General features: G+C 33.9%; 23 protein-coding genes, 3 long non-coding RNA genes, 3 other non-coding genes and 1 pseudogene across 45 annotated transcripts; 13 read left to right on the forward strand and 17 right to left on the reverse strand.

Moving 5' to 3' along the window:
• The first annotated feature begins 51,346 nt into the window (after window positions 1-51,346).
• LOC123671922 (nuclear valosin-containing protein-like) lies at window positions 51,347-66,545 on the forward strand. Its single transcript, XM_045605817.1, has 10 exons — window positions 51,347-51,702; window positions 52,078-52,150; window positions 53,279-53,512; window positions 53,875-54,106; window positions 55,704-56,675; window positions 58,858-59,123; window positions 59,233-59,400; window positions 64,792-64,914; window positions 65,020-65,424; window positions 66,444-66,545. The coding sequence occupies exons 2-10, from the start codon at window positions 52,097-52,099 to the stop codon at window positions 66,492-66,494; spliced, it is 2,505 nt and encodes an 834-aa protein (XP_045461773.1). The 5' UTR covers window positions 51,347-51,702; window positions 52,078-52,096; the 3' UTR covers window positions 66,495-66,545.
• Window positions 66,546-75,388: 8,843 nt separating this feature from the next.
• Window positions 75,389-105,120, forward strand: LOC123671927. 5 transcript variants are annotated; one of them, XM_045605826.1, is made up of 6 exons: window positions 75,389-76,688; window positions 89,312-89,380; window positions 89,436-89,525; window positions 98,283-99,461; window positions 102,544-102,699; window positions 104,732-105,120. In XM_045605826.1, exons 1-4 carry the CDS (start codon window positions 75,678-75,680, stop codon window positions 98,346-98,348), a joined length of 1,236 nt encoding a protein of 411 aa, XP_045461782.1. In that variant the 5' UTR covers window positions 75,389-75,677; the 3' UTR covers window positions 98,349-99,461; window positions 102,544-102,699; window positions 104,732-105,120. The 5 variants fall into 5 exon arrangements, with proteins under 5 accessions (XP_045461782.1, XP_045461780.1, XP_045461783.1 ...); XM_045605824.1 differs by having other exon boundaries at window positions 75,433-76,688; window positions 104,732-105,119; XM_045605827.1 differs by lacking the exon at window positions 75,389-76,688 and adding an exon at window positions 85,935-86,177.
• On the reverse strand, window positions 96,401-97,250 carry LOC123671940. Its single transcript, XR_006746200.1, has 2 exons — window positions 96,949-97,250; window positions 96,401-96,757 (listed from the first exon to the last, which is right to left on the reverse strand). It is a non-coding gene; the product is annotated as an uncharacterized LOC123671940 (long non-coding RNA).
• A 2,114-nt stretch (window positions 105,121-107,234) lies between the features above and the next one.
• On the reverse strand, window positions 107,235-168,449 carry LOC123671928 (glycine-rich cell wall structural protein-like). 2 transcript variants are annotated; one of them, XM_045605829.1, is made up of 4 exons: window positions 168,331-168,449; window positions 111,490-111,548; window positions 108,080-108,645; window positions 107,235-108,028 (listed from the first exon to the last, which is right to left on the reverse strand). In XM_045605829.1, exons 1-4 carry the CDS (start codon window positions 168,343-168,345, stop codon window positions 107,394-107,396), a joined length of 1,275 nt encoding a protein of 424 aa, XP_045461785.1. In that variant the 5' UTR covers window positions 168,346-168,449; the 3' UTR covers window positions 107,235-107,393. The 2 variants fall into 2 exon arrangements, with proteins under 2 accessions (XP_045461785.1, XP_045461784.1); XM_045605828.1 differs by lacking the exon at window positions 168,331-168,449 and adding an exon at window positions 111,629-111,789.
• On the reverse strand, window positions 144,670-163,889 carry LOC123671935. Its single transcript, XM_045605836.1, has 4 exons — window positions 163,555-163,889; window positions 161,268-161,320; window positions 154,747-155,118; window positions 144,670-145,294 (listed from the first exon to the last, which is right to left on the reverse strand). Exons 1-4 carry the CDS (start codon window positions 163,579-163,581, stop codon window positions 145,228-145,230), a joined length of 519 nt encoding a protein of 172 aa, XP_045461792.1. The 5' UTR covers window positions 163,582-163,889; the 3' UTR covers window positions 144,670-145,227.
• Window positions 161,781-161,852, reverse strand: Trnah-gug. The gene has a single exon. It is a non-coding gene; the product is annotated as a tRNA-His (tRNA).
• Window positions 168,450-185,800: 17,351 nt separating the features above from the next.
• On the forward strand, window positions 185,801-191,522 carry LOC123671933 (keratin, type I cytoskeletal 9-like). Its single transcript, XM_045605833.1, has 3 exons — window positions 185,801-185,940; window positions 187,141-187,193; window positions 190,771-191,522. Exons 1-3 carry the CDS (start codon window positions 185,923-185,925, stop codon window positions 191,384-191,386), a joined length of 687 nt encoding a protein of 228 aa, XP_045461789.1. The 5' UTR covers window positions 185,801-185,922; the 3' UTR covers window positions 191,387-191,522.
• A 2,083-nt stretch (window positions 191,523-193,605) lies between these two features.
• LOC123671932 (uncharacterized histidine-rich protein DDB_G0274557-like) lies at window positions 193,606-197,169 on the reverse strand. Its single transcript, XM_045605832.1, has 2 exons — window positions 197,018-197,169; window positions 193,606-194,556 (listed from the first exon to the last, which is right to left on the reverse strand). Exons 1-2 carry the CDS (start codon window positions 197,098-197,100, stop codon window positions 193,764-193,766), a joined length of 876 nt encoding a protein of 291 aa, XP_045461788.1. The 5' UTR covers window positions 197,101-197,169; the 3' UTR covers window positions 193,606-193,763.
• A 10,626-nt stretch (window positions 197,170-207,795) lies between these two features.
• On the reverse strand, window positions 207,796-210,963 carry LOC123671939. Its single transcript, XR_006746199.1, has 3 exons — window positions 210,897-210,963; window positions 210,779-210,840; window positions 207,796-208,030 (listed from the first exon to the last, which is right to left on the reverse strand). It is a non-coding gene; the product is annotated as an uncharacterized LOC123671939 (long non-coding RNA).
• Window positions 210,964-217,205: 6,242 nt separating this feature from the next.
• Window positions 217,206-221,906, reverse strand: LOC123671937. Its single transcript, XM_045605838.1, has 3 exons — window positions 221,732-221,906; window positions 221,430-221,497; window positions 217,206-217,744 (listed from the first exon to the last, which is right to left on the reverse strand). Exons 1-3 carry the CDS (start codon window positions 221,753-221,755, stop codon window positions 217,468-217,470), a joined length of 369 nt encoding a protein of 122 aa, XP_045461794.1. The 5' UTR covers window positions 221,756-221,906; the 3' UTR covers window positions 217,206-217,467.
• Window positions 221,907-255,523: 33,617 nt separating this feature from the next.
• Window positions 255,524-264,532, forward strand: LOC123671945 (probable cytochrome P450 303a1). Its single transcript, XM_045605849.1, has 5 exons — window positions 255,524-255,667; window positions 258,422-258,760; window positions 261,295-262,003; window positions 262,093-262,210; window positions 264,044-264,532. The coding sequence occupies exons 2-5, from the start codon at window positions 258,424-258,426 to the stop codon at window positions 264,362-264,364; spliced, it is 1,485 nt and encodes a 494-aa protein (XP_045461805.1). The 5' UTR covers window positions 255,524-255,667; window positions 258,422-258,423; the 3' UTR covers window positions 264,365-264,532.
• Window positions 264,533-265,239: 707 nt separating this feature from the next.
• LOC123671944 (alpha-1,3-mannosyl-glycoprotein 4-beta-N-acetylglucosaminyltransferase B) lies at window positions 265,240-523,139 on the reverse strand. Of its 2 annotated transcripts, none has more exons than XM_045605847.1 (11): window positions 522,835-523,139; window positions 412,196-412,683; window positions 395,060-395,106; window positions 388,563-388,735; window positions 351,128-351,265; window positions 343,233-343,363; window positions 311,652-311,759; window positions 299,304-299,497; window positions 296,629-296,762; window positions 273,335-273,450; window positions 265,240-266,804 (listed from the first exon to the last, which is right to left on the reverse strand). In XM_045605847.1, the coding sequence occupies exons 1-11, from the start codon at window positions 522,944-522,946 to the stop codon at window positions 266,772-266,774; spliced, it is 1,674 nt and encodes a 557-aa protein (XP_045461803.1). In that variant the 5' UTR covers window positions 522,947-523,139; the 3' UTR covers window positions 265,240-266,771. The 2 variants fall into 2 exon arrangements, with proteins under 2 accessions (XP_045461803.1, XP_045461804.1); XM_045605848.1 differs by lacking the exon at window positions 522,835-523,139 and adding an exon at window positions 417,555-417,694.
• Window positions 417,833-755,965, forward strand: LOC123671943 (probable 3',5'-cyclic phosphodiesterase pde-5). Of its 5 annotated transcripts, XM_045605841.1 has the most exons (11): window positions 417,833-417,951; window positions 484,478-484,641; window positions 547,790-547,892; window positions 649,169-649,240; window positions 671,353-671,662; window positions 676,357-676,558; window positions 706,760-706,986; window positions 720,265-720,599; window positions 744,235-744,776; window positions 749,836-749,994; window positions 754,777-755,965. In XM_045605841.1, the coding sequence occupies exons 2-11, from the start codon at window positions 484,531-484,533 to the stop codon at window positions 755,278-755,280; spliced, it is 2,565 nt and encodes an 854-aa protein (XP_045461797.1). In that variant the 5' UTR covers window positions 417,833-417,951; window positions 484,478-484,530; the 3' UTR covers window positions 755,281-755,965. The 5 variants fall into 5 exon arrangements, with proteins under 5 accessions (XP_045461797.1, XP_045461802.1, XP_045461798.1 ...); XM_045605842.1 differs by lacking the exons at window positions 417,833-417,951; window positions 484,478-484,641 and adding an exon at window positions 536,478-536,595; XM_045605846.1 differs by lacking the exons at window positions 417,833-417,951; window positions 547,790-547,892 and having other exon boundaries at window positions 484,596-484,641.
• Window positions 482,299-482,373, reverse strand: Trnai-gau. Its single transcript has one exon. It is a non-coding gene; the product is annotated as a tRNA-Ile (tRNA).
• On the forward strand, window positions 482,727-482,799 carry Trnat-ggu. Its single transcript has one exon. It is a non-coding gene; the product is annotated as a tRNA-Thr (tRNA).
• On the reverse strand, window positions 703,040-704,912 carry LOC123671946. Its single transcript, XR_006746202.1, has 3 exons — window positions 704,775-704,912; window positions 703,323-703,531; window positions 703,040-703,261 (listed from the first exon to the last, which is right to left on the reverse strand). It is a non-coding gene; the product is annotated as an uncharacterized LOC123671946 (long non-coding RNA).
• Window positions 755,966-758,230: 2,265 nt separating the features above from the next.
• Window positions 758,231-765,224, forward strand: LOC123673477 (peptidoglycan recognition protein 4-like). 2 transcript variants are annotated; one of them, XM_045607975.1, is made up of 4 exons: window positions 758,231-758,723; window positions 761,762-761,956; window positions 764,316-764,642; window positions 765,007-765,224. In XM_045607975.1, the coding sequence occupies exons 1-4, from the start codon at window positions 758,699-758,701 to the stop codon at window positions 765,183-765,185; spliced, it is 726 nt and encodes a 241-aa protein (XP_045463931.1). In that variant the 5' UTR covers window positions 758,231-758,698; the 3' UTR covers window positions 765,186-765,224. The 2 variants fall into 2 exon arrangements, with proteins under 2 accessions (XP_045463931.1, XP_045463932.1); XM_045607976.1 differs by lacking the exon at window positions 758,231-758,723 and adding an exon at window positions 760,087-760,213.
• A 221-nt stretch (window positions 765,225-765,445) lies between these two features.
• Window positions 765,446-774,584, reverse strand: LOC123672445 (annotated as a pseudogene).
• Window positions 774,585-774,746: 162 nt separating this feature from the next.
• LOC123672446 (peptidoglycan recognition protein 4-like) lies at window positions 774,747-777,659 on the forward strand. Its single transcript, XM_045606534.1, has 3 exons — window positions 774,747-774,934; window positions 776,769-777,095; window positions 777,469-777,659. Exons 1-3 carry the CDS (start codon window positions 774,901-774,903, stop codon window positions 777,657-777,659), a joined length of 552 nt encoding a protein of 183 aa, XP_045462490.1. The 5' UTR covers window positions 774,747-774,900.
• A 2,488-nt stretch (window positions 777,660-780,147) lies between these two features.
• Window positions 780,148-786,663, forward strand: LOC123673476 (peptidoglycan-recognition protein 1-like). 2 transcript variants are annotated; one of them, XM_045607974.1, is made up of 4 exons: window positions 780,148-780,399; window positions 782,811-783,005; window positions 785,690-786,016; window positions 786,371-786,663. In XM_045607974.1, the coding sequence occupies exons 1-4, from the start codon at window positions 780,375-780,377 to the stop codon at window positions 786,553-786,555; spliced, it is 732 nt and encodes a 243-aa protein (XP_045463930.1). In that variant the 5' UTR covers window positions 780,148-780,374; the 3' UTR covers window positions 786,556-786,663. The 2 variants fall into 2 exon arrangements, with proteins under 2 accessions (XP_045463930.1, XP_045463928.1); XM_045607972.1 differs by lacking the exon at window positions 780,148-780,399 and adding an exon at window positions 781,706-781,865.
• Window positions 786,664-789,109: 2,446 nt separating this feature from the next.
• LOC123673458 (peptidoglycan-recognition protein 1-like) lies at window positions 789,110-790,117 on the forward strand. Its single transcript, XM_045607947.1, has 2 exons — window positions 789,110-789,470; window positions 789,825-790,117. The coding sequence occupies exons 1-2, from the start codon at window positions 789,317-789,319 to the stop codon at window positions 790,007-790,009; spliced, it is 339 nt and encodes a 112-aa protein (XP_045463903.1). The 5' UTR covers window positions 789,110-789,316; the 3' UTR covers window positions 790,010-790,117.
• Window positions 789,832-813,435, reverse strand: LOC123673457 (alpha-tocopherol transfer protein-like). The gene is made up of 7 exons (XM_045607944.1): window positions 813,252-813,435; window positions 794,776-795,007; window positions 794,460-794,619; window positions 794,340-794,401; window positions 792,052-792,245; window positions 790,946-791,062; window positions 789,832-790,888 (listed from the first exon to the last, which is right to left on the reverse strand). Exons 2-7 carry the CDS (start codon window positions 795,002-795,004, stop codon window positions 790,625-790,627), a joined length of 1,026 nt encoding a protein of 341 aa, XP_045463900.1. The 5' UTR covers window positions 795,005-795,007; window positions 813,252-813,435; the 3' UTR covers window positions 789,832-790,624.
• LOC123672460 lies at window positions 799,012-799,515 on the forward strand. The gene has a single exon (XM_045606555.1). The coding sequence runs from the start codon at window positions 799,012-799,014 to the stop codon at window positions 799,513-799,515; it is 504 nt and encodes a 167-aa protein (XP_045462511.1).
• Window positions 813,436-820,083: 6,648 nt separating the features above from the next.
• On the reverse strand, window positions 820,084-822,780 carry LOC123674144 (transmembrane protein 208). Its single transcript, XM_045609025.1, has 4 exons — window positions 822,502-822,780; window positions 822,295-822,444; window positions 821,904-822,040; window positions 820,084-820,445 (listed from the first exon to the last, which is right to left on the reverse strand). The coding sequence occupies exons 1-4, from the start codon at window positions 822,505-822,507 to the stop codon at window positions 820,223-820,225; spliced, it is 516 nt and encodes a 171-aa protein (XP_045464981.1). The 5' UTR covers window positions 822,508-822,780; the 3' UTR covers window positions 820,084-820,222.
• Window positions 822,781-823,126: 346 nt separating this feature from the next.
• On the forward strand, window positions 823,127-825,713 carry LOC123674143 (palmitoyltransferase ZDHHC3). Its single transcript, XM_045609024.1, has 5 exons — window positions 823,127-824,381; window positions 824,488-824,624; window positions 824,838-824,922; window positions 824,981-825,166; window positions 825,443-825,713. The coding sequence occupies exons 1-5, from the start codon at window positions 824,118-824,120 to the stop codon at window positions 825,626-825,628; spliced, it is 858 nt and encodes a 285-aa protein (XP_045464980.1). The 5' UTR covers window positions 823,127-824,117; the 3' UTR covers window positions 825,629-825,713.
• Window positions 825,714-826,016: 303 nt separating this feature from the next.
• LOC123674142 (heat shock protein 70 A1-like) lies at window positions 826,017-828,263 on the reverse strand. The gene has a single exon (XM_045609023.1). The coding sequence runs from the start codon at window positions 828,123-828,125 to the stop codon at window positions 826,182-826,184; it is 1,944 nt and encodes a 647-aa protein (XP_045464979.1). The 5' UTR covers window positions 828,126-828,263; the 3' UTR covers window positions 826,017-826,181.
• A 7,545-nt stretch (window positions 828,264-835,808) lies between these two features.
• On the reverse strand, window positions 835,809-857,302 carry LOC123672927 (probable cytochrome P450 305a1). Its single transcript, XM_045607296.1, has 7 exons — window positions 856,932-857,302; window positions 852,893-853,147; window positions 850,809-851,309; window positions 849,781-849,961; window positions 848,869-848,986; window positions 837,135-837,276; window positions 835,809-836,182 (listed from the first exon to the last, which is right to left on the reverse strand). The coding sequence occupies exons 1-7, from the start codon at window positions 857,014-857,016 to the stop codon at window positions 836,001-836,003; spliced, it is 1,464 nt and encodes a 487-aa protein (XP_045463252.1). The 5' UTR covers window positions 857,017-857,302; the 3' UTR covers window positions 835,809-836,000.
• A 6,943-nt stretch (window positions 857,303-864,245) lies between these two features.
• On the reverse strand, window positions 864,246-879,088 carry LOC123673635 (methyl farnesoate epoxidase-like). Its single transcript, XM_045608221.1, has 7 exons — window positions 878,926-879,088; window positions 875,746-875,997; window positions 872,311-872,717; window positions 872,151-872,256; window positions 868,273-868,453; window positions 866,282-866,541; window positions 864,246-864,604 (listed from the first exon to the last, which is right to left on the reverse strand). Exons 1-7 carry the CDS (start codon window positions 879,011-879,013, stop codon window positions 864,426-864,428), a joined length of 1,473 nt encoding a protein of 490 aa, XP_045464177.1. The 5' UTR covers window positions 879,014-879,088; the 3' UTR covers window positions 864,246-864,425.
• Window positions 879,089-884,336: 5,248 nt separating this feature from the next.
• On the reverse strand, window positions 884,337-1,043,870 carry LOC123672019 (nuclear hormone receptor FTZ-F1). 5 transcript variants are annotated; one of them, XM_045605966.1, is made up of 8 exons: window positions 1,043,500-1,043,870; window positions 955,064-955,150; window positions 940,145-940,468; window positions 893,720-894,417; window positions 887,924-888,182; window positions 887,674-887,715; window positions 887,090-887,190; window positions 884,337-886,626 (listed from the first exon to the last, which is right to left on the reverse strand). In XM_045605966.1, the coding sequence occupies exons 1-8, from the start codon at window positions 1,043,669-1,043,671 to the stop codon at window positions 886,480-886,482; spliced, it is 1,830 nt and encodes a 609-aa protein (XP_045461922.1). In that variant the 5' UTR covers window positions 1,043,672-1,043,870; the 3' UTR covers window positions 884,337-886,479. The 5 variants fall into 5 exon arrangements, with proteins under 5 accessions (XP_045461922.1, XP_045461925.1, XP_045461924.1 ...); XM_045605969.1 differs by lacking the exon at window positions 955,064-955,150; XM_045605968.1 differs by lacking the exon at window positions 887,674-887,715 and having other exon boundaries at window positions 1,043,500-1,043,869.
• LOC123672021 lies at window positions 904,496-908,556 on the forward strand. Its single transcript, XM_045605971.1, has 3 exons — window positions 904,496-905,071; window positions 905,170-905,246; window positions 908,455-908,556. The coding sequence occupies exons 1-3, from the start codon at window positions 904,832-904,834 to the stop codon at window positions 908,471-908,473; spliced, it is 336 nt and encodes a 111-aa protein (XP_045461927.1). The 5' UTR covers window positions 904,496-904,831; the 3' UTR covers window positions 908,474-908,556.
• Window positions 1,043,871-1,046,218: the final 2,348 nt, after the last annotated feature.

The following is a 1,046,218-nucleotide window of genomic DNA, read 5'->3' on the forward strand; positions in this document are numbered from 1 at the left end:
TCAAATGGAGAAAAAGTTGCATGCATAGAAGCATTATCAAGCCGTTCAAACAAATCGAGATTATCAGGGACGGTTATTGAGATATCATAAGAAAAGTAAATTCTGTCATTTTGATTTTTCTTTTTTTCCCACTTTATTTCAAATATTATCAAAAAATGTTACGGGAATTTTTTATTCGACAGTAAATTGTTCTCAATTTGACGTAATCAGATTTCCTATCCAATGTTTCGTGCTCTCTTGGCCACCCTCAACCTCATTTTTTTCAATACGGACCTGTATATGACACTTTTCGAAATAACTTTTAACGCTGAATTCCACGATATACCATACAATGTCATTCAAAGTTGATTTTCAGGTGATTTTGACCCTTATCCAAATTTCTTTGGGTCGGATCTGTATTACATTTCGGTACCTTTAGTTCAATTAACAACAACTAAGCAATACATTTCGATGAGAAAATCAACTTACTCATCTTGAACTGAATGGGACATATCAGAATCAAATTAAGAAACAAGTAATAATTATTTACATATTTCAATTCATAATAATTAAACGAATTATCATTTAATGAAGGAAAAATCAAATGATTATTCGAAAGTAAATGAAAATGAATGAAGTAAGTGTTCGAAATGTCCACCATTTTGTAAAATGCACTTAACGGTTCTGGAACCCATACTTCTTATACATTTGCTTATTTCGTCTTCTTGAATACCTTCCAATATATTCTCAATCTTCTCGCGAGAAATCACTATTGTTGGATTTGTCATTTGTTCCAGAATCGAACTTTATTTTGATATCATTACGATATAAATTTTGCAAGGATTGGTATTCAAATTTGAAATCATTGTATTCGCGTCTCTTCACTATTTTAAACAGCAGTTTTTGATAAATTGTATTCACTACAGATCCGACCCAAAGAAAATTGGATAAGGGTCAAAATCACCTGAAAATCAACTTTTAATGACATTGTATGATATATCGTTGAATTCAGCGTTAACAGTTATTTCGAAAAGTGTCATAAAATATAGAGGTCCGTATTGAAAAAAATGAGGTTGAGCGTGGCCTAGAGAGCACGAAACGTTGGATACGAAATCTGATTATGTCAACTTGAGAACAATTTATTGTCGAATAAAAAATTCCTGTAACATTTTTTGATAATATTTGAAATAAAGTGGGAAAAAAAGAAAAATCAAAATGACAGAATTTACTTTTTTTATGATATCTCAATAACCGGCCCTGATAATCCCGATTTGTTTGAACTGCTTGATAATGCTTCTATGCATGCAACTTTTTCTCCATTTGACCGACCTTCTAACTCTTATGGTTTAAAAGTTACCAATACAATCCCATTGAAAAAGTGGCCACCCTGTATATCGTGGTTCACTTAACCAATTTTGATGAAAATCGGTAAAGGTCAGTCAGGTTATCTCCAAATGCGAAATAGTAGAACAGTATTTCAGAGATAGAAAGGTTTTTCCCTGAAGTATGAAACAGAGTATTTTCAATTCCTAGCAGTAGCACAATCAAGCAACCCAACCATATTTTATTCAATAGATCATGGTCGTCAGATAGTCTTTGAAATCATTTGAATTTAGTTTTCATTAAAAGACCAATGAGAATTTTTTTTTCAATATACATACCTAATTAGCGATATATTTATTGTTCGATACAAGAATTAAAAAATTATCCATTTTCGACGGGAACACACCCTATCAAGCTTTTGAAACTAGTTCAAATTTTCATGCAATCTAATGTTTAAGATTTGCATGCCTAGGTTAAAGGAGACATTCAGATAGAACATACTTTGGTATTCTTGAAATGTAATATCATTATTCTCGTACAAAGGTGCAACCCTTCATATTGTTCATAGAGAAAATGGGAACAGTTGAAAGAGTAGGGAATGTAAGCTTCACAGAAAAGAGTTTGTTACTATTGACTCAAGTTTATTGCAAACAAACTCGGCGAAATATCAATTATCATTTACCGAATTTATTTCCTCAGACCAAGAAGACACTGAATCTACTTTTCTCATGTCCATTGAGCCAAATGACTCAAAAGCAAGGACTTTTGGTATGTTTCATTCTGATTTATTCCATGTTGAATATAACGGCGAACAAAGGACAATGATCTGTGTTTTTTTTGGAGTTCGTTCTCCGAACCGATAATCATTTCTTTACTATGTCTGTAACTTTCGCGCGAGGCTCGGGAAACAGCAGAGTGGTCAATACTTTGAGTTTCTTTATCCTCTCAGCTTCTAGCATTTCAAGATAAAAAGTAGGGGCGACTGGGGAGGGTTGAAACATTTTTTACAAAATTGTTGATAAAAAAATTGTGTTTAACAATTACTAATCTATTTATATCAGAGTGAATTTTAAGGACTTGGCTTAAACATTTCGCAATATTCAATTACTGAAAAAGGAAATTTCAACCTTGATTCTGAGTTTTTGAAATTGTTGATGAAAAGTATCTCAAACCTCCCTATACATGGGAGGCTACACTATAAGGGAGGTTTGATACAATAAGAAATAAGGTAAAAGTATTAATACGAAATCTTCTTCTTCTTCTTTTAGCTAGGGAGTTCCCTGTTTGCTTGGCCTTGGTCTATTCTATTTATTCATTCATTCAAATTTGGTCTATTCTGCAGATGAGGAAAACCAGCTTTGAGCCCATCTTTTCGGTGGTCTACCCGGCTTTCTCCTTTCTCTGGGTTGTTCATTCTTGCAGATGTATGCTATTCTATCTGACTCCATCCCATCAACGTGGTCTCTCAATACGAAATCAATGTTTTATTATCATAACACTACCTAATTCCTACATAATTCGCAAGTAAACATTTTCGTTTTACTACTGAGACTTGCACAGGCTGAATTAAATTCCATTTTCTGATGAAGATGACGATCTAGCTTGCATCTACCGCAATTCATTATTTTCGGAGTCTCGTCCTCGAGAGCAGTGGATTCGTTGCCTGCAATGTTTGAAATGTCTGTTCGTAACTTCTAAATATTTTTATATTTGTTTACTAAATCTGTTATGATTTTTCTTTCACTATTATTCAAATGATTCATTGAAATATTAAAAGTATTTATCTCTACATGTTCATTAAAATTAATTTGATACTCATTCATTAATTCATTAATCTCTAATCTTTCATTTTGTATCAACTTGAATGTTTGAATACAATCTAGGCCTACAAGGAAATTGTACTTTAAATTTTCATTATTGATTATGAACACGTTTGCATATTTTTCTATATATAATATTTTTATCTTTAATACCATCTGTTTCGTGAACACCATTAATCGTTCTCAAATTAGTTCTCTTTTTATAGCCATTTTTTGTCTCTTCATTGATCAATTTAGCATTTATCAATGATATATTAGATCCTGGATCAAAAATTGCAGTTATTTCCAAAATATCATTCAACCTAATTTTGAGATAATCAATAGTGGCACGATTAGTTTTTTGTATCATCGGTGCTTAATTCTACATCTAAAGTTAAGTTATTTACTTGTTTCAGTTTGTTACCTTTCTTTTCTGGATCTTTAAACCAACATTCCATTTCGGGATGAAATCTTGTTCCTTTTATTTTTATTTGTTTTTATTTGTTATTATCTTTGCATATTTTACAAGGTATTTTTTCTGTTTTTCTTTTACAGTCAGGTTTAAACTTTTTGACTTCTGAATTTTTTTTCATGTACATGTTCTAATTTATTTAATTCATTATGTAGATCTTCAGATTTTACTCTTTTTTCTCTATCAATTTTGTCTAATATGAAGTTGGGTAAACCCATAGCAATAAGATCAACAAGCGTATCACTATCCATAGTTTTTCTTACTTGTAATAGTAATTTTTCCTTCTTCATAGAATATTCTAATAGTGAACCTGCTTGATATCTAAATGCTATTGCATATTTTATTGGAGACCAACCTTTACATGAGGAAGTCTTACAAATATTTTCTCTCCAATCATTCCATTCTGCTGTGATAGTAAGTTTCAATAGAGTACAATCATACCAATCTGCAGCAACTTTTTCCATAAATGATTTCAAAATTTCCATTTCATTACAATTTTCATCAATTTCGAATTTCTGTGGCCAATTTACCCACATTTCTCTCTCCACTATTTTCTTGGTTTTTCTTCAGTATCTTATCTAATAAATTTTTCTAATAAATGTTCTGGAGCACTAGTACTTGTAGTTGTGTCACTGCTTTTTCTTCACTCACTTCCTCTATGTATACGTTTTCAAATTGGATATTTCCATCCTCATCGAAATAAGTATTTTTCATTTCTTTTGTTAAACTCACCCACACTCTCCTTGTTTGGCCCCTTTGTGAGCAAGTTTTCTTGATTTTTGTATATGCCGTAGTTTTTAGTAATTCTACATGTAATAATGCATTGGAATACTCATTTGGGATTTTGAATGTATTTCCATCCGTTGTAGTTATTCTGGTCACACAAAGCACATTTGACTTTCCACCTGGAGCAGCCAGCATTTTGAATGTGAACTTCAACTTTTCCATAGTGATTTAAAACCAGAATGTTGTTTTATAATGTGATTAAATTCTTGATTGATTCTTGATTAATTGATCTGATTTGTTTTTCTCTACGATTTCATGCCAACCAAGTGTCTTTCTGATTGGTATAGAAACAGCTTTGTTATTTACAGAGAAACGCAGCTGTTTTTATTCCAATCAGAAAGATATGCGAAATATATAGAGAGGTTTTGATACGTGTATCATCCCTCCCGACACATACTGTATCAGACCTCCCTAGAAGACAAATTTAGAAAATATATGTCGTGAACATATTATGATATTCGATTGAAAATCTGTACTTCTGGCGTCTATTTTCTAAATGAATAGAGTAATGAATTTCGTTAGTTTTCGTTGATAAATAGATTACGCCTTACGTTTTTTACAATGGCTTCAAATCGTTTGAGTATGCTCTTTCATGTGGCGTTCCCCAGGGATCAAATTTGGGGCCATTGTTGTTTGTTATATACATCAATGATCTTCTCACCTCACATAGATGTCCAGCATTGGCTTTCGCAGACGACTTTAAACTCTACTTGAGAATCCGTGATGTGGCTGATTTGCTGTTTCTCCAGTCGTGCTTGGAATATGTTCATGGTTGGTGCTTATGCAACAGACTTGTGTTAAATATGGACAAATGTTTCAAGGTCACATACACTAGAAAGTCAACTCCTCTATCGTATGGCTATCATATTGCTGAGAAATTTTTCAGCTTTAATCTGAAATATGTGACCTCGGAGTTTTATTTGACTCCTCATTCAGCTTTATCCCGCATATAGATCAGCTTTGTGCATCAGCTACTCGAGCTTTAGGCTTTGTTTTTAGATGCAGCAGTGAGTTCGGGGATTGGTCGATATTGAGGAATCTCTATTTCGCGCTGGTTGTCAGTAAGTTGGAGTATGCTCACTTGGTGTGGTTCCCTATTTATGACTGTCATCTGCCGTGATTGGAGTGTATTCATAGGAGATTTTTTAAATATGTGTTTTTCAAGAGAACAGGGCGGTATCCTGAGCATGGAGCAAACCTTTCTGATGTTATGGAGGAGTTGAGGATATCCTCGTTACTTGATAGACATGAAGAACAATGTGCCAGGTTTGCCCGTGGATTGTTAGCCAACAGGATAGACTCACCATATCTTCTGTCCAAGATGTCTTTCAATGTGCCGAGACTAGCAGCGAGGTCGACACCAGTTTTCTATTCACCTACGGCTCGGACTAATATTTCTGAACGATCTCCAGTTAACCGTATTTGTAAAAGTGCTGATAAACTAAGAGTTAATGTTTTTGGTTGAGTTTCGGGAAGTGAATTTTCAAGAGGGTAATGCATCATGTTGATGTGTTGAATTATTTTTGTGTATTCTGCACTGTATATTGTATATTATTTTTACCCTGTAATTGGGATATTCCTGTTGGGTAATAAAGAAATGTTATTATTATTATTATTATTATTTTTTGTAGAGCATATTCTTTCATCAAATATGTAGAAAACACACTTTATGCTTAGAAACTCTTGTTCGTGACGCGACTGTTGCTAGATTTCAACTGACTCTATTTCCACACTCAAATGGACAATGCACGCGATTATGCATTCTCTGAAGAAACGAGGCGGGAAATTTGAACGTGTATCAAACCCCTTGTATTAACCCTCCCCAGTCTCTCCTACTCTTATTTAAGAAATAAACTACAAATTGAACAATGAATATTTCAGCTCAAATATACGTCTTATTTTGACGAAAATGCAGAAATATATAGATCACAGGGTAATCCATTTCAGGTAACAAGTAACAACATAGTAACAAGTACAACAGCAGTAGCAATGTTGTTACAGATTTCATCAGATACATATCTGATGAAATCTTCTTAACTTCACGATCTTCTCCCACAATTATATAACTTGCCATCACCCTATATAATGTATAATCTTTGATAAATAAAGATTAATGATGTAATCAATTGCTCTCGTCAAACACGAGTGGAACACAGAAAATACCCTCTAATAGAACCAACCATCCAAAATTACTCTTCGAAATTTGTAATCAACAGGAGAGATCTAATTACACTACAGAGATTACGAATTGGACACACCATAACAACACATATGTTTTTAATAAAGAAGACGCACCCAAATGCAACTTTTGCAATGTCCATCTCTCAGTTGAGCATATTTTAGACCACTGTCCAGGCTTACATACCAAAAGAAAAATTCACGATGTTCCTTCGAAGATAGAAGACGTCCTCAATATTAATAACACTCAAGTGCAGAATACCCTGAAATTCATCAGAGACATAATTTTCAGAATATAATTGTTTAGTTATAGTATATTACTGTAAACTTATAATGTTATAATTTAATGTATCATAAACGCAAATGACCTAGTTGTCGAAGCGTGTATTCAATAAAAAAAAATTGCCCTGAAAAATGTATGCTTTATTGAACAATACGGATTGTACTTCAATCTATTTTGGTGGAGGGTCCAAAACTCGAATCAAAATTTCATGATCATTTTCGAAACCATGAGAGGAATTGTCCAATAACGAAATCAACTTGCGCATTTGGCCATCAACACCACCTTAAATTTTCAAAAAGCAAAATCCTGTTGAATACAGTAGCATTTTCTCGAAATGCCATGGCATCGAAGTCAAAACTTTGTTTATCATCAATTCAATATTCCATGGGCCAGATTGTGGTTATTTCAACCTGAAATGTTTGAGATATATGATATATGGCAAAATATTGATCTTTATACCAAATTAATAAATATTTGTAATTTCATGAAATATTGTCTAGATCTCTGGAATAATTTATCGATCGTTTCCTGGTTAGCTTTAACTTCAGCAGCTATCATATCCAGCTCTCTCTTCAACGAAAATCAATGAAAATCTCATCTCTTCCAAACTTACCTATTAACAGAGCTGACAACTTGTCATGAATCATGTGCTTAATATACCTCGTTCAGCTTCTCACGTTTGATTTGCATGAGTTCCAACAGTCTCTTCCAATCTTTTTCGATTTCTTCTTTAGCATGGTGATTCCACTGTATCAACTCTTTTTCCTCGTTTATTACACTTTGTACTCTTCCATCGTTAGCCATAACCTCTGCCTCGAACGTAGAATGCATCTGGATTTCACTTTGCAGGTTATGAGGTTTCTTATAGCTGTTATCTGCCGCTATCCGAAGCTTTTGGTTCAACCAGATCTCCACGCTGCAAACATTCTTCAGGAATTTCTGAAGGGATTCTTCCAGTTTCGCTATCTTGGCTTCCGTCATTTGCATTTTTTCCTATCCAGTATAACGTCCATCCTCCTGATTATTCTGGTTCCTTTCTTGATCCTCCAATTTATTCGATACAACCTCATTCCAAGTATTCTCTAAAGATTTCAGGTTATCCACCATTTTTCTAATATAATTCTCTATTTTTGTACTATTATCCAGCACTTTATTTTCTGAAGATTCAATTTTTGAGGTCAGTTGCTCAAAAGCTTGCCTACAGAGTTATAAGCTTGCCTGATCCATTTTTGCGATCTCGTAATTGGCATCACAAAAAATGGCCACTAAAATGTTCACAATACTGTCCACAAAATGTCCACGCTAATGTCCACAAAAATGCCTATGATAATGTCCACAAAAATATATACGATAATGACCTTACACCAATTGGTACGTTTTTCAGTCAATTAAATCGGTACTTCTTACTAACACTAATGTATTTCTTAATATACTCAACCATATACAGCTATTCACAGATAATTTATTTCAACTACTACATTAATTTATTTTCACCATTTAGATCTACTTGAGTGTACGGCACTGACTGCTGTTTACGTCGACAGTGCCCTCTTCTGCTTATTCCATTGGTTTATATACCGCTGGCATCTATCTCTAGAAGGGAAGGAACTTGATCCGAGACTTGATCTTTATAGCATCCGAAACCTTAGAATATATATAGAAGGAACGAAAAGTAAACATTTGTGCTCGATCCCGAATACAAGAGAGATGGAAGTTTATGGTCGCTAATCACAATCGAGCTAGCTTCGGCTAGGTCGAATCCATAGACGTGTAGAATCCTGATTTGAATGTTGTATGTTTCATCAGGAATCCTTTTTTCATAACTTCACAATAGCAATGATGACCAGAACCTCGAAATGTGTGGAAAGTGCTCTAAGGGATTATGATTATTTATATTCAATTACTGGATCCTCAGGTATGGCTGGACCTTCATCTACATACAATCCTTCAAGCTTCGTGAGAATTTTCATTTAATTTATTTGTCTATTCATCATGTTGGGAAAGAGAGTAATATATTGGTTTTTAATACACGAATTGTTAATTTTTGTAGAATTTGACAAATAAACAATATTATTATCATTATATCTGCCCAGATAATCAGTTAGAGAGCAAACCTCCACCTTTTGATGACATACCTCCATTAAAATCGGAAGTTACACTCCGGGTTACAGAATTTCAGTTACCCTTGATGTGTGTATATTGAACAGCGTGGGTGAAACAAAACGTCATTGACGGAATTCTGCATCTATATACAATTATGGTGATGATTTTCTTCCACCTTACAGGCAATATTTGTGATTTCTACGGTTATTTCACATAAATTCGTTGGCCTTCGTTCGCTTGAAGTGTGCTCTCTTACAGTGAAATAATATCAAAATTTTTCTTTTAGGTAGAAGTACTTATCGAAACCATCATAACACAAGCTCCAGAGATATACGGTTCGAAAGTATTCAAAGTGGGAACGGATTTGATTTCTTCGGTAATCATGAAATATCATATTCGGTGTTGTTTGTAATCCCCTTTTTATTTTTTAGGTGTCAGGTGCTATCGTCACCTATTTATTAGTTGTTCTTCAATTCAAACCTTTTGATTGAATCATTAGAACCAGTACAATATGTAGTTTCGTCACAATTCTGTTTGTTACAATAATAAAAGTTATTGATAATAGTGATCGCTTTCATTCAATATTGTAAATGTATAGTAGGTATATCCAAAGTCACTTGGAGGAAGCCAGAATATTTCAATTATACAAGGGCTGCCAAGTTTTCAGAAATTCCTTTGTAATTTATGAAATTATTGCTAACGAGTGTAAACCCCGTTATTCAGCAAATCATCTTGGAAACAAGAATATTCCGATTTGGTTTTTTTCATTGGCTGAATATTCCCCGTTCCACTTCGGGAGCGTTTTTAGTTTAACTCATTGGTTGCATCTATCACTTCTCAATCACTTTCTAATGATTCGCATAGACCAGTGTGGTCCATAGGGGTATTATTGAAATGCATTTCTACTTAATTTTAGCTCGTTGTGTGACTGATGTTTATAATGATTTCAACTATGATGTTCAGCAAAATTCTATGGCTTATGTGAAGAAAAAATTAATATTTTGCGATCAAATCTATTCCTCCATTTACTTTCAAAGTCAGAATAGATATGACGAGTTCTTAAGAAAATGATTTCGCATCCTTAAGATCTTCATACCACAGAAAAAAAATTATTGGTGAAATACGAAAAGGACTAGGTGAGATTAACCAACAAATTTTTCATTACATTTGCTGATTTTATCAATGTTATTACTAGTTTGAGTAATCATGTAAAATAGGCATATGACCTTGAGGCTCCCTAATTTGCTACGTCAAAATAGCAGCTACGCAACCAGATCTAAAAATCAATCAAGTATTTTATAGATGTCAGGACAGTTATAATAATGAGTTACCTATATCTTTATTATTATATTTATTCTGATTCTGAATACGAAAAATTTAAGAGTTATCGAGGAAAAACTTGAACTAAGGAAACACAATTTCTAACTGAGTGGAGTAGTCTATGCCTTCCGGAAAACATAGAAACTAAAAGTCGATAACTAGATTTGAAAATTTTATTGGTTTATGGATTCTCAACCATCCCAACGAATAATTGATAACAATTCATGAAATTCCAACTTTTCAGTTTCTTTCTATGTTTTCTGGAAGTCATAGACTACTCCATTCAATGAGAAATGGCAATTACCAACGTTATTTTCAATGGGGAGGAGGAGATTTGAAATGTGATTCACCTACTCTGCAAGTCACGAGCCGCCACTCGTATTATTCTCAATTTGTTTATTTTGATTTTTATGAGAAAGCTTGAACTTTTAGTATTTTTGTAGGATCCAGTTATTATTCCCTGTAAATAATTGCGATGGTCAACCGGATGCTTGGAGACCTATTAGTTTTTTCTAGTGTCGAGGGCATGACAGTTTCAATGAATTTACAGGGAACGAAATGTTATTGTACATATAATGTAAAAAGGATGTGTTATTCTTCGAGGTGTCGAAGGTATGTCATGGAGTTGTAAATCTTGAAGAGATTTACTGGGGTTGGGAAAGTTCGAAGACAACACGGTCGTACCAGATGTGTAACATCTGTGTATCAGGTTCTAGTCCTTCGAGAATATTCGATTTCCAGGAATCCGCGAAGATCTTTGTGGGCGGTACGGCAAAGCTCTTATTGGACTAGGGGATGGTACCTTTCCTAAGGGTGTGGTCAAGCCGAAAGAAGGGAGGTCGATATTCGAGACAGGGAAGTTCCAATCGGCGGAGAGACAGTTCAAATTAAGCCGAAGACGGGTACAGTTCAACTTAAGCCGAAGACGAGTCAAGTTCGGTCGGTCAACTTAAGACGTAAGACGAAAAGACGGTTCGCGGACTAAATTAAGACGAGTTAGAGACGAGACGAACGAAAACTTGAAGTACGACGAAGACGTGATAAACGAAGACGTTTCGAGTAATCAACAAACGAGATAAAGACGAAATTCAGTACCGTAGTGAGAAACTTGTAATTAAGACGTAATTAGGATCTTCTCAATACTGAGTTTGTACTGTATAAGTGTGGCTTTGTAAATAGATGTAAATAATTGAAAAGAGTTTAATTATTACAAATCCAACAAAGTCACGGAGAAAAAGACGAAAGGCCAGGTAATCGAATCATACCTCTAGACGATCGATTAACCAAGCCTACATTTTTACCTTATTCATCACCTTCCATTTCGATGATCGTGCGATAAAAACAGTGCCTGATGGTTCATGTTAACAATTTGATGATTGCGTCTGTTTACTTTTACCCAAACGAAATAAATATTGTTTTTGATGGAAAAACGTTGTTTACTTGTAGTGAATGATGATTTGTTTGAACGTAAAGAAAAGGGGAGTTTGGAATCAGATATATCTACAGATATAATGGGGCAATGGGCAAACACCTGCAGTTTAGATATGTACATCAAGATAAGGGGCAAGTGAAATATCGATGTGAATCCATTTAAGTGAGCTGAATATCGATATAATAGAATATCATCAACAACTCCATTGTAAAATTCACAATATCATAATGACGAAAGTATCATCCGATCTACATGAAGAAGTTTGCGTATGTAGTGTGCTAAGCATAGTATTCAATCTCGGAAAAATTTTCGGTTTATCGCCATTCACAAATAAGCACCAAGGAAACTTATGCCATTTCGAAAAATCTCCAAAATGGTTCTTTTTTACTTCCGTCCTCAACGTTTTCCTTCTAGGTTCAATTCTTTATTATTTTGATTTCGATTTACTCTTCAGGCGAAATGAAATAACAGTATTACTCAGTCGTATAACTGATTTAACCTATGATTTTTACTACGTGGAACTAATGCTTTTTCATCTATACAATCAATCTCAATGGATTAAGACTTTGAATAATTTAAATAAATTGAGGCAAAAAGGTGTGATCTGCAGATCGGTTCTTCTTTTGCAAAGTAAACTACAAAAACTCTCCATTTGTGTCTTCGTTTCAATTTTAGTTGTCTACAGTTCAATGTTACTTTACCTTATCAACTCTGATTACTTCAAGCTACATCTGAATTGGTTTATTGTTCTTGAGAAGTTGCTGCAAAATTGCGTATTCATGTTTTACCTTTATTACTTCACAATTCTTACTCTTCTCATATCTTTGTTGAACTGTTTCTATAAAATGAGTTTTTTTGCTCTGGGGTATAAGGGTATTTATCCAATGAAACAAATACTTGGCACAAGAAACAAACAAGACTTCTTGGTGTTTATGACCTATCAAGCTTGCAGTGACGATCACCCTATTCCTTTCGAGTTTGAGAAGATGAAGAACGCAGAAATCATTGAGTACTTCAGACGTTTTCATGCTGAGATTAGCCGAACTATCAGTGAGTTCAACAGATGCTTCAATCCACAGCTTCTGATTCATACTACTATTGAGATTTTAATGTTGGTTATAAGCTGGTACTCTGTGATAATCGGTTTTGCTTATCGTTTCCATGACCCTGAATATAGAGGAATATTAATTATGAACATGGTCTTCTCTGTGTTACATACTTCTGGATTATTTTCATTCTTGAGGAACTCGCAACAGTTATCAGATACAGTAAGTAGTACAGCAACATGAATGAAACAATATAGTTTTCATTTTTTTGTTGAGGATTAATTCTGAAAATTTAAGTAAAATGAAACAAAAATGTGGAAGAATCATTGAAATATCTCTAGAAATGAAAAAGTTATGGGACTTTGAAGTTGCGCTTGGAAGAATAATTTCATAGTACGTGTAAGTGTCGTGACGTCACACACTAGACGACTGGTATTCGCAGAGTGCTTACGAATTCATTGGTGTACAATCACTTGTTCCGTTCGTGTCGTGTTTTGTTCGTTACACGATGGCTGAAATAACTTACTATATACATACATATCAATTACTTTTTTCTCTTTTTACTTTTTACTCCTCAGATAAATATGTTTTGCCATTGATTGACTTCAACAACCAGTACTCAACTACAAACTGTTTATGAAACGATTTTTTAAATAAATCATCGTTATAAGTTGAACCATGATGAAGCAAACTCAAAAGTAGATACCTACTTGAAAAGTTTAACTCCTTTTATTTCTGCACTGACATAAGATGGATTTGAAGAAAAAAACTGCATCACTGCGAATATATCTATTGTAGGCAAATTGTCACTTTGTCCTTTCACGAAGCCTTCTCCCATTATGGTGACATAAAAACAAAACTCGAGTTAAAACTACACTGTACAACTACAAACGCCGCGAGAGCCTTGGCGCGGCTAAGTATTTAAACGTAATTTATGGTGTAGCGATCACAGGCAAGAGCTGTGACGTCACAGACCAAAGACGTTCCGCGCTAAAATACGTAAATTTAAATAATCTATTTCTCAGTCATTTATTGATGGATTTTCAACATTTTTTCACTGATTTATCAGTTTTGCTCTATATTTTAATTTTATCGTGTCAAATATAGTATAATCAACATCACTAAACTAGTCCATTGTGCTAGAATTCAAAAATTCGTTCATTCAACACATATTCGCATTCTAGAACGAATATGAGATAAAAATATCAAAAGTAATAAAAGGTACTATGAAACAATATTTTCTCTGTAACAGCATTATTTTTTCAAGAGCTTGAGAATTTGAGATAATTATACAAGACATAAATATTGTTGAATCCATTTTTTATTATTGTTATCTGGTAGATAATTCCATGGCATTCATTTCCTGAATATTCTTTCAGGCATTTGTCCGCCGTGGCTATGAGTTAGTTCATTCGATCAGTCCAATCTTTAACTACGTTTTCCAATAAATCTGGCCGTCATGGCGTTAATGGTGGTTGAATATTGTCACCAAATTGATTGTGCAATAAATTAATGATTGAGCAAGTTGCGCCGTCTTGTTGGAACCAAATGTCGTCGATGTTCAACTAGATTTTGACAACAAATAATCAGTCAGCATTGTTTGATAGCGTTACCGCAGCTTCTCCTTTTTTTTTCAATATTGATATTTCATCCCGGGACCTCCGTTGATCAGTAGGACACTCATCCCTGCCATATACACCAATCATCTCCATGGAGTTCTATGACTTCGTCATAGAACGGTGGGTTTTATGTCCCAAGCGGTGCCGTTTTACCGGGAAATGCGCAATCCCCGATACCATCTCCCAGCCTAGCAAAGAGTCACTACAACACATTCTCGCACAACAGTTTTTGAGCGCTTGTTCAGCAAACAAATCGAAACCATAGAAAGTTCATGAAGAATTTTGGAAAAGAATAACCCAATACCTACTTCTGTTACTTCTATCTAATCAAGTTGAAAATTTGCTTGTATACTATACATATAGAATAACCATTTCAAGCTTCGTGCAAAATTTAATGTGATCAGGATTTAATGTTTTATTAGGCTCGTACAAAATTCAAGCAGGAAATAATAAGTTCAATGACAACAGTTCCAATCGAGTTGAAATTTTGAGTGAATAATAATTCAAAGCTCTGTGTGAAATTTCGTATTAATTGCAGTGTCAGGACTATTCAGCAGAATATCAAAAAAAAAAAAAAAATGAGGAGAGCACTGACTGGAACTCAGGAGCTTTTGAGCACTAGTGCAATAATTCGCCAGTTACTCTCTTGCGGACCTTGCAGACTATGCAATTGTGTGTTTGTGAAATGCGCAATGGCACATAAATTAATCATATTCTTATACTCATCAGTTTTTGGATGACAATAATTATTTCTTATTTAAATTCAAATCAATACTATTCCGTACATACAAAAACTTTACTCTTACACGTGAAACATACAGAAACCAATTTCTATAATTTGCCCGCAGCACCTATACACATAATATACAAATAGAGTGAAAAATAGTAATAGCATGTAGTCGGAAAGTGTTCTTTGAAAAATTGATGCAATTTTATTATAATTTCCAGATAGAAGGCTACATTGCCTTCTTATTAGAATACTCTACGAGGGTTTCATCTCCTACGGAACTGTTACAGCTCCGAATTTTCATTGAAAAATTAAAACAACATACTCCATTTTCAGCAAATGGAATGTTCACTTTAGACATGGGTATTGCTGGTCCGGTATGTTAAAATTTCATTTCCATTTTTAAAACGTTAAACGTTTTTGTTTTTTCAGATTTTTGCCAATATTTTAACCTACGTGCTGGTTGCTCTTCAATTCGACATCACTCTTTGATGGGAACACCAGTAACTCAAAGGAGACTTTTTCTTTGAAAATGTCTCATTATACGTAAATTATATATTTGAATATAAATAAAACAATTCAAATTCATATTCTGAATTTCATTTTATGAGCACATTAAAAATAGAAAAAAAATGAGTAGTTGGCCATAGCCTAATGGTAAATGCAGGTCATCAAGGCCTTATATAAAAATAGCTTGTTGTGTATACTAAGACTGTTAGTTTCGGGGATACAGGATGATTCATGAAAATTGGTCCAAATTTCTGATATCATGGAAATCAGTGGTCCAACTTCGTTGGAATTTTATATGTATAATTCATACAACCCTTCAAAAGGTTTCATGTAATTTCAATATTTCTATGGCATTACTCAGATTATTGAGTTTTTCTCATCATAAATCTATATTTTTAGACGTTTTAATGGATTGTTTTTATTGCCTTGAAAAAAATATTTGGAGTAATGAACTTTTCCAATTTTTTTTAGAAGAGTAGCTAACGAAAAAATTGATGTTTTATGTAACTTTTTTGAAATACAGTATCACCGTGCTTCTGCACCTTACCCTCAGAGGACGCTGGCTAGCTCTGGAGAGATCTAAAAGGGCCTCACCGATTCTATATAAGAACAGCTACTACATCTGGGGGTGGGCCTTTGGTGAATCGGAACTTGAAATGCCGCGGATTAACCCAGCCTTAAACGGCTGCAAAGACGGAAGAATAAAATAAAGGTCAAAGAAAGAAACAAAAAACTCTGCACGTGATAATGGATATAGAAATTCTCATATGACAAAAGTAAAATATGAAATATATGTATGTGGGATCCAAATTCTTAACACCCGACTGAATGATACGCTACTGACTTTACGAAACGAGAACTACACGTTCGACGCTAAAAGGTTGGACCATGCAGATTTATCGATATAGGGAGACGTAAGGGGAAGAGGTACTTGAGACTTAAGGACTGTGAGGTACGATACAGACGAACGAGGGTGGAATTCGACGTGAGAGAACAGACGGACATAGTTAGGATTCGACGTTAGAGATTAGACGGAAAAGGTTGAAGAATTCGACGTGATAGACGCATATGATTCGACGTGAAATATAGTAAACGCAGCGAGTTAGATAATTCGATAATTAGACTATTAACAATTAGACGGAATAAAATAGCTTCGATAGTTCGATAGATGAAAGTTCAGTGGCTGTACATTCAATTGAAGTTGAATTGTACAGGGTAGGCAAATAAGCGAGGTAAGCGGCTATATCTCAGGAATCACTCATCGTAGAGACTTGCGGTAAAAAATGTTACCACTAAAGTAAACAAAAGAAAACACTGGAAATTATTTTGAAGTTCATACCTCTACCGCTAGGGGGCGTAATAGCTATCGTCGAGTAGAAAAATGCATTTTACTCGAAAAATTTTCATATTAAGTTGGAAAAAAAATATCATCACTGTAAACCTTGGAAAATTCTCTATCTGTTTGAATTGTCACTTTCGATTTTGCGACATCGAATAAGGGTGAGGGAAAGATAGAAATCTGACTGATTGAAATGTCTGTAACTTCAGTTTGGCTCAACATTTTTGAGCAAATTAGATCTTATTTGAGAGACAACATCTTGTTGATTAAGGAAAAAATATACTCATGATGAATTTGATTCAGCTGCTTCCGATAGGGAGCGCTAAGTCAGAAGTTCATTGTTTTGTTCATTTTTCTCTGAAATTTCAAATGTAATGATAGGATTTTCCTAACAGAAACAAAAATTTCATTGAATTTGCATGAAAAAACCTGAAGGTCGCAAAGCGATAATTTCAGGCGTTCTGAAGTTATGGCCGAAAGAAGATATTGTTCAACTGATGCACTGCGAAAAACCAAATTGAGTCTTCAAGTTCTAACAGAAACAGAAATCCCATCAAATTTCTATGAAAAAACCAAAAAGTCGCAAAGCGATAGCTTCAGGGGTTCTGGAGTTATGGACGAAAAAAGATATTCTTCAACTGATGCACTGAGAAACTAAATTGTGTCTTCTTTCGGCCATAACTTCAGAACGCCGGAAATTATCGCTTTGCGACCTTCAGGTTTTTTCATGCGAATTCAATGAAATTTTTGTTTATGTTAAGAAAATCCTATCATTACATTTGAAATTTCAGAGAAAAATGAACAAAACAATGAACTTCTGACTCAGCGCTCCCTATCGGAAGCAGCTGAATCAAATTCATAATGAGTATATTTTTTCCTTAATTAACAAGATGTTATCTCTCAAATAAGATCTAATTTGCTCAAAAAATTTTGAGCCAAACTGAAGTTACAGACATTTCAATCAGTCAGATTTCTATCTTTCCCTCACCCTTATTTGATGTCGCAAAGTCGAAAGTGACAATTCAAACAGATAGAGAATTTTCCAAGGTTTACAGTGATGATATTTTTTTTCCAACTTAATATGAAAATTTTTCGAGTAAAATGCATTTTTCTACTCGACAATAGCTATTACGCCTCCTAGCGGTGGAGGTATGAGCTTCAAAACAATTTCCAGTGTTTTCTTTTGTTTACTTTAGTGGAAAAATTTTTTACCGCAAGTCTCTACGATGAGTGGATCCTGAGATATAGCCGCTTACCTCGCTTATTTGCCCACCCTGTACATAGTGTAAATAAACAATAGTTTAGTACCGGCGGCCTTTTATATATAAACCCCTAGACAACAATATAAAAACCCTACATGTATTTCCAATAGACATACGAAATGATAAAAACAAATAATATGATTAAGTATGTCACCAAAATGAGTTGAAAATATATTTTTTCACAATCGTGAGCTTTCAACTCTTTTTCCACACGCAGTTCAGAAAGTCAACAAAGTCAGAAAGAGTCATTTTCCCACACAGTGCGGAAAAAAACCCTGCTATTTCTTTTCTCTATTTCAATATCGTAATGAGTTCATTACAGTTCTAAAAACAGTGCTGTAATGAACTGATTACAGCATTGTTTACGATTCAACTTCAAATTCCGTAATCTGTCAATTTTCGTGGCAGTCACACCAACTGGCAAGATACAATACAAACGTCACCATCAGGATGTATAATCTGAATTTTTCATTGATTTTCGACAATATGAAGAATATGAATGAAAGAGAAAATATCGTCTAATACTCGTTGCAGAAGGCAATTCCAAAACTCTCGCTACTTCGTTGCTCGTTTTCGAATTTCGCATTCGTGTTGGAATAGGAGCCCATTCTGTAACTTATTTTAGAATATAATATTCCGCACGGGTATGCGTGCGGGAAAGAAATAGCAGGGGATTTTTCCGCAGGCTAGTATCAAAGAATAAATTAAAACTGTCATGTTTCTATGCACCGAACTTCCAATTAAAGTCAAGGATGACATAACTATTGTAACGACATGCACAATAGGGACTGGGTTTGACGAATATCCAATTGAAAAATGTATAGCGCAACTTGCTTTTGAAATCAACAATCGATTGGAGCTAAATTTTCCTTAATAATTTTTCGTACAAGAAATATGGGCTTTAGATCCGTCGTTTATACAGCGTGCCAAAAGAGTAACGTTTTTTTTTGGCACGCAGCAAATTGTAAAATTTTAGCCTCAAGATTATAAGTGTCATTGCCTGAACTTAATTCAAACATCAGGCAATAAAGGTGACTTGGATTGATTTTAAATCCTGAGGAGAAAAAATTTACCATTATGTCACATTTGTGATTTCAACTTCAACTCGAAGTAATAGTGATATCTTTTGGGCCAGAATATTTGAGGTCCACGAAAAATTGTAATAATCTAGGGATAAATATTGTCAATCATTAATTGATTTCATTAAAATTAAAAACTAGTTGAGTAAATTACTATTTTGCAATAGGTATAAATTATCATATTATACAAAGTCACATAATTATGTCGGTACATGAGCGGAAGCAACTGATCAGAATTTAATAATTTGACATAAAAATTCCATTTGGAAATAGTTATTAACAGCCTATGAATCGATTATCCTCAATCATTCCTAATTCGTAGGATAGCTGATTGAATAGTAAATAAAGAAGGGATAAAAACCGGTGATATTCATTGAAGCATTTATTCCAGTTCCAATAAAGTATGCAGTATCAAACTAGAAGAATATGTAAAATGTTGGGTGTTCTTAATTTCTATTCGCACGATATAATTGGAAATCCAGTGTGGAAGAATAGTTGCATACATTGTTTGTACAAATATTGGATGACAGTTAATATCATGTTATCACCCCTCAGAGGAAAATGTCGTCATCTCAACAAAGGTTATGAAGGAGAGACAAAATTCTGGTTCTCAAGAAAACTTTTGATATTTCCAATATTGTTCCTCCTTTTTAATTTACTCGGCACTACTTTGTATCTATACAATTTGCTCAGAACTTGTGGTGATAATAAACCTAGGTGCTTTATCGAAATTCATGATCATTTAGTAATAATAAGTACAATCGCGTTGATGCTCGTTGTACAATTCAAGTTGAGACTAAGAGCAAAAGAACTGAATCATTTATCTCAAGTCTTGGAAATCACTAAATTATTTGGTCTACAAAATTTAGTCCGTGTCAGAAACGGTAAAATCATTTACCTCTTCAATCATTTGGTTATAACTTTCTCTGGCGCTTCAATCTTATTGTTCGGTTTGCCGTATTATATAAATCTAGGAAATAAAGTATTCAATTATCATTTTATATGTTTGTTTCTTTGCCAAGCGATGCAACTGTCGTTTGCTTGTCAGGTTTGCCAAAAATTGATGCTTTTGAGATTTATATACAAAGCTATGCACCGTTCACTGAAACTTACTTTGTTTCAAAGAAGGAAGTCCACAACCAAACTTCCTCTTGAGGAAGATCTAAGGAAAACGATTCATATATACCTGAATCTCAAAGAAGTTGTGAACAAGCTCTGCGATTTCATGAATCCAACATTACTCGTATGGTTGACACCACACATTGTCCAAAATGTATTCAACACCTATGCAACCATCAAGTTGATTAACATCGAACCAACACATAGGCTCATATTTGGTCTAATTAAAACTACTCTGGCTATGCTTGTGATAATATGTTTATTTACTAACTGCCAGTACCTAGTCGATGAGGTAAGCTGTCTTAACATAGTGTTTAAAAACAGATTTCATAAAACTTTGATTGACCGATCAACTCGTTGATTATAGTTTTAAATCTATGACAAAAATGAACTGAAATTGAACACAGAAATGTTTTGATCGAGCAAATCACCTCGGTAATAGAGTTAGGAATAGTATATAACATTACTAGCAAGGTAAGAGGGTTTTTACTGGCGAATGGAGGATATAATTGACGAGCCGCAGGCGAGTCAGTTACCTCCTTGAGCCAGTAAAACCCGTTACCTTGCGTGTATTGTTTTATATTTTATTTGTTTCTCATTTGTAAAAAGGTTAGATAAATTCAAAAAAATTCGCAGGTTTGTTTTCCTTAAAAAATTTATTGAAAAATATGACGTTTAGTTGTCATTTGCAGATTTCAAAAGTTCATAGCGTTTCTGAAACGAAAAAATGAGCATTATACGCCAAAAAAGGCCAAGGTATTAAGTAAAGAAGAGGCTGAACAATGTCTTTTACGTGCTCCTGATGACCAGTGGTTGCTGGCGAAAATTGTAACAATATTTGGGATTTTTGGATGTTGTCGATGTGACGAAATTCTCTCCTTAAACATGAATGCTGTAGAAGATATGGGAAAATACGTTATTGTGACATTGCGGCAAACAAAAAATTTAACAACAAGAAGATTCACCATAACCGATGATGGCTGCAGCTTCAAGCCTTGCATGTTATACAGAAAATATGTAAATCTTCGGCCTCCTGGAACAGAAAGCCTAAGATTTTTTTTGACATACCGACATGGAAAGTGCATTTCCCTTAATGCTGGCCAGCACACTATTGGTGGTATCCCAAAGCAAATAGCGAAATATTTAGGTTTAAAAGACCCAGAGTTATACACCGGCCACTCTTTCCGCAGAACTGGAGCCACTATGTTTGCGGATTCGAGTGGAGATATTTTAGCACTAAAGCGTGCAGGAGGGTGGAAGAGCACCGAAATTGCGATGAGTTATGTAGATGATTCGGTCAACAAAAAAATCGAAATGTCTAGCAATTTATTTGGTAGTAAGGAGAGTACAAATGTTCTGCAGTCCTCGAGTTCAGCAGTTTCTGAGTCAACAGATGGTTCATCATCATCAGTATCAACTCTTTCATCATCAAAAATCTGTGTTACTGGAAATAACAATTGTACCATGATTTTCAACATATATGACGATAAATCAAAATTTTCTAATGTAAATAATACTACTAACTTGTAAAAATTTTGCAAGTTAACTGTCAGTTTTACAAGTTAGTGACTTCATAAAATAAACTTTCTTGATTAATATTATGTTTTTGGAAACTGACGTTTACAAATGAGAAACAAATAAAAACATTTTTTCTACAAACGCTTGGAATATATTGAAACTCCAAAGATTTGATTAATTATTCACAAAAACATGAATGACAGATGTTATTCTGCATGTCGTTACCATAGTTATCTCATCCTTGACGTCTGGGCCGCCGCCAAGACCGGCAAATGGGACATTTAGCTGGGGCTCCCAATTGTAGGGGCGCAAAGTGAGTTAATAAAACAAGACATACTTCTTGACACAAAAATGTTTTCTTAGTGAAAATACCACTATTTGTAGTGAAATAATAATATTGCCAAGAGCCAATTTCAAACTATAGTTATGAAAATAGAAATAGGTACTAAAATTCACATTCACTTTTAGTTTTTTGACTATAGACTTATAGTATTGTATTCTTTTGTTTTTTTTTTGTTGTATTCTTTTAAACAACAATGCAGGACGTTTTTGATGAAATCGACAAAATGTCCTCCAATATATTTGAGGAGGTAATTTCACTAATTTCAAGTTAAAAAATACGATTTCATGAATTGAAAAGATGCCTGAGAAAAATAACAGGGGCTCCTTCAGAGAAAATTCAGATAAATTCTCGGATAAATTAGTCAATTCAATATCTGTTCCATACTGGAAAGTTTGGGGTAGTTTTGATTTCTTCGATTTTATATATTTTTTTTGGGGTAAACAATTTTATTTGTTGGCGGTTTTTTCATATAACTCGTGAAATATCAATTTTTTTTAATGACCTACCTATACAGAAATATGGTATATAATATTTATTACAAATTTCCTTCATCAAGTTTTTTGTTCGATAATCTATTCTGGCTCAAACGATAGTTGAAAATTGGCGTATTTCATCAGTCTGCAAAAACCCACTTCTTGGGGTAGTTTTGATTTATATGTTTTTTTGAGTTGTTGAATCCGAATCTGAGGTTTGCCACTAAAATTTCTCGACTGAACATTAAAAAAAAAGGAGAGAAAGGTAAAAAAAAAGGTTTTCTGCATATAACTCAAAAAATATGACTTTTTCATGAATAAAATTTCCTAAAAATTATTTTCATTAAGTTTTTCTGTCGGATGATCCGTTCTGGCTCAAACGATAGATGAAAATTTCACCACTCTTATTCTTTAATTCATTATTAATGGCATATATTCTACTCAATATTTTCTTCTTTTAATACAATACAGATGGGTTTAAACTATAAAGCCATCATCAGTTCAGGAGAAAGTATTAACAATATCACTTTTGGAAAATTAGTTTATTTCTTTATATTGATTTTGATGAATATATTGAGGAACTGATACCGTCCTTGTATATCGGGTGTCCCAAGGTAAGTGGCCTATTAGATTATTATGGAAACTATTGATGGTAAAGATTTCAAATTTTGTAGATAGATATTTGGCCAATTAAGGTACATTTTTAAAATAATTTCACATTTCCAGTGTTGCCGGATGTACGACAATTTGGCAACAACTTTGTTATTTTGAATGGGACATCCGGTATTTCTATTTTTTTTATGATACTCCATAAAATATTAAATCTATTCACTCTTACTTTTCCATCCCTATCTTGAACGGTTTTTGAGTTATTAATTATTTTTCGAAATTTTAGATCAAATTGGCGTATTACGAAAATGACTCTAGTTCGCTCAATATTTGAGATTTAAGTCAGAAATTTTGCGAGTCGTTAGATATTGATCTGATCTGTGTCACTGCTTTTGAATTATGGTTGTCAATAATACAGGACGGACCAAAAAAAATCATCATTTGCCAAGTTACAAAATTGTAAAAAAGTCTGTGTAAGTGAATAGAAAAATTGTAGAATGTGTTGTACTGATTCCAAAAATTGAAAAATATACTAGGTGTCTAATTTGAAAAAATAAACTTTTTTACAATTTTGTAACTTGGCATATGATGATTTTTTTTGGTCCGTCCTGTATTATTGACAACCATAATTCAAAAGCAGTGACACAGATCAGATCAATATCTAACGACTTGCAAAATTTCTGACTTAAATCTCAAATATTGAGCGAACTAGAGTCATTTTCGTAATACGCCAATTTGATCTAAAATTTCGAAAAATAATTAATAACTCAAAAACCGTTAAAGATAGGGATGGAAAAGTAAGAGTGAATAGATTTAATATTTTATGGAGTATCATAAAAAAAATAGAAATACCGGATGTCCCATTCAAAATAACAAAGTTGTTGCCAAATTGTCGTACATCCGGCAACACTGGAAATGTGAAATTATTTTAAAAATGTACCTTAACTGGCCAAATATCTACCCACAAAATTTGAAATCTTTACCATCAATAGTTTCCATAATAATCTAATAGGCCACTCACCTTGGGACACCCGATATACATACAATAGAGTACTCAAATTCAAATTTTGTATAGGAAGGTCATTCACGAAAAATGACTATTTGAGTTATATGCCAAAAACCGCCAAAAAATTTTTTCATGTTCCGTCACGAAATTTTGATGACAAACCGCAAATGGGGTTTTGCATCTCAAAAAACATATAGAAACTAAGAAATCAAAACTACCCCAAAGTGGATTTTTGCAGAGACAGATAAAATACGTCAATTTTCAACTATCGTCTGAGCCAAAACTGTTTATCGTACAAAAAACTTAATGGGATAAATTTATAGGGAATATTATACAGGGTGTCCCGGGAAAAATGCGACAAACGAATACCATGACGGTCGATTATTTTTTCGATAAAATTATAGTTTACCTCTTTTGTAATGATATTTTGTAAGATTTTACACGAATATTTCGAAAATACGTCAGTGCTTATAACGAAAAGTTACCAACATTTTTTTTTCATTCGCAAATTAAAAATATTGTCATTCATTGTAGATTGATAATTGTTTAAATATATTATGTGAAACCCCATAAAGATCAGTGGTTGTAAGATGAAAATCTATAATTTCTTTTTGAACAGGGCAGTTATATAAAAATATATTTTTTTGCACGAAAACGTCATATACATGATGACAATATCGTTTAGGTAGTAGTTTCCAGAGTTGTAGCATAATTTATATTAAAGTAACATGAAAAAATTTAGATACTCAATATACCACGTTTCAGTGAACACAATTTCCTGATATTCTTTCTTAAATATTAACGATTAGAAATATAATGTTGACATTTTTTTTCAGAGTAAAAACACTCTTAACCTACTCTTCGAAGGTTCCTTGACAAAAATGACACATATGGAAGGTCTCCTGGTAGAAATTTTAATTGAAGCATTGAATATTATTCCACCGAAAATTCATGGATCGAATATAGTAACGATAAGCACGAAATTGATATGTTCGGTAAAAATTTTAAAATTTGTATATTATCATCGCATGTATACTTGTATGTAATTTTTCTCCCGAGAGCTTACAAAGGTTTAGGCATCCTCATAAATCACTCATGTCATAATGATAATATTATAATTTTTCCATGGTTTCCCTTATTCCGTCTTTTATTATTTCAACGCCATCGTGGTTTTTTAAAAGCTTCAATCCCCTTATGTGAATCTATAACAAATATTCAACTGAACTTTTTTTCAGGTGTCTGGTGCAATAATGACGTACCTTTTGGTTATATTGCAATTCAAGCTCTCTACAGGAATATATGTGAAACAAGAAAACTTAACTCTGAATGAGTAACAGTTATTAATAAAGTTTCTGCTAAAGTATATGCCATTAATCGTAGAAAATATGAGCTGAGCAGCACTTCGTCCATCATAATATAATACAAAACATAATATTCTTGTCATGACAGGATCTATAGTTACTATATGAAAATTAGTGAACAAGTACTGTTAGGTATAAGTTAATAGAATGTGAGCATTCTTTGAACAACAAGAAGTGCATGTTGATTCAAAATACATTTCTACAAAAAAAAATTATTAAAACTTCAAATCCCGTGAACTTTTTGACATATTTTACTGTTTATATTATCCCCGATTTCAGCATATCAGCTGAGGAGAGAAAACCTCCTCGCAGTAGGCCAGGGGCGGATCCAGGGAGGGGCCATAGGGCCTCCCTCCCTGGCGGACCTTATGAAAATAAAATCTATCCTGAATTATCGAAAAAAATGCGTGGGCACTCAGAAGGGTGAAAGATTGTATATGATCTAGAATGGTTGAATGGATTGGCATTAATGCATATACACAGAACCATTAGCAGCAGTCTGAATGTTGAAAATATTATCCAAAGATACGCTGGTCAAGAAAATAGGAGACTAGAATTTGTTATTAACCTTTTGAAATTTGATCATATGATTTTATTGGATAGGTGTAGTAAAAATGAATCCATTATTTTTCCAATAGATGGCTTTAGTTATCTATATCTCGTGTTGTACAAGTCCGATTGGGTTCCACTATATGACGTTAGGAAGATGAGATTTTGCACTACAAAAACATTCTGACAGTTTTGTGATAAGTTGACTCAGTTAAGTTTGAGCGCGCAACAAATATGGACACTAGCAAAAAAAATAGGCTATATTTCAAAGTTTTTCTTTGATAGAGGCAAAAATACAAGCCAAGCGGCTGAAAATGTTTATGGATCTGATACTGTAATATCCAATTATGTGCAATTTTGGTTTCGTCGATGCCGTTCCGGTAGTTTCGATGTTGAAGATGCATCACGCACTGGAAGGCCAATTGTCGTAAATATCGATAAAATCATGGACATTATCGAGACCTGTTTCGATTTCTCAAGAGCTTAAGAGTGCACAATAAATCGTCTGGAATACTATTTGCATAAGGCTGATCTCAAGAAGATGCTAGATAATACAGCATAGTTTTGCTTTTTTCATACATATCATATCCTTTTCTAATGAAAATAATCCAGAATTCAAATCAAACTTGGTCCATGTAGAAAAAATTGACGAAAAGGAGAATTGAGGAAGGAGAAAAGGAGGTGAGCCGGAAATTTCTTTCAAAAAACACTAGAACTCAAATATCTCGGAAGTTTTCGGTTATCAATAAATATGGCTCAATCAACAGCAAATGAGTGATAATAACATATCCTTCAAAGTTCACGTCTAGTTTGGAAACACCCTCTGTAATGTAATTATAATAATAATATGTAATATATTTTGCATGATTTCAATCCTTCGTTAAACCATATACAGGGTGTCCCATAAGTGGCACGTCACAGTGACACCGGAGGTAGGTCAGCTAAAGAGGGACCTAACCAGCCTCACATGACCCCAGTAAAAGTTGCATGGTTTTCGAGTTATTACCAAATTACGTTTTTTAGTGAATTTTCACCTTTTTTAACATTGTCAGGGTCAGAATTCTGCTGGAAAGCTCTCGAAGCTTATTTTTTTTGTTGTAATGGAATCTTAAATAGTTATTTAAGATGACATGAGTATGATTCTGTCAAAAAGTTATGTGGATTTCCGTAAATTAATGGATTAATCTTGATTTCAATTGCTAGCAAAACGAGAACTTCGACTTTGGACACCTGCTGTGAAAAAAAAATCCTTGAAACAAAACGAGCAAGTAACATCCCGGTATCAAATGTAATGTCATAGCAAGCGGCAAAATTACCTGATAGCGGGGTTCCTAGTTTCAACTTAGTTAAGTAGGGCATCGGTAAAATGATGAAAATACCTAGTTTTATGGGCATAAGATTCGTGTATTGTACCATTTCTAAATCTGTCTAAAATGCCCATTTTTTTTATGTTACTTGCTCGTTTTGTTTCAAGGATTTTTTTTTCACAGCAGGTGTCCAAAGTCGAAGTTCTCGTTTTGCTAGCAATTGAAATCAAGATTTATCCATTAATTTACGGAAATCCACATAACTTTTTGACAGAATCATACTCATGTCATCTTAAATAACTATTTAAGATTCCATTACAACAAAAAAAATAAGCTTCGAGAGCTTTCCAGCAGAATTCTGACCCTGACAATGTTAAAAAAGGTGAAAATTCACTAAAAAACGTAATTTGGTAATAACTCGAAAACCATGCAACTTTTACTGGGGTCATGTTAGGCTGGTTAGGTCCCTCTTTAGCTGACCTACCTCCGGTGTCACTGTGACGTGCCACTTATGGGACACCCTGTATTTAACCGAGATTTGCCCCATTTTTAGCGATCCTTCGAAAACTTATGTCTCACAATCTATTTACTCAAACCCCTTCATCACTTATCTAGGAGATAATCTGGTTGCGATTGAAAAAATGGGAAAGCAGTCAGTTTAACGATGATAGCTTCATAATACGTTCATTCATGAGTCCATATGAAAAAAAAATATTCTCACATATTCCTTCAACAAAGTAAACATATCAGTTGCTCTTTGACAACAAATGATGATGGTTACATCCAAAGCCCAAGTGGGAGTTAGAATACTGGATTTCCTCAATTTCTGTTCTGACGATATTCATGGGAGGAAAGTATGGATGAATCAATGTATATATTGCTTATACAAATATGCGCTGAGATTCAACGTGTTCTTCTACCCTCTGAAAGCAAAATGTCCACACTTAACAGAAGGCTATCACGGAAGTACCAAATTCTGGTTTTCCAGATCTCGACTCTTGCTCCCCACTATATTTTTCATTTCGAACTTATTCGGTTCTGTCTTATATCTATATACGATGTTGAACTCTTGCAGTGGCGATAGATTCGTTTGCTTATTGGAACTGCATGATCATCTCCTCATCATCAGCACTATCATACTACTGATGATAGTTCAACTAAAAATGGATGCAAGAGCTGATCAACTGTGTGATATAACCAGTATGATAGAGGTCCGGAAATATTTTGGCATTCAAAATTTTATCTGCGAAAGAAGCGGAAAGTCCATTTATTTGGTGAATCATTTTTCAGTATGCGGCTCTGCAATATTTTTTTTCATTTACTGCACAATGTCTTATACGGGGGAAGGTGTGAAAATATTCAATTACCACGAATTCTGTTTCTTCATTTGCCAGTCGGCGCAGGTTGTTTTCACTTGTCAAGTGTCACAAAAATTGATGGTAATGAGGGTGCTGTACCGTTCTGTTCATAGGTCTTTGAAGCATCGCTTATATTGCAAGAAGAAGTGCTGTTTCATCATTTCACTGGATGATTATTTGAGGAGAACAATCCATCTCTACCTAAATCTGAAACTGATAATGGAAAAAATTTGCGATTTTATGAATCCTACATTAATAGTTTGGATGACACCACATATAGCTTTGTGTGTTTTCAACTTTTATGCTTTGATACAAGTGATTGATATTCAGCCAGCATATTTGATCATTTTTGCTCAAGTGAAAACTACTGTTACTCTTCTTGTTATTGTAAGCATTTTTTCCGATTGCCAGAAAATTTTGAATGAGGTGAGTTAAGTAAGTATACAAATATTGATAACTCAAAATATCTACACATAACATCAAAAGTTCTGGAATACCTACCATACTCTCTTTTATTGTGGAAGTATTAGGAATAAAGGAAATGAGAGAATCATTTATAATAGTAGGTGCCAATCTAACACCAACTTTACTATCAGAATGATCCTTGACTCTTGAGAGCCCACAGACGAGCAACTTAGTCGCCAATCAAGTTGACAACTTCTCAAGTTGGCGACTAAGTTGCAGGTCTGTGGACTGGTTGGTGGATGGTATTCCAAGTTAGCAACTAGGTTGCTGCGAGATCAAATAGGTTTGATATTCGATGAGCGGAGCCCAATATTGGCAACGAAGTCTGTCACGAATGCGGTGCGAATTTGGCGCGTTTTTCTGTGGGAACATCAAAGGCTCCCACAAGATAAAGGTATAAATAAACAGACCGACGCAGACTGCGGGAGCGGGACCCGGAACGAAACTTTTGCGGGATGGAAATCAAGGCGGGATTAAAGGAGTGCATACCGGTACGAATAGGACGCATGCGAATTGCGGAATGTTCGCGAATTAATTTCGGTTCGCAGCGTGCATTATTTTCCCGCAGTTCGCACAGTAGTTTTGTCTTATTATTATCGCGTTGGTTTGCATGCTATGCAATCTGCCCGCTGCCGCATCTAACGCATCGCTCCCGTTCCGCTCCCGTAGTCTGCGTTGGTCTGTTTATGCCTTAAGGTCGATTCATATTATCCGACTCGTATCGCTTCAGACACCAAGCAAATCGTTTACGACAAATATCTTTTGATGCGTTTAATATGAAATAATTCACATTGTTCGTCACCGATCGTGTCATTTGACATCCGTTCCTTTCTCGAGAGAATATTTTGTCTGATGTCGTATGGGCGGAGTCTGTATGAACGTGTCGGAACGTGGCTGAACGGATAATGTGAATTAGCAGAAAGTTGCGCTTAGTTCTGGAACAAGTAATTTTCGTTGGTAATGGATTCCGAAAATTTAATATTTTTAGTGCGTGACCAGGAAATTCTGTATAATCTAAATTCTAAACCACAGATTGTATCATGATACTAATGAAAAGGAAAAAATTTGGAGGGCAATTGCCGACAAATTGAAACGAGATGGTTCTGTTTTTGAATATTGGGTGTACACTAAATCTTCTTATGGACTTTTCTCTTATTTCATCTTCATCCAGTAATAATGCAATAGCACATAGTTTTTACGTGAAAGTTTAAACATTTTTTCGCACCTCAATTTATCCAATTCCTGAATCAAACTGAAACGCTCTTTGAATGAGTATATGAACGCGCTCTCCGTTCCGACAATCGATTCGCTTGGTGTCTGAAACGATACGTGTCGGATAATATGACCTTTAACGCGGCAAATGCGAATATTCGTAGCGCATCTGAACCTGAATTCTAGAAATTTATTATCGATTGATAATTTGATATTCGGTAGTAACGATTATTATCGATAATAAATTATAGTGCTATAAGGTACAATCTAGGCTCAGATTCGCATTTAGCGCGTTGGTTTGTGGGAGCCTTAGGCCCGGTGCACACATCCGACTTTTGTAGTTACGACACCGTTGCTGTGTCGTACAAAGTGTGGTACAAAGAATCAAATGGGAGCATGCACACTACCCGCCGTGCCGTTGCGACGTCGTAACTGCCATCATGCGGTCGTTTTTTGGTAGCATGTCCCTCTAGGCTAAGGCTGCCACACGTCCCGGTACGCCGATACATGTCCCGGTTTGGATCATTGAGTCCCCGTGTCCCGGTCAGTTATTCAATTGTCCCGGTCAGTAATTTGACCGTTTTGAGATTCATATTTCCTTATATCGGGTGTCCCAAGGTGAGTGGCCTATTAGATTATTATGGAAACTATTGATGGTAAAGATTTCAAATTTTGTGGATAGATATTTGGCCATGTAAGGTACATTTTTAAATAAATTCACATTTCCAGTGTTGCCGGATGTACGACAATTTGGCAACAACTTTGTTATTTTAAATGGGACATCCGGTATTTCTATTTTTCTTATGATACTCCATAAAATATTAAATCTATTCACTATTACTTTTCCATCCCTATCTTCAACGGTTTTTGAGTTATTAATTATTTTTCGAAATCTTAGATCAAATTGGCGTATTATGAAAATGACTCTAGTTCGCTCAATATTTGAGATTTAAGTCAGAAATTTTGCAAGTCGTTAGATATTGATCTGATCTGTGTCACTGCTTTTGAATTATGGTTGTCAATAATACAGGACGGACCAAAAAAAATCATCATTTGCTAAGTTACAAAATTGTAAAAAAGTCTATTTTTTCAAATTAGGCACCTAATATATTTTTCAATTTTTGAAATCAGTACAACACACTCTACAATTTTTCTATTCACGTCCCTATACCTATCTCAACTGGATTCCGAGTTATATGCGTTTATTAGATTTCACATTGATTCAATAAGTTAATTTCTTTTGTATTGTTATTTTCTCTATGTCGTTCATAGATGGATATATCAATGAATCAGTTCAATCTATAAGTGTCAAAATAAACAACTATTGCCTAACAGGTGTTTTGTTCCGAGGTTTTTCTATAAATAATGGTTCAAGAAAGATATACACATATAACGCATATAACTCGGACTCCAGTTGAGATAGGTATAGGGACGTGAATAGAAAAATTGTAGAGTGTGTTGTACCGATTCCAAAAATTGAAAAATATACTAGGTGTCTAATTTGAAAAAATAGACTTTTTTACAATTTTGTAACTTGGCAAATGATGAGTTTTTTTGGTCCGTCCTGTATTATTGACAACCATAATTCAAAAGCAGTGACACAGATCAGATCAATATCTAGCGACTTGCAAAATTTCTGACTTAAATCTCAAATATTGGGCGAACTAGAGTCATTTTTGTAATACGCCAATTTGATCTAAAATTTCGAAAAATAATTAATAACTCAAAAACCGTTAAAGATAGGGATGGAAAAGTTAGAGTGAATAGATTTGATATTTTATGGAGTATCATAAAAAAATAGAAATACCGGATGTCCCATTTAAAATAACAAAGTTGTTGCCAAATTGTCGTACATCCGGCAACACTGGAAATGTGAGATTATTTTAAAAATGTACCTCACATGGCCAAATATCTATCCACAAAATTTGAAATCTTTACCATCAATAGTTTCCATAATAATCTAATAGGCCACTCACCTTGGAACACCCGATATAGGGTAGGTGAGACAAAATTTGTTTTCATGGAATCTCATCGGATTCCAGTAATCATAAAGCTGAAATACTGTTTCCGTTGCTCAAACATTATTTTTCTGAAACTGAAGGATTGAAAATAAAATTATTAAAATTGGACACATGGCCAAATAAATTGTCTTATACAATCACTTTATTTTGTATTGAATCTTTAGAGGACCTTAATATTTCTATATGAAATATTTTCGCTGTCAGTGCGGATAACTCAAATAGGTACTCACTTCGAAGTAAAATGAAGGCGAGGTTTTTTTCATTTGAAGAAATTTTTTCCAAAGACATCATAATACCTATTTGTTCATTGTTGCGATTTTATGTTGTTTTTATTGCGAGTTGATATTATTTTTGTTCTTTATGAATTATTTCAGTGGATATCTGAATAAATCTTATTTTTTGGGGAATGTGTTATAATTCAACTACTAAGTGCAAAAAACTCAATAATCCTATAGAAATCCTGGATTATTGATAAATGAACACCTCTCAGATGAGGTTTTAACTTTTGTGTGGTATTTTAACCTATTTTTGTGCCACTTGTCCCGGTCGATGTTCCAACATTTAGCCCCGGTGCACACATCCGACATTTGCAGTTCCGACACCGTTGCGGTGTCGTACGCTAGTGTGCATGCTCCCATTTGATTCTTTGTAACACAGGCCGCAAGTACGACACAGCAACGGGTGTCGTACCTATTCAATGCACACTACATACTACACCGGCGTGGTTGCGGAGCCAGATCAATTCAATGCGCACTAGTTTCCCATTCAGCATCGTGAATGTAATAATTTCTGGACTTATTTGATTATAGTATTTGTTGGATCATAAAAATTTAAAACTTTTTCAGTTTTTCATGATTTCTACGAAACTTTCACTCATATGATCTTGAAATCTCTAGCTGTTTCAAAAATTGAATTTAAATTATTATCAATAAGAGTTTGAATAAGACACTTTATTACTTTCGCAATAACTATAGACAATGATAAAATCGTTCGGAAGAAAATATATAGGCTACCAGCGGACTCACCGATCATGAGAAATAGAAATGAATTGTTGAAAATCCTGTTGTTCGAAGAATTGATGAAAACATACTACTACCCAATAAATTTTTCTGATGACATCATCTCATTTTAGTTTCTTCAATGAAGAACTCGATATCCAATTCCCTCGCTACCATTGTGTGAACTCACGACAAAAGTCGTATGTGTGCACAGGTCAATTTGGAATAGAGTACTGAGAGATCGCATGTACGACTGCGGCACAGTTGCGGCCTAGAGGGACATGCTACCAAAAAACGACCGTAGGCTGGCAGTTACGACGTCGCAACTGCACGGCGGGTAGTGTGCATGCTCCCATTTGATTCTTTGTACCACAGGTCGCAAGTACGACACAGCAACGGTGTCGTGACTGCAGAAGTCGTATGTGTGCACCGGGGCTTATGGTAGCCCTACTCTAGGCCGCAACTGGGCCGCAGTCGTACATGCGATCTCTCAGTACTCTTTTCTATATTGACCTGTGCACACATACGACTTTTGTCGTGAGTTCGCACAATGGTAGAGAGGGAATTGGATATCGAGTTCTTCATTGAAGAAACTAAAATGAGATGATGTCATCAGAAAAATTTATTGGGTAGTAGTATGTTGTTCTCATCAATTCTTCGAACAACAGGATTTTCAACAATTCATCTCTATTTCTCATGATCGGTGAGTCCGCTGGTAGCCTTTATATTTTCTTCCGAACGATTTTATCATTGTCTATAGTTATTGCGAAAGTAATAAAGTGTCTTATTCAAACTCTTATTGATAAAAATTTTAATTCAATTTTTGAAACAGCTAGAGATTTCAGGATCACATGAGTGACAGTTTCGTAGAAATCATGAAAAACTGAAAAAGTTTTAAATTTTTATGATCCAACAAATACTATAATCAAATAAGTCCAGAAAGTATTAGATTCACGATGCTGAATGGGAAACTAGTGCGCATTGAATTGATCCGGCTCCGCAACCACGCCGGTGTAGTATGTAGTGTGCATTGAATAGGTACGACACCGCAACGGGTGTCGTAACTGCAAAAGTCGGATGTGTGCAAAGGGCCTTAAATGAAGTTTTACGCTAGGTTCAGGGCCGTCGCCAGGGGGAAGCCGGGTAGGCGGTCGCCTAGGGCGTCAAAATTCAAGGGCGGTATTTTAAGCATGATCAACAAAAACCACATGTGTAGAAATTTAAAGTACCGAATGAAATTTAATTCGGTCAGCAACAACAGGAAGGAATACCAACAAATTCAATTAACATCAAAAACCATCAAAGGTGCCGCAATACCTATGCATTATACTTATAAATATCCAGATGTTGAGTAATATCCTCATAGTGCTGTTTACAAGTCATTGACGCTAAAAAAACACATGCACTCATCAGCCTTGTCGGCGTTCGCTTTTCTGAACGTTGCTGAATTTTATTGCCACTTGGGTTGGAACGGCTTCTAGATTATTTTTCTTTTCAATTCCCCGATCAGAAAGTTGATTCCTCAAATTATACGAGAAACGATTCCATTTCACCATTTCCAATTTATCCTTCTTAAGAAATATAAGAAGTTTCATTATTTCATAGCACATATTATATAATACAATATGTTTTATTTTTATATCAAATTAAGAAGTGTTAGGGTGGGCGCATTCGAGTTTGAAATAAAGGTTAATTCGCATAATCCGATTGTTTCAATTGATAATCTTGAAAAAAAACAAAATGTTCAAGCTTTGTATAAAGTCAAAGCTGTGCAGAAGAACCTGAAACCGCATGGTCATCTCTAGAGAGGCGGCAAATAATGGAGGGTGGAATTATCTAATTTTTCCTAGGAATCGGGATTCCTGGAACAATGAATTAATTTTTTTTTAGTTCAACGAATTTCACAAATGTATTTTTATATCAAAGTCACTAATCTTGAATATCTTTGCATCGAGAATGTCTGCAACATCTATTCGAATTAAAAATAATGGTTCATCCAAATCATCCGGTTGTTCTATTTATCATATCAAAGAAAAAAAAATGTTCGAGTGTTTCATGAAGTCGAAACTCAGCAGAAGAATCTGAAACCTGAATTCAATTCAGAAGCCGGAAAATAGAGGTGTTAAGTTTTCGTTGGACCACACTGTATATTATCGAATATATTTATTTATCAAAATTTTAGTTCAAGAAATCCCATAATAAATAATCATGAACAGTCACTGGATGTAAGATCCATTACAACACCGATACTTCAAAAATGATCTAATTTCATTAATGAGTAATTTTTCAGAACAAAAAGACATTAAGTCTCTTGTTGTCATGCCCTCTTACTCATATGAGCCACAAAGAAGGACTTATGGTAAGTATTTTTCCCTGAAAATGCCTACCGTACAATAGACCACGGCTAGATAGGGGGTATTTTCTAAATATTAGGCCAATTGAGAAGTCCCCAATCTGATGCACAGATGGCGGTGCTAGTATTAAATCCATATGCTTTTTAGTTAGTACCAACGTGTCAAAATTTGACAGCGGTCCGACTATTAGTTTGTGAGATATTGTGTAGTGAGTGTAGCTACTTTTGTTATTTGAAAAAAGATGTAAAAAAAGAATTCCTACTGATTTTCCTGGTGCAGACCCCGGAAACTCTTCATCAAGCCAAGCCAGGAAAAAATACAGTTGAAGCAAAATATTTGCTCGATGAAGAGTTTCCGGGATTTGCACCAGGAAAATCAACCATCATTGATCGGTATGCTAAGTTTAAACGTGGTGAAATGAGCACCGAAGACGGCAAACGCAGCGGATGCCCAAAAGAGGCTGTCAACGTCGAAAAAATTTGAAAAGTTCACAAAATAATTTCGAATGACGGTTAAGTGAAGTTGATCGAGATAGCAGACATAGTGAAGATATCATCTGAACGTGTACATCATATCATTCACGAATGATACATGAGAAAGCTGTGTGCAAAATAGATGCCGCGCGAGCTCACAATCGATCAAAAGCAACAACGTCTTAATGATTATGAGCAGTGTTCAAAGCTGTTCAAGTGCAATAAACTAATTTTTGTATCGATATGTGACAATGGATGAAACATGGCTCCATCATTTCACTCCGGAGTCCAATCGACAGTCAGCTGAGTCACACGATGAACCAAACCCAAAGCGAGGAAAAACACAACAGTCAGCTGGCAAGGTTATGGCATCTGCGATTATTATATAGCGTTATTGAATCGTTTGAAGGATGAAATCGTTAAAAAACGGCCCCATTTGAAGAAAAAAAGGTGCTGTTTCATCAAAACAATGCGTCGTGTCACAAATCAATGAAAACAATGGCAAAATTGCATGAATTGGGCTTAGAATTGCTTCTGCATCCACCGTATTCGCCAGATCTGGCCCCCAGCAACTTTTTTCTGTTCTCAGACCTCAAAAAAATGCTCGCTGGAAAGAAATTTCGCGCCAATAAAGAAGTAATTGCCGAAACTGAGGCCTATTTTGAAAAGAAAGACAAATCGTACTACAAAAATGGTATCGCTATAATCGCTGTATCCCCTCAAAAGCAACTATATTGAATAATAAAATCGAATTTTGACAAAAAAATGTTTACTATGGTAGACCGGGGACTTTTCAATTGGTCTGTTACGTCCAATAATCTAGGCGTAAAATTCAGCATTATAGTATTTATGTTAATGAGATTAAAGACAGCATATTTCTCCTTAGGTGGAAATGTTGATTGAAACACTCAAGACGCAACCGCCAATTATTCATGGATCAAAAATCATAAATATCAGTATAGAATTGATATCTACGGTATGTAATCGATTTCATTTTAATTTCATAAATAAAATCCTACAAGCCTGGGTTACTTGAACAATCCGTTCACAAGAAAGTTCATTGAGGTATTCTCATATTTGGGTAAAATTTATTATAGACTGCATACGTTGAAATAAATTTATTAAATTTTTTTTTCTCGAAATGTCCATCCTACAGCCATGATAGGTACATGTAGGGATTCATCAAGCCAAGTATAGATTGACATTTTAACCTACTACATACTTGACTTGAAAATCAAGCTCGTGAAAAATTACATACTTGATATTCAAAATTACACACTCACATATATGTAATTACATAAAAAACTAAAAAGAAGGGAATTCTTTCTCAGAAAAAAACAAATCGAATTTCGCCGAAGCGGAAAATATTGGAGGGCGGCATTTTCTACTTTTACCAAGAAATCCGAATTCTTAAGGGTACTTATGTATTGAATTAATTCATTTAAGATTAAGATTTAATTAAGGAGGTTTCGTTTCACTGCGACCTAATGTTCTATTGTGTCCCCCATCATAACATGATCTACAGCTCGCCTTCCAGTTCTAGAGTTCTGATGAACTCCAATACCTGGGATGGCTTCAAGGAGACTAATTCCTCACTTCTAAAAGTTTCGTGTCCAAGGCAGGTTTTGCGTTGGCTAGAGATGGCGAGACATTCCGTCACCAGGTGATCCGGAGTTTCTTCCTCCTCCCCACAGAATCTGCACTCGTCATTTTCTGTTAGACCCATTCTCATGAGGTGTTTCCTAAGGCGACAGTGCCCTGTGAGGAATCCAGTGAGGAGATGTAGCATATTCTTACTAAGATCCAGAGACTTCTTGGATCTTGTAGAGTCAAAGTTTCGAAGAAACTTTTTGGAGTGACCCAAACCAGGAAGATCCGCCAGAGTTTTTCTCTTTCGGTTACCTCCTTTTCCTGAAACTCTTTCTTGTAGGTACATTTGTCTACACCACGGAAAGGTTCCGGGCCGATGAAAGGAGTTTGTGCTCCTTTTCTGGCAAGTATGTTGTCCTCTTCTTTTCCTTTAATTCCCGAGTGGCCGGGAACCCAGTAATTTTTTCAATTTCACATGCTTCATCCGTATCATCCGATTGTTTCACTCAATCATCTCAAAGAAAAAAAAACAAAATGTTCTAGCGTTTTATAAAATCGAAACTCAGCAGAAGAACTTGAAGCCACAGGGTCCGCTCTAGAAGGGCGGCAAATATTGGAGAGTGGCATTTTCTACTCTTTCCGAGAAATCCGAATTCCTAGAAGTAGGTACCTATGTACTGAATTAATTTATTTGATTTCACAGATGATTTGTATATCAAATTAACTAGGGTTGGCGTGGGCGCATTCGAATTTAAAATAATGATTCATCCGTATCATCCGATTGTTTTACTCAATCATCTCAAAGAAAAAAAAAACAAAATTTCAAGCGTTTTATAAAATCGGGCCCGCTCTAAAGGGGCGGCAAATATTGAAGTGTGGCATTTCCTACTTTTTCCAAGAAATCTGAATTCCTAGAAGAATGGATTAAAAAAATGACTATACGTTTCACATATATGATTTATAGTGATTTAATTTATGCTTCTAGTTCAGAAAAGTTGATATTTACGGTTCTTCTATACGATAAGTTTAATGAATAAAAATATTTTTTTAAAGGTTTCTTCTCATTTCATCATTTTTTATTGATGTGACACTACACAATAAAACTGCTACAAATCAAGTAGCTTGAAATGATTCAAGTATTTGATAAAACTACTACTTGACATGAGCTTGACTTAAACCAAGTCAAGCTCAAGCCAAGCCGTGACTCCCTAGGTACATGCCAATTTCGAACCGCCTTGTATTTTATTATTATTATTATTATACAAAAGAAAGAGCAGTAGATTAATCCTATAGTGCTCAAATTGAAAAAACAATGAAAATGAAAATAAAAACTGAATCTACAAGTCCATCAAATTGTATAAACGATTGAAATTTCTTATTGTTATGATGCGAATAAACATAGGTTTTTAATAACCCCAGCTACAATCAGATATGAGAATATTATGTTTTTATTTTCCAACCTTGGTTCTATGTTCTTATGGAATGATATCTGAACGGGAATATAGAAAAAAGTGAAAATAAACGTTCCGAATGTCCAAGTATAACACGCATTCAGGATGCTGAAATTTATATTTAGAATATAATTAATAATTTGTACGAAAAATTCATTTATTGTTGTTATTTTTAGGTGTCTGGAGCAATTTTAACATATCTCTTGGTTGTCCTGCAGTTCAAACCATTCAATTGAAGAATACCTATTGTCAAACGCTTTTGGAGTATTTATCAAACTTTTTTCCATTCGTTGTCACGCCAATATTTCAAAATGTCACGCTTTTCAGTATCTAACATGGCTCCTAACAAATTTTTAATTTTATATTTTCCATTATATGCAGAGGCTGATTATAGAAGGATTTTCTGTATAATTTTCAATTTTTGGCAGCAACTATGATGAAGCTAAAGTTGCAATGAAAACATAGGGATAGAATTACTTGAAGCATTTACATGGACTTTCTACAGAGAAATTGATCTTTCAAAGGAAGGCGAAAAATTCTTCCTGGAAGTAAAAGATTGAATAGTTATGTAGTGTATCTCAATTTTTGTTCTCATATTTCATTCAACTATTTGTTTCAACTGGATTTAAAAATTTTTCATTATACGTTACGTATAATTTGTCCTTAAAATTTGTCCTTAAAATTTCTCCTTAAAAGTATTCGATTTTATAAAATTTAACAAGTTGTTTTATTTACTTACACTTTACACCATGCAAATATCTCGAATAAAAATGCATTATAGTATGTGTAGTTAGTTACACCCTAATACAAAATATCATACTTATGCACGCAATTGTAAAACGGGATATCTCGCATTTAGAGGAGAATTTACAGGATATGAGTGAAAACTCAGTCAATTATACAATATGATGAACAAATTGCAGAAAACGTCAAACTTAAAAATAACGAAATACAGAAGTTTAAATGAAACAACTGACATATTAAATATAGGAATAACACCTGACCACAATGAAAACATACGTTCTGAACTACGACTAACAAAATACACATGTTTATGTTATTCTATCTGTAAATTGATCACAATGAATTTGTGTGTTGTGGTCCTTATACTGTGACTAACGAGTAGTTCACGGCCAAGAACAAATAAGGGACATAACATAAAGGGATAACACTTATTGAATTTATTTCAACCCACTGAAAGAGTTTGAAGAAGATGATAATTTTGTTTTATCGTTTTTAAGGGTCGCTGGCCACTTGAGTCGTTGCGGCTCGGTCGCAGGTACTTTTTCGCCGGTCTCGGGAACAGATGTGAAAATCTTTAGTCTTCTCGTTGTCGGTGCAAGTGTTGCATATATGTTGTAGTTGTAGACTGGACTGGACTCAATCGAATTATTCGCCCTGAAATGCCGATTTTCATGATCATTCAGGCCGTTTTCCATTCGACCGTTAGCAAAGCCTTTCTACAGATCCCTTAGGGGTGTGGCTTTGATCATTCCAAGTTTTTACACCGGTTTTATTATTTTGGTTCGAAATTTATCTCATCTCGAATATTTTCGAGGGAATCGATAGATTCCCTTCACAGTCACTCGCCAGTAACGAAGTTACGAAATCATTGTTAGGTACTTTTTTGGGAAGTGTACCTTCCTACCGGATCTGGTTTTTCTTATTTCCGGGAATACAGCTTGATCATTAGCTCCGTTTTCTACTGGATCTTCCTTGTGATCTTCCTCAAGCTCTTCTTTCTCGAGATTGTCGAATATGTAGGCTGGTTTCAATCGGTCGATTAACACAGTCGTTTCCTTGTCATTGATCTTGATGACGTAATGTTTTGAAACTCTTCTCCAAACTTCGTATGGTCCGTCGTAGGGTTTCTGCAGGCCTAATTTTGGGCCCTTATGTCGGACGAAATTGAAGGTGTCGCAATATGTCGACGAGTGAGGTTGATATAAATTTACGCTCCGAGAGAGAAAAGAAAATTGTGGATCAAAAATGCGCTTATTGTGCCAAGAAAGTCGTTGATTTCGTTCTTTGTACAAAATGCAATGAAAGTTTTCATCCGTCGTGTATAACAACGGCAGCTAACAATAAAAATGCCCAATGTAAACATATTCCATGTGAGAAGAAGTGTGATGAAACAACAGCGTATGAGAAAGTTTTAACGCAAAATAAATTATTGGATATGGAAAATGATTTTCTGAAGAAATTATTGCAAGAAAGTCAGGAAGCATATCGAGTACTGAAGGAATACAACAATTTATTGACTGAAAAGGTTGGTTTCCTTGAAAATAAATACGTAAACAAAAATAATCATAGTCAAGATGTTCCACGTAAAAAAAATCGCAATATAAAGATAAACACAACATCGAGTGAAATGGTAAATACCAATGCTGTCAAAGAAAACGATAACCTTGAAACAGACAAACAAACACAGAATACTAATAATTCCATATTAACCACCACGGTAGAAAAATCGGACACTACGACGTCTTGCGCATCTGTCACGATCCTTGACAAACACATTGCCAATAATGTAAATATAAACAAGGAAAGGAAAGGTAAACAAGATCTAAATGAACAGGATGGCTTTCAAGAAGTCATAAGGAAAAATCGTAAACGGCAAAAGAAAGTGAATGTTGGTTCCAGAATAGAAGTAGATGAGTCAACATTTAAATCATTCAAGCCCAACAAGGGATCAAAGAAGATATGGTTATTTATCTCAAGAGTTAATGAATCTGTACAAGAACAAGAAATAAAAAATTATATATCAGCTAAAAGCGATTCAGAAATTGATCAAATATCAGTGATGTTATTGAAAACGAGGTCAAATCAAGCAGGTTTCAAGAGCTTTATGGTAGGAGTTCCTTTAACACTTAAAGAGGAAGTATACAAAAATGAATTCTGGCCTGTTGGTATTTCCTTTGCTAGATTCAATTTTATGAGAGGACAACATTTTTTAGAACCTCAACCGAATTCAAAATCGTCAACTCAAACAATGATGATCAAAAACTAAAAAATGTAGCTTTAGGGTGCAATACTCAGTGTTTATCAAGAAAATCTGAATCTTCTAAAGGTACTAAGATAACAATTATTCACCAAAATATTCAGTCAATTGGCAATTGTGTTAATAGATTAGAAAAATTTGTTCAAGATTTTCCTGATTGCTTATTCTTGTGTATATCAGAGCACTGGAAAACAGAGACCCAACTGAGTAACTTCGGCATCAACAATTTTTACTTGGCTGAGGCTGTTTGCCGCAAAAATGAAAATCAGCATGGTGGAAGTGCGATTTTTGCAAGACAGGGTACACAATTCAAGTCACTCAAAACGATTACAGCTCTTTCAGAACAGGGAATCTGCGAATGCAGCGTATGCCAGTTCATAATTCAAGGAGAAAAAATTGCTATTATGTGTCTGTACACACCTGGTGGAGTGGTAGCGGATTTTTTGAGATGCCTGGAGGACATACTGAATAAGTTCGTTTCGTTTCCAGGGCGAATATTCCTAGTGGGTGATTTCAACATCCCAATGCATGAAAAAGATAAAAGTAGAGAAAAAGAACTGTTATTCTCTCTATTAAATTCATACAACATGTTTCCCATGGTTAAAGAATACACTCGGGTTACAAATGTCAGTAGGTCTTTGATAGACAATATTTTTACCAACTATCCTGAAAATTGTGAGGTTAAGGTGCATTTTAATTTGATTTCTGACCATGCAGCACAAAGTATGAGTTTCTTCATCCAAAAACACAATGAATTTGTTTCCAAGAGAATTTTTAATGACTTTAACAAGTTGGATTTCAAAACTAGACTCAAGGAAGAAGAATGGACTAGGGTATACAATGCAAATAATGCAGATGAAATATGGGATAATTTTCACAATATTTTCCTCTATCATTTCAATGTCAGTTTTCCCATTAGAAGATTTAAACAAAGAAATAATCCACAAAAGCAAATAAGGAACGACCCAGAGATAGAACGATGTAAGAGACACTTGGATGTTTTATATGTGATGAGCTCGGTAGATACAACATTCAAACCACAGTATAAACGAGCAAAAAAAATATATGAAGATACACTTGCAAAACGAAAGGCAGAACGTTTTCAAAAAGAAATAGAAAACTCAGACAATAGAACAAAAACTGTATGGTCCATAATAAATAACATAAAGAGTGGTTCAGGTATACCCAGAGATATCCAGATGGATGGAGATGGTGAGATGATTGCGAATCATTTTAACAGCTATTTTCTGAACTGTACAGCAGACTTGTTGTCTGCTTCACCTGTAGGAGACCACCAAACTTATTTCGAGCAAGCAGATAGATCAATGTTTCTCAAACCAATAACAGAAACTGAGATAATAAAAGTAGTGAATAGCTTGAGTAATAAACACAGTAGTGGTTATGATGAAATACCAACTTCTTTGATGAAATTTTGTATTCATGAGGTCATTTCACCCCTAACTTTTGCCATCACCACATCTTTCAGAACAGGGGTTTTTCCAGACAAATTAAAACTGGCAACTGTAAGGCCTTTACATAAAAAAGGAGATGGGTCAGGTGTGGAGCATTATCGACCGATAAGTTTGCTGCCGTGTTTTTCCAAAGTGTTTGAGAAATGCATGAGTATCAGATTGATGGAGTACTTTTTGGATAATGATATGTTCTATAGGGGCCAACATGCCTACATGAAGGGAAGGGGAACTCAGACTGCTCTGTATGAATTTACTGAGTCAATCTTACAAGCACTGGAGAATAAAAGCTACGTGATGGGTTTATTTTTGGATCTGACAAAGGCTTATGACTGTGTAAATCATCAGCTTTTGTTGAAGAAACTGAAGCTGTATGGGATAACTGGGGTTGTTATGTCCTGGTTGAGGTCGTATCTATCGGGAAGGTTGCAGCAGACTGTTGTTACTGAAAAAGGAGTATCTGTGAAGTCAAGGATAGGGATGGTTGAGATGGGCATTTCACAGGGAAGTATAATCGGTCCAATTTTGTTCAATATATATATTAATGACGCTCGGGAGTGTATTGTTGGACAGAATTGCTCGTTAACTAATTATGCCGATGATAAGAACATATTAATAACTGCTCAAGAAATGCAATCATTACTCAATGATTCAGATAGGATTTTTAAATTATTTTCTGAATGGACTTCAAACGAAAGACTGATTTTAAATGAAAATAAAACGAATTGTGTCATATTCAAAACCAACAGATCTAACCTTGAGTGTCCAAATACAATAAAACTAAATGAATCTGAAATTAATATAAGTACTGAAACTAAGCTCTTAGGATTAACGATAGACTCAGTTCTATCATGGGAAGCTCATATAGAAAACCTCAATAAGAGATTGAACTCGGTTTGTTATACTTTGAGAGTTATGTCACAATATCTCGGCAAAGATGGCCTGAAGATGATTTATTATTCAAATTTTGAATCCCTCGTTAGATATGGTTTAATTTTTTATGGTAGTGTCAGAGCAGTGGACAATATATTTAAGACACAGAAAAGAGCAGTCAGGACAATAAATAAACTTGATTTTAGAGCTTCATGCAGAGGTTATTTCAAGAGTAGCAATTTTCTAACAGTAATAGCGCTACACATTGAAGAGTGTATAATGTTTCTTTTCAAGAATAGAGATTACTTCAGTTCAAATTTGCCATCACATTCTCATAATAATAGAAATTGTTTATATGTATATCCAGTTCATAGATTGACTGTAACGGAGAGAGGAGCAAAGTATTCTTGCATGAAGTACTATAACAAATTGCCACCAAGAATAAGGCAAATTGATCAACAAAATAGATTCAAAAAAGAATTACACAAGTTTTTACTAGATCTTGAACCATATACAATCCATGAGTATCTCAATTCTCCAACATAGAATTTATATTTGTTTTTTTCTTTGACATATATTTCGTTCTGATTATATATATATTGTAAAAGTGTATGTGTAAGATTTTCGAAATAAATATTATTATTATTATTATTATTATTATTAATGGTGACGTTTCCAATTCCTTGAACAAGAAGCTGAGTCGTTCTCCGTAGTGGTTGGCGTTGATGGGTCTTATTCTTTTTATTTGTTGTCTCAGATCCACTACGAAATCGGCTGTGTCTGCATTGTTATCCGTACTCGTAGATAGAAAGTCTCCGGGCAATCTTAATGGCTCTCCGTATACCATTTCTGCAGCGGTTGCTTTCAGGTCTTCCCGCCAGGCTGCTCTCATTCCCAGAAGGACACTGGAAAGCGTTTCTGGCCAACGGTCGTTGCTATGGCATTTGATTGCTGCCTTAATTTGTCGATGAATTCTTTCCACCATACCGATAGCTGATATGATGTCTTGACAATCTTCAACTTCGCCCATTCAAACTCTTGAGTACATTTACAACAATATGTTGGAGGAAGGATTTCCTAACCTTTGTATAGTCCTTAGAATTATTTTAACTCTACCTATGTCTGTAGCTAGTGCAGAGCGTAGTTTTTCCAAATTGAAATTGATTAAATCGTACGTTCGAAATAGTATGACGCAAGATCGCCTCAGCGGATTAGCTTATCTATCCATTGAATCTGAAATGGCAGAATCATTAGATATTAAAGAACTTGTGAGCAAATTTGCAAAAATGAAAGCTTGAGAAGTTAATTTCTAAAGAGTTCTTTGAATTTTCTGAGTAATATTTCTAGATTTGTATCAGTAATCAACTTATCTCATTATATGTATTTTGTACTATATTTTTTTTCTAGTCATTTATATTATGTGTTTCTATCTTTACCTTCTTTTATTTATACTCGTCAAGTATATTATTTGTTTTTACCAATCCTGAAATGCCAATTTTGACATTTAATTAATTTACTTTTCGATCTTTCATTCAAATGATCGAAAAGTTAATTTCTAAATAATTCGTTGAATATTTTTTCCGGAAAGATATTTTTTGTTCTAGTCATTCATATTATGTATTCCTATTATTGTTCCTTACCAATCCTAAAATGATTTTCATTTTTTGTACAAGTTTGAACTTGTTGGTTTTATTTATATTTTTTCTATGTTATTATAATTAAAATTTTACAAACTGTCGCCTTCAATTTTTTCATATTTCGGTAGGAGACCCCGATAACCCAAAATAATTTTTTTGCATTCTGCAGAGTTGACTGTTAGGGCGGCAATTTGGCTAGCGACGGCCCTGTCTGTCTAACAATTAATAGTAAAATCGTTCCTTAAATAATCTTATTTACCAAAAGAAGAGAATCAGGAAATGTTGTGTGAAAGGATGTGAAGATGTTATCAGCATGAGACATCGTTTTTCCAAAAACACTTTTCAAGATATTATGGATAGACAATATCAAACCCAAATATTGGGAAACATTATCTGCGCTGCAAATCTATAACAGACATTTAGTATGTCATGCCCATTCTTCTTAAAATTTGAAACTCTGTGGTACTCAGTATAAGAGAGATAGGCCAAACATATGTTATATATTTGAAATCAGGGGTGAAAGAGCTATTCAAATATAGAAAAATATACAGGGAGTTCCATTTGAAAAAATGAAGTTGCTATCAATATGTGGCCCACTCTTTATATATTTCGTTTTGTGAAATCATTTTAAAAAACACTAGTCGATTTCGTGAAACTTTTGTAGAAAACATTTTTTTGTACCTCTTTTAGTAACAAAGTTAAAGGGGGGGTCAAATTATGGTGAAAAACCCGGTACATATTTGTTATTCTTTTTTGATGTATTATATATATTTTTTTTTGTTCGTGGGAAATATATACATTAATTGAAAAATTTTGCATTTTTTTTATGAATTCCTATAATGCTAATGATTTAACTAATTTGAATTTCGCGCCAAGTGCGGCTTCAATATGTTGTCAATGTAGGTATCTGTAATACACAGATAACAGAGTGCTGTAATACCACAGTAAAGTAATCGCTCAGCCGTATGAGGGCTCAAAAAACAGTGTTTTCCATCGTAGAACCACAGATTACTAGTCTGTGGTAGAACGTCAGTGTCCGATCTATTCTACTCATAGATCTAATTATAGGTCTATGAATCTACTCTGTTATCTGTGATAGGAACCACGGGCGTAGCCAGAGGGGGGGGGTTTGGGGGTTCAAACCCCCCCCCCCCCCCCAAATGTTTAAGATGTCAAAATTTATTAAAACGAAACATCAAGTTAACAGGAGTATATATTCGTAAGTAAATAGTAATGAGATTTTCTACTTTTTATCAATTCTAAACATGCATTAACGAATTTTATTCGATCTAATTCAGTAGATATGTTGAATTATCTGAATCTGAAATTCTGAAGTAGTAACTTCAGATCGTTCGTTCGGTAATTTAATTACCTCTACGAAATCTAGTCAATTTGTGCTCACATATGGCCCTCAAGGGAAAGTTATGGGATAGTTTTGATTTCTTCGATCGTATGTATTTTTTTAGTGCTGAATCCGAATCTGAGGTTTAGCACCAAAATATCGAGACGGAACAATAAAAAAAATACAAAAAAAATTTCATCTTCTGGCGTTTTCTTCCATCAAGTTTTTGTCCGATAAACCTACCTGGCTAGTTCAAAATAGGCGCATTTTACCTATCTCTGCTAAAACCCAGTTGATGGGGTAGTTTGGATTTCTTCGATTTATTTTCTTTGTTTCTGGGGCACAGAATTCGAATCTGAGGTTTTCCACCAAAATTTCTTGAACAAATGCAGAAAAGGAGAAAATTTTCATTTTTGCCGGTTTTTTGCATATTAATTTTCTACACATAAATTTGAATTTGAGTACTCTGTTGTATAAATACTACGACGGTATTCATTTCATGAATATATTCATAGGAATCGATTTAAAGAAATAAACTAAATTTCAAAAAGTGATTTTGAAAATAATATATTTCTCAAAACATACTTGAGAGATAAAACTAGTGAAAATAGACTGAATGGGTTAGCTCTCATGAAGTTGACATATTTAGAAAGAAAAACAGAAGACTTTCTTTATAATAAGTAAATAAAATCAAATATTCTTGTGTTTTTTTGTTTTTTTATAATAATATAAAAATTTAAAATAAATATGATTTGGTTATGTCAAGCACTTTTATTCGCTTTATTTTCTTGAACCAGTGGAATATACAGAGAACGAGTTTGATATTTTTGCTATACCATGTAAAGGGTAGTTCTTCAGAGCTATAGAACTTTGAATTGCAATAAAACAACGATGGATTATTCGATTGACATGAATTCTATTTATCCGCAAGATAATCTTGTGGCATTACATTTTAAATATGATTTCTGGCATATGACCGCCACGGCTGGCTCGGATGTAGTCCAATCTGGACGTCCAATTTTCGATGACTTTTTCCAACATTTGTGGCCGTATATCGGCAATAACACGGCGAAAGTTGTCTTCCAAATGGTCAAGGGTTTGTGGTTTATCCGCATAGACCAATGACTTTACAAGGCCCCACAGAAAGTAGTCTAGAGATGTTAAATCACAAGATCTTGGAGGCCAATTCACAGGTCCAAAATGTGAAATAAGGCGGTCACCAAACGTGTCTTTCAATAAATCTATTGTGGCACGAGCTGTGTGACATGTTGCGCCGTCTTGTTGGAACCACAGCTCCTGGACATCATTCATGGTTGTTCAATTCGGGAATGAAAAAGTTAGTAATCATGGTTCTATAACGATCATCATTGACTGTAACGTTCTGGCCATCATCTTTTTTGAAGAAGTACGGACCAATGATTCCACCAGCCCATAAAGCGCACCAAACAGTCAGTTTTTCTGGATGTAACGGTGTTTCGACATACACTTGAGGATTAGCTTCACTCCAAATGCGGCAGTTTTGTTTGTTGACGTAGCCATTCAACCAGAAGTGCGCTTCATCGTTATGAAAACAGGTTTCTCTCTACATTTTCCTGTGAATACTATGAACTTTAGTGCTAACTTAAAACATAAAAAAAAAACAAAACCTCTGAATATCTAAAGGCGTCCAGCCAAAATATTATTATTATTGTAGGTAAATCATGTATAGATAGGAACTACTAAAATATCAAACAACAAATGATGTAAACCATTATAACATGTACATATTAAAATATAATAAAGACTATAAAAGCAAAGCAAAGCAAGCGCTTCATCGCTAAACAAAATAAAATGGACGTAGTGCGCGATACGTATTCCGCACAGAACCATTATTTTCGAAATGAAATTGCACTATTTGCAAGCGTTGTTCAGGCGTGAGTCCATTCATGATGAATTGCCAAACCAAACTGAGAATAAATCACTTGACAGCTGTTAAATCGGTTTCCATCTTGAACAGTAATGCCAACTTAAAGTTATATACCTCGAAAAAAAACACCCATTACATGTTGGCACAATACAAACACTCATTTATTTCTATTAAAAGAAAAATTCTTATTGCTCCCATTATCCTTTCTGAATTTGCCTTAAACCCCCCCCCCCCCCCCCGAAACTGGAACCTAGCTACGCCCGTGATAGGAACTATATACAGAATGGCCACTTTTTCAATGGGATTGTATTGGTAACTTTTAAACCATAAGAGTTAGAAGGTCGTTCAAATGGAGAAAAAGTTGCATGCATAGAAGCATTATCAAAAAGTTCAAACAAATCGAGATTATCTGGACCGGTTATTGAGATATTATAAAAAAGGTAAATTCTGTCATTTTGATTTTTCTTTTTTTCCCACTTTATTTCAAATATTATCAAAAAATGTTACAGGAATTTTTTATTCGACAGTAAATTGTTCTCAATTTGACGTAATCAGATTTCGTATCCAACGTTTCGTGCTCTCTGGGCCACCCTCAACCTCATTTTTTTCAATACGGACCTGTATATTTTATGACTCTTTTCGAAATAACTTTTAACGCTGAATTCAACGATATATCATACAATGTCATTCAAAGTTGATTTTCAGGTAATTTTGACCCTTATCCAAATTTCTTCCTTTCCTTATACTATGATAGTATGTATAGTTCCTATACTGTAACGAAACTGTCAAATTCCGTGGCGTAGTCGTCAGAGTCCTCGACTGCGGCACCGAAGGCCCGAGTTCGAATCCCGGTGAGGGCATGGATGTTTAGTGGTAGTTCAAGTCTTTGAGAAAAAATAAAAATTGTATGTTGACATAGGGATGAATGCGAGTGTGTGAAATATATGTAATACATGTGGGAAAAATTAGGAGAAATCCAACAAATTTGTGACTGCGTACATAACCAAAGGTTGAGCCCAAAAAGCGGGAATGAATGAATGAAAGCACTTAGTGTGACGTCACAGAATAGAGAGGTATTATCACAGACCTAATATCAAATAAATAAATAATAAATAATGATATTAGGTCTATGGGTATTATTCTGTGGTAACGTCACGCCGCCAATTTAGTTCTCCCTTAGAATATAGATAATTATTAATGTTCTAAGAGTTCTCCTGTCAGTGTTCCAATATCCCATAGACAAATAAATTCATTTCTCTATGATGATGACGATGAAGCATTTTCATCACCAATTTGTTCTACCATAAAAGCTTTGTAAGGGTGGATTGACAAATACAGGTATTTTGAACACTTTAATCGTTGATTTAACAAACTTGGAAACACAAATATAAAACAAAATGGAGGTTAGGTTTGCTGCTTAAGGTATGACGCCGTTATCTATTCGTGTCTCGACAGAACTGGCATCTCCACCTTCAGCGGCCATAATACCACAGATTACTTAGTTAGTCTTAGTTAGTCTGTGATAATACCACAGATTACTAGCATAGAGTACATACTTGTTCTATGATTACTAGTCTGTGATAATACTTTTCTACATAGTCTGTATATGTCTATGCTTTTCTAGCTGCGCATGCGCACTAGACTGATCATAATAGTTGTCAGCAGGTTGTTTTATAGAAGTGGACTGGCGCCAAATATATTTGGCCAGCAGTTCTTACTTCAACAAGCTTTTTTGTTGAAATTGTCATATTTGAAATTAAGGACCTTCATTTACTTTCACTTTATGCACAAAATTACATTCTTCACAAAATTTCGAATTTTCTTCTTTAACTTTGTATTTAGGAAAAGAAAAAATTCTTGACATTTCTATGACTAAACCTTCATTTTGTGATGCTGTTCGCTGTTGTGTTGAATAGTTGAATTGATGTCTAGTGTGGTTTGTGGCTATATTATCTTATGAATATATGAGGTTTTGTATTGTTAGAATTTTAAACTCGAAAACAAGCAGGGGTAAGTCAAATTTCATAATATTCTTGATATAAAAAATGTTTCAGTGAATTTTTCTTCGGAGATTCAAGCAGTGGACCAAATGAATTATCATAATTGTCCATTCACAAACACTTATATACCTTATATTTGCTTAACCGAAGAGGTTACCTGTATTTATTGAAAAATTACTGGATAATTCGGCGTGTATACGCCGAAATTATCTTATTTCCATTAATCTACACAAAAAAATATTTGCTGTTGTAATGTTCGTGACAGTATTGTCACGGATATTACAACAGTAAATAGTTTTTGCATGTTTTTTTGTGAAGATTATTAATATGATAAATATTATGCTCATAAGATGGTGGAAGAAAAACTTATATAGTTTTTTTTCAGGAAACCTGAATATTTCAACATGCAGAGATTACCATATTTGAGTGATCCAAAATTGATATCAAGGGTACAAAATGTAAGTTATTGGATTTTGTTTGTTTATAATTTCATTTTATGTTCTCTATAAAAATTTACATTTGAATACAGTAATGTATGGATAATCCGAACAGCCCCAATTAGTAAAATGATATGTATAATCCGAACAACCTGAACTCTCCAATCTGAATGGAAGAATTGAATCCAGAGGATTTGATCCCTTTGAGTGAATTTGGAGAAGAACTAGATCAAGGACTTGCTTTACTTAGATGAAACAGAAGTTATGGGCACAAGGTGATGACAAATGAAATTGGGACACGTAGTATTTACAAGATGATGAGATTAATGAGGTGACCTGCCAACTTTCTGTTCGGATTATCCATACATTACTGTATTCGAATTACAATTCTAATCTTGTCAGGATATTTTATGAGAAAACATCCAAAACTATTGTATTTAGAATTGTTGCATAATTTTTTGGTCTTACATTCGTTGCATTGAATCGTTAAAAGAGGCTTGTAAAATATAAAAAGATTCCAAGTAATAAGTGGGCTTGAACTCTCATGTTCTCTATCCTGTATGCACTATAGTAGTCTTGCTGTGCAATTAAATATTGGAAATGAAATTATGTCAATTTTTGAGAATTCACGAATCATGAACTCGCGAAGCTATGACTTAGTGGTATATAATTGAAATCTTTGATAATTTGAAAGTTTTATTAGTTCGAAGTAGCTGTTGGTTTCCTTTTCATTGTTTGTGGGGACGTTCCTAATAATAAACTATTATATTATTATTACTATGAGCATCTCAATATTTCAAATCTCTCGATAAATAAAATTTTTCAACTGATTCTTTGAACTTAAAACTATCAAAAGTCTACTTTATTTTATCATTTTTTCTTTCTAATTGAATATTTCAAATAGTAATTTAGAGTCGCAACCCTCTCCTTATAGAATTTGTTTTTCACATTCATCTGATTTTGATGAAACCAACCCAAATATTTGTCCGAAATGAGGTAAATCTAACTTTGAAGACTCAAACATAACCCGTTTGGTGGTTTGGCTGGTAACAGACATAACTAAAAAGAATGTTTGTGATCATAAAATATTGAAATTTGATTGCAGCTTTATTTTATTTATTTATTTCATATTATATTAATTACTTACAGTATTTAGAGGCAAATGTTGACAAAAATTATATTGATATTGGTTCAATGGCTGATGAGCTCCAGAGCACATACAGAGAATATTCTAGAAAGAAACGTAATGCTTTTAGAACTTCTGTTGAGAAAGCATATTCAGTTGTTTTGAGAAGTTATAACCTTGCCGATCAGAGTGATGATACAAGTGAAGAGAAAATTGAAGAAGATGTTGATAGTGAAAATTCTAGGGAAAGTAATTTTGTAAGTTGATTCATTTTATAGTTTTCCATATTCATATATTGTAGAATAAAAGGCGAACACACATATGTATCATTTTTGACTCAACAGGCTGGTCTGAAAGTGATGAAACATGATACCACCCTGTTTTTTTTAATGGGATGAATGTCCAATTTTTATATCATAATCATATCTGTGAAATTCTGATTTCGAAATACCCCACTTGTCAACATTTATCTGTGATACTTTTCGATGTAGGCCACTTTTTCCGAAAATTTTCATGGTTATGATGGTTTAAACTAGAGATCATATCTTGAAAACTGAAATATATAAATATTACTTGCTTTGATGCTTCTTAATACTTTTTTCTTCAATACCCCCAACAGCACAAAAATTTGATGAATAACCAGCTGGTAGAGATTTACAAAAGACCAACTCCTAGTATCCCCAAGATGAATATAAATGAACTTATTGACATAAGTAGTGATGATTCGAAAGATGAAAGTAAACTTCCTCCAGCCAATGCTTCTAATGGTCCATCTACATCAAGTAAAGCAACACGGATAGATCTTTCAAATAACTTTAAAGAAAATATGGAGAAGATCTCTGTACATCAAGGTAGGTCTTGTAATAAAACCATAAACATTTTTGGGATGATTTCACAATCGAAATTTTAAATCCCCCTAAAATGTTAAATTTTATCTTTATTTTCTTCACAAACTAACATAGTTACAGTATGAAGACACCGTCAACAAGTTACACATCAACATTTACAATAGGTGAAATATTCGGTAGTTATATCCCGAGTGCTTGCCAAATACTCGAATATTTGGTGAGCCTGAGGGGTATATAATAATAATCTTTATTTTCTCACCTCAAATCAGTAAAAAAAAGACTATTTCCTGAAAAAATATTCCCTCGTTCAATAATAATTATTATTCTTCAAATACTAACTGTAATTTAAATAATTAAAATCTTTTGACAATCATCCCGAATGTTTTTGATGGTTTAAAACGTCACAAAAATATTCACCTAAAGCATATGTGCAAATACCCGGATATTTTCACGCTGCATTGTTATTCAAAAATATATATATGTTTCGTTGTTAAGTGATTTGTGTCATATGTGTTAATATGATTGGTTGAAATTTTTTGAGGGGAATAGTCTGCAATATTGCACGACTCGGAGCAATTCTTAAACTTTTTTTTTAATTTTTTTTCTATGAACTGCTTTTCAACGTAACATTTTATTTCTTTAGGCATAGCATTATAAAATTTGATTGACATATATGATCCCATTGTATACCAATGGGCTGGGCTCTCTTGTGGTGGTATTTTCTGTTCTGTTTAATTTAAATAAGAATTAAAATGTATACAGAAGAAATGTGTCGTCTCATTGATTTGTTATTCTACACGGTTGCCGAAAAAATATTGTACGCAACACGCCCGAAAATGTTTTTTTTTCAACTCACAGACTTCCAGGACGAGCGTAAGCACTTACGCTCGTCCTGGAATTTGTCTATTCGTCCAAAAAACCCTACATTCCGGACTTGTTACATAAATTACTATTATGAGACCTTCCATAATTTCCATTGCAATAAAACTTGATCACAAAACAATGAAAATTTACAAACCACATAGTGAACAGAGTTGTCTCGCGTGTCTCCGTTCCCTAATGGATTAGAGCACCTGTTTGCTCTAGCTCTATAGGAAATGGAAAAATGCCGCCGGAAAGAGCTTTCCACAGAAATAATTGGTTGCTATGCCTTATTGATCCTTCTAGCTAGAGAATGTGGTCCATGAATTGTGATAGCAAAAAAGAAATTTTAAATTTGTTTTAATTTTTGGATTATCGAATGAACAGACAAGTTTGAAACCCGCCGTTACATTTTCATTACAGAATTATCCATGTTTATCATATCAATTTTTTCATATATGTTGAGAAATTTTGCGATAAAAGAGGAAATTATAAATACAGTGTAAAATTTGTAATATTTTTCAATCATAAATCATATTAATGAAGTGCTCTTTATTATGCACAATTGAACTTTAATTATTAAAAGACCATATCTAAAGAAATTTCCTCAAAAAAATGTTTAAAGAAGTATATTAATTATTATATTAATTTCTTCACTTATATTATTCAATTAAATATGTATAAATTAACGAACGCAATTATTGCCCCTTGATTTCTAAAATTTGTATTTTTTTTTTAGGAAAAAAGAGAAAACTAATTAGACCGAATGAATCGAATAAAAAAAGAAAAATAGAACCCAATATTCCTGAAGTAAATTTAGAAGATATTCTAGGAATAGATAGCATTGTCAACGAATTAAAGGTTGAATTACTTTTTCACCTTAAATTTCCTGAATACTATGATTTTGAAAAGAAGCGGAAACCTCTCAGGACATTTTTACTGCATGGGCCAAGTGGTTCAGGGAAATCCTTTTTAGGGAATGCAATTGCTGGTCATTTAAATTTTCCTATTATAACATTCATGCTTTCAAAGCATGAATCTGATAATGATAAGTCTATAACAGACATGTTTAGAGACGCTCGTTGTGCAGCTCCGGCTGTTCTTTTATTAGAAAAGATTGATAATGTACTGAATGACCTGCCAGGGAGTGTCAAAAGTAGTAGCATTTCAGATGTGATTATTGAATGTTTAGAAGAACTTAAAAAAAGTGATGATCGGTTATTGGTTATTGCCACTGCTGAAAATATCAATTCCATCAAGCCATCAGTATTGAGACACTTCTCAAATAAAATAAGATTAACTTTACCAGATGCGGAAAATCGAATAAAAATATTAAAAGCCTACACGTCAGGGTGGAATTTCAAACCAGACTTTGATTGGAATCGCATTTCATACGTAACTCCAGGATATTGTGCTGCAGATCTTGAAGAAATGGTTGATATTGCATGGCAGAAAAGTTTGACTAATGTTGTTCAGGAAGATTACATTCATTTTATTGAAAAGGATAAAAAAGAAATTGTAATTGCAGAAGATCTAAACTCACAAAAAATTGAACCTGACATAATTGTTGATGATGATTCAAAAGAGACATCTGATAAGGATAGAGGTAATTCCATTCAAAATGATAATATGGTTTTGGTCATTGAAGACGAAAATAGCAAGCAAGAAGAAATAGATATTTCTTCTTTAGGTGTGTCAGCTGAAGCGAAGGGTATGTTCATTAATTTTGTTTTTTTGTTTATCTACAAGTTATGTATCGGATGTCCCAAATTCGTAGTCTGGTGAGGGGATCTCAGAAGCTCTTTGAGTTAGAAAAAATGAATGGCCATTCTCTCAAAAATCGAGCCCAAAAATGTGCCATTCATTTTTTTCACGCCCAAAGGGATTGTGAGACACCCCACTGGACAACGAATTTGGGACCCCCAACACATGCATGCATCTTATTTAATTCGATCTTATAGATTTTGTCATTAGCTTTTATTAACCATAAATAATAGGGATGTTGCGTCGAATAATAAAATCAAATGAATTAAGGTTTTCCACAAAAGCGGTTTTTAATTATTATCTTATTTCTCGAATTCAATTTAATAAAATTGATTTGAATTGTGTTAATTCTTATCGACTAGCACGTGACAGCAAACGCCAATCAAGGAATTTGACTAAGATGCATAGAATACCTGGTGTGTCTACTTATACCTGTAAAACTTTCAGACAAAACGGGAGATTTTTCGGATTTATACCTACTTGATTTCGAGGGATCGCGGGCTTTTCAGATGGCGCATACATCGTTTTCATTTGACATTTCTCTCAATTCTCGACACTTGTGAACCAAGGGCGTAGATCTTTTTTGTCTTGGGGAGGGATAATCGAAAAAAAATTTTTGACGACAACTTTTTGATAATGAAGTTTGTACCAAATTACTCGAAATAATTTTTGTTGTTACTCATTCGGTTGTTCTTACCTTGTTCTCAAATAAGAGTTACGAAGGAAAATGAGAAATTACTTGGATAATTTTGAGAAAAAAAAGTTTCATGAATATGAGCCCACAAACGCTTTGCTTTCAATATACAGGTTGTTTCTAGTGTGTCGTACAGTTTATCAAATATTTATTAATTTTCGCTACAGATTAGGTAAATAACTACCAAAACTTATAGTTAATGCATTCATTAGAGCTTACTAGCTTGATCTTTATAATAATTTGGATTTTCCTGAGGATTACTAGAGATTTTTCTAGAAATCGATAGCAGATACGACAAAACTATAACAAACTAAAAAGTGTAGTACTGGACCAGAGTTTTTTTCTACATTTTTCTAAACTAACAGCCATTCACCAAAATATAGTTTTGGAGGAAGGAAGCAGGCATCCTTCCAGAAAATATATCAGACTGTAGATTTGCATTCAAAATTAGCATATCACATAGTGAAAACTTCAAACTGGAATATTTATGGCCAATTCATATTAAATATCTTGTGAAGGGAAGGTTATACGAGAAAATAACTTGAACTTCAACACATGTATCTTAAAACAAAATGTTTGGGAACTCATGTTACAGGACTTTTTTTCTTGAAATGATCCGGAAATCTGTCATTTTCATTTGTATCTCCAATTTAGGAGCACCGTGTAATTACCCCCAGTATCCCCCTATTTCTACGCTCTTGTTGTGAACTTTGAGTATAGAACAATGATATTTTATATTCTATGGTCTGTCATTATATTCCATTCATTTGAGTAAAAATTCGATATGAACTGAATTGTATTTATTGTGAATGTTTGCAGTGTCTAAAATCAGTATTTCCTTTTTAAACGGCACCAGGCAGATGCGGGAATTCGAAAAATTTTAAAGAGCGCCACCTTACAGCACTCTGGTGAAGCAGACCACCAAAGCAACAGGTGGGTCTCTCAAAAAGTCTGAAACAAAATCGAATCAGTAAACACACCAGGTATTCTATGCATCTTAAATTTGACGTCATAGCATTAAAACATTTAGAACATAGACAAACTAATCTTATCTAGAACTAGTTAATCTATGGTTTAGAATGTCAGATGATACAATCAAACTTAACTGTCAATATCAGTTTGACAGACCGTTAGCATGTGGTGACCATAAATAAACTAGTTAGTTTGTCTATGGTGGTGACTCTATTATGCAGTGACGTCACCATAATACCGTGACAGAATGGAGCGTTGCAGCAGGAATTTTGAAATCTGTTTTCATTTACCTATTTTTTATTGGTACTTTCTATATTTTTCCATGAAAATAATTTTTTTCGTGTTTATATAGGGCTTATCTACAAATTAAAAGCAATTTCAAAATATAGGCAACATCCCTATTCATTGACCTAACATAACCTTTCGTTTAAATAATCTATATCTAAATCAAATAACGTTTCAGATGAAGAAATGAGGGAACCTAGCCCTGAAAGAGAAACTCATGAGGTTTCTGAACAGAAAAAAGCCTATGATACATCAATTCTTGAAAAAATTGGACACCAGAAAGCCAGATGTGAAATAGTAATGACGGAAGAGGATTTTCTCCAAGCAGCCAAAAAAATACAGTCTATGTCAATTAAAAAAGGTGTAATAAAAGTTCCAATTGCATGTTGGGACGATATAGGTGCTCTGCAAGATGTTAGAGCTATTGTAGAAAAAATATTTTTAGTAAGTTGTCATACCAGAGGCAATTCTGAGTTGAATATAATATTTAATTAATATTTGTACATTCTGTTTAATTTGCAATGATAGAAACAGTTGAATTTATTATTTTCAGAAACCCATTAAGATGAGGAAGCAATATAGTGAAATGAAATTCGAGTTTCGTGGAGGTCTTCTGCTCTGTGGTCCTCCAGGATGTGGAAAAACATTGCTTGCTAAGGTTCTTGCTAGCGAGGCACATTTGAACTTTTTCTCTGTTAAGGGACCTCAATTCATGAACAAGGTAAGTGACCAGAGAAAATATACAAAATCAGCTTCACATTTCTCCACATCTGAAACCATAGGCATATTTTGTCGGCAAGCAGCTCTGTATTCTTGATGCAGTTATTGATAGATTTCTCATGTGCATCATCTGCATATAGCAAAATATACAACTTAGGGCCAACAGTGGATATCATCATATCATGGCAAAAAAATGAACAAAAGTCCTGAGAGGGGACTTCCTTGGGGGGTATCTCGCTCAGGGTTGAAATACTCTGAAACACATGTTCCAATTTTAACAGCTACCTACTCTTTCAAGTAGGAATTGTTGACATATTCTGATGAGTTGTTAGGGAACTTTATATTTGTACAGTTTGTATAGTAGCCCTCTATGCCACATGGTATCTAAAGCTTTCTGGATATCTAGACTCATTGCGAAGTTTTATAGTTCTTCAAACTGGCGTTTTGTGTGTTAGACACCAAGATTGTTAGTGGATGAGTAGTTGATCTTTTGTTTTGGAAACCAAATTGGAACTTTGGAATACAGCTTTCGATATGACTTGATAGTAGTTTTATTATTATTTTTTCGTACAATTTTCCCAATACCGGTAGCAGAGTGATGGGTCTGTAGTTTTCAACTTTAGTGTTATCTCAGTTTGGCTTTGGTACATTTATTATATAACCTTTTTTCCATATTTTCGGAAACAGTATTCATAAATTTTGATTAGGTGTTTATGTGCTGTTTCGCACATTAGATATTATTTTAGAAATTAATGATCTTATGAGCTTAGCTTGAAGAAATTGGATTAAAGGTCTTTGTTTGAAGAAATCTATATTAAGGTTAGGTTTTTTTTTGTTGGATTTCTATTGAACTATTATAGAAATGAAACTTTTATAGAAATGATAATAAATTGCAGAATAAACAAGTGTAAACTCATGCAGAATATGAAATACACTAATTGAATGGTGGAAATTCTTGTTTACTATTGTTTTGCATCAATTTCTAGTTAATTGCCAGTTTCTGAAGCTCCGTATAACAAATTCGGTGGGTGCGTCAGGGGTAAGGGGAAGGTAACGCAAGAGCTCGACGCTCTGTTTACTGGAACAGAATAAATGCAGACTGGTACTGTGTAGACATGTAAAAAAATAATTTTTGTACAAGTTTTGAAAAAATTTTCTCACAGAAATTCTTAGAAAAATGAGTTGATTCAGAAAATGTAATTCAATTTGACAAGCGAGAAAAAAAATTCGTTGCAGGTTATCCGCCATTTTAAATTTTTTTTTCAAGGTTCTTCACCTATTTTGAATTGAGCACTCAAAAATACTCTGATTAGACCAAAAATCGTTCAAAGGTTATAGAATATTGGTCAGAAATGACATTGCACACCCTGTATCTCTCTTATGCTTTGAAAACGAGGAATATGTCATAAGGCAAAAACGATTCTCCCGGTGTCATCTACATGACTATATAGGTTTGTCTGGTATAAAATGAAACACCCTGTATATGATATGAAGGCAAGAAATATGAATTCACAATTTTACGAGAAAAAAAAACTGTTTTAAACCACAGTAGTGCATTTCACCATATGTTATAATGAAGAACATTTGTAGAGCCTTTGTTTGTGCTTTTTATGAATCAATAATATACAGGGTGATCAATTAGAAATGAGGAAAATTCTGCAAATTTTTATTTGAAAAATTTGACATGCAGTTTTTCATATGCTGTATATCACTGAACGGTTTTAGATATATCATTGAAGAGAGTAATTCATGTTTAATATTTGACAGAAATTAATTCCAACTTTGTAATATCAACTATTCCAAATGACTTATATTGAGAAAAATAAAAACTGTCATGTATATATCTCTGAAACCATCAATGAGTCCTAAGTGAGTGCTGGTATGCAGTACCTTTTATTTTTTAGAATTTTTGTAGTGTGTAGAATATTTTGTAAAAACAAAAAATATGAAAAAATTATAGATTTTCCATTGAAAAAAAGAGTTGGGACCCGTCCAGTAAAAACTGAACACCAGGTGTGACCGATAATATTTTTGTTAGGTAGTGCTCAATCAATAAGGTAACTTTATAAAAAGTTAGATTTCCATCTCTGCCACACATAACAAGAGATATGCAGCACTGTTGCAGGATCCTGTAGATCTTATACATCTCACTTTTTCAAAGAAAGGGCTTCTACATGAGATGATATGTTTTTAACATTAACCAAATGCTGGCAACGAACACTCTGATATTGAAAACCAGAGTGTTGGATGTAGAGTGTTCTGGTTCAGAAACTTATGCGAGAGGTTCAGCTGTAGTTCTAGCGAATTATTTAGAAAAACGGCACAACAAATTTAAAATTGCCAGTATGATTTACTATCTCTGTGATGTTGAAAACCTAAATTCCTGTTATTTCAGCCTTATTGACGAAGACAGACGTAATGTTGAAGGTGACCATTTGATAAAGAAATATTTTTATATCGTAAATTTCCCTTATGTGGACATCTGTTGTTTTGATAACTCATTCGGTTTTTTTATTTTATATATAGATTTGCTCAATGTTGACTCCTGGCCTGAATCTGTCGGCTTTTCATCAATGTACAGTGCATCCCATTTTGGGTGAGACAGCCAGGTTTCTCGCTTGTTATTTAAGATAGAGCCTTGCGGTTTTCACGTTCCTGTCCTACTTTTTCTTGAAACTCAAGTTGGTCTAATCAGATTGTGCATAACTGTTTCAGTTCAAAAGATACAGGGTGATTTTGGAAATTGATACTTTTCGGACCCCTTCTTTATCTCCGAAGTTATTAGAAATAATGCTGAGGTAAAAACTACTTCTGAATCAGAATTCTGCGTAGAATCCAGTGGCGTACTCATTATTTTTTTCGGGGTATGGTTTAGAAGATTCAACACAAACTTATGTTTTTTTAAATGGAACACTATGTGTATCATTACTTCGTTGAATTCGTTATTTTTTTCCCTTCAAAATGATATATGACACTATGTAGGTAGGATGTTCAGAAATGTCAAAAAAACACTAAAACATCTAATAATGATGATTTTTTGTTAATGGGCAATGGATTTCCCATAGAAAAGAAGAATCAATAATGATAACAATAATTTATAGCGATGACAGCTAGATCAGATTGGTTTTTTCCCTCCAATGCCTACTTGATAAAACAATGCTCCCAAATGCATAGTAGCCATAATAACAACAAGGATGTTTGTGTCATCAATGACCTACTACTTTTAAAAATCGAAAGTAATAATCCTCTTATTGAAACATAAAAAATTCATGGCCCATTTACAAAAAATCATCATTATTTGACGTTTTAGTGTTTTTTTAACATTTCTGAACATCCTACCTACATAGTATCATATATCATTTTGAAGGGAAAAAAATAACGAATTCAACGAAGTAATGATATATAGGGTGTTCCATTAAAAAAAATATAAGTTTGTGTTGAATCTTCAAAACCATACCCCGAAAAAAAATATTGAGTACGCCACTGGATTCTACGCAGAATTCTGATTCAGACGTAGTTTTCAGCTCAGCATTATTTCTAATAATTTCGGAGATAAAGAAGGGGTCCGAAAAGTAAAAATTTCCAAAATCACCCTGTATCTTTTGAACGGAAACAGTTATACAGAATCTGATTAGACCAACTTGAGTTTCACGAAAAACTAGGACAGGAACGTGAAAACCGCAAGGCTCTATCTTAAATGACAAGCTAGAAACCTGGCTGTCTCACCCAAAATGAGATACACTTAAGATGCATAGAATACCAGGTGTGTCTACTTATACCTGTAAAACTTTCAGACAAAACGGGAGATTTTTCGGATTTATACCTACTTGATTTCGAGGGATCGCGGGCTTTTCAGATGGCGCATACATCGTTTACATTTGACATTTCTCTCAATTCTCGACTCTTGTGAACCAAGGGCGTAGATTTTTTTTTTCTTGGGGAGGGATAATCGAAAAAAAAATTTTTGATGACAACTTTTATTCATATCTGTAATGTTAGAAGTTTGATAATGAAGTTTGAACCAAATTACTCGAAATAATTTTTGTTGTTACTAATTCGGTTGTTCTTACCTTGTTCTCAAATAAGAGTTACGAAGGAAAATGAGAAATTACTTGGATAATTTTGAGAAAAAAAACTTTCATGAATATGAGCCCACAAAAGCTTTGCTCTCAATATACAGGTTGTTTCTAGTGTGTCGTACAGTTTATCAAATATATATTTATTAATCTTCGCTACAGATTAGGTAAATAAATACCAAAACTTATAATTAATGCATTCATTAGAGCTTGCTAGCTGGATCTTTATAATAATTTGGATTTTCTTGAGGATAACTAGAGATTTTTCTCGAAATCGATAGCAGATACGACAAAACTATAACAAACCAAAAAGTGTAGTACTGGACCAGAGTATTTTCCTACATTTTTCTAAACTAACAGCCATTCACCAAAATCTAGTTTTGGAGGAAGGAAGCAGGCATCCTTCCAGAAAATATATCACCCTGTAGATTTGCATTCAAAATTAGCATATCACATAGTGAAAACTTCAAACTGGAATATCTATGGCCAATTCATATTAAATATCTTGTGAAGGGAAGGTTATACGAGAAAATAACTTGAACTTCAACACATGTATCTCAAAACAAATTGTTTGGGGACTCATCTTATAGGACTTTTTTCTTAAAATGATCCGGAAATCTGTCATTTTCATTTGTATCTCCAATTTAGGAGCACCGTGTAATTACCCCCAGTATCCCCCTATTTCTACGCTCTTGTCGTGAACTTTGAGTATAGAACAATAATATTTTATATTCTATGGTCTGTCATTATATTCCATTCATTCGAGTAAAAATTCGATATGAACTGAATTGCAATTTATTGTGAATGTTCGCAGTGTCTAAAATCAGTATTTCCTTTTTAAACGGCACCAGGCAGATGCGGGAATTCGAAAAATTTTAAAGAGCGCCACCTTACAGCACTCTGGTGAAGCAGACCACCAAAGCAACAGGTGGGTCTCTCAAAAAGTCTGAAACAAAATCGAATCAGTAAACACACCAGGTATTCTATGCATCTTAGATACACTGTACATACTTTCAATTCCATCGTTCTTCGAGTTAGTAATTGTTTCATCAAGCACTAAGAAATCACTCCTCTTCAATTCATATATCTTAAATCTACTCCATGCTAGCTTTGCAACAAGTTGCAGACAATAATAACTTTACCATTAGGGTTCAAGAAATTTGAATATTATAGTTTAATAAGTGTTGAAGATGATTAATGTGCTGAATATAATGGTTAAGGGGAATTAAAATTTGAAGCTGGTATATGCATACATTTCTTTACCGTGCAAATTAGATATGCAGAAATGAAAATTTAACTTAATTGTTTTTTTACAGTATGTTGGTGAAAGTGAGAGGTTCATTAGGGATTGCTTTGAAGATGCAAGACAGAGTGCACCATCTGTAATATTTTTTGATGAAATTGATGCATTATGCCCGAAGAGGCAAGGTAGTGGAGAGGTAAGTGCTCTAGTATGTTTATGGCTAATGGCAATAAAAAATTCATTGTAACCTTATTATATGTGTTCTCCATGAATATAATCATTATTATATATAACTTTTTAGGGGAACTTCATTGACAGAGTAGTAGCAGCAATGTTAGCAGAGATGGATGGTATAGAACCACTAGAAGGAGTATACTTATTAGGGGCTACCAATAGGCCTGATGTAATTGACCCAGCAATAATGCGACCGGGGAGATTTGACAAAGTCGTTTATGTGGGTGTACCTTCACCTGAAGATCGGGTGGAGATTCTAAAAACCCTATCCAGAGATCATAAGCTTGCTCCAGATGTGGACCTGGAAGATATAGGAAGATCAGAAAAGTTGTCGGGTTGTACTGGAGCAGACCTTAAACATTTTTTACATGAAGTCAAAGGGAACTGTTTGGACAGAAACTCAACTTTCGTTATTATTAAAGAGGATTTCGAGAAGGCTCTGAAGGATATCAGCCCTTCTGTTTCTCAAGAGGTGAGATGTAATTAAATGTTGTAGTCTGCAGTATATTTTATTTATTATACAGGGTCTTGAAGTTGTGCACCAAATTTAACCATAGTTTCCTCTCATCGAAAATAAAACACTTTTTCTTTCATGTATTATTTTTCCAGATTCGGTTCAGGTTAAAAGATACAGTATGTTGAAGTTCCTAAAAAAATTGTTTTTTTTGTAGCTTTGACATAATTATTCAGTATGAAATGAATTTTAGTGTTTAGTTTCCTTCAACTTGGTGGTCAAGATTTTTCTAAAATACCCCTTTCAGCATAGCGAAGATAAAATGCAACCTGGGATTCAAACCAATTTTATTAATTTTATACATTTTTTAGTCATTTTCATTCTCGAAAAGTTTCTGTGATTCCTTAATGAATATAAATCTATTTCATTATTTTACTTTTCAACTAATGATGAAGTACAACCTGGAGTGCTGGATTATCACCTGATCTCGGACGTTTTAGCAAGCGCGCCTCATCTAAGATTTTAATTTGCTAAATGTGATCTACTGAATGTTTCATTCATAGATGTTGGAACAAAATCTGTTTATTTGTTGATTGGTTTTTTGTCGAATATATGGTAAATCAGAGAAACATTCGAGATTGCTTCACTCATCCTGAAAAGTGGTGGTATCTCAAAAATGCTGAGGGGAGAGGGGTAGGTAAATTTTGGCAGATCATGAGAATGTCACATGGTATAAACCCCTTCTTGAGTATGTTGAATTGTAATTGAAAATATCTGGCAAATTTCATCCAAATAAATAATATAGAACTTCACATGAATTGATTGACCTCTCCCTTATCAATCATCAAAAGTACGAGAGAGCATTAGCTTCTTATGAAAATATTAAATTCTCATAACTTTTTACCTGAGCTGAATCTGAAAAAATGGACAATGTTTTTTTTATTAGAATGGTTAAATTTAATGCACAATTTTCAAACTCTCTCTGTACATTATTACATGTTATTTCAAGTTAATGATTTCATTTTTTTCCATTTCAGGTGTTACAATGCTATGGCAAAATAAGAGAACAATATTGTAAAAATTCCTGAAAATAGTTTTATTTTTATTTTTTATTTAATAAATACATATTTTAAAGATTTTTTCAATCTTGTTTTTTCAGTCCTAGGCTAACAGAAACACATCATGGCAATTGGTAATGCGTAACTGAATATGTAATGATAAATTCATGATTAAGGAACGACATGTAAGCATTGCAAACTACATATATCCTTATTCGTTACTATATTCCATTTATTTTAGCAATGGCATGATCATAGGAAAATGTCATTGCCAGACTTTCAAAACAATCCTTTTAATGCTTGGAAAACAACTTTTTAGTTTCTATTTTATTTAATTGTATTCTGAAAGATTAATTATGATTTATTCAAGTTCTGAAATGAACTTATTGTGAAATATAATGAATATAGCAGAGGAAAATTCAATTGAAAACTACAAAAACCAATTCTTATTATGAAAGAAATAGATAAGTACAATCAGAATATGATTTAAAAGTAAAATAACTTATTTCCGCTTTATATATTTATTTTCACAACAATTGTTTCGTCATGATAACATGACTTCGTCAGGTGAGCATGGTAACTTAGTTACCAAATTTTAGAAGTTGCTTGGTTTATTATGTATTTTCGAGGTGATACATTTGGCATCTCTATTTCCATATTAGGGGGTTGAAATCCCCCGAAATGTGAAGATGTCACTATTTATTTAAATAAAAAGAGGTGAGTTGGCGTGCAGCATAATATTCGCGAAGTTGCAGACGAAAATCTGAATCTTGAAACCCCCTGAAACCGAGTTTACCTTTTACACCACAAGATACAATAGGCGGTAGGACATACAAAGTTTCAGTACTGCTTCGAAAACTAATAGGGATTACAAATATGTGTCCCGCTTGAAAACATTTGGCATTTAACAGTAACTGCACCCACCGGCAAAAAACTAGGGAATCTAAAATTCTGCTGAAGTTCGTTGACCACAAGGCCGTAGCTAGAAAAAAATTTCGGGGGGTCTGTTGACTTGATCTCTAGAAAAATATTGTGGAGTTTGCGACCAATAATCGTATGATAATATAATTCATTTTTTTAAATTCAATCAGTTAAAAATCTCGAAAAGGAAACATCTTACGGAAAAATGTTCCGAATGAAAAGTTGATGGTTTGAAGGGGGAAGTTCACTAATGCCAAAACCTATTTCCTACAACTCTGCAAATAAATTTTACTTAATTCCAATATAAGGAATTCATTCGTTTTCTTTTGTATTTTTATGAATTTTATTACTGAAATTTGATGTTTTTCATTTTGTTGTTTCATTATCTAATGAGTTTATTGAAACTTGTGATCTGCCGAATGATTTTTCAGAAATAATTTTATGTTTCACGAGAAATTTCAGTCCTGTTTATGTGAAAAAATTAAATTTTTCGAATTTTGTCCAATTTCGAAAATTCATAAAAAAAGAATGTTAGATGTGACAACTTCGAGTGATACCGCGTATTGAAGCTGAATTTATGTACTTTTTGGAAATAACATTGATTTTAAAATTGAAATACAAAGTAATATTTTTAACCTGAACACTTTAAATGAGAAATAAGGAGTCCGGTCCTGGAATATTGAAATGATTATTATCTCTCTGAGTCGACCTCGGCATGTGCCACTAACATCCGAAATTTCAATAAATTCCGCCGATAAGTTTTGTTCTGATGATGGTTTCATTATTTCCATGAATATCGTACTCCGTAGTCACCTGGTCCTACTCTACCTCTGGACACCCTGTATATTAAAAAAAATTCCAAGTGCAATTAACGCCCGTACTGCACACGTGGGCTGGTACTTGGCGGTTTAGAGAATACGGAGTACCCCCAGACAGGGGTCTGGAGAAGGGAAATTTTTTGAAAATTAACCCTCAAAACTCGCATATTAGAGCAGTTTGTGAGGTTCTTCTACCTTATCTTGGGATGATATCCACAAAAGGGCCGAAAAATTGACAAGACCTTCAAATATACTTTAAATATATGTGATTTATCGAATCATTTCCTTCGTAAGGGCCACGTAATACTAATTCGAAAGCACCACAAAATTTAATTCAGTTTATAAGTCTCCATAATATGTATCTGTCCTTTTTTACTTGCTTTTTATGTTTCTCGATATTCAGTCGGTACGCACTGTTTAATTGTTGTCGAATATCTTGTTTACCTGATAAATTAATTTAGCAGAGAGGTGTGTCTTGGCACTTTGAAGTTTTTAATTTTTCCTTATAAATGGATTAAATCCTACTCAATAGAAACCATTACATTTACGTCAAACACAAAAGTGAATACCTTTAGATGAAGATATTTGGGGGTTTATGTGCACCTATTGCCACTCCTTCCAACGCTTGTGTCTTGGTACGCCACTGCTAGATGAGGGGTTCTGATGATAATATCCTCCTGAAAATTTTATAGTAAACCGGCCACAACCAGATTTTGAAACAACAACAACAAAAATATTTATTTCCAGAATTATCATCAACATGACAACAAAATGAAAAATAAGTGATACAGATTTGAATATTAATTTAAACGTTAATGAGATCTCTGACATGCTTCCTTGAATTCCAGTTAGTCATAAGGTTCTGATTCAGTATTAAAGTGCATCAATTCTCTTACGAAACGTGTTATATTCTGTCAAATTCCTGATACTTCTTGGTAAAAAAATGTTAAATGTAAAATGCGCATAATATATATATATATATATATATATATATATATATATATATATATATATATATATAAAGTCGTCCTCTTTTCAGTTATCATTAATTTATGACATGGAAAAAAGTACTCGTTCATTCTTCTTGTATTATTCTGATTTTTAAATCTTCAAAAATAGTTAACATTTTTTCGGAAAAAAGTAGGCTTCTTTAAATATACAGGGTGTTCCCAAATTCGACGTGAACTTTGGAGGACGTGTCAGTATGACTCATTTGCTATCATTTGAGACATATTTATTGATATCCGAAAATCAACAGTTCCCGAGATATTTGAGTTCTTGTGATTTTTTAAATATTTCTCACATTATTACTTTATTTTTCGTCAATTTTTTCTTCGTTGACCAAGTTTGGTTATAATTTTGGAATATTTTCATCAGAAAATGATTTGATATGTATGAATAAACAGGGCCGTCGCTAGCCAAACTGCCGCCCTAGGAAGAGACAAAATTTGTCGCCCTAACAGAAGTTTTACAGAATGCTAAAACTGAATTCTTATGAATAAATGATGAAATATATGAATTGAATTCAGGTTTCAGATTCTTCTGTTGAGTTTCGACTTCATAAAACACTCGAATATTCATTTTTTCTTCAATATGATTAAATGAACCATTATTTTTAATTCGAATATATGTTGCAGACATTCTTGATGGAAAAACTTTTAAGATTAGTGAATTTGACGAAAAAAATCGTTTGTGATATTCGTTGAAATCAAAAAAAAAATTATTTGATTCATTTTTTCAGTATTCTAGTTTTCTTGAAAAAAGTTGATAATGCCGCCCTCCGATATTTGCCGTCCCTCTAGAAACCCTGCGGTTCAGGTTCTTCTGCTCAGTTTCGACTTCATAAAAAGCTTTAACATTTTGTTTCCTTTTCTTCAAGGTTATCGAGCAAAACAATCGGATGAACCATCATTTTGAATTCGAATGCGCCCACGCCCAGCACTAGTTAATTGAATGCTTTACAAAATAATAAAACTCCTTATATTTCTTAAGAAGAATAAGCTTTGAATGGTGAAATGAAATCGTTTTTCGTATATTTTGCTTTCCATTCTGTGCAATCAACATTCTGATTATTGAACGCCGACAAAGTGATGAATGCGTGGGTTTTTTAGCGTCAACTTGTAAACAACACTATGAGGGGATAACGCAACATCTGGTTATTTATGATTATAATGCGGCACCTTTGATTGTTTTTGATTATTATTTGTCGGTATTTTTCCGAATCAAATCTCATTCGGTACTTTCCATTTCTACACATGTGATATTTGTTGACCGAGCTTGAAATGCCGCCCTTGAAATTTGGCGCCCTAGGCGACCGCCTACTCTGCCTACCCCCTAGCGACGGCCCTGTGAATAAAACTATGCTATATTAGATATTGAAAAAGAATTAGTATGACTTGAAAAGTTGCTATATGAAGGGAAGAAAAATCAATTTCTCATATCAATTTGCCTGCAATTTTCGAATTCCACCATTTGTGTATGACAAAATTATTTTGAAAACTTGCCAAATTCCTTCTTAATTGCCTAAAAAAGTTTTCGTTAGAATGCAGTCACTAGTTTCGTTTCAGCAGATTTTTTTATAAACAACCTTTTGAATGTTTGGCATAAAAAAAAATGAATGTGTAATCAAAAGGGATCAAGATCTCAATATCTTATCACTTATAAAGTATTCTATTATTTTGTACAAGATGTCTACGTTTATTAAAGCTGAATATGCATATATTCTTTTTGTGTATGGACAATGCTTCCGATGCCCAGAGAGCATACGCAGATTGCCAAACAGGCGTATTCCTCACATGAGTGTCTTTTCATCAACCTACCGGAGATTTGCGGAAACAGGTACCGTACAAAACGCTAAAAACGCTGGTGCTCCAGGACTCCGAAACGTTGTAGATGAAGATGAAGCAATATTACAGGCAGTAGAAGATGCTCCTGCAATAAGTACACGTAAGACTGCCAGTGATCTTGGAATACCTCACGAAAAAGTATGGTCGGTGCTGAAGAAAAACTGTTTGCATCCCTATTACTACACTCCAGTACAAGGATTAGAATATGGTGATTATGCTAGAAGACACCAATTTTGCCTATTTATTCTGAATGCTGACAGAGAGAATGCTATATTATTTATCGAGGATCCTATGGACAGACGAAGCTAGATTTAGTAGGGAAGGGGTGACTAATTTTCACAACCTACATTATTGGTCGAATTTAAATCCGCATTTGATGAAGGAAACATCATTCCAAAGGAAATTTAGCGTTAATGTTTGGATAGGAGCAATAGCTAATTGTTTGATAGGTCCTTATTATCTACCTGATAACTTAAACGGAGAAAATTATGAAGAATTTTTGAGAACGAATATGGACAGCTTTTTGGACGAGGTTCCTTTGATTGACAGACGTGAAATTATTTTCCAACAGGATGGGTGTCACGTATTAGGAAACAATTCGTTTAAAAACATACAACGTTAAGCCTATGGTCTTAACGTTGTATGTTTTTAAACGAATTTTTTCCTAATCGGTGTATAGATAGGGAAGGACTATATCGTGGCCAGCAAGAAGTCCAGATGTAACACTGTTAGATTTTCATGTTAGGAGCAGTTTAAAAGATATAGTATAAAGTGTCCAAAAAGGGTATCGTGTATTTGTTTTGTCGCTGCATTTAAGAATGAGTGACGGTGGGGATTGTGAAGGGGATCGTGATGTACGCAATTTTTTGGAGTTTCAGAGATGATGGAGCGGTACCCAGGAACGCATCGCGCTTTTTGCGTACGAGAGTATTATCGCTACGGTGATTCAATAGTAGATTCTCAACGTTTATATCGTGAGGAATATCGTACACGCCATACACCAAGTGATGACTCATTAGAAAATGGATCCGAATGTTTGAAAATACAGGTGCGACTATAAAAATTCAAGAATTTGAACGCCCTCGTTCAGTCCGCGACGAAGAAACGGTCCTTATTTTAATGAAAATCGACGAGGCCAACCACTCAATGTAAATAGTGACCGTTATTGCGATATGCTGCGAAACTTTTTGGGTCCAGAGTTACTGGAATTTTAAGGTTATAATTCAAGAACGTGCTTTCAACAAGATGGGGCCACTCGCCATACAACAAATCAAGCAATGGTAGCTGTTAAAGAATTCCCATTTTGCGTAGGGGTAACATCAACTGGCCTGCCAGAAACCCCGACCTTAGTCCACTTGACTATTTTGCATGGGGGTACATTAAAAGAAAGGTGTATCAGAATAATCCAATGAATTTGACCCAATTAAAGCAAAACATAAGGTCAGAAATGGCAGCAATATCGAGAGTTATGTGTCAGCGTGTGATCGCCAATTTTCGTTCCCGATTAGAAGAGTGCCAGCAGCGTAACGGTCACCATTTAGATAACATAATCTTTTCCAAATAATTTTCCACTTCATGCTGTAATAATTAACAATAATTTTTTTTTTTAATTGTAACTAGTTTTTGTTTTATCGAAGTTACAAATACCCGATACCCTTTTTGGACACCTTGTACATGAAAGGAAAATACATGCACATGCGTGAAGAGAATAGACGAACACGAAGCAGCGAGAAGATTGAGAGTACATTTCAAGCGGAAAAAACAACTGATGAAATTAGAAGGAGGGCACGTGCTTGTAAATATAAGGAATGGTGGAGGTCATTTCGAACATAATTAATAAATTCATTTTTCAACGAAATTTTTATTTTGAGCCCAATTGAAAAAATATTTAAATCTTTAATTTTCTATCCCTTCAAATGAAAATCTTCTGAAATGAAACTAGTGACTGCATTCTAACGGCAACTTTTTTAAGAAATAAAGAAGGGATTAGACAAGTTTTCAAAATAATTTTGTCATACATAAATTGTAGAATTCGAAAGTTGAAGGTAAATTTATAGTAGGAGTTTACTATTTTTTCTTCATATATTAACTTTCAAATAATATTGATCCTTATTCAACATCTAATACAGCATAGTTTTGCTTTTTTCATAAATATCATATCCTTTTCTGAAAACAATCCAAAATTTGAATCAAACTTGGCCAACGAAGAAAAAATTGACGAAAAATGAAGTAAGGAAAGAAAATTTTCAAAAAACACAAAAACTCAAATATCTCGGAACCTGTTGATTTTCGGATATCAATAAATATGGCTCAAAAGATAGCAAATAAGTGATACTTACACCTCCTCCAAGGTTCACGTCTTATTTGGAAACACCCTTTATAATCCTGGTACAGTAAAAATATTGTTTTTTTAAAAGTTCTTCTACAAGCAGGACCGTCGCCAGACATTTTAGCGCCCCGGCAAAATAAAATTTTGCCGGGGACTCTGTTATTCTTCTCAGGCATCTTTTCAATTCCATATTAACTCTCATTTTTAAATATTTAAAATAACCTTGTCAAATTTATCAAACGACGTTTTGTTAATTTCATCAAAACACGATGTAGTTCTTGAAGGTGCAAAAAGTCTTGTTTTATCAACTGACTTTGCGCCCCTACAATTTGGCGGCCCGCAGAATGTCCGGTGTGCCGCTCCTGGCGGCGGCCCTGTCTAAAAGATGTTCGAAATTTCATATTGGACATGGTCCTAATTGCTAGCTTCTGTGTTATGAAAACTTGTTCGGCTTGTGAACTGGAGCCCCAAAAAATTATTCCATATGTCAGTAATGAATGGAAGTTGGCGTAATAAATTGTCTTGATAACACTATTGCTGACCTGGTTCCTAACAGGTCTCAATGTATAAATACAGAGTTCAATCTGGAAAGTAGTTGGCCACAATGAGATCTCCAGTTGAGATTCCTATCAATTGTGATTCCTAAAAATTTCAAATTTGAGCTTAATTCAACTTCCGTGTCATTGATGTTGATATTCTTTGAAAAGATTGTGTTCGATCTTGTACTGGAGAAATACATGATGTTTTTCTTTTTTATATTCAATTTGAGATCACTCTTTATTACATCAGACTGCAACTTTTGACATTGTTTCTATCAATTGATCGGTCACTAAATAACATTTTTGGAAGTTATGAGGATATTGGTATCATCTGCATACAAGTAGGTGTTAATACTAACTTCGGATTGGTCCTGAACCATCAGACATGCATCTCTCATAACTTCAACTAAATAGGAAACTTCCTCTGCCATTGTTTCATCTTCCTTGATCATGGTTCGTTTCTCATTCTGTATATCATCCGGGAGGTCATGTATGTATTAGGCCAATTGAAAATTTCCCGGTCTGATGCACAGATGGCAGTGCTAGTATTAAATCCATATGATTTTTAGTTAGTATACCAACTAAGATGTATATTTTCTATGCATCTCAGTACCAACCTTCATACGATACGTGTCAAAATTTGACAGCAGTCCGACTATTAGTTTTTGAGATATTGCGTTGTGAGTGTAGCTACTTTAGCTGTTATTTGAAAGAGGATGAACAAAAAAGAATTTCGTGTGATGATAAAATATTGCTTTTTGAAGGGGAAGAATACAGTTGAAGCAAAATCTTGTCTTGATGAAAAGTAGTACCCCCCCCCCATTTTAACTCTCTTGTATCCATACCTGCTCGAAATTGCCACTCCTGACCGGATGTATTCATTTTCAACTCTTCTATATTTATATTTGTTCCTTTTAAAAGGAGGACTCCACCGCCCCTTCTCGACCTATTCTGAAAAACGGAACAATTATTAGATCTTGTAATCTCTTTACACCTTAATATCACTAATCTATATTCTTAACATTCTGGCATTCCACAACTCCATATTCCTCAATTTGTAACAATGTGTTTCTTATTTGGACAGGTAGGTACTATACTTTCACTAGTTGACTGGTCATATTCACTGCATTATTCTTAACTTGAAATAAAAAAAATCAGATTTCCTATTTAGCCATTCGACCCTGATATCCCTGAGTGTGTTTTAATATCCATCCACCACCTTCGAAAAATTCTCTTTAATATTTGTATCACCAGTTAGAGAAAGAACCCATATTCCCAACTTCCCTCAATTTTTTTCCAATATAGGTCATAAAAAATAGGGAAATCCTCAATCTCCTAGTGGAGATTGCACTGTTTTTAAATGAGGTCTAACTTGTCATAGGTACATTTGGATAAAAAATAAAATAAATTTTTTCTTGTCATTATTGAAAAATTTTGTTTTCGTTTATTTCATCAGAAAATCCCTATTTTATATTCTACTGCTACTCATGCGAGTCACTCGATCCTTTGATGAAATATGTTTTTGCCAGCTACTTCAACTAATTAGATCGTTTGAATTTTTCATTCATTGTTTCCATATAGGTGTGTTATCTAGATTATCTCTCCCATTTTCTATTCCTTTGTGTAATTATTCATTATTAGAGGAGTGGGGTTGCTATGTGGACAATTGATATATTACAACAATCATGTTTATATGAATGCTTGAAACGTAAACTTCCAAACACAGCTATCGATTCGTTGCTAGTGAAAATGATACCATAATGTTGAAATTTATAACGAATACAGTCAAGTCAAAATGCGTGAAAGAAAATCATTGTACGGTTTGCCACGTAGGTGGGATGTTGAGATTCACATTCATATTCATACCTATACGAAAACAGTGCCAACATTTGGATAAGAATTACAAAGGAAAACCATGTTTCGAAATAGCTTATCGGTGGCTTTGGATTTCATATATATTAGCCTCCCTTCTTGTGGCAGCTTGTTATATTCAGTTCCAAGAAGCCGAGGAAAAATTGAAGAGCTCAGAGGATCTGACGTCCAAAATTGATGGCTTAATCGCTTTGGAGGAATTGTGCTACTTTTCATTCTTCCTTTTTATGTACCTGGCAGCGTTGTTAATGTTTCGTACTAGACTGGCCTTCCTAAATTCAGTTGTCAATTTGATGGAAAATCAATATTACATCGAAATGTTCGGATCGCCTTGGGATCCTGTACCTAATACGAAATTCGGTAGGAAGAGAACTGTATCGACTATTGGTTTCGTAGTGGTAGAACTTTTTTTAGCTACTATTTACCAACAGAGCAAACTGATCTTCATCAACGTATGTTTCATTTCAACTGTTCTCTTGCTCACTCTTCTAGGAGTTCAGATCTTGCGGGAAATAGGTAAAGTGATGGAATTCAAAACTAAAATCGACACTTTCTTAATGAATCGTTTAAAGAAAATTGATGAGAAAAATGAGATCTGCGCATTTAATATGGAGGATAAAGCAAGACGAATTGAGCTCTTGGAGCAACTTGAAGCTACCGAGTTGTACTATTCAGAATGTTACACTTGCGTAGATGAACATTTGAATGCTTTCTTGGGTCCGATTATAATTCTATGGTGTATGTCATCACTTATTATGCTCGTTTTGGATTTTTATATGCTGGTTCTGTTGATTGAAAAAGGATTATGGTACAAAAATTTGGTGGATGAATTTCGCACGTATGCACATGTTTTGATTGTAATCTTCATGATGAGAAAAGGAACTTTAATAGCAAGTATAGTAAGTATATATTTCAGTATAAAACTGAAAATTTTACATAATAGATTATTATTTTTTATCTCGTAGAATATATCCAATCATTCAAGGAACATTCTTGCAAATTGAAAAAAAAACTTGAAGTATCATAGTTTAGCCTCAACAAAATGAGGAATGCACTGACTTGAAGGCGGGAGATTTAGAGCGGTTATTCATTGATTCACTCTTGAAGACCACATAAAAGAATGAATGAAAGAGTGCTGCTGAAAAGCTAGGTCATCCTTTTCGAAAGTTTTCTTGTATACTACCTAAAAGCTGTACCTAGGGTATCCGTTAGGTCCCAGCTGGACGTTTTCAGTACAATTTGGGAACGTCCTAGTGCTATATGAGTTTCATCTCAGAATTTATGCATCAGTCACAGCTTCTTACCACTGAGCCGCACATCCAACAAAGTATTAGCAATTAGAGTAATTATTTCAAATGAATTTTGTGAAAGTCGTCGTACAGTGCTGTACTCAACTTATTTGCTTCGAAAAAAAGAAAGAAAATGATGTGAATGTACAACTTCGTACACCGTACAAAGTTTGGTCATCGCAGGAGCGCCACAGGGGAAATAAATGGGTACCAAAGTTTTACTGATACGCGAAAAACCACGTGGTGGTAATCCCTCTTAACCACTATTGTGCTTCACTAGCCATAGGATTAATCATTCGTTTCGTGAATATTTGCATGACTGTTCTGTTGACACGAGTCGTTTTCCTCTAATCATTGAGCCTTGATGTACTACCCATGTTAACCTAGCTCAAAACCAGAGTAGAATGATATCACTAAAACACACTGTTGATTTTTTGGTTATATTCTTTGGCTATCGATTTCGGCATTTAGCCATCATCAGGTCAGCTGAAAAAAATCAGAAATCAAACAATTTACAAAAATATTCTTAAAAACTTCTTTCTCCACAAAATTTCTCAAAAAACCATAGTTGAACATATAAAAAACAGGTCACACCTACCGTCAACAAAAAAAAATACTGTCCACCAATACAAACAATAAACATTCTAGAAAAACTCACCAATAGGACAGGATCCGGTGTTTTAGGTAATTTCTCTCAGAAGCAACACACTCCTCTATAATCCTTGATGACAAGTTAATACCAAAATAGCTTCATGGAATGTCAACGGCCTTCTGAACCACAGAAATGAAGTAGCAGCCTTCATGAATCTGAAATAGACATCATGTTGTTATCGGAAACACATTTCACTGAGAGAACAGTTTTCAGTCTTCCACAATATATAACTCACTCTATCGAATATCCAGAGCAACAAAATTTTTGGGCATACATAAGAACCTCAACTGGAAATATCACATAAATTATCTGTATGAGAAAATTACAACAGCTATTTATGGTTTCAGAATTATAGCCAGATATATCTACAGTAATTACCTTAAGATGGTCTACCATTCGATGATTGATCACCTCGCTTGGTAGACCAATGAAATTGGGCATTTGAGTCGTTTCTATAGAAACACAATAAATTAGCACATACTGTCAACGAAGGCCATTTTGATTCATTACTTGAATTATTGAAATTTGTGCAGTTTTAGGAAAAGTTTAGTGTGCAACATGTTCCTTTTCTAGCTCGTGTGTTTGCGGCACTCGCCTTTCAGGCTCGTGCCACAAACTTCCACACTCCGCGAGAAAAGTTGGACTTTCCGCACTTGTTGCACAATATACTATTATGGATCAGGGAATATAAAACAACTATTCATTCTACAGTAAAAAGCAATAAGAATACTCAATAATATGAAATATGATGACTCGTGCAGAGTATTATCAAGAAATCTGGGATTTTAACTATTTTGATTATCCCGACTTTAGCCTATACGTGTAGGATAGAAAAATCTCCTCGCCGTCGGCTTCTCACTCCCCGCTAAGAAGAGCATTTACTCAATCCCAGATATTTAAAATATCAGAGGGATAGAGCTCGGTCTTGTCCGGTCCTTGTGGTTCCCCTGGTTCTCGTCCAACTTCTGGTCCTCTTGGACGTGATCCTTGGACCTGTCCGTCGCTTCCTAGGAATTTTTTCACTGTCCTTGCAATACCAAAAGAACAGCTTACAAATATACTCACTTAAGTCCTAATTGCTTGATATTTCTCTTGAAATTTTTAGGTACTATTCCAGTTTTGAGATGACAATTGGAATAGTTCTCGTTGATATCATTCCCCACTGATGCTTTATCTGAAATTCGAGGTCCCTATATTTTGACATTTTTTTGACCTCTTTTTTGACGCAAGTTGTTGTTATTTGGTATTGCTACGTCGCGTCGATGAGTATTGCTGTCTTTTGATGTTTATCGACTAGCAGTATATCTGGCCTGTTGTGAGCAACTGTTTTATCAGTCAAAACTGTACGATCCCAGTACAGTTTATAGCGTTCGTTTTCCAGGATGGTTTCCGGTTGGAACTTGTAGTATGGTACTTTTTCAGAATGAATTAGTTTTAATTTGGTTGCCAATTCTTGATGTAGTATTTTTACTATTGCATCGTGTCTCCTTATATTTATTTCCTGGAAACATTTAACATCCTCCCGTGATATGTTGGATTGTTTCATTCGTTGGATTGCTTGCAGTAATTTCTCGTTGAGATCACTTGATCTTGTATGGTTAAAATAACACCTTCCGTTTCTAAATACATCGCACCTGATGTGAGCCAATGTCGACATAATCCTGGTTCACCTCGTTGGAATGTCTTCCATGAAGAGTCTTCATTCTCTGTAGTTATTCTCTGATCTACTTGCTTGATCTCTGAAATATTCCCGTAGACTTTATCTCTGCCCATCAGCAAGTTCCATGTCCATCATATCCCTGCCTCCTTTTTTTCTTTGCAGTGTGGTCTTCTCAATGTTGCTTTTCGGATGGTGCTCATTTGCTTTTGCCATCAGCGTTCTCATTTTGCGTTGCAGGTTTTCGATGACTGTTTTGCTCCATGGACCTATATCGAATGAGTGTGTTAGAATTGAACATGCATATGTATTTATGGTTCTCGTCATGTTCTTGCTGTTGAGGTTTGTTTTTAAAATCTTTTCATTTTTCCTAACGAAATCAGTAGTTAAGTCTTGCTTCATTCTTTGGTGGTTGATTCGTCGGTTCTGTTTCATTCCAAGGTATTTGTGAAGAGCATTCGATTTCATTGCTTCTATTTCCTGTTCATTTGCAAGAGTAATCGGTTCATCTTGAATTCTTCCTCGCACTACGCTGAAAGTACGACACTTGTCCAATCCGAATTCCATACCTACATCTTTTGAAAAACTTTCCACTATTAGTTTCCTCTATTATTTATTAAATCTGAATTGTCAACTGTCATTAGTCCATAACATCCAAGATTACTAAACTAATAATATAACAATATCGAAACAACAAATACAATTTTAATCGACAAGATTAAAAGACAACATATATTGTAATAGTGTGTTTTTGGATTCATCTCAATCTTTCGACATGGTTTTACACAGTGATCTGCTCTTCAAATTGAAAAAACTTCTTCCCCAGCCGTATTATCTAATCTTGAAGTCCTATTTGATGGATCGATACTTCGCTGTAAAATATGGTGATACTTTATCAAGCCCTAATAAAATAAAAGCAGGGGTTCCACAAGGAAGTATACTGAGTCCATTGCTCTACCTAATCTTTATATCTGACATTCCACAAAATTGAAGCACCATATTAGCCTCTTTTGCAGCCGATATAGCGACTCTTATATTTCATGAAAATGCACTTAGCCTCAGAAATCACCAAAATCACCTCATCAGTGGAACGAAGTCAGCACATGTCACTTTCACCAATAAAAGAAACGTATGACCTCCAGCCAAAATAAGGAAAATTATTTACCAATTAAAAAAGAAGCAAAATACTTTGGCCTCCATCGGGCCAACGCCTCACTTGGAAACCACACATACTACCCAAAAAGACATAAATAAATATGAAAATCCGACAGATGTATTGGCTCGAAGGAAATCCAAGTTGTCCTTTCAGAATAAACTACTATGTTATAAAGCAATAATTAAACTGATACGGACATAGGGTATTCAATTTCGGAGACTTCAATCCTAAATACTACGCTTGACAGTAGATGCGCCATGGTATGTATCCAACTACACCATACATAATGATTCAATGAAACCATTTGTCAATGATAAAATTAGAATACGTTCAATTAAATACTATCAAAACTAAGAAGGACATGACAACAGCCTCATAGACCAACTGGCTCAGAACCCCTTCAACAACAGAAGATTGCAACGAACCTGGCCATTTTACTTCAAGTAGTATTGTACAGGAGTATCGATATTGATTGATAATTCATGTTAATTTACAAGTAATCACATTCACTTACTTAACACTTAAGAAAAGTAGGTTGTAAATTTCAATGAAGGTGCCAAAACAATAATTTTTTTGTGAATGTTTATGAATTGCTCTATGCGGTGAAAATGTGAATAATAATGAAAAAATTAAGAATTTTGCCAGCTCTCACGAGTCGCAACTGGAAGCCTTTCATTGAGCCTCAATTGATTAGTACCGCACCTCGCTTATACCAATATAATTTGCCAATCAGCAATGCTTTTAGCAGATAAGTTAATTTCCTGATTGTATATGATCGAAAGTAACTGCTCTCCACAAGGAAATATCAGAGTTCAATGAAGATGGAATTTTCGCAGAGAAAAAGCAGTTGGAAATCTTTATCGATAAAAACATTTTTCGAACCTCGTCATAAGACCAGCAATTGCCCAGTTTGTTTGACTCGACTAGTGTACAATGGACCAATAAGTGGATTCTGCAAACATATTAGTTCAAACTATGTCGGTGATGCCTATTTTAAAATTGTACAACTTCCACTGACAGTCTGCTACATTATAGCTGTAACACTGCTGATCAAATGTATATTTCATTTGAAAGTGACCATCATACAATGCAGTTCTCATGTGATGACATGCTTGGTTTCGATAGAAGACTATCTGATAGTGCTTGTATCTGCTCTCATGCTCAACCTAGACCTGTGGAAAATAAGAACAGTGCACACATCTCTCAATATCTTTTGTAACATCCTGAACAACAAAGACTTCTACAATTTCGACAACTTCGTATGCGAAAAATGTAGCAATCTTTTGATTCGCAACTGCAAGATGATACTTTCATGTGGTTTTATTGTTTATGTTGGAGTTTTTAGTATAATGGTCTTCAATGAGTCTATTCTGCTAACAACTGGTGAAGTTTGCTTCATTATATGTTACGGGCTGCAACTTTTACTAGTGGTAAAAATCCAAATTATTCAGATGGTATTTATCAAGATTTTTACTTCCTTGAAAAATGGAGTTGAAAGCTTTATGAATGCAAGGATAAGATGTGAACACAAGACGGATTTTGTGCAACAGATACAAAAGTTTCAGCATTTGCAAGGTGAAATTATTATGATATTCAACTTGGAAAACGAATTCTGGAATCCAACTTTACTAATTTGGTCTATTTCAACGCTGGTCTCTCTCACCATAAACGTCTATAATATAATTTGGCAGTTCAGTGTTCAGGATTTCAAACAGAATCTTATGGTTCATATAAGGACCTATGTATCTATCCTGGCTATTGTTTTGATTAATTTCAATTTCGATTCCATGAGGAGAGTAGTAAGTATCTTTCTTCACATTTTTAGTAGAGAAATTCATTTATATTTTATCTATCTCTTGAAGAAACATTCCAATTGAAATTTTTTTCAATGAGAAATGAATATTGCAATTCACATCTGAAATATTCAATGTGTGTGTACGGAAACGTTGGAATACCTATTTTCTATGAATCCTTGGAATTTCGTGAAAATTATCATTTCCAAATGATAGTGCGCATGATGTATAAGGGATTGAGATCCTTTTTGAATCAAGTAGTACTTACATGTTTCTATTTATAAAACATCGATGACCTGCCTTTCTTCTTCTTCTTAAAGTGCCTATCCCCTATGGATGTTGGCTATCACATTGGACCACATTACTTTGTTCACTGCCGTTTTAAATAATCTTGTCAATGTCATTCCAGTCCATGCTCGAAGGTTACGTAGCCACGATATTCGTCTTCATCCTACTGATCTTTTACCTTCTATTTTTCCCTGAAGAATGAGTTGAAGTAGGTGATATTTTGATATTTTTTGCCTTTGCCACTTTTCATTTGCCCCAATATGTATATAACTTTTTGACAATAGTTTGACCAATATACACACTTCGAAAATTGAGAGAAAAATTAACATCTTTCAGGATTTTCACTGAACTTCAAATAAAAATAGTTATTTATAATACAAGTGCAGAAGGCATTGATATTCTTCCACGAGTTCAAAATTCAAAAACGAGCCACGAAGTGGCGAGTTTTGGAATGAACGAGTGGTAGAATGAGCCTTCTGTACGAGTATTATACATTATTTTCTCTAATTCATTGCATTTTCGTTGGAATTAATGAAATATTTCCATAAATATAATTTAGTGACTTTTGCATTGAAAAATGTTGGTTGGCAGAACTGATTTCTTTAAGGCAAATTGATGAATTGACAGATAAAGCCGTGGCAGAAAGTTCGGAGTACCAACATAGAATAATGAAATATAACCATGAAAACTGTGCGTTTCTGATATATTCTCGCCGATTTTGTTCTACAAGATGTGGAAGAATGAACGGAATAACCACAGAATTAGAGAATAGTTATTTATAATACAAGTGCAGAAGGCATTGGTATTCTTCCACGAGTTCAAAATTCAAAAACGAGCCACGAAGTGGCGAGTTTTGGAATGAACGAGTGGTAGAATGAGCCTTCTGTACGAGTATTATACATTATTTTCTCTAATTCATTGCATTTTCATTGAAATTAATGAAATATTTCCATAAATATAATTTAGTGATTTTTGCATTGAAAAATGTTGGTTGGCAGAACTGATTTCTTTAAGGCAAATTGATGAATTGACAGATACAGCCGTGGCGGAAAGTTCGGAGTACCAACATAGAATAATAAAATATAACCATGAAAACTGTGCGTTTCTGATATATTCTCGCACGATTTTGTTCTACAAGATGTGGAAGAATGAACGGAATAACCACAGAATTGGAGAAAATATATTCCAACCTTTCAACGTACTCTCTGAAGGTGAAATATTCAACATATTGTGCTTGATACTTTTCGATTTATTAATATCATTCTTCCTTCAAAATAAAATAAGTAGGTTATCGATGCAGCAAGAAGGAGGACTTTATTATCATGTGAAACAACTGCCCCTTAGTGACATTATAGACATTCCCAGAAGGAATACATTCTTCTACATAATCAGAAAACCTGATGAATCAGTCCTTTCAATTGAAATTTTGCGTCTGAGCAATTTCGAATCTTATGCAAATATTTTTTTCTCTATTTCAGTATCGCAATGAGTTCATTACAGTATAGTATATCCAAAGTCACTTGAACTAGTCCATAAAAACGCTTGTCCAGACGCCCCTTTGAAGTGGATACCGCGATCCGCTAAATACCAGGGTTTATTCAACAATATTGTAAGGCAATGAATTGAATTCACTGGTCTCGAAGGAATTTCTGGAAACTTGGACAACCCTTGTATAATCGAAATATTCTGGTTTCCTCCAAGTGACTTTGGATATAGGTACTATACTAAAAACTGTGCTGTAATGAACTCATTACAGCATTGTTTTCAGTTATATTTTTCGTTTTGTGGTTGTCTACACTGACTTTCGATCCCGTCAAATTTCAATTGTCAATATAATATAATTTGGATAAAGTGAAATGATTTGCAACATTATTCGCAATTCCTTTTAATACTGGTAGTGTTAAATCGATTTCGTCAGACATAATTGAAGAATTTAACGCGTAATTATTAATTATTTCAAAATTCGAAACGTATGATTCAAATTCAAATTCCGTATTCTGTCAATTTTCGTAACAGTCACACCAACTGCCAAGATACAATACGAAAGTCACTAGGATGTATAAACTGAATTTTTCATTGAATTTCGACAATATTTCACAAAACTCATACGTTCGAAAACTCGTTTTCGGCATTCGTGTTGGAATATGAGCCCATTCTACAACTTGTTCTAAAATATAATTTTCTAACATACTTTTATAAGTAAAGCTTCAGATCCTACTCCGGCTCAAAGTTCTTAAATTCCATACATTGTGACAAAATGATAGAGCCAACTGATAAATAAACTCTCGAAAAAAATTAAAGAAAATTCTAAAAGTTTTTTCCTGAAATTTTTAATCCAACTATTGGATTAATCATTATGGACAGTGAATTAATTATGATCTTGATGAAGAAGTACATCAGAACTAATTCCTAATTCAAACTTATCGATAATTGATGTTTCCTATTATTAATAACACAATTAACCACAATATACCCAACCATACAACAATTCTCCACTTCATTCAACAGAATTGAAATGTATTGAACACTTATTGAAATGAAAGCTTGCATTTAATTTGCTTTCGTACTCCATTCTACCTTCAATTGAACAATGGTCATAGGTATGACTACACAAAGCCAACAGAAGATAAAAACTTTCAACTGTTTAGTCTGTATTTTACATATAACATTCATCAAGAGTAATATTGCTTTACCTGTGAAGGGATTCTGCAAACATTTGAATTCTAACTACCAGAATCCTCCTTCTTTTCGAATCATCAAAAAATTGGTCTTCGTCAATTGTATCTACCACTTATTTCTCATCATTTTGTGTTCGACATATATATTTGAGTCTATTTGGAAATGTAACCAAGACATTACTTTTTGTCTAGAAGTGACCAGTGAATGCATTTTAGTTAGCACAACATTATTCATAGTGCTTTTTCCTTTCTTGAAATCTAAATATAGAGTGACATTATTGAATATACAAGCAGATTTAATATACAGGAGAACTTTTTATGGTGTGAAGGATATAATATCTGAATCATTCGCGTGGAGATGCAACCTGAAACTCCTTCTGATTTGGGCATGCGAAATATTTATAGGTTTTTTCTATTTCTTGATGCGAAAGGATGAAATTGAAATTTTAAGAATAATCTTCGTTTTACTCGGTTTCTTTACACAAATGGAACTAATGTTTTCATTCAAGATTGAAAGCACCATATTGAAACGAATTTACACAACTCTTCATAAAGCCTTGAAGAATCAGATGACTAGCTTATTGTCTGAGGGGTTCAATAGAGAGAAAATGAATTTGTCCACTAGACTCATTAGATTCGAATATGCTCATCTGGAATTTATGAGAGTAATGGAGGGTATCAATCAATTCATGAGCCCCACCTTTATCTTTTGGAGTATGTCAACTTGTTTAACATTGATTGTCAATGTTTATGTTGCTGTTCTGAATAGTGAGATGCAAAGTTTCAGGGATATTGTTGTGGTGCAGTTATTCACATACTTGTCTGTGATTGGTGTTACTAATTTGTGTGTTGATGTCGAGTCGTTGAATCATTTGGTTAGTATTAATCAAGGAGATTACCTACACCTCAATTTCATATTCATTCGGTCGAATCAATTTGTAGAAGTTAACAAATTGACTTTAAAAAAGGACCTCAGTCAATTGACTGTTCTAACAAAAGACAAATTGTTTAAAATTGTCGAGCAAGTGTGGAATAATCAATTGGAGTTGTATAGTAGGTACAGAGTCCAGGATTGCCTAAGGGCTTGGTAAACTTGGTTTGAACAGGCTACATTGAAAGACTTGCATGAAAGTATTGAGTAAGTTGGATCTTGAGTTGGGCTTGTAGACCAAAACCTATTGCTTACAGTCTTGTCTTGCAGACTTGTGGAAATTGAACAGTGTTTTGTTAATTTGTGACTGTGAACATGACTAATTTAAGGAGTTTATCAAGAGATTTTTCATAGGAGTTCATCGAGATCTACTTCATGTCTTCGAAATTTAATTGCATTATTATCGAAGTTGTTGTTTACGAAGGAAGTTGTTCATTATGACTCCATAGTCTCAGATGAATTTTTCTTCGAATGGATCCATAATCATAATATGTTAGTTGAAGTATATATGTATGTACAGGGTGGGCAAATTTCGATGTTTTAGCACTACAACTTTTAAACCAGATGAGATAAACAAAATCTGATACCCCATTCTCGGTCTCTTTTTCTGAGAATCTAACAAGGGTAGTATTCATTTTTGGCCACATTCTTCTGTTTCCGAGTTATAAGCGAAAATTGGAAAAATGACGATATCGACAAACATTTATATCTCCGCTAATACTGATGATAGAGCTCTGAAATTAAAACATTATACAGGCATTTTTTTACGTAGAATCAAGTGGCGTACTCGTATTTTCAAAAGGGTTCTTAATTACGAAGCTATGACCCAAAGTTATGTTTTTTCAAATGGAAATACTAGATTTTTGTGCCATTTTCTGAAAGCTTAATTTTTCCTGATTTCAAAAATATATAACATTGTATGATTCGGAACAATATAAATAATAGAAAATAGCCAAAAACCTCTTTTCACCTAAGAGTCTCAATATTTCTATGGTTTCAACTGTTGATGAACACAGAAAAATTGAGCTTTCTATAACAAGAGCAGTATCTTTCCGTTAATCTGATTATTTCTATGCTTTTCACTTATTTCTACAAAATAAGGTGAAGGTGGGCAAATTTCGATGTTTTAGCACTACAACTTTTAAACCAGAGGAGATAAACAAAATCTGATACCCCATTCTCGATCTCTTTTTCTGAGAAACTAACAAGGGTAGTATTCATTTTTGGCCACATTCTTTTGTTTCCGAGTTATAAGCGAAAATTGGAAAAATGACGATATCGAAAAAAATTAATATATCCGCTAATACTGATGATAGAGCTCTGAAATTGAAACATTATGTTGTACAGGAACTTTTTCACTTAAAATCCAGGGGCATGCTCCTCTTTTTACCATGATTTTCAATTGCGAAGCTATGAACTACAGTTATGTTTTTACAAAGGGGAACACTTGATTTCTGTACTTTTTTTGTATGCCCAATTTTTTCTGATTTCAAAAATATATAATATCGTATGGTTTGTATCGATATAAATCTATCGAGAAAATGGTCAAAATCACTTTTTTCATCTAAGAGTCTCAATATTTCTATGGTTTCAACTGTTGATGATAGCAGAAAAATTAAGCATAGTATAATAATCAGAGTCTCCTTCTATTAAACTTTTAATTTCAAAGCTTTTCACTCAATTTAATACCATTTCTTCTTTGTTCTTTCCTTATTAAATTGTTGATCATCATCATCATAATGTTTAATCATATATGCGTTTCATATGCTATTTGAAATGGATTGGTACTTATGCTCATCCATTCTGGAGACCAATGAAAATAATCTTTTGATCCATCCATCTCATTACAACTCTACCTATTGAAATAGTAGATCATGTGGAACTTTTCGTTATTGCTGAATTCATTTCCATATATTAAAATATATCTAGATTCAAATTTAATAGAAATTAGTAAAATGCATAAAATAAATGAAACTGACGGAAGAAGACTGCTCTTGTTGTATAGGAAGCTCTATTTTGTATGCTCATCAACAGTTGGAACCATATAAATATCGAGACTCTCAGATGAAAAAAGGTTTTTGACCATTTTCTAATATTTATATTGATACGAACTATACAATGTTGTATATTTCTGATTCTGAAATCAGTGAAAATTAAGATTTCAAAAAATGGCACAGAAATTTTTTGTTTCCACTTAGAAAACATAACTTTGGTCAAAGCTTCGTGATTAAAATTCCTTCTGAAAGGAAGAGTACGCCACTGGATTCTACGAGAAAAAGTGCCTGTAAAATGGTTTGATTGGTTTTTCCAATTTTAGCTTATAACTCGAACACAAAAGAAGGTGGCCGAAAATGAATACTACTCTTGTTAGTTAAAAAAAAAGAGACCGAGAAAAGGGTATCAGATTTTGTTTATCTCATCTGGTTTGAAAGTTGTAGTGCTAAAAGATCGAAATTTGCCCACCCTGTACAATTACACTAACTGAGCCCACAAAATTGTTTTCTGTGACGAGACGAAGTTTCACCTAAGTGATGTAGACATTCACATAGAATTTACGAATTGCACCCTTGGAGACCACATAACTATATATAGGACATAGGTATATGTGTTACCCAAGGGCGCATAAATGAACGAGCGCTAAAATCTCCCGTCTTCAAGTCAGTGCTTTTCTTATCTTTTTATATCACTTTGTATAACTTTTAGCAGTATGACCTTTTTATTTGGTACAGTCAATCTGCAAGAAAAATATTGAAAAAAAAACCATTGTGAAAGATCTGCATTTTCTTCATTCTATTTGTCCATTTAATAAACAAAACTCTGGTAGGTAGCGTTCAATGCTTCCCCATTTTAATCTGGTTTGGGAATTGCTTATTGCAACAATTCATAGAATCGATAATCTTAATTTATTCATTTCCTTTGTATATTAACCTACAACATCAAATTACAAAGATAACATCGGTCTGGCTACGAAATGAATAGTATTGTAATATAATATAGCTCTTCCTATGATATATCATCATTCCTCTAGTTTTATGTCGTGGCACAATCAGATTAATTACTAACTTTATTTGTTTTCAGAGTGATGATACCTTGTCGTTTCTGTTCAAATATCCCATTAGTAAATTAAGTGAAACCGAAGCATACCAGGTAAATTTATAGGACATCAGTGTTCATGAAATGTTATTTCTTGTTGTGTTTTTAGGTTGAAATGCTAATATATACTCTGTCAACACATAAGCCAACTATCAAAGCATCTGATATTTTTACCGTTGGAACAAAACTCCTGGCGTCAGTGAGTAATTTTTTCAATTTTATTTGAGCGAACTCGCTCTGCTCGCCGAAGGGGCTCCGCCCCTTGGACCCCGTCACTATGCCGGTAGATCCTTCACTGGGTATCCCTCTAGAAAATAAAAGATTTTTTTCGGAAACCTTGTATCGTTAGCTGATTTCAGACGATTCACTCGGTATACTATGCTGATTCTAGGGTGGAATTCTGTATGATTTTTTTTCCTAGAACATACCGTTTGGCCCTTGTTCACATGAAAATATTTGATGCAAATAACTTTCCATGACGACAAATCAAGGGCGGTCCTAGCCTTCAATTTTGAGGGGGTTCGCCGTTATGGGCTTCGAGTATTTCTATGGGACCAAATCCCAGATTATACCGATATCAAGCCTTACCTCTCAAAAATATTTATATTTAGATATTCATATGAATATTTATATAAGGCGTACAACTTTGCGTCAGCCGTTTTGCAATAGATGGCTGTAACGGTAAGTGGTAGTAGAATAGTTATTTATAATACAAGTGCAGAAGGCATTGATATTCTTCCACGAGTTCAGAATTCAAAAACGAGCCACGAAGTGGCGAGTTTTTGAATGAACGAGTGGTAGAATGAGCCTTCTGTTCGAGTATTATATATTATTTTCTCTAATTCATTGCATTCTTATTGAAATTAATGAAATATTTCCATAAATATCATTTAGTGATGTTTGGCTTGAAAAATGTTGGTTGGCAGAACTGATTTTTTTTAAGGCAAATTGATGAATTGGCGGATAAAGCCGTGGCGGAAAGTTCGGAGTACCAACATATAATAATGAAATATAACCATGAAAACTGTGCTTTTCTGATATATTCTCGCACGATTTTGTTCCACAAGATGTGGAAGAATGAACGGAGTAACCACAGAATTAGAGAAATAAATATATCGTAGATGTCATACAATAAGTTTAGGTATTTGTGAACATAACGCCATTGACATGTTAGTCGATTTGTGTCTGCATCATAAAGTTATTCACGACTAACCATGTTAGCTTACGAGCCAAATTCTCGTCATTTGCGGGAGGTTTCAATTTTCTACTAAAATATGAAAAAATCCGCGGCTGAGGTTCAGCGAATGCTTTCAAATACCTATAGTGAGAACGATATTGGTGGAAGAACGTACCAACGATATTGTTTATGTCTAGGTTTAGTTATTTTCTGGTACATCTGTAAAATGGCTTGTTCCGTTTGATTAAATAAATAAAGAAATAGATGAGTGGTTTCAACGCTTCAAGAATGGTGATTTTGATTTCGAAGACCAGCATCGCGGTGGAAGAGAGAAGTTTTTTGAAGATGCAGAATTGGAGGCAATAATTGATCAAGATTCATGTCAAACGCAACAATAATTGTAGGATCAATAGGAGTGACACAAAAAGCCATTTCAAAACGCCTGAAAGTCATAGGAATGACTCAGAAACAAGGAAATTGGGTGCGGTACGAGTTGAAGCCGCGAGGTGTTTGAACGACGTTTATTTACTTGTGAACAGCTGCTTGCAAGACAAAGACGGAAGGGGTTTCTGCATCGGATTGGGACTGGAGGCGAAAAATGGGTTCATTACGATAATCCCAAGCGCATGAAATCATGAGGATATCCTGACAATGCTTCCACATCGACGGCCAAACCGAATATTCACGGTTCTAAGGTCATGCTCAGTATTTGGTGGGACCAGCTCGGCGTAGTATATTATGACTGAAAGAATCACAGGCGATCGTTTTCGAACGCAATTAATGCGTTTGTACCGAGCATTGAAAGATAAACCGCCGCAATACAACGAGAGAGAAGATGAATTGATTTACTGCATGACAATGCTCGACCCCATGTTGCGAAAGTAATCAAGATATACTTGGAAACGTTAAAATGGGAATTCCTACCCCACAACCCTACCCGACGTATTCTCCAGACGTTGCTCCCACGGACTATCACTTGTTTCAATCAATAGCACATGGCCTGGCTGAACAACACTTCCGATCTTATGAAGAAGTAAAAACTTGGATCGATTAGTGGATCGCTTCAAAAGATGACCAGTTTTTTCAATTCGTACGCTGTCCGAAAGATGGGAGAAAGTAGTGACCAGCGATGGGCAATACTTTGAATTATAAATGTATAACCAGTTTTTTACAATAGAGCCTCGAATTTCGCAAAAAAAAGTTTTACCCTTATGTATTTGTTGTATTATAATACCATTATTTACTTATCAGGGTTTTAACCATTCAGGTAGAAATTAAAAAAAAATAGATTGTTTAATATGAAAAAAAAAAGACAATTGGCAACTACATCACAAAATCTAATTTGGTCTTCAAAACTTTGAACCCTTTGAGAACCTTGTAATCACAGCGTCCTCGTCAACATCAATGTCCCTATGAATGTTCAGGAGGACAAAATACTCCATAAAAATGGAAGCAAACTACTAAATATGTCGTTTTCCACTGAATCTTATTATTATCCTCTATGATAGAAAAACTTTATTCAAATCAACAGAATTTTCTCACACCAAAATATCACAGCGATATATATCGATATTTTACTCTTACATATTTCGATACATTTCGATAGTGTCAGAAAATATCGATACAATATATAGATATCGATAGTTTTCTGACCTTTGCCCATCCCTAGTGTGGATTTGCCGAACGCAGTCATAACCATAAACAAAGATTTCTCTATGACCATAATTGTCAGTCAAACTCAGACGCATGTCTTAAAATTTTGTTCGAATATAAATCGTATATTGTATTCTTTAATAATGAATAGAAAATAACCAATATCAACCAAATTCTCAGATCTCATTTTTCCAGAAATGGCAATTTCTTTCTTTGAAGAATTTGGGAGAAATGAATAATCAAAATGTGAGCGTCAGTCTTTCAAGAAAGTTATTCATGCTTATAGGTTTGTAAAAATTTTTTAGAGAATATTGAATAATAATATAATCCCAACATTAAGATTTTAAATTACCACATTTCTTCTTTATAGAGTCATGTATGATGCATAAGTCCAAATTTAATTGATGATTGGGTGGGAAAAATTGACAAAAAAAGTTTATGGTTGTTAGTTAAGTTGTAATCCTTTTTATGGTCCTTTTTTTTGTTTATTTGATAGTTACAATAGACAATTATTAGCATATTTTTCTCTGAATTTCAACTTTGAAAGAAAATTTGTCATTTTATGTCTTGCCGATGAAAATATTGATATTCTTGTGAGTCAATTCAAAATGAATAATAGATATATTTTAAGGGCTATCATTCCATTGGATATTTACTTGTGAGCCCTAAAATGAAGTTACATTTATTCAATTGACTCATTAATAGAAATACTACCTGAAATAAAGAAATTGCATTCAATGTTTATTTTCAGTTTTGACAAATATTGAATTTACATAATCGTTCGATAAGATCTATGAAAAGACCTACAGTGAGATTTTTGTTTTAGGAATATTCAGTATAGCTGTAATAAACAAACTGAAAGGAGGCAGAATGAATAATAGATCTACCTTTCCGATACCCATATCTGAGAAATCAGGTTATAAGAAGTCCCTCATTTCCAAGGTTTATCAATACATTTTTCAGTTGAGCAGCAAATTATTCTTCTATTCCATATTTTGTGAGGAAATACAATATAATTGCAACAATTTGAAGGTCCTATTGGAAATTCCTGACGAACTAAGGAGTTTATTAGTATCTGAAGATTGTATTGATGCTATGTTATAGAACGAGACTTGTGGCTCTGGGTTTTACTCAGAAGTGAATTAAACAGGGCAATTTATGTCCTATATAGTAAATAAAATTTTGATAGATATAAGTTTCAAAAGATCAACAACTGATCATAGTATTTACATAAATCAAAAAATAACTGGCTTACTATTGTTGCATTGTACGTGGATGACTTTTTTGTTTTAACTAATGTTAATTCTGAATGAATTTTCTGATAGAAAATTTTATGATAAAGAAATTAGGGGAAGCTAAAAAATGATTAGGGTTGAATATTACTAGAAATTATGGAAAAAGTAGTAACGCTATCGATTATATTCTTCAAATATGTATTGCAATAATTCAACATGTCTGATTGTGAACATGTGAAAACTAAATGGAATTTTAATTCAACAAAAGAGAGTTGTAATGATGAACCATATAAGAAATTAATAGGTTTATTAACATCTTTAGCAGTATTAACTACTCCTGATATAGCATACTCTGTTAATTTCTTGAGTCAATTTAATAATTATCTCATTGTTGAACACTAGAAAAGTGCAAAACTCATCTCAAGATACAAAGATCATTGTTCAATTTTTACTTCAGTCAAAAGGAACTGAGTATTTGAAATCGGTACTAAAATTGTATCGGCCAATACTATTGACCCATATTAGTGGGTTCGATATCTGACTTGATTTTTTCAAATGTTAACTTTGGATCTGAATCAATGAATAATTTAATTTCTACCAAAATGAAAAGCAATGAATAAATCAGTAGGATAGCATTTTTGAAATGGCCATATAGCACCTATTTCCATAACGATTAAAAGATTGGAAACTTTAGTGAACAAATAGGTAGGTATCTACATTTTTATACAAATTTGATCATTCATTCATGACATGGAAATTTTCAATAAATAGTCTGCTTTTTAAAGTATTTTATACCTTCATTGAATTGCTGGAAAATTGATACCAATTTCGAAAGTGACTGCCATTTTAAAATTCTTCATATACTGAATGATCCTTCAAGATTTATTTCTGTCGTAACATTTTGACTAGTATTTCAACTGATATATTCCATAATGTATTGAAATCAATATCTTCAAAGTACTATTCAAAAGACTTATAATGGAATTTAGAAGAATATATCTTTCTCAATTTCATAGTCATATATGATATGATGCATAAGTCCAAATTTAATTAATTCACATCTAAAGTGAATGTTATTTTTAGAAATATTCAGTATAATAAACAGTTATAATAAACCAACTAAAAAGAGACACAATGAATAGACTTGCCTTTCAAATACCCATGGCCTATGTTACCTCATAAGCAATTACCTATAATATCTTATCTTGGTGAAACCTTTTTGAGAAATCAGGTTATAAGTTTGAGAGTCTCTAATTTCCAAGGTTTATTAATACATGTTTCAGTTGAGCGGAAAATAATATAACAGGGTATATATAGTTGAAATTATTAGTATGAAAGATTTGACTTATTCATTATAAATTCAACAGCACTGCACTCAAATTCTTCAAAAACGGAGTGGTCACTTATATTTTTGCACTCCTCTGTCGTAAAAGTGTATATTTTAGATATTCAAAAAACATATGGAAACTTTTGAATGTTATCTGACTAACTTGGCTCTTTTTTTTCAACTGATTTTTTATATGTATATCCTAGTATAGCTTTGATAAACAAACTAAAAAGAGACAGAATGAATAGACTTGCCTTTCAAATACCCATGGCTTATGTTACCTCATAAGAAATTTTAATATCTTGGTGGAACCTTTTTGAGAAATCAGGTAAAAAGTTTGAGTCTCTAATTTCCAAGGTTTATTAATACATGTTTCAGTTGAACGGCAAATAATATAATAGATAATATATAGTTGAAATTATTCGTATGGAAGATTTCACAACGATTTGACTTATTCATTATAAATTCAACAGCACTGCACTCAAATTCTTCAAAAACGGATTGATCATTTATATTTTTGCACTCTTCTGTCGTAAAAGTGTATATTTTAGATATTCCAAAAACACATGGAAATTTTTGAATGTCATCTGACTAACTTGGCTCTTTCTCCAGTAATAAAGCCAATTGTGAATTATCTATAAGGAGTTTTTCTATCTGTTTAATACATGATCAGATGAAGCTTCTGTTCTGTTTTGTAGTTCCATCTTCTGTCGCAATAGATTCAAATTCTCACGAAAGAGAATGTAGTTTTATAGTTTGTGGAAAATAAACGAAAAATTCCTGAAATGAAGTAACATTCATATCCAATTGAATGATACAAACACTTAAAACAAACCTGAATTGAGGAAAATGCATTCGATGATATAAATGTTCATTTCCAAATTTTGACAAATATCTATCGAATTTTCGATTCGCCGAAGACTTTGCATTTTATCTGTCGGCATTTATTTAAATATTGAATAACAATTTTGGAAACTGCAAACTTTTTCAAGAACTTTCATATATCGAAATGTAATATTTATTATTAACATGACACTGACAGCCAAATTGTCCACAGATACCACAGAAATATGGGACTTGAAATGTCAAAATGATCCGAAACACCCCGTATACTCGAAAACCGCGGGGAGAATCGAAGGTTTGGGATTTTTCCCGGGATCTCCAGACGATTTTGAGGGGGTCTTATTCTTGTCATTTTTGCTCTAGATGGTCCCGTTTGGGCTGTGATTTTACGTTTAAAGTTTGACGTATATGTGCAAGCGGTTTTATATATACTTAGATTCTGCATCACCCTCACATACTATCCGATCCGGTCGGGTCGACTAAACTCCTGACCATAGAGAAATAAACAGAAAAAATTTAAACCTCTTGGTAAAATAAATAAGCGTGATTGTGGTGCCCTTATTGGCAGTAGATACAACTAATGATGTTGATTCGGGGCATTTGTCGCCTTAAAACATTATTCGAAAGAATTTCACAATTTGAATGAAGACCTACACTGAAAATATTGAAAAAGCTGTAATAGAGGGAGAGAGAAACTAAATTCATTGATCTAGCAATCAAATGCCATATTCAATGGCTCCATTATGTCGATATTATTTTGGATTATGATGAATTATTTTCTGAGTTTTTGCATTACAGTATTGGTTCTATTTCAGTTGTCTGATATGAAATCTGATTAATAATAATAATAATAATAAATTCCTTTATTTCAAATCATCCCCACAGTAAATTACAGAGAGAGAAGCGAAATGATGTCAACAACAATATATACAATCTATACAAACTCTGACAAGTTGTTACAATCTAGAAAATCTCTAAGTGAATATGGTTCCAGTTTAATTAGCAGTTTCTTTATGGCATTCTTGAATTTTATTAAGCTAGATAATCTGCATGTAGATGGTAATTTATTATATAGTTTTATGCACATATAGTAGGTTCCTTTTTCTGTACTTGTAAGCCTATGAGAAGGGTAAATGAAATTCGTCGTCCTTGTATTATAGCCATGACCAAAGTTAGAGCTGAATTCAACTTGGTGCCTGAAAAAGAACATCAGACACTCAAATATATACAACCCATATATAGTCATAATCTGCATATCCCTGAAAACACCCCTGCAGGTGGCTCCAAATTTCATATGCCTGATTGATCTTATGGTTCTTTTTTGTATAATGAAAAGGAGTTGAATGCTGGAGCTGCATCCCCAAAATACAATCCCATATCTCAGTACCGATTCAAAGTTGGCGTGGTACAGTATTTTCAATGTCCTCTCATCCATATGTCTGGATACCACTCTGATTCCATATCCAATGCTACTCAATCTCAGCCCAGTTTTTTCCACATGACTGTTCCAATCTAAAAATTCATCAATATGTATTCCAAGAAATCTCATATCATGAACAGGTTTCACTTCATTGCCATTCAGGTTTATGGTGCCAGTTGGAGTAACTCGGGAGTTCTTTGTTCTGAATACCATAATGTTTGTCTTCGATGAATTCAGTGCCAACTCATTCCTGTTGAACCAATCACAGATTCTAGACGAACTGTCATACGATTGGTTGGGTTATAGAGTGGGTTGTTGGGATGTCTTAGTTTTGAAATTTTTTGTAGGCAAGTTCTTTCCGCTGCAATTGTATTTAGAGCTGTGTTTGTTGAATTTGAGAGTATTGTATGTCCATAGTCCAATAAAGAGGTCTTCGTATCATTTTGTATATCGTACTAGCTGTTTTACTTCTGGTTCCCATGTTTTTATAGGTAAAAGATCTAAAATGCCAAGCTCGTGTGATAGCTTTTTTCTTTTGGAGTTTTGAGTGTGCTCTGAAGTTCAACTTGTTGTCAGTTTTTATGCCTTGGTTCTTGTATGAATCTATTGGAGTAATTGTGTCACTTCCAAGTTTTATATTGGAAGAGTTAGCATTGATTTTATGACCGAAAATGATGAGTTTTGATTTTGTTGGGTTGGGTTGTATTGTTTGGTTTATCCTGTAGATTTCAGAATAAACTCTTATTATTATTAGGCCAATTGAAAAGTACCCGGTCTAATGCACAGATGGCGGTGCTAGTATTAAATCCATATGATTTTTAGTTAGTACCAACCCTCAAACGATACGTGACAAATTTTGACAGCAATCCGACTATTAGTTTGTTGGATATTGCGTTGTGAGTGTAGCTACTATTGTTCAAGATATCTCAGGTATCATTGGAGATATTTTGGATCTTTTAACACCAACACACTTATCCCTAAATAACACGCAACTTTTTTGTAATTTAAGCCACCCTGTATTTCTAGCGGATTTCGATATTCCTGTAGTGCCTCTCTAGATAGTTCTAACCCTGTATAGTGAAGGCACAGTCATTATTGAATTGAATCGTTTTGACAATATGTTATAATAAGATAGAAATAGCTAGGTACAAATTTATACTATTTCGATTAGTATTAATCATCTAAAAATATTCTGAAATATAATAGGTGGCCTTTTCAATCATTGAAACATTAACAAAAGTTACAGCTGCACTAAAAACTGCATAACTGAACTGTCGAAAAAATGATTTATCTAATTTCAGATATCTGGTACAGTGGTAACATATGTTCTGGTGGCTTTACAATTCAGACCTGCTTGGAGAGAATAACCCATAAAACCAAAATCGATTGTTCAAGTGATCTTTTTGGAAATAGCCATGCTTCGAACTTCTAACAATACAGTCAAACCCAGTATAGATTCACAACCAAAAATATGTCTGTGCAAGGCATCGAGGATGCTCTTCGTTTTCACCAGGTTTTGCGGCTTATGTCCCCTCAGCTCTAGTCATGAAAAAGGAAGATGTACTTATGGGAGGTCACTATTTAGTATAGCCTGGTCGATAATTATAGTAGTACTCTTGATATTACATCTGGTATTTTTCGCCGAATTTAGCGTATTGTCAACGAAAAATGTTTTGCCTGTCATTCTCAACGGTATAACAGATTTAACCTATTATTGTTACACAATAACTGTGATATTATTGAATTGCTTGAAAGCCTCTAAATGGGCTAGAGTTTACAACAGTTTGAGTAAAATAACTAGATTTGGAGTTCTATGTGAGTCAGCAGTATCTGTCATAAAAAATCTCAACACAACATTTCTCGCTTCTTTCGTCTTTTTACTGTTATTAGATATAGGTTTACTGTCTTATCTACATTTCTCGGTATCTTATGAAACAAAATTCAAATTATCATTCATTTTCGGAAAGCTCATACAGAATGCTGTCCTTATCTTCTACGTCGTCGTTCTTTCGAATGTAGCAATCCTAATTGGATCCTTCACCTGTTTCGAAAAATTGAGTTTAAACGCCTTGAAATACAACGAAATATATCCAATGAAAAAAATTACTGGTTCTGATAATACTCAGGATATATTCGTGTTCTTTTCATATAAAGTGTGCAAGAGTGATCATAATGTGATACCGCCCGAACTGGCCAAACTTTCAACAGCCGAAATTATAGAATATTTGAGGATTCTGCATGAAGAAATAAGCGAAATAATGTATAACATAAATGATGCTTTCAATCCTATATTTCTTATACATGTTGTTATCGAGATTATTTTATTGGTTATTAATTGGTATTCAGTAATAATAGGCTTAGCATATACTTTCAATTCTCCCGATAGTGATACTATATTTGCCTTGAATGTTGAATTTACGATACTACACTCCGTTGGTCTCTTCATCTTCTTGAGGAATACCCAGAAGCTTTCAAACTTGGTGAGTTCATTTGTACTGAGGAGCGCGGCAACCTAACTTATTTTTCCTCCAACTGCTATCAAAAGTAGCGTATTCTTCATAGCTTACTCAATCTCAAAGCTATGTATTGCTCATAATGTGTGAAATATTATTCTTACGGTACTTTGCCCGAAACTGCAAATACAATCGAAATGAAAATCAACATTTGGAACTAAAATAACACTTTGACTTTGATCGCGAAACCAGAAACATAGAAAAAACAAGAAGATTATTCGACCAATATTTGTGTTATCAAAAAAACAACGGAGTTAATATTTGACGAAAAAACCTAGATGTTCCCCCTTCGGCCATCTGTATAAGAGAGAAAAAGTACTTTTTCGACTACTTTAATATATAATATATAATATATCATTTTCATGGAGGAAAATGGATCTTTTCCTCCCTCTGAATTTTTGAACACTCTTTATCTCTTTTGACCTCGTTAAGTAGATTTTATGTTCTATTAATAAAATTAAACAAAAATAAAAGGGATAATAAAAAATTCAACGACTAATATTGATTGTACAATTCTCCAATTTATGAAAATAGTTATTTGTTTTACTAGGCAGCAAAGCACTAGATTGACTGCCGCTACTGATGGATCATAGCCTCGCCAATTGCAATAAATTCACTGGCCCCAAATGAATTTCTGAAAACTTGGACAACCCTTGTATAATCGAAATATTTAGCTACCCCCGAGTGATTTTAAATATACTAAACTATTCCAAAAAAAAATTTGAAAAATGTCTTCAAATGATCTGTTAAAATAAACAAAAAGATTATCATTGCAGATGATCTCAGAATAAACCTTCTTGATAAATCTACGGTTTCAATTATATTCATCTGGAATGGAGAAGAAACTCAACTTTGTCCGTTTTGTTGTCACGGAAATATTGGATCATTTTTTAAATCTTTCATATATCAATCAACAGAAAAATTTTCCGAAGCTTGAATTTTTCAATTGAGATCTAACTGCAATGTTCCATTTCGATCGGACCTGTAGATATCAGGAAAACGAAATTTTGAACGGCGAACGGAGCTCCTAGTCGGATTCTGCCCCTCAGAAGGATTACCACCATGTGGCTTTCCGCGTATCGGTCAAACATCAGGTACCCATTCATTTTCCTTCTGGCGCCACTTTTGTAATGAGTTTTTGTAGTTTTTTTTAACGAATATTTTGAGAATGTATCATTAATTTGTACATATCATCAATTTTTTTGAGACAAAAAAAAAGTTACCAACCTTTTTTTCATTCGCAAATTAAAAATATAGTATTTTTTCTAATGTAGATTATTTTTCGTTTTGAACTGAGCGGTCACGTACCTAGTGGTTTTCCTTCTTAACAATCCTAACCTACTAACTAAAATTTCAAGTTTCTATTTCTTTCCGTTCGAGAGTTTCGGACAGAACCAAATTTGGAATCATTCCCAGCTCTAAATTTGAAAATAGATAATATGAAAAATATGAAAATCTGTTGCTGGTGATTGACCGCTAGAAAATAAGAGACACATAATTCATAGCATGAAAGAGGGTTATGTTGCCGCAGCTCCGTTTCAAGGAATTATTCTGTTCTCTACTTAAATATATAAAACAAGCAAGGACGTAGATATGGAGGGCGGGGTACTTTGAAAATATAAAATTTCAGAATTCTCGCCAAGAAAAATCAATTTATATTTCAGTTATCCTTGTAGCCACATTAAATTTGACCATATATCTCCAAACGGCATCATTAAATTTGCTACAAGATAAGAAGTTCTGTGCGCCAAAAATTCTTATTGCAGGCGTGGGAAGGAAATGAATATCACGATGCCGAAGTGAACAAAATCAATCATTTTTCCAATGGCTTTATCGATGAAAATTATTGATTATGTATGTTTTTTTTTCAGCAAAAACTACCTCATTCAGTGTGCTCTCGAATGACATATCAACTTCTGTGCTAGCTGCTTCTCCTCGGACATGACAACGAAAAGTTGAAATATTTCAAACCTAAATTGGCTCTTGTAATAATTAGTAGAGTAGTCTACTTTACATTCTTTCGTAAAATCTGTAAATTTGTTCTTGTAATGAGTAGTAAAGTAGTCTACCCTACATTCTTTCGTAAAATCTGTAAATTTGCTCTTGTAATAAGTAGTAGAGTAGTCTACCTTACATTCTTTCGTAAAATCTGTAAATTTGCTTTTGTAATAAATAGTAGAGTAGTCTACCTTACATTCGTTCGTAAAATCTGTATTATTGAAATTTAGTTTGATCGTTTTGTTTATTATTATTAATTATTCGACAGATACATTAATGGTTTCCAAGAGAATTTCTTTAATGTTCAATCATAAAGAGATTCAAGAGCAAATTTAGGTTTGGAATGTTTGAACTTTTCGTTGTTATTTTGTTAGCCATGATACTCGTATTATGGCAGAGGACAAGCAGCTAGCACAAAAGTTGATATATCATTCGAAGGAACATAAAATTAGGTAGTTTTTGCTGAAAAAGAAACATGTCCATTAATAATAATTTTTCATAGACAAAACCATTGGTGAATGATTTTGTTCACTTCAGAATATTGATATTCATTTCCTTACCACACCTCAAAAAACGATTTTTTGGCTGACAGAACTTCTTAACGTGTAGCAAACTCAAACCGTTCCCAGATATGTGGTCTAATTTGATGTGGCTACAAGGATAACTGAAATTAATTTTATATAAAAAATATTTCATGAAATCAAGAAATGTTAAATTGAATAATAAATATCAACATTTCGACCACGTGTCAAATGACATGTTTGGTTGCAAATAACATACGATCTATCCCCGAAGTTTGACCCTTTTGAAAGTAGACACTGATAAGTGTTTATTTTTGATAAAATTATTGATGTATACCTGACAATTTTTTTTCGATTAATCCCGCAGCCTCCAAGAAAAAAAGATCTACGCCCTTGAAAACAAAACTGGGAATATTTATAATTATAACACTTCACTTTGTTATACGTATTTTGTGTTGATTATTCCTTGGATTCTTGGATATAGTATCTAATTATTTTAAGATTTAATAGAGAGTGATTACTGTTTACAGATACATGGATATACTTCCTTCTTGATGGAATACTCAACGAGAGTGTCAACTCCTCCTGATCATTTGCAACTGAGAATATTCATCGAAAAAATTAAGCAGCACAAGTCGTTTACAGCAAATGGCATATTCAACATAAATTTGGGTATCGCAGGGCCGGTAATAGAAATATTTCATGATTATTCTTTAAGAATTAGAGCCTTTGCATATAAATATATACATATACATGAGTGGTTGGCCATAACCCAGTCGTGAACGCAGATGATCCATGCCGTTCAGAATAGTATCCTGGACTGAAGCTTCGGAGTACAAGGTGATTCATGAAAGTTCGCCTCAACTTCTGATACCCATAAGTGGGAAGTAATCAGTCCGATTTTGTTTGCATTTTGTGGATTTGTTCAATTCATACAGCCCTTCAAAACTTTTTATGTTATTTTAATATTTTCTGGGCAGCAGTCAGATTATTGAGTTTTTTCTTTGACTTCTGAATATATATTTCTCACAAGTTTCAGGAGAATGTTATTATTGCCATGAAAAAATCCATAATTCAATTTTTACTTTGACTGACACACTTTTTCCAAAAGTGTAGCAAACGAAAGAATTCATGTTTTATGTAATTTTTTTCCGAATACGTTTTTATGTTTTCATTAATGTTTTATGTTTTTATTTTTTCGTGATAAAATTTGATGTTATCAGCTGAAATTTTGTATTTTATAACTTACTGTTCAATTTTTATGCATTCTAAAACCCTCAGCAACTACTGAGTGTTGTAACACTCTGTATAAAGTTTTTGAAGTATGATCAAACTGTGAATTTTTATGGAATTAGAAATTGAATTCGAAAAAAAATGACGTAACTATATCAGAAAATTTTAACTGTGAATGTATTTGCTATATAGCAAGAAAGAGTATAAATAATTACTTCTTCAAGAAAATTCAAACATATTAATTAGAATGAATTTTTTTTTACATGACAATAACAACATTCTCCTGAGACGTGCAAGAAATATAGATATCGCAGTCTAAAAAAAAAAACTCAATCATCTGCATAGACGTAACGAAGGACATAACCCCCGTATTGATTAGAAGAAATGAAAAAAATTGTAAGTAATAATTGCATTGAATTGAAAGATTTTGCTTTTTCAAAGTGGGGGTAGTTCCCCTCCATTACTCAACTCTCGTTACACCAATAATAATCTGAGTACTTTCCCCAAAATATTAAAATTACATGAAACATTTGGAAGATTTGAATGAAGCGAACGAACCCACAAAATTCTTTGGGATATTGCTTTTTTGTGGGGATTATTAAAACAATGATGGACGACAGACGAGAACTTTTTTGTGGTACAGCACTTGGAAACATCCTTGAACACTCTCCTAACTCAACTGGTCATCACCTCGTAACTTACTCCACTGAACTCTCCTTTTCCTAGTTTTATACCTGGGTTACAAATATAAAATCATATAGGTACACCGTGAATTTCTTCTTCCTTTTCTTATTCTCTAAGTTGTATGCTTGCGCAATGGTATCATGGTACCTGTACACTAATTAGGGTAGGGGAAAGATCTTCTATATTGTATCTTTTTGAGAACCTTATAAATGAGAAATTTGTATGCACAAGTACCACGAAAGCACATTGTTACACTGATGCAGGTACATTTATATTAAGTATCGTGAAGGCAAATTCGGCTAGATACAGACATTATGTCTGATTGCTTTTTGTCGCCACAATTCAAACACAAATCGGACAGCTTATTTCCAAGTTATGGCTATTAAAAATTCAGGCTAACTTTCATGAATCAATCTATATCTCCGAAAATAACTTAGTATGCCCAACAAGCTACTTTTCTGAAAGACCTGGGTGACCCACATTCACCAATCACCTCTACACTATGGCCAATCAGTCATGCAACACCGTATATAAATGCATATCCATCTTATTCTCTCCAGTTATTTCATATTTTACCAAAAATTCAGAGATGCTGCATATTTTTGCTTTATTTACCATATTTACTTACTTACTTCTTCGGAAACTTCAAAGCTTACCTCACATAATGAAGATTTTCTTATTGGAATGCTCTCAAGATAACCACCTTTGAAATTTTGCAGTTGAGTTTTACGGTCAGCGAATCTTTGGAATTAATTTCAATTACTCGAAGAATAATAATAATTATGAAAAAACTTGTTACAGATATTTGCCAATATATTGACTTATGTGTTGGTAGCGCTACAGTTCCAGATCCCACAAGGCCAAGAATAAATTAATATAAATAACAGCTGCTGTTAATTTGATAGTATATTTTCTATAGATTATTTCTCAAAGATGATGTTTCAAAAAGGTTAGGTTATCAATCATTAGGAAGAGTCTGAAATTTTAAAGTTAAAATAAGATAGATGGAACGCTCTAAAGAGAACCACCTTTGAAATTTGGCAACAATAACAATGATGTACCTAACTTATCCATTACCATATACCCAGTCATTCTGAAAACAATTAATATTATGGAGAATATGTAACAATAATGAGATAATTTTCGTATAGATAGAATAGGCTCTTATATTATTATATATATTATTATTATTATTATTATTCAGAAGGAAATTGACGGAACTACTAAAACCGTCAACTTCTAATGTGATGTAATCTCTCATGAATAAAGAGTTTATAAAAGAAAAAAAATATTGGTTATTTGTTTCCAATGTCCTTTGAATTTACAGACACTTCTTAAGATTGATTTTCATCTGTCGAAATGTAAACTGTTGTATTCAAACGCGAAAAACTTGCCTGCATCAATTTTCCTTCTTGTGAAGAAGTTTTACAAAGAAGTTTGCTTACTCATATAAGATTTTGATTAGTTTTGAGAGCATCCAACTCACATTGAAAGTAAAACACGGAATATTTCACGTCATCCACCTCAAACTAATCAACAGAATATACCAAACCAACTTACCTACTCATATATTTGTAAGTGAACAAGGCCGCCGTCAGGACCGGCAAACCGGACATTTTGCTGGGGCGCCAAATTTTAGGGGCGCAGTCAGTTAATAAAACAAGTAATACATTTTTGAGGCAATTATGTTTTCTTATTGAAAATTTCACTCTTTTTAGTAGTAAAATAATAAAATCACCAGGAGCCAAGTTTTTTAAATCGAATAGGTGCTCTCAACTATGGTTATGAAAATATAAATAGGTACTAAAATGCACTCCCTTTAAAAACTACATCTTCTTTTTACTACAGACTTATAGAGCATCGTACTTTCAAACAATTTAGGACATTTTTTGATGAAATCGACAAAACGACCTCTGATAAATTTGACAAGGTGATTTTAAGTTGAAAAATTTCATGTGAAATTAAAAAGATACCTGGGGGAATACTGAGTCTCCTAATTCATATAAATTAGGCAAAGCAAGGCGGCAAAATTTTATTTTGCCGGGGCGCCAAAATATCTGGCGGCGGCCCTGTAAGTGAAAATGTTAACGCAGGGACTACTGTAATCAAAAGTGTCGACAAAGAGATTATTTGCAATAAAGAGATAATTAGATATAATATGATATTATTCATTTACTTTAGGATCCTAAAAAATTTGAAGAATTGCTATCAGTCTGATGAATTCGTCGATTCAATTTTTTCACGATCAAATTATTGAATTTTGTGATTTATAATGAATATATCTCCTGGGGTGGATATATCCCCCTTATCCCCATTTGTGTACGCCACTGGTTTTTCCATTTCGTATTTGAATTCGAAAGCATTTTACAATGGTCCTACACAATTATCAACAGTTATCTGAATATTTTTTCGTGAAAAATTCGACCGTAAGATTTCTAGAAAGTTTTTCAGTTGGGACAACCTAGAACCTGTGAAAGTTAAAGATTATTTTGAATCTGCACACCACTAAATGGTAAAAGTAAAAGCAAAAAGTCTTTGGCCAATCATGTTGGTCAGCAAAAGCAACTTCTGATCTAGTGAAAGTATTTCTGAATTATTCCTTCAGCCTACTTATGGACTACTATGATGAATAAGAATTGTGTATTTCAGTGAGATTAGGTACAACGCAATATTCTTAGGAAAATTAACATTCATTCGAATGATACTAAATAAAAATTGCAAATTTATTGAAGAATGTCTGCAACACTAAGTAAAAGCTAGAAAATGTTAAAAAAAGAAGCTTATGATTCCTTCAATTATATTTGGGTATTCCATTTGTCTCCACAAGCCAGAAAAGTAATTTTCTGATTATAGAGGACTTCTAACCAATGGCTGTTGGGTAAACAATTAATAGTGATGCGCCTTAGATTTGGGTAGTACTTAGTAATGAAGCCTGATTCTGATTCTTTCCCAGCAATCTCTCAACATCAAAGAGGTCTCACATAGTCCTAGGAGTATCGTATAATTTTGAGAAGGTGAAGTTGAATTATACTTGATTTGGTTGCATTTTAATCATTCAATCTATTCAAAGTGAATTGTAAGAAATGTTGATTGCTTGAAAAGGTCTTGATTTGTCTAATTTGTTATGAAATCATTTCAAATTGATTCATTTATGTAATTTAGAATACTCGGTTATTAAATGCATCCGAATTTGAATTATCTCTTTATCACTTAGTTTTCGAATCACTGATAACGACCTTTTATAACTGAAAAAAGTTCTTTCTATAAAGTTTTAGTTATCTCTGAGATAAATTCAGTGCACACATTATCTTATAAAAATTTATTGCAACAAAGTTAAAACTTAACAATATATACAAAACATTCATACGGCATACGTGACACATATAAGTGACGATAAATAAAGGACTTAGGAGCTAATTGACACAGACTTGATTGAGGGGTACTTTGGCATAAAGTACGGAAATTAGTAGTGGTAACCACCATTGTCACCACCATGGCCACCAGCGCTAGGAGTGAAGCCGCCACTACCGTGACCACCTCCGATACCTCCACCATATCCACCTCCTCCGCCACCACTATGATGGCTGTCGTGGCCTCCAGCGGAACCTCCAAATCCACCTCCGTATCCTCCTCCTCCACCACCTCCATGATGGCTATCGTAACTTCCAGAGGAACCTCCAAAACCACCTCCGAATCCTCCTCCTCCACCACCTCCATGGTGGCTATCATGACCTCCAGAAGAACCTCCAAAACCACCTCCGTATCCTCCTCCTCCACCACCTCCATGATGGCTGTCGTGGCCTCCAGAGGAACCTCCAAATCCACCTCCATATCCTCCTCCTCCTCCACCACCTCCATGATGGCTATCGTGACCTCCAGAGGAACCTCCAAAACCACCTCCGTATCCTCCTCCTCCACCACCTCCATGATGGCTATCATGACCTCCAGCAGAACCTCCAAAACCACCGCCAAATCCTCCTCCATAGCCTCCTCCACCGCCTCCTCCATGGTGACTATCATATGAAGAACCTCCAAAACCACCTCCTCCGCCTCCATATCCTCCCCCACCGTGATGGTCATCGCTTCCACCTCCATATCCTCCATTTCCGCCTCCAAATCCTCCGCCACCATGATGATCATCATGGCCACCTCCTCCACCTCCTCCGCTGAGTAGGCTGCCTATGGCACTGCCAGCGGTATTAAGTACAATGGTGCCACCGCCATGGCCATGTCCACCACCGCCACCATAGCCTCCTCCCCCATGGTGGTCAGATCCTCCAAAGCCTCCTCCGAATCCGCCGCCGAAACCTCCTCCACCACCTCCGTGATGATCGTCGCCTCCGAATCCTCCTCCACCGCCACTGTGATGGTCACCTCCAAAGCCTCCTCCGAAGCCACCTCCTCCTCCTCCGTGGTGATCATCGCCGCCTCCAAATCCACCACCGAAACCTGCGTCACCGTGGTGGTCATCACCTCCTCCAAATCCGCCGCCGCCTCCGTAGCCGCCACCTCCATGGTGATCTCCACCTCCGAATCCTCCGCCACCGCCTCCGTAGCCACCGCCTCCATGGTGATCTCCACCTCCAAATCCTCCTCCTCCTCCGCCGCCGCCAAATCCACCACCGCCACCATGGATGGTTATAATTTCTTTGTGTCCACCGTCGTCATGGTGCTCGTGATGCTTTGGGGGGAGAAGATGCACTCGGATATGAACGCTGTAAATTGAATAAACTATGAATTAATCTTGTACAACAAATAGTTTGAAATTATACTATTATTATAATAATATAATATTCGTGTATAACCAATATGTCTGGTAAGCAGTATAGACAAGTGATTTTGTTTCAGTGAATTGAGTATTGGCATAATCTTGTCATAATATTCTTGATGTTTGATTGATATTCGATAATATAATATTAATTTATTTCAATGAAAAAACGAACTCCTTGATCCAGATAAAATAATAGAAATCTAACTGATTACTTAGTATATTTGTCGGTACTACTTAGGTAGATAAACTTTAAGAGGATTGCTGAACAGAAGTTGTTCTATGATTTTTTATACGATAACGTTTTGGACAATCGATATTTTGTATGCTTCTCAACCACACCAACCTTAAATTTTTCGCAATTTGTGCTTTTGCATTTCGAAAATCTTATTCACAGTTAATCTAATTTCTATGAAGGGAAGTTGACACACAGATGAAATGAAGAAAAATTTTTATTTTGAATAACCAAGTGAAGTTCTGATTGGGATTAGAGTATATAGAGTAGAAGTCTAATGGATACATGTTGAGTAGAAAATCTATGCGATTAAAGTTATCCTACCAAATGGCCAGGCAGTTCTAATTGTGTTAATAATATTAATTTCATTGAGTTTCTTTCAACACAGTTCAATTTTGGAATTCATTCCAGAGATCAAAATCACTGAATTGCTTGACCTTACTTATTTTCAACAAAAAACATCAACAAACAAAATGTTTCCTACTGAGTATTTTTTGTATAATTATAGTTGCTAGTTTAGACCGGTTTGTGAATTAATAAATGCCTATCAGGTGCCAAGGTACATTAAAAAATTATCGCTCTTTTCGAATTTTGCTTACTCATTGGAATATGCTTATATAGTACATTGTTCGCCTACTCAAAATTGAGAAAAATGAAAAAATAAAACTTTTAACTTTTATAAAAAAGTAGATAAGATCCAATGATAAATTCAAATATTGAATTTAGGGTGTGAAAACTCAAAGGAAATGTTGAAAAATAAATAAATATATTTTCATACGCGATTCCCCAATATATAGATGGCGACATAGATATATGTATTTTTGAGTAGTTTTATTATAGTTTCATGTTTGTGGTATACTGTGGTCTCAAACTGTAACCTTGATAAATAGGAACCGTTAAAATTATTGGTAAAATTGCAGAATTCATAGTTCTAGACTGATGTAACAAGTTGTCCAAAATATACAGTAACATAAAATAGAAATTGTATTATTTCGAAAATTATCTCACAAGGAATTTATTCATTATAGTAATCATGTTGATTATCCCTCAAGCAAAACTAAGGAGAGTTATACCACCTAAATTTATAGACAATTACTAGTAGGTTTTTGAAGAACGATCGGTATGTTGACTCATTATTGAGGAAAAGTCTTTGGTAAATTGAAATTATCTAAATCAACTAGACTATAGTATCTGCAGAATTCTCCATTATCGCAAATGGTAATTCATAAATTACTATTTATTTTCATTAATACACACAATCACAATTATCAGAATATAAACGTACTATTATTTTTTCATTTGATTTTTTGTTTCCAGGCTTTGATTTACATTGACGCTGAATGAAATTTTGAGTGAAATGTCAGAGTATGCAAATCACAGTCGAATGTGTATGAATAGTAAAAACTACACAATCGTTTTGTTATGATTTCAATATGCTTTAGCCCAACCAATTATAAACATTGATTTCGGTCGTATTTCTAGGCATTTTCACATATAGTAGTCGAAAATATACAGGGTGAGTCAAAAATGTGTACCGAGCTTTCTGGGGATGATAGTACATTGAAAAATAAGTTTAGTTCGATGAATAAACTTATGGACCAAAATGCATACTCGTATTAAGGGAGATATATCCTTCCAAAGTTGATAAAATTACAAAAATTTCTCCGCATAACTTCTAAGCGCTGAATGCCACCAGATTGAAATTTCGTGCATAAATATATGTTGTGAAAATACATTTTTTTATTATACTTCTACATTTCTAATATTGTTATAAAGGGTTGTATTAGAGAGTGAGTCATGATTTTTTTGAGAGAACTTCTTTTATTGTATTCGTTTTGGTGGAAAGATAAAAGTATTCGATGGAGCAAAAAAAATCATATGATAAAGGTACTCTTATCAGTCTAATCCAAATAAAAAAAATTGAACCGTTTTAGAGATATTTCAGGTTTTGTAGTCACATGATGTCAGAAGATCCATTCATCGCGAGATTCATCTATTACCATAGAAGTTGTTCCAAAAGACTCATGACTCACTCTCTAAAAACACCCTTTATAACAATATCAAAAATGTAAAAGTGTAATGAAAAAATGTATTTCAACAACATACATTTATGCACGAAATTTCAGTCTAGTGGCATTCACCGCTTAGAAATTATGCGGAGAAATTTTTTTAATTTTATCAACTTTGCAAGGATATATCTCCCTTAATATGCATTTGGGCCATAAGTACTCATCAAACCATATTTATTTTTCAATGAACTTTCACCCCCCGAAAACTCGGTACACATTTTTGACTCACCCTGTCTATTTCACAAGATATAACAATTAGCAATCAGAATTCGTCAAATGGAAAAAGTAAGGTCTGACAGCTTTGAAGTCCTGGGTTTATAAGAGCTTTACAGTTCTTGTTTTTTGGCAGTCAAATATATTATTTGAATTTTAAAAAATTGGTAGTATCAATTATGATATTTCTTTCAAGATATGAAAACTGCTTAGAAAATGCTTTTCAGGTATAATGAAGGAAGTACATATTGAGAAGAAGGTGGTGGGTACTTACTGTTCCTTTCCAAATGTTGCAGCACAATAACTTGCTAATGCTGGTAGTACCAACAACACCTGAAACAATTAAATAATCGTTAAGAAAACATTTTTTTGAAAAATACATATATGAATTTTCTTCTTCCTTCACCACTTACAATTAACTTGGAAGCCATAGGACTTGACCTCCAAAACTCCAAACACAGATGTTTATTGTACGATCTGCGTCGGTATTGTGAAGAAATTATTTTCACGCCATTATTTTATAGGGATCATTTTCTCAGAGTGTCTTCTCGAAAACTGTCGAAAGCGGGGATAAGAGAAGACTGGGGATTTCTCGTTTATGATATCTCAGCCCTGACCTACAGCTGATGCTCGAGCGAGAGTGAAAGAACGGTACGGTAGATCCTTGCACTTGAAATTCGCTTTTCTACGTACAAGTTGAATAACAACGGTAACGGTATTCTGCGTACTCTTATTTGTTTCCGCAAATAACGTTCATCAGTGTTAGGTTGTATCATAGAGAAATAAACATAGATAAAGGGAGTAGGTATACAGAATTTTCACATGTCGCCAACATAGTTAGATTACATTGTCGGATTGTGATTTCAAATCCACAATTTTACTATAACGTCATGAATGTATATTATATTCAATGAAATATATTTATTTGAGTGATTCCTGATTAAATATGCGAATTTGAATATTTGGAATCCGAAACTTTTCCTACTTGTCGAATTTATAATAAGCAGAATATTTATTATTTTCTGTATCTACCTCCTGAAATCCAAGGTTTGGCAAGTTCTGCTCTCCTAGTGTCATCGATTATTTCATGACGTTTGGCGCGCTTAAAGTTTGTTTTCTGAATTTCTGAGATATTTAGGTATTTATTTCAATACATTTTGAGTTAATATGAAACGTTGATTCACTATGGGATATCAGAAGTGCGTTCTTTGTGGATAAACTAGCGAATTGAGTGAAATATTGTATCACTGATATGTTTTCATTTCCGCGCGCTTCATGTCAAATTTGATAGTTCATGTTGAGGACAAAATTTGTTTACTTGAAATGACATATGCCTCCTCTATTTCTCTGAGGGTTGTACCTATTCTGACTATTATTATTATTATTATAAATTAGTTTGTTATTATAATATAACAAAAATTATGTTTATTGACCCTAACAATAAAGTATTTGATTCAAAGACAGATTTTGCCGAAGCATTATGACCGCCAGCAAATTTTCAATATCTATTATATTGCTCACCATGATATGGGGGCTAGCTAAGCACGGTTGCGGTGGCCTCAGTTATCATCAGGAGCGACAGGTGTAAAAAATTCATTAACTAAAAAGTATTTTAGGAAAGCTGCCGATTTAATATGTCAAAATTCACTCAAATAGCTATTCAAAAACGAAATGGCAGACGATTATCGCGATGGTGAAGTGGTGGATTTTGCGAGCAGAATAATAAGAGTTTCAAGCTTGGTGCAAATTTTCTCATTGAATATGAATTGAATTATATGAATACACAATAACGATTTTAAGTTGCGTACAAATTTTGTTTTCTAATCGGGTCACTAGAAACATAGAAAATATCATAACATCGAAAATATTTCCAATATTTCCGTGACAATAGGATTGACTGAGGACTGAGTTGAAATTTAGTTTCCAAATATGAAATAACACCTCCAATGGTCATATTAAGTTTCGAAAGGATCATGTCATCAACCCCTCATCCAGATTAACTAACCGACAACAATGACAGCATGATAAATTAAATCTAACATAGATATGTATATGTACATACAGTTATGTGGTTTCCAAAGACGTATGCATGAACGAGAGCTCAATAGAACTAAATGCCAATTAAGTGCTTTTTTCAATATTTCCATTTCAACCTTTCCTTTAATTTTAGATGAATTAATCAATTACTCGCAGAGTTGATTATATAGAGGACCGAGAAGGGGACTATTTACAGGGTGAGTCTTTGACTTCATATATTTCAACCAAAGATTCTTGAGATCAAAAGAAACACTTTTTTTCTTTATCTACTATTTTTTCCGATTCGATTGTTTTTTCTCACTCAAATTTCTCACGGAAATGATAGAATTTTATGTTCGGAGAGATGCATCACATCAATAAAAAATATATTCCGAAAATCATTTCCTTCGATCCCATTCCATTTGCGACCTAAACATTACATTTTTTATGGGTTTTCAACAGCCTCTATTTTTTCAACCGAGCCGAATCGGAAAAAATGGTAAAGGAAAAAAGTGTTTCCTTTGACCTCAGGAATCTTCGGTTGAAATATATGTACGAATCAAGGACTCACCCTGTATAATAATCACTATGATATGTGTATTTAGATTACTACCTGAAAAGAGAAGGATATGGTTCACCTCTTTTTCAATAAAAAGTTTAAGTAATAAGCATCTATATCCTGATCTTTTCAGAGCTGTACGAATAACGGACAAAATTATAATAATAAGTTAAAAAGTAGAGCCTTTCAATGCTTGATATTGTATTTCTTGATTAATATTGCAAGGAGAGTTGTAGTTATACTGAGTCATTAATGATAAAGGAACATCTCTTGAAGATTCCTTCTCATGAATAAGCAATATAACCAAGTAATAATTAGAGTGCACCAAGTTGCTTTCTACCGAATTTTTGATTCTTCGAGCGGTATTGAAATTTCTCCCTACCGAAATTAATTTCTTTCGAATTGAATTTTTACATGTTACAGAATCAATTAGTTCAGCAAGGAATTGAATATTCATATGAATGATGGGTATTTCCTAACCTAAGCACGAATTACATATCTAAGAGTGCAAATTGTTGTCTTAATCAATTCCAGTTTCGGTGTTCTTTCAAGTGTATAAAATATATCTGAAAATTAGAAGTGAGTGGTAACTTCTCAAATTTTAACATACTATTATAAAGGTTTAATGAGTCTACAGTCTACTTTATGAAGGAGATTCAAAAAAATTGACAACTTTGTATCTATTCCTCCACAATAATATATCCTTATGATATATTTGGTTTATTATTGTGTTGGCATATAATTCCAATTCTGAAAATGACAACATTAATAACGAACGAAAAGAAAATTCTAATAACTTTATAATTTATAATTCTTATCAATAACTTAAATTGTACAAATTGAATAAACGGTTAACAAATTGAATAACTAAATTAACATAAAGACAGACGTACGTTTCGGAATTTTTGTATTTATTAACACAATTTTTTCCCATCAGATCCTTAGAGTTTAAAAAAATTACTGTAACTTTTTAAACTATAAAAAAACAATAAATTGTATTATCAAATACAAAAATTCCGAAACGTACGTCTGTCTTCATGTTAATTGAGTTATTCAATTTGTTAACCGTTTACTCAATTTGGACAGTTTTAGTTTTTTTGAATTTTTTTTTGGTTGGTTATTTAATAAACCAAATATATCATGAAGATATATTATTGTGAAGGAATGGACATAAAGCAGTTGTAAATTTTATGATATTAACATACTATAATTCAATGTACCTAACTATGTTATATCCTCAAAAGGAGACTTAGGCTTAGTAAAAGAGTAGTTTCTATTTGTTAGATCTATTTAACAAACAGATTTTTTCTATCTTTAAAAAAAACCTTATATGGGTGTGGTACTATAGGGGAGTGTGGGGCAACTGAGACACCTTAAGGTTTAATGAGGTATAACTTCCTCGAAGATGCGAATAAAACAATGATTGTGATTGAGGCACAACCTTAGATGCTCATTCAATACACAGAACACACTAAATAAAAAAATAAGAATTCTTAGGTCAGAATTTCTGACTTGAAAAAAAAATTTCAAATGTCTCACTTGCCTCATATCGTGGAGCAAATGAGTCCTTTTACTTTTCGTTCATCGAGGCGCTATATTGATAAACATCATTCATTCTTCATGAAGATTGTCTCAATTTGTTTCGTCATATTGTGTTTTCTTTCTTCATCTGATATTGTTGGTGAATTTCCGGTGAATTTTTTCCGTCCTCAGAGTTTATTCTCTTTTCCTCTTCTTTATTCAAAGAACTTGGTCCAGCATTCTCAAAGTCCTTATGATTGCTTTGGTTCTCGCTGTTTTTGTTTTTTCTTTGAGTTGGTCTTTATAGCATGAGTTTTGATTATTTTAGTACTCGAGACTCACTTACCCCAATGTGTCATAAGAAGTGAAATTAATATTTTGCAAAGTACGCTTATGTTTCGCAACGTTCTGAATATCAAGCCTAATTACATGAGTTTTATGTTATATGATGTATTCTATAAAATATTTGAAATTTCCCTATAAATTATGAAAAATCCTTGTTTAATTCACCTGAAATATATAACAAGACAAAAGTTGTATCACGATTAATGTCCATATCTACTTAAGTTCCACTATTTTTCATAAAATTTTTCATTGATGCCACGAGGTAATTGATTCACTCGAGAATTGTATTCATTTTTGACGGATATATTACCGGTCAAGGAAGATATTGCGAAAGACGCACTTGCCCCGTATGGCTCACCTACCCCACTCTCTCCTACTTCTTTGTCCTTTGCTTGAAACAAATCTGTACCTTACATTATTTTCAATTTAGTAATAGAGAATTTATAATTCACGCATGCTCAATGTGCATCATATATATATTTGAAAGAAATGTTCCTTGTTTTTTCATTTTCCATCCCGCATTTCCTAGTCCTTCATTAGACCTCTCGGAATCTTGGAGTTTGTATGAGTAAGAAGAACCGGTAATGTTCTGTGTAGGTTTTGTTAATGTGTGCCATCGCAAGTTTAGGCACAACACTATTAATTGTTTAACAGCGAACTAGTACGCCCATAGATCTACCTTGTAGGTAGATCAATATATCCTGTAGATCTACCTAATAGGTAGATCAATGTTGTCCATAGATCTACCTTGTAGGTAGATCAATGTTGCCCACAGATCTACCTTGTAGGTAGATCAATGTTGTCCATAGATCTACCTTGTAGGTAGATCAATGTTGTCCATAGATCTACCTTTTAGGTTGATCAATATAGCCCATAGATCCATATTTTAATTCATTCATAAATACTTCCATATCTTCTGTAAAATCGATATCGCACTGTATAAAAAATATTCATCGCACGTATATCTTCGCAAATTATGCAAGAGAAAACAAATCTAAAGCTCTTATTCCAATTTCCAGATTTCATAAAGTCTCGATTTTCCAGAAATGTATAATTGGCGCTTGAAAATTGTACACCCTTTATATAATCGTCAATCCCCACCTGTATACCTTCAAGAATTATGCAATTGAATGATAACCTATAGAGCTAACATGACAACTATAAGAAAAGTTTTCAGTTCTCCAGAGACATCTCGGAAATTGTACACTCTGTATAAACGTTATTCATTGCACGTATATCTTCGCAAATTATGTGAGAGAAATCTAACTTGAAATTTCAATTTTCAGATTTCATAAGTTTTCAATTTTACAGAAAAGCATAATTGGCGCTCGAAAATTGTACACCCTGTATAATATGGTCAATTTATCGAAAAACCTCCAATAGGCAACTTGAAAAAAAACAATGTATAATCGTTATTCTTATATGTATTTTGAAAATCGGAAAAACATAATTATATGTGTATACTACGAAATCATTCACACAATAGACTAAACAAAAAATTGATCCATTTCAATAATCCGAAGCATTCACCGCCAAATAATATAAAAATTAATAACTGGCGAAAAATTAAGAAAAAAAAAATTATCACCTGCTGCAAGATTTGAACTTGCATCCCAAAAGAGACCTCAGATTGTACGACCGCATCCCTAACGACCCGGCCACAATGCCTTTGCATAATTAGGTGCATTTGTGCTTCTTATAGGAATAATGTCAAAATAACTGGTGACAGAGATTCTATAAATTGATGAATTTTCATGAATTTCGTTTAAAAAATCGTTAAATATAAAGGAAATCGAATTAAAATATCTCTACCTACCAGTTTTCTCCGCCTCAAATGCTGATATCTTTCCAAAATGATATATTTACCTTGACAATTCACATGAAACGGAATGCTTCAAGATTTGACCAATTTCCATGAAAATATCAACAAAACGCAAAAATACCATCATAAAAAGGCGGTACATACAGGTGTAGTCTATTATTTCCTCAAATTTCTCGTTAAAAACTTTTCAAATAACCAAATGACTCCTGTAGAGGCTTCTGGCAAACCAAGCTTTCCACTGACACAAAACGATTCCGCTTGAAAATATCATAAAATATACATGGAAAAAGGGATATAAATCGCATCTGATTCATCTTTTCTTGCATATTTCCTCTCGATTCGTCCAAATTTCAACATTTCCATTAAAATATCATCTGACGTTTCCCATTTTCATTCTGTATTTCGACGATTTCATGAATGAGCACAGAATTGGTTAAAACGTCAGAATATTTTGAATAGATTATCAGATTGATCCTTGATTTTATTATACAGTTATTCATATTTCAAATAGTTCTATTCATCAAGAGCCCTCTAATGGACACAGTAAAAATAATATAAAACCTAAATATTCTAGAAACGTCAATTGCCGCGGACGTTGCTAGGCCCGTTGCTACCCAAGGACATCGTAGTATTTTCCTATTGGTCGTTCACGTCGACGTGAATCTGGAAATTCGTCGGGAAATTTCCCAAACTTTATCCGTTCATTCCCAGGTAATCCCGAAAAATCGGGAAACGGGAATATCCGCGGGAGTTAATTCGACATTTTCTCTTTCTTCCCGTATTTTTAGTTTTTCTCGTATCTCTCCCAGAGCCGAGAACACTCGACCGCAAAATCGGTCCAAAATCGTTCGATTTTCGGTGGGAGGAGCGCTTACGAGTTTAATATAGTATACTAGTACGCCCATAGATCTACCTTGTAGGTAGATCAATATATCCTGTAGATCTACCTAATAGGTAGATCAATGTTGTCCATAGATCTACCTTGTAGGTAGATCAATGTTGCCCACAGATCTACCTTGTAGGTAGATCATCATAGCCCATAGATCTACCTTTTAGGTTGATCAATATAGCCCATAGATCCATATTTTAATTCATTCATAAATACTTCCATATCTCCTGTAAAATCGATATCGCACTGTATAAAAAATATTCATCGCACGTATATCTTCGCAAATTATGCAAGAGAAAACAAATCTAAAGCTCTTATTCCAATTTCCAGATTTCATAAGGTCTCGATTTTCCAGAAATGTATAATTGGCGCTTGAAAATTGTACACCCTGTATATAATCGTCAATCCCCACCTGTATACCTTCAAGAATTATGCAATTGAATGATAACCTATAGAGCTAACATGACAACTATAAGAAAAGTTTTCAGTTCTCCAGAGACATCTCGGAAATTGTACACTCTGTATAAACGTTATTCATCGCACGTATATCTTCGCAAATTATGTGAGAGAAATCTAACTTGAAATTTCAATTTTCAGATTTCATAAGTTTTCAATTTTACAGAAAAGCATAATTGGCGCTCGAAAATTGTACACCCTGTATAATATGGTCAATTTATCGAAAAACCTCCAATAGGCAACTTGAAAAAAAACAATGTATAATCGTTATTCTTATATGTACTTTGAAAATCGGAAAAACATAATTATATGTGTATACTACGAAATCATTCACACAATAGACTAAACAAAAAATTGATCCATTTCAATCATCCGAAGCATTCACCGCCAAATAATATAAAAATTAATAACTGGCGAAAAATTAAGAAAAAAAAAATTATCACCTGCTGCAAGATTTGAACTCGCATCCCAAAAGAGACCTCAGATTGTACGACCGCATCCCTAACGACCCGGCCACAATGCCTTTGCATAATTGGGTGCTTTTATGCTTCTTATAGGAATAATGTCAAAATAACTGGTGACAGAGATTCTATAAATTGATGAATTTTCATGAATTTCGTTTAAAAAATCGTTAAATATAGAGGAAATCGAATTAAAATATCTCTACCAACCAGTTTTCTTCGCCTCAAATGCTGATATCTTTCCAAAATGATATATTTACCTTGACAATTCACATGAAACGGAATGCTTCAAGATTTGACCAATTTCCATGAAAATATCAACAAAACGCAAAAATACCATCATAAAAGGGCGGTACATACAGGTGTAGTCTATTATTTCCTCAAATTTCTCGTTAAAAACTTTTCAAATAACCAAATGACTCCTGTAGACTGTAGAGGCTTCTGGCAAACCAAGCTTTCCACTGACACAAAACGATTCCGCTTGAAAATATCATAAAATATACATGGAAAAAGGGATATAAATCGCATCTGATTCATCTTTTCTTGCATATTTCCTCTCGATTCGTCCAAATTTCAACATTTCCATTAAAATATCATCTGACGTTTCCCATTTTCATTCTGTATTTCGACGATTTCATGAATGAGCACAGAATTGGTTAAAACGTCAGAATATTTTGAATAGATTATTAGATTGATCCTTGATTTTATTATACAGTTATTCATATTTCAAATAGTTCTATTCATCAAGAGCCCTCTAATGGACACAGTAAAAATAATATAAAACCTAAATATTCTAGAAACGTCAATTGCCGCGGACGTTGCTAGGCCCGTTGCTACCCAAGGACATCGTAGTATTTTCCTATTGGTCGTTCACGTCGACGTGAATCTGGAAATTCGTCGGGAAATTTCCCAAACTTTATCCGTTCATTCCCAGGTAATCCCGAAAAATCGGGAAACGGGAATATCCGCGAGAGTTAATTCGACATTTTCTCTTTCTTCCCGTACTTTTAGTTTTTCTCGTATCTCTCCCAGAGCCGAGAACACTCGACCGCAAAATCGGTCCAAAATCGTTCGATTTTCGGTGGGAGGAGCGCTTACGAGTTTAATATAGTATAGATGATTCGAATTAGCTTTTCGCCTTATCTAAGAAATAATGAAGTGAGTGTTACGCCATTTGAGAATACTTATTAAATGCACTAAATTTTGAAGTCACTCGCCTAACTGATGCAGTACCTACAATTTTGCTTCAGCACAGTCAATTAAAGTTGTTTCGGAAAAAAGTGACATTATCTTCCAAGCTGAAGTAGTTAGCTTAAAATTAAAGGTGAAGGATAACAAAAAAAAAATGAAAAAAAGATAACGAAAAATAAAATTACAAACAATTTAACACTTGTAGCAACAGGTTCAATGAGGACTATCATGACAGCCTGTATATCACAACAATAACATGGGAATATGTTATTATGAAGCAACCCAACATTCCAACATACATATTTGAACTTGTATGTTATAATTACAATAACATTTATGCCTATTCATTTGTCTCTCATAAAATGACAGTGTGTGAATATATGTGATAATTTCATATTCTTGATAGTTTTCCATCGGCCTTACAGCCTGCAGCGATCGTTAATGCTCCTTATGAATGAAATCATACTGTAAATTATATTGAAACGAGCTAAACGTTCTTCGAAAGTTTCTTATTGGAGAAATGTGAATTCTATTCACAATATAAAGAATATTCTCATGGAACTATCAATAATTCACTCTCATAGTATGCTGTATGTCCTGAATAATTTAATTAATGTGGAAATCAAGAAGATAAGTGAATGTGTATTTTTGAATTGCCACTATTTATGCAGAGAACCAGGCTATCGAGGGATAAACTGAATATCTTCTCTTTGTTATCACTTTCTTTTCTACTGCTAATGAATGTCTAATTGATGCGTAGGTACGTACTTTAGGTTTATCGTGACGTGAGGTAGACTAAGAAGTGAGAAGGCAACAAAATTCAAGAAAAGCACTGACCAGTTATCAGGAGCCATTGTTCTGTTGTTCATTCATGCCATTGTTGAGTTTATCTAGATGAGGAGTTTTGATGAAATGATCATCTTGAAATCAGGTACCAACATTCGAAGGACAATTTTATATGAGGTACGATACAAACGAAAATGAGAGTTCCTTAGATAATTTTAAGAATAAAAAGTCCTATTAGACTTCTTTGCTGATAATATTTGTATTCATATCTATGCTAATTGGAAAAACCTATAAATTCTCTAGATTATCGGCCGGTTTCTGAAAGGCCAATCAACTTAACAACTGTCAATTCTTTGGTCAAGCGTCATTTTGGGTTTCTCAAACGCATTTTAAATTTTCTTTTCAAGTTAAAAGTTCCAGATAACATAGATAAGTTTACTCAAATGGATTTGAAATCGTTGTTAAGTTGAATGTTGTATTAGTTGACCAAAGATTTGATCAGCTTTTCAGAAACTGGGGGTAAATGATCGACAACTTTAAAAAGTGTGCTGACATATGCACCTCATTTTGTAATTTCCTTGGTTCAAATGATTCATATCTATTTTAGATGAGGAAGTGGGCATTGATGAGGAGGACATACAATCAAAAAAGCAGGGTCATGATAATCATGCGATGAAAAATGAACTTCCTACTTCTCCTGAACCAAAGGTTCCGAATAGAATAGAACATCACAAAAGAAAAAAAAATGAGAAGAATGAAGGAATAAAAAAGCGGTATTGTATAAAAGAAAACTGGAGCTTTTAACTTGAGAAGAAAAATTAAACTGCGTTTCAGAAACCCAAAAGGACGCTTGACGTATAATTTACGTGTAACATTAAACCACTGTGTTAACTGGCAAAATGTTCAAACAAAAGGAGGTAACTTTACTTTCAGAAACCCAAATGACGCTTGACCATAGAATTGACAACTGTTAAGTCGAATTTTACGTTGATTGGCCTTTCAGAAACCGGTTGCAAGGGCGTAGAAATAAGGGGGTACTAGGGGTAAATACACCCCCCCCCAAGATTTTCTTCTTCTTCTTCGTCTTAATTTAAGTCTAGGGCTTGTATATTCCACTTTAGTCCTCGGTGGATGTAGATATCCAGGAGTCTTTTCAGCGCTTAGGGGGTCTACCGACTGGTCTTCTGGTACCTGGGATTCCGTCTCGGGCTATCCTAGCAATTCTGCTGACGTGGAACGACCCCAAGATTTTCAAAATATAAAATTTGAGAAATCTCGCAAAGACGAAGAACGAAAATTTCTCCAGAAAATGAACCAATAATAATCATTTTACTTTCCTTTGAAATCGAAACGTCAGTAAAAAATCGGACCCCTTTACGGTTTATGAGTTTATTATCGCTCTCAAGATGTGTACTTTTATTGCACTCTGAGCTCGTCTTTGTTCGAGGTTTATTATTTTCCTTTATTTTTGCATTCCTCTTTGGTATGCACTTACCCGTTGTTTTCGGTTTTTTGTATCATTCTCATCACAAAATTTCAATATTCAATAGTTATCAAAGAAATGAAATGAGTATTTCGCTTATCGAAAAATTGTCTGAGCTGTATTGTACAATCTATTGTGTTTCATTTAAATTGAAATTTATTTGTGAATACATCAGTTTTGAATTAACTATATCTACAGGGTGTTCCTAAATTGGAGGTACAAAGGAAAATGTCAGATTTCTCGGATCATTTCAAGAAAAAAGTCCTATAGCATGAGTCCGCAAACGCTTTGTTTTTGAAATACAGGTGTTAAAGTTCAAGTTTTTCTCTCACAGCACCGTCCCTTCACAATATATTCAACCTGAATTGGCAATAATTCCAATTTGAAGTTTTCATAATGTCATATCCTAATTACGAATGCAAATCTACAGGGTAAATTTTTTCTGAAGGGATGGACGATTCTTTCCTCCAGAATTATTTTTTTGTGAACCACTGGTAGTTTTGAAAAATTTAAAAAGAAACACTGGTTCATTACTACACTTTTGGTTTGTTGAAGTTTAGTTGTATCTGCAATCGATTTCAAGAAAAAAATTCAAACAGCTCTCTCATGAATTTGAGTTTTGTAACTTATTCAACAACTCTGTAACGAAGATTAATAAAGATTCGATAAACTGGAGAAGCATCACAAAAAGGTAAGACTACAAGAAACACCCTGTATCTCGCAAATGGTGCGTTTGCGGGCTCATGTTCATGGGCCATTTTATTTTTGAAATTATCCAAAAATCTCTCATTTTCCTTCGAAACTCCGAATAGTTTGGTTCAAACTTCGTTATCAAACCTCTTTTTCTTACATTTTAGATATGAGTAAACCATGTCATAAAAAAAACTTTTTTTTGGAAACCCCCAAGAAAAAAAAGATCAACGCCCTTGATGAATTATCGTTGAATTTAAAAGAGAGGAACTGGAAAATATTGAGAGTCATTGAGTTCCGTAGATATTAAATCTAGACCACCTGTAATCGCTCAACTAGTTACAGAAGAACACATCCTGCACTCCTCTAGTATCTGGAATTTCAATTCTCGCAGCAGCAACTTTGATCGCGAAACAAGAACCATGTACCTAAATCGTGAATTTCTCTCTAGCGCGAACATCTTTGTATTCACTCTCACTTTCGAGTCATAGTTCAAGACCATTCAAGTTGCATTGACCTTCTCAAAGAGTACATCGGAAAGATCGTATCAGACATCGAAAGACCATTTAAGGAAAAGAATCAAATGTCCAGCACTATAAAGCATGTATTTGTCACCGGAGTGAGGAATGAGAGAAAGCTTGGATTTGAATAATTGGTTCTCGAATATTTTACGAATTTTGACTATCATTCCTAATAATTATATGAATTCTACTCTTATATTTTCATTTAAAACAAAATTAAATTTTCCAGGATTTGATGAAAAATATCACATTAGGGATATTGCCTATATTTTGAAAGTGCTTTCAATTTGTAGATAATATATATTATCATTTGAAACAAAATTAAATTTTCCAGAATTTGATGAAAAATATCACAATAAGGATATTGCCTATATTTTGAAATTGCTTTTAATTTGTAGATAAGCCCTATATTAAAACGAAAAAAATATGGAAAGTACCAATAAAAAATACGTAAATAAAAAAAGTGTTTTCAAAATTCCCGCTGAAATGCTCCATTCTGTCACGGTATTATGGTGACGTCACTGCATAAAAAAGTCACCACCATAGACAAACTAACTAGTTTATCTAGGATCACCACGTGCTAAGGGTCGGTCAAACTGAACTAATATCAGCAGATATTGACAGTCAAGTCGGTTTGATTATTTCATCTGACGTTCTAAACCATAGATAAACTAGTTCTAGATAGGATTAGTTTGTCAATGTTTTAAACGTTTCAGTGCTATTACGTCAAATTGCCCTGATTGGCGTTCGCAGTCACGTGCTAGTCGAGAAGAATTAACACAATTTAAATCAATTTTATTAAATTCAATTCGAGAAATAAGATGATGAAAATGCTATTTTAGTTTTTTAAAAACGGCCTTCAATGTGGAAAACCTAAATTCATTTGATTTTATCATACGACGCAACATCTTTATTGTATTCATTGCTAATCATCAATAGCTCTGTTCGATGCCACTACACTGAGCTACACATGTGCAGTAATGTGTAATTTGAACCCTGTTCGATGCATTGTCCTAATGAAAAAGAATTTTTTTTCTGTCAACCGGGTCTTTTTTCACGAATTTGTTCCCTCTGATATTTTTGTTTTACCAGCTTTTGAGTAATTCACAAACAAAATTCCTGTCGCATCCTTAGAAACGGACCTTCTTGGCCGATTTCTGGACACGACGTTCAGCCTATTTTTTGATTGAAGATCATGGTGATAGTCTTAAGTCTCGTCCATAGTGATGAATGGACGTACAAAATCCACTTCATCTTCTCGAAAACGCTCTAAATGTTGCTGAGAAAGTCGCAATCTACTGTATTCTTGTTCCATTATGGCGAATGCGATACCAATTTTGCACACAGTTTTCTGAAAGCCAATACTTCAGTCAAAATATTGCTTCAACTGCCCAATAAGATGCCAAGGGTTTTTACTAAATTTCTTTTATTCACTCGATGATCCTGTATTTTTTTCTGGTGTTGTTGCTGTTTTTGAACGTCCTTCATGTGGATTGTGTTCAAGGCTTGTACGACCACGTTTAAATTCAGCAACCCATCTTTCCTCTCTAATAATTGAAGATCCAAAAATAAAAATGCTATCAAATCAACGCATGATACTTGATTCTTTCCGTTGTAAAAAATACTGTGACACGTCGATACTAAATGGCTTGTAAAAAAAGTTGAATTGGCAGATTGAAATGAAACTTCACACAAGTTCATATGAAGAGTGCACTAAGATAAAAAAAAAATAGGGTAATATCTCTCATCGAACCGCAAAACAACCCATGTATAGAGCAGAATGGTATTACGTTATTGCAATGTCACATAATAGTAACACCGAATTGACTCAAAGGCCGATGAAATGCTAAAATAATTTTTTTGAATTTTTCGATTTTAATTTCTAATCAAATTTCACAGTCTATAAAATTGACCCTTTCAGGACTTCATGACTCTTCGCAAGAAAATTGGAGCAGATCACTCCTGAAATCCTTGAGCGAAGTGTATCTACAAAGTGTTTACACTAGTATCGTTCAGTTCCAATTGGTTAATAGAGCACAATTTGAACATTTGCGCTAATTTTCGTTTGTTTTTATTTTGAATTAGTTTGAATTACCGCATATACTTCCAAGATTTCTAGGAATACTGGCGTGTTAACTGATTAGATTATGTATACCACAATTCAGGCAACATGAATTCGGGATTGCCAAAACTTTCTTTTGGTCGTTTTTCCGCTGAAACGAAACCAAAAAATTTCCTTTTTTTATAAGGGTCATTGAATAAAGAACTAGCCGTCTTTCCATGGAAATAGGAACGAAGTTTGATGTGAAAACGATGGAAAAAAACAATTAAGTATCGGAAATGTCCTTCAAATTAAGATGGAGTTTTCAAGAATTATTGGGCATTCCAGTTTTTCTAGACATCTCATCCTTGAGTAAGAATATTCTAGTTTGTACAGGGTGGGCAAATTTTGATGTTTTAGCACTACAACTTTTAAACCAGAGGAGATAGACAAAATCTGATAACCTTTCTCGGTCTCCCTTTCTGAGAAACTAACAAGGGTAGTATTCATTTTTGGTCACCTTTTTTTGTTTTCGAGTTATAAGCGAAAATTGGAAAAATGGCGATATCGAAAAACATTTATACCTCCTTTAATACTGATGATAGAGCTCTGAAATTAAAACATCATAGAGGCACCTTTTAACGTAGAATCCAGTGGTGCCCTCCTCTTTTCAAAAGGGTTTTCAATTACGAAGCTATGACCCAAAGTTATGTTTTTTCAAATGGGAACACTAGATTTCTGTGCTATTTTTTGAAAGCTTAATTTTTCCTGATTTCAGAAATATTTGATATCGTATGGTTTGTATCAATATAAATAATAGAAAAACAAAAAAAAACAAGAAAAGTGTCCTTCCGTCAATCTGATTATTTCTATGTTTTCTACCAATTTCTACAAAATTCGAATTTATAAATATTTTCTAAGAATAGTTACGAAAATATAAATGAACTCGGAGAAAATTTCCTAGATTGCTTGAATACAGTTTCACATATACTCCTATTGAATTCTGTGAGAAATATCGAGAAGATGTGTCGACTGTGCATTGTGTAATTGTTGTTATTATTAGGTTGAATATTATTTTTTGTTTGTTACCTTCACAATTAAATTGTTCAATCATATGCATTGTTTCATATGCTATTTGAAATGGATTGGTACTTCTGCGTATTCATTCTGGAGATCTATGAAAATTATCTTCTGTTGCATCCATCTCATTACAACTCTTTCGATTCTGTGGATCTTTTCGTTATTTACGTATCCATTTTTATATGAATGATTTATAAAATAATTAATAAGTAAAAAGCATAATCATACTGATGGAAGGACACTACTCTTGTTATAGGAAGCTCAATTTTTTTGTGTTCATCAACAGTGGAACCCTAGAAAAAATGAAAAGATGAAAAAAGGTATTTCACCATTTTCCAGTACTTATATTGATACAAACCATACGATGTTATATATTTTTGAAATCAGGAAAAATTAAGTTTTCAAAAAATGGCACAGAAATCTAGTGTTTCCGTTTGAAAAAACATAATTTTGGGTCATACCTTCGTAATTAAAATTTCTTTTGAAAAGACGAGCACACCACTGGATTCTACGTAAAAAAGTGCCCGAATGATGTTTTAATTTCAGAGCTCTATCATCAGTATTAGCGGAGATATAAATGTTTCTCGATATCACCATTTTTCCAATTTTCGCTTATATCTCGAAAACAAAAAAAGGTGACTAATAATGAATACTACCCTTGTTAGTTTCTCTGAAAAAGAGACCGAGAATGGGGTATCAGATTTTGTCTATCTCCTCTGGTTCAAAAGTTGTAGTGCTAAGACATCGAAATTTGCCCACCCTGTACATTCATATATACTTCAACTAGCATATTATGATTATGTATCAAAATCCCAATGTTTCGAAGGAAAATTCATCTGAGACTATGAAGTCATAATGAACAACTACCTTCGTAAACAACAACTTCGAAAATAGTGCGATTAAATCTTGAATTCCATATTAACTCTCTCCAAAATGATTATAACAACGTTCTCCAAGAGACAAGACCATACGATCCCACGTAACAATCGCCCAACGTTCACATTAATTCGCTGAATATCCACAGGGTCAATTTTCTACAGATTGCTACATCATTTCCGGACCAGTGACGCAAGACGTCCATCTGTTAAATCTTCCGCAGGTTTTGGCCATGCAGTCAATCTTCGCCACATTCGGCGGAGTCAATCAGTTGGGAAAGTTCACTGATCCTTCACACGGGGGGACCAACATACCAAGCATAGTCTGTACATCAAGTGAAAGGTACTCGAGTCGGCTCTTCTGAAGAAGGCAGTAATTTGAAATTCTAAACAGGAGTGTATCTGCCATATTCTCTATATGATTAAGTGTTATTGAAGGTCCAAATTTGACAGCGAAAAGAGGAAATCGGACCAAAACTCATCGAATTTGAAAAAGAATGTTTTTTCATGTGAACAATTGTTGGTACTTAATTATTGTAGTCGTTTTTCGCAAGTTTTTTAAATTTTACAACAAACCAGCTGTTCGAGGAGATCCAAAGTCGATGTTTAGTTATTGTTAAAATGCCTAGAGCACGTGTACGTGGAATTTATCGCCAGCTAAGTGAATTTGAAAGAGGTTGTATTATTGGTCTACGATAGGCGGGGTTGTCATTTTTAAAATCGCTAACCGTACGAACAGAAATCCAACTACTGTTATGAAATGTTGTCGAGCGTGGTTTGATAATGTCCAAAATCGAAGAAGAGTAGGCACCGGACGTCGAAGGGTCACAAATGAAATTCAAGATCGACGTCAAAGACTTATGGCCATTAGAGACCGATTTGCGAAAACTCGATCTTTGGCTGATGAATGGTTAGGAGAACAAGGTCCAGTGATGCAGAGAACGTCAACAGGTCACCTTTAGTCTTTATTCGAGGTAACAGCGCTGCGTTACTTTCAAGAAGTAGTGGAGTCATATGTTCTCCCTTACCGGCTCGAGAATCTAATATTTCAGCAAGATAATGCCCGGCCTCATATTGCCAGAGTTATTTTAAGCTTTTTTGAAGCGACCCATGTGAATCTTTTACCATGGCGACCCAGATCCCTCGATCTTCCTCCCATAGAGTATGTTTAGGACATCATGGGTAGAGGGCTTGAAAAAAAAAACACCCAGCCCCCACGGACTTCAGCGGCTCTGAGACATGAAGTACAGGTGGCTTAGGATAGTATCCTTCAAAAAGAAATAGACCATCTTATTGAATCAATGCCAAAACGTGTTGGGGATTGTATAAATTTATTGAAAAAAAATTGGAAACCCTTCGTTTTTTTCTCCAAATTTCAATAATTTACTCCTTGTTATACTATTTATGTTTTACCAAAAAAAAATCAAACAGCTCCTTCTAGGTGTTACAGTTGCTTTGTCAGTTAGTATAAGTGCTCAGTAAACCTCTATAATATATGTACCGTCCACCGAACGTAGAGAGAAGCCTTTTTTTTAATTCAAAGATTACCCTAGCAACATGCATTTAATACAATTCTGAACAAATATGGTTTCTATTCCTAGGAATGTGTATCCGAGCAACTTCAACCAATTTGGATCAGTATGGATATTCAGTTTGGATCGTGAGCGAATGCGTAAACTTCATCTTATTCTTGCAGTCCGATTTTGATGAAATTTACGACCTATGGGTATTCAGGTTAGGTCAGAGAAGCAATTTTGATGTCGTATTTGTATGTCAGCTTTGTGTCCTTTACTTCTTCGAATCTCCGATGTTGATGGAATATGCATGACATGACATGACATGACCATATTCTGACCATAAATTGTCCCATACGAATTTTTTTCCAGAAATAGGATGAGCATGTACGAACGTGAAATTCCCGGGATAGGTACTCTAAATCTCGTTCTACTGTCTCGTTGTTGAAATGGGTGAACTGAATGGTAATTTAAACTCTTCGGGATATATAGGGTGTATCTGAATAACACCGAAAAAATGTAAGGGGTGAATCTGTGATGAAAATTGAGGTGGGTATTTGGTATAACATTTTTTGAAAAATCTCCAACCGGAAAAGTTACACCCTTCCGAATTTCAACTGAAAATATTATTTATCTTTTTTATTTTCTCTGTATATCGAGCTAAAGACACGAAACTTGATGAATATCATTTGACAATAAAACTACACAGTTCAGAATTTTACTACCCTGGGGTATACCTAGAAGGAGTTGAAATAGTCAACCCCTCGGTTGACTGTTGTTCAATAAAATACTATTTAACATTAGCCTGCAATACATTTATGTTTCGCTAGTAAATTGTTAAGTTTTCGACAAAATTTGTTTCCACAAAATTTGGAATTTTTAGCCCTGAAGTATGCTTAGAAGGGGTTGAAATAGTTAACCCCTAAGATATTCTTTGTTACACTTTTTTTCAATAAATTTTTTTTTTCGGTATTATTTAGAATTTAGATACATCCTGTATACATTGTCTGTTTTCATAAATGTGAAATTCCTGGAATCTTAATATTTGGCGTTCTAACGGGTAATTTTCAGAGGTATAGAACTTGAAATTGACAATACTATTTTACTGAACTATTAGTTCATTTGCTATGCTATTAGATTTCAGAAAGTATAGAGGAAAATATAGTATTCAGATACCTAAATCATAAATGACAAGTATATCAATAGAATCACATGGAATTTTATATTCGAAGATTGAAACGGTTGTGGTCGTACCACATATTTCAATATTGTTTTTCCTATAATCTACATTTTATAATTAACTGAAATAGCTTTCGCCTAAGAAATATTGTATATCTACCTATTTAGAATACTATATTTATTTATGTTTCCAATAGTCACGTTGTTATTTATTCAGTAAATAAAACATTCCCTGGATAGGTGATGTCTCGATTTATTCAATACTTCGATCAGGAAACCATAAACAAATGTGGACATTTTACTGCGAATAATTGATATAAAGGTTTTTTCGTAAATTATGTTATACTTTTTTTTTAACAGAGAAGAACGCAATTGAAATGCTTATCTTGAAGGTTTTGATTTACGAACTTTGCAACCGATTAATTTTTCGCAAGTATGAAGAATTCAATCTTTTCTTATTTTGTTGGAACCTCATTTGAATAATTTGTTCGATTGAATAACTGTGATACACTCATACGCGATTACAAAAACACATGTTTTGAATTGACACACAAATATATTCCTATAAAATATAAATATTCGGTACTTACCTAATTCAACTAAAATTCCCTCTATCAATTCTAGGAGTTAAAAATTCGAACAAATTGAAGACCACTTGCTTTCGTTTCCAAAGTTGGAATGTATAGGTGAAACACTTCAGATTGAAAAGCTGTTATTTCGTCACCTTGATGTGAGTACAAGATTGCCTTAATGAGTCTTTTTCATTGACAAAAAGTGCTCTTTATGATTCCGCTTCTGGATGATTATAAAGTTTTTCAGGTATAAAATTTCCATCGCTTATTAGGAAGTATATGAATGAATATGAAATGTATATTCAATACAGGAAATGATTTTGGAATTCTATCGTTATAATTTAATGTAGAAATACTTTTATGAAATAGGAATGTATACTAAATTCGATGGGATTCATGCTTGATAGAATATTTACAATGTGATAAATTCTTGATGAAGCCGCTAAGACGGCGAAACAATTGTTTTATTAATGAAAAAATCTGTTGAAATTAAAAGTGTTTTATTTTTAATTATCAAAGTGAAGAATACTGTGAATTCTTATTATTATTATCAATAATTTGTCTAGTGTGCAAGATTATCTGATGTTGTAAGGGAAGTTCAACATAAAATCGGTTTTTGGCAAACATGTAAAATTGGTGACCTTGAGACCCTTGAATCTGCTACATTAAAATGGCAGCGATGATGCCAGATAGAAAAATTAATTAGTCATGAGGTGTAGTAAAAAGAAATTCGTTATTTTTGCATGAAATCAAGGCTTCAAGTACCATAATTGGAATGATCAGATTTTGGCCAAATATGCGCCCTTTTGTTCCATAACTTATTGCCATTTTGAAGGTAATATCATTATTCCTCTCTCATAAAAGCTCTTGACCCTATTGGCAAAAAATTGAAACCGTCGATTTCTCCAAGCCTCTGTTGAAGCGAATTTTTCACCAGCAAAATTGTTCACATGGACAGGAACAGATTTTAATTACTTGGTGCCAGTTCCGGACTATAAAGTGGGTGGTTAAGACCCTCCCAATTTCTGGCGGGTCACTATCGATGTGTGTGGCCTGGCACACAATTGATGCAACACAATTCCTCTCCTATTAGTCAAAGCTGGCCGCTATTGTGCAATTGATTCCTTTAGACGGTCCAACTGTTGAAAGCACAGTTCCGAGTTAGCAGTAGTGCTTTAGAAGAGCAGTTCATAGTAGATAATTCCCTGCCAATCCCACTAAACACACCATCCTGAGTCAATCCTAGCTTGGCCACCGTTTCCACTTGACGTTGTCGTAAGAGATCCATTTTGTCATCACCAGTCACGGGTCGATTTTGTTACGATTAAGCAGTGATTTGCAGATGGAAATTTGGTACATAAGGTACCAAACGTAAACTCATGTTTCTCGAGCTTCTTCTTAAGACCATTCTAATGCAACTGTTTCGAAATGGTTTTTTGGGCACTTGGGTAATCAAACAAATCAAAACATAACGGTTGAACTAGACAATGTCCATGATTTTATCGGCAAATGGCCTTCCAGTGCGTGGTGCAGCTTTGACATCGAAATTCCCGGAACGGAATCGACTAAATCAAAATTGCGCTTGATTGGCTATTACAGTATCAGGACCATAAACACTATTTACATTTTCAACCGCCTAGCATTTTCCCCCTTTTTCGAAGGAGAACTGTAAAATAAAACGTATTTTCTCTTTGCTTGTATCCATCCGTGATGCGCGCTCAAACTTAACTGAGTCAACTAATCACAAAACTGTCAGGAAAGTTTTTGTAGTATTAAATCTCATCTTTGTAACGCCATCTAGTGGAGCCCTTTCGTACTCATACAAAGCGAGATACAGACAACTAAGGCCAACTAATGGAAAAAAAAAATTGTTTTTATTCCACCTAATATTTGAAGTATTTCATAGAAAATAAAAATATCTCAGCATTTCTCGCCATCGGTCACGACAGTTCTAAAAATTATACAACTCATGTTCTGATGAACCAATATAATCCGTAAATTTCCCATAGTTACGGCGTATGGATAAGTGATTATACTACTTGACGAAGTGGTATAATCGTTTTGGTGTTTCGCCTCCTGCCATTTCTATAGTAAAATTTATTGCCAAACGTCCAGAAAGGGAAAGTCAAGCTCAGTGAAATATCATTGAATTATCGTAAGTAATTGCACAAGTGCATCAAAATTACCGATAATTTTGCATGACAGCGTGTTGTCATAAAAACTGCCCCTCCACCTTCGGTGTCGGGCTCTTTCTCCAAAAATGAAGATGACAGAATGCAGTTTTTCAAAGAAAACACGCTGGAATGCGAAATCATCCGGTCGTTTTGATGCACGAGTGTAATTCGGGGAAATATTTCCCGAATAAACTGTTACATTACTTGTCAAACTGATTTAGAATGGAATTGCCATAGATTCGAACTGTGTAAGATGCATAGAAACTATGCATCTATGAACAGTGCAATCATCGCGGGGCTGTTTCGCTTGCTACAATGCAATTATCGTGAGCAATTGCACAAGTGCATCAAAATTACCGATAATTTTGCATGACAGCGTGTTGTCATAAAAACTGCCCCCTCCACCTTCGGTGTCGGGCTCTTTCTCCAAAAATGAAGATGACAGAATGCAGTTTTTCAAAGAAAACACGCTGGAATGCGAAATTATCCGGTAATTTTGATGCACGAGTGTAATTCGGGGGAATATTTCCCGAATAAACTGTTACATTACTTGTCAAACTGATTTAGAATGGAATTGCCATAGATTCGAACTGTGTAAGATGCATAGAAACTAAGCATCTATGAACAGAACAATTATCGCAGTGCAGTTTCGCTTCCTACAATGCAATTATCGCTGTAATTTTCGATAATTGTTTTCCAGATACATAGAATTTTTGACAGGAGGGAAATATTCGCTGTAATTTTCGATAGTTGTTCTCCATATACATAGAATTTTTGACAGGAGGGAAATATTCGCTGTAATTTTAGATAATTGTTCTCCATTTACGTAGAATTTTTGACAGGAGGGAAATATTCGTAAGTAATTGCACAAGTGCATCAAAATAACCGGATAATTTCGCATTCCAGCGTATTTTCTTCGAAAAACTGCATTCGGTCATTTTCATTTTCGGTTAAAGAGCCCGACACCGAAGGTCGGCTGAACTCGTGCAGTTTTCATGACAACACGATGTCATGCAAAATTGTCAGTAAAATTGATGCACTTGTGCAATAACTTATGATAATTCAAAGACACTTCACTGAGCTTGACTTTTATTTCTTGGCAAACGTCCAAGAATGTTACTATGGAATTGATCACAATATGACAGGAGACGAAACACCAAAACGATTATACCATGTCGTCAAGTAGTATACTCACTTATCAATACGCCGTAACTAAGGGAAATTTACGAATTCAATTGGTTCATCAGAACATGACTTGTATAATCGTAACGAATACCAACTCGAGCATAGACAATATATTTCGATTATACGAACCTCTCCACTCGACTTAGTTCGCGGAAAACCACCCGAGCTGCGCTCTCGTGATGTTTGGCGAACTACGTCACTGCCTCTGTAAGTCGAATTTAATCAAGAATGACCTGTATAACTCGAACTACGCCTATGTCGGACCATTCGCAACTCGACGAAAAATCTTGGTCCCGTGGTGTTTCGAGTAAACGAGAGTTCACTGTAAATATGTATGTAAATGTAACAGTGAATTCATGTCTCTTATATTGTCTGAAGATGCATCAATGAATTTCGATTGGAAATGAACTTGTTTCGATAAAAAGACTGCCTAAGTTGCAGAGGAGAAGTACGTCCCTGATTTTGGACCAGAGGCTGTAGCCTCAGGTGCACAAATGTTATGAAAGTTACGCGATTCAGAAAATACTTTCGCTTTCTTCATTATCTGGATCCGTATTGATAATCGAAATATTCTCACGACGCAGCATGCTTGTTAATCAATTATAAGGAGTTCCTTCCTTTCGAAGGAAATGTCAGACAGCATTTCTCTACTTATAATTAATTATTACTCATTAAAATTTATGATGAAATATGTGTTATTTTTGAGCGCTCCGATATGATATTGTAAAAATATACAAAAATTGCGACACTAATTTTGATTTAGATAGGTATTACGGAAAAAATTTACAAATTTTGTTCAACAAGATTAAGAAAATGTATCAAATGTGTGCATATTTGCCAGATTATGCGTTGAAGATCCTATATGGCATAACAGTAACAATTATTCTTATGTGTCGTGTTATATAACTGAAAAACTACTTTCTCACATGAAAACTCATAAAACGAATCTTTTTTGGTAGAGACAAAGGCTCATTCTACATTTTTGCAATATACTACCTTTTTCCTTGTAACGGCTGTTACGAGGCTTCCTTGAACTGTTTCCATCATCTTCATCTGCTTTTTGTCCTATTTCGGCTAAAATGTTCAGCTTAGTCAATACATTTTCATTCTATTACACTCAGGTTCTATTTCTATATCTTCATTATCATTCATTATACTCAAACCTGCCTCAAATATGATCTGAATGTTGTAAATGGTTCGACACAAAATCTTCAAGTTCCTACAGAGTCAAGTTCTTTCATAGATCATGCTCACTTTTTTTTTGAAATATCAGACATTTCTGAAAAAATATCCCATAATCGTTGAAAACATCAAACAATGTATGATGTTGCATTACTGCAAAATTAAAAATAATTATGCAATGCAACAAACGAAACAACGAAATAAATCAAATCTACGGGATGTTTTGGCGAGGCGTAATAAAATTGTGGGTTGTGGTCCTTATATTGTGAGTAACACGTAGTTCACGGCCAAGGACAAATAAGGGAAATAAAAGAACAGGATAAAAGCACTTATTCAATTTATTTCCAATCCACTAAAAGAGTTTGAAGAAGATGATAATTTGTCTAATCAATTTTAAGGGTCGCTGGCCACTTCGGTCGTTGCGGCTCGGTCGCAGGTACTTTTCCGCCGGTCTCGGGAACAGATGCTTCTCGTCGTCGGTGCAAGTGTTGCACATATGTTGTAGTTGTAGACTGTACTGAACTCAATTGAATTATTCGCCCTGAAATACCGATTTATATGGGCATTCAGGCCGTTTTCCATTCGACCGTTAGCAAAGCCTTTCTACAGATCCCTTAGGGGTGTGGCTTTGATCATTCCAAGTTTTTACACCGTTTTTAGCATTTTGGTTCGAAATTTAACTCAACTCGAATATTTTCGAGGAAATCGATAGATTCCCTACAATATAAAACAAACTAACAAACTCGATTTTTTCATTTCAATAGAGCCAGAATATTATGTATGTTATTATGTTCATTACTAGTGTGTCATATTGTCCTTAGTATACGGACACAACGGCTTTTGTTAGATGTCAAAATAATTTCTTATATCTTTTATTTTGTAGTTAGATTCAATTTTCAGTTTATAATAGTTGAAAACAATTAACCAAAGTTAGTATTTACTACCAAAATGGAAGTATTATTGCAATAACTCAAATTATATGATTGAAAAACTAAACAGTATTTCATTTTGTACGCATTACCCCCAACTGCAGTAACAACTAATTCATTATCGATTGGTCAAATAATCAAAAATGGAAACCGAATTGATTTCTGTAAGACGATTATATTAGGTACACCCACGTATATTTCTTTAAGATAAAGGACGAAGCATTTAAGTATTTCAAAGAATACAAACAGATTGTTGAAAAGCAGAAGATTAAAATGTTTACTTTCTGTCAATTGTGCTGAATTTTGTGGGGTCGAATTTGAAGAATACCTCAAGAAAGAGGGTGTCGTACACCAGAAAACCAATTCTCATACCCCACAACAAAACGGTATGGGTGAAAAAATCAACAGTTCCATTTGATACTGAAAATGGGCTGAGGCTGTCAATACAGCCATTTATCTTAGAAATAAGTGCATAGCTAGAGGTCTAAATTACCAAACCCCATGCGAAATTGGTATGGTAAAAAGCCAGATATTAATCAGCTCAGAATATTCGGCACTGAGAGTATGGTTCATGTTCCAAAAGCTAATCGTCTCAAATCGGATAAGGAATCCAAGAGAATGATACTAGTTGGATTTGGAGATAACGTTGAAGGATGTAGATTATATGATCCCACTGTTAGAAGAATCATAACCAGTCATGATGTGATTATTCATGAAAAAAAAAAACCAAAGAAATTTTAGTCGATCAAAATTTTGACTTGGGCTAGAAGCAAGATTACACCAATTCAATGAGGGATGATGAAGAATCAAATATCCCTCGTAGATCTGAGAGAGTCAGAATACCAAACAAGGGATTGAAAGATTACGTCACCTACGTTTGCAAGGGTGAAACTGATATAGGCGATATACCAATAAGCGTCAGAGAAGCTCTATCAAGACTAGATAAGCACAGATGAAACTAAGCTATGCCTATGATAGAAGAAATGCCGTGATTCGAAGAAAACGACAAGACAATTGAGAATTGGTGGATGCGCTGAGGCATGGTACCATCGTTGACTACAATGGCTGTAACTCAGAAGGCTTTTCAGACGCAGATTGGTGATCCAATAAACTGGATCGGAAATATTTCACGGGCTTTGCATTTAAGCTAGCGAGTGGATCCATTCCTGAAAAAGTTTCAAACAAAAGAGTACTGCACTCAGCAGCACTGAAGACGAATATATGGCGATGAGTGAAGCAGCCAAAGAAGACATATATTTGAGGAATTTGTATGAGGAATTGAATGATGGTGTGGATTCCTTTAAATTATTGATTGTCAATCAAGCTACTCAAAAATTAGCATTGAATCCTGTATTTCTTTCACGCTCCAAACATATAGATGTTAGGTACTAGTGGCTAATGAAGTTATCAAAATTAGAATACTTGGCGTCATCTGATATGAAGGCAGACATTTTAACGGAAAGTTTACCCATTGTCAAACATAAAATGTTTGTGAAAAATCTAGGTTAACTACAGTTGTATTATTTGTGTAATTTTTTAATTTCGGTTACTGTAAAAATTACATTTAATGAGTGGGGCTGTTGAAATATATCAAATATTATTTTGAGTACATGCTACGCCATCTGTTTATGTTCATGTTGAACACATATGTTGGGTAAACTCTACCATAGATAAATAGATAAACTCTACTGAGGACAGTTTTTCTTCCTCTTATTTTTGATCTGTCATTGTACACATAATGTATTTATCTATGATTTTCATCAATGACCTCTCTTGAAATTCGCTCTTTTCTCTTGTAACTCGTTATGTAAGTGTATTCATTCAAATATAGACTTTATTATGTGGCGCAAGTGCTCATAAGATCAGAAATATTTGATTATTTTCTCGTTTCAGTAGAGGATAATAGACAGATACTGAGCTAACATTATAACTATTATAATCAAAATTAAAAAAACGAAAAACGAATTTCTTTTTAACCTCGCAATGATGCGATTATCACGAAATTGTGCATCTAAATTTATTCCACTATTTTGCATTGATTTATGAATTTCAGTTCGATGTGATGGCTATCTTTTCAATTACTGAGAAAAAAATATTTAAAATGAATATCACTAATATCAGCTGCTACCAACAAAATTATTTTATGATTGCCTAATCGGTTAGCTAATTGAATAAGAAAAATAATGAATATTACTCTCATACTCTGGAAACATCATACGGATTTGGCTTCAACTGATCCTTTGAAGATTTGAAGTCCTACATTTTCATGCTGCTGCCATCTTTTAAATGAACAGTCAACTATTTGTGAGTCAATATCTTTCTAATTCACTGAATGCAATGGAAACTGCATTCTTCCCTATAGAATTAATTCGCATTATTTTGAAAGAAACGTAGATTGAATTATTATTCTAAGGATATTTTTCAATATTTTTGCTTTTGAAATTATTGTGAAAAATTTATGAATGAGGATAATGAATTATGAATCAAATACCAAGGAGATAAATGAAACTTTCAGGAGAAATTGAAATACCTACTTATGGAATGGAACGTAGATTGAATTATTAGTCTAAGTATATTTTTCAATATTTTTGCTTTTGAAATTATTGTGGAAAATTTATGAATGAGGATAATGAATTATGAATCAAATACCAAGGAGATAAATTAAACTTTCAGGAGAAATTGAAATACTTATGGTATGGAATATCCTTTCTTCATATCAAAGTGTAGAATAGTTATTTATAATACAAGTGCAGAAGGCATTGATATTCTTCCACGAGTTCAAAATTCAAAAACGAGCCACGAAGTGGCGAGTTTTTGAATGAACGAGTGGTAGAATGAGCCTTCTGTACGAGTATTATACATTATTTTCTCTAATTCATTGCATTTTCATTGAAATTAATGAAATATTTCGATAAATATCATTTAGTGATTTTTGCATTGAAAAATGTTGGTTGGCAGAACTAATTCCTTTAAGGCAAATTGATGAATTTGACAGATAGAGCCGTGGCGGAAAGTTCGGAGTACCAACATAGAATAATAAAATGTAACCATGAAAACTGTGCGTTTCTGATATATTCTCGCACGATTTTGTTCTACAAGATGTGGAAGAATGAACGGAATAACCACAGAATTAGAGAAACCTATTTTATTATATTTGACATCCAGTTCCATGTTATCATTGAGGGGTAATTCAATATTCAATGATCAATTATTAAATTATTTTGAAGTTTACATATTTCATCTTATTCATCCATAGACATAACATTATATTATCATTTATTATGTCTGTAATGTATACCTACATCTTAATCAACATCATGTTATTTTACAGTTTTCTTCTTACTCAATGTCATACTGGATGACTTTTAAATTTTTGATGACAACTACAAATACAATACCCCTGTTAGTTGTGTTGTATAAGTTTCTACAAATCAAGGGGACAAAATTGAGAATATAGATATCATTAATTTTCTAAGACATCAGTAGTTCTTTCATTTCTGACTCAATGTTATACTCGATAACTTCAACATTTTTTTATGGTGACCGCGAATTCAATACTACTGTAAGTTTTCTTGCATACGTTTTTGGGAAACAATAATTCTGTTCTGAAATTTTATACATATTTAACCACAAATCCTAATCACTACACTAAATGTGGAAATTGACATAAGATCAATATTCAAAAAAACATTATAATTTAATTTTTTCCATTCAATGATTACAATGATTGAACTATTACGTTTATTTTCTATAGGTAGGTTTAAATAACTATTCATATCATAACTTATGAATTCGAAAATTATGAGCCTTGAGGTAGGTATATTGGAAAATAGTCCAATTGGTGCTTTATTGAGATTATGTTTTATACTAAAATTCTTTTGTTCAATATTGAGAAATAGAAATACCTATAATAGGCATTAACTTTAATTGTGGCTATTGTATTTCACAATCCCTTCTGTGTAAGGATTTTCAACAATGAAAATTATTTTTGCCTTAATCTCAAATCGCATGTTTCTACCTAGTTTTTCACTGTTTTTTTTTACAAACTCAGTCGAATAAAATCTGACAGTTAAAAATGCAGGAAAATTTCCTGAAACAGCTAGTTAACTTGTCTTTACCTTTATCCTTCATAATATAACGAATTTTTGAATGTTTTGTCTATAGTAAATGTTCAAGTGAATATTCATTGGATTGAATTTGAATTGTCGACACACCATAACTGTCGAACAGAAAGACCTAGAAAAAGGAAATTATCAGGAAAGCATAAAATGTTTTCTTAGATGAAAAATAACAATCTCAATTTTGCACATACATAATATCAAAAAAAATTACTCAATATGTCCGTAACAACAGATACCTGATACAACAGATTCAAGCTCAAATTTAGTTTATATATTTAAATAATGCGGCATTTCAGGATGTCTGTATCAACAGAAGATATGTAATAAATTACATCTCATATATATTTAAGTATTAATCCTTTGCTCTTCAAGTGCGCAATAGATGCATTAATGAACGAGTGCTCAAGAACTTCTGATATCAAGTTCGCATTTTCCTCAAATTTAACGATTTATTTATGTAATTTCTAAGGAAAACATGAGTCATAACTTATGATTGAAAACTTCATGCCTTCCAAACGAATGTACTGAATTACAAAAATTGATAATTAATATACCTATATAGGGAGTCAAAAATCCTTCTCAGCGTGGTTCCATTTAATTTCCATTTCCATTTGGAGCAATGGAACTTAGCTATTAGATTTGATATGATTCATAAGCAATTATTATTATGCATATGCATATACATGTACAGGGTGGGCAAATTTCGATGTTTTAGCACTACAACTTTTGAATCTGAGGTGATAGACAAAATCTGATATCCTATTTTTGATCTCTTTTTCTGACAAACTAACAAGGGTAATATTCATTTTTGGCCACCTTCTTTTGTTTTCGAGTTATAAGCGAAAATTGGAAAAATGGCGATATCGAAAATTTTTTATATCTCCACTAATACTGATGCTAGAGCTCTGAAATTAAAACATTATGCAGGCACTTTTTTACGTAGAATCCAGTGGCGTGCTCGTATTTTCAAAAGGGTTTTTAATTACGAAGCTATGACCCAAAGTTATGTTTTTTCAAATGGAAACACTAAATTTCTGGGCCATTTTTTGAAAGCTTAATTTTTCCTGATTTCAAAAATATATAACATCGTATGGTTTGTATTAAAATAAATAACAGAAAATGGTCAAAAACCTTTTTTTACCTAAGAGTCTCAATATTTCTATGGTTTCAACTGTTGATCAGCACATAAAAATTGAGTTTTCTATAACAAGAGCAGTGTCCTTCCGTCAATGTGATTATTTCTATGCTTTTGACTCATTTCTACAAAATTCGAATCTAGATTTATTTTATAAAAATAGTTTCGAAAATATAAATGAACTCTGAGAAAATTTCCTAGGTTCAAATATTCATCTATTGACTTTGGTGCGAAATATCCAGAAGATGTGTCGACTGTGCATTGTTGTCATTATTAAGTTAAATATTATTTCTTGTTTGTTTCCTTCGTAATTATATTGTTGAGTTCAATCATATATGCGTTGTTTCATATTATATTTAAAATAATGCGTATTCATTCTGGAGACCTATGAAAATAATCTTCCGATACACTCATCTCATTAAAACTCTTTCGATTGAAACATTCGATCTTGTGGATCTTCTCGTTATTTCTAAATCAATTTTTAGATAAAAAATTTATAAAACATATCTAGATTCGAATTTTGTAGAAATTAGTGAAAAGCATAGAAATAATCAGATTGCGGAAGGACACTGCTCTTGTCATAGAAAGCTCAATTTTTCTGTGCTCATTAACAGTTGAAACCATAGAAATATTGGGACTCTTACATGAAAAAGGTTTTCGAACATTTTCTATTATTTATATCAATACAAACCATACGATGTTATATATTTTTGTAGTTAGGAAAAATAAAGCTTTCAAAAAATGGCACAACAATCTAGTGTTTCCATTTAAAAAAACATAACTTTGGGTCATAGCTTCGTAATTAAAGAACCTTTTGAAAATACAAGCACGCCACTGGATTCTACGTGCAAAAGTGCCTGTATCATGTTTTAATTTCACTTTTCAGAGCTCTATCATCATTATTAGCAGAGATATAAATGTTTTTCGATATCGCCATTCTTCCAATTTTCGCTTATAACTCGAAAACAAAAGAAGGTGGCCAAAAATGAATACTACTCTTGTTAGTTTCTCAGAAAAAGAGACCGAGAATAGGGTTTCAGATTTTGTCTATTGCCTCTGGTTTAAAAGTTGTAGTGCTAAAACAACGAAATTTGCCCACCCTGTACACATTAACTAGTTGAAAGAAAACAGTTATTGATAATCAATTTCCAAATATTCAATCCAATTGGCTAAGGTTGTTTCGAACCAATATTTGGAATTTTTCAAATTATTGATTTTTGATTTTGGAATGAAAAGTTTGATTATGAATACTTTGTTCTGCATTGATAATCAATATTGAATTGAACAAATTAGGTGAATTTTGTTTTCATTCAAATTCCATTGAACGAAAATAAGATTCAAATTAAAATATTTGATGATGATTTTAGTGAAATGCTATTGAAAGAATATAAGAATAAGTTTCACTCTACTATAAAATACGGTCATTCTCATTGCCATTATCTGATTGGAGAAATTCTCAAAGAGTTTTCGAATTTAGATAAAGAGATAGATCTCAATCTCCCATATTTTCTAAACCCTTATTCGTTAATGAAAGCTGACAATGCAGAAAGAAAGTAATTCCACAAGTTTAATAAAAAACTGGTATGTTGTTAGAAACTAATTGATTTGTTACAATTATATCTGGCTCACATAGTGCCAATGAACTCGCACCAACATACATTGCCAAGGACTTTTACTTTCTATACTTAATGATTGAGATAGAACTGACTTGATCAGTTAGATAACTGCTTCCAATTTTGTATCATTGTATCATCCAAATGTGGACCAAACCAGAAGAGTTTTTTGAAGGTCAGAAGATGTTCTACTGTTTTCGCAAAATTTGGATCAATTCTTTGATATAAGTTAATATTTTTGAGAATGAAATAATTAATATGACAATCACTATCTACTGACTAACAAACTATGTATATACCTAATATAAGTTTTGCGAAACTTCGTAGGTACTAATAATACATAATAATAAAATATTTCAATTTAAAATTAGTGGGGAAGGAAACAGCACGTGACTCCTCAGTTAAAAGCAAAATTAGAGATATTTCTTCTTACAAATCACCGATTTTTATGTATTATATTATGTATACAGGGTGTTTCAAGTTCGACTGCCTATTAGACGTTTCTGGAGAACTGGGCCTATTTGAAATCTGAAATTTCGGAATATGACATTGTTCATGATGCCCTATTCAGCTAAAATATTTTCGGAGCTCCGGCACATCCGGTTATACAAGAATTCAAAAAAAATTCAAAAAAAACTTTTTTTTCATTTTATGTCCTAGATATTATCAAGATTCACATTCTCAATTACTTCTCACTAAAATTATATAATGGTTTTCAAAATATTAAGAAAAACCCGGAAAAAAGAGAGAATTTCCATTGTCACTATTACGTGAATTATTGTTACTGTGAATATCCGATACGTATACTCGATTGACTTTCTCGAACTAGAATGATGTACGAATATGGTGCATATCTCGAACTTGAGGAATATCATCACAGGGTGTTTCAAATATTGTGCCGAAAATTGTGGAAAAAATTTGATCATAACTTTAGATTTTCAAATTAGAACCCTATTTTCTTATGATTGCGTTGGATTCTACGGAGAAAAAGATGGGGTAAATTTTTTCATTTTTTGTATAACCGGAAGTGCCGAAGCTTCGAAAATATATCAGCTAAATAGGGCATTATGAACAATCTGTGAAAATGTATAAAAATAATCCTTAAATGCAACCTCTCGACGAAAGTTCAAACTATTGTAACAAGTATTCCTAAATGGTAACTTTTACTGATCATTCAATCTGTCTGTCAATATCGTACATTATTTTTGTCCTTCCTCTGGGCAAATTTTGACAGATCACGAGAATGTCACGTTGTGGTGTTCCCTCTAAGTAAAAGTGTATAGTGTGTTCTTAGTTACTACTTCGACTTCAAACCTGAATTCTCCCTCGTATGTTGAATATTTCAGATTAAACTTTTGGCTGACACATTTTTTTTTATGGAAATTTTTTGTATTTTATTTGTTTTCATATGTTTCCCGAAGTCCAATCATTATAATAAACAATCAGTCAATTTATCTGCAAAATGACATTCCATGAAAAAATAGTACCTAGATATCTCCAATTATTATTGCTTCTTCGGAAAATAATCAAAGCACACCCCAAAAAGAATCGTCTCTGTTACTACCATGGTTAAAATTTTGTATATTTTCTGCCGAGAACGTGAAGATCGTCGCTACCTGACCCCACCGCCCTTGAGTCAATGATCGAAGCAGCACCGGCACTAGAGCGGACCTCACTTCAGTGCTTTCCTTACTCTTTTACTCATGACTCCTTTATGTCCTTCTTCCAATATTTGACACCTAAAAGAAATTATTTTTATCTCCCAATTCTAGGATTCTTACGGTATTTTGTTTCATATTTCGCTAATGATTTCAAAATTTCAGTTCGATCGATCAATGAATGATATTGATTTATCTCCGTAAGCTTCAATCAAGAATGAAGTGGTTAGAGTAAACTCCTTGAGGAAATTTCAAGTTATTTCATATATTTTCTAGTGATGGGTTCGAATGAAGTATAATTCAATTTTTATCACAATAATTATATTTCTCTAATTCTGTGGTTATTCCGTTCATTCTTCCACATCTTGTAGAACAAAATCGTGCGAGAATATATCAGAAACGCACAGTTTTCATGGTTATATTTTATTATTCTATGTTGGTACTCCGAACATTCCGCCACGGCTTTATCTGTCAATTCATCAATTTGCCTTAAAGAAATCAGTTCTGCCAACCAACATTTTTCAATGCAAAAATCACTAAAATATATTTATGGAAATATTTCATTGATTTCAATGAAAATGCTATGAATTAGAGAAAATAATGTATAATTCTCGTACAGAAGGCTCATTCTACCACTCGTTCATTCCAAAACTCGCCACTTCGTGGCTCGTTTTTGAATTTTGAACTCGTGGAAGAATATCAATGCCTTCTGCACTTGTATTATAAATAACTATTCTGATCCTGTTTTTTTGAGTTCTGTAATTATTGAGATTTGAGAGTGCATTTCAGAGATATCTCACGATGTAAATTTGGTTGCTTCTCTAGACAGTAAAAAGCATAATCAAACCAGACTAAAAATGAAAAAAGTTCAATTTGGGATAATGATATACCTTCACGATGGTGAATGAAACAAATATTCTTCCAATGTCGGACCAACTCAAGGCTAATGTTTCTGTTATGTTGATAGTTCAATTATCATCTGATGGTAATATGGTCAATTACGGTCGACTTCAATAAATCATTTCGGTATTCTACTGGAGATTCAGTAATTGATGAAGAATATTCCTCAACATGTACTTAACATTTTGATACTTCTTCAGGATGACTTGATTTCTTGGAATCATTAAGGACAGAATCTAATGGCTCACACCATAATGATTTTTCTTCTTTTTGGGATGGTTTGACATTATGGGTTGATTATGGGAAGGTTAAATGTATATATTTGATACCGAAGCTAGATCCGGATAAAAATGTTTGTTTATATACTAGTGGAATAAATTAAAGGATAAAAATAAAATTCGAAATTTTTAGAGGTTTTTCAAATGGCTGCATTTTCGATAACAACGGTCGTATTTCAATTTGAATTGAATTTTTAATTTTTTGAAAATTGGATCGATAAAACAACAAAACCGCTACATGGATTGAATTGAAATTCTCTGTGATTTTTGTGGTGATATTGAACTGTAAAACGCATACTCAACATTGATAGTTTCTTCGATATTTTCAATTCAGCGCCTGATTATACAAAAAGCCTCCAAAAGCCCTTTTTTTATCAATTTTTCAAATTAATGTAGATAACGAAAAAAAAATTTATTCCGAAAATACCATAGCTACTTCTTGTAGAGAATTCTTTCAAGATTTCAAAAGATCACCTAAATTTTCTGTGCAATCATTGATTGGTGAGATATTGATGGTTAAAGACAAAAAGGTCCTTTTCAATTCAAAGTTCGATATTTCAGCGAGAACAGCTCGTATCGAAATATTGAAAAAAAGGATATTGGAGCTGAATGAACAAGTTATCTCATCCATATAGTGGTTAAGTTGGAAAAAAAATTTCAAAGTCTGTAGGCCAAAAATAAAACTGAAAATTTTCGCAGAAATTTTAGATACGGTATTCATTAGGATTGAGTGGTGCACGTTGCTTGAAAACATTATGAGATCTCTAAACTATAAACTTCAAGCTTCAAAAAGATTTTTTCAAATTGAGATACGACCATTGTTATCGAAAATACAGCCATTTGAAAAACCACTAAAAATTTTGAATTTTATTTTGATCCTTTAATTTATTCCTCTAGTGTATTCGGTGTCTGCGATCAAATGTTTCATTCATCAGTCAAATTATACAAGTGACTTCAAAAAAGTCATATAACACATATATTAATAATTTAGCAATCATTATTCGATCTACCAAGTTATCTGGATTTTTCCAATATTCCATTTTCTCATAAAAAGAAATTTGTCAATTATTCTTGCAGTTCTCGCAGTGCAATAGTTCGACCATATGTAACTATATCACCATATGTAACTATATTTGTGTGATGCTTTATGAATGACGGTTGATTTCAGCTTCGCTCCGCCACTTTTTTCCTAGTTTTCACGGATGCATCAAATGTATTTTTGATTCTTAAGCATAAGACCGAAGTTAAGTTTACGCCCTTTTGTGTCCTGTGCTTGGTGCATTTTGCAGGTGAGCTGTTTCTGAAATTTGGAAGAGTGACTCATAGGATATTGTCGATCTTATCGGGGAAATCACTTTAACGTTGGTTTTTTTTGAACACATGCTTCCTTATTGATTAGAGGCGGCTGCTATAAAGGTGACCATATACTGTGTGGATTTGTGTTCTGTGTTTCTTTGGTGCTTTATTGAATTTTTAAAAAATATTGTACTTCGTCCTTTTTCTGTTTTCTTCCTTCCTACCCGCTCTTTGTACTCCCAGCGGTTCCTTCCGTGGTCTGCCTTCTGTCTTAAGTCTCTCTTAACGACCCAAGAGAGTGAAGAGTCTTGTTTCCTTTCCTTTTTCCTATCTGGGCATCAAATCGGTGAATAATTCAGCAAACATGGCACCACGAATAAATAGCAGTGCGGAAATATTTTGTAAAAAATGTGTAAAAGAAGTGAAAACTTATATAACGTGCACAAAATGTGACAGTACTTATCACTTCAGTTGTGTGTTGAAAATTCCTGGAATCTTTATAAACCAAGAAGTAGGACTGGTTTGTTGTGAAGATGTAATCTCAAAACTAAGTTCGTATGAGGAGGTGAAGCTGAAACACGAGAAATTAAAAGCGCGTCTAACAAGTTTGAATGAACAGCGTTTTGAAATTTCAGTTTCCCAGCTGCAAGATGTAGCTGAGACTGAGCCGAACATCTCGAATAATTCCTGTATATTTGAAAATGTTGAAAAGTCCGATGACAAGGATATTCATGTGGAATACCTGAATCAGATCATTGGAGTAAAGAACGAAATAATTGAGGAACTCAATGATAAAATAACAATACTCAAAAACTATAATAATTTATTAGAAAATATCGGCGGAAAAAAATCGACCACTATTCCATCTATTGGACTTTCCACAAGTTTCTATGAAGCAACGCAGAGACCTCCGTTACAGTCCTCGATATGCGAAAACAAAAATTCGTCACATGGAGTACCTAAGCGTATGAAACGGATACTACTGAATGAACAGGTGTCAGCGAACCTTATCAATGAACAACAGACGTATATGAATGGGCAGATGTCATCGAACCCACATCAATCTAAAGATGATAAGAAAAAAAACATCGCTAAATCCGTGAAAGAGAACGTAAATGTCCCTGGACTGAACAAATTGAATAGTTCGAACAATTCTCGTCCTGGAATAGTAAAGGGTACAAGAACATCATCTGGAGAAGTATCGACGTTCAACAGCTGTAAATCTAAAATATGGTTGTATATTGGTAAAATTGAGCTGGGGACGACTGAAGATTCTATCCTAAATCATTTGAGTAAGATTTTTCCTGACCGGTCTTTCGTTGTCGAAGCCCAGCCAATAAGAGCCAACTCAACCAGCATGGCCTTCAAAGTGGGTGGTGACGTTGATCTACATGATGAGCTTTATAAAAGTAGCACATGGCCGGAGGGAGTAACTGCCAGGCGTTTTTCCTTTTTTCGAAAAAAAAACTATAATGAACAATAAAGATTATAAAGCTGAAGAACTTACAACACTATTAAATTTTAATTTGCAGTCTTTGGGAAACAAAATTGACGACGTCAAGTATCTTTTAGAGTCACGAAAAGTTGACATAGCCTGTTTCACGGAACACTGGCTTACTTATGATAAATTCACGAGAATAAATATGGGTGACTATGTCGTAGCTAGTTCTTATTGTCGAAAATCTTCGAGACACGGTGGTTCCGCTGTTGTCCTCCGAGTTGGCCTACCTTTTGGGGAGCTCGTAGAGGTTGCGTCTCACTCGATAGAAAGAGTGATAGAGCTTTGTGGTGTGAGAATGCTGACACTTAAAATGATAATAATTTCAGTTTATAGACCACCATCTGGAAGTGTACCTGACTTCATTGCTGTCTTGACAAGAGTACTCGAAATATGTCGAGGGTCTTATCCAACGGATAGTGTGGTTTTTTCTGGCGACTTCAACATTGATGTTTCGAAAAATTCGAAGGAACAGGAACAACTTCTGGAGGCTTTCAAAATATATGGATTGGATCCAGCATTCACTGAACCTTCAAGGGTGACAAATGTGACTAAATCGTGCATAGACAACGTTTTTTCCGATATTGTTATAGCACCTAGAGAGAAATTTACCTTTGATCCACACATTTCAGATCATAAAGCCCAGATCTTCAAATTTCCAGTCAAGAAATCAACCAATCAGATTCCATATTATAAATTAAAAAGAAACTTCAACGAAAAAAACACTTCTCATTTCATTGGGAAGATCAAAGCTGAAGATTGGACGCTGTTGTACTCTGATGATGCAGCGGTTCAGTTTTCCAATTTCCACAGCCGTTTGCTTGATATCTTTCATAAGTGCTTTCCTGAAGAAAGAGTAAGAACTGAACGCAGAAAAAAGTATCAAAAGAATAGAGAATTAGAGAAATTGAGGAATAAAGTAGATGCAGCTGACACAATAGCAAAAGTGAGAAAGGATGAACAGAGTAGACTACTTTACGAATTCTTGAGGGGGTCCCTTAGGTCAAAAATCAGGGAAACAGTGAAGGAGAAGAATGCTCTTAGATTGGCGAAAGCAAGCAATAGATATAAGGCAATGTGGCAGCTGATACGACAGGAAACAAATACTCAACCAAGAAAGACATATAGTAATTTAACATCAGATGACATGAATAACTACTTGGTATCGATTGGGATGAAAATAGGTGATAATACCCAAATTTCACTGGATGGATCGAGGGGACTACTCGAGAATAAACACGAACAGAATTTGGAGTCCATGTTCATGTTTCCTGTCACAGAAGAAGAAATAATGCACCTCTGCAGAAAACTCAAAAGTAAGAATTCGCGGGATATTTATGGAATGTCAGTGGCGCTTTTCAAGCAGGCTTGCCCTTTTCTTGTGGTACCACTTTGTAGACTGTTCAATGATTGCATGTCACAAGAAATTTTTCCTGACGAGCTTAAAGTAGGACTAGTTAGTCCTATTTTCAAGAAAGGTGACCCAGACGAATTTGCAAACTACAGACCGATATCTGTGTTACCTGCTGTATCCAAAATTTTTGAGCTGATATTGAGGGACAGACTGCATGGGTTCTTTGAAAAACATTCCATAATTCATGAATCCCAACATGGTTTCAGACAAAATAGGTCCACAATAACAGCCCTGACGCAGGTCATTGAAACAATTGTTGAGGCGTATGAGAGAGGAAATGAAGTGGAGCTTACATGTATGGACCTGAGTAAAGCGTTTGATAGCGTAAACCATGAAATTTTACTGATGAAGCTTCATCATTATGGAGTGCGAGGTGGAGTGAATAACTTGCTCAGATCTTACCTTACGAAGAGAAGTCAGGCTGTGATATGGTGCGATGAAGTATCGGCTCTTGGAGTGTTGACGGCTGGAGTCCCGCAGGGGTCCATATTGGGACCACTGTTGTTCATCATTTATATGAATGATCTGTTTCGGAACGTCACCGTGAAGATGGTGGGCTACGCGGACGACACTGGCTATCTTAGCACCTCGAAATCTCGGGATAAACTTTTGAGGGAATCGATGGTGGCAGAAGGGGATGCTTCGTCGTGGTTTTCGATAAATGGTTTGCTCTCCAACAGTGAAAAAACTCAGAAATTGGTGTTCACCAACAGAGAAATAAATCAAAATTCTCTGACATACTTAGGACTAGAATTTCAGTCATCTCTGAGTTGGAGTAAACACATCGACACTCTCTGTAGAAAGCTGTCAACGGCATTATTCATGATACGACGTATCAAAGAAATAGCAGATTTGTTGACAGCTAAACAAGCTTATTATTCTGCCTTTCACAGTGTGGCAAGCTATGGAATTATTTTATGGGGTCATGCTGGGGATGCCGAAAGAATTCTTGTGAAACAAAAAAGAGCATTGAGGATATTATTTGACATGGGAAACACAGAAAGTTGCAGAAATATCTTCAAAAGGGAAGGCATACTCACGATTACTTCCATTTTCATACTTACATGTGTCAGTTATATCCATGCAAAGAGGGATAAGTTTCCAAAAAACTCAACATTTCACGATTATAATACACGTGATAAAGATAAATATGCCATACCCCGCCATCGAATGAAGAAGGAAGAACAAGGACACAATTTCATAGCTTTGAAACTTTATAATAAACTGCCAGACTTTTTAAAGACTCTGGGGAAGGCACAGTTCCACAAGAAAGTAAAAGAATTATTGCTTGAAAACACGATCTACTATATACACGAGTTCCTCGCCCGATCTTAGCGTTTATATAGTGTATTACTTTATTTGTTGATTTTATCTGTATGATAATATTATGTTTTGTATTTGTATCTACACATCTATTATTTTAGATATATTATTCCATGTTTTATTGACGTGTCATGTAACTTTTGATGACTAGAATTTGTACATGAAATCTTTGTACAAATAAATAGTAATAGTAATATATATATCTCAAAAAAGAATTCATAGAAAAATAGTCTATCATGAACATGGTGAGAAGGTGAATTTAACAATTCTGGTTTGATAAAAAGCTTTGATATTTTCTATTTGATTCTACCAAAAACAATTTTATGATAAGTTTTTCAGCATTTAGTGATTTTTTTTAGTCAACAATAATGATTCATAAATGTATATTATTATAGTCTTGGATTTCTGTTTTTTTTCAGTTACACCTATAATTTGTTATAATTTGTCATTTCAAACAGTAAAATTCATAAATCACAATGAAATTTTATTTAGGGTCCGATACATAATATTCATAACTGCAGCTTTGTAAAAAACAGCAATAATTTCTTCCTTCCTAAAAGAAACTTAGTAGAACTAATTATGCAGAGATCATTATGAGGTAATCAATATGAAAATAATATGCTTTCTTTGCGAATTTCTAATCGACTACAAAAAAAGAATCGACCATCTGTCTGGTGCAGCCGTCAGGAATATATTAAGATATATAATAATGTGAAACTCAAAAAGAATAATATTTTTCATTTTCATTGAAGGTGATTGTTATATCCTGAAACAGAGAGCAGAAAGGGAGTGTAAGACATATTGAAAGTATCAGAACTTTTGCTTGAAATGTGTAATATATTCGAATTATTTTTTCTTTATAGAATATTCTTTAATGTTTTATTGAGAAAATACTCAACATATGCATTTACATAATATTCGTTGAAAATATAGAGGTCGAGAATAAGGCAAAAAATTTGAAACAGAAGTAAAATATCAGAAAATCACATCGAATTACAATAAAATTTGTCTTGTATATTTTTGTACAATAAATGTTTATTTGAATTGTTATTATAAATATATTTCATTTAACTGATATTTGTTCCAATATTTTTTCATAAATTCGTATAGGCATTGCTTGAAATACATTTAGAACGATTTATTTTCTGCTTCTTGATTATTTTTTTTTGATTCGTCTATATTATAGAGATTATTTACTGTGAGTTCTTTGGATTAAGTCTATATTTCACAGGATTTTTAATTGAAATTCAATATTTAATATGAGTTTTGTAAGCCACGTTGAACTGTAGAGAGGTAACCAACTTTAACGCTTTATACGTACAGTTAGTTTTTAGTTGAAGTCATCATTTCAAAGAAACGAATAAGACATTTGCAAAAGCGCAACCCAGGAGGTTTTGGGTTTAATTGTCCCCCTCCACCAAACAAATCCAACTCTAAATATTAGTACTGAAATTATATATTTGACAAATATTCATGAGACGACTGTGTAAACTGTTGGATAGAATTTCTATTTATTAGTATTTTAATTGTATAATAATAATCGATATAAAATGTCAACAGAACTTGTGTTACCTACATTGCTACCGACTTTTACCTTTTTATGTATTTTATAAATAAAATAATAGTAGAACATGATATATAATTTCAAGTTATCATTACCTGAAAAAGGGGTAGGTACTAAAAGTATCAGAAGGAAGAAACAACAAAAGATAAAAATGTTTAATGAATTGATAAACGGATATTTTTGGTGAGATGAAAAAAAATGTTTTCAACAAGAATATTCATGAGGTTATTGAAGTAACTCATTTACAAACACATTGAAAATCCTATAAAATATGGAAAATAATCATAATTTTTTTTTTCCACTACTTACCTAAAAAAATATATATCGATTTTTACGAAAGATTGCTGGGTAAGAAATGAATTTGGGCTCAATACAAGGAACAGTTTCTGCTCTCAAAATTGCATCATACAATCTTTCATTGTTTTCATTGCCAAATCGATCGCACCTTCATATATTTCCGTTTGTTCTATTCGCTATCATCTATCGATGATTCATTCTAATTTAATCATTTTATCATTGACCTGATATATTTGTACCTTTCGAAGAATTTCAGCGATCAAATTTTTAAAAATAAAAGAATTTAACTTACGGTGTTGTTGTATATGTATTTATCAAACATAAATATTAGACAATTATTGGAGTATTTGAAAGACGAAGTAACCAAAGATTATGATTTACATAATGAGCAACCTATTAGAATTGCTTTATTTCTTTTGGTTAAATAATTTCTGTGTACATGTACAAGATTTTAATATTATATACCGAGGCATAAAGAATGAAAAAAAATAAATTTTGTAAGATCAACTTTTAACTATGGGGGGGGGGGGCAAACCAATAACGATAAATTACTCTAATTTCTTCATTTTCAATAGTATAAGTATTTTTTTATTTTTATTAAAATAGTTATTTCAAGAATAGCATCAATGTTTTAGTTACCAGATAGGGACAGCTACCCCTCGCTGGGTACGCTCATGGACGTAGGTAGGTAAAGCAATTTCGAAAAATTGTCAGCAATTTTTTTGTGTTTTCCCTGATTTTCGAGAGACCAAATCAAAGATTCAAATTTTTCGACTTTATTCATTGAAAAAAACTGATTTTTCTTCACAAATTCGCAGATTCATCTATTTCTTACAGAAACAACAAATGGTTTTTGTCGTAAGTAAACAAATTCAATTTCTTGTGTTTCAAATGGATGCACAACTTTCGAATGTTGAACATGTAGTTAATTACATCATCGGTCACTAAACTTGAATCCATTACCTAATCGAGTGAGTTTTGGTTCTGAAATCGTACTTGATGTCGTCTTCGATGACTTCGGTAACCGGTTTTACATCTTCTGCGTGTGCACTTCCATAATTTTGAACCTGAGGTAGAGAAACCTGTCGGAACAACTGACCCAGTCCGAGTATGCCGTGGAGGTCCACTTCCTGGTAGGCGTCGTCTGGCGGAGTTGTCTTCAATTTACCGTACTTTGGGCGTTTTTTGTTTACCTTCGATAGATCGTAATAGAAATTATCCTCGATAATGGGACTTGGGTGGTGGAATTTGAACGTGACATGGGACCGTGGTGGATAGGTGAGACCGTGGTTGTCGGCATCTTCTACATGGATTACGAGACCTTCTCTTGGGATCCTGAAAAAAGTTGGATTAGCAGGATTCATATGAGTGTTTATTGCTGCTTTGAGTCACTTTAATGGTCGAAGCTTCCATAGGTGTATTGTTCGAATGAAGTCTTTGAGAAATATATACGTTATGAATAAAACGATTTGAATATTTGTTTCTTCACCGAAATTATGAGTTATCTTCAAGGTTTCAGGTTTTAGGTGCATAGGTTAGGATCAAAACCATATTTCGGCCAATGGACGAGAAATCTACAGGTTCTATCTCAACCAGAATGTATATTTTGCATTTATCAGAATTTGGGATGTGCATTCCTCCGGTCTACCGGAACCGAAATCGAAATCGGAGTTTTCATTTATGATTAATTGAAATCGGATCCAATTCTGGAACTGGAATTGGAATTGAAATCGGAGGCAAATGGGGGATGTTCAAAAATAATGCGAGCACAAACATTATTTTGTCTCTTTAATTTCACGACGAAATAATCCAGATTGATCAATTGAAATAATGTGGAATTTACAAAAAAAAAATCACAAATTTTATTCAATTTTAAACATTATTTATACCTTGAAAGAGAAAGGTTATCGGGTATGTAGTCAAACTTGAACAATTTTAACTTTTTATTGCTTCAGCCAAGCTTTCGGACAATAACTTGTCCTTCTTCAGGGCTAATGAAAATTACATAAAGTTGTAAAAAACACACAGAAATAAATATTATATACCTATGGACATTGAAATATTTTTAACATTTAAGACTCACATTGATGTAAGTTCTGATGTATTGATTTCTGTGTGTTTTTTACAACTTTATGTAATTTTCAGTAACCCTGAAGAAGGACAAGTTATTGTCCGAAAGCTTGGCTGAAGCAATAAAGAGCTAAAATTGTTCAAGTTTGACTACATACCCGATAACCTTTCTGTTTCAAATTATAAATTGTTAGTCGAGATTTACAAGTAATTATTTATACCTATCTACCTACTTTTAAACTAGTAGGTACATTATACCTGATGAATAAAAATTTCGCAGTCCAATCTAGTTCGCAATGGGTCAAAGATTAGGCCAGCACCACTGAATAGTTGTTCACTTGCTACTGAGCTTGGTAGATAATATGACAAATATTGGGAGGCGATCGAGCTCAGGGAATAGGTAGGACGACAATTTTTTTAAAACTATGTTATAATATTCAGAAACGAATATTATTCACCAGGAAAAACATCTTTCCGCATATAGTAAAGTTTTAGTAGGCAATAATAACATTTAAGTTTTCAGATTAAAAATTCGCACCAAAACCGGTGAAGGTGTCATGGCGTCGCTAGTAACGTCAGCGTATCCTAACTAGTAATACGTGACGTCATTCTCTCTGATTGGTGTTCAACATATCTTGGCGGACATTCAAATTTTGTAATTTTATTTTATGAAAATAATGATTTATCTCGCGATAAGAAAATAAATTCTTGTTTCGTATACTTTGACACAAGTTTCATCGAATTATTACAAAAGTTTAGAGATTTTCAATAACTGTCATCTTGTCTTTTGTATTTTGAATTCATTTTCCACCATAATAATGGATCTTGAATAATGAGAAAACGATTTTCTGAATTGTATTCATCTAGTAGTCCTTTCAATATGAGAACTTCGTTCAAAAACACCATATTCCTCTGATATTTGGTATTATCGTAAGAAATTGCACAAGTGCATCAAAATTACCGATAATTTTGCATGGCAGCGTGTTGTCATAAAAACTGTATGAGTTCATTTTCATTTTTGGAGAAAGAGCCCTCCACTTCCAGTGTCGGGCTCTTTCTCCAAAAATGAAAATGACCGAATGCAGCCTTTCAAAGAAAACACGCTGGAAGGCGAAATTATCCGATCATTTTGATGCACGAGTGTAATTCGGGGGAATATTTCCCGAATAAACTGTTACATCACTTGTCAAACTGATGTAGAATGGAATTGCCATAGATTCGAACTGTGTAAGATGCATAGAAACTATGCATCTATGAACAGAACAATTATCGCAGTGCTGTTTCGCTTCCTACAATGCAATTATCGCTATATTTTTTATAATTGTTCTCCATATACATAGAATTTTTGACAGGGGGGAAATATTCATCTTCATCGTCGCTATTCAAGCATATATATATTCGATAAAATTATTTGGACACTTTTATTAATATTGCTAGATTGACCAGCTATTGGTGAAGTCAACCTTTGCCGTTTTGTTGCAGGACCGTCAATATTTCTAGCCTCATTTGAAGATTTATTTCCATCATCAAGTAAACTGATAAATTTGAATTCAACTCAACCTGTTCTTCAATTTCTTCGATGAAAAATTTTGTTTTATACCAAGGATTCAGATATGTGGCTATTGCAAATAACAAGTTCAAAGTGAGGTCTCCGAATCTTGAATTCAATTCGTCGAAGGTACATTTTATAAGACTTTCAAATCTTTCATTTATTTTTTATTTGTAATGTTAACTTCAATGTATGTTCTAATGGAATTACTGATGAATTGCGATCGCTCAGACTCCAGGTATTCTGCTCAAAAAGATTAAGTTTGGTTCAAGGACTCCGACTTCAGTATCTTCTTAACCTCCGATTCAAAAGTGTCGGAATTCCAATCAGAAGTGTAATTTCAGTCGCAATCGAATCTGCGTATTGCGTAACATCCCGAATCAAAATGTATTCTTACTATTCCAAGTCAGCCTGAAATAATTTTGACAATCGCTACATTGCTAGAAGGCGTCAAATACAACAAGAAACAATGCACTGCACGTTTTCTATGGGAAATGGCTTTCTGTGAATTTGGCTGAATTTTTGATATGTTGTAGTTCTTGATAAACTGATCAGAAGTGCCCTTTGCCACAAAGCTCAAAAATGGACAGTTTTCGAGATATGGAGCTTTGAAAATGGATTTTTTGCAATTTTCGGGGTTTTTGCTCATCAATCGGGTGCTCTCATTTCTGGTTGGGATGGAATTTGGATGTTCGGCGGCCAGAACCCGACTGAGCAATAATCTTTCTTGGTTATATTAGGCACCGCTATCGATAATTTTTTATACACTGCTCCACATTGGCTATGAAATGAGATACAAAGTCCAAGATCTTCCATACATCTTTTCATGCCACAAGATAACGCCAGAATAATTCACATGACCGGGAAACGACATATTGTAAGATTTTTTTAAAAGAGACCATAATAACCGAATCCTCATATATCTGATGTCCAATAATATCAAATATGTTAGTCAAAATGTTCATAACCAGGCACCGCGAGCTGTAATGGGGGAAAATGGGAAAATCATAATCATATATCCTCAGGGATAACAATTTTGATCACTATTGATGTCATTTACATATGATATGTGATTACATATGATATGTTTCTCACAAATCTCGATAATCTGACAATGAAGTGCCAAGACATTTTCCTCAGAATGTCTCGAAATTGATGATAGCATCTCACAGACAAACGAATCCGTGAAAATTTCTGCAGTTTTGATGCAATATAGTACTATCCGGGTAGAATATAGAAGCCCAAGTGTTGGAAGCTTACTATGAATGGAACTTCCGCTCGTTTATTTATGCGTCACTTCAGTCCTTGGGGACCACATATATGAGAATATTATTAATATGAGATTTGATTGATAACAGATTAATACAGTGTTGTCCAACGAAAACTTAACACCTCGATTTTCCGGATTTAAAATGAAAATGTGGAAAATCGCTCGGACCCGTCTATTTAACGCTCTTCGCATCCCCGCAATTGAAACCCTCCAACGGGGTTGAGTACAACCCCTTGATTTTGAATAGGGATGAGGGGGGCTTTGTATCATTGGACGATACAACTTTACTATCTAGTTCAGAATATTCTCACTGCCTTGGAGCGAAATAACGATATTGTTCATTTTTGAGAATTTTTTCTTGGAAAACTGGAGGTGTGCCAAAAAAATAAAAACGCTCCAGTAATGTAAACTTATGGTAGAACCTGAAGCAGAGAGCGAATTTTTGAAAACGGAATTTACAGGGTGTTTTTCAACCTTCAAATTTAATCTGAACTTATCATAATTCCCACCCTATATTTTTGAGGAATTATTGGAAGTAGACAATCATATTGTTCTAAACTGAAAATTCATCAATATTGATAAAATCTTACCAAAGTTATGAATAAAAGAACAATCGGTCGAATCGGACAAATCACCCTGTATAATATTTTATATAATCAATATTTGAAATGATAAAAAATGATATCGTTTTGAAGAACTATAAGACTTTCCTTGATATGTTTTCTACAATGAGATCATTAGGAACGTTGATTTAATTGGACGAAAGTTGTTAGATCTGGGAAATAGATCATTATACACGAATGATCGGATAGGCCATTCACCTTTTATATTTTCTTGTTTCTATATTTATTACAACAGCAGGTAACTAATGTCTACAAGGTGATTGATGGAAAAATTAATAGTTTAAACAGTGTTGAATCATTCAATTTTTTTACGTCATGTGAAAGTGAAATTGAAGTTACATTGAATGTTCAAAATAATAAAAACATGAATGAAAACATTTGGATTCGAAAAATCTTCTGTAATGAGTAATAAGCGTTATATTAAGTGTTTTACGACAATTACATTATGCAACAGGACTTTTTTTGAGCGCTTCTTCCTCGAACAGAACATTCAAATCTGCCCGGATGTCCAGAACATCAATAATAATTCAACAATAATTGTTGAATGAGGAAACCTAGAAACTTCAAATTTTCAAGGAAGGTTCGGATCTCTCTTATTGCGGTTGAGTTCGTTAATGGGCAAAATCCAAATAGGGGTTTCCTGAATATGGCCAATCGAAATGTCATATTTCCGATATAATTTCAAAACTACCTATTCGATAACGGTTTTAAGTTAAATGCTAATTTTGTTTTTGATAGAATACTGAGTTTTGGAATAAACAGGAAAAGAGAAATCCGTAGTTAATGGTACCACAAATAGCGAATGAAGATCAATGAAGCAAAGAACCAGGTAATCATGTTAAGATATAAAAGAAAGAAAACTGAACCTACAACGAAAATTAAGATCAACAACCAAGTGATAACAAGTGTCAACTCGTGGGATAATCATGGACGAAGACTTTACTTTTAAAAATCATAGGAGTAGAAGAAGCAGGAAGAAAGGCATATTACATTATGAAATTCTACGTATGTCATTGTTGTTTCTGCATTCATCGTTCGACCCTCACAGTAAATATCAAAATATATTTGAAAATTTTAAGACCAATCGACTACACAGAAAAGGATATCTTATCGGCGGAAGTGGAAGCAGAATTGTGAAGTATGTGCGCTGGACAACCGATAGCTTCCATGTCTTCGGACAAAATCTCTTTCAATTAAAGAAACTGGCATTTATTTTCCTCTAAAGTTTTATCCGCGTTAAAGACAAAAATATTTTGTATGGAAATATTAAGGTCCTCTAAGAATTTGATACAAAATGAAGTCATTGTATGAGACGATTTATCTGACTATGTGTCCTATTTTAATAATTTTATTTTCATTACTTTAGTTTCTTAAAAATAATGTATGAGCAACGGAAACAGCAACAAAGAAACAACTTTAATTACTTTAACAATATTGCAACTCACTGTATTCGGTATGATTTTATCGATCATAGTGATGATATTATTATTATTATTATTAAGCATCGATTAAAGTTTAGGCAATGCCTATAAACTGACAGAAAAAAATATTTCTTTTAAAGAGGAGAACGAGGTAAAGTGCTTGAAAAGCCAAAAATAACACTATCAAATTACACACTTTCACTTGAATGCCAAGGTGTTGAAGACTGGAGCGAGAAGGAATTCGTGACCAATTGTAGATGTGCTGTCGTACCTCGGGATTCACGGGTGAAGCCAGGATTCGGCAGGCTTATTTAGTTTTTTAGCTGTTTGGTATCTGATATATTAGTGATAACAGGAGTACCAGATAGATATTTCCCTAATTCTGTAGAGGCGGCAATGAATACTAAAATTCCAGTTAGGTTTGAGGCATTTTAACTGCAATAATTGTTGGTGATATTTGGTATTAAGATATGGACTGCATAGTTTTTACATTATTTGTGAAACACTTAAACGTTATAATATGTTTATTCTTCAATTACGCGGGAACTTACCTTTCCCCAAAGAGTGCTGTAATTGCATCAGGGATGTATAAGAAGAGGAGTACCTAAAAAAAAGCAAGTATATATTGCTTCTTTAGTATATCCTTCGAAGATCATGTTAATTCGATTCCTTAGTAGGTACCCACTTAATATTTAAGTCAGAAGTTATTGAACGTTTGTTGATCAATGCGCCAATATTGCCCTTGAAAACCACAGAGCTGTATATAGGAATGTGATCTTAATTGAGAGGGTTCTTAAATTTTTGTTAACCGAATTTTATGTGAATTGCTTTTTCTGAGTTCAGTATCTGAGAAAGACTTCGATATGAATATTGACCAAATATTCAGGTTCACTTTATTTTGACGAAGTTATTACGAACAGTCGTGTTCCAAATAATGAAATACACTTAATTTCAAAATGATCAAAGTGAATAGAATAACATTGCAGTCTTCATATGGAAGTTTGAGCTTTGTCTCATGATGAAGTGTGTTAAAAAAAAGCTCCCCCGTGACAATGCTCGCACATTGCCGTGACCAGGATTCGAACCTGGGTTACTACGGCCACAACGTAGGGTCCTAACCACTAGACGATCACGGCTACTGGAGCTGTTGGTGACTCGAGAGTTTGAAATACACTTGAGAGGAACTTCTAAAGGTTGCCATACACAATCTGTTTCTGTCCGAGGCTATATTAACCACTGTACTAGTTAGTAATTTTCATGATACAGGATGAATTTTTCATATGATTTTAGTTTTCGAAACATTGCACTATTCGAATAATTCTTAAGCAATATTTTGAAAAGAAAACTGACAGGTTGGAATTTAGAAAACGTAAGCTTTTTCATTTCAATCAAATTAAAGTAAGTGATTAAATGCTTACAATAATATGCATCTTACCATTTTAGTCGATGTCTATTTCATAAAATGAGATTATTTATGATACGTGAGACCGAAAATTGAAAATTTTGAAGGTAATATCATTCTCAAATTCAACAAATAATTTCCGCACTAGTGCGGGGAAGCGACACTTTCCGAATTGAAAACAATGCGGGGAAAGTGGTTATTTAGGACCGGTTGTGGAAAAAAATCTTTTCCAATAGCTCCTATTTTAGCTGTTTGTATTTATTTTTTCAGGAATACCAGTATAGTAGGTATTCACTGCATCAATCACCTAAAAAAATATTATGGCATGGTAAAAAATATTTAAAAAGAGTAATATATAGAAGAGTATGCTTCATCATATTCATATGGTATAGTACAAACTTAAAAAATATACAGGGTTAGAACTATTTAGAGGGCCACTACAGGGATAGCGAAAACCGTAAAAAAACAGGATGGCTCATATTATGAAAAAGTCGAGTTATTTATATCTCGAAAAAACTAAAAATCGGATTTTCTTTCTTTCTCTATAACTCATTTGTTTCTGAAGATGATTTCACGAAATTCGGTTTGTAGTCATTATCCAATTTAGAGATTCTAATGGATTCCTCAGATTTGTTTGTTTTTCATTGTTTCAGATACACGATAGTTCCTTATAGACGGCATGTTATTGCTCTTTATGAGATGATAAAGAAAAAAAATACGAATTCAACAATGTATCACACTCTTCGAAAATATCGAGTCTAGCTATTTGAATTGGAACTTCCTTTTTGTTTTTTTGTTCAAGCTGGAGCCAGTTGTACGCTATGTAGAGCATGATAATGTAATTGATAGGACGTTACTTATCAAACAGGATTAAGGTTTTTACAAAAATCAAGTGGTGGTTTCATATAACAACTGAACAAAGTAACAAATTATTTGATAATTCTGGCACCAGCCTACTACTCAAACAAAAAACAAAGAAGAAGTTCAAATTTGCGTAGCTAGAGTGTGATACATTGTTGAATTTTTTCTTCATCATCCCTTGAGGAGAACTAATATGGCATCCATAAGAGAAAAAAATGACTATCGCGTCTCTGAAACAATGGAAAACAGAAGAAATCTGACGACACCACTAGAATCTCTATATTGGATAATGACTACAAATCGAATTTCGTGAAATCATCTTCAGAAACAAATGAGTTAATAAAAAAAAACAAAATCTCGATTTATAGTTTTTTCGAGATATAAATAACGCAACTTTTTCATAATTTAAGCCACCCTGTATTTCTTACGGTTGTTCGGTAGTGCCCCTCTAAATAGGTCTAACCCTTGTATATAAATATTGTTATAATAGGTACAGAAATGAAACTAGTTTGTTTTCAATAGATAATAATAATTGCTATAAGTATTTCCTAAGAGTGAATCGTACTTCGTCTTACCTGATAGATATGCAAATAACTTTTCATGTTGGCTGTTCTCTACTGAGGATGCACTACTTGCACACCACGCTTTTATGTTATTATTTTCGATGAAAGTAGGTACGCTCATCGCTAACGAATAAATTCGCTTCCAGCAATTTTATTCTTCTACATGCGTGCAATTTGAGGATATTTCATTTGAAAATAATCATCATTACTGTCGACGTCCGCTGAGGCAAACAGGAACTTCTCATTGGTGTCTTCAGCAATACCAGGCGGCATTTGTATGGATATTTTAATATCCTCAGGCAGTATTGCGTGAATAATTACGACACGTCTTCATTGATAGAGCAAATAGCTCTTTCAATTAGGAAAGCTTATTAGAATTGTATTTCTCTATTTCAGTATTGTAATGAGCTCAATACAGTTCTAGAAACAGTGCTGTAATGAACTCATTACAGCATTGTTTTCAGTTATATTTTTCGTTTAGTGGTTGTCTACACAGACTTCCAATCCTATCAAAATTCAACACACGTCAAATTGTCAATATAATATAATTTTGATTTGGTGAAATGATTTGCGACATTATATTCGCAATTTCTCTTAATTCTGTTGGTGTTAAATCGATTTCTTCAGACATAATTGACGAGTTTAATGCGTAATTATAAATTATTTCAAAATTCGAAACGTACGATTCAAATCGAAATTCCCTAATCTGTCAATTTTCGTAGCAGTCACACCAACTGCCGAGATACAATACAAATGTCACTAGGATGTATCATCTGAATTTGTCATTGAATATCTACAATATTTCATAAAACTTGACTGAAATAGAAAAAATATCGTCTAATACTCGTTGCAGAAGGCAATTCCAACACTCATGCATTCCAAACTCGCTCATCGTCGCTCGTTTTCGAATTTCGCATTCGTGTTGGAGTAAGAGCCCATTCTGCAACTTGTTTCAGAATATACTTTTATCTAATTCTGTGGTTATTCCGTTCATTCTTCCACATCTTGTAGAACAGAATAGTGCGAGAATATATCAGAAACGCACAGTTTTCATGGTTATATTTTATTATTCTATGTTGGTACTCCGAACTTTCCGCCACGGCTTTATCTGTCAATTCATCAATTTGCCTTAAAGAAATCAGTTCTGCCAACCAACATTTTTCAATGCAAGTATCACTAAATGATATTTATGAAAATATTTCATTAATTTCAATAAGAATGCAATGAATTAGAGAAAATAATGTATAATACTCGTACAGAAGGCTCATTCTACCACTCGTTCATTCAAAAACTTGCCACTTCGTGGCTCGTTGGGGAGCCTACAAAACGGGTAGATAAAGGAAAATAATAATCCTCGGTCATAGACGTGCTCGTAGTGCAATAAAAGTAATCATCTTGAAAGCGATAATAAACTCATAAACCGTAAAAGGGTCTGATTTGTTGCTGCCGTGTCGATTCTGAAGAAAAGTAAAAAGAGAAACTCGTTCATTTTAATGGAAGAATTTTCGATTCTGAGAAAATTCTGAAATTTTATATTTTGGAAATCTTGGGGGGGGGGTGTTAATTACCACCAGTCCCCCCACACAATATGTAAAAATTGGACACTTTTGAAGAGAAGTTCTATTTCTATACTTACTAAATAGGTAAAAAATAATGTTGGTGTTTGAGGGACGATTTTCATGAGAAACTCATTGGCGAAAACCGCATGTCCATAGCTATCACCATTATAGCTACCAGGTGTCTTTCGAAAATTTTCATTTTCGAAATATTGCTATAAATTTTCTCCGGTTGAGAATTGTTTATTTCTGTGAAATCATTCTTTTTTTTACGAAGGATTCAATGACGAATTGAATTTTGAGCAAACTGATATTTTATGAGATATCACAAAAATTTTTTTTCAGATGGGATATCACGTATATTTCCACATATTTCGATAGGTTTCAAAATCATTATTTCGAAAATACACTTTACTTCATATTTTTCTGAAATTTCTGAAAACATGTTTAATTTCTGCCTTTCCTCAGAAAGCTACAGGGTGAGTTTGCATATTCATGGAAATAATGAAACCATCATCAGAACCAAACCTGTTGGCGGAATTTATTGAAACTTGGGATGTTATTGACACATGCCAAGGTCGATTCCGAGAGATATTAATCATTTCATTATTCCAGGGCCGGACTCAATTTCTAATTTAAAGTGTTCAGGTTGAAAATATCACTTTGTATTTCAAATTTAAAATCATTGTTTATATTTTCAAAAAAAGCATGAATTCAGCTTCAAAACGCGATATCACTCGAAGTTGTCACATCTAACATTTTAATAACCTTTTGTTATGAATTTTTGAAATTAGACCAAGTTCGAAAAATTTCGAAGCAAAAATAAGAAGAGGGGAGCACTGGACGACGACTTCCAGGAAAATATAATTTTACCTTTTTTGTAATGATTTTTGGTAGGATTTTGTTACGAATATTTAAAAAATATATCAGTGCTATGTATATAGTACCTACATATCATCGATTTCTGGTGAAAAACGAAAAGTTACCAAATTTTTATTTTTTTCATAAGTAAATTAAAACTATTTGCTTTATTCCATGTAGATTATTGTTTGAGGAAATTATGTGAAAACTCCATAAAAATCGGTGATTTGTAAGAAGAAATATCTCTAATTTTGTTTCAAATTGAGCACGTGGTCGTGGTGGGGTTCCCTCTTAATGTAATTATTTCTTCTAGGTGTAACAATTCTATTGTCATTGATTATATTGAACCAAAATTTTCATCGAATGTAATGGTTTCACGCTGATTGATTCAATCAGTGAAGAAGTAATGAATCAACATGAAATAATTAAATTCCTCAACAAGCCTTATTAATTTGAGATCATTCGTGTTTTTGAAATCTAATTCGTAGGATCATGCAGAAAATTTAAAATACTTCTGCACTCTGTTGAACATGAGAAATTTTATTCAGTCAAGAATTAGTTTCGGTGGATTATTTCTCCGTCATTTCGCTCCACATCTCTAGGCAATTTGAATATATCATTATCATTTTTCGAATGATGAAAAAACACTTCAATAAATTTATAAATAAATAAAATAATTGTAAGTACATATCGGAATAAAAATTTCAATTCTATAGTTTCAGATGGATAAATCAGTTTCATGAATTATATCGCAATTGCTTTTTCTAAATAATAAAACAATATACACTGTGTCCGTAAAGTATGGAACAAATTCATTTTTAGCTAAAAAGACCATTTTAAGAAATAATCCTGAAACACGTCGATTTTATTTTAATTTACCGTATTTTAAAATAATAAACTAATATACAGGGTGAATTACTTTCAAGTAATGACGTCTCCGTCATTTCTTTCAAATAGAACACCCCCATTTTGCTCAATTTCCCGATTAGTCTAGCTGAGCTGATTCCAAAAATGTATCACATGTTGATTCCAATTGGTACAGGGTGGACAAAAATACAATAGTTTTGTGTGTGCTCATAAACTAACGAGTAACATTCTTCATTAGTTAAATTAACAATATTATCCAAAATATTTATTGTCTAGCGGCAATTGGTTTGAATTCAACACCCTGTAGTTTTAAGATTAATAAAAATGAGATGGTTCCAATATGATTAAATAAAAATGAACAGTTCCAAACATGTTTGATACTTGTGGTCTAGCAGACAGAATAATAAATTTAAAAAAAACATAGTCGTCTAGTTTTTTATGAAATGTCATTATTTGTTTCTTGCCACTAGACAATAAGTGTTTTTGATAATATTGTTAATTTAACTAATAAAGAATGTTACGCGTTACTTTATGAGCACACACAAAACTATTGTATTTTGTTCACCCTGTACCAATTGGAATCAACATGTGATACATTTTTGAAATCAGCTCAGCTGGAATAATCGTAAAATTGAAAAAAAAAGGGGTGTTCCTTAAAAAAAAAATGACGGTGACGTCATTACTCGAAAGTAATTCACCCTGTATATTAGATTATTATTTCGAAATACGCTATATTAAAATCAAAAATCGACTTGTTTCAGGATTATTTCTTAAAATGGTCTGTTTAGCTAAAAATGAATTTGTTCCATACTTTACGGACACATTTGATGCTATCAGTATTTAACGGAACTATTTCAGTTTGATTATAAAAACTTTTTTTCACATTTATCCACTTTGTTGATACATATACTGGAAAAAGTCATCAAAATATTCATCTTGATTAGTTATTTAGTTAAGTGAATGTTCCAAAACAAATTCAGCGAAGGCTCTATATTTTATCGAGAAGAAGTATGTATGAAAGGTGAAATGAAATGAAATGAAATGATTTATTGATCCTCTTTGACACAAAGTGTATAGGATAAGTCTAGTGAACTTGATGTAAAAATAATTTTCTTTTGGAACAGTATCAGTTTGAAAACATAATCAGAATATTGCTCATTTTGACCCTTACTTCGAGAAAAACGCATTAGTAATAGTGAAGTAGATACTCTTTTCCTGAACACCAAAATTCCTAGGTCCTCCCAAATGACGAGCATTTTGGCACAAACCTCAAATTGAAATACCTAAACGGATGGCAAATACAAAAATTATGTCCCCCTCAAAAGTAATATTTATATGTTTGGGCAACTTTCTGTAACTTTTTATAATGAAATGCCTTTCAATCAGGTATCCATTTGAATGACTCGGTGTTGACTATAATATGTAAAAATTAATGTTATCGGGTGAAAAATTGACAAATGTATTGAGAGAGATATGAATTCAGGAAATTAAAATGGCAACTCACTATCCTGAAGATCATCGCAAAACGAACAAATTTCCATGTTCCCGAAATCTACACTTATTGCACAGCCAAACATATCGAACGAAAAGTTCATACAAGTTCTGAATCGTCGTCTGTTCATACTGGAGTCATATAATTAAACGAAAACCCTTCATGCACTTCCAACATTCCATTAGAAAGGAAAAGTTGAGAGGACAAGAAAAATTGAGACGAATGTGATCATTTTGAAATGATCCACGGTGAAGGTGCCACTGTTAAGCTTGCTGGACGGACGTAGAAAGTCATTTTTTTGTTCTAGATTGTTTAATTCTTGGCCATTAAGGATATTTCTACGAAGCAGTCGAGAGAACACACCTACCTCAGTTATAAATCGATTCATCTAGTCATGGTTTTTTGAATTCGGACGAATTTCAGAGCCAGAAGCAGCACTAAGTAATAGAAAATGAATATCTATTTGTCTTTGACATCTCACTGCGTTGCATGCCTAAGCGGAGGAAATGGCGAGACAGAACTTTCGATGTCGATAACTTTCCCTTGATGGGGGTCCAGTGAACTTGTAACTTCACAGGGAATGAGCAACTACAAGATGCACGACGTGAACATTTGTGGACTTAGAGACTCACATAAAACAATCCAGCAATTATTTAGAAGGGGATATTTTGTGATTGTGCATTCGTGGGATTACTATCATCTCATTAAGAGAAGTTGCTACCCCCTCAAGAATCTTGGATGGCAATATAGGTCGAGTGACATATAACAGGCCAATAGAATACTTTATCTACTCCCATTGAATTATATATTCATTATTCAACTGCTTTTGAGCAATTAATAGTATCTATATTAACAAACAGCGTGAGTTATAATAACTCACTACTATAACTCACTATAATAAATCGGAAAAGATGGATCTGTGCTTCCATTCGATTGGCCGAAAGGGAACATTTCATTATTGTTATTGAGGGGAGGAATGTCACTTTGATAATTTTGACGTTTATAGGTAAGTTTTGGTGTTTGTCAATAAAGTTCTTTCTCAATTCTTGTATTTTAGTATTTATTGTAATAGTAGTAGATAAAGTATAGTATTCAACTTGCGGTAATGGTCATAACTCACTTGTTGAATTACAGCACTCGCGTGAGTTATGACCTACATTACCTCTCGTTGAATAATATACTATTACTATTCTAATTTCCAAGCACTTCTAACTTACGGAATCATTGCTTGGGGAGGGTGAACTGGTGTTGATAAAATATTCATTATTCAAAAATCAGCTATACGAGTAATTTATGGTCTATCTTACAGGCAGTCTTGTCATGGTCATTTATTCAAAAGGAACAAAGTTTTGGCACTTACGGGCCTTTTCATCTCCATGTGTCTCTTATTTTTCTATAAAAATAGAGAGATTTATTTCAGTTCATATAAGAACATATAAATAGAACCAGTCACATGTTCCCTTTGCATTATCCAAAACATAATCTAACGCTAACTGAGAAAAATGCAGAGTATATGTGCGTTATCATTTTTAAAAAAATTCCTATGGTCATTCAAACCATGAAAAGCTTCAAGTCCTTCAAATCTAATTTGAAATAATTTATGATAGAAAGAGAACCCTACAGCATTAAGGAGTTCCTCTCATCTTAGATCTGAGTGCTCTCTATTTACTTGTAGGTTAGGATTTTTACTTTGTTTTATTTGACGTTATCTCTATCACTTGAGGTAAATGTTTATGAGAATAAATACCTAAAGCTATCTATCTATCAAAGCCCCCGGTCTACCATACTAAAACACATTTTTTGTCAAAATTACGAAATTGAGATCTGGAGAGTATATGAAGATAGATAGAGATATGAAGATAAAAGGGGCCGTTTTTAACGATTTCATCCTTCAAAAGATCCAATAACGCTTTATAATAATCGCTGTTGATGGTCTGGCCCTTTTGGAGGTTATCAATGAATATTATACCTTGCGCATCCCAGAATACTGATGCCTTAACCTTGCCAGCTGACTGTTGTGTTTTTCCTCGACTTGGATTCGGTTCATCGTGTGCAGTCCACTCAGCCGACTGTCTATTGGACTCCGGAGTGAAATGATGTTTCATCCATTGTCACATATCGTGGCAAAAATTCAGGTTTATTGCACTTAAACAGCTTCAAACACTGCTCAGAATTATTGATACGTTATTACTTTTAATCGATTATGAGCTCGAAGTGAAATGATGGAGCCATGTTTCATTCATTGCCACATATCGACGCAAAAATTCATGTTTATTGCAATTAAACAGCTTCAAACGCTGCTCAACACGTTGTTAGGACTTTTGATCGATTGTGAGCTCGCGCTGCTCCGATTTTGCACACAGCTTACTCATGTACAAATAATCGTGAATGATATGATGTATACGTTCAGATGATATCCTCACAATACAATGTCTACTATCTCGATCTCAGAGGAAAGAAAAGATAGAGGTGCCCTTAGAAGTAAATAGCGTTGTATCTAAGTATATATAAAACCGCTTGCACATATACGTCAAACTTTAAACGTAAAATCACAGCCCAAACGGGACCATCTAGAGCAAAAATGACAAGAATAAGACCCCCTTCAAAATCGTCTGGAGATCCCGGGAAAAATCCCAAACCTTCGATTCTCCCCGCGGTTTTCGAGTATACGGGGTGTTTCGGATCATTTTGACATTTCAAGTCCCATATTTCTGTGGTATCTGTGGACAATTTGGCTGTCAGTGTCATGTTAATAATAAATATTCCATTTCGATATATGAAAGTTCTTGAAAAAGTTTGCAGTTTCCAAAATTGTTATTCATTATTTAAATAAATGCCGACAGATAAAATGCAAAGTCTACGGCGAATCAAAAATTCGATAGATATTTGTCAAAATTTGGAAATGAACATTTATATCATCGAATGCATTTTCCTCAATTCAGGTTTGTTTGAAGGGTTTGTATTATTTGGAATTAATTGGATGAATGTTACTTTATTTCAGGAATTTTTCGTTTATTTTCCACAATCTATAAAACTACATTTCCTTTCGTGAGAATTTGAATTTATTGCGACAGAAGATGGAACTACCAAAGAGAACAGAAGCTTCATTCATCAATTCAGTCTTGGATTGGAGTAAAAGTTATGCTACTATGAAACAGTATTAAACAGATAGAAAGACTCCTTATAGATAATTCACAATTGGCTTTATTACTGGAAAAAAAAGAGCCAAGTTAGTCAGATAACAGTCAAAAGTTTCCATGAGTTTTTTGAATAACTAAAATATACACTTTTATGACAGAGGAGTGCAAAAATATAAGTGATCCCGTTTTTGAAGAATTTGAGTGCAGTGCTGTTGAATTTATAATGAATAAGTCAACTCTTTCATACTAATAATTTCAACTATATATACCCTGTTATATTATATTCCGCTCAACTGAAACATGTATTAATAAGCCTTGGAAATTAGAGACTCTCAAACTTATCACCTGATTTCTCAAAAAGGTTTCACCAAGATAAGATATTGTAGGTATAATTGCTTATGAGGTAACATAGGCCATGGGTATTTTAAAGGCAAGTCTATTCATTATGTCTTTTTTTAGTTGGTTTATTATAGCTATACTGAATATTTCTAAAAATAACATTCACTTTAGATGTGAATTAATTAAATTTGGACTTATGCATCATATCATATATGACTATGAAATTGAGAAAGACATATTTTTCTAAATTCCATTATAAGTCTTTCGAATAGTACTTTGAAGATATTGATTTCAATGACGTATGGAATATATCAGTTGAAATACTAGTCAAAATGTTACGACAGAAATAAATTTTGAAGGATCATTCAGTATATGAAGAATTTAACATGGCAGTCACTTTCGAAATTGGTATCAATTTTCCAGCAATTCAATGAAGGTATAAAATACTTTAAAAAGCAACTATTTATTGAAAATTTCCATGTCATGAATGAATGATCAAATTTGTATAAAAATGTTGATACCTACCTATTTGTTCACTAAAGTTTCCAATCTTTTAATCGTTATAGGAAAAGGTGCTATATGGCCATTTCAAAAATGCTATCCTACTGATTTATTCATTGCTTTTCATTTTGGTAAGAATTAAATTATTCATTGATTCAGATCCAAAGTTAACATTTGAAAAAATCAAGTCAATGTAGTTATTGACCCATATGGGTCAATAGTATTGGCCGATACAATTTTAGTACCAATTTCAAATACTCAGTTCCTTTTGACTGAAGTAAAAATTGAACAATTATCTTTGTATCTTGAAATGAATTTTGCACTTTTCCAGTGTTCAACAATGAGATCATTATTAAATTGACTCAAGAAATTAACAGAGTATGCTATATCAGGACTAGTTAATACTGCTGAAGATATTAATAAACCTATTAATTTCTTATATGGTTCATCATTACAACTCTCTTTTGTTGAATCAAAATTCAATTTAGTTTTCACATGTTCACAATCAGACATGTTGAATTATTGCAATACATATTTGAAGAATATAATCGATAGCTTTACTACCTTTTCCATAATTTCTAGTAATATTCATCCCTAATCATTTTTTAGCTTCCCCTAATTTCTTTATCATAAAATTTTCTATCAGAAAATTCATTCAGAATTAACATTAGTTAAAACAAAAAAGTCATCCATGTACAATGCAACAATAGTAAGCCAGTTACTTTTTGATTTATGTAAATACTATGATCAATTGTTGATCTTTTGAAACTTTTATCTATCAAAATTTTATTTACTATATAGGACATAAATTGCCCTGTTTAATTCACTTCTGAGTAAAACCCAGAGCCACAAGTCTCGTTCTATAACATAGCATCAATACAATCTTCAGATACTAAAAAACTCCTTAGTTCGTCAGGAATTTCCAATAGGTCCTTCAAATTGTTCAATTATATTGTATTTCTTCACAAAATATGGAATAGAAGAATAATTTGCTGCTCAACTGAAAAATGTATTGATAAACCTTGGAAATGAGGGACTTCTTATAACCTGATTTCTCAGATATGGGTATCTGAAAGGTAGATCTATTATTCATTCTGCCTCTTTTCAGTTTGTTTATTACAGCTATACTGAATATTCCTAAAACAACATTTCACTGTAGGTCTTTTCATAGATCTTATCGAATGATTATGTAAATTCAATATTTGTCAAAACTGAAAATAAACATTGAATGCAGTTTCTTTATTTCAGGTAGTATTTCTATTGACTGATAATAACTCTCACATTTTGATTATGCATTTTTCCCAAATTTTTTAAATAAGAAAGAAATTGCCATTTCTAGAGAAATGAGAATTTCAGATTTCAAAATGTCTCATTTCTCCAAAAATGACTAATTACTACTTCAAATATATACACCCTATATAATAGTTGATCAAATATTGTGTATTTCTTTACAAATTAGTTAATAATTTGAAGCTTTAATCTCAATTTTCAGACTTGAATTGGTCCAACATCTCTAGATATTTCTAATTGATATTCCACAAATAAAAATCCTGTATAATTATCCATCCAAATCCTGTATAATAATCCATCTTCTGAAAAGAAAAACAGGTGAATGTTTACTATATAGAATTAATTTTGATAATGATTCAAAAGTGATGAAATTTTGCTTACTTACTAATTTTGGGTATTAGATCACGAATCCGGTGACATAAATTCCTCAATCCTGCTGGTTTTTTTTAAAAATTTGTAAAATTGGCTTGATGAAGGTAAGGTTATCCACATTAATAGCTAGTTTTCTTGTATTTTATCAACTGATTCTCGTTAGAAATGATTAATTAATCACATTTCAAGCTTTTCCCTAAAAAAAAATGGCTTTTTCTCGTCAAAAACTACTATTTTATTCATTGTTTACATCCGGTGGCGGCAATTATGTTCTTTACGTAACGTCTGTCAAATGCCAAATAATCTGCAACGTTGCCAGTATGCCCAGATCTTCTTGATGGGATCGGTCTTTACTTGGTAGAAATTCATATTAATAAATTGTTTGAGATTATGACGTATTATAAAACTGTATGGAAACTCATAACATGACAAGTCTACAGGGTGGCCACTTTTTTAATGGGATTGTATTGGTAACTTTTAAACCATAAGAGTTAGAAAGTCGGTCAAATGGAAAAAAAGTTGCATGCATAGAAGCATTATTATTGAGATATAAGAAAAGTAAATTATGTCATTTTGATTTTTCTTTTTTTCCCACTTTATTTCAAATATCATCAAAAAATGTCACAGGAATTTTTTATTCGACAGTAAATTATCCTAAATTTGACGTAATCAGATTTCGTTTCCAACGTTTCGTACTCTCTGGGACACCCTCAACCTCAATTTTTTCAATACGGACCTGCATATTTTATGACATTTTTCGAAATAACTTTTAACGCTGAATTCAACGATATATCATTCAAAGTAGATTTTCAGGTGATTTTGACCCTTATCCAATTTTCTTTGGGTCGGATCTGTATTACCTTTATTCAGTTTAATTGGCAACATGCAATATGCAATAAATTTCGATAAGAAAGTCAACTTACCCATCTTGAACTAAATGGAACATATTAGAATCAAAGCAAGAAACCAGTATACTGGTTTCTTGGTTCTTCTTTTATAATAATCATTTAAATATTTCAATTCATAATAATTAAACGAAAGTATCATTTAACGAAAGAAAAATCAGATGATTATTCGAAAGTAAATGAAAATTAATGAAGTAAGTGTTTGAAATGTCCACCATTTTGTAAAATAGGTACACTTTACGGTTCTGGAACCCATACTTCTTATACATTTGCTTGTTTGGTCTCCTTGAATACCTTTCGAAACATTCTCAATTTTCTCGCGAGGTACCTATCACTATTGTTGTATTTGTCATTTGTTCCGTTGAAACAAATTACAGAATCGAACTTTATTTTGAGATCATTACGATATAATTTGTGCAAGGCTTGGTATTCAAATTTGAAATCATTGTATTCGCGTCTGTTGACTATTTTATTAACAGCAGTTTTTGAAAAATTCCATTCACTGGCCACAGTTCTCGATTTTTTTCTGGGTTCGATTGAATTTGGGTCAGAACATTGATATCGTTAATAAACTTATTTTTTCTTACATACACACCATTAAATTTGGATGAGGGTCAAAATCATCTGAAAATCAACTTTGAATGACATTGTGTGATATATCGTTGAATTCAGCGTTAAAAGTTATTTCGAAAAATGTCATAAAATATGCAGGTCCGTATTGAAAAAAATGAGGTTGAGGGTGTCCCAGAGAGTTCGAAACGCTGGATACGAAATCTGAATACGTCAAATTGAGGATAATTTACTGTCGAATAAAAAATTCATGTAACATTTTTTGATAATATTTTAAATAAAGTGGGAAAAAAAGAAAAATCAAAATGACATAATTTACTTTTTTTATGATATCTCAATAACCGGCCCTGATAATCTCGATTTGTTTGAACTGCTTTATAATGCTTCTATGCATGCAATTTTTTCTCCATTTGACCGACCTTCTAACTCTTATGGCTTAAAAGCTACCAATACAAACCCATTAAAAAAGTGGCCACCCTGTAGACTTGTCTTGTTTGGTTTCCGAAATAGTTATTTAGTAATCTTCCATTCAACTCTTTCTTAGTACCTATCCTCTCAATTAATTTTTACTTTAATCTTTAATAACAGTAATTAATGATTTTTCAATACTTTCAATCGGTTTGTCAATCAGAAATGCTTGACTGTGTAGAAATAGAGTATAAAGTTCTAATAAAGAGTCAAAAAAAATCGGTTACAGCTTTTAAGGCCTTTTTTTCAGCTAAGAAATTTTTTTTCAATGGCACCCATAGCTTCAGCAAGCGTTCAATAGCTAGAACTAGTGAAAGCCATCGAATTCTAGAATAAGAAAGAACATTGCTGTAAGTTGTTTCTGCATACTCACGAAAACCTTTCATCGTTCGACCCTTACAAAAAATATCGAAAAATATTTGAAAATTTTAAGACCAATAGAATGCACAGAAATTAAAATCATATCGGCGGAAGTGGAAGCAGTATTGTGAAGTCTATGCGCTGGACAACCGATAGTTTCATTGTCGAATTAAAAAAAAACTCGCCTTTATTTTACTTCGAAGTAAGTACCGCACTGACAGCGAAAATATTTTATATGGAAATATTAAGGTACTCTAAGGATTCAATATAAAATAAAGTGATTGCATAAGACTATTTTTTTGAACAATTTTAATAATTTTATTTTCAATCCTTCGGTTTCTGAAAAATAATGTTTGAGCAACGGAAACAGCATTTCAGATTTATGATTACTGGAATCCGTTGAGATTCCATGAAAACAAATTTTGTCTCACCTACACTATATAAGGAAATATGAATCTCATAACGGTCAAATTACTGACCGGGACAATTGAATAACTAACCGGGACACGGGGACTCAATGGTCCAAACCGGGACATGTCCCGGCGTACCGGGACGTATGGCAGCTAATCGTGAATAACTTTATGATGCAGATACAAATCGACTAACATGTCGATGGCGTTATGTTCACAAATACCTAAACTTATTGTGTGACATCTACGTTATATTTATTTCTACTACCACTTACCGTTACAGCCATCTATTGCAAAACGGCGCGCCGTTGCCGCGGCGGAAGCAAAGTTGTACGCCTTATATAAATATTCATATGAATATCTAAATATAAATATTTTTGAGAGGTTAGGCTTGATATCGGTGTAATATGGGATTTGGTCCCATAGAAAAACTCGAAGCCCAAAATGGCGAACCCCCTCAAAATTTAAGGCTAGGACCGCCCTTGATTTGTCGTCATGAAAAGTTAGGATTTGCATCAAATATTTTCATGTGAGCAAGGGCGAAACGGTATATTCTAGGAAAAAAATCATATAGAATTCCAACCTAGAACCAGCATAGTATACCGAGTGAATCGTCTGAAATCAGCTAACGATACAAGGTTTCGGAAAAAAAGCTTTTATTTTCTAGCCGGATACCCAGTGAAGGATCTACCGGCATAGTGACGGGGTCCAAGGGGCGGAGCCCCTTCGGCGAGCAGAGCGAGTCTAAGTATATATAAAACCGCTTGCACATATACGTCAAACTTTAAACGTAAAATCACAGCCCAAACGGGACCATCTAGAGCAAAAATGACAAGAATAAGACCCCCCTCAAAATCGTCTGGAGATCCCGGGAAAAATCCCAAACCTTCGATTCTCCCCGCGGTTTTCGAGTATACGGGGTGTTTCGGATCATTTTGACATTTCAAGTCCCATATTTCTGTGGTATCTGTGGACAATTTGGCTGTCAGTGTCATGTTAATAATAAATATTCCATTTCGATATATGAAAGTTCTTGAAAAAGTTTGCAGTTTTCAAAATTGTTATTCAATATTTAAATAAATGCCGACAGATAAAATGCAAAGTTTTCGGCGAATCGAAAATTCGATAGATATTTGTCAAAATTTGGAAATGAACATTGATATCATCGAATGCATTTTCCTCAATTCAGGTTTGTTTTAAGTGTTTGTATCATTCAATTGGATATGAATGTTACTTTATTTCAGGAATTTTTCGTTTATTTTCCACAAACTATAAAACTACATTCTCTTTCGTGAGAATTTGAATCTACTGCGACAGAAGATGGAACTACAAAAGAGAACAGAAGCTTCATCTGATCATGTATTAAACAGATAGAAAAACTCCTTATAGATAATTCACAATTGGCTTTATTACTGGAAAAAGAGCCAAGTTAGTCAGATGACATTCAAAAATTTCCATGTGTTTTTGGAATATCTAAAATATACACTTTTACGACTGAAGAGTGCAAAAATATAAGTGACCTATCAGTTTTTGAAGAATTTGAGTGCAGTGCTGTTGAATTTATAATGAAGAAATCAAATCGTTGTGAAATCTTTCATACGAATAATTTCAACCATATATACCCTGTTATATTATCATAATATTATTTGTCGTTCAACTGAAACCTTGGAAATTAAGAGACTCTCAAACTTATAACCTGATTTCTCAAAAAGGTTCTACCTAGATATTAAATTTGCTTATGAGGTAACATAAGCTATGGGTATTCGAAAGGCAAGTCTATTCATTCTGTCTCTTTTCAGGTTGTTCATTTATAGCTATACTATATACATATATAAAATCAGTTCAAATTTTTCACTTGAAATACTAGTCAAAATGTTACAACAGAAATAAAATTTGAAGGATCATTCAGTATATGAAGAATTTTGACATGGCAGTTACTTTCGAAATTGGTATAAATTTTCCAGCAATTCAATGTAGGTATAAAATACTTTATACTTGCATCTTGAAATGAATTTTGCACTTTTTCAGTGTTCAATAATGAGATAATTATTAAATTGACTCAAGAGATTAACGGAGTATGCTTTATCAGGATTAGTTAATACTGCTAAAGACGTTAATAAACCTATTAATTTCTTATATGGTTCATCATTACAACTCTCTTTTGTTGAATCAAATTTCAATTAAGTTTTCAAAGGAGTTTTCATATGTTTACAATTAGACATGCTGAATTATTGCAATACATACTTGAAGAATATAAACAATTACTATACTACCTTTTTCATAATTTCTAGTGATATTCATCCCTAAACATTTTTAGCTTTCCCTGAATTCTTTATGATGAAATTATCACTTAAATTTTCTATCAGATATATTCATTCAGAATTAACATTTGTTAAAACAAAAAAGTCGTCCACGTACAATGCAACAACAGTTAGCAAGTTATTTTTTGATTTTATGTAAATACAATGCTCAATTGTTGATCTTTTTTAAATAATATCTGTCAAAATTTCATTTACTATATATATTTCCCTGTTCAATTTACTTCTGAGTAAAACCCAGAGCTACAAGCTTGCTCTATAACGTAACGAACCATCACGATTAAGCTTTAATTCAGCTGTCCTCCACTGAATCAGAATTATCTAGTGAAATTTCTATATCATCTCTTATCTATGATCACTACATCTCGACTGGTATTAATGAAATTGTTACCTGTATCCCTTTGATCATTCACCAGAACCCACAAAAATCATTTTTGTCCATATACCTTCAAGAAGAGTATGCAAAATTCATCGATACAATTTTCAGATTCTAAAAACGCCTTAGTTCTTCAGGAATGTCCAATTGGTCTTTCAATATTATAAATTATGGAAAATAACCTACTATTAACCAAATTTTTAGATTTCAAAAGGTGTCCTTCCTTGTATTTCTTAATAAATTATGAAATGGAAGAATAATTTGTTGCTCAACTGAAAAAAGTATTGATGAACCTCGGAAATGAGGGACTTCTCATAACCTGATTTCTCAAAGATGTTACTGATATTATTATGATTGCTTGTAAGGCAACATTAGCCATGGGTTTTTGAAAGGTAGATCTATTCATTCTGCCCCTTTTTAGTTTATTATAGCTATACTGAATATCCCTAAAACAAAATTTCACTGTAGGTCTTTTCATAGATCTTATCGAATGATTATGTAAATTCAATATTTGTCAAAACTGAAAATAAACATTGAATGCAGTTTCTTTTTCAGGTATTATTTCTATTGACTGATAATAACTCTCACATTTTGATTATGCATTTTTCCCAAATTTTTCAAAGAAGAAAGGAATTGCCATTTCTAGAGAAATGAGAATTTCAGATTTCAAAATGTCTAATTACTACTTCGAATATATATACACCCTATATAATTGTTGATCAAATATTGTGTATTTCTTTACAAATTAGTTAATAATTTGAAGCTTTAATCTCAATTTTCAGACTTGAATTGGTCCAACATCTCTAGATACTTCAAATTGATATTCGACAAATAAATATCCTGTATAATTATTCATCCAAACGAAAATAATCCATCTTCTGAAAAGAAAAACAATGTTTACTATATAGAATTAATTTTAATAATGATTCAAAAGTGATGAAATTTCGCAGACTTACATATTTTGGGTCTTAGATCACGAATCCGCTGTCATAAATTCATTAATTCAGCTAGTTTTTTTTTTTTAATTGTGAAATTGGCCTAATGAAGGTGAGGTTATCCACATTAATAGCTAGTTTTCTTGTATTTTATTAACTGATTCTCGTTAGAAATGATTAATTAATCACATTTCAAGCTTTCCCTGGAATAAAAATGCCTTTTTTTCGTCAAAATCGATGATTTTATCGATTGTTTATATATGGCGGCGGCCATCATGTTTAATACGTAACGTCTGTCAGATGCATAGACCTAATATTAGGTCTAATAATCTAATAATCTGCAACGTTGCCTGTATGCCAGATCTTCTTGATGGGATCGGTTTTTTACTTGGTGGAAATTCATATTAATAGATAAACTGTATGGAAACTCATAATTTTCGCACAGCTATTCGAGCAGAAAATTCGGCAAGTTTATTTTCGAAATGAATAAATGGTAGTTCATATGGTGTTATTCTGGTTTTTTCGATATTGGCATCGGATTCAGTTTAGTACTCCTGAACATATACAGGGACATTGATGTTGACGAGGACGCTGTGATTACAAGGTTTTCAAAGGGTTCACAGACCAAATTTGATGTTGTGTTATACTTGCCAATTGTCTTCTTTTTTTTCATATGAAACAATAGATTTACAATTTTTTTTTAATTTCTACCTGAATAGATAAGACCGTGATAAGTAAATAAATATATTACAATATAACAAATACATAAGCGTACAAATTTTTTTACCGAAATTTGAGGCTTTATTGTAAATATACATTTGGTTATACATTTATGATTCGAAATATTGCCCATCGCTGGTCACTTTACTTTCTCACTTCTTTCGAGCAGCGTACGAATTGAAAAAACTGGTCATCTTTTGAAGCGAACCACGAATCGATCCAAGTTTTTAATTCTTCATAAGATAGGAAGTGCTGGTCAGCCAGGCTGTGTGCTATTGATCGAAACAAGTGATAGTCCGAGGAAGCAACGTCTGGAGAATACGTCGGGTGGGGTAGGAATTCCCATTTCAACTTTTTCAAGTATATCTTGACTTTCGCAACATGGAGTCGATCATTGTCATGCAGTAAAATCCATTCATCTACTCTCTCGTCGTATTGCGGCGGTTTGTCTCTCAATGCTCGACACAAACGCATTGATTGCGTTCGATAACGATCGCCTGTGATCGTTTCAGTCGGTTTTAACAACTCATAATACACTACGCCGAGCTGGTCCCACCAAATACTGAGCATGACCTTAGAACCGAGAATATTCGGTTTAGCCGTCGACGTGGAAGCATGGCCGGGATATCCACATGATTTTATGTGCTTGGGATTATCGTAATGATCTGTTTTCAGACAGACTAGCAATAATACTCTATGACCATAGAAATTTAAATATCTAATTACTTTACATGTGACAGGTATTTTCATTATCAAAGCTTCACTAATTTGATTTCACGAATTGAATCTCCGATATTCAAATGACAAAATTCTGGATATACTTTTCTCTAATTATGTGGCAAATCAGTTCTTTCCGGCACATTTTGTGGAACAAAATAGACTGGAACGGATTTATCTATTATTTGTCAAATTTGTGATACAGAAAACTGTTCTACCAACCAACATTTTTCAATGCAAAAATCACTAATTGATATTTATGGAAATTTCTGTCAATTTCAATAAAAAGGCAGTGAATTCGGGAACATAATGTTTAAAACTCGTACAGAAGGCTCATTCTACCACTCGGTCATTCTGAACTCTTGGAAGAATATCAATAAGTTCTGCACTTGTATTATAAATATCTAATTCCATATTCACGATGAATGCAATAGAATTATTGGTAGAACTCATCAAATTTTAAATCAGAAATTTCCTCATCTACTTGAAAGGATGTTGCATACTTCATGAATATCCATTATACTGGATGGAGTACCTACCTAGAAGAAAAAAACCTCTACCTACCAAATGAAATAAAATCATGCAGGACTCCTGTGTGCCAATTCTATTCATATGAAAAAGCGGTAGAATACATTTTATGAATTCAGGAAAAAATCAGCGTGGTGATGAAAAGGGAGTAACAGAAAGTTTGAAACATCCTTCCGAATTATCTTCTCGTCAATTGGTGGTAAATGTGGATATTTCTGATTGAATGCTCGACAAGTTCTCGAAACAATTCTGTTGCATTCACCGTGGATATGGAATAGATCCAGAATTTCATTATTTGAATAACGGGGATTCATATCATCAAATTATAATCAACTAGATTCAATAATGAGTACACCTGTCACTTTGAAATAATTGAATATTTGAAACGCACTCTAGAAACAGATTGAATGAAATTGACCCTACGTATAACATAAATTCATAAAATCTGGAATAACTCTTGAATTATTGAATTTGAGAGCATAATCATGTTTGAACACTACCCTTATTTTTACCATAGAATTCAACGAAATCACAAAAAAATAGGGTTCTGATTTGAAAATCGAAAGTTATGATCAAATTTTGTTCACAATTTTTGGCACAATATTTGAAACACCCTGTGATGATATTTTTCAAATTCAAGATATGCACGATATTCCAACATCATTCTAGTTTGTGAAAGTGAGTTGAGTATACGCATAGGATATTCACAGTGAAAATAATTCACGTGATAGTGACTATGGAAATTCTCTCTTTTTTACGGTTTTTTCTTAATATTTTGAAAACTATGAGAACTAACGCAATAATTTTAGCAGAGAGTAATTGAGAATGGAAATCTTTATAATATCTGAGACACAAAATGAAAAAAAATGTTTTTTTCGAAGAATTTTTTTTTTAATTCTTGTATAACCGGAAGTGCCAGAACTTCTAAGATATTTCAGCTGAATAGGTCATCATGAACAATGTCATATTCTGAATTTTCAGATTTCAAATCGGCCCCGTTCTCCAGAAACGTCTAATAGGCCTTCGAACTTGAAACACCCTGTATAAATATTCATATAAATATCTAAATATAAATATTTTTGAGAGGTTAAGCTCGATATCGGTGTAATCTGGGATTTGGTCCCATAGAAAAACTCGAAACCCTTAACGGCGAACCCCCTCAAAATTTAAGGCTAGGACCGCCCTTGGTTTGTCGTCATGGAAAGTTATTTGCATCAAATATTTTCATGTGAGCAAGGGCGAACCGGTATGTTCTAGGAAAGAAGTCTTATAGAATTCTACCCTAGAATCAGCATAGGATACCGAGTGAATCGTCTAAAATCAGCTAACGATACATGGTTTCCGAAAAAAATCTTTTATTTTCTAGAGGGATACCCAGTGAAGGATCTACCGGCATAGTGACGGGGTCCAAGGGGCGGAGCCCCTTCGGCGAGCAGAGCCAGTTGTAATCAATTGCAACCGCATGATGATAAAGTGAGATAGGACAACAACAAACCTGCAAAATTGACAACTAGAGGGGCGGTAAACATTTCAGTGGCGTAGTCAATGGTTCTCTTACTTCCTCTTATTAAGTTTTCGGTGCTGAAATGTTTGGAACATACATATGCATATTTCGGCAAATTGTTCATTTGCATTATTAATACGTGGCACCATATTTCGCTAAATTCTCTATTTGAAGGAAACCTACAAATGTTAGCATTGAATTAAGTTTTCGATATCTCACAAATACTACGCCATAGACGAGATATATTCTACGCCTATGGACTCAAAACGTGAACTTTTTCGAGTATTTACCATGATTAAAATTAACAATATGTAACTTAAAATTCACAAACTTGTATGAAATAACGCCGATTACAAACGTGAAATTAAAATGAACAGTTAACCCTTAACGCACCTCTAGTTGACACGTGCAATAACAACAACAGAACCGTGTTGCCAAATCCTCAGAATATTCGCAAAACATCTATGCCACAGAACGGAGAAAAGATTACTTCTTCCTCAGAATGGCAACGCAGTACATTATAAGTGTTTGTAAACAAAAATGTTATAGCGATGTCAACAAATGCTATAAGGCACCTCTATCTTTTCTTTCCTCTGAGATCTCGATCAACTTCACTTTACGGTCATTTAAAATTATTTTTTCGTTGATGACAGCTTCTTAAGGGCGTGAACTGCGTTCGCCCTCTTCGGTGCTCATTTCACCACGTTTAAACTTAGCATACCAATCGATGATGGTTGATTTTCCTGGTGCGGACCCCGAAAACTCTTCATCAAGCCAAGATATTGCTTCAACTGTATTTTTTCCTTTCAAAAGCAATATTTTATCAGCACGCGAAATTCTTTTTTTTTCATCTTTTTTCAAATAACAAAAGTAGCTACACTCACGCAATATCTCACGAACTAATGGTAGGACTGCTGTCAAATTTAGACAAGTATTGTTTGAAGGTTCGTACTAACCAAAAATCATATGGATTTAATAGTAGCACCGCCATCTGTGCATCAAACCGGGGACTTTTTAATTGGCCTAATAAGTTCGAATTCTCTTTATGAATATGATTATTTATTTTGGGTTCATTTCGAACGAAAACCGAGTTTTTTTAACTTGGATTTTAGATTTTAATAGTCGCAGACACCCTATCATATGTAGGTTTTGAGACCACTTTTAGGATGTCAAAGTTCATACAAGTGTTTAGCGGGGTATCTCAAAGTCCGAGGCTAACTACTGAGTAGACAGGACTAAAATCGTTATCAAAAATGTTATTGTTGAATGAGTGTCCAAATAAATGCGAGAGTAGCTATTTGGACGATATTATCTTCCAGAAATAAATTCCCAAATGGTGTATTTTCATAATAAATGAACATTTTTCGACAAACGGCTTATTTTTTTTAAAACTTTTTTACATATAACCTTCTTCTTGTGGCATCTTGTACATAGGCTCTAGCCTGATGTTGCTTATAATGTCCAAATAACTGATCTGATATTTTGAACATTCTGAACATTTATTCAAACTTTCGAATAATGAAACAGTTTTGAATACAACGATATTAATAATTGAAATATAATAAAATGAGACAATTACAAGTTACTGCATATTAATAATCCATCACTAACTTTATTGAATAGAACAGTGAAAAATAAAACAATCATGAGCGAGGAAAACGTTCAATAAAATGTAATTTAGTTACTTAATAGCGTTAAATGTAAATTGAGATTTCTTGGATAAGAGCTTGTACATCTAAATCATTAGAGTTCATTGAGGACTCGAAACCTTGCTAATTCTAGCAACACTCTGGAATTAATTGAGCACATCAGAAAAATTCCACTCACTCCGAGTCGGAGTATGAACTTCATTAAAAACAGGAACTAGGTCTTGCGAATTTCCGGTGATACCTGCATGCAACAACCTCCATCCACATATCTGCAGATGCTCCACCACAGTAGAAAGGGGGGATTCAAACAGCCTGGGGTGAATGCTTGACTGCGTTTTTAAGGTGTACTTTCTTACTATCATTTATGCATCTTTCCTTTCATTTTTATCTATGATATGGACGACATAAATAGCTGGAACGGACTAGTTAATTCATCAAAACACACTTGGATTTAGTGTAGTGCAGATCTAAGGTGCAGCAGCGTAGCTACGAATATATCCAGATGGCTCTACATCTAACGGTGAGATGCGATTGTGATAGTGAATTTGATCATTTGTTTGATTTGGAAAAATCGGAATTTCGAGTGTTATTTTGTGCTTGGATATGTGACTAAGAGATGATTATTTAATAATCGATTAACTGATTTTGAGTAGTGGTTTGTGATCATTTGAAATAATATTCGAATAATATTGAAACTCCGTTAATGCTACAGTTTCAATTGTTGAATTATCTATCAATTGAATAAATTGTACATTCAAAATATTTCTACAATGAATTTGTCTGAATGTACAATAATTCGATAACAACTCAATGCAGAGTGTTCCATTTTCAAATTATCTAGACTATTTTTCATTACATCCATTTTAATTAATACATTTTAAATAAGCGGTACCGGTATATCTTTTCATGAATCGCTTGAACGAAAGCAACAACAGAATTCATTTATACTGAAATTTGCCATTTTATAAATCAAGCGCATAGCAGAAATATATTCGAATAGTCATCTAGGCAAAGTTTGCATGTGGAAATTTGAAATAATGTAGTTCCATCATTATGTCGAAATAATTTTGTAGAAAATCATTCAATAGAAGAGTTTTCACTGATGAAATAAAGTTAAAGGTCACTCAAATTTCCAAAAAATTGAAATGTTTCCAATGAATAGTGAGAATTTTCAGAAGAACGATAAAACATTGAAGAAAATCTCTCCAATAAACAGTCGAAAAATAGTGATCTCTGGTCCTGTCTTTGATGAGGGAAATAATCGAGTGGGAAGAAGAAACTCTATATTTCGATCCCATTTAATCATTCTTCAGGAAATTTTTATTGTAGCAATTTTAGCCAATTTTTTTCCCAGTGAATGATATATTTCCAAGTAAATATGTATATTTCCCTCGTATATTATTTTCACGCGTAAAATCATTATTATCGAATCTATTCATTATACCCTTGTCGATATCAGTCTATCAAGTATAATACCAAATTTTGAGAATGACTTTTTTTTTCTATTCATGAAATCCTTATTCTGTCTATACCTGAACCCTTTTTTTTTCTGATTCACGTCGAGATGTACCGGATTGAATTTGGATTCGAATTTTTCTTTAGTAAGTCCTTTTAATTATTGAAAAGCACAAAACTCAGAAAAAAACAAACTTCCTATCAAAATAAGATGTTTCTTTTTAAATAGTTTTATTCGGACATTGCAACTCATTTCTCATTTCAGATTTCCTCTCTTGGTCTCCTGATCCTTATCGGATTCTGCAGCGCAGATGGAGGGTGAGTATTTTTTTACTTATCAATATTTAACATCAAGGAAAAACATACCGAGGATTACAGTACGGTTCATCATTTGTTCTTTTATGAAATTATATCTGAACTCATAGTAACATAAAATGAAATATTAATATGAGAAAAATTCACGAGAGAGAGGTCTATTTAGGTTTTTTGGGAGATGATTCAACTGCGGTCATTTTTTTATGATGCCTGATTCCAACTGAATTTGGATGGAATAGGATCAATGCGATATAGCAAACGGTATAGCAAATATCTCTTCCAGTTATGATGGATTTTTAATGATTATTTGGCATCTACATATTTTACGACATGAATTCCCAAATTTCACGCAGCATTACTAATTTCGTTTCTTTGAACAATTCTAGATTTGCATTAGCAAATATATTAAATCAAAGACATATAATAAATATCAATAAAAAAACCAAAATCTGAAGTTGAAATACTTACATGTTTCTCAATTTATGTCTACACATTGACATATTTCCAAGATATGATTCTTTTGAAGACAGACAGCACCTGTCAGCAGTTTTTTCGAGTTTACTCGCGGAAAAACTAGACAACTGTTGCCGTGAAAAATTACAATACCTTTGATAATATAAGTATCTATAGTCTCATGAAATAGTCTTGTCGAATACTATTCGGGCATTTAATTTTTCGCTTGAAAAAAACCGAAAAAACACAATGCTAGGTAACAAAAAGCATGAAAAAGAATGTTGCCACCAGCACTCATTCTTTTTGTTAAAATATTACTCAGTAACATGTTCTTCAATTTTTTTCGGAAAAATGATATAACTCATAAAAGACTTTGAGAAATTCAAAGTTGACTGTTATAAACAATATTTTGATTTTTTTCGAATTTTTTATCGAATATTTCGAAATTAACAAAAAGAGGGTATAAGTACACAAGAGTTAATATGCATAGAATTTCATATGGAAGCCTTCATTCAATTTATATATTAAAAATCTAATTTCAAAAATAAAAATCTATAGCATTATCTGTTCGAATGGTATCTTGTACATGATGGCCGAACAGAATCGATTTCGACCTCAGATCCTTCATCAGTGAGGCGAACATAATCAGTCAAAAACACGCACCGCTCAAAATTGAAAAATTACAACAAAATGACAGTACACTGTTCTCCTGTAATATAAAACATTAAAAAATTTATAAAGCAAAAAACATTTTGACTAGATTTTTGGGTTGAAAAAATTATTCGGTATAATCGAAGCCATGCATATGTTTTCAATTATACAGGGTGGCCACTTTTTCAATGGGATTGTATTGGTAACTTTTAAACCATAAGAGTTAGAAGGTCGGTCAAATGGACAAAAAGTTGCATGCATAGAAGCATTATCAAGCAGTTCAAACAAATCGAGATTATCAGGGCCGGTTTTCGAGATATCATAAGAAAAGTGAATTATGTCATTTTGATTTTTCTTTTTTTCCCAATTTATTTCAAATATTATAAAAAAATGTTACAGGAATTTTTTATTCGACAGTAAATTATTCTCAATTTGACGTAATCAGATTTCGTATCCAACGTTTCGTACTCTCTGGGCCACCCTCAAGCTCATTTTTTTCAATACGGACCTGCATATTTTATGACATTTTTCGAAATAACTTTTAACGCTGAATTCAACGATATATCATACAATGTCATTCAAAGTTGATTTTCAGGAGATTTTGACCCTCATCCAAAATTAATGGTGTGTATGTAAGAAAAAACAAGTCTATTAACGATATCAATGTTCTGACCCAAATTCAATCGAACCCAGAAAAAAAATCGAGAACTGAGGCCAGTGAATAGAATTTTTCAAAAACTGCTCTTAATAAAAGAGTCAAGAGACGCGGATACAATGATTTTAAATTTGAATACCTAGCCTTGCAAAAATTATATCGTAATGCTCTCAAAATAAATTTCGATTCTGTAATTTGTTTCGACGGAACAAATGACAAATACAACAATAGTGATACCTCGCGAGAAAATTGAGAATGTTTTGGAAGGTATTCAAGGAGACCAAACAAGCAAATGTATAAGAAGTATGGGTTCCAGAACCGTAAAGTGCATTTTACAAAATGGTGGACATTTCGAACACTTACTTCATTAATTTTCATTTACTTTCGAGTAATCATTTGATTTTTCTTTCATTAAATGATACTTTCGTTTAATTATTATGAATTGAAATATTTAAATGATTATTATAAAAGAAGAACCAAGAAACCAGTATACTGGTTTCTTGCTTTGATTCTAATATGTTCCATTTAGTTCAAGATGGGTAAGTTGATTTTCTTATCGAAATTTATTGCATATTGCATGTTGTTAATTAAACTAAATGAAGGTAATACAGATCCGACCCGAAGAAAATTGGAAAAAAAAAATTGGGTCAAAATCACCTGAAAATCAACTTTGAATGACATTGTATGATATATCGTTGAATTTAGCGTTAAAAGTTATTTCGAAAAATTTCATAAAATATGCAGGTCCGTATTGAAAAAAATGAGGTTGAGGGTGGCCCAGAGAGTACGAAACGTTGGATACGAAATCTGATTACGTCAAATTGAGGATAATTTACTGTCAAATAAAAAATTTCTGTGACATTTTTTGATGATATTTGAAATGAAGTGGGAAAAAAAGAAAAATCAAAATGACATAATTTACTTTTCTTATGATATCTCGAAAACCAGCCCTGATAATCTCGATTTGTTTGAATTGCTTGATAATGCTTCTATGCATGCAACTTTTTGTCCATTTGACCGACCTTCTAACTCTTATGGTTTAAAAGTTACCAATACAATCCCATTGAAAAAGTGGCCACCCTGTATGCTTATATGTCGCCAAAAATCGGAGAAATTATTTTGGCTCATTCCTTGAATTTGCTTCGAAATTTGTGGTTTCGAGTTAGGTTAATCAATAAGATATAGCAATCAACTTTCTTTAAAACTTTGATCTAAATATCTTTTTTACTGACTAAATATGGATGGCGACAAGAAAAACTGAGGACGGTTGACAACTTTTTTTTTATTCGATTATTGTGTTTTAAATATTCGATAACTCAATAATAGGGGTTTGAAATTCCAGAAGTTCATTGTGAAAAATAATAAATCAAAAAGACTATAATCCAGTCTCCGTTGATATATTGTTCTACGTCACACTTCAAGTAATTATTGTGATGATCTGGTTTAAAATAGCCATAGTATCCATCGGCAATATTGGTTCTAGTTGTTTGTCTTCGATCCTTGTTCTTCTTTTATACCTACTTTTTCATACTGGATCTAATGCTCCTAATGTAATGCGTAAATATTTATATCTACAGGTTTTTTTTGGCAAACGTCATCGGAATCTATGTTCTCTAAATATTTCTGTAAATTAATGAATTATACAAAACTTGCCATTTCAAAGTTACAGTACAACCTTGACAACTGAATACTATTCCTTTTTTTGAGAACCTTGAAAATTCAATAATGTCTAGTGTTTGATGCTTTGGTATTGAAAAAATCAACGAAATAGGATAAGCATCTGTTTTTGTTACTTATTATATTTATTTATTCATATTTCAGCGGCGGACATAAAAAAGTCATCATCCACGTTCCATACAAAGTGAAGCATATCCATCACACCCACACCATAATCAAACATGTAAAGGAGCAGAAGAAAGTGATCGGACATTCTCCACCCATAGACGAACACCCCATTTACCACCACGATCACCATGAACACTTAGAACCTATCAAAGGAGAATTCATCGGCAAAGGCCACGAATCGTACCATGGGGGACACAGCATCGAAAGTTATGGAGGAGGGTATGGTGGAGGTGATCACGGCTTCAGCATTGAAGGTGGAGACCACGGAAGTTCGAGCGGAGGATATCAGAGCTTAGACAGCTACGGAGGAGGTCATGATAGCCACAGTTCCCACGTAAGCTATGGAGGTGGCTCAGATAGCTACGGAGGACACCAGAGCTTCGAAGGATACGGAGGTGGTGGATTCAAAGAGTCCTCTGGTTCTTATGGAGGAGGTCACGAGGGATTGTCTGACCACCAGAGTTTAGAAGGCTACAGTGGCGGTGACAGTTATGGACCACCTGCCAGTGGTAGCAGCTATGAAAGCCATTCCAGTGATGGATTAGGCTATGGCGGCGGCGGTGGTGACGAAGGTCATCCAGGCTACGACTAATGAACGCACGTTCTGAACTTGTAAATAATTTCGCTGTACCTTCAAGAATCTCACTAGTCCTATTTTATTTTATATGTAGATTTAAGATTATTCTTGTTAACTCTTGATATTTTATCAGTAAAGTTGTTGATTGTTACTATTTTTTCTCAATCATAATTCCTGTTAGCTATGACATCAGTTCAATGAAAATAGTAGTATAAGTCGAGGTCTAAGTAGAGTGCAATAATAAGATAAAATCGCTGGACCTGAGGGAAGAACATAAGAGAATTGCAGATCGTTAATTTCTCCTTGATTACTTTCACTGTGTCGATCAGATCTTCGTCATCAGACCAAACGGCAGTTCTGGAATAAAAGATTGTCGGCACGTGAATCATCATCATCGTCATTCAGCCCTAAACCGTCCACTGCTGGACATAGGACTCCCCAAGGCATTTCCATCTTTCTCTATTCTGTGTGGCTTCCATCCAGTTGGTGTGGATTCTTTTCAAGTCATCGGTCCATCTCGTTGGAGGTCGGCCTCGGCTTCGCTTGTCTGCTCTTGGTCGCCATTCCAGAATTTTCCTCGTTCACCTTCCGTCTTTAGATCTTGCAACATGTCCTGCCCACCTCCATTTAGCTCTCGCCACTCTCTCCAAAACATCATCCACACCCGTCCTCGTTTCGAATTCTCCTCGTTTCGAATTCTGTCTCTTAGACTTATTCCCAGCATCGATCGTTCCATCCTGCGCTGCGCTTTCTGCAGTTTTCTTGCCGATGCTTTTGTCAGGGTTAAGGTCTCTGCACCGTAGGTTAGAACGGGTAGAACACACATGTTGAAAGCCTCTCTCTTCAGCTTGGTTGGAATATCGCTCTTGAAGACATCACGAAGTTTGCCATATGATGCCCATCCTAAAGTTGTTCTTCTGAGCAGTTCTGCTGTTTGGTTGTCTCTACCAATCCTCACTTCATGCCCTAGATATATGTAACTATGGACCATTTCTATCTGATTGTTGTCTACACTTAATAGCTTATTAGGGACTAGATTGGTTATCATCTTTGTTTTTTCGAGATTTATCCTCAGTCCGACCACCTGTATTGCGTTTTTTAGTTCTTGGATCATAATAGCGGCTTCTCCTAGATTGTCAGAGATGAGCACGATATCGTCGGCGAATCTAAGATGATTGAGTCTTTCCCTATCGATACTGATGCCCTTGTTTTCCCATTCCAACCTTTTGAGCGCATACTCTAGGACAGTGATGAATAGTTTAGGTGATAAAGTATCACCTTGTCTTACGCCTCTTCCTATTTTAATTTTCTTTGTCTGGGAGTGAAGGTTGATAGTTGTTGTGGCGTTGTTGTATATATTTTTGATGACATTTGTGTATCGATGGTCGGCACGTGAATAGGTGGATATATTTCTATTCAGAATCTTTCCAACAATAAGCAGTGTCTTAATTAAGTGAAACCAAATAGTTAAGGGCTCATATTGCATAGTTTCCAAGATGAATTTTGAAATTTGAATCGACAAGAAGTATTGAGGTTTTAGATTTTGCAGCATCAAAATATACCTTAATTCAAAAAATTAAATAAATGACTTAATACCACAATAAACAATTTTCAAATTATTCTTTCCATGTAATGAAATGTTTAAATTATTATTGTTCATATTTGTACAATATTATTTTAGTTTTCTTCAAAAACAATACATTGAACAAAGAAATTCAGGAAATATTTCACTTTGGAATTGATTGAGACAATGAAATAATGAATAAAAATCAAAAGGGAAGTGGAAATCAATATGTTGGTATTGGTCATTGGATATCTATTGAATATTTCGAGCAATTCTGACGATATTGACTAATTTGCAGTTTTCCTTCAAAATTGAAATATCTTGTTCAAAAAACCATACACTGATACTCCCCAAATTTCATTTTAAAAATAACTCAGAGTTTTATTCATTTTTACTACGGATAAATCTGTAAGAACCATCTACAGTCAAATTCTTGGAAATTGGAATGGACTGAATTTTCATTTACCCATATTATTGATGAACAAGCTCCAATCAGTTGATATGTGGTTTAAATAGAACACTCTGAAGAGTTCAAAATGAAATTGTTTTTTTCTGAAAAAGAATCTGCCAAGAGCATAATATGATAGATAATGTATCATAGTGGGAATCGAATAATGAAACAATAACGACTTAGATTCTTTAATACACAAATACAAAATTAATGGGTAAATATAGAATGAGTCAACAACTTAAATATATTTGTTACAAAATAAGAGCGTTCTTTCAAAAACACAATGTACAAATAAAAAAAAATCATTTTTAATTTGCACATTTACATAATTCTATTAAAAATTACCTTTTTCTTAAGGAATGATTGAGCAAACTAGATCAAATTACTTCAGTACTGTGACTAACATGTCGGCCATTGTTGTCACCTATGCTCAATGTCTTGGTAACCAACACCTGTCCATCAGGTCCTAACAACCTACTATTAGTTTCTTCTTGGTAATCGAAAAAACCTTCCTCATGCAGAGGCTCCCTCAAGTGTTCGTAGTGTTCATCTGAAGCATAATCTGATGGAATATCACGGTTTCCGTCTTCTGACAAATTTTCGCTACTATCGTCGTATGTATTTTCATTTGGACCAATATACTCAACATTTGGATTAACGAGATTGCTCAATTGTGGGTATACCGGAGGGTCATTGTAATTCGAGGTTGTGAAATCATCATATCCATTTTCCCTAACCTTGTAATTACTTTGTGATTCGAAGAAGTTTTGTGGCCTTATGGGAGGAGTGAAAGAATGCGTCTGGTAGCGTTCGTTTCTCGACTTATGGGACGCTCTGTAACCATTTACTGGGAAATGGTCGACAACGTGCTCATTTGCGATATATTTCTGCTTCTTGTGATGGTGGTAATGATGATGTGGGACTTTCTCGTGATGGTGGTGATAGAGGTTATGTTTGTGCTTGTGACCATGCTTGTGGCCATGTTGGTGCTTGTGACCGTGGTTGTGTCCATGCTTGTGCTTGTGGCCGTGATCATGTTTGTGGTGATGGTGATGATGCACCACTAGTGGTTTCTTCGGCTCTGGCTTGTGATGTGGTTTATGGATGAAGACCACCTTGGTATGATGATGGTGTTTCACGATTTCTGGCACGTGAATTTTGACATGAACTCTGAAAAAAAGGAAAGAATTGAATGAATAGTGGAATCTCAACCCAGCAACAAGAGTTTTCCTTCGTACTTGGTTTACTACCTTGCCTCTGAAATATTGGAGAACTCAGAAAGTTGGAAATTTCAGACAAGAATTTTTATTCAATATCATAATTTTTTTATGGAAATATCTTTGGAATATATGGTTCTTTTCTATGCGTAGGTCCATTTTCCTGTGCGCAGGGTTATAATTGTCGTCAACGCAGAAAGAAAAGATATTAGAAAAGTGTCTTTTAGGAATTAAGCACTAACTGAAAACACAAACACAAAAAACACAAAACAGTTTGTGTTTTCAGTTAGTGCTTAATTCCTAAAAGACAGTTTTCTAATATTTTTTCTTTCTGCGTTGACGACAATTATAACCCTGCGCACAGGAAAATGGACCTACGCATAGAAAAGAACCATATACATGTATGTATATTCAACAAGATTTTTCCATAAAAAATTTATGATATTGAATAAAAATTCTTGTCTGAAATTTCCAACTTTCCGAGTTCTCCAATAATTCAGAGGCAAGGTAGTAAACCAAGTACGAAGGAAAACTCTTGTTAATAGCTAGTTATAGATTAAGAATATTCTGCAGTTTCCTTACTCGCGTATTCGTTCTTGGGAAACAGTGAGCTATTATTCTGCCCAAATGTTTGCAATTTTCGCATTATGAGACGATAGTGCTTTCAAACGATTGGTTCAGACATAATCAATGATGAAGATTTCAACGTAAAAAAGATTCTGTTCTTCTCTACCGCAGCTGCGTACATGCTAACTCTCGAAGGGAATGCGCTAGAGACTTGAAATTTTCAGGTAACGTTTAGTGTCCGAATATCCCGTTCGAATTGTTTTCTAAACAATTGAAAAAAAAACGTGAAACCGATCGAATTGACAATTAAGGACTCAGTTGCATGTTGGAATCTATTCGCCAGATGAGGGAAATGAGTTATTCAAAAATTAGGCTTCTTCGTGATAAACATAATCAAGTTCTTCTGATCTGACCCTGAACTACAGAAACTCTTTGCATAGATGGACGAAGGAATTCCGAGATGCGAGAGTATACACTGTGTCCGCAAAGTATGGAATAAATTCATTTTTATCTAAACAGACCATTTTAAGAAATAATCCTGAAACACATCGATTTTTCATTTTAATTTACCGTATTTTAAAATAATAATCTAATATACAGGGTGAATTACTTTCGACTAATGAAGTCACCACCTTTTTTTTCAAATGGAAGACCCCATTTCGTCTCAATTTTCCGATTGCTTAAGCTGAGCTGATTCCAAAAATGTATCACATATTGATTCCAGTTGGTACAGGGTGGAGAAAAATACAATAGTTTTGTGTGTGCTCTTAAAGAAACGCGTAACATTTTTTAATTGTTAAATTAACAATATTATCAAAGATACTTATTGTCTAGCGACAATTGATTTGAATGTAATTCACCCTGTATATAAGAGTATTATTTTAAAATACAGTGAATTAAAATCAAAAATCGATTTGTTTCAGGATTATTTCTCAAAATGGTCTGTTTAGCTGAAAATGAATTTGTTCTATACTTTACGGACACAGTGTATAAGAAGAACGGAATTTTCGAATTCACTACAAAAAGAATGAAAAATGACAGTAAATCGAAGTAGGTATCACATTCCTCTATATTTTCAAAACATGTCATAGACTATGGAGTCTTGACTTTATAATTGTATTCAAAATAATAAATTAGGTATAATTGAGGTGAAAATCTTCATGAGAAATTTGCGGAGAGATTACATAAATACGAATTGGAATAGGTAATCCTGACTTCACTGAATACGGTACGTATTTTTGAAATGATCAATTTTCGGCTCAGCTGAAAAATGAAGATATTGTCAATTCTGATTTTTGGATGAGATAATCACAATTTCTTAATGTTAATTTCTTCGTAATAAAGAACAAAAAGAGAAGAAGAAATATTTTCAATTATAAAAGTTTATTGAGTTTACTTGAGGTAATTCAATATGAATATCAAAATATTTCACAATATTTATATAGATCTTTATGATATATTTGGTAGTTTTTTTTCAATTTTTATATTTACATGAAATTTCGATTCAACAGAAATGAAATGATATATATTTTATTATTGATTAATTTGGTGTGAATAAATTTCCAGGTCTAAAATAGATCAGCCTGAAGCATAACCCACTAGAAATAAGTATATGAAATTTAGAATTATTACTTTTCATCAAAATTAATTATTTTAAATTTTTTTGAAAATGTCTAAAGAATTGAAGAATAAATGCTTCTATCAATTTAAACAATTTTTCTGTTGAATAATTGTGGGATAAATTCGTGAGAATGTGAGGGATGTTTAATAGATTAGGAAAACAAAACAAAATGATTTTTTGTTTGTTTTCTTTTGTGGAAAATCTGGAAAAATTTATGGGCACTCACTTTTCATGTTTTCCTCCGCCATGTGTGGAATGCACAAAATATCCTATGAACAGCAAACCAACAATATTAAAGTCTACAATCATGATGCAACAACACAGGGCAAAAACACATCGAAATTTTTCACACTTCCTCAATTCGTTCACTTACAGCTCGTGAATCTAACTGCGGAATATTTCTTAGGAAAGTACTTTATATTATTTGAATCGACTTCGAACAAAATGATCTTTTGTGGTTTTCGGCTGAACTCTTATTCAAACGCCATTTATCCGATTAAAAAAAAATCAATGAAAGAATCTGGTATGCTTTCTCACAATTAATGTCTTACGCTTGGCTTCAGATATCGTTCGTTTTGTTTCTAGTTTTGCGTCGCTTTTAGAGCAAAGTATTTTTGGGACTCTTATTGTGCAACTGTAAAAAGTGAGTTCGTTATTTGTTCTATTTGTCGCTGTTATAACATTTTCGGAAAAAAAGTTGAATTATGATAATTATAACACATCTGCTCTAAAGCGTTAAGCTATTGCATTATCCACGTGGCCCAGATAAGTTACATAAAGTACAGAATTTTAAAGTGTATGAGATGTAATCTTCATGCATGTTTACGAAAATTCTGTTTCATAACTTAATTTACAGACTATCTACTATCACATCAGGTAAAAAATACGAGTTTAAGTTTTTTAAAATCAATAACCTATAAGTATGATAGATTTATCAAGTTGGAGTACTTATAATAGTTATTTATAATAATAATAATAACTCTTTATTTATAGAAGGTTAATATCTTGGAATGAATGAATATTTGAAGCCTCTCTTCAGGAAGGGTAAAAAAAACGATCTTAGTAATTATCTTCCGATGGCTTTGATCCTTAAAGTATTCAAAAAAGTTCTGGTGAGTAGGTTTATGTACTTTTTCGATAAAGCTCACCTTTTTTTCAATATCAACATCCTCAAGACGGGGAGTACAGAATCCGTGTTGTTTGAACTATCAAGATCAATTTTCATGCTTTGAAGGATGGTGTAGTTGCAGCGCGTCTCTTTCTTGACTTCTCTAGAGTTTTTGTTTGCGTCAGTCACGAAAAATTAATAGATAAAGTCAATAGCTCCTGAATCATAGATAAATAGCTAGATTTGGTGAAGAGCTATTTGAAGGGTAAAGTCCAAAGGGTATCTATGGAGATCGTTGGTGATGTCTTTATTTTTTGCCATGAAACAGGTACTGAGTAGTGGTGTACAGCAGGGGAGTATTGCTGTATAAACAACTTACATTACACTTCGATTGGGGATCGACCGTTAAACCCAAAGGTACGGGTGACAATGAAGTTAGATAAAGAAGATGAAGTAATGTATGCAGATGATACCAATTTAGTGGTTGCAGCTTCCAACATATCTGAAGTGGTAGGATTGACTACAAATAAATTTGCTAACTGGTGCCAACGAAATCAAATCCGCTTAAATCCGAACAAGACTGTATGATAAGTTTTCCGCACCTCACACAGCAAGACAAAAAACCCAGAAACAATGGACTAGTTTAGTGATGTTGATAATACTATATTTGACACGATAGAATTAAAATATAGAGCAAAACTGATAAATCAGTGAAAAAATTTTGAAAATCCATCAATAAATGACTGAGAAATAGATTATTTAAATTAAAGTATTTTAGCGCGGAACGTCTTTGGTCTCCGACTCGTCTGTGACGTCACGCCACTTGCCTGTGATCGCTACACCGTAAATTACGTTTAAATACTTAGCCGCGCCAAGGATCTCGCGCCGTTTGTAGTTGTACAGTGTAATTTTAACTCGACTTTTGTTTTTATGTCACCATATTGGAGGAAGGCTTCGTGAAAGGACAAAGTGACAATTTGCCTAAAATAGATATATTCGCAGTGATGGAGTTTTTTCTTCAAATCCATCTTATGTCAGTGCTGAAATAAAAGGAGTTAAACTTTTCAAGTAAGTATCTACTTTTGAGTTTGCTTCATCATGGTTCAACTTATAACGATGATTTATTTAAAAAGCGTTTCATAAACAGTTTGTAGTTGAGTACTGGTTGTTGAAGTCTATCCATTATCAATGGCAAAATATATTTATGTGAGGAGTAAAAAGAGAAAAAAGTAATGTTTACTGCCCGTATAAAATCCGGTATGAATCAATTATATCTAAGTGGACTTGATATTGACGGCGTTATATCGTCTTGTTTATGTTTCAAAACATAAGGGAGATAGTTCGCAATGTCAGTGGTGTAGTATGTTGTTTTTTGTGTGTGAATTTAAAGATTTCAATATTGTCGGTAAGGGTTCGGAACGATCTAAATAGGTGTCTTTCCTGAGACAACGAGATTTTACACAAAATAATAATAACAAGTGATTGCACACCAATGAATTCGTAAGCACTCTGCGAATACCAGTCGCCTCGTGTAAGTGACGTCACACACTAGACGCTGCGTACTATGAAATTATTCTTCCAAGCGCAACTTCAAAGTCCCATAACTTTTTCATTTCCAGAGATATTTCAATGATTCTTCCACATTTTTGTTTCATTTTACTTAAATTTTTAGAATTGATCCTTAACAAAAAAATGAAAACTAGTCCATTGATCTTATGGGACAAAATATTGAACTTAGTCACCTTACTAATTTTCTGGGAATTACAGTAGGTGAACATAATCTGAACTGGTATCTGGAGAAAACTAAATTTTGTCCTTTATGCTTTTCGAATATGATTGCAGCATGCTTACTTGGAATTGCTTGAAAAAATTTCTAATTTCCACTCAATAAGAGTAATTGTATTACTGTGTGGGGAAACAGTCGATATTACTAGAATATTCTTAGTTAAAAAAAGGGCGCTTAGAACATCCTGTCCAGGAATAATCATAAGAGAAGGCACCTCACGATAACTGAAATTGTATACTCCGTTGTCTTCCATTTTTAAAAATCAACTTTCATTATTTTGAAAAATATCTAAACTTGAATATGACCAAGCGCATCTACGGCCTACGCATACCTTCTTCTGAAATGCTCTGTTACTCTATAACAGAGATATGTCAAATACATATGCCTCAATTTGTTCAAAAAATTGTCCAAAAATTATCCCAACTGACTGACCTTGAACCATATACTTCTTCTTACTCATCTTATGTTAAGTCTGAGGATTGTAAACTCCACTTTAATCCTCGGTGGATGTAGACACCCAGGAGTCTTTCCAGCGATTGGGGTCTGCCAATGGGTTTCCTGATATTTGTGATTCCGTCTCGAGCGATCTTAGCTTATATTATTTGAATTATTATTTAGATCATAATGCATATTATAATTTCCTTGTATGTAATCAATTATTTCAAGTTCATTTTCTGTTGATTTTCTTATGTTTGAATTGTTCTCTTTTTTTAATATAAATTTTGATCATGAAAACGAAAGTAATTCAGGACGGTCTGAAATTCATTTTGAGAGAGGTAATTTTGACATCGGAGACCCACATGGATTTACAATGTGATTGTAAATGTTTTTATACTCTCGATAGCGAAGGCAATGCATCATAAATATAATACAGGGTGGCCACTTTTTTAATGGGATTGTATTGGTAACTTTTAAACCATAAAAGTTAGAAGGTAGGTCAAATGGCGAAAAAGTTGCATGCATAGAAGCATTATCAAGCAGTTCAAACAAATCGAGATTATCAGGGCCGGTTATTGAGATATCATAAGAAAAGTAAATTATGTCATTTTGATTTTTCTTTTTTTTCACTTCATTTCAAATATTATCAAAAAATGTTCCAGGAATTTTTTATTCGACAGTAAATTATCCTCAATTGACGTAATCAGATTTCGTATCCAACGTTTCGTACTCTCTGGGCTACCCTCAACCTCATTTTCTTCAATATGGAACTGCATATTTTATGACATTTTTCGAAATAACTTTAAACGCTGAATTCAACGATATATCATACAATGTCATTCAAAGTTGATTTTCAGGTGATTTTCACAATCATCCAAATTTAATGGTGTGTATGTAAGAAAAAACAAGTCTATTAACGATATCAATGTTCTGACCCAAATTGTTCCATTGAACCCAGAAAAAACATTGAGAACTGTGGCCAGTGAATGGAATTTTTCAAAAACTGCTGTTAATAAAATAGTCAAGAGACGCGAATACAATGATTTTAAATTTGGATACCAAGCCTTGCAAAAATTATATCGTAATGATCTCAAAATAAAGTTAGATTCTGTAATTTGTTTCATCGGAACAAATGACAAATACAACAATAGTGATACCTCGCGAAAAAATTGAGAATGTTTTAGATGGTATTCAAGAAGACGAAATAAGCAAATGTATAAGAAGTATGGGTTCCAGAACCGTAAAGTGCATTTTACAAAATGGTGGACATTTCGAACACTTACTAATCATTTGATTTTTCTTTCATTAAATGATACTTTCGTTCAATTATTATGAATTGAAATATTTAAATGATTATTATAAAAGAAGAACCAAGAAACCAGTATCCTGGTTTCTTGCTTTGATTCTAATATGTTCTATTTAGTTCAAGATGGGTAAGTTGATTTTCTTATCGAAATTTATTGCATATTGCATGTTGTTAATTAAACTAAATGAAGGTTATACAGATCCGACCCAAAGAAAATTGTATGATATATCGTTGAATTCAGCATAAAAAGTTATTTCGAAAAATGTCATACAATATGCAGGTCCGTATTGAAAGAAATGAGGTTGAGGTTGGCCCAGAGAGCACGAAACGTTGGATACGAAATCTGATTACGTCAAATTGAGGATAATTTACTGTCGAATAAAAAATTCCTCTAACATTTTTTGATGATATTTGAAATGAAGTGGGAAAAAAAGAAAAATCAAAATGACAGAATTTACTTTTCTTATGATATCTCAATAACCGGCCCTGATAATCTCGATTTGTTTGAACTGCTTGATAATGCTTCTATGCATGCAACTTTTTCTCCATTTGACCGACCTTCTAACTCTTATGGTTTAAAAGTTACCAATACAATCCCATTAAAAAAGTGGCCACCCTGTATACTTCCTATTTCATTACATGAATTCCAAGAATAAGATCAATCTGTAGTACACTTTCTTATAAACCAACTGATTATGAGTTTATGCTTGAACTAGAATAAGTTGCCTTATACTCGGGATATCCCTGAACATAATAATCAAGCGAGTTTCTTTCTGGGTAACTTTGGGGATATGCAACTGAACCAAGCATGCTCTTGATATGAATTGAATTAAAAAAATATGTAATCTCAAGGATTCAGTGGAAAATGATTGAACTGGTAAATCAATAAATTTTTCCATCAAATCAAGATAGTAATTCATCAAATGAATCTATAATTCTGAAAGATATTCAACTTGCTAGATAGCAAGCAATATTACATAAATTATGGTGCCTTCTATAGAAAGCACTAAATACTGGGAAATGTATACTTTACAAGTAAAAACTGTCTAGATGGTATTTGTGAGGGATTCAATAAATGAATAAATTGATTAATTTGTTTCAAAACATAGAAGGCATATTTGGAAAAAAGATATTCTTACATTCTGAAATGCAAGCTGAGCTGATAGTGTGTTATAATTTCGACTTTTCTTCTTCCAGTTAATGGATTCTTGAGTACTGTACCTATCACCCAAACATAATCATCAATTTTTCTCAATAACACACATTTCATATTACCCTTTTGTGTTTTCGATAATATCCGATAATAATAGGTTCTGAAAGATGAGAGAATATTTTCAATATCTGAAATATTCCCTAGGCAAGAGATATAATGCGACATATTATATTTGTTATCAGACTGGAAGTTTATAGGTCCAAATGCGCTACTAGTATCATATCAGCTAAATAAAGACTCTTAAAACAACTCAATTGAGCGTTTAACCAAGTGAATCAATTCGATTCATCAATTTACATGGATCGATTGACATTGAACTGATTTCAGAATTGCTTGATTAGGAAAGGAAAGTACGGTGAAAATCTCCAAATATGTGAACTTGAATGAACTGATGAGTCAGCTTAGCAAAATGCTTTCTTCTTGTAATCAACAAAATTGATTTCATCCCAGAAATATTCTTTCATGTTTGAATGGTTAATATTCCTAAGAAATATAGAAAGAACAAATTGTTTCTCGTAACTTTTCACCTTGTTCTTCTTCTTTATGTGCCATCTCCTTTAAGAAGGTTGGCTATCATCATGGCGATTTTTATCTTTGAAGTTGCGGATCTGAACAACTCAACAGAGCTACTGTTGTACCACTGCCTTAGGTTGTTCAACCAGGAGATGCTTCTTCTTCCTATACTTTTTTTACCCTGTATTATTCCTTGTATAATAGTTCGCAACAGCGTATACCTCTCCCCTCTCATCACGTGGCCCAGATACTGCAATTTTCTGATTTTGACTGTGTCGACTATTTCCTTCTCCTTTCCCATTCTTCTCAATACCTCCTTATACTGAGGATTCTTCGATATGTCCACATCTCGAATGCTTCCAGCTTGTCGGTGTCGCATTTCTTAAGCGTCCAGGCTTCCATTCCATATAGTAGTACTGGAAATACGTAGCATCTAAGCATTCTGATTTTAAGATGTAGACTAAGATCTGTTCTGGTTTATGCATTCCTCATTTTATTAAACACTGTTTTAGCCATTCCGATCATTGATCTTATTTCCTGTGAATAATCATTATTGTCATTTACAATTGTTCCCAAGTACTTGTATTTGCAGACTTTTTCCACTGGCTCCCCTTTGATCCATAATGTTTCTCGCTGTTGTTGGTGTTTTGCGATCGTCATGAATTTAGTCTTCTTGGTGTTAAGTGTGAGCCGCCTTTCTTCACTGATCTGTACAACTAGATCTATTAGCCTTTGTAGTTCATCCAGGGTTTCTGCTATTAGTACTGTGTCATCCGCGTATCTGATGTTGTTTATAACCTTCCCATTAACTTTCACTCCCGTTGTTTTTTGATTTTCCAGTGCTTCCTGTACTATATCTTCTGAATACAAATTGAAGAGTAACGGTGAGAGCACGTATCCTTGTCTTACTACGCGTTTTATTTTTATCTCTTCTGAAAGTTCATTTTGCACAGAAACTTTGGCAGTCTGGTTAAAATAGAGATATGTTATTATCCTGATATCATTCCTGTCTATGTTTTTATCTCTCATGAGTTTTATGAGATGATTATGGCGGACTTTGTCGAAAGCTTTGTTATAATCGAGGAAGGCTACGTATATTGGCTGATTGACATCCATGAGTCTTTGAGACAGCACATTAAAGGCAAACAGAGCCTCTCTAGTATTTCTGAAACCAAATTGTGTTTCACTAATATCCTGCTCCATCTTTTTAAAAATTCTTCGATGTATAATTTTAAGAAATATCTTAAGGGTATGGCTCATTAGGCTGATCGTCCGATGATCCTTGCACTCCTTAGCGTTCGATTTTTTTGGCAGTGTAATAAATGTTGATTTGAGCCATTCTCTAGGGATGATACCGGTGTTATCAGCTTAGCAAAATGCTTTCTTCTTGTAATCAACAGAATTGATTTCATCCCAGAAATATTCTTTCATGTTTGAATGGTAAATATTCCTAAGAAATATAGAAAGAACAAATTGTTTCTCTTACTTTTCACGTTGTTCATTCACCTTGTATTCTTGCAATATACCTACTTGGATCATTTCAGGTGACTGAATTATGCTACCTTGCTCAATTTGTTTTTTGAATTGATGCAATATGTTTTTTTCTACGATATCTAATTTCTTTTGATCTTCAATTACAGAGAGGCAAAAAAGTGTGTTTTTCCCACTCAAATCTTTGAAACTGAAACGTACTTTTAACATATCCATGTCAAGTAAACAATAATAAAATTGACTCAATATAACGTCTTCTGAGATGGATGGATGTCTGCGCCGGAAATTCTGTCGCAGTACTAACTTTTTCATCGACCGTCACTTTCTATGTAAATTATTTTTTTTACGTAAGATTAAGATTTGGGGAAGTTCCTTTGTACTGCGTCCTAATAATCTATTGTAAGAATTTTGAGCTAACAATGGTTTAAAACAGAAAACAAGGTTGAAAACAAATCTGTTGGTTCAGCTGGCTACCGTCTACACGATAACACTCGTCTAGAGACTTGAAATTATCAGAGTAGTGTAGGGGTTCGAATATTTTGCGTTCGATTATAGGCAAAACCTTCACCTAATATTTGAACTTTAATTTGAGGTAGTTCTATTGTGCTGCAACCTAATGGTCTATTATGCCCCCACCAGAGCCTTTTTCACCATAAGCTGATATACAGTTCGCCTTTCAGTTCCAGATATCTAATGAACTCCAGTATCTGAGATAGCTTTAAGTGGGCTTCTTCCACACTTTTACAAATTTCTTATCAAAGCAGTCAATGCCTCAATGGGTTGGTAAGTGACGGCAAGACATTTCGTCACCAGATGATCCAGAATCTGCACTCGTCGTTTTCTGCTAGTTTCCTTCTCATGAAGTGCTTCCTGAGGCCACAATGTCCTTTAATAAATTCAGTGAGGAGAACATTCTTGCTAAGATCCATATACTTCTTAGATCAAAGTTTCGAAGATACTTTCTGGAATGATCCAACTCTTGAGTGTTTCTTTCTAGGTTCATTTTTCTACTGAAACTCTTTCTTGTAGGTACATTTTCCTATACCACAGAACAGTTCTGGTCCAATGAGAGGGGTTAGTGCTCCTTTTCTGGCGAGTGTGTTAGCCTCTTAATTTGCTTCAGTTCCCAAATGCCGGAAAACCAGACTAAAAGGACCTTGATATTCTTGCGTTAAGTTTTCAACTCCATTTCGATCTTACGTGAGCTCAATCCTTTTATTGTGGCCTGACTGTTAGAATATATGGCTATATCACATTTCTGAGTTTCCCACTAGGTTATTTTCCATACATCTTTCTATTGCATGTATTTCTGCCTAATTTCCTCAACTTGTGGCTATATATACTGAAGGAATCATCCGTATTGCATCTCAATGGTGGCTACCCCTCAACTCCATAGTGATCGTGGCGTAATCGCCTTAGAAATATTAGGTTTATGTCTCAAGAAGTGCCCCATCGAACTATATCTGGAACACTCGTTGCGGATGTCTTCATTTCTCTTTTTATCTCATAATGTAAAGCCTAGGATGTACTTTCATTTCTATAGTTCGCAGTGCATTCTTCATCACCTTGGTGTCAGCTCTCGTTTCTATTGCGTACGTCATCATTGGTCTCACAATAGTTTTATATATTCTGGATTTAGAATCTTTCCGCATGTGTTTGTTGTTCTATACAATGTCTCTGAGAGCACCCGATATCCTTGCCGCCTTGTTTGTTTGGTCTTTAATTTCTCTGGTTCTGTCCTGACTCTGATTAGCTGTTATTTGCACACCCAAGTAAGCAACCGACATCACCTGTTCAATTGGTCGATCCTCCAACACAAGTTTACATCTTATTGGTTCTTTTGAAGCAACGAGTGATTTCGTTTTCGCGGTCGATATTTTCATGTTTAATGTTTTGGCCTATGTGTAAAATTTGAACAGGACACGTTGTGAATCGTCCTCGCTCTCAGCTACAATTACTGTATCATCGGCATAACAAATTATCTTGATCTCACCGGTTGTCAGTCTGTAACCTCTTGTTGTCTTCTTCAGTTCCTCTATTATATCGTCCATTATTAAATTGAACAGATGGGGACTCAAGGAATCCCCCTGCCTTATTCCTATCGGTGTTGTTATTTCGCTGTTTGTCACTATTTTAGTGGATGTTTGGTGGTTTAGGTCCTTTATTGTCGTAACGATATTGTCAGGAATATTTTTTCTCTTTAGGATACGAGTTATATCTTTCAGTTGAACTCGATCAAAAGCCTTTGTCAGATCAATGAAACACATGTACATGGGCGAGTTGTATTTTATAGACTTTTCTACCAGCGTCTATGGTTGATGGGTTTTCCTAAATCCTTGTTGTTCTTCAGAGATGGTCGTGTAGTTCTTTATCATTTCCGTCAGAATTTTGGTGAACAGTTTCATGGTAGAGTTCAGCAGGGTGATACCTCTATAGCTTTTAGGCTTCGTCTTCTCTCCCTTCTTGAATATGGGTATTGTCAAACTCTTTTATTGTGTAAAAATTTAATCAACGAATTTATCAACTATCGGTTAAATTAAATAGCGGTACCCATCATAAAAATTTCTCTGATTTTTTAGGACCCTAATATAGTAAATGATATAATACATTCAATCGAATTACATCTAATTATCCCTTTGTCGGCACTTAGGATTCCATTACTTAACATTTTCACTCAAAAAGATAGGTCTATTCAGTAGGTTCAGTAAATTCTATTGACTAGTTTTGAGGTGAAGTGAAACGTTTCTATTATATTCCATGTTTAACTTTAAATGTGTTTTGTATCTCAAAAACTAATCAAAAATTTATTATGAGTAAGCTTTTTTGGAAAACTTCATCAAAAGAAGGAAAATTGGTGCAGGTGAATCCTAAAATTTTTCGTATTTGAATACAAAAGCTGACTCTTCGATAGGTGAAATCAATCTCAAGAAGTGTTTGTAAATTCAAAGAACATCGAATAACTAAATTTGTTTTCTTTATCCCCTCCCAGCGCTTATGTCTGTTTACGCCACTGCTGTTAGTTGTATCAAAAACTGTTTTTATCCCATCGAAATTTATGATAATGACAATCTTGAATTCATGAAATTCAAAACAATAACTGAAATTATATGTACTCAGAATAATAAGAAATATCAAGGAAACTACAACCGTTTCAACAACAAAAATATATTTATAATCACAGAAATAATAAAACTAAAAAAAAATTAACAATTATGAAATGTTTTCAGATGTGTTAGTGGACTAGTTGAGTGAATTTCCTAGATAGATCCTGCCCAATCATGTTCTTCGTATTTCTCATGTGGTTCGTCCTTTATCACCTTGTATATCGTGTGGGTGTGCTTGTGAGTTTTCACATGGTATGGCACATGGATAATTACATGGTGACTGAAAGCAGATGACAAATATGATTAATTCAAATCGTTATTCACCCCTATTGAAAAAATAAAAAAAAAAGCACAGACGTGAAGTGAGTTATTTATAAACATTTATGCATTGAATTCCATTGAGTTATTTAAGATACAGAGGAAAGGGGACATTTGGCTGGCACCGTTGAATACCTTAGAATATAGATAGAAGGAACGGAAAGTAAACATTTGTGCTTGATCCCGAATACAAGAGGGAAGGAAGTTTAGTGTCGCCAATCACAATCGAGCTAGCCGTTTGTATGTGCGAGCTATAGGCGTGGATAATCCTGATTTGATTGTTGAATGCTTTATCAGAAATCCATTTTTCATAACTTCACAACAGCTAAATCATTAAACTGAGGAAAACATTGACCCTTTTGGAACACGAAAGAATTTTTATGAATAAATTACATTGTAAACTATTTTTGAACATCAATTGATAATTTCGAACTCAATCAAATTATGTTACGCTAGTGCTATAGCGTCGTGTCAGACAAGGAGTGATGAATGTTAGCATCAAAACAAATGCACGGCAACCTCATAAATTCATTATTCCGGATTCAATACTCAGATTCTTCCTTTTGATAACATTTGAAGAAGAACATTTATAATTTGAAGAAGTTGGAATGTTGAAAAATCTAACGTTGTCAAATCCCGAGATCTTGGTGGCCACCCAATATTTTAATTATCCGAAGTTCATAGATTACACAGGGCAACAAAACACATTTATTTTTGGTGTCTGGGATTTTAGAGCTGATTTTAACTATATTTTAGACGCTTAATCTGTATATGCAATCCGTTTTTCTCTATCAGCTCTACTTTTTTAGATGAATCAACTTAACTACCAATGTGGGTTTTATTCAGTATATTCATTTATGAGAGATCTAAAATTATTAAAAACCACTTCAATGATTGTTATTTCTGTTTAGTAAAAACTAATGGAATCAATCGAAATAACCACAGTAAGTGAACTTATCACAATGTATATCTATCGCGTACTCAGATGAAATACCGATTCCAACATTTCATCAGCTACCAGATATCCCTGATGTCGAATATTTTCCTTCTGATCGCTCTTGTGATGCTAATAAAAAAAATTGATGCTGATGAAACTGAACGTGATTACGAGGGGACGTCATCAATTCCTCAACGCTTCAATGAAAATGAATTAAATGATGTCACCGAGGATCTCAATTTATCGAAAATAGCTTCTGAAGTTCTGGCTTCTAGGTTGAACGACAAAAATTTATTGGAATAAGCAACCAAAATCACCTTATACCGTATAAGAGAAAAAGACCTGCTACCATTTTTTCCTCAAGAAGACAATCTTGTATTTTGTCACGAAATTAGGGGACTCATGACAGAAATGGGACTTCCTAAATATATTCTAAATGATTGGCGTCTATTTATTGACAGTTCAAAGCGAAGTTTGAAATGTGTCCTTCTACCTAATGGGAATAAATATGGTTCAATAGCCCTAGCTCACTCAACGAAACTGAAAAAAGAATATAATACCATAGCTTTGGTCTTGCAGCAGATAAAGTATCACGAACATCAATGGATGATTTGAGTAGACTAAAAAATGGTAAACTTTCTTCTTGGACAGCAAAGTGATTCCACGAAATATCCGTGTTTCTAGTGCCTCTGGGATAGTAGGGACAAAACAAACCACTGGATTAGAAAAGATTGACCTCAGAGAGAAAACATGGATGTTGGGGAAAATAATGTCATTGAAGGAGAAAAAATCATACTTCCTCCGTTACATATGGAGTTGGGCCTAATGATGCAATTTGTGAAGGCTCTTGATAAAAATGGGTCATGTTTTGCATATGTAGGGGTAAAACTGCATCAGTTGAGCACAGAAAAACTCAAATCAGGGATATTTGACGGCCCACAAATAAGACAATTAATTAAGGATCCTGCCTTCATGGATTCAATAAATCAAGTTGAACGGGAAGCTTGGAAATCATTGGTTGCAGTTAAAAATTTTCTAGGTGAACATAAAGCTCAAAACTATGTTAAAATGGTTAACAAGTTGCTTAATAGTATAAATAGATACAAATCCTTAGGGTGCAATATGAGTATTACAATACACTATTTAGGTACACAGCCACTTGGACCGTTTTCCAGAAAATTTAGGAGACATGAGTGGGGAACAAGGTGAAAGATTTCACAGAGATCTTGAAGTTATGGAGGACCGCTACCAAGGAAGATAGGACATGCACATGATGGCAGATTACTGCTGGAGTTTCAAAAGAGGCTGTTTGGAAATACATGAAAGAATGTCGCAGAAAGGAAGCTTTAGAAATGTTGAGTGACTATTTGATTTCTTCAATGTCTTTGTCTTGTTTGTAAGTACGACATAATATTTCAATAAAAAACAAATGATGACAACAATGGATTCTACCTAAAAAAGAGGCTGTATAATGTTTTTATTTCATGTTTATAGCACCGATAATAAGAAACTTTTAATTTGACGTCATTTTTCAATTATAGCTTAAAAACAGTCGAACTTATAAGGTTGTGGTTTTCACCAAATTAATTCTCTCAAAAATTGGGTCTAAAAATGTCTCAATGAGATTCTGAGATCCCCTCACTAGACAATGAATTTAGGACACCTGATACACTATAACTCTCGAACGGAATGTGCTAGAATCTTGATGTTTTCAGGATAGATTCAGGGTCCATCTTGATTTAATAAAATGAAAAAATCGTAAATGTTACTCACTGTTCATCTCCTGCCATTCCCATATTTAGAAGTGCGAAGATGCATGCTAAGGCAGATAAGATCTGAAAGAAATAAAATTCTCATAATAGATATAAATTGAAAAAATAGAAGTAATTACCCAAAAACTGAAATTCATATTGATAGTGATGTTGAAGGATGATGATCGTTGTAAGTTATGAGACGGTTAGACCCATTTCCTGCTTTATATATAAAACAAATCGACGGGGATTATCATTTTGAGGAAATGCGAATCACCATACAAGAAATTAATATAAGTGAGGCAGAACGGAGAAATCCACTCTCACTGTAGTGAGCATGAGTTGTAAAGATTTCGATTCAACAGGAATAAAATGCCGTGATATCTTGAAGCAACTGGCGTTAAACACGTACGAAAAAAAGATGAATATTTCACAACCGGAAGAGCAAATATCCACATCTAAAGAATATTAATTATGCAAAAAAAAATGACAATCTGTTTCAAAATTGTGTTCCGTATACCTTATAATTTCGTTCACTATTACATCATCTAATCGCATCAATGGATTTATGAAATGTATATTTAGAGATGAAGATTAAATATAATTATACAGGGTGTTTCATTTGGAAACGGAAATACTTCACAGGTGCATAGGTGGCACCAAGGCGGTTCTGGAGAACCCCATTTATTGGGTCTTACTGTCTTCGTAGCCGAGATACAGGGTGTTTTATGAATTTTGCCCGTTTCTTTCTGAGGCCATATCAAACAAACCACCCGGTATATTTTCTTCATATTTGGCAAATATGTTCCTAATGGAGAGCCCAAACCACTAAAAACTCTACTGAGACGTGTACTTCAAATTTTCGCGCAGACAGTTTTACTGCACAAATTTTCAACGTAAAAGTGAAGTTTTTGAGAACTTGGATACCTGAAAGTGGTTTGAAGTGACTTTTAACAATGAATTATCAAAAATATTGAATCCATAATTATTTCAACATTACTTTGTAATTCATGTTTATATTGGTTTTCCTTTTTATAGCTGTATACCATTTCAGTTTTTATTTTTGAGTTACTCTCTCGTCGTTTCTCATTACTGCACATTTTTTTTATGTCTGGGGTCACATGAAATCGTTAGTTTATTCCTTCTGAAATCAATACTCGGGATCAGCTAATCAGAAAAATAGAGGCTAGCCAGAAAATGAAAAACAATCCAAATGTGATTCGGAAAGCAGTTCGAGATATTCTGAAACGAGCAAGAAAATGTTCAGATCAAAGTGGAGGACATTTCGAGCCGTTTTTGTAGTTATTTTTCTAATATTTTGTTATTATGTTTTTCTTTCATAATTGTTTCAAAATATACTCAATTCGCAATAAATAGAAACTGAAATAGTATACAACTATAAAAAGGAAAACCAATGTAAAAATGAATTACAAATTAATGTTGAAATAATTATGGATTCAATATTTTTGATGATTCAAATCCAAGTTCTCAAATATTTCACTTTCACGTTGAAAATTTGTGCAGTAAAACTATCTGCGCGAAAATTTGAAGTACACGTCCCAGTTTAGTTTTTAGTGGTGTTTCCGATTATTAAAACAGATTTTCAAAATTCCGATGTAGAGGGTGTTGTTTCGAGGATTCAAACGATTCATAATTTCTTGTTAACCCGTACCTGGATATTCAAGGCGGTTATTGCATTATACGTTCGGGCTCTCAATTAGGAACATATTTTCCAAATATGAGGAGAATATACCGGGTGGTTCGTTTGATATGACCTCTGAAATAAACCGGCAAAATTCATAAAACACCCTGTATCTCGGCTACGAAAACAGTAAGACCCAATAAATGGGGTATCTCCAGTACCGCCTTGCTGCCACCTATGCACCTGTGAAGTATTTCCATTTCCCAATGAAACACCCTGTATTAGAATGATATTGAGAGTGTACGATCATCTCCTTGATCTGGATGGAAACCCTCTTAAGAATCTCTAATAACAATGAGACAAGTGACACATTTATGAGTGTTTTACAATCTTTTTTCATATACCTATTTTTTGAAAATTATGCCAGCAAAATTTTTCTCTCATAAAATCTGTGTATGTGGATATATAAACTTTTTTCTTTCAAAATTTTGTCAGCTTTTACGTAGATATTGATCCCTAGAAACCTACTACCTGAAATTTATATTATAGCATAAGATATACCGTTTCAACCTTGAAAATGAGATACTTGGTATATTAGAATAACAAGCAATATACTCACTTTTTTTAATCCATTTGGAAAAAGAAGTAGTACTTATTAGTAACTATAATATAATAAATGAGTTACCACAATTTCATTGTCTGTTAACTGTTTCTCTCATCATTGTTTCTAGATGGCAAAACTATATGACAGTGCCTGTCAGCAATTTTTTCGAATTTACCTGCGGCAAAACTTGACAGCTGTTGTATCCAATAATTATACCTTTGATATAATATTTATTTTTCCGCAAATCGTTTCAAATTCAATAGATATTAATTAATTTCGACAAAATCGCGAATAATAAAATGACTTGGGGTCACTATGGAAACGTATAAAGGTTGAATTTTCAAACACTTAAATAGTTATTTATTATACAAGGGAAAAAAGTATTAGATTTTAGCTCGAGGTTATGTTGTCTCCCTCCGATTCGCGTCGGGAGACAAAAAACCGAGAGCTAAAATCTAATACTTTTTTCCGTGTATAATACACAATTTTTTTGTATGACAGGAAAAACGACAATTTAATAGTGAAAGAACATATTATTACAATATATTAAAGTCAGAATGTTATCGATATGAAATTTGAATTTTTAAACTAGTAAGCTGCATTTAGACCTGCGTTGCTAAGGGAAACTTCAAAGTAATGAAATATCTGTCAATTTAATTTAGTGATTTGTTTCAAAAGACGCGAAATCAGTAATAATTGTTTAGTAGTTATTTTGTTGAAAAATATAAAGTTAAAAAGAGTTGATAGAAGCAGCGCAAGTAGCGTCACGAAAATTATTGCCAGCTAAATCGAGGCAAATTAACGAAACCGCGTATTCAAGATTTATGAAATGGAAAATGAAAAAGACATGCAGTTCTTTCTCGAAGACAGTGTTATTGGCTTATATTTCCCGGGGAAAAAAGTAATTTCGTGAAAAGTCATATTTTGTTACCTGTCAACAGAGATAAAATGTCAAATTTTTTTCCCATCACGGAAAATAGTAATTTACGTAACAAGTCCGGAAAATAGGGTTTTTTTGGACGAATAGACAAAATTCCAGGACGAGCGTAAGCGAGTCCTGGAAGTCTGTGAGTCCAAAAAAACCATTTTCGGGCGTGTTGCGTACAATATTTTTTCGGCAACCATGCAAAATAACACTATCGCTACTGCTTTCCATATTTTATTGCGATTGCGATAAAAAATCATTCAAATTTTTGACAACTAATTTCATATGAACTGTCAGCCGTTATCTCGGTTGCTATGGATTCTATGATTCTTTTCCGGCCTAGTCCGGGAAGTACGTACTTTCCGGACTAGGCCGGGAAATGCTACTTTCTCAGAGAAAAAGCGTCCGGAAAGTGAGCCCTTCCCGGACGGTTGCCGAAAATAGTAATTTACGTAACAAGTCCGGAAAATAGGGTTTTTTTGGACGAATAGACAAAATTCCAGGACGAGCGTAAGCGAGTCCTGGAAGTCTGTGAGTCCAAAAAAACCATTTTCGGGCGTGTTGCGTACAATATTTTTTCGGCAACCATGTAAAATAACACTATCGCTGCTGCTTTCCATATTTTATTGCGATTGCGATCAAAAAACATGCAAATTTTTGACAACTAATTTCATATGAACTGTCAGCCGTTATCTCGGTTGCTATGGATTCTATGGTTCTTTTCCGGCCTAGTCCGGGAAGTACGTACTTTCCGGACTAGGCCGGGAAATGCTACTTTCTCAGAGAAAAACCGTCCAAGAAGTGAGCACTTCCCGGACGGTTGCCGAAAAAAATTTTTATTTGATTGCAGGTGATTGCAGCTTTAAAGTAAAATGATAAGTGATGATGAAATTTCCTTTCCTGGGACTCCTCCAAAGCTGGTTGAGACAATGAATACTGCTTCAATAGAATTATTGGCAAAAAAATCAAAAGAAAAGTATGAAAATGCATACAAACGTTTTATGGATTATCTAAAAAGTAGAAAGGCGAGTTATGTCTCAGAAAATGTTGTAATGACTAATGGCATACTTCCTAGACCTTTATTCAAAGATGAAATCTTCAACATTATGGGCCAATTATTCAATGTTGAAGTTAACCCTTGCAATTAAACTGTATATATGTACATATTCAAAGGCTCGCCTTTTATTGAAACGACAAGCTCAAGGTTATAAAACAAAGAAATCGAAGATTTTAACGAAGGAGGAAATTGCAAATTATATTCAGGAAGCTAACAAGGTTTTAATTGCTATACTAGTGGAATAAATTGAAGGATCGAAATAAAATTCGAAATTTTGAGTGGTTTTTCAAATGGCTGTATTTTCGATAACAACGGTCGTATCTCAATTCGAAAAAAAAAATTTTGAATCTTGTTTATAGTTTATAGTCTAGAGATCTCTAAAAAAAATTTTCAAGCAACGTGTACCTCTCAATCCTAATGAATACAGTATCTAAAATTTCTGTGAAATTTTTTCAGTTTTCATTTTCGGCATACAGACTTGGAAATTTTTTTTCCATTGGATATTCAAGCGCTGAATTGAAAACATCAAGTATACGTTTTACAGTTCAGTATCACCAAAAAATTCCCAGAGAATTTCAATTCAATCCAGGATGCGGTTTTTTGTTTCATTCGATCGAATTTTCAAAAAATTAAAGAAAAAAAAATGTCCAAGTCTGTATGCCAAAAATGAAAACTGAAAAAATTTCGCAGAAATTTTAGATAATGTGTTCATTAGGATTGAGCGGTACATGTTGCTTAAAAATTTTTTTTATCATGAGATCTCTAAACTATGAACTTCAAGCTTCAAAAATTCGTTTTCCAAATTAAGATAAGACCATTGTTATCGAGCATACAGCCATTTGAAAAATCGCTTAAAATTTCGAATCTCTCAGGAAATTAATTACCACGAAATTCAAAATTTGTATTGCTGCGATGATACTGAATACTTACAAAATGTTTTACCGCTAAGTCCTATTACTTGTAGTTCCGGGAATGAATCTTTTGTTTCATTCGGTTTTCGGAATTAGTGAGCCTGGGCTCGCATCCCGCCTATTGTTATTATCCATTAACTTGAAACCAGTGAAATCAATCGGATTATATTTGGCAAATCCTATTTGTAAACTTAGTAAGTGAGATCAATCGGATTATATTTGCCTATAATCTAATTGATCTCACTTACTAAGTTACAAGGCAACTCTCTATTACTCTTTCTTTTATTAAATTGATAATTCAATTTTTATTTCAACGTTTCGTTTGTAAGAGGAAATGAGATAGTCCTAGTGTAGTATTTGCAGTGTTTTTTCAAAAGAATAATTCAACGATATTATTTGTTTTGGTCTTACTTCAGTGATTTGATTACATCTTGAATGCTACTGCTAGTTTTATACCAACAAACAAATCAAAAGATGTGGAAAATCTCATATGAACATTTATCTGAAATGAAAGTGACAAGGAAATTTGGCGTTCGGGATGGACTTCTTCTAACGTCTTCAACAAAAGTCTTGTCGGTGATCCCTCAGAAAAAGTTCTAGGTTTCAATCTTCCTAGGAAAATTTGGTGTATTTTGAATCGACTTAGAACTGGTCATGGTCGTTGTAATAGTACCCTCTTCAAATGGCATTCTATTGATAGCCCACTATGTGAGTGTGGTGTAGAAGAGACCATTGACCACTTGGTGAATGATTGTCCGATTTATAAATTTCATGATGGTTTCCAAGCTATCCATTCAGTTTCAGATTCTTTTTTAGAATGGGTAGTTAACTTCAAATCGATATAATGAAAACTAATATTTAGTATTCCTTTCTGCTTCTTTTTTTTTTGTTTTAGGATCCAATTGGAAATTATAGAGTCGTCAACCGAAAAGAGAGGATAAAGAAAATTTTGTTTTGGTTGAAGAGGAAGTCCTTCAATATAAATTATGTCAGCTTATTCTGTAAACGTTTACACAAACCAGTCACTACACCGATACGGGGAGACGGAGTTTTTGCTGAGGTTTTTATCTGTTCTCTTGTATCATACGTTGAAATGTATGATGCCCCGTTACATTTCCTCTGCTAATACTGAGATTCATCGACACATATGCTTGATTGTTTGAAATTAATATTTTGTATTGCTCTTTCTCAAAAGAATATATATATATATATATATATATATATATATATATATATATATATATATATATCTGAAATTTACATTAAAGAATAAATTGAAAAACTTGTTTACTGAATATATCTATATTTTCTTGAACATCCTAAATTTTCAATTGTAATCAGTCTCTTATGAACACCAACATTTCGTTAAATAAATAAATAATAAAATCTGTACAATTATGCAAAATATGCGATCATTGAGCTAACAAGGCATATACGGTAGCCATGGAACGGTTTCCTTATAGGAGAAAGTCTCATCGAAACAATAAAACCCATGGATTATACTAATGGTCAGGAAACTCATGTAATAATAATTGACAGTCTCGTTCTGATGATATGGTCTGATGGTCTTCCTCAATTCTGCACATTTTTAACTTGGTTCACGTTGCTAGGAAGTGGTGCATGCTGCACTGGAGGAGTTAGATAGTAGTTCTCTGGCTTGATCTGCTCGAAATCAGTTTGAATGGGACATAAACATGGTACCAGTTGAACATTCTGAACTGAAGGTTGAGGAGAGAGTTGGGCTTGCAGGGGTACTTGCATTGGTACCGCTGGTAGAGATGGTTCACTGTATGGCACATTGTAGGAGGGTGGCATCCTACGTTGGTAGATATAATAGGGGTTTTGGGTCCTGTAATACAAATTTATATATAAAAAAATGATGATGGTGATTATAGATTATAATAAAATTCCAGAAAACCACTACCGTCAAGTCCAGCTGTTGCGCGTTTGTTCAATAATAGCTGAACGAATTTCACTGATGTATAAAGATTCTAGAAAATGTGATTATTCTATTTTTCTGTTAAATAACAAACTGACATCTGATTCGAATATGTCGATCGCTAATTTTAATATAGCGAGTCGAAGTCATGTCCCATTCTTTTTCTGTTTGGTGGGGCGTTTCTATAGGTTGAATTCAGGAAGGTATTGGATATGTCAAAACTGGATATGTTGGATCGAATGAAGTGAAATATGCTGACTGACAATTGAAAAGTGAAAATTCCGTCATCACTCGTTTCTTGGGCGTGGTCATGGCTAACTAAGATGTCTTATTGAATTATACTAGTTTTTCCACTGATTTTATTTAAGATAATCCTAGTGCATTCGTCTGAAATAGGAAGTGAGGGTATTCTCTTACAACGTATCTAAGTTGTATGCGATAAGATCCGTGATAATTCAGGCATGATAAAAAGGCTATTAGAAATAATTTGCGAGTTCGAGTTCGGGCAACTTTTGTGATTCATTTCAAATATTTCATTTCTTCTATTTATTATTTATATTAATTCATTCATTGTGCCTCTTTTTGATTGAATTCATCATGTCATATTTTTCTGGAGAATGTTTGAGATGATGTGTCAGGAGATCAGAACACACAAATATCCAATTAGTCAAATTAGTGGAACAAGAAATTTCTTCAATTTAATAAAAATTTACGCTTTTTTTGAGAAGTAGGAATTTCACTTTTGAACTAAATTATTCGTTGAAAATTTCGATAAGTTACAAGATGCGCGGAAAAATACAATCTACTAATCCCCATTGAAAAGTTTCCGCTGCTGCTAAAAATTTCGATCAAATACTGCTTTACAGGGTGTTGAATCTCACCTTATGAGAAGTCCCATATTTTTCTAATAGAAACCTGAATTTTTTGAAAGTTTGTGCATATCTCTTCTTCATGTTAATTTGTGGACCGTTTTGGAACACAGTTGAACTCTGCTAGTGATTATGTTATTAGGTGTCTTCCTCCTGCATATAACACTACATAGGTATGTTTTTCTGAATCTATTTCGATTCTAAATTGTAATTGTAGTGAGTTCGTATATTCATACATTTCATAAATTTTTAATATTTCTATTTAGAAATGAAAAAATCACACAAATTCGAAGTAGGTAAAATACTACATGACTGATCGATCCCCTGATATGTAACTCAACTTAAAACTTGGGCAAACCCATTGGCTAGGTACAGTGAAAGGTACACGAGAAGATAAAGAGAGAATATGTGATACTGAATTTGAATGATTATTTTTCGGTTGAATATTTTTACGCCTGTGGTATTTTTTCACCATCCTTATGGATAGATAATCCAATAATGAGATGAATACAAGCAAGAGACCTATTGTGCAAAAATGATAGGAAATGAGTTCTTTGAACAGATAACTCCTGATTTTATCTGGTTAGATATTTGCGATAGACGTGTTCGTGTTTTGTACTGCTAAATGCCCAAAAAATTTCATGAATACAGGGGTATATCACGAATAGCAAAACCGAGATTCCAACTGTATGAAAACGCACAAAAGACTATGCTATTGCTATGTTGTCGATGTAGTTATTCTGGTTTTGTGTATGTATTTCATTCGTAATGAGTGTGGAGTGAATCGTTGATAGACGAGAATCTTTTAGAACACTTTTGCCGCACCTCTTCTGAAGAATTCCTCTTTTCATTTATTGAAATAAATTGCAGCATTCTGAATAGTTTTGAGTACCTACACAGAAGAAAATTTGCCTTGTATCAAATAATAGCAATTATCAACTTGATTCCATTTGTACAATGTACTTTTTCATCAATATAATAAAATTTTATTCTTGAACATACAGGGTGTATTAGATTTAATCGTTAAAAATTTAATGGGATATTCTCCTCGTTGTCCTGATTCGGAAAAATGTATATTATATACCTCAATCTCGATCCCTAAGAGAGATACAGGATGTTGAAGTTTACAAGAAAAAATCATTTTTTCCTACATCTGCTATGGAAAGTAGCGTTTTCTTCATAGCTTACTCAATTTCAAAACTATGTATTGCTCATACTGTGGGAAATATTATTCCCCACGGCACTTTGCCAACACCTCGCTTGGGAGACCAATGAAATTGGGCTTTTGAGTCGTTTCCATGGAAACGCAATAAATTAGCAAATACTGTCAACGAAGGCCATTTTGATTTGAATCAAGTCCATTACTTGAATTATTGAAATTTGTGCAGTTGTAGGAAAAGTATAGTGTGCAACATGTGGAGAAAGTCCTTTTCTCGCTCGTGTGTTTGCGGCATACGCCTTTCAGGCTCGTGCCACTAACTTCCACACTCGCGAGAAAAGTTGGACTGTCCCCACTTGTTGCACAATATACTATTATGCAATAGCTTCCTTAAAAAAGCTTGAATTCAAACGAAATTTTGCATGCTTACCCTACTCCCTAAGGGCTATTTTATGAAGATATTTTCGATTTTCGGCGGGGAACACCAGTGGCGTGCAATTCGGTCACATCTCAAGTATTTCGAAGAAAAAAGTATACCGCTGTTTTTTTGAAAGAACGAATGAAGCAATATCGAACTGCTTGTTCAATTTGGAGTATAATCTGCTTTTACAGAACAAAATTTGAAATTCCATATCCAGAGATGATTAGTTTTTTCGAAAGACGTGCTAAATCGAAATTGGCTACAAATTCATAATTTAGTCAGCCACTGATTGAATTCGGTAATATAATTTCAGGCCAATTTACATCTGAGTGCACGTGAAATTTCTCGTCTGTCAACGATTCACTTCACAAGGTGTTCTGAATAAAATTTTACTTCTCTTTTTTTTTTGTTCACAAAAAAGGCAGTAAATAAGGATGACTTATGAATAGTTATATTACCGAAAAAGCAAGCTACAATTCAAAACAAACTTCGCTGAAATCGGCCAAAAGTTTCAAGAGAAAATGAACTACAAATTTCGTGGAGATTCTATCAGGTCCCTTAAGTTTGACGTTTTGTATCATTGCTTTTTGAAAATCTTTCTGGTGATTTGAAACATGCTTGGGAGATGATTAAAAGAACATCGGAATCAACTTTACAATCTGGAGGGTATGTAAGGCTCTCTTATTAAACTCTAGGATACTTTGAACCCACTCAAAATAATTTTGTCCATAAACAGTCGTTGTGCGCAGATCATCCAAACTACTGGTTGAAATAAGGGATATTGAGCTAATAAGATTGGATACTTTAGAATTCTTTCTCTGAAAAGTTATAATCTTTCATTCAACGTTCATCAGGATCTTTTCATCTTATATCAATAAGAATATCGGGTATATACTATATACTTAACGAAAGAAAATATACATAGTTGTTTTCGACAATTTTCCATTGAGGATCTCCTTAATGAGATTCCGCAAAAATTGAATAATCGTGGGTTAATTTTTTGTAGCTGATTTTTTTTTTGACAATTTAAATGAAAGGGGCGTACCTCCTGTTATGAGAACCTATTGGCGTTTCAATCACTAAATTACTGGTTGGACTTGACATATCAAAAAAAAATTTCGAATGAGATCAAACAACACAACTTACGTTTCTCCTGAACTCCAGAAAAATGCCGACACCGTATTCAAGAACATGAAGAGCATTGCTGCATAAATCTGTAAATATTCATAATTATGTTAAGCCTTTCGAATAATGTCAGAACAAAATTAGTTGATAATGACAGAGCATGAATTATGTTATTTTACATTTGGTCCAAATTCACTGAAACTTTGTTGGTAATTTTTTAAAACTATTTTCTTTCATTGAAGAAAAACACTCAATGTTCATTACCAAAAATAAGTTTTCGCGCCAATATTCAAAATTTTTCTATAGTTTCTAATTACACTTACAACGATCTGCCTTGAAACAATCATGATGAACACTAGAACTTTTAGACACACTAACACCTTTGACTTTACAGGGCACTATGAATATATAATCACGACGGGTAGCTTTTATAAGCTGTCAGTATGAGCCCTTATGTAGAGACCAACACAGGACCGGCATCAACCGTTATTTGAATATCGGCATCTTCATTGATAAAAAGTCAGATATTTCGGTAATATTTCATATTGTATTTCGAAACTGCATTTTGGTCTAACAGTTATCTCGATTTTCATATACTGTGATTATGTATATTCAATATCTATCATGCAGTTTAATATATTGAATGAATTTTTCATTGAAAAACGTGGGCGTGGTGTCAGAAGCTTTACATTTTTATTCAGATTCGTACTCGAGTAATTTCTTCACGAAATTTTGCATGTCAATTTTCACTTAAATTTAATCAATTCAACATCCTGAACACAAACATAGAATGAAGTAATCCTTCCAAAACATCAACGTCATTTATAACTTTTTTGAATTTTTTTCTGGGAATTAATTTTAAATGCATGTTTGATAGGTTGAATTTTTTTTCCTTTTAATATAAGAGCTTACATATCGATGGCAAATCATAAAAGAAGGACATTCTACATTCTCTATTTTGTATGAAAAAGATGTTTCCACAAATTTTCATGGAAATAAATTCTGCTACTTCTTGTCATGCACTGATACCCACGAAACTTCCGTTCTTTTTGTATCCTTGTATTCTTTGTCTATATTCTTGTGTATATCTTCGACCCTACTTTCGAATACTCGAAAAATTCTAGAAAAATACATTCGACAAATGATTCATAACTTTTGATATATGTATCTACCTATACACAAAATTTCAGTGGAATCTGACTATTAGAATCTGAAATATCAAAATTTCATAAACCAATTTTTCTTCTTCTTCCTCTTTCATTAGGTTCATAACCTGTTCATTAATCCCTTCCATCTCAGTTTGGGGCTTCTGGATAGATGGAAGTCCAGCTTTCTTATCATCTTTTTAGCGGCCTACCCAAAGGTCTTTTAGTATTGGGTTCATGGTTTCATACACCAATGTTTTTTCATGAAATTTCGTAACAGCATTTTCTAGCAGACCCTAAAATCCATCTGGAAGTTATGGTTGATAGTGTCATTCACATCATTGATAAATTGAATTTTTAGTTTTGAACAGTGAATAGAGAAAACCGAGATGGTTCTAGTAATTCCACATTTATTGGGTCGAATAAATGTGGTATATCTAGAACTAATAAAAGTTGATTATATACATAATTCAAACAACAAAAACGATTTGATGGTTTTTTTTTTTGGACATATGTAAAGCGTTTGTCAGGGTTGATCACAACATAATTTTCATTCTTTTGCATATATTGGAAAAATTGGGAAACAGGGGTATGGGAGGGGCCACTACTTCTCTTGAAAAAATATCTAACAATTATCTATCTATATAAAAATTAATGATACGTTCAGTAACTACACATCTACCATGGGGTACCACAGGGCAGGATATTGAGTCCTATACTCTTCCTAGCATATATAAACCAAATTGGCAGCATAATACCAAAATGCAATGTGGTGTCATATGCTGACGATACGGCTCTTCTGTTTTCAGCTAATTCATTGAAAGAAGTGTAAAACTTGGCAAAAATTGGTTTAGATGCGGTATATCAATGGCTAGGAATGTGTAGGTTGTAATTAAATTTTGAAAAAACAAAGTTCATGACAATATCTCCAACTAATGCCAATCAACCTAAAACGGAATCCTTGCTATACATGTTTCAACTTCAACAACAATAACAAAAAAACACGTAGATAACTATATAGAAATAAAAAGAGCAAGTAAAATTAAGTATTTTGGAATTATTATGGATAAAAATTTGAAATGGAGTGAACATGCAATATATCTAACATGCAAAATTCGCACGATAATTCACAAATATTCATTCTTTTAAATTTATTTGAAGTATAATAATTTCTTATGATGTTTCATTCCAGATTAATATTGTAAGCAAAATGATGCAAAGTGTAGCGATTGACATTAATGTGTGCCAAAACTATTTGAAGAATTTAGTAGATCATTTCAAAAATTATAGGGATAATAATGTTCTCGAGGAAAAACTTGCGGAAGCTGGAAAACTAGCAGCTGCTCTTGAGATAGATCAAGGTTTTTCTCTATTATATACTGTAAGACGAAAGTATAAACCAAAATTGTTCGATTATGAACAGACGGATGAGGCACCTCAAGATCCAAAAATTGCTTTTAAAATAAATTTCTTTTTGGAAATAATTGATCAAACACTAAGTTCCTTAAATAGTAGGTTTGATATGATATCTAATTACGGTAAAGTTTTTTGTTTTATTTGTGATATTCTTAAATTAAATGATAAATATGCTTTTCTACAGAAGCTAACTGATCAGGAAAAAAAGAGGCTGACGTGAAAGAAAATGATTTATTCAACGAGATAAAAGCCCTAAGATTGTTTTCATTATCTGAAGCGAAAATCCTCTTGAAATTCTACAATATATTTTTGAAAATAATCTTACTTCTTCTCTACCGAATCTTAGTATTGCCTCAAGAATCCATTTCACCTTACCTGTGTCTGTTGCTTCTGGTGAGAGATCATTCACTACATTAAAAATAATTGAAAACTATTTGAAGTCTACCATGTCATAAGAAAGATTTTCTGGATTGGCAATCTTAGATATAGAGCAAGAGATACTCGATCAAGTGATTGATTGATTAAATGAAAAAAAATTGCAACAGCCAAATCTAGAAAAACATCCATTCAATTTCTGGATTGATCCTGATTAAATGTTTATGCCTTTATGAATAATTAATAGAAGAATACAGCTCAAGTTTTGAAACACATTTAAAATGTATTACGTTACAACTAACACCATAAAGTTCTTAAGGCAATGAAGAGTGCTGATAGATTTTCAACCATTCTACCCTAAATTCTTAACAAAACAAAAACAAAAATCCGATTATCCAGCAGTGCTTTTCTCCACCTCCCCCCTTTAAGGGGCGCCAAAATATGTTCGGCACGCGGGCGTTGATGTCCCTTGCGGGGGCCCTGTTTGGGAGATATTGGACGAAGGATTAATACTCCTGTTTTATGGATCGCTGGTTGAGTCCATCTTGAGATATCGCATTGTTGTTTGGGGCGGTCTATATGGCGCTAACCTAAAAATCTTCTCAACATGTCAGGATAGCATTCTGAAGATATTATCCAATAAACCACGGAGTTATCCAACGTTGAAATTATATGAAGAACTAAATATCTTGAATATTATATTCTTTCTTGCTGAAAATTATTGTTTTCCTGTAGTTTTAGACTATTTTACCAGAACAAATGTAAGTGAACGTTTATATATGCCTGGAGTAAATAATTCTTTTTGTTCTAGGTTTGTTACTTTCTTTTTGCCAAAATTCTATAACGTGAGGCCAAGCACATTGAAATGGTTGGTTATGAGAGGTAGGAATAAAAGATTGATAAGAACTTTTATTGAGGAGAATAAAGAAAGATTCTCGAATATGTTTTCAACCTAAAAAGTATTCTAGTAGTTGATTGGAAAGTAGTAGATTATAACAGAAAAAAAATTATTTTTCATAGTTTAGGTGCAAACTCACAGATTCCAGTTACATTTATTCGTCCGTTATCGATCTCCCGTACTGCCATCCCAAAAGCAGCATATTTTTTTTTAATTTTCAATATGAGTGTGATCCTGGCACACAAATTTTGTAAGTTAGGCTGGATCACTTTCCACAAAGTTAATTTTGAGATAATGAACTCAAATAAAATATGTAATCTATTGGTGGTGAACAAATGATTATTATTATTATCTCGGTGTCCTGTATTCACTGTTCAAGTTTTCTGTATATTGTATACCAATGAAACCCTGCATAATCATATAAAATGTTCTGTAGTCTCCAACGGCAAATGAATCATGAGCACTCAAAAGCTCCTGACTTGTCTTGACTTAACTCTTTGCCTTCCTCATTTTTCACTTTGCTATATCTTCTTTTTTGAATATTTTGGGATATTTTACGGGAAAATAATATACAGGAACCATATCAGGTTTGAGAATATTGTATTTCTCATAACTCGAACTTCAACTATTTTGCATTGTATCTCAAATCGATATTATGTATGTTATGCCAAACCTGCACATACATAGTTCATGATTCAGGTACAGTCCATTCAGGACTGACATCGAAGTAGGCCATGAACGTCTAGTCGCGGCTTTATTTCTGGTTACAAAAATATCACTAAAAATTGCTATGGTTCATCATAGAAATAACCAGTTGAAATTATTTTCTTCATTTTTGAATCCGAAAGATCCTGAATTTTCGAAATTACGATTATTACTTAGGGACGCATACAGTCATGATTTCATAAATTGAAATTCAGATTATATAACTTAAAAATATAGTGAAATGCTAACTCATTTCAAAGAAATCCAATGAAGAGATATCTATTCATTTAAGAGTCGCCCATGAAAAATCCCATTGAAGATCATTAAAATATGCATATTCCTTTTCACCAAAAGCTCTTCAAAAATTGTTGCATTACTAATGGACACTGGATATCAACCTGCTTGCAAAATTCTGTTCAAATAACTCTTATGGATCATTTTAACTGTGGTGTCTAAACTGGTGAAGAAAACAGAAAAAACTGGTTGATAAATTTGAATAGTGTAGCTTAGTGAATGGAAGAGCCATATCATAATAGGACAGAAATAAAATTCAAAGAATCCATTTAGTATAAGAAAAATTTTGACATCACAGTTGTACTGTAACTTTCAAAATTGGAACCAATTTATCAGCCGATGTGTAAATTACTTTCTAAAGTCACTATTTATTGAAATTGTCCATGACATGAATGATTGATTAAACTTGTATGAAAAATATAGGTGCTATTTGTACTCAAGTTTTATTTTTTTTATTTAAATGCTTTTATACTAGTTTCTATTAAATTACATAAATTATTTTGCCCGTAACAGCTTTAACTCACTCACTAAGATCATTTTTGCATGAAATTTTTTTTAATTTGTGAATTTTAAAATGTTATTATATTCTATTATTATCTTCAAGTGGGTAAGAGGTGAAGAAATTCTTGAAGTTACTCTTCTGAATATATTTTTCGATTGAATAATCAGTAAAAATTCAATAAAGCAATTGGAATTTATTAGATTTTTGGATTACTCATTGAAGAACAAAAAACAGATATAACAATACTTAATTTCAATATAGAATATAAATAAACTATAGATGCAATGCCAAGACTTTGTTTAGCAATCCAATTATAAAATAATTCTGTCTTCATAGATTTATATAATCCTCATGACCACCACTGTCAAAACAAAACATCCAGGTAAAAATCCAAATATCCAGCATTCAAAATAGTGCTCCTTCTACTTTTACCCTTGAATATACTAGAAAAACATTTGGTTTTCTTTCTAGAGTCCACTGTTGAATAATAAAAAATAACCAAGTTTCCTCCAGCTAAATGAATTTCACATTTTGTTGCGAATATTCTCTGTATTCACCATAAAATCGTACTCAACTTATTATACTTTTCTGTTTATCAATAAGAATTTTCCTTTTATTAACTGTTTTGAATTTGTTACCATTTAAGTTTATGTAATGTTGTCTTTGATTAAAATCTAGATGCTTTTTGGTCAAATTTCATCCAGGCTGATATATTGGTTGATTCCCAGATTACATCCTTATGATCCCATTCTGGCATTTTCTCCACATAGTAAATCACAAATCATTTCAACCGGAAGAATTTCCCTTAATCTCCCACATAAGTCGATCCACTCTCCGAGAAAGCAAAAGTCAATATAACTCAAGCTCAAGATATCCAATCTGAATAATGACGTCCAGTGACCTCATTTCTCGAAGGATAAAACTAGTATTATACCCTTTAGGGAACCGCTTCTGTAGTTTTTGATATCTGAATGACCAGAGGCACGTAGAACCCTGCTCAGGTAGGTATCTCTAAAAATTGTTAAACTCTCTTAGGTCATTTTTAACGGTTCTTCGGGGTTATCCACTTATTAATGGTCCACTGTTTATATTGGTCCTAATGATGAGACGTGATGAAAACATGGGTGCTAGCTGTGAATGAGTATACATATGGTTGTTAAATGAAAATATCTTTATAAGGCTTTTTCTGGGATTATGTTTGACACTGTAGATATATTTAGGTTTTAATGAATGCCTCTTTTAGTATCAGTAAAACTTGATTGATTTGATATTAAAGTTTTTGTCGTTGATATATAAAATAATTATTTCCAGCTTCATGGAGAATTTTTTTTGATTGCATCTTCAAGACTACTAACTGGAGAACTTCAAAAAAAAGAGAAAATAAAAGACAATATTTCTCATAAATGTATAATGATAGTTGGTGGATAACACGCTTTGGATAGTCCCAATGGTGATTGTACTCTTTCCCGTGCTTGGTTCTGTTCCGGAAAGCAGATACTGTCTTCATTTTATTTTTGTGCATTTGATTTAAGTCTTCACCTTGGGTACATACAACATCACGGGCACTTTGTTTAGGCAGTATGCTTGAGGTGAATATTTCTGATTTGTAATTATATCCAAGATATATGAGAGTTTAAAAAAATAGTATATTGCACAACAAGTGGGGAGAGTTCAACTATTCTCACGAGTGGTGGAAGTTTATGCCACGAGCCTGAAAGGAGAGTACCGCAAATACACGAGTAAAAAAGGACTTTTCCTACAACTGCTATGGAAAGTAGCGTATTCTTCATAGCTTACTCAATTTCAAAACTATGTATTGCTCATACTGTGGGAAATATTATTCCCCATGGCACTTTGCCCACACCTTGCTTGGTAGACCAATGAAATTGAGCTTTTAAGTCGTTTCTATGGAAACGCAATAAATTTGCACATACTGTCAACGAAGGTCATTTTGATTTGAATTAAGTCCATTACTTGAATTATTGAAATTTGTGCAGTTGTAGGGAAAGTATAATGTGCAACATGTGGAGAAAATCCTTTTCTCACCCGTGAGTGGAGTGGAGTGGCACTCGCCATTCAGGCTCTTGCCACAAACTTCACACTCGTGAGATAAATTGGACTTTCCCCACTTGTTGCACCATATACTATTTCCTACAACTACACAAATTTAAATAATACAAGTAATGTATCTTATTCAATTCAGAATGGCCTTCTTTGATAGTTCCATATAGAAACGACTTTTCAATATAAAATAATAATAAGGAATAATATTTTCCATAGTATGAGCAAAACATAGTTTTGAGTCAGTTATCTATGAAATATGGGCTACCTATGATAACAGATGTATGAAATATTGGGCAACAAGTGAGGACAACTTTTCTCACGAGTGTGGAAGTTTGTGACACAAGCCTGAAAGTCGAGTTCCACAAATACATGAGTGATAAAAAAGACTTTCTCCACATGGTACACACTATACTTTTCCTACGTTTACATCCTGTATTCAAATAATACAAGTCATATATCTGTTCCAATTAAAAATGGCCTTCATTGACACTTACCTATGCATTTCTTGCGCTTCCATGTAGAAACGACTTTACAAAAGTCCAATTTCATTAGTCTATGGAGTCAGGAGTGTGATGTGGAAAAAGTGCCATGAAGAAAAATATTCCTCAAAGTATGAGCAATACAAAGTTTTGAAATTCAGTAAGCTATTAAATATAAGCTTCTTTTGATAGCAGTTGTAAAACAATTCATTATATACCTATGGATGTATGTTGACGTACTTATTTTTGATTATTCAAGGGGGTGCTCAAACCCCTCAAACGAGGTTGGCGAGTACCCTTTTGTTCCCTGAAATTCATAAAAACCTCTTACCTCGTCACAAACTAGCAATGTGAACTCCTGGCCTGTAACTACTGATGTCGTTGCTTCATAAAATCCGGCTTATAGGCTTGTATTTTTGATCACGAAAATTAATTCCAACATCCTATAAATTATATGAATAAATTTCCACTGTCTACATGTTCATTCACGCAGAGACACTAATGAGAAATTCTGATGAAAAGATATTATTAAAAACACCGCCTATCCTGTGGCTGTATCGAATGCCTAGTCAGTTAGTACTTTATTCTTATTCTCGTTTTTGCTTCTTCGTCAGTAAGGATTGGGAAGCATTCAGAAAAGGAATTGAATAAATATATTCAATTCCTTTTTGAACATGGAATGAGTTTCCATTCATCCCTAAAGTACTCAAGCTTCATAGAGTGAAAGAATTTATTGACCAATAAAATTTCGGATACCTTCATTATCTTCATTAGGCGGAACACGTTCAGAAGATCGATTTCATGGCCAATTACAGATTGAAGTCTTCTTCATCGATCTGCGTTCAGCTGAAGCATTCTATTTGTAGGATTTGATTTTAATAGATTTGATTTGGATGCGTTTAATAGACGATATAGAGATGAATAGTGTCATCCTGAACTAAACTATACTGAACTACCTACAAGTTTTTGAAAGCCTCACAAAAACCCTACTCAAATCAATAATCATATCAAAATATAATAACTTTTCGAAAACTGCAGAAAATGTAATGCTCATTCATTTACTGAGAACGAAAAACTTATCAATAATATTCAAGAAAGCTACGAATTGAAAATCGAAAAATCCATAAGAGCGCATGATTGAATCAAGCAATTTAGTCTATCATAATGATATACAGGGTGTTTCGAAAAAAAGTGACCCCCGTCTCTAGGATATGTTGAAATCTGAAAAATAATTGTATTCAAGAAAACGGGCGTTGAAGAAAAAAATTATTACATATTTTTTACGATTTTGCCGAAACTAGTGGCTATATTGTGATGAAATTTTTTACGAATATGTTTTGGAAGCTGATACACCCCATGAATTTGTTTTTATATCTTACTGATATCATATCATACTAACAATTTTTTGAATCTTTCTGAAGAAAATGTTTTTATCGAAAATAGTAATTAATGCAACAAGTCCGGAAAATAGGTTTTTTTTGGACGAATAGACGAATAGACGCTCACGCTCGTCCTGGAAGTCTGTGAGTCCAAAAAAATCATTTCCGGGCGTGTTGCGTACAATTTTTTTTCGGCAACTGTGTAGAATAACACTATCACTGCTGCTTTCCATATTTTATTGCGATTGCGATAAAAAAACATGCAAATTTTTGACAACTAATTTCATATGAACTGTCAGCCGTTATCTCGGATGCTATGGTAATGATCAACTGCATTTATTGAAAATATACCTACCAAGATTTTCATATTCACAATGACAGGAACGACGTGATTCTTTTCCAGCCTAGTCCGGGAAGTACGTACTTTCCGGACTAGGCCGGGAAGTGCTCACTTCCCGGACGGTTGCCGAAAAAATATTTTTCATTTACGATTCTGGAAATACGATGTCCATAGGCGTACAAATTTGCTTCCACCTTTTTTTCCGAAATTCGTGGCTGTATTGTTCAAAGTATTGTCCATCGCTGGCCACTACTTTCTCTTACTTTCGGGCAGCGTACGAATCCCGCGTTGAAAAAACTGGTCATTTTTTAAAGCGATCCACGAATCGATACAATGTTTCACTTCTTCATAAGACCGGAAGTGCTGGTCAGCCAAGCCGTGCACCGTTGATTGAAAGAAGTGATAGTCCGAGGCAGCAATGTCTGGAGAATACGGAGGGTGTTGTAGGACTTCCCATTTCAACGTTTCCAAGTATGTCTTGACCACTTCCACAACATGGGGAAGAGCACTTCATCATGTTTTCTCCTTGTATTGCGGCCGTTTGTATTTCGATGCTCGGCTCAAACACATTAATTGCGTTCGATAACGATCGCTTGTGTTTGTTTCAGACGGTTTAAACACCTCATAATACACTCCGCTGAGCTGATCCCACCAAATATTGAGCATGACGTTGGAACCGTGAATATTCGGTTTGGCCGTCGACGTGGAAGCATAGTCGGGATATTCCCATAATTTTCTGCGCTTGGGATTATCGTGATTCGTGATGAACCCAGATAAACCCATTTTTCGTATCATCTTCAATCACAATGCGATGCAGAAATCCTATTCGTCTTTGCCTTGCAAGCAGCTGTTCACAAGCAAACAAACGCCGTTCATCATCTATCGGCTTCAACTCTTACGGCACCCTTGTTTTTGAATCATTCCCATGAATTTCAGGCGTTTCGAAATGACTTGTTGCGTCACTTCCAATGATCCTGTTAACTCTTGTTGCGTTTGACACGAGTCTCGATCAAATAATGCCTCCGATTCTGCATCTTCGAAAACCTTCTCTCTTTCACCGCCATGCTGGTCTTCGACGTCAAAATGACCATTCTTGAAGCGTTGAAACCACTTTCGACACGTTCTTTAACTAATAGCTGCTTCATCATAGGTATTTTAGAGCATTCAATGGGCGTCAGCCGCGAATTTCTCCATAATAAAGCAGAAAATTAAATCTCAGCTCAGTTTTGTATGTTCTTCAAGGATTACAATGGCAATTTTTCATGTCGTTTCAGGTGTATATCCACTTCAACCTATTCAGTTATTTATTTACTCGATCTTAAATATTTCTTCGACTACTAACTCATTCACAACCCACAAGAAGCTGGTATTTTGCAAATTAAATCAATCAACTAGATGCATTGATTTTTAATGCAGGTTATTATTTCTTGCTATTTTTTCTTATGGAAATTTCCCATCAATTAATTTTATTTTTGAAATATCTTATTTATCAAAATCAATTTTGATGGAATACGTCCCTGTTCGGGCATCCCCTGCAGACAAGATAACTGTTGAACCCGCTCACATACAGATTTAACAGGTTCATTGCTTCTCGAATTAAAATTGCCTATATATCGAAGAAGAATGCTCCCAAGCATCACTAACCCTTTTAACATACCACAAGTTATTGGTGTTACTCAACTTTCAGAAACATCCATTTATATTCGGGTATCATCAAACGGGATCTTTAATTCTTACGTAAGTATAATCTCGAAAGAAATAAGTTATTGGAGAGCTAGGAAGTGATTCAATTTGGTTCATCATGCAAGAAAAATGTTTTTACCGATTTCACTAGGAATGAGAGAAAATTATGCCTGGAATTTTCTGTTTACGTATCGAATGGAGAATCCGAAAGTCTTATCAAAAAATATGTCGGAAACTATAAATGTTATTAGCTAATTTGAAATGGAATTAGCTAAAATATCAGTTGTTATACTGAAGGGGTTTTCCAAAAAGAGCTGTCATTTTGATATTAAAGAAACCGAGTATATTTTAAGAGAAATTAATGAATGTTTATTCCAATGTAGAGGAAGATATGTCAATAACGATGGAAAACGATATCAGCAAAATAGAAATTTACATCTTCTCTTTCATTCTGTAATTTTCCTTCGGAATATTCTACTAGTTCCTCACAGGCTTCATTTTTGATATTCCTGTTTGCGTATGCTGACTTTTCATTTTCCATCGATAGGTTTTCTGCCTATTTTTTTCGATGAAACCTATCAAAAATTCTTTTTTTTTTGCACAAGAATTTGGTACGCTACGAAGTTCCGACGGTATCTGATAAATTGCCAGCTGTCTGTGACCATCTGAAATCCGACCCAGATACTCAATAAAACAACCTCTTGAGGGCAGGTTTCGATGGCAGCCTGGGATGGCAGTCAGTGTAGACTAGCTGCCATTTGGAAGCAAGCCATTTGGACGCCTGGATTCCAAACGCTCGAAAAAACGCTTCGTGAGTGGAGGGGATAATGCAAATCAGAGATCAAGTTCATTCTCTGATTTACAGTCGTGCGGTCGTGTCCCGAGCTGTCCAACTGTAAAATTATCCGAACGCTCGAACATGGGCGCATCGTGAGTGGCCGCCTTAAGGTTTAAAAAGCGTGCGTTTATTGTTTATGACTGTTTTGGAATAATATCCGGCCAAGCGTTTTTAGGGACTAGTTCAAGTGACTTTGGCCATACTATAACCTCAGAACATTAATAAGAGGAACGAAAATCTCCTTGTTACTGATGTATTTGTTTCGATTTGTCAAAACTAATAATTAATTTATTTATCACAGCTACCTTACTAAATCTTTATAATAATTTGGATTTTCCTGAGGATAACTATTTATTACTGTTTGAATTTCTTTCTCGAAATCGATTGCAGATACGATAAAACTGCAGAAAAACCAAAATGAATCAGAGTTTCTTTTCAAATTTTTCTAAACTACCAGTGGTTCACAAACAAAAAAAAGATTCTGGAGGAAAGAAGCGGGCACTCCTCCAGATCAAATATCACCCTGTATATTTGCATTAAAAATTAGGATATCAATGATGAAAATTTTGAATTGGAATATCGATACCAATTCAAGTTAAATATATTGTGAAGGAAAGGCGCTATGAGAGAAAAACTTGAACTTTAACACCTGTATCTAAGAAACAAGACGTTTGCAGACTCATGTTATACGACTTTTCTTCTTGAAATGATCCGAGAAATCTGTCATTTTCATTTTTAGCTCAATTTAGGAACACCTGTAGATATAGTCAATTCAAAACTTATATCTTCACCAGAAAATCGCTATTTGAATGAAATACAATAAATTGTACTACACAGCCCAGACAATTTTTCGATCCGAATTGCTGAGTTCAGTTCTTTCATATAACTACATATTGAAAATGATAAACCTCGGACAAAGACGAGCTCGTAGTGCAATAAAAGTACTCATCTTGAAAGCGATAATAAACTCATAAACTGTAAAGGGGTCCGATTTTTGACTTAAGTCTCGATTTCAAAGGAAAGTAAAATGACTATTATTGGTTCATTTTATGGAGAAATTTTCGTTCTTCGTCTTTGCGGGATCTCTGAAATTTTATATTTTGAAGATCTTGGGGGGGGGGAGGGTAATTACTCCCAGTACCCCCCTATTTCTACGCCCTTGTGGCTCGCACACACAATCGGCTAGCTCGATTGTGATTGGCGACACTAAACTTCCATTTCTCTTGCATCCGAGATCGAGCACAAATGTTAACTTTCCTTTCCTTCTATCTATATTCTTAGATTATAACTATCGAGTAGTTTACAGTTGCTGCGATAGTTATTATCACGACAGTAATATCGTAATAGTACTGTCACCGTGAAAATGAGCCTTTATAACGACATCCGAAGTGGCGCGCAATTCAAATCTTGCGTTTCTCTTCCAGCAGCAGCCACTGCAGCTGAATCCAGCGCCACGTTTTTTTTGTACCGAATACCTGGACTAGTCCACGCCGTAATTTCCCACGTATGCGTTTGTCTTATCTCGGCCGAACGCGTCGGGATCTCGATTCGAGCCAGAAATTAATATGTAGGCATCCCGATAAGTATACGTGTGCATCCATTAAGATACCAAGATACAAGACTCTATCCGTAACTTATATAGGTAAGGAAGGCAGGCACACCTGCTCATTATTCTTATTTTCAAAATATTGACACGTCAATTTTCGAATTAAATTAATGGAGGAAGAGCAGGGGCGCATCCGAGGCAGCGATACGCTGTTGATGCGAGATGCCGATGGCGCGATAGCTCCTCTTGACTGACAGCGGATTGAGTGATGGTTATGAATAGATTAATTTGGAATATGTCTTGCTTCGACGGGACACACATTCCGTAAAGAGAATGCCGAATATGATTACAACAGCTTACTTACAGGAATTATCGAAATATCTGTTTGTAGCAATGCTGGTACAATTGACCTCTACACTCACACGGGTTTGTTATTTAGTTTTTTTAAATGTAATAAACCTATTCTTTGGGGGTATATGTGTCAATGGAAGAGCGGATTTCCACTGACTAAAAAATGATATTATTATAATATTCCTCAGAATGAGGATTATTGTGGGGACAGGTCTTCTTGTTGATTTTCTTTCTTGGGGACAGGATTAGATTTCCAGGTTAATTAAAATGAAATAATTCTTCAAAATTAAATATAATAAAACAAAAACCAAAATTATAATATTCAAAAAATTTGTATTATTTGACTCAACTTCGATACTTTAATACACAAAAATATCTCAAATGATCCACCACTCAACAAAACAAAACAGAATGATTTATTGAAAGTTGAATTTGGGAGAATCAGGACTACTCAACAAGACAAAAATAAAAAGAAACACCCGAAAGATCGTCAAACTGTTTCTGAAAGAAGACCTTTCAAAAACAGTTTGACGATGTTTTGGGTGTTTCTTTTTATTTTTGTCTTGTTGAGTAGTACTGATTCTCCCAAATTCAACTTTCAATAAATAATTCTGTTTCGTCAAACTGTTACTTGCCCTTATCCCGCGGGGCTAGGTTGGTAAACCTAGTTTTAATAAACTCCTTTTCAACTTTTCAAGCGAGACGTGTAATTCTTTTTTATTCATTTCACCCCCGAATCGCGCTCTCATAGCTAATGTATTTCTTCATCAAAACAAAATTGAAACTTTATCAAAAACCCCTGTTTTTCTACTTCTGAGTCTGACCTAACTCGTCCTTTCTTAGAGTAAAACAATTTCTCCTTTCTTGAATACTGGCATTTCCTGGCCCTTATTAAAATTACTCTGATTCTCAAAAAAAAAAATTGTTTTACTTTAAGTCCGTTTTCGCGACCGACGCGACGTACTATTCCACTTACTATTGACTCCTTGTCCACTGCATATTGAATCTTGAAAGACAGATTTAAAAACCGTATTGACCACTCAATTTATTCGGCATTATGAATTGAGTTATCGACAATTCGAACCTGTCACACTGCGTAGAATTTGGTTCGATTTAATTTGGAAGATTTTACCAATTTCCGATTTATTATAAATGTTTTATTGTAAACGTTTGTATCAAAATGAATTTTGCCTATAACCATTGAAAAACGAAAAATAATTTGATTAATTTCTCAATATATCTTACATTTTATCCGTTGATACATCAATTATATGTTCCTCAATTGGAGAAATAGGTGTACAATTTGGCTTCCACCGGTTTGCAATAGATGGCTGTAGCGGTGAGTGGTAGTCAAAATAAACAGATCTTAGATGTCATACAATAAGCTTAGGTATTTGTAAATATAACGCCATCATTAGTCGATTTGTGTCTGCATCATAAAGTTATTCTCGATTAAACTTGAACATGACAACATACGAGCCAAATTCTCGTCATTTGAGGGAGGTTTTAATTTTCTGCTTCAATATGAAGAAATCTGTGGCTGAGACTCATCAAATGCTCTCAATTACCTATTGGAGGCCGCTATTAGTGAAAGAACGTTCCGAGTGTGATTTCAAGAACGGTGATTTTGGCTTCGAAGACTAGCATGGCGGTGGAAGAGAGAATGTTTTCGAAGATTCAGAATTGGAGGCATTACTTGATCAAGACTCGTGCCAAACGCAACAAGAATTGGCAGGATCATTGAGAGTGACGCAACAGGCAATTCCAAATTGCTTGAGAGTCATGGGAATGATTCAGAAACAAGGAAACTCGATGAAATACGATTTCAAGCTGAAAGATGTTGAACGGCGTTTACTGCTTGCAAGGCAAAGACGGAAGGGATTTCTGCATCGCTTTCTGACTGGATACCATAGAGAAAGGAGGAAAAGAGTGATGACTCAGCGGTAAAATAAATAAGCGTGATTGTGGCGACCTTATGGGCAGGATATGGAACTAATGATGTTGATTCTGCGCATTTGGCTCCTTATTATTTCATAATTCGAAACAACTCACAATTTGAATGAAAACCTGCACCGAAAATTGTGAAAGAACTGTAATATCAATTACAGTTTTTTCAATATTTCAGTGAGGTTTTGCATCCAACTTAATTTTTACTTAAGTAATAATACTCAACGAATTTTGACATACTTTTTATTGCACATAATTATACAAATTGATATTTGTGAACAGAAATTAATGAAATAATTGAATCAAATTATATATATATCGTATTGTACCACTTAAATATTAAAGAAGGAAACATTTCATTTGAAGATTGACAATAAAATAATTACTTTTGGGATTACTGACAAATATCCAGGGCATCGAAGGATTGAATGGAATCTTCAATTCTTTGGCAGAACTCCAACGTAAGCCTTTTGAAACTTGGAACAAAGTGAAAAATTGATGGCGATCCTGAAGAGACTTTTATTGAAAGTATAGAAGGTGATAGCAATAGAACAATATGAAGTAAAAATATGGCTCCGTTTTCTTAAATCGTCACAACTGCTCCCTTAGACATTTAGGTACTAATAAAAAAAAATTTCTCTTTGTTAAATGACTCTTTTTCTTGATATCAATTTGATTTAAAATGCCTGGTCTTTTCTTCACAAAAAGGAAAACAGTATCAGTATTCGGTTGGTTATTTCTGATCCTATCTGAACTTGAATCTGTTAAACTAGTACTCGGCACACAATTAATTAAATTATTCTGATCTTAAAGCAGTGCATAATTTGGAAAATCTAGGTAAAAGTCTTGTTTTAGGTGTATTGAAAAAATTGTCCTCACTGATATGGTCCCCACATATTTTACTCATACTCATATTAATATTTGCTGGATAGAACAGCTTCAATTGCTTTATCCCATTCAAAAATTCTAGTTGGAGGTCTAAAACAGTGCTTGTTCGTGGTTGAACCCCTAACAATTTTGGATGCAACATGATATGATATGATAGAATGCTGATCAGTTATGACAAAAGGTGCTTTATATTTATAATTATCATACATTCAAAAAAACCAGAAGATATATGCCTAAGATTCTTCAATGCGTTGCCAGAAAATATTCAAACAGAGGAAAATTTCAAAAAATACGAAAAATACATACCTACATGATCATTTAATTCAACTGGAACTCTCTAAAATTTAGGATTTTTTTATCTAAAGAGTTTTTGACATTGTTTCATTTGTTCTTTTTTTGTAAATGAGAAACCTTCTGAAATAAAGATTGTTATTATTATCAACAAACTTGAACCTGCAAGAAAATAAGAATCAGGAGAGAACTGAAATACAAAAGAGAGGTTAGAATTCACGCCTAAAACATTTCATCATTCACAGTAGATAACGATGAAATATGTTTTTGTGTGAAATAGCGATACATTAGTTCCTAACCCTGTCCCTCGGGTCGCTAGCATCAACATTTCAAACGACTCTTCGCAATCGTCAGTCTTCTCTTTATTTGTCTATGCTGGATACGAAAAATGGGTTCATAACGATAATTCCAAGCGCATAAAATCATAGGGATATCCCTGCCATGCTTCCACGTCGACGGCCAAACCGAATATTCATGATTCCAAGGTCATCAGCAATATTTGGTGGGACCTGCTCGGCGTAGTGAATTATGAGTTGCTAAAACCGACTAAAACAATCACAGGCGGTTTGAGCCGAGCATTGAAAGACAAACGTCCGCAATACAAGGAGAGAAATGATAAAGCGATTTTACAGCATGCTCGACCCCTTGTTGCGAAAGTGATCAAGACTTACTTAGAAACGTTGAAATGGGAAGTCCTATCACACCCGCCGTATTCTCCAGACTTTGCTCCCTCGGACTATTACTTGTCTCGATCAATAGCATACGGCCTGGCTGACCAGCACTTCCGGACTTATGAAGAAATAAAAAATTGGATACCTACATTCTCGGATCGCTTCAAAAGATGACCAGTTTTTTCAACTCAAGATTCGTACGCTGCCGAAAGATGGGAGAAAGTAGTGGCCAGCGATGGACAATACTTTGAATCATAAATGTATCACCAGTTTTTCACAATAAAGCCTCGAATTTCGGAAAAAACGGTGGAAGCAAAGTTGTACGCCCATGTTCAGACGTATATAATTATTTTAAAGAAAAGAAGTCCTTCGCTTCCGTAATACAAAATGCTAAAGTTTATTTTATTTCAAGTTTTTTCTCGTTTTTTTCTCATAGCACCTTCCCTTCACAAGTTTTCATCTTAAATTTAGCATTCACTGTTTTCATCATGTGATTTTGAATGCAAATTTACAGGGTGATATTTGTGCTGGAATAGTGCCCGCTTCTTTCCTCCAGAACTTTTTTCATTGGTAGTTTAAAAAAAAGTTTCCATAAACTGGTAAACTGATCACAAAAAAGTATTACTACAAGAAACACTCTATTATATCTCGAAAACAAAGCGTTTGCGGGCCCATGTGTAAGATTATTTCTTCTTAATAGTATTCAAGGAATCTCTCATTTTCCTTTGTACCTCTAATTTAGGAATACCTTGTATAGCTCTTCACCTAATAATTGATGTCAGCTTTGCTGATACTTTGTTTTGGAATAAATGAATCACATTGAATAATACTGTTAAATGAAATGTTCCATCTTGGAACTCAATTCCAGCTTCATCTTCTTGCAAACAATTCAATTATTTCTTGTTTTTTCTGTGGTTCTCATCATTCCGCTTTATGATCACCGCAAGCGGCAAGAGAAATCTTAAATGAAAAGGACATATTGCCAAGACACGGAAGAAGAGGATCGAGTAAGCGGAAGAATGTTCGGTGATAATCGATTTCCTGAAATCTGAAAACTATTTGGAATTCAGGCGAAAATAAACCCTAAATGTCGTTTTTCAGGTTTCTCTTGCAGGTTAGATATAAATATAAAGATATCTAGATTAAGAGTCTTTTAGAAATATAAATATTTGTTTAAGGGTATTGAGACTCATGTATCATTTAGGTAAAAAGTGTACTTTTTTTTCTTCACCAAGCTTTCGCAATTTATTTTTTGCATCTTCAGGGTTTCTAAAATTACAGATATAGTTTATATAAATAAAATTTGTCTACTATAATTTGTTTGTTATTACCGAAATTGAGGTTATATATTAAAACTTATTGAGTTGTGAGCTCGACATCGCATATTACAGGTATAAAACTACATAATTTGATATAAAAATATAAATTTACACGAATACATTTTAAAAACAACAATGTGATCTGTTTTGATTTGGGTTATTTCGTTGATTAGTTGTCAATATGTCTCGATGACAAGTCAGATTGATATGTGCGTTGTAAGTGCACATCACAACGCACGCTCAAAACTTGGACCATAAAGTTGATTTTGAAAATGTTGAAATACTCAAAACGGAAAGAAACTATCAAAAGAGATTGATTCATGAGATGATCCAGATTAATAAAAATGAAAATACTATCAACAAGAAATCTGATACAAAAAAACTCAGCAATATTTACAGCTATTTGTTAGAAAAAGAAAAAGAATGTGAATTTTACGACGGTCCATTAGATGAATGATAAGAAAATCACGATTAAAAACATATCAATCTGACTTGTCATCGAGACATATTGACAACTAATCAACGAAATAACCCAAATCAAAACAGATCACATTGTTGTTTTTAAAATGTATTCGTGTAAATTTATATTTTTATATCAAATTATGTAGTTTTATACCTGTAATATGCGATGTCGAGCTCACAACTCAATAAGTTTTAATACATAACCTCAATTTCGGTAAAAACAAACAAATTATAGTAGACAAATTTTATTTATATGAACTATATCTGTAATTTTAGAAACCCTGAAGATGCAATAAATAAATTGCGAAAGCTTGGTGAAGAAAAAAGAGTACACTTTTTACCTAAATGATACATGAGTCTCAATACCCTTAAACAAATATTTATGAATATAAATATAAATATAAATATAAATATAAATGTAAATAATATAAATATTGTAAATTCATAATTGTAATGAACTGATCTAATGAATCTACTACAGAGAAACAATTTTCAGTTTATTTCGGAGGAAAATTAGCAATACATACATACACATTTCTGTACCTATTGGAATCTGTTATCAGCAAAAAAATAATTATCTCTCACTATTCATGTTTATCCTGAGTTATTCAAATATTAAAAAAAAAATCATCGTGATGATAATAATCGACGAAAAGATCAAAATTGCCAGAAAATAAGTATACCCAAAAATCTCAAAGAAAGGTTGTAGCAGAAAAAATGCATAATGAATTTATTTTTGTCCTTGTGCTAGTTTTGGTATAAAGTACTTTTATAATGGTATCTAGAAATGTTGAATCAAATTATCTTATGTCTTGTTTTCTCAATCTCAAGGCATGCATTTATAATTGTTCATATGATTATGATGAATGTTCCTCTGCCCAATTATCCCTCAAATCATTAATCATTTCAACAAGTACGCCTTTTTGAAATGATTGTTGGACTTGGTTTTGTTAAAGTTAACTGCATGATAGCGTGTTCGAAAAATCCATTTTTTCCAAGATCTAATATTGACGGAAGAAGGACTTTACTTTACCTAGTATCTTTCCAATAATGAAAATAACTCAGAACTCATATGTTCTCATAAATTATTTGCAAATGCTGTTGCAACCAAGGGCGTAGATATTTCTTTTTCTTTTCAATCGAAAAAAAATGTTGTCAGGTAAACATCAATTATTTATACCAGGAATATTTCGAAAACAACAAGAAACTTGCTTCCAGTAAGAACACATTCGATTAATTTGTGATCATAATAAACAGAAAGAACATAAACATGCCTATAAACTAATGACTCAAAAACAATTCTTTGTCCTTTATGTTTTTCATAAAACATATCCATAGCAACGTTTGCGGAGGCAGACCTTTCTAACACAGAATCAATATCGACTTCAATTTCCCTATGGCTTATTATAAGGCCAAACCTGCCAATTTTTCCTGACCCATTGTTGATGTGAGCCAAGTTTTGAAACTTTCATGATCAGAATGACACAAAAAACCGAAAACATGAGGTAAGTGTATACCGATGACGAATGCAAAAATCATAGATGACAAAACAAGAAGCAACAATGCGGACAGATAATGGTATATTCTAAAACAAGTTGCAGAATGGGCATCTATTCCAACACGAATGCGAAATTCGAAAACGAGCGACAAAGGAGCGAGTATTCGAACGCAAGAGTGTTGGAATTGCCTTTTGCAACGAGTATTAGACGATATTTTCTCTATTTCAATCTAGTTTTTTATTGTCGAAATTCAATGAAAAATTCTAATATTATATCCTAGTGACTTTAGTATTGTATCTTGGCAGTTGATGTGACTGTTACGAATTTTGACAGATTACGGATTTTGAATCGTACGTTTCGAATTTTAGAATAATCCATAATTACGCATTAATTTCGTGAATTATGTCTGAAGAAATCGATTTAAAAACAAAATAATTAAGAGAAATTTCGAATAATGTCGCAAATCATTTCAATAATTCCTAATCATTTTATATTGACACTTGACGTGTGTTGAATTTTGATAGGATTGGAAGTCTGTGCAGACAACCACAAAACCGAAAAATATAACTGAAAACAATGCTGTAATGAGTTCATTACAGCACCAGGGCCGTCGCTAGGGAGTAGGTAGGGTAGGCTATTGCCTAGGGCGGCAAAATTCAAAGGCGGCATTTCAAGCTTAATCAACAAAATTTATATGTGCAGAAATTCAAAATACCGAATGAGATTTAAGTTAGTCAGCAACAACAGGAAGGAATACCAATAAATTTAATTAACATCAAAAACCATCAAAGGTGCCGCATTATACTCATATATATCCAGATGTGGCGTAATCCCCTCATAGTGCTGTTTAAGAGTTATTGGCGCTAAAGAAAACACATGCACTCATCAGGCTTGTCGGCGTTCGCTTTACGTTGCCGAATTTTATTGCCACTTGGGGTTCTAGATTATTTTCTTTTCAATTCTCTAATCAGAATGGAATGCGAAATATAAGAAAACAATTCCATTTTATCACTTCCAACTGATCCTTCTTAATGCCCGCCACTCACGAAGCATTTCTTCAAGCGTTTGGTAGCAAGCGTCGAAGAGATTCCAGCCAGACAGCTCGGGACACGGCCGTACGAGTGTAAATCAGAGTATGAACTTGACTGCCCGACTGGAATCTCTTCGACGCTTGCTACCAAACGCCCGAAGAAACGCTTCGTGAGTGGCGGGCATAAGAAATATAAGAAGTTTTATTATTTCCTACCACATTCCATTATTTTATAATATTCTTCATTTTCTTATCCAGTGTTTGGCGTGGGCGCATTCGAATTAAAGGATTTATATGCTTCTTCATACCATTTTCTCGGCTTTTCAGATAAACAAGCAATATTCGCTGATTCTTCTATATCTGAAACATCCATTTTGTCCACACAGAATCGAACAATTCGACTTCTTCAAACTTTTCGCTACGAATTCTCAACTTGACGTTGTTGATAAAATAAAAACTGCTTATGTTGCTCTAGCAACGGATCACGGCTGCAGCGGATGCCATAATTTAATGAGAATGCTATCGAATGCAATGATAACGAAAATCCAAAAATATATCCAGTATTTTCTTGTAAACATACAATACAGCGAGGGGAAAATGTTCTATACAGGGTGTTTCCTAAACATGCGGCAAAAATTCAGGGGGTTGTTCCTTGGACTATTCTAAGAATATTTTGTCCTTTGATGATTTTTGAAAAACCTATTTGTTTCGAAGATATAGGGGAAACAAAATTTCAGATAATAACATTTTATTATGAAAAATTACATGAAAATTCAACTCAACCTACAAAAACTGTTGAAAATGACCACCTCTAGCCAGCATACAAGCATCCAATCTTCTCCTCATTGACTGCCGAACCCTTTCAAAAACACCAGGATCATTTCTTATTAAGTTACACCCAGCAATGATCCGATTTCGCAAGTCTTCCACATTTTCTACTGGAGTGGTATAAACTAATGATTTTAGATGGCCCCATAGGAAATAATCTAAGGGTTTTTAGTAATTGGAATGTTGTTAAAGAAATTTAAAAATAAATTGTACCTACTTAGTAAACACAGTGCGGTACGCATTTTTATTTAAACTATTATTAATTTTAAAAATATGAAAAATGTTGTTCGCCCTGTATCTTCGAAACAAAGAGGTTTTTCAAAAATCATCCAAGGACAAAACATGCTTAAAATAGTCCAAGGAACAACCCCCTGAATTTTTGCCGCATGTTAAGGAAACACCCTGTATAATACGGGATGTAAGTACATTGACCAGTCTCGAACTTTTTTGCCAGCCTTCGCTATCGCTCGGGCGCAAACTCGTCCTCGACTGGTAAAAGGTTCCTACATCTTTTATAGTATAAATAACTATAGATATGTGACCTGCGATATTTCCTTCATTTTCTTTTAGTTTTCACCATGTCCTGCAGGTTAACTCACAGGCACGAAACTATGACATTTCGAGCTTTTTTGTCCAATTTCGTAAAAGCTACAAAATTTGCATCTTCTAATAGATTCTATTCCGGACCTAGCTTTTTTTCTGCATGCGTATTTAAAATGTCTCGTCGTCATCTTTTGAAGGAAACGTTTTTTCCACTTCTTGCGCAAAATAATGTTCAGAACTAATTCTACACAAAACACAATTAAGGCCTCGAAAAGATCCACACACATGTGTGGATGTGTGTGGTGTGCAAATATTCAGGCCACCCCTGAGGTTTGAATTAATTTAAAAACTATTAATATTCATGATACATTCTTCCATTACATTTAAATATAGTGAACAGTTGAAATATATAGTGTTTTATCAAGTCACTGTAGATTTAAAAGTATTGAGTGGCCTCTAGTGAGAGTTACGTGAAGCTGAAATATTCTGTTCGCTTCGCTTTAACAGAAATCTTTTCTTATCAGTCAAATAAATTTCAGTTTTCTGTTCAATGAAATCCACTTTATGTCAGCATTCGATATTTTTTTTTAGATGGCTCATTATTCTGTGTCTGATTCAAAGACAGTTTGATTTTGAACCTCAACCGACATGAGGTAATTATAAGATGCATAGAATACCTGGTGTGTTTACTGATTCGATTTTGTTTCAGACTTTTCGAGAGACCCACCTGTTGCTTTTGTGGTCTACTTCACCAGAGTGATGTAAGGTGGCGCTCTTTAAAATTTATCGAATTCCCGCATCTGCCTGGTGCCGTTTGAAAAGGAAATACTGATTTTAGACACTGCAAACATTCACAATAAATTACAATTCAGTTCATATCGAATTTTTACTCAAATGAATGGAATATAATGACAGACCATAGAATATAAAATATTATTGTTCTATACTGAAAGTTCACGACAAGAGCGTAGAAATAGGGGGATACTGGAGGTATTTACACGGTGTTCCTAAATTGGAGATACAAATGAAAATGACAGATTTCCGGATCATTTTAAGAAAAGAAGTCCCATAACATGTGTCCCCAAACATTTTGTTTTGAGATACATGTGTTAAAGTTTTTTTCTCGTATAACCTTCCCTTCACAAGATATTTAATATGAATTGGCCATAGATATTCCAGTTTAAAGTTTTCACCATGTGATATGCTAATTTTGAATGCAAATCTACAGGGGGATATATTTTCTGTAAGGATGCCTGCTTCCTTCCTCCAAAACTATATTTTGGTGAATGGCTGTTAGTTTAGAAAAAAACTCTGGTCCAGTACTACACTTTTTGGTTTGTTATAGTTTTGTCGTATCTGCTATCGATTTCGAGAAAAAAATCTCTAGTAATCCTCAGGAAAATCCAAATTTTTATAAAGATCCAGCTAGTAAGCTCTAATGAATGCATGAATTATAAGTTTTGGTATTTATTTACCTAATCTGTAGCGAAGATTAAAAAATATTTGATAAACTGTACGACAACTAGAAACAACCTGTATATTGAGAGCAAAGCGTTTGTGGGCTCATATTCATGAAACTTTTTTTTCTCAAAATTATCCAAGTAATTTCTCATTTTCCTTCGTAACTCTTATTTGAGAACACCCAGAATAAGGTAAGAACAACCGAATTAGTAACAACAAAAATTATTTCGAGTAATTTGGTTCAAACTTCATTATCAAACTTCTTTTTCTAACATTACAGATATGAATAAAAGTTGTCGTCAAAAATTTTTTTTTCGATTATCCCTCCCCAAGAAAAAAAAGATCTACGCCCTTGGTTCACAAGAGTCGAGAATTGAGAGAAATGTCAAATGTAAACGATGTATGCGCCATCTGAAACAGACCGCGATCTCTCGAAATCAAGTAGGTATAAATCTGAAAAATCTCCCGTTTTGTCTGAAAGTTTTACAGGTATAAGTAGACACACCAGGTTTTCTATGCATCTTAGGTAATTACATAATTACTATATTATGTCAAGCATCGGTTTGGGTCATAAAGTCTTTAAAAATTATGCGATGTTACTCATCATAGTTGCCTTTGAAATGTTTTTTGACCTTTTTTTGTGGACTCTTTGAATTTAAACCGTTGGGACTGTTCCGTGAATTATTGCGCCCTGTCTTTTGAAAATAGATTTTTTAAATAATTTTTTCATTATGCACTGAATTGCTATATTTGTTATGTCTGTGTTTTTCAAATTTTAGCAAAAAATGGCCTCAACTGATAAGATTCAACTCACTTATGAATAATTCTTGGTCAACCGAGTATGTCCCTTAACTCAATAACTCTCGAATGGAAAGACCTGGAAATTTTGAATCATTAGAATAGGTTTTGTTCGGTTAAGTATGATAATGAGCAACACAGGACTAGAAAATATGAATGAAGATTGACAATTGCAAACTTAAATCTGAATCATTATAGCCAGCGAAAATTAGAAGGTGTATATATAAAATAACGATTCATAGCTTTCAGCAAAATTTGTATCCGAACCACAGAGAATTTGAGGAGAATGCCCAAAAAATCTAATATAAAATGGATTCAGTCATTACTTGGCGGAAATTCATTATGAATGAAATAAAACAAAATAATTTCCACTGGACTATTTAATTAATGGCAACAATTGTTTCACCTCACTGTTTCTTCATCAGGCTACATTTTTGACTGATCATCAGTCAAAAATGTAGCCTTATTTTATCCCAGATAAAAAGTGGCTGAAATAGTACGAGAGACATATTTCACTTTTGGTCGTATCCCTAAGTCTATACAAAGCGAAGCTTAGATACATATAATAAAATGGAACAGAGTATTATGATCTTCCCAATTCAAATTTGAATCAATGATTACTCCCAAAAACCTAACTCAATGAACTTGTTGTTTAGTAAGAGGCTTTATTGCTGTGGTCTTCAGTAGTTTTTGAAGAGTACCTCATAAATAATCTCTTTTCAGTATTTAGAAACAATTTGTTGTCAATGAACCATTCAGAAAATTGTGTCATGTTATTGAATCAGGTACTCAACAATGCAATCTGTACTGATCTTTCAGAACATAATAGTGTATTAGCATCTGCAAACATTGTCAGCTTAGATGGATTATCAGCAGCAACAGAAAGATCGTTCACAAATATCACAAATAGTAATGGCCTCAATATGGAACCCTGAGATACGTCACACCCAATTTCATCGAAAGATGAACGCACGCCCTCTACCTCTACCTATTGTATTCTTTTATAAACATATGATTTTTTTAAATCATTAATATGGCCCCTAAGACTTATCGAGTTCATTTTCTCCAGTATAAATCATGCGAAGCAAGGTCAAATTGCTTTACTCAGGTCCATAAAAATTGAAGAGCATTTCTCCTTATTTTCAATACTTTCATAAAGTTAAGTAATGAATGATTCTACTGTAGACTGAGTTGACATTTCTTGCCTAAATTCGTGTTGACAATTGGATATTAATAGTATATTATTCAACGAGCGGTAATGTAGGTCATAACTCACGCAGATGAAGTTTGCAGCACTCGCCTGCGGCTCGTGCTGTAATTCATCAAGTGAGTTATGACCATCACCGCAAGTTGAATACTATACTTTATCTACGACTATATCAATAAATACTAAGAAAAAAATACAGACTTAGAATATAGACAGAACGAATGGGAAATAAACATATGTGCTCGATCCCGACTACAAGAGAGATGGAAACATAGTGTCACCAATCACAATCGAACTAGCTTCGGCTAGCTCGAATCCAGTATAGAGTACAGACATAGAACTATATTGAAAAACCTCAATAATTGCCTATAAAAATGCATTAAAATATACCAAAAAACATTCCCTGTAAATGACGACTTAATGACCTTACTGCTACAAACTCCTTTATATTTTTTTCGGGCAAGTGATTCTGTATGGTAACATTAGCTGTTTGTCTTTTGAAAATGTATACCTATATAATATTTCATCTTCACTATCTGAATTAATCGTTTTCAGCAAAACATTCAGAGTAATTAGATATCAAATTAATTTGAAATCGTCAAAATTATTAAAGTGACATTCCCTCGGACATTCCTCCCCGCAATAACAATAGTGGAATGTTCCCTTTCGGCCAATCGAATAGAAACAGAGAAGTATAGAAGCACAGATCCATATTTTCCGATTTATTATAGTGAGTTATAGTAGTGAGTTATTATAACTCACGATGTTTGTTAATAGATACTATTAATTGCTCAAAAGCAGTTGAATAATGGATATATAATTCAATAGGAGTAGATAATAGTATATTATTCAACGAGCGGTAATGTAGGTTATAACTCACGAAGATGAAGTTTGCAGCACGAGCCGCAGGCGAGTGCTGTAATTCATCAAGTGAGTTATGACCATTACCGCAAGTTGAATACTATACTTTATCTACGACTAAATCAATAAATACTTAGAAAAAAATACAGACTTAGAATATAGACAGAAGGAACGGGAAATAAACATATGTGCTCGATCCTGACTACAAGAGAGATGGAAACTTAGTGTCACCAATCACAATCGAACTAGCTTCGGTTAGCTCGAATCCAGTACAGAGTACAGATATAGAACTATATTGAAAACCCTTAATAGTTGCCTGTAAAAATGCATTAAAATATACCAAAAAAAAATTTCCTGTAAACGACGACTTAATGACCTTACTGTCACAAACTCCTTCATATTTTTTTCGGGCAAGTAATTCTGTATGGTAACATTAACTGTTTGTCCTTTGGAAATGTATACCCATATAATATTTCATCTTCACTGTCTGAATTAATCGTTTTCAGCAAAACATTCACAATAATTAGATATCAACTTAATTTGAAAACGTCAAAAGTGACATTCCCTCGGACATTCCTCCCCTCAATAACAATAATGGAATGTTCCCTTTCGGCCAATCGAATAGAAGCAGAGAAGTATAGAAGCACAGATCCATATTTTCCGATTTATTATAGTGAGTTATAGTAGTGAGTTATTATAACTCACGATGTTTGTTAATAGATACTATTAATTGCTCAAAAGCAGTTCAATAATGAATATATAATTCAATGGGAGTAGATAAATTATGTTTATTCATGAATGAAAGAATACTTTCAAATATAACTCACTCTAAAATTTCCGAAATTGATGACAACAGTGAAATGGGTCTATAGTTTTCAACATTTGTATGTTCACCCTTTTTATATAGCATTTTTATACGCGTCAATTTTAATATATTAAGAAATATACCAGAACGCCAATATTTATCGGGAGACTGGGAGAGATGAATTCTTGGACTTCAGATTCGTTCGACTCTGGTTTCACCGGAAATTATACAAACTTTCGTTCTTTCAATTCAACACCCAATATTTTATTCATAATCAGATGACACATTGAATTCTATAATGATTCAAGGTACCTATCATTTGCACTTTTTTTCCAGAAAATTCAATAATGTAGACGAGAATCAGACCTTTATTTGGAAGGAAATGAGATTTTGCGCAATATCTCAAAAAAAAAATTTTAGAGCAGTAGTATGAATTAGGTACAATGGACTAGTTTTCATTTTTTTGTTAAGGATCAATTCTAAAAATTTAAGTAAAATGAAACAAAAATGTGGAAGAATCATTGAAATATCTCTAGAAATGAAAAGTTATGGGACTTTGAACTTGCGCTTGGAAGAATAATTTCATAGTACGTGTAAGTGTCGTGACGTCACACACTAGACGACTAGTATTCGCAGAGTGCTTACGAATTCATTGGTGTACAATCACTTGTGTCGTTCGTGTCATGTTTTGTTCGTTACACGATGGCTGAAATAACTTAGTACATACATATAAATTACTTTTTTCTCTTTTTACTTTTTACTCCTCACATAAATATGTTTTGCCATTGATAGACTTCAACAACCAGTACTCAACTACAAACTGTTTATGAAACATTTTTTAAATAAATCATCGTTATAAGTTGAACCATGATGAAGCAAACTCAAAAGTAGATACTTACTTTACTTGAAAAGTTTAACTCCTTTTATTTCAGCACTGACATAAGATGGATTTGAAGAAAAAAACTCCATCACTGCAAATATATCTATTTTAGGCAAATTGTCACTTTGTCCTTTCACGAAGCCTTCTTCCATTATGGTGACATAAAAACAAAACTCGAGTTAAAACTACACTGTACAAATACAAACAAACGGCGCGAGAGCCTTGGCGTGGCTAAGTATTTAAACGTAATTTATGGTGTAGCAATCACAGGCAAGAGCCGCGACGTCACAGACCAAAGACATTCCGCTCTAAAATACGTAAATTTAAATAATCTATTTCTCAGTCATTTATTGATGGATTTTCAAAATTTTTTCACTGATTTATCAGTTTTGCTCTATATTTTAATTCTATCGTGTCAAATATAGTATTATCAACATCACTAAACTAGTCCATTATACACTATTTTTTGACGTAGATTACGAGAATTCATCTCTCCGTAAAGTCTTTCTTTGAAATATTCTAACCAACCGGCTTCGTGAATCACCCTGTATAATTAATAACCGAGAGTATATAAATACATTTGTAGTATATCAGATCTAATTATACTACAATATCACAATAGTTATATTTATACGGTCTCTCATAGACATTTGCAGGTTGGGTTTTGAGACCATAATTTTTCTCCCTAAAACTTTCAGTTATACCGGAAACAGACTACTACTTCCTCATTTCAAATGTATATTTTTGCATCTTCAGTTAGATTTTTTTATGACAATTGCAGTAATATGCCATACCTTGGGTAGAAACTCAACGGTTCATGAATTAATGAGGTTCTTATGCAAAAATGGTGGTTACGGAGGACTAATATTATTTTGAATATTTCTGCAGAAAAAATTTCTTTCGAGAAAAATTTGATTACTTGTATTGTACGTCTACCTCCGAGGTCAATTATTTTCCTTTATCTATCCGCTTTGACGCCTCTTATTTTGCCATCTGTGATTTTTGCATTCGTCATTGTATACACTCACATGTTTTCAGTTTTTTGTATTATTATCGTCACGCAATTTCAATACATACTGTAGTTGTCACATGTGAAATAATTGAACTGAGTTATTGTCATGAAAAAATAGTCTATGTTCTGAAAAATTTAATGTTTTTTATTCAAATTTCGATATGAATAAGAAAGAATGTATGATTTATGTTACATCTACAATGGATCAGGATAGATTGGAAAATTTGGCCTTATTCTACATCCATAGGAAATAGAACTCGATATTGATTCTGTAATAGGAAGATTTGCGAATATGAAGAGGAGATGTTTGGAATTGGTATTATAAAGAACACAAAGGACAAACTAAAAGAAGTCAACTCTGCATAACGCAAAAAATTGATAAGGTGTCTCGGAGTACGTAGGTGTGGTACCGAAAAATGTAAAAATTGAAGGCATCTCTTTGAGAAAGTTTGTTGAACAATAAAAACCACCAATTTCAAACTTGTATAAAATATTAAATTCATTTAAGATTTTGTTAGAAAAATTAAACCTTCATCGTTTTCCTTTATATTATTTCTATTTGCATTATGGTGTCCCCCTATTATGATGTTACGACATTTCTTTCAGTTCTCTGTCTATAACTTTTTCAAAATCATCTCTAGTAATTTTTCCTAATGGAAAAACTCCTAAAAAATATTCCCTGATTCTCAAAATTCCTCTTTCGCCATAATTCTCAAAATAATTTTTGGAACATTTTGATTTATCTACAAATCTGTTTATGAATGCCATCTATTCTACGTGACTGACATTGTAGGTATGTGACGAAAAACTGCTTGAAAAATAAAATATCATAGAACTCACTTTCATTAACTTGATTTGAAGTAAGAATATGATAACACTCACTTTGCATATACATTAAACGATTCAAGAATATTATTATTGATATTGGTATGAAATGAAAATACATGGAAATGGTGGAATGGAACCGTTTCTCCAATATTCTGCATTCTTCTGAGGAATCTACATGATGCGTGTTGTGTGTATGAATTTTATCGTCCATAAGTTGTGAAAAAGTACTATGAGGGCGATTGCACGATATATGAAAAATATTCATAAGTATATTATGAGTATAATGTACCTACGATTTTGAAATGCCCTTTGAAACGGTTATAAATGACCGTCCTAGTGCAATAAGTCTCGTAAATCGTTTGGACAAAAAGTCATCCATATGGTTCGGATCAAAATCAGAGAAGAGCACTGGCATTGGGATATATGGACCTAAACTGAGGATCTCTAAAGCCCTGGGAAGTGAGCCCTCGATTCTACAGACCGAAAAAATGGCTGTTTATATATGCGCTCAGGAGTGTCTCAAAATGAACCTCCAGAGGGCGCATATCTACATAACCACGGACAGCTAAACCACGCTGAGATCCCTGGAATCATGTTGCCAGGGGTCTCTAGTGACTTGGGAGTGCCGTAACACCTGCTGGACCTTAGCCTTTTTGTGGGAAAAGACCAATCTCCAATATAAAGCTGCGGTCCAGCTATGGGAGTTGAACAACAGGATAATCCAGTGGACTAACACTCCTAGACTTGTTCAGGCAAAGAAATTCGTGACGACTTCACCTACCTACGCCAAAAAGCTGTCACGAGCTGATCTTCGGGTGACGGTGGGACTGCTGACGGGGCACTGTCGGTACTAACATCATTTGTACCGTATGGGAAAGTCAGCAGACGAGATTTGCAGGCTCTGTGGATCAGAAGCAGAAACAGCCGAAAACATGGTATGCAAGTGTCCGGAGTTGGCTGGCTTAAGAACCATTTACATGGGTAAGACGGTTCTGGATACCAGAGAGATAACGGCCAAGGCCCCTTAGGAGGTTGTCATTTTTATTAACGTCGACCTCCTTGGGTTTCTATGAATGAGTAGGGTAGAAAACAAAAAATCTACATGGTCGAAGTTCCCGGAAGGCTTACCGAACCAAAACGACCCCAGTTCAAAATAATAAATAATAATAATGAGTATAATGTATAATGAGGCATCTTTGATGTTGAATTTGTCCTTATTCCTTGCTGAAAAGTAGTTTGAAGAATCCAAGACCGTCGCTAGGGGGTAGGCAGTGTAAGCAGTCGTCTAGGGTGCCATTTTTCGGGTGCGGCATTTCAAGCTTGATCAACAAAAATCCCATGTGTGAAAATTTAAAGTAGGGGAGACTGGGTAGGGTTGATACAAGGGGAGGTTTGATACACGTTCAAATTTCCCGCCTCTAAGAATGTGGAAATAGTGTTTGTTGAAATCTGGCAACGATCGCATCACGATCAAGAGTTTTTAAGCTTAAAGTGTGTTTTCTATATATTCCATGTAAGAATTTCCATAACAAACGTAAGGCTTTATCTTTTTATCAACAAAAACTAACAAAATTCATTACTTTATTTTTGATGCACATTTCATTTAGAACATAGACGCCAGTAGTACAGATCTTCAATCGAATATCATAATATGTTCACGACCTATATTTTCTAAATTTGTCTTCTATGGAGGTTTGATACAGTAAATCTCACCTAAGAACAGTTTTAAACAGAAAAGCAAAAACAAAAAATAAGTGTGTTTGATGACTTGGATCCTGAGGACGAAAATGAAATAAATCAATTTTCCGATGAACGTCGAAAATAAGGAATTGCTGTAGATGCGAGCTGAATCGTCGTCTTCATCAGAAAATAGAGTGTTATCAGCCAGTGCAAGTAGTGAAATCAAAATGTTTACTTGCTAAATATGTAGGAATTAGGTAGTGTCATGATGAAAAAAGCTTGATTTCTTCTTATTGCTTGTACCTTATTTCTTATTGTATCAAACCTCCCTCCGAGTGTATCAAGCCCCCCATGTATAGGGAGGTTTGAGAAACTTTGCACCGACAATTTCAGGAACTCATAATCAAGGTTGAAATTTCCATTTTTAGTTATTAAATATTGCTGATGGTTTGAGCGAAGTCCTTAAATTTCACTCTGACATAAATGGATTGGTAAATTTTAAACACAATTTTTTTATTAACAATTTTGTAAAAAATGTATCAACCCTCCCAGTCTCCCCTACCGTTATTCAATTTCTCGCTGAAGAGGATTTTTGTTGATCAAGCTTGAAATGCCGCCCACAAATAGCCATTATTTGTGGGCGGCATTTCAAGCTTGATCAACCCTATATGACTGCCTACCCCCAAGCGACGGCCTTGGAATCTTCAGTTTTTTTTTCTTTTCAGTTTAATTGGTAAAAAGGAATTATTGATCAGGCCATTTTAGGAAGGTGGAATGAACTATTGATAGATAACGAAATCAAACACTTTATGATCATTTGTAGAAACATTTTTATAAAATGTTTGATATGAGGAGATAAATATGTAAAAAAAAGTATTTCATTGAACATCATTGAAGATACTAGGCATGTTCAATTCTCTTCTATATACATACAATGTGAAGAATTACTTTCTCCTCCTGAAAACCCTCATTTTACCAAGAAACGGTAAGTCGTAGCATTTTAGTCAATATACTTATGTTATATATTATGTATATTGCATTATCATGATCAGTAGTTCCGACTTGGAAAAAGTGTCACAAGGAATAGTTTGTAAAATTATAACACAAGAGACACACAGAATGCAAATATTGTTCAATTTTGGAAAGAAGGGGAAGTACTATATGAATGCGTATCACCAAGAGAGGGAGTTGAATTTGTGTTGTGAGTTTGTGTGAAAGGGTATTGATAGCTGAGGTGATTATTTTATGGTGTTTTGAATTTTTTGGTGATGCGTGACCAGGATTCGATTATATTAAGAAGGATTCGGAGCATGGATGGTTGATTTTTCACTCTACCCCATTTCTAACAAATTTTGAATCGAATTATTTTATCCAATAGATTTTATGAATTATTATACCATAATTTTCGGGCTCATTCATATAATCAATTATTGTAAATCAATTCAATCTTCATTTTGTTTATTTACTCTTGTTCGGATTTCATTCAATTCGATTGAATTGAATTGAGTATTGAATTTATGGGTGGAAAGAAGCATAGATGTTCGAAACGCAATTCGAAAAAAAACAAAAATTAATTAATCGAATTATTACCAACGTTTTGCTATCTCATATTCAACAAAAAAATTCTTGATGATGAAAAATTTTTTAAAATGATTCTTGTGAGATGAAATCATTTCTTTGTTTTATTTCGGGAATTAATTTTGCCTAATATTCATGGGATTGAAACATAAATCACTTTTTTTGAGTAAGACCATTTTATTAGGTGCCATTGTTCCATTTAAGTTCTTCATTTTGTTATAATTTGTTTTTAGGAGATTTAAATAAACACTTTCTGAACTTAGTTGAAGGCTCTCTTTTTTATGGTTTCAGAATAATTAATATCTTCACACAATTTTTCGAATTTTCTTTTTTTTTGTTATTTCATTGCTGGTTCATAGTCTATTAGTATTTAGAAACAGAACAGATATCGGTCGACATCATTACATATATGGTTTTCTTTAATTATAGTTTCAGTCCAATATTTATGTGTGTAGAATTTGGTACAATATTTTGAACAATTTTTCATTTATTCATTCATTCGTTAATTTGAAAATAAAATGATTTTTAAATTGCGTTCAATGATTACGGAACAATAATGATATTATTTTTGTCTCAATGATTTGTATAATAAATACTTCAGTCTGATTAAAACTTATGATGTATGTATAAAATGATGTATGATAAAAACGCGAAAGTTCATGCAACATCCTATGAGAAAAAATAACTTGAAGACAAATGAATGATTTTCTGTGCATGTGACAAAAAAATATCTGAAAGTATTAGTGCTTAGGGTAGGGATAGTATCCAAACTGGTAACCAACCTTTTTTACATAATTTCAATCTAATATCGAATACAAAATCTCCTAAAAAATCAACCAAATAATATTAATTTATATTCCACATAAAAAAAATGAGAGTTTTCATGGAATTCAATCTGGGGCATGATATAAACGGTTCCCTAGCAAAATCCACCTTGTGTTGAGTAACTCAGTCATAAAAATCTCCAGAATGATAATAATTACGTAATTATTGGGTTCGTAAAGTGCTATCTAAGCGAATAAATACAGCATCCGAAACTTTCACTCTACCGGAAGTCTCGTAAAAGACCTTGGCTGAGATCTGAGAATATTCAGCAAGGAAATATCTTTCTGTAGTGCTTTCTCCTGTATGTTATGTAATGATTTCGTAACAAATGGGTTGGGTGGAGATGATTTCAAAAAACTCCATCTTCTCATTGTCTATTATCTGCTGCAAAATGATGGACTGTATCATAACTTCAATAACAATGCTGGATGCGAATTTCAGATCTAAGATAACGTTCCTCCCAATTGTTGACAGTTCATATAATCGATAATGTCAAACAGCTCGCAAACCAAGCAGAACTATAATGATAGTTCTGCTTGTTTCATGCATTTCCAGGATTTCAGATTCATCTCATGCCATTTTATCTTAAAGGAAAGAATCAAATTGATATGATACGCGCGTCATCTACTGAAACCGAAGTACTCAAGCAAGGCTTGCTCAAAAATGTACGAGATGCCGCTTCACGAAAACATAGCAAGACATTTGAGTTGATGGCAAAAATAAATAATTAAAAAGGAATAAAGTTATGATAATATTACCTTTGTAGATTTCATCGCTTTGTCTTCTTTGAACATCCTGTAACTAGCGTTGACTAGAGTCTTCTGATTAGTTCTTCTCATAAAGGATATAAATGTTTACAAAAAACAATACTAATATTTGAATTTAACCTGTAAACATTTTTCATATCATATGATCAGGTGCCTTGTCCTTTCCACAATCCTACTGGATTCACCTTTTCTGTATCAATAAGAATTAAAAAGCTAGCAACCATACTCACTTGATGTCAAGATGTTGACGAATTGTTTGGTTAAATAAATTTAGTGGAAATTATATATTTTCATTCATTATTTATTGATTACACTTATAATCAATTCAAGATGAATTTTTGTCTATAGAGTATGGAATAAAACAATCGATTCAATTTCAATAAAAGTGTATTGTTCATTAATAGGATTTGTTCACACAATAAGCTGCCAGTTTGCCATATGAGAATGCTAGCTTTTTCAATCAATAAATCATAGTTGAAATATTAGAAGTAAATGTCAAGTATCGGCAAATGTTCAAGTATAGCTTCAATTCCTCTCGAATTTTTTTGATACTGATAGTGCATAGTGATGAAAATATTACCATAATTAACTCTATAGAAATGTAACTTCATGCTTCATTTGAGAAGATACTTTTGCTAACATATTTCAATTTTTTTATTCAAATACTTTGTATTGTCGTAAAATAAAGAGAGAAAAGTTATGAATATCGTAAATGATAGTCATATTATTTTGCTATTTAGCAGACTGAGAAACAAGATTTCAAACAATTATATCTATCTCAAATAGATTTCCCTTCTAATTGTTTGATTATTTTTCAGACATGTGGTTAGTTGTGGGTCTTTTCATCGTGATCCTTGGATTACTGGTTTTTCTGGACACGAAGAAGCCCAAGAACTACCCACCAGGTCCCAAATGGTTACCGCTCTTAGGAAGTGCCCTTGAAGTGATCAAAGAGAGGAAAAGAACTGGATATCTTTATGTTGCAACAGCTGAAATGTCCAAAACATATGGACCTGTTGTAGGCCTGAAGGTTGGAAAAGATTTACTAGTGATTGTATATGGAGGTACGGCTCTGAAGGAGTTCCTGACTTCGGAAGATCTGGCAGGAAGACCAACAGGAATATTTTTTGAGAAGAGGACTTGGGGTAAAAGATTAGGTAGGTAATTCTCAAAATTATATACCAAAGAGAGACTAGATAGAAATTTCAAAAAGATTTATTTATTTTAATCTCCATCATAACATTCAAGAAAGTTCAAATAATTGCAACGCGATATAATTTTTCATTTGATTAGGATTATTTATCTTAGTTTTCTATCCAGTTCTATGAGTCTGATTTTATCGGCAGAGTTAGGTATTTGTTAACAGATTATAAGAAAAATTCACGTGTAATAATCCATTCAAAACTAGTGACTGTTTGGGTTACATTGCGACCTGAATGAATTATTATCAACTGGGTTTTTCGGTCCATAAACGGTGTTTTGTATTACATAGTTGAAAGATGAGGTTTTTGACAAAAGGGCATTGGCCATCATCTAAAGAATGATTATTTAGCAAGAGAATCGATAAAAGAAGTCTTGGATATTGTCATTTTTCTAATTAATTCCTTGCAAAGGTATTGCGAATTTGTCTTTCTCAGGAGGATTGTTCGAATTGTTCGTCATAAAAAATTTTTTGAAAGAGCTGAGAACTAAAACTGAAACATGATAAAATCTGCTGATCACTTATTTCTTCGATAATTTTTGTACTGTGAAAATTTCAAATTTGCTACCATAAATAGTTTTCCTTTTTAGAGCGAAAAGTATCTTTCCGAAACAATATTTCTTTTACAACCGTAAAAATGAAAAAAAACTATATCAATATTTTTTTTTATTTTCAATAAATAATCAATCATATATAGGGTGATTCACCGCAATATCTATAGATTTACATTTACAATGACCGATTGAACGTTTATGGAAAACTTATCATAATATTGTGCTGAAAATTTGCATGTTGGGGTATAGGACAATAATCTTTCTTTCTAAAATATTTTCAGAACTTTTTTTTTTCTTTCGGCTATACCGGAAACAGTCTATTACTTTCTCATTTCAAATGGCACACCTATAGTACATTATAGCATCAGCTTTTTTGATGACAATTTCAGCATGAAATTATTTTTTTTTCTCATGAGATTCTTATGAAAAAAATTGTGGCGACCCATATTTTCACGAATATTTCTTCAGAAATATTTTTTTTCGAAAAAACCTTTTCGATTCAGCAAATACGTAGTATTATCCGACTGTTTGTGGTTTGAATAAAAAATGGGGTTTAGGGGTTTATCAGAATATCATAAACTTGGGTGTTGGACAACTCAAATTCATAAAAACTCACGACTTTCAAATTGGAAGCTATATTCATTATTCGTTGAGATTGTTGAGAAATCCATAAACCAATAAAATTTTCAATTGAGAATCATTCATTACAGAAACAGTTTTTCCGGAAAAACCTTTTTAATTTTCGATTCAGTATTACCCCCTATACATTTTTTATTCAAACCTCAAACAGTCTAATGATACTACATATTTACAGAATCGAAAATGAAAAAGGTTCTTTCGAAAAAAACTGTTTCTGCAGGAATATTGAAAAAAATGTGAGTCGCCACAATTTTTTTCATAAGAATCCCATGAACCGTTGTGTTTATATCTAAGCTCAACACATATTGCTGAAATTTTCATCAAATGAGCTATCTAATGATGCAATAATATACTGGTGTGCCATTTGATATAAGAAAGTAATGGTCTGTTTTCGGTATAACCCAAACTCGCACTTGCATTAGTTTTCCATAAACGTCTAATTATCGAGGTGATTCACCCTGTATATTCTCTTGAGAAAGAGCAATACAACAAATTTTTAACCTCATACAAAGAAGCAAGTGTTGATAAATCCCAGTATTAGCAGACGAAATGTGAACGGGTTATTACTTATTACACATTTCAACGTATGAAAATGAAGTATGATACAAGGGCAAATAAAAAAACCTCAGCAAATACTCTTTCTCCTCGTATAGGTGTAGTGAGTGGTTTGTATATTTGTTTGCAAAATAAGCTGACATATTTATATTGAAGGGTTTCTTCTTCATCCAAACAAAATCCTTTCATCCTTCCTTTTCACCAGAAGTTGACGATGCATAATCATAATTAGAACTGAAAGAAAATAAGAAAAAAGAAAAGAACCAGAAAGGTATAATAAATGTTATAGTTTCCATTACCTATATACCACATTGAATGAGGACAATTGAAATCACCCCATTGAATGATAGAAAGAATAATATCGAAATTTTTATGTCAAAGAGTATAAGGGAATTCTTACATATTAATGACGAAAATATTGAGAATTTTCAAAGTAATGAAAAATATGCACTTGTTGCACAATATACCATTTCAGGCTTGTTTATTTTTGAAAATTGATAGGGTCATTGTCTTGCTGGAAGAAGTATGTATTTCGAAACTAAAATGTACTAGGTAGGTAGGTTCATATTTCGAAGCATACAATTTGAAACATCATCATATTCGAGAATATTGAAAGTAACGCAATATTTTAGCATTCACATGGCTGACGTCATCGTCGTATTTGTTCACCAGGTAATTTCTCCTGAACTACCTAAACTGCTCAAATCCTTCAAGCCCTTCTCACACAAGAATTAATTTCTAGGTATAATGTTGACTGACTCCGACTTCTGGCAAGAGCAGAGACGTTTCGTCCTCCGTCAATTGAGAGAATTCGGATTTGGACGCAAAAATATGTCACTCATGATAGAGGAAGAATCTGACTACATGGTGCACGACATCAAAGATCTGATGAACAACAGTGGTCATCTTATTGCAGACATGGAATCAATCTTCAACATACACGTTTTGAACACTCTATGGACCATGCTAGCTGGGGTGAGGTACAGTTCACAAGACAAAGGTTTGAAGGAGCTTCAAGGAATCCTTGGAGAGCTATTCGCTCACATCGACATGGTGGGAGCTCCCTTCAGTCAGTTCCCAGTCTTGAGATTCATAGCTCCAGAGTTGTCAGGGTACAAGAGATACGTGAAGACTCATATTCATGTTTGGGATTTTATCAACAGAGAACTAAAGAGACACAAAGAATCTCACAATTCTGCCGAACCTCGTGACTTTATGGATGTATACATCAACATTCTGAATTCGCCGGATAGGAAGTCTAGTTTTACCGAAGATCAGTTATTGGCTATCTGCATGGATATGTTTATGGCTGGTTCTGAAACCACAAGCAAAACTTTGGGCTTCATGTTCCTCTATTTGATTCTGAACACTGATGTGCAGAAGAAAGCTCAAGAAGAAATCGACAGGGTGGTTGGAAGGAATAGATTTCCATCTTTGGAAGATAGACCCAAGTGAGTTATGTTCATTTTATTTTCGGGATAAGGCTATAAATTTCAAAATGTTCAATATAGGCACGTTACTCTTGAATTTTTTTCCACAGTATGCCTTATATGGAATCCTGCGTATTGGAGGCTTTGAGGATGTTTGCAGGTAGAGCATTTTCTGTTCCTCATCGTGCTATGAGAGATACCCATCTACAAGGATATTTCATTCCGAAGGTAAATTATTCAACTATCCGCCTATTTTTTTATATGGAGTGAAAAATGGAAAGCATTTTTTTTGTAAATAGAATGACTTGAAGAAACGAAACATGCCTGATAGATTAGCAAAGAACCTGCAGAATCCTCTGAATGACGAAGAATGAAAATTATCTCATAAACAAAACCGATACTCTTTTTAATTTTCTTCAAAATCGACACGACAGCAAAAAATCGGATCCTTTTACGGTTTATAACTTTATTATCGCTTTCAAGATGATAACTTTTATTGCACTACGAGCACGTCTATGTCCAAGGTTTATTATTTTCCTTTATCTAACCTTTTTGTCGGCATCCCTCTTGTTTTGCCATCTGTGATTTTTGCATTCGTCATCGGTATACACTTACCTGTTGTTTTCGGTTTTTCATTTCCTCACAATATTATAAACTGAGTTTTTCGCATCGAAAAATTGTCTGTGCTGTGATTTACAACTGAATGTGTTTCATTCAAATTGCGATTTATTTGTGGAGACATCAGTTTGGAATTGGCTATGCAGGGTCTTCCTGAACTGGAGATACAAATGAATATGACAGATTCCTCGGATCATTTAAAGAAATAAAGTCGTATAACTTGGTTCCGAAAACGATTTGTTTTCGAGATACAAATGTTAATGTTCAAGTTTTCTCATAGCACCTTTCCTTCACAAAATATTCAATTTAAATTTGGCATAGATATTACAATTTTAAGTGTTCATCATGTGATATGCTAATTTTGAATGCATATCTACAGGGTGATATTTTTTCTGGAAGAGGGCACCAGAACTTTTTTTGGGTGAACCACTGGTGTAGAAAAATGTGAAAAAACTTGTGGTCCAGTACTAAACTTTATGGATAATTTTCGGTTCTTGTCAAACAATTCTTCAGTACTCCTCAGGAAAATCAAAATTATTATAAGATTCAGTGAGCTGTGATGAATAAATAATCAATTATAAGTGTTGGTACTTATTTACCCAATCTGTAGAGAAGATCAATAAAGATTCGATGAACTACAAGAAGCACCCTGTATCTCGAAAACGAAGCATTTGCGGGCCTATGTATAGGACATTCTATTCTTAAAATTTTTTCCAGGAATTTTTCATTTTTCTTCGTACTTCAATTCAGGTACCTACAATCGACTGGCATGAACAATCGAATCAAAAAAATGCTATTATTTACTCGAAATAATAGCATTTTTTGGTTCAAACTTATCTTTCTTCATCAAACCTTTCTTTTTCATATTACATTTATGAGTAAACGTTGTCTCAAAAAAAGTTTTTCGATTATTCCCCAAAGAAAAAAGATCTACGCCCTTGTACTTGTCTAGTGTTTATGCAAAAAAGTATGAGACATTGCAATGCTGAATGCTTTCAAGGCCGGATACAACTACGGTAGGCATTATCAGGTGTTTCTCTGTCGTATAAATCGACACTGGATATGAAGTTCCTCGATTTTACAGTGGACATATTGTTCTACTGAAAAGTAATCACACTCAAATCTACATAATTTGTAGGTATTATCTTTTTCTTTTACAATAAGAAGCGTGAATCGCAGGTTGTTGAAGCGAATTTTGGACATTTTGATATCTTCAACAGTTTTAAGGAATTAAGGAATTTCAAAGCATGGTCTGCCAATGCGTTCAATTCCTGTAAAGATTCTGTGGATTTTTCTAAACTGGTTATCTCTTATCTGGATAATATATTTATAACATGGCCATTTATTAGGTGGTGTAAGGGCAGATGATTCATTCCCTGGTTAAGTTTAAAATTTTAGAAACTATAACATATACATATTTTCATTCAAATTATTTCATTTCAGGATTCTATCGTGATAGCTAATCTGCATGGGATTCACATGGGAGATGAATGCGGATTCGATGACCCTGAAGAATTCAAACCTGAAAGATTTTTGAAAGAAGGAAAAATCCATCTTCCAGATAATTTCATTCCCTTTGGTTTCGGAAAACACAGATGCATGGGTGAAACACTAGCAAGAGCAAATGTGTTTTTGTTTACAGCATCCATGCTGCAGCATTACAACTTTAACATACCTCCAGGTTGTCCACCTTCTATGGAATGCATAGATGGCGTGACGCCTGGTCCCAAACACTTCAAAGCTCTTATCACACCTAGGAGTTGATGAAGATAGAGTTGATAAATTTCAGTCTGATTTTATATGATTTCTCAAGCTATCTTTAGGCAAAACTATGTGATTGAAGCTAGATTAGATTGTTTTTATTTTTGTAAATATTGTCGTTGAAATTTGTATTAGTTCGTCTTGTTGAAATAATAATAAAATATAAAATTATATGTATTCATTAATATGGAAACCACTGTATTTATTTCATTTGGAAGTAAGATGGCCTTTGTTCTGTTATTGAATTTCCAATGATGCTCAAGGCTGAGCGTGTTAGGAGAATGGCAAGAAAATCTATTCAGTAGATTGAGAAATTAGTGAAGACAACTTGACAGGATATAACAGATATTTTTCCCAAGATTGAGGATTCAAAATAGCTCAGCCATTGTAGTAATTGAAAGCAAACGCATGTTTTTCACGAAGAAAAAAAATATATAAAAAAAGAAATTCGAGAGATACTAAAACTAAACTAAAAGTATCGGGTGTCCCAAATTCGTTGTTAATTTGGTGAAAACCGAAACCTCTTTAATTCAACTGTTTTCAAACTATAAGGAATGATTGAAAAATGGGGTGAATAACTTTTTAATCATAGGTGCTATTGACATGAAACAAAAACATCCTACAGGTACCTTTTTTAATAACAGTTTTTCATCCATATCGACATACTGTTTTTTGTTTCTCAGGTCGATTCTTTGTATCCATTTTTATATTCTTTGTAGCTTGCTGCGTGTTCTTTATTTTCATTTTTGTTCCAAGTAGAAGTCTTATTTCAACCTTACTGGACAGACATATACAGCTATGTGGTCTTAAAATGTCACATGAATCAAGGAGCACTCAAAAGCAGTTGATATATTATTATAGTTGATTGAAACAAAAAGTATTCATACACTTTTTAATATTCACATCAATTTTATTTTTCTTATAGTAAAGAGAAAAACACTTCAATATTAACAATTCCACATTGTTCAGATATTGTCACATCATCTGTCATTCGATAGTCAGTTATCACTAAATAATCATCGTCGTTACAGCTATAAATATGAAACATTATATGGGTGCATTTATCTGTTCAAGTTATATAAAATACACTTTATCATTAACAATTCCTTTGAAACATTCAGTCAAGAGACCTATCCTTTATGTTGATCTACCAGCAAGTTTGGTGAAAAGCAATGATATAATTTTGTTTTCTTTATTTTTACAGTTTTCTTTTTTTTTTTGACCTTGAATTATTTAAATGGTCCCCTTGGTGTTGAAAGCGATATCTATTTTGTTATTCTTTCAAATTCCAGTTATACAATAAGTAGGTAACGAATACTTAGAAGAGTGAAAACATTCAAAATTTCAAAATATAGATATGCATTGCAACTTATGTATTTGTAACAGAAAAATAATGAATATCAAATAGAATGGATATTCAAAATGAGTATAAAAATATTTTTCTTGAAACACGATAGAAAGAAACGATTCGTGACAAAAATAAATTCGATTCAATCCTGTAAGGAATATTATCCAGAATTTTTGCGGGTTTATGGAACTATTAAAGGCCCTTCATTACATTCAAAAGATATTTTCAATTCCACTCATTATGAAGTATTTTATATTTCTGAATTAATGCCACTGTTTCTTTTATATTATTCTCAAAAATATACCTAACAGCAACTTAATGTAGGTAATTCTTTTCTGCTCCGATTCGAATATAAAATTTATTGGCGGGAGCTTAATCCATGCATTGTCGGTGGAGTTGTCGTTTATAAAGACTGAATTATAATTTCAAGATTGAATCTTAAAATTTAACATTCTTTCCATAGTAGGTAGGTATATCATGAGGATCACTTTGGTAACAATAAAAAATTTAGTTCAAATAATATTGAAACAATGAAATACATTACATAATATTATGATTCAAAGAGTATAAACATCTCCATCTCAATTTTATATCTACTTAAAATAAAATTATAACAAAAAATAAATTTTAAAATAAAACAATGATTTTGTTAGAGAGATATGAAAATAACTCAAGTTAATCGAAATTAACTCATAAAAATACGACTAGATATTCTAAAGTTGAATTAGAACCTCAATATTTTGAATCCCAACAACGAACTTAAATAAATGTCCTCAACCGCGGTTATTATTTACATGTTCCATCCAAAGATATTTCACTTATCACAATGTCAACGACAAAAATCGTTCAGTTACGCCTGGTCGTGTATGAAACTATCCACAAAAAGGAGCAATTTCCAAGTACAGAATTTCCTTTGAATAATGTGATGTGTTTAACTACTGTTCCTTGGAATACTTTTACAAAGATATATCACAGAGATCGTGTTGGTGTGAATACTGGATTCACCAAGTAGCGATACTTGTGTTGAAGAGGATATACCGATTCATGTGAGTAGGACGGTGGTCACCTGCTTGCAAATTCATCTTGAATATTTATCTGAAAAAAAAAGGTTTTCTTATTAGTTATCGAAGTTACTATTAAATTGATACATGACAGTTGTCAATTAATTGCGATATGATGGTCTCATATATTCTAAACGAACAAAAAGGGCTAGAAACTCGAAATCTTCAGGGTAGGTTCGGATCTTGTTACTTTTGTTAATGGACGAAATTCGACAAGGGGTTCCGTGAATTGTGCCGTTCAAAATTCAAAAAGCGTAAAATGAGATACAGAAAAGCATAGTTAGGTACCAAATTTCAGAAAATGGGAATTGTGAAGAAAAGAAAAAAGAAGTTGTTATTAAGAAACGGAAATACATATGTATTTTAGAATAACAATATGTAATTCAGAAAGTAATTTGTAAGGGAAATGCGGACAAAATGACATACTGTTTTGTTTTTCAATCATATATTTTTAGTTATTGCAATAAGACTCCCATTTTGGTGCTAAATACTAAATTTGGTTAATTGTTTTTAAGTATTATCAGCTGAAAATTGAATTAAACTACAGAAATAAAAGATATAAAAAATTATTCTGACTTCTAATAAAATTCATTTTGTCCGTATACTAAGGACAAAATGACATACTAGTAATAGACATAATGACAAACATAATATTTGAATGCAAAGTTCGAAAATATGAAGGTTTCGGTTCTCGAGACAGTGGCATAGGATATATAAGCCCAGTGAAAACACTGCATGCAACGTAGTCACCGCTCACCAAGTATGAAACGAAAAAAAAACGTCATTGCAATAAATGCAGGGGCAGTCATCGACATCTTCATTTTTATTGTTAATTTGAAATGGTTCAGTGTCGAATTCTTCATCGTCACCGACTTTTTTATTTTTCAACGGCCTTGTTTTTTTACCAAAGGGTTTTTTTATCATTGAATAATGTTTCAGTAATTCTTGTTTGTTTGTTTCTTCTTCTTGAATGGAATGGTCGTAGCAGATTTAGCCTTGGTTTTGTCAAAATAAGGCGTTAACGTGCATTTGCGAGCTTCTGGCTTTCTTAGGCCTTGTCACTGAGGAAGTGGTGAAAGAATTTCACTAGGAAAGGATATCGTATTTTTTACAAGATACATACCAAAATTTCACGTTATATCACGTATGGTACGTGCAAAATGAGTTCAGAACAACATCAAAATGAGCTCATCCATTCCACGTGAAAATCAATCAACAAAATTCCATATTATCTCCAAAAATATATTTTCTTGACATGTATCGAACAAAATGACATACTATGTCGTTTTGTCCATCAGGATAGTATGTCATTTTGTCCGATACATACTTTTTATGATATTGAGGCATAATTTCAAAACAAATAATTCACTAATATCCATCTTGAAACTTATACATATTATTACGTCATAACATTATCAACAAGAATACATTAAAAAAACAAAGAATATTGTAGTGACACTCTCCAGAAGCAATTCAGAAACCAAGTGAACAAAAAAATTCAACCGACGTAAACAAATCTGTAGCTATTGCACCAGTGTAACAGACAGTGGGATGTCAATTTCTCCGCAGGATTGCCATCATCACTAGCAGAAACTGAATCACTGTGAAACCCCGAACTATACGGCACCACTTTTGAAAAAATTTAAAAGTTTTCTCCGCATTTTCCCTTTTTCAGAAAAGCAATACATATTTAATACAGAAAAGGAAAAATTGATTTCAGAAAATATTAATTGGAATTCAGATATGATAGTTTGAACTTTGGAAATAGGACTTTGTAATTCAGAATTGGTTACATGTATTCCAGAATCAACAAGAACATAAACAACATAACAACTCCATGACAAATTATACAAAATTTATAGATTGATGATCTTTGGATGGGAATGTATGCACTCGTGTTGGGCGAAATTATCCACATCAAAGTCCATAGAGAACGTATTTCCGTGGCCTCAATGGGAGCATTTCATTTTATTGAAGCCAACGAGTTTGAAGAGGCTTAAAGGGGTATTTTTGATGCTGGTACCCAAATGAATATAGACAAAGCCTAATGCGATTAAAAACATTGCAACAACCACCAGGGTTTCGGACTGGTTGAACTAGAACAAGGAAATATCAAAGGGATTAAGCTCGTTTGAATGATTGGTTATTATGCAGTATGAATTGTTTCTCATTCGTACCATGCGTGAAAAATTGTAGGAATAAAATATGGAGTGGATATTTGTTCCGATAGAAGTATGGGGTGTCCCCAATTTGTTGTCTAGTCAGGGGAGCTTAGAACCCCCTTGAGCTAGAAAAAATGAATGACACATTTTTGAGAGAATTAGTTTGGTGAAAACCGCATCTTTATGTCATCAAGCTGAAAGAGAAAATTGGAAAATGGCTTGAAATGAAAAGTTATCATAACTTCTGTATTATTGGTGATATCAACATGAAACAAAAATATCTCTAGGCATTTCTTTCAGTAAAATGAATTAGTGTATCTAATCATTTATTTTTATTGCCATTAGTTTTGAAATTAAAATACAAACTTGTGTTTTTTTAGATGTAAACCAAAACAATGTTTATAACAAATAAAATCTCCTGTTATTACATTTTCAAAATAAAAACACATGTTTATATAAATTTCTTATCAAACTATAAAGATCATCGAAACTTTAAGTTTCAAACTGTGAATCAACCTAGTGGCTATCTATAATAGTCGGCTAACTTCAAATAATTAAAATATTCGATGGTCACCAATGTCATCGGATACAACATCATTAGATTTTTTCCTTGAGTCATATTTGAAGAAAAACATTCATCAATTTGAAAATGTTGGAGACCTTGGTAGAAACCCAATATTTTAATTATGTGAATTTCACTGAATATGATAGATGGACAATTGTTTGATTTGACGGGTGAACCTGAAACTTTCGATGATTTTTATAGTATGATGATAAATTTATCCGTAATTCATTGGTAAATGTACATATATCAACCTGTGGTAGAGCTACCCTAGACGAGTCCAAAAAACCTATATTTGATTGGTCTTATCTTCCCCATAGCCGAGATACAAGTTGTTTTATGAATCCGCCAATATTTTCAATTCCTCATAACTTTTGAACCACCCAGTATATTTGATTGATATTTGGAACATACAATTCACTCCCTTGGTTTAATTGATTAATCTTTGAACTAATTCAAAAAATCAGGTCCGTATTAGAAAAATATGTGACTTTTAGAAAATTTTCCAATTTACCTCAATGTACGAGAAGTTAGTGAAATTCCACTATTGAACTGAATTTTTGGCCGAAATTTTCGATGAGCTGAATTTTGGACTCCTCTTGGGTAGATATACAACAGATTAACGTATGTACATTTACCAACGAAACACCCTGTATATCATGTTATGTATTTTTTGAGAACGAAACAAAGCATTCAAACATGAAAAAAACACAAGTTTGTATTATTATAACTTCAAAACTAATGGCAATAAAAGTAAATCATAACAATAATGTATTCTACTGAAAAAAGTGCATGTAGGAGAGAACTTTTCATTTCACGCCATTTTCCAATTTTCTCTTATAGATTGAAAAGAGTTGAACTCCCAATTAGCTTTGTTTAGATTTTTTTTTTGATAATTTCACTTATTCAATATTGCGGAGAAATATCGAATTTAGACAATTATATATTTGGATTTAATCAGAAGTTGACTATTTCACATTGTTATATTATTTGATCATTTTCTGAAATCTATATACAACTACTGCACAACTTCAGATCTTAACAAGAAATTGTTATTTTATATTGTAACATTAAAGTGCACAAAATATATTCATTAAAACCGTCATGGAAATCAAAAATCATTATTTACAAAATACGATTTTGGGCAAGGGTTTGTTAGTTCGGGCGAAGTGAAAGATCACGAAATGACGAGCGAAATGATCCTCATAACCCCATGGGATCATTGATGTATTGCTGTTAATTGAGTTTGCATGGCGTTTTGTTCTGAAAGTTGTTCTGATGAATTTCCAATCAGCAGGTATTCAAATGCCTGGCAGCGATTCATTGCGGGCTATAAAATCACTAGATTATGCAGTATTACGCTCCAATACACGAAGCTTCATTGTAGCGTTAGGATTGATCAATGAAAACCCTTGAGAGTCTGATTGATGAACAGCACGAAATTGATTGCAAGCATTCTGAAATTATTCAGACAACCTGTTAGCAGATCAAAACAGCCATGAATCACTAGAATATCAATTTCTCGCCGAATCCGGTGACCAGAAATGTGCAAAGGGAGACTTGTTAATTTAGTTCATTTGCTAATATGCTGGTTGTTATGGTAATATCTCCTTTCCGACTTATATTGTGGTAAAAACAGTTATATACAATATTAAACCAGAGAATTTTCCCTACGAATTCTGTATCAGAATTTTTTTTTTGTAAAATTAATATGGCGGAAGAGCGCCGCAAAGTATACTTCAGTATGTATTTTGGCTATAAAAAAACCTATTTTCATACCTTCTTGAGGTACTGTAAGCGACAGGTTTTACTTTCATCGTGGTTTCCCCAGTGACATATTCTACATTTCATCAAGCCAAGTAGCTTGACATTTTAATTTATAGAAAAATTTTTCTTCTTGGTCTTAATTAGAATTCCGAAATTTTACTATTCGGAAGTCTTAGAAGGGTTATTACCCCCAGTCCCCCTTTATCTACGTACTTGGTCTCATCAATTAATATTTCAAGTTAAATTGAAAGATTAATTGACTTGAAAATCAAGCTCGTGAAAAATTACATACTTGAGCTTGACTTGTCTTGATATCAAGCTACTTGATATAACTTGAGCTTGATATGCACACGTCGCACGGCATATATTTCTGCAATCTCGTGCGCGCTTTGACTAAATAAGGGTATTCTTCGAGCGCCGATAGACTGAAGCATTCGCCTGTGTGACTTTATTAGTAGTTTTCTCACATTTCTATGAAATCTATTGGTAGATTTTGGTAGTTTCAGAAATATCTTTCCAAACTTGGCCAAAATGGCCAAACAATGATTTTTTTATTAACGTCATCATTTTCTGCTCCTGTTGAAAGACAATTTTCCAGAGCTTCTCTTACAGTTACAAAAGCCCGCAATAGGTTAGGCGACAAATCTATAAGATGCCTCATGTGTCTTAGTTCCTGGATGGAAAATTATGAAATCTAACAAAGCCTGATGGAGGTTTCTCAACCAAAATTCAGTTTCTTATTATTTTTCATTTTGTTATAATTTATAGTGATTTAATTCATGTCTCTATTCCAAAGAAGTTGATATTTTCGGTTCTTTTATACAATAAGTTCAATAAATAAAAAGTGTTTTTCGGCAACCGTCCGGGAAGTGCTCACTTCTCGGACGCTTTTTCTCTGAGAAAGTAGCATTTCCCGGCCTAGTCCGGAAAGTACGTACTTCCCGGACTAGACCGGAAAAGAATCATAGAATCCATAGCAACCGAGATAACGGCTGACAGTTCATACGAAATTAGTTGTAAAAAATTTGCATGTTTTTTTATCGCAATCGCAATAAAATATGGAAAGCAGCAGCGATAGTGTTATTTCACATGGTTGCCGAAAAAATATTGTACGCAATACGCCCGAAAATGTTTTTTTTTGGCTTCACAGAATTCTGTCTATTCGTCCAAAAAAACCCTATTTTCCGGACTTGTTGCGTAATAGTAATTTACGTAACAAATCCGGAAAATAGGGTTTTTTTGGACGAATAGACAAAATTCCAGGACGAGCGTAAGCGAGTCCTGGAAGTCTGTGAGTCCAAAAAAACCATTTTCGGGCGTGTTGCGTACAATATTTTTTCGGCAACCATGTATAAAGTAACACTATCGCTGCTGCTTTCCAAATTTTATTGCGATTGCGATCAAAAAACATGCAAATTTTCGACAACTAATTTCATATGAACTGTCAGCCGTTATCTCGGTTGCTATGGATTCTATGATTCTTTTCCGGCCTAGTCCGGGAAGTACGTACTTTCCGGACTAGGCCGGGAAATGCTACTTGCTCAGAGAAAAAGCGTCCGGGAAGTGCTCACTTCCCGGACGGTTGCCGAAAAATTACTATTTTTGCTAGGTTCCTTCTCATTTCATCATTATATTATTGATGTGACACTACACAATAAAACTTGATATGGTTCAAGTACATAAATACTTGACTTACTTGACTTGAAATCAAGTCAAGCTCAAGCTTGGTGGTTCCTACCCAAGAAACCAAATTTTCAACAAAGTGGTACTCTACATTCTCCGTAAAAGTCTAGGGTACCATCCCACCCTTGCTCACTCTGTATAGTTATAGCGTATAATGAATACCGATAGTTGAAACAAGATCGGGTTCCATTCTATTCAAATTTCTCCCGGAATAAATGTGAAAGGTCATCATATAAGAGAATATCGAATGAGTTCCTGCCGTTATTTCAGCTCGGATAATTCTCCGAAAACAGTTTGCGAGATGCATCCAGCGGAAACAAGGGAAAAAGTTGAAACGGAATACGAAATTCAAACGTCTTCGAAGCGGGAGTAATTTTTATCCATTCTTACTTCGCTAAGGATGGCCCAGTTCTCCGTTTCGCTGTGAACATAGAGTCGCATCGCTTGGAGGGGTCCCAGGGACTCGTCGACGGTTCCTTGAGCTATTCCGACGTCATCGAACTTTCCTGAAACAGAAGTTTTTACCGTATTAGGTTCATTATTCATTTATTTCTCAGTAGAAAAATTGGATTGTTCAATTTATGTGTTTTTAGAAGTCAGAACGTGGTTTTCATGATAAACACTTCATTTTTGTTCGGGAGTTTCGCATAATTTATGTAAATATCGTTAACAAACTCGGCGGAAATGCCAGAATTTTTCGACTGAGAGGAACTATTCCGAGAATAAGATTACTATTATTATTATTTTTATTTGAATTGGGGTCGTTTTGGTTCAGTAAGCCTTCTGGGAACTGCGACCATGCAGATCTTTTGTTCTCTACCCTACTCATTCATAGGAAACCAAGGAGGTCGTCAATGACGTTAATAAAACTGACAACCTCCTTAGGGGCCTTGGCCGTCACCTCCCTGGTATCCACGACCGGCTTACCCATGTGAATGGTTCTTAGGCCAGCCAGCTCCGGACACTTGCATACCATGTATTCGGCTGTTTCTGTTTCCGATTCACAGAGCCTGCAAATCTCGTCTGCTGACTTTCCCATACAATACAAATGATGTTTGTACCGACAGTGCTCCGTCAGCAGTCCAACCATCACCCGAAGCTCGGCTTGTGACAGCTTCAAGAGCTTTTTGGCGTAGGTAGGTGAAGTCGTCACGAATTTCTTTGCCTGAACAAATCTAGGAGTGTTAGTCCAGTGGATTATCCTGTTGTTCAACTCCCATAGCTGGACCGTAGCTTTATTTTGGTCTTTTTCTATCCCACAGAAAGGCTCAGGTCCAGCAGGTGTTAACCTTGATGCACTTTTTGCAAGTTCATCAGCTTTTTCATTTCCTCCAACCACACAGTGCCCTGGTACCCATAGAAGAGTCACCTTATTGCCTCTGGCCAGTTGTTTTATGGTGTTACGGCACTCCCAAGTCAGTAGAGACTCCACGATTCCAGGGATCTCAGCGTGGTTTGGCTATCCGTGGTGATGTAGATATGCGCCCCCTTGAGGTTCATTTTGAGACACTCCTGAGCGCATACGTAAACAGCCATTATCTCGGTCTGTAGAAATAAGATGACTTAGGAATTAATATGATAATAGTAATAATAATAAATTTATTTCAGAAATCTTGAACAGGGTGGGCAAATAAGCGAGGTAAGCAGCTATATCTCAGGATCCACTCAGCGTAGAGACTTGAGGTAAACATTTTTGCCATTAAAGTGCACAAGAAAACACACTGGAAATTGTTTTCAAGTTCATACCTCCACCGCTAGGGGGCGTAATAACTATCGTCGAGTAGAAAAATGAATTTTACTCGAAAATGTTCCATATCAAGTTGATGAAAAGTATCATCACTGTAATCCTTGAAAAATTCTGTATCTTCTTCAATTATCACTTTCGATTTTACGATATCAAATAAGGTTGGAAGAAAGCAAGAAATCTGACAGATAACATCTTGTTGATCAAGGAAAAAATATACTCATGATAAATTTGTTTTTGTTCCTTCTGCTAGGGGGCGCTAAGTCAGATGTTTATTGTTGAAACCCAAGGTTCTATGGCCACACATCCCAGGAGTCAAGACAATTGAATACGAAATTCCAATTTATTGCCTCAAATATTCAAACTGTCTACCGTCTTTTTGCACACAGGAGAAATTATTTATGTTTTTTTTTATAATTGATTGACACTCATAGATCTTGACTTTTACATGTGGAACTGGCTCACTGCAACTTTCGATATATTTGTGAATATAAAGCAAACAATTACAGATGAATTGGCAGTAAAAGGTGGAGATATTGTTTTCCCCCTTTATATGTTCTTGGCTACTTAGGGCATTTACACAGCGAACATTTTATTTTACTCAATCGAAATCATAAACCACCACCAGACATTCACAACATCCATGACCTAGCCAGGATACGAACTCGGTACCTCCGGCATCACAGCCAACTCTTCAGTCTACTGAACTACCGAGATAGTCGTGGGGATATTGTGTTTTACAAAGCATTCTCAGCATCTTTTGCTTCGAAAAAACTGAGTTTACTTCCGGTATATCACACCAAATGAGGATGCCGTAGGACATGTGGAACAGAGCATGGTAGGAATTTATCAGAACGTCTTCATGGGTCAATTTTTTCAACCTGTCTAAGATGAATATGACAAATGACTATTTTTTAGTGAGATCTTCTATATGAGCATTGATCTTGAGGTTCTCCTGGATTTATATACCAAGGTATTTCGCGATCTCGATATTGTTTGATCCAGTTTTCGCACCTATATTCAAGATATTTGTTTTTTTTTTGTTAGAATGGAGACCGTTAGAATCAAACCATCTTTCAGCTTCTCTGTGTATTGTTTCATTTTTTGTTCTTACTGATTTTTTCGAAATATTATGAAAAGAAGCGTAATCTGCATAGTTACAAGCATAGTCGCATGTTATATTTGGAAGGTAGTTGATGTACATATATGATGAAGAGTACTGGTCCTAAGATGGATCTCTGAGGTACCACTTGTGTATAGTCATCCAAGTTGTCAATTTATCTCTAATTTGAACTTGTTGCTGCCTTCCTTCCGAAAATTAATCAAGCAATTTGAGTGTTGGGCCTCGAACACCAGAGAATTCGAGTTTATTAAGAAGAATATCATGAGAAACATTATCAAAAGCTTTTGAAAGATCACACAAACTAAGCTCGACTTCATTTCCCCCAGCAAGATCTTCTGTTAGGTTTTCGATAACTTCTACTAGAACTCTAATAGTTGTTCTCTTATTTGTATATCCATGACTTTAATTCGTGAGAAAGTTGTTCATCTAGTAATATTCTATCAATCTCGTTCTTATTGAAATTTCCATTATTTAGATATCGTTGAGAGAATTGATATATCGGTCTGTAATTATTAGGAATGCTCGAAGAAATTCCTGATTCTTTCAACATTTCCAAGTGTATGTAATATATATATATATTCTTTTGAGAAAGAGCAAATACAAAATATTAATTTCAAACAATCAAGCATATGTGTCGATGAATCTCAGTAATACCGAAAGAAGTTGTTGAAAAGTAAATGGAGTTATGGAGTTTGAAAGGAAAAACCTGCAATCCAAACTCAGATCTACAATATCAATCTTTTCCCATTCCAAGCAATTAATCAATCATTCGGATAAGTTCAAAACTTTCGAAACGCAATTATACCTGATATATCACATGTTCAAAAACTGCAAACAGCTATAAAACTAGGGATGTCGCGCAATCCGAACACTTAATGGGAAACTACCGTTCTCAAAACTCCTCGAAAACAACTTTTCTCGAACTCCTGAACTGTAGAGCGATGGGGGCATTTATGGTTCGAACAATCGGATTTCAACGTCTGGACAGAAAGCTAACAGACCAGTAGAATGCCCTCAAATGAGACGTAGCCGCTTCTACGCCAGAGGGTATTCTAGGAATCCAGTACCGTAGAGCTGTGTGAATTTGCATAACTTTTTATAGTTTTCTTGGTGTAACCTTTTCGTTTTTTTGTGAAATGAGTCCTGTGCGAAGTATGTTTAATTTGAACATTTTAGTTGTCGACTGCTGTGGTTAGAATCAGATGAAAAGGTGCAGACTTCTTTTTTTTCATTTTTAAAAATTGGGCAGTGTCCCGCAAATCGGTGCGAGTTTGCCAATGCCTTAATAATGCGTTATTTGGCAATTTAATGAAGTGCTGGCGGTATATATCTTTTGTTAATTTTATTCCAAAGAGTTCTTCTGGAAATGTTGTACATTTCGGAAGCTGTTTGTATTGAAATGTTTTCATTTCGAACTGCATTGATTGCTCGGATTAGTGTTTTTTCCGTATAATTACTATATTTCGTTGCAACCAACTTCTTTTTGTATCGCCGAAAAATTTCCCGAAATGTCGAAATCCTCTCAACTAAATGTTTTCAGTTTTTTTTTAACGTGACGTTTAATGAATGTAAAGTAAGCTGCTAAATATATTTCGATGTACCGTTCGTCATATTTTCTGCACAACTCTTAGTATTTCGCATATATACCCACGTTAAAAAATTACCCGCTCACATAACATACCGTAGCACACCATTCAAAGTAGGTACGCCAGACGACTGCGACGGTTGCAACATGTAGTAGTCCGGGAGCCAGTAACAGATATACATGACCAAGTTCCTCTCCAACTGTAATTAGTAGAATGCATCAGATAATAGTAATAAGAAGCCTCGTGAACGTCAGCTACGACTCTGCTGGGGGGAAGAGCGGCGGCAGCCCCCAAACACGAAGAAAAAAAATACATTCAGTTATTTCCTCCCAATTTGTCAAATTGTATTATAGCTAACCCAATATCTAAAAAAAAGACGAAAAAATACAATCAGCTGGCTATAGCATAGTGTATTATACGTCAGCTGGTGCCTCAAACATGAAAAAAAAAATTTTTCAATGACAGCTCTGACAGCGACTCTGATAATGAATCAGAGAGTGCCACACTCGCGAGAAAAGGACTTTCTCCACATGTTGCACAATAATATTTAGTTACTTCCACTCTCTGATTCAGTATCAGAGTCGCTGTCAGAGCTGTCATTGAAAATATATTTTTTTTTTCATGTTTGAGGCACCAGCTGACGTATAATACACTATGCTATAGCCAGCTGATTGTATTTTTTCGTCTAGATATTGGGTTAGCTACAATTTGACAAATTTTCAGTTGGAAGGAAATGACTGAATGTATTTTTTTTTCTTCGTGTTTGCGGGGCTGCCGCCGCTCTCCCCCCCAGCCGAGTCGTAGCTGACATTCACGAGGCTTTTTATTACTATTATCTGATGCATCTCACCAAGTATCTCTCGAGAGGAAATAATCAACCAAATTTGCACCTGGCTCCCGGACTATAGGTATATCATGGCGTTAAAGGTTTCGATTCGTGATTTCTGTAAGATGTTGCCAACTTTACGAAAAAAGAATGAAACTTAAAATATCAGACAGTTTGGCAAAATCCCTCTGCTCTACCGTATTACTGTTGACACCGTGTAGTTGCTTGCTAGTGTTTGAAGTGAAAATAAAGGGTTCATGCAAAAAAGTGTGAATAATGTCTATGCAGGGCCGGCTCAAGCAATTTTGGTGCCTGAAGCAAATAATTTTTTGGCGCCCCTGTCGAAAAAGTAACAATAACAATATGACCTCCTTCATAAAACGTTTTTTTTAAGGTTTTCTAATTGAATAAAACAGCTACTTACGCTGTAGGTATCTCTATTTATTCCTGTATTTCTTCGACGCCGATGAACAATGCGTAAGTAATATATCTGTTATTCTCATTCACAAGACACAGCGTACGATCGATGGAAGATTACCTATCACAATACAAGATACAAAGGGCGGTAGGGCATGCAAGGTTTGGAAAACTAAGTGGGATTAAAAATAAGCGAAAACATTTGGCATTTAACAGTTACTAGTTTCGAATGCAAAATCGTAGAAATTTTCCAAATGTTGAACGTGTTAAACAACCTCCACATAATTCGAAAGAGAAGATAGAGTAGTTTTTCGTCTTTGTGAAATACATTTCATCTCTCTTTCAATAAGGGATCAACCTCATGTTGTGTTCAATAATCAAGACTATATTTTTTTAGAAATATGAAAAGGCGGCCAAAAACTGGGCTAAATTGCCGCCCCTCGAATAGAAGCGCCTGAAACAGTCATTTCACTGTTTCATCCCTAACGCCGGCCCTGTGTCCATGTATGTAAATTGATTCATAAGATAATCAACATTTTTTTAAATTGAAAATAAACTACTTAAACGCCTTGTGTCTGGTGTTTGTGGGGTGTGGCCTAATGTTCGATCCGTGATAACCTGTAATACGACAATAGTTTCAAAATAAATGAATTCTGCAATTCAGATTCTGAAGAAAGCAACATACTCAAAAAAACAATTCCAATAGAAATTAGGTTAGGTACCAAACGGAAATGGCCCTATTATCTGCTGGATTTCCATCATAAAAAAGTCGATTACATTATTTTCAACTTTGCTGAGGTTAAATGAAGACCTTTATTTTTACTATTCAAATATTCAATAATGGTTATCAATTTTTCAATGACAAATATAATTTTGGCAAAATAAACAATCAAAGAAACGTAAGGAAATATTCATGAAATGTTATAGGTACTTGAAATTTGTTTCCAGTTTTTAAAAGAATAATTCTATTCTAATATGATTTAGTTCAAGAATTCCAGGAACTGCTATTTCTTACAGAAAATTACTGATGTCCACACACTACTGATCAGGATATTTTATTAAATTTGTAACAATTTTTTTCTTGTCATCAATGATATTCTTTTTATTCTTTTGGTATTTATGAATTTTATTATTCTATGAAACATTTGATTCACATCAATCCAGATTTCATTTTTGTAGAACTCCATGTTACAGCTACATGTTCCAAGGCTACTATGATGTAACACAATAATCGACCATCTATTCTGAATCAAAGCAATTCGAAATTGGTCTGTGACCCTTCGGTGAAACAGTGACAACGTCTAACCTTGCCATGGTTGGTCTCTTCTGAATTACACACAAACAACGTATTACGGGGTTGCAACAGGATGACTCATAAAAGTGATTCTATCCGCCCATTTACTCGGAATGAACCTTGAACTACGTCTGGGAAAAATTTTAGTAGGAGAAAATAGTGTTGGCTCGGTGAAAATCCCACGTTTCTCAATTCTTCTCGAGACACTAAAGTTTCATAGTTATAGTCCAAACATGAGTTCATAAAAACGAAATGGCAGGAATAACATGATTGAAATTGAAAAATTTTTCCTTCTGGGCTGTATTGGCATATAAACTAAATGCGATCTTCTACTCCGGATCATTTTTCAGTAATTCTTTAAAATCACGTGTTTTTATGCGAAATACCATAGAGCTGGTTCGTGGAAAGAGACGGTCATTTTTTCCAAATGGCTATAATATTTTCGAAGTTTGAACGGAGATGATCGGGTCCGAATCAATTATGAAGATTTTGAGGTCAAATATAAGTCTATCTGTCCAAATAGCAACAATTTAAAATTTGGGGGAAGCACCGTCGATTCGTCTTCAGCAGCTTTTGAGCGCTCCTACATTCATGGAAATATGATTCATATAAAATCATTGTTGTCCGTTAGTTCATCTAGATAAGGGGTTTTCATGATACAATTCTCCTGGAATTCGAGTGTTAATTTTACATAATATTTCAAATAACAGGTTTCACTTCAATATTGAGAAAAGAGATTTTAAGAGAAATCAATGGATGTTTAATTCTTTGTAAGGAAGAAGGTGTGCCATTAACGATGGAAAATGATATTCGCCAAACGGTCGCCACGGCTACGGTTGCAGCAACATACCCATTTCATGAAATTTTCCATAACCAATTCGCACATTAGCGGCTTATATCCTCGATAACTTCACGACTTCCATCTGTAACGTCTTGAATCGATTAAGGGGCATTAGAAAAGACTTTATATTTGACGTGGCCCCAAAAAAAAACAGTGCTTTAGTTGTAAAAACTGTGATCGCCCGATTTTCATCATGTTTGTAGCCAATTTTAACAATTACATGAAGTGTGAATTGTTCCATTTTGAGTAATGGCGTAGTATGTACTTTTCAAGTGTCACAAGCTGACGGCTTCAAAAGTTACATCTGCCTAGGTAGTGGGCTATTCATAATGAAACGGGAACTTCTTATTGGAAAACCTTTCATAAACTGAATTTGAATTTAGTCGAATCTAAAGAGTTTCGATATTCTGCTTGAATTTTTATAGTTCTGGTGAAGGGATCAACCCGGAATATTGTAATAAGCTTAAAATTGTTATTCAGAAGTAAAATAACAATTTCATCCGATCTGATGTTGCATGAATATTAGGTTATCCGTTATTCTTCCTGAATTATTTATATTTCGAATAGCGTAAACAACAAGAAATTTTACACGAAAGTGTTCATCAATATCTGCACGTGAAATCTCAACCTGTTCGGATACGCTGTCACGATTATTATTTTTTCGATATTCTTCTTAAATTTTTCGGAATTTAATGCAAAAAAATTATAACACCTATGGATTCTTCTCAAAAAGTGCATCTACAATGTTTTTATTTCATGTTGATAGCACCAGTAATAAAGAAGTTATGAGAACTTTTCATTTAACGGAATTTTCCAATTTTCTCTTATGTGACCCACAGACAAGCAACTTAGTCGCCAATCAAGTTGGCAACTAAGTTGCTCGTGTATAGGCTAGTTGGTGGTTGATGATCCAAGTTGCCAACTAGATTGCCAATTTATACCCTGTAGCTTACAGCATAAACCATATTAATTTAGTTGTCAACTTGGTTGGCGACTAAGTTGCTCGTCTGTGGGCCCTATTATAGCTTGAAAAAAATTGAAGGCTGAGTTTTTCACCAAATTAATTCCCTCAAAATCGAGTACGGAAATGTGGCGAATATTTTTCTCTATCTGAAATGGATTTCTGAGATCCCCTCACAAGACAACGAACTAGGGACCCCCCGATACATCATACCAATTTTCCGAATAAACATCTATCTATCTATCTATTTGAACTGGGGTCGTTGTGGCTCGGTAAGCCTTCCGGGAACTGCGACCATGTTGATCTTTTGTTCCCCTACTCATTCATGGAAACCCAAAGAGGTCGTCAATGACGTTAGTAAAACTGACAACCACCTTAGGGGCCTTGGCCGTTACCTCTCGGGTATCCAGGACTGGCTTTCCCATATGAACGGTTCTCAGGCCAGCCAGTTCTGGACACTTGCATACCATGTGTTCGGCTGTTTCTGCTTCCGATCCACAGAGCCTACAAATCTCATCTGCTGACTTTCCCATACGGTACAAATGATGTTTGCACCGACAGTGACCCGTCAGTAGTCCCATAATCACCCGAAGCTCGGCTCGTGATAGCTTCAAGAGTTTTCTGGCGTAGGTAGGTGAAATCATCACGAATTTCTTGGCCTGAGTAATCTCAGGAGTGTTAGTTCAGTGGGTTATCCTGTTATTCAACTCCCAATGCTGGACCTCAGCCTTTCCCTAGCCCAAAGAAAGACTCAGGTCCAGCAGGTGTTGACCTTGATGCACTTTTTGCAAGTTTATGGGCTTTTTGATTTCCTACAACACCATAGTGCCCTGGTACCCATAGTAGAGTCACTTTATTGCCTCTAACCAGTTGCTTTATGTTGTTACGACACTCCCAGGTCAACAGAGACTCCTGACAGTACGATTTCAGGGATCTCAGCATGGTCTGGCTGTCCGTGGATATGTAGACATACGCTCCCTTGAGGTTCATTTTAAGACAATCTTGAGCGCATACGTAAACAGCCAGGACCTCGGTCTGTAAAATAGAGGGGTTCACTTCCCAGGGCTTTAGAGATCCTCAGTTTAGATCCATATACCCCAATGCCAGTACCTCTCCCTGATTTTGATATATCGGTGAACCATATGGATGACTTTTTGTCGAAACGATTCACGAAACTTATTGCACTAGGACCTAAGTAATGCAAAAGCAACTACAAACTCCCCAACCATCCTGACCCTTCCTCAACAAATGCCAGCTTCTTCCTCAACCTCCACACCTCATAAATTGATAACCCGATTCCTCCCTCCATCCCGAAACGCGGAACAAAAATTCCATATTTTCCAGCAACCGTCTGCTGAACGAAAAATGATTCATCCGAGGGCCCTAAAACTCCGTTTAGGAATCTCCTGGGCCCAGTCCCGGCTCCCCGCCCCGAATAATCCGAACAATGACATCGGACCCGTCCGACGAAACAGCATCCGGTCTCGTTCGGGGAGAGTGCGACTTAGCGCGAGCATAATTGGACGGAATCCTAACCTGCACATTGAAACATTAATGGCGGCAGTATTTCGTCGAAATTTCGACGTGAAAAATAAGCCGAAACCTGAACCATGGAGCTCCGGTTCGAAAGGGCTGGAATTATTAATTTGGAGATTTTTTCCAATGCCGTAGCGACCGGAGGGGGAGGGAGTTGAACCCCCCCCCTTCCCTAACTTCTCTTCGGAGCATATTTCAAAGGGCGTCAAATTGACCACGGATCGTACAAAACCTATGACAAAATTTCATGATGTGAACAGATTGTTTTTGAACTACTACTCGCATGAGATAATTATTGTTATGTAGGCTTGGTTAATCGATTGTCTAGCAGGGGCGGATCCAGGCGATGTCTGAGGGGGGGGCCATAGAAAGTCACGGCTTATATCGATTAGCAAAATAGCGGAATTTTTTGTTGGTGCCTATCAAGACACGTGTTTTTTTATAGAAAGATGTATTTTAGTAAATCATATCATATTCAGTTTCCAAAATATTTGTAGTACAAAAACAAGTTCGAACAATTTCATGAATATATGTAGATGTATTTCATGAGAAAACTCGGGCACAAGAAAGTATGAGGTATAGAAAAAAATCATTATTTTTGCATAAAAATCAAGATTTAATTACCACAGTTAAAATGATCCGTTTCCTTTCGAATATGCGCCGTTTTGTTCTATAACTTGTTGCTTTTTTGAAGGTTTGTGTATGCCTCCCTCATAGAAGCCCTAGTCGATATTGGCGAAAAATTGAGACAGTAGAATTTCACAAGCCTCTGTTAAAACGAATTTTTCACCAGCAAAATTGTTCGCCATGGACAGCAAGATATGATAATCCCTTGGTGCCAGGTCCGGATTATAAGGTGGATGCATAAGAACTTCTGGCGAGTCACTATTGATGTGTGTGGCCTTACGTTGTCCCCAAGGAACACAATTCCTCTCCTGGTGGTTGCTTCTGGGCAATTGCTTCCTTCAGAAGGTCTAAATGTTGACAGTACAGATCCGAGTCAATATTTGTGCCTTAGGGGAGCAGCTTATGTAGATAATTCCCTGCCAATCCCACCAAATACACAGCAAAACCTTCCTGACCGTTTCCGACAGCTCACCGCTTTTTTACTAGGACCGTTTTCACTTGACGTTGTCGTAAGTCATTCACATTTCATCACCAGCCACCAACCGTTTCCACAATGGGGTTATTTTATTGCGTTTCAGCAGCGATTCGCAAATGGAAATTCGGTCCAAGAGGTTTTTTGCAGTAACTCGTGTGGTACCCTTACATCTAGCTTCTTCTTGAGACCAGCCTTTTGCAAATGGTTCAAAAAGGTTTTTTACGCAATCTTCAACTCTTGAGCAATGGAAACAGGACCCGAAAATGTCCTTGATTTTGTCGATATTTTAGACAATTGGTCTCCAGCATCAAACATCTTTGACATAAAAATTACCGGAACGGAATCGACGAAAACAAAATTGCGCGTAATTGGCTATTACAGTATCAAGAACATAAACACTATTTAAATTTTCAGCCGCTTGGCACGCATTTTCGCCTTTATCGAAGAAAAACTCAAATATAACGTATTTTTTCATTGTTATTTTGTCCATCTTCAACGCGCGCTGAGTAAACTTATCACAAAACTGTCGCAAAAGATTATGTAGTACAAAATCTCATCTTTCTAACGCCATGTTGTGGAACCCGATCGGACTTATTAAACGCGTAATACAGATAACTAAAGCTATCTATTGGAAAACAAAAATTTTAAACTTAATGAGTGCATATTTTTCGGGAATTCAGGATACACTTTTATAGTTATAAGGTCCGCGAGGGGGGGGCCATGGCCCCCATGGCCCCCCCCCTGGATCCGCCCCTGTTGTCTAGAGGTATGATTCGATTACCTTGCCTTTCGTCTTTTTTTCCGTGACATTGTTGGATTTGTAATAATTAAACTCTTTTGAATTATTTACATCTATTTACAAAGTCACAATTATACAGTACAAACTCAGTATTGAGAAGATCTTAATTACGTCTTAATTACAAGTTTCTCACTACGGTACTGAATTTCGTCTTTAACTCGTTTGTTGATTAATCGAAACGACTTGGATTATCAGGTCTTCGTCGTACTTCAAGTTTTCGGTCGTCTCATCTTTAACTTGTTCGCGACTCATCTTAATCTAGTCCGCGAAACGCCTTTTCGTCTTACGTCTGAAGTTGACCGCCCGAACTTGACTCGTCTTCGACTTAAGTTAAACTGTCTCTGCCCGATTGGAACTACCCTGTCTCGAACATCGACCTCCCTTCTTTTCGTTTTGGCCACACCCTTAGGGGAAAGTACAATCTCCTAGTCCAATAAGAGCTTTGCCGTACCGCTCACAAAGATCTTCGCGGATTCCTGGAAATGGAATATTCTAGAAGGACTAGAACCTGATAAACAGATGTAACCATCTGGTACGACCGTGCAGTAAGTCTCTTAAGATTTACGACCGACATGACACATCTTCGACACCCCGAAGAATAACACATCCTTTTTACATTATGTACAATAACAATTCGTTCCCTGTAAATCAATTTAAACTGTCATGCCCTCGACACTAAAAGAAACTAATAGGTATCCAAGCATCCGGTTGACCATCGCAATCATTTACATGGAACAATAATTAGATCCTACATACATAACATAAGTACAGTGATTTAATAAAACACAGTGGCGACAATTCGTTTAAATTGAGCCTAAAAATGGCGAACCATATGGGTTTGTTTTTTATTGACAATAGAATTAGAAATAAGATTAGGAAACCAGTGGATCTACCTCCTTGGAAGATCTGACTAGTCGCTACCTTCATCTATCCAAAAATGTGCCTTATCATCAGGTTCATCGAGGCTATAGTTATTGATTGTAGTGATATCGTAATCAAAAAAAAAAAAAAACAGTTCCTTACAGACCTAATATGTTTTCAGTCCGTTCATATAAGAAGACAGAAATACTCATTGATTTTGAAATATAAGGTCTTCGAATTTGAGATAATACGCCAATATTTACAACAAGAACTATCAATCATAATCTCAACCATGTGGATAGTACATAAAAATCTCAAAAACAATCAACGAGTAATTTTTATGAACGTAAATTCTTCTTTAGAATTGATTTTTTTCGACATTCAAAAAGTTCCAGACCTGGCAAACAAATGGCACCGCCAAACTAAATGCAAGGTGATAAGTAAAGAATCAGTTAGATGTAAACAAAAATTGGAAGGCATTGTCATTCAACAGAAAATGAGCTTTTCCTACAACTGCTATGGAAAGTAGCGTATTCTTCACAGCTTACTCAATAACAAAACTATGTATTGCACATACTGTGGGAATAGTTATTTATAATACAAGTGCAGAAAGCATTGATATTCTTCCACGAGTTCAAAATTCAAAAACGAGCCACGAAGTGGCGAGTTTTGGAATGAACGAGTGGTAGAATGAGCCTTCTGTACGAGTATTATACATTATTTTCTCAAATTCATTGCATTTTCATTGAAATTAATGAAATATTTCCATAAATATAATTTAGTGATTTTTGCATTGAAAAATGTTGGTTGGTAGAACTGATTTCTTTAAGGCAAATTGATGAATTGACAGATAAAGCCGTGGCGGAAAGTTCGGAGTACCAACATAGAATAATGAAATATAACCATGAAAACTGTACGTTTCTGATATATTCTCGCACGATTCTGTTCAACAAGATGTGGAAGAATGAACGGTATAACCCCAGAATTAGAGAATAGTTATTTATAATACAAGTGCAGAAGGCATTGATATTCTTCCACGAGTTCAAAATTCAAAAACGAGCCACGAAGTGGCGAGTTTTGGAATGAACGAGTGGTAGAATTAGCCTTCTGTACGAGTATTATACATTATTTTCTCTAATTCATTGCATTTTCATTGAAATTAATGAAATATTTCCATAAATATATTTTAGTGATTTTTGCATTGAAAAATGTTGGTTGGCAGATTTGATTTCTTTAAGGCAAATTGATGAATTGACAGATAAAGCCGTGGCGGAAAGTTCGGAGTACCAACATAGAATAATGAAATATAACCATGAAAAGTGTGCGTTTCTGATATATTCTTGCACGATTTTGTTCTACAAGATGTGGAAGAATGAACGGAATAACCACAGAATTAGAGAAATATTATTCCCCACGGAACTTCGCCCACACCTTGCTTGGTAGACCAATGAAATTGGGCTTTTGAGTCGTTTCTATGGAAACGCAATAAATCAGCACATACTGTCAACGAAGTCCAGTTTGATTTGAATCAAGTCCAGTACTTTAATTATTGAAATTTGTGCAGTTGTAGGAAAAGTATAGTGTGCAACATGTGGAGAAAGTCCTTTTCTCGCTTGTGTGTTTGCGGCACTCGCCTTTCAGGCTCGTGCCACAAACTTCCACACTCGCGAGAAAAGTAGGACTTTCCCCACTTGTTGCACAAAATACTATTATATTTCTCGGAGTGCTACAGAAATCTCTATACATCTCGGAGATCTCTATACAGAAGTCCAACAACAAGCTACTAAAGCAGCACAAATAACTGGGTACCTGAACACAATGGTTTGGCAAAAGAAATACATGCTCAAAGGAAGTGAGGTGAGAATTTATAAAGCAATGGTACGCCTAATTACGCCATAAAAACCCGTGCGGGAACAGAGAGAATCAAATACAATCTCAGAATAGTAGAAATCTTGAAGAGACTTCCGTGGGTAAGATTGAGAGATAGACAGACCAGCAAGTCAATAATGGAAAGGTTAGTTATACAGAATGTTGTCAAGTGGAGTAGACAGAGAAGGAGGGAATGGATAGACCATGTTGATAGGATGACGTCAGATAGAATTGCATACATCTTGGATAAAAAAATATTCTGAAAGCCAAGCAAATTATTCTGACTTTGCTCTGATGAAATGTGGTATACTAACTCTAAAAGTGGTCGCAACTACGTTGCCGAACGCTGAAATCGCTCAAACTTTCATCGATGTTGCACGCTTCAATTCATGTTGCCCTGCTGGAACTTTCAAAGACGTGGTAATTTGTCAATTCATCGTATGTGATTGGTCGGGATGCGGATGCGCGTATCTGGAGAAAGAAACACAGAGAATTTTCTGAAAGATTTTCAATAGTGGTCGAGACTTCAGCACGGTTACGTGCCTTGTTTTAGATTTCAGCCATTATCAGTTTAATTTGAGATTTGGCATTCAATTTGTCGGTGAGTGTTGTGTCGGGATTCTTCGTGAGTGTTGACGTGAATGTTTGCATTCAACAGGACGAATTGATTAAATTTGAAACAGTAGTTCTTTTTTAGAGTCGTCCATCTTGTAGAAACGTATTTCAGGTTTGGTAGAATTCTTTTTGTGTCAAATAATTTCAACAAAACTTCTTTTCAGGTTTATTTTATGATAAATTTATCATTTCTTCTTTTTTGGTTAGAGGTCCGAGAAGGAGTTGAATATTCAGGTTAACATATTCTTATATCGTAATCCATTTTCCCAAAGCACCTCCCGTGGGATTGGAACAACAGAAACCTCTCTTGGGATTGAAAAATATCAAGAAGTAATTCCTTGAGTTATATAAGTTGGAATAGTTAGTACGTTAAACCACTTTAGTTCCTGAAACTGAAAGAATACCTGCGTAATACCTGGTGTTTTTACATCAACTTCGCTGAATGGGAATTGGAGTAATAATAATAATAATACTCTTTATTAGCAAAATATACTATTTACAAACAATGAAATTACAGAAATACAATAATTCAATCATAATGCTCCTTAATGTGAGAAATCAATAATTTTCTAAAATTCTTATAATTATCACAATTTTTTATTTCATTTGGCAATTCTTTATATAAAGTCAATCCTTTTACAAGTGTTGACCCTGATGCCGAACAGGTACGAAAAGAATCCACATAAAAGTTATTTCTATTTCTTTTATTATACTCATGCACTTCAGATATATACTTAATATTTTCAGATGAATAGTTTGGCAGCATTTTATGTTCAATCTTATATATCATTTCTAATGTTCTGAATTTAATCCTTTGCCTTACATTCATCAAATTCAACGCTTCTAACATCAACCTAATTGGAGTTCTTCTATTACATCTTAAGACCATTCTCATACCACGATTCAATATTTTCTGCAGCTTATCTATGCTATTCGATTTCATGTTGAAAAATAATGACGCGCTAAAGTCCAAATGAGGTAAAACTATTGCCCTAAATAACAACGATCTAGTCTTTATATCTATTTTGTCACTAATTCTATTTATGAACTGAATTTTTTGTGCCATCTTCCCCGCAATATACTCAACATGTAATTTAAACTTCAAATTTTGATCCATTTTTACTCCCAAGTATTTAATTGATGTTGCTTCTTTCAATATATTTTTGTTTATTGACACTTTTATATTTTCTTTATTAATTTCCTTTAATCTAATTTCGCTACCAAAAAACATATATTTAATGGATTCGGTCCTTACTTGGCGGAAATTCATTATAAATAAAATAAAACGAAGTAATTTCCACTATATTATTTAATTGTTAGCAACAATTGTTTCACCACACTGTGGCTTCATCAGGCTACATTTCTGAACTGATCAGTTCAGAAATGTAGCCTGATGAAGCCAAGTGTGGTGAAACAATTGTTGCTAACAATTAAATAATATAGTGGAAATTACTTCGTTTTATTTTATTTAAAAACATATATTGCGATTTATTTGAATTCACTACCAGTCTATTATCTCCCATCCAGTCATTTATTATTTCTAGATCTTCATTCATAATATAAACCATATGATCACTATTCTCTCCCTTCTTGAGCAAGTTCTGCACCTTATTTAGGATAATAAATATTGTTTTTTTTTTTTTTTTACTATTGTTTTTTTAATTTTCGTAAAGACCCTACTTTATGATTGTGTTTCGTTACTTTATTCTAAGGTGTAATGTAAAAAAATCTTCCACAGCCCCTGTCCTCCAAAGGTTTGTCATAAAACAAACTTTCAAGCGAAAACAATTTTTTTGTATAAAAAACTATCACAATTATCAAGTTAAAAGCTATTTACTTTTAAATTCAAACAGAAATTGAGAAGCTACAATATCCCAAAATATTTTTTGTACAATAGGGTTATTTTTATTAATCGAGTTGGCGATCAACGCCGAATGTTACTACAATACTAATCTCTTATTCTCTTATCACTAGAGAAGTCATTAGATGGAAATTAGGAATTAAACATTCTCGAAAAAATGCGACTAGGTGAAGCATTTTTGTTGTAGGTCGATCTTGTTCTTTGTTTTGTTCACTGAAGAATTTCATGTTGCAAAATAAACAGAAGTTCTTCCACAGGTTGATTGCTTCACCTTTCAATGTCCATTACGAGTGATCAAGATATGCTATACAAGGATATGTTTGAGCAAAACTAGGTTTGTGTTGTTGTATTTGGCAAAATCTAATGGCTGTGATGGTTCATTTCTCTTAGCTTGCGTGTGCCATACCCACACCTTCGTACAATTGTCTGCCATTAGTTCTATTTCATAAGGTTCAAACGGGTTTAAACTTTTCAAGAAACCATCTTCTTCATAACCAGGTTTGAAAGGCATTTCGGCTTTGGGACGTTCTAATAAAAACTGCACAGAAACGGCAAATCCTGCCATATCTACAGGGAACTTTCTTCCTGCCATCCAACCATCATAAAAACCCGTAAATTTGCCGTTTCTTACAATTGGCGAACTAACTCCCAATTTTGTAATTAGACCCACTGGAAACATAGAAACTTGTTTCGTATATCTAATATCTTTGAATAATTGGAGGTCATATGTATTGTCATCGTCTGCAAAGTAAAAAACACCATCTTTGGCATTTTCTCGAATCCAAGCCAATCCCCTGTTTCTGTTAGAAACACCTCTGGGCTTTGGACCTCTCTTCTTCTTTTTGTATATTTCTGGCATTGGTGCAAGTAGATGGTTATAGCTAAGGCCAGTTCTCTCAAGGAGGTCTGTAACTAAGTCTGTTTTTTGTTCTGCGTCTTCTATTACTAACCAGTGTACCTTTGGTGTGAGCATTAGAGTATGAGCTAATCGTGTCAATTCTGCAAGTTGTTCTGGTCTCCTATACGTTGGAGTGATTATATATAAAGGAGGTATTTGATGATTGCTTATTTGAAAATCGTTGCACGAAATAGCTTGTCCTACATTTTTGGAAGCGTAATATGTATAGTTATTCCCTTTTTCTGTGGGATTAGCACTTAGATCTTAGATAGATTTTGTCCATCTGATATTTCCGTGAAATTTCCCAAGAATATAATTGTACATATATTTTCACATCTCAGAGATGATGAATAATAGAATAATAGTAACGATAGTGCTTACTCTGTTTTAGAAATACTTGTTTCATAATGACTTGAGAATGGCTACAAACAATAGCCGAAACGTCGTCATTACTGAATAGAAATAAAGAGTAATTTACTGGAATATATTTGGTCACCCATACCCAATAACTCATAATATACTATTCTCTCCAGTAATATATAACATGGTATCATATAGTTTCCTGCAAAGATCTGGTGTTTAGAAGGCTGAAAATAATCTACAGAAGAGGTTCCATCCTAATGGCACAGTAATTCATTAAAAAACGATTTAAGTTGAGTTTTTATTTCAATATTATTCGTTTAGAGTGAAAAGGATAGATCTTTGTATATTTTAATATTATTAAATTTGTAATGTCTCATGGGCAATTCTAACGTTACAAACTAGGCAGTTGTTTCAAAAAACAACAAAACAGTCTTCGAAATGATTTTGAGCGATTGTAAATTGAAGTTATATTAGATAACGGTGGAGTTGAAGGTATCATCAAGGCCGCTGTTTCGATTTCAATGGTCCATAGATACTCTGCAAATGGACGAAACAATTCAGCAGCATCTCAATAACATCGACAAGATGCTGAGAACGAACCAACCGAAAAACACCTGCAATGTTTCGAATTCTAAGGATTCATTCCCGTGATCAACGGATCGAAGTAATCATTGGAATTCTTATTGAGAGAGCACCCGAAGAGAATAAAGACGCGTGGAACAAAGACGGCTCAGAACAAAAGAAGCAATCTGCGTTTCAATTTTATTCAGGCATAGAATCTAGACGTGATATTCCTGACACAATAGCCGTAGCCTTTTAATTCATGGCGAGGTCCATTCAAAGCCTCGCAACAACAGTTGATACCAGACGCTACAGATAACGCCATGGATTTCATTGTGGAAACGGTTTTGAATTCGAATCGAATCACAACAAGGTTTATGTTACTCAGATGAACATCATTTCAGCGTTTGCATGTGTGCCTGGAAAAATCCGAAAAGGTTCGCTTTTCATTTATGACAACCTTCAAACAATGGCCTTTCAAATTCCGATATACAGTGTCAAAGGGCGTAGAAATGGGGAGGTACTGGGGGTAATTCCCCCCCGCAAGATTTTCAAAATAGAAAATTTCAGAAATCTCGCAAAGACGAAGAACGAAAATTTTTCTATAAAATGAATCAATAATAATCATTTTACCTTCTTTTGAAATCGACACGTCAATAAAACATCGGACCCTTTTATGGTTTATGAGTTAATCATCGCATTCAAGATGAGTACCTTTATTGTACTACGAGCTCGTCTTTGTCCGAGGTTTATTATTTTCCCATATCTATCCTCTTTCTCGGCATCGCCCTTTATTCACCATCTGTGATTTTTGCATTTGTCATCGGTATACACTTACCCGTTGTTTTCGGTTGTTTGTATCATTCTCGTCACAAAATTTCAATATGTAGTTATCAAAGATTTGAACTGAGTAATTCTCATCGAAAAATTGTCTGGGCTGTTTTGTACAATTTATAGTGTTTCATTCAAATTGCAATTTATTTGTGGAGACATAAGTTTTGAATTGACTATATCTACAGGGTGTTCCTAAATTGGAGGTACAAATGAAAATGACAGATTTCTCGGATCATTTCAAGGAAAAAGTCCTATTATATGATTCAGCAAACGCTTTGTTTTTGAGATACAGGTATTAAAGTTCAAGTGTTTCTCTCATAGCACCTTCCCTTCACAAGATATTTAACTTGAATTGGCATAGATTTTCCAATTTAATATGATATCCTAATTTTGAATGCAAATCTACAGGGTGAATTTTTTCTGGAGTGGTGCCCTCTTCTTTCCTCCAGAATCATTTTGTTGTGAACCACTGGTAGTTTAATTTAATAAGAAACTCTGGTTCAATACTATACTTTTTGGGTTGTTGTAGTTTTGTCTCATCTGCTATCGATTTCGAGAAAAAAATTCAAACATCTCTCTGAAGTAGATAATTCTAAGGAGAATCCAAATTATTATATAAAGATCCAATTAGATAGCTGTGACAAATAAATTAATTTTAAGTTATGGCATTTATTTACCAACTCTGTAGCGAAGATTAATAAAGATTCGATAAACCGGTTAAGCATCACAACAAAGTAGGAGCACAAGAAACGCCCTGTATCTCGAAAACAAATGCTTATGGGCCGTTTTATTTTTGAAATTATCCAAGGAATCTCTCATTTTCTTTCGAAAATCCAATTCAGGAACACCCAGTATGAGATAAGAACAATCGAATTGGTAATAAAAAAAAATTATTTCGAGTAATTTGATTCAAACTTCTTTATCAAACCCCTTTTTCTCACACTACAGAAATGACTAAACAATGTCAAAGTCAAAAATTTTGTTTCGATTCCCCCCTCCTAGAAAAAAAATCACGCCCTTGTACAGTGTGTGTATAAAGTAAAGAACAAAATTCAAACTTCGTTACTGAATGTTATTTGATTTTTTGCAAGCAAATGCTCGCTAGGTCACTGGTTAGTGACGTCCAATTTCTTTTTATTCTTTAGATGGAGCAACTTACCTTATTGATGGTATAAAAAATTGCTTCGAATATAAACACTTCGGACAACTCGCTCAATGAATTCAGGAATGATCTGATTCACTTCAACGCGATTTCTTCGACGTAACTCTCATAAAATACACCTTTGATTTTAAATGACCCCACAAAAAAGTCGAAGGGAATCAAGTCTGGAAATGGCGGTGGTCACCGGATAGGTTCTTTACTTCCTTTCCACCTTCCAGGAAATGTGACGTTAAGATATTGTAAGAAATTGACGGACGTGTGCAAAGCAAAGGTGTGTTTTTCAACATCATCGTTACTGTGCTATTGAGTTTTTGTTGATTTTTATATTTTTATTGAAATATGTTAAAAGAAATTGATCCTGATTTGTGAATTCATTTGAATACTGGCTACTGCATTATATTTTGATTATTTAGAAGTCACATACAGGCTCACGCCTCTGTGATTATATGTTTATAACCTGTAGCTTACAGAATAAACCATTTTATTATTATTATTATTATTATCCCCTGCAATAAAAATCTCCCAACCGCCTCTACTAAGCCGCCTGTATGAAAAATAGGACATCCCTATTGTCCTCATTGAAAGAAGAATAAAATCATTATGTATTTCACAAAGACAAAAAACAACACTACCTTCGCTTTCGAATGGATGTTGTTATGAGGGATGTCGAAAAATTCTTTATCTACTCCCATTGAATTATATATTCATTATTCAACTGCTTTTGAGCAATTAATAGTATCTATTAACAAACATCGTGAGTTATAATAACTCACTACTATAACTCACTATAATAAATCGGAAAATATGGATCTGTGCTTCTATACTTCTCTGCTTCTATTCGATTGGCCGAAAGGGAACATTCCATTATTGTTATTGAGGGGAGGAATGTCCGAGGAAATGTCACTTTTGACGTTTTCAAATTAAGTTGATATCTAATTATTGTGAATGTTTTGCTGAAAACGATTAATTCAGATAGTGAAGATGAAATATTATATAGGTATACATTTCCAAAAGACAAACAGTTAATGTTACCATACAGAATTACTTGCCCGAAAAAAATATAAAGGAGTTTGTAGCAGTAAGGTCATTAAGTCGTCGTTTACAGGAATTTTTTTTGGTATATTTTAATGCATTTTTATAGGCAACTATTCAGGGTTTTCAATATAGTTCTATATCTGTACTCTGTACTGGATTCGAGCTAGCCGAAGCTAGTTCGATTGTGGTTGGTGACACTAAGTTTCCATCTCTCTTGTAGTCGGGATCGAGCACATAAGTTTATTTCCCGTTCCTTCTGTCTATATTCTGAGTCTGTATTTTTTTCTAAGTATTTATTGATATAGTCGTAGATAAAGTATAGTATTCAACTTGCGGTAATGGTCATAACTCACTTGATGAATTACAGCACTCGCCTGCGGCTCGTGCTGCAAACTTCATCTTCGTGAGTTATGACCTACATTACCGCTCGTTGAATAATATACTATTATCTACTCCTATTGAATTATATATTCATTATTCAACTGCTTCTGAGCAATTAATATTATCTATTAACGAACAGCGTGAGTTATAATAACTCACTACTATAACTCACTATAATAAATCGGAAAATATGGATCTGTGCTTCTATACTTCTCTGCTTCTATTCGATTGGCAGCAAGGGAACATTCCATTATTGTTATTGAGGGGAGGAATGTCTGAGGGAATGTCACTTTAATAATTTTGACGTTTTCAAATTAAGTTGATATCTAATTATTGTGAATGTTTCGCTGAAAACGATTAATTCAGATAGTGAAGATGAAATATTATATAGGTATACATTTCCAAAAGACAAACAGCTGATGTTACCATACAGAAATACTTGCCCGAAAAAAATATAAAGGGGTTTGAAAAAATTTTCAAGATTGGTGTAGCAGTAAGATCGTCATCGTTTACAGGGAATATTTTTTGGTTTATTTTAATGCATTTTTATAGGCAACTATTAAGGTTTTTCAATAAAGTTCGATGTCTTTACTCTGTACTGGATTCGAGCTAGCCGAAGCTAGTTCGATTGTGATTGGTGACACTTAGTTTCCATTTCTCTTGTACTCGGGATCGAGCACATATGTTTATTTTCCGTTCCTCCTTTTTTCTTAGTATTTATTGATATAATCGTAGATAAAGTATAGTATTCAACTTGCGGTAATGGTCATAACTCACTTGATGAATTACAGCACTCGCCTGCGGCTCGTGCTGCAAACTTCATTTGCTTCAGTTATGACCTACATTACCGCTCGTTGAATAATATACTATTGCTTCAGGCGCCAAAATTACTCATGCCGGCTCTGGTCGTTACTTAGAACAGATTCCACTGGTAAATCGAAATATTTAATAATATTTGAGGTCCATCTTCAGCTTGTCATTTGAACGTCGGATTCCGTTAAAATCTTCTACTTACCCACTATGACGAAACCGTCGCTGGTCACGTTCAGGTTGGCGCCATATTGATTGCTCTCCAACGGCAAAACTTCGACGGTCGTGTTGTAGAATTTGTCTGCCGGATGTTCAGCATTACCGCTCCTGAAGAAGAATCTGGAACGGAGAAGACGTGACGATTATTCTACTTTTTTTTCAATTGCGAGTACCGAACGTGATGACGTGATTTTCGAGGAGTCACAGTTGTGCCGGACGACAAGAAGGAACGATTAAGAACGCATCATCAATTACCACGCTTACCGAGATGTTGATCTCGGGAAGGCAATTCGCATCAAATGATGAAATGTTATACAGGGTGTCCCGGGAAGAATGCGACAAACGAATACCATGAATTAAAGTCATCAAGGAGGACCCGCATCAAGAGGTTTCAATCGCCTGAGTGCCTTCGTTGGGGACATACAGGGTGATGTACATCTTATGAGTGAAATTTCACTGTTGAATAACCCTTTAACTAATCAACCGAATAATTTCAAATTTTGAAGTTTTGTCACCCTTTCCTATCGCCTTCCTTCAATATTTCTGAATTCGGGTAAATCAGATCCGGACTAGGAAAATTTCAGACTTTTCCTATTTTCGTGAATATTGGATTACCCTGTACGTGAACATTATGATTTTTTTCCGTTTTCGGAACCACAAAGAATCAATTCATTATAAAAATTCTGAATCTCGGCTTGCCACGGTCATACAGGGTGATCAATAAACATTCCCTTATGAGTGAATTATTTTTAGTTCAATAACTCTTCAAGAAATCCACCGAATAATTTCAATTTTTGAAGTTTTATCGCCCTTTACTATCGCCTTCCTTCAATATTTCTGAAATCGAGTAAATCAGATCCGGACTAGGAAAATTTAAGACCTTTTCTATTTTCTTGAATATTGAATCACACTGTATGTTGATATCATGATTTTTTTTCGTTTTCGTAATAACAAAGAATCAATTCATAATAAAAATTTCAAATCTCTGCTTGGCGCCATTATTCAGGGTGATCAATAAACATTTCTTCATGAAAGAAATTTCATAGTTCAAGATATTTTGAATTTATCGGTAGAAATATTTCGAAAATTGAAGTTGTTTCACCCTTCACGAATGTCTCACCTAAATTTTCCTCAAATCATTTAGGAAAACTTTCAATCAACAAGCTGGATAAAGAATAGAACAAAAACAGCAAATAAATTGAAAATATTTGATCTTAAAAACAATTAATCAAAAAGCAAATATTTTCAGTTCAGCAGATATTGTTCAAAATGATATTCCTCCATTTCAATGCATTTTTGAGCACGTTGATATGATATAGTTGTTTCACAGATTTCGCTATCTTATTCGGTTGAATCGGTTGTACTTCTTTCATGAGGGAATGTTTATTGGTCACCCTGTATGACGGTGGCAAGCCGAGTTTTAGAATGTTGATTATGAATTAATTCGTTGTGGTTACGAAAACGAAAAAAAATATGATATTGACGTACAGAGTAATCCAATATTCAAGAAAATAGAAAAAGTCCGGATCTGATTTATTCAATTTAAGAAATATCGAAGGAAGGCGATAGTTAAGGGCGACAAAACTTAAAAATTGAAATTATTCGATGGATTTGTTGAAGAGTTATTGAACTAAAAAAATTTCACTCACAAGGGAATGTTTATTGATCACCCTGTATGACCGTGCCAAGCAGAGATTCAGAATTTTTATAATGAATTGATTCTTTGTGGTTCCGAAAATGGAAAAAAATCATAATGTTCACGTACAGGGTCATCCAATATTCACGAAAATAGGAAAAGTCTGAAATTTTCCTAGTCCGGATCTGATTTACTCGAATTCAGAAATATTGAAGGAAGGCGATTGGAAAGGGTGACAAAACCTCAAAGTTTGAAATTATTCGGTCGATTAGTTAAAGAGTTATTGAACTGTAAAATTTCGCTCATAAGATGAACATCACCCTGTATATCCCCAACGAAGGCACTCAGGCGATTGAAACATCTTGATACGGGTCCTCCATGATGACCTCAATTTATGGTATTCGTTTGTCGCATTCTTCCCGGGACACCCTGTATAGGGGGGCCGAATTTAACCTAAATATCTAGAAAAATATGGAGAAACTTCTACCAAAGTCCTAAACCTGAATTTTATCAATATTCATTTCGGCGATAAAGATCAATTCAATTTAATAATAGGAAAAAATTCTAGAAAATCACTGGCTTGGTGCTCTCCGTCATGTACGCTCATAGGAGCGTACCAGTTTTTATGGAATTGTTTTATTTCAAGTAATTGTTGATAATATCTGTGGTCTATCGAAGACCACTTACAAATTTGAGATTTTTTATGACTCTTTTTTTGGTGATCAATATAAAATTTTGCAAGAAGTTTCTAACTGATATTTTAACATCTTTAACAAAATTTCGAACGAACGAACTCACCCGCGCCATTTAAGATCTGAACTTACCCCTAGATATCTAGGTTTTATTTCGAGAAATATCGTTTTCACGAACGGAAAGACGGACATAATTGACTTTGAGGACCATCAGGTAGTCGAACCTTATCATTTGAGACCATCCTCGGCTCGAAATTAAAAAACAGTCACCGTGACGAAACGATATACATAGTACTTTGTTCGAGGAATGAGCGTTCAATAAAAATATCTTACCTTTTGACTGAAGTTGGATTGGTGAATTTAAAAAGCAGTTGATCCCCTGGAGAAGGTAGAAGTCCCCAGAAGAAGTTTTCTCCCAAGTAGGCGTTCTCTAGAGTATACTGCTTGTAGTGCTTCATTGCAGTTGTGACTTCAGCTTCTGGATTTTTATGGGGAAAAAACAGAGCCACCTTACCAAACTGTCGATCCTGAAAAAAAAAATTATTACAGATGTTAAATAGATTTTACATATATACTAATGGAATAAATTAAAGGATCAAAATAAAATACGAAATTTTAGCGGTTTTTCCTAATGAATACAGTACCTAAAATTTTTGCAAAATTTTTTCAGTTTTCATTTTTGGCATAAAGACTTAACTTAACCCCTATATGGATGAGATGACTTGTTCATTCAGCTTCAATATCCTTTTTTCAAAATTTCGATTCGAGCACTTCTCGCTGAAATATCGAACTTTGATTTGAAAAGGACCTTTTTGTCTTTAACCATCAATATCTCACCAATCAATGATTGCACAGAAAATTTAAGGGATGTTTTGAAATCTCGAATGAATTCTCTACAAGAAGAAGCTATTGGATTTTTGGAAAAAAATCTTATCGTTCTCTACATTAATTTGAAAAGTTGATAAAAAAGGGCATTTGGAGGCTTTTTGGATGATTGAGCGCTGAATTGAAAATATCGAAAAAGCCATCAATGTTGAGTATGCGTTTCACAGTTGAATATCATCACAAAAATCAAAGAGAATTTCAATTCAATCGATGGAGCGGTTAAGTTGAAAAAAAATTTCCAAGTCTGTATGCCAAAAATTTAGCAGAAATTTTAGATACTGTATTCATTAGGATTGGGCGGTACACCTTGCTTGAAAAATTTTTTATCATGAGATCTCTAAACTATAAACTTCAAGGAGTTTTTTTTTTTCAAATTGAGATACGACCATTGTTATCGAAAATACAGCCATTTGAAAAACCGCTAAAAATTTCGAATTTTAATTTGAACCTTTAATTTATTCCACTAGTGTATATTAAAAATTTCAAATCCGAATCAGCTATGAAGTTTCTTCCAAATCAGATGAAGCTGAAACTAGCTTCTTCTGAAACTAGTAGAACTTGCCAGAAAGTTGGTTTTCGTTTCGTTAGCACAATTGATATCGACAATATGAAAAGCATTTAATCATCACAGATTTAATTCGACTGATTTCTATAATCACGAATTCACATGTAAATATTTATCTTCAGAGAAAACCTCGAATTTAGATTTATCGAATTCTGAAGTATGAGGATTTTGTGAGATGAAATCCCAGAATTTAATGGCACAGTTATAATTTTCACCTTCTTCCAAATGCAAAAGAACCCTTTTAATCTAATTGTAATTATGATCAGCAACCAATATAATATGTCTGTAAAACTGGCGTCAATCTCTATTTCTTGAAACTGATCAACTGAATATCTATTGCCTAATAATCCTTGAAACCGTTCTTAACCTATAACATCTTCCAACATATAATTTTACGATTTTTAGGTGTCATTTGAAAATTTTCAAAACATTAATTTCTTCAATGAATTTGATGTTACGAATTTCCTTTCTATATTTAGGTGTTTTTTAAAAAGTTAATAATATTTCTTCCATCTATGTTACGAGTATGATTAATGAAAATAGATTTTTTCTGTTGAATTAACCTTTATATTAATAATAATAATAATAATAGAGTTTATTCATGAAAATACATTCAATAAACTCTTATATTCTATACATACTCTAAGTCATTTAGCAATTAGGTTCCTACTCATAGAACTTCTTGTTATCATTTTGTTTGATATTCTCTCGAATAGCGAACTAAATTCTAATAAAATGACATGAGTTTTTCTTCATGTTCGTCGCTATATGAAAAAAAAAATTCGGAAATATTAGGAACTTTCTGATTGAATCCCAGCTCTGCATTATAAACTTAACAAGCATTACCGGACATTTCATCCGGAAAATTTGTAGGAACTGAATTTCCCACAGTTCTGGAGTTTGCATGAATATCAATAGCTTTGAGATATACAATCCATGACAAAAACAGAGGCAAAAGCCTGTTCTGCATGTGAATTACGTATCGCGAAGTTCGGAACTGGCTTAGTTAATATCAAACTAACTTCGATGTATGGACTCAAAGTTGACTATGACTTTGCTTACATACAATAAGCTTGTCTGGTTATTAATGTGTTGAAATTGTGTTGGTGGACACCTTTATCTCGGAATACATTTAGATGGGTATACTGATCTATGATCGGAGAATGATCAATTCGATAATAATTTTGATATGAATAGATATTTCTCAATTTTATGCATGAATACATGTGAGTACTGATAGCATCCATTCTTCAAAATTTATTTATATCGACTGAAAAAATTTATATGTGGCTATTGTAATGTAAACATATGGAATATGTAACTTTGTGGTTTGTTTTGTTTCTTTATATTTTTCTCAATTGATTAATTTTTTTGTGTTTATTATTATTTATCTTTTGTAATTATTATTTATTCTCACAAGTTTCTAGGTCAAGGATTTTTCTCACAAAACCAGCTTTTGGAAAATAAAAACAACTAGTTTCTACTTTATGTTTTATACTTCATCAGGGCTCGGAAATGTACAATATGAGCTACAATAATAATTTAGATGTTTAAAAATTTGAGCATTATGGAAGTATTTTGAATTAATAAAGGAGAAAATATTGGGAATATTGGACACAATTTTATTCTATTGTTTAATTTGTAACAACGCCGACGTTTCGAAACACAAAAACCACAATAAAAATTCCGATGTTTAAAATCTATTAAAAAATTTTATTTATCGATTTATTTATTGTTTTTTTTTTACACAAATCAATTAGTTGAGAAGCAGGCTTGGAAACTATTATGATTAAAAGAAAAATTCTTGACTTACAGTTTCTCTTCGTTAGTTTTGGTGTCATTAATTAAAATTTTGGGAACGTTAAAATAAATGATGATAATGATATGCAGTAATTTTTTTTTAACTCATTTTGCTTACCCAAAATTGTCTTAGAACCCAAATCAAAATCAAATGAAGGATATCTTTCACATGCTCCGCTAATACCCTATTATTTTATATTTTGTTTTTCAAAGGATTTAGGATGTTAAGGGAGTCTCTTCTGTGTTCAGAAATTCTATCTTTAAGGTATCGGCCAGTTTGTTCAATATATGTAGCTGGACAGTCTTTACGAAATATATTATAAATGATATTACTGAGTTCTTTGGGAATTGCACTTTTAATTTTTTCAAAAAGATACTATATTAATGTTCAATTCAATGATTATATTTTTTATCTGTTGTCCTAGATTTTCCACGTAAGTTATTATAAAATATTTCTGGTTCTTTTTCTTCTTGTGGTCTGTGGTGCTCAGGTTCATTTTTGTTTATTTTTCAAAAAACAAAATATACTGCATATCATTATTATAATTCATTGTTAACGATTCCAAAATTTTAATTATTGACACCAAGACTAACGAAAACAAAATGTAAGTCAATAATTTTAGTTTTAATTATTAATAGTTTCCGAGCCTGCTTCCTCGCTGATTGATTGGTGTATTCAAATGAAAAAATAAATAAATCAATAAATAAAATTTTTTGATAGTTTTCGAAAAAGTGTTGTTATTTTCAAGTTTAAACATCTGATTTTTTACAATGGTTCTTGTGTATTATTTTCTCTATGTTCAAAAGTTTTTGATAGTTCAAAATAATTCTATAATGCTAATATCTAAGTTTTTATTGTAGTTTATGCTGTACATTTTAGAGCACTGATGAAATTTTCAAAATAAAGTAGGAACTAGATGGCCTTTTTCCCAAAAGCTGGTTCGTGAGAAAAATTATTGACCTAGAAACCTGTGAGAATACATAGATCACATAATCATTCATCGTTAATTTTTATACAAGATATAACTTATAATATACTTATAGAATATAAAAAACTGTGCATCTGTGTGGGTATTCTCTGAAGAAATTTAGGTACTTAATTATATTCAGATTCGGCAGATCAATTTCGGAAGTAGAAATATAACATCCTAAACTCTTTTGAGCTGATTCATAAACTCTCTGTTTCAACAATATCAGTTCATCCAATTTTTGTTCATCATACACCATTCGAATGACGAAAGTTTCGGAATACAAATACGAATTGATTTTATAATTTTATAAATCCATTCACACATAATAGATCTAAAGCGAATATTTGTATGAGCCGCATGGAGTAAATGCAGAATAAAACCAATAAATATCATTTCTGCATAGCGTGACATATCTTTATAGCATGCGGAAGGGGCCATTTGGTAAGCGGAATATTCACTAGTCATTAGATAAATTCGAGATGATGCTGCACAATAATAGAACGAGGGTTGAAGTAGTTTCCATGCTTTTTTCCACTCTCTTCATATGGTTCTGAAAATGTTGCTGAGTGTTGTTTTTTCAGGTCCTTTTCTGTACCTGCCACGATAGCAATTTCGCTTCTTCATTGGCTTTTCAGAATAGGATGAGAAAAGCTAGAAGACTGCCATTTCGCTTAGTGGTCCAATTGCTCAACGAGGAATAGCGTTTTATGTTATCATAGTCGAGAGAAATAGTTTTATTTCATATCAGTTTGTTATTTTGATATTATTGCTTAGTTACCATTATCATTATCGGGTATGTTATACCCTTGGTCATAAACGAAATACTTTATGACCCTTGGGTACTACAAGTATAAATCATTTTCATATCTATATAATAGATTTAATCAACAAAATTATAACTAGGAACATTATTTCATTCGAAATTCGCAATTCTGAATAGATCCCGTGAATGTTAGATAGCCAACAGCAACCAGTGTTTCATTGATTGGTAATTAACCTTCTGGAAAGAAAAATCAGACTTAGAAGAAATGCTCGCAAGTATACTTGAAACCTCGTTTTCTAGAAAATACTGTGACTTATCAATACGCCGTAACTATGGGAAATTTACGGATTCTATTGGTTCATCAAAACATAAGTTATATAATCGTTTCAAATCTATCCAAATATTCAGAACAGTTATTCGTTTTTTCCTGGAGAATTGGTAGTCATTTATGTATGCTCAAGACGAATTGAGAGGTAGATATTTGATTTTCCAACCGAATATTACGTAAACGGATGATTATACCTTGAAAAAAATTTTGTGTCATATTGACAAGAAAATTTTTTTTCAACAATATATCATGATAAAATGATTTAATGATGATTTTTGAAAATGTTCCCCTGAAGAATTAAATTGATGGTAGAGTTCACAGAGATCTAAAAGTATTTAATTTTCGAAATTTACGCAAATGGAATCATGGACTGAAGTAGATTTGAGAAAAAAACAGAAGTCTATCCTGTGAAGAGGGAACACCATCAGGTGACTGCTCAGTTCAAAACGAAATTAGAGATCATTCTTCTTACAAATTACCGATTTTCATGGTGTTTTCACATAATTTATTTGAAACATCGTCTAAATAATCTTGATGATATGATATCCCTACAAAGCACTGATTTGTGTATTTTGAAAATATTCATAAAAAATTCAACCGAAAATTATCACAAAAAATAACACTCTAATTTTGTGAAATTGTATGTCATAGTTAATTTCGTGAAAGTTTTGTACGAAACATTTTTTTGTATCTCTTTTAGTGACAAAGTTAAAGGGGGGTCAAATTATGGTGAAAAACCTGGTACGTACGTAAGAGAGATCCTTCTCAGCGAAACCCTTTCTGCTGTATATGCATTGAAACAATGATATAAAAAATGATGATATTACGTTGATTTTCCAGCAGAACGAGTCCGTTCCCATAGGAGAATCCCCGATGCTATTGTTCGAAATTTCTGCTTCGAAGCGGCATATTACAGAGAAAAAAATTACATATTCTCATACCCTCCATTCGGCGAGTTTTCCACACAGCTGAGTTCGCAAATGGAACAATGTGCAGTAATGACGTCAGATCCGATTAATTACAGCATTAATCTCAATTCAATTCTTCCGCCGCCCCACCCCTCTCTGGTGGATTAACTCGAGGACAGGCATATCTTGATTGTTCACGACAAGCGATCCAGAGGTTCCTGGAAATCCGCTTTCAGGAGAATACTGTTCAATTATGGAGGTTGTACGGAACTCATTGCAAACTCTGTATTATTCGAGTTGCTCTGTGCAGAATTTTCGTTGTTATTGATATTGCAGACTTCGAACTGCGAGTTCGATTTTTATTTACTGTTGGAAATATTCCAGTATATAGGTAATATCGAAGCAAAACACTGACATAATACGTTTCGAGAGGCGCATTTGGGGATTTGTACCGGGTTTTTCACCATAATTTGACCCCCCCTTTAACTTTGTTACTAAAAGAGGTACAAAAAAATGTTTTTCTCAAAAGTTTCACGAAATCGACTAGTGTTTTTGAAAATGATTCCACAAAACGAAATATATAGAGAATGGGCAACATATTGATTGCAACTTCATTTTTTCAACTGGAACATCCTGTATATTTTTCTATATTTGACTAGCTCTTTTTCCCCTGATTTCGAATATTTAACATATGTTTGGCCTATCTTTCTTATTCTGAGTACCACAGAGTTTCAAATTTTAAGAACCACCAGGAAAGCTGAGTAATCAATTTTCAAGTGGAAGGCTGCGATAATTCGAAATGCCCTTTTTTGAGTTATCTCGTTGGTAACGATATATGACATACGTTCGTCATTAAATGAAAATATTCATATGAATGTAGGATCCAGTTTATTGTTCCCTGTAAATAATTGAGATGGTCAACCGGATGCGTTGGAGACCTATTAGTTTCTTTTAATGTCGAGGGCATGACAGTTTCAATAGTTTTACAGGGAACGTATTGTACATAATGTAAAAAGGATGTGCTATTCTTCGGGATGTCGAAGAATGTCATATGTCGATGGTTAAACTTGAGGGATTTATGGGGTTGGGAAAAGTTTCGTAACAAGACGATTATGCCACATGTGTTTCATCTTTTTTCTCAGGCCCTAGTTCTTCTAGAATATTCGATTCCAGGAATCCTCGAAGATATTTGGGGGCGGTACGGCAAAAATCTTATTGGACTAGGGGGATAGTACCTTCCCCTAAGGGTGTGGTCAAACCGAGACAGGGTAGTTCGAATCGACAGAGAGGACAGTAAAAATTAAGCCGAAGACGGAAACAGTTAAGATTAAGCCGAAGACGGAAACAGTTAAGATTAAACCGAAGACGGGTACAGACGGTACAGTTTAACTCAAATCAAAGACGAGACAAGTTCGGTCGGTCAACTTAAGACGTAAACGAAAAGACGGTTCGCGGACTAGATTAAGACGAGTCGCGAACAAGTTAAAGACGAGACTACCGAAAACTTGAAGTACGACGAAGACGTTTCGAGAAATCAATTAAACGAGAGTTAAAGACGAAATTCAGTACCGTATACCGTATAGTAGTAAGAAACTAGTTATTAGGACGTTATTGGGATCTTCTCAATACTAAGTTTTCACTGTATAATTGTGGCTTTGTAAATAGATGTGAATAATTCAAAAGAGTTTCAATTATTACAAATCCAACAAAGTCACGGAGAAAAGACGAAAGGCCAGGTAATCGAATCATACCTCTAGACGATCGATTAACCAAGCCTACATGAATATGAAATTTTTTCACTTTATGTGAAAAATAATAAAAATAAGAAAGCTACAAGGAGAGAATATATGGAGTTGCATCCAAATCATCGAATTCCAATTTATAGTGAAAAACGTATGTCATATCGTTGTCAACGAGATAACTCAAAAAAGTGCAATATGAGTTATCGCAGCCTTCCACTTGAAAACTGCTTACAGAGTGGTTCTTATAATTTGAAACTCTGTGGTACTCAGAATGAAAGAGAAAGAGCAAACATAAGTTACATATTCGAAATCAAGGGGAAAAGAGCTAGTCAAATATAGAAAAATATGAAGGAAATCCACCATCATTGATTGATATGCTAAGTTTAAACTTGGTGAGCACCGAAGACGGTGAACGCAGTGGCACCCAAAAGAAGCTGTCACCGACGAAAAATAAAAAAAGTTCATAAAATAATATTTAATGACCGTGAAGTGAAGTTAATTGATATAAGCAGACATTGTAAAGATATCATCTGAACGTGTACATCATATAATCGACTAATATTTGTACATGAGAAAGTTGTGTGCAAAATGGGTGCCGCGCGAGCTCACAATCGATCGAAAGCAACAACGTGTTGATGATTCTGAGCAGTGTTTGAAGCTGTTTGAGTGCAATAAACCTGAATTTTTGAGTGACTTTGTGACATTAGATTAAACATGGCTCCATTATTATTATTATTTCACTCTGAAATCCAATCGACAGTCAGCTGAGTGGACTGCACACGATGAACCTTATCCAAAGCGAGGAAAAACACAACAGTCAGCTGGCAAGGTTATGGCATCAGTATTCTAGGATACGCATAATATAATAATCATTGATTACCTCCAAAAGGGCCAGACAATGAACAGCGATGATTATATAGCGTTAATGGATCGTTTAAAGGATGAAATCGTTAAAAAACGGCCCCATTTGAAGAAAAAAGGTAATATTTCATCGAGACAATATGCCGTGTCACAAATCAATAAAAAAATGGCAAAATTGCATGAATTGGGCTTCGAATTACTTCTGCATCTGCCGTATTCGCCAGATCTGGCCCCCAGCAACTTTTTCTTTTTCTCAGGCCACAAAAGAATGCTCACCGGAAAGAAATTTAGCGCCAATGAAGAATTAATCGCCAAAACTCAGGCCTATTTTGAAGCGAAAGACAAATCGTACTACAAAACTGGTATTGAAAAGTTGGAATCGCTATATCGCCCTCAAAGGCAACTATGTTGAATAATGAAATCGAATTTTGCCAAAAAATAGTAATTTACGTAACAAGTCCGGAAAATAGGGTTTTTTTGGACGAATAGACAAAATTCGAGGACGAGCGTAAGCGAGTCCTGGAAGTCTTTGAGTCCAAAAAAACCATTTTCGGGCGTGTTGCGTACAATATTTTTTCGGCAACCATGTAAAATAACACTATCGCTGCTGCTTTCCATATTTTATTGCGATTGCGATAAAAAAACATGCAAATTTTTGACAACTAATTTCATATGAACTGTCAGCCGTTATCTCGGTTGCTATGGATTCTATGATTCTTTTCCGGCCTAGTCCGGGAAGTGAGCACTTAAGGACGGTTGCCGAAAAAAGGGTTTTACTATGGTAGACAGGGAACTTTTTAATTGGTCTGTTATATAAACTTTGGTTACCAGTCTGTTCGTGGCAAATGATGAATTTTTACTATGTTTATTAAATTGGATGAAATTCAGTTTGGGTGTCTCGATGTTCCCAATTCAATATCTACTTTTTCAGACATAAGGTGTGCGATTAGTATATTCGCAAACGTGAAATTTTTGGAACATCAATATCTAGCTTTCTTTGATTTTGATGAACATTGGCAATCAAGTCTAGTCATCAGGAGTTGCGTATGCATTTCGGCGCTTTCAGATGGAAGATCACATTGCGCAGGAGCAAAGTCGGAATTTGCAGATTTACTTTAGTGGTAAAATTTTTTACCGCAAGTCTCTACGATGAGTGGTTCCTGAGATATAGCCGCTTACCTCGCTTATTTGCCCACCCTGTACATTCATTTTTAACTGTGAAAACTTAACTATGGAGTTTTCGAAATAAGAGTGCTTTATTGGGATGATGTTTTATGGAACATCAAAGCGATTCAATGTTTTCATGATGCTCTCGAACAGACTGTTAAAGCAAACACTCAAGATGACAACTGAATTATGTAGTGGCAAATTTTATTCACTATTCTATTGTCTCTTGGATCTCCACAAAAATATAGAGAAATTCAAGAGTTCATTGCAATATGCAAATATGAAGGAACACAAGTGTACTTGTGCGATTATTCAATATATTTGTTGTATATTATATTTATTATACATATACTTTATTTATTGTATATTTTATTTATTGTGACTTATCCTATACGTTCATTGTAATGTCTAACAGGATGAATAAAGATTATCTCATATTGAAATAATCTTTATCTCTTTTCATTATTATTAAAAATTTTCTTCCCAAATCACCGAAAAAAGTGCTCAATATTGTTCTATAGGTAAAAAGCTTTTTTTTCCGAAAATTCAAAAAGGTTTTTTTTCAGTTGTGATGGTATTGCAACTTCATTCAATTGAGGAATTCTTGAATTTCAGTTGATTTTTTTTCACGGAATTATTTCCGTTTTATCTCAATTTGGGAAATTTCATAATTTTGAAGTAATGGAGTGTTATTATAAGCCACGGAGTTCGGAGTAATAGATTGATACCAGCAAGCATGACTTTATTTTATCCAGAAACTTCCAAGTCTCTGCATTTTTTCTATGAAGCTGACCTAACTTCCCCACAAAATTCGAAGATTTATCGAAAATCATCTTCAAAATAAGGCACTGATCTTGCAAAAATTAGTAATTCGATCTAAAAAGTCAGTCAACTAATCTAAAATGAGTATAAATTGCAATGAAATTTGTAAGGCCCACTACCTACTCAATTTCGAATATCAAATATGTTTTCCAAACCAAATCAAAAATTCTTCTTCAAATATAAGAAAAATAATTTATATTATGTCGACAATATTCTAAATCATTCTTATATATTTGTGCGAATGACTTTGCTTTTATTGTATGATTAGCACCCACTTTTTCGAAAATCAAGAATTTTTTTTTGCATTCGTTAGTAACTATTTGTAACACAAAAATTTTCATTTGTACCTCAAGGATACTAATAAAAAAAAACATCGCATTCCGCTGGGGTGCTAACTTCACGTTTTTTTTCGATTTTTTCGATTTTTCCAAAAAAAAAAAATTCAGTTAGAAAGTCTATCGTTAGTAACTGTTTGTAACACAAAAATTTTCGTTTGCAACCCAATCTATAATGAAAAAAAAATCCCTAAAATGCGAAGTTAGCCCCCCAGCGGAATGCGATGTTTTTCTACCAGTATCCTTGAGGTAACGAAAATTTTTGTGTTACAAATAGTTACTCACGATGCACTTTCAAAAACCTAAATTTTTTTTTGCAAAAAATCGAAAAAAAAAGTAAGTTAGCACCCCAGCGAAATGCGATGTTTTTCTACCAGTATTCTTGAGGTAACAATGAAAATTTTTGTGTTGCAAATAATTACTAACGAGTTACTAACGAATGCAAAAAAAAAATCTTAATTTTCGAAAAAGTGGGTGCTAACCTCGCATTTCTGGAGTGACATTTTTTCATTATAGATTGGGTTACAAACGGAAATGTTTGTGTTACAAACAGTTACTAACGATGGACTTTCTGACAAAAATTTTTTTTTTTGAAAAATCGAAAAAAAAACGTGAAGTTAGCACTTCAGTAGAATGAGATGTTTTTCTACCAGTATCCTTGAGGTATAAATGGGAATCTTCATGTTACAAACAGTTACTAACGAGTTACTGAAGAATGCAAAAAAAAAATTTTTGATTTTCGAAAAAAAGTGGGTGCTAACTTCACGGACACCCAAATCAACTTATTTTTTAGAATGAAAAAATGACATCGTTTCTGAAGATCTTTCAGATACTTAAATAATAATAAATGAATAAATGAATATTCTGTATTTCAGTATCGTAATGAGTTCATTACAGTTCTAAAAACAGTGCTGTATAAACTCATTACATTATCGTTTTCAGTTATATTTTTCGTTTTGTGGTTTTCTATACTGACTTCCAATCCTATCAATTTTTAACGAACGTCAATAATTGTCAAAATGATATAATTTGGATAATATAGTGAAATGATCAGCAACATTATTCGCAATTTTTCTTAATTCCTGTGGTGATAAATCGATTTCGTCAGACATAATTAACGAATTTAATACGTAATTGTAAATAATTTTAAAATTCGAAACAAACGATTCAAATTCATATTCCGTAATCTGTCAATTTTCGTAACAGTCACACCAACTACCAAGATACAATACAAATGTCACTAGGATGTATAATCTGAATTTTTCATTGAATTTCGACAATATTTCACAAAACTTGACTGAAATAAACGAGCGAGTTTTCGAACGCTCCTTGTTCGCTCGTTTTCGAATTTCGCATTCGTGTTGTAATAGGAGCCCATTATGAAACTTGTTTTAGAATATACTATTATTCAAATTAAACCCAGTACACGATAAAAAGTGTCAATAGAGAAGATACATTTTCTGCAGAAATTGAAAAAAACTTCAAGGAAGAAATTCAATTTCACTGTACCATAAAATAATCTATAAAAACTCACCTTCAATTTCTGCACTTTCCCCTTCAAAGACGAATGCGTTCCAATATGCTGGAAAAGCGACGGTTTATAGTGGATCCACAATTTCGTCTTATCCCTTTTGCAGTAATCCTGAAATGAAAATAATGATGTATAAAACGTGGCTCGAGTTACAACATGAATCGAATATTTATTTCCAAGAAGGACGGAGGACGAAAAAAAAGAAGTTCCTCTTGACATGAAAACTTCGATGAACGAATTGAAGGGCAGATATTATATGAGGAATTTGAGAGAATTTAATTATGAAGAATCAGTTTATTCGAGGGTGTATTCTTCGAGTCGAATTTCATTCTGCATATAAAGTTTCAGTAGATGATTTTCTTCGAATTTCAAGTAAGCATAGAATGGAAACGATCGCGGGAATTCTGAGGATGGAAAACTTTTCAGATTTTATTCGGCTTCTGTTTATGAAATGAAAAATAAATGAAAGTCGCGAGAACTTTCCAGCGAATAATTTCCAATTATCGTTTCGAATTAAATTTTTGTTGCTAACATACAGTTTGGGCCATGGTCGATGGCACCCTAGATTTTTACGGAAAAATAAAGGTACGATTCTATTGAAAATTTGTGTTCTGAGGTAGAAACCACTGCCCTATCGACCTGAAATATTTTCAGCGCTGCATTGTTGACGCTCATATAAAAAAGTATAAAAAATTTCGATATTTCAATAGAACATCCCAGAGCCGTATCTAGGTACTAATGCGCCTGTGGCAATATGTTAGACAGCGCCCCCCATTTTCGAAGATTTTTTTCCACCCATTATATTTTCTTATAGTATTTTTTCTATTCATAATTTAAGTCATATAAAGTTTTAAAATAATAAACAATATTGTTGCTCTTCACTCTGTACTACATGTATTATTTCATATAGTTAGATCAGAGTCAGTGTTTTTGACATAAAATAGTTTTTGACATAAGTTTTTTTTGAAGTAGTTTGTCAATTCAATTGTGAAGAATATTTGTCGAATTAAAGTTAAAATTGAACACAACTACAGACATTATTTGATTAAAAGACGACGTAACATTGGTCCTTCGAGCGGATAACAAGTCCTTTGGTGAAGAAGCAGTTCCAGAGGAGTTTTGACATGCCAAATACAAGAAAGACTGCAGGTACCCATAGTAGACTAAACCCCAGTTATGAGTGGCCACCTGCTTTTGGATTGTTAAGACGACATTCAGTCAGTGTCATGTCGAACAAATCAGAAATTGTTCAGAGCCAAAGAATAGATGAAATTCAGACAAATAATATAATGGACAAACGAGAGGAAGTGAACAAGGTGAACTCAAGCCAGACAGACAAGCAGAGTCGATGCCTAGAACCCAAAGACGTCGGTAATGATTTACCAAAAACTTCATCTGTTCTTTCTATGAAATCCAATCTTTCAAAATCAGATAGTGTTTCCCTTCGTAAAAAAAGACATGCCGTTGAAGTCGAGAAGATCAGACAAGCGATCGAAATGAAGAAGCTAGAAAATCAGCTTAAAATCTTAGAATTAGCAAATGAAGTTCGAGAGACTGAAATTGAAGAACTTCAAGGAGACCGATCTCAGTTATCGGTACAGAATATTGACTGCCAGATGCCAGAGGATGAAAACCATTCTTTAGAGAAGACAAGAAAATGGATAAATGATTTGCATTCGCCCTCCAAAGATGAAATCCAGCCAAAAGAAGGAAATGAAGAAATATCTGAAATCAAACAATTATGCAATACCATCAGTGAAGCCATAAAGTCTGTTGCTAGTGCTCCAAAGCAAAATATATTTGCAGCAAGGCAAGCTGTGGACAAAGATTTCTGTATTTTTGACGGCAATTCCGAAGAATGGCCAACATTCATTTCACACTTCATGCGTATTTCAAAATTATGCGAATATTCTTCAGAAGAAATGATGATAAAACTGCAAAAATGTTTAAGAGGTGAAGCCAAGCTTGCAGTATCAGGAATGATGACGTCCCCAGACAACATTGATTTAGTTTTGAGGACACTCGAAATGAGATTTGGTAGACCTGACCAAATCATCGAGGGGCTCATCACGAAGGTGAGAAATCTTTCACCAATTAGAGAAAACAACATGGACACTTTGATTCACCTCTCCAATCATGTTTGCTGTCTCGTGGCTACTATCAAATCATTGGACCATTTTGAACACCTCCAAAATCCGCAAATACTACGAGAATTGGTTCAGAAACTACCTTATTCGTTGAAACTCCAATGGGGAGAAGAAATTATGCGAAAAAGAGAAACGACAAATCTGAACGACTTTTCCATCTGGATTAATGAAAAGGCAACAGCAGCATGTTTTGTCAATAGTTCCAATAGTTTCAAGATAGAAACAAAACCAAAACTTCAGTTTTCTTCAAAACGACAAGAAACTACTTTGATTTCGACAGATACAAAAAATTATGACGAGAAATGTAAATATTGTGCAGTAAAAGGACACAAAATAGAGAATTGTTCGAAAATGTCCTCTGACGACGTTGATACAAGATGGGCGGTTATTACAAAACAGAAACTGTGTTTTTCATGTCTCCGACGTAATCACCAGACCATGAAATGCAGAGCAAGACGACAGTGTAACATCAATGGTTGTAAGCGTTCACATCATCAGCTGCTTCATAAAGATACCCAAAGATCAATCGAAGATACTGATACCCATTCAACCCAGACAGAATTTGAAAACAATGAGAACGTGCTTGCAGTTGGACATGGAGAAGGCAATGTTTTATTGAGGATGGTGAAAGTGAAGTTGTATGGAAACAACACTGTTTTGGAGACCGTAGCTTTATGTGACGAAGCTTCTTCTGTGACTCTCGTAGACAAGTCAATAGCTAACAGATTGGGACTGAATGGCACACCTCAACCGCTTTGCATCCAATGGACTAACAATTTAGCCTCTCGCCATGAAGATTCAAGTTGTTTAAATATTGAGATATCGGGAGTATTCGACGGAGCTAAGATTTTCAATATGAAAAATGTCCGAACAGTACAAAATTTAGCTCTCCCCATTCAAGAGATCCGAAAATCCGATTGGGAAAGGTATTCTTATTTGTCAGGAATTCCCTTCCACGAAATAGGAGAACGCCCTATGATTTTATTGGGTCAAGACAATGTACGCCTCTCTGTAGCCAGAAAAGTCATTCAAAGCACCGAAAATCTTCCCATTGCGACAAAAACCAATCTGGGTTGGATACTTCACGGAGGAAACTGTATCAGACCAGAAAAACAGGCATATTCCTTCCACATCTGCAGTTCTGGAATGTCCGACGATTCACTCCATGAAATGGTGAAACAATCTGTTACCACAGATGCCTTTGGAGTAGTTCCAATGAAAACGAACGTGAATAAAGCAGAAAAGAGGGCTATGGAGATAATGAGAAATACAATCAGACGTGTAGGAAACAGATTCGAGATAGGGCTGCTGTGGAAGGAAGACAACATCCATCTCCCAGAGAGCAAAACAATTGCCATTCAGCGACTGAGATGCGTGGAGAAACAAATACAGAAGGATAAAGGATAGGGAATTTGGGAAGCGATACTCTGAGAAAATAAGAAGCTACGTCGAGAAAGGATATGCAAGGAAGTTGACTCCTGCAGAATCCAATGAAGAAGGTCCTCGATGCTGGTATTTGCCGCATTTCGGAGTAATTAACCCGAATAAGCCAAAGAAACTCCGTTTAGTCTTTGATGCTGCCTCAAAATCGAACGGAACCAGTCTGAATGATAATTTACTATCTGGCCCAGACTTGTTACAATCATTGGTGGAGGTATTGATTAAATTTCGACAAAGGAAAATTGGTTTCTGCAGTGATGTCAGAGAAATGTTCCATCAAGTAATGGTAAGAAAAGAAGACCAAAGCTCCCAGAGGTTTTTATGGCGAGATGGGGATACGAATCGACAATGGGACGTTTATGAAATGCAAGTTATGACCTTTGGTGCCACTTGCTCCCCAACCTGTGCCAAGTTCGTAAAAAATGTGAATGCTGAGGAGTTATCCAGCCAGAAAAATGTTATCGATGCTATAACAAAAAAACATTATGTAGACGACTATCTTGACTGTACCGATTCTGTAGAAGAAGCCTTAGAAACAATCTCCGAAGTGTCACGGGTTCAAAAATCAGGAGGATTTGAGCTTGTCAACTGGATATGCAATTCGGGAGAAGTCATAGAAAAACTGTCATCAGACGATTCAGTATTCAAGGACTTCTGCGTGGATTCGAATTCGACAATGCAAAGAGTACTTGGCCTTTCTTGGGATTCAAAATTGGATCTATTTTGTTTCAGAATTTCAAAATTCGAAGATAAATTTAGAGATAGTAGACCAACCAAGCGACAAATTTTGAAGACGGTAATGTCAATATTCGACCCTTTAGGACTCATTGTGAATTTCACAATAAAAGGACGTATTCTCATACAAGACATATGGCGATCTGGGATTGGATGGGACGATAGTATAGACGAGGATCTATATCACACGTGGAAACTCTGGCAAAGCGATTTGAGACAAATAGAAAACATTTCCATCCCAAGATGTTATTCTGTGAATATTCCTGAAGCCAATAAGATAGAACTGCATGTCTTTTGCGACGCTAGCAAGAAAGCATACGCAGTAGCATCCTATCTACGAGTTTTGACTAAAGACGAAATAGATGTAACTCTTGTTATGGCCCGAGCGAGAGTAGCTCCAACAAAACCCATTTCTATTCTACGTTTGGAGTTGCAGGCTGCGGTGATGGGAAGCAGGCTCGCAAAAACAATCAAGGACCCTTTGGAGATAAAAATTGACGAAGTATTTTTATGGTCAGACTCTACTACGGTACTTTGTTGGATCAAAGGTGATGGAAGCAAATTGGGACAGTTCGAAAGTCACCGCATCGGAGAGATCCAAGAATTAACAAACATCAACAACTGGAATTGGATTCCCTTAAAGTTGAATTCGGCCGATATTGCCACCAGAACCTACAACAAAGACGACGGCAATAAGACGACCTATGCAGAAGAGCTGAAGAGAGCACTCGGAGATATTGACCAGGCAAGAATCACTGACACCTTCACACAGGAAGGTATCGACTGGAAATTTTTGGCACCAGCGTCACCACACATGGGTGGTGTCTGGGAACGCATGGTGCAGTCCGTTAAAAAAGCATTCTACACCATTTTGAATGGACAAGTTCTTAAAGATGAACTTATGCTGACAATATTTGCCGAGTGTGAAAATATCATAAATACGAGACCATTAACAAAAGTTTCAACAGACCCAAATGATTTAGAGTCCCTGACCCCAAATCATTTTTTACTAGGATCCTCTAATTATATAACTGATTTTTCAAAAATGAAAGACTTCAGGAAAGAGTGGGCCAAATCAAAGAAAATAGTCGATTGTTTTTGGAAACGGTGGACCAAAGAATACCTGCCTAGTTTAACAAAAAGAACAAAATGGAATAATGACGGAAAGCAGCTGAATATCAATGACATAGTCATCATTGTTGAAGAAAATTGTCCAAGAAGACAGTGGAAGTTAGGAAGAGTAGAGACACTTTATCCAGGCCCTGATGGACGAGTTCGAGTAGTGAGTGTCAGAACTAGTAACGGAGTATTCAAACGCCCGGTTGCAAAGTTGTGCAGAATCGAGATGGAAGATGGCTAGAGTGAGAGAAGCTGAAACTTCTTCACGGAGGGGAGAAAATGTTGCTCTTCACTCTGTACTACATGTATTATTTCATATAGTTAGATCAGAGTCAGTGTTTTTGACATAAAATAGTTTTTGACATAAGTTTTTTTTGAAGTAGTTTGTCAATTCAATTGTGAAGAATATTTGTCGAATTAAAGTTAAAATTGAACATAACTACAGACATTATTTGATTAAAAGACGACGTAACAAATATAATATTATGTAGGGTGTATATGAATAGTTGCGAAAAAATTCAGGGAGCAATTCCTTGTCAAAAAATAGGGTGGGTCTTTCATATAATTTTTTTTTGTGCCTCCCTCTCCTTAAGTTACAGCTTTATAATATTTTTATTATATTATTATATTTATATATATAAGTTTATAATTTTTTTTTGTTCCATTCATTTTATATTCGTACCATTTCTCAATAAAAATATCGTTTTGACATCTGCCTATTGGATAAATTTGAGGTCGCAAAGAATTTCAACCTACACAACTCAGGCATATTATCTGTTTATATTTTTATTCTCAAAAACTTTGTTAAGAATGAATTAGTCTATCCAAAATTAATTTACTTATTGTAAAATATGAATAGAGAAAAAGTTATTGCGAAACAAGTTTGGAGGGCGGCATTTTCTACCCCATGGAATCATAGAGGAAAACCACCAACAATTTTTTCAAATGCGTTCTCGAACTCGCATGAAATGTCAGCTCAACTTCATTTTTGTGAATCATTTGGTTTTCAAGGAGAAAAATTATGTCAAAATGATATTTCTATTGAAAACTGGTACAATTATTAAATCAATGTAACAAAAAAAAAAACAATTTTTAACATTTCACAAATTAAAATCTTCTTTCCGGGCGCCATCTTTAGGGGCCGGAACTAAGCGGGAGGGAGCTCAAAAAATAGTTTATTTGAAAGACCCACCCTATTATTTGAGAAGGAATCTGCCCCAAATTTTTCGCGACTAATCATAAACACCTTGTATATTCTGTTATTTTCATTGAAACCATTGAAATACACGTTTCATATAGGTACATATGAAGAGATAACTCCTGAAGATCTCAAAAACCGATCGTTATAAAATTGTATCAAAGAAACTCTAAAATAGATGGTACCGTTTGTCGAAGAAATACCTACAAGTTTGATGAAGCGCAAAAAACTCGTGAAAATAGGGGTAATAACACATGTCGACGCTCGACCGTAATATTTATGATCTGAACACGGTACTTTTGAACATGCCGAAGCTCAACAAAAATATTTCTGACTAGATTACGGCAAGCTTGGACATAGCCCTATTTAAATTATTTCTTCCCTTAAACTAGAGTTTTCTTGATCCCGAGATCATTTTATGCTTAGTACGCAAATTCTATGGAAGGCTAGCAATATTTTCGATGTTTACAGATTCCTCGGCATTATTGGTTGCTGGGCGTATACATGAACGAGTAGTGTTCTTTGGAATTATTCCGCCTGGAGCTTCAATATTTTTGGGCGCCCCTGTGGGCCTTGCGCCCGTGGCGAGTGCCACCTTTGCCACGCCCTAGATACGGTACTGGAACATCCTGTATATTACTTTCTTCGATTTGGTGTTCCTATCTCTAGCGGTTTTCGAGTAATTTATTTGGATAAAATTCAGAAAGTTATGAATAGAGGCATGAGAATAGTTTTGAAATGTGGTAGGAGAACACCAATCCGATTAATGCTGGAAGCTCTCAGTTTGATGAGTGCAAGGCAGAGGATTATTTTCAAAACATTAGAGTTCATATAAAAAATGAAACATCATATGATGCCAAAATACCTTACAAGGAGGCTTACTTATATTTCTGAAGTTCATCAGTGCGAGACCAGATCAAGGGACAACTTTTATGTTGATACTTGTAACACTAGTTCAGCGGCGGGTTCAACTTTGATGCGGGGGCTTGTTCAATATAATGCTTTGCCTCATACGATAAGAAATTGTAACAAATACGATACATTTGAAAAGTTGTTAGTTGCACATGTGAAGAAACATAGTTAATAGAATTGTATATTGATTTTTCTTTTATCCGTTGCAGTTAGTGTTTTTTCACTCAATAAAGATTATTATTATTATTTACATAGCTTCAATCAAACATTCATCACTTCGGTAACTGGAATCCTAGAAAGCTGAAACTTCGGGTATGGATTACCAATAAATTTACGTGTAATAAAATACGTCCCTAATCATATACTGGGTTGTTCGAAATCACAGGCTTCAACGAGACATATTGAAATGATAGAAAGTGCGATTTTTCAAATGGAATGACCGCATATCATAAGATGTATTGAAACAAAGAATTTTTCTCTCAGACTATTGCAAATGTTCCTATACCTCAATTGTAAGGTTTCCTAGTTGAAAATATTTTTATCCCAATAGCAATATTGAGCTTAATTTATTTCATTTGTGTTTAAATTATGATAATTTGACCAATGCCGAATTATCGTAATTCACAAGCTTATAACATTTCACGGGTATCGAAAAAAAATGTAGCAGGGGGGCTCAAAAAATGTATACAAATGAATCATTCTTTTTTTCAACTAGGAATCACCCTGTATAAAATTATGGAGTATCTTTTTATATAGAAAGTAAAAGCTCCAACAATTCCTTTTCTTTTTACTATGAGTATATAATTTCAATAGCAATATTGAGCTTAATTTATTTTACTTATGTTTGAATTATGATGATGATTTGACCAATTCCGAATTATCATAATTCACAAGCTTATAACAATTCACGGGTATCTAAAACAAATGTAGCAGGGGGGCTCAAAAAATGTATACAAATGAATCATTCTTTTTTTCAACTAGGAATCACCCTGTATAAAATTATGGAGTATCTTTTTATATAGAAAGTAAAAGCTCCAACAATTCCTTTTCTTTTTACTATGAGTATATAATTTCAATAGCAATATTGAGCTTAATTTATTTCATTTGTGTTTAAATTATGATAATTTGACCAATGCCGAATTATCGTAATTCACAAGCTTATAACATTTCACGGGTATCGAAAACAAATGTAGCAGGGGGGCTCAAAAAATGTATACAAATGAATCATTCTTTTTTTCAACTAGGAATCACCCTGTATAAAATTATGGAGTATCTTTTTATATAGAAAGTAAAAGCTCCAACAATTCCTTTTCTTTTTACTATGAGTATATAATTTCAATAGCAATATTGAGCTTAATTTATTTTACTTATGTTTGAATTATGATGATGATTTGACCAATTCCGAATTATCATAATTCACAAGCTTATAACAATTCACGGGTATCTAAAACAAATGTAGCGGGGGGGGCTCAAAAAAAATTAATATAAATGAATCACTCTTTTTTTTCAACTAGGAATCACCCTGTATAAGATTATGGAGTATCTTTTTATATAGAAAGTAAAAGCTCCAACAATTCCTTTTCTTTTTACTATGAGTATATAATTTCAATAGCAATATTGAGCTTAATTTATTTCATTTGTGTTTAAATTATGATAATTTGACCAATGCCGAATTATCGTAATTCACAAGCTTATAACATTTCACGGGTATCGAAAACAAATGTAGCAGGGGGGCTCAAAAAATGTATACAAATGAATCACTCTTTTTTTTCAACTAGGAATCACCCTGTATAAAATTATGGAGTATCTTTTTATATAGAAAGTAAAAGCTCCAACAATTCCTTTTCTTTTTACTATGAGTATATAATTTCAATAGCAATATTGAGCTTAATTTATTTTACTTATGTTTGAATTATGATGATGATTTGACCAATTCCGAATTATCATAATTCACAAGCTTATAACAATTCACGGGTATCTAAAACAAATGTAGCGGGGGGGGCTCAAAAAAAATTAATATAAATGAATCACTCTTTTTTTTCAACTAGGAATCACCCTGTATAAGATTATGGAGTATCTTTTTATATAGAAAGTAAAAGCTCTAACAATTCCCTTTCTTTTCACTATGAGTATATAATTTCTGTTCGAAAAGGATTTGCTTTGACATACAGAGAGGGCCATTGAAAACGAAACAGCGGCTCTGTAAGTCGGCAGAACCGAGTTATATAAAAACGCTCGGACACGTCAACAACATTTTCGAGGGGGACATCGTTCGCGATGAAATTCACCCGAAATACATTCCATCCCTCGGAGCTGTGACCGCCACCCCTAAATTTTTAAATGGCACCATATGGCAAGTGATACCTCATTTGAAAGGTAGTTTTCTTCTCAATATCAAACAACAGAAATAAATTAATTCTATCGATTCGTTTTCGAGATATAGAAACTTGAAGTTGGGAAATAACTTTTTATTCACTCAATCAATAAAAATAAGATCTAACATTGCAACTGTTTAAAGATAATTATCATTGTCAAGGAATTAAATGATCTAACTGTTTACCACCCATTTCCATACAATAGTACAAGTTCTGTTCAAAATGAGACCTCACATTTCGTAGCATTTCCTGCGTTATTCGACGTCATTCTTCAATAATTCTACGTCGTAAATCTTCCAGAGATTCTGGTTCGGTTGCATAGATTTTGTTTTTCAAGTGACCCCACAGGAAAAAGTCGAGTGGGGTTAAATCTGGAGATCTGGCTGGCCACCCTATAGCGCCTCTTCTTCCAATCCAATTTCCAGGAAACATTCTATCTAAAAACTTGTTGAAATTTCAAGTGCTCTTCATGGTAACGATTGAGTGATTAAAAAGTTATTTCCCAACTTCAAGTTCCTTATATCTCGAAAACGAATCGATAGAATTAATTTATTTTTGTTGTTTGATATTGAGAAGAAAACTACTTTTCAAATGAGGTATCACTTGCCATATGGTGCCATTTAAAAATTTAGGGGTGGCGGTCACAGCTCCGAGGGATGGAATGTATTTCGGGTGAATTTCATCGCGAACGATGTCCCCCTCGAAAATGTTGTTGACGTGTCCGAGCGTTTTTATATAACTCGGTTCTGCCGACTTACAGAGCCGCTGTTTCGTTTTCAATGGCCCTCTCTGTATATATCTATACAGGGTGGCCATTTGAAAACGAAACAGACGAGATTACAGACGAAATAAAGTTTTTCGATAGAAATGCTCGGACAGGTCGATTTCTGTTTCGAGGGGGACAACTTAAGATGTAGGTTACGGACGCATAGCGCTTCAACCCTTGCCACTACAACCCTCACCCCCAAATTTTGAATAGGGAAGATGAGGTGAGTGATACCTCATTTGAAAGGTATTTTTATACTGATTTCAGCACAGTAATTGTTTTTCCATTTTATGCATTAGTTCTCGAAATATTCATGCGTTAGTTAGTTAGGAAGGAAGCCACAGTCATGGTTGTTTTGAAGCTCAAAATGTCGAACACTACAAGTGCCATGAAAACACCACTTCATTTTCAAATACTTAGTTAAGAATATTTCGAGAACTAATGCATGAAATGAAAAAACAATTACTGTGCTGAAATCAGTATAAAAATACCTTTCAAATGAGGTATCACTCACCCCATCTTCCCTATTCAAAAATTGGGGGTGGGGGTTGTAGCAGCAAGGTTTGAAGCGCTATGCGTCCGTAACCTACATCTTAAGTTGTCCCCCTCGAAACAGAAATCGACCTGTCCGAGCATTTCTATCGAAAAACTTTATTTCGTCTGTAATCTCGTCTGTTTCGTTTTCAAATGGCCACCCTGTATAATTGCAGTGGTAGATCAAAGTACATCGAGAGGAAATTTCTAGACCTTCAGTATGGACTTTCGAATTCATTTGAAATTTATATCCGATTATTGCATGCGAAATAGGATAACACATAATTAAATTCCTCGGAGCCAATTCAATGTAATCTGTGTCATGCCCATATATATAGCGTGGCCCTTCAGTCATATGATATGTACTTAACTGCCCGCTTTGAATGCTATATAAACATGTGCGAATAAAGACCAAATTATTCTGACAAGAAGAGGATAGAGAGATTTCGGTTACTACTCCAGTTAGGAGTGACACAATACAAAATATTTGTTTTTGTATAAGTATTTCGAGTTCGTATAACTATGCTCAATGAATATTTTTTGAAAATTAGGAATCTAGAGCTAACGGAGAAGTCAGCAGCTTTCCATTTGTTCATTTATGGGCGAAATGCACCTTTAAAGATAACGTTCTTAAGGCTTTTCTCATTTTTATGGATATTCTAGTAAAATTTTCTATGATTCAGGTGAAGCGATCAACACAAATTTTGAATGAACCTTTAAATTGTTATTTTATATACAGGGTGTGGCGTAATTAATTATCCATTAATTACGCCACACTGTACTGGCGAATAGGAGAGGTCATGGCCGACCAGAAAATGTAAAGTTATGTTCAGTAAAAATATCATAGTTTTCGAGATATCGGACAATTTAATTTTTTTCTAAAAAGTGCACCTTTATTCACTAATTTCAATGATGTGATCACAAATCTTATTATTTCGTTGGGCATTGTTTTTATTTTACTCTCAGATAGCTGTACTATGAGATAAACTACCAAATTCCTACCATCTTGCTTAATTTAGAAAAAAAGTAGGATAATCCTGATGTTTGCACTATTTAGAAAAAAAATGAAATTGTCTGATATCTCGAAAACTATGATAATTTTACTGAACATAACTTTACATTTTCTGGTCGGCCATGACCTCCCCTATTCGCCAGTACAGGATTATCCATTAATTACGCCACACCCTGTATACTTCTATAATCTGAAGTCAGTTGCATTTCAACCCGATCAGATCGGCGTCAAATTTAGCACTGAACTTGAAATTGTTTTTTTCTGATGAACACCCAAAATCTCAACTCCGCTAGTTTTGTGGTGACGGAAATATTCAGATTTTTTGTCTATATTCTCTTTGATTTTTACATGGTTGTAATTATGTGATCAATATAAAACTTTGCACAAAGTTTGAAATTGTATCGAATCTAGGAACGCATTTGAAATTAGAAAAGAACCAATTTGGAATGTTTATGGAATCCCTATTCGAATTATTCCCAATAACATAATAACAATAAATTCCCTAACTGCGGAATTTGAGATCCGACTCTAGCCTGAAAATTCTAGGTTTTTTCGTTCGAGATCTATCGTGGTCGGACAAACATAAGTGAGTCGAACCATATCGTTTGAGACCATTCCTGGCTCAAAATTTCGTAAATTGCAGACATTGTAATGAAACGGTGATTTCTTTGAGGAACGAACACTCAAACAATTGAAATATTCCTCAGGATGAAGTAATCCAGATGAATTGAAATTGGGCATATAGCATAATAATAGATATGAAATTTTATGTTTGGATTACGATAAAGTTTACTCAGTTTACCACATCAAATCCGAAACATTAATAAAGAATATTTCCCTTCTGTCAAAAATTCTATGTAAATGTAAATTACATTACATGTAAATTATCGAAAATTAAAGCGATTATTTTTTTCACATGTCAAAATCTGACATTTTTGTGGTTTAGGCTAATAGCAACCTCAATTTTATAAGTGGCGTAAATGGTAAAAAATTTTATGTGATATTAAATATTTAATTGTTTTACAGTTGCTCATGGTGAAGGAATAAAATCATTCCGAAAGCTCGAGTATTAGAAAAAAAGAGTAACCACTTATTTGTATCATTAAGCAGTCGACTACACAATTATCCAGTTCACTCAGAATGTCACACAGATGTATGTCACTCGTATTTTAAGAAAAAATCATGTGGATGAATCTGTGTTAGTAGATCATAATTTTAAAACGAGTCATGCTATGATAGAAGACCGCCAAAAACATCTGAGAATATTCAGATGAAACCCTTTCGAATAGAATTAAAGGTTTGTGAGGTTATATTCGAAAGATGGGATAATTTGCTATAGTTTGACCCCAATAAACAATCCCTTATCCACTGTGTCGAAAGAAAATATAATACAATCTATCGAGTTGTAGGGTCAGCATGATCTTTTTGTTTTTGGGTAGTAACCAACAATTGCTTAATATGATGACATCGTTATCTAAACAGCGTCAGACATAAATAAAGAAACCGTGGAGTATGGTAACTTGAATGTTAGGTATTAAACTGACTCTAAGAGAACAACAAAAATGTTTCATATTCAAGGGTGAAATATTATTTGTCAGGAAGGAGAATATATAATAATGATAATGAGTTCATTCAAATACAATAAGTATAAGTACAAATCAAACTCAGGGAAAAAAACTGTGAGTTATCTCTAGAATAACTGTTCACAGCTATGAAATAAAAATATGATTCTAATATGAACACCCGTAGGAAGTTTTCTTTGTTTTTCCACACTACCAAAAATTTGAAATGTAGGCAAAAAATTACAAATTTTCATATTTTTCATTGAAAGATTGGTGAGAAGCTACTCCCCATGAGTTTTGTAGGTCACAATTTAGTAGCAAGTTGAAAATTGATACCGGCGCCTGCACCATTTAGTAGCACTTGAAATCACAAAATTTTAACGGAAATCTCTGGTTAGTTGCTCAACTTAATCTGAATTTATCAACTAATAGTAAATAATGCAACAATAAGGTAATGAAAAAATAGCTCAATCAAGTCTCGTGTAATATTTATGGAGATTCGTACAGAAAGCTCATTCTGCCTCTAATGCATTCAATTAAATTTGGAACTCGTATTTTACGGAAATTCAATACTTTCTGATTTTGACAAGTGGAACATATAGATAGGAATCTATGAGAATCGTCAAATTCACATCTGCTTGATTGAAAAATTATAGGATGCTAGTATCTAGAAACTGTATCGTTATAAAAATCTGTATCATAATGAATATTATTATGAAACGGATTATGGGGATATAACTGTTTTATTATAATACGGGTATGGAAAAATTATATTTGAGATTTAAGTTTTATTTCATTCAATAATACACTGATATTATCGACATAAAATATTTTCCAAATTCCACATTTTCCAACCAGAGCGGTGCAAAATTCTCTGGTTTCTGGAGTTATAAGAATTAAAGCAAAACGTCGAACTTCCTTTATATCCTCTTTACCCACCTACTTTTCACCAAGTTCGTCCAACATTATATATTCGCAATGAGTTGAACAGACTTATTAAAATATTCTTCCAACTCTATTCCCTTTGAAATTGAGCAAGCAATCAAAGATTCAACATAACAAAATCTCAGATGTGTATAAACAGAAAGCTAATTACCATTCTTCTTTGTTTTGTGTCGAAGCAATTCTAAACCCGCATTCGCAGGCAGTTGTCAAATAAACTTGGTTGAAGTTTCTATGCCATCATTGTGCTACAATGAGCTCATAGTTCGGCAGTTGCTAAAACTGGGAAGTAAATGAATTTTAATGAGGTTTGTTGAATATCGAGAGAGAACTTCACTCCAAAAAACACTTGGAAGTGTATGGTGCATCGAATAATTCCTCTTAAATTATAAAGTTTGAAGTTGAACACGAGAATGTTGTTCACGTTGAGATTCACTCGGGATATTCTAAACCGTCCTTCTAATTTGAACTTTATTCGAATGAATTTCTGAATTTCGAAAGTTCAGCGAATGAATGCCACAGAATTTCACGTTGAAGTTAAGCTATTTCACAACAATCAAAAACCACTAGTAGTTTAGGAAATTCGCTAGGTACCATTGAAGTTTTATAGGTTATAGTCAATATGCTTACTTTTCATCACATTATTTTAAAAAATGAAACTTCACAAAAATAATATGAAAATTACGAAACCACTGACGCGAAGTGGAGCATTTGGACTCGAATACGCTGTTCGGCCCATATTTTTAGTACCACATTTCTTCAGCCTCCTCCTGTCCTGCGTGAGTGAACTATTGCGAGCGATGCGACCAAAGCGAATTTATCAAACCTTGCAATATAATAACGCTGTCCTTCGTGCAGTCGTATCGGTCGTAAAACTGTTTGACGCGAATTCCGCGCGATGTCCGCGATTAAATTATTTGATATTTCTCGCATCGCTCGCGTAGTACAAACAATTCGTATCGCACACATCGTAACATTAGTCGCTCGCGTAGGAAATACGGTTAGACAATTCACTACAAACATAATCAAGATGCGCAGCCCAATTCAATTTATTGTCCATTACAATTCCTAAGAACTTCACAGAAGGTCGATTCTCCCTGCCTTCCAACTCCAACTTTACTGTTTTCTTTTAATCCAACTTGAGTGAATTCAATAAAAGCTATCTATCAAATTCTTTAATGGCTAGTTTGGCCTCCTCAATGAATTCTTTTTTGTATCATGAATGATAGATATCATCACAGAAAAAACGTAAGAAGTAACAGGATAAGATGATCAGGTCATTTATGTAAATAAGAAAAATAATCGGCCCCAGTACGGATCCTTGAGGTACCCCATATTCTTCTTGTTCTGCTGAAAAGATACCATTCCACTTGACCGTTTTCTTCTGCAATGTGATCACATTTTCCCTGAAGCCACAAGCGTGTAATTTCCTTCAGTTAAAGTTCATGAAAAACCGTATTGAATGCTTTACTGAGGTCGAATTTGAATATTCTCACAGTTTTGCCGTCGACCATAGTCTATAATTTCATTTAACGCTTCCATGAGTGCAAAAGTGATACTCTTCTATAACCATGTCGATTTTTCGTTGAAATATCATACTTTCCTTTTCCATCGAGATTAACATCTTGTTCTTCATTATAATTTCGAAAATTTTAGATGATAAAAAAAGTATTATTCATTCAATAATAAAAAATTTCACAAGTAAAAATCGAAAATCGAAATATCGTCAAAATGAACTGTTACAATCATAATTGAAAAAAAAGCTTTCTTGAATTTCATATAATTTTTTTCTCTTCTTAATGGTATAGGCAATTTGTTGAAGTACCTTATGCAGGAGTAATTAGCACTTTTTGCAGTGTTCTATTGGAGTCTCCTCCAAAATTATTTTTACTGCTGTACTGAATCCAGAATAGCTAGATTTGGATAAAATTGAAACAGTTTTTTCGTCATTAAGACCATTTGTTGTGAACCAATTTCCAGCATTGCACATGATCCTCTTAGTCTTAAAAACAGCTTCAGGGTATTTTTTGGATCTATTGTTGACGTTCATGTCATCTGCATATCTCACAATTTCCACATTGTCTAAATCTCTTTTATGTCATCGAAATCATTAGAGAAAATAATAAAAAGCATTGGACCTGAAACACTTCCCTGAGATATTCACAAAGCGACATTGATTTGATCTGACATTTCAGTTGCTCCATTTTTCTAATAGTTGTCATCTGTTTTCTGTTTGAATTGTAAGCTTCTCCATAGAGAAGCTACATCATAATGTAGTCATGGTATAATGAATCAAATGCCTTGGACAGATCTAGAAAGAGTCCAATGGTAATATTTCCATTTTCTAGAGCGTGATGGATGTTTTGCAGGAAACTAAATATATGGCTGTTTTGGTCGATCTTCCCCGTCTAAAACTATGTTTGGAGTCAACAATAACTTCTAGAAGCTAGACAATCACAAACAAACAGCTTCTAGTATTTTGGAAAATGACGGCAGCAATGAAAATGGGTCTCTAATTTTCTATTATCTCCTTGAAAATGTGGTCAAGTTGCAATCGTTCTAAATGGAAATTATTTTAGCAATCTTCAATTCATTGGGAGAATAACCTTGTCGAAAACATTCATTTATGTAGGATCCAGTTATTGTTTCAGTACTGTGAATAATTGAGATGGTCAACCGGATGCTTGGAGACCTATTAGTTTCTTCAAGTGTCGAGGGCATGACACTTTCAATGAATTTACAGGGAACGAATTGTTATTGTACATATAATGTAAAAAGGATGTGTTATTCTTCGAGGTGTCGAAGATATGTCAAGGGTTGTAAATCTTGAAGAGATTTACTGGGGGTTGTGAAAGTTCGAAGACAATACGGTCATACCAGATGTGTCACATCTGTGTATCAGGTTCTAGTCCTTCGAGAATATTCGATTTCCAGGAATCCGCGGTACGGCAAAGCTCTTATTGGACTAGGGGATGGTACTTTCCCTAAGGGTGTGTTCAAGCCGAAAAAAGGGAGGTCGATATTCGAGACAGGGTAAGTTCCAATCGGCAGAGAGTCAGTTCAAGTTAAGACGAAGACGAGTAAAGTTCGGTCTAAGTCGAAGTAAGAGTAAGTTCTGTCGGTTGAAACTTAAGACGTAAGACGAAAAGACGATTCGCGGACTAGATTAAGAAGAGTCGCGAACAAATAAAAGACGAGACGACCGAAAACTTGAAGTACGACAAAGACGTGATAATCGAAGACGTTTCGAGTAATTAACACTAGAGTTAAAGACGAAATTCAGTACCGTAGTGAGAAACTTGTAATTAGGACGTTATTAGGGTTTTCTCAATACTGAGTTTGTACTGTATAATTGTTGCTTTGTAAATAGATGCAAATAATAAAAGAGTTCAATTATTACAAATCCAACAAAGTCACGGAGAAAAAGACGAAAAGCCAGGTAATCGAATCATACCTCTAGACGATCGATTAACCAAGCCTACATTTATAATCAAAGAAATTGGTTTGGCTCCTTCTTCCCCGACATCCTTTAAGATACCAAGAGATGAATTGTAAATATCAGAAACTTTCTTCGGTTTAATGAATTTCATTACATTTTCAATTTCTCTTTCATATTATAACTGCGCTAACTTGAATGAACTAAGTGACAATAATGACGTCTTAGTAAATTCCATCTCATATGAATAAAGAACTAGATGTATGAATAAACGAGAGCTTTCAAGTCGCTGCCGATCTGAAATTTCATTTTTCATTTAATTCAGCAGAACCAATAATCCAAACGGGTCGAACGCTCATTCAAACTCTCCAAAGATCACAGTTCAGTTTCTATAAATTATTCCTATAAAATGCAGCAACCTGCCATAACAATAACGTGAAATAACACAACGATCTCACGATTATTGCCCGACTAATAAACCGTCCAAAACCTACGACTTGTGCGCTGTCTCAAAATTGGGCCACTAGTTGCTCCGCAATTTCAGTTTACCTCAGTCATAATAGGCAATTTGGGCGAATGGTTCTCGTTCGGCTTCCATGCAACCTCATTTCCAGGACTCGGTTCATAATAGATGATACCGGAATACAGTGTCCCCATGAACCGCGAATTCCGATCTTAATTAAACATTTGTTCAGTCGAAGAATATCCGGCCTGCGGAACTTGATGGATTGTCCATATTGACACTTGGAATGATTGTTCCGGCTGAAGCCTCGGCTTCGGGATTTGCTTCAGATTACTGAGCGATGGAAAAATTCCGTTGAGTCTATGCCCCATAATAATAAAAAGAACGATCTGCTCAAAGGAAAAAGGTAATTGAAGTAAAAGCGTATAAATAATGAATACCTTTTAGCAAATCCTTCTACGCAAAAGTAAATGGATCCTTACGGAATACATATGTTGAAATGTGGAAATCCGCTCTTCTGATTGTATACTAACTGACAAAAAACTGCAACACCCAGAAACAGCTGTTTAAATTTTGGATTATACAGGGTGGCCACTTTTTTAATGGGATTGTATTGGTAACTTTTAAACCATAAGAGTTAGAAGGTCGGTCAAATGGAAAAAAAAGTTGCATGCATAGAAGCATTATCAAGTGAATCAAACAAATCGAGATTATTAGGACCGGTTTTCGAGATATCATAAGAAAAGTAAATTATGTCATTTTGATTTTTCTTTTTTTCCCACTTTATTTCAAATATTATCAAAAAATGTTACAGGAATTTTTTATTCGACAGTGAATTATCCTCAATTTGACGTAATCAGATTTCGTATCCAACGTTCCGTACTCTCTGGGCAACCCTCAACCTCATTTTTTTCGATACGGATCTGCATATTTTATGACATTTTTCGAAATAACTTTCAACGCTGAATTCAACGACATATCATACAATGTCATTCAAAGTAGATTTTCAGGTGATTTTGACCCTTATCCAATTTTCTTTGAATCGGATCTGTATTACCTTCATTTAGTTTAATTAACAACATGAAATATGCAATAAATTTCGATAAGAAAATCAACTTACCAATCATGAACTAAATGGAACATATTAGAATCGAAGCAAGAAACCGGTATACTGGTTTCTTGGTTCTTCTTTTATAATAATCATTTAAATATTTCAATTCATAATAATTAAACGAAAGTATCATTTAATGAAAGAAAAATCAAAGGATTATTCGAAAGTGAATGAAAATAAATGAAGTAAGTGTTCGAAATGTCTACCATTTTGTAAAATGCACTTTACGGTTCTGGAACCCATACTTCGCATACATCGCAAGAGGCTGGATGAACAGAAGATGACAAGACATGGTGTTATTAATAAGGAAGAAAAAGAAAAAGAAGAAGAAGAAGAATCCATACTTCTTATACATTTGCTTGTTTGGTCTCCTTGAATACCTTCCAAAACATTCTCAATTTTCTCGCTAGGTATCACTATTGTTGTATTTGTCATATATTCCGTTGAAACAAATTGAAAAATCGAACTTTATTTTGAGATCATTACGATATAATTATTGCAAGGCTTGGTATTAAAATTTAAAATCATTGTATTCGCGTCTCTTGACTATTTTATCAACAGCAGTTTTTAAAAAATTTCCATTCACTGGCCACAGTTCTCAATTTTTTTTTCTGGGTTCGATTGAATTTGGGTCAAAACATTGATATCGTTAATGGACTTGTTTTTTCTTACATACACACCATTAAATTTGGATGAGGGTCAAAATCACCTGAAAATCAACTTTGAATGACATTGTATGATATATCGTTGAATTCAGCGTTAAAAGTTATTTCGAAAAATGTCATAAAATATGCAGGTCCGTATTGAAAAAAATGAGGTTGAGGGTGGCCCAGAGAGTACGAAACGTTGGATACGAAATCTGATTACGTCAAATTGAGGATAATTTACTGTCAAATAAAAAATTCCTATAACATTTTTTGATAATATTCGAAATAAAGTGGGAAAAAAAGAAAAATCAAAATGACATAATTTACTTTTCTTATGATATCTCGAAAACCGGCCTTGATAATCTCGATTTGTTTGAACTGCTTGATAATGCTTCTATGCATGCAACTTTTTCTCCATTTGACCGACATTCTAACTCTTATGGTTTAAAATTTACCAATACAATCCCATTAAAAAAGTGGCCACCCTGTATATATTTAAATTATAGCAAGCAGTAAATGATTGAAATTTGAAAAAAAACAAACATTTAACAATTTACAATGAATCGAAATTCATCAGAAAAGACAACCTGATGCCATTTCACATTCCAATTTTGACGTTCTCTGCACCACTGTAATCATTGCCGGCGATGCTCAACCGTCAGAGGTAACAAAGACCTTATCCGGCGGTAAACCGTTCGGACACTTACAGGATGTCTTTTTTCTCCTAACCATTCATCAGCCAAAGATCGAGTTGTCGCAAATCGGCATCTAATGGCCATAATTTTTAGACGTTTATTTTGAACTTCATTTGGGGAACAAATGAAGTTCGACGTCATACTCTACTCTTCTTCGATGGGCAATTTCAAAACACGCATGACAACATCTCATAGCAGTAGACCATGAATTTTGCGTACACATGCTCTGGGCATTTCAATATAATAATAATAATAAACTTTATTTAGCACTCGGCTATTGAAAACAATATAAATGTAATCCACTAACTTAATTAAATTCTTCATAAATATGTTTTAACAACTAAACATCGACTTTGAATCTCCTCGAACACACTCGAACCGACTACAATATTTAAGTAACAAAAATTGTTTTTATGAAAAAACCTTCACGGTTTTTTTCTTCAAATTCAATAAAAAAAAAGTTAAAATTTAAACAGCCCCTTCTGGGTATTGCAGTTCCTTTGTCTTTGTCAGTTAGTGTATATGTTGAAATGCGGAAATCAGCTCTTTTGTACTCAATTTATTTCGAGATTTTATTGATTTTATGTCCATTGTATAATTGTAGTACTCGAATCACTAGTCCGTCGCTCTACCAACTGAGCTAACGAGGAGATTGAAAATTCTCCGCAACGAGGAACCACTAATCCCAGAACTGAGTGTTATTATTATTATTATTATTAAACAAAGATTAAAGTTTAGGCAATGCCTATAAACTCACAGAAAAAATATTTTTTTTTTTTTTTAAAGAAGAGAACAAGGTAAAAGTGCTTGAAGAGCGAAATATACAGATGATCTGGAGAGAAAAAAAAAAAATTACACAAAAAGGTTCCTTTCACTTGAATGCCAACTGTCATAATTGTTTTTGAACGAGTTCACTGACACTGACTCCACCACAGCAGGAGGTAACGCGTTCCAAACACCGAATATCCGGTTTGTCAAAAAGTTTTGCCTTTGCACAGTTTTAAAGTTTTCTTCTCGTAGCTTGAAAGCATGGCCTCTCAGACGGCTATCCCTGTTCAACGTGAATAGGTTGCTCAAACTGACACCAAACAGATCATTCAGAGCTCGAAAAGTAGTGATGAGGTCACCACGAATCCTCCGGTCCATGAAAGTTGGTAGGTTCATTATGGAGAGTCTTTCACTGTATGACGGGCGCGAGATTCCGTAAGGGAGGCGCGTTGCACGACGTTGGAGACCCTCCAGCAATGACAAATCGCGGCACAACGTCGGACTCCAAACAGGCCCGGCGAACTCTAAAGTAGGCCGTACGTAAGTTTGGTATACAGCAGCGCACGTAAGGGGATCACACCTGCCAAATGCTTTTTGAATCAGGAATAAGGATCTTTTGGCTTTGTTGACAGCATGGAGGATGTGATCGGACCAACTCAGGTTATCTGTCACTATAACACCCAAATCACAATGGCTGCTGGAAACAGGGATGACAACTCCATTGAGATAGTACCTCTGGCGTGGATTATGAGGACCCATGTGGAGGACGACGCACTTCCCACTGTTGAGCGGCAGTTGCCATTCCTCACACCACCGCGAAATGGAGTCGAGGTCATCTTGAATAGTGGAGGCGCTACTGGAGGGACCAAACATCTTGGTGTCATCGGCGAACTGTGAGAAGTGGGAGATGACATGATGTGGCAGGTCAGAAACGTAGAGTAGAAAAAGAACTGGACCCAACACTGAGCCCTGCGGTACTCCACTCATGACAGCTCTCGGTGAAGAGATAGAATCGCCTACACGAACCTGGAAGACGCGATTCGAAAGAAAAGCCTCGATCCATGAGAGGAGGCGGCCACGAATTCCGATATGATCGAGTTTGGACAAGAGACGTCTATGTGGCACACGGTCGAAGGCTCGAGAGAAGTCAAGGTAAATGACATCAACCGGGTCGCCCTTATCAAGGGACATCGACCAGGAGTTGACACATTGGAGGAGGTTTGTGATGACCGAGCGCCCCGGGAGGAAGCCGTGTTGACAATCAGGAATTATGCCGTGTCCAAGAGAAAATTGTAAAACTTCTTCCAATATAACCCTCTCACAAATCTTCTCACAAATCTTCGCTATGACCGGGACCAGGCTGATGGGGCGATAGTTATCAGAACAACGCTTATCTCCCTTTTTGAAAATTGGCGTAACACGTGCACTCCGCCAAGAGGAGGGAAGGGAGAAAGTCTCGAATGAGCGAGTGAAGATCAGAGAAAGGGGGAGCGCCAGAGAATTGCTACATTCCTTAAGAAGTTTTGTTAGTATGAAATATCTTTACGAAACTGTATAACAATTCGCAAGGATTGTGAAGTTTAGATGTCAGTATGTAATTAAATAACGTCAGTGATCGTCCTTATTCCATTTTTCCAGTTTTGAAGACATTATCCAATGTATGGTGTGAATTGTTAATTTCTTCAACCTTTTTGATAATTCGGTCCTTCAGTTGGACTAAATCAGGTATAGGTAGGTACTTGAAAAATACTACGATAAGTTTTCAAATGAGGCCACAAAAAAAGAGATCGGGGGTCCTTGAAGATTTTTTTAAGTCTTATAGATCTCAAGCTGCTTTCAGCGAGCCATTAATTTGGGGCACCATGTAAATTAATAAATTCTATTACTTTCTGGAAATGACATATCAATCTAGTGTTCCGTTTATTTCATGATTTCCCGGTAGTAATACTTCATTGCAAGTATAATATACCATAACATGAAGCAACGCTTGAATTCCCGTGTGGTTTCCGTTTCGAACTCCAGTTCAAATATCGAACAACATATTTCACCTTCCACAATATATCTGACTAGTTTCGCCTAACTGGTAGTTTCAGCCAGCAAAGTTTCATCAGTGGGATTCATTGGTTGAAATACTTTCAACCTCATGTGCAGCTTTCCTGGAAATTCCAGAATCAGACACCAACTTGCCAGACAACAATATCGAACGTTTGGTCTGATTGGAAATTTGTTTATGCAAACTCTATTGGAGTTTATACAATAATTAGAGCATGTTGTGGTTAATGTATCGAAGCTGTATGAGCAACACTGAATTGTTCAAAGCTATTGGTGCACAATTAGCAAACAAAATAAACAGTTATTGTTCGAAAGTGCAGCATTGGCTGTATACACTCTGTTCGAATAATGGATTCGTAATGCCTTTTACTGTTACGTTACTTACTTGATTCAGAATTTTATTGATTTCAAACACTAATTATTTTCTATAAGAATAGACCAGGCGGCAACCTAATGGAACAATTGTTTTCGGTTAATTTTTCTGAATTTTTCGTATGTTGTAGAATATGATCTCCTGAACAAAAAAGTCTATGGGTTCGACTCAATCCTATCATAAGTTTTCGAGTTACAGGGTGTTGAAGTTGGAAAATGACATTTTTTCAAAGTAACATTTCTCATAGGAAAATATATTTTTTCGGCAACCGTCCGGGAAGTGCTCACTTCCCGGAAGCTTTTTCTCTGAGAAAGTAGCATTTCGCGGCCTAGTCCGGAAAGTACGTACTTCCCGGACTAGGCCGGAAAAGAATCATAGAATCCATAACAACGGAGATAACGGCTGACAGTTCATATGAAATTAGTTGTCAAAAATTTGCATGTTTTTTTATCGCAATCGTAATAAAATATGGAAATCAGCAGCGATAGTGTTATTTTACATGGTTGCCGAAAAAATATTGTACGCAACACGCCCGAAAATGGTTTTTTTGAACTCACAGACTTCCAGGACTCGCTTACGCTCGTCCTGGAATTTTGTCTATTCGTCCAAAAAAACCCTATTTTCCGGACTTGTTACGTAAATTACTATTTTCGGCAACCGTCCGGGAAGTGATCACTTCCCGGACGCTTATTCTCTGAGAAAGTAGCATTTCACGGCCTAGTCCGGAAAGTACGTACTTCCCGGACTAGTCCGGAAAAGAATCATAGAATCCATAGCAACCGAGATAACGGATGACAGTTCATATGAAATTAGTTGTCAAAAATTTGCATGTTTTTTTATCGCAATCGCAATAAAATATGGAAAGCAGCAGCGATAGTGTTATTTTACATGATTGCCGAAAAAATATTGTACGCAACACGCCCGAAAATGTTTTTTTTGGACCCACAGACTTCCAGGACGAGCTTACGCTCGTCCTGGAATTTTGTCTATTCGTCCAAAAAAACCATATTTTCCGGACTTGTTACGTAAATTACTATTGCGCGACAAATATTGCTTACCCATAAGGTAATAATTTTTGACTAGTTAAATTATTGTTAGATACGTGGTGAGTCAAGCATTATTCACAATAAAATTCGTTAACTTCATAATTCACCCTGTAATTGAAAAAGTCGTCCTTGGAATCTTCCATTTTTTTGTCAGTAGTCTTATTTCGAAAAAACTATTATAATGTCAAATAGTATTGGCTTTGCTAAGACCAGTTTTTGAGATACACAGGGTAATATATTAAGAGTTGTGACCGTTATTATGAAAGTTGTCAAAAAGTTTTAAATGTCAGAGCTATCCTATTTTCAATATTAAACCATCTGTTAAACGAAGGACCATTCTGGGATGAAACTCTGAATTAAATTACAAAATGTGGATTTAGGTGTGGCCGGTGTGGGCATCTCCTTTTTTTTGTATAATTGGTTTCAATTTTTTTTTCTTTCTTCATATAAGATGTATTGTTTTCAATAAGGTTTTATTTCTTGTGATTTTTCCCTATTCTGCGATTGGCCTAGGCTGTTAAATGATGTATGAGTAAATAAATACCAATGAGTAAATAATGGTCATAAATGCTAGCATGTTTTCTTGTACGATCCAGCTTTCTCCCTCATTTACCTTAACCCTTTGTGACCGGAATTAATTTTATCGATATTTTTCTGTTGAGAATCAAACAATAGTATTCAAGTATGATTGAATAAAGTGAATAAACATGTTTTTGAGTTTTCGGACAAGGGATTTTTGCTTCAGGACGTGTCCTCATTGTGGGGACACTAGGCAATGAAGAAATTTTACACAATGTAAATCATATTATTATTTTTAATGAAACCTAATACGAAAATCTACTTCGTATGAAATTCTGAAAAAAATTTTTAAACAGTCCATAAGATTCGTTGAATTCTTTTTTATTTTGTGGGCAGTACGAGTTTTCAGTTGTCCAAATCGTATTATTCCGTGAAATTTTTTGCTTGACAGTATTCAAATCGATTTCATCTTCGCTGCTACATAAATCTTAATCTGCAGCTACATTCATTGAATTATTGAAATGATGTACAACACAATTTTCAATTTCTAAAAGATCGTCCGCATAAATGATATCGAGAGAATTTATGTCAATCAAGTCATTCTCATCTTCCACATCATTCCCTTGAAGTATTATTATTATTTGAACTGGGGTCGTTTTGCTTCGGTGAGCCTTCCGGGAACTGCGACCATGCAGATCTTTTGTTCACCTTGAAGTAACTCATCATCAGAACAATCATCAACCTCCGAGTTGTTCCCAGATGGTATTTCTTCTAGAACAGAGAATAAATCCTGAGAATTCAACTCTTCCAAATCACGAAATAAGAAAGATACTTTCTCTGAAAAAAAAATGAAAAAGTTACCATTTGCCTTGTGTCCCCAAGACGAGATCACCGACATTCACGCGAAAAATAAATTTATTATTAGATGATATTCACATTAGCTCACGAACATGACAATTTATAATAAGTTTTTATATATTTCCCAAGAAAAAAACTACCTTCCATGTTTTTTATTTCACTTCGAAACACGATAAAATAGCTGCTTCATATAGCTAGTAAACAATCGTGGATATTAGTTTACATCCAATGCGTTTCCGTATGGATCAGCGATGTAGTTCGCGCTCCTATGTGTAGATACGGTATTTACGCGAACTAAGCAATATATGGCTATACGGTGAGCACATTAGCACATCTGAGAAAAAAATTATTAACTTGTGTCCCACAGTGGACACACTAGGACACAAAGGGTTAAGTTTTGTACAGCAATATGTCCCAGTGAAGCCGTCGCGTCGGTACAGTTATTTAAGGATGCCAAAATGAATTTCGACGTTCCGAAAATAATACATTCAATCGATTCGCTCCTCCAAACAATTCTTCTCAATTCGTAAAACATGTTTTTATTTTCAGAAATGTTATGAATGAAGGTCATTAGTCCATATAAATAATCATAGCAAATTGGCGAAGGCGCTGGTTCTCCTAATAACGGTGCTACCCTCTATTAATTTCTCTAATTCTGTGGTTATCCCGTTCATTCTTCCACATCTTGTAGAACAAAATCGTGCGAGAATATATCAGAAACGCACAGTTTTCATGGTTATATTTTATTATTCTATGTTGGTACTCCGAACTTTCCGCCACGGCTTTATCTGTCAATTCATCAATTTGCCTTAAAGAAATCAGTTCTGCCAACCAACATTTTTCAATGCAAAAATCACTAAAATATATTTATGGAAATATTTCATTAATTTCAATGAAAATTCAATGAATTAGAGAAAATAATGTATAATACTCGTACAGAAGGCTCATTCTATCACTCGTTCATTCCAAAACTCGCCACTTCGTGGCTCGTTTTTGAATTTTGAACTCGTGGAAGAATATCAATGCCTTCTGCACTTGTATTATTAATAATTACAGTATTCAGGAGTTTCCTCCTAGAATATTATTTGATTTAATAATGTAATGCGATATAAACTATGTACCGGTTGTCCCGAGTGAGAGGATCTCCCTTCGAGCTAGAAAAAATGAATGATACATTTTCGGGCTCGATTTTTGAGAAAATTAAGCTATAAAAAAACTGGGAAATGGCGTGAAATGGAAAGTTCTCATAACTTCTTTGTTATTGCTGCTATCAACATGAAACAAAAACATCAAAAACTTCTTTAAGTGGAATCCACTGTTATAATAATTTATGTTTAATTGCTATTAGATTGGAGTTGTAATACCAAATTATGTTTTTTAAATATAAACAATATCAATTTCTATAACAAATAAAATCGTTTGCTTCCTGTTTCAAAAACATATAATAGGATATATAAATTTCTTATCAAACTATAAAAATCAACAAATGTTTCTGTTTCACACGGCAAATCAACCTAGTGCCCATCCTCGTGCTCATAATAAACTGTGAACTTCAAATAATTGAATCATTCGGTTCCGGATTCAACACCGTTAGATTTTTTCAAATTTCAACATTTTCAAATTGATAAAAGTTGTTCTGTAAATGTGAACGGAGGGAAAAATTTAACTTTGTTAAATCCGGTGACCTTTGTGGCCACCGAATATTTTAATTATTTGAAGTTCACAGATCATTGTAGATAAATTTGATAATTTCTATAGTTTGATACGAAATTTATGTTTTCATTTAAAAAAACACAATTTTTTCTTATAATTTCAGAACTAATGGCAATAAGAAATGAATTATTACACCAGTGGATTTTACTAAGAAAAGTGTCTGTAGGATGTTTTTGTTTCATGCAGATAGCACTAATAACGACGATGTTTTGAGAACTTTCATTTTACTCCATTTTCCAATTTTCTCTCAAAACAGTCGAATTTATAAGGTCACGGTTTTTACCAAATTCATCCTCTCTTCGATACATAGTTACATGTATGTCGACACTCAATAGCAAAGTGCACTTCTGTACACGTCTAGGCATTAACAACATGAGATGGTCGTTATCTGTTCGTGATATCGTGTTTCAAGAATCTTGAGCTTCGAATATTGATTGTGCAAGTATGTGAAGGATGATGCAGAGTGGTAAGTCTTCTACCAGTCATATCCCACAAATATACTAACTGACAAAGAAATTGCAACACACAGAAGGAGCTGTTTAAATTTTATTTTTTTTTGTTGGAAAACATAGATAGAATACCAAGGAGTAAATGATTGAATTTGGAGAAAAAAACGAAGGGTTTACATTTTTTTTTTTTGATAAATTTGTTAATAATGTATTTGTGCACTGCGATTATCTGGGATACACTCCCCAACACGTCTCGGCATTGATGCAATAAGATGGTCGATTTCTTCTCGAAGGATACTATCTCAAGCTACCTGTACTTCATGTCTCAGAGCCGCCAAAGTCCGTGGGGGCTGATGTAAATTTCCAAGCCTTCTACCCATGATGTCCCAAACATGCTCTATAGGCGAAAGATCTGGGGATCTGGGCGGCCATGGCAAAAGATTCAAATGGGTCGCTTCGAAAATGTTTAAACTAACTTTGGAAACATGAGGTCAGCCATTATCTTGCTGAAATATTGGATTCACGAGCCGGTTAAGGTAAGGGAGAAGTGGGAGAACACTTGGCTCCACTATTTCTTGAAGTTAACGCAGCGCTGTCATGTTACCTCGAATAAAGACTAAAGGTGACCTACTTCATCAGGAGAAATGACTTGATGTCATTCCACATTACAATGTTGACGTTCTCTGCACCACTGTAACCGGCGATGTTATGTCTTATAAAATAATATTTTGTCATATTTGAAAAAATCTGAAAAAATAATTTCCAATTTCAGAACTCCACCATATTTATATATGTATAATAAGATCCAGCACTGAACTACTGGAATTCGATGTTTTATATTTGTTGTTGTTTCATCATTAAATGAGTTTAAAGGAGCTCCTGACCTTCTGAATGATTTTTCACGAAGAATTTTAGTTATCATGTTCAATCACGAGATATTTCAGTCCTGTTTATGAGAATAAATCAAATTTTTCAAATTCTGACTAATTTCACAGCGTATTGGAGCTGAATTTATGTACTTTTTGTGAATATGAACAATTATTTCAAATTCAAAATATAAAGTGATATTTTCAACCTGAGCAATTCAAATGAGAAAACTCCGGTCCTGAAATATCGAAAAAATCAATATGTCTCTGACTCGATACAATAAATTCTGCCGATAAGTTTGGTTCTGATGACGGTTTCATTATTTCCATGAATATGCAAACTCACCCTGTGGATCTTTTAGGAAAAGCCGAAATTAATTATTTGCAATTAATCCGTACTCACCTAGTCCTACTATACCTTTGGTAAGAGTTTTTATAGTTACTACCGGGCACCCTGTATATTCAATTCGATTTATTTGTTTTTAATTCAAGTGCAGGTTTTCCTCTATAGTTGTTGATATATGTATATTATTTCCTGAATTGTGGTCCAAATAAAATTCACTATCGAAAATCTGAGATAAGATCAAATGAAACGCAAATGATAATAATCATAAATTTTTCTGCATACTGGAATGAGTTTAAAAAAAGTGCAATTTTAAAAATTATCAACTAATATTATTAATATGTTTAAATTGAACAAAACAAAAATCATTTTCCACGAATTCAATATTATGATTATCCGTAAACACTGTGACTTTTTCAGGTGATTCAACATGACAACTGATACAAATAAAAAATAAAATATTATTGAGTTTTCACTCAGGGCATCTGATCAGCCACGTTCTCAGTTTGTACGTTTCCATGGGGATCCTTGTAACCGGTTGGGATGTCAGTGTCCAGCGATTGAAAAAACTGAGTCAATTAAGTATCTTGGTGTCCTCGTTGACCAACATCTAAGATAGAGTGAACATGCAGCCTATCTTGTGAAGCATCTCAAGAGACTATTCTACATCTTTTTCAACATCAGGAATGTTCTGTCCACGAAAGAATGTTTTCGTGTTTACCAGGCTCTTGTACTTTATGTCCTTAGATATGGAATTGTAATATGGGGTGGGGCGAATAGGTATAACATGGGATCCTTGAAGTTGTTAATAAGGACATACTTAAAATAATCCTTGAAGTGGGTAGAAGGTGTGCTACTGAGAGGCTTTATGTAGAGTCTGGTCAATTAAGTATAAAACAACTGTACATTTATGAAGTAATATTGAATCAAATGAGAAAGAAAAAAAAAATTATTAAGCACGAGTTTCAAACCAGACAGATTCTGCGTGGAGATCTGTTTGTACCAAGGTTCCATAAAAAACACTTGCAGGAGAGCCTGTCATATTATGGTCCAACATTTTATAACACCTCCTTTCCCAAGAACTTAAATCAACAACCAATGTAGAAAGTAAACTTTTCAGATATCATCTCCGAAATTATGTAATTGTTAATTCTGATAGATTCGAAGCCATTCTATCGGCATGATTTTTTGTTTTCTGTTTGTTTTTTTCGCATTTCTTTGGCTTGTTATGCCTTTCAATTAGTAATCTTTCTTTTTGTTGTCTCTCTTTCAACAAATGTATTGATTTTTCATCCCGTGTGAACTATTCATTTTCATCCTTCTCCCATAGTTCCAGATATAAAATTTTATGATATACCGCAGTCGTGCTATTGCAATTTTCATATCCGCTATCACATTCTCGCAGTCATCTTCACCAGCTTAAATTTTCCCCAGGCATACGTCTCAAAATCACCACATCGTGAAATTCGCGATAATCGAAGCGTAAAAAATCGTACTACTTACGTGGCTCTTATCAATATTGCACAACTTGGTATAAATCAGACTATACAGCAGCCAGTCAACCGGTTTATCGTTGTAGAACATCTGGAAGAATTGGATCAGCCAGGGCAGCTCTGCGCTCTTGAACATTTTACCTGCGGAAAGAGATAGATTGAATGGATCGAAGTTCAGGATATTCGTTTTATCGAATGGCACTTCAGAATGAGGATAAAAAGGCGATCAATGGAAAGAAATCGCAGCATATAGAATGTAGAATTGAAGATGAGGTTAATGAGTTAGTGTATGTTGTTCCGGAATAGGTTAGGATAGGTTAGGTTGTTCAGGAATAGGTTGACTTTAAAGATTATTCAGTAGGGGAGACTGGGGAGGGTTGATACAAGGGGAGGTTTGATACACGTTCAAATTTCTCACCTTCAAAGAAGGCGTAATCGCGTGAAGTGCATCTTAAGGGGGGAAATAGTGTCAGTTAAAATCTAGCAACGACCGCGTCACGAACCAGAGTTTTTAAGCCTAAAATGTATTTTCTACATATTCGATGTAAGAATTTGCATATCAAACGTAAGGCTTCATCTCTTCATCGACCGAAACTAACGAAATTCATTACTTTATTCTTGATGCGCATTTCATTATTCATGTTCACGTCCTATATCTTCTAAATTTGTCTTCTATGGAGGTTTGTAAATCTCACATCAAAAAAAATTTTTTTAACAGAAATGAAAAACAAGAAAAAGTGTGTTTGATGACTTGGATCCTGAGGACGAAAATGAAAAAGATCCATTTTCTGATGAACTCCAAAATCTGTCATCCGTCATCTGGATCAGAAAATGGAGTGCCATTCAGCCTGTGCAAGTGTCAGTAGTAAAATAAAAATGTTTACTTGCGAATTATGTAGGAATTAGGTTGTGTTATGATAATAAAAAATTGATTTCTTCTTATTGCTTGTACCTTATTTCTTATTGTTCAAACCTCCCTTTCAGTGTATTAAGCCTTCCATGTATAGGGAGGTTTGAGACACTTTGCACCGACAATTTCAAGAACTCATAATCAAGATTGAAATTTTCAACTTCAGTTATTAAACATTGCTAAACGTTTAAGCGAAGTGCTTACATTTCACTCTGACATAAATGGATTGGTAAATGTTAAACACAAATTTTTTATTAACAATTTTGTAAAAAATGTATCAACCCTCCCCTATATACTAACTGACAAAGGAACTGCAACACCCAGAAGGAGCTGTTTAATTTTTTTTTTTTGCAAAACATACATATTATAGTAAGGAGTAAATGATTAAATTTGGAGAGAAAAATTGTGAAGGTTTTTTCATGTCAACAATTTTTGTTACATAAATATTGTATTCGTTTTTCGCGAATTATTTAAATTTTTCAACAAACCAGCTGTTCGAGGAGATCTAAAGTCAATGTTCAGTTATTTTCAAAATGCCTAGAACACGTGTACGCGGAATTTATCGCCAGCTGAGTGAATTTGAAAGAGGTCGAGAATTATTGGTCTACGGAAGGCAAGGTTGTCATTTCGAGAAATCGCTAGTAGTATGAACAGAAATCCAACTGCTGTTATGAGATGTTGTCAAGCGTAGTTTGATAATGCCCAAAATCGAAAAAGAGCACCGGATATCCAAGGGGCACAAATGAAGTTCAAGATCGACGTCCAATTAGACGACCATTAGAGGCCGATTTGCGACTACTCTATCTTGGGTTGATGAGTGGTTAGAATAACAAGGCCTTCCTGTAAGTGTCCGAAAGATTTACCGCCGGATAAGGTCTTTTGGACTACAACATTATCGACCTCATTGTGTGTTACCTCAGACGGTTGAGCATCGCCAGCAACGATTACAGTGTTTCAGAGAACGTCAATATTGGAATGTGGAATGGCATCAGGTCGTCTTTTCTGATGAATCTCGATTCTCCTTGGGTGCACAAGATGGCCGAAGAATGGTTAGACGACGTCGGGGAGAAAGACGTGAACCTCCGTTTGATGTTGAGCGTTATGTACACCGGCCAGTAGGCTTCATGGTATGGGGTGCTATTGCACATGCAAGTGGGCCACCTTCAGTATTTATCCGAGGTTACATGACAGCGCTGCGTTACCTCCAAGAAATAGTGGAGCCATATGTTCTGCCTTAGCTTAAACGGCTGGAGAATCCAATATTTCAGCAAGATAATGCTTGACCTCATATTGCCAGAGTTAATTTAAAATTTTTCGAAGCGACATATGTGAATCTTTTGCCATGGTCGCCCAGATCCCCCGATCTTCCGGCCATAGAGCATGTTTAGGACATCATGAGTGGAAGGCTTGGACATTTACCCCAGTCCCCACGGACTTTGGCGGCTCCGGGGACATGAAGTACAGGTAGCTTGGTAGTATCCCTCAAGAAGAAATAGACCATCTCATTGCATCAATGCCGAGATGTGGACAAACACATTATTAAAAAATGTATCTAGAAAAATGGAAATCCTTCGTTTTTTTCTGCAAATTTCAATCATTTACTTCTTGCTATACTATCTATGTTTTACCAAAAAAAAAATAAAATTTAAACAGCTCCTTCTGGATGCCGCAGTTTCTTTATCATTTAGTATATTCAGAAGAATAACAAAGGATCAGGCACCTGAATGTATGAAAAATGGTTACCGGTTATTTTCAAATGGTAGTATAGTTTTTTGTAGAACTTCATGTCCTTGATAAAAAAAAATGATAACAAGACACTGGTTCTCAAGTTATAAAGTGTTCAAAGTAGACATAGCGATTAAGCGATAAAAGCTTCAAATATAATAATATCATAACTTTTGAATTGTTTTTTTTTCCTTTTTTGTAATATTGTCGGTTAAGATAATAATCGATGAGATAATTATCGATGGGGATAAGGAAATAAATCTTCATGCGAATTCATGCTGACGTGTCGTCCATTCATACACAATTTACACCTTTGATGACCACATATTCAATTATGTGGTCTCTAATTGCGTCATTAGCTCATAAAAAACGAGCGAACAAAAGCTCATTATTTTTAACATAGCAGTATACAGGTGATTCCCCACGATGGCCTATTAGACGTTTAAGGAAAACTAATCATAATGTTATGCTGAAAATTTGCATGTTGGAGTTTGAGATAATGATCTTTCTCCCTTAAATATTTTCAGATCTCTACAACTTGCGGTTATACCGGAAACAGGCCACTACTTTCTTGTTTTGACTGGCATACCCACTTTATTATTGCATCATATCTCTTGATGCCCCAAGTTGAGGCATATCGCTGAAATTATCATCGAATAAGCTATCTGATGATAATAATTGATCTTAACTCGGGTAAAAACTCAACAGTTCATGAGTTAATCGGATTCTTATGAAAAAAATTGTGGTTCTTCTCCAGTAAAAATTTTCCTTTGAAAAAGTCCCTTTTATTTTCGATCCTGCCAATACGTTTAAATTTGGAAATATTTGCGGTTTGTACCAAAAATGTGTAGGGTATTAGAATAACATGAATTTGAAACTTGAGCTTTTCGAATTACATCCTATATTTTTTATTTTCTTAGTCCATGCTACGAATCAAAATACGTATACATTATACTTAAAATAAAAACTTTCAGAGTTATCGAGGAAGAACTTGAAATGAGGATTAACCGCAATTTCTAAATGAGTGGAAGTAGTTTATGACTTCTGAAAATCCCAGGAAGAGACTAAAATTCAGTGTTTTGGTAACTCAATTGAACATTTTCTGCAGAAATATTCAAACAAAAAAAGGGAGTCCTCGTCGCCACCCTTTTCTTATAAGAATCCCATTAACACATGAACCGTTGGGTTTTTATCCAAGTTATGGCATATTGTTGAGATTTTCATCAAATGAGCTATCTAATGATGCAATAATATGCTAGGTACACTATTTGAAATAAGGAAGTAGTAGTCTGTTCACGGTATAATCGAGAGTTAGAAAATATTTATATGAAATTCATATAAATTGTTTTCATTGTCTTGATGCGAAATAATGACAGGATCAGACAAGTTTCTTTAATTTAGTGAGATTTTTCGGAAATATCAAAAAATAGATTCCAGAGTTCTGACGGCATTGAATCTTCTTCCCTTGACAACGGCATATTAACCTCAAAATGAATTTGATTTACTTCATTAGAATAATAAGATGATTTTAAGTTTCAAAATTCGGTTAAAACTGATGTCCGTTATTCCTCTGGCACCTTGTTTGTCAGAGGAATGACGATTTTGAATGAAATATTCGATAAATCCGACCCTGCTGAAAATTTCAAACTAGATTTTTCAGAATTGTTCATGTATTACTTATAATCATATATCATTCATCAGAAAGAAAAAACAAATATAATTCAAAGAAATATACTCACCAGAGGAATGACTCTGCAGTTTATGACTATTTTTTGATAACAAGAGGCCAAATTAACAATGATACACGAAACAGGTTTACAAAAAAATAAAAGTGCACGTGCTAATCTTGAAATGTAAAAAGTTTTATTCTAAAACGTTAGCTTATAGCTCCATCAGTTATGTCGTTTATGTAATTTTCTAGTAGGGCCAGAGGAATGACTAACTAGGATGGTTACATAATATAGTGGCGAATTTATCCAAAAAACATGTTTTTTTTCAATAAATTCAATAATTCAAAATATCATTTTAATATTGTAATAATCTAAAATGAATCTTTGTGCGGTTACATGCCAGAGGAATGACTTTTTAGAAGAAAAATACGAAATCCAACGTGTTCAGAATTCCTGTATTAGGTTCATTTATCGAATTAAGAAGTATGATCATGTGTCTCATAAGTTGGGAGAATTGGGTTGGCTTCCGATGAGGATTTCCTTTGAATTTTTTTCTTTATGTGCATTTCACAATATCATTCTGAAGAGAAGCCCACCATATCTCTTTAATAGATTGGTATACAGAACAGACGTACATAACATCAACATACGTCGAAGAAATATTTTGTCGTGCCCCCGTCACAGAACATCTACTTTTAAAAGAAGTTTCAGTTATAATATATGTAAGCTGTACAATGGTGTTCCTGATCATTTGAAACTATTGAATCAGAATATGTTCAAGAAAAGGATCAAAACTTATCTTCTCGATCCCGCTTCAGTGTAGTTTCTCTGTCATCTCTGTAGGTTGTTTGTCTCTTGAAATGCTAATGTTTATATATTTTGCTTCTGCTGACTATTTAAAATTTTCTCTTTGTTTTTAATTCTAGATTAAGATATGTTCAAATGTGCATTTTGTATATAACAAGGGTTAAGTGGTAGAGCACCTTCGATTGAATTTCCCCTTGAGATTTCTTGTGAAATAAAGACCTTATTATTATTATTATTATTAAATGAAATTGTGATATATTATTTTTAATTATTTTGTTGTTCAAACCCTAAACAGTTTCTAATGTATTCTCCTTATTCCACAGTAGTAATCATGTTAAAATAAATATCAATCAATAAATCTGCAGTTACTGGTAAAATGATAGTTTGCGTAGAATGACCTTTTTATTCTGCCAGTCCACGTGCATCGAATTATTGAGAAAATGAACTGAAACGAATCAGGATTACACTTTCCTTTGAAATGGTTCAGTTCCTCTGCAGAATTCTAATGGCGCTCACCGACCGAGCTAATTAATTTTTTGTAATCCAATTTCTTTCCTCCGTTGAAAGGCTCAATGGAGCCGTAATCACTCCAGTTTCTTATTCCGACGGTAGGAGCATGGTGTATAAATTAATGAAAAAATTCCATCAGACGAAATTGAATCCAGTCGTATTTCGGTCAAGGGTGAAAATCTACCCTAGGAAGAATGAATTTTTCAGCAGGTCCTAAAGTTTTCGATTTAGTTCTGTGGATTAAGATACAGTTCAGTTTACAAACACTTGCTCATGAGAAAAAATACTACTTACTATTTCAAAACGATATTCAAAATTTTTTTCTGCCATTTTTCTACTCATTAGGCTATCCAACAGGCAAAAAAATCTAGGCATGCTATTAAAAAATAGACTTATAGACATTTTTCGAAGGTAATTTTTTCAAAATAGCAGTGTCTTTTGGACTACCTTTAGAGATATACGTAAATTTGCAGAAGACTTGGGAACTTTTCGAGAATTAAATACAAAATAATTCGTGCAATCGACTAGTTTAGTGATGTTGATAATACTATATTTGACACGATAGAATCAAAATATAGAGCAAAACTGATAAATCAGTGAAAAAATTTTGAAAATCCATCAATAAATGACTGAGAAATAGATTATTCAAATTTACGTATTTAACGCGGAACGTCTTTGGTCTGTGACGTCACGGCTCTTGCCTGTGATCGCTACACCATAAATTACGTTTAAATACTTAGCCGCGCAAAGGCTCTCGCGTCGTTTGTAGTTGTACAGTGTAGTTTTAACTCGAGTTTTGTTTTTATGTCACCATGGCTTCGTGAAAGGACAAAGTGACAATTTACCTAAAATAGATATATTCGCAGTGATGGAGTTTTTTTCTTCAAATCCATCTTATGTCAGTGCAGAAATAAAAGGAGTTAAACTTTTTAAGTAAGTACTTTTGAGTTTCCTTCATCATGGTTCAACTTATAACGATGATTTATTTAAAAAACGTTTCATAAACTGTTTGTATTTGAGTACTGGTTGTTGAAGTCTATCAATGGCAAAACATATTTATGTGAGGAGTAAAAAGTAAAAAGAGAAAAAAGTGATTTATATGTATGTATATAGTAAGTTATTTCAGTCATCGTGTAACGAACAAAACACGACATGAACGGCACAAGTGATTGTACACCAATGAATTCGTAGGCACTCTGCGAATATCAGTCGTCTAGTGTGTGACGTCACGACACTTACACGTACTATGAAATTATTCTTCCAAGCGCAACTTCAAAGTCCCATAACTTTTTCATTTCTAGAGATATTTATATGATTCTTCCACATTTTTGTTTCATTTTACTTAAATTTTTAGAATTAATCCTTAACAAAAAAATTAAAACTAGTCCATTATCTTGAACGATTTTTAAAATATGATCTCCAGTTTAAATCATTATAACCATGAAATTGTTCTAAAAAAGTGGCCTAAGTCAAACAGTACCTCAGATAAATTATGACAAGTGGGGTATTTCGAAATCAGAATTTCATGGACATTATGAGTATGATACGAAAATTGTACATTCCCTTTGGTATCGTGTTTCACCACTTTTAGACTAGCCTGTAGTTTCCAAAATACTTGAAGCTTATGCGCTGAGTGCTGTCGATTCCGTAAAAATTTGAATCATTCTCTTAGCCCAAAATTTACAAGAATTATCCACCAATCCAGCACTATTGACTCAGACTCACCGTGTATATTGGGGTGGAAAAAAAAATGAAAACTAAAGTTTTATTCAAAAAATCTTCTGGAGTGATTCCTTGACAAGGGAACTGCTATTAGTCCAGTCTTTCTAGTCAAAACTAGGTAGGAATCTCGGAATTTGAGATATCCAACTATGAACTCGTATTTGCTTTTGACATCCTAAAAGTTGTCACAAAGCCTTTTCGCTACTTATATTCGTAATCAATATTGCAGAAGGTTATATTCCTAAAAATTTGCTTTCTAACACGGCATATATAGATTATCATTTTATTGAGTTGTTCGGTAAAACGTTTCAAGTCCTGGACCAGACATTTATCTACCATTGTTGACCATGAACTATGGATTAAATTCACAACTTGACGCTTTTAGAAAAACTCACCGAAGGAAGCCATGTAAGCAAACAGTTGAGTTCACTCAAATTGGGTGTGATAAGAGAGAATAATTGTTTTAACATACCAACAATCCTAGAGAGGACTTCTGCTGGTCAGTTTATGATACTTTCTTGTTGACGTAAGATAATGGTATGTTTTTCATTGCGAACTTACCAATAAATCCTAGTCTGCAGAAGTCGAGTACGAACCATGGTTCTTTTCTCGCAATTTTCGTCAAAGCAAACTCCTTCATCTCCGTTACATAAGATGGCTTTGCTAGAATGTCGTCCTCCAGTTGAACATAGAATGTCCCTAAAACAAGAAACAGCTTTCATTATTTGATAATCCTAATGATTTTTAATTCACAAAATTCAATTAAATTTTCAATAGAAAATATATTTGAAAATATATTTGAGTATTTTTCATGAATATTTTTTACCATTTTTCATTTATTATATTCTTTGGCCCACTTTTGGATACCATGAGGTTAGAATGTTTTGAGGGTACGTTCATCCATGCGCCCTCAGATACCACAGAACTGTATAAAGGTATAACCAAGGGTTCTGAGGTACTCAGATCTCCTGACTTCTCGTTAATGCTTTTTTCATTTATTTTTAGAAATTCTGGATGAATTATTTATGATTCTGAGGCAATTAACATGAAATATTGCATAAAGCTTAAGGGTGATATTTTTTATGCAACATCTAGGTTTTTGTCGATATTACTCCTAAATTTTTTATGGTTCTGATGACGCTATCAACATGAATCTTGAAATTATTATTCGAAATATACGCGCAAACTCTTATTCCGATCGGATATGTATGGATTCAGCGAAATATGGGATCATTCTCTTTCAAAATTCTTCTTCAATTTTATACGGTTCCGATTATGCAATGATGATTATGATGCTTGAAATTGTGAGTTAATATCAACATTCAAAATCTCAACTTCGGCGGCTTTGTAGTCACATAAATATTAGGTATTTTTGTAATTAATAACTAAAAGCCCATATGTTTTTTTTTATAGGTTATAGTACTTACATAAAATATATACAAATTGAAAATAAAAAATGCTAAATGTAGCATATCTAAATGGATGGGTTATATTTTGGAGAATAATTCACATGTTAAGATAGATCCGATAGACAAAATATATATTTTTTTTGAACTGTTCATTGCATATTTACGATCTACTTGCACCAAAAATTAACCATCAGATACATTAGGAAAATCGCGGTCGGCAAAATGTTCAATTAAAGTTATTTGAAACCATCACATAATATAAATATGACAGTGGATCCAAGTAAATACTGATTTCACTTATTACTATACTATTTAATTATCTTCAAATATTGTATTGTCTTGGTCTTTATTTGATCGAAATTCATTTTAATTGAAATTAAATGGAAGTCATTCTATTTCCACTGCTTTATTATCTGAATAGCAATTATTTCGCTGAATAGTATCTTCTTCAAATTTCAGTAATTTAAAATGTGAAATCTGAAGAATCTACTATGGACCGAAATAACTGTTATTTAATTATAAGGTGAAGTAAGAAGGCATTCATTGTTTATGCATGAAAAACAAGACTTTAATGACCAAAGTTAAAATTTTGAAAGTTATATCCTTATGCCTCTCTCATAAATGCCCTCGTCCTTATTGGCCAAAAATTTAGTCAGGTGATTTTCACAAGCCTCTGTTGAATAGAATTTTTCACCAAGAGACATTGTTCGCCATGGACAGGAACATCACTTGATACTAGGTTCGGACTATAAGGAGTTGCATAAAAACCTATCCCAAATAAGATCCCGGAGATTTTGACGAGTCACTATCGATGTGTTTGGCGTAATCCTGATGGAACAGATTTCTTCCCGTATTGGCTTCTTCTTGAGACTAGCCCTAGATATGTAAACCGTTTCTTTTTTTTTGCAATTTTTATGTTTTGGACAATCGAAACATTGCTTATATGATGGTTGGACTTGACAACATCAATAATTTCAATAACTGAAAATAAATAAATATTCAATAACTAAAAATAAATAAATAACCATCGGCATTTTAATAATTCAATGACATTTCACTAAGTTCGACTTTTATCTTTCTTGGCGAACGTCCAAGGATGGAAATGATCACAATATGGCAAGAAGCGAAACACAGAATTGATTATACACGTCATCAAGGGTATATTCACTAATCAATACGCCGTTACTATGGAAAATTTACGGATTCTATTGGTTAATCAAAGCATGAGTTATATTAGTATATTATTCAACGAGCGGTAATGTAGGTCATAACTCACGCAGATCATCAAGTGAGTTATGGCCATTACCGCGAGTTGAATACTATACTTTATTTACGACTATGTCAATAAATACTAAGAAACGAGTACAGAGAAATAACTATAAGGAACGAAAAGTAAACATTTGTGTGCTTGTAGTTAGTCATTTCGCTTATTGATAAAATCAAGTGTATATTTTGACCAACCAGTAATAATTTTTGACTTTTTAGTTTCGGTGATTGACTTTTGAGAAATTACGTAATTTTAAATTCTCTATATTGATTCCATTATTCATGTTGAGTGTCCTTCTTAGCATGGAGTGGAACGTCCATAGAGCAATGCTTTATATTTTGTGTTAAGTTCACTAAAATATACCAAAAAACGTTCCCTGTAAACGATGGCTTAATGTTCTTACTGCTACACCAATCTTGAAAATTTTTGTAAACACCTTTATATTTCCGGGCGAGTAATTCTGTATGGTAACATTGGAAGCTTGTCTTCTGGAAATGTATATAATATTACATTTTCACTAACTGAATTAATCGTTTTCAGCTAAACATTCACAATAATTAGATATCAACTTGATTTTAAAACGTCAAAATTATTAAAAGTGACATTTCCTCGGACATTCCTCCCTTCAATAACAATAATGAAATGTTCCTTTTAGGCCAATCGAATAGAAGCAGATAAATATAGAAGCACAGATCCATCTTTTCCGATTTATTACGGTGAGTTATAATAGTGAGTTATTATAACTCCCGCTGTTTGTTAATAGATACTATTAATTGCTCAAAAGCAGTTGAATAATGAATATATAATTCAATAGGAGTAGATAAAAGTTATATAATCGAAGTTGTTACCTTTCGTTTCAATGGACGATCAAAGATACGCATCCAAGGCTAGTTTTCAGAGGGACACTGTTCAATAATAATAATAATAATATAAATTTATTTTCACAATCAAAGTACATTCCGAATAGAAAACAAGTCAAAGTACAAAAAGACCTTAAGGATGAAACAGAAAAAAAAAATTACAGAAGTAAGTCTCAAATATGGAGGTCGTTATCCAGGTACTCACTTATAGAGTACGGTTCAAGGTTCAGTAGTAGCTGTCGAGTAGCATTCTTAAACTCTCTGAAATCAGATAACGTTTGCAATTTTTTTGGTAGCTTATTGAAGAATTTGAGGCACATATATTCAACATTTTTTTGAGTTAACACAAGAGAGCACATGGGAAAATGGAAAGGAAAAATTCGTCGTCTATTATTCAGATTTCTATAGCCCTCGAAGTAGTGATCATATTTCTTCAGGAAAAGGATACATTTGAAGATATAAAGTCCCGTGGTTGTTAGGATTCCTTGGCTTTTGAAATGCCCTCGACAAGATGTTTTGGCGGATAAACCGAGCATGGTTCTCAAGGCTCTCTTCTGAATAACAAAAATTTTTATGATGTCAGAGCTATTGCCCCACATGATAATTCCATAAGACAGTACAGACTGAAAATTGGAAAAATACACTGTTTTGAGTAAATCATAGTCTGCTTGTTGTTTCAAAATTCGCAGTGTATAGAGAACAGAGTTTAATTTACTCCGTATGGAAATTATGTGTTCTGACCAACACAACTGATGGTCTAATATTATTCCCAGAAAATTGGTACTGGTAGATACGTTTATGGACTTTCCCATAAGTTCAATAACTTCTGGTTTTATGATTTTTGAATGCGATGTACCAAAAATCACACACTGCGTCTTAGCAGAATTTATGTAGAGTTGGTTTTGTAGACACCAATTTGAGACTGTGGAAAAAGATCTTCGGGCCACCTCGTAACTCTCAGCAATATTAGGTGCGGTGATCAGTAGGTTCGTGTCGTCTGCGTACATGTAGCACTCTTCGACGATTGGTGCGATGGAAGGAACATCCCGTTGAGCTTTTTCATGTGTCATAACGTTCTCCGGTAAGTCATTGATATAAATCAGAAAGAGGAGAGGCCCCATGATACTTCCCTGGGGAACACCAACCTCCAACAACTCATCAGATGACTCGTAGATAATTCCGTTTACCTCAATGGACACTCTTTGACGCCGGTTTTCTAAGTAACTCCTCATTAGATTTAACTGTTTGTCTCTTATTCCATATTGTTGTAGCTTACGAAGCAAATTATTATGTACCACGCAGTCGAAAGCTCTAGAAAAGTCGATGAACAGCCCCACCGGGACACCACCTCTCTCCACGGCTTGGAGAATTGAGCGCGTTAGTTCAAAGATCGCAGTTTCTGTACTCTTGGTCCTCAAAAACCCATGCTGATATTTCGAAAATATGTGAGACTTATGAAAAAATTCAAAAGTCTATCTACTAGTATTCTTTCAAATACTTTGGAGAAAGAAGTCAACAAACTTATCGGACGATAATTTTCAAGGTCTTCACTGTTTCCTTTCTTATAAAAAGGCTTCACCACTGCTATTTTCAGAGATTGTGGAAACACACCTTCTTTAAACGCCTTGTAAATTATATGAGCTAAGGGCTCCGCGATGATCCTGATGGATTTTTTTATGACAGTCATCGGTATTCCGTCATAGCCAAAGGAGCTTTTATTTTCCATTTTACTAACAGTTTTGATAACCTCTTCTGCAGAAATTTCGAACAGATAAAAGGATCGTAAGTTTTTACTAATCGGACGAATTTCTGAAACAGAAGTGAAATTAGTGGAACTCTGAGTTTTCAACGTCTTAGATATATCTATGAAATATTTGTTGAATGATTCAGAAAGATGTTGAGGATTGTCAGATGTTATATGTCCATTACTTTTAGTTTTGCGGCCAGTTATTTGGTTGATTAGATTCCAAACTGTTTTATTTTTATTTCTTGAATTTATTATTTGATCTCTGATAAAATTAGTCTTATTAATTTTGAGGCTTTTGTCATACAATTTCTTAGTTTCTCTATATAGACCTGAATATTCTTGGCGAAACAGAGACACTGTGTATAGATAGTCTAGTCGGTGTTTGATATTCATTATCTCTGGAGATCTATCAACATATCTTTTGTGGAAATTCTTAACTTTGATGTTAACAAGGGGAAAAGCTCTATCGAATATAGATACATATCTTTCGAAAAATCTATCCCAAAGATAATCCACATTATTATTGTTTTGAATAATTGAGTGATCGTTCCAATTTTCGGCAGAAAGCAATTCCAGGAACTTTTGCATAGTAAATTCATTGATCAATCGAATTTGTTTTGAGTTAATTTTAGAAGCAGTATCTGGAATTGTGAATGAAAATTGTTGGGAGGTGTGGTCAGACAAATGAGATTGGATTACAGCAGTTTCGTAGTCTTTCAAATTTGTGATTACATTATCAATGCAGGTTGAAGAAATTGGTGTTATACGAGTTGGTTCAAAAATAGTTAGACTGGCATTATAACCTTCCAGAAGTGAAATGAATTTTTGTGTTTCTAAATTACAAGAAAGTATATTGATATTAAAATCACCAGTGATAATATACTGACTATTTTCAGACGTGAGTTTTTGAAGAATTAAATTCATTCTTTCAAAGAATAAATCAATATCACACCTGGGATAAGTATTTGGTCTATAAATCGACAAAATCACGTAATTTTCTTTACGGATAGAAGCCTCAATAGCAGAACACTCAAAAACATAAGGCACACTCCACCTAACAAGATCTGCGCGCTCCTTGCAGACAAATTAATTTTTACAATAAATTGCGCATCCACCATGACTTCCAATCGCTCTGCAGTATTTAGATACTAATTTATATCCTGTCATATGGAGTACATCGAGTTCAGAGTAACTCTGCCAATGTTCTGTGACAGCTACGAAGCATGCGTTATGATTGTTTACAAACTGTTCTAACCTAAGTAAACAATTTCTTAAAGATTGAACATTTTGATGCAAAATTATGCATTTTGTATTGTATTCGGTATTTTGCCTCTGTTGAGACGGAATAAAAAATGATTCAGTCTACTACCTTCAGGCCATAGATCTGGACTTTTTAATGCTTCGAACTTATCAGCTGGAACCGTAATCTTGAAGGATGAGTACTCGCCAGGTCTTTTGGACTCCAACTTCTCGCATAAAATACCAGTGAAACCTTTTTTATTGAGATGTTTTATAATCATTTCGGATTTCAGTGTAGGATCCAATTTACAAACGTGTAAATATCCATATTTTGGAACACCTTTAATAGACATTTCTTCAGCTTTTCCACTTCCAACAATAGTTCTGTCACTACGTCTGGATTTTTTGTTTTTAACAAGAATAAATTCTTTCTCCTTTTCACCTGCTGACTCGATCACATTTGGAAAAGAACCTACATCCGTCTCCACTTGGATTGTAGTTTCCCTTGATTTCGAGGGCGGTTTGATATGTTGAGTTTGTTTATTAATTTTGACTTTAGAATCATCTCTTTTAGTTTTATTGTGTTTCACGCTACTATCCACACTTGATTTAATCACGGAAAATAAGGGTGGAACCTTGATATTGGAGTCTTCAATATATTTCAGAAGTTTGGTATTGACAGATCTTAGACTCAAAACTTCGTCATGAAGATTAGAAATTTCAGATTTTAAACTTTCGAACAAAGGTAAAAATAAACTTCTGAAGGACTTAGCATTTATATCTTCCATACTGCCGAGTGATTCATCGATAGGGAGTTTTCTCGCATCCGATAAACTTTTCTCAATGTTTTCTGTCTTTGAGGTTATGTCCAATGATGAACATTCAACACACAACCAAGATTTGATAGCTCCTGATTTCTTCATAGTTTCCAGTTTGTCAACGGTTATATCAACACACTGTGTATGAAAGAAGTGGGTACCATTATTAGAACATGGTATAGATTCGTCACAACGACTAATAGCTTTAAAACACTTGCTGCACGTAACGGCCATCTTGATAATCTTCTTGATCTTGATAAATCTTCAATAAAACAGTGACTAGAAAAACCTCCTACGGTAGCCTCAAAGACGAATCCCTTGAATTCGTTGTTTTGAACACATAAAAACCATTAACGATCCCACAGACTCACGCACGGCGTGTCTTCAAGTAACCAATTATCCTACATCGGAGTATGCCCGTGTGTGCGGTGCCTTAGGCGCCCAATCTACCCGCTTACCTAACACCGGGTTGATTCTGCAGGCAGGGCGGATGTAAATTGCGTTCGGCTTGTTTGCCGACACTATCAATTAAAAGGTCACGTCGAAGTGATTCCCTCTCAAAGTCCCATCATTTCCGACGTTGGCTCTGCACAGGCCGAGATAGGAATCGACGTGCGGGCGACGAGCACCCACCACCGGTTCATTTGCCCATTAAAAAGATTGTTTGCAAAAAGGGCGCCACTCGGGTTTCTGACGATCAAATATTTACACGATCAGCGAGAACGGCATGACGGTATCTGGGTTTTTCATAATCCGTTAGAACGTTTCAGGTGAAGGGGGCTGGCTGGTGGTAAATTATCAGCTGTGGCAGGGGTTTTGAGACTGAGGGTGTACCAGGTTTTTCACCATAATTTGACCCCCCTTTAACTTTGTTACTAAAAGAGGTACAAAAAAATAATGTTTTCCACAAAAGTTTCACGAAATCGACTAGTGTTTCAAAATGATTTCACAAAACTAAATATATCATGTCATACATGACTCATGTAGGGGGCCTTTCAAGAGTAATAACATCTTAACTATATATGGCCTTTACATCTACAGACTTCTTCTCTTTTTACCAAAACAGAACCATTATTTTGAGGAGTGCAAAAATAGAAATAATAGCCGAAAAATGAACCCTTATTTATTTCCACTTCATTCCTCTACTTTGCGAGAAAAGAACACGCATTATGCAGGTATAAAGTTACTTAATAAACTGCCAAATGAGATCCAGAAGATCATGGACTACAGGCTTTTCAAGAAAACAATATATGATCTCGTATTAAAGTGTGAACCATACAGTGTGCATGAATTTGAAATTTTCTGTAAAGATTATCACACATAGTAATTAATAATTTTTTTTTTATTGTGATTTTGACTTTTTTCATTCTTATTGTTGTACCTTAGTATATTGCAATAATTATTGAAAATAAATATATATTCTATTCTATTCTATACAGAGTGGGCAACATATTGATTGAAACTTCAATAGTTTCAAACTTCAAGAACCACCTGGCAAGCTAAGTAATCAGTTTTCAAGTGGAAGGCTGCGATAATTCAAAATGCCATTTTTTGAGTTATCTCATTGGAAATCACTAAAATGTCTAAAAACATGGTGTATGAACTCGTCAATTTTTGAATGCAATGACATTCGACCAAATTGAGAATATAATTTTTTTTTCGTGGATGCACCGCAATGTCATACATTAATTAAAACCCGATCCTGGCCAATCAAAAGCGAGGTGTAATCGAGTATGAACGTGCAAAGTCGTGAAACAAAACACAAAACGTTAACTAGAATGAATTCAAATATTTGAAATATAGAGAGAGTTTATTGGTGTTCTTACAATTTCAAGAATTGCTTACACAGGTCTCAACTATAATGAAAGATACATAGGTACAAAATGACACAAAACTCATAAAGAATAAATAAAAATCATCAATTGTTAATAGCGCTACCTACAGTTGACATAACGAAACTTAACTTATATTCTCAAAATTGGCAAAACAAAAACTAATCAGTCCATTCACCAGGTTTTAAGACATCTTTGCAACGACATACGACATACGTTTGTCATTGAATGAAACTATTCATCAAATAGGCACTACACAGAAGCAGAAAAATTTGTAATATTTCCACTTTATGTGAAGAACAATAAAAATAAGAAAGCTAAAAAGAGAGAATATATGGAGTTGCATCAAAATCATTCAATTCCAATTTAAAGTAGAAACGTTTGTCATATCGTTGCCAATGAGATAACTCAAAAAAAAGGCATTTCGAGTTATCACAGCCTATCACTTTAAAACTGATTACTGAGCATGCCAGGTACTTCTTAAAATTTGAAACTCTGTGGTACTCATGATAAGAGAGATACACCAAACATATGTTATATATTTGAAGTCAGAGGAAAAAGAACTAGTCAAATATAGAAAAATATACAGGGTGTTCTATTTGAAAAAATGAAGTTGCAATCAATATGTTGCCCACTCTGTATATATTTCGTTTTGTGAAATCATTTCAAAAAACACTATACGATTTTGTATGAAACACTTTTTTGTACCTTTTTTAGTAACAAAGTTAAAGGGGGGGGGGGTCAAATTATGGTGAAAAACCCGGTACCTACAAAGGTAATAGGGATGTTGCCTATATTCTGAAATTGCCCTTAATTTGTATATAAGCCCTAAATAAACACGGAGAAAATATTTTCATGGAAAATATAGAAAGTACCAATAAAAAATACGTAAATAAAAAAAGTTTTCAAAATTCCCGCTGAAACGCTCCATTCTGTCACGGTATTAGTTTATCTATGGTCACCACGGTCTGTCTACGGTCTGTCAAACTGAACTGATATCAGATGAAATTGACAGTCAAGTCGGTTTGTTTATATCATCTGACGTTCTAAACTGAATAGAACACTTTTATATTTGCATAATAAATCACTATGCTGATGAACATATGAAAAATCATACATCAACAATAAAATATATTTCAAACTCTTCGTTACTGTACGCAATCCAGAATTGACTTATGGATCTGCCATTAATGGGAATTATGAATCACAATCGATGGCTAACTCATCAGTTTTATGTTCCATTTTCAATTTAGCCAATATTTTCCATCGACAATGAAATACTCGCCTATTGTTTTCTCGACAATAATATATAGCCTGGTTGTGAATCTTTTGCAATTGCAATTGACGAATAATTTACTATTTAATTCGCAGTTTGACTAACTCATGAAATGAAATGATACCATTCCCTTCATTTCGTAATTTGAAATTCATAATATGTACTTTTTTTTGATTGATAAATATTGAATAAAATAATTACTTTTTTCTATAATTCATTCCATTCATGGAATTTCATTACCATAGGTAATGAGAAAATATATATAAACTATCAACTGATATATCATAATAAGTTTGTTCAATAACACTGAAAATTTATTCCGAGAATTCTATACAATATCCAACTGAATATAAATTAAAGGATGATGTGTTATCGATGAAAATCATCAATTATACATGTACATATTTGAAATGTGTTTCATCAATTGAACTATTTCAGATTGGAATACTCGATATACATTTAAATTAATTGGGGTTTTCATCAGATATTAACCAGTTCGATTAGAATTCTATTAATTTTAAACTGTAGCACAATTTACTCATGATATACTACTCGTTTTTTCCATTCAATAAAGAATCACAAAGCGATCGAATAATTCGAATTCTTTGAGTTTCAGAATCTGAAGAATATTCGAATTGAAAAAAAATAATGGTTATGCTATTCAGTCAAGAATTTTCAATTGAAATAAAAATTATTTGCCAAGAGATGTGGCATATTGCTTCCTCGCACACCACGGTCAGTTATGCTCGTTATCGTAACAGTATTATCTCCAGAAAAGTTTTAAGTAACGCACAATGCGGTCAATCCAGAAGAGCTGAAATACCAAATGTCATCAGAATAGGGGTTGCGTCATTTAATAAAATCAAATAAATTTAGGTTTTCCACATTGAAGGCCGTTTCTGGTATACTAAAATAGCATTTTCATTACCTTATTTCTCGAATTGAATTTAATAAAACTGATTTAAATTGTGTTAATTTTTATCGACTAGCACGTGACTGCGAAGGCCAATCAGGGCAATTCGACGTCATATTACTTAAACGTTTAGAACATAAACAAACCAATCTTATCTAGAACTAGTTTATCTATGGTTTAGATGATATAATCAAACCGACTTTACTGTCAATATCAGCTACTGGTATTAACCTCGTTCCTTCTGTCTATCAATTAATACTGAAATCGTCCCTCAAATACTCTTATTTATGAAAATAAGCGAATTCCTTCAACGACACCATACTAATTTGAATGACAATTCATTTGTTTGGATTCCGAACACTGACAGTAGAACCAAAAATGGCGGTGTGTGACGTCACACTAATAGAGCGTATTGTCGTATTCGTAGCTTTTGCTTATGTCTTATCATTTTTTTCAGAGTTTATACAATTTATTATGTTAAATAAACTCATATCTATCTATAAGGTGTGTGAATAAGTCTTTCCCGTTTTTTTTTCAAATTTTGAGCCTTCATTGTGAAAAAATGGTTACAAATGAATTATTGAAAGTATTGGCCATCGCTAGCTACAACTTCTCCCCATCTTTCTGGCAACATACGAATCCCGTTGCGAAAAAATTCGACCGGTTTGGCCTCTATCCAGTCATCCACCCATTTTTGGCTTCCTCGTAGGAATGGAAGTGCTGGTCAGCCAGACCATGCGTCATCGATCTGAAGAGATGGTAATCAGACGGAGCAATGTCTGGACTATACGGCGGGTGGGGTAGGACTTCCCATTTGAGCGTTTCTAAGTATGTTTTCACCGGATGTGCAACATGTGGGCGAGCATTGTCATGTTGCAAAATAACTTTGTCGTGCCTGTCGGAGTATTGTGGCCGTTTTTCTCGCAGTGCGCGGCTCAAACGCATCAATTGTCGTCGATAGACCTCGCCTGTGATCCTTTCATTCGGTTTCAGAAGCTCATAGTAAACCACACCTAGCTGGTCCCACCATATACAGAGCATGAGCTTGGCGCCATGAATATTTGGCTTGGCCGTCGATGATGATGCATGGCCGGGTAGTCCCCATGATTTTCTTCGCTTCTGATTATCGTAACGGATCCATTTTTCATCGCCAGTCACGATACGATGCAGAAAACCCTTTCTTTTATGTCGCTGAAGCAGCTGTTCGCAAGTGAAAAAACGCCGTTCGACGTCTCTCAGCTTCAGTTCGTACGGCACCCAATTTCCTTGCTTTTGGATCATTCCCATGGCTTTCAAACGCTTGGAAATGGTTGTTCGGTCAACTCCCAATGCTTCAGCAAGTTCTTCTTGCGTTTGACACGAATCTTCATCAAGCAAAGTCGCCAATTCTTGATCTTCAAAGATTGATATCTTCTAGGGTTGACATCAAAACGAACAGAATCCCTATAAATTGACTTTGCCTTCCCTCACGATAACGTTAATAGATTAATGAAGCCCATCACTTGAATTTATGACAGTTCATTTCCAAGAAAACGATCATTCCACATGGCAAGATGTGACGAAACTCAACATAAATTTATTAAAACTTTAGGCGAAGTATATACCGATCCACTTAGGCAATATGTCAACGATACAAACACCATTAAATTCCCGAACGTCTCCCCTTTATTGCATCCATCAAAATTAATACGGTCATGAAAGTAGAAAGCCCGAATTAATTCCAAATGAATTTGAATATTTTACCGGTAGCAGGCGAGGTGATCCTGGTAGACGTCGACCAGAATAGATTAGCCAACTTTCGTAAAGCTGGGTCAGTAAAATGGGAATTGACAAGAAAGGGTTGGAAATTTTTAATGCATCTTCATTAGTAGGCTAGTTGAACAATCTAATCTGACAATTACGGTTATTGTATCATCCTTAGAGAAGCTGTCGATTTCACACGAGAGTAGAGATTCACGGCTTGACTTGATATTCAAGCTACATGACTTGGCTTCACTTGAAATCAAGTCGAGTTCAAGTCAAGTAGTAGTTTTTCAATTTCATTTCAAATCAAGTATTTATTTATCGAGTACTTGATAAATAAAGTATATCAACCTACTTGATTTTTAGCAGTTTTATTGTGTAGTGTGCACATCAATTAAAAATTTATGTAATGAGAAGCAACCATGCAAAAAACACTTTCATTTATTTAACTCATTTTATAAAAGAACCAGAAATATCAATCAATATCACTATCAACTATTTCAAAATGGAAACAAAAATTAAATCACTATAAATTGCAACAAGAAAAATATGAAAATACGTTTTTTTTTAATATTAAGAAACCTCCAAGCTTTATTTTTGATTATATGATTAGGCTTTAAGGTTCTGCTAGCTTACCGTAAAACTAGCAGAACCCGCGCCATCTCCGAAATTTTTATAGCAAAATCATATATTTTCTCAACAGCCGTACGCATATGTTCAGTTCCTCTTATTTCCATCCAGCATTTTCACTCTTTGTTCGATGATCTGATTGGTGGCGTTGTCGCATTTGTTATGTAACAGGCCAATTGGAAAGTCCCCTATCTATCATAGTAAAACACATTTTTTTGACAAAATTCGATTTTATTATTCAACATAGCATAGCCTTTGAGGGCGATACAGCGATTTAGCGATCTTTCAACTTCTCGATACCATTTTTGTAGTACGATTTGTCTTTCGCTTCAAAATGGTCCTCAGTTTCAGCGATTACTTCTTCATTGGCGCTAAATTGCTTTCCAGCGAGCAATCTTTCGAGGTCTGAGAAAAGGAAAAAGTCGCTGGGGGCCAGATGTGGCGAATACGGTGGATGCAGAAGCAATTCGAAGCCCAATTCATGCAATTTTGCCATTGTTGATGGTCGGGCCCTTCTGGAGGTAATCAATGAATATTAAATCTTGCGCATCCCAGAATACTGATGCCATAACCTTGCCAGCTGACTGCCGTGTTTTTCCTTGCTTGGAATTCGGTTCATCGTGTGCAGTCCACTCAGCTGACTGTCGATTGGACTCCGAAGTGAAATGATGGAGTCATGTTTCATTCATTGTCACAAACCTACGCAAAAATTCAGGTTTATTGCACTTAAACAGCTTCAAACACTGCTCAGAATCATTAACACGTTGTTGCTTTTGATCGATTGTGAGCTCGCGTGGCACCCATTTTGCACACAGCTTTCTCATGTACAAATAATCGTGAATGATATGATGTACACGTTCAGATGATATCTTTACAATGTCTGCGATCTCGATCAACTTCACTTTACGGTCATTCAAAATTATTTTGTTAACTTTTTTGATTTTTTCGTCAGTCTTTTGGCCGTCCACTTCGTTCGCCGTCTTCGGTGCTCATTTCACCACGGTTAAACATAGCATACCAATGAATGATGGTTGATTTTCCTGTTGCAAACCCCAGAAATTCTTCATCAAGCCAAGATTTTGCTTCAACTATATTTTTTCCTTTCAAAAAGCATTTTATCAGCACACGAAATTCTTTTTTTTCAAATAACAAAAGTAGCTTCACTCGCAACGCAATATCTCACAAACAAATGGCCGGACTGCTGTCAAATTTTGACACGTATCGTTTGAAGGTTGGTACTAACTACAGTGACTTGATAAATCACTGTGGCGACAAGCGTAGTCTCGTTTTTGATTGACTGAGCCTAAATATGGTGGCTTTTTGTTTACATTTTCCATTTATCTGATTTTTGGGATTTATTCAAACTGTAAGGTCGATTTCATTAAGTCACTGTAGTATTCTTCAGTTAAATAAATTTCTTTTATATACAATCAAATATTATCAGACCCAATAATTTTGATTTTGACGTGTTTCTGTTCAGTTCAGTGAATTGTATTCTCAAGTTTTATGGTTCTATGTCCCAATTCGCCATTTCAGGCTCAATTTGAACTAATTGTTGCTACTATGTTTAATTAAGTCAATATAGTACTAACTTAACATCATATGGATTTAATACTAGCACTGCCATCTATGCATCAGACTAGGGACTTTTCAAATGGCCTAATATTATTTGAAGATTTTGGAGTGAGTAGTCTACTGACTTCACTTCGTTCTCAGGCTCTGATGAAAAAGTTCAATTATGAATGAAGCTAATAATTATAAGTGATAAATATACACACAACAAATTATGCGCTATAATTATTATTTCCTGCTGTCTCACAAAGTATAGATAAGCTGAGGTGGCATTTCAATGATCATATTACATCCCATGGTTTCTTGAATCCAGAAGTCCCTTGAATGTTGTTTGTTGCTTGAAATAATTCTTCGAATTTTTTAATGTTTTCTGTACAAATATATTCTTACAATTTCATCAGAACTAAGAACAGCATTGTCAGCATGACATGGCATATGACATTTTCAAATTAATGATCTGAATGAGATCTAATCAATATATAAAAGCAGTTTCATCATATTGAAAAATAGATTTATTTGTGAACAAATCACAATGATAAAACTGTTTTTATTGTAAAAGAACTGTGATGACGAGAGAAAGCGTATACAAGTAAATACTTCTACATCATGATTACGAGATGACCACACTGGATTTTTGATATTACAAAATTTAAAATTGAAAGGTTAGCATACTAGATTCTTCTCTAAAGGTAAATAAAAAAAAGAGTTGCATACAATGTTGAAAAGTTTGTTATATAGGTTAGTAGGAATAATGTTCAACAAGGTGGAAGCATAAATAGGCTCCATTGAGTAAATGATATTTTTACTTGGGTTATGATATTTCTTTGTGCAGGATTGTACACTTAATGTAATTTTCCAAGAAAAAGGACAAAAAGAAGAATGAGGAATAATCGTTTTCGTCGGAAATAGTATCAACTACACGAAGAACTCAGCTATTAACCCCATAATGGAACTCGTATACGATAAATTCCAAGGGAGAACAAATTAATAATGGTGTCACTCGATCAATATAAATCATCCCCGACGAACACCAAGGTCCACCAGAAAATTAATTAATTCTGCAAGTGGAGGTCAACGTAAAACGGACACTCGAAACTCCGAATGATAGCTGACCCTTCAGACGGTTGATAAATTGTTTCCATCAATTGATAAGACTTGTTGGACAGTAAAAATCCGGCATTAGGCCACCTCAGTTTTCGTTATTTACTGGGCTCGAGAGTAACAAATGATTTTACAGTTTATCTCGTCTGACACTCATATGAAGCGGCCCGATTCACATTCAGAGCACGATAAAATGAAAGGACGCAGAAAGAATAGAAGGGTTATGTGGTTGTTCGTTGGCAGATTGTTGGGACAAACGATGTATTCATTGTAGTTGATCCGGAATATTAGCCAATGAAATGCAATATAACTATTTTCAACGGAAATATATATCGGTGGAATAAATTAAATGATCAAAATAAAATTCGAAATTTTTGGCGTTTTAAAAATGATTGTATTTTCGATAAAAATGGTCGTATTTCAAATTAAAAAAAATTTTTTGAAGCTTGAAGTTTATAATTTAAAGATTTCATGATGAAAAAATTTTTTAAGTAACGTATACCGCTCAATCCTAATAATGAATACTCTATCTAAAATTTCTGAGAAATTTTGTCAGTTTTTATTTTTGGCCTACAGACTTGGAATTTTTTTTCTCTAATTCTGTGGTTATTCCGTTCATTCTTCCACATCTTGTAGAACAAAATCGTGCGAGAATATATCAGAAACGCACAGTTTTCATGGTTATATTTTATTATTCTATGTTGGTACTCCGAACTTTCCGCCACGGCTTCATCTGTCAAATCATCAATTTGCCTCAAAGAAATCAGTTCTGCCAACCAACATTTTTCAATGCAAAAATCACTAAAATATATTTATGGAAATTTTTCATTAATTTCAATGAAAATGCAATGAATTAGAGAAAATAATGTATAATACTCGTACAGAAGGCTCATTTTACCACTCGTTCATTCCAAAACTCGCCACTTCGTGGCTCGTTTTTGAATTTTGAACTCGTGGAAGAATATCAATGCCTTCTGCACTTGTATTATAAATAACTATTTCCAACTTAGCCACTATTAGGATGCGATAACTTGTTCATTCAGCTTCAATATCCTTTTTTCAAAATTTCTATGCGAACACTACTCGCTGAAATATCGAACTTTGAATTGAAAAGGACCTTTTTGTCTTTAACCATCAATATCTCACCAATCAATGATTGCACAGAAAATTGAAGGGATGTTTTGAAATCTTGAATGAATTCTCTACAAGAAGTAGTGATTGCATTTTCGGGAAAAAAATTTTTTCGTTTTCTACATTAATTTGAAAAGTGGATAAAAAACGGCTTTCGTAGGCTTTTTGGATAATCAAGCGCTGAATTGAAAATATCGAAAAAACCATCAATGTTGAGTAAGTGTTTTACAGTTCAATATCACCACAAAAATCCCAGAGAATACCAATACAATCCATGAGGCGGTTTTTCTGTTTCATTCGATCGAATTTTCAAAAAATTAAAGGATCACGACCTCTAACCATGTTAGGAAATCAAGAATCAGCCACTTTTTTTTGTTGGCCCAGTACCTAGAGTAAATATTGGCGAAGCTTATCCGAGAGAAGTTTTTTTCATATGGAATTTTTGATTTGTTTAGTATCTTTTTCTGAAGTTGAAGAAATTAAAAAAAAATTGTCGTTTTTCAATAAATTAGAATTAGAACCTTTACAATTCTCTTCACGCCACTTACATTTTTTCGGAAAGTTTCTAGGTGGCATCCCGTGTCAAATAAACGAAACGGAATTCTCAGTGAAAATTAGGATTTCCACCGAAAAGGTGCAATTTGGCTAGAGTGAGGATAGCAAGAACAATTATGTGATGGTTATTTTAAACCAATGAAGCAATTGATATAAGCATTATTTTACAGAAGACAAGGGATCAAAATATATTGCCGTCCAGAAACCAAAAGCATAGGGGAAGGTAGATTCGGCAACGGAAATGCAAAAAAACGATGAATTTGAAATTCGTCATTTTATAAGAGTTCGGCGCGAAATGGCGGAAGCGCATGGGTCCCTGAATTTCAATATCCCCGGGCCCGCAATTCCTGTCGACGGCTCTGAATATCTTGTCTATATTTGAGAAGTCGATCAAAATCATTTTCTTGGTAGAAAATTCATGAATCTGCGCTATTTAAAAATGAAAATATATTAGATGTCGGCTTATAGCGTTTTTCTTCGATGTCCGAACGCTAGACACCTTGTCCATATTTAAGTCACGACTGATATAGGTTAGCATAATAGAGGAAATTTTTGTTGGTACCTACTGGGTCAAGTGTTTTTTTTTATGAAAGATAGATTCCAGTAAATCATATCATGTTCAGTTTCCAAAATATTGTAGGACAAAAAAAGTTCGAAAAATTTCACATATTTCATAAATATATGTAAATTTATTAAAAAAAAAACTCAGGCGCAAGAAAGTATAAGGGGTAGGGAAAATAAATCTATTATTTTTGCATGAAGAACAAGGCGTCAATTACCATAGTTAGAATGATTCAATTTTGCACTGTTTCGTTCGATAACTACAGTTCCAAGTTAATAGTTGTGCCTTAGGGAAGCAGCTCTTCGTAGATAATTCCCTGCCAATCTCACTAAAGACGCAGCAAAACTTTCCTGGCCGTTTCGATGGCTCCCGCGTTTCGTCCACGACCGTTTTTGCTTGACGTTGTCGTAAATGATCCACTTTTGATCATCATTTACCAATCGTTTCAAAAATGGGGCGATATGGTTGTGATTTTACAGTGATTCGCAGTGGAAATTCGGTCCATGCGTTTTTTTGCCTTAACTCGCGTGGTCCCATACATCTAGCATCTTCTTGAGATAAGCCTTATGCACACGGTTTACTGTGCAATTTTTAGCTCTTGAGCGATCGAAACAGGACTCGACAATGTCCATGTTTTTTTCGATATTTTCGACAATTGGCTTCGACGAAACCAAAATTGCACGTGATTGGCTATTACAGTATCAGGTCCATAACCACTATTTACATTTTCAGCCGCCTGGCTTGTATTTTTGCCTTTAACTAAGAAAAACTATAAAATATAGTGTATTTTATTTTTGCTAGTGTCCATCTTCGTGGCGCGCTGAAACTCAACTGAGTCAACTAATCATAATTCTGTTAGAGGGTTTTGTAGTACGAAATGCCAATTTGATCTCGGCCATTTGCAAGACTCTCTCATTTCTTATTCGCTGTCTCCAGGAGATTTCGCATGAACTTCTAAGATCGTGTCTTTCCAATGCTATCTTCTACCTCTACAGGGTGTTCCAAATTCGATGCTCACTGAAGCCATCTCGAGAACTGGAGAGAAATATCTCCCCAATCTTTTTTTTTCCAAATATTATGATATCAGAAAGCAGATCATATAAGTATCTTGATTCGTTCTCGAGTTACAGGGCGTTACTGAATAATAACTGTTTCAAATATTTCGCTATAACTTAGTTTCTCTACGAAATATTTGAAAAATTAAATTTTTCAGTAATTTTTATGGTTTATATGATACTCATGACAGATCTTAGCATTTAATTACATTTTTAGATATATGGAGGAGAGTTCTTTAAATGGGACATCCTATATTTTTCAACACAGATTTTTAGCAGTAGATTTTTCGAAAAGCATCGAGTTATAGGTTTTTCTTAACTTCCTTCCGTTAGTTAGTTTTTCGATTTAATTTTTTTTATGGGACAAGTTATGTTTTTTTTTTTGTTTCTGGATTTCATTCATTATCAGCCTTTTTTCCGAGATTTCTTTGTGCCACCATAAAGTACAATCCCTTAAATCATTCGCGGCACTGTCTTCAGTAACCCTTTGATGAATTTTGTCAAATCGAATCACCTTGCATACACAATTCATAAAAAGAGTATTTTATCAATCGTATAAAGACATTAATCATACTCAATTTTCAGTGTGCCTGCAGCAGTGGTATACCAGGGTATATCCGAACATACATTTTTCAGCAGACACATTCATTTCGTCGTACACATGTACCCGAATCCAATTTTTTGGGTTGTCCTAAAGAGAATAACAACGGCCTTGTTTCAACGCGTATGCCGCTTTCATAACTACAAACAGGTGTTGATTAATGTGAAACTCCGAACGCACTCTTCTTCCTGCGGTTGTTATGTAGCCCTTTTGGCATTCATATCAACTTTTTCGAAAGTGACTATATGGTATATTATGATAAGATAAGATAATTTTATTGTGCTATTTACAACCAATCTACATGTTTGTTTACACTCGTCAAAATAAAATGAATATTAACATATGAACGAATCAAACAATGAGAAATATAGGAAAAAACTCATAAAATGGAGAGAACAAACATATAAATATTGTACAAATATATATACACATATAACATATAGGTACCGGGTTTTTCACCATAATTTGACCCCCCCTTTAACTTTGTTACTAAAAGAGGTACAAAAAATGTTTTCTACAAAAGTTTCACAAAACCGACTAGTGTTTTTCAAAGTGATTTCACAGAACGAAATATATACAGAGTGGGCAACATATTGATAGAAACTTCATTTTTTCAAATGGAATACCCTGTATATTTTTCCATATTTGACTAGCTCTTTTTCCCCTGATTTCAAATACAGTCCATTCAGGAATTATTGACATCGAAGCAGGCCGTGAACGTCTAGTCGCGGCATTATTTCTAGTTACAAAAATATCACTAAAAATTGCTATGGTTCATCATAGAAATAACCAGTTAATTATTTGCATCATTTTTGTATCCGAAAGATCCTGAATTTTCGGAATTACGATTATTACGAAGGGACGCATACAGTCATGATTTCATAAATTGAAATTCAGATTATATAACGTAAAAATATAGTGAAATGCTATCTCATTTCAATGGAGAGATAATAATAATAATAATAATAATAATAATAATAATAATAATAATAATAATAAAAACAGATATGGAAAACCTGCAACGCAAAATGAGAACCTTGATGACGAAAGCACACAAGCACCATCCGAAAAGTAGCATTGAGAGGACGACACTGCCGAGGAATAAAGGAGGCAGAGGTCTGCTAGACATCATGGAACTTGCCAATGGTCAAATTGAATGCCTACGAACATACTTCAAAGACAAATCAGGCACGTCAGAGATCTACAAAGTACTGTGTGAAGCAGACGAATCAACACCTTTGCAACTGCACAAGGAGCAATTGTCATACAACCACCAGACAATCCAAGAAAAAATGCAAAGATGGAGAGAAAAGCCCCTACATGGACGACATTTCAACGAGGTGAACCAGGATCATGTCGACATTGAAGCGTCGAACTATTGGCTCACATCAGGTGCGATGTATCCAGAAACGGAAGGATTTCTTTTAGCCATCCAAGATCAAGTGATCTCAACAAGAAATTACTGCAAGCATATCATAAAGGATCGAACTATTACTGACGATCGATGCCGTTATGGGTGTCCAACGAATGAGACAATCCAACATATCACGGGAGGATGTCAAATGTTTGCAGGAAATGAATATAAAGAGAGACACGATGCAGTAGGAAAGATTCTACACCAAGAAATGGCAACTAAATTAACACTAATTCATTCTGAAAAAGTGCCATACTACAAATACCGACCGGAAACCATCCTGGAAAACGAACGCTATAAACTGTACTGGGATCGTACAGTTTTGACTGATAAAACAGTCCCTCACAACAGGCCAGATATATTGCTAGTTGATAAACATCAAAAGGCAGCAATACTCATCGACGTAGCAATACCCAATAACAACAACATGCGTCAAAAAGAGGTCGAAAAAATTTCAAAATATAGGGACCTCGAATTTCAGATAAAGCGCCAGTGGGGAATGATATCAACGAGAACTATTCCAATTATCATCTCAACAACAGGAATAGTACCCAAAAATCTCAAGAGAAATATCAAGGAACTAGGTCTTAGTGAGTATATATGTAATATAATGCAAAAAGCTGTTCTTTTAGGTACTGCAAGGACGGTGAGAAAATTCCTAGGAAGCGAAGGACAGGTCCAAGGATCACGTGTGAGAGGACCAGAAGTTCGACGAGAACCAGGGGGACCACAACGACCGGACACGACCGAGCTCTGCCCTTCTGATATTTTAAATATCTGGGATTGAGTGAATGTTCCTCTTAGCGAGGAGTGAGAAGCCGACGGCGAGGAGAAATCCTACGCGTATAGGCAAAAGTCGAAATAATAATAATAAGGGGTAGCGGTAGGAAATCCCTAGCGATTCACCTATCAGGAGAGTTGAATCGACTCCTGCCCACCGCAGATTCCAGGAGCTCCCTGACCCGGGAAGCTGTAACCTGTCGAAGGGTCCCTGTCCAGGGTAACGGACGAAGCCGTGTGGAAAGCAGCTCAAGAATTCTCCCACCGTAGCTCTGCGGATCGTAAAAAGCGATCAAAGGCCGTCTCCCCCACGACACGGAGGAACCCATGAATGATGGTGAATTTAAGGAATCGAAATATAGAGCCGCTGCCTGAGGTTCGTCAGGGCGTGTCTGGAGCCGGCGCTGGACATGACAGTATGCGGGACGTCGGTGACAGAGTGCTAAGGAGACGGGCGTCTGTCGAACAAAATGCTACGCCTCCACAATCTCAACATTCTAGGAGAAGAATAACACGAGTTTCTCCGACCGCTGAAGGTGCTGCGCAGGATCCCCAACCAGCACTCACCCAAGCAGGTCTACCAAGAAGACGCATGAAATGGACAAGTTCGATAAATGAAACGATCATGCGCATATACTATGAAGTAACTAATATGGAAGAGGATAAAATAGGCTACCGGCAAAAGCTGTTTGCAGAATTCCACAGAAACTATCCCGAACTTCAAGTTTCTGAACAAAGAGTAGCCGACCAATACCGGGTCATATTGAGAAATAAACTTGTACCCGATGAGAGACTTAACACCATAAAAAATGAAGTCCAACTGAGGCTACAGAATAGGAACCTCACTAACAACGAAGTGACAATTGAAGAAAACTACGATTGTGCTGAAAACCAACACAACATCAATGCACAAATTAATACTGAGGAACAAAACAGCGGAGATTTGCCACTAGTAAGAGATGAGCAATGGCGGAATATACAAACTGCGACTATGGAAAACCGAGAAGAAAGTCGAAGAGATCTATTAGAGCAATTATCTGTTACAATGAATAGATATTTCATAGAATTCGAGGGTACTGATCCTCTTAAACGACCAATTCTTCCTAGACTGAAGACATCGAAAAAACTATCACATATTCTGCACATAATGAACAAAGAGATAATTCCACCGTTTTTTTCGAATGACCAAAACCTAGAGTCATTGCATTTAATTACCTACTGTGCAGCCTCTACAATATCAGCAGTGCTCGGTGTGAAGCCAAAACCTAGAAGTGAGCAACCAGCACAGAAAAAACAGCATAACAAACCACATTGGCAAAATAGGCTAGAAGCAAAAGTACATAGCCTCCGACAAGATATAGGAAGGTTAACACAATTTGAAAAAGGTTCTCCGTCGAGAAAACTACAGAAAATAGTGGATGCAATTATGGATCGCCATAGGCGACATGCAAACTACGACGCCAACAATGAAAGTGCTCAAGAAACTCTAGATACACTCAAACAAAAATTAAGTGTATACTCTGAACGACTGAGAAGATACAATGAGAGCTATAAACGAAAACATGAAAATATGATTTTTGAAAACTCCGAAAAGAACTTTTATAGAATGCTTAATGAACAAACGTCAACTAAATTAGTGAGTCCTCCAAGCGCCGAAGATATGGAGAGTTTTTGGACCGATCAACTGTCAACACCAACTCCTTTTAACTCCAAAGCATTTTGGATAAGAAGAGAGGAGAAATCATGTGAGACCATAGAAAGTATGCCACATAGTGTAATAACGTCTGAAGAACTACAGGAAATATTGAAGAACACTCACAATTGGAAATCTCCAGGCCCAGATGGAATTCACAACTTCTGGTTGAAGAAGTTTTGGTGTCTGCACGGCAGGCTAGTCGAATATATAAATAACATAATACATAATCCAACAGAAATGCCAACATTTTTAACAACAGGTATCACTTACCTAATACCGAAGGATTTTCAAAACACTATGGATCCATCAAAATATAGACCTATAACATGCCTACCAACAATATACAAAATCATCACATCATGTTTAGCATCTCGTATCTACAAACATTGCGAGAAAAATAAAATAATAACAACACAGCAGAAAGGATGTTCCAAGAATGCACAAGGATCGAAGGAACAGCTGGTAATAGATTCCATCATATGCAACCAAGCCTTCAAGAAACATAGAAACCTTTTCATGACTTATTTTGATTATAAGAAGGCTTTCGACTCACTTCCACATGGCTGGCTGAAGAAAATTTTGGAGATATACAAGATCGATCCAATTATAACCAATTTTCTAAAGCTTGCAATGGACAATTGGAAAACGAACATCGAGCTATCCACGGCAAACATAAAAACCAAACTGATTCCAATTAAGAAGGGAATTTTCCAAGGTGACTCCTTGAGCCCTTTATGGTTCTGCTTGGCGCTGAACCCACTCTCTAAACAGCTAAACGCTACTGAAAAGGGTTTCAACATTAAAGGAAATAATAATACCACCACCCTTAATCATTTGCTGTACATGGATGATTTGAAACTGATAACAGGCAATAAGAACCACCTAGAAATTATGGTCAAACTAGTGGAACATTTTTCGAAAGATGTAGGTATGGAATTCGGATTGGACAAATGTCGTACTCTCAGCGTAGTGAGAGGAAGAATACAAGATGAACCGATCACTCTCGCAAATGGACAGCAAATAGAATCAATGAAGTCGGATGATCTTTATAAATATCTTGGAATGAAACAGAATCGACGAATCAACCACCAAAGAATGAAGCAAGACTTAACGACTGAGTTCATTAGGAGAACCAAAAAAATCTTAAAAACAAACCTCAACAGCAGGAACATGACGAGAGCCATCAACACATATGCATGTTCAATTCTAACATACTCATTCGGTATAGTTCCATGGAGCAAAACAGACATCGAAAACTTGCAACGTAAAATGAGAACGTTGATGACAAAAGCAAACAAGCACCATCCGAAAAGCAGCATTGAGAGGACTACACTGCCGAGAAATAAAGGAGGCAGGGGTCTTACGGACATCATGGAACTTGCTAGTGGGCAGATAGAAAGCCTACGGGAATACTTCAGAGATCAAGCAAGTACATCAGAGTTCTACAAAATACTGTGTGAAGCAGACGAATCTACACCTTTACAACTTCACAAGGAGCAATTTTCATACAACCACCAGACAAACCAAGAAAAACTGGATAGATGGAGAGAGAAGCCCCTGCATGGAAGACATTTCAACGAGGTGAACCAGGATCATGTCGACATTGAAGCGTCGAACTATTGGCTCACATCAGGTGCAATGTACCCAGAAACAGAAGGTTTTCTTTTAGCCATCCAAGATCAAGTGATCTCAACTAGAAATTACTGCAGGCATATCATAAAGGATCGAACTATTACCGACGATCGATGCCGATATGGGTGTCCAACAAATGAGACAATACAACATATCACGGGTGGATGTCAGATGTTTGCAGGAAATGAATATAAAGAGAGACACGATGCAGTAGGGAAGATATTACACCAAGAAATGGCAACTAAATTAACACTAATTCAATCTGAAAAAGTACCATACTACAAGTACCGACCGGAGACCATCCTGGAAAACGAACGCTATAAACTGTACTGGGATCGTACAGTTTTGACTGATAAAACAGTCCCTCACAACAGGCCAGATATATTGCTAGTTGATAAACATCAAAAGGCAGCTATACTCATCGACGTAGCAATACCTAATAACAACAACATGCGTCAAAAAGAGGTCGAAAAAATTTCAAAATATAGGGACCTCGAATTTCAGATAAAGCGCCAGTGGGGAATGATATCAACGAGAACTATTCCAATTATCATCTCAACAACAGGAATAGTACCCAAAAATCTCAAGAGAAATATCAAGCAACTAGGGCTTAGTGAGTATATATGTAATGTAATGCAAAAAGCTGTTCTTTTAGGTACTGCAAGGACGGTGAGAAAATTCCTAGGAAGCGAAGGACAGGTCCAAGGATCGCGTGTAAGAGGACCAGAAGTCCGACGACAACCAGGGGGACCACAAGGACCGGACACGACCGAGCTCTACCCTTCTGATATTTTAAATATCTGGGATTGAGTGAATGTTCCTCTTAGCGAGGAGTGAGAAGCCGACGGCGAGGAGAAATCCTACGCGTATAGGCAAAAGTCGGATAATAATAATAATCCCATGGGAGGTGCTTAGGGTGAATAATAATAATAATAATAATAATAATAGGGTAGCGGTAGGTGAATCTCTAGCGATTCACCTATCAGGAGAGTTGAATCGACTCCTGCCCACCGCAGATTCCAGGAGCTCTCTGACCCGGGAAGCTGAAACCTGTCGAAGGGTCCCTGTCCAGGGTAACGGACGAAGCCGTGTGGAAAGCAGCTCAAGAATTCTCCCACCGTAGCTCTGCGGATCGTAAAAAGCGATCAAAGGCCGTCTCCCCCACGACACGGAGGAACCCATGAATGATGGTGAATTTAAGGAATAGGAATATAGAGCCGCTGCCTGAGGTTCGTCAGGGCGTGTCTGGAGCCGGCGCTGGACATGACAGTATGCGGGACGTCGGTGACAGAGTGCTAAGGAGACGGGCGTCTGTCGAACAAAATGCTACGCCTCCACAATCTCAACATTCTAGGAGAAGAATAACACGAGTTTCTCCGACCGCTGAAGGTGCTGCGCAGGATCCCCAACCAGCACTCACCCAAGCAGGTCTACCAAGAAGACGCATGAAATGGACAAGTTCGATAAATGAAACGATCATGCGCATATATTATGAAGTGACTAATATGGAAGAGGATAAAATAGGCTACCGTCAAAAATTATTTGCAGAATTCCACAGAAACTATCCCGAACTTCAAGTTTCTGAGCAAAGAGTAGCCGACCAATACCGGGTCATATTGAGAAATAAACTTGTACCCGATGAGAAACTTAACACCATAAAAAATGAAGTCCAACTGAGGCTACAGAATAGGAACCTCACTAACAACGAAACGACAATTGAAGAAAACTACGATTGTGCTGAAAACCAACACAACATCAATGCACAAATGAACTCTGAGGAACAAAACAACGCAGATGTGTTAGCAATAAGTGATGCTCAACGACGGAATATATATGCTGCACCCGTCGTAAATCCAGAAGAAGACCAAAGAGAACTACTGGAGCGATTATTTGCCACAATGAATAGATGCGTTATAGATTTTGAGGGCACAGATCCATTGAGACGACCGACTCTGCCAAGATTGAGGACATCTAAAAAACTATCTCATCTTCTGGTCATGACCAACAAGGAGATTATACCCAAATATCTTTCTGACTACCATGATCTCGAATCATTACACCTCATCATATACTGTGCAGCATTTTCAATAGCAACAGTGCTAGGTGTGAAGCCAAAACCTAAAAGTCAGCAACCAGCCAGAGAAAAACAACAAAATAAACCACATTGGCAAAAAAGGCTAGAAGACAAAGTTCATAGCATCCGCCAAGAAATTGGGAGGCTCACCCAATTTGCAAAAGGTTCGCCGTCTAGAAGATTACAAAAAATGGTGCATATATTAATGGATCGTCACCGGCAACATACAACGTATGATCCAAACAATGAAAATGCTCAACAAATTTTAGACACACTGAAACAAAAACTTAGTGTGTACTCCGAAAGACTCAGAAGATACAATGAGAGCTATAGAAGAAAACATGATAATATGATTTTTGAAAATTCCGAAAGAAAATTTTATAGAATGTTAAACAATAATATGTCAGCAACACCAGGAAGTTATCCAACCGTCGAGGATATTGAGAATTTTTGGACAGATCAACTGGCTACACCAACCACCTACAACTCCCAGGCTGATTGGATAAGAAATGAAGAGAAATCCTGTGAGACAATGGAACAAATGCCGCATAACGCAGTTTCTATAGAAGAATTCCATGAAATATTGAAAAACACACACAATTGGAAATCACCCGGCCCAGATGGAATCCACAACTTTTGGTTGAAAAAATTTTGGTGTATACACGGCAGGCTAGTTGAAACCATAAATGATGTTATAAGTAATCCAACGGAAATGCCCAAATTTTTAACAACAGGGACCACTTACCTCTTACCAAAGGATATGCAACACACAGCGGATCCATCAAAATACAGACCAATTACATGTCTACCAACAATATATAAAATCATCACATCATGTATAGCATCTCGTATCTACAAACATTGCGAGACAAATAATATAATGACAGCACAGCAGAAAGGATGTTCCAAGAATGCACTAGGATCGAAGGAACTGCTGATAATAGATTCCATCATATGCAACCAAGCCTTCAAAAAACACAGAAATCTTTTTATGACATATTTTGACTATAAGAAGGCTTTCGACTCTATTCCACATGGGTGGCTGACAAAAATTTTGGAAATATACAAGATCGATCCAATTACAATAAACTTTCTCAAGTATGCAATGTGCAACTGGAGAACGAATATCGAACTCTCTACAGCGAACATAACTACTAAAGATATTCCAATAAAAAGGGGAATTTTCCAAGGAGATTCGTTGAGTCCCTTATGGTTCTGCTTGGCGCTGAACCCCCTTTCTAAACAACTGAATGCTACTGAAAAAGGTTTCAATGTGAAAGGAAACAGAAATAATATTGCACTCAATCATTTGCTATACATGGATGACCTCAAACTTATAACAGGCAACAAAAACCACTTGCAAATTATGGTCAAACTGGTGGAAAATTTTTCGGAAGACGTGGGGATGAAATTCGGATTGGACAAGTGTCGTACTATTAGCGTAGTGCGTGGAAAAATCCAAGATGAACCGATAGCTCTCTCCAATGGACAGGAGATAGAAGCAATGAAATCGGACGATCTTTATAAATACCTAGGAATGAAACAAAACCGACGAATAAACCATCAAAGAATGAAGGAAGACTTAACAACTGAGTTCATTAGGAGAATCAACAAAATTTTGAAAACAAACCTCAACAGCAAGAACATGACGAGAGCTATCAATACATATGCATGTTCAATTCTTACATACTCTTTCGGTATCATTCCATGGACCAAAACAGATATGGAAAACCTGCAACGCAAAATGAGAACCTTGATGACGAAAGCTTACAAGCACCATCCGAAAAGTAGCATTGAGAGGACGACACTGCCGAGGAATAAAGGAGGCAGAGGTCTGCTAGACATCATGGAACTTGCCCATGGTCAAATTGAATGCCTACGAACATACTTCAAAGACAAATCAGGCACGTCAGAGATCTACAAAGTACTGTGTGAAGCAGACGAATCAACACCTTTACAACTGCACAAGAAGCAATTGTCATACAACCACCAGACAATCCAAGAAAAACTGCAAAGATGGAGAGAAAAGCCCCTACATGGACGACATTTCAACGAGGTGAACCAGGATCATGTCGACATTGAAGCGTCGAACTATTGGCTCACATCAGGTGCGATGTATCCAGAAACGGAAGGATTTCTTTTAGCCATCCAAGATCAAGTGATCTCAACAAAAAATTACTGCAAACATATCATAAAGGATCGAACTATTACTGACGATCGATGCCGTTATGGTTGTCCAACGAACGAGACAATCCAACATATCACGGGAGGATGTCAAATGTTTGCAGGAAATGAATATAAAGAGAGACACGATGCAGTAGGAAAGATACTACACCAAGAAATGGCAACTAAATTAACACTAATTAATTCTGAAAAAGTGCCATACTACAAGTACCGACCGGAAACCATCCTGGAAAACGAACGCTATAAACTGTACTGGGATCGTACAGTTTTGACTGATAAAACAGTCCCTCACAACAGGCCAGATATATTGCTAGTTGATAAACAACAAAAGGCAGCAATACTCATCGACGTAGCAATACCTAATAACAACAACATGCGTCAAAAAGAGGTCGAAAAAATTTCAAAATATAGGGACCTCGAATTTCAGATAAAGCGCCAGTGGGGAATGATATCAACGAGAACTATTCCAATTATCATCTCAACAACAGGAATAGTACCCAAAAATCTCAAGAGAAATATCAAGCAACTAGGACTTAGTGAGTATATATGTAATATAATGCAAAAAGCTGTTCTTTTAGGTACTGCAAGGACGGTGAGAAAATTCCTAGGAAGCGAAGGACAGGTCCAAGGATCGCGTGTAAGAGGACCAGAAGTTCGACGAGAACCAGGGGGACCACAAGGACCGGACACGACCGAGCTCAGCCCTTCTGATATTTTAAATATCTGGGATTGAGTGAATGTTCCTCTTAGCGAGGAGTGAGAAGCCGACGGCGAGGAAAAATCCTACGCGTATAGGCAAAAGTCGGATAATAATAATATCCTTTATTTGATCAAATATCAACAGATGTAGATCACGTCAATACATATCAATACATATGAACACTATAATGAAACAAAATCCCTTTCACTTAAAAAATCCTTAACATTATAATAACATTTACTAACCAAAAACATTTTTAATCTTTTTCTTTGAATTGCAATAGGCATGCATTTAAAATTTTGAGGAAATTTATTCCATACTGTGATTATAAAATATACAGCATTCCTTTGAATATAACTAAAATTTGTTTTTTCTCTACTAAGATAATTTTTTCCTCTGGTATTGTATTCATGACTTAACAGTAATTCTTTAAAATCATTGAAGTTGTTGCTTACATACATAACACATTCATAAATAAACAGACTGTACAATGTTATTACCAATAAATATATTTCTACAGCTCTCATTGTATTTCATTTTGAAGATAGTTCTCAAGCATCTCTTCTGCATTATGAATATTCTCTCAGCCTCAACAGAATTACCCCAGAAAATTATTCCGTACCTGAGCTTGGACTGAACATAGGCATAATAAGCTGTCAGGGCCGCCTCTTCACTAATTGTATTGGTCAATATCCTCAAAGCATAGCAATATCTTGCAATACCTGTAGACAGATTTTCAATTTGTGTTTTCCAACTCAAATCCCCATCGATATATATCCCCAGGAAAGGTACTGCATCCTCTGTCTTGATCGTTTTACCATGGTATGTCAAGCTTATGGCATCTTTATTTCTTTCCCTAAAGACAAGCAATTTTGTTTTGTCGATGTTTATTACCAATTCATTTCTTTCAAACCATTCTTCAAGATTTTTCAAGTCACATTCAAGCTGATCCTTGCATTCAGTCACAGTCTTACTAGACAAAATCATTGACACATCATCAGCAAACATAACCATATCATTGGATGTTACATGAATTAAATCATTGGTATAGATTATATAGAGTAGAGGACCCAATATTGAGCCTTGTGGTACACCTCTCTCAACATGTAAGGGATCTGATATTACCTGTTTGCCATTTTTTCCTCTCTCTGTGGTTCTTTGAGTTCTTCTTGTTAAATATGATCTGAAGAGATCTAGTGCAACTCCTCTTATTCCATATTTTTCAATCTCCTCTAGTAGGATGTTATGATTCACACTGTCAAATGATTTTGTCAAATCAAGGCAAAGAGCTGCTGTCACTTGATTTTTATTCAATGATTTTATGATGGAATTTAGTGCCTGATACATTGCATTTATTGTAGATTTTCCCTGCCTGAAACCACATTGCTGCTTAACCAAGATGTTATTTATTTCAAAAAAATGTAAGACCTTATCAAAGATTATTCTCTCGAAAATCTTGTTGATATTAGATAATATTGATATAGGGCGATAGTTGTCATAGATGTTCTTATTTCCCTTCTTGTGAATTGGTTTAACCAGAGCTTCTTTGAGTGCTTGTGGATATTCACCTCCTTGCAATATTCGATTGATTATATGAGTTAAGGGTTTAACAAGTATTGATGCACAGGTTTTTAATAGGTCAACAGGTATCTTATCATATCCGACTGTTTTCTTATTTTTTAAGCGCCTCATATAACCTAGCATTTCCTCTTCCAATACTGGCCCCAGAAAAATGCTACTATCGATTGGTTTAACAGTCTCTGTGTCCGTCTTATTGCTCATATTAGGTCTTGGAGCAGACTTCAGAAAGAAAGCGTTCATCTCGTTTAATAAATCTTCCTCTGATTTTTCTGGAAACACCTTGAATAATGATTTGTCTTTATCTCTTTCATTTTTGGTTGTCTTATTTATCAATGTCCAAGTGGCTTTGGTCTTATTCTCAGAATTTGCAAAGAATGTCATTTCTGCATTTTTTTTGGATTGTCTAACTACTTGCTTCAATATATTTGAGTATTTCTTGTAAAACTCCTGTGATATTAAACCGTCCAACATTTTTTCATAAAGATCTCTTTTATGTTTACTTGACTTCTTTATTCCCGAAGTGATCCACATCCTTTTGAGTCCTTTTTTTAGGTTGCATTTTTTCAATGGAAATATTTGGTTAATTCTTGACTTCAATGTATCAAAGAAATGTTCATAGGCTCTATTTGGATTTATCTGCAACATAACGTTGTCCCAGGTGCACTCTTGAAGACTATAAAAGAAATCTTGGAGCTTTGATTTTGTGAAGAATCTTTTTTCAATGATCTCTTTCACGTTTTGTTCTATTGGTGTTACGGTCTCCACTGTTATGTGCTGACCCATATGATCTGTTAAGGCCGATATGAGGTTTTTATTATTTCTAAATTTGGTTGCATTTATGAATATATTGTCAATTAGAGATTTTGTTGTTTCTGTTATTCTAGTTGGCTCGAAAATTGTTTGTTCGTAGTTGAAAGATGTTAAGAGGTCTAGAAATTCCGCCTTTGAGCAGTCATCATTCAACAGGTTAATGTTGAAGTCACCACATACTACCACATCATAGTTGACAAAATTACAATGCACTGTATCAAGCACTTCTTCAAATGTGGTCATAAAGGTTGATAAGTTTCCCAGGCCAGTTCGGTAGATAGACATGACAACCAGCTTTCTTATTTTACTCATGATGCATGATATTTCAATCTCACATTCCACACTCATACCTTTTATGAATGGTACATCTTCAAAATCCTGAAGAGTATCCCTCACCAAAATACATGAACCCCCATGCACAGACGTCACCCTCGAGCAACATGACACAACGTGATAATGTTCTATTTTAAAAAAATGCTCTTCTTCCTTACTGAGCCAGTGCTCAGTCAAACACACAAGGTCTGGGGTTTCTTCAAGTGATTTTATAAATATTTCCAGTTCAAGAATTTTATTTCTGACACATTGTATATTTTGATGTATTATATTTATGCTTCCATTCAATTCTCGTTGAGATATCGTCTTATATGGAGAAAATGGTTTAAACTAATGCCTTTTTCCCACTTACTAGGATCCATGATTGTTTCTTTCGATTCAATTGGTACGTATAACTTGAAAGAGCTTTTATATGAGTCCTTCCTTGTTTTCATAGCTTCACATTTGATTTCAATTTTAAATATTTCCATTATGTATTTTTTGAGTTCTTCTGGATTGGTTTTTGGTTTCAGACCAGTTATGAATAGGCAGCTCAATTGTTTTGCAGCTAATGAATTAGTTGTTTCTATTACACCTTTTATAGGTTGCGGTCTTTGAAATCGTGGTATATTTTTTTTCCTGCGATATTCTACCTTTTTCCAATCACCGTCTTGATCCATTCTCGTTTTATTCATTATATTCATCTCGCATACCTCTTCACTTGTTGCGGAATTGAATGATCTTAATCTTAATCTTCTGTTATTTATTTGTTGTTGTTGAACTCGTTTTTTGAGGTTACTTGTTTTATCTATGTTCTGTGACACCGTCTTATCCGACGTTGATATTGTGCGTGAAGTACTTTCGTTTGACAGAGGTGGTTCTATGCGTACCTGTGGAAGTTCATTTGTTACCATTGAAGGTTTCTTCATCATCCGTAGATTTCTGTAATCATCAGGTACAGTGGTGTTTGCTTGGATATGATGCTTTCCAACCGGTGCTATAGGTGGCGCACCAGTTCCCAAATTAAGTTTTGATTTCATGTCATTTATTTTTTCTGAGAGCAAAAAATTGTTTTGATGCAGAATTGAGTTCTTGTCCTGTATTTCATGTATCAATTGCTTCAAGTACAAGTTTTCCATTTCCAATTTTGAAATTTTAGCATCGCTCACCCAGGTTTCGTGAATATTCACGTCTTCCTTTTCATCAACATTTGTCTCATCTTGTTGACAGCATATTATCACTGTATCACTTTTGTATATTATATTTTTCATCCTTTTAACACATCCTTCATGGTAAAAAGTATCACAATTCTTGCAAACCAACACTTTACATGGTCTTGAGCAACATTTGAAAAATTTTTTTGAAATCGATTCGCTACAATTCGACATTTCATCGCCATCGCATTTTCTAACGTCTACATCACTCGACGCCATCTTACATTATTCTATTCATTTAAGAGTCGCCCATGAAAGATCCCATTGAAGATCATTAAAATATGCATTTTCCTTTTCACCAAAGGCTCTTCAAAAATTGTTGCATTACTGATGGACACTGGATACCAACTTGCTTGCAAAATTCTTATCAAATAACTCTTATGGATCATTTTAACTGTGGTGTCTAAACTGGTGAAGAAAACAGAAAAAACTGGTTGATAAATTTAAATAGTGTAGCTTAGTGAATGGAAGAGCCATATCATAATAAGACAGAAATAAAATTCAAAGAATCCATTTAGTATATGAAAAATTTTGACATCACAGTTACAGTTGTACTTAAACTTTCAAAATTGGAACCAATTTATCAGCCGATGTGTAAATTACTTTCTAAAGTCACTATTTATTGAAACTGTTCATGACATGAATGATTGATTAAACTTGTATGAAAAATATAGGTACTATTTGTACTCGAGTTTTCTGTTTTTTATTGAAATGCTTTTATACTAGTTTCTATTAAATTACATAAATTATTTTGCCCATAACAGCTTTAACTCACTCACTAAAAGCATTTTTGCATGAAATTATTTTTAATTTGTGAAATTTTATTGCATTCTATTATTATCTTCAAGTGGGTAAGAGGTGAAGAAGTTCTTGAAGCTACTCTACTGAATATATTTTTCGATTGAATACTCAGTAAAAATTCTATAAAGCAATTGGAATTTATTAGATTTTTGGATTACTCATTGAAGAACAAAAAACAGGAATAACAATACTTAATTTCAATATAGAATATAAATGAACTATGGATGCAATGCCTAGACTTTGTTTAGCAATCAATAAAATAATTCTCTCTTCATAGATTTATATAATCCTCATGATCACCACTGTCAAAAAAAACATCCAAGTAAAAATCCAAATATCCAGCATTCAAAATAGTGCTCCTTCTACTTTTACCCTTGAATATAATTGAAAAACATTTTATTTTCTTTCTAGAGTCCACTGTTGAATAAATAACCAAGTTTCCACCAGATAAATGAATTTCACATTTTGTTGCAAATATTCTCTGTATTCACCATAAAATCGTACTCAACTTCTTATATTTTTCTGTTTATCAATAAGAATTTTCCTTTTATTAACTGTTTTGAACTTGTAACCAATTAAGTTTATGTAATGTTGTCTTTGATTGATTAAAATCCAGATGCTTTTTGCTCAAATTTCATCCAGGCTGATATATTGGTTGCTTTTGGCTCGGCTTTTGGTAACGATCAAATCATTCAATGATTCTTTGAAGGTGAAATCGTATTCCACAGGTTTTCTTCCACTAATAATCCAGGTTGTAATGACTTGCCTTCTTTTTTTTTCAAACAGTACTGTGAGAAATACTCAAATAAACTAATCAATGTGTGTTTGAAATTGATACAACTTTTAAGTTTCAAAATTTCTTTGATCAAAACCAATAACACAAACAAACTGAAATCTAACCTCCTGTCAATGACATTTCAAATGCCAACCCGAAATGGGCAATTCAAAATGTTACTGAATGAGCCAGTACCAACTTAATTTCGATTTTCCAAAGCCACCCGGGATGTCAATAATTCCTGAATGGACTGTATATAACATATGTTCGGCCTATCTCTCTTATTCTGAGTACCACAGAGTTTCAAATTTTAAGCACCACCTAGCATGCTCAGTAATCAGTTTTCAAGTGGTAGGCTGCGATAACTCAAAATGCTCTTCTCGTTGGCAACAATATGACATATAGTCAAATTGCCAATGAGATAACTCAAAAAAGAGCCTACCACTTGAAAACTGCCAACTTGCATGCCAGGTGGTTCTTAAAATTCGAAACTCTGTGGTATTCAGAATAAAAGAGATACGCCAACCATATGTTATATATTTGAAATCAGGGGAAAAAGAACTAGTCAAATATAGAAAAATATACAGGGTGTTCAATTTGAAAAAATGAAGTTGCTATCAATATGTTGCCCACTCTGTATATATTTCGTTTTGTGAAATCATTTTGAAAAACACTAGTCGATTTCGTGAAACTTTTGTAGAAAACATTTTTTTGTACCTCTTTTAGTAACAAAGTTAAAGGGGGGGTCAAATTATGGTGAAAAACCCGGTACACATATAATATACAGGGTGTCCCGGGAAGAATGCGACAAACGAATACCATAAATTAAGGTCATCATGGAGGACCCGTATCAAGATGTTTCAATCGCCTGAGTGCCTTCGTTAGGGATATACAGGGTGATGTTCATCTTATCAGTGAAATTTTACAATTCAAATACTCTTTAACTAATCGACCGAATAATTTCAAATTTTGAAGTTTTGTCACCCTTTCCTATCGCCTTCCTTCAATATTTCTGAATTCGAGTAAATCAGATCCGGAGTAGGAAAATTTCAGACTTTTCCTATTTTCGTGAATATTGGATCACCCTGTACGTGAACATTATGATAGTTACTGCATAGTTACTGAGGTTTTCTGATTTTTCAGAAAATCTCTAAGTTGATACGGAAAAGAATTGCTTTTGTAAAAACAACTGAAGTGCGCAAATTTAATCGATGTTATCTTGAAAGCTGAAAATTGAGGGTTCATTTTAGAAAGGTGAATGGTTAGCTAAAACTGATACCATCTTCGAAAAAATTGTTGTTAAATGCGCACAACTTTTATTTTCGAACTTGTTTTGGAATCAGTTGTGTTTTATTCAAAAAACATTTCATGAAACTTGGCGCACACATTACGCATTTCCTTGTTTCTTCAGCTTTCTAGTAAGATATAAATGTTTCAAACTTTTCAACCAGATCAGACAAAAAAAAAAGATAAAATGAAATCACGTGATTCCAATAAACCTTAATATTCAACCCAGAAATATAAATAAGAAACAGAATGAATATTTTAAAGTCCTGTTCAAACTGCTTGCCTCGATTATCCCCTATGAAAATCTGTATTTTATTCATTGAGAAATGTATCAGAATGAATTAAAATGATATAAATTCTGATAATTATGTACTAATCAGTAACCGTATTAATCAAAAAAAAAAAAATAATAGAAACTAACTCACCTTTTGGTTGACAATAGGACATCAAGAAAGCGAAATCCAGGTTTTGTTTGGATCTCCATCTAACTCTCTCGGGAGAATCACCTAATGTGATTTTCAACCTATCTAAATTTGGATAGTAGGCTGGTGATGGTGAGATTACTTCTATAAGGCCAGATTCCACATGTGATGGAAACCTAGAAAAAAAACAGGAAATTAACATTCCTATCTTCAATTTTGATGGAAAACATCAACGAAAGCCGCTTTCCGTTGAAAATTGATTGAATTCTATGGTAAATTCATTGAAATAATAGGAATGATATGGAAAAGCCAATTATCTTTTCGGTAGTTGCATGCATAAATCTTGTCGAAGTGAATTCTGGTAATCCTATATTCACAGGTATTAATGCCCAAGGGAATATGCGGTATGCTATGGTATGTTACGAATTTGATCAATATGCGCTGAATGTAGATTATCTACCAACAAGTTAGCCGACTGAAACGGATGGGCGCCAAAAGAAGAACAGTAGAATTGCATTCGAATGAAAAACTATTCGAAATACTTCAATGAATTTTATAATCGCACAGCCAGGATTTTGTATGAGTTTGAGAAGGGGGGTGACTGAACATCTAACAATTTACACAGAGACAGAGCTAGGGAGGGGGGTGATGTTGGCTGTAGGTTGTCTGTATAAAAATATTAAATATTGAAAATTAATTCTATAATTCGGAGATTGAACGGTAGATCAGAATAAATACTGAAGATAATACAAATAAATAATTTTAAATATTCAATTTTCTTTTAGATGTTCCTAGGATATCTGACATCTAACTAATATTAAACATAGATACTCCACCCAATCCGACACTTCCCATTTTACACATTAAATATGTTTTCAGTCCTTAGATGGTAGACTAAGTTCTTTCCGGTGTGGCCGTCGTTACTAGTAAATAGGAAATCATATATAGAATTTACATACCGATATTGCATTGAGTTTTGAATCTTGTATTCCCATTCAATGGTTATTTTGTTGGCTTTTTCTAAAACCATTTCATATAATTTTGTTGATTTTTTCGAATCAATCGAACAGTAATTACTCTGATCAATCAAACACTTGAATGATGATAACACAGAATGGTATTTGAGAAATATGTTACTCAATCAGAAATTTTGAAGTCAGATATTAATATTGCTTCGGAACCTTTTGCGAGTTAGTATCATATCTGCATATTCTTTATGATCGAGCAATCCTAGCAGATTCATCGGCTTTAGAAGGTATTTTTGTAGGTCGTATTCAACTATGATACTGAAAATAAATAAATACCAATGTTTTTTTTTCATCATGGTTTTAACAACTGAACCACTAACTAGTTGCAATAAAATTCGAATTTTATGATTATCATTCAGTGCAACCCCCAGAAATTTATTCAATATTGAAGTTGCCTATCGAAGTAATCAATGATACTTGCTTATAAATGATTAACTAAATACCATTAGAGACATAATGTTCTTTCCATTAACAAATATTCTCCGAACTGTTGATATTTTGGGGGGGGCGGGGGCTCTGCAGCACCAAAGCCAAAGTGGTAATTAATGTTTCTAGAAATAATTTTTATTGTATGGCAGTAGTTATGAGAAATTAATGAATATGTCTATACCGATAAAATACTTTCCTAAAAGATATATTGCCAAGAGAAGCATTATCTTGTATTGAGCAGCTTCTGATAGCTCGTTCATTCATGGGCTATTGCCCCTTGGCGATCACAGGAGTATTTATAAAATTTTGACACCAAGCATGCAAATCAGAAAATTGACAACTTTGTGTCTATTCCTTCACAATTATGTATCTTTATGATAAATTTTCGATTTATTTTCTAAAATGACAAAATTAATAACCAAAAGAAAATTAAAAATTACTAAAACTATACAAATTGAGTAAACGGTTAACAAATTGAATAACTAAATTAACATTAAGATGTATGTTTCGGAATTTTTGTATTTACTAATAAAACTTTTCCTAATTAATGCCTTATTGTTCAACAAAATTACTGAATTTACCAACTCACCACTTGCATACCTACTTAACAACAATTGCAATTGAGGTACGAATTGAGGAACATCTTTATGTTAATTTAGTTATTCAATTTGTTAATCGTTTACTCAATTTGTACAGTTTTAGTTATTCTGAAATTTCTTTTGGTTGGTTATTAATTTTGTCATTTACAGAATTGGAATTATATTCCGAGACGAAAATGAAAAAATTTATCATAAAGATATGTTACTCATGCGCTTGATTGATTTTGACAAATATGGTCTCAGTATTACATGCTTAGTATTATATGCTGGAGGTTTACAAAAATTTCGATATTATTAATAGCTAAGATATATGTATGTAGGATCCAGTTATTGTTCCCTGTAAATAATTGCGATGGTCAACCGGATGCTTGGAGACCTATTAGTTTCTTTTAGTGTCAAGGGCATGACAATTTCAATGAAATTACAGGGAACGAATTGTTATTGTACATATAATGTAAAAATGATGTGTAATTCTTCGAGGTGTCGAAGATATGTCTTGGAGTGGTATATCTTGAAGAGATTTATTGGGGGGTTGAGACAGTTCGAAGACAATACGGTCGTACCAGATGTGTTACATCTGTGTATCAGGTTCTAGTCCTTCGGGAATATTCGATTTCCAGGAATCCGCAAAGATCTTTGTGGGCGGACGGCAAAGCTCTTATTGGACTAGGGGATGGTACTTTCCCCTAAGGATGTGGTCAAGCCGAAGGAAGGGAGGTCGATATTCCAGACAGGGTAGTTCCAATCGGCAGAGAGCACAGTTCAAATTAAGCCGAAGACGGGACAGTTCAAATTAAGTCGAAGACGGCAACAGTTCAAATTAAGCCGAAGACGGGTAAAGTTGAAGTTAAGTCTAAGACTGAAGACGAGTCAAGTTCGTGCGGTCAACTTAAGACGTAAGACGAAAAGACGTTTCGCGGACTAGATGAAGACGAGTCGCGAACAAGTTAAAGACGAGACGACCGAAAACTTGAAGTACGACGAAGACGTGATAATCCAAGACGTTCCGAGTAATCAACAAACGAGTTAAAGACGAAATTCAGTACCGTAGTGAGAAACTTGTAATTAAGACGTAATTAAGATCTTCTCCATACTGAGTTTGTACTGTATGTTTGTGGCTTTGTAAATAGATGTAAATAATTCAAAAGAGTTTAATTATTACAAATCCAACAAAGTCACGGAGAAAAAGACGAAAGGCCAGGTAATCGAATCATACCTCTAGACGATCGATTAACCAAGCCTACATGTATAAATTTTTTCCTTTGAATGTGAAACAGTATTTCCTTGATACTAAAAAAGATAGTATCAACAATATTAGTAACGAATAATTGAAACAAACACAGCAAACAGGAGTAAAGCATTACTTGCAGGCCGGATTCGTCAACTTATAATTTGAGAATTACGGAAGTTTAAACTGTTGCATCATTCCTTCGAACCTCAAATGCTCACAACACGACTCGTATTCGATCGAACCAACAAATTTTCATAGCGGCAAGCCATTTATTCGAACTGCGCACGGAATTGCCCCTTTGAAATAGGCAAAACCTATCGTTGGCACCCGTTAAGGGTAGGGCGCCGCAAGCGTGCATGTTCGACGAAGGCAGTTGTGTTTTCAATTCGATCTCCCGAAGGGAATCCAGACGACGCGACGGTGGGGAATTACGGGGGAACACGAGATACGGGATAGATTCCGATACGGTAGAAAAAGTAGTTGTTTCTTAGTTGAAACCCAAGTAGGGGAAAACTTGACGAGCTGGGAAAACTTGACGTGCTGCGAAGAACCCTCGGATTTTCCAGCGAAAATGAAACATCACTGTCGGACTTGATGAGTATCGAAATTTGTTACGGAGGAGGCTGAAAATTTGCCGTCGCTTATGATGAAACAAAATTTTAAAGGGTTGGGGAAATGCGGACAAAACGACATATGCGGACAAAATGAACTTTCAGGATTTTTCAAAATTGGCGCCGTATAGCTTTGGGTTTCACAGTGATTCAGGTTCCGCTTGTGATGATGACAATCCTGCGAAGAAATTGACATCCTACTGTCTGTTTCACTGGTGTAATCGCCACAAAATGTTTTTTGATGGGTTCAATTTTTTTTGTTCACTTGGTTTCTAAAGTGCTTCTGGAGAGTGTCATGACAATATTCGTTGTATGTTGAATGTATTCTTGTTATTACGGTTATGACGTAATAATATTTATAAGTTTTATGATGAATTTTGGTTTTGTTTTCAAATTGTGCTTGAATATTATAAAAAGTATATATCGAACAGAATGACATACTATGCTGATGGACAAAACGACATAGTATGTCATTTTGTCCGATACATGTGAAGAAAATATATTTTTGGAAATAATATAGAATTCAATAGATTGATTTTCACGTGAAACTAATGAGCTCATTTTCATGTTATTTTGTACATAGTTTGCATGCACTATACGTGATAGAACGTGAAATTTCTGGTATGTATCTATCTTGTAAATAATAGGTAAATAACCTATCGATTCCTGATGATTTCAATAAACCAGGAACTGCCAAAGGACTACTATCCTTTCGTAATGAAATTATTTCACCACTTCATCGGGGACAAAGCCTACTTTTGACAAAATCAAGGCTTCGGACAATCCACTCAAGAAGAAGAAACAAGTAACTTGAATATTATTCAATGATAAAAAAAAACACGGAGGTACAGAAAACAAGACCGTTGAAAAATGAAAAAGTCGATGACCACGAAGAATCCGACACTAAATTAAGAAAAAAAATGGGAATGGCGATGACTGCCCCTGCATTAATTGCAGAGTCGTGTTTTTCGTTCCAAACCTGGTGATCAGTGGCTCCGTAGAATTCAGTGTTTTCACTGGGCTCATACATCGTTTGCTACTGTCTCGAAAAGAACCAAAAGGTTTATTTGCGAACTTTGCATTCAAATATTATGTATGTCATTATGTCCATTACAAGTGTGTCATTTTGTCCGTAGTATACGGACAAAACGGATTTTGTTAGAAGTCAAAATAACTCCTTATATCTTTCATTTTTGTAGTTCAATTTTCAGCTTATACTTGAAAACAATAAACCGAAGTAAGTATTTAGCACCGGAATGGGAGTATTATTGAAATAACTAAAAATATATGATTGAAAAACTAAAGAATATGTCATTTTGTCTGCATTTTCCCGAGCATTTAAGATTTTTGGGTGTCAATTTCAATGTTGGGTGTCAAGCTGTCAATGTTTGACAAGTAAAAACTACGCCATCACTAAAAAACGGAACAATACACGCTACAGCAATTGTTAAAATTCACTAGATTAGATTAGATTTAATTAAGGAGGAATCGTTTCACTGCGACCTAATGGTCTATTGTGCCCCCCATTAGAGCTATTCTCTCCATAACGTGATCTACAGCTCGCCTTCCAGTTCCAATGTTCTGATGAACTCCAATATCTGGGGTGGCTTCAAGGAGGCTAATTCCTCATTTTTATTAGTTTCGTGTTCAATGCAGGTTTTGCGTTGGCTAGCGATGGCGAGGCATTCCGTCACCAGGTGATCCAGAGTTTCTTCCTCCTCTCCACAGAATCTGCACTCGTCATTTTCTGTTAGACCCATTCTCATGAGGTGTTTCCTAAGGCGACACTGCCCTGTGAGGAATTCAGTGAGGTGTAGCATATTCTTACTAAGATCCAGATACTTCTTGGATCTTGTATTGGGGTTATCCTAACCAAGAAGTTTCCGCCAGAGTTTTTCTCTTTCGGTTACCTCCTTTTCCTGAAACTCTTTCTTGTAGGTACATTTGTCTACACCACAGAAAGGTACCGGGCCAATGAAAGGAGTTTGTGCTCCTTTTCTGGCAAGTGTGTTGGCCTCTTCATTCCCTGTAATTCCCGAATGGCCGGGAACCCAGATTAAAAAGACCCTGTTATTCTTACCTATTTCATTAAGTTTTCTTCGGCACTCCAATACCATCTTAGAATCGATGATATGAAAAGAAAATTTTTCCTTGCAAAGTATAGATAATATTATTTAATTTTTTCTGAATTCTCAATCGATTCTGAATCTGAATATGTAAATATAGTGATAGTTTTTATTTATTTCGAGCGATTCCATTCCAAATCAACCTCCTCAGATCATCAAATTCAGATTTCATATTCGGAAAATATATCCATGTTGTCTGTGGTTCAATAAATATTTGATTGTCCAATTTTGAAGTTTCCAATCTCGATTATTATCAAAGCTAAAATATAAAACCTGAATTTTCATTCAAAGCCTTGAATATGTTTACTCTACTTAGGCTTGGTTCGATAGTTTTTTTAATAACATATTTGGATAGCCTGTGAAAAATACTATTATATTCATTATTCAATTTTACTCGAAAAATAAGCCGCTTCCGTGAAACACCCTGTACATAATTAGCTACCGATATTATAAATTTCATGAAAACAAAAACTTACCGCATTTCGATGTCTTTAGCAACTTGAAGTACGTATGCTATATCAGTCTGAAAAAAAAAGAGTTTATTAGAATGAAATAGATTCTGTCTTGATAATTTTCGTTACATATAACTCTTCAATTTCTTACTCAACAACTATATATTTTATATATTTATATTTTATTCACTAAATGTCGATATATTTAGTTTTAAGTTGGGTGGAAGATATTTTAGGAAAATATACGAATGAGACTGGAAAGTGAACACGCATTCTTTCAATGAAAACTAAATTTCATATTAATTGGATAAAGAACAAACTTATACACAAAAGGACGATTGAATCCCAAAATAAATTTCTGAAATCAGATGAAACTTTCAGCGGTACATAAAGTTGTCCAGTACCTCAGCACAAAGGGCAGCAATTAGTAAATCTAGAAACTACCATGTATTCATTAAAAGGAAAGCAGTGAAGGAATGTAACAGTTATATTGAAGTCTAGTCTGATGAGCTAGCTTATCTACCTTTATCATTTGTTCACTACTTTTGCGAAAAAGATCTTCCATACTGCAGAAAATAATTATCCTCATTTCCGTTTGATAGAAACCCGAGAATGATACAAAATGTAGTTTTCCCCGTTATCACTAGCTCTTCATTCATTTCTCTGAACAACTCAGGTTCTGTTTTGTTTTCATTCCATCTGCATACGTGATTATATACTAATTAACTTTAAAGTTGAGTTATGGAGTTCCTAGTGTATCAAGTGCTGATGAGTTATGTCAATATTAATTAACAATTATTGTTGTTTCATTTATATGCCAATCCTTGAAAATAATATGGAAACATCTAGCAGAATTATAATAGAGAAGTGGAATAAGAGTATTCTAGTATGCCTTTTGTGATTCTCAGATTCTGAAATGTTTACATGATGAAGAAGGTAAGCTCAACCATAGATATAAGATATAAAATTTGACTTATGACAAAAATGAACTACTACTGTAGTTCACTTAGATTTCTAGAAAATTTAAAACCTGTAATTTTTTTGAAAGCTGAATTTTGACATTTCAACGATGACCAAAATACAAAATATGAATTAATTATCTCTAGCCAAATATTATCCAAATAATGAACAAGACCAGCAATATCAGGTAGTACACAAAATCAAAATCAATGATGACCAAAAAGATGTCTATATAACGGGTGTTTTTTTTTCGAGGTATATAACTTTAAGTTGGCATTACTGTTCAAGATGGCGATCGATTTAACAGCTGTCAAGTGATTTATTCTCAGTTTTGTTTGGCAATTCATCATGAATAGACTCACGCCTGAACATCACTTGCAAATAGTGCTATTTTATTTCGAAAATAATGGTTCTGTGCGGAATACATATCGCGCACTACTTCCATTTCATTTTGTTTAGCGATGAAGCGCACTTCTGGTTGAATGGCTACGTCAACAAACAAAACTGCCGCATTTGGAGTGAAGCTTATCCTCAAGTGTATGTCGAAACACCATTACATCCAGAAAAACTGACTGTTTGCTGCGCTTTATGGGCTGGTGGAATCATTGGTCCGTAGTTCTTCAAAAACGATGATGGCCAGAACGTTACAGTCAATGGTGATCGGTATAGAGCCACGATTACTAACTGAATTGAACAACCATGATGTCCAGGAGTTGTGGTTCCAACAAGACGGCGCAACATGTCACACAGCTCGTGCCACAATCGATTTATTGAAAGACACGTTTGGTGACCGCCTAATTTCACGTTTTGGACCTGTGAATTGTCCTCCAAGATCTTGTGATTTAACACCGCTAGACTACTTTCTGTGGGGCTATGTGAAGTCATTGGTCTATGCGGATAAGCCACAAACCCTTGACCATTTGGAAGACAATATTCGCCGTGTTATTGATATACGGCCACAAATTGGACGTCCAGATTGGACTACATCCGAGTCAGCCGTGGCGGTCATATGCCAGAAATCATATTTAAAATGTAAAGCCACAAGATTATCTTGCGGATAAATAAAATTCATGTCAATCGAATAATCCATCGTTGTTTTATTGCAATTTAAATTTCTATAGCTCTAAAAAAAACATATTTCATCCTTATTTTTTCTCCATTGTTTCAGATTCTCAAATTCTTGACTGAAGATACAATTTGACTTTGCTGAATTTTATTCATCAATTGGTCATTTTTCTTCATAATCATTCATGTTATCATTAATTTTGGGTTTTGGTACTCATATTTTCATCTGAATTTTCCGATTGACTAATCGACAAAATGTTTCGGGCTGTATTAACAAGGTGAGTTGCTTTGATTACATAAGATGAACTAAATCAATTAATTGTTGGGAACTTAGAGGATACAGATCAAAAAATGTGCAAGTCTCATACCGTTAAGCATTTTAAGGGGGGGGGATTTTTTATTTTTCATAGAGAAAAATGTAAGAACTGACAAATATTTTCCGTTTCAAAAAACATTAGAAGTAGGAATTTTCAAACAACAAGCAATAGAAAACTTGCAACTTTTTCAATTCATTTCACCACAGAATATCCATATATGGTAAAAGTTCGAGAACATCTGCAGATGCAAAAAGAAATAAAACAAACTTCAACTTCGAATAAACATTCGCATGAGTTCGAAATATTTCAGCAGAAAGGGGTTGGCATGTTTTCCGTTCGAATATTTCCAGGGAAATTTATATTTCCACTAGGGGTAAAGGGGAGAGCCACCACCACGAGGGTTCGATTTATGTTTACACATGAGAATGACGTGGTCTACCTTTCCCCAAGTACGTGGGTAACAATAACATGAGGTGAAAACATGCTTCACCTGAATTGTAAGCTGTTTATCCGTGAAGTCACCGTAAACATGTGATGTGCTGGTTAGCTGAATGAATAATATCTGACTTCTATCTGTATGGAGTAATCTCCCAAAGGATTGGTAGATATGCCATTTACTGAGAGGGATGATAGTGTATTTAAAGTTGTATATAAGTGAAATTATACCGCTACTTTTCGTAATTGTAAATATGAACGAGGAGAGCACTGACCTGAAGCCAGGAACATTTGAACCGTTCGTCGTTAATTGTTAATTGTTTTTTGTGACAAATGAATTAGTTCCCTACGTCACGTCAGGGCTTAACTAATATATTTTTATGCATTTATATATTTTATGTATATTCCACTTGAATTGTATATGATGGTAAATACGGTATCAACACTTAAACATTTTTAACGAAGCTTGAAAGTGCTTTTGTCACGGAAATATTAGATATTTCTTTTCCAATATTCTCCTTGAATTTTTTATGGTTCTGATAATGTGATCAAGTTGAAATTGTGCACGAAGCTTGAAATTGTTATTCAACATCCAAATGCAAATTCTCATTCTGATCGAATCTGAAAATTTGAAATGAACAGGATAACAAAATCTTAAACGGTCATATTTAAGGAACCCTTTTTCGGATTATAATCAGTAACGAATGCAACCACAGTGTTTGATATCCAACCAACCCTGGAAATTTGAAATTTCATGGTATTTTTGTTATAGTGTTTACGGCTTGACCTACGGACGAACGAAAATGAATTTGAGAAAAAAGTGAGTTGAATCCTGTAGTTGGAAACCATTCCTGGATTACAATTCGATAATTACAGACATGACGAAATGATAGTGTGATATGTTATGTGAACTAACATCAGAATATATACTTACTGCCAAAAAAGTGCAACATCTAGAAAGAGCTTTTTAAATTTTAATTTTTTTTGGTGAAACAGATAGTATAGCATGGGGTAAATTATTGAATTTGGGTAAAAAAATCATAAAGGTTTTTTCATGTAAATAAAACTTAAATACATACTATCTGTTTGAGGAGATCCAAAATCGATATTTAGTTGTTGTTAAAATGCCTATAGCACGTGTACGCGAAATTATCGCCAGCTAAGTGAATTCAAAAGAGCTCTAATTATTGGTCTACGTAAGGCGGGGTTGTCATTTCGAGAAATCGCTAACCCTACGAACAGAAATCCAACAACTGTTATGAGATGTTGTCAAGCGTGGTTTGATAATGCCCAAAATCGAAGAAGAGTAGGTACCGGAAGTCGACAAATGAAGTTCAAGATCGACGTCTAAGACTTATGGCTATTAGAAACCGATTTGCGACAACTCGATTTTTGGCTGATGAGTGGTTAGGAGAACAAGGCCATTCTATAACTGCCCGAACGGTTTACCACAGGATAAGGTCTTTTGAACTGTAGCATTATCGACCCCATCTTGTGTTACCTCTGACGGTTGAGCATCGCCGGCATCGATTACAGTGGAGCAGTGAACATCAACATTGGAATGTGGAATGGCATCAGGTCGTCTTTTCTGATGAATCTCGATTCTCCTTGGGTGCACATGATGGCCAAAGATGGTTTGGACGACATCGGGGAGAAAGACGCGAACATCAGTTTGATGTTGAGCGGCATGTACACAGTAGGCGTTATGATATGGGGTACTAATGCACATGCAAGTAGGTCATCTTTAGTCTTTATTCGAGGTAACATGACAGCGCTGCTTTACCTTCAAGAAATAGTGTTGCCATATGTTCTCCCTTCCTTAACCGGCTGGAGAATCCAATATTTCAGCAAGATAATGCCCGACTTCATTTTACCAGAGTAAGTATGAACTTTTTCGAATCTTTTGCCATGGCCACCCAGATCCCCCGATCTTTCGCCCATAGAGCATGTTTGGGACATCATGGGTAGAAGGCTTAGAAATTTACCCCAGCCCTCACGGACTTTGGCGGCTCTGAGACATGAAGCAAAGGTTGGGATAGTATCCCTCAAGAAAAAATCTTATTGCATCAATGCCTAGACGTGTTGGGGAGTGTATAGATAATCGCAGTGAACAAACACATTATTAACAAATTTTTAAAAACAAATTGTAAACCCTTCGTTTTTTCCTAAAATTTTCACTCCTTGCTATAAACTTGATTATTTCATTATAACCCCTAGCAAGTAGGCAGAAACTCTTATTATTTATTTTTGAGAAAAATATTTCGATGTTCAGTTTTATGACCATTATGTTATTCATGAGACTAGTGGCAACACTAAATGAAGAATTTAGAAATGATCAAGTTGTGAAAGAGATCTTTCATGAATAAAGAATTCAAAAAATAAAAATCTTCCCACTTCACGACAGTATTTTCCTAGATTATCTGTGAAACAGACTTTCTTCTAATTACGTCTTCTCAAGCACCTTTCGACATTTCGATTCCTTTGAAAACACCTCGGATGCTTATTCTTTAAGAGGATTCAAGAAGAAGAAATCTAACGTTGAATTTAAGATGTTCGAAACGAAAAACTTCAGAATGAAATCGATATTCAGTTTTAATTGATAGTAGGATTGCCCATCTGCAGAAGTAACTGAAGGAAGCGAGCGGCTCGAATCGAATGCTACAACTGTTTATACAACTCGATAATTAAGATCCAAGATTGTATCCGAATCGGGACAAAAGAAAGGCACCTTCTATCTCCTTTCGTCGCTAATTGCATCCTTGGAAACTACATAACTGGGTAAAGATATATGTGTTTCCCAAGGGTGCAAATGGAGAATGAATGAAAAACGCTCAACAGCTTCAGCTTAGCTTTCTTGATGTTTTTGTCGATATTCTTATTTAAATATTTATAATTTGTCCTTATCATCAAGTGATGGTAACTATGCTCCCACGCAGTGGTGAATTTGTCTTTGAATCCGTTATGTTGAAGATAAAAAATTGGTGAAAAACTTCGATTATGAGTTCAACAGAATTTTCATATTTGCAGGTATGAATAATGTGTAGGATATATGTTATAGAAAAGAAAAAATACCTTGAACGTTGGATTGAATCCTCGTTTGTTTCATTCAATTATGTTGGAACACACTTTATTGCTGAATCTTCTGCAAAAAATGCTTTGATATAGGTTCTTCTCCTGAAAGTAACGAATTCACAAATTCAGGTGGCGTTGACAGTTGAGGCAATTCGATTTTTCCGTTCGTACAACAGAATTCTGAGGGTTCGTTTCTATATCTCAGAGCATTGCAGTATTGACAAATAGTGCCCATAGTTCCATCAGAGACCAATATACAAGTTGATTCACCGCGATTGGCTAGTAGACGGTTATGAAAAACTAATCATAATTTTGTGCTGAAAATTTGCATACTGGGGTTTGAAACAATGATCTTTCTCCCTATAATATTTTCAAATCTGTACAACTTCCGGTTATACCCGAAAGAGACTACTACTTCCTTATTTCAAATGGCACATCCAGTATATTATTGCATCATTAGATGAGAATTTCAGAAATATGCCATACTTTAGTAAAAACTCAACTGGTCATGAATTAATGGGATTCTTAGGAAAAAATGGTGGCGACAAGGACTCACATTTCTTGGAATATTCATGCAGAAAAGATTTTTCGTTTTTTGGAAATATCAGAGTTAATTACCTCATAGTAAAGAAATGGTAATCTAGTTCGATTTCTTTTTCTTGGAACCTTCTTTTTCATTCATCACTCGATTTCGACGAACCTGGATGTGGTCGGTAATTTATTGTCGCTATTAACAGAATAACTAATACTAAATGCTTTTGCATTATATCCATAATCCTTATAATAAAATAGGAAAAAGCAATTTTCGTCTCAATTCAATCATCTACTTTCTGTCTGGCAACCCAAAATTCATTCTTCGAAGTGTCAAATTATACTCCATGATTGTTCGCTCGGTCGGAGGCAAAATTATAGCTTAAACCTTTAAATAAACTGAAATTGAACACAGATATGATTCGATCGATCAAATCACCACGATAAAAGTTTTATGAAACCCCTCATATGTTTTTTTTTCGATATTCTTGAATTTTCTCTGGTTCTGTTTAAGTTATCACAAATAAATTCGAGAATATCTGTCTTTGACAGTAAATTCTCGAGGTCAAAAGGAACACTTTCCTCTTTTACCGTTTTGAAATTATATAGTCCTTTCAAATTTTCATAATGAGCTATTTTCCTTGGAAACCTTCGCCTAAAGTTTTTACAACCACAAAATTTTTTCTGAATTAGTTAAAATATAAGAAAAACTATCATAAACTCAGTAAACCTTGAAGAACGGAATTTATAGGAAGTTTTATTTATGGAAGGGTCAATCACGAAAAATTGTTATATTCGAGTTCTGAGCAAAATCCATCAAATATTTTCAATTATCTTTTTCATTTTTTTTCGTTACGAAATTTTGGTGACAATTCGAATTCCCCTTGTGAGAAAAAATTAACTGGACTATAGCGTTAAGGAAAGAAAATCATAAATATCATGTAGAATTGACAACTAAATGAGTAAATATGTATTTCATGGGAAGTATGGAATTATACCTTCATAGGTTTTTTATAATAGTGACTTCAACCTTCGATTTCAGACATTCTTTTCTGAAATCGAAGGAGCTTTCAAGTGGAGCAATTCTTTCTAAAAAGGAAAAGAATTACTCTACTTGAAAGCTCTCTTCGTCCATGCTTCAAACCCATCAACAACTCCTTGATGGACGTGATAAATCAAGTAACTACTTCATTTCCAATCTCGATTTTTCCACATGGCCGTATCCGAAATATGACGGATCCGAATATGACAGATGCTACCCGAATCAATATTCCGGTATTGTACGCCTGTATAGGGATTTGGCGATTCGAAAAACATCAATCTTTCTGTGAAATCTTCGCTATCGCAAGATTCGAGGTATGGAGCTGCACTCTCTCGATTTACATATGAAATTGCTATTGACCTGCTTATATTATACGATTTGCTGTTTTCGTAGCGAACATTCCTACGTTTCCGTACTGTTCCAATTTGTGAAGATTGAGATGAAAATCGGCAAAACTCATATCTGTATTTGAAGTATGGAAATATTCCGGTCTTCCTTATTTAAACAGGATGTTCTACAGGATATATGACAATTTTTGACAGATGATAGTTGTGGTACGAAAGGAAACGCTATATTTGAACAAGTTATTTCCATACCTTCTGAAAACCATAATAATTCATTTCATACCATATGGAAGCTACATGCTGTTATGGATTTTTTTTAATCAAAAATTTGCAGTTAAGAATAAAACATCGTACAGTCAACATTGAAAATAATCAGATTCAAGATTAAAGGTTAGCTCCATAGAGCTTATTTGGTTTATTGGTGTTTATTAGTTTCAATTTCAAGAATTGGTCATAACTATAATGGAAGATATGTAATTGGAACTCCATTCTCTTTTGCAGTCAGGCTATTAGCCTTTTACTGCTCAATGACATGACCGGACGAATGGTGGACTTATAGAGAAGAAGCTTGTTGGAAAGAGACATTATGCTGAAAGATATGTAGGTACAAAATGGCACAAAACTCATAAATAATAAAAAACAAAAATCTTAATTTGTTGATAGCCCTACCAATTTTTTTATCATCTTGTCAAATATGCTAAGTATGGCCTGTATACGATAACTTGGAACACCTGGTATACAGCGGACGATTGTTTTCATTATTAAGAACTACCCTTAAGAATTCAGAGAATTCATACAGTATGAAATGATTTTTTTTTAATTTAGATCATATACACGATAATATAATATCCTCTTTCAAAACATCTTATTATTGTTTTTTAGTAATAAATGGCCGAGGAATCATATAACACTGGAAAACTGAAACAGTATTATACACATACCGATTATACACCTCTTAAAATTTCAGTGATATCATTCAGATATAGTAAAAATAAAAAACGTTGAGGTCCGAGCACTGTCTCCTGGGTATTCGAGTTCACCTCGGTCACAGAACTTATCTGTTCTCCAACTCCAACTTTTTGATCCCTACCCGTTAAATAGTGTGATAAGTGTGTTGAAAGCAGAACCTCAAACCCCACAGTCTCCGAGTTAATTAGGCAAGATGTCATGAGAAACAGTGTCAAAAGCCCTGGACACAAGAAGGCTGCCAAAAACTTTATGAAGTCATTGAAGACCTGAACTGCTTGTTTAGAAAGTTCAGAAAGCGCATCTTCAGTGCTCGAACCTTCTATGAGGCCGTACTGTCTCTCCAATAGTATTCGATTTTTGTTCAGAAAATTATAAATCTTTCTTTTAAAGCCTGCGCAAAAAGTTTAGAGGCATCGTCTATCAGGGACATACGAGGCGTGTATTTAAAGAAAGGTCTCCAAGGCCATTGTATCGCCGCAAGTAGCGCTAGATGAAATCCGACAACACTGTTGTATACGTTACGACCCCCTCCACCAATCGACACCTGGTGGAGCTCATTAGGACGCTCATTCTTGACGTAGCAGGCATTTGCAATGGAAGTGCCGGTTGTCGCTCCCGCCAGGTGCGAGTTACGTTCATTCATTAAGTTTTTTCACTCAAAAAAAACTCCACCTATAGAAATACACCGTCAATTGGAAGAAGTGTATGGTGAGAAATGTATGGACGTGAGAAACGTTCGAAAATGGTGTAGATAATTTTCAGCTGACCGACTAAACGTCCACGACGAGGAGCGCAGCGGCAGGCCGTCACACTCGGACGAAACAGTGCGGAAAATTGAGGCGCTTGTGCTGAAAGATCGCAGGTTGACTCTCAATGAGTTGGCCGAAAAACTCCAAGATGTGTGCAGTAGAGACTCTATTCATTCAATTTTGTTGAGTAACCTGCAATACCGAAAATTGTCAGCCAGGTGGGTCCCGAAAATGCTTACCCCGGAGCACAGAGTCAAACGTGTTGGACGTGTTGGACCATCCTCCTTACAGTCCCGACGTCACCCCTAGTGACTTCCACATGTTTCCTGCTCTAAAAAAACATCTAGGAGGAATGAAATTTGCAAACGATGAAGAAGTTCATGAAGCGGTCATTTCGTTCTTGCGCGAGGCGGCGGGATCGTGGTTAGAGGAGGGGATACAAAAGTTTGTCGTACGAATGAGGAAGCTCATCGAAGTGAAAGGCGATTACGTAGAAAAATAGCTTAGATTTCAAGTTTTATAGCAATGTACAAAACTTAGTAAATAAATGTTATTTAATGTGAAAAAAATTAATGGGTGAAGACTGCGCCTCATATCTTTTTCATTTGTTTATGTTTTATGTATGTATTTGATTTGATTTCAAATAAGGTAAATATGGAAATATATGTTCGTATGTAATATGTTGTTGAAGAGGGAAAATGAAGGCAATTCTATTTTCTACAGACATTTTTATCGCGCACACTTAAAAAACACAAGTTTGTTTTATAACTTCAAAACTAATAGCAATAAAAAACAAATGATAAACTTTAAATAGGATCTTCTGATTTGAAATTTGGGGGTCACAATTGATTCTTTCCAGTTTCCATCGTCGATCTTCGTTGATAAAGCAGAGGTTGACATGAGTAGCTACTATGGAACAAAACTCGGGATCAAGAATGTACTTATTGACCCTCTTTAAAATAAACGACGTTATTCTATCTGGGTCAGGAGAACAATTAATTTCTAAGCCCGAAATGTAATCGATCATCTCATTTTCCGTCGCTGGTTTGAGAGGAAGAAGAGGAATACTGTTGCCTACATTACTAGAAAGTCAGTTGTTAGAAAGAGTTGTAGGAAATCTCTTGTCTATTATCGTTCAGTATAGTGGAGAACAAGGAAATGTAAGTAGGTACTGGCGCATTCGCCAATTTGTGATTATTTTTCTTGATCTTCTTTGATACTGATCATTTTACTAAACCTACAACAATATTTTCAATCAAAATACGATTGAACCATCAAAAAGAAAAACGCTATTTCTGGAAAGATTTGGAATTGAGCTTTACATTCGTACCTAGACCTACATTATCATAAATTTTGCAATATTTTAGGTTTTATGAGCTAGTTGACTAGGTATAACTGAGGTTACGATAAGCATTGTTTATTAAAGTCATTGTTATCGAAAAATACTATAGCTGAGCAGTAGCATGACGTCAGCGATCCAAGGAAAATATTGTTGCCATTACGTCATAACAATTCTTCTACCGCTGTACTACGAATTTTTAGATTCGTTCTATTTTCATTACGAGATTTTGGTAGGTGGTTCTAAAAATAACTGTTTGTAAATCTGTATTTGAAATAGAAATTGAATCAAAAACAACCAAACCTATAAGGTGTGTGAATAAGTCTTTCCCGTTTTTTTTCAAATTTTGAGCCTTTATTGTGAAAAAATGGTTACAAATGAATTATTGAAAGTATTGGCCATCGCTAGCTACAACTTTTCCCCATCTTTCTGGCAACATACGAATCCCGTTGCGAAAAAATTCGACCGGTTTGGCCTCTATCCAGTCATCCACCCATTTTTTGGCTTCCTCGTAGGAATGGAAGTGCTGGTCAGCCAGGCCATGCGTCATCGATCTGAAGAGATGGTAATCAGACGGAGCAATGTCTGGACTATACGGCGGGTGGGGTAAGACTTCCCATTTGAGCGTTTCTAAGTATGTTTTCACCGGCTGTGCAACATGTGGGCGAGCATTGTCATGTTGTAAAATAACTTTGTCGTGCCTGTCGGAGTATTGTGGCCGTTTTTCTCGCAGTGCGCGGCTCAAACGCATCAATTGTCGTCGATAGACTTCGCCTGTGATCCTTTCATTCGGTTTCAGAAGCTCATAGTAAATCACACCTAGCTGGTCCCACCATATACAGAGCATTAGCTTGGCGCCATGAATATTTGGCTTGGCCGTCGATGATGATGCATGGCCGGGTAGTCCCCATGATTTTCTTCGCTTCGGATTATCGTAACGGATCCACTTTTCATCGCCAGTCACGATACGATGCAGAAAACCCTTTCTTTTATGTCGCTGAAGCAGCTGTTCGCAAGTGAAAAAACGCCGTTCGACGTCTCTCAGCTTCAGTTCGTACGGCACCCAATTTCCTTGCTTTTGGATCATTCCCATGGCTTTCAAACGCTTGGAAATGGTTGTTCGGTCAACTCCCACGAATCTTCATCAAGCAAAGTCGCCAATTCTTGATCTTCATAGATTTGCGGCTGCCCGGAACGCTCCTTGTCTTCCACGTCGAAATCGCCACTTTTGAAGCGTCGAAACCATCCGCGAACACTTGAATCATCGACACAACCTTCTCCATAAGCTTCCTGAAGCAACCGATGCGCCTCGGCAGCAGATTTCTTCAAATTGAACCAATAAAGTGAAACTTCCCGCAAATGACGTCGACTCGGCTCAAATTTCGACATTTTCACGATTTCAAAAATTTATGATGCGAAAAAATTTCAACTAATGTGTTAGTGTGGAATTGTTGACAGATGAATAAGCTTTGATTATGACATATGTAACCATTAAATACTCGCACAGTATTGGTGGCGCCATCTCTTACAAAAAACGGGAAAGACTTATTCACACACCTGATATAACGAATGAAATGAATACATATTATCAGTACAGTCAGAGTACATCTACAACATAAAAAAGAATTGACAAAACTTAAGGTTTGCTTTAGGCTAGTTTTGGGTGCGTTTTCGAAGTTGAAACAGTGGGCATCTCTGTTTTGTCATCCATGACAACCATGCCTTTGATGAAATAAATATGCGATTTATCGGGGTGTGGAAAGAGAAAGGAGTAAGGCAGAGCAATTCCAGGGGAATATGATGGTTATATTTCGATAGAAGTTTTCAACCAGAAATTTTCATGTGTATAATTAATTAATTTTTTCTCATTAATCTGTTCTTGTTTTTAAGGACTCATGTAACATTTCTAGCGTGTTGAAAGATACTTGAAATGCCAACCTTCGAACAGATGTAATGTACAGAAGATCTGTAAGCATCAACCGCCAAAAACAATTTCAGAAGTCATCTTCAACCGATCATTTCAGAAAATTTATGGAGAATCTCAAATTTCGATGCATTTCATAGATACTTCGAACCCAATATGCCTCAAAAACGATATCCCAGCGGGCATTTGAGTACTTGGCAGGTAGAATTTATAATTTTCTTCCGGTGGATGTTAGGAATTGGGTTCCTGCGCCGATATTTAAGAAAAGATTGAAGCTCTTTCTGATGGACCAACCTAGGCACAGAATATCTGACCTTTTCAAATTCGGTTAACTCTCTGATACGACATCTTGGTTTGTCTTGTTAGAACCTGCCTTCCCGATACGCTTGAAATAATGGCAAAAGAAATATTTTTGTTTTGTTCAGTTGTGTGTCGCATATATTGGCTTTGTTGTTTTGCACTGTTCATAAAATTGAGAAAAAAATTTAATTTAGTTGCTCACCCCACGGACAGGCTTAGCCTTTGTGGGAATTTTGTTTGTTTGTAGATTGTATAATATTTCTGAAATTAAATTTATTATATTATAATATTATTTATTTTTAATTAGTTAACCTGGTTCAAATTATCTGAAGTAGCGTATTCGAAAACTGAATATCAGAACAGAAAATTTTTCAGGTTCACAATATTACTATCATATCAAAAGTGCGTAATCGATAATTTTAATTTTCAATTATCCCTTCTACGGCCATATTCAATATACGACTTGACGTCTTATCTTTATATCTCATTTGCATGATAGCATATGTTTATTCTGAAGACCGTCAATTAATTAATATTCATCCAATGATGGACTTTTTTTTCAACCGGACTTCCTGCTGATCAAACCGATTGGAACATGGACGTTTGATTTGAACGACAATAAAACAGGGACGACTTGAAAACTGAGGTAACTACACTTCTATTCAAAATACAGTTATTTGCGGATAAAGATGCATTGAAATTTTTCAACTTCAATTAATGTCTGACATAGATTTCTTGCACAATGCCATTATTAATATTCCTCTTTTATTTGGTTCATGTAAATGAATAGTCCAAAACGACTTTTATAAAAAAGTAATATCTCTTCTAAACCAGTTTCAGTGAATACCAAATTCCAGTAATGAAAGAGTCATTAACACGAACAATTGTATTATGTTTGTCTCAGTATTTTTCCAACAATTTAACTAAATTTTACCAGAAAGATGGAAGAAAGTTGCGGCTTACAATGGGCAATACTTTGAATGATTCACTTGTAATCATTTTTCACAATAATTTTCATCGAAAACCCAGCGTGAACTTAGTTGCGCAACTTATAACTTCATTTGAATTTTTCCAATTCTCAGCTTTAATGGATAATGAAGTCGATGAATAATATTCCTAAAAAATTAGCTATCTTGGTTCTTCATGGGGTACTGATGCCAGCACTCTTCGTACGGTACCCTTGGCCTTGGTTTTTTCTGCTGCTGAATACTGTTGTTCTGTTTGGTTCGATAGGTAGTGCTCATGTTCATAAAATTGATGCACAGCTTATCGTGTCTATGAGAATTGTCAGTGGAACTATTAGATTTACACCTTTACATTGGTTACCAGTTCTATAACATATGCCTCGGCCTCATATTCGTAGACTCTGTCAAGGAATCTTGGGAAAAATTTAGTTTCTACCCGAACTCATTTCCAATTGTATTTTACCTTCCAGAGGCTAGACCTGCGAGATTAATGTCACGCAAACCTTTATGGATTAATACCTTCCCTCAATCTAATGAAAGTGACAAGGAAATTTGGCGTTCGGAATTTTTGTAATGTCTTCAACAAAAGACTTATCGTAAGTAATTGCGCAAGTGCATCAAAATTACCGATAATTTTGCATGATGTCTAAGATGCATAGAATACCTGGTGTGTTTACTGATTCGATTTTGTTTCAGACTTTTTGAAAGACCCACCTGTTGCTTTTGTGGTCTGATTCACCAGATGCTGTAAGGTGGCGCTCTTTAAAATTTTTCGAATTCCCTCATCTGCCTGGTGCCGTTTAAAAAGGAAATACTGATTTTAGACACTGCAAACACTCACAATAAATTACAATTCAGTTCATATCGAATTTTTACTCAAATGAATGGAATATAATGACAGACCATAGAATATAAAATATTATTGTTCTATACTCAAAGTTCACGACAAGAGCGTAGAAATAGGAGGATACTGGGGTTGATTACACGGTGTTCCTAAATTGGAGATACAAATGAAAATGACAGATTTCCGGATCATTTTAAGGAAAAAAGTCCTATAACATGAGTCCCCAAACATTTTGTTTTGAGATATATGTGTTAAAGTTTAAGTTTTTTCTCGTATAACCTTCCCTTCACAAGATATTTAATATAAATTGGCCATAGATATTCCAGTTTGAAGTTTTCACCATGTGATATGCTAATTTTTAATGCAAATCTACAGGGTGATATATTTTCTGGAAGGATGCCTGCTTCCTTCCTCCAAAACTATATTTTGGTGAATGGCTGTTAGTTTAGAAAAATGTAGAAAAATCCTCTGGTCCAGTACTACACTTTTTGGTTTGTTATAGTTTTGTCGTATCTGCTATCGATTTCGAGAAAAAATCTCTAGTAATCCTCAGGAAAATCCAAATTATTATAAAGATCCAGCTAGTAAGCTCTAATGAATGCATTAATTATAAGTTTTTGTATTTATTTACCTAATCTGTAGCGAAGATTAATAAATATTTGATAAACTCTACGACACACTAGAAACAACTTGTATATTGAAAGCAAAGCGTTTGTGGGCTCATATTCATGAAACTTTTTTTCTCAAAATTATCCAAGTAATTTCTCATTTTCCTTCGTAAGTCTTATTTGAGAACACCCAGTATAAGGTAAGAACAACCGAATTAGTGACAACAAAAATTATTTCGAGTAATTTGGTTCAAACTTCATTATCAAACTTCTTTTTCTAACATTACAGATATGAATAAAAGTTGTCGTCAAAAATTTTTTTTCAATTATCTTTCCCCAAGAAAAAAAAATATCTACGCCCTTGGTTCACAAGAGTCGAGAATTGAGAGAAATGTCAAATGTAAACGATGTATGCGCCATCTGAAACAGACTGCGATCTCTCGAAATCAAGTAGGTATAAATCTGAAAAATCTCCCGTTTTGTCTGAAAGTTTTACAGGTGTATGCATAGAAACTATGCATCTATCAACAGAACAATTATCGCAGTGCTATTTCGCTTCCTACAATGCAATTAGTTCTCCGTATACATAGAATTTTTGACAGGAGGGAAATATTCGTAAGTAATTGCACAAGTGCATCAAAATTACCCATAATTTTGCATGACAGCGTGTTGTCATAAAAACTGCATGAGTTCACCTTCGGTGTCGGGCTCTTTCTCCAAAAATGAAAATGACCAAATGCAGTTTTTCAAAGAAAACACGCTGGAATGCGAAATTATCCGGTCATTTTGATGCACGAGTGTAATTCGGGGGAATATTTCCCGAATAAACTGTTAACTTGTCAAAGTGACATAGATTCCGTAGATGCCATAGGTTGGAACTGTGTGAGATTCATAGAAACTATGCATCTATGAACAGAACAATTATCGCAGTGCTGTTTCGCTTCCTACAATTCAATTATCGCTTTAATTTTCGATAATTGCATTCCATTTTACATAGAATTTTTGACAGGAGGGAAATATTCGCTGTAATTTTCGATAATTGCATTCCATTTACATAGAATTTTTGACAGGTGGGAAATATTCGTTGATACTTCACAGAAAGTTCTAGGTTATATTGATAGTCCACTATGAGTGTGGTATAGAAGAAACCATTGACCACTCGGTAAATACTTGTCCAATTTATAAATTTCATGGTGGTTTTCATGCTATCCATTCAGTCTCAGATTATTTTTTGGAATAGGTCACTAACTTCAAATCAATACATTGAAAACTAACATTTAGTATTTCCTTTTGGTTCTTTTATTTTTTTTTTTTAGGATTTAGTTATGGAGTCGTCAACTGCTGGTGAAGCGAAAGGATGGAGAAGATTTTGTTTTGGATGAAGAGGAAGCCCTATTCTGTAAACGTATACACAAACCTTTTGTAGTTTGTATCAGTATGAAGAACCTGTATATTTTACACTACACTTATACGGGGACACAGAGTTTTTGCTGAGGTTTCTATCTGTGCTCTTGTATCATACGTTGAAATGTATGATTCCTTGTTTACATTTCCTCTGATAATATTGAGATCACTTCTACACATGCTTTATTGTTTGAGGTTGAAAATTTGTTGTATTGCTCTATCTCAAAAAAATATTAATATATTCTAAACCCAAAGAAAAATCAAAATATTCATTAAAAAACTTGTGACTCACCTCTGCAACAAGAATAACAATAAGAGTGTCGTTCGACTCTTTGGGCGACATCCCCTCGACTAGATTCTGTAAGGTATCCATCAGATAGCACTGCTTCTCGCGACGAACAGTTGGCACGCCTAGCACAACCGATACGCCGCTTCGTCCCTTGGACAGCAGGTAGGCCAGCCTCAAACTGGAGGGATCGTCCAGGAGATGCGGCAAGAAATGGTAGGACGATGGCAGCCTCAGCTTGATCGGGGGATTGAGACCTGTAGCTGCGTTCATGCCCGACATGTTCTTGAGCATTTGTCTTATTTCAGGCCTGGATTCTGGTGCAGGCGATAGAGTGAAGATGGATATGTTGTCGCCCGCGTAAGCCGATTGGTCGATGTGTTGGGTGAGCTGCTGGAGGTCTTCCTGCCTGGCTCTGTACATCGTGTCCAGGTATTGCAGCTTTACTTGGAGCTCGGCCAAGCGTTGTGTCAGCATCTGTTCGGTGTTCACGTCTGAAACAAGACAGGTGGGTTAGATAGATATATTTCAGGATGTTTTGATAATAATTTCGAGCTTGGAATGTTGACGAAAACTGGAAGAAACAGTAACATGTGCAACAATGATCATAATACATTGTTCTAAGTTCTGCAACGATTTTGCACGCTTCATTCCATGTTACGCTACTGGAATTTTTGAAGACGCGGTAATTTGTCAATTAATAGTATCATTTCGTGTACCATCGGTCGAAATGCAGATGCGCAGATCTAGAGAGAATCTTCTGAAAGATTTTCAATGATTATTGAGACTTCAGCAAGAATACGTACCTAAGATTTAGATTTCAGTCATCATTAATTTAATTTGAGACTCGGAATCTGATTTATCGGCGAGAATTGTGTCGGGATTCTCGGTAAGTGTTAACATGAATATTTGTATTCAACAAGTAATAATCTCACCAGAACGAATCATTTTAATTTGAAACAGTAGTTTTTTTTTAGAGTCATCCATCTTGTCGAAACGTATTTCAGGTTTGGTAGAATTCTTTTTGTGTCAAATAATGTCAGCAAAACTCCTTCTCAGGTTTATTTGATTATAAATGTAATGATTTCTTTGTAATTTCTTGGTTAGAAATCCGAGAAGGAGTTGTAAATTCAGTTAACATATTCTGATATCGTTGTTCATTTTCTCAAAGCACCTCCCGTGAGATTGGAACAAGAAAACCTCCCGTGAGATTGGAACAAAGAAAACCTCCCGTGGAATTGGAACAACATAAACATTTCTTGGTATTGAAAAATATCAAGAAGTAGTTCCTTGAGATACAGAATTTGGAATAGTACGTATGCTAGACCACTTTAGTTCCTGAATCTGAAAGAATACCTGCGTAATACCTGGCATTATCACATCAACTTCGTTGAATGAGGATTGGAGTACTAGAGCTTCCTGATAAGAATTGGTGTTCAGAAGGCTGAAGATAATTTACAGAAGAGGTTCCATCCTAGTAGCAGACTAACTCATTTGAAATCGTTTTAGGTTAAGTTTCTATTTTATTATTTGTTTAGAGTGAAAAGGATCGATCATTGTATATTTTAATTTTATTGAATTTGTGAAAACCTGGGTAGGAGTTTTGTTGCCAAATAAGTCAAACCACCCCTAGAAATTAGTCTTTAGAGTCTCATGGGAAATTGTAACGTTACAGTTCATTACTTGATTTTTTTACAGAAATCTGAAGGAGCAGAAGCGAAACTTTGCTGAATATAAACACCATTTAAATCCACTTCATAATTATTTTATAATAAATCCCACGATTTATAATTGAATCTGACTTATATATACAGGGTGTTCCAAATCAAGTCGGCACCATTGCCAACTCTGTTATTATTGATGCTACGATGTCGGTTATATAGGCAAACTGGTAGCATTTTTAGTGGTCTTCTCGATGCCGAAAACAAAACAAAAACTGACAGTCGCGTTGTCATAATATTTCATAAAATGATATTTCGTTATTAATAGCAGAATAAAACGGTATAAAGAAGAAATTGCGCTAGGATGTGAACTCGTGAAACTCGTTATCATCATGTCGCACCCTCAGACGAAAGAAAAGATAGAGGTGCCCTTAGAAGTAAATAGCGTTGTATTGTAATCAATTGCAACAGTATGATGATAGTGAGATAGGACAACAACAAACCTGCAAAATTGACAACTAGAGGGACGGTAAACATTTCAGTGGCGCAGTCAATGGTTCTCTTACTGTTTTCGGTGCTGAAATTTTTGGAACAAACATATGCATATTTCGGCAAATTGTTCATTTGCGTGGCACCATATTTTGCTAAATTCGAAGGAAACCTACAAATGTTAGCATTGAATTAAGTTTTCGATATCTCACAAATACTACGCCATAGACAAGATATATTCTATGCCTATGGACTCAAAACGTGAACTTACCTATGATAGGTTAGGTTTTCATTTCCGATGTTTTACACTATACATGTTTTTCGAAGTTTTACCATGATTGAAATTAACAATATGTAACTTAAAATTCACAAACTTGTAAAAAATAACGCCGATTACAAACGTGAAATTAAAATGAATAGTTAACCCTCAACGGCCCTCTAGTTGTCACTTGCAATAACAACAACAGAACCGTGTTGCCAAATCCAAAGAATATTCGCAAAACATCTATGTCACAGAACGGAGAAAAGTTTACTTCTTCCTCAGAATGGCAACGCAGTACATTACAAGTGTTTGTAAACAAAAATGTTATAGCGATGTCAACAAATGCTATAAGGCACCTCTATCTTTTCTTTCCTCTGAGGTCGCACCACTTACCTAATTGACACCACTGAGCTATTTGGTATTAATATACAAAACGATGATTTCCATCTTAAAGCCATTTCGCTAGCCGCATTAATTTTGTGAATCAATAGTGTCAATAGAAGGGCTCAAATATGTGTTCAACAAGAACGCGGTGTTTTTGAACATTTACTCGATATTTTATAACGCTTTATCAAATCCGTTTGTTATAAATCCTTCCTATTAATACACCTTTATGATGAAAAGTCAAATGAGTTTTTTTGTTGAGAATGGTATTATGAATCTAAATGCATGAAAAAAATATAGGGTGATACATAGAAAAAATTTAATTTTATGAAATATTATGACAACGCGATTGTTATTTTTTTTTGTTTTCGGCATCGAGAAGACCACTAAAAATGCTACTAGTTTGCCCATTCAACCGACATCGAAGCATCAATAATAACGGAGTTGGCAATGGTGCCGACTTAATTTGGAACACCATGTATAGGTGTACATTTGCTTCCGCCTTTTTTTTTCCTGAATCCGAGGCTTTATTGTAAAACAAAAACTGGTTGGACATTTATAATTCGAAGTATTGTTCATGGCTGACCGAAAGTGTTTGTCAGCCAGGCCATGTACCATCGATAGAAACAAGTGATAGTACTAGGGAGGAACGTCCAAGTATGTCTTGAACACTTTCGCAGCAAAGGGTCGAGCATTGTCATGCTTTAAAATCCCTTTGTCATGTCTCTCGTTGTATATGTAATTGCGTTCAATAACGATCGCATGTGATTGTTTCAGTCGGTTTTGATAACTCATAATACACTACGCCGAACTGGTCCCACCAAATACTGAGCATTATCTTGGAACCGCGAATATTCAGTTTGGCCTTCAATGTGGAATCATGGCCGGGATATCCCCATGATTATCTACGCTTGGTATTATCGTAATGAACAAAAGCCTTCCAACATATCTCGGCTTCAATTCGTACGACACCCAATTTCATTGTTTCTGAATCATTCCCATGACTTACAGGCGTTTTGAAATGGCTTGTTGCGTCATTCCCAATGATCCTGCCAATTCTTGTTGCGTTTGAAACGAGCCTTGATCAAGTAATGCCTCCAATTCTGCATCTTCGAAAACTTCATCTCTTTCACCGCCATGCTAGTTTTCGACGTCAAAATCACCGTTCTTGAAGCGTTTAAATCACTCTCAGCACGTTTTTTCACTAATTGCGACCTCAACGTAGGTATTTGAGAGCATTCGATGAGCCTCAGCCGCAGATTTCTTTATATCAAAACAGAAAATTAAAAACCCCCGCAAATGACGAGAAAAGTAGTGTGGTACCATTTTTCCAAATATATTCAATGCGAAACAAATACAGATGCTACTGATAAAATAATTAAAATGTATCTTGATGCAGTGAAAACGTAAACCAAACTTCATAGAAGTATCTACAATATCATCATTGTGGTTACGAAGAAAAATTCTGGGAATTTTATCACATTGTATCTCAAAAGTGAGCACGTTTAGGACATACGTTCATACAAAGTTCTTTTCTTAGAATGGCACCCAAAATAGTTTCCTTGAATATTAGCTAATCATTAAGGAACACCATTAATACGTACTAATTATCATTTCAAATACTTGAGATAATTAAAAAACTACACTTGTCTCTTGCTTGTCTCCAAAATTCTGAATTATATTGAAATTGAGTGAGACTTTCACTCTATTCACAATAAGAAATTCATTTTGCTCAGTTCAAGAAACTCAATGAATTACTCAAAACAGGTTGGACGTTTTTCTAAAAATTATTTAAGGAATCCCTCAAATTCGTTTGCAACTCCAATAAAAGATTACTCTTTATTAATATGGACAATATAGATAAATTAGTAATTAAATGCATAGTGAAAATGAATGAATCTCCTTCCTTGATTCAACCATTTTTGTGTGAAAAAATTTATCTTTCAGTATGATTCGTTTGGCCTTGTGAAAATAAACAAAAAAGAAAGAAACACACATTTGGATTTAGTATATCAGTATATATAATAGAGAATAATAGTACTGAACACATAATATAATTCGAAGCTAAATTTGAATTTGAACAGATTCGAGCATATAATATTCATTTGAGCTGGAATACGAAAACAAATTTCGTACTTATATTCAGTACGAAGTAGGAAGCGTATTCCAGCTTCAACCCGGCAATTAGCCTGAAGCAGCTGTCGAGAAATGAACAGCTATGAAATGTCAATAAGAGACCATCATCTATATTTATGGAAAGCGAAATTACTTCCCCTCAATTTCATAAATTTAACGGCAAAGCAGAAACGATTCAACTCGTCGAATTTTTGTTGAACGGTCTACTCGTCATTTGCAAACAAAGAACGAACATTTCCGAGTTCAGAGAGCAATGGTTGTAAAATCACTCCCAGCACTTTTTCAAACCCTGATAGAATAGCACGGACTCATCTTTTAGCATAAAAACGTTAGAGGAAAGGAATAATGAGAGGAGAATAACTATAAGTATTTCAAACGAGTATACTTCTTTTGAATATATGGGAGAATATAACTGTTATTAGGTCTCGCTTACGTTGGCATCATTAGTTTCGAAGACATTGAAGAATTACTATTCCATATGTCCCAATCTTACTTGTGGGAATCTCTGTGTAATGATGGCTTGCCGAGTCATGGCTTTCCATGTCGTGGTACTTCATGTATATGTTTAACAATTTACGATTCAACAGAAATAATTATTTTCCTTGCAGGATCTCTGAAGATAATTTCGTTGTTGGTAGTGCAATTTGTCACAGGCAAATAATGGTGTATTCGTGTTTTCAGACGCATTGCACAACGGAAACATCGTTTGAAATGACATTGAATAAAACTGTCATCTGTTCATTATTCGACGATGTCAAAATTGGAAGTATCTGATTAAATTTCGTACCAAGGACCATTTCATTTCTTTTGGATATCCTAGAATGATGTCGGTAAGTGATAAAACTAAATATCAAAGAATTTTTGATCTCCACTGAACGACAAGCTGTGAATTTCCGTCAATAATAACTAAAATTTCTTTGTAGAATTGTAGTTCATTTTTGTACGCTTGTTCAAGGGCACTTATTCTCTCATAATGTCTGTTATTTTCGAATTTAGAGCTGAGAATATAAGGTTGAAAACGAATTTATCCGTTCAGCTGTCTACCGTGTATACGATAACACTCGTCTAGAGACTTGAAATTATCAGAGAAGTGTTCGAATATTTCAGGTTTGAATATTTTGGGTTCCATTATAGGCAGAACCTTCACCTAAGATTGAAATTATAATCTAAGGGATTTATATTTCGCTGCTACCTAATGCTCTATTGTGCCTCTCAACAGAGCTTTTCTCGCCATTTATTGATCTATAGCTATCCTTCCATTTCCAGAATTTTAATCAGCTCTACTTCCTGGTGTGGCTTCAATTAGGCGACTTCTTCACTTCTACAATTTTTGTCCGTAGCAGATTTCGCAGTGGCTAGTGAAAGCGAGGCATTCCGTCAACAGGTGATTCGAAGTTTCTTCCTCCTTCCCGCAGAAAATGCACACGTCGTTTTTCTGCTAGACCCATTCTCATGAGATGAAGATTCCGCCAGAGTGTTTCTCTTTCGGTTTTTTCTCTTCCTAAAAATCTTTCTTGTAGGTACATTAGCCCACTTAGAGGTTCCGGGCCGATGAAAACAGTTTGTGCTACTTTTCTGACAAGTGTGTTGCCCCCTCCATACCCATTAATTCCCGAGTGATCAGGAATCCAGATTAAAAAGACCTTGTTAATCTTGCCTATTTCGTTGACTTATCTTCGGCACTTCAATACCATCTTAGAATCGAGGATATGCGAGCTCATTGCTTCGATTGCAGCCTGACTGTTAGAATGTATCGGAATATTTTTCTCACTGGGTTAATTTCAGCATATCTTTCTATCGCAAGTATCTCTGCCTGAAAAACACTTAAACAGCGGCCCAGCGACAGTGAGCATTTGGTGCCAGTTCTGAATACTCCTGCATCATTCCCCCGGCATGGTTTTAGAACCCTCTATGTACCATTCCAAGGTATTTTTCTTAGAACTGGTATTGTGAACCCCCTTCTTTTCTACTTAACATCGTAGTGAAGGTTTTCTCGCTGATGATTTTCTTTATCATGATCTGGGAAGATTAGCTGATGGCTCATTCCGGTACCTTCTTTATATCGCAAGATGGAGAGGTACGAGATCTTCAATGCTCTAGTTAGACTCGATCTCATAGCTCCAGTGATACAAATACAGGCTAACCTTCAACTTGTATCGAGAGCTGTCCTCGTGCTGTTCTGACTTGCTCTGGCATGCCAGACTATGAGCCCATAAGTTATTATTGGTCTCACAATCATAACGTACTTATTACGTACGTAGTTATTGCAGAATTTTTATGTTACATCCTCAAGTCTTACCTGCCAGACTTTTGCGCCGCATCAAGCATTCGTTGTCAATCTTTCATGCGGGGATAACCTTCTGGGCCTTCTTTTGAATATTTTTACAGAAAAATTCTTTTTCAAAAAGACCTTTTTCATTTTCAATTCTGACTATACGTAGTATTATAAGATTGTTTGCGGTTTGGACCGAACATGTATAGAATGTTTATGAGAATATTATGAACTTGGCAACTCAAATTCATCAAAATTCAAATTTTTAAATTACATCCTACATTTTTCAAGAACGTAGTAATTCAAGCAAATCCTATACTTAAAATGAAAACTTTAAGACCTATGGAGGAAATATGTGAAATGAGGGAAAACCGCAATTTCCAACTGAAAGGAAGTAGTCTGTGACTTCCAAAACCACACAAAGAAACTAAACTTCATAGTTTCGATAACTAAATTCAACATTTCAGAATTGTATAATAATTGATAATTCGTTGGGATTGTTTAAAATCGATAGACAAGTAAAAATTTTTAAATTGATATCAATGAAAGCTCTTTCATGAAATATCAATTCTATTTATCAAAATACCGAATTTCAGTTTTTTTTTGTCCACTCGGTTAGAAATTGTGGTTTTTCCTTATTTCAAAGTTCTTCTTCTATAACTCTTAGAGTCTTCATTTGAGGTATAGGGTTTGCTCAAGTAATCCCCCTCTCTTTATACGTTGAATTGATTGAAAGAATAAAAAATATAGGTTGTAAATTAAAAAACTCCAATTTTTATGAATTTGAGTTGTCCAAGTTCAGGATGTTCATTTTTGATACCAACCAAGAGCATTCCTATAATATTACGTATTGACAGGATCGAAAACTGAAAAGGTTTTTTCGAAAAAAACTTTTTCTGCGGAAATAGTCAAAAATGTGAGTCCCCGTCGCCGTCGCCAACATTTTTTTTTCAGAACAATACCGTTAATTCATCTATCACATAAGTTGAGGGAATTCAGTTGGCTCCCGATGAGGATTTGTTTTGAATTTTACTCTCTCTGTATATTTCATAATATCATTTTGAAGATCTCTCTAATAGATTGGTTCATAGAATTGATGTTCATATTATCAATATACGTCGTAGAAATATATTGTCATGTCCCTGTCACAGACCATCTACTTTTAAAAGAAGTTTCAGTTATAACATTTGCAGGCTGTACAACGGTGTTCCTGAATTTCAAATTATTGAATCAAAATGTTTTTAAGAAGAAGATTAAGGCCTTTCTCCTCGGTTCCTTGTCAGTGTGAGTTTTTGGCAGTTTGTTGGATTTGTTTATTGATTTGATTTTGATGCTCATATTTTTTTTTCTTTTTTTGATCAGTTCTGTATATTTTTATTTTTGCATAAGTTTTGTTCAAATGTACATTTTGTATACTACAAGGGTTAAGTGGTAGAGCACCTTTGGGTGAACTTTCCCTTGAGATATCTAGTAAAATAAAGACGTTATTATTATTATGAATTCACGAACCGTTGCGTTTTTACCCAAGGTATGACATATTGCTGAAATAATCATCAAATAAGCTATCTAATAGCGCAATAATAAACTGGGTGCGCTATTCGAAATAAGTAAGTAGTAGTCTGTTTCCGTTATAACCAGAAGTTGTAGAGATCTGAAAATATTCTAGGGAGAAAGATCATTTTCAAAAACACCGACATACAAAATTTCAGTACAAAATTATGATTAGTTTTCCATAAAGGTTTTATACGTCATCATGGTGAATTACCCTGTATATTCAAGCACTCAAAAGCTTCTGATTTCAAGGCAGTGATCTCCCAATTTTTTCAAATTGTATGAGATCTAATGGAATCGTTATTTTACCAGTTATCAGTATTATTTCTTGACGCGATTAACAAATGATAATGACGCGTAACGAAAAAGAACAAAGTGCTCAATCTACGTTCTCCACTTCCGCAACGATTTGTTCTGAGAACTCTCCAAGGTCAAAAACCATCGAAGATCCACACTTCTGGGACTTTTGTGTTAGGTCCTGTTACTTTAATGAGTGATTCCCCGCACACCTTCATCCGAAACCGTGATTTATTGTTCGTCAGAACCAAACCACGTCCGGATATCTACTAGACAGCCATTGTGCATGTCAAAAGAATAACTTTTATTCGTTCATTAGCTGCCGAACGATATTATTCCCATAGGCGTACAAAAAGTGGTTCTTCCTCCTTTTATTATCCATAAGATTTGATTGGTCAAATTTTCTTTCCATCAACCAAGTAATCAGTGGCGTACCCAGACATAGGCTTTGGGGGGTGCGTGTCTAAGAAAAATTTTGATTATTCGTTTCCGATGTCTTTTGAATTTACAGACACTTCTTGAGATTGATTTTCAATTCGAGTAGTTCGGAGCTTTTGCTAAAAATCTTGTTGATTTCTATCTAATTGTTCATTTTTATCATCATACTTGCTCTCCTGCGTAATGTATGTCCATGAGCGTGTTGATGAGATGGCGAAGAATGGGAAGTACCACACATACCGTACTAGAAACGCAGGTCATCTGATGACGCCATATCACAGAGTATTGGCATCCCAGATAAGTGTCAACCACGAGGCTTTATTGATTTACAACTGCATACCAGAACGATTGAAAATAATAAAGAAGGAGGAACTTAAGAAGATACTGAAAAGCTTTCTGATAAAAAAAGCTTATTATAGCATGGAAGAATTCTGGAAATGCAAATTTGTTAACTTATAATGTTCGTCTGAATTGTTTAAGTTAAATTGTTCATATATCTTTATACCTTTTATGTATGTGTATATATATTTACTGACACACCATGTAATATTTGATGGACTTTATTATTCATTATGTTAATAGTTAACATCTGAATAAATTATTATTATTATTATTATTATTATCAATTTGGCATTTATAGCCCGTAAGTGAATAATGATTATGCCGACCACCGTCGGATCAGATCAAGCCTTTAGATATAACCTCTATTGATGAATTCGTTGATTACATTTTGAAACAATTAAATTATTGCACGTTGTGACTTTTAATGGATATTCCTCCTAGGAGGGATTCGGTTCGAAGAAGTGAAAATTGTTTATTGATGTCCAAATGTTTTATTGCCAGAAGCGTATTAATACAAAATACAATATTCCATCGGAGTGAGAGGCAAAGACAAAAAAAACTGTATGGCCTCAATTGAGCGATGAAGTTAATCTTGAATTTTTCCAGCTGGTGTAGGTATGAACAGAGAAATACTTCATTCGTAATTAGTTGTTGAAAGCATCGTTAACTTGAAAATCTGATTTGAAATCGCATATTCCTACGACGACTACTATTATTGTCTGAGTTCCATGCGTCTTAAGGATAGTCATGCCTTTTTTTGTGAAATTATTACTGATAAGTCAAAAATTACGTTTATATGGAAGAAATATTCTTGCTACAAAACTTGGGGAAATATCCTCAAGGATCTCTTTTCCCAAAATAATAAGATATCAGGAAGCAGATCATAGATACTTTTATTCGTTCTCGAATTACAGGTAGTTTCTGACAAATTACTATTTCAAATTTTCGCAATACCTCTGTTTCTGTTCGAGATATTCGAAAAATTCTACAATGTTGTTGTCAGTAATTTTTATGGTTTATGTGATACTCATAACAGACCATAGAAATTAATTACTTGATTACAATTATATATAATTGTAATCAAGTCATATATAGGGTGTTCCATTTAAAAAGCGCCAACTCTCCTCTATATCTCTAAAATGGTAATATATAAATCTTTTTCATTTATTCTGAGATATAATTCATTTTGTGTTTATTATAAGAGACAAAATGAATTATATCTCAAAATAAATGAAAAATATTTTTATCTCCTATCAAAAGAATGAAGTCGAAAAACCCAATATATCATTCAACCGTATGAGATTTTTGAAAAACCGGTAATGTGATGCTTTTCAAAAAATCTGTGCCTTAAAAACTGCATTGAAAAATATAGGGTGTCCCATTTGAAAACACCAAATCTCCTTTATATCTCCAAAACGGTAATTGATTTTCATGTTATATTACCAGTATCATATAAGCCATAAAAATTACTGAAAAACGTTTTAAGATTTTTTGAGTCTCTCGGACAGAAACCAAGAGACGTCTTAGTTATAGTTCTCGAGATGCTTATTCAGTGAGCATCGAATTTGTGACACTCTGTAGAATGTCACAAATGACCATTCATTTATTTCATTTTTCAATCATGTATACTAAATCTTTGTCTTAATCAAAATTGAAAACCTATTTTTTTGTCTTGAGATTGTTCCATACAGAGTGAGAGGTGGCAAAATGTAAAATTGTTCAAAATGTTCAATTTGCGGTCATAACTGTGTAAGATTTTCTTGCTTTTTAACATGAATATGTCAATAAACAGCCATATTTTATTTCTATCACGTAATTGCGGAATATATTGCTCTTCTAATAGTTCCCTTTCCAAAATATCCTAGCTACGCTAATGATCATTGCCTTGTCGAATTCATAGGTGGTTTCCTTTCACTTATGGAAAGGTATTCCGGCCGCAGATTTATTATGAATGAATAACGATTATCTAGAAATGAAGACCATGTATTATTCGATGGTAATATTAATTTTCTTTCGATTTGATTGAGTCCTTGGTGGTTGCTATTCTGATCAATGAAAGGAAGTAAGTAGTTTCAATGTTATGGAAGATTGCATCAGGTACTATTGTTAGAGATTTGTTTCGTGGAATTCCATTGAACCTTTTTCGTTCTCCATCATTGGAGATTATGCATGAGAAAGTAGTAATTGTGAAGTTGAACATCGAAAAGCGAAAGTGTAATGTTGAGAGAAATAGTATGGAATTGTCTAAAATTCGATTCAATACAAATAAACGTTGACAGTTTATAATTCCGTCAATAATGTGTTAAAACTTAATCTAAACAAATATAATCATGAAGTGAATTTTCTGTTCTCTGTAAAAACTTTTTAATTTTTCACATAAATCATCTTTGAAAAAAAATTATAATTCAGCAAATGGAATCATGATCTTTTTTGATGTTGAATTCCTGTTTCATATCGAGGGAATCGAGAAAAACACTGACCTACGAGTATACTCAGAATCTATAGCGTTCCAGTTTAGTTTCAAATCTCTGAGATATGTAAATATTATTGAATACTTAGCCATCCGAAAATTAAACTCAAGTTAATAAAAAACCTATTGCCAGACCTAGTGACGTTTTTTTATCGAATATTGAGGCGTGCTGCTCATAAACTGATTTCCTTCGGGTATTTTGTCGCCCATCTATCGAATGTCATGAGCTGATATATTGAATTTGATACTTAGTTATTCTTTTAATGTTTCTAACGTGAACCATTAAGGAAGTTGTAAGCTGATATGAATTTGGATAAAGAAACATGCTCAGTTTTTTATTTCTCTTTAATATCACTATTATATTGCACGGTACTAAAATAATTCTTCTTGAAAATTTAAGAAGAAGACATCATTTCAAGGAGAAAAATATTGCAAATTTACTCGTAATGATTTAGTTTTTTTTTCAACTCAAAATATCACAACAGGTGACTATACAGGGTGTCCCGGGAAGAATGCGACAAACGAATACCATAAATTAAGGTCATCATGGAGGACCTGTATCAAGATGTTTCAATCGCCTGAGTGCCTTCGTTGGGGATATACAGGGTGATGTTTATCTTATGAGTAAAATTTCACTCATAATAATAATATAATAATAAAAGAATAAACATTATATTATTATTATATTATTATTATGAGTGAAATTTTACAGTTCAATAACTCTCTAACTAATCGACCGAATAATTTCAAATTTTGAAGTTTTGTCACCCTTTCCTATCGCCTTCCTTCATTGTTTCTTAATTCGAGTAAATCAGATCCGGACTAGGAAAATTTCAGACTTTTTCTATTTTCGTGAATATTGGATCACCCTGTACGTGAACATTATGATTTTTTCCCATTTTCGGAACCACAAAGAATCAATTCATCATTAAAATTCTGAATCTCTGCTTGGCACGGTCATACAGGGTGATCAATAAACATTCCCTTATGAGTAAAATTTTTTTGGTTCAATAACTCTTCAACGAATCCACCGAATTATTTCAATTTTTGAAGTTTTGTCGCCCTTTACTATAGCCTTCCTTCAATATTTCTGAAATCGAATAAATCAGATCCGGACTAACAAAATTTTAGACTTTTTCTATTTTCTTGGATATTGGATCACTCTGTACGTCAATATCATATTTTTTTTCGTTTTCGTAACCACAACCAATTGATTCATAATCAACATTTTAGAACTCAGCTTGCCACCGTCATACAGGGTGACCAATAAACATTCCCTCATGAAAGAAGTACAACCGATTCAACCGAATAAGATAGCGAAATCTGTGAAACAACTATATCATATCAACGTGCTCAAAATTGCATTAAAATGGAGGAATATCGTTTTAAACAATATCTGCTAAACTGAAAATATTTTATTTTTGATTAATTGTTTTCAAGATCAAATATTTTCAATTTATTTGCTGTTTTTGTTCTATTCTTTATCCAGCTTGTTGATTGGAAGTATTTCTAAATAATTCGAGGAAAATTTAGGTGAGACATTCGTGAAGGGGAAACAACTTCAATTTTCGAGATAATTTTACCGATAAATTCAAAATATTTTGAACTATGAAATTTCTTTCATGAAGAAATGTTTATTGATCACCCTGAATAATGGCGCCAAGCAGAGATTTAAAATTTTTATTATGAATTAATTCTTTGTTATTACGAAAAAGAAAAAAAAGCATGATATCAACATACAGGGTGATTCAATATTCAAGAAAATAGAAAAGGTCTTAAATTTTCCTAGTCCGGATCTGATTTACTCGATTTCAGAAATATTGAAGGAAGGCGATAAGAAAGGGCGACAAAACTTCAAATATTGAAATTATTCGGTGGATTTCTTGAAGAGTTATTGAACTAAAAAAATTTCACTCATTAGGGAATGTTTATTGATCACCCTGTATGACCGTGATTTAGAATTTTTATAATGAATTGAATCTTTGTGGTTCCGAAAACGGAAAAAAATCATAATGTTCACGTACAGGGTGATCCAATGTTCACGAAAACAGGAAAAGTCTGAAATTTTCCTAGTCCGGATCTGATTTACTCGAATTCAGAAATATTGAAGGAAGGCGATAAGAAAGGGTGACAAAATTTCAAAATTTGAAATTATTCGGTGGATTAGTTGAAGAGTTATTCAACAGTGAAATTTCACTTATAAGATGAACATCACCCTGTATATCCCAAACGAAGGCACTCAGGCGATTGAAACCTCTTGATACGGGTCCTCCTTGATGACTTTAATTCATGGTATTCATTTGTCGCATTCTTCCCGGGACACCCTGTATATAATATAACTATGTACTACATAGGTCTTAATATCGTTAATAAAATAAAATTATCTCAAGAATGTTCATAAGATTTTTTGTCGGGTATAATGATATAATGGAATATCTAACGCACATCGATCAATTAAGAGGTAGTTGAAATTCTTATCGGAATGCCAAGTTATAAAACCTCTTTAAAATAATGAATCGATGCAGCACGGTTAAGGTCACTGAGAATTGCGTTGTTGGGCATTGGATAGTTTTATGGCTTGATTCTATGTAAAGAGAAATTAGAATTATACGTATACGGACATTTAAAACTTCCATTGTATGGTAATTTTATTCTCCCACAAGAAAACAGCGAGAATTTCATAGATAATGAAGTGTTAAGATTTTCATGATCGCAAGTCACTTGTTGAATTTGCAATGCAAGATACAGGGCTTACTTCCACTAATTTCTCTGGACATAAAGTCTGACAACGCTATATTCATAAGAATAATTCATTCAATTTTGTGTAATAGTTATTTAATTAAAATTGAAGGAAAAAGTTGTTCTGTTGTTGGAAATCATCCGGTTACATGTTTCGGCATGTTCGCCATTATCAAAACAAAGATTCTGAAAAAGATTATACTCTTAGGTACAATATATGAAGTTGAGTCAAAGTCAAAGTCAAAAATATAAAATGACAAACAAAACATAAAAAAAATGAGATTAATAGTTATTTTCCTAACAAGTGTGGAAAGTGATACTTTTCCGCAAAAGACTGCAGTTGACCGATTGACGCGAAGCAGAGTTCTGCTGGAAAAAATTCTAAACTTAATGAAACTTCTTCAGGTTGTTCGAGGGTGTTGTGGGATGATTCTGTCAAGTACTTCAACACAAGGACCCTGTGCTAACTTGAGGAGGGCCGAAGAACCTCAACATTTTCGGACTTTTATCAGTTTTTTGCTCATAACCTTTAAACTAAGTAGTTTTCCACCAAAATGTTCGATTTTAAACATTAGCCTTAAATTCTCTACAATTTTGTATTCACAAACTCTTTTGTAAACCTAATATAAATTGCGATACAGTCGATCAAAATTATAGTCCAGTAGACAAAGCAAAAAAAGTGGGGTCTCCTGGAAAAAATTCAGAATTTAATGAAACTTCTACAGGTTCTTCTGGGAGGACCTTGTGCCTCGCCTTGTGCTAACTTGAGGAGGGCCGAAGAACCCCAATATTTTCGGACTTTTTTCGGTTAGATAACGGGTGTTTTTTTTCGAGGTATACAACTTTAAGTTGGCATTACTGTTCATGATCGCGACCGATTTAACAGCTGTCAAGTGATTTATTCTCAGTTTGGTTTGGCAATTCATCATGAATAGACTCACGCCTGAACTCTTGCAAATAGTGCAATTTTATTTCGAAAATAATGGTTCTGTGCGGAATACGTATCGCGTACTACGTCCATTTTTTTTTGTTTAGCGATGAAGCGCACTTCTGGTTGCATGGCTACGTCAACAAACAAAACTGCCGCATTTGGAGTGAAGCTAATCCTCAAGTGTATGTAGAAACACCGTTACATCCAGAAAAACTGACTGTTTGGTGCGCTTTATGGGCTGGTGGAATCATTGATCCGTACTTCTTCACGATGATGGCCAGAACGTTACAGTCAATGGTGATCGGTATAGAGCCATGATTACTAACTTTTTCATTCCTGTATTGAACAACCATGATGTCCAGGAGCTGTGGTTCCAACAAGACGGCGCAACATGTCACACAACTCCTGCCACAATCGATTCATTGAAAGACACGTTTGGTGACCGCCTAATTTCACGTTTTGGACCTGTGAATTGGCCTCCAAGATCTTGTGATTTGACATCGCTAGACTGCTTTCTGTGGGGCTATGTAAAGTCATTGGTCTATGCGGATAAGCCACAAACCCTTGACCATTTGGAAGACAACAGTCGGCGTGTTATTGCCGATATACGGCCACAGATGTTGGAAAAAGTCATCGAAAATTGGACGTCCAGATTGGACTACATCCGAGCCAGCCGTGGCGGTCATATGCCAGAAATCATATTTAAAATGTATTGCCGCAAGATTATCTTGCAGATAAATAAAATTCATATCAATCGAGTAATCCATCGTTGTTTTATTGCAATTTAAAGTTCTATAGCTCTAAAAACAACACCCTTTACAATCATTATTTTCAATTAATCATTGGTTATTATGCATTGATTTTACCCAGTTGATTTAATTATTAAGGTTCAAAATAATTATGTGTTGATAGGAATTAAGGATAAGGTGACAACATGCCATGATATCATTGAAATATTGAAATATAAATAAACATGGGCTTTCAGTCAGAGCTATATCCCCCTCCACCTCCCTATAATCAATGTGTCGATATTGATGAGAAATTATTATAATCACCATGAATGGCTGGTAACTGATAGTAAGAGGGTCAAAAAACCTTTGTTTTTCTGTTAATTTTTGACATTTTGAGAAAATCCCTTCAATTTTGATTGGCTGCATCTCTGTTCATATAAGGTTCAGCAAAAAGTTTTTGGAAACAATACTATAGAGAATTCAATTATCTACAACTTTGAAAATGAACATTTTGGTCGAAAAATGGTTAAGTTAAATGTTATAAGCTAAAAACCGAAAAAAGGGCCAAAAATGTTGAGGTTCTTCGGCCCTTCTCAAGTTAGCACAGGATCCTTGTGTTGAATAACTTGACAAAGTCATCCCACATCACCCCCGAACAACAACAAACAACAAAGTTTTATCAAGTTCGGAATTTGGACCGACTGTATCTCAATTGATATTGATTTAAAAAAAAAGTTTGTGGAAACAAAATTGTAGAGAATATAATACTCTACAACTTTGAAAATGAACGTTTTCGTAGAAAACTCATTGAGTTAAAAGTTATGAGCAAAAAACCGAAAAAAGGCCAAAAATGTTCAGGTTCTTCGGCCCTAAGTTAGCACAGGGTTCTCGTGTTGGATAATTTAATAGAGTCATCCCACAATACTCCCGAACAACCTGTAGAAGTTTCATTAAGTTCGAAATTTTTTACAGGTAAAATGTATATATCTACTGGACTAATTGCTTATATTGTTATCAATACCTTTTCAGCAGGGGCGCCGAAAAATTTTTTTGCTTCAGGCTCCAAAGGACCCCGCACATTTAGTATGGGAAATGGCTTTCCGTGAATTTGGCTGAATTTTTGATATGTTGTAGTTCTTGATGAACTGATCAGAAGTGTCTCTAGCCACAAAGCTCAAAAATGGACAGTTTTCGAGATATGGAGCTTTGAAAATGGATTTTTTGCAATTTTCGGGGTTTTTGCTCATCAATCGGGGAGCTCTCATTTCTGGTTTTGATGGAATTTGGATGTTCGGCGGCCAGAACCCGACTGAGAAATGATCTTCCTTGGTTATATTAGGCACCGCCATCGATAATTTTTTATACACTGCTCCACATTGGCTATGAAATGAGATACAAAATCTAAGATCTTCCATACATCTTTTCATGCCACAAGATGACGCCAGAATAATTCACATGACCGAGAAACGACATATTGTGAGATTTTTTCAAGAGAGACCATAATAACTGAATCCTCATATATCTGATGTCCAATAATATCAAATAATATGTTAGCTGAAATGTTCATAACCAGGCATCGCGAGCTGTAATGGGGGAAAATGGGAAAATCATAATCATATATCCTCAGGGATAACAATTGTGACCACTATTGATGTCATTTACATATGATATGTGATTTGTTTCCCACAAATCTCGATAATCTGACAATGGGGTGCCAAGACATTTTCCTCAGAATGTCTTGAAGATGATGATAGCATCTCACAGACAAACGAATCCGTGAAAATGTCTGCAGTTTTGATACAATATAGTACTATCCGGGTAGAATATGGAAGTCCAAGTGTTGGAAGCTAACTATGAATGGAACTTCCGATATTAACCCACGAATTCTTGAAAATACAATTTTTTTATGAACTTTTTGAACTTCACACATACGAATGAATACTATCTAATAATATGATCGTTGGCAAAATGAATGAGTAGATCAATCAAAAACAATATAGTCCTCTACTCGCGCCACCCCTGGCCACAAGGTATGAGATCTCTCTAAAAATCGAAAAAGCTTGAAAACCTCTTCCTCCAGGACCAAAAATCGAACCGTGAAATAAATTAAACAATGAGAGGAATGAGGATGAACGGCAACAGCCGATACCTCCCAGAGGGGCATTCTCATGAATAACCCCATAACCCAAAGCCGCCATTCGAAAAGGCATTTCTGTAGGGATTGGAGCGAAAAGTAGCCGAAGACGTGAGCGAGTTGACATTTATCCCACTTGAAGGCCTCTTCGTGGGAACATCTACGAGGCAAATTCAACATAACGGATCTCGGAAGGCGTTCGACAATCCATCAAGGAAGAAGGACGGCTTCGTACGACATTAAGTGCTTATAAATATCCGAAGTAGGAACAGATTCGAGCCGCGTATTGGCAAATGGAGTGGGTATGTCGTGAAATAATAATAGAACGACCTTGGTTTCCACGGAATTGAATTTTCACCAATGGACGTGAGTTTAGCGACAGAATGGATTTTATTGGACGGGATGAGACTTATGTTGAGTGATGCACGGGTGATTCATTAGGTTTCTCAGCTATTTGAATCACTGGAGTAACACTTGGTCTATATTTCCAATGAAAATCTATAGAGAAAAGATTTCTTGACCTATCCCGACATTTATGTTTTGAAAAGTATCATATAAAACCAAAAAAGGATAAACACGTCTTGCAAATTCATATAATGAATGTTCTACCATGAGGGGTGTTCCTAAATTGGAGGCACAAAGGAAAATGAGAGATACTTGGGTTGGTTTTAAGAAACCAAGGCCTTTTTGGATTTCTAGAACGTTTGGAAACCAATACCTTCTATCGTTTCGTTTTTCAAGTCTCTTTTCAGTTTGCGGTTAACGTCCTTGATGTGGTCCAAATCCGCATTGTTGTATTTAGGGCTGCATTGGCTTTCGAGGTTATCTGCGAAAGCTTCAGTCTTTTCTTCTGGACTGTATACCTTGTAGATCGTGAATCGGTGTGGTTGGTTTATTATCTGAGCGCAAAGCTTTGACCATTCGCCAGACACTGTTGTCTGCTTTGGAAAGGGAGATGTGTTTCTCTTCCCAGCGATTATTTCGGACTTTTTTGAGAGCCTCCTTGACTCTAGCGTTGAGCTGATTGAACACTCGACGCGACGGTCCAAGGACTGAGTGTGTTCTGAGCTCTACGCTTCGCTCTGTCCTTTTTCCTGATAAGCTCCTTGATATTTTCCAGGATCCAATTCTTCTGACTAGGCAAAGAAGGACTCGATGGCTGAGCCCAGTTCCTTGGGGTCAGAAATGAGCTTACCAATCTGTCCATGACTCTTAGTTTTTGGCGGATCCTCATCGACAACGAGATAATGGTAAATCTCATTACATATGAATGTACTGAGGTTCTTTGATTCATTGCTTTCGTATTTTTTTTTGTTTGTAATTATTTTATTAATTTACAAATAGAATTCTTCAGAATAAGCATGAAATTCAATTGAAAACTTCGCAATGCATTAGAGGTTTGAGAAAATATTATTGTAAGTAGTAAAGCATCGCAAATATATATTGGGTTATGAGTTGATCAGTATTTTCACGACATTTTAGATAATTCTGATGACAAACACGGTCAATACAAAAGCTTAAAATTTTATATTCACTTGCAATATCTCAACTTGGTAATATTATGATCAGTTTTCGATGATTTTGACAATGATATCAAGAAATATTTGCTCGAAACTATTTGGTCTTTCTTTTCCAAAATTTTTTCGAATTTTCTATAATGTTCTATAATGACGTCAACATGAAACTTGAAGTCAATCTCGAAATTGTTCTTATCGTTTGAGACCATTTTCTGCTCAAAATTTGAAAAATACAGACATTGGCCGCGTTCATTACGCACAGGTAAATATTTGGCGAAATTAATACCTCTGTAATTTTTTATGTTTATTTTGACTGAACATTATTATTATTATTGGCCTTGTTCAACAGAAGGAACAGTTGTCAATATTTTATGGATTTTCTGCTGACGGCATTCTATTGGTTTCCGATACGTAGCCATCTTTGGTAGCGAATTCATCTTATACTGCTTTTTGGTAACATGCTTTTCAAATTAGGTTCAGCCATTTCTAGAACAAGTCCACTATTGTGTCATTTATATCTTTGTCCTCATCAAAAACGAAAGCAATAACTTCCATATCCATGACCAATACTTTGAAAATAAGTCGAAAGAAAACACTAATAACACCGGAAACAAAATTGGAACTGAAAATCTACGAGCTTACTGGGGGTGATAGTACATCGAAAAATTAGTAGGTAAAGTTTGATGAATAAACTTATGGCCGAAAATGCATATTAAGGGACATATATCCTTCCAAAGTTGATAAAATAAAAAAATTTCTCCACATAACTTTTGAACGGTGAATATCACCAGATTGAAATTCCGTGTATAAATGTATGTCAAAATACATTTTTTTATTACACTTCAACATTTCTCATATTGTTATAAAGGGTATTTTCAGTGGGCGAGTCATGATTTTTTTGGAAAAACTTTTATGGTTATCGATGAATCTCGCGATGAATGAATCTGCTGACATCATGTGACTACAAATACAAATACTCAAATATCTCCAAAAAGGTTCAATTTATTGTTTGTGGATAGTACCTTTTTCATTTGATTTTCTTCGCTTCATCGAATCCTTCAAGTTTTTCACCAAAATAATCATGACTCACCCTCTAAAATTACCCTTTATAACATTATCAGAAATGTAGAAATATAATAAAAAAATGTATTTTGACAACATACATTCATTTTTTTTTTTTTTAAACTGTGGGCAAATTGTTCAGTCGACTAAAGGATGGCAATCCTTCAATGAGACATTCTAATTTAATATACAAAATAGATTGTTCAGATTGTGCTGGCAGTTACATAGGCCAAACAAAACAGTACCTATATAGGGTCGAGGTTGAAACAACAATAGAGAGATTGCAAAAATCGTAGTGAAGCAACAGCATTATCACAGCATGCAAAAATTAATGACCACTCCTTTGATTTTAATAATGTAAAAATTTCAAATAAAGAAAAGAATTGGTTTAAACGAACATTCAAAGAAATGGTTTTCATCAAGAGAATAAAAGATTCTGTGAATACACGCACCGATATTGGTAGTTTGAGTTCGGTGTATTTTAACTTAATCAATAAGGTGAATGTAGATAGTTTTATTGCGCGGTAGTTCGTGTTTCGTTTTGAATCGGGTGTTTAGTATGTCTCACACATTTTAATGCAGTCTGTCTTGCCTGATACTTTTGTTTATACTTATACGTCTTATTTGATGTGGTTTTTTATGCTATCCTGAGAATGCCATTTTATTGTATGGACAGTTATTTGATGATTTCGATGTATTCGAAAGATTTATAACCGTTATTCATAGGGTGAGATCGCTTTTTCTTGTAATCTTATTGTTTCCTTCGCCGACCTGACGTGAATTGTTTTATGTTGTTTGCTTTATATTTATATTCATTGTTATTTTGTCATCTAGTTTATATTTCATATTTATTATTGTATAGCGACGTCATTTTATGTATTTTTTATCTTTATTGCTACACCAATTGTATGATCCATGCCGTTGTTTATAAATTGGTTTTTGTTTTTAGCCTGATGAAGGAGCTAAATGCTCAGAAACGTTGCCATTGAATAAATTATTATACAACTGTTCCTTGTGACTGATATTCCTCACCATCGAACATACATTCATGTAGGAAATTGTAATCTGGTGGCATTCACCTTTTAGAAGTTTTCCGGAGAATTTTTTTAATTTTATCAACTTTGGTAGGATATATCCCTCTTCATTGCATTATGGGCCATAAGTTAATGCATCAAACTATACTTATTTTTCAATGTACTTTCACCCCCAGAAAGCTCGGTACACATTTCTGACTCACGCTGTATAACTGTCAAAAAGGACCCACAGTATATCTTGTTTTTTTTTAACATCAGAGCACTTCCGGGAAAAGTAGCAACGTATCCAGCAGAGAATACAAACGCTACCAAACTGATACCTATCAGTAGCGGAGCTACTTGCATTACCGATCTTCCTGCGGAATGTGAACATTTTGAATGTGATGAAATGTTAGGGCGATCAGTTCAAAGACGAATGCTCAAAAAAACAATAATCTCACTTCCACTCCCTCAGATTTTCTCGAGAAACAGCCACTTCAACTTCCAAAAGGCTAAAGTTGGCCACGAAATCGAATAATTAACCAACTTTCTTTATACGATCTCGTTCTCGATAGAATCCCTCCAGGATTCAATTTCCAATATCGGTTTCTTGGGAACCGAACTTCATATTGAATTGCGAGAATACGTGAGAGCAATATCGACTTCCGCGGTCCATTCATTGGTAAACCCAATGACCTACAGGCTCCGGCCGGTGGCCGTAAGAGATTTCCCGGATTCCATTGCTACAGACCACAGAGATGCAACTCGATAAAGTCGAAAACTAAGCGATAGATAGTCCATTAGTGCATAGAATGATGTGGAACTCGTTTACATATTATCGTCCAGATCGTATATTAATGGAACCATCAAAAATTCAAGAAGAGCATGAAAAGGTTTTGAGCGCTTTTTCATATTGACTATTATGCTCTTGAAGGCCACAAGACTGAAAACAGGATGTATCTGAATAAAATCGATAAAATGTAAGGGGTGATTCTGCAATGAAAATTGAGTTGGTATTTGGAAAATCATCTGAAAACCACCCTTCCCCTGGAAAAGTTACCCCTTCGAAAATTAAAAAAAAAATTTTGTTTTTTTTTTGTTTTCCATGTTTCCATGCTAAAGATACGAAATTTGGTGAATATTATTTGTCAATAAAACCACACATTTTAGAATTTTTTTCAACTCTGAAGTATAGAAGGAGGGGTTGAAATAGTCTTCCCCTAAAATATTTGTTGTAACCACTTTTTTCTCTTGGATGAATATTTTTCTTTTGACAAAACATGGCTGAAAAGCCCAATTCATTCAATAACATTCATATCTCTACAAGTTTTTTCGAAAACTTGATCATTTACCGGAAAAACATAAATGTATTGCAAGCTCATGTTGAATAGCATTTTATTGAACAAGAGCCAACCATATCATGAATGTATTTGGCTAAGACTTTTACAACTAAAACGATAGTGAACAAACAATGAACAAAAACATATCGAATATCGACCGAATAGTTATAATATTTGTTGAATTTTTTTTTTAATCTTCGGAAGGGTGTAACTTTTCCAGCGGGAGGTTTTTCAAGAAATTTCATACCAACTATCCACTTTAATTTTTATCACAGAATCACCCCTTACATTCTTTCGGTGTTATTCAGATACACCGTATATATGGAATGTGATTTAAAAATTATATAACGATGTTTCTAAATTGGAAATACAAACGAAAATACAGATTCCTCCAATCAATTTCAGAAATAAGAGTCCTACAAACATGAGTTTGCGAACGCATTGTTTTCCAGAAGCAGAATGTTAAATAGTGATTTTTTTTACATAGCACCTTCCCTTCACAAGATATTCAAGTTAATTTTGGCATAGGTTTTTCAAATTGAAGTGTCCATCGTGTAATATGCTAATTTCGAATGAAAATTAACATGGTGATTTTTTTCTGGAAAAAGTGCCCGCTTCTTGCAGAGTATTTTTTTGATGGACCTCTGGTGGTTTAAAAAACGTTAAAAGAAACTTTAGTCCAGTACTACACTTTTTGGTTTCTTTCAGTTGTATGGTATCCGCTACCGATTTCGAAAAAAAAATTCAAGCAATCCTCAAGAAAATCCAAATAATTATAAGATTCCATTAGTCAGCTATGATGAATGAATTAATCATAAGTTTTGGTAATTATTCACCCAATCTGTACCGAAAGGTTAATAAAAATTCGATAAGCTGGTATAATGAAAAAAATGAAGGTCTACAAGAAACACCTTTCATCTTGAAAACAAAGCGATTGCGGGCCTATGTTTATAGGACTTTTTTTCCTCGTAATGATCAGAGTATTATGTCATTTTCGTTTGTTCCTCCAATTCAGGAACACTCTGTATATGTAGTAATTACTCAAATACTCAGGAGATTTGAGGATGAGAGGTTTTGATGATACGATGATCATCAAAATTTTTCTTTTATATAACCTAATCAACAAATATGACATAATAAATCTGTTTTTGGGTTGATTGAGTCGACTTGAATTCTATTAAACTAATAATGAAACACCGGATTTCTTAACTAATATATTGAATTTGGCTGTACAAGTTATGTGTTTACAAGGTAACAGCTACGAGCGTACTGAATATGGTACCCCAATTTCCTGGGGATCTTGAGTGTTGCTTTGGATTTAGCATACCAAAGCGCAATCCAAGTCCCTGATTGGTCCATGTCTTCGTTCCTTGCCCTAAGATATGACTTCAGAATGACCATATGTAGCGCCAATGTGGCGCCAAGGATGTTCTTGTTCTATTTTAAGCCCTCGATGTACCTGCTGGGGTTGGTTTTTTGAACCTAAATGCGTATCTCTGAATATTCAACTGCCCGTAAAGTTTGTGTGAAATTCCCTTGACGCAACAAAATCTCTTCTAGGATGCAATAGGTGCATGAAAGGACGAGCGCTCGGAGCTGCTGACGCCAAGTAAGTGTTTTTCTCGAAATATTGAATAACTCAATGAGCATCAGAGAGTGAAGGAGTCACATCATCAGGTCGCTGTGTCTCGAATCACAGTGGCTTGCTACGATGGAGTTTCATAACAATGGATATTTATATACAAACATGTTTTGCGTGATTTTTGCCTCAAAGGCAGTCACGATTGTCGATTACACGGTTGATAGGGCATTGTTTCTTGTATTCCATATCTTGTACTGAGGACCGAATGATGATCTTCCGATCTTATCAGCTGCAAATTCAATTTCTGTACGATCGTGGGAAAGATTTGATATTACCGCGAAAGGAGTGGAGTTACTACATTGAGGAGATTTTTACTGTTCCAACAAATGTTAGAGTGTTGATTGTAGGAAAAAAAATATCTGAAAAGATTTGAAACTTGTGTTCATAAAATCATATTAATTTTTTGCGAATAATTTCTCAGAAACATGAATGAAGTTTCAACAAAGGAACTATTGTTTGTTATCAAAAGCTGAATAATTATGAGATGTATGTGTACAAATTTTGATACTTTTCTAGGTCAGGTTTCAGGTTTCTAGGTCAGGTTTTTCTTAATTTAATCATCTATTTTGAAAGAAGGCCTACTAGTTCCAAAGTATTTAACACGGCTCTAATAAGGAAAAACGAAAACTACATTAAAATTCCCTTATTCGAAACTGTTCACCATTGATTTCCATTTCAAGGCTCCGATGAGGACTTTGAAATGAAGTTGAAACTAGATGATTTCTCAGAAAAGAAAGGTTTTGCAAAATAAACTTGAACTAGAAACCTATTCGAAGTCACTCAATTTGGTAATGAAGTTTTCATTTTTCTTTGCAGATAAACAATGTAGCTATTTTAGTACCTACATTGTCCCCACAGAAAATTTCCGGTACTTGAAACCTTTCTATAACACAGCTATGGAATTCACTAAATTCCTCCATATTCCGAAATGTTTCGAGTACCGAAAATTTTCTGTGAGGCCGCTATTAGTGAAAGAACTTGCCGAGAGTGATTTCCAACGCTTCAAGAACGGTGATTTTGACGTCGAAGAACTACATGGAGGTGGAAGAAAGAAGGGTTTCGAAGATGCAGAATTTGAGGCATTACTCGATCAAGACTCGTGTCAAACGCAACAAGAATTGGCAGGATCATTGGGATTAACGCAACAAGTCATTTTAAAACGCCTGAGAGTCATGAAAATGATTCAGAAATAAGGAAATTGGGAGCCGTACGAGTTGAAGCCGGAGATGTTGAAAGGCGTTTGTTTGCTTGCGAACAGATGCTTGCAACGCAAAGACAGAAGGGATTTCTGCATTGCATTGAGACTGGAGATAAAAATTGGTTCATTACGATAATACCAAGCGCAGAAAATCATGGGGATATTCCGACCATGCTTCCACGTCGACGGCAGAATATTTCACGGTTCCAAGGTCATGCTCAGTATTAGGTGGGACCAGCTATTATTATGAGTTGTTTAAACCTGTTAATCGCAGGAGTTCGTTATCAAAAGCAATTAATGCGTTTGAGCCAAGCATTGAAAGACAAATGGATCAAAACAACGAGAGACATGATAAAGTGATTTTACAGCATGACAATGCTCGACCCCATGTTGCTAAAGTGGTCAAGACATACTTGGAAACATTGAAATGGGAAGTCCTACCCCACCCGCCGTATTCTCCGGACGTTGCTCCTTCGGACAATCACTTGTTTCGATCAATAGCATATGGCCTAGCTGAGCAGCACTCCGGTCTTATGAAAAAGTAAAAAATTGAATCGATTTGTTGATCGATTTCAAGAGCAATAACTACTTGAGCACCCTCAACAAGAGCAAAACAAAAAAAAATTGTAATTCCAATTGTTTTTTGTTTGCAAAAGTTCCCAGTCTCACAGACGGTACGTTACCAAATGTGTTCTGAAATTTCATGTGACCACTTAAGGGTTAAAGAGCTCCATATCATCTGAGAACCGTAAAATGGTCATTTCAAATACAAGTGATATAGCTAGTGATGTTAACTTACATATGTTCATTCAATCAACATCAAATACTCAGTAGCAAATAATGATTATGGAAAAGCTCCTAAACCTATTCCATTTCACTGAGAATTTCAGCATAAAACATTGGGTTTTCTTTATTTGTATGATTCCTAATTTCTATTTTATCTGCATAAATGATAACAGTTTAGTTATTTCCTACTCGGTAAAATTTAGGTGACTTGTTACCATGTCAACCTTACTTATGTGACGTCATCAGAGAAGCCGTTACTGTTTAATGCATTTTTTGAAGAAAATTCCGAAGTATTGAATAAATGTGAAATGAAATAGTAGGGGAGACTGGGGAGGGTTGATACATTTTTTACAAAATTGTTAATGAAAAATTTGTGTTTAACATTTATCAATCCATTTATGTCGGACTAAAATTTAAGGACTTCGCTCAAACGTTTAGCTTTATTCAATAGCTAATATATTCAATAGCTAATATATTCAATAGCTAATATGCTAATAGCTCAATAGCTAAAAATAGAAATTTTAACCATTATGAGTTCTTGAAATTGTCGGTGCACTAAAAGAGAGGTTTGATTCAATAAGAAATAAGGTACAAGCAATAAGAAGAAATTAATCTTTTATTATAGTAACACTACCTAATTCCTATATAATTCGCAAGTAACATTTTTTATTTTACTACTGACACTTGCACAGGCTGAATGGCACTCCATTTTCTGATGAAGATGACGATCCAGCTTGCATCTACTGCAATTCATTATTTTCGACGTTCATCGGAAAATTGGTCTTTTTAATTCTCATCCTCATCCAAGTCATCAAACACCCTTTTTTTTTTGTTTTTGCATTTCTGTTTAAAACTTCTCTTTTGAGGTGAGATCTACTGTATCAAACCTCCCTTGAAGACAAATTTAGAAAATATAGGACATGAACATATTGATATATTCGATTGATTATTATCTGTACTACTGGCATCTATGTGCTAAATGAACTGTGCATCAAGAATAAAGTAATGAATTTCGTTAGTTTTTGTTGATGAAAGAATAAAGCCTTACGTTTGTTATGCAAATTCTTACATCAAATATGTAGAAAACACACTTTAAGCTTTAAAAAAATTGTTCGTGACGCTATCGTTGCCATATTTCAACAGACACTATTTCCACACTCATAGAGACACTGCACGTGATTATGCCTCCTTTGAAGAACCGAGGCGGGAAATTTGAACGTGTATCAAACCTCCCCTTGTATCAACCCTCCCCAGTCTTCCCTATACTTTCAGTTTTTCACAAATATGTCATCAGTGTTGACATAAGAAAACTCAATTCATAATAAACTCTTTAAAAATTTTAACGCATGTGCAAAAAACTAATTACTTTTAATGAAACAACCCATCTTCAGCTGAAGCTGTGACATTCATTATTCCGATCAAAGTTCCACTTCCTGTGGCGCCATAGCTTTTCATACTCCAGTAAAGTCTGGGTCTCAAAGAGACTCTTTCTCATCGGATTTGCTGGTGCAATGAGTTTGGTTTACCTCTGCCATTTCGTCGGGTAGTTTCTTTGATCTTTCTCGTGTGGTTATTTCTCGGCAAGAATGAAGAGTCGCAAGGGAAATATACCAGAAGGGTTCCCTTGTGTGACATTATTTATGAATCTCGGACAATATTTATGTCTCGTGTTGTTGCTTCAACGTTCTACGTTCCATTAGCTTCATTTTTGACCCAGAAATGCCTTGCTACTAGAAATAATTTGATAATCCCTAAAGGAAACCAACAAAGTAAAGCAGTATTCCCGACTGCAGTAACGAGAGTAATTTAGATACTTTCCAAAGAATATATGGAATACTTTCGAATAAATCCGAGATCGTTTTTTTTATTACAGAATTCGTGAAACCTAATTCAAAACTCTCGAAGCTGGGATTATACGATAAAAATATACTACTCAGTATCATCGTAACAATACTCTTTTATTGAAATTCTACCAAAAATAAAATGAGGTTTGTGATCTTTTTTGGAAGTAAAAATATTTTCATCTCCGATTGATAAACTTTATTTCACGAACTGCATTTCCGTCCAATCCAATAATTATGGTTATGAATATGTCTATTTGTGGGTCTGCAAATATCAGGGAGAGCCGTATAATTTCGTCTCGATTTTAATGAAATGAAATGAAATGAAATGAAATGAAATGAAATGAAATGAAATGAAATGAAATGAAATGAAATGAAATGAAATGAAATGAAATGAAATGAAATGAAATGAAATGAAATGAAATGAAATGAAATGAAATGAAATGAAATGAAATGAAATGAAATGAAATGAAATGAAATGAAATGAAATGAAATGAAATGAAATGAAATGAAATGAAATGAAATGAAATGAAATGAAATGAAATGAAATGAAATGAAATGAAATGAAATGAAATGAAATGAAATGAAATGAAATGAAATGAAATGAAATGAAATGAAATGAAATGAAATGAAATGAAATGAAATGAAATGAAATGAAATGAAATGAAATGAAATGAAATGAAATGAAATGAAATGAAATGAAATGATTTATTGATCCTCTTTGACACAAAGTATATAGGATAAGTCTAAAAAATACAGATATACAATGCTAAGATTAAATCTACATCAAGTTCGTATCTATCAAATATTCATTTATAGTATAATAGGCTTTTTTCTCTCGCCCATTCAGTGCCCTCACCCTTTGTGGTAAATGATTGTATAGTATTATGCCCTTATACATAATGGAAGACTTAAATTTGGTGGTTCTATGCACTGGAATAGAGAGAGTGTCAGTACTTCTGGTCGAATAATTGTGGAAATCAGACAGGATGGTAAATCTATTTATATTATTTTTCACAAAGATCAATGCTCTATACATATATATACAAGGAGCAGTGAGAATTTTGTTATCTTTAAAAGTTGGTCGGCAAGAAATGCGTGGATGCAGACTAAAAATCAAGCGTATTATACGTTTTTGGGACACCAGAACTCTGTTAAAATCAACAGAATCACCCCAGATCAGAATGCAATAGTCTATCGGGACTATATTATATTCATGAATATAACACATGAAAAAGAGATCTAATTTATCCTGATTTCCACAGAATCAATAAGGTAAAGTGCGGTGTAACTTACTATGGGCCTAAGCTCTTCAACAGCCTGCCACCCACTGTGAGGGCGATGCCTACTAAACAATTCAAACTTTGTTTGAAAAAATACTTGTTGAATAAATGTTTTTTCTCATTGAATGAATACTATTTGAATAATTTTCAGGATTTTTCATGAGTATATATTTTCTTTTTGTATTTGACGTATGTAAACATTGTGAAATGTTGAATAATTGAATAAATATTATTATTATTATTATTATTATTATTATTATTATTATTATATGCCTATATACCAAACCATAATAGAGATTTAGCAAAACTTCAAAAGGAAGGGAATTTTTCAAACGGTATATAATGTAGAAAGATGAGCTAAGCTTCTCACAAATCTTTTCAATATGATGACACCACCTCAAATTTGCGTCAACATAAACACCCAAAAACTTGACAACTTCTTTCGCTTTCAATGATATGACATTGTAGCATATATCAAATGTGCTGTCACTCGCAGTTCTTAGTGAAAATCGAATACATTCAGTCTTATCAACGTTTATAATTAGTGCATTTTCTCTGCACCAGTTTTCAAATTGGTCTATCAGAGACTTGCAGATGGCTTTGAGATCTTTCAGTTCTGAAGCAGAGACAGCAATTGAGGTGTCATCAACAAAAATGATCAATTTGATCAAGATTGATACCAGATGTTCGGGTGAATCATTTATGAAAACAATGAAAAGCAGTGGTCCCAGTATAGAACCCTGCGGAACTCCTAGGTCGCATACACGCCCGCTTGACCACTGGCTGCCCACCTTTACAGACATGGTACGCCCTGTAATGAAGCTGCAAATCCAATCCAGGAAAACTCCTCGAAAGCCCAGAGAATAGAGTTCACTCAGAATGAACGTGGGTGTAATACAGTCGAATGCTCTCGAAAGGTCGAAAAACATTCCTGCCACATGGTGACCCCTATCGAGAGACTCATAGACGCTCTCAAAAAACTCAACAGAAGCGGTCTGGGTCGATCTTTTTCCCTGAATCCATGTTGGCATCCCGTCAACAGGTTATACTTATTGAGGAATCTAGACATGCGATTTAATACTATTCTTTCTATGACCTTGGAAAAGACACTCAGAATGGAGATCGGTCGGTAATTGGAGATATCTTCGGCATCATTTTTTTTATGAATTGGTATAACCGAGGAGTGTTTCAGTGAATTTGGGAAAATACCAGATGATACCGAGAGATTGATTAATCGAGAGAGGTGCTCAGATATATGTTCGGAAATCGCTTTTAATATTTTAACCGATATGAAATCAGCACCAACACTCTTTTTATTTTTTAATGACCTGATCGTATCCAAGACTTCGCACTGACTTACGGGATGAAAAAAGAATGTATGTTCATGTAAGGAAGATGTTGTGCATGAACAAGATACATTATTCCCATATCGTCCAGCAATACTTCTGCTTGCTACAGACGAAAAGTGGTCTGCAAAAGACTCAGCTATAAGTAGAGGGTCAGAAACTTGAACACCAGTTATATTCAAGGTCATGTTCAATCCCTCATAATTTGGTTCCCGGCCAGTTTCCCGTCTGACTATGTTCCAGGCTGTTTTGCTCTGGTTATCCGATGAACATAAGAGTTTGGTATGAAATTCAAGCTTAGCATATTCTAGAAGCTGTCTAAAGTGTTTTTTAGCGTCTCTGTATATATCAGAAGATAATGAAATTTTAGTAGCAGATGATTACAAACGAGTTAGTTTCAGCTATTCCAGATATAGTGTGCAATTTCAGCTTACGATAAAATTGACAAGATCTCAATAAAACGCGTTCAAATGATAAAATTTCATATAGTGTCCTAAGTAAATCCACAGGAATTTCAACTTTTTCTAATATATATATACATGACGTCAGTTAAAACTTTCTAGAGAAAAGAGTTTTAAGAACTTAAAATAATAGACTGTGTGGAAGTTTTTGGGAATAAGGAAGGGCAAAGAATCAGAAATATTTCTTGACCAAATTATTTTCATTTTCAAATTTGAGCAATGAGTGATCTCAAATGATAAGAATGAACTCACTACAGAAGAATTCGAGTTCAAATTTAATTATATCCGGCTGACTAGAATTGAAACAATTTTTATTATTGTTAGAACGCTTTGAAATTTTGTGTTATGATTAAACTCATCGATGAATGCATTTTCTTACAGAAAAAATAAAGTTTTCCTGATATAATTATATTCTGAATCACAAAATAACTAGTTTCGAGATTTTTCGATTATTTGTAAAGAGGATCCAAGATGCGAAAATATACTGTTAGATACTTGACTGACATTGGAAATGAAGAATCAGATTGAAAAATGTTTTTGAACAAATAGGTATTTTGCTTTGAATAACATCAAACTATCTTCCCAATGATGTATAAAAAAGCTTCTTATATTTGACAGCCTTGTGGTAGCTACCCCCACTTTTTATTTTCAAATGACACCTTCTGTATATTACCAGTGAAAATTGCGTGTCATTCTATTTGAAATATGACAAAAGCACACACTTGGTATTTTTAAGTAATAACAACAAAAACATTGACATTTTGTGGAGTATGAATTGCAACCAAAATACCTACTATGCAATTCAAAAAACCAAGAAACATTTTAGGCAAGTGTTCGAAATTATTTATTATTTCTCGGTTGTTTAAAACAAAAAATTCAGCTACCTACTTCTCATATGCGGAAGTTTGTACAAACAACGTGAAGGAAGAGACAAAATATTAATGTTCTTGTTGTTATTAGTCTTATTATTGGAAATAATAAACTAATAAATAATTTTGAACACTTGCTTAAAATGTTTCTTCCTTTTATGAATAACATTGTAGCTATTTTGATTGCTGTTCATACTTCACAAAATATTGATGTTTTTGTTATTATTGTTTGTTATTATTATTGTTATTAATGGAAAAATACCAAGAATGTGCTATTGTCATATTTCAAAAAGAATGACACGCAATTTTCACTGACAATATACAGGGGGGTGTCATTTGAAAATAAAAAGTGAGGGGTAGCTACTACAAGGTTGTCAAATGTATGACGATTTTTTATACATCATTGGAAAGATACTTGGATGTTATTCGAAGCATGTTTTTTATTTCGTCCAATAAGCGGGATATTGCCTGTATACGATAACTTGGGACACCCTGTATACAGTTCATGACAAGTAGACGCAGTCTTAGTTTTTAAAAAAGTTGTAAATTTTAATGAAACAATCCATATCCTCTAAAAACGATATATCAATAGATACAAAATATCCTCCTTCCATAATTTGATGCAGATAGATAATGGTAAATATCGAAAAGCAAAAATCAAGTTTTTCAAAAATGTTTATTATTTTTATACCTATTTTTCATGCCCCCAGAAAATTCTTTAACCAAAGTGACAAATAAAATTGTATTGAATTAGTACAGCATTTTTCATTTCAAATTGAAACTTGTGTATTACAGTGGCGGATCGACGTTTTTCAGGGAATACTTTCAGGGCCCCCTCTACTTTCACAATTCCTTTTGAAACCATTTTCCAATCAAAATTCAATTTTTATAGTAGGTATAACAAATATAAATCTAATTAAGTATAAGTTACATACATCACGAATCTCGAAATAATTGATATTTGATATTTCACATCATTTCATTTCCAGTCTCATTTCTGTGCATTTTTCTGACACGGATATATTAGAATATTATTCATTAGATATTTTTTTTTTATTTTCTCTGGTTCATTTGGCAGGGAATATTGTGTAGGGCTCGAATCGGTATGTTTGAAATGAACAGAAACAAATTTTAAACAATCATATCTACGAAATTAACCGCAGCATTCGATATCCGAACCTACCCTGAAAAATTAAAGTTTCTAGGTCTTTGCGTTCGAGAGTCATCGTGTTTACGAACGGCGAGGAAGAATTGAATTTGTGGATTGGTTCGACATCAGTGAGTCGCAGATCTATGTAACTGCTGAACGAATTTTCTTGCTGTTCCTAATGCAGTCGTTTAGGTAAGCGAAAGTGAATATAATCAAACCTTGCTTGAAACATTTCTTCAAATGTCATACGTTGCCCTCGTGACCCTTATGGAAGAAGAGACAGGCATATCGAAAGGTTTATTCAATCATGTAAATGACCCATATTCCCAGTCACGATCACCAGTCAGTCGGAAACCAATGTTTTGTGAACTAGGTGAAATGTCGTGAACTTGAGATGAAGACTACGAGATAAAGGCGTCTTGAGGGCACTATAGGTATTTACGCTGACTTGCCATAATTCGCGATTCACGACAGTATGTCTCGAAATTAAAGAGAATCAACTCAGTTCCAAGTTTTCCTAAGTTCATGGTGCTGCAAACAATCATTTCATGTTGATATTATTCCCTATCAAGTAAACAGTAGATTTGGATAAGGTATGGATAAAATTGCCAGCTGAGAGATTGATACGGGAAGTCGTTGATTATACAGGGTGGCCACTTTTTCAATGGGATTGTATTGGTATCTTTTAAACCATAAGAGTTAGAAGGTCGGTCAAATGGAGAAAAAGTTGCATTCATAGGAGCACTGTCAAGCAGTTCAAACAAATCGAGATTAGCAGGGCCGGTTATTGAGATATCATAGGAAAAGTTAATTCTGTCATTTTGATTTTTCTTTTTTTTCCACTTTATTTCAAATATTATCAAAAAATGTTTCAGGAATTTTTTATTCGACAGTAAATTATCCTCAATTTGACGTGAACAGATTTCGTATCCAACGTTTCGTACTCCCTGGGCCACCCTCAACCTCATTATTTTCAATACGGACCCGCATTTTTTATGACACTTTTCGAAATAACTTTTAACGCTGAACTCAACGATATATCATACGATGTCATTCAAAGTTGATTTTCAGGTGATTTTGACCCTTATCCAAATTTCTTTGGGTCGGATCTGTATTACATTTAGGTACTTTCAGTTTAATTAACAACATGCAATAGATTTCGATAAGAAAATCAAGTAACTCATCTTGAATTGAATGGAACATATTAGAATCAAAGCAAGAAACAAGTAAAAATTATATACATATTTCAGTTCATACTATTTGAACGGAGCTATCATTTAATCAAAGAAAAATCAAATGATTATTCGGAAGTAAATAAAAATTAATGAAGTAATTGTTCGAAATGCCCATCATTTTGTAAAATGCACTTTAAGGTTCTGGAACCCATACTTCTTATACTTATCTTATTTCATCTCCTTGAATACCTTCCAATACATTCTCAATCTTCTCGCGAAGAATCTCGGGTTCGTAGTATCATAAATTTTATTTTTGAGATATCATTCATTTTCATTTAGGTAGTTACTTTCGAATAAAAATTTGATTTATCTTTGATCAAATGATAGTTCCGTTTAATTAGTATGAACTGAAATATGTAAATAATTTTTACTTGTTTCTTGCTTTGATTCTAATATGTTCCATTCAGTTCAAGATGAGTTAGTTCATTTTCTTATCCAAATGTATTGCATGTTGTTAATTAAACTAAAAGTACCTAAATGTAATACAGATCCGACCCAAAGAAATTTGGATAAGGGTCAAAATCACCTAAAAATCAACTTTGAATGACATCGTATGATACATCGTTGAATTCAGCGTTAAAAGTTATTTCGAAAAGTGATAACAAATCGAATGTCATAAAGCACTGCAAATTTTACAAAATGGTTCATTAGTCCTTTCTTCCTCTGAGATTATTCCAAACTCAAATATTTTTCAATAAAAATCAGGAAAGTATAATTGCGTCCCTGCAGATCACACAACTGTGGATATATCTGTGCATATATGAACTAGCATTCAAAAGCCCCTTCAAGTCTTCAAGTCGATGTTCATATTTCTTTTCGGCTTTCTGCTTGAATTTGTTATGATTCCGATGGCACGATTAGGTAACACGCAATTTTGCATGAAACTTGAAATTGTTATTTTATAAATGATTCGATCGAAAATATTTGTTTTTCAAAAACAAAGCTACTTATCGTGAAGTGGATTATATCTAATGTGAAAATAAACGTGAAATCAGTCGTACCTAGAATCAATTGTTGAACCAGCATCGCATTCGACGAATTATGAATTTCCTCATCATAATAAAAAATGAATCAGCAAACTTGTAAACCGGTTCTGCTACGAAGTTGCATCTTGCAAAGTAATCTAAATTTAACATAGGTACCTATATCCAAAGCATATGGAAAAAGAATATACAGAATGGTTCATATTTTTCACTTTGGAAAATTTTACTGCAATAAAATTTCGCGATAGTCCCAAGAATGTGGATGGTTATGATTGCCTGATGAAAATTCAAATATTCGTTGAAAATTGAGAGGAAATATCGGGATGCGATTTTCAGTTTTTCGAAAATTGCTAGCATTTTTTTTGAACTGCTGCATTTCAGGAGATATCATCATCAGAAATCTGCTTTGAACATATAAACTGAATTTAAGTTGAATCCTAAAACTTGAAAGACTTACTAAGCCATATTAGTCCAGTAGATAAATACATTTTACGTGGAAGAAATTCCGAACTTAATGAAACTTCTACAGGTTGTTCGGGGATGCTGAGGCATGACTCTGTCAAGTTATCCAACTCGAGGACCCTGTGCTAACTTGAGGCCGAAGAACCTCAACATGCTCGAACTTTTTTCAGTTTTTGGCTCATAACTTCTAAACTAAGTTGTTTTCGACCAAAACGTTTATTTCCGGAATTGTAGACCATTGAATTCTCTACAATTTTGTATTCATAGACTTTTTCGTGAATCTAATATCAATTGAGATAGTGTCTATCAAAATAATAGTCTAGTGACAAGGCAAAAAAAGTGGGGTCTGCTGGAAAAGATTCCGAACTTAATGAAACCTCTACATGTTGTTTGGGGTTGCTGTGGGATGATTCTGTCAAGTTATCCAACACGAAGACCCTGTGCTAACTCGAGGAGGGCCGAAGAACCTCAACATTTTCGGAATTTGTCAGTTTTTTGCTCATAACTTCTAAACTAAGTTGTTTTCGACCAAAACGTTCATTTTCAAAGTTGTAGATAATTGAATTCCTTATAATTTTTATACCTTTTCCAGAAACTTTGTTCTCAACCTTATATCAACCGAGATAGAGCCAATCAAAATTAGAGGAATTTTCTCAAAATGTCAAAAATTGGCAAAAAAAATGATGTAGTTCTTCGGCCCTCTCAAGTTAGCACAGGGTCCTTATGTTGAATAACTCGACAGAGTCATCCCACAATATCCCCGAACAATCTATAAAAGTTTCATCAAGTTCGGAATTTTTTCAAGCAGACCCCCCTGTTTTTGCTTTGACTACTGGACTATAAATTTGATCGACTATATTTCAATCGATATTAGGTTTACGAAAAAGTTTGTGAATACAAACTTCTGGAGATTATAATGATCTACAACTTTAAAAATGAACTTTTTGGTCGAAAACTATTTAGTTAAGAGGTTATGAGCAAAAAATCCGGAAAAATTGACGTTCTTCGCCCGCCTTCAAGTTAGCACAGGGTCCTCGTGTTGGATAACTTGACAGAGTCATCCCACAACACCCCCGAACACCTGTAGAAGTTTCATGAAGTTTGGATTTTTTCCAGCAAACCCACTTTTTTTTATTTGTCGACAGGACTATATTGGAGAAGTGAATTTTTTACACAATGTTCTCTCAAATGCTGTGGTACGACGAATCGGAATTCATCAAAATTCTTTTCTATTTAGAAAATTAACCTTCGGACACAACAACCACAACAACCAAAGTCGGAGAGAAAGACCGATTTCTATAGTTCAAGGTATTTTTTTCTGTAAATCGATAACTGATTTTGAAATGAAGATCATCACGTTTTTCTCAGAAATACTATCCATCTTGTAAGTTTTTAATTACAAATTTGATATAAGTAATTCAGTGAAGTAATCCCATACATCTAATTACCTACTCCAGAAAATGAAGAAAACTAAGATATGCATCAACTATATTAATTAATAAATGACATAATCAGTCCAAATGAGTTTATTCAATTGCAAATATTCATATTCAACCAGGCCAAATTGTAGTCATAACTCATTCGCATTATTAAATTTCACCATCCAGGGAATACGCTCTATCATTGATTGGATGGCTGACCACTTCGAATACAAACATAAAATATATCGTGAACAATCACTGTTGTGCTAATTGAATCAGATTCATACTGATTGAATTCTCTCGGACATGCATATACAGGGTGTTTCATTCTATACCGGATAAACCTATATAGTCATGTAGATGACACCGGTGAAATCATTTTTGCCTTATGACATATACCTCGTTTTCGAAACATAAGCGAGATACAGGGTGTGCAACGTCATTTCTGACCAATATTCTATTGAGTGTGGTCAGTTATGTATAACTTCTGAAGTTGCGATTTTTGTTCAAATCATAGTATATTTAGTGCTTAGTAGAGAAAAGGTAAAGAACCTTGAAAAAAAAAATCAAAATGGCGGAAAACCTGCAACGTCTGCAATTTTTTTTCGCAGTGGTCAAATTGAATTTAATTTTATGAATCAACTCATTTTTCTAAGAATTTCTGTGGAAATATTTTTTCAAAAATCGAACTAAAATTTTTTTCTACATATCTACAGCGAAACAAAACTTTCAAAAAATTTCACCCGAAGTTGATGAAATTTCTCACTTTTTTTTACACCTAACACGAATATGAAAACAGAATCCAAAATTATCAAACGGTTCTTTCATAACGACGATCCAAATTTCTGCTTCGGTCCTCTAACAAAATTGAAAAAACAACTGGTTGGGTTATGAGAGGAAAAATTTTGAAATTGCCTTGTGGAAACATTCCAGATGGTAGTATAACATTATCAAAAAGCGAAAAAAAAAATTCGTTTGTCCGGTATGAAATGAAACACCCTGTATATCGCCTATTCATCGTTTAATTTCATTTTATTGATCATTCCATCATCCATCATGAGATTTTTTATTGTTTTTACTCCGCAATATCTGTAATTGACGAATTTTGAGCCGAAATGGTCTCGAACGAAGTCAATGTTCAAAAAAGTTTTCACAAAATAGTCCCATTATAATAACAGCAATCAAGATTTGAAAATCCTACTTAAGACTGCTGCTATCGAACTTTACTGTATTTTTTTTCAGTCATTCAAGCTCACATCAGAACATAACACTAGGTGTTTCTGAAATTTTCATGATTCCAATGACGCTTTCAGTATAAAATTATTGCAACAATCAAGACTTGATGAAAATTTCATTGAATAATTTGATGATAAGTATTCAATAACGAATAAAAGTAATAATTTCATTGATAAAGTGTTGCAAAGTTCGATAATTTGAAATCTATGCACTACCAGTCTTTCATTTGCTGATCACATTTTGTGATTTTTCTCGAAATCCTTGCGTTTGATGAAAAAATTGCAAGAAACAAAAAGTTTGAAATTGGAATGTTGTTTTTGAAAATATCAATATTTTTTGAAAATTCAAATTTGTTATCTAAAAAAACTTGGTCTCAAAGGTAATAGGGCACTCAGATAAGGGTCTCCGAAGGGCTTCCAGAAGAAAAAAGTATCAGTAGCAGATTAGACATAACTGAAAACCACCCTATCCCAAATTTCGTGAAGTTCGCACAGCCAAGGCTTGAGATATAGAAGAAAGAATTTCATTTCAGGGGAAATTCCGGAGGCTAGAATTCCGAAATGGCATGCCACTGAACAAAAATGAAAAATACGGGTCGGCTAATTTCGTCTCTGCAATCACCGGTTAAATTTTGTTGCATTAATTTCGGAACACCCTGTATGTATAAGTCAAAGGCTCATCCTCATAGAATATCTCGAAAAGTGGTTGCAAGTCCTCTTTCCTATAATCGCACAAAGAAGGAATATTGTTTGTATGCAATGCTTCAAAGAAATTATCAAAACAATTCACTTAAGAGGATCGTAATAAAATAAAGAGCACAACATCAGTCGATAATATATTTTGATTCGATTCAAATCATTAACGTTTATTGCATTACGTACCTAGAATTTAACTACAACCAATTATTGATTATAATTATAGCTGCAATCAATCTCTCTGATGTTATTGCAATGAGGCCATGGATTATAAATATGTAATGAAAGTGACCATTATGTTCATTAGATTGAATGTATTTTTGATGTTACGTGCAGGCATGAAATCGGTTCATGTTCAACTGAAAAAAAAGATCAATGTAATAAAATCCAATGGTCATTTCAAAATCGATGCTTATTTTCACAACTTTTCTCTGTCACGATAAAAAACAAATCAGTTGAAAGAACTTAAAACTTTGAAAATGTTCATTATAAGTTTTGTTTGACTAATGATTTAAAAAAAAAATTCAAAGCATTAACGTGAATTCAGGAACTTTTGATCATTCGTCATCCATGCGATAATTACACCTTGAAGACCACAGAACGATACAGGGTCAGAACTATTTAGAGGGACACTACAGGGATATTGAAAACCGTTAAAAATGCAGGGTGGCTTGATCTACATAAAAGTTGCGTTATTTAGGGATGAGTGTAATGGTGCGAACAGATCCTAAATATCTGCAATGGCTCCTGAGATATCTCTGAAAAACTCAGAATCGAGATTTTCTTTTTTTTCTGTATAACTCATTTATTTTTGGAGAACTTCACGAAAAGCGGCTTTGTAGCCATTATCCAATATAGAGATTCTAATGGTGTCTTCAGAATTTTTCTGTTTTCCATTGTTTCAGGGACGCGATAGTCAATTTTATTATGGATGCCATATTGGTTCTCCTTATATCATTACCATATGTCGTTATCATAGTTAATTTGACGTTAATTGGGCGTTGGGTGCATAGTGACATGACAGAATTTAATTAATTCTTTAATACTTGCGTGTAGAAAAACCCCCTGCAGGCCTTTTTCCCGCACTGTTTGGGAAAGTGACTCTTTGTGTGGAAAAAGAGTTGAGAGCGCACGCTTGTAGAAAAAGTAACTTTTTGATGATCTTATCAGTCAAAATATGACGTTGTTAATGTACAGTGCATCCCATTTTGGGTGAGACAGCCAGGTTTCTCGCTTGTTATTTAATATAGAGCCTTGCGGTTTTCACGTCCCTGTCCTACTTTTTCGTGAAACTCGAGTTGGTCTAATCAGATTTTGCATAACTGTTTCCGTTCAAGAGATACAGGGTGATTTTGGAAATTGATACTTTTCGGACCCCTCCTTTATCTCCGAAGATATTAAAAATAATGCTGAGGTAAAAACTACGTTTTACTCAGAATTCTGCGTAGAATCCAGTGGCATACTCAATTTTTTTTTTCGGGGTATGGTTTTGAAGATTCAACACAAACCTATATTTTTTTTAATGTTACACCATGTATATCATTACTTCGTTGAATTCGTTATTTTTTTCCCTTCAAAATGATGTATGATACTATGTAGGTAGGATGTTCAAAAAAGTTGAAAAAACACTAAAACATCAAATAATGATGATTTTTCGTTAATGGGCAATGGATTTCCCATATAAAAGAAGAATCAATAATAATAACGATAATTCATAGCGATGACAGTTAGATCAGATTGGTTTTTTTCCCTCCAATGCCTACTTGATAAAACAATGCTCCCAAATGCATAGTAGCCATAATAACAACAAGGATGTTTGTATCATCAATGACCTACTACTTTTAAAAATCAAAAATAATAATCCTATCATTGAAATATTTGAAATGCATGGCCCATTCACAAAAAATCATCATTATTTGATGTTTTAGTGTTTTTGTAACTTTTTTGAACATCCTACGTACATAGTATCATACATCATTTTGAAGGGAAAAAAATAAAGAATTCAACGAAGTAATGATATACATACATGGTGTTCCATTAAAAAAAATATAGGTTTGCGTTGAATCTTCAAAACCATACCCCGAAAAAAAAATTGAGTACGCCACTGGATTCTATGCCGAATTCTGATTCAGACGTAGTTTTTACCTCAGCATTATTTCTAATGACTTCGGAGATAAAGGAGGGGTCCGAAAAGTATCAATTTCCAAAATCACCCTGTATCTCTTGAACGGAAACAGTTATGCAAAATCTGATTAGACCAACTTGAGTTTCACGAAAAAGTAGGACAGGAACGTGAAAACCGCAAGGCTCTATCTTAAATAACAAGCGAGAAACCTGGCTGTCTCACCCAAAATGGGATGCACTGTATCTACGTTAAAAAAAATTTTTAACGACAACACTGAAAACATCTTCCACTCGAGAGAATTGCTGGATTGTTGTACATTTCTTAACAGGGAAACTTTAAAGAATTCATAAGCGCTTGCTTGACCTGAGGAACGTTGGAGGGCCTTTTTTGAAGGGCTCTTTGAGGGAGTTCTCATTATAGAGGATGTTTAATGCGCTAAGTGGTGCTTTCTTTATGTTACGGACCTCCCATTAACGAACGAACTTCGTTGTATTCCTCCCTCTTAGAGCTTCAGGCAACGAGAGCTGCAGAAATTATCAATCATTTTATTATATGAAAATTTTTCATTTCATCCTGGATGAAAAGCTCAGTTGGATGTTAAGTTGAAAACTGAGATTCATCTTGAGACAGGTAGACGAGTTCTGTAGTAACATGTCATCTGAATTATTGAATTTTGTTAATTACAAAGTTTCAATTTCGAATCTTTTTGTTTCAATTGTGATCAACAGCTGAATAATATTACTGAAAAAATTTTCGGATAAAAAAATTAAGAAAACACTGATATGATTTGAAGTGAACTTTTGAGCACTCGTCATATCGTCCATTGCGATCTTGGACATCACATAACTGTATTTAGTTTTATGTGGAGCTTTCTATTTTTTCTTATTTTTTCTTTTCTTACTTTTCTCTTTTTTGAGAAATGTTATTGAAACATTATTCTAACTTATATTTTTAAAAAATCCCAAACATCATAATATGTAGAGAATACATTTCTTTTCATGTTCACTTTCAAGTTTAGCCCCTCTCAGTAAAATTAAATCACACGGCAAATGAACCAATGCCTATCTATAATAATCAGTGAACTTCAGATAATTGATATATTCGGTGGCCACCAAAGTCTTTTTTGAACATTTTCAGATTGATGAATGTTGTTCTTTAAATGTGGCCAAAGGAAAAAATCTAACGATGTTAAATTTGGAGAATTTGGTGGCCACCGAATGTTTTAATTATCTAAAGTTCACAGATTATTTTAGATAAGCACTGGTTGATTTGCCGTGTGAAACTGAACATTTTGATAGTAAATTTATATATCATGTTATACAGGGTGATTCATCGGGATAGCCTTATCATAATTTTGAGCTGAAAATTTGCATATTGGAGTTTGAGACAATGTTCTTTCTTCCTAAAGTCATTTCAGATCTCTACAACTTCCGGTTATACCAGAAACAGACTACTACTTCCTTATTTCAAATGGCACACCCAAAATATTATTGCATCATTAGATTGCTTTTCTGTTGACAATTTCGGCAATATACTCAACGGTTCATGAGTTTTAAGTCTCTTTCTGTGTTTTCCGGAAGTCACAGGCTACTCCACACAGTGAGAAATTGTGATTTTTTCTCATTTAAGGTTCTTTCTCGGAATCTCTTAAGGTATTCATTTTAGGTTTAGGGTTTGCTCTCGTAACCCCTACTATTTTTGTACGTAGAATCGACTGAAATAATGAAAAATATAGGTTCCAATTTGAAAATCTTCAGTTTTGATGAATTTGAGTTGTCCAAGTTCATGATCTTCTCATGAACACCCTGTATATTTTTAGTTCACACCTCAAACACCTATAATACTACGTATTTGCAGAATTGAAAAGGAAAAAAAATCTCGAGAAAGACTTCTTCTGCTGAAAATTTCAAAACAATGTGAGTCCTCATCGCCACCATTTTATTCATTAGAATTCCATCAACTCTTGAACCTTTGAGTTTTTACCCAAGTTATGGCATATTGACGAAATTGTAGTCAAAAAAGCTATATAATGATGCAATAATAAACTGGGTCTGCAATTTGAAATGAAGAAGTAGTAGTCGGCTTCCGGTATAACCGAAAGTTGTAGAAGTCTAAAAATATTTCAGTGCGAAGGGTTATTATGTCAATTCCCAATGTGAAAATTTTCAGCACAAAATTATGATTACTTTTCCATAAACATCTAATAAGCCATCCCGGTGAATCACCCTATATATTTTTGAGAAGGGAAAAAATAAGCGATTTCATTTGTTATAGAAATTGTTATCGTTTACATTAAAGAGAAACATAAGATTGTATTATAACTTCAAAGCTAATGCCAAAAAAAAATAAAGTTTTACACCATGTTAATAGCACCAATAGTAAAGAAGTTTTGAGAACTTTTTATTTCACGCCATTTTCCAATGTTCTCTTATGGCTTGAAAACAGTTGAAATTATAAGGTTGCGGTGTTCGACAAATAAATTCTCTCAAGAATCGAGCCCGAAAATGTGCTATTCATTTTTTCTAGCTCAAAGAGGTTCTGAAATCCCCTCACAAGACAACGAATTTGGTTTGGGACACCCGATACATTAAGATCTGAAAGCCCTTCCGCATTATAACCTCTTGATATGATTTAGAATAACAATCCCATTTCTTTATATTTAGGGAATAAAGTTTATCATTCATTCTCTCAGAATGCAACAAATATCGCTTGCCTATTCCTTCAAGAGAATTATTGGGACATAAAAAGCCTCAGTGTTTTCCGCTGTTCGCTTTCAAGTTGAGGAATGCTTAATCGTTCAGCAGAATCTTTCCCGAAAAGGAAGGAGAAGGAATATTAAGGAGCACTTTCTGGAATTGATGCGGAAAAGAGCGGTTGTAGTGAATCGAGTATCAATTTCAGTTTATTGCACAATATGTAATTGGATTCCTTTGAAGGTGGATGGATATACCTTGATGATGCAATCCTCGATACCTTATACAATTTTAACATGTTTTTTTGGTCGGAAAACTTTCCGCAAATCAGGTAATGAATTCTCAGAATGTATTCATACAGAAATATTCGAGGTAATGGTGTGGTTTGGGAAATATTTTATAATCAGAATGAAAACATGAATGAAAACTTGATGTGGAAAATTTTCCTTTCTGATAACAGTATTGATAATGATTTTCATGGAGGTATTTGAGGGGATTGTCGAAATTTTTTCTGTTGCTATCTTTGCACGAGCATTTTTCACAATAACAGTGCTTTTGGAATTTCGATTCACGATTCTTCGCTGTTTTCTTCTTTTTTTGAATAGAATTTCTTCAGCGGTTTTGTTATAGCATATATTATATATTTCGTCACAACATCTTTTTCTTGTACTAGAGTGGCCCAAATTCGATGCTCACTGAGGAATATTGCTTCGTGTTTTTTCCAAATATTTCGCTATATCTTCTACAACATTCTTTTTCACTAATTTTTAAGGTTTATATGATACTCATGAAAGATTATAGAAATTAGTTACCGTTCAAGAGATATAGGGGAGAGTTAATGTTTTTAAAGGGGACACATTTTATTTTTCAACGCAGCTTTCAACCACAGATTTGTCGAAAAGCATCACGATACCGGTTTTTTGAAAATGTCATCCTTTCGAAGATATTCCAACTTCATTCTAACAATGGGAAACCTTATATGCCAATAATTTTTTTCCAAATTTAATTCGTTTTATGTTTATTGTATAATTGTAATAAAGTTATATATCCTGAATATTTCAAGATTCTAGGTATTTCTGTTGAGAGTTACTATAATTGTTGTTGTGTTAACAATCGCATTCAAGGACGCAATCGATATCTATAATTTGAACATTATCGTTTGGGACCATTACCGGGCCAAATTCAAAAACTACATACAGAGTGAGTTTTAAGTAAGGAAGCCTCTTCAAATCAGTGAATGAAAATGGTATTTTGATATCACCGTTTTCGCCAAAAAGTAATTTTTTGCTCAAATGAGCTACCTTGAATATTTTGGTTATTTTTACAATGTATAAGCCGATTTTCATCAAGCCTTTTTTGCAAACTTGAAAAATAATAAAAAATTACATTCTTGAAAAAATTGTTTTATCATGCTTACAATCAAAAATATTAAATTTGCCTTTTTCAATCAAATGTTCAAATTGTTCTCCATTGACTTCCATATAATATAATATCTTAACTGAAAACCGTCTCTATCATGGTTCAGCATAATTGAAGTTATTTGACGACATTCATTTACAATTAGCGTAGTCCGTAAAAATTTTTAGGCTGAGTCACAAAAATCTTGGATTTAAGATGTCCCCACAAGAAGAAGTCTCTGTTTATTACGATTCATCGAAATTACGTTTTTCATACGCCGCAGTAAAGAGGCTTCCAAGACCTTACAAATGTAGTATTCTCAACCTCTCTCTGCAATTAAAATTTGGGAGTTGATGCGTCCCCTCTTAGGGGGTTGCTCGTTCAAGCTTCAAATATCGTCGAAATAAATACATATACGGGGCGGCTCGTCTGAGATGGAACACCCTATATATATTTTTACGTGGATGAGGGAACGATCAAACACAATACACGGCAAGTACCGACGTCAATTCCAGATACAATGGTTTTAAAAATCTTTTTATGATTGAATTACTCACAAATTGACCAGGGTCAATTATTTATTAGTCGGCCTAATTCAGATTCGATAATATTGGGAAGACATAAGTATTTTCGTGTTCGAAGTAAAAGAAGACTGACTTACTAAAATACCAGTTGATATGACAACTAGAATTTTGTCGCTTGTCATGTGATCTTACTAGGCTTGTTTCAATGAGGACGCTATCAAAAACAATAATAATTAAATATAGCAGATATCGGTCTCAGGAACAAAAAATTTAACAACTATTACTCCATTCTTTCAGAACGTTTCGGTCATCATTACGCCATCTTCAGGCTACAAAACAATAAGTTACAACCAGTGACATATGAATATGGAGAAATCGATCATTGTATACCTTAAAATGATTACATATATTATTGAAAAAGATCAAACATATAGGTATATGACAACGCATTAATTCAATACTCATAAAGTAAAAACGGAAAAATGAAAAACTAAGTTATCCAACATTAAAGCGGATCAAGCAAGACATCGGAGAGAGATACTCACTGTCAGAATAATAGAAACTTCAATATTTTCATCCACAGAAATCCTATCTATCAAACAATCCTAATGAACACATATGGGCACTGCAAAATGCATATGATATTAGGCGAAGACGATTTCATCAACGTTTTAGTGTTAACGTTTGGTAGGATCTACAACAATGATTTGAAGCAAGAAATTTATGAATAATCGTTTGATTATTGACAATTTTTCAAAGCACCAACTTGTAGATTTCATTGATGATCTATGGCTCAACATTGTTGGAGCACGATGGAGACCCACCACGCAAAGGGAGGGCTTGGTTAAATGAAAATTTCCCAAATAAATTGATAAGACAAAGGGGACTATTGCCATGGCCACCTCGTTCACCGGATTTCAACGCATTAGATTATTATTTATTGGGGACATATAAAGCAGCTTGTCTTTTATGTTAGAATAACATTTCGTCAACAATCAATCGATATAATTCAAGATACAGAAAAACAATTAAGAAACGACCCAAATCTTATCTGCTGAGTAATAAATTTTCTCTTTTTCTGTATCGTAATGAGTTCATTACAGTTCTAAAAAACAGTGCTGTAATGAACTCATTACAGCATCGTTTTCAGATATATTTTTCGTTTTGTGGTTGTCTATGCTGACTTCCAATCCTATCAAATTTCAACAAACGTCAATAATTGTCAATATAATATAATTTGGGGATATAGAGAAATGATTTGCTACATATTCGCAAATTCTCATAATTCTGGTAGTGTTCAATCGATTTCGTCAGACATAATTCATGAATTTAATGTGTAATTGTAAATTATGTCTAAATTCGAAACATACGATTCATATTCAAATTCCGTATTCTGTCAATTTTCGTAACAGTCACACCAACTGCCAAGATACAATACAAAAGTCAATAGAATATAAAATCTGAATTTTTCATTGAATTTCGACAATATTTCGCAAAACTTGACTGAAATAGAGAAAATATCGTCTAATACTCGTTGCAGAAGGCAATTCCAACACTCATGCGTTCCAAAACTCGCTCCTTCGTCGCTCGTTTTCGAATTTCGCATTCGTGTTGGAATAGGAGCCTATTCTGCAACTTGTTCTAGAATATACTATTTCAGTTCGACGAGCCTGTCGAGGTGAGGCTTGCGTTAAAGCGCGGAAGGTGGAAATTTCGAATAATGTTCATTACTTATGGTTGAGGGAGTTTAATACAATATTCAAAATTTACACATTTTTGATTTTAACACTGGTCAAGTTTGTGATATAGCTTTTAAAACACCCTGTATAGGTATTCATAAAAATCGTGCGGTTTGCGAGATAATTGAGATAATTTTCACCTATAGGCATACATTTTTCATTATATTCCTAAAGGTAGATCTCAAACCATAATCTCATCATTGTCATTCGTTAAACGTAATCGAATAACGTCAACCATGAAAAATGGATGTCTGCATCGAAATTATAAAATCTCCTCTGAAACTCGCTGTATTTTAAATTACCAAAGTTTGATAAACTTCTTCAATTACGCATTCTAGCCTCAGGTCGGGTATTCCATGTTCTGTATCGATGAGTTTTAAAAACAAGGGGAAATATTTACGGGAGCCATTATCCTAACACGAACACGTTTTAAATCCACGTGACCTTAAATTGACGTTCATTTTACGGTCGAAGGGAACTACATAATGACAATAATAGCCGTTCAACGCAAACAACCAAGAAAAACAATAGAAAGTTCAACTAGGAAAGCATCTCTGAAGTAAGTGGTATTTGGAATTGGGAGAGAAAATTTGCATAGGATAAATTTGAGAAGAAGGATCTTTTGTGAGTGAGAATTTTCGATAGAAACGTAATCCTAACTCACCTTCTCTTATTCTTCTTGGAATAATAATAAAAATAAAAAAAAGACAAAACTCTCCTTGTTGACTCCAAGTCTTTCATTTAATTGTTTTTAAATTTTTGAGTCATTGAGTTATTCTCGTATAACGATTTATGCATTGAAAAATGTTGGTTAGCAGAACTGTTTTCTTTCTCATAAATTTGACATAATAGATAAATCCGTGTCAGGAGATTTCCGAGAACCAACATAAAATAATGAAATATAACCATGAAGTATGTGTCAAACTGGGATATTCCCGCACGATTTAACAAGGTATGACTGAATGAACGGATTCGTCACAGAATTAGAGAAATTATATTTATAATATAAGTGCAGAAGGCATCGGTATTCTTTCATAAGTTTGAGATTCAAAAACGATCCACGAAGTGACAAGTTGTGAAAAGAATGAAAGAGTTTTAGAACGAGCCTTTTGTACAAGTATCATCTATTATTTTCTCTAATTCTGTGGTTATTCCGTTCATTCTTCCACATCTTGTAGAACAAAATCGTGCGAGAATATATCAGAAACGCATAGTTTTCATGGTTATATTTTATTATTCTATGTTGGTACTCCGAACTTTCCGCCACGGCTTTATCTGTCAATTCATCAATTTGCCTCAAAGAAATCAGTTCTGCCAACCAACATTTTTCAATGCTAAAATCACTAAAATATATTTATGGAAATATTTCATTAATTTCAATGAAAATGCAATGAATTAGAGAAAATAATGTATAATACTCGTACAGAAGGCTCATTCTACCACTCGTTCATTCCAAAACTCGCCACTTCGTGGCTCGTTTTTGAATTTTGAACTCGTGGAAGAATATCAATGCCTTCTGCACTTGTATTATAAATAACTATTCTCATTCAATTTTTATTGAAATGAATGAAATATTTCCAAAAATATCTATTAGCGATTTTTGCATTGAATAATCTTGGTGGGCAGAACTGTTTTCTGTATCACATATTTAATAGATTATACCAAGATATATTAATTTTAATAATGAATAAATGCATCGAAGCCAAGAACCAAAAACAAAATATTGGAAAGAAAAGTTTCTTGATGATAATTGGTAATTCGAAAAATTGGGCTACGAAATTATTCCCCAATATGTTATGACTATTAAGCCAGCATTTGTCAAAAGAATAAATATGCACGTTGAAATTAATAATTTTACTATGATACTTCAAATTTCACCAAATATCAACGTGTTGCTTTTTTTGCATCTAAGTGTATATGACGCCACAAGTTCAAGCTTTGATGGGTATGCTGAACCTCATGGTCCTGATTGCAAAATTTGTGATGGCGAAATGTGTTTCAGACCATCATGAACAACTTTGCTTTCGTGTATGTCTGTCTATGTGTGTTCACACGTTCTAACAATATCAACATCCACAATTCTCAACTGATTTTGATGATAATTGGTATGAATATTCAGTTTCAGTCGTAAGCATCACATACAAAATTCATCCCCAATATTCAATTCCCGGCATTTCCATATCTACCATTTCACTCATTCAATAATGAATATTTGTGGCTATATTGAGATCGGATAGTAATATTCTCCATTTCCAGCTCCTTCCCAGGGGCGGATCCAGGCGATGTCTGAGGGGGGGGCCATAAAAAGTCACGGCTGATATCGATTAGCAAAATAGCGGAATTTTTTGTTGGTGCCTATCAAGACACGTGTTTTTTTATAGAAAGATGTATTTTAGTAAATCATATCATATTCAGTTTCCAAAATATTTGTAGTACAAAAACAAGTTCGAACAATTCCATGAATATATGTAGATGTATTTCATGAGAAAACTCGGGCACAAGAAAGTATGAGGTATAGAAAAAAATCATTATTTTTGCATAAAAATCAAGATTTAATTACCACAGTTAGAATGATCCGTTTCCTTTCGAATATGCGCCGTTTTGTTCTATAACTTGTTGCTTTTTTGAAGGTTTGTGTATGCCTCCCTCATAGAAGCCCTAGTCGATATTGGCGAAAAATTGAGACAGTCGAATTTCACAAGCCTCTGTTAAAACGAATTTTTCACCAGCAAAATTGTTCGCCATGGACAGCAAGATATGATAATCCCTTGGTGCCAGGTCCGGATTATAAGGTGGATGCATAAGAACTTCTGGCGAGTCACTATTGATGTGTGTGGCCTTACGTTGTCCCCAAGGAACACAATTCCTCTCCTGGTGGTTGCTTCTGGGCAATTGCTTCCTTCAGAAGGTCTAAATGTTGACAGTACAGATCCGAGTCAATATTTGTGCCTTAGGGGAGCAGCTTATGTAGATAATTCCCTGCCAATCCCACCAAATACACAGCAAAACCTTCCTGACCGTTTCCGACAGCTCACCGCTTTTTTACTAGGACCGTTTTCACTTGACGTTGTCGTAAGTCATTCACATTTCATCACCAGCCACCAACCGTTTCCACAATGGGGTTATTTTATTGCGTTTCAGCAGCGATTCGCAAATGGAAATTCGGTCCAAGAGGTTTTTTGCAGTAACTCGTGTGGTACCCATACATCTAGCTTCTTCTTGAGACCAGCCTTTTGCAAATGGTTCAAAAAGGTTTTTTACGCAATCTTCAACTCTTGAGCAATGGAAACAGGACCCGAAAATGTCCTTGATTTTGTCGATATTTTAGACAATTAGTCTCTAGCATCAAGCATCTTTGACATAAAAATTACCGGAACGGAATCGACGAAAACAAAATTGCGCGTAATTGGCTATTACAGTATCAAGAACATAAACACTATTTAAATTTTCAGCCGCTTGGCTCGCATTTTCGCCTTTATCGAAGAAAAACTCAAATATAACGTATTTTTTCTTTGTTATTTTGTCCATCTTCAACGCGCGCTGAGTAAACTTATCACAAAACTGTCGCAAAAGATTATGTAGTACAAAATCTCATCTTTCTAACGCCATGTTGTGGAACCCGATCGGACTTATTAAACGCGTAATACAGATAACTAAAGCTATCTATTGGAAAAAAAAAATTTAAAACTTAATGAGTGCATATTTTTCGGGAATTCAGGATACACTTTTATAGTTATAAGGTCCGCGAGGGGGGGGCCATGGCCCCCATGGCCCCCCCCCTGGATCCGCCCCTGCTCCTTCCCATGTATGGTGCTCTATCCTCCTGAGCAAATGTGGAATAGGTATATTTGGGATCTCAATATTTCGTGTTGTACTAGTCCGCTGTTGATTGAAATTAGGTATGGATATTCGAAATGAACGTCCGAGGTTCCATACAAATATCAGTTACGGAATACGATGCTGATGATTAAATTAGAACTAGACCGGAAACTACGAAATATAGGTACACTATTGACATTTTAGGGAATATTACCATAACTATTGGCAGAGCATTTTTGTTTATGTTGTTTACCAGAAAATGATATTCATAGTGAAAATTCGGCAGAATTTATTTAATTGAAAACATTTCGTGAAGTTATATCACTTCGAATTAGAAAATTTTCAAGGAAAATAATCATGATACTGAGACAATTGTATAGGTATATCTAGATCAGTGGTAACTGGATGAAAATCGTAACACTTTCAATTTAAGATTGAATAAATGACTCCATTCAAATTTCCTTGTATTATACCTTAAACTTGTAATGTACATTATACGGTTCTGCCAATTAGGTTAACATTATGAGATTGAGCATTGTATGTATTAGTTAAAATTAAAAAATTCAATATCTAAGACTTTGCAACAGTTTTAATCGTATTCATTATTTATTATTCATAATAGTCGGGATATGCATTTTCAACCAAGCGAAACGCAATTCCCCTGATAATGAACTCTCATTAAGATCTTCTTTCTGAACCAGATTCTTGTTCAGGAAACTTAATTCTACCAAGAATAAAGGACTGAAGCCCCCTTTTATATATGATCCCCATCTTCTGTGCAATCCAAAGCATTCAGAATGTTCCAGCTGATTCGCTGGAGCTAATTTACTTGATGACTTTCTTTGCAAAAACCTTAAATGAATACTGATATAATAAAAATGACAAAATACTGATTTCAAGTTTTGAGTTTTCCAGTGCTCATCTATATTGAGTCAATGACGACCACATAAATGTATACAGAGACGAGAGCTCACAGACTAATGAGTTCACGTGTTTTGCTTATTTTTTTCCTATATTCTCCTTAAATTTTTGTGGTTCTGGTAATGATTCAACAGAAAATTTTGCTTCCAGCTTGTCACTGAAATATTAAGTGTATTTTTAAATATTCTGCTAGAACTTTCTTTGGTTCTGACAAAAAAACCAACTGAATAATCAGAACAAAATATTAAACAGAAAGATTAATTTACAGTCCATTCAGGAATTATTGACATCCCGGGTGGCTTTGGAAAATCGAAATTAAGTTGGTACTGGCTCATTCAGTAACATTTCGAATTGCAGATTTCGGGTTGGCATTGGAAATGTCATTGACAGGAGGTTAGATTTCAGTTTGTTTGTGTTAATGGTTTTGATCGAAGAAATTTTGAAACTTAAAAGTTGTATCAATTTCAAACACACATTGATTAGTTTATTTGAGTATTTCTCACAGTATTGTTTGAAAAAAGAAAAAGGCAAGTCATTACAACCTGGATTATTAGTGGAAGAAAACCTGTGCAATACGATTTCACCTTCAAAGAATCATTGAATGATTTGATTGTTTAACAAAAAACTGAAAAATACGAGGGGGCGTTAAAGTAAAGAATTACTGAAACTTGGTTATTTGAAAATGCCAGCATTATTCAACAGTGGACTCTAGAAAGAAAACAGAATGTTTTTCAAGTATATTCAAGGGTAAAAGTAGAAGGAGCACTATTTTGAATGCTGGATATTAAGATTTTTACCTGGATGTTTTGTTTTAACAGTGGTGATTATGAGGATTATATAAATCTATGAAGAGAGAATTATTTTATAATTGGATTGCTAAACTAAGTCTCGGCATTGCATCTATAGTTTATTTATATTCTATATTGAAATTAAGCATTGTTATATCTGTTTTTTGTTCTTCAATGAGTAATCTAAAAATCTAATAAATTCCAATTGCTTTATAGAATTTTTACTGAGTATTTAATTAAAAAATATATTCAGAAGAGTAACTTCCAAGAATTTCTTCACCTTTTACCCACTTGAAGATAATAATAGAATGTAATAAAATTTTGAAATTGACAAATTAAAAATGATTTCATGCAAAAATGCTTTTAGTGAGTGAGTTAAAGCTGTTATGGGCAAAATAATTTATGTAATTTAACAGAAACTAGTATAAAAGCATTTCAATAAAAACAGAAAACTCGAGTACAAATAGTACCTATCTCATACAAGTTTAATCAATCATTTATGTTATGAACAGTTTCAATAAATAGTGACTTTAGAAAGTAATTTACACATCGGCTGATAAATTGATTCCAAGTTGGTTGAAAGTTACAGTACAACCGTGATGTCAAAATTTTTCATATACTAAATGGATTCTTTGAATTTTATTTCTGTCTTATTATGATGTGGCTCTTCCATTCACTAAGCTACACTATTTAAATTTATCAACCAGTTTTTCTGTTTTCTTCACCAGTTGAGACACCACAGTTAAAATGATCCATAAGAGTTATTTGATAAGAATTTTGCAAGCAGGTTGGTATCCAGTGTCCATCAGTAATGCAACAATCTTTGAAGAGCCTTTGGTGAAAAGGAATATGCATATTTTAATGATCTTCAATGGGATCTTTCATGGACGACTCTTAAATGAATAGATATCTCTTCATTGGATTTCCTTGAAATGAGATAGCATTTCACTATATTTTTACGTTATATAATCGGAATTTCAATTTATGAAATCATGACTGTATGCGTCCCTTCGTAATTTCGAAAATTCAGGATCTTTCGGATACAAAAATGATGAAAATAATTCAAACTGGTTATTTCTATGATGAACCATAGCAATTTTTAGTGATATTTTTGTAACCAGAAATAAAGCCGCGACTAGACGTTCATGGCCTACTTCGATGTCAATAATTCCTGAATGGACTGTATATTTTATATATATAAAGGGTGATTCACCGCCATGGCCTATTAGTAAAATTGATCATAATTTTGTGCTGACAATTTGCATACTGGGGTTTGAGACAATGATATTTCTCCCTTGAATATTTTCAGACCTCTACAGCTTCCGGTTATACCGGAAACAGACTACTACTTTCGAATTTCAAATGACACACCCAGTATATTATTGCATCATTAAATTGCTTGTTTGATGAAAATTTCAGCAATAGCATATTGCTGTTGATCTTGGGTATAATCTCAACGGTTCATGAGTAAATGAGATTCTTACGAAAACAATGGTTGCGAAGAGATCTCACGTTTTTTTCTATATTTCTGCTGAAAGTGTTTTTTAAAAGAATCGTTTTCCATTTTCGATTCTGCCAAAACGTAGTATAATAAGACTGTTTTCGGTTCGGACCAAGAATGTTTAGAGTGTTTATGAGAAGTGAGAAGATTATGAACTTGGACAACTCAAATTCATCAAAACTCAAGATTTCCAAATCACGACCTATATTTTTTATTCTTTTAGTCAATTCTACGTACAAAAATAAGAGGGTTACTTAAGCAAACCCAATACCTAAAATAGAAACTTTATGAGTTATCCAGGAAAAATTAAGGACTAAGGAAAAACCATAATATCTAACATAGTGGAGCAGTCTATGACTTCCGGAAAACATAGAAAAAATTGAAAGTCGATATTTCGATAAATAAAATTGGCATCTCATGAATTTTGTAATTTATTGTTCATTGGGATTGTTGAAATTTCAATTACCAATGATCAATTAGACTTCATGAAATGTCAGATTCAATTATTGAAACATCACAGACTACTCCACTCAGTTATAAATTTCGGTTTTTCCTTAGTTCAAGTTTTTCCTCTATAACTCTTTAAGTTTCTATTTCAGCTTTCTCACTGTGACTTCATTAGGCTACATTTATTGACACTGAACTATTTAATTGTTTGCGATTATTGTTTGCCACAATTTCGCCACACTGTAGCTTCATCAGGCTACATTTTTTGACCAATCAGTCATTGTTGTTATTTTTATATTATTTCAAGTATTTTTTTTTCCTGAAATCCATTGAAATATGAGCCGCTGAGAGACAGAATTGTGGTAAAGAAACAATTTCCGCTACTTCGTTTGTCCACTTGAATTGGTTTGTGTGTATACGTTCAGCAAAGCGAAAAGTTCGTAATTAAACACTCAGTTATTTCCTGCATCGTTAGTCTTGCAGACTTGAATAATTTTGAAGTAAAAACCAAGACTTTACCGTGTACAAGAAAATATTTGGTATATTATTTTGAAAAGATGGCAATAGTGTCGTGAACTAAACGAGGAGTTAAACGTTGTAATTTCTCAAGATGATTGGTGAAATGAACAAATAAAAGAATCGGGAAAAATTCCAACGTACACATGCAATACATATAATACGTTCTTCAGAATAACATTGTTGTTGTTGAATTTGTATCAAAAGAATAATAAGTTTTTTGTGACTTTAACAGTATTTCTTGAATTTTGAATCATTGATACTAATTGAATATTTCTGAAATTATCTAATCTACTTATATATCTAGATATTTTCTCCAAATATATATAGAATTATTATCTATCTAATTATATATTTAGATATATTTTCCGAATATATCTGGAATTGCCAACACTTCATTGAAAAACTGTTATCAGTTGTCCTTTCCTGAGAAGAAAAGTATCCAGACTGAAATCTCCTGGAAGAATCGCTATTCTAGAACTTCATATATAGGTAGGATTCACAAAATCTTCGATATCGCTTAGTTGCTATGACAATACCGACAGTACAAACAAACATAAAAGTCAAGTCTTTTACTTTTCGAATTTATTTGTGATTCCGTTCTTCAAATCTTTATTTGTTTTCTTTAAATACAAATCGAGATAGAAGCACGACCTTTCCTAATCTACTCCCGGACTGTTCTGATATAATTTCGAAATTATGCCATTTTTAAAAATGTTCGTTGTTAGTTCAGATGAAGGCATCAAGTTGAGATTAAACAATAAAAGAAAATTTCTCTATCCAACTGAAGTAATGTTTTTGAAATATTTTCAAATTGAGTTCACTGTCAATTTTGTTCTCCAAAATTTTGTTCTCAAAAACAATACTTTTGAAAATTTTTCATCATTTCGCCTGTGCATAATAGCTGTAATGAGTGTAATGGAATCAATACAATTTTTAATAATTCATTTCCAAATAAGACTTTGAAATTAAACATAAATATTTAATTCGAGTACAGAAACATAAAATAAGTAGTTAATAATAATAATAATAATAAACCGACTTTATTCAACAAATGTACAAATATTTGCCCCGAAAGGCGAAGATTAGCTAAAGCTACTCTTAAACTCTTAACCTTAGTTCTTTGTATTTCATGGTTTTTATTATCATCATCATTATCTACTCCATTATTTTATATTGTTAGATTCAACAGAAAAAAAGGAAGTTACGAATTAAGTACCTACGCATTCTTTAATACGTTGGACGAAAATTATATTGCCCAACAACTGAACTTTTTCATTATGCCCGCAAACTCAACTACAAAATTTCATGTCGCCAATTCTTAGTCAAATAACTAGAACAAGAGCTCAAAGAGATACAATCGAAAAACCAAAACGCTAATAGTACTATTGAGTTTTTGTACTTCTACATTTGCTTCAAATCTTCTCAATTTTCCATTTAATCGTCTCGAATTAAATTATTTGTTCGAGTGGAACGGAAACAGTCGAAACGATCATTTCTTTCAATTCAAATTCTATGGCTTCACTCATGCTTGGTATATCATAATAAAAAGTTACAACGGTATCAAATTGGATTACTCACAAATATGGAGAAGGAGATATTGGCAGGCTTCTAAAATGATGTTTACCTGGAACACGAAGAAGAAATTCAATTATATCAGAAGAATTAGTTCAAATTTTCATAACAGTGATTTATATGATATGTATAAAAAACGTCAAGAGCACAAGATGGGCCAAATTGGGAAGTCCTACTTCTGAGGGCCAATTTTCATGAGAAATTCATTGGCGAAAACCGCAACGCCATAGCTATCACCCTTTTATAGTTACAGGGTGTTACAGGGTTCTTTTCGAAAATATTCATGTTTGAAATATTGCTGTAACTTTTTTCTGTTGAAAATTTTTTATTTCTGTAAAAACGTTCTTATAGCAACTTTTTACATTGAATTCAATGACGTTAATTGAATTGATATTTCATGAGATATCGCTATGAAAATTTTTACAAAATGGGACACCCCTTACATTTCTACATAAGAGCTGAAAATTAGTATAGGTACTTGATATTTTTCTGAAGTCCATAGACGTTAGGTCAGGCGATCTATGCTTTCAATGGCCTTGTTGTGATTTAGGTAAATGTACCTACTCACAAGAAAGAGTTTAAGGACAAGGGAAAAACCTAAAGAGGAACACTCTGGCGGAATCTTCCTGAGTTGGACCAACTTCTTTGAAATTTTGATACTACGAGATCTAACAAGTATATGGATCTTGGCAAAAATAAATAACATCCCCTCACTGGATTTCTTACAGAGCATTTTATCGCCTCAGGAAGCACCTAATTATAATGAGCAGAAAACGACAGTTACAGATTTTGTGGGGGAAGAAAGAACGCAAAAAGAGCTCTGAACAAGAGACGTGAAGAAGTGAGGAAGTAACCTCCTTGAAGCCATCCAAGATACTGGAGCTCATTAGAACTCAGAAATTGGAGGTCGATCTGTAGACTACGACAATTAATGGCGATAACAGCTCTGATGGTGAGCACAATAGACCATAAAGTCGCAGTGCAATGAAACCTCTTTAAATCTACATCTACATCCACACGAAATTTTTAATGAAGCTTGAAATGATTATTTTATACCGGGTGATTCACCGGGATGGCCTATTAGGCGTTTATGGAAAACTGAACATAATCATAATTTTGAGCTGAAAATGCGCATATTGGGGTTTGAAACAATAATCTTTCTCCCTAAAATATTTACAGATCTTTTCAACTTCCGGTTATACCGGAAACAGACTACTACTTCCTTTTTTCAAATGGCACACCCAGTATATTATTGCATCATTATATAGATATCTTGTGAACAATTTCGGCAATATGCCATACCATGGGTAAGAACTCAACGGATCATGAGTTAATGGGATTCCTATGCAAAAATATGGTGGCGATGAGGACTCACATTTTTTTCACATTTTAGGACGGAAGAAGCTTGTTTCGAAAAATGTTTTTACTTTTTCGATTCTGCAAATACGTAGCATTATAAGACTGTTTGCAGTTTGGACCGAAAACGTACAGGAAGTTTATAAGAAGATCATGAACTTGGACAATTCAAATTCAACAAAACTCAAGATTTCCAAATTAGAAACGATATTTTTTGTTATTTCCATCGATTCTACGTACAAAAATAGTGGGGGTTATTTGAGCAAACCCTATACCTAAAATGAATACTTCAAGAGTTCTCGAGGAAGAACCTTAAATGAGGAAAAACCGCAATTCCTCACTGTGTGGAGAAGTCTGTGACTTCCGGAAAACAAATTCAACAAATTTAACAAATGAAAGAAACAGAAAGAAACAAGGAATGGCATATTGCCGGAATTGTGATCAAAAAAGCTATCTAATGCAATAATATAATAATAATAAAGGAATTTATTCTCAAAAAAACATTAAATATGTATAGAGAACACGTCAACAACTATAGACAATTCTATTTCTCTAGAATATTATAACACATCAACAAAGGAGCAATGAACGTTTAGATCTCATGTTGCAAGGAATTCTTGAACAGAATAGGGTTTCATATCTATAAGCAACCTATTCAATTTGGATTTAAAAATGTGAAATCTATCAATAGCTTGTAGTTCTTTAGGTATCTTTTTGAAAAATGTGATACACATGTATTCGACATTCCTTTCTGGGTGTGCCATTTGAAATGAGAAAGTAGCAGTCTGTTTCCGGTATAACCGGAAATTGAAAAGCTTTAAAAGTATTTTAGGGAGAAAGATCATTGTCTCAAACCCCAATATGCACATTTTGAGCTCAAAATTATGATTAGTTTTCCATGAAAGTCTAATAGGCCATCTCAGTAAATTACCCTGTATATACATTTTCAAATTATTAACCCAGTAATCACGGAAATATTGTGTATTTTTCCTCAAACATTTTATTGAATTTTCTATGGTTCTGATAATGCGATCAGTTTGAAATTTTGAACGGAACATGGAATTTTTCAGATGAAACCCAGAATATCAACTCTATCGTTTAGTCTTTGCTGAAGTATGAAATTTTGAGATTCGGATTGCATCACTAGATTTTTGAGCACTCGTTCCTCGAATAGGTAAATGGGTAGGCACATGACGAAACGAGTGCTCAGAAGCTCCTGACGCCAAGTTCACTTCTTGAATTTTTGTTAACGATTTCTGTTGTATGTTCTTTTCACAGTGTAATATTTGTTTCGAAGGAAGAAAGTATAAAGTATTGTTCAAAATTCGCAGTATTTTGATAAGAAGCAAGGATATTGTGATGACGAACTGTGCGCATTCACGTCAATCAAACAGAATCCGTAATTTCAATGTCCTTCAGAATCCGGAGGTAATTGCTCCATGACTCTGCTTGGAAATGTAATCTCTCTCAGTCGAAATGACTGTTTTGGCTCATATAATCCGGAATGGAGTAACTTAGTAGATAATACATCATTCTCGGAAGTCTACCGTAACTTCCAGAAGTCCATTACTCTTATCTGCCTCCCCATCCTCCTAATGCGTCTTAATATGACTTGAGAGCTACTTGTGTAACGTCACTTTGTGCTATCGCCACATTCAGCAAGACGGCCAATCAAGAAGTGCGTTCACCTGCATACCAATTTGGTTTTATTCGGACTATAGTCATTTGCCAAGAGTAAACAGTAAGCTACTTCATCAGATACACAGATGGCTTTCCAACAAGGAAAGGGATGTAAAGTTGAAGTAACATCACTGAGAGCAACGCTCAAAAAACGCCTTGATACTAAAGTATATACACTGTGTCCGTAAAGTATGGAACAAATTCATTTTTAGCTAAACAGACCTTTTGAAGAAATAATCCTGAAACACGTCGATTTTTTATTCCAATTTACCGTATTTTAAAATAATAATCAGGGTGAATTACTTTCGAGTAATGACGTCATCGTCATTTTTTTTTAATGGAACACCCCCATTTTATCTCAATTTTCCAATTAATATAGCTGAGCTGATTCCAAGAATGTATCACATCTTGATTCCAATTGGTACAGGGTGGACAAAACTACAATAGTTTTGTGTGTGCTCATGAAGTAACGTATAACATTCTTCATTAGCTAAATTAACAATATTATCAAAAATACTCATTGTCTAGCGGCAGTTGGGTTGAATGTTACACCCTGTAGTTTGTTACATTTTTAGATTAATAAAAATGAGCTGTTTCCAAACATGTTTGGTACTTGTGATCTAGCAGACAGAATATGGAAGGAATTATTTCTTATTAATTTAAAAAACGTAATATTCTAGTTTTTCGTGAAATTTCATTATTTGTTTATTGCCGCTAGACAATAAGTAATTTTGATAATATTGTTTATTTAAGTAATGAAGAATGTTACGCTTTACTTTATGAGCACAAACAAAACTATTGTATTTTTGTCCACCCTGTACCAATTGGAATCAACATGTGATACATTTTTGGAATCAGCTCAGCTAGAGTAATCGGAAAATTGAGACAAAATGGGGGTGTTCCATTAAAAAAAATGACGGTGACGTCATTACTCAAAAGTAATTCACCTTTTATATTAGATTATTATTTTAAAATACGGTAAATTAAAATAAAAAAATCGACGTGTTTCAGGATTATTTCTTAAAATGGTCTGTTTAGCTGAATATGAATTTGTTCCATACTTCACGGATACAGTCTAGATATTTATAGACTTCAAAAAGCCGTTTGACCATGAATCATAAGGAACTCATAATTATTCAGGAGGAAGTCAACGTACCGACAGAGTCAAGATTAATAGAAGACACAGGGTATTCCTATAAGAGGTTCAGTTTGAATAGCTCGCTATCTGGGCAGATGTTATCTTTTGACATTTGACAGGTAAAACTACATTATTACATACACGATTCAACAACGCATCTAAATTGTTAAAATTGTCTACAAAAATGGTAAAAATTTTGCAATCACTGTTCGCAAAAATATACAGCACTTTTAGGTAGTCGTGAAGCGCCTTATCGGATATAGTGAAACCGGTGGAAAAATTTGAGCTGATGGGACAAGTAAGTGATGTGAATAATCGTAACTGTGTGCATCGATCAAAAACTTAGAATATTGCTGCTGTAGCTCGTGGCAGTCATTTGGCCTATATCGTTTTCCAATTTTCAATGGCATAGCTTCTCTTTACAATCCATTGATTTTTCTTTAAATATAAACGCCTTTTTGAATAGCAAAATGAAACCTCTTATTGGAAAACTCAGAATCCTAACCTTCGGCTAAGAAATATGATATCTCTTTACATCATAGACCTATAATAACATGGACTAACCCTCACGTGGCTTCTACTCACTGCGCTCTGCGGACTATCGAAGAGAGAGAGGTGTTGTGAAGGAAGGAAGTAGAAAGGCAGAAAACGCGAATTTACTAAGGGAATAGCGCGTTTTTAATTTTTTTTTTGGAGAAATATTGAGTTTTTTGCATTAGTTGATCATTGAAATAGCTAAATGGCTATGGGAATAAAGCGTTTTTAATTTTTTCAATGAGAAATATTGAGTTATTCGGATGTAATTAGAATTGAAAGAGCTTGATATGGGAAATGGCTATTGGAATAGCGCGTTTTTAATTTTTTTTTGGAGAAATATTGAGTTTTTCGCATGAGTTGATTATTGAAATAGCTAAATGAAACACATTTAAGAATTGTATGGTATAGATTTTCATGTTGTCTAAAATGTCTTTCAGAAAAAGGTGAATTTTATTGAGTGCTACCTCAAAGAAAATATTTTTTAATTTCTATTCCAGAGTTTTTAGATAGTTCAGTATATCAATAATATTATAGACAATTAAATTTATATTCGATATAATATAGCTACAAGTGTAACTGAGCTTTAGGAAATTCAAAATTTGTGATAAGTAAAAACACAACAGAAAATTTATGAAATTTTTAAAATTTATTATTTTATCTTCTGAAAAAATAGCCCAAATATTTTTAGAAATAGAACGAGGAAATTAAATAGTGAGTGTGATTGGGAATGAAAGTGCCATATTTTTCCTATCAAAGGACAAATTCAGCCTTACGTTCCAAAAGTATACATCTTCCTCTACTCTAACGGTTTAAAAAAGTACTGCAAATTTTATACATGGGTTTATTATATTACCTTTTATCATCAAATATGCAAGCACATATGGAAAAAAACATATAATAAATATCAATATAAAAAAAATTGTGATTAACATCCGACGAAGAGATTCGAATCAGGGCTTCGAAACTGGAATAACATGGTCAAAAATTCATAACTCCGTATCTATGAAGGGCAGGAATTTGCTGTATAGTATTCATTATCATTATAGTAACACATGTTCTCAATATCAAAATTGTATGGCTCCTTCCTTCAAAACTTTGGTTCCTTATAGAGATTGACATAATAGTCCTCTGTTTTGAAGTGATTACTACATATTACGGTTTTGGCAGAAGGTTTTTTGTCTCTACTCCATATTTCTATCACCCATTCAATTTAATTTCTCGGAAACCTGTGAATATATTCAATAAAATAAACGATAAATCCCTTCTTGTTTTCTTACCTATGAAATGTCACGTCCAACCCTTTTTTGGATATAACAACACAATTATAAGCTACACAGGAAGCAGAGATACTTAAAATTGTTCATTAGTACTAAAATAAGCACTAGAACACCAAAAAACACTCAGTAAATTGTTTAAAAATTAGTAATCACCACAAGAAAACACATACAATCAGTTCAGAAAACCAATGTTATGCCTTTAAACTTTCATCCTTGTCACAATACACCGATATCAATGGTCTCTCTCTATCGCTCAGTCCATGTTATTATAGGTCTTTGCTTTACATTAATTTAAATTCCAATTATTCTTTCCAGTTTTTTTTTTTGAGACAATATAGACGAAATTTTATATTTTCAACAAAACATGAGCGAAGCAAATTTAATTTTGCTGCAGGTTCATTTCAAATCAATTATCTTGAATAAACCATTTTCCAGTTCTAATCGATTCTAACGAAACCGTAATTACCGCGGAAATCTCTTCTCATTTATGAAGATTATATGCAATTAACAGAAGTCAATACTTTTCACTTCTTCTATGAAATGATATAACTACTGTTCACATGATCACGCGATAGAAATTCCAGACAGAACTTGATTAGTACTCAATAATTAATTATTATTTGTTATTTAAATGAACAATCCGCTTCTTCACGCTTATTCCACATATTTAGTTCCGAATAGGTATATTCATATACAGGGCGGCCACTTTTTCAATGGGATTGTATTGGTAACTTTTAAACCATAAGAGTTAGAAGGTCGTTCAAATGGAGAAAAAGTTGCATGCATAGAAGCACTATCAAGCTATTCAAACAAATCGAGATTATCAGGGCCGGTTATTGAGATATCATAAGAAAAGTAAATTCTGTCATTTTGATTTTTCTTTTTTTCCCACTTTATTTAAAATATTATCAAAAAATGTTACAGGAATTTTTCATTCGACAGTAAATTTTTCTCAATTTGACGTAATCAGATTTCGTTTCCAACGTTTCGTGCTCTCTGGGCCACCCTGAACCTTATTTTTTCCAATACGGACCCGTATATTTTTTGACACTTTTCGAAATGACTTTTAATGATGAATTCAACGATATATCATACAATGTCATTCAAAGTTGATTTTCAGGTGATTTTGACCCTTATCCAATTTTCTTTGGGTCGGATCTGTAGTGAATGCAAATTATCAAAAACTGCTCTTAATAAAATAGTCAAGAGACGCGAAAACAATGATTTTAAATTCAAATACCAAGCCTTGCAAAAATTATATCTTAATGATATCAAAATAAAGTTCGATTCTCTAATTTGTTTCAATGGAACAAATAACAAATCCAACAATAGTGATTTCTCGCGAGAAGATTGAGAATGTATTGGAAGGTTTTCAAGAAGACAAAATAAGCAAATGTATAAGAAGTATGGGTTCCAGAACCGTTAAGTGCATTTTACAAAATGGTGGACATTTCGAACACTTACTTCATTCATTTTCATTTACTTTCGAATAATCTTTTTCTTTCATCAAATGATAATTCGTTTAATTATTATGAATTTAAATATAAATGATTATACTTGTTTCTTGATTTGATTCTGATATCAGAATCAAGATGAGTTAGTTGATTTTCTCATCGAAATGTATTGCATGTTGTTAATTAAACTAAAGGTATACCTAAATGTAAGATCCGACCCAAAGAAATTTGGATAAGGGTCAAAATCACCTGATATCAAATTTGAATGACATTGTATGATATATCGTTGAATTTGGTGTTAAAAGTCATTTTGAAAAGTGTCATAAAATATGCAGGTCCGTATTGAAAAAAATGAGGTTGAGGGTGGTCTAGAGAGTACGAAACGTTGGATACGAAATCTGATTACGTAAAATTGAGGATATTTTACTATCGAATGAAACATTCCTGTAACATTATTCGATAATATTTGCAATATAGTGGGAAAAAAAGAAAAATCAAAATGACAGAATTTACTTTTCTTATGATATCTCGATAACCGGCTCTGATAATCTCGATTTGTTTGAACTGCTTGACAATGCTTCTATGAATGCAACTTTTTCTTTATTTGACCGACCTTCTAACTCTTATGGTTTAAAAGTCACCAATACAATCCCATTGAAAAAGTGGCCACCCTGTATGAAGAATGTTCCTCGATATGCCAATATTTAAGGGGGAGTTTCTCGAAGCTATTTTGAGAAATAAAATCATATGAATGAATGTCGTAAACGAGCTTACTTTTGTGATACAGTTTTTTTCTTGAAATGGCTCCAAGAAACACCTCATTAAATATTAGCATGTTATTAACCCCCTGTATTTCAATCGAAATTTCCATAGTAGTATTCGAAAACCATAACTTACGACTTTTTTTCAGCTGATTCTATAACTACAAACAAACTATATTGTGCAAGAAATTACGAAGGCCGTTCCAATATTTTTTTTCAAAAAAGTGTTTTATTATTATTATTATTAGAACTCTTCATTGCAAATTCATATATAACAGAAGTCTGTATAAAAATGTGCAATGGGTGGGCAAATCGCTGAGCGATGTCTTCCTGCCAACCCTTAATGTTATTGTTGTTTAATGATTATGATAAACATGAGTATAAAAGTATGTTGTAGAAACAGAAACTCAGCATAAAAATGTGATGAAATTAGAACACGGATTGTTCTAACATGTCGGTAACTGAAAATATTCCACATAGTTTGAATCAATATGAAAAAATCAAATATAGCCTAAGTAAAATCGACATCAAATTAAAAATCAGCAAATATTTCATTCATCGTTCAATTTATGGAATGTAGGTATGTAGGTAGTACTTAATTTCCTGATGACTAGTAGTAATACATATTTGAACCTTTCAATTAAAAATCAAGAGCACTATTAGTGCCAGAACTTCTCTTCATTGTACATCATTCATCAAAAGAAAAGATTGAGAGCCCATAAATGTTCGAATGGCATTAAAACTATAAATTAGAATGGTCGATCTGATGTCATTCCATTCTTTATTGAATAATATGAATTTTTGAATGAGGTACTAAAGTAAACGATTCATTTGAAATTTTATTCAACAAAAAAATTCAGGATAAGAATGCAAATTCATTGAAATGTTTCACAATCCGCAGAATATCTGTTTCTATTTTTACTTTGATGGTGTATGCAGAAAAAACAGCTTGAAAGATTGATCGATGTAGACCTTGGAACATTCAATCGGAGTGCAATGTTAATTATGAACTTATTATTATGCGCATATTTTAAACAAATAAGACGAATAACAAATTATGCTCGTGAGGAATAACACCTTGTGGTATAAACAGGTATGCATGTTCATTCGCATAGAAAACGGCTTTAGAAGTGCAACAGACCCAGCGGAAACTAATACATCATAGGGCTTGAGCAATTTTTCTCACGTGGAAACTCCTTGGAAACTACTCCGCAATGATTTAGAATGAAGGTAAACAGAGCCGTCGCTAGCCAAACTGCCGCCTTAGGCAAAAACTCAATATGCAGTCCCAAAAGAAGTCAACTCTGAAGATTGCAAAAAACTTATATTGATTACTAATCGGTTCTTCTTTCGATATTATTCGATTTATTCGGGATTAATCTGATGATACATATAACTAATATCTTGATGAACCAATAAAATCCGTGAATATCCTATAGTTACGACGTATTGATAAGTGAATATACCCTTGACGACGTGGTATAATCGTTTTGGTATTTCGCCTTCTGTCATATTGTGATCATTTCCATAGTAAAGTTCTTGGACGTTGGTCAAAAAAATATAAGAGTCAAGCTCAATGAAATGTTATTGAATTTCTCAAAATTCAGCGCTTTGGTTAAAGTAATTGAAATTAAAAATATTATTCGTTATATAATCCTTGCGAATACCAACTGGAGCATAGACAATATATTTCGATTATAAGAACCTCTTCATTCGACTTAGTTAGAGAAACACCACTCGTGCTACACTCCCTCAAACTACATCTCGGGACTCGGTGTCTAATCGAATATTGTCTATACTCTTGTGATATTATAACTGATAATACTACTTCCTCATCGATACTATCTTGTTGACATTGAAACGTCAAAATTTTACTTAGAATTCGTTATTATCGATATCTCAAACTGCATTATTGAAAAATGAACATAAACTGATTCAGTGTCATCACCAAAGAGAATATTAAATTGTTGAAAGGAATAATCTTCCCAAATACAACTCCTTCAAATTTTATCAGATAATTTTTTATTTTCAATCGGTTTCATTTCATATTTTTGCCAAATGAACAAGTTTTCGTGGAAAAGACAAAATTATCTAGAAAATTTGAAGCACTCGTGGTAATATCTTTGATTATTTTTTCACTTGTCAAAATCTTTCATTTTGAAGGTTTCAACTAATAGCAATGCATTATTCCAGCCAACCATTCGGGATTATACTGATTATACAACTCATGTTCTAATGAACCAATAGAATCCGTAGATTTCCCATAGCTACGGCGTATTGATAAGTGAACTACTTGACGACGTAGTATAATCGTTTTGGTGTTTCGCCTTCTGCCATAATGTGATTATTTCCCTAGTAACATTCTTGAACGTTCGCCAAAAAACAAAAGTCAAGCTCAGTGGAACGTCATTGAATTATCATAATGCTATTCTTTGGTTATAATTATTGAAATTATTCGTTATATAATCGTAACGAATACCACTCGAGCATAGACAATATATTTCTATTATACGAACCTCTTCACTCGATGTAAATCGCGAAACACCATTCGAGCTGCGCTCTACACGAACGTCTCGTGAATCGGTGAATAATCGAATATTGTCTATGCTTTTGTAATATTAAATATTACTTCCACATCCATACATAATACCTTGTTCACATTGAAACGTCGAATTTTTACTTTGAATTCGTCATTATTGACAGTTCAAAGTGCATTAATGAAAAATGAACACAAAGCGATTCAGTGCCATCACCCAAGAAAATATTCGAAATATGAAGACAAATCGAATATAGATGAAATCACTCGTTCTAACGGACTCGTGATTTTATCAATCGGTTTCTTTTCATATTTTTGACAAAAAAAAAAGTTTTCGTGGAAAAAAAATTATCGATAATGTTTGAAGCACTCGTGATAATTTGTATTTTCCTGAGGATTTCGAGATAAATGATTCTTTTTCTCGAAATCGGTATAGCAGATACGAAAAAACTATTAACAACAAAAAAAGATGAAATCAAATGTCCTATTCAACAGAAAATTGTTTTACGGCGAGCAGTCAAATTTTCAATTCTGGGAAAAGTACCTCCCAGGGCGGGATTCGAACCCGGAACCTCCGAATCACCAGTCCGTCGCTCTACCAACTGATCTAACGAGGAGATTGAAGATTTACCGCAACGAGGAACCACTAATCCCAGAATTGAGTGTTAGTATGTAATATCTTACGAAACTGTATAACAATTCGCAAGGATTGTAAAGTTTAGATGTCAGTATGTAATCAAATAACGTCAGTGATCATCCTTATTCCATTTAACCCTCCATCAAGCGATTTTTTTCGACTTCAGCTTATTTTCAGGTACCTGAAACCTCCGACCAACCGGACAAATTGCGCCAAGTAATAATTCGAAAGTGATTATAACGTCTGTGAGATATATATAAGAATAAAGTTTTACGGCGTGTAGACAAATTTCCAATTCTGGAAAAAGTACCTCCCCGGGCGGGATTCGAACCCGCAACCTACGAATCATCACTCCGTTGCTCTACCAACTGAGCTAACCAGGAGATTGAAGATTCACCAGAATTTTTTTTTCCAGAATTGAAAATTTGTCTGCACGCCGTAAAACTATTTTCTTATATTTATCTCACGGACGTTATAATCACTTTCGTATTATTATTTGGCGCAATTCGTCCGGTTGGTCGGAGGTTTCAGATACCTGAAAATAAGCTGAAGTCGAAAAAATTCGACGACGCTAGATGAAGGGTTAAATGGACTAAGGATGATCACTGACGTTATTTGATTACATACTGACATCTAAACTTTACAATCCTCGCGAATTGTTATACAGTTTCGTAAGATATTACATACTAACACTCAATTCTGGGATCAGTGGTTCCTCGTTGAGGAAAATCTTCAATCTCCTCGTTAGCTCAGTTGGTTGAGCGACAGACTGGTGATTCGGAGGTTGCGGGTTCGAATCCCGCCCGGGAAGGTACTCTTTTCAAAATTGAAAATTTGTCTGCACGCCGTAAAACTATTTTTTTATATTTATCTCACAGTCGTTTAGTCACCTTCGTCCTATTCAACTTTTCATAAAATAACCTTGGTCCAATAAAAGAAGTTCGGGATGAAAAAATTGGGCACTGCTCCAGAAAAAATTTCACCCTGTTGATTTGCATTTGAAATTTCCATTTCATATAACGTAAACTATAATTTGCAGTTTATATGTCAAATTTCATCTGAATATCTTCTGTAGTGCAGATGCTATCAGAAAAACCTCCCAAATATTCACATAAACCACCATGTATCTCAAAAACAAAGCATTTTGGAGGCCTATGTATACAGGGTGTTCAGGAAAATGTGGAAAATCTCTCGGATTCAGATAATAAAACATAAAAAAGTAAGATGTTCCCATCATTTTTTTAGCGGCCCTCCCTACGGATATAAGGCCTTCTAAATGACGTCACTAGAAATCCATTTTAGTGGAATAAATTTTAAACAACTTTATATAATTTGAAGAAAATTTAATATGATGAACTCTAGTAAGGACCTCATAAAATACTGTCCTTAAATTTAAATTAGCTCTTTTAGTTTACCAGGGGCGGACTAGGTTGTACATTTTAATGCTTACATTTTCAACACCCTGTATGATAAAGGGTAGAAAAAAACAAATTTGGATAGCTTGAAAATTAAGCTAAAAAAAAGGTACTCCTGTTTATCGTCGATAAAATGAACCGTTTTCGAAAAATAAAAAATTTTGTCGACAACAAAGTGTGATACGAAAGTTCAAGGAACAAAAAAGTTCTTGTTTATGTTATTGAATATGACAAAATTACAAAGATTCTTAAGTATGCAGTTTTGGCACAGAAAGGCACATTAACATCCTAGTCCGCCCCTGGTAAAGTAAAAGAGGTAATTTAAATTTAAGGGCAGTATTATAAGAGGTCCTTACTACTGTTTATCATATCAAATATCCTTCAGATTATATTGAGTAGTTTGAAATTTATTCCACTAAAATGGATTTCCAGTGACGTCATTTAGTAGGCCGTATCTCCGTAGGGAGAGCCGCTAGGAAAAAAAAAGATGGGAACTTATTTCTTATTTTTTATGTTTTATCTGAATCCGAGAGATTTCCCACATTTTACGAATACCCTGTATATGACCCCTCTGTCTTGAAATTATCTGAGGAATAACTCGAATTGCATTTTGTATATCCAGTTTAGGATAACCCTGATGTATACGAAAAAAATTTCAAAACTCTACCAGTAATTGAGCAGTTTAGTCAATAAAGCCATAATTTTGAGAACCTAAATCCACTGCTGGAACCCCTGAACAGCAATTTTTCAAATTTATCTTCCATATTTTCTCTGACAAAAACAAATCGGGCAGAGTTAGAGATGAATCCACCAGTTCGAACAAAGAAGACTCTCCCGGTTTTCTAAGTATCCTCCGGCAAATCTTCCGGACAAGCAACGCGAGAATCTTCTCCGTTCTGCTGAATACGAATATCGCCAAATTTATTGTTCCTCCATAGCTGAATGCGAAACGGGTTTCATTTTCCTCGAGGAAAATTATTACGCCAGCTGAAAGTTTAATGAACCGGATATAAATCCATTCAGGCTCTCAAACGTTCAATTTTATTAGGTCTCATCGTTGAATTATCGTTTCAGCATGCTTCAATAACACATCAGGCGATTTTCCAGTAATTTGTTGGGACGGCTTGATGTACGAGTATGGGAGAATAGAGAATTATATGGAGCAAACAGCAAACACGAAACCCACAGGGACGGAGCGAACGTTGGAGGAGCATCTAGCTAATTCTGAATCGAAGCAGGTGAGTTCATCGAGGTGCTCGTTCCTAGAGATTAGAGTTGCACAAAGTTGACTTGAATGTTTGAGATTGTATTATGGTTTTATGGAGAGCAGTATAAAACTGCTCCAATCTTATCTTTCCAATAGAAGCCAAAAAGTTTCAGTGGGTGGAAAAGAGTTAACTTTGAAGAATATCACATTAGGAGTACCTCAAGGTTCGGTTCTAGGACCGATCTTGTTTTTAATTTATATAAATGACTTTCCATCATGTCTACCAACCACAGTAAAATGTGTTTTATTCGCGGATGACGCTTCACTCCTTCTGAGTGGACCGGTGCTCAATCAGCTGCTAGAGGACTCGCGTGAGGTACGGTCGAGTGCAAAAAATTGGTTCAATTCGAATCAATTGATGCAGAATCAAGAAAAAACAGATATTTTAGTTTGTTCATTAAGATCTATAGATGAGAACTTGAAAGAAAATGTAAAATTTTTAGGATTACATTTGGACCCTAAGCTCACTTGGGATGTTCATTGTGAGGAACTCTCTAAAAAACTGAGCAAAAATATTTTTGTTATCCGTACTCTAGCACTTAAAGTCTCGATTGAAACATTGCTGACAGCCTACCATGCTCTGTGTCATTCTTTAATAAAGTATGGTATTTTAGTATGGGGTCACACCACACATGCAGGAAAAATTTTTTCACTGCAGAGAAAAGTTATCCGTATTATGGATAATTTACACTATCAGGCGGATTGTAGAATTTCCTTCAAAAAATTTGAAATTATGACTGTTCCATGTGTGTTTATTTACGAATGTCTGAATTATATTCATGAAAGCCACACTCAACTGCTAAATGCAGATGTTCACAATTATAACACGAGAGCACGCATGGATGTCAGAAATGAATTCTTCAGATTATCAAAAACAAAAAATGGTCCGAACTTCTGGGCATATAAACTGTATAACAAGTTGCCTCAATCAATGAGAAACCAAAAGGAACAATTCCGTTTTACCATTAAGAAATATCTCATTGACAATACTTTTTATTCATTGGAAGAATTCTTTGCTAAGCAAATATAGGTAACAGCAAATTTGTAAAGATGACGAATGTAAATCGTAAGATATTAGCATGAATAAAGGATTATTATTATTATTATTATTATTGACTTGAGTTTGACTTGAAATTAAGTAAAACTCAAGTCAACTGATTGACTTGAAAATAAGTCAAACTCAAGTCAATCTTTCTGACAAATGACAATGGTTACAAGTTTGAAAATTCAAATTGTTTGTCAAACTAGTTTGAAAAATAATTTATTTTATTTATTCAAACGGACATGCCATTTTATAATTATTTAGTAGATATACCTTGAATGGGTAAAATATCCGTATTAAATATAGTAAGTAGGTACAAGAAATACCTACATTAATTCAAAACAAAAAGAAAATAAATCATTTCAAACTTTTTTCCAATCAACTCCAACTTTTCAACTCAAAACTCTTCGTGAAAAGTAGAGTTCTTACTTCAGAATTAAGTCAAACTCAAGTCAATTGATTGACTTGAAAATAAGTCAAACTCAAGTCAATCTTTCTGACAAATGACAATGGTTACAAGTTTGAAAATTCAAATTGTTTGTCAAACTAGTTTGAAAAATGATTTATTTTATTTATTTAAACGGACATGCCATTTTATAATTATTTAGTAGATATACCTTGAATGGGTAAAATATCCGTATTAAATATAGTAAGTAGGTACAAGAAATACCTACATTAATTTAAAACAAAAAGAAAATAAATCATTTCAAACTTTTTTCCAATCAACTCCAACTTTTCAACTCAAAACTCTTCGTGAAAAGGAGAGTTCTTACTTCAGTACTTCTTAAAAATTAAGTGAATGCTGTGAACAGTAAATCTGACACTAGAGCGCCCTGCTAATAAAAATTACAAGTGGAATAAAAGAAACCTCATATTTTTAACTTCAAGACTAAAATAATCCAAGAACTATTTTGACAATTTTCATGTTGTTACTACCACAAATACTACTTGATCCAGAAGGTGTTGCTTCCTGCGAAAATTCTTCTAATTGTAACATTTCACTGAGGTTGACTTCTATGTCTTGGCGAACATCCAGGAATGTTACTATGGAAATGATCCCAATATGGCAGGAGGCAAAACACCAAAACGATTATACCACGTCGTCAAGGGTATATCCACTCATCAATATGACGTTACAATGGAAAATTCTTTTTTGTTTGGAAATCAAAAAGTGCTTCTATTAATTTTACCAAATATATGGCAAATTCTCTAATGGTTTATCAGATCATCATGAGTTATATAATCAAGCATATTGATATCAAGTCAAGAAATAATTGTCTCCAATCAAGTCGAGTCAAGTGCAAATATTAAACTTGGAAGTGTAACTAATGAATCATTGAATCATATTAATAGAAATGAATTAAATTTTTAGAAGTAATTTATTTCCTTAAATAATTGAAAACGATCATATATCTTCACACAATGTTTTTTGTTAAAATTACATGATCTTTTATATACGTCATTTCGTACAAAGCTTGAAATTTTTATTTAACATGTAAACTCAAAAACTCAACTCTAAATTTCATATGGTTCTGGTTGAGCTACCAATACGAAATAATGCACGGAGCTCGAAATGGCTGTTCTATAAATGTATGTAATGTACGTCCAAACGCGATCGGATGTGGATTCACGGAAATATAATATCAGTGTTCGATCATGGCGACACGCGTACGCGGAATAAGTTGTTCTCAATGTGATAATAAAATTGATAGACAAGATGATTCTATCAAATGTATAAATTGTGAAAATTGTTTTCATATAAGTTGCCTTAACATTTCAATTGATTCTTTCAATGAAATGCGAACAAACGGACTAATTAATGAGTGGTTATGTGAAAATTGCCAGTTAGTGGATGCTTCAGGATCTTTCCCACCAGAACCCTCAAAAGAGTCGACGAAGGGTGAGAGTCAGCTGATAATTACCATTCGTTCTGTGATGACCGAAATGATCGGCCCACTAAGATCGGAGATTTTCCAGTTAAAGAATCTCATTCGATCTCAAAATAAACAAATCTTATCACTCGTCGAGGATATAAAATTATTAAAAACGAACAAAAACACCTTAACGAAGATGAAAACAGCTGAACGGAATTCCCTTGATAAGATAAAGATACCGTCACATCTTTCAGGTGGTTCACTGCCTGAAATTCGTTCTGCAGACGGAGTGTCTACGCTTGCTCCTGTTCCCGATGATTCGCTGTCTGGCGAGCGTTCTACTACAGATGAAGTGGCGACGCTTGATCCTGGTCCATCTGGGGATGTCTCGGATTCCGGAGCGGTTTCCGGCGTGTCGGTGCTGGCGGATTCTGGCCCTCATGAATGGAGTGTCATTGTTGGGAGGGGGAATAAATCTAATAAATCTAAACGTAGATCAAAAGCCGAAGTCTCTCATGTTGAAAAGAATCCTAGAAATAATAGGCCCATAATTGGATCATCCGCTTCAAATGCCTTGACCAGTGTCCCCAAGAAACAGCTTTCTTACATACATGTGTCCAGACTGAGTCCTGCAACGTCTATAGCTGATCTCAAGAAATTTTTGAATAACAGGATTCCTAATCTTGTCTGTGAAAAGTTGAACTCGAAACAACCTGAGGTCTATTCTTCCTTCAAGCTGTCATTTCCATCTGAGTTTCAGTCCCAGCTACTGGATCCCGCTTTCTGGCCGGAAGGTATCACAATCAACAAATTTTTTCGTAAACCTCACGGAACAGCAACCAGAGCGAAGCAATAGCCCTCCAGAGTCAACATCAGCAAACAAGTACGCCATTGTAGAGTCCATATCGGATCGTGAAGACGACGAAAGTAGCGGTTCTAAAAAGTTCGAACTGATGCAAATAAAAAAGTTCGAACTGATGCAAATAAATGCACAAAGCATTGCCAACAAAATATCGTCTTTTGAGGTTTTACTTAGTTCTTACAGCCCTGATTTACTGAGTGTGGCCGAGCATTGGTGTTCTTCTGTGCGGTTACCCTACATGTCGTTGGCTGGTTATCAGATAGCCTCTTTTTATACCAGACCCATCCGTGAACATGGTGGTGTTGTTATTTATGTCAGGTTGGGAATTCAAGTGCAACAGCTTAATGTGGCCAAATACTCGGTGGAAATGCACTGTGAACTGTGTGCAGTTAAGATTAAATTTGGTGAGAATACTTTCTGTGTTATTAGTGTATATAGACCTCCCTCAGGTGACTTCAACTTGTTTATTAAATCCTTGGAATATGTTCTTGCTTACTGTAGTACTGTCTCTAATGTAATTTTTTTGTGTGGAGATCTCAACATAGATTATTTCTCCCTGTCAACACAATCTCGATCTTTAAATGATTTGTTTTCATGTCATAATTTATTGGTTACCTCGAGAGAGCCAACTAGAGTTGTTACTAATATGAATGGCCAAACCTCTTCCACAAAGGTTGACTATGTAGCTACTAGTGCCGACTTGCGGCTTATTAATGCAACTGTGTTCGAAGCGTTCATTGGTGACCATAGAGCAATTTTACTGAAATATATATGTCGTCACTGTGAGTCCTGTGCCCCTAGAGGAAAAATGATAAGAACTATGTCGGATAATAACTGGAAGACTTTCTATTCATTGATCGGGAGTACCGATTTTCAGGGGCTTCATTCTGTTTTCACACTTGAAGATAAATTTGAGAATTTTGTTACTTTGTTGAAGTCCGCATTTGACGCAGCTTTTCCACTTAAATATGTACATCTATTATCTTCTCAACAAAAACCCGGCTGGATCGATAAAACGATAATTTCAGCCCGAGACAATTTGAAGAACCTTCACTGGCTCACTAAAAACTTGCATACTCCTGAGACTTCATACTTATATAAAAAAGCAAAGACTGAGTACAACCAATTATTAAGACACTCTAAATTGAATTATAATAAAAATATTATACTTAATTCCGATAACGTTTGCAAAACAGTTTGGAAATTAGTAAACAACGAATTAAACATCAAAGTTAAATCTCAGAAAAAGATTACACTACGGGTCGATGGGGAACTCATCTCCTGTCCCCAGAAGGTTTCGGAGGCTTTTGCCGAATATTTTACTGAAGTGAATGTTGTCTCTATACTTAAACATTTTGGCGTTTTCTTGTCTGGTTCATGCACCTTGCAGACTTCCCTAAACTGTAATTTCTTCTTCTTTCCCGCTACTGCCGAGGAAGTTTCATCCACCATTTGCTGTCTGAAGAATAGTAGTAGCGCAGGTCCTGATATGATATCTGCCAGGGCCCTGAAATTCATTTCTCCTTTAATATCTGAACCCCTGGCTGCTCTGCTGAATGAATCAGTGTCCTCTGGTCACTTCCCAACTATCCTCAAATTGGCGAGGATTATACCAGTCCATAAAAGGGGTGACGCACAAGATATAACAAACTATCGACCTATCTCCATCCTTAGCCAATTGTCAAAAATCTTAGAGAAAGTCATATATAATCGCATGTACAATTATTTGACAAAGTATTCCATACTATCGAGTCAACAACATGGCTTCAGGCATGGCAGGTCGACACAATCGGCCGGTTGTGAATTTTTCGAGTATGTTTACAGCTGCCTGGATGGCGGTGACTACGTGGCAGGTATTTTTTTTGATCTGTCGAAGGCATTCGACACGCTGCAGCATGACTTCATTTTGAATAAGATGTATCAGATGGGATTCAGGGGCGTGTTTCTTGATTGGGTCAAGAGTTTTCTATCTGATCGAAAAGTTTATGTGAGATTGAATGACGGTTCATCTGACGAATACACCAACAACATGGGTGTCGCTCAGGGATCTGTACTGGGCCCGCTTCTGTTCTTATTATTTATTAATGATCTGCCTGCATACGTTGTAGCCCATACTCTCATAATGTTCGCTGATGATACTTCTATCGCTATTGGAGCGGAAAGTTTGCAGGAATTGAAGTCGCTGTGCGAAACGATAGTACAGTATTTCATTGATTGGTGCCACAGAAACGCACTTATTCTCAATATGACGAAGTCGGTAATAGTTAGGTTTCGGAATCAAGATAACCCGAGTGTCGAACCCTTCATTATAAAACACAAACAGGAAGAATTGAGGGCGACCGACGACGTGAAATTTCTGGGCTTATATGTGGACGGAAACCTTAGGTGGCATCTCCACATTGATCATGTTTGTGGGAGGCTGAACAGTGCTTACTATGCCTTATTGCGTCTCAGGAGTTGTCTTCCTGTCGAGGAGCTACTCACTATTTATTACAGCATGGTTTACAGTCATCTAAATTACAACGTGGTTCTTTGGGGCTCCTCGACAGTGTCAAGTCGAGTTTTCATTTCTCAGAAGCGTATCGTACGACTTATTTTCGGACTTCGGCCATGCGATTCATGTCGTCCGATTTTCGGTCAATTTGGTATGCTTCCCTTCCCATGTATTTACATTCTCAATTGCCTCAATTATATCCTTAACACCTTAACATCAGTAAATACAAGAGATGCTCTGACTTTCATGGGTATGAAACACGCCATACTGATACCATAGCCTTCCCCAAACATCGTACAGCTAAATATGAGTCCTCACCGAGCTTTATGGGCATTAAATTGTACAACCGTTTGCCTAGTAGGTTGAAATCAATGAATGGAAGGTCTTTCAAGCGAGAAGTAAAGTTGCTATTGATTAAAGGATGCTACTATAGTGTTGGAGAGTTCCTTAGGGACTCCATTCTTTGAATCTGTTTTTTTTTTGTTTTTTTTCTCTCTATGAAATTGTATACTATTTTTATATGACTTGTCCTATACATTTGTTTAATGTCAGGAAGGATCAATAAAGTTTATTATTATTATTATTATTATTATTGGGTATTTCTTCTCCAATATTCTTTTTTAATTTTCTATGGTTCTGATGATGTGATACCCTTGAAATTATGCACGGAGTTAGAGATTAATATTTCATGTAAACACCGGAAATATCAACACCGTCGATTTCATGCTCACATGATAACGATTCTCCAATGTATAGACAGATTTAATGATATATATTTATTGCAAATTGAAAAAAAAATCAATTCAGGTACGGTACTTCTAAACCTGAATATTGACATCCCCAATTTTAATTGCTACCTCGAATGATACTTGACAATAATGAAGACACCAAAACCAGCAGTGACAAATTGTGAAGATTTCATGAAGTACGTATTGTTTCATTCCAATATACAGGAATTTCCTGAACCATTGTCCCACATAAAGAAATTGAAAAATCGGCAAGCGCAAACCCGGGTATTATTCACCGTAACGTAATAACAACGATTCGATGAGGCGAATGTGAACTCTGAATTGAATATCGTGTTGTTGAAAACATGTATTGATTCGGTTCAGAACCGTGGTCAAGTGTGATGTAATGAAAAAAGAAAATCTCCGTTACTTTGTGGTTACATATCATTTTACGTCCGTCGAGAGGTAGGTAGACTGTTTCAATGAACTCACGAAATCACTTCTCATGTGATTCGATTAACCGTTGATCTTGGCCGAAATGTTATGTTTTATTTCTGCTCGATAAGGATTTTCAAAGAAATTCGATGCAGCAACAGAAACATACACCTTAGGAGGGAAATTACATAAATTTTTGGATTTTGCAGGGATTATTATTATGGTATCTGTTTTCCGAAGTTTTGGGAATATGCTGTTATTCAAACAATACTCGTAAATGTCCACCAGTTTCTTGTTTGTACTTCTAATCAGGCCTTGGACAAAAGACCATGGGTTGTTGTCGACTCCAGGTATGGTGTTTTTAGATTTATGAAGGATTTGGTAGTTATCTTCCTCATTGACTTAATATTTGTGTTTCTGATCTTTTCAAAATGATTCTCGCACCATGCATTTACCCTGTCGAAATGATTCCTATCGAAGTTGACATCTTTATTCAATTCGAAGGAGTTTTGGTAATGATTTGCAATTAATTCAAATTTTTCCTTATCTGTTTGCTATTATTTTACATTATCCTCTAGTGTGGGAATTTCGTATGTCTGTATCAAGACAAAAAAGTTAATTCTTGAGTTGTTACTTTCTGCCTGGAATTAACCCTAAATATCCTCGCTACTTTGTCCATTCTAACGGTGTTAGATCCGGACTTCTCGCTGGCCACGAAAATAATCCAGAATTATAATCAAATTTGATGAACGTATAGAAAAAAATCACGTAAGGTGAAAAATCTTTCAGAAATTACAAGAACACGAAAATCTCGTAGACTGTTGATTTTTAACCAAAAATATCAGTAAATATGGTTCAAAGGACAGTAAATGAGTCATACTGAGACGTCCTCCAAGGTTCACGTTTAATTTGGAAATACCCTCTATAGGACATGGGTATATCCAAAAAGCAATATGTAGATTGAAAGAGATATAGAGATCAAAATTTTCTTACTTCATGTCAGTGCTTTCTCATTTTTCTGTTCGATATTCTGATTCTGTAGTCAACGTAATCATCATGAAATTTTGGGAAAAGCTTGAAATTTTTATTCTTGATATACATTCAAACTCAACCCGATATTGTCTTTTCCCAGGGTGCTATTGGTCACTCTTAACATATTCACGGACCTTTCCTTAAAATTCAAAAAAGTCTTTTCTAGGGAATTTTCGTATTAACGGACGGACGGACAAAATCTAATTTGAGGACCGCTTTATCATCAGTGAATTCGTCTCGCCCGTTTGATCCAAATTGTTGCTCAAATCACGAAAATCTGTTCAGAGAACGGCCGCTCAAAAATTAGTCTAAAATTATGAGTTATCAAATCGAGGTGAGTTTATCAACTGACCGTCAATAGTAGTTGAGTGTCACCGTCACCGATAATGATGAAAAAAATAAACAAGAAGGTTCGAATTAATATGACCTCGGACAAGTGTAGATTTGCCTGTTGTAACAATGACATAATCCTAATTTGTATGCATATTATGTTTGTATGCGTCATACGACTGGTGATGGCGGTATAACTGGTTTGTACTGTTGAGAATAATAATTGCATTATGCATGATTTTACGTATGTGCCAGTTCTGAAGAGACAAAAACTGCCAATGTGTCATTCACCACTAGGCCGGTTCATAGAGTTCGGAGATTAACTTCCTTGTACAAATAACTTATTACGAAAAAAATTCAAATAGTAGTACCTAGTAACAGTTATTTATTGCCTCTGAACAAATGGCCATCGACCTAGGGTCCTTCAGCCAATTTACAGTTTTTTTATGATTAAATATTACAAATTTTATATCGTAAAATAATTATTTAATTTATATTTTACATTTTTAAAAGAGTTATATTTTCTTGTTGACTCACTTATTTATATCTATGTGATATTGTACAATAAGTATATAATGAAACTTATTGTTGAGACTCTTGACTCTTTGATTTATTTTTTTCAATTCTTGTATTTTCATCTGAAAGTTGATCAGGGGGAGTATGGAAAACATTATTTGGGTGTCGCTTTTTTGTTAATTCTCTCAGTAATACTATTTCTGCTACTTGCATATTATTATTATTGCTCTGGGTTTGCAGTATGCATACAGTGGGTGAGCATAATCAATCAAGGGCTTACGAATAGTCTCATTTATTCTTGGTGCGATATGGATGTTGATTCCTAGTGTCTTATATGTTAATTTAGCAAAATATGTGGCTCTGGAAATGGTCTTATTCTTGATCATCTTTGTGTGAGCATTAAAATATCATCTGTTGTCTATTTGAACTCCTGAATATAAAATAGTTGGTGACGGTTTAAAAATAATAATTATTATTATTATAAGTTTATTGAGCAAAATTAAAACATTTTCCAGAGTACACTTTCTTAAACCTAACATATTTGAGTACAATTCAATCTAAATGTGGATACGAAGGTAAATCCATTCATATTGATAGTTGGTGAATTTGGGCTGATTACGTGATCAAAGGTGATAAACTGAGACTTATTTGGATTTGATTTTAACCTCCATTTGTGGAACCATGTTTCAGTCGTGTTTACTTGTTCTTGTGGGCTTCGTATGGAGCCATGTATTGATTTTTCATGTACCGTCAGTGTTGTGTCGTCAGCAAATTGTAGTGAATATTGATTACTGGATATCATAACAGAAAAAATAATTCAGTGAGTGGAGATCCTTAAGCAATGCCCTGCTCTGGCTGAAGTGGACAGTATTACATCATTGTTTTGACAGTTAGTTTTCTATTCTCTAAGAATTGCTGATTTATCTTTATTAGGTTACGGTCATTCTATTTCATTCAACTTATGTAAAAATCCTCTGTGCTATACACTGCCATTCGTCAAAGGTCTTCTGGATAATAATAATAATAATAATAATAATAATGAGCTTTATTTCAAATAAAGTAGGTTCATGTACAAATACATTGTCTACCTGAAGTGAAACAGTGTCAGATAATAATCTTTAGTCTATTTTATATCAAATATTATGTACCAAGAATTCTTCCACTGTATATGGTTCAATCTGAAGCAGCAACTTATAGACTTCCTTCTTGAATAGTTTGAGGTTGGTTATGTCTCTCATCTGGTTTGAAAGTCTATTATAGTATTTTATACACCTGTATTCTGGTCCTTTCTCTGTGAGTGAAAGCTTATGTATTGGATATTTTAGTTGAGTTGTTCTTGTGTCATATTTTGTAGAGGTTTTGGTTTCGAAACAGTTTCTATTCTTGAACACAAATATCAAGCATTCTTGGATGTGTATCGCTATGGCTGTAAGTAGTCCATGTTTCCTAAATATGCCCCTGCATGTTTCTCTGCATGGCATTCTCATTATTGTTCGAATAGCTCTTTTTTGCATCTTTAGCACTTGCTTCATGTTATTACCACTACCATAAAACATAATACCATACCTTATTTTGGCTTCAAAGGTTGCCTGGTAGACAACTCTCATAGACAATGAGTCAAGATAGTTTCGTAAAACACCCAATGAATAACAAATGGATCCCAGTTTTGTACACAGGCCTGTAATATGTTCATCCCAGTTCAAGTTCTCATCTATAGTTAACCCAAGAAATCGTCCTGAGGTCTGAAGATCAAGTTTACTGTCATTTAGCTGAATGTGAGAAGGTGTTTGAAAGTTTGCATGTGTGGTTTTAATAATTATAGCACATGTTTTTTCTATATTTAAACATAAATTGTTTGATTGAAACCAGTGATTAGCCTGTTGGAGAATACTCTGTACTAAGTCTGCAATCTGGGGCAAGATGTCCGCCTTCAATATAAAACTTGTGTCATCGGCATAGTTTACCATGGATGTATTCGGATCAGAACGTAGTACACTCATCAGGTCGTTGATGAAGATGATGAAAAGTATCGGTCCCAGTATACTTCCCTGGGGAACTCCAAATTGAATCAATGCCTCCTCGGATAAAGTTCTCGTGCCATTACCATCTATAATTACTTGTTGTTTTCGATTTGACAGATATGACCTAAACCACTCCTTCTCTTTTCCTCTTATTCCGTAACTGTCCAATTTATTTAGGATATATTTGTGAAACAAGGTATCAAAGGCCTTAGATAAGTCCAGCAGTAAGGCGATTACCACCTTGGAATCCTCCAATGCATTCAGTACATCAGTAATGAACTGGAATGTTGCTGTTGTTGTTGATTTTCCTTTCACATATCCATGTTGAGTGGAACTTAAAATTTCCTCATTTATAAGAAAATCTACGAGTTGTTCACTTATTGCCAGCTCTAATATTTTTGAGAATGCTGGTAGTAGGCTGATTGGCCTATAGTTTTCCGGTTCATTCTTTTTACCCTTTTTGTAGATTGGTTTTATGAGTGCTTTTTTGAGCAATTCAGGAAATACACCATGCTTCATGGAGTTATTCACAAGGTATGTTAATGGAGTAGCTGTCTGATTCATACAGGCTTTAACTGTGCACATTGGAATGTCATCAATTCCAGAACTATTTTTGTTTTTTAATTTTCCTATTATCTTGAGAGCTTCTTCTTCAGTTATCAGGCGAAATTTGAAATTGTTACTGTTGCGTGTGATATCATTCTGAAATGGAATGTTTTGGTTCTGTTTTATTTTTTCTTCAGCTGCTGTTGCAAAATGACGATTGAAATTATTTGCTATCTCTAAAGGATTTCCAGGAGTCTCTTTGTTGATTTTCGTGTTGTTTTTGATTTTTGCTACAGTTTGCCATAGTGTTTTCATCTTGTTATCAGACTGAAGGATTTGCTGCTTATATCTTTCTCTTTTCTCATCTCGAAGCATTTTGTCATATTCCTTTTTTACCTCCTTGTATGCTCCCATAAAGACTGGATTGAATGTTTTACAAGTGTGTAATATGTCAAGTCTGGTCTTGCATTTTGTAATATTATCATTGATTGGCTTTTGTTGTCTTCTAGCAGTGGTTTTATTTTTTCTTATCGGACAAGCATAATCTAATTCTGTTTTGAACATATTTGTGAAAGTTCTCCATTGCTGATCTACTTCCTTCTCTGGAATTTTATATACAGCATTCCAATCTAAAAGCGTCAGTCTTTCGATTAAATCTTGGATGTTATTGGCTGTAATGTTTCTTTTATATTGATATTCCTCTGTTTGTTCTATTTCTTCCTGAAGAGTCAGTAGTTGTGCTGTATCGTGGTCAGAAATATGTGTTCTTATTATTTGTGATGTAAAGTTTGATTGATTGATCAGAATGTTGTCTATACAAGTTTTTGTAACCAATGTTGATCTTGTTGGTACATCTATGCTAACGTTCAGTCCATATGAGTTTAACAATTCCACAAAGCAGATTGTGTTCTTGTGAGATTTATCTAAAAGGTTAATATTGAAGTCACCTGCAATTACAACAGTTTTATTAGTCCAGCAGATTAGCTGAAGAATCTCCTCGAATTTTTTGATGAATTCTTTTGTTTGACCTGGAGTTGTGTAAACTGATAAAATTAAGATGTTCCTAGGGCCCATCTTGACATCTACTGCAGATATTTCCAAAATTTTTTCTACCGATTTTCTGACCAGGTCCTTCATTTCTTGGAATTTTATGCCCTGCTTTACATATATGGCACTACCACCATGCATGTACTCAGTACGACAGAAAGCACTAGCAAGGTAGAAATCCTTGATGTTATGGTTTTGGAGCTGTTCTTTTCTCTTCCAGTGTTCTGTTACGCAAATTATCTTTAGTTCGTTTATATCCTGTGCTATTTTTTCAAGGTGTTCAGTCGCATTATTGATAGATTGAACATTTTGGTGTAGAATTGATACATTGCATTTGGATGTTGTACTTGATAGTATTTGGTGTTCATCATTGCCCAGGAAAGGAAGTATTTTTACTTAGGAACTCTTTATGTTTTGAGAAGTCGAACCTCTTAATTCCTACTCCTTCTGGCCAGAATGAAGGGTCGTACAGCACTTCTTTTTTATTTATTGGAGCTGTTACAAGAAATCTTTTACTAAAGCTAGGATCTCCATCTAGTTGCTTTACCTCAATATTACAAGTTGAAAAATCTTGCTGTTTTTTAATGTAATCCCTAATTATCTGTTCCGAAACGTGTTTGTTAATACGGTATATATAGATCCAGACTTTTCTTTCGATTGCAGAGAAACCCGTGGTTTTTTCTTTGTCTTCAAGTTTTGCCGTGCCAAGGTTTTTCGCAGATATTATTCTTCGATTGTTCCGCCTATTCATTACAACTTTGAATTCGTCAGAAGTTTCTTGAGATATCTTTTTCGTTTCATTTTTGGGTTCAGTAGTTTCGTATTGGGTTTTAGATGTTTGTTTTTGTTTATGTTGATAATTTCGATGTTGACTGTCATTTCTGACTTTGACATTACTTACGTCGGGTTCTGTGGTTTGTGTGCTGATACCTTTTGTGACGTTCGCATAATTGCGCGCAATTACCGGATTGGTGGGAATTTGAAGTTCTTGTTTAGACGATGAATCGTTGTTTATAACAGATCTTGGATATCTGTTTTTTTCAGGCATGTTTACATCATTTTTTGTTAGGTCTTTCAATCTGTCCAATAATAATGAATTGTTTATGCTTAAAACATTATTTTTATCCTTCATTTCTTCCACTAGTATTTTAAGGTATTTTACTTCTAGCCTCAGCTGATTTACTTCTTCATTTTGATCTTCTGGGTTGGGTTTAATTTCGTCGTTCTTCGCCGTAGTACAGCACTCAACGATCATTTCACTGACGATTTTAACGTTTTTGTTCCTCTTCACGCAACTATCGTGAAAAATAGATAAGCAGTTTTTACAAATGCATGTTTTAGTTGCTTTTGAACAACACTTGAACATTTTTGAACCTGTATATTCACAATTATTTGCGAAATCTTCACCATCTCGATCTGACACATCTGCATCAGTTGCCGCCATGATTATCCAAGCATAAGCAGCAGACCTAGATTTTACCAACGTCGTACCATCATTAGATATAAGAATTGAGAGTGGATGGTTTGTTGAGTTTTGTTCCTTAAATCCTGAACTGACAATTTGATATATATTTGTCTATATGAACATCAAGCATTTTGTTTATTGTATTTTCATAAAATTTCCCTAGAATTGGAAGCAGGGTAACAGGTCTGTAGTTTTCAACTTTTGTGCTATCTGAATTTGGTTCATTTATATTTATTATGGTACCTACTTTTTTTCCAAATTTTCAGCAATATGCTGCTATTCAAACAATACTCGTAAATGTCCACCAGTTTTTGTTTGTACTCTTAATCAGGCCTTGGACAATACAATAGACAATTATAATAGACCATGGGATGTTGTCGATTCCAGGTGGGGTGTTTTTAGATTTACGAAGGATTTGGTAGTAGTAGTTCTTCATTAATTGCAATTGACTCAATATTAGTGTTTCTGACCTTGTTAAAATTTTACTCATACCATGCATTTACCCTGTCAAAGTTGACATCTTCACTTAGTTTGAAGGAGTTTTGTTAATGATTTGCAAATAATTCATATTTCTCCTTATCTGTTTGATATTCTTTTACATTATCCTCCAGTGTGAGAATTTCGAAACAAGACAGTTTGTTGACTTCTTGGAAAAATGTTGATCTTATTATAGATTGTTATACGGTTATGTTCTATAAATTCTTGTATAATTTGGTGAATATTTCTGCTCTAATCGTTTAGGTTTTTTTTTGAACGTGTGTTTTCCGATTATATTCAAATAATATACCGCATAAACAAGAGATTTATCAAATGAATCTGGAAAACAGTAAATTATATTTCCCAATTATTCAGGTCATTGTAAATTTTTTTGTTATGATTTTCTACCGACCACCATGACGAAGAATTCGAGTTCGAAATCGATTCTGTCCAGTTCAGTGTACACTATAAATCTCGAACGGAATATTTTACAGACCTGCAATTTTCAGAATAGGTTCAAAAACCGAATATCATCTTGGGCGAACTCTGTTCTTTGGTTCTGGAGTTATTTTTGAAAATATATAACATACATCAGGCACATGCCCAATTACAGGTGTAAGTTATTATGGAGATTATCGAAAAACTGAATGAACTGAATTAATATTGCCCGCAGAACGAAATCAACAAAAATTCTTGATCAGGCAATACAATTGTTCTCAAAATAGATCAATAGAACGGAAAAAAAATCAACAGAAGGGGCGCTCTTTAAGGTTCTACACATCGACACGAGCAGACTACAAAAAATTTAATTAGTTCATAATATTTTATAAGATTTGTTTCAGGAGAAATGTACAGGGTGGGCGAATTTCGATGTATGAGCACTACACCTTTTTAACCAGAGGAAATAGACAAAATCTGATACCTCATTCACGTTTTATTTTTGTGAAGAATTTACAAGGGTACTATTCATGTTTGGCCACCTTTTTTTTTCGAGTTATAAGCAAAAATTGGTAAAATAGCGATACCGAAAACTTTATATCTCCGCTAATACTGAGAGCTTTGAAATCAAAACATTATACAGACACTTCTTAACCTAGAATCCAGTGGCGTGTTCGTCTTTTTAGCAGGATTTTCAATTACAAAGGTATGACCCCAAGTTATGTTTTTTTTTTAATGGGAACACTAAATTTCTGTGACATTTTTTGAATACTTAATTTTTACGGATTTCAAAAATATGCACTATCGTATCAACATAAATAATAGAAAATGGTCAAAACCTCATCTCTAAGAGTCTCAATATTTTTATGGTCTCCCTCCATCAATCAACTGTAGAAATAATGAGAATTTTAGAGGAAAAAAGGTTTTTGACCATTTTCTATTATTTATATTGACAAACCATACGATGTTGTATATTTTTGGAATGAGTAAAAATAGCACTGAAATCCAGTGTTCTCATATTTGAAAATCAGTAAAATCAACAATTTGCAACTAGACTAGATCCATTTGAAATTCCTGATAATCGAGAAAATTAACAATCTGCTAGAGCAAGAATTTAGGAATCAGAGCTCCTGACTAAACTTCAGTGCTTATCTTTTTTTTTATCCAATCTTGAATCACAGAAGCTGTTTAATATAATAGAAAGTTAAAAAAAAAACCTCGGTAAAAACTAACATGAGATAATGATCATTTGGTTACATCAGATTGATATTTGAACCATTGTATCAAGGTATTTCTAAATTTTAACAAAAAAAAAAGAGCCGAAGCAGACAAAAATTGCCTCCACAAATAACAAAATGAAAGTAGTAATTATTTTGAATTGAATATAAAGAAAACAAGAAGAGCATTATCCAAATTATATCCATAAAACGATCGTTATCAACACAGTAGTGAAATACTTATTCTAAACCATCATTTATCATTACGATATGACAATCTATTCCTGAAAGGAAATGCATTATTGTGGAAATGGTGAAATTTTCATAAGAAATATTTATTATCTACAGGTAAAGTTGTGAAAGAAGTTGCGAAATCGTGTCATTTATCTAGACATAAAATTATGCGATATAGCAGCTGTGATTTAAGATATGATAAAAAATGTGCTATTCTTAAACATCTAGCTCGAACGCATTCAAGAACATCCATCATAATAACGTTATCATTGTTGTCACCTCATAACTGTTCTAACATTCTTCCACTACATGAATACCATTTGATCTATTTATTTTCATTGTTGTACGTAACCAGTTAAAGTGTGACCTTTATAACGTTATTCTTGCTCAATATAAATTGGCTTGATATTTGTAGAAATCAGAAGTGTACTCAGCGCAACCAAACAACATTTCAATTATTAGGTATAGCTACTGACCTATAAAATTGTGGATCCCTGGAGATAACTAAAAATTTATTTACAATTTTGCCTTGTGAATTTTTCATACATGCATTACGAACTCAGTGGCGATTTGAGCTTGTATTCAAATTAAAAATTCAACCTGCTTGCCTAATTAGATGTTGATTGTTTCAGCAGTATCTTCCAAGGAACATTCAAAGAGAATATAGAAAAAAACAAACTTAATATTCAGTACAAACAACCCAACTGAAATGAGAATTTGCTTGTTTATTCAGAAACGAAAATTCTTGTTGATTTTGTCATTAGAACTATAGACAATTCGTGTGAAATATCCCAAAGAAAAATAAAATTTCAGTGTCAAGATGATCTGACAACGATCAAATTTAATAAAAAAAATTTCAATCTTGATGAATCATTTCAAGAAAAAATTCGAGCAGAATATCGAAAAAAATTTTCCAATTATTTCCGTAACCAACTCATCGTCATTATGTACTAGCCTAGCACTACACATTTTAAATCATATATGGATATATTTGTATAGTATATGTTATATATCCAAAATCTGATTCTTCTGTTTCTGAGAAACTAACAAGAGTAGTATTCATTTTTGGTCACCTTCTTTTTTTTCGAGTTATAATCGAAAATTAGGAAATTGGAGATATCGAAAAAATATTATATCACCGCTAATACTGATGATACGGCTCTGAAATTAAAACATTATACGGACCCTTTTTCACGTAGAATCCAGTGGCGTGCTCGTCTAGAAGAATTTTCAATTACGAAGATATGACTCAAAGTGATGATTTTTCAAAAGGAAACACTAGATTTCTGTGCCATTTTTTGAAAGCTTAATTTTACCGATTTCATTAATATAGAACGTCATATGGTTTGTATCAATATAAATAATAGAAAATGGTCATCTGAGAGTCTCAATATTTCAACGTTTTTCACTCTTGATGAGCACAGAAAAATAGAGCTTCCTATAACAAGAGCAGTATTCTTCCGATCATCTCATTATTAATATGATTTTTACTAATTTCTACAAAATTCGAATCTAGATATCGTTTATAAAATTTTATATCTTAAAATGGATTCGTATATAAGGAAAATTTTACTGTTGAAACCATAGAAATATTGTGATTCTCAGATGAAATGAGGTTTTAACCATGTTCTTATATTTATATTGATAAAAACGATATGATGTTGTATATTTCTGAAATCAGTTAAAATTAAGCTTTCGAAAAATGGTACGGAAACCTAGTGTTCCTATTCAAAAACATAACTTTCGGTCATAGCTTCTTAATGGAGAATTCTGCGAGGAATTCTGCTGAAAAGAAGAGGAAGCCACTGGATTCTATGCGAAAAGTGCCTTCATAATGTTTCATTTTTTTCGATATCGCCTTTAATGAATACGACTCCTGATAGTTTCTTAGAAGAAGGGAACGAAAATGGGGTAGCAGATTTTGTTTTTCTCCTCAGATTAAAAAAATTGTAGTGCTAAAACATTGAAATTAGCCATTCCTGTACATGTGGTCAAATTGGAATAATTTGAGTGTGAAATTTCGTTTATACAGTCAACTAAATCTCAGTTCAGATATCATTGAAAATGGTCAAAAATTAATTGAAAAAATTCGTGTCACATGCGAAATATTTAATTAAATTAGGATTTTTTGAATTCAAACACGTAAATTGCTAGAGGCCAGTTTCTAGACTTTTGTGTATCATAGATGGAAATTTTTGTTTTATGATCCATTGAAGTTATTATCGCTAATATTTATGTGGTCATAAAATACGATAATGAATTTATGATTCATTCTTTAAAATTGAACATGTTACGGCATAAGAGTTCTACAAAATGTGATACTTAAATTGAATCCTTCCTAACATATATATCGTTTGGAATTTTCATACATATAATATTGAGCCCTTATCAGTTTTAAAAGCAGCTCTTACTTCGGACAAATTTAACTATTTCATAATATGAAAATACCTAATGTACGAAAAGAATTCATTTTCATTACCGTTTCCATTTGAAAAATTAAAATCTCGCAGTTTTCACTTACACTTACTTACATAACAGATTCTTCATTTTATCATGTACCTAAATCTTGCATTTTACTAATGAGTAGATAGATCCTTCCAAATTTTTTAATAATGATGAATTCTAAACATTTCAAATTCGAGACCTTCTTATTTTTTTTTCCAATTGAAGTATCTTCCTAGCGTGTACCTATGATTAAGATTATTATAAAAACTCGATAAGTGTTTGCACTGGTTCCCCAAGAATCTGATATATTGCATAATTTCTGATAGTTCCTAAAAAAAGTAAAACAATTACAATATACTTCCTACATAATTCTGTACATAGTTATTTGTTATATGAATGGTTAAGTGAAAGGAATATACATATTTCCACTTTCTAAACATATCTAAATATGTGCATTCAGAATTATCCTCGTAATAACCATCTTCCGCTGAAGAAAATGAGAAAATTATCCATATATTACTTGCAAATTACTCAAGGTCAATGAGTTGATAGAACTTTATTTTTATTGGATACTAAGTAAATTTAATGACTCAGCCAGTAACAACTAACTTAATTTTCTATGATGATGAAAAAGCTTCGTACAGTCAATTGAACAAAATTAAGGATTGATAACTTTTTACCTTGCATAGATTTGGTATACATTGAGGTTTTAATATTTCTTTACTTCCTTTTGTATTTTCCAAAAAACATTTAATGAATGAAAACTATATTCGAATAGATATTATCCAATAGAACTAGCATTGATGGTTGGTCCATGAATCCACATTTTAATTTTCGACTGTTTTTTTTTAAGTTTAATCCACAGATGATTATTTGCACTAGTTGTTACCACTTCTTATATAATATCGAATTGATCAGTGATCAACCATTCCTTCTTGAACAATTTTGAGAATGGAATTTTTTCGAAATTTTATTTCTTCATTATTCGCCCAAGAATTCATGGTTAATACTCTGGATCTACGAGGATGAATGCTGTAGAACAACTGATCAAAGTTTATGCAGATATCTCTCTTAATTTCCGAGGAAAATGTACACTATAAAAATTTCAGAAGGTCTTTAAAATTCATTTTTTCGTAGAAATATGTTCATTATTGAAAATAATCATCTTCTCGTGGAATGATAGATACTGATATTTGCATTATTCCTCACTACCTACTTCAACTGATGATGATGATGATGATATTAAATCCAGAGTAAAATTCGCAGCCCGTTTCTGATGAATTATTAATTAACTACAATAATCTGGAACTCTTTCGAAAGGGATTTCAGCTGAGGAGCAAATACAGAAAGACGAGAAAACAATATTCGGCAGAGCCTCCTGCGTAAAATGTTTGAACAGAAGGTTAGCATCTGGTCTCGAAGAAGTTCGCTGGAACTACAATATCTATGTAAAGTAGAAGGCTCAAGGTGTTTCTCTTCGGATGAGGAAACGAAATAACTCCCAGAAAGATATTTGAGATCGTAGGAATTTATCGTTCGAATTTCTGGAAGCTTTATCAAATCTCCGGAACAGTATGTTACATTTCCATCTTTACGATTTTCGTCACCTGCCAAAATATTTGGGGATTAATCTTATGGTTTGTTTAAAGGAAGCTTTGATGTAGCAAATCTTTCAGTTTGGACTGAACTTTGTTTATGACGAATCCCAGGTAACTTGGGAATTGGATCTTTCATTTTGAAAACACAGATGCTCAAAATCTGGAGATATAAACACTCGGAAATTAATAGCTTGAATTTAATGAAACGTTGAGCAGTCGCCCACATAAAATACTACAGCAGGATATTTGCATAACTACAAGTTTCTCAGGGAATCACTAAAATTGCTCAATTTTTAATTCAGTAGAGATATTTTGTGGCATCTCCATGATAGAAGTAGTGGAAGAAGGATACAATCAAGTATTTCAACCACTCGATCTACTGAATTTCTAGTAACTCCAACTCTAGAATATGGTTAATAGTTTTTAATAATCGACAACGATGTCGTTATCTTCAGAAACTTAAAGTAAGTGATCTGTTCCAATTAAAGCACGAATGAGTAAATTTTCGAATATCTCAACATTCTCAACTAAGCAGTTCGTTGCTGAAGATTCCAAATGTGCTTGTTAGAGGACTTATTTTATCCGCAATGTAGGATAATACGCCTTAATTTCGCTAGGTCTCAAATCAGAATTCGTTGTGCGGAGGAAAAATTCTAGAATAACATACTGCTACACTTTTTGGAATACTTCTGGGACTAAATTACTAAGAGCAGCTGGATAACTTCATTTTGGACATCGAAAAGCATTTATACCATTTGGCATTTGCTTGATGTGCCAAAGTTCAACTATTCCTTTTCCCCCAGCTTTTTTGAGATCCTACACTTTTTATGATAAGTGAAGTAATCTAAAACGTTCTTCTGATTTGCCGTCTTTTCTACCACATGCAAGAATTCAAAATACGTCCTCAATTTTGAACAGAACTCTGAAACGGTATAGACTCCCCCTAAACGATGTTGCAAAACAGTGGTTTTCATATTTTTGACGGAATATGACTTTTTGTTGCTTTTCTCATTTTTTCAATTAGTTTCTACTGTAAATACTGTAGAATGCTACTACTAGCAGGTTTTCAATCAAATAGCCTCTGTTTCCAATTGTTTGTGATCGATGTTGAATTATGCGAATATAGGCGACCAATTTTGACTAAACCAACGCATTGTCTATATATTTTGATTCTATAAAAGCAAATTCATTTAGTCGACGAAATATGATAAGATGTGGTCTCAGTATTAGCAGAGGAAATGTAAATGGGGCGTAATACATTTCAACGTATGTTACAAGAGCACAGATAAAAACCTCAGCAAAAACTCTATCTTCCCGTATATGGCTGAAGTGATTGGTTTGTGTATTTTTTCATAGAATTGTCAATGGTTTTTTCTAAACCACACTGATATAGTGGGCTCTATAGAATGCCATTTGAAGAGCATACCATTACAACGACCATGACCAGTTCTTAGTCGATTTGAAATAGGTACATCAAATTTTCCTAGATTGAAACCTAGAACTTTCTCTGAAGGATCAACGATTAGACTTTTGTTGGAGATATTACAAGATTGATTTAAAATTAATTTAAAACTCCAAGGAAGGTATTAATCCACTAAATGAACTTATGAAAGTCTACTTGGTCGCCTTATTTCAATGACCCTAACCCTTCAAATTGAACTGCAAATAAAATGCTCCACATGAGTTAGGGATATTGGCTTAAAATGCAAAAAAAAATAGTATAAATGAGATTTTTGTGATGAAAATTCATATTGATATGATTTCAAGTTGCAGGAAATAAAATTAATTTTAGCCTGTAGTTCTGCAGCGTATACAGGGTGGTTAAGAAAAATCGATTAAAATAACGAAATTTTATTCTTAGAGAATTCAAGCATTTTAAGACTATCAATACAATGTATGGCCTCCACGGGCATCAATAACAGCTTAACATCTTCTTTGCATACTACACACGAGGATGTTGAACATTTCTTGAGAAATTTGGTTCCATAAACGGGGCAGAAGCTCTCTCAGATCATTTAAGGATTCTGAGATAGGTTGATCATTATCTAATCTTCTTTGGAGCATATCCCAAGCATGTTCTATGCAATTCAAATCTGTTGAGTGCGGAGGTATTGGTAAATATGGAAAGTGTAAGTGTAAGTGTCTAGAAATTGAAAAGTTTCATCAATAGCAGCGTGAAAATTTGGCACAACAATGTCAATGACATGCTCCCTTATTGTAAGGCGGTCATATTCCCAGGACAAATGTGTAGATCTGTGCGCCCGTTGAAACATATCCCGGCCCATACCATAACACTACTTGGATGGACTTCTTGGACATAGCGACGATTACGGGGTATGCGTGGGATTGTCCATAACCTTATTCTTCGAGAATCTGAAAATCGTCCATATCTGGATTCATCAGTGAAAAGGACACTAAGCCAATGATCGTTCCAATTGATATGTTGCTTTGCTCATTCCAGTCTTTGACGCTTATGGTCGCGTGTTAATGGAACTCCTCTTAATGGACGTCTAGAACCTAGATTAACCTCTTTCAAACGTCGTCTGATGGTTTCGATGGAAACTTGGACCCCATCTGCATTTTGTAGAGTATTCCGTAGCATTCTACATGTAGATGTAGGGTTTCTTCTCGCCGAAACGGTGATGAAACGATCTTGAGCAGGTGTTGTTTTTCGTCGCCCACCAAGCCTTGGTATTTCCAATACGGAACCTGTCTCCCTGAACCAATTCCAAAATCGAGATATCACACTTTGACTGACTTGGAGCCTTTCCGCTACAACAACCTGAGTTAGGCCACCCTTTAGCATTCAGATAGCCCTATTAGCCTCAGCGTTTGTCAATTTACGTCCTGGCATTTTCAGAAAACTCGTTTCAAATCGAAGCCGTTGATAAACTGACGCCATTTCAAAATATGAACAATCATGAATCATATGCAAAGAACCAAACTTCAGAAGAAAGGCGACCAGATTGACGTAATGTCTCATACTGATTTTTATTGGATCGATTCAAGTCGTTTTTTTAGTTTTAAATCATTTTACAGCGATTTTCTCGAAGATTACATACTCTTCAGAACGATTGAATACGAAATCCCTAACTCTTGTGGAGCAGTAAATTTTTTCATATAATTATGTTTTCCGTATCTTAAAGTCTGTTTTTAAAAAGGATTTATTATATTTTGAATTAAGAATTACGACACTTGGATAAATAATTAATAATTCTACAGATTAAGATTTGGGAAAAACGTGAGTTACAAAACGAAGCTTGATGTTCTAAGTCTGATTCATAACTAACTAAAGTCTGTCCTGAAATCTAAAAAGAAAGCTTTATGAGTTCACAGAGAGAATTTGCACTTCTGCACTATCGCGCACATTTCCAAGAACGGCGTTGGCCGAGCTTCTTCTATTATGTTGACTTGTGCTGTTTCGGTCGATGTGGATCTCATAATAATATTATTTAGTTTGTATACCTCTTAAATATTGACAGAGTATTTTATCCTATGTGGAGCATTACCCATTACCCAATTACCCAATAAACGCGCATATCTCCTTCAAAATCATTCTTTTACCATCATATGCGTACAATCGATATTTCTAAGAGGTTTTCATAACTCAATGCCAATTAGAATCAAATCCAAAGATGCTCATTTTTCGCGAATGAAGCTCTCCCTATCCCTCCGTCTTCCTGCAAAAAGTGCTCACGTCTGTTCTGAAAAGTGTTCGAAATCTACTCCTCTCGTGTGAATAGGCACCTGTTATCATCCTTCAGAACTCGGGGAAGGCATTTAAGCTTTGTTTCAGTGGCGGACGTCGGAACCGCAGACACGAGAGCCTCGGAATGTCGGGCTGAAGTCGAAACGAACCTAATTATAGCTCGCTTCTTCTCAGTTTCGGATACCCAACCACAAGGACGTTGAAATTAGAACGAGTTCCGTCGATTGCACAGATAAATATTTTTATGTTTTGATGAATCTGTTTTTACTACGACAATTGATATTAATCACGATTAGAAGTGACAATTTGATTTCAATTAATCAACGCTATATTTAGAGTGTTAATTGACATAAGAAAGAAAAATGTTTTAAATAAATACACTTCTCTTGTCAGAAAATTAAATGCATTATTATTTGAATATGATTTCGGTCATGTGTCCATATCTGCTGGAGCTAACATGGTGAAATCCAGAGGTGCAATGCTCACACATTCTACGTAGTATAGACGGTGTTTTCACGTCCTTGAGTCTACATGTTCAAGTTCAATTTACATGATTAATAACATTGAAATCAAAGTACCAATTTGGAATAAGCCAACGTTGCGTCTATTTATTTAGTGTTGCTGTTAATTTCCAATATTGTCTGTCCTAAACAAACTTGCCTCGAAAGAGTCTAAAAATATGGACGAAACGTTGGCTTAGTTCAAATTGGTCGTCTGATTTCAATGATCCTAATCTTTTGAATTGAACTTCAACATTTTCGAAGTGTTTGAGCAATAAGTAGCAATGAGTTATCGTTTTTGAATTCACCATGTTTGGAGTTACCACAGGAATGAACATCGGTTAGTCATCTATGTTTTGTAGATGATGTTGTAGATATAACCGAAAATATACGAGAAGCACAATAATACGGGATGTGATGACTGTAGTCTCTGGAAAAATGGTTCGAAAATAAAAAATCGAAGACACAATACATGCCAAACTTGATATTGAGTAAGTTATTTAATGACTAACAACAACATTGACTTGAAACGAGTGCATTTATCGAGGAATTTATATAAATATAAGGTGTGTGAATAAGTCTTTCCCGTTTTTTTTCAAATTTTGAGCCTTTATTGTGAAAAAATGGTTACAAATGAATTATTGAAAGTATTGGCCATCGCTAGCTACAACTTTTCCCCATCTTTCTGGCAACATACGAATCCCGTTGCGAAAAAATTCGACCGGTTTGGCCTCTATCCAGTCATCCACCCATTTTTTGGCTTCCTCGTAGGAATGGAAGTGCTGGTCAGCCAGGCCATGCGTCATCGATCTGAAGAGATGGTAATCAGACGGAGCAATGTCTGGACTATACGGCGGGTGGGGTAGGACTTCCCATTTGAGCGTTTCTAAGTATGTTTTCACCGGCTGTGCAACATGTGGGCGAGCATTGTCATGTTGCAAAATAACTTTGTCGTGCCTGTCGGAGTATTGTGGCCGTTTTTCTCGCAGTGCGCGGCTCAAACGCATCAATTGTTGTCGATAGACCTCGCCTGTGATCCTTTCATTCGGTTTCAGAAGCTCATAGTAAACCACACCTAGCTGGTCCCACCATATACAGAGCATGAGCTTGGCGCCATGAATATTTGGCTTGGCCGGGTAGTCCCCATGATTTTCTTCGCTTCTGATTATCGTAACGGATCCACTTTTCATCGCCAGTCACGATACGATGCAGAAAACCCTTTCTTTTATGTCGCTGAAGCAGCTGTTCGCAAGTGAAAAAACGCCGTTCGACGTCTCTCAGCTTCAGTTCGTACGGCACCCAATTTCCTTGTTTTTGGATCATTCCCATGGCTTTCAAACGCTTGGAAATGGTTGTTCGGTCAACTCCCAATGCTTCAGCAAGTTCTTCTTGCGTTTGACACGAATCTTCATCAAGCAAAGTCGCCAATTCTTGATCTTCAAAGATTTGCGGCCGCCCGGAACGCTCCTTGTCTTCCACGTCGAAATCGCCACTTTTGAAGCGTCGAAACCATCCGCGAACACTTGAATCATCGACACAACCTTCTCCATAAGCTTCCTGAAGCAACCGATGCGCCTCGGCAGCAGATTTCTTCAAATTGAACCAATAAAGTGAAACTTCCTCCAAATGACGTCGACTCGGCTCAAATTTCGACATTTTCACGATTTCAAAAATTTATGATTCGAAAAAATTTCAACTAATGTGTTAGTGTGGAATTGTTGACAGATGAATAAGCTTTGATTATGACATATGTAACCATTAAATACTCGCACAGTATTGGTGGCGCCATCTCTTACAAAAAACGGGAAAGACTTATTCACACACCTGATATTTGGGTAATGGAATTGGCAATAAAAATGTTTATTGGGGGCGGCGTTCGGTAGACTCAGACATATACTAAGAACTGATGTCCCAATGTGCTTGAAAAGGAAAGTCTTCAATCAATGTGTTTTGCCAGTTTTCATATATGGAGCTGCGACACTTACATTGACCAAAAAAAACATCTGCAGAATTTATGAGATGCAGCGCAGAATGGAAAAGTCAATGCTGGGAGTTACTCTCAGAAATGAAATGCTAAACCGAATCATAAGGAACCGAACAGGAGTGAGGGACGCAGTGAGCGATGGAAGATGGACAAAGAGATTTGTGGATTGGCGACCAAGACATGAGGCCTACAGAAGTAGAGGACGACCTCCTAGTCGGTGGACAGATGACACAAGTTCGAAGAAAATGGCTACAGTTAAGGAAGGCTTTCGTTCATCAGTAGACGGGATAAGCTTGATGATGAGTATTGAGTTGGAATTCAATAGGCTGTGGTTATCCGCGAAGACATTCGACTTTACGTTACTCAACATAAAAAATTGTGGATCAATAGCAATCTATAGTGATGAGCGATATCGTGATTTTAAAATCACGATGTGAATCGTGATTAGTGATATCGTAATTTTGAAATCACGTTGTGAACCGTGATTGTGATTTTTGAATATCAGTGGTTTTGAAGCGTGATATGATTACGGTTTCAAAATAATTTTCGATACACTTACCTACGGTTTTGGTTTCAGGAATTGATGAAAATTGGAGAAATTTTTGTTTTTTTTTAAATTTTTTTTAAATATGTATGTATGATTGAATGAGTTGTTGAAGTAAAACTCTAATGATAAATAGAGAAAAATATTTATAGGGTGCTTTATAATATATACGCAGGACTTCGGGACTTGATAGCACGTCCTGAAAAAAAAATGGTTTCATTAACTTACCCTCTAAAATGCACCATTTTCGAAAAAAAATCGTTTTTTCGAATATCTACAGAACCTTTGATTGTACATAAAACAGCTTTCGTAATCATTTTCTAATCATAATAAGCTATGTTTTGTGTGAAGTCTTGATTGGTGAATGTTTTTAAGGAGATAGTGGGTGTTTTTCTCCCCATCTTCTATTTTAATTGAAAAGTACGATTTCTGAGACTCGCGCACCGCAAATGTTTTCTACACAAAAAAGTACTCTTGGTCATATGCTCTAAAGTCGACAGTTTTCGAGGAAAATTTACTTTTATGTTGAAAAACATAACTGTTGACCTTTTTTCGAACGCCACAAACTACAGTTCAACCATTTGAAATTATTTTCTGAACAACTGAAAAATGCCTTGAGGCTGTTTTCTGTAAGAGAAAAGGTTCCAGAAATAAACGATTTTTTTTCAATTTCAACACCCTCTATCTCGAAAATGGTGCATTTTAGGGGTAGTTCTGCGCATATATTATCAAACACCCTGTATAATTTTTACCAACTTGTGTGAAGTGTCGGTAATTGCACCAGAACACTGTAAAATTTTCCGAGTGGGCGCATCGAAAAAAGCACACTTTTGGTGAATTAAATAAACATAGTGTTTTCAGATAGTTATCATGAAAAATTATTTCATTTGTAATATCTCTTACATTTTTTTCACATAAATAATTGAGATATTGTGGAATAGAAGGAAACCATAAAGCCTCGTCTTAACACACAGTCTTCATTCAGACTCTGCTTGATGAATGCAACACAGGCAACAATTCTCGAAAATCTCGAGAATGCTAGTGAAAATTTTAAGGATGTAAATGTGTAGTCATCAAATACTCCGGCTGGATTCCCGACTCCTTTGACGTAAACGGAACCGTAACAGGAAGAGCGTGGAGGGCATCTGAAGAATTTACAGCATTAGGGACAATACCCGTCCTAGAACGTGCTTTTCCCCTCACGAATGCCGGGAGTCTAAAATCAGAAAAACGTTTCCTCTCGTCAGAAGAAATTGAATTCCTTATCCTGACGTCTAGCGCAAGAAAAGCGCTTTCATGCATCTTGTGCTTTATTGCTAGCACGATTGATTGAACTCGAGGCGGAAGAAATTTTCTTGTTAACTGGTTAGTTCACCTCCCTAAAAAATCGTCTGTCCGGATCGACGGACAACCAATTCAACTTTGGAGCAACTTTCCATCCATGAATTTCGATCACTCAAGATTCCAATCAGGGTTCTGAATTCTTTGTGTCTTTGAAGATTGAAAATTGCGCTTTTCGATTAACTGTAGTAATTCAAAGTTTTTCCGATTGGTTTACAGGGTGTTTCCAAATTAGACGTGAACCTTGAAGGACGTGTTAGTATGACCCATTTGCTGAGGTTTGAGTCATATTAAGTGATAACTAAAAATCAAAAGTTTACGACATATTTTCAACAGATTTCTCACCTTCTTCATTTTTCGTCCATTTTTACTACGTTCGCCAAATTTGATTGAAATTTTGGATTTTTTTCGTGCTCGTTTTCGTGGCCAGCGAGAAGTCTGGATCTAACACCGTTAGAATAGACTAAACAGCGAGAAGATTGAGAGTAAATTTCAGGTGGAAAATAACAACTGAAGAAATAAGAAAGGGGGCACGTGCTTGTACAAGAAATGGTAGAGGCATTGTCAAACATAATTTATGAATACATTTTCCACTGAAATTTTGAGTTTAATTGAAATTCTTTACTTTCCTTTCTTTGCTTCTTTTAAAATCAAAATCTGCTGAAATAAAACTAGTGTCTGCATTCTAACAAAACCTTTTTCAGTCTTGTATTTTTCCCGAGTAAAGAATTTAAGTGATAGGATAAAATGATAATTACATATATTTTTCAAAAAGGTAGCAAAATGCAAGTTTACTTTTTTGGTTTTTCAACGTATTTGCATCCTTTCTTGCCAGAGAAATGATAACTTTCGACCTCAGATCGATCGTTTAACAAGATCAGATGATCTGTCTCCGAGCCTGTCTCCCATTGAATATGTTTGGGATATGATTGGTCAAGAGCGTCAACTTCAGTATTCCTTTCTTGAGATAGCATAAATAAGATCAGCCAAGAAAACAAAGACCATCACTATCCGAACCAAGTTTCTGTGAATGAATGAGTTATCACTACTAGAATACCTACTACACCAGTTGTCTAATAAAGCCTTAATTTTAATTATTTTTCCCACTAAACATGTGGGGGTACATATAATTTATCAGTCAGTTTATTATGTAGCCATGTTGCCTTTATCTATGGGAAGATCCCGCTATCTCTGTATTTCTTAGAATGAACACCTTTTTTTCTTCGTCAAAGTTTCCTATTTCTGTATATTTCTTATATTTTGCGTAGTAGGCAAGATATCAATAACAGTGTTTTCTCTGAGCCATTATTCCATGAAATGTTTCCAATATCATCGGAACTAATTGATATCAGTCGTTATAAAAGAATTGTTCTCAGTTATTGCTTCCGTGTGTTGTAAACACGTTTGATTCAGTTTTGTCATCGTGAAACCATAACATAAATCGATGTAGGCAACGAAGTTGATTAGATTGTTTGTTGTTTGGAAATCCCGCTAAAGAGTTTTATTGTGAAGAGAACGCCAAACCTGAGAAAACCACGTGTTATAAACCCCTTTTAATTGCATGTTTATATGAAAACGCTACGTCCTTTTATATCATATATAACATCTGAGAAATTACTGGGTTTTGCATATCCACTCTCCAATATTTTTCGAGCCAAAAACTTTTATAGGTATGATTTGGTATATTTATAATTTTATACTCCTTTCATTTTCACCTGTTCGACTAATGGGGAAATACGAATGTAAAAAGTAAAAGTGTCTTCTTTAACTCCAAGGAAATGGACCAATTATCTAGATAACGTCATTTTTAATCGAGTAATATACTGTGACATCTCAACGAGATAGACCTTCGGTCTGGCTAATACAATGAACTGCCATAAACATGACCTTAAATCTGACTGATGATAATTGTTTATCTTTATCGTCTGCTTCCTCCTACTTGCATTCAGTGTGCAGAATACTTTTGTTGCAATGTCAGCTGACAAGCCAATGAGATGGAATGCGAAATGTTGGCGGTGGGAAATCTATCCGATCAACGTTTTTAAAATTAATATTTTTCAGTTTCATGCTTTGAACACTTCTAGGATTGTTTTCTAGGTTTTTTCGGAATTTTAGAACTCTGCTTCGCCTAATATAAAACAAACAGTTTGCAGAACTAGCAAGTCTCACAACTTGTTTCACAAGGTGTGACCAAAACAATAAATAACCTAACCTAACCTAATCAACTATTCGACTTAAAAATCAAGCCCGTAAAAAATTACATGCTTGACTTGACTTGATTTTAGATATTTATTGCTTGGCTTGATATCAAGCTACTTGCTATTAATTGAGCTCGGTATGCACGCGTCGCACGGCATATATTTCCGCAATCTCGCTCAGACTGAATAAGGGGATTCCTCGAGTGCCGAGAGACTGAAGCATTCTCCAATGTGACTTAATTAGTGGTTTTCTCACAATTCAATGAAATCTATTGGTAGGTTTTGTTATTTTCAGAAATACCTTTCCAAACTTGGCCAAATTGGCCAAGGATTTTTCATCAACGCAAGCATCTTCAGCTCCTGTTGAAACACAATTTTCCATAGCTGTTCTTACAGCTCAAGTATATGATAAATAAATACTTGACTTGACTTGAGATTGAAAAACTTGAGCTTGACATTCGAGTCAAGCTCAAGCCAAGAAGCTTGAAAATCAAGCCAAGCCGTGAATCCTTATACGTCATCCACCACATCCAATGGCAATTCAGAATTATCTCCAGAGAATAAAGCTCTAGATTTTTTCACTGTGGTCCCGACGTAAGTTGGTAGTGCTGCATGTATATTTGCCCGAATTCTCTTCGTACTGTATGTACTTGTCTAATTTCAATTAATCAGTGACGTACTAATTATGATTAATGATTGACGATTTGCATTTGATTCAGAATTTTTTAATATTGGCAGTATAATGAAATGTGCATCTCACGTCTAACTTGCAGCTTTGAGAACTCATTCAAGATTTTGTTTATTTTTATTCGCGATTTACTCACTTCCAATAATATTTTCAAGAGATATTTTTATTGGGACATTGTCTGAACTCTTATAATTTTCACACTAGCACTGTCTCTCAATATGATATAGATGCATCATTTCGTCTCAATGTTCGTAATTTTCTTTTTTGAGTGAGGAATAGTCTGAAACTGTAAGGTTCAACTCACTGTTGATCTAGAAGTTTGAAATTTTCATGTTAGTTTCAGATCTTGAATGCCACAGTTGAGTTTGTTAATGTGCGTCATATGACCAGGGGTGCCACAAATATGACTTTCAAAAGTAGATTCGATCGAGATGAATTCAGTTTTCAATCTTGGTGTCACATATTATGATGATCGCGTGAACAGAACCATAAAATATTCAAGTTGAAGAACGAAAAAAAATTACCCAATATTTTCGTCATCATAAAACCGACATACCGATTGTACTATACCCAAAACAGATTAGCGGTCTTCAAAGATGCAATTGGCGCTTAACACGGCCTCGAAAGTTCCAAGCTTCAAATCAGTGCTTTCAACATTCCTTGCAATACCATCGTATTATCGCAATCATAAAATATCATACTACAGAAGATGGAGTGTAATAATTGAATTCACTAAAAAAGTTATTCTATAAAGAAATCAGAAATATTTTGATGTGACACAAAATTAATTAACCTCTATGTCAAGTTCTCAGAGTTCCTGAGCTGAATTCAATTACGTAATCGAGATGAGTCTCCGAAATTAGTTTTGTCAGTTCGTTATAAATGACCAAGTACCATTCCATAAATAACATTTTGGAATATATCGCACTCTACTCTTTGAAGCATATTCCAGAAATAAATTTCCTTAACAGAAGAGGTGACAGCTTTATATATGGTCAACTTCCGCCGTTTTTGTACTTGTTTCATTATCTAACATGAATATACAAGGAAGAATAACATAAAGCATTGAATCCACGGTTGCGGTTGAATATAAATAGAAAATTACAAGATTGAGTTCTTCGCATTGCTTATGGAAAAGCAAAATGAAGAGGATGTGGACTAATTTCCAGATTCGTAGTCAGAAAATGAAAGTGTCTAGTTTAATTTGATACAGTCGACTTGAAGTCTGGAATATGATTATTAACGTTTAACGTATACAGGGTGTTCCAAATTAAGTCGACACCATTGCCAACTCCGTTATTATTGATGCTACGATGTCGGTTAAATGGGCAAACTGGCAGCATTCTCAGTGGCCTTCTCGATGCCGACAACAAAACAAAAATTGACAATCGCGTTGTCATAATATTTCATGAAATGATATTTTTTCAATAAAACACCCTATATTTTTTCATGCATTTCGATTCGTCATAACATTCTCACCAACAAAGCTCATATCATCTTTCTTCCTAAAGTGGAAAATGAGCGACTTATTTTGAAATATTTATTTCTTTCACTTGTACAAAAAATTTATTTGTTTCGGCGATTAACACCTCATGATTGTCCAAACACCCATGTTTTGTACTTATACGAATGACAAAATTTGCTACTAATAGCAAAATAAGACAGTAAAAAGAAAAAAATTGCTCTGGGATGTGAACTCGTGAAACCAGTGATCATCATGTCGCACCACTCAATTGACACCACTAAGCTATATTTGGTATTAATACACAAAACGATAATTTCCATCTTGAAGCCAAATGGCTTTAGCGGCTAGCGAAATCGCTAGCCGCATTCATTTTGTGAATCAATAGTGTCAATAGAAGGTCCCAAATATGTATTCAATAAGAAGTGTTTTCGAACATTTACTCGATATTGTATAGCACTTTATCAAATCCGTTTGTTATAAATGTTTCCTATTAATACAACTGTCTTATTTTCACCTTTACGAAAAAAAGTCAAATGAGTTTTGTTGTTGAGAATGTTATTATGAATCGAAATGCATGAAAAAATATAGGGTGTGCCATTGAACACATCGTAGCATCAATAACAACGGAGTTGGCAATGGTGCTGACTTAATTTGGAACACCCTGTATATAACGTGATTCAGTGGTGAATGGGCGGAAACTGAGGGTAGATAGAGGACACTGAGGCGAGTAAGAATAACCTATATTTTGAGGGTCTATCTCTCTTTGTAATCGAGATACAGAGTGTTTTATTGATTTTGTCATCAACTTCTTCAATTACCGATAACTTTCGAACCATCTTATGTATTGGACTTTTCTTCTGAGGCCATGTGAAAAAACAGATCCACAAGGATAATCCTCGAAACGTTGAGAGCGAAAATTATTCGAGTTTTTGGTGAGATAAAGCCGCAACTATTCCAGAATGTGAATATTTTATGAAAGAATTGACTACTGTAGAGACGCAAGAGGTGGTCACATGAAGATATCATTTTCAAAATAAAATAGAAAATATTATTCATCAGGAATAAATGAGAACCTTTTCATTTTCAATTCAAATTTTATGTTTTTTGATTTTTTATTTTTTACTTTTGCAAACGCAATTTGAAAGACCCTGTAGAAGTTATTGTTCCGGTCTACGAACGTTGAATATCAGTTATCATTCAATACAAGTTGAAGGATTTCCTCATTGAGAAATTACGTACACATTAACGACATGTGCTACCCAAGTTATGAACTCCATTACTGCCCCCCCGAATATATACCATGCACGTCTGCATAATAAACGTATGTAATTGAAGGTAACTACGTGTGTGGTTCTGACCGTTATGTCATCAGCCAACAAGAATCAAAAATTAATTACTAATACCACTACCGGCTATCCTGGCAAGCAAAACATCATTTGGTTTGATGCTCCATCAATTTTGTTCCTTTACAATTGTCGATTGTTATGCCAAATTGAGTCTGCATGTCTCTGTTAATTTTAAATTTTCATGTCTTCTTCGGTTCGTGCATTTCTCATTGCTGGTTTCAGATCTCATAATCTGGCTGACTCATCTCGATATAATTTATATTATTATCAGAAGACGGTAGTCATAACTTGAATTAACTTTCATCAATTAATTTCATGACAAACAATAACAAAACTCTTACAACTATAGAAATAATTGAAAGGGCGAGATCCAGCACACTGCTCAATCTAACCCCCTGATTCATTGACAAAAAAAAAAATAGAAAAATTCATCTTAACAACTAAGCTCATACCAAACCCTCAAATATATTCTAACCACCCAAAACATTACAAAAAATCATATCACAATTGTATGAAAAATCCAAATATATGCACACCCAAAAGTACAAATATATATCCTCACAAATATCAACCAGATAGAATAGCCATCTGCTCATCCTTAAGCTCGCTGAATATTAAGGCCTGTAGACGTCTTATATTACTAATCTTGTATGTTAATTTGTTTGATAGTCCCAAATATTCTGTATTTTTATTATTTATGATTACTTTCAAATCGAGTTTCGAATATTGAAGTTCTTCTGTACTTTTTTGTTTCAATTCAATTTCGTTATATGTTATTCTCCCTTGTTACTTTGAATGTTTTTTTTTGTTCAATATTCTCATTAAAGTTCTAGTATTTTTTATATCCAAAGATCAAAATACGGGAAAAAGCCTACTGTCCAATCGAATTAGTAAAAGGGGGTGAATTCTATTTATTTCGCCTAGATATATAATTGGGTGTCTTCTTGCTTTTTTCTGATATAATTATTTATTTAGCTGTAAACAGTTATTCTAGAGATAACTCACAGTATATTTTTCTGAGTTCAATTTGAAATTGTAGTTATTGTATTTGCATAAACTCATTTATTATTATTATTGGTTGTTGAGAATGAAACAGTTTTTTTTTAAAAGAGATTTTTATGGAATTTTAATTAAATATATGAAATCTTCACTTTATATGTCTCGGCCGAACCAAATTATGAGTGGGATTTTATTCATCAACATAGTTACCCTCAAGAGAAATACAACTCCATATTTCCTTTGCTTTCAAAATATAAGAGCAAAATTTCTTTCCCTGGATCATTTTTTTGAGGTCTTAACTCTTATTTACGATCGCACAAAATCATTTCTTGGACTTTGCTGATATTTTCTGGAACAACTGCCAAAGTTGGTGACCAAAGGTTTCAGAATCGTCGATGGTTTTTCCACTACGCGTTGACAGTATGCACATCACTTTCGTCCGTTTTTGTCGATGAGCAGAGTTCTCATAACACTTCTAAACGTTTTGCTTTGCTTGTACACCATTTTTTCTTGTGAATACACGAAACTCGTTTTTTTCCATTTTTTAATTATCATCAATACCTCAATTCAAACTTATCTCTGTTTTCCGAAATTTCGACAAGGATCTTTTGCAGCTCGGTACTAACAGAAACAGGAGTATGCCATTGATGTTTATCTTCAGAGAAACGACCAGTAGAAATAAAAATTTTCTGGGTCTACCTCAATTTGTCGAGAGATTTATGAAAATAGCAGTGTAGAAAGTGTTGAAGATTCATAATTGAAAATTCGTGTAAGATTTCAGAAGGAGATATATTTTTATAAATTTATTGAAATTCTTGTGTTAGTCACCCTCCTCGAATATAAAATATTCCGATGAATCATATTGCAGTATTGATTTCAAGTGTCTTGCCTGTTGGCATATTATGTTATGTTTGCAGCCGGAATATTCAAGACTTCTTTTATGTCATCAGCGTAGTTCATATTATATCATATTTACTCATACACATGCTGCTTCTTGATCATTATTTTCATCTGCTATTTTTTATTGAAATTGTTCTATTCGAATATGTACGTATTATGAATAAGTTTTAGATCACATTGTTTTCTGTTTCTTTATTGGATGTCTTCGAAATCGAAATTTCACGACTCCTAATTTGTATCTCAATTTTTGCATTGGGAGAAACAGCACAATTCTGGTCGCTATAGTTTTTCAATTTTTCTACCAAATATGAGCTGATAAACGATGCAAAATATAACCCCTTAAAAACCAAGTTCAAATGGCATGAGACTCGAATTACCTTCTAGGCTAAGATCAAAGTAAGCGAAGAATAGCCAAAACTTCCGGCTTAAATTCACTAATAATAAGTAGTTTTACCGATAGGTATTGCTCTTAATAGAGCACTTTGTTTAATTACATTCTTTCTGATACGCAAACGATTTTAATGATGAATTCTTATTTTCACTCTTACGTCATCAAATAGGTAGGTGATTTTAATTATCTTGGTATCCATTCCGTATCAAGGAACGTATACGGCCGACAACTGATATTTCCTCTCTGTTGTGGATTCCTCCCCCAAGGGCAATGAGTCATATGAAGAAAATTTTATGGGCGCACACCAACATATGTTCGTCGTTTTAAGTGCATGCGCTCGACATAATAAAACACATAGGTTAGTAATAAAATCATATTTAATTGTAATTTGGGTTAAAATTCTGTTGACAAAATTAATATTCATTTATGGAGATTTCTATCAATTAGGTTCTCTTAAATGGAAGATAATCGGTGTCTGTATGTTTACAAAATAAGGCAAGTGTCCCATTGAATATTTCTAGGAATTTTCTGTTTATTTTTCAGATTTTTCTATGATGGTACCTACAAAGTTGTTAACATTGATGTTTATCTTCAAAGTTTCTACAACTTTTTTGTATATTGAAGCATAAATGATTTTTGTAGGTTGAAAAGTACTTGTCAAAAGCATTCACAATACTTAAGATACACAAATTGAAGACTATTGTATCAGATCGGTACATTCTGAGATGGTTCAAAATGTGTAGATATACAACTCCAATAGGTAATAGACACTGAACGACTTTAGCAACAATTTGTCTTCTGTAAAACCAAGAACATCTTTGTACCAATGGGTTTTTAAGAAAATGTGGAGTTCAAAACTGTTGATAATGTGCTAGCTGTTGTTAAGCTGGATTTATCATTTTGACAACATGTTTTTAAAATTGAGGACGGCAACGGTAACAGTACGATGTAAAATGACTCTTCCTATATCTACAAACACAGTACGTGACAGTACGTATTTTTAATGAGAAAATATCATATGTCCTGAATGATATAATTCTGTATACAGTACATGCCATATGTGAAAGTGCTTGACAGATATTGAATCATTTTAAAAAGTATGAAATGGTCGGCGCCAAAATTTTTTTTGGTCATTGACATAACAGCTATTAATTCAAATTACGTTAGTTCGAAATTCGAAATTTTCAATGGAACACCCCCTTACTGAAACAATTTACATATTTTCCATGGTGAAACACAAATTTTCAGAGACAATTTTCAAAAAACAAATTAAAAAACATCAAAAGCGGCCCAATTACCTGGTACGGAAAATAGCACGAAGACACAAAAAGGGACGAAAACAACAAATGCCAACACCAAGAAGCAGTTCCTCCTTCTCAAAGGGGACATGGCCAAGTTAACCACTGCCATGTCCCACGAAAAAACACCAACACATCACAGACTTAACCTCACAAAATGTCCTTTTTCAGTATGCACCACAGTATAGTCAGATCAAAACAAACGCTCCGCTCGTACGTTGAAAGTTACGTTAAGCTGTCATTGCCGCAATGGATCTTACATGCGTACGGTTGGACACACTGAACTAAACATAACCAAGGAATGGATACAGCCTTATGTAAGGCTCCCATTTAGCACGCGGTCGCGGAGATAGACGACTCCGCACGAGCCCCGCCTCATTCGCGCGCATTATATCGATCAACCGGTATTCTCTGTGTTGATCTCAAACCACGTGGCCGCGAAATTCGTCTCGATACTTTCAGTCTTCTGATGAGTTCATTGATATCGAGCAGTGTTGTTATTGTTTTGTTTTTGTTCACACCGTGAATTGGGGACGTTGCGATTGGAAGACATCGTTGTTCATTCACAGCCACCTCGTCTGCGTTGAGTGAGTGGTACATGTTGATAGAGAGGATTGCTGCAATTTCTAATGATTGATTGTCAATTGGTTTTCCGATACCTCTTTGTCGAGGGAAGTGAAGTGTGATCCAATTAGTGGAATAAACATTGCTGCAGCCGAAATGTTTGCATTTCATTAAAATAACAGTTGATTGAGCTGGACATTCTGATTCATTATGGTGTTTTCTTATTGTGTTGTATTTTGAGTCCTGAATTGTCATGTAATCTGAAACATTAGGTCAAAACTAATAATCTAAGAAGACAATTTTATTGGACCTCATATTTTAGATAATCTTACACGAAGAAGATATACGTTATCATATCGACGTTGCGATTGGAAGACATTGTTGTTCATCCACAGCCACTTCGTCTGCTTTGAGTGAGTGGTGCATGTTGATAGAGAGGATTGCTGTAATTTCTAATGATTGATTGTCAACTTGTTTTCCGATACCTCTTTGTCGAGGGAAGTGAAGTGTAATCCAATTAGTGGAATGAGTTATAAACATTGCTGCGAAGTTTCTACAACTTTTTTGTACATTGAAAAATGAATGATTTTTGTAGGTTGAAAAATACTTTTCAAAAGCATTCACAATACTTATGATACACAAATTGAAGACTATTGTATCAGGTCGGTACATTCTGAGATGGTTCAAAATGTGTAGATATACAACTCCAATAGGTAACACACTGAACGACTTTAGCAACAATTTGTCCTCTGTAAAACCAAGAACATCTTTGTACCAATGGGATTTTTAAATGAGTTATGAACATTGCTGCAGCCAAAATGTTTGCGATTCGTTAAAATAAAAGTTGATTTAGCTGGACATTCTGATTCATTATGGTGTTTTCTTACAGTATTGTATTTTGATTCCTGAATTGTCATGCTGTCTGAAGCATTAGGTCAAAACTAATAATAATCTAAGAAGAGAATTATATTGGACCTCATATTTCAGATAATCTTACACGAAGAAGATATACGTTATCAAATCGACGTTGCGATTAGAATACATCGTTGTATTCACAACCACCTCGTCTGTGTTGAGTGAGTTGTGCATGTTGATAGAGAAGATTGCTGCAATTTCTAATTATTGATTGTCAATTGGTTTTCCGATACCTCTTTGTCGAGGGAATTGAAGTGTGATCCAATTAGTGGAATGAATTATAAACATTGCTGCAGCCAAAATGTTTGCAATTCGTTAAAATAACAGTTGATTGAGCTGGACATACTGATTTATTATGATGTTTCCTTACATTGTTGTATTTTGAGTCCTGAATTGTCATGCTATCTCAAGTATATAGTCCAAGCTAATAATCAAAGAAGATAATTAGATTTAACCTTATATTTCAGATAATCTTACAGGAAGAAGATATACGTTATCAAATCATAAGATGTTTCCGACAATTTGTTGATCCATCATTATATTTTCGTTATCAGGTAGAATGTACCTAATGCCGTCTTGTTGAAATGAAGATTTACTCATCACATTCTTGAGTCGATTTGAAAAGGAAGAAAATATTGCGTTATAACAAACTTTGGTTACAAGGGAACAATTTTTTTGGTCAGTCTGAAGAAAATACTCCAAATAATTTCTTCAGGATTCAACATTTTTCTGAATGCAATTTTTATGCTCCGAATACATAGGTGTACAATTTTGCTTCCGCTGTTTTTTTTCCGAATTCGAGGCTTTATTGTAGAAAATGGTTAAGCATTTATGATTCAAAGTATTGTCCATCGCTGACCACTACCTTCTACAATTTTTCGGACAAAGTCTGAATCCCGAATATCACATCAATAGTCAGCTTTCAAAAACACTTCGGTGATACTTGCATTGATATTCATAATGACATTACAAATTATTTTCGATCAACTTGTGAGTTCGTTGCTAAGAAACATAAAGATTTAGTTGATCCAATCATAGATTGGATCTGACAAAGATAAATAATATAGGTGATAATGATAGCTTCAATATATGCAGGTTAGGAAAGGGACACATGCTGACATGCTTGCCGGGAAAGTGACATTTGCTAGCCTGTAAAATATGAAGTATGTAATGATTCGCTTTCCGACTCCTTAGGTACCGATTGTGAGTGATATACCTACTATTTCATGCAAATGAAACCAATGTTCAAACATTTTCAATCGATGCCAAGTATATATTTTGTCTTTTTTTCATAGATTTAGGTTAAACTCGATCATACTTATCAAACACCACTCTTTCTGATAGTTCCTGATAATAGTGAGATTGTATTACAAGACAAAACTGGAAATCATTACCTAATAATTATATATCCTCTTGGTGTTAAAATAAATATTAACAAATCTCAAGGTATTATTTCATTCACCTCTAGCAAACAGTCAATATCTTCCGTCCTAGTGAATAGGTCTGATTAATTCTTGTTTAGAAGAATTTGAAATAATTTATTTCTATTTTTGAATTCAAAATAATAGGAAAGCTTTTATCATTATTTTGGATTCAAAAATATAATACATGAATTATTTCAAATTCTTCTAAACAAGAATTGATCCGACCTATTCACTAGGAAGGAAGCTACTGAACATCAGTTATCTACGAAATTTGATTTAGCGCAAAACGCATATTAAACGTTGCATCCATTTCATCCATGCAAGCTTACATGCTGGCGATGTCCCACAACGGTTAGAAATTTGTCGATTGTTGCTAATGCAGATTCATTCTGTTTGTCATGTGGTCTGACGAGTCTTGTTTCATTAGAGACGCTATCAACAACAAACATAATGAACATGTATGGGCTCTGTTAATGCCAGTAGACTTAGATGATTTCAGCAACGTTTTACTGTGAACTTTTGAAGAAATTTTTTACATTGATTTGATGCTAGTTTAAGGTATCGCGTTTTCGTGGGGATTATTAAAACACTGATGGACGACAGACGCGAACTTCATTGTGGAACAGCACTTGGAAACATCCTTGAACACTCTACTAACTCAACTGGTCATCAGCTCGTATCTTACTCCACTGAACTCTCCTTTTTCCAGTTTTATAACTGGGTTAAAAACATAAAACCATATTGAACACCGTGAATTTCTTCTTCCTTTTCTTATTCTTTGAGTTGTATGCCTGCGCAATGGTATCATGGAGCCTGCACACCAATTAGGGCATACCAATATTCTCTATTGTATCTTTCGGAGAACCCTATGGATGAGAAAGTTGTATGCACAAGTACCACGAAAAACCATTTTTAAACTAATACAGGTAGATTTATATTGTGATGACAATTTCGGCTAGACACAAGCATTATGTCTCATTGCTTTTTGTCGCCACACAAGTTCAGGGTGTCCCAAATTCGATGCTCACTGAAAGCATCTCGAGAAATACAAGACTTGGAGAAAATATCTCCAAGGAACCCCAATCAGAAAGCAGATCATATATGTATATCGTTATCGTACAACATTTTTTGGAGTAAATTTTATATGATACCCATAACAGATCAAAGAAATTAATTTTCGTTTTAGAGATATAGAGAAAAGTTGGTGTTTATTAAATTGGGCACCGTATATTTTTCAACGCAGTTTTTTTTGTCCGCATATATAGCCTCAAAATAGTTGAACTTATAAGGTTCCTAATCAATTCTCTCAGATTTGAGCCATAATTTGTGCCATTCATTTTTTTCTAGCTCAAAGAGATTCTAAGATACTCATCTCACTAGACATGGAATTTGAGACACCGGATACAAGTCAAAGTCTTACCCAGTATACGCAATTTAGGGAGTATGAACAAAAATTTGTAGTTGAACGAAATGTAAAAATGAAATGAAAAGCTATACTGTGATATCCCGAATGGCTTCCCTGTAGTGTAATAATGGAATAATATAAATTCAAAGAGGGTTTTTTGTATTCAGTCAACGATACTGTGATCAGTCAATACTTCGATAATAGGAGGTCGGACCACTGTGAAAATGATGTGATTGAAGCACAATAAGGGTACCTATAATCAAGATTCTGTATTCACATCAATGGTAGCCTTGCATATTTCCCTCGGGACCCTTTGTAATCCACAGTTTCAACGAGATAATACACGATCGCATAAAGCCCGAGTTATACTGTATAACTTTGCTCAAAATTGAATTCATTTGATATATGGTGGTTCAATATTTTTTATATCAGTTTTTTCACTATAGGACATTGATATTGGTAATTGCAAAATCTACTTCATGTCATTGGCAGTACGTATTTCAAAATTAACATTGATCCAATGAATTAGTGTTATAATTCGTAATATACATATTCATATAGGTATGCGGATAAGTTACACAATGAGAAAAAAAGATAATAATAATAATAATAATAATAAATCTTTTTTTTTTTTCTTATTTATGAAATACTTATTCATTTGTACCCTCTCTAATTGGGAACTCTCCTGTTGGGTATAGTAAAGATTCATATTGAGAATCTTTACTATACCCAACAGGAGAGTTCCCAATTAGAGGGTACAAAGGAATAAGTATTTCATAAATAAGAAAAAGACATCCCAGAAATTAAAACTCAAAATTTTCTACAAATATAAAAATTAACTACAATACTATAACTATAAAAACACATCAAAACTTAATTTATTAGCACTTTCACAAAACCGATACACAGGGGCTCGTCGAAGTATGTTGGTCCGAGGGGTAGGCAGGCCAAACGCCAGCGGATGTCTGGTTACCACTCTCGGCACCAGGATGTTGACTCAGGAAAGCAGGAAAGGGCAATCTATTCTTCCGCTAAGGAGCTTCTGTGCGAATCTTGCGTACTGTATGGTCTGACATGTAAGGAAAGTTGAAATTCCCATTTCCTCCATGATACCCGAAAGATCAGCACCACGCTCAGGATACCTCCCCGTCCTCCTGAACATGATATACTTAAGAAATTTCCTCTGGATTCGCTCAACCGGAGTGAGATGAGTTGCATATATTGGAAAACATATCAAATTAGCATATTCCAACTTACTAACAACAAGCGAGAAGTAAACGCTTCTAAGAGCAGACAAATCATCAAACTCCCTAAAGCTTCTGAACAGGAATCCCAATGACTTACAAGAAGAGGCACATATCTCTTCAATGTGTGGGACAAAACTCAAATCGCTGTCAAATAGGACTCCCAGGTCACGAAAGCGGCTTTCAGTAGCAATCAGGTGGTCTCCAATATGAAATATGATAATTAAAAGTGAGCGACTGCATTTTTCTCGTGTAAGTAACTTTAAAGCACTTTTTTAAATTCAAAATAATCCCATTCCGCAAGCACTCCAGACCAGATTGAAGACGCAAAACATCAGCAGTTCGACATTGATATTGATATACTCATCTGGTATTTTCTTTTCTAGATTTTCATTCGGAGAATTTGTTGCCAATGTGTTATTATTGTTAAATAAAATATTAGAATTGCTTGCCACCGGCTTGAATGCAAGCATGACATCTTTTCAATAATGATCGCGCATCCGCTGGCATTCAGTTCTTCAACTGCATCATTCATTCTTACCCAAGAAATTCGGTGGTCCAGGTGCTCGTGCCCGCTACCAAAAATCTTATCGTTAAGATTCACATTTATGTTTTACTTTCATGAAATTTTTGCCCTTGCTCTGAGTTTAATTTCAGTATTAATCGGTTTGTAATACACATCCTTCTTTATGCAACCCCAAAAGAAAAAATTTAATGGATTCAAATCTGATGACCTAGGAGGCCACAAAGTGGGTCCAAGGCGTTCAGTCCGTCTTTGTGGTCAATATTAGTCCAAATTACATTTAACTGTGTGCGTAGTGTTCCGGTTAGCCAGAAGAATAACAAAATATCAACATTTGTTGCTGTAGCACATTTTTACTAAAATTTGGATATTTTGGTCATGACCTAATCAGCATGTGACGGGTTGAAGTCGGTTTACGGGACACCCTGTATAAATTCCGGAGAGATACTTTTCCGCCTCAAAACATATTTCAGCAACTCCACAATTCAGGAGAGAGTGCAGGTCATCGATTTAGTTGCCTCAAAAAAATCCAAAAGGCTCAATATCATCTTGTGATATGGATCAGACCAAATATTTTTGATGTAGGTAGGTACCTATATTTCCATATTTTTGATGAATACTCGTTTATTATTATACATAATAAAAGATCTTCCTCCTTTTCCTAATAATTCCTACGACTCTACTGACTAGTTCACTCGACGAAAATCTCCACTGAAATATTGTCGACAACCTGGTTGGCCACTACTATTTTCACCCACTTTTGATTGTCAACTTCGTTGGCGACTAAGTTGCACTTCTGTGGGCCGCTTAAGGAAACGGAATGGTGTCGCGTGCAATCGTGCATCCGTTTCCTAATGAATCAGAGAAACGGAAAATTGCGGCCGGGCCGACGGACGGACAGAGAGAATTGATTTTGACCTGAAATTTTCATCATTGTGTCGAACCTTGAATTTTGATCCTCTAGCAGCTCTGAATTGGAAAAAAGCAGATATTTGGGTGAAAAGATTGCCAGTGAAACCAGCACGAAGAAATAAAACTCTCCGCTGCCCACGCACCGTGAATCTCGCAAACTGGAAAATTCAGGAGGGTGAATTATGAAACAGCAGGAGGCACAGTCTGAAATGGTTACACCACCATAATAAAACAGTATCGCAGCATATAAAACAAGTCTACTCTACACAAAAATTTTATGTGCCTTAGGGGAGGGAATTGAAATCGGGAATGTTTTTGACAGGAATCTCAAGCTGGTATCATTCCACTTAGTCCAAAGATAATGAAACTCGAAATTTCAATTCCACTATTTGAATATTCGTCATCAAGCCATTAAGCAGGTAAAGGAAAATACTAATAGTTTTTCTCTATTTCAGTATCGAAATGAGTTCATTACAGTTCTAAAAATGGTGCTGTAATGAACTCTTCGTTTCGTGGTTGTCTACACAGACTTCCAATCCTGTCAAAATTCAACACACATCAATAATTTACAATATAATATAATTTGGATAAAGTGAGATGATTTGCAACATTATTCCCAATTTCTTTTAATTCTGGTGGTGTTAAATCGATTTCGTCACACATAATTCACGAATTTAATGAATATTTGCAAATTATTTCATAATTCGAAACGTACGATTCATATTCAAATTCCGTAATCTGTCAATTTTCATAACAGTCACACTAACTGACAAGATGCAATACAAAAGTCACTAGGATGAATAATCTGAATTTTTCATTGAATTTCGACAATATGTCACAAAACTGAACTGAAATAGAGAAAATATCGTCTAAAACTCGTTGCAGAAGGAAATTCCAACACTCTTGCGTTCGAAAACTTGATCCTTCGTCGCTCGTTTTCGAATTTCGCATTCGTTTCGGAATAGGAGCCCATTCTGCAACTTGTTTTAGAATATACTATTATTTGACTCTCTTATACAGGGAGATTCCGGTGGAGACCGTCAGGATTTTATGATTTTAGGAAAAGTTCACACTAGTCAATACAGATTCGAAACAATGTTTAGTTTATTATTGGGGGCCCTAATTGAGACTCTACTAGACGATTTTTCCGATTCGACCAATTCTACTTTCATCAATAAACTTTGATATGGTTATTCAATTCTGATGAAATTTTCAGTGTAAAATTGAATATGATTTGAATATGAACATATTGTGGCGGCTTCTCATAAAGATCCACACAGCAACAATAAACACAGCACTCGGTGGCCTAGAGGTTAAGAGTGTAGGCTCACTCACCGAGATGCGACAAGGTGCCGGGTTCGAGTCCCGGCGGCTCCCGATAATGATAAAATTCCCCAAGCGTCTGTGACACGGCACACACAAATATACCAAAGTTACACTGATGAGTCCGGTGTATGTGCCAGGGACGGAACGCATGAGTAGGCATATGTGAAATCCTACAATATGAATCGAATTTGAAAGAACTTGAAATTAGCATAATTTTTAATCCTTGGACGATGAAATTCCACTACCTAGATCAGAATATTCTCACTGCTTTCGAGCGGAATTTTAATATTGCTCTGTTTTCAAAGAAAATTCCGAGAAAATCGGAGGTGTGTCAAAAAAATTGAAAATACCTAAATAATAACTCATTTCGGTAGAAACTGAAACGGGTTTAGAAGTTTTGGGAGAGAATTATATAGATTAAGATTTAATTGAGGAGGTTCCGATTCACTGCGACCTTATGGTCTATTGTGCCCCTCATCAGACCTATTCTCTCCATAAAGTTATCTACAGCTCGCCTTCCAGTTCCAGATTTCTGATGAACTTCAATATCTGGGATGGCTCCAAGGAGACTAATTCCTAACTTCTACAAGTTTCTTGTCCAAAGCAGATTTTGCGTCAGCTGGTGATGGTGACGTATTCCGTCACCAGGTGATCCGTAGTTTCTTCCTCCCCATAGAATCTGCACTTATCATTTTCTGCTAGACCCATTCTCATGGGGTGTTTTCTAAGGCGACGATGCTTTGTGAGGAGGTGTAGTATATTCTTCCTTAGATCCAGATACTTCTTGGATCTCGCAGTATTAAAGTTTCAGAGAATGTTTTTGGAATGATAGGCACCAGGAAAATTCGGTTAGGTTAAAACTTCATCAGAATTGAAAGAGTTATACCAAAGTTATAAGTTGTTGAATCGGATAAATACACCAGTGGAGTCCCAATTGAGACCCTTAACCATAAGAAAGATATAGTGTCGAAAGTCTCTTGAGTAGTATAAACTTCCCCTAAAAACTGACGTTCTCCTCTGGAATCACTATAAGAAACTTCAATTGTATTAAGTAAAATAATTGATTAATTTACCAATTGAACAGAACACGTGCTAGATACTCTCAATGGTTTATTATTTTCATCGCTTAGATTACAAAAAAGTAAACTTACACTTATGATCCTCTGATTATTCATTAATTAGTGGATCTCAACTTTGTGCATGTTTGTGAAAAGCGCAAAAAAATAAGATAGTTTCAGGTAAGTTATTTATGGGTTCTAAGGAATTCACTTTGGTTCACTTAGCGACGTTTCGATGTTTATTCAACGTCTTTTTCAAACTATGAAATAAATTTCCTGAATCTTTCCTCAGGAAAGAAATTGATAACAAATTGAAGATAGTTACTATTGAGTAATTCAATTAGTATCATAATATTCAACTAGCAGAGAGTCAAGTCACGATATTGAAAGTTTTCTTATATCTTTGTGATAAAGAAGTGACCGAAGAGCTGAGAATCTCTCTGCATAAAGTTTCAATTAAATAATATGTTCTGACTCCCATATCATCGAACATGTTTCAGGTGGACTGTTTTACATCTACATCGCCCTGTACATATTCCTTCTCCGCCACTCTAGCAGCCTACTGAAGCCATGCGGTTTGGTTGCCTTTCTCTTATTTGAAATGAATATTTATATATTTACTTATTTTGAAGAATTCTGTTAATTATGATATTTACGAATGCAGGTATGAATTTTGTTCTGAGGTAATTGGCAATTTCATCTGTTGAAAAGTAAAGACTTATAATTATAATAACCATAATTGATGTAGGGTGTCACACTTGAAGAAGTTGAATTAATTACAGAAATTTATGACAAAACTTTCATTTTCATACATTCATGCTCATGGCTGTCCAGCATTTGAATGAATGATAATTCATCACTTGACTGTAGAGAAGTGAATTCAATTCAGTATATACAGGGTGTCACGGGAAGAATGCGACAAACGAATACCATGAATTAAAGTCATCAAGGAGGACCCGTATCAAGAGGTTTCAGTCGCCTGAGTGCCTTCGTTTGGGATATACAGGGTGAAGTTCATCTTATGAGTGAAATTTCAATGTTGAATAACTATTTAACTAATCGACCGAATAATTTCAAATTTTGAAATTTTGTCACCCTTTCCTATCGCCTTCCTTCAATATTTCTGAATTCGAGTAAATCAGATCCGGACTAGGAAAATTTCAGCCTTTTCCTATTTTCGTGAATATTGGATCACCTTGTACGTGAACATTATGATTTTTTTCTGTTTTTCTAATTTCTAAATCTCGGCTTGGCACGGTCATTCAGGGTGATCAATAAACATTCCCTTATGAGTGAAATTTTTTTAGTTCAATAACTCTTCAAGAAATCCACCGAATAATTTCAATTTTTGAAGTTTTGTCGCCCTTTACTATCGCCTTCCTTCAATTTTTCTGAAATCGAGTAAATCAGATCCGGACTAGGAAAATTTAAGACCTTTTCTATTTTCTTGAATATTGAATCACCCTGTATGTTGATATCATGTTTTTTTTTTCGTTTTCGTAATCACAAAGAATCAATTCATAATAAAAATTTCAAATCTCTGCTTGGCATCATTATTCATGAAAGAAATTTCATAGTTCAAGATATCTTGAATTTATCGGTAGAATTATCTCGAAAATTGAAGTTGTTTCACCCTTCACGAATGTCTCTCCTAAATTTCCCTCAAATTATTTAGGAAAACTTTCAATCAACAAGCTGGATAAAGAATAGAACAAAAACAGCAAATAAATTAAAAATATTTGATCTTGAAAACATTTAATCAAAAATAAAATATTTTCAGTTCAGCAGATATTGTTCAAAATGGTATTCCTCCATTTTAATGCATTTTTGAGCACGTTGATATGATAAAGTTGTTTCACAGATTTCGCTATCTTATTCGGTTGAATCGGTTATACCTCTTTCATGAGGGAATGTTTATTTTGTCACTCTGTATGACGGTGGCAAGCTGAGTTTTATAATGTTGAATTAATTCGTTGTGGTTACCAAAGAGGAAAAAAATTATGATATTGACGTACAGAGTGATCCAATATTCAAGAAAATAGAAAAGGTCTAAAATTTTGTTAGTCCGGATCTGATTTATTCGATTTCAGAAAAATTGAAAGAAGGCGATAGTAAAGGGCGACAAAACTTCAAAAATTGAAATTATTCGGTGGATTTGTTGAAGAGTTATTGAACTAAAAAATTTTCACTCATTAGGAAATGTTTATTGATCACCCTGTATCACCGTGCCAAGCAGAGATTCAGAATTTTTGAAATGAATTGATTCTTTGTGGTTCCGAAAATGGGAAAAAAATCATAATGTTCACGTACAGAGTGATCCAATATTCACGAAAATAGGAAAAGGGTGACAAAATTTCAAAATTTGAAATTATTCGGTCTATTAGTTAAAGAGTTATTGAACTCTAAAATTTCACTCATAAGATGAACATCACCCTGTATATCCCCAACGAAGGCACTCAGGCGATTGGAACATCTTGAAACGGGTCCTCCATAATTACCTTAATTTATGGTATTCGTTTGTCGCATTCTTCCCGGGACACCCTGTATACAGGATGATTCACCTTTAGACGTTTATTGAAAACAAATAATGATTTTGTTATGAAAATTTTGGGGTTTTAGACAATGATCTTTGTCCCTGAAAAATTTGTAGACCCCTGCAACTTTCGGTTGCACCGTAGACTAATATGTATTTCCTTATTTCAAATGGCACATCCAGTATATTAATAACACTTCAAGTGTTATCAAGGAAGAACATTAAATGAGGAAAAACCGCAATTTCTGAGTGAAGTAGTTATTGAATTTTCCATAAGAAAGTTAAGATGCGAACTCTTTATGAGTAGGTAAGCTAAATAAGTTGAAAAAAAAACATTCTTCGATTTAACTGTATTGAAAAGCATGCGTAAGGACGTAAGGATTAAAGTAATTATTGGGATAACATGAAGTGGATCCTAGCTTCAAGATAAGAGATCATAAACATTCAACTAAATATATATGATTACAAAACACTTAAGGGGTTAGTACCTCAAATAGAAGTTCGTATAAATGGCTATAGTGAAAGAATCTAATTATTGAAGAAGCAATCTAATAATGAGAGGTCGTTTGAAAATGAAACTGGTCAAGAGGCAACTAAAAATGAAAGACTAAACTTGACCAGATAGTGAATGTAAATATAGTATAATACAAACAGACTAAAAACTGCCAATAAGGCAATGATGATAACAAATAATGATTTTCCTTTATATGAATTCTTCTTCTTCTTATTATTCTTCTTCTTCATGTGCCCTGTCAGTTTTGTCCGACGTTGGTGATCACCATTAAGAATGCTTCTCGATCCTGTGCCATATGCAAAAGTTGACCTGCATTTCTTATTCCGGTCCATTCTTGGATATTTACGAGCCAGGAGGCTTGCCTTCTTCCTACACCCCTCTTTCCTTCTATTTTGCCGCTGATTATCAATTGCAGAATAGCGACTTCCATTCATCACATGGCCCAGATAGGATATCTTCCTACGCTTGATGACTTTAAGCAATTCTCTATTCTTGTTGGCACTTCTTCATTTGTTTTGTGTGCTGTCCAGGGAATTTTGAGCATACGTCTGTGTATCCACATTTCTAATGCTTCAATGCGGTTCAATGTTGACAACTTGAAGGTCCATGTTTCGACACCATACAAAAGCACCGGCCAAGTCCAGGTTAAGGTGGTCATTACATGAAAAGGTCTTCGTTTTTGCAAAAGTGATCTTGGCCATTGCTATTCTACGTTTAATCTCCATATCCGGATCCAGCTGGTCTGTTATTATAGACCCCAAATATTTTATTATATATTTTATTTATATGAAAACCACAAAAAATTTAAATAAATTCTCAACCTAACAGATTATTGAACTTTTTTTCGTGGAAAAAGAAAAATGAAATCTAAGGTAATCACCCCTAGTACCCCCTCTATCTACGGCCTTGAGTCAATTTTTTTTGTGAAATTTCTATTTCTTATTTAAAAAATAGCTGCATCATTTTCAGAGCGCCGCTTTTATTCTCCCTAGCTTCGTTTCCGATCCAACAATTTCAGAAACGGGCTTAATAAATGGTCCTCCTATCGAAACCAGCAAGAATCCATTACCAAACCGTCATTAATGGGTGTCCACGGTCATTAAGAACGCCTAAATCAATAAAGTCGACTCTTTCTTATTCTATTTATACCAACCTTCGAGATATCAATTACTACACGATAATTTCTCCGAATGTATCCAGAATTGACAAGTGACACGAACATGCACAGAAATTGATATTGAACTGGCCATTTCATGTTCAGTTCAGATATGATCAACGAAGTGAAAAGTGTAGAGTATTCTGAAAGTGCGAATGGAATAAATGGCGAACACAGGGACTTTCAGGTGAAAATTATACGATGAAATAAAAATAGTTAATGAGTTGGAAGTAGGCACATACGTGTCCATATAGTCTTTATTTGTTTCTAACGCTGTTTCAATTGCAATGGTGCTATCTTCAAAAAAGCAGATCATTCAAAAAATCAAATAACATTGATTTTCTGGTGACAACTGACAATATCGTTGTTGAAAAGAGGTTATACTGGGCGATTCACCGAGATGGCCTATTAGACGTTCATGGAAAACAAATAGTTTTGAGTTGAAAATTTGCAGATTGGAGTTTGAGACAAAGATCTTTCTCCCTAAAATATTTTCAGATCTCCTTCTTTATTTCAACTGGCACACTCAGTATATTATTGCATCATTAGATAGCTTTTTTGACGACAATTTTGGCAATATGCCATACCTTGGGTGAAATGTCAAGGGTTCTAAAGTTAATGGGATTCTTATGGAAAAAATGGTGGCGATGAGGACTCACATTTTTTCAATATTTCTGCAGAAATAAGCTTTTTTCGAAATCTGTTTTTTTCTTTTTCGATTCTGCAAATACGTTGTATTATGAGACTGTTTTCGGTTTGGACTAAAAATGTACAGGGTGTTTATTAGAAGATCATGAACTTGGACAACTCAAATTCATCAAAAGTCGAGATTTTCAAATTAGAACCTATATTTTTTATTATTTCAGTCGATTCTACGTACAAAAATAGTAGGGGTTACTTAAGCACCTATACCTGAAATGAATGTTCGAGAGTTATCGAGGGAAAACTTCAAATGAGGAAAAACCGTAATTTCAAATAACTAAATTTTACATTTTTCGCCTCGCAACGCTCAGCTATATGAACTATATCCCGCAGCAGTCAATCTACTACTTTGCTGCCAAGTACCTAGTGAAACAAATAACTATTTCCTGATGTCTGCATTTGTTATTCCAGTATAAAGTGAAAATAGGAAAATTCTAGATGAAAGCTAGAGCTTAAGGAAATAGAGCATTTTAACTTTTAACCTTTTTCAAGTTGCTGAAATCCCAATATTCTCCAAATCATTGCAAACAACACGTAAATACACTGCTCAATAATTGATAGGGATCACTTACTTGATCTAAATTTATTTCTGAAATATTCGCTCCAAGATTATAAATTTAGTCAGATATCAGAGTATTTTCAGGTGATAAAATGGTTCACTTGAGAAAAGAATGAAAAAATGGAAAGTTGGAGAGAAAAAAAGACTTTATTAGGAACACTCAAAATTCTGTGTTTGAATAACATAAAAATTTTATGATGAAACCACAAGAAGGCTGAAGTTTCGGTTAAGCTAGTACCTAGTTGGTCCTCCACGAGCTCGTCTCAAGCATTCTACCCTACGAGGCATACTTTCGATCAAACGATTTATAAAATTTTGGGGCAAATTCGTCCAATTATCCCGTAAAGCGTTAGAAAGGTCCTCCAGGTTATTGATCGGTTGTTCTAAGGTTGACAACTGTCTAGACATCTCAGACCAGACATGTTCGATGCAATTCATGTCTGGAGAGCGAGCTGGCCAGTCCAACCTATCAATAGCATGAGTTTCTAGCGCTTCATTAACCAGACGACTACGGTGTGGACGGGCATTATCGTCAATTAAAATGAAATTCTCGCCCACGGCAGCCGCAAACGGAACAATTATGGGTTCAATAATCATATCGTGATATCTCTGGCTGGTCATGGTGGTGTTCTGCAGAACAACCAACTCTGTGCGTTGGTTCAAACAAATGCCTCCCCATACACATATAGAACCTCCGCCAAAAGCTGTTTGGGTACCATAAACTGTTCTGCATACCTTCGACCTCTTTCCCTCCAAGCAAGAATACGTCCATCGGAGTTGACCAAACGAAATCAAGACTCATCCGTTGTAACGATTCAACGGACCGTATATAATTTTGCCCAGCTCATGTTTAAGAAACGCCACTGATCCCCGATGTAATTTATCGAACACTATCGATTCTCATATTTGATACAGAGAGTGCGCGGAGATTGTCGTTCAATGTGGAAATTTTTCAGATTTCAGCTGAAAGAGGATTATTATGATTTTGACGACTGATTGAAAACAGGTGGAGAGTGAGTGTGATATTTTTTGGTGGCTTTACGTATGGTTGAGTACCTTAATATTAGATATTGAATATTACCTAATTATTTCTTTGAATAACAGTAATTCTATCTAACGATTTGATATCTGATAGTTTAATTTGATATTCCATTGTCTCTTTTCTTTTTTTCTCTTAACACACAGTAGTGTGTAAGGATTTTTTTTTCCTTCTTTCTTTTGAGAGCCGCCAGGAAGTACATATTCCCTTTCTTGCTGTAATTAACTATAAATTTCATTCAAATTAAATAAATTTCCTTCTTATAATAACTCTCGGATCATATGTACATTTTTTTTATTCTTTGTATTTAATTGTTTCTTATAACATAAGTTTTTTTCACTTTCCGGAAAGTATTCAATAATTAACTCATTTTTATATAATAGTTTATAATTTCTGTCAATTCCAAATTTTATACAATACTTTTGATACAATTTTTCCAAATTCAACCAGAACATTATTATCTTCGATAATTGTACAAATCTAATTTCCTGAATTTCTCTCCCCACGCATGCTCAAGCATCCATTTTGATACGAAGAAGATTCCACAATTCCTGTACAAGTTCCTAACCAGGCTGCACTGAATCTTCATCCTGATCAAGGTTACACAGAAACCTTCATCTAATATTTGGACGAAATACTGCAAGTGCCGTTGAGTTTCACTTCAGGCGAGCATCCACCAAATTGGAACCCGAGATTTGAATTGTTTTTCACCACTTCGATCCAAGAGCAATATTCTGATATCAAGCAACTATCAAAATTGAGAAACAAGATCTACCACGTGAGATATCAAAATTCATCTTTCGATAACCTACTTATTCCAAATTCTGTCTGGAGACCTAATATTCGAATTGTAAGATCAGTGAAATTTTCATCATTTGTAAATGTTCTGAGTATATTTTTTTTCTCAGCCCTCAGCAATATTTTTTTTGTAAATTCTGAATTTATTTTTTCAGCCTTCAGCAATATATTTTTTTTTAAATAGTTTTAATATATTTGTAAAATTTAATTCGTTTTATTTCTTACCACTAAGCAAGATCTCTCTTATCTATCTCCCGTTTCTCTTACTTAACTTCATTTTTTTTTTATCATCTCTATTAATATTTTTTTTTTTGAGAAATTTCATTTTTATGAAATTTGGTTTACGTTAGTAAGCCTGGCGCCCAACAATTAATTAGTCAAGTTTAACAAGTTCATTTGGTGCCCACACCCTCACCGTATCAACTGAGCAGCCGACAGGCATACGTGTGATTTCACTTTACACAATTGGCGCCCAACGTGGGGCCCTCAAAGGGTGCGTTAGCTTGACATAATTTTTTTTCTTTTCTAAATCTTGCTGAGTGGAATTTTTTTGTTATACATTTGATCCGACAGAATTTGGTACATTGTTATTCAGTACTAATATTTTTTCGTATTCTCATTTCTATACCATATTGAACGACCATCTTTCTCTTTAAATTCACTTTTCTTATTTTATATTTTCGCTTTTTTACACTAATTTGCGTTACTGATTTCTATAATTTGATAAAGTATGAATCCCAATCATTTGAAGGCCTATGAATTGGTCTATGAAATTAAAATTCGCGGCGTTGAACCAACTGCCGATGTTGAAAGTAAGAGAAAAGTTTTGAGAGGGCTTTTGAGCCAAGAAAAGGCAAATCGTAGTTTTTATATCGTAACAAATCCCTATACTCATGACCAGGATGTAACTGAAATGAAAGAAACTATTAAAGATCTTAAAGATATTATTTCTAAATTCGGTGGAACTAAAGATGATCCTATCTTTCATAGAGTATCGAGTCGTTTAGCTCATTTGTCGAATCGTTTATCCATGCTTGTTGCTGAGGAGGATGCCGAAATCTTGGCAAAGAAGGAAATTCAGTATGAGGTGCTAGAGTTAGAGGCAGATCTCGATTTAAAAATTTCTCCAGCTAGAACTTCTACTCCAACTGAGAAGAATGCTCCTGTCAATTATGCTAGTCCTTCGAATAGTAGGTTCGTTCCTCCCTATAAATGGAATATTTATTTCACAGGTTCTGTTAAGGATGAGTCAGTTACTTCATTCTTGGAAAAGGTGGAACTATTGAGGCAAGCTCGAGGTGTGTCCGAACAGGAGTTATTTCAGTCTGCTTGCGATCTGTTCAGAGGTTCTGCGTGGACGTGGTTTGTGAATAATAGATGCAAGTTTCAAAATTGGGGTGAATTGGTCAAGGAGTTGAAAAAAGATTTCCTTCCATACTTTTATGAAGAAGATTTAGAGCAAGAAATCAATTCCAGAACTCAAGGTTGTAATGAGCGAGTTTCTTTGTATATTTCTTCAATGGAGGGTCTTTTTAACAGGTTAACTGTCAAGCCAGATGAGGAGATCAGGGTTAGGAAAATTCGCCGAAATTTGTTGCCTTTTTATATTTCAGGTTTAGCGTTGTATAGTCCTAAGACTGTGAGTGAGTTGTGTGAACTTTGCAAGAAGTTGGAAGAGTCTCGAATATGGGCTGATCGCTACAGAGCCCCTTCGAATCATGATGCTGGCCTATTGGAACCAGATCTCAGCAGACCCTTGCCTGAATCAAACTTTTCATCCCCAAGTCACCGACCAAATTTCCAAAAAAATAATATCTCCACTAATATATCTATAGTATCTAATTCTCGATGTTGGAACTGTGGTTTAACTGGTCATAATTATCCTCAATGTCGAAAACCTAGAACTGTTTTTTGTTATGGTTGTGGCCTAAAAAATACCGTTAAATCAAGGTGTAATAATTGCAATTCAAAAAACGTAAATCGGGGTGGCGAAAAACTGAACGTCGTCACCAGTCGAGAAACCAAAAGTTCAGTAAATCGGCCATCAGCCAGTCACACTTTAACCCAATCGAAGGGGAGAAAAAACACTCAGAACCAGTAGAACTTTCATCATCTCACCCGTCTTCTGTAAATATGAATCCTCTTTTCGTCATGAAACCTAACGATAACCGCCCTTATCTCAATGTCGAAGTCTTTGATCAGAAAATTCTCGCTCTCGCCGATACTGGCAGCACATCTTCTATTTTAGGTTCCGCAGGGTTTGTTCTTCTTCAAAGATATAATATTCCGATACAGTATGAGTCCCCAATTAATGTTACAACTGCTGATGGTAAACCTCAAGATTTCCTAGGGTATATTTTGGTTCCTATTTCACTTGAAAGTGTCGTGAGGCAATTAAAAATTTTAATAATTCCATCTGTTACTCATAATCTCATTTTAGGAATGGATTTCTTCAAATTGTTCGGTATTGAAGTTAAGTTTTCTGATCTTTCCTATTCTCTCGATTCCTCCGTGTGTACAATTAATGCCATTCAACCATTTTCTAAATTAACACCCTCTCAGAAAAATGATCTTCAGAATATAATAAAATGTTTCGAATATATCGCTCCTAAAGATAGGATAGGTCGTACTCCCTTAATAACTCATCATATCGACACCGGAAATGCTAAACCTATTGTCCAACGACAATATCCCTTATCTCCTGCTATGCAGACTCATTTAAATAAAGAAATCGACGAAATGTTAAAACTTAAAGTAATTCAACCTTCTCAATCTCCTTGGTGTAGCCCTTTATGGTTAGTTCCAAAACGTTCGGGGGAATATCGTGTATGTTTTGACGGTAGAAAGTTAAATGAAGTAACGGTGGATGATACGTATCCTATGCCTCTAATAGATGGTATACTTAATAAACTAAGGGATGCTAAATATCTCTCATCAATTGACTTAACGAAAGCTTTTTTCCAAATTCCGTTAGATAAATCTTCCTGTGCGAAAACCGCTTTTGCAGTGCATGGACGTGGTTTGTTTGAATTTGTCGTTTGTCCGTTTGGATTAAAGAATAGTCCAAAAGCAATGTCTCGTTTAATGGATAAGGTAATAGGACCTGATTTAGCGCCGTATTGTTTCGTTTATCTCGACGATATAATTATAGCTACTCCTACATTTGAACTCCACATCAAAGTTTTGGAGGAAGTATATCAGCGACTTAAGAATGCTAATCTTACTGTAAACTTAGATAAATGTGAATTTTGTCGTCCATCTCTTGTCTATCTCGGTTTTGTAGTTGATGAACATGGTTTACGAACTGATCCAGAAAAGGTTTCCGCGATAGTAAATTATCCAACTCCTAAAAATACAACTGAAATTAAACGTTTAATAGGTCTTGTCAGTTGGTACCGTCGTTTCATTAGGGATTTTTCATCTATTTGTTCCCCAATTTCAGATCTCTTGCATGGTAGGAAGAAAGGACAACCGATAGTCTGGACTCCGGAAGCCGAAGTAGCTTTCACCGAAATAAAGTCTCGCCTAGTTTCTGCACCAGTGTTAGCCAGCCCTGATTTTTCAAAACCCTTCGTCATTCAGTGTGATGCTTCTGATACCGGTGTAGGTGCAATTTTATACCAAGAATGTGATGGCGTAGAACATCCAGTAGCTTACGCTAGTAAGACACTTACATCTTGTCAACGTAAATATACCGTCACAGAAAAAGAACTCCTAGCGGTCATTTTTGGTATCGAAAAATTTCGAAGTTATGTAGAAGGTACGAAATTCACGATAGAAACGGATCATGCTTCTCTTATATATCTTCATAACCTTTCAAACCCATCAGGACGTTTGACTAGATGGGCAGTTAAACTTTCTCAATTTGATTTCACTATTAAACATCGAAAAGGTTCTTTAAACGTAGTGGCCGATGCATTGTCTCGTTCGGTAGCTGATATCTCTGTTATTGATGTTTCTCATTTTCAACCAGATAAATGGTATAAATCGATGGTTAAGAATGTTCAAAAGAATCCCGAACTTTATCCTTCATTTCGTGTCGAGAATGGAATACTTTATAAGCATATTGTATCACGAATTACTATTGTCAGTAATTTGACCGATTGGAAAATTGTTGTGCCTTCAGCCAATCGACATGAGATTCTTCAATTCTATCACGATAAAGAAACTTCAGGTCATTTAGGGATATCTAAAACGCTAGCTCGAATATCTGAATTATATTACTGGCCAAAAATTAGGAAAGATGTGTATAAATATGTAAGAAAATGTCCTGTTTGTGCTGCGTGTAAAAGTTCAAATTTACCCCAAGCTGGTCACATGGGTTCTTACAAGAATATTAATTTTCCGTTTCAATGTATCTCTGCTGATTTGTTGGGTCCATACCCAAGATCTAAAAATGGTAACCAGTATGTCTTGGTAGTTGTCGATTGGTTCACCAAATTCGTGTTAGTACACCCCATGCCAAAGGCTATCTCTAAGAGTATTCTCAAGTTCATAGAAAATAATGTATTTCTTATTTACGGTGTACCGCAAATTTTTATTGTCGATAATGGAAGCCAATTTGTCAGTAAAGAGTTCAAGAAGTTGATGGAAACTTATCGTGTTCAGAAAATTTGGTATAATGCTAAATATCATCCCCAAGTAAATTTCACGGAAAGAGTCAACAAAGTTATTGTAACTTCAATTCGGTGTTATATTCATGAAAACCATAAAACCTGGGATTCTTCTATATTTAAAGTGGCTCAGGCCATCAGGTTGGCAAAACATGATGTCACGGGTTATTCTCCGGCTTTCCTTAATTTCGCTAGAAATATTCCCGTTACTGGAGATTTCTATGGAAAAATTTCTGATAATCAAAATAATACAATTTCTATATCTGAGAAGTCTCAACGCATTGATGATGTGCAGAAACTGCCCGAATTATTTGTAGATATTCGCAAGAAATTACATCAGGCCTATCTTAGAAATGCTCATCAATACAATTTAAGAAAACGAAAAGTAAGATTTTATGTCGCCGATAAAGTCTGGAAAAGAAATGTAACTTTGTCTTCAGCGGCTAATAATTATTCTGCGAAATTAGCTCCTAAATATTTGCCTTGCATTATTACTAGGGTTGTTTCAGATTTGGTATACGAGCTTAAGGACGTGGATGGTAACGATTTGGGTCGTTGGCACATTAAAGATCTTAAATCATCTTATGATGATGATTCGGATTCGGCTGAGGAGGAGTATTTTAGCGCAGATTCGGATGACTCATAAATATTTTCTCTATTTTTCTCTATTGCAAGTATTATGCGTGGATACATAATGAATTACTGTTGGATGGTGCAATGTTATGAAAGAATCTATCTTTGGTAGCTCCTTTATGGAAAATTTGTGCTTTCATGATGTGAACTATTCAGCAGGGATATGTTGTGTTGATTCTGAATTACTTCGGTATTTATGATATTTGGGAATCAATGCATTTTTCATATCATTTTGATTTATGTTACATGCCTTATTTATCTTACCTATCTGTATCTCTCAAAGTTTTTCTTGCATCGTATCTTTTCATGTACTATGAATATTGAGTCTGATTTCAGTATGCTGCTACCTAAGTCAATTCCTTTGCTGTATAGCGAATTAAAAAATAAAAAAAAAAATATTGTAAACTTCTAAAGTTTCCAAATTTTTTTTCGCCCAGTTGGGGTGGTGTGTAACGATTCAACGGACCGTATATAATTTTGCCCAGCTCATGTTTAAGAAACGCCACTGATCCCCGATGTAATTTATCGAACACTATCGATTCTCATATTTGATACAGAGAGTGCGCGGAGATTGTCGTTCAATGTGGAAATTTTTCAGATTTCAGCTGAAAGAGGATTATTATGATTTTGACGACTGATTGAAAACAGGTGGAGAGTGAGTGTGATATTTTTTGGTGGCTTTACGTATGGTTGAGTACCTTAATATTAGATATTGAATATTACCTAATTATTTCTTTGAATAACAGTAATTCTATCTAACGATTTGATATCTGATAGTTTAATTTGATATTCCATTGTCTCTTTTCTTTTTTTCTCTTAACACAGTAGTGTGTAAGGATTTTTTTTTCCTTCTTTCTTTTGAGAGCCGCCAGGAAGTACATATTCCCTTTCTTGCTGTAATTAACTATAAATTTCATTCAAATTAAATAAATTTCCTTCTTATAATAACTCTCGGATCATATGTACATTTTTTTTATTCTTTGTATTTAATTGTTTCTTATAACATAAGTTTTTTTCACTTTCCGGAAAGTATTCAATAATTAACTCATTTTTATATAATAGTTTATAATTTCTGTCAATTCCAAATTTTATACAATACTTTTGATACAATTTTTCCAAATTCAACCAGAACATTATTATCTTCGATAATTGTACAAATCTAATTTCCTGAATTTTTCTCTCCACGCATGCTCAAGCATCCATTTTGATACGAAGAAGATTCCACAATTCCTGTACAAGTTCCTAACCAGGCTGCACTGAATCTTCATCCTGATCAAGGTTACACAGAAACCTTCATCTAATATTTGGACGAAATACTGCAAGTGCCGTTGAGTTTCACTTCAGGCGAGCATCCACCAAATTGGAACCCGAGATTTGAATTGTTTTTCACCACTTCGATCCAAGAGCAATATTCTGATATCAAGCAACTATCAAAATTGAGAAACAAGATCTACCACGTGAGATATCAAAATTCATCTTTCGATAACCTACTTATTCCAAATTCTGTCTGGAGACCTAATATTCGAATTGTAAGATCAGTGAAATTTTCATCATTTGTAAATGTTCTGAGTATATTTTTTTTCTCAGCCCTCAGCAATATTTTTTTTGTAAATTCTGAATTTATTTTTTCAGCCTTCAGCAATATATTTTTTTTTAAATAGTTTTAATATATTTGTAAAATTTAATTCGTTTTATTTCTTACCACTAAGCAAGATCTCTCTTATCTATCTCCCGTTTCTCTTACTTAACTTCATTTTTTTTTTATCATCTCTATTAATATTTTTTTTTTTGAGAAATTTCATTTTTATGAAATTTGGTTTACGTTAGTAAGCCTGGCGCCCAACAATTAATTAGTCAAGTTTAACAAGTTCATTTGGTGCCCACACCCTCACCGTATCAACTGAGCAGCCGACAGGCATACGTGTGATTTCACTTTACACCGTAAATAAACATCGGCTCCAATCTTCAAGTGTCCAATTGCGGTGCTCCTCAGCCCATTGCCGTCGATGAACCCGGTGTTCCCTATTCAAACGGGGATGTTGTACACTCCTACGTGCTCTCAAACCACGAACATGTAGTCGTCGTCTTACAGTCTGGTTCGAAATTAGAACTCCTGTTGCAACTCTCAGTGATCTATTGAGCTGCGACGCCGGGTAAGTGGGATTTCTCCTAGCATTGAGGATCAAAAGACGATCTTGAGCAGCTGTTGTACTGCGCTGCCCACCTCCCCCATGAATATAAGCTACTGAGTCGTTTTGGATGAACCTATTCCAAGCCCGACTCAAGACACTTTGCGAAACATTCAACCGCCGGGACACTCCTCGCTGGGACAAACCTTCCTGTATCCACCGAATTATTTGGTCCAGTTGCACAGGAGCCAAACGTCTTCTCGGCATGACTGATAAGCTGATATTGTTCTCATTTCCTCAATTATTGTCACCTTATGTGTTTGAACGAGAGAAAAAAACAGATTTAATAACAAATACCACATTGCTTTTCACTCCACCTCTAACAGCCTACAGATAATAATCGATTTTGTGAACAATAGCCGATGAAGTGAGGAAGACTTCGATATAATTAACTCAAAAGACCTTCCTTAGAGAACATATAATGTACAGATATTCACTAGATAACTTGAAAAAATACAAATGAAGAGAAGTTCATAAGTGATCCCTAGCAATTGTTGATCAGTGTATTTCTGACTATTCAGAGGGAGAGTTCAATAGAACTCATTATTGATTTAAAAGATATCGATAACGTATATTGCGTTAATGTTAGAAATTCAGCTGTAAACTTTCTTCGATTCTCCCATGAGAATGTGTTTTATATCCACCCTGCATGTACGATGAGACTGGATCCTGGGAGAGTTGCACGTACTTGAATTTCTTTTATTGCTTGAAGTAATCACAGGTATCAGAGAGTTTTTTATTCCCGCGGTACTTATTATAAACAGAAATTTTATGGAATTCTAGTTTAACCTACTGCACTATTAGACTTCTTGAAACAATTCGAAATTAATTAATCAATTTTATCGAAGGTACAAATTATTGTGTCACCAATACCAGGATCAAATGGTGGTGCTGAAATAAGAGTCATGGGTGGAACACCAAGGACGTCATATACTTTCAAGGAGGAAAAAGGTAACACATAAATATTTAAAAGTGCATTTTTGAGCAAAACTTGAATATTACTCTTCAAAATATTTCGGTTTTTTGAATTATGAGGAAGTAACTGTTACGATAGGACATCAAGTATATTTTGATCTGTCATTTCCTAAGAAAAAACTACTTTTTCAGTTGGACAACAGACAAAATTCAACTAATTATTATTCAGAATTCGTCACAATTTCAAAAATATCCAATGCAATATTCCAATTGTAATATCGCTTTTACAATTTATTGAATAACCATCCATTCAAAATAAAACTGATGACATTATTTTTTTGTGGAAGCTAATTCATTTTGATTTATTACTTTCAATATGTGAAGATAGGTGAAAGATTCGACCAGAGATGAGAGAGTATTATCTGGAATTTTGGGAAATGGCACTTTTTCTGTGTAACAAGAAAAAATATAGACATCAACGGACTTTCAACTCATGGAGTAATCAAGATATTAAAGAAGAAGTAGTTACATTTTTCTGAAGTAATTAACCATTTCCATGCAGAAGTCAGTTAAACGATTTGACTTTGAAAAAAAAAAAAATTTTATTTTTTTTAACGGAAGCCATTAGTCGGTCAATATAACGGGTGTTTTTTTTTCGAGGTTTATAACTTTAAGTTGGCATTTCTGTTCAAGGTGGCGACCGATTTAACAGCTGTCAAGTGATTTATTCTCAGTTTGGTTTGGCCATTCATCATGAATAGACTCACGCCTGAACAACGCTTGCAAATAGTGCAATTTTATTTCGAAAATAATGGTTCTGTGCGGAATACGTATCGCGCACTACGTCCATTTCATAAGCGAATTTTGTTTAGCGATGAAGCGCACTTCTGGTTGAATGGCTACGTCAACAAACAAAACTGCCGCATTTGGAGTGAAGCTAACCCTCAAGTGTATGTCGTGTTACATCCCGAAAAACTGACTGTTTGGTGCGCTTTATGGGCTGGTGGAATCATTGGTCCATACTTCGTCAAAAACGATGATGGCCAGAACGCTACAGTCAATGGTGATCGGTATAGACTATAGAGCCATGATTATTATCTTATTCATTCGTGAATTGAACAACCATGATGTCCAGGAGCTGTGGTTCCTGCACAACATGTCTCACAGCTCGTGCCACAATCGATTTATTGAAAGACACGTTTGGTGACCACCTAATTTCACGTTTTGGACCTGTGAATTGGCCTCCAAGATCTTGTGATTTAACATCACTCGACTACTTTCTGTGGGGCTATGTAAAGTCATTGGTTTATGCGGATAAGCCACAAACCCTTGACCATTTGGAAGTCAACATTCGCCGTGTTACTGCCGATATACGGCCACAAATGTTGGAAAAAGTCATCGAAAATTGGACGTCCAGATTGGACTACATCTGAGCCAGTCGTGGCGGTCATAAGCCAGAAAGCATATTTGAAATGTAATGGCACAAAATTATCTTACGGATAAATAAAATTCATGTCAATCGAATAATCCATCGTTGTTTTATTGCAATTTAAAGTTCTATAGCTCTAAAAAAACACCCTTAAGAATCAAATGACCCAATTTTCTGATAAATGAAATCCACAATATTCCCTGAAATTCAAGATTCGGCAAATTATTCAATTGCCTTACATCATTGTCAGTTGAAAGTCTATAAAATTGGAGAAAGTACTCATTTAGCTGCAGCAGTTTTTCAGTGAGCCGTCACTCATGAGCTATGGCGCCATGGGAAGCCTCAGGACTATATAACATGTCACTCAACAAGTACCTGGCCTGGCGCACATGTGCCACCACTAGTGCCTCACCAATATTTTGTTAGTATCAACATAGAATTAATTCTGGATTGAGATATTGAAGGTATAATGAGTTATGATGCTGCATGTGTTGTTTGAAAATATATAAATACGCGTTTCGTGTATTGATAAAACACTGTTTTTGACGGGAAAAATTCTCTGCAAGCAAAGCAATAGCTTGATAAGTGTTATTCAGACTCAGCTACATCGACAACAATGATGGTTAAAGCCGGTAAAGAGTGGTATGCTGACGTTGTCGAAGAACCACCGGATTTAGGCAGTGGATTCAGAAAACATCAAAAAGTCCACGAAATATCTTAGCATTATTCAAACTCTGCTACATTAACAACAACGGTAGAAGGTGGTATTCTGACTTTCAATTCGGCCCTAATGAGGAGGTGATTGCCTAGTTTAAAATCTATTTCAAAATCAAAATAATAAAGTCTAATTTTCTCGACAAAAAAGTTTTTTATTGATTAGTCCTGAGCCTTATTGAAATGTGATATTTTGTTATTGTTATGTCGCTGTTGATACTTTGATACGACCCTCTTAACATTTATAGTAGCTATTTCACATGTATAAACCACCTCATCAGATGTTTTCCAATGTTCAAACGGCTCGGATCTATTATCATAACTGAAATATTAATATTTTTCTTAGATATTCTTCTTTGCGCCAAGCTTTCAACTATTATAGGTATCTAATTACGAAATTTCTACTTGGGAGGAACTGTTTTCCACGGAAAAATTATGTAATTCTGATTATACGATCAAATGGAAAGTTATATGAAATTATTCCTATATACCTGAGTGCCAAATATGTATTGACTCGATTGATTTGTTGTTTTGAAGAAGAGGAAGAATAAAATTTCGAACGGCCATATTTCCGGAAACCCTACTCGGATTTCAATAATTAACCGAACGGACAAGCAGAAATAAATTTGACTATACCAATTCATCATTCGCGAGTCGAATTCCATAATTTGAGATCATTCCGAGTCCAAAATTCTAAGATTATAAACAATGTGACGAAATGAGAACTAAGATATCGAGTAAAGAGCTCATAATAGACCGGCCACAACCCGATTTTGAAACATCTCGTCGGTATCTCTTCTGTATACCTACAACAGGTATAGGTGTGTTCAGGGCATTGTGTCGATCAAGAAACTGATTGTTGTAATGTTTCAAAATAGTAAAGGGGATAGGAGTGACGTCATAAACATGGCCGTCGATGGTTTTGTTTTTTGTTAATAACATCGCAACCATAAAGTCTATTTCCTTGTGTATAGTCGCTTGAAAACTTATTGAAGTTGTTCAATTTATTCTCAGACACCTGAAGCGTATCTGTTATATTCAAAAAAATATTCGACAAAATAGGTATGGTTTTTTTCAAGGCGATTTCAAAATTATTCGAAACCGATGGGTTCGCGTTGAATGAGTTTGATGTGAAAATTATGCAGAAGTCTATAACTTATTTATAAAGGTCAGTTTCATTGAAATAGAACTTGAAACGATTGAGCTATGTCCAATTTTGTGGCGCAAGGTGCCATGGCGTATGGCAGCCGTAAGATCTGAGACTACCCTCTGTGTTTTGAAAAAAATGAATATTTTAGATGCTATAAGATGTCATTATACCAGCTGCATGGTACTTGAATGACGATTTCAAATAAATGAGGTTTCGGTAGGATTGATGCCTGCTCATAATGTACGTCTAGTTCTAGAATTTGTAATTTTTGAACACAACTTCTCTTGGGCAGCACATTGCACTAGCCGGCAAGGTTACCGAAATTAACACCACTCACTTTTTTTTGAGTAGGTATCCACAAAAGAGGCCAAAAATTTTGAAAAGCAAAGAATACAAAAATTCGACATCGAAAGCTCTGTAATACCAGCAGTGTTGTCGAATGTGGAGAGGAGTTGTATGCTCAATCGGGAAATATTTTTGAGCATTCATTCATAATTTTCGATAACATTTTAATTTATAATTTAGAATAACAATAATTTCATTCTTAGGATTATGGCTAGTTAATACTCAAAATTTTGAAATCGCTATCGTGTCCTCGTGATAAGCTTGGTCGAATTCCATGATGTCACCGTGAAAACATTAAAATATGAAAATACATCATTATCGTTTCCAACAAAGTACTAACCCAGCATTCAGATAATCTAGACCAAATCATAATGAACAATTCTACTTGTATCAACCATCCCTCAAAGCGATTTTGAAAGGTAATTGTAGAAATGACTGCATCATACTATCTTCATTTAACTAATGGGATTTGATATCCTTTCCTCGCATTAGCGTTCTAGTCTTACGAGACCGTAAAGGAGACGTATCTTTGTCAATACTGATGTATTCCTACTAAGAGGAAATTTAGTGGGAGCAACTTCTCACAATCCCTTTGAGGCTCTGTGAATACACGTATTATCAGGTAAAAGGCGGTGAACTGAATAGAATTCAGGGTTGGGTCTGAATCAAATCATTTTATATTCAAAGAGAACATGCGGTTAGGTTACATAAGCATAATGGTTGGGTAGTAAACCGGACGTCTGCTGCTGAAAGAAGAAAAATTAATTTTTCTTCCTCTAACCTGCTTGCTTATACCCCTGACATCTACCCGACCGAAATATGAACTGATTATGTCGTAACTGGAAAATGGAAGCCAAGCGAATAATAAAGTCACCCAGAATATAGCTATGCCCGAGTCATGCTTTTATAGAATATAAGAAGTTCGGCTAATGGCGGTGTTGACATATTTCACCGTTAATTAGCGAATATGCGCAGGGTATGTGAAATTTAATTGCTATCCTAGGTATTTCGGAATGCAATGAATAGGACTGATTGAAATTTCCAACATGGTTTCGTACAAGTCCAAAAAAAATGTGGAGAGACTGACATTTTTTATGGACTATATAACATGGCCTCATTATAAAACGAGGTCGAATTTGTGAGCATATGTGCAGATCAATTTTCATCTTTTTATTATCAATTTATCTCTTATCTCTTTTGCAGAGAGGATGACAGCAGATTGTGAATTAGTTAATTATATAAGCGTTTCTGTACGAAAGATTGATTGAAGGATTCTGAAGAATAATTCAAATTTTAGTGTAGCTCGAAAGAGTATATCTCCTTTCAATAAATTGAAGATACTACCTAGATCCAGATCTTCTTTTTGTTTGAGGACTGGAATTCGTTTCCCTACGCCTTTACTTTAATTTTTCCATTTTCTACTCTTGTTTATTTGGGAGAATTTTCTCCTTTCTGCATGTCACTCGTTACCTCTATTTGGTTCTTTGAAAGAGGTACGTCCTCTTATCTGTCTTTCTTGTTGGGATTTGTATTATCTTTCTTAATTCTCTATTTTTGTGCACTGTTAGCGTCTCTTTTATCTTCTTTATTCATTTGTTAACTGTTTCCTCAGTAGTTTGAATTTTCAATTCTTCTCTGATTTGTTGGTGGCTTACATAACATGGGCCATTAACCACTATTCGGATTACTGTATTTAGTGTACTTCGTCACTGAATTTTCTTTTTGTCTTTCGTAATATACCAGATTACTCCTGCATACGTATTGATTGGTATTAGCACTATATTTATCTTCATATTAAAACAAATTTATTAGCTTGTAGCTAAGTTAGATAAACAATGAAACTCATTCAGTGCTAAAGGGCAAAAAAAAGTTTCCAGAACTTTTTTTTATTTCTTCATTCATTAAGATGAAAGAAATACGAATAGGTGATAACTACCCAACACAGTATCCACTATTTGAAAATACAAAATGTGCCAAATCAACAATTGATTGTTATCACTGTAGAAATTAAAATTTAACTGAATAAAGAAAAACATATAAGATATAGTAAAACAATGAAAAGAAAGGAGAACTAAAATTTGGTGGAACAATGAAAAACGAAGGAAGAATGAACTATAGTAAAATAATAAAATTGAACAAAAATACAGCATGGAGAAGCTGACAAAATCAGTTAAAGAATATCTCATTGACATAAGTACATCTTTTCAAGCCTTTGCATGATTGAATTCTGACATAGATAAAACAAATCTATATCACTCAAACAGTTACAACATCACATCATCCTGCAGAGAGGTGAATTAATTGCGCTATTAGTTTTACGAAAGGGAATATGGAACATATCACTACTTCTGAGGAAACGATACGACAAAAAAAAATTATGGAGGAAAAAAGGTCAGGGGAATTATAGATATTGTTCAGGAGGTCATATAGAAAAAGCCCAATACTGATTTTGCTTCTATTTTCGAATGGGAAATGAAACCGAATTGAGTCAAACGAAGAATAAAGTTTTCGGGATTTCTAAAACTGAATTCAAAAGAAATTAACTTTAGAAATCTATTCTGAATACTATAGAGTCTGGCAAAATATACAAAGTACGAGTATTTTCAGTTTTCCAAACTACAGATGTCAAGTTGAGTTTGCTGTATACATAGGAGTTATATAAAATGGTGAAGGTTTTCCTATTTTTAAACTGCCTACTTTTTCTTGTAACAAAGCTCAAAATTTCACAACAGAAAGTTTTTTAGTAGTTTTCATTTCATGCAATGGATGTACAAAAAAATGGATCCACATCGGTAGACGAAATATCGAGTTGAGGGAAAGATCAAGCTTTTGTTGATGTTTCCCCTTTGAGATGTGTAACTGATTCGACTTAAAAAAATCATCTGATATATCAACTGTAAACTATTAGATAAGAAATCTATAGAATATTCCATTTTTTCTAACATGATATATTTGTACTAATCGGGAATTTGAGATTCTCGATTATTGGGTCTGGACGTTGCGAATGTGCAGTAGGTAGACGAGACCCTCTGCGAAGACGATGTAAGGTCAGGCACTTGACACTAGACTTGGTGGCGACTAGTAAAGTGCGAAATTTATTGGTTCCCTATTTGTCAGATTTGGATGATGAAAATTTTTGAACAAGTATATACTTAGGTGCAGTCCCGACCTCAGGCGATAAGAATATAACTTATAGGGTGTTAAAAATTAGTTTTATCGAAGTTTGTTGAGTGGTCTCCTTATGGGAACATTCGATCCGTGGGAAGAGAAAAACTTGGCAACTACGGAAAAAATCCAAGACGTTCTTTTTGAAGGTACGCCCATCGGGGGCAAGAAATAAGTAACTTTAGGCCAAATCATAGAAAAATTAATCAGTAAGTTGCGGGGAGTTGAGGACAACTCGAGAAACGTTTCGGGAAACAGTTAGTCACGGGGAGTTCAGGGAAACTCAAGAATCGGTTCGGGAATTGGTCGCGGAAATTGGGAAGTTAAGAGTTAAAGGTAGATCGTTGAAATCTGTAGTTAGTAGAAGTTAGGCGGTATAAGTATTTTGGAAGATTAGGTTTGAAACGCAGTTAATAGTTTCAAAAATTGAATAATAATATTTTTTTGGTTCTGTCACGGGTTGATAGTATGATAGTAGAATTAGTAGATTTAAAGATTAGGCAATAACGGTATCGTTTCGACAAAGTTACGTGAAGTTTGGGTTACATTCCGCGATAATGAAGTGTAAAAGAATTTCCGCCGTCTAGTGAAGTAAATTACCTTACATTTGAAGGATTATCCATCGAGGGAAGAAACAGGTAGCAAGTTGAGAAATTTAATATATTTTTGTTCTGTCCAATGTTCTGAAATCTCCAGTTAGTTTAAATGAAGTTTTAAGGGAATAAAAGAGACCTGCCAGTTTAAGGCAAGTCCTCCGAAGATTAATTTTTTTTCAATTTTGTTTTTGTTAGTAAAATTATAAAAGAGTTTATGCCTTTTTAATCACTAGACCTGTTCCAAAAGAAAAAATCCAGTTTAACACTAAGTCCTGTCCCTAGTGCGACAGGCCTTACCCACACTTTCTCCCTTAATAAAGGAGAAAGAGTTTAATTAACATCTTCAATAAAACTACCACCCCTTGATCAGTGGAAAGACGCTCTTCCAATGATCTTAAGAGGCGGTGGATTAGTACATATTCACATCATTTGCTGTGAAGTTTTATCGGAGAAAAAACTGCTCATGCTCTAACTGAATATTGCGATAATTGTTAAACTTTGCCATATTCCGGGATGTACTTTATTTCACTTTAATTTCAATTATGTATATAACTATATACATAATTCCATGATAGAAGGAACTATCTACCACCAACGTTCTTGATATAATTCAACCACCTTGCAATTAAACACCAACTCATAAGCATGTTCTACATCATATGGTAAATATCAATATCTATGTATGTAGTCTAGTTAATCTTCTCATACCGTTCGGAGGTGTGGAGTCATAGACTAAACGTATTATCATCGCATAGCAAACTATCTTACTGGACCGATTACAATAGATCATTAATCACCATTACACAACGTATCATTGGATCATTATTTATACTTGTTCGTATCTTCGCAGGTCTTCATTATCTCATTTCGAACCGTTAGATGAAGAACTGGACATTGTTATAAGTCTTGGATCGAAAACCTAGTTTCCTCTCGAACAAGAGATGATGGAGTAAATAGACCATGGAATATCGATTCAATAGGGAAATGAACGCAATTTGATAGAGGTATTTGATGTTCTTACGTATTCTCACAAGAACATAAGAAACCTCTATTATATTATACGGCTGAATTTCTCAGTAGTTGATTAATTAAATTTTTGTAAATTTTAAATCTTTCTAGGAATTGGTTGAAGAGATCTACCTACTCAACGAAATTGTTGGAATTTTTTTATACTAAGTTGGCAAAATTATTGGAAGATTGTTTGGTTTGTTTCAAATTTTGCATTCCAAAATTAATTTTCTTTTGTTGCTTATTTGGAAGACTTTCTCATGTCACCTTTTTCTTCTTCTTCGTTCTTTGACATAAGTACTTCCTCTTATCTGTCTTTCTTATTGGGATTTGTATTATCTTTCTCAATTCCCTATTATCATGCTCTTTTAGATTATCTATGAGTAAAGAGACATTATTCTTTAATCAACTATTTCCACAACAGTTTCAATTTTCATTTCGTTGGTCAATTCATTCAGTATAGTTGTGTCATCGAGGTTCAATGTTTGTGTTTTTACTGTTTTTTCGCCGTTTTCTTTTCCTCTAACAATATTCCCACGTCTGAAAAAGCGGATTATTTTTCGGAAATCTTTTGATCTTAGTGGAATGTGCTAGTTGTTTTCTGTTTTCTATGTTCACACTTTTTGTTTATGTGAAAATCCCGTAAAAGTTGATGATTGTAAGAGGAAAACTCTATAATTTCGTTTTGAACTGAACAGAGACGTGGTGGTATTCCCTCTTAACAACATTCATTTCTAAGATGCTATAAGGTTTGGGAGACCATTCTCCTATCTAAAGTGAAACCTTATTTTTCAGCTTTCAAAAAAGTCCAAACCGAATATTCACAGTTCTAGGGTCATGCTCATAATTTGGGGGAAGCAACTCGAAGTAGTGTATTATGAAATGTTAAAACTGAATGAAACAATCACAGACAATCATTATAGAACGCAATTATATATATATGAATCGGGTTCAAAACGTCTTTCGACGTTGTCCGATGCCTAATTTCCACGTCAGACGATCACTGCATTGATCTTCAGTAAGGTTTCTTTCAGAACGCAATTAATGAATTTTTATCCGAGCATTGAAAGACAAATGGCCGCAATACAACGAGAGACATGATAAAGTGATTTCACACCATAACAATGCTCGATCCCATGTTGCAAAAGTGGTCAAGACATACTTGGACACGTTGAAATGGGAAGTCCTACCCCACCCGCCGTAATCTCCAGACGTTGCTCCCTCGGACTATTACTTGTTTAGATTACTAGTTTCGATTAATGGCACACGGTCTGGCTTAGCAGCACTTCCGGTCTTATGAAGAAGTCAAAAATTTGATCTAGATTCGGGTGCCCTCTGGCCCCCTCTAGCGCCACCACTGGCATGGGCTCATAGAAGTCACCTAGTAAATTAACATTCCGTTACCTAAAGTAATGAGAATGCTTTGTGAATTTTACAGTATTCCTATAAACATGTACCTAAAGAGAAGTGCGATCAACCGAGATTGAACGAGATCAGATGATGTAATCCCAATTCGACTATTCTCGTCTCCACTGGACCGAATTGTCGCGGGTGTTCATTATTCCGCAAATTGAGCGGATTAGCCGGAACAATCTTAAACGGACCTAATGGTATTTCCTCATCTTAGGTAGCCAACAATCCGCTATAATTTTATTGGACTTGATTTACCGGTTCATTCGGAGGTAGGAATGTGGACCTGCTTGATTTGTCATTATGGTTTTGCAGGACCGTCATCGGCTGGAAATCTGGACCACCCGGGCTGGATAATTGGCGAACCGCACTGTAATTTTACGCTTATCTAAAACGTATGCTCGTAAGTTATGAAGCATATTGAGAACCAACGTTTTATTAGCACGTCACGAGCCGTAATTTTCTGTTACGTTCCATGGTTGTTAATCGGGACATTTGCGTTGGCCACCTACTTAAGTAGGTGGATTGATTATTAAGATCTGTTCAAATGAGAATTATGCAACATTTTAAAGCGGAAGTATTTGAACTGATAAAACCGTTGGAAAGGACCAGGCATTTGAATGTATTAAATATGGTTACCGGTTAATTTCATATGTTAGTATTGTTTTTTGGACACTTTTATGCCCTTAGTACGAAAAGCAGATCGCGATAAAAGCAACAATCATAACTTTTTAACCATGGACAGTAACGATTTCGCACGCTTCAATTCATGTTACGATACTGGAATTTTCCAAGACGCGGTAATTTGTCAATTCATCGTATGCCATTGGTCGGGATGCGGATGCGCGTATCTAGAGAAGGAAACAGAGAGAATTTTCTGAAAGATTTTCAATAATGATCGAGACTTCAGGAAAGATACATAACTTGTTTTAGATTTCAGCCATTACTAGTTTAATTTGAGTTTTAGAATTTAATTTATCGGCGAGAATTGTGTAGGGGTATTTATCGTGTTTGCTAAGAGTTACATGACTAGGCGAAAAACTCATCTGCTTAGCTGTTTTGTATTTAAAATGGTATATATTTTTTTATTCGTTTGAGATTTTGCCAATCATTAGGTATTTTAAAGACGAAAGAATATAATAACAGCATTCTTGAACGGAACACTATTCAGCAAGTATTTGTTCATACAGTATCGTAGACTACAAAGTTGACATGGATAACTTTGTTCCTTTTTGATCATTTATTATTGCCAGCATTAAAAGGCTTGTAATGGGTTTCGTAAGGCGGCATCTTGGACATATTTTTCAGTAAATCTTTGCTTGGGTACTTCGAGATACCGAATAAATGTGTGGGGAAGAAATGCGTAGAAAAAGTCGTTCAACTAAATGGAGGGCGACAACGTTTTCCTCCTCCTACCATCTACAAACAATTGATAAATATCCAGATAGAAAGGAAGGAGAGTACATTTCCTACTTCAACAAATCTTTAGGACATGTTATCAAAGTTTCATTTCCATTAAGCTGTTCGTGAGAGTTTTTTGCGGAGTAAGAATTGTCATTTCAAAATATTGGCGTGTATATACAAGTAATAATCTGATATATATTCGTAAGTAAACATATATTATTATATAGTATGTCACGTACAAGTCTGACCTTTAGTGACTTCTTACTTGGTTTATTTATTTATCATTGTAGATACATTGTATTATGGAAATTATTGTAATTTATAATGAATCAACTATTATTATTATAAATACACGTAATATAATTAAATAAATATAATAATGATGAAATGGTTTATTCTGTAAGTTGACAGCGTATATGAAGTGATTAAACAATTCATTTTCGACAATCCTGATCAACAAGTCACGACTTGTTCGTGTTAACAGGCCCTGCTCCATTCAGATTGAAATTTTGATATAAAATGAAATGTTGATCGCGTCAGCAGGTCCTGAGAAAATTCAATCAGCATATGGAAAAAATGTCTAAAATTTACGTAAAACAGCTAGGATTAGGTTGAAATATAGTTTGTTCATGTAAAATAGGTTATCGAATATTCGTGCCGAATTTTAGAATGATTTAAGAAACAAAATTTCTCTTTCATATGAATTAACCGAAAACGATGCCATCCTAAAAATTACTATAGAGAGCTGTTTGAAATTTTTTCTCGCAACCGATTGCAGATAAGGGCAAAACTTCAAAAAACCATAAAATGTAGTACTGAATCAGAGTTTCACCTTGTAGATATAGTCAATTCAAAACTGATATCTTCACAAATAAATTGTAATTTGAATGAAACACAATAAATTGTACATCACAGCCCAGACAATTTTTCGGTGCGAATAACTCAGTTCAGTTTTTTGATAACTACAATATTGAAATTTTGTGAGAATAATACAAAAAACTGAAAACAAAGTGTTTATCGATGACGAATGCAAATATCACAGATGGCAAATAAGTTGCGATGCCGAGAAGGCGCATAGATAAAGGAAAATAATAAACCTCGGACAAAGACAAGCTCGTAGTACAATGAAAGTATTCATCTTGAAAGCGATAATAAACTCATAAACCGTAAAGGCGTCCGATTTTTAACTGAAGTGTCGATTTCAAAGGAAAGTAAAATGAACATAATATTTGTAAAATGGCAAGTCCGTTTATGTTTAAATAAATTAGTTATTGTAGGTTCATTTTATGGAGAAATTTTCATTCTTCGTCTTTGGAAGATTTCTGAATTTTATATTTCTAAATTCTTGGGGAAGGTAAGTACCTCCATTTCTACGCCCTTGTGTATTCACCACATATATCCAACTATTTCACAAATATTCAAAATAATTTTTCGTTCAATGGTTGAAAAACTAATAATACTATTCAATCAATACCTCTACTTTGTGGGAGCAGTGTATTTCGATCGAATGAAGGAGTAAAAATCCACAAAAAACTCTGGGTGGGGAGAACAATGATCAGCTGATCGATTACTCCAGTTTTTATATCCGCTATTACATTTCAAGCAGCAGTTTTTATCTGACAACCATCAAATTGAGTAATGTTCTTCCTAACGAGCATATTCTGCTTGGTACAGTTTCGAAGTTTAATCCAATCCTTTTTCTCGACTCGTAGGATCGTTGAAGTCGAGTTCTGCCTATGCAAGCTCTCAACTAATCAGGATTTTCTTTTTAGATGAGAGAATATCAGTGGTGTCCTGGCAAACGGGACAAATAGCCAAACCTTATTTTTTATATCGGCTTTATCTATAGGACAGTATTTATATCCTTTTGAATAATTGGCCTAGACAAATGAAATTAGGAAAGCGCGGATGTGAAGTCACGAGCTTTTGAGCGCTCGTGATTCCTGCATCAACTACACCCTTCTAGGACATAGAATTGTATATGTACAGGGGGGGCAAATTTCGATGTTTTAGCATTACAACTTTTAAACCAGAAGAGATAGACAAAATCTGATACCCCTTCTCGGTCTCTATTCCTGAGAAACTAACAAGGATAGTATTCATTTTTGGCCACATTTTTTGCCTCCAATTTTGCGTCTTCGTCTCTTCTCCACAGCCATGCTGGTCTTCGAAGTCAAAATGTTCTTGAAAAAAAACTCTCAGCACGTTCTTTCACTAATAGCGGCCTCACCATAGGTATTTGGAAGCATTCGATGAGTCTCAGCCGCAAATTTCTTGATATTGAAGCAGAAAACTGAAACCTCCCGCAATTTCATATTAATGACCTATTTATTTCGACTACCACTTACCGCTACAGCCATCTTTTGCAAAACGGAGAAAGAAAAGTTGTACACCTAATAGATATATTCCAGGGTGTAATTGGCACATAAATGATTGAACTCAGATGCCTAGAAACCCTGGTGTGTCTACATATCAGAACATTAATAAGAGGAACGGAAATCGTCTTGTAACTGATGCATTAGTTTTGATGCCAACATTAGTCACTCCTTGTCTGAAGAGACACTATAGCAGTAGCGTAACATAAATTGATTAATTTCGAAATTATCAATTCATACTCAAAAATAGTTCACAATGTGATTTATTCATAACAATACTTTCGTGTTTCAAATGGGTCTATGTTTTCCTCAGATTATTGATTTAGCTATTGCTAAGTTATGAAAAGAGGATTCCTGATAAAGCATTCAATAATCAAATCAGGATTCTCCACGCTATCGTGTTTGTGATTGGTGACACTAAACTTCCATCTCTCTTGTATTCGGGATCGAGCACAAATGTTTACTTTCCGTTCTTTCTTTCTATATTCTAAGGTCTACATATTCAATTCAAGCAATAAGTTTAAATACAAGGAAACTTGAAATGATATGCCGACTCGTACTCATAATAAAAATGAACGATACGCCACTGGAGAATAATATGGATCCGCTTGCAAGGCGAATTCAGGGGATCTCGAGAGTTACAGTTCTGATTCCTTAAGTAGATTTAGCAGTGAACACGATTGCATTCTCGATTTCATTTACGTTTTCAAAAGATAGAACGAAGAATTATAATCGAATTTTCTGTATAATGAGTATACAGGGGGAGCCTTTGACTTGAATTTTTTTTTAACAGTAGATTCAAGAGGTGAAAGGAAACACTTTCTTTCTTCACCATACATACTTTTGCAAATCCTTAAAATAGTTATATTTCTCAAATGACTCTATAAAGCAAATAAATTTCGGAATATAGTTTTCCATTGAATCGATGAATATTTTTCCATAACAAAATTTCATTCAAAACTCCCAGTTTCATCATTATGACCATTATATTCCATAAGAATGCCAGAAATTCAAAGAACCCAACTTATTTGAATGCTCCTGAAAGAATATTGGTTCATTTTGAAAAATGAAAGTAGTCTTCATATTTTCTGTTATAATGCGCCGTTTTCGAGTAATTTGATCTGAAAAAATCTGTGAAAGTCAAAAAATGGGATATTTTGGCTGCATATGCAACTCCGTTCTTCTAATATAGTAGCTCATGTTAAGGTTAAGATTAAAATGATCTTATGGTTGGGAAAACATTAGTGTGCAGGTTTTCAGGGTTACATTGAAAAATATGTATGGTTTGATGTTTAAACTTATGGCCCAAAATGCATATTAAGTTGGCTTCAACTGGATGGGGATTGCACTGAGGCAGTTACAAGAGAGTTGTTCGAAATATTCGATGATCGTTGCCTAAGACGTTTCGGACCATGGAACTGGCCTGCTAGATCACCTGATCTCACTTCTCTTGATTTGATTTGACCTTTGGGGTGATTTGAGAAAGAAAGTCTACGGGACACCAGTACAGAGCAAACAGGATCTCCTCCAACGTGTGATAACTTCTTTTGGTACGGTTTGATGCCAGTGAGATAAGGAAGGCCACAACTGAATATCCGAGTATAACGCCATTTTGAACATTCATTGTAAAAATCTTGGGATTTTTTATTGTGTTTTTAACTGATGAAATTATTTTATAATCGTACAAACTTTATTTCGTTCAGTGGTTGTTCGTAGGTAAACATTTCATTCAACGTTCTACATGTTCTTTCTGGCATTTGGTCATATTGTCCATGAAAAATCAACAATTTCATTAAAACTTCATTTGAATGGTTACCATCCAGTTTAGTTCATTTCAAAGAAACCTTATACAAAATATTGCAAAATAATGTAACTTTCACAGAAACTTGCTTCTAATTCGAAAATCCTACAATCTAGGTATAGAAAATGATATATCATTTGGAAGGAAATTTAATTCTCTCTCAGTTATTTTCAAAATATACAGGGCATTTCATTAGAAAAAATGCACTTTTAACCGTTTATGTAGGTCTCGGTAACTCATTGAATTTTTCATGACCATGTATAATTAAAAGCGTATTTCGTCTTCGTGACACGTACATGATGCATACAGTCGTGGCAACCTGCATCCCAAATTTCAGCTACCTAAGATTTTTAGTATGGAAGTTATGGATGTTCAATCCAAGCTATGTTCTGCACAAAAAAAGAGAAAACCATTTTATTACTCAGAAACCGCTGAAGATGAGTATGAGAGAGTATGAGATACCAAAATAATCATGTTACTACGATGAATTGAAAAATGCAATAATATACAGGGTACATTCGAAATAGCAAAATATCTACTACTTTTTGACATAAGCGACAACACCGCAGCACTGAAAATATTTCATATGGATAGAGCAGTTGTTCTTGTCTAAGGAACCAACTTTTCAATGAATTCTTGCTTTCCGTTCCGATATTCTGCAGAAGACTTCAATGTGTCATTCTGCATCGAAATGTTAATCTTCATTTCGATCCAATATGCAGTTTTTCAATTAACAATAAAATTAAAATTTCGAAAAGCCATTTTCACGGAACCACTTGTCTGATAAATGAATTCAATCGCGGCATTCAAGTTCTGAACCTGAACTTAAAATCCGAAAATTTCAGACATTGTAAAAAAATAATAAGACCAACGGAAAGAAAATATCAAATATCGATGTAGCTTTAAAATCTATATTCAACTTCATCCAATTAATCGGATAATCTCTTCATTTGCGATACCTGTCTCACAGATGGCTACGGTAGTTATTCATTAAACTGTTTGAAAAACTTTCGTATTCACCAGAGAGTGCACTGATAGGATTCGGAAGCCTCATTGAAGCGTTGCATAAAATTTTAATTGACGTCTAAGCGGTTTCATACTGCGTATTAATGGCTTCTCCCAGGTTATGCACATTCGATTCAATTTACGCTAATTTGCTCGGATAAACGTCATTCATGGTATTTTTCGATAATCAGAAACACTTTGTAGTGATTGGGCATACCAGAAGATCAAGAGAGGAATTTATATAGTCAAGATTTGAGATCATTTATATTAGTTTTAGAGCGGAACCATCGAGTTCGCTGTTATATCTTCCATTGCGGAAATGAAATGAATTTTATTATCGTACTTGAAACTTACTGTTACACTTATCTTGAGAATTCCTCAACAGATAATAAATTCAGTATCTATGTTTATCCTCCAGAGCAAAAGTAATATACAGGTAATAATTTATATCTGAATAAAATTTTACTATTTCATATCACGAGGGGAACTTTTGCAGGCAAAATTTCGATTGGTATGAAAGTTTTATGCAATTTCGCTAATGACACAAGCCCATGTGAATTATTTCATCAAAGGTAATATCACGAGTCATTCAAATTTTATGGATGATTTTTTCTTTTCCAAGAACACTTGTTTATTTGGTAAACATATGAAAACAAACCTCTTCATAAAATAACTCGTCCTAGCGGACTTGTGATTTTATCAAAGTACGGTTTGTTTTTGTTTGAATGTTTTTGCCTCAAATGAACAAGTTAGAGTGATGAAAATTAAAAATTATCTGATTGAAGAACGAGATCTATTATTCGAGAAGATTATTTTTTCAAGAATTCAAATGTTCAATATTATCTTGGGTGATGGCACTGAATCGGTTTGCCTTCATTTCTCAATGAAGTTGGATTTTGACGTGCGAGACCAGCATGGCGGTGGAAGAAGGTTTTCAAAGATGCAGAATTGGAGACATTACTTGATTAAGAGTCGTATCAAACGCAACAAGAATTGTCAGGATCATTGGGAGTGACGCAACAAGCCATTTCGAAACGTCTGAAAGTCATGGGAATGATTCAGAAATAAGAAAATCAGGTGTCGTATGAGTTGAAGCTTAGAGATGTTGAATGGCGTTTGTTTGCTTGTGCACAGCTGCTTGCAGGGCGAAGACGATAGAGATTTCTGCCTCGCATTTTGACTGGAAATGAAAAATGGGTTCATTACGATAACCCCAAGCGCAGAAAATCACCGGCCATGCTTCCACGTCGACGGCCAAACCGAATATTCACGGTTCCAAAGTCTTGCTCAGTATTTGGTGGGACAAGCTCAGCATAGTGTATTATGAATTGTTAAAACCATCTGAAACAATCACAGGCGATCGTTATCGAACGCAATTAAGATACATGATAAAGTGATTTTACAGCATGACAATGCTCAACCCCAGTTGCGAGTGGTCAAGACATATTTGGAAACGTTGAAATGGGAAGTCCTACCTCACCCGAGGTATTCTCCAGACGTTGCTCCCTAGGAGCAACGTCTTGTTTCGATCAATGGCACACGGCCAGGCTGATCAGCACTTCCGGTCCTATGAAAAAGTAAGAAAATTGAATCGATTCATGACTCGCTTCAAAATATGACCAGTGTTCTCAATACAAGACTCGTACCATACCCGGAAGATAGGAGAAAGTAGTAGCCAGCGATGGACACTTGTTTGAATCATAAATGTTCAACAGTTTTTTACAATAAATCCTCGAATTTCGGAAAAAAACGGCAGAAGCAAAGTTGTACGCCTATTTACAAATGACATAAATTCATTGATAACATGTGAAAAAAATTTACTTTGTATACCCATAATGGGTAAACCGAAGCTGATATAGAAAAATTCTTCTGGAATAGAAGACCTACTATAATTGAAAGAAACTCAAATGCAAAGCATCCTGACTGGAATAGCAGGAAAACAAATCCCCAAGGAAATAAACTGAGAGACAAACAAATGTAATCTGTTAGTACTAGGTCCAGAAGGTCCTACTCATATCAACGAAACCACAGGTACGATGGACGTATTGAACATAGCATTAATGAAAAATGTATCAGCGAATTATGAAATTGAAACCAAGATGGACCTCTCATCGGATAATAGCCCATCAGTGATCTTGACTTTGGAAATTGGAACAGACACACTACCCACGGACCGAAAATCAATTAATTCGGTGAAATTCAAAGAAATATTTCAAACAGAAAGTGTGATGATAGAAAACAAAGAACAGTTAGACGAAGAATCGAGGATCTAGAAAAAAAATTCGAAGCTATAAAGTACTGTCCACAAAGATCAAAAAAATGCCGAAGAAGATTCCACTACCTTTAGAAAATATTAGTAGAGGAAAAGAAAAAGACGAAGAAACAGTATAGACAAACATTGAACCCCAGTGACAAAACAATACTGAATAAATTGGCCAACAAAGTGAAAAACAGAATCCGACAAATGTTCAACGAAGACTGGGACAATAAGCTAGAAGAACTACATATGGTCCATACGCAAGACCAATCACTGTGGAAAATGACGACAGCACTAACTGGAAGAAAAACGAAAGCGAAGATACCCGCACTGAAGAAGGAAAATCAAGTAGCTATCACAAATGAAATAAAGGCAGAAATGTTTACAGATTCTCTGGAACGTCAGTTTAAGCCAATTCAACCAATCCATTGAAATACATGGGAATATGAGATAAAATGATCACTATGAAATGGAAAAATGTCAAAAAAAAGTTAATCAAGAAGAAATTGAAGAAATTATAATAACATAAAAAAATAGGAAAGCATCTGGAATACAAAATCAAGCAATTAAAAACTTACCAGGAGAAGCTCGAGATAAAATAGTCCAAATTGCATCGGGGTTACACTAGGGCCGGCCCTGCTCCCATACCTATGCCACCTATCGATCTGTCATGACCTAATCAATTGCTATTATGACTCCCAAAACGACAATCAAATTAAAGATTGTGCTGTCTGAACCTGTACGTTTAAATAGAGAAAACAAATTTTACAATATTACGATCTTTACTACACTAAAATGAACAAATCATTTATATCTTCACACAATGGTTAAGAAAATACAAATGGGAGGAAAAGAATTTGACATGAAACATAATTATGTGGAGACATCAACCAGGTTGAGTTTAGAATCATGAATCAGATCGTAGGGTAATGAGGGTAATATGACTAGAATTATATTCCTCAGATGCAGGAATTGAAAAACATCCCTGGAGTAGTTGAAAATTTTGTCTACGTTTCGTTTCAACATAACCTCATTAAGTATTCATGTTAACATCTCCATACTAGTCAACATGAACCAGTTCAACTCATACTCATTCATCACGCATCAAGTATGAGATTCCGAGTAATATACATTCAACATTCATCAAGAGAGCTTCACACCTACTTGTTCCTCTCAGTTTGGTCGCTCACCGTAGACATTGAAAATTACTGACTCATTTACGTTCTAGCATGTAATGATGCGATTAGAATATTTCTACACGGTTCACCTCCATGAATTCTGGATGTTAGTCTGGTGAAGGATCTCTAGTTCAAAGTGCATTAAACGGATTCTCAGCACCCAAAGGCATAAATTCAGAATTAATGAATAATTAATAACGGGTTTAGTTCAATGTGATCGATGTCAGAATATTAGCAAAAATGGAGAACCATATATCGTTTACAGTTATTTTGTGGGCATGGAGACTCGTGATCGGTCATCATGATTGGTTGATGTACTTGGTAGGTGATTTCTTTTCGGTTTGCTAAATATTTGAACAGCTCTATTCCTATTCAATCCTCTTAATAAGCACTTATTCTCCGAAAATATCTATCATTCCGTCAGGTTGTTTGTAATTTTGAGCCAGGAATGGTTTCAACCGATAAAGTGCTACTGACTGATGACGAATCCATTGTTGAATACCATGCTAAAATATTCTGAAAAATATCTTTACAAATCACAATATTCACAGAACCAAAGACATTTATCAGGTTATCGGGTAGACATTTGGAATACTGATAATACGTCAATGGTTATCCGACTTTTGCCTATAGTAGGAATTCTCCTGGCCATCGGCTTCTCACTCCCCGCTAAGAGGAACATTCATTCGATCCCAGATATTTGAAATATCAGAAGGGTAGAGTTCGGTCGTGTCCGGTCCTTGTGGTCTACCTGTATCTCGTCGAACTTCTGGTCCTCTTACACGTGATCCTTCGACCTCCTTTGCTTTCTAGGAATTTTCTCACCGTCCTTGCAGTACCTAAAAGAAGAGCTTTTTGCATTATATTACATATATACTCACAAGTCCCAGTTGCTTGATATTCCCCTTGATATTTTTGGGCACTATTTCAGTTGTTGAGATGATAATTGGAATAGTTTTCGTTGATATCATTCCCCACTGACGCTTTATCTGAAATTCGATGTCCTTATATTCTGAAATTTTTTCAACCTATTTCTGACGCATGTTGTTGTTATTAGGTCGATGAGTATTGCTGTCTTTTGATGTTTATCGAATAGCAGTATATCTAGCCTGTTGTGACCGACTGTTTTATCAGTCAAAATTGTACGATCCCACTACAGTTTAGAGCGTTCGTTTTCCAGGATGCTTTCCGGTAGGTACTTGTAGTATGGTACTTTTTCAGAATGAATTTGTTTTAATATGGTTGCAATTTCTTGGTGTAGTATCTTCCCTACTGCATCGTGTCTCTCTTTATATTCATTTCCTGCATATCCTCCCGTGATATGTTGTATTTTTTGTTGGACACCCATAACGGCATCGTTCGTCAGTAATAGTTTGATCCTTTATGATATGCTTGCAGTAATTTCTAGTTGAGACCACTTGATCTTGGATGGCTAAAAGAAATCCTTCCGTTTCTGGATACATCGCACCCGATGTGAGCCAATAGTTCGACGCTTCAATGTCGACATGATCCTGGTTCACCTCATGTAGGGGCTTTCCTCTCCATCTTTGCAGTTTTTCTTAGATTGTCTGGTGGTTGTATGACAATTGCTCATTGATACGTCAATGGTTATTATTATTAGATACAATAAAAGTTGAGGTAACAAACCTATAAACTCAATACAATATATAAAGGTAATTGTCAGGTTATTATTATTATTATCTGGCAACCATGCTGCGCCAAGTACAATAATCTATATGAAGAGAGTCTGCGCCTGTGCAGTAACAGTACAGTCCACGAGCTCGGCTAGAGCATGTATTTATTATGTTGTGAATAAAGTAAAGATTATTTACAAGTCTAGTCAATCAATATTCAATAGTAATACAAGTCAATAACCCAGCAGTAATTAAGAAAAATTAAATTAAAAAGTTGAGACACACTTATCATAGCGATTCTTAAAGATATTAACTGATGACGCAGTCACTACGTCAGATGGCAATCAGTTCCAGCTCTCAAATATTCTGTTTGATAGAAAGTTCTGTCGAACAGTAGTCTTAAATTTTTCCCTGGCAAGCTTGTAAGGGTGGACTCGTGAATGATTTTGGTTTCTCTTGAACATCAACTGCAGACACACAACCGTGGACTGCTCTGTAGGTAACAATGAGATCACCTCTTTCACGTCACCGCTCAAACCTGGGGATGTTCAAGAGGTAGAGTCGTGTATTATAGTCTGGGCGGTTGCGACCATATGGGAGCCGAGTACAAGTGCGTTGAATAGCCTCCAATGCATCCATATCACCATTCAGTGAAGGCCACCAAGCTAGGCCGTCAAACTCAAGCATCGGGCGGACATAACATAAATACAGAAGCTTACATATCTGTAAGCTGCAAACATGAAAAGAACGATATAATGAGTAGCATAGTTGTTTAGCTCTATTACATATACATGTTATATGGCTGGACCAGGTAAGATTGAATGTCACTATCATTCCCATATCACAGTGCTCATCAACACCCCTTAACAATGTATTGTCGATGAAGTATTCGATTTTGCGATTTTTTTATTATCAGAATATAATTCATAAATAAAATAATTATGGTAATCCATAGTTGATTACCGATAGGTATGTATTTCATATTAAATCATTAAATTTTATTATAGGTAAGTACTATGTGAAACTATAAAAAGGAGCTCCTGAATAGTTGCTTCGTCGGGCATATTCAGAGTTTTATAACATTGCCAACATTTGAAGTAAGTATAACGTTTCAATTTGAGTAGGGTGGAAATACGACATGTTCCACTTTTCTGTACGTAAATGCATATAGCGAGTCAAACTGGATGCTGGAAATGACGATCCATTCCATCCGTCGTAGCCATAAACGTAGACAATAAAATAATAAGAATTTTGTTGCGTAGTTTCTGTACATTTCTGGGACTCGTAATAAACATCATCAGGGAGTGCTTGCCATAGGAGTGGAGAATCCACAAAAAGTAGGATATACTATGTTTGTATCAGAAGGATACCTCAGGGAAATCTTGAGGGAAACATATCGCCTGCCCTCATGAATTAAGAAAGAGGTCCGATTCGTATATATTCTATTCAATACCATTTTTCACGGCCATTTCTTTTGTTCTCTGCATCGTGGCGAATGAAATAGAAAGACTCCTTCACAATGAACGTACGTTGTGTTTTTGAATGCTCGTTTCATCATCATCAAAAATCATTTTCGAAATTCGAAACTACAGTTTCACCAAACGATAAGGTTCGACTCATTGATGACGAATCCGTGTTCAAATACAATTCTAACCGTCCGTTAACACGATAACTTTCAAGTGAACCAACCTAAAGATATATTAAATTCATTTCACGGCATTCAGACAATTTTTCCATTATGAAAAAAGTACCTCCCCGAGGGGGATTCGAACCCACAACCTCCGAATAACTAGTCTGACACTCAAGCCATCAAGGAAGCTGAAGATTCTTCGCACTATGCGAATAGTGGTCAAATTCCCGAGCAAATTCCATGAAAATGGCCGTTCAAAATTTTGATAATTCAACATTACCGATTCATCGAGATGAAATTTCGATTCCACAGGAAAGATAACAACTTCTAACTTTATACATAATCTCATGTTGATCGCGTTATAAGAGACAAAGAAAATTCAAGAAGAATAGCAGAAAAAAATCATTATTTCCATGACATAGATCCAACTGAATTGAGAATCTCTGTGTATGGATATGGAAAATAGCAATTTCAAGCTACATAGTGAATTTCGTATATATAGCATTATCAGAAATATAAAAACAAAAAAAAGGAGAAAAACGAAAAATCCTTCAATTTCAGTGAAAAAAGGTCCGCCTGACTAGGAATTTTGCATGTAGCTAAAAATGATATGATATATGGTGTAGTTAAAAGGAGATTCATTATTTTTGTAGGAGAAACAAGGCTTTAATTACCACAGAATGATCCGATTCAGGTCAAATATGGGCCGTTTTGTTTGATAACTTGTTGTCATTTCAAAGGTAATATAATTATGCCTCTCAAAGAAGCCCTCGCCTCTATTGGCAAAAAATCGTGACAGTCGATTTTCACAAGCCTCTGTTGAAACGAATTGTTCACCACCAAAATTGTTCGCCAGGGATAGAAACAGATGGGAATCACTTGGTGCCAGATCCGGACCCGGATAAAAACCCCCCAACGAAGCTCCCGGAGCTTCTTGCGAGTTACTTTCAATGTGTGTGGTCTGACGTTGTTCTAATGAAACAATTACTCCTATTGGCCAAAACTGCCCGCTTCTGGGCAATTTCCAATTGATAGTACAGTTCCGAAGAAAAACTGTGAAATATAGCATTTTTTATCTTTACTAGTGTCCACCTTTGACGCGCACTCAAACTAAACTGAGTCAACCAATCACTAAACTGTCAAAGGAGTTTTTGTAGTACGAAATCTCATCTTTCTGGGGCCATCCAGTGAAGCCTCATCGGACATATACAAAAGAACTGAAATGATGATTTTGATCGTCATGCAAAGTTTCATGTTGATCTGAGAAAATTCAAGAAGGCTATAGACGAAAACTCAACACTTCAGTAGCTAATAATAGATATATAATAATAATTTCGAGTTTTTTCGAGAATTCCTTGTTGATCGCGTTATTAGAATCGAAATATTCAAATAAAACATTGATAAAAAACCTTATTGTTCAGTGACAATCCTTCCGACCAAGTTCAAAATGCGCGTGTAAATGTAAAATAACAAACTTTAAAATTTGAAAAAACTTCAATGTGATTATCAGAAAATTCAAGCTGATTATTGAAAAAAACGGTTCAATAATAGATCCTACTAAGTTGAAATTTAGATCACTCCTTTTTCCAAAAGACGTGTGAAAAAAATGTATATGCACAAAATGAAGAAGGAAGCAGATACAGATTATGAGGTATAGATATTTCACCAAAAAAATATATTCCATCAAGAATTTATTCCCCTCACAAAAGTTTGCATGAAGGTACTATTCACTATTTAACAATTGTTTTTTTCAATTTGTATTCGAATGAATGATTTTTTTTTCAACTATTGTATGGGTTACTCGAAAACTATCATATGGATTTGGCCCATTAACGAACTCAATCAAAATATTTGAGGCCTGAACAGGACCTTGTCAAAAGTGTCCAGTACATATATATCGTTGAAAAGTTATCCTTTACGCGGCTGGCGGCCTGACATAATTGATTCTAACCTCTAATTCTCCATGAGTGAGTCGAACCGAAATCGTTCGAGGACACAAAAATTACATCGGTGAAATTATTGAAAGGAAGCGATACCTGTAAACTTTTCAATTTTCAACATGAATTCAACATTAGTAAAGAAAATTTTAATTTAATTATAAATATGTGCTTCTGCGATGGTTCATTATATTACGTTGAATGCAATTACTGAAGACAAATAACCTCAATTATTCTCTGTCTATTTGACAAAATCCTCATCGCATGAAAGATGTCTTCGAATAATTGAAATTGTGGGAAAATTTCATGCTCTTACTAAACAAAGGTGAGTGAAACAAATCTGAGCATTACCCATAGTAATCATGATCACAGATACTAATTAGATGCTATCCCTCTTGTTCCGACAAAATGAAGATACACATAAAAATGAATTCTCGGAATGAGCGGAAATGAGCCAGACAGTGCGTTAGATTGGAATTGCACATAAGCTAGACGTTCATTGAAACAATCAACATTTCCCAGACGAACACCAGAAATGATACGTTCTCATTTCCTCCGCAGAATACGGAATAGGGACGGCAATGAAATTCAGCTGGTATTTAATGAAAGAGAATACCAGCTCTATCATTTTTCATAATGTGGAACTCCTCCGTCGTTCCGGCATGTGAATAATTCCAAAGAAAATCGAATATTTTCATTATTACGGAATGATTAACATTGCGAGCATATTTTGGGTTATATTGTGCCCTAATATCTTCAATTCCAACCAGAAACTAAATTAGTTGAAGAAAATTTAATTGTCATGATTTAATTAAGCAAGCTTGATGGCAATTGAAAGAATTTCTTTCAAATTAAAAAAAGGAATAATTCCCTTTCGCAATGTTAACATAAAATTGTTATCAAAATTACTTATCCCCCCTTTGGAGTAAGTGGGAAATAATGTTCTTATGATATCTCCAAAAACTTTTCTACCGCATCATCAGTATAAAGCGTTCCATTATTTTACTATATTTATATACTTTTTTCATATTTGCAATAAATAATCAGGTTATCAGCAGGTATACAAAAAAAAACAGAAAAGCACTGCCAAGATGTCAGGAACACTTAGTTATACAGGGTGGCCACTTTTTCAATGGGATTGTATTGGTAACTTTTAAACCATAAGAGTTAGAAGGTCGGTCAAATGGAGAAAAAGTTGCATGCATAGAAGCATTATCAAGCAGTTCAAACAAATCGAAATTATCAGGGCCGGTTATTGGGATATCATAAGAAAAGTAAATTCTGTCATTTTGATCTTTCTTTTTTTCCCACTTTATTTCAAATATTATCAAAAAATGTTACAGGAATTTTTTATTCGACAGTAAATTGTTCTCAATTTGACGTAATCAGATTTCGTATCCAACGTTTCGTGCTCTCTGGGCCACCCTAAACCTCATTTTTTTCAATACGGACCTGTATGTTTTATGACACTTTTCGAAATAACTTTTAACGCCGAATTCAACGATATATCATACAATGTCATTCAAAGTTGATTTTCAGGTGATTTTGACTCTTATTCAAATTTCTTTGGGTCGGATCTGTATTACATTCAGGTACCTTTAGTTTAATTAACAACATGCAATACATTTCGATGAGAAAATCAACTTTCTCATCTTGAACTAAATGGAACATATCAAAATCAAATAAAGAAACAAGTAATAATTATTTACATAATAATTAAACGAATTATCATTTAATGAAAGAAAAATCGAATGATTATTCGAAAGTAAATGAAAATGAATGAAGTAAATGTTCGTAATGTCCACCATTTTGTAAAATGCACTTAACGGTTCTGGAACCCATACTTCTTATACATTTGCTTATTTCGTCTTCTTGAATACCTTCCAATACATTCTCAATCTTCTTGCGAGAAATCACTATTGTTGGATTTGTCATTTGTTTCGTTGAAACAAATTACAGAATCGAACTTTATTTTGATATCATTACGATATAAGTTTTGCAAGGCATGGTATTCAAATTTAAAATCATTGTATTCGCGTCTCTTGACTATTTTATTAACAGCAGTTTTTGATAAATTGCATTCACTACAGATCCGATCCAAAGAAAATTGGATAAGGGTCAAAATCACCCGATAATCAACTTTGAATGACATTGTATGATATATCGTTGAATTCGGCGTTAAAAGTTATTTCGAAAAGTGTCATAAAATATACAGGTCCGTATTGAAAAAAATGAGGTTGAGGGTGGCCTAGAGAGCACGAAACGTTGGATACGAAATCTGATTACGTCGAATTGAGAACAATTTACTGTCGAATAAAAAATTCCTGTAACATTTTTTGATAATATTTGAAATAAAGTGGGAAAAAAAGAAAAATCAAAATGACAGAATTTACTTTTCTTATGATATCTCAATAACCGGCCCTGATAATTTCAATTTGTTTGAACTGCTTGATAATGCTTCTATGCATGCAACTTTTTCTCCATTTGACCTAGCTTCTAACTCTTATGGTTTTAAAGTTACCAATACAATCCCATTGAAAAAGTGGCCACCCTGTATACAGTTAGCTCCTGACTTCACATCAATGCTGTCCTCATTCTATTCAAAATTTAATTCAATATGTTCTGCAATTTTTGAGACCAAGCATTGAAATCATAACTTTCGCAATAGCTGCCTATTATAATTCTTTCTTTACCCACCTCATGACTGATTCATCGGATTTTTTTCTTTTCTCTAATGCAAACTTTTTATGTAATCACTATCTAGATGGTATATATAAAAATAAATATATTAAAAAAAAAATCTCTAACCATGAGTTTTTTTTTTCGAGATACAGAGAGTAAAAGTTCTTTTTTTTTTCAAGGTTTTTCTCATAGCACTTTCCCTTCACAAGATGTCCATCTTAAATTCAGCATAGATATTTCAATTTAGAGTTTTCATCATGTGGTAGGCCAAATTTGAACGTAAATTTACAAGGTTATATTTTTTCTGAAACAGTGCCCGATTCTTTACTGCAGAACTTTTTCTAGTGGACCAAAGGTACTTGAAAAAATGTGAAAAGAAACTTAGGTCCAATACTATATTTTTCGGTTTCCTGTAGTTTTGTCGTATCTACTACCGAATCCGAGAAAACAATTCAAACAATTCTCTAGTAACTATTCCTAAGAAAAACCCAAAATATCATAAAGATTCGATAGTAAAAAGCTGTTTTGGTACTTATTTACCCAATCAGTATCGCAGATTATTTCTCCGAAATGTAAAGCTGTAGCAATGATTCATAAAGATTTGATAAAATGATATAATTATCACAAAAATAAGACTACACTCTGTACCTTTCTCACAACAAAGTGTGTGAGGGCCCATTATTATAGTACTTTTCTTCTTAAAATTATCCAAGAAATCTTTGAATTTTCTTTGTACCTCCAATTTAGAAACATACAGTATACTATTACTGAATAGAGAATTTTAATCTTAATCAAACAATAAAATGTATTCTACCTCTGCTTCCCTGCTACCTTGCATTCAGTATTTCATTCAAATATTCGATGAAGTAGGAAACAATGCATAATATGCAGCACGATACTGAAAATGGGTCTTGAATTACGATAGCTGAGCCATCTATCATTGAAGTTCATGACTATAAAAGAATTCTAACAATATTTTCTTCTACTCACAACCAGAGCCATCTACTTATCGGTCGGGCAACTGATCAACAAATAGTTTTCTTTATCAAGCTCAAGAATTCTGTGAAATATAAATCCAAATTCCAAACGAAAACTGTTTTTTATTATAAAGGTGTCTAGATTTTTTTTTGTAATACATAGTAACTGAATATTGTTTCGAAGTCTGCCGAAGATACAATAGGGGATGAAAAAACTTTTGGCCTCCACGATTTTAATATTTCTGCTCGCAAAATCCAATTCAGATTAATCAGAAAAACTTTTGTTTCTTTCCTGCCTATTTGTCTGTCGATTTGTAGGTATACCCGCAAACATTTGTATCAGCCATTAATTCTTACGCGATTTTGATGGGATTTGGTGTGGATATCCTGTTTGGGCTATACCTATAAATAGATAAACCCATATGAATTTCAACTTTTCCAAATATAGGTGATGATGATGAGATGAAGTTTATTCAGAAGTAGGTAACAAACAATTACAAAAATAAATTTTAAAATAAAACAAAATTTTATGAGCATATATTGCGGAAGAAAAATCGACCTAAGCTACATAAAGAAATGTATCTTGTGTGCCAATTATCTCTTCCCAAAAAATTTACATTTGAATTCATAGGCTTTGAGATGAAGGCAACAGCCCGGCGGCAGGAACGGACCAGAGAAAAAGTCCAGAATGAAACCATATAAAATGATTTTTTTAGAAAAGTTCATTAAAAAAGCTCTGGTGCGCTAATAAAAATTGTTTTACTTTGATCTTTAAACTTCTAGGATTTTGATAACTGTTTTTAAGTTCTGCAGGCAGCCTATTGAAGAGAATTGGACCATAATATGATATGAATCTTTGGGTGACGTTTATTGGTTTGAACGGAACGCTGAAAGTTTTTTCCCTTGTTGATCTTGTATTATATTTTCTACATGCCGTATCAACCGGATAACTAATTTTATTAAAATATGTTATAGCTGAGTGGACATAGAGATTTCTGATATTCAGCACATTGAGGTCACTATACAAAACATCTGAAGATAATCTATATGGTCTTTTAAACAATATTTTCAAAGATGCGTTCTGGGTTATTGATAGCTTTTTCAAGGTGCTGTTATAGGCACATCCCCATACTACAATGCAATATGTCAAATTTGACTCAATCAGTGCATGGTACAATGTCTTCAGCAACTTATAGTTTAAAACTTCACGGAGTTGATAGAATTTATAGAATATATTTCTAATTTTTTTATTTAAGAAAGCAACATGTTCCTCCCATTTTAGGTGATTATCCAACATAACCCCAAGATTTTTTTTGTCAACTTTTTTTATCCTGATGCAACTACATATATTTTTATCTCAACAGTTTTTATTATGGACTCTGATTTCATTTATAATCGGCTGATCTACTGACGTGGCACTAAAAGTCATAAAAAAAGTTTTTTCATAATTGAGGCTCAACAAGCTATTGCTCAGCCAACAATAAACCCCTTTGAGACCCCGTTCAGCCTTGTCATAGACTTGCGGCCACGAGTCACCCGCAAACAACAACACAGTGTCATCAGCATACGAGACAACACTACAGTCCTTCAGTATACCCCCCACATCGTTGATATATACTAAAAAGAGCAATGGCCCCAAAACAGTACCCTGCGGCACTCCGCATTTAATAAATTTAGGATTACTAATTTTTTCATTTATTTTCACATATTGGGTTCTATCAGATGAATAATCCTTCAATAGATCCAAGGGACCGCCTCTAACGCCCACTCTTTCCAGTCTACTGAATAAAATTTCGTGTGACACCGTATCAAAGGCTTTTGAGAGGTCTAAAAATACTGCCAAACTTTTTTTTTTACCTTGTAAATTATTATTGACGTCATTTATGAAATTGAAAACTGCATCTTCAGTACTTCTTTTTTCCCGAAATCCGTATTGCCCATCATACAAGATCTTATTTTTGTCCAAAAACTAATTATTCTATATTTCAAGCATTTCTCGAATATTTTAGCGAAATTGTTTGTAACAGATATGGGTCTATAGTTGGTAGTTTCATAGCGATTGGCAGATTTATAAACAGGAGTTACAACAGATATTTTCCAATCTGAGGGCAACTTGAAAGATGTAAAGGACAAATTTATTAAGTGAACAAGTGGCCTCATTATATGCACATGGATTTTTTTAATTGAATTTACCGATATTCTATCCTGCCCTGATGTCGAATTATTTTTCAAAGATTTTATATGCATTATTAGTTCATTATATTTAATTGGGAATAAAAATAGAGTATTGGAGTTAGATTTAGTGTCTTGATTATAGCATGATTCATCTCTTATTATATTTTTCTGAATATTTGAGCCAACATTTATGAAGAAATCATTGAAAACATTACTTATCTCAACCTCATCCATCACCACTGTACCATCATTCTCCAATATAAACTTGTACCGGTGTACATGAGCAAAAAATGAATTCCTGGTATTTATTTTATATTCCATACGAATTTCAGCTTGTAATATATTAAAACAAGAAAGAAACGAAATATGTAGTGACAAAACCAGTGTTTAGTAGTGATAGTGAAATCGTGTATTCCAAATTTGATTCAATGAGGGGATCTCAGAATCCCCTTCCCCTTGTGCTAGAAAAAATGAATGATAGCTTTTCAGGCTCGATTTTTGAGAGAATCAAACCTTATAAGCTCATAAGTTCATAAGTGCTTTCAAGCTATAAGTGAGACTGGTAAGAGAAAATTGGATACTGAATGAAATGAAAAGTTCCCATAACTTTTTTATTACTGGTTCCAAAAAATGAAACAAAACATTCTATAGGCAATTTTTTCAGTATAATCCATTGGTGTAGGTAATCATTTTTTTTCATTGCAATTAGTCTTGAACATATAATACAAACTTGAGCTTTTTTAAATGTAAAGCATAAAAATTTCTATAAAAAATAAAATTGTTTATTTTCCGTTTTCAAAAATTTGTAACATGTAAGATATATAAATTTCTTATCAAACTATACAATCATCAAAAGATTCAGTTTCACAAGACAAATCAACCAAGTCCGTGTAATCTCCGAACTGCTAATTGAAATATGCGGTGGCCACCAAGTTCTCTGGATTCAACACCGTTAGGTTTTTCAATATTTCAACATTTTCAAATTGATAATTGTTCTTTTAATGTGACCAAAAGAAAAAATTTAACGGTTTTAAATCCGGAGACCTTGGTGGTCAACGAATATTTTTACTTTTAAAACACAAGTTTGAATTTAAATTCAAAACTGATTTAAAAAAAAAACAAAAAATTACATCGACATTAGTTGACTGGATTTCATCTTTTGACGCTTAGTTGACTGGATTGAATCTGTTGCAAATAAACTGTCTAGTATGACTTCTTCAAAGGATCATGTCGAATTACGAAACACCCTGTAAACTCTGCACTTTATTTCAAGAATGTCTGTAAATGATGGCCCAAATTATCAGCATTTTTTTTATTTCCACTTGATTTCTATTCAGTTTAAGAGAGGCTAACTTGATACCATGTCAGAGAAAAAAAAATTGAACTGAATCGAAAATTGAAATGCTGAAAAAATTATATAACAATGTGATGAATAAGCTGATTCTTTAATTTGGTCAGGACCATTGGTAACAACATTTCCCTTTTGATTTGTATGATAGTAAGGTGTATGAAAATGTCCATTTTTTTTTCGAGAATTGTATGGAAGGCGAGTATCGATATGATCTCTTTCATTTTTGATATTGAAATTATACTCACAACTAGTTTTTGTCCAGCACTTTTATCAAGCAAACTAAACAAATTTGATATCAATTTTATAGTATACAATGAACCTTTTCTATGAAAAATCAAAATCTATAAATTTTTTCTAATTGTTACAAAATATTTTTATTTCTTTAAATCCATGGGGGGAGTTTTGCCCTCAATAACCCCACTTCGTTACATCTATGGTCCTTATGAGGTATGGAAGGCAGAGAAATGAAAAATTCGGGTCTTATTCATAGGGAACTCGGACAAATAAACGAATTTTGAATCCATGAATTCAGAGCGCATAATTTTAACGAACGAGTAATTGTAAAAAAATGTTCTTCAAAAATGTATGGGCATTATTAGAATGTTTCAAATTTCAAGGGTTAATTGGCGGAAAGATATTGATTATTTCAATATTGTGTTCAATTTTCAGAAGGACATATTGACTTGAAGATAGTAATGAATCCAACCTATAGTTTACGAGTTATTATTGGAGTTCATTCGCACTGGGATTGTATTGGTGCAGATGAGGTATGTAAATGTAACACCTCTAAGGAGAAATAATTGAGTACAAAAATTCGAAACCAAACAAGAAGTACAGCAATTGCTCTCCAAATGAATTATAAATAGATACCACAATTTAAAAACTTAGGTCCCCTTGTCCCAATTTAATTCTTAATTTGAGAGTTCACTATTGAGCAGTGATGTGTAACTAAGATTGAATTCTTACAACTCATTCTATTTTTTTTTCGTAATCCACATACTCAACCTACTCATCAGATAATTTTCAACACTCAGCTGTCACCTGAGGACAAATCGTAACCACAAGCTACGCTTTCAGTTCATTAAACCGGATATTTATCCATTGATCGGAGTGATTTGTAATACAACCTGTCAAAACTCATTTGAATAATTCATTTGGATTTGAAGGGTTCTTACCAGATGATTTTCAACCAACTTGATGATAAGTTAAACTCCAGGTATTGCTCAAATCGTTCGTCAAACTTCAACTTAGACCTGTTATTGATAAACTTTTTCTTTTAACTATAATTATGGTTCTATTCTGATCGATCATATAATTCATAATAAGAATGGAAATCGTAAGATAAGAATTCGGAAAACAACAGTTTATTAAAGTGTACATAATTCAAAGGTTCGATAAGTCACAACCGTGTAATTTTATTGATTGAGAACATTAATAATGTACACACTTGATGCATCATCTCTATGTACAGGGTGGGCAAATTTTTATTTGGATTTTATTTTATCAGGATTTATAATCCTGAAACACGACGATTTATTCATTTTAATTTACCGTATTTTAAAATAATAATCTAATATACAGGGTGAATTATTTTCGAGTAATTTTTTTCAACTGGAACACTTGATGCATCATCTCTATGTACAGGGTGGGCAAATTTTTATTTGGATTTTATTTTATCAGGATTTATAATCATGAAACACGACGATTTATTTATTTTAATTTACCGTATTTTATAATAATAATCTAATATATAGGGTGAATTACTTTCGAGTAATTTTTTTTTTCAACTGGAACACCCCGTTTTGTCTCAATATTCCGATTACTCTAGCTGAGCTGTATCACATGTTGATTCCAATTGGTACAGGGTGGACAAAAATAATAACAGAAAAAAACGAAATATTAAACTATCATTGAACACCAATAAATTACTAAACAAATAATGACATTTCACAAAAAACTAGACGACTATGTTTTTTTTTAAATTGATAAGAAATAATTTCTTTCATATTCTGTCTGCTAGACCACAAATACCAAACAGGTTTGGAAACAGCTCATTTTTATTAATCTAAAAATGTAACAAACTACAGGGTGTTACATTCAAACCAATTGCCGCTAGATAATAAATATTTTTGATAATATTGTTAATTTAACTAATAAAGAATGTTACGCGTTACTTTATGAGCACACACAAAACTATTGTAATTTTGTCCAGCCTGTACCAATTGGAATCAACATGTGATACATTTTTGGAATCAGCTCAGCTAGAGTAATCGGACAATTGAGACAAAATGGGGGTGTTCCATTAAAAAAAAATGACGGTGACGTCATTACTCGAAAGTAATTTAGCCTATATATTAGATTATTATATTTAAATACGGTAAATTAAAATAAAAAATCGACGTGTTTCAGGATTATTTCTCATAATGGTCTGTTTAGCTAAAAATGAATTTGTCCCATCCTTTACGGACACAGTGTATAATACCTACATTCATATGTAGTTTTTCTGAAAATAGCTCCAAGAATCCCCCCTAAATATTAGCATATCAGTAAGGAAAACCCTGTATATTAATTTTCTGATATAAATTGTACATTATTGGAGTTGTCCATACTCTTGTCATACGAGGATTTCATTTTTCCCCAACAAATAGGTTTAAGTTTTCTGGTACTCAATAATTATTAGTCCTATCCTACGGAGTCATTGAGAATCTATAAGGTAATTGAGAATATGAAAAATAAAGTCCCACGAACAGCCAAATTTCACTTTTGCCTAGTAAGATTGATCAATTAGATACGTATTAAGAAATTCATGCTACAAAAAAAAGTGAAAATATGCCTTCTATGTCGTAGGATATTTTCCTTCCAATTACCCCACCTGATGACCTATACTGAATACATATTTCCGAGGGAATTCAGAACTAATAGCCGAATCGTACATTAATTCCTGATGGAAGGATTAGTAAACTCGGGAATGTGTTCAACAGCAATAATTGATCAATTTCATGAAGATCATCGAAATGGCCCCACCATGTAATCCATAAAAATTATTTGAGAAACTATTACTTTAACAGTTTTCATATTGAAAGGTTAAAACATATCAAGAAATCGTTCAAAATATGAAACAATACACTTTCTACAATCACATGATACTGGTATAAGTTTTTTGAGAAATAACTCATGGCATTTTCAGGATCGACATTGAATGGATAGATGAAATATCTTTTCGTGTTTGTTCATACTAAATGGAATAGGTTTTTAAACTAAAATGATCGATGTCGGCAATAAATATCTGATGAATTTCTTCGCTTCTCGAACAAGCTATGGAAATTGCAGAAGCATAAAAGTTGGGATTCCACACTAGAAAAGAGTTTTTATTGAAGTTCATGATAATTTCGCAGTAGAATTAGGTATCTTTATACGATTCACCTGCAATGGAAGCGAAATGACAATTTGAATATGGTTTTGTCTATCTTAACAGGCCAATTGAAAAGTCCCCGGTCTACCATAGTTAAATGCATTTTTTTTGGCAAAATTCGATTTTATTATTCAACATAGTTGCCTTCGAAAGCGATTATAGTGATCTTTCAACTTTTCGATACCATTTTTGTTGTACGATTTGTCTTTTGCTTCGAAATAGGCCTCAGTTTCGGTGATTACTTCTCCGTTGGGGCTAAATTCCTTTCCAGCGAGCATTCTTTTGAGGTCTGAGATCAGGAAAAAGTCGCTCGATGCCATTTTTGTTGTACGATTTGTCTTTTGCTTCGAAATAGGCCTCAGTTTCGGTGATTACTTCTCCGTTGGGGCTAAATTCCATTCCAGCGAGCATTCTTTTGAGGTCTGAGATCAGGAAAAAGTCGCTCCGGGCCAAATCTGGCGAATGCGGTGGATGCAGAAGCAATTCGAAGCCCAATTCATGCAATTTTGCCATTGTTTTTATTGATTTGTAACACGGCGCATTGTCGTGATGAAACAGCACCTTTTTTTCTTCAAATGGGGCCTTTTTAACGATTATATCTTTCAAACGATCCAATAACGCTATATAATAATCACTGTTGATGGTCTGGCCTTTTTGGAGTTCATCAATGAATATTATACCTTGCTCATCCCAGAATACTGATGCCATAACCTTGCCAGCTGACTGTTGGGTTTTTTGGATTCGGTTCATCGTGTGCAGTCCACTCAGCTGACTGTCGATTAGATTCCGGAGTGAAATGATGAAGACATGTTTCATCCATTGTCACATATCGACGCAAAAATTCAGGTTTATTGCACTTAAACAGCTTCAAACACTGCTCAGAATCATTAACACGTTGTTGCTTTTGATCGATTGTGAGCTCCGCGGCACCCATTTAGCACATAGCTTTCTCATGTACAAATATTCGTGAATGATATTACGTACACATTCAGATGATATCTTCCCAATATCTGCTATCTCGACTCGATCAACTTCACTTTACGGTCATTTAAAATTATTTTGTGAACTTTTTTGATTTTTTCGTCGGTGACAGCCTCTTTTGGGCGTCACTGCGTTCACCTTCATCGGTGCTCATTTCACCACGTTTAAACTTAGCATACCAATCAATTATAGTTGATTTTCCTGGTGCAGACCCCGGAATCTCTTTATCAAGCCAACATTTTGCTTCTTCTGTATTTTCTCCCTTCAAAAAGCAATATTTTATCAGCACACGAAGTTCTTTTTTCGAATAACAAAAATAACTGCACCCACAACGCAATATCTCACAAACTGATGGTTGGACTGCTGTCGTTTTAAGGTTGGTACTAACTAAAAATCATATGGCTTTAGTACTAGCACCGCCATCTGTGCATCAGACCGGGGACTTTTCAATTGGCCTATTATAAATCATCACGTCACCCGCTCTGATTCATCTGCTATTTGAGGATTTTGTTTTCCATTTATAGAAAATTTCTAAAAATCCTTTTTTATGAAAATGTTTAACCACATATAGTTTAAAAGCTATCCTATTGTCTTTTATCAAAGGATTAAAATTGAAAATAATGAACGCAAAGTAATCCATCAAATTAGCCTAATGAATGGCGTGTTCAACAAATTGGAAACACCTACAAGTCAACTGATATTATATTAGCTTTATCCATTATTCATGAATATGGAGCCCACCAAATCGATATGCGAATATGCTAATAGTTTAGCGAAATATTATTCTAACAAATATAAAATTCCTATTGTCATGCAGAAATACGGAATGATGAAGGTCAGAAGAATTCTAGATTTTCTCCGATATCGCGAAAGTTTATTTATTTTGCAATCTGTTTTTATCGGCGATTTCCTGAGATTTACGTGATTCCTGACAATCTATCGGCAGTAATCTGGAGGACTTAAAATTTTTATCGCGGAAATACCAACAGAATTTGGAGAAATCTAAGAATAATATTTTTATATTGCTAATTAAGACATATGTAGCACACCAATTAACTTTTGTTAACTAATAAGTTTCAAACTAAAATGACGATGAGTTAATAAACTCATTTTCGTCACAGTGAAAACCCATTTACAGTTCTTGAATTGATACAAAAAAATTATATTCAGGCTGTTTCGCAAAAAACTTTATATGCTTTAGACAATTTGGATAGTAGGAATCATAATAATTGAAAATTGTCCTACGTTCACAAGAAGAATATCAGCAATGCAGCCACACTTCGTATTCATATTTTATGTAGCACTGAATTTAGAGGGTTCATTCATAAACTTACGCAGAGAGTAGAGTAAGATAAGAGTATATTTGATCAGAAATATACTCAGATCTTTATTTGTATTTCAGAAACTTACTGAGGCAAATGTCATTTATATGTGTGTATGTAAACAAAAGTATAGGTTGTATACACAATGATATGATTGCATTATTTTATATCTTGAATAGTTGCTGTTCCAAATGTATAAAAACTACATATAACAAAAGCAAGAGAAATTACCTGCTCTGATGACGATATATCAGAAGAAATGATAAAGAAGGTTGGTCAAACGACATAATGAAGAAGCTATATCTCTACTGAGTATCCTTCTCTGAGCAATTATTGAATTATTCACCATGATATTTTTCAGATCCGAAAAAATAGTTGAGGATACCACTGATACGGCAGGAACAATAAGAAGAAACATTATTGCTCGTAATATTTCCTTGCGAACAAAAAATCAAAATCATATTAGAATTTAATGACATCATTCATACTTTGTTATAAAAAATATTTTCATTTAAGGAAGCATGCAAAGATGTTTACAAATATTGAATAGAATAATGAAAATCAAAGGTTCAAAATAATTATAGGAATTTACAGTTAGGTGATAACATCTACGATAACATTGAAATATCTACTCTTCTCATAAACAGGCTTTTATTCAAAGTTCAATCATCTACAACTTTGAAAATGAACGTTTTGATCGAAAACTAATTGAAACTAGTTGAAAGTCCGAAGATATTGAGGTTCTTTAGCCCCTTCTCAAGTTAGCACAGGCCACAGGGTCCTCGTGTTGGATAACTTGACAAAATCATCCCACAGCATCACCAAACAACCTGTAGTTTCATTAAGTTCGGAATTTTTTACAGCAGACCCCACTCTTTCTGCTTTATCACTGGACAATTATTTTGATCGACTGTATCTCAATTCATATTGCGTTCACGAAGAAATCTGTAAATACAAAATTGTAGAGAATTTAATGGTCTACAACTTTAAAAATGAACGTTTTGGTCGAAAACTACTTAGTTTAGAAGTTATGAGCAAAAAACTGAAAAAATTCCAAAAACGTTGAGGTTCTCAAGTTAGCACAAGGGCCTCGTGTTGGATAACTTGACGAGTCATGCCACAGCCACTTATACAAGTTTCATTAAGTTCGGAATTTTTTCCAGGTTTAATTGATTCATCTACTGGACTAGTAACGGAATGCTTTTCGATAAATCTGCGGCTGAAAAACTACGTTAAAAATGAAAGTGTCCCATTTAAAATACACAAACTCTCCTCTATATCTCTGAAACGGTAATTAATTTTTATGATCCGTTATGAGTATCAAATAAACCATAAAAATTACGAATATAAACGTTCAGGATTATTTCGAATATCTCGAACAGAAACCAAGATAGAGCGAAATATTTGAACAACATCCAGCTCAGTAACTCGAGAATTAAGCAATCATCTGACGATCTGATTTTTCATATCTTATTATTTCAAAAAATGAGATTGGCGGTTCTTGAAGATTTTTTTCTGAGTCTGATTGTTTTTCAAGATGCTATCAGTGAACATCTTATTTAAAACAGTCTGTACAGTGTTGAATTAAAAAACCACCATCAAATATAAACTAATTCACATTTTATAAATAAAATTTTTATGTTGATATAAGTATTAGGTGTACAACTTTACTTCCGCCGTTTTGCAATGGTTGGCTGTAGCAGTGAGTGGTCGAAATAAATATATCGTAGATGTCATACAATAAGCTCAGGTATTTGTAGCATAACGCCATCGAAATATTAGTCGATGTTTGTCTGCCTCATGAAGTTATTCTCGATTAAACATGGCAGCTTACGAGCCAAATTGTCGTCATTTGCGGGAGGTTTTAATTTTCTGCTTCAATATGAAGAAATCTGCGACTATTGTGAGGCCGCTATTAGTGAACGATCGTGCCAAGAGTGGTTTCAACGCTTCGAAAACGGTGATTTTGACTTCGAAGACCAGCAAAGCGGTAGAATAGAAAAGATTTTTGAAGATGCAGAATTAGAGGCATTACGTGATCAAGACTCGTGTCAAACAGAATATTCACGGTTCCAAGGTCATGCTAAGTGTTTGGTGGGACCAGATTGGCGTAATGTTTTATGAGTTGTTAAAACCGACTGAAACAATCACAGGCGTTCGTTAACGAACGCAATTAATGCGTTTTATCCGAGCATTGAAAGACAAACAGTCGCAATACAACGAGAGATATAATAAAGTGATTTCACAGCATGACATCTCGATCCCATGTTGCGAAAGTGGTCAAGACATACTTGGAAACGTTGAAATGAGAAGTCTTACCCGCCGTATTCTCCAGACGTTGCTCCCTCGAACTATCATTTGTTTTGATCAATGGCACATGGCCCGGCTGAAAGTATTGGCCAGCGATGGACAATACTTTGAATCCTAAATGTATAACCAGTTCTTACAATAAAGCCTCAAATTTCCAAAAAAAAAACGTTGGAAGCGAAGCAAGGGCCTAGATCTTTTTTTTGTTGGGAGGGGTAGGATCGAAAAAAAAATTTTTTGAAAATATTGTTCACTCTTATCTATAATGTGAAAAAAAGAGGTTTGATAACGAAGTTCGAACCAAATTACTCGAAATAATTTTTTTCATTACCAATTCGATTGTTCTTATCTTATACTGGGTGTTCCTGAATTTAAGTTACGAAGGAAAATGAGAGATTCTTCGGATAATTTTAAAAATATAATGGCACATAAACATGAGCCTGCAAACTCTTTGTTTTCGAGATACAGGGTGTTTTTGTATCCTACTTTTTTGTGATGCTTAACCAGTTTATCGAATCTTTATTATTCTTCGCTAGAGAGTTGGTAAATATGTACCAAAACTCATAATTAATTCATTTATTACAGCTACCTGACTGTATCTTTATAATAATTTGGATTTTCTGAGAATTACTATAGAGAACTGTTTGAATTTTTTTCTCGAAATCGATTCCAGATAAGACAAAACTTCAACAAACCAAAAAGTGTAGTACTGAACCAGAGTTTCTTTTTAAAGTTTTTTAAACTACCAATGGTCCACAATAAAATAATTCTGGAGGATAGAAGCGGGCACCCTTCCAGAAAAAATTCACCCTGTAGATTTGCTCAAAATTAGATGACATGAGGAAAACTTTAAATTGGAATATCTATGCCAATTCAAGTTAAATATCTTGTGAAAGGAAAGGGCTGTGTGATAAAAACTTGCACTTTAACACCTGTATCTCAAAAACAAAGCGTTTGCGGACTCATGTTATTGGACTTTTTTGCTTTAAATGGTCCGAGATATCTGTCATTTTCATTTGTACCTCCAATTTAGGAACACTCTGTAGATATATTCAATTCAAAACTGATGTCTTTAGAAATAAATTGCAATTTGAAAGAAACGGAATAAATTGTACAACACAGCCCAGACGATTTTTCGATGCAAATTAATCATTTCAGTTCTTTGATAACTACATATTGAAATTTTGTGACGAGAAGATAAAAAAAAAGGGAAAACAACGGTTAAGTGTATAACGATGACGAATGCAAAAATCACAGATGGCAAATAAAGGGCGATGCTGAGAAAGCATAAAGGATAATAACAAAGATAAAGGAAAATAACAAACCTCGGACAAAGACGAACTCGTAGTGCAATAAAAGTACTCATCTTGAAAGCGATAATAAACTCATAAACCGTGAAAGGGTCTAATTTTTCACTGACCTGTCGATACAAAGGAAAGTAAAATGATTCTTATTGGTTCATTTTATGGAGGAATTTTCGTTATTCGTCTTCGCGAGATTTCTAAAATTTTATATTTTGAAAATCTTAGGGGGGTAATTATCCCCAGTACCCCCATTTCTACGCTCTTGAAGCGAATTTTACGCTTTTATGCATATCATATGGTTTTTTTCAGCTTGTTGAGATAATTGTGATAATACAGGTAATAATAATCCACACTTCCAAATTTGCAGTGTTTATCGATATAATTATTCGAAAGTAATCATAACATCTAGAATTCTTTATCTATTTTGAATACAATCCTTTCGAAATAGTTTTTCCCGCATTCAACAATCTTCTCATGTATCTAGTACGTATCAGTGATCTCATTTCCACCGCGAAAACGTCTCCCAACTCCGCACATACTCTAATAGGTGTCCGACGACACAACGTCAACGATTTCCACAAGATCAGTTAATGAGTCGCCAACATGCTGATCGTTCGGCGTCAAAAATGACGCAAAACCTCTCATCATAATATTTACGAAGTTCGCATCATCGCGATCGGTTACAGCACCGCAAGCGCACTCTCCCCGTTTATCTCGCGGTTATCAAGATTCGCGTAGTCCTCCACGAACTTCAAGTTCGACGCGCCTCAGTATGCCGTCGAGGTCTGGTAGTCTATGGTCTGGCCCGGTTGAGGCGCGTTCCCTTGCCCATTTTCCGATATGACATGTGGACCGCATTCTCGCATGTGCTGTTCAGATTGTGCCGCGAAAATCGCTCAGAAAGTGAGTATTCACGCCAGGCCCGTGTCCCTTGAATTTTGAACCCTGTCGTAACTTCCATGTTTTTGGGATGAGTCGAAATATTATGACCGAGAGCAGTGAGTATGATTTTTTCATCGGGTGAATGTTTGGTTTAATGACTTCGATGGATGTTCCACCGCGGTTTTTTTTTCGATGCTGTTATATTGAAGAAATTGGTTGGTACCAGACTTCGAACGTTTAGTTGAGGAAACTTTTTGAAAAGTTTCTCAAAACTTCGTTAAATCATTAACAGGGGAGAGACAAACTCGAAGGAGCTCACAATTTCCGTATAGCGGAGTTTTATAGGAATATTCATTTTTTTGTTTTACTGGATTGACATTTCTCAATTTCTTCGTTTCAGCATTTAGTTCGAAAGATGTTTCAAAACTTCATATCATTAATATAGTAACAGAGGACTGACAAACTTGAAGGAGTTTACAGTCTTCTATTTCAGCCTATAGAGTTGATTAGGGTTTTATAGGAATATTATTTTTTTTATTGATTGAAAATTTCCAATTCCTTTGTTTAAACAATAAGGAGGTTAAGTTCAGAAGATACGACTTTTCGAAAAGTTTCTCAAAACTGCGCTAATTTAATAACAAGGGACAAAAAAACTCAAAGGAGTTCATAATCTCCTACTTCGATGGGACCTATAGAGTATAACGGAGTTTCAAAGGAATATATTTTATTCCTTTTTTGTTGATTGACATTTCCCAATTTCTTTGTTTATATATTGTATCGTTAAAATCAGAAGATACGACATTTTGAAAAGTGTTACAAAACTCCTTTCTATCATTAATAGGACAGCAAGGAACAGACAAACTCGAAGGTGTTGACAATCTCCTATTTCGACAGGTTCTATAGAGTAATGAAGTATTTCATAGGAATATTCATTTTGTTTTGTTGAATGACATTTCCAAATTTCTTTGTTTACACTCTAACTTTGAGTTCAGGAGATTCGACATTTTGAAAAGTTATTCAAAACTTCGTTAAATCTATACATCTATATTTCATTGGGAAACGGAAATACTTCACAGGTGCACAGGTGGCACCAAGGCGGTTCTGGAGATACCCCATTTATTGGGTCTTACTGTCTTCCTAGCCGAGATACAGGGTGTTTTATGAATTTTACCCGTTTCTTTCTGAGGCCATATCAAACGAACATATTGGCAAATATATGTTCCTAATTGAGAGCCCAATCGAATCATGCAATAACCGCCTGGAAAATCCGGGTTCGGGTTAACAAAAAATCATGAATCGTTTGAATCCTCGAAACAACACCCTGTACATCGGAATTTTGAAAATCTGTTTTAATATTCGGAAACACCACTAAAAACTAAACTGAGACGTGTATTTCAAATTTTCGCGCAGACAGTTTTACTGCACAAATTTTCAACGTGAAGTGAAGTTTTTGAGAACGTGGATACCTGAAAGTGGTTTGAAGTGACTTTTAACAATGAATTATCAAAAATATTGAATCCATAATTAGATCAACATTACTTTGTAATTCATTTTTACATTGGTTTTCCTTTTTATAGCTGTATTCTATTTCAGTTTGTATTTATTTATTTCTTTCTTGTTGATTGACATTTCCAAATTTTTTCATACGCTGAGTTCAGAAGATATATTTTTTTTGAAAGGTTTTTGAAAATTGGGTTGAATCTTCAATATAATAACAAGGGACAGACAAACTTGAAAGAGTTGACAATTTCCTATTTTTGCGATAGAGTAGTGCGGAGTTTTATATGAATATTTATTTCTTTTTTGTTGATTGATATTTTCAATTCCTTTATTCATACAATGTAACGTTGAGATCAGAAGATACGTCTTTCTGAAAATTATCTTAAGACTTCGTTAAATAATTAATATAATAACAGGGAACAGACAAACTCAATAGAGTTCATAATATCCTATTTCTGCGGGACCTATAGAGTATAACGGAGTTATATGGGAATATTCATTTTTTTTGTTGATTGACATTTCTCAATTTCTTTGTTTATATGTTAAGTTCAGAAGCTACGACTTTTTGAAAGCTGTTTCAAAACTTCGTTAAATCATTAATATAGTAACAGGGGCCAGACAAACTCGAAGGAATTGACAATCTCCTATTTCGGTGGGACCTATACTCGAGCGGAGTTTTATAGGAGTATTCATTTTGTTTTGTTGATTAACATTCCCAAGTTTCTTTGTTTACACTCTGTAACGTTGAGTTCAGAAAATAAGCCTTTTTGAAAAGTTATTCAAAACAATAATAACAGAGGATAGAAACACCCGAAGAAGTTCGCAATCTGCTACTTTGGGCGGGACCTATAGAGTAGAGCGGAGTTTTATAGGAATATTTATCCCTTTTTTGATGATTGATATTTCCCAATTTCTTTGTTCACGCGTATAGTTCAGAAGATACAACATTTTTGAAAGGTTTTTAAATACTTAGTTAAATAATTTATATAACAAGGGATATACAAACTTGAAGGAGTTGACAATCTCCTACTTAGGAGGACCTAAAGAGTAGAGCGGAGTTTTATAGGAATATTATTCTTCTTTCTATTGATTGACAATTTTTCGTTTATACAATGTAACATTAATTTCAGAAGATACGACTTTTTGAAAAGTTTTTCGAAACTAAGCTAAATCATTAATATAGTGACAGGGGCAGACAAACTTAATAGAGTTAACAATCATCTACTACGGTGGACCCTCGGGTGGACCTGTATATAGCGGAGTTTTATAGGAATATTTATTTCTTTTTTGTCGATTGACATTTCCCAATTTCTTTTTTTATGCGTTGAGTTCAGAAGATATGACTTTTCCCAAAATTTTTCAAAACTTAGTTAAATCGTTAATATAATAACAAGGGACTGACAATCTTGAAGGAGTTGACCATCTCCTATTTTTGCGGGACCTATAGAGTAGAGCGGAGTTTTATAGAAATATTCATTTTTTTACTGATTCCCAATTTCTCTGCTTATACAATGTAACGTTTAGTTCAGAAGATAAGACTTTTTGAGGAATTTCTCAAAACTAAATCCTTAATATAATAATGGGACAAACTCAAAGGAGTTCATGATCGGCGGGGATCTATAGACAGTATAGCGGAGTTTTATAGGAATATTTATTACTTTTTTGTTGATTGACATTTCCCAATTCGTTTTTCTGCATTCAGTTCAGAACTTTCGACTTCGTTAAATCATTTACATAATAACAGGGGACAGACAAACTCGAAGGATCTTCTACTTCAGCGGAACCTATAAACTATAGCGGAATTTTATGTGAATGATAATTTTTTTCTTCGATTGACAGCAAATAATGATTTTGCAGTCAGATATCAATCAGCAAAGTTAACTTTTCCTGCCTAGTCAGTAAAGTGATTATTCTCAATGCGAATAAAACATTTGACATTTACTGACAGCAATGATGATCGCAGTTCCCGGAAGGCTTACCGAGCCACAACGACCCCAGTTCAAATAATAATAATAATACTGACAACAATCAATATTTTTTGACTCCTTCTTTATTTCTGGAGGACTTAGTACTTCTGAGTCGCTATCACTGTCCATAATATGAATATATTTCCAAAAAAACTATCAGATATTTCATGAGTTGTCAAACTATAATTATCATGGACAAATAAATTTCCAAAGCAACCAACCATTTCAACAATTACGATTTCTATCAAATTTCGTTTTAATTCATCGCTACAGGAGAAATGAAAAAAATGTGGGAATTGTAATAATTTGCAAATACAATATCCTCCATTATAAACAATCGAAGAAAAATTCATATGTTTAACTCGGCAGCAAAGTAGATTGACTGCCTACTGCCTTGGTTGAATTTCTATAGTCACTCTACGCTCGGCTATTAATTTTATCAGTCGCGGCAGTCAATCTACTACTTTGCTGTCTAGAAAAACAAATTACTATCTTTGTTTATTTACATTTCCCAATATCTTTGTTTATACAGTGTTAGTGAATATGTGCATGAAAAATTAATTAATTATTAGTAGCCACCTTCAAGATTTTTCACAATGTTGTATTTTATTTGTCATGGGGAAACTACTGCTTCCACGGACATAACACATATTTTCAAATTGAGAATTTCTGTTTTGTTAAAAAATTTCTGGTGAAGAATGAAATGAGAGTTGCAGGCTTCTCTTGTTTAGGAGATTACAAACATATTGGGAAATATTCATACGTGGCCTTTTCATCCTTAAAACATCCAACTCTTCAAGCAAAGGTCCTAAAGCTTTTATCAACATGAAAGAACCCCTTCATTTTTCGACAAAGATTCAAACCCCAAAAACTTCCGGACTTATGGTATTTCCAAGCTTGATGCAATATATCTTTCTTCATCGAAATCATGGATAATTCAGGCCGAACATATAAAAAAAAATCAATATTGCGGCAAAATCCGACAAGATTAAAATTATGGTCTTCATGTATCTAAACTATTTATACCGAATTTCATGTCAACACCTTATCTAGATGAACAAACCGATAATAATGACATCATGATCATAGTAAATTACTCCTCTGGAGTTCTCTGCTCTCCAATCCAATGGCGCAACACATCCACGATTGAACGAACTCTCAAAAGCTCCCGATGCCTAGTTAATGCTTTTCTCGCTTGTTGTTTTCACATAACATATTGCAATATTTATTTCAACTGATAGTGTAAATATTCAAAATATAGAAAAAAATGGAGTAATCCCGGATGTGAAATAAAAAACTTTTGAGCACTCGTTAATTCATGCGCACTTGAGGACTACATCAGAACTGTAAATATTTGTTCCCAAGAGCGTAAATGGCGTATGAACGAGCGCTCCAAAGCCCCTGACTATGCAGTTCCTTATTTTTTGTCTATATTTCGAATATTTGCATACTATAAATTCAAATATATATTTCGATATGTTGTGTGAATACATGGTTTTATCTGACACCTGAAAAGTATTCATATTTTTTCGATATTCTGCTCGCAAATAATAACACGATATATTGCACGAAGCTTGAAAATCTCATTTAGATTGGATTAGTAAATACAAAAATACGGGGTAGTTTTTTGATGATTTGATCAGCTTGAAATGTCGCATGGAGTTCTAAATTGTTGTTTCATATCACGGTTCAAAATCTCAACACAGTTCGTTTCATGCTCGGTTTCATGTTGATGGAGATATGATAAAGCTTGAGCATATGTGAATTGTTGTCACTTCATAATAGTTCAAACGTTCTTCTACCAAATACAATATTTTCATGATGTACTTATCTTATCAGATGGAGTATAACCCATATTACGTCATTTCAGCTGAATATAATTTGGCTTGATGTATATAACAATGTACTTGCGATAGAACAAAACTTGATTTTTTCGCATAGTTGACTGACCGTTTTATCTCTGGAAAAATGTCATGAATTTAAATGATGAACAATTAAACGAATATTAGATGAATTAGTCCAGTAGGGTAACACAATTCAATCAAGCGTATTTTGCAATATATCACCTGGATAATATGGACGTCAAGTTAACCGCACGGTACAACTTAGGGTATATAATTTCTGTTGAAGAATTCCAGGCTGCGGAAAATATACAGTTAACAGATAAAAATTTTTTTGCTAGATTTTTGGATATAATTAACTTACCGAAACCATGGAAATAAATCTCGTCCATATACTATCTTATCTGGCTTCCTAATTTTATATAGAATATTGAAAAACTCAAACTTGAAACTTTGCTGTTAGTTTTTTGATCAACTCAAGTTTTATAGATGTGAAGTTATAAAATTTCACTTGATATTTAGCCTTCAAAATTCATATATCGGATGAGATCAATATCAACTGAAGCAATAGAATTATATATCACTGTTCTTCTCCATTTCTTTTTATCCCTAATGAAGATAATTTAATATGAGCTTATTATTATAAGAGCCGATGAAACACTGAATTTATAGTGAAAGAAAGATAATTCAAAACATTTTCTGATACCTATATATTTTCCTTTCCATATATTATTTTATTTATAATGAATTTTCACTACATCTCTAATATATTCGAAAGAATTTTCAAGATATTCATCATTGATTTTCTTTATATGAGTTGAATATTTTTTTTTTGTCTCCTGACACATATATTTTGTTTTGGCTAACACATGAATGTATATCAACCTCTTTCCATCATTTCTTGACACTAAGAATAAATTCTTGTGATATTTCCAATTATCGCACGTTTTCCTATATCAAGGTATTCATTCAATCGAGAATTCCAATAAACATTCTTAGGCGGCGCATGTTCAATCTTCTACATTTTCCTCCAATTGAATTTTCATTAAAAGAATTCAGTAGAGAGAAAGAATGTATTTATTGAAGAAAGAAGTTCATACTCAAAGTGGAGTAATAGATATTGAAGGGAACTAAGGGCTCTAAGTCCCCTTCACAAATGCGATGAGAAAATCCTCTGAAAACCTATTACAGACATGTTTAGAACTCCGAACGGTACATATTCCATGAAGGAAAAGAAAAGAACCAAGCACTAATCGAACTATTCAAACCTACCAAATCACTCTTCGAGAAAATCGAAATGAAGTATTTTAAAAAGAATCGCATAAGTATACATTTTATGGCATTGCTATGATTTATATCTCAATTTTGAAATGAATATATTGATCAGATTACTCATTCAATAATTCAACAAAAATAAATCAAATTATGTATTTTCTGCATATTAGATAATGGATATTGATATAATTCATAAATTATTCTTGCTAGAAGATAGATCTCTCCCATAAATATTTAGTAATCTACATTACCTCAATTTGAATGATTTTATATGAAGGAACACATGGGAAATAATTAATTATGTTTAGCTTCTGGTGATTTCTATGCCTATCAAAGGCAATATTTACACTCGAATTCTAATATAAACGTTAATGTTATCGAAATTCTTGACAAACGTTTATTTTTTGTATCAGACAGCGTAGAATAAAATATCCAGGGTCCAAATTTTACTTGACCCCACTTCTCATAAAATAAATATAAAACATGATTGAAACTGATATAGATCAATACAGGCATCCTATCGAATAACCATGGCTTATCGAGCATGTAAACACATTAAAAAATGTTTGAGATTTTAACAAAATATTTTCCAATCTCAAGTATCATGAATCGTTGTTGTGAAATTGTTTGGGCGTTTCTATAAAAACTATTATTCAAACATTAAGAGTCGATCTATTGACCGAATTATATATATGAAATAGCTTATTAGTATACCTAACAATTCAATTTCACTTCAAATATAATAGGAAATTGGAACAATCCAATTTCCGGTTTGTACAAGAATCTTCCCAGAATACGTGAAAAAGATAATGAAAGAAGTTGAAAATTTTTAATCGGAAAAAGCAAGTAGTAGGTACGAGACAGCGAAAAACTACGTTGAGTATAATCGTGTCTTTCGACAATATGGATATTTTTTTTTTCAAATCGTAACTCTACCAGCTCTAAACTTCTGAGAGAAGACTAGGAAAATTATGTACATACCTATACAAATATTCAGAATTTGCAAAAATTTGTCTGTTTTATATTTTCTGATATTTCATGATAGTTGGTAGTATGGGGATGTAATAGATATTCAATTAATTTTATTATAATATAATTCAATTTTCCGCCTCTTGGTGCTAGGTATTATATCTATAATAATATATCTTCAATTTTCAATGAAATCAGTTTGATGATCTGTCTACATTTCAATATGCGGAATTTTTAACTATTCGAATTCTGTCATTCTTCAGCAAAGGATTTTTTTCAAACAAATCTTTCCAAAAGTGCATATCTGAAATAATAATTAATATTCTTAGTAAATTCCTTTTTTTTTTGATCATGTTGATTTGTTGCATTTGTTATCGAAGAAAATTAGTTCTCTATATTCTGTTAACAAATTCTGTCTAAAGATTTTATGATATTTGCGGAGCATTTGTGCTCTACCAATTAGTAACAGAATAAACAATTAAATATAAAGAACTAAAGCTAATCAAATATAATTGTATTGAGTAACCGTATTAAAATGAAAATATATTATCCCTATTCCTCACATTGGAAACTGATATAATTTATAACGACAATCAAGTCACGAATATCGTTTTGAAAACCACCATCTAAATATTTCATTTCTGCCAATTTTTAATTTTTCGTTGCTCAGCATTGATGTATTAATAAAGACTTTTTTTATCCGAATATCTTTCAATCGATAAGTTCTAGGAATTATAGGATAGTTTAATGAGTATCAAGAACGATCAATAAGAATATATTAGGTGTATGACAAAATTGTTGTCTGAAATCGGTAGACGCGAATGCTCATAGCGTTTTTTTGTACGATGCTTTAATTTTTTTCCTTGATTTGAATAAATTCGTTTCCAACGAATTACTGGAAATTCATCATTTTGAATTTACATGATATTTCTGCTATATGAATTTCAGTGACTAGGTAACTTTTCCACTTATACGTGAGGCTTAACCATTAACTCTTGTACCCACTAATTATATGTTTCTATTGGATGTATCGTAGTAATTTTGTTAATGAATTGAATTCTTTTTCGGTAGCTACGTTATACTTGTGAAATTGAATGTATTATAATGGCGACGTTGCACGTAGGTTCAGTGTCAGCAATCGTTATTTTTTTTACTATACAGCAAAGTAGTAGATTGACTGCCGCGGCTGATAGAGACTCGCTACGCTCGGCTAGGAATTCAGCCATGGCAGTCAATCTACTTTGCTGCCAAGTTAATATACATATGATTTTTTTCGATTGTTCATAAAAGTACATGTAGGATATTGTATTTGTAAATTATTAAAATTCCCACAATCCTTTAATTTTTTCTGTAGAGATAAATTAAAACGAAATTTGATAGAAATCGTAATTGTTGGAACAGTTCGTTGCTTTAGAAATTTATAAGTCCTTGATAATTATAGTTTGACAACTAATGAAATATCTGACAGATAGCGTCTTAGAAGTATTTACTCCTCCAGAAATAAGGAAGGTGGCAAAAATATTGATTGTCAGAAAATGCCGAATCGAATGTATTATTCGCATTGAGAATAATCACTTTGGTGCCTAGGCAGGAAAATTAATACTTTGCTGATTAATATTTGTCTGCAAAATCAATATTTGCTGTCAATCGGAGAAAAAATACTATTTCTACAACCACTATGAAACATCGAAATCATTTACTTGAATCATTGAAAACAAAAGATTATGCATATTATTCGCAGAAACAATACTGAACGGTTGAAAAAACATGCGGAATCATTTTAAAAAGATTATATACCAACGAAATCGGTCATTTGGAAAGACGAATACCATTTTGAAATTAATCGAACTCCAGGGCATTATTTTCATTTTTGTGAAGGTTTAGTAGCTGTTCAGCCTCTTAGAAAGAGTCCAGTGTTCAGCACTTATGAAAACTGAAAACCACTCGAATGGTTGCGGCTAGTGCTGTTAAACTTAATAAGTAATGTTCGTTTTTGCACTGGATACAAAATATGTCACTATTGAAACATTTGGCTTAGTAATCAGTAAAAGTTTTGATAACAGATAAGTAATCAGGAAAGCTAGATCTTGCAAAAAAGTACACACCAGCTGAATTTTCTCAGAGTAAATATAGAATTTTGACTAGTGCAGTGATTACAGTTCTCATTATGAGTGATGTTATTTTTATATGATTATTTCACGTTATTTCAGATGTAAAAACCTATTAGTCTAAGAGCCAGTGGACGGCAGACCACACATATTTTAGGAGAGCCCAAAATTTCCTCAGTCAGTCTGTTGTACGTACTAATCATGATGTGGGGGCTAGCTAAGCGCGGTTGCGGTGGCCGCAGCTGTAGTGAAGGGCGACAGGTGGGAAAATTTCATGAAAAAAAAACATATTTTCGGAAAGCTGCAGATTTAATATGTCGAAATACATCCTTATAGGTATTCACTAACGAACAGGCAGACATTATCGGAGTGGTGGCAGAAAGTTTCGAAATAAAAAAAAATATTTTTGAACATATTTTAGGAATCTTGAAATTTAGGTATATTATTCTTTGAAGTTTGAGAAGCTTATAAAAGATTTTGTGAATATTTTTTATCGTTTGAGCGTCCCCATGATCCATTCGATGGAAGTAGAAGAAACTTCAAAGAATAATTCACCCAAATTTCAAGTTTCCTAAAATATGTTGAAAATTTTTTTTTTTTAATTTTGAAAATTTCTGCCAACACTTTGCCACCGCTATAATCGTCTGCCGTTTCATTTTTGAATAGCTTTAAGAGTGTTTTTTGACATATTAAATCGACAGCTTTCCTAGAATATTTTTTCATGAAATTTTCCCACCTCTTGCTCTTCACTACAGCTGGGGGCATCGCAACCGCTCTAAGCTAACTCCCATTTCATGGTCGATAGGTACAACAGACCCACTGAGGAAATTTTAGGTTTTCCCAAAATATGTGTGGTCTGCCGTCCACTGGCTCTTAGACTTTATTAAGAAATTAAATTTTTCGAATATCATTTTAGGACCTATTAGTCCAAAAATTTCCATACAGTTCCAACAAAGCTAATATGCAATATGTATTAATAGATATTCAGACGAGATAAAATTTGAAGTTAACAAAAATCATTGATAAATTCTGATTTATTTTGCAAATGTTCAGTAGTTATTTACGAGGTTATTTATAAAACTGAGTTCCTGATACTTCTAAAAATATATTATGAGGATATGATTCCTTATTATCTCATTGCTCCATATAAAACTTTATTGGTAGGGTTATCTAACAATCTACTACGGTCAAAGAAATAAACATTCATTATATCAATGAGACCTCCAATTCATTGCGAGTTGCGACTGAATTGCAGCAATAAACAGCAATCGTTTGAGTGAAGGTGAATATCTATCTGTAGAATATTAAATTTGGAAGATATGGATATATTGGATGTGAATTTATCGAGAAGAGAATGCAATTTGAATTGCGCAATATGGTCATCAAAATATGCACTACCGAATAAGCATGTTCGATATTGATGAAATACATTTCGTCCAGAATGGTCAGGAATTAATCGTATGAAATTGAAATTGGAATTCTTCTCATTGTTGATTTGGAATAACCAGGGCCGGAGTTAGGGGTGGAACAGTGAAGTGATCGTTTCAGGCGTCAGTATTTGACGGGCGGCAATTCGGCAAAGTTGGATGGCCGCTTTTCATATTTCATCCTTTATTCCTCTTCGCTGCATTTGCAAACGTTCCCTGATATGAAAATCTCCAAACCATCTTCACTCAGCCGCCTTTATAATAGATAACACATGGCAGCCCAACCAATATAAATAGAATTCCCTATTATCCCCAGTGAAAAAGGAATAAAATCATTATGTATTTCACAAAGACGAAAAACAACGCTACCTTCACTTATGTGTTATTTGGAAGCCGATGTTTACACTAGGGCTGGAAATCATGAATGAATGATTTGAATATTCGAATAATCATTGAATAATTATTCGAATAATTGCATTTTGCATTATTCGAATAATCATGAATATTCACTGAATAGTTGAATAATCAATGACTACTTCTCTATTCATGAATAATCAGTGAATAGTCAAGTATTCACTGAATAGTTGAATAATCAATGATTACTTTTCTATTCATGAATAATCAGTGAATAGTTGAGTATTCACTGATTATTCAGTGAATAGCTTTCTATTCAGTGAGTAGTTGGATATTTATGAAGTTACGAATGAAAGTTTGAATGATCACTTGACTCACTATTCAGGAATGATTAAAACAAGGTTTTGTGATTCACTACGGATGAATCGTTTTATTAAATTAAAATTACTGGAAATTACATAATATTGAAATTGATAGATACAATTGAATTAAAATTATAAATAAACTCCTGTCAGTGTTCGGAATCCAAACAAACAGATCATTCAAATTAGTACGTTGTCGTTGAAGAAATTGGCTTATTTTGATAAATAAGATTATTTGAGGAACGTTTTTACTATTAATTGATAGACAGAAGGAACGAGATTAATGCCGTAAGTTCGAACTTGAGGTTCAACTAATAAACACGGCTTTTCACAAAATCTGGGGAATGATACAGGATTCAAAGTTACTGGTATTAACCTCGTTCCTTCTGTCTATCAATTAATACTGAAATCGTTCCTCAAATACTCTTATTTATGAAAATAAGCCAATTCCTTCAACGAGACCGTACTAATTTGAATGACAATTCATTTGTTTGGATTCCGAACACTGACAGGAGAACCAAAAATGGCGGTGTGTGACGTCACACTAATAGAGCGTATATGGCTACAGGCAAAATTCCAAAACGATTATACCACGTCGCAAAGGGTATATTCACTCATCAAAACGCTCGGATTTTATTGGTTCATTGAAACATGAGTTTAATCACTGAATATTGACTGAATATTCATTGAATAATCACTGAATAATCATTGAATAATCACTGAATAATCATTGAATAATCACTGAATAATCAACGAATAGTTGAATATTCATGACTACTCATGAATAATCAAGCATGGATATTTGTTTGAATGAATTATTCGAATAATCGAATAAATTTATGGATGAATATTCGAATACAAAAAGGCGAAAAAGTCCCAGCCCTAGTTTACACATTTTTTTTGTGTGGCATTGTTCTATTAAGATCATGTCGACACATTATATATCTAGAGTAGTTTCTGAGGAAGTTTATGTTTTTATTGATACTTTTTCAGCAGGGGTGCCAGAAAATTCTTTGATTCCGGCGCCAAAATTACTCGCGTCGGTCTTGGGAATAACTATTTTATATCCTCTGTTATTTAGTTTATTTATACTTCTTTATTTCGTTTTTTCATGTTGACAATGGACAAAGTTATTGAGTATGAATTTCGTAATTGATTATCCTCTGGAAATCTAAGTGATTAAAATGTTGAATACTTAATTCTTTACAAGATTTTAAGGGCTAAAACCCATGAATTTTTCATCAAGATTTTCAATAATAATTTCAACAAATCACATCGAACCACCTTACTCCGCTGATTCAGTCAAGTTTTTTCTCATACAAAATCTGAAATTACCACTCTACGACAAAAATGTCAGTGGATAGGAGATATTAAAATGTTTTGGTGAATGAATTCTGGGTTAGTGTGAGGTTTACATATATTTCGGAAGCGGCCTCTCAATAAATATAAATTTTCATATGAACTATGGAATTTTTGTACTTCATCGAATAATCCTCGATACATGTGATGGTTAATCTTTGCTTTGAAGTGAAAAAGACTGAACTCATTCCAATAGAGATGCGTATGTATAAAGAGTGTACGTTTACATTATCTACGTGAAAATGTCTTGAAGAAAACTTTCGATTATTCTTAACCTTGTAACACATTGGGACAACAGTTTCTCGAAATGGAACAATAAAAACGAATTCAACAATGCAGTGAAATTTGAACACAATGGGAACACTCTCAGCATTATACATGAGTAAAAGTGATCGATTATTCTTGAGGCGAATCTTAAACCAGACGCCCTAATTCACAATTTATTGTTCGTTGAATCTAAGATGCCTACTAACTTTTGAAAAAGCCCATAGATTGAACTAGCGACCTTTGAAGGAACCTGCCTTCTTCGATTTTAAGGATATTGCCGGTACTTTATTTGCACATCGTGTCAATGTCGCTTACAATAAATGCAGATGTTGTTTTCAAGAAAATATGAAGATTTCATTAAAGGGCGCTTTCTAAGGAGACAAATATGGAAGTTTTTCACTGTTGTTTGATTGGCCATTCCATTAAAAGCGCTACCTACGGTAAAAAAGGGAACTTCCGGGAATGCCGTGGCCGAGTCGACAGAATTATGTCGAAAAAAATATATTTTTTTTTTGGATTCTGTAATTTTAGTTTCGAAAAATATTCCAAGAAATCCATCATCCTTATTGTTTATCAATTCAACTCAAATTTTCATTCAATATTTATTCATTGAAAAAATTAAACTTCGAAGTGATCATGCTCATTTCAATAAATCAGCTACCTGGAAATTAAATTTCTAGATGAAATCTTAATATGTATACAAACCAGCAAAATAAGGGGAACGGACAGAATCTCAGCGATGTTTGTTGTTCTTTTGCTCTCGAACCCTTTGACTGATTTCAGCAAATATTTATTTTTTCAATGAGCATGATTCCTCGGGAATATAACTGTTGAAATGCCGTCCTCAGTTACTTTGTTTTTCGGTATATACAGGGTTGAACAAAAAGAAAGCTTTTATTCAGAACATACTTCAAGGTGTTCTGAATGAATTTCCATAATTTTTTGTGTTCACTCCTGTATATAACAAAAAAGGAAGTGAATGGGGACGGTATCCGAACGGTAATGTTCCCGAAGAATCAAGCTACAATTAAAAAAATAATTGCTTAAATCCGTCAATGTGTTCAAGGGAAAAGCAACTACAAACTTCGTTGAGATTTTATCCGTTACACTAAATTTGTCGGTGATATTGGAAAATAACATTGTGTCTTTGTTACATAAATGTTAAATAATTGAAGCGGTCTCATGAAATTTTGAAATTTTGTCTTTGGTGCAAAAGTCTCTGATATGAAACTTTTTCAGTTCCTTCCGAATATACGTAATCCGTATTTTATTATAGTCATTTGTGGGAATCGAAAATAGCTGAGAAATCATAAAAGTCCAATAAAAACTTTGATGATCTTTCCATCCTAATTTAACTTTTTACTTGCGAAGTTCGATAACCTACTGGCTGTATACAGGGCAATGAATTCAAGTGTCTCAAAGAAAAACTCCTATAAACTTTTATATGAAAAAATGATGAAAGTCAGGGGCTTTTGATTGCTCATTCATTCATGCGCAATTTTCGTCGATATAATAAATTAAAATAACACTGACGTAAGGCGATTTTAAGCACTCATCAATTCATGGCCAATAACTTCATTGAAAATCAAAAACTTTATAGATATAGGTACCTATATGCGATATCCAAGAGCGCAATTGGCGCATAAATGACCCAGTTCTCCCAACTTCACGTTTTCCTCATCTTTTTTCGATATTCTGTTTGAATTTTCTATGATTATGATGGGGCCAACATTACACAATTATGAGCGAAGCTTGAAATTGTTGTTGTTCGCTCTTTATATACATGCCAAAACTTAACCCTATCGGGAAACATTGCAAAATATTTCTTGAATATTCTATGCTTCAGGCTGAAGTTGTCACCTTACTTTTTGACTACTACGGTAGATATCTTCAGAGATTTCTAAGTCGTAGAGTACGTGTACCTCAGACTTCTCGTTCGGCAGTTATCGTGTAACGTTTGGCCGACGCGACGTACGGACAGAATCAAATTAGAGAACGGATTTCTCACCATTGAGTCGAATCTTATCGCTTGAGACCATTCTCGGCTCAAATTCGGCTAAATATTCACAGTAATACAGTAATAATAAAATGAAGATAATTTTAGTATAACTTACCGGAATAGTATAGCTAACACAACGCTGTTGTGGTCGACTGAAGTTTTGGTAGTTTAAATTTGTTGTCGGTGTTAATTTCCATAGTTTCAGATTGTTTACGTTCTTGTTGTCATGTGTTTTTACAGACATCTATTGTACTTTTAAGATAATTGAATTGTGGATTATACCTATTTTTGGGATTTTAATTTTATGACCAGGAAGTTTTATTAAAAGGTGACTCTCATTGTTATGGTTCTGCCTAATTTTTCATTGTTAGGTTCAGATTAATTGTAAGTTCAGATTTAGATAACTAATGGGTTTTTTTGGTTTTTTATAGTCTTTCGTAATGCAAAAAATTGTTTCCAGTGCCCTGAAGATGGCCATGTAAATGACCGAAAGCTAGGCCAAGTTTGATAAATAAACTTCATAAGATCTTTGAGTGACTTTATACCCGATATTTATTCCTTTGATCTTGTGACAAAGTCGATAATTCTTTTCTTGAGAATAACATATAATTAACATATTGTCGAAAATTAGTTAAAAACAATAGAGACAAAGGCATCTTCTTGCTCTGCTTCTTTTTTTTCGATAATAAACAATTTTATTTTTCACGACAATATACTCAAAGTATTATAACAATAGATGCATCATTCCGAGAACACAATATAATTTTTTCAAACTGTTTGAAATACAAAATTAAATGACAAGTAATTTAAAAAGAGATGTGAGAAAATTGAAAGCTGAAGAAACCACACTTTTGTCTTCATTTAACGCTAATAAATGATGTGGATTAGAGTGTAGTATTCATTTTTTTCATACATTTCCAATTGATAAAAATATGAACTTTTATTTTATTACAATCAGAATAGACAGTTCCAAGATTTCGGAAGCTGGGTTATGATTAAAGGTATTAAATCAGATCGCAGATATACGCTAACGTGTTCAATTCAAATTGACATAGAGCCAATAAAAATGTTTTCGTCTAAATATAGGTTGAAGGAAGTAAGAGGAGAGGAAAATCAACTGATTTGACTCATGTTTATGATATTCAGACTAGTTCGATTGCTTCATTTATGTTATGTTTTTCAATAAGCAAATCAGTTCTACATATTTATAGGTAGCATTACAAAAAAAGGTTAGGTAGAATTGACACGTTGTGATTAACAATCACAAAATTCGAAATAAAAAAAATACTTTTGAGTTACTCTAAAGCAGATTGATTTTTTTATTTCAAACCTAACACTGTTTTACGAGGTAGGTAAATGCTGAATTTTCAATACAATAATTTAATATGAAAATCTGGCAAAATCGGAAATTACCATTAAATCAAAATTATCCAACTGTTACAAAACAGAAATAATTGTAAATTATCGTTGATGAAATACCTAAGTAACCATCGAGGTAACCACGCACGAAAATATATAGGGAATTGGCTCTGAGTCGAATAAGCTAAAAAGTTATGTTGTAGTGGAATGGGTCAGTAGCAAAAAATTGTGTGTGTTTAATTTGTTTTGTATTGCTAATTTCTGGTATATTAGCAGCCAAAGTTCGTAAAAACGTCAATTTAAGATTATTTAAGGGTATTAGGAAAAATACTGTTTTATTTGTCGGAATAAAACAAAGTAGTCATGAAAATGATTTAAAGAACTCATGATTATGTCTAATTATAATCTTACTAATGATACTAAATTAGTGTGTATACGGAGTGTAGTCCGAAAATCTATTTCGGATTGATTTGAAACTTTGGATTATACCTTTATATTGAAAACAGTTGACAGATGGTTCTCAATCTCAAAGAAAGGGATTAATTGACACTGTCTTATAGTCGAAATATTCAAGAATCAGGTGATACACAGTTTTAATTTTCAATACAAGAAAGTTTGATTCTGAATATCAAATCAAATAAATTAGGAAAGATTTTGAATGCTCGTCGTTCATTTGTGACTTACCCCTTGAAGACCACAAAACTTTATATGGGAATGTATAGGGCATAATTGGCGATTAACTTAACAAGCACTCCAAAGCTCCTGACACCAGTAGATACTTTATTCATTTTTTCGAGATATTCAGCTTGAATTTTTTATATTTCAACCCTTATGTATTTGTAATCAAGGACATATTAGGTATTTTTTCCAATATTCTGCTTGAATTTTCTATAGTCCTGATGACGCTATCGGCATGGAACTTGGAATGGCTATTTTTTATGAAAACGCAAATTTCAATCCGATCAGATATTTATAAACGAAAATATTGGGTATTTCTTTTCTGAAATTTTCGTGATTTTTCTATGGCTTGAAATTAGTTTGAAATTGTAATTTCACACCTACACCCAAAATTTCAACTTCTTCGGTTTTATGGTCACACAAATATTGGGCAATTTTGCAGTTTTCAAAACAACAATCAATTAAATTTCGAATTGTCATAATAACGAAACACTTTTAAGGTATTTGTCCATTAACAAAACAATATCCAAAAAATATCCTGTGAATTTCAAGTGTCTTAGGTATTTTCATTCGAAATTTATCATGTTTACCGACGGACAGATATCCTTGCATTTTATAAGTTAGAATAACCTTAGCGTTTGAGACCATTTCCGGCTCAAAAATCGAAAAATACAGGCATTGTGAATAAATGATAGTTTGATCTGTTCGGTGAACGAGCACTTAGGTTAAAATAGGTGAATCGAATATCTCACTATGTAGGTGAATATTTTGGATGACTATCAACACCTGACCTTCAATACTCGGAAGGAATAATATTTATCTTGAATGAACAATTCCATACCTTATAAAACTTCCGTATTGGGTTTGAAAAATTGTTTCGATAATATCAACATGTTACTGATATGATATCAGTAAGCTTGATACAGACATTCTGTTTTTTTTCACGACATATTCATTCAATAAAAAAATTGATACAACACTAAAATGAAGTTAGTCCGCTATTTACATTAGACTCTCAAGTCTGATATTTCTTTGAAATACCTCTCAAATAGTGACCACGATCAACGCTGAGTGGCTTCCAGAACATAGCTACTAAATATACAGGGTGTTTCCAAGTTAAACGTTAAACTGGGAGGACGTGTTAGTATGACCCATTTTCTGTAGTTTTAGCCATATTTAGGCCCAGTTTCACCAAACAGCACTTGATCCCAGATTGATTAAACTCCGCTTGTTACTAAAGCAGGCTTAACAGTGTTTTCTGTTTCACCATGCATCAACCCGTCCGAAGATGATCGCGATTAACCAAATCGCGATTAAATAGTCAAACCATTTGGCAACGTTGTGAACAAAAAGTTATATAGTGTTCTGCATCGTATTAGCAGTGATGACCACCATTGGCGCTAGGTGTCAGGTGTCATTCATTCATAACTCATAACATTTCAAAACATTTGTCATCTTGTAAACAAAAAACAAAGTTAATTTTTGCTGAAAATGTCGAGTGATGTGCTTCGAAATGTCGGAAACTTGCAGAAGTTAAAAAGAAATTATCCCATTTCACAAAACCACACATTCTGGAAAAAAAACTATATAAGTAATTTTATTAACTTATTTATTTTTATTAACAAGTTTAACTGCTTCTTAAATAATATTTCAATCAAACATATCAATAAATTATTCTTTGCAATAAATTTCATAAAACACAAAAACAAAGTTTACGTGTATTTTAAATGGGAAATATTGAGCCTATACATATAGTCATATTTTGATAAAATTGACCCAAAAATTAGAAATTTCCGGAAAAATAATAACATAGACAAGAGTTCCATACTGATAAATAATTATAAATCTCAACTTGAAAGGTTATAATCCTCCAAAAATGGCCGATTAGTGCTAAATCGCGATTGGTCGATTAAATGGCGCTTTGGAATGTGGTGAAACGCTACATTACATTAATCGTGATCTAAGGCCTCACTTAAGAGCCAAGTCAAGATTAAAGCATTTGGTGAAACTGGGCCTTAGTGATAACAAAAAATCAACAGTTTACGAGATATTGGAGTTCTTGTGATTTTTAAAATATTTCTCACCGTATTAGTTGACCTAATTGGATTATAATTTTGAATTATTTTCGTAGCTAGAAGTTCGAATATAAAACCGTTAGAACAGACAAAGCAGCGAGGAGAGTAAGTTTCAAGCAGAAAGTAACAACTGAAGAAATAAGAAAGAGAGCATGTGCTTGTATAAGGAATGCTGGAGGTCATTTCAAACATAATTTATGAATACATTTTCTTCCGTAATATTGAGTTTGATTGCAATAAATAAATATTTAATTCATTACTTTTCTTTCTTTGCATCTTTCAAATCACAATCTGCTGAAACAAAACCAGTCCTGCATTCTAACGAAAGTTTTTTTTAGGAAATGAAGAAGAAATTAGGCAAGTTTTTAAAATAATTTTATCATACATCAATTGTGGAATTCGGAAGTTAAAGGCAAATTTAAATTAGAAATTTAATATTCTTCTCTTCATATACAAATCGTACTAATTCTTATTCAACATCTAATACAACATAGTGAGGTGAGAAATTGTTTGGAAATCACAAGAACTCAAATATCTCGAAACTGTTGATTGTCGGTTATCAATAAATATGGCTCAATCGACAGCAAATGAGTGATAGTAACACATCCTTCAAGGTTCACCTCTAATTTGGAAGCAGCCTGTATACTTTTCGTGAAAAGATCCTCAACATTTGCGCGAACCTTATAGTCGACATTCTACAACTAACTACTCAGTTCTAATTCAATCGGATCATGGGATACACTTTAAATGTACCTACGTCTACGTCATTATGTTTCCGTTTACGTATTTTGAGCAGGAACTTTCGTAGATCATCACCGGGAATTTTTTAGTTCTAGTTTAGGAGAGACCGGATGATTGGCGGTGAATAGAATTAACCTGCAACAAAATATGAACTGAATACTGAATAATTTTCTGTGTAGTTTCCTATGCATTGTTCGTTCTTTCTGTATTGTTCTCCTTCGGTTTCATTATACAGAATGGACAGATAGTTATATGAACTTTTTGGAACAAATATTCATATATTTACAAGAAATAAATATGATAGGTTTATCATTTCAATAATATCGAGACAAAAAAATGTAAAAAAGCCGTATCTGTTCGAGAGCAACGTGATCGCGAAACCAGTCCCATATCTCAACATATCTAATTCGCATTTTACACAAATTCAAATTGCAGACGAATTCCCCTACTAGGAGTTTTCCATTTGCTGACGAAGAGCAGAAGAAGTTTTCAAACTTCAATAACTTATTTTTCACAGAGGAGGAAAATAGTGAATTGGCACTCAACAGAGCCTAAAATGTTGACTATTACCAAAACTGGATATATGGTTGGAATTATCACGTAAAGAATCTTTAGTTCATATTTTCATGAACATCAATGTGGATGAAGTCGTCCTGTTATTGTTGATAGAGAGCAATAAGTTTTGATTCTACAGAATTTTTCCTATACGAAACTTGAACCAAAGGAAAATATAATTTCTCCAACATAACATTGACAGCAGATCTTTGGCCTAATAGTGGTATCTGAAAGAGTTGATCTTGATAGAAGGCAACTTGAATTTTTCTCAATGGAGGTTATTCTCTGGTTATATTCTGGGTATATTTTGAAAGTGAAATTTCTATCTCTGAAAAACCTCTTCACCTTCTTTTCGAAGTTGTTTCGGAAAAGAAGTGTGTGAAAACTATTAGATTGTGGAAATTCAATTGATGCTTTCTTGGGAGCCGAAAATTAAGGGTTCACTTTAAAAGAGAGAATGATGGCCCAAAAAAAAAAATACAATCTCAGAAATAAATGGTGTTGACTGAGCGCAACTTTTTTCTGAAAAACTTCTTTGAATTAGGTGTGTACTTCAGTGAGCTTGACGTACAAATTAGTTACATTTATTTTTTGTCTCGTCAGCTTCCTGGAAGAGTAAAAATAATGTCAAGAAAGGAGTATCTGTATTTCATATGCTGGGCAGCCGTCAAAATCATCTCCCTGATGTATTATTGTAAATCACTTTTCATGTGAGCCCAAATGTAGAAGTCACATGGGGTGAGGTCTGGGATCTGTCGGGCATGGAAATTGGTACTCGCGTAGACAGAAGTACGTCCTCCAATAGCAATGAGAGCTGATCGCGCAAAACATTCTCGTACATTCAAGTTTTCTGGGAGAAAAACTGGTCCAACTTTATGAATGACCCCCATCCACACATTGAAAGAGAAATATCTCTGATGAGCAGTTTCTTTTGACTTTTGTGCGGAGTTGGCGTTTCGAGTAGGTACTCAGGTTTCAAGTACCCGTAACAGAATAAAATATCCACATATTCTTCATTTTCAAAACCAGCCATCGGAAAATCAAAAAGGTTCAAATGTGAGGTTATTGCATGCAAATACTGACATCTTTATCAATAATAAACCATTTTATTATTATTAATTGTGACTAATCATCAGGGTTGCAAAAACGCTGCATCACGTTATTTACTCGTTCCATTTGTTTTTTATCCGATCCCTTTGGAAAAGGTGGTATCATTCATACCTTTTCATAATGCTAATGAATCAAGGAATTGATGTATCATACTTAATTTGTACGCAATTTTAAATGATGTTTTTTTGTGTAATGCTCAACTGACTAAAAGGAAATTTCCGAAAAAAAGTTGTGGCCACTCAACACCAAATATATCTAAAATTATATAAGTTTCGGGGGACCATTCTTTTTTATTGTTCAACTTATCCATATCTCATTCAAATTAATTCTAAGATTAATTGAGAAGAGTTGTTTTTCCTCTACGACTTCGTGCCAACCATTCTGAATCTTCATTCTTCAGCTTTCAAGGAAGTTGAATATTCTAGTGTAATAGTTTTTACACATATAATTCTTTTCTCTAATTCTCTGGTTATTCCGTTCATTCTTCCACATCTTGTAGAACAAAATCGTGCGAGAATATATCAGAAACGCACAGTTTTCATGGTTATATTTTATTATTCTATGTTGGCACTCCGAACTTTCCGCTACGGCTTTATCTGTCAATTCATCAAATTGCCTTTAAGAAATCAGTTCTGCCAACCAACATTTTACAATGCAAAAATCACTAAATTATATTTATGGAAATATTTCATTAAGTTCAATGAAAATGCAATGAATTAGAGAATAGTATATTCTAAAACAAGTTGCAGAATGGGCTCCTATTCCAACACGAATGCGAAATTCGAAAACGAGCGACGAAGGAGCGAGTTTTGGAACGCATGAGTGTTGGAATTGTCTTCTGCAACGAGTATTAGACGATATTTTCTCTATTTCAGTCAAGTTTTGCGAAATATTGTCGAAATTCAATGAAAAATTCAGATTATATATCCTAGTGACTTTTGTATTGTATCTTGGCAGTTGGTGTGACTGTTACGAAAATTGACAGATTACGGAATTTGAATATGAATCGTATGTTTCGAATTTAGACATAATTTACAATTATACATTAAATTCGTGAATTATGTCTGACGAAATCGATTGAACACTACCTGAATTATGAGAATTTGCGAATATGTAGCAAATCATTTCTCTATATCCCCAAATTATATTATATTGACAATTATTGACGTTTGTTGAAATTTGATAGGATTGGAAGTCAGCATAGACAACCACAAAACGAAAAATATATCTGAAAACGATGCTGTAATGAGTTCATTACAGCACTGTTTTTTAGAACTGTAATGAACTCATTACGATACAGAATTAGAGAAAATAATGTATAATACTCGTACAGAAGGCTCATTCTACCACTCGTTCATTCCAAAACTCGCCACTTCGTGGCTCGTTTTTGAATTTTGAACTCATGGAAGAATATCAAAGCCTTCTGCACTTGTATTATAAATAACTATTCCGACACCAGTCTAAGATTTACTGAATCATCGAAAAACTGCCAAAGCTCGGTAATCATACTCTTTCGACCCCTAGTTGATTAATGAATATCCTCGTATGATCGTGAAAGCATATAAGTAGGTATTATAATTTTGTTGCAACCGTTTCTTACTCTTAAACCATCAAAACGCACACAAAATACGTAACCGTTTTCCCTGAAAAACTAAAAGCAACGCAATATGTAGTTGATAATTTCATTACCATACATTATCTCCCGATAAAAATCTCATAAATATGTTCACCTCATATATAATGTACTTCACAGATAGTCAATAATTATTATCAATGAACAAACCATCGGGGCAGGGAAAATATTTTACCACAGATAAATAACGCAAACAACTTTTTCGCGGTGTCGTAAATTGAAGCACCGGCAAATTGGTATCATCGAATTTATTGTTATTTTATGGAGGAATGAACAAACTTCGTACCAGACGTAGGCGGCCAGTTCGTGTTGTTTCACTGACTGAACGAAAAAGGAAAACGCCAAAGAACGTATTCTCATTTTGGAGTAGCTTCAAGACGATTCATACAGAATGACCGAACGAAATCAGACTCGACGAAACCAATTGATCACAATGTATGTATTTTTCGATGGAGAATGGTCTCAAACGATAAGGTGCGACTGTGATTTATTTATTTCATCTCATATACAGGGTGGTTCACAATGAAGTCCCATATTTGCGAGGCTTACATAAAGTGATGAAATTTTTTTCATAATGCTTCTTTTATTCTCAAGTTTTTTCTGATAAATAAGTTCACCTCATAGAAAATCGAAATTTTCTATGAGGTGAATTTTTTCGGATTCTAAAGAAAAAATTAGTACTGCTTGATGGTCTCAGATACACGATTTGATCCCTTGGAAGGGTAGATAATGTAGATAATCAAGTTTCCATAGACATACATGGGAAACCATTTTTTTTGGATTCCACGTAATTACGAGCTGCTATTTGCATAATTCTTACTTATTTACTTTCTAACTCTCCATCAAGCATTGAGTATTTTTTTTCCAAATTTATATACAATTATTTTCGCTTATTTACATTAACGACCTCTGTCATATTGAACGCTGTCTCCAGCGATTCTCATGACGTCTTGAAGTCTTTTTTTGATACTTGAGCATGTATCTGATATCGTATAGAGTCTCCCAAAGGCTATTATTATTATTATTATTTGAACTGGGGTCGTTTTGCTTCGGTAAGCCTTCCGGGAACTGCGACCATGCAGATCTTTTGTTCACTACCCTACTCATTCATAGAAACCCAGGGAGGTCGTCAACGACGTTAATGAAATTGACAACCTCCCTAGGGACCTTGGCCATTACCTCTCTGGCATCCAGGACCGGCTTGCCCATGTGAATGGTTCTTAGGCCAGCCAGCTCTGGACACTTGCATATCAAGTGTTCAGCCGTTTCTACTTCCGATCCACAGAGCCTGCAAATCTCGTCTGCTGACTTACCCATACGGTACAAATGATGTTTGTACCGACAGTGCCCCGTCAGCAGTCCCACCATCACCCGAAGCTCCGCTCGTAACAGGTTCAGGAGTTTTCTGGTGTAAATAGGTGAAATCTTCACGAATTTCTTTGCCTGAGCAAGTCTAGGAGTGTTAGTCCAGTGGATTGTCTTACTGTTCAACTCCCATAGCTGGACCGCAGCTTTGTATTGGTCTTTTCCTATCCCACAGAAAGGCTCAGGTCCAGCAGGTCTTAACCTTGATGCACTTTTTGCAAGCTCGTTCGCTCTCTCATTTCCTTCAACCCCACAGTGTCCTGGTACCCATAGTAGAGTCACCTTATTTCCTCTGGCCAGTTGCTTTATGGTGTTACGGCACTCCCAAGTCAGCAGAGACCCCTGACAGCACGATTCCAGGGATCTCAGAGTGGTTTAGTTTTAATTCGGTCAAGTCAACACTTTGTTCTTCAAATACTGTGTCATTGACTCACTCCCAGGAGTAATAGTAACAAGTCACAGGTCTTCCTTTTGTTTAAGGACTGGAATTTACTTCCCTACTCCTCTACTATAACTCTACTTTTTTGCCTTTTGCATGTCAGTTTTTCTATTTTGTTCTTTGAAAGAGTTAATTCCTCTTATTTGTCTGTGTTATTGAGTATTTATTTGTTTATTTATTTTTATTTATTTTGAGTTAAGTGTATTCTTTCTTAATTCGCTTTTCTCGTGCTCTTTTAGCGTCTCTATTGTCTTCTTTATTCGTTTGATGACTATTTCCTCAATAGTTTCAATTTTCAATTCTTCTCTGATTTGTTAGTTGCTTATATGTATACCATGGGGCGCCAACCGCTGTTCTGATTACTGTATTTAGTGTACTTTGTAACTGATTTTTCTTATTGTCTTTTGTATTAGATATACCAGGCTACTCCTACATACGTAATGCTTGGAATTGGCACTATATTTATTATCTTCAGCTTGTTTTCTAAGGAAAGTTTACTTTTTGGATTGAGTAGCGGGTAAAGTCTTCCGTGCAATTGCCTTGCCTTCTTCCTGCAGTTTTTACTTTTTCCTATTTTAACGTTTCCTGCTTTCTCTTTCTTCACTGTTGTTACTTCAAAGTAGATTGCAACTGTTTTCGTCGTATTCACTTTTAATCTCCATTTCTTGAAGTATTCCTTCAGTTTATCTAAGTCTATCTCTAACTGACTAGTTATTGCTTTTCTTGTTCTACTATGATAGCGGTGTCATCTGACAACTGGGCTATCTTGCATCTATTCATTTTTGGTATGTCTGTCGTGTATAAGATGAACAACAGTGGTCCTATCACTGATCCTTGGGGTAACACCAGCTTCAATTTCTCTAATCGTCGACCTGGTACTATTGATTTTCGATAGTCACAAGTCTGGGGATCTCAGTGCCCACTCAGGATCCCTCAGAATATTTTCATGTTCCATAATCCTAAAATAATAAGATAAAATTAAAAAACTGCTGAAATCCTTATATTATGCAAGGGCGTAGATCTTTGTTTTCTTGGGGAGGGTAATAGAAATATAATTTTTGACGACAACTTTTACTCATATCTGTATTGTGAGAAAAAGAGATATGATAACGAAGTTTGAACCAAATTACTTGAAATACATTTTTTATCACCAATGCGATTGTTCTTACCTTATACTGGATGTTCCTGAATTGCAGTTATGAAGGAAAATGATGATTGGATAATTTTATGAATAAAATTTCCCATTAATATGAGCCCTCAAACTCTTTGTTTTCGAGATACAGTTCTCAAGATACAAGTTTATCGAATCTTTATTAACCTTCGCTACAGAGTTGATAGATAAGTACCAAAACTTATAATTAATATAATAATATATATTAATATATAATTAATTCATTCATCAAAGCTACCTAATTGGATCCTTATAACGATTTGGATTTTACTGAGGATTACTATAAAGAGCTGTTTGAAATTTTTTTCCCGAAATCGATGGCAGATTACAACTCAAAAAGTGTAGTTCTGAACCTGAGTGTCATTTCAATTTTTTCTAAACTACCAGTGGTTCACCAAAAAATAGTTCTGAAGGAAAGAAGCGCGCACCCTTCCAGAAAAAAATCACCCTATAGATTCGCATTTGAAATTAGCATATGACACGATGAAACTATAAATTGGAATATCTATGCCAGTTCAAGCTGAATATCTTGTGAAGCAGTGACGGCTCGTGCCCTCGAGATGTGGGTCGGCCACACTCCGGAAAATTACGAACGTATATATCAAATTTATGAAAATTCATTAGTTCCAAAAAATGAAGTGATGAAATGTCTTTAAACCTTATTTCAATTTGAGTTATAATTAAATCCAGAATTTCACAAAAAAGCCGTTTCATTGAGGAATTATCCGTGAGCTGAATTTCGGAATCTATTTTACGTTTTCGACGTCTAGCACTCGGTGGCATTACTTCTGGGAGTTTTTCTACTTCTGAATATAAGCGAATGAAATACTAATCTTCTGTGCGAAATTTTTTCAGAGTCGATAATAAAGAAGTGATTCTGGCGTTGCAATAAGTTATATCTGATAACTTATGCTGGATTATAGAAAAAACGGGATCTGTGTATGTAAAAATCAAATTAAAAGAGTGGAGAATGAACAAAAATTCGAAATCATTCAACATTTTCTTCAGACCGGTAGCTTCACGTATTGTAATATCATCCCATTCATCTAAATTGTCGCTGATATGATCAAAAACTTCAATTAATTCTTCTCTCTTATCGAATATTGTTTTTACAGCGCGAGATTTGAAATTCCAACGAGTTTCCGAGCTAGAGGGTAATCTTTTTTTGCAAATTTCGTCTAGAATATTAGTGCGTTTACTTGATTTAGTGAAAAACGACGAAAATCCTGAAAGATTCGAAAAAAACACGCGACACTCATTGATTTTCTTGGTCGAATCTTGTAACACTAAATTCAATTTATGTGCATAACAGTGCGTGAATAGTGCTTGAGGAGCAATTGTTTTTATTCGCGCTTGTAACCCATTAATTTCCCCCGCCATCACAGCTGCCCCGTCATATGTTTTACCTACTAATTTAGTCGCTAAATTGAAATCTTTAAAATTGTCCAACAAGGTATTGAAAATATCATTCGCGGTTCGACCTTTACTAACATCGAAAAAACCCCAAAATCGTTCGGATATTTTACCTTCTCGAACGAAGCGGAAAATTACTGACATCTGACAAAAATATTTAACATCCGTTGTTTCGTCTATTTCCCAAGAAAAGCACGCAGAATTATTCATTTCCTCGCGAATTTTCTCCCTCGAAATTACAGAACTTTTGAAATCAGGATGTTTTCAAAGTTAGGAATATATTCATTATATTTTCATGATCAGACAATCAATACCTAACTACTATCGAACGGCATAAATAAGTTCTTTTCTGATTAAGACGTAATATCCCATAATTAACCATTCATTTGAATATATTAATTATATTTTCATGATCTGAAAATCAATAGCTACTATCGAACGGCATAAATAAGTTCTTTTCTGATTAAGACATAATGTCTCATAATTCAATAAAAATATAAATAAATACACAAATTAACCATTCATTTAATTATCAAATATTTGAAATAAACTGTGAAAAGTTGCTGCTTGACGCTCTGCAATAGGATAACCGGCCAGCCGACCCTGTGTATTGGGAAGCGACCTTACATCGAGTTGTTGTGCCGTTCTATTGAGTGGTCGTATTCTGGGCGTATGTCGTAGTATCTTTTCCTTTACGTAGCGCTCTCGGTAGCGCTGGTTCCGCCATCGGCTCTTGGCCGACCTAACGTGATGAGATGCTTTCAGTGACATTCCAGGGGTTGCAATTGTATAATTGTAACATTTGTGTTACATTTCAGACCTAATGTTACGGTGTTACGTACAATTCTGGAATAACCTGTTTGGGGTGATGTTACGAAAAGTAACCATTTACGATTGTGGTTTGTTACAATTTATGAAAGGGAATAACAACGCTGGATGCTTTGGAAATCGAATATTAGGTGGGTCCGAAAGAAAAAATTGGCCGGTATAAGTTATATTTTCCTGTTCTGAGTGGAAATATTCATTACCGAGGGAATTTGGATATCGAAATCGATAACTCCGATTGAGTTTGAATGAATTGAATATCTAGAATTATTTTCTATTACCCGATAATTTTTGGGTCGGCCCGGCCGACCCTGACGACCCTGACGAGCCGTCACTGTTGTGAAGGGAAGGTGCTATGTGAGAAAAACTTGATCTTTAACACCTGCATTTTAGAAATAAAGACGAGAACGATACAATAAACCGGAAACAACGGGTAAGTGCATACCGATTACGAATGCAAAACTCACAGATGGCAAATAAGGGGCGATGCCGAGAAAGCGAATAGATAAAGGAATATAATGAACGATCTCGTAGTGCAATAAAAGTACACATCTTGAAAGCTCTAATAAACTCATAAACCGTAAAGGGGTCCCATTTTTCAATGATGTGGTGATTTCGAAGAAGAGCAAAATAATTATTAGTTCATTTTATACAAAAATGTTCGTTCTTGCGAGATTTCTGAAATTTCATATTCTGGAAATCTTGGTGGGTTATTACCCCCAGTACCAACCCCCATTTTCACGCCCTTGATAATATGTTAGTTGAAATAAAAATCAGCACAGATAACAGATGTATGCAACGAAATAAAATATATAAATATAGTATATATGTAAATATAGAACATTGCAAGTGGAATATTAGTCTAGGATCTCGTGCAGATGATTGAATGCATACCTACGCTTACGATATACTAAATATAATTATCCTATCTGAAATGCCTCCAAATAAATTTCATGTATTTTGATCTGCATAACATTAAAGGGTGCCACTAATATACTCTATCTCTTATATTTATTTTTAATATACCCGTAACAAAGTTTCATTGAATTATCATACCTATAATTAGTTCTTATAAGTTCAGAAATTCTATGTTGTATCGTTGTAGGTTTGATTAAAAATTTTCAGGGAATTGCCAAACTTTCGATACGAAATGAAAAAGTTGTAATGAGACGTTATCTAGGTTCAAAGTTTTAAAGAATTGTCACTGAAGGAAGACAACATAAAAGAAAGATCGATGAAGAAGACTTCTCTTTAATGATCGAATTTCCACAATGAAACCAGTTACGAAAGGAGGATTTGATGCTGTCAGACAGGCAGTAAAAATGAGGACAGTTTATCGCCGAATAAGACCTTTTGCACTATTTTTAAACCATCCCGAACTTCCCGGGTCCCAGAACTTAGTCAGCAAGAATTATATGGTCTTGGGATATACTTGAGGGATATTGAATTTGGGATATCATAGTATAATTTGCAAAATTATGATAAGTTTTCTGAAGTGGGGTAATTAAAAAAAAAATATCGCCCCTGGCTAACAATAATTGATAGTAGTAACTTTTAATATGAAATATAAGGCGAATTGAACTCAGATCCAATATACATTAATTCATTTTCTATAATAAAGGAATGTGAATGACCAAAACTGGAATAACGATGGAATATACCGGGTGTCACGGAAGTAACTGTACAGGGTGGGCAAATAAGCGAGGTAAGCGGCTATATCTCAGGATCCACTCATCGTAGAGACTTGCGTTAAAAAATTTTACCACTAAAGTGTACAAGAGAACATACTGGAAATTGTTTTGAAGTTCATACCTCTACCGCTAGGGGGCGTAATAGCTACCGTCGAGTAGAAAAATGAATTTTACTCGAAAATGTTTCATATGAAGTTGAAGAAAAAATATCATCACTGTAATCCTTGGAAAATTCTCTATCTTTTCGAATTGTCACTTTCGATTTCACGACATCAAATAAGGGTAGGTGAAAGGGAGAAATCTGACTGATTGAAACGCCTGTAACTTCAGTTTGGCTCAACATTTTTGAGCAAATTAGATCTCGTCGGAAAGACAACATCTTGTTGATTGAGGACAAAATATAGTCATGATAAATTTGTTTTTGCTGCTTTCTATAGGGAGCGCTAAGTCAGACTTTCATTGTTTTGTTCACTTTACTCCGAAATTTCAAATGTAATGATAGGATTTTCTTAACAGAAACAGAAGTTCCATTAAATTTGCATAAAAAAACCTTAAGGTTGCAAAGCGATAATTTCAGGCGTTCTGAAGTTATGGCCGAAAGAAGATATTCTTCAACTGATGCACTGCGAAAAACCAAATTGTGTTTCAAGTTCTGACAAAAACAAAAATCCCATTTTTCCGAGGATTAGTGTGATGATATTTTTCTTCATCTTCATCTGAAACATTTTCGAGTAAAATTCATTATTCTATTCGACGGTAGCTATTACGCCCCCTAGCGGTGGAGGTATGAACTTCAAAATAATTTCCAGTATGTTCTCTTGTACACGTTAGTGGTAAAATTTTTTACCGCAAGTCTCTACGATGATTGGATCCTGAGATATAGCCGCTTACCTCGCTTATTTGCCCACCCTGTACATACTCTTATCAGAGGTAGAGTAGTGCTGGGTGGATACGAATTGACTACAAAAAACAAATTCCTACCTTTCCCCAGAACTCTACAGTATGAGTTTTTATATTCATGAAAATGAGGAAATCATCATCAGAACCAAACTTATCGGTATTATGTAATTATAACTTATTGGTTGTGTTTCATATTGTTATAAAATTATGGAGTTATCAGAATTTCCAATTGGACAAATAGAGAATATTCTGTATTTTGTTTGGGTATTTTTTATGTGTGAGGGAAATAGTCGAGGCTCAATTCACCAATTCAGTCAACTGAAGCCATCTATTGTAAAAATAATGAATTTCTAATATACACCTAATATAAAATATGTTTTAACCTAGTTTTTCTCGTTTCTGATGACGCAATCGATACGAAATGTTGAAAGGAAGTTCAAATTGTTATTTTACATATACACGAAGAATACTATCTCGATCGTATAGGTTGTCAATGAAATATTGACAACCTTTTTCCGATATTCTTCTTGGTTTTTTGCAACAAGTCTTAAACTGTTATTTCTATAATTCGCAGGTTTGTGATTATCAGGAAAACAAAATTTGAACGGTCATATTTAGGCTACCCCTAGTCCAAGTCATAATTCGCCTATTAACTTAACTCGTAAGTTGTTTCCAATTTTTGTTTTTCAGTCATAATGATTTTCTGTTTGACTGATTTATGGAAAAAAAGAGCGAAGAGCAAGTAACCTCATTTCTGAATACATCCACAAAATTGTTATTATAAGATCCCATTCAAATTCAAATTAACTTGTGTCTGTCTCGGCGTTTTTCGAAAAAACTTCACTATATGTGACCATATATGGTTCTCCCAGGATATGTGAGTGTGCTTCCTGTATACGTATATTCAGAATATGAGAAATTACACAAAATATGGCCATTAGTTTTTTCTTTTCCTCCTTCCTCGTATTGTACGCCTTAGGCGTGTATTTTCCAACTCTTAGTTCTCCTAAGATATTGAAGACCACGAATCTCTCCATCTCTTTGGAAGTTTTTTCCGACTACCAAAATCCATAAAAATATGTCAGTTAATGCATATTAGCAAAGATATGGTGAGTTGAATATTTATGATTAAATTTAACATTCGAAAACACCATCAAAATTGCTTTCAACTAATCAAATAATGAAATCGATAGTCTATGGACAAATGCCAAGTTGTTTACTCATTACTTCAATGATTCTCAACGCATTCGCCTTGTTTTAAGGAATGAACATAAACATTTTATGGCACAATTCGACAATTTCAATTTTTTTACTCATAAACGACGAACAATGCCACAATAAGTCAATAAATTTTTTATCTGAAACCCAGTAAATTCGAAAATAATATCCACTCGGCGAAAACCATGGTCGAACAATTGTTTTCATTGATGAAAATATGGTCAATGTTCGTGTATACGTCACTTCTAAAGTTGATTGTGAGGTTTATAATGCATATTTTGCTTTCTATTTGTACAAACCGGCAAAATTATGAGAACGGACAAAATATGAATACAGATGTGCTGAGAAGAGTTTTTCATTTTCGAGAAATTTTCTAGAGAATTTCTTCATCTATTTATGACTAGGGAAAAAGATAGGTGGGACCTAGCTTTCAATTGAATTTTGTGATTTTCTGGGATTTAGGGAAAAACATTGGAAAAGCATGATTTTTTAAGAGATGTATGGAACAAAAAAATCAATACCTAGTATCACAATTCAGTACAAAAAAAAAATCGAAAAGACTCCTCGTCTTCTGATACTATAGTCGCTCCACGATTAATAGAATTCTTTAAATATCTAACATAATTTATATTCCGTTTTACGACTGGTTGACAGGAGTTGATGAAATACGTATATGAAATACGTTCTTTTCATCTGCATCAGAAATCTGGTATCCAAATAGTTGTCCTCTCATTTGAATTATTATTTGAATAAAATATTCTGACATACAAAATTCTCTATATAAATTGATAATATACAGGATGTTTCATTGGTAAACGAGAGAACTTCAACAGTGAATAGAGGATTCCAAGATTGTTCTAGAGATACTGCATTCATTGGGTCTGAATGCCTTGGTTTCCAAGATACACGGTGATTCATGAATTTTGCTCGTTTCTTTCCGAGGTCATAACAAGCGAACCAACCAGTATATTTTTCATATTTGGCGAACTTCTTTCTCATTTGAAGATTAAATGAATCTTTTAATGATTTAACAAGGAAAGTTCGGATCAACAAAAAATTATGAAACGACTGTATCCTTGAAACAAGCTCTACATCGAAATTTTGAAAATCCGTTTTTAGATTTGAGTACAATAAACTGATCGAAGTCGCGTAATCAAAATTTCTGCGCCAATTTACAACTTGAAAGTGTAGTGAAAGTTTTCGAGAAATTGGATGAAATATATTGTTATAAATCACTTTTGGTATAAAATCATTGAAACTATCAATTTCCTTGTTGTTGTTTCAAGTAAATAATCGTTTCATTAGGTTATTTATTCAAGCTTTAAATAAGAAAGATGTGTGCCAAATATAAAAAAATATACTGGGTGGTTCGCTTGTTATGACCTCGGAAATAAATGAGCATAATTCATCAATCACCCTGTATCTCGGTGACCAAGGCAGTCAGACCTGAAGGGAGTATATGTAGGAGCATCTTGGTGTTCTCTATTCATTATTCAAGTTTTTGCATTTACCAATGAAACACCCTGTATATAAAAAAATGAACAAAGGCACAAAGTTATGACTTCATGTCGATTCTTTCTCGATTTTTTCTGGTATATTCATTCGGACCAGTCGATGGGTTAGGCTCTCGGTTAGGCTAGAGTGATATTCATGAAATCCAAGCATGTATTCAGGTATTATGTTTTCATCTCCTTTGTTGAGAGTCAGCGCCATTGTATAAAGGATATTCTATTCTTCATACAATGGTAGCGGTGTCCGATTTCTACTGGCTGAATATTTCTAGAGATTCAAACGTTCGTATCCTAAGCCTATAACCCAGTTATTTATGGAATGACTTATTGTTCATACGAATGTGTTAGAAATCATTGTTAAGTAATATTTTGATTTTGTGAAGAGTTTTCAATAAGGTTAAGCATAATGAACCAAAATCTCTTTCAAAGGCTATACTTTTGTTGATAAAAAGTTTGTAGACAATTTTCTGCGAGGAAAGGAATAATACTCGATCAAATAAATCTTTGATTATATTTTATGCTTCTTTAATTTCCGAAGATTTCCCATATAAGATTCACTATAGGATTACAGGATGAGTCTTGGTCGATCGTGAACACGAGAATTCTGCAGATATAGAAGAGTCACCAGGGATTTCCGTTTAGGCTGGTTTCTAGTCTGAAGGTTACCATATGATTTTTTGGAATTCCTACATTTTTAAGGAATTAATTTCTCAAGTTCTATTTATTCAAGGACATTGTATTTCTTGAACACGTAATTTCATGAAAAGAGCAGAAATTTCAGCAACAATTACCTTTTTCGGCAACCGTCCGGGAAGTGCTCACTTCCTGGACGCTTTTTCTCTGAGAAAGTTGCATTTCCCGGCCTAGTCCGGAAAGTACGTACTTCCCGGACTAGGCCGGAAAAGAATCATAGAATCCATAGCAACCGAGATAACGGCTGACAGTTCATATGAAATTAGTTGTCAAAAATTTGCATGTTTTTTGATCGCAATCGCAATAAAATATGGAAAGCAGCAGCGATAGTGTTATTTTACATAATTTCCGAAAAAATATTGTACGCAACACGCCCGAAAATGTTTTATTTGGACTCACAGACTTCCAGGACGAGCGTGAGCGAGTCCTGGAATTTTGTCTATTCGTCCAAAAAAACCTATTTTCCGGACTTGTTACGTAAATTACTATTTTCAGTCCTATCAAATCCATTTTTGGTTGATAACATTCGGTTTGTGCATTCCGAGATATGTATTCAATTGTGTTATCACTAACCACAATTAATCAAATAATAGTAAATTAAATAGATGCACTTAATTCTTATGCCCAAACAATTGTTATTAAACTGACTCTTCTTTGTGTTGTGTCATTTTTTTTCTCTATGGGAAAAAACAAGAATACATTATTTCATTATCTAGATTCAATGAAGTAATATTTGACTTGAATATTGAACTAGTTTCGTTACCCTATTTTCTCATAGTGGCAACAATGTAGGCGGATTATCGCGCACATCGTTATCAACAGGTGACCACACGTCGTATCAACCGGTGATTATTCCAATCTATGAAAAGATTGTTTTGTTAAGCAATTCTTTTCTATTGATTTTCAAAATTGGGGTAAATAGAAAGACTCGATCAGCTCAAATTGATGACATTTTCTCATTTCCAATTGACACGGGAATATATCAAGTCCAGTCAATAATTGTTTTTCACAAGAAAGTTTTGGAGTAGTTTTGATGTCTTTGATTTGATATGTTTTTTGGAGTGGTGAATCTGAATCTGAAGTTTGCTCCAATTTCGTGACGGAAGATTGAAAAAAATCCAAAAAAAAATAAATTTTTGGCCAATTTTTTACCAATGTCTTCCATTAGGATATTTTGTGCGATGAACCGTTCTGGCTCAAATGATAGTTGACGTATTTCATCTACAAAAAATCATTTTTTCCACTCCAGAAATTGAATTAAGTACTAATGGCATATCTCATACTCAATAATTCCTTCTTCTAATACATGGGTACAATCTATAAAGCCATCATCAGTTTAGGAAAAAGCATTTTCTGAATCATTTTTTTGAATTGAAGATGATTTCTTTATATCGATTTCTTTATATTGATTTCAATGAATATATTGAAGGAATAATACCGTTAAAGTATTCAAAGAATAGAGTACCCAAATCAAATTTTTTTTAAATGAAAGTTATTTACGAAAAATTGATGGTTTCCGCAAATAACACCAAAAAATGAAATTTTTTACCTTTCTTTGCATTTTTTCAATGTGTCGTCACGGAATTTTGGTGGAAAACCTTAGATTAAGCTCCCCAAAAAATATATAAAATCGAATTAATCAAAACGACCCCAAAACATTTCCGTGAGGGGCCCTTGTGAGCACAAATAGCCTGGACTAATCATCAGTTTGTGGGAAAAAATGAGGAAAGCATTGACGTGACTGAAGTCACGATATTTCACATGAACCTTATACTTCAATCTTCCAAACACTAATTCTAAAATCAAAACATTAGAAGACAATTACTCAACTACATAGTGACATGCTATGAAAACAAAATGATACTTTCAAGTTTCAACACAATATCAATTATCACTGTTTAGCATAAATTTTTCCGATAAAAGGAACAAATCATATCAAAATAATTAATTCATTCTGTTTTGTATCAACACCAAATTATCGAAGAATTCGGCATTCATACTTATTCGTCTATTACATAGATCTTTTTATCGAAATTTACAAATTTTTGGATTTTAGAAAGATATAGGTAATCTAGGTCCCTGGATAATATAATAAGAAGCTCTTATTCATTTTTCCCTGATCAATGTTACGAAGCTGAATTTTATTTTTCTCGCTCAAAATTTCAGAGGAATTGGAGGAGAAAGTTTTGATTGATGAGTTTAACTTTTCGAACCCTCGTACCCTGAACAGATCGTGTAATTTTCGACTTTTTAGCCATTGGTTGCTAGTTCATTTGTAATAGATTTTGGATACAAATGGTTTATTCGATCGTATTTTGAAAAGGGATAGTTGACGGTACTTGAAAGGACTAAATTTTAACTATAAATATTTCCATAGAAGGAGAGGGCAGATGATAAGTCAGTCAAAAATATTCGAGTTTTCATATATATAAAGGATTCATGGAAAGCAAAAATTTTTACTAATATCTATTATAATTATAATCAACTCTGTTCATGATTCATACCATCGTATCAATCTAATTCCATTTATGAGTTCAGTCGAAATGCAGATTTATCTGATAATAAGCAAGTTCACAAAAATTCCATGAATATAATCTTATTTTCACACAGGGGGAGAAAAGTTAATCTGAAGAAAATTTGGAGATTCTAACATTCGAGCGAATTCGAAAGAAATAAATTGAATTTTATACTCAATTTTGGAAAAGAGAAATTCGATTCATGGATATGCAGTCATGTCAAATAATGTACCGCCTTCCATACATATTCTAACTTCAATAGAAAAATCCTAAATTATTTATTTTTCCAATGGCACCAAATAATACTAGATAATAAGTATGTCGTATTGTTTTGGGTTCGTTCTGACTGTTCTGAGGTGTTGAATGTGTATATGAAATATGAGTTGCCTGCCCTTTTGTATCCTCTACCAGTGGATCCAAATTGTGTCATAGTGGGTTCTTTCCGTTGGAAATAAGAATACACTATCCAAAATATACTCAAAATATAATCTTGCATTGCTAATGAGTGATGAGAGATTATTTTAATGATCCAGTCCAGTAAACTTCTTGCTGAAAAAAAACTTTGTGAAAGATCCTCGTCCTCAATAAGTCATTTTCCGTTTTGCAACACCATTATCTTTTAATAATTTATGCATGCGCTGCGCATGCCATACATTTAAAAAAGGTGGAAGTCTTATGGAACCTTAACGTCCCATACCGAATACCAATTTCATCAAAATCGCAATACAAATATAGATGCAAATATCTATAACAATTTTCATTAACATCGAAGGGGTATAACATGAGATATAGATTTAACGTCTACTACCCAAAACTGAATACCCATACAAAATTTTATCAAAATAAGACATCTCATTTCTATAAAATTTTAGATGTTAGTCTGTTATAAGGATGTGTGGACACACAGACAGACACAAAACCAAAGTTGCTTAGGGTGATCTGACACGCATTTTGGAAGTGGAAATTTTGAAATCGAATAACAACAATCTTGCCAAAAGTTATCACAATGCTTTCACTATCTACTGTAGACAGGGAAGCAAAGATTTCTTAGATGCCCAATATTTTCCGTTTGTGCTTATCTTTTGCCTTTTGATGCGAAAATTGCTTTAGTCTTTACATCTCAATTATTCAGTTCGTGTTATGTATAAAAACATGATTTGCATGAATGAAGAATAATCTACTTGACTGAATTAGACTTCGCACGAAAATTATTGAAATCCCCTGCTTAATTTCTCAGTGGAAAAGTACTACGTTCGATGCCACTACACGAAAAGAAGAGAACAAAAGTTCGGAATAGGGAGGAAAAGTCCAATTTTACTTGAGGAAAACCATGAGCTCTGAAGCCATTATCACGAGGGACTTTCCCAATTGGATTCAACAAAGTCCGAAACTTTGTTCTTCACGCTAGCAGCCTGTGTCAATTCAGTTGTAACCGCTGCGAAAATAGAGAACGTCACACTTTAGGCGTTATCGGAAAATTGGTATTTGATATCGCTTTTCCGGGGTTATGAGATTCGAAGGACGTAGTTCCGATAGATAATGTTATCGAATTCAACGGATTCCTCGAATAGTGAGGAAGTTTTACAAATTTACTCTGTTCACCAATCGAATACCTATATTATTTCTTGAAAATATATCTTAAAATGTTGAAATTGAAGTATCAGTGAAGGGAAACTATGAATAATGAATTCAAAAATTGTGTAATATTGTGCTACTCAATAAATTCGTCCATTTTGTGAAAGAAAGAAGCTGAAACAGCTCAGAAGCTTCTTGATTCTTCAGACATTCGATATTAGTTTCGCTAGAAATGAAATATTTTTGGGAGCATATAAAAAATGAACAAGGTAATCAAGAAAATATTCTTCTTCTTAAATTTAAGGCATGGCAAAATTCGAAACAAAACAGCCTGTTCCCCAAAAGGTATTCTGTGATGCAGATGTTTGTCGGATCTGAAAAACGCGATCATTTTTTTCCGTTTGGTAAAATTATGTAGCTGAATTTTGACCTAACTCACTTTTCCGATCAACCTAATACACACGATACCTATGAACAGGGTGGGCAAATAAGCGAAGTAAGCGGCTATATCTCAGGATCCACTCTCATCGTAGAGACTTGCGGTAACGAATTTAACACTAAAGTGTACAAGAGAACACACTGGAAATTGTTTTGAAGTTCATACCTCTACCGCTAGGGGGCGTAATAGCTACCGTCGAGCAGAATAATGAATTTCACTCGATAATATTTCATATGAAGTTGAAGAAAAAATATCATCACTGTAATCCTCGGAAAATTCTCTATCTTTTTGAATTGTCACTTTTGATTTTACGACATCAAATAAGGGTAGGTGAAAGGGAGAAATCTGACTGATTGAAACGCCTGTAACTTCAGTTTGGCTCAACATTCTTGAGCAAATAAGATCTCTTCTGAAAGATAATATCTTGTTGATTGAGGACAAAATTTAGTCATGATAAATTTGTTTTTGCTGCTTTCGATAGGGGGCGCTAAGTCAGAAGTTCATTGTTTTGTTCATTTTACTCCGAAATTTCAAATGTAATGATAGGATTTTTTTAGCAGAAACAGAAGTTCCATCAAATTCGCATGAAAACACCTGACAGTCGCAAAGCGATAATTTCATGCGTTCTGAAGTTATGGCCGAAAGAAGATATTCTTCAACTGATGCACTGCGAAAAATCAAATTGTGTTTTAAGTTCTGACAAAAACAGAAATCCCATTTCCCATTTTTCCTAGGATTACAGTGATGATATTTTTTCTTGAACTTCATATGAAACATTTTCGAGTAAAATTCATTTTTCTACTCGACGGTAGCTATTACGCCTCCTTGCGGTGGAGGTATGAACTTCAAAATAATTTCCAGGTGTTCTCTTGTACACTTTAGTGGTAAAATTTTTTACCGCAAATCTCTACGATGAGTGGATCCTGAGATATAAGCGCTTACCTTTCTTATTTGCCCACCCTGTACAAAAATTCAACGAAATCTGAGAGATCCTGATATATCGAAACTTTTCAACAAAATTTTTTATTTTTCAATGTTACAATTTAGCATGAATATTTGTTCAACTATTGTACTATTTTTGCTTAAATAAGTTGAGTATTTTCCCGGTTATTCAGAATACAAAGTTTCATATGGTTATACATGTATTGTATAAAGTTTCGCGGTTCGATAAAAGGTTGCTACGGGCCTAAATTTCTTCGTCTTCAATTATTAGTACAGTTGAAGATGGGTTGTTGAATTTAAACGTGGTCGTACAAGCCTTGGAAACAATCCACGTCAAAGACATCCAAAAACACTCAACAACACCAGAAATCGAAATAAAATACAGAATATCGTATTGGGAAATCATCGAGTGAATGGAGGAGATATAGTAGAAGCCCTAGAAATCTATAGTATATCCAAAGTCACTTGAACTAGTCCAAAAAAATGCTTGGCCAGATGTCCCTTTGAAGTGGATACTGCCATTCGGTAAATACCGGGGTTTATTTGAAAGTATTGTTAGGTAATAAATTCACTGGCCCCAAAGAAATTTCTGGAAACTTGGACAATCCTTGTATAATCCAAATATTCTGGCTTCCTCCAAGTGACTTTGGATATACTATACCTGAACTATGTAAGCGAGTGAAGTATGAGCTTTCAAAAAATTGTGTGAAAAAACCCATTCGAATGCGACTTTGTAACATTCAAAGCGTTTTCGAAAGGATAAAGAGAATATTGTGCGTCAATTTATCACCATGGATAAGAGTTGGATCTATCACCATGATCCTGCATTAAAACAAATGGTTAAAGATTAGTGTTGGCTCCGAAACGGGTTCGTGTCCAGAAATCGGCCAAGAAGTTGGAGATCCGAAAAAAAATTTCTTGAAAAGTTGTAAAACAATAAATTCTGAAAATTATTTGGACCTTTAAGACCACCCGAAGGAAAATATTCGTTAAAAAATTATTCTTCTTCATCAGGACAAGAGCATTTTAACCATTGCTAAAATCCATGTGTTAAAGTTCAAATTATAAAAGCATCCACTGTATTCACTACCACTTCGGTAAAAAAAAATTTTCTATCAATGACAAGAAAATGATATTTTCGTCCAATTTAATTAAATATGAACAATAAATATGTTGCGGAATTTTATTTCGATTCAATACTCATCAGCAAATTACTTAAAGAAATTATTGAATAACAAGGTTTATATCTTGAACACTGAAAGGTGCGATGGAAATATAAACTCAAGTCCGAATTTAAGTCGCACATTCGAATCAATCATAATTGATGAAGGTTGTTGAATAGCTACATACTATTTCTGATATTTCCGGGAAAGCATTGAGGCCTATGGGGAAGGATTCCGAGGAAAAACATAATTTTTTTTTCAATAATCATGAATAGCATGTAGTTTGAAAGTGAAAGAATCGAGCCAAGTTCCAATAATATGAGAATGACATTAATTGAGGAAATATAATTTTGTTTTCTGCCTCCTACAAGGCCATAGCCGGGCAGGGTAATAACCAAGATAATGATCAAAATGAGGAAAGGCATAAAGACCACCGACTTAATTTCAGTTCCTTCCAAGAATTTTTGTTATTAGGTTCTCGTTATTACAAGCATAAAATATTTTATTTTCAATTGTAAAGCATTATATTCAATAAATGTTCTAGAATATATCATGATATCAGGAGTATACGACAATTCAATTCTCTTTATAAAGAATTGAATTTTTGTTTTCGAAACGTAAATGTAAGAAAAGTGTTCGCCAATTAATCTTCTTCGGCGCTATGTTTGACTTGAGTGTTATAATAGAACGAGAACTTGAGTATGTTTGTATGTTGTAGGTATATTTTCAATTCTTATCTTGGTTTTAGTGAGGAACTCATGTTTATTTGTGAAATCTATTTTTTTTTAGTTGTGAAAGTTTTTATTCTTCTGTCTTATATGAAATTTTTCAAATGAATATCTATATCTCTTTCTTTCATTGATTGAATATATTTTACTTTAATTGTAGTAATAATCGTGAGAAATATATTTATGAAAATTTTAATATTTTTTTACATGATCTAGATTTTGGGATCCTTTTTACGGTATCTTGTTCTATACGGTCGAGACGGTAGGTATTATTTAGCAGTGTCTAGGTCAAAGGCGTCACTCGAATACACAGAGATTAAGAGCTGAAATAAGGAAATTTATCACATTGAATATAAACCTTTAGTTACTACAATTGTTTATGGTAAAACCCTGTGTATTTGTCTTGATATTCATTAAAACTAATGAAGCAAAATATCGCTCTTAATTGTCAGTAATCAAATTGAAATCAATTCATTTGAATCAAAGAAAACAACGAAAGCATTCCGCAGTAAACGCTTTGAACTTCACAAATCACAATCGTTAAGAATTATCAACAATTTCTAATTGACTTTAATTGGTGAAACATGCTTACCATTCCTAATATACAATTATTTTGTGATATACTTATATATCTCAAGTAAAATCCTAGAAGGTACAATAATCAAAATATAACTAAATCAATTATCTCGTTCAAAACAACAACAAAAGTTTCCAAATTTATTTGAAGTATTAAATATAAAAAGAATAATCTATTTCCAGATACGTTCATCGTAATTTCATGAGAGAATTGGAAATTACCATGCCATCATAGAACTCATGCATTGTAAGTTGAATGAAAATTATCATTTATTGAATGTGATGCGTGCTCTTTGTAGCATAATATCCCCAATATTAATGCTATCATGCACTTTACGTACATGCGGGATAGATAGTAGATATAATTATTGATTTGTTGAACTAATAATAATAACTACCCTCTTGGTATAGTTTGTCTTTCACAAAACGAACTTTTTGCAGGATCTTAAGAGAGAAAAGAAGAGTAACAATTATTCATTTTTCTTGAGGAGATTTCTAGTGATTATATAATTAACTGAATCAAGAATTAGTGAATGCTAATATTGAATCTTAAAAAATTCGTACAATTATCTAACAGTTTTCGAGATATGATATTTAGTTTCATGGGTTTTTATATCCATGAAATCTGTCGACAAAAGTGGCCTGCCTCAAAAAGTACTAGAAGAGCGATGACAAATGGTGTATTTAGAAATAAGAATTTCATGGAGATTATGATAAAAAATTTGGGCATTATCATTGAAAAGAGGGTGGTATCGTCTTTCACCACTTTTGGATCAGTCCGTAGGGTCAAAAATAATTTAAGCTTATGCGCTAAGTACTGTCCATTCCTCCAAAATTTGAATAATTCTTCTAGCCCAAAATTCTCAAAGGTTTAAGACCGATCGAGCGCTATTGACTCACCCTGTATAGCATGTCAACTTGAAAAAGTACCAATTTCAATATATTGACCTTCATGCAAAATAAAAAAAAAACTGAAAAATCGGAAAAAATGGTAAATATGCTACCTAAACGTTGGTTCCTAGAACGATATTTTATACGGTTGGTTCCAATCAATTTGTATCAACTCTGTGAGCGTGAAATTGCAACCTCTACATTTTCGAATGAAAAAGGGGGTTGAGTGACAACTTATTTTGTAAGTAATTTGATGTCCCTTTCAAAAATGCAAAAATATCTCACAGATCATATTCAAGAGGAATGGCCACCACGCTCCCCAGACTTGACATATTTAGATTTTGTTGTTTTGCTGTTTTTGCATGGAGGCCAAGATATCAAGGGTGGAACCTTTTCAACTTGATGATAATATAAGTCGAATAAATAAACGAAAATTTAAGGATGGATCCAATTATCTAGGTAAATACTGTTTTTATATACATATAATTACGCAAATATTACGCATATTACGCATAATTACGTAAATATTTCGCGAAATAATGACCTCTGTAATTTTTATGTTTATTTTGAATAAATATTATTATTATTATTATAATATTTGTTATAACTTAAACTTTCCAAGAATTTCAATATTGTTGAAAATCAATAGATTATGGGTTGCATACCCAAAGTAGCTCATTTTAAGTTCTAAATATCAAAACTCCGAAGGAAAATTAAGATCAATGAGACCAGTGCAATTCTTTCATCTTTCCCGACATTCAGTTTAATTTATGAATCGTATCAGCAAGTTGTAGATTTAATGCTGGGACTGATGATAATAATTTTTTAATTAGGGTTGCCGATCGGCAATTGGAAAAACCAGTTGTGTGGTCCAAGATATTTTGACTGTTCCTCAGGTTATACTACAATAAATAAACAGATAAAATGAGCATTTACATCCCGCCCACTTCGATTTTTTATTGTTATTATATAAATAATGAGAGAGAATATAGTATATGTACCGTTGAAAACGCGAGTTATCTCCATGTGGAAAACAGTCGAAATCAAAACAAAGATTCATAAAAAAAGATGAAACTATGGTGAATACCAACCAATTCAAGGGCGTAGATCTTTTTTCTTGGGATATTTCGATATATTACCAATTCGATTGTTCTCATCTCATACCTACTGGCTGTTCCTGAATTGAAGTCACGAAGGAAAATGCGAGATTTTCTTGGATAATTTCAAAAATAAAATAGCCTTATTATGGATATCACATGAGGACAACTTCAAATTGGAATATATCTATGCCAATTCAAGTTGAATATCTTGTGAAGGGAATGTGCTATAAGAGAAAAAACTTTAACTTTAACACCTGTATTAAAAAAACCTTTGCGGACTCATGTAATAGGACTTTTTTTTCGAAATGATCCTGTCATTTTCATTTGTATCTCCAATTTAGGAACACTCCGTAGATATAGTCAATTCAAAACTGATGTATTCACAAATAAATTGCAATTTGAATGAAACACAATAAATTGTACAACACATCCCAAACAATTTTTCGATGCGAATTTCTCAGTTCAGTTCTTTTATAACTACAGTATGGATATTTTGTGACGAGAATGATACAAAACTCCGAAAACAACGGGTAAGTGTATACCGATGACGAATGTAAAAATCACAGATGGCAAATAAGGGGCGGTGCCGAGAAAGCGGATAGATATAGGAAAATAATAAACCTCGGACAAAGACGAGCTCGTAGTGCTATAAAAGTACTCATCATGAAAGCGATAATAAAGTCATAAACCGTAAAGGGGTTCGATTTTTTACTGACGTGTCGATTTCAAAGGAAAGTAAAATGATTATTATTGGTTCATTTTATGGAGAAATTATCGTTCTTCGTCTTTGCGAGATTCCTGAAATTTTATATTTTGAAATTCTTAGGGGGGGTAATTACCCCCAGTACCCTCTCTATTTCTACGCCCTTGAACCAATTCAGTAGATACCAAGAGAAAATTTTAACCTGATCAAATTTTCAGTATAATCCATCTGGTGCAAACATAAAAATATCATTGAGTGAATCGAGAATGAAGGACAAGGTTTCAGATATTGTTATTATGGAGGAGGAGAGAATCATTTTTATGATTATATCGCTTGAATACCTTTCAGTGTATGATAGTATACTGTAGTATAATTCTTCAAGTACGGAATGGAGACCTGATTATCTGCAATTCACAAATTAATTTTTTATTCTAGGTCAATTTTTGCATCTCAATGTTTTATACGGTATCGCTAATTTTTCATATCATCATTAGTAGCTTTATAAATAGATGATTAATTACGTACCATACTTCAATTCAACATTCCTTCACAGAAATTAGCATTCTGAGAGACTTTCGATGTCCAAGTAACTGATAATTGATTATAACATCAATTTGACAAATGATATCGACGATCCATGTGAATGCGAATATTGTGTCGTAAACAAATTGAATTTGTTTGGGTCGAAAATTCATATTAATCATATCTAATTTCGAAATTTAGTTTGGATATTCTCGAAGATATGTAAATCAATTCTGAGTGAAAGATATTTGCGAGCTTTGATAGATTCCGCAGGTTAACTTCAACTGGAATACAAGCTATCATCGAACATTTCATTTCTCAATTGAATTCAACTGAGAATATGTCATCATATAACAAACATTCTTATTGTCTAATTTTTCGATGAAAAAGAATCGTGAAATTAATTTTATCCTTTTTTTTTCTAAAATAGGTATTTTATTAATCTCATTTAGGCTAGAACAGTCCTTTCGTTGAACCATATAGAGGTATAGACTTCTAGTATTCTGAATATCATTGTTCCATACAAAAGATCATCAAAAACAAAATACATTATATACGGAGTAAATATATAGAATATTATAGAACCATTCTATGAGGAATACATCTATTCTTTATAGGTACAATGATGGAACTTTCATAACATATTTTTATCACTTGAAATTTCTTCGAGATTGGAGAAACATCCCCATTGTAGTCCCCTGATGAAGTCAAATATTATATTATTATTATTATCTCTTTTATTAATTCAATTATCATAATTTTTTTTTCGTTACTTTCCTGGAGATTGAAGTTGAATTAAGAATAATATAGGTTCAAATTATTATATCTATTAATACATAGTAATATAGCTTCAAATTATTATATCTTTTTTCTACTTAATAATTTTTGAAGAACTTTCTTAGAATTCCGATGAATGAATATCAACTAATTCACTAAATTCCGCTTATGAATATTATGAATCAATTTCTGAATGCTCTCTTCTATAAAGACCAGATATATTCAGTTTTGGCATGCTAAAATATCCAAATATGAGAATGAAAAATGTAAAGGTTCGTTGATTACATTTTTTTGTGAGCATAACACTTCACTCAATAAATCCCAAACCTTACAAATAAAAACACATTTTTTCTTAAAATATCGACTTTATTCGTCTACACAGTCACCTTCAAGAGTGATACAGGTACACAATCGCAACTTTCAATTTTTTCTCCTTTTCTTTAGATTCTAGAAAAATTCATCTTTGCTTTCGAAATAAGCTCAAACCTCGTGATATGATTTTTAGTCTTCCTTACACTAATACTAACTATCGTCCTCGTTCAAAGTTAGTAAATAACCGGAATTATGAACTTCTTCGTACTCTGGGCATTATTATCCTTCGCAAACAACGATTACTAAAACGATTATTGAAAATCCTTACCGAACTGCTCTTTCGAATTCAATTTATTAGCTATCATCTACATATTGGAAAAAAATCAGATGACACAATATACGAAAGTGATAGGATTGAAAATTTTATTATTTATTGTTTTTGTGATAAAAACTTGTATACAAAAAACTTGAAAATAAATAAATTTATCGAAAATTTGAGTAATTTTGGAGGAGGCAATAGTATATTCTGAAACAAGTTGCAGAAAGGGCTCATATTCCAACACTAATGCGAAATTCGAATTGGAACGCATGAGTGTTGGAATTGCCTTCTGCAACGAGTATTAGATGATATTCTCTCTATTTCAGTCAAGTTTTGTGAAATATTGTCGAAATTCAATGAAAAATTCAGATTATACATTCTAGTGACTTTTGTATTGTATCTTGGCAGTTGGTGTGACTGTAACTAAAAGTGACAGATTACGTAATTTGAATATGAATCGTACGTTTCAAATTTTGAAATATTCTACAATCACGCATCCAATTCGTGAATCATTTCTGACGAAGTCGATTTAAGACTACCAGAATTAAGAGAAATTGCGAATAATATGTTGCCAATCATTTCACTATATCCAAATTATATTATATTGACAATTATTGACGTTTGTTCAAATTCGATAGGATTTGAAGTCAGTATAGGTATAGACCACAAAACGAAAAATATAACTGAAAACGATGCTGTAATGAGTTCATTACAGCACTGTTTTTAGAACTGTAAAGAAGTCATTATGATACTGAAATAGAGAAAATATTTCAATGAAATATTTGGTCTAGTTACCAGTTAATAAGTCATCTTATCGATCGAGTGTTGGAAGTGTCAGGATAGGTGTTCCACAAGGTTCGGTGCTCGGGCCGATCTTATTTCTGGTATACATCAATGATTTGATGTGCAGTGTTGAAACTTATGGAGGCACCCTGTATGCCGACGATGCTTCAATTATGGTCAGAGGCGCGAACGCTGCGGAGATACGAAATCATGTGATAACAGTCTTGGAGCGCATGGCGGAGTGGTTTCAGGCCAACAAACTGAAGGTGAATGAGAGCAAAACACAACACCTCTTGCTTTCACACTCGGTACCAACATCTGAACCCATCAAGTTTCTCGGAGTCCATCTGGAAAATAGGTTAGGTTGGAAGACCAACATAGATTCTCTGATATCAAAATTATCAGTGGCAGTTTTCACAATCCGAAGAATGAAAATGTGTGCTTCAACTGTAGTAGCTCGTCAAGCGTATTTTGCCAACTTTCACGCAGTAGCCTCCCAGAGTATCCTTTTATGGGGAGCGACATCCGAGGCATTGAGGGTGTTGAGACTTCAAAAGAGAGCAGTAAGAGCACTATATGGTCTTGCACCTAGGGATAGTTGCAGGGAAACTTTTGTAACCGGAGAAATTCTGACCGTGCCATGTATGTACATTCACACCTGCCTCAAATATGTACACAAAAACATCCACCAGTTTCCCAGAAATTCAAACAGACATGCCTATAATACGCGAAACAAGGCAGCCCTGGAGACACCTTTCCATCGTCTGGCATCTACTCAGCGATTTGTTGATCACTGGGGTCCTGTATTCTACAATATGGTACCTGATCGTATAAAGGCTCTAAATGAAAAACGTTTCAGCACGGAGGTGAAGAGGGTGCTATTGAGGACGGCGATGTATGAGGTGACTGAACTTTTCGACTGTGATATTTTTGATGTTTGATATTTCATGTTTGTACAAAAATATTGTTATTTGTGAAACTGTTAAACTGTCCTTTTTGACAATTTTGATATTATTGCTATTCTCGACGTTTTCCTGTATGTTTATACTGTGAAGTAAATAAATATTATTATTATTATTATTATCAGCAGATACCAGAAGTAATTCAAAAAGCTGGATCGTAAAAAACAGATATTATGATTATTATCATTTCGAATTCGCTCAAAAATCTCTTTCCTTCCTCGTGGCAATATCTGTCAAATGGTATTGTTCAAATATCTCCTTTCATGGTTATACGTCCATAAATATTTCTAGATGGAACGACAATATGTTTGCTATTCTATACAAATATTCAATTCAATTCGAAACCACGTACGAATACGAACCAAGAGTGACGAGACGGAACAAATCTAATTAGTTTCGAACTGCGTAGCATTTCAATCTCCTCATTTCATTCTTCTTATTCCTCCATCTCTACCTAGTCAGTGGCGTACCGATCATATATGAAAATTGTCTTTAATAATAGGTATCATCGATGTGGCGTTAATAGATATTTATCAAAGATGTGCAGAGGGCATTGATTTCTACCCGCGAGTTTAAAATTGAATGAACTGGTGTTATATACAGAGTGATCCAACGAAAACATAACACCTCGATTTTCCGACTTTGAAATAAAAATGTGGAAAATCGCTCGGACCCGTCAATTTCTGAAACGAGGGAGAACAACTTTTCCGCTATTTTCATCCTTGATATTTCAACCCCCTGACGGGGGTGAGCACAACCCCTTGATTTTGAATAGGGATGAGGGGTGTTGCGATAACTATATTTCGTTTCGAGTACTTTCAGACCCTGAAATTTCGCTATTAGGGGGCTGCAGCGATTCTGGTACACCAGAGGATTCGAAAAATCATCGCTTTGAGAATCGGTCCTGGGCGAAGAAACTCAGAATTCAGTAATATTGTCTTGAGATAAGAATGATTTTTTGTCGAAATTGGCAATATATAGTGACGTGGAAGGTAATTCTTTTCAAGAAACCCACACGGTAACTGAAAAACTGAATATGTGACCGGAGAGTTCCAAGTGCATAATAATAAAATATACCCATGAAATCTGTGTAAATCTGAGATATTCTGAGATATCCGATGCTCGCGATTCCTCAAGCCAAGTTCCGGCTCGCCCTCGGAATGATTCAATCGCATCAGATTTTCATTCTAACCTTAAAAAAGTACACTATTATCCAATTCCATGACTCGTCCTATCCTTCTCCACGACTGTTGAAATTAAATAAAAGTCAGTCTAACCTAATCATTTGAGTTTCTTTTCTAATCAAAATTCTGAAATTGCACACATTCGGATGGAATTCTCCTTGCACAATGTCCCAAATATTCGAATATAATTATCAATGGAATAATAATAGCTGATTTATATGTTCACTATCCACTTATCCATATCAATATTCCTGAAGAAGCATACATAACAATGGAATAGTTGACAGACATATGGTCGCGCAATTCATCATGTCATAACAATCCGTGGAACTTGAGGGATGCCATGAAATCATTCAAAATTTGAGTTTTCTAGGAAAAAACTTTAGCTAATATCATCTGATTTTACCGAAAAATGTATACATAAACATAAACTATCTGAAAATTTGATAATAAAGTAATAATTACTTCTGTTCATCCTTCGAAATATTTCAGATTTCATATGTTAAATGAGACAACTCAAAGCCAGTCAAAGCTCTTATACGTTCAAAACAACTTAATTGTACAAAAAATACAGAATATGAGGATTTTCATATATGAAAACAACAATTTAAATATATACTGAAATTGCAGATTATAGACCATCTACTTTTGCGAAGATCTTCGAGAGGATTCTGAAGAGCCAAATAGTTAGCTTCTTGACAAAATATGATTTATTATCGCGTAGATAATACGGACTTCAAAGATACAGATCTACAAAGGATGCAATTGCTAGATTAATTACTCTTATTTCTGATGCCACAGACAATAATATCCATACCTTAGGGATATTTGTCGATCTGCAGAATTGCAGAAAGCCTTTGACACAGTAGACCAAGCAATATTAATGAAGATATTGGAGAATAGAAGGAGCTGGGGACAGGCTCATAGCTTGTTTAGTTTCATGCTTGGTCCTTGATTGTTTTTAATTTTATGTTAAAGGAATGTTTGATATTGGATAACAGGCAGATATAATTAGTTTCTCTGATGTCAGGGTTTTAGTTTTTACGGAAGATATATCAAAGATATAAGACGAAGCCAGAACATGGTTTTGGTCAGATCTTAAATTTCTTTCACAATAATAAGCTTGAAGTGAATATGGAGAAGAGATTATGTATGTACAGGGTGTGCAAATAAGCGAGGTACGCGGCTATATCTCAGGATCCACTCATCGTAGAGACTTGCGGTAAAAATTTTTAACACTTAAGTGTATAGTATATCCAAAGTCACTTGAACTAGTCCATGAAAATGCTTGGCCAGATGTCCCTTTGAAGTGGATACCGCGATCCGTTAAATACCGCTAAATACTTTGAAAGTATTGTTAGATAATAAATTCACTGACCCCAAAGGAATTTCTTGAAGCTTGGACAACCCTTGCATAATCAAAATATTCTGCTTCCTTCAAGTGACTTTGGATATACTATACAAGAAAACACACTGGAAATTGTTTCGAAGTTCATACCTCTACCGCTAGGGGGCGTAATAGCTACCGTCGAGTAGAAAAATGAATTTTACTCGGAAATGTTTCATATGAAGTTAAAGGAAAAATATCATCACTGTAATCCTTGGAAAATTCTTTATCTTTTTGAATTGTCACTTTCGATTTTACGACATCAATTAAGGGTAGGTGAAAGGGAAAAATCTGACTGATTGAAATGCCTCTAACTTCAGTTTGGCTCAACATTTTTGAGCAAATTAGATCTCGTCTTAGAGATAATATCTCGTTTATTGAGAAAAAAATATATTCATGATAAATTGGTTGATGCTGCTTTCGATAGAGGGCGCTAAGTCAGAAGTTCATTGTTTTGTTCATATATCTCCGGAATTTCAAATGTGATGATAGGATTTTTTTAACAGAAACAGAAATTCCATCAAATTCGCATGAAAAAACCTGCAGGTCGCAAAGCGATAGTTTCAGGCGTTCTGAAGTTATGGCCGAAAGAAGATATTCTTCAACTGATGCACTGCGAAAAACCAAATTGTGTCTTTAAGTTCTGACAGAAACAGAAATCCCATCAAATTTGTATGAAAAAATCAAAAGGTCGCAAAGCGATAGCTTCAGGCGTTCTGGAGTTATGGCTGAAAGAAGACACAATTTAGTTTTTCAGTGCATCAGTTAAAGAATATCTTTTTTCGGCCATAACTCCAGAACGCCTGAAGCTATCGATTTGCGACCTTTTAGTTTTTTCACACAAATTTGATGGAATTTCTGTTTCTCCCAGAACTAAAATACACAATTTGGTTTTTCGCCGTGCATCAGTTGATGAATATCTTTTTTCGGCCATAACTTCAGAACGCCTGAAACTATCGCTTTGCGACCTTGAGGTTTTTTCATGCGAATTTGATGGAATTTCTGTTTCTGTTAAAAAAATCCTATCATTACATTTGAAATTTCGGAGATATATGAACAAAACAATGAACTTCTGACTTAGCGCCCTCTATCGCAAGCAGCATTAACCAATTTATCATGAATATATTAGTTTCTCAATCAACAAGATATTATCTCTCAGACGAGATCTAATTTGCTCAAAAATATTGAGCCAAACTGAAGTTACAGGCATTTCAATCAGTCAGATTTCTCCCTTTCACCTACCCTTAATTGATGTCGTAAAATGGAAAGTGACAATTCAAAAAGATAAAGAATTTTCCAAGGATTACAGTGATGATATTTTTCCTTCAACTTCATATGAAACATTTCCGAGTAAAATTCATTTTTCTACTCGACGGTAGCTATTACGCCCCCTAGCGGTAGAGGTAAGAACTCCAAAACAATTTCCAGTGTGTTTTCTTGTAAACTTTAGTGGTAAAAATTTTTACCGCAAGTCTCTACGATGAGTGGATCCTGAGATATAGCCGCTTACCTCGCTTATTTGCCCAGCCTGTACTACAGAAGAAAATGAATTAATAAAAAAAAATTATTTAGTTGAAGAGATGATTATACTTCAATTGATCATCTCTTCAATTCCTAAATGAATTTGTGATTACAAAAATTAGTAAAAATAAATAATGAAAAGACTGTTGTTGACAAGAAATTTGGGTGTGTTTTTTAGCCAACATATTCGTGTTTCCCAGGCTTCCCCTACCAAAAATGGCTCTTCTCTACCACCGCCACTGTCTCTCCCACCTCCCACAATAACGTGAAGCGAGGCATAAATTCTCCATAAATCCGAAAATTTCATTTCGTCAATCATAGGAGTATGCATACTGCGAAATCGAATCAGTCGAATATAAACAAGGACGCATTCGAGGATCTGCGAAAATGAGCCGAATTTCCCGATACCTCGTATGTACACAACGACAGAGCGGAAACGCAAATCATTTCAGGAAATTCCGGACGAATTCAGACTCGATACGATATCTTCGAAACATCTTCAGATGGCGACAATTCACCGTAAAATGGAGAGGAAAGAATTGGATCCGGGGGAAATTGTTCAGGTTATGATGGGCCTCGGAAAATTTTGCCACTTCTTTACGTGGGTGGGACATTCTACAAGATATTCCCATAGAGAAAATTGGAAATATTTCCTGCGCAAATTGCGATGTATGCGACTCGTATGGCGAAAAAAAGACGTAAATAATTGATTTATTCGTTTTACTTTTTCTTATACTTATACTCGTACGAAACGTAGAATTATCTTGTGAATTTGTTTATGTTTTCAGATTATTCATTTGAATAGGTATCAACGAACTAAGCACACATGAATGAGAGGGTTTCTAGGAATCCAAAAAATTTGTTTTAACATTTCATTATTTACATGTGATCGAAAATAATACACTTATATAAAAAACCCTAAATACACATCTTGTCTGTAATATACATATGAGGGGTAGTAAAAAATATCCAATATTTTTGCATGAAAAACAAGACTTTCTTACCATATTTAGAATGAATGATCCGATTCATGTTCAAATATGCGACGTTTTGTTCTATAACTGGTTGCCGTTTTGAAGGTTATGCTTCTTCCATAGAAGCCCTCTTTCCTATTGGCGAAAAATTGAGACTATCGATTTTCATAAGCCTTTGCTGAAGAGATTTTTTCATCAGCAAAATTGTTCGCCATGGACAGGAACACATGGTAGTCACTTGGTACTAGGTCCGAACTATAAGGTGAATGCAGAGCCGTATCTAGGTACTATTGCGCCTGTGGCAATGAATTAGACAGCGCCCCCCATTTTACATTTTTTTTCATCCAATATATTTTCGTTAAAGTTGTAAAATAATACATAATTTTATACAGGTTGAATATGAATAGTAACTAGCGAAAAAAATTCAGGGGGGCAATCCTTGTCACAAAATAGAGGGAGATTTCATATAAACTTTTTTGTGAGTCTCCACCTGCTTAGTTACAGCCGCCTAAAGAAGGCGCCCGAAAAGTAGTTTTTAATTTGTGAAAAGTTTATAATTGTTATTTTTTGTTACATTCATTTTATATTTGTACCAGTTCTAAATGAAAATATCATTTTGACATCAGCCTATTGGATAAATTTGAGGTAGAAAATAATTCCAACCCCCACAACTCAGGCGTATTATTTGTTGATTTTTTTCTCAGCAACCGAGAATTTTAGCTGAAAATTACAAGAGATCTTATTTGTTGAGAATGGATCAGTCTAACCATGATTAATTTTCTTATTGTAAGAGAAGAATGAAGAAAGAGTTATTGCCAAACAAGTTGGTGAGGTGGCTTTTTCTATCCCTTGAAATCATAGAAGAACACAGTTTTGAATGCCTTCTCGCTCGCTCATTTTTATGAATAAAAAAATCGAAAACTACTTTTCGGGCGCTATCTTTGGAGGAATGTAAATAATGTGAAGGGGCTCAAAAAAAAATTATATGGAGGATCCGCTCATTTTTTTGACAAGGAATCACCCCCTAATTTTTTTCGCAACGATTTAAAAACACCCTGTACATATTTATTTATTTTTATTGAAATCATTGAAATACACATAAGATATAATGATAAGATATAACTCCTGAAGATCCAAAAAAAAGATCGTTATAAAATTGTATCAAAGAAGAAGAAGAAGACGCACTTCACACAAAAATAGGTGGTACCGTTTGTCGAAGGAATATCGACAAGCTTAATGAAATAGGGGTAAGCCAACATGCCGACGCGCGACCGTAATATTTATGATTAGATTATGGCACGCTTGAACATAGCCATATTCATATTATTTCTTACCTTGAATTGAAGTTTCGTTGATCTCTTGTGATTATTTTAGACTTAGTACGCATATTCTGGGAAATGCTAGCAATATTCAAAATGTTTCCACAATTATTTCGCTTAGTGCTCCAATATTTTTTTCTTTTGATATTTTTGGGCGCCCGTGGCTAGTGCCACCTTTGCCACGCCCTAGATACGGCACTGGGTGAATGCATAAGAACCTTTCAACAAAATGACCGTATCCGCTTGACGTTGTCGTAAATGATTCACTTTTCATCACTAGTCACCCAACGCATCAGAAATGGGTCGATTTGGTTACGATTCACAGATGGAAATTGAATCCATGATGTTTTTTGCGTTAACTGGTGTGGGCCTATAGATTGAGCTTCTTCTCGAGACCAATGTTCTGCAAATGGTTCCTAACGGTTTTTTGTACAATCTTTAGCTCTTTAGAAATCGATACAGTGCTTACATGACAGTCAGACTAGACAAAGTCCATGATTTTATCGACATTTTCCACCATTGGCCTTTCAGTGCGTGGTGCACCTTTGACACCGAATTTGCGGGAATGCAGTCAACGAAACAAAAATTATGCGTAATTGGCAGTTACAGTGTCATAACCTTAAACACCATATACATGTTCAGCCGTCTGGCCTGCATTTTTGTCTTTATCCCAGAAAAACTGTAACGTATAGCGTATTTTCTTTTTGCTAGGTCTATCTTTCACGCGCGTCAACTGAGTCCACTAATCACAAACCTGTCACAGAAGGGTTTTGTATAACATGCATAGAAAACCTGATGTGTCTTCTTATATCTGTAAAACTTTCAGACAAAACGGGAGTAGATACCTACTTCAGATGGCGGCGCGTACATCGTTTACATTTGACATATCTCAAGATTCTCGACTCTCGTTAACTTTGAATATAGAACAATAATATTTTATATTGAAATTTTCATAATGAATTGTGAACCTTACAATCTTGCGGAATTCAGGGACTACTGTTAACACAGGCCTGTACTAATCTAATCTATTTTAAAATTTGATCACAAATATAGCCATTATCCAGGATCATTTCAATTGATATTGACATTTTAATTTCTCCCAACTTAATTTAAATTTCTTTCAACTAATCTAGTTTGTTGTTTGTTTTGACCTGTTCTATTTTCGTAAGTAATTGCACAAGTGCATCAAAATTACCGATAATTTTGCATGACAGCGTGTTGTCATAAAAACTGGATGAGTTCATTTTTGGAGAAAGAGCCCGACACCCAAGGTGGAGGGCGCTTTCTCCAAAAATGAAAATGACCGAATGCAGTTTTTCAAAGAAAACAAGCTGGAATGCGAAATTATCCGGTCATTTTGATGCACGAGTGTAATTTGAGGGAATATTTCCCGAATAAACTGTTAGAAAACTTGTCAAACTGATGTAGAATGGAATTGCCATAGATTTGAACTCTGTAAGATGCATAGAAACTATGCATCTATGAACAGAACAATTATCGCAGGGCTGTTTTGCTTCCTACAATGCAATTATCGTAGGTAATTGCACAAGTGCATCAAAATTACCGATAATTTTGCATGACAGCGTGTTGTCATAAAAACTGCATGAGTTCATTTTCATTTTTGGAGAAAGAGCCCGACACCGAAGGTGGAGGGCTCTTTCTCCAAAAATGAAAATGACCGAATGCAGTTTTTCAAAGAAAACACGCTGGAATGCGAAATTATCCGGTAATTTTGATGCACGAGTGTAATTCGGGGGAATATTTCCCGAATAAACTGTTACATTACCTGTCAAACTGATTTAGAATGGAATTGCCATAGATTCGAACTGTGTTAGATGCATAGAAACTAAGCATCTATGAACAGAACAATTATCGCAGTGCAGTTTCGCTTCCTACAATGCAATTATCGCTGTAATTTTCGATAATTGTTCTCCAGATACATAGAATTTTTGACAGGAGGGAAATATTCGCTGTAATTTTCGATAATTGTTCTCCATATACATAGAATTTTTGACAGGAGGGAAATATTCACTGTAATTTTTTGGAATCAATTAAGCATCTATTTATCTATCTATTCTATGCTCGTGACAATCTCCTATAGTATGTCATTATATTATTTCATTGAAAATTTGGTAGGAACTGAATTGTAATTTATTGAGAAAGTTTGCAGTATCTAAAATCAGTATTTCATTTTTAAACGGCAACAGGCAGATAGCGGGAATTCGATAATTTTTAAGAACGCCTCCTTACAGCACAGCAACAGGCGGATATCTCAAAAAGTATGAAACAAAATCTAATCACTGCACACACCAATTCGAGCTTAGTTGTTATGCATATGAGAAATACTTTTGATAATCAGTCTTTGAACCACCAATCATATCGGAAATGAATAACTGTGATCTCCCTACATCCCTTCATTGACGTGTATACGTGAAGTCTTAGATCAAAAATAAGTACAGCCCTGTATATATCTAGACATCGCCGATAAATGAGATGATCGATGTTTGCTCGTGGCACCTAGTTCCAAGCAACTGTGGAGGATGGTTCTGTAGGTTGTATAAAAATTAAATATGAAAAATTCATTTTCGTTTGTATAAAGATTAAATATGAAAAAACGGTCGGATATGTTGTCAATGAAATATAAAGTTCTTCTTCCATATTCTGAACAAATTTCGAATGTTTATGATGACGCTAACATCACCATCAAATAAGGTTCCATTTCGGTGCAACAAATCTGAGTGTCGTTCAAAGATTTTTATAGAGTTTGAAGAATGATATATAAAGTAATATTTTTATACAGAGTAAATTGCTGAAATTGGTTCGTGATTGTTTTGGGAAACTGTTATTTTTCTTGTTAATTGTGTAGATGGCGAGCAGTCAAGCACATTATAAGGGATAGAGAGAGAAGAAGAGAGAGAGAGAGACAACACGAAATAACATAAAGCTTGAAACTCTTATATTGTGTCTACATGAAAAATCTCAAATCGGTTCTTTTTGCTCTTTTTTTCAGATCTCTTAAAAATTGGGTATCTAATGCAGAAAATCATTCAATTTCTAGTTGAAAATTCTATCATTCAAAAATCTACGGCATGCCTAGTGGAAACACTAGCATTCATAGACATCTCAGTTATATCGTGAATACTCAGGTGCAGAATTTTCATGTCCTGCATTTCCGAAAACATGAATAACAAAAATCATATCATATTATATTACATTAATATGACTTATCTCGGACAAACTCAAAAAGATTCTATTGTATTTTTATTTTCTTCCCATTACAAGAGGAGCAGTTTTATTATACCTATAAATGTGGAGTTTGGAAATTACACATTCCTTTATCTTAATTATTGGCGGTAATATATCGTACGATTTTATTGTTTCAGGAACCCATTTAAACAAAAATGGGTCGAGTTCATCGCCTTTGCCTTCATCAACAACACCGAAAGAAGTTACAGGTAGGTGGTTTAGAAGATTAATCTTGATGATAACACATATACAGGATGGATTTAATGAATTAATTTTTTTGGGGTTGTTTTATTTTAGATATCTCTAAATTTTTTGTTATGTCTTTTTAAATAGGAACATTACATTCAGCTGCTTAGAAAGTAATAGATAAGATCTCGGTTCAAAAAATTCAGAAGAGTACAATCGTCGGTTCAGTAGCTTTTAAGCGTCGGTTCAGTAATAATTGAATACATGTAGGCTTAGTTAATCGATCGTCTAGAGGTATGATTCGATTACCTGGCCTTTCGTCTTTTTCTCCGTGACTGTTGGATTTGCAATAATTAAACTCTTTTGAATTATTTACATCTATTTACAAAGCCACACTCATACAGTACAAACCCAGTCTTGAGAAGATCCTAATTACGTCTTAATTAACAAGTTTCTTTCTACGGTACTGAATTTCGTCTTTAACCCTAGTTTAATTACTCGAAACGTCTTCGATTATCACGTTTTCGTCGTACTTCAAGTTTTCGGTCGTCTCGTCTTTAACTTGTTCGCAACTCGTCTTAATCTAGTCCGCTAAACGTCTTTACGTCGTACGTCTTAAGTTGACCGATCGAACTTGTTCTGTCTCTCGTCTTAGACTTAAGTTAAACTGTACCGTCTGTACCCGTCTTCGGTTTAATCCGAGGTTTAATCTGAACTGTACCCGTCTTCGGCTTAATTTCAACTGTACCGTCTGTACCCGTCTTAGGTTTAATTTGAACTGTGCTCTCTGCCGATTGGAACTACCCTCTCTCAAATATAGACCTCTCTCGGTTTGACCACACCCTTAGGGGAAGGTACCATCCCCCTAGTCCAATAAGGGCTTTTGCCGTGCCGCCCTCAAAGATCTTCGCGGATTCCTGGAAATCGAATATTCTAGAAGGACTAGAACCTGAGAAACAGATGTAACACATCTGGCACGACCGTGTTGTCTTCGAACCTTACCAACCCCCCAATAAATATCTTCAAGATTTACAACTCTTGACATATCTTCGACACCTCGAAGAATAAATAAAATAAATACATTATGTACAATAACAATTCGTTCCCTGTAAATTCATTGAATTTGTCATGCCCTTGGCACTTGAAGAGACTAATAGGTCTCCAAGCATCCGGTTGACCATCTCAATTATTTACAGGGAACAATAAACTGGATCCTACATACATTTACCTAATTACATTGAACACAACATTTGTTTTGAATATAAAGTTCTCAGAAAACATTCAGCTTTTAAAAATTTCCCTATACCTATAGACTTATGAGGTAAGGTAAGGTATTTTTGCTGAAGGTTCTAACTGTAGTCGACCATCATGTAGATATTCCATCGTCTTCATATCGATCTTCTGTAGTTTCAATGTCGAATGAAACGCAGAATATTCACACAAAATGATAGCACAATTATATAGCAAATGAAGTATGACCTAAGAACGATCTTCCTGATTTTGTCATAGGCAATTGCAAGAGTCATAATGATTGTTATTCAAATTTGCCGTATTCATTCGATTTTTTTGATTTGGCTTTCCCACTTGGATTATATGCAATATATTCCCATGATTGTTAAAAATTTAAAAACGTGAGAATATTTATCAATCGTTGATATTGATTTCATTGGTAAACTAGAAGAAAGTACACAGTCTGGAAACTATGCTGAAAATAGAGTCAGGGCAATAATAACATGAGCAGACCATATAGGTAATCATAATATTATCAAAGCCATACCCGTTTTCAATCGCATAAAAGTAGGTACCTAAGTCTTGAAATTTATGAGAATTGAATTTGTTTCAATTCCATCCATTCATATTACCGCCGCTGAAATGTATGGATCAAGTCCTCGAATACGTTAAAACAATACATCATGAATCAATTCTTAATAAAAAGAAACGAATTTCCAAAACGCTGATATTTTTGTAGTTCATTTAAGACGGAATTTGGACTAAGAGAGATATCAAACAACTTTAAAATATCTAGATTGGACCGACAGGAAGATCTTTCAAGAAAAGGATAAAGGAACAACAGAAGATTTATACATCTGATAGTTCAACTTATGCAAATCATTTAAAAGAATTAGACTACACCTTAAATCACAACTTTGGAATCCTCCATTCAGAAAATAAGAGCATAAAATTGGCACTCTTAGAATTCCTAGAAATAAACAGCTATAATAGCCAAAATATTCTTTTGAGAGCTATTAGAGAAAATAATTAAAGCTAAACTTGAGGAACACTTCAAATATTTCATTCCCAAATACCAATTTGGTTTCCGCAGAAAGAAAGCAACAGTTCACCCCCTCACAATTTTCTTCTCAAATCTACAAAATGCACAATTAAACAATAGGAAAACTGCAGCAGTATGTATGGACACTAATAAAGCATTTGACAGCATGTGGATAAAGGGTTTACTATACAAATTGTTCAAGAAAGACACACCATCATATCTTATCCATATAATAGGTTCATACCTAAAGCATAGAAGATTGAAAATAAAAATTGGCGACTCAGAATCTAACTTCTTCACTCCCATGCGGGGTACACCTCAAGGATCCCCACTCTCTCCTCTTCTATATAACATATATTGCAGTGACATTCCCACAATCCATAATACCCAACAATATATACTACAATATGCAGATGACACTTTAGCAATTTCACATGGGAAAACATTGAAAGACTGCATGAAAAATCTTCAAGAGCATGTTAATAACATCACATCATGGTTTTCAAAGTGGAGATTGAAGGCCAATCCAGAAAAATCACAGTTAATCATATTCAACCACAACATAAATCACCAATCTCCAACTATTGCAATAAACAATAAAATAGTAAAACCAACACCATCAATAAAATACCTGGGAATTCAAATTGACAGCAAAGCCAGCCTGAAGCTTCATGCGAACAACATAAAGAAGAAAATGATAGCTAGAGCTAAACACTTTAGATGTTTGACCTACAACAATCAAGGAATTGACATGAAAACAGCAACGATCATTTACAAGTCTATATGTCGACCAATAATTGAGTATGGACATCCCCTATATGCGAACTGCAGGGAGTCGGTGATCAAAATTCTAGAGGTTGCTGAAACAACATCCCTTCGAGCACAGGTTACGCACAGGTAGTTAATTTTAGAATTAAAAACCTCTGTAACTCACCATGTTTATTTATGTTGAATAAACATTATTATTATTATTATTATTATTATTATTAATAACCAAAATGAGACATCCAAACAACCGACTGCACAATCCCCCAAATCACCTTTTATATAGCAGAACCAAGGTAGAACCCATTGGAGGGCGCATTGAGAAACTCAACAATAAATTCATACATAGGCTAGAAGAATTGGACGATATAAGTGATCTCATGCACGACGAACCAGCAGATAACCCACGCAGAAAATTTCCAACTTGCACTTTACTCCAAAAATTAAGAAGTTACATAAATTCCTAAAGTACTTATGTTTTTTTTTTTTTTTGTAGATATTTAGAAATGTATTTCAACCCAATATGGGCGGAAGGACTTTGGTCGATGGCCTGTTGATAACATAACAATAAAGATCAGTTATTATTATTATTCTTTTGAACGAACAAACAGATGTAAACTCATCTCCTGTATTGAATTTCTTTCGATAGTTTGAAAATCCCAGGCGGCAAACTGTCCAATATAACTCTGAAGTTTATGATACCCTATTGAATATTTTTCTACCAATTTTGAATTTTTGTTCCTATATAAGTTTCCGAAAAATTTTGTACTCGTATAAGTCAAAAATGTTGCCTGATGAAGCCACAGTGTGGAGAATCAATTGTTGCTAACAATCAAATAATCCAGTGGAAATTATTTTGTGTAATTTTATTTATAATGAATTTCCGCCATGTAAGGACCGAATCCATTTTATAACTTCAAAATCTGTTTTCATGGCCGTTTATGATTTTCACAATAAAATTTTCGAAATTCACCTACAGAAAAATTGTACATGAGAGACTCGTATCAAAAATTTCAATAATTCCTTCCCATAATTACGACTAATGAAAAGTTATAGGTAACAAAATATCCCTAGAGTTCTTGACCAGTATTTTGAATTACTTTAATTTTTTTCATTCTGGCATTGTAATTCAATTCGGAATATCAGAACGAAAATCCTCACTATCTCTCAAAACAAATCCAAATATCCCTCAAGGTCCAGGGTTCTCAATCCTATTCGAATTCTGTATTCGTTTCTTAGCTCAAAGGGAAAGAACCGCAAGCATGAGATAGCAGAAAATTTAAGGTCAAAGCTTATGGGATGGAGAAAGGGGGGTGCGAAGCGAGAAGAATAGCCGCAATCTAGAACCCAGATTTATAGGAGTCGCTAAATGGTGAATGCGCCGGGCGAATAAATTTCAATGTAGAACACAAATGGATTTAGCGATGTGTGTTACGCACATAGCAGAAGGGATGGGAATGTTTTATTTTAATTTGTGGATTCGTCAACATGTTGTTTATAGACTTATAGAGTCAAACGTTTGTTATTGTTATACTGAATAAAAGAAATAATTTCATTCTACCTATTCCATTCAGTGAATAAACTGCAAATTTCACACTTATCTTCACATCACTTTACAATCTTTTCATTTCCTTGGGATCATTTGTAGCGAGATCCGATTGAAATTTTCAAAAATTGATATTTCCGAAACTATACAGGGTGTCCCGGGAAGAATGCGACAAACGAATACCATAAATTAAGGTCATCATGGAGGACCCATATCAAGATTATTATTATTATTATTATTATTGTTTCAATAAGAGTAGAGGTACAAATACCTATAATCTCAAACTCAAAAAAAAAAATAACATTCGGAAACTAAATATAACTCAAAACAAAAATTATGGTTTACAATGAGAAAAAAATTAGGACGTATTATTCTCGAGGTTGGGTAATCCATCGGTCATATCCATTCTTGAAGGCGTTGGTGGAGGTTGCATCCTCAAGATCACTCGGTAGACTGTTCCATAAGTGGAACACCCTATTTGTGAGGAACTGCTGTCTCTGAGGCGTGCGGAACTGTTCTCTCCTAAGCTTAAGTGAATGGCCCCTAAGGTGATTGTGGTTTCTGGAAAACAAGCGACGGATATCGTCGCCAAAATGATTGCAAAGGGCTTTGAAGGTAAAAATGATATCGCCTCTTGTTCTCCTGTCTTCAAAGTTTGGCAAATTGAAGAGTTGCAGTCTTTCTTCATAAGAAGATGTTTCAATCGCCTGAGTGCCTTCGTTTGGGATATACAGGGTGATGTTCATCAACGGGTGTCGTAACTGCAAAAGTCGGATGTGTGCACCGGGCCTAAGATATCTTGACTTTATCGGTAGAATTATTTCGAAAATTGAAGTTGTTTCACCCTTCACGAATGTCTCACCTAAATTTTCCTCAAATTATTTAAGAAAACTTTTAATCAACAAACTGGATAAAGAATAGAACAAAAACAGCAAATAAATTGAAAATATTTGATCTTGAAAACAATGAATCCAAAATTGAATATTTTCAGTTCAGCAGATATTGTTCAAAATGATATTCCTCCATTTTAATACATTTTTGAGCTCGTTGATATGATCTAGTTGTTTCACAGATTTCGCTATCTTATTCGGTTGAATCGGTTGTACTTCTTTCATGAGGGAATGTTTATTGGTCACCCTGTATGACAGTAGCAAGCTGAGTTTTAGAATGTTCATTATGAATTAATTCGTTGTGATTACGAAAACAAAAAAAAATATGATATTGACGTACAGAGTGATCCAATATTCACGAAAATAGAAAAAGTCTGAAATTTTGTTAGTCCGGATCTGATTTATTCGATTTCAGAAATATTGAAGGAATGCGATAGTAAAGGGCGACAAAACTTCAAAAATTGAAATTATGCGGTGGATTTGTTAAAGAGTTATTGAACTAAAAATATTTCACTCATAAGGGAATGTTTATTGGTCACCCTGTATGACCGTGCCAAGTAGAGTTTCAGAATTTTTATAATGAATTGTTCTTTTTTGGTTCCGAAAACAGAAAAAAATCATAATGTTCACGTACAGGGTGATCCAATATTCACGAAAATAGGGAAAGTCTGAAATTTTCCTAGTCCGGATCTGATTTACTCGAATTCAGAAATATTGAAGGAAGGCGATAGGGAAGGGTGACAAAACTTCAAAATTTGAAATTATTCGGTCTATTAGTTAAAGAGTTATTGAACTGTAAAATTTCACTCATAAGAAAAACATCACCCTGCATATCCCAAACTTTAAATCGGACATATGTTCCCATGATGTTTTTCTGTTAAAATTACAGGATCTTTTATATGGCGAAGTTTTTGGGTGAACTAATAAATCACCCTGTACGAATGCAAAATACCAACTTGGTCGGAACTATTTCCAATGAAATATTGAATTTTTTCGATATTCTGCTCGATTTTGATAAACACGAAATAATACAATATTCTTCTTGAATCTTATCTGGATCTGGTAATGCGAGAAACTCCAAATTTTGCTTATACTGAAAATTTGAAATAATTAATTGACATCTGAATGCAAAATTTCATTTCTATCAAATTTGCGGTTTCTTATTATCAGAAAAGAGCATTTCAAATGATCATATTTTACGAAACATTTATTGAAAAGTTTCTAGGTATTTCCGTTCGAGACTTATCATGTTTATGCAAAGATGTACAGAATCAAATTTGACGATGGATTGTCATCATTTAGGTATCATTTGAGACCATTTCCGGCTCAAAATTCGAAAATAACAAATATTGTGACGAAGTGATTGAACGATCTGTTCAGAGACGAGCGCTCAAACTCGATCTCCAACTCTTTTGAAGTAGTTTGGAAACCAAATGAAAATAATTACAATTGAATCGTAAAATGTAAAAAATATTTTTTATGAAGGTACTCAATTTATTATAGCTACTATAATTACAAAACACAGTGAAATTGCTCATTGAAAGTCAATAACACATATTTTTCATTTACCTGTATGCATTAATTTCTCAGGATAAGCTGCACATTCCATGCCAATGAATAATCCAATATTCAGAACGTTTTTTCAAGACACGTCTTTAGGATTCGTCACGAAATTTTGTGTATTCTGTCGATAGTAAAAAATTACCTTTAAATGGCAATATCTGACAAAAAGAGACTCTCCTGTGAAAGACATATAAGTATACACAAAAATCACATGGAATCGAAGAAATGGTGAAAGAGTTATTTAAAAAACAAAAATCGGAAGGTTTTAGGGAAATAGATACCCGAAGCCTTGAAAAAATTGCAGGTTCATTGAGTTGGATCTCACACGGTTTGTCCTTGAGGATTCCCCCCCTATTTTGCTTAGTAAAAAAAAAAGTTTTGGGACTAAAACATAATCGGTTGTTATTTGATAATGTAGTGACTCGGTTTGCTCAGAGATGGCGCCATGGTAGTAATGCGCCACACAACATCGGCCTCGGCGTATTTAAAGGGGTCACCCTATGGTGTGGGAAGGTGTGTCGTAGGGAGAGATCGCTGGATAGCCTAACTGATGAGTCCACCAGCTATCTCGGGACGTAACACCATACGCCCAGGAGAGGGCGCACATGAATCTTGGCTCGAGAAAGACTCGCCAACATAAGAAAGATTCATTCTTTGATCAGAAATAATGAAGTTATGATGTTATTATCGTCTTCTCTTCTATTCCCTTTAACTCCTTTCTGAGTGCTCATTGATCTAACAAATCGTTCTAGAATTTCATCACAATGTTTGTAATTTTCGAATTTTGAGCTGGGCAAAATAATATTTGACTCACTGGTGATGAATCCGTGAAAAAAATTCAAATGTGTCCAGCCGTCCAACGTAAACACGATAAACCTCGAACTTGAAGAGAGTAAATCGAAATATCCAGAGTTGGTTCAGATCTTGAATGTCGAGGTTGAGTTCGTCAAATATCGAGAATGAAATAACCAATATTTCCGTGATTTTGGTTGTGGATGAAAAATATAAATTTCATGCCTCATACAAAATTTCAGGCTGATTACATTATCAGAATCTTATAGAATTCATGAAGAATATTGTAATACCCAATATTTTCAGTATGACAGGTTAGATGGCATTGTTATTTTCTATGTGTATATTGAATAACGAATAATTTCTTGTGGATATCATAGAAAATTCAACAAGCATATTCGAAAAGAAATAATACCTTATTTTGTATGTGTCTGTATATTCAGTAAAAAATGCGTCAAACTCCGGGGCTTATTCTGTATGAAAAAATCATATCAATTTGCTATAGGTAAGGTATTATTGTTCGCAAATATGTCGTATTCTGAAATACGAGTTGTTGAAATTCCTCCTAAAAACTGACTATTTCTATTGATGTTTGGGTTCATTTGAAATTTTGATTGATAAATCTAACTAAAAAGTTTTGTTCAATACTATTTAGTATGAACCGTGTAACTAGAGCCATCTATGAGAGTCAGATATAAAAACAAATCCATGGTATGTATCAGCTTCCAAAACATATTCGTGAACAAAGATTTGATCAGTCTTTCAGAAACTAGGGAGTGAATATTCAAAAAATGAATTATTTTCGAATGAAGTAAAAGTTATTTAAAATAATTCAACCCTCACCTGTCAGTTTCATCAACGACCCATGTCTCACATTATACTTCTTTCTCAAGTTTCGTCAAGTTTGAATTTCGTCAGAGTAAAGTTTTCCTGGGAAACTTCGTAGGACATTTTGGCAACATTGATGCTCAAACATCTTTCCACTTTGAGGAATTGATGGAATAGTCCAAATAGTTATCTATTTGTTCATAATGTGGGTTTGATAAATATTATTCTACTACCTACTAATTTCAAGCATGAGAATTGAATATTTGCCGAATGTCCAAGTTCCTGATTAGAAGATTTTTATCGTGTGTTATCCATGATATTCATTAAATTTTTTCCACAAATCTAAAATGAGCATACGAAATAAGGCTCTCTAAAAAGAATAAATATCAGATATCTCACAAACTGGTAGTGGTTGTCTTTTTATATTTGCAGAAACAAAAACTGGTCAATACTTTTGAGTGTCTTCAATAACAGGAAACCTATCAACAACTGACTTTTCTACCATTTAACGATCAAAACAGAAAGACATGTCAACACAAGAAGGTATAATTTTGAGATCAGAAAAAGTTTTCTGAAAGTTTTAGTTATTTTTTTCAATACCTATATTTTGAGTTAATATGGAACTTTGATTCACAATGAACTATAAGAAGTCTGTTCTTTGTGGAGAAACCAGCCAATTGTGTGAAATATTGTTTCAATGATATATGTTTTCATTTCCCTTCTTATACTCATGTTAGGGACAAAATTCGCTTACTGAAAATGACGTACGCTCCCTCTATCTATGTTGAATAACTTTGGAATAGGACAGAACAACTTTTTTATGAAAAAAAGTTCATTTTGACATATATCCTTGGTTTTCGATATACAATGTGTTAAAGTTTGATAAAAAAAAATCGCGTTTTTATATTTATATATATTTATATTCATTGTTCTAAATTTTGGGTAATGCAAGTTTAGATAATGTTTGATTCGAATTACATTAGTGTCTTCTACCAAAATTATCCAGTGGCCTAGATATAGGGTTGTGATGGTTCTTTTCCCATTGAAAATTAAGATCACTGTCTTTTTTTTGAGAAAATCATTTCATTTCTGAAATCAACAGGGTTCCACAGAAATATAAAAAGGTCTCTCGAATTTTTTTCATAGAATTATTTCGAAATGATCGAGTACAAAGCAAACACTATCCACGAAAATCTACAAAATTAATTCATATTTTCCAATTAGTGATGAATGGAAGTACAAAGATTGACTCAGTTTATTGTAATGCTTTCAGATGGCATTAAATTGAACATATGGGAATGAACACTCATCAGACACTAAAACAATAAAAAAATATTCACGAGTTTGAGTTTAGTAAAATATTGGGGGGTGTTTTTTCGATGTTCTCTTCAATTTTTCATGGTTCTGTTTATGCGATCCTTGCTTCAAGCAATTATTTTACATTCAAATGAATATTTTTATCTAGATTCTAGGATTATTTAATGAGAATGATAAAAATTAAAATAGTTTTAATGGCAACAGTGCGTATTAATTTTTTACTTTTCTAATTCAATTTGTATTCAGTAGATTATGCCATTTAATTATGAAAGGATACACGCTTGGACAACATTCCGAAATTGTTGAATTGTTTCATCAAAATTCAAGAAGATATTTCAACAGTGTGCCTAGAATTGCCCCAAAACATAATTGTAAAAGAAATGCCACTCTGGAAGAGCAGAAATAGGCAATCCTAGCTGACAAATGAGTTGGGGGTTTATTCATATGTCTAATATGAATATTGTTCCACTCAACTTCCTTTTGATTCCCTCAATATGCTCCTTCCAGTTTAATTTGGAGTCTAGTAGAACACCGAGAAATCTCAGTGATGATAAGCCATCTGTCTTCGAAAAGGACATTATCTGGGCATCTGCTATTAATATTCGAAACATATCAAATATACTAGCATAACTATATTGTCTGGTTTTATTTTCTCCAGAATATTCTTCGAAACGAAAATAAATGCCGCTGAAACTTATTTCCATTAGAATGAAAATGAATTTCTTTTAAACGCTAGAATTTATCTGTCTCAAAGAAGTCTAAAACAGAATCCATTTAAATTATGCCTTTGTATATACCATTGTATTCCTCCTAGTGGAAAAATGAAGTTAAACCGAATGCGAAATTATTTTCTCCGGTGCCTATTCTACCGTGAAATTCATATTGTACTCGACAAATTGAAATCCCGAAATATAGAGATAAGAATAAAATGAACGATCGACCTTCATTGCCTTACACTGAATATTAGATTTTTTTTCTGGATTCTAGATGTTCCGAGACGTGAATAATGAAAATTTCAAAGTAGGATAGAATATTATTATTTTCTTGTAATGCATTCAGTGTGTGAATATCTCGTCTATTTCATACAAACATATACAAGTAGATAAGATGTATGAGCTAAAAAAGTGATAAGCGATCAAGTGATACTATTAGGTGTAGTAGAAAGAAATCCATTGTTTTTCTAATATATGGCTTTAGTTATGTGTAACTCGCATTGTATGAGAGTCCGATCGAGTTCAACTAGATGGCGTTAGAAAGATGAGATTTCGTACTATAATAATATTCATTTGCACACGACGAAATATATATAAATGTACAAACATTCATCATCAAAAATTTACATGGTTCGTCAAATATAGAAAGAAAAGCTAAGCTAGTCAAATATATACAAAACTAAATATAAAAAACATTTACATGTATAAGAATATACACAGAAAAAAAGCACATAATCAAACGAACCCACAGTTCAAAATTTAATATAATTCAAAATCACTCAACCTATATATCTTTTTTCCAAAAGTGATATCTTACTATTTTGTGGAAAATGGTGGGACTTTCTTGAAAGATTCTGGAAGTTCATTATACAGTTTGATACATGTGTGGTTTGGGCCCTGTTGGCTTTTTCCTATTCTGGCTGATGATATGGCAAATGCATTTTTCCGACGCGTGTTGTAATCATGAAAATCTGAGTTTTTTTTGAAATTTTACCTCTGCTGATGGAGAAAGTTGAGACAGGTGAGTACGTGTATAAAAACTTTAATGACAGTTTGGTGATCAGTTGACTCTGTTCAATTTTGCTCGTCAAAGATGGACAGGTGGCTTGCATTTTCTGATTCTATAACAGCCAACCATGCGCAATTTCCATTTCGTCGATTTCGTTCTGGTGATTTCGATGTCAAAGGTTCACCACGCACTGAAACACCAATTGTCAAAATGTCGATAAAATCATGGACATTCCGATCCTCATGGCAGCACTGTTTCGATTGATCAAGAGCTAAATATTGCACAAAAAACCGTTTGAAACCATTTGAATAAGGATAGTCTCAAGGAGAAGGTTGATGGCACCACACGAGTTGAAGCGAAAAAACCTCATGAACCGAATTTCCAATCTGGGCATCGCTGCGGGATCGCAACAAAATCGACCCATTTTTGAAGCGGTTGGAGATGAAAAGTGGTTCAATTACAACAACGTCAAGCGAAAACGGACGTGGTCAAAACGCGGTGAGTCGACGGAAACGGCCAGGAAGGTTCCTGTGTGTTAACAGTTCTATCAACAATTGAATCATTTGAAGGAAGCAATCGCCCAAAAGCGGCCAGTTTTGGCTAATAGGAGAGGAATTGTGTTTCATCAGAATAACGCCAGGTCAAACATATTGTTGCGTCAAGTGAATTTCACGCAAACTGAATATTCTTTCTGTATATTCAGAAATTTAGGTCGAAAAACCAACCCCAGCAGGTACAGCGAGGGCTAAAAATAGAACAAGAGCATTGGCGCCACGTTGGCGTTACATATGGTCATCCTGAAGCCACATCTTAGGGCAAGAAACGAAGACGTGGACCAATCAGGGACTTGGATTGCGCTTTGGTATGCAGAATCCAAGGCGACGATTAACATCCCCAGGAAATTGGGGTACCATATACCAGTACGCTCGTAGCTGTTACCTTGTAAACATATAATTTGTACAGCCAAATTCAATATATTAGTTAAGAAATCCGGTGTTTCATTATCCCAATTTAATAGAATTACAATTGATCGATTCAACAAACACACATATCGATAGTGACTCGCCAAGCTTGGTTGGGAGGTTCTTAAGCATCCTCCTTCTAGTCCAGACCTGGTACCTAGTGATTACCAAGTGTTCCTATCCATGGCGAACAATTTTGCTGGTGAAAAATTTGCTTCAACAGAGGCTTGTGAAAATTTACTGTCTCAATTTTTTGCCAATAAGGGCCAGGGCTTCAAAATGGCAACGCGTTGTCGAATAAAAAGGCGCATATTTGACCTGAATCGGATCATTGTAGCTATGGTAATTAAACCATTGTTTTTCATGCAGAAGTAATGGATTTTTTTTTTTCTACACCTTATATCAAAACTAATAATTTGATCGAATCCTGCATTAGGATTTATCCGAGCCCTCACGGACTTTGGCGGCTCTGAAACATGAAGTACAGGTAGCTTGGGATAGTATCCCTCAAGAAGAAATAGACCATCTTATTGCATCAATGCAGAGACGTATTGGGGTCATTGGGGAGTGTATAGATAATCGCGGTGGACAAACATATTATTAACAAATTTATAACAAAAATTGTAATCTCTTCGTTTTTTCTCCAATTTTCAATCATTTACTCCTTGTATACTATCTATGTTTTACCAAAAAAAATTTGGAATTTATCATTTCCTTCTGTGTGTTGCAGTTTCTTTGTCAATTAGTATATATATATAACGAATAATATTTTCAATTTCTATAACATCAAAGGGCTGCATCATTTTGAAAAATTCAATGACATTTCACTGAGCTTGATTTTTATTCTTTTTTTTGGCGAACATCCAAGAACTTTACTATGGAAATGATCACAATATGACAGGAGGCAAAACACCACAACGATTATACCACGTCGTCAAGGGTATATTCACTTATCAATAAGCCATAACTATGGAAAATTCACAGATTCTATTGGTTCATCTGAACATGAGATATATAATTAGTTATAATATCACAAGAGCATGGACAATATTCGATTATGAACTGATTCACGAGACGTAGTTCGCGAAATATCACGAGAGCGCAGCTCGAGTGAAGAGGTTCTTGTAATCGGAAAATATTGTCTATGCTCGAGTTGGTATTCGTTACGATTATACAGGGTGTATCCTTTTAAAACGGCCTAACTTCAAGGGGAGATTATACAAGTGATTTGCAACAAAAAATGTCATATAACACATGGTCGAAATGTTGGCGGTTATTCTTCAATTTAACATTTCCTGATTTCACGGAATTTATCACTTTTTTCCATAAAACCAATTTTATCTGATTCATTTCAGCATCCTCACCAAATTCGATCATATAAAACTATTAATGATGTAAGGGGATTTTGCATTAATAACTAACACGAGGTTTGAAATAAATGTATTCTCCAAAGTCTTACATTATCATAAAGGGTTAGTGCGGTTTTACAAATTGAAACAAAATAAACAGGTAAGCGGTATGTCCATGAGAGTTTCTTTGAGGTGGCAGTAAACCGTATGTGAAAAGTTCCACTGGGGATGCACTTGATGATGAACTTTAGACTCGGACCTAAAGCACTAGGTCTGTACGATGGCGACGGTGACGTGTTACAATAGTTCCATTGGGGATGCACTTGATAACCGAAAGATTAATTATATTACCAGATAGCTCTAGAGGTTCCCGTTGCAGGATGCCTCTGTGTTGTAACTGTGTTGTAATTGAAAACTTTTTTAGGCGCGTTGAGCACTTCTTGGGTGAAGAAAATCATGGAACCGAAAGCACTCCACTCGTGTCAATTTGTTCATAAATTCATTTTATACACTGTGTCTGTATCCGTAAACTATGGAAGAAAATTCATTTTTAGCAGACCATTTTAAGAAACAATCCTGAAACACATCGATTTTTTATTTTAATTTACCGTATTTTAAAATAATAATCTAATATACAGGGTGAATTACTTTCGAGTAATGACGTTGTTACGTGGTTTGCTTGAAGGACCACCCTTTGCTAGGGATTGAAATGATACGAGGTTTGAACTTTACATATGTGGTGAGCGAGCGTGAAATCGTAACTCAACTACGTGTCTACGTGACTGCAACTATGCAACTATGATCTTAGGATCTACTTTTTCTTAGTACCGCTCGTACATGCAATGTTGCCACTGTTGCCATTTCATGATAAAAATGAATTCCTTGAATTCTCGTAATTATTGTAAATGAATTGAACAGACGTCAGCGTCTTTTTTTTTAATGGAACACCCCCATTTTGTCTCAATTTTCCGATTACTCTGGCTGAGCAGATTCCAAAAATGTATCACATGTTGATTCCAATTGGCACAGGGTGGACAAAAATTACAATAGTTTTGTGGGTGCTCATAAAGTAACGCGTAACATTCTTTATTAGTCAAATTAACAAAATTATCAAAAATACGGCAATTGGTTTGAATATAACACCCTGTAGTTTGTTACATTTTAAGATTAATAAAAATGTATAAAAATAAGAAATAATTTCTTTCATATTCTGTCTGCTAGACCACAAGTACCAAACATGTTTGGAAACAGGTCATTTTTATTAATCTAAAATTGTATTTTTGTCCACCCTGTACCACTTTTAGTGATCTTTTGAAATTCAGAGTAGACGCTGGTGATAAATATAAATACAGAAATAGAAAGAAACGGAATACTGATGTCGCCTACGACAATCATGGAAGCCTTATCGTTTTTAAATAATTTTCATTTTGCCCCTCCTGAGAAAAATTTCTGCGGGCGCCTATGCTAGGCTTTCGAACGACATATCAAGTTTTGTGCTAGCTACTTTCCTTCTGCTGTAATATCATGGATAACGTGATGAAAATAAGAAAGACTAAAATACTAAACTTTCCTTTGCCCTATTTCAGAGCTTCTTTCGATTGGATAGTGAGATTATTCTCATGGAAATTATTAATTTCTACTAAACTTAATATCTCATACAATACAAACAGGTATTTTAAAAAGATAACCAAATTTGATTATTGAATAAAAAAAATATGAACGGAACAGATGAAAACATTAAAATAATTGTTCAAAAGGTCCTCTTCTTTGTTCAATACATTTTCCACATCTTTGTCTTGTTGAATCCTTCACTCATCGAAATTTACTACGTTTTTGATGCATTCGTTCACACAAGTGGACTCTTTCAATGAATCTTCTTGAGTCTGAACGCGAATTTTGTACACTTTATCTTTAAAGTGTTCCATACATAAAAATCTAAAGGGTCAGATTGGGGCTCCTGGGTGGTTCATTAATTCCGCTACATTCCGACTATTATGGGCCGGGCAGCCATCCATCTGAAACCAAACATTTTGTCTGGTAGCCAGGGGTATTTGGTCTAATATGCCTGGTAGGTTCACTATAAAAATATTTTTGAATTGCAGAATTAAGACGATCTGCAAAAATTACTTGACCAAAAAGTTCGCCCCTCATCAGTCCCAAACATAATACGTTTACCCTAAACTCATGTTGGAAATGGGTAACAATTAACTAGAATTTAATTAATTTATTTATGAAACATTGAGTTTAATTGAAATAATTATTTCCATGTGAATTATTTCAATATCCAATCATAAGCAGCTCCGAAATAGAGCAAAGGAAAGTTTGTGTATTTTTGTCTTTTTCATTGTCATCACGTTAGCCATGATATTACAGCAGAAGGAAAGTAGCTAGCACAAAACTTAATATGTCATTCGAAAGCCTGCAAAATGGAGAAGTTTTTACTGCAAAGAAAACGTATTCTCATTTATAGTCTTCCATTCATAAAACGATTGGAAATATACGACTTATTTCGCTCTCTTCAGAATATTTGTATTCACCACTTCACCATACTCGTCAGTAAAACTCTTTTACCACTCATGGCAAATTTAATGCTCTTTCGGAATATATGATCAAATTCGATGAGGACGCAGAAATGAATAAGATTTAATTGGTTTTATGAAAAAAAAATGATAAATTCCGTGAAATCGAAAAAATGTTAAATCGAAGAATAACCACCAACATTTCGACCATGTGTTATATGACATTTTTTGTTGCAAATCACTTGTATAATCTCCCCTTGAAGTTAGGCCGTTTTGAAAGTGTACACCCTGTATAACGAATAATTTCAATAACTAAAGCCAGCACTGCATTTCTATAATTCAATAACATTTCACTGAACTTGACTTCTATTTTTTTGGCGATCGTCCAAGAATGTTACAATGGAAATGATCACAATATGGCAGGAGGTGAAACACCAAAATTATCATTTCACGTCGTCAAGGGTATCTTCACTTATCAATACGCCGTAACTATGGGAAAATCACGGATTTTATTGGTTTATTTAGACATGAGTTATAAAATTGTTATTATTGTGAATTACATCGAACGCTTACTGAATAAGCGCTAAAAAGGTTCATTTCTGGAATTTTTCTCATTTCAACTTACCAGTTCAATTCTACAGGGTGGCCACTTTTCAATGGGATTGTATTGGTAACTTCTAAACCATAAGGGTTAGAAGGTCGGTCAAATGGAGAAAAAGTTGCATTCATAGAAGCATTGTCAAGCAGTTCAAACAAATCGAGATTATCAGGGCCGGTTATTGAGATATCATAAGAAAAGTAAACTCTGTCATTTTGATTTTTCTTTTTTTCCCACTTTATTTCAAATATAATCAAATAATGTTACAGGAATTTTTTATTCGACAGTAAAATATCCTCAATTTGACGTAATCAGATTTCGTATCCAACGTTTCTTACTCTCTAGACCACCCTCAACCTCATTTTTTTCAATACGGACCTGCATATTTTATGACACTTTTCAAAATAAATTTTAACGCTAAATTCAACGATATATCATACAATGTCATTCAAACTTGGTATTTAGGTGATTTTGACCCTTATCCAAGTTTCTTTGGGACGGATCTGTATTACATTTAGGTATCTTTAGGTTAATTAACAACATGTAATACATTTCGATGAGAAAATCAACTTACTCATCTTGAACTAAATGGAACATATCAGAATCAAATCAAGAAACAAGTAATAATCATTTACATATTTCAATTCATAATAATTAAACGAATTATCATTTAATGAAAGAAAAAGATTATTCGAAAGTAAATGAAAATGAATGAAGTAAGTGTTCGAAATGTCCACCATTTTGTAAAATGCACTTAACGGTTCTGGAACCCATACTTCTTATACATTTGATTATTTCGTCTTCTTGAATACCTTCTAATACATTCTCAATCTTCTCGCGAGAAATCACTATTGTTGGATTTGTCATTTGTTCCGTTGAAACAAATTACAGAATCGAACTTTATTTTGATATCATTACGATATAAGTTTTGCAAGGCTTGGTATTCAAATCTAAAATCATTGTATTCGCGTCTCTTGACTATTTTATTAACAGCAGATTTTGATAAATTGCATTCACTACAGATCCGACCCAAAGAAAATTGGATAAGGGTCAAAATCACCTGAAAATCAACTTTGAATGACATTGTATGATATATCGTTGAATTCAGCGTTAAAAGTTATTTCGAAAAGTGTCATAAAATATACAGGTCCGTATTGAAGAAAATGAGGTTGAGGGTGGCCCAGAGAGCACGAAACGCTGGATACGAAATCTGATTACGTCAAATTGAGAACAATTTACTGTCGAATAAAAAATTCCTGTAACATTTTTTCACAATATTTGAAATAAAGTGGGAAAAAAAGAAAAATCAAAATGACAGAATTTACTTTTCTTAGGATATCTCAATAACCGGCCCTGATAATCTCGATTTGTTTGAACTGCTTGATAATGCTTCTATGCATGCAATTTTTTTTCCATTTGACCGACCTTCTAACTCTTATGGTTTAAAAGTTACCAATACAATCCCATTGAAAAAATGGCCACCCTGTATACCTGACAAAGCCAGTTCAACATTTCTTCGAATAAACGAAGTTGAATTTTTTCTCCCTCTTTAATAGAAATTTCTCAATGCATTATTTTTATCGCGAACCATCTTTGCTTTAAAGACTTTAATTAGATCCTTCAGGGTGTTTCGAGGAATAACATTTTCCGAACTGAATATCTCATCTCCAAGTTTCTCATAGAATAATTGAATCGTGTTTAAGCTGATGACGTGCCATTATATAAGGTAGATGCTTTTCGTTTCACGCAGTCTACATCAATAACTTTTGATATTCGAACAAAACAGCAAAGGAAGATGAGAGAGAATTAATTATGAGTTTCATTTGACAAATTTTATGTTATGCTGAAGAAATAAGCTAATTATCTAAAGGAAGAGCAACAAGGTAGAAGATGCTTGCTAAATTAGGTATCTCATGTCAATCAGCATTATGCGACAGTCGTGATCTTGTGAGAATCTAATGTTCAACTTTCTGAATCTTATGAAAACATTATGAAGAGCATTTCCTTTCAGGCATCTCTTCCTGACTGTGGAATTTTTCGTATCTTTTCAAATATATAGGTTCAGGTTTATGCCTTCTGAAGTGTAGTCACGATAGGTTGCTTTTCAGTTTAACTGTTTCAGCAGAAACAGATTTCGTTGATAAATGAAAAGTGTTTTTATATGAACCTTAAGTAAGAAGCAGAATTTACCAACTATCGCACAACAGATAAGATCGAAAAAAACTTAAAGAAATGAGAGATAAGATAAAAACACTGACTGAAACGTTAAAGAGCCAGGAAAAGGTTATTATGAATTAACAACAACCTGGGCTCTTAAATATAGACAAATTTATAAAACCGAAAAACTTTGATTCTGCCGTTTTTTTCCGAAATTCGAGGCTTTATTGCAAAAAACTGGTTATACATTTATGATTCATTGTCCATCGCTGGCCACTATTTTCTTCCATCTTTCAAGTAACGTACAAATGTCATGTTGAAAAAACTGGTCAGCTTTCGAAGTGATCCACGAATTGATTATTTTTAACTTCTTCATCAGACTGAAAGTGCTGGTCAGCCAGGCCGTGTGCCATTGATCGAAACAAGTGATAGTCCAAGGTAGCAACTTCTGCAGAATACGGCGGGTGGGGTAGGACTTTACATTTCAACGTTTTCAAATATGTCTTAGCCTATTTCGCAACATGGGGTCGAGCATTGTCATGCTGTAAAATCACTTTATCATGTCTTTCGTTGTATTGCGGCCGTTTGTCTTTCAATGATTGGCTCAAACTCATTAATTTCGTTCGATAACGATCGCCAGTGGTTGTTTCAATCGGTTTTAACGACTCATAATACACTACACCTAGATGGTCCCACCAGATACTGAGATTCGTTTTAGTCGTCAACGTGGAAGCATGGCCGGGATAACCCTATGATTTTCGGCGCTTGGGATTATCGTAATGAACCCATTTTCCGTCTCCAGTCATAATGCGATGTAGATATCCCTTTCGTCTTTGCCTTGCAAGCAGCTGTTCACAATCAAACAAACGCCGTTCAACATCTCTCGGCTTCAACTCGTACGGCACCAATTTTCTTGTATCTGAATCATTCCCATGACTTTTGGGCGTTTTGAAATGGCTTGTTGCGTCACTCCAAATGATCCTCCTAATTATTGTTGCGTTTGAAACGAGTCTTGATCAAATAATGCCTCCAATTCTGCATCTTCGAAAACCTTCTCTCTTTCACCGCCATACTGGTCTTCGACGTCAGAACCACCGTTCTTGAAGCGTTGAAACCACTCTTGGCACATTTTTTTACTAATAGCGGCCTCACCATAGGTATTTGAAAGCATACGATGATCCCAAGCTGCAGATTTTTCCAAATTAAAGCAATAAATTTAAATCTCTCGCAAATGTCGAGAATTTGGCTCGTAACCTGACATGTTTAATCGAGAAACACTTTATGATGAAGACACAAATCAACTAATATTTCGATGGCGGTATGTTTACAAATACCTGAGCTTATTGTATGACATCTACGATCTATTTATTTCGACTACCACTTACCGCTACAGCCATCTATATCAAAACGGCGGAAGCAAAATTGTTCACTTAATATCTGACCAAAATTATGCAATTATATATATATTTATACAATGTTTGCAATTAAGGATTCATCAAGCCAAGTAGCTGGATCGTGTACCTCCTCAAGCAGGACTCGAACCTGCTCAAGCGTTGAACTAATAAGGAACCACTTACTACAAGTTCAAAAATAAATATAATATAGAAATATAATTATAAAATTATAAGAAATGGAAAATAACCTTGTAAGAAATCAAAACAAATCCAATTATATTCTCCCGTATATTCAACAAAAATAAGATATTTACTCCAATAAGAATAGCCAAACTTTTAATAACCCCCTAAAACTCTGCCAAATATTTTGGTGTTAAATTAGACAGTAACCTAAACTTCCACGAACACATCAAAAACTCTGTCTGCAAAGCTAGAGATACACGGCTTGACTTGAAATCAAATCAAGTTCAAGTAGTAGTTTTCCAATGTCAAGTCAAGTATTTATTCATCAAGCTACTTGATTTGTAGCATTTTGTAGGGGCACATCAATAAAAAATACTGAAATGAGAAGGAAACTTGCAGTAAGCACTTTTATTCATTAAAATATATCGCATAAGAGAACCACAAAAAATCAACCATATCAAAATGGAAACCGAAATATATCACTATAAATAAAACAAAATAAAAAATATAAAAAATACAATTTCTTGATATTGAGAAAGCTTCAAGCATTGTTTGATTACATGATTAGGCATTAAAATTTTGCTAGCTTGACGTTGAGCTAGTAGAAGTCGCGATTTCTCCGCCAATTTTTCTAGAGGATAATAAATTAGCTTAAAATTATGGCCGAAAATAAATCTAAAGTTCCAAAGTGGTTTTGCTAGCTTCACTGGGGTAAAGTTCTCTCTCCTAATATCATTGAATATTCCCAAAAGCACTTGAGATATAATAACATTGACTCTTGTTCCAAACATAAACTGCCATACCAAAATCTTGCTGATGTACAACCATAATATGATAACCCTTCAAAACTCAATTTCCTAGAACGAGTTTTTCATTTTTATATTCCTGTGAATTCGACTAACTGTATCTGAATATATTTATACATTTTTATCTATTTGAATCAACACTATGACTTTTCTTTTATCTTTAACTATTTATTGTAAGGGCAAATTCGACCGCTTCATGATTTAACAACAGTGTAAGCATGTATGCAGGAATTGTGTAATGAATATAATAATTAATTTGTAAAGACGGCTGTGCCTTAAAGATACTATGTCCATAATTATCGAAATAAATATTTTGGACTTTGACGTGAACCTGCAACCTCCGAGGTTGGGGGTTCAAGTCCCGCTCGAGGAGGTACTTTTTCTGAAATTAAAAAATTGTCTGCATGTCATTATATTATTCCCTTGTTATTATTGTTATCACCTCAGATACTGAATCGTCAATAATTTTCAGCTGACCATGTGTCCGACTACCTGTTCAACCATCCGGAGTACCTGGAACGGTACATCATGGACGAGGTTGAAGTTGAGCAGTTGGAGCGTTGGATCATCAGGAAATCCCAAAGGCTGAAGAAGAAACCCGAGGCAATGGCAAAGAACGGAAGGAAGACGAGTTTATCGAGATGGAAGTTCTGCGTGCACGCAGACAAGAGGAAGATGCTGCAAAATTTGACGCAAAGTTTGCAGCACAGACCGACTAAGGACCATGTTTTATGGGAGTTGGCCAATTGTATTTCATCTGCTGTAAATGCGGACGGATTCAAGTGAGTTGAGTGGTTAGTTATAATGGTGGGTTTATGCACCGTTCCTTAGAACTAAAGACTAAGACTAGACCTAAGAACTAAGGCCCAGTTTCACCAAACAGCACTTGATCCCAGATTGATTAAACTCCGCTTGTTACTAAAGCAGGCTTAACAGTGTTTTCTGTTTCACCATGCATCAACCCGTCCGAAGATGATCGCGATTAACCAAATCGCGATTAAATAGTCAAACCATTTGGCAACGTTGTGAACAAAAAGTTATACAGTGTTCTGTATCGTATAAGCAGTGATGACCACCATTGGCGCTAGGTGTCAGGTGTCATTCATTCATAACTCATAACATTTCAAATCATTTGTCATCTTGTAAACAAAAAACAAAGTTAATTTTTGCCGAAAATGTCGAGTGATGTGCTTCGAAATGTCGGAAACTTGCAGAAGTTAAAAAGAAATTATCCCATTTCACAAAACCACACAGTCTGGAAAAAAAACTATATAAGTAATTTTATTAACTTATTTATTTTAATTAACAAGTTTAACTGCTTCTTGAATAATATTTCAATCAAACATATCAATAAATTATTCTTTGCAATAAATTTCATAAAACACAAAAACAAAGTTTACGTGTATTTTGAATGGGAAATATTGAGCCTATACATATAGTCATATTTCGATAAAATTGACCCAAAAATTAGAAATTTCCAGAAAAATCATTACATAGACAAGAGTTCCATACTGATAAATAATTATTAATCTCAACTTGAAAGGTTATAATCCTCCAAAAATGGCCGATTAGTGCTAAATCGCGATTGGTCGATTAAATGGCGCTTTGGAGTGTGGTGAAACGCTACATTACATTAATCGTGATCTAAGGCCTCACTTAAGAGCTAAGTCAAGATTAAAGCATTTGGTGAAACTGGGCCTAAGAATTGAACGCTAACAAATCAATGAGGGCGTTTATGCATTTTAACTAAGGACTAAGAACTAATACTATGACTAGAAAGTTGACCAACTTTTAACTAAGAACTAAGCTCTTAGTTGAAATAATGAAGTTCGCATGCGCCGCATAGCAATTTCAAAATATAGGCAACATCCCTATTATAATTATACTTACTAAAGATTTTCCAATAAGTAGTTTCATTTTGATATTAAGAAAGAACGAATATAATAGTTATTTATGCAACAAGTGCAAAAAGTGAATGTTTATTGCACTCGACGTGAAATTGTCCGACGAGACCGTTAGGCCGAGTTGGACAACACGTCGAATGCAATAAACAATTTTTCCTACAACTGCTATGAAAAGTAGCGTTTTCTGCATAGTTTACTCAATTGCAAAACTATGTATTGCGCATACTGTGGGAAATATTATTCCCCACGGCACTTTGCCCACACCTCCCTTGGTAGACCAATGAAATTCGGCTTTCGAGTCTTTTCTATGGAAGCGCCATAAATTAGCACCTACCGTCAACGAAGGCCATTTTGATTTCAATCAAGTCCATTACTTGAATTGTTGAAATTTGTGCAGTTGTAGGACAAGTATAGTGTGCAACATGTGGAGAAAGTCCTTTTCTCTAATTCTGTGGTTATTCCGTTCATTCTTCCACATCTTGTAGAACAAAATCGTGCGAGAATATATCAGAAACGCACAGTTTTCATGGTTATATTTTATTGTTCTATGTTGGTACTCCGAACTTTCCGCCACGGCTTTATCTTTCAATTCATTAATTTGCCTTAAAGAAATCAGTTCTGACAACCAACATTTTTCAATGCAAAAATCACTAAAATATATTTATGGAAATATTTCATTAATTTCAATGAAAATGCAATGAATTAGAGAAAATAATGTATAATACTCGTACAGAAGGCTCATTCTACCACTCGTTCATTCCAAAACTCGCCACTTCGTGGCTCGTTTTTGAATTTTGAACTCGTGGAAGAATATCAATGCCTTCCGCACTTGTATTATAAATAACTATTCTCGCTCGTGTGTTTGCGGCACTCGCCTTTCAGGCTCGTGCCACAAACTTCCACACTCGCGAGAAAAGTTGGACTTCCCCACTTATTGCACAATATACTATTTGCACGAGTTACATACAACATTTTTTCTACGTTCATGCAAAAAGCAAAAAATGATTTATTGAGGTGCGGCACTAGGTGTAGGAAAATGAAAAGCGCAACTTGAATACTTTATTATTAATATCGATTTGCATTGAAACAGGAACTAATACGTTATGAACAATTTAACTCAAACTTTATTTTTACCCTCAATGTTGAAAGTGAATGAACAATTGGTGCAATTTTCAATATGAATATTTCGTAGTGAAGTACTTTTTAAATCCACGTCTTGATTTGTTATTGCAGTAAACGTACTAGTATTTGGTAACTGTACATCGTTATTTCCTTCAGGCTGAAATATTTGTTTGTCATTATGACAGCACGATGAAGTAGAATGACAGATGAGTGCAATAAAAACTTTATTGCTTTAGTGCAATAAAGAAAATTTTTTTCCACTAAATATAGTTGAATAAAGTTTTGCTTTTTGCATGAATGTAGAAAAAGAAATATAAAGAACATCAATGGATGTTTATTCCTTTGTGAAGACCAAAGTACGCCATTAATGATGGAAAACGATATCAGCAAAATGGTCGTCACAGCTACGGTTGCACGCTATACAGTATACACTGATATTTTTCATGACCAATTCGCACATTTATGGCTCATGTCCACGATTATTCATCGAATTCACCTCTTCGAGAATTTTCTCATCTCAAATTTTTCCATCAGTTTCACTATTCCAGCCGAGAAGGTGCTTCACGGTTTTGTCATAAGGTGACAGATTCAAAAGTGACAGCTGCCCAGGTAGCGGCTGTTCAAAATATAACGTCTCTATATGGTCATCAAAATTTCTTCGAAAAACAGCTTTCAACGATTGCAAAGCTTCGAAAACAGCATTAGTGCTATACCAGCATTCGTTGAAAATCTAAAGACACTAATTTTCGTAAAGGAAGACACTTTGCATAATCTGTGCTGAACATATTCTTGTGAAATACTCAAAAAGATGAGGTAGGTATAGTGTATCCAAAGTCACTTGAAACAGTCCATATAAACGCTTGGCCATAGATGTCCCTTTGAAGTGGATACCGCGTTCAGCTAAATACCGGGGTTTATTCGAAAGTACTGTCTTCACTGGCCCCAAAAGAATTTCTGGAACTTTGGACAAACCTTGTTTAATCGAAATATTCAGCTTCCTCCAAGAGACTCTGGATATACTATACTACATTACTTTTGAATTGGATTTCAAAAAACGCTAAATAAATGGTTATTCGATAAGATTGTTAGATTCAGACATTCAAAACAACATGATTTCCTACAACAATACATCGCATTATTTATTATGTTTTTCCGTGAACATTGGACTATTATGTTTAAACAACTTAAAGGTTAAATGACATCTTGCTGCAACAAGCCAACCCTTCTGGCAAACGTTGCAACAGATTTTCGACCTATAGCAGTTTTATTCTTCTGTTGGTCTTCTATTCAATGGTCGAACCTGTTATTTAACTCATCGTTAAACGTACAGAGATGTCTAATCATAAGTGCAGGATGTTCAAAGGGTCAGACAAGAGTTCATGCAAGATCATCAATTGCAATGGTCAAATGTTCAAAAAATAATTAACTAAGGATCATCGTTGGCAGAATGCCCAGTAGCTGCATCCTGCTATACCATTTGTTTGTCGTGGAAAAGATCGTGTGGTGATATCACTGAAAATTATTTTTTCGGCAACCGTCCGGGAAGTGCTCACTTCCCGGACGCTTTTTCTCTGAGAAAGTAGCGATTCCCGGCCTAGTACTGAAAGTACGTACTTCCCGGACTAGTACGGAAAGTACGTACTTCCCGGACTAGTACGGAAAAGAATCATAGAATCCATAGCAACCGAGATAACGGCTGACAGTTCATATGAAATTAGTTGTCAAAAATTTGCATGTTTTTGATCGCAATCGCAATAAAATATGGAAAGCAGCAGCGATAGTGTTATTTTACATGGTTGCCGAAAAAATATTGTACGCAACACGCCCGAAAATGGTTTTTTTTGACTCACAGACTTTCAGGACTCGCTTACGCTCGTCCTGGAATTTTGTCTATTCGTCCAAAAAAACCCTATTTTCCGGACTTGTCACGTAAATTACTATTCTGAACCGAATTGGCACGCCCTTTTTGTTGTTTGAAAATATAAATTGGTGATGTTTGGCATAAAACGGCCATCAAGGTTAGATTCATTCTCTTCTTTTTCTCTCTGACTATGACAGCCATAATAGCAAGCAACTGAAATCTTGCACTCGTTCAAAAATTGGGTCATTTTTGAAAGACATTTGATTGCAATTGTCATTAATTTTTCAAATTAAAGTGTATTAGAGAACTGAAACGCACAAACTTTTGTAGATACATGGTAATTTCTAGGAAAATTTCTGTAATGCAGTTGAACTGCTATGTTCAGTATAATAAATATTTCGAAACAAAGAATTCAAAAGGTTTGTGAAATCATATAAAACCAAATTAGGATCCGATATTCTAGTTTCACCAGTAACTAGTATCACCAACTTGAAATTAACCTCCAAAAATATCACCTTCCACACTTTGAACTATAAATAGTGCAGGTAATTCAAATTTTTGAAACCCCATTTCTACTTCATATTTCCAGATTGTTTCTTGTGGATCGTGGCAATCATGAATCTATGTCCCTCTACCTTGGGCTAGAATGCAATAGTGAGGGCGGTGAACCCAGATTGCAGAAAATCCATAGCGGTGTTAGGGTTCCAGCATACGTGGCTAGGACAGGGGAGACTGTTCGCCTTTCAAGGGGGTACTTTGATCCACGATTTCCCGATGGAGTCCTGGATGAGGTGAGTTATTTTTTCTTCTGTTTGTCTGCTGGTAAATCATGATTGGTATCTACTGGTGAGTGATTTTTACATTTCATTTAACGGTTTCTCTATCCTCTGTCACTGACTTGCATTCAAGCGAAAGAGCCAATGATTCTTTGATAATTCAAATGGATATCAAAAGAAAACGTAATCTGTTGAACAAAACAGCATTTCGTGAAATTACCTTCAATTTTCAAAATATGAACCGAAAATGGTCTCAAATAATTATCACTGATGAAGAATTACCCGGCCTGTATATGTCAAGTTCCAATATCAATGGCAGTTGCCAGTTTTGATATCTCCACAAGGTCGACATGTTGATAAACCGTTACTAAGTTATTATACACTGTGTCCGTAAAGTATGGAACAAATTCATTTTTAGCTAAACAGATCATTTTGTGAAATAATCCTGAAACACGTCGATTTTTTATTTTAATTCACCGTATTTTAAAATAATAACCTAATATACAGGGTGAATTAATTTCGAGAAATGACGTCACCGTCATTTTTTCGAAATGGAACTGCACCCCCATTTTATCTCAATTTTCCGATTACCTACTCTAGCTGAGCTAATTCCAAAAATGTATCACATGTTGATTCCAATTGGTACAGGGTGGACAAAAATACAATAGTGTTGTGTTTGCTCATAAAGAAACGCGTAACATTCTTTATTAGTTATTGTCTAGCGGAAATTGGTTTGAATGTAACACCCTGCAGTTTGTTATAAAAATAAGAAATAATTTCTTTCATATTCTGTCTGCTAGACCACAAGTACCAAACTTGTTTGGAAACAGCTCATTTTTATTAATCTGAAAATGTAACAAACTACAGAGTGTTACATTCAAACCAATTGCCACTAGACAATAAGTATTTTTGATAATATTTAATTTAATTTAACTAATAAAGAATGTTACGCGTTACTTCACGAGCACACACAAAACTATTCTATTTTTGTCCACCCTGTACCAATTGGAATCAACATGTGATACATTTTTGGAATCAGCTTAGCTAGAGTAATCGGAAAATTGAGACAAATTGAGTTCCATTTAAAAAAAATCATTACTCGAAAGTAATCTATCCTGTATTAGATTATTATTTTAAAATACGGTAAACTAAAATAAAAAATCGACGTGTTTCAGAATTATTTCTTGAAATGGTCAGTTTAGCTAAAAATGAATTTGTTCCATAATTTACGGATACAGTGTATGCCATCAATGATTATTTATACACTAAATTTTGTTACTTTTAATTACAATAATACAGCCCCCTATTTGAAATGGTATCATCTATGGAATTGCGGAATATATTTTTTTTAAGTTTTGTTTATGTTTATCTTTTTTTGGTGAGTTAAAATTTCAAAAATTCAAATAGTAATAACATTGGTTGGAATTTGTGAACTCGATCTTCTGATCACCATAAAATTAAACTTTGACTTATTCAAATGATTTATATCTTGAGAAAATATCACATTGAAAAATTAGACAATTATAAAGGGTGGGAGGGTTTGTACTTTATCACGCAATATTAAGTTATAATAATAAATAGAGTGTTCGGATAGGTTTTCGCGGTAGGTAATATTTGAACTTTGAACGGTTCTTGAGAATGGCTCCAAAATCGGAGCCAAAACGTCTAATACGACAAAATATTAGACGCGGTCCAATCCAGAACCCATAAAGTTCTAATAAATAGAGAACTCTATTTCCCCTTAGTTTTGTTTTGTATCGTTGTTCGATCTGTATATATCCGAATATTAATTATTATAATTAACGAATTAACGATACTGCCCCAAATGTAGAGCAGAAATCGATCCGACAAGTACCTACCCTGTATGCAGTTATTATAGAGTTGCTAAATATGACAGGTTATAACTTAGGGCACAATCAACTCGGAGTTTGATTAAGTTTACGTACAAGCACTCTCACTAATAAGACATGGAGCCACCTCCAGCCTGTTATAATTGTAGCTAAGCGCTTGGTTTAATCGAGAAACCACAGAATGCAGAGATTTCCATTTGGAGTGCCTTTAGAATGTGGAAAGATTAATTTGATCATCACGATAGACAACTTTGAAATTCCATATATATTTCAATACCGTAGTTATTTCTTGATAAATTCCATTCTATCTTCATAAAATCGTGAATGAGCGAAAATCATTTCCTGAATACTGAAATTTTGAAATAATGCGGAAACCTCGCAAAACATTTTTACTGCATGGGCCAAATGGTTCTAGTAAAACTTTCTTAGTGAACGCAATTGCAGGTTAGTTTTCCTATTAAAACATTCATGCTTTCAAAGCATGACACCACCACTGATATCTCTATAACAGACATGTTATAGAGTTATAAAAGAACAGCCGGAGCTGCACAACTAGCCTCTCATATGTTATGAGAGGCTAGTTGTGCAGCGCCCGCTGTACTTTTGTAACTCTCTATAACATGTCTGTTATAGACTTATCAATACGATTCAAGTTTTGAAACCTTGAATGTTATAATATCAAAATAAAACACATATTCATGCTTTTCAGCGTTTTTATTATTATTTTCCTAAATTATATATACAAGAATATTTACAAGGTGAAATATACAGGATAGATAAATTTAAATTTTTTATTTACAAATTAGTACCTGATCTCTGGGATCGCACCTAATGTTTTTATATAAATTATAATGTATGAACAATATTGGGTGGTTAGTATAATTTTTTCCTAGAGGTATGTTGGGTCAAATAAAACACATATTCGCCTCAGGTGGGATACATTATTTCAGGATTTCTTACGTTAGAGTAATGTGATGTATCAATTTATGTCGTATTCTAATATTAGTAATTTGTGAAGTAGTAGTGCCGAGGTATTTGGTTTTTTCAAGTTTTTTGGCAGTATATTTAAAGAATTTTATAGTATCGTTTTTTATTTTGTCCTGAATTAGTTCGATGTTTCCTGTTTTGTGAATTTCTTCGATTGGTGTATACCTTGATTCATTTAGAATGATTCTAAGGAATTTATTTTGTAACACTTGTAATGTTCTCAAATTTGACAATGAAGTTTTGCTCCATATTGGATCTGCATACAGGAATACCGGACGGATGCATTGTTTGTATATTCGAATTTTTGATTTTTTGCTGAGTTTGCTTCCCTTAGACAAAAGTGGGTACAGACTGCGAAGTAGTATGTAGCACTTCTGTCTTATGTTGTTTATGTGGTCATTGAAGTTTAATTTTCTGTCTAGGGTGAGACCTAAATATTTGACCGTGTTTTGTTTGTTTATTATTTGACCGTTGAATATTAGTTGATTTGGATTTGGTGCAAGTTTATTTTTATGCGTGAAGTGGATTAGGGTAGTTTTACTCGTATTAATTTTGATTTTCCATTTCTGATAATATTTTTCTAGCTCGTTCAAATGATTTTGAATGTATTTATTCACTTGATTGGAATTTGATGATTCGGCCACTATTGCAGTGTCATCGGCAAAAATTTTTAGTTTTGTACTATTTGTCTTTGGAATGTCATTTATAAAATAATTGAATAGTGATGGGGATAGTAGGCCCCCTTGTGGTACCCCTGCTCTTATTGCTAGTTTTGTTGAAAGCGTTTTTTCTACTCTTACCTGGAAAGTTCGATTTGTGAGGTATGAGTGGATGATTTTAATTAGGTGTGGAGGAAAGTTGATTTTAATAAGTTTGTAGATCAGACCTTCGTGCCAGACGGTGTCGAAAGCCTTTTCTATATCCAAATTAAGCATGGCTGTGATTTTATTGTAGTTAAAATTTTTTGTTATTTGGTCAGTAATTGTAGCTAGTTGAAGTGTGGTGCTGTGCGATTCTCTAAATCCGAATTGTTCATCTATGATTTCGTTTTTGATGTTTTCGTGGTCTTTGATTCTGTATAGGATTATTTTTTCTAAAACTTTCGACATCGTTGGGAGGAGACTGATTGGTCTATAGTTTGATGCTATTTTGGGATCTTTTTTTTGTTTCGGGAATGATAGCACTATGGCATTTTTCCAGCTTTCAGGGAAGTAGCATAGCTTCAAGCAATTATTAAAGATATAAAGTAGTTGAATTATGGCTTTCCTAGGGAGATTTTTTAATGTGCGATTGTAGATTTTGTCGTCGCCTGGGGCCTTTTTGTTTTTAAGTAATTTGATTATTCGTCTTATCTCCTCAGGGGAGGTAAGTACTTCTGGTGGAAAAGCGAAGAATTGGTTGTTGAATTGGTTTATTGTTTCTTTGACTGTATTTTCGGTTTGGCGGTCAGACATGTCGCAAGTAGAGTTATGATTTTTTGAGTACGTTTCAGCCAGATATTTAGCTTTACACTCATCCTCGAAGATTAATCCTTGAGGGCCGAGTAGTGTGGAGATTCCAAAAGAATTTTGTTTTAGTGAGCGCACTATTCGCCACATTTCGTCAGTGTTCGTTAGATTTTGCGTGAATTTTTCCCATTTGTGTGTTTTTAGAGAGCTTATTGAGCCTCTAACAAGATTAATTGTATCCTTATATTGTGCATGGAGGCTAGCTGTGAAATTGCGTTGTAGTCTTTTTCTTAGTTTGTTTTTAATTTTAATGAGTTCCTGAATTGAGGGGGGAATTTCTAAGTGATGATTGGACGGATGGGTTATTTTATTGGTTGATTGAAAAAGGCAATTTTTAATTAAGTTGGTGAAACATTGGATGCATTTGTTTATGTCTTCCGTTGAATTGAGTTCTCTATTGATAGTTATATTTTGATTTATTAAGTTTTTGAAAAGTCTCCAGTTAGTATAGTAAGAGGCTGTTGGTTTTGGCAGTGCTGAGGAATTAATTCTCGGAATTGTAGCCAATACCGGGAAATGATCTGAATCTAGTGCCTGGATTGTGTACGGTTGGGATATTTGGATATTGTTTGTTATCATCAGATCAATGGTTGAGGGAGTTGCTCGATGGGCTGGATGATAGGTATACGAATTTCTGGGAAAGTTTAACACAAAATTGTTACTTTCTAAGTATCTGCGGAGAATTGTTCCGTTACTGTTATTACCTGCACAGTTCCACGAAGTACTTCGACTATTGTAGTCCCCGACTATTATAACTCTATTGCCTAGTCTGAAAATATAGTCTAATTCGCTAGTATCAATGGGACTTTGATGTCCGTTGTAGTAATTTACTATTGTTAAGTCATTTAAACGTATAGCCTGGGTTTCGGAATTTACTGTGACGGTTGGAATTTCAATCGGTTTTAAGTGTTTCTTATAATAAATAATAAGCCCCCCAGATTTGGTTTTTGGCTTATTTATGTAGTAAAAATTTGGTAGTTTAGGAGGTTTTCTATTGTTCAGTCTAGATTCCTGTATGCAGATTATTTCGACTTTTATTTCATTCGATAGAATTGCCAGTTCGTCAATTTTATTGAATATTCCGTTAGCATTCCAAGTAATTATATTTATGTCTTTTTTAGGAGACTTAAATACCATGTTTTTCAATTAGGTTTTGTATGATTAGTATCTTATTCAATGGAGATGTGCAAGTTTGAATTTGGTTTTTGATATCTCTGACTAGTGATATTAATTGTGAAATGTTGCAAATTGAATTGAGTTCTTGAATCTCTTTTATTAAAGTTTGAAAATCGTCTAAGTTATTTTGGTTTGAAATTGGGGTTTCTATTATGGTTTGCTGGGTTTTTGGGGAGGATTTTTTTGCCATCTCTAGATATGAGATTTGGTTTGTTACAGGGTGGTAGCTTGTTTTTTTCAAAGGGGGGAATTGTTTCATGTCGGGTATTTTGGGGATATTTTCTAGTTTTTGAGGCGATTTGTGTATTAAAGAATCAACATACCTTAGAATTATTGGACATTTTGAGTAATTTGCCGTGTGTGGTCCATCGCAGTTAGCACATTGAATCAATTCACTATTTTTCTCCTTGATTTCACAGTCCTTTGTTAAGTGGTTTTTCGCGCATTTGACGCATTTCGGAATTCTATTGCAGTTTGAAGATCCATGGCCTAATTTTTGGCATCGGTAACATTGTGTTACAGGGGATTTTCTCGAATATTTCTGCCATTGAATTTTGACATGGTCTATCTCTTGAATTTTTTTAAGGTCTTGGATTTGGCAAGATTTTGCAATATTTACCAGAAAGGAGCGTGAATTGGGGTTTTTACCTTTCATTTTTATGCAGTCGATTTCATCCTGCTTTATTTTTCCACCCTTTGTGATTTCCTGGATAATTTCACTTTCAGTCATGAAGCAGGCGGCTTTCAAGACCATTTTCTTCTTCACTTGGTCACTAGGGGTATGGGAGAAGTACTGTATATCTTCTTTTTTGAGAGCAGATATCAGAGCTTTATAATCACTCATTTCCATTGTAGTGATTTTTATATCCTCTTTGGTATATTTTATCAGATATCTGCTTTTAATGATAGTTTTTAATTTTTGATGGAACTGGGTATACGATCCTATTTTTTGTGTGATTATCACGGGAGGGCATCTTTTTCGTCCATTAGTTGGGCTCGTTATTGTTGGTGTTGGGCTCGAGGTTTTCGAGTGAGTACTTTTTTCGGTCTCGAGTACTCCAAAAGAATTCGAAATTTTAGGTGGGTAAGTCTTGACGATTGGCGCCTTGGATGTTTTTTTGGGAGAAATGAACGTTTCACAGTCCATTTCTTCACTCCACGTGGATGTGGAAGCCATTGATTCTTGGAAATTTTTTACAACATCCATGTCCTTAAACCGCTGCAGGCGATTTTTAAGGTCGAGGATAACTCCTCTATGATGTTGAGGTCTTTTAACACTTTTAGCACTCTGCACTTTGTCACTTGTGAATACACTTAAACTCAGGTACGTCTCGTACGGTCGTCAACTCTCGAATGTTATAATATCGTATGAATTAAGATTTATAAATCTAACGGCACCGTTTCATCGAGTATTGCGTAGCCTGTGGAGCTATCTTACGGGCTAGCGAAGAGTCACGATAACTGAATGTATTGACGATATCGTTGAAAACCCAGATGCTGACAGGGTATTGATGATTGCTGCTGATGATTGAATTCAATGTATATGTCACTACTAAAAACCAGCCGATTTTTAAATGTAATAAGCTTCAAGTTAGAAAATAAAAAAAGTAGAATCAAAACATTAATAATCAATATATAAGTATGTTGATTCGATGCTAGCACTATAGATTCTCCAAGGAAAACCCTTATTATTACTCCAGTCGGTGACTAGAAAACACCAGTAGATAGTCACATAGTTTGGGTTTCATTAACGAATTCCTGTTAATTTTTCGACTTATTACTATGCAGTACTCTTCATTATGTCTATTAGAGTCATTATTTTATCAAACAATAAACCAGTAAGCAATATTATTAATATTATATCGGCCATGGGCCGTGGTGCAAATAAAACAAATCGAGAAAATCATTTCTGATCATTTTCGGCTTAAAATTCGAAAATGCAGACATCGAGACGGTATGATATATTGTTCAGTTTACGTACCGAACGCTCATAAAAAATTGCAAATTTTCACTAGGATTTTTTATTTTCTAGAAGAATATTTCAAATCATTGAAAAATCTGTAAAAAAATGGAAACAAAATAAAAAAAATCAGTCGTCTCAGGCTTTTTAAATTAGTTCATTCAATTATTTTTTTCGATAAAAATTGCTTTGAGGAAAACCAGTGAAATTCATAATATTGTATTTGTGTGTTTCCACTTTTCTTTCAATATTGTCTGTGAACTTTTTCAATATATTCTTCTATTGTGGGAAATTTAATAACGTTGTGCAGTTGTTCATTGGTATGATACCATGGTGCACTAAGTGCTTGTCTCACTGAAATATTCTGGATCGTTTGCAGTTTTTTGATATTATGTTTAGATGTGTTCTTCCAATTTAGTGCTGCATATGTCATAATTGGCCGTTCTTTCACTAAGTAAATTCTTCCTGTTGTTCAATTTTTTTTATTGATTAGTGGGTACATGTAGGTAATTTAATTTTTCTTGCTTTTATGCTAATCTATATTTTTTATGTGTTCATTGAAATTGAGATTTTCATCCAGTGTACCTCCCAGGTATTTTTTGCTCGTCTTCCAAGGTATTGGGGTCTTGTACATACTGATTTTTTCTGTTGTTCTTCCTTTTGTTCTTCTATTGTATAAAAACATTATCGCTTTACTTTTTCTCAGGATTTCCTCTTATTCACCAGTTGTTCATCCACTCCTTCAGTTTGGGGCAGTGTTTCTGGAGTTCCACTGTTATTCTGGATTTTGTTCTTGAGTTTGTCAGTATTGCTGTGTCGTTTGCATAGATTGCTATATTGGTGTTTTTTTTTTCAAAGTAAATACTTGATACAGTATTGGTTCTAGTATTGAACCTTGGTGTACTCCTGCTTCAATTTCTTTTTCGTCTGATTCTTCTTCGTTGATCTTCACAGAGAATTTTTTTTTTCCAAATATGAGTTTATCAATCTTGCCATCTGGTTTGAAACTCTTTTCCGCCATCTTGTGTATCAGTCCATCGTGCCAAAACTTATCAAAGGCTTTCGCGATATCCAGAAATAATCCTCCTGTCTTTTTACCTTTCTTTATTTATTATTATTATATTATTTTATGAAATCATGAAATTGGAATAAGATGGTTAACGTACAAACACATACGTTGTCCTAGAGAATCTCAACTCTGAAGCAATTATAGTGTTCAAGTATAGTTAAAATATTTTGTGGATAATCATCCACAAAATATTTTAACAAACATTTTTTTCTGGCCCCAAATACATGATTCATTACTCACCGAAAAGGGACTACACACAGCAATAGTTGAATCTCATTCCAAAATTATTCTAAATATCACTGTTTTTCAAGAAGAAAATATATGTCTTTGTACCGGTGTGAAGTTATCCACATCCACAAGTACATTCCAAAAGTAGGATCTAAGCAAAAAATGGTATATTTATGATTTTCAATATGAAAATGGATAGTAATTTATTATTTGACTCAAGCAATACAAACTTTTCATATTTTTTTCTATTATTGAACATTTTTTAGCAATTCAGAGGGTTGTTAATGTTGTTATAGGGGCCGTTTCTAGTTAAACATTCATAACTTTTTTGTTTGGAATAGTACCGTGTTCTGCTTTGAGTATGTGGTGAACAGAGGAAAACTGAATCCAATGGCATACTCCATATAGTTTGTCAGGCCTAGAGAGGGGGGGAGCTGCAATTTTGGTGGTAATTTTTCACTAAAAAATTCAAATAAATAACTTTTTTAACTGGAGTAGTACCGTGTTCTGCTTTTAGTATGTGGTAAACAGAAAAACACTGAATCGAATGACATACCCCACATAGTTGTCAGGCTTCGGGGGGGAAGAAACTGCAGTTTTGGGGGTATTTTCTAGATAAGAATTCATAACTTTTTTGTATGAAATAGTACCGTGTTCTGCTTTTAGTATGTGGTGAACAGAGGAAAACTGAATCAAATGACCTACCCCTCGGGGAGGGGAGAAACTGCGGTTTAGGGGGTATTTTTCCACTAAAAAATTCATTACTTTTTTGTTTGAAATAGTACCGTGTTCTGCTTTTAGTATATGGTAAACAGAGGTAAACTATTTCAAACAAAAAAGTTATGAATTTTTATCTAGAAAATACCCCCAAAACCGCAGTGCACACCCCTCCCTCCCCGAGGCCTGACAAACTATGTGGGGTATATCATTTGATTCAGTTTTCCTCTGTTAACCACATACTAAAAGCAGAACACGGTACTATTTCAAACAAAAAAGTTATGAATTTTTATCTAGAAAATACCCCCAAAATCGAAATTTCCCCCTTCCCCGAGGCCTGACAAACTATATGGAGTATGTCATTTGATTCAGTTTTCCTCTGTTTAGCACATACTAAAAGCAGAACACGGTACTATTTCAAACAAAAAAGTTATGAATTGTTATCTAGAAAATACCCCCAAAACCGCAGTTTCCCTCCCCCTCCCCCCGAGGCCTGACAAACTATGTAGAGTATGTCATTTGATTCAGTTTTCCTCTGTTTACCACATACTGAAAGCAGAATACGGTACTATTTCAAACAAAAAAGTTATGAATTTTTTAGTGGAAAAATACCCCCAAAACCGCAGTTTCTCCCCTCTCCGAGGCCTGACAAACTATGAGGGTAAGGTCATTTGATTCAGTTTTTCTCTGTTTACCACATACTGAAAGCAGAACACGGTACTATTTCAAACAAAAAAGTTATGAATTTTTATCTAGAAAATACCCCCAAAACCGCAGTTTCTTCCCCCCCGAGGTCTGACAAACTATGTGGGGTATATCATTTAATTCAGTTTTTTTCTGTTTACCACATACTAAAAGCAGAACACGATACTACTCCATTTAAAAAAGTAATGAATTTTTTAGTGGAAAAATACCCCCAAAATAGCAGCCCCTCCCCCTCTCGAGGCCTGACAAACTATATGGAGTATGCCATTGGATTCAGTTTTCCTCTGTTCACCACATACTGAAAGCAGAACACGGTACTATTTCAAACAAAAAAGTTATGAATTTTTAACTAGAAACGACCCCTATAACAACATCAACAACCCTCTGAATTGCTAAAAAATGTTCAATAATAGAAAAAAATATGAAAAGTTTGTATTGCTTGAGTCAAATAATAAGTTACTATCCATTTTCATATCGAAAATCATAAATATACCATTTTTTGCTTGGACCCTACTTTTGGCTCGGAGTGTACTTGTGGATGTGGATAACTTCACACCGGTTGTCTTTGTCAACGTCTACTCTATAATCCGTACATTTCGAATGATCTTTCAGAAACATATTGATAGTCATTTTTCACCAGTGAATAATGATTCACTATTCATTACTGAGAATTTTTAATCTGTCAAGGTCTCGAACCCGTGACTTTTGCTATATTCATAGCAAAAGTCACGGGTTCGAGTCCTCTAAATCCCTATAGCGCCGACAGCTTGGTGATTATCAGTCCAGTCATTCGACTGGACTGATAATCACCAAGCTGTCGGCGCTATAGGGATTTAGAGTAAAAATTTCCATTTAAGGTTTTCTCTATAATTTCCCAATTGGAAATATCAATCGAACAAGTATAAGGGAACAAAACATTGATTTGTCTACAAATTCAACTCCTTCGTTCAATTTTAAAACTGTTCCGTTACTATTAATATAAATGAATAAATATAGATATACAATAATGTATTTCATTTTTATGAGAGTGAAAGTATGAAATGGAGTAGATGTCAAGTGAAATTTTTGACGTTTAGCTTGCAATTTTCAGTGCGAACACAGAAATTGTTATGTCAACGCTTTTGATAACTATTTTTATTGTTGAAAATGAATATTTATTTTAATTTTACCAAGGAAGTCGTGGACAAAGTATAGTATTCTATTGGCACCTAATTACTATTATTCACTTGGGTGGAACTTCACTCTTGTGAATGATAGTTGTCATAATGTGCTCATCGGATAGTATACTATATTGTGATTTGCTCGATCAAATCATGTCTGTATTCAATTTCAGTTTATTTTTGTAACTTCAATAGATTTCAAATCAATGAGTTGATCAGTCAATTAAAATTTTATGAAACCCGTCGTCAGTATATTTATTTTTTAACTAGCTTGAACTGATGCCAAAAACAATATTTGGTGTTTTGTTTCATCCATAATAAAAGTTGATATTCACATATTTACAATAATTAGATGTTTTGGAACAGCATAACACTTAATGATTATATTTGTGTCCTGCTCTCCTTGGTAACTCCATAACTCATTCAAAATTCTGTCAGAACATATATATGGAGATTCGTTACGAAAAGGAGTCTTTCCAAGGTAATTATCCAAATCAGATCAATTAAGTTTATATTTTTTGGGAAGATTTATAGGCATAATTGATGAATGAGTGAATGAAAACTCCTATGGAAGACAAACCAAAATTTACAATATTGCATTATCGAAACAAAATTATTAAGATAATAATAACTAAGATCATTATCTTTGACATGACAGCACGAAGAAAAACATTGAAATAAACTACTTGATACGTTTATTTTCAAAGAGTTCGCGAATCAATGAGAAGATTGGAGGCATCGATCAATTGAAATCAAAATATCTCGAAAACGGCTGCTTGTAGCAACTTTTGACAAGCATACCTTTTTCACGTGAAAATGATAAATATATCAATTTTTTTTCAAAAAATTATGATACATACATGCACGACATAGTTGTGATTCCCCAAAAGAGACAAAGACCTGTAGTTGACGCATCCTATGATTAACGACCAAACTAAGATCAAATTTGAATTTTCCATATTGAGAAATCCCCAAATTCCAATTTCCGTCCAAATATCGACATCATTTCAAAAATTATTCACGAAAAACCAAAATGGAAGTAAATTTTTAACACCCTCTATCTCAAAAATGAAGGCCTTGCGGACCCATGCTTATATGAACTTTTCACCTTATAAATGACTGAGGAATCGTCCTGTAAAATATTGGACACTTATTACACAACAACCTGTATAAATTTCCATGATTCTGGTTCACGAATAACCGATAGCTTCACATATGCCTTGACCTATCATATTTTTATCAATTGTATCAGTATTATGATAAAGTGAGATATGAAAACAACAAACCTGCAAAATTGACAACTATAGAGGTGAAGTAAACCTTCCAGTGGCGTGGTTAATTGTTCCTCAATAAGGAATCATATCACAAAAATCGATATTGAACTTGAATACAAAAAATGAGTAACTTATCATATTTCAAAATGAAAACTAGCTAGTTTCATTATTTCCTTAAGAAGTAATAAGATATTTCAGTAGATATCTTATGGAAACTATAAATAAGCTGTCGTAAAAAACAATGTTTTTAGTTTATCAGTAATAAGTAAATATGGTATTGCATACCCTTTCCTCACTTCTTACACAGTTTCAATTAGAGGAGTTAAAAGTTCTTTTTTTCCTTTGAAGCTACACCACCTTGGCTCTTAGTTTTTAAAGTGATGGATGTAGCCCCCAGAAAGGTGATAAATTTCATTAAGATGATATTGCCTGACTAGTAAACAAATATTTCATTTTTTCTCATTTTGTGTTATAATAATGGTTAGTCATATTTTAAGTTGAAAATAATTTGAGCTCTAGTGAACATGAAAATGTCATAAGTCGCTCCAGGAATTAATTCCTTCGCATTTTTATCGATTTCCAATTTCTATTCGCCATATTTTATTTTATCTCTCATCTGCTTGATAGCGAAAAACCAGTCATTCCTTTCGAATCCAATAAAACGTGGAACGGAGAACTCTGGATTTAATATCGAATGTGACAATTAAAGTAACGGATAGAAAACACATAAACGGGTAATAACAGTAAAAATCTTATTACTATCACCACAATCTGTCCAAACTGCCAGTAAAATGAAATGTTTCTTTCGTCGAAACATGTTGGAGATATCAATTTTTATAGGTAAGTGTGTGAGTTTTCATTCAATTTGTATTAAGTTGCTATTTTATCGACGTGCGATATTATGTAGTGAAGAGCCAGAATAAAATATTTCATCCGATAAACCATCATTAAATCGTTGGTTTGGATTTCATACAGAATTTTCATAAAATATATCTTCCCAAAATAATTTTATATTAGCACCAGAAATGAGAAATAGGAATTTTCCTTGGAAAGTATGTATAGAATCAGCTCTAGCGCATTCGCCATTTTGAAATTCATTCAATCCTAATAGCGTAGAATGTTAAGATTCACCATGATATGTCTACAACTCTACTTCTCTTTTGGAGAATATATTTTAACAATTTTCCAAATTTATCAATCTACTGAAGTTTTCATTCCTTTAAGTTGTTGCACCAATAGTCAGATTTGTTCCGTTAACGGTATTTATCTGAAGAGTATAATAATATAAATATGACATTATTAAAGAACCGCGCATTCAAATGTTTTTCCTAGAATTTGAATGAAACCATGATTCATGTTTTCAGGAGAATATTTTTAGACTGAATCCGCACTTATCTGTAGGGTAGATCTATGCGTGAGGGTTCAGGACCAATTGTCTGGTGAGCATGAGTTAGGTATGGGAGTGCCTCAAGGATTTGTTCTGGGGCCATTGCTTGTTTTACCATTCGTCAATGACCTACCAGTAAATTTAAGGGAAATGGTGGTTTACTTGTGTACCTATCAGGGCCTACAGTCATAGAATCAAATTGGCTCTATTTGCTGATGACACCTCTGTGGCCATCTCAGCCTCTACATTCCTGGAGCTGCATGGGTTGTGTGCGCTTTTATTGGGTTGTTTTGTAATGTGATGTCCTACCAATAATTTGATGGTTAATGTTAACAAAACCGTGATTATCCATTTCTCGATCGGATAAAGTGATCGTGGCTTGGTCATTCGTCATATGGGCATCCATATTGACGAAAATTTGAGGTGGGATTTGCACGTTGATGTTTTGAAGAAACTTTTTTTGCAATTTGTAGAATCAGAGATTCAATACCTCTGGGGTCACTGCTCAATATTCATTACAGCCTTGTCTATACACACTGCAATATTCCTATATGGGGGAGCTCTTCTGGAGCCAGTAGAGTATTACAGAAGAGGATCTTGCGCATGATCTTGAGAGTGGGTCCACGCATCTTCTTGCAAGACTTTATTCTTGGAATATAGCATTCTTACATTGCCTTCCATATTTATTGTCAAATGTCTTACCTATACTAAGGAAAACGAAAACAAAATAAAAAACTCTAGTTTTCATGGTTATCATACGAGGAATGAGGGAACATTATTTATCCCTAAGCATAAAATCAGAAAATTTGAAAAACCGCCATTGTATCAATGTATCAAATTGTATAACCATATGCCAAATTATATGAAATATCTTAATGTAAATTGATTTGAGAAAGTTGTTAAAGCATTGATGTTGAAAAAATGTTATTGTGAAAATGAATATCTTTGCGACTCATTTGGAACTTGTTGATTATGTTTGTCACTGACTTGTCCTATGCACTAGTTTGTTTCACAGGATTAATGAACTATTATTGTTATTGAAGAAAGCTAATAAATCGAATAAATAAATAAACATGAAATCTGACTTGGGTATGTTTCGGAATATTTGTTAGGTAAGTTTTTAAACTCTGAGAGAAAAAATTCTATAAAAAATGTGAAAATTCCGACATGTAGGTCAGTCTTTAAGTCAATTAATTGATACGGTTTATTAGCTGCTCTCTTGAATCGTAGTTAATTTGGATTTCATTTATTCATTTTCATACACGGTCTCCTGGAATTTTGTACCACTTTTTCGGTTTGAGTATTAGATCGCTGAATGGTCTGCGAACTAGGCAAACTTGCTCGTCATCTCCGTGATATCAGAAACAAGAATATTAGAAGTGAACCTATTACAGAACCTGGTGGTACACCTGAATTATAATTCCATGTCGTCGACCTGGTTCCTTATAATTGAATATGAGTTTTCTCTTAGCTAGATGCGAGTCTACATTTTTGGTCATTTTCCTTGGAAATTCGTGTTCTTTCATTTTATATTTTTGTGAATTTGTGACTGTGCTTTCCGGTTTAGTTTGACTCCTTAAGTCTAATTAAAATCATAAACAGCAATTGATAAAATACAATATCATACAGCACAGAGGCTTCTTTTCAGTTGCCATAATAACCCTCCTTTTTGCTTTTCTCACAAAGGATGTTTCAGTGATTTGAATATGAATCCCGACAAATCCGTTTAGGTCAAATGTTGGAAAATCGCAAAAAACTATTCCGTTATGCTCGAATCGTTCAATCGGTACATTTGTATGAACATGAGAAATCTCAGTTAGAAAACAACTATTTTTTTTATAAAAATCAGGTGATATCGCCATAAATTAGATAAATAAAATGGAATTGTCGGGTTTGTTATTGAATTTTGGATTTGTCAGGATCTGAAACTTACTTGCATGCGCCGTGGTTTGAAATTTGCCGTTAGAAATTATTATGGTGGTATCAATAATATTCAAATATACGTTATATCGTATTTTTATTGCTTTCCTTTTAATAACAACAAATTTTTGAAAAAAAATATTAAATCAGACTATAAATCTGATGTTTCTTGGACTTGCTCGCATAGATTTGCCAGCTCTGGAATAGTGCCTTTTGCTGAGGCATTATAGTATCTTTCTGCAATGATTGGCTAATTCAAATTTTTCGGGTTTTCATTTGACGATATCTTGGATTTGTCGGGTTTTGAAATGAAACTCATACTTTGAAGGCGATTTTCTGAAAAATTCTGGCGGTTTTATATTGAAATGTAGTAGTGGGTTGTGCAAGAGAATAAAACGAATCCAAAACCGTATCTAACTCATTTTTCACCAAAAATGGAGTTGTCGGGTTTTGAAACCAGGGGATTCATATGTTCAATTTTAGAGAACAGTAAGCTTCGACTGACTGATCGGAGAAATTTGAGGTGGATCAACTGGATATGAATTTGATTATGGAGATATTTATTTCTGTTTTCAATTCTTGTTTTCTTTTTGAAATATTTAAAATCAAAAATAATAGTAACTCTTAACTTTGAATTGTTTTTCGGACTGATGAAGTCATTGAATCCAAAAATAGGTTGCACATCTTTTTAACCGCGAGCAGGGGTGGATTCACGATATGTCAATGTGTACATCAACGTCATCAACAAATTCAAAATCGATTTAACCAGAAACTGATAAAAGCAAAGACACAAGCATTACAAAATGTTTTGGAGTCTTCAGATAACAAGATGAGGACAACTTGGAAGTTAGTTAGAGAACTCACTTGAGAGAAAAATAAAGTCTGCTCTTCTACTATTGGCATGTTTGGGGATCCATCAGAGCTAGCTGATAAGTTTAATGATCATATCATTGACAGTGACGCAAAGAAAGTTGGACATCTAACTCAACCTTTCTCTGCTTTGTCAACCTTCAACGAAAATCAATATTTCTTAGACCACTATGTGAAACAGAGTTGGGATATGTTGTAAGGAAATTGAAAAATTCAACATCCATTGGCTCTTATGAAATTCTCATTATATTAATATGTTGATAAAACTAAATATAGACATAATTTTTGGACCTCTGTTACACATCAAAAATAATTCTCTGAGCTGTTTGGATTGAAATATACAATTGTTAAATTGTAAAGTTTGTTTATAAGAAAGATTTTCGGTCAGATATAGAAAATTACAGACCTATCTATCTCTTGACTTATTTTTGAAATATCGTCGAGGAGCTAGTGTGTAACCGTCTTATGGATATTTTGTAGTCAACCAATGCATGTTTATCAAAGAGGGAGATCTAAGTTCTTCATTGTTTCACTTTAAAAACGAATTTTGGATGCTCTGGGAAACAGAGATTTAGTAGCGGTGCTATCCAGAGCATGTGAAACGTTAAACCCTGATATCTTTCTCATTAAGATTCAGATCATACATGTAGGATCCAGTTATTGTTCCCTGTAAATAATTGCGATGGTCAACCGGATGCTTGGAGACCTATTAATTTCTTCTAGTGTCGAGGGCATGACAGTTTCAATGAATTTACAGGGAACGAATTGTTATTGTACATATAATGTGAAAAGGATGTGTTATTCTTCGAGGTGTCGAAGATATGTCATGGAGTTGTAAATCTTGAAGAGATTTACTAGGGGATTGTGAAAGTTCTAAGACAATAAGGTCGTACCAGATGTGTCACATCTGTGTATCCTGTTCTAGTCCTTCGAGAATATTCGATTTCCAGGAATCCGCGAAGATCTTTGTGGGCGGTACGGCAAAGCTCTTATTGGACTAGGGGATGTTACTTTCCCTAAGGGTGTGGTCGAGCCGAAAGAAGGGAGGTCGATATTCGAGACAGGGTAAGTTCCAATCGGCAGAGGGTTAGTTAAAATTAAGCCTAAGAGGGGTAAAGTTCAAGTGAAGACGAGCACGAGTCAAGTTCGGTCGATCAACTCAAGACGTACGACGTAAAGACGGTTCGTGGACTAGATTAAGACGAGTCGCGAACAAGTTAAAGACGAGACGACCGAAAACTTGAAGTACGACGAAGACGTGATAATCGAAGACGTTTCGAGTAATTAACACTCGAGCAAAAGACGGAATTCAGTACTGTAGTGAGAAACTTGCAATTAAGACGTAATTAGGATCTTCTCAATACTGAGTTTGTACTGTATAATTGTGGCTTTGTAAATAGATGTAAATAATTCAAAAGAGTTCAATTATTACAAATCCAACAAAGTCACGGAGAAAAAGACGAAAGGCCAGGTAATCGAATCATACCTCTAGACGATCGATTAACCAAGCCTACATACATATCAGGCAGGAGACAGAAGGTGGTTCAGGAGTGTGATGGCTCTGATTTTTTTTTATTTTGAAGGTGGTACCACAGATTACTACAGATGTTTCACTCTATGCATTTACAAAGGAAATCGTCACCGGCGTTTCGTTGACCTCGAATTCGCTCTACTCGTATTTATGAATGAGTTCGGGGTGAATCGGGGTGACCAATCAGAGAGCTAGATTGATTCTTTCGACTAATCGCAGCGATAGTTCAATTTGAATCGTGGATTTTGCGTTCACTTAGGTTATGTTATTGAAAATGACGGTTCTAAGAAAATAAATTTTATTTTGTTCTTGCTTGATTTAAAATATTAATCGCAAATAATTCTACATTCAAATATTTCTCTCAATGTAGGATCGCTGCTCGAGCTCTTCTTGCAATCATAGACTGCCGTAAACAGAGATATACTCTTGTTTTTTGAAAGTGTCTAAAATGAAATGTAAAGTATGTGCTTTTCATTTCTGAAAATTATGAGGAATCCATATTAGTTTTCATTAGATATATTACAATCTCTATCATTGATTTGATTGCAACATTTCAAATTAATTATCAATTGTGCAGTGTTCCTCATCAGAGTTAGTAGCAGGCTCAATGAAAATCTATACCAATTTGAATCAGTATCGAATAGAAATTGATTTTTAATATATGTTGTTTTGTTAAGTATCTAGTTGTTGATCTGTTGTGCATTTAGATATTGATTGAAAAATTCGATGAGCCTGAATGTGTTATGTATGTTTTCGAAAGAAATATTTGTCGAAAAAAAATCATTAAATATGCTAAGAAATTCAACACTAATGAATGGATCCTATTTATTTGCTTTTTTTATTTGATACAATATTACAAGTATGTATATAGTTTTTACTGCTTCAATTGTTCTTCTACTTCATTGATTAATTCAGTTGACACCATCTCTCATGAGCCATGAAACAAATAAAATATTGAGTGGAACAAAATATTGTTCAATATCACTTTCTAGTCGCCATTTGAGACTTCTGAATATAAAATCATTTAAACCAGTTCCTTTCTGAATATTCTCTGTCATTCTTCTCAATGTAGATACTGATTGAAAATTATATATGGCAACCATTCTTTTATAAATTTTAGGCCCGGAATAATATAATGAAAGGGCATGCTGTTTAAATTCCTTGGTATATCTTCTGCCTTTTAGATTTTTATCATTGAGATCACTGATTATTTTGGCTATATTTCCAAAACTATTTGGCAGATGAATATCACAAGCCTTTTTGAATCTGTCTTTAGATAGTTGTGTCATGCAGGGGTCTATTTCCTGAATATACTGTTCGAGGTTGAATGTCTTTGATTTCATTCTTTTAATTTCATTTTCCTTTGACTGAAAAATAAGGTTTTTTATTGACTATATATTCTCCAAATTTAACTATATTACCTCAATTAGATGCCTCAACTTTCTTTTTCTTGGTGTTTGATGAGATAATTCTTTAGTTGTTTGAGTTTCTATATTTGCAACTCGTGTTCCTTCGGTTCCCATTATATCTTCTGTTTGGGTTTGAACATCTATTCCTCTTGGTTTTTGGAACAGATTCAATTTTGGAATTGCATTTTTCGATAAATGGTGATTTGTCACTAGGTTGGCATCAAAGTGGATACTGCATATTCTGTTATTTGAATATAACAGCATCTTTGTTCATTATTATGTCATCAGTCATCACTACAAGCCAATTTCCATTGCATCACTCGGTCCTTATAAACTGGATTAGGAAATCTGAAGAATCTTATGGAATTCGTAGAAATCGATATTGATATCTTGCACTATTACAATTTTTAACAGAACACTTCTTACATATTTTACCTTGACCGGCTTCCATATTTACTAATTCCAAATATATTATAAATAATAAACTATTTAGTTCCTTTGTTGTTTTAATTCAAAGAAATATATTTAATGTTTTTAAAAAAACAGGTATTTTGAATACTTTGATAAATTTTGCTTGGTATTCAATATTCAAAGAGACTAGGAGTTGAATATAAGCAGTCGGGTGAATTCAAAAATTGGAATGGGTTAATCTGACAAATCACATGCGTTTTGAATCTTTTAGAAAGAGTGGTAAGTTCGGTTATCTTTGTCATTTTTTACTACAGTAGTTCATAGTGAAACTCAAGGTCAACGAAACGCCGTGCCTAAAAACGGCAGAGTGAATTGTCTGGTTAGTCTGTGGTGGTACCTTGTGAAATTTTATATCGTTTCCTATACAGTTCTACTGGAATAAATTGAATAATTCTGGAATGATAAGTCTCACTTGCGTTCATCATTGATCTATTACCTTCATACTGTGCTCGTATCAATTCTAAAACAATTCCAACACTACCTGTGAAATCAATTTCAGAACTTAAACTCGAATAATAGATTCCATTTCGATATTCAATTAATGCTGGAATATTCTGAATGTGGTAAACCCTCGTGCATATCGGGTCTTAGAACTGGCAGTTTCTAGAAATGCCACAGGTCCTCTGGGCTTATTTCGTGGCTTGGATGGCTTTGATGGTTATATGCAAAGGTAACCGGGAACTATTGATAAGTTGAACTTTGGGTACAATTTAGATAGTTGGAGAAATGCAGGTTAGTATCAGGTTCTCTGCTGAATGAGAAAACTTTCCTACTTGAGTGAAATATTGTCCAATTACTCAGGTTAGGAGATGAATATATTTGTTTGACGAATCGGAGATTTAACTCAAACTTTTCTGATTAACTAAGTTTGCTACTTCCCCGAGAACATAATGAATACAAATTAAATTGTAAGGTATATCGAAAACTTCTGAATATGGCCATGTTCATTTCCCTGTTCCGCTATTTCAAATAGAAGTGCTGGAAGTATTATGACATTATAGAAATCTGGAGTAAATTTTAATACAAGCTCATTGAAGGTATTAAATTATTATTATAAATCTATTATTATTTTTCAATACGTCATTGTGGAGTGTTACATTTTTTTTTCATTATGAATTTCATATATTTACAGCATTCCAAAACAGTTAGGTTTGTCGCGATGAAGCACTCATTTGAATTGCACCCAGTTTCTTTAATCTTTTGAAACATCACACAAAATATTTTCCGAAGTTGACTTTCTCTGTTAATCTTTATCTAAAGATCTCGGATAACAATCTTTGAATTTAATGTTAATTGACCTACTGAATCGATGAAAAAATTTTTTCATTATAGAAACCATTTAATGTTATGTTATTCCTCCCACAATCCAGATATCGCAATAACTGAAAAGAGGATTTTCATGAAAGGTTGTTCTGAATAAAAGCTTACTTTTCATTATTTATGTATACTCCTGTATATAACAAAGAACGAAGTAACTGAGGACGAAATCTGAAATTTATGTTCCCAAGGAATCAACCTACAATTCAAACAATTATTTCTAAAATCAGTCAAAACCACAAATTACGTTGAGATTTTGTCCCTTCCCTCAGTTTTGCCGTTGTATTCTGGGTGTTCCCAAATTAGACCAAATTAGATTCGTTGTCGATTGAGCCATATTTATTAATGACCGAAAATCAACAGTTTCCGAGATATTTGGGTTCTTGTGTTTTTTAAAAAATTTCTCACCTTACTTTATTTCTCGTCAATTTTTTCTACGTTGACGAAGGTTGATTTAAATTTTGGATTATGTTTATCAGAAAAGGATTTGATGTGCAGGAAAAGGCAAAACTGAGTATGATTTGAAAGTTGGTACGTATATGAAGAGAAGAAAAGTGAAGTTCTCATATAAAATTGGCTACAACTTTCGAATTTCACAATATGGGTATGACAAAATTATTTCGAAAACTTGTCACATTTCTATTTCTTAGGACAGTTACCGTCAGAATGCTGACATATTTTGATTTGAAATGGGAAAGGAACAAAGAAAGGAAAGTATTGAAATTCATATTTTTCTTTTGCAATTGAACTAAAAATGTCAGTATAAAATGTATTTATAAATTATGTTTGAAATGAACTCCACCATTCCTTATACAAGCACGTGCCTCATTCCTTATTTCTTCAGTTGTTAATTTCCGCATTAAATATACTGTGAATATTCTCGCTGCTTCATCTTTTCCAACATAATAAGATCCAGACTTCTCGTTGACCACGAAAATAATCCAAAATTATAATCAAATTTGATCAATGTAAAAAATTGACGAAAAATGAAGTGAGCTGAGAAATCTTTTAAAAAATCACAAGAACTCAAATATCTCGTAAATTGTTTATTTTTGGTTAATACTAACCATAGCACAAACGGCAGCAAATGAGTCATACTAACATGTCCTCCAAGGTTCACGTCTAATTTGGAAACACCTTGTATATTTTCTTGTTTTGAAATTAATCCAGAATATAAAGCTTGAAATGAATGAGTTCTTCAAACATTCCTGACTCTTTCATTGTTATATTACTCGAAGAGGAGAACAAATGAATATTTCAATTCACACTAATAATGGCATCAGGAATGGTTCAGGGTAAATCATAAATTATTCAAGCGTAACCGCAAATGTGGAAAATATAGCATATTGAAAGATTGTCAAATGTTTCCGTCGTTCCGACAAAATATAGACTTTTAAATGCAGAATTCTAAGAATCCTATTACTGCTTGAAAAATTTCATATTCAAGATTCAAATAGCATCTAATATTCTGAAAGAATTTTCATTCGCCTGGAAAATATGGTCTGAGTAAGATTAAGACTCTTCCGCTTTATTCTGAATTCGCCCTACATTCCTAGCTCCCCGCATTTCATTTTTCTTGCGAGGTTATGTTATGAGCGTCAAAAAATGAGGGACATCCTAGGTCGAGATTACAGCCATTTATTAAGTGTGAAGACTCCGCTCGAATTCCTTATTGACGTTTAATATGTTACCATAATAAGAGAGATGAAATATGAATTGCTCTTGTAGGATATGATAATTATCAAGTCGATATTGATCCCATAATGCTAATCTTTTATGTGTGGTATGTTTAAAAAAGAAGAACAGAATGTTCAAATTCCATGGTCTCTGATAAAAGAATCTCGAAAATTATAAATCTTCAAGGTTCCCGATCTCTCTTTTCGAAATCAGATCGTAAATATCTTGCTTCGTCCTCGAGTTACAGAGCATTTTTGAAAATTGAATGTTTCAAATATTTCTCTAAACATAGTTAGTCAATACTGCTAAATTGGTCGATACTTTTTGTAATTTTGGGCTAGGAAAATGATTTTGATGGGATTGGCAGTACTCTGCATCAGTGGCGTACCCAAGGGGGGGATAAGGGGGATATATAATGAATAATCAACTATGATTTTGCCAATGTTTCGGAACATCTTGTTCCTTTTTCAAGGCTGAAAAGAAGGCATTTATTAATCATAAATAGAAACATACAACATTAAATTTCATACCTCATCATACAACTAGTAAAATATATATTTGAAATAGCCAAAGTGAAGAATAAAAACAAACGGTTTCGACGTATGTCAGTCAATAGATTAAAAACAAAGGAACTGAATCGGAACTACATATGTTGAGGTACGATGTATCTTTGACACATATTCTTAAATTTGGTCTCGGCACAAAAATAAAAACAAACACAAACACAAGAGGCGAACATCAATCTGGCGACAAACACGAAATTGCTATCCGTTAGGTTTCGTTATCCTGGATATCATGTAATCATAAACAGTACTCCAATTATTTGTATCTTCCCTATAATTTGCTGTGTTGTTTCTTCTTATATAATATCATTTCACTTAAATGACGTATAAGGTAATACTGTTCTCTATCTAGGATAGTTACATTTTCAAAGTTAAATCTGTGTCCCTCTCTGTGTATGTTGTGTGAGGGCAGTTTTGTTCTCGGCTTCTAAATGTTTTCCATCATTCTTGTGTTGTCATACTCATAATCTACATGAAATTCTGATTTCAAAATGCCCCACTTGTCATCATTTATCTGTGGTTCTTTTTAACGTATAGACTACTTTTTTTGAACAAATTTCATGAAAATAATGGTTTAAATTAAGGAACATACTTTTAGCACCGTTCGAGATAATTGTACGATTTTTTTTATCGAATTCCTGAATAGTTTTCAAGTATTCTGCATATCAACAAATCAGGTTGTCTGAAAAACACTTGCTGCAATTTTTTTAATATGATTTTTTTAAAATGTCATTTTTTCAAATGGCATGCTATGATTCTACGTCAAAAAATACCAGAGATAAATGATGACAAGTGGGGTATTTCGAAATCGTGCATTCTCATTTGAAATAACAGGGTGGAATCGTGTTTCGCCACTTTCAGAATAACCTCTAGAGTCAAAAATAATTTAAGCTTATGCGCTGAGTACCTACTATTGATTGCGTCAAAAATTGAATCATTCACCTAGCCCAAAATTTCCAAAAGTTATCGATAGATTAAACACTATCGACTAGAGCGAAATATTTGAAACAGTCCTTTTCATAAACGCCCTTTTACTCGAGGACCAAGCAACATATTCACGATTTTATTTCTGATATCTTATTATTTCGAAAAAAGAGATCAGAATTCTTGAACAATTCTTCTCTAATAGTTCTCGAGATGCTGTCAGTGTGCATCCAATTTGGGACACCTGTCCACCTGGCAGAGATAATAAGTTTATTGGTGCTCCTACAGAGATCGTCTCAAATCAGTAAAAAAATCAAAGTTAAAACTCTAAGCAGTGTGACGAAAACATAAAGTACATAAGAAGTGAATAAGAGTTGTTCCTAAATAGATCGAGAAGTTTGAAAAAAACATCAAGAAAGGATAAAACGTAAATAATTACCGGTCAATTCATTCAAGAAAAAAACATAAATTTATCGCAAATCCTCATCGCGACCTACAGCTGTGAGACGATAAATTGATGAAGGGTTCCACACAGTTACGGAAAATACACAGTGATATGTCTGAAGTGGCGACAAAAAAAATTTCAACAAGGCAGATACTGGATGAGATAATAAACAGTAAAAAAGAACTGAAAAACAGTATAAGTGCCTCCGAAACTAGGCTGATTTTGGAAATTCAGGAACTGAAGGGCAGACTGAACTGTCTGGAACGAGAAAATCTGGAACTAAAAGAACAATTAGAACTTTCCAAACGCCAACAGAATAAAAACAACTTAATTATATTTGGATTGAAGAAGAGGAGTGAAGAAGTAACTACAGCACTTGTTTGTGAGGAACTCACTCGACTGTTGGAGATTGGGTTGGTGGAATCTGATATAGGTGACCTTTATCCTCTAGGAAAAACGAAAAATTGTCCCATAAAAATTGAACTGATTTCACATTTATTAAAGAAGAAGCTCATTTTTAAAAACACGAAAAAGTTGAAAAATACCGGTGTATCCATAGCAAATGACCTAACTTTGCAGCAACGGGAGGAAATAAAAACATTGAATAAATTCATCAAAAACGCAAGACAAGAAGGACAAGAAGCATATATCAGGGGTAATAAATTAGTAATTGGGAAGAACATATATACATTAGAAGACCTAGAAAACACTGGAGAGGAGGTCAAATCCAGTAGTGCACCCCATACACCTTTAAGAGACCGAAAACAGAGTTCCTGTGAAAGAGTTAGCAGCGATTACACAGAGAGGGAGGCAAACGGACCATCCTGCAAAATTCCATCAATACACGAGAGAGCAATCAAAAAAACTACTCCGCAGTTGACCACCCATAAGAAGATCTATACATCGAAGGAAAAATCCGCGAAAGAAGGTGCAACCGAAGCGATGAAACTTCAGAGCAGACCGATGCCCGAAAATTAAAATGTACGTAGAATAAATTGTCCCTCTTTCCATCCATTTTCCAGCGGTATACGTGTGGCGTTCGGACATTCAAGATTGTATATGTAGGTATAACGACATAAAAAGAGCTAAACTATTTAAAAAGTATGGATAGGTTTATCAGGGATTATCAAAACGAAGACTATAACACTAAAATAATTGAAAATGTACATAAAATTGATAAAAATATAATTAGTAAGAACTTTAAGCTATTTCAAATGAACATACGGAGCATACAAAAAATTTTGATGAGTTGAAAATACTAATGGAGATGACTAAACTACAATATGAGGTTATGATTTTAGCAGAAACATTTCATGTAAAGAATATAGACCTATATAATATACCAGGATATAATATTGTTTATAATGAAGGAAAATTTTACAAAAATGACGGTGTATTAGTATATATCAAAGAAAACATTAATTATAAATGCCAAATAATCAAAATTGATTACTCTAACTTATTAGATATTGATATAAAAACATCGAATGGAGAAAACTTCAAACTGTCCGCCATATATCGGTCGCCAGGGACAGCTTTAGAGTCGTTCAACATTGAGATAAGGAAATACCTACAAAATATAAGTTTAAAAATGAAACATATTATTGCTGGCGATATGAATGTAAACTTACTCAGTCATGACAATTTAGTAGAGGAATATAAGAACATTTTATCCTCATATGGGTTCGCCTCTATGATAAATCTTCCAACGCGTCCAGACAGCGGAACTTGTCTCGATCATTTTTTTGTGAGAGGTTTTAGCCCCGGAGGTGACGATGCTGATGCTGACATTCTGCAGCATCTCGTAACAGATCATTATCCTGTCATTTTGGGCCTAGATCTAAAAATTAAATATAAAAACAAAAATTGCAAAATAGAAAAAAAATATATTAATTATTGTATGCTAAAAAAAAATCTGAAAAATGAATCTTGGCTGAGGGTGTATGAACATGATGAGGTAGATGGGATTTCGGATAGCTTCATTCATATTTTAACTGAATATATTGAGGAGTGCACAACCACGATCACCATAAAAAAAAAACCAAAGGAGGAGAAAAAATGTGGATGACAGCATCAATTTGTAAATTTGTTCAGTACAAGAATGAACTGTATTGTAGATTAAAAAAAGAACCTAATAATCCAATTTTGAAACATGAATATACAAGGTGCAAAAATGACGTCCAAAAAAAAATTAGGGAAGCTAAACTAAATTATTTTCAGAAACGTGTTCGAGAGGGTTCGGATTCTGAAAAGTTGTGGGACTGTGTGAGGGATATATGTAATGAACATAAATCTGAAACAAAAATAAATTACCTACAAACAGAAGATAAACAAAAAATTGAGGATGATTTTGAGATCGCACAAGCTTTCAATGAGTATTACACAAATCTAGGTGAAACATATTCTAGCAAAATAAAAACTCCCGATGATTTCCTCGAAACCGATTTTAAAATTGATAGTTCTTTCTATCTAGCTCCTGTAGAGCCGCTGGAGATCATTAGGGCTATATCAGAGTTAAAAACTAAAAAGTCAACCGGATTTGATGGAATTAAAGCCGAAACGCTGAAAGAAATAAAAGATGAAATAGCTGAGCCTCTAACTTATCTGGTAAACACTGGCTTCCAGAGTGGTTGTTTTCCTGAAATCTTAAAAACTGGTATTGTGAAGCCGGTATACAAAAATGGGGATAAATCAGAAATGACGAATTATAGGCCGATCACTTTAATTTCGAATATAGGGAAGATTCTTGAGAGATTGCTTAAAGTACGGATGAATCATTTTTTGGAAAAAAATAAAATATTGTCAAGAAATCAATATGGTTTTCGACAGGGACTTTCAACAGAAGATGCAATAAAAACTTTAACAACTAGGTTATATGAAAACATAGATACAAATATCCCAACTTTGGCTGTATTTGTTGATCTTGCGAAGGCTTTTGACACGGTAAGCCATGAAAAACTTTTAGAAAAAATGTATAACTACGGATTCCGCGGATCAATGCACGACCTGGTCAGAAGCTATCTTACAAACAGAAAACAAATAGTAACGGTAAATAATAAACTGAGTGAAGAAAGGACGATTACTTTTGGAGTTCCACAGGGCACGGTTCTTGGACCACTTCTCTTTCTCATATACATAAATAGTCTACTGGAGATGAGAGGTGAGGGACAGTTTATAGGTTTCGCTGATGACACTGTGGTTATATTCGAGGGAGAATCATGGTCGCATCTGGAGGAAAGAGTGAAGATAGATTTTGTGAAGATATATAAATGGTTACAACTGAATAAACTCACCCTAAATCAAAGTAAGACGAAGTACATACCATTTACATCGGGTAAATCTGAAGCTGAAGATCTGGAAAACTTGCATATCAACGAAGAGTTAGTTATACCCAAAGCAGATTCCGTGAAATATTTGGGCATTGAAATCGACAAACACCTAAAGTGGGACCAGCACATGATTTATTTAACGAGGAAACTACGTGGTATATTGTACAAATTCAAGCATATAAGAATGAATATCAATAGTACTGAACACCTAAATATGCTATATAATGCTCTCGTCCAGCCTCAGTTGTCATATGGCGTGATTGGTTGGGGTGGGGTACTGGACAGTCACAAGAAAAGACTAGATGTACTGCAGAAGTATTTTCTCAAGATAATACACGGTAAGCAAAAAATATTCCCAAGTCAACAACTCTATGAACTAGCCAAAGTACCCGATATTAGGCAGATATTTGCGCTGAAGATCATTATGAACATCTTTGAGGGAAAAATTCATATAAAAAAGAAGGATCACCGATATCGTACCAGAGCAGCTGATAGAAATTTTGAACGCCCAAGATCAAAGAAAAGGCTTGGTCAAGGATGCTGCGACTACATAGCCCCAAGACTGTACCCCTTAGTACCCGATGAAATAACTAAACTAAAAAATAAGAGATCTTTCAAACTAGAAATAAAAAAATAGATTATGAAATTTGATAGAACAAAATTACATGAAATAATTAATCAAAAAACTTTATAAAATACTCGATTTCGACATTAATACAAAATGGATTTGACACATACCCGGACTTGACAAAGAAAAAAAAGAAGAAAAACCCTTACATGATCTTCGATTTTCACAAATGCAGGCTCGTATCTACGATGGATAACACGATTTATGGGAGTGTATATAATTAGAAAAACATATATTTTGCGGCAGAATTAAAGAAAAATATTTATGTTAGCACTGTGCACAGTTAATGTAAAAAAATTAACTCTACAGTAGTTTAGAGTTTGTTTAATGTATTTATATTTCTTGAATAAACTCTCTTATTATTATATTATTATTACAATAACTGTCGTAAGAGGTGTCCTAGAGACTTGAAACATTCAGAGAAGGTGTAGGCTGAAGGGTCCAAATATCTCGGCAAAGTTCCTTATTGAGCAAATCCGTTTGATGATTCCGGAGTTTGTTTTGTCAATCTCCATCCGATCGAACTAAAATCGTTTAGTTTCAATATAGGAACACGAATCTTTATGTCGAATTTCGCAGCGATCTCGTATTATTAGAAAAAATTCTTCGCTTTGAAATTTCGATGTCTCAGAATAAAGATCACCCATAAAATGAGTTTTATAAGAATTCAGCCTTGTGACTTTTACACAGAATAAGGTAATCAAGTTTTTGTGATCTCCAAACCACAGAATTTATTTTGAAGAACGGACTTCTTTCGATTATTATCTCTATCTTCTTAAAAGTGTCATTAAAGCAATTAAGTAACACAAATTCTTATCAATTAATCACCGAAATAATAAAATTTTCCGAGACTCTCACGTAACCTTACCCCTAATTTGCATCTTCATAAAGTTACGACCCATCTGTCATCTTCCTCCTCTCCCTCTATTATTCACTGAAACGATGATCTGTCACATCCTTATCAAGCATCAAATAGCCCTCTCGATCTTTACCGTCTGCATAAATATCCTTTCAGCACCGCGAGTCAATAGATGATTTAAGGGATTTACCCAGATGCAAAATTGCCCAGAAAATGAGTACAGTAACTATTCAAATTCCTCTTTCTTTCCAGACTGAAATGGCGCATATATTATGTCAGAGTGTTCAACAGCCGGATGGGGAATTGGCGGCTGTGTTAGAGTTATGGCGTGGGGAGCGAGGAACCCCGTTCCACGAAGAGGACGAAGAGATAGCTTCCAGTTACCTTGTCTGGGGTGGAATTGCCCTCCATTACGCACATCTCTATTTCAATATGAATCAACAGAAGAAGCTGAACGACTTTTTGCTGGATGTTGTCAAGTAAGTTCCGAAAGACAGTAATAAAGTGTATCAATTCATTCGATTGTGAGCGCTCAGGGTGTAAACTTGTGATCGACGCGTCGATTGGCCCCACTCGACGATTCGATTCACTTTTGTGAGCACACCCGTTGGTCGCGAGGTACAGTCCGTTACAAAGAGAAAATAGTGATTATACAAACTATTGCGAAGCATAAAGAAAGTTCAATTCTTCATTCATTCCAAATCGTTAACTTAAAATTATGGATTGTTGAAAAAAGATCAGGCACCTGAATGTTTGGAAAATGGTTACTGTTTAGTATTGTTTCTTCTATAGACCTTTATGCCCTTGAAATGAAAAGCTGATCAGAATACTCTAGTCAACGCTAGTTCCAAAGTTATAGGGTGTTCGAAGTAGACATAGCGATTAATGCTACAAATATAATATTCATCAAAAACGGCTACATTGAACGTTAAGGTTTTTTAATTTTCTTAGGGCTGTTTATTCTATTCACTTATTACTTACATGACTAGGAGGAAACCGTATCTGCTTAGCTGTTTGCTCATACAATGTTTTATTTTAATAATATTTATTCGTTTATTATTTCTTCATTTTCATGGGAATATTAAAGACGAAAGAATTCGATAACAACATTCTTGAAGGGCATACTATCTGCTGAAGCAGGAATCAGCCAGTATCAGCGGCTACAATATTGAATGACAGTTATTCTATTTTCACTTTTAATTATTCAAAATTGTTTCGCTATACACTAGCTTCTTCAGGGGTTTTACATTCTTTAATAACTTGAAAATATCTGAAGAAGCTCCTGTGTAGCGTAATATTTGTTATATTCGATAATTCATTTGAGTGGAAATAGAATAGCTGTCATTTAATTTCTATTAAAATGAATTTCCATTGAGAGGGGTCTATATCGTTTCAGCGATCAGTTCAAAAAGTTCGTCATTGCAGAAAGTACTTTTTTATAATTTTTTTGTAATAAAAAAAAATGGGATGATTTTCTGTTTGAAAAATAAATATATGCATGACATAACTTTCCCAACAAATATTTCTTTTTCAATGAATTTTCACATTACAATATTATACAAAAAGTCTTGTCAAAGGCTGAAAATGGGTTTATCTGAAATTGAAAATAAGGACAAAACGTATTTTGAATTCTTGTCTGTGTTAGAAAAGACGGTAAATCAGAGTAAAGTTTGAGATTGCTTTACTAAACCTGAAAAGTGGTGAGATCTCAAAAACGCTGAGGAGACAGGAGTACTCGAACTTTGGCAGATCTCGAGGAAGTCACGTGGTATAAACCCCTCTTAAGTGAAGACCGAATAAATCCGATATTTGGCTACAAAATTGATATGAGCAATATTTGATGGTTTCTGGGATATGCGCGTCATCAACTAAACACCAAATACCCTTGCACAGCTTACTTTGGAAAATGTTCTAGTTGCCGCATGAAGAAATACATAGCAAGGCCCTTAAGTTCATGCTAATAATAAATGATCAAAAAGGAAAAAGGTTACTCATATCAACTTTGATGTCGACGATACTCACGGAATCCCGATTCAGAGCAGAGAGACTTGCTGGATAGTCTGCCATTCAATAATTGTGTTTATATTCTTTTGCGTTAAATATTCCAATGAAAATAACGAAATAATGAAATAATAATACAAATAAAACATTATATGAGCTAAGCAGATACTTTTCCCGCCTAATAATGTAAAGTAAAGACAATAAATATCCCTAAAGAATTGAAGAACCATAGCGTTGAAGAATAACCTTGTTGCAAAGAAGAGAAAAAAACTATTCGAAAATGTTCCCTGGTTCCAAAGTTATGATAACATTACATTAGTAGCTTTTATATCTATTTACTTCGAACGCCCTTATATTTCTAATTTTTGGTGTAGAACTTTGCTTCCGCCGTTTTGCAATATATACTGTAGCGATTTGTGTCTGCTTCATAAAGTTATTCTCGATTAAACATGTCAGCTCGCGAGCCAAATTTTCGTTATTTATGGGAGGTTTTAATTTTCTGCTTAAAATTGAAGAAATCTGCGACTGAGACTCATCGAATGCTCTCAAATACCTATGGTGAGGCAGCTATTAGTGGAAGAACGTGCCGATAGTGGCATCAACGCTTCAAGAACGGTGATTTTGACGTCGAAGACCAGCATGGGAGAGAAGAGGTTTTAGATGATGCAGAATTGGACGCATTATTTGACTCGTGTCGAACGCAACAAGATTTGGTAGGATCATTGGAAGTGACGCAACAATCCATTTCAAAGCGCCTGAAAGTCATGGGAATGATTCAGAAACAAGGAAATTGGGTGCCGTACGAGTTGAGGCTGAGAGATGTCGAACGGCGTTTGTTAGATTGTGAACAGCTGCTTGCTGTTAAAGACGGAAGGGATTTCTGCATCGCATTTTGACTGGGGACGAAAAATGGTTTCATTACAATAATCCCAAAAGCAGAAAATCATGGGGATATCTAGGCAATTCCAAGTAATCAAACCGAATATTCACGGTTCCAAGGTCATGCTTAGTATTTTGTGGGACCAGCTAGGCGTAGTGTATTATGAGTTGTTAAAAACGACTGAAACAACTACAGGTAATCGTTATCGAACGCAATTAATGCATTTAAGCCGAGCATTGAAAGACAAACGGCCGCAATACAATGATATAGTGATTTTACAGCATGACAATGCTTGACTCCATGTTGCGAAAGTGGCCGTATTCTCCAGACGTTGTTCATTCGGACCATCACTTGTTTCGAAGTAAGTAAAAAATTGGATCGATTCGTAAATCGCTTCATAAGATGACCAGTTTTATCAACGCGGGATTCGTACGCTGTCCAAAAGATGGGAGAAAATAGTGGCCAGCGAAGGACAATATTTTGAATCATGAATATATAACAAGTTTTCTACGATAAAGCCTTGAATTTCGGAAAAAAAACGGCGGAAGCAATGGTGTACGCGTATGTAGCTTTTCTTACTAACATTTTAAATTAAACGGTAAACATTTTTCGTACATTCAGGTGGCTGGCCCTTTCTTCTTTGGTTAGTTCCAAAGGTTTATCATTGGGAATAGTAAACCAAAATGAATGAAACCTCAGATACCGTTTCCCGGATTCCCTCCGTACTCATGTGAACGCTGAAAATATATATGGTGAATCTACGACTCATACATATAAAGTGGGAAGACAGCAACTAACCAGTCAGCTTTTCGGGTAGAATAAATATTTGGATAGTCATAAGGTTACGCCGATTCCATTCCCAAGGTAGAATCCCTTTAAAATGAATTTATCATATTCAACTAAACTTTTCTCCTCAAATATTCCGCACTTTGTTGAGAGTTCCTTTCAATGAATACATGGGAAAAAGTTTATTGTTCATATGAGTATTTAATTCCTTCTCTCTAATTATGTGCCAAATCCGTTCATTCTGCCAGATCTTGTGGAATAAAATTGTGCGGGAATATTTCAGTTTCACACATATTTTATGGTTATATTTTATCATTATACTGGGTGTATATAGATAGTTGGGTGTATATAGATAGAAAAAATTCAGGGGGTGATTCCTGGTCAAAAAATAGGGTGGGTCTTTCATATAAACTTTTCCTTTGAACCCCTCCCTGCTTAGTTACAGGTCCATTGAAGATGGCGCCCAAAAAGTAGTTTTTAGAAGTGATTAAAATGGTAAGGTTCGAAAAATGAGAAAAATACAACATAATAATAATGTCACAGTTACATTAAAAAATGGAAAGAAAAATTAAACCTGAAAATTTGGAAATATTTTTGGCTCATGATAATACCAGAGAATATAACTCACGCTTACCCTCGTTATAACGCGGTTTTTCACCGCGTCGAGTTCGGTGAAAATGCCGCGACTTCTCTGATGAATTCATTAAGAGCATACTTTCACACTACGCGTTATTACGACCGGAAAACTTCAGCATTCAAATCATCGCTTATCCTTCATTTTTAATTTTTGAGAGTTGTCTGTTCAGTTTTCATATACGTGAATATTCATCTAGGTGAATGTCAGCTGATCTACCTAACAGTTAGGTCCTAACTGATAGATCCGCATAGCCTGTATACCTATTTAAAGCTGATGACGATAGATTCACAGAATCGGCAGATGAATAGAGCTTATAAAGGGTGTTTTTTTTTTTAGAGCTATAGAACTTTAAAATGCAATAAAACAACGATGGATTATTCGATTAACATAAATTTTATTTATCCGCAAGATAATCTTGTGGCATTACATTTTAAATATGATTTCTGGCATATGACCGCCATGGCTGGCTCGGATGTACTCCAATCTGGACGTCCAATTTTCGATGATATTTTCCAACATTTGTGGCCGTATATCGGCAATAACACGGCGAATGTTGTCTTCCAAATGGTCAAGGGTTTGTGGCTTATACGCATAGACCAAAGACTTTACATAGCCCTACAGAAAGTAGTCTAGCGGTGTTGAATCACAAGATCTTGGAGGCCAATTCACAGGTCCAAAACGTGAAATTAGGCGGTCACCAAACGTGTCATTCAATAAATCGATAGTGGCACGAGCTGTGTGACATGTTGCGCCGTCTTGTTGGAACCACAGCTCCTGGACATCATGGTTGTTCAATTCAGGAATGAAAAAGTTAGTAATCATGGCTCTATACCATTCTGGCCATCATCGTTTTTGAAGAAGTACGGACCAATGATTCCACCAGCCCATAAAGCGCACCAAGTCAGTTTTTCTGGGTGTAACGGTGTTTCAACATACACTTGAGGATAAGCTTCACTCCAAATGCGGTAGTTTTGTTTGTTGACATAGCCATTCAACCAGAAGTGCGCTTCATCGCTAAACGAAATAAAATGGGCGTAGTGCGCGATACGTATTCCGCACAGAACCATTATTTATAAAATTATTATTTTATATATATTTTATATATTATTTATAAAATTGCACTATTTGCAAGCGTTGTTCAGGCGTGAGTCTATTCATGATGAATTGCCAAACCAAACTGAGAATAAATCACTTGAAAGCTGTTAAATCGGTCGCCATGTTCAACAGTAATGCCAACTTTAAGTTATATACCTCGAAAAAAAAACACCCGTTACGTCCGCAGAGTCGAAAGATCAATAAAATCCATATATTCAGAGAACTGATGAATGCAAAGGGTGTTTCAGAAAATATGCTGATTTTTGACGGTCAAAAATCCTCAGGAATGGAGATTTCAAAGATAATTTGCATTTTGACAAAAAACATAATATTTTTTCGATAATCTAGTTCATAAGTTGCAAAATCTTTTGGATATTACATTAAATATCTATGAAGTTGATAAGTTGAGATTTTTTCTTCTAACCTAAGATTCACGCATGAGGATCAGCATCTTATTCTGAAACATCCTGTATCTACAAAAAAAAAATTATAAACTGCTGTGTTTCAAAAAAGTACATAACAGGGCATAGGTATTCTTCTTTGAAAAAGCTTTTAGAATTGTTCACAGCTCACAGACAATCTACACCTGCTACACAAATTTCAGAAAAACAATATCTTGGTATTTCCTGGACGCTGAGGAATTCGAACATTATTTTCAATTATTTGATCCAAAAGGGAAAATTACTTCGATCAATTTCGTTCAATAATTTAGAAGCGAATTCCAAGGGATGACCAACCGAGACCTGCTGAATGGAGAAAACTCCGCCAAAACTAAAGCAGTTACGCCGGATGATGTTTCAAAATCGAATGACCAATATTGTTATCATTCAAATTAGATTGTAATGAATCAAATCATCATTCCTTTCAAGTCTGACCTTTTAACCTTGTCGACAAACTGTGCAGTTAAGACTGTCCCTTAAACTTCTGTCCGGTTGTTCAGTTGATCACACAAAAATCATCCTGAAGTCAAGTGTTGTTTTGAACCATCAAAACAACAGGGGGGGTTCTTCCTGTATGATCTGTGGCTTTCAACACGGATGCATCGAAAACCAAAGATGGACGAGTCTGCACTTGAGTATACAGCACTTGAATTCAATTACTTAGTTATTCTAATGGGTTTCTGTTGCTCAATATTCCTCGCAGAAACCCTAGCAATAGGGATGAGCGTATACCTACAAGAAAAAGATAATAATAATAATAAATTATATTCACCATCAATTCAGTACATGATCAATAAAAACATTAAAAAAAATCGAACAAATTCGTCAACAGAATAAAAACAACTTTGCACAAGGCATTTTCTGAGCTTACTTTTGAACGCCGCGGCATCGAATGCTCTTAAGCTTGAGGTTAAGAGGTTATATAAAAAGCATCCCGCGTGAAAAAGACAACGTTCATGAAAGGAGTAAAAGTGCCTAGGTAAACAAAGCAAATTAACTCTCCTTGTAGGTGTGATCATCGTAGCGCCTGCGGAGTCTATCCTTCTCTAGATGAATGAAAATGAGAATATAATATATGTATATACAAGGAGAGGACACATTATTATGAGCAATCAAGACTAGTCTTACTGAGTCTCTGAAAGCAGAAGAGTCCTACTAGTACTTTCTTCGCCTTTAAATCGGTCTAAGCTAGTCTGGGCGTAGAAAATGTCATGCACTCAGAGAAGATAATCAGATCAACGTAATCAGGGTGCCTGGTTACTATGAAGTCACGGTAACGATATGGTAAATCAGCCAGGTAGAAAAAGTTTGGCAGTTCCCTTCATTGGACCAGAGCCTTTCTGTGGTTTACCAGCTAGCCATTAGTCGATGACAATTAAAGAATGGCGAAAAAATAGGAACTTTTCGTCCTGGCGAGTAGTCAATGGACAAATGCAGGCCAAGTTCTTCTTCTCCTACTTGCAGAGCTCTACCAAAAAATTCCTTTCATTAGATTAACTAGAACCAAGGGAATTGAAAGGGGTTCTCACTTCCAATGTCCTGTGAATTATCATCTGTGAATTATGAAAAAGCCTCCAGACTTCGCTTCTGTCAAGAACCCGGTAAGACAGTTGCTCTGCGATTTTTAAGCTTTTTAAGTCAATAGAAAACCGCTACAAAACGTGGCTCGTGGTTCTTAAAACCGAAATAACCTCAATGTTTCTAATGAAAACGTCAGTTAACGTATGTAAATATTCCGACAAAGGGGTTGTAGTTACTTCAACTATAGTAGAATACTAGTCTACGGCGAATAAAAAAAAAATCAGATTCGTTAGTTACCATAAAAATATGAGGTATGAACGATACACTCTCGGCCAAACATTCAAATGATGGAGCAATTAGCATCTCCCATTTGTTCCATTATTCGTATGTGCTTTCCAACAGATTTGCACTTAGTTCTTGTTTTATTGATTTTCAAATATGCACTCCATTGTACAGGGTGGGCAAATAAGCGAGGTAAGCGGCTATATCTCAGCATCCACTCATCGTTGAGACTTGCGGTAAAAAATTTTACCACTAAAGTGACGAAGAGAACACACTGGAAATTGTTTTGCAGTTCATACCTCTACCGCTAGGGGGCGTAATAGCTACCGCCGAGTAGAAAAATGTATTTTACTCGAAAATGTTCATATGAAGTTGTAGAAAAAATATCATCACTGAAATCCTTGGAAAATTCTCAATCTTTTTGAATTGTCACTTTCGATTTTACAACATCAAATAAGGGTAGGTGAAAGGGAGAAATCTGACTGATTGAATTGCCTGTAACTTCAGTTTGGCTCAACATTTTGAGCAAATTAGATCTCATCTGAAAGATAATATCTTGTTGATTGAGAAACAGAAATCCCATCAAATTTGTATGAAAAAACCAAAAGATCGCAAAGCGATAGCTTCAGGTGTTCAGAAGTTATGGACGAAATATTCTTCAACTGATGCACTGAAAAACTAAATTGTGTCTTCTTTCGGCCATAACTCCAGAACGCCTGGAGCTATCGCTTTGCGACCTTTTGGTTTTTTCATACAAATTTGATGGGATTTCTGTTTCTCTTAGAACTTAAAGACACAATTTGGTTTTTCGCAGTGCATCAGTTGAAGAATATCTTCTTTCGGCCATAACTTCAGAACGCCTTATATTATCGCTTTGCGACCTTTAGGTTTTTTCATGCAAATCTGATGGAATTTTTGTTTCTGTTAAGGAAATCCTATCATTACATTTGAAATTTCGGAGTAAAATGAACAAAACAATGAACTTCTGACTTAGCGCACCCTACCGAAAGCAGCAAAAACAAATTTATCATGACTATATTTTGTCCTCAATCAACAAGATATTATCTTTCAGATGAGATCTAATTTGCTCAAAAATGTTGAGCCAAACTGAAGTTACAGGCGTTTCAATCATTCAGATTTCTCCCTTTCACCTACCCTTATTTGATGTCGTAAAATCGAAAGTGATGATTCAAAAAGATAGAGAATTTTCCAAGGATTTCAATGATGAAATTTTTTCTACAACTTCATATGAAACATTTTCGAATAAAATTCATTTTTCTACTCGGCGGTAGCTATTACGCCCCCTAGAGGTAGAGTTATGAACTTCAAAACAATTTCCAGTGTGTTCTCTCTATCACTTTAGTTGCAAAAATTTTTTACCGCAAGTCTTTACGATGAGTGGATGCTGAGATATAGCCGCTTACCTCGCTTATTTGCCCACCCTGTACATGACATAAAATAGATTCAGAATTCATTAAACATTTCGAATGCAATAAATTAAGCTCTAACAAATATTTTCCGAACCGTAAGAATAGTATTTTCAATTCACTCCAGAGGATTGCGCTATTGTAATCCATGATTTCGGATGTAATGATCCTCTCTGCAACAATAATAAAAATGTGTTATATGAATAACTAATCTAATTTAGAAGAAGCTTTTTGAGTGCTCATTCGCCACATTATCATTTCGTAACAATGTCTGTTATTTTTGAATGATGGGCCGGAATTGGTCTTAACCAATGTGGTTTGATCGTATCCGTCCGTCCGGCAGCAAACATAGTAACTCACGAATGGTAAGATCTAGTAACTTGAAATTTTCAGAGTAGCATCAGATCTCAAATGGTGAAGTTCATCAATGGACAAAATTCGACAAAGTCGAGATTTCGTAAATATGGCTGTTCGGAATTTTATTTTCCTGAAAATTTCAAAACCGCATATTCGACCAATGAAAATTTATATTTGGATGTGAAAGCCAATTTCAAACATTTCAGTCCCTCAACGAGAATCATAGAAAATTCAAGAAAAATATCGAAGCAAATCTCCCAATACTTTCGTCACCACAGGACACATGAAGTTGAGATTTGGCGATGTTGTTGTTCAAGCTCACTGCTCAGTGCGAAATTTCAAACTAACCATATCATCAAAAAACGTAAAAAATTCAAGAAGAATATTGCACATCTATATGTGCAATATTTTAAAGACACAAAATTCGAATTCTACAATTCAAATTTTGTGTCATTAAAACCATGGAAAATTCAAGAATATTATTGTAAGAAAAATATTCAATGATGAATATGCAATGATGAAATTTGGCTTATAAATTCATTTCAAGCTCTGTCTAAATTAAGTTTTAATAGCAGCGTCAGCACCGTAGCAATTGCAAGAAGAAATAGTCATTTTCCTAACAAGTGTGAAAAGTAATACTTTTCCGCAAGATACTCCGCTTCGAGTCGTTCGGTCGAGGTATCAAGTGCGGAAAGGCACTTTCCACATGAGTTAGGAACAATATTTTTCCTACTAGCTTAAATGATACACTTTCACGGAGAGTTTTCCTCTTGATACCGACTGACGTTATAAGAAATTATATTTTTGTGCGCTCAGCCGCATAGAGAAACGTTTGAATTTCATGATTGGTGCATAGAGACATGATGCGACTCTTTAAAATTTGAGTGCGGAAAAAATCCTTGCTCTTCACTTTCCGCATGCATATGTGTGCGGAAAATGAATAGCAGGGCTTTTTTCCGCACGAATTTGGAAAAGTACTACTTTCCAAACGTCAAAGCGTGTGGGAAGTAATACTTTCCAAAAGCTAGTAGGAAAAAAAATAAGAAGCTTTTGAGCGCTCGTCATTCCAACTCTCTTCGATCTGCGCCCTTCGAAATCACATATGCCCACATACAGTTCAGTGGTCCCCAAAGGAGCAATTGGCGCATAAATGAAAGGGGGCGCTCAAAACCTCCTGATTTCAAGTGAATGCTTTCCCATTTTTTTGGTTCATCATTTCTGAGTAGGTATACATTTTCAGAATCGTTGAAGGAAAAAAGTCAACGCTCTCTGAAATTATCACAGTTTACGTTTTGAAATTTGTGGAACCCAGAAACCACACGGGAAAAATGAGTCCGTGAAATTAGCATCCACTTTTTCGAAAATGAAGAATTTTTTTTGCATTCGTAAGTAATTCTTTAGTAACTATTTGAAACACAAAAATTTTCGTTTCTACCTCAAAGAGTCTGGTAAAAAAATATCGCATTTCGCTGGGGTGCCAACTTCACGCTTTTTTTCGATTTTTTCGATGTTTCTCGAGAAAAAAATTAAGTTTGAAACCCCATCGTTAGTAACTGTTTTAAACACAAACATTTTTGTTTGTTACTTAAACTATTAGGAAAAAATATCACTCCTAAAATGAGAAGTTAGCACCCACTTTTTCGAAAATGAAGAATTTTTTTGCATTCGTTAGTAACTATTTATAACACAAAAATATTCGTTCGTACGTCAAGGATACTGGTAAAAAAATACCGCACTCTGCTTAGGTGATAACTTCACGCTATTTTCGATTTATATCGAAAAAAAAATTATTTTGAATGTTCATCATTAGTAAGTATTTGTAACATGAAATTGTGATCATATTTTGCTTAAAAATTGTAAAACTGTAATAATGTAAACTGAGGAAGTGCTCTGTTCCATTTAACCCTTTTACAATTGATTCAAATATTCAGAGTTTAAGAACGTGGCCTAAGTCAAAAAGTAACACAAATAAATGATGACTAGAGGGGAATTACTTGAATGGAGATGATATAAGAATTGGACATTCTTATTTGAAAAAACAGGTTGTTATCCTGTTTAACCACTTTCGGACCAGTTGTAATAAACCCCTTCTTTGGGGGTACATGTGTCAATGGAAGAGCGGCTTTCCACTGACTATGAAAAAAAATTATGTTATAATATTCCTCAAAATGAGGAATATTGTGGGATTTGGCTCGTCGCACTAGAGACGGGTCTTCTTGTGCTACTTTTTCTTATTTTGATGAGATAAAGGTTGAAAAACAAAAAAGTCATTGTGTAATTTTAACATTTAATAATAAAAGAAAATCAATTCTTCAACTCAGATAATGCCTAATAAAATCAAGCATTCCAATTATGACAAATAACTTCCAAATTATCGAAATAAAAAACATCAACAAGAAAAAAAAATTAATTAAACACTTATCAGCGGATATTATATTCTGGAGAATTCAGGACTTTGGACTTGAAATAGGAGAATTTCGCTCAATGAAAAAATAATTAAGTAAAATTGTTTTTGACCTGTTTTTCCCACGTTGCCGGATCCTCTTCTTCCGCTCAAGTAATCCTTAATTTGATTTCACTCGAAATAAACTAAAAAATAGAAAAAAATATATTTTCACCAAAAATTAGATTGTAGTTAGAATTGATTTTATTTTTTCCCGACAACCGAGCTAACCGTTCAACCGACTTTCACCAGATCCCGATCGATAACTTTTCTTCCCGTTTCTATCGACTACTTTGAAACCCCGATCGATACTTTTTTTCTTCCCATTACTGTCAACTATACCTTGAATCCACGATCAATACTTTTTTCACCCGTTACTATTGACTCCCTTGAGTCCCCGATCAATACTCTTTTCTTTTAGATCGGACAGAATTAATTATGACTTCGCGACCATTGGAACAAGTACGCAAAAATCAGGGGCGGATCCAGACGATGTTTGAGGGGGGGGGGCATAGAAAGTCACGGCTCATATGGGTTAGCAAAATAGCGGAATTTTTTGTTGGTACCTACCGGGTCAAATGTTTTTTTATAGAATAATGGATTTTTGTCAATCATATCATATTCAATTTCCAAAATTTTTGTAGGACCAAAACAAGGAAAAATTTCACATATTCCATAAATATATTCCGTAAATTTATTTCATGAGAAAATCCAGGCGCAAGAAAGTATAAGGTGTTGTAAAAAGAAAACCATTATTATTGCATAAAGAACAAGGCTTCAATTACCATAGTTAACACAATTGTGCTTTAGGTGAACAGCTCTTGGTAGATAATTCCCTGCCAATCTCACTAAATACACAGCAAAACCTTCCTGGCCGTTTCCGAAGGCTCACCGCGTTTCGATCACGACCGTTTTTGCTTGACGTTGTCATAAATGATCCACTATTCATCGCCAGGTACGATTTTATTGCGATTCTCCAGTGATTTGCAGTAGAAATTCGGTCCATGCGATTTTTTAGTTAGCTCATGTGATATCCATACATCTAGCACCTTCTTGAGATCAGCCTTATGCAAAAGTGTTCCAAACGGTTTATTGTGGACTCTTAAGCTCTTGAGCAATCGAAACAGGACTCGACAATATCCATGCTTTTATCGATATTTTCGACAATTGGCCAGTGGCCTTTCAGTGTGTGGTGCATCTTTGACATTGAAATTATCGGAACGGAATCGACGAAACCAAAACTGCACGTGATTGGCTATTACAGTATAAGGGCAAAAACACTTTTTACATTTTCAACCGCCTGACTGGTATTTTTGTCTTTATCTAAGAACTATAGAATATAGGGTATTTTCTTTTTGCTAGTGTCCATCATTGTGACGCGCTCAAACTTAACTGAGTCAACTCATCACAAAACTGTCATAATATTTTTGTAGTGCGAAATGTCATCTTTTTAACGCCATATAGTGCAACCCGATCGGACTTGTACAACGCAAGATACAGATAACTAAAGCCATCTATTGGACAAATAATGAATTCCTTTTTACTACACCTATTAAATTATGACATATGATCAAATATTAAAAATTTAATAACAAATTCTAGTCTCGTATTTTTTTGACTATGGTATCTTTCAACATTAAGACTGCTGCAAATTGTTCTATGTATATGCATTAATGCCAATACATTCAACCTATCTTCAATATTCTAGTTCATATCCAATCTTTCACCCTTGTGAGTGCCCGCGCATATTTTTCGATTTTTCAGGATACATTTTTATATTTATAAGGTCCGCGAGTGGGGGACCATGGTCCCCATGCCCCCCCTCCCCTTTTATCCGCCCCTGGCAAAAATCAATATTCTACATTCAACAATCAACATTTTTCCCCAGGTCCATCTTTCAAGACATGGTCAGCATGGACGCCCTCATAGTGAAAATAATGAACTTCGCCCAGAAACTAGTGGACGCAGACCGGGCGTCGTTGTTCCTCGTCGACAGCAAAAACAAAGAATTGTACGCCACAGTCTTCGACGTCGGGATCGGAGGACCCGAGTCCGACTCTTCGTGTTCCAACGAAGAGTCTGCGAAATCGCAATTTTCCAACGAGATACGCATTCCTCTGGGCACCGGAATTGCAGGCATGGTGGCCATGACTGGCGAAATATTGAACATCAAGGATGCATATGCTGATTGCAGGTTCAACAGTACGGTCGATCAGTTAACTGGTAAGCAAATATTTGACTGAGTTGGTCTCTACTTGACGGAAATTCATTGCTTATACTCACGGCCGGTTGCTCGAAGGTTGATCAAGTCAAATGTTAATAGACAGCAAAGCATGATTAGTATGCATCGCTTGTTGCTTCGCTAGGTTTGCGCAGAATTTAACAACTGATTAGTTAATATTTGCGTTGATCAACCTCCGAGAAATTGTCCATTAAAATTCTATATAAGGAGTGACGACAAAGAGCTCCGGAGTTGTAGCAGTGGTTCTATAAATGCGTTAAACGAGCAAATTTTTCAACATTTCCAAACATATTCAATGTTTCATTTCGTCGTTCCATCAACTTCCAATATACACACATCTTCAAAAGTCTTGGCCTTCCCTATCAACTATCCACTTGTTGAATGTTACACTTGATGAAAAGTGACTATTTTCTGTTTGTGCAATCTTCACTATCCTACCATCTAAATGGAAACAATAAACCAGCAAATAATGTTCGGTAGAATACATATTCGAAGTTAATCAGTTTTCAGCGAATAACGAGAGTTGTAATATTGAAAATATTCCGTGGAAAATGCCGGGCAAGAATAGTAGCCCTACATCAAGAAGCTTTGTCGAACCACCAGATTGCGCAACGTTTGAATATTCTACGGGCTTCAGTAAAGCGCATAGTGGCCTTTTTCCTGGAAACCGGCAGCGTTGTCCGGAGACCGGTGCCTGGTCGACCCAGAGTAACATCTTCAAGGGAAGACCATTATATCGCAAATTTTACTCGAAATAATCGAACGGTCTCTGTAACAGCCCTTTGAAGTCATTTTTTGAGGACTTATAGACGGGTAGTCTCAACCAGTACCAAAAGAGTTGTATTCCTCAAATTTGAGGGCAAGAAGACATTTAAGAGTACCTCGGCTCTCATCTGGACATAGAACTACCCGTCGCCATTGGTCAGAACACTACCAAGACTGGCTTTTGCCACAATGGTGTAACGTTCTTTTTTCGGACGAGTCATGATTCGGTTTATACAGTGATAGTCGACGAAAAAGGGTTTGGAGAGGCCCAGGCAGACTAGAACGACTCAATTTCGCCCGAGAAGTTGTGCCCTTTCAAATCGGATCAATATATCTATTCTTCTATTATCAACTTCAAACAACAGAGCATTTGTAGATGTAATCTCAGTATTATCAGAGGAAATGTAAACAGGGCATCATATATTTCAACGTATGATACAAGAACACAGATTAGAACACCAGCATAAACTCTGTCTCCCCGTATAGGTGTAGTGACTGGGTTGTGTATTTATTTACAGAATAAGCTGACATATTTAATAATGTGCTGGGGGGTATAATGTTCGGTCGCCGTACCCTCCTCATTATCGTTGAACGAACAACGACTGGTGCCATCTACGCAGAAAACATCATAGAATCAATCAGTGTTCCTCTGCTCAACGAATTTGGGGATAATTTCATTTATCAGGATGATAACGCCCCACGGTGGTTCAAAACATTTTTCGAGAGTACTATATCCAGAGAATGAACTGGCCAGCAAACTTACCAGACAAAAATCCAATCGAGCACGTATGGAGTTACTTAGGGAGAGCAATATCCAATTGTAAAAACCCACCTTTTACTTTTCAGAATTTGAGTTTAACTCTTCAGGAAGAATGGAACGATATGCCTGAAAATGTCAATAATGACTTGATTTGTGGGATGCCTAGGCGTTTTGGGCAGTTGATTGAAAGAAAGTGGTAATACGTACTATTGAATTTGGATTCAGTTGTGGAATAACTATAATTAATCAAAAATAAATAATCTATAAATTTAAATTTTTCATTATTTTTCCTATTTTGTCTCATCCTGCATAAAGTAAAAAGTGACAAACAAAGATTTTCTATGGAATATATTGCAGTTGAAATAGAGGAAAATATTCATCTCATTCCCAGAACATAGATTATTCATTTCTGGAAAAACCTAGGGGGACCAAGACTTTTGATGATGTGTCTATAACCGCGTCTACCTGATACGCATCTGCATCAGAGTTTCACAACTTTGAGTTGCCAACACTGCTTTATTCCACAATCCATTCAACAGTTGATAGTTGTTCAATTTGATTTGACATTTCATTATGGATAGACTCACGCCAGAGCAATGCCTGCAAATTATTGAATTTGTTTTTCAAAACAATGGTTCTGTTAGTCTTGTTTATTGTGCACTACGTCCATTTTTATGGCTTAACATAATCGTCCTTCAAAGCAGCTAATTCGAATAACAGTAGATCGTTTTCGGAACACGTTCACATTTAATGATATCTAATGTGCATCCCGTCACCCGTGAGACGACAAACAGTGCGAACTGAAGATGCTGTAGCCGCTGTATAGGAAAGCTTAGTTCTTGTGGGATTATAGGCTTCGGCCTCCCCCCTTCTCTATTGTAATGATAATGATGATAATTTTTATTGCTTTTTAAAATAATCGCCTTTGAGATTTTTACACTTTTGCATGCGATTGAACTATTCGAAACATTTTTTCCAATCAGAGAATGGTAGTTGTAAAACAGGCGTTTTTAGGACCTCAACCTCATCTTCGGGCGATGAAAAGGGTTATCCACGAAGTTTATTTTTAATTTCTGGGAAGAAGAAGAAGTCATTCGGTGTCAAGTAGGGGCTGTAAGGCGGACGACCCATTAATTTGATATTTGTGTGTCCAAATATTCATTCGTTGCATTTGATGTGTGTGAGCTCTCACTGCCATGTTGCAAGATGATTCGTCGTTTTGGGTTTGTTTCTCTCAATTTACCGAAAACTTCAGGCAAACAAATGGTTTCATACCACTCTAAACGTAACGGTCTTCTGATTTTTAAGAGCCACAATTGCCACAGGACCAGTTTCCGTGAAGAACCACCATTTGCTTCTTAACGCTTCAAGAACGAACAATTTTTGTTGGCTTTGCTTAACATTGAAACACCCAAACTGCCGACTGGCCTTTTCTTTCTGGCTCGTATGCATAAATTCGCGACTCGCCACCTGTGAAGATATTGTATACTGCTTTGGATGCATCACAGTCGTATTTCGAAATCATTTTACGGCACCCATCGGCATGAGCAATTTTTTGAGCGTCATTCAACAAAGTGGAATCAAACTTTCAAAGAGCTACCGAACACATAAATGTTCATGCAATATCTTATGTATCTTATGTAGTCATACTGATGCTCGAACATTTCTCAATTTCCTGATATGTCACATGACGATCTTGTCCAATTAGTTTTCGCACATCATCTATATTTTCCGGCCCAACGACGTATTTTGGACGACCTTCTTTAACTTCGTCCGTGAGCGAACTACGTCCAAGTTTGAATTCAGTGTTCAAGCGATATACAATGGCTTTAAATGGTGCTTCATCGCCAAAAGTTGAATTTAGTTGATGGATGCATTTTTTTTAAGTTAGACCACGTCGAAAGTCATAATTTTTATAGCTCGAAAATTTTCACGAGTTAAATCCATATTTTGACAGAGATGAAATTTTCAAATTACTGTAAACAACGAAAATTGTGCTCGAACGTCAAAACGTTATGGGTACTTATTACACAAAAATTGTCAAATTTTACGATGTAAATATCAGATTTCACCTGGCAATATCAGTGTTGCCAATTCTCAATACATAAATAGTAGCCCCAGTAGGCTGAACAGACAACATGGAAATGGTTCAAGATTTAAGCTTTTCTCATTAGTGAATTATTTTTCCTATTCAACCAAATCCGAACGTTCTCTATTGAAGATGAATAGACTGAAAGCATTCTCGGGCATGAAGCCATGCGGTCCTAGACTTGTTTAAAATATTTCTATTGCTGAACGTATCTCGTTCACGGTCCATTTCTACTCCCCCTTCGCAATTTCCTGAATTCCAACTTCCGAGATCTCGTCCAGTCGATGGAACCCTCCAATTTAGGACATACGCCAATCCCGTAGCAATTTCTTTCGAATGTGCAGTTCGAACAGAGCTTGTGTGGTCGGAATGAACAGTCAAATTGGAAGAATTTGTTAAACTCCGCTGGAACCTTCTATGTCTCTGTCTATAGGGGACTCGGGTTGAAAGCTGCTTCGAAATTATGGAATTCGCATCCTGAACTCATGCAAGTAGTCAAGAGAGGAAGGCTCTGGAGGCAATGAACTCCTTTATCTGTTCTTTTAAAATAATAGTTACGTTTCCCACAGATCTTCTTTTTGTTTAAGGACTGGAATTTATTTCCCTACGTCTCTACTCTAATTTCTCTAATTTTCTACTGTTGTTCATTTGGGAGACTGTTTTCCCTTATCATGTCACTTTTTTCTTCTAGGTACTTCGTTCTTTGAAAGAAGCATTTCCTATTGTCTGTCTTTCTTATTGAGATTCGTATTATCTTTCTTAATTCCCTATTCTCATCCTTTTTCAGAAACTCTATTGTCTTCTTTATTCGTTTGTTAACTATTTCCTAAATAATTTCAATTTGCAATTTTTCTCTGAATTGTTGGTTACTAATATACCATAGAGCGCCAACCGCTGTTCTTATTATTGTATTCAGTGTACTTTGCAACAACTGATATCTCTTATTGTCTTTCATATTATACCAGGTTACTCTACTGTGATTGTAGATAGTAGTGTCATCTGCAAACTGGGCTAACTTGCATCAACTCATTTTTGGTATGTCATGTTGAGTTGAACAGCAGCAGTCGATCCTTGGGAAACTACTTTAATTTCTCTACAAGAAGTATACTTTCACTGCTGTTTTCATACATGAGCTCTATGGATCTGTAATGCTGTAATCTTCAACCTCTATTGAGCTACTGACTACATATCGGGTCCTCAATTCGTTGTCTACTGAGGAGATCTCAGAATCCCTTTGAGCTGTAAAAAAATGAATGACACATTTTTGGTTTCTTTTTAGAGAATTAATTTGGTGAAAACCGCAACTCTATAACTTCAACTGTTTCAAACTATAAGAGAAAATAGGAAATTGGCGTGAAATGAAAAGTTCTTAGAACTTCTTTATTATTGGAGCTATTAATATGAAACAAAAACATCCTAGAAACACTTTTTTCAGTAGAATCCATTGGTGTAATAATGTTTTATTACCATGAGATTTGAAGTTGGAATACAAACTTGTGTTTTTTTGAATGTGAACCTTACCTTCTATAACAAATATAATCGCTTCTTTTCCTTTCTTTAAACTATAACAATAACAATAATATTTATTAATCTCAAAAATTATTCACAACATCAAAATCAATGCAAACGAATAAAATAGAGACAAGTCATAAAAGAGCTTATTTTCTACAAAATGAAATAAACTCATCAGCTGAATAAGGTTCACAATCCAAAATAAAATTGTAAATGCGCCATCTAAACAAGGTTATATCTTCAACAACCTGTAATTGCTTAGGAAGCAAATTAAATAAACGCATGGCCATATAAAGTGGTCCTCTTTCAAACCTAGTAGTACTATGAATAGGAACAAGGAAAGGATAAACCTGTCGAGTATTATTTTTATTGACATATGGCAAAAAATAGTTTTTCCGTAACTTGAGGAAGATAAATAGGCGATAAATGTAAAGACCAAAGACGATTTGGATTCCATTGGATCTGAAAACTCCGCGACAGGACTCACGAAAGCCCAACCTATTCATTATTCTCATCACTCTTTTCTGGATGAGAAAAATTTCATCGGCACCAGACGAACTGCCCCAAAAAATAATTCCATATGCTAGCACAGACTGGAAACTAGCAAAGTAGAGAGCTCTCACCACAGCACTCTCCAACTTGTCCCTGATCATGAAAATCAAGTACGCCGAAGAGTTGAGAGACTTTCCCAACTTAGACACCTGATGATCCCACCGCAGGTGTTTATCTAGAGCAACTCCCAGAAAATTAACAGAATCCTCTAATTTAATTTGACCGTTACCATGACACAAAAAAGGAGGATAGTTCTTCACCGACTAGCTGTCATAAAAGAAAATACCTTCTTGCCATGATTTAGAATAAGACCACTCTCATTACACCATCTATCAACAGACAAAACCGTATCCATTCCAGCCCTGCTACAGGACTCGACATCACCTGATATAATCAAAAAATTGCTGTCATCAGCATAAAGAATCGATTTACAATTAACAGAGGTCTTAATATAACAAAGGGAATTCACAAAAACAATAAAAAGCACTTCCCACTTCCCTGAGGAACGCCCCTAGTAAGAGATCGTTCCCCAGAGAAGTGGACTGCACCATCTAGAGCGAGGGCAACCCTCTGACGTCGATTGCTTAGGTAGCTCTCAACAAATTTCAAAGAGATATCCCTAATCCCACATAACTCCAGTCTAGCCAATAAGGTTCTATGCTCGATGGAATCGAAAGCCTTGGTCAAATCGAACATCAAAGCCAATGGAACTTCATTACTCTCAAGCGCCAAAAGAACAGAATTTAGCAACTCAAATATAGCAGTCTCGGTACTTCTATCTTTCGTGAAACCATGCTGACCATCAGCAAGAACATTAAATTTCCGAAAAAAACTGATGAGTCTGACGGCAAGAACCTTCTCAAATACCTTAGAAAAACTAGATAAAATACTGATAGGTCGATAGCTACTGAGCTCACAGCTATTTCCCTTCTTGAAGAGTGGTTTAACCAGAGCAACCTTCAGCTCGTCAGGAAAACAACCCTCTCGGAAAGCGCAATTAATAAGATGAGCAAGAGGGCCTCCTATTATATGAATGGATTTTTTTATGATAGAAATCGGAACTCCATCGTGACCTGAAGAGTTAGAGGTTTTCAGCATCTTAACAGCATCACTAACATCTCTCTCTCTCTGTGACATCAAAGAAATAGAAAGACTTGCTCATACCGTGAGAAGATTTTAAGGATGAGATTGCTCCAGGACTCTTAATATTCGTCTGGTTGGTAACGTCTCCCACGAACATGTCATTGAAACTGTTGCAAAGATCAACAGGATTTCCTGACTGAAAAGGCAAGTTTTTTTCAGTGCTCCTACCTGATAGTGAAAGAATCACCCTCCATGCAGCCTTTGATTTGTTCTGAGAGTTTGCTATGAAGTTGCTGTAATGAGATTTAATTGCTTGGGTAATTGAGTTGTCATACTGTCTCTTAAAAGATCGGTACAGATTTTTGAACTCTGGTCGTGATTCAGAAATAACAAGAAGGTTATCCAGTATTCTCTTTTTTTTCGACAATATGCGGACTTAATTTACAAATATCACTCCGTGATCTGTATTTGACTTCCTTCAGGGGACAATAAGTATTAAAAATTGATTGAAAAATAGAGATGAAAGAGGACCACTTCGTACTGACATCTTTTGATGAATCATATATGTTATCCCATGAACATTTGACAATGCTTCAAGAAAGTCATTTACAACTTCTTCATTCATTTTTCTTATAGTAAACTTCTGTATCTGACACTTATCAACTAAGATATCAGGAACTGTCAATTTCAAGGCAACATGATCTGAAATATGGTACTGCAATGTTTCACAGAAACCGCTAACATCCGATAATATATTATCCAAGCATGATCCTGATAGAGGACGAGTAACACATGCAAAACTTAAGCTAAAATTAAACATTTCAACTAAAGAAAGAAATTCTCTAGAGTCGCGGGAATATGACAAAACGTCAATATTGAAGTCACCAGCAATTATAAACTTACAATTTTCAGATCGACATTTTATAAGTATATTGTTAAATTTTTCAAGAAAAATATCCATATCAGCTAATGGTTTTGAATTTGGTCTATAAATACAAACAATTACTAAACTACTTTTACTGAGGTTTATTTGGATAGCTGAGCACTCGATCACATTAACTACACTCAGTTTCACATAGTCTGTTCTTATATATACAGGGTGAGTCTTTGACTTGTACATATATTTCAACCGAAGATTCCTGAGGTCAATAGAAACCCTTTTTTCATTTACCATTTTTTCCGATTCGGCCCGGTTAAAAAGATACAGGCTGTTGAAAATCGATAAAAAAATGTCATTTTCCGTTATATCTCGGAAATGGTTGTATAGAAAAAAATGAATTTCGGGATATAGTTTTTCATGTATGTGATGAATCTTCTCCGTACACAAAATTTTATCCACATCTCCCCGTTTCTTCATTATGAACACTTCATCCTATAAAAATACCAGAAATTCAAAGAACCGAACTCTTAAAAGTAACTAGGACGTTCATTGAAGGATATTTAGCTAATTTGAAAAATAAAAGTATTCTTCATATTTTCTCGTATATTGAGCCGTTTTCGAGTAATATGTGTTTAAAAAAAAAAAAAAATCTGTGAAATTCAAAAAATTGGGTACTTTGGCTAATTGCAACTCTGATAGAAAAGACTCACAGAAATGAATATTTGCTACGTTGTCAGGTCAAAAATCATGGATTGAAACACTGAATTTGCATTGACAAGTGAGGGAACCAGCCGACTTAGTTTGAAAATAAAGTGATTTGAATAAGCTCACCCATTGAGAAAATTCAATTCCATGATCACGCAATCTTTGAACAATCCTTACGAAAGTTCTCTCATTTGGCTGTCTCCTATTTGGAAACAGCCTTCCATAAGCTTCTTTAGCTCTTCTCGCTATTTTTCCATTTGTGAAATAGCATTCCAACATATCTACCATCTCCTGGTTAGAATACATTCTGCTAATTTCCACTTAACACACTTCACAAACAAACACTTTACACTAAACAGACACCTTACACTAAACAAACTAAACACACTTAACACTTAACAAGTTAAACGCACTTAGGTATCACTTAACAAACTAAATACACTTAATACTTATCATTTACATTAAACAGAGCAACAGAAATCATGATACCATAAATTCGAATTTCAATTGTTTTCGGATCATTCTATGCGCATGACCAATCAACATAGAAGAATCTCGAATAATTTTTTAAACAAACCATCAAATTTATGAATTAATAAATTTATTTTATTATGAATTTCATTAAATGTAATAATTAGTATCATCCGAAATGTTAAATCGAATTTTGTATAATAAAATAAGTCATAATATGCTAGATTACCGTATGTTATGAACGATTTGAACTATTGCGCATGGCCTCAGAGATTATTACTCTATGCGCATGGCCAAACTGAAAATTTGAGAAATCTCGAAGAAGTGTGGTTATGTTTGGCAAACAAATGGAAGAATTCGATATTTGATTCGAAAATATTGTATGTTTCAATAAGAAACAACATAGTTCGGCGTAAGTAAGTTACTAAGTTATATATTATAAATAATATATTGAATAATTATTGTATTTTTTCAGATCTCCTAATAATTCATCGAATCATTCAGAAAAACACCATAATGAATTTAATTGGACGACGATTTTCCTTCGTGATTTATTTCGTGAAGATGATTGCCCACTAGATACAGAGAAGTTTCAGATGACCTGTATTTAAAGAGAATCTTGAACCCCTTCAAATCAAATCCAACCGGAAACAGTTTGCTGTGAGGTGCTCATGATTTCATAAGGATAATTCTTCCATATAATGAATGGAAAAGTAAATTGATTAATTGAAATAACCAAAAATCTACAATACAATGATTCTGTTGATAAATTCAACTACTTGAATAAGTGAAGCACTAGTTCTGTAATGAATACTTATTCAAACTTCATACTCATTGATGAACTGAAAAATAATTTAAAAGTCACTGATTTCACCATTAACCCAGATCCTATCCTATTATCTAGTACATGTACTGATCCAATCCATATGTTTCAGAATCAATAGCTATTGATATTTTAAGGCATACACATAGTTTGTAGTTACTGTCCTTGGTTTATAGATATTATAATAATATAATGAATACATCTGAGATCAGGAATCATTGAGAATAAACTCGAATAATGGCAGGCCTAATTTAATAATTATTGGCTAAATATTGAATGTTTTTTATTTCGCACAATACATCTGCTAAATGAATCTACGTAAGAAGTTTAAGAGTAAAAAATGTTAAACCTGGTTATTTATAAATTAAATGAAAATAAAGACAATTTATTATTATGGTAGTTTGTACTTCAATTCTTGTTTTTTGATATGCATTTTTTTGTTTCAGTAATGAAAAATGTTTATTTCAAATTGCTTTGAATGTTGTATACCTACTGTAGGGCACTGGATTTATAGTAAAAGAGTGGATTTGGCAATAATACATGATTTCAAGTCACTGTTAATCTTTCGATAAGTTTATCAAAAGCTTCAGTTTATTGAGTACTTTTGAAAAAAAGGTATACCTTACAAGAATTCAAAATTTATTTTACATGTAGTTGATATGTGAAAACAAAAAAAAAAGATTACATAATTGTTGGGAAGTTTCATAATATTTTCAGTTTATCTGTTCGATAACAAACAAGTAAATTTACTTGTACGTTGTACTTCCTTTTTTCTAGCCGAATACCATTTTACCATCTTCAGGAAAATAAAATTTTCGAAGATGTTGATTATAACATTGATAATATTAAGGAAAGACTAATTGCTTCTTTATTATCGAAAGTACTCGAGAGCATTTTTTGGAGTTACCTATTGGGTATCAAATTTTCAGACAGAATATTGGCATTAGTGAACACTAAGAAGAAAAGGATTTCAAATATTTTCATGATAACAAATTACTGAGCTTTGGCACAGCCCTATAATATGAAGATATTTCATTAAAGTTAATATTCTATTTTGAATAATTCTGATCGAAACTCATTTTCAAGTGAATTTTGACAAACTAGGCTCCTTATGAAATAACACCAATCAAGATATGAAATCCCATTAAAAACTGCTGCTGCCAAACATTACTATAATCTTCTTCCAGTCTTCTGAGCTTTCATCGATACATAACAATACATCCTAAAATTTCATTTTTACGTGATTGAATACTTCTATCCATTTGCTATTCGATAATTTCATCCTAGAACATTTGATTGACATACTTTTAAGAGGGCCAAAATTGTTTTAACGTGAAAATAAATAAAAAACTTCAGTGAGTTGAAAGAAGCAGAATATTCAATATTGGATATTCATATTGAATACCACCATTTCATTTTTAATACAAAAATCAAGATCAATAATGGAATATTGAAGATTCATGAAACTTATAAGCTTCTAGGATGAAAACGGAAAAAAATTCATTTCCTTCTGGAAATTATTTATTCCTTCTCATACTACTGTTATTTTTAACAAGATAAAATCGGAATTTTTCCATCACAAAATTACCTCTGTGTGATACAGAGGTGATTCCATCTTCCACATAAATCCATTCATGAAACTGCCTTTTCATTTTCGAGCTAAGTTATTGTGTAGGTACTTAGATAAAGTATTCTGGGTTCATTCAATCCAAAATGCAAGCGTTCTTACACTTCTTGCTACCCTAAAAATTTAAAACTTTTCTCACTGATTCCATGATAATAAGAATTCAAATTGAACACTGGTTTGAATACCACTTTTTTGCTGACCTCTAGATAACAAAATATACTCAATTAGCCCAAATTTCTAGTAATGTACAAAACTTCAACCGTTTGTTGGGTTTCTTGAATTTTATTGACAAAACATAACATAACCTTTAAACATAACATTACAGATGCGAGATGATTAGTATTCATATGTACATAGATTTAGCTTATTATTCTGTAGGTTTTTTGTCATTATAGTGTTTTGTGACTGTAAACTTGGCAACGTGGAAAGTCCACAGATGATTATCATTTATGTTTATTTACCTTTATGAAAATTAAAGGTTATATGAATTGTTAACTCTTATACGAAAAGAGGTGAAAAAGCGAAAATAAATGATTGGATATGAATATCAGATTTAATATGGGTGGTTGCAAGCTGAATTTTTTATTATTATCGAATATGAAATAGAAATCAAGAGAAAAATAATCAACATATTTATCTCCCACGAAATTGCTATAACTCATTTATTATATTGAAAATAATACTTCGGTCACCAAAGGGAATGGAAAAAGTGAGTTTATGCTTGTTTTGCTAATATAGTAACCCATTTCCAAAGTTCAAATGGTATAAATTTATGCTTGGAAAAACTTCAGTGGGCTGATTTCCAGGTTCGGCATAGCTCATTATGAAAACTTAAAATGGCCATATCTTTTCAACCGAGCCGAATCGGAAAAAATGGTAAATGAAAAAAGTGTTTCTTTTGACCTCAAGAATCTACGGTTAAAATATATGTACAAGTCAAAGACTCACCCTGTATATATAACATGATATAATATAAAGTTCTTATCAATATATAAAGTCATAAAAAAATCCAGTTTCACACGCAAATAAGCCAAGTGTCTATATCTATAACAATATGTGGACTTCAGATAAGATAAATATTCGGTGGCCACCAAGGTCACCAAATTTAACACGTTAGATTCTTTCAACATTTTCGAATCGATAAATATTGTTCTTTGTATATGACCAAAGGAAAAAATCTAACGAAGTTAAATCCGGAAATCCTGGTCTCCACCGAATATTTTAATTATCTGAAATTCACAGATTATTAAAGATAGGCATTAGGTTGATTTACCATGTGAAACTGAAACTTTTGATGATTTTTATAATTTGATGAGAAATTCATATATCACAATTTGTCTTCAAAACTAATGACAATAAAAAATGAATTATTTCACCAATGGATTTCACTGAAGAAAGAACCTGTAGGATGTTTTTGTTTCATGTTAATAGCACCAATAATATATGAGAACTCTTCATTTCACGCCATTTTGCAATTTTCTCTTTCAGCTTGAAAACAGTTGAATTTATGATGTTGCGGTTTTCACGAAATTAATTCTACCAAAAATTGAGCCCGAAAATGTGTCATTCATTTTTTATAGCTCAAAGGGGTTGTGAGATCCCCTCACAAGACAACGAATTTGGGACATCCGATAAATCTACCAGCTAGGTGGATCTTTTTTATTATAAGATAGTGGACTAGTTTTCATTTTTTTGTTAAGGATTAATTCTAAAAATTTAAGTAAAATGAAACAAAATGTGGAAGAATCATTGAAATATCTCTAGAAATGAAAAAGTTATGGGACTTTGAAGTTGCGCTTGGAAGAATAATTTCATAGTATGTGTAAGTGTCGTGACGTCACATCACTTATGCCGTTCGTGTTGTGTTTTGTTCGTTACACGATGGCTGAAAGAACTTACTATATACATACATATAAATTACTTTTTCCTCTTTTTACTTTTTACTCCTCACATAAATATGTTTTGCCATTGATAGACTTCAACAACCAGTACTCAACTACAAACTGTTTATGAAACGTTTTTTAAATAAATCATCGTTATAAGTTGAACCATGATGAAGCAAACTCAAATGTAGATACCTACTTGAAAAGTTTAACTCCTTTATTTCTGCACTGACATAAGATGGATTTGAAAAAAAAAACTCCATCACTGCGAATATATCTATTTTAGGCAAATTGTCACTTTGTCCTTTCACGAAGCCTTCTTCCATTATGGTGACATAAATACAAAACTCGAGTTAAAACTACACTGTACAACTACAAACGGCGCGAGAGCCTTGGCGCGGCTAAGTATTCAAACGTAATTTATGGTGTAGCGATCACAGGCAAGAGCCGTGACGTCACAGACCAAAGACGTTCCGCCCTAAAATACTTTTTCACTGATTCATCAGTTTTGCTCTATATTTTAATTCTATCGTGTCAAATATACTATTATCAACATCACTAAACTAGTCCATTAAGTATTTCAAGATCAAAAAAGTCGGTGAATGAAGGCTTCTCTAGCAATAAATTGAAATTAAAATGGTTTTTCAATAAGAGGTTTCATTTTGAATAGCCCGCTATCTAGGCAGCTGTCACTTCTGTCGTTGTGAAACACGTTCTCGGTTGGCAATAGTGAAACTGGTGGAAAAGTATGAGCTGTTGAGGCTAGTTAGAGATGTGAAGAATGGAAACCGTGTGTGTTGCTCAAGAACAACTGCGAATATTGCTGCTGTAGCCCATAGTGTTCACGAATACTTAGATTTGTTGATTCCTCGTCGGCCTTGGGAATTTGGCATTCGACAAACGACATCACGTATTAAGACTTTTTAAGTTCGATTAACATAGGACTCATAACTGTCGATCATCAGTAACCTTGTATCTTCGCTGATTGGGTCCTTGAAATCAGGACCATTTTCATCTCAGAGGCTACGTTGATATGAGCAGAATTGACAAATTTGGGGCTCGGATTATTCAAGAATAATTGTTGTTGTGATTCGACCTCATTTATTCGAAAATGATGCTCGTGCAACTGTTTCGGTGAATGGATTGCGCTACCGATACTAGATCAATTGTTTTTTATGGCTGGAATTGAAAGATATTGTTGTGGATGATGTTTACATATTTTCACACAAGCAACGAAGCAATCGCAATTTCGTAGAGAAAGTTTCTGGCCATGTTAGTCTCGAAGAAGTGGTCACAATTGGGCACGGAGATCTTTTCGATTTTCTTCTTTGGGGCCACGTGAAAGATAAGATCTAATGCTCCACATACGATTCAAGATCTTAAAGATGAAATTGATGTCAAGTCTAATTTGGAAACACCCTGTATACAAGTTTGTGTAGCTTGGGTTGCCTACACTCACTATATTTTATATGTAAATACTTCTTTATGAATTTGTGACTGGACTATGAACTTTTTAGGTTAGAAAAGAGATATGTGCTCTGAAAAAGCCTCAATTGTGTTGTGAGCAGACCCAATCCCATTTCATAGTTTTGACGTGTGCCGACTTTGAATAAATAATAAGGTTGAAAAATAATTTTTGAAAAACTCACCATCCTATACTGATCACATTCAAAAATATTCCTGTATCCAACAAATTGCTGGGGAATTGTAAATTTCATGTTATTGCGAAAAACATCACCCATATATGTATACATTTAGATTCACATAACTGAATATTCATGAGTTCATGTATTTTTGGCTGTAGCTTCATACAAAATAGCCCAACTCCATTGTTGAATAAATAATTTTAATTTCAGCAGGGTGGAACAACTCGACAACATTGGAATTACTCCTTTGGGTATTCGTGACCTATCTACTACCAATATATCCAGACCGTGAACATAAACTCCCCTTAATTGCACGAATTAAAGAGTGCCTCTTTGTTCAGGGGCGTAATGGTCGATGTTATACATTTCGGTCATTTTCGTTTTGTCCTACCTTAACCGACTACTTGTGATCAGGAACCTTTGGGCACTTGTTGTTCTGTCTTTCTTACTTCACTATTTTCGATAAGTCAGACATTAATTAGTAATATGATGAATTGAAAAGAATGAATATGAACAGTAGCACACTCGCCCACAACTTCATTTTCAGCGTTTTATCAATTTTACTGACGACATTGTTTCAAGTGAGTGCAACATTCAATTAGTTTGAGTTATTGAAATATATTACCGAAGATGAGAATAATTTTATTTTCTAAAGCAGGGGAAATCTTCATTGATGAAGAAACTTATATAATAATAATGAAATTAATTCCAGGGCATTCAGACAATTTTTTAATTCTGGAAAAAGTACCTCCTCGAGCGGGACTTGAAAACACAACCTGAGCGTTGAACTAATTATTCGGAGGTTGCGGGTTCGAGTCCCGCTCGAGGAGATACTTCTTCCAGAATTAAGAATTGTCTGAATGCCGTGAAATTAATTTCATTCGTTAACACACAGACGGTAAACCATTATGCACATATAATAATAATATTCATCAATAATAACAACCCTTTTGATAAGAATTATCATGTTAAAAATTGGTAAGGATATGGAAGAGAGCTTTGAAACAAATCTCCTACTGATTTTCAATTCCAACCGAAAAAAATCAACAAAGTAAGTAGTTTTTAATACCAATTTGAGAATATAATATACAAACTAAAAAAAAATCCTTGTAATCATCATTCATTATACACATTTCGTGGGGAGGCGCATAAAATAAACACTTGAAAATGCAAATCTGCCACCCTGAATGAATCATATCAATAGTCCAGTGTGGAATTCCGTGTTTTAGGAACATAACCTACCGCACAAAACCTAACCTGCTGTTCTTCTAGGTTCTGGGCTATATTTGCCTATTACCCTTTCGATTCTTTTTGTTTGTAGCTCTTAACTCTATCTGTCGTGAAGTTGTATCGTCAGCTTATGTCATTCATAATAAAGTCTCTTCTTTTTGATTTGGAATTAAGTTTTACTCATAGAGTAATTGACATGGATATGGTTAGATTACGTTGTCGGATTGTGATTCACAAGTTTACTATATCATTATGAATGTACATATTTTATATTGAATGAATTATATTTATTTGACTAATTTCCGATTGAATATGCAAATGTGAAATCTGATATTTTTCCTAATTGGCGAATATATAATAAGCAGAATATTTATTATTTTCTGTATCAACCTGCTGAAATTCAAGATTTGGCAACTTTTGCGCTCCTAGTGTCATCGGTTGTTTCACGTCGTTTGGCGCGCTTGAATGTTGTTTTCTACATTATCGTGAAATATCGTATCACTGATATGTTTTCATTTCCGCGAGCTTCATGTCAAATTTGATAGTTCATGTTGGGGACATATTTTGCTTACTGCAAATGTCATATGCTCCCTATATCTATGTTTATTACTCTGAAGATTCTACCGAAGCGACGGTAGAAGAAGCATTGTGATTACTTTCGGAATGCAAAAAATTTGTGGTCTCCACACGTAAACGTATCTATTTGCCTCAACAACCACTCCTGGCTCAAAATTCGAATAATTCAGACATTATTACGAAATGATATAACGCTCTGTTCGGGGAACGAACGCTCAAAAATGAAACTCCACTACAAAACTATTGATGCTACTCATTCATGTCACAGTTAATTTTTCTGAGTTTAATTTGAACTTGTACTCATTGTATTTGAATAATAGTATATTCTTAAACAAGTTGCAGAATGGGCTCCTAGTCACATTCTTGTTGGAATTGCCTTCTGCAACGAGTATTAGACGATATTTTCTCTATCTATTCTGACAGGGGCGTAATGGTCGATGTTATACATTTCGGTCATTTTCGTTTTGTCCTACCTTAACCGACTACGTGTAATCAGGAACCTTTGGGCGCTTGTTGATCTGCCTTTCATACTTCACTATTCTCGACTAGTCAGACATTAATTAGTGATATAATGAATTGGAAAGAATGAATATAAACAGTAGCACACTCGACTACAACTTCGTCAACTTCATTTTCAGCGTTTTATTAATTTTACTGACGATATAACGTTCTGTTCGGGGAACGAACGCTCAAAAACGAAACTCCACTACAAAACTATTGATGCTACTCATTCATGTCACAGTTAATTTTTCTGAGTTTAATTTGAACTTGTACTCATTGTATTTGAATAATAGTATATTCTTAAACAAGTTGCAGAATGGGCTCCTATTCATATTCTTGTTGGAATTGCCTTCTGCAACGAGTATTAGACGATATTTTCTCTATTTCAGTAAAATTTTGTGAAATATTATGGAAATTCAATGAAAAAGTCGGAATATACGTCCAAGTGACATTTGTATTGTATTTTGGCAGTTGGTGTGACTGTTACGAAAACTGACAGATTACGGAATTTGATTTTGATTCGTACGTTTCGAATTTTGAGATAATTTATAATTACGCATTAAATTCGTGGATTACTTTTGAGAGAGGACATTTGAGTTTTATTTTGTTATTTAGCATATATATCGTACTCACCACAGGTGTACTTTTGTAACCGTTTTTTTTTGTGTGATGTATTTCTGTATTATTTCTCATATCTGAAGAAATCGATTTAACACCACCAGAATTAAGGAAATTGCGAATAATGTTGCAAATCATTTCACTTTATCCAAATTATATTATATCGACAATTAGCGTGTGTTGAAATTTGATAGGATTGTCTATGTTCACAAAACTAAACGAAAAATATAACTGAAAACAATGCTGTAATGAGTTCATTACAGCACTGTTTTTAGTACTGTAATGAACTCATTACGATACAGAAATAGAGAAACTCATTTATTGTGAAATAATCCGAGAAGAAGAACGCAGTTGAATAATGAATATATAATTGAATAGGAACGAAGATAAAGACTAATTACTAATCGGTAATATAGAAATAATAAATCTTCTCTCAAAGTTCCAATTGGAATGCGTATACGCTGAGTACTCACATCAACAGTGTCATGTCATTTTTCAGATTCGCAAGATTGAATATATCGTATAACACCGGAATGATACGCCGTACTGAGAATTTCTAGGTCAATACATAAAATAATCTACGCAGATCAGCTCTGCCAGCTAATCCCATACTGATGTAACCAAATCGAAGCGAATTCTCCCACGCAATCCCATCGGGATGTTGACCCAGATTTCAATGGGGCTTGTCCCAAGTAATTAGTTATTTAATTAGCTTCAGGTAGGCTTGAAGTTGGAGGGTTCTATCCTGAAATGTTCCGTGTTTTGACGGATAGTCCTTGATGAACGTCGGCGTCCTTGAGTATTTACGAGAGTATTCGTTTTGAAGCTAAGAAGTGTAGCAGGATTATTAGTCCCTTCAACTTGTGCTTACAAGGCCTGTCATGGGAATGTTTTGGGGTAGTTTTGATTTCTTCGATTATGCAGGGTGTAATGTAATAAGTGTCATATATTTTACAGAACGATTCCTCAGTCAGTGAAAAGTTCATATAAGCATGGGTCCACAAGGCCTTCATTTTTGAGATAGAGGGTGTTAAACTTTCAATTTGGTTTTTCGTGAATAATTTTTAAAGTAATGTCGATATTTGGACGAAAATTGATATTTGGACGAATATTGATATTTGGGGATTTCTCATGATGGGAAATTCAAATTTGATCTTAGTTTGGCCCTTAATTGTAGGTGGCCTACACCTACAGGTCTTTGTCATAACTTTGGGTCATAGCTTCGTGATTAAAAACCCTTTCGAAAATACGAGCACGCCACTGGATTCTATGTAAAAAAGTGCCTGAATAATGTTTTAATTTCAGAGCTCTATCATCAGTATTAGCGGAGATATAAATGTTTTTCGATATCACAATTTTTCCAATTTTCGCTTGTAACCCGAAAACAAAAGAAGGTGGCCAAAAATGAATAATACCCTTGTTAGTTTCTCAGAAAAAGAGAAGTGAAGAATGGGGTATCAGATTTCGTCTATCTCCTCTGGTTTAAAAGTTGTAGTGCTGAAACATCGAAATTTGCCCACCCTGTACATAATTTGTAACAGTCCAATTGAATTGTCCCCGGTCTACCATAGTAAAACACATTTTTTTAGCAAAATTCGATTTTATTATTCAACTTAGTTGCCTTCGAGGGCTATACAGCGATTATAGCGATCTTCTTTCTCTTATTTCGATACCATTTTTGTAGTACAATTTGTTTTTCGTTTCAAAATAGGCCTCAGTTTCGGCGAATACTTCTTCATTGGCGCTAAATTTCTTTCCAGTGAGCATTCTTTTGAGGTCTTGATGAAACATCACCTTTTTTTTCTTCAAATGGGGCTGTTTTTTAACAATTTCATCCTTTAAACGATCCAATAATCGCTGTTGATGGTCTGGCCTTTAGAGGTAATCAATGAATATTATACCTCGCGCATCCCAGAATACTGATGCCGTAACCTTGCCAGCTAACTGTTGTGTTTTTCCTCACTTTGGATTCGGTTAATCGTGTGCAGTCCACTCAGCTGACTGTCGATTGGACTTCGGAGTAAAATGATGGAGACATATTTCATCCATTGTCAACGCAAAAATATAGGTTTACTGCAAAAACAGCTTCAAACACTGCTCAGAATCATTACCACGTTGTTGCTTTTGATCGATTGTGAGCTCGCGCGGCACCTATTTTGCACACAGCTTTCTCATGTACACGTTCAGATGAAATCTTGACAATGTCTGATATCTCGATCGATTCACTTTACGTCCATTCTAAGTTATTTTGTGAACTTTTTCGATTTTTTCGTCGTCGTTACAGCTTCTTTTGGGCGTCTACTGCGTTTAACATCTTCGGTGCTCATTTCACTACGTATAAACTTATCATACCAATCAATGATGGTTGATTTTCATGATGCAGACCCCGTCAATTTTCGTCAAGCCAAGATTTTGCTTCAACTGTCTTATTTCACAACGCAACAAACTAATGGTCGAACTGCTGTCAAATTTTGACGCGAATCGTTGAGGGTTGGTACTAACTGAAAATCATATGGATTTAATACTAGCACCGCCATCTTTGCATCGTACCGGGGACTTTTCAATTAGCCTAATATACTCCATGCTTATGGAGTGCAAATAAAAAAGTGGAACGATATTTTTTCCATGTCTTATGCTCGTGTTTCCATTAGAAATCAAATTGCATGTGATACACAGATGAATAATACACCTTAATAAATTTTATTTCATATCAGAAAGCTACCATAGGATAAACACATAACCTGCTATTTAATGGGGGATGGAATGCAAAGACGAAGGATTTGTAATTTACCATTTTGTGAGAGCCCGGCACAAAATGGCGGAAGCGCCGAGGCCCGTGGTAGTAGAGTTCACTAGCATACTTTTTCCTGAAATACTAGTAATTTCAAGTGATAACGAAGGCTGAAGCACATAAGCAGCTAGAAACCAAACTTGTCTTTGTTTACAACAAATGAACCAGTAGAATAGATTAACAATGTGAGAGTGCCGAGAGTGGTGGTGAGATAGTCGAGGGTACTATTCCACAAGTGCTTTCCACATTATCCTCTCCTCTCTAGTACTCAACTAAAACTAGCACAACCTGTTTACATTATTCTAATTATAGGTGAATAATAAGTACTCTGCCACCGAACTCTACTACTTATTGTACCAATGTAAAATGTGAAAGAATACAGATATCGTGACGAAGGGATAAACCAAGAAGGTTGAAAATTTTAGGTTCGGATCTCGAATGCCTTGATTTAGCTCATTATTAATGGTTAAATCTGATTCGAAATACCAATTTCAAACTTCCTGCAAAATTTCATGTTCATATATCACAAAAATCAAAGAAAATTAAAGAAGAATATGGAGAAAAAATCACCTTATATTTTCGTGACTACAAAACCGATTGTATATAGGTATACAGGGTGAATCAAATTCAGGTGAAAATAAGACGTATGATATAATACAATAGTACAGATAAAAACCTCAGCAAAAACTCTTTTTTCCCATATAGGTATAGTGACTGGTTTGTGTATTTGTTTACAGAATGAGCTGACATATTTATATTGTGGCTGAAGGGCTGAAGGTCGATGGCCACGAATACATTTATTATTATTATATTGAACGGCTTTCTCTTCATCCAAACAAAATCTTTTCCATCCCAGGGGCGGATCCAGGCGATGTCTGAGGGGGGGGGGCATAGAAAGTCACGGCTCATATCTATTAGCAAAATAGCGGAATTTTTTGTTGATGCCTATCGACACAAGTGTTTTTTTATAGAAAGATGTATTTTAGTGAATCATATCATATTCAGTTTCCAAAATTTTTGTAATACAAAAACAAGTTCAAACAATTTCATGAATATATGTAGATTTATTTCATGAGAAAACACGGGCACAAGAAAGTAAGAGGTATAGAAAAAAATCATTATTTTTGCATAAAAATCAAGACAATTACCACAGTTAGAATGATCCAATTCAGGTCGAATATACGCAGTTTTGTTCTATAACTTGTTGCTATTTTGTATGTTTGTGTATGCCTTATCATAGAAGCCCTAGTCGCTATTGGCAAAAAATTGAGTCAGTCGAATTCCACAAACCTCTGTTGAAACGAATTTTTCACCAGCAAAATTGTTTGCTATGGACAGCAAGAGATGGTAATCACTTGGGGCCAGGTCCGGACTATAAGGTGGATGCATAAGAACCTCTGGCGAGTCATTATCGATGTGTGTGGCCTTACGTTGTCCCCCATGGAACACAATTCCTCTCCTATTAGTTGCTTCTGGGCGATTGCTTCCTTCAGAAGGTCCAAATGTTGACAGCACAATTCCGAGTCAATATTTGAGCAGCTTATGTAGATAATTCCCTGCCAATCCCACCAAATACACAGCAAAACTTTCCTGACTGTTTCCGACGGCTCACCGTTATTTACTAGGACCGTTTTCGCTTGACGTTGTCGTAAGTCATCCACTTTTTATCACCAGACACCAATCGTTTCCAAACTGGGTTTATTTTGTTGCGATTCAGCAGCAATTCGCAGATGGAAATTCGGACCAAGAAGTTTTTTTGCGGTAACTCGTGTGGTACCCATACATCTAGCCTAGCTTCTCCTTGAGACCAGCCTTGTGGAAATGGTTCCAAACGGTTTTTTGTGCAATCTTCAAATCTTGAGCAATGGAAACAGGACCCGAAAATGTCCATGATTTTGTCTATATTTTCGACAATTAGTCTCCAGCGCGTGATGCATCTTTGACATAGAAATTACCGGAACGTAATCGACGAAACCAAAATTGCGCGTAATTGACTATTACAGTATGAAGACCATAAACACTTTTTGAATATTCACCCGCTTTACCCGCATTTTAGCCTTTTTCGAAGAAAAACTCAAATATGACGTATTTTTTCTTGGTTATAATGTCCATCTTTAACACGCGCTCGAACTAAACTGAGTAAACTCATCACAAAACTGTCGCAAAAGATTATGTAGTACGAAATCTCATCTTTCTAACGCCATTTAGTGGAACCCGATCGGACTTTTGAAACGCGAAATACCGATAACTGAAGCTATTTATTGGAAAAAAATATTGAAAACTAAATGAGTGCGTATTTTTCGGTAATTCAAGATACACTTTTATATTTATAAGGTCCGCGAGGGGGGGGGCATGGCCCCCATGGCCCCCCTCTGGATCCGCCCCTGTTCCATCCTTCCTTCTCGCGACATATTCAATATAAGTAATCAGAAATAAAAACAAACCAAAAGGAGTAATAAATATCCAATAAATTGATTTAAAGTTAGCGACCCATTCTAAAAGGAATCTAAAACTGAATGAATAGCTTGGCAACCACCTTGAAATTAATAAACTGGCCAACTATTCACCAAGTGGTTAATGGTTTCTTCTACACCACACTCATATAGTTGACTTCAATAGAAAGCCATTTGAAGAGCATACTATTGAAACGACCATGACCAGTCCTAAGTCCAATTAAAAAACACCAAATTTTGCTTGGAAGATTCAAACCTGGAACTCATAGAAACGTTGAGCTTCAATTTTATGAACATGAGCACTATTGAACCAAACAGAGCAACAGTATTCAGAAGCAGAAAGAAACAAGGTCAAAGCTGCCGTACGAAGAGTGCTGGCAGCAGCACCTCATGAAAAACTATATAATTTTTGAAGGATATTATTCCTCGACTTCAATTACAAACGTATATTTTTCCAAGTGAAATCCAAAGAAAAATCACTTTTACATATAATGTACTATCTTTGTTTTCTTTAAATTTTTTAAAAACAGAAATCTGCATTGTTTTTGCATGTTCGAAAATCGAAAGGTAATTGAAGTGCTTTCATCGGAACGAAGAATCAATTCAAATTCTCATTAATCATCTCTCACTGAAATTCTTCATCATTTTCAGGTTACAAAACGAACACAATCCTCTGCATGCCAATCTTCATCAGAGGCTCCCTCATAGGAGTAGTCCAAATGGTAAACAAACATCAAGGTTTTTTCACCAAAGAAGACGAAACAGCCTTCGAAATGTTTGCCATCTACTGTGGACTGGCTCTGCACCATGCTAAACTCTACGATAAGATCAGGAAGTCGGAGCAAAAATACAAGGTGGCTCTTGAAGTTCTGAGCTACCACAACACATGTACTGAAGAAGAATACGTTCACGTTGAAAAAGATGGCATTCCAGACAAACTACTTGGTGTGGACGACTACTACTTCAATCCATTTCAACTCGAAGACTATCAGAAGGCACGATATTCTATGTACATGTTCACAGATCTGTTCGGATTGGGTCTGATCGATCCTAGCAGTTTAATGAGGTTCACACTGACGGTGAAGAAGAATTATAGGAGGGTTCCGTACCATAACTGGACCCACGGTTTTTCGGTGGCCAATTCCATGTACAGCATCATCAAGAGGACTGGTTCGCTTTTTTCATTGCCGGAAGTGAGTATTAAAATCGATTCCATCAGTGGCAAAATTTCGGTTTGTTTACTTTCAATCAACTTAATCCCAGTTCTGGAATGCTTTCAAACTTGGTAAACATTCTGCGAAAAGAAAACATTTTCTGCTCTTCAAATTATCGGTCGTAGCAGAGAGTGTTATACGATGGTGAATTATTATTCAACTAGCTAGAGGGTCTCTGCGCTTCTATTTTCGGGTAATATTTGTTATGGTACCTATGCAGGGTGTTTCATCATAAACATAAACTAGACAAATATATACAGTCGCGTAGATTATACCGGAAGTATCATTTTTGCCTTACGATATACTTCGTTTTCGAAGAATAAGCAAGATATATTTCTGAGAAATATTCTCTTGAGTGTGATCAGTTTAGTATAACCTTTGAAGTTACGATTTCTAGTTATAACAGAGTATTTTTGAGTGCTCAATTCAGAAAAGAAAAACTCCGTGTCCGTGATTTTTTTTTTTTGGTTTCTAAATTGAATTTTTCCGAATGAACTCAATTTCCAAAAATTTCTGTGAAGAAAATTTTTCATAAATTGAACAAAATTTTTTTTTTCGGCAACCGTCCGGGAAGTGCTCACTTCCCGGACGCTTTTTCTCTGAGAAAGTAGCATTTCCCGGCCTAGTCCGGAAAGGACGTACTTCCCGGACTAGGCCGGAAAAGAATCATAGAATCCATAGCAACCGAGACAACGGCTGACAGTTCATATGAAATTAGTTGTCAAAAATTTGCATGTTTTTTGATCGCAATCGCAATAAAATATGGAAAGCAGCAGCGATAGTGTTATTTTACATGGTTGTCGAAAAAATATTGTACGCAACACGCCCGAAAATGGTTTTTTTGGACTCATAGAATTTTGTCTATTCGTCCAAAAAAACCCTATTTTCCGGACTTGTTACGTAATAGTAATTTACGTAACAAGTCCGGAAAATAGGGTTTTTTTGGACGAATAGACAAAATTCCAGGACGAGCGTAAGCGAGTCCTGGAAGTCTGTGAGTCCAAAAAAACCATTTTCGGGCGTGTTGCGTACAATATTTTTTCGGCAACCATGTAGAATAACACTATCGCTGCTGCTTTCCATATTTTATTGTGATTGCTATCAAAAAACATGCAAATTTTTGACAACTAATTTCATATGAACTGTCAGCCGTTATCTCGGTTGCTTTGGATTCTATGATTCTTTTCCGGCCTAGTCCGGGAAGTACGTACTTTCCGGACTAGGCCGGGAAATGCTACTTTCTCAGAGAAAAAGCGTCCGGGAAGTGAGCACTTCCCGGACGGTTGCCGAAAATAGTTATTTATAATACAAGTACAGAAGACATTGGTATTCTTCCATGAGTTCAAAATTCAAAAACGAGCAAGTTTTTGAATGAACGAGTGGTAGAATGAGCCTTCTGTACGAGTATTATACATTATTTTCTCTAATTCATTGCATTCTTATTGAAATTAATGAAATATTTCCATAAATATCATTTAGTGATTCTTGCATTGAAAAATGTTGGTTGGCAGAACTGATTTCTTTAAGGCAAATTGATGAATTGACAGATAAAGCCATGGCGGAAAGTTCGGAGTACCAACATATAATAAGAAATATAACCATGAAAACTGTGCGTTTCTGATATATTCTCGCACGATTTTGTTCTACAAGATGTGGAAGAATGAACAGAATAACCATAGAATTAGAGAAATTACTATTACATATCTACTGCGAAAAAAAAATTCCACCCGAAATTGATGAAATGTTTGACGATTGTACTTTTCCTTATACCTAACACGAATATGAAAAATATCAAACGTTCCTTCATTAAAGCCTTCCCAATGTCTCCTTCGGTTCTCTAACTGGTAATACCTCAAGGTCGAGAGTTGGATTCCCAATAGAGATTCATTGAAATTACAGTGACATTTTTATTATCATCTGGAATGTTTCGACAGCCCAACTTGAAAGTTTTGGCATTCATAGCCCAACCAGTTTTTTCAGTTATGTTATAGGACCGAAACAAAAATTTGAATGGCTTTAATGAAGTATCAGTTCGATATTTTCCAATTCTATTTTTATATTCGTGTTGGTTATGAAGAAAAGCATAAACGTCTAACATTTCATAAATTTCGGATGAAATTTTTGTTCGATGTAGACATATGAAAAAAAAATTTTGTTCGATTTATGGAAAACTTCTTTCACTTCAATTCTTAGAAAATTTAGTTTATTCAGAAAATGAAATTCAGTATGGCAACCGAAAAAAAACACGAACATTGCAGGTTTTCCGCCATTTTGAAATTTTTATTTCAGGGTTCTTCGCCTCTTCTGAATTGAGCACACAAAAATACTTTGATGTGATCAGAAATCTTCAAAGGTAACACAAAACTGATCTCACTCAATAGAATATCGCTATTGCAGAAATGACGTTGCACACCCTGTATCTCGCTTATGCTTCGAAAACGAGGTATATGTAATAAGGCAAAAATGATTCTCCCGGTGTCTTCTACACGACTAATTATGTTTTTCCAGTTTATAATAAAACACCCTGTATACAAGGTGTTTCTGAATTGTAGTAATAAGCAAAAATGACAGGTTTCTCGGATCATTTTCAGAAGAAAGTATAGTCCCTTGGGAACCAAATGTTGTGTTTTCGAGATACAGGGTGTAGTCACTAAAAATCCCTAAAAAGAGGAATTGTTCAGAAAATTTGAGGCAATATTCAAGTGTTCATAATCATTATCGTCTGTCAATTTCCAAACATTCCTTTTTTATGACCATCTGAGAATGTTTGATGCCGTTTTCTCAAAAACGGTGAGGTTTAGAGCTTTTGACCCGAACCATTTTTGTAGAATTTCAATTCCATCAAAAAAATTTGCAAATATGTTAGTGGCGTTGAAGGGAGAGACGTTGTAGTATCATATAACTTTTTAACTACGCCACTAAAAATATTTGACTCATGCAAGAAACGTTAAAATTTAACTTTCATTATGAAGTGTCGAATTGAAACCTCTTCAGCCATTCTAGAATAATTACGAAAAATCCATTTGAATGTTCATACTTCAACAACCAATATTCCGGAACTGGAAAGAGTTAGGTCCAATATCAGCAGGAAATTTATTCTCTTTTGTATTAATACTATCTACCCTATCAGTTTGTCACACTTACTTCACCCTGGATGGATAGGCTTGATATCCATCTATATTGAGCGGAAACTAAAGTATCTACGATAGACCGGTAGTCACCCTTTATTTCAAATGTCTAACAAAATGAGATGAATATGCTACAGTCCATTCAGGAATTATTGACATCCCGGGTGGCTTTGAAAAATCGAAATTAAGTTGGTACTGGCTCATTCAGTAACATTTTGAATTGCAGATTTCGGGTTGGCATTTTGAAATGTCATTGACAGGAGGTTAGATTTCAGTTTGTTCGTGTTTGTTTTGATCAAAGAAATTTGAAACTTTGTATCAATTTCAAACACACATTGATTAGTTTATTTGAGTATTTCTCACAGTACTGTTTGAAAAAAGAAGAAGGCAAGTCATTACAACCTGGATTATTAGTGGAAGAAAGCCTGTGCAATACGATTTCACCTTCAAAGAATCCTTGAATGATTTGATTGTTACCAGAAGCCGAGCCAAAAGCAACCAATATATCAGCCTGGATGAAATTTGACCAAAACGCATCTGTATTTTAATCAATCAAAGACAACATTACATAAACTTAATTGGTTACAAGTTCTGTGCAAAAATGCTTTTAGTGAGTGAGTTAAAGCTATTATGGGCAAAATAATTTATGTAATTTAATAGAAACTAGTATAAAAGCATTTCAATAAAAACAGAAAACTCGAGTACAAATAGTACCTATATTTTTCATACAAGTTTAATCAATCATTCATGTCATGAACAGTTTCAATAAATAGTGACTTTAGAATAGTTATTTATAATACAAGTGCAGGAGGCATTGATATTCTTCCACGAGTTCAAAATTCAAAAACGAGCCACGAAGTGGTGAGTTTTGGAATGAACGAGTGGTAGAATGAGCCTTCTGTACGAGTATTATACATTATTTTCTCTAATTCATTGCATTTTCATTGAAATTAATGAAATATTTCCATAAATATATTTTAGTGATTATTGCATTGAAAAATGTTGGTTGGCAGAACTGATTTCTTTAAGGCAAATTGATGAATTGACAGATAAAGCCGTGGCGGAAAGTTCGGAGTGCCAACATAGAATAATGAAATATAACCATGAAAACTGTGCGTTTCTGATATATTCTCGCACGATTTTGTTCTACAAGATGTGGAAGAATGAACGGAATAACCACAGAATTATAGAAAGTAATTTACACATCGGCTGATAAATTGGTTCCAATTTTGAAAGTTACAGTACAACTGTGATGTCAAAATTTTTCATATACTAAATGGATTCTTTGAATTTTATTTCTGTCTTATTATGATATGGCTCTTCCATTCACTAAGCTACACTATTTAAATTTATCAACCAGTTTTTTCTGTTTTCTTCACCAGTTTAGATACCACAGTTAAAATGATCCATAAGAGTTATTTGATAAGAATTTTGCAAGCAGGTTGGTATCCAGTGTCCATCAGTAATGCAACAATTTTTGAAGAGCCTTTGGTGAAAAGTAATAATATGCATATTTGAATGATCTTCAATGGGATCTTTCATAGGCGACTCTTAAATGAATTGATATCTCTTCATTGGATTTCCTTGAAATGAGATAGCATTTCACTATATTTTTACGTTATATAATCTGAATTTCGATTTATGAAATCATGACTGTATGCGTCCCTTCGTAATAATCGTAATTTCGAAAATTCAGGATCTTTCGGATACAAAAATGATGAAAATAATTTAAACTGGTTATTTCTATGATGAACCACAGCGATTTTTAGTGATATTTTTGTAACCAGAAATGAAGCCGCGACTAGACGTTCATGGCCTACTTCGATGTCAATAATTCCTGAATGGACTGTACATTGCTTTAGTTGATACATAGAAAATTTATGTCGGTTCATTTGATTCTTTTGTTGCAGAGACTGGCACTTTTCGTTGGAGCTCTATGTCATGACTTAGATCATAGAGGAAAAAATAATAAATTCATGCTCGATTCGGAGTCGCCGATCGCTACCATTTATACCACATCAACAATGGAACATCATCATTTCAACCAAACAGTCACAATATTACAACAGGTAAAATTTTAAAAAATTACTAATTGGTATTAAACTCACTAACGAGTTGCAACATGCAACGCTCATAAAATAGTATATTGATATAATAAAACGAAGTATTTGCCATAATAATTTTAATGTTTACACCAATTGTGTCGCCAACGCTGTGGCTTCTTCAAGTTGCATTTTGATATTACACGATGTAGAAGAAAAAGTCACAATGTTAGCGATAAAATTAAAAAGTTTGTCAAAATTTATAATGAATTTTGATAAAGTAAAGACGGAATTCATAACACAGATGGTATATTGAGTATCTAGAGTGGAAAAACTAATATTTTTCACGAGTGTGACAGTTTGACGCAACCACACTATCGTCGGTAATCGGTGGTTTTCGCACTTGCTGCATACTATACCTTTTTTAATATTGTGAATAGCTCGAAAACTTCCACAAAATAACGCTTAATGGCTCATTTTCATGGTGATATAACTATCACATTATTACTATCGTGATTATGCACTCTCGCATTGTCCCGATAGTAACTATCAAGTACAAACAATTTCAAAAATAATTAAGGTGTTTGGTATTTGGTATTCAAAGCTAACTCACTACTATTGAATGCGAATTGATAAGGCTTTCTTGCATATTATTATTATATTTCTTCGCCAATAATTGGATAGAATCAATATTGAAAAACAGTTAAAATTTTCAGATAATGAAGCAATAAGGTTTTTTTCTACTGACTGAAAAACAATTGGTATCCTAAACTCAACAGAAGTGCTGAGGTTAAATAGATAATCAATTGACTAATAGGTTTGTGGCTTGAGGACTGGGCAAATCTATTAAAATTTTCGACGTTTCGATTCCAATTTGGATCTTTCTCAAGACTTTTCAACTAGATTTATAGGTAGCCATATGTGGTTACACTTTCTGTCAATTTCTAGTTGAATATTTTATAGATTATACAGGGATTAAATACATATATGATGACCGATGGTTTCATAACCTCATATTGCTACCTATACAGGGTGATTCACCGGAATGGCCAATTAGACGTTAAGTATATAAAACTAATCATAATTTTGAGCTGAAAATTTGCATATGGGGCTTTGAGACGATGATCTTTCCCCCTAAAATATTTTCAGATCTCTACAACTTCCGGTTTTACCGGAAACAGACTTCTACTACTCTCTCAAGTTATCCAAAGTTCGAATCCAAACATCGAATTTTAGTTTCTATCTGTGTTTTCTGGAAGTCACAGACAACTTCAGCACAGTTATAAATAGCGGTTTTTCCTCATGTGAAGTTCTTCTTCGATAACTTCTAGAGTAGATATTCATTTAAGGTATAGGGTTTGCCTCACTTTTATTGTACGTAGTTTTGACTGAAATAATAAAAAATATAGGTTCCACTTTGAAAATCTTGAGTTTGGATGCGTTTTAGTTGTCCAAGTTCATGATCTTTTTATAAACACCCTGTACATATTTGATCCAAACCGTAAACAACATAATTCTTCGTATTTTCAAAATCGAAAAAGAAAAACATGTTTCCGAAGAAAGCTTATTCCGCCGAAAAATTGTGAGTACTCATCGCCACCATTTTTTTTTATAAGAATCCCATTAACTCATGAACCGTTGACTTTTCACCCAAGGTATGGCATATTGCCGGAATTTTCATCAAAAGAGCTATCTAACGATACAATAATATACTGGGTGTGCCATTTGAAATAAGGAAGTAGTAGTCTGTTTCCGTTATAACCGGAAGTTGTAGAGATCTGAAAATATTTTAGGGTGAAAGATCATTGTCTCAAACCCCAATATACAAATTTTCAGCTCAAAATTATGATTAGTTTTCCATAAACGTCTAATTGGCCATCCCGGTGAATCACCCTATAAATCCAGTTGAAAAGTCTTGAAAAGCATCCATATTGGGATCGAAACGTCGACAATTCTATAAGTATTTGTTTGATTTGCCCAGTCCTCAAGCCACAAACCTATTATTCAAAGACGCGAAGAAGACAATATGACGCTTAATAGATAATTCTTTTAATTCATTTTTAAACTTCCTAAGACAAGAAATAAACGATACTTTTACCATAGTAGAAGAATCGTTTATCGAATCATATTTATTCTATTAGGAATTTTTTTATGTTTTTTCTATGCAAATGGAATTCGTACTTATTTTCGAGAAGATTTTTTAGTGGAAATATTTTTCTACAAACATTGTAAGATGTTCAGTATCCGCCGTTAGTAATTAATAATAATAATACTCTTTATTTCATTGTATATCTGTACAATGTACTATACATAAAAGAAATAGTGTCAATTTGAAGAAAAATTTAAATTTCATTCTTTGGTGGTTTGTTTGTATATGATTTTCGTGAATGACCTTCCTATAATGAAACCAAGTGAAAAAGATTTATACAAATTCATTTCATTATGTGTTTTGCCCCATAAACCGGTCTGTCTCAAACGATAGTTGAAAATTGGAGTATTTTATCTGTCTCTACAATGCTCAGTTTTTTTTTCATTACAAAACTTCAATTCTTTATTGATGGCATGTCTTCTACTCAATAATTTTTTCTATAATTACAATCCAGATGAGTTTAAACTATAAAGACATATCAGTTTAGAAAAAATCATTATCAAAGTCACTTTTTGAAATTAAGGTTATTTCTTTATACTGATTTCAATGAATATATGGGGGAAATAATACCGTCGTAGTATTTTTGCAATAGCGTACTGAAATTCAAATTTCTGTAAAGGAAGCTCATTCACGGAAAAATTGATATTTTTCGAGTATGCAAAAAACGTCGAAAAAATCACATTTTTTTGCATTTTATTCGAAATTCCGGATTCAGCACCCCAAAAACATACAGGATCGAAGAAATCGAAACTACTCCATAATTTTCCCGTGAGGACCCTTGTGAGCACAAATTGACTGGACTTTATCCCATACTGAAAAATATTCCTCAGTAAAGCTGAGTTTTCATAATCCATGTTCATTCTGCAATCACCAAGATATTCCTTTATTACCTTTATTGCTGAAAATATCTGAAAAGAAATCTATAATTCGCACTTTTCTGCAATACAAAATTTACCAAAACCATCTTCTAAATTCTCGACTTTCATATAATTTCCATACAAATTCGAAATTATAATTTCGCTAGAGGTCATGTTGAAGCCTGTGACAATCTTCGTTCTAAATTCATAGACACGACGTCGTGCGATTAATCCGTAGCTATATATTCACTATTCCACCGCTCGCTTTGATCTCGTTTTGCTGACGAGCTCTGTGATCACTTTCGGAATGGAAAAATGTGTATGATTTCAAAATTTTCGATCAAAAAAATGCATTCCAGACTCCAGATCTTGAACAACTTTGTCATCGTATCGGTCTGTGTGTCCTAAAACCCTTATAACAGCATTTACTTCCACAATTCTTATCCAATTTCAATGAAATTTGATTTATATAGGAGTAACTTGTTTGGGCTGTTGATAGTGCGATACAAATTTCAACCCTTTCGGAAATAACGTACGCTTTGGCATGCACAAACGTGAAAAATCCGGTATTTATCTCGCGGTTCACTTTTTCAATATTGATGAAATTTATTATGAATGTTTTGATTAACTCGAAAGAGATTCCACAACAATTTAATTTTTTTTCCAGATCTAGGACACCTGTTGAGCATGTGCAAACCTGATATTCCCGTTATTTTCACATCTCACGTTTTCTTTTTTCATATTTGATGAAATTTATTATGAACGTTTTGATTAACTCGACAGTGTATCCACAACAATTTCTTTTATTCCAGATCTAGGACACCTGTTGAGCATGTGCAAACGTGATATTCCTGTTATTTTCATATTACGCGTTTACCTTTTTCAATATTGATGAAATTTATTATGAATGTTTCGATCAACTCGAAAGAAATTCCACAACAATTTCACTTTTTCCTGATCTAGGTCAGCTGTTGAGCATGTGCAAACGTGAAATTCCCCTTATTTTAACATCTCGTGTTTACCTTTCTCAGTTTTGATGAAATTAATTATAAAGGTTTTGATTGACTCGAAAGAGATTCCACAACAATTTCATTTTTTTATGGATCTAGGACACTCGTTGAGCATGCGCAAACGTAAAATTCCCTTTAGTTTCACATCCCGCGTTTTTCTTTTTCTTTTTCGATTAAATTTATTATGAATGTTGTGATTAATTCGAAAGTGTGTCCACAGAAATTTCTTTTATTCCGGATCTAGGACACCCGTTGAGCATGTGAAAACGTGAAATTGCCGTTATTTTCTCGCCTCGCGTTGTCCTTTTTTAATTTTCATGAAATTTGTTATGATTGTTTTGATTAACTCGAAACTGTTTCCACAGCCAATTTATTTTTTCCGAATTTAGGACGTGGAGCATGCGGAAACGTGAAATACCAGTTATTTTCTCGTCTCGCGTTGTCCTTTTTCAATTTTGATGAAATTTGTTATGATTGTTCCAATTGGCTCGAAATTGAATTTACAGCAATTTCATTTTTTACCGATCTAGGACACCCATTGAGCATGCGAAAACGTGAAATTCTCGTTATTTTCACAACTGGCGTTTGCCTTTTTCAATTTTGATGAAATTCATCATGAATGTTTTGATTAACTCGAAAGTTATTTCCACATCAGGCATTTTCCTCTACCTATTAGATGGAATTTGTTATGATTTTTTTTTTGATTAACTCGAAAGTGAATCCACAGCAAATGAGATGTCAATCAACAACAATAATTCGAAGATCTTCAATTAATATTTATATTTTTTTGCAGGAAGGACACAATATTTTCGGGAAACTAACAAATAGCGAATATAAAAATGTTTTGGGTCACCTTAAAGATTGCATTTTAGCAACGGACCTGGCACTATACTTCTCCAATAGAGAAAAACTATCATATCTAGTGGAAACCAATAGCTTCTCCTGGACAAATTTAGAACACCGACTGCTTCTCCGTGCAATATCTATGACTGCGAGTGACCTAAGTGCCAGTGCCAAGCCTTGGGAAATACAAGTGAAAACAGTTAAAATAATTTTCGAAGAATTTTACCAGCAAGGAGACGCAGAAAAGGCCAGTGGCAGACAGCCAATCCCTATGATGGACAGGAACCAACCAGAGGAACAAGCTTCGTCCCAAGTGGGATTTCTGAAAAATATTTGTTTTCCTTGTTATAGTTTGTTATACAGGCTCATTCCAGAATCTAAACCTCTGTTAGATATGTGCCAACAAAATCTAAAGAAATGGGAACAGAAGGAGAAGGAAATTAAAGCTAAATAAAACAAATCTCTTCCATGAAAATATCTAGTCGGATTGCTAGTCTACCCAATGAATCGTGGAAAATAATAATTTGTACCAATTCATGAATAATGCAAAATTATCGAATTCAAGCATATCTGAACATTTCAAAATGATTCAAATGAAAAGATTGCCGTCGAGTGAATTATCTTCCTAATTAGAATGTTTATCACAAGGAAGCACATCGTAAATACTAAAAGATCGACCACAAGCTCTTAATTAAATACCAATTCCTGAAAACTTCTGTGAAAATAATACTCCGAAGAAAGATAGATGGAATATAAATATTACATTCCCAACATAGGAGATTAAAATTGGACCTGCCATCTTTTGAAGCACAATAAGTATTTAATGTATTGGTAATTAGAGACTTATTTGTGCAAAACAAACCAAACTCTGACTTCTGAGATATTTAATTGTCACATATCTTCTTTCCCTTGAGAAATACTATGTACAGTGGTCTGTCAACAAGAGTTTGAATAGATAACCCGTAAACTATTTAACATTGACTCACAGTTCTAAACGGGAAACTGATAACATACAGGTAAATGATTAATATAGCGCAATTGATGAACAATTAAAGATTTAATATTGATTTATCGAATCAGTAACCATCGTTCGTTAGGGGTGAAATAAAAAATGGAATAATTTGATTTGAGTATTTTCGTAGGTAATTGCACAAGTGCATCAAAATTACCGATAATTTTGCATGACAGCGTGTTGTCATAAAAACTGCATGAGTTCATTTTCATTTTTGGAGAAAGAGCCCGACACCGAAGGTGGAGGGCTCTTTCTCCAAAAATGAAAATGACCGAATGCAGTTTTTCAAAGAAAACACGCTGGAATGCGAAATTATCCGGTCATTTTGATGCACGAGTGTAATTCGGAGGAATATTTCCCGAATGAACTGTTACATTACTTGTCAAACTGATGTAGAATGGAATTGCCATAGATTCGAACTGTGTAAGATGCATAGAAACTATGCATCTATGAACAGAACAATTATCGCAGTGCAGTTTCGCTTCCTACAATGCAATTATCGCTGTAATTTTCGATAATTGTTCTCCAGATACATAGAATTTTTGACAGGAGGGAAATATTCGAATAAAAGTTCAATGTCAAGATATGAAAACATTTTTCAGTCTTTCCTCTTGAATGATCCATAATATATTGAATCCATTTTTTTATAACTCGAAAAATTTTAATTCAGACAAAAGTATTTTTGTAAGGAAAATTACAATATGTATACCCGAAAAATTATTAATATCATTGTATTTTCAACAATCTCTCACATTCCTACAATTCGACAAAAAAATGGAATCACTTATTCATATATCGGATGTAGGTATTCTGCATATGAATATCAGAAAATATCTTGATAGTAGTTCTAGATGGAATATAAAAACTTATTTTTCTCTCATAGCTCATTTATATCTACTGAGTAGGTGAAATGAATTTATATCTTTTAACTGAAGTATTCACAAGAATTTACTTGCTACAATCGATGTGTTGTGCTATATGTAAATAAATGTGATGAAAGTACTTTTACCTTTTATTTTTATCTCCACGTCATTTATTTCTTATTTTTGAGCATATTTTTCTTGGGTTTCTTCAAGTGTACGTGTATTTTCCCATTTTATAATTGGTCAGCGCTATAGAATAAATAATATCATTCTTTATTTTGATCAGGTAATTTTAATTTGAAAATTTCATCTCTTGAAATATGGGCATACCGAATACCGTTTCAAATTTCAAGTATGCACTGCTACGAGGAAATTGAATATTTTTCAGCAGAAAGTAATAAATCCAATAGTTAGAGTTATGAAATTTTTGATAGATATGTTATTAACTTGATTACACACATATGTGGCCTTATCTCCTCTGAACATTTCCTCTTATATTAAATTGCGATATCTTAATTTAGAAATAAATTACTGCACTTCAAATGAAACCGTGTTAGACGTTGTTTGAATATTCCATATAGAACATTTTTTGATAAATTTTACGACTAATAGAGAAATACAGAAACGGGAATGAAAAAACCGTAAAAAAATCGTGAGGTCACCTAAAAAATGATGTTCATAAAAATCGCCTCAGGGATGTGAATGAATTCAAGCAGAGAATAAGGAACTAAATAACTAGATTGAATAATGAAGGAAATTTGGATTTTACGAACCGAGTAATGCATGGCCTCAGAAAGTGCGAAAAAGTTAGAGGCAGGCACTTTCAACAGTTTCTGAGAATAACAATTTTGTTATTTCAGTAAATATTTTCAAAATAACACTTGTTTTTTCAAGAGTAAACATATTGAGATCTTTGAATTAAAATTCAGGTTTTATTATATTATATTAGGCTTCTAATATAATCGAGACTGAAAACTTTGCCTATCAAATATTTATAGAACCATAGACAACATTTTCCGAATATGGAATCTGAATTTCCTCAGATTGTTTTTAAATGAAATTGGTTGAAATGAATATAAAACTATCACTATATTTACATATTCGGATTTAGAATCGATTAAGCATTCAGAAAATATGAAAATATATTATGAAGTGAATTTACGGTTTTCTCTAGAATTTTTTAAGGAAATTCACTTCATAATATTCTTTCATATTTTCTGAATGCTTAATCAATTCTGAATGAAACAAAAAATGAAGAAACAGTTGATAAGAAATTGTCTTTATACGTTCTTATTTTGAAAACCAGTTAAATTTCCATGCTTTGGTTCGATGGTTTTCATAATAACATATTAGGATAGCTCGTGAAAAATACTATCATATTGATGGGTATTTTTTCCTGTTATTTTGCCGGTTTGTATTTTTCTTTGGTAATTTTCAGTGAATAATTACAAAACTCTTGTAATATTATGACTTTGCACTTCTCGTCTAAATTTATCTTTGAAACTAATTCTTCAAAACAAGGGCTGTCCTTTTACACCGAATTAGTCCGAAATTCTTACCCATTTTACAATAACATTATATCTTAATTTGACCATTATACTCAAATTATTTCGAAAAACAGAGCGACAGCTCCGTTCGCAAACTTGGATAAAAAAGCACCTATTGAATATGATGCTATAATGTATAATGAGCTTTAGATAACTAAAACAGGGGGAGTGGTCCAGAAAAACGTGCTACTAGTACTATATAATAAAAGCAAGCTAGAGCCGAAAACAATTCAGTATTATCCTGTAATGGGAAGAGAAGTAACAACAGCAAGAGCGAAGTTTTCACCTCAGTGTATTTTACGATATAAGAAATGTAAGCTACGGAAATTTCATCTGCAACGGCAGAAGTGCGAATTTTTCTCGATTCAAAAAAAATATTCTGATCTGAGTTCAGTTCTTGCGGCATATCCTAAATTTTTCAACTTTGTGTATTCATCGGATGGCTGAACCATGTATTCGACAAGGGAACCTTCAAGTAAGTACAATTAAGTTTTTTCTATGAAATGTATACCTATAGTTGAAATTATTTAGGAACAACGTGATTTTTCATCTTCTTGAAATTTTTCCGTTAAATTATTTCATTAAATTTTATGCTATCCTAAGTTTAATGTAGTTACCTATATTCTTATATTATTAATACTTACATATTAATTTGAGTAACTACCTAAAACGCATTTATTTTCCTAAAAAATCTTAAAAGTTCGGGTGATCAATTTTCTCAAGTTAATATTAACAGTTTTCCTTAAACTTCTTCAGATATTTCAATGAAAATAATACGAACTCATGTGATTTACATCCTTGTATAAATGACTTAGGAGCATAAGTAATAAGTTATTCGTGTAGTAACAAACCTAATGAAAATAATTCATGAATTTACCAAATCTGACCAAAATGAAGAGTTCCAAACCGGGTGTTATAAGAACTCTATCGAAATAAAGGCTTTAATGAGCTAAAAAAACAAAAATTATGTCTGACAACTTTCCTAATATGTGACTGACGCAATGACATAACAAATTGTATATTTAAAAGGTGATGAATATGATTTAGTAGGACACTTGGTATCTACTCGTGCTCGGAATTAATATTTGTAGTGAAGTATTTCCAATCAAACAACGTCATATAAACGTTTTGATCTTCATCTTGGATAATATTAGAGAATCAATTCTTTTCTTTGCTATTATCTGTTTATGTAGGCTAAGAACATACATTTTTTCATATTAATCTTTAAATTTACGAATTACCTATTACGATGAGTGACTGCATCATAATATGAAATTCCATTTCTATTATTCCATTTTTCGATGTATGATATGCGAAGAAATGCTTTTCTGATAATTATTCATAAGAACATATTACTGTATTCATTTCGATCAAGCTTGCAGGGATCATATTCCTGTTACTTTCTTTCTAAATATATTATGAAGTGAATTAGAGTTAATTTTCAATTAAATTCTGCCAGAAGATCTCTTTTCATTGCATTACTTTCTGTATCTCTCATAAATTAAACAAATTAAACGAGATCGCAATTTTTTATCACTAGCTCCATCAGCTTGAAATTTATTTCGGATATAGAGTGAGGACCTGACTGTGTTTATCACGTTCCATATTTTTTTCTCATGAAATACATCAGCTGTCCACAATCGGATATAAAAGAACCAGTTTGAAAGCACGATCTTAAATAACCTACCCACGTATATTCATTATCAAATTCAGAATCGATCAAGAGATAAGAATTGAATTGACAGAACCTACTATGATGAAATGACAAAGTCTCAAAATTATCACCATATTTGAATTTTCTTTCTTATACAATTTGCTCATTTCTTGTGAGTGATTAGTAACATTAAATCAAAATATCGTCTCTAAATCTACTTATATCAGCTCTTGTGAACATTGAACTTGAGCGTTGATTTTAGATTTGAATGGTGTTTAAAAATGCTCGAACTTGAAAAATATACAAAATAGGTGGCCTAACGTATATTTTCATTGATCTTTTCATAACTTGATCGTAGATATCTATCGATTATAGAATGTGCACAAATTGATTAACTTCATGAATAATGGAGAAATAGTAGTAATATTTTTTTGCAACGAGAGACAAATTCCAAAACTATCCGAAGTCGAATAATTCTTAAATTCTCTCAAAATCAGAAATTGTAGTTTTTCGTCAGAAGGCGCAAATTTTTCAATATAAAATATAGATTATCAAGTGGAGAAGGAGCAGACCTTCAAAGCATGGTTTTGATATGATTTTCTATTCCTTCTAAATGTTTCAAAACACGGAAGAGATGGACTGAGTCATTATGTGGATATGTCTCCTTTAGGTTATACCATAGTATAAGGAAAATACAATTATTGATCCTTATGTAGACGCAGTAATCCTACGCTGGGACACAGCAATACAATCTAAATGCCATAAATGAATTCATTCTCATTACAGGTGTACAGATACAAAAAGAATGATCGAGCGGATTTTGAGAACATTAAATCCTCCAAGAATACACTTCGTGCTCAATTCTATGAATGATTCAAAACACTTTGTTTTTCTGATTCAGTTTAGTTAGAGGAGGATGTGTGTACATTTCAAGACCCCAGGTTTAAAAGAATAGAAAGATTCGTCGGTTCTCAATTCAGAATAAAAAAATATTTGACCACTGAAATAGAGAAATGTCTAAAAATCACAATGCATAGGGAACAGAAAAGCAAGGTTTCAAATGAAAAAACTTTGCCAACGATTTAAAAGACGGCATTACATTTCGAATGTGGAATCTTATATTATTATTTTTAGAACTCTTTATTTATTCATATGTTTGAATCTTATATTCAATTTTTATATTTTTTTCATTGATAATATCCCAATTCTATTCATATTTCTTCGGATGAAACCACTTTCTACTATTATATGAATAATTTTAATTCAATTGTATCTATCAATTTGTTTTAATTATTCCTGAATAGAGAGTTAAGTGATCATTCAAACTTTTATCGTAAGGCAAAACGCAATTATTCGAATAAATATTCAATGAATATTCGAATATTCAAATGTAGTGGTAACTTAATAATAACATAAAAATTGTTGGCAATGTCATGCGACCCCTTTTCAACCACGCCACTGAATGAATTATCGTATTATTTCTGCGCCATCTATAGCTCATGATTCAGCGCCATCTATTATCGAGTTACTTCTCCATTTTGGGTAGTGAATAGTGTTCGATATATGCAACCCGTAAAACACCGGATCCAACTACAGTAGCGACCCCAACCCAAGTGATCAGTTCCTTGCCATCAAACGGCGGTTGGCTTACTATCCATTCCTTATACTATGGTTATACTTAAGAAGAACAACTATTTTAGAATTTCTCAATGATGAATGCAAATTTTGGATTAAATGTTGTGGAAAAAGCGCTTGTACAGTTCTGTGTTTATTTTAATATTTCTTTTGAATTTTTGTGTTGTTTCTGACAAATTCAATGTTTTTATTAATTATTAATGTCTTTTTTCTTCTGAATTCAGGTACTTGCCGGATTTGCCAGGGTAAATACCAAGAAATCATAAATGGACGTGCAACTGAGACAACACCCTTAACAGTACGAAGACGTGAAAGAAGAAAACGCTGTACTGACAGATATGAATACCTCTTTCCGGGAATCATTCTTTTCATACTGTTCGCAGGAATGACGATTGGATTCTATTTGCTTATGATTGAAAGTAAGTATAAAGAGCTGTTTTATAGTTGAATAAAAACGGAGATTTAAGCTAAGAGAGCATTTTACGAAACTTCAATAAGCATAATGTTCCCCAGATAGAACAATGATAACCCTTGTCAAATTCAACTTAATGTAAATGAAACTTTATGTGTAGTATGTAGTTATTTTTGATTTTCAGAGCCACAACACTGTCATTTCACCCAAATATAGCCGCAATTCTCTTCTCTTGATCAAAAAAAAAATGAGAGATCGGATTATATTTTGTGATGATATTTTTGTGTTGAGCACTTCAAAGAGTAAAATTATCCTCATAATAATAATAATAATAATAATAGTTTATTCTGAAAAATCAGTATAAACATTAATCGCTGAGGCGCAAGCCAGTATGCGATATACAAAATACAAAAATATAATACTTTCATACAAAAACCAAAATAATATACTTATTCTAAACAAATCGAAAATGAATGTTCTATCGGCAAATGGACCATTACATCATGTAACCAATGAAAAAAAAATCCATAAAATAAGAAAAACGGGTGTCCTATGGGTAGCTGGATTGTCACGCCAATGGAAAACGAGCTACTACATCCACACATCCACACATCATGGTTCAAAACATCCTTTTTTTTCAAATTGAAACAAATTATATCATTCTCGATTTAAACTCAGTGAATAATTAGAAAATATGCTTTATATCACTAGATTCATGTAGAAAAATTGTAGAATTTATATTAAGCAGATTTGACGCAAATTTCATCCGTCTTTATGATCATCAATTGAATTGGTTGCTTAAAATTCATTTTCATACCCCTTTTATCGAAGAAATATTTAGTTTCTCCGATTAAACTATATCATACGTACAAATGTGACCTTCCAAATGAAATTGAGAATTCAGTTAAACATATTGTCAACGGAATTGAGATTTGACGAATTCCAATGTTATCATATTAGATTGAAGCAAATCAACTTTTTCGGCAACCGTCCGGGAAGTGCTCACTTCCCGGACTCTTTTTCTCTGAGCAAGTAGCATTTCCCGGCCTAGTCCGGAAAGTACGTACTTCCCAGACTAGGCCGGAAAAGAATCACGTCGATCGAGTCATTGTGAATATGAAAATCTTGGTAGGTATATTCTTAATAAATGCAGTTGATCATAACCATAGCAATCGAGATAACGGCTGACAGTTCATATGAAATTAGTTGTCAAAAATTTGGATGTTTTTTGATCGCAATCGCAATAAAATATGGAAAGCAGCAGGCATAGTGTTATACGGTTACCGAAAAAATATTGTACGCAACACGCCCCAAAATGTTTTTTTTTTGGACTCCCAGACTTCCACAGACTGGAATTTTGTCTATTCGTCCAAAAAAACCCTATTTTCCGGACTTGTTACGTAAATTACTATTTTAGGGTGATGTTTCATATTTCGAAGAATTTTTTTTTAATATTGTCAATATAAAAGCGAAATAAATACCTCTCTAATTTTTCATTTTTATTTTGAATGAACATTATTATTATTTATATACAAATTGTAAGATTATAAGTATAACAAATTGAAAACAAGAAAAAACATAATAGTGGTAATAAACTCAAAATGTGATCCATTGATTTCAATAGATCCTATTGCATTTCGAACTCTCATGTTTTTCCAATAAATCTGTAACTTTTCCATTATTTCACTTTGCACATCGAAGCGTCACTATGTTCTATTAAGAGAAAATCTTAGATTTTTAGTTATCCGAAAGGTAAATCTGAAGATGTCGCGTTTGGTTAAACGCGAAAATTGATGAATTTCATTTTCAAGTCATTAGTCTCGAGAATTTGCATCGTGTATCAAAATTGTAGATGACCTAATTAATTATACACATACCTACTGCTCGAAATGTTCTCATTCTATTGAAATTAAAAGCATTATATTAGAGAGAACTTCAGAATTGCGTCAAACTCCCTGTACTTTTGTAATCCTTAGTTTTCTCTAAGGATTTGTTTAGCACGTGGTGATAACTTTTATATTCATATTAAATCATATATAATTCATTTTGTCAACTCTGGAATGTTCACATTAAAATTATGACCCAAATTCCATATAAAAGTAAAATTACAACTTTTGGCGGAGAAGATTGAAGCGAGATAAGACATCATCCAGACTTATTTGCCAATGGATAATCTTTTCTACTTCGTCATCAATCGAAAATTTATGAAATATGAACAGCAATCATTTTAGAATTAACCTCAAACTAAAAAATTCTATGAAATTCGTCGATGACTTCAAAATCCAATGTAAATGTACACCATATTAGTGTTCTGTAATTTACAGTCCAGTCTGACTTTTTACTGAACATATCTTTTATTTCTTCAGAACGCGAAATTGAACCAGCTCACGTGGTTCTATTGGCCGACAGAGAAAATTGGGATGCAGCTGATGTAGAAAACCACGAATATCTCAATGCACCAAGCAATAAATTGATTCTAGACTTCACTAATACTCCAAATTGCTATGATCAGCCAAACTGTACAAAGGAAGTACATAAGATGCAAGAAGAAAGTTTACGAATTAATAAAATTGATATTCCATATAATTTCCTCCTCGCTGAAGATACCAGAATTTACGAAGGTAGAGGATGGAAATATGCCCCAGATATATCGCTTTACAGTGATAACTCATCATTGGCTTTTGCCTTTTTGGGTAAGTTGATAATTTTGCTTCACATATATTGCTATTTGCAAAAAACTTCTATGTAGGTGATTTTCATGATCAAACAATTATTGTGTTCAATTTCGGTTCATTTTCGATTCCTCCATGAAATTCTAACACCAATTGAATGGTTGATCAGTCTATAACAGTTTTGGGAAACCCACCTTCAATATAATATAAAAGATGCATCGAACAATGTTCCAAAGTTATAACTTATTTCTAATAGTAGTATATTCTCGAAAAATTAGATAGTTTGTCATATAAAAAATTTGTTGATACAATCTTTCATTGTTTCGATTCAATTTCAGTCCACGCAGTGACGTAAGTTTATTAAAATATTTCTCTAATATTTCAGGTATCCCTTGCAAAACAGATGTGTCTGCCCTTGAAGAACAGCTTTTCGTTTTGATAAACCTTTCGATCTCACACCACAAACTTAACCGCTGCTTTCAGGTTTTAACCAGGCCTGAAGAAAGTCCGTATCTCAAAGAAATTACTGATCGTATTCAATCTACATTCTGCAGGAATACTTAGTGTCGATGACTGATTTTTTAAATTTTTTAGGATATTTTTTTATCGATATTTTTTTATCGATATTATGTCATGACTTTTACAAATTGTATTTTTTTACATTCATAATGACTAAATATATGTATTTTCAATTATTTGTCCATTTTGATAATTTGCTCAATGGGAGAAAAGATCAATAAATGAAAACTTCAAATAAGTATAATATATTATATTGAATGAATGAAATAAAATCATAAAGGATTATCACCTCAATATAAAATACATTCAAATTGAAATACTTTCTTGAAAACCGTATAGTGTGATGACGTTGTGGTTTCTATATCAGAGATTTCTATGGGAAAAGAGCAATATATTTCTAATATAAAAATTATTATTAAAACTAGATAATTATTTAATTTTAATAGAATTTAATTAAAAAAATACATCAAAATTCATGATTTTGATAAATAACATAATGAGAATACACAAGAAAACAGCTAGCCAACTAAAGCTTTCGACACATCAATGAATTTTCTATTGGAATATAAGTGTGAATTGATCTATGTTTCACAGAATGATTTTGAAAATCAAATAATAATGTCGAATTGAAACAACGAAGTAATTTCATTCAATCCAGCTTTGATTAATCAACTTCAAGCTTTCTAATGCATTCACAGTGACAGATTCCTTGTGATTCTACATTATTCATGTGTTTCGCAATATTTTTCCAACTTACAATTTCTTGATCGCTCAGTTAATGAATCTTCTCAAGGGAGAGCAATCTGTTTCGCTTTTTCTTGAGTTTCTTTTTCCAAAGCTTCATTATTTCTGACATCGATATAACTCCACCCATTTCTTTTGGTAGACACTGTTTATCAACGTTGTCCAAAAGGGAAGACTCTAAAGTATGGATCTGGAAATCAATTAATCATACATATGAAGTTCGCAATTTTTTTTCGAAATTCACGATGAATCTTAACATCAGTTTTTTGCTCATCATGGAAACAGAATAATCGTAACTATACCTCAATGCTGTGGGTACGTTCAGCATATTGATCTGCTTATGACTCATTGGATATAATTGCTAAAACAATTTCAAATGAAGCAATAAATAAAAAAAATTATCAATTGACAAAAAAACAGGCATCTGAATGTGTGAGAAATGGTAACCAGTCAATTGTTAGTATGGTTTTTGTTTACCTTCATGTCCTTAATAAACAAGAAGAGTCTCATCAACTCTGGATCCCAAGTTATAGGATGTTCAAAGTAGACAGAGGGATAAAAGCTACAAAGTACGAATGTAATATTATCATGTATCAGAATATTTTTTGAGCTACTTTCAACAAAAAAAGCAATTGTTCGTTATAATCGCTAAGGTTTTATAATTTTTATGGGTATTTATCGTCTTTTCGAGTTACATAACTAGGTGAAAAACAAATCTGCTTAGCTGTTTTACTCATACAATGTTTTATTTGCATTATTCGTTTATTATTTTGTTATTTTTATTGGAATACAAAAAGCAAAAGCATATAATAGCAGCATTCTTGAATGGCTCACTATCCAGCATTTCTTTCTGCTCTAAAGCGGGATTCAGCCAGTATCGTCAGCTAAAGATGATATGGGTAACTTTTCGATAATATATTATTGGCAATTTGTTTTGTGAGACGTCATCTTGAACGTTTTCCAGCAAGCTTGTCTAGAGTACTTAAGGTTCAGTTGATGAGGCCCGTATCCCAGAAACCATGAAATGCTAACGAAATAATAAAAATAGAAATTTTATGTGCAAAACAGCTAAGCGGTTCCTTTATCCGCCTATCGTGTAACTCATAAGGAAATACGAAAAATAAAGGTCCACAAAAAAATTGTTTCATACATTCATGTGCCTGGCCCTTTCACGAATGAATTATTCATGCAATTTCAATAAAAAATTATTCATAATTTGAATAAAGTTGGCTGCCTCAAGATTATTATTAGTATTATTCGGATACGAAACCAATTCCTCGCTAGTTTGCACCGAAATATCGTTTATTTTATCCTTGAAGTGGGTAGGTAGCCTTATCGAGTGGATTGAGAATTAGAGAACTCAGAGGACATGCAGCCTTACTAATCATGAGTTGAATTACCATGTACAGCTTGATTTTTGAAGGATTCATTTTGGTTTGTTATGCTTTAATTAAACTTAAGGAATTAACTAGTCCTTATTCTACAAACACCCACAAATTGTCGAAAATAGGCGGATTTAGCTCATTAACAATAATAAAAATTTTCTGTCTTTCTGAACTACCTATGTAGTGAAATAATATTCAATTTAACTACTGATTCTTCGTAATTCTAATCTTATCGTTTGAGACACTTTTTGGACCAAAGTGCCATGAAAGTAAACGGAACTAAATAATGATTTTGTGATGAAAGAGAACTAAAAAATCTTCTATCTCTCATGATAACGAAAAAATTCGTATATTTCAATTTATGCCTAATGGTATGGAACACTATTCAAATGATAATTTTTTCAACAAATGTGTGAATCAAATCTTCTGATAGCTCTCTCCAGATAATTATTCCTGTAAATTTGGTTAGGTAAAAGTGTAAGAATAGCTTTAGCTAATCTTTCGCCTTATAAAGACGGTTGTTATTATAGAGACGGTTATTAATTCAGTGATAGTGAATAGAGTGCTGAAATCTGCAGACATTCCAGATAAATCAGCTATGTGATTCATACCAAGCAGTTGTGTTTCCTCATCCTCCATTACTGCTTCATAGGTTATTGTAAAAAGCCTTCTAAAATCTACGTTGGTGAATTTGTAGAAATCAAATTTACCTAGAAAAAACACAAATTTTACACAATGGTTCAGTATTTCTGTCTATCAGAAAGAAATAACTACACCTAACATTTCGGTGACTTCTGGGAAATGAAAATGTACAATAGATTTCCAGAAAAGTTCAAACACCTCACACCAAAAAAGTTCAATAGAAAAATAGCAAATGTATTGATCAAGGAAGTATATTATTTGGTGAATGAATTTTTGTGCCCAACTCTCAAATCAAATTAAAATATTGATCTCTTTTACTATCTGTGATTATTCCTCCGGCCTCTTTGGGTGTTTGTATCTTCCGTATTCATAATCTTGCATATATGTATACAGGATGTTTCCGAATTAGACGTGAACTTTGAAGGAAGTGCTAATATCACTCTCATTCGCATTACATCTAATAAAAAATTATCTCTAACTAATAGAAAACAAAGAACAAAAGTCAATAACTCTTATAGTTCCTATTTGACAGTTGATACCGGTGTACCACAGGGCACAGTTCTTGGTCCAGTCCTTTTTCTCATTTACATCAATGAAATTCATACCGCAGTAAAGGATTGTCGAGTTCTCTCTTACGCTGATGACACGGTTTTAATTTTTCAGGGTGGGAACTGGCTGGATATTCGTAGGAATGCTAGTAGGGAAATAGAGCTCATGATTGCATGGCTGAAAAGGAGGCCTATTGGATCTGAATACTTCCAAAACATATTTTGTCGCATTTTCTGCATCAATTTCGGACCAACCTACATTCGACAAACTTAATGTTCACTCAGAAGAATGCCACGTATCGGGGTATTGCCAGGATTGTACTCACATAGAGAAGAGAGAGGGCGTGAAATATTTGGGAGTAGTTGTTGATCAACATCTAAAATGGGACAAGCATGTCAGTTCTTTGTGTGGGAAAATTAGAATGATATTTCATAAATTCTATTTGCTCAGGGAAATACTCAACAGAAAACTTTTATTGCTTCTATATACTGCTCTTGTTGAATCGATCCTTAGGTACTGTATTGTCGTTGGGGTGGAGCTTATAAAAATTATGTTCATTCTTTGGAGGTCACACAGAATACAGTGTTAAAAATTCTTTTCAATAAACCGCGACTTTTCCCAACCAATGAATTATATGAGTGTCACCGATTAATGAACCTGCGCAACTTATATTGCTTATGCTCTTTGTTATTCCACTTTAAAGAAGAGGATATATTTCCAACTCTAGCTCACGGCTACTCTACTAGATGTAACATTAGTAAGCATTTGATAATGCCCCTTTATCATAAGAACATAAATCAACGATTTCTCCTTTTCTTGCTGCCGAAAATGTACAATCTGCTACCCACCGAACTAAGAGACTGTATGAAAGATAGAAAAGTTTACAAGAGGAGACTAAAAACATTCATTCTTGACAACCCATCATTTTTTAAGAAATTATTTTGACATTGATTAATTAAGTTTCGTGATTTTTTTTTTCTCTTTTTTTTCCCATTCAGTGGCTCCGCGTATCCTGTACTCAAGGGTTCCTTGTATTGTCCATTTCTCTAACTGTTCATGATCTAATTTTTCAGAATGTTGAATACCTAAATTTTTGTTTCGGGAATCTCAGCACACAAACATTGTTTAGGCCAAGTTCCCGAGAATTGTAATTTTGTGTTTGAAATTGACGATGAATAAATTATTATTATTATTATATTCACTGTCGATTGAGCCATATTTATTGATAACCGAAAATTAACAGTTTCAGAAATATTTGATTTTTTTTTCAAATTTTTCACCTTACTTACTTGATTTTTGGTCAAATTTGTTTACATTGACCAAGTTTAATTTGAATTCCGGATTATTTCCATCAGAAGAAGATATGATATATTGTATAAAAAAAGCAAAACTATGGCTTATTAGATATTGAATAATGGTTAGTATGCACTTGTGATACATCTTGTGAAACTTACTAAACTTATTTGCCTTCAAGATGTGGTACAAAATGTATGATAAAAAAACCATAATGTTGTGTTTTCCAGACTCTACCACGAACACTTTCTGTGACAATGTTCAATGTTAGTTTCTTCCAAACGTCTCGCAAATTTTGTTTTTGTTGATAAGTTGTAGTTGTTTGTTTCATTTGTGTTAGAATTTCATTAACATTAACGATTTTGAATAATTGCACAAAACAACAATTTTACAAATGATTGGTAATGATGATAACATCCGAACACAAAAATAAGTAAGTTGCCGCTTGGCGCTTATACCTCAAGGGACAATAAGTAAAATAGAAAAGCAGTTTCGCGAGTTTGATTGTATAATTTTGAAATTAGCGAATATTAAGATTTCAAAAAATGGCAACAAAATCTAGTGTTACCATTTAAAAAAAAACTTTGAGTCATAGGTTCGAAACTGAAAATCCTGCAAAAAAGACCATCACGCGACTGGATTCTAAGTAGAAAAGTGCCTGTATAATGTTTTACTTTCAGAGTTCTATCATCAGTATTAGCGGAGATATATTTTTTCGATATCGGCATTTTTTCAGTTTTCGCTTATAATTTGAAAACATAAGAAAGTGACCGAAAGTGAACACCTATTACTGTTGGTTTATTACTCAGGGAAAGAGAAAGAGAATGCGGGTATCAGATTTAGTCAATTATTCACCTCTGATTTAAAAGTTGTAGAACTAAAACATCGAAATTTCGCAACCTTGTACATATTTATGGAAAATCCTGCAAATTTAGCTGTTGAATTGTTATTAATCTTCGTCGAAATGCGAATCCAACCTTCAAAGACAAGTACATCGCCCAATTTCTCAAATAGTTAATATAAGCTGCTGCTAAAACAACGAAATTTGCCTACCCTGGACATTCTTAAAATTCAATCATTTGAATGAAAAAACTAAAGAGAATCACACTAATGAAAACGTGATTTTCTTTACATCTTTACATTTACGGAGGAAGGAAAACTTTCAAATAATAATATTAACAGTAACCAAGAAAATGAATTTATTCCATTCGGCTTTTCCCCTTTTTATAAGTAATTTTTTCTATTCGATTCTATTTTTTTATTATTTAGAATAATGAATACATATTTGAAGAAAAATATCAGTTATTAATGTTATTATAATACCTTCATCCTCTCAGCACAAGAGTACGATCCATGAAACCGAGGGAAAAAAATCAGGAAATTTTAATTTGAAAATTTAATCTCTTCAAATATGGGCAATACAGAATCCCGTTTCAAATTTCAAGTATACACTGCTAAGAGGAAATTGAATATTTTTCAGCAAACAGTCATAGATCCAATAGTTTCAGAGTTATGAAATTCTTGATAGATATGTTAATTGAATAATCACACACTCAGATGTGGCCTTATCTTCTCTTAACATTTCCTTTTATGATTGATTGCGATATCTTAATTTAGAGAGAAATTACTGCACCTCAAATGATTCCGTTGTCTCAAAGCTCATAAAGTTAAATTCAATTTATACACTGAACCAAAATTGCACATGATTTCCTTGAAAAAGTTGATTGTATCTATTTATTCATACAGACAAGCCATTTTACATTATAATAAAACAAAATACTATTCAAAACATAATGTCAAAAATAAACATGAATTTCCAAAATTCTAGTATCTGAATTTTCATCTAGTTATCAAGCCTTGAGATTTGAAATAATCCTTTAGTGATAAAATTGATGCAGAGAATAGATCCATTTCGCAATCATTCACTGAACGAAGTGCTCTAACGATCGGACCATTCATGTAGTTGGTATAGGGTTGAACCTTACGTGAAACGTTTCCCTGGATCTCAACAATGTTGGCCTACAGTTAAGACCTATTCGATTCAATAGGTATTCGCTTTCAACAAAATTGTTCCATAGTTTGTACACAAACATTATGTCGAATTTTTCCAGCCTAATTTCCAGTGATCTCAAATTCAGTTTGATTTGAACAATCTCGTAACTCTCATTTGATAAGGGAAGGAAGATCCAACTTGAAGGCTATCCATTTTAAAAATTTTCTTTATACACGTTCGATATTTTGTCTGTGTACTGCATAAGCCGGTGACCAAATGATAGTAGAATGCTGCTGACATTACTACAGTAAACTGTTTTTAAAACATTTAAATTGTTGAAATGTTTCATCGTTTTTTTCATGAATCCGAGCATTTTGAACGCTCTGTTCGTTACATACTGGATTGGAAGTATAAAGTTCATTTTCGCATGGAAAGTTACTGAGGAAAAACCGTTTTTCCATAAAGCAATTTTTTGCAAATTTAACTGGTTTTCATCAAAATGGGGAGGTCTTGAAACATTTTCTTACAAATTGTTTCTTCATTTGAACTTCTGGTTGTCTAGAAAACAGAAAATTTTTTCTTGCAAAATTTACGTCAGAATATTTTCTACATTTACTGAATGCTCAATCAATTCTGAATCTGAATATGTGAATATAGTGGTAATTTAATATTATTTCGAGCTATTCCATTCAAAATGAACCTGAGAAAATTCAGATTCCATATTCGGAAAATATATTTATGTAGTCGATGGTTTTATATTTGATGGTCAAATTTTGAAGTTTTCAATCTCGATTGTCATAAAAGCTAAAATATGGAACCTGAATTTTCATTCAAAGATGTGATATTTCGGAAATATACCTTTATACAAAAACAACAGAAATGCTTTGTTGGCAAGGCAGGACTATATGTATAACACTGCATCTACATCGACAAAATAATCCGTATAGATAAAACGTTATTTGATAAACTTCATGACCAATGGAGAAATACAGAAACGGTATGAAAAAACCGTAAAAAGATTGTTAGGTCACCTAAATCTGATGTTCAAAAAAATCGCCTCAGAGATGTGAATGAAATTGAGCAAAGAATAAGAAACGAAATAACTACATTGAATAATGAAGAAAATTTGGATATAACGAACCGAGTAATGCATGGCCTCAGAAAGTGCGAAGAAGTTTAGAGGCAGGCACTTTCAACAGTTTATGTGAATAACAATTTTGTTATTTCAATAACTATTTCCAAAATAACACTTTTTTCTTAAAGATCAAATATATTGAGATCTTTGAATGAAAATTAGGGCTTTATATTTTCGCTTCTATTATAATCAAAAATAAAAACTTTGACAATCAAATATTTATAGAACCATTGTCATTATTTTCCGAATATGGAATATGAATTTCCTCAGGTTGATTTTGAATGGAATTGTTCAGAATGAATATAAAACTATCACTATATTTACATATTCCGATTTAGAATCTATTGAGCATTCAGAAAATATGAAAGAATATCAGGAAGTGTATTTTGCAAAAAAATAATTCTCCGTTTTCTAGGAAACCGAAACTTCAAATGAAGAAACAATCGATGAGAAATTGTCTCTAGACCTTTTTATTTTCAAAACTAAATAAATTCTCCAAAAACTTTTTTTTGAAAAAACTGTTCCTCAACAACTTTCCATGCCTTGGTTCGATAGTTTTCACAATAACATATTTGGAAAGCTCGTGAACCTTTGTGACCCGCTTATGTGAAACACCCTGTACGTTCCTCTTATTTTGCCGGCATGTATCCTTCCTTAGTAATTTTCAGTGAATAATTACAAAATTCGTCTAATCTAATGACTGAGCATTTCTCGTCCAAATTTATCTTTGAAGCTTATTCTTCATAACAAAGGCTTTGTTTTTACACCGAATAAATCCAAAATTCTTACCAATTTTACAATAACATTATATCTTAATTTGCCCATTACACTCAAATTATTTCGAAAAACAGAGTGACAGCACCATTCGCAAACTTGGATAACAAAGCACCTATTCAACATACCTATATTAAGTGCTATATTCTATAATGAGCTTTAGATAACTAAAAAAGGGGGAGTGGTCCAGAAAAACGTGCTACTAGTACTATATAATAACAGCAAGCTAGAACCGAACACAATTCAGTATTATCCTGTAATGGGAAGAGAGGTAACAAGAGCAAGATCGAAGTTTTCACCTCAGTGTTTTTTGCGATATAAGAAATGTAAATTACTGAAATTTCATCTGCAACGGCAGAAGTGCGAATTTTTCTCGATTCAAAAAAAATATTCTGATCTGAGTTCATTACTTGCGGAATATCCTAAATTTTTCAACTTAGTGCATATATCGGAAGGCTGAACCATGAATTCGTCAAGTCAACCTTCAAGTAAGTACAATTAAGTTTTTTCTATAAAATGTATACCTGTAGTTGAAATCATTTAGGTACATCGTATTTTTTTATTTTCTTAAAATTTTTCCATAGAATTATTCCATTGAATTTTATGTCATCCTCAATTTTATGTAGTGACCTATAATCTTTGTATTATTGATACTAACATATAATTTTGATTTTTGAGTTACTTCCTAAAACGCATTCATTTTCGTAAAAATCTTAAAAGTTCGTGTGATCAATTTTAGGTCCATATTAACGGTTGTCCATAAACTTCTTCAGATATTTCAATGAAAATAATACGAACTCAAGTGATTTACATCCTTGTATAAATGACTTAGGAACATAAGTAATAAGTTATTATTGTAGTTGCAAATTTTGAAAATAATTTATAAATTTACCAAATCTGACCACAATAAATAGTTCCAAAACTTTCATAATATGTGACTGACACAATGATGAATGCAAATTTTGGATTGAATGTTGTGGAAAAAGCGCTTGTAGAGTTTAATACTTCTTTTGAATTATTGTATTGTTTCTGACAAATTCAATGTTTTTATTAATTATTAATGTCTTTTTTCTTCTGAATTCAGATACTTGCCGGATTTGCAAGGGTGAATACCAACAAATCATAAATGGTTGTGCAACTGAGACAACACCTTTAATAGAACGAAGACGTGAAAGAAGAAGACGCTGTACTGACAGATATGAATACCTCTTTCTGGGAATCATTCTTTTCATACTGTTCGCAGGAATGACGATTGGATTCTATTTGCTTATGATCGAAAGTAAGTATATAGAGCTTTTTTATAGTTGAATAACAAGGAAGGTTTAAGCTAACCGAGCGTTTTACAAAACTTTAATTGTTTATTACAGTTTTGATTAGTTGAGCAGACATTAATAAGATGAGCATAATGCTCTCCAGATAGAACCTTGATAACTATTGTCAAATTCAACTTATTTTCGATTTTCAAATCCACAAAACTGTCATTTTAAATGGCCAATTCTTTACTCTTGATCAAAAAAGAACCTGAGGGTTCGGGTTATAATCTGTAATGAATGATGTCGAGCTCTTCAATGAGCAGAATTATCCTCATTGTTCAATATGATTTTTTTTTCGAAATTGAAAAAATTTATATCAATTTTCGATTTAAACTCAGTGAATAATGAGAAAATATGTTTTATACCACTATATTTCTTAAAAGTTAAATTGAACAGATTTGAGTGATTTCACGCAAATTTAATCCGTCTTTATGATCATCAATTGAATGGGTTAGCTTATAATTCTTTTATATTATTTTAATTTATTTCTTTAATCCAAGAAATATTTAGTTTTTGCGATTCAACTATATCATACGTAAAATATTACCTTTTTAACGAAATTGCTAATAGAGTTTAACATTGTCAACGGAATCATATTAAATTAAAGCAAATCAACACTCTTCCAAGTTGATGTTTCAATTCGAAGAAGAATCATCAATATACAAATTGTTAGATTATAATTATAACAAATTAAAAACAAGAAAAAACATAATAGTGATAATAAACTTAAAATGTGATCCATTGATTTCAATGGATCCTATTACATTTTTGAACTTAAACTCTCTAGTTTTTCCAATAAATCTGTAATTTTCCCATTATTTCACTTTGTACATCAAAGCTTCACTATGTTCTATTAAGAGAAAATCTTAGATTTTTAGTCACCCGAAAGGTAAATCAGAAGATGTCGAACCAAACGCGAAAATTGATGAATTTCATTTTCAAGTCATTAGTCTCGAGAATTTGCATCGTGTATTAAAATTGCAGATGACCTAATTAATTAATACTCTGTGAAATATTCGAATTCTATTGAAAGTTGAAGCATTATATTAGAGAGCACGTCAAAATTGCGCCAAACCCCCTGTACTATTGTTGTCCTCGAAAGTTTTGTCTAGGAATTTGTTCAGCACATTGTGATATCTTTGATATTCATATTTGATCATAAATAATTAATTGTGTCAACTCTGGAATGTTTACATTAAAATCAGGACCCAAATTCCTCATAAAAGTAAAATTACAACTTTTGGCGGACAAGATTGAAGCAAGATAAGACATCATCCTGACTTATTGGCCAATTGGTAATCTTTTCCACTTCGTCATCAATCGAAGATTTATGAAATATGAACAACAATCATTTATTGAATTAACCTCCAACAAAAAAATTTTATTAAATTCGTCGATTAATTCAAAATTCAACTAGCATAAAAAAGTATTGTCCATTTCTATGGCCCAGTATGATAATCTATAATACCTATGTTTTTTCTTTGTTTTCGATTGACCCATTTCACATATAAATGTATAGTATATCCAAAGTCACTTGAACTAGTCCATAAAAACGCTTGGCCATAGATGTCCCTTCGAAGTAGATACCGTGATCCGCTAAATACCGGGGTTTATTTGAAAGTATTGTTAGGCAATAAATTCACTGGCCCCGAAGAAATTGCTGGACACTTGGAACACCCTTTTATAATTGAAATATTCAACTTCGTCCAAGTGACTTTGGATATACTATACACCATATTAGTGTTCTGTAATTTACAGTCCAGTCTGACTCTTCACTGAACATATCTTTTATTTCTCCAGAGCGCGAAATTGAACCAGCTCATGTAGTTCTATTGGCCGACAGAGAAAATTGGGATGCAGCTGATGTAGAAAACTACGAATATCTCAATGCACCAAGCAATAAATTGATTCTAGTCTTCACTAATACTCCCAATTGCTATGATCAGCCAAACTGTACAAAGGAAGTACATAAGATGCAAGAAGAAAGTTTACGAAATAATAAAACTGATATTCCATATAATTTCCTCCTCGCAGAAGACACCAGAATTTACGAAGGTAGAGGATGGAAATATGCCCCAGATATATCGCCTTACAGTGATAACTCATCATTGGCTTTTGCCTTTATGGGTAAGTTCATAATTTTGCTTCACATATATTGCTTTTTTCAAAAAAATTTTATGTTTTATGTTGGTGACTTTCATGATCAAACAAATACTTTGTTCAATTTCGGTTCATTTCTAATTCCTCCATGAAATTCAAACACCAAAGAAATGGTTGATCGGTCTATAATAGTTTTGGGAAACCAACCTTTAATACATAATAGATGCATCGAACAATGTTTCAAAGTTATAACTTATTTCTAATAGTAGTATATTCTCGAAGTATTAGATAGCTCCTCATATCCTATAAAAAATTTGTAAATACAATCTTTCATTGTTTGAATTCAATTTCAGTCCACCCAGTGACGTAATTATATTAAAAGATTTCTCTTACATTTTAGGTATCCCTTGCAAAACAGATGTGTCTGCCCTTGAGGAACAGCTTTTCGTTTTGATAAACCTTTCGATCTCACACCACAAACTCAACCGCTGCTTTCAGGTTTTGACAAGGCCTGAAGAAAGTCCGTATCTCAGAGAAATTACTGATCGTATTCAGTCTACATTCTGCAGGAAAACTAAGTGTCTATACTGATTTTTTTTATTTTTTGGAATATTTTTCTATCAATATTGTGTCATGACTTTTACAAATTATATATTTTTTTACTTTCTGAATGACTAAATATATGTATTTTCAAATATTTGTCAATTTTGATAATTTGCCCAATGAGAGAAAAGATCAATAAATGAAAACTTCAAATAAGTATAATATATATTATTATAAATGAATCAAATAAGAACACGAAGGATTTTCATTTAAATAAAAAAGACAGAGGCGTATACAGAAAAGATAATGCGAGAAATAAGAAGTTTTTTCATAGGAATAAATCACTGTTGGTATTCTGCCTGCATGTACCAGGTTTTTCACCATAATTTGACCCCCCCTTTAACGTAGTTACTGAAGGAGGTACAAAAAAATGTATGAAAAAGAGCTAGTCAAATATAGAAGAATATACAGGGTGTTCCATTTGAAAGAATGAAGTTGCAATCAATATGTCACCCACTCTGTGTATATTTCATTATGTGAAATCATTTTAAAAAACAATAATCGATTTCGTGACACACGATCGAAGAAATCAAAACTACCCCATAACTTTCCCTTGAGGGGCACATGTGAGCATAAATTGACTGGTTTACGTGGAGGAAATTTAATTCAGATTTCAGATTACAAATGAATTAAACTGAGACTGATAATTCCATTCACTTTTTACAAATTCCATTAAAAAAATATTTTCGAGATTTAAAAAAAAAAAATAAGTTTCAAAGTGAACGATATGAAGTTACTACTTCAGATTCAGATAATTCAACACACTCAATTAGATCGAATAAAATTCGTTAAATTGTGGAGTCCACAATGTATGTTCAGAATTGATAGAAAATCTCATTACTATTTACTTACCAATATATAGTCCTATTTACTTAATATTTCGTTTTAATAAATTTTGACATCTTAAACATTTCGGGGGGGTTTGAACCCCCGAAACCCCCCCCCCCCTGGCTACGCCCGTGCTTACAATATTACCTATTCAACATATCTGTACAAGAGTATGAAATTGAGGGCAAAAATCAGGGAATTTAATATTGAAAATTTCATCTCTTGAAAAATGGGGAACAAAGAATCACGTTTCAAATTTCAAGCATACACTTCTACGAGGAAACTGAATAGTTTCGGATTTATGAAATTTTCGATATATATCTTAATTAGTGGCACACTCAGATGTTACCTAACCTTTTCTAGACATTTTCTCTTATAATTATAATAGATTAATTGTAACATAATCCAGTTTTCATGGGTACTTTACCAGAAATTATGCTACTTTGTACAATATAGTGTAAATCCAGTATCTGGATGACAAGTATGTTATCCCAGCTTAATAAAGCTTTTTGGTTTATAATTAGTTTCAGTAAATTCAAATTTCTTTTTTTTCCAATTGACTTATCCTATGCAATTAGTATGTCTTAAGGGATCAATAAATATATTATTATTATTATCTCTTAATTAAGACAGGAATTACTGCATTTCAAATGGTACTATTATTGGACGAGAAATTAAGGTTTTGAATCACAAATCTCGTAATGGTAAATTCAATTGACATCACTGAACCAAAATAGTAAATAAATTCCATGAAAAATTTAATTCTATTGATGAATTCAGTTATCAATTCTCAACCGATGAAGAGAAACATTAATACAATAAAAAGTCGTTTATCATATTGATTAATTATTTTCATTGAATTAAGGAATACCTAACGTCCATTAAATCGACGAAATGTCCATTTTAACAATTTCGGGTTCATTATCTGATTGGTCATGCATCAATAATGTATTTTTTCTACATTCATCCAATAAGCAAAACTTTATTGAACTATATTTAGTGGAAAAAGAAGTTCTTTATTGCACTACTGCATTAAAGTTCTTATTGCACTCATCTGTCATTCTACTTCAACGTGCTATCATCATGACAAACAAATATTTCAGCCTGAAGGAAATAACGATGTACAGTTACCAAGTACTAGTACGTTTACAGCAGTAACAAATCAAGAAGTGGATTTAAAAAGTACTTCATTACGAAATATTCATATTGAAAATTGCACCAATTGTTCATTCTCTTTCAACATTGAGGGTAAAAATAAAGTTTGAGTTAAATTGTTCGTCTAAGTAATTTTCAATGAACAATTTCAAAACTCTTGTAATCTTATAATTTTGTATTATAAGATTACATATTATATATTTGTAATAATAGTTTCAAAAAACCATTTCTTCAAAACAAAGGCTGTTATTTTTCACCAGATAAGTCCCAAATTCTTACCAATTAAATTTTAAAATCACATTATATCTTAATTTGACCATTATACTCAAATTATTTCGAAAAACAGGGAGACTGCTCCATTCGTAAACTTGGATAACAAAGCACCTATTTAACGTACATTAAGTGCTATATTCTATAGTGTGCTTTAGATAACTAAAAAAGGGGGAGTGGTCTAGAAAAACGTGCTACTATATAACAAAAGCAAGCTAGCCGAACACAAGTCAGTATTATCCTGTAATGGGAAGAGAGGTAACAACAGCAAGAGCGAAGTTTTCACCTCAGTGTATTTTACGATATAAGAAATGTAAGCTACGGAAATTTCATCTGCAAAGGCAGAAGTGCGAATTTTTCTCGATTCAAAAAAAATATTCTGATCTGAGTTCAGTTTTCGCCGAAAATCCTAAATTTTTCAACTTAGTGTATATATCGGATGGCTGAACCATGTATTCTTCAAGTCAACCTTCAAGTAAGTACAATTGAGTTTTTTCTGTAAAATGTATACCTGTAGTTGAAATTATATAGGAACATCTTGATTTTTGTATTTTCTAAAAGTTTTTCCATAGAATTATTCCATTAAATTTATGTAGTTACCTTTATTCTTATATAATTAATACATATAATTCTGAGTAACTAAAGTGGATTCATTTTCGTAACAAATCTTAAAACTTAGTGTGATCAATTTTTGAGTTAATATTAAAGGTTTTCCATAAACTTCTTCAGATATTTCAATGATAATAATACTAACTCAAGTGATTTACATCCTTGTATAAATGACTTAGGAATATAAGTAATAAGTTATTCGTGTAGTCACAAACTTTGTGAATAATTCATGAAATTAACAAATCTGACAAAGAAAGAGTTCGGTTCCGAACCAAGTGTTATAAGAACTCTATCGAAATAAAGGCATTAATAAGCAAAATAAACAAAAACTATCTGACAACTTTCATAATATATGACTGACAAACATACAAACAAATTGTATATTTAAAGGGTGATGAATATGATTTAGTAGGACACTTGGTATCTACTCGAACTGGGAATTAATATTTGTAGTGAAGTATTTCCAGTCGAATAAAGTCATATAATATTCCGATCTTAATCTTGTATAAGTTTTTAAAAAATCAATTCTTTCATTTGCTATCTCAATGCCTGTTTATGCAGGCAAAAAAAATCTATTTTGTTGGTTATACTTTTTTTCAAATTAATCTTTAAATTCATGAATAAGATATAACGATGAATGACTGCATCATAATATGAAATTGCATTTCTATTATTCCATTTTTTGATGTGTGGTATAGGAAAAATTGTTCTTCTAATAATTATTTTGAAGAACATATTACTTCATTTCGATCTAATTTGAAGGAATCATATTCCTCTTACTTTTTTATGAATTTATTTCAATTATGGAATGAGTCAACTTTCAATCAAATTCTGTCAGAACATCTTTTGTTCACTGCATAACTTTTTATATATCTCTCATAAAATTGAACAAATTAAACGAGATCGCAATTTTTTATCACTAGCTCTATAACCTTGAAATTTATTTTGGATATAAAGAGTGAGGACCTGACTGTGTTTATCACCTTCCATATTTTTGTCTCATGAAATACATCAGGTGTCTACAATCGGATATAAAGGAACCAGTTTCAAATAACGAACCCACGTATATTCATTATCAAATTCACAATCGATCGAGAGATAAGAATAGTATTGACAGAACCTACTATGATAAAATGACAAAGTCTCAAAATTATCACCATATTTGAAGTTTCTTTCTTATATTTGCTCATTTCTTGTGGGTGATAAGTATCATTAAATTAAAATACCGTCTCTAAATCTACTTATATCAGCTCTTGTGAACATTGAACTAGCGTTGATTTTAGACTTGAATGTTGTTTAAAAATGCTCGAACTCGAAATTCATACAAAATAGGTGGGTATATGCCTTACGTCTATTTTCATTGATCGTTTCATAACTTAATCGTATTTATCGATTATAGAATGTGCACAAATTGATTAACTATGAATGATGGAGAAAAAGTACTAATTTTTTTTTTTTTTGTAACGAGAGACAAATTTCGAGACGATCCGAAGTCGAATAATTCTAAAATTCAGAAATTGTAGTTTCTCTAATTCTGTGGTTATTCCGTTCATTCTTCCACATCTTGTAGAACAAAATCGTGCGAGAATATTTCAGAAACGCACAGTTTTCATGGTTATATTTTATTATTCTATGTTGGTACTCCGAACTTTCCGCCACGGCTTTATCTGTCAATTCATCAATTTGCCTTAAAGAAATCAGTTCTGCCAACCAACATTTTTCAATGCAAAAATCACTAAAATATATTTCATTAATTTCAATGAAAATGCAATGAATTAGAGAAAATAATGTATAATACTCGTACACAAGGCTCATTCTACCACTCGTTCATTCCAAAACTCGCCACTTCGTGGCTCGTTTTTGAATTTTGAACTCGTGGAAGAATATCAATGCCTTCTGCACTTGTATTATAAATAACTATTTTCGTCAGAAGGCACTAATTGTCCAATATAAAATATACATTATCAAGTGGAAAAGGAGCAGACCTTCCCAGCATGGTTTCCATATGATTTTCTATTCCTTCCAAATGTTTCAAAACACGGAAAAGATGGACTTAGTCAATATGTGAATAGGTCACCTCTAGGTTATACTTATGAAGACTCATAACAAATATTTTAGACTTTTTCAATTATAAATGCAAATTTTGGATCAAATGTTGTGGAAAAAGCGCTTGTGGGGTCCTGTTTTTATTTTGATACTTCTTCTGAATTTTTGTATTTTTTCTGACAAATTCAATGTTTTTATTAATTATTAATGTCTTTTTTCTTCTGAATTCAGGTACTTGCCGGATTTGCATGGATAAATACCAACAAATCATAAATGGTTGTGCAACTGAGACAACACCCTTAATATTTCGAAGACGTGAAAGAAGAAAACGTTGTACTGACAGATATGAATACCTCTTTCTGGGAATCCTTATTTTCATACTGTTCTCAGGAATGACAATTGGATTTTATTTGCTTATGGTTGAAAGTAAGTACATATATAAAGATTTTGTATAGTTATATATATATATTCTTTTGAGAAAGAGCAATACAAAATATTAATTTCAAACAATCAAGCATATGTGTCGATGAATCTCAGTATTAGCAGAGGAAATGTAACGGGGCATCATACATTTCAACGTATGATACAAGAGAACAGATAAAAACCTCAGCAAAAACTCTGTCTCCCCGTATCGGTGTAGTGACTGGTTTGTGTAAACGTTTACAGAATAAGCTGACATAAGTTATATTGAAGGACTTCCTCTTCAACCAAAACAAAATTTCCTTTATCCTCTCTTTTCGGTTGACGACTCTATAATTTCCAATTGGATCCTAAAACAAAAAGAAAAGAAGCAGAAAGGAGTACTAAATATTAGATTTCATTATATCGATTTGAAGTTAACTACCCATTCTAAAAAAGAATCTGAAACTGAATGGATAGCTTGGAAACCATCATGAAATTTATAAATCGGACAATCATTCACCAAGTGGTCAATGGTCTCTTCTACACCACACTCACATAGTGGGCTATCAATAGAACGCCATTTGAAGAGGGTACTATTACAACGACCATGACCAGTTCTAAGTCTATTCAAAATACACCAAATTTTCCTAGGAAGATTGAAACCTAGAACTTTTTCTGAGGGATCAACAATAAGACTTTTGTTGAAAACGTTAGAAGAAGTCCATCCCGAACGCCAAATTTCCTTGTCGCTTTCATTGAATTCAAGGAAGGTGTTAGTCCATAAAGGTTTGCGTGATTTCAATCTAGCAGTTCTAGAATCTGGGAAATAGGATAAAATAGGAAATGAGTTCGGATAGAAATGAAATTTATCCCAAGATTTCTTGACTGCAACCTGTCTACGAATATGAGGTGGAACTATATGTGATAGCACCGGTATAGTTGAATAAAAAGGAAGATTTAAGCTAAGAGAGCGTTTTACAAAACTTTAATTGTTTATTACAGTTTTGATTAGTTGAGCAGACATTATTAAGATTAGCATAATGCTCTTCAGATAGAATCATGATAACCCTCGTCAAATTCAACTTAATGTAAATTAAGGTTTATTTGTGTTCGTATGTAGTTATTTTTTATTTCCAAAGCCACAAAACTATCATTTTGCCCAAATATCGCAAAATTCTATACTCTTGACCAAAAAAGATCTTAAGGGATTGGGTTATATTATGTGATAAAAACTGTGGAGTTCTTCAATAAGCAGAATTTCTCTCACGGTTCAAAAAATGATTTTTTCTTCAAATTGGAAAAATATCGTTTTTCGATTTAAACTCAGGTCTCAATCGAATAAGTATCAATAATAAGAAATTTTTCTTTACATCACTAGATTCAGATTTAGAAATGAAAATTAGTTAGATTCTTCTAAAAATTTTTGTCAGATTCTGTTCAAATTCAAATCGGTTAGCTTTCAATTAAAGTTTAAAGCCCTTTTATTTAAGAAAAATTCGTTTTTTCTGATTTAACTGTCATACATATGTGACCCTGTTAACAAAAAACTAAGCTGCAAATTCAGTCTGTGAAACAAATCAACGGAATTATGATTTGACGAATTTCAATGTTATTATATTAGATTGAAGCAAATCAACACCTTTTCAGAGTTAATGTCGAGTTTCAATTCGAAGAAGTTTTATATTCCTTTTATTTACTTTAATATACAAATAGTTAGATTCAATAACAAATCAAACCGAAGGAAAAACATAGTAGTGGACAGAAACATAACATGTTTCTTCAAATTATTGACAAATCGGTCGTAAATAATATAAGGTGCATTGATTTCAATTGATCACATTGTTACCTATATACAAAAATTTACTATATGAATGGAGAAATCAAATAGGTATACCTATTGCATTTTCGAACTTGAACTGGCCTCATTTTTCAAATAAATTTGTGACTTTTTCATAATTTTATTTTGCACATCAAAACTGCACTCTATTCTATTAAGAGAAAATCTTAGATTATTAACCCGAAAGGTAAATCAGAAGATGTATCGAACCAAACGCGTAAATTGATGAAATTCATTTTCGAGTGAATAGTCTCGAGAATTTGCATCGTGTATCAAAATTGACCTAATTAATTAATACTCTTGGAAAATTCGAATTCTATTGAAAGTAAAAGCATTATATTAGAGAACAATTCAGAATAGCGTCAAACGCACTGTGCTATTGTTTTCCTTGATAGTTTTGTCTAGGGATTTGTTCAGCACGTGGTGATACCTTTGATACTCATATTTGATTATAAATAATTCATTGTGTCAACTGCGGAATGTTTACATTAAAATTATGACCCAAATTCCACATAAATTTAAAATTACAACTTTTGGCGGACAAGTCTGAAGAAAGATGAGACATTATCCAGACTTATTGGCCAATGGGTAATCTTTTCCCCTTCGTCATCAATCGAAGATTTATGAAATGTGATTAGCAATCTTTTTTTGAATTTAAAGAAACAGAAAAAATTCCTATTGAATTCGTCGATTAATTTAACATTCAACGAGCATAGAATGGTTAGGTTCAATTCAAGGATTTAGTATGATAATAATCGTTTTTTTTTTGTTTTGATTAACTCATCTTACATGTTGATATACACCATATTACTATACTGTAATTTACAGTCCAGTCTGACTTTTTACTGAATATATCTTTTTTTTTCTTCAGAGCGCGAAATTGAACCAGCTCATGTAGTTCTATTGGCCGACAGAGAAAATTGGGATGCAGCTGATGTGGAAAACCACGAATATCTAAATGTACCAAGCAAAAAATTGATTCTAGTCTTCACTAATACTCCAAATTGCTATGATCAGCCAAACTGTACAAAAGAAGTACATAAGATGCAAGAAGAAAGTTTACGAAATAATAAAACTGATATTCCATATAATTTCCTCCTCGCTGAAGATACCAGAATTTACGAAGGTAGAGGATGGAAATATGCCCCAGATATATCGCCTTACAGTGATAACTCAACTCTGGCTTTTGCCTTTTTGGGTAAGTTGATAATTTTGCTTCACATAAATTGCTATTTTCAAAAACTTTTATGTTGGTGATTTTCATGATCAAACAATTACTGTGTTCAATTTCAGTTCATTTTTAATTCCTCCATGAAATTCAAACACCAATGAAATGGTTGATCGGTCTATAATAGTTCTGGGATACTCACTTTTAATACATAATAGATTCATCGAACAATGTTCCAAAGTTATAGCTTATATCTAATAGTAATATATTCTCGAAGAATTAGGTAGCTTGTCATATAAAAAATTTGTCTTCTTTCATTATTTCAATTCAATTTCTGTCCACCCAGTGACGTAATGATATTAAAAGATTTCTCTTATATTTTAGGTATCCCTGGCAAAACAGATGTGTCTGCCCTTGAAGAACAGCTTTTCGTTTTGATAAACCTTTCGATCTCACATCACAAACTCAAACGCTGCTTTCGGGTCCTGACCAGGCCTGAAGAAAGTCCGCATCTTAAAGAAATTACTGATCGTATTCAGTCTACATTCTGGAATACTAAGTGTCGATGACTGATTTTTTTTTATTTTTTAGAGTATTTTTTATCAATATTGTGTCATGACTTTTACAAATTGTATTTTTTTACATTCTTAATGACGAAATATATGTATTTTTAATTATTTGTCTATTTTGGGAATTTGCCCTATGGGAGAAAAGATCAATAAATTAAAACTTCAAATAAGTATAATATATATTATTATAAATGAATCAAATAAGAACACGAAGGATTTTCATTTAAATAAAAATTGGATCCTAAAACAAAAAGAAAAGAAGCAGAAAGGAGTACTAAATATTAGATTTCATTATATCGATTTGAAGTTAACTACCCATTCTAAAAAAGAATCTGAAACTGAATGGATAGCTTGGAAACCATCATGAAATTTATAAATCGGACAATCATTCACCAAGTGGTCAATGGTCTCTTCTACACCACACTCACATAGTGGGCTATCAATAGAACGCCATTTGAAGAGGGTACTATTACAACGACCATGACCAGTTCTAAGTCTATTCAAAATACACCAAATTTTCCTAGGAAGATTGAAACCTAGAACTTTTTCTGAGGGATCAACAATAAGACTTTTGTTGAAAACGTTAGAAGAAGTCCATCCCGAACGCCAAATTTCCTTGTCGCTTTCATTGAATTCAAGGAAGGTGTTAGTCCATAAAGGTTTGCGTGATTTCAATCTAGCAGTTCTAGAATCTGGGAAATAGGATAAAATAGGAAATGAGTTCGGATAGAAATGAAATTTATCCCAAGATTTCTTGACTGCAACCTGTCTACGAATATGAGGTGGAACTATATGTGATAGCACCGGTATAGTTGAATAAAAAGGAAGATTTAAGCTAAGAGAGCGTTTTACAAAACTTTAATTGTTTATTACAGTTTTGATTAGTTGAGCAGACATTATTAAGATTAGCATAATGCTCTTCAGATAGAATCATGATAACCCTCGTCAAATTCAACTTAATGTAAATTAAGGTTTATTTGTGTTCGTATGTAGTTATTTTTTATTTCCAAAGCCACAAAACTATCATTTTGCCCAAATATCGCAAAATTCTATACTCTTCACTCTTGACCAAAAAAGATCTTAAGGGATTGGGTTATATTATGTGATAAAAACTGTGGAGTTCTTCAATAAGCAGAATTTCTCTCACGGTTCAAAAAATGATTTTTTCTTCAAATTGGAAAAATATCGTTTTTCGATTTAAACTCAGGTCTCAATCGAATAAGTATCAATAATAAGAAATTTTTCTTTACATCACTAGATTCAGATTTAGAAATGAAAATTAGTTAGATTCTTCTAAAAATTTTTGTCAGATTCTGTTCAAATTCAAATCGGTTAGCTTTCAATTAAAGTTTAAAGCCCTTTTATTTAAGAAAAATTCGTTTTTTCTGATTTAACTGTCATACATATGTGACCCTGTTAACAAAAAACTAAGCTGCAAATTCAGTCTGTGAAACAAATCAACGGAATTATGATTTGACGAATTTCAATGTTATTATATTAGATTGAAGCAAATCAACACCTTTTCAGAGTTAATGTCGAGTTTCAATTCGAAGAAGTTTTATATTCCTTTTATTTACTTTAATATACAAATAGTTAGATTCAATAACAAATCAAACCGAAGGAAAAACATAGTAGTGGACAGAAACATAACATGTTTCTTCAAATTATTGACAAATCGGTCGTAAATAATATAAGGTGCATTGATTTCAATTGATCACATTGTTACCTATATACAAAAATTTACTATATGAATGGAGAAATCAAATAGGTATACCTATTGCATTTTCGAACTTGAACTGGCCTCATTTTTCAAATAAATTTGTGACTTTTTCATAATTTTATTTTGCACATCAAAACTGCACTCTATTCTATTAAGAGAAAATCTTAGATTATTAACCCGAAAGGTAAATCAGAAGATGTATCGAACCAAACGCGTAAATTGATGAAATTCATTTTCGAGTGAATAGTCTCGAGAATTTGCATCGTGTATCAAAATTGACCTAATTAATTAATACTCTTGGAAAATTCGAATTCTATTGAAAGTAAAAGCATTATATTAGAGAACAATTCAGAATAGCGTCAAACGCACTGTGCTATTGTTTTCCTTGATAGTTTTGTCTAGGGATTTGTTCAGCACGTGGTGATACCTTTGATACTCATATTTGATTATAAATAATTCATTGTGTCAACTGCGGAATGTTTACATTAAAATTATGACCCAAATTCCACATAAATTTAAAATTACAACTTTTGGCGGACAAGTCTGAAGAAAGATGAGACATTATCCAGACTTATTGGCCAATGGGTAATCTTTTCCCCTTCGTCATCAATCGAAGATTTATGAAATGTGATTAGCAATCTTTTTTTGAATTTAAAGAAACAGAAAAAATTCCTATTGAATTCGTCGATTAATTTAACATTCAACGAGCATAGAATGGTTAGGTTCAATTCAAGGATTTAGTATGATAATAATCGTTTTTTTTTTGTTTTGATTAACTCATCTTACATGTTGATATACACCATATTACTATACTGTAATTTACAGTCCAGTCTGACTTTTTACTGAATATATCTTTTTTTTTCTTCAGAGCGCGAAATTGAACCAGCTCATGTAGTTCTATTGGCCGACAGAGAAAATTGGGATGCAGCTGATGTGGAAAACCACGAATATCTAAATGTACCAAGCAAAAAATTGATTCTAGTCTTCACTAATACTCCAAATTGCTATGATCAGCCAAACTGTACAAAAGAAGTACATAAGATGCAAGAAGAAAGTTTACGAAATAATAAAACTGATATTCCATATAATTTCCTCCTCGCTGAAGATACCAGAATTTACGAAGGTAGAGGATGGAAATATGCCCCAGATATATCGCCTTACAGTGATAACTCAACTCTGGCTTTTGCCTTTTTGGGTAAGTTGATAATTTTGCTTCACATAAATTGCTATTTTCAAAAACTTTTATGTTGGTGATTTTCATGATCAAACAATTACTGTGTTCAATTTCAGTTCATTTTTAATTCCTCCATGAAATTCAAACACCAATGAAATGGTTGATCGGTCTATAATAGTTCTGGGATACTCACTTTTAATACATAATAGATTCATCGAACAATGTTCCAAAGTTATAGCTTATATCTAATAGTAATATATTCTCGAAGAATTAGGTAGCTTGTCATATAAAAAATTTGTCTTCTTTCATTATTTCAATTCAATTTCTGTCCACCCAGTGACGTAATGATATTAAAAGATTTCTCTTATATTTTAGGTATCCCTGGCAAAACAGATGTGTCTGCCCTTGAAGAACAGCTTTTCGTTTTGATAAACCTTTCGATCTCACATCACAAACTCAAACGCTGCTTTCGGGTCCTGACCAGGCCTGAAGAAAGTCCGCATCTTAAAGAAATTACTGATCGTATTCAGTCTACATTCTGGAATACTAAGTGTCGATGACTGATTTTTTTTTATTTTTTAGAGTATTTTTTATCAATATTGTGTCATGACTTTTACAAATTGTATTTTTTTACATTCTTAATGACGAAATATATGTATTTTTAATTATTTGTCTATTTTGGGAATTTGCCCTATGGGAGAAAAGATCAATAAATTAAAACTTCAAATAAGTATAATATTATATATTATTATAAATGAATAAAATAAGAACATAAAAGATTTTCATCTTAATAAAAAATACATTCAAATTGAAATACTTTCCTTAAAAACCGTATAGTGTGATGACGTTGTGGTTTCTATATCGGACATTTCTATTGGAAAAGATCAATATGTTTCTAATATGAAAATTATTATTAAAACTAGATTATTACTCGAGTTCACTATAACTAAATAAAAAAATTAATCAAAATTAACGATTTTGATAAACAACATAACAAGAATATACACGAAAACAGCTAGACAACTAAGGCTTACCATACATTAATGAGTTTTTCATCGGAATATGAAATATAATAAGATTCCTTGGATTGATCTACGTTTCACAAGATGAATTTGAAAATCAAACAATTATGACGAATTGAAAAAACGAAGTAATTGAATCCCATGCAGCTTTGATTAATCAACTTCAAGCTTTCTAAAGCTTCCACAGATTCCTTGTGATTCTGCATTATTCATGTGTTCTGCAATATTTTTTCTACTTATGATTCCTTGATCGCTCAGTAAATGAATCTTCTCAAGGGAGAGCAATCTGTTTCGCTTTTGCTTCAGTTCCTCTTTCCAAAGCTTTATCATTTCTGACATTGGCATAACTCCACCCATCTCTTGTGGTAGACAGTGTTTATCAACGTTCTCCAAAAGGGAAGATTTAGAAGTATGGATCTGGAAATCAATTAACCATTAACATATGAAGTTCACAATTTTTTTTTCGAAACTCACGATGAATCTTTGCATCAGCTTTTTGCTCATCATGGAAACAGCATAATCGTAAATGTACCTCAATGCTGTGGGAACGTTCAGCATATTGATCTGCTTATGACTCATTGGATATGATTGCTAGAACAATTTCAAATGAATTTAAGAAAGTTTTGATCACTCAACAAAGGAACAGGCACCTGAAGGTATGAAACATTTTTACCGATTAATTTCAAATGTTAGTATTGTTTAGTTGTTGTCTTGATATTGATGATGGACTATATGTTAGATAGTTATTTGGGCTGTTTTCATTCAGCATAGATAATGGAAACAGCCCAAGTTACTATCTAACTTGATTTTTTTTTGTAGACCGTTATTCTGGTTCGTTTGGCAACGAATAACAAAAATATAATTTTGTACATATGTGCAAAACAGCTAAGCAGTTACGTTTTCGTCTGCTATGTAACTCATTAGTAAATACGATAAATAAGGGTCTGCAAAAATAATAGTAATATTAATTTGTTATTAACCGGTAACCATTTTTCATACATTCAAGAGCCTAGTCCTTTCACGAATGAATTATTGATGCAATTTCAAGAAAAAATAATCATAATTTGAAAAAATTGGCTGCCTTAGGATTATTAATAGTATTATTCGGATTCCAATCCAATGCGTCTTTAATTTGAACCGAAATACCGTATGTGTTATAGTTTAGCTAAATTTTTGAAGGATTCATTTTGGTTTTTTATACTTTCATTAAACTTACGGAATTCATTAGTCCTTATTTAACAAACATCTACAAATTGTCAAAAATAGGCGAGTTTAGCTCATTAACAATATCAGAAAATTTCCTGTTTTTCTGAACTACCTATGTATCCAAAAGACCATTGAAATAATAATTAATTTAACGACTACTGATTCTTCATAATTCTAACCTTATCGATGAAGACATTTTTTGGACCAAACTGTCATGAAAGTACTCAACTAAATAATGATTTTATGATGAAAGAGAAGTAAGAAATCTCTCATAATAACGAAAAAACTCGTATATTTTAATGCATAATAGTATTCAACATTACTTAAATTATATTTTTGTCAACAAATATTGTGTGAATTCAATCTTTCAATACCTCTCCCCAGATAATTATTCTTGTAAATTCAGTGATAGTGAATAGAGTGCTGAAAGCTGCAGACATTCCAGATAAATCAACCACGTGATTCACACCAAGTAGTTGTGTTTCCTCATCCTCCATTACTGCTTCATAGGTGATTGTAAAAAGCCTTCCAAAATCTACGTTGGTGAATTTGTGGAGATCAAATTTACCTAAAATAAACACAAAGTTTACACAATGGTTCAGTATTTCTTTCTATCAGAAACACTCAACATTTCGGTGACTCCTGGGGAATTAATATGTACAATAAATTTCCAGAAAAATTCAAGCACCTTAGACCAAAAGTGTTTAATAGAAAAATAACGAATGCATTGATCATGGGAACATATTATTCGGTTGATGAATCAAATCTAACGATTTAAATGTTGATCTCTTTTACTATCTGTGATATTTACTTCGACCTCTTTGATCATTCGTATTTTCTGTATTCGTAATCTTGCATATATGTAAATAGGGTGGTCTAAATTAGACATAAAGGAAGTGTCAGTATCACTCATTTGCTTTCGATTGAGGCCCATTTATTGATAACCGAAAATCAGTTTTCTTTAAAATGCAGGCACTAGTCTTGTTTCAGCAGATTTTGATTTGAAAGGGAAAAGAAGCAAACTCAAAATTTCAGTAAAAAATGTATTCATAAATTATGTTTGAAATTACCTCTATCATTCCTTTTTCAAGCACTTGTCCTCTTTTTTATTTCTTCAGTTTTTACTTTCCGCCTGATATACCGGGTGTAACATTATCATGGTGCACCCCCTGTATCTCCGTTAGTTTTAGTTTTGAAGGTAATAGATTGAAATTTGGGATATCCCATAAACATAATAAGCGACACATTTTGCTCTATAATTGATTTTTTTTCACTTCCTGTTTCGCCGGAAGTGATACCAACTTTCGATTTTTGAATAGAACACCCTGTATATTATTATATTTCTGAAATCTGCATAATTTTCTGAATCCAATAATACCACATAAGTGACATTTCAAATGTCAAAATTTTTTATAATTCAATTTTTTAGTTTACCATTTGAGTGTGCCATGATGGTTCCGATTCATTCCAATTGACCCGTCTAATACTAGAAAAATTTAAATCCCGTCAAAAATACTAAATTGCGTTTTTTATGAGCAAATAAAGTTCATCGTAATCGTTTTTGGGGTGAAACTTGGGGTGTACCATCATCCTGTTACACCCGGTATACTCTCTACATGCTCCCTGCTTCGTCTATTCTTACGGTGTTAGATCCGGACACGAAAATAATCCAAAATTATAATCAAATTTGTTGAACGTTAAAAAAGTTTACTAAAAAGCAAGGTTAGAAATTTTTTAGAAATCACATGAACTCAAATATTTAGTTGTTGATAGTAAACGACAGCAAATGAGTCATACTAATCGTCCTCCAAGGTTCACGTCTATTTGGAAACACTCTGTATATGTGCGACTGTGTGAGCTTGTGATAATTGATCTGGTATTGTTACATATTTCTTTGATATGTGTGATATATTTCAGGATAAACTGTGCAAGTTTTTTTTTCAAACATACAATAAACACATCCAACTAGACAAATTTTCCATTGATCAATCAATTATAACGATCGTAAATATAAATTCAAATGTGGATCTCCAGATTTCAAGAATTTCAATGAGTGTTGAGACACGTAAATTAAATAAATAAATAAATAATAAATAAAACGTTCGAAAAAAAACATATATTCCATGTGGAAGAGAAGTGACGTTACATTGAACACAGGCTTGCTATAAAAAGTGACATTTCTCCTCCTACTAGTAATATATTATTTCTTATACCTATATAAGCCTGTGTGATCTTTGATATATTCGTAATTTGAATGTATGACGTTGAATAAACCATTTATTCATCTATCTAAAAAGGCAAAAAGCTACTTATGAAATAAAGAAAAAAACCGTGGAAGTCGAGATTCAAACCTACCCTGATAAAATTAATTAAATAGCTTTCTTCGTTCAGTTAAAGGAGTAATGGGACATTTTCAAATTTGATCACGAATTCGTCTTCATTGATTCAAAACTGATTTCGGGCTTAAAATTACAGATATTGACGAAATTATAGATCATCAGATCGATCTGTTCAGGAAAATCTTTCGAAGCCTGCACTTGCCTATTCTGAGTCATACTGAAACCCCTTTAAATATAACTTCAAAAGTAGTTACATAAAATAATACAATAAAAAACGTTAAAAAAGTTTGCTCCCACTTGACTTAGGTTAAGTTACAACTCACCAATATTATAAATGATTACCCTTCTTCCTTCAGAATCACGGAAAGGACTGGCAAAGATGAATCTATCGAAAAAATATTTCAATATTGTGTAATCGAAATTTCAAAGCATCATGTTCTCACCCTGTGTTTATAAGTTCATCCACTTCAGTCTTCTGGAAATCCATATCAGGGGCATATTGTGAGAACTTTTTCCGTAAATTCATATATTTCAAGATCATCTGTTGAGACAGGAACAAACTGTATTTTTTTGATCTCAGGAACCTTATCAAGAAGTTGTCATCTGAAAATGTCAATTTCATACCATTACGTGTTTCCTCAGAGTAAAAAACATATGTTTATAGTAATAAACATATGTTTATTACTCTATGCGTGTTTCCAATAACATAATTTTAGTTTTTTCAATTCGATTTTGATCTAAGAGAAAAACGAAACTAACCTATTGGAATGTATTCAATATCTCTGTTTTGACTAATCCATTCTCTTAATTGATGAAGGCATTGTTCCTTCAACTTTTCATTTTCTCCTATTTGAATTTGTGCCGATTTCAACTTTTCATCAAGAAGACATCCAGTAGCTAACAAGTCTTCGGTTGTGTTCTCCTCAATAGTCATTGTGTTTGGTTCTTTCCATGGATTGATGGCTGGAGATGAAGCTGTAGTAGTCATTTACTGAAATAAAGAATATATGCTTCAATATAAGCTTTTCTAAATAGTCATATTATGTCAGATGAAGTTTTTATGAAAATATCTGAAGATTTTCATAGCTCTTGTGTAATAAAAGTATATAAAGTGTTGAATACCAATAAGGTAATTCTTAGCCTTACTTGAACAATCGGCAAAAGTTCGGGATACACCAAGTCTCGATATGAGCCATGTCTTTTTCTCAAAAAAATTAGAAATTATTTTCAAAATTTTAACTACAGTTGACGATTTTCATTTTTTCTGAAGATTTTTTAGAAATTTAACGGATGCACTGACTCAAGGGCGGTCCTAGCCTTAAATTGGGGGGGTCGCCGTATAGGCTTCAAGTTTTTTTATGGGACCATTCCGTACATTGTCTGCTTGAAACGCATATTAAGTATTAGGTGGTTCGATTTTTGGAGGGGTCATGACCCCCTTGACCTCCCCTGGGACTGGGCTTGCACTAAGTAAGATATTCCCAATAAAAGATGTGGGAGTCACCAAAGATTGTCTTGGCATGAAAATTGATTATAATAAAGAGAAAAATGTTCTCATTTCAAATCAGGATAGTTATATTGATCAAATTTTGAATGAATTTAATATGATAAACAGTAATCCTGTAAAAACTCCAATGGAATGTAATTCCAGTTACAAACCATGCTGCATTCACGGCTCATCTCAGGATCGTATTACGTATTCTGTACTACTTGAAGTATCTACAGATGGATCTTTGCGGCATATCTCCAAGTCGGGCATGCGTAGGATTTGACCGGCCGAATGGTGGACTTATAGAGAAGAAGCTTGTTGGAAAGAGACATTTTGCTGCTTTTGCAAAGTAGCGGTTGCAACGCTTCCGCTGCTGAAATTCTGCTGCCAAATCTGGCTCTAAACTTACTAGAATGCAGGTAAGAGACTAAGAGTTGGACCATGGAGAGCGGAAAATCGGCCGCAAGCATTTTGTATAGCAGTTCTTTGTGCCATACTTTATTGAACTGTTTGGCCACATCCAAGAACACAACCCCTGCAACTTGTTTGCGGTTATATCCATCCGTGATTTGTCCCAGAGCACTTGTTGCACAGTGGAGTGTTGTCTTTAAAAACCGAACTGTTTCAACTGCATGATCTTCTCTTCTTCCGTTATTGTCTTCAATCTTATCAACATGACCGCTTCTGTAATCTTCCCTATGCACGAGAGAAGACTGATCGAACGGTAGTTCTGCGGAAATTTAGCATCTTTTCCGGCCTTGTCGATTGAAACCACGTTGGCTTTCTGCCATTCCGAAGGAGTATTTTGTAACGTCAAGTTAGTGATGCCGTACGGTCCTTGTGCTGTTTTCACTGTACTCGACATAATAGTGTTCTGGATTTCCTGAACGGTTGCAAAACCAATCGTTTTCGTTGCTTCCTTTTTCAAGTCTCTTCTCACTTTGCGGTTGGCGTCCTCGATGTGGTCCAACTCCAAAATAGTTGCAATTAGGGCTGCATTGGTTTTCAAGGTTATCTGCGAAAGCTTTAGTCTTTTTTTTGGACTATATACCATTCCTTGTAGACCGTTAATCGGTGGGATTGGTTTCCTGTCTGAGCTCAGTGCTTTGGCTATTCGCCACACACTGTTGTCATCTTTGGAAATATAGATTAGTTTCTTTTCCCAACTATCATTTCGGGCCTTTCTGAGAGCCTATATGACTCTAGCGTTGAGCTGATTGAATACTCGACGGTCCTCAGGGCTGAGTGTATTCTGAGCTCTACGCCTCGCTTTGTGCTTCTCCTTGATAAACTCCTTGAAATCCTCTGGGACCGAGTTCTTCTGACTAGGCAATGACGTTTTGATGTTTTCAAAACGTCATTCATTGGACGCTTCAACAAGAATTTGTACTCAGGCTGAGTCCAGTTCCTTGGAGTCCTATATGATTTTAATCAGACCCATATTTGTCGTCATCTGGTCCTTGAAAACCTGCCAATCTGTCCATGACTTGGTTTTCGGCGGATCTTCAATCGAATTCATCCCCAAGATGAACCAAAAGAGGATTATTATCGGAACTCAGCTCTGATAAGGCTGTGATCCGATGTACTAATGGGATGTTTTCAAACTGTGCGATGTCCAATACATCCGGGTGACCTATCGGCCTGTAGTGAGTTGGCTCATTCGGTGCATCTACAAGGTGTCCAAAAAGGGTATCGGGTATTTGTTTTGTCGCTGAATTTAAGAATGAGTGACGGGGGGGATTGTGAAGGGGATCGTGATGTCCGCAATTTTTTGGAGTTTCAGTGACGATGGAGCAGTACCCAGGAACGCATCGCGTTTTTTGCGTACGAGAGTATTATCGCAACGGTTATTCAATAGTAGCTTCTCAATGTTTATATCGTGAGGAATATCGTACACGCCATGCACCAAGTGATGACTCCATTAGAAAATGGATCCGAATGTTCGAAAATACAGGTGCGACGATAAAAATTCAAGAATTTGAACGCCCTCGTTCTATCCGCCTCGAAGAAACGGTCCTTATTTTCATGAAAATCGACGAGGCCAACAACACAATGTAAATAGTGACCATTATTGCGATATGTTGCGAAACTTTTTGGGTCCAGAGTTACTGGAATTTCAAGGTTATAATTCAAAAACGTGGTTTCAACAAGATGGGGCCACTCGCCATACAACAAATCAAGCAATGGTGCCTGTAAAAGAATTATTCCCATTGCGCGTAGGGGTAACATCAACTGGCCTCCCAGAAGCCCCAACCTTAGTCCACTTGACTATTTTGTATGGGGGTACATTAAAAGAAAGGTGTATGAGAATAATCCAATGAATTTGACCCAATTAAAGCAAAACATAAGGTCAGAAATGGCAGCAATATCGAAAGCTATGTTTCAGCGTGTGATCGCCAATTTTCGTTCCCGATTAGAAGAGTGCCAGCAGCGCAACGGTCACCATTTGGATAACATAATCTTTTCCAAATAATTTTCCACTTTATACTGTAATAATTAACAATAATTTTTTTTTTCATTTTGTAACTAGTTTTTGTTTTATCGAAGTTACAAATACCCGATACCCTTTTTGGACACCTTGTATAACGATTTCTTGGGTGTTGTCTGCAAAATCATTCAGAGTTTTTCCACTAGTATTGGTGATTCTGCTATGCCATGCAGGATGCTTGGCGTTCAACCATCATTGTCGGAGATCTGGGATCGAAAAAGCGCCTCAAGTACTCTTTGAGTAGTTTTCGACCTGGTCTGTTAAAAGCGGCAATCAGTCTTATATCACCGGAGTTGGTGTACAGAGTAATAGCGTTGTCTTCCAAATGCTCAAGATCGGGTAGATCTATTTCCGAGTGAGCAATGAACTTCTTGATCAAAATGGCTGTTCCACCTTTTCTCTCGTCAATCTGGTCCCTACGATAGGTCTGGTAGTTGCGGAGTATAAGAGAGAGGCAGGCAAGGTTCGAGGTCGGTTTACATCACCAGGGCTACATCCATTTCATGCCTGTTATAGATGTCCTCGAACTCGTCTTTCTTGTTGGTAATGCCGTCTGCATTCCAGACGGTTGTCTCCAGGGATTTGAGTATTTTTTTGCCTTCCATTTCTATTCCAGAAATTCAATCATCTAGGACATCATTCTCTGGAATGAGGCCATTCTATGTACAACATGCACACCTGTATATTTTATAATTTTACTTCCATCTTCCTATTCCGTTCCAGACCTTAAGGGGATGTACCTACTTTTTCATACAAAAATATTATATTTGAAGAAAAATTGTATGATTTTTCAAAGAAATAGCAACTCTTATAATCGTAAATCAAAATTTTTGATATAATAACAGTATTGAATAAAAAAAGAACTTCATTTAGAGTTTTAAATAAAAATATAGAATATAAAAATTGTAGAAGTTACTAAATATTTTCTCATTTTTTTCTCTCTCGAGTTAGGAGATCTATATCCAGGGAACCAAGAAGATGCAAGCTAGCGGTATATAACAAAAGCATAGAGCAGGTTATGTCATACACATACCTTGGTTCCAATATAACAAGTACAAGAAATCTGAAAGAGGAGGTGAACAGCCAAATTACGAAAGCCTCGTTGATATCGGGATACTTGCGCGACATAATATGGAGGAACAAATATATGAGCCTATCTAGCAAGGTCAGAATATACAAGACTTGTGTTAGGCCAATCATGACGTATGGTATTGAAACAAGAGCCGAAAATGCCGAAACCAAGAGACAACTAAGAACAACTGAGATGAGAGTGTTGAGACATATAGCAGGCTATTCATTACTCGACCATAAGAGAAATGAAGAGATCAGAGATATCTGCGGGATACAAGATGTAGTGAGATGGGCAAGGATAAGGCGCAGAAATTGGAGAGACCATGTGGATAGGATGCCTGATAACCGACTGCCCAAAATAGCAAAAACGAAAAGGCCTAACACCGCAAGACTTCCAGGGAGACCACCAAAGCGCTGGTATGAAAGTTGGACCTCTGCATCCCAGGAATGAGGAATATTGTAGAAAACACAGGACTTTGTCCTAACGTATGAAGAAGAAGAAGAAGAAGAGTTAGGAGAAATATCAACGGTAGGTATTTCCAGATTGATATCCGAAATTCGATGTTTTTGTATACTTGCATTATGTGTGTCTGTTGGTATGGATGATATGATGAGCTTTTCAAGTAAATAAAAAAATTTGGTTTGGAATATGAAAATTGAAGGAAATTCATTGTAGATGCTGGATTGTGAGACGGATAAAAGTTTATACTAAAATATTTCACCTAGAAACAGACTACAATGATCGCCAATATACAGGTGAAAACGAGAAATGAGAAATGGACAAAGGTCAAACTGGATAGCCTATTGTATGTATAGCCAATTGCAGTTTTATACTAACTGATTTTTCATGAATAACCATAACATAATATTTAAATTTCAGAATAAACAATAGTTTTGAGCAAATATTGCAATCATTCATATTGCTAAATTGATATTATAGGACGAGTCTTCTTTTGTTTTTGATGAAAATTAATCTTTTGGAACTGCCCACATAAATCGAGGAATGAGGAGTAATCTGTATGATGTATCGTAAATCGTCTATATAATTCCTTTAATTTGCCATTTAACCTAAGTGTACTTTGTCAGCGAATTCAAGAGCATTTCATGATGAGCGATAAATTTGTATAGGATAAGTATGAAATTATAAAATACATTCAAAACTGCTGTAGATCCTCTAATAATTCAATAAGTAAACACCTACCTACGATATGATTTAAGTTAGAGAAAGTTACGCCCAATAATTATTTTGAAATGATTTACTTATCAAATAATTTAGTTTTATACTAGAATTCATCAGCTTATTCAAATTTTTCCGACAACAATAACCTCTTAACAAAGGAACACATGGAAGAAGTCTCCCCAACTACATCAGGATACATTACATCATAGATCTAATTGTACATTCTACCAACAATAATTTTAGAAAGTGAAATATTTCCATAACCATCGATCATCACTCTTAATGACAGCAGTTTTCTGTGATTCCTCAGTTATTCGAAATTATTTGAGCAGATTCGTGCGAATATCAGTTATGTAATATTCGTGTTGTTTACTTCAGTATTATTTTTTCGAGGAGAAATTTTTGAAATACTGGAAATGATAAAAATCACTCACGTTCCTACAATTTCTTTGATATTCCCTATAATTTAATTGTTCATTATAAAGGAACAGTCAATTAACATGTTGTATAATTTCGATAATTTACGTACCATTTACTGATACTTCAGAGGATTTTGAATATAATATCATCCAAATATTATGTGTATTTCGAAAAAACGCATGATTTTCTCATTTGCCAATAGGCGAATTTTTTTTTGTATATTTAATATTTTTATCGTAATTCACAGGCGTAGCCAGAGGGGGGGTTTTGGGGGTTCAAACCCCCCCCCGAAATGTTAAAGATGTCAAAAAAACTTTTTTTTTTTTCAAAATCTCGAAAATATTTTTTAATGGAATTTGTAAAAAGTGAATGAAGCTATCACTCTCAGTTCAATTAATTTGTAATGTGAAATTTGAATTAAATTACCTCTACGTAATCAAGTCAATTTGTGCTCACATGTGCCCCTCAAAGGAAAGTTATGGGTTAGTTTGATTTTTTCGATCGTATGTAACGGGTGTTTTTTTTCGAGGTATATAACTTTAAGTTGGCATTACTGTTCAAGATGGCGACAGATTTAACAGCTGTCAAGTGATTTATTCTCAGTTTGGTTTGGCAATTCATCATGAATAGACTCACGCCTGAACAACGCTTGAAAATAGTGCAATTTTATTTCGAAAATAATGGTTCTGTGCGGAATACGTATCGCGCTCTACGTCCATTAGCGATGAAGCGCACTTTTGGTTGAATGGCTACGTCAACAAACAAAACTGCCGCATTTGGAGTGAAGCTAATCCTCAAGTGTATGTCGAAACACCGTTACATCCGGAAAAACTGACTGTTTGGTGCGCTTTATGGGCTGGTGGAATTATTGGTCCGTACTTCTTCAAAAACGATGATGGCCAGAACGTTACAGTCAATGGTGATCGGTATAGAGCCATGATTACTAACTTTTTCATTCCTGAATTGAACAACCATGATGTCCAGGAGCTGTGGTTCCAACAAGACGGCGCAACATGTCACACAGCTCGTGCCACAATCGATTTATTGGAAGACACGTTTGGTGACCGCCTAATTTCACGTTTTGGACCAATTGGCCTCCAAGATCTTGTGATTTAACACCGCTAGACTACTTTCTGTGGAGCTATGTAAAGTCATTGGTCTATGCGGATAAGCCACAAACCCTTGACCATTTGGAAGACAACATTCGCCGTGTTATTGCCGATATACGGCCACAAATGTTGGAAAAAGTCATCGAAAATTGGACGTCCAGATTGGACTACATCCGAGCCAGCCTTGTCGGTCATATGCCAGAAATCATATTTAAAATGTAATGCCACAAGATTATCTTGCGGATAAATCAAATTCATATCAATCGAATAATCCATCGTTGTTTTATTGCAATTTAAAGTTCTATAGCTCTGAAAAAAACACCCTTTATTTTTTTGGGTTCTGAATCCGAATCTGAGGTTTAGCACCGAAATTCTGTGACGGAATATTAAAAAAAAATAGAAAAAAAATTTAATCTTCTGACGTTTTCTTCCATAAAGTTTTTTGTCCGAAAAACCTGGCTCAAACGATAGTTCAAAATTGGCGTATTATATCTATCTCTGCTAAAACTCAGTTGATGGGATAGTTTTAATTTCTTCGATTTATTATCTCTGTTTCTGGGGTACAGAATTCGAATCTGAAGTTTGCCACCAAAATTTCATGATAAAACATTGAAAAAAATGCAAAAAAGGTGATAACTATCATTTTTTACCGGTTTTTTGCATATAAACTTTCTACTCATAAATTTGAATTTGAGTACTCTGTTGTATAAATATTACGACGGTATTTTTTTCCTGAATATATTTATAGGAATCGATGTAAAGAAATAAACTAAATTTCAAAAAGTGATTTCGAAAATGCTTTTTTTCTCAAAACATACTTGAAGAATAAAACTAGTGAAAATAGACTGAATGGGTTGGCTCTTTTAAAGTTGATATATTTAAAAAGAAAAACATAATATTTTTTTTATAATATGTAAAATCCCCCCCGAAACCTGGCTACGCCCGTGTCGTAATTGAACTACTTTTATTTATTTTCGGAATAATAATTCCGACCCAAAAAATAAATAAAAGTAGTTCAATTCCGATAAAAATATTAAATATACAAAAAATTATCTATAGATATTGAAATTGTCATTGCGTGAATAGCAATTTCTGACTAATATAAAATCTATATAAAATGACCGAAGGACTCTGCTCTCTACCTATTCATGACACTTCAACTATTATTTTGATGAGTCAATATACTATACTCCTCTGCATCAATTTGCATCCTCATATCAGTAAAACTACTTCTTAATCTCATTGATATGTAATAACAACTTACGCACTAAAAACTATTTCGAATATGTTTTGCTTGCCTATTTCTCTGACTTTAGTGGGAAATATTGGTGATTTTTTATACATCTCCTTCTGGTTACTATACAAATTTGTTCACGGTAGCTATCAATTTTACGATTACTAATTTTAATATTAGATAATGATTATTAACAAATAAAATTGTGCATTCAAAATTACAAATTAATGAATTAGGAGAGGGGGCTGATAAATGTGGTAATCACCCTCCAAGCCTTGTTGAAATATTCATAGTTTTAGAGCCGAATCAACTTTCAACCAAGATTAAATCGTTTCAGTTCATCCTAAACAAAACTATGCGAATATCTGTGATTAAAAATTTGGAGTTAACACATTTATACCAAGTCTATTTATACGGCACGTTTTCTGACTATTTTTTTCTGTTATATCCGGAATTTTCACTACTTGTTTTCACTATTTTAGTTGTGTTATGTTGAATTATGTAATTTTTATGATAAGTTATTTTTACCTTGTATATTTATTTATTTTGGAAATGTGTTTTTGCATATGTAGAATGTTGTTTGTTTTAATAATTATTAATATGATAATTGGAAAAAATATCTTTCTCCAAATATTTACATGTTGAGCAGATATTGTTGACTGGAAGTATAATTAGAGGGATAGGCAAAATCTCATGAAGTTTATTATTAATTTTCTCTTGAATCCTTCGGCATATTTAAGCAATTTTTTTATAATTATATCATAGGAATATAATTTCTTCACATGTATAGCTTTATTACTCATGAACATAACTGTTCAGACGCTTTCCTTAGTTATTTCGTTTTTCGTTACATACAGGGATGAAAACAAAGAGGATGAAAAATAGGCTATTATTCAGAACACCCTGTGTAGTTAATCGTTGACAGTCGAAAAAGTTCATGAACACTCAGATCTCGTCTTTTTTTCTGAAGATTTCCTTCACTTAGTAATATCGATATTCTGATTTTGAGAGGAATTACAGCACTTTGAATGGTTTCACTGAGAAAAAAAATTTCATTTTATTGAAGAATGGCAATTATTTCAACTTGATTTCATTGATACAATGTACTTTTTCATCTCAATACAATCAAATTTCATTCCTTAACGTATAACCCTCTTTATTTTTATTATGAATTCCAGTATCAATATGATGCTGAAGTGCTTTATTTTCTCTGAATTGAAATATCGCTATTAGGGAAAATATGAAATGTTCAGAATCAAAAGTATATGTTCTAAGTATTCGTAAACATTCTATCAGCGATTCACTCTACAGGGTGTTCTGAATGAAAGCTTACTTTTTGAGTACCTATATAAGGACGGTATCTAAACAGTTATATTCCAGAGGAATCAAGCTACAATTCAAAAATTAAATTGATATACTTAATGAGTCAAAGGGTTCAGGAGAAAATGAACTGCAAACTTCGTTGAGATTTGGTCCTGATTTTGCCGCTGTTTATATATTATATGTTTTTATAATTTCCTCTGTCTATTGGAAATATATTCATAAATTACTTTTTTAATATGAGAGGTTTTTATCCATTAGCCCCCCTAAACAGTAACATGGTTACGCCACTGTTGCTCACGTGCCTCGGCCCAGGAAATATTAGCTACGAAAGTAATACACCAAAAATGATCACTTTTCGACATGCATAAATCCAATTTTCTTTCTAATTAAGATTTCCAATATTCAAGAAACCAGTGATCTCTTTAACATTTGTGTGTCACTGATTTCATGTTTATTGAATGCAAAACTTCTATGCTCAAATCTCATTATGCCAATTTGTCACAATTATCGTGTACAGGAACTTCCTCATGCCAAGAGTGAATACCGCTGTATTTATTGCACAACAAATTGTAGGAGAAAGTGTTATTATTTTGTTGTGTCAAGTTCAAGAGACATGTATTGTTATTATACGACGAATATATGCTGAATGGATTTAATCTATGTGACACGTGAATGCCCTCTTCGTCATAGAAGAGACCTTTATTTTCTATTGTTATCAATGAAAGGACTGCAACAATTTCTTAGGAAGAAAAAATTTGAATTTGCTCGATCCAAGTTTTCGGGAAGTGAGGAAGGTACTGTAGAGAAGTCAGGAAATTCTGGGGTTTCATTCATTCATGCGCCATCAGAGACCACATAACTATCTTCATATAGTTGTGTTCTCCAAGGGGGCTTGGCGCATGAATGAATGAGCTGTTAAAAACCCCTGGTACCTACACTTCAATGCTTTCCTGATTTTTTTTTCGATACTCTATTGTTTTTAATTCTAGCGATTCAATCAAAACGAAATTATTCAAATCATACCTTTATTTTTCTATTAATAGTCTTTGCCCCATATAAAGGTGTACAACTTTGATTCCGCCGTTTCGCAATAGATGGCTGTAGCGGTAAGTGGAAGTCAAAATAAACAGATCGTAGATGTCATACAATAAGCTTAGGTATTTTTAAACATAACGCCATCGAAATATCAGTCGATTTGGGTCTGCATCATAAAGTTATTTTCGATTAAACCTGTCATCTTACTAGCCAAATTCTCATCATTTGCGAGAGGTTTTAATTTTCTGCTTTAATATGAAGAAATCTGCGGCCGAGGCTCATCGAATGATCTCAAATAGCTTTGGTGAGGCCGTTATTAGTGAAAGAACAAGCCCAGAGTGGTTTCAACGCATCAAGAACGGTGATTATGACGTCGAAGACCAGCATGGCGGTGGAAGAGAGAAGGATTTCGAAGATGCAGAATTGGAGGCATTACTTGATCAAGACTCGTGTCAAACGCAAACAGAATTGGCAGGATCATTGGGGGTGACGCAACAAGCCATTTCAAAACGTCTAAAAGTCATGGGAATGATTCAAAACAAGGAAATTTAGTGCCGTACGAGTTGAAGCCGAGAGTTTGCTTGTTTACTTATGAACAGCAGATTGCAAGGCAAAGACCGAAAGAGTTCTGCATCGCATTGTGACTGGAGACGAAAAATTGATTCATTACGATGATCCCAAGCGCTGAAAATCATAGGGATATCCCGACCATGCTTCCACGTCGACGGCCAAACCGAATATTCACGGTTGCTAAGTATTTGGTGGGACCAGCTCGGCGTAGTGTATTTTGAGTTATCGAACGTAATCAATGCGTTTGAACCGACCATTGAAAGACAAATGACCGCAACACAACGAGAGACAAGATAAAGTGATTTTACAGCATGAGAATGCTCGACCCCATGTTGCAAAAGTGATCAAGACATACTTAGAAACGTTGAAATGGGAAGTCCTACCCCATCCACCGTATTCTCCAGACGTTGGTCCCTCGGACAATCACTTGTTTCGATCAATGGCACACGACCTGGCTGATCAGCGATGAACAATACTTTGAATCATAAATGTATAACCAGTTTTTTTTCAATAAAGCTTCGAATTTTGGGAAAAAACGGCGAAAATAATGTTGTACGCCTAATCAAATTCTAATCAGATGACTTGTTTTGTTGATGGTTCTTCGTCATTTGAATGTTTTCAAACAAGCTGGTTTGATGTGAGCGTTGAAATAATCACGTAGGTATCTGGAATAGTACAAATAATTTGAAGAATGTAAATAATGTATGACTAATATGTTTATTTATTCGAAGAAGAATTGCTTATAAATCTTCCGTGCATTTATATCTACAGTCTACAGGGTATTAAATTTGTGAACCTGTAACCTGTAGAGCCACCCAAGACTAGTCCAAAAAGGCTTTATATGACAGGCATCATCATTGCCATATCCCCCATATTGTAGATCAGAGATCACCAAATACATAGTTTAATTGTGGGTCCATTTAAAATGGATCTATGTATAGATATCAGTCGGGGTCCGAGTTGTAAGAAACAGACACTCAAACAATAAAAATGTTTGTGAATATTTTTTATTGTTTGAGTGACTGATAAATTTTCTTTCTGGAATATTCAATTAAATGCTATCTGAAAGCGTTATAATACACTACATCAATTTTGTACTTTCATTTATCACCAATGAGGAAATTTGAAAATTACAAATATTTTTAGATTTTCGTGGATAGTGTTTGCTTTGTACACGATTATCTCAAAAATGGTTAAATATATGGAAAAAATTCAGGCCATTTTTTTTGTGAAGCTCTGTCGTTTTCAGAAATGAAATAATGTTTTCAAAAAAAAAGAGAGAGGTGTCGATTTTAAATAGAAAAAAGATCATCGCACTGGATGAATTGGCAGATTTCGAAATTTTAATACCCTGTATCTCGAAAACGAAGCTTGTTAAGACATATATTTATATGAACCTTTTTTTCATCAAAAGAGTTGCTCTATCTGATAGCAAAGTTATTACACTTAAATCTGGACCACCCTGTATATTGTTGGCAACCCCTATAACAATTCAGTCATTAATTCAGTTCAGCTGTATTTCCCGTTAAGTTCAGCTCTATTTCCGGTTGAGTTCAGCTGTTTTTCCGTTGAGTTCAGTTCTATTTCCGGTTAAGTTCATTTTAAATACTGTTTCAGATAAAGAAATTCCAGGATTGAAAAAGCAATTCAACAAACTGCACTTCATAGATTCATAATTCATTATAAACCTGAAAGAAGCCAAATGTTAAGGGCACGTAACATTAGTGATTTGAATGAAGCGTGTTCAATAGCTCTACAGAAAGAAAAACTCATTATTTCACAAAATCAAAAATAGTTCAGATGAATCATAATTTTCAAAGTAGTTCACACTTTAATCAAAGAAATTTTAATCAAACTAGTTTTTTCGTCATGAATGTAATCAAGGAAATATCAACTCTAATTATACACGAAATAATATGTCTAATTCAAGGAATTTTAACTCTAATCAAAGACCGAATTATGTAAATCAAGATCCCCTTTACCAATTTATATCTCATACCCCTTCTAAAAATCATAATCTCAATCCAAATGAATTTCAAATTCTGAAATTATGGTAAGAATCCGGAACATTTGATGAATGATTGCTTTAAGCGAAATCAAAACAATTCAATCATTTAAACTTGAAAATGCCGGACCTGATGAATGCCCAGGAAACCGATCAATTAATTTTACCGGCAGTTCCTTTCAATCTTTTGTTCATAATATCGTTCCTCCAAATCAATTGTATACTCCTTCATTTATGGTAAAAAATGCATCAAAATCTCATATGACTTTTTCTATCTACACTGGAGCTGCATGCTTTATCGTTAAACATTCAGCATTTAATCCTGAAGAAACTTATATCAATATAGGAGAGATTATTCTTGTAAACGGTATCAATCCGCATATGCCAATTGAAAACTTTGGGACCACTATTGTTTACTTATCATTCGACAACTGAATTTCATCAATGCAAATAAAATTCAATCTGATTATGATGGACTGCTAGGCTCAGACTTTTCCGAAGACCACAATGTAATAATTAATCATGCAGACAAATCAGTTTTGATGAATACTCGCGTTATTAAATTCAATAACACATTCCCTACTGATAAAATTATCATTTCTCCTCGCTCAGAATATATCTCTGAAGTTAATATTTCTGAAAATCTACATCACGGACTTGATTGAAAAAACTTAAATTGTTCCAAACGTTTATATGTATTTCTAATATTCATTAGGCCATAGGGGCCATAGTCCCCCCTCGCGGACCTTATAAATATAAAATATATCCTGAATTATCGAAATATATTCTTGGGGTTAAAGGTTGGATATGATCTAGAATGGTTGAAGACAGGTTGAATGGATTGGCATAAATGCATATACACAGGACCATTGACAGCAGTCTGAATGTTGAAAATATTATCCAAAGATACGCTAGTCAAAAAATAGGAGACCAGAATTTGTTATTAAATTTTTAATATTTGATCATATGTTTTTATTTAATAGGAGTTGTAAAAAGAAATCCATTATTTTTCAATAGATGCTTTAGTTATCTGTATCTCGCGTTGTACAAGTCCGATCGGGTTCCACTTTATGGCGTTAGAAAGATGAGATTTCACTCTACAAAAACATTCTGTGATGAGTTAACTCAGTTAAGTTTGAGCACACTATAAAGATGGACACAAGCAAAAAGAAAATACGCTATATTTTATAGTTCTTCTTAGATAAAGCCAAAAATACAAGCCAGGCAGCTGAAAATGTAAATAGTGTTTATGGGCCTGATACTGTAATAGCCAATCACGTGCAATGTTGGATTCGTCAATTACGTTCCGGTAATTTCTCAAAGATGGACCACGTACTGGAAGGCCAATTGTCGAAAATATCGATAAAATCATGGACATTGTCGAGTCCTGATTCGATTGCTCAAGAGCTTAAGAGTGTGCAATAAACCGTCTGGAATACTATTTGCATAACGCTAATATCAAGAAGATGTTAGATGTATGCGTACCCCTCGAGTTAACGCAAAAACCGCATGGACCGAATTTCCACAGCGAATCACTGCAGAATCGCAACAAGATCGCCCAATTTTTGAAACGCTTGGTAACTGGTGTTGAAAAGTGGATCATTTGCGACGTCAGGCGCCAGGAGTTTTTTTATGGAATAAATTTACATATATTTATGAAATATGTGAAATTTTTTGAACTTGTTTTTGCCCTACAAAAATTTTGGAAAATGAATATGATATGATTTACTAAAATCCATCTATCTATAAAAAAACACTTGACCCAGTAGGTACCAACAAAAATTTCCGCTATTTTGCTAACGTATATGATCCGTTACTTTCCATGGCCCCCTCCTCAAACATCGCCTGGATCCGCCCCTAGTCCAAACTACCTTCATCAGAAAAATCTCACGACAAATATGATAGGAAGTTAAATGTGGAATCATTTGATGCCAAAAAATAATTTCCAAAGGTCATAACATAATCATAATTTAATGTCTTGATTATAAATAAACGAAATACCCGATTTTCGCATTTTATAGTGATGTAATTCACTAAGGGTAGAGAATTCAAAAATATTTTATGGCTCTAACAAACTTTTTCAGTCAAGAAATGACGTGCTTCAATTTCTGAAACTTTTATTCACTTATTTGCTCAGGTATTATTTTTATGAAACTTATAAACATCAAAAATGTTTTCATCAAAACTCAGTTTCGGGAAAAAATTCAAGAGACATTTTAAATTTAAATATTTAATTCTCAACGGATTTCAGATACTTTTTTATTTTATATGATCACCACCGTTTATCTTCTGTCAACCCTCAAGCAGAGATTTGAAATTTTGTTTGCCAACCTACATTTTTTAATACGAAAGTCATTGATGAATATAAATGAAGAAAAAAATCATTAGATTGAATTAAATTTCACCCAAATAGGAAAAATAAAGTCTAATATTTGTACAAAAGGTTCATTCTAATGTTGGTCCTAGTGCGGGACTGGTTTTTGAGTTTCGGACTTGTATTAATATAGTATAATATAGAACGTCTGTGCCTTGTGCACTTGTAGTAGAATTTAACTATTTCTTTCTCAGTTCAATACAAGAAAAATCGAATGAAAATATGAAATGTGATTGTCAATTTGTACCCCTTAGAATTGACGAAACAATTCATAAAAATTATAAGGAAATTATCAGTGGTGATGATCTATAGTATTTTGTGACCAACATTATCAAGAAAAGAAATTAAACATAGAAATTAGTCCCTATCTTTGAAGGGCTGTGGCTTCGAAAAGGAGGCGATTTCTTTAAAGAATAACTAGACTTTTTTGTTAATTGAGAAATCACCTCCTCAATTTACAACATATTTTCACCAAAAATATACAAGTTGTGAAGTCATTATTGACGGTTATTTTATCTAAATTCGGTATAAACATTCGATTTATTGAAAATATCCTAACTAAATTTCAACCTAGTCACATCTATTTGATAAAAATGAATATAAAAACTTTTAATTTCTACAGGTTTTTAATTATGTAATTCGACAATTGATTCACCGACTTATTTATCAATACTTTTTATTTTAATGTAACCAATATAACCGAATTAATTAAAAACCTGTGGAAATTAAAAGTGTTTATGTTTATTTTTATCAAATCAATATGAATTTCCATCAGATATGGATTGAATCTATTAAATACTAGTCTCATCTGTTGATAGGGAAATATTATATTCTCGATATTCTGCGTGAATTTTCTGATCACCTTGGAATTTTGCATGGATCTTGAAATTGTTATTTTATACAATGTGTTATTGAATAAATGCAATGAACTTCAAGGGGTAATTTTGCATGAAAAATCAATTATAGATCCCTATATTTCTTTCGCAAATGCTTGATATTCCAAGATAAGAGGTGTTAAAGTTTATTTATTGCTCCCAATTAAAAAAAAAAATGTTACGCCACTCAGATATTTCAAACTAAAAATCATTTTCGAGTTTCTCGTTCAATCAGTCAAAAAAATATCTTATGCTTTTTTTCAACTGACTAAGTATTTATTTATTGGTCCGAAACCAGACGCGATAAATTAATTAAATTTGGTGGGTTTCAAGACATAATTCATTGGGCATTTATTGTCATGCAATTAGGAATTTTATGTTCATCATTGACATGTGCGCAACCCCTCGTTCGATTTATGACAAATAATCTTTCAGTCTTCCTATGAAGCGCCGTTTTCATGCAAAAAAATAAAACATCTTGAGTGGAATTTTCCATTTCTTCAATATTTCATGTTTTATTAAATATGTAGTTCTCAATGATGTATTGAAGTTAAAATGCTTTATTTTTTTATAAAGACAAGATTTTTTTCGTTACAAATAGAACGAGCAATTTGAAAATTATTTTTAGTTTGAAATTGCTCAGTGGCGTAGCATTTTTTCTTTTCAAAAAATTGAAATCAATGAATGAACATTAACACTCCGTATCTTGGAATACGAAGCTTTTGCGAACAAAAGTCGTAAAGCAAGCTGTTATTATTTTTTCATGTAGAATCAACCACTAACACCTTGTATACAGGTTAAGTCTTTGACTCGTACATATATTCCAACCGAAGATTCTAGAGATCAAAGGAAACACATTATTCCTTTACGATTTTTTCCGATTTGGCTCGGTTGAAAAGATGCAGGCTGTTGAATATCTATAAAAAATGTAATTTTTAGTTAGATCTCGCAAACGAAATGAAATCGAAGGAAATAATTTTCGGAATATAGTTTTTTATTAATGTGATCAATCTTTTCCGAACATAAAATGTCCTATCAAAAAAGTGTTTCTTTTGACCTCAGCAATCTTCGATATAAATATATGTAGGTACAAGTCAAATACTCACCCAATATAGGTACACGAAGAAAATGATATCGATAAGGTATGTTCTATTGTAATATTGAGTTTTTTTCTCTGATATTCTTCATCAATTTCTTTTTCCAATATTTCGAACGGCCATATTTACATAATCCCTCATCGCACATTAACGAACTGAACCGCACCATTAAATATTCCAACCCACCATGAAAATTGCAAAGATCTAGCTAGATTTTTCCGTTCCATATTTATCATATTTACATATGTCCGGACGGACAAAATTGAATCCGACCATTCCTGTCTTACTGTTAGTGATTTTCTCATATTATATCTACTCATCTATAGATTATTTGGAAACGTATTATTCCCATGGCAGTCACTAGAGGGTAGGCAAAGGCAATCACGTGACGGAACATTGAAAAAATGCAAAAAAGGTAAAAAAATTCATTTTTGGGCGGTTTTTTACATATAATTCGTCAATTATCAATTTTTCCTGAATGGCCATCTATACAAAAACAAAGTAAATAAAATTTCCCTACAAATTTCTCCAATATATTTCTGTCCGATGAACCGTTCTGGCTCAATATAGTTAATATACATAGATAGTTGAAAATTGGAGTATTTTATCTATCTCTAGAAAAACCATTTTCCACTCCAAAACTTCAATTTATTATTAATGGCAAGTCTTCTATTCAATTTTCTCTATTTTCAGTACAATTCAGATGAGTTTAAACTATTGAATTATATAAAAAATTATATTTTTCGAGTTAGATGGGAAAAACCGCCAACAAATGACATTTTTCATTTTTTTTTTTTGGAATTTTTTCAGTGTTTCGTCAGGAAATTTTCATGACAAACCCTCAGATCCGGATTCAACACTGCAAAAAACATAAAATCGAAGAAATCCAACTTCGCTAAAATTTTCTCCGAGAGGTGAGCACAAATTGACTGGACTTCAACTGTTATTAAGCATAGAAAACTCACCAAATGTGTTAGGCTGAAATAAGATAAAGCACTTCACTTCACGAATGACACTGTCGAAGATCAGGATCACGCCATGGACATACAGTACCGAGTAGACGAGGTCTTTATCACTTTAATAAAGCTCTTTTCCCATCGTTCCCCTACGTCTCTAGTGAAATCACCGTTGGGTAGGTGGAAAGGGACATGCCGGCTGATTGTTGTTAAGAATACAAGGTCCTCTCATGCGATGCGACAAATTAAACAATAATATTTTAGAATTATGTTTACCATTTGCCAATACCGCATTTATTTTAATGGGTATTATATTTTATTTGGTTTGTTTCCTGGTGATTAATTTGTTACAGAATCGGAAGATGCCCTACTTTCCACTATTTTCTCCTTATTAACGGAGTTTTCGCATGTAATTGTCTCATAGGTTCGATTTTCTTCTTATTATATTTGATTGGATACAGTTACAATTAGTATCAGTCGCTGATTTTGGTTTATTATTTTCAATAATTATAAATTTGGGAATCGTTCGGCAAAACACTTTTCAACACCCTGAAATTTTAAAAATTTCCTTAGGTTTCAGATGAGAGAAGCACTGACTTGAATTCGGGAGCTTTTGAGCGCTCGTAATCCATGCGCCAATAGTAGGTAGGTACCCTTAAAAAAATATAATATCTGTATATTCAATTCAATTCCATTTATTTCCCTCAAAGGTACAGGTTGTCCTAAGTTCAATGCTCACTGAAAGCATTTTGACGACTAAAGACTTAAAGAAAAAATCTTCAAAGATCCCCATTTTTTTTTCGAAATAATAAGATATTAGAATGCAGATCATTCATATCTTGATTCGTTCTCGAGTTACAGGGCGTTTCTGAAAAATGATTGTTTCCAATATTTCGATATACATAATATATTTCGAGATATTTGAAAAATTCTAAACTTCTAAACTGATTATTTTATAATTTGACGAGAAACTTTTATATCATGTTATATATTTTCGAAAAGGGAAAATATCATATCAGTGATAAATATTCGTCTATAAAAGCCTTTACCTTCGACGTCACCTCCCTTAAAAAAAGGATGGTACTTGATAACTCTAGTAGTAGTAGTAGTAGAACAACATGAACTATATGTATAGTACTCCTATTCCCATTCAACAAAGTTGATGTTATAACGCCGGAAACCAACTTCAGGTACAATTTCATTAGCAGATATATTCTCTATTTCAACGAGGAAATATTTCAGGAACGAGATTGGTTCCATATATGTATCTACTATTCCAACTCTAAGGGATGTTCTTGCACGTGATGTTTCAATCCTGAGGGAGGTTTCTCCTTGTAATTTTCTAAATCCAAGAGAGGTTCTTTCTGCGAATTTTCAAACCCAAGGAAGGTTTCTGTTCCAAATTTCAAGGGATGTTCTTATTTGCGATATTCAATACAAAAGGGAAGTTGTTCTTCGTAATCCTCCAATACCAAGGGAGGTGCTTTGAGAAAATGAACAACCATATTAGAATACATTAACCAGAATTTACTACTTCTTCTCGGATTTCTAATCAACAAATCTGAAATACGTTCCTACAAGTTCCTACAAGACTCTAAAATAAAAAAATACTGTTTCAAAATTAATTAAGATTATTACTTGTTGAATGCAAATACATATTAATATGAACCGAGAATCCCAACACAAATCTCGCCGATAAATTAAATTTCGAATCTCAATTTCAGCTAGTACCTAATGGCTGGAATCGAAAACAACGTACGTATCTTCTCTGAAGTCTCGAAAAATTATTGAATATCTTCCAAAAAATCCCTTTCTGTTCTTTTCTCTAGAAAAGCGAGCATCCGTAGCCACTTCATCAGCGACCAATCACGTACGATGAATTGACAATTTACAGTAGCGTAGTATGAGTTGAAGCGTACAAAATCGTTGCACATCCTTCTACTAATAGTATTTCTGCAATTACCAATAGAGATATTGAAACAAATTCTAATTTTGAATCGTTGTCGGCGGCTAATATCAAATAGAATTCTTTGTTGATGCTAATGGTTCTTCTTCAGATGAAACTGATATAGCAAATTATATCAATATAATATAATGAAGAAGCATTTGTTGCTCGAAGGGATTTCAAACTTTACTCAGTGCATAGAGAGAATAACAAGGATGTTAAGTGTTATTTATCATAGAATCATTGTCATTCTTTTTCGTGGTTAACTTATTCAAATATTTTCTGTAAATCATGTGTTTTATTTGTTGAATATATGGAGGTATTCATAAGGCCACGCTTATTGAAAAACTTGTGGTAAGTTCATTATAGAAGTATTCAAAACTTTTCGGTAAAGATGGACATCTGACAGTTCATTATAACTCAAATTATCATAAAGAAGCAATGCATTCTTCTAACTGTTTCATCAAATCTCATGAGAATCGTGAATTGAGTGTTATTAATAATAATAATATGTTTGACTTGAAACGCTTAGAACAGATAAGTGAAAATTGAAAAGTGAAGGCCATTTTAAACACTGTAAATTTCCTAGCAAAACAAAATATTCCTTTACGGTACGAGGTTATGCGAGTACGTCAGATTTGACTGAAAAATATGAAATGAATGAGAGAAATCTTGGTGAATTTTTGCGACACCGGATAACAATTTGCGGAGATGACCAAATCCTCAAAGATCGCATTCAGTCGGCATCTTCTCATAAAAAATATGCATGTCCCTTGATAGGGGAGAGTGGGGCAAGTGAACCATATGGGGCAAGTGCGTCTTTCGCAATATCTCCCTTGTCGAGAACAACATTAATACAGTTCAGGAGTGAATCAATTACCTCGTGGTGTCAATGAAATACTTTATGACAATTAGTGAAACTTGAGTAGATATGGAGATTTATCGTAATTCAACTTTTGTCTTGTTATATTTCAGGTGAATTAAACAGGGATTCTTGTTAATTTAGAGGGAAATTCTAAATATTTCATAGAATACATCATATAACATCAAACTCATATACCTAATTAGGCTTGATATTTAGAACGTTTCCAAACATAAGCATACTTTGCAAAACATTAATTTCACTTCTTATGACACATTGGGCCAAGAGAGTCTCGATTACTAAAATAATCATAAATTAATGATATAAAGACTAACTCAAAGAAAAATCAAAAACAGCGAGAAACAAAGCAGTCATAAGGACTTTGAGAATGCCGGACCAAGTTCTTTGAATAAAAAAGAGAATAAACTCTGATGACAAAAAGAAAATTTACCAGAAAACCACAATCAATATCAGATGAAGAAAAAGCAGAATATGACGAAACATATTGAAAAAATTTTCACGAAGAATTAATAATTTGTATTAATATAGCGCCTCGATGAACGAAAAGTCAAAGGACTCACTTTCCCCACGATATGGGACAAGTGAGGCATTTGAAGTTTTTTTTCAAGTAAGAAATTCTCACCTATAAGAATTATCATTTTGTTAGTTTTGTGTATTAAATAAATACCTAAATTTGTTTCTCATTCAACAAACATCGTTTTATTCGCATTTTTGAGGAAGTTATACCTCGTTAAACCTGAAGGTGTCTCAGTTGCCCCACCATCCCCTAATGAAATGATTAAGTATTGTGTGACCAAATCTTGTCTAAGATTGTGAAGAATATTAAAGCATCATAATAATATAGGGTAGAGTGGGGAAATGCTGGCCGCTTAAGGATATATGATAATGAAATCATTGTCAAAATGATTTTAGGAAAATAATTAAATAACCCAATATGCTTGACTCATTTAAGTTTCAAAAAAAACATTATAAAACAAAACTGTAAAAAAAAATAAATAATAAAAGGGTGTAATGGCCGGGATTTCCCGCACAACAAACAAAAATCGCATGTAAATTTCTTCGCCTTTGTTAAATTTGAGCAGGCTTTGTGTGCCAATTGGCCACAAAGAACACACCTTAACCAAACTTATCCATTCTTTCCAAATTCTCCGTACACAATACAAATATCTTGTCCAAATCATCGTCTTCCCCTTCTATTTCTTCATTTTCTCTAACTTCTTCATAATTAATCGATGATCTATTAGATTTTTTTCTTGGTTCATACATTGAAATGCTTTCCTGGAACATTTCTTTTTGCGTTTTCAGTCGATTTTGTATTATTCTTTTTTGTTTAATTCTAATCCTTCTTTTCAAGGCGTGGAAGTAAAAATCAAAGAATTTTGTTTAGAAAACTTTCTTTTAGGTTTTGCCGTATTAATATTGGAACATGATGGAACAGGGATAATTTCTGTAAAAGAAACAGACTTGTTAACTTCATTATAAGCTGAAGTAATGTTTTCAGGGGTGGTCTCATTCACTCCTTCCATCACTTCTGAATTTTCTATATCCCCGGGTTTTTCCAGAGAATCGAACTTCCTGTCGATTGAATGCAGTATTTCTATTAAGGATTGTTACTTCAGGTTTTCGTAAAACAATATTATGGCGTGACATGAATCCGGCTACTGAGACCTTGCCAGCCCCTTTTTTTCCTGGTTGAAAGGATTTTAATGTTATTGGACTTGGCATAAATAAAAGCACACCGTTTTACTTCCTTCATATCCATACCAAAGTAAAGATTAGCCAACTTTTCAACTTCACCCGCAAGTTCGTTTTCGGCATGAGACGAAAAAATTGGATTTCGGCATAATGAAGATGCCAAAATATCCTGGTTTTTTCTCTGTGTTGTAAAATAGACCTAGGAAAAATAAATTTTGTGGCAGCCCGTCTCTCGGTCAACCAATTTACAATAGCATTTAGTGCAGCTTCTAACTCTTCCTTAGTCCAAAAGGCTTACGTATGTTGTTTTTCTGGCATAATTGCGTCGCATAAATAGTTATTTATGCAACAAGTGCAAAAAGTGATTGTTTATTGCACGAGTTGCATACAACATTTTTTCTACGTTCATGCAAAAAGCAAAAAATGATTTATTGAGGTGCGGTACTAGGTGTAGGAAAATGAAAAGCGCAACTTTATTATTAATATCGATTTGCATTGAAACAGGAACTAATACGTTACGAACAATTTAACTCAAACTTAATTTTTACCCTCAATGTTGAAAGTGAATGAACAATTGGTGACAGCACGTTGAAGTAGAATGACAGATGAGTGCAATAAAAACTTTATTGCACTAGTGCAATAAGGAACTTCTTTTTCCACTAAATATAGTTCAATAAAGTTTTGCTTTTAACATGAATGTAGAAAAAATAATACCTATAACCTTATTTTTTTTATCATGAAATTTATTCTCCTTTAATTTTACCGAAATTGGGTGATACCGAAAGGCCGGAGTTCCCCTCCTTAGACTGTCCGGTACTAACCCATATGTACGCCATTTTTGTTTTGATTGTCTAAAATTTGTGACGATTTGAGGATAAACCTTGAAATTATAAACTAGGCACAAAACACACTAAAAAAAACATTAATTAACATACATTTAAAATACGGAATCCTTATAATAAATAGCACAAAATACTTTTTTCACTCATAAAATGCAAGAGCTCCACAACAAATGTTTAAAACCAGAGCCGTATCTAGGTCGTGGCAAAGGTGCCACTTGCCACGGGCGCAAGGTCCGCAGGGGCGCCCAAAATTATCAAAAGAAAAAATATTGGAGCACCAAGCGAAATAATTCGAAAGATCACAACTCGGTTTCATGTATAAAAAAATATAATAAATAATATAAAAAAAAGTTTATGTGATAGACCCACAATATTTTGTGACAAGGAATCGCTTCCTGAATTTTTTCGCAACTATTCATATAAACCCTGTATAATATTGTGTATTCTTAAAAAAAAAATCTTCGAAAATGCGAGGCGCTGTGCTGTCTAATATATTGCCACACGCGCAAATAGTACCTAGATACAGCTTTGTTTAAAACATACATATATGAATAGTTCCATTAGCCACCTATGCAATCCACAATACACATAAAAGTTGTATGGTTGCTAATACACAAGAAACTGTCCGGTCGGTATTACCCCGCTGGCCTGGAATGCCCGACTTTACCCTAGAACTTCTAGGGAGAAAATACTGAAAATAGTGTTACAATAAGGACCGTCGCATCGGATCGAAAACAATGTACTTGAGATGCTGACTTTTTAGGAGAGAATGACGAGAAAGCCTAGTACCACAACCATTGGCACAGTTTTTTGTATTGATATTCATAAGAAAAATTTTTTCCATATCGCTCCTTACGGGTTCAAATAATAATATAGAGAAATAATAAAATATACCTACTGTGAAAATAGTTTCAAAATACATATTTGAATGCAATTTGAAGATTTGCTTACTCTAAGAGGAATGAAAGATTATTGATTCACAGGAAAATTATATTTGATTTTTTGTAAAATCGTTTATAAGGTTTATAAGCAAAATTGGACCAAGCTTTAAAGAATATTCAAATCTTATTAACTCCTGCAATAGGTTTGTTACCCATCATAAAAGTGATGTTTTTTGCAATGTCGTAAAAGTTTTTTGCAATGTTTAATTTTAAATTATTTCAAAAATTCCAAGAAACAAGAGGAAATAAACCGTTTTCTAATTCGAATAATAAGCCCAAATTAGCATTGCTATAAAGCAAAAATTGAAATGCCCTTACATTTTCTATATTGGTTTATTTTCTGACCAAAATTTTCAAGAAACCGCAAGGAGTTTTATCTACAAGCTCGTTTTTTATGATCAGTGAGGATATTTTCAACACATTGAATCAAATTCATTTAAAGCCACTTCATGAAATAATTGTCAGACAAAATATGTTCCAAATATAGAAGAAGTTAAATTTTTGAATGAGTTTCCAGTTTAGTAATTTGCAATAATATTCTATATACAACTTTATTAACAAAAAAGTTATTGCTTAACAAAATAGAAAAATTTCAATAAATAAAAATGAAAAAACAATTGTTCCATTTTTCAAGTGATAACAATTAAATCAACCTTTTTAGGTTACTCAATTTATCATCTTTGCATTCTCTTCATTTTTCTCTCCATCTTCTTCTGTTTCTTCTCATCAATTTCAGGCTGAGCTGGAGGAGCCTGGAAAAAGTAGGGACCTAGTACATTTTTCCAAAGTAGATAAAATGCCCTAGCAGGTCCAGATAACCACATAAGCCAAAAATAGTAGGACAAAAGTGATGTTACTTGACAAATAGATGTTAAAAGAATCACATCTTTCACATGCCTGCAAAAAAAACATCTTAATTATAAATACTAAATTGATGAACACATGAAAAGTTATTCAGATACTTGAAGTTATGCCTTTTGAAATATACAAGGTGTCCAAAAAGGGTATCGGGTATTTGTAACTTCGATAAAACAAAAACTAGTTACAATTAAAAAAAAAATTATTGTTAATTATTACAGCATGAAGTGGAAAATTATTTGGAAAAGATTATGTTATCTAAATGGTGACCGTTACGCTGCTGGCACTCTTCTAATCGGGAATGAAAATTGGCGATCACACGCTGACACATAGCTTTCTATATTGCGGCCATTTCTGACCTTATGTTTTGGTTCAATTGGGTCAAATTCATTGGATTATTCTCATACACCTTACCTTTAATGTACCCCCATGCAAAATAGTCAAGTGGACTAAGGTCGGGGCTTCTGGGAGGCCAGTTGATGTTACTCCTACGCGAAATGACCTTATTAGGGAATAATTCTTCAACAGCTACCATTGCTTGATTTGTTGTATGGCGAGTGGCCCCATCTTGTTGAAACCACGTTCTTGAATTATAATCTTGAAATTCCAGTAACTTTGGACCCAAAAAGTTTCGCAGCATATCGCAATAACGGTCACTATTTACATTGAGTGGTTGGCCTCGTCGATTTTCATGAAAATAAGGACCGTTTCTTCCTCGCGGACTGAACGAGGGCGTTCAAATTCTTGAATTTTTATCGTCGCACCTGTATTTTCGAACATCCGGATCCATTTTCTAATGGAGTCATCACTTGGTGCATGGCGTGTACGATATTCCTCACGATATAAACGTGGAGATTGTTGAGAAGTTACTATTGAATCACCGTTGCGATAATACTCTCGTGCGCAAAAAGCGCGATGTGTTCCTGGATACTGCTCCATCGTCACTGAAACTCCAAAAAATTGCCGACATCACGATCCCCTTCACAATCCCCCCGTCACTCATTCTTAAATGCAGCGGCAAAACAAATACCCGATACCCTTTTTGGACACCTTGTACAATAATAACGATAATAATAATTACAATTCACCATCTACATTCACAAAATTCAGAGTCAAAATAGCATATCGAATTAAATCAATAGAGCACCCTTAACTCAAACTAATATAAAATGAATTCAATACAAAGTACAATTTTTAAGTATCTGGAATAAACAGAGACTAAATAAGTTCCATGCAATGAAAAATATTAATTTGAAACCTTTGCGGAACCCTTTAAGGCCTTTTCTTGGCTTATGGGTACTGTATTGGTAAGCTCTGTGAATGTTCCCTTCCTGTTATATATCATGTTTACTGAGTAGATCAGAAAAATTTCATAGAAATGAACAAGATATAGTGTGTTTAGTTCATTTCTATGAGAGCTTTCTAATCTCCTTGGTAAATGCAGCATGGGAATCATACCTAATTTCTCAGTATAAAAGATAGACAGCTATCACTCACTCAGATATTCCTCCAGCCATATTCAAATCTACACCACTATCTATTAATTGTCCACTTTCTGAATATGTTGCTTTGGACATATATGCCATAAACTTGTAGGCTCCAAACTGAATGATACACGATAAAATGAATAGGACCTAAAAGAATTCATAAATGTTGCCAATAGTTTTATCATTTTACATAATTGCAATGATAAAAAGACATTAAGAATATAATTATAATGCTATAAAAAATTTCAATGTTTTAAACCAGCACAGATTTCATTCAAAAACATATTGGAATATAAGAGATTTTTCTCGACCCATGAAAAGATTAGTTATTATAATTTCATTTAATTTTGATAATTTAAGAGAAATTTGTACTCTGAAAAAGTCTCATAAAACTATCTCACCGTAATAGAAGTAGAAAATAAAAATTGCATTATAAGAAATGCAAATATAGTAGTTCCTAAGGCCAAATTGCGATAGAATTTCAAGGTTTCAACATTTTCTTCCACTATTTGTTTGGCTCCTCTTGTTCCCTGTTTTCCTTTTTTTGGAGGCTGCAAAATTCAGGAATATGTAATTAATTAATTAATTTAATGTAAGAGATGACTCACATTCATTATATATTATGTAAATATCCAATTATTTTCAAAAAACAATAATAAATTCAAAAAAATCGATAACAACAATGAACTTCTGTCTGAATAAGGAAGATAGACTCTAGTTTAAATATTGTAATGAAAATATAAAATGCTCAATTTCTCCGAAGTTGCATATCCCAAAGACGATAGGATTTTGAGTAATAAGTTTAAAACAACTTCCACGTTGGAAGATATTTTCTTGTGGACAGTGGGGCTAGTGGCATACTAGTGGAAATTGGAAGTGACATTTCAAAATGAACAATATAGGTTAGCTTAGAACTCAAAAGTAGAATATTTCGCCTACTTTCAGAACTTCAATTTATTTGAATTTTATTTAGACGAATTTTCTTTAAGAAAAAAAATCTAGTTTTGTAAAATAACTGTTATATAGAAAAAAATCCGTAATTTTTATTGGCTCTTCATACTGCACCCTGTTAGGCATTCCTTAGACGTCAAATATATTCTGGAATTTTCAAATTTACTATGACATACTTAAGGAAAAACAATTTCAAAGAAATAGAAAAATATTTTATTTCATCCATTAAACTCAGTTATTTCTAATTTCTACTACTCACTTCACTTTTGCAATTGAAAGTAGTTTTTAATTTTCATTATAAATTCAGAACATATTTTTTCTACGTCTACATTTTTTGGAACAAATTCATTAAGATTTAATTTTTGACAGTGCATAGTTGTTTCGCAAATTTTTTCGATCACGTGAAAATGTTTTTCTTCCTCCAATTTTCTGAAGAATTCATTGAATTTGCATAATATTTCAATAATTTCTTCATATTTTTCGTGGGAAACTGGACATATCGATAAACTTTTATTCAAACTGAGGATCGTGAATAATGACATTCCTCTCTTCTCGTATGCTCTACAAATTTCGTCCAAAATCGCACAATTTTCCGATAGTGTTTTTTTAATTTTTTTAGCTATTTTCGATTTGTCTTTGAGCATATTAATTCTTTCATAACTCGATTTGAGTATGATTTGTATTCTTAGGAACTCATATTTCTCTTCAACCAACTTTTTGTACAGCTTATCCTCATTGTTTCTCACTCGTATGAGAATAATTCTTTTCTTCATCAGTGCTTGTAAATAATCATTATGTACTTCATCCAATTTAGCAGTTATATTGTTCATGTTTCTGGTTATATTTTTGAGCTTGACAGCAAAATTTTCTATACTTATCATAGAGTAATAAACATAGTTTGTTTATTACTCTGAGATACTTTTATCATTGAGCGTTATTTTTTATAAAAATATCGAACATCGTCTAAAACACCCTTCAGCCGTTCAGCCTGTCAAAATACCGTAGTTCTTTTATTCAAATTTTATAAACCAACAAGTGTCAAGTGATTAAACCTTAAACCTGAAGTGTATTTATTCTGACGTCTCAGAAGCATTCAAATTGGTGAAAATGGGAAAATGCTAAGTTGCTAAACTTTCTGAATAAAGCCGACTATCTAATGTACGAATTTTTGCTGGTTACATTATATTGATGTGATATTTCAATGAAAATTGATTTTATGAAAGGCAACGAAGAAAAAAGTACTTACTGGCCTCCTTAGATATCATTTTCAGACATGGATTTTCAATATTTGAATAATAAGCAAGAAGACTTTCATAATAAATGTTGTGGTGGTAGAATATGGTGTATTAAAGATATATGTGGTATAATTTGTGCAATATTAACATGGCTTTTAATATTTTATGCCGAATTTGTGGTAATGTCTGTTATTCTTATACCAACTCTCCACTCCTTATATAGCGTTGCTAACATAATTTTATTTCAAACTCTTGCTTTTTTGGCATTCGCATCACACTTGAAGACTATGTTTACTGATCCGGTGAGTAGAATGGAAATTTTTATCAATAATATATTTCATGGTTATACATCGTGAAAACTCTCTGAATAATATGAGTTGAAGTTGAAATTGGTGATATTCGTTTCAGGGTGCTGTACCGAAAGGTAATGCTACAAAAGAAATGATACGTCAAATGGGCTTCCGTGAAGGCCAAGTGATATTTAAGTGCCCTAAATGTTGCAGCATAAAACCTGATAGAGCACATCACTGTTCGGTTTGTCAGAGGTATGTAGACCTTTTTTTCTTGGGATATATCACCTTTCATATAATGAAAATTTGTATTTCAATAATGGAAATCTGTGGAATGAAGTTTAATGTTTCATGTGAAGGGGAATTTTTATTGAAATATGAAAGCATACAAGGAAATCATTAGAAATTGAAAATATAGCAGAAAAATATTTTTTTGAGGCAATTTTATCAAATATTTGAATTTTACAGGTGTGTCAGAAAAATGGACCATCATTGCCCTTGGGTTAATAATTGTGTTGGTGAAAATAATCAAAAATATTTCGTATTATTTACAGTGAGTAATTTTGTCAACAGTTTTCATTCACCAGGAATTAAACCATCTCCCATTTCAGTTTTATATAGCAAGCATATCTATCCACGCATTGACTTTGGCAGTTAATCAGATGTTAACATGCGTTCGACATGAATGGAAAGACTGTACTGCATACAATCCACCAACTACTGTTGTTTTATTGTTATTTTTAATATTTGAAGCATTGTTATTTGCAATTTTCACCCTTGTCATGCTGGCTACACAGGTATGACTTTTTATTCAAAAATTGCATATTACATATACACTGTTTTATTGGAACTTTCAGTCTTTCCACATTTCATACTGAACATGCTATCAAGCTTACAATAGAAGGTCAAGTAGGCTATTACTATGAAAGTAGGGTTTGATTTTGATGAAATAATTATTCAAGGAAGTCTGTATTCTACTTGAAACATATAGCCTAGTTGTTCTTTTTTTCATTGAACAATTACTTGAACTGTGGGCTTTATTTCACGATTCCTTTATCATTTTGTTTTCTAAGGTACAAGCAATATGGAATGACAAGACTGGAATAGAGCAGTTGAAGAAAGAACAAGCTACATGGGCAAAAAAATCGAGATGGAAAAGTATACAAGCTGTTTTTGGAAGATTTTCCTTATTGTGGTTTTCCCCATTCGCTAAGCCTACACCCAGTTATAAAACAGATCATTACTTCTACTCAGTATAAGTATTACATTTTGTAAAACTGAACATGAGCATATTCTGTTTTTGTGATATTTTTAATGGTAACCCAATATAAAATTCTACATATCCAAACTTATTTGATTTATTTGAACATATCCTGTTCAATTTTGAATATCAAATAGTCAAGCAATTCCACTCTTTATGAATATTCTTAGTGGAAATCCAGATAGCTGACTAAACATGAAATTACGAGACCTTGAAATTATTTTTTCAATTCCTTATAAAAAATTCATTTTAATCCAAATATTACTGAATTTAAACGTTGAATTAATAACCAAATCTGAAACCATTCTATTTAATTGAAATTTTTTAAATTTAGGTCATCTCAGGAAAAATAATTTTCTTTGAAATTATTCATTGATATAACTACCTAATTTTGAAAGAATTTATTAGAAATTGACAAAAAAATTAAATCACATAGTAAAAGAGAATTTGGAAAAAATAGAAAATCTTTAATATAATCCACTCTCCGTCAAAAAAACTTAATGCAGAAAAATGCCAAAATGATGGAGAGAGAAAGTTAACCCTTCAATAGTTTAATCAACTTCTTCAATAGTAGGTCCTCCTCGTCTGCCTTCGAAGCCCTCGCTAGCTTGTTGTCCACAGCTTCCAGGCATTCCACCAAAGTTATTAGCATTTTGAGCCCCTCCATACAACTTGGCCATGATAGGACTGCAGATGGATGTAAGTTGTTTCTGTTTGTCCTCGTACTCGTCCTTTTCTGCCAAAGTGTTGGAATCTAACCACTGTAGGCAATTTTGACATTCTTTCTCTACGGTAGCTTTATCTTCTGCACTCAATTTGCTTTCACAATCTTGTGCTGCCTGTTTAAGTTGGAAAACATAAGCTTCAAGTTTGTTTCGAGCTTCGATCCTTTGTTTTTGTTTTTCATCTTCTTCTTTATACTTCTCTGCATCTGCCACCATTTTATCAATGTCTTTTTGTGAGAGTCTTCCTTGATCATTTTTAATTGTGATGTTTTTGGAGTTGCCTGAACTAGTATCTTTTGCCGATACATTCAAAATACCATTTGCATCCAAATCGAATGTTACCTCAACCTTTGGCACTCCTCGAGGGGCTGGTGGAATTCCAGTTAAATCGAAGTTACCAAGCAGGTTATTATCTTTTGTCATGACTCTCTCTCCTTCAAACACTTGAATGGTAACTGCTGGTTGATTATCGGCATATGTGGTAAAGGTTTGAGTTTGTTTGCATGGAATTCTTGCATTTCTCTCAATTATTTTTGTCATGACACCACCTGCTGTTTCAATACCCAAGGATAAAGGTGTTACGTCAACGAGAAGTACATCTTGAATTTTAGAATCTTGCTCGCCATTCAATACTGCTGCCTGGACTGCCGCACCATATGCTACTGCTTCATCGGGGTTGATGGAAAGATTTAATTGTTTGCCGGAGAAGTAATTCTGCAGAAGCTGTTGGATTTTAGGAATTCTTGTTGAACCTCCAACCAATACAACATCATGGATAGATCCCTTGTCCATTTTTGCATCTGTTAGAGCTTTTTCAACAGGTTGTAAGGTGCCTCTGAACAAATCGGAACAAAGTTCTTCGAATCTCGCTCTAGTTACCTTAGTGTAGAAATCAATTCCATCAAACAAGGCATCTATTTCGATTGTTGCTTCTGTACTAGATGACAGTGTGCGTTTGGCTCGTTCTGCTGCTGTTCTTAATCGCCGTAGGCTTCTTGGGTTGTTTCGCAGATCTTTTTTGAATTTCCTTTTAAATTCATCTGCTAAATAAGTAACCAGTCTATTATCAAAATCTTCACCACCGAGATGTGTATCACCAGCTGTGGATCTTACTTCGAATAGACTTCCTTCATCGATTGTTAGTATGGAGACATCAAACGTTCCACCACCCAAATCAAAGATGAGTACATTTCTTTCACCTTTTAGATTTTTATCTAAGCCATAGGCTAACGCAGCTGCTGTTGGTTCATTTATTATCCTCAACACGTTCAATCCAGCGATGACACCAGCATCTTTTGTAGCTTGTCTTTGAGAATCATTGAAATATGCTGGTACTGTGATAACTGCGTCTTTTACTGATGTTCCTAAAAATGCTTCTGCGGTTTCTTTCATTTTTGTTAATACCATTGAGCTGATTTCTTCTGGTGCAAATACTTTTTTTTCTCCCTTGAAGTCTATTTGGATTTTGGGCTTGCCACTTTCGCTGATGACTTTGAATGGCCAGTGTTTGATATCTTGCTGTATCTTAGGATCGTCAAATTTTCTTCCGATGAGCCTTTTCGCATCAAACACTGTGTTACTGGGGTTCATCGCCACCTGGTTCTTCGCGGCATCTCCAAGGAGCCTTTCTGTGTCCGTAAAAGCCACATAACTTGGTGTTGTTCTGTTTCCTTGATCGTTTGCGATGATCTCTACTTTTCCGTGCTGCCACACACCAACGCAGGAATATGTAGTTCCCAAGTCAATACCAATTGCTGGAGATTTAACCATTTTGTCTCTCAAAATTTACGTAGAAATAGCACTTAAAATACTTTGCACTTTTTTTTGTGTAAGGAAGAGTGAAATATCTCAAAGTTTTCGCTCTGAGTATTGCTTGTTAGCTCGTAATAAAATTCTTTGAATATTGGCGGGGTTAACGTGCTTTTATATATGCAACGAAGTTGATCGCGAAAAATGCCGAAGATTCTCGAATATTCTAGATAGTCGACGAAAACAGAGTCGGCGTAAGTATTGAATTACTGTTTCGAAATGTTTTTCTTGGTTAAAAAAAGTTTTATCTCAATGATTACCGACTTTTTCAATTTCGGAGATGAAATTTCTGTTTTTGTTGGGACACATCGCTAACATTTCTCACGAAAAATGTTTCTACTTTTAAAACTTCTTTTATGGAACTAAAGATTTACAGAAGTGTTGCAGGATTTTGTAATAGATGAATTTTTTTTTCTTTATATGAATATTAACGACATTTTCAAAACAGCATTAGCATAAGAGATGAGGAGATAAGAGGACTTATTCCATACAAATTACAACTGAATATCAAATATGAATCATAAATATAATTTTCTTTTCATCAAATTATCTGCATGAAAAATCATAACAAATAATTTTTGAGACTTCTTTGCTGGAAATGGTACAATTATCAATTTTTTTTCTGTATAAAATTAATGGGAAATATTTGTTATTTAAGTTTATTCATTTCCTGTTGTTATACTATTTCAAAACTGAAATTTGAACAGTTAGAGTAGTAAACTTGTGAAGTTTTTATTTATGTATTGTATGTTTTGTATTGATTTTCACCAAAGAAGTCCGAATAATAGGTAACACACTGACGATAAAAACATGTCCTTCATATGAACAAAAATAAATACTGAAAATAATATATATTTTCCCTTCTTGTCATGATTGAATTGAATATTATTCAGATTTTTCTGCGGAATAATTTATTATCATTATTGATTAAATATTATCTGTAATAAGGTTCCAGATAAAAAAATCCTGAATTTTTACGTTTTGGAATGAGTAGCATCCGAAAATCAAATGAACATCCGGTACAATATGGCTATTTTTAATTTTTTCAAAGCTTCAACCATATTCTTCTTCAACACTTTGATTAAGTATTGTAGTTTTTAATTGAAATATTTCAATAACTAACAATGCGAAGAAATAATTTATGTTGTCGATAAATTTCTGAAAACATTATAGAGAAAATATCTCACAAATATTGCCTTTCGGAATAACTGTATTCGAATTTTAATTTTCATTTCTTCGTTTTATCGGGTAGATATACATCAAGGTAGGCACCTGATATACAATTTCAGAAAATCTCAATTTTTCATAGCTGGAAAGCAATCCCGTCCGTTGGGTTGAAAAAATATTATGCTGTGCTTGAAGTGGCCTTGGAACATAGTAACAAAGCCTACAAAAAAACACAACCTGTTCTTCTAATTCGTACAAGAAAGTCGGAGTTGAAACAATGAAAATCCGTTTTTGTCAACGACAGGGATTGCAAAGAAAATACAAATATTTTATATTTTTAATAGACAACTGAAATCTGAAGAAACTACTACGTGACGAAACAATTGTCCTATTATAAAATTAAAAGGTAGAAATCCAATAATTATAACTTAATTTTTGATTAAAATTAATTTCCTTCTAGTCAAGAACAGGGAGTCGCCAGGACGCCAAAATTCAGGGGTGACATTCTAAACTTGATAAATCAATCCATGTATAGAAATTCAAAGCACCGAATGAGAATGTAATTCAGTCAGAAACAACAAGAAGGAATACAGACAAATTAAATATCAAAAACTATCAAAGGTGCTGCATTATGCATTATACCCATAGGCCATAAATATCTCAGATGATATCTAATCCATCTACCATAGTACTTTTCTACGAATTATAGACGCTGAAAATTATCATCATGGTTGTAGGGGCTCTCTTTTAGATACTTTGCTGACTTTCATTTTGTTTCAGGAATAATTTTTATTTATAATTCTCCAATCAGAATGATGATTTCTCAAAAAAATGCCAAATATGGGGAAATATTCCATTTTACAATTCCATCTTATCATTCTAAAGGAATATATGTTTTCATTTCATACCCCAATCAATTATAATATTCTTTAATCGTTGAATGTTTATTCAGAGTGAATGTTATCATTTTCTTACTGTTTCAATTTTCTTTTGAATTTGAAGACTTCAAATGGTATATACATATAGGTACTTGGTACCTATATGTATATGGCATTTAGGTATATACATATTTGCAGATATACCAAAGTTTTCCACAAATCATTTTGTGAATAATGGCGAAGAAGGAGTTATGAGAATCAGGGATTATTTCGTTCCTTCCTAACACGATTTTAATTTTTTGTACAGATTTGAAGCTCATGTTTTTTTTCAATATTTTTATTATCAAAATTTTTCGAATATATGTTTTCAATTTTTTTATCTTTCGGTAGGACACTCCGATTACCTATTAATCATTTATTAGATTCTGCAGAGTTGACTTCTGTTAGACGGCAGTTTGGCTAGTAACGGCTCTGAGTAAAGACCGAATCCATCCAGTACTAATTATTCAATGTTGCACTTCAATCGCATGTGGGAAATCATGTACATAGAGATATTTGAGTTGCACTTTCTAAATTTAACTCCAACAAGTTCATCAGTTTTCTTCAAAGTGCTGAATTCGGTCCTGTAGATTCGCGAAAGTTCCGGAAAAATCCGGGGCGTCGCTGCACGAATAAACCGATGTGCATGAGCACAACCTAGGTCAACGGTACATGTATTTTCCTAGACCGTTGTTGAGCATTTGATTTGAATGTTATTTATTAATCAGTGATTCTCAATTAATTCATATTGCATTATTATTTTGGAGAACACATCTGCAACTCTACACTTTCTTGAAACCCAGATTACCTGCCTAATTTTGGTGGAAATCCACATTTTGTCAAAGTTCCAATCTTTATTCAATAATGAATATCAGGAAGTATCTTATAATGAAATGAAATGAATAATGCAGAATAGGTACCTACAAAGTATTTCATGAAATTTGAAATACTTAGTTTTGAAGGAGAAATTATTTATTTATTTAAAATTACAATTTGTTTGGATATTTCAACTAATTATGAAATTAACTGTGTATAGGTACATATGTCGGAATAATGAGTGTAACTAACTGAATTATTTAATTTGTTTCATTTTTAAAAGCTTGGGAATATCTTGACATTTGAATGGAGGAAACTGAAAATTCAAAAAGCTCTTTGGTGGAGTTTTCGCATTTTTTTCAGTTTTTTATCAAAAACAAAAAATGAAGACACTAGGCTACACAGGCGTAGTCAGGGGGGGGGTTGGGGGTTCAAACCTCCCCCGAAATGTTTAAGATGTCAAAATTTATTAAAACGAAACATCAAGTTAAAAGGAGTATATATTCGTAAGTAAATAGTAATGACATTTTCTATCAATTCTAAACATGCATTGTGAACTCTACAATTTAACGAATTTTATTCGATCTAATTCAGTATGATGAATTATCTGAATCTGAAGTAGTAACTTCAGATCGTTCTCTTTGAAACTTATTTTTTTTTTCAAAATCTCGAAAATATTTTTTAATGGAATTTGTGAAAAGTGAATGAAATTATCACTCTCAGATTTAATACATTTGTATTCTGAAATCTGAATTAAATTATCTCCACGTTATCCAGTAAATTTATGCTCACATGTGTCCCTCAAGGGAAAGTTATGGAGTAGTTTTAATTTCTTCGATCGAAGTATTTTTTTGGGTGCCGAATCCTAATCTGAGGTTTAGCACCAATATTTCGTGACGAAACATTAAAAAAATACAAAAAAAATTCATCTTCTGGCGTTTTCTTCCATGAAGTTTTTTGTCCGATAAACCTGGCTCAAACGATAGTTCAAAATTGGCGTATTATATCTATCTCTGCTAAAACCCAGTTGTCCCAGTTGATGGGGAAGTTTAGATTTCTTCGATTTATTTTCTTTGTTTCTGGGTTACAGAATTCGAATCTGAGGTTTGCCACCAAAATTCCAAGATAAAACATTGAAAAAAAATGCAAAAATTTTTAATTTTTTGTCGGTTTTTTGAATATAAACTTTCTACACATAAATTTGAATTTGAATACTCTGTTGTATAAATATAACGACGGTATTTATTTCCTGAATATATTCATAGGAATCGATATTAATAAATAAACTAAATTTCAAAAAGTGAAAATGATTGTTTTCTCAAAACATGCTTGAGAAATAAAACTGGTGAAAATAGACTGAATGGGTTGGCTATCATGAAGTTGATATATTTAAAAAAAAAACAGAAGACTTTTTTCATAATATGTAAATAAAATCAAATGTACTTGTTTTTTTTTGTTATTTTATATGGTCAAATATATATTTCATGATAAATATGATTATGGTTATGCCAAGCACTTTTATTTGCTTAATTTTCTTGAACCAGTGGCATATACTGAGAACGAGTTTGATATTTTTGCTATATCATGTACCTACATGCAGGCACGATACAAATACTCATTTATTTCTATGAAAAAATTTCTTATTTCTCCCATTATCCTTTCTGTATACGCTTTTGTCTTCAATGCCGATTCCGTCAAAATTCGAATCATTCTCCTAGCTCAAAATTTACAGGAGTTATCGACCGAACGAGCACTATTGACTCACCCTGTATATACCGGGTGACTTTAAGTTGAATCAGACAAACATTTGGAAAAAGAAACATCTTATGGAAAAATATTTTGAATAGAAGGTTAATGGTTTTGAGGAGTGAGTCTATTTATGTCAGAACCTTTTCCATTTAAGTCCCTTTTGTGGGGGTAAGGGGGACAGCTTTGGAATTTAAAATGGGAACCCCCGTTTTTCATTGCAGAATCGTATCTTTGGCAAAAAAATAGAAAAGTTTTGTCATAACAATTTTTCACGATTCGTCACAGATGGCCTTGTAGGGGGCAAAGTCAGTTAATAAAATAAGGCATAATTTTGACATGTTGTTTTCTTCGTGAAAATACCACTCTTTGTAGTAAAATAATAAAATTGCCAAGAGCCATTTTTTTCAAATCGAATAGGCGCTCTTAACTATAGTTCGTTTAGAGGTAATTTTCAATGACATAAACTAAAGAAATACATTTTCCAATAAATTCATCAATTACCTCATAATTAGGTCCTTATTTATTGGTGTTTCCTTCATTTTATTTCGATTTCCATATATGTAGGTATAATATTCCATCTGATTTTTTGCATGATTCCCTTTTATAACTAGGATTCATGTTTTTCTAATAATTGCACTTTAAAAACAATTATTTCTGGAAAACGAATCTTTTGATGATAGGTAATTATAGTAATTATAAAGAACAGAAGTTCAACACCTTGAAAATTAATGAAAATATTGAATTGCTCGAAATATAATGATTATTATAGTACTATACTTACTTTGACTTACCTATTGCTATGATACTACATATTTTAATTGGAAAACTATTATCTATTATTAGATTGATAAAAAAAATCCCTTTGAGTTATGAGAAAATGAATGGTACATTTTCGGGCTCGATTTTTGAGAGACTTAATTTTTTGAAACCATAACCTTATATCTGTTTTCAACCTATAAGAGAAAATTGGAAAATGGCGTAAAATGGAAAGTTTTCATGATTTCTTTATAACTCTTATATTATTACTTATAAACATGAAACAAAAACATTCTACAGGCAATTTTTCAATAGAATATATTGGTGCAATCATTTGTTTTTATTGCAATTAGTTTTGAATTTATAATACAAATTTATTTATTTTTTTAATATAAATCATAGAAATTTCTGTAACAAATATAATCGCTTGATTTTTCCCTTTTGAAAAAATTATAACATGATATATTTTCTTATCAAACTTTGAAAATCATCAGGAGTTTCAGTTTCACACGCCAAATAAACCAAGTGTGTACCTACCTATGATAAGATATGAACTTCAGATAATTAAAATATTTGGTGGCCACCAAGGTCTGTGTATTCAAAACCGTTGAATTTTTTCAATCAAAGGAAAAAATCTAACAGTGTTAAATCCGGAAACCTTGGCGGCCACTGAATATTTCAATTATCTGAAGTTCACAGCTTATTCTCAGGTGATGATTTTTATAGTTTGATAAGAAATGGATATATCATGTTATATATATTTGAAAATAAAAAAATTAAGCGATTTTATGTATTATAGACATTTTTATGATTCACATCTGAAAAAAATAAAAAATAAAAGTTTGTATTATAACTTCAAAACTAATTGCAATGAAAAAAAAATGATTAAACCAATGGATTCTACTGTATGGCCGTATGGGGTACCTAGAATGTTTTGTTTTATGTTTATAGCACCAGTAATAAAGAAGTTATGAGAATTTTTCATTTCACGCTATCTTCCAATTTTCTCTTATAGCTTGAAAATAGTTGAATTTATAAGGTGACGCTTTTCACCAAATTGATTCAAAGATTCTCTCAAAAATCAAGCCCGAAAATGTGCCATCCGTGTGTACAAATATATTATTTAAACACGCTGCAAGGATGCAAGGTGCAGGGATACTTATACAATTCATACTTCGAACAAAATTTTCAATAATTCCAAACGAAATTATTAAAATTATGACTTTGTGCTGAAAATATCATATTTAAATCATGGTACTTCTACATATTTTGAATTTCATAATTGCTAGATATTATTCATTCATTGCGAAATATTTCATCAGATCAGCTTGCGTTGACTAGTAAACCATTGAGTGGTGATTTTCGTCCCAAAATAAAAACAATTTAGGAAATTATTAGGTTGCTAATTTGCTAAGCTAACATTTTGAAAAAAATTAAAATAATCTCAAGATTCTGCCTTCATTCAGAAAAGAGATGTGAAAGACATCTCTGTGTATTTTATTCCCTGGTACTGGTGCTTTACGCAATAAACAAACAAACGATCAAAATTTTAATGCGAAGTGAATACGAATACGATAATAAAATTTGCAGTATATTTAATCACTACTGATATTGATATTATTTTGAAACTATTTATTATTCATTTATTTAAGTTAACGTGTCTCGACAGCTATGGCCATTGACATTAAAATATATCAAAAATTGCACAAGAACAAGTGTTCCGGAAATAATATTTTCATCAGATTGTATGGTGTTGATAGTGTTAATGTTCCCAACGAAAGCTTTGCTTATATAATACTTGAATGGCGCCAATGATCAACATTTAACGAATCCATTCAGAGTAGTCATTCAGTAAAATTTTTCATGAAATTTCGTGGCGTTAATAAAAATCTTCAATAACTATCAGGGCTTAATTCGTATTCAAGTGCATTATTATGATAAAGTTCTCAATAAAGGCTTCTTCCGATAATCCAAAATCACATTCATAGATTTTTCTTCTCACAAGTGATCACACCAATATACAGTAGACATATTCATGTTGGTTTCCTAATTCATTTCAAATTTCTAAATTGAAAATAAAATTCTGAAATGACCAGACTCTTTAGGCGATGGGCTTTCTTGGATCACTTCCTACATTAGTGAACATTCCAAGTTATATTAGGTATATTCATAATTTCAAAGAATATGTACTTAAAATAAAACGAAGTAATTTCCAGTAATTTCCATTAAATAGAATAGGTACTTATTAATTATTGTAATTTTTTTCAATTTGTAAATTGTACAATTTTTTATACAGGATTTAAGCCTTTCACGAGGAAAACATCTTAACTAATTACAATTACAAACAAAGAACTTTATTCGTATTTATTGGATTTGTCCTAAAAGTGAAAATAAACTAGGGCTGTTTCATAATAATACTGCCATCTTATTGTCAAGATCTTAGGGTGAACTGTGCTAAATACGGTTGTGGTGAGAGCACAATTCCTGGTTGTGGTATTAAACTTGGTATCTGAGAATTTGGATGCAGAGTTATTTTGAAATTTCTCACTATTTCTGCGAAAAATGTGTATAGACAGTTGCGAGCTAGTACTTCTCCAGGACATCTCCGTCTCCCTGAAAAAGTTCGAATATTTAGTACATTGGCCAAGTACTCCTTTTTAAATCAATGTAAGAATATAGAGATATCTAATTCTAATACCAGATACTGCTAACTTTGATAATAATGACGATGGAGAATTTAAATCTACAAAAAGAGAACCAAGACAAAAAAAAACTCTTGGTCGTTTCTGATCTTCGATTCACAATCTTACAAACAAACTAAACCGATTGACTTGAGGGTTGGGAGACCCTTTACATAATTTACGAGGATAGCACAGATGGAAATAACTCAGTTCAGCCAAGTGCATTCTTTGTCTTTTTATTCTGGACTTCAGCTTACTAGAGCTCAGAAGAATCTACGTTATTTCAAGCCTGCTACAAACACGCATTCAAGTCGGTCAACTTGGCATGTCAAGCAAAGTCGGCTATAAAGTCCGTTCTTCGCTACCACCTCTACATGTATCAGCTTACTCGTCAACTTCTATAACGACTTAACTACGAGTACTTCGCTTGGTAGAGTATATGAGAATTGGCGTTTGATGAAACACTTAGTGTTACAGCTGTTGCATTATATGTGGAATCAAAATACAAAAATGGTTGTGCATTGAGATAAGACTGTACACAATCGGTTTTGTCTGAGTTCCTAGTTCCTACGTAGGTATCCAACTCGAGCTCCAACTTCCGCTACACTCTCTAATGTGAGTCTCTCAATTTAGTATGATCATTGTTCAAGACAAGTTGGCCGACCTTCATACGAGTATGTAGCAGGCTTTACATCTAAATGCAAATTTTCATCTCTATCAAAATCAAGAGGAACACAAATGATCGTGAATTTTACCACGATTTCGTCATCAGTGAGATGAAATGATAGAGCAATGAACGCTCAAATACCCTTCGTACTTTATAAATTGATCACCAATTAAATCTGCTGTGATTTCTGCTTGGAATTAATACAAACAATACTCACCCATGCCGAATGGAATGATGTAATCGTGATTTATTAGTTCTCCAGCCTCATTTATGAATCGATCTGGTCTGAATACTTCTGGATCCTTCCAGTATACCTTATCATGATGTAAAGATTGCAGATTTATTAATACTGTAGTGTTCTGAAAAAAATTAAGTACCAAACCTAAAAAGAAGTCTTCCAAAATTGTATTTTTCACTAAATGTATCAATGTATTCCATCGAAAAATATGGTATTTAAAGACAGACAAACCCAATTGAGTACCCAATATCACTAAGGTCAATGAATACTTTCACAACCAAAATTAAATTCGAAGAAAAACAGAATATGCACTACAATTAGTGTGCAGTTTATGGTTTATTTATTGGATAACAGCCATAGAGGAAACGGAGATATATACTGCTCAAAAAAATTAACGCACATTCTGAAAATCTCAATTTTAATGAAAGTTAACTCTACATTGACTTTAAAACTTATTTTTTATGTTCTCTCGGGAAGGTTTTGAACGAAATAAGACACATTAAATGGATGAAAAATTCAGGATTTCACCGAATCTTATGTGAAAGAAAAGAAATAAACAATTTTCAAAATACTGGAATGCTGATAAGTGATTTAAAACTTGGTATTTCCACCACTTGCGTTAATTAAGCTCGGCAACGACGGTTCATACTCAAAATGAGTGATCTTAAAATGTTCTGATCTAATCCTTCCCAGATTTCTCTGAGTTGGATTCCTAAGTCATTGAGAGTAGCTGGATGGTTTTCTGAACTTCTCAGCCTTTTATTGAGGTTGTCCCAAACCTGCTCAATCGGATTGAGATCTGGACTTCTTGCTGGCCATTCCATTCGAGAGACTTCAACCTCTTCAAGGTACTCCTGAACGATGCGCGCACGATGGTGTCTGGCATTATCGTCCATAAAAATGAAATTTTCACCAATGTATGGGACCAATGGCACTACATGCTCTTCAAGAATGTTCCTTTTATACCTATCGGCATTCATAGCTCCATTATCAACGACCACTAGGTGTGTACGAGCAGTCAAAGATATTCCACCCCATACCATAATCGATCCTCCCCCGAAACCAGTAGTATGCAGGAAATTGCACTGAGCATATCTTTAATGTGGACGTCTGTATGCAAGCAAACGTCGATAACAATGGTAGAGGCAGAATCTAGACTCATCTGTGAAGAGAACTCTTTCCCAATCAGCCTCTTCCCAATGGATATGCTCTCTCGCAAAATCCAAACGCGCCCTTCGATGGGCTAGGGTAAGAGCTGGGCCTCTTGCCGCGACACGAGGCCTTAAATCATATTCTCTGAGGCGATTTCTTATTGTCTGAGTGCTAATTTGCACTCCATGAGTTTGCTCAAGCTGATTTTGAGGGAGGCGAGCGGTTGCAAACCGTTGTCTCAACGAAAAAACTCTCAAGTAACGTTCTTGAATGGCAGTTGTTACCCGTGGTCTACCCTGTCCTGGTCTTCGGACATTCATACCTGTCTCCCTGAATCGCTGCAACATTCTGGACACACTTGTATGGGAAACTCCAAACCTTTCTGCAATTCTTGTGTATGTCCACCCTTCTTCTCGCAAAACTACCGCTTGGGCACATTCCTCTTTGGTCAAATTGCTTGTTTCGCGTTGCATAGCGATCGAGTGTAGAAAATCAAACGAAAGAAAAACTATTGATCACTAGAATTGATTGTAGTAAATCGGAAATTTGGAATTTATTGAAATTATTGTAGAAAATCGAAAATTTAGGAATTATTGAAACTATTGCAATTATTGGAATTATTATTCAGAACGATGGACGTTAAATTCAGAAGAGCGGTCGAGACTTGTGTGTAAATCGATCTTATCTTAGAAGCTGCATATATTCTTTATCGATTATTGCTTTTCATTACTTATCGTCTCACTGCGTTGGTGAAATCGATATATTTTTCACGGATAAGAAGAATATATTTAGATACGGGGAAATCTTGGCTTATCTAAGTTCAGTAAATGCGTTTTGGTCACATATGACTCTGCAGAAAATCCGTCAGGCTGTAGGCAAATTCGAAGTATGGTTCTTGCTGAGACTGCATAAAAATCTAGTTTGAACTGAGGTTGAAGGTCTGTTGACAAAAAATGAAGAAGGAATGATGAGGCTTGAGTTTTTAGTCAGTATCGCTTAGGATCTCTTATTGAGAAAGGTTGAGAATTAGAACGTCGGTCGCGAAACCGGACTTAGAGCCAAGCAATTTCTTTTCAATATCAGAATAATATTTAATAAGGATAAGTTGAATAGACGGTTAATTGGTATATGTTTTCGAGATTTTCAGTATTTCAGGAAAAGGGATTGTTTTGGCTCTGAGAAAGGAAGAAGTAGGTCAGAAATAGAAAACTAGGGATTATTTTTTTTTCTGGGATAAAGTTTAGAAGTTGTTTTGAAATAAATTAGGTTAGATCGGAGTTCGCGGATCGGGAGTGAAGTGTTATATAAGGAATTACACGTTTTCGAGTGAACAGTTTGAAAAAGAATTAAAACTAGGTTTAGGCAGGGCCTAAAATACTTACCTAGCATCGTGGGATAAGGGCAAGTTTTTGGCTATTTACTTTTTGGTTTATTTGTTGATGTTTGAATGTTTTTTTTAATGAAAATAAGTTTATTTGAGTAGTCCTGATTCTCCCAGATTCAAAGTTGATATATTGTTTCGTTTGTTTGAATAACAGATTATTTGAGACATTTTTTGTTTTATAAAATTTTGGCCGTTGAGTCAACATTTCAAGGGATATTGTAACTTTGGTTATTTTTATTTTTCTTTATTATATTTAATTTAAAATTTAAATCGATTTTCATTGACCCAATAAACTAATCCAGCCCCTAGAGAAGAAAATTCAACTAATAAGACCTGTCCATTGAAGCGACAGGCCGGACTTACGTATAAAATCTTTGGTAAACTTATATAATTATTAATTCTCCGAGACCTCTGGAAAGCCGCTCTTCCAGGGGTTAAAAGAACATCTCAACCGGAGATAAGTGAACGATTGGTCAACTTTCTCTGACCAACCCGTTCATGACAAATTGGTGACAGCTTAAGGGATATTAGTTGATTTTTGTTCTCTGGGATAATATGACAAATTGGTGATAGCTTAAAAGATAATACCTACTTGATTTTTTTTTCTGTCTGGGATCGGATATTTTTTAAAAAGTTAATTTTTGATAGTTGAAATTTTGAGGATTTATAACATTGAAGTATTAGAGTTAAGTTTGAGAAAGAAACTGTTGAATTGGGAGACTTTTGGATGAATAGACCTTGTATTCTTTGTGTATGATTAATATTTTGGAATTTGAAATATTTTGAGCATATTGTTGTTTTTATCAGAGGTGAAAACATTTAATTTTGTTGAGGTGGAGGAGTGTGTCGGATTCTGATTTTTTTATATTTAGGTATGTTATTTAGGAAGTTGGAGAAAATCAGCTGTTGGGCCTGAATTATACTTAGTTAATTTATTTCGTTGAACGTTAATTTTCTAAATCTAGAAGTAGAAGTGAATAAATAATTTTCATAATTAATTAGAGATATTTGTTTTGAGACATTTTTTTATTGAAGTGATTTTTCTCACAAAATTATTTTTAAGTAAGTTTTGATCCATTTTCTAATTCTTCAAATTTGAAAAAGAGTTTCAAGTAGACATTGAAGTCAAGTTTGTGTTAGTTTTGGAATTTACAGTTTTCGGTGTTAAAAAGAAATTTTAGGGAATTTCAGGTAAAGGTCAGACAGTTATCAACGTGGGATACCAAATATATAAGGGTAAAGGTAAATTATTGTATTGGTTGTATTATTGTTATTAATTTTTGGGTATTCAAATTTAATTGAAAATGTCGATTACACCTCCTCTACCTGGTACTATTAATAGCGGAAATCCACCTGTGAATCCGGCAATAGTAAATATGCAATGTTATTCGCTAGGAATGATGTTGACTACCTTGGAAAATTTTTCAGGAAAAGAAGCTTTGAGATATTTTGATAAATTAGAACTAAGGGCAAAAATAGAAGGATGGAGTGAGGACGAAACCCTCACTCTATTGAAACTAAAATTAGTAGGCGAAGCATACAGCTATTTTCAATCAGATGTTACTTTAAATTTATTGACTTATGCAGAATTAAAATTGAGACTAACTGAAAAATTTATGTCGCAAAAATTACCGGGGGAATGTCAGTGGAATTTGAGTAGATGTATACAAAGACAAGATGAGGATGTATCTTCATTTTGTACCAGATTAAAAACTATTGGCGCAGAATTATTAACTGAAGATTTGATCGGAGCGACGAAAGAGGAAGAATTGGGTATAAGAAAGATAAATAGGAATTTGATTTTAAATCAGTTTAAAATGGGACTTCGAAAAGATATTATGAAAGAGGTTGGTATGTTTTTGTTACTAGAAAAAAATTTGGATTTAGAGAAAGCGGAAGAATTGGTAAAATTACATGAAATGAAAAATAGAATTATTCAGGGATACAGGTCATTCAATTCAAAAATATCGGTAATTGAATGTGAAATAACTTGCCAATTATGCGAGAAGAAAGGACATATTGCGAAAAATTGTAGGAATACTGGATTAAGTGGGGGAAAAAGAGGACAAAAAGTTGAGAATATTTGTTTTTCGTGTGGTCAATTAGGTCATTTCGCAAGAGAATGTAGGAATAATGCGAGAGCGATACATAAAACTCAAGGAGTGCGAAATATCGATAATCAGCCGGGGCGCTGGGTAACGGAATGTGCTAGGAATGATCGTGAGATAGAACCAGGAGGACGAAAAGATTTTGACATTGGGACGATACAAATCAATAGAGATTTTTCACGAAAAATAAATTTGCCATTCGAAAAGACGAAAAAGAATATAGAGATGAGAAAGGAAGTTGAATCGTGTAATCAGGGATTAAGTAATAAGGGATCATGGGGAAAATTTGAAGAGAATTGCGTAAATCGAGTTAGGTCGGAGAAACTAAGCGAGAAAGAGAAATTGCCGGTAAATACGTGTAATATGGATGTCGATACTCAGAACGGATTGCGTTCTCCAAAAATGCGGCTACCTAGAAGGGAATTTAGGGAACGTACGGTCCTGGTCATTCCAGAAGTACATTCGGCAGGAATGCATGACGTACCACATTTGATAAAATTAAGTATCAACGGAAAGATAGGTGTTTGTTTAATAGATACAGGGGCAGCGGTGTCTCTCGTAAAAAGAGGATTGATTTCAAGAGACGAGGCCAATGAATACGGTGTTGACTGTGATTTAACAAGCGTATCAGGTCATTATGTACGTACCTGGGGTACGGCGAATATTGCGGTGAGTCCAATAGGAGAAACATTGAGGATAGATTGGACGGTTATATTAGTGGATGATGAAACATTAGGGAACGTTGATATAATACTAGGTAGGGATTTTCTTAAGGAAAATCAAGCGCATATTAAGTATGAACACGAACCATCGGTAACTATGTGGGGTAGAGAGTTTAAATTTCTGAATAAAGATTTGAATGAAGGTATATATACAGGGGATAGATATACGGAGGAAAAGAAAGAGGAAATACGAGTTAATAAGGTGCGGAAAAGGGTAACTTTTAAGGATGATATTTTGGAAAAACTTAATGTTGATAGAAAGTTGACGAATAATAAGGATATAGGTACTCAGACGGAAAATTACGAGGAGAAAAGAAGTTTGGCGATGAGAGATATGGGTATTCAAGTGGAAAATATAGCGGAATTTGAAACAAAGGGTTTTTCAAAACGAGAAGAGATTAATCAGTCAGATAGTGATATTGAAGAAAAAAAGGTGTTTCCAAAGCGAAAACGAAAAAATCAATCAGATAGCGATGTTGAAGAATTATTGGCCGATGAAGCAACGGGGATGTTGAAAATAGATGAGAGAAAATTCCGCGGAAACGGAAAAATTTCGAAGCAAAATATTACAAGTACGAAATCTCGGGAATTAACTAAGCCAATAAAAAAGGTAAAATCTTACAGTGTTGAGAAATTTGACGAAAATACAGTGGTTCCTCAATTTGACGTAGGGGAATTAGTTTATTTGAAAAAAATGTCGGCGAAACAGGGTATATCAAAAAAGTTAACGGAACCTTGGGTAGGACCTTGTAGGATCGTGGAATTGCTTGGTCCGATGACCTATAGAATTAGGAAATGTGGGGGTAGAGAGGAACAAGTCGTTCATGTAGATAGGTTAAAATCGTATACCGCGAGAAATCGAGAGTTTGAGATAGATATAGAAGAATCCGACGGTTCGGAGAAATTAGATACGGACGGTAGCGAGACTGAATCTGATGATGAACGGACTAAGATACGAAAATTTTCGCCGATGAGGATGATCATGAGGTTGAATCAAGCGCAATTTGAAAATGAGGAAATAGAGGAGGAGGAAATCCCTCTACGTAGATCGACTAGAGTACGTCGTCCGCCGGATCGATGGAATTAGGACAAATGGAAAAGTGTACCGATGAATCCATTGAAATGTAGGTTAGTGATATTTTGGTAAATTTTCGACATTTTGGATAAGTAAGGTGATTTTTTTTTTTTTTAGGTTTGATGAATTATGGAAAATTTGTTTTTTTTTTGGAGATTTTTGATAATTGCGTAAAATGATTGATAATTGATAATATTGGTAAAATTTGATTAATTTTATTTCAGATTAGGGAACTTGGGAGGTATAGAGAAGTGAAATCAGAATAAGTTTTTTTTGGGATTTATGATAGTTTGATTCTCAAAATAGTTGAAGAGACATATAAGTAATTTGGGTATTATAAAATTATTTAAGGAATCAATTTATGGAATCAAGACACTTAAGGAGTAATGATGATTTTTTTTTCGTAGGTTTTGGAATTTCAATAAAAGTTTTGTATGAGGAAACATTGGTGGTTTTTTCATTTTAGGATTTTATTGAGATGATTCTGAATAGGAATATTTTGAGTTTAGGAAAAAGTTGACTCTAGGAAAAATGAATAAGGATTTTTTTAGTTTTGACAGTGAAAGGCTTGAAAAGACAATGAAGTAGATAAATAGTTTGATTTTGAACACAAAGAAAGAGGGAGAATAGGTATTTCGGATTATAACTACAGTTTCAGCTTTTGGGAAACATTGTACTTAAATCATTCTAGAATTATGCGGAACTCAGGATATTTAGTAAGAACTAGTAGAAGTGAGGTATATAGAGAGTTGCCAATTTTACGTTGATTTATTTTTTTTTTTAAATCCATTTTTATAAATAGTGAAGAGTTAATAAACTGTAGGTTAGGTGAAGTGTAGGCTGTTCGGGAGATAAGATAATTATTTTTTTGCAATTTTTGGATGATATTAAACCGAGTTTGCTTTCAATTTCGAAATTTTAATCGGGTAACGTGGGACACAGGTCCCTCAGGGAATTGAGTCGACCCTGCCCAACGTGAGATTCTAGTGGCTCCTTCTTCCAAGGAAGCCACTCTACCGGATATAGGCTCCCATTTTGGGATATGGATGTTTTATTTTTCTTTTAGAAAAAAAAAGATTTTTTTTTTTGGTTATATTCAACAGTTTATTTTGAAAATGAGTATCACATATTTGGAACGACGGCGACGACAGAATAAAGTAAAGCGTATTTATAGTGTAACCTTTTCTTTGAGATAAGAAGTAAATGAGTATTAAATATTTTGAACAACGACAGAATAAAGTAAGGCGGATTTATAGCGTAATATTTCTATGGAATAATAAGTAAATGGATATTAAAAATTTGGAATGACGATAGAATAAAGTAAGAAGAATGAATTGATTATATTAGATTTGAGGATAATGAGACTTTTTAAAATTTTGATGAGAAATTTAAAATGAAAAATAATATGAGAGACATATATATATATAAAAGTAAGGGATATCGGATTTTTGATGAATATACTGGATTTGACTTAAATACTATTGATTGTGACATCGTCTTGCATGAAAAAGGATGATGGGGTCTTTTTGAACCTTTTCGACCTGAAGAAAAAGTTTCCATGCCCTGATTCTTGTGTCTTTGGTCTCGGACACAAGATGACTTGAATTGGTCTTAACCATGCTTTATATTTTTCGGCTTAGAGGCAACAAATTGCTCAAAATGATAATAAAGTACGCATATACTTTGTATATGCGTACAGAAATTTTCAAATTTGGAGATTTTGAGCGCTATAGAGTGGGCATGTTCGGGCTTCGGCTGGGTGATGATAGTTGTCGTTGAGATGACATCCTCACCCCTCTTCTATTACCGATTAGTTTATAGAAGTGGCCTTCAGCAGCCGAACGCTCTTTAAGTTTTTATGATAATGATAAGATTATTATCAAACAATTTCCTCAGATGATTGAGATGAAGAGTAGAAGAGAGTAACTGTTTAAAGATTTTTAATGATTTGTTCAATGCAATAGTTTTTTTTATTTGGAAATCAGAATAGATAATTTGAGACAATATAAAGGAGACATTCAACCCAAGGGTTTGACAGTAAAATATATGGAATTATTTTATTTTTGGTAAATTCAATGAACGTTTATGGTGGTTATGTTCATATAATTAGTTGGTTTGAGTTTTTTTTTTATTTTTTTTGATTGATTACGAAATTTTAAGAGATTTAATGATATCTAGTTAGAGCGAAATAATGCACAGATTTTTTTTTGTTTTGTAATATTTTATGGAAAATTGCAAATTCAAGAGTCTACAACCAAGGAAGGAAGTATCTTCAGGAATATGGATGGATCAAATCCTAGTTAACGGAATAACCTTACTTCCAATTATGTGTATTGATGTCCAAAACTGAGATGCTATCATGACGTCAGACAATACAGATCAATGTGGATTACATCTGAATATTACCTGAGAAGTGACGATCACCTTTTCGATAAACTGGTTAGAGAGTTGATCAATCAATGGGCTTTAGATAAAGAGGAGCTTTAGAGAAAAGCTGAGAAGAAGACGAGGAAGAAGATATGTTGACTGAAGAAGATTATATAAATGGAGGAAGAAGAAGATGGGATTACAATGGAACTGAGGATAAAGAAGATGCTCAGAGAATCCTGAATCTTGAAACCAAGATGTAAATGGTAGAAAAATGCTGAATGAGTAGCAGCATAGTAGATGTCGTTGGACGACGAGTATGTTTGATTTGGGAGAAATGGCTCCCTCAACGATAGTCGAGTATTCATGAATGGACTTATGGTATTCGTGATTAAATATGGCCTTGGAATTATATGACCGACAGTCCTTATATGAAAGTTTTTATGGAAAAATAAAGCTAGCCAGTCTATGAAGTATAAGTCCTATGAGAGAAATGAATCGTCATCAAGCAGAAGAAGAGCAGATTACCAGAACTATGATGGATGTCGAAGTAAAAGGTTATTTCCGTGACGAAGATGAGATCCATGGAAGAAATACAGTACCATTTCACCAGACAATCCTATGAAGCAGTATAATGGAAGCAGAAAGTGCCGCGATAGTGAAATTTTGAAATCCCGAAAAGTGAACAAACTCCATGCTGGAGTTAGTGAAGTGCATAGAAGGAAAATATTTTGAATTGATTTGATTGTTTTGATTTTTTTTGTTTTATTACATATTAGGATTTGGATTTTATCTTTTTCATTTTATTTGAGTAAATAATATTTGATATGAATTATTGAATAATGTCGGAAAACATACCACCATAGACTTTAAGACCATAGAGTAGGTAGAAATGAGATAGTTTTTTTTTTTTTTTTTTTGGATTAGCTTTTGAAAAGTTTAGTTAATAGGTTATGTTATTATTTTGTATCTGGTAGTAAGCAGTTTGAAATTTGATGATGAGTTTTAAGTTTGAGAATGAAATATTTTAAATTAGTGACCCAGTCTCATTTTTGATATAGGATATATTTTTGATTTTGTGATAACTGGAGAGGAAGGACTACTTCGTTAATAAAGATTAAAGTAAGGGAAAAGTTATGGCATCCGATGCCACAACTTTTTCGGATAAGGGAGTGATGTAGTAAATCGGAAATTTGGAATTTATTGAAATTATTGTAGAAAATCGAAAATTTAGGAATTATTGAAACTATTGCAATTATTGGAATTATTATTCAGAACGATGGACGTTAAATTCAGAAGAGCGGTCGAGACTTGTGTGTAAATCGATCTTATCTTAGAAGCTGCATATATTCTTTATCGATTATTGCTTTTCATTACTTATCGTCTCACTGCGTTGGTGAAATCGATATATTTTTCACGGATAAGAAGAATATATTTAGATACGGGGAAATCTTGGCTTATCTAAGTTCAGTAAATGCGTTTTGGTCACATATGACTCTGCAGAAAATCCGTCAGGCTGTAGGCAAATTCGAAGTATGGTTCTTGCTGAGACTGCATAAAAATCTAGTTTGAACTGAGGTTGAAGGTCTGTTGACAAAAAATGAAGAAGGAATGATGAGGCTTGAGTTTTTAGTCAGTATCGCTTAGGGTCTTTTATTGAGAAAGGTTGAGAATTAGAACGTCGGTCGCGAAACCGGACTTAGAGCCAAGCAATTTCTTTTCAATATCAGAATAATATTTAATAAGGATAAGTTGAATAGACGGTTAATTGGTATATGTTTTCGAGATTTTCAGTATTTCAGGAAAAGGGATTGTTTTGGCTCTGAGAAAGGAAGAAGTAGGTCAGAAATAGAAAACTAGGGATTATTTTTTTTTTCTGGGATAAAGTTTAGAAGTTGTTTTGAAATAAATTAGGTTAGATCGGAGTTCGCGGATCGGGAGTGAAGTGTTATATAAGGAATTACACGTTTTCGAGTGAACAGTTTGAAAAAGAATTAAAACTAGGTTTAGGCAGGGCCTAAAATACTTACCTAGCATCGTGGAATAAGGGCAAGTTTTTGGCTATTTACTTTTTGGTTTATTTGTTGATGTTTGAATGTTTTTTTTAATGAAAATAAGTTTATTTGAGTAGTCCTGATTCTCCCAGATTCAAAGTTGATATATTGTTTCGTTTGTTTGAATAACAGATTATTTGAGACATTTTTTGTTTTATAAAATTTTGGCCGTTGAGTCAACATTTCAAGGGATATTGTAACTTTGGTTATTTTTATTTTGCTTTATTATATTTAATTTAAAATTTAAATCGATTTTCATTGACCCAATAAACTAATCCAGCCCCTAGAGAAGAAAATTCAACTAATAAGACCTGTCCATTGAAGCGACAGGCCGGACTTACGTATAAAATCTTTGGTAAACTTATATAATTATTAATTCTCCGAGACCTCTGGAAAGCCGCTCTTCCAGGGGTTAAAAGAACATCTCAACCGGAGATAAGTGAACGATTGGTCAACTTTCTCTGACCAACCCGTTCATGACATGATCGAGAACAACTGATTTCAGAATGGAGCCAATAGGTACATTCAAAATCTGATAATCTCATATTTTTTTATTCCTGCTGGGAAAAAACATCTGTATTGAAGAAAAACGTTGAAAGTGGATAACATATGCATGCATAATTCTGATAAAAATAATTATCATTGAGAACACCTCCAGTTGTAGAATAAATTTGAGATTTCCATAATGTGCGTTAATTTTTTTGCGCAGTGTATTATACAATTCGCGGTTGTTTTTCTCTATGCAGTTACTGATTAAATGAAAAATCATAAGAAAATTAAATGACGCGTTTTTTATGGGTTATAAATAAAGTTCACCATCAAGGTTATGGCGTTGATGGTATGATATTTACCTTTGGAATCGAATAACTATCGATAACCGTGTTTTCTAATGTTCTTCTGGGGCCTATAATTGGTGTTATAAGAAAAAATCTCATGACCTCCAATATGACAGCTTCTGCAAAGGGTACCCTGAAATTGAAGTAATTTGATCAAGAAAATATGCAATACTTAATTATATAATTCTAATTATTAATTAATTGATTCCAGTATCATCTTTAAATCTTGCTCAGTCTCAAGCTGTATTGCAAATGATAATTTCAAGTTTCGTGCGAAATTTCAAGCTGATCATATTGTCGGAATCATAGAAGTCAAGAAGAATATTGGAAAAGAAATAAAATCCTATCGTGTTAATAAAAGTCATCAAAATAATAGAAAATTCATGCAGAAAAAATATAGGAGGCAAGCACTTAAGCAATATTTTGGAAGACTTCAAAATAAGTAAAAAATTTCATATAAACATGGGTCTACAAATGAACGTTTTTAGCATATTTTCGGTTCTTAAATTAACTATGCGAACAAGCGTCATCAAATACCTAAGTTATTCGATTCATTTTCTTTTTTCAGATGTCTTGTTTATTGAACTTATGTCAAATTGAAATGTTTTTCAGTCAGTTCATCAAAAAAAAATTACAGCTGGCATCAAACATTTGGTTGTCATATGACATTTACATACTTTTATTGAGTATTTTACATCCGATTAGTAGTACTCTAATCGGATGTTAAATACTCAATAAAAGTTAAGAAGAAGTCAAAAATAAATTCAGTATCTTCTGTAATTCATCGTATTTGTTGCGCTACTGGTTAATATTTTGAAAACCGAAAATCGTTCATATCTCCAAAATAAATATGAATTTGGAACTTTTCACTTATTTTGAGGTAAAAAATCATGAAAAATAATGAAATTATGCAGATGACGCACTCACCTCCACTTTTGAGAATAGTCAATCGGAACATTTTTGTCGAAAGCATCGTCTAATTGCTTTTGTAACTTCTCCTGAAGTTCGGGTCTTAGTATCATCATCATCAGAGCAAAATCCAGAGTGGTACTAGTAGTTTGAGATCCAGCAATAAATAAATCTAACAAAACAATGACTAGTTTTTCATCTGAAAAAAAAGAATTGAATATTAAAGATGCCTAGAATGTGAAATATAATGAGACCTTTTAAATCAAACTGCTCTATACTTTTTCTGTGCTATGATTAAATCTATAGATTTTTAAGAAAAATGTGAATTGAAGCATTGAGAAAAGTAGGTGCTTTTCCTTCTTGAAACTCGGCATTCAAAATAAGGCTGATCATTTTACATAATCATGTAAAATGATCATTATCATGTAAAATGATCACTCGAACAAACTGAATTCCAACCTAATCAGATCTTTTATCACGAAAATATTGGGTAGTTTTTTCGATGTTTTGCTTCCATCGTTCTGTTTTGGTGATGCGGTTCACACCAAAGTTCGTATCAACTTTGAAATTATTCTTGAATACTCTCTACTTCTATAGTCACGCGATCAACGCAAAATTTTACATGAAGCTTCAATTTTCATTATAATGGGTGTTTTATTGAGAGCTTGAGAACTTAATAATATATGACAGAAATATTTTCAAATTTGATTTCTGGTATATGTCCATTCGATCAGTGCAATATCCAATTTCAGTAACAAAATTAAAGTGGATGGAAAACTTCATAAACAGTACACAATTCGGTCATCGCAGGGGCGCCAGAATGGAAATGAATGGGTAGCAAAGTTTGACTGATACGCGACAAACCACATGATGGTAATCCCCCTTAATTTAATCGCGGCACTCGATATTCGAATCTACCCTTTAGGGTTGGTTCAGGAAATTGGAGGACGGATTCCTCATCAGAGTTGAACCTTATTATTTGAGAGCAAAATTCGAAAATAACAGTCATTGTGACGAAAGATGAGATGAGTTTTCCCTTTACCTACCTGTGAAGTGAGCATTCCCTTTTTTAATTTCTTTTATGTACATATTGATTAAATCTTCATCGTTATCCTCATCGTAAGTTTTGTAATGTTCCTCGATAGTTTCCATAAACAACGTGTACAATTCCTTATTCAGTTTACAGATCATTTCATATCCAATTTTTTTCGGTGCGATAAATCTGAGCCAAGGTAGAGCGTTCATGATCCCTCCTGCTAAGTCAAAAACTTTCGATCTTGCACCTAAAATTGCTATCAGTTTCTCTATTCGACAATCATTCACATCGAATCTGGATCCAGTTGTTAAACTCCAGAAGATATTGATCACGCACGGTGCTAGCAGTGTCTTAATGGCAGTGTTATTATTAGGTAAAATCTTAAGAAGATTTGCAACTTCATATTTGACTAGATTCGACATTATTTCTTTGCCTAACCCAAGAGTTTTTAGATGCTTAACAACAAATTGTCTTTGAATACTCCATTCTTCTCCGTCGGTACCAGTTATTCCTGCAATGTGAAATATAACTCTCTCTTTATTATTTCCAGTAAATATATTCTAGAAAATTTTCGAGGATAAGAGTTTTTTGTCAGTGCTTTTATAAGAAACTATTGAAGCTATTCACACAGGAGTAATGTGTATGAAACACCTGAGTTGTTTTGGTATAGGCTAATAAACATTTTTCTATAAGAAAACTGTATTTTTGAACTTGTTAGGTCGAAATAATGTATTTTAATTCAATAATATTCATGCTATTGATTTAATTTTTGCGAAAAATGAGGTTGTTTCACATTCAATCAACATAACAATGGATATTGAATGACAGTTATTCTATTTCCACTTTTAATTATTTAATATAACAATTGTTCCGCTACAAAGTAGCTTCTTAAGATAATTTATATTTTTGAATAATTAACATTTTTGAGTGAACTTGGGAATTCCCGCAATATAAAGGAATAGAACTAATCAGAGGGGCACTACAGGGATATCGAAAACCGTTAGGAATACAGAGAAAATCTCGATTTTTAGTTTTTTCGAGATATCTCTGGAACCATTGGAGATATTTTGGATCTGTTCACACCAACACACTAATCCCTAAATAACGCAACTTCGATATCCCTGTAGTGCCCCCTCTATTATTATTATTATTTGAACTGGGGTCGTTGTGGCTGGGCAAGCCTTCCGGTAACTGTGACCATGTAGATTTTTGTTCTCTACCCTACTCATTCATGGAAACCCAAGGAGGTTCTCAATGGCGTTGATAAAACTGACAACTTCCTTAGGGGCCTTGGTCGTTATCTCTCGGGTATCCAGGACCGGCTTCTCCATATGAACGGTTCTTAGGCCTACTAGCTCTGGACACTTGCATACCATGTGTTCAGCTGTTTCTGCTTCTGATCTGCTGACTTTCCCATACGGTAGAAATTATGTTTGTACTGACAGTCCCCATCAGCAATCCCACCCATAGCTCGGCTCGCGACAGCTTCAAGAGCTTTCTGGCGTAGGTAGGTGAAATCATCATGAATTTTTTGGCCTGAATAAGTCCAGGAGTATTAGTCCAGTGGGTTATCCTGTTATTCAACTCCCATTGCTGGAGCGCTGCAGTATATTGGTCTTGTTTAGCTCACAGAAAGGCTCAGGTCCAGCAGGGGTTGACCTTAATGTACTTTTTGCAAGTTCATCGGCTTTTTCGTTTCCTTCAATACCACAGTACGCATAGTAGAGTCACTTAATTACCTCTGGCCAGTTGCCTTATGGTGTTACGGCACTCCCAGGTCAACAGAGACCCCTGGCAGTACGATTCCAGGGGTCTATTGCCCCTCTAAATAGTCTAATCCTGTATATTGCGGGAATTCCCAAGTTCACTTAAAAATGGTAGTTATTCAAAAATGTAAATTATCTGAAGAAGCTATTGTGTAGCGAAACAATTTTTATATTTTGAATAATTGAAAGTGGAAATAGAATAAGTGCCATTTAATTTCTATAAAAATGAATTTCCTTCTAATGGAGACCGAATCAATACAATATTTGAAACATAAAAATTAAGTAGAGTAAGACATACATTTCTCATTTTAACGTCAATAATACTAACCTATTCTTTTTCCCATAGATCTTAATCTTATGAAAAAGTTATCTGGTCTTCCTTCAAATACGTCTTCTTTCAATACTTGTTTTGCCAAAGGATAGCTACTCACAATCACCGTTAGTTCATTTCCAAATTTCAATCCTAATACTTTCGTGTTAAACTTTTCATGCAAATGGTTGAAAGCTAAATATTGAAACTGGAACTTGTTGCATAATTTTTTCATGATGTGAAGGTGGCCAATGATTGGTAAAAACGGTGGACCTGAAAAAGTCGAATTATTACTAGATATCTCAAAATTTATGTCACTTATGAGATGATAATGTTTTAAACAGAAAATAATATTTGATCATTCACCTCATAGATCATCGATCATTGATAAATAGTAGATGTCATATTCATCATAAGTTTCATGAGGATAGTAGTGAAAAAATCTATTGAATATGTTAAACAGCCTGTTTAACATATTCAATAGATTTTTTCACTACTATCCTCATGTAACTTATGATGAATATGACAGGCATTTATGTGTTTTATAGATCTACTGAAGCTTTTGATAGATTGAGACTGGATGAGGAATTTCATACAATGGAAAGCAAATGTATTCCAAACAATCTAATACATATAAGAAGTTAAACATTTAATTTCAAACATAACACGAATCTCAGTAAGCGGCAACCTATTCAGAGATGTATAGCGTTAGGTCAGGGAAACAAGGGAACTCAACTTCCATTGCTGTTCAACCTATAGTCCAGTCAATATGTGTTTTCACAGGAAAGTTTTGGGGTAGTTTTAATTTCTTCAATTTAATATGTTTTTTGAGGCCCTGAATCCGAATATTAGGATTACTACCAAAATTTCTTGACGAATCATTGGGAAAAATGCAAGAAAGACTATTTGCATATAACTCGGAAAATAAAAATTTTTCCTATAAATTCCTCCCATTAAATTTTTTGTCCGATAAAACGTTCTGGCTCAAACGATAGTTGAAAATCTGTCTCTGCAAAAACCCACTTTTTGGGGTAGTGGGACTAATTTGTCCCAATAGCTCAAATTTTACCACCAGTTTCACTATTGCCGGCCGAGAAGGAGCTTCAGTTTTGCCAACTGTGACTGCAAAAATTTTTCTCTATTTTTGTAGTGAACTTCAACAATGTCAATGTTTCGTTCCATGTTTAGTAAATACTTATTTTTAACTTCTCAAATGTCAAAACATGACTGCTTCAATAGTGACAGCTGCCCAGATAGTTGGAAGATACTTTAGCAGAAAACGGAGACCTCATAAATAAGCAATTGAAATAATTGAATAATGAAAATAGGGAAATAAATGAATATTGAAAAGACCAAATCAATTAATTAGCAAGTAGCCTTTAAGATGCAAATTATTAGTGGACGATTAACTCGTAGATCAGGTTATGATAGAAAAAGAGCAGATAGAAGCAACTAAAAAAAGCGAATAGAATTTCAGGATTTTTAGCGGATGTAATATGGAACATGGAATATAGATAGAAGGAATGGATAGTAAACATTTGTGCTCGATCCCGAATACAAGTGAGATGGAAGTTCAGTATCACCAATCACAATCGAGCTAGCCGATAGGCGCTAGCACGCATAGGCGTGCAGAATCCTGATTTGATTGTTGAATCATTTTTTCATAACTTATAGCACAAGCTAAATTATTCAACTGAAAAAAAACATTGACCTTTCTGAAGCTCTAAAGAATTTTCATAAATAAATCAAGTTGTAAACTATTTTTGTGATTAAATTATGTTACGCTACTGCTATAGTGTCCCGTCAGACAAGGAACGACGAATGTTGGAATCAAAACAAATGCATAAGTTAAAAGGTGATTTCCGTTCCTCTTATTAATGTTTTAAGGGAACAACAAATATTTGAGTATGGCAGTAAGAGTTTACAAAACCTATACTACACCGATTATGACATATGCAAAAGAGATGAAAGCTATAACAGTAAAATGATTTAAATCAAAAGAACTGCCGAAATGAGAACACAAATGAACACAGATAGATTTCGAACCTATTGTGGGAATTGCGTGTATCTCGAGAGTAAAAATTATCATATAAACTATTGTATCATCAAGGGTGTAGAAATAGGGGGTTACAGGGGATAATTATCTCCCCCCCCTTAAGATTCCCAAAATATAAAATTCTCTCGAAGACGAAGAACGGAAGCTATAACTGTAAAATTATTTAAATCAAAAGAACTGCCGAAATGAAAATGCTTAGAACAATATCAGGATAAACGATAGACACCGAAAGATCGTATGCGTAACTTGAAAATACGCGAAGAATATGGAGTACACGATATCCTATAAGGTGGGGACGAACGTGAAGAAGAGCCTGGAACAAACATGTGGGAAGATTGTCCTATAATAGGATAGCGAGAATAAAACGGAATGGCATCTCGTAAACCAGAAGACCTATGGGTACTAGACGACCTAATAGATGGAGATCTAATAAAATGAATGATTGAGTTGGGACAAACAGGTTGATAACCAGGATAACCTCTAACTAGAGGAAGAAGAAGAACGGCTATGTCCTTTAAAGTACGATTTAAGGAAATTTGGAATTAATCGACGTTTAAATCATTAAGTTTAGGTGCAACTGGCCATAAATATACACGCAAAATATCATCCCGAACGGATCTGTTGTCACGGAAATATTGATGGATATTCATTATCTTCTTTTTTATTGAATTTTCTATGATTCTGATCAGCTTGAACACCCAAAATCTCAACGCAAATATTGGGTAATTTTTTTGGATATACTTCTTGACTTAATGTTCTGTTTTTTATATTTAAATGCAAATTCTTATCTCTATCGAATCTTCACAGTTTTATGTAAAATGATATTTCGAACGACCATATTTACGGGACATTTTGCCGGGGCGCCACATCGTAGGGGTGCAGTCAGTTACCAGTGGCGTATCTAGGGCGTGGCGAAGGTGGCACTTGCACGGCTGCAAGGTTCGTAGAGCCGCCCAAAAATATCAAAAGAAAAAAATATTGGAGCACCAGGCTATACAAAAAATGAAAAAACGGGTAAGTGTATACCGATGACAAATGCAAAAATGACAGGTGGTAAAACAAGTGGCGACGCCGACAAAGCGGGTAGATAAAGGTAAATACTAAACCTCGGACATGACATGCTCGTAGTGCAATAAAAGTACTAATATTGAAAGCGATAATAAACTCATAAATCGGAAAAGGGTCCGATTTTTTACTGCCGTATCGATTTCAAAAGAGAGTAAAATGATAATTCATTAATTTTATGAAGAAATTTTCGTTCTTCGTCTTTGCGAATTCTGAAATTTTATATTTTGGAAATCCTGGGGGGTTGATTCCCTCAGTATTTCTACGCCCTCGGGGCAATAGAAAATGCAGTATTAAGGAAAGTTTAATTGACTTCATCAATACTCGCGAAAAAACAGGTGAAGGACTTGCAAAAGAGTAGAAAAATTTATCGCCGGTGGTTTGGATATTGAAAATGTAAGAGGGCAGTCTTATTTTAATGGGGCTAATATGGCTGGAAAATACAAGGGTGCACAAGGAATGATTATGTGTTTAAGGACCGAACCCTCAAAAAACAGAATTGAATTGAAAATACTTCGGATTCCAATAATTCTAGCCTGTTGTCTACTACCTAAAATTGGAATGAATTGATTTATCAATTCAAAAGATTATAAAATCAATGGTTACGATCTGTTTACAATATTTTAATATTACTGTGAGAGGATATGCATTGAACATCGACTTTTTGGATTTCACTCCTCTTGAGCGTATATAGTAAAAAATTCAGTGAAATTAAATATTTTTTTCATTTTTGAATCGACTGTATAGGATGGTATGCAGCCTTCATTGGATATACATCTCTACATATTTCAAGCTCTACCTATAATCTGTGATATCCTTTACCAAAACGTGGATATAGTAAGTAGTACCTGATAGTTCTTTCATATTCTCACAAAATTCAATCTGCTGAATGTGTAAGCAAACACTCAAAATATGTCAAAGTAACTCAGAACTCACCTGGAGGATAGTTTTCCGGTTTTCTGATCTGATTCAACAGGTAGACCATTAGGGTAATAATGGAAACCAAGATAAGAAAAATCATTTTTACAAAAAGAACTTTTTCACAGAAATCTTGAACAAACTAATCACACGAGAAAACAATGTCCATTCTCTATATCTTGGTGTCAAACCAGTTTCTGCCAAAGTTAAATATACCCATTGTATTGAATCGCTCGTGTTATACTCGATAGTCCGATTGGATGTGATTGAGAAGCATTTTCGATCGACATAGATTGAATATTTGAATAATCAATTCTACTATTTGAATAGAACATCAAAGGGGATCACACAAGAGCGGATATATTCGATATATATTGAGACGGAAATGAAATAGATGCAACTTCTAGTATTTCACTTGAGGAGTTATCTTAAATTATGTTGATAGTAAATATTTATGATAAGAGCCATTACAAAAAGATATGGCATTGCAAGCAATGGAATTTTGTGCTTCAAAAGTTTGTTTTCCTAGCAATGATACTAAAATCCTGCTCGACATTATTCACGTATAACTTACTGCTAAAAAGTAGAATCATAAAAATCATATCTGAGTTTCACTGCCTAAACTTAAATTAAAACTAAACTTAAATTCATTTTAGTTTAGTTTTAGTTTCAACTAAAGCAGAGAATTGTAAGCAATATAAAATTATTCAACGCGAAACTACTTCTGCATATGTAATTAGAATTTTCGGGAATCTTGGCCGTTGTTGATTTATTCTTGTCATCATTCTCCCGAACACAGACAGATTTGGAACCTATTCCAAATCGAAAATCGCCAGCAAAAAATCGGACGCTTTTACGGTTTATGAGTTTATTATCGCTTTCAAGATTATTACTTTTATTGCAGTACGAGGTCGTCTATGCCCGGAGTTTATTATTTTCTTTCATCTACCCGCTTTGTCGGCGTCCCCCTTGTTTTGCCATCTGTGATTTTTGCATTTGTCATTGGTACCTATACACTTACCCGGTGTTTTCGGTTTTTTGTATAATTTTCATCACAAAATTTTAATACTGCAATTATCAAAGAAATGAACTGAGTTATTCCCATCGAAAAATTGTCTGTGCTGTGTTTCATTCAAATTGCAATAATTGTGAATACATCAGTTCTGAACTGACTTTAAAGGATGTTCGTGAATCGGAGGTGCAAACGAAAATGACATATTCCTCGAATAATTTCAAGAAATTAAGTCCAATAAAATGGATCCGCAAACGATTTGTTCGTGAGATAGAGATGTTAAAGTTCAAGTTTTTTTTCATAGAAACTTACCTTCACAAGATATTCGATTCGAATTTGGTATAGATATAAAGTTTTCATCCTGTGATATGCTAATTTTAAAAGCAAATCTACAAGGTGATATTTTTTCTGGAAGAGTGTCCGCTTCTTTTCACCAGAACTTTTTTTTGGTAAATCACTGATAGTTGAGAAAATTGTATAAGAAAATCTGGTCCAATTCTACACTATTTGGTTTCTTGTCGGATCTTGTAAAACAATTCTTCAATAATCCTCAGAAAAATTATTATTATTAATCCAGTATCAACATAGGTATATGAGATTCAGTTTTGGTTATTTTTTTGCCACCTTCTCTGAATCCATTCTTGAAACGTCTGCGAACAACTTTAAGATAACGCATTCTACCGGTACCAGTAGTCTTTTACTCGGTCTTTTATCTCCTTTTAGCTTTGATTGACCACTTATATGATCGCATTTTTGCTACTGAGATGAATAAAATTAATTTAAAGTTTTGGTACTTATTTACTCAATCTGTAGAGAAGATTAATAAAGATTCGATAAACTGTTGTAATCAGCATCACAAAAAATTAGGACTACAAGAAACACCCTCTCTCTCGAAAACAAAGCGTTTACGGGCCCATGTATAGGACATTTTATTCTTAGAATTATTCAAGGAATCTCTTATTGTTATTTGTACCTCCAATTTAGGAATACCCTGTAAAAGGTATGAGCAATTGAATCGGTTATTAAAAAAAATGCTATTATTTCGAGTAATATTTATTCAAATTTCGTTATCAAACTTTTCTTTCTCACATTACATATATGAGTAAACGTTGTCGTAAAACATTTTTTTCGAATACCCCCACCAAGAAAAAAATAATCTACGCCCTTGTGTACCATATAAAATCTAGAACATTTTTTGGACTTTAATATGCGTAGGTATGTGGAAGGGATATTATGTATATATGTATATTATTTATTATTCTCATGTAGAACGTTTATCCAGAAGATAAATTTTATTTGAAAGGAGCAAACAGGCGAACACCCCTATAAGTAAACGTCTGCTCGTATTATGTTTATTATTATAAAATATTGTAGGTACATTTTTATTGATTCGTTAATTATATATGTTTTTCGCCCAAAAACTATATAATAATTAATATTATAATATAGCTTCGATATGATAATAAATGCATACATTTTTGGTTTAACCTTCTGTAATTATTCGAAGAGGAGAAAAGGTCAAAAGAGCATTAATGCTTGCATAACTGACAGAAGAGTGATTAGAAATAACAATTTTTGCAATATACAATCAAAAATTTTTTTTATCGGCAATTGCCCAAAAAATATTTTAGGTAGCAATTGGGTTGAACCCGAACGTGATAGTTATTACATGTTTTTTTTTAAATTTACGAGTTGAGATATGCAGCAATATAAAAGAAATTATTAAACAATAATATTAAATTGCATAGTGCTTTGAGAACTGATCAGTAGATAAAATCATGTCATATATCACCCTGTAAATAAAATACTTTCTCGGCTGAATCCCATTCCATTAATTTAGCGTAGTTAGAGAACTCTTTGTCTTACGAAACTGTTTATTCAATGTTGAAAACACCATTAATCATATTTAAGTATGATATCATTATATTATTGCAGAAATAAGCGAGCGAAATAGCTGTGTAATGATCTTAATTTTATGAACCAATTGAGTATTGCAATCAATATTATTACAGTTGGACTAGAGCTAGTTTTGATTTCAAGAGATGATAAGACAGATTTTAAATATTTAAAAATTCTGATAAAATTGAAAGATTGATACGTTTACATTTTATAAATGGAAATTGGGGTAAAACCAAATAGGAAAAAAAGGTTATGTATTTTACTTCATCTTCATCTTGGTCATCATCATTACTCGACAATTTTGATAAATAGATATAACTTATTTTAGAATTATGGTCTCTAAGTTGTTTCTTTAAGAAATAATAAATTGAAAATTTATATATATTTATTTACTGAAATTTTCTAAATTTTTGCTTCAAAATGAGTACTTTGAACATTTTCTCATATTTATAAAATATGCCTCAAAGTTCTTTCTTAACAATATTGATATATAGAATTGGCACATTCCGAGCTTTCTTCTATGATTTTCTTGATTTTTCACCTGAAGTTTCGCTTACTATTACGGTAAGCATCTTTAGAGGTCTCTAGATAGTTGAACTACTCGACGCTGGATTTCTCCAATCCAAATTGAATGTCGATTGAAATTTGAACTTCTCTTTTGCAAATACCAATATACCAATAAAAAAGGTTGGTGTAACTAATAGTAGTATAGACACAGTCTCTGTGTCAGTCGATTTTTGGCTTAACACGCACTTTCTAGGAAGTACCATTTTCGGCCTCTTGTGTCTTCTCGGAGCTTTTTCATCGTTAATATAACATTCTTGCCAATATCTCGTCCACTCCTAAAAAACATCATCGAATCTCTACCCCCTCCAAGTGACAGGTTCTAGCAAAACGAGCAACACGAAAAGAGAAGCAGAGCAGCCAGCCAGCCTGCCGGCTGGATCCACTATGGGGAAGGTAAAGGCTCGGGTAAAGGCGCAAAACCAGCCAGACAGGGGCCATAAAGGTAGGTGAAAACTATTGACAGGTCTAGAAGAACGAGACACAAGAGGCCGAGAGCCTATTGGCAATATGGCAATATTTATAAAACTCCCCTCTTATAACTTCCCGGCACGAACTCAGGTGAATAATATGCTGTGAGGACATAGGATTTGCGTAGTCGTGCTTATACGCAGAGATCTCAAGACCCTTGGGTCGAGACCAGGGTCAAGAGGAGTCTCCTTGTGGAAGATTAAGTTCAAAGGGAGGTGACCTGCCGACAAAGTCCCTGCGAGGAACTACCTCAAGGATAAGTTCTGTGATCAGAGCTATGAGGGAAACCACGGAACGAGGGAGCTCATAGGTGGGTAGTTGTCTTACGCTTTTAAGGCTAATGGATGGCTCTACCACCAGAAACGAATTGCGTTTGCCCTATCTCACACTCCCTAGGAGAGGACAGCTTCCCACAAAGACGGGCATTGCACCGTAGGGTACCAAACTCTTGGTGAACCGACTGCACTGAGGCTGAACGCGTAAGAGAAACCTTTTTCTACGGGTTCGGTGTAGGTGTAATGGAGGTTTTTAGTCAGTATGCCCTTAACGTAAGCCCCACACTACCCAATAGGTGCCGACAGGAGCTTCATACTTGTCGAGATTGGCTTGGTGTCCATAAAGTGGATTTCCCTCCATTAAAAAAAGGTTAGGTTGGGGTGAAAGTACCCTCTTTGATGAATGTTGATTGTGTCCGGATGCGTTATTTATATTTTCTCAAACAGTTTTCGTGCGATCTTCCGCTAGTAACCAAGTGCTATGAATTATAAGCGTTTCTTCTTTCTTCTCTTATTGAAAATTTGCATATTTCGATGGCTTCTATATTCGTTCGCTTTATATCTAGGATAATTTCTTTATTCAAAGATAAGATGCTGTGTCCGTCGGTGAGAACATGTTCGGCAAGTGCGGACTTGTCCGTTTAGTTTCATCGTTTAAAAGTTCGTGATCCTTGGCTCTGCGTCTCTTTGTAGGCCTAATGTAATTTTTTCTACAACCACGAGTCATCCTTCTTTGGAAATCAGTTCATCTTTAGTAGTTATCCCAGTTTTTGGTGTTTTTTTTTTGTATTTTTGCCATTTCTCTGGAATATGTACGCAAAAAATGTTGTGACTAACTGAATCTGCCATAATAGTATACAAACCTTTGAACCGCAGAAACAGGAATGTGTGAGAGGTTATGAGTTGCTCCCTTCCACGGGCTCTGATGGTTTTCCCCAGTACAGGATATCTTTTGCCTTATTTTTGATCGGGTCGTATTAATTTTTCCTGCAATAATATCTGAAGACCATAGTACCTACTCATGAAAATTGAGTGTTATCATTATCTTGCAACTAATTATATCCATGAGCCATCGTACCTCTACCTTTCCCAATAGATGGAAGAGAGCTCATATCATTCCGATATTTAAAAAAGGCGATTCATCTCTTGTAGAAAACTACCGACCTATTTCTGTGCTGCCAAATTTCGCCAAGGTTTACGAGGAGATATTATATTCATCTATTTACCATCATGTTAAGCCACATTTGTCCTCAAGGCAGCATGGTTTCATACGAGGTAGGTCAACAGTAACTAACTTGGCCACATTAACGCAAGATCTTGCAGAGTCTCTTGATGACGGAGGTCAGATAGATGTCATCTATACAGATTTTTCACGTGCTTTGGATACTATAGATCACCTATTGCTTTTGAGAAAACTTGGATCATTTGGCTTAGCTCCTTCTTTTCTGTTTCTAATGCGTTCTTATCTGAAGGAGAGGATGGATTACGTATTTTATAATGGCTTCAAATCTTACGAGTATGAGCTCAAAACTGGCTTTCCTCAAGGATCTAATCTAGGTCCATTATTGTTTGTCATCTTCATAAACGATCTTCTGTGCTCTCTTAGTTGCAGGGCTTTGGCCTATGCGGATGATTTGAAGCTTTATTTGAGGATATGTCGAACTGCTGATGTTTTGCGTCTTCAATCTAGTCTGGAGTTTGTCCATGGATGGTGCTTGCGGAATGGGATTATTTTGAATTTGAAAAAGTGCTTTAAAGTTGCTCACACGAGAAAAATGCAGTCGCTCACTTTTAATTATCATATTGGAGAACACCTGATTGCTGCTGGAAGCCGCTTTCGTGACCTGGGAGTCCTATTTGACAGCGATTTGAGTTTTGTCCCACACATTGAAGAGATGTGTGCCTCTTCTTGTAGGTCATTGGGATTCCTCTTCAGAAGCTTTAGGGAGTTTGATGATTTGTCTGCTCTTAGAAGCGTTTACTTCTCGCTTGTTGTTAGTAAGTTGGAATATGCTAATTTGATATGGTTTCCAATATATGCAACTCATCTCACTCCGGTTGAGCGAATCCAGAGGAAATTTCTTAAGTATATCATGTTCAGGAGGACGGGGAGGTATTCTGAGCGTGGTGCTGATCTTTCGGGTATCATGGAGGAAATGGGAATTTCAACTTTCCTTACACGTCAGACCATACAGTGCGCAAGATTCGCACAGAAGCTCCTTAGCGGAAGAATAGACTGCCCTTTCCTGCTTTCCTGAGTCAACATCCTGGTTCTGAGAGTGGTAACCAGACATCCGCTGGCGTTTGGCCTGCCTACCACTCGGACCAACATACTTCGACGAGCCCCTGTGTATGGGTTTTGTGAAAGTGCTAATAAACTAAGTTTTGATGTGTTTTTATAGTTATAGTATTGTAGTTAATTTTTATATTCGTAGAAAATTTTGAGTTTTGATTTCTGGGATGTCTTTTTCTTATTTATGAAATACTTATTTATTTGTACCCTCTAATTGGGAACTCTCCTGTTGGGTATAATAAAGATTTATTATTATTATTATTATCTCAAAACCAACCAAAAGTATACATTTTCCCTTATCTGGGCCGCCGCCAAGAGCGGCATACCGGACAATTTTCCGGGGCGCCAAATTGTAGGGGCGCAAAGTCATTTAATAAAACGAGACTTTTTGCATCCTTTAAGAACTACGTCTTCTTTTTATTGGACTTATGAATAGAGCCTCGTCCTTTTAAACAATGCAGGGCGTTTTTTGATGTGGGTAATCGGCAAAACGTCGTTTAATAAAATTGACAATGGAGATTTTAAGTTGAAAAATACGATTTTATATGAAAATTAAAAGATGCCTGAGAAGAATGACAGAGGCTCCTTTAACGAAAATTCATATAAATCAGGTAAAGCAGGGCGATGAAATTTTATTTTGCCGGGGCGCTAAAATATCTAACGGCGGCCCTGTCCTTTATAAACATCAGTTGATGAAAACCAACCAGAAGTGAACCATTTTCATTTATAAACATCAGTTGTTTTTTATGTATATATTATACACGACATTCTGGAATTTCCCATGACTCCTTGAGTCACACATATTTCAAACGACTAAATTAATTCAAATAATATAATGCATTCTATATTCAAATACACTGTTTCAAATTGATGAAATTTCAACAGATTATTTTGTTAAACTTATAATATACTCAACTTTAGAACGGTTAATAATTCTGAAAAAAATGAGTCTCAGTCTTAATATGTTGCTGCTTTCTTTCTTATTTTCAACAATGTCTTCACCGTGGTACGAGTTTTACTTTGAATGGTTTAGGTGATAAGGTGATGCCATCATATCCATTAATATCTGGCTGAAGTTCTCCAGGTGTTTTTTCCAAGTTGAACCGATGTAGTAGTGAAGTGAAGAATAGGAAATAATTAGCTTTCGCCAGAGAAATTCCCAAACACTGACGTTTTCCTGAAATCAAGCATTAGGTGGTTTTTATTGTCAAAATTTAATGTTATTTTTTAAAATACATTTGATGTGCAAGAATTCGAGTAAAGAATTGACGTACTGTATTTTTAGCGATGATCTTATTCATTCTTCAATTTAGTATTGCCATTGTTTATTGTTTCGAGAATGAAAATATCCAATTTCATAATTTCATCAAAGTGTAGATAAGGTTTATTCGCCTCTAACCGATTTGGCTGCTAATAATTCCTTAGAAACCGGTAATCCAGCTCAGCTCTATTTTCAGCAATTGAAAATTATCTCCAGAGGCAAGAGGGATAGATTGTATCAACGTGGTTTAGATGCTGCATCCGAATTGACTCGAATTGCCTTCGAATGCATTATCTCGTTTCGTTTGATAGTGATACTTTGTTACGTGTATTGAATATTTGGATTTAATTGACAAAATGGAATTGACTTCAAAATATAATATCTTTCCCGAATTGACAAATAATAGGAAATTAATCGAAATGGATGGCTTCCGTCTGCTTCGTCTCATTTACAGGCTGTTGAAAAAACTGTATTTTTCTTTTCGTTTTAATCTTAAATTCTTCTTCATAACGTTCATTTTAAAAACACATTCTGAATGTTTTCAAATTTTTATTTGCTTCTACTTAGGTACGTTCTATATTACTACCTCTTAAATAGCTCACAAGCTGCCATTGCTATCTCCGCTTACTACTTACTAACTTAGTAAGTAAGTGAGTAACTTAGTATACAAAAAATGAAGAAAACTCAAAGAATTTAATGGATATTTGTCATTTTTCTGCGGAATAATGGAATAAAATTAAAAGTTCTATGCAGTTAATCGGATATCATTAAATTATATTGTCAGCGAGCAGTAGAAAGAAAGCCTATTGTAGGTACAATCACTAGAACTATACGATCCGAGCAGGTGATAGGGGAATACGTAAGATCAAAATCAAGCATACGCATAGCCAAGATGAGTGAAATATTATTAATCATTTGAGAGGTCTTTCTTCCATAATTTGTGAAATAATAAACATTTAGAGGGATTATTGCGCTGTGTAACCTAAAACTAGTGTGCACTGTGCAATAAAGGCAATAAATAACAAATACCGCCTACAAAGTGCCAGCAACACTTCATAAAGCGAAATGTTTTATAGGCTGCATATACCTTTCAATTCAAATATTCAGATATACATATAGAAGGCCATGAAGGCTGGGTTGATACAATTTCTATTCAAAATTTGACCTCAAATTGATCACTTCATAATGTATAGAAACCTACACAGGAAACTAGGTATTAAAATTTCACATTGTTACTTGGTATGTAAATTGCATTTGATAATATTATTTTCCTAACAAGTGCGGAATAGTATATTGTGCAACAAGTGTGGAAAGTCCAGCTTTTCTCAACTGTGGGGAAGAACACACGAGTGAGAAAAGGAGTTTTCCTACATCTGCTATGGGAAGTAGCGTATTCTTCATAGCTTACTCAATTTCAAAACTATGTATTGCTCATATAGTGAGAAATATTATTCCACAGTATCTGTTTATTTATTGCGTTTCCGTAGAAACGACTTCTCAAAAGCCCAATTTCATTGGTCTACCAAGCGAGGTGTGGGCAAAGTGCCGTGGAAAAAGAGTTGAAAGCGCACGCTTGTAGAAATAATTATTTACCATAACCAAAAGGAAGAAAAGCCCTTTCCCTTATCGTTTTTCCCTCTTCTCCAAGAAATCGTTCTGGTCTGAAAACATGTGGATCTTTCCAAGTCTTAGGGTCCATGTGAACACTGTATAGGCTCGTTAGTACAATTGTATCTTCTGGAATGGTATAACCGAACAATTCTGCATCTCTTACTGCTCTATGAGCTATTCCAACAGGAGGAATATTGGCAATCCGTTGAACTTCTTTCAGAACTGCGTTTGTGTAGGGTAACCTGGTTTTCAGAATACAGAGAAAAACATAAATACAGAATAATGAATTAAATAGTTAGAAATGAAGGGTGTATCAAAAGAAATGAAAGATTCAAATTCAGAGTAAATACAGTAGTATCCAATTCTTATTGGATAATTCAAAATGAAACCTATTGGTTTCATTTTGAATTGCCCGCTATCCGGGAAGCTATCACTTTTGTCATATTTTGATGAGTAAAAACTACCCCATTACTTCAAATGAAACGATTCACATTTCAACATTTAAATTGTTAAAATTCACTACAGAAATAATCCGGATCTTCATCCAAAACCATTTTCAGTGATTAAGTCCATTTTCAGAAGATGCTAATGTGGACGACGTTTATTTTCAACAAAACGACACTATGTTCCACATACGCAACAAAACAAACATTAATTTTGTATAAAAGTTTCCTGGTCATGTTATTTCTCGCCCAGGTGATCACAATACGCTCTATTAGTGTGACGTCACACACCGCCATTTTTGGTTCTCCTGTCAGTATTCGGAATCCAAACAAATAAATTGTCATTCAAATTAGTACGGTGTCGTTGAAGGAATTGACTTATTTTCATAAATAAGAGTATTTGAGGAACGATTTCAGTATTGATGATAGACAGAAGGAACGAGGTTAATACCAGCAAGTTTAAATCCTGTATCATTCCCCAGATTTTGTACAAAGCCGTGTTTATTAGATGAACTTCGAGTTTCAACTTACTGGCATTAATCTCGTTCCTTCTGTCTATCAAATAATAGTAAAATCGTTCCTTAAATAATCTTATTTATCAAAATAAGCCAATTTCTTCAACGACAACGTACTAATTTGAATGACAACTTGTTTGTTTGGATTCCGAACACTGACAGAAGAACTAAAATGGCGGTGTGTGACGTCATCACTAATAGAGCGTATTGGTCTCCAAGATTCAACATTTTAGACTTGGTCTATGCCAATGCTCCACAATCGATCAAGACCTCAAAGTTGGAATTCGTGAAGTTATCGATGACATACAGTCGCAAATATGCAAAATGGGTCAAGAAAAGTATATGGTGCTGCAATTGTAGCCATTTGTCAGATTCCGTTTTTTAAAACCAAAATTGATTAAACCACTTATTAGAAAACCCTTTATCACCCCATGTAAAATTTTTAGACAAAACGGGAATTTTTCAGTTTTAGGCCTACTTGATTTTGAGAGATCACCAGAGTTTCAGATGGCGCATACATCGTTTATATTTGACCTTTGAGTATAGAATAATAATATTTTGCATTCTATGCTCTGAACAGACCAATAGCCGTATGCCATTATATTCCAATAATTTCATTATAAATTCGATATGAATTAAATTGTAATTTCTTCTGATAGTTTGCAGTTCATCAATTCATTATTTTATTTTCAAGAGGTGACAGACAGATAGTGGGAATTCAAACTTCTGAAGAGCGCCACCTCACAGAACTCTGGTAAGTGATAGCCAAAACAGCTAGTGGACTATCTCAGAGAGTCTGAAACAAAATCGAATCAATGCACACTCCAGGGTTTCTAGGTATCTTAGTCATGATGACATTGCCATAAAAACTATTTTGCTCTTATTGAAACACCCCTAAGTTCTCTAGTCTTTTTTAACTTTCAGAGTACTTAGCATATTCAGGACCTGTTGTTTCAAGCGCTCAAAGGAAGTAGATATTTTGATGCAATGGTATTTTGGAGATTGTTTTCCATACCTGACCGAATCTTGTAAACTTGGGCAACGATTTCTGCCTACTACTTTGTCCTGTTCCAGCTGTACTCTTCTCATTACTTCCGGATTTTCAAGCATATAAACGACAGCAAAGCTCAAGGTGTTGCTAGTTGTTTCAGATCCTGCCATTAGAAGATCCAAGCAGGATGCGATGAGCTGTTCATCTAAAGAAAACATCAATATCAGTGCATTACTATGATGAGGGCCGAAAGTTCGAAACACATGTCTGCGGTTAGCGCTTTTCCTTGGGGGATATCCGTTATTCTTTTTTTGTTTTTTGAATAATCCCTTCGTCATCCTTTACACATGATTTCTATGATTGTTCCCAACAGTTTCGAATATTAACATTCGAAATTATTCTAAATAGGAAATTTTACTGAATTTAACTCATTATACATGTTAAGATTTTCAAGATAGTGACGAGAGTAATGGAACTAAATATGTCATTTTGTTCCTTTACATTGCTCATTCAGTGAGTTTCTCTAAAAGGCTTTGTAATTATGATGTTTACAATGGATGAAAATATATAATTAAGGATCTGTCCTGAATTTTAAATATAGAAGTCAAGAAGTACTGAAATTATACATTAGTCTCCCGGTAAATGGTCAGTGGTACAGTTCATTCAAAAGCAGCCGAGATATGGTGTAGAATATACACCTTGATTAAAGCAAAATTCAGTGCTCCAGGGAAAGAAATTCGGATCTGATGAGGAAGTGATTGCCTATTTTGAAAGCAAAGACGAATTTTTCGACTGAAAAGACTTGAAAAGAGGAGCGTTTGAGTACAGGGTGGGCAAATTTCGATGTTGTAGCATGTACAGCTTTTAAATCCGAGTTCAAATCAGAGGAAATAGACAAAATCTGATACCACGTTCTCGTTCCCTTTTTCTGAGAATCTGATAAGAATAGTATTTATTTTTGGCCACTTTCATTTGTTTTCGAGTTATAGGTGAAAATTGGAAAAATGGCGGTTTCGAAAAAAATGTATATATCCGTTAATACTGATGATAGAGGTCTGAAATTGAAACATTATACAGGTACTCGAATGTCGAATACATGTGCATCACATTTTTCAATAAAATACCTAGAGAACTACAAGCTATTGATAGATTTCACATCTTTAAATCCAAATTGAATAGGTTGTTTATAGATATTGAACCCTATACTGTTCAAAAATTTCTTGCAACATGAGATCTAAACGTTCATTGCTTCTTTTGTTAATGTTGTAATATTCTAGTGAAATAGAATTTTCCTTTGTTTTTGACGTGTTCTCTATACATATTTGATGTGTTTTTGAGAATAAATTTCTATTATTATTATTACTTTTTTAAGTACAATCCAGTGGCATGCTCGACTTTTTCGCAGGATTTTTAATCACTAAACTATGTACCAATGTTATGTTTGTTCAAATAGGAACACTAGATTACTTTTTAAAAAAACATAACTTTGGTTTTGAAAGCTCAATTCTGTGGATAGACTGTTATTGTGAATATCTTAAAATGACCTATTAGCATAATTGTGATTTGATATAACATATTCTTAGAATGTTTTTTTTTGGAATAACTGCTTTTGTAATCACTCCCGGGAAATTTTCTATGAGGAATTTTGATATTACAAAACGATTCAATGATTTGAATGCATTTTTAAATGATTTAAAACCTCGTAAGAATAATCATACATATATCGGGTGTCCCAAGGTGAGTGGCCTATTAGATTATTATGGAAACTATTGATGGTAAAAATTTCAAATTTTGTGGATAGATATTTGGCCATGTTAGGTACATTTTTAAAATAATTTCACATTTCCAGTGTTGCCGGATGTACCACAATTTGGCAACAACTTTGTTATTTTGAATAGGACATCCGGTATTTCTATTTTTTTTATGATACTCCATAAAATATTAAATCTATTCACTATTACTTTTCCATCCCTATCTTCAACGGTTTTTGAGTTATTAATTATTTTTCGAAATTTTTGATCAAATTGGCGTATTACGAAAATGACTCTAGTTCGTTCAATATTTGAGATTTAAGTCAGAAATTTTGCAAGTCGTTAGATATTGATCTGATCTGTGTCACTGCTCTTGAATTATGGTTGTCAATAATACAGGACGGACCAAAAAAATTCATCATTTTCCCAGTTACAAAATTGTGAAAAAGTCTATTTTTTCAAATTAGACACCTAGTATATTTTTCAATTTTTGGAATCAATACAACACACTCTACAATTTTTCTATTCACGTCCCTATACCTATCTCAACTGGATTCCGAGTTATATGCATTTATTAGATTTCACATTGATTCAATAAGTGTTAATATCTTTTGTATTGTTATGTTCTCTATGTGGTTCATAGATCGATATATCAATGAATCGGTTCAATCCATATATGTCAAAATAAACAATAATTGCCTAACAGGTGTTTTGTTCCGAGGTTTTTCTATAAATAATGGCTCAAGAAAGATATACACATATAACGCATATAACTCGGAATCCAGTTGAGATAGGTATAGGGACGTGAATAGAAAAATTGTAGAGTGTGTTGTACTGATTCCAAAAATTGAAAAATATACTAGGTGTCTAATTTGAAAAAATAGACTTTTTTACAATTTGGTAACTTGGCAAATGATGATTTTTTTTGGTCCGTCCTGTATTATTGACAACCATAATTCAAGAGCAGTGACACAGATCAGATCAATATCTAACGACTTGCAAAATTTCTGACTTAAATCTCAAATATTGAACGAACTAGAGTCATTTTCGTAAAACGCCAATTTGATCAAAAATTTCGAAAAATAATTAATAACTCAAAAACCGTTGAAGATAGGGATGGACAAGTAGGAGTGAATAGATCCAATATTTTATGGAGTATCATAAAAAAAATAGAAATACCGGATGTCCCATTCAAAATAACAAAGTTGTTGCCAAATTGTCGTACATCTGGCAACACTGGAAATGTGAAATTATTTTAAAAATGTACCTTACATGGCCAAATATCTATCCACAAAATTTGAAAACTTTAACATAAATAGTTTCCATAATAATCTAATAGGCCACTCACCTTGGGACACCCGATATTCAATCATCATCAGATGTAAATAAAAATCAGAAAAACTAATGGGCAGTTGGGTAAAATATCTACATAAGAACAATCTGCAATATTGGTCATTGCTTTCACTTTTCTTTTGACTGTTGTGACCATTTACTTTTAACTGAATTTTTATTTTGTGTCTTCCTGCAAAGAAAGTATATTCTGACCCCACATTCATAAACCTCATTGCCAGTTTCAGTCTAAAATTTCGGCACTTGTTGTTCGTTGCAGAAAGTGAGGCAATTCAAGAATATTATCTGAACGTTATGAGAGGTCAAATTCATCAAATAATACCAGACGCGTGGAAAGAAAACTCATTGACTTTTTTTTGCAGCATAGGTTCTGCAAAGTCAACGAGTTTTTTTTCCACCTTGTAAGGACAAGGCTATCATTTTGAACGAATTATTGAAAAACAAGAATTCTATTCCCCTGATAAAATTGCATTTTTCCTTTTCAAAATTAAAAGTATTACTGTGAGGCAACCGTTTTCAGGCAATAAAAGATTTAAGAGAGAATTGGTGGTGACTAGTGAGTAATGAAGTCAATTCCTGGAGATCATTTTGAACTATTTTGATTGATTTGAAGTTTTAATGATTGGATATTGATCCAACCATCATCATCATCAGTCCAAGGAGTCTTATGACTATATGAATATCTTTAAACATTTTGCATTCCTTTGATCAATTCTCGGACTACTGTTATTATTGAATATTGTTATTATAGCTTTTGCTATTCGATACATATTATTTCGCCAAAATAGAAATGAGTTTCACCTGAAAAAGTGTCGTCATTGTGAGTGTTCATTTCTTGAAGAAACGCTTCAATTAAGTCTTTGGGGTTGTCTGTACTGAAGTTGTTCTTATGATCCTTAACAGTATCCTGGAAGAAAAAACACAGAACGTGATAACCGCTATGGGAAAGACTATTTCTTACTTCCAAAAAATTCCATAACCCTTGCATCACTTTCATTATCTGTCTGTATCCGCTAGACCTTGGAGCAAGGTATCGTAAAAGAGGTATCTGGTTCAACAAACCTCCTGACATATCCAACATTCTGAAAGCATCATGGATTATCCCCATGAGCTCCTTCAACTTAGCATCTTCCAGATCGAAGCGTTCTCCTGCTATCATTGTCCACAATACATTGATGACGGAGACGTCGAAAGCGTCATGCATCAGTATAGGATCCGCGCATTTCTTCATGAAAGCTTCCATCAAATAAGATGTTTCTTCTTCTACCTTTTCAATCATTTGCTTACCTCCGTAGCCGAATTTTTTCAGCCTTTGTATTGAGAATTTACGCTGTTTCTTCCAGAAGTCTCCTTCCGAAAATACCAAACCTGTTGTGGAGAATTATAAATACAGTAATTCATTTTCATAAAAATAAGTAGGACAAAAACAACATTTTTGGACATGTTTGGAAGGGATTTTCTTTGTATGTCTGATAAATGGCTACACTTTTTATTCGATTGCTAGGAAACTCGGGGAACTGGTTGGTAAAACTCTCATGAATGTTTTTCGCATAATATAATCCAGAATGGAAAGCTCTCAAGACTTCTTCGTCGTTCTTCGTTCTTCGATCTACCATTTCATCACAATGTCTACAATTTTCGAATTTTGAGCCAGAAATGGTTTCCAAGGATAAGCTTCGATTAGCTGATGACGAATCCGTCTTAAAATTCAATTCTATCGGCCAAACCAACCAAATACAATATGATTTTCAAACGGAAGGCTCTAGAAACTTGGAATTTTCAGAAAAGATTCACTTGAATTTATTGGCAAAATTCAACTGAGGTTCGAAATTTTGTTTTTCTATTAATTTGAAAACTGCCGATTGGATCGAGATAAGAACAAAAAAAAACTTTATGTTGATTGAGTGATCATACTTACCATACTGATAAAAATTCAAGAAGAATATGGAAAAGGAATTACCGACGGAGTTGATATTATGTGTGTTCATATAAAATAATAATAAGTTCCATGCAGGATTTCAAGCTGATCACATTATCAGAACAATGCATAGATTCAAGAAGAATATTAAAAAGAAATACCCAATATTTCCGTAATTACGAATTCGATTGGGTTAAGATTTCGCTTGTAGAGTAGGAAAAACAATTTCAAGTATCATGTTATATTTCGTGTTGATAGCATCATCAGAATCATCGAAAACTCAAGTAGAATATCAAAAAAAAAATAACCCAATATATCCTTAACGTTTCAGATATTTTGATCTCTATTTAATATTTCCTGTTAACCGCGTCATCAGAATCATAGAAAATTTTGGTATTAGATTTTCTGTGTATACAAGATATCCCGCAACTAGTTATCCATAATTCTCTGATATGAAGTACCTATCTTAAGAGGGAACTCCACCACGTGGCTGTTCAGCTCAAAACGAAATTAGAGATATTTCTTTTCACAAATCAACGAATTTTATGAGGTTTTCACATAATTTTCTTAAACAATAATTTACATGGAAGAAAATAAATATTTTCAATCTGCGGCTACAAAAAAAAAATTTGGTAACTTTTCATTTTTCGGGAAATAATTGATGATGTGTACTTTGTACAAAGCACTGATATATTTTTAAAATATCCGTAATCCCTCTTAAGTATCTAAAAATCGAAAATACTTCATGTCTGAACTCAACTGTTTTTGAGTTGCAATAATTTGCATATTATGCAATTTGATAAGCTTTCGAAAGTTCCTGACATCACGACGGAGCTAGATGATTTGTTATCTTCAGAATGAGACTCTCAAGCTAAAAAGAACATGAAGAAAAAGCGTTGAATAAGGTGCCTGCTATTTCGTTTGTTCGTCATCTTGGGTTGAGTTATGCGGTACTGATGATCCCTAACAAGGGTGAAACCGGTATATCGTTACTCTTCTTCGATGGCGTGCATTCTCTTTAGGTGACTTTCGATTTTGATTTCTACGTAATAACGTGGAAATCTTCTGTTTGACAATGGTTATGGGGATGTCATTTTGCCGAAATATCAACCAGATAAGTAATATCTTAAGATATTTATACACTTGGAAATCGTACTTCTTTTTCTTATTCTTCATTCATTACTAAGTGTCAGCCTTTTTTATTTATTATATAAAGAACATGCCTATCATAATCAACCTTTTTTCAAACTTGAAAATCGAAAAAATTTGATGAAAGGAAAAAAAAAATTGCAACCTAATTAAGAGTTGGTGTATTACTTGTCATTGTAGAATGAAACAATAAATTTCAGTACTTACAGATTAGTATTATATTCTTGTAGTTTCGCGAATCCATGTTTATTGAGATATTTCTATTTTATTTGGTTTATATTAGTGGGTATTTCTAAAAAATGTATTATACATTTTTTCGATATCTTTTGTAATGAGTTTCAATTCAAAATTATATTTCGTAAGGTACATTTGTTAATAAAATTATTCACACCTATTACTTACTATTTATTATTATACAACGAATCGAAATACTTTCAACATTCCGAGGAAATTTATTCCAGAAATCATCTGTTGAACTTTCATCTCATTATTATACCCAAATCCGATAAATGAGGTTCACAAACTCTGAATGAATAATTAATTGAATTAGTTCAAATATATTTCTTATAGAAATTCAAATGACTGTGGCGATCTCATCATCAGCTTCAATCCAATGCTTCAGATTGAAGAAGGGTCTTTTCAACATTCCTCTTCATTAATTTTTGGTAATTCCGGCCGAAATCCTATGTGAACGGACCATCTAAACCAGTCCTGATCATCTTCAAAATAAGTATCTCATAAATATTTTCTCTTGTCTTACGTAAAGAGTAGGAACCTGTTTCTACGGTCTTGTTGGTATTTTTCACTGCAACAACAAACCAAATTGGGCAGACCTGACCTAGGACTATCTGTAGTAGGTTGTCTGGTCTCGACTTATTGCCAAAACAATTTTAGGAGAATCATCCGAAATATTATACCTTCGAGAAATGACCAAGAATTCATGCAGAAAATAAGCAGAGAACTTACATCACGCCAGGAACTTTCATGCACCAATTTCCCCTTGAAGACAAAGCTTGAAATGAGTACATTATATTGTTGAAGTAACCATCGACAAAATTCTAGTTGTCATATTTTATTATTTATTATTATTTTCGTTTAAGTCAATCAAGGATACAATCGCTTAAATTTGAAGTCTACGGAGTAGATTAAAATTTTGTTCATGGCAATGATTATTTCACTGTATGAATGACCACTCATAGTAAGAATTGTATGCAATAAATGAACGAAAATGTAGACGAGTAAAAGCAGAAATGATAATTTACCAACATGAAGTGTCTACATGAGGAAAATTTCCTCAAAAATCATTCTGAACTGATAAATTTATCTTACCTAATCTCCTTCCAAAGGTACGCATCCGAAATATAAACCCATTTGGCCTTCCTTCAAACTCTTCTCTAGTCAGAATTTGAGCTACGGCCTCTTCTCCAAAAACCACCACGACATATTTTCTTCCTAGTTTGGTTCCAACTACCTCACCATATCTGTTATACAGCTCCTGCCAAGCCAAATGCTGGTATCCAAATTTTTCTTTGAGTTTCTTGAACTGGAATAAGCAGCCTACTATAGGAAGCCATAAAGGACCTTGAATTAAAATTAATAAAGAATTTTTACAATTAAGAAGAAAGCAAGTAACTACCAGCAGTAGAAAGGGTTTTTCAATAGGAATAATACAATTTTAAATGGTTATAACAGCAACACCTTCTACAATTCAAAAAAAACTACATAACCAAGATTAGTGATGTACATATTTTAGTGTCTTAAGAGGGATTACCACTTCGCGTATCAGTCAAACTTTGGTACCCATTCATTTCCCCCTCTGGCATTCTTGAGATAACCGAACCTTAAACGGTATACAAAGTTGTACATTCACTTCATCTCCTTCCTTTTTTCAAAGCAAACAAGTGGAAGGCAGCACTGTACGACGCTCGATTATATTTTTCACTAAATTATAGTTTTACCACTTTTCTAATGATTTTTTTTTAGTTTTTTTCGAGAATATTTTAAAATAATATTAGTGCTCTGTACAAATTACATATCATCAATTTTTTTGTAAAAAACGAAAAGTTGCCAGAAATTGTTGTTTTTTTTCATTCGCAAATCAAAAATATTCACTTTCTACAATGTAGATTATCGTTTGAAGAAATTATCTGAAAACTCCATAAAAATCGGTGATTTGTTAGAAGAAACAATGGATTATCTCTAATTTCGTTTTGAACTGAACAACCACGTCGTGGTTTTCCCTCTTGATACGCTACTATTTCAATCATTGGATTAATGATAATTGACTAATTGAGCCACCATTGATGTGAAGGAAGATAATTGTATTTTTCCAAAAGTAATGTTTGATGGAAGGCATTATTTAATTTCCATTCGAATTAAAGAATAAAATAATTTTTAAAAATTCCTTGCCAATATTTTTATGACGAATAAAAAAATATATGCATTTTGTTATAATTATTCTCAAAGTGCATTCTTTGGAAGCTGCAGCTCTAGAGTCTAGATTGACTTGTTTTAGATGGTATTTCAATTGAAAAGTTCCAAATTGATCGTTTTCAATTTTCGAGTAATTTGGCGTTAAATATCGACGTGTTCTTTCAAACTTTCAAAATTCCTCATAGGAATTTTTTTGGAAACTTTTTTAGGCATACTTATAATTACTCAAACATATTGAGAATAGGTATGTCAACTTAGGATTTTTTCACAGATTATGAATATTTTGTTATTATTTTCGTATTTCTGTTCATAAAATAAAGCCAAAATTTCAAAAATGACCGTCAATTGTTCAGTGATCTAGTAGTTAAAAAAAGAACATTTTGGATATCATTATCATTATTACATTTCTATGTAGTTAATGATTTATTTCACCTCTTTTTGAGTTTGTTGTTAAACCCTAATTTCGGAATAATTTCGTGGTCAAATTTTTTCAAATTATACACCAATTTTTATTAAGGGCTTACATACACTTGTAATTTTCAAAAAATCGTTTTTTTTGTATTTTCTGAATATACATATATTCGAGGATACACACTCAAAATTTTATGTCAATCAGACGAATATTTTCGAAGTTATAGACACATTTATGAAGGCTCGTTAGGGAGGCGCGTCTCACAGTTGAAACTTTAAACGCGTTTTTCTCAAAACTATGTTTTCAAAATCGGTGATCAAGATTTCTCGGAAACAGCTGAACCGATCAGTCTCAAATTTTAACACAACCTTTTTAACTAGATTTTTTAGTAATTAATCGAAGATTTTTCTTCTCCGATAAATATTTTCCATTTTATAAACAATTTTAAAGCAAATTTTCGTTCAAGTCGAGTCTTTTATTTTGAGAAGTCGTTCCTTTTCAACCTTTTATTTTTGGTTTACGGCTTGAAGTGCACTAGTTCATTTTTAAGATAGAAATAAACTTGTCATCAACGGTTTACTTTAAGAAAAGAAATTTAGGCAGAAAGTTAAAAGAACTAGAGCTGGTGATATGGAATATTGATCTGAACAAGATGTAAAAAGTACGTTTCTCCAGGTTTTTACAGTTGAATTGGTTCGTTTTGAAGTTTTTTTCAATTTGAATTCAATAAGTTTGCATAAATAATTTTACAACAATTGCTCATCATTATAATCTGAGCAATATACTTATTGTTGCCTTCTCAGGTTCATAAACTGAGCTGTCCAACTGATATTATGGCACAAGAAGCAAATCCATCTTGTCAAAAAATAAGATATCTTAAAATTGGGTAAACTGTAGATTGAAGTTCATTTGTCTCTTAAAAATGAACAGGAGCACGAAAAGGCATGAAGCAAAAAAAAAATAATGAAAAGGAATGGTTTTTAATGAAAATTGTTAATTTGACCAAGAAATTATTTCACAGAACGTTTCGAAATTAGGATTTAACAACATACTTCAAATTTACCCTGTATAATAACATCGATGAATAATAAGCCATCATAACCAAAGAGTGAAAATGCAAGTTGAAATTATTAATTTTATCTAAATATTACGAAAAAAAAATTTGAAAATTCAACTAAAAAAGACCTGAGACCTCAAATTTTACCAAATATCATCTCGTTGCGTTTTTTTGCAAGTGTATATACATATTTTCTCTAACTGAGCATCTATGTGCCATCTCATGAAAAACATGAATAGTTTTGGGGAAAACTCCAAAAAACTTCTTCATTAGTAATATTTGAAGAGTCGTTACTCTTAATGAGTTTTCGGAAATGGTGTAATCGAAAACTCTACAAATATTTCTTCGTATCTGAGAAATTTTGATAGTAATACTCTTCAATTAGTGTATGAGACTATGATCTTTAAGTAATTTCCATAAGAAGATATTGTGTACATTATGCTTTTATATTTACTCAGTAAATTAAAAATAATGTAAAATCATTATTTCAAATATTTGGTTATAAAATTAACTCAAATTTCTCATAAATCGCGATATTATAAAAAAATCCATCAAATAAATTAAAATTGACGTTTTGAGAACTGAATATTCAAAATGATATTCATACCTGGGGGGTAATTTTTCGGCTTCTTCACTTCTAAATATAAAATTATAGCGATCAATGATATGATAATACACAATAGTGAGAATATCATCCCGATTGAAAAGAATGATTGCCTTCGAGGACCTTAACTGGTCGGACCCAAAAACTTGAATAAGGTCTTTCCCAATCTTCACGGTACATAAGTGACTTTCGGAGATCAAACGGTGACCCGAACCAGTTGCTCTCACTAAAAATAGAGAAATTATTCAAATTACCTATCTATTGAAGAAAAACATATAATAGACCAGTTCAAGTATTCTTTCATTATGTCATTTCCGATGGCCAAGTCAGATATACAGGATAACAGTTCTATTTATCATTGTTATTTTCTAAATTTTCCTATATAAATAAATCGTTTCACAAGAATTGCTCATTTCAATGACAATATTACCTATATTCGAATTATATCAATATTATTTTAGGGGTTATTATATTCTTTTATTGAAGGAAAAATTCGAGATACGATCTTTTGGGAACTTGTTCATCACTCTATTAACATTAATAAACTTTAGAATTTTCTCTACGTTATTTTTCGAGACAGCTACAGCAAGAACATACATTTATGGAATATAGGGTTAGAACTATTTAGAGGGCCACTTGACTACAAACCGAATTTCGTTATCTCCAGAAACAAATGAGTTATATAGAAAAAAAATCTCTACTTTCAGTTTTTTCAAGATATCTTGAATCTGCTAAGATATTTTGGATCTGTTAACACCAACACACTAATCTGTGAATAACGCAATTTTTTTGTAATTTAAGCCACCCTGTATCTCTAACGGTTATCGATATCCCTGTAGTGCCCCTCTAAATAGTTCGAACCCTGTATATATATATACAGGGTGTATATATGAATATAGTTGCGAAAAAATTTAGGGGGTGATTCCTTGTTAAAATATAGGGTAGGTCTTTCATATAAACTTTTTTTGGGCCCCTCTGCTTAGTTATAGCCCCCTGAAGATAGCGCTCGAAAAACAGTTTTGAATTTTTTCTTAAAAATCAAAAAACTGACAAGAATGAAATTGAGCAGATATTTTACGCGGACGAGAGATCATTCAAAAAATGTTTGGAGGTGTTCCTCTATGATTGCAAGGGGTAGTAAAAGCCACCCCTCAACCTTGTTTCGCAAGAAACTTTTTTTCCCATTCATATTTTACAATAATAAAATTAATTTTGGATAAACTGATCTATTCTTTTTTTTTATTTAAATTAACGTGTCTCAGCATCTAGGCCATTGACACAAGGTACAATGTACTTAACCTCTAGACATAACAAATAATACAGTTCATAAAAAATTCACAAAAAAGGAAACATTGATGTATTCTTATAAAATAGGGTATCTTGTAAGTTCTTGCCAAAATTGACGGTTTCTGGGAGAAAAATCATTTATCAACAGATAATACGCCTGAGTTATATTATCTGGAATTATTTCCGAACTAGAATTCAACTAGTTAGCGGGTGACCTTTTGTTATGACAACTGACTAGTTTGATCAATTTTAATTCAGTTACAATTATTATTTTTTGATCTGGCTCATTATTTCGAAATTATCGTTACATACTAATTAAGATGGCGGTGTTCAAAAAAAACATAGAAATGGTCGATTAGCATTTTTTTTAGTATTTCTGGCGGTTATTCTCTAAAAGCATCCAAAATACATATGCAGACATGTTCCCTGAATCCCTGAACGTGTGGCTCCATGTCGCACTCTATTTAGACTTCAGACGAATTGACCAATGACTACGAGAAAGTGGTATCCAGCGCGAAATAAGAATTTCAACAATAGAAGAAGCAATACTAAATCTTGTGTGGAACAGTTCGGGAAATTTGTAAAGTTTACGTTGATCATCGTTTTTTATTTCACCTTGATATTTAGCTTCCTTTTGTAGATAATAATAATATAATAATAATATTATAATAATAAGTTATTTTCTAAGTTTCTAACATACTCATTCGGTATAGTTCTATGGAGCAAAACAGACATCGAAAACTTGCAACGTAATATGAGAACGTTGATGACAAAAGCAAACAAGCACCATCCGAAAAGCAGCATTGAGAGGACTACACTGCCGAGAAATAAAGGAGGCAGGAGTCTAACGGACATAATGGAACTTGCTAGTGGGCAGATAGAAAGCCTACGGGATACTTCAGAGATCAAGCAAGTACATCAGGGTTCTACAAAATACTGTGTGAAGCAGACGAATCAACACCTTTACAACTTCACAAGGAGCAATTCTCATACAACCACCAGACAAACCAAGAAAAACTGCAAAGATGGAGAGAGAAGCCCCTGCATGGAAGACATTTCAACGAGGTGAACCAGGATCATATCGACATTGAAGCTTCAAACTATTGGCTCACATCAGGTGCAATGTACCCAGAAACGGAAGGTTTTTTTTTAGCCATCCAAGATCAAGTGATCTCAACTAGAAATTACTGAAGGCATATCATAACGGATCGAACTATTACTGACGATCGATGCCGTTATGGGTGTCCAACGAATGAGACAATCCAACATATCACGGGAGGATGTCAAATGTTTGCAGGAAATTAATATAAAGGGAGACACGATGCAGTAGGAAAGATACTACACCAAGAATTGGCAACCATATTTAAACTAATTCATTCTGAAAAAATGCCATATTACAAGTACCGACCGAAGACCATCCTGGAAAACGAACGCTGTAAGCGGTACTGGGATCGTACAGTTTTGACTGATAAAACAGTCCCTCACAATAGACCAGATATATTACTAGTCGATAAACATCAAAAGACAGCATTACTCGTTGACGTAGCAATACCAGATACCAAACAACCTGCGTCAAAAGGAGGTCGAAAAAATTTCAAAATATAGGGACCTCGAATTTCAGATGAAGTGGGGAATGATATCCACGAAAACTATTCCAATTATCATCTCAACAACTGGAATAGTGCCCAAAAAGCTCAAGAGGAATATCAAGCAACTGGTACTGTGAGTATATTTGTAATATAATGCAAAAAGCTGTTCTTTTAGGTACTGCAAGGACGATGAGAAAATTCCTAGGAAGCGAAGGACAGGTCCAAGGATCACGTGTAAGAGGACCAGAAGTTCGACGAGAACCAGGGGGACCACAAGGACCGGACAAGACCGTGCTCTACCCTTCTGATATTTTAAATATCTGGGATTGAGTGAATGTTCCTCTTAGCGAGGAGTGAGAAGCCTACGTCTAGGAGAAATCCTACGCGTATAGGCAAAAATCGGGGATAAAAATAATAATAATACCTACACTTATTCAAATAACAGCCTGAAAATGCTTTAGGCAAAAAATTTAATTGGTAATGTTTTATTGCGTAAGATAATATAATATTTTCGCAGGATCTCAATGGAGCTACAATCAAATTTCTGAGGCAACTCTTCAGCTGCATGGTGCGTTTTATTTATATTCATGCAAACTTCATGATTACAATTCCATAGTATTATTTATTCGTCCAATTCATGTTCGCCCTCCACAGATAAACGTTTTCGATATCGTAACAGAAGCAAGGCTGAGTTCGCGAACATGTACCTACGTGACGTATCAGTGTTACCAATTTTTATTTTTTTTCAGGAATCTAATAGCGTATTCGACTGGCAGCACCAGTGCGAATAAATTCGAATTTTTGTAGAGCTAAATGACATAATCAGCTCGAATTAATTCGAACTGGTGCAACTAGTCTAATACGCTATAATAAAATTTGATCTGAAATCCGTCAAAAATTTATGAAATATACCAAAAACCTATTAAATAATTTATGGAATCTACCAAGAAATCAGAACTTTTTTTATTGATTTCAGAAAAGTAAATACTAAATAACTATATAAATAGTTCAATAGCCGAGTGCTAAATAAAGTTTATTATAGTCACTCCAGTAAAATATATTTTTTATAATATTGATATAATTATTATGTATATCGTAAATCACAAAATTTATTATCCACCAAACTCAAAATTTAAGGCATTTTGGTGGATACCCCAGAGGGAAATTCAGATTATAATTATTAATGATCTTGAACAAAACACTGCAACTTTTAGCCTATGGTAGCACTTGTTGCAGTGACTTTTCAGGAGCGAAGGACGAGGAAGCGTGTGTTTTCGTAACCAATAACAGAGTTTTTTTTTTGTTTCCCTAATGTGATCATCTTGGTATTTTGCATGAAGTTTGAAATGTTATTTCATATCTACAGGTCAAAATCTCAAGTCCGTTGATTTTGTGGTAACGGAAAGATTAATGTTTTTCAATATTCATCTTGAATATTCTTGATTCTTGTGAATTTTGCATTAAATTAAAAACTAATAGGTATACCTATACATATGCCGAATTTTATCTCGATTGAATGCATTGTTTTGAAATTAACAGGAAAAGCAAATTTAATGATTAATAGAACTAACCGCGTCATTCGAAATCCTGAAAATTTGAAGTTTCTAGGTCTATATGTTCGAGAGTTATTGTGTTTATGACCGGACCAACAGAATTGAATCTGAAGATGAATTCATCATTAGTGAGTCGAATCTTATAGTTTCAATTGCCAGCTCAAAATTGTAAGAATACAGACATCACGATTAAAAATAGCAAGCTATTGTCAAGTTAACGATAGAGCGCAACCATCTTCCAAAATTTTAAATGAAACGAACATCATCTGAAATCGTTTTGTTTTATCTCTTGCCACTGTTCTATCACTTTAAAAAAAGTAATGCAATGAGTAATGAGCCGGATTTTTTCTAATTTTTTGGTGAAATGTAATTTTTTTTGAAAATTTGGTTTTACTTATCTGAAAATTCATATTTAAAATTCAAACAATTATTGCTTGTCCTCTCACACTGTACACCAAAAAAAGACTTATTAACAGGAAAACCTACCACCAATTAAACATAGTGCTATGAAAATATATTCATAAATACTATAAAACATATGATAAATCAGTTGAATATGTACATATGAATTTCATATAGGTAACATAAAGGCTCATTTTTATGGTGATAGTACTATCACGATAGTGGTATCATAATGGTAACTATCACAGAAACTATCATCATATAAACTACTTGATAGTTACTATCGTGATAATGAGAGAGTGCTGTCGCACTTATGAAATTCTACAAATACTAAATCTCCTTTTTTTTTTGGTTCGTTTTTACTTCCTCACATCTGTTTCTGAATAGCCATTTTAAGATTTCTCTGAAAATTGAATATTACTAGCTGAGATGGCCAAAATTGGCAGATTTAATTTAGTTCTTTATATCCAAAATTTTTTTTCGCAAAAAATGGAAAGAATTATTTTTATGGTAGCCAATAATTTCAATGTAAGGACTTCTAGTATTCCTGTGATGTGAATCACTCATCTGTAAAGAAAAGTCATTTTGTATGTTGGTGGTTTATTTCTACAAACAAGTCATTTTATCCACATAAATTATATTTACAACCTCTCAATCATTCTGCTTAAATAGTGTACGTATTTATAGTATATAAATATATATCTCATCAATCAAATATATATAAGCTCTGGGCTTCAGCATGTCTGGGCAAGATACTTTTAACAAACAACACACTCCGCGATACCAGCGCAGGAGGCTTTGGGGAGGTAGCCTGCAGAGATTTCTCAAAAAAATATATCTATAACTGCTTTCATCAGAATTCTATATATTTATGTCATCATTAACAACACGACTTGGACCACAGTACCTTGCTCTCACAACATTCGATAGAATGCAACACTTAATCAAATTGACTTTCTCCTCCACCTGAAGTGACTTGAAAAATGTAGCGCTACAAAAATAGTTGAATATTCAAGAATTCATATACGAAAATAGACCTTAATCATAAAAGGCGACATTTTTCAAAACTTCATTTCATTTATCATTACTATCAAATAAAGATTGATCTTCATTATTTAAAGTAATAATTACCAATAAATTACCCTAGAGATTCAATCACATATAATTCTCCATGGATAGAAATTCTAAATTTCCTTCAAATGGAATATCTTGAAGATTATTACATAACATTTTACAATAATCATTTCGTTGTATTTCACATAATATAAATTTGGGAGGGTTGAATTCTATAAATTCTGTATTGCTCAAAAATTAAATTTATTATTATGAAACAATCGTAAATTATTTGTCAATTCTTCAAACTGGGGTTTAAAGATAAAAACGTCAAAATGAAAGTGACACATTCTATCTCAATATAAAGTTATAGACAGGCCAGCCCGTTAAGATTCTCACCACTTTGTTCATACTTATAGTCACTGGTTTTTCATAAAATATATCTCAAACAAGATATCAAAAAATTTTAAAAGCATGTAAATAAAATCTCAAACCTTACATAACCATATGATGTTTCAAGTGATGCGTGCAAAGTGGAAAGCTAATCTAACCTATTAATATGGTTTGTGCAGCTTTGTTACCGGCAATTAATTCGAAAATTTAGATTTTCGAAGAAGAGATGAACAGAAGAGAATAATTTTCCCTGAGTAACATTTAGCAGATTTCACGATGATCTCAAAAAACACATTAATCCTTAGTATAACATAACATTAAAGATAACTTAATTGATAAATCTGCCTAGCTAACACCACCTCTTTCCTCCTAAAATTAAACAAAAAACATACAATATGATTGTTTAGTATCCAACAATTATTGAATTGAATATTTTGTCAGCACATTAAAAAATCCTCAATATGCTTGTAGATGTTTCTTGATTTTAAGTAGAGTTTACATGGCAGTATTAAAAAATTTAGGCTACAATAAAATAACAAAATAGTATTTTTAATAATTATATTCGTAAAATATTATGAAATACTTGTAGGAAGCATAAAATAACTTTCGATATATTAAAGCTGTGAAAATCTTACACGGGATACCCCATAATTTTTTATACACATTTATATAACATAACATATATAATTCAACATAACTTAAATCTAACAATATTTCAATATCTACAATTACATATTACAGCTTGTTAGTCCATCACCAGGGTTAAGTTACTACATTAGTGTTTCCTGTCATTCTTCTACATTCGTTCCTTTTTACATAAGCTTATGCTATATGCTATTCTAGGATGCCCTTGAATCCCTCCAGAGCACATCTGGAATGTGTTTTTTTTTTTCGGCTTGAACCCATAGAAAAACTAATCCCTGTGCAGAATTCTTTCTCTTGCCCCTTCCGAAGACAAAAGTTAAGATTCAAAAAAATCTTGTTATCACATCTTTACAGGTTCGATAGAGCAGAACAGTTATCAAACAAATTATACACAAAGCTCATTTTTCTTAACAATCTGTTTGATAACAAACAGTGAGCAGAGTTCTGTGGCCTACAGCTAGAATTTGAGAATTCGGGCAACTTCACCTTGGCCCATCAAGCCCATGCTGTCTTTCTTTTTCTTTGTACTTATTGAAGGCATCTTGTCAACAGCTACAATATTTCCAGTAACCTACGAACATTTTAAGCCGGTATTGCACACGGATATGGTAACAGTATACGGATGGTAACAGCCGTTATTTGCGTTTAGCATGGAGCATTTCCATCAGTAACGTTTGTGTTGGAGCTCCTCCATTGCAGTGTCTTTGATATAAATGCTCTTCGCCCCGCGCTGCTAGTGCGTGTATCTCTGGTAACAGTTGCACGAGTTTGTTGAATTTGTCCTGGAAAGATAACGAAAGTTAATAACATCTTCAATATTCAAAATTTCATTTTACGAATACAGAAATATACTTAGTTATATAATGTCTAAAAATTATTATTTTTTAAGTTTATAAAAAAAAAGTTAACAGACATCTTGTAATGAGATATTTTAAGATGAAACTTATGAGAAAATATCCTTTGAACAATTCTTTAAATAAAATTAAATACTGTTGAATATGAATGCTTTGAATAAATCTAAGTAGTGATTCATCTTTTGCAGGAAACTGCAACATGGACGCTTGTTAAAACTACGTCGGGTCAGCCTACACACCACGTGCGTTGGTTGATTCAATTTATGGTAGTTAATAGGCGCCATAAGACTTTATCGTATCTTTCATTCATTCTTCCACAGACCACAAAGGAATAACCCTTAGTTTTATTTCTACAATTTCAGATATTCAAAAAAAAGTCAGAAAATCTTACCTGAATTTGTGGATAGCAAGTAAGTGAATATTCGAGAAGAGCATGTTGAACTTGCTCATAACCTTCCTGTACATGTTTTCTGTTTGTGATGCCTCGACATTCTGAAAATACAAATATAGATTAGTAAGGATTTACTGAGAGAATAATTATTTTCCCCTTGTAGCCAGCGAAGACTGGGTCCTCAGTTGACAATGATAGCTGAACATTGAGATTTTACTACTCTCTGTACAAATAAATTCGTGATTTGAAGAGCTGTACAATTTTTCCATCGAGTATATAGCAAGTCATTTAAATTAATTAATTAAATTTATTAAATTGAAACAAAAGCTAAGGAATATTATTCCTTTCAATAGATAAATTGTACTGCTATGGCGTCAAAGCAATTGATTCTACACACTTTATTGTTGCGATTTTTTGGGAGTGTCAGTATACTTATAGGCAAGCATAGAAAATTGAGTAAAAAGTACAGAGAACTACTCAAATAGGTTCAAGTTTTCGAAACGGTTCTACATAACTACTTTTCAAAAACTTGAACCTGAAGTCGAAAGATAGTCAGTATTATTAAATTTGATACTGATACCTACCTATACTACCCCTTGAAAAATTCATATCTGGAGAAGTAGAAACTGGAAAAGAGTTTTCCATTGGTTAATATATTCTTATTATCAAGCTCGACTTTGGCTACAAGGCGAAAAATCAAATATTCATCTTATCTCTTTCTTTCAAATGAAAGAGAATGATTTCTGCAATAATCATTCGTATAGTTATACGCCCTGGCCCTCGAGTTACGTGAAGCGTCAAATGAAAACCCTGAAAGCAGATACAAATACTAACCTGGACTTAAGAGCAGCATGAATTTGATACAAATATAATCGTTTATATCGAACTTCAATTCTTGCAATTTAGTTGTGATGTCATTGAAATGGTCTGCTAAACTTGGAACTCCCAACAGGCCCAAACTCAATAAATCGAACTTCTGCCCATTGTGAAGGGTGGTTTCATCTGGAAGACTATTATGCATCCTCTGGTGCATGTGGTCCAGTACTAACATATCGGACCAAGAATGTTGTAGAAGTTTCATTTGATCGTCCACCTGGAAAGAAAACTGCCCAGTTTAATTTTAATATTGGAGGAAAGGTAGTTAGAATAAGAGTTAAAGAATGCATGAAGAATAAAAGATAATGGAAACATAGATAGGGAATCTGTTCGAAAAATAAATCAGTAGAAACTGATGTTACTACATTTCATGTTCATGAAAAAAATAAGAGACTATCAGAACACATAAATACTAGCTTCAATTGTTTGTGTTGTCGCTAATATTTTCATGAATTTATGGCATTTGCTTGATTTGTATTTTCTTTTATCTAGTGGCGTAGCTGAACTTGCCATTGTATAGAGATTATAAGTATTTGTGCGATGTTTAGTTGTATAAAAAATATTATTACAATAATTACATTCGTTTCTTATGCTCTATAATATGTATCGAGAGAAATCCAGAAATGATCAGACACTAGCAAACTGAATAATATTGCTCTGAACAAAGGCCACTAGTTAACACGCATATTGTGGCTAACTTGCGTAAAAACATAGTAGCTGAAAGTGAAACCTTAGAAACGGCGAATTTAGGACATTGTGTAGATAGATAGGTATGTCTGTGTCCGCATTTGTGATAGCATCGTCCTTGAAATTAGAATATACAACAATCGATGTGGTCAATATTTGATTTTAAACTCTAGATATATGCGACTCAGATAAAAGGTAGCTGAAAGTTTCATAAAAAGCGTTTGGTATTTCCGAGATATTTCATTATCACTATCTTTAAAATATTCTACATCATTTCCTCTATATAATGAATGAAATAAAAATAAATATTTTACTGTCACAACATATATTTTTCAAATTGATTAGTACTTGAAATACATTAATAGTGGCTCATACTGAATAAATTGTGAATATAGATACCAGTTGATTGCAGATCCTTTGTGGAAGAAACGTAGTATATGAAGTATAAAAAGATTATGTTATGTTCTAGTTTAATTTTGAGAAAATATCATAAAAATCCTGATTTTATTCTTTATATTCCGGTAACCAGAATTTTATGAGGATTGTGTAAAACACAGGCAATTTTCAACATAATGCTCAAACTAGGTAGGCGGTTGAATAACTTCGACTGAGTGGGCACATTGAATTGAACTAGTTTCGTCTCATTAAAATGTGTGACATTTCATTTTCATTAGGTCTTTATCATTCATGCAAAGCGATCTTTGTTGTGTAACTCTTTGAATTCTCGACCACCAATTCTCTAACACATAATGCGTTCCAGTGTTGCTGTGTGCGCAGGCTTTTGATACCTAACTAGATTCTATCGCTTCATTAAATTGGGGCAAACATCCGGTATCAACAATATATGAATTATTGAGTCGATATGAGGTAATCAGAAACCCTTCAGTAAAGTAACTTAATGATAAATGACACTAATAAATAATGGAAAATTATCACTTATATGAAACCCAAATGAGAGACTAATATTAGTACTTCTATAGTGAACTACGGGACTTTTATGAATTATCGAAACAACTAAGTTGGATTTGGAATATTCTCATTTTGCCGCTTTATAATATGCATACTGTTGACATTTCAAAATTCAATCATATATTTCATTATTCAGCGCATGATATAACAACAGTTTTTTATTCACATACAAAATTTAATCTGTAGTGAACCATAACCCAAAGCGAACTTTGATGCTACGATCATTATTTATGAAGACCCTGTATGCAATAGAAGGTGATCAGCCATAGAATAACAAATAAAAAAACATGTCTCACTAATCATTAGCAATGGTTAAGATTATCGAAGTGATGACCAATTTAACGAAATCGAGAAATTGCGATGTCATAGAAACTCACTATTCACAGATAACTAGTTCGGAACTTGCCTCATCATCAAGTTCCGATACTGATTGCGATCAATGTGATTATCCGCTATATTGAAACGGAATACGTCGGCCAGTCAATGAATAAAGACTAAATAAATAACACTTAATGAGGTAAGTATGCCGAAGAAACCGAAAGCAGCGATTGTAATACCATAGAACTGCGGTGACTTCATCGCTCTCGCTCTTTTAGCTGAGTAGAACACTCTCCGTTTCAAGCAGAGAATTCACTTAGTTGTATAATAGTTTCTGTGTTTATTATATATGCGTTGTTCATGACCGACTAACCATGGCCTACTTGGTATGTTCACAGTGTGCTGATGAGATGTGGCTGGAATCTTCTGAAATATTTTTATACAATATTACGCTGATTGATTTGGTCATATAAATGTGACACTAAGGACACTTAGATGTCACCACCGTTTAATGATCACCAACATGTACACACGTGACGCCTTTACAATTGGTATTATTTTGCTTCATAATTCTTTACTAAATCTTCGAAATCGGAATATGATTTGTTGTGATAAACATTGTTCTTTTTTTTTCAATAACTATTAAAGATATAGATAGGTACTTGAAAAACACGAACTAATGTTTATCAATTTTCTCAGAGCCATTTTGATCTGAAGTAAAGCAGTATTCTTATTTCAAAGATTTCACTTCATCGTTGTGCTAACTTGAGTCGAATAACTATGACAACAAAGGAATAAAATAGAAGTGGATTCCAATATAACAATTATTCTGAAATTGCTTGCAGTAATGTTCATTATAAAATGTACACAAACTTCAATGAATTTTGCAATTATGTCAGTAAAATACTGATTGAAAATTGATGTTTAAGTTGATTTGAAATTTCATCATTTTCACATTCGTTTAATTTTTATTTTCTAATAGTTTTGGTTACTATATGGTATAATTACTATCAATTGCAAGTAATTGGAAATTGTGAATACTGTCATTATATCTGATTACATTCAAATTTATCACATTTTATACATTGTGATACAAAGTTCAATATGCTTGAATTAAGGTAAACGTATCTTAATAGATAGCTAAATCTTTTTGTTTAATGGAAATAGAATTTTAAATTGTTGTTTCGTTAAAATTGGATTGGCGGAAATGCTCGATAATTTCAATAATTCCACCGAAAATTGTAGAGATAAGGAAGATGAATTGAATACAGGAAGAAATTCAGCAATATGTAGTATCCACTCGATATATGACCTTGCGCGATCAATTTATTTCCAAGAATAGTAAACAATTTGTATAAATAAGTACCTGGTTGGCTAAATTACAATTACTTCCTGAATGAAATATCTACATACAAATAAGACGGACATGCGTTAATGAAATCGATACTTTGTAATCAATCCATAACATTTAGATTTAATAATTCATTGCGGAATAAAATAAAGTAGGCAGAATTTTTACAGAGGAGTTTCTGATAATTGAAATTTCACACTACGAAATCGTTATGGTAATCCAACTTCAAAATTATGAATTATGGAAAATCGTGTGATTCTTATAAATCATATATCGCTGGGACATTCATTATTAGAGATTGAAAATCAGTGCTTGTGATAGCACTTTCAAACTATAAAAAATCTAGATAGTTCACAGGATGGTCCACATCAAAAGGACCGCTGCGAAATATTCTTCTCGACCCTAAATGATTGGTAATTCGAATCTCAAAAAGTTGCACTTAACCCTAAACCATAGTCTGCTTATATTGAAGTTGATAATTTGAGAAGTTTCTTATAAAAACATGGAATCATAGACTTCACATAAGTAGCTAGTTGCGCAACAACTAAGAAGACTAGATTTTGTAACGAGATTGAAAACATTGACAATCACAAATTGATTCGACAGTTTGAAAGGGAAATCGACGCGGCGAACAAGTCAAAGGACCACCTGTATATCGATTGAGAATCATTTATTTATAGCACATCTTTGTATTGTCGCTAGCAGGATAATGTGGTATTGCCTCACCATTGACATTTAGCAATAGACTTAACATACAGCAAGGCACGCCATCAGTGAATTATTCAAATACAACTCAATTTGGAAAAGCTGATCGTTGCTCAACAGCGATGTTCGAGTTGGTTTGTTATCTAGGTCGCCAATTGAGAACCACACAACACAACACTCGCATTCATTTATTCCTACATTTGGGTTCAGCTTACGAGACTCTCTCTCTATGACAACTATATGATATACCTACTTACAGATTAATTTGATAGGGACAGTAACATATGGAAAAGATAAAGTTGATTTGGTTTCCAAAGCAAAAACATCAAATTATTGTCGAAGAATAAGAGCATATTACGGCAGATAATATCAAAATTGAAATAAAGATTAGGGATCCATCATCAAACTCAAAGATAATTATATAATTTTAGACGCTCCAAAAACTAAACAACGAGAACTGAGAGGGAACCTTGAGGAAATCCTCGATGAAGGGAGTAAATATAAGTACCAATTAAATTTTCGTAGTAATTAAACAGAAAAGAGTATAATCAGCGAAATATTCCTCAAATAGTCCAAAAAAAATTATCTAATTTTAGACGCTCCAAAAACTAAACAACCAGAACTAAGAGGGAACCTTGAGGAAATCCTCGATGAAGGGAGTAAGTATAAGTTCCAATTAAATTTTCGTAGTAATTAAACAGAAAAGAGTATAATCGGCGAAATATTTCAAACAAACCGAAAGTTGAACAACATTTTGAGAAGTAAAAGAAAACCTTCAGTTAGTCCTCGTCGAATGAAACTTTGTTATATTTTACGCTGAGTAAATAAAATATTATTGAAGTGATGGAGCAATGTAGAATATCAATAGCACCTGAAATACGAACATGAATAATAGGTAAAGATTAAATCAACAAAAACGGAAATGGAATGAATGCTATCATTGAAACGCGCATCACATGAGTTAGATGCAAAATCAAGTTAACTGCTGTTCACCAAGCTACAATTCCGGAGGTATATGAATTATTATTTGAATCATTAATGCTTTCTGCATGCAGTTTTGAGTTCTCAAAATTAACGAAAGCCTAGAGTTAGAATTCAACTTGTTGGCCATTGACATGTGACCTAGAGTTATCCCTTCCTCTAAGAAATGACAAAACAAGCACTCAGAAAAAATTAATTTGCAAAATTTTATACCAATACGTTCTAAATTCAACTCTGCGAATTCAAGATCTTCCAAGAATTGTATAGTAATTTCATACGACTGCAGCTTATCGAAAGAGTATTGAGGAAAAATGATGTCGATAAACATCGACAACTGCCATAACGAAAGTAATGCATAACATATGACGCCAGTTATTCTGCAAGAAAGAAGCAAGGCAAATCGATACCGCATGATGTAGAACATGGAGGAACTACTACACCCTGCACTGCAGAAATCTGCCTGACATTTACAGAACAGATCCTTGAATGGTGCAGTTGAATATGAGAACTGAGTAGAAGAAAGCAAATCAGAAATAATGGGATCGGTATATAGAGTTGGAGGAGTTTTTGAAGGAAGTTTTGGAACGCTTCATAGATGAAGAGGAACACAACAACATAGGTTTTAATAAAAACCAGTTTAGAGTTGCGTTGGTCATCAGCTTTCCCTGCCGTCATCTATTGTGAAGAAAAATGATGAAGATGATACATGGAACACTTTCGGAAGATCGATGAATTGTACTCACCTTAAGGTCCTTGAAGAAGATCGAATTCCGCGCCCAGTCCACTTGGGAGAATAAATTTTGGTCCAACACTTTACACATAAGTTCGAACAGGTCTACTTCACACTGATTATACGTTTGATTTTGTAAGAGAGTGTAAAGGGACGTCTGCCACTCTCGATCGTCCACACCCTGCACAAAATCACGGATAAGAGGTGAAACTTTGTTCGACAGCGAGCTGTTAGAGCCGCCACTCGGCACCAGAGAGTCGTACTGGAAGGCTTTAGGGCTGAGGGAATGAGGGGATGTTGTGGTCGAGTTGGGGGTTCCCCAAATCTTATTTTCCGTCCCCATTACCATAGAAGTGTGAGCACCGGAAACGTTAAGTATTTGGAGGGCAGGCTGTTGGTTGGAGGAAGCCGGTTGCAGGAGATTGCTGTTGACCTGACCTAGAGCTACTGCTATGGGGCTGGGCGACGAGTCAGGGGACGAGGTGAGGCTTGACACTTGGGGAATCTGAATTTCCTGCTTGATGTGGATGTTAGGGTGGTATGATGTGCCGGGTTGACTAGGCGAGTACACGCCACCGTCGGACAGTGATCCTCTGAGTGTTTGAGCTGCCAGTTGTCTTTGTCTCATAATCTGAAGCTTTCTCGCACGATCACGCTTGTACATAGGTCCGAATTTATTCCTTCCACCTCTCATGCGGTCTGCTCGAACAGCTGAAAGAATAGATCTTCTGTGAGAAAGGCTCTTCACTCCTTTTCAAGGGAGTTATCAAGATTTTCAGAGAAAGGAATCATTGGGGATCAATGAACGTTGAAATGTAACAGACAATATCTGTCAATCTTTCTTGTGGCACAGTTATAGTTTTTTTTTCAACAATTAGAATTCAAAAAATTTCTTCACTTCTCTTCGAAAATGTTTCTGCGACAATAGGAAAGATTTTCGTCCCATTTTCTGTTTCAGTACTGAAGTGTCATTTTACATTATTCTACTGTCTCTAAAACAAATATTCGGTCGAAATCATCTATGTACGATACCGAAATATGAGATAATGATTTTCTAGCAACTTATTTTTCAAGACCGACCTCTGCTCGTGGTATTGATATTCAGTATAGCCAGTATTTTTGTGTCGTATTCTAGGAATTTTTCGTTGAAAACATTTTCGCAAACACAAAAGAATTTCAAATAGATTTGATTGCCTTTTCCAGCTCTTGGGTGTAGGTGGAACAGCTTATAAGGCAGATATTCTACCAAAGTGATAACACGTGATGAGGGCTAAGGCAATATTTCTTTTTACTCAGGAAGGTCAACATCTTCACCAAGTGTTGCCAACCACCAAAGAATTCCCTCGTTTCTGAATTGCTATACTGCGAATTTTTCGCCGAAAAAGTAGTTTTAACCCAATAACATTCACAAGAGTCAATGGACTAGTTTAGTGATGTTGATAATATTATATTTGACACGATAGAATTAAAATATAGAGGAAAACTGATAAATCAGTGAAAACATTTTGAAAATCCATTAATAAATGACTGAGAAATAGATTATTTAAATTTACGTATTTTAGCGCGGAAAGTCTTTGGTCTGTGACGTCACGGCTCTTGCCTGTGATCGCTACACCATAAATTACGTTTAAATACTAAGCCGCGCCAAAGCTCTCGCGCCGTTTGTAGTTGTACAGTGTTGTTTTAACTCGAGTTTTGTTTTTATGTCACCATAATGGAAGAAGGCTTCGTGAAAGGACAAAATGACAATATGCCTAAAATAGATATATTCGCAGTGATGGAGTTTTTTTCTTCAAATCCATCTTATGTCAGTGCAGAAATAAAAGGAGTTAAACTTTTCAAGTAAGTATCAAGTTTTGCGTTGGCTTCATCATGGTTTACTTTTGAGTTTGCTTCATCATGTTTCAACATATAACGATGATTTATTTAAAAAACGTTTCATAAACAGTTTGTAGTTGAGTCTGGTTGTTGAAGTCTATCAATGGCAAAACATATTTATGTGAGGAGAAAAAAGTAATTTATATGTATGTATATAGTGAGTTATTTCAGCCATCGTGTAATGAACAAAACACGACACGAACGGCACAAGTGATTGTACACCAATGAATTCGTAAGCACTCTGCGAATACCTGTCGTCTAGTGTGTGACGTCACAACACTTACACGTACTATGAAATTATTCTTCCAAGCGCAACTTCAAAGTCCCATAACTTTTTCATTTCTAGAGATATTTCAATGATTCTTCCACATTTTTGTTTCATTTTACTTAAATTTTTAGAATTAATCCTTAATAAAAAAATGAAAACTAGTCCATTGAGTCAGATATTTCGTCAGGCTGTGGTAGAAGAAACCAGCAGCGAGCTTTGAAAGGTCACGTTTTTCCATAGGTCTCCTGCGATCGAAGCACGTGTTGGCCATTGTAAAATGGAAATTCGAAACCGAGACAAACACGAACACTCCAAAAAGGGGGCGTTGTTGTCGTGTCGAAAGTTCAAATAGACAAAATAACGACGTAAACGGAAACCGTTGTTTCGATTGCAATACCAAATACACGCATCTCGATTTCACTTTTGCTCATAACGCAACAGGCCAATTCTTATGTCAACGCACCGCCGAAATGGTGTGAAGATATGGGACAGAGCGTGTAATCCGACCGAAAAAAAATAGAAAGCGCCCAGAGGTTATGTAATCGCTTCAATTATGTTTATACGCACTTGTTGTGAAATCGGCAGAGTGCGTAGAGAACGTTCCATTGTGCACTGGCTGTGAATTTTTCCGAAACAATTCTGGAGAACCGCCTTCTACGAATCACTTGACACTACTACAGGTTTCCTTACTGCGGACGGGCATTTATTTGGTCTCTATGATCTCCTTCCTATCTTGCACTATTTCTAGTTCATTTCTTTTAACTTTCACACGTATCATCTTTACGAATTGATGTATTTCATATATTTATATGAGAATGTTGCGCAATCTTATCTATTTGTTTTCATTTTGGACTATAAATATAAAGGGACTTTTCACTTTTTTTCTGTGTCTATCATATTCATAATCATTCTTGAAATTTGATTTCAGTGGTTGAATTCTTATATTACTTAAGAAAAAGTAAAAAAGTAACAGTAATAATAAAAACTACAGATCCGTTATTACCAGATTATTCGATAACAATGATTTGAAGATATTGGAATCATGATTCAATGTTCTGATTATTTAATTCCAAATTTTTAGTGCAGTGAATTCTTGAATTATTTGGATAGTAAATATATTATTTCGGTAAATTACCTAATTATTGAATGATTTGATAAATATCGTAATTCAATACTCAAACCAACATAAGAATTTTGTCAATAATATACACACCGGCAAAATTAGGGAAACGGATAAAAATATCAACGAAGTTTGTAGCCAATATTTTCGCTGTTTTCATTTACCCTTTTTTTTTGTTATATACAGGGGTGAACAAAAAAATTGAAAATATTAAAAATAAAAATTTAGATTTTATTCAAAACACCCTGTGAATTGATATATTGAAATGTTTACAAACACATCTTCTGACCATTTTCTTTTTTCATTAATTGCGATATCTTAATTTTGAGAGGAATTACAGCACTTCATATGGTAAGTACCGTTGTTGAAAAATAAATTAATGTTTTAAATCTCACAGCTCTTTAAGTTTATTTAAAATTTCAGGAAAAATGATGCAACATCCGAATGTTTGTAAACATTTTCAGTGTTTTTGTTCAAAACACAAAATGAAGTAAATAATTCTGAATAGTTATGTTCCAAAGAACGGAGCTACAATTAAAAATATTGTTAATATCGACGGAAAAAGTTCAAGAGAAAATGAACTACAAACTTCATTGAGATTTTATAGGGTCTCCCAACGTTGCCGGTGTGTACATTATATTGTATATTATACTGAGTGGTTTTTGTACATATTCAAAAAGACAAGATTCCAAAGTTTATGATGAAAAGAAAGGGATCAAAATAAATCATAGTCACAAGTTACAACAATTCGTCAAGTTGGAACGAAAAATTTTTCCGGTAATCAACAACATTCCCATGCAGCTTGTTTTAGATTTGCGAGTTTCAACTTCAAGAATACCAACGAGCTCTACGTCGTTAGATAACATTTTCGAGTAGTAATATTTTCAACCTTTTCAGTTTTTCTTCTCTAATCACTTTACAATTATTTGAAAATTATTCGGAAATTTTTTCCGTCAAATTTTTAGTAACTGCCTACCTATACTACAACAAATTGTTCTTGTTTGGAAATAACTTTAAACCGGATAGTAGCAATTGTAATAAATGATGTAATGCACTTTTCACTACTATTGTTTATTGCAATAAACATGTCGTTTCTCTAATTATTAATATAAATTATGATAGCAATGCATATTACCATTCTTGGTTCTTAAGGCATTTGCCATTCAAACAAGAGCATGATTAGAGGGCACAAACAGAAAAATCTGTTGAGAATATTGCAATATAATAATAGGAATAGCATTTTATTAATCTAAATCCAGCATTTATCTTTTCTAATCATGGTTTATGATAATAGTTGAATTTCTAACCCGTCAAAATCGAGGTTATCTATAATTTGCTTCACCTATTAATTCTTACAAAAATGTTATTTTCTCTTTCATTGGTATGTCAGAGGTAATATCTGTGAATGGTTCTGTAAATGCTATTAACATAAAATTTTGCATGAAGCTCAGAATTGTTCTATAATATACACCCAAATTTCAGCTTATATCGTGTTTACGGATATTCAGCCGGCAGATTGGATGGACATAATGGATTTTGAAGACGAATTCGTATCGTTTGAGACCATTTTCGGACAAAAATTCTAGAATTACGGACATTGTGAATTATTAATCCAACTGAGCCCTCTCAAGTGGGTCTAGGTAAGGAATTGAACGACTCATATCTCATCTAAACAGAGGCCTTGTTGGGGGTTTATATTGGTGGATAATATAAACAAAACAAAAAACAATAGAGGTCAAGTTTCAATACACAAACTTTTTGAGCGTAATGTGAAATTAAATTCACGTACAAATTCAAGTTTGAAACAATAGTAGATGAATATCCCCTTTTATTCGTCAGCAACAATAAATTTTTTTATGGTTTTACATATACTGAGAACTACACCAAAACATTCACCGTCAATGAATAACACATCTTGAAAGATACCAAATTGCGGGAAGGATAATAACAGCACCAAATAACGTTAATTTACCAATATAAATGATAGAGTATAATACAAACATGGCCGCCTGGGAATACTGGGTTCTCTGTAGTAGTTAACGATGCCATTAAAAATGTTTTGTTCGCAAAAAACATATTAGTGTCATATGTGCTCAAAAGGAAATGGTACTCAGACTGCAAAAACATATTTTAACACACGTGTTCATTCTAAATATAAGCGATTTTGATCATTAACGCATGCTAATGGACTGTTAAACGAAGGAGCTTTTGTCCTAAAATGGAATTGCAACGAAAAATATCAATTTCAATTCAATTTTCTCTTATTCTGTGACAAATTTGTTCATTCGGACATACCTTATAGAACAAAATTGTGGGGAAATATTTCAAAGTCATATTTATTTCAGGTGTATTTCAATATTATACTCGTATGTTGGTACTAGGAACTCTTCCGGAACTGTCCTTCGGATAGATAGGATTTTTTTTCTTATGATCGTTGGTTTGATGGTTATCCGATAATATAGGCTAGTCTATTCTGATTTATCCTACACCAAGCTAAATGTCAAACCTATCTAATGCACAGCTAATATAAATGTCTATTAACGAAAATGAAATAGTCTTTATTTTTGGTTACAGAATATTATAATTCAATATAATTGAAAAATTATTGGAACTATTTGATCTACACCTTTACATTGGTTACCAGTGCTATCACATATAGTTCCGCCTCATATTCGTAGACAGGTTGCAGTCAAGAAATCTTGAGATAAATTTCATTTCTACCCGAACTTATTTCCAATTGTATCCTACCTTCCAGATACTAGAACTGCTAGATTAAAGTCACGCTAACCTTTATGGGTTAATACCTTCCTTCAATCGAATGAAAGTGACAAGAAAATTTGGCGTTCGAGATGGAATTCTTGTAATGTCTTCAACAAAAGTCTTATCGTTGATCCTTCAGTAAAAGTTCTAGATTTCAATCTTCCTAGGAATACTTGGTGTATTTTAAATCGACTTAGGATTGGTATACAAAAACCAGTCACTACATCTATACGTGGAGACAGAGTTTTTGCTGAGGTTTTTATATGTTCTCTTGTATCATACGTTGAAATGTATGATTCCCCGTTTACATTTTCCCTGCTACTACTGAGATTACATCTAAACATGCTTTGTTGTTTGAAGTTGATAATTTTTTGTAGGGCTCTATCTCAAAAGAATATATATATCTTAGACATGAAATATGTAAATATAACATAAAATATATTTTTCGGAGTATGTATCTTCTGTCAATTACATGGTCAATATCCAGTTGAATTCTACAAATCATAATATTACTGAATGAGCCATTACCAAATGTAAATTATTCCTGAACGGACTATAAATGCCAATAATATATCTGTGCCATCCACCAAGATATGGTTGAAAAACCTATGCACTCCAATTAAAAATCGCGGTCAAAGAGTAAAGATTTATGGATCAAGAATAGCCAACAATTATTATAAATAACTGGAATGAAAGACCGAGAAACAATTTCCATGGCCTTGAAGTAACTTTGTTACGCTATAATTACAAACGTAATCAACTTGCATATTACGCTCACGATATTACTGTTTCGCTTCTTGTAATACAACGAAAGCCATTATGAATCTCATGGATGTTGGACAAGAAAGAGGAGGATCGGCTTGTATCTTTCGGACACGCAGATTTGCTTTCAACAAGTTAACAACATTTGTGAATACTTTGTTGTTTTCCATTTATCTCCATACGACTAACTAGTCAGTTTTGCAGCTTAGGAAAAGTACTTAAGTAGAAGTAGAACTAATATTGAAATAATTCTCCTAATAGATAGATATAATAGTCCTAATATAAGATCATTAATTCAACATTGACGTTATAGAAAATTACAAATTCGGAAACATGAACGAAATACACGCCGTCGTCAGCCATATAACAGGCCAATTGAAAAGTCCCCGGTCTACCATAGTAAAACACCTTTTTTTGACAATGTTCGATTCAACATAGTTGCTTTCGAGGGCGATACAGCGATTATAGCGATCTTCCAACTTTTCGATACCATTTTAGTAATACGATTTGTCTTTCGCTTCAAAACGGGCCTCAGATTCGGCGATTACTTCTTCATTGGCGCTAAATTTCTTTCCAGCGAGCATTCTTTTGAGACAATTCGAAGCCCAATTCATGCAATTTTGCCATTGTATTCATTGATTTGTGACACGGCCCATTGTCTTGATGAAACAGCACCTTTTTATTCAAATGGGACCGTTTTGAAGAATTTCATCCTTTGAACGATCCAATAACGCTATATTATAATCGCTGTTGATGGTCTGCACCTTTTGGAGATAATCAATGAATAATATACCTTGCGCATCCCAGAATACTGATGCCATAACCTAGCCAGTTGACTGTTGTGTTTTTCTTCGCTTTGGATTCGATTCATCGTGTGCAGTCCACTCAGCTGACTGTCGATTGGATTCCGGAGTGAAATGATGGAGTTTATTGTACTTAAACAGCTTCAAACATTGCTCAGAATCATTAACACGTTGTTGCTTTTGATCGATTGTGAGCTCTCGCGGCACCCATGATGTACACGTTCGGATGATATCTTCACAATGTCTGCTATCTCGATCAACTTCACTTTACGATCATTCAAAATTATCTTGTTTAAACCTAGCATACCAATCAATGATGGTTGATTTCTGGTGTAGAGCCTGGAAACTCTTCATCAAGCCAAAATTCTACTTCAACTGCATTTTGTCCCTTCAAAAAGCAATATAAGCAAAATAACAAAAGTAGCAACACTCACAACGCAATATCTCACAAACTAATGGTCGGATTGCTGTCAAATCTTGACACGTATCGTTTGAAGGTTGGTATGGATTTAATACTAGCCCCGCCATCTGTGCATCAGACTGGGGACTTTTCAATTGGCCTAATTGTGGATTGCATTGGCGGCATTGCCCAACTTAAATATTGCAATAATTAGTGATTTCGTAGATTTTGGGCTTGTTCCCTAATGTCGATTCGAAAAGTAATAGGCAAAGGTTCAAAAATGATTTTCAAACTCGATATATCATGCAGTAATTGCTTTTTTTCTCGGTGTAAATTTTTTTTTAATCAGAACCCCCAAATCATATAATAAATAATCGAATCGATTGCAAGTGTAATACGATCATTTTAGTAAAACCAATGCAGCAATCCACCAATTCGAGATTTTCCAACGTTTTTGCCACACAATCGAACCGACAAGTTTGAAGTCTCTGAAGCGCAAAATATAACACGGTGCAATGGTCAAGTAGGCTGCGAATCGATCCGTGAGCTCGGACAACGCCGCTTTAAAATGGTCAGTAATTGCGCTTCGGCGTTGTTGATAATTCTAATTGAAAGTGATGAATTTCAAAGATAATCGACCATAAGCGCTCTTAATATAGGCTCAATTAAGCGTGAGCCGGTAGCCCGAGGTCTTAGATTCCGATCTACCGATAAGATTTCATTTGGTCAAGCAGCTAACTGCTAGCTCTGCGAAATAATTGACTGGATAAAATTTCGAACTACTGGAACTCCGATAAAATCAGAAGTCCGCCTTCAAATTGGCTGAGGAGTGTTGTTCAAGTATCTGGAGAAGTTGCAACAAGCGCGGAACTTGTCTATTCAGAAAGTGGAGGCCAACCTGACCTAAACGAAACAGATAAATATTGTATTGCTTCCTTCAGTAGTTATAATCTACAGTGAGCTGAGATTTTATGGGAAGATAGAAAATCCATCAGAAAGCAATGCAAAAGATTGGGCTCTTCAATATTCGGGTTGAGATCTTACTGAAACCCTTGCCATTGGAAATCCATATCATTGGGTAGCAGCATTATATACAGGGTCAGGGTGTCCCGCAACTAGTCCGCAAGTCTTGTGCATCTTCTTCTTCAGGTGCTGTCTTCGTTCCGAAGTTTGGCTATCAACAAAGCTATGCCTATTTTCGATACTGCAGACCTGAACAATTGGCAGTTGTTGCAATTGTACCATTCTCTCAGGTTCTTCAACCAAGAGTATTCTTCTTCCTATTGACCTTTTGCCCATAATCCACGGACAATGAGCTGTAGCAACTGGTATTTATCTCCCTTCATAATATATCCCAGGTATTGCAGTTTGCGCTTTTTAATAGCCAGAACAAATTCTTTCTCTTTCTACATTCTTCGCAAAATCTCCGCATTCGTTACTCTCTCTGTCCACGATACTCTTAGTATTCTACGGTACATCCACATCTCAAATGCTTCTATCCTTCTGGTATCGATCTTCTTCAAAGGAATCCGTAGATCTTGTGATCTAAAAACTGAAAACATTTTAGGTCTGAAGTACACTATTTTTTAGATACAGGGCGATTAAACTGTTTCTGCGCTAAGAACTTAAACGATCGTGAATAGATGAGGAAAATATTTCAGGTACGTATTGAGAAAATTTGTAGATACCAAACCAGAAAGAACTCAATGTCAACGTTTCGTAGGCTTTAGATAAGTGGCATCCTCCTGTTGAAACCATATATCGACGTCTTTGAGAATTATATCATTCAACGGTGGCATAAAAACTTGGTTCATCATAGCACGATAAGATTCACCATTTACTGTTACTACATATCTTGACTTGTACTCGAAGAAAAACGATCACACCATACCTCGAAATCACTATTAAGCTCAACATCCCAATGTTAAAAGAGGTAAATCAAACTTCTAAAATTATCTCCACAGTATATCAATACAAAGGTAATGAATCATTAAAGGAATAGTTTCCAGAAATATAAAAGCGATAAATTGTTGAACCCATAAACAATGTTTTAGGCGACGATCTTTATTTTCATCCAAGGCTACAACTAGAGGCAATGAATAATACATCAGTCAGATTCCACAACGTACAAATCGAGAGTTAAATGTGGATCACTACCCGGATTCAAGGTAACACGAATCATAACGAAAGGAAACAAAACAAACATTTTCCTCTGAATATTCACGAACTCACAGGAAGGTTACGATGGGGTATAATAGCTTGAATAGACGGAAAATTTTGACGTTAGGTTTAAAATGAAGTTGGAATTATTCGATACAAGCGGCAAGAAGTGTTTGATAACTGTGGAATATGGAAATAGTTGGTCATGCAGGACAAGCTCCTTGCAGGTTTGGTGCTTGAAGATTGGAAGCTAATCAATGTCCTAACCAGGACAAGAGCGTTTGATACACTTTTTAGGAGCCGAATCTTCATGTGGATTCAGCAAATTAATTCATAATGAAGAAGTAAGAAGGCAACTCATGAATCAGGAGAGGAAAAATCACAAATGTGACCTTGAAAGATTGTATTCTTAACGTAGTACAGTAACTGAAAATTTTATTTGTGAAGACGAGGAATATTGTACACATATATATTGTAAAACATCTCAGCTGAAACACCCTGGATCCTACTATGATTAGAATTTCTATTTACCACATTTAAAATGAAAAAAGTGAAAAATATAGCTTCACATATATGTTCACAAAAACAGTGATCCAATGTGGCATACATGCTGTACAGATGTGTCTCGCTGAAGGATATTCCTATAAATCGTCCAAGTCGTAAATATTCCGTCTATTTCCACCAGTTTTAACAAATTTTCCTCATTATTCCCCTTACGTTCTCCCACACATCATAGTTGGCGTCGTATCACAGTTCAGCAGACCTCATGCGAAGATAGCCTTGGCGTTTGTGTACGGATGTGTATCGTAGTAGCCCGATAGATAGATATGCCCTTGAGCCCATCTGAGAAGACTGGACCCTTTCCAAGTGCGGCTACACGCATGTTGGCTGTTATTGGCACACTGATCTGGCTAATGCACATCTATTAATAGCTCAATGGCAACAAGGCATTCTTTGTGAGCCGATAACTCGTTATGCAACCGATTCAAGGTCAGAGAAAGTTGATCCACCGTTGCATTCGGTCAATCGGCTGTCTAGTTAGATCAATCCGACTAAACACAACTAGTGCTCGTGGTAAGTGGAGAACCTATGGCCGTTTCCATGTGGCTAGACGGGTTCTCGATCAACAGGTGCTAGGCGAACCAATGAGAAACTTCCCATTATGCCCCTATCAGATGCCGTCTCCAGGCGGCCTTTTTGGAACTTCCATTTCGGTAATCACAGACTTCCGTTATCTGTTGATGTCTTAGTTCTTCTTTTTCTTCGGCTAGGTTTTGGCCTGATGCTTTATAATTTATAATTCTGCTTTCAGGAACTCACAGACGACCATTTTTTGTTTCAAGGAATCGAGAATTATATGGAAATGATTAGATATTTCTACAAGATACAGTAAGACAACCTGTTGAATTTTTAATGGAGATATGAAAAACGATCTTCACTAAAAAATTTAAACTTGAAAAATATTGTTTATATATTTTCTAATCGAATTGCAACTTGAGGCTCAGTTATAGAATAATGCAAGTTCTTGCCTTATTTTTTGATCGTATAGTATGCAAATTTCTTTCCAGAAAATAATCACAAAGGTTTCTCTACCTTCGGTAGACTCGAAAGCAAAAATTGAACTACACACTAATATCATATTCAATTCTCAAACAAATCTTCAGTGAACTCCTGGAAACAGATAAGCAGATCTAGGCTGTATAGGGTGTTCCTAAATTAGGGGTACAAGGGAGTCCCTGGATAATTTTAAGAAAAAAGTCCTATAAACATGGTCCCGCAAACGCTTTGTTTTCGAGATGAGAGTGTTTATTATGGTTAAACTTTTTTGTGATGATTATACAAGTTTATCGAATCTTGTTTAATCTTCGGTACATATTGGGTAAATAAGGACCAAATTACCAATTAAACTACCAGTGGACCAACTAAAAAGTTCTGAAGGAAAGAACTGTTCTCGAAAAAATGCCAGTAGCCAGTAGATTTGCTTCCAAAATAAGCATATCACATGATGATAACTAATTGGAATATCTATGCCAAATTCAAGTTGAATAGTGAAGAGAAGGTACTAGGTTACTAGGAGAAAAAGTTTCAACACCATGTATCAAAGTGTTTGTTATTAGGATTTTATTTCTTAAAATGATCTGTCATTTCCGTTTGTACCTACAATTTAGAAACACCTGTATGTAGGTATTATTCCTCCTTGTCCAGAAATGAAAAATAAATTCTTACAATCTCTGAAGGAATGATAATAGTATATTCTAATACAAGTTGCAGAATGGGCTCCTATTCCAACACGAATGCGAAATTCGAAAGCGAGCGATGAAGGAGCGAGTTTTTGAACGTATGAGTGTTGGACTTGCCTTCTGCAAGGAGTATAAGACGATATTTTCTCTATTTCACTCGAGTTTTGTGAAATATTTTCGAAATTCAACAAAAAATTCAGATTATACATTCTAGACTTTTGTATTGTATCTTGGCAGTTGGTGTGACTGTTACGAAAATTGACAGATTACGGAATATGAATTGGAATCGTATGTTTCGAATATTGAAATAATTTATAATTACGCATTAAATTCGTGAATTATGCCTGACGAAATCGATTCAACACCAACAGAATTAAGAGAAATTGAGAATGATGTTGAAAATCAGTTCACTATATCCAAATTATATTATATTGACAATTGACGTGAGTTGAAATTTGATAGGATAGTCTGTGTTGACAACTACAAACCGAAAAATTAACTGAAAACAATGCTGTAATGACTAATGAATTCATTACAGCACTGTTTTTAGTAGTGTAATGAACTCATTAAGATACTGAAATAGAGAAAAGAATTTCTGGCCATAATATTTTCCGGCATTATGCATTAATCGATAGAAAGTTTCAATAATATATTTAAAAGTAAAATAAAAATTCTGTAATTGTTAATTATAGATTCGGTGAATTGGATAAAGAAATAATAGTTGAAGAAACACGCCTTTATTTTGAAATATGATGAAATTTTGTTCTTTTAATATGTATTCAGTAAAAACGCGTAACGCAAAATACTCAACAAAAGTACCCATTCATTGCGTATATTTAGATCAAATAGTAAATAGAGATAACCCACTTGGGCCTATGTCGAAATGCACAATCTGCATCGAATCAGAAATAGAGAAAACATTCCATAACCACCAGCCAAACACACCGAATTTGGACACCAACGGTCCAAAACGTGAATTGTGTAAATAAAAACGAAACTCAAGCAGGTACATTACTCAATCCGATCCCTTCCTCTGCCCGAATTATCAGTCGCTCTCGTAACTCATTTACAAAGGCGCATTTCTGTTTACTGAAATAATTTGGCCATTTAAATTTGAAATGACAAAACAGCGAAAGAGAAAGTGTCCCGAAAATTGTGCGCCAGAAATGGTTCTTGGTATTGCGCCACATTAACAACGAGTGAATATACGTGTTGACGGATAAAGCAAAGCTTATTCGCTTTTTCCTCTCTCTTTGTAACCTCAAAGAAATAAACATAGATAGAGGGAGCATATGTCATTTTCAGTTAACAATTTTGTCCCCAACATGAACTATCAAATTTGACATGAAACGCGCAGAAATGAAAATATATCAGTGATACGATATTGAGCTCAATTTGAGAGTTTCTCCACAAAGAACGCATTTCTTATGTCCCATAGTGAATCATTGTTTCATATCAACTCAAAATATATTGATATGAATACCTAAAGATATCAGAAATTCAGAAAACAAATTTCAAGCGCGCCTAACGACGTAAAACAACGGATGACACTAGGAGAGCAAAAGTTGTCTAACCTTAGATTTCAGCAGGCAGATATAGAAAATAACAAATATTCTGCATACTATAAATTCGACAATTAGGAAAAATATTGAATTCCAAATATTCAAATTAGCATATTTAATTGCGAACCACTCAAATAAATATATTTCATTCAATATAAGATACATTCATAATGATGAAGTAAAATTGTGGATTTGAAAATATATCACAATTCGACAACGTTGGGGGACATGTAAAAATTGCGTATACTCTCTCTATCTATGTGTATTACTCTATAGATGTAACCAACTCTAATTCATATACGCACTTATCGATTAAAAAGTTGTTGTAAATAAATTCAAGTATTACAATTATTTTCTTGTCTTCATGAATTGAAATAACATACCATATAAAATATATCGACTGCTTACAAAAATTAAGTTACCACTCGATACTTCAATACTTGCCCCATTTTTAAAGAAGGAAATAATTCGCGGAATATAGAATATGGTCGATGAAATCAAGAAACAAGCAAAAAAACAATTATAAATTCCCATGAATTTCAAGAGATTCAATCTGACCTGATAATTAGCAGATTCTTAGATTGTTCATCATTAAAAAACACTGCAAAGTTTACACTATGTTTTATTATTTAATGCAAAATATTTCAACATGTGTAAAAAACATGTAATAAAAAATTAAACCAAAGAATCTAGTAGTAGGATTCAAATCTGGGATAATTGGTTCCAAAATCTCAATAAAAAATCCAAAACTATGAGAGTGAAGCTGTAATATTACAATGATTAAATTTGTTGCAGGTTGAAAATCCTAATATGACGTTTTCGGCTTTACAGCAACACACACTTATCTGAATTGTGCTTTCAATATTGAATAATAATGGATTAATTCAGTATTTAGGGGTGAGTAAATAATATATGTATATAAACTGAGACGATATTTTATCAAATCGCCGAGGTCCACGAAAAATCCGATGTTGTACGGGCCCCTTCAATGAATATCTCTCCTCCCCAAAAAATGTACAATTTTGAAAGAATTACCAGGATATAATCATAAATTAATTCCATTACGCACTTTCGGAAAAAAAACAGAGGAAAAATAAATTATGAATGAATTTCACACGGTTATGTGGGTTCTTATTACATCAGTGTATTGTGGAAATATGGGTCGTCGAACATTCGGTAGATTGCTTGAATAACCACATGAAGAATTTGTGCATTGTTACGTAATTTACAGAATTTCGGTAGAAATATAGAATGACATTAGAATAATTCTCGTGTAATAAATCAGTTAAAAAAGATATAAATTTGTGCTGTCATTCATCATACCCTCTACGAATGTAGATATGTGGGATCTGAATTATTTTCATTGCTTACTATCAAGCCAACAAACAGTTTGAAAATTTTCATGAATTTTACGGAATATCGAGTTGTTATCAAAACTAGAACAACTCGATTTAAAAAAGTGATATTCGGACTACATTAGGAGAACACGCACTACATGCAACACGAAAATTATTAGGTTTTATTGGGTAATTGGGGTCAGAGGAATTCCAGCCTCAACATACGATCTTATCCCTTCTGTTAAATACCTAATAAATACAATATTCAACTCGATATACGTTCGTAGTTATTTCGATTCAATGATGTAAGTACTCTGGTTGACTGTGTTATTATATTAATCAGATTAATGAATCTACTACACTACTCGATACCTTTTCTTTATTTCACTCTCAAATAAAAGAAATTATTTAAAAATTTATTATTATGTTTTCTTTATAATAATTTTCTCGATGCTATTACCTTTTTCGCTAATTGGTGTTTATGGTGGTTAGAGGGCAGCACGAATTCAAATGTAATAATTGGGATTCTTCAGACAATGTAGTTTTCTATTATTGATTGTTTTTACTTTAATGACTCACTTTAACTCGTATTTCTTCCATTGATGTACCATTGTTGACAATTTTTTTTCAACTGATGCATAAAGGCTTTTACAAAACATTTATGATAACAACAGTATAAGGATCGCTTGATAAAAGTGGCTTATTTCGTCAAAAATCTTTGTATTTTCTATGTTTTGTTTTATTGATATTCTATGGTCGAATATCATGGTTATGCATGTTAGGTTTTACTGAAGTTCATTTATAATTGTGTTGTACAGCTGATAAGATATTATTTAGAATAGAGAATCGGCTTGTTGTTTCGAATTATAATTTTCTTTCTATTAAATAAAGGCTCGGATCAATGCTCTAAAAGGATATTTATTGATTTCATAAAGATATAAAAAAAACAGTAATAATTACCTAAAAGAATCGAAACAACAAGCTGATTCTCTCTTCTGAATAATATCTTATCAGCTGTACAACACAGTTATAAAAGAACTTCAGTATAACCTAACATGCATAACCATAATTTTCGACCATAGAATATCAATAAAACAAAACACATAAACAAAGAAAATAATGACAAATTATTTTACAAAGATTTTTGAAGAAATTAGCCATTTTTATATGGCGATCCTTATTCTGTTGGAACATGTGAGCAAACGCTGTAAAACACTATATTTGTGAGAGAAGCCTCGAGGTAATTGGCAAGAAAACAACGGAAGAATAAACACGTAGTGGTCCTCAAAAATAATACGGAATCGTTCACCTCTAAAATGGTGTCTAATCCGTATTCCCGATGCATCCTATTCCTTTAGAAACCGGTTCAAATCATCCCACTAGGGCCTCTCTGCTGGAAGAATACGATTCCGCGAACTGTTTTTGAGTTTAGCCGCCTGACCCAACTGTGTATGTTGAATTTGGCGCTTTGCATTCGGTTGGAATGTTTCTTGCTTGGATCTAGGTTATACCCGTAGACTTTGATCTATGAGCAGCTGCTACTATTACTTCATAACTTTTTTCAGTTCGACATCATGTGAATATGTATGAGAAGTTTCGTAATTTTTTTTTAAGGATTTGTCAAGTTTGGAATTTTTAATTTGTTGATTGAACAATTAGGAGAAAACATATGAACTTCTAAGCAAAAAGATTAGCAAGAATTTTCTCACGAATTGATAACTTCATTCATTTAACATACCTACTAGAGATTTTATGGTGTTGTCCTTGGGTACATGTTAGTTATTCTACTGAAATCGAATGGTATTAGCTGATACCGCAATAGTGCCTCTGAGCTTGGCTAATAAACTTTACCATAATTAATAATTTTTTTTTTTCGCCTGAGGTTCTCTCCTCTGACAAAAGATAGTGCCATGTTGGTGTAAAAGTAGTTACTAATGAATTATAGTATAAGTGGTTTGTAATAAATCTCTTTATTTGTCATAAATTGTTTTTATATCAATCATATGAATACCGGGGTTATTTTTCAATTCATCACATGGGTATTCAAACTGCCAAATAGAAAGCATATATGAAATCTAATTATGTACTATTAATTGAAGAACTAGACCTTTTTCAAGGAGTCTCAGATTTTCTGATTCTTGAATGTTATCACAAAATAATACGTCCAAGCAATTCAGAGCAAGTGAATAAGTTCGATCTTCTGAGAAGATCTGCATTTATCCTAAGTATGTGGAAGAGTGTCGATAAAAATTTACTGACCTCGATTCAGCTCCATTGAGCTCCCATAACTCAGGTCAACACCAACAACAATCTATTCGTTCTGCTGGGTTATTAGAGAAGCAATAATTATGCATATAGTATAGCGTTGCAAGACAATAATTTAAGTAATTATAAATTTTGCAGACGTGCATCTACACTCTGCAACGACACACCCAAAAATTGATAAAGTAAAAATGTGCAAGTGTTAAAGCTTTCCATTGGTGGTTCGTCGTAAATATATCTAATATCCGCATTCCTATTCACAACAGCATCAACTCATCCGTGCTATTTTTCAATACTACTCTTTCAGAGCAAAATCTCCAAAAGACTCTGACACAAGAGATCTCGAAGCCGGAGCCTCCCAATGTAGTAGTGTATTGTCTCCTCTTGGATATTCAATATAGTCAGCCGACATCCCCAAGTCAGACTGAACTTCTCTAGCCATATACGCAGATGACACTGCTATCATGGCTAGGTCAAAAATTTCCGATTGGCAACCAGATACCTCCAAGACGACGTAAGCCGTCTGGAAGAATGGTGCAGTGAATGGGCAATCAAAGTGAACCCAGAATGCTGCTCTTCTCTTGTTACAGAGATTAGTCAAACCATTCAACCACGTCCAAATTTACGGACCTGATATCCCCTGAGAATTCCAAGTAAAATATTTGGGACTCATCTTGGATAAGAAACTCTCTTTCAACCTATCCCGTACAAAAGGATAAAATGGTGCTTGTCAAACATTCTTCGCTGCTCTCCCGTCGCAGCAACATGTCCATTCTGAACAAACTTATCTTGTATAAAACTATTATCCGTCCCACTATAACTTATGCTTCACCGTGTTGGTGCAGAATAAATTTCTCAGGATCGCCTTCAGCACGTCCTGGAGATCCTATCACCGTTGAAGAAATTTCTTCATGAAATTGCTCTAAAAACTCTAGGGAAGTCGATAAAACACCCTAACCGGTTAGTCTGAAAATCCCTCGACTACGACGAATCTTCCACCAGATACAAGCGTCCAAAGCTAGCACTTCAAATCGATTCTTTCGATGAAGGAATCTATGACTGATATATTCTAAACAGTAGGTTAGGTTTAGTGAGTAAGAGTCTTACATTGTTCGACTTTTTATGAGGTAGTTCGTCCATAATTCCCCTGTTTTAACACAAAACAAACAAAAACACACTAGATAAAGCTCAGAGTGGGTTTATGAGGGGGAGAAGTGTACAAGACCACATTTTCACTCTGAAACAGACCATTCATAAGATCAAAATAAGTGGAAGAAAGGTTTATTTTGTATTTGCAGATCTGGTGAAAGCTTTTGACAGAGTTAGTAGATCGAAAATGTGGGAGAGAGGGGTAAATAAAAATTTAGTGGAGTCGATTAAAAGTATAGATATATTGTGAAAGCTTGAACTGTGTTATTTTCAGAAATATGAAGTCGGAATTATTTGAAACAAAAGAGGGACTAAGGCAGGGTGAAGTGCTAAGTCCGACACTATTTATATTGTTTTTGGATGAAATAATGAAAGAGGCAAAATAGAGAACGGAGAAGCTTACAGTTGGTTAGAAGAACTTGAGAAGAGTTGAAATATCAGAATGAGCCTTTGCGGATGACATCGTATTGATGGAGGGAACAAGGAAATTTGGATATATGGAATGGAGTACTGAGAAAATATGGGATGGAAATAAATAGGAGAAAGACAAAAGTGATGGAAGTGAACGATGAACGAGAAGATGATTGGAGATTGAAGGAGAGGAAGTTGAAAAGGTGAAATGTTTCAGATATTTAGGAGTGAACATGGAAAATACGGGAAGTCAAGAAAGGGAGATTAACGAGAGAATTGAAAAAGCCGGCAGATTATACTACACAGTTAATAAGAAATTCCTAAGAAGAACCGAAGTCGAAGAGAAAACTAAATTGACCGTATTTGAGTCGATATTCAGACCTGTTCTGTTGTATGGTTGTGAAACACAACAAAGAGAATGAGGAGTAAACTACAGGCAGTAGAAATGAAATTTTTGAGAAGAGTGAAGAGGGTTACAAGGATAGACAGAAGGAGAAATGAGGACTTAAGAGGTGAATTGGGGATAAAATCATTGGAAAGTTTTGTGGGTGAGAGGCAGTTGGGATGTAGAGACACCCACATCGTATGGAGGAGGAGAGACCAATCAAACAAATATGGGAGGCAAAAGCAAAAAGGGGGAGGCCGCAACAAACATAGAGGAGGAAAAAAAGAAGAGAGGGAAAAGCGTCAGGGAAGCTAAGATGATGACATCAAATAGGCCAGAATGGAAGAAATTCATTAGATCGAATTAGAATTATTCTTAAGTTATTGTTAACTTAGAGAATGTAGACAATGAAACCCATACACCGAAAAGTAACAAATGGGATACAGATTATATATACAAAAAAAAATTGGACGGTGATACCTTGTGGAACCGTCCAATCGGAACTGTCCTGGAAATTCGAGGATTCAGAATTAATGAAGCCAACTCGCTCCCGTCCTCTTCCATTTCAGCGCGCTCTCAGTCGGGTTTCTTCATTTTCCCAATTAATACAGCTTGTTATCCTATCGAGAATTCAAGTAGGAGGCTTGTAAATAAACCATTACATCTTCAATGTGGCCGGTTGCGAAATTCCTCTCAAGCCGATCGATGCATAATATTCGATAAAAACGTCGTGACCTAAATTCTAACATTTGAGATATCGAGCAGATGTGTTCTATAAAGTTGGCGATGAATGAAGGCATTGCTCTTGCCGAGTGATAAAAATTGGTTTATCGATTGAGTTTTATCAGAAGCACCGAAAACGATGTTACTCGGTTAATCATTTAGGTGAAGTGGATCTAGTACTTAAGGTATCGTGAGCAGATTGAAGGGTTCAACGAACCTACGAAAGAATACCAAAACATTTGAGATAGGTCTTCGAAGCAGGAATCTAGTTAGACAACTGTTTAGTCGATATTTTGAAATGAGCAGAGGGTCAGGAAACATTTGAACCGCACATAAGCTTCGGTATGCAGTCAGACTAATGTACCTTCCAAAATGTAAAGAAAGAAAGCTGTTGATTAGTAGTTTCGGTTCCTGATAATCTAACGCTGTATACCGTCACATCAAAACAACGAATGCCACTCTTGGGTTTCAGATTTTCCTAAAATTAAATTATCCTTCTAACTCCCTCAAAGTGGTGCAAAACAGGTATAAGGCGCCAAATTATAATGTCGAGTAAACAAGTCTGGACGTGTTTGAAACAATAATCCAATTATCCACGTTAAAAATAAATTTTGAACGTTTTAAGTACGTATGCGGTTCCTCAATGTAAAAACACACCAATAAAACTCCTAGTAGGTTAGTCGTTTACGTTCCAAACAGGAAAGCGAAAGCGGCTGAGTTTAGCAGCTTGAGAGTCATCACGAAATACTTTAATTCATTTATGTGAAGACCACTTTGTTGTAATTATTTATTTTATATTATGAAAGGTGAGTATTAAATGGATGTTGCTCAAGTAGTTGATGATTATCTAAATTATACTCGATTAAATACTATTTCGAGGATAAGTTTTTATTTCTTCATTGGCATTTATCTTAACGAGTGGTACAAACTTGTTCTAAATGCCGACATATTGAAATCATACTGAATGATGTTCGAACGAAACCATATTGAAGATAAACAAGAAATATGAACCTATTAGAATCAAAAAAGTTCGGCAGTTTATGGTAGTGGAATTTGAAGAAAATATCACAAACTTAAAACACACTATGATTGAATAAATAAATCAAGATTGCAAACGACTTCTGCCATTATTATACCAAATTTGTAATGTTCAAACTATTAAGTGGTGAGGATGTTCTGAACTACCCGAGTAAACCATTCGATATCAGGTTTAGCCTTCTCCTGCAGGAATAGCACTGTAGATTCATCAAAGAAGGCAACTTGTACTCTAATCACAATAAACCTCAGCAGTGATGATTCAAACTGGACAATTCTAGCTGATATTCGCCAAATACATCATTATCTACTGCTTGGAGTAGGTATGTGGTTTCGCATCACTTGGTAACAACCAAGTATTAGATTAACTACATATCCACTTTTCAAAATAGCTCTGATGCTTTGAATCTTTTGTATTACACACTTTTTTGGTATCCTCATTGTCAGTTTGTTTTTCGCAGAGTTCTTCAACGATAAATGTGAAGTCATTTAAGTCAATTTTCCTAAATCACTTCCGTACTGCTTAGTAAGTTTGAGCTGTCAATATAACTACATAACAACTACAGTCTACTAGTAGACTTAGATTAACGTCTGATTATTTTGAATAAGAATTGAAGTCAGGTAGCAAAATTGAAGTATGAAGGAAATCTTACTTCACCCAATAGTTCAGTTCATAATAACTGAAAAAATTTCACTGTAAGCTATGTCTGAAATAACGCATAAACCTTTTATGTTATCTGCTATATTAAGAGAGGTATTATGTAATTCTCTATGAGAATAGCGGGATTGTGGTTTGAATTTATATTGAGTCCAAAAATAGACTAAAATTGAGCACATAAAAAAAATAATTTTATCGTTACAATCACCATGATAGAAGTATGGTGAAACTCGCTGGATCATCAGAATAACTTTAGTTATTCATCGATAGATGGCATCATGCCTATTTACAGTATAGATACTATCGAGTTCTCAGCAGACATCCATTCTAGACCGCGACAATCGACTGGATCGCGCCAAAAATTACCATATATGTTAATGAAGCTGCCAAATTATTATAATGGTTCGGATTAACAGCCGACAATCGAAACGGAAAGTATGTCTGTCTGGCGTATGTTAAAATTCGCGCTTCGGTTGGTTCCGTCGGATTCCAAGCCGCTATAGTTACACGGTTACTTCATGTGCGAAAGAGAATGAGGCTGAAATGATGTTCTCGCCATTATGACGTAACATTACGATTGACTGATGTGGGTTGCTAGGCTACAGTGACGGATAAGTACGCAGATGTGCTCAAATGATACTCGTACACAATGATCAATGGGAAACTGACAGAAAGAGGACAATTTGGGTATTTAATTGCTCATTGTTGGCCCTGGCTGGGGGAACGGAACACGAGTTTGAAGTCATTAGGTAATTCGTCGTTCTGATCGTGTTCCGAAAGGGATTTGTTATGAAGAAACCAACTGATGTAAGGAATTAGAAGGTAATTCAGTGCGATGCAGCGAATTATCATCCTAGTTCAAAAGTTGAATAATTAGCTTTCATTCCTGTTTTGATGATTGAACTATACAAAGGTACCACTGAAGTAGTAGCAGTTTTCATTATATATCTCATGCTTCTGTTATTAACCATTAGTGATATGATAAGCTGATGATTATACTTGATAATATTCAGCTCTATACTGTAACTTCAAATCGAATAGAGATGGTATGGATCGAATAGAGATGGTATGGATCGAATAGAAATGCACCGGAATCGTTTCGAATTGGCATTTTATAACTCAAGTAGCATTACTACGGATATCAATTACGAATTACATTTGGCGATAGAAGAAGAATTTGATACAGAATACCAGATTTGGTCGCCATAGAAGTGAAACATTCCGATTTTTCAGATTACGATTCGATTCGTTCGTTTCTATTCGAGATACAGAATTGAGAATACGACCCATTATGTTATCTCATCTACATTCTTTTATCTTCAAGAGCGAATAGATTAATTTTCGATTCTTCTTATTATTCAGTCGAATAATTGAAGTTTATTATTTGACCGTTTGCCAGACGTACAGATGGAGAATATATGTCAATTCTTCCATTTTCTAAAATTTTAATGGCCATACTAAAAGTTTACACAAAAGAGTAAATCGAGAAGCCTATTTTAAGTTTAACGAATCGAAAGATTATTTTGAGGAACACTTGTTGAAGTTAATATTACTTACGATAACCACTTTAGACTCATTGGATCATACCTGCAAAAAAAATATTCATGTTAATGACATTCAATAAAAAACATAGTAAATAAAGTAAGATAATACAAATTATTTCATAGGTTATGGATGTTGAATTTTTTGTATCCTTTCGTTTTCCTAAAAAAAACGAACAACTAGTAATAGTCAATCAACTACAATGATACTATAATGCAACATCATTATCCTTTATATTTTGCATTTTTGTTATTTGTTATTTAAAAATTACAGTATGCTACACTGATAAATTTCAAAGTATCGACTAAAACGATATTTTCTTTATTTTTCAAGAAATAAAGCTCAGAGCACAGAGTCTGTCCACCGGTGTTGAATGAAGATGTTCAACGTAATTTGAAAAACATTAACATTCAAGGAAGTCTGATGAAATTAGCGAATGCCTTAGAAGAACCACATCCTACCCACTCACTTTTGAAAAACGAAAGTCAGTACCTATATCTACCTAGTTTAGCGACAAATAAATAACTTTCGCTTCAGCGTAAAACCTCGAATGATACAGCAAACTGGGTGCAGATGAGCGAATTTAGTCTGGTAACAGGGAAATGAATTCATTTTCAAGGACATCGAGTGCATACAGCCAACGAACGTTCTAGAATTGTAGGTTTGAAGCTTGAAGATATCAATCTAGTAATATTCCCAACGCACCGAATGAATGGAATGGATTCACTGAAATGTGAACTGAACTATGGGTTTCACGGTAGACCTTCCAGAAAAACTACATTAGAGTCGTTGGGAATGAATCTGACATAATTTTAATGAGAGCTATTTAGATGCACTAACACCCAGTTAAGGGAACATTCATTAAAATGTAATGCCGCCTTAATTTTAATCCTCCATTAAACGGCGCAGGTATCAAATAGGCTCCTCGTATTGGAGGATTAAAAGTTTTCGAAGATTCATTCAGAAGTAACAAGTTGATAGCTAATCAAAATTTAATAAAGAAACGAAACCTCGATTGTCAAAACTCAACTTTTCAATAGACACAGGTGGAATAATTGCTGAATTGAAGAGACATCTCTAATCTACCACTTTATCGAAACTTAAGTTCCCGTATACTATAGTTTGCAATAATTCTTCAATATAAATAATTTGATTTTAAAATTTCCCAATTAATTGTAGAATAACGATTGATTTCTGTATTAAACTTCACCCATTTTATTAAAAAAAAAAGCTCTGTGGCTAAAAGCTAGAAATAGATTCACGTAAGCACCAGTTGAATTAAAAGGAGAATCATGCAGCACCTCATAACTTTATAATAATTCAAAATAATTTTCAGAATTGAAATATATATATCAACATATTTATATTATTCTATCTATGGCATGGTATTATTTATCTCTTAGAAGAATAAGATTATAATAATTAATGTGAAATGAATAGGACGCCTATGAAGCTATTAAATATTTGATTTAATTTCTTTCTGGAATTCAGCACTAAGTAAATATCTATGAAATTGTCCAACATTCGTAATACGTCACAAGTTCCATCAGTTATTTATTTCTAATTAACGTTTTCACGCCATGGTGACACCAGTTTTATGTTTCAGGATGTAATGAATTTCATGGAACATCCTCGCAATCACATGAGTATCATCACTACTTATTAATAAGATGACATATGTTGAAGTTTTTTTCAAACAAAGATTTGCTGGTTGTTCATTCTCCAGTTCTTTCACATGGATTTGGTTAGAGTCAACGTTCAATGTTCACGGTGTTTATGTTCTGCCATATAAATAACAGTATGGAATTAATGTATTGACTTCTTTGTTCGATCTTAATGGTCCCTCAAAACTGATGACTGTTCGCTTGTGTTGGAAGTTTCGAATAAGGCTTTCAACATTTGAGGTTGAACTGGAAAAATGATGAAGATATTCGAATTGAAAAAAAAAACTTATCTTACAATTTAGATGAATCAGAAAAAAACTACAGTGACACTACTCAGAACGCGGTAGGTACATATCTCCAGGTATTTTTACAAGTATTCGAAGAAATCGAATAGAATCAGTACAGAAAAAATAACTGAGAGAGAAGGAGAAACAAAGTTGTATAACCCAATGATTTAACATTGATATCTGACGTAAAGAATATTGATTAGTGTAGTGCAATTAATATGTTGTCGAATGGAAATGGATAAGCATAAACTAGAAGTGCAAATCAGATCATCAAAGGGTGCTTCAGACAAACAGTGTTCCCAACCTTTTGAAATGAAAATTCTCTCAATGAATGCCAAAAATTCCCTATTTGACGTATTTTACAGTAACAATTCCCTGCAACCCTAATATTGACAATGAATTACTAATTGACAAGGTTTAAACTTCAGAGTAACAAAAATAGATAGAGGCAACATATGTCATTTTCAGTAAACAAATTTTGTCCCCAATATGAACTATCAAATTTGACAGGAAGCGCGCGGAAATGAAAACATATCAGTGATACGATATTTCACTCAATTTTCGAGTTTCTCTACAAAGAACGTACTAAACGTAACTAAACAAACTCCAAGCACGTCAAACCACTTGAAACAACAGATGACACTAGGAGAGTAAAAGTTGCCAAACCTTGGATTTCAGCAGGTAGATACAGAAAATAAAAAATATTCTGCTTATTATAAATTCGACAATAAGGAAGAATATCCGATTCCAAATATTCAAATTTGCATATTTAATCGAGAATCACTCAAATAAATATATTTCATTCAATATAATATACATTCATAACGATATAGTGAAATTGTGAATTTGCAAATATATCACAATCCGACAACGTAATCCTACCATGTTGGGGACATGTAAAAATTGTGTATACTTCCTCTATTTATGTTTATTACTCTATGGTTTTTTGCGAATGTTAACGTTTCATTTTCGATGTGAGACCATCACATTGTTATAAAATTGAATTGAAAGAAATCCGGGTATACCTCTACAAATAATGTCACATAGTACATATAGGATCTTAGTTCACATTACACTACACAATTTCTCGAATATACATAATAATAGCAAGATATTAATATTTCCTATTTTCAGATATAAGCCCCGCTACATCGCATTACCTTCTATTCTTCAGTCATTCATATAACTTAGATATGACCATTCAAAACCGAATTATTCAATTGGTACACGCAAGATGTGGGTTCGCGACTTCCTATTCAATAGAAACCGATGGAAGTTACACAACAGGCAGTCGTTCGGTCTACTCCCACCTTTATGCCATACGAAATGGGTGGATCTATTGAATCACAAAGAGAAGAAGCCGAATTTTCGTGTGGATAAACATGAGAAATATTGGGCTAGCTGTGGTTTAGTGGCCCCCCGAGGTAAAGCAACGTTGCGGTAAGTCTGGTAGTCGGCGCAGAGCGGCGGTGTTGCCACATCCGCGGAATTCCTGAAGAATTTCTGATTGAGGATAACATAATCACCAAAATGTTGTTATATTCGAATTATTCATTCTTATAGCATTCATTAAAGAATTGTGTCAACAATGACTCTGCCTAATAACTTCTTTTTATGTAATGATATTCGTACATTTTGAGATCAATTCACTTTTAAAAGTTACGGAAATAACAATAGAGTCAAAATTCTGGATGAAATCGAATAAAAAATCCCGATGAGTAACCAAAAAATTGGAAATAATCAATGGCGACCCCAGTGGGGGGCAACGAGGGGCCAGGATTTTATTAAGTCCATATAGTTTAAGTTGAATATATGTTTTATTTTTTGTTCATACAATATTTCAGAAGGGGAAAACAAGAATTTAGGGGGAGTGTGGTAATTACCCCCCTTACAGCGCCTCTGAAAATAATCAGTATTTCTTGTGTCAAATTAAAAATCGATTCCTTCTAATCAACACATCATAAACGAAATAATATCCGGCAATCTGATCGTTTAGTTTTTCAACTCTGTTGAATGTATCGATCATTTTCCCGAGATCTCCCTTTTCCGGTAGAACCGGCAACAGCGGAACGCGAGCACTGTGTTATTTATTTTACTCAGCGACCTCGTCCCACTTCACGGATCTTGGAGCCTCTATTACACCACAGAAAAGAGTATGCCGGCTGAATTAACAGTGTGTATAATGTTCATTATTAACTTTTTATACACAATACGTGAATCGATGAGGACAAGCATTTCTTGCTAAGGTTTCGAAATCAGAATAGTTGTTTCAAATTGATGTCAAAATTTGAATGTACACAGTTTTCGACTTGTGAAGTTCCCCATCGAGTCGTCCATTAGGAAATTTCATGTGTACGCATTATTTCGTAACATCCTGTAAGCGATACTTTCACAAGGCTGATATAATTTTTTTTAATACGACCATGTGCGTTTCGCACTCATAAAAATTTGAGTAATCTTCCATTCGAATTGGTATGAAGTCTTTGTACTAGTCTTATAAATATGTACGAAGTGAATATTTGAGGTTGAGAAACACCTTGGAAACTTGGAAATAATACTCAACCCAATATGTAATACAAACTCAAATAAGTCATTTAAAAAAATACAACATAATTTTCGAATCTTGTTATTTGATTCAGATAAGGTTAGATTAGCTAGATACTTTGAATTTGAACAAAAACACAATAGCAAATATTTAAAAACATAGATTTTTCTTTTTGAATATGTATACAGTGTTATTTTCATGAGGAAGTGTAATGCAATCAAGGATGTCTTCTAGGACAACTGATTGTTGATTGCAGGAATAAATGGCATGACATTAAAAATGAAGGTTTATTAGAATATAAAGTCATCATCGCTAAAAAAGGTATATAGCAAAGACTGTTATGGCTAATCTAAAAAAATCCCATGAAAATGCAATCCTTGCTTTACTGAATGATTACGAAATGATCGTTAGATCTGGTATTCCTACTATAACTTGCATGGAATGAATCTTTACCTTTTACGTATCTTTATGTCCAGTCTCAAATGTTCAATATTTCAGTTCGAGAAAAAAAGAATATCGAGATGCATATTCTGTCAAGAAAGTAGGAAAATTGAAAAGAAAAACATATAGAAGTGATTGTTGAAATACTTTTTGTCGATATTTATAACAATTATTTATAATCCATCATTTGCTTGTTTAAAGAACGACATTGCGTCAATTCTCCACAAATGAAATTCGCAATTTCTACAATGATTGAAAATATCGAACAAAGAATCTATCTCCAATTTTATATTTTGAGAATACAAACTTATAGATTTTGCACCATTATACATAACATATTTCTGACCAGAATCTCTGAGTCTAATCGAACATCCAAAGTATTCTAGTGATATGGTTTCCATCGACATTTTTTGAGAACGAACAGAAATGGTCTGAAACGATAAGGTTCGACGTACCGATAATAAATCCGTCTTCAATATGGATGTAGTATGATGTTGATAGGTACATATTTCATTACTAACAAATTCCTCAGTTTTATACTATACTTTTGCGCTGCATTAGAATTTTTATTTCAAATCGATGTTTTATTTTCAATAATTCAAAGTACTAATATAAAAAAATACCGAACACAACAAATATAATTAAAAATTTTGACAAAAATATCTTATTTATGCAAAACTCACCAAGCTTTGAAATTCAGGACGAATAAAAATGGCGTGTTAAAACCTTTACGCCTTAGATTAACATAAAATCCAAATAAAAAAAAATTACCTAGGGATGTATTTGAAACACCTTGTATAGGTAGACATAATATCACATATGATTTTATCTCAAACGTCCAAGTTCCCAACAGAGCATTAATTTTATGGTTCGGTCGTCGAAAACAAATATCTATGTTACACATCGTTTCAACGCAATCTTTTTGAATTCTCCCATGATTCACAACGGTCTGATGCACACAGCAGACCGATCCAGGATGCAACGACTGCTCCTCAACTTAATTGATGCATATTTGGAGACACGTCCCCGACGAAATTGACTCTACGTCGACATTTGCATTCGGAACATCGAATACCGAGACTCTATGATGGAAGAAGCACTTCAGGTTTTAGACTTGGTGATACGAATAGTATAGTGTCAAAACTCTATGATCCATCAGCTGATAAGGGAGAAATAAACCGGTTTCACCACTACTTATATGTTAAGAATTTAAGAAGGGTTTATACCACGTGACTTTCTCGTGATCTGTCAAAGTTCAACTAGTCCTGTCTTCTCAGCGTTTTTGAGATCTCACCACTTTTCAGGTTGAGTAAAGCAATCTCAAACGTTCCTCTGATTTACCTTCTTTTCTACCACATGCAAGAATTCGAAATACGTTTTTACGTCTTTATTTTTAATTTTAGAAAAAACGCATTTTCAGCCTTCGACAAGACTTTTTGTATAATACTGTTATGTGAAAATTCATTAAAAAATAAATGTTTGTTGGGAAAGCTAAATCATGCATATATTTATTTTTCAAAAAATAGTAATTTACGTAACAAGTCCGGAAAATAGGGTTTTTTTGGACGAATAGACAAAATTCCAGGACGAGCGTAAGCGAGTCCTGGAAGTCTGTGAGTCCAAAAAAAACCATTTTCGGGCGTGTTGCGTACAATATTTTTTCGGCAACCATGTAAAATAACACTATCACTGCTGCTTTCCATATTTTATTGCGATTGCGATAAAAAAAACATGCAAATTTTTGACAACTAATTTCATATGAACTGTCAGCCGTAATCTCGGTTGTTATGGATTCTATGATGCTTTTCCGGCCTAGTCCGGGAAGTACGTACTTTCCGGACTAGGCCGGGAAATGCTACTTTCTCAGAGAAAAAGCGTCCGGGAAGTGAGCACTTCCCGGACGGTTGCCGAAAAAAATCATTTAATTCTGTGTTTTTCCATTCCAAAAAAATTCATAAAAAAGGACTTTCCGCAATGACGAACTCTTTAAAATGGAAAATAGTGAAAACATCATATAAATCGATGGTCTTTAGCGTAAAATAAAGCGTACTAATTTTTGAACTGATCGCTGTAATGGTTTAGACCCCTCTTAAAATGTGTATAAAACAGGGTGGGTCTTAAAATTGTACATAGCAATACAAACATAGATCCCTTTTATCAAATATAATGCTTTTTTCCTTAACAATTTTTTCAGATATAATAATATGTAAAATGTGATCACTGGAAATTAAATATTCGTGGATCTGACAACGTTCATCCAAACAAATAATAGATTTCATAGAATTTCTATGATCACATCGGTCATCGATTGAGTTCTGCGTTATTTCGGTGATGTACACATCGAAAAAAAAAAGGTGCATTAGCTGATTGTAAAACTATCGAATGCTTATAACTTTTTACCCCGAATCTGGAAAAATGGTAATTGAAAATAGTGTTTTATTTGATGAGAGGAATCTAGAGTTAAATTTAATGTACAACTTGAGGTTTGTATATGAAAAACTACACACCAAGCTGATTATATTTATGGATCACAAAATTATCATTAAATTTGCGGGGATTGGATTATTATGCATGCAGGTTACACTAATTTGAAGTAGTCTTGATCAATCAAAAGTCTTGTGAAGCGTCGACTGTCCCGTCAGCAACTGTTCTGTGACGTCAGTTGAAACTACTCAATTATTCAAGGCGTCTAAACTTTTGTAAGACCCTATTTTAGAGAATTTTTGAAAGGAAATAATCCAAAATAAATAAATAATATAATATAAATAATGTTATTCACATTAGCTGAAAATGTCCTGAACGTCTCCTCAAATTTTGGTATAGGAACGGATCATCCAAAGAATATTTTCGAAAGAAAATCATATCCACCCATATTCATGAATATAGATTGAAAAAAATTTGCGAAAGATTCGGTAGGAATGAAAATTTGGATATATCTTGCAAATATTTCAAAACATGTTCATTCTCACTCAAGATCATTATAGTGGAAATAATTACGTTATATTTTTATCCCAGCTATTCTAGTAACAATGAATGAATGAATGGAAATTATGAATTAATCGACATAATCTGGAATGGCAAAATTCTCTATTCGAAATCTCCGATTTGAAATTATTTATGTTAATCTTGAAGTAATTTACCGTTGAACCTGGATACAATAGGTTGTTATTGTATGATAAAATCGTTTCTGATCTCAGTTGTCTATAGGATACCTCACGTAACATGTGTTTACTAAAAACAACATAACATTATGAATGTTTTTCATCGTAACGTAAATAAAAACACGTGATCGTGTTTTTGGAAATCCTGATTATGAAATAAAACATGATTCATAGAACCTAATTGTTATTTGTAAATCAATTTCAAAAACATGACTGCGATACTACTACAACGAAATTGACTGTGTTGATTATTACATTATACATCCTTGTTGGTAAGCCAGACATGCAAATCGAAATTTGTTAGGTTCAATTGCTCCTTTCGTCACTTTTCTGTTCAAGGTTCACGTTCGAGTACCTATTTCGAATTATTCCGTTGAAAAAATCGAACTTTTATTTGGAAACAAAAAGAACAGAACATATCACCATGTCAAAAATATACCGTGAATAGATCATACTTTTCTATGCTTTTATGATAAATTCCCGGTACTAACTCAACTGAAAGAATATTGTATTGGTGGCTAATTTTGAGCGTCCAAGTGAAATTAATGAAAACGCCTTGAGCAACAACATTACGCTTCCAATAAAAAGAATAATTAACAATACCGTTATTCGATAATGGAACACACTGAGCATCGCTGATTAACCGAGGTGATCTGCGATTCGAAAATAAAAGTGGAAACGAGAGAGTTGAGCCTCAACAATCGTGAGAGTCTGTTGAATGTAATATTTATCTTCTCACAGATATTTCGCTTCCTCGTTCACCTTGAAAACATCATTATTTAATACCGTGTTTACTAGACAATCTACCGCGATCTGTCGAAGTGACGCAGCATTGGTGCCGATGGAGTGATGCAGCGTTTCTGCAAAATGATTCTGTTATATTATAGAAAACGCCGTCATAGAACATCGACTGGATTGAGTCAATTTCCTGGATTTGGACTTCGGTGCTGAGGATGACTTCATTAGATATATTTTTTAGTGATACATGTCATTAGAATATGATAAACATATCGAATAGGATTCTGCAGAACATGATTTGTCCTATTTTTCGAACCTCATAATGATAAAAAAATACTTTTTTCGGCAACCGTCCGGGAAGTGCTCACTTCCCGGACGCTTTTTCGCTGAGAAAGTAGCATTTCCCGGCCTAGTCCGGAAAGTACGTACTTCCCGGACTAGGCCGGAAAAGAACCATAGAATCCATAGCAACCGAGATAACGGCTGACAGTTCATATGAAATTAGTTGTCAAAAATTTGCATGTTTTTTGATCGCAATCGCAATGAAATATGGAAAACAGCAGCGATAGTGTTATTTTACATTGTACTAAAAATAGTGCTGTAATGAACTCCTATCAAATATCAACGAACATCAATTGTCAACATAATATAATTCGGAAGAAGTGAAATGATTTGCAATTTCTCTTGATTTTGGTGTTGTTGAATCAATTTCCTCAGACACAATTCACCAATTAAATGCGTAATTATAAATCATTTCAAAATAGGATATGTATCTACAATTCAAAATCCGTAATTTGTCAGTTTTCGTTGCAGTCGTACCAACGGCCAAGATACAATACAAAAGTCCCTAGGATGTATAGATAATCTGAATTTTTCATTGAATTTCGACAATATTTCACAAAACTTGACTGAAATAGAAAAAATATCGTCAAATACTCGTTGCAGAAGGCAATTCCAACATTCGTGAGTTCGAAAACTCGAATTTCGCATTCGTGTTGGAATAGGAACCCATTCTGCAACTTGTTTCAGAATATACTTTTTCTCAACGGCGCCGGCGCGCCAAAAAATTACAACTGAGAAATTCAAAGAAGACACTGATGTCAATCTTTTAAAATCAAATCTGAATATACTACAGTATCAATAAATGGCATGTGAAACATAAATAGCCTATGCTGCCTATGTATTGTTCATCCAAGTCTACTTCAAAGTAGATCTCTTGCTCTTACGCCAACCATGTGTTTCAATTATCAGAATATTTCTAAAGGCATTTTCTCAAATTGACTTCAGTAGGTACTCGCCGCTAATTCTTTTGAGGTCTTCTAGGTCTTTCTAGGGTTGGCAGAAAAGTTTCACATCTTAGACAGAAAATAGATAAATCCGTGGCAGGCGAGTTCCTACTATCAACATATAATAATAACTATTAACATGGAATCTTTGTGAATCTGAGATATTCTCGCACGTTTATTTTCTACAAGATATCGTCGGCTAAGAGTGTAAATCTGCTATGTCCATAATGAACAATTTCACAGGAGACCAAAGAAACCGTACAGTACAGTGAATGAAAATACATTCAATAGAGTTTATTGAATGTATTTTCATGAATAAACTCTCTTATTATTATTATTATTATAACACTGTACTGTACGGATTTTTTGGTCTCCTGTGAAATTGTTCATTATGGACATAGCAGATTTACACTCTTAGCCGACGATATGACAGTATGAACGGATTAGCCATATAATTATAAAAACTACATACCTACACTATCCAAATATCCAATTCGCCCAAATTAGCGTGTGTAAATTGAAATGAATATTATTTTTCGCAATTTTTTACTAATTTCCTGTTGAGGTGCTAAAGATAATTACAATTGAGTAAGTGTGTTCTACTCTTGATGTAAAGAAATGTTCTCTTATGTCATTTTTCAGGTTGTTATAGGCCTGCGGTACAATAAACTCATTTCGCCCTGCTGTATCGAAATCTTAGTAGTATTCAAACCCAATTATAATTTAATGTTTATCTAGAAATATAATAAATAACACACGTTAGACCTTTGATTTGGTTAAGAAAAATACTGTTTTCCTACTTAACCAACGAACCCTGACGTTACGAAATATAACGATAATTCGAAATGTCGCAGAGTTCAAATGAACGCGCCCAGATAAAGAATTCCATATGGAAGAGAGAAACATGTACCTAGAGAAGAGGGAGTTGAAAGGAATCATCGTTGGTACTAATAAATCATAAAACAATGAACCAAGGCAACTACACAATTCATAATGCTTCATTTTAAGTCGCCGCTTGTAATGCAATGCAGAAACCTCTACCTAAGATATGAAGAATGATCATGATTTTGTTCTACACTCACATTGTTTCATGTCCATGTATGCAGGAGTATGCAGAATGGAGGAGAGAATTACTTTTTGATTGATTCGGACCTTACTTGATGGAAATTCAGTAATTTTCACAAATATTTGTGGACAAACTAATATAAAGCAACGAAAAGTGCAAAGAAGAAATATAAAAGTTTTCTCTACACTTTTTCCAATAAATACTGCGATTTCTCAATATAGAATCAAAATGAACCTTATTAGTCAATAATGTTTTGAAACAAACCTTCAATTTCTATTGTTTTGACAGTCACAGTGATATAACCCAAAATTATTTCAGTCAGTCGAAATATGTATGAAAATTAGGTTTTTGGGGTGTATATTAACAACTTTACGTTATTTCATGAAGTGATATCAAGAAAAATGGAAAATCGAGAACCATAATTTACTAGTAACATCATACAATAAAAGTTTTTTGATGTACCTACTACCTACAACAAAAATCATCGTTTAGAATTAACATACATAATTAGAGCAATTGTAATATCATTATAAATCTTGTAAAGAAAAATTATGGATGGATTAGGATTGTATTTTGTTTGAGAGAAAATATTGAGAGGAGATTAATGGTTATTATTTATTACTCTATACCGAGCTCTATACCTATTCAAACAAAGTGGATCTATATCCAGGATGTTCCTGAATTGGTTGTACAAACGAAAATGACAGATGCCTCGGATCATTTGAAGAAAAAATCTTATAAATATGGGCCCGCTAATGATTTATTTTTTCGAGATACATGGTGTAGATGTTTGATTTTTTCAAGTTTATTTTTCCTCAGATCACCTTCCCTTCACAAGATATTCAACTTATATTTGGCATAGATATTCCAATATCAAGTTTTCATCAAGTGATGATGCTAATTTTGAGTGCAAATCTACAGGCTAACGATTCTCTAGTAATCTTCAGGAAAATCCAAATTATTTTAAAGATCCAGTTAGCAACATGTGATGAATAAATGAATTATAAATTTTGGTACTTATTCACCCAATCTGTATCGAAGATTATTAAATATTCGATGAACTAGTATAAAAAAAGTAGGACTACAAGAAACCACCTGTATCTCGAAAACAAAGCGTTTGCTGGCACATGTACATGGGACTTTTTTTTAATTATACCAGGAAAATCTCATTTTCCTTTATACCACCCTGTACTCTAAACGTCTTGCAAAAAATTTTTTAATTTTTGACATTTCAAAGTCATAAAAAATGACACATTTTTGACGTATAGAAAAATTAAATTGATGTCATTGAAACGAAAGGTCACGCTGATGGAGCTCTACACCAAATTGGATTTTCGTCTTTCGAGGATTTTGGCAGAAGTCCACTGGGCCATAACCCGCAGCAAAAATTCCATGGGACGCTTCTATATAAAGACAAAACGAGCTTCGCCCTCGAGCGTTTTACGGCACGCCACACAAACGACGAAAGTGAAAGGAGACGTAAAATGCCTACTCGAACAGTCGGATTTAATGTTTCCAATTTATTTTTAGGTGTAGCCAAGAGTTGAATTGCGAGACGTGGAACCTTTTGTTCGGGCCACGAGTTTGGAGTTCACTATGCGAAATGTCTTTGTTTCCCGTTCACGTTCGATACTTTCCTTTTAAAGTGCAAACACTACCCGTTCGAATTCTGTACAACATTAGGGCTCGTCTTTACTCTATGCTCTAACCCAACTTTCGTCGTCCATATTAGTTAATATTTCTAATATCAATAATATATTATTTATGTACAGGATGAGCCATTGTCGATGTAATACCGCTATTTTCTATCACAGTAAAGCACGGAAAGCAATAACTATAGGCAGTTACAGATAGACTTTGATAAAATGATGGAATTCTTCAAGAAATGGAGATTCAATATGAATACGACGAAAAAGGTTGTAATCTACTTTGAAAGAACAACAGTAATGAAAGAAAAAACTGAAACATCAAAATAAAAAATCAAACGATAGAATAGAAAAAGGAAGCAAAATATCTGGGAGTGAATCTAGATCAAACAGCTAGAAGAAAATAGGAAAATGACAAGGCAGTTAATTGCACGAGAAACTGTACTCGCTACTCAACCCAAAAAGTGAACTTTCCTTGGAAAACAAGCTAAAGATTATAAATATAGTGCTAATAACAAACATTACGTATACAGGAGTAACTATTGAGGAAATAGTAAACAAACAAATAAAGAAGACAAAAGAGCACGAGAATAGTAATTTAAGAAAGATAATACAAATCCCAATAACGAAGACAGATATGAGGAAATACCTCTTTCAAAGAACCAAATATGTAGAAGGAAAAAGTAACATGCAGAAGGGAGAAAACTCTCCTAAATGAACACAAAATTGGAGAATCCGTGACAGGAGTACCAACATACAGGGTTGGTCACGGTCGATGGTACCCTTGAGTTTTACGGAAAACAGAAGGACGATTTTATTGAAAATTTGGTTTCTTGAGTAGGAACCACTGCTCTATAGATCTAAAATATTTTCAGCTGTGTTGCCGCTTATATCAAAAAGTACATGTTCGTATACCTAAATTGTAAGGCTTCCTAATTGAAAGGAAGTTTTTACCTCAATAGCAATATTGAGACACATTTGTTTTAAAAATCCATGAAATGTAAATTATGATAATTTGTCATGCAGATGCGATTGTAGGTACCGTCGATTTCGATAGTCAAAAGATCATAGCTCACAAGTTCTAAGACATTTCATGTATATATTTAACAAAAGTGTCTCAATATTGCCACCGAAGAAATCAAATTTTCAATAAAATTTTTCGTTGTCCATATTAGTCTAGGGTACTATCGAACGTGGCCCACCCTGTATAATAATAAAATATAATTAAATATGTGTGAATCTGAGATCTCGCACGATTTTATGCTACAAAGTATAGCAGAACGGACTGATTTGCCACATATTTAGAGAAAAACAGTACCTGAAGAATCGCAAACAATCATAGATTAAGATCCAGCGGAATAAGTCTGCAATGCAACAATGTATCACTCGCAAAACAGCGTCGTTACTTTGTGACTCTCTCCTTTCAATTATGCGTTTCATATAAGGTACAAGCTGTTGCTTATCACCCACGCTTCCTTGTATCACCAGTTGCGCCATCTCTTCCTTTCTGTTTTCCTCATTTTTTAATGCAATTGAAATGAGGTCAGCACACGAATGAGCCTATTTTCGAAATTGTTCACTAAGCCGTGATGATTTTATTTCCTGCGTGAGTCAGTGCGAAATTAGATCGATAGAAGTCGCGTTTTGTTTTTCCGAACTGAATTGAATTGTTCACTGTAAGATGAACCTTGACAGATTGCCAGATTATATATTTTTTTCATTGTTGTAGATGAGAAAATCAATTGCATCACTTGAAACATTGAAATGTTCTTTGATATTTTTGAAAAATGAACCGCAATGTTGTAGCTGTTATTTACGTCACATTGAATACCAAATAGCGAGACGTCACAGTTCATATGGCAAACACAAGGTTATTTATTTTACTTCCAATCTTAATCTATGATGTTTACTAAATTTGATGTGAAATGATCATACTTCTCTACATCATTCGACAGTTGCAACAAAAAAGGAGAGAAAGGAAGGATATAAGTATATCTCTATATCTATACAATGATGAAACCTCAATGATAAAACTTTATTCGAGAATAGGTAAATCTAATTCAATATATAATAATTTGATGGTATGAAAAAGATCCAAATAAGCAGATAATAACATTGAAAAGGTTTTTAAGAACATGATTGTGAAATAAAAGACATATTATATCCTCCCTTGCAGCTGCACTATCCTTTCTTATTCTTATTATCTTTTTCAAGGCGGATAGATGGAACTATAAGTTTTTCAAAAAACTTTTAGGATTTTTAGAATTTATTCGTGAAAAACACTTATTAACTCGTCAACTGCAGGGATGTTTCGTTTAAAAACTGTGATGTCATCAGAAAAATCGAATAGGTTGAAGGATTTCGAGAGGATGATATGTAAAAATTTTCATGAAAAGGTACTGGATAAGCATAATGTTGATTTTTGGTTTGAAGTTAATATTTAGGGTTGAATATATATCTGTAAATAATGGAAACAATTTTCACAAAAACTTACACTATTGATACATAGCGAAGATAACAACCTTTCAACCGCAACATATATCCGTGATAAGTGATCTTTGACCCTAATTAATAAGTTAATTATCGTTTTAAGTCAGCGAAGAAGAGAGTTTCGTAAACTATTCGCAAATGATAATGTAATAATAATTAATTCAGTAATTCGGTGGCATTCTGAAGTGGGTAAATGAGCTCATTCCCAAACCAGATTTCTCGATCTGAATATAAACTACTATTTTTTCTCATTGTATTTCTTCGCTGTCTTATAAAATTAAATTTTTTGTACCTCCAAATAGACTTCATTAATTTTTTTCTGTTCTTAAAATATCTCAATTTTTTCGAGAATAATTGTAATTGTTTCGTAACTTTTTTCTATAACCGAAAAAGAAGTAAATCAATCAATTACTCGATAACCGCTAGAAAAAGGGATAAGGGAGTTATTTCATAAATAATCAAGAGGCTACGGCGCACCGAAAAAGCGAATATACAGGGTGATCCATTTAAATTATCGAAGTGTTTAGTACTTTTTTATATAAGCGGCAACAACGCAGCGATGAAAATGTTTTAGATAGAGCCATAGTATAAGGAAAGGATAGTAAGTCAACCGCCGTTTGACGGCAAGGAAATAGTCACCAGGGGTCGCTACTGTAGTTGGATTTGGATTTGGAGAAGTAACTCGATAATAGATAGCGCTGAATCATGAGCTATAGATGGCGCAGAAATAATACGATAATTCATTTAGTGGCGTGGTTGAAAAGGGGTCGCATGACATTGCCAACAATTTTTATGTTATTATTAAGTTATCACAAATACACGCCACTGGCGTAAATGCTTATTTAAGAGCAGAAAAAATATCAAAATATAGAAATCTTCTAACCACTCTATTTCAAATATTTTAGTTCTTCAAAATAACACCGATTTTTTCAGAGGGCTCCACTTTACGGACCAATTTTTGACAGTAAAATTTGAGTAAAACGTAAGTACAACTAGATGGCGCTCAACATCAACAAAATCGAAAAAAGCACTACACTGGCTCACTATCCTTTCCTTATACTATGATAGAGCTGAACGACATTTCTGGAAATATTTCATTAATTTCAATGAAATTCTAACACTAGATACACAAACTCACCACTTCGTGGTTCATTTTTGAATTTTGAACTTGTGGAAGGACCTTCAATGCTTCCTGCACTTATGTTTTAAATAACTATTCCCGCTACAATACAACCAAACAGGATGTATAACCTTTGGTTGGACCTTTGAAAATTGACATCTTATAAGAAGAACATTTCACCATACCTAATGTTTCTTATTTATCGGTCAAAAATTCAATCTATTTTGTTCAATGTAAAACATTTCATTCAAGAGAATTTCAGATAGTTCAACAATAAGTATATAATTATTCTAAACAATCTTTACGAAACTAGACTGACAGCAATCTTTGAAATCTTTCTTAGGATTGCTTATTCTAAAAAAAGCCAGATAAAAAATTAGACGGTGTCTAGGTGGGCAGGACAAGCTGAATTAAACTCAACATAATAATACACGATACGAAATTGACCTTTCAAGGTTTTTGCTGCAGATTTACCTGATACAGGTATATATCCTTATTCCATCTAGAGAAAAAATTCTCAGAAAAAAAAGAGTATTCGTGAAGAACAACAACAAATATACAAAGATTAAGTCACGGAACGATTATTACTACGGCAGGTTGTATTCTTAAGTTCTGTGATGAATTTGAATAAACTCCTGGAATAGGCTACTTCACAATACGTGAAACATTCTCCTATTTATTGACATCCTCATAGATTGTACTAGAAGGACTAGAACGAAATACATTAATATAATAAAAAAATATGGAAATACGTGAAAAACTCGAATAATTCAAACATATTTATCAGTTGATAAAAACGAATGAAATTTAGTGAACTTAGGATGACTTTCGATGAACAAGTGTGTTATTTGTATTTTTGTTCATTTGCATTAATTTTTTGACTGCAAATATAGACATTTTCTACGATAAAATATTATCGTTATTTTGAGAGTTTGAACAGTTTCCTTTTTGCTGCATGAAGATTATTATTGAACACTGAGGGTATTTAAACAACATTGAATTCTAACCAAGATTGCTATTGTAAGAATGTGATGAAAATCAAAGTAATTTTAAGAATGTGCAATATGTGCCTTAATATTACATATTTGAATAGGGTGTTAAAATATTCAGTATAAAGATTTTGCTTAAAGTGAAGAGATTATCGAAATTCTTTCTGTTCATAGCTCTATGCTGATGCGGAGTATCATATTATGTTGTTTGTTTGAAGTGCACCGATCTAATCCATCATCTGAAGCGTGCCCAGCAAATTTAACAATTTATAAAGTATCGAAAAAAGAGAAGATCATGAATTTCACCCATTGCGAATGAAATTCCATGTGCCGAAATACTAAAAATGTTATACATTTGGATACATAATACATGTTTTATGTTTCATTGGTTGTATTTATCGGTGTATCTTTAGCTTAGTGATAATATAAACATTTTTTTTTTTTTAATTTTAGAAAAAAGGTAAAGATATCTATAGAGAATAGAATTCAACATAGCGAAAGGAAAAAAGAAAATAAACATTATAATGATGTGGGTTTGATTAGCAGTTATAAAAACCAGCGAATTATTTTTGCCCCATTTTACTTTCACATTAAAGCTCTATTCAAAAATCAGGTCGTCTACTTTTTTTTATCCATGCCGGATCGTATAATAATAAATTTCGTAAAATGGCACGACAAAGGTTCGAGTCCGGACATTTATAGCGAATCAATACGTGAAGAATGTCAATATTCTAAATGCTTCCATCCTTTCCAAAACGTGGAGCGCTCGTTGCGTGTCTATGGGGCAATTTCGACACTAACAGTTCTCGATTTCTTTTGGGGGATCACGAAATAAGCGGTGCCAACATTCGTTCACTTATGCAACGAAGCCATTACCACACTCGTGGCTTACATGAATGATGACCGACAAAAACACCATTTTCGTTTCATATACAGCCAGCCCAATTAGGTGAACGTTGGCAAACGAGACCATAAAAGTTAAACCGCACACATCATTCGAATATTCGGAAATGTGTGTTTTCGTAATACTAATCCAATAAATAAAACTTTTTCTTCATGTTGAGAGTATTGCTGAAAAAGAAGTGGATTCTGTCCACTATTTTATTAACCAGATTTGAAGATGACACTTCAATTTCATATAGCCTCTGCAAGAAGGCACTTGAAAGCTGGCATATCCAATTTTTCTAACAATACAGCAGAATTATACGACTACTACCATCTGACGTCACAACATAGAAGTAGTTCTTGTAAACCAGAGTTAAAGACGATATTATGATTTTGTAAGGGCAGCAGAAAAAGACAATAATTTACAAATACAAAAATGCTCAAAAACTGTTAAAGTAAGATCAAGAAGGGACAAACAGTTGTTACATGTAAATATGTAATTGTTTTAGGCGATTTCCTATTCTTGTGATTAGTTGTTAGAACTTAGACTTGAAGCATTATTTGAATATGTTCGCTAGCGATACATTGTAAGATTTATTTTCTTCTGGTAGAAATGGAATTATTTTGATAATGAATAACATCACTCAATTAACCCCAGCTATGGCGTACAGATGGCACCACCAGTACCATATACTTTTCTGTTCTTACCAAGCTCCGAAAGATGATTGACAAAATTTTTAAACATAAAGTTTTGACCGAATCGAGATACTGAAGGCTAAGTGATGCAACATTTGTTATGATAAAACACTATTTGCTCCATCGACAACAACGGTTAAAATGTTGTATGCTGTCTTTAAATATGGCCCTAATGAAGAAGTGATTGACGAACTCGGACGAAGTTGAAGCTAATTTCGAAAGCAAAGACGAATCTTTCTACAAAAAAGGTATAAGTAAAAATTAGAATAGCATTTGAGTATATGCATCATGAAGGTGAGTATATTGACAAATAAAGTGGAATTTGAAAAAAATGTCTTTCTACTGGTTATGTCCAAAACTTGTTGGAGATGAATATTATGAAATGATTCGAAAATAATGCTTCACTGAAATTCAAACGATTTTGATTAATGTTATATTGTATCATTTCCGTCATTTCCTTTTAAGTGAGAGGAGCTCAGAAGTTTTGATGCCACTGCACAATAAAAATGCAGATTTTATTATAATTTTGTTTTGAATTGATACTATTATATCAAACAGAATCTTGAGTATGAAAATAAATAGAAGAATTGGTTGCTGCATCGTATTGGTCGTTTTATCACGTGATCAAAGTTTAGATCAATGAATTTTGGAGACAAAAAATAAACGAAAATATAAAAATCTTCTTTCCAAAACTTCAATCGTAAAATTGAAAATATTACATTGCTTCGAGGATACTAAATACAATATTTGTTACAAGTCGTATGTAGTCCGTAAAGGTTTAATTCAATTCATGAATCTGTTTTTTCAGAATGTATGGGCTCTGCATCAAATGAAGTCATTACATATTCATTATATGTAATTTTTTTGTTTTGAAAAGAGTGCAATATTTGAATGAGGTTGACAATATTTAGGAAGTGACATTTTCATTCATCCATCAGTTTTTATATCACTATTTTCAATTTCCATTCCCTTGAGATCTTAATTGATAAACAATTGATACTATCAAAACATGGACGAGTTTGGACATGTTATTTTTACTTCAAGGTCGAATATTTTTGAAGCAGTTGCAATGAATGTAAGTGAATTTCAAATACGCGTATCGATGTGTACAATCGAATGTGTTCCCCAATTTTATCAATCGTAAATAATGTTTTTATACATCGCTGGAGTATCACTTAAAATTCACTTATAAGTGATCTTCAATTTGATCTAGACGATTAAATTGTATTCCTCATTTATTCACCTTTTGGTGTTGTAACATATTTCTGTGCGTTTTCAAAACATGTTTTCCCATCGCAATAAAATAAATCCAAGAACATACCTACAAATTTACAGTGTATTGAATATAAATATTATCATCATTTCAATAAACATGATAAATCAGAAGCAATCAAAAAAATGAAAGGGTAAAAATTCAGAAAATTCTAAAATAAATTTTGATATTCCAACGTCGTTCTGTGATCTCGCTTCTCCTTTACCGAAAAAAGTAGTTATAATTCTAATAAAAAAATCTCTCTGTTTATATTAATAAATATGTAATTCCAACATCGAATAAAGGATGAATAACAAAAGATTGAAGACTAATTGGAGTAGACTGTTGTGGTAAAGTTTTGCAATCCAATAATTAAATCCCACTGAAGGATATTTTAAGTGAATGAGTTTTTTAATATTCTTTTATAGAATTATGGAAGTTACCATTCTATGTGAGGGCTGATTCAATTCTTAATTTATGCAATTAATTTCTGTGAATTTACAGTTATTTTTCAAATACAAAAGAGAAAGAAACTCATGAAATTTTTAAATGATTAAAAGTTCAATTCGTAATGAATCAAATGCAGATTCCAAACGGATATAAGTTTGCGATATCTGGATTATTTCGCTAACGAAACATTATTAGTACATTTCCCACGTTCCACTGATATACATAAATAAATCAATCCCGATAACCGTATCTTAGGAAAAAGGGACGCTCTATTTTGATATGGATGGAAATTCGAATATAGACTGTCTTGAAAGTTCTCATAATTATTTCGAAATATGCCCGTTTGAATATAAGTTGCTCTGCTGTATTTTTTGCAAATTTTCACAGGTACTAGGTGTTTAAGGTACATCAAAACATTGGTCACAATCTGATAAATTTTGATTATACACAAAATCAATAAAAATAATAATAAGAATCGATTGCTTGATAGCGTTAATTTTCATCATATGCTTCAAAATATGCGAAAAAATAACGTATGCTTGCTAACTAACTATTCCATTGTAGTGCGAAACTCCCTGGTAATAATGAATATCAATTTTTAATGATATTTTTTAAAATATGTATATACAAGAATTAGCAATCAGATCTCAAGAAGAGTTATTAATTTTTTTAGGTACCTTTAGCACCAAGCATCTGTAAATTACCTGCTGGCGAGCCTGCTGGTGATAACAATTTTATTCATTAGTTGAAATTTTAATTAGGAAAGAAACCGTTCACAAAAAATTATTTATTACAATTATCTCTTATGAATGACATGAAAAAAGTGAAGTTCATTTATGATTATGAATTATGAAATTTATTTTTACATTGAAAGCTTTGTTTCAAAATTAAAAATGTCAATTTTGGGAAATTTATTGATTCAATTTGGTGAATTTCGGGTTGTTTTTACACGTAAATCATTCAAATTGCATACATAAAAAAGTTGAGGACAGACTGTCTTAAATATAAAAATTTGTATTGGCCAATAACTACCAAAGAAAATATTCATTTCTTGAAAATTTCCAAAACCTTACTGAAATTGAATAATCTCGAAAAAAATATGTAGTGTTCACGATAAAAACAGGCAATTATAATGAAACATATTGTTTCGATTCGATTAGGATCTCCACGACCTCAACCTAATTCGCCAGACCTTCAAAAACTAGGTCAAGTAGAATTGCAATCGATTCCATTTCAATGTTTCTTTCCACGAATAGCAAACGAGCAGGATCCGGATTTCGGGAGTCTCAAGTGGGAAGAATTCTTCCAGTTTAATAAGAATAATTTTATATCTTCTATTTTTCATTATTCATTTCAACTCATTCAAAAACTAATAATTTATATTATACCCAAGGTTATTTGTTTCGAATCAAATACATATTGAAAATTGAATAATTTTTCCTTGAATTTATTTCGAAATCTTTCAGTGCGTTTCTTGATTTAAATTTAGGTTCAATCGAGGGTTCAATGTTTTTACTCTGAGATGTACTCTCTTACATTATTACGGAAGTTTTTGAAGCCAAAACTACATTTCTTTGAATTAATACAGACTGATAATTTCAGATGTGACCTCGGATGTGACTATTTCTTCTTCGACAGATTTCAATGATTTATTACCAAAACGACGTTGGAATCTACCTTGCCAAAATACAATTTTTCACTTCATTCTTATAGAAATAATTTAACAAATATGTTTACGAAAAAAGGTGTTTATGATGGTGTTTTCTGATTGATTTTACGTACGCAAATGAAAATTTTTACAAGCTGTTTTGTTGACTGGGGGGTCATCAATTGATTTCCGAATACGTTGAATACGAGTCGGTTGAATATATTTGAAAATAAAAGTTTCCGATGGATCAACATTCCAAAGTGGTATTTTGATGAACTTTTTCGCGATACTCTCGAAAGTTCCTAGGTAAATTACAAGACGTTAAACCGAGCGTTAAACTTTGAAGGATTGATACACATTTGACAATATTTTTCATAAGACTTTTTAGACACTTCTCTGGAAATATTGACGCTTCGAGACGATGACAGTAGCGATTTGATTCATTAATGATAATATGATCATAATTGTCAACTGTCAATTACATGATTCATATGCCAAATCATCGGTAATTCTCAAAATACACCGGTTCTTAACAATTTATGATGTGTCAACAAACCAAATATGAAACTGTGCCAAAAATTGCAATGTTTACGAATAGGAAAAAATAGAAGAGACTCACCTTCTAGTTTCATGCCCACATCCAAGCACTTCTGGAATCTGCAAAAGGGACACCGTTTCCTCTGTGTCTTGTCTATGTGACAACTTCTCTCCGCCACACACGTGTACACCTTCTTGTTCTGCACGGTCCTCTTGAAGAATCCTTTGCACGATTCGCACGTCAGAAGGCCGTAGTGATAACCCGACACCTTGTCCCCACACACGGGGCACAGCTCCTCGATACAGTCTTTGGTGTCGGGCAGATCTCCGGGTGTGAGGGAAGTCGACAGTCCCGTGATCTGATAACCTCCACCCCCCATCTCAATGCCTGAGATCGCACTGGCTCCTGAGGAGAACAAATATGAGGAATACGAATTGTCTATGTGATTCATGGATTGTGACATCATCATCGAGTACTGATAATGGGGTGTCATGGAGTTGTTCGACTGCTGCTGGCAGACGGAGTCATTATAAGGGGTTGGTATGTCGGTGGAGACAGGTGGCGAGCCGTAATTGGGAGGCGGCATGGGAGATGAAGATTGAGAGCAGGCGGCTGGGGAGTCTCCGGAATTCTGTTCGAAAGGAGAGGATAGCAACATGGTCGAATGGTTATCCATTTCAAGTAACATTTCACGTCTTTGCACACATAAAGTTTAGGGTCACACCTTATCACCCGGTGGAAGAGTTAAGTATAAAACAGGTATTGTTTAGTAAATAAACCCACATAAGGGTTGCGAGATCACAGCACTGTAATCCAATAAGAAAGGGTAGTTGTCGTAATCCTGTGGTGTATCACTGCGATCACTCGCGGCACGCAAGAACTGTACGGAACAGCGGGACGCACGCTTGTCGTCGGAGAAGGTACCCAACGGACTGACCGGTCTGTGACTGAGAGGGGACGGCTTCGACGATCGGAACCCCTACCGTGGCACTTGCGGCGACCACGGGGGTACAATGGAAAATGATTAGACGTCCATGTAATAAGTGAAAGTGACTAAGGACCGCTGACCTACTTTCCCGTCAAGCAGGTCTATGTTAGAGCTCTTGTGGTGTCATACGTACTCGCTTACAACACAATACGGTGGGGCGCTGCGGGACATGGTAGGGATGTCCCAGTGACCCAGTTACGGGACGCGCAGCATGTGCAACGCGCGCGCAGAGGATTCCCGCGGGTCAGGGCAGGACGGGGGATTTTTACCTGTGCCCGTGGCGGCCTTGCATAACGGGAACGGCGATGTGTGCCGCCGGCGGGATCAAGCACGTGCTAGTCTCGGAGGTGCAAGGTTAGAGGCTAGGGACGCCGACGACGTCGCGGGATCGATGACGGTCCGTTCCGTCGCCTGAAGTGGACGGCCTATAATTCGACGGAAATCTGTATACGATCGGAATAGGGTAAATGCACTGGTTATCCGACCGGCACTGGTTCTCGACCATTCCGTGATTTGAGATAAAATAATAATAAAAATATATCATGTAGTGCAAAATATTTTCGCGGTACGTGTTCTCGACCATTCTACCCTTTCAAGATAGTTTGCATAGTAGTGGTATAGGTCAAAGTTTTCGCGCTAAAAATTAGTTTATAATCGCCTATCATAGAAAAGGGTTCTTTCTCGTCCTCTCTTAGAAAAGTGCTGTGTGCTTAAATGAATTATATGTGTATATTTTGTTCCATATCAACTATAAGATATATTTTTGATTGTATTTCAATCAAGAATCAAATAAATGTATATTTTTTTGTTCAATATTCGGCGGTCGCGAACTGGTATTGGAAAATTTGTATCTTTTATTTCTCAACCAAAGTGGTCGAGAACCAATATGTTACTCCAATAATTGTTTATTTCAACCGATATATTTCTGTCGGATCATTTTCGTTTTTTTCGATACCCTGATTCATTTATATATATACTTTCTGAGTATTAGTTTGCGACCACCGAATTAACGTTGAAACACTTATTTCTACCCTTTATTTATTCGCGGTCGAGAACCAATTTGATTGTACTTAATTCTCGACCACTGGTGGTCGGTGTTTTATTTTTTATTTACTCATTAGTTTCTAAATAGATATTAAGAGCAAAATGACCAAATAATGTTGCATGAGTTGCTATTTTGAAAGATTTATAGAAAGTGGAAACTTTTGCAAAATAATTTTTTTTTACGTTCCGAGTGTTTCTTACTTGATTACCTCATCTGAAACCCATCTGAGTGATGTCGATGGTACGGTACGAAAGTAAGTACTAATCACTCATCTCGCTCCAAAGTTTTGTATACAATGTTTAAGTGGAGCGGCCACTATTATTATTGGTCGAAAACTAACACAAAAATGGTCGAGAACCGAAGGTTATTGAGATTTTCTATATGTTTTCACATTTCAAAGGTTAAATGCGGAAAGAACGTTTAAAATTATATGACAAATCATTCAAAACTCGCCAAAGAATCGATGAACACCAACACCATCAAAATTTGACAAGTTTATGTGGGAAAAAATCGTGCTCGAAATCGATGTTTCTGTTAACTGGTCGAGAACCAGTGCATTTACCCTATATGCGATCGGAATTATCGAATTTAATTGGGGTGACGACGTAGATATCGTCAATTTGAGCACTATAACTTTTCAAGTTCAGATTCATGATGATCATAATCAGAATGGTACAAATCTAAATCAAATTGGTAACTTCAAACTGGCATTCATCAAAAGCAAACAGTTTTAAATTTCAAATTGACATTAAATAAAATGCAATTCGCGAAAACAATTCAATGAATTTGGGAATTTCGTAAAAAATTATATCTTTCAGAATTTACTATTCAGCAGAAATAAATAATAACTATTTGTCATTTTTGTCAATTGGAACCATTAACGAGTTTTCAATAATTAATTGAAAAATAATATATTGATTATCCAGGGGTGACGACGTAGATATTGCTATTTTGTAGCACTATTGCTCTTTCTACTAGTTATAAGTTTTGAGTTCAAATTGGCGCTGATCATAATCAAACTGGTATTAATCAAAAGCAAACTGTCAATAATCAAAATCAAATTGGCATTTGTCAATTTCAAATTGACATTAAATAAAATGCAATTCGCGAAATCAATTCAATGAATTTGAAATTTCGTGAAAAATTATATCTTGCATAATTTTCTATTCAGCAGAAATAAATAATAACTGTTTATCAATTGGAACGATTAAAGAGTTTTTTATAATTAATCGAAAAATATTTTTTGGGTAATGTTTACATTTACATTAACAACATTACGCCAGTTACCATTTGCGCAAATCTGCCTCTTAAAATTTACAGCAAACATTTTTCTTTATATCATTAATAAAATCTTTCTGTGATCCATAAAAACTTTATTGTTACTTTTATTATTATTATGAGAGAATTTGTTTGAATAGTATTGTATATCACGTTTTTTTCAAAATCATTTACTCGCTACTGATCTCAGAGTAATAAACATAGATAAAGGGAGCATATGTAATTTTCAATAAGCAAATTTTGTTCCCAACATGAACTATCAAATTTGACATAAAGTGCACGGAAATGAAAACATATCAGTGGTATGATATTTCACTCAATTCGCGAGTTTCTCCACAAAGAATGCATTTCTTGTGTCCCATAGTGAATCAACGTTTATATTAACTCAAAATATATTGAAATAAATACCTGAGTTCAAGCGCGCCAAACGACGTGAAACAACGGATGACACTAGGAGAGCAAAGGTTGCCAAAATTTAGATTTCAGCAGGAACTTAGATATAGATAATAAAAAATATTCTTCTTATTATAAATTCGACAATTAGGAAAAATATCGGATTCCAAATATTCAAAATGGCATATTTTATAGGGAATGACTCAAATAAACACATTTCATCTAATATAATATACATTCATAATGATATAGTAAAATGTAAAATTGTGGATTTGGAGAAATATCCCAATCCGACAACGTAATCTGACCATGTTGGGGATATGTAAAAGTTGCGTATACTTCCTCTATCTATGTTTATTACTCTATGCTACTGACAAATCAACTTAAACTTGAAATTGATAAGTGCCAATTATTTTGTCGATTGTCAATATGAAGTCGACTAGTGTCTATTTGAATTCGATTAATTTCATTTTGATTATGATTAACGCCCATTCGAACTTGAAAACGTATAGTTCCCTGAACACTACGTTATTTTACTTCGTCACGAAGTCGCCTGAATGTCTACCAAAAAAAACCCTATAGAAACTTCAAATTTTAGGGCTACATTGACAGACTCCCTAGTATCCGACCACGGGATATTTCCAAACTACAGAATCGATAGAGATCAGATTTTGAATTAATCAATTTTTTGACCAAACGTGATTTTCATCGAGCTCAACAAAATTTAAAAAACCGTTGTCACATGATGATAAGGGGTTTTATGGTGTTATTTATGATAGAAAAAATCATCCTCATAGGTAAAATTAAATGTCGGGCCATAGGAAATATTCATCATGCAAGATGTCGCATCGTATGTCAACCTTTGTTAACATTTTTACAGGTGAATTTCAACAAAATATAAAAACTGGGTTGTCTTGTCATATATGGAGACCTGTTTCTATATAATATCAACAATCGTTTCTAATCGATAGAACGGGTACAAAAGAAATTATGCAGGTCAGTTTTAAATTTTGTTGAACTTGATTAAATTCTGTTTTACCCTTCTACGGCCCGACAATCGATTCTTTCAATCAGGATCGATTTTTAATGTCTTAAGAAACACAAAACAAAAATACTTCTTCAAGATTTTGGTGGAATTAATGACTTTCATCATTACCTTTAAATTTACTTTGTACCCACGATTTTATCGATAGGGAAAGATTGGTGATACAGCAAATAGAAGTTTTTATTTTAGAACCGAATAATTTAAAAATTGACATTTCAGTTTTGGGATTGCCAGTTACGGTGCACACGGTAAAAAATTTTAAGTAAAATGTAACGAGATCAACAAAATAAAAAAGTTATCACATGTTTGGAGCAGGTTTTATGGGTTATTAATGATAACAATAATTGTTTCTAGTCGATGAATTACATTGTCGGCTCGTAGGGAAGTAAAAGGGGAACTTGGAAATTTCTGAGGTGCATTTTATACAGTGCAACAAAATCTAAAATAAATGGTTGTCACATTATGCGGCCTAGTTTTATATGTTGTTGTTCATGATATAGATTATCGTTGCTGATCGATAAGGGGAGAAAAGGATATCTTTGAAAATTTTAACATGTCAACAATATCTAAAAAAAAAAACGTTACCACGTGTTGAGCTTTGATTTTTATGAGTTATATGTGAGAGCAATATTTGTTCCTGATCGTTGAAACTTGAAATACACTGTTAGGCCGCAGGGTGGGCACAAAAAAAACTCAAAGAATTTTTACTGGTGAGTTTAATCGAATTATGAAAATATATAGAACCAGATCTTAATATGTGACAATCTTTTTTTCAGAGTTCCTTGAACTCAATAAAATTAACCTGTGAAAATGTTCAAATGTTATCTTTTCTCTCCCTACGGCTGGCAATGTCATAAGGAGCAGAAAAAGTCACAATATGTGACAGCTTTTTTGAGATTTTGGTGAATTTGTTAAATTTCACCATTACCTACAAATTTTCTGAGTTACTTTCTATCCGACTTTATTTCTTATCGACCGAGAATAATTGTTGATAAAGTCAATAATAGTTTGTAATTTATCCGATAATTTCGCAGATACTAGCGAATATTTAAAACCAAATAATTTGACCAGCTTTGAGATCGCCAGTTACGGTTCACTTGGTATCGCGCTGAAACGGTTGCTGTTAATGCGTAGCTATTTTCGCTATTTTTCGGGAAAATGTAGGAAATCTCTCGGATTCAGATAGAACATAAAAAAATAAAATGACATGTTCCATTTTAGTGGAATAAATTTGATATGATGAACAGTAGTAAGGACCCCTTAAAATACTGCCCTTAAATTTAAATTAGCTCTTTTAGTTTACCAGGGACAGACAAGGTTGTACATTTTAATGCTTACATTTCCAAACCGTTATGAAAAGGAGTAGAAAAAATCAAATTTGGATAGTTTGAACATTAAGCTAAAAAAAAGGTACTCTTGTTTATCGTCGATAAAATGAATCGTTTTTGATGTTTTGAAATCAAAATAAGAAAGGAATTAATTTTTTTATTTCTATTAAAAAGAACCATGAACTTTTCAAAAACTTTGAAATATAAAATAATAAATATCACTTCTTGCAAGCTTTAAGAGAGTACATTTCTAAAAAATAATGCCAATAGACCTTGAGGTCGCAGTGGACTGTCTTACTAACTACAAACTATAACGTGCTTTTCTGTGCCAAAACTGCATAGTTAAGAATCTTTATAAATTTGTCAGATTCAATAACATAAACTAGAAATTTTTTGTTCCTTAAATAACTTTCGTATCGAAATAGAATTCATGGTTCTTTTTCATAGAATAAAAAAAATAATTCCTTTATTTTGTTTTCCGAAAACGGTTCATTTTATCGACGATAAACAAGAGTACCTTTTTTTCGGCTTAATGTTCAAGCTATCCAAATTTGTTTTTTCTATTCCTTATCATACAGTGTCTATTCCTTATCATACAGTGTGTTGAAAAGGTAAGCATTAAAATGCACAACCTAGTCCGCCCCTGGTACTTCTTTACTACTGTTCATCATATAAAATTCCTTTAAATTATATCAAGTATTTAGAAATTTATTCCACTTAAATGGATTTCCAGTAACGTCTTTTAGGAGGCCGTATCTGCGTAGGGAGGGCCTATAGGAAAAAAAAATATGGGAACTTGTCATCTTTTTTTTATGTTTTATCTGAATCCGAGAGATTTTCCACATTTTCCCGGCAGCCTGTATATGTATACCATAGAATTTTGAATTGCCATGGAATTGACAGGCGTGACAATTGTATTTGTAATTCAATTGATCTGACATTTGAAAGGTAAACGAAGAAGTAAGTATGGTTATGTCAGTCAGTCTCATTCTATTTCAATTTTGTGGCTTGAATCAAAGAAGAAACAGTATTTATATCCGTACGTGCAAAAGCACTGAATCATTTTTAAGAAAGAGTAAACGACTTTATTTCAAAATGAAATGATTTTTCAATGTCCTTTTTCTGATCAAATCCAGTTCTTAATTCGACATATGGTTTTTTTTCATGAAAAAGTTATTTCAATTGAAGTGTGCTCGATGAATAAAGGAGCTGTTTCGAAAAGTGTTCCTTGAAATTGTGATAGTTTTTACAACTAAACTTATGTTGATGATTACGAATCATAAATTAGGAAATTTAATCTTTTTATACACAATCAATTTTAATATTGAAAAACCCCATTTTTCATACTCTCACTCTCTCACTCACTTCATACTTATTGGTTATTGGTATCAACACTATTAATTTAAAAATTCAGTTTCCATTTGAACGTGGAACCTATTTAAAATATCAAACGATTAAATTTAACTCGCGCCACATTTGCGATGAATAAATTCCATTTTAATGACATGATATCCTCCTACAAATGACAACCGTCAATTGAAATGAACACTTTCCGCGTTCTAGTAAACAGTTTATTTACTGCCAATTTCGAAAGTCCCACCAGAATTACCTGAGAACATATTTCACAACATTCCGAAGAAAGTCGAATAATTTACGATGTCTAATAGCATTTTTGAGAAAGTGAACGAATAATAAAGTCCCATATTTGTGTCCCAAATAACTGAATTTTATGGGGTAGTTACAGTATCGGTACTTTTTGATACTAGTGCCCCTTGTCCCTTATGTGCCGATGAGGGGTGATTGGACATTTCGACTTGGACAGTTAGATTTTATTGGGGTGGAGTAGACATTTTCGGAAGTTGTTATTTTATTGCTCCTTCTGACTTTTTGTCGGATGACGCTGTGAAAGCATGGGAAAAAAGTTTGAGAAACCGGTAAATTTTCATCTTGATTGTGATTTTTTCAATATAAGACGCTGAATATTTCCCACGAACTTGATTTTCAACATAACAACATCCCAATAGATCTAATCAGACAAACGTATATCCTACGTCAATTCAATTCCAGAACAAAAAGTAAGAATGAATTAGAAAAGCGGTAATATTAAACCTCTCAATTTTTTTTATTTGAAAATTAATATTTGTATTTTTTGAAAAAATATATTTACGTCAACAATAAATACGCTGCAGTGATCTCTTTTGTATCTTTTATCGACTGAAATCGGTTATCCCGAAGAGTCGGTAGAATCCTTATTTAAAAATTACGTTGGTTTTTTGATAAGAATTATTGTACTCAGAAATAGTGTCGGTTCCTGAGCGCAGAAGAACTAAGGGTTCTTTGACACTGACAGATCACTTTTCATTATAAAATTAGTTGAGGCTGTATCTAAAAGCTTTTGCACCTACAGAGTTAGTTTTGTCTCTCAAATTGTAGTAAATTGGGTCTTCTTCAAAGAAGTTTTACGCATGAATGAACGGGCGTTCAGAAGCTAATCATTTTATATAATGTTTTATTTGAAGCGTTCTTTTGGAGGTGAGTCCACTTGCCTTTGAAAAAAAAATAATAAAAAATGTATGAAAAATTTATAATTCCTCCAATTGTGCCATAATTTCCCGATACTTATTTGACATAATTGAAATAGGATAGTTTGTATGAAATTCGTTTGTGTTATGAATGAGCTTCTCTCTATTATTTTGACAAGCATTATTCTTCCAATTATGAGTAATAATTATAAAACCCATAATAATCAAAATAATTTCAATACCTTCCAACAGAAAAGTTAAATTCCAATGGAATATGAAAATTTCTCTATTGGATGGCTATTGAATTGTCAAGTGAGAATGAAATAAGCCTGTAAAAATACACCAAATAAATACGAAAGTTTTCAGGCGGTTAATCTTCGTCGAAAATTAAAAGGATATTTCATGTAAAAAAACCCCGCAGACTCTAAAAAAAAATTTCCTGGAATTGGTGATAAATTGAAAACATGGCAATTTTTGAGCGCGTTTTACAGATAAAAAAGGACCTGTGAATATTTTTATAAATTTATAAAATAAGTCTGTAAAAATATACCAAATAAGTACAAAAGTTTTTAGGCGGTTAATCTTTGTCGAAAATTAAAAGGCGCGCAGGCCCTAAAAAATTTTTTTCCTTAAATTGGCGATAAAGGCAATAAAGATGAAAAAATTCCAATGAATATTTTCATAAACTTGTTGTGATATTTCAGAGGGACGAAAGAAACATACTCTATTTTCAACAGAACCATCTAACGAAATATAATTTCTCAAAAATATTTTTTCAAAATAAGGAATCATTGCAAATTTTCTCAACTGTTTTGTTGGGTCCGTGAAAAAAATGTTCCCTGATAAAAATAAATATATATTGCACGAACGGATATTCTGTAAATGGAATCGAAAAAATCATGTAAGTGACTGCCACCTTTTTTATTGGTAGAGCATGATGGCAATTCTTTCAACTCTTTAGCAATTTTAGGAAAAAGTAGTTGGAAGCGTTTGAATTTCCAGAAGGATAAAAAATAAGGATTTTCTCGCTAAAAACTTCCGCACTCATTTGGTAACACCTTATAAATATACTTAATGTTTTATGCTACAAAAACTTGAAAAATGTTTCCCTTATATTCCTTATACCTACTCTAAATTTGACTTCTTTCGGTTTTATACATAATTCAACTAATCGATAAAATTTCTTGAATGAACTTTCTGAGGAAATCCTCAAAGAAGTTCTCATTCAATGAACTAGTTTAGTGATGTTGATAATACTATATTCGACACGATAGAATTAAAATATAGAGCAAAACTGATAAATCAGTGAAAAAATTTTGAAAATCCATCAATAAATGACTGAGAAATAGATTATTTAAATTTACGTATTTTAGCGCGGAACGTCTTTGGTCTCCGACTCGTCTGTGACGTCACGCCACTTGCCTGTGATCGCTACACCATAAATTACGTTTTAATACTTAGCCGCGCCAAGGCTCTCGCGCCGTTTGTAGTTGTACAGTGTAGTTTTAACTCGAGTTTTGTTTTTATGTCACCATAATGGAAGAAGGCTTCGTGAAAGGACAAAGTGACAATTTGCCTAAAATAGATATATTCGCAGTGATGGAGTTTTTTTCTTCAAATCCATCTTATGTCAGTGCAGAAATAAAAGGAGTTAAACTTTTCAAGTAAGTATCTACTTTTGAGTTTGCTTCATCATGGTTCAACTTATAACGATGATTTATTTAAAAAACGTTTCATAAACAGTTTGTAGTTGAGTACTGGTTGTTGAAGTCTATCAATGGCAAAACATATTTATGTGATGAGTAAAAAGTAAAAAGAGAAAATAGTAATTTATATGTATGTATATAGTTAGTTATTTCAGCCATCGTGTAACGAACAAAATAAAAAACACGACACGAACGGCACAAGTGATTGTACACCAATGAATTCGTAAGCACTCTGCGAATACCAGTCGTCTAGTGTGTGACGTCACGCCACTTACACGTACTATGAAATTATTCTTCCAAGCGCAACTTCAAAGTCCCATAACTTTTTCATTTCTAGAGATATTTCAATGATTCTTCCACATTTTTGTTTCATTTTACTTAAATTTGTAGAATTGATCCTAAACAAAAAAATTAAAACTAGTCCATTCGAATAGATGATCGTTTTTTGAAATATATAACATAACTTATGGTAAGCTTGGTGCGAAATGACATAATTTTTTAGTCGATATCAATTCGCATGTTCACTAATCTATCGAAAATATTCAATGAACTTCAAAGCGAAAAGAATCAATCATCTGTTTCTGTATCTGTTTCTCATCTCTATCGGTTGAAAATTCTTTCAGAGTACTGATTAATTCAGTGGAGCTTGACATCTTGCGTTATATATGCAAGATGAAGTGTTTCTGGTTATTGTTCATGTATATAAACATTTTGGTTCATCACTTCTAAAAATAAACCTTCATAATCATTGTTGATGTGAAAATATTCCAATTCCTCAAAAATTTCCACAGTTAAATGTTGGTTATAGTAGAGCATCTCACAAAAAAGTTTCATACAAACATTCATTATTCTACTTATTTCAATTATATCTACATAAGCATCTCAAAATTTTGAAAATGTTCAATATACATTATCCTGTCATCATTTTTGATATTTATATTGATTCTGTCTGATTAAATTGAACATTATTATTACAAAAACATAGTGCTTTTATTTTTATTAGCTTGCTGAATGCGAAAAAAAATAGTAGTTTTTGAATGGTGAAAGCGAAATTGGAATATTATCATGAAAAAAATTGCTTGGTATATTTCCTCTATATTGAGCCTTTCTGTGCTGAGATATTCGCTTTGTATAAATAGGGGAATATATTGAACACACACACACGATAAACGCTAACAAGTAAATATTTACAGAGTTAACATATTGTCGGAAGGGAGTTTCGAGATTATGGATATTTATCAAAGGAACTTGAAATGAAAATTTCGCCAAACGAGGAAGGATGTATGAAATATTTATTATTGACATGCGGAATTTCTGTATTCGCAAAAATAAGAATTTGAATCGTTTTGCTCGTTGATAGAATTTCGCATCATTATGATTTTCACAATTTTTTTTCACAGCATCTCAAATGTCTCTACCTGATTGAAAGTTGATAGTCCATAATCAATTGCTCTCTGAATTAAAAAAAAAAAACTTTGTTGATTATCATGAAAGCAGCAAAATCTACTTGTTTTCCCCCATTAACAGATATCACATTCCTTTAGATCTTCGAAATGCCTTAAAATGCAGCAGATTGTGACCTGATATAATCATTTTATGGAGGAAGAGACTAATAAAAAAAGCTTCATAATCGGTAGGTATGTAATACAGGGTGGTCTAGATTTTCGTATAACTTTGGTATCGGATATAACAACTTCTTTAATAAAAAAAGTGTTTATAAATATACATATATCCTAACAAGCTTCGTTTTCGAGATACAAAGTGTTATAATTTGAAAAAAAACAGTTGTTCACTTATAACTCTAGTATAAATACATTCATTGTTTTTAGGTTTTGAAGTCTTGATTATATAATGTTTCGAATTAGCTAAGTGCCTCCTGCCAAAATTATCCAGTGGCATAGATATATAGGCTGCAATAATCGTTTTCTTATTGAAAACTTTTTTTTGAAAAAGTTGTTTAATTTTTGAAACCAACAGAGCTTGTACTATTTCTATGGAGAAAATCGAGTTCAAAGCAAATACGATCCACAAACATCTACAAAAATTAAATTTCATATTTTCCCATTTAATTTGTGATGAATGGAAGTACAAAAATTGATGTAGTATATTGAAACGCTTTCAGATGGCATTTAATTGAACATTTCTGAAAGATACTCGAACCAAAAATTTTGGTGAATATTTTTATTGTTTAAGAGTCTGATGAATTTTCTTCCTGAAATGTTCAATTGAAAGCGTTATGATACACTACGCAAACTTTTATATTTTCATTTATGACTAATCGTAGTACGAAGAACAGGGGTTGAAAGTAGTGAAGAAATTGAGTACAAGAGCTGCATAAATGTGTACATTGAGATATATTTTTCAATTTTTTTCTCAAAAATGTTCTTTACCAACTCATTATACATGTATACAGGAACTTTTTTATGAGAAGAGTTGCACTAAATATGGAACACCCTATACAATTTCAATTCTCATTTATTTGTAATTTTATTTTATAGAAACACGATGATTAAATGAGGAATACCTATGTAATAAGGAATATGAGATGACTGTAATATTGCATTATGAACCTAAACAACCTCTAAATACACTAAATAATTCTTTCTCACAAAAATTAAGTATAAAAAGGATATGTGATTTCACTTCGTAGAAAAACCCTATTTATTCCCATCATTACTTATGCTCGAGCTCTGCAGACCACACGCAATTTTAATTGCTTATAATTCAAGACATATTACATACAAGTAACGAATAAGTAATCAATTTCAGGCTGGCTATGTTCGCTGTCACGTTTATTAATTAGTTTTTCAAGTTTCGCAAGTTAGTAGCTCCAAAACGCAAACACAACATATTCGAAAATCACGATTATACTTCTTCATAATAATAAGTAATTACAGTTATTACAAAAAATTTCAACAATTGCACGAACACCAAAATTCTCAACTATACATTTCAATTATCATGGTTTTCGTGAACGGAAGAACAATACGAAATTTTGAATGGAATTATTTTAATTTATGCAAATCAAATAACAAAAGAAGTTTTTATTTCAAACTGATTTTCACTTTAATTCAGGAGATTTATAAAAAAACAACGTAAAGTTGATATTATGATGATTTATTATGTCATTCTTTCACATAAAATATCTGAAATGAAGGAAAAAAGCTTCCTCTTGCTTTACTCAAGTTTTTTCCTGACAGAACATTATTTTCGGTCTTTAACATTATCTATATTGCATACGCGACCATATATTCAAAATTGTAGCTGATTTTTTTATGGGACAATTTTTGTATACGAACCGACAAAATCGCGTGAAATTCCAAGCTGATAACTTTATAAGAACCATAAAAAAACATTTCAAGAATCTCGCCGATTTTTGTGACATGACCAGAATCATAGAAAATTCAAGAAAAATATTGGAAAAGAAGTAGGTAGCCAATATTGTCGTGATAAATCATTTTACGTATGTTTAATATAGAATAAACATTTAGAGAAATAACCATTTAAAGATGTCAAATTTCGTCTTGATAGCATCATCAGAACCATAGAAAACTAAAACAGGATATAGCGAAACAAATTATCTAATAATAACAAATCCGACCAACTTGAGATTTTGCAAGTATGTATATCTATAAAACAACAATTTTGAGATTTTTGCTCATTTTCGTATTGATCGTGACATAAGGATCATAAAAAAAAAATTTCAGTATAATACCGAAAAAATATTCTGACAAGAATTAAAGAGCTTTTGAGCGCTCGTTTATAAGTTTTTTTGTGTTTTGTCGAATTTCAAATGAATGATTTTGTTGAGTTCGTTCGAAATTTTGTGTTGCAAATAATGGCAGAAAGCCATTGGAGAACCTGATCTATCAAAAACCAGAGCATATTAATGATATAAAATTTTTTAAAGCGGTAGTGCGGCAGTGTTCAGAGATTTATCACGTTCTTGAGTTGATACTATGAAAAGCACTGTTGTTTGGTTTTGTTACATTTGGTCAATTATACAGTGTGTCCGAACTACTTACAATTTTTTAAGTTCAATTATTCGAAAATGGTTACAAATCGATTTAACGATCTACAATCAAATGAAAAGATTTTTTTTTTAATCTATAAGTCAAGGATTATCACGGTATGAATCTGAAATATAATTTTCGATTTCTTTCGAAAGGAACCCTTCGTATATTTTTTGACTGTAGATCGCTAAGGCGATTTGCAACCATTTTCGGATAATTAAACTTGAAACTTGAACTGGGATACACTGTATAATTGACCAAATATAACAAAACACCGAAAGACAATGCTTTTAATAGTATCTCATATTAATTACTGTTCTTGAATACTCAGAAAATAGATGATTATCCAGGATAACAAATGAATTTTCAAGGGCCTCTAGCATCAAAACTAGCCTATAGAAAAACTTTTGCCTTTTGAACTTCTTGTATGGAATGACTACAACAATTCAAAAATTCAGCCAATTTGACAGTAGGCCGCTTTCTCTAATAAAGTGTGCGGTATCCTTTATCAAAAATTATCCTTGAGATAAAGAAAATGATAACCTCATTCTCAATGAATCACAAACAACATATAATGAACAGAAAAAAACTTTTTGCATGAAAGGAAATATTATGAAGAATGTTAATCTTGAAATCCAGGTGGGTTAGATTTGATGAGCTCGTGTGACGTCATCATACATACCTATTATTTTTTCAACACTTTTCGGTTCATCGGTTTCAGAACTAAGAACATACATTTCCAGGAAGTTATCCGCTTTTTTGTCCAAACCTGTGGAAGTAAATATTTCTACTTTAATCAACATTTTTTTTTCAGTGATTCATAAAATTAATGACAGTACCATGATTGGAAATAAACATAATTGATTCATTATTTTTTATAGCAGGATCAAATTGAAACTCAACAACAATTTCAGAATTTCTTGATAGAATAGCGAAAAAGATTAAGTTTTTTCTTCAAATCGAATATGGTGATGAATTTAAAATTGAATCAAATTTGTTTTTAATGCTTTCAATTGTGTAAAACGTAATAACGTTTTAAATTTTTGTTTAATCTCGATATGGGCAATGGAAAGTATATTGAAAACTACTCAACTACTTGCAAAGAAACATATTTTGCAGTTAGAACAAAGGCATCAACAACCAAATATGTTCTCAATTTCATATACTACGCGTAGATTGTTGATAAATCAAGATCTGTTTTATTTTTATTATTCATAATAAATGAAGATCTGAACCTTCTAACTATATATTTCTTGTGAACTAACTTAATGTAATAATTAAGAAAAACCGTGGTATGGAGCAACTCATAACAATCATAAACCTATGGAATCTTTTGAGGAAAAATGCTCCAACCCATCTGAAATTATTTCAGCTAACTTTTTGAATAAGGAAGAATTCATAAATCGAATGTGTGTATGGAATTTCACGAAAATATGTTGAAATCTGTTACATCATATTGCCCCTGATAACTGATTTGAAAAGAAGTTAGAAGGCTACAAATATAAGGAATAATTGTATTACGAGATTGTAGTCCCCAGATCTTAAAGATGAAGTATAATCTAGGAACCCTATTCTCAACAATTTTTTCCATATTCTTTCAAAGTGTATAGATTTCTATAAGTTCTTTGAACACTGAAAGTACTATAGGAAACTTCTACCGAAATTTTAATAGCTCGCAGTTTCATCACGTTAATGAAAAAAATTTAAAATATAATTTTTTTTGTGTGCTTATACCACTCAAACAACTTTACATTTTGCACAAATTTTTATAATTTTCAAATTTGGAGCTGGGAGTAGAGTCGAACGATTATTTTCGACTCTTTGCTGAAGAATTCGAATGAAAAATCGATTCTGTCCTAGAGATTTAAAATTTTCAAGGTGTGTGCATCAGAAGCCAAATATGTTCCTCGATTAACCCATACTTTTCGTGAGATTATTTTGAAATTTTTTTATAAAATTTCGATAGGTATCACATAATGTGTGTATGTAGAATTCCTTGATGAAATGATTAATTCGAGAATTGAGTTATGTATGTAGTATTCGTAGGAATAATATTAAGCTTTTCTGATGTGATAACTCTTCTAACCACAAATTTGTTTCAATCCTATCGGTTATTTGCAGAAAATGTCAAGATGTAAGAAGAATAAAGACATTTATTTTCAAAATAATTCGTGAATTGCAATCAGAAGATAATAAACAAATTTGAATGCAGAATAAGTTCTTCATGTCAAGTCAGACCTGTCCTCGGTTTTCTTTACTTTCCAGATAAGTTTTTACATATCATAAAATTATTCAAGTTCGGACAATTTATTCTCCATAGTCAGTTTTGTCTTTTTTTTTCATACCTCCAAAACAAATCCCTTCAATCTAGACCCCCGGAAACATTCGACAATCTCCTCATCTCCAAATCACTCATTTGGAGGAACAAGGAGCAAAACCAGGTCAAACGGGATACAGAAAATTCAGGTCACCTAGTTTCCCAGCCAACAGATATGTATTTACTTCCAAATAACAAATAAACTCCGTTCAATTTTATCTTAGCATATCCCCATAACACAGTTGTGTAAAAAACATCTTGCATTATTTATTCTCCCACGTTCTGATGCTGTTGATGCGGCTTAACCTGCTCTCTTTAAACGTACAGGCAATCGATTATCCCGGTTTATTTTCAGTATTTTCGGCGTATAAGCATGGCCTGAAAGATGCGTAGTATTAAGTAATTGATGGGGGATCGAGATGCCAGTAATTTTTCAATAGCTTCAAGTGTCTTGTTATCAAAACATTCTGATGCGCACTTCGATCGGTTTAAGTGGAGCGGTTTAAATTTTTGAAATTTTCCCGAGCAACAAAAACTGGGATAAATTAATTTTGTATGCGCAATTGGAAACGTAAGGTGGCAATTAGCAGCCAAGTGCGAAATAATTTCTATACACACGTTGCGCGGTATTCTCATACAGTGTTTTTCCATCGAAAATATATATGATGTTATTTTTCTTTGAACTTCTTTCTTTTCTAATCACAACTCTATGTTTAGCGAAAAATTATATCCTAATATTTCTACTACCGAACAGTTAAAATAGTAAAAACCAGTGATTACAAAATGAAAGTTTTTGTCAGACCGACCATATTTTCAGTTTTACTTTCAATTTTTCTTCATTAAATTGTAAAATCGGGCCCAAAAATGTGCCATTCATTTTTTTCTAGCTCAAAGGGATTTCGAGATCCCCTCAGTAGACAATGAATTTGGGACAAATATGTTCCCTGGTTCGAAAGTCATGATAATATTACATTTGTAACTTTTGCCACTGTCCACTTTGAACATCCTATTATAACTTGAGAACCAGCGTTGACCAGATTCTTCTAATCCTCTTATAAGACCATAAAGGTTACAGAAAACAAAACTAACATTTGAAATTAACCGGTAACCATTTTTTCATACATTCAGGTGCCTGGATCCTTTCATCAAAGTCCGACCATTACAACCTCATATTTCTACGTTTGCGCTTACGCAAATCAAAAAATTCAAAATTTTCAAGAAACCAACCCAATGTCAATACCTATACCAAATTTCAACAAAACCTGATGAAGTCCAAGGCTATTTTAAGGATTTGCGTATACCAAGAAATAGACACCAAGCGAAGTTATTCAGAATGGTCCAAAATGCATTCATCCCGAAAGTGACCACCTTCTAGCATCGATAGAGCCATATTGAAATATTTCCAATTTAGATACTACATCGAATCCAATGAATATCCAATTTATTTCAAACTTTCCATTCCTGCAATAGCGAAGGTGTAGGTACCAATGGCTTCCGAGTCTACCAAAGGTAGAAGGAGGATTTTGATCAATTTTGGGACGACCAAAATATTTGAACTACATGATTTTCTCCTCTTAATTCGACCATCTCATTGTGATTTTGGTCCTGGTCTGTCTATCTTCATAAGGTTTGTGGCTCCAAATCCTTATAACAGCCAACCAATGACTTCCGAGTCTACCGAAGGTAGAAGGAGGATTTTTGATCATTTTCGCAATGACCAAAATATTTGAACAACAAATTAAACATTATTTTCTGCTTTCAATTCGACCATCTCATTATGATACTGGTCCGGGTCTGTCTATGTTTGTGAGGTTTGTGGCCCCAAATCCTTATAACAGCCTAAATTCATCCTATTTTGATGAAATTATATGGATACAAAAAATTGAGTAAACCTGAATTCTCGCTATTTTAATGAAAATTGGTATGTATACTCAGGTTAGATCATAAGTATTTTCATAGGAATATCAGTTCTTTCGAATATACCAAGGGGTAACGTATTATTATTATTATTATTTGAACTGGGGTCGTTTTGGTTCGGTAAGCCTTCCGGGAACTGCGACCAAGCAGATCTTTTGTTCTCTACCCTACTCATTCATAGAAACTCAAGGAGGTTGTCAATGACGTTAATAAAACTGACAACCTCCTTAGAGGCCTTGGCCGTTACCTCTCTGGTATCCAGGACCGGCTTACCCATATGAATGGTTCTTAGGCCAGCCAGCTCCGGACACTTGCATACCATGTGTTCGGCTGTTTCTGCTTCCGATCCACAGAACCTGCAAATCTCGTCTGTTGACTTTCCCATACGGTACAAATGATGTTTGTACCGACAGTGCCCCGTCAGCAGTCCAACCATCACCCGAAGCTCGGCTCGTGACAGCTTCAAGAGCTTTTTGGCGTAGGTAGGTGAAATCGTCACGAATTTCTTTGCCTGAACAAGTCTAGGAGTGTTAGTCCAGTGGATTATCCTGTTGTTCAACTCCCATAGCTGGACCGCAGCTTTATATTGGTCTTTTCCTAGCCCACAGAAAGGCTCAGGTCCAGCAGGTGTTAACCTTGATGCACTTTTTGCAAGTTTATCAGCTTTTTCATTTCCTTCAACCCCACAGTGCCCTGGTAGCCATAGTAGAGTCCTCTGGCTAGTTGCTTTATGGTGTTACGGCCAAGTCAGCAGAGACCCCTGGCAACACGATTCCAGGGATCTCAGCGTGGTTTGGCTGTCCGTGGTGATGTAGATATGCGCCCCCTTGATGTTCATTTTGAGACACTCCTGGGCGCATACGTAAACAGCCATTTTCTCGGTCTGAAGAATCGAGGGAAGGGGTAACGTATATGTTAAACCTTTTGGTCTCAATATCCTGTTTTCCTCTGTTTCTTTCGGAAATATACTGGTAATAAACTTGAATAATTAAAAGACAAATTATGGAGCGTCGATCAATCGACTAATTGCGATGAGAAAACATTGTGTAACACCTAGCGGTAAAATCGTACTCTAATAGCTAATCCTCATTATTGAAGATAAACCGATAGAAATACACACATTAGATTACTTCGATTTCGGATAAACTGGAGCACGCAAACTGGTTCAGTCATCATCTGCTTCGAGTATTATGTATGTTGCGATTCACTTTCATTATGTTGCCTACTTGAAAACATCGTAATATCGCGGAGTCTATAAAAATTTAAACGATTATTGGTTTCGTCTGAAAATTTCCATTAAAAATTCATTCCGGTATTATGATTCACCATGAGATGATGAGAAGTGAAACTTCGTGTAGTTTTGGTTATATCGAATCAACATCAATGTTGTGAATTCAAGAATAATTTTTATGACCTAGTGATAAAAATGAGAGAAGCACTTTTGTGAAGTCGGGAGCTTTTGAGCACTCGTCGTTTATGCGCCTATTGCACCTTTGGAGACCACAAGAATGTTTATGAGTAAACATGAATGAACATGCCAGTGCTTTCCTCATTCTACTCATTTTTCTGGTTATAGTAACACCATGAACATGCAATTTTGGATAAGCTTAAATTTCTCAAGCAATGCATTTACTATTTATATAAAAGGTAAATTGAATTATTTTGTAAGAAAGGAGAAAATGATGAACTTTAAAGATTTTTTTTTGAACACTTTTCCTTGAATGATATAAAAACTTAAGAATTCTCAATTAGTTCTGCATTTAAGATAATAATCGCAGTCAAAGGATTGAATTGATGAAAAGGAATAGTTGTATCATTCGTTCTTGAAGGAACACGTAATAAGTATACCTACAATATAATTCATAAAGAGAAATTTCAACATTTCAATAAATTCGTAGGAATTCTATTAACATTTAAACATAGTTTATGACACATTTATGCATCCAATTATTTTTAATGATAATGCCATACAATACAATGATTTTTATTATTAAGTGGTGACTGATGCAGTACAGAAAAACTGTTCAAAGGAGATAGAGCACCTCAAAGTCAATAGGAAATGGGGCTTAAATGTCCCCTATATATTCAAAAGATTATTCAAAAAAAATACTACTGAAATGAATCTAGTGACTGCATTTTAACGAAAATTTTTTCAGGGAATAAAAAAGGAAATTGGAGTTTTTCAAATAATTTTGTTATCATCAATTGATTTTTCTTTTCTTCATATACCAACTTTCCAATCATACTATTTTTTTTCAACATCTAATACAGCATAGTTTTGCTTTTTCATACATATCATATCCTTCTCTGATCAAAATAATCGAAAATTCAAATCAAACTTGGTCAACGTAGCAAAAATTGACGAAAAATGAAGTAAGGTGGAAAATCTCTTAAAAACCACAAGAACTCAAATATCTCGGAAACTGTTGATTTTCAGATATCGATAAATATGACACAAACGACAGCGAGTGCGTATTACTAACATCTCCTCCAAGGTTCACGTCTAATTTGGAAACACCCTGTACACAGACACGGTTTCTATACTACTTTTTCAAAAAAAATTAACCAAAGAATCGAACCCTTCTTCTTACTCAGGCCATCCGATGAAGGCCAACTGTCAGACAAATTAACACATCTATGATCCTAAACAATCACCATTCTTCTTGTTTCAAGGTAAAAAAAGGTATAGACGATTGGCGTTTCAATATTACACCAAGTGGGCTCATTCAAAAAGTAAGTCACCAACTCATGCCCACTTCTGCAACCCAGATCACAACATCTCAACCATAATCATGATGCAAATTCTCCTCCTCTCGGATTCCAATTAATTCATCATTAATTTTCTTGTTGCCAAACAACCGAGATTTACGTGACCAGACAGGCGTTTAAACGCTGCATCGAGTAAGTAGGCTATTCGATGAAAGTGAAATTGAGAATGTTATTGTTTTATTTTCGTCGGTAAAAAGCGAATCTGTAAACGTCTGGTCTGGAGAAATTACGATGGTTTCGTCAATGGTAATGGGACAGCTCACACTCGCACTTTCTGCTGGTTCTGTGGCAATGGACGGCGTTGCCAATTGGTATTGATAATCGTGATATTGGGGGAAAGTACAAACTTTGATATTGTGAAATATTTAATGTCTTTTCGTGACTCACTAAGCGTATTTCAACGATGAAAGTATGAGAGTTGATATATTAAGGACACTCTCACAGGATGATCCAACGGAGAATTTTTGATATGTGGTAATCAATGAAGCATCATTTCGTATCATGTTTCCTTCTCCTAATGTTTTTTTTTATAGTTTAAGCTTGGAATAACTACTTTTTCACAGATATGTAGTCACTCACATAGAACTTCAAATATTTGTCTTCAATTGACGAAAATTCATAATATTGACAAATAGTTAGATAAAAACTTCAATTTTCATAACCTATATACAGGGTGTTTTCCTATTAAACGTGAAGGAGGTGTTAATATCACTCAATTGCTGTCGATTGAGCCATATTTATTGATAACCGAAAATCAACCATTTCTGAGATATTTGAGTTCTTGTGTTTTTAAAAAAATTCCTCACCTTATTTCATTTTTCGAAAATTTTCTCTACGTTGACCAAGTTTGATTCAAATCTTGAATTATTTCCATCAGAAAAGGATATTATATGTATGAAAAAAGCAAAACTATGCTGTATTAGATGTTGATTAAGAATAAGTATGATTTGAAAGTTGGTATATAAAGAAAAAAATTGTAAATTTCTAATATAAATTTGCCTCTAACTTTTGAATTCCACAATTCATGTATGACAACTGAAAACTTGCCAAATTCCTTTTTTATTCCCTAAAAAAGTTTTCGTTAGAATGCAGGCACTAGTTTTGTTTCAGCAGATTTTGATGCAAAGAAAAGAAAGTTATGAGTTGAATATTTTTTAATTGCAATTAAACTCGAAATTTCAATATGAAATGTATCCATAAATTATGTTTGAAATGATAACCACCATTCCTTATACAAACATTTATCCTTTTTCTCATTTCTTCAGTTGTTATTTTCAGCCTGAAATTTACTCTTAATCTTCTCGCTGCTACGGCTATTTTAACGGTGTTAGATCCGGACTTCTCACTGGCCACGAAAATAATCCAAAATTATAATAAAATTTGATCAACGTAGGAAAAATTGGCAAAATATGAAGTAAGGTGAGAAATCTTTTAAAACCACAACTTAAATATCTCGTAACCTATCGGTTTTTGGTTATCACTAAACTCCAAGGTTCACGTCTAATTTGGAAACACCCTGTAAATGTAGATATCAATATATTGAAACTAATGTATATCTTTTTGTATTTTATGCATAATATTCATTAATATAGACATTGTTTCAAACAGAACAAAATGCGCTTTCGCCATTTTGTCCCACTAGGTTGTTTATTTAGTTTGGCCACTTTAACAGTTATATCAATGATGTACAGTGAAAATGATACAATGTGAAATATTGAATATCATTACAATGAGTATTTTTCAATTTTATTTTTTCTAAGATCACCGCAACCGGTAAGCTGAATTGAAATAAAAACATTAATTGTTTCCCAACACTGTAGCATCATCATATTTACATTCCATATACGTCTTTTAATGTGTAACTTTTTGAACGTCAATAGACTGATATGAATTCGATGCGCCATCTGTTATTTCAGTAAAAGACAATCAACTGAGTTGGAAAATTTCGTACTTTTAGCCGTTTTACACCTGACATTTGGCTTAGATACTATTGCAGTAGACATCTTCAGAGCTTTCTAGGTGAAATTCAGCGTTGAGTAACAATTTAATACCTAGAAACCTCTTAACACGTCTATCGAAGTATTAGGCGAAACGTCAGAGAATTTCCCAACATGTTGAACAGTCTGGCCGTGAAAGCCTCCAGAAATACAAAGTGTTACACATCACTCACAACGCAGAAGATAAGCCGCTCATCCTTTGTGTCAGATATGATTTCAAGAGGATATCAAGCCACAATAATCCTTATCACCTTGAAACAACTATTTTGACAGTAGGTGCCTAACACAAGAAAATCGCAAATGTGCTAATATTTCACTAAAAAAAGATGTTTTGTCATGTTAAAAAAAAATTTTAATGGAAATTTCTCTTTCCAATGCCAGGGACATTTTCCTTGTATCTAGTCAAGAACTGAAGAGAGTGCAAGTCATAGTTTTACATTGTCATGACAGATTGATAAGTTTCATACTTTTGGATGTTTGGTTATTTGAAGTCAGATCACCAAATATGTTGAAATTAGAGGCTGACGCCTTTACAAGTATGCACTACCATTATTCAAAATTTCACCAAGACTACGCATCAGCCAGCAAAACCATGGCGAGATTTACCAGAAGTGTTGTTGTAAAAATAATTCTCAAATATCTTTTTTATACGTCAACGAATATAACAATAATGTACCTACTATAGAGAAGCAGGTTTTACAGAATCTTCTAATCTTGTACCCATATTGCTAAAGGGAATGTGCAAGATTTCTGGTATAACTTAGAGAACATCTTAATCATTTCATGATTGTGTAAACGTGTTGGAAATTCGTGGTGTTCCAACACATCATGAAATAAACCAAATGCAGGTCATTTGTATGTTAATTTCATCTTCTTATCCGAGGTGTGTTACATTTTTCATAAATTCCATCATACCTCTACGTGACAACCTTCTTTCAACTTGTTGCTCCAAATCATGTCACCACTCTACCTACATTATAGGCGAAAAGTGAATAATGTTATGCATGGCAAAACATCGTCAAACCGGCAACGCGGTAAATTTCGGTGCGTGATGTCATAACCGCCTAGTTGCCGAAGAGCTGCGTGCCATTTAAGTGTTGAGTTTGTGTAACCGCATTATACAGCGAGCTGACACCATTCCCATTCTTCGTCCCTGCCTCCTCGCTCCTTGCCGAGATGCAAGTCGTGCTCTGATCTTCCATGGTATCCCCACCAACGCTTTTTCATCATAGTTCTGCACTTCCACGACAAACAATGGTTACGGAATGGAAACTAGTCCAAGATCAAGTTGATTCCTGAGGTTTACGGCTAAGACGAAGAAAAAAGAGCTATTAGCGGAACGACAGGAAACAGTCACAGAGAAGGAGACGCAGGATGCCTTACAAGGAACGCCTACTAATTTTCTCCTGATGACTGCAAGGGTTTCCAATCGCACACAATAGGCTGAGTTCTAAAATATGCTGATTTTCATCTAGCGATATAAAAAAATTATTATTAAATAATAGAGAGCGCTGATTCAATAAGCGTCGATGATTTTGATCACCATGTGATGCCACTGTGGCAAACCGGCTCATTTGATTTTCAACGTCCAACGAATTGAGATTCAATCATTGACGTAATAGTATTTCTGATTTGATTGTTCATATTGGAGTTTTTAAACATTTTCATATCAGAAAATAATATAAAAACATTAGAGAAAAACAATGGTGTGAATCTTAAGCGAAGTGGCTCAAACCTCCGAATAAAATATCTCCAATTCTTTCAAAAATTCACTAACTATTCTCTTCAGAGAAAAAGAAAGCAGACGTGAATAACGAAATGAGTGCTTAAAAAAAAGCTGGATACGATTCCTTTCGATCTATATCGTTGTAATATTTAAATAGAACCAATCAAACAAAGCATGTATTCATACTTTTCGCCATTAAGCTTTTGACAGATCCTGCATAGGCCTAGGAGAGCCAGGATAAAAATATTAAAACAAGGTTGAGAAAAAATTTCAATTGATCAATAGAAATTAATATTTATACACACATCGTCAAAAGTATTGTCCCCCAAGGTTTCTCCATAAATAAACAATCTATGTTCTGGAAATGAGATGAATATTTTCCTCTATTTCATCTAAAATATAGAAAATCTTTGTTACTCTGCTTAATGCAGGATGAGACAAAATAGAAGAAATGAGAAAATGTTTAAATTTATCGATCATTTATTTTTGATTAATTAAAGTTATTCCACAACTAAATCCAAATTCAATAGTGCGTATTACCACCTCTTCTTTCAATTAACTGCTTAAAACGCCTAGGCATCCCACGAATCAAGGCATTAATGAAATGAAAAGGTGAGTTTGGGCGATTGGATATTGCTCTCCCTAAGTAATCCCATAGTGCTCAATTGGATTCATGTCTGGCGAATATGCTGGCCAGTTCATTCTCTGGATATTGTTCTCTTGAAGAATGTTTTGAACCCTTCGTGTGCGGTGTGGTGGGGCATTATCATCCTGATAAATGAAATTATCCCCAAATTTGATGCGCCGAGGAGCAATGATTGGTTCAATCATGTTTTCTACGTAAATGGCAGCAGCCATCGATCATTCAACGATAATAATAAGAGTACGGCCACCGAACATTTTACCCCCCAGCACATTATTGATCCGCCTTGAAAAGGCACAACTTCTCGGGCAAAATTGAGTCCCTCTAGTCTGCCTGGACCTCTCAAAAACCTTTTCTCGTCGACTGTCACTTTATATACCGAATCGTGACTCGTCCGAAAAAAGTACGCCATTGTGGTAAAAGCCAGTCTTGGTGGTGTTCTGTCCATTGCCGGCGGTTAGCTCTATATCCAGATGATAGCCTAGGACCTAGGTACACTTAAAGGTCTTCTTGCCCTTAAATTTGAAGAATGCAACCGTCTCCCTCAAAAAATGACTTCAAAGAGCTTTTAGAGGTACCGTTCGATATTACTTCGAGTAAAATTTGCGATAAAATGATCTTCCCCTGCAGAAGATACTTTGGGTCGACCAGGAACTGGTCTCCGGGTAACGCTGAACTGAAGTCCGTGGACAAAGCTTCTTGATGTAGAGCTACTATTGTGGCCCGGTCAAACTGAGAAATTGAATATCCCGGCATTTTCTATGGAATATTCTCAATATTTCAAACTAGTGCTCTTCGTATTCAGGTAATAAGCCGAGTATTCCGGAAACCATAAAATGCTTGCGATATGAGTAGAACCTAAAGTTTTACATGTGCATTAAGAACCTGGATCTTCCATTTCTTCTTCATCGATGTCATGATTTGTCCTGTAGTCCAGATAGAAAAATAAGAAACTAATAAAAAAAATAAAACATTGCATGACCAAAACAGCTAAAAAGATACGTTTTCTAAAAAGTCAATCAACTCATGAGTAAAAACGATAAATACCCCTAGGCCTAAATTCACCTAAAAAATTTAGCGATCAAAGAAAAATAGCTCTTTTAGCTTCAAAGTAGGGAAAATACTATTCAAATTGTTCCCTGATTCAAAAGCAATATGATAATATTACATTTGCAATCTTTATTGCTATGTCTAGTTTGAACATCCAATAACTTTGGAGCCAGCAGTTCATTTAAAGCATAACGGTCTACAAACAAATACTAACATTTAAAATTGACTTGTAATCATTCTTCATACATCTAGGAGCCTGGTCCTTTATGCCAATATAATATCATTAATTTCATTTTGTTCTAATGACTCTGTAACACCGAACCCATTCATTTCCATGATGAAAAATAAAAAAGCTCTTGCCCTAGAAATAGTGGGTCAAAGGTCCGATTAACTCTCAATATTTCCTCAGACTTTGTTATTACCTTAGTCAAAGATTAATGGAATAAAGCGACACTCCCTGTTACAACAGCCTCGTTGAAGACTGAAGATATTCGATAAGAGACTGAGAGGTCCTTTAACATTAGCTAATAGTTCATTATTTCTGTACTTGTCTATAATTATAATCATATCACACAATATCGATCTCGCATTTCTCAGAGTTCGAAACAAATTCTTCATCGGATTAGTATTTATGATCGTTAATTTGACTTGTGATAATATCCCACTAAGATTGAGGATCAAAAATGGTTTGAATTTGTCAACGCAATCATTCAATAACATCTATAATTCAACTGAATAACCAAGTTTATCGTTACAGTTTTGTGCTTTAGCACCTTTGTTTTATTGACAAAGATCAATAACAGAATACCATTGAATATAAATTCAATAATACATTGATCATTTCTCAACAGATTGGTAGGTGACATATAAGAGTTAATTAGCATGAAGAAAAATCAACGTTACCAATTGGATCCTCGAATAATTAGAAGTGCATACAGATTTTGTGCACAAACTCATTTTTAGTGATAGAACAGGAAGAACTACCGGATTTAAAGACTCAAAAAAACCAAGAATGATTCATGACAAAGCAATGTGTGTATTGTGGTTTGGAGAAATTAATATTTCTTCAAGTTAAGCAATCAAGGTGAATGGGGAACGCTTTCATGTTATGATGAAACAGTTTTTGTATTAAAATTGAAAGATTTTTTCTCTAATTCTGTGGTTATTCCGTTCATTCTCCCACATCTTGTAGAACAAAATCGTGCGAGAATATATCAGAAACGCACAGTTTTCATGGTTATATTTTATTATTCTATGTTGGTACTCCGAACTTTCCGCCACGGCTTTATCTGTCAATTCATCAATTTGCCTTAAAGAAATAAGTTCTGCCAACCAACATTTTTCAATGCAAAAATCACTAATTATGGAAATATTGCATCAATTTCAATGAAAATGCAATGAATTAGAGAAAATAATGTATAATACTCGTACAGAAGGCTCATTCTACCACTCGTTCATTCCAAAACTCGCCACTTCGTGGCTCGTTTTTGAATGTTGAACTCGTGGAAGAATATCAATGCCTTCTGCACTTGTATTATAAATAACTATATATCAACGACAAGTAGTTTCAGAATGACAGTGCCACTTGTCATACAGCCGAGAAACATTGTAGGTCTTGTATGACCTTTTTCAAGATCGAGTCTTATCACGACTGGATGTGAATTATTAGATGTCTTGTCCTTCAAACTTTTGTTTGTCGTGTTATTTCAAAGAGTTGAAGCTAACAAGCACGTGACCACCGAAAGAGTGAAGGTCTAAATTAGACGATGCGTCAACGAAACATGGGAGCAAAACGTAAAAAAAAAGTTCGTCTAAATAGTACGCAATTAACGTGGAAGCCATTGAACTGTTGTTTTGTTTTATCACTGAATTTACTATTGTCTTTCACTAAATATTACATTGCTTTGCTACTGAGAACTTTCATTGACTTTTTAATGTTGCATTCGGAGGTTGTTCAACTCAAATACAAACACACATAAAGCAATGTGCAAAGCTCTGCTATAATTGGACAAACCACTTGATAGTTATCAATATATTCGATTTCTGATATACATCCTTCAGTTCTCTCCAATGACGGCTGGTGTCTAAGTGCTGCAAAACTATTTCTGAGAATGAGAAGGTGGAATTTTCCAATATTTTGTGACATTTTTTTCATTTTGAACACGAAAGCATCCAATTTCGACATTTTATCAACGTATAATGTTCATTCGTCTCTTCTTGAAACATCTCTCAATGAACCTACTACTTCAGCAACCCGACACAGCACTATCCTCAGATGGTTGATCTTGGGCAGATTAATAATAGAAAAAAGGTAAGAGTGCTGGATTGGTCTGACTTGAGCTGGTGACTTGCAACCAAATTTGCCCGAATTTGCTTCGCATTCACTTGTCAGTAGATTAAATTAGGGAAGGAGCGGAAGATCACTCGATCTCGCAAACACCTTAACCTAAAGATCTATTGTGCATCCCCGCGCTGTTCACCAGTCAGCCAATCATCAGTGAACTTTATCACCTTTCTGGGGGCTACATCCATTACTTGTTCGGACTTTAGAAACAAAGAGCAAAGGTATTGTAGCCTTTTCCGGTGAACAACTTATTTGGCTATCTCTGTGGCTTCTTGACAGAAGCAACAGACGCTTTTCTCATGTTTTTCAGATGATGCCTCAAAGGACAATGTCCTGTGTGCTCGCTCGTCAGTTTTCTCAGTTCGCCTGTGATTGTTTCAGTCGGTTTTAACAGCTCATAATACACAACGCCAAGCTTGTCCCACCAAATACTGAGCATGATCTTGGAACCGTGATTATTCGGTTTGGCCGTCGACGTGGAAGCATGGCCGGGATATCCCCATTATTTTCTATGCTTGGGATTATCGTAATAAACCTTGCCTTGCAAGCAGCTATTAACAAGCAAACAAAGGTCGTTCAACATCTCATGCTTCAACTCCTACGACACCCAATTTCTTTGTTTCTGCATCATTCCATTGACTTTCAGGCTTTGAGTCACTCACAATTCTTGTTGCGTTTGACACGAATCTTGATCAAGTAATACCTCCAATTCTGCATCTTCGCAAACCTTCTCTCTTCTACCGCCATGCTGGTCTTCGGCGTCAAAATCACCATTCTTGAAGCGTTGAAACCACTCTCGACACGTTCTTTCGGTGATAGCGGCCCCGCCATAGGTATTTGAGAGCATTCGATGAGTCGATTTCTTCATATTAAAGCAGCAAATTAAAACTTCCCGCAAATGACGAGAATTTGCCTCATGAGTTGACATGTTTAATAGAGAATAACTTTATGATGCAGACACAAGTCAACTAATATTTCGATGGCGTTATGTTTACAAATACCTTAGCTTATTGTATGACATCTACGATCTATTTATTTCGAGTACCACTTATCGCTACAGCCATCTATTGCAAAATGGTGAAGCAAAGTTGTACACCTAATAAATGAACAGCCTTCACCCAACTTGAATTTTGAATTTTTTTTCACAAATCGCGGTAAAAACAATACAAGAAATAAAAAAAAATATATTTATGAAAAATATAGGTGTAAATGATACTGTGAAATAAACAACGAATTTTTGGTATGCTCTGAAATACTGCCTCCCAAAGAGGTCACAAGACGCCATGTGTCTATATAGGTGGCTATAAATTTTGGACACGGTTCGGATCCCTCGACCTGGTGAGAATAAATCTCGAAACGTCCAAGCTCAGTTCTCACCGGATAGTTGTCGAAAAACTTAAAATCCCATAAATATGAATGAATCCTATTTCCCAACCCATTCGATTTCGGCAGAAACGCACACACAATAAAGATTTGAATAAAAATAATACTGCGTACTTTGATGGGTTTACCCAACATTCACCAAATTGAATCCGACATCCTTGACACAAATGTTCGCAGGACCGGTTGGCGATCCGCCGTCAGCTGAAGATATTTCGATATTTCAGAGGAAGACTGTATTGGTGATAAAACGCCACGCTGTAACACGGCATTTAATTATAGGAGTCTTAATTGCGCGATTATCTTATAATTAGAAACCGCTCGTTGAATTCAGAGCTGGTAGATCTCAGATGTGCCAATTTCGAAATTCACTTGTGCTACGCCAATTGAGCGTGTCTCATTTGTTGCTTAGATTAATCTATTTGTTCATTTTTGTCAATAATAAAACGATGCATTCGAAAAAAAAATTTTAATGGGTGATTTTTCTTGATTGATTCTTGATTATTTTTCATGTAATATCATTAAAACGTAATATTTCAAACATACGTCATGTCAACCTTTTATCCGAAAAAAATGTCAATTACCGTACTAAAAAACGAAAAATAAATATGGTGATTCAAAATTCTACGTGTTTCGTTTCCATTGCACAACATGGCAACATCACTGAAGATTACATGGATAAGAGAGATAACGATGGATCTCTCACTCACTGAAATCCTTACACTAAATTGCCCCTTCGAGAAAAAATTTCCTTATTTCCCCAGAAAGTTCACTTAATTCCTCTCATTTCCCCAGAATTACCTTTATTTCCCCACATTGCCCCTTCATTTCCCCTCATTACCCATCATTGCCCTCTCATTTCCCCACACTGCCTCTCATTTCTCCTCATTGCCCCTTCATTTCCACTAAATTCCACTCATTGGCCAGAGCGATTAGTCTCTTTTTTTCAAGGATGAACCAGCAATGATGGGTTTCTAACGTTTTTGAATTAATTACAATAACATCATGGCATACTGTCAATTTTTCATTTTCGGAAAAATAACCTCCTCGATCGGGAGTCAGAGGTAGAGCATTGGACTAGTAATTCGGAGGTTGCGGGTTCGAGTCCTGGAATTATCCTTCCCAGAATTGAAAATATGATTGAAAATAAAAATAACCTTGGAATTATCAAGGAATCTGTGCCAAAAACCTAATAAAATAAGAAAATCTAAAATCTTTCTAGCCCTTATTCACTAAGTGCGGTCTCTAGATAGGTTAGTAATTAGTATCCACAAGGAATCACTGGAAAAGCCCCAAAATGAAGAGCGGGATAATATTACTAGATTCGATCATTCTTTTATGTCTAAGATAAGAATCGAACTCAAACAATGTTAACGAGAAACTTATACTACTTTTTTTTCGTATTTCTATAAATTACATTTTCAAAAATACTAAAATTATTAAAGGTAAATGAAATATCTAAAAATATTTGTTGAGCGGGAACACCGCCACGTGGTTGCTCAGTTCAAATTCTTCTTACAAATAACCGATTTTTATGGGGTTTTCATATAATTTCTTTAAATAATAATCTACATGGAAGAAAGTGAATATTTTTTATTGGCGAATTAAAAAAGAAAGAAGAAATTTGGTAATTTTTGGTTTTTCGCAAAAAAAATTGATAGTAGGTTCTTTTTACAAAGCACCGAGGAGTACAACGATCAATGAATAGAAAAAAGAGAACAGATTATATCTGTCATAAGGGGTTTTCCAATAAGGGTTTTCATTTTGATATAAAAAAAGTGTATATTTGAAGAGAAATCAATGGATGTTCATTTCATTGTAAAGAGGAAGGTATGCCATTTAGGATGGAAAATGATATCAGCTAAATGGCCGCCACACCTACTTTTGCAGCACCATATCCTTTTCATGAACTTATACATGACCAATTCGCACCTTTGAGGCAGTAAGTCCTCGATAACTTCAAGAATTCCATCTTTAAGGTCTTGAATCGATTATGCAGCTTTGACATAGACCTGTCTACTTGATTTCAACTCTCACTTGATTCCAAAGAAAGAGTTACAAGATCTCGGTGGTCATTTGTGATCACCTCTCCAAGCAAAAGCTTTTCTTACAAAATTGCGATAGTTTCGTTGCTTGTGTGATACGTAGCAGGTAGCTTCTTTTTGTTGGAAATAAACGTCATCCACAGCAATGTCTTCCAATTCCGACCATAAAAGATCATTGATCATAGCTCGGCACCAGACTCATTTTCGAAGTATCCAATCACACCATCAGCCCAAAACTGCACCAAACAGTGACACGTTGAGGATGGAGAGACTTTTCAACAATTATTCTTTGATTTTTCGAGCACAAAATGGGACAATTATGCTCAATAACTTTGCTTTCGAGGTGAAAATGGGCCTCATCAATGAAGATGATGAAAATCCGGATCATTTTGCTGCATTTCAATAATTCCCTGAACGTCCTCCAGGTGACTCAGAACAAAATATTAAAAATTTTGTTAAGAAAACCGAGATTGTTTCCCACGGAATATCTGTATAGAGAAACTCAGTTACTGAAGGTAAGAGATCTCTATATAAACCAGTGTTTACTCTGGGTATTCAAGAACAAATCTGTTCTTCAGGAAGAAAGGGGAAACTTACACGATTCGTGACAAATTCATGCTTAACTCTACCATCCTTCAAAAAGAGTCACACACAGAGGTGTGTTTTCTATCACGGCCACAAACTTTTTAATCTCTTACCAGTTACCATAAGGAATATTTCAAATTTCAATGTATACAAAAACTCAATCAAAGCTTTCATCATGCTCAATAGAGAAATTTTCAACTTATTTGGTTGATTGGAAGTGGCTGTGAGAGTGGCAGCTTGTGGTTTTTCTTCTTGAGTTCTCTCTCTCTCTCTATTTTTGTTACTATATTTTGCTCAAAGGATCATCAGACTAAATGTTTGGCTTGGATGTAAAAAAAAAGTATGTTTAGTCTCGGTCCTGCAATATTTAATTCTTGTAATATTTTTGAAGACCCCGAATGGAAGATGGAGAGCACGACACAAGCTGCTACTTAGGTGCATCCATCCTCACATGGAAGGAAAATAATTTGCAGATTGTATGATTGAAATTGTATTTATATTTCGTAGGAATAAAAATTTGATTTCAAGGACTCAATCAGCGAAGATACGAACGATATTGGTAGTGACCGAATTCTTGGGTTAACTGAACTTTGAAAGTCTTAAGACCTATGCCTTTATGCAAAATACTGTGAAATGTCGTTTGTGAAATGCCTTTTTCCCAAGATCGACGAGGAATTAACAAACCTGAGCTTTCGTCAACACTACAGTCTATATCATCGTTTTCGATTATTCACATCCCTAAATTTTCCCAACAGCTCAAATTTTTTACCAGTTTCATTATTGCCGGCCAAGAAGGTGCCTCACGACGACCCAAAAGTGCTTTAGTTTAGCGAGATGTTACTCCAAAAATTTCAATGCGTTGTTGAAACATGTATCCTTCCATTTTTAGTAATGGCTTACTTTTACTTGCCAAAAATGAGAGCTTCAAAATGACAGCTGTCCAGATAGTAGGCTATTCAAAACCCTTTATAAATCCCATGATTCAACGAGACATATAGGGTTGTAGTTTCATTTGCTGAAGAAAAACGGGGAGATGGAGATATTGATAGGGCAGTAAGGTATTTTATAGGACATCGTGAATATTACACGCAGCTATCATATTGCCTGGAATGTAAAGGTGAACCTGTTACCATGTGTAGGTAGACATGGTAACAGTCCTGTCGTCTTCTGCAAACCCTTCAACGATTTGATGGGCAGTAGCAAAGTGGTCTCGAATAACTAGTTGTCTTAAGGTTTTGTTGCGTATTACACTAGTTGATGGAAGCTTAAATTAAAAACTAAAAATGTCTGTGAAAAAGGCAGCTCTCGTAAACCTGTTTCTTCGAGGAAAACTAAGAGATACAATTAAGTTTTCGCAAAAATATATGGGAGATAAAACGTTGACATTATAACCATATTATGCATTATTTAAAATCGATATTTTTCACACAAATGTCCTAACCATGATTGTTTGCGGATATCTGACAATACCTACGTGTAGAGCTATGCAATATGATGGTTATATTATTTTCTCAGGCGACATAAGACATTGTTCAATATAGAACGATTTTATTGGATGTGATCTGTGAAAATCTATTGAAAAGTCAGAAAAAATACAAAGGTTTATCATTCATGATGATTAAAAAGTAAAATAACTTATTTCCGCTTTATATATTTATTTTCACAACAATTGTTTCGTCATGATAACATGACTTCGTCAGGTGAGCATGGTAACTGAGTTACCATGCTCACCTGACGAAGTCATGTTATCATGACGAAACAATTGTTGTGAAAATAAATATATAAAGCGGAAATAAGTTATTTTACTTTTTAATCATCAAGATGAATTTCCGACAAGTAAAGACTGAGACAATCAAACAGTTTATCATTCATATTGATGGATTATGACGATAAGAGTTCCTAAGGCAGTAAGGTATTTTATAGGACATCGTCCTAAAAACACGCAGCTATCATATTGCCTGGAATGAAAAGGTGAACATGTTACCATGTGTAGGTACACATGGTAATAGTCCTGTCGTCTTCTGCAAACCCTTTAACGATTTGATGGGCAGTAGCAAAGTGGTCTCGAATAACTAGTTGTCTTGAGGTTTTGTTGCGTATTACAGTAGTTGATGGAAGCTTAAATTAAAAACTAAAAATGTCTGTAAAAAAGTCAGCTCTCGTAAACCTGTTTCTTCGAGGAAAACTGAGAGATACAATTAATTTTTATATGGATATATATTAATATATGGAAGATAAAACATTGACATTATTACCACATTATGCATTATTTAAAATCGATATTTTTCACACAAATGTCCTAACCATGATTGTTTACGGATATCTGACAATACCTACGTGTAGAGCTATGCAATATGATGGTTATAATATTATTTTCTCTAATTCTGTGGTTATTCCGTTCATTCTTCCACATCTTGTAGAACAAAATCGTGCGAGAATATATCAGAAACGCACAGTTTTCATGGTTATATTTTATTATTACATGTTGGTACTCCGAACTTTCCGCCACGGATTTATCTGTCAATTCATCAATTTGCCTTAAAGAAATCAGTTCTGCCAACCAATATTTTTCAATGCGAAAATCACTAAAGGATATTTATGGAAATATTTCATTAATTTCAATAAAAATGCAATGAATTAGAGAAAATAATGTATAATACTCGTACAGAAGGTTCATTCTACCACTCGTTAATTCAAAAACTCGCCACTTCGTGGCTCGTTTTTGAATTTTGAACTCGTGGAAGAATATCAATGCCTTCTGCACTTGTATTATAAATAACTATTCTCAGACGACATAAGAGATAGTTCAATATAGAACGATTTTTTAGTGGATGTGATCTGTGAAAATCTATTGAAAAGTCAGAAAAAATACAAAGGTTTATCATTCATATTGATGGATTATGACGATAAGAGTTCCTGAAATCAGAAGATATGTAGAAAACATCTACTTGAATTCATTTGAAATTTGAAACAGTATAGAAAAGGAAAAACAGGATATATTGACGTAAGCCGGAATAGTTATTTATAATACAAGTGCAGAAGGCATTGATATTCTTCCACGAGTTCAAAATTCAAAAACGAGCCACGAAGTGGCGAGTTTTGGAATGAACGAGTGGTAGAATGAGCCTTCTGTACGAGTATTATACATTATTTTCTCTAATTCATTGCATTTTCATTGAAATTAATGAAATATTTCCATAAATATAATTTAGTGATTTTTGCATTGAAAAATGTTTGTTGGCAGAACTGATTTCTTTAAGGCAAATTGATGAATTGACAGATAAAGCCGTGGCGGAAAGTTCGGAGTACCAACATAGAATAATAAAATATAACCATGAAAACTGTGCGTTTCTGATATATTCTCGCACGATCTTGTTCTACAAGATGTGGAAGAATGAACGGAATAACCACAGAATTAGAGAAAATAAAAGACTAAACTGCAAGTTTATCCTTGGAAAATGCATTATCCTATACTAAATGTTGAAATCAGCATAGCCACACAGCTAATGTCGATTAAAAAATTATAACGAATATTACCTGCTAAAATTCGCCTATCCAATTCAAATAAAACAAAACCACTAAATCATTTTCATCTCAAGAAAACCGGGAAGAGCATCGACGACGAATACCGCATTCGGATAAACGGTCAAATTGAACTTCAGAAGGGTTTGAACTGGAGCAAGTTCATTGGGTCATCAGCGACGTCTACTAGAAAACAACGGCGACGGCGTATTAGAACTGGGGCACGTGGCAGGACGTCGTGACGCTATAGACACAGTACGTCGATTTGGGAACGCGTTATTCATTCATTTTCCATCGATTGCCCCCGATTCCGACTATTTTTGCATCAGAAACGAAGGAGGTCAGGTGAAAAATTGGATAATTAAGAAACTGGGAATATCCAGAAGAACTCAACATCTCCTGGAAGTAATGGAACGCTTGGAATTTCACTCCAGCTACATGCCACTGAAAAACTAAATAAAAGGTGAAGCGATAAGAAGATTTGAAAGCTTAAATAAAACTACGTTTTACGTTATGGATATTTAGGTAAATAATAAATAATAATAATAATAATTTGTTGATGACAAAAGCAAAGAAGCACCATCCGAAAAGCAGCACTGAGAGGACTACACTGCCGAGAAATAAAGGAGGCAGAGGTCTTACGGACATCATGGAACTTGCTAGTGGGCAGATAAAAAGCCTACGGGAATACTTCAGAGATCAAGCAAGTACATCAGAGTTCTACAAAATACTGTGTGAAGCAGACGAATCAACACCTTTACAACTGCACAAGGAGCAATTGTCATACAACCACCAGACAATCCAAGAAAAACTGGAAAGATGGAGAGAGAAGCCCCTGCATGGAAGACATTTCAACGAGGTGAACCAGGTGCATGTCGACATTGAAGCATAGAACTATTGGCTCACATCAGGTGCAATGTACCCAGAAACGGAAGGTTTTCTTTTAGCCATCCAAGATCAAGTGATCTCAACTAGAAATTACTGCAGGCATATCATAAAGGATCGAACTATTACTGACGATCGATGCCGATATGGGTGTCCAACAAATGAGACAATACAACATATCACGGGAGGATGTCAAATGTTTGCAGGAAATGAATACAAAGAGAGACATGATGCAGTAGGAAAGATACTACACCAAGAATTGGCAACCATATTAAAACTAATTCATTCTGAAAAAATGCCATATTACAAGTACCGACCAGGGACCGTATTCTCGACAAGTGATCTTTCAAAACGTATACGTTCTTTCAGTGCTTATTACACTGAATGAACGTATACGTTTTGAAAGATCACTTGCCGAGAATACGGTCCCGGAGACCATCCTGGAAAACGAACGCTATAAGCTGTACTGGGATCGTACAGTTTTGACTGATAAAACAGTCCCTCACAACAGGCCAGATATATTGCTAGTTGATAAACATCAAAAGGCAGCAATACTCATCGACGTAGCAATACCTAATAACAACAACATGCGTCAAAAAGAGGTCGAAAAAATTTCAAAATATAGGGACCTCGAATTTCAGATAAAGCGCCAGTGGGAAATGATATCAACTAGAACTATTCCTATTACCATCTCAACAACAGGAATAGTACCCAAAAATCTCAAGAGAAATATACAAAAAGCTGTTCTTTTAGGTACTGCAAGGACGGTGAGAAAATTCCTAGGATGCGAAGGACAGGTCGAAGGATCGCGTTTAAGAGGACCAGAAGTTCGACGAGAACCAGGGGGACCACAAGGACCGGACACGACCGAGCTCTACCCTTCTGATATTTTAAATATCTGGGATTCAGTGAATGTTCCTCTTAGCGGGGAGTGAGAAGCCGACGGCGAGGAGAAATCCTACGCGTATAGGCAAAAGTCGGGATCTTTAAAAAAAAAATTGAGAAAATCGAGAATTATTAGGCCAATTGGAAAGTCTCCGGTCGGATGCACATCAGATGGCGTTGCTAGTATTAAATCCATATGATTTTTAGTTAGTACCAACCTTCAAACGATACGTGTCAAAATTTGACAGCAGTCCGACCATCAGTTTGTGAGATATTGCGTTGTGAGTGTAGCTACTTTTGTTATTTGAAAAAAGATGGAAAAAAATTTCTTGTGCTGATAACATATTGCTTTTTAAAGGTAAAAAATATAATTGGAGCAAAATCTTAGCTTGATGAAGAGTTTCCGGGGTCTGCACCAGGAAAATCAACGGCGAACGCATAGACGCCCAAAAGAGGCGTGTTAATGATTCTGAGCAGTGTTTGAAGCTGTTTAAGTACAATAAACCTGAATTTTTGCTTAGACATGTGACAATGGATGAAACATGGCTCCATCATTTCACCCCGGAGTTCAATCGACAGTTAGATGAGTGAACTGCACACGATGAACCGAATCCAAAGCTAGGAAAACACAACAGTCAGCTGGAAAGGTTATGGCAGTATTATGGGATACGCAAGGTATAATATTCATTGATTACCTCCAAAAAGGCCAGATCATCAACAGCGATTATTATATAGCGTTATTGGATCGTTTAAAGAATGAAATCGTTGAAAAACGGCTCCATTTGAAGAAAAAAAGGTGCTGTTTCATCAAGACAATGCGCCGTGTCACAAATCGATGAAAACAATGGCAAAATTGCATGAATTGGGCTTCGAATTGCTTCTGCATCCACCGTATTCGCCAGATCTGGCCCCCAGCGACTTTTTCCTGTTCTCAGACCTCAAAAGAATGCTCGCGAGAAAGAAATTTACCGCCAATGAAGAAGTTATCGCCGAAACTGAGGCCTATTTTGAAGCGAAAGAAAATTCATACCACAAAAATGGTATCGAAAAGTTGGAAGATTGCTTTAATCGTTGTATCGCCCCCGAAGGCAACTATGTTGGATAATAAAATCGAATTTTGCAAAAAAAAATGTGTTTTACTGTGGTAGACCGGGGACTTTGCAATTGGCCTGTTATGTATTAGACACTTATAAACTGCTTTGTGTGGACATGCATAACTTTCTGAAGAAAAAATTCAATAAGGACAAAACTTGGAGTGGTATTTCGGCCTTCAATCCTTGAGAAGTCACTGACAAAAGTATTTCAAATTGAAAAATCGTGGTGATCAATAGACTAGATGGCAGTATAAAAAAATTCCAATACCTACTAATGGTCATAGAGAATTTAATATGTAGAAACGAATCTAAAAAAACGATTGTGATAATTGAGATTCATAAGATTTTTCGATGAATAAGAAGTATAAAATGCACTAATCAGCCATGTTATCTAAAAGACAAATAGAGAGAATGACGTAATTTCAAGTATAACCCATAGACGCAGTGTAATAATATTTTATTTTATGTCTATGATTCGGTGTGCCTTCTGTTGTTGGAGTTTCGATTAATTTTTGCATCATTTAATGATTGTTCACCGATTATCCAGTATGTTTTGTTGATTTTCTTCGTTCAGCAATTACAATAAAAGGATATGATATGAGAAGGTTTGCTCAAATGTAACGCCATAAGCCGACGCCATGACCCCTATGATCGTTATCGCACTATATTCTTGAATTTCACTTGAGAGTATTGTCGAAATGAGTAAAGGTTTATTCCAACATTACAGGAGTAGATTCAAAAATCTGTCATCCAGCCTATTCGCGTCAGCAAAGTAGATGATGACACGGTTTTGACATCTGCAGCACTTCTGCAATTTCAGTTGAAACACGAAACATATGCCTGTTTATTAGAGGTAAGGATTTTAAACCTATAGGTATTGTAACCTCTTTGTTACAACTCAAAATGCCCGAGAATAGTCGTTTGTTTTGAGTCGTGGTTCTGATCTCTGAATTCACCAAATGAAAGGGACAAAAACCCAGCTTCATGAATTAAACGAGTGAGTCTACGCTTGTGATCAATTTGTGAGGAATTTGAATCGAACTTAGTGCAAATCTCCTTCAAATTATCTTCGATGCCTTCGATATTTTCTTTGAACGAAAAAGAATTCGATAAAACAGTGAAACTATGATCTGAGGATTCTTTCGAAAGTAAACCTCTCAAAATTTTACATTTGTCATACACTGATGACGGGATCTCAATATTCTCAATACCTCGAATCCCAATCTCATAAGCGAGTTTTTTCTGTTTTAGGAAATTTGGATTGAGACATTTCCCAAGATAAAAAATTCAAAGAAATTAGATGAGGTAAAAGGCAGAATAGAAAACTTATAAAAAAAAACGAAAAAAATGAATCTCGACTGAAAAATCTATATAATTGCTGAGAGATGATCCCAAAAATGATAAGTTGAACTATCCGGAACAAGAATGATGATCAACCTCGAATTAACAGTCACCTCCACCAGGAAAACTGAGAGATCTAGTGATCGAATAGGCGAAAAGACCTTAACTGCCCCACGTTGGGCGCCAAAATTATGTGTAACCTCTTGTTACAACTCAAAATGCCCAAGAACAGTCGTTTGTTTTGAGTCGTGATTCTGATCTCGGAATTCACCAAATGAAAGGGACAAAACCCAGGTCGATCAAACATCTTTTATGTTTACTCAAGTATTTAACAATTTTAAAATTTTAAAATATCTGGTACGAGAAAAAAAATTGACATACAATATTTTACAAAGTAGAAATATATATAAGTTGAGAATAAAGAATGTAATTTTTCAAATTTACAAATTACTTCCCTGAAGAGATAAATCCTAACTCTTTACTGAGCCAATCTTCCTCCACTGAAGTTGATAAGAACTTAGGTCTGACAGTCCTTCAACAGCAACGAGAGTAAAATACTTCGGCTTGTAAGTTGACAATTGACAATGATGTTGGGCAGTCTTTTGACGAAGGACTCTCAATGTAATAATCAAACTTTCAGCGTTTATCAGGAACACCAATTAGGAATTTAGTGAAGAAAAATACAAAAAAAAAAACCTTTTTTGAGGGTTTTATGAATAAAATAGAGGAAAACAATTTTTTAAATTTCGCTGCGATAACTATCGATAACATTCAAAGAAACCAGGAATATAAATGATATGACAGTTTCACTGTATCGGGTACACATGCACGAAGCATTGGCGTACGCCCAGATTTTCATCAACTGTCTTCTTCAGTTGAATATATTTAATTTGAAATGTAGCTTGCATTAGTATGAGCTAATCAAGTTTATTGAAACAAAATTGAACATTACAAAAATTATATAAATACCAATTCAAACCAAAACTCCCGACTTCAAGTCTACGGTTTCGTCATTTCTTGAATTTATATGGAAACTTTTTTAAATACAGTTATACAGGAATAAAAATTAAAAAAATAAAAATTATGATTTCTTCTATTCTACCGGAAGGCGAAAAACATTGTTTAAACCTTACTTGATTTAAGTAAGGAAAGGGCTCTAGAGGCTACCCCCTGGACTACCTCTAGTTTCTTTACCTATTTCTATTTATTCCAAAAAATGATGGATTCTAACATTTTTTAAGAAATTCCTGTCTAACAAACTGTTGTCCTTTTTTATATTGACATGGAATATAAATAGGTCCAATAAAAGTATATTGCTGCAATAAAAGTGGTGAACTGGGCTTCTGTGATACCTAGGTAGGCAGGCAAATCTCCCAAGTTTTTATAGCTTCAGTTGACTTTTCTCTAGAATTATCTCACAACCTTACGGTCAGAAGTAATCTTAAATAAATTGCGAATTGAGCAATGCATTTCAAAAATAATAACAAAAAATTGTTTATGTTTCGAAACGCGTATTAACTTTATACTGAATTGAGAAAACGTTGAAAATTTCATTATTCAAATCTTTTCAGGAATTCGTTTTTGAAAACACTGCAAATATTACAATAAGATCTTCCGCGTGAAAAGCTTTATATATCGCTCTCAGCAGGTAAGAGAATGATTATGATGATTTCATCGTGAAAAAAATAAATACTCAGGAATTCATAATTCCGAAACTTAAAGTGCTGAAAAAATTTTAATTCGAAAGTATTGTAGCAATACTTCTTTTAATATTATGTGTTTATGTTGATAAGTTTTCGAGAAATCATTTTATTGTTATTGTTTGATTTCTTACTTAAAATTGATCCTTTCAAATTTCTTCCATATTTCTTCCTGAACACTTGTTCAGTTTAACTTGGACCACCCTTGTATAAATAATCAAAACATTCTGGCTTCCTCTAAATGACTTTGAGTATACTCTACCAAATTTCATGCTAAAAGCTCGTGTAGATCCCGAGAACTGTTCTACACTTTACACAAGGCGGATGGGCAGATTTTTTCTTTTGATTTTCGAATCTTTCACATTCCAAAATGTAAACTGTGAAAATTTCAAGAGAATACCTAAAAGAATTCCAGTTCCAAAGGTTTATTATTGAAAATAAAAAGGCAAAAGCAGCAATGAATTCACTCATCGGAAGCCAATACAAATATATTCAATATATTGATATAGGTAATACTCTTATACTCAAGTTTCCAGATCAATCAAATTGATGATATTTTATGAAACTCTTCAACAAGAACAAAAACTGTCAAATGATGCAAATAAGCCTACTTCAGATCAAGTCAACTCAAAATATGTAAAACCATCTAAACAATAAGTCGACTATGTCAAATAAAAAACTTTGATCACGTTTTGGAGAGCAATATAACAAGAAAATATTATAATTAATGGCTAGTATCGAAGTTTTCAATTTCATGCATTTAATGTGGGGATTTAATTACGTCTTGGAAGAAGCTTTCGCGTTGTTTCATATACCGATTATTTTTTATGCCAACCAACCAGTTTTTTCGCTTCAATTAAGCGTTATTATCTGAAAAAGTTATTAATTGCAGTCAGCAAGCACGGCGTTGACAGATCGAAAATTCGAAGACCCATCGTTGAATAGCTAATTAACAATGAATTAGGTATGTTTCGCAACGAACATTCTATCAGTATTGATTCTATGGGAATTCATGGTAACATATTCGACTTATTAAATTTTATGGATTGTATCGAAATAAAAGATCGGATCAATTAGACTTTGAACTGGGTACTACATAAAACTGATATTTCATGTGATAAAAGCCGGTTTTGGACGAAATCTTTCATAATATGCAAATAGAAGTAGAAAATTTCAGTATAGCATGAATTCAAGTAGAACTATAGAGGATGTCAAACAGGTGGAAGAAGTTAAATGGAACACAAACATCACTTGCTGCGTTGCCAATATTTTTTCTTTATCTGAACAACCAAGTGATTGTTATTCAGTAGCTCACAATTTCACCAGTAAAGCTTGCAGAACTGTTTTGGAATTTTCATTTTTTTTATTGGGTAAATCAAATAAATCCTTATAGAATTGTCGAAGTTTCGATTCCAATTTGGATCTTTTTCAAGACATTATTGATTTATCATAAACATTGGACTTGACATAACCATCACAATAGCAATACAAAATACAATGTAAAATATAATTATGAGTTAAAATAATTCAAACCTACTATACACATCGAAATATTATACAGAAGCAGCCAGATAGGTCAAGACGAAAAATAACTGAATTTATATAGTTCTTGAATTGTATCTACCTTTTCAACGGGATTTATATGTAGCAATATGTGGTTGAAAAGGTAAATCCAATTTAAGAACTATCTAAATTCAGTAATTTTTCATCTTGACCTATCTGGCTGCTTCTGCATAATGTTTCAATGTATATAATAGATTTTAATTATTTTATCTCATAATTAAATTTACATTGTATGCTAATGCAAGTTCTTGATGTACAATGTTGTATTGTTCGTATGTTTATAATAAATTGATAATGTTTCAGTCGTGAAAAGATCCAAACTGGGATCGAAACGTCGACAATTCTATATGGATTTATTTGATTTGCCCAGTCCTCAAGCCAGAAACCTATTATTAAATTAGTTGCATGGATTTATTAGTAAGGGTGAACTCCACCTGTCCAAATCGTTTTGAACCTTTGATTGACAATCGAATAAATTACAAAATTAAAATCAATTCGAGGATTGACTTTTATTTTCATTTATGTATCTCTGTCGACACGTATATTATAATTAATTATATTCTAACATACAACAGTAACAACTTCTTTCTTTTCAGATTGTCCTCTCGACGTTAATTCACATGTACCTCTTTTCTGCCACAAACGCAGAATAAAACAACAATAACCTGACATACAGCTAAGTGGCGAGCATTTACATAGTCAGTCAACGAAGAACAATAATTGAATCACCTTGACACATTTTTATGCCGAATAATGTGCCGCGGATTTGCGAAATATCATTCGTTTGGCTGCTGTACCGAAGCATGTTTTTTTTTTCATGAATTTAGGTCACCCGATCTAGAGAAATCATACAAAGACGGTAAAATTCTGTAGCAAATTCGAAACATTCGTACTCGAACAAGTTGCCCAGATGTTCCACAGCCGTTTTGGTTATTTCACTCAAAATGCACATTTGTATATACAAGAAGGTTTCATGCGAAATATTTTCTGAAATATCTTCTATGTTCATTCCATTGGTTAACCATTTTTTAGCGGCCGTTTCCTGAACAGATCGACATTTTGTCACAATGTAATTTTCGAATTTTGAACAGAGAAAGTTATGAAAAGGTACGACTTACTAATGGTGCATTCGTGGTAAAATTCAAATATGTAGGATAACTCTCGAACAAAATTACCTCCAAACTTAACATTTCAGGGTATATTGGGATATGTAATCGGTTAAATTAGTTAGAGGCCGTTCAAGAATTAATTAAATAGATTTATCACAATTTTTTATCCCCATACCCATTTTCAAGCTGTCCAAAAAGTAAGCAAAGGTTTTTTTAGTTCCCGATACCGTTTTAGTCACGTGATCGCATCTCCCCTAATTCTACCTCTGTTCGCTCTACGTTTAGACTTATCTTTGAACATAGAATAGTATTTTATATTCATCACAGGTCTTCTTTTTGTTTAAGGACTGGAAATTATTTCCCTACGCGTCTACTATAATGTCTCCAATTTTCTACTGTTGTTTATTTGAGAGACTTTTCTCCCTTTTCCTGCCACTTTTTTTTCTACTTCGTTCTTTGAAAGAGGTTTTCCTCATATCTGTCTTTCTTGTTGGAATTTGTGTTTGTATATTTCTTGATTCTCTATTCACGTGCGCTTTTAGCGCCTCTATTTTTATTTATTTGTTTACTATTCCATAAAGCGTATATTAATTGAGAAAGCTTATTACAGTGTGGGGGAATACATGACAGATGGTCATTTCAGATAATCTTTTTTCACTAATTACGTATTAAGATTGTATTATATGTTTGTGTTCATTTTCTCTTAGAAATAGCTTTTTATTTTGTACTTCATTATATATGACTTGTTCCATACATTCTTTGTTATGTCGAAGGGATCAATAAAAAATTTGAATTTGAAGTTCTTCAATAGTTTCGATTTTCAATTCTTCTCTGATTTGTTGGTTGCTAATAAACAATAGGCAACCGCTGTATTTAGTGTGCTTTGTAACTGATCTTATTGTCTCTCGTATTATACCAGGTTACTCCTGCATACGTAATGCTTGGTAATAACACTATATTTATTAACTTCAGCTTGTTTTCTAAGGTAAGTTTACTTTTTGGGTTGAATAGTGGGTATAGTATCCGGTGCAATTGCCTTGCCTTTTTTCTGTTTTCTATTGCCATGATTCAATGTTTCATCTAAAGTTACTCCTAGGTTCTTTTTCCATTCTATCGTCTAGTTTTCTATTTTAACGTTTCCTACTCCTCCCTCTTTCTTTACTGTTGTTCCTCCAAAATAGATTGTAACTGTTTTCGTCGTATTCACTTTGAATATCCATTTCTTGAAGTATTCCATCAGTTTATCTAAGTCTTTCTGTAACTCACTAGTTATTGCTTTCCGTGTTCTACTGTGATAGTAGATAGCTGTGACATCTGCAAACTGGGCTATCTTGCATTCATTCATTTTTGGTCATTCATAATCAGCGGTCCGATCACCGATCCTTGGGGAACACCGGCTTCAATTTCTCTATTTTATATTCCAAAAGCTGACCACTATTCAAAGGATTTCGTCAGGGATTTTGTTGACCAATAAAGGGAGATTCCTTCTCCATTATTGCTGATGCCTATTCGAAATGGCCAAAAATAGTAAGCAAAAATTCTCTTTTTTTCGATAATGCTAGTCAGTTTTGATAATTGTGCTATATCATTCGAAATTGGTGATATGGTTTATTGCCAAGTTATTGTAACAATAGATACCATAGAAACCTGGAACAATTACCGGTAAGATTGGAAATGATATGTATGAACTATCTCTCAAAAATTCCCAGAGAATTTTGAGAGATCATGCAAACAGCTTGTAGAGAAGATATATCGAGTGCTCTGAAATTGAGAATGACATTCTACCACTCGATATTCTGATCGAATCCTTTGATCTATTAAGAAACGGAAATATGTAGTCGAACAGAGTCAAAAAGAAATAGTAGTAGCTGCAGAGCCAGAGCCGAGTAGAACTAAAAGTTACCTCAAAGATTTTGAATTTTGAGAAGGGGAGATGTTGGCACTACGTTAATAATCTGTATATCTTTGAAAATAAAATAGTATTATAAATATAATATAAATAATAAATATATAATAGTCACCTAGAGGACAGACAAATATTGCCATGGGTTTCAATACATTGTTTTTGGAATATAATTCATTAGCATTAAAGTTTCTATATTTTTCAAGCATTATAAAAACCCCTAGGATTTTGACCTAACTTATACATTATTTGTGTGAATCAAAAATCATCAAGATCGCGGACGGATAGATTTTTTCATATATATATAATCTGTATCCCATTTGATACCTTTCGGTGTATGGGTTAGGTTAGGTTAGGTTAGGTTAGGTTAGGTTAGGTTAGTTTCTATATTTTTCAAGCATTATAAAAACCCCTAGGATTTTGACCTAACTTATACATTATTTGTGTGAATCAAAAATCATCAAGATCGCGGACGGATAGATTTTTTCATTCGATTTTCAATTCAATGCTAACGTAAACTTTTATAATTTCAAGGGAGTTGAATATTAATGATTGTTGTTGATTGATTCGTTGAATAATAGGTAAGGTATAGGATGAATTTAGATATGTATTTCAACATCGCACGCCTTTGATCACCTGCCAAAATTGTATACATTGAAAGAATGCGATTCCAATTGTGTAAAAATCATTTGAACAGATGGCCAACATCAGGACCACTTCCTTCAGCTTACTCACAAGAGAAACTTCATCTTGGAAAAGGTGTATTTTTCAACACTCAGGAGCTCAGTTCTAAGAAATTTCAAAACGAATTTTCAGAACCGGCTCAAGCATTCTAAACTTGTGAATTTCGAAATACCAACACTGTGAATATTAACATACATACCGATCTGAGATTGAAAAATTGGAATAGCTGTTTGGAAATCTTCAGTTTTTGTTGTCTAAAATTGTGTCATGCCGTGCAATCAGTTACGGTACGATGAGTGTCCTTGCTGTTATAATTCAACTGCACAAAAATGCTCCGTGTATTTCCTTTTTGATCTGAATTAATGTTGAATCGGTTGAATTGTTGTATGGAAATGTCAAAGACCAAGCACAAATTTACAATATAGCATAGGTGAAATGAAGATTCAGTTGAAGATATGCAATTAGAAAGATTTGGTGGATGATGACATTTGACAGAACGAGGCATTATAAGAAATAGTTATTAATATTATAATATTGTTATAATTGATATTAATAGGGCCAGTTTCATAATCGAAAGTTAAGTCCCGTTTGCCGTGAGATGTTTCCTTTACAAATGAAATGTTGCTCTTTACAGCAAGAAAATGATCTTTTTTGTTCGCTCATGATCTATGACTGCAAAACATAACACCGGTCTGTTGTGTCAATTTCCGATTTTCTTATCTTTCGTATTTCGTTATATTTTTATAGAAGGACTTCGCTCTTTGTGCAATTTGATTTTCTCCATGATTATCGGAAATGTCTGTTGTTCTAGTTTTTCATCTAACGATCATATATTTGAAAAATTTTAAATCTGATTCTTGTCAACAAAATTTCAATTTCTATGAAATATTACCAAATGCAAACTTTAAATCACTAGTTTTCGGAATAGCCAATCAGAGGAAATAAGACACTTGCGAATTAAAAATGATCGTATTATGTTTATGAAACCTGAGCTACTTTCAAGCTCCCTATAAAGGCTACTTTTTAATGGAGCGGTCTTTACCTACTCAACCCCCATAGAATGAAGTATTCGGAGATAATATTTATCCCAATTGCATTAACAATATCTGGTGAGAAAGATAGTTTATCTAAACAAAAATTCGTTTTGAACCATGAGTTTGTTCGTTCCTTGTCCGATTTTGAAAAGCGAACATCCCAGTGTTAAAAATGCCGAAAGAAAAACCATCAGTTTTGAACCGATTTATCACAAACACACACAGGTCTTTTTTTGTTTGAGGACTGGAATTTATTTCGTTACGCCACTATTTTAATTTCTCCTATTTTATACTGTTGTCTAATTATGGTACAAACCATTAAAATTTCAAGAACAAATAAAATCGCTTTTTTTTCCCTTTTCAAAATTTTCGAAACAAGAAAATCATCTAAAGTTTCAGTTTCACACGGAAAATCAACCCCAACCGTGAGCCTATATCCATGATAATTTGTAAACTTCAGATAGTTAAAATATTCGGTGGGCACCAAGATCTCCAGATTTAACACTTAGATTTTTTCCTTTGGTCTCATTAATAGAACAACATTTATGAATTTGAAAATGTTGAAAAATTTTAACTGTGTTAAATCCGGTGGCTTTGGTGGCAACCGAATATTTTAATTATCATCTGAAGTTCACAGGTTATCATAGATAGGCACTTGATTGATTCGTCGTGTGAAACTGAATTTTAGGATAATTTTTATAACTTGATGAAAAATTTATGTATATAATATTATCATATTATATATATTTTTGAAATGGAAACTTATATCGATTATTATATATTAATTAAAATAAATATCATAGCTATTCATTATAGAAATTATTATGGTTTACATTTCAAAAAACACACAAAAGTTAGTATAATATCTTCAAAACTAAGCACAATAATAATCAAATAACTATACCAATGACTTTATCAAAAAAGTTTATATAAAATGTTTTAATTTCATGTTTATAACAGAAGATATGAAAATTTTTCAATTCACCACATTGTTCAATTTTCTACTATTGCTCGAAAACAGTTGAATTTATAAGATTACGGTTTTCACCAAATCAATTCCCTCAAAAATCGAGCCCGAAAATCTGCCATTCATTTCATTTAAACTGAAAGGTATTCTTAAACCCCATCACTAGACAACGAATTTGGGACACCTGATACATAAAGATGAAAATGATCTGACAGACCTCTTGAACGAAGTATCACATGATATATCTGTATTAATGACATCACCATTTCTACTACTACAGCGATGATGTAATCACTTTGAATTCTTATTGAGTGTTTGGCAATGAAAATAAAGGAGATCTATCGAAATTCGATGATAAGAGAAAAATGGGTACATTTAATTGTTTCTAAAAGCAGTACTTCTTGAGCACACCTAGTTGTACACAATAGACTAGATGACAGTATTACAGAATAAAAAAACTAATGGTCCCAGTTCTCAGGGCATAATATCTGTTGGAAGAATTCTGAAATTACTCTATTTCTGTTTGATCATTGAGATTAATAATATTTCCAATAAAATAAAAAACAACGTGAATATCGTTTAACTTCTATGTGTTAATAATCGATATCAATTATGACGGCATTCAGACAATTTTTCAATTCTGAAAAAAGTACCTCCACGAGCGGGACTCGAACCCGCAACCTCCGAATAACTAGTTAGATACAACAATCAGCCATTCTATCTGAAACATCAATCAGAGCAAATTAATCATGCCAATTACCATGGGAAAATTGGGACAATTCTCCTTTTCAGGAAAGAATTTTCGATATTTTTGTGCTAAAAATATATCAAACAATACCTACATAATATGCATTTGTCAAAAAAATTATAGAGAAGCTTAATTCCAGACCACTCTCCAAAATAGGGGCGCACATTGAAAGCAAATAAACTTTATTATTATTATTATTATTACACCCCAGGGTGCGATAAGGATTACTTATTCTTCCATTTCTTTCACAACAATCTCTATGATAGTCGACTAGGGCTGGAGGCACATGATAGACGGCCAGTCCATGTTATTCTTTATTTACAGTCTATTGTCTATTTAAAATCTACGTTGGCGTTCCATTCGAAATCGAACGAATCTAGAGAAACGACAAGTGTGAAAATCACGAAATGTCCAAAAAGGAACCCCACGACGAAATCGTGCAACGCTAATTATGCCAAACTCTGCGATCTGCTTCAATGTTACAAAACACCGATTAGACTCCCCTATTGCTGACACGCTACGGTTTTTAGGAAATAATAGAAGTTTACCTGTTCTGCCTCATTTTTGAAACTGGAATGGCATTTGTGTTCTCCTCCTGATGACAGATTTATTGGGGCTAAATTAGAATGTTTGACAACAGATGCAGTAGGGGGTAGTAGGTAAATATGCCCACACGTTATCTCACCTGAGGAGATCTTGTGATTTGGCGTGAAAACTAGGTCACCTAGTGTATCTTGGAGGGTGGCCACAATACTTCGGCTCATTGAGTAAGTTGATTAACTTGCTCAATCCAAATAGCTCATATACTGTATTGACGCGAAGTTCTTTAATGTTTAAACTAGAGATTCATTTAGCCAAGTAGCTTGACATTTTAACCAACTACTTGACTTGAAAATCAAGCGCGTGAAAAATTATATACTTGAGCTTGACTTGATTTTAGATATTTATTGCATGACTTGATATCAAGCTACTTGACATTACTTGAGCTTGATATACACGCGTCGCACGACATAATATATTTTTGTAATCTCGTGCACGCTTAGACTAAAAAAGGGGATTCCTCGAGCTCCGATTGTCTGAAGCATTTGCCAGTGTGACTTTATTAGTAGTTTCCTCACATTTCTATGAAATCTATTGGTAGCTTTTGGTAGTTTCAGAAATATCTTTCCAAACTTGGCCAAAATGGCCAAATATTTTTTAACAACGCCAGCATCTTCAGCTCCTGTTGAAAGACAATTTTTCGGAGCTGCTCTTAAAGTTACAAAAACCTGGAATGGGTCAGGCGACAAATCTATAAGTTGTCTCATGTGTCTTAGATCCTGATGGATGGAAAATTATGAAATCAAACAAAGCCTGGAGGTTTCTCAATATTAAGAAACTTTATTTTTTTCATTATTTTTTATTTCGTTATGATTTATAGTGGTTCAATTTATGATTATATTTCAAAAAAGTTGATATTTTCGGTTCCTTTATACAATAATTTTAATAAATGAAAGTATTTTTTGCAAGGTTCTTTCTCATTTCGTCATTTTTTTTATGTGACACCACAAAATAATACTGCTAAAAATCAAGTAGTTTGATATAACTCAAGTACTTGATAAATAAATACTTGACTTGAGCTTCACTTGAAATCAAGTCAAGCTCAAGTCAAGGAGCTTTAAAATCAAGGCAAGTCGTAAATCCCTAGTTCAAAAGATGAAATTTAAAAATTTTTTTTTCGAAACAGTATCATTAAGCTCCATTAGAGCTAGATTCTTACATTTTATGGAAATACACAGGGTATACCAAAAAAAGGGTATATGAACATTATGAACAAATATGTTTTTTCTTATGAAAAAGTTCAATAAATTGAGCTTTCGGATTGCATGGAACCCTAGTTTATTCGAAATTTCATATGCTTAAAACTCACCGTTTTTGAGATATTTTGATTTTTCATAAATAGGAGAAGCTTTGGAAAAACCTTATAACCTCGAAATGAATGAATTTATTTGAATGATATTTCGAAGGTAGGAGTTACCTGTAGAAGAACGACAAGAAAGTGAATGTAAAATTTTGCGAGAACCATAAAATTTACAGCTTCCAAGACAATTTTTTTTTAAATCAACATTTGAAAAACATTCACATTGTATAATGCACCGTTCAGATCAGGTATCATAAATCCAGGTACGATAAAGACTATTATATTTTCGGCTGACTGCATAAATGTTCTCTATACAGAGCGATTTATTAGCTCACCGAAAAAATTTGCCATATGAAAGATCATGTAATTTTAACAAAAAAACATTATGGGAACATATGCCCGATTTCAAGTATCAAGAAAATAAATGGCTTAAACAGTTTCATTCATTCAATTTTTTTTTTTGTTAATGAAAAGTATTTTTAAAACAAGTGTAAATAAACTTGTCTGTTCATTGCCAGTAGGTATTCTTTGTAATTCTCGCATTACAATAACCATAAATGAATATGATTTGGGCATTCTCTTCAGTGCTGTAAACGTACTTTTCAACGTAACAGAACACGACAATTAGACTACCTATACTGTCAATGAACTGACAAATGTATTTACGCTTGTTTTTGAGCATACTTTTCTGTTATTAATTAAATAATCACATCAATAGAACGAATGAAACTTTTGGAACCATTGATTTTTTCAAATACTTGAAATCGAATATAATGTTTTTTTGTTAGAATTACATGATCTTTCATATGGCAAGGTTTTTCGGTGAGCTAATAAATCAAACAGTATACATTCAAGTATACATATTAATCTTCACATACACAAAACTGATTTCCAAGTGATACTCTTATTATTCGGGAAAAAATAATATTTGACATATCACAATCTGTTCCAACATTCACAAAGTGAGCGCTGGGAAGGATCAGTTTTGGGATGATCTGAGGAGCTTTCTAAGAAACAACAAAAAAACGTGTAGTCTAAGTGTGCTCAACGATTCGATATGCCCAAATGTTACAAAACAATAATAAGTTCCTTTATCGTCAACTATCTGATACTTTTCGGCATAACATTAAGGTAAGGTATATTCTGCTACAGTTACTGAATAATAGCCGAATTTCAGAACATTTATGACAAACTGACTCTTTGTATTCGTCTCCTGTCGACAGGTTTATAGGGGCTTAATGGAAATGTTTGACAACAGTTACAGTAGGGGGTAGCAAATAGAAGCATTATTTCACCTGAAAAAAATACACAATGGAGACACACTGCAGTGAAACTGGGTCATTTTGGAGTCCTGAGTTATATAGCCCTTAGGACTTAGGTATAACTAAAGTGAAGTAAGGTTCATTTTGGGAAGAGGAAGACTATTATTTAGTTTTCAGAACTTGAGAGCATTTACTTTACTCCGATTTCAAAGTTTTATTGAAATGATAACCCGAAATTCGCTACTCTATTATTACTACCATCAAAAACCGATTCCTAAATTTCAAGGCTAAAAAACAAAATTCGGGAAAAGATACAGAAGCTTTTGAGCTCAAGTACATCCATGCGCCAATTGCGCCTTTGGACAGCACAGTTCATTATGATACGGAATTTGGAATGTTTATTTTGCATAATACAGGGTGGCCACTTTTTCAATGGGATTGTATTGTTAACTTTTGAACCATAAGAGTTAGAAGATCGGTCAAATGGAGAAAAAGTTGCATTCATAGGAGCATTGTCAAGCAGTTCAAACAAATCGAGATTATCAGGGTCGGTTTTTGAGATATCATAGAAAAAGTAAATTCTGTCATTTTGATTTTTATTTTTTTTTCACTTCATTTCAAATATTATCAAAAAATGTTTCAGGAATTTTTTATTCGACAGTAAATTATCCTCAATTTGACGTAATCAGATTTCGTATCCAACGTTTCGTACTCCCTGGGCCACCCTCAACCTCATTATTTTCAATACGGACCTGCATATTTTATGACACTTTTCGAAATAACTTTTAACGCTGAATTCAACGATACAATGTCATTCAAAGTTGATTTTCAGGTGATTTTGACCCTTATCCAAATTCCTTTGGGTCGGATCTGTATTACATTTAGGTACTTTCAGTTAAATTAACAACATGCAATACATTTTGATAAGAAAATCAACTAACTCATCTTGAACTAAATGGAACATATTAGAATCAAAGCAAGAAACAAGTAAAAATTATTTACATATTTCAGTTCATACTAATTAAACGGAACTATCATTTAATCAAAGAAACTAAACGTCAACTCAGTCAAACTTATGATCCGGAAATATTGTTTTTTTTTCGGCTTTAATTTTCTATTCTACTGGTGACGCAATCAATAATTTTAGACGAAGCATGAAGCTCTTATATTATACAAGCTGATTTATTGGTTCACCGACAAATTTTGCCATATGAAAGGTCATGCAATTTTAACAAAAGAACATTATGGGAACATATGTCCGATTTTAATTATTTAGGGAAATAAATGGCTTTAAAAGTTTCTTTTTTTCAAAAAAAAAATATTACGTGGTCTGAAATTCCTGTTCCAAACCAATATTCAATAGTAAAAATTTCACAACAGTTCAATCAAAAACAGTTACCTATTTTTTTTATTTCGAATTCACTAGTTCGAAAAAATGTTGTTGTGGGTTATTGGAACGATAATTTCAAAAAGACTAGAGCAGATTAATTTTACATATTTGCGGTCTTATATGGTTAGCGTTCTAATATACACTATCCTTACATGGAATTTCAAGTTCGTGATTCAATATTAAGACATGCCGTTATATATTCCCATGGTTTGTAGGAATAATTCGGTATTTTGTTGTTCAGTCATCTATAGACATAGAATATATAAAATATATGGGAAAGAAATCTATGCTCCTACTTTTGAGCTGAGTAAGATTAATTTTGTGTATCGAATCATGTATAGTATATCCAAAGTCACTTGGAGGAAACAAGAATATTTTGAGTATACAAGGGTTGTCTAAGTTTCCAGCAATTCATTAGCGACCAGGATATTTATTGCCTAACAATACTTTCAAATGTATAGAATGTGTAGATTTTGTTGTTTCTATTGGCTAAGATAGACCATCTTCCACCGCATGCCAATTTGGTTACTTTCATTGGTTGCAGCTATCACTTCTTTATTATCTTTCTCTTGATTCGCATACATAGACCAGTGCAGTCCGTAAGTGAAACAATAAAATGAACATTTTTACTCGGTTTCAGTTCGTTGTGTAACTGATATTTTCTTTTTATTTTGATAAAGTATATTCAAACTCACTTGAATAGGCTGGAATATATCTAATATTCAAAATTGGTCAAGTAAGTAGACATTTATCAGGGAGCAGGATCAACAAGGAATTTATTCACTTACCAGTCCTTATGAGAGATTCCAGAATGCTAGTTGACCGTCATAAGAAATAGTATTATTTCGATTTGGTCACTTTCATTGCCCGAAATAATACACGTTCTGTCGCGTGACAATTTGATCGCCCTTATTGGTGGGAGTTGTCCTCATCTTTAGCACTGGTTTGGGGAGTTTCTAAGAGCCGTTAAAGAAAATTTAATCAACACCGACGAAGGAATCTACAGTCATCGAGAAAATAACAGGGTTTTTAATGATTTCAACGATGCTTGGCAAAATTATGTGGCACATGTTAAAAAACCGAAGTAATTGGTAATGAAATGATACGTCAAGTTCTGAAAAAAATTATTTCGCATCGTAAGGACCGACATACCACAGAAGAAAATATTTTTGGTCGAATACGAAAAACAATAAGTGAGATTAACCAATATAATTTCCACTACATTTTCTGATCAATTTCATCAATGCTATTACTAGTTTGCCTTAACTTCAGACAAAACATTTTCCAGTCCATATAAAACTTTTTGGTTCGCTTATAATTTTATGCAACGATCATGTCATCATAGTTGATAATGTTCCTTGCTAGTATATTATAGGACGTGAATAATATAAGGTATAGAATAATCAAATTTTAACACAGTAAAATAACATAATAGCATTAATGATGTGACAAAAAAAAAAAACTATTCACGTCAAATTGAATACAATCGCATAATAGTATATTGTGCAACAAGAGGGGAAAGTCCATTTTTTCTAGCGAGTGTGGAAGTTTGTGGCACGAGCCTGAAAGGCGAGTGCCGCAAACACACGAGCGAGAATAGTATATTGTGCAACAAGTGGTGAAAGTCCAACTTTTCTCGCGAGTGTGAAACAACACTCGCAAACACAACAGGGAGAAAAGGACTTTCTCCACATGTCGCACACTATACTTTTCCTACAACTGCACAAATTTCAATCATTCAAGTAATGGACTTGATTCAAATCAAAATGGCCTTCGTTGACAGTATGTGCTAATTAATTGCGTTTCCATAGAAACGACTCAAAAGCCCAATTTCATTGGCCTACCATGCGAGGTGTGGACAAAGTACCGTGAGAAATAGTATTTCTCACAGTATGACCAATACATAGTTTTGAAATTGAGTAAGCTATGAAGAATACGCTACTTTTCATAGCAGTTGTAGGAAAAAATTATTTTCAACTCTAGCCTTAAAAAAGCGTGCGCCCATGGTTTCGGTATGACATCAAGAATGGAAACTGGACAAGCGTTATTTCAGAGACGTTCAAGTAGGAATTGAAAACCTATACAGGAAAATTCAACACTTGTTCATAATGTATGCGTATCCTTTATTTATGGATAATGTTGTTTTATTTCCAAAAATGAGGAAGAGGATGAAGCACTTCGTGGCAATAATGATACGAAATCTGATTCCACACCATTTTATTAGATCACCCATTAATCAAGAATGGCTAAATTCAAGATTTTAAGAAAATTTTAAGAAAAATATATCTTTTATGTTATTATCTTGGAATATAGATAGAAGGAACGGAAAGTGAACATTTGTGCTCGATCCCGAATACAAGAGAGATGGAAGTTTAGTGTCGCCAATCAAAATCGAGCTAGCCGATTGTGTGTGCAAGCCATAGGCGTGGAGAATCCTGATTCGATTGTTGAATGCTTTATCAGGAACCTTTTTTTCATAACTTCACAATAGCTACATCATTAAACTGAGAAATACATTGAGCCTTTTGAAACACGAAAGAATTTTCATGAATAAATCATACTGTGAACTATTTTTGAGCATCAATTGATAATTTCTTAATTAATCAAATTATGTTACGATACTGCTATAGTGTCCCGTCAGGCAAGGAGTGACGAATGTATGCATCAAAACAAATGCATCAGTTACAAGGCGATTTCCGTTCCTCTTATTAATGTTCTAAGGTTATTATTATTTCGATTACTCCATTTTATTTTTTTATGAATGTTATACAGATTAAAATGAAACAGCGCCTTCATACACACGTGTAATCTCAAAAGGAATAAAGCACTCTTTATCTAGAAATATATCAATATATCTCGAAGATAGCCGAAACAAATCAATTATCCCAAAATATCCCGAAACGTGGCGTACCAAACAACCTGAAGATGTCGACAGGTATACCACGCGCCACCTGAAATTGGGCCAACAAAACCCGTTGGGGGTGTCATAAACCAATTTAGGTCACAATATTTACTGAAAGCAATCCACAGGTATTCCAGTTAGGAGAGCGGCACATTGAAAATTAAAGCAAGATTTTTTTTATCGAATCACAAACAGTTGCATTGTTATATTGTAACAAAAGATGGAAAATTGTTACCTCCTGAAGTTCGTGTTAGCTACGCTGAAGTTGCTGGATTATTTATTATCTACTTATGAAACTTAAAAAACGTTCGAAAAAAACTGGAAAGTCTGACAAGAATCTATATTACATGCAATAAAAAATCGTTCATTGAAAAATAAAATTAACCTCCCCTTGGGTTTTGAAATGTGTAGAACAAAATCGTCCAACGGGAGCTTTTTCTGGAAATTATGAAAATGAAGTTTGGTACAAAAATTTGTTATAATTCTTTATAAAACTTCGAGAACACGATTCATGAATCACAAAGGCAAAATGAAGAAATCAAATTTGAAAAATGTCTTTCTGAGAACAAAAATATAGTTGCGGTAATTTCGACTAAAAAAAATTTACCGTTAAGTACCAGTCTTTACAATTTTCGAGTTATATTCTCCAATGTTTCATTCGAATTTCTAAAAGGACGATTCAGGTTCGAACCCAGCACACTCTTTACGAAATATGTCATCATCATCATCATCAGCCTTCACTCGTCCACTCCTGGACATAGGCCTTTCCTAATTCCCTCCAATGCTCTCTATCCTGCGCCTTCCGATACCAATTCCCGCCCACTATCTTCTTCTATGAAATATGTAATACTCAATAATTAAAATTAATACAATAATACATGATTTTTCCATTTGTTGAGATATTTCTGATAAAAGAGGACGTAATAAACCATTGTGTAAAATTTGCAGTGTTTTTGAAATTTGTTTCAGTAAATATCAAACAAAAAATTTTTGAAGATAAAAATTTTTCATTTATTGATGTCTTTGTTTTTTACCTTCGAAATCCATAGATAATGTTCACGAGATGAGAGAATCGATTCGGTTTGACAACTGATTTTTATATCAAATCCGGCATAGGTAATCCGACAATTTAAAACCTCGTGCAAAATTTTATGTTGAACGCCTCACCAGAACCAGAAAATTCAACAAAAATATCAAATTATTACACAATATTTTGATGACCACTAAATCAAGGGAGTTGTTATTGGCATGTATAAAAAAATTAGATTAAGATTCGTAGGATAGCGTTTTCAGAATCATAGAACACTCGAGCAGAATATCGAAAAAACTCAATAATTGTGATCCGCCCGAGTTGAGATTTTGCAAGTACATAATTATAAAATAACAATTTCAGACTTGCAATGCAAAATTTCAAGTTGACGGCATTCTCAGAATCATAGAAAATTCAAGAAAAATATTGGAAAAAAAACACAATATTCACCATGGGCGCCCACAGGGGGAGGCCAGGGGGGGCCATGGCCCCCCCTGAGATTTTGATTACCTTATTTTTCTGCACAACACCCTCAATATTACTTTCTCAATCCAAAGCGCAAGGAAAAAAGGAAAGTAATGGATTCATAACAATTTTCCAGTTCTCAATGGAATTACTATAAATACATCCTTAATATACTATACACATATCCATAATCGGCAGAGGTATTTTTTTAATTGAAAACTTTTTTAGACGCGTTGAGCACTCCTTGGGTGAAGAAAAATCGTGGAACCGAACGCAATCCATGCGTGTCAATTTAAAAAAAAATCCATCCTATATATACTCTCCTATTGTCTTTAATAGATGAAGGTAAGAAAAATAGTATTGGAGAAAATAGAAAAAAAAAATTTACAGATTATAAAAATAACTCGGAACTCAACTGCGGAACTCAAGATATGCCTATACGAGAGAGCAGCAAGAACTCTGGGAATTTTAGTGATCTTTTGAAATTCAGAGTAGAGGTTGGAGATGAAGATTTAGAGATCCATTTATTCAACGCAGCTGGTTTAAATTTGGACAAACTTGTAGCACAAGGTTATGATGGAGGCTCAACAATGGCTGGTGAAATTCTCAGGGTTCAAAATATCATAAGAGACAAGTACAAGAAAGCAATTTATTTCCGTTGTGCCTCCACTAGGTTGAATTTAGTAATAAATGACATCAGTAAAATAACTGAGATTCGTAATAGCATTGGCACCGTTAACGACATTATAGTCTTTTTTCGAGAGAGTACCTTAAGAAGAAATCTGATTCCAAATATTCCTTGGTTTTGTGAAACTCGTTGGTCAGCTAAATATAAATCCTTGCGGGTTTTCGCTGAAAACTTCAATACTATTTCCAAAACTCTTTTTGCTGTAAAATCTGGAGAAATCTCAATAAGTTCTTCATCAACAAAAAGAGCTGCTCAGTTATGGGCTGCAATAAACTCTTTCATTTTTGTGATTTGTTTAACGGTAGCAAGTAAATATTCAAATTTATTGGAATCAATAGCAAATACACTACAAGGTGTTTCTATTAATTTTGTAGATTTTCACCGTCATATAAATTTAATTATAGAAATATGTGGAAAACATCGCTCAGATGATGCATGCTTCACAGAAATGCTTTCCAAAGCATCAACTATTGCTCAGAGTCTCAATATAGAGATTGGAAAACCACGAATTTGCGGTAGACAAATATACAGATCTAATTATGAAGCAGATTCAGCTGAAATTCATTCGAAAAATCTATATTCATCCCATATTTAGATCATTTGATTTCAGCCCTTGAAACGAGATTCTCGAAAGAACATGTAATGCTTTTTTCTTTCTTCAATTTTTTGCCAAAGAATTCAAAATTACTAGATATTGAGAATTTCGCATCTAAGGTCGGCAATATGTATAACATTGAAAATTTAGAAAGTGAATTGAACATTTGGAATGAGTATTTATCTAAATCACAAATGGATGAAAACATACAAATTGAAGATCTTATCGCACAATGTAAATTTTCTCCTGCTATCGAAGAATGCCTTATTCTTCTCCTTACATTTCCATGTACTACTCGTGCTATAGAGCGTAGTTTCAGCGCAGAATTAAATTTTAGATCAGAATAAAATATGCCTGCTCTGTTGTATAGCGATTAAGTATTTTGTCTTCAGAATTAATATTGTTTTTATGAGTTGTTTTTTGCAATTTATGATTTGTTGATTTTGATAATATATCATACTTGTTTGTTGTCTTTACATTCTGGAGCAATTATGTGCTATTTTGAATCATATTTTAGTATCATGTTTTAAACTCCATTGTTTGCGTCATTCACTGTATATTTCAAGATTTTTATGAACATAGTTTTATCGAGCATATATGTATATATTTTTTATTTCGTTATTACTCGTTGTTTTTTCTTTATTTATCAGCAATTATAATAGTTATTTCATGTCGTTCTCTATATTTTTATATTTATTTTTTTGTAAATTGTTCCATTGAATGTGACTCTTTTTGAAAAGAGTTACCGTAGTATTTTACATCACCCTATGTTGTTGATGTTTAAAAAAAATGTTGAAGTGGAAAACTTCATAATTTTTATTTTGCACAGTCCTCCCCCCACTTATGAATATAAATACAGAAATAGAAAGAAACGGAATACTAATATCGCTTACGACAATCATGAAAGCCTTATCAATTTTCAATAATTTTCATTTTTTGCCCCCCCTGAGAAAAATTTCTGCGGGCGCCCATGATATTCACGTGATAACAGATCCCATAAAGTTTAAGATTTACGTGTTTATGAAGAACTGCCCGCCCTGCCTTCGCACGTTGTCAGGCAACCCAAAATACATCCTTCGAAATGTCAAATTATACTCTATGATTATTCGTTCGGTCGGAGGAAAAAGGATAGCCTTTTTTCTTTTCCGTACAATTTTTTCGAAAATATTTTGTTGTATAAACCTTCTCATGACAGTATTGAACACAACAAAAAAAGAATTATCCAATTTGGTGTAGTCGTTTGAACGTGATGCCCTTACATAATATCCATAGATCATCTTTTACACCATTACAAATCTCTTGTAAAAGAACGAAGAACGAGTACTTATGAGAAATCATGAGATTGTAGCGCTCGTTTATTCATACGCCAATTGCGCCCTTGGAACGAACAGAAACCTATATAGAATTGTGTGGTTTCCAAGGGCTCTATTGATACATGAATGAAAGGGCACTCAAAGTTGCTCACTCCACACGACTTCTTTCATTTTTTGAGCGCTCGTTAGACAAACAGGTCGATATATATTATTTTGTTTAGTAACATTTTCAGCAAAATTTCAGGTTATGATCGACCCAATAATTTCGTCACGAATTTTTAACCATTTCTGTTGTTATGTAGCACAAGTCGCAAGGTACAGACGAGAGTACAGACAAGAATCTAGATATAGCAATTTTTGTAACAAAAAGTTGCGACAAATAATCAAGAAACCTCCCTGTATACTCTGACAAAGTATTCTTGTGGGGCAAACGATTTAGTCGGCACCCAACAACCCAGAATGGCAAACACTACCAAGATACATAACTTAACCTTTTTTGTTGATCTGTAGCTCATTTCTCAATGTACCTACAGACAAGTACCTAGATATAGCAATTTTTGTCACAAACAGTTGCGACATATAATCAAGAAACCTACTCTGACAAAGTGTTCTTGTGGGGAAAACGATTTAGTCGACACCCAACAAACCAGAATGGCGAATACTACCAAGATACATAGCCTCATTCAACATTTTTTGTTGCTCTGTAGCTCATTTCTCAAGGTACAGACAAAGACCTTGATATAGCAATTTTTGTAACAAAAAGTTGCGACATATAATCAAGGAACCTTCCTGTATACTCTGGCAAAGTGTTCTTGTGGGGCAAACGATTAAGTCGACACCCAACAACCCAGAATAGCAAACACTACCAAGATACATAACCTAATCTAACCTTTTTTGTTGCTCTGTAGCTCATTTCTCAATGTACAGACAAGTACCTAGATATAGCAATTTTTGTAACGAAAAGTTGCGACATATAATCAAGAAGCCTCCCTGTATACTCTGGCAAAGTGTTCTTGTGGGGCAAACGATTAAGTCGACACCCAACAACCCAGAATGGCAAACACCATCAAGATATCAAACCGCGTTCTCACTCGTCGGACAAGTGTGTCAAGGACACAGAAATAGTTATCACGAATAATAATTGCCCAAGCTTATTATGCACGCAGGCAATATCACACTCGAACGCGGTTCAGAATCCCGCATGTATGTACACCGAACGTAAAAGCCGATAATAGAGGCATCCTCCAATTATCGTGTGTACTCTTACAGGAAATTTAGCAAAAAATTAAGAATAACTTCGGAAAATTTCAAACGTAATGGCAATTATTACGTACGTGTTGAAAAATCTTTCGATTGTCCGTCCATAGTAGTTGCAGGATGAATGCATAGAGGGCGATACCTGCTTGTTTTATTTACAGTGACTAGACTATATTCCCACAGCGGCGACATAGGCGGTTCGATTTTCTATTGGTTAATCACGGTCACGTGGTACGAATCGGTCATTTATAAAATGATTGCTATTTTGATCATAGATACATATGTAATGTGAAAAATATCGGCTAAAAATATCCGCAGGAACACATATTCTATGCATATTATGTATTATGTATGTTTGATCTTTGATCAGACGGGTTAATGAAATCACAATAAACACCAACGGACAAATTCCAATATGTTGAGCTATTCCAGTAAAATGGATTGCCAATGTCATTTAGGAGACCGTATCTCTGTAGGGAGGGTCGCTAGGAAAAAAATTATGGGAACTTGTCATCTTATTTTTTTATGTTTTAACCGAATCCGAGAAATGCCCCACATTTTATCGGACACCCGGCATACATACCGGCAAAATCAGTTAATTTTCTCTTGAACATTATTAATTAATCGCGTACAGGCTCTTGCCTCTGCGATCAATGTTTATGTTTAATAAACTATTATTATTAAGACCGATTTCAGCAATTATTTTTTTGAATTGTAGCTTGATTCATCTAGAAGATAACTGTTCAGATGCCTGTCTCATTAACATTCTTTTTCGTTATAAAAAAAAAAGAAAAGTAAAGTATCACACTTGAAGGTTGGTGGACGATTAGTCATTCCTGTGGGTCCTTCAGGAGTTGATCAGCAATTGGAACAAATAGATAAGTTGGAGGATGGTTCGACATCGAGAAAATTTTTGATGGGTGTAGTCTATGTTCCGTTAACGGATAAATCAAGACAATGGCCCAATATCAATTGACTTAAAAAAGAATCACTAATATTTTTTGTGATTATTGTCTTATGGATTCTGAGGAAATTTATTGTTCAGTTGCTGTATCCATAGTTTTAATTGGTTAGTTGAATTTATTTAATTTTGATTATATATTTTAAATAACTGTGATTTGTGCTAACTCAGCTTAGTTTCTGCTTTACCTGAAATGTATGAAAGAAGAGTATTAAATAAATCTATGTTAAAAGATGTTATGAATCAAATTAAAGACATAACAATGTTTTATTCTTAATACTATGGATTCATTGACATACGAGAATGTTTACGAACATGTTACCTAATCTTTTCTGAAAATTCCGTTTTTTAATTATTGCTGTCTTTTTTTTTAAGAAATTACAGCAGTTCATATGGTACCGTTATTGAACGAGAAACTAATGTTTTGAATCGCAAAATTTTTGGAGTTAATTTCAATTTATACACTGAACCAAAAGTGTACATAAATTCCATGAAATAGTTAATTGTATTAATGAATTTAGTTAGTTAATAATTATACAATGAAGAGGTTCATCTTTTGGATGAATTGTTTTTGTTGAATCAATGAATGTTTATCATTTCAATGTTCGGTTCATTATTCAATCGGTTATACTTTTTATCAAAAATGTTATACTGTTCATTGAAATAATCCGTAGTAGTTTATGTACAACTTTATACATCTAATGAACAAATGTCTTCTATCCAATGAATATATCATCGAAACAACAAAAACTCAACATAAAGAATGAAATTTCATTATATTGATGATAAAAAAAACAATGTTTCAACGAAATCGAGTTGATGATAGCCATTCTTTAATACAATAATTTTTTTTATTGTACTGAAACCATTCAAAGTACCGTAATTCTTTTCAAAATTAAAATATCACAATTACTAAAAAATAAAAATGTTTAGAAAAGATAAAGCAACATCTGAGTGGTTGTGAATATCCTCGTCTGTCAGCGATTCACTACACAGGGTGTTCTGAATAAAAGTTTACTTTTCATTCACACCTGTATATAACAAAAACAACAAAGTAACTGACGACGGCAATTGAAAAGTTCCTGAGGAATCAAGCTACAATTAACAAAAATTATTGCTGAAATCGACCGAAGGGTTCAAGAAAAAATGAACCACAAAATTCGTTGAGATTTTATCCGTTCCCTTAAATTTGCTAGTGTCTATATTTCGAACTCAGAAATTTTTGGAGATGCTAGATGAAATGAGTGGCGTAGAGTTCCATCAATACTTTCGTTTGACGAAATCTGCTTGATTAATGTAAATTATTCCTGTGTATCATTAAAAATAATCCAAACATCTGAAAACTGCAAACGGGGGAGGGGGGTAACAATTTCTATCGATGTGATCTGAATGCACCCTTGGTACCTTGTCAGTAGCGACACGACAGCTTTCAAAAACAGGGGTGGCCAAGGGGGGCCATTTTTTTTTGTGGCCGAAGTGAAGCGAAATTATAGTTCAGCTTTAATCTTGTAATTATTTTAGCCTTAGTATTTCTAATTTTGGGGGGGGAGGGGGTGGTGGGCAGCAGAATTTCAGGAGAGGCCCGGGCTACCCTGCCCACCGCCTCAATCGTCGCCACTGTACCTTGTCCAATAAGTTTTGAAAGTTTTCGAAATTTAAAAAGTGCATATTGGAGTTAATATCAACCGATGAGATTGAAATTTCAATTAGGACCAAAAACAATACAAACCTTCAAATTATCAGATATCAGTAACAAAAAATACCTTGAAAATCCAAAGTCCCCTCTATTTATTGTAAAGCTCACCTGAAAATAAAAATGATTATTAGATATCGTGATCTTTCAAATATGATAAATGGCAATAATAAAACCAACATTTTTCAATTCAATATGTTCAAATATTTGGAGTCCAGAAATTCATCCCCAATATTTTTTCAGTTGAATTGAACTACAATGTTTAACGATTCTGTGCCAAAATATATTGAATATAAAATATACCGCAACATGAGTGTAAGCGACAAAAATTATTCACGAAAAATAAAAGGTATATTTTTTTTATTTTTCTCCGGAACTGAGATTCTGGGTTAATATGCTAGGGTTAATTTAATATGATAGAAAATTGGCCAATGTTCGTGAGTCTCATCCTCGTAAATAAAAAGCAATAAGATTCTTCTGCATTCTGACCTTGAGATGTTGATTATTTATTTCTTCAAATAGTTACCTTGAAAGGATTTATTTATTTAGGTAAATGGTGTAACACAACAAACACAGAGAAAGTGACTCATAGTTATGATACATGTTATTCGTTTGCTAATAGTATCAAGAAACTTTTCAATTCATTTTTGATACACGAAATAACGTGTGTGAAGCAGGTTACAAAACGATTTCTGTAGGAGAATTGGACAATTGTACACCCACATAATTGTGAAATTTTATCGTTTGCATAACTCTCGAAAGTAAATAAACTATTCGACAACAGAATAATTTCATGTGTATGCAACGTCCAAATACAATTAGTCGATTTCCATGATTTGTCTTTGTGGTATCTTGATTTTATTCAATGAAGTTTTTTTTTCTTTTTGCAATTAACATATTCTTCATTAATTATACCACTTCAATTCCGTTATAGAATTACACTGCACATTTCACACAATGATTTCTTATTTTCTCTTGTTTCATAGAATATCATGAATCAGTAAAAAACACAGAAAAATATGGGAAAAAGAGTAAAATGTGTAATTAGAGGACGTCAAGACACGACTTTTGAAAAGCTAGGACGATTCACTTGTTATATGCTGGTAAAGCTGTTCTGAATCTAATACTCTTACAATTTTTAATGGTTTTAATGGTTTAATTCAAACTTATACAGGGTGGTCCAGATTTAAATTCAATAACTTTGGCGTCTGGCAGAATAAATCTTTTCATGAAAGAAAAATTCATATGAACATATATCCTAACAAGCTAAGTTTTAGAAATACAGGTTGTTAAATTTCGAAAGAAAAATCATCTCACTAATTTTTATCTAGAAAATACCCCCAGAACCGCAGTTTCCCTCCCTCCCCGAGGCCTGACAAATTATGTGGGGTATGTCATTAGGTTCAGTTTTCCTCTGTTTACCACATACTAAAAGCAGAACACGGTACTAATTCAAACAAAAATGTTATGAATTTTTATCTAGAAAATACCCCCAAAATCGAAATTTCCTCCCTCCCCGAGGCCTGACAAACTATGTGGGGTATGTCATTTGATTCAGTTTTCCTCTGTTTACCACATACCAAAAGCAGAACACGGTACTAATTCAAACAAAAAAGTTATGAATTTTTATCTAGAAAATACCCCCAAAATCGAAATTTTCCCCCTCCCCGAGGCCTGACAAACTATGTGGGTTAGATCATTAGATTCAGTTTTCTTCTGTTCACTACATACTAAAAGCAGAACACGGTACTAATTCAAACAAAAAAGTTATTAATTTTTATCTAGAAAATACCACCAAAACCGCAGTTTCCCTCCCTCCCCGAGGCCTGACAAACTATGTAGGGTATGTCATTTGATTCAGTTTTCTTCTGTTTACCACATACTAAAAGCAGAACACGGTACTAATTCAAACAAAAAAGTTATTAATTTTTATCTAGAAAATACCCCCAAAATCGAAATTTTCCCCCTCCCCGAGGCCTGACAAACTATGTGGGGTATGTCATTAGATTCAGTTTTTCTCTGTTCACCACATACCAAAAGCAGAACACGGTACTATTTCAAACAAAAAAGTCATGAAATTTTAACTAGAATCGGCCCCTATAACAACATTAACAACCCTCTGAATTGCTAAAAAATGTTCAATAATAGAAAAAATATGCAAAGTTTGTATTGCTTGAGTCAAATAATAAATTACTATCCATTTTCATATTGAAAATCATAAATATACCATTTTTTGCTTGGACCCTACTTTTGGCTCGGAGTGTACTTGTGGATGTGGATAACTTCACACCGGTAGGTATTTTGTATTTTTATATTCGTGTACAAACTTGTAGAGGATTTTTATTTAATAAGAAGAGCCTGTTTTTTTTTCATGAAATACTTAAATGTTTTGTTAAGTACCTACTTGACGATGTTTTTGATTATGTTTCCAATACGGTCCAGTAAAAAGCCTCTTTCACTATCACGGCAAATCAACCAAGTGCTTATCTAGGATAATCTGTGAACTTAAGATAATTGAAATATTCGGTGGCCACCAAGGTCTCCGGATTTAACAGATTTTTTCAACATTTTCAAATTGATAAATGTTGTTCTTTAAACGTGACCAAAGATAAAAATCTAACGGTATTAAATCCGAAGACCTTGGTGGTCACCTAATATTTTAATTATTTGAAGTTCACAGATTTATCAGATATGGGCACTGAAACTCTAGATGATTTTCATAGTTTGATGGGAACTTTATAAATTTTTAATTTCACGCAATTTTCCAAATTTCTCTTATAGCTTGAAAATAATTAATTAATTCACTTATAAAATCGAGCCCGAAAATGAGCCATTCACTATTCCTAGCTCAAAGGGATTCTGAGAGCCCCTGACTAGACAAAGAATTTGGGACATTAGATTGACATTATTGTTAACTTGTACAGGGTGGGCAAATAAGCGAGGTAAGCGGCTATATCTCAGGATCCACTCATCGTAGAGACTTGCGCTAAAAAATTTTACTACTAAAGTGATAAAGAGAACACACTGAAAATTGTTTTGAAGTTCATACCTCTACCGCTAGGGGGCGTAATAGCTACCGTCGAGTAGAAAAATGAATTTTACTCGAAAATGTTTCATATGAAGTTGAAGAAAAGATATCATCACTGTAATCCTTGGAAAATTCTCTATCTTTTTGAATTGTCACTTTCAATTTTACGACATCAAATAAGGGTAGGTGAAAGGAAGAAATCTGACTGATTGAAACGCCTGTAACTTCAGTTTAGCTCAACAGTTTTGAGCAAATTAGATCTCTTCTGAAAGATAATATCTTGTTGATTGAGGACAAAATATAGTCATGATAAATTGGTTTTTGCTGCTTTCGGTAGGGGCCGCTTAGTCAAAAGTTCATTGTTTTGTTCATTTTACTCCGAAATTTCAAATGTAATGATAGGATTTCCTCAACAGAAACAGAAATTCCATCAAATTTGCATGGAAAAACCTGAAATTCGCAAAGAGATAGTTTCAGGCGTTCTGAAGTTATGGCCGAAAGAAGATATTCTTCAACTGATGCACTGTGAAAAACCAAATTGTGGCTTTAAGTTCTGACAGAAAAAGAAATCCCATCAAATTTGTATGAAAAAACCAAAAGTTTGCAAAGCGATAGCTTCATGTGTTCTGGAGTTATGGACGAAAAAAGATATTCTTCAACTGATGCACTGAAAAACTAAATTGTGTCTTCTTTCGGCCATAACTCCAGAACGCCTGGAGCTATTGCTTTGCGACCTTTTGGTTTTTTTATACAAATTTGATGGGATTTCTGTTTCTCTTAGAACTTAAAGACACAAGTTGGTTTTTCGCAGTGCATCAGTTGAATAATATCTTCTATCGGCCATAACTTCAGAACGCCTGAAATTATCGCTTTGCGACCTTCAGGTTTTTTCATGCAAATTTGATGGAATTTCTGTTTCTGTTGAGGAAATCCTATCATTACATTTGAAATTTCGGAGTAAAATGAACAAAACAATGAACTTCTGACTCAGCGCCCCCTACCGAAAGCAGCAAAAACAAACTTATCATGACTATATTTTGTCGTCAATCAACAAGATATTATCTTTCAGACGAGATCTAATTTGCTCAAAAATGTTGAGCCAAACTGAAGTTACAGGCATTTCAATCAGTCAGATTTCTCCATTTCACCTACTCTTATTTGATGTCGTAAAATCAAAAGCGACAATTCAAAAAGATAGAGAATTTTCCAAGGATTACAGTGATGATATCTTTTCTTCAACTTCATATGAAACATTTTCGAGTAAAATGCATTTTTCTACTCGACGGTAGCTATTACGCCCCCTAGCGGTAGAGGTATGAACTTCAAAACAATTTCCATTGTGTTCTCTTTATCACTTTAGTAGTAAAATTTTTTACCGCAAGTCTCTACGATGAGTGGATCCTGAGATATAGCCGCTTACCTCGCTTATTTGCGCACCCTGTACAACCATTTTTGAGAGTGTAGGCAGTCATTTTCTGTAGATATATGTATATGAATTGCTTAATTCCTTGATTTTGTCTTTAAGATTCATGGATCGTATGATTCAGTTTGGAGGATCAATGGGACATAAAAATAGATTTTCGTTCCATATTACAGGGAGAGCTAGTTTCCGAACAAAACTGTGAATGTAAGGATTTCCAAAAGATATAAATAATTTCCTCTCCTTTTGGACTTTTCATTCTTTTTCACTTTAAATTCGAGCACTACGTATTTCCCTGGGAAAAATGGAGAAGACAACCGCATCATCAAACAGTTTGAATACCGTGTGCGTCGATTGTTTACATTCTTGTTTTCGTCCGCTGTTCGCGAATCGGAAAAATTTGCAAACGTTGTCGCAGTCCCGTAGCAAGGTCGTTCGAGGCCGCACGACCTTGGGAGTATTTTAAAAATAATTCGGCGACCGAAATCTGATTATGGTATGGAGAATCGCACTTGAGGTCATTCCGTCCCAGATACCCAGTACACTAGACCCAGTTCGACGTCGCCGCCGACGTCGGTCGTTCTCACGGACGACCAGTCGGCGATGTGGGGGCAGCTCCGACATGATTGTGTACGCCGCCCAAGGGCGCTTGGAAGGGGTAATCGAAAAAAAATTTTTAACATTGTTTGCTCATATCTAAAGGGTGTTTTTTTTTTAGAGCTATAGAACTTTTAAATTGCAATAAAACAACGATGGATTATTCGATTGACATGAATTTTATTTATCCGCAAGATAATCTTGTGGCATTACATTTTAAATATGATTTCTGGCATATGACCGCCACGGCTGGTTCGGATGTAGTCCAATCTGGACGTCCAATTTTCGATGACTTTTTCCAACATTTGTGGCCGTATATCGGCAATAACACGGAGAATGTTGTCTTCCAAATGGTCAAGGGTTTGCGGCTTATCCGCATAGAGTAGACCAATGACTTTATAAAGCCCCAAAGAAAGTAGTCTAGCGGTGTTAAATCACAAGATCTTGTAGGCAATTCACAGGTCCAAAACGTGAAATTAGGCGGTCACCAAACGTGTCTTTCAATAAATCGATTGTGGCCCGAGCTGTGTGACATGTTGCGCCGTCTTGTTGGAACCACAGCTCCTGGACATCATGGTTGTTCAATTCAGGAATGAAAAAGTTAGTAATCATGGCTCTATACCGATCACCATTGACTGTAACGTTCTGGCCATCATCGTTTTTGAAGAAGTACGGACCAATGATTCCACCAGCCCATAAAGAGCACCAAACAGTCAGTTTTTCTGGATGCGACGGTGTTTCGACATACACTCGAGGATTAGCTTCACTCCAAATGCGGCAGTTTTGTTTGTTGACCTAGCCATTCAACCAGAAGTGCGCTTCATCGCTAAACAAAATTCTCTTATGAAAATCGGGAACAACGGCAATCTCATTTTGCACTATTTGCAAGCGTTGTTCAGGCGTGAGTCTATTCATGATGAATTGCCAAACCAAACTGAGAATAAATCACTTGACAGTTGTAAAATCGGTCGCCATCTTGAACAGTAATGCCAACTTGAAGTTATATACCTCGAAAAAAAACACCCTTTATAATGTGAGAAAAAGAGGTTTGATAACGAAATTTGAATCAAATTACCCGAAATAATTTTTTTTATAACCAATTCGATTGTTCTTATCTTATACCGGGTGTTCCTGAATTGGAGTTACGAAGGAAAATGAGAGATAACTTGAATAATTTTAAAAATAAAATGGCTCATAAACATGGGTCTACAAATGCTTTGTTTCCGAGATGCAGGGTGTTTCTTGTAGTCCTACTTTTTTGAGATGCTAAACCAGTTTATCAAATCTTTATTAATTTTCGCTACAGAGTTGGTAAATAAGTACCAGAACTTATAATTAATTAATTTATCACAGCTACCTAACTGGATCTTTATAATAATTTGGATTTTCCTGAGAATTACTTTAGAGAGCTGTTTGAGTTTTTTTCTGGAATTCGATTGCGAATACCACAAAACTACAACAAACCAAAAAGTGTAGTAGGACCAGAGTTCCTTTTTACATTTTTCTTAACTACCAGTGGTTCACAAAAAAATAATTCTCGAGGAAAGAAGCGGGCACCATTCCAGAAATAAATTCACCCTGTAGATTTGCATTCAAAATTAGGATATCACATGTGAAAACTTTAAGTTGGAATATCTATAGCCAATAAGTTAAATATCTTCAATGCGAATTACTCAGTTCAGTTCTTTGATAACTACTTATTAAAATTTTATGACGAGAATGATACAAAAAACGGGTAAGTATATACCGATGACGAATGCAAATAAGGGGCGATTCCAAGAAAGCGGATAGAAAAATAATAAACCTCGGACTAAGACGAACTCGTAGTGCAAGAAAGTACTCATCTTGAAAGCGATAATAAATTAAATGAAAATAAAATTTTCGTTCTTCGTCTTTGCGAGATTTTATATTTTGAAAGGTTGGGGGGGGGGTGATTACCCCCAGTACCCCCCTTTTCTACGCCCCTGACGCCACCGATAACATTATTCAGCAATAGATGGAGATTCGAGTTATTTTAAAAATATACTTCATAATAGTTTTCTATATTTTCTGAATGCTTAATCGATTCTGTATCCTGTATGTGAATCAAAAATTCGTAACCCTAAAAGTAAAATTAGTGGTAAGAATCTACTGTGATAATATTGCACTGAATATCATTCTTTAATCACATCTTTTGAACTTCAGGTTTTTCTGTAGTGCAGTACTGCAAAATGTTTCTCTTCAGTTCAATTTATTTATTTTGCTTTAGAAATCAAAATATTAGTTAACCACAATCTACAAGACAGACAATTTTATTGAAAATGCCAAACCCCTCAAACATGAAAACTGCCAGAATTCAAACAATAACAATTAAGAATGAGATAATTATTTTAGCGACTCGGTGATTGATATGTGAATATGCTAATGTTCGGTGTATAAATTAATCTTATTTTACAATTTTAATTCAGTAATTTCTATGAAATCCAACGATTGTAAACTGAAACGCAATACTTGATAGCATTGACCTATTTCGAATGGATTTTCAGCATCATTAATTTGCTTGTTTATTCCAAGTAAAAAATAAATTACTCTTCATAAAACATCGTATTTATATCGGAAAATTATATATCATCAATCTACACCTATCTACAACACGAATTGCATTTATATCAGAACGTTTGACTGATTGAATACTTATTTCGATTGCTTCATTTCAAATCAGATGATGTTCTTGTAGTAAACAGAGAAATTATTTTTTCTACGACTTCTACGAAATATCGCCTTCATATTATCATTTACTTGCATTCAAAACAAATAAATCCCCATGATATGTGCTAAAAACATGTCTTAATACTGAAAGGTTGAAAGTTGTGTAGAATAATTACCTACCAATCTGAAATTTATGTTCATAAAATTTTGTCTATTTTAAAATTATAATAGTTCTGAACATTGTAAAAATTTTGAATGATTTACTGTTACCTACTTCTGAATAAACTTTCTTTCTTTCTTGTAGTTCAGACTATGCAGAATGGTTGCACACGCTGATAGAACAATTAAATCAGGCCTTCGAAAAGTTGTTGCTATAAAAACACAGGAAATATAAATGAAGGCCATTTAGAATTGAAGGACTATTTCTATTTTGTGAAAAAATACGGGATATTCACAATAGTGGAACAATTTCTTACTCGTGTGGTTGCGGAACTCGCCTCCAACTCGTGCCTTCAAACTTCCACACCCGTGAGAATTGTTTTTTTTTCCAACTATGGTCCGTTCAGGAATTATTACATCCAGCGCGGCTATGCAAAATTGAAATAAAGATGATAATGGCTCATTCAGTAGTATTTTGGTTTGCAGAATTCAAGTTGTTGTTGGGAATGTTATTGACAGAAGATACATATTACGACAATTGGGATTCAAAATGATGAAAATAATAGAAGTACAGGGTGTTTCACATAAGCGGGTCACTGGATGTTGTAGCTTATCCTTTGAGCAATATTGAAAAGTGACCCATCACAATGATATTATTTTTCAGGGGTTATCCAAATATGTTATCGGAAAAACTATCGAATCAAGATATGGAAAGTTATTGGGGAAAAATAATTTTTCCAAACAAAATTTTTTTTGCAAATTTGACTGGTTCTCAAAATGAGAAGGTCTTTAGACAATTTCTCACCAATTGTTTCTTCATTTGAACTTTTTTCCATTAGAAAAAACATAAATTTGGGTCATAGCTTCGTGATTGAAAACCATTTTGGAAAGACGAGCACGCCACTGGATCCTACGTTAAAAAGTGCCTGTATAATGTTTTAATTTCAGAGCTCTATCATCAGTATAAGTGGAGATATAAATGTTTTTCGATATCGCCATTTTTCCAATTTTTGCTTATAACTCGAAAACAAAAGAAGGTGGCCAAAAATGAATACTACCCTTGTTGGTTTCTCAGAAAAAGAGACCGAGAAGTGGGTATCAGATTTTGTCTATCTCCTCTGGTTTAAAAGTTGTAGTGCTAAAACATCGAAATTTGCCCACCCTGTACATGTACTGATTATTTCTATGATGAAACGAAGGAAATTTTAAGTGATATTTTTAACTAAAAATGAAGCCACGACTAGACCTTCGAGGTCTTATTTGATGACAATAATTCCTGAATGGACTATACACATTATATTATACTATTGTTTAATCCACTAATATTCGTTATCGAAAAAAAAGAGCTATCTTATGATACAAATATGTAATAATTCTATACAGTTTTAAGAAACGCCTATTTCGTATTTAGCTTCAGCATCATAATCTTCTGAAAAACATTCCATTATTGAGAATTCTTAAGAAAATATTTCTACTCCGGTTTTCAATTCTAATAATCGTCAATATGAAATTATTGTTGACATTTGTTTCGATCGGATTTTGATTCTAACCTTGTTACTGAATATTCTATTTCAAGATTCATTTTAGATAAAAATAAATAAAGTTTCAAAAATATTTTCATGAACTTTTTGTCATGTTCTAATAGATGTATTTATAGTAATAATATTCGAATTCAAATAGATCAAAAATAAAAAAAAATAATTTCCAAGAAAATGTTGTACTATACTTGAAAAGTATATGCAAAGGCAGAAGTAATATATTTTCTCTCGTAACCACAGCTTCGTCGAATACCTACGAACCTACGTTTTATTTTCTTTGAATCATGATATCTCTCAAAGACCAATTTCTAATAACCCAATGTTCATTTTTAGCTCTGATATTCCCAAACTCATAAAAACAAGAATATTTTATATTTATACACTTCGCCGTCAGAATAGGAAGTTTACCATTTTTAAATGAACTACAAAATGTAATTGTGTCATAGTTCTCCTTCATGGTAGTAGAAGGACCAATGGGAATTGAACCAAATTCGTCAGCGTTACGGACGTAATGTTGAAAAATACATTTCAAACTACGTCTTGAACTGTCAATAAAAGGGTGCCAATTTTTTAGAGTGTATTCTGCCAAACTCATTATGGCTAAAAGTCCTTTTGAATTGTTACAGAATAACATATTTTCTCCTTAGCGAAAAATCGATCTTTTCAATATCTCCTTGTCTTCTTTAAGACATAGGCTTGAATGTAATTTTCTGCGGATTTTGTAGCTGCATAGCTCTTTGTGTTTGAATTAAGTACTTTTTTTAAGAAGGCTTTTTCTTTTTTCTTCAATCTCATTATTGTAGGATACATTTTTTAGTTGTAATTTATGAATACTGCTGTGGATATATCCTCTTTGTATTCCTGTTTTCTCAAATAAATAAAAAAATAAATGAATCATCTTGATTTTTTTTTCATTGAATCCAGGAAGAACTTCCATCGAACTAATGAAATGGTTATTATTGTAATGTTCGGTTCATTATTCGATCGGTTGTACTTTGTATCCATATTTTAATATTGTTCATTGAAATTGCCGGAAGTAGTTTATGTACGGCTTTATACATCTAATGAACATTTCTTCTAAGCAACCAATATTTCATCGAAAGAACAAACTCAACATCAACTTCAGAATCATGATATTGTTGAACAGGGGTTCGTAACATCAACATCAATGACTCGTTAAAGAATGAAATTTCATTATATCGATGAAAAAGTACTGTAATCAATGAAATCAAGTTGATGATTGCCATTCTTTACTACAACGAACAAATTTTTTTCAGTGTAATGAAACCATTCAATGTACAGTAATCTCTCTCAAAGTTAAGAGATCGCAATAAATAAAAAAAGGAAATGTTCAGAGAAGACAACATATGAGTTTTCGTAAACATTATCATCTGTCATTTCAAGGTGTTTGAAGTGACTTTTAACAATTCATTGTTAAAAGTCACTTCAAACCACTTTCAATACAGCTATAATTTTTGATTCATCAAAAATATTGAATCCATAATTATTTCAAGATCACTTTGTAATTCATTTTAACATTGGTTTTCCTTTTTATAGCTGAATACAGTTTTTATTTTTGAGTTACTCTCTCAGTCTCTCGACGTTTCTCATTACTGCATAAATTTTTAAATTTTTAGTGAATAGTCTATGAGTTAGTTATTGAGATCATAGTCCTCTTTTGTGTGTGAAGTCGATTGTCTTTCAGCAGAGCTTTTCACTACTGCGAATAATTATAATTTTTCGTATTCAATCAAGTAGGTTGACAACCATCACTTTGACAGAAGACCATTGTGGTTTCGAATAATTCAGATTAATTAATTATTTCGTTATTATATTTTTCTGTTCATAATTGTTTCAAAATAAACGATATCAACCTAATGCAACTCAATTCTCAATAAATATAAACTGAAATAGTAGGTATACAGCTATAAAAAGGAAGACCAATGTAAAAATAAATTACAAAGTAATCTTGAAATAATTATGGATTCAATATTTTTGAAAATTCATTGTTAAAAGTCACTTTCACTTTCAGGTATCCATGTTTTTAAAAACTTCACTTTTACGTTGAAAATTTGTGAAGTAAAACTGTCTGCGCGAAAATTTGAAGTACACGCCTCAGTTTAGTTTTTAGTGGTGTTTCCGAATATTAAAACAGAATTTCAAAATTCCGATGTACAGGGTGTTGTTTCGAGGATTCAAACGATTCATAATTTTTTGTTAACCCGGACCTGGATTTTCAAGGCGGTTATTGCATGATACATTTGGGCTCTCAATTAGGAACATATTTGCCAAATATGAAGAAAATATACCGGGTGGTTCGTTTGATATGGCCTCAGAAAGAAACAGGCAAAATTCATAAAACACCCTGTATCTCGGCTACGAAGAGAGTAAGACCCAATAAATGGGGTATCTCCAGAACCGCCTTGGTGCCTCCTATGCACCTGTGAAGTATTTCCGTTTTCCAATGAAACACCCTGTATAACAAAAATGGAGTAAACTGAGGACAGTGTTTGAACAGTTATGTTCCCGAGTAATCAAGCTAGAATTCAAAAATATGATTGTTCTAGATAGTCGCCCAAAGGGTTTAAGAGCAAATAAATTATAAATTTCGTAGAAATCAGCTAGCTTGTATTTCGGACCCCAAAATTTATTTTTTCGTTCCAAATTCAAATTGATAAAAATCAAAATAGATCATCTTTCAATTGGTGCTGTTATTTGATAGAGAGCCAGTATATGTCGAAAGAAACGTAAAATCGTCATCCAATTTCGAAGTCAGTCGAATTGTAAACTGGGCATTACGCAAGGGAAGCATTAGAACCTGTTACATAAATAATTCATTTTTGGACATTATGACACAACTGCGCGATGAGAAAAGTGAAAATGCGCGATGTCCGATCTGTGTCGAGGTAAGGATGTTCGATGCAGCCAATTCTGAATCTGGATTACTCACCGACCGGCCAACGTATGGCTATGTTTTCATTCTGAAAAATGTTTTAAAAATAACGAAAGTGAGTGTGAATATTACATTGCCGCTAGTGTGGCAGTAGGTCAGTGTGTCAACGAGAGTGAATCCAGTTCTATTGACTTCAAGGTCGACCTCGACCGTGCGTAAATAAATATTCTTTATCAGTTTGACCTACTTCGAAAAAAATCCGTTTCGATTACCGAGAATTGAGGGATTTTTCCGAAATATTTCGGGATTCTCCTCAACGGAATTTAATACGATATCGAAAAAAAAATTGATGAATCGGTAGCTTTTCGAGCGCTCGTTCAATGATGAAGCTATCCACAGAAAATTTTGTACGAAGCTTGAGATAAGGGTTCTGATTTTTTTAAGTTGAATCAGTCAAAAATCTGGAAAAGTATACATTTCACGGAAAAACGTTTCGAATAAAAGACTGATAGTGTTGAAGGGCAAGTTCACTTATGCTAAATTCTTACTTTACATCTCAAATTTCAAGTAGGAATCCCTGTTTTTTATTGCAGATTCGTATTCTACGACAAATGATACAAAGATTCGTAAGAACAATTTTTCACGATTCGTCACAGACTCGCAGATGGCTCTGCAATTGAATTCAAATTTTTGTCCGAACGACCTTGACGTATCCGTTTCAATAATCATTCACATGAATTTGTGACATTTCCTGCGTTTCAGTCATTGTTAATTCGGAAATGGTGAAATTATCTGTTCTTGGTATTTTATGTTCGAAATATTTCTCATTAATTAAAAATCAAATATTAATCGAACGAAAATCGAATCGAAATGGATCTCTTCAATTTGGAATATAGTAGAAGTCACCATCAAACCATATATTATGTAACTCTATGCGCTATTTTTTCCATTGTTTTGACGACTAGTTCGACAATTCACGAATAAAATTTCATGTTAATGATTAATGAACACATTAAGGTCATTCAGACAGAAAATTCTAATTCGATTACAGAGCCATCAGTGACCAATCGTGGAAAATTGTTCCATGGTTCCGATGATGTGATAAGCTTGAAATTTTGCACGAAGCTTGAAATTATTATTTCATATCAAACTCCAAAATGTCAAGTCTATCTGTTCCGTGAACACAGAAATATTGGGTAATTTCGATATTTTTCCAAATTTTCTATGGTTCTGATCAAGAGATCAAAATAAAATTGTCATTCTATATCCAAATATAAATTTTCATTTCGATCTTGCTTTCATATGCAATTTCGACATTAATAAGAAAACGACATTTCGAAAGCCCATATATATGGAACCCCTATTCAGATTTTGCGCATTAGCTTATTGTGACATTCCAGATCCCAATAACTTAGTCTGAAAATTTCAAGTTTCCATGTGCTATGTATACATTATCTACAAATAAAGGCCAAAAATTTCTTACTTCAAATTGCTCACCCAGTATTTTTATATCTTATTGAACGTAAAAATTAATTTCAAAACAATTTTTATTTCCTAAACCTTTTAGTTTTTATTACTGGAAGACTATCAGATTTGGCAGAAAGATTTTTCTTCAAAGAATAATGACAATTTGGAAAACGCTTTTTTCTCTCCTATCTCAATACAAAAAAAATTCGGATGAAAACGTGAAAGATGTTGTCAATTTGCATCCCATAGAATTGACGAATCAAATCGTGAAAATGGTGAAACATTGGTATTTATATGTAGTAACATTCGGTAAAATTTCAGGACCATCTGATTGGACATAATGAAAAAAATTGAAACACAAGATTTAATCTGTATCTTTGACGAGCCGAAACTTTGGAACAAATTCATAAACGAAAAAAAAAATCATGGAAACAGACATAAGCTTAATCAAGGAGTCACCACCTGAATATTTACCAAACCCTCTATACAGGGTGGCCACTTTTTCAATGGGATTGTATTGGTTACTTTTAAACCATAAGAGTTAGAAGGTCGGTCAAATGGAGAAAAAGTTGCATGCATAGAAGCATTATCAAGCAGTTCAAACAAATCGAGATTATCAGGGCCGGTAATTGAGATATCATAAAAAAAATAAATTAAGTCATTTTGATTTTTCTTTTTTTCCCACTTTATTTCAAATATTATCAAAAAATGTTACAGGAATTTTTTATTCGACAGTATATTCTTCTCAATTTGACGTAATCAGATTTCGTATCCAACGTTTCGTGCTCTCTGGGCCACCCCCAACCTCATTTTTTTCAATACGGACCTGTATATTTTATGACACTTTTCGAAATAACTTTTAACGCGGAATTCAACGATATATCATACAATGTCATTCAAAGTTGATTTTCAGGTGATTTTGATAGTCAAGAGACGCGAATACAATGGTTTCAAATTTGAATACCAAGCCTTGCAAAACTTATATCGTAATGATATCAAAATAAAGTCGATTCTGTAATTTGTTTCAACGGAACAATAGTGATGTCTCGCGAGAAGATTGAGAATTTATTCGAAGGTATTCAAGAAGACAAAATAAGCAAATGTATAAGAAGTATGGGTTCCAGAACCGTTAAGTGCATTTTACAAAATGGTGGACATTTCGAACACTTACTTCATTCATTTTCATTTACTTTCGAATAATCATTTGATTTTTTTTCATTAAATGATAATTCGTTTAATTATTATGAATTGAAATATGTAAATAATTATTACTTGTTTCTTGATTTGATTCTGATATGTTTCATTCAGTTCAAGATGAGTAAGTTGATTTTCTCATCGAAATGTATTGCATGTTGTTAATTAAACTAAAGGTACCTAAATGTAATACAGATCCGACCTAAAGAAATTTGGATAAGGGTCAAATTCACCTGAAAATCAACTTTGAATGACATTGTATGATATATCGTTGAATTCAGCGTTAAAAGATATTTCGAAAAGTGTCATAAAATATACAGGTCCGTATTGAAAAAAATGAGGTTGAGGGTGGCCCAGAGAGCACGAAACGTTGGATACGAAATCTGATTACGTCAAATTGAGAACAATATACTGTCGAATAAAAAATTCCTGTAACATTTTTTGATAATATTTGAAATAAAGTGGGAAAAAAAGAAAAATCAAAATGATAGAATTTACTTTTCCTATGATATCTCAATAACCGGCCCTGATAATCTTGATTTGTTTGAACTGCTTGATAATGCTTCTATGCATGCAACTTTTTCTCCATTTGACCGACCTTCTAACTCTTATGGTTTAAAAGTTACCAATACAATCCCATTGAAAAAGTGGCCACCCTGTATAAAGATTGTTTTTCACCTCCACATAAATTGAATTCCATTCCATCCTACGATTTCTATTCTCCTAATAATAGAACGATAATCTAAAAGAATCTAGGAAACAATTAGCAGAATAGCCCAAATTCAAATCGACATCTCAAAATATACGGGCTTATCGAACTAATTCATATCTCAAGTGAGTTAAAATTGATTTCGATAGTATTTAAATCTCCCAATCATTGACAAAATTTTCTGACCTACTGACCCATTCTCGCTCAAATGATATTTCCAAATCGAAGTCGACCCACTTATTCCGAAATTGAATGATTGAATGAATAATTTCGGTAAATTACAGGCTTGTTACAAAATGTTGCAGGATAATTTTTTCCCGATTGGATTACAACTTACGTTTCGTTTTTTTCTCATGAAAAGTTGGCTCTACGCAATAATTCTGAAATATTCGACTCGGTGAAAACACACTAACAATTTCTTTTAAATCTTTCTAAATAAGAATTATCAAATTTTTGGGAGATTCTCTATAAAGATGAATAAATAAATTTATTGATGAATGCGTTTGTGTAACATTTTTTTTCTGTTTTAAATATTAGTTGTATCGAGAAAATAGTATTCTGAATAGTGAATTTTCCAATAGGTACACGCCTCAGAGTAATTAACAGAGATGGAGGGAGCATACGTCATTTTCAGTAAGCGAATTTTATCCCCAATATGAATCTTGATACAAGGGGCGCGGAAATGAAAACATATCAGTGATACGATATTTCATTCAATTCGCGGGTTTCTCCGCAAAAAACACACTTCTTATGTCCCATAGTGAATCAAATGTTCATATAAACTCAAAATATTTTGAGATAAATACCTAAATATATCAGAAACTCAGAAAACAAACTTCAACCTCGCCAAACGACGTGAAACAATCGAAGACACTATAGAAACGCAATATTTGCCAAACCTTAGATTTCAACAGGTATAGAATAGGTAAAAAAAATAATAAATATTCTGCCTATTATAAATTCAGAATTTAGGAAAAATATGGCACTCGAAATATTCAAATTTGCACATTTAATCGTGAATCACTTAAATAAATATAAATGTCATTCAATATATGATAATATAGATTCATAAATATAAAGTAAAATTGTGGATTTGAAAATATATCACAATCCAACGACGTAATCTAACCATTGTGGGGGACTTTTAAAAATTGAGTTTACTCCCTCTATCTAACCCAATTTTTATAGAATAGTGTAGGATTTTACAATTCGAATCGAAACAATTATTCCATCTAATAATACAATTTCAGTTGGTCAAATTCCTCATGTTGTTTAGCTTCCGCGCATGTTCCATTCCATGTTTATCTTCTCGTATTAATTCTTTCAGTTAGAGTAGTTATTCAACGTAAACTGTGGTTTCCTATTCTGTATTCCGTCTTTTCATATTTGTTTCACAGGTCCCTCAATGTTCATTTTCATTCTGTTCAAATGTCCTCACCAACTTAGTTGACTTTTATCTTAACTTCGTTTAACGGTTCTATCTCTAGATCTTGACATATTTTTTTAATTTGTTATTTTATGCTTCCTCATTATGCTCTTCACTTTTCTTAGGTATTTCGTTTCCACAGCTAGATTCTACTTTTCTGTTTTCCACCCAAGGCCTATGATTCACATGAATATATCATTCTTTCTCATTGCAATTTCCATTCATCATTTGGTGCAATTTTATTGCACTGTCTATTCTTGTATTGATTGCCTGTCTTGTTGATTCAATTCAACTCCCAAGTATTTTTTATATGAAAAATAAGTTGATTAAGTTGATGTCGATGCCTAGGATTATGAAAAAAATTCCGCCAGTTAGTCCAAAAAACATCATTTGAAATACTATCACAAAGGAGATAACAAACATCTCAGATTCCAAACGTTCCTTATCAAATCGTCTCGCAATGTTCCTCCACTTATTCATTGAACAAATAGGTTTAAATTTAACTATATCATGATAACGAAAGTGAAAAACAATTACATAAATACAATCATGTAGGATAATTTTTATTGTCTCGGCACACTGACCTAGTGACAATGCTACTAGTTTATAATGTAATAATGTGTCAAGGCTCCGGAATGAATTCAATATGGATTTGAGCAAAGGACGCTTGTAGTAAACATTATTCCCATTCCTTATTTAGAATTTAGATTGCGATTCGAGCAGAGAATGGTTTATTTCAATCACGCATGATGTATGTGCCAACCGTAGTTTGAAATGGAAATCGGTAATAGCGAGTGAAATGAGATATTACGTCAGTCGATGCTCACGAGCTTGACACATAGATGGCGCATAAAATGAAAATTGATCATTTCCAGAAAATATAAGGTGTGTGAATAAGTCTTTCCCGTTTTTTTTTCATATTTTGAGCCTTTATTGTGAAAAAATGGTTACAAATGAATTATTGAAAGTATTGGCCATCGCTAGCTACAACTTTTCCCCATCTTTCTGGCAACATACGAATCCCGTTGCGAAAAAATTCGACCGGTTTGGCCTCTATCCAGTCATCCACCCATTTTTTGGCTTCCTCGTAGGAATGGAAGTGCTGGTCAGCCAGGCCATGCGTCATCGATCTGAAGAGATGGTAATCAGACGGAGCAATGTATGGACTATACGGCGGGTGGGGTAGGACTTCCCATTTGAGCGTTTCTAAGTATGTTTTCACCGGCTGTGCAACATGTGGGCGAGCATTGTCATGTTGCAAAATAACTTTGTCGTGCCTGTCGGAGTATTGTGGCCGTTTTTCTCGCAGTGCGCGGCTCAAACGCATCAATTGTCGTCGATAGACCTCGCCTGTGATCCTTTCATTCGTTTTCAGAAGCTCATAGTAAACCACACCTAGCTGGTCCCACCATATACAGAGCATGAGCTTGGCGCCATGAATATTTGGCTTGGCCGTCGATGATGATGCATGGCCGGGTAGTCCCCATGATTTTCTTCGCTTCTGATTATCGTAACGGATCCACTTTTCATCGCCAGTCACGATACGATGCAGAAAACCCTTTCTTTTATGTCGCTGAAGCAGCTGTTCGCAAGTGAAAAAACGCCGTTCGACGTCTCTCAGCTTCAGTTCGTACGGCACCCAATTTCCTTGCTTTTGGATCATTCCCATGGCTTTCAAACGCTTGGAAATGGTTGTTCGGTCAACTCCCAATGCTTCAGCAAGTTCTTCTTGCGTTTGACACGAATCTTCATCAGGCAAAGTCGCCAATTCTTGATCTTCAAAGATTTGCGGCCGCCCGGAACGCTCCTTGTCTTCCACGTCGAAATCGCCACTTTTGAAGCGTCGAAACCATCCGCGAACACTTGAATCATCGACACAACCTTCTCCATAAGCTTCCTGAAGCAACCGATGCGCCTCGGCAGCAGATTTCTTCAAATTGAACCAATAAAGTGAAACTTCCCGCAAATGACGTCGACTCGGCTCAAATTTCGACATTTTCACGATTTCAAAAATTTATGATGCGAAAAAATTTCAACTAATGTGTTAGTGTGGAATTGTTGACAGATGAATAAGCTTTGATTATGACATATGTAACCATTAAATACTCGCACAGTATTGGTGGCGCCATCTCTTACAAAAAACGGGAAAGACTTATTCACACACCTTATAAAATCTGTGATCTAAAATCGGGCTTGTAACTGTTTGTTCATTCAAAAGAATATTTGGGTATAAATTATACGTATTTACTGTTAGAGTGTTAGCCTTGCATATATTTTTTGACAAATACAGACACAATCATGCGTTACACTTTCAATTAAAATGGTAGCCAATAATTGCATAGATTAATCGAAGTATCATGATTATTTTAATGAAGAATATAATTGAAAATGGTTGCAACCCATATAGGTATCATTGGTAAGATCTTGCTTGAAAGACAAAAATGTTACAGTTCAGCTTATACTATTTCAAAAGAAGAGATTGAACTAAAATATTTTTGATTAATTTACATATAGTACATAATAATAATAATAATAATATTTCTTTATTTAGTAAAAATTACTAATTACATCTGAAGTTATTGCAAGTAGCTGAAGGAAAAGTTTATTTGTGAAGAATCAAATATCTTTTAGAACAATCAATATTATCGTCCGAGATTGTGATGGTTTGTTAATACTTTTTTCATAATGGGGGTGCCAAAAAATTAATGGCCTCAGGTGCCTTAACTAGCCGTGTCGCTAAAACCTAATTCAGAGTGAAAGCATTTTCAATTTTTTTTCGTCAATATTTCCGAACAGTGTGCATTGAGTTGATTGCAATATCAAAATATTAAATGATTTCGCTTGGAAAAAAGTTGCATGTACGAATAATTTCCATTTTGAAATCATTGTAAATGGTTTTTCAATAAAAGGATTCTTTTTTATTTAAAAAAAAGTATATAACAAGAAAAATGAATGGATGTTTATTTATTGGGAAAAGGAAAGATTCTGAAAAGAAAAAACAGCCACTGATGTTCCAGGAAAAATTTCATCCTATGAATTTGAATTCAAAATTAGCATATCACATGATGAAACTTCGAAATAAGAATATCTATCTCAAATTTGAGTTGAATATCTTGTGAAAGGAAGGTGCTATGAGCAGAAAACTTCAGATCAAACTTCAACAACCTGCATCTCGAGAAAACAAGTGTTTCGGGCCAATGTTTATACGACTTCTTTTTTCTCAAAATGATCCGAGGCATCTCTCATTATCGTTTTTACCTCCAATTTAGGAACACTGATTTGTCGAAAAGCATCCCTTTATCGGTTCTTCAAAAATGTCACTCGTTTCAAATAAATTGAGTTTTTCGACTTCATTTTTTGATGGGACCGCTTATATTTTTTATTTAATTTATTTCAAAATTTACTTCAGTTTGTGTTTTTTCAGTAATTTTTATGGTTTATACATATTTTACTCATAACACATCATAGAAATTAATTACCATTTTGGAGATATAGAGAAATGTTGGTGTTTTTTAAATGGATTACCCTTCATATAACTTGACTGCAATTAAACACAGAATGATTTAAATCTCGAAATAAATTAAATAAATATTTATATATAAAAAAAATAAAAAAATAGAAGTCGAAAAACTAAATATCTTTAACGGATGACAATTTAAAAAATATAAAATGGGATGCTTTTTGACATCTTCGGCTAAAAAATCTGCATTGAAAAATATATGGTGTCCTATTAAAAAACACCAACTTCCAACACTATATCTATAAAACGGTAATTGATTGCTATAATCTGTTAAGAGTATCATGTAAACCAGTGATCCCAAAGTGGTCCAGGTGGGCCCCCGGGGGACCACGGTGTCGTGAAGAACAAATGGGGTCCATAAGTTGTTAATGGGGGTCCACGAAAAATGTTCTGGTTTCAATTGTAAATAACAAAAATTTCGACTTCACTCACCACGATGTGCGAAACTTCGTAGACCCACAATTTAATCCTCAAATTGTTAATATCCGATTTTATTGTGTTATTCCAAAATATTGAACGTTTTCAAATAATAGGTACCTAGAATTTGCATACTGAACAAAAATGTTATTCTTCTTTACCGAATTTAAATTTATAGTCCTTTCTTGATTTTTCCAAGCAATTCTTCAACTGAAAAAAAGGTTTTAGATACCTATATATCTATATTGCGGGGGTCCACCGAAACCAGTAAAGCTATGAAAAGGGTCCAAAAAAAAAAGTTTGGAAACCACTGATATAAACCATAAAAAAAAGTTGAATTTTTCGAATATCTTAAACAGAAACAAGATATAGAGAAATATTTGAAACAGTCATTTTTCAAAAACGCCATGTAAATTCGAGGATGAGTCAAGATATCTATGATCTGCTTTCTGATATCTTAATATTTCGAAAAAAGAGATCGGGAACCCTTGAAGATTTTTTCTCGGAGTATTATAGTTCTCGAGATGCTTTCAGTGAACATCGAATTTGGGACACACTGTACAGGGTGGGCAAATTTCGATGTTTTAGCACCACAACTTTCAAACCAGAGGAGATAGAAAAAATCTGATACCCCATTCTAGGTCTCTTTTTCTGACAAACTAAGAAGAGTAGTATTGGAAAAATGGCGATTCCGATAATAATTTATATCTCCGTTAATACTGATGATAGAGCTCTGAAATTAAAACATTATACAGGCACTTTTTCACGTAGAATCCAGTGGCGTGTTCATATTTTAAAAGGGAATTTTAATAACGAAGCTATGACTCAAAGTTATGTTTTTTCAAATGGGAACACTAGATTTCTGTGTCATTTTTTGAAAGCTCAATTTTTCCTGATTTCAAAAATATAAGACATCGTATAGTTTGTATCAATATAAATAATAGAAAATGGTCAGAAACTTTTCTCAATATCTCTATGGTTTCAAATGTTGATGAGCACAGAAAAATTAAGCATCGTATTATTACCACAGTCTCCTTCTATTAGTTTCTTCATGTCTATGCTTTTTACTCAATTTCACAGTCAATCATGTGGATCTTTTCGTTATTTCCGAAACCATTTTGGAATAAAAATTTTATGAAATATATCTGGATCCGAATTTTGTCAAAATTAGTAAAAATCATATAAATAATCAAATTGACGGAATGATACTGCTCTTGTTATAACAAGCTTTATTTGTCTGTGCCCATCAACAGCTGAAACCATAGAAATATTGAGATTCTTAGGTAAAAAAAGGTTTTTGACCATTTTCTATTATTTACATTAACTCAAACCATACGATGTTATATGATATATTTTTGAAATCAGGAAAAATTGAACTTTCAAAAAATGGCACAGAAATCTAGTGTTCCCATGTGAAAAAACATAACTTTGGGTCATAGCTTCGTAATTAAAGACCCTTTTGAAAAGACAAGCACGCCACTGGATTCTACGTAAACAAGTGCCTGTATAATGTTTTAATTTCAGAGCTCTATCATCAGTATTAGCGGAGATATAAATGTTTTTCGATATCGCCATTTTTTCAATTTTCGCTTATAACTCGAAAACGAAAGAAGGTAGCCAAAAATGAATACTACTCTTGTTAGTTTCTCAAAAAAAGAGACCGAGAATAGGGTATCAGATTTTGTTTATCTCCTCTGGTTTAAAAGTTGTAGTGCTAAAACATCGAAATTTGCCCAACCTGCACCAGAGACTTTTTAGGATCAAAAGGTGACTAGTCGATCTATTTCATAATTAGAGAAATCATGGAAGATCACTTTGTTTTTCGTTATTTTGGTTGTTTGAATCAATAAACCAAGAATCAACTCAAAGAAACGTCATTTCACAATAATTCCGAGTTTCTATTTTTATTGCGGAACGGTCCGCTGAGTAGCCAACCCATCAGATTCGATGTTAATATTAATAAATCGCGATAGATGTCCTGACCAGCTCCAACGCACTTCCAAATAACTCCGTTGCGTAATCGTGTCGTAACAACGATGAATAAATAAATGGATCACATCGAAAGTGAAAAAAGTCGATAACTGTCAGTGGGTCAGTAGGACGGATGAAGGCGGGTACGCCGGTGTGGATGTGGCCAGACCCGCATGATCTCCAAATTCGGCAAAACGGGCCAGTTTCTTCGATTCACTTTTGTTTTCGATTCGATCAGACGACACTCGAACCGAGGCAGATACGCCTTCGCGGTTCTTAAAAGGACCTCGTTGTCTTCGATATAGTCGAGACGCCTTATTGGGATAATAATAATAATAATGGTTTATTCACCCTTTTAGACACAATGAAATTTGTATAGGATACATCATACATCAATACAAAATAAAAGAAGAAATAAAGAATTATACCCAAACAAGAATTAAATCAGACAATAACTAAACTTAAATATTCATTTCTCCTATGAAAGCATCTCTCCGCCAGGAGTGATTTTACATGTTTTCTGAAACTCCTGTGTTCCAAAACCTTCAGCATAAGAGACAGATGATTGAAAAGTTTAGCTCCGCTGTATGACGGAGATTGCTCAAATTATTCAGAGCTATCATTAAATTGGTCCATCGAGCCTGATCAATTTTATGAAAAGACGAGGATCTTTGTGTAAGTTTCAAAATGAAAATAACATCTAGTACACAAGTATTTTTCAATATAAAGTATCCAGAGCTATCATAAAATTGGTCCATCGAGCCGGATCAATTTCATGAAAAGACGACGATCTTTGTGTTTGTTTCAAAATAAAACAACATCTTGTATACAAGTATTTTTCAATATCAAGTATCCACAGCTATCGTAAAATCTATCCATCGAGCCGGATCAATTTTATAAAAAGACGACGATCTTTGTGTTAGTTTCAAAATAAGAACAACATCTAGTATACAAGTGTTTTTCAATATCAAGTATCCAGAGCTATCATAAAATTGGTCCATCGAGCCGGATCAATTTTATGAAAAGAGACGATCTTTCTGTTAGTTTCACGATATAGTCCAGGAGGAATCGGCGCATGAGTACCGAAAACTATTCCACCTCAATTTTTTTATGTGATCCTCTTCAAATTGTCCTACTGATAATATAAATGCATGTTGCCATGGGGCAACCCCGAGCCATATTGTTTAAACCGAAATTGTTTAAACAATTGCAAGGAATTGTTATTTTTCAACCAGACAAATTTTTTTTTATATTCTGTATTGAAATACAAATAAAAAAGGCCCTTTGACTTTTTACGATAAAGTTAATATTTTTAAAGATATGAATTTTTAAAGGTTCGAAAAATCTCAAATTTGGGTACTTTCGACCCATGAAAAATATATTAAAAAAAAAAATAAATATTAATTATATTTTTTTCTTAATTCTTCATGCAATAGTTAATAATATTGTAAATAGAGATCTTAAAAAATTTCATTGTTTATACCTGTTTTTTAATTTTTAATTTCGCGCACTCACAAGTATGCGTCGCTTACCTTTAGGTATCGCCCTCTTTCTCTGACTCATGCGCTGCATCGGCCTCTCTGTGTCTTGAATCATTATTTATCATCTATCTTAAAAACTATCAACTTTATCAAGATTTTCAAGGAGAGCAATGTTATTATTAATTAAATTTTCTACAATTTGTTTTGTATAAATTTTTTTCTGAAATCAATTTTTCAAAAGTTATTTAAGCATAAATCGGAACATGTAATTAAAATTACTTTTTTATAAGTTTATGTTACTTTTTTGTTATTATCATAGTAATTCATGCATTTATATCAACAGCAATAAGATATAATAATATTTTAACATATTTTGGAACCACAATTATAGATAAAAAATAAAAATATATTGCGTACGCACTTGAATGCTTAGAAAAAACATTCAATGCATTGGCATACTTGTGAGTGCGCGAAATTAAAAATTAAAAAACAGGTATAAACAATGACATTTTTTAAGATCTCTATTTACAATATCATTAACTATTGTATGAAGAATTAAGAAAAAAATATTATTAATATTTATTTTTTTTTTTTTAATATATTTTTCATGGGTCGAAAGTATCCAAATTTGAGATTTTTCGAACCTTTAAAAATTCATATCTTTATATAACTTTATCGTAAAAAGTCAAGGGGCCTTTTTTATTTGTATTTCAATACAGAATATAAAAAAAATTTGTCCGGTTGAAAAATAACAATTCCTTGCAATTGTTTAAACAATTTCGGTTCAAACAATATGGCCCGGGGTTGCCCATGGCAACATGCATTTATATTATCAGTAGGACAATTTGAAGAGGATCACATAAAAAAATTGAGTTGGAATAGTTTTCGGTACTCATGCGCCGATTCCTCCTGCACTAATAAAGAATCGTCTAGTATACAAGTGTTTTTCAATATCAAGAATCCAGATCTTTCAAAAAATTAGTCCTTCAAGACGGATCAATTTCAGGAAAAATCTGTAAATTTTAATGTGCGTTTCTTCTTCTCTATCGCATAAAACCATTGAAGCCAGAAAGCCAAAAATTAACCTTGTTTCCAGAAATGACCAGAGAACATGGCTAGAAAACAGAATCAGTGGAACAAGTGGCACACAATTAATTTAATTGTGGCATAATTAACGAGCGAGCACCTTGCGCAAATCGTAATTGACGATAAAACCGAAGTCTAGTTAGTAATAAACGATCTAGGTATGATATCACAATTACGCAAATACTGCATCACCAAGAAAGTAAAAACTGGTCACTGCCATTAGGTTAGTAGGTCGCAGGGGCGGCGGACGGAGGGGGACGGCCTTCGCTTCTAGCCAAATTCAGAGAATAAAGCGATCCGGCACTTTCGATTTTTGAGTGGTAGGGAAGTCCGGTCGAGAAGATAATATTTCTGTCGGATGATTAGGCAATCGCGCGATGCTATTTTAGAATGATAATTTGTTTGTTCGGGGGTCCGCTTGGGGTCTTCATTTTCGGCACAGAACGCATTGACGTCCGATCGTTATTCGCGATAATGAATATGTGGAATCGCAGGGCCGTCGCTAGGTAGGAGCTCGCTTAGGAAACCAAAATTCAGGGGCGGCCGTGGAGTCTCTCACTGACTGAAATCCGTACACTAAATGGCCCCTTCAAGAAAAAATTTCCCCATAAATTTCCTCCCATTTCCCGAAAATTACCTTTATTTCCCCACATTGCCCCTTCATTACCCCTCATTTTCCATAATTGCCCTCTCATTTCCACACATTGCCCCTTCATTTCCAATAAATTCTCATTTGCCAAGACCATTAGTCTCTGTTTTTCAAGGATGAACCAGCAATAGTGGGTTTTTAACGTTTGTGAATTAATTACAAGGAAATAACATCATGGCATGCAGTCAGTCCTGAAAAATAACCTCCTCGATCGGCACTCGAACCCACAACCTCCGAATCACCAGTCTACCTCTGCTCAGAGTCAGAGGTAGAACACTGGAGTAGTAATTCGGAGGTTGCGGGTTCGAGTCCCGGAATTATTCTTCCCAGAATTGAAAAAAGGATTGAAAATAAAAATAACCTTGGAATTATCAAGAAAGCTGTGCCAAAAAACTAACGAAATAAGAGAGTCTAAAATCTTATCGATTTTTATGGTGTCTTCACATAATTTCTTTAAATAATAATTTAAAGAATTTTAAGGAATTTGGTAAATTTCTGTTTTTTGCAAAAAAATTGATAATATGTACTTTTCACAAACCACTGATATATTTTTAAAATATTCATGAAAAAATCTACCAAAAATCATTACAAAAGAGATAAAACAATAATTTCGTATAAGTCGTCGTACAGTGCTGCCCTCTACTCATTTGCTACGAAAAAAAAAAAGAAGAAGTGAATGTACAACTTCGTACACCGTACAAAGTTTGGCCATCACAGAAGCGCCAGAGGGGAAATGATTGGGTACCAAAGTTCAACTGATACGCGAAAAACCACGTGGTAGTAATCCCTTTTAATATGTACAGTTCGCACGCAAGTACTTCAGATAACTTTTTAGGTTATGTCTTCACCTCGACACATGACATATGCGTAGAGGTTGTCTAACTGTCTTCACGACTCACGTTACTCCTATTTGAATAATTTCACTCGTTATTTCCGTTTATTACCCATCTTCTTTATTTTGGCATTCGTTTAAAAGAATAAAATGAATCTACATTACCTATTAATTCTCTTAATCTCCTCTCATTTCTACTCATTGCCTCTCATTTTCTCTCATTGCCTCTCCTTTTCTCTCATTGCCTCTCATTTCCTTTTAGTGCCCCCCATTGCCTCTCATTGCCCCTCATTGCCTTTCATTTCCCCCTCACTAAATTTCCCCAGTGAGAGACCCCTCGGGGGCGGCATAATCCAAGCATGATCAACAAAGATTGTTTTATATCACTTTGAAAATTGAAAGGTTTTTCAATCGTATACATTATCAATGATGTATTTAAAAATTTTTACATTCTGATAAAAAAATACATCAAATCTATCAAAAAAAATGTATACGTTCCTGTATTTAAAAATTCAGAATATCAATATATGGAAATTTTACGAAATAGGGAAGCGATAAATGACAATTGGATTAAAGTGTTAGCGTTTTAGAAAAATGATAATAGTGATATGAAAAAGTGAGTTTATCGTTCTAAACTGCCATACGGCAGTTTCTCCCAGAAATTGAAAGGATACATATATCAAGCGATTCCCTATAAAAAAAGACTTTATTTGGATTGAATTTTTTCCAACTCTTTTTTTCACAAAAATTAAATTACTCTTCATTATCAACCTTCAGTCATAGTAAATTTAGCAAAATCATCATTTCAGTCCATGACAATACACACATAGGTATTAGGCCAATTGAAAAATCCCCAGTCTGATGCATAGATGGCGGTGCTTGTATTAAATCCATATGATTTTGAGTTAGTACCAACCTTCAAACGATATGTGTGTCAAAATTTGACAGCAGTCCGATCATTAGTTTGTGAGATATTGCGTTGTGAGTGTAGCTACTTTTGTTATTTTGCATATATTGCTCTTTGAAGGAAAAAATACAGTTGTAGTAAAATCTTGGCTTGATGAAGAGTTTCCGGGGTCTGCACCAGGAAAATCAACCAAAGAGGCTGTCACCGATGAGAAAATCAAAAAAGTTCACAAAATAATTTCGAATGACCGTAAAGTGAAGTTGATCGAAAAAGCAGACATTGTGGAGATATCATCTGAACGTGTACATCATATCATTCACGAATATTTTTACATGAGAAAGCTGTGTGCACAATGGGTGCCGCGCGAGCTCACAATCGATCAAAAGCAATAACGTGTTAATGTTTCTGAGCAGTGTCATGAAAAGTGGAATTAGTGCAGCCGAGAAAAATTTTGAAAAGAGGAGTGTTTTGAATTCGTAATACCGAAATACACCATTATCATAAATCTTGTGGAAAATTAGACTAATAAGCATTGTGAGCATCTCTGCTTTTTGGTACACTCAGAACAAAAATTTGTTTGTCTTCTGTTTAAAAGAAGCCTACATAAAGCAGTTGCCTGACTGGAGAGGGGGGGCGGCAAACTCCTAGACCTCCCCCACCTCAAATTTGCATGGGCAAAAAAATACAACATGAATTTAATGTGAATTAGATGGATCTAGAAATCTTGCCCCCCCCATTCTTGAAAGTTGGCGTCACCACTGATATAAAGTAATAAAATTTACAGATTTTGAGCATTCGTTTCTTGAGCACAACGTTATATCATTTCGTTATGTAGTCTGCATTTTTTTGAATTTTGGGATGATAATACTCTCGAATGATAAGGTTCGGCTGGCTGATGACGAACCCGTGTTCAAGTTCAAAGTTCAGATATCTAATGATAAATGTTTGCTTGGATGTTTCGATTTATCCATAAAAAGCTCAAGAACTCCTGACACTAAATCAGCGCTTGTCTCGAATTTTATTATTGAAAAAATATACAACAATAATTTATCAAGTATCGAGAACGGTAAGGACAAATCAAGGGACAAATTACCGATGGAAGAAGTTTTTGGAGGAAGAGCGCGACAAAGACTTCAATTATTGTCTGAGATCGGTAGTCTTTAACGTTTGGGATCTCCGAGGATCTCTGAGTTCGGGATACTTATAGCGTTTTTTGGACGATTGACGATAGACACACTTTTTTCCGAAAATACAAAATAATTATACAAAAAATTAAAATAGTCATTCGTGGCTTTAATGTCAATGCTGTGTAAGAATATAATAGTACGATTTGTCTTGGTGATGAAAGCTAACTGATTGTAGATTGTCAAAGTAACAATAATTAACTGAACTATACTGAAAAAATTTCCCATACTACGGAACGTATAGCGGGTTGAAACAACAAATGTTGAATTCAGCATCTGTGAATTCAGCTACTTCTCGGTGTTTCATCAATTGTAATAGTTGTTCTTTCACTTTCATTAAGAGGGATTATCACCACGTGGTTTTTCGCCTAGCAGTCAAAATTTGGTACCCATTTATTTCCCCTCTGGCGCTCCTGCGCTGTAATGATTTTTGTAATGATTTTTGATAGGTTTTTCTTTACGAATATATAAAAAATATATCAGTGCTTTTATCAATTTTTTTTTTATTTCTCATTCGCAAATCGAAAATACTTACTTTCTTCCACGTAGATTATTATTTAAGGAAATTATGTGAAAACCTCATAAAAATCGGTGATTTATAAGAAGAAAAATCTCTAATTTCATTTTGAACTGAGCAGAAGTGGTAGTGAATTAAATTCAAATTGTTCGTGAATTATTTCATTATTTCAATGAATATTTAGTAATTCTCACTTACTGTTCGCTTACGGTAAGTAAAACACTTACTGTTCTGTTTCTTTCAGCAACTACTAAAAATAATCTACCGTTCTAGCAACAACCGCGGGAACTAACAAAAGTCTTTGTATCGTGCAAAAATAATATGAATGTGAATTTCGACAGCGAATTTTCAGTTAATGATAAACTTCGAATGAACTGATTTCGAAAACAAATAAAGAGATGAATGAAAAGACAAAAAGAACTGTTCGAAAAGTTTTTAAAATTTCATATTACCTGTAAGAGCGGTGAGCTCTCACCGGCGCATTCGCCATTTAGTGACAAATATTATTTCAAAATATTTCATACACTTCCGGAAATGTTTACGTTTTATTTTTATTCTATCCCGACTCTCCTAGGTCCCTGTGAGACCTCTCAGAAGATACATTGTATAAGAAAAGGGTACTTCTAATCCCTCATTTGCGGACTAAAGTGTCGCTTTTGATCATTCGGTGATTAACACGGGGATTTAAAGTAAATTTATTCCCTGAGGGTTTAATAATATTTAAGTATATCGGACTTTTCCAAGAGGACGGGGAGCTTTTCTACAGGAAAATCCTCCACATTTTGTACTTAATAAATACCATTTCGGTACTCTGAATCCTATTTTTCTGATGAATCGATAAAAACGAAAACTGGACGTATTAATAATAGTATATTATTTCATAAGGAGGAGAAGTGTCTCTTTTCATGGCGAGTCTGTGTTTACCCGCCAAACATAGTGAGGCAGGTAATTGAAGGAGAGCCATGAAAAGTCACTCCCCCTCCGAATAAAAAAGGTTATTTTTTTTTAACGTTTCGAATTTCCTAGAAATCTGGTAATCCAATTTTTAGAAAAGATTTATATTAACGATCGTTATTATCGATTGATCAATGGAAAATTTGCCTAGTTACGGTTGTCATGCTTAATCAATTCAGACAGATATGAAGTCACCATTGCTAGGCTACACTTTTCCCTCCGGTGGACGGAAAAGGGTTGCCTAGCAATGATCAACTGTTATACTTCATGTTTGACAAAATTAATTTAGCATGGCAACCGTAACTAGGTAAAATTTCCATTGATCAATCAATTATAACTATCCTTAATATAAATCCTATTTAAAAATGGACCTCCAGATTTTTATGAATCTCAAAACGTTTGAAAAAAAAATAACATATTTTATTCGGAGAAGTGACTTTTCATGGCTCACTTTATATTACCCACTATGTTCGGCGAGTAAACACAAGTTCCCCATGAAAAGTGACACTTCTCCTCATGAAATAATATACTCCTATTGAATACTCCTATTTCAATATTATCACGTTTTGAGGCAGAAAATCGGAATTCTACTGCTCCAATATTGCTTTAATGATTTCAGATATTCTACGACGAGGGGGAAGGAAATATAAACTGTATTGTAAAGCTTACATTGGTTTTATTCGATTTTCAAGTTCATAATTACACTTATTGTGAAAATTGCAAATAGGATCAGGACAATTTCAAAAGGTTTATTTCTGGAGAACCTTATTATTATTATTATTATTATCGTAGTAAACTGTTTGTACTTCAACTTTAACTTTTACTGCTTTAAGATCTATGATTGGTCTAAAATATAGAGAATCATGCAGAGGGCACTTCAGACAGAATAGAATTCTCACTTTCTTTGGGATGTTTGTTTTAGAGTGCGTTCTTTTTGTGAAAACAAGTCCTCATTATTTCGAGGATCTCAAAAATATTAATAACACAAGACGTACCATTCCCTTCCACTTTCCAATACATAAAATGTCATTAACTGAAAAAGGTACCAAGTATATGTGTGTTAAATTTTATAATAATCTACCCAAAAATGTACTAGACATAGTTGATATTAGGAAATTCAAGAAAAATCTCACATACTTGATTATCAATGTGGAACCTTATTCTATTTCGGAATTTTTGAATTATTGTGGTGTAGATTCTAGGATATAGTTTGATTTTTTTTCCTTTATTGACGGTTTTCCATTTCTTTGTATATTTGTGTACAGGATTCAGGAAATAAAACTATTGTTATTGTTATTCCTTTATACTCCAGTCGATTGTCAATTTGAACTAGGTCCAAGGGAATCTTCTTCCTATCTATCATTTCATTCACAAGTAGGGTATACTAACTAACCGTATATTCTTGTCCTCCTTCGAAAACTTGAAAATATTTCGACAATTGTGTATAGGTATAAAAATTCAACACGATCAGTCATATGGATGAGATAAATTTCTGAACAACAAAAGATAAATATGTTAATTGACTAGACCACAAATAAAAATTAGGTCGGAGTTATACGATAAGGAAAGTAGGTCATCTACAATTGTTTACTCATATGAATACGAGAATCGACTATAATTTGATACAATAATGATATATTTATTGTTTCTCGAACATAATCAATTATTTTTTGGTATGGTTGCATTGTGAAGAAGCAAAAATCAGTCAGAAAATAAATAGTATTTTATTCAATCAACATTTTGACTGTTATTATTCACAAGGGTGAAGTTTAACATTCGTCGTATAAATTTTTCATAATTCATTACATAATTTGCTCTAAGATATCTTGCAATAGTGTAAATCCAATGATTATATTTTGTTTGAGATATTTCTGAACACTTAACCACGACATTACTGGTATTTCCCTTTTTTTTCTTAGACGCCATCATTTAATGAAATTACCATATTTCCTTGGAGAAGACAAAGAGAAATTCTCATACTTTTCCTTAAAAGGCGTTAAATGATCATATTTCCATGGAAACAGCCGCAGAAGTTGATGTGAGTGATATAAAAACAAAATGGAAATTATGTGAAGTAAGCCCTTCAAAAGTAATCAATTTTATCCTGGGTTTCATCTTAAATTCACAAATTATTGATCGAATTAATATTGTGTGAAATTTCAAATAAATATTTTAAAAAACTGATCACTATAGAGGTTTTACGGACAAGGGTAAAATAATTAATTATTTGCTCTAATTCTTCTGCCATGCCTTGTAGAACAAATCATGCGAGAATCATTGCTGTGATCTATCATAGAAATAATCAGCTTATATTATTTTCATAATTTTTGTGACCGAAAAATCCCAAATTTTCGAAATTACGAAGGGATGCATACAGTCATGATGTCACTAATTGAAATTCAGGTTCTATAATGTAAAAATATAGTGGAATGCACATTTCAAGAAAATCCCGAGGAAAATCCAATGAAGATATATCAATTCATTTAAAAATCGCCAATGAAAGATCCCATTGAAGATAATTAAAATATTCAATTCCTCTTCAACAAGACTCTTCAATAATTGTTGCATTATTGATGGGCACTGGATATCTACCAACCTGCTTGCAAAATTCTAATCATATAACTCTTATGGATCATTTTAACTGTGGTAGCCAAACTGGTGAAGAAAACAGAAAAAAATGGGTGATAAATTTAAATAGTGTAGCTAAGTGAATAGAAGAGCCATATCATAATAAGACAGAAATAAAATTTAAAGAATCCATTAGCATTCTTTTTTTTCTGATCGATTTCGTACCTCATCACATGTTTCCTAAAGTCAATCAGTTGGTCCCTAATTTCTTCATATTTTTCGACAAAATGTTCTGACAAAACATAATTCAAACATGTGAAATTGAATAATAAAAGAATCAAAATATCAATCATCTGCTTTCTGATATCTTATTATTTCGAAAAAAGATGTTTTCTCTAAGTCTTATGGTTCTCGAGATGCTTTCAGTGAGACACCCTGTACATACAGAATTATTGCTTGCAGAACAATAAGGAAGTTTCATCACTGGTAATAATTTCAATCAACCGATAGTATTACCCTGGAAGAAATTGATAGAAGCCGCAATTCCATTAGTTTCAATTTGTTACATCCAAGTAGTGCACCCCTCAGGAATTGACGTGGTTTGGGTCAGGTCGAAGCAGACGTCACAAAAGGCGGTCGGCAAAACTAGGTTTCCAGGTCACGTGTCTTCTGACAGCTACCCCTAACCCCTGACCGCCAAGGGTATGATGCACGTGATATCTGAATTCCTATATTTGGGATATCGATGTGGAAATTTCAAATTCTTATCGATCATGGTGAGAAGAATATCAATAAACGCAGGGTTGGATTAAGCAAAAATATACAAAATTGTATAATGATAACAAAGAAATAACGTTCTAACGGAGAAAAACCGAAGGTAAATAAACGAAATATCAGACTGGCAAAATTCAAGATCAAGAGATAACTACAGGGAAATTCGAGGGGAAATTGATCCATTATTTCCAGAGATAAAACTAGGCGGCTCTCAAAATCAAAGGAACAGCCTTCTAGGATTTTAAGGGGATTGTGGTTATACTTCATTTAATTTCCGCATAGTTCCTCAACGCTAACATCGCGGTAATATCAAATTCCGCTGTGGAAATATAACATTCCTTTATGTATCGTCTTCTAAAAAAAGAAATGGAAGTTTTTCGCTGTCGTTTCTATGACCATTTCATTAAATAGCGCTACGCTACGGAAGAAAAGGGAACTACCGGTAATCCCGAGTTCAAGTCTACAGAATTATCTTGAACAAATTCTAATTTGTGGACACACCAGTATTTCAAGACATCTCGTGCCTGAGGTATCGTCATAATATTTTCTCTTACAGTAATTCGATAATTTTCGAACAGAAACTTGAATAACAGATAAAAATAACAAGCGATTATTGAGTAATGACAGGATGACAGATAACATCTCATACAATTTTATGATCTCCTTGATTGGTTATTATGTCAAAAGAGTAGATACCCATCACAACCCAATTTTAAAAAAGTTTTCATTGGATTCCACCAACTACCCAACACCATATCTGTATGTACTTCAAATATTTAATTTGTCTGATTTATTGCAATCAGTTACAACATGTACAACCATCATAGAAAGGTGTTTTTTGGATAATACAATTTACAATTAAGGGATGAGGCATCTCAAAATTCTTAAAGGTTATCCATAAAAAAAATTTACACCAAATCCACAGATTTGTGAAGTTGAGCCACTCGAAAATTGATTGAGGCAATGTTAATTACTGAATTTTAGTGTAAAACCTTCGTTCGTTCTTTAAGAAGTAATTGCAATTCTTCCACTAATCCTAATATTTGTTCAACACTTCGTACAAAAATATACTGTGAAGCGCATCCACCATTTCAGCAAAGAAATTCACGCAATATATTAGCTATCTGAGGCAATTAATTAATTAATGCGAATATTATTATTATTTGAGTTAGAGAAAAGGCCTAATGCACCACAAATATTGGAAGCATTTTTTTTTCATTTTGAAATAATAGAAAATATTGGCACGCCATTTTGGATGAAAATATTTCAATAAGACCCTTATGATAGATAATAATTAATTCATTCAAATATATTCAACTGACTATTGAGCTCGATTTTGGATTACAAATAATTTCATTTCGAGTTTAACTGCGGCTAAGATGCATATATGCATCTTACTAAGATGCATATAATCCCTGGTGTATGCATAGAATCCCTGGTGTGTGTACTGATTCGATTTTGTTTCCGACTTTTTGAGATATCCACCTATTGCTTTGGTGTTCTGCTTCACCAGAGTTCTATAAGGTGGCGCCCTTCAGAAATTTTCGTATTCCTGCTATCTGCCTGCCGCCTTTTAAAAATGAAAAACTGATTTTAGACTTAACAAACTTTCACAATAAATTACAATTCAGTTCCTATCGAATTTTTAATGAGATGAATGGAATATAATGACAGAGTATAGAAGATTGTTACGAGCATAGAATATAAAATATTTTATTGTTCTATACTCAAAAGTCACGAAAGTCAAGAGAAATGCCAATTATAAATTATCTGAAACAGACGCGATCCCTCGAAATCAATTAGGTATAAATCTGAGAAATCTGCGGTTTTGTCTGAAAATTTTAAAGGTATAAGTAGACACACCAGGTTTTCTATGCATCTTACACGCGGTGACAGCTGTTGTCACCAAGAATTACAATACCTTTGATAACAAGCATATAGAAATAAACTGTGTTTATTACTGTGAGATATGAATCAACTATAGTCTAATGAAATAGTGTTGTACCTCGTGTTGTACAATATCATTAGGGCATTTAATTTTTCCTGTGAAAAAAAATCGAAAAAACACAATGCGAAGTAATATGTGTTAACAAAAAGCATTCGTGTAGATGCAAAAATCATCGTCTTCGACTCAGATTTTAGTTGCCACCAGCATTCATGCTTCCTGTTAAAATATTACTTAGCAACATGTTTTTTCGATTTTTTTCGGAAAAATTGAATGCCCTTATAATACTTGTGACTAGTGACCCAATAATCTATAATAATATTTAATTATGTATATTGCTCATTCATAAATCATTCAATTCACACAATATTTTATTTATGATATTTTGAAGTACGTATAGGTACATAATGAATATAAATAAAAACAATAAATTTCTTCTTGTTGAAATTCTCGTTTAATTTAATTTTTACAGCATTACCTACTATTTTCGATCAATGGATTGATTGGGATAAAATTATTCAGATAAAATACACTTGTCTATCGAAACTGAAAAAATCGAAAGTGCTATTTCTGATATGTATATAGAAACATGTATATTCTGTTTTTTTAAAAAATTAATTCATGTATCATTCCAAAACATCTTTTTTTACAATTTTTCTTATTCTGGATATTTTATAATCATAGACCTTCTAATCTATTTCTCTAGAGTACACTCTACATAAGTCTCATTAAATTTTTCAATTTCAAATTATAGTATAATTTCTTGATTAATGTGGATCCTATGCTTATACAAAATAACATAAGGATAACTCAAATCCATCAGATCAGTATATTTAATGAATTATGAATATACCCATTCACACACATATTTTTTCAATATGCGAAATATTTGTCCTGAAGAAAAAATTCATTCAAGAATGAGATCACCTATCAAAAATATCAGCGCAAGCGCCATTAGAATATTTGAAATCAAACAAAAGCAAAAGCACCTGTACTTGAACCTGACCTATTATAAGACATAATAGACCGGCAGAACGTGCTCTCTAATAGGAAACATAAGGGTAACAGGTAATGTAAATAGATAATGACATGCCAAAGTGGAACGCAGGTGCATAATACTGTCAAGTTGTACAGCTTTACAAATAGGAAAGTCGAAGAAGTCAAAATCATTTAACTATGATAACCATAAAAAAGGTTGGGTTAGGGTCCCTGGGCCACGGGGCGTAACCTACGACAAGAACAGTAAATGCCCTGTTGCCGAACAGTTTCATAATTGAAGACCATCCGCTTTAGTCCGGACGTCTGGCAGGTATTTACACAGATTTTCATTTTCATTCGAAGCGAATTCACTTTTGCAACTATCGTTCTGCTAGTAAAGGAAAGTTCCCAACAAAAGTGAATTCAAAGTTTAGAGCGATGTTGTCTAGTCAATAATTAACATTAGCTTGAAACAGGTTTCACAATCTGATACGTATGGAATGGTTAGAAACATCAACAACCAAACAAGGCTTCTTCAAAGAAAAATATTACCTCCAGAATTTGTCGAAAAAGGCACTTCTATTTCGATGTTGCCATTATCTGGTGTTATTTCTATATTAACATCAGCTGTAGTAACCGCACTTGACGTATTGTTATTCTCGTTTTGCACTGTAGATACGGCAACAGAGCTTGGAACGCTCATACTTGTCGCTTCTTCGTGCATTGTTTATTGGATTACGCACTTATCCCACAATGATAACTTTAACTTTCACGCCCCCGATATTTACAAATTTTCGTCCTTCGAAACCACGTTTATATTTCACAAATGTATATTTTCGAAAACGAATGAAAATCGAAACGGCTCTAAATGTAGGTCTGTAGGCCACTTCGCTTACACTTTGCATTCAGACAGACATGACTGGCAAGTCAAATCAAGGACTGCCAACATTTCAAAGCAATTCAATTTTCGATAATTAGACGAAAACGGGCATATATTATGTTAGATAGACTGCTATTGATAAAAAAATTTTCCATAAATTAGTTATTGAAAAATTGAAGATCTACACCTGATTTCATTTCTTTTCTTCACTGGAACCTCCTTTCACGTTCTAAGTAGGTCATAGCGCTTATACATCACGTTGAGTCTGTTAGATATTGCGCAACATTTACTTCGATTCGCAGCAATTTATTATGCAATTTCTGACGTTTTCACAACTAAATAATAGAAAAATTAAAAACTTCAATCATATTCAAATTCATACAATCATTGTATTGACACCATATTAACGCATGCGCTCTGATAATTCATTTCGGAAAATCTAGTTAAGTAAAGGCTTGCCTTCATTGTTTACTTTATAATTATTAAGAAATTAAAGAAATAACGAGATGATTTTCAGTTTCCACCAATTGGAATAGTTAATTTCATCGAGATCAACTTCGAATTGTTGCGCCATGTAATTTTGATAAACTTGACATTTTGAAATGGAACACACTTAGTAAGAGCATTTCCAAATATTGTTCAAATTTTTATAATTTTGAAAAATGGAAATCTTGTAATCAATAAATTCATGAGTCAAATAAAATGTGTATACGTTTGATAGAAAGTTTTGAAAAAAGAAGAAGTAGTAGTAAAGAAGAAGTGATAAAAACTATAGTCTAGTTTTATTTTTCACAATATTAATTAAAAGTTTTCTCATTGTCGCAATATCACTTCGAGATTTCACCTAATAATGGCCAAACAAGACTCTTTCCCGGAGAAAGCGCTATATCATATTGTCATGATGCCTTCATTTTTCGAATTTTGAGCGATCGATAAAGATTACTTTTCATTAGGGGATATATATTTATGTTCCAAGATATGAATTCAAATTGCTAACCTTGCTTTCCAATAACGCCCTTCTCACTACATGTATAATAAGGTATTACCTACATCTCAGCTAAATTTCCTATACAATTTTCGACATATGTCGAAAAAAGCTAATATTTCAGAGACAAGAAATCCGACATAGTTGAAATTTTCATGTTCAGGTATGTACAATAACGATTTCACAGCTCTATGTACAAAATTTCACGTTGATCGCGAAATTCGTTCTTTAAATCAATACGATATATAAACAAGGATCTAATTTAAGGACATCACACGTTCAAACAATTGCACCAAATTGGATATAATTCTTTTTTCGTTATATTCATCACTGTCATGGGAAGGTTCAACAACAAATTATTCTCGTAAAAATCGTACAGAAGAGAAAAATAAAGGCTTTCCTTTTTTCTCCGACCGAGCGAACAATCATATTTTTGATTGAATTTGACTCTGCGAAGGATGTATTTTGGGTTGCCTGACAGAACGTGGGAAGGCGGGGCGAGCAAGAGTATAATATGACACTGCGAAAGATGTATTTTGGGTTGCCTGACAGAACGTGCGAAACCGGGGCGGGCAGCTAGTTACAAATATTTCCGTATCAATAGGTCTGACCGAGTTGAAATTTAGATTGTATATATTATGTAAAATAAACAAATATGCCAAATTTCTAGAGAATCATATCAAAGGAACTCCCTATCTACATGAACTAACCGACAAAAATTACATAATAACTCGCATCACATATATATCTATATACAGTTCTGTGGTATCTAATAGATTAGGCGCAAAATTTACGGGCACTCAAAACCCCTGACACCAAGTCAGTGATTTTCTCGAATTCTTTTCGAGCTCTCTTTCAGCCATGCGCCTATTAGAGACCACAAAACGGTATATACGTATAATCAATTCAAATAAATCATTATTGATTATAAATAAATATACAGATGATCAGTGGCGACGCCAGCTTTCAAAAACAGGGGTGGCCAAGAGGGGGTCGGATTTTTTTTGGGGGACCGAAGTCAAGCGAAATTATAGTTCTACTGATCATTAAGCCTTAGTATGTATTATTTTAGGGTCCGGGCCCCCCTGCAGATGATAAAGAATTTTTAGAGATTCACTGACGAGTATAGTATATCCAAGGTCACTTGGAAGAAGCCTGAATATATCTATTATACAAGGGTTGTCCAAGTTTCCAGAAATTCCTTTGGGGCCAGTGAATTTATTGCCTAACAATATTTTCAAACGAACCCCGGTATTTAGCGGATCGCGGTATCAACTTCAAAGGGACATCTGGCCAATCGTTTTTTTGGACTAGTTTAAGTGACTTTGGATATACTATACCTACTCTATTTTATTCTAGTTCAATATAAAACGAGTTTTCCTTTCAAATACCTCATAATTATTGAC

This window comes from Harmonia axyridis, chromosome 2, assembly GCF_914767665.1.
Source record: "Harmonia axyridis chromosome 2, icHarAxyr1.1, whole genome shotgun sequence".
Lineage (NCBI taxonomy): Eukaryota > Metazoa > Arthropoda > Insecta > Coleoptera > Coccinellidae > Harmonia > Harmonia axyridis.

Excerpts from the sequence above, each read along its gene's own strand:
- LOC123671944 (XM_045605847.1), bottom strand. The coding sequence starts at position 522,946 with ATGGCAGTGGTTAACTTGGCCATGTCCCCTTTGAGAAGGAGGAACTGC. Across the intron at positions 412,684-522,834 it reads CGTGCTATTTTCCGTACCAG|ACGTGAACACCGAACAGATG; the intron begins GTAATTGGGCCG and ends GTCTTGTTTCAG. Across the intron at positions 343,364-351,127 it reads CTGCAGACTAGGATTTATTG|GTAAAATGTTCAAGAGCGCA; the intron begins GTAAGTTCGCAA and ends CTCTTTCCGCAG.
- LOC123674143 (XM_045609024.1), top strand. The coding sequence starts at position 824,118 with ATGGATTTTCAATATTTGAATAATAAGCAAGAAGACTTTCATAATAAA. Across the intron at positions 824,382-824,487 it reads AGACTATGTTTACTGATCCG|GGTGCTGTACCGAAAGGTAA; the intron begins GTGAGTAGAATG and ends TATTCGTTTCAG. Across the intron at positions 825,167-825,442 it reads TTGTCATGCTGGCTACACAG|GTACAAGCAATATGGAATGA; the intron begins GTATGACTTTTT and ends TTGTTTTCTAAG.
- LOC123673635 (XM_045608221.1), bottom strand. The coding sequence starts at position 879,013 with ATGATATTCTCACTATTGTGTATTATCATATCATTGATCGCTATAATT. Across the intron at positions 875,998-878,925 it reads GCCGAAAAATTACCCCCCAG|GTCCTTTATGGCTTCCTATA; the intron begins GTATGAATATCA and ends TTTTAATTCAAG. Across the intron at positions 872,718-875,745 it reads TACCTTTGGAAGGAGATTAG|GTTTGGTATTTTCGGAAGGA; the intron begins GTAAGATAAATT and ends TCTCCACAACAG.
- LOC123672927 (XM_045607296.1), bottom strand. The coding sequence starts at position 857,016 with ATGATTTTTCTTATCTTGGTTTCCATTATTACCCTAATGGTCTACCTG. Across the intron at positions 849,962-850,808 it reads AGGGAATGCTCACTTCACAG|ATGAAAAACTAGTCATTGTT; the intron begins GTAGGTAAAGGG and ends CTTTTTTTTCAG. Across the intron at positions 837,277-848,868 it reads ATAGTTATTCGATTCCAAAG|AACACTACAGTATTAATAAA; the intron begins GTAAATATCATA and ends AATTTTTTTCAG.
- LOC123672446 (XM_045606534.1), top strand. The coding sequence starts at position 774,901 with ATGACGATTGGATTCTATTTGCTTATGATCGAAA. Across the intron at positions 774,935-776,768 it reads CTATTTGCTTATGATCGAAA|AGCGCGAAATTGAACCAGCT; the intron begins GTAAGTATATAG and ends TTATTTCTCCAG. Across the intron at positions 777,096-777,468 it reads ATTGGCTTTTGCCTTTATGG|GTATCCCTTGCAAAACAGAT; the intron begins GTAAGTTCATAA and ends CTTACATTTTAG.
- LOC123672021 (XM_045605971.1), top strand. The coding sequence starts at position 904,832 with ATGCAACCGATTCAAGGTCAGAGAAAGTTGATCCACCGTTGCATTCGG. Across the intron at positions 905,072-905,169 it reads TTTTTGGAACTTCCATTTCG|GAACTCACAGACGACCATTT; the intron begins GTAATCACAGAC and ends TTCTGCTTTCAG.
- LOC123674144 (XM_045609025.1), bottom strand. Across the intron at positions 822,041-822,294 it reads TATTTTCTACTTCTATTACG|GTCCTATTCATTTTATCGTG; the intron begins GTGAGATAGTTT and ends GAATTCTTTTAG. Across the intron at positions 820,446-821,903 it reads ATGGCTGGAGGAATATCTGA|GCATGTGAAAGATGTGATTC; the intron begins GTGAGTGATAGC and ends TTTTTTTTGCAG.
- LOC123673458 (XM_045607947.1), top strand. The coding sequence starts at position 789,317 with ATGCAAGAAGAAAGTTTACGAAATAATAAAACTGATATTCCATATAAT. Across the intron at positions 789,471-789,824 it reads TCTGGCTTTTGCCTTTTTGG|GTATCCCTGGCAAAACAGAT; the intron begins GTAAGTTGATAA and ends CTTATATTTTAG.
- LOC123672460 (XM_045606555.1), top strand. The coding sequence starts at position 799,012 with ATGTCATACACATACCTTGGTTCCAATATAACAAGTACAAGAAATCTG.
- LOC123674142 (XM_045609023.1), bottom strand. The coding sequence starts at position 828,125 with ATGGTTAAATCTCCAGCAATTGGTATTGACTTGGGAACTACATATTCC.
- LOC123671935 (XM_045605836.1), bottom strand. The coding sequence starts at position 163,581 with ATGAAAAGTTATTTGCATATCTATCAG. Across the intron at positions 155,119-161,267 it reads ACAGCACTCTTTGGGGAAAG|GATCCCAAGAGAAGGTCTCG; the intron begins GTAAGTTCCCGC and ends AACTTTTTTCAG. Across the intron at positions 145,295-154,746 it reads ACCAAAACTCACTCGATTAG|GTGTCAAATATTGGAAGAAG; the intron begins GTAATGGATTCA and ends AATTTCTTTTAG.
- LOC123673457 (XM_045607944.1), bottom strand. The coding sequence starts at position 795,004 with ATGACTACTACAGCTTCATCTCCAGCCATCAATCCATGGAAAGAACCA. Across the intron at positions 794,402-794,459 it reads GATGAACTTATAAACACAGG|ATTCATCTTTGCCAGTCCTT; the intron begins GTGAGAACATGA and ends TTTTTTCGATAG. Across the intron at positions 792,246-794,339 it reads GGTAATCATTTATAATATTG|GTAAATTTGATCTCCACAAA; the intron begins GTGAGTTGTAAC and ends TGTTTATTTTAG.
- LOC123671933 (XM_045605833.1), top strand. Across the intron at positions 187,194-190,770 it reads TTCTGCAGCGCAGATGGAGG|CGGCGGACATAAAAAAGTCA; the intron begins GTGAGTATTTTT and ends TTCATATTTCAG.
- LOC123671927 (XM_045605824.1), top strand. The coding sequence starts at position 98,397 with ATGCTTCGAACTTCTAACAATACAGTCAAACCCAGTATAGATTCACAA. Across the intron at positions 99,462-102,543 it reads CCCAGAAGCTTTCAAACTTG|ATACATGGATATACTTCCTT; the intron begins GTGAGTTCATTT and ends TACTGTTTACAG. Across the intron at positions 102,700-104,731 it reads ATTTGGGTATCGCAGGGCCG|ATATTTGCCAATATATTGAC; the intron begins GTAATAGAAATA and ends AACTTGTTACAG.
- LOC123673477 (XM_045607975.1), top strand. The coding sequence starts at position 758,699 with ATGTATTCGACAAGGGAACCTTCAA. Across the intron at positions 761,957-764,315 it reads CTATTTGCTTATGATTGAAA|AACGCGAAATTGAACCAGCT; the intron begins GTAAGTATAAAG and ends TTATTTCTTCAG. Across the intron at positions 764,643-765,006 it reads ATTGGCTTTTGCCTTTTTGG|GTATCCCTTGCAAAACAGAT; the intron begins GTAAGTTGATAA and ends CTAATATTTCAG.
- LOC123671943 (XM_045605841.1), top strand. The coding sequence starts at position 484,531 with ATGTACGAGTATGGGAGAATAGAGAATTATATGGAGCAAACAGCAAAC. Across the intron at positions 649,241-671,352 it reads AACACCGAAAGAAGTTACAG|CTGACCATGTGTCCGACTAC; the intron begins GTAGGTGGTTTA and ends AATAATTTTCAG. Across the intron at positions 744,777-749,835 it reads CGCTTTTTTCATTGCCGGAA|AGACTGGCACTTTTCGTTGG; the intron begins GTGAGTATTAAA and ends CTTTTGTTGCAG.
- LOC123672019 (XM_045605965.1), bottom strand. The coding sequence starts at position 940,751 with ATGTTACTTGAAATGGATAACCATTCGACCATGTTGCTATCCTCTCCT. Across the intron at positions 887,716-887,923 it reads CATGCTGCTCTTAAGTCCAG|TTTCTACTTCTCCAGATATG; the intron begins GTTAGTATTTGT and ends ACTCTTTTCCAG. Across the intron at positions 887,191-887,673 it reads TTTTTCAAGGGGTAGTATAG|AATGTCGAGGCATCACAAAC; the intron begins GTAGGTATCAGT and ends TTGTATTTTCAG.
- LOC123673476 (XM_045607972.1), top strand. The coding sequence starts at position 781,823 with ATGTTGTTTAAAAATGCTCGAACTCGAAATTCATACAAAATAG. Across the intron at positions 781,866-782,810 it reads TCGAAATTCATACAAAATAG|GTACTTGCCGGATTTGCATG; the intron begins GTGGGTATATGC and ends TTCTGAATTCAG. Across the intron at positions 783,006-785,689 it reads TTATTTGCTTATGGTTGAAA|AGCGCGAAATTGAACCAGCT; the intron begins GTAAGTACATAT and ends TTTTTTCTTCAG.
- LOC123671937 (XM_045605838.1), bottom strand. The coding sequence starts at position 221,755 with ATGATTGTTTCAAGGCAGATCGTT. Across the intron at positions 221,498-221,731 it reads TTGTTTCAAGGCAGATCGTT|ATTTATGCAGCAATGCTCTT; the intron begins GTAAGTGTAATT and ends GAATATTTACAG. Across the intron at positions 217,745-221,429 it reads TTCTGGAGTTCAGGAGAAAC|GACCCAAAACCCCTATTATA; the intron begins GTAAGTTGTGTT and ends TTTGTATTACAG.
- LOC123671932 (XM_045605832.1), bottom strand. The coding sequence starts at position 197,100 with ATGATTGTAGACTTTAATATTGTTGGTTTGCTGTTCATAGGATATTTT. Across the intron at positions 194,557-197,017 it reads GGCGGAGGAAAACATGAAAA|AGTTCATGTCAAAATTCACG; the intron begins GTGAGTGCCCAT and ends CCTTTTTTTCAG.
- LOC123671922 (XM_045605817.1), top strand. The coding sequence starts at position 52,097 with ATGCAGAGATTACCATATTTGAGTGATCCAAAATTGATATCAAGGGTA. Across the intron at positions 54,107-55,703 it reads GAAGATCTCTGTACATCAAG|GAAAAAAGAGAAAACTAATT; the intron begins GTAGGTCTTGTA and ends TTTTTTTTTTAG. Across the intron at positions 56,676-58,857 it reads TGTGTCAGCTGAAGCGAAGG|ATGAAGAAATGAGGGAACCT; the intron begins GTATGTTCATTA and ends ATAACGTTTCAG.
- LOC123671928 (XM_045605828.1), bottom strand. Across the intron at positions 108,646-111,489 it reads GCAACATTTGGAAAGGAACA|CGTTCATATCCGAGTGCATC; the intron begins GTAAGTACCCAC and ends TTCAATTTACAG. Across the intron at positions 108,029-108,079 it reads CAGCGGAGGAGGTGGAGGAG|GATATGGAGGTGGAAGCGAT; the intron begins GTGGCCATGATG and ends GCGGAAATGGAG.
- LOC123671945 (XM_045605849.1), top strand. The coding sequence starts at position 258,424 with ATGTGGTTAGTTGTGGGTCTTTTCATCGTGATCCTTGGATTACTGGTT. Across the intron at positions 258,761-261,294 it reads GACTTGGGGTAAAAGATTAG|GTATAATGTTGACTGACTCC; the intron begins GTAGGTAATTCT and ends ATTAATTTCTAG. Across the intron at positions 262,004-262,092 it reads TCTTTGGAAGATAGACCCAA|TATGCCTTATATGGAATCCT; the intron begins GTGAGTTATGTT and ends TTTTTTCCACAG.